This window comes from Vicugna pacos, chromosome 10 (genome assembly GCF_048564905.1).
Source record: "Vicugna pacos chromosome 10, VicPac4, whole genome shotgun sequence".
Taxonomy (NCBI): Eukaryota; Metazoa; Chordata; class Mammalia; order Artiodactyla; family Camelidae; genus Vicugna; species Vicugna pacos.
This window is the reverse complement of record NC_132996.1, coordinates 22,215,889-23,114,166: the sequence shown is the minus strand read 5'-3', so window position 1 is coordinate 23,114,166 and position 898,278 is coordinate 22,215,889. Positions and strand designations below refer to the sequence as shown.

The 898,278-nt window shown below is 46.4% G+C and overlaps 1 protein-coding gene and 2 long non-coding RNA genes across 5 annotated transcripts; 2 read left to right on the top strand and 1 right to left on the bottom strand.

Moving 5' to 3' along the window:
• Positions 1-4,889: 4,889 nt before the first annotated feature.
• Positions 4,890-714,184, bottom strand: TENM4 (teneurin transmembrane protein 4). 3 transcript variants are annotated; one of them, XM_072969128.1, is made up of 33 exons: positions 713,765-713,900; positions 570,299-570,354; positions 491,238-491,339; positions 430,098-430,194; positions 371,144-371,431; positions 366,524-366,793; positions 277,868-278,077; positions 223,810-224,065; positions 213,707-213,805; positions 212,242-212,477; positions 188,460-188,630; positions 181,301-181,515; positions 179,533-179,743; positions 146,661-146,762; positions 142,020-142,214; positions 136,098-136,298; positions 118,208-118,393; positions 102,891-103,037; positions 91,859-92,075; positions 70,557-70,676; positions 65,350-65,611; positions 62,511-62,778; positions 59,956-60,099; positions 57,043-57,292; positions 47,805-48,037; positions 43,679-43,833; positions 37,429-38,306; positions 26,294-26,466; positions 20,957-21,192; positions 16,976-17,272; positions 13,915-15,529; positions 8,555-8,697; positions 4,890-5,946 (listed from the first exon to the last, which is right to left on the bottom strand). In XM_072969128.1, exons 5-33 carry the CDS (start codon positions 371,364-371,366, stop codon positions 5,188-5,190), a joined length of 8,472 nt encoding a protein of 2,823 aa, XP_072825229.1. In that variant the 5' UTR covers positions 371,367-371,431; positions 430,098-430,194; positions 491,238-491,339; positions 570,299-570,354; positions 713,765-713,900; the 3' UTR covers positions 4,890-5,187. The 3 variants fall into 3 exon arrangements, with proteins under 3 accessions (XP_072825229.1, XP_072825228.1, XP_072825227.1); XM_072969127.1 differs by lacking the exon at positions 430,098-430,194; XM_072969126.1 differs by lacking the exons at positions 430,098-430,194; positions 570,299-570,354 and having other exon boundaries at positions 713,765-714,184.
• Positions 671,735-682,269, top strand: LOC140698955 (uncharacterized). The gene is made up of 4 exons (XR_012076966.1): positions 671,735-672,126; positions 679,590-679,665; positions 680,005-680,128; positions 681,725-682,269. It is a non-coding gene; the product is annotated as an uncharacterized lncRNA (long non-coding RNA).
• Positions 693,340-695,147, top strand: LOC140698954 (uncharacterized). Its single transcript, XR_012076965.1, has 3 exons — positions 693,340-693,473; positions 693,721-693,851; positions 694,213-695,147. It is a non-coding gene; the product is annotated as an uncharacterized lncRNA (long non-coding RNA).
• Positions 714,185-898,278: the final 184,094 nt, after the last annotated feature.

The following is an 898,278-nucleotide window of genomic DNA, read 5'->3' as shown; positions in this document are numbered from 1 at the left end:
CAAAAAATGCTAAAGGAATTTTCTTTTCCCCCAAGTTGTATTATATGGTTATTGTACCTTGTGTGATGAATATGCATTTATTTTTGGAAGTGCAACCCGTGACACCCCATCTGGAACAGTGACACCGTAGACAATTCTGTGCCTGGTGACAGGGCAGAGCCTTTTCCCATAGGGCACCGTCAAGCTGTCCAGTCCCTTGGAGTCTGTCCCTGAGGCCAGTAAGCGCAGCAGCTGGGATATGGCCCGGGGGAGCAGCGGGGCATAGCTGATGTCAGAGGTGCTTTGACATTCATGAGGGAAGCCCTGGGGTCTTTGTGTCCTCTGGAAATACCTCATCATGGCAGCTGTCACCTGGAGGGCTTAAGAGGGACTTTGGGGTGGGGGACCAGAGCCGTGGAGGCCGTCCTGAGAACAGCAGCTTCTAGAAGACCAGACTCAGAGGGCTGGCTCAGGCAGCCACTACTCTCCAGACAAAGGCCACCAAACGCCTTTAAGCACAAAATATTTTTTTATTTGTCAACGAAGGCTACACGGGCGGGATCACTTCTGCTTTTGTTTTTATGCCTTTCTTCTTCCTAGAAGGTATCTACACCTGCATTTATTTACAGCCTTGTCGGTATTTACACAGTCAGGAATACAGTGTTAGAAACGCAAAAGTGTTGAGAAAAAAACTTCTCAAAATTAGTTCCAGACTTCAGGAAAACTACTTCCACAAGGTAAGGCCAGAGTCTCCAGTGTTGGTCGTCCAGAGGCAGCTAGACAGAGTCCTTTTGCCGAAGCTGTGGGTTCGGAAGTCTTCAAGAACAACAGGTAGGTTTAGAAAAGTGGGATTCTGGTGTTGGGAGACTCCAGGGCTGCCGGGCACCAGCAGACATCTGTGACTCAGCTTCTGCCACGATAGCTGTGCCTGCCCGAGTTGGTTCTCCATTGGCAGTGTGCCCTCAGAATCAAACACGTGTTCTTGGGGACCAAGAGGTCGCCCGGCATCACGCCTTTGGCATTCCAGAGGGGGGAAGGAACACAACATCGGCCCCATCCAGGCCTCCCCCAACTCTGATCTTCCACCTTCATGCTGAAACCTAAGAGCTCACCATTGTCTCGGGCGGTCACATACACAAGGCTGGTTTTTGAGAATGTAAAACTTGGGGAGGATAACCTTTCGGTCACCTGAGCAATGAGTCTTTAAAATAAGTTTGCTGTTTTTTGAAGGTTAAAGAAAAGGGCTTTGAACTACAGAGTTCTTTCTCTTAATCCTCTCCTCCCCGCCAATAAAATACAGGTAAGTGTCTCAATCTACCTGGAGAGTATGACCCTTAAATGGAGGGAGTTTGGTCCTAGCGAGGATCCCAAGGGAAAGAAGGGACTTGGTTCTTTCTGGGACCCCTCAGGGAGTGGGCGCCAGCTCAGGTCCAGAAGCCACGGCCTGGGCTTAGTGGCTGCTGTGAGGAATGGCGGATAGATTGGACTCTGAGCACTGGGGGAACAAACCTCAAAGCCCTAGATCCTTCTGAGGCCTGGCAGACCCCTCTGTCCTGGGCATCAAGCTCAGTGTCACGGCCGTCACCACGTGGAGACCGTAAGCACAAGGTTGCAGATGTGAACCTGTATTCTAGGGTTTCACATGGAAAGCCTCATCTTTGCATCCTGGAAACCCCTGCCATCTATAAAGGTGGTACTTAAAAGTTACAGCTGAAGAGGTCCTTTCTTCTTCTTCTTCTTTTTTTTAAAGCAAATCTTATTCCTTGTTACGTGTCTATAAAAGCACTGCTCAGTTTTACTCACCTTCCTTGTCTACCAACACCTTCTGTTCCCAGCCCCACCCCATTCCGATTATTTAAAATCACGCCCTCTGGCCATTCCCAACCTCTGGTCATAAGTTTCTTAGAAATTGTTTCAAATTCTCCATCCCTAGGTAGGAATCAGGCACTGGCCTGTTCCTTGGGTTAATGTTCAGCCAACAGTTCTGAGAGACAAGCATCAGGGGCTGACGAATTTGTGATTCACCGCAGAGTTTCTTCCCCTTCTTCCTATTGTCATAGCTCTGCTCTCCAATGCTGTCTGCCTGGAGGGTGGGCAACAAGGAGATCTCATCCTATAAAAAACGAAGTTGGGGAATCACTAAGGTCCTATTTAAGGTGATGACAAGGTGCTGAGGGTAAGGGGCCAATGGCAGCTGTGGAGGGTGGCGGAGAAGGCAGGCACTCTTCCAAGATAAACCTTTTTCTAGGGTCAGAAGCTGCCACCGTACAGAATAATGACCCTGGGCCAGTGAGGGAGGACTAGTAACGCTGAGGAATGGACACGTTTTGGTTGGTTAGTGCCAAAAGGATGGGATTGGAAGCCTGGAGGCCACTAAGCAGGCACAGGGAAATCTGGCTTATGCCTTCAGATTCACTCTTGCTGTGAGATTGGGACTGCTGGTCTCAGCAGGAGGACGCACTGAAGGGGGAGGCACTGAGTCACCTGTCGTGGAATGGAAAGCAACTCAAAAGGGCCCAGGCCAGGAGCACCATCTCCAGTAGCAACAGCACCAGTGTGAAACCCAGCGAGGTGCATGACGCTACTGGCCCCACACCTGAGATCCCTTCTCTAAAGCATGGGGATGCTTCAGCTTCCCCTGATGCAGAAGCCAGGTCTCCTGGGCGGTATGTAGCCCAGGAAGAATATAACATCATTCGTTTAAAGAAAAGGAATGCTCAATAATTCTCTGTGATCTTGCTCTTCAAGAGTCCACGCTATTTCCTTGGTGGCGGGTGGCGGGGTGGATGGTCAGAGCGTTGGAGAGGTGCAGGGAGAGGACTCCCTCAGGCCTCATGCTGTTTCCGACCTCCCAGTGGACAGCAGGTCTTGACTGATGTCAGGCAGCCAGGATGGAACTGATCATCTGGGCCAATGGGCAGGGTCCATTCCCCAAGGGCCCCTTATATCAAGAGTACATTTGGGAGGCATAAGTCTATCTTGCATAAAAAAATTGGTTTTCTTCAGGCCAAACTTTTCTATCCCATCCAAGAACGATCCTGCCAGGTGGGAGCCCATAAGCTCCTGCCTTGCCCAGCGGGCCCGAGGGGCACTGCATCTGACTTGGCGGAGCTCTGGCCAAGGCCCACTGTCACAGCAGTGTGACTTCTTTTGGAAACAGGAAGAGCACTTAGCGAAACACATCCTCTAACCCCAGTGGGATGACGTAAGGCGAAATCTCCTGTCTGGGTGCCTCCCTCTGCTGGCAGAACCCAGACTCCGTGCTGCTCCAATTCTCGTGCAGTAGGAGGCCTTCTTGGTTTCATTAACTCCTGTAATGTTCTGAAGACTCTGTGAGTAAGGCTATAAAGGTGCCATGAGCTTGTCAATCCAACAAGGTTTCCATGGGGAAGAGCTCAGACTCAGAAGTCATTTTCCACACTTAATGTAAAATGTAACTCATAAAAGTCCCATTTTCTAAAAAGCCCAGCTTAAAAGGAAGCATTTGGCTTCCCCTCCTGGTCTCCCAGAGCCTCCTGTGAGTGGTAATGATGATGGTAATCAGGCAGGTAAAACAAGAGACAGGAGCTCCTAGCTCACCAGGCTGCTCTCCCCTCCCCTCAGTGCTTCCCACCCCCTGCCTGTTGGCTGCTGCCTCTCCCTGGGCGTGCCCTCCAGGCGTGGGTTGCACTGGCTCCCGAGTGGGCTTAAGCCCTTTCCCACTGACCTCAGGCATAGGTCCTCACAGGGACCATGGTAGCCTGGCCTCCTGGCTCCATGGGCACCAGTCTCAGGAACCACCCCCATCCTGGTCGGGGAGCATGACACTGCCAGGCCACACCAAGTGAGCTCTTTCCTCCTTTCTCATTAATCTTGTTTTGCAACCCTGGCTCGGCTCCTCTAGAGGGGAAGCTGTTTTAGAAGAACTTTACAGAAGGAAATGCCTGAAGGTTGCTCAAGTTGCATCCCAGCCCTGCAATTAGCCGAATACATGGGAGGCAGAGGGGCCTTCAGGAACTGGTTAGAAGGACGCTTGACTCGTGCCTTCCTCTCTTTGGCTGACTTTTTCTTAAGTCTCTTTCCAGAATCAAAGGCCACCAGGCACCTCTCTCCACACTCCTATTTCTCAGTGGTGGCAGCTGAGTGGTGGAGGGAAGGTACCCAAAGTCATGGGGAGAGGGCTTCACCTAGGAAGGCAGGCTGGTACCCTTGCCACCAATGCCATCCTTTCACCGTGGGTGGCCTTCCCCTCTGGACGTGGTGCCCAAGCTGAGGGCTTGCTGTGCAGTGCTGGTTCTCACATCTGACTTTGGGAGAGAGGAGGAGATGAATAAGGAACATCATGGGAGGACCAACCAACCACAGACATCCTGGGTGCCTCTGCCTCTTGGAGAGGCTGGGGCTCTTAGCCCCAGGATGATGTCACCAGACTGGGGAAGGACCTGGGAGACACTTTCTCCATCCCGGCATGGGGGTGGCACTGACAACTACACAGAATTTGCAAAAGGGGTAGGGGTTTCATTTAGCATCAAAATATAAAGCTTGGACAGGAGTTTGGGGCAGCTTGAAAAAGGTGCTGTGAGATCATGAAACTCCCCAGGGCAAGATGAAACCATCCATGGTCCTCTGGAGGCATGGAACACAGTGAGTAAAACAGCCCCTACTTGTCTGTGAGAGATTAGCCTAAGATCCTCAGGTCCTGCAGACCCTCCTTCCAGGCCCCCTCAGAAATTTGCTACTGGCCCGTGACTCTCTGCACCCCTCACTCCTGCCCAACCCCCATGGAAGAAAGAGTTGCACATGGGACAAGTTAGCACAGACACTCATGTCTCACATCACACTGGGTACCCAGGGACAGACAAGGACACACCCCAGGAGATGCATCTCAGCGAGGAGAAGTGTACCCAAAACAACAAGGAAAACTCCTCAAGGAAAAGGGAACAAAAGACAATAAGGTTTTCATTGTGATCACACTACAGAAAAAAAAAATACCTTCTGTTCTTTGCAAAAAATGTGTGAAGGCCAAATCTGTGTTTTTCTTTTCTTAAAAAAAAGGATGTTGCATGAATTACAATGCAACCAGTATCTTTTGTTTGCTGTTTTCTGCATTTGTTTAAAAAAAGGGTTTTTTGTTTTTTGTTTTTTGTTTTTTAAGTACAACACAGTCAGGTATGTGGCCACAAAAGAGTAGCTGTCTTTGGCAAGAAGTCCAGGCCGAGGACCTCTCTGTCACCTTCGGCCCATCTCGCTCTGTCTCATGAAGTGGATGTTGTTGGCGCTGTCTGACAGTTCCGGGTACTGCTCGACGGAGATCACGAAGAAGCCGTCGTAGCCTTGAACCCGCCCGGTGTTCAGCGCCTGCTGCTTCTCGCCCTCTGTCCAGGCCCGCAGGCCTTCCTCCCCATCCCGAAGTCGCTGCTGCTCTCGGGCCCAGGCCTGGCGCACGGCTCTCTGCCGGGCCAGCTCCAGCACCCGAGCCTTCTCCTCGTCCAGCGTTGTCCCGTAGCGGGTGTTCAAGCACAGCGCCCCATACTGGAGCTGGATGTCTGTGTAGCGTCTAGTCCTGCCATTGAGCATTGTGTTGATCTGGGACACGGTGACGTTGACCCCATTCTCCAGGGTTCGCCGCCCCCCGCTGAGGCCCAGGATGGCCAGGTCACCTTCGGAAGGTCCTGGTTTCACAAAGTAGTGAGTGTCCACCCCGTCGATGGTGAAGTGCAGGTTCTCCAGGTAGTGGGCGTTGTTCAGGATGGCAGCAACCCTCCTCCCGTCCTCGTTGGCCACACTGATGATGTCTGTGGCCACTCGGCCATCCTTCAAGGCGAACTTGACCCCCTTGCCAAAGACTGAGCCACTGGATGCAAACTTCTTTGTCTCTGGGGCCTGCTGGCAGCTGGTGATTGTGGAGCCGTAGAGCTGGTCAAAACGTTCCAGGGTAACGAAAGCCTTGAGCTGCTTCTGCACTTCACACTGTACCCCGAGGATAGACTGGTGGACAGAAGAGAGAGAGTGCGATAAGGGGGGAAGCCTCCAAGAGCCTGGAGAATCAGCTTACATAACTAAGTCAAGCCTATACAGATGTATTAGCCTGTAGCATCTAGCTCTACTGCTGACCACGAGGACACCCAGCCCTCCTTCATCCATCAGTTCCCCCTTCCTTCCAATCAGAAGCTGTTCAGGGAGCATCTCCTCTGGGCCAGGTCCTTTTCTGGGTGCTGGAGATACAACAAGGATTCAGACATCATCCCTGCCCTTGAAGAACTCATCATTTAGTGGGGAAAGACAGATGTGACAACAAGTAACTCCAATCCAATGTGATGACTGGTGGTCTAAGAGAAGTGACACTAATAGCTATAGCCAACATTTCTTGGTTTTTGAGCTGAATAATTCACATTCATTATTTCATTTGATCTTCACAATAACTTTATACAGTAGGTACACTTATTATTCTGGTTTTACATCTATGGAAACTAAGGCTCAACAAGGTTGTGACTGGCCCACAGTCATACAACTAGTAAGTGTGCAAGCCAACACTGAACCCAGGTCTGCCTGATTCTAGAGGCTCAATTCAAGGGCTGTTGGAGTAGGGAGGAGCAAATGCGGCTCAGAACCTCTCAGCCTGGAGGCGGAGGAGCGAAGTGGAGAAGGTGGGGTTCAAGGACAGGCTCATGCTTGAGTTGGGACTTGGAGGAGGAGGAGGTGACGTTAGATGGAGGAATGGCGAGGAATGAATTCTTGGCAAGAAGGCTTAGTAAGATGAAAAGTCGTGATTTATATAAGCCCTCTTTCCCTGCTTTACTGCTCTCCACCATGTTTATAAATGAATTTCAAGGGGGCCCTAAGCCCCCACAGTGCTTCCTGGGGGCTCCTTGAGTGCCCCCGCTCTTGGCTGCTTTGGGGGATAGGTTGGGTCCTGACTGCTTAGCTACCATCTACCTGGTTCAAGGAGCTCAGGCAGGCCCCAGGGCCTTATCAGCAACTTAGGGAAATGGCTTTAGAAACAGGCCCATCGGCTTCTCACTGAAATTAAGTCCTCTTTATAATTAATAGAACCCTGTCTGTGAACAATTATTTCCTAGAGTTTCACGAAAGCTGGAGTGCTCAACAACAAAGATCTCCAATGCTTGCCAAGGGCAGAAATCAATAATTCATTGACAGAGGAGGTTGGCAATGGGCCTGCTGTCAGAGGAGGGAGGGAGGGGGTGGAGAAGGGAGCCTTGGGGTGGGGGTGGAGCTGAGGGCTGTAATCAGCCCTGGGAAAACAGTCAGGGCCAGGGGCAGCTGGGCCGCATGGGGAAGGATGGTGGGGACTGGAGAAGGGCGGAGGGGCAGGGCTAGGGCAGCAGGGAGAAGATGGGCTTGGTGACCAGACAGACTTGGGTTCTCATCGCCTTCTGCCACTTTCTAGCTGACCTTGGGCCACTTTCCCTCTCAACTCTGGTCTCCTCCTCCTGTAAAATGGGGAAGAAGGCTGAATTCACAGGGTGGTTTATTTTTTTTCAACCATCTGTTCATTCAACAAAAGTCTTCCATGCACCTGCTATGTGCAAAGCACTATGCTGGGACAAAATAAGACCCAGTACTTGCCCTCTTGGGTCCAGGGTCTAGTGGAGATACAGGAATGAAATAATAATGTGGTGAGTGCTTTGAAAGAGGCTGATATAGGGTGCCACCAGAGCACAGGCACGCAGAATCACATTCACAGAGTCTAGGTGAAGGAAAGGCTAAGCTGAGGCCTAATGCAATCAGGTTGGAGTAAGAGACATGATGTATACGTTTCTGACCACCAGCAGAATGCCATTCGGCAACCCTGCTTTCCTCCTCTGTCTCTTGTCCCCCTGGACAGGGATTCCCTGGAAGGCCTGGTCTCTGCCTGATTCATTCCTGCATTCACTGGGCTCCTGAGGCACAGCACCTGGAAAAGCCAGCTCCTGGTACAGATCTTATGAATGAGGGGGGCAGTGGGAAGAAGTAAGCAGATGGATGCCTGAAGTGAGGGGGTGGGATGAAACTGTTTTTAAGAATCACGATAGCTGTATAATTCTATGAGTCTTTGAAATTGGGTCATAAAAGGAAGACGGGGAAAATGACAGTTTTTTGAACACCTACAGATGGTTCTGGGTTTGAACCCTGCTCTGCTCGATCCTTGCTGTGTGGCCTTGGAAAGCCTCATGCATTCAATCTGTAAAATGAGAACAGCCATAGCAGGGGATATCTGTGTGTTGATTTATGTAGTTGCATCAAGGCGCTCAGAAAAATGTCACCTTTGTATTTAGAATACACCTTCCCTGCTTGTACTTTTGTTCTGGGTTGTGACAAAGGCTCCTTGTTTCCGGGGAATTCCAAACTCAGTGTAAGACACAAAACTCCTTAATTTGGCTTGTGAGGGTCTGTGTCTATTAACAGCTGGGTCCACAGTGACTTGCCAGTGGTGGGGTTATTAAGTATTCACAGAACAGTTTCTGGCAGGCACTGTGAACATACCACATCCATTTCTATCATCTGCCCAAGCTTTCCTGAAAGGCTGGTGGGGCCCACCTCTGTAATATCTGGATGGCCCGAGGGGTGGGCTGCCAGGTGGCCAGGTGTGAATTACCTTGCTGTTGTCCCATTCCTGAGTTTTCATCTGTGTGTGGACCAGCTCGTAGGATGGTTCCATGGCATCCATGTCTGGCTTGGGATAGCCAGGAATCACATTGTGAAGCTGGAATCCGAAGGTGAGGAGCCAGCTGTTGACATCTGGGTGGGAAAAAAGCGAAAACATTCCCCTGGAGTCAGTGGACTTTGGATGTGACACATCCCAAGAAAGCAGCCTACTGTTAGGCTGGGGTGAGGGTGAGGACAGGGAGGGCTGCTGGTGGCAGAGTCAACTGGTACAAGCATGCTGGAAGCTGTTTCACGATATGGAAGCCGGACAGGCTCTTAGGACTGAGCGTCCCCTCCTAGGGACGTATCTGCAAGAGACGTCAAGTAAGTAGAACCAAGGTTTCCAGACTCCCCTTTCTACTGCCATTCTCCCCCTGGGACCTTCAGCTTCATAGCCAGGGGCAGCTGCTGATGGATGAAGACTCCTCCACATGTACCCCCAACATCAATAGGAGACATTTACAGAGGGCATCACACCCAAAGGAAGGATGTTAATGAATGACTTTCAAAGAGAAAATTCACTTAAGAGACAAACTCTCCCTCCTTTCGTCCTTTTTTTGGGGGGGGGCAGAGATTAGAGCCTCAGGGCCAGCGTGCATCCCCTCTCCCACATCCTGCCTTTTATCTACTCTGACATTCCAAGGAAGGCACTTAACCTCCCTGTGCCTTCCTTTCCCAGTCTTTATATTGGGTTTGAGGATCTAGCCTCATAGGCATGGGATTTATTGGTTTTATAACATTCCTGGGGGGTTCCTAATGATAAAACATCAGGTATAGAGACAGGTGGGATATTATTGTCATGAGGATCTGGCTCATTGAAGACTGGAATCAGAAAGCCAAGACATAAGGAAAAGAAAGAGGGTGGAGGCTGTGCCATCAGTTACCTGTCCTGCTCTGGCTGGGTGCCTTTTGTGTGCCTAGAACAGCTGTCACAGACCCTCAGCTTGCACCCTCAGGACCCTGAAGGGGATACGAGACGTAGGCATAGATAACTGTGACACAAGAGAAAGGTCAAGAGGAGGGCAGAAGTCTTTGGGTTGCACTGGCTGACAAGTCTTCATGAGGATGATGGCCTTTAAGCCAGACACTGAAAGCTCTGTAAATTTTGTCAGGCTTCAACAGAGATGAAGGGGCACCCCAGGCAAAGGCCACTGGGTAAGACAAGGTCTGGAGAGGGGAGGTGAATCTTAGGAGTGTTCAGGTTCAGCAAGGCAGAGAGAGAACCACAAAGGAAAACCGTGGCTGGAGCAGGAGGAGCCTGGGCTGGTGGGTGGGAGGTGATTGGGGGTCTACAGGAGAAAGACAGAAAGTCTGTGTCCCAGCATGGCTCAGCCTTCCTTGGGAAGAGGCAGCTGAAGATGCCAAAGCAGCTGTTGACCAGAGACTCAAATCCAAAGTCTGGAGAAGGCAGGATTTGGAGCTGAGCCTCAGAGCCAGCAACTCCAGGCTGTGGGCGTCCAGGCCCACTACTGGCTTCTTCCAAAGCAGACAGATCCCCGGTCAGGGAGCTTCTTAGAGTCCAGACATCAGTGGAACAGTCTTCCCCTATGACCCACTGAGTTCATCCCAGTGATGGGAATGCCCTTTGGGGTCAACAACTGTGTCCCTGTCTCCACTGCATCCCATGTTGCGTTTCCATTCAAGAACCTCTGATTTGCCTTTTTCTTTCCCGATTCTTTTTTGTTTGTTTGTTTTGGGATGTTTCAGAGCCCCTCTCTTGGGTTTGAAGCCTGGCGGTGCTGAGGTGGAGGGGTGGTAGAAAGGGAAGCTTGGAAACCCAGGTTCTACTTCTAGAAAGATCATATAAGGGAAAGAACATGGTGAGGGAAGTCAAAACCTAGGTCCAAACTCTGGCTCCTCAACTTGCAAACTGTGTGAGTTTGGACAGTCTCCTTAACCTCTCTGAGGTTGTTTCCTTATCTGCAAACTGATGGGAGAAATGGTTTTCACCAAGTCATGGAGAAGAATACTACCAGTGTTACCATTTGGGGGCAGCCGTCGCCTAGGAACCATTCTGTTTGTTACATAAATGATTCGATTTCATATATTTTAAAGTGTCCATCTTGGTTCCTGGCTCATATAAAGTTTTCTGTGTTTCCTCAAACCATGCCTCCATGTCCCTGGTCCTCCATTTTCTCATTTGTAGCATGAGGCGCCTAGACCAGATTTCCTCCAAAGTCCCCTTCCTTACTGAGTTTCTAAGAATCTCTGATTGTATGAATCTTGGCAGATGGTTCTTTGGGAAATTAAAACAAACAGAATGGGTTGGGGGGGTGGGAACCCTGAAAAGCCATTTTGCCTGAGGCTGAGAACTTGCATCTGAATTTGTAGTTGCAAAGGAATGGTTCTATAAGGAATACTGCAAATTCCCAGGACACCAGGGGGCTGAAAAGAGGCCTGGGTCTTAATTATAAGTGATGGAAGGTGGGAAATTTTCTCACTAGGCCTTTAGGAAAAATGCTGAAAACTGATTTTTCATCGGTTTTTCTACTGTGCTTTTCTGAGGAGTTGGGAGTTTTACTCTTCTTTCCTATGACATCAGAGGTGGACATTCCCCTCAAGTTAAAAAGCTCTTTACGCATCCGTCCCAGACATTAGTGTGGCTGCCTAGGACAGTGATGAATAATGACCCCTTCCACGCATGAGCTCTGCACTTTACGGGGAGAATTCGAACCTAAGAACGAGGAGTTTGGAGTCAGACATAGCAGAGTTCTAACCCCAGCCTTGCCGCCTCCTGTTGGGCTGGTTCCTTTCCCTCTCTGACCCTCCCTTCCCCTCTCTGTAAACGGGGTCAATGGTCCCCATCTCAGAGGCTTCAAGTTAGGGTTAAGTGCAATATTGTACTGTACAGCACAGGGAACTATATTCAATATCTTGTAATAACCTATAATGAAAAAGAATATGAAAAGGAATATATATATATCTGAATCACTATGCTGTACACCAGAAACACAACATTGTAAATCAACTATACTTCAATTAAAAAAAAAAGTGCAATAGTGTACACCATGTGTCAGTGGTGGACATTTGCAGGCTGCCTTCCTAGTGTCCCATTCGGCCTTCTCACTCTCTTTCTGGGGGATCCGTGTACTTTTAGGGAAGCTGACTCCACCTAAAGGCTCAGCACTGGAGCATGTGACCTAGGCTAAGCCAACCAGTGCACTCTGTCTCCCCAGCCATGGTGACTGGGTCAGGGCTTGTCATGTGACCTGAGCCTCTGCAGTATAGGCTTAAGACCCTATAGTGGAGTATAAGCCAGGACCCTTGAAGAAATTCTTGGAACAAAGATGCCCTTTTTATTGCTGTTTTTTCTGGCTGTGGATGAGGTTGCACACAGCCCACGCGGAAGCTGAATGGCCGGGCTTCATAAGAATTAGTAGTATCTTGGTTTTTCGTACTAAAATTGTTCTTTGCACCATTCTTTCTTCAGCTACAGTAACCTATAGGAAACTCGTTGGCGGCTGAGGCAGGGGGCGTGCTATCTGCAGGAAATGTCCTCTCAATCTGTTAAGTTTTTCTGGGGCTGGCAGCTAGCTGAGCACTGTGAACACTGAAACCTGGTTGGGATATTCCTGTGCATCCACAGGCCCCAAGCATGCTTTCATCACACCTGCTCACCACTATGTCCTCTCTTCTTCCCCACTCTTGGGACTCCTGCTCTCACCATGACCCCCTGGAATTCTTCCCTGAAAGAAGAATCCTCTAACTGCCGTCTGCAGAAACAGGTCCAGACGGAGCCACCAGGAAGCCACCATGCCCCTAAGGGGCACGCATGCAGCTGTACATGCTGCCCTCTCTGCACTGTTGCGCGTGCAGTGCCCTCCCCCTGGACTGCCTTTCTCCCTGTTACCTGGTGAATGTCCCCTCTAGGCGGGCCTCACACATCAGCTGCTTCTAGGACAGAGCCAGCTGTGCCTCCTGTGTTTCACTGGCCATCAGTGCAGACCTTCATCATGGGCCCCTCACACTGGACAGCAGTTGTCCATCTCGCCTCTTGCAGGGTGAATTCCTGAAGGGCAGGGATCATCTTTCTATCCCCAGTGCCTAAAACAGTGGCTGCACAGAGGAGGCCTTTGTCCAATGAATGAAACTGCCTTAACATGGGGGCAGGAAGACTGCGTCACAGGACAGAAGAGGGGGAGACAACCAGGTTCGCAAGTTGCCATGCCCGACTTTTGCCCACCAAAAGCTCTCTTCTATAAAAAGTGATGGTTTTATTCAGATTTGAATCGCCACAGCTGCTCTGACTCCTGAGGTCTTCTGTGGCTAGCCTGGCAGTGGCTGCTTGCTGGAACGAGGCTGTTGAAGACATTGCTGGCATGTATGAACTATGGGACACTTTATACTCAAGTTGGCCTCACAGTAGTGAAGACCAAAGCCCACTTTTAAAATCAGAGGGTAGAGGAAAGGGAACCAACATGCGGCACGTGCTGTGCTAGGCAGGTTATAAACTGTACCTCATTTCACCCTGGCAGCCATCCTACTAGGTGGGTTTTTTGTTTTTTTCTATTTGTCCATCTGTTCTTTGCTCCTTTCCCCTCTCTTTTCTCATCCTTTTTGGATTACTAATTTAGTCTTCATTTTATCTCCACTATTGACTGATTAGCTCTGCCTCTGTTTTCTCTCTTGGTAGTTGCTCTAGGATTTATAATATGCATATTTAACTTATCAGAGGCAGGGGAGGTATTCTATCTTTAATTTATAGATCAGAAACTGGAATTCAGGGGAAATTAAATTAATTTTGTGACTGTCATAACTTAGAAATGATGGGTCCTTCACCCATTTCTGTCTCTAAAAGTCTGAATTTTCCATTACATCATCCCAAATAAGAAAACTGAATTCTTTTTTGTTTCTTTCTTTTTCTTTTTTTGCCATAGCTTCACCAAGCTTATCAGGGACTCATCACCAGCCTGATCTCTAGGTCAGAAACTCTCAAAGTGCATTCCGGTGGGATATTAGGGTTTCACGGTGAAAAAGGGGGTTTCATGGTCAGATAAACTTGAGAAATAGTGGGTAATTATATGAAACAGGTCTCCTTACTACAGGACTTCTCAGGGCCTTTCATAAGCTGAAATGTACTATGAAAATGCAAGAATGGTGGTTGTCCTGTCAAATTGATTTGATGCCAAAACCAGTTTTTCCAGAGCATTTCTCTGAACTAGTATTTCTTCAAAAATACTTTGGAAAATCCTGCTCTAAGGGAAAGTCAGTGTTTCCCATTACCTGACACTGGCTTTCTCGAGGTGGACTGTCTTGTCAGATGACCAGAGTAATCGTGGTTCCAGCCCTCTAACAAGCCCTGATCCTCACCTGTCATGAAGCACTTGATGTCCTGAGAGTTGCTGATAGGGTTGTTGTTTTTAAACATATAGAGATTAAAAGGCATGATATTGCTGCTACTAAGGTGCTTCCACAACTCGTGGTCGGGGCTAGTCCAGCGACCAGCCAGCACGTCGTAATCCCGCCGGCCCATGTGGACGAGCTTGGTGAGTGGATCATAGAGGCCCCCGTGGTAGCCGATGATGATCTGGAAGTTGGGGTTGGTGTCCATGTAGATCTCCCCGTAGGCTGTGTACAGGATCTGCTTGATCATCAAGCCCGTTCCACTGAAGACAGCAAGAGGGGTCCCGATGTTGTCACAAGCTATGTAAAACTCATCTCCGCTGCTCAGCTCCATGGCGAAGAGGTGTCCTTGCAGGTCGTAGTAGAGGGATGTGATCTCAGAGCTGGAGTGGTTGTAGAGGTGGGTGACCTTGGTGGGGCTGGTCAGGTCTGCATAAAAGAACTGCAGGTGGTGGCTGTGGCTGCTCTTGCTGGACACCCGCCGCCCCAGGCCATCGTAGCGGTACCTGACGCTCCAGCCACCACCCCGGTTGTAGGCCTTGATGAGCAGCCCTGCTGAGTTGTACTCAAAGACATCACTGCCCCGCTGCCTCAGGAAACCATCCTCGTCCATCTTGTACTGCACGTCACCCAGCCTGGTGATGCGGTCCCGGAGGTCGTACCGTAGCGGGGTCAGCCGTGCACTGTTCCCGGGGCTCAGTAAGTGCAGGTTCCCATTGAGGTCATAGCTGTAGCGCCACAGTGGCTTATCATTGATGGAGACCGTCTGCAGCTGGCCGTCGACATCGTACTCATAGGAATAGCGAGTGGTGTTGGCGTAAGGTCCCACCTTCAGCTCTTTCTTCACGACTCGCCCCATGTTATCATACTGGACGGTCATCCAGTACATGAGCGAGCGGAAGATCTCGTACTGGACTTCCTTCATCCGGCCGTACGCATCGAAGTGCTTGGTGTGGGTCATGACCGCTGTGGTGATGATCTGGTTAATGTCATAGTAGATGACTCCAAACTTCCCAAACTGCTCAGTCTTGCCCGACACGTCATCATAGCGATAGAGATCGATGGGCAGCGGCGTCTCGTTGATCACGGCCTGCATGCTGGTCACGCGGAAGCTGTTGTCATAGTTGTAGTCAAAACGGGCATTGACCATACCTTCCTCAGTGAAGCGGAAGATCTGGCGGTCGATCAGAGGCCCGATCTGACGGTAGCGGATGGTGCAGGTGAAGCCCTCGTTCTGCAGGTTGATGGTCTTCAGCATGCCGGCGGCCTCGTCGTAGGTGAAGCTCACCTTGGTGGTGTCGTACAGCATCTCAGCTAGCTTGGACAGCCTGCCATACTTGTACATCACCCTGCGGCCAGTGCCCAGGTAGAAGGTGTGGAGGAGGTGCCCGTCCTCAGTGAAGTCCTGGATGACTGAGGCGTTGCCCTCGGGGGGCTGGTAGATGTTCCTGTAGTAACCCACTGAGCGGATGGTCTCCAGCGTCTGCCGGGCCACATTGGGCATTGTCACAGAAGAGAGGCGGTCATTCTTGTCGAACTCGAAGATATACTGCCTCTGGCTGTGGAGGAGCAGCACCATGGACTGCAGGGAAAGAAAACAGATGAGAGGAGGGTGCTGGGAAGGAAGGGTAGGTCTGTGAGCCCAAGACTTAAAGGAAAGGAGTGAGAGGCCAAGGAAGCTGGTGGTTCTCCTAAGTTATGCCCAGACCAGAGCTTTCCAACCAGTGTGTCCTAGGATGCTGCAGTGGGGTACGGGTGTGCTAAGAGAAGGACTTCTCTCTGCCCCTGGCCCTGGCAGGGCCTGGGGCCCCAGAGCTCCCAGGCCATTTGCTTTCCTATGGTGAGAAGCCTTGTCTGCACCTTTGCGTTTGGTCCAAAAATGGTAACTTCAGTGTGTGATGGGGTACAAGAAAGGTTGGGAACACTGGCCTAAAAGATCTGCAGCAGCCTCTCTCCTGGATTCCTTGCTACAGATTCCTTCTCAGATCAATCTTCCTACTCAAGCAAGAATGGTTATCCTAAAACACAGCTTGACAATGTCTATTGCCAGACAACTTCTGTTGACTCCCTATGGCCTACAGGATAAAGACGTATCTGAGAAAGGCGTTTCAGGTTTTGCACAATTGTTTATGTAATAACAGGTCATACGCCCACCCTGGGGCAGCGTGGGCTGTGATGGGAATGGAGAAACCTGGTTTCTAATAATAGACCCACTGTGTGGCCCTGAGAAAGTCCTTTCCCTCTCTGGGTTTGGTTTTTCAGTGTTTGAATGACCTCCAAGGTCTCTCTTGGTTCTACCACAGAACACTGCTCTCAGAGATGAGAACATTGCACAGAGTAGGGAAGATATCGCAGATCAGGCAGAGCCTGGGCCCTGGACAGTTGACCAGGAGCAGAACGCAAAGAAAGAATCTGGGTACCAGAATCGGGGCATGAAATACAGACTGTTGCAGGAATAAACCAGCAGATAACAGGCCAGAGGCATCTGGGCATCAAAGTCACCATTTTCTCTTATTTGGGACCAACTTTTGATTTCAGACCTTTTCTGATTCTTAGTCTCGGGGATGAAATGAATCCTGAGCTGAAGCAGAAGGGACTTACTAAAGCCACACCTAGGACTTAAAGCTCAGGATTAAGCACTTCTTGCTTAATCCTGATCCCAGGCTTCTGCCTTGTTCTCTGTGTACCCTTGACCTGGGAGCAGACCCCTGCCTGGGTCCAGACCCCAAATCCTGCTCCATATGTCCAGAAGTGTTTGGGCCTGATTCTAGCTCTAGCCCATCAGGTGGGACCTTCACATTCTCCTGCCCCAGGACCCCTCACTTGCCACACCATCACCATAATCCATCCAGACAACCCCCGGGGCCCCCTGGCCCTCTGATGCAGATTTTCCTGAACATTTCCTTTTGGAGACCACATGGGTCATATCTATCCCAATGAGGTCAGCAGGTTGGCCTGGCCACAAGTGAGCCACTGTGGTCAGTATTCTATATGGTGAGGCCAGTGATGGAGGGAGACAGACACCTGCCTTCTCTAAGTACGTGTAGCTCCAGGTCTTCCCGTCAGCGAAGATCCGAGATGTGATGCGACCCGCCTGGTCGTATTCCATCCTCTCAGACATGATGCCCCTCTGGACGCCGGCAATGTGGCCCCCCGGGGAGTACGTGACATTGACGCCGTTCAGCCTGCTGCTGGGTGACCAGAGGCTGGGCCGTCCCGCCTGGTCGTACAGGATCCGGAGGGTGAACTTGCGGTGGTCGTCATAGATCTTCTCTGTGCGTGTCACGCGGTCAAAGTCCAGGGACAGGAGGTTCCGGTTGTGAACCTGGGGCAGGGGTAGGAGGAAAGAGACAATCTAGATATTGAGAACTTGGTCTGAGAAGCTGCCGAGAAGAGGAGGCAGCACAGGTCATGGGTGGCGAAAGACAAGGGTTTGGGGCCTAGCTCTGTCACGTGTCAGCTCTGTGAAGTTTCCTCATCTGTAAAATGGGAATAATAGTGCCAATTACACAGGGCTGTTGTGAGGGTAAAGACAGTGCAGATGCGGGGCAACTAGTAGCTATTACTGGAGACCATCCACATCATGTCCTGATGTGGTTCTCCTACAGAAGACAGAAAGGCAGATCCTTCTTGACTCCCTTCTGAAAAGGGAGAGTGCACATGGGCCCAGCAAATCGTGTCTGACCCATTTATTACGTGCCAGGCATTGTGGTCCTCCTTGACACTGGGGAGACCAGAGTCAGGGACAAGGTCCAGGTCTTGTGGTTGGTGAGTCTGGATTTGACCCTCACCACTGCAATGTGCCAACCTATGCTCTGTGGTCCTCTGAGCGAGTCCGACCCTTCTTGGGGCTTTGGACTTCCTAGCCCTTCTGAGGTCTCTCTTGCCCTCTGCTACCACAGTGAGGGCTTCTTTGTCACCTCAGTCAGCTCCTAAGGCATCTTCCTCTTAGAGGCCCTGGGAGGCAGTACATGTTTGAGTCTAGGATGGCTGATTTGGCTGTGGGTCATCTGGGGACACTTCCCTAGGTTTTGGAACATTTTGCTCCTGCCTCTGGGATCCTGAGCCCTTTGTGTGATCTCTGCCTGGGCATACAATTCAACTTCCTTTCAGAGTCAGAAATACAGGGTTCCCACAGGGGTAGCAATAAGTCATGTTTTTTTGTATTTTAATAAAGAAATACACTTCAGAGGCTTGTTTCTGTATTTGGATGTACCCTTTAGACCCGGTTGTCCCTGAAAGACTGCCAGGTACTCTGAAGCTAAAATGCTAGTTCCCTCTAATTGGTGCCTGGCCTGATGGGGCATGTGGGCCCCTTTTCTGACTCTTCCATTAGTTCCTGGTTCAGTTTGACAAGGAGGTAGGAAGACCCAAGAGGGAAGCAGACAATGCAGGTCACATGATACAAAACCAGATATGTAGATTAAGGTAATGAAAGGCCCTCTCGGGCTCTGTGTGGTAAAAAAAAAAAAAGGGGCTTAGGTCTCAGAAACAAGCCCAGGAGTCCAGCCTCGACTCTGTGACAGACTTTTCTGTGTGACCTTGGGCCAATGCCTTTCCCTCTCTGAGTCTTGATTTCTTTCCCTGTATAACAATAACAGTGCTGTTATGAGGACTGAAGAAACCTCAGTAAATTACCTAGTGAAGGGCTCCACAGAAGGTACTGAGGTAATGGTTGTAGTTATTTCCATTAAATGACAGTAAATGATCACGGTCATTCTCAGAGGAAGTAGAGACATGTGTGTCTCCCTTCTCCCCAAACAAATTCCAAAGCCTTGAAAATAAGGATTTATAATGATGGTGCTGAGACGACTTTAGCTGTGAATGGCTTGGTTATAATAAGGTTGCCTTCCCAGGGGTAATCAAACACAATTGCAGAAGCAAAAACAGTGTGGCAGACAATTCCCATGAAATATCAGAGGTGTTGGAGGCTGAAGCTGTGTTCCTTTGCAGAGAGAGCAAAGAAGAGGCAGGGTCTGCACTGCCAACAATGATGGGAGCCCTTTTAAAGCATCTTTGGGAAGGTGCCCTGTGACTGCCTCCAAGGTGGTGCCACTTGGCCAGCTTCCCCCCTCATCCCCTTGAGGGCCCCTCGTGAAGGGGAGCCACACCTCTGCAGCAAAATTAATAAAATTGAATTAAGCAGCTCACTAGGGAACCGCCTAATGCTTCCTGTGCACGGCAGTGGCGGCAATGAGATTACTTTACATCTTTCTTTATTAAAAAAGTTCCCAGTTGTATAAAAAATGAGCTCCATTATGGGGAGGTGCACCCGGCTAACATTCTAATTCCACACGCCGCCACTGTGGGTGACCATTTATTTTGGGAGGACGTGGAGATGTGGCCACTCGACTGGAGCGCTATTAATCTCAGGCTGGGAGAGGAACCAATTAAAGCCTGGGAAACTTTTGGTCCAGTTCACACGGCAGAGAGGAAATCCTAAGAGCGCTAATTGCTGCTGTTTACTGAGCACCTGGGATCTTCCGGCCCTGGGCTGGGTGCACCAAATGTATCATCTGGTTTCTGCAGAGGAATCTGAGGCTCAGAGGAGCTGCTGGAGGCTACACCTGTGACTCAGGCAAGAATCAAACCCAGGTCAAACGTTCCACTTAGCACACTGCCTCAGATGGGTAGGAAGGGCTCCTGGAGAACTCACACAGGGGGTGCAGAGAGGCCACCGAGGGTGGCCCACGGAGAACAGAGACAGCTAGGCCTTCCTCGGGGAACTAGTGGAAGACTTTCCCACGGTAGATAGCTGCTTGGCTTGTTGGCTGTTGAGGGACACAGGAAGCCTTGTTTTCTGGCCCTAGTTGTGTGACACTGAAGAAGTCACTTAATTTCTGTATCTGTCGTGAGAACTGAATCATGAGACATGGTGCCTATTTCTAGTCGTTACCGCCGCCCAGCTACATAAGTCTGGAAAAATCCTTTCTCTCCCTGGACCCTGGACGCCCCGTGTGTGAAAGAATCAACTTTCTTTGAGAGAAAAGGCAGGGGGCTCAAGACAGCCCCAGACGTGTTGCAAGAAGATGCCTCTGTGGTTTCTAGGAGTCAGGAGCAACTGATTCAGCCCTGCGGGGCCCTGCAGCTCCCCAAGCCCCTAAGGAGCACCTGTGCTCGGTCAGGCGCTGTGCTGAAAGCCAGGGCTGGTCTCCCGTTTTCATTCTCCTATCACCTTCCTTTCTGAAGCTGGAGGGAAAAGCAGCTGGGTGATTGGCCTCTGGCGCAGAGGCCACACTGAAGAGACACGGGAGTGAAGCAGAGAAAGGGCTGGTTCAGGGCATCCACACGCTGAAAAGCACTCTGAGATGCCAGACTGCAGATGCCACCCACTGGCAGCAACTGCTCACCTTGCCTGGAGCGAGAATGTGACTTAGGTTCCACAAGAGCTAAACTGAATCTCGGTACACGTTAGCAAGTGCTAACAATAACAGTAGTAAGGACAGCAATAACAATGACAACTAGAATAGGTATAACTGAACACTTACTATTCTTTTTAATGGAGGTTCTAGGGATTGAACCCAGGACCTGGTGCATGCTGAGCACATGCTCTACCACTGAGCTATACCCTCCCCCATAATGACCACTTACTATGTGCCAGACTCTGTATGAGACACTTGATGTATTATTTCTAACCCTTGTACAGCTTATAAATTGGTTTTATCTTCCCCATTTTATAGATAACGGAATTGAAGTTTTATGAGATTAAAAATCTGCCCAAATTCACTCAGGGAGCAATAGAAGCTGGAGACTCAATTCCAGCCTGATGAACATCAAAGTCGGTTACCTTTCCACCAACAGAGTTGAAAAAATACATGAGACTTTTACTGTATGCAGTTGTCTAATCTGCTTTCCCCTCTGCAGATGAGGAAACGGAGGGCCCAGGAACACTTTCTCCCCCAGGAACAGCTTCGAGAACAGAACCCAGTTCTCAGATTCCTCCTCCTTCCTTCCCCTCCAGGACCCAGCTGCCCCAAGAGGCTGAGACTGGCTGGGAGGCCTGGCTCACCCGAAGCCGGCGCCCGAAGACGGTGACCTGGCCTCGAGCCTGCTCCTTGCGCTGCCGCCACTCCACCAGGTTGAGGCCGTTGTCGATGGGCAGCGTCACATTCCTCTTGCCCACGGTGGGGTTGACGGTCCCAGCCAGCAGGTGGGGCTCCGTCTGCAGGGCCACCTCCATGCCATTGGCCAGCAGCAGCCGCAGGGAGCCGTCGGCTCCGATGTAGTAGCTGTTTCGGACCTGGTCTGAGGAAGACATGAGGGACGAGCTCTGCTCAGGAGGGCTGAGGATGGAGGGAGGTGTGTGTACAGTGGAGGCAGTACTGTGGCTTTTAAATGTGGTGATTGTTCCGACTATAGACACAAAACATTGTCATTGAAGAAAACTGGGAAAATACATGGAGATCCATGAGCTCAGTCCCCAGAGAAAACCACTGTAAATATTTTGGTATATTCCTAGATTTTAGGATATTTCTGAATATATTTATAGCTAAAAATGGTTTATAGTGTTTTTCACTGATCATTGTACTATTTTGTTGAATATTTTTCATAAATGTTTTTCTTAATGACTGCATACTATTCCATTGTATGGACACACCATCATCCATGTAATCAGCCTTCAAATAGATATTCTGGTTGTTTCCAGTTTTTCATCATTACAAATAACACTGCCAATAAACATATTTTAAACATTAGGCTTGGGGAGAGACTATAGAACAGTGGTAGAATGTATGTTTAGCATGCATGAGGTCTGGGGTTCAATCTTCAGTATCTCTATTAAAAATAAATACATAAACCCAATTACCCCTCCCCCCAAAAATAAACAAATAAAAATAAACATTAGGCTAAGTGAAAGAAGTCAGACACAAAAAGTTACATATTGTATGAATCAGTCCATTTATATGAAATGTCCAGAATATGCCAACTCGTAGAGACAGAAAGTAGATTAGTGAGGAAAAGGAGAATACAGAATGATTGCTAATGGATATGAGGTTTCTTTTTGGGGGTGGTAAAAAATTCCTGGAATTATACGGTAGTAATGGTCGCACAATTCTGTAAGTAAACTAAAAAACACTGAATTATACTCTTTAACAGGGTGTATTTTATAGTATGTGAATTATACCTCTGTTAAAAAAATATGCTTTTTGGATAAATCAATGTCTTCATTTTGGGTTATTTAATCAAAAAAGACTCCTGAAAGTAGGATTATTAAGGCTCTCCCACTAGGGCAACAACACTCTTTACAACAAGGTAAAAACTTTAATATGTAGAACAATGACAGAATGCCAAATATATATATTATATATGTGTTTTAAATCACTGTCATATATAGACACATACATGGGTGTATATGTCTCTCTATATATGACAATGATTTAAAAATAGATCTGATTTTTAAATTTTAAATCCAGTTAAAACATTTTAATTAGGACCTTTAGCTAAAAGAAACTTCTGGAGGAAAAATAAATTTCAGCTGTAAAATGCACACTTTGTTCTTTTCTAAAAACGGAAACACCCTCCGAGTTTGTGCTGCAGTCTCCTGCCTCTTGCTGTTCCTCGGCTGTTGCTCCTGTAGGCACTGCCCCTCCGTTTACTAAATGCTAGCCTGAGTCCCTCCTTCAAGCCTCCTCCCTAAAGCTTCCCTCGTTCCTGTGGTCAGAATGAATGTTCTCCCCTCCCTTAGCCTCTTTATGGGCCTCACTAGTGGTCTTGTAGTTGAGGGGTGTAGGGTTCACCACTCTGTGAATGAATGAATTCTCAAATCCTGAAAGGCCTCCTGTGAAAGGCACTTCTGCACAGAGACTAAGAGTATGGACTTGGGAGCCAGGCTGCCCGGGTTCCAGGCCTAGCTCTGCCACTCTCTTGCTGCAAGACCTTAGGCAAATTCCTTAACCTCTCATGCCTCTGTTTCTTTCTCTGCACTTTGGGGAGAATAATTGTACTTTACCTCTTAGGGTTAAGTGAGATAATGAAGATGAAGATCTGAGAACTGTACTTAGCAGACAGTGTGCGTGAGGTTAAATGTTAGCTATTACTAGTTTTACGTGTCTGGCACTGTGCTCGTCACTGTCACGTCTAGCTCTTGTCATTGCTCCTCTCTCTCTCCCACCCCGTTTCACACACCTGTCACAGTGAACTCTTCTAGTACTGATCCTGGTCCTTCAACAGCTCCCCTTGCCTTTAGATTAGTGGTTAAGAGAATGTGTTCTAGAGAATGTCTGGATCCAAATTTCCTACTAGCTGTGTGACTTTGGACAAGCTAATTAATCTCTCGATGCCTCACTGGCTTTATCTGGAAAATGGAGATATTAAACATACCTCAGAGGGTTGTTGTGAGGATTTAACAGGCCAATGGATATAAAATACTAAAAATGTACCTCATACCAATTAAGTGCTATAAAATGTTAGCTATCTTTATTGTTATTATTGTATGAGTCCAGTAAACATTGGCTGGATCGAACTAGAAACATACTAGGCTAGGTCACGCAGTAAGGATGTAGTTTCTGCAGGCAGCCCTCACTGAATCTTCCCTGCTAGTATGGCATCCGATCCGCCTGTCTCTCTCCCACTCCCTCCCCGCCTCTCTCCCACTCCCTCCCCGCCCCCCATCTTTCTTCCTTTCTCTCTCACACACACAGAATTCTAAAATCTGCCTCCAACTTGCTATGCATTATTCACTCACAATCTGTATTTTACTTCCTTTGAACAGTGAAAAAGCCTGTGTCAATTTATCTTTTAAAGCTGCTCCTTGCTGAATGCACATATGTCCATTAATGGTGACTGTGGATGGAACAGCATCTGTACAGGCCCGGCTCAAATGACCCCTGTTTCATATAAGCTGTGACTTCCCAAGGCTGCCGCTCATTAGTGGCTGCTTCTGATTTCTCCCCAGAGTTCAGACATAAGATGAAACCGAGAGTTTTTTAACAAAGACTCTACTGAGGTGGCTGCAAAACTGAGCACCTGAGCCTCGTATGAGGAGGAAGGAGCTTCGCAGAGGTACCAAAGAGGGAAACCTGGTACAGCGTTCCCCGGATTCCAGGTGGAATTTTCCTTTTCACATTTGAATGTAACCTGAAATTGGAAGGTGTCTTAAGTCCTCAAATGGATTTTAAGCAGTGTGTATCCCCACTGTCCCACCTGAAAAGTTGTTATTAAATTGATGGTACATTTTAAAACTGAGGAGACATGGCACTTTTGAATTAAAAAAAGTTGCCTAACTATAAGAAGCCCTGCATTAACTTTTGAGAAAAACACTGAAAGCCAGCTTAGAGGAGACAGTTTTTAACCACAGGGAAGAAAATAGGCTTGAAAGACAAGATGTCCACGTCATCAGGGGCCCTACTGTCCTTGGTCAGGCAGAAACCCGGCTGGCTGGCTCAGAATTGGTGCCTGTTCTTGGCAATAACCCAGCCAGAGCATAAATACCTAAGGTCTGTCCCAACCCACTGCTAAAAATACTTGGAGGGGAAGGAATTTCAAGGCTTGGTTTCTCTTTCTTTGAGAACCTCTATTGTTCTTCGAGCTCTTTTAAAGGCAATGAACTACATTTGGGAGTAAAAGTGGCTGTGAAAAGATATGGTGATCTTCTTATGGTAAATCAAAGTGCTTGTTAATTAATTAGTTAATTAATCCAACAAGTACTTACCGAGTTAACACTACTGAGCCTGGCCCATGCTGGTCACTCTGTGTATGTTGTCTAGAGAAACTGTCTGAGCAACCCTAATAAGACAGGACGGAGGGGGGGCAGGGCACAGCCACTCAAGGAATGACAGCAATTTAACACCAAAATGGTGGAAGATTCAACTCCCAGTTGGCCTTGAGGATTAATTTGGCAGGAGGTTTGACTTCTTGTAGACCTTGAGCTTCATTATATGCTCATTGTAACATGCCTGCAGGTGCTATGACAGCCCCAAGGCTGACCGCAAAAGGCCAAAGAATTGGCGGTGGCCCAATTCCTGGGAATCCCAGCCCCTACCCCAGAGTAGTTGGAACGGTCCCACCTTTAGGCATGTGAAGCTACTGAGCCCATAAAAACTGGCACCACCACCCCTAGCGGCTTTTTTTCACTCCCTCCTCTTTGGAGACAGCCCGCACTCTGTCTATGGAATGTGTACCTACTTTTACTTTAATCTGAGCACCCAATTCGCACACCTCTTCCCTTGCCTTTCTCTTGCTTTACATTCTATGCAGTGTGTATCTCTCTAAATAAATCTACATTTACTCAACTGTGGCTCACATTTGAATTGTCTCCTTCACAAAGCCAGGGACCCACACTTGGCAGGGCACGTCCTGGGGGCTCAACCGAGACCTGGGACATCCCTCCTCATGCCCCACATCCGTTTTCCTGCATCACTAGGAAGCAGGAATTGTACCTCTGCCCCATTTCCCAGACCTGGACACTGAAGATCAGAGAAGAGTGACGCCACCCAACCCACCAGGGTTGGGGCTGGCACAGCAGGATCAGCGCCCCGTCTGCTCGCCCCAAACCGCTGCTCTCTGCACCGCCTGCACCATTCAACGTGGCTTCAAGTTGCTTTCTTTCCCCAGAGAAGAAACTGGAGGGCCATGGGGATGGGATGGCAGAGTCAGGACTAGAATTTGGGACTCTGACTCCCAGCCCAAAGCTCTTCTTATGACTTTGTGTCAAAGCTTTTGAAAGTATGAAAAGCCATCTGGAGGGTGGGGGGAAAACATGAGGCAGGGTTTTCCTTAGTGATGGCTTCTTTTTTTCTCATGTTTACTAAATCCATCAAAGCTGTAAGCTCCACTCTGGGTCACCACGCCCCATGAGAACAACTGAGGCAGACAATTCACAGCGAGGGGTCGTCTTTGTGATTTACCTGAAGCTAAAAGATCAGCTCCTGTCAGGGATTATTTGACAGATGCAGAGAAGGGTCTCTTCTCTGTGGAACCCTAGCGGAGGCACAAAGCGCTGTCACCTGAGATTCTGGGCGGCCTCCGCCAAGCCCAAATCCCTTTCATAATAAGATGTAGTTATTCTTGTCCTTTGTCCTGGTCTGCACCGACAGTCAGTCTTTAATCCGGGAGCCATTAGAAAGGCAGAATAGTGAGGTCACCTGGATTAGCGGCTAATGAATTCTCTACCCTTTGTTCTGCTGATAATGGGATGAGACAATGAAATATTACTCTGAAGCTTGGGGGAGAGAATTTCCAGGGCTCAGGCCAGTGTGTTTTGCAAATTAGGTGGCAATATGGAGAGAAACCAGTTGTAAAGCTTTCCTGTTGTTGGGCAGCTGCAGCCACAGCTTGTTTCTTACGTCATCCTCTTTTAAAGGGGTCTCCCCACCCCACCTCCACGTTCCCAGGCCCCCACCCGGCTTACCTTGCAGTAGTGTATAGAAGGCACCTGAGGCAGACAGGTTGGTGGTTATGGTGACGTCGTCCTTGCTGGAGGTCTCTACCTGGACATGCACGGAGCTGTCTGTATCACTTCGGAAACTGCTCACCTGGCCAGTAGGGAAGGTCACATTTGTCAGGCGGCCAAAGCTGTCGTACCTGAAAACCAAGGGGTGGCTCTGAATAACAGAAACAGAATGGTGCTACTGCTGGAACTTGGCACGTTCTACCTTATGCCACGGTTTTGCACTTTCTGCTTTTCTTTCTGGTTGGATACATTTCCAAGTCTCCTGCATCTCCCTGGATACAACTCCATCTGCTGGTATTCAACTGTAGACAAATGACTTACCTCTCTGAGTCTTCCTTTCCTAATACCATAAAGTGGAGATGATAACCCCTGTCCTGCCCATGGCCTAGGATTACGGTGAGCAAGATGTGGAAGTGCCCTGTCGCTATGAACTAATACTCACCCACGAAGGGTGAGATGATGGTGCCCATGTGAGATGGCCGACCCAGAGTCTGAGAGCTGGGGGACTCCTGGAATTGAGCAGTCAAACTAGGTGCCTGCATACCCTTTAAAAACCCCCAAGAACTGATTACACAGGTTTCTCCTAAAGAGTGCTATAGATGGGGCTGCCTAGGAAGCTACAGATTCTGGAAAAGGGGACTGTGAATTCAAACCAGGATTCTGTGGACACATAAGCAGCCTAGACAGATGGGTTCTTGCAACCCCTTCACATCCAGATTTCACATCTGGCACCAGGCAGCTATGTATCTGCAGCGCTCAGAACTCACGGCTTCGCTCTGATGTGGTCTTTCTGAAGCATCACAGTTGAATCTTAATTCTCTTTACCATTCTTCTGATGCCACTAAAAGAAACACCTACCTTAACTGAATACCTACAATACAGTGTTCATATTGTTCAAGTATGGCGCTAGTCGCTTTTCATGCATTCTTTCATTTAATCCTTACAATTAGTCAATAAAAGGTATATATTATCTCCTTTTTGGAGGAAGCTCAGAAAAGTGAAGTCACCTGCTCAAGGTCACACAGTTAATAGGTGTGAAAGAGTCAAAATTCGAACTCAGATCTATCTTTTTCCAAGCCACCATTGCCTCTCTGTCGTCAATGAGCATTTCCATCCTGTCCAGTCGCAAGTACCTGTTGTGTGTGCCTCCCTACCTGCTCAGAGTGGTTGGGAGATGGCAGGGAGTAGGCTATTCACCTGTTAGTTATTACTCATAATTAAGGGAGGCTCAAGTGGAAAAAGGTAGTTTAAATAGTCTTTTTGCACTTGTGTGTGAATGGGAAAAAAGTTCTTTGCATGGATGCCAATATTTTTGACTTCTACTCATGCTCTGACTAGTAGCATGGGTTCAGCTGTATGTCTCCCTCATGGACTCTGGGTCTCCCGCTGGACTTTTTTCCTGCTTGGCTTTTAATACTGGGGTAAAGTTGTTCTCTGGGGCCCTGAGGGTTTTAACCATGGTGAAATGAAAGGCCTGGAAGTTCAGCTCCATCCTGGCTCTTCTCATGATTCCTTCAGCTGGGCCTGGCTTCCTGATGGGACCCTGGCATCCTGATGGGACCCTGGCATCCTGCAGCTTCTATGGTTACAGGTTAGACTTAGTAGGTGAGACCAGGCAGGCCTTTGCTGAGCAATTTTCTGCTAAAGGTCAGATTTGGATGCTGCATCGAGTCTGCCATCTGCCAACTCTTTCGGTCGCGGTGGTTGATACCGATCAAGGTGTTCTTTACCCCAAATGGTAACAGTCCCAGGCACAGTCTGCCACAGAGAAGGTGCTGGTGAAGGTCTTTTGAACAAATCACCCCAGTCCTTGACCCAAGAGTGACTCTGGGTTAAGAGCCAAGGGGCTGTGAGAAAGTTGAAGCTCTCTGTTGCGGAGGCCTGAGGAAGGGGAATGGAATCTCTTTCCAAGATGGCAAGCAACGCAGGCGTCTCCACCACATACTTCAGGCCCGGGCTCAGTGGGGCAAGGCTGTGTGGCTGTATCAGTCCTTTGGGTTCTCTGAGGGGCAGTGAAGGGGTTTGGAAACCTGTCTCCTGTCATGATCTCTCAGGTTTCTTCTTTTGTACTGAGTCTTGTAAGGAAAGGTCAGTCTGGCTTAATGTGGGGCAATGGTGTGGCCTGACCTGGACTGGAGGGTGACGGGTACAGAGTGCTCCTTGGAGCTGGGTGAGGGGGAGATTTCTGAAAGGTCGCTGCAGGAAGGAAGGAGTGTCTTGGGGTAAAGATTTGGAATGTCTGTCCGCAGGCCTCTCTGACCTGGAGACTCTCTGTGAGAGGCTGGTATTCTTTTTAATGGCTGCTGGAAATTTGGACAGGAAGGAATTTCACAAAAACGTTTACACTGGCTGTCTCTGGGAGGTAGAAATACAGGTGATCTTAGTGGCTTCTTTATATGTATTTTATATTCCCAAGATTTTCTGTAATTAACATGGATTATTTGCATACTCAGAAAAGTGCTGGGACAACCCAAGTAAATGCCTCCTGAGCATGGTCACCTTGGGGAAGGGGACCTTTTAAATTACTGGCATTTATGGAAGAGTCTCACTTATAGGACATCTGTCAATATCAACCTCTCAGTCTTTTCAGTAAAATATTACTAAGGCACCTCAAATTTCTGAGCCCCAAATCAAGACTTCCCCCAAACCTGGCTCTGCCTTGGTCATCTTAACTGGATCTGTGATCTATGAGTAAGCCAGTGCTGTCAGATCCTGAGTCATGTTTGAAATCAACAGGAAGATCCCTTTCAGTCTAACAGTTTCATGGGATGGGCATGCTGTTCTGGTCTGGTTCTCTGAACACTTGTTATTCATGTACAGACTCTTTATTAACCTAACTTCCTGACCTAACCAGATAAAAATGATTTTACTATACCACGCAAGATACCTAAAAAGGAGTTTTGGAGTCTTACCAGTAAGACTTAATAGAGAGATTATTAATTAGGGGTCAGACGTCACCTCTATACTACTTGAATTAAGGTCTTGCTCAGATGCTACCCCTCTGAGGTCCCATGGCCCTTTTTCTCCCAGTGATGCCCTGCCACAGCTCTGTCACAGAATGTGTCCCCTGCACTGTAATAGCTGATGTATGACTTGTGTTCTGCTTTGGCCTCAAGAGTGCATGAGTCAGGACAGAGCTGTAGAGTCAGGTAGCCAGGCTTGGAATCTGGATTCTACCACCCATTTGCCAGCAAGGGGAGTGTGGCGGACTGACCCTTGGTTCATCTCAGCTTCCCCAGCATGCGGACTGGCACAGAGAAGACAGGTGGGGAATGTTGCCTGAATGAATAAATGAATGCATGATTGGACATGGGAAGCCTCTTTCCTACTCTGTTGGCGAAGAGAGACTGTAATTCATTTGCACGCTCCCCTCTGCAGGACTTGACAGAGGCTGGACACACAGTCGGTCCATGATAAGCACCTGCTGAACGCACAAATAAGGGAACAACCGCTTTCACTAAACAATACTTCAGCAATCTCTGTCGTCATCTCCCCAGAGTTTTAGTCTCCAAGATAGAAAGAGGATTTGCATAAAGGCAGCCAATTGTAATTATTATTGAAGGTAGCCTGTAATACATAATTAAATTGAGCCTGAAGATGAGACAATGAAAAGGCCCCATGCCTTCACGATCTGGTTTTATTTTATATGAGATGGCCAAAAAACAGTAATTTCCACTCCTCATATCTTCCATTAGAAGGACTGAATGTCTTAATTAAATGAACATCAAACAGAACAGCCAGTTTATAGAATTTTCTCATCTCTTATTCATTCATTTCAGCGCCTTCTGGAGCTTGAGAAACACCCCTGGATCTCTCTGCTGCCTGATCAATACCTGTGATTATCCCATCAGAACGCTTCTGTTTCTGCCTGGGGAGGAGATGGCGCTGCCCATCCTCATCCTCTGGACCTTGACCTCTGCCCTGTGGCTCCCTCGGTGGGGCCCTTTCTCTTCCTGCTACAGAGCTGCTAAGAGCAAGGAGGCTGGTGCTGTCTGGCAGGGTGTTGGGGGCAGGTCTCTCTCTGCACTCCCTGGATTCCAGGTGGCTACCTCAAACCCTGGCCTCATGATGGATGACTTCTGGACGACAGCTTAGGTATGTCTGTTGCAGCTTTACTTAAATTTCTGGCCAATCTGCCTCCTTTTGATCAAAGAGGAACAGAAGTTGGTATAAGGAGGTCCTTGAAGCCTGGTGGTCTAGGCTTTGAATCCAGGCTCTACACTTGCCAGCCAGCAGCCCCAGAGGGTGGGCACTCAGTTCTGTTATTCTGCTAACCATCTAACCCCCACCACAAATGACATTATTTTAGGCAGGTTACATAACATAACTTTTGTGTGCCCGTTTTCTCCTCTATAAAACATGGATAATAATACCTATTTCAGAGAGATACTATGAAGATCAAACAAGGTAACACTTAAAATGAAACGCAAATTCCTCCCAAGTCCTGCCGGATCCCATGAGACTGCTCCCACTAGAATGGCAACTCCCTGAGGGAAGGGACTTTGGTCACTGCTGTATCCCCAGAACTCAGGAAGAGTGCCTGGCATGTAGAAGATGCTCAGTAATATGAATGAATGTTGGCTGAATGACCTGCCTCTTTCTGCCTCCTCTCTGATTTCACCTTGAACCCTATTCCTTTGTGCTTCCTGTGTTCCACTACATTTGCTGCTGTTCTCCAAACACGCCAAGCTCAGGCCAGGCTTGGGGCACTCACACTTACTGTTCCTTTGGCTGGGAGTGCTCTTCCCTCCAATCTTGGTAGGGCTATTTCCTTTGATTACTCATGTTTTAGTTCAAATGCTACTATTTCAGCAAGGCTTCTCCTGGTCACTCTTTCTGATGGGTCCTCTCAGCTCTATCACATTATCTTACTTGACTGTCTTCACCTCACTAATTTTGTTTATTTGTTTACTTGCTTATTGTCTGTCTTTTCCAGCTAGAATATAAACTCCATGAGGACAGGGACCTTGTTTGTATTCTTAGTGCCTAAAGCAGGACCCAGCAGAAAGAGGTACTCAATACATATTTCTTAGATGAGTGAATGTATAAATAAATAACAGTAGATATTATTGTTATTTTTTCAAGATTTGGGCTGAAAATAACTAAGAACTCAATCTTACTACTTTTCACCTTCCATGCAAGGAAGGGGAAGTTCACTACTCACAGAGGACATCTTAGGTATCAAGCATTGTGCTCAGAACCATCTTCTGAGGTAGGCATCATTTCACAGTCGGTGAAGCTGAGGCTCAGAGAGGATAAGTAACTTGCCTAAGATCACACAGCTAACAGAGGACTACAGATCTGTCAGGTCTGTCTGACCTTAAAGTCTGTGTTCTATCATTAAGCTTCCCATAAAAATGATGTTGTTTCAAATCAAGACCTTTATGCTCAACTATGTGAAAGAAAAAAAAAATCATGTTTGGAAATCTCAAGTGGGTCAGTTTTCTCTTCAAAATGCTTTGCTTTGCTACCACTGCAGTTGACTTTGCAGTGATGCCAAACCCCACTTCGCGGGTATACGGAGCTGGCCAGGTGACAGGCTTCTCATTCTTTGCTTCCACTGACTTTTTGTCACTCCATTTTCCCAAAGCATCTTTGGAGCACGGGGAAAGAAAATACATAAAAGATTCATGTAGTGGCTGTGAACCTGGCTCTCAGAAGAGGCCCACTAAACGGTATCTTCGCACACACTGCAAGGCTTTCTTCTTCATGCTCAATACTTCACATCTCACGCCACTTACCATATGTGGCTGGTGAGGAAAATGCCATGTTGTCTGACTGATAGTAAACTTGCTGATCGGGGACTTTTTGGTTGGAAAATAAAGATTTGATTTTTATGACTTTCATCTATGATTGTTTCAAACACCACCATCATCAGCAAGAGGAAATGGCCACTGTACCGTCTATAAATAATTAGCGTTCACAGCCCATGCGCACCAATAGCCCCCTTGGCCTCAGGTCACTAGGATAGATGGCATCACTACACCATTAGTTCCTCTAAAACTGTAGCAGAGCCAGGCTACTTTCTGACTTCTGCAATAAAAACTTGTGTTTGCTGCCCATTTCCTAGGGAATTAAGTCCCAGCAATGAATTCTAGCCATCATGATTTCTAAGATCTCACTCCCCACTGGAGGTCATATCACTCACTCATGTTGTACTTGAGGCAGTGCATCTGGTGGAAAGTGCTTAGGATTCAGGTAGGTCTGGGGTTAAATCCTGGCTCTGCCACTCATGTGTACAATGTCACAGAGCCTGTCAGTGTCTGTGCTGGTTATTCTCTGTTCCCTCTTCCGACCATTCTCTGCCCTTCTCTGTGCCCAGAGGGGCTGACCCGTGCATCCCCGGGGCCCCCTTGCTGGCTTGCTGCTGGTTGGGTTCAGTCAATGGTAGGCAATGGCAAGAGACTGGAGGTCAAGGGGAGAAGTTTTCCGTATTCTCTGTCTCCAGTGCCATATTCTAATGGTGGGTGCACCCACCCACAATTACAGCTTCCACCAGACGGCTTCTTCTTCATGGTTACAGCTCCCTCTGGGCTTAGTAACAGCATCCTATTCCTTCCTTGCCTTGCCCATCCGCCTGAGGGATGGTGATGGTTGCTTACTGTTTTTAGTGCCTGGGTGCCTTCCCATTCTTTCTTGGTTCCTGTATCGCTGCCTATTCCTCTATAACATTTCTCAATTTGAAAAATACTTTTGCTGGATATAGAATTCTCCGTTGACAGGTTTTTGTTTTTCTTTCAGCATTTCTGTTTCCTAGCTTGTATGGTTTCTGATAAGACGTCTGCTGTGATTCTTATCTTTGCTCCTCTGTACAAAATGCCTTATTTTCTGGCTGCTTTCAAGATAGGGTAGGGTAGTGTCCATTGTCCTTCTCTTCACAGAATAAGGCTTCTGTTCCATATGGGAGAACAGGTGGGAAGGGTCTGGGTGGAGCAGGCAGAAATCTGTGCCCCTTCCTCAGCAGTTGCTGTACCCTTCCCTCTGGTCTACCATAAGGGATGTTTTCTTAAACATCTTCCTATTCTCTTCTGTGAGTACTTGGTGGGGCTTGTGGAGAAACGTTCTGGAGGGTGTGGATGCTCCCAGTTTCCACAGCCTCCAAGCACTTCATACTCTCTTCCCAATACACACTTAGCCTTTGTAAATTCATCAAGCTGAACTCTTCTTGCCAGTGACTGCTTGCCTCTATCCCTGGTAAGCTAGTACTCACATTTTATCCGCAATGTGACACTCTGTCTCCCCTTGGATTTGGCCAGCTGGTTGCCCTGTGACCTCAGAGAAGGATTTCAAGGAAAACCCATGACTTTGCCATTTGTCTGTCTTATTTTCATTGTAAGGTTGGGAATAATGCTCTTTCTACATCCTCAAGCAACAACTGGAAGCCACGTCTCTTCATGTGAACCATCTGAATTGAATCCTGTTTCCCGCTGGGAGCTCTGACAGTGCTGGAGCTGTGATTTAAACCTAGCATTTTTCTCTCTACAGTATTTTTTCTGCCCTTCTTTACCTCCTTTCCACCTGAATTTACATTTCATTCATAAAATATTTACTGAGCACCTACTAGGTGGCAAGTCCCAAGCTTGCACAGAGATAAGGCAGCTGGGGTGTCACAGTAGTTGGCCCGAGCACAAGCATGACAGGGGCTGTCACAAGGCACCCTGGGACGCCCAAGCCACTTCCCTCTATGAACTTTAGGGAAGCTGGTTGCTCTCGCCCACCTAGCAAGCCAATTTTGGAACCTGCCTCATGCTCGTCAGGCCATTTTCTTAGCCACCAAATGCCATCTGCCTAGGAGCCCAAGTCTGAAATTAATGATGCTGCCCACTGGAGAGGAAAGAGGAAGACGGCATTACAGGCTTCTTTGAGGTTTCCTACCAGCAGACCTGTGGGCTGAGGGAAGAAAAGTAACCCTGATTCCCCAGCATTGTGAACTCTTTAAGTCAAGTTTCTCTGAAGTGTGTGATATTTATGTTAGATGTATTATTTAATCTGTTGAGAGGATAGATAAAGCCAACTTAAAACTTGTTTCAGTAATAGCCCATGTCACAGGCAAGCCTGGGCTGATTTTTTAAAAAAAAATTAGTGCATTTGAGTTTGGAATCCATTAAGTTGCCTCATGGAGCTAAAAGCAGAAAATTCACTGGAGCCGTGTGCACTGGCAAAAGCTGCCCCAGCCTGTGTTGAGAAACAGCATAATGATAATAATAGCACACCGTTACTTCTTGGGAGTGTCACAGTTTGCAAAGTATTTTCACTTTCAGTATTAGGATTTAGTTTTTTGATCCTCATAACAGCTGGGGTAGGTCAGGCATTATTTCTGTCTGGTTGAGACTTGGGTCTAGAAGCCAGCCCACCCCTAAATCACATGGCAAACATCCACGAAAAATAGGTATCTGGTACCCTTGCTTTGTTCACAGCCTGAGCTGAACCATTTTTCCTTGTCCCATTCTACATGCCTCTTTCTAGCCCAGTTTTGATATTCTCAGGGATCTGACTTCTCTTTTAGTTCATACCTTGATCTCTCAGACTTGACATTTGATTCTGCTCTTCTGGTCTGCCTTCTAATTCTTATGTTAACGACAACTTTTGTCTGCTCCTTTGATTAGTTTACTTGCAGCTGCTCCCAGGTGGTAGTACCTTTCACGTCCAAACAGCATCTCTGCAACTACTTGTACTGCAACTACTTGTATTGCTTGAAATATCAATACTAATATTGCTTGAAAGAATAATATTAGCAGCAGCAGCTATGATTTGGGTCAGACATTGACTTTTCCATACTTTCTCTCACTAAAATTTTGAACCTCACACTATCCCTATGAAGAATATACTATTTTAATCCTGCCATACAGATAAGCTACAAAGAACACAGCTACACTGACCACACCCAGTCAGTGCAGCTGAAAGAACATGGACTTGGGTCCTGGCTCTGCTATGTACTCACTGTGTGATTTCAGACTAGTTACCTCATCTCTCTGTGCCTCCGTTTGTTCATCTGTAGGAAATGGGGTTGATAATTCCTACCATCAGAGGTTGCTGTAATGATTAAATGGGAAAGAGCCTGGAACACAGTAGGGTCTCAAACAAGTGAGTTTCGTTTTTCTTTTAGGACTTTTATCTCTTCCTCCTGAGTACTGCTATTACGTGGATACTTTGGAATGCCAATTGTTATTTGATAAAAAGCAATGGCATTAACTTTTTCTTCTTCCTAAAAAATCACATATGGCTGCATATATCATCAAAGAAGGCAGAGATTGAGGGACGGGGTGCTTTCCAGTAGAGGTGTAGGAGATGGTTTTCAATTTCAGGGCTGGTTGAGAGTAAGGGCTGCACTGATGTGTAAGCGTTCAGTTTAGGAATTGATGGAGTGACCCTGGGAACTAACTGAGTGCAGTGACTTGCACTGACAAAGAAACCCCTGTATTGGCTAAATAATGTATAAGAGATTTCCATTGGGCAATGAGGGGAAAAGTGAATTATTTAATGTATTTCCATTTCGATGAGTTAATCAAGATAACTGCTGTTTTCCTGGATCTTTGTCTTTTCTTTGTAATTAACAAGGCCCTTGTTTGGTGAAAGGAATTTAGCCAGTGAACTTTGTCCAAGTTGCTGTGACTTTCTTTTCTTTTTCTTTCTTCTTCTTCTTTTTTTTTTTTTTTTTTTGGTGCAAATTGTATTTAAAGACCTGTTACAGCTCCTTTTGCTTTGGATTCTAGGACTGTGAGAAACTGATGCTTGATCAAGCTTGAGAAAAACTTACGGTTCAAGGATTCAAGTTCATTTGGGATTAACAAACTCAGCAAGGGGCAGCAGGGCAGAGCGGCAAGAGAATGAGCTCTGGCATTCAGACAGACTTGGCTTGTGATCCCTGTTCTGCTGTGTTCTCAAATAACAGTGGACAAATGAGCCTCTCTGAGCCTCAGTTTCTGTGTCTGTTAAGCAGACACTATCACCCATCTTCCAGAGCTGTCGTGAGGACTGAATGCAGTAACTCAGTTCTGAGGCTATCAGTGACGCACAACAAGGTTAGCTCCTTCCCCATCTCCCACGGACTTATCTAATAGTCACATATTTGACAGTTTCCATTGTCTGGAACATGGCTGAGACCTCAAAAAGAAGCTAAAAATATCTAAGTAGAAAAAGATATATCACGAAGTCCATTCATTAAAATATCTCATAGAGGGACACCTCGGATACATAATTTAACTTTGGCAAGGATTAGAATAAGCTGAATGTCTGGTTCTCTGACCACACCACTTAAGAAGCCCTACCCGGGATGAAGAGCAGGCAAGTGAACTACTTGAGTGGGCCAGCACGGCTGAAACACACACTGGCCAGATAGCGCCACGCTGAGGGAGGAGGCGGTAAAACTATGGGTTAGACACAGGAACTAATGAAATAGTTTAGAATCACTTCGGGCCGGGATGTAGGGTTCTGTAGCCTCATGTCCTCACTCCCTGGAAGCTACCTTCACACTGTAGCATTAAATGCATTGTTGTTGCTCCTTATTAATGACCTTGACTCATGAAATGGAAGGTTTCAATATATCTTTATAATGTGTTTGAGAAGGGAGGCATGTAATGCACTTCATAAATTCCATCCAAAATGGTAAAAGTGAAAGAAAATTTTTGAAACTTCAAGATGTGGGCTTTGATTATGTGGACAGTTCTTCCACATGGAACTGTTCCTTCTCCCATTGCCATATTTCTGGACAGTGGTCATATGAAGAGGCTAACACTTTGCCAAGTGTTTTTACTTTTTACCTCCATCACCTGCCTATAGTATGTTGGGCAGGTATCCACTATTTCCATCTTACAGAGGTGGAAACTGAGGCCTACAGAGGTTAAGTCTACAGTAACGCTGGGTTCAAGCCCAGCTCCTCTGACTCCAAAGCTCATGCATTTTCACCGCACCGTATTCCTTCCCTGGAGTAATAGTCTGGGTTATTAACATGCAGAACCTATAACAGGTAATAGTTTGCATCTCGAGTGAATTAAAATAAAATACATCCACAAATTAACATGTCATCAGTTCACCTCTAATCCTGCAATACTCCCATGAAACAACCCATCAGACGGTCTTGTCTTGATACTTACTCATAAAATGTTGTCCATCCATTTTCATTGCTTTTGGTTGCCAGAAGACCAGAATTGCCATGGTATGTCATCATGGCCAACTCGTGTCCTTGTGTGGTCACACTCTTGAGTGCACTGTTGGTGCCCATGGTCACCCAGTACACTTGACCATCTGGGACCACCAGCCAGAGGGGCATCCCAGTAGAGTCTCTGCGGACATTCACCATGTTGCCGTTGTTGTCTGTGATGAGCGTGATGTCGCCATCCCCAGTGTAGGTAAAGTTGTACAGGTAATCTCCTGTGGGGAGGCTCTGGGTGTACAGATGCTTGCCACTGGTATCAAACAGGTAGAGCTCCTGGTCGATGGGTGAGGACAGCTCATACATGTTCTGGGTGTTGAGGAAAGGCTTGTTCTTCCTGATAAACCGAATTCGGATATTCCCGAGGTCGGCCACGTAGAGCTCCCCGTCAGCACACACAGCCAAGGAAGATGGGGTATTCAGCTTTGCATCCTTAGCATAACCATCATCTCCAGAGAAACAGTCACAGTTGGCATCATTTTTACAGTCACAGCCACTGGGGGCCCCGGCAACTAGTGAGATCTCTCCGTTGGTGGTGACCTGCCTGATGCGGTTGATCTTCTTCTCGTCTGTCTCAGCGATATACAGGACCCCATTGTGAGAGACGGCCAAGGCCGTGGCCGACTCCAGGGTTGCATGGATGGCCACCTTGCTCAGCAGGAAGTGGTCGATGCCAGGGACCTGGCAGTGCATGGGTCTCCCTGCGACAATGCGCACCTGGTGGTTTTCAGAGATCTGCAGGACCACGTTGTTGTCCAGGACATAGAGGGAATTGTCCATCGGGTTGATGGCTAAGTCTGTGGGCCACTCCAGGCGAACCTGATGATGGAGACACGGACACTCAAATGCCTGGTAAGGTGACACCACTGATGATCCCACACCCCGCCCAGCCCATAACAGTGCCCCAGGTGCTTGCACAGGCAGTCTGGCCGAATCCTCACAGCAGCCTGTCATCAACCATGGATGTGGTCCCTGGTCAGACAGACATCATGGAAGAACCACCACTGAGGCATCAGACAGTCTACATTAGATTGACAAAACATGAAGAAGAGGATCACGAATAAGCAAACAAAAAGCAGGCGAGAGGAAAGACTCGAGTCAGACAGGCCTGGGTTCAGATCCTACTCCCCCACTTGTGGCCTTGGGCAAATTATTTGCCTTTCTGAGCCTCAATATTCACGTCCATAAAGTAGGAATGACAATGGTGCAGAGTCCAACCCCTTGCAGGTGTTCAGATAAGGGCAGCTAATGGTCTGGAGAGGGGAGGGGAAGGCAGATGGAGTCTGGAGGCTGAAGTAGGAGTTGTTCAGAGGCTTAAGAAAGACCCTTCCTGAACTGCTGATATAAGCCTGAAGATGATTTCTCAGTTCTTTAAGTTCATGGATTAACACATGACTAGGTGCTGGGGATGTAAAGACGAAACAATCCTGCCCCTGTCTGACATAGTTCCAGACCTGTGATTCTCAAATCTGGACACCCGTTCAAATTACCTGGGGTGATTTAAGAGAGTACTGGTGCTCAAATTCCACCTCTGATCAATGACATCAGATGCCTGGGTGTGGGGCTTGGGCAGAGGCACGAAAGCTTCCCAGGTGATTCTAATGTGGGGTTGGGAATTGTAACTGGACATTTCTCCTTCCAGTGTGGTCATCGGATGGGCAGTGTTGGCATCACCTAAGAGCTGGTCAGAAATACAGAATGGCAGGCTTTACCCCAAACCTACTGAGTCAGAAGATGCATTTAAACAAATCCCTGGGTGGCACCCGTGCACATTGAAGTTGGTGAAAGCAGATAATGGTTTCCAATACCTCAGAGGACAGGTCCACCTGGAAGGGATGAACCATGCTGGCGATGGGTACAGAGGTTCAGGAGACCTGGGTCCCATGTCTGAGCCTTCTCTGAGCCAGGCTGGGAGGCTGGCAGGGATCACAGGGAGCCTTCAGGTGGGCACGCGGGGAACTGCAGCTGGCAGGTCTGAGGCAAGGATGCTCTGTGTTTTGCCTCAGTGGATGTGGAGGCTGGGTTGTTGGGTTGCTGGCACTAGGGAAGCCTTTAACTGTGTTCCGCAGGAAGCCAAGTCACAATGCACATGGGCTGACAGCTGGTGCCTCCAGCTGACTTATCTATCCCACCTCTACGGACTCATCGCCTTAGGTTCCTGAGCCCCCTACAAACCTTTGATCTTCAGGCCAATTTGGGGCTTATTTAAACAAGTGTATGCCTTTGGATAAGCAATTTCTCTTCCAGAAATTTACTCTTGTACACCACAGGGTACAGAGGTGCTTAGCACAGCCATTTTTAATAATGGTGAAAACTGGAACCAACCCAGATGTCTGATGAGAGAGAATTGGCTAGATCAATTATAGTACATTTTGTTCATCTGTAAGTTAAAATATTCTGTGTAGCGGTTAAAAGTGATGTTACAGATGGATATTTAATGACATGAGAAAATGTTTGCTATGTATTAAGTGGAAAAAACAGTTTACAGAGTGATCCCAATTGGGGAAAAAAAATAATAGATTATGGAAAGAAGGGAGATTAAAAGCTTGAGGGCGAGACACCAAAATGTTCACTGCATCAGGATTAGAGATAATTTTAACTTTCTTCTTTGTAATTTTTAACTTTTTATATTTTCTGCAACATTCACATGGTAGTTTACTCATGTAAAAAGAAATCTCGGAGAATCATACACACAGGAGATCTGGTCACCTGCACCTGCCCCTTCAGGAGGGAGCAGTCCTGTCACATTTCTCCGAGGCCCTGCTTCCTAAAGTCTGTTTGTTCCCTCACCCCCAGCCTGGGTGCCTCCGCCCCACGGAGCAGGGAGCCTGAGGCCGACAGTGCCCCGGGCCAGCACTGCCTCCTTCACACTTCCCGGTGCTCTCTGGAGCACAGCATCACAGCAGCCTTCGGCTGCATCAAGAACACAGTTTACTCTAAAGTGACAGGGGAATTTTCAATTTCCTAAAGCCCGCTTCTTGTCAACACTGGCTGCTAAATATTTCATGCCCTCTGGTCCTGTGGCTCCTTGGGGACATGCTTGCCGAGGCCTTTCTGCCTGTCATTATGATGAAAAGATGGCTCCCTGAAGGTGGGGAGGGGGGAGTAGGGCAGGGAGGGAGGAGAGGAAGCGGGGAGGAGAGAAGAGCAAGCGTTTTTCTGCTCTCTCACCTGCCCACAGGCACACGGGCCCCTGGGAAAGGAGGAGCAGTGCCCTTGGAGTCCCAGTGCCTGTGTGACGGTTCTGGACCAAGTACCCAAGCTTCTTTGACTTTACGTCCCTGTTAGTGCTGTTGGCGCTGAGGCTTCATTTCCCATCACCGCAAGGGAGGGAAGAGACCAATTTCTGAGGTCTCTCCAGTTGCCATGTTCTACAGCCCCAAGAAGGAATGGAGCTCCCTCGCCCCGTCCTCCGGAGCATTCCGGCCCTTTATGAATGCACTCTCAGCTGACTGCCTTGTTGCAGAGTTATTTGCAAAAATGGACTGTCAAATGGATGAGTCAATGACTGACTGGTGAAAGGCACAGAGAGAGAGAGGGATGTGGGGCCAGGACACCTCCGTTCCTAGCTTAGTCCCCCGACGACTACAGGTGTGATCTTCCTCAAGTTACATGAACACTTTGAACTTCTTCCCCCATATGTAGAAGGTGGTAATCAATATTACATAAGAGCAGTTGTGACGATCAAGTGAGACAAGGTACAAGGAAATTCTTTTTAAATTATAAAGAGAATGAATATTTACTGCCTATCATTCCCAGACACTGTGCTAGGGAATTTGTACACATGATTTCATGAAAAATTGCATTTCCACCACCTGATGGAACCTAGCATGGGGCTCTGCATTTGTAACCACACTTTCTGTCACCACGCCTTGGTTTCCCTATCTATGCAAGGGAGTAGATAACACTGATCTTGAGGGATTATGATGACAGCTAAATAAGAAAAGTGAAGTGGTACCCATCTCTGTAGCCCCATTTCTAACAGTGCCCGGCATATAAGTTCTCAGTAAATCATTCTGGACCCTAAGGACAGAGTTATACTTTGTGTCTGTGGTGGCCGCAGGCTGCAGAGTTGAGAACTAATCCCTTGTTTTGAACAGGTTGTAACATCTTCTGTTCTGTCTCAACTCTACACCTCTTTCTAGTTCCCCTCATCTTCATCTCCTTCCAGAGGGACTGGTCCAAGCTAAGCTCCTTGGTCCTCCCCTTTGCATGCTTGCCTCTGAGCTGTGTTCTCACCTCTCTGGCTTACCTCCCTGCGCCCCACAGCACAGTACAGCAGCTGCGTGTTTGTGACAGAGGAGGCTCTGAGAATAAAGTCCGGGCGCCCTTCCCATATGTGTATATAGAAGTACACACCTGTGTTGGGGGGTTTGGTAAAAAGAATCCCATGCTTAGATTCAGACCAGGGTGCTGAGGACCAGGGGCAGAGAGATTTCAGTCCTGGATCCAGGATTTCTGAATCTAAGTGTGGGTTTCTCCCACTTCCACCCTATGCCAACTGTCTTCCAAGCCTTTGATCTGGCTGCTTGGCAGGACCTCTGGCTCAAGTTAAACAATTTTCCAATGTGTGGACTGAAACATTTCGGCACCCTGTGCTGGGTGGTGGAGGTCCCATTTTGAGAACTGAAAACCCGTGGACACACGTCCTCAGGCCCTGGCAGCTCCCTGATGGGTACATCGAGCTTGCTCACAGACTGGAGAGGGAAACTCTCAAGCCAGCAAGGGGAAGCCTGCCAAATTGGAAAGTCGAGAGGCAGAGAACAGATTCCACGCTGGCTCATAACGATCATATCAGCTGGTGAGGAGGGAAACCACCTTAGCATCCGATAGGGAAGGGACACGGGTGCCGGGCCGCTGGCAGCATCCGGGGGCTCTGGGGAAGGGGCTCTAGGGAAGGGGCTCTGTGACACACATTGGCAGCAGAGGCAGGCGTGACCAGGGAGGCCTCCCAGCTTCTGCTGCCTGCCGAGCACAGGGAGCGGGTCTGCAGTCGGTGACAAGGCCTGTGTATTCCGGCTCCCTTAGAAGTGAGAGGGCTTAAAAAGCTACGTGTGCCCCCTGCTGACACCAACTGGCAATTTAACATAATTTCCTTGGTTTTGCTAATGTTGGCAAGATGGATGCTCACAGATTCAGCAGTGCCCAAGCCTTGCCAAAGGACCTAGCGATAAAGAACACATCACTTGTCAAGTCACTGCAGGACAAACTAACGATCTCTCTCAGGTCTACACTGGGCTCCTGGTGCCCCCCCTGCTAAGGTCCAAACTCTTGTATGGTGAGTTAAATTCTCCTTTAACTGGCTCCAAAGCACACCTCTAGTTTTGACTCCTGCTACTTCCTTTCAAGACCCCTATGCTCAGTGTTTAATTTTCCAGTGTTCCTTGAATGTTCCAGGGCCATTAACATCTTTGTACCTTTGCATACGTGATTCCCTTTGCATGAAATGTCTCCTTTCTTCCAACAAACTCCTATTCAACCTTCAAAATGTGGCACAAATGTCACCTCCTTTGTGAAAGTAGGACTAGAATTTCTGTTTATTGATCACTTCCAGAGTGCCAAGCAGTTCTAGGAGCCCTACATGAATCACTCCACATATTTTCAAGGCAATCCTGCCAGGCCAATGTCCATGAGGCCCATTTTACAGACATGAAAAGTGAGGTCCAAGGGACCTCAGCAACTTGTCTAAACTTACACAGCGAGTGAGTGGCAAAGCTGGGATTCAACCAACCAGTCAATCAACTAATCAATCAACAAGTACTGATTGTGCACCCTGGTTATAGTAGAGGAAAAGATGGACAAAAGGTTCCTTCTAGCCTATCCCCATGTGGCTTACAGGCTAGAAAGAGAGCAGACAATGTACAAGCATCTGTGTTTCCAAAGAAGGAATTCAGGAGGTGATGGATTTAAACTCACACCGTGTGAGGCTGTGCTGCCCCTGAGGCTTCCTTGGGCAAATCTCTTCACTGTCCCCTGAGCTTCCCTCTGTCACCCACGTATACCCCTGACGGTGAACTCTCAGAGCATCGTGCTGTGCCCTGCTCATCTGTGTGTCCTTAGTACTCTTCACCAAGAGTGTGCTCTCACAGGCCTTGGGCAGCACAACGATGAGCAGCCAGCTGGCTGGCGGGGGCCAGTGGGAGGACACATGTGCAGACTCAGGGCTCCAGCTGACAAAGCTGTCTCCTTACCTGGGAAATATCCATGACGGAATCACAGCTGAGGGGCCGGGCCGAGGTGAGGTCATTGGAGCCCAGCAGGGTGGAGATGACCCCATTCTGATCAATGCGTCTGATCATGGTGCCATCCACGAAGTAAATCAGCCCAGACTTGTCCACTGTGATGCCTGGGGAGGAGAAGCAAGAGGTGGTAACAACCCACACGCTCACCAACACTTGCGGGTTGACAGTGCACACCCCTCACCGTGATTTGAGTAGATCTCCCCCACAACTGATTCATTCCCTTTCTGAAGGCGAGAAGAGAGCTGCCCAGAGGCTTGGGGTGATTTTTTTTTTTTTCAAAGCCAGGGTTAGAACCCAGGTCTTCAGCTTCTCCTGGGCTCTGGTCCTCCCACCTGGCTGCCTCTGGAGATTTTCACCTATCATGTTAGCCATCCATTAAGGCTGGACTCACAACTTCTGGGAGGTTGTTAGGCACTAGAGGTAGTGGTAAGGAAGAACATTTTCGGTGTCAAAACTGTGGATTATTTAAATGAACCTACTTCTGAAGACCTGTAATTATACTAATCAAAACCCTTTTTTGGTAAGAATTTTTCTTTTCTTCCAAAACAATCATCCTTCACATTTTTCTAGTCTATTACTGTTTTAGTTTCATTGGTCATTTCAGAAGTATAGAGCCTGAAAAAGAATCCTTTGGATTGGGGCAGGGAATATTGATGAATTTAATTTCTCAAAAAGGCACATTGAAGGGAGGAGTCAGAATCATTATTCCACATCATTTCCTGCATTTGCTAGACTGTCCCACCTGTTGATCTCCTCCCTGACCAACTGTGTGACCTTGGGCAAATCCCTGGAAGTCCCTGCATTTGTTTTCCCAGCTGTGACATGAAGGGGTTGTTCTAGAACTGTGTTACTCACTCCTGTGTAAAGAAATACCTGTATGTGTGTGTGAATTACCAGGGAGCTTGCTAAAATGCACCCCTGCCAGGTACCTCATTCAAGAAAATCTCAAGTGGAGCTTGAGCATCTATCTGTATTTTTTATTGATGTATAGTTGATTTACAATGTTGTGTTAGTTTCTGGTGTACAGCGTAGTGATTTAGTTATACAAACATATATTCTTTTTCATATTATTTTTCACTATAGGCTATTACAAGATATTGAATACATATAGTTCCCTGTGCTATACAGTAGGACCCTGTTGTTTATTTATTTTATATATAGCAGTTTGCATCTGCTAATCTGAAACTCCTAATTTAGCCCTATTTGTATTTTTGACAAGCACCTTGGATGGTAAAGATACAAATCAGTTGGAGAACCACACTAGTAAATCAGTACTTCTTAACCAGTGATGTGTATCAGAATCACCTGAAGAGTTTTTTTTGACCTCTGCTTGCTTGGTTTCACTCCTGGAAATACCAGATCACAGGGTGGCTGGGACTGGGACCAAGGCATGCTTTAAAAATGCTCATAGTTGATACCGACACCCCAAGCCTGGAACCATGAGAGTTAGAAATACCCCTACCAAAGTCTTAACTGCTCAGGGGTCCTGGGGCTGAGAGACAGACAGGAGGTGCCCCCGAGGAGCACATGGTCTAGATGGGGAGGCGTGGGAATGAATCAGTACTCAGAGAGGGACAAAAGCCCAGGAGGGTTCGTGGTAAAATAAAGGAGACTGGTTAGTTTTATTCTGTGCAGCTTTCTCAGGGGAAGGAACTGAAAGAATGGGTCAGAAAAATTTCAAAGAGGTGGAGACATGAAGCATAAAGCTTTCCAGCTGTATAATCTTGGAGGAGTCACTTCCCTTCCAAGTCTCAGTTTCTTCATGGTTTAATGTGGGTAATAACATCTGACCTGGAATAGGTAGCCCTCAACAATTACTCACGACTTACAATTATGAGAATGTGAAACCCACTTTGTGGGTTTCATGGCCCGTGCTCTCAGGGCCCACGTGTCTATGACCCTCAGCAGGTTGGGGCCTCTGAGTGATGAAGACCCTCTGGAGCTGTGTTCCTCCTGCCCCCTCCTTAGGCTGTTCAGGGCTGGAAAGTGATTTCACAGGGAGCACCTGGCAGCCTCAAGGTGGGGGAAGGCCCTTCTTATGTCCCTGCCTAGAATGTAAATTAACTGCATTCTTTAAGTACCGAGCCAGTTTTCTTGTCTGTTTGGCTATGCTCTGCCTTTCTCTTCCGCCTGCTAGGACTGATGAGTGCGCCACGAACAATCAGGTTCCTAGTTTACAGAAGTTGGCTGCACAGGCTAACAGAAGTGATCTGTCCTCTGATTAATTACTTCATTCTTTCGCCTTTTGTTGTGCTAAATATGTGGACATCTTTCCTCCTCCCTGCTGCACAGGGCCTGCGTATCATGGCACCCTTGTCATTTCTCTCTGGGTTAATTACAGGCTTTGGGGCAATTTCATTGTCACCACATCTGTGTGTGTGTGTGTGTGTGTGTTTGGGTGTGTATGTAAGGGGAAGGTGGAGAATACATGTGTGTAGAGCAGTTGAGAAAGATCTGGAGAGTAAAACTTCTCAGAAAAAAATGTTTTAATTCTAAGAGAAAAGACTGTTGCAACCAAAAGGGCTCTCAGGGACCACTTAGCCCAATCTACACATTTACCAATGGGAAAACTGAGGCTCAGAGGAGGAGGGGGCTCACAGAGCTGGGAGTGGCCAAGCAAAACTGTAACGCAGGGTCCCTAAGTGCAAGCCCAGTGTTCTTTCCACTCCAGGCTCCTCCCTCGGTATTAGAAAATCATAATTAGGAGGGAAATTAACCATAGATGTCAGAAAATTTACCCCACAGAGCTACCAGTTGACCACTTCGGGTATGTGGAAGACACATATGATGTGATATAATACGATACATCATATGATGTGATATGATGTACATCCAATTTAACAATTATAATAGTAATTACAATTTATGGGATGTTAATCATGTGCCTAGTACCCTGGTACCAATATACTAAGCAAGCATTTACACTCCTGATAATATTTAATCTGTATTATAACTGTGCAGTATATTTCTATTTCATAGAGGAGGAAAATGGGTCTCAGAGAGGTTAAGCAGCTCACCCAAAGTCACACAGCTAGCTATTAGGTGGTAATGTCTGAATTTAAACATAGGACTGCCTGACTTCATTTTCATTTGAAACCAAGCCCTGAAATCTGGCACTATCTAAAAATACTACCATTCATAACATTTTTATAGGCCATCATATGAAATACATTAATTTTGACCCTCAGAACAATACTAGGAGGTGGACATAGAAGATAATACTCTTGTTTAATCGACTGAAGCTTAGACACCATAGGTTATTGGCTTTAGGGTCTGTAAACACTTGCTGATGGATGATGCTGACCATGAAGGCTTCTCCTCCAAAAAGCCTTCCAAGTCTCCTGGGCACAGGGGCTCCCCTCGGCTTTGGACCCCCCCCCACAGTTCTTTCTTCTTACATCTCAGGGAGCACTCCCCTTCCTCTCTCATCTGAGTGATTCGCATTCATGTCTTATTTTTCTGCTACGATGAACTTATCTATGCAACCACAGTACACTGTATACCCAGTAAAAACTTGCTGAATAAGTGAATGGAAAGTGATTGTGGGTATGAAGAAGTCCAGCTTTTTGAAGGATTCAAAACTGAAACTTAGAGTTTACCCATCTACAGCCCATGATCATGTGTGAAGATGACACCCTGCCGTGGTTTTATCAAACAGTAACTTGAGAGGTAGCATAAATATCCAACAGGAGGGGATTGATAAATAAATAATGGGACAACCATTTGATGGAATTCTATACGTCCACTAAAAGCGAGTGCACAGAAGACTCTAATAACATGGAGAAATAAATATTCATGATACATCACTTAGGAAGAAAAGTAGGTTACTGAAACAGCTGGTTTCATTTTGTTTGTTTTTGGTGAGCATTATATACACACAAACACCTAGAAAAAAAGAGCAGGAGGAAAGATAGGAAATGTTAACTGGGACTATTTCTGGCAGATGGAATTACGACAATTTTAACTTTCCTCTGTATGTTTCAACATTTTTTGCAATGATAAACATAGATGTCCTTTTGGAAATGGAAATGCCCTAATAAATGTTACTGAGAGTGTTTTAAAAGCAAGGCCTTACCCCTGGGGTTGGTAAGTGTGGCTTCTGTGGCCTTCCCACCATCCCCGCAGCGAGTATCATCAAAGGGGAGGCACTGGTCACCTGTCCCTGCCACCACCTCGGAGTTCTTGACAAGGTCCGTCACCACCACAGTGGACTTGATCTTGAAGACCCGCCGGCTGTTGGTGTCAGAGAGGAAGACGGCCCCACTCATGGGGTCTGTGGTCAGGTAGTATTTATGCGCGGGACTGTGGCTGGAAAGCAAGGAACGCCCGTCGGTGAATACTTTCTTCTGTCCTAACAGGCAGCCAGAGATGTACAACTTGAGTCCAAGCAAAAATGTTATGGGGACAATGTCCCTATTTAGGATGATCCAGGCCAGAAACATGAAAGGATATGACTTTAAAAAACACTTCATAACAAAACAAACCAAAACCACCTCAAGAGTTCGACACACAAGCCCTCTCCCACAGAGCTTTCACAGCAGCCCCACCCCCACGTCAGGGCTGAGCGCGCAGGCCCCGGCCAGATCTGACTCCAGCCAGCGTCAACACTGCCGTCCGCTGACACTCATGTTATGCTTATCAGGAGCCCAGGAGTCTCCCTCCTGCAGCCAGATGTAAATGAATTGCAGGACTAGTCTGTAATTTGCAGCAACACCCAAGGAAAAATAAACAAAACAGAGGAGCAGTGGTGGTGATAGCTCTGCTTCTGGAAAACGGCTGCAAAGCAAGGCGAGGCTATGCTGACAGAGGAAAGTGAAGCTAGACCAGGACGACACAGAGGGATTATGGAGACGAGGCACCACCTCTAGGCACAGGGCAGGAAAGACGCGCAGGCTTTGGGGTCAGACTGGTCTGGGTTCCACGTCTAGCCTTGTCATTTCCTGGTTCTGAAACTTGGGCAGGTTACCTGGCCTCCGGGGCCTCAAGTTTTCTTCATCTGCAAGGTGAGGATGTTAACAGCTACCTCGCTGGTGTATTGGGAAAATTACATAAAATCACATACGAAAAATATTTGGCATAGTGCATGGTACAAAGTAGGGACTCGATAATCATTATTATTTTTAATTGCTAGTCATCACATGTGTTTTTGCATTTGGAGAGGACTACACAGTTGGTATCACTTATTAAGCCTGACTTTCGCTATCACATGGTACTGACTGACAGTTCTTTCCAAGTCTAGGCTCTACTGGAGTTGGACCCAAAACTCCTGGGAAACTAATTATCAGTTCCTGCCCTTGGACTGATCATCCCCAGGCCCTCAAACTGCATCTCAATATTGGTAGCCTCTGGAAAGACTTCTGATTCAAATGAATTTCCCTCTGTTCAGGCTGGATGGCCTGGCACTGGCCATTTTCACTGGACAGTGGGACACACGCTGTGCTGGGGGATTCAGGGTACAGACTAAGTAGTGGTAAGACCACCAACTATGCAGGGCGCTGTACACCCCTGCAAGGTGCAAGTAAGAGGATCAGAAATGTTTAAAAAGAAGCTATTTTGCATTTCATCAGGCATGTATATTTTGGATCCTTTCAAAAACCAAAATTTTATTTTACAGATTAGTGTCTTTTGAATAACACATGAAGACTGGGCACTGTGATCTTCAATGTCAAGTTCTCTGAAGGGCTTAACTTGGCCCTGATGGTTCCTCATCATAACCATCCCTTGCTTTGGGCAGTGTCCCGGGGACTCACCGCTTCTCACAGGGCCAGGCCTCCAGACCCAAGGCTTTCCTTCCTGTTTTCTCTCCCTAATTTGTCCAAGACATCATGATCTTCTCCAACTGTCCTAGCCCTGATGCTACTGACCCATTACCTCCTCCTCCAAACAGGGGGGATCTCTGTCTGCAGCCTGGGTCCTCCCCAAGCCCTTCTTCCCTGATCCAACCCAAATACCAACACATCACTGCAAGGTTTCCCCTTTCAGGAAACCTCTCTCCCCCATTTCCTACAGGATAATTCATGCTCCCCAGCCTAGCAGCACACAGGGCCCTTCATGCTTGGCTGCTGCTCTGTCTTCTCCTCACAGACACACTGACAACTTGTCCCTCAGATATGCCTTCATGCATCTGTCCCTGCTGCTCCCGCTCCAGGGAATATCCTGCACCCTTCCCTTCTCAGCCTGCTGACCGGCTACTCATTCCTCAGGTTACCAGCCCAAATGCTAACTTTTCTTGCAAAACATCCTCCTACCCCCCGACCTTTCTTCTCTGTGACCTGAGATTCATTTTGGCTCCAATCTGGTTACAGGACACTCAGCATAATGCTGTGCCTGTTTATTCATGTGTCTGTCTCCCAGATCCTGTCAATACTTGAAGAGAAGAGATGGGATTTTGTTCATTTCTGTGTTTCCAATGTTCAGCTTGGTGTCTTGTAGCCCACAGCAGCTGCTCACTTTAAGTGGATTCCATCTCCATTTTTAGTTTACTTCAACAGTATTTTCAATCCAATTACTTGGCTGTTCTTTCACCTCTCTTTTGGGGGTGGTGGTAACCAGAGAGATGTCCTGTTTATCTTGAAACATCCCCCGTGACTTACCCTATGATGCAACAGAGATTTAATCTTCCTGGATGACACTGATTCTGGCTAAACAAAATGTGGGGACCTCGGATCCCTCTCTGTGATGCCAGGGCAGCCTTGATCTTTCTGCCTTCTGATGACAGCTGCGAGGTGGGAGTGATAATTTCATTTCTTTGAGTATCACTCATGATAAACGGATGCTATCCACCCTGGCAGAAAATGGGTTTTTGAGGGAGTGTGGCGGGGGCCCTGTCCACTTAGATTAGCTCGCTGAGTTTCTGGCTCATGTCTTCCTGCACTGCCCCAGAGAAGTGCCACCTCTGTGACATTTCTCAGACTGGTAAATTCCAGAAGAGAGTGGCATTGGCAGGACTGTCCTAGAGAGTCCATAAGAGCTGTGGCCCTGTCTTTTGTGCCCAAGAACAAATCTGAAGTCTGGTGGGGGGGGAGTAGTCAGACCTAAGCTTTGAACTTAGAAGATGTGGGTTCTAATTTGGGCAGGTCACCTAAATCGTTCAAGAGGTAGGCCCCTCAGCTGTCAAACAATGAAGTCCCTGCTCTGCTTTGCTCACAGGCTTGTCATTAGGATCAAATAAATTACACACTCAACAGCCCTTTCCAGTTGGCAGAGCTCCCCGACAATCTTCATCTCACTTCCTCCTCATGCCCCTGCACCGGGAGCAGCACCTGGACCTCTCCCAGGAGCTGCCCCACCAGTCTGTGGAGCAGAGCTCCGGGGAGGCCTGCCGCTGGTACAGAAGCATCCGCTACCACTTCCGGTGCCTCTTCATCCCAGGCACTGAGATAGCATTTTATATGTACAACCTCATTTTCATCACAACTACCATAGAAGCTAGGTGCTTTTTTAAAAAAACATTTTTTTTTTCAGAAGCCTGAGATGAAAGAGGTGAAGCGACTGGAGCAGAGCCAGAAACTGCTAAGTGGCAGGACAGATACTCAACTCCCATCTGCTTGACTCCAAAGTCTGGGTTTTCTACCTCCCCACAGCGCTTCTCAGGGCCTAGAGAGCACCACCGCCCCCCTCACGGGGCGCACCTGCCCAGTTCCCAAGGTTCAGCCCCAGCGTCACCTCGCCTGGAATACATCCCTAGATTCCTGGGCCCCTGCTTCGTCCCACTGGCCACTTCCTTTGTTACGGCCCCACTAGACCCGACACTTTCAGTATCTCTAGCACCTTTAAGACCCTCTTCTGCTTTGCTGTCTGTCTCCTCAAGGACAACTCGGACTCCTCAAAGGCAGGACCCGGCTTCAAGTACCCGGTGCTCAGCTGCAGTTAGGGCTCCAGAAAGGCCTGCTGACTGTACGAATCAGTGCGTCAGTGACCCCTGGGTTACAGATGGAAACACCCACTGCTAAGGATCTGAGAGTGATGGTTCTCAATGTGGCTACGCATCAGATTCACCTGGAAGGCTTTTTTTTTTTTTTAAAGCCCCACCCATCATGTCTGAAGGGCCTGGGCACCTGTCCCTTTAAGATTTCTCTGGGTGATTCTGAGGCACAGCTCGACTCAGAAGCCAGGGCTTTAGAGCAGTGCTTTTCAAACTTTAATGTGCATATGGATCATGTTAAAATGAAGATTTCAGTCCAGCAGTTCTGGGTGTGGCCCGAGCGTCTGCCTTTCTAACAAATCCTCAGAGGATGCCAGCATTGCTTATCTGTACTTCGAAGAGCAAGGCCTGACTTAGAATTCTCTGCAAACCAGACATGCACAAGCTGGGAGCTGGCCTATGGCTGAGACCCCAGGCCTAGTTCTGTGGACTGGAACCATGTCTGATCCAATTCTGATCCCCAGTATATTGAGCAGAGTTGGGCCAGATAGGGTCATAGCTCTATTTCCAGAGTCTGTGCAGAAGTGCCTGAGGATCCATGTTCTTTTCCACTTCCTTAAATATAACCCTGGTACTTCTGGAAGCTACACAGAATCTTAGAGGCTATAAGGGTATTGATCCTGAAGTGACTAACCTGCAGTGAAGCCCCACTCTGCCCTCTTTCTGGACAAGGTAGGGAATGTCCTAGTAGGAGCTGTGAGCCTAGGCATCTTTGGGGATGGAAGGCAATCTATTCTCTGCTTCTGAGGGAGAACTATCCCTCTGTCCCACAATACGATCTGCCTTGTGCAAAGGAGCATCCTTTGACTACATCACGCGGCAGCCCGGGCAGAACTTGATTCACTGGTTCTTGGAAGGAGCAGGAAGAGCTTGAGCATTTGAACCACACAAATGGGGCTTCAGATGCTGGCTCTGCCACCCACTTGGTACGTGACCTTGGGCAAATTACTTCTTTACCCTGAGCCTCAGTTTTTTTTTTATATGAGAAATGGGGATAATCACATCTACTTCAAAGGGCTACTTTGAGGACAAACTTGTATAAAGAACGTAAATCTGCAAGCCTAGTGCCTGTTCCATTGAAAAATAAAAATGCCCAATTAATGGTAGCTGGTCACTTTAATGTGACCATTTTAACGTGTCATTTTTATGTGACTGCACAATGGAAAAGACGAGTATGTCACACTTAATACTGTCTGCCTAACCTATTTTCTGAGGCAATTAAGGGCTCTTAGAGTTAAAACAGTCTGTGTAGCTGAGTCTGATGGAGATTTGAGTGCAGATGTACTTCTGAACAGCAGGCCTCAAACATCCCTCCACGACCCTAGGGGAGATGTCTGGGAAGAGGTGAGGATCCGTGTTCCCTGAAGGGATCCAGGGAGGAAGATGTCCAAAGGACTGGGAGTCTCTGTGCTGAGCACGCCCAGCATGGTGGGATGCACTGAGGCTGTAAAGGCCAAAGAAAGAGATGCGTCTGCCCTGAGGGACACACACACAGGGTAAGGGCACTGGCCTGGAGTCAAATGCTATTCCTGGGAACAGCTGAACAGTAAATGCTAATGGACAAACAACGAAATTTGAGAATTTCTTTATCCACTTCTGGGATTTACTGATAAGGACACTAAGGCTCTGCGAGAGGAAGGGATTTGCCAATATCCAGCAGCCAATTAAAATCAGAGCTGGAGCCCAAGGCTTCTCCCTCCTGATTGTCTTTGAAAACTGGATGGCAGAAGGAATTTCACTTTTCCCTTCCACTTTGGCTCACTTTCTAAATAGTTTTGAGCACCTGAGAAAACAATGAATTGAGAGAGGGCAGGGAGGCAGCTCTGAAGTCATACCATGGGCACATCAAAAGATTGCTAACCATCAAAGACAAAAGGTACCAAAACCACAACTCTCTCAATTTACAGATGATGCAATTGGAAACCAGAAAAGCAAGGTGACCAGCCCAAGGCCACATGATGAATGCACAGCAAAGCTGGACAAGCACCCTGGCTCCTGACTCTTCTCAGCTAGGTCCCTCCGTATCCCGGCTGTGTCCTGGGTAGTTACCACCACTGACTGGAGTTTTAATGTGAAAGGCTAGATTTTCATCCAAGATCCTCACGTGAAATGTACTTCTGTGTTTTCTATAAAACTGGACGTGAAGACACATATCAATTCATAGTTCCATATCACCCATACAAAACTCACTGAAAATCTCTTTCCAATTTCAGTTTTGAGAAAAAATATCCCTCCTCTGAGAAATGGGGATAGTTCCCCATTTTTGATAATGTAAACCATGAAAACAATTGTCTCCCTGTTATTCTGGCTCCCAGGAAGCTCAGAGTCTAATGTGATGTGTAATCACATGTATGTGTTTCCTCCTTTTTTTTTTTGTTTCCAAATTCTGTTTAGTTTACTTTAATACATGTGTCTTTGGTTGTAAGGGAACTGAATTCTTTTTGGGAAAGATGGAGACATCATCATCATTATCACCATCATCTAATTGTTATGATGATGATAATAACAGTAATGATTTTTTATTATTACTATTACCACCTTTTCTGAAGCTCCTCCCTGTGCCTGGCACAGTGCTAGACACAAAGTCCTCTGTAACCCTTATAGCAACCTCCAAGGGAGATTTTATTAACCTCAAGTTAGAAACTAAAGCTCAGAGAAATGAAGGAAAAATTTTCAAGGTCATACAATTGGGGAGCCTCAGTTTTCTCATCTGTAAATTGGATGTATCATGAATACCTTATTCTGTCCTTGCTGGCAGACCCTCTGATGGGGTCCCCTCGCATTCCAGCCACCAAAGTCGAGGTTCCTGCAATGCCCACAGGGGTACAAATCTGAAACCTGTCTTCTCCCAGGTTCTTTGCCTGATCGAGATGTTCTCAGGACTTCCCACTGTTGACTCTCCAAGTCACTCAACAAGGTTAGGATAATCCTTACTCACTCTAAGGATAAGCAGACTGGGGTGTTCAAATTACTATGCCAAGGTTAAAATTTCCCCCTATTACTCAGTCTGTCATGTCCACAAACTACCAATGTAACTGCTGCACCTTGCTAGAGATGAAAGGAATTCAGGCTCTCACCACCCACCCCCACCGTTATTAATGACTTTCTCTCATCATAGCTGATCACCCCCAACCAGTTCCAATCACGCAGGACTCGTTTGCCATCGAGCGAGCTGAAACTGACACGTGCAGCTTACCATACAACATGCAACAAGGCAGAGGAGAGACAGGAAATTCTCCACTGGTTGGCTTACCTATGTCTGAAATCTTTATTTCTGACAGAAGACAGGAGAGCAGGGAATAGAAGAAAGAATGAAGTGTTAGCAGCAGGGTTAGAAGCATTATTAGCAGCCTGAAAACTTGACAGCAATGGTACAGCACAATACTATAATAAATAAAGACTTAGCAGCTCTGACACTGATATATTTCATATTGGATATTACTTGTCAGTGAGCTCACTTAGAAGCGGCTACATATCACAGAAGAGGCACGGTTTCACCTGCATCAACATTGCTGACTTCAGGGGAAGAAGATGAGGTTGACACAGGTTGGAACAGCTGACTCCCTCCCCTGTACAGCGACACGTTCCCAGAGATACACACGCTCACTGCTACATCTCTGTGTGCACGCTGCCCTACAGAGAGCTACGCAAACCTGCGCAGCCCACCACCATCCTCCTCATGATACAATACAGAATTGGAGATAAGCTCTGGTTAGAAGGTGGGGGGTGATGTAGAGAAACAGGCCTGAGAAAGAAGGTTGGAAGAAGAAAATATATCAAGATGATAATATATATAAATTTATTTTTCTTTCCAAATTTAAGTTATTCCTTCCTTCCTCACCCACTGTCTTCCACGATCTCCCTGCAGCTGGGGGAGGGAGATGGGGAAAATGGGACCTCTTATTGAAGGATGTGAAAATGCAGGGCCAGAGAGGGTACATGTCTTGCTCAGAGTGGTACAGCTTTAGTTTCTTTGCCAAGGACCCCCTAGTCCACAGCTCTTTCCATCACAGCACAGGAGATAGAAAGATAATATGAGCAAATGACTGAAGCAAACACACTCAAGGGTTCCCTCTTTCTTGGCAGATGTCTACGCTGGCCAAACTCATAACAGAAAAAAAAAAGCAGAGATTATCCCATCAGTGGCCTGGTCCTCATTCAGCCTGACATCTGATTTTCTTCTCCTTCATTTGTCCCTGTGTGTTTGGCTGATACTAATACTCTCGGCCTGAGGGCCGTGATGGCTGTGGTCAGCCAGCGAGGCTTCCTCTCCTCCCACATGTGCTGCAGAGGGAGATGCTCAGCAGGTACCTCCCTCCAGGGAATAACTGAACATGGCATTCAGCCAAAGTGGCTGTCATCGGGCCGGGCGACAGTTCTTTGGCGAGGCAGAGCTGTGGGTGGCCTCTGGGTTTGGGCCTGCCATTCTAGAAGCTGGACCTTGTGCAGGTTCTTTAAATTCCCTGAGTCTCCTTTATCTTGTTTGTCAACGGCAATAGTTAATAAATATCTCACAGAACTCTTACACTTGGCAAACAGAAGGGGCCTCACAAAAGTGAATTTCCTTTTCCACCGGCCACTGTGGAGGAAGGCTTTCCAGCTCAGGGGTCTGTCCTTGACCCAAGCCCAAGAGATGGGGCAGGCTCTATTCCCTAAAATAATTCCCTAAAACAACTTGGTGCAACTTCTCTGAAAGGGAGAGTGGGGCTCCCCATCTCTAACCACAGCTTCTCTGTTACCCAAGCTATGACAGCACTGTGGGTCTAAAAAGGTCTGGTTTAGACAGGTGTAGAGATACGCAACACACCAGGCCCTTCCCCAAGCTGTGGGTGTGGCTGTGCTCCATTCCTCACGGTCAGGATGGGGAAAAAGCAAAGGCTGACTTGGCTGGCTCTGCTGCATCCCTGCACCTTAGGAGCAGAGAGGCGCTGCCTGATGCCGACCTGTGGGCCCGATCCCGTACTGGGCAGCTGCAGAGAACTGCTCCTAACTCTTACGCGTGTTAAGTTACAGGGCCCGATCTGTAACACTGGCATAGGGACTTAGTGTGTGATGCCTCCCTTGTCCTTATTCACAAAACTCATATGACTAGTTCTAATCAGCTTGGTGCTGGGAAACAGAAAGAAGGATGTAAGGGCTTCCAAGGAGTCTAATTCTTGGTTGCTGGCAGCCTTCTGCATCACCTGGACGCCAAGGATGTCTCCCTGTCCCAGGGGTGCTATGACCTCACTGCAGTGCCCCGTGGAGAGCAGCGCTGCTTCCCCAGAGCCCCCAGCTGCAGGTTAGCCTCTGGGAAGTGGCAGGCGAGGCCCCGTCCTGTCCCCTTCTCTGGGCCCACTGGGTGGCAAAGGGGCATATTAGTAACGCGAGGTGGGCCCCCCTTACATACCTCAACTCCAGGATGTTGGTGACGTTCCCAGATGGGAAGATCCGGCGGATGTAGTTGAAATCGCCCACGTAGAGGCTCCCGTCGGAGCCGCACGCGAGGGCCACGGGGGCCAGAAGCTTGTTGCCGTCGGCAAGGCCGTTGCAGCTGGGGCAGGAGATGCTTCTGCGGCGCCCGTTGCCCATGATGCTCCCGATGACAGGTGGCTGCTGAGACACAAACTGGTTCTCCCCGTTCCCTTTGTGCAGGATGCCTGGGACGAGGGCAGAAGGACAGAATCACCATCGGAGCAGGAGGTGGCCCTCCCCTGGGCTGACGCCAGGGTCACCTTGATTTTGCAAGGAATCTTGCCAGATCTCTGCCTGCCATTTCCAGACCCGTCTCCCAAGGCTGCCTCACCCCATTATGAAACACAGGCTGTCCTGGATAGGCCACACTGCTTTGCTGGCTGAATCCCCACAACAGCTCTGTATAACAGATGCCATTATCCCCCCCGATTAACAGGGGACCCCTAACTTCACACAGATGACAGGAAAAGTGCTCCTGAGTCTAGGCCCTGAAGCAGTCAGCTCCACTGCCTCTCAAACAGTACCAAGTCCAGGTCCCTGTCACAGCACAGGACTCTTCACTGCACTTAGATTTCTCTCTTTAGAGTGATGCCATTTCACATGTGGAGATGGCCTTTTCTCTTCTGCATCCCCAGTGCCTAGCACAGAACCTGACGCATAGTGGATGCCAAAAAATGTTCAGAGAAATGCACGAGGGAAACTCAGTCTCTTCTCATCAAGGTAGAGTTAGGAGACATGAGTTTTTCATTGATTTTGGGACTAATGGGCGATGCCTATCTTGCATGGGTCTCTTCACTGCTTTAACTGCCCCTGGGCCTCAGTTTCCCCACCAGCAACATGATGGGGTTGGCCTCTATGATGTGTGAGCTATATCTCATATCATAATGCCTCTTTTCAGGCCCAGATCATCCTTTATCTCCAATTAGGAGGCTGCAGCCTCCTAATTGGACTCCCTGCCTCAGGCCTCATCCTTTCCATATTGAAGCTCCAATGACTTTTGTGTTTTTATGGTCACAAGAATCTTCTCCCAGGCTGTCATCTATTAGCTTTGTCCTTTATTGAACAGACCCCTCTCATTTTTATGAAGCCTAATCAATCATTTTTCTACTCTAATGTTTGTGCATTTTTAGGTTTTAGGAAATGCTTCTCTGAGATCATAAAGATATTCTGTAATTTTCTTCTATTAACTTTAAAGTATTATCTTTCAAATTTAGATTTTTACTTATTTTGTATATAGTGTGAATTTAATTGTGTTGTTTTCCACAGATTGAGCCAATTTCTCTCAATACCAATTTCCAAAACACCTAGCCACCCTCCACTGATACGTGATGCTACCTCTATTATATACCAGGTTCGTAATGTACACATGGTATGTGACAGAAGCCTGTAGTTATCCATGGAAATCCATCCTATCCACCCTGTCCTTCTCCTGTAGTTACAGAGTCCATGATGTTTAGTTTTTCCATACATGACCGTCTGGGACTACAACCCCCAGCTCCACGTGCAGCTGCACTTGGCAGGGGGCTAAGTTCTGTCTAGTGGCATGGAAGTGGAAGTGGTGTAGGCAGCTGCTGGGAGGTGTCCTTAGAGTGGAAGGGCTTTTCCTCCCTTTTGCAGGCTAGAAAGTAGATGTGAAGGCTGGAGCTGAAGCAGTCACTTTGGGCCAATGACCCTGGGGATGAAGTCCTGAGTAGAGCAACCCTGCAGAGGTCTAAATCAGCCCTAGATCACCTACCTCCAGCCTTTCAGGGAAGTGAGAAACAAACTTTTAACTTGTTTGCAGTTCCACTATTTTGACTTTTCTGACACTCCTGGCCAGCCCTAGCCCTAACTACTACTCACAGGTCAGTTTCTGGACTCCCTGTTCTATCCCATGGAATCTCTTTATCTGTTTCTGTGGCAGCCCACAGTTTTAGGTATTATGGCTCGTCTAAGATAGCTTACCATTTGGCAAGTGCCTTTTTGTTGTTGTTGTTCTTACTTTAAAGACTGCCTTAGCTATTTACAAATCTTTATTCTCTCATACATTTTAGAATTAGTTTGTCAATTCCCTGCCCCGCAAACAAACCATGCAGTGGCTTTGAAAGGCATTCACTGCAGCTACAGATTAGGCAGGAGCAATCTGATATTGCGACCAGTTTTACTCATCCCATCCCAGAACACAGTCAGAGGGAGCTATCTAAAATTCTGATCTGATGTGTCACTCGCATGCTTTAAACCTTCCAGAGGCTTGACATTTGCCTCTGGATGGAGTTGAAAAGTCCTAATCTTCTTACCTGGAGCCCCAGCTGCTCAAGCCCCCAGCTCAGGCTTCTGTTATTCCCTTCATTTCACCCTCTGCTCAAACCACACTGAACCCTCTCTCCAATTACTCTTCTTTCAGGCTTCAGTGCTTTGGCACATGCTGTGCCCTCTGCCAAGAATGTTCTCCCTACTTGATACACAGGGCTAATCCTACAGACCCTTTGAGACTCAGTTCGGAGGTTCTCTCCAAAGAGACACCTTGCTGAACCGAGACGCTGAGTCATGTGCTCCTCTTCCACGTCCTCATGGTGTCCCCAGCTTCCCTCGGTGACAGCACTGTCCATGGCACAGCATGGAAGTCACCTGGGAAGTGCTGGTCTCTGCCCAGAGTGTAAACCCTTGAGGCCTTTCATTTCTGCATCCCCAGTGCCTGGCAGTGACAAGCACAGAGCAGGTACCCAAGGAATATTTGTGATTAGTCTTTCTGACCAACTGATCACACGTGAGCCTGTGTAACTGGAAGTGTGTGTTTTCTGTCCGGCAGGGCACAAAGCATATGGGACATGGGCCACACCCGTCGCCTGGCTCCTGGAAGTCCACTCACCACTTTGGATGTTGAGGGCGTGATGTTTGTCCAAGCTCCATCCTCCCAGCTTAGAAGCATCAATTTCATAGCCCTGCAGCACTGCTGTTCTTTTTTCCCACAGGATCAGATCTGGGCAAGATTCATACTCATAACCCACAGAAACTGTAGAAAACAAAAGGCAGAAAATGAACAGGTAAGCAAAGCCTCTTCCTTGGCCTTAGATCTACAAGCAAGGCCCCCTCTTGTCTTCTGTAGAAAAGGAAGAAGGACCAGATTTTGAAGTGGGAACCAGATCTATGTGTAACACATACATAGAGAGGCCAAGCCTAACATCTTTTTTTTTTTGAAGAGCTATCGTTTATTACCAGGAAATATTAAACAAATGCTCTGAATACTTTGAGAAGGACCTGGGAGAATCAATTCCAGGGAAATAATTTTAGTACAGAAAATACTTCGGGCACTAAAGTCTTCACTGTAGCATTAGTAGTAATAGTGGAAAATTGAAAGTAATCTAAAGGTCCAAAAGGGGTAAGAGGTTGAACAAACCCAATGTATCCACTCCAGGAATGCAGCCACTGGAAATTATGGTTATGAAGATCGTGGGGTGACATGGTAAGTGCTTGTGGGGTAATGCTGAGTTGAAAACACTGGTTATATACAGTATTATTCTTTGTTAAAAAATATACATGAAAAAAGAAAATAAATGTTAATGTTAATAAATAGTTATATTTATTTATAGGAATATGTATGACTTTATTTCTATTGTTTTGTTCATTTATCACATTTTTATTAATGAACATGGTATAACTTTAATAAAGGAAAAAAATCCATACATAGAAAAGGAGCTCAGTTAGGGTACTCTGAAATCTGGAAGTGGCTCTGTGGCCTCAAAACTTGAAAATCCCCAGTTTCACTTTTATTTCACAAATCTAGGCCTCCTGAGAGGGTCACTGAGATGCAGACTCACCATGGCAGGCACCCTGAGGCTGGGTTTGTGAAAAGCCCTATGACTGCTGTATGGAGGGGAACTGGCAGAGACGGGAAAGCCATTTCTTCCAAGTATCTTTCTGTGCAGACCATTTCCACGGGGTAATATTCTACCACATGCTCAAGATATGAATTAGCAATTGGCAGCCCCTTAAAGTTTCCTTTAGGTGCCATAAAAGATTGCTGGCCATCTATGGCAGGAGGGAATGAGGCTGGCAGATGTCCCTGTGACCTCTTCCCTGTGACCTTGAGTCCTTCAAGCAGCCACTATGCCTCCTACTGGTCCCTTGTCATTTCAGGAAAGTAAACCTCAGTCCCTGTAAAGACACTCCCCATTTTAACTGGCTCTGGGCACTAAATGTGCTCATTTCATCTGAAGAGGTTGTAAGGCTTCACTGTTTTTGAAGAGACCATAGAAATTTGGTTCACAGAAGGGACCGTGAACAGTGAGGGATGGCATTTTTGCTCCCAATGTGTCCTTGTCAGGTAGGAGGGGAATGCAAAATTACAGGGGAGATCAGGAGTAAATCCAGCTCAGTTCCTTCCCTGTGCATCCTTGGGAAATCACTTCACCGCTCTGGGCCTCAGCTTCCTCATGCAGAATTTGAGGATAATTTCTGACTCACAGGGTGGCTGTGAGGATTAAACGAGATACCAATATGCAGGGAGCACACTGCCCAGAGCAAGTGCTCAGTGGACGGACATTCTCTTATTGCCTGTCTGCCTGCCTCCCTCCCTTCCTTTCATCCCCCTCTCCCTTCCTCCCTCCCTTTCTTCTTACATTACTACTTCTCTGTTTTCTCATTCTGCCTTTGCTGAATCTAGAAATGGAATGAAACTGGAGTAAGGTTCAAGATGAGAAGGGATTTCCTGGGCTGCTACTCTAAGTGCTTGGAGGATAAGCTCTGCAGGGGTTAGGGCTGCTCACAGGCCAGCTCTGAACCCTTCCTGGGAGCCGGCTCTAATCCTGAAGCTGACTGAGCGCAGTCAGGCCCTGGAAGCCCAAGGTCTGATGGGGCTGGGACTCCAGGTGAGGCTGTAGTCACCTTCTGCTTCACCTTGAAAAGAGACAGCAATCACATCAGCCAAGAGACTCTCTTATCGGCAAGGAGGTAAAGAGTCCAAAAAGGCTGTCTGATGAGGAAAGAATCTTAGCTCCTGCACCTCAATAAATCTCAAGAAACCCAGAAGCTCCAGACTCCCATCTTTTTATGTGTGAGTTCAGGCCTGATGGCCAGGGAGTGAGGCACGGGGGTGTGGCAGGGGCAGGGCCATGTCCACGTGGCTCTACGTCTGTGGCACCAGCCTCCTCCAGCCCATCACATACCACCAAGTGCTCTTCAAAGGCCTTTTTGGTGTTGCAACCCCTTTTCATAATGGTCAAGTTTTCCACATGGAGGTCTTTGCATACATTCTTTTAGGTCATGGATGGTTACTGAAAGGTCTTGAGGGCCAACTAGACCTTAGGTATTTCTGAGAAGAGAAAGGGAGGAAGAAGAAACAAAGGAAGTGGGAAAAAAGCCCCATCCCGCCCTTGCCTTATTGTCTCTGGGGATGGCGTTGAGTCCCGCGGCTGGGAGGCTTACCGAAGGCTTCTGAGAGCCCAAACACCTTCTGGTTGTAGACATCTGTCTTGTCCCAGATGAAATAATAGGACAGGTCTGGGGCTGCAGCAAACCACTTCCTGAAGAGGCGGCCCTCAACCGCCACCATGAGGTGGACCTTCATGAGGTTGAAGGGGATGGTGGGGTGGGTGAGGCTGATCCTCAGGACAGATTTGTAGCCAGGGGTGCGGCTGCTCAGGTAGCTCAGCCTCAACTTGCAGCCGGAGATGGCGATTTCCTCCTGCAAAGCCTAGAGAGACAGAGCACAGCAGGCGACGGGCATGGAGTCAATCCCTGGTAGAGGGAAGGAGGCCACAGCCCCACGTACGCAGGTACTCCGCGTGTTCAAGAGGCAGAGCAGGAGGAGCAGGAACCAGGAGAGGAAGAAGAAAGAAGGGCGGGAGCCGAGTGTGAAGAGGAGCAAGAGGTAGAGGGAGAGAAGGAAGAGAAGGGAGGGAGGAACTGGGAGAAAAATAAGGCTCCAAAGGCCTGGATTCTGGGGCCAGCTCTCATGTGGTGCTTCCCTGCCTCCTTGAGCCTCGGGCTCCCCCTCCTTTCAGCAGGGATGACGATGCTCATCTCACTGCATTACTGACAGGAACCCGGTAAGACAATGTGTGTAAAATACTTGTCATAATGCCGCCGCCCCTCCTGCACTAGCTGGCATCCCAGAAAACTCGTGGAACCTCTGATCTCAGTTTCCTCACTGGACTAGTGTGTGACGGTAAAGTAAGGTCACTTATATGAAGTGCCCAGTGCATAACGGGTACACTGCAAATGTTGAGCAGCGGTGCTGCTGCTGGCGGCGGTGCGGGAAGCAGGGGGCACTGTGAAGCAGGGCCTTCCCCTCGGACTAGTGTGGGTGGCTGCCTCAGCAAGAAGGACTGCTTCTCCCTCACAACTTTCCTAAAGCACGATCTGTTTCAGGAAGGTAAACAGAGGCTACGAGACGTTGACCAAACCATGACGCAGGGTTTGGGAGCACAGGTGGCCGAGGACCTGCGGCTCACGTCGGGGCTCACCCACAGAAAGAGGACAGATCAGGAGTCTGCGGGCTCCAATGCTGGGCTCCGGGAGTGGAGTGCTGGGGGAGGCAGCACTTTGTCTCCTGGTGCAACAGACTCAGCTTCAAGACGGAAAGTTTAAATTAATGCCAAGATGCCCAGGCACACGGCAACAAAGTGGAGAACTTTCATCAGCTTGATGCTCTGGGCTCTGTTTCAAGAAGGGGACATTAAATCAATTGAGGCTAACGTATCCATTAAAAGGACGACGATTATTCTACTCATGTTCACAGGGGAGCTGGGCCTTCACAAAGAAAGCCTTTTCCTCTCTGTCCATGTCATAGGTGGCTGTGAACTCTACTCCTGCCCCCCATTCTCCTGAACACACAAAATTTTAGGGATTGGGCCCATATCAAAGCTATTTTCACAAATTTCAGCTTATAAGTTCCAGGCAAAGCAGGGCTCGAGAGCCATCCTGACACTCTCACAGATACTCACTTTCCTTAACATACTCTTTAACATGCACGTAACCCTGTATTTGCAAAGGCTAGCTAATGACAGGAATCGGAAGACCCCAGTTTGTTTCCATGTATTTCATGAATATGGTCATAAGCAAGGTTTGTGACCCAGTTGAGCTTGTAGACACCCAGACCAGGGAGCACTGTAGAGAGAGGGGGACCTTTAGCCTCATTTGTTCCTAAGTCCCACTCCTGGGAAAGTGTGCTGGAGCTGAACCAGGGCCAAGTATCAAATTGCTCCTCTCTCCAGCAAGCTCTGTCTCCACTGACAACCGCCTCTGAAGAAAGGTCAGCCTGGCGGTTGAGACAGGAGACAAGCGCTGAATCTCTGAAAATGAGTGAGGTTTCAACCTGTGGGCTTTTGTGAGAATTCCAAAATGGTTGTTTCCTGCTTGTGGGCTGGCGTCTGAAGCCACTGGGCAGGGCAGAGCGGAGAGATGGGCTTGCTCAGCCAGGCGTGAACTGCACACAAACAGGACTGCCCGCCCCGCTCCACCAGCACCGGCCATCATGAACCTGCACGTCATCACCAGAGCTCTCGTGAGGCCAGTGGGACGACAGGGGCTTCTCCCCGAGCTTCTGCGCCGCCATCTCCCTTCCCCGCCAGGCTCCGTTTCTGCCATGAGAAATTGGGCCGGGAGGGCAGAAGAAATTCAACTCCACACAGCTTTGTTAGGCAAAGCATCTGTCTTGATTTCTATCAGATTAGAATGCATTTTTCCAAATTACTTCCTTTTAGTGATAATTAAGTAAAGCACTTGCGTGTCCAGATTTGAGCCAAGGCACTCCTTAATTGGCCTGAAGGCAGCGCGTGTAAAATAATGTTAATGATAATAATGGCTAAAGTTTATTGAGCACTGAGTAGGAGCCAGACATTGTGCCAAGCATCTCATATACATTTTCTCATTTAATCCTTAGTATGATGCTAACATTTGGGACCTTCTGTCTTACTCGTCTTGGTAGAAACTGTCAACAGCGCTATTTTTACCAGGAATAGGGAAAGTGGGGGAGCACTGGAGGCTGGGGAGAAGGGAAGTGGAAGGGACTTGGATGGCAGAGTGGAAAGGGAGTGGGAATGTATTACCTGCTGGAGTGTGCCAGGCAGTGTACAGTGCTCATGTGTTTTAAGTGTGTAAGGGGGTGGCCATCATAGCCCTACACCACGCCTGTGGGGTTGGCAGCTGGATTCTGGGTGATGGGCTGATGGACTCTCTCCTTCCCCGGTCGCTGAGATCCTCCTCCACCCCGGCCAAACAAAATCAAAGCATGGAGAAACGCAGTTCAGAAAGCAGACTATACCTGGATTTCCGGGACGATGGGGCCTTTCTCTGCACAGGAGCTGGCGAAGGACGTGAGTGGGGATGGAGACACTACGGGGTTGGGGCGGGCAAAGTTGCTCAGGTCACAGCTGGGAATCTCATTCTCCTCGTGCCGCATGATGATGGTTTCCATGACAAAGAAGCGATCCCAAGGCAGCCAGAGGGTGTGCTCCTGTGTGATGAAGGGGGCCCGCTCAAACCGCAGGATGATGGAGATGCCGCCATTCGTGACCAAGTCAAAGCTGTTTGGGAGGGGAGGGTGAAAAGGAGAGGAGAGGGAGCGGCAGGAGGAGCAGGACACAGGAAATGAGGAGCAGCAGCACGAGGAGGAGAAAGAGAGGGGGGGCAAGGAGAAAAAAATTACACCAAAGGATCTGAGTACTTGTCGAGGGAGACTCTAAATCCTGCAAGACTTGACTGCAGCCACAAAGAGGGACAGAGGTTCCAGAAAGCATTGTATTTTGAAAGTGATTCACCACAGAGAATTTGCCAAAGCCAAATTAGTAACCACTGCTATAGAGAGTCATTTGCCAGTTACAGGACAGCTGCTCAGCCTCTGCTATGGTGCTCCTGGTACTTAAGGCCTTTTAGAGCTGAAGCCCAGTGAAAGTTCAGCAGAATAAAGCAGAACAAACCTGCCCTGTGTTAGAACCCAAAGCCTAGTTCTGGCTCTGCCATGGGCTACTGTGTGATCCTGGGTAAGTCACTTAGCCTCTCTGACTCTTAATGTGCTCACCTGTAAAAGGCAAAGGTCTAAATGGGTTATTCTTAAGCATTAAGATTCTACAACTCTACAGCAATTTCTACACACAATTTCATCTGATTGTGACACTTAACACAGGCCCGTAGAGTTACAAATTAGTTAAGCAGTTTACTGACGGCACAATTAGGATCACTGTATCCTAGAAGTGAAAGGGGGACCAGAAGACTGAGTCTCAACCTCCTAGTTGAGATAAGCTCTCTGTGGCAGTATCCCTGAGAGCTGGTCACCCAGCCTTTGTTCATCGCCCTCTGGGGATGGCCAGAAACTTGCCGGCAGCTCTGTTTTGGTTCTGGCAAATTAACTCCCATCACATGCAGACAAACCTGACAGGGCACCTGCCCATCCAAACCCCCACAGAGCACCGGATCTAAGAGTTCTGCACCTACGTGATCAGAGGCCAGATGAGCTCACATTATAGACGACGGGAAAGGAGGCCAAGGTGTAGGCCCAGGTACATCACTAGTACTGCAGGCTAGGTCTGCTTTGCCAAGAAAATGTGTGGCTGCTACTTAACGCTCCACGTTCAATGTGCAAGAAGATTAATTCAGACCAGAATTCAGTGTCCCTCCCCCACCCCACCAGAATGGAAAGTTTAAAATCAAGCAACAGCTGAACAACTGGAAGGGAACTCAGTGGTCATCCGACCTGGCCCCCTCCCCAAACATGATGCTTAAGTCCCTCCTGCAGAATCACCCTGATGGGGCCATTTGGTTCCTGTTTGCACATTGCCAGTGACGAGGAGCTCGCTACGCCCCCAGGAGGACTGTCCTACCTTTGGTTAGTTCTGACTGTTAGGACTTTTTTCGGGGGAGGGTGGGTACTGAGCCCAGGTCCGTCTCCTTACAGCTCCTCAACCACTGGGCCTTGTTCCACCTGCTGGGGTGACTTCTAAGCAGTCTTCCTCTGCCTTTGACAGTCCTTCAGGACTTGGAAACAGTGATCCTCTCTACCTGCCACCTCCTGGCGGTGATGTCTCTTGGGACAAAGTCCTTTAGTTATTACTATTAAGATGCATTTTCAAGGCCTGTCTTCATCTTGCTTCTGTGGATGGAGGGCTCCTGCTAAGTCCTTACCCACTCAGAATTCCCGTTCCTCCCCTGGGTTCCCACTGCACCTCAAGCACTCCTCCTCATAGCCCACATCACACTGCCCTGGAATCACACGTTTACTCTCAGGCCCGGGGACGTGGATTCCTCTGTCTTTCAGAACCTAGCCCGGTGCCTGATGATTACAGTTTATAGGATGAATGCATGAGTGATGCTGTCAATTTCTTCTGAATTAGCTGTACATGAAACACCCTAAGTTCCTTCTGACTTTGGCCGATACCAAAGTCAACCTCACGTTTACCTGTGCAGTTGGTTTTAGAGACCCCATTGCAGGACCTCACCTTCATCCCTGATAAACACACCTTGTGGGGTTGGCCTCATTGTTCCAGCTTGCTCTCCCCTCCTCTAGAAGCTGCAAGGGTTGTGCACTGAACTGTCCTGTTCTAGTGCCACATCTTGCTCTTGGTAGATGGTGCCCTCAGATTTGGGTCCCCAAGCACCAAAGTCTGACTCTTCTGTCCTCTGTCCTTTTCCCTGCTCCTCACTCAGCCCCTTTGGGTAGAAGAAGTTGAATACCATCATCCTTCAATACATAATGACAGAGAAACACCAGGGAAGGTGTTTGTCTTGAACTAAGAGTTGAAAGTTTGGCTTTTCAGGAGAATATCCAGGGTTTGGGGAAAGTACCCAGAGAACAAGTTTCCTGTCACAGCACTGAACAGCATCCGGACTTGGACAGAACATTTTTAAGCATCAAACAGAATTTTGGCCTGAGTTACAAGCTCTCTTCATGGAAGGATGAGTGTGGGGAGGGAGTGAAGGCAAACATGAAAAGCACATTCTCAAGGCTGTGAGCAAGCTGGGGGCGGCTGGCCTTGCCAAGAGCTGGGTGTGACTGGCTCTTGCCAAAAGCCTGGCTTGCTCATCTGGAGGGGCACGGGTGTGCATCTGACCTCAAAGGGAAGGCCTGCTTCTCATGTGAAGCCCAAACAGCGAGGGCCACTCCAAGCACTGTTGCTGATGCCAGAGGTGAGTCATGTCCCCTGTCCAGGCCTCCCTCTCCTCACATGAAAGGAAGCTGATGATCATCATCACTTGGCAGAGTTACTAACTAGGTGGATGAGGTCATGGGTGGGAAAAGCCCTGGGCTTCGTGCTCTGCATAATCCCATCTTTCAATTCAACGAGCCTGAACTGAACTCTTGTCCGCTGCTCTTTTCAAATTTTTCCTCATGACTTCTATTTTCCATCTTTTTAATGATCTCTTCAGCTAACTTCTCTGCCACTGTTTTCTGTTTATGAGCTCTTGTTAAGACTTGAGGTCTGGGATTTCAGTGTGTGGGCTGTGGGGTGGGGTGTGTGTGTGTGTGTGAATGTGTGTGAAGGGAGGTGGTTTGGACAAGGGCAAGTATCACGGTGCCCGCCTGCAAAGTGAGGAATACAAAGATGAATTAGACATGGTCCCTGGACTTGCACACATTGTTATCTCCAGGCTATATCTCTAGCCTCACAGTTTCTCCTGGGGTATGAGAGGCAAGAAAGAAGGTGAGTTAGGTAGGGATGAGGAGGAGGAAAATGGGCAAGATGCTGCCCATCCACACATAACAGACAGGGATCTTCAGACACTCAGAGAATAAGGAATGACATTCTCATACATTATGCAATGTCTAAAATGGGAAGAGAACTTGAGTCCCATAATACGTTGCTAGGACCGGTTCTGAAACTCAGGCTCTAGAGTGTAGCAACGCTGGCTGCTCTGGTGCGCTGTAGCTGCCTGGTGCAGGAAATACGGCTGGCATGAACCTCCCGGGATGCTGCTCTCACGGGTCAGCAGAGAGTGTGGGGGCAGCACAGCAGGAGAAACCAAAGCCCGGAGGTGCTGAGTGGGCTTTTCCCAAGGGCCACCAAACTGACTCGGCTCTGGTGTGTTTTCTGGACCCACCCTAACCAAGCACAGCAGGCAAAGGATGGACGATTCACCATCTCACATGAATGATGGACAAGTTTTATGGCCAAAAAAAAAAAAAAGGCAGTCCTCATGGCTTCTTTTTGATGACTGTTGCACAGCAGGTAATAATGTTCAGAATACCTGTTGCCTAGGATGCTCACACCTGCCATTTCCATAAAGCAGGCAGCCCCGAGCTGGACGGTGGTAAAGACAGCAGGAGGGAGATTGCTCCATGCTGTAGTGCCAGTCTGCACTGAGGTGCTTCCCAGGATTGGTGGCCTGGCCCGGGCAGATAATCCCTGGGGACTGGGCGCCAAGCTCTTCCAGCTGGGACCCTTCCCATTCACAGGGAGGGGGAGAGCGGGGAGAGGGCTCCCTGCGCCAAGTTTACCAATCCCGTCTGAGAGGCACACGTGTCTACAAACAGATGAGCCTCTCCTTCATTATCACCTCGGCCGGGCCATGTTCACATCTGAGATTGGATTAAAGAGGTGCTAAAATCAATCAGGCTGGAGCACAATTTCCAACACAGAGTGAAAATCAACCTTATGGGCCCACACTTAGCCAGATGGACTGCCACCACCTGGCTTTATTAAAAATAGAGGACTTGTCACCACTGACAGCCTAAATATTCCACTTTCCTCCTTCCTCTCCCCTTCTCTCCAAAATAGTCTCGTGGCTTACACTGTGATCATCACCTTCTTAGTTTGTAATTTTAATAAATTAGTAATTTTTTTGTATACTTGCTATGTGCTAGACCTGGAGATACAGCAGAGGACCTGAGTAGGGCAGGGAACTAAGATTTATTAGACACTTACTATGTGCATGGTGCTTCTCCGTCCACCACAGTGAATCCTTCCCACACAGGTGTGAGACAGACAGTACTGGGACCATTTAACAGAGGAAGCTAAGACCTAGACAGGTGAGGACATTTGTCCAAGAACACACTGCCAGCAAATGGGGGCGCTAGAGTGATTAAAGAAACTGCACTTCATTCAGACTGATGAACTGAAGGTTTGCACAGGGATCTAAAGGTCAGAATTCTATCATTGCCCACTGGCTTCTGTAGACCTGGGTGGTTGCTGGCGGAAACCAGGCAGCAGGAATGCTAAGACTTCTGGAGCTGTCTGGTCTGTAGAACACGGTCTACGTGACAGCAGTTTATATCATTAAGCCATGAAACAGGACACCAGGGGCAAGGTGCCCCATGCTTACTCTGAGAAGAAACTGCTTAATTTAGAGCCGAGGGGACTTAGGCCAGAGTCAGATACGAGGCCACACAGCTAGGGAGCTGCAGAGCTGGGCACTGGAATTCCAGTCCTCTGCCTCCAAGTCCCATCCTCTTTGCACATTGACATTCCAGCAGCAGTGATGGGGCCAGACCACGAAGGCAGGGCCTTCACTAACCCTGGTTCACAAGGGGCCTCTTACCTGCCATCTTGCCTGCTGATCGTGTATCCAAAGAGAGGGTTATTGACGAAACTGATGTTCACACCAACCAGCGGGGTCCCATCTGATGTCATCACTTGACCACGAATGACACACGCATGCCTGTTGGTAGAAAAGAGAACAACATGACCTACTTTTCATGCTAGAACCCTGGCTGGCAGGGAACCCCTGGAGGTCAGAAGACAGAAGGCAGGTCACTCGTATCTCGGCACCCAGGGGCTCATGGTAGCTACTCAAGATGAATACCACCTTCTTTTGTTCATAGCACCTCAGTCTAAGTCATCAAAGCATCCTCTAAAGAATCGTTATTGGGAGATGTTTCCAGCTGTCTCACTTAGAGGCTGTCTTCTAAGAACACTTTATTATGCTGCGAGGTGATAAAGCTGGTCCAAAGGCTACAGGGTACATGCGCATGTGAATTTGGAGTCGCACGACTTGGGTTCAAATCCTAGCTCTGTCACAGTTCTGTAAACTCTCTTTTTCATCTTCACACAGAGTGAGTTCCCTACATGGCAGTGGTGACAACTGTCACTTATAGTCTCATTGCAAGTGGACTTTCAGGAAAGTGAATGGGATGGAGGGCACTTCCTCTCACCCGGCACTGGAGACAGGAGAAGGGCAGATGCTAGTGTCCCCTTGGCGTGGATTCTGGAACCTGCCACCTCTCCCAGTATCCACCCCCAACTCTCCTTCTATATTCCAGGCAACAAGCCATCTGCTTTTCCCAAACTTGCCAGGCAAATGTTGTTTAAAGCCTCTGTGTCTCGGCAATATTCTTCCATCTGCCTCAAATGTCATTTTTGTACCCGTCTCCCAACATTCTCATCCTTTAAGACCCAACTTTAAATGATGCCTCTTTCCTGAAGCCTTTCTTGATGCCCCAAATTAGAATTAGTCATTCTCTCTTCCAAAGGCTGTCACAAAGCCCTTGACACCCTACCACCCTGTACACGTTTCTCCTCTCACTAGCCCGTGAGCTCTTTGAGGGCAGTCAAGGTCTACTGTTTTCCTCTCTAGAGTGCCCGGAAATGCCTAAGAAGTTATTATTTAAACAAACAAACAGAAATGGTGGATTGAGCAAAAAAAGTGAGACAGTCAGAGATCACCTAGAATGATGTTTTTTCAAATATTTCAGAAACACAATCTTTTTAGCAGATGACATTTTATAAGGATGCCAAAGTGGAAAACAAATAAAGACAAGATCTTCTCTGCTTGAAGTAGAGCTGGGGTCCCTTTCCCCACAGGGTGGTTCTGAAGGCAGTTCTGTGGAGTCTTAGTATCTGGAGAAGCCAAAGAAAAGCCAGCTGGAAAATCACTGAGTTAGAGGAAGAATAGGTAGAGGCTGAGTTATTTGCTCCACAAGCCGCACAGGGAGGTGGGGGCAGAGCCAGGCCTTGAGCCTAGGCCTCACACTCTGGGTCCAACCCTAGGCCAGTCTATATACCACTGGCAATGGGTGGAAGTGAAGATGCACACTGGTGTCAACATCCTAAGGGGCCAGAGCGCTGGGGAGACAGTCCTTGTTGACAAGAGAAATCTGAGGCAAAGATGCAGGTGCTGTTGTCCAGACAACTTTCTCTATTCACTTCATATCACAAGGCTTTTTTCCTGGCCTGGGGAAGAGCTACTGATGAGGTCTGTGGGCATTCGTGGAAAAAAAAATCTCTAACTCAGCCTCTGCTTTCTTAGGTACCTACATCTCTACCTTCCTAGAGTGATAAACTTTTCTCTGTTTGATGAGAAAAGCAATTAACACCAGCCTTGTAAGCAGCTGGGCTCACCGGTGTCAGCCTGTCCTTTCTGAAGGCAGGAACAACTACCCACAATGCAACAAGCACCCCACCTTGCCTCACCTCACCACACACAATCCGGTTAACGTTAATTCAGTCAGTGGTTTCCTTCCGAGGCCCTTGGTCTAAATGCAATTACATGGCAAACAAGTTAAGCGGAAGAGGCTCAGCAAAGACTCGCAGTCCTGCTCTGAAGGTCTCCCAATATATTTATGTGAAATTATCTCCCCGCTAATGGGAAAGGTTTATTCCATCAATTGTATTCAGCCGGTACTGAGAGATGCTTTCTTTAATGGAGGAAAATTGAATTTCTTACTGCTGGAACTTTGTCCTTCTAGAGAATTACTAACAGATCTCATCTCCTGGTGCTGGCCAGTCTCCAGCCTCCTCCTGACATGTGTGCCTTCAGATTCTGCCTGAACAATAACCAGCCCTCTGGGGATGGTTTCCTTTGGGGGTTGCCCTAGCTGCTGCCCTCCAAACACACACAGGCCAGCCTCCACTGATTCATCTCTCCCCAGGGACTTCCTGATAATTGGGAAACATTAAATCAGCACCATTTGGCCATCATGTCACCTCCGCTTCAGCAAGCCGGAGCAGATGTGATTTTAGCCCAGGCTCCTGTGGATTGCTTTGGATTCTGAAGAAGATTAAGTTGACTCCCTGCACACTTGTGGGCCACAGAGACCTCCTGCCCAAAAAGGCATCTGGCTCAGGAATTAAGTCCTGGAGCAAAGCACTTCCATCCTCCTTCTGTTTGACCATGACTTTCAGTTGTCAAGAAAACCCAGTTTAACATCAAGGCTTCCCTGGAATAAAGGAGGTGAGCAAGTCTGCTCTGCGGAGGCCTCTGAAATGCGTCTCCTGCCATGTGTTTTTGTCCAGGGAAGTCTGAAGAGAGGTCGGTTCTGGGCTCCCAAATGCTTTCTTTCTTCATCCACTTGTTTAATGGATACCACAGCGGTGCACTGGTGAATATTTAACAACTGGCTTTCCAAAAAAAAAAAAAGAAAAAAGCAGCTTTAATTCGTACCATTTACCTATTTCTGTGGTGTAAAGACTTCCACCATGGATGATTTCACGCTACCAGTGAGATGTCACTGCACCCAGAGTTGGGAAGAAATGGTCAGTGAGACACCATTATATGATATTATTTCCACCACAGGGATATGATAAATAAACTCAAGAGTAGAGATGATGGGAAGACACAGTGAAATAACTAGGAAGTGATGAGTTTTGATTATTTATTACCTTTGTTTTTAATTTGATTTTATATAATTTAATTTTTAATAGAAGTTGTGTTTAAGAACTAACTTGCAGAATTCTTGAACATTTAATAAAGCAGTTCCTTTAAGCAGGATGAGCCAGCTTCTGTCCACCACTGGAACAGTGACCCTCACACTAAGGGTCAATGCATCTAAGAAAGGGGTGCTGCTTTGACTGTGAAATTCCATGATGGAAGACCGCCTTGGTGAGAAATCACTAACACAGGGTGCAAATCACTGTCACCAACCTGGCTTCCCAGCTGGTTCATAGGATCGTCTCATCACCAGTCCTGTATTTGACATGTTTTGCTTCTCCTTGGTCACTGTCTTGGCAGAATGGGGTGTTGGGGTGTTGTTTTCTACTCATCCTCAGGGTCCCGTCTAAGCTGTCATCACCTCAGGGAGGCTGTCACCAACTCTTCGTGGCAAAATCAATCACCCTTCCCTGGGTTCCTCTAAACCTTCCAAATATCTCTCTCTAATGTGATTGTCATCTAGTGATCTCCTTCACATTTGCATAGCTATCTCGTGTGCTTCCATCTCCAAAACTGGGTGAGCATGGGATCTTGCTCCCTGAATGTTTGCTACGTGAGAAATGATCAAGTAACTGAAACTGAGAGTCAGACTTGCTCAAGGACATATAACAAGGAACCCAATGGGCTGAGCTGACGTTCAAAGCCAGTTCTCCTGACTTCCAAGTCCTTCCTCTTACTACTGTGTTATGTACCTGCAGTCACTAAAATTCACTTAACTTAAAAAATGGGGCACCCACTCTAAGCCAGGCACTGTGTTAAGTGCTGGGGTTACAGAAATACACGAATTACAGTCCCAGTTGCTGGCTGGAGCTCACCAAAGGCAATTTGAAACGCCTGAGTGTAGTTGTCTCTGACACCAATGAGTCAACACATGGGTTTGGCATATGTCAGGCAGCCGGGATAGAAAACAAGCGATTAGGCTGGGCGAACTCTGCCAGGAGGCGTGCTCGTGCCAGGCCAAGGGGGGCGTCAAACATGCTGGCCTTGGTCCAACCAGACACTCAGGGCCTGACTGAGGTGCCCCAGCTGGCGCCAGTGGCGGGGAGGATCCGCCTGACGGCTTCCTGGGGACAGTGGCCAGGTCTGGGATCAAGGGAGGAAACTGATGGAGAGACAAAATCACCGTGAAATAGAACCAAGCAAATAAGAAACTTCACCTCAGCTGCCAGTCGGGGAGAAGTGGACGGAGGGGTGGTGGTAGAAAGAGCCCTGGGCAGGGAGTCAGTTCCCACTTTCGAATCTGGCGGCTACTTGTATGACCTGGGAGAGCCTCCTGACCTCTTTGGACCTTGGCTTGCTCATCTGCCCACACAGGCTTTAAGTTTTCCCCCAATCAGGTGTCAGGTGGAATGTATAATGGTTTCAACCTGGTGCTACTCAATCCAGCAAAGCAGCCCTTCTACGCATGGCTTCAGAATCCAAAGGGAGCTCATGCAATGCCTGTACTGATTTCTGAATCGTTCCCTCTACATGGAACCTTCCATCTGTTCACCTGAAAACCGCCTCAGGATCCACCTGCACTCGCATCCCCTCGGCTGTCTCTGCAAAGACTCTCAGTGCCGTCACACCATCCGGGCAGTCTTTCTCCCCCAGCGGACCATAAGCTCCTTGATGATGGGGACCACACCTCCCTCACTGTTGTACTGCCAACACTGGCATGGGTGATGCTCATTTCTCCGCGGGTGAAAGAAAACCTCTGCCAACACAGGGGTTTGTCCTGGAATTTGAATGCATGGTGCAGAGTAAGCTCTTGAGAAATTGTTTACTGAATGAAAAAACTGGTGGGTTTCTGTAACTGAAAGGGAGGGAGATACCAAAGAACTCTGAGCTACTTGACTTCGACAAGGATATGGCTAGCAAACCGAGGACTGGAGGGACTGGGGCTCTCTAGTTGGTCAGTCCAGGGTGCACCCCAAGGCTCGGTTCATTCCCTTGGAGGACTCACCTGCCTTAGCTGGCAGCCCTCCTACTTTGATTCCATAGCCTTCTCATCTGTTCATTTAAAATTTTCAAAAACTTAAAAAAAAAAGAACGCCAGAAGTGAAGCCAGATTTGCTCTTCAATGTGTATTATACAAACAGACAGAGGAAGAAGAAAAACTGCAGCTTCAACTTTTTGTGCTAGTGTATGGCCCTGGTGTTCAGGAACTGGAACAATCATTTGGGATCTAGGTGGCAGAAAGTAACTTTGGCCTTTTTCTGCTTGAAAGTATTTGCTACTCTGTGCCACTACTGGTTATGCAAATCACTCTTTTGCATTACATACTTTAAACAGATTTATATGCCTGACTTGTACCAACCCTTAAAACTTTTCTCTGCTAACTTGTGCTGACTGACTGGGGATCTTTCCAGCATCTACTGCACTTTATCCTACCTCTTGAAAGAACCTTAGCCCCACCTCACGACCTGCCCAATGGCCCCCATCTAAAGGGTTCCCCAGCAAAGCCTGACCCTCTCCACTCTGTACCGTCTGAGATCTTCTGTCCAGCCTGGCCACACGGGCCGCTCTGAAGCTGTGTTCTCTCTCCGTCAGTGCTCTGCCTCCGTTTAGTCAGCCAGCTTTTCTAGCCTGATGTATTCCACCTACATACGTATTCTTGGGAACACACTAGTCCTGATGTGTTAGAAGAGACCTTCCTGATCATCTCTTTCACGTTTCTCATTGTAGAGCTGAGAAAACAGAGTCTAGACAGGCGATGTACTTGCCCATCCTTGCAAGAGTGACTGGAGCCAGGATTCAAATTCAGGACTCGTCATTTATTATCCGTGTGCACTCAGGAAAGTCATTGCACCTCTCACACCACTTACCATCTGACACAGGTACACACTGAAATAACCGAGAACCTCAATTTGTTTTAGCTGCCTGGAAAAGCTGAGTGGAACATCATCAGAGCAGGGCTCTGAAAACTCTTTTCGATTCCACACCCTTTCTGTAAACATTTTTGTGCTGGCTCCATGGATGTGTTTATATTTAGTAATACATTGTGCACATGTGCTATCATCATTAGCTAATATTGGAAAGCATAATATTCGTTTGGGGCAAGGTTTAATGGACACAAATGAATATTTCAGCTAGTCGTCTTGGTAACTTTGAATCATTTGGTTAACTTTTTGTTAGATTCTTAAAAATTTTGACTCTCTTAGTTACCCATTCTTTAGATCTGATGAGAATGACCACTATTGTTCTTAACTTCATGGTGGAGTTGAGACAGAATTTGGACAAGGAGTAGAAGTAGCAGCTCTGCCATTTGACTGTCTGCTTGTGCTTGCACTGAATAAAATAGTACAATACTATCTTTGATTGGTAGTTACTTTGCAAACATCTTTTTATGCCACTAGACCCCATTTTATACGTGTTTGGTTAAAACCAGATTTTACATACACACGTACGCACACACACACACCCCCACCCCCTACAGTCACGTTGTAATATACTAGAATAAACCAATGAAGCTCTCCGAGGAGTAGGTCCCCATCTCCCTCAGAATACCTCCTGTGCTGGTCCAGACATGTAACCAACTACCACTGGGACCAAGGGAGCAAGTCAGAGAAGACCTAGTTTATATGAGTAAACATCCACTCTTATTTTTTAAAATAAAAAGTAAATATAGATAGAGGTTCTAACATGTTCATCCTGTACCTTGTGGACCACATTGGGCACCCACCTTGGGACCACTGTATGGCGCTAGAGTTACGATGCTTTGTGTCTGTGATTTCTTTTTATGAAATGAACTCTAACATGCTATATATTATTACAGTCAAAGAGCCAACTTCTATTTGTGCCTTCATTCTTTATAACTTATTTCAAAGCTCTTCCCTATATTTACTAAGTTTGTTTTCCAATAACCTTAGGCCAAAACCAACAGAACTTGATCTAGTCACTTAACTTTTAATAGTGTTCCTGACTTATTGGAGATCAGGAAGTTGAACCAGATTTTCTCTTGAGGCACCTTCAAATCTAAGATCCCCAACTCTCCAAAGTTTACCACTGTTATTTTACCACATCATCAGTATCCCTGTGCCATCTGTGTCACTTTCTGTTGTACCCCACTGGGTCCAGATAAAGTCCAAACTCTTTCGCTTGGTGTGTAACTACCTTCAGGACTGGCCCCGCCTGTCTCTTCAGGCTCATGTCCTGTTTTCCCATTCTCACATCCTGTGCTGCTGCCATGTTAAATTCTTTCCCATACCCTTGCCTTGGCACTTCCATGCCTCCTTGCCCTTGTCTGCATTGGTTCATTTGCCTCAAATATCTTTCCTTCCCATTCCTACTAGTCTCTCCTTTAAGCCTTCTGCCTCTCCTTGAGGCTCTTCCTGATTTTCCCAGGACAAAGAAGTCATCCCCTCCTTTGGAGAACAAAGCACAATGTAGTTATCCCACTAAAGTGTATTCATCTGTACAAACACCTCGTCGTCTTCTCTAGACTGTGAGTTTTTTGATGGGAACAACTATGTGCTTTTCATCTCCATAACTCCAGTGCTCAGCACAGGAGTAGGTCTATTAGTATGCATTCAGTAAATGCTGAGTAAAGAAATAAATGAAGACCACATAAATGAATTTTAGAAAAAGATGATGACAGAAAAAAACCATGAACATAGTTGTGTTACATAGCTTAAAGTAAAAAAAAAAAAGATATATACAGGGTAGGGGAAGAGAAACATAGACAAAGGCCATCAATGAGAACAGGGTTTGGTTATTGGAACTTTAACTGAGTACCTACTATGTGCTATACACAGTGCTGGGTAGTGGGGAAGATGTTTATTCATCCATTTTCTTCTTTACTTATGGAAACTACAGGAGGACAGTGCCAGCAGTTTCTGTTTTATTTTCCATTGTATTCTAAGTAGCTAAATAACAATAAATGAGACACAACCCCTATATATGAGGAACTCACCTTCTGGAATGAATATAATTTGACTTAAAAAAAAACCTCTTGTCCCCAGAAGAAAAGCTAGCATGGGGTAAAAGGGGAGCTACCTACCAGGCCATTCTAGTAGGGCATACAAACATTCCTACAATTAGCATCAAGCACCACCAGGGCCTCCCCAGGTACCCTGACTCTGTTCTTCCATTTGGAATTGGGCTCAGTTTAGACCCCAACAGAGGCTTTCAGATCACTTGTTGGGCATGTAGAATGAATATCACAGGGAAGTACTTCAGTTCATGACAAAGAAAAGCTTTTCCTCTTGGACTGTTTTGTGTATGTCTGGGGAGAGGAAAGAAGAAATCCTCATACTTCTTCAGATTAACAGAAGGAGTTTAATGTTTAACTAGAAGGGTCCTTTGGGTGACTGAGTCCAAGCCCCTCAATTACAGGTGAGGTACGTGATCCCTAGAGATGGGTGGTTTCCCCTCCATCACCCATGGAGGCTGGGACCTCCATCAACAGGTCTGCTATGATGCCCCAACACCACCTGGGGGCATCAGATGACAAGACGGCTGGGCAACTACTAGCGTCTTCTGCAGAGCCCAGAAGCCACGGTTCTGTGATCTCCTAACTTTCTGTGGCTGCTGAGCTACTTCAGATACTCAGGGAGCATGAGCTCTCAGGCCACAGCTCTGATCACCCAATTCCAGGGGTGACCCGGCTGCTGAACACTGATCGCCTCCCATAGGAATCCTCTGGAATATTTCCTACTGGCCAACAAAGGTGCACACAAGAACAGAGCTCTTGGCTGTTCACAGCACTGTCACTTCCAGGGAAGTGAGTCCATTGGCTGTGGCAAAGGAGAAGCAGGACTGGGAGAGGCTCGCCAGGAGAGATCATTTTGGAAGAGCAAGGCCCTGATCCTGGGTGACTGGGGACACGCCTCGGAATCACTGACCATGTGCCTGGGGACAGGGAATGTGTGAACATGTCTAGGCAGGCTGTTCTCTGGGCTATGCAGCCGGAGGCCTGTGTCTAAGAGGACTCCTCAGGAGATAGTTGGTGCTGCTGGAAAAACTCGAGGCAGTGCTGCAAGTACGTGACTCCAGACAGTCTCAGTGGACAAGTTCACTTCATGACTGCGTATCCTGTCTCCCTGTCCAAGCACAGGACAGGTCCTGCTTTCCCCGGAAAGGGGCTACGGAAAGTCCAGCTCAGCAGGCCGGACCTGAGGTGCAGAGAAACAGATGGGCGGCACCAAGGGAAACAGTCCTTCCAGGGGCAGGGGAGGAAGATCTGACAGGGGACAGGCTTGGGGAGAGAGCCCCCAGGGGCGGCTGGATGTGGACGTCCCATGTGTCACCAGGTAACTATGCCCAGGTTCCTAAGCCGAGAAGGGGTGGAGCTCCAGACCCAGGCGCGGCACGGGTGGGAGCCTAGCCAGAGCAGGCAGGGCTCGAGTCCTCGGGTGGCAGGGCTACAAGGCTGCTTATGTCAGGAACTTAGGGACAGAAAACAAGGCTGGGATTCTGAGACAAGATAGAAACCCATTTCGCAGATCTGGCATGTAGAAGGTCAGGCAGAGGAACAGTAGGAGGACTTGGGACTGAGCAGCTGGGGTTGCTCTAAGCCCTTCTCCTCTGATTGGGGTTGGTTTAGAGGCCTGCAGGTTAGACCAACAGGGTAGTTACAGGGCCCTGCAGTAGTGAGAGCAAGAGGTGGGGGAGGAGGGCAGGTGGATCTCTCTCCTCTGCCAGAACACTGCCCGGAGGCAGCATCTCCCCTCATCACAGCCCCTCATTGTGGAGCTCACTCAGAGCCAGCTCTTGACGTCTCCAAGATCGGACTGGAGGGCTGGTCAGACTCACTGCAAAGGTGTTTGATGAGTCCTCATCTTATATTCTCCACTGAGGACAATATTAGTAACGTGATACATGGCCTTCCAATATTTTAACTTCTCATTGCTTGAAATGTATCAGCGTTGGGTGCAGAGAGTCCCTGACTTACAGACACTAGAATTCTGTTTGAAAGAGCCTGACTTAGGACTCAAGTTTCTCCAGGACTCAGACTCTGCTACTACTTTGCTCAGCCAAGAGCTTTCTCTGGCCTCAAAGTTTCCCCTTCTACCGCAAAGGACTGACGATCTCAAAGGTCCATTCACCTCTGCCTGCCTTGGCACTAGGACACAAGCATTGGTTATATAACCCATTAAAGCTTCAGGCTAAGATTCTCATTTTTCTCCCAGTTCTCATGGTGACACTAAAACCTATACGAATACAAATGCCACTGCCAGTACTAACACTAACTCTTGCTCTAAGTGATAATGGCCACTCACGCTTATCTCGTGCTTACTGCTCTGACACATAAGTGTTTTATATCTCCTTTAATCCTCAGACATCCTCACAAGGTACCAGTTACTATCATGTGACAGATGAGGAAAGTGAGGCACAGAGTGATGAAGCAACTTATCCCAGGTCACACAGCTGGCAAAGGGTGGGGCTCAAATTCAAGCCTAGCCACCTGCCCCTGAGGCCGTGCTCTGAAGCACTAAGACTTACTGTAGGTTAGCTTTTCATCGTGCTGTACGGTATTAGAGGGAAAGTCAGAGCCAGTTGGGGTTGCAGAGTCATAGCAGCACCATGTTGTAGAGATCTCCAAGCTGAAGATGCTGACATAGGAATATAAAAGACCTGGCAGAGAAGAACAGAGGCTCAGCACGTGGGCTCTGAGGCCAGCTGGCTTGGTTTCAAATGCTGGTTCTGCCACTCACAAGCCCTATGTTCTGGGCCAGGTTCCTCAACTTCTTTGTGCCTCAGTTTCCTGTCTATAAAAGAAGGGTGATGGATTCCCTGCGGCATATGGTTTTGGGGCAGATGTAAAGGTGTTACTGCTCGTGAAACTTACAAAGCATTTCGAACAATGTTCAACACATAGAACAGCCTTGGTAAATATTCAGTGTTGTTACTGCATGTGTGCTATGCACCAGCCACTGGGCTTCCTGGGTGTTTCGTCTCATTGAATCCTCCAGACAACCTGTGGGGTGGGGACTTAGGAGCCCCACATTCTGGAGGAGGAAACTGAGCCTCGCTTGCCCAAGGTTCCTCGCTCTCACCCTCCCAGGGGCTGGAACGCAGGCCCTCTCCCTCTCAGCCCCGAGTGGTTCCCGCGTCCGTGCAGCTTCGCCAGCTAATGCTTCCTATGATGGACAGCGAGGAAAAAGCTCAGACTCCAAAGCAAACAGAGATCGTAATTCGGTTTTGGAATCAATAAAGGGATGATCAAGTGGCAGAGGAGTTGTTAGCTGCTCATCAGGATGATGTGAGAAGTTGCTGCCTGCATCCTGAATTAAATTCACCTAGTTGCTTTATCATCATAAACATTCATTTCAACGTGGGGAGGGATTTTTTTTTTAAACCAACATGAATAATATATAATGGCTGACATTTCGGAGGAAACAGTATCTTTACCTTCTTCTATCTTCCTTCAGGGTAATTTATCATTGTCTTTCTCCTAGCCCTCCCCGCTCCCCACCTTTTTTCAAACTGATGGGGTAGCCTGTCAGCTCAGCTTGTTCTGAAAACGTAGGAGTATAATTCAATAATAAATTCGCTTCGAGGCCAGCTGTCAGGAAGCTGGTGTTTATCTGAACTCCATTAGATGGTCTCTACCGTTCAGTCTCTCTGAGGGCTGCCTAAGGCCTGGGGCGGGGTGACTGGTAAGCAAACACATTTCTGGAACTGCTCTGCTGCTGACACTTGGGTGTATGGCTTTAGATCTGCAGTGGGCTGACAAAATGATACTGCATACATGATTTCCCCCCCCCACTTCCCATTATTTCTTTTTCCTCTCATAAATTCTTACTCCTAAAATTCTTGGAAACTTAGTGCCTTTATAAAGGGTCTGAGAGAAATTCTGAAGACTTATGTGCCATCAACGTTATTTCACTTCTGTTTATAGCAGTTCTAAGCCCTAACTGAGGCGAAATGCTCACATCTGGTTAGTGGACACGCAAGGGGCAGATCTTTCTCAGTTCCTGCCCCAAACTACCTTTCTGGCCTCTGACTCAGAGTCCCCTCTGCTCTTCCTTTCCATGCCCCCTCTGCACATCAGATTCATACACCTTAGATTTCCGAAGACCCTCTCGATTTCAAATGTTAGAGCAGGTCTCTTGACTTTTGATTTGAAAAATACTGTAACCATGATTATGTTGTAGCCACATTAAAATTCTCTCTGTCCTTGGATTATCATGGAAAGTTGTGCTGGTTCCTCGGTCTAGAATATATTTTAAAATCCTGTTCAACTGAAACCCACAGTAAGCAATATAGCTTATTCAGTAGTATACATACACACACACACGAAACAAATGTTGTAAAATACATGTCCTTTTACATTGTTGCAATGATATTTTCCATTTCATTGTGCCCCATTCCATTTAAATTTGCTTCTTAAAAATTAGTTTCACCCCACCACATTGATTTCATGATGCACTAATGGGTTGTTGTGATCTGAGGTGGGATAAATCATGTTTTAATGGCCAACCCTCGTCACTGAAATCTTTGTCTCAGGTCAAAGGCCATCTCCTGCCAGATGTCTTCATTCATTAGTTCATTGGTTTGTTTGCTCATTCATTTTCAAAACCAAACACTTTCTGCTGTCCTCCACTCTGAGCCAGGCCCTCTGCCCGGTGCTTGAGAAATGAAGAAGGGTCAGAGGCAGCCCCAGTGCAGGGGAGCTCAGGGACCCGGACTGGCAGGGGGTGTATTGGGCCCGCCTTTGAACTCTCCAAGCACCTTCCCTCTGCTCTCTTCAGGCACTCAGCAGTAGCTGATGGGCTGACTCACTGATTCATCCACCACGCATTGCGGTTCAGCCTGTGCCAAGCCCTCTGCCAGGCACGAGTGGTTTGATGACTAACAAGGCACTGGACACACACAGAGGCCCCAGTGTAACAGGACAGTAGATGCACATCTCCTTGCAGGCCTAGTGCAACATAGGTGCTGGTCAGTATTTACCAAACAGAGCTCAACTTCTGTGGGCGGTTCTGTCTCTCTCTGCGTCTCCCCATTCTCTCCTCTCCACGGGATCTGACCTGCTCTATATCACACGACCTTCTACCTCCTGTGGGATGAATGCTCTGTCAGTTTCTCCTTTTTCCACAGTCCCTTGACTCCTGAAGTCTCTTCTCTTTGGCCTCACTGTGTCCTGTTGGCTGACTTTCATAGCGACCTGTCCACATCCACTGACTTGCCTGAGTGAGCTGACAACCACGTGGTCTAGAGGGGCCCAGAGAGACTGGACAGCATCATCACCTTTCTGTCATCAATACAGTGTCTTTGAATACATTCTGAACCGGTATTCAAATAACTTGGTGGTAGTTCTTCCTCTTCCTATGATCTGCTAACCTGTCCCAGCAGTGGCAATCCACAGGTACTCACCGGCGTGATCTATCTGCCCTGTGTCCAGTCCTTTTGACCTGGTCAGTCCTTCCCAAGAGCAGAGGCACGACCAAAGCTGTGCAACAGGGAAGCAGCTGCCTGGAGTGCTCTTGGAGGAGGAATGTCTCAGCTGCCCTCCCTTTCCCTTGTCTGAGCCCAAGCCCCACAGTCTGGGTCCTGTTATCTGTCCTCCTTGTACAGACGACCTGCTGGGGAGCCTTCCACCGACAGACCTGAGCGGCTCCTCCCCTCCCATTCAAGCCTCAACACACCATGCGTTGTACTCTCTCTGCGATTTCAGGGGAGGGGCAGGTGTTCCACTAGGCAGAAGGGCTCCAGGCATCCAAGCCAGGAGGGAAAGATGGTATCCAAGCCACCTAATCTGGTGATGGTGGTTCCCCTGCCTGCTCTGTCCCTCCTATTGTAGATCAGCTGAAGTCATTCACACCTGGATCACTGTGCGAGGAGTTGAGCACAGCAGTGGCAGAATGTCAGAGGGAGCTGCTGTCTTCAGTAACCCGAAATTAAATACCTGCTCCGGGCCAGGCACTGTGCTGGGCTCTGGGGACACAGACGAACCAGACAGGATCTCTGAGGGAGGCCTTCCTCACTCTCAGTCCACCTGGCAGGACTTCTGCTTCAGCTCTGAGTCTAGCTCTGTGCTTGCCTCCAAGGAGTCCAGCCCAGCCCAGAGCCTGCTCTGCATGGCTGGGTCCCTCACATCCTAGAGAACTGCTGGCCATCCTTCCCTGAGGGCCACCTCTGCTCTAGGACCTCTGCACCAGCTGGGGTGCTGCACAGAAGCATCAGGAACCTCTCATATAACTCTGGGAGAACCTCTGCCTCCTCGTCCCTGCCGTGGTCGGGCCTCTGAGGAAAGGTATCCTGGGGACAGCCCAGGGCATGGAGGACTGGCTGGCTGGCTTCCCCCCACAGAAAGGGGCTCCGGTCAGTCCCAACCTGGCCTTCAATTTCTCTCCCTCCCGTGGTCCCAGTAGGCCTCATATTTGGGTCTCCCTGAGTCAGTCTCACAGCTGGGAATCCACTGAGTGAAGGAGGAGCCACCTCCCCTTGCTGGGCTCAGAAATACTGTTGGGTCTTGGGGTGATAGGCTGCTTCTCGGAGCCTGTTAAACGGACTCCCATTCAGACTAAACAAATTGTGGCGCAGCATATGGGGTGCAGGAAAATACAGGGTTTTTCTGTCCCACAGCCCTGCTATTGTTAAACAAGGCACCAAGTCAGGCTGGCCTGCCCATTAGAAACCCCACCCTCTGGAGAAGTGCCACTGGATTCCTCCCTAACAAGGACCCCGGCTGACAGCCGGCTGGCAGAGCACTGCCCTTTCTCTTCCTCAAATAAGGACTCAACAGTCTAAACCCAGCTCCTCTCTGGGTGGCTGCTGGACTTCCCTGGAGGGCAGGTTGCTCTCAAGTTTCACTCCTGCTCCAGGAAGTGGAGTTGGAAGCTCTTTCTAACATCATCACTATCGTCACGTTCATCGTCATCGCAGTCATCATATAATCTGCAAGCAGTGTGTACTAGTTTGAGACTTTATGAACTTTTAAAAACACTTTATCACATCAACAAGAGAAAGGACAAAAAACACATGATCATCTCAATCGATGCAGAAAAAGCGTTTGATAAAATTCAACACCCATTTATGATAAAAACTCTCACCAAAGTGGGTATAGAGGGAACATATCTCGACATAATAAAAGCTGTATATGACAAACCTACAGCCAGCATAGTACTCAACGGTGAAAAACTCAAAAGCCTCCCACTAAAATCTGGGACAAGACAAGGATGCCCACTATCACCACTCCTATTCAACATAGTCCTGGAAGTCCTAGCCACAGCAATCAGGCAAGAGAGAGAAATAAAAGGGATCCAGATTGGAAAAGAAGAGGTAAAAGTGTCACTATATGCGGATGACATGTTACTATATATAGAAAACCCTAAAAGGTCCACACAAAAACTACCAGAGCTGATTGAAGAATTCAGCAAGGTAGCAGGTTACAAAACTAACGTTCAAAAATCAGTTGCATTTCTTTACACTAGCGATGAATCAACAGAAAAAGAAAGTAAAGAAACAATCCCCTTTAAAATAGCATCCAAAGTAATAAAATATCTGGGAATAAATCTAACCAAGGAGGTGAAAGAATTATACACAGAAAACTATAAACCATTGATGAAGGAAATTAAAGAAGACTTTAAAAAGTGGAAAGATATCCCATGCTCTTGGATTGGAAGAATCAGTATTGTTAAAATGGTCACACTGCCCAAGGCGATCTACAGATTTAATGCAATCCCTATCAAATTACCCAGGACATATTTCACAGAACTAGAACAAATCATAATAAAATTTATATGGAACCATCAAAGACCTAGAATTGCCAAAGCATTACTGAAGAGAAAGAAAGAGGCTGGAGGAATAACTCTCCCAGACTTCAGACAATACTGTAGAGCTACAGTCATCAAGACAGCATGGTATTGGTACCAAAACAGACATATAGACCAATGGAACAGAATAGAGAGCCCAGAAATGAACCCACAAACTTTTGGTCAACTCATCTTCGACAAAGGAGGCAAGAATATACAATGGAATAAAGACAGTCTCTTCAGCAAATGGTGTTGGGAAAACTGGACAGCAGCATGTAAAACAATGAAGCTAGAATACTCCCTTACACCATATACAAAAATCAACTCAAAATGGATTAAAGACTTAAACATAAGACAAGATACAATAAACCTCCTAGAGGAAAATATAGGCAAAACAATATCTGACATATATCTCAAAAATTTTCTCCTAGAAGAAATAAAAGCAAGAATAAACAAATGGGACCTAATGAAACTTACAAGCTTCTGCACAGCAAAGGAAACCAGAAGTAAAACAAGAAGACAACCTACGGAATGGGAGAAAATTTTTGCAAATGAAACTGACAAAGGTTTGATCTCCAGAATATATAAGCAGCTCATACAACTCAAGAAAAAAGTAAACAATGCAATCCAAAAATGGGCAGAAGACCTGAACAAGCAATTCTCCAAAGAAGACATACAAATGATCAAAAGGCACATGAAAAAATGCTCAATATCATTAATTATCAGAGAAATGCGAATCAAAACTACAATGAGGTATCACTTCACACCAGTCAGAATGGCTGTCATTCAAAAATCCAAAATGACAAATGCTGGAGAGGCTGTGGAGAAAGGGGAACCCTCCTACACTGCTGGTGGGAATGCAGTTTGGTGCAGCCACTATGGAAAACAGTGTGGAGATTCCTCAAAAGACTAGGAATAGACTTACCATATGACCCAGGAATCCCACTCCTGGGCTTTATCCAGAAGGAACCCTACTTCAGGATCACACCTGCACCTCAATGTTCATAGCAGCACTATTTACAATAGCCAAAACATGGAAACAGCCTAAATGTCCATCAACAGGTGACTGGATAAAGAAGAGGTGGTATATTTATACAATGGAATACTACTCAGCCATAAAAACTGACAACATAACGCCATTTGCAGCAACATGGATGCTCCTGGAGAATGTCATTCTAAGTGAAGTAAGCCAGAAAGAGAAAGAAAAATACCATATGAGACCGCTCATATGTAGAATCTAAAAAACAAAAACCAAAGCAAACAAACAAACAAAAACAAAGTGTAAATACAGGACAGAAATAGACTCAGAGACATAGAATACAGACTTGTAGTTGCTGGGGGGCGGAGGGTGGGAAGGGATACACTGGGATTTCAAAACTGTAGAATAGATAAACAAGATTATACTGTATAGCACAGGGAAATATACACAAAATGTTATGGTAGCTCACAGAGAAAAAAATGTGACAATGAGTGTGTATATGTCCATGTATGACTGAAAAATTGTGCTGAACACTGGAATTTGACACAACATTGTAAAATGATTATAAATCAATAAAAAATGTTAAAAAAAAACCCAAAACACTTTTAAAACATATTTTTGAGGGGGTAGGTAATTAGGTATGTATGTATGTATGTATGTATGTATATTTTTATTATTTAACAGAGGTACTGGGGATTGAACCCAGGACTTTGTGCATGCTAAGCATGCACTTGACCACTGAGCTATACCCTCCCGCTCCTGAACTTTTTGTTTTTTCATTTAATTCTCATGGCCAACCTGCACAATAGACATTATTACCCTGCTCTGACAGAGGAGGACACTGGAGCTCAGAGAAGTTGAGGAATTTTCCCAAGGTCACACAGCTATAAAGTGGAGGCAAGAGACTATAAATCCAGGTCTCGGCGATTTTCACTGGGCCATGCTGCTGCCGTAGGAGCCACCCCACTCACTCATCGCCTATGCACCGAGCCCTGCGTTAGGTGCTTTATCTCAGGTAATCTTTTTTTTTTCCTTTTAGTTTGATTTACTTTTTTTTTTTTAATTGAAGTATAGTCAGTTTACAATGCTGTGTCAATTCCTGGTGCACAGCATAGTGTTTCAGTCTTACATGTACATACCTATGTACCTTTTCATATTCATTTGTATTGTGGCTTTCATGAAGTAGTTACTATGATTGCCAATTTATAATCGGAGGCATATATGCAAAGGTTAAATCATTTCCCTGGGGCCACACAAAACTAGTAGTTGGTAAAGCCCAGATTCAAACTCTGGGCTCTTTCAATTATACCATATTTCTTCACATGAGAGGAAAGAAAGCAACAACCCAAACTTGGTAACCGATGTCACTTTATCCCCACTGTGTAAATAAGCACTGCATTCCCGACGCAGAGCAAGACAGCGGAACACCAAGCAGGCAGTCTAATGAGAAAAGCATCTGCTGCCTTGTGTTTCCAGGTTTCCAGTCACCTGGGACTGTTTTACACAAAAATCTGTTGGGTGATACTCAGTAGTGAAAGATAGCTGTTTCTTCTGAATCTAGATCAGCAAGGAGCAGGGGCAGAATGATTCAGGCAAATGTTAGGGAAAAGGAACTGTTACAGTAACATTTGGAAGCTTCCATTATCCACCCATTTTAGAGCAAATACTACGTTCCAGACTCTTCCCTAAGTAAGAAAGGTTTGGAGAGATGAATGGTCTTTGCTTTCCAAGCATCTGTTATTTAACTGAAGGTGACAGATATATAAACAGTGATCTGGGAGCTGACTTCTACTCCTGCTTCTGCTACTAATCTGTAATGTGATTTTTAACAGATAATTTAACCTCTCTGGACTCTGAATCCTCAGTAGCAAACTAAATAAAATAGATAATGTGTCCATCCATTCTCTGTCCCTCCATGCTTCCGTCCCTCCTTCTTTCCTCCCATTTCTTCATCGTTCAAGGCAATACATACACATACTTATCTCAAGCAACTACTAAGTGCTACAATGAGTAAGATGCAGTCCTGTCCTGGCGGACTCTGTTCAGAGAGTTAACAGACATTTACATAGTCACTGTTTATCAGGCCACTTTCCCAGAGCCACGTATCCAGTAGTGGCAGAGCCAGGATCTGAACCACAAGTTGGCCTCACTCTGAGGCCTATGCTCTCTTCTCTGCTGAGCTGTCCATTTCTCCCAGTAGCGGTTTCTCAAGATCCCTACTTGACTGGCTCCTTTAGGTAAGTCAGACTGGGAGAAAATGATACTGAGATCCTTGAGCAGGTGCCACTTAACTTGTGACATGGCCTAAACAGCAGGCTTGGTGAGTGACCAGAGGACATGCAGGGGACATGGTCCCTGCTGGCCCCGATCAGGATGGCATGATAAGGGCACCCCTTAAGCAGAACAGCCCCTAGTAGCCAACCAGCCAGAGCTCTATCAGATCTCATAAAGGGTCCAGTAAAGAAAGGCTGAGCAAATAATATTTCCCTTGGATGGAGTCATATTTCTATCTCCATTTGATTAAAAGAACTCACGCCACAGAAAGGCCCACGAGCATACATACAGAATCACACAATGGAATAAAAAAGCAGAAAGCTTCCTACCCAGAGACAAAAGTAGCATTTCTGGCTAAGATAAATGAATAGGTTTCCCCTCAGTCTGTTTCTGCTCCTGGCTCTGCCGCTTGACTAGCCTATGAATCTGGGAAGATCGCTTCACCGCTGAGGTTCTCAATATTCTCTGTTCTTCACTTTTCCTGTCTCATTATCGCTCCTTGTGAGGAAGTGCTGGGGCAGTGGAAAGGAAGGCCCTGGAGTCTCAGATCCAGCATGTCCGTCCCAGGAGCGAGGCCTCCTCCTGGGATTCCCAGGTATTCTCTGGGGACGCTAATACCACCTCCCAGAGCTCTTCCCCAGGGTGCTTTTTCACATCCCCGCTCCTCTCCCCTTACACGTTCTCCTCCAGCAAACTTTCGTGTGCTCTTGGCTTCATCTCCTGCTTGTTTGTTGGTGGCTCCCAAATCAAAGTCCTCAGCCCTAACCTCTATGTGAGCTCCAGAAATGTTTATGAACTGCTTCCCGCTCTCTGGTCCTACTTGGAAGGCTTGCCAGGAATGATTGTTATTATTATTAATTTTGTATTAAATGATGACGATGATCCTCACAGCTGCCCCTGACTGACAGCCAGGTATTATGCTAAAGGCTTTACAAGGAATGTTTTCAAGGCATGTGTCATTGAACATCCTCAGCTCTATGAAGTAGCCACTGTCATCACCATCACTCCCATTTTAGAGACATTTCCTCTTGGCTGGTCTACTGGGGTGAGTCCCTTCCTTGCCCTTGCTGTGCTCAAGGGAGAGGTCATCACTTTGTCCCCAAGCCTGCTCCTGCTCTCAGGTCCCCAACGTGGGGTAGTTACCATCCTCTACTGGGCACCTGAGTAAGGTCTCTCCTTTCTCCAGCATCCTTCAGAACCAGCCCATTTGAAGCCCTGCTGATTTCCCCTTTAAAGAGAACTAGGGCTGTCTTTCATCATTCCCATCCCTCATCCCTACCCCCACCGTCCCCTCAGGGCAGAATTTCTCTGGCCTCGAAATCATGAACATAGAAGGCACACAATCTGTGACTGCTGAATTGAACTGGGCTGACTTGCAGAGAAAGCTCTATGTGTGTGAGGCATCTCTACATTGGAAGACATTCAAAAGACATGATCATACATCCTTCCTGGATACCTTTACCAAGTTCATAGACCCTGGTGTGGGGGGCAGCAAACAGAGAACTCCTGTACCTTTTCATGCCCCTGCGTTTTTGCACAGGCTGTTCTCTCTCCCAGAACACCCTCTCTCTCCCTTGCCTAGCTATTTCTCATCTTTAAGACTCAGTTCTTAAGTCTCAGCCTTCCCCCTACCCAGGAACGTCCTCTCCCCATTTCCAGAGTGCCCTACAGTTAAAAAGGGCCTACCCCACTGGAACTATTTTTTGTTCCCCTAGTGGACAATGGGCAGGAACTGTGTTTGTCTCATCTCTGATTCCAGCACAGGACGTGGCACAGAACAGACCTCAGTAAAAAACTGTCCACCAGATGACACAGCTGACAACTTGTGAAAGATGCATGGGCTTATAACCTGGGATGCCAGCAGAGGCAACCCTGCCCAGCCTAACAAAGTCTCCTGGACATCAGCTCCAACGGCGAACAGTGTCAGAGCTTTTCAGCTCATCTTGAGACCGCAGGATCAGTATGAGCTGACTGCAAAGTGGGTATTGATCCACGATTCCCCTTGGACCTTTGATTTCTCACACTCTCCATTTATCACCCGGTGAGAGCAACACAACTTTGCTCATAAAAATTCCAAATGCCGCGGGTGGCAGTCTTCTAAACGTGGGTACTCGAGGCTGCTTCCCTGCCTCCCTGCCATTCCATCAACAGCCTTCGGTGCCCACCCTCCTGGCCTCCTCCCACCCCCACCCACCCAAATGTGGCCCTAGAGTTGATCCATTTCCCTGTCAGAGAGCCATGGCCAGAGCTGGACTCACCCTCTGTCAAAGGGGTTCTCCCCGGGGATGACGTGTGTGCTGTCCCTGCCCACGAGGAACTTGATGCGGTCGTAGAAGGAGTGCAGGTTCTGCTGGGACACAGGGGCCTGTGTCTCCTGGATGATGTCCAGAGGGTCGGGGGAGCCCAGGCACAGCGGGCTGGCATGACAGAGGGGCTGGAGGCAGCAGTCGGGGTCCATGCAGTCCACCAAGCCGTCTGCAGGGGGCACAGAGCACGACAGTTCACATCTCTATGTTCCATCAGCCACGTTTGCCCACAGCGCCTGCACTTACTTCTCTTTTCAACTCACTGAAAAACAGGATTAAGTGCCTGATACAGGCCAAGGCCTCTGCTGGGCACCAAGGAGATTCAGGTGCTTCGGATTAGGTCCCAGCCCACTAGTCCAGCAGGAGAGATAGACAAGTCGGTCAGTGGACAGTGTGACATGTTAGTATTGTTTTTTCCCAAGAGCTAGAAGGAATTACATATATGGAGGCCCAAAGGTGAGAGAACACACTGAACCTTTGAGTGGCTAAACTCAAGTGCTGAGCTCAGAAGGTGAGGGGAGCAGCACAAGAGGAGGCTGCCGGGGCTGGGAGGAGCAGACAGCTGGGACCCCTGGGGAGTTCGTATTTCACCTTCCGGGTAGTGGGAGCTAGTGAAAGGTGCTAAGCAGGGGGTGACTCCATCTGACTTGCAGGGCTGACAGAACGCCTGCTGAATCAAGGAGAGAGGACTAAGGGGGCCCAAAGTGGAAGCTGGAGGTGCCATGGAGGGAGTGTTGCTGAGGTTACATATGGGGAAGACAATAGTTCCTGAGACTACTGAGGTACAGTAGAGACTGAGAGAAGTGGATGGTTCGGAGAGACACTGAAGAGGTAAAAACGGTGAGACCTGACAACCGCCTGGTTTTGAGGGTGAGGGAGAGGCCATGTTGGAGAAGGCACCTCTCCCAGGTGCGATGTAAATGTGTGCAGACCTGGCCCTGCCTACAGTGAGAGGGGCTTTCTGAGCTTGCTGGATGGTCTCAGATCACTGACCAAGTAGCCATTAGCAGGGAATTCTCTTTACCACATGGGTGGAATTCTTTAGGACTGAAAATTACATTACAGCTTCCAGCATCCCAAAGTGCAAAAAAAAAATTTTTTTTTCATCAGATCACAAATTTTTGGTCTCATTATTCCAAAGTGCTTTTACAGGCACCCAACAGAATAGCTTAAAATAGACAACAAACTCAGGGATTAGAGGATACTGCCCAAAGTGGGGGACAGGGAAAGCTCAGGATTCCCGTCTGCTTCGTAGGCAGAGAACAGTCTAAGCATGGGTATTCCTCTATGGGGTTGAATTCTTTCTCTCTGGCTTATCAGCTGTGTGACTTTGGGCAAATTTCCCCACCACCCTGGGGACACAGATTCCGCTCTGGTTATCTCTATTGTATCTCCAGCACTTGGTATAGGTGTTTAAGACGTAACTGGTAAATAAATCAATGAATGAGGATTGAATGAATTAGTTGATAAATGAATCAAGGGGACAAAACCAAATGACAGCCCATAAAAGGCAGGAAACCATTATCTTGATTCAATTAAACAGTGTGGGATGGTGGGAGGATCCTGAGGCTCAGAGACTCAAGTTCAAGTCCCAGAACTGCCCTAAGAATGACTCTGCACGAATTCTTGTACTTAACCTCTCTGAGCCCCCATCTCCCCATCACTGACACACCTCCTTCACATCTGTCTCCAGGGGTTTACAACATAGACGCTGCCCACTAGAACACTGCATATGCGTTGGTTGGACTGGTGCCTCACCCACACAGGCAGCATCCCTAAGCCTCCTTACTACCCTCGGGGTGCTGTGGCCCCAGGCAAGCTACTTGGCCTCCCTGAAACCCAGTTTTCTTTCCTTAATAAGTTAAGGACAAAAATCCCTTGTCTTTCTCTCCCAACTTCTGCCTGGTATCCAAGACCTTACATGGTATATGCCCTCTGTGAGGATAGTGACAGAGGGGCTGAAGGCAGCAGTCGGGGTCCGTGGTGGTAAACAGTATGGGCTCCTGAGCCAGGCTGAGGTCAAATTCTTGCTCTGAAACCTGCTACTGTGTGACCTTGGGCAGGTTGCTTAACAAATTTGGCCCCAGTTTCCCACACCTCTTACAAGTAGATCATAAAAGTCAGTGTCACATAAGTATTTTTTACATAAATGGAAAACATAATACATGTCCCCAAATCTAGCAGAGTACCTGACACATAGTAAGTACTCAGTAAGAGGCAGTTCCTCTTCCCGACCCTGAACCTGGAACATGGCCCACCAAAGTGAACACCGAAGTGGGAGTCCTTTGTCTGCTCCCAGCCAGTCATCCCGAGATGTGGAGGAAAGGCCGCCCCCTCACTCCAGCTCTGTCCTGGGTCCTAACCGCGGCTCCCGCCCCAGCTCCCAGAGACACCAGCTCACTGCCTAGCAAAGCACCTGTCTTCTCCGGCAGTCGGCGGGCTCCTCTACACATTCTCGTGCTGCCCCGTCAGACATTGCTTAAACACATAATTACAGCTCGAGCTGAGGGTTGTTTGCATTTTGCTATTGATGTTAGCGTGACAGATTCAGCTGCCGCATCTATAACTCCACAGAAATGCTCCATTATTCAATCCCAGCGAGCAGGGACGCTGACCATTAAATCAGCTAGCACAATTGGAGGGCCATGAAAAGTCATGGCTAATTTGAAATTTTATTAGCTCTTGCCTGCTCTTGTTTACCACCAAAGCAGGCCCTGGAAACCAGTCTTTTTACCTCTTCATAAACACTCTGCTCTGTGGCACCGTGGAAGAACTGCTTCTTGTTCTCTGATCCTGGGGAAGGTTTGCCAGGAATGATGGTTATTGTTACTAATTTTTGTATTAAATGATGATGATAATGATGCTGACAGCTGCCACTTACTGAGGGCCAGGCATTGTGCTAAACACTCTACAAGGAATGTTTTCAAGGCATGTGTCATTGAATCTCCCCAGCTCTATGAAGTAGCCACTGTTGTCCCCATCACCCCCATGTTACAGAGAAGGAACCAGTGGTTCAAAGTGGTAAAGGAACTTGGTCAAGGTCACACAGTCAGTCAGCAAGGAAGCTGACTTGGAATTTGAACTCAGTTCTTTCAGGTTCTCTGATCCTGAAGAGACTTTTAGAAACCATTTTTAAAATGGAAAACATAAATTCATGAGTCTTGCTAAATGCTACCCTTCTGTGCTCTTCCAGTGCCCTGGGCAGTCTCCAACACGGCGCTCACCCTCTATACTGTAACTTTGACTTTCTCTGTCTCCCTCGCCACACAATGAGTTCCTGGGGGTCATTTCAGGATCCCTGTCTCCTGCAAGCTTTCAGCTTCATCCTTGCCTCTGGGATCTGGGGCTCCCCATACCCCTTATTTCCTTCCTTAAAAAAATTCAGCAATGAATTTTAAAAACAAATTGTTCCTTGTATTCAGAGGGCCTTTGTGATGATCCAGTTGGCCATTCTGCTAGAAATGAAAGTCTCAGCAAAGGCTCTGAGCTTCAGTCCGCCCATCTGTAACATGCACAACCAGACCTACCCGGAGAGACGCTGGGAGGATTAGGTGAGAACATGGGTGTGGAGCGCTCAGCATGATGACCAGCACCTAAGTAAGTGCTTGACAGATACTGGTTACTATTAGCTTCTGGCCAGGTGCTCCCCTTGAAGAGGGATCCTGGTAACAGAGCTACCCTGGTCCCCTCCCTCTACACTTGTTTCAGGGCAGCCCTTTCTGGATGCAGCCTGTCTGGCTTTGGAGAACTAAATGACATAAACGTGGCCATAGTGAGTTAAGGAAGCAAAGACCTCAGGGGACTTGAAGATTGGTTCTCTGAAACGGGGACATCACACCCACAATGCTCTTACGAGAGACTCTGGGACTGTGGAATTACTGTATGGGTCACAGGTTAGTGGGATCTAGCCAGGCCCAAAACGCTGCCTGCCTCCACCTCCCTACCTGACGCTCCCAGGTCATTCAGCAGGCAAATATTTGCTGACTCGTAAATGCAGGCTAAATAAAGGCCATCCACTAATAAAGGCCATCATGTTTAAATGAGATACATATTTTAAAAATGAGTAGGGCCCACAAAATTCTAATCAAAGTCTCAGTTTCTGAGACCAGCTTCTGTGCAAACACCTGTGTTTTCAGACGCAGCATACAGCGGCCTGCAATAGGGCTCCACAGTCAGTCACACGGTGTCAGTCCCTTAGTCACAGATGAGAAGTTTTAGAAAAGTCATATTAAGAGGAAAAAGTTTGTTTTGGGGACAGGAAAGTAAATGTTGGGGTAGGTTAGAAACACATCAAGATACGGTTTTGGGGAGTGTCTGGTTTTGGTGAGTTTGGAGACTATCTTTTCCAAGCACATCTGACCTCACTTAATTGCATGTCACACACACGCTGGTTGACTTATAAAATATTCATGTGTCCTACATTTACTGTTATCATTGAGAGACCCTCGGTGTCACAGCAGCAAAAACAAAAACAAAAACCTATAGGGAAAATAGAGAAAATTTTCCTCTATTTCCTTCAAGCTTTCAGTAACCCGCCCTGAACCCTAAATCCCAACTTTTGGCAAGTAACATTTCCCCCAACCAGAAATTTCCTTTTTCCTCACAGTTCTGAAGGCCTCCACTCTCTCCTGACCTGGTGGGAGTGAAGGGGGAAGAAGAAAGTGGCAGATGAGGCCATGGGGCTCCTGGAGGCTGGGAGGGGCAGCAATGCCACACCCAGCAGCTGTCTCTAGTAGGAGTGGGGGGCAAAGGGGAGGGAGAAGGTAACAGCCAGAAAAAAGATAGAATGGAGATCAAAAAGAAGGATGAATAAAAAGGAAGGAAGGGCATGAGAAAGGGGCAAAAAGGGAAATAGGGGTCAGGTCTCTGGAGTACTAGATGAATATTCCAGGGCAGTCCTCATGCTCATCATGGTCCTCGGTGCTGAAACACTGCATGGTGCACAGAGCACTGGCTTCCGCTGACAGTTCCATGTACGCACTGCCCTCTTGGGGATGAAGGTGATGCCATTCCCTCTTGCAGCCCTCCTCTGCACCCACCTGCTGGTGAGTGTCAACGGACCATGGAGACAGAGGGGTGTGTGCAGGAAAAAAAATCCAGGCTAGAAGCCTGAAGACCTGGTTCCTGCATTGAGTCTGTCACTCTCTAGCCAGGAGACCCTGGGCACATCCCTTCCTATGTCCTGGATGCAATTTATTCCTGTAAAACCATAATAAATTATGCCAACCTCTTAGGACTGTGAGAAGGTTCCTGGGCTGTGAGGAATAAGGAAGTAATTCAGTGAAAGAAGTCTTGGTGTCCTTCCCACGCCAGCAGCTGTTCCCAGAGCACCCCCTACAGACAGGTGCTAGGCACAGGACTGGGTGAAGTCCTCTGCCATCAGTCGTGGTCCTGGCCAGCGGTAGCTTCCTGTTCATGTGGTAATCTTAACAGCCGTCAGAGAGTGATGGGATCTGGGGTGACCGCCTCCCTCTCTGCTGTCAGTGTCCTTGTCATCAATTAGGTGGGGGTGGATGGGGCAGCCTCTGGGGCTAACCTGCCTGATAGCCATGTCCTGGCCTTTCTATGCCCCTGGCCCATCTCCCCTGGGGGCCAGCCAGCTGGAACTTTCACAGAAAGTGACAGGAGTGCACAAGAGTTCTATGGAAGGTGGCAATGCAGCTGGCCCTCTCAGTCTTCACAAATGAGGACATTGGGGCCAGGTTAGGTGATTTACCCAAAGTCATACTGCCAGTGAAGTGGCAGAGTTTGGACTCTGGTCCCTTATCTTTCTCCAAGTCCAGCTGTCAGGCACTAGACCACAGTGTACGTTTCTTTCTCCATCAATGCTTTGGACGTCCTGGCTCTCACATCCCTGACTTCCTTCACAGAGGGCAGGAACTGAGTCCATTAGTTCTTATTCCACATGCATAGCAGAGTGCCCTGTGCACAGTGAGCATCGTATTTGTCGAATGAATGAAAAAATGAATGACTGATTATGTGAGGATCCCACGTCAAACTTCCCATCTGTTGCCCAGGGTCCATCATGGGCTCTGGGGTGTGATGAAACCTTTCCCCACAGAAAGAGCTCATTCCTCTCCTTAGAAAGGAGGTGCAGGGGATGGGCCTGCTCTTTTCTTTCCGCACCCATCACATGGCCGATGGGCCCTGTGCGAGGCACTGGACAGACAGGAAGAAAACAGGGTAACACCTCCAAAGGATTCGGTGTGGCAGGTCAGACAGAGACAACAGTGTGCTGGGAAAGAAGGAAGCAGTGGTGGCTGGGGAAGCCCAAAGGTGGGAACCTAACACAGGCTGGGGGCTGGAGCATTTCCTGGAAGAGGTAATGCTTAAACTGAGATTAGAAGGAAGGACATGCATCAGCCAAAAGGAGAGCAGAGCTGGGAGCGGATCTGGGAAACCCGTGGACTAGTAAACTTTCTTTACTGGAGTTTTCAGCACGGTTCCTTAAACTGATGGCCCTGTGGGCAGTGTATAACAAGTCCATTCAGCTCTCTGCAGGCTCGACAGCCCAAGAGCGGGCCTCACCTCGCTGTCGTGCAGTTTGGCCACAGAACTGTTTGACAGCAGGCTGAGAGCAGCATCTGGGGTGGCCCTAGGGGTGGAGGGCAGAATGTGGCTCCCTGTCTGTACGCATCTGGGAGAAGTTTTTGTCATTTGCTATGATACATTCTGTGCCTTCTTTGAAAAGGTTTGCAAAATCTTTATCTGCTCCTTAGAACACAGGATTTTTAAAGGTCAATCTCTCTCCTGTCTCTTATCACAAGAAACGTGGTTTAGAGAGAGTCTGAACAGCGAACATATTCTATGGCTTTGACGTGAATTCTCCATTCCAACAATGGGAGATGGGCAGAAAAGGGAGGACGGAGAGCTTTGTTCTTAGTTTCCCTTAAATTTCTCCGTCCATGCTGCATCTATCAATTATCCGTATTGCAATCCATGAGGGTTCTTCATGGGACTGACAGTGTCTAAAGAGATGAACACACCTTGAAGTTGCTTAAAGGTCCTTTATCAAAAGGAGTCTGGTTACTTAAATTCCAGTGGATTTTTGATTTTGGCTTCCTTTTTTAAGGGGCAGGTTCCATTCTCATCCTAGCTTTCCCACTGACCCACTGTGTGACTTCGGGAATATCACTTCAGCTCAGTGAGCCTTGGTTTCCCTGCATGTACATGTCTGCCCTGCAAGTATGTTTAAAGGGCTGGAGATTGTGGACACAGAGGGTCCAGCAGAGGGCCTGGCACTTAGAGATGCTATCTGAATGAGGGCTATTGTTTTCCTTTATGGGCATTTGAATTTTTTTCTTCTAGCAGTGAGCTTGTAACAGTTTGGATTACAAATTTTAACTAAGAGATGAAAAAAGCCAAAATATATTATTATACAGCGAAATACAGTATAGTCACAGAAGAAAGAGAACTGACATTTGCAGGTAATGAACTGAGGCTTAGAGAAACTGAATCACTCACTCAAGATAACAACCATAAGTGAACACAGAAACCAACATAAAGCTAGACCCAACTCAGCCATACTGTGAATTTTTTTTTGTCTAAAACATGGCAATAGCATTCTTAACGAAGCTTGAAATTAAAGTTTAATTTGTCAAGGATTGCTTTAAGCCTAGCAAACTGGGAAAGAAGAGAAACCAGAAGTTCTCAGATAACTTGAAGAGGCACGGTTGAGTTTATGATGGAGCTGTGAGCCTGAGGTCTGGGCACACTGAAAAGCTCTCACATGGCTGGACCTCACGGACTATGCAGTTTCTGCCACCTGCCAGGTGTGTGACCCGGGCAAAATATTTCTGCTCACTAAGCCCTAGCTAGCTTCCTCATCAGGAGGAGATAGTCAGGGGATAAGAATACCACATACCTCCCAGTGTTCTTGGGTGGTCATGCAACTGCTTTCCAAACTGTAAAGTGACATACGAGTTACCACTGCCATCCTCTGGTCTGCTCTGTGGTACTGCTGTAGTCTACTTAAAATCGAATAAGTACTACCACCACATTTCTAGGAGGAGGGTAAATCACTGGGAGGAGGTGGCCCATAAGATCACACAGAATAGCTCAAGAGTCTTGAGTCCTACTCCAGCCATGTTAACAACCTTCTGTGTGACTTTGATATGTCCACTCTCTGGCCTCCAGTTTCCCTGTCTGTAACGGGTACGGAGCTGAAGTGTGTTCTCTGTCTCTTCCTGTCCTGTGACTTGACATTAGCCTCCGCTAATTCCTTCTCCAAGTCCCCGAGTCACATCAGCCAAAAACACTCACTCAGTGAGACGCTAATGTTTTCTCCCTCCACCCTGACTTATGTACTTGGGATGATGCTGTGGCCCACATCATGGCTGAAATAAAGACACTTATTTCATTCTGCCTCCATTAGATTTAGTTGTTTGGGTAACAATTTCTTCCAAATGACTGGGGGCTTCCTGAGGGAGAAAGATTGGGACATGTTCATTGGTCTTTATCTCCTCTCTAAAAGGAAAGTGGTGCCTGGCAGACATCAGGAGCCCAAGAAATGTGTGCCCGACAGGACTGAAGACAGCCAAGTGCTAAATCTGGCTCACACTTGTGTTGCCTTGTACAGCCTGCTGTTTCTCCCTCCACTAAAACTGTCCCCTTTTGGCCAAGACCTAGAGTGATAGAGGGGCCAGTGAGGACAGCCTTGCCCCGCCAGCACCTGGGGACAGTCTACCCCCACCATTGTTTCATCTGTGCCACTTTGCAAAGTGGGGACCCCCTGCCCCTTTCCTTGGGCTCCCACAAAACTGAGATGATCCTGAAGTAAGATATTCCCCTGGAGTCTGGATCAGCCCCATTTCCTATGATGAGAAGCTCCTTCTCCCACCAAATCTGTGGGCCTTTCGGCTCCTGTGTGCCCATGCTGGAGGGCTGGCTCCGAAGGATGGTGAACAGGGGCTACACTGGCATTGCGTTTTGTACGAGGGAATAAATGAACCTTGTTTTATAACCTGTTCTGTGATGCGTGTTACGGGGAGGGGCACCCTCTCCCCACATTTTTCAAGGACACTCAGTTCTTTTGCTGCCCAGACATTCAACAGCTGTTTGAAGGCTTGGGCCAAGACCCTAGATTCTTGAGAAGGGAACGACTTCATGGCACGGCTCCTCTCCCCTTCTAATTACCCAAATGTCATTGCTCGTCATGGAACTAAGCCTGCAAAGGCAGAGTGAAGGGGGTGCTGAGGAAGCCAGGCAGGTGACCTGGGCTGCCGTCTCTTTCCCATGAAGAGCAAGTATGATTGAGTTTCATCTTCCCTGAAGACAGGGATACTCGCGCCTGCCCTGCTTCACTCGGGACGCTTTCTCTGAAGGGAAAGCCCTTTCCTTTCCAAGGAACACCTGCCTCCTCAAGCACCACCTTCTGGATGAACGTTCTCCTACTCCCACACAACCAGTACAGAACTCTGCAGCATCTCCCGCCACCGTCCATTAGCACTTACCTTTGGTCTCCCTCCCTCATTCAAGTTCCTGGAGTGTGGGGACAGGACCTGTTTGTCTCTGTGCCTGGCCGAGGGCCTGACCCCATAACAGGGACCCTGGATATTTTTGAAGCACAGAAATTAATAATGAGCTCCAAAACTCTCAGACTGAATAAGGGACATTTCAGCCCTGTGAGATCTCAGGAGAGTATGGACCCGCTGTCTCTCCCTGGCTACCACGGCCCGACCCCACAAGCTCCTTGTCGGTTATTACTCCATGGGGCCCAGGACTGGGTATAGCAGGCCTGACCATCTCCTGGATTCAGGCAGCAGGGAGAAGGACTGAAAGCTGGCTCAGACAGAGACCAGCCACCTGAAACAGCCCAAGATTGTTGGAGCCAGCTCAAGGCACATGAACCAGAGGAATCACAACAGCATATACTTGGCCTTTTAATCCTTATGGTGCTTTGAGACTGTAGAATCACGCTAAGTGAAAGATCCCCAAACGTTGGGATGCTGAGTTTCTGGCCTGTTGATTTCCTACTCTGTGCAGGGTACTACAAAGCCCCTTAGTATAAATATGAGGGAGCTACATAAACACATTGAGACTAGGCCAACTGTCAGGCCATTGCTAGAAAGAAAGGGTTAATTGTTTTGATTTTTTTTCCATTTCTCTATTTCTTTACTCTCCTAACAACCCCTCGGGATTGGTAGAGTCAGGAAGAATCAACCCATCTTCTAAGTGGGAAAGGAAAGCACATTGTGGTTGTATTTATCCAAGTCTTACACACAGAAAGATGAAGGCTAATTCTAGGACTAATACAAGGGCTGAAATGGTCCTTATGAGCCAGTGGCCTCATTTTATAAATAAGGACTGTGAGGCCCATAGACATCGAGTAGCTTGCGTAAGGACACAGAGCATGCCAAAGACAGAATTGAGATTGGAACCTTGATCTCTTCACTCTCAGCTAATAAATGTTCCACAAGACTAGGCCTCCCTTCCTTAAGGTTTTGACTGCCTAGAACTTGAAAAAAGTTCAACAGCAAAGATGAATTCTATCATAAACCCACAAGGATAAAAAGTGTGGGGGCAAAGGTGGCCTCCAGAGGGCTTGGTGAGCGTTACCTCCAGAATCAGAGGAGAAGGGAAACTGACCGAAGGTAACTCAACCCCCTCCCCTGGAGAAGCATCCTTTCTCCCGCTTTCTGTGATACCGAATTGGGTGGCCTCTTGCTCACTTCCAACAAAAGTGGTGGGGACCTTGTGACCTTGCCAGGCAACTCATGCTGTAATTGAGTTATTAGGAAATTCCTTCTTCCATATGTCTTCTCTGTGTCAGATGGCAACTAGCTTTATTTTCATCAGCTAATTTTAATTAATTCAAATGGAACAACTGGTGATATGCTCTCATATCTGAGACCACATGTGCAGTTTTATGCCTACCCTGCAGGCCTCCTTGATGAGACAGCTGGTGTGCTGGTGGCCCGTTAACTCGGTCACACCCACCCTCCACTCTGTGCCCCCCAGCGTCCTGGAGATGCCAGAGCCCTACCTCCATCGTTGTCTTTGCTGTCACCACAGGCGGTTTCCATGGACGTATCACAGCCAGCTCCTCTCCAGCCCAGCTGGCAGACGCAGTGCCACCCGTTCAGGTCCAGGGTGCACCTGCCGTTGCCATTGCACAAGCCGGGGCAGCCCTCTGCAAGGCAAAAGCACACGGATTCAAGGTCTGGTCACCCGCGGCCAACTGTAGCCACACACACTCACACTCTACCTGCCAACTTACAAAGTGCTTTCACATCCATCAACACACCGATGCCTTCAGCAGCAGGGGAGGCCTATCACTGGAACTGTCACTTTACCTCGGAGGCCACTGAGACTCAGAGGTGGAAGGCCTTGCTAAGGCTGCCCAGCCAGGAAGTGGCAGGGATAGGTCTGAAACCCACACCTTCTGCGTCCCAAACGCCCTCTTTCAAAAGCAACCAGGACTCTAGAGCAGGAGTCAGCGGATACGGGCTTGTTCGAATCTAACCAGTGTAGCTTTTTGGCTGATCTCTGCTCCTTGTTCACTCTTCTGTGCTTTTCCTGTCCCTGGTGGCTGTTCAGAACAAAGGGGTCATCTCTCTGCTTACTCTACTTGTCCCCTCAGCACTTCTGGGTCTCGCCCTAAAGGGCTGTACTTTTTTTAGGTCCTGTTATTTGGTCAATTCTATTGGACCTTAGGCTTTTCATTTCTTTCGTCCTGTTTTCTCCTCAGTGGCTGTCTTGGCTTTGAGGTAGAGTCCTTGAGTCTTTTTCTTCCCATCTTATCTCCAGCCAGCCATTCAGAAGAGTCCAGCTGACTGCCACGAGAGAGAAAAACTGGAGCTGTCTATGGTTACCAATGCAGGTTAGGGCAGCCTGCCCTTCCCTAATCTTGTTCATCTGTACATCTGTCTGCCTGTCTGCCATTTATTAAGCACCTTCTCTGGGCTAGCACTGGAGGTGCAGAGATGAATAAGCCCTAGTTCTTATTCTTGAGGAACGTGTAGCCTATCAAGGGAGACAGATTTGTATAAGCAAAATATTTCACTACTAAGTGCCCTGAGGGAGATGTACAAAACATGGTGGGAGCCAAACACAGGAGTGGCCATCTGTCTGAGAGAGCTGAGGATGATTTAATCAAGGAGGGTCAGGCAGTGTTTAGATGCTGCCTTGATTCTGCTTTGACTGCATCATGAGGTGGGGAGTTATTATTATTCAGGTAGATTTGCCAGTTTTTGCTCATCATGTTTTCAAACCCCTCTCCAACTTCGTGGCTCAGAAATCTATCTCTGAGAATCTGTTTAAGTTACATGGTTGACTCCAGCTTCTATTTTGCCACTTGGTTTTCATTCAGTTTTGCATTTTAACTAAGCTGCCCACCCCTTTTTCAGAGGGGCTAGCAAAAATCACCTTCCCTGGTATGCCTTGTGTATCTTCTCCCTGCCTCTGCTTAGTCTCAGGGAAGCGTACGGATGTGAAAGCACTCTGCCAACTAGAAAACCTGGTTTATTATCATGAGAAGCAAACTGCTACAAATACAGCTATAAACTGAGTTTTCTATCATGTTTTAACTAAAAGCAGACCCATTATTCTTAAATGGGACAAATGTGAATGTGGCTGTCCGGTACAAGACCTAGGCCAAGGCAGGCACTTCCTAAATGGTTGAACAATTAGATTCTAAAACTGTAGTGTTTCAAGGACTTTTCAATAGTTGACTCTTATTACAAAATAAAAAAAAAAAAGAACACGTTCATTTATATTTGAGATGTTCAGCACAGCCACCAATCAATCAGTCTGGCCACTGTGTTTTCCATTCCAAGAAGAAACATCTATTGAGTGTGTACACCAAGCCTAGGAGGGATTCTTGTAGAAGTTTTGACGCAGATGTAGCCTATGTGGTCTTTGCACAGACGTCTACTGGGAAAGGTGGGAAGCTACCAGCATGGCCATCCCAAAGATGATTGAGAAAGCAGTTGTAAAAGTTCAGGGAGCAGTGCTGTGACGTGCAGGTACCACCCTGGCATTCTGACTTAGATCAAGCCAGCCCTCTTGATCTAAACAATTACAGACTCCCTCTTTCTCCAGTTAGTCCCATTTAAAGTTTTGCCCATCCAGCTGGGACTTCTTTTCAATTAAGCCTTATATATATTTGAAATCAGTCTTGGAGGAAGAAGAATCCAAGGGTTAAGAATGGTCATAGGCGGCCTTTTCTTGCTCCAAGATGTAGCCTCTTCTATGATGCAAAGAACATCTCTTATGTAAGAGCACAAGCTTGGGGGCCATATCAAAGTCACTCAATGGCTGTATGACCCAGCCACCTTATTTAATTTCTTTGAGCCTCAGTCTACTTATAAAATGGGAGGATTTGTTGTTGGGAGGATTAAATAAGATAACGTATGCATGATGCTCAAAGCCTGACATACAGCTTGAACACAATATCTGACTCTTCAGCTTACCTTGACCTTCTCTCTAGTTTGATTAGATGGACTATAATTTCATAAGTTGTACCCATAACTTCAGGTAGGGGTCATAGAAAGACAAAATGGGAAACTGAGTCAGTTATCTAGATCAGAGTCAGCAAGCTTTTTCTGTAAAGGTCCAGGTAATAAATATTTTAGCCTTGTGAGTCACATGGTCTTTGTTGCAATTACCCAACTCCGCCATTATAGCTTGAAAGCAGCCACACAATTTATAAAGGAATGGGCACGGCTCTGTTCCAATAAAACCTTATTTACAAAAAACAGGGGATGAGCTAGATTTGGTCTGTTTGCTGCAGTTTGCCACAGCCTGGTTTAGATGCTTCGGGACAATGATGACAATGACATTTGCCATATACTGAGGGTCTACTATGGCTTGTCACTGTGCTAGACATTCTACATATATTATTTCCAAACTAAGTAACTTTTTGTTATATTTTTCAAATCCTGATTTTCTAGCATATTGCCAATTTCACACCATTTGATCCTAAATTTTTCATAAAAACCATGTGTTACAACAGAGTGGGGACTTTGGAACTAGACAGAAATCAGTTCAAATCCCAGCACCCCCGTTTACTTACTATCCATGTGATTACTGGCAAATTATTTAACTCTCTAAGCTTTAAGCTTTAGTTTTCTCACCTGTAAAATGGAGCTAATACCTAATCCAAAGAGTTGTTGAGAAGATTAATGGGATATTGTATATCAACTATTTAGCATAGTGGGTAACAGAGGTAGGTATTTAATAAATGATAGCTGCTATTATTATAATTAGGGTTAACTGTTTTAACATTGTATAACTTCACTCACAAATTCACAAACCAGAAAATAACCCTTTGCCAGTCCAAACTGTTTCAAAGTTTGGGTCAAAAGCTATGGTCCTCCTAAATACGAACCTTGCCAGAGAGCTGAGACAAACCAACCTAGTGACTTGGTCATGGGGCGAACATACAGCTCAGCAGGAAAGCAGCAAGATGGGGTCAGGGCCACAAGTCCCAGCCCAAGCCCACAGTGTCATCTTTCCTGGGACTCTGCCCTTCTCCTTGAGAACAACTGTCCCAAGCATATGTACATTATTACTTTTGCCATAGCTTGATGTCTTATTCCCTCCATTAGAATCTGAACTCCATAAAGGTAACTCGGGACCTAATTCATTGCCTTGAACATAGCCAGCACTTAGTATATATTTGCTATGAATCAGTGAATGAGACAGGAGACCTAGGGTCTGTACCTCCTGCCTGGCTAACATATGGGATCTTGGGAAAGTTACTCTTTCTCTTTTGGTCTCAGTTTCCTCATCTATGACATGGAGGTTTGAATGAGATGATCAGTTAGGTCATCTACAACTACCCAACAGAGAAGGTCAAAACAACTTTAAATTTGATGATTTTGTTCTTAATTTCAACAAACTTAGCACCCAAAGAATGGCAGGCATGTGTTAATTCTGGGCTACACAGAGATGTGATATAGTCTCTGCCCTCAGTAATTTTATATTCTATTTATCTATACCCTACTTTCTTCCAGGACCATTTTAAATGGGTCTTAAAATCTCAAACAATACTTTTCAAAGTAAATTCTGTGAACTGCTAGTTCTATGAGGTCCTCAAAAACTAGCTTCTGTGGTCAAATAAGTCTGGAAAACTATACAGCTTATATTCTTATTCTAGAGCGTCACACTGCATAGCAATACATTAAAGGCTCTGAGAAATCTCACAATAAAGAGACCCACTTATTTGATTACCAGAACATTTTCCAGTTGGACCTCAGAACTCTCTCCCCACCACACACAATCATTCACAATAATGTGGAATATTCCATTCCACAGAAGCCTCTTTGAGAACCCTGCTCTAGTAAACAACTCTTAGCACACGGTGCCTGGTGCACACATCCTGTGCTGCTCTAAACCTGTGGAGGAGCCCGTGGTCCAGGGAGGGTAAGCTCTACACGTGAAATCACAGGAACACTCTCTTCACAGTCAGTTTCTTCAAATGGACAAGCTTATGCCCTGAGGGTTTGCCCTGTCTGATCAGCCTCCAGGTTCCAGAGAGACCTGGAGTACCTGTGGCTTGAATGAGGTCTGCTCTCAGGCTGCAGTCTGCTTCTGGGATAGTCACATCCCCATTAGTCAGGAAGAGTAAGCCTCCTCTGGGGTGACTTGCTGCCTTTCTTAAAGCTATACGGCCATCCTTACCCACTGCTAAAGCTCGTTAATTCCACAAACGCTGAAACTCATCAATAATTCAGAGAGCCTAAGTGACATGAACAATCCCCTCTGGAAGGACTCACACCAGGCATTTTCTAGAGCCAAAATAATGTAATTTTAAGGTTTAGAGGAGGGCCAAGCTTTTCAAAAGAAACGATGCCCTTTAAATGACAAGCGACCACTTTATCTTCAACCTTCTGCTTAAGCTTGTGAAGAAGGCTCCCCGGAAGCATCAGGCGTGACTAGAAGGCTTTCAGAACCACTGAAGGTATTTATTTCTTACTCAAGTGGTAAAGGAGCTATGCGACACACTTACCATACAATAAATGCCCCATTTCTCGATGTTTCTCTTTCTGGGCTTCTTGTACTTTTTCATCCCTACAGTCATTCCCTAGACAAGGTCACCATTATCTCCTACCTAGATGACAGCTGCAGTCTCCTAATTGGTCTCTTTGTCCCCAAATGTTCCTCCTCAACTCCTTTTCCACAATATGGCCAGACAGATCCTTCCAAATCACAAACGTCACCAAGTCATTATCCTGCTTTAAAAAATCTTCAGAAGCTTCTCACGTGTTATAGTCCACAGTCTTGGTCTATGAGTCCCTGCCTAAGTTGTGGAGTGGGGGGGGCAGTCTCCTTGCTAAGCGGCCATGGGACTTCCTCTATCACAACTTTCAACATACTTTTTGGGATAGATTTGTTTTAGTGTCTTCTCTGGTAGGCTGTGGGGAACCCCAGAGCAGAGACCGTTTCTGCCGTGTGGTGTCCACACTGCCCAGCACTTAGGAGAAGTTCAGCGTGCTCACTGAGTGAATACTGTTTCTTCAGTGTCTACCAATGCAACCAGAAAGCAAACAACAAGAGCTGGCTTCTCTCTGAACTGCAAAATAGTACTCTGAAAAGTCCTGAGCTTGCATTGTATCGACCTCTGAATACTTTCTGAGGGATTATAAGTACTCATTATACCACAAAGTCAGCCGGATGGGGGCTTTGTCCAGACCTAGATTTTGGCAAGAAACATTTGTCTTTTAAAGGAAGTTACAATTCTTGGGCCTAATCCAACTAAAGATTTGGTGATATTTTCTGAACTAAAATCAGAACAGGTGGTTTGAGAGAGAATATGGGTCACTTCCTGGGGAAAGTGCCAGCTTGGAAGACGTGGTTTGGAGGAAAAATACTGGAAATTAATGGGACATTCTTGACCTACAGTGACAGAGGAAAGGATACTGGAAATTGGGATTAGGTCAGGAAACACAAATTCCTGGTTCTCCTGCTTACTACAAGTGTGGCCGCTCAACACCCTCAACTTTAATTTCCTTTTCCAGTCAAATGAGTATAATGATATCTGTTCCCTTAAAAAATTCACAGGATTCACTTAAGACTCATGGATAAGGGAAAACTTCACATAGTAGGAAAAAATCCACCAAGTGGTTGGTAAACTTATTAAATTTAATCCAATCTGAGGATTCCTCTGATAATGATTATGTGTGAAACGCCTATTTTAAAGAGGCTCAGAGGTGCTACTCTTTTTCGCTGAAATAATTTGATTCTTGGTTGAAGGCCAGTATGTAAAATGCGCTTCTCAACACCAGGCATCCGTTGAATGGGCCCTAGTGCTACCTTTGCTGTATCTGGCAAAGATATCCCAGTTGAAAAGCATTTAGTCATTTATGTTTCCCTAAAGCCCTTGCTACCAATTTTTAAACAGCAGTTGCTCTCTCTTATTAAAAGCCAATATTATCTTTTTCTTTACAATTTCAAAAATTAGTTTGGCTAATGAAGTCCTTCTCCAAATGAAGGGGGAAACTAATAATATGATGATAAAATAGCCCGGCCAACACTTACTGTGCATCACTCCTGCCCGTGTACTGAGCACTTTACATCCATTACTTTACTCAATCCTCACGCCAACCCTACAAAGCAGGCCCTGTCATCACCCTCATTTTATAAAGACTCTGAAGGGAAGGGAGGTTAAGAAAAGTGCCCAAGGTCACCCAGTTCATTAAGTATTGAAGTTTGGATTCCAACTCAGGCAGTCTGACTCCAGAGTATGTGTCCTTAACTGCTGAGCACATCCTTGGTGCCGGGTGCTGTGTGAGGGCTATGGCGTGGAGTTTCTCCTCCAGGAGCCTGGAGTCTTTTAGGAGCACACACATCTGATCTTATATTCTTATTCTCTCTTTTTTTTTAAGACTAAAAATTAAAAAAAAATTGGGGGGGATGGGGAAGGTCATTAGGTCTATTATTATTATTAGTAGTAGTAGTAATTATAATTTTTAATGCAAGTACTGAGGATTGAACCCAGGACCTCGTGCATGCTAAGCATGCACTCCTGAGACTTATTCTTAGAGCAATGAGGCCCCTTTGGAAATTTAGGGACCATCTACTTAATGTAAGTGCTTAAAATGGAAGGAATTACTTTGCCTGGAGGGAACACTCTTAATGAAGATAAAACTTACCAAAGTCAGGCCTTCTCCGAAAAGGAAAAAAAAAATCCAAACGACAGACCATTTAGTCCCTGAGGTCAGGGGTCTGTTTTCCCCCATTTCTCCAGAGCCTGGCAGTGTCACATACACAGTTTAGTACTAGCAGTAGCGGCTGTGCCCCACGGGATTGTCGGGTAAATGAACACCACAGAAATAGAATGTAGTTCTTAAGATGTCTTAGCTGGCCCTGGGGTCTCTTCTTGTCTCAGGCCACCCACCCTGGTTCCCAGCATCTGAATTCTGAGGGACCAGGGGCCATAAGGAGTGGGCAGGGTGACACGAGATGGGATAGGAAGGGTGATGGGGTGCATGTGCGTCAGGAGGGAAGCACAACAGCACGATGGTAATGTCACAAAAGATTGAGTGCTTTGGGGGGAAGAATGACACTCTCGGTATATCAACCACCTTGTGACCAAAACCCCGTCCCCTGGGCAGTGGATGCTGTGACAAAGCCGGGGATGTGGCAGCATTGAGACACCATGCTTATGGGGTATATATACATTTCTAGATACACACTTCTTCCGTTTTGCTCATACACAAACACACACACAAAGACAATAGGAAAATAGAAGAAGGAAGACCATACCTTTAACTACCCTATCCAGATAGTGCGCTTGGGAAATAAAAGACAGGACATTTAAGGTAGGCTCAAGAAAGTGCAGTACTGCCTGTCACAGGACCATGCCAGGAGTTAAGGAGACAAAGGCGGCTGCACCCCACATTTGGGACAGACCTGCCAGGGTGGGGAAAATAAAACGAAAGACAACACAAGAGAGAAGGAGGGCGAGCAAGCACATTCTCTGGGAAGGACTGAAAGGAACGTCAACTCATTCTGCGATCCAGGCATTTGGAAATGTGATCATATGAACAAGAAGACACATGGATAAGGAAAACAAGAGAAAAAGCAGGATGGGGAGCTACAAAAGTGGCCATACTCCTGCTCCATCAGCTTTTGGAAAGTTAGAATTTGTGCCTTTGTCTACCCAGAGCAGCATCCAACTTCCCGCCAGGGAAAGCAGTGGGACAAGGGCCAGTGCACTCTGTCTGGGCAAAGGTGCCCCCAGGAGGCTGGAATTTGGAAATAGGCAAAAGGTGAATCATCTTTGATAAGAACTAGGGAAGTGGGTTAAGTCTTTGGTCAAATATCCGCTAGGTTATCTGTTTGCCATTCTTGAATTTTCCGTGGACTTGAATGCAGAATGTTTGGTGTTCTAAGTGAGATGCATCTCTCCTTTGTGCATCTTACACAGATTATGAGGTGCAGGGCAATGGGTGTCACTGTGAAAGACAAGAAAAAGGAAGGAAAACCTGATCACTTCTCAACGCTTATGAACTCAAAAGGTAGAATGAGATACACTTTGCTTTCCAATGGAGGGGTCACATCTAAGCACTGAATTATCTGGTGACCTAAGGTTTTGCTTCTTTGTGAGGGTGGGTGTCGAATGTTGCTCTGAAATAAACCTACTGTGCACACACATGGGTGCCTGGCTGTGTGTTCAAAGCAGGGCAGGCCTCTTCATTCCCAGCATGAATCAGTAACACCCTTTCGCCTTCCTGTCAGTCTGGGGTCACAGCCACTTAGAAGGGTTCCCTTTCATCTCCTTCTTTACAGCTTCCCAACATGTGCTCCCGCAGAGGCCAGAGAGATGACATTCACCTGAAGGGTTGATGTTTTCAGCTGGGTTGGCCCCCACCCTCAGCTGGATTTCACACGTGAATCAAAAGTCCATAAAGAGAGGACTGAACTGCAATGGTGAGGCCTTATCTGGAAGCCCTCGGGTTCTATAAACCGTAAGAACATTCTTACTCTCTTCATAAAAAAATATAAATTTTATGTTTTCAATCCTCCGGATAGGACAAATGCTGTTGCTGTTCATCAATATATATTTGCCTCAAAAGACCGGTGGATGAGAGGCTATGTTCTTAGTTCAGGCATCCATGTGGTCTGTGCTTCAAGATGAAATATGCTCCTGGAGGCTGCATAGCCAAGTGGAAAATTGGGAAGAGGAGATTTTAAGTGGGTCTGCATGCTTCTCTTTCATTTTTATAGATGGCTTGGAGTCCACGGGATTACAGGGTATAAGAAGGGAGAGTGAAGGGGAGTGGTGTATGAAGGAGGAGTAAATAAACAAAGCTGTGGAATGACAGACAATGAAAAACAGGATCAGCCCACATGAAAAACAGCCTAGGAGACATCTTTGGCTAAGGCAAAGACTTTCTTGATTTTTGGTTTGTCTGACACTTTCTTCTCAGTCAACCTCATTCATCAAACTTTGTAAAGTGATCTAAAATTTCTTCAGACATCATCTCCCAGGAGATGCCATCAGAGAGCGATAACACACAGGATCTCCTGGCTCAGCTGGTGTTCTTAGCTTCCAGATCTGCATAGTTTTGTGGAGGGTTGTAATCATATATTCTTGTAATAACTCTGAACCCAGCTACAGAAGAGATGGAGTGAGCCTAGATTTCTCTCACAAGGTTGGCAAGGATGACTAGGCTGGATGACACACCATCACTGTGATTCAAATGGCCATTCCACCGTGCAGCATCCACTGTGAGGGAGTTCTCTGACCAGAAGGACATCGTCTCTAAACTTAATGGTGATATCGTGGCTCTGGCGAAGAGTAAAGGTTATATCCACTTTTTGGGTTAATGTTCCCAAGCCCAGTGGTTGACCTCAGAGAGCTTTCTCTCCCTCTTCTAATGCCATTTTATTTACAAGAATTATTTAGTAATTGGGATCTCTATTAAATGTAGATGTTTTTAATACCTTTAAAAATGCTGACTAATTTCTCAGACTATAGGCAGGAATGGCCGCCAGTGGAAGTGACTGAGGCAGACCCGGGTTGCAATAGATGTTGTGGGTTTCAGGAGACAAGAGTGGACTCCACAAATCAAGGGATTCCTTCCCTACACAGTGACCTCAAGCCACACTGAATCCAAGAGCTGGTAACAACCAATCAATACCAAGTCCGAGAGTTCTCTGGGACTGAAATGGAGCTTCCTTGTCTCTGACTATTGAAAATGAAAAGTGATACCTATGTCTTTGAAATCCAAAGCCGTTTATTCATAAAAGGCATATGCAGAAGTGAATACCATTGTCACTTTCACTGTTTGAAAATCTTGGCACACATGCCCTTGAGTACAGTGATTTCAAAATTTTCCATGATTTTAAAGCATTAACTTTAAGAAAAGATGATGTGAAGTCCCTAAGTTTGCATTAAGGAGGGTGCATTCAGGACTTCCCCAAATTCCTTCACCTTTCTCCTCAGACTTCAGGATGAAGACTATGGCAGTAGAGTCACCTTTCCTCTTGGGCCATGCTTATTTTTTCAATATTGCATATATGTTTCTCGTGCTTCTTCTATATCCCTGTCACTCTGCAAGAGAGTGGAGATAGTGGAGGCACACAGCTATTTCTAAGACAAGCTCTGAACTTCTGGCACAAGATTAGTCTGTGAAGTCTCAGATCTCTTTAGCACTTCTATGATCTCCAACATGAAAGCTTCTTTCCTTCACTTGCCTGTACCAACAGAAGTTTCCAGAAGTTTCTCCCAAGAAGCTTCAGGGGCCCCCATCAAAGGTTGTGAAGAACATGGTGAAAAGCTTTTTCCTTCTTATTCTCCAGAAGCCTTAGTTGACACTAGGAGCTGCATCATTGGTACAGGTTAGGCCAGATGAAACAAGGGTCATTATAGCAGGTGATGCTTGCGGTGGCTACAGTCATCTGAACTTCTTGTAGATGGATGACAAATCATCCAAGAGATGTTCCTGTTAAGTTCTTGGATGCATTAATGCTATTCTCTCTTTGGATGAAGTATCAATGAGTAGTAGGTGGCCAATGACGCCCACCCTGAGAGGACTCATGGAGCCCACCAACTGTCTTCAGTTCCCCACTCCTACCATGTATGGGCTGAAATCTCCCAGAACCATCAACTAATCAAGCTCTTGCTCTGATAACTTGGGGTAGACCCCTGTCCATATTCTTTCTTCTCATCAGCATTTGTCCTGCAGCTCCCGGGTCCTGAGGTGAGAGAATGCCTTTGGAGGAGAGACAAGCACTGGGCTAGCCTATCTCCCAGGCACTGATACCTGTGAATGCTTGTGAGCTCTTGGTTAAGGACGGTCTGATTACAAAAAAGAAACCCAAGAGCTACCAATCAAAAGTGGATAAAGAACTCCTGAAGACTGTGTGGCCTTTCTTTATAATGTCTCTGTATTGTGAAGTCTGGCTTTGCTCATTCCAGTAATTGCATCCTCAGAGTATTATTTTGATCTTTACTCCCAGAGGAGGATTTGTTTAAGAATCAAGATTTATATGATTGGACAGCTCTCCTGAGGCCTAGTAAATAATTCCGTAAATCTGGCATGTTGAACAATCACAGCTTTGGGGTCAAGGTTGGAATTTACAAATGTAATCAGAAGCTGGCATTTCCCACATGTGTTTTGGGACTATATAGACAAGGGGCACTGAATTGAATAAAATAACTATTGTAGAAGTGATCCAAAATGTTGGTAAGTGTTTTCAAAGAAACAGGAAAAAATTAAACACATTCTTAAATTTAGCTATGATTTTCAGCATTCTCTAAAGAAATTGGAGGTCAAGCCCCAGACTTAAGAGACTCATAAAATTCCTGGAAAAGACATCCAAAAATATGTTTCTGATGACTCTGTGTTGACCATATACGTAAGAAAGGGATCCAAATCAATCCGTCTTAGTTCAACTTCTGGACTAGGGAGACTGGGTTCCACATTCACAAATGGTGTATTAGTAATGAGTGACAGTGAAAATGAAAAAAATCTCTTTTTCTTTGTGGGATGGTTTTAGGAGCAGGTGATGGGTGTGCAGTCTGTGTGCAGTGGAGGAGGGGCTGGAATTCCACTACCCCTGCAAGCCTCCTCTAGCCACCCAACCCTGTGATTCCCAGAGGAAGAAACTGAAGCCCCCAGTGACCATGTGGTCTGCCCACGGTGCTTTCATCAAGACTGTCCTTGAAGATGCAGTGAGACAGATAATTCCCTAACATAAGGAATTAAGATTCAACATGAAATATTCTTGCTTTTTGACAAAAATACTGTCATTAAAGAGGATGATATTGCCAAATTTCCTTCTGTTCTAAAACCAACCTGTTTTGAGAAAAATCAAGTAGCTTTCATAAAAGAAAAGGTGGACCTAAGCTTCCAAAAGGAGATTTAAGTCCTATAATTTGCTCTGGGAAATGTCACTAGGGTAAGAAGCTTCTTATGCTGGGGACTTGACCATAAGGAGCCCACACTTGTCTTACTCTTTCATGCCAGCTGTTGGGTAATCAAGTCATTCTTTCCTGCTTATTGAAGGCAGCAGTGTGCAAAGAAACAGGCCCTCCTGTCTTTGCCTTCTACTGCATGGAGGTCTCTGAATCACTGTCCTGGACTCTGGCCTTTTCTCTGTTAGGGGACATAAACTCACCACAGCATACAAATTAGCTGCTTTATAATGACCTATTGAGTAAAAATGAAATCTGGTAACAAGAGAAAATTAAACACTTTGAATTTCTAACTTTTCACACCAGCAGCTTTTGCTTTTCCTAAATGCTCCTCACCAGGAGTGAAGTTCCCTGGGAACCTAAAAAAGTGCTTCTTGCTACCAGCGAAGATCAAAAAGGGGTTTCTCCTTCTCAATTCTATTCCAAAAAGAAAAAGAAGGCACCACACCATTGTTTCCCTCATTGGCATCCCACACCCTTCCCCTTGCATCTAACAAGGTTACTGGAGTGTTCCTTCCGCACTAGGGTGTGGGGTTTCCATTGGGGATGCAGCTGGCCACAGGCAGAGATGCACAGAGAGCAAGATGCCATGCGGGGAAATTAGATGGGGACAAAGGAAATGTTCACCACACAATGAAAGGTAATAGGATTCCCAGCCAACGTCCTTTCATCTGAGCCACTATGACTAGCCCATTACTTCTCCAATGCCCTGTGACATTTCTCTGGTATTTATGACTGTCAACCTCCCTCTTGAATCGTGCACATTTACCTTGATGTATTTCTTATCTGGAGGGGAAAAAGCATCTGCAATCCCAAGGAGAAATTTGCTGTTAAAAAGTGACAATGGGGTATGCAGGGGACGTGGGAGGGTTCCTTCCTGACATCAAAACAGAGGGTTGCTCTGCAAGCTAGGCTGATGAACATCCATGAGACTGGATGAGACGAGATGGAGCACAGTCTTCCCACAAGCCCTGTCATGAATTGCTGGTGCCTGGACGCAGGGAGAATTTCCCTAAATCCCTTGTCATTTGACTCAGATGAGATGCTTGGACATCCATAAACTTTTTGGAACTCGGTAAGCTGAGGACACTGTAAGCAAATGAGAGAAGACAGAACGCTCTCTCTCTGGGCTCTGATTTTGGTTTTAATAGGGATGGTCCCCCTTCTGGGCAGGGAGGCTAGAAGGTCAGCTTGTCCTCAGTCACATGGAAAAGCGAAGGTGATGGGAGAGGAGAGTGTAAAGGATCAGGTCTCTTGGGTGGCTAGGGCCACTTCTCTTTAACTGCCCAGGACAACTGTGAGATAGGATGACACTGACATCAAGAGGCCACCCAGAGGCGCACAGTGAGACAGTGTGGCACACTCTGCTATGGAAAGGCAGGGCGGGCTGCCACCAGCCATGGAGCGGCTCCCCTAAGATTGTGGCTGGGCAAACTAGCTGTGGAACTCAAGCGTGACTGTGATAAAAAGGCACAGCCTCTGGGAAGGATAAGAGCCAGATGTCTCCGCAGAAAACCTGGGCTTTGTCCTGTAAGGACCACAGAGCAATCAGCTGGTGAGAAGCCCCTGCACCAAGACTCAGAAAGCAAGCCTCTGCTTTACTTTTTACAAGTCAAGTGACCTCAGGCCTCAGGTCCCTGAAAAGGAGGGGATGATACCTATGGGAGTATAAATAATGCAGTTAAAGCCCTTAGCACAGTGCTTGCCGTACTGTACTCAAAACTCAGAAGCCATTATGACTAATATTAATAGGTGTAAGGTACTCCACCACCATTTTTAAACAGAGTGATGTTGTGGGGGCAGAGATAATGAATATACACTAATTTCATGCTATAAAACAAAAGGAATGAGGCCTAAAAAAACCATGCAATAAGAGGTAGCTCCATTTGCTCAAAAGTCCTTTGTTTGTTATAATCTTTGGGGTTTGTCTCCCAGTTTCTATAAGATTTTCAGAGCTGGAGAAGCACCCATAATACTGCCTTCTAAAGCCATGTGCTCACCATCTGATCACAGACCCTTCCTTTTTAAAAAAAAAAATGGGAGGGGAAGTTAAAACACACATACACAAACCAGTGGATTCCATAAAGACCCTTTTGGTGAGTGTTCATTCCAGGATAATAAACCAAGCCAACGTCTGGCTGTGTTTAAAATCAACAAAACCAGCAGGAAAGGCAAAAAGAAGGGAATGGAGTGATCAGCTTGTTTTGAAAGCTGCCAACAGTGCTGCTTCAGCAGGGGCTGGTGCCGAGGAGCCCTCAAGAGAGGAGAAAGGAGACAAATGCAGACGGGACAGGAGCCGAGGACGGGGGTGGGGGGGTTGGAGGGGACAGGCCTAATGGGAAGCAGATGTGGCCTGGGGCCTGTGGGAAGCTTTCCGCAGGATTTCAGGCCTCTTTGGGAGCTCTGGCCTAAGAGGCTAGTGGGTGTGGAGGGTTCAGACCTCCCAACCAGATCATAAATTTGATCTAATGGCTACGTTTATTGAGCACTGTACAATGTGCCAGCCTGTGCTAAACTCTTTACATGCATTATTTTCCATGTGATTTTATAGGTGAAGAAACTGAAGCTCAGGGAGGCATTGGGAATTGTGCATAGCTGCTAAGTGATAGAGCCGCCTGCCTCATTCTCGAAGCCCAGCTCCTTGTCACAAAGTTATATTGCATTTGGCCCTGGGAGGACTAAACAGCAAGGCATGTGGACCAGCTGGCTGAGATCTGGGAAATGCAAGTTGGAAGGGAAAAGGTTAAAAAATGCCTAATTGTGAGTTTAAGTCCAATTGATGCCCAGGAAATGTCACCCATAATGTCATCAGATGAAAGGACTTTTGCCCAGTTTCCACATGCAAGGGGGCCCCGCCGTGGCCCCCAAGTGCCTGACAGAGACAGGCACCCCACAGCCCCGGAGAGGAGGTGCCGGGCCTGGGCCCACCATACCGATGGTGCAGTGCTCGCCATTCCAGCCGGGGCTGCACTCGCACTTTCCGTCCCGGCAGGTCCCATGCTCCGCGCAGCGCGGGTGGCAGGCACGCTGGTCGCAGGCCGCCCCCATCCAGCCGTCCTCGCAGCGGCAGGTGCCCCCCACGCAGACGCCGTGGCCACCGCAGTCGGCAGCACAGATCTCTGTGGGGGGAGGGGCCGGGGAGGGAGGAGAGAGACAAAACCACAAGTGAGCGAGTCATCCTTGGGAACAAAGCTCGCACTTGGCTATCTACCACGGCTTCCGTGAGCAGAGGCCCGGGGGGCTCCTCTGTGGACAGTGACCCTCGGGCAGGAACAATTCTCCAGGCAGAGGCCTGTCCCAAGCCCGCGTCCTCAAGAGAGTGGGATGGGCTGCAGGGCTCCGCGCTGTTTGCTTTTTCCTGCTGCCATCCTGTCCCTGCTTTTGTGCTTGCCGCTTCCAAAGGGGACCGGCCTTCCGAACAGATGTGAGGAAAAGTCGAATTTAATTAAAACCCAGTTATGTGTGAAAACAAAGTGAGGATGAGTCCCCGATCGCCACGCGAAGGGCTGGTGGGTCTGGCTGGAGTGTGGGAAGGGTCCTGGGCTTGCGTTTCATTCCAGCCTTGACACTAACGGAGGTGGGGTGAGAGGGAGGTGGACCCCTGAACTCTGTGGGGTCACTCTGGGTGCTTGTTCTGGGCATTTGCTGGGTGCATGTTCTGTCCTCCTGCTCCTGGCTTCCTCACTCCAGCCCTAAGCACCAGCTAAGGGGCCTTTCCCATCCAAAACAAACAGCTGGGGTGGGGGCGGGGACACTTCACAGCCAGAGTGGAGTCGTCCAGCCCTTCACAAAGGCCCGTCTGTGAGATGGTGCAACACACACACACGACCTGATTCACAAGCCCCTTGGGCCCAGGGCCAGCGACAGCTTCATGGCTATGCAGGCAGAGGCTGTGAAGGGTCTGGAACACAACTGCTTTTTAGGAAGCTGGCTGAACAACTGTGGCCATTGACGCTCTCTGCCAGCACTGTGATGGAGACCCTGACTCGTGGCCCGACATTCTTCAAATGAAAATCCCAGCGCCTTTAATTTCAAATTAAATTAACTGGCACCCGTGTCAAGTTGCATTTGCCCATTAGCCCTTCCAAGCTGTACTCCTGGCTTAGAAGCTACTAATTGTCTAGTTACTTTTGAAAAAGGATAGTAAAATTGGATCTCAGAGGCTCAGAACTTTCATATTAATCCACAAGGCAAAGGCTAAAATGTTTGAGAATAAAGAACTCCCTCCAAACCAACAGTGAGAGTTCCCATGTATAGTGTCTTCCTATGCCCAACACCTTGCCAAGCAAACTAGCTGGAAAGGGAGGTACTGCAGGCAGTACCGCATCAGGTTTCTTGGCTGCCCAGAGAGAGAGGCTGCTGGAAAACATGTGGAAAGAGCCCTGACCTGGAGCCGGGGACCTGGGTTCTGTGCAGGGCTCGGGCAGGAGCTGAAGCTGTGTGAGCCCGGGCAGGCTCTCTAATTTCATTGCTGATATGGATGCTGCCTCATGGCACCTCTGCTGCCCACGGGGGCTGTGATGAGCACTCAGTGAAGCAGAGGACAGAAAAGGGCATGGCAACGGTCAACGGTCGCTAACTCCAGAAAGGTTTCTCAGGACAGTGAGTTCTAGATTAGGTGTCCAAAGACGGGGCTTGCCAGGTCTGCGCCTGCTCAGCCGCCGATCTTCTGTGTGACCTTGGGAAGGTCACTTGCCCTCTCTGGAGGTCAGCTCCCTCATCTGCTGCAGAGAAAGGTGATGGCTTCTTAGACTGTGGGAGTCTATGATATACACACCCCTCCACGTTACACAGTGCAATCTATCCCCAAGGCTCGGCTGGAGTGACCCTCCTCCCTGGAGAAGTCTCCCACGATTCACCCTGTGGTCATGCTGCTGCTCCTCACCTTTCCACGTGACATGGTGCACTGCTCTTCTCTTTTCTGTGTCTCTTACTGTCAGACTAGGGACACCCTGAGGCTGGATGAATTCTTCTGATCACCCCACTGCCTGGTACCCAGCACAGATCGTGGCACAGGACAGACCCTCAATTAAGGTTTGCTGGATAATGGAAAAATCCTTGTGTTCCCTGGGGCTACAGGAACCTAAGAATTTAAAACAATGCAAAGACACCCTGTTCAGCTCAGCTGAGAGTCAGTCCCTGCCTGTCTGCTTATCTCTAGTGAGTTGCCCTCAGGAAAACTTCCCAAGTAAGGGTGGGGCTGTGGAGCAAAGTGTCAGGATACCATCCAGCAGCCCTCCAGGAATGGGGCTTTCTCAAGATGTTCTTCAAGCTTCCTTGCTTTTTTGCTCACAGGGACAACATCTTGGGCTTTCCTCAAGACAAAAATGACAATCTCAGGTCCGGGCCTCCCTGAATCTGAGATTCCCTCCCTCCTGCACAGCAGTGCAAGGGCATCAACGCAGGTGACTCCGGAGGCGGGGCCTGCTCTCAGGGCTGGCTGAGACTGTCACCTGAGAGCCCCGAGGGAAGATCAGCTTAGCCTTCATTTGGATTTACTCAGCACTTTTTCCAGGTGGCAGTTGATGATGTGAAAGTAAACAGCAAACAGCACTTCTATTCACCGAGGCGTGAACCAGGAGAGGGATGGGCTTCGGAGGACAAAGTCGTGGTGTTTTCAAACCACAGGGCACCTGGAGTTCATGGGGTTGAGGGAGAAGAGGCAGGTCCTCACTAACCGCTAGTTCATTTGTTCACTGATTAACCTGGAGGCAGTATGGGTGAAAGAGCATAAAGCTTGGAATCAGGTGGGGATCCAAATCTCATTTCTGCCTGTTGTGGGACCTCAGGCAGCCTATTCAATTGCTCTGAGCTTCGTTTTCACCTTCCGTAAAATGGGGATGGTGATAGCACCCGCTTCAGAAGGTACACTGCCCTAATACACGGGGTATTCCCACAGACTTCGTCATTGTTCCAGCGATATCCCAGCATGCCTGCTGTGTGCCAGAGACTGCGCCTGAGGCTAGGAATACAGAGGTCAATAAGATAAGGTTTCTGCCCTCCAGGAGATCATAGCCCAGACAAAGCACAAACTGGTGCCAAAGACCATCCAAATAACCTCCAGCTGCTACTCACATTGGCACTTTTCTTTGCTTATGAGCAATGAATAAAGAACCATGAATCTCAGGATCCAACAGATTTGGGATCTACTCTTGGCTTTGTCACTTATTGGCTGGGCAATCTATGAGGTGCAAGTTATGCAATTTATTGACTCTCTCAATGTCCATGTTTTATAAAAGGAGGATATTAACTCCCACTTCACCAATCTCACAGGGATGGCATTAGATCACATGAGGGAATGTGTGGAAAAGCCATTTTTGGCTTAGTAACTAACACTTACATCAGGTTTTACAGTTTACAAAGCACTCTTCACATCTAGCTTCTCATTTACCTGTGACAACAGTGCTGTGGGAGCACCTGGCTATTACCCTTAGAGATGAGGCTACTGAGACCCCAATAGCAGAGGGGGAATTCTACAAGGTCACGTGTTCATCTGGACAGTCCTCAGAGCAAGGCTGCAAGACAGGCATTTCACAAACAAGGACACTGAGTCTCAGACTAGGCAGGCTCCTGGTTCTTCCAGCAGATCTTCCCCCCATTTCTGGCCCCATTGCTTAGCCCTTGTTACACTCAAGCCAGACCCTGACTATGTGTGAAATGAAAGGAGACTCACTACATAGAGTTTCCCAGACACCCGGGCTCACTTTTCTCCTCTGGAGGCAGCGGAGCTGTCCCTCCAAACACTCCATTTGCTCGCCAGTTTACACTAGACATGCTCTCCTGGCACGAAGCTAAAGCCGCCTGGTGGCTGGGCACCCCTCCATCAGCCCTTTACAAGCTGGGCTGTGAGCTCTTAATGGAAGGGGCCTGAGCAGGGGACCTTGATGTTTATGGGGCGCTACGTGATGGTAACACAGCTTGTCAGTGTTCAGGTTCTCCTCTGCAGATGGCCTCCCTGCCTGAGTTGAGGAGACCCACTGACTCTCTATGTGAGCAGAAACCTGAGATGCTGTTTTATCATGTGGTCTCAAGTTGTAGGCCCATTTCTCATTTTATATTTCAATTTTTTTTGTTCTTGAAGTAAAAGAAATGGCTTTATTTTTCTTTCTCCAATTCTGCTTTGACACTAAAGCAGATATAACTTCCCAGAGCGATTGGTGGTGAAAACCAAATAGGATGAAGCTAAAGAACGTGTTTTGATGCTTAAAGTGTGCCCTTTACGTAAGGTAAGTGACACTTGGTGAATGTGGGTCACAGGTCATCTCAGTCTCAAGTTTCCTCAGTTGTAAACTGGGGATGATGCCCTCGACTACTGTAGAGAGCTGCTGCATGAATGACTCTCATTTGCTTAATTTCTTGAGCACTCGCTGTGATAAATCCTACAGGGGGCACCTAGGGATCCAGTGGTGATTATGACAAGACATGGTTTGTTCTTGACCTCAAGGAGTTTAAATTCTAGCATGGCAGATGGACATGGCTGAATTAAACAAGGTAACATGAATGGGAGTGAAGTTTCTAGCATGGAGCCTGGCACATCGTCAGGATATGATGAATTGTGCACACACATATCTTACAAGAACGGAAATGGGGTGTAGTGGCAAGTGTATCAGACAAGTCAGAAGACAGGATGTGAATTCTGACTGATGCAACACACCCAATACCAGTGAGTGTTGGATACAGGCCAGTTGATGCTCATGCGATTAACATCAGAGCTTTCTGACTAAATGCCGGAGGGGCGGGGTCTAGGAAGGGTCCTCTGAAGCACTATAGAGCACACAATCTGTAGGGCAGATCTGGATTCAGACTCTGACTCCCCAGTTTTTGTGGGCCCTTGTGGAGTCCTAGGGAGAATTAATTACTTGAGTGCTCTGGACCATACTTCTTGACCCCTAAATTGGGGTGAGTAATAATAGTCCCCTACAGGGTGAGTGGTGATAACTGAAGGAAAGGGTAAATGTGAAAGGCTCTATGTAAACAGCGCTATGTATGTTGTGTTATGTACACGACTGATTGATGGGGACCCAAGATGTCCTGTGTCAGCACAGCTCCTAGTCCTCTACCAGGAGAGCATCTCCCTAAAGAGCAAAATGTTTCCCCATAGCAGACTCAAATTTGGGTATGCAGCTCCTTCTCTGGTTACCTAGCATGGCACCATCAGCCAAGACTGCAAGACCATCAAAACCCAGTTAGAAGCCATTTGTGTTTGTAGCCTCAGCTTCCTCTTGAAATCAGGTGAAAATCCCCAGCTGTCCTAAAACCCTCATGCCAAGTCTGTAAAGAACTGTACAGGGCCTTGGAGATGAACCAGGTCACATCCAAGGGCATCTCCGCTCTTCTCCTGGGGACAGCCACACCCATAGCACCTCCCCTCCCCCACCCATCTCTGCCCTGCCTCCCCATGTCCGTGTGTGTGTGTCTTCTCTCTACACTGAAAGCCCATTTGATGGCAGGCTCTAGCTTTTATTCAACTTGTTCCCCAGCAGCCGGCACCAGTCCTGGAACAGCCTGAGCTTTCAACAAATATTTGTTGAAAGAACAGATGCATTTTTTAAAAAAGGCCTCATGAAAGAGGTGTTACATCAGTTGGCTCAACTCTATCTCATTGCCATATTGTATAAAATTTCTTTGGTTAAATGTTCTCACCCAACGGCTCAGCCTCCTTTGTGCCTTACCTTTTCAGAAACTCATCTTCTCCAATTTCAGATGGAGAACTTGAAATCTTCAGCTGTCTCAGTTCTTCCACCCTCACACACATCTTCCTTCTCACCAATGCCCATTCACAACCATTTCCCTTCTATGACATGGGAGCAAGTGGACACGTGATGAAGACGTGAAAAAGGCAGGGAAAAGTATATGGCTTGGTTATTAGTTAATTGTGCTCCAAAGTGTATACACGAGGGAAAAAGCTGTCCCAGGCTCCTCTCATTAAATGTTAATCCCCATATGAACCTGGATGAAGCCTGAGACCTATCATGACTACATTTTAATTCGTCTGGACTTTACAATCCCGTTCATTAAAATGGCTGGTGAGGGAAGCCATGCCTTTACCCTAAAGGGAGAGACTTACATATAATTTTCCCATAAAATTTCTTCAACTTGGAAAGATGCTCAAAATTGACCGAAGTCAGAGATACACAGGACCCCACCCAAGGATATGTGTGCTCTCCTGCTGATCAAGGAACAGATACAGGTGAGGCCGTTTTTAAAATTCTGGAATGTGAAAGCACAGCCTTGGCCCCATGTGACTCTGGGGAAGTCGTTTAGTAAGTCTGTATTTAGCACTAAAAGGGACAATAGGGAGTATTGCTCTATTCTGCTTAGGAGTTGAAGTTCTTAGGCTGATCTTAAGAAATTTTAATAAGGGGTGAATAGTTATTTTAAATGATACCCGCCAAGTTTCCCTGTTTCATTACTAGTTCACCTGAGTTAGTGCACGGTGTGGGGGAATTTCTCTGAAATCTTGGTCCTTGGAAATTCTTTGGAAAATTTCTCATGAAATCCTTGGACACTTTAAGTCCAAGCCCCACTAAACAGCATTTGAGACAGAACATAAGGAGAAAATGTAGAACCATTGTTGGTGGCACACAAATATTATCTCATTAAATCCAGACTAGAGAATCTCAAATCAGACTCTGAGTCTCCTTTGGCACCCTGACCCAAGGTCTATCACATTAAGTACTTTTCCTTTTGTTTGTCTATTTATCTGTCTGTTCATCTTTCATCTATCCATCTGTCTCCCCATCAGCTCATCCATCTGTCCATCCACCCACCCATTTAATCATCTAACCAGCTATTCAGCAGCTATTCAGTCAACAGGCCATGTAACTGCTCATCCATCCATCCAACCATCCATCCATCTAACCAAAAATGTGACTTGGACAAGTTACTTTATCTTTGTCTGCCTCAGTTTTCTCATCTGCAAAACAGGATAGAAACACCAACATCCTAGGTTCATGTGAGGCTTAAATGAACACCATGTAATGTGTCTAATGTCATGTACGTCTTTTATAGAGTAAACACTTACTCTATGGCAACTATATCATGTTATGTACTACAAAGAGGTAGGGGAAGGGAGGGTTTGAAGATCCTGGGGAGAGCAAGGGGAGGATGTGAGCAACTGAGATGCCTCTCAACAGCTGGAGAGGACTGGATTTGGAGCATAATTGGAGCCACACGCTTCATGGGTTCTTCTTCCCCTGGGGAGAGGTATGTGGCAGAGGCCTATGTAAGGGACAGGCCAGGATAATTTGAGAGCACTTAATCCATGGCCTCAGTAGTCTCAGTGGGGTAGGAATCCCGTGCTGAGCAGGATGCTGATGGATAGATGTGGACATCTGAAAGAGCCCAGGAGGGGCTAAAGATCACAAGCAGGACGTGATTTGGCTTCCAGTGCTCAGAAGCCTGGCTATGAGATCAGAGATGGTGAGTGGTTGGAACGATCCCGGGTTTTGCAAGGTGGATGTGGAAGAAAGGTGGGGACACAGGGAGCTGAGGGTGATGAAGGAAGACAGCTGGAGGTGAAGGACCAAGGGAACAGGGGGAATGAAGGAGAAGGAGGGCGAGCCAGGAGAGACCTGATGCTGGGCAGGAAGTGGCCTGGATCTGGCCTGGGGATCTCCTTCAGGTGGGTTCGGGGGTAAGAGAGAAGAAGAGCAAGAAAACTTACAGGACCAGTTTTCATGGTCAGAGTACGAGAAGTCGCCTCAGAGATTCTCTAGCCATCGTGTAGACAGGAAAACACAGGCCAAAGAGAGGACGTGCCTTGTCCTTGGCCACGCAGTGAGGTGGATGTCAATATTTGAGAAAGTCATGTAAGGGCCCAGCTAGACAAATGGCTAAAAGGGGTGGGGGGCGCTCATCACATCCTTTGTGCCCTCCTCTGTGCCTCTGCGCAGGCTGTCCTCATGGCCTAGGTTTTCCTTTATCTCAGTCTTCACATGTTGAACTCTGGCTACAATGCCACCTCCTTCTTGAAGTCTCTTTCCAGTGCCACAGCTGGAAGCGGCTTCATCTCCTGCCTTCCTAAAGCACTTTATTATGCAAACCTTTCTTTATCAGTGAAGATAAACCTATCTTTATTAGTCTACCAGTGTGGCCTCCAGAATCCTGCTGTCATCAGATTCGCCTCTGCATTCCACAGTGAGTCGCCCACAGGAAATGTATCTTTTGACTGCATCCGTGTGCTGCCAGATTGCAGCGGTCTGGCACAGGGCACTCCATGTAACTATTCAAGATACCATGATTATGGACAGGACAGAGGCTTGGACTTAGGTAAGCTGGGGATGAAAGCCTGCTCTACTACTTCCCAGTTTCAGGAAACAAACACTGCATATATCTGAGCCTTGTCTTTGTTGTTTATAACATAGCAGCAATGATACCGATTTACCAGAATCTTAAAATTGATTAAAAAATATAGTGAGCACCTACTATGTGCCAGATACCCCTAGATGCTGGGGATTCAGAAATCGTATTCAGTTATTCCTATCCCCATGGAACTCAAGTCTACCTCCGTGTGTAAATGAACACAAAGCTGGCCACCATGCCTGGCACACAAGAGGCTAATTACAAGTTAACTTTCTCTTCAAATGGCCAGGTATCCCTATATTTTGAACAATTTGGTAAGATGCTAGCGCCCACTCCTTCTCTAAACTGGGCAGATGGCTTTTTAGTCTCAGTGCAGGTTTCAGGAAAGGAGCCTCTGACTCTCTTACAGTAATTAGTCTCCTTTTGACATTGAAGCCAGACCCAAGCCACTCTCCTATGCTTGTCAACTTCCATCCCTATCACCGGAGAGTGAGAGCTGCTCCAAGCTGTGCCCCTGTCCCACAGATCTAGACAGCAGAAAGATAATGAGCCTTGGAAACCACACGGCCTTTCACCTCACGCAAGAAGCTCGGAAAGCTTTCAAACCAAGCAGAAAAGTGGATTCCGGTATGCTGGTGCAGAGTGGTCTCCACATCAACTCCCCCAGGACTAGAATGTCAAGTTTTCTGAAGCTCCTCTCACAGGAAGTAGTAAGCCACTGCTCTTTATCTCGATTGGAGGGTATCTAGCTCCCTGATTAGAGGAGTTCAAAGCTAGTGTGGGGGAGGCCTCCAAACAGGGTCTGACTTTGCAGAAGGATAACATGCCAGGAAAGGACTGGTGAGCAGAGATGCCAAAAAAGTGACCAGGATGTGTAGTTTTTGGCCAGGGCTGGACACTACCCCCACTAAAAAGGCCCAACCTGGTGAACTGAAGAGACAGCCAATGTTCAGCCCTCCAGCCCTGATTCCTTCTGTGAAAGGCCCCACCTCTCTACCCAGTCATGTGCTTACTTATCTAACACTCTCCTGGACACCTCCCCCTAGATGTCCTCCAGGCACTTCAAACTGCATGCCAATATTACAGTAAGCTTTCTAAAACCAAACCTGACCACATCACACCTCTGCTTGAAACTTTTCAGTGGCTTCCACTGACAAATCTAAACTCTTCCAAGGCCATTTGTGACCTGACGCCTACTAGACCTGACGCCTACTAACTTCCCTCACTTCTTCTTTCTCTATTGCCATAAATATCTTAAGCTGAGCTACTCCAAATTACTGCTCTTTCCTAGAAAATGCCACGAACGGTTCTATCTTTGTACCTGTTGCAAATCTTTGATTTCCATAATGGGCTGCTGCACGGCGCTTTCCTCTCCCTTCCATCTATGCCAACTCAAATCCAATCTCCATTACCCATCTTAAATTCCACCTCCTCCAAGAAGCCACCCTGATCACTCGAGCAGAAAGTAATGGCTTTTTTCCTTGACCCCTTGCAGTATTTCCAGGTCCACCATGGTCATGATCCAGTTTACATGGTTCCTGGTGATGTCACCAAATAAAGTGGTACCTTATAAACCTGATACCTGATTCATGGACAGTATCAGAGTAACCTTGGTAATAGTCAACTGTAGAGTTATGCAGGGGGAGACACATGAGTTCTGAAGCCAGAGAAAGCTGGATTTGAACCTTGTTTTCCCAGAATGTCTTTGGGAAAGTCACTCAAATTCCCTGAACCCTGGTTTCCTAGGAATAACACCATGTGCAGTGTCAGAAGCTTATGTATTTGTTCGAATAAATCATGAAGCACATATGTGAAGGAGCTCTGTAAAATGTAAATAAAGGTCCATTCAAAGAGTAGTTATTATTTTAAAATTACAAGTGATCATACCGGCAGTTTGATTCAGGAAGACAGCTGGAGGTACTGCACAAGGTATCAGCTGGGGCATTCAAATAGAAACCTGGTTCTGAAGCTCCATTTCAGAAGGGCTTATATTTGCATACTGAAGAGCTCCAACTCTGATAGAAAGTGTTCCAGGGCTGTCGGGGGAAATTCTACTAAATTACAAAGCTGCCAGCTCTGGGTTTATCAATCTTTTAACTCTGGCACTATTTAGCGGTACACCTATTTGGGCCCAATTTCCCAGTCTCTGATTCAATGTTAGTAACTGACCATCTCATTGTGACTAAACCTCCACACGACTTCCCAGACAACTGGTGGGCTCTCCTCTGCCTCCAACACCACCTCCTCCTCTGCTTCACTGTCAGTCTCTCGGATATTTATTATTCTGAACTTTGATTGTAGGCTGTCACTTGCTGTTGGGAAGGGGCACGGGAAAAGTCAGGTCTCAATGGATATGACTCCTTGGGTGAAATTCTAACCTTGAGTTTTCCCTCCCAGAACATACCTATACAGAAATAGCCCAGCCTAATCATTTCCTTTTGATGTTTAATTGGATGATGGTGCTGTGCTTTCCGGGCTGAGAAGCTAATGCTTCTCAGAGAGGGAACAATTCCGGCTACGCAAATGAGACTTGTAACAGGGGAGAATGCTCAACGCTGAATCTAATTTTCTCTCCCATCCATGAACAGAAGACAGTTTCTCTGGCATTAAAGCATCTCACTCAGTCTTTCTGTCATTAATAAGAATTAAATTCTGTTCTCTCAAATCTAAATGTAATTATATTTTGCCTTGTAAATAAAATTGAATTACCATTTTCAAAATTTAGCACTAATGCAACTGCTATGTTTAGAGCATCAATTTTTTTTAACCCTGTTGCAACTTTCAGCTTTTATTATTTTTTTTAAAAGCATTGGGCTTATTTTGCTGTCAATTGTGACTCAATTTGATTACAAAGCCTTTCTGTTCCCTATCCATCTGGTCATTTTTGTTATTATTTATGCTTTGTGATTTTTTTTTTCTTTTTGGTAGGAAGGGAGAGTAACAGAACAAATTGAAAGATCAGAGGATCTGAGTTTGAATCCTAGAAGGTCTCCCTAAGTTATGGTAGGACCTAGGTCAGGCTGCACTGATAGAGTTACTTTAAGAGCTCTGACGTGGAGTGTGAAAGGGAAATCTTCAAGGTGCATTGAAAAAATTTTAATCTGAGATTTTCAGCAAGACATTCAGTGGACTCTATGATTGGGACCCTGCCTCCCTTTCTGGCCTTACTTCCTCACCCACCTCCATGGTCCTACTCTCCAAACCGAGGTAGGACTGCTCTGTACTCCTGCACAGGCTGTTCCCTCTGCCTGGACAGCCATCCCCTCCTCTGCCTCCAGGAAGCCCCTCTTCAGTTCCCTCTCACAGCCTGACTCACAAGTCTCCACTGTGGGGAAGACCTTCCCAGGTTCTCCTCTGCCCGCTTCCTGGGCGAGCACACTGCTCCTACCCTTGTGCCCCCAGACCCTGCCGTCCATATGTCAGTGAGAGGTCTTAATAGGCTGCTTAACTGGGTGTCACTTCCCGAGTGGTGCGGAGGCCAGAAAGGTTGGTGAGTGAATGAAGTGGACGTGTGTGCTTCCAGTGGTGGGTGCATGTCGGACCTGTTCTGGGTGCTGTCTGAGGGGCTGTGCTCATTTCTGGAAAGGATCTCAGGAAGCCCATGACCCTGAGAGGAGGCCGATGCTAGGCCGATGCACTGTGGGGCCCTTGTGCTGGTGTTTGGGGATGAATGTGCCAGCACTTTCATGACTCTTCATTAAGACTCGATGACCAGAGCTGGTGGCTGGGGGCTGGGGTGGCAGAGAGTCTCAGAAAACAGAAGGAAACTGAGCCTCTGGGAGAGAAAGCCCGTTGTTCAAGGTCACATAGACTCAAATCCAGGTCTCGCACCAAAACTTTACCATATAAACTGCCCTCAAACTTAAATTTGTTAGAGTCAGAGGACTGTTTGGCTAATCTAGATTTAATCATGCACTCTAAAAATATACATGAATACTTACTTATTGGGTGCTTACTGAGTGCCAGCCACCACATTAGGCATTTTATACATACATATTAAAACTAATTTGAAAAACAGCCCTGCAAGGCAGGTATCATTAGGCAGATTCTTTGGATAAGCTCAGTCTTGAAAATCTACCTTGGTCCCTCTCCAAATCCCATGCAATTCTTCCTGACTCCACATGCTAACTCCAAACCCGTCCCACTGAATCGCTAAAAGATCTCCACCTGTTATTCCATGAAACTCAATTGCAGTGAAATGATAAGAATCATAAACCACCAGCATGAGCATTTTACAGTCGGAATCTCTGCCACATACTGCTTCTGTGAGCCAGCAACCCAAAGGAATAAGATGTAGTGAGAGGGCCCTCTCAAATAAAAGTCATTTATGGAAGACAAGATTGGAGAGGGCTCACAGAGCGGTGGAAATGAGGAATGAATTTATGAGGCTGAGGACAGAGATGGCTGGGCTGGGGTGGAGGAGAAGGAAGCCCTGAGGGGGAGCCCGCGAAGGGGCAAATGATGGGTTTAAGGGATCGCATCCGAAACGGTACTTCTGGAAAACACCACAGAGCCTGAAATATACTTCAGAAGTTGTTAGGCTCTGAAAGAAAGGTAGGCGTTTCCAGTTTTAAGGACCATCTCAAAGAGGTTAAATTCCTCCCCTTTTCTAAGGTGGCTCTGAGCCAAGAGGATGAAAAGCCAGCTAAAGTACTTGGTGGTGGGGTGGCTGTGGCAGAGGAAGAGTCCTTCTGCTCAGCAGGGCTGCTGGATGTGCCCACTTTATGCAAAAGCTGATGAGGCATCCAGCCCAGCAGGGCTACTCCCTGGGGAAGATGGCCTGAAGGAGGTGAAATGATGCCAGCTCTCTTCCAGGAGGGGTGCTGGCTGGCACTGCACATGGAATGAACATGAGCTAGGTCTGGGAAGTGAGAGCAGGAGCCCAGGGATTTGGTTTTAGTCGTGCAGAGTGTTATATGTGTGTGGGTTGAGGGGGTGGTATGGAAAAGGTGGGGGGAGGGGGTGGGGAGGGGTGGGGAGTCCTGAGAGAAGGGATAGACAGTCTAGCTGGTAGTGTGCTGGGATCTTCCTGGGCAGATAATGAACAATACAACCTTTAGCTATAGCCACTCAGTCCTTTTTGATAATTTCTTGGATAAGTCATTCATTCAAAAATCACTAGAACCTACTGGGTGTCAGGCCCTACACTAGACAGAATGACAGATTCCGACTTTATGGGGTTCTCAGTTTGGCAAGAGAGAGGTAGATTATAATACATTGCTCAGTACGCCTGAGAGCTTACAAGAGGCCTTGGAGCCAGTTTTGGATTGATCTAGACTCCGTCACTTACAAGGGTGGGAGATATTGGCAAGGAATTCAACTTAGCTCTGAGTTTCAGTTTCCTTATCTGTAAAATGGAACAAGGAATACTTCCTTCACAGGATTCTTATGAACCTTAACTTAATACAATGGTTGAAAACACTTAGTTCAGTACCTAGTACACAGTTAAGCATTAAGAAATGAATGACTAATTAATGCTCCATCCTGTGATTTACCAGGAAGAAAGGCAAGATGACTGACAAAGTTACTTCTTTGGATGAAAAGAAGGCTTGAGGCAAGAGCTGAAGCCTTGGAAACAGAAAGCCTAGATTTAATTCAAACTCTGCCGCTGATTAGCTGAGTTACTTTGGAGAAGTCATTTCCTCTCTTCAACTCTTTCCCATTTGTAAAACAACAGCAGCACCAATCATCAACACCAACATTACCAGCGCCACCATCATCACCACCATCAGCAATATCACCATCATCACCACCACCATCATTATCACCATCACCACCACGACCACCATCATCCTCACTGACACTGTCATCACAATCACTATCACTGCCATCACAACCACCATCCCAAAAGACTGAGGAAGTGAAGTCCCACTGGGCCCAGAGTTGAGGACACAGATGTGTTGAGGGTAGGAGGTGGGACACACAATCTGTGCTCCTCCAGGCCATGGGAATCTATTCAAACAGTTGTCTTGTGTGGTTTGTCAAGAAGAAAGACCACATGAATGAGTAAGGACTTAATGAGGAATTTCTGAGATGAGATCTCTAGCCAAGCTGCCGAGAACCCAGGGGCCTGAGTAAACACTTGTATAAAATCTGACTTCACTGTTTCCACAAACCTAACCAAAGTACTGGGAAACTTGTCAGCTCGCATTTCATTACAGGCTGGTTGTTGAGTCAGGGCATGTTGATTTAAGCTGCTTTCATTAAATCCTGTTCTCTGAGTCAAACAGCAAGACACTCACCTCGGGCAAGAGATGGTCCCCCTTCCCCGCTAGATGGCGGGGGCCTATCTCTGCCAACCTCATCACCTGGAGTCAGTGCTGATGGTGAAAGGACCACGGAGGATGTCAGCTGGCCTGCAGCCCCTGACGGGAAGGCTCTAGGCGGTGACTGTGCCAGCCCTGCCGTGCCAGGAGCAAATAACACAAAGAGCATGACTTGAGCTACTGCTTGCTGGGTGTCTGAGTTGTGTTTGCCAGCATGCTAACCTCTTTACCCACGTATTCTCACCAAATCCTTACAACAATCCTGTAGGTAATCTTACCTAAAAGGAAACTGAGGGTCAGGGAGGTTAAGCAACTGGTTGAAGCCGTTCAGCTGGTGGGAAGCAGATCCTCTGAAACAAAGTTCAGTGCCTGTTCACTACTCTGTAGACAAATCCCTGAGCACAGAAGACAGGCCCTTGGCTACAGTGGCATCTGCTCAGTGAGGCATCCCTTAATTAGCTTCACGGCCTAAACGCCATTTCAGACAGCCTCCACTCTGTGAAGGTGCCCTCGAAAGGGAGGGAGGGGAAAGGCAGGAAGCATTCCCCCTCTAGGCGCTGCTCTCTGTGTGTACCTGCATCATCTAACTTAATCCTCACGTAACCCTCTGGCGTAGGCATGGCTGTTATCTCCATTTTTCAGACAAGGAAACTGCAGTCAGGAAAAGCCGAAGAACTTGCTAAGATCACACTCAGGACTGTACAGGTACTGCCTGTAGCGCAGGGAGAGGGAACTACCATCAACATGCATTCAGCAGCCTTCAAACTGGCTTCCAGTGAGAAGTGATGGCCGAGGAGAAGTTGTGGCCTTGGGGAGGCAGTGCAGAGTGTGTGCAGCGTGCTGGGGCCCCAGGCTGGGCTGTGCCTCGCAGCTTCAGGCACAGGAAGCCTTAGGTAAGTCTCTGAGCCCAGTGTGAGGATGGGGATGATACCACGCCTGTCACCCCGCCTCACCGGCTGTTGTTGCTGGTGTGTGTGTGGGTGTGTGTGTGTGACAGAGACAGAGATCTTTGTATGCTGTGAAGCACATGACAAACACACATCATTATTCTTATTGCAAGAGGAGACAGTGATTTTGAAGCCATCTTTTAAGTTCCTGGCCTCGTGGCAATCATGACACTGTTTTAGTTAGTTACCGGTTAGAGATTTAAAAATTATAATCCACATTTCTGAAAGAGCACATTTCCTCTAGCCACTCTCAAATGTCTCCATTAATATCAAGCGCTCTCACCAATGGGTGTTTTAATCATAATCACAACATAGCTAAGATGAACTGAGCCCATATCACGGGCTGAGTAGCATGCTAAGTGCTTTTTACATTATCTTCAATAATTCTCCAAATAATAATTTTCCAAGTTCTAACCCCACAAGGTAGGTACTATCATTATCTCCATTTTACAGCTTACAGAAGTGAAGTAACTTGCCCCAGGTCATAACTAGTGAGCAGCAGGGCCAGCGTCTGAGCCCAGGACTGCTGGGCCCTGGGCTCTTCCTATCACACGGAGCTCTTTGCCTTAGTGAATGAGGCCATGTGTCTGATTCTGGCTGCGGGGAGTGGAGGGCACAGAGTTGAGGAAAGTGCACTCTCACAGTTCCACTGAAGTCCCTTCCAGTGGGTCTGCAGCCTCCTTTTACAGGGCCAACTGAGGAATACTTGTGATCTCACTCGAAGTTACACCTGCCTCCATCAGAGGCTGTGGAGTTTCATCAGGGATTAACAGTGCATGGACAGTTATATTTCTGTCATAAATTAGCTTTGTGGCCACATAATGAATAATACAACCCAGTGTGGCTTTAAGAGGACTATTTATTACAGTGCTATAAACAGAGCTATATAAAAAGAATTACTCCTAAGACTCTGCACATCTGTGTCCACAGTCATGTCTCTACATGAGCTTTGCAAACAAGGATAAAAGTCCAATTTAGGCTGCGTATTGAACACCAGTTCTCCATTCAATGGGGAAAGGTAACTCAAAGTATTCCAAAGGCACAAATGCTGCACTGGATCTCGTTTTTGCCAAAGGTCTCAACCATCTTTCCATGATCACTCCCAGAACTGTTAACACACAAGATGATGAGTCAATCTGAGCTTCACTTTGTTTAAGTGGCATGGTGGGGAAAGTGACTGAGGGTGAAGAAAGATAGCTGGAGAAGCTATCGCTTTTCAGCTGTGCATCCTTGGGCAGGATTATTTAGAAATTTTCTGGGCCTAAGTTTCTTTATCAGTTAATTTCTCTTCAAGTGTTTGTTTGCTGCCTCTTCTCTCCCTTCCCAGGATGCAAGCTCGCCAAGATAGGACTTCTTACCTGTTTATCCCTTCTAAATAGAAGAGTGTCTTGCACACAGTAGGTGTTCAGTAAGTATTCACTGAGTAAGTACTATGTAAATTGGTAAAACGGGGATGATGATGCCTTTGTGTGGCTTTAAACAGCTACATGAGATACTAGAAGTGACCACACCTACTACATACCAGTAGTGCACTAGGTGATCCACCTATGTTTTCATTTACCCCTCACCTGGAGAGGGTGTCTAAACCATCAGGTGCTTATAAACAGAGGGTGCCAACAGAATTGTCCTTTGAACTTTATATGTAAATTCTGTGGTGAACCAAATTCCAAAATTAAGAACACATTCAATCATGTGCTTTTTTGTCATTCATTCATTCATTCAATCATTCACCAGTGTCAATTGAGCAACTGCTGCGGGCGAGGCCTATGATGAGTCCTGGGAATGTGGAGTAAGGCATGTTTTCGATCCTCGTGGAACTTATGTCTCATGGAGGATCTGGCTAGAAAGGCAAGTAGGGGCCACAGCACAGAGCACCCTAAATACCACACTGAGTTTGGATTTCATTCTGAGGAGCGGGTGAAACCAACATCCTTGATGATCTCACAGAGGCCCACTGTCCCTATGGCCTTGCCTCTAGGGTGGCCATCGTAATGCGAGAGACGAGATTGCAGTGAAACACATCTATCATAATTAACACGTTAAGGGGTGATGTTTTGACTCTCAAGGCCACCACTACGAAAGGAATGATGTGAAGATAGGATTTGTGACTCCTCTGCCCATCTAAGAGTAGGGGTGTTGAAGGCTAGAGTTCAGGGGAAGAAGAAAAGCATTCAGACTCGTAGGTAACCTACTGCTACATGACTGAGGATCGGGTCAGAGCATTGATCAGGACTGAATGGTGTACACATTCCAGTGGAAACCTCCTCCCTCCACCCCTGCTATGCCCTTCTCCTCTCCACATTTACCAATAGAGCAGTCATGTCCGGTCCAGCTGGGGTCACAGCTGCAAAGCCCGGTGTCTGGGAGGAAGGTTCCGTGGCCCGAACACTGGTCCAAGCACGTGGCCCTGGGCGTCTCACAGTTGGTGCCTCCCCAGCCCACAGAGCAGTGGCACTCGCCTCTCACGCAGACACCCCGGCCCGAACACGTGGGGTCCATGCAGTCCACTGTGACACAGAGGAGAGACAGTATAGGTAAGTATCAGACCAGCAAGGGTGAGGCTTCTGTAAGCAGAGCGCTATACTCTGTAGTGGAGGGCTTCACACACTTGGGGAGAAGGATGCAGGTTTCCCGTGGAGAGGTCACTTGGTAGGGTGACCATTTGGTGGGACGATGAATAGCAATGACTTCAGCAATGATAGATCTGGGGTCCCAACTTAACCCAGTGATTGACTGTTGACCTTTCGAGCCTCAGTCCCCTCACCTGTAAAATGTGGATACAAATTCCTACCTCTTGGTTTGAGGGGCACACAGAGTAAGAAATATGTGTATAAAGCACTCAGGGCCTATCCTACCATGTCTGTAACAACTGCAACAATAATAGAGAACAAGGCTTTGTTTTGTTCACTCTGTCTCTCCACCTCCTAGAACAGTGCCTAGCACACAGGAGACACTATAAACATCATGGTAGAACAGACGATTAGTGTTCACCACTTCTTAATGCAGTAGTATTTCCATGAATATGGGACTAAAATAAAGAAATTCCTTAATTTAAATGAGAATTTATTTTGCATTTAAATTCCATGAGATTTTATCATCTTCCCCAAATTCTTAAGAAATGTTTCCAAGCAAACATTTTAATAACTATTCAAAATTATGCACGGTGGATGTGCACAGCTCCTCTGCAAGTGGTGGGTAAACTATGCAGCTGTGATTCATAGCCAAGCCCTGCCCCAACCCACCATGGCAGGGCTCTTAGGGCCCCAGGTCAGTGGTCTCAAGAGACCTCCCAGAAAGAGGGAGGAGAGTGACATTGGGGGTTACATGCTTTCTGCTTGCACGACAGGAAGTGCTTTCCATTCCTCATCAGATTCAGTTCTCTCAGTAACCCACTGAGGTACAGGTGAGGAAACTGAGGCTCAGAGAGGTAAATAATTTATACCAGATCACACAGCTAAACCCTGCCAGAGAGGAATCTGAAGACACGTCTGTCTGATTTTGAATCTGGTGATATATCTGTTCCTGGGGTTGATTTTCCTAAATCAAAGTTTTACTTATGGGGTTACACAAAATTCACAGAGACCTTTAACCCTTCACAAAGCACTTCACAGAAAACAGTGGAAGAAGGGTATTGAGAGCTAACTTATCACATGAACATGGGAAGTGTAAAAGTCAGCAGAGAGAAGACAGAATTGGCCAAGGGTTGGTCCATGTTCTCTACTCAACCAAAGAGCTGTTAGATCAACCTTGCATTGCAGGGAGGTAGGGGATTTTATTCATCTTGTAATTGGAAGGGGAGATGGGTGTCCCGTAGGGGCCCAACATGCAGCTGTTGTTAAGAGTGTTGACAGAGCTATGATGAATGCAGTCAGGTTCCTCCTTAAAGGATGCCATGAGAAAGCCATATGCTGCAGAGGAAAAAGTTCAGCATTTGACCTCTGAGGTCCTAAGTTCAAGGGTCACAGGACAAACTATAATGGTTCATGACTATGGTCAAGTCCTGTACCTGCTCTGAGCTTCTATCTACACAGCAGGTACAGGAAAATTACCTACGTCTCTGGTTGCTGTGAGGACCAAACGACACTGAGGATCTGAAAGGACTGTGTAAACTGTAAGTTGTTGCAAAGAAGTTATTTCTCCATCCTATCAGGACATTCAGTAGCATGACTTAGGCAAACTGTGGTCAGAGATCATTTATAATTCAGACATGCTTTTACTTTATTTATCTATTAAATGGCATAACCCAGTATATTTGACTTTTGCACAAAAGCCCGGGAAACCCAACCTAGGTATACTAGAGACAAAAATGGGTAGAGACTTTACAAACAGCAGCATTCTGGGAACAGGCTGTTCATTCTGAGGGCCAGTTTATTAAGAAAACTCACTTACTACTTAGGTTTTTAAAGGAGTTCAAGGTAATTACCTAAATGATAAAGAAGGTGATCAAAGTCAGGAGTCACTGTTTGCTAAAAACACAATAATGATAACAATAGTGACAACAACTCGCATTAATTTAGTCCCTCTTCTATGCTGTAACTCGTTATTAAATATTTTATATATATTATCTCATTTAACCCTAACAACAACCCTTTGAGATAGGTACCATTATTATTCTCATTTTACAGATGAGGAAACTGAAGCACAGAGAGGTTAAATAACTTGCCTAAGATCACCCAGTGGTAAGTAGAGGAATTTAAATTTGAATCACTCTTTCCTGGTGTAGATCTCTCACTATTTCCTCTATAACCTTATTGGTTCCAAAATACACACATACATGCATACAGTTGTAAGCACATAAAATGGTTAAAAATAGAAATCAAAACACAACAAGGAAAGAAATAGAGCAAAATGGAGAATTAATAAAGCCAAATGAAGGCAAAGAATCTTTTCTCCTGCAGTCTCTGGACACCACTTAACAATGGTTTAAACATGACCTGTTGGAGTTCCTGGTAATTAAAAATGATAAAAATAATCATAGTGATATATTTTCATGACCTGCCTCAGATCTCAGAAACTCAGAAGGATTATTCTGGCCTATTAGGCTCCTAGGATAATTCCCTAGATCCAGACAGCTTTCCAATTTGACAGGAAACGACTCAGCAGTTCCTATCCTGAGGCCTATAAAGGTATTTCCCATTCTGTGAGAGCCTGGATCCCAGGTTCAGGTTGAAGCTGTCTCTGAGGCACCCCCGAGGTTGAATCTATAAATCTACTCTCTTAGTGGAGCAAGCTGAGAGGGTGCCAAGTTTAGCAAGAGGCCCCTGGTGTCACAGTCCTGTTCCACAGACATAATAAGTCTGATAGGAACCCAGAAACCATCAAAGTGAATTGAACACCCTCAGAAGATGGTCCAGGCAGGGAAGAAAGAGCAGAAAGAACTGATGAGAGGCTACCTCCAGGCAATCCATCATCAATTAATCAGCACCTCTGCAGGTCAGCTTGGCAAAGCAAGTGTGGAATGTGAGGAGAGTTTTAAAGAGGACTGCATCTCGGTGGAAGGCAGGTCCAGGAAACCTTGGCTGAACTGGCTGAGATTCCTGCCAGAACGCTGCCAGAACGCTGCTGATCCCAAACCTAGGGCCGTTATCTGTGCCACAGTGACCTTCTGCCAAAGAGGAGCCACCTAGACTGGGCATCTTCCCTCCCTTTCTGGAGCCTTTGCAGTGAGGAGAACCCTAGGATGGGATTAACACTGGGGTATTTTCCCTAGCGATATTTATTCACAGGGAGCTGTGCGTAACATGTGAGGATCTGGTGGGGCCGGGGTCGGAGAGGTGGAGGAATACAGGAAAAGCTGGCTGGCAGCTTCGCATAGAAGACAGTCTAACTTAGCCTCTTCTTAGGAGAGGTGCCAAGCAATTACATTTTTTCCCTCTGCAGAGCTTGCCATTAAAGCCAAAATTTCTGGCAGACGCTTGGCCCGTTAACAAAACGATGGGGCCTGCATGGCCAGGCTGCGAACACAACTTTTCCCCTGAGTGGTCCACGATCCCAGTGACCGCACAAGCTATCAGACACTCTTCAAGACCCAAAACACAGCACCTCACTTTTCACCACAAAGGCCTAGGTCTGGCCCCTCGGCCCCTCTGTCCCTCCCCCAGCTCCTTCCAAGAGTCCCGCTGGCGCAGTTGAGGCTTTAAAAAATATGGGGCAATAAACTTCAGAAGAAGGAAGAGGAGAGAGAGCAGAAAGTAAGCTTGTTAGCTGATGTTTTATAAACATAGTGAGAACTGTTAGAACAGAGCTGGGGGAGGAGGGGAGGAGGGGGAGAGGATGAAGGCCGAGAAACGCCCATTATAAACACAAGGGCCAGGCATGGATGCTTCACTAGAGAAACAGAAATCATAAGAGGAATCAGTACCAGATGGCCCTCCTCAGGAAAGAAAGAAGGAATGAAAACACTGCTTTTCAAACAGATAATGTAAATCAAAGAGCTAAACAATTTCTTTCTCTAAGTGACCCTGCACCCGGGGGCGCTGACCAGTGCTGGCTGATCAGGAGAAGGACCACTTCCCCTGCTCGGCCCACACAACACGGTGCGGGTGGGGGTGGGACAGCCCCACGGTTTCAGAAGGAATCTCCTCTTTGTTTTCCCTTTCTTCACAGGGTCTTCACCTCACGGGATAAAAGAAAAGGGGAGAGCAGATGAAGGTCACCATTGTCAGGATGAGAAAGCCAGGTTCCTTTGTTCAAGGGGCTGAGGCTCCTTGTTGCGCTCAGACAGCCCGAAGTAATCCTCATCAAAGTTAATATGTCTGAATCAGGACCTCCAGTCACACTTGGGGTACACAGACAGCCTGTCTCCGAGAGGTGACGGATGCCTTCCAGACACTAATCCCTTCCCGTTCCCCACTCTTTTAAAATGGGCCCATTATATTCTCTTTGTTCAGGGGAAATGATGCCTTGAGAGGGGACTATCTATTAAATCCCAAGTGGGTTAGAAGACTAGCTCTCCTTGGAGCCTCTCCGCCCACTGGAGCAGGTGCCGGGGCCCCAGACGGTGGACAGTGGGAAGTAATGACTATTTGCATTGTCCATCAGTTTCAACAGCAAAGTACATCCATTTCAAAAGACTCTGGATAAAGTGAGTGAGGTGGAACAGGAAGTGTGCTTCAATGGCCAGAATAATGCTAATAATACAAGAGTGAACACTTACAGAGCATTTCCTATGTGTCAGACACTGAGCTAAGTGCTTCATATGAGTCACTTAATCGAGTCCTCACAACGACCCTCCAAGGAGGGAATTCCCATTTTACAGATGAGGAAACTGAGGTTAGTCAGTGGCAGAACCAGAACCAGAACTCAAAGCTCCATCTGATTCCAGAGTGTGCACTCCCAATGGCTACTCTCCACTGCTTGTGGAGAAGAACCCCCCCTCTCACCAGGAAATCCCATGTGGTCAGGAGGAAAGAGCACTGGGTCTGAGGTGTAAAGACCTGGGTTGAAGTCCAGCCCTGCCATCAGTTAGCTCTCTGGCCATGGGTGTGTCGCTGCCCTTCTCTGGGCCTCACATTCTTCGTTTGTGAGATACAAGTATTTACTTATCTCACCTGGTGAGACTTCTGAGAAAGAACTGAAGTTACTGTTAAGTCAGCAGTTGACTTTCTAACCTTCATCTGCACAGGGATACGTTCACTTTATGAGGGAGGGAGACACATGTATGACCACCCAACAGGCACAAACATGAACGAACACAAACATACACACACACACACACAGAGGAGTGTGACAGCAGAAGGCAACACCTGGAGGTCTATACTAGACTCAGGCTTCAGAAATGGAGTGCAGAGGAGCTTCAAGGGGAGGAGAAAGAACTCAGGCTATGGAGCCAGAAAGACTGAGCTCAGACTGGGCTCTGCTGCCTACCAGCCGTGGGGCCTTGGGCAAGCCATTTGACCCCTTGGGCCTCAGTTTCCTCTACTGTAAAACTGAGGTGATTACCCCTCCCCACTGGGGTTTGAAGTTAAATGACACAGGCTTTGAGCACAGAGCCTTGCATGTAGTCAGTGCTGAAGACGCCTGCTTCTCTTCCCCTCACTGAGCAGGACCCTGATTCGTCTGTCCTCGCCCTTGACGTTAATTCCTATTGCTGACGTCTTCCTGGCTGGAGGGATTGGGGATCACAGGGCAGCTCAGGAGGCTTTCTGTGCTCCCTGGAGGCCCTCAGGGCCCTGCCTGCTAGCCTCTCTCAAAGCCAAGGGCGGGAGCCGCCTGCCCACAGGTCTTACCTTCCTCACAGTTCTCGCCTTTGTAGCCGGGGTTGCAGATGCAGGTGCCCATGATGCAGGTGCCGTGGTTGCTGCAGGCCACGTCGATGCACTGGTTGGTGGGCACGTCGCATTCGGCGCCCTTCCAGCCGCTGTGGCACAGGCACCTGCCCTTCATGTACTGGCCGTTCCCGCTACAGAGCACAGGGCAGGAGGCTGGAGAGACACCATGGGAAGTGTGGCATGAATCCACGACCCCCGTACCCAACATGCCTCAGTCCCCTCTCCCCGGGCTATGAGTGCTTTGCCACAATTCCCATGTGCATCCATCTGTCTACTTCTCGTGCTTTTGGTTCATCCTAGTGAAAACACATCTAGGATTGTAGGGGTAGGTGTACAGTGCAGGGCCCGGCGCAGTTGGTGCCCACTGAACACCGCCTTCCCCTATCCCTCTAGTATTACTGCATGGAGGTCGTTGGGACCCTTAGGCAGTAGGCTTCAGTCTGTTCCTTGGGGTCACTGGAAAAGACAGCTGGGTATCCTGCCTGCTGGCAACCCTCCTCCAGCACTCTCCTGCTGACAGCCCTGCATTTTGCTTCCCCCTCCCTCATGTGCAGCTCCACTTACTGTCATCTTTAACCCAGCCAATCTTAGCTTTCCTTGCCTTTCTGCCTCCCCGCAAGCCCCATACACACCACTGCCCCCATAAAAAAATAGCCGAGTCCAACTTTGCTCTTTAAAGTATTGTCTTTCCATTCTGCCTCTTATTTTAAAGGGTTTTGTGATCACCTGTACGAAGGACACTACATAAAAATAAATTATATTGCATTGTGCTGTAAGTACCTACCAGCCTTACCAAGATACAATAAGGCTGTTTTATACATGACTCTTAAGTTTAAGTGCATATGGGATGAGACAGTAATTCTTGTTAGAAGGAATGACTCATCCCTCTGTACCGCCCTCCACCAGTTCCCACCTGGCTTCTTTCTTTTTTAAAGCACTCAGCAGGTAATCACTGTGCTTCCTCAGGGCTGCCGGCTCTGCTGCCTCAAACTAAGCCTATCTCACGTTAGGGAGAATAAGCAGAATCCCCACAGCAGCATCACGGCGTGGTATCTGCAGGGCACCGTCTTCAGCGTGGAAAATCACCTCTGCCTCCTGCCCATGACCCACGACTCCAGCATCCGGTCTTAGCCAATGTCACCTCATCTGGGGCCCCTTTCTTGGTCCTCATTCTGTCCAAGCTAAGACCCTTTCATACTGATAGATGTTCCCTGCATCTCACCTTGCTTTAGCATCCTTTACTTTTTTTTTTAATTGAAGTATAGTCAGTTTACAATGTGTCAATTTATGGTATACAGCATAACGTACCAGTCATACATATACATACATATATTCATTTTTATATTCTTTTCCATTATAGGTTACTGTAAGGTATTGAATATAGTTCCCTGTGCTGTGCCTAAGAAACTTGTTTATCTATTTTGTATATAGTAGGTAATATTTGCAAATCTCAAACTCCCAATTTATTCCTTTCTACCGCTTTTCCTCATAAGTTTGTTTATTATGTCTGTGAGTCTGTTTCTGTTTTGAAAATAAGTTCATTAGTGTCTTCTTTTTTATTTTTGTAGATTCCACATATGAGTGGTATCATATGGTATTTTTCTCTCTCTTTCTGGCTTACTTCACTTAGAATGATGATCTCCAGGTCCATTCATGTTGCTGCAAATGGCATTATTTTATTCTTTTTTACGGTTGAGTCATATTCCATTGCATAAATATATCACAACTTCTTTATCCAGTCATCTGTTGATGGACGTTTAGGTTGCTTCCATGTCTTGGCTATTGTATATAGTGCTGCTATGAATACTGGGGTGCATGTATCTTTCTAAATTAGAGTTCCCTCTGGATACATGCCCAGGAGTGGGACTGCTAGGTCATATGGTTAAATCCTTTTTCAGTTTTTAAAGGAATCTCCATATTGTCTTCCATAATGGTTGCACCAAACTACATTCCCACCAGCAGTGTAGGAGGGTTCCCTTTCTCCACAGCCTCTTCAGCATTTATCATTTGTGGGCATTTGAATGATGGCCATGCTGACTGGTGTGAGGTGGTGATATCTCATTGTAGTTTTGATTTGCATTTCTCTGATAATTAGTGATATTGAGCATTTTTTCATGTGCCTATTGGCCATGTGTATGTCTTCACTGGAGAATTGCTTGTTTAGGTCTCCTGCCCATTTTTGGATTGGTTTTTTTGTTTGTTTGTTATTAAGTTGTATGAGCTGTTTATATATTCTGGAAATTAAGCCCTTGTCAGTCGCATCATTTGCAAATATCTTTTCCCATTCCATAGGGTGTCGTTTTGTTTTGCTTGTGGTCTCCTTTGCTGTGCAAAAGCTTGTAGGTTGAATTAGGTTCCATTTGTTTATTTTTGGTTTTATTTCTATTGCCTGGGTAGACTGCCCTAGGAGAACATTGCTAAGATTTATGTCTGAAAAGGTTTTTCCTATGTCTTCTTCTAGGAGGTTTATCATGTCTTGTCTTATATTTAACTCTTTAAGCCATTTTGAGTTTATTTTTGTGTATGGTGTGATGGAGTATTCTAACTTCATTGATTTACATGTGGCTGTCTGGTTTTCCCATTGATTTCCCCTGTGGCTGAAGAGACTGTCTTTCTCCATTGTATATTCTTGCCTCCTTTGTCAAAAATTAATTGGCTGTGAGTCTGTGGGTTCATTTCTGGGCTCTCTATTCTGTTCCACTGATCCACATGTCTGTTTTTGTGTCAATATCACACTGTCTTGATTATTGTAGCTCTGTAGTATTGTTCGAAATCTGGGAGGGTTATTCCTCCAGCTTCATTCTTTATCTTCCGTGTTGCTTTGACTCCATATAAAGTAAGATTACTTATTCTGGTTCTATGAAAAATATCATGGGTAATTTGATAGCAATCACATTAAACCTGTAGTTTGCTTTGGGTAATATAGCCATTTTAACAATATTAATTCTTCCAATCCAAGAGCATGCAATATCTTTCCATTTCTTTAAGTCATCTTTAATTTCTCTAATCAATGTTTCGTAGTTCTCCATGTTTAAGTCTTTCACCTCCTTGGTCAGATTTATTCCTAAGTATTTTATTGCTTTGGATGCAATTTTAACAGGATTGTTTCTTTACTTTCCTTTTCTGATATTTCATTGTCAGTGTAAAGAAATGCAACTGATTTTTTATGTTAATCTTGTATCCTTCTACCTTGCTGAATTCTTTTATCAGTTCTAGTAGTTTTTGTGTAGAACCTTTTGGGTTTTCTACATATACTATCATGCCATCCACATATATTGACAATTACCTCTTCTCTTCCAATTTGGATCCTTTATATTTCTTTTTCTTGCCTGACTGCTATGGCTAGGACTGCTACTATGTTGAATAGAAGTGGTGAGAGTGGGCATCCTTGTCTTGTTCCAGATTTTAATGGTAAGACATTCAACTTTTCATTGTTGAGTATTATGCTGGCTGTGGGTTTGTCATAAATAGCTTTTATTATGTTGGTAATTTCACCTTGCTCTAGCATGTTTTACTTCTTTTTTTTTCCTTAATTGAAGTATAATTGATTTACAATGTTGTATTAGTTTCTGGTGTACAGCATAGTGGTTCAGTTATGCATAAATACACACACACACACACACACCCTTTTGCATTACAGGCTACTACAAGATATTGAATATAGTTCCCTGTGCTATATGGTACGATCTTGTTGTTGATCTGTTTTATATACAGTAGTGTGTATGTACTAATCCCAAACTCCCAATTTATCCCTCCCCTCCCCTTTCCCCTTTGGTAAGCGTAAGTTTGTTTTCTGTGTCTGTGAGTCTGTTTCTGTTTTATAAATAAGTTCATTTGTATGATTTTATAGATTCCACATATAAATGATATCATATGATATTTCTCTTCCTCTGCCTGACTTACTTAATATGATAATCTCCAGGTCCATCCATGTTGCTGCAAATGGCATTATTTCATTCCTTTTTATGGCTAAGCAGTATTCTACTGTGTGTATATATCTATATATAGACATCATATCTTCTTTATCCATTCATCTGTCAATGGACATTTAGGTTGATTCCGTATCTTGGCTATTATAAATAGTGCTGCTATGAACACTGGGGTGCATATATCTTTTCAAATTGGAGTTTTCTCCAGATATATGCCCAGGAGTGGGATTGCTGGATCATTTGGTAAGTTTATTTTAAGTTTTTTAAGGAATCTCTGTATTGTTTTCCATAGTGGCTATACCAAGTTACATTTCCATCTACAGTGTGGGAGGGTTCCCTTTTCTCCACACCCTCTCCAACAGGAAACTGACGTTTTAAAACGACCCCACGCCCACTCCCCCTGCCCCCATCATGGGCATGGAGTTCACTGTGGCCACCTTTCCTCCTGATCTCCTCACCTGCATACCTGTGGACAAAATGGCTGAAGATGCCAGAAGTCTGCCTCTGCCTGCAGACCTCTCTCCCGGGGCTTCTGAGGAGCAGCCCTTGGGAGCCCTTCTCGAGAGAGGCAAGAGGTGGCCTGGATTTCCACACTTGCCCTGAGAAGTGGGACCCAAGCTGCCCGCTGGGCTGGGGGTGGGACTCGCAAGCCCATGGGCGGGGTTCTCACCTCTGCCGCAGTCGGGGCCCAGGAAGCCCAGGAAGCAGTGGCAGGTCCCGGAGATGCAGTCGCCATTGCCATAGCAGTTGCTGGGGCAGTTATCCACAGATTCTGTGGGAGGAAAGAGAAGGAGAGCTGCAAATGGAAGCTTCTCTACCCAAATAGAGGGCCAGGGATCCAGCCTCACGTTAACCAGGACACACCCTCTTGGGTGCTTCTGGACCAGTCATGGAAAGGAACCAATAAAGTTAAAAATTATATGTTTACTCTGACTGAAGTACATCTCAACTGTCACTGAGAGACATGTTTCGGAAAATGTATGCCTAAATCAATTCTTTATAAATCATGTTTGTATCTGCAAACACATTAGAAATTTTTCAGCTAAAACTCCTGGAGAAAACAGTTCAACATGTCAGTGGTTATTTTTGGATGCTAGGTTCTGGGATGATTCTTGTGGTCTTGACACCCTTCTGTGTTTAACATTTTTCTCATGTGGGCTGATATTTCATTAATGTATTTTTTTCATAAAGCTACTGGGGATTTGTAAATCTGTCTCTTCCCACCTCTGATTTTCATCTGTCGGTCCAGGCCCCACCATCCCTCCCTGGGACTAACACAACAGCCTCACGGCTGGCCTCACAGTCTCCGCTCTCCCTCCACACCCTGATTTGTTCACCGCCCAGCTGCCTGAGCAATCTCTCTGAAACACAGCTGATCCTGTCATGCTCCTGCTTAAAACACTTCAATGGCCCCTCACTGGCTGAAACCGAAAAAAATCCAAGCTCTTTCAAACGGCAGAGGGGTTTTCTTTCATATTCCTTTTGCACTGTCTGCATCCCTGGCATTGCTGTCAGGCCCACCTTCTGCAGGGATGTTATTTTCTTTAACTCTTCCTTATACTTCTGGTTTTGTCTGTGTGACATGTCCAGGAGATATAGAATTCATTTCAGGAAGATATTAGGAAAATATTAATCAATGTTTTATAGCTCTAGTTAATAAACCTGTCATCTAGAAAACCTGTTTATCTGGAACAGCCCTTTTCTCAATAATGTTAGACGTGGAAGCAAAGAAAGAAGCCACCATACCCTGAACGCTTTCTTTGCACCAGGTGTTCGCACAAAGGTGATCTCATTCCACTGTCACTGAATCTTCAAGCATGTATTGATGTTTCTAGTTTACAAACAATAACAACAAAACGAGGCTGGTAGACAGATGAAGTGAGTTGCTGAAAGCCACAGAGATACTAAGTCATGGAGGCAGGATTTGAACCCAGGATTTTGGACTCCAAGCTTGGTCTTCCTCAATGATACTATGCTATCTGCGCCTTGAAGGAATTTATTTCTCAGCAGAAGCCAGGAAATGAAAAAGGCAGGTCTGTGGGACAGTGAGGCCAGTCCTGAAGACAGAAAAGGACCTGTTGGAAGGCAGTGAATTCTAGAACTTTCAGAACTTGAAGGGATCCCGGAGACCACCTAGTCTAGTGCTCTCATATACTAGAGAAGGAAACTGAGACCCAGAAGGAGGCAGTGACTTGCCCAAGGTTTCAAAGCAAGTCAGCAGAGTCAGAGTGAAAGCAGAGGAAAGGTTAGTACAGTGGGGCAGAGCTAAGGATCCAAACTGTTGTCTTAGTTCTAATTATATGTCATGAAGCCAAGACCTCTGTTAAATGAGATGTTACCATATAAGACATGAGCCTTGACCACAGGAAAGTTGTCGCCCACTAGAAGATCGTGATAACAGCCGTCACCCTGGCAGCAGCACAGGGCATGGAAGATGTTCTGACTGGAGGTAAGGAGACCTGGTTCTGGAGCCATTCTTCTAAAACCATGCTGGGCGACCTAAAGCAACTTCCCTCCCTCTCTGGGCCTCACCTACCTCCTATGTGAAAAGAGCAGAGATGACCCCAGGACTGCTTCCTGTTCTAAAATTCCATGAGTCTATAATTAATTAAGAGAGCATCTGTGCAGAAAAGGCATCCTGACAAGGCCATCAAGTCTTAAATCCAGAGAATCACTTAGCACCAATGCAATGCATCTGATACGGGGCAAAACCAGCAGAAGGAAGGCTTCTTGGAGGAAGTGAGCTAGGAGAATGGCTGGAGTATGGGAAAATGGGGGAAGAGAGTGGGGGAGGTTGAGGAGCTCACAACATGGTGCGTTTCCCAGAAAGGTCTTTTCCCAGTTGTCCGCCATTATCAACTTGGAAATGACTTAAAACATTTGGGAAAAGGGCTCAAACGTGTGCTTCCTTTTGTGAGTGGGTGGGAAATTGCCTTCGCTCAATGTCTCTCTGCTAAGACGAGCAGCGGACTCCAATAACAGAGTTAAGATGCAAGGGTCCGACCCAGCCAGTGTTGTCATTTCAGGGGGTCTGAAGCAGCCTGCATCCCAGCAGAGTGAGGCTCACAGACCAGGGCCCTGAGCATCTCGACTCCCCATTGGCTTTGCCTGGAAGAATCCATATGCCTTTAAGTTCCTAAAGCCTCTAGGTGAGGAGGGCTTACAAAACACTGTTTTTAGAGAGACTGACTTAGGAAGTTTCCTTTTGAATATTCCTTTAAAAGTAAGAATTCTGAGTCAAGTTTAAGGCAAGATTATTTTCACTTTAAACCACTGGCTAATGGTACAATTGGAGGGTGGGTTCCAGCTTCAGTCTTGCAGAAGGAGTGCATGGCAGAGAGGCAGAATGCCTGGCTTCCAGGTCTTGTTCTGCTACTGAGGGGCTGTGGGACCTGGGCCGTGTTGCTTGATCTCTCTGCACCTGCTTCTTCTCCCTTGCACTCTCTCCTCCCATCCTTCTCTGCTGGCCAACTTCTATTCCTTCTTCTAAATCCAGTTCAAACATCACCTCTGCTTACAAGACTTCTCAGTTCCTTAAACAGGCTATTACTCCTGGGACTTTTCCCATCACCCCTACTAAGGCACCAGATAGTCTACACTGTTGACTGTGAACTCCTTGAGGACAGAAACCGAGTTTATTCACTTATATACTTGCTCTGGTATCCAGCCCTTAAAAGGGTCTCAATAAATGTTTGTTGCCATCCCTCAAAGAATTCACCTAGATGATCTCCAAGATCCCTCTCAGATCTAAAATTCTATGGTTCAGGCTTTCTCAAACCCAGTGGTATAAAATACGTCTCCTAATACAATTACCATCATCACCAGCTGTGTTTTTAACAGGATCAGTTGCAGGTAACTGTCACACACTTTCTAGATTTGGATTTAGGAAGTCTGTAAGATACAAACCTTTTCATCCAAAATGCCTTCAGAGTGAAAAAGTGAGGAAAGTATATTTTCTGTGACTGAGCATCATGCTGGTTGCTAAATCTGACAGAACAGAAGCCTGTTTGCTACAAAACTTGCCCCAGGCTGTTGGTGTCAGAGAAGGCAGAAGTTTTAGGAGACATGGAATAATTATATGAGAGTAACATGGAAGTATAAGGGAGATATTTGGAGAATATTTCCTTCTGATGAAATGTTTATGTACATAGTTTTTTTCCTCTTGGAAGGATTTCAACTACTTGGGGTCCACTTGGGATCCAAAAAATAATGAGTCTCCATTGACCAGATATCTCCATGCTAAACGCTAGTGCAGAAGTGACACTCACTGGCTTGGGGGAAGTGTGAACTTGATTGCATAAACATGTTGTTATGTTTCCAATTAGTGTTTGGTGAATTTCTTCTCCCATAGTTCCTTCCTGCTTTACAATCGTGCTCAAACTGCAGCCACCTTCATGTAACAGAAGGTATACCTTAGATCTGCTCAGATCTGAATTAAAAATTCAGCTGCCTGTGAATAACTGATTTTCATAATTAGGTACATGGTATGTTGGAAAACAAGAGCATTTGCCCCAAACTTTTGTTTTTCTACCACAACAGTGGGTCCTGCTAGGAAATCTGATTTTCAGGAACTGGTTTTTCTTTCCATCTATATTGGGATGCAAAGTTTAAATGTTTCTTTAGCTCCTTCTCTGGACATGTGTTCTGAGAGGGTGTGTTTTCTGGATGTTGAACAAAATATTGCTCAAAACACAAAGGGGCATCTGCAGAAGGAAGAAAAGACAACAGTGCTCCATCCTGGAGAAGACACGGGAGACAGGAAACCATAGAATCCTCAGTGAACGCATGGTGCTGCCTCATTTTGCCTGCTCACCACCTTCTTCCAGAGACAAATCATCAGTACCGCTGTGTCAAGGTGAAAGATGATCACCATTGAGAGGTATGTCCACCTGAGTCTAAGGTCTTCATTTATCACCTCCTACTTTTCTTTTTAGAAATTCCAAAGCCTCATTTTGTAGGAAACAACAAGAGACCACAGAGGAAAATCCTGCCTAGGGGAGGACCACTGGGCAGCCTAATTACCTACTGGACTCCGTTTTCCAGGGGCAGTTATACGAGAAGAGGAAGCGAGGCTTTTCTCCTCCATCACTGACCATGGTGCGAGCACACCTGTCTCCTGTCCTGGTCTGATCAGGTAAACTTTGCAGTGATTGGAGCCTGATGCTGGATTCCAGCACCAAAGCCAGAGGAACCAGTTGTGGGTGAGGTGGGAGCCCACTAGCCATCCTCGGTCTCTCTTTTCTGCTCACCCATCACTTATCCCTCCCTCCCAGCACCTTCTCTCTGGCTAGTTTGCCTGTGATGTATCCCAGCTAACAGAGGCCTGTGCTTCCTGCCTACGGCTCCTTCCTCCAATTCTCTTGTCTCTCCTGAAGTTGCAAAGCTGGACATCGGCAACGCTCTGGAAGCGCTTGGTTGAAGAGCCAAGGTCTACCTAATGCCCAACAGAGAGAGATGCCCTCTCTGATGTCTCCTTTTGACTTCTCTTTAGGAGGATGGATGCTAATGCTTCAGGCAAGAAGGAAGGAACCTGGACTCCAGAGCAGCCAGTTGGATGACTGGACACAACACCTTGACTGCAGTTAGTGAAACTTATACTCCAGGTAACATCCATTACAACCTCTTTGATCCTGAAGCGGGGTTGGGTTTACTATTGACAACCAAAAGAAGAGAGGGAAACAAACATCACAGCACAGCTGATTTTACTTGTACAGCTACTCAAAGCTGAGAGAAGATTAACAGAGACTGCCTTACTCCTTCAAACGGATCTGTGAAACATGTATCGCAAATTCTAATTTATTCCTTATAATTATGAGAAATAGGTGTCTTTGCCATAATTTCACAGTCTCAGATGGAGACTGAGAGCTGAAGTCACTTTCTTAAGATCACATAGCTACAAGGGCGAATCTGATAGGTGAACCACGTTCTATCTGACGCCAAACTTTGAGATATATGGCCTGGACCAAAGTATGGGCTCTGGTCTGATGCTAGCTATGAGCCCTTTGGACAATTCATCTCTAAATAACCATTTCCTCATCTCTGAAATGGGGTTAACAATAGCAAGCAGTTCGAAGAGCAAATAGTGTAACACTGCACATGTAAAGAGGTTTGCCCAGGACTTGGCAGAGTTGGTATTTTGGTTTTAAGGAAAGGTCACAAATGCCTTCCATTTGTGAATCCAAACAAAACACCAGCTCGGTCTAATGAACCCAATCAAGGCCATGTGGGTTACGGGGGGTAAACATACACACAGACACACGTAAAACACATAGAAACTCCCCATGGTGAAAACAGGAAAGCAAACAAGCACTGTGCTGAACGTGAAGAAGGCAGGGTGTTTGGGGAAAGTTCCTCCTGGGGAACAGCACTGTCAAAGCAAATTAAACCTGTTGTCTCCCAGAAGCCCAGACACAGGCCGACTCATGCCAAAACATGATAGAACTTTTCTCCCCTTGCACTCCAGATTGGCACTGGGCAGGTGCCAGGTGCTGGAAAGCTGTTCCGTGGCCTGTGAGGTGTCAGTCCCTGTAGGTGCCCCTGCTTTCTATGCAGATGATGGAATTCAAAGGCCTTCAGTCTGCAATAGTCCAGGTCAATGCAATGACAAAAACTTGACAAAGCCCCTGACAAGCCTGGGCTTGAAGCCAGTTCTGCACTGGCATTTGAACTGGGAGATCTGTTTTCAATTATACCCAGAAGTTTACCAACCACTATTAAGAACAGCTCCAAGGAGGGGTCTAGGAAAAAGACTGTTCCCTTGATTATGTTCAGTCTTGGTTCTTTGTTAATTAAGTCTTTGGAGCAAACCACATTTCACTAATGAGACTGTGAGCTCCTTGAAGACAAGATGTCTGATTCTCCAAAGAGTCTGGTGAGTGTGACACACAAAGCAAGTTCTCAGTGACGTTTGTTGTATTAAGAAACTAAGGAGGAAACAGAGGAGAGAGGTCCGGGCAGTGGGTGTGACAACAGTCAGACTCAAGAAAACAGTTGGTGGCCAACAAAGCTGTGTTTCCCTGCCCTGTATTTTCAGATGTGCAAGGCCTTGAAGGATGAGGGAGTGATAGGAAGTTCAGCTTTGCATTGTCCTCGGAGCTCAGTTGTTCACATCTGGGAGCCACGTTTAAGAGACTGATAAGGAACTGGAGCATGTTTATCAAAGAGCAACCAGAGGGATAAGAGAACCTGAAACCACATTTTAAATAAAGAATTCTTGAGGGAATTGGGAATTTAGCTTACTAAGGGAGTATGACCCCAGTTTAAAAATATCTAAAGGGTTATTACATGAAATAAGCATTAGACTTTCGCTTGGTGGCCCTAATAGGTTGATTTAGGTCCAGGGAGTAAGGACTATGGTTCAAAGGAAGAAAGAATTCTGTAAGAGTCAGAGATGAACACCACGTACTATGTTGGGTTACATTCTGTTGCTGTGTATGCATCTATTCAAATACTAAACTTCTTGAGGTGAGGAAATGTGTTATTCATCTCCAAATCTCCAGTAAATAGTATTCTTGACTCAAAGCAGCTGTTAAATGAAAGTTTGTTCATTAAATGACCAAATGAATAGACGAGCAGATCTATAAGGTCACACATTTCCAGTTACTGATGTGCTGAAGGAGAGGGCAAATTATTGACTGGCAGGGATCTTGCAGGCGGATTAAAGATAGATGGCATGGAATCTTCCAAATCTGAAACCTCAGGATTCTCTGAGTCGTGGTGTAAGGGGACATGCCTGGGCTGTTATCAAGAAACTTGGGTTATGGTCCTACTCCTGTCACTAGTTTGTTAGGTACCCTTGGCCGCATCCCTTTTTCTCTTAGAACTTTATTTTCACCTACAGAATTCATTAAATTTATTCAGCAAATATTTCATGAGAATCTACTCTGGCTCAGGAAGTGTTCTGGTGCAGCAGATGGCTCAGATGATCTTTCAGGTCTAACATCCTGTGATCTGATGAGTCAAATAAAATCATCACTATTTAGAAAACTATACTAACAGATGACAAAGATAAGAAACTAAATCATCATCAACCCATTTATGGCCTGATGGAGGGAAAGGAAGTTTGCTCTTTTAAAGGCAGCCTCCAACTTTTCAAATCTCCTTGCTGTGTCCTCAGATAACAAGCCTCAAATTATAATCTACCCCATGAGAGGGACCTCCAGTGAGTCGCTGAGGCCAAGGGCACAGGGATAGGAATAGAGAACAGGTGTCTCACTGGCTGCCTCTAGCCAAGAGCTCCCACCTCTCCTCCCAGGGCTGTTGGCCGCAGCTTTCACAGATGCCAGAGTCCCTGCAGTTGGCTCTGGTCCTGCTGCCCTTCCCAGAGAACTCTGCACACAACCTGGGAGCATGTGCCAGTGAGGCCACTGAGACACACGGCAGGTGGTGATGAGACTCACTATGCTGTTCAGGAGCACGAGGGCCTTCCAAGGAGGGGTGCCTGCTCTCGTGTCTGGATACAATTTTTCCTCCTTTATCTTTTATCCATCTTTCATTCACAGCTCCTTCTGAGAAGTAACACTCTGCCTACAGTTCCTGCTTCAGCAGTAAGCACAGGTGGACCAGAAGATTGGCCACACCTGCTCGGACTGAGTCCCAGGGAGAGTCATTTCAAGGGCTGCCTGGCATTCCACGACGTGGCCTGGTACACAGAGGCTCTGGGCCAGTCAGGGTCCCCCTCTCGGGTCTGAACTCAAATGTGCCCAGGAATGAGGCAGTCAGTGATGAGAGTGGAAGCCAAAAGCCATGATGGAAGCAGGGGGCTGGTGAGGGTTATCTGGCCAGGTAGGAGCCCACATCCAGAGGAAGCCATCCTGAGTGAGCAGAGGCAGCTGGTGAATAGAGCTGAAGCTGAGAGAGCACCAGGCCATGCCGCCCATGGGAAGAGAACCACTAGGGGCCTGGGAGCAGCCTGGGTGCCCAGAGGCTTCTCACTGCCTATTTTAGTCCCAAACCATGTGACTTTTTTGAACTGACTTCACCACCACACCTGCCTTTCCTTGAGGTTGCCTGGGTGCTTTTTTGCTTCTGGTGACTGAAAGAATCTTGACAAGTCCATTCACCTTGGACCTTATCTGCTCCACCTGACAGTCAGGTAGACCTTCCCCGGCTTTGATGGTAACTGATGAATGCAGGACTTCATGTGTTTAAAGCATTTCTGCATACAGTTGCACATGGTTATATTTGATCCTTACAACAGCTCTGTATGTAGGAAGGGAAGGCGCTATTTATTACTCCCCGCATTGTAGATGGGAACACGAAGGCATAGAGAACTCGCTCAAGTTTATGCAGCTAACAAGTGACAGGGCTAGCATTAAAATCTAGATTTCTCCTCCCACCTCATCTAGGGGTTCCTCCACTACACCACAACTGCCAATCCAATTAGAAAACATGCTGAGCCCACTCCTTTTGCCTCCAGTGTCTGTCAGTTACAGAGTGAGGACGACACAAAGGATGCTGCCAGGGCCAGGAAATTCCAAATGGCACCTATTTTGGCTTTGTTAATTGAAATTCTGTTCTTAAAACATATCTTCCAGCATTCAAACATCAAAATGTGACTCCCACCACTCACAAAGTATCATACATCACTATACGTGTGTGTGTGTGTATAAGAACACCTGATACATGGAAGGTGGTCAGGAAAGGTTGCTTACTCCTTTCCCTAGCCTAGTTTTTTTTCAAACTTTATCCTGTGCCAGTCCCCTGAGGGGCTTGTTAAAACATGGATTGCTGGGTCCTGCCCCCAAGAGTTTCTGATTTAATAGGTCTAGGGTAGGGTCCCAGGTGATGTTGATGCCCTGGGTCTGGGTACCACTTTGAGAACCACTAGTCTGGAAGAAAGGCTGAGCCTTTACACACAGGTTTATAAAAACAAGCCAGAGAGGACAGAAACAGCTGAACTATGCAAGAACGCAAAAGAACTTGTGGACCACTTCCAAAGAGGAGGGCTGGGTCCTCCAGGAGGTAGTGTGTGAATAGCTCTTAAAGAATAGGCAGCCTTTTGAAATGCAAAGCAATCCTGGGCAAGATGGGGGTTAAATAAGAGCCAGGTCCAGAATAATCATCTTTGCTGCTCCCACGCAGTGACCTGCTGATCATGACGCCAACTTCATGTCAAGTCTGTCTTTGGAACAAATTATTTAAGAAATCCGTTTTTTAAAAGCTCAACTCATCTTCTGGCTAGAGAGTTCCCCCTAAACAGCATCACTTGATGTTGAATTATTCTGTGCCGACAGACAAGAGAGAAACAGAAACAGGCTCTGAGGAGGTGGGGGTTGAGGGAACTCTTAATTATTCTCTAATCATTTATCGAGGCTTGTCACCAAGCTCGATACTGCTTACAAACCACATAGAAAACCAAGCTTCCCCTCCCCCCTTTCATGTCAGGACAGTCAGATCCGAAAAAGTACAGAACCATATAAAGATGACTTAGATGCCTGCAGGTTAAAAATGCCCATGCTAGCCTGGACTTTCCTTGGAAAATGGCAAAGTCCGATGGGTATCACCTCTGGCCTGAACCACTGCGTCAGCCTTCCAAGTGGACTTCTACCTCCAACCTGTCCCTGTCAGTCTGTCCTATGGAGACCAGATCTGTCATCTTGAAATTGAGTCTCTTCAGGCCACTGTTCCTTAGCATCTATAGTAGATATCACAAACCAGAGGCTGATGGACACTTTTGTTTGCACATTGTTTTAAAAAATTTGAATTAAGTGCCAGAATTTTTCAAAAAGGAGAGTTCACAGAAAAATCTGAATGGTGGTTTTTCTTGAAAAACTGGAAGACACAGCAGGGCAGCAATCTCTTCTCATTTAAGAAAGGCCCAGACCCCATGGTGTCTATCACCCCCCTCTGCAGCTTCCTGCACTGCTGCCACCTGCCTGGGTCCCCAAGACATCTGAACACAGGACCCTGGCCCAGAGTGGCATTTCCAAATGTCGTTTATTTAGGTTCTGCCTTTATGTTGTTGCCATAACCATTCACCATCTGCCCTCTTATTCACTCATTTTTGGACATTTATTTTCTTAAAGAAACTTATTTTAAAAAGAAATTTGAAATTTGAAACCTAATTATATTTTTCTAGTTTACTAAAATACATACATAATTTTTGAAATAGAGTGTATGTATAGTGTAAAATAATCTCAAGAACTACACTTTAGGAAACACTGGAGAGGAGAAGGTCTCGATTTTGGAACCAGAGGTTTAAGCCTCCAACTCTCCTTTCCAAGCTAACTGCTTTGCCACAAGAGTCTGCCTTGTGTCCTCTTTGCGCTGCAGCCAAGTTGCTCCCCACCCCATCCTGAACCACTCACCCTTTTCACCTCCCTGATTATGCCAACGCTGGTGACTTTGTCTGCAAAGCCTTCCCCTCACCCTTTTACACTTGTCCAAGTCCTATCTAATCTTCAAGGCCCAACTGAAATACCACCTCTTCCATGAAGCCTCCCCAGATTCCTCCTAGCAAGACTGCTCTCTTTCTCTCTCATCTGAATCTAACTGGCAATTTACTTCTGTCCTTTGCTTATCATAACTTACTGCTGTCTACCTGCAGTCTAGTTACTTATGAGCATGGCTCTTTTTCTCTAGTGTATGGCAAATGCCTTGAGAGGAAGGGACTCATTTCCCACCCCTTCCTTGTCCATGTCTCCCCAGTGAGTGGCATGCTGCCTTGTCCAGAGTAGTTCACTCAACACTTGCTAAATATCAAATCACAAAGGCCATCTGTGGCTGATTTCATGTTCTCTGGTATGTTCAGCTTCAAATCCTAAGGCTGGGCTCCTTCTGTGGGGCCTGGACTGTTTATTTCCTTGCTGATTTCTTTTTTTTTTTTTTAACATTTATTTTCAAACTTCATTTTTATAAACTTTTTCCAGACCTGTGGCTACACTTTCATTTCTCTTCCACTGGGTCTGCTTCACTCAGCCAGACACAATATTGGGCTTTCTACCCCGAAAATAGCACTAGCCACGTGCTTGGGGAACATGCAGTAATAAAACTTTGCAGGGCCCCATTCTTCTCTCCAGCAAGAGCTGTCAAGATGGCGTCTGTGAATTATGTACTTGAATTACTGCCACCAGGACAGAACACAATAAATGATTAACAAGATGAACGCATTCTCAGATTCCAGTGGTTTTTTCTTTACAATAATCATAATGCATGCTGGTCAGTTGTGCAATGATTTGGACGGTATTTCTTTCTCATTTATCTAGTGGGTAACACTCAGCGTAATAACTTGGGTCTGTATCTTTGGGCCAGAGGCCAAGTTGGACTTCTGCTTGACACCAAATCCTATTAGAGATCATGGTAATGTAACTATATGTTCAAGCTAAATATTTTATAGCTGCTCTAGCCACCTAGACATTATCACTCTCTCAGCCTCCGGGCAGAAACCACCCACTAGCAAAAGTGAAAGCTACATATCTTGTGAGGAACTGAGGAGTAGTTGCTGCTGTGTAAAGTTTATGGAACCTTCTGGCCACCTCTGACTCTCTGGCAGCAGCAGGACTCTAAGCCACAGTTATAGTAGGTTGTAACACAGATGTTAGCCCCTGTCTGGGCCTGACCTGGAGGCAAAGTCTCCCCAGTCCCCTAACCAATGAAAAGCTGGCCAGGCCAAACACCAGGCCGTCTGCTCTCTACGCGGTAAGAGGTCTGGAGTGGTCTGTAGCTCCTGCTCTCAGCAGTGGGCCGGCCAGAGCACCAGGCCACCACCCCCATGGCTGGTCAGCTTTCCTCCCAGGTTCCGGGTTCCTTCCACTTGTCCACTGGGCTGGAGTGCGAGCACCAGCCCAGAAGTAGTCAGATGGGCCCTGCCCCCCAGGCTTAGTCTCCAACCTGGCAGTTCCTCGGGGCTGGCTCCCACATCCTGCATAATGTGACTTCCCTTGTCTGGAGCTCCCTGACCCGTGACGGAGCACGGCCGGTACAATCAGACAGACCTGGGTTTGACTTCCAATTCTGACTCTCGCCAGCTGTGTAACCCTGGGCAAACCATGTAGGGTCTCTGAAACCCGGTTTCCCTAATCACCTCTCTTATAGTGGGGTTGGGGGATAAATGAGATAATGCATGTAATGCAATTAGTGGTGCTTGCAGTAAATGTCTCACCAGTGGCACGTAAAGTGAAACCAAATCAAAACAAGCCAAACAAAGCAAACCCATTTTGATAAGGCCAAGTCAGAGGCCATGTGGTGTAACAAAAAGAGCACAGACTTTAGAGTGAGACCCCTGGCCTTCTCATCCTACTCTGCCATCTCCTGTGTGACCTTAAGCAAGTCACTTCACCTGCTGTGCCCCAGTTTCCTTTTCTGAAAAATGGGCATAATTTTACAGTGCCTGACACATAGCAGGGGTTACAGTATTAGCAGCTGAACGACTATGGATGGGGGCCACAGACCCTTCTAGGGAGGTTAGTTTTTCCTAGCTGCTCTCTAGCTGACCTCAGTTCACTTCTTCTTTGGGGCTCTTGGCATGTTGTGCTGGCAGGTATGTGCACTTGTGACAACAGGACAAGAGGGAACCAGGCTCTCGGCTTGGGAAAGCAGTAACCAGTGCTGCAGCACTGTCTCCGCACAGGGCTGGCTCATGTTACTTGGGACAACTGAGTCCACATCAGACTGTTCCCTCCACCTGCTTGACACACTGCAACATATGGACTACCCCCCCGGGGAAACTGGGGCGCTGAATTCTCTCTTCCTTTCAGTTCATACCTCCAAAGTATTGATGAGCCACCAGAGACATCACGCCCTCTGTGTAAGATGAGTTGTAAGGATCCATCCTGTCCTAGAAATTCCCGGGACATTTCCTGTGAACCCGCTTCATGCTGGTCCACGCCCTGCTTCTTCCCTCCGTTACCTCTCACCCTGAGCACCCCGGCCGCGCCCACCACAGCAGAGGCCTGTTCTGCTGACTAGGCTTGATTCATCACTACAGGCACGGTGTGGGCCCTGCTGCCAAAGGCAGGGCACGTGGACGTGGACACACACACACACGTGCGCAAACCTGCATGAGAAGCGGCAGGAGTGCCACCGGCTCACTGTTAACCTGAAGGTAATGAGGGCCCGCGCTGGGCTTGCTGGGTCTGGAGACTTCTGAAGGATGAAGCAGCAAAAACTGGTCATCACCCTCCCAGGAAACAGACTCTCCCAGCTGAGCCTTCCGCCTCCTCCTGGGGTCAGGGTAAAAGGCCCCTTCATCCTGAGCCCCGAACTTGTAGAGACCGTATCTCTGGCTGCATCTGCCGAGCCTCTGTCACTTGGCCCTGCGCTCCGGGCGGCGGGCAGCGTTCCCAAGGACGCAGGTGCGCGTCCTCTCCAGAGCTGTCTGGTCTTGGGGGCGGCCGCCCTGGTCATCTGACGGTTCGGAAGGTTGAGGGAGAGCAGCTTCAATTTGTGATGGTGGAGTGTAACCCCTCTTCCCTCCCAGACCCTGGGGACAGCCTTCACACTCAACTGCTGGGACAGCACATGAAAAGGTATGGGACAGAGAACACTCTCAACAACATCCTCTGAAAGTCAAAGACGGGCTGGAGTATTTAGCCTCTCTTCCCATCTCAGCTTCCTCTGTCTCTGGTGCAGATACAGACAGGTTTCCAACAAGAAGGAAATAAATTCAGGTTCTCAACAAGGTAACAATACTAACAACAGCCCTTTACTGAGTTATAATGAAGTTAGTAAGAACCACCACCCTTTGCTGAGTCCTACTATGTGCTAGGCGCTGTGATAAGCACGCTGATCTCATATAGTCTCTCATTTGACCCTCGCCCCAGCATTACGAGACTGGTATCATTAGCCCTGATGTTCAGATGAGGAAATGGAGGCTTAGGGAAGTGAGGAGATGGCTCGCCCAAGACCGCAGAACTCAAAACTGTTAGGTCTCCCAAACAGCTCGTTACTGAAACCCTCTATGTGCCAGGTGTGTGAGATTAACTGGTTTAACTGCTCCCTTCTCTGCACCCGCTTCCCATGCCGCTTGAGCTATTGTACGGCGCAGGTGAAACGGCCTGCACTTAGCTGTCTCCACGCCCGCCTCCTCTGGTGCAGTCAGAGCTGGGAGGGCTGAGGCGGGGCCTGGGCCCCTCACAGCCCCAGCACCCAGCTCACGGCCAGCTGAAAGGCAAAGCCTGGAAAATGGTCAGTGAGACAGACTGAGGCACAGCCTCTGCCCTCTGCCCTCACAGTCTGATCCGGGCAACAGGAAGACGGGTTACAGTGTGGTAAGGGCCTGCAACAAACAAATGGGTAAGGCCCAGAGGAGGAAGCAACACCTCAGGGACCCCCATGAAGGCACTGGAGCTCAGCTCAGGGGCTGGGCAGTTTGCGGGCGGAGAAGGGCCTTGGGATTACTTAGAAGAGCATGTTCAAAGGCAGGTGTTCTCAGAATCAGGAGGAGCAGCAGAGCTGGAAAGTAGGCTGAGCAGCAGTGAGGCTGTGACGGGCAGTCAGCTGACAGACGCTGGTCACGTGGGACAAAAGAGACGCCCCACAGTCCGAGCTGGAGGCCCGAAGGAGCTTTACTCTGGGTAAATCTAAGGGCCCACAGTTGTCAATATTTCTCCTCTCTGAGCAACCTTTTGAGATGGACAATAGGAGGCTGCCTGGAACTACAAGCGTCCAGGGCTCTGACTCCTCTGGAAAATGTCTTCATTCACACACTCAGCCAGTTGACATGCCTCTGCTTTGGGATTCAGCCTCAAAGTACAAATTAAAGAAAAGAATATGAGAGCCCACTGCCTGTCAGGAGAGTGACTGCAGGGGTATTATCTCATTTGATCCTTCTAAGCTCAGGGGGGATAATTATCTTTCTCAAGGTCTCCCGGTTAGGTGGCTGCAGAACTTGGGTGGGGACCCTGCTCTTTTCACTCCCAGACAGTCACATCACCTTCTCCTACACTCCAAGTAGCTTTTCATCCTGGAGTTTGGTTCCATGGCTCCTCTCTCCCTCCCTCCCTCTCCAAATCCCCCAGTGCCTTTGTGGTCCACCCTAGCCTGTAGTGACCCTGATTGCTGGCCTTCTCAAAATTCCCTTGACAATTCATCTTGTCTGATGCAGTAACCCCCATCTGTTGTCTTCAGTGCTATCAGGGTTAAGTCTTCTCAGGCTGTGAGAAGCTCTTAAAGACAGAGGACCCCAGACTGTATTGTCTTTTTCTCCCCCATGGAGCAGCACAGTGCTTTGCTTAAAAAAAAAAAAAAAAAAAAAAAAAAGCAAAAGTGTGACCTATATATATATTTTTTAAAACTGATTTGCCTTTTATCAGAATTAGTAGATTTGGGCATAAAAAGGTAAAACTTAGAGTTGGACAATTGTGTAAGTTTTGTGAAAACAATAAATATGAAAGCAGAATGTGGAATAACAGTAATGTTAACATCTATTATGTGCTTATAGTGGAGTCTGTTCTGTGTGCATCAACTCATCTACCCCTCAAAACAAAGTCTGGGCCGATGATTACTTCTGTTTCCCGATTTGTTGTCTTGGCTGTATTTGCCTAAGGCTGCATAGCTGAGAGGTGGTGCCGAAAACCAAACGCAGGTATCAGGCTCCAGAATGCATCCTCCAAACCATTACACTGTTGCTATTTCAATCACCACTGAATCCTTTACTTGGATTACTCTGGAAAAAGAAGGCTTAGGAAGAACAGGCTCTCTTACTGGAGTGAAAGAAATGCATGCTTACTTGGATATAATGCTGCAGGTGGAAGTTCCTCTCAAATAAGCCAGCCAAGTGGACTGGGCTGAGTGAGGAGAGGTACAGGAACCCAGCTGGTCTAGCAAAAGTTCCTAATGCAACCTCCAATGGACACTTGTCAATTCTTTCTTCCTTAATCTCTGTCGCATTGAAGATTTTTTCCTCCAAATCAATGCATTGTATATACATAGTTTTAAAAGTCAAGCAATCCTATGACGCTTACAATGAAAACTAGCAGACCTCTGCCCACCCCACCTCTCCCAGACAACCACTCTCAGCTCTTTTGGGTTTTGCTTCTAGAATTTATTCCAGCATTTCTAAATGCTGCACTTATACAGCTATCGTTGACTTAAATTTGATGTTATCTACTGCTGCTGTCCAGTATAATCTAATGGAAAAGCAGCATTTCTTCTTCCATTTCCTGTGTTCCTATTAATGACTCTGCCCATAAGAGGCAACAGAACTAAAATCCCTCTGAAATAGAATTTTCCACATAGTCAAACACACAGGGTACTCTGCTGGGCCCATCGTTTACTGGCTGCCTGGAGATCCCCCTGGTGGAGACCCTGCCCTGCTGTGGTCTGCTCTGTTGGTGTTCCAGGCCTGCGACACATCCGTTGCTCTGAGACTTCTCTTCTCCTCATTCACTGAACCCCTTGTTTCCTGGACCCCACTTCTTGGTTTACTTTATTGTTTTGGTGGAATGCACTTTCTAGAAGCTTCCTGGGAAAACGTGAGTGAAAGGTATGATTTTAGGACCATGCATAGCTATAAATATCTTTGCCCCAACACTGGATTGGTATTTTGATTGGCTCTGTGAGATGAGAGGAAACCTAAGGGTCTAACTGCTTCTGCTCACATGTCTCAGACGAGCCTGGCCACGTCTCAGCTCCACACCTCCCTCTTGTCCTCTACAGCGCCTGGTGCCTCATCTCTGAGGCTTCCTGGGGCTCCGCTCCTCACGCACATCTCAATCAGCAGATGCTCAGTATTCAGCTTTCTCCATGCTGCTAATCAACCCACTTTCTAATTTGCAAAGGTCTGCTGACATCTCTGGATGGCTACTATGTTTTGCTTTTTTTTTGTCCCTGTTGGTTTGTTCCTTGTTTGTGCACAGCCACTGTTTTCACCATGGTGGGACTCCAGGAGGGAGCAAAGTGTACCATTCAACCACAAATTCCTCTCCACGGCATTTTCTAATCCCTCCTTCCTGAAGATCTCTCTTCCCGCAGCTTTGAGAGCAGCGCATGTTCTGATATTTCTGCCACTGTAGTCACTCATCCCTACTCTCCTTTTCTGCTCTTTCTCTACCCATAAGTGCTGGGAACTCTCAGGCATCTGTCTTAAGTCTTCCTCCCTTCTCATCACTTCCCACTCACCTCTCTCCCTATTTGATTTTTTGAGGTCTCAGTTTAGATGTCATGTTCTCAAAATAAGTCTTCCCTGATCCCACCCCTATTAGGTTAGCTCCCCTTGGTAAGTGCTCCCTATGACCTCACCCTTTTCCTTCATAATTCATCATGTCCCATCACTGATCAATGCCCTTCTCCCTGCAGTCTGAGAGATCCACCAGGGCAGGTCCCTGTCTGCCTTGGTCACAGCGGTCACCACTGCCCAAGCACATGGAGTAGAAGGTGAGGAAGAGACACATACTGGATGAACATGTGCTAGCAAGGATAAACAGATGGAGGAACAGATAAGCAGCGTGGGAGAATGGGATTCAAACCAGGCTTGGCCATATACATGCTGCGTAATCTTGAACCAATAAAAAAAGTGTTCAGAAAAGAGCCTTGACTCTCAGCCTCAACTGCTGCTTCTGCTGTATCAATCCTATCGCCATCAGATGGCTGAAGAAAACACACAACCTAACAGTTGAGAGTTAACGTTTTACCAGGAGGACATTCTAAGGACTTGGAGCCTGGGAGACAGCCTCTCAGATAATCTCAGAGGGTCTGCTCTGAAGAGACAAGAGAGGAGCCAGGATACACAGGAGCTTTTGCAACAAAGACTAGGTGGTCAGAGCATCAAAAGATTACTCTTAATTAAAGAAAACTAGATAATCTTAAATTAAGGAATTTAGTGCTTTTCCATTATATGGGAAGATGCAAAAATTTGGGCTCATTGAAATCATTCCTTTGATATGCACCTTAGCCGTCTAGGGCCAGTCTCTTGTTCTTTTCCATCCTGAGTCTCTTCAGGGTGCACCCTTGGGGGTGGCTACAGTGGCAGATGGTGGGCACCCTCTTTCCATCCTGAGTTCCCTCAGGGCACACAGTCCAGGGGTGGCTACAACGTGATGGCTTGAAGGCTGCAACATCCTTTGTTCACTTGTAGTATTTGCAGGCAATATTTGCATTCACACATCCTACCTCACTGGGTTGTAAAGATCAAAGCAGAATGGAAAAATTGTATATCACTGTGCTCAGCATGCTAAAAGCCCTACACAACATAAGGGATTACTACTGTCAAGGTAAACTCTGCTACACAGAAAATTCTTGTCAGCTTCAGGTGTGGGGGATGCAGGAAACGAGAACAGCAGGCTCAGGTTTCAAATCTCGGGATTCTTTAGAATATACTTTCTTAAAGTGGGTCCCACTGAGCCTTCTCTGCTATGCTCTAATACTAGGCATTCAGGATGGGGTCTTGTGTTTCACCTCAAGCAAAGCTGATTTAGAAAGCATGTTGTGCCTTCATGGTTAAAGGTTTTAACTTACTGTATTCTTTAAAAAGCAGAAAAACAATGAAAATGTTTATATACATACAGGTGTGTAACAGCTGAAAAAACATGTGTGTTTTGGCACCTGGAGCGCTTAGAAATGACACTGGCCCCAGATTTTGGTTCAACTCAGCTCATTTTCTTGTGCCTTGGATTTGTCCATTTTATCAGTTGCACTAACTGGGGAGAGGAGGAATCTTTTAGAAACCCTCAGGTCTTAGAGGCTACAAGGTAGACAAAGGTATCCTCTTTCACAGCCCCCATCAGTCAGTGCTTTGAAACATTGCATTAGGTTCGGTTTAAAAGTGCACCAGAGTCCAATGGCCAAGCTGCAAACACACTGACTGAATTCTCTAAGTATCACTTTGGTCGCACATCAGGAAGTGGGCAGGTGGAAACAGCAGTGTTGAAGATTTGAATTCAAGTTCAAATTCTGCTTCTAAACTATTGGATAGGCAACTTACGTTGTCATTAATGGACGTATTGACATTGTAAACATAACCTCTGTGTCCCACTTCTGTGGCTGAAAATCATAAGCATTTTCCCACATTTCATACTTCTGATGATCATTTTGAATGGCTGAATAATATTCATTAAGTGAATACTGTATAATTTGCTTATATGATTTCTTATTAGTGGACACTGGATTTTTTTCCAGATGTTCACAATTGTAAGCGATGCTGAGATAAGCAAGCAGCTTTTTCTAGGTATTGGTTTACTTCTTTAAGAAAGACTCTCAGAAGTTGAAAATATGGCCGTTTTTATGATTTAATGGAAAATGCCAATTTGCTGTCCCAAAGAGTTGTAATGATTTGCAGTGCAACTAGTAATATACGTGGGTACAGTTTCACTGTAGCCCCTTTGGGACTAGTATTAACTTGGGGGTGGGGTTCTAATTTATTAGGTTAAAAAAAAGATGCACAATTATTTTAATTTGCACTTCTTAGATTACTAATGAGGTTAAACATATTTCATGTATGTTTACAGCATACTATGTATTTTTGGAAGCTTTTCTACATGAGCCTTAGCCATATATCTACAAGATTATAATTTTTTTCACAGCATATGTACCTTAGTATAATATAAATATTAACACTTCTTCGGTCCCTCCTTTTTTACTACACATATTTTCCCAGTCTACCATTTTTCTTCTTATTTTGATAAGTCTTTTAAGACATGTGGAAGTTTTACATTTTTATGTGAACATTTGTTAGTCTTTTTTCTTTGTGATTTCTTCAATGACTTTTTAAAAAGTAGTCAGTTACAATGTGTCAATTTCTGGAATACAGCACAATGTTTCAGTCATATATATACACAAATATATTATTTTTCATATTCTTCAAAGTCCTCTAAGCCAGAGATATGCAAATGTCGGATGTTACCCTCTTTTAGTTTTTGACTTTTAAATATTTACTTCTTTAATCCATCTGGAATTGATTTTGGCATTTGGTGTGAGGTGAAGTCTGAATCAGAGGGTGAAAACTCAAATTCCTCCAGGGGCCAGGCAGGTAAGTTATAGCAGTGGAGCAGGTCACGTAGAAGAAAAAGGATGAGGGGCAGACTGAGGTGAATTACAGAGTATTTGAGGGGCAGAGTCTTGTTCCTGCAGGAATTTGGGTCTTCCAGTTTTTCAAGGTAAGACATAAACCTATAGTTTTATGGGAAATCACCCAATTTTAAAATATTGGGCCAGCACTGCAGGCTACAAATCCTTCTCCGTGTCTACTGACCACATCTATCCCTCTGAATGCTACTTGGTAGCCTCTGGTTTAAGCTGATGCTTTTCCAAGCTCTTCCAACCACACTTATTGACTAAGCCTTTTCTTCTCCATTAATTTGCAATTCTTCCTTTTTCAAATATTAAAAGATTACATATAATTGGTACTATTTCCAGATAATTTTATTTCATCAATCTGCCTGACTCCTGTTCTCTATTATTATAGATGTAGGGCATGTTAGTATTTCTAAAGATGAGTACCTTTTTATTATTCTTTTTGGAATTTCTTTCATACTTTCATCTGTTTATTATTCCAGAGGAGGTCTTAAACCATTCAATCAAATCCCCCAAATTCCCTTTAGGATTCTGTTTGGCATTCCATTAAACCACTAAATTGACATATTTAGAGTAGTTCAACTTCTCATCCAGGGACATGTTATATTTCCTAATTATTCATGTCCTGTTTTATAGTTCTCAATAAAATTCCGCAGTTCTTGTCAGACAGGTCACATATAGTTCTTATTAAGATGATATTTTAATTTTTATTGATTTTTTGACTGGGACATTTTTCATTATATTTCGTAACTGGTTATCACAAGTATATGGGAAATCTATTGACTTTTGAAAAGCTATTTTGCACCCCAGTTACAAGTTCTGAATTCTTATTAAAGAAAATAGTTTTTCAGTTAATGTTTTTGTGCTTCCTAGGAATGCAAACACATCCTTCACAAATAATGGCAGCTTGGCCTCTGCTTCTTATTTCTATTTCATGCCTTATGCCACTTAAGCCAGAGTCTCTAAAATAATAGATATACCCCTATTTATTAGTGATTTTCTAAAGGGAATTTGTCTACTATTTCACCAGGAAGCACTGGCCTCTGACGGGAAATCAATGTTCTTTATTACACTGAGTTTCTTTTCCGTCTTTCGTTTCCAACATTGTTATGACCTAGTACTGTAATCAAACGGGGTTTGTTTCTTTTTTAAATCACCTATCACTTTTGAACACAAAAGAAAAATCTCAGCACAGTGCACTCAGAAAGTGTTGGAAACTTGCAAAATAAGTGTGAATCAGACATAGGTGGGTTTAAATCCCAGCTCTGATACTTTGGGATCTGCAACCCCCATCTGAAAATGGGGATGATGACTCTGCTGGCACAGGTTGGTTATGAGAATTAAATGAGTTAATGTAGATAAACTGGGCTTAGTGGCACCTATGAGAAGCTTGACAGAGTTCACTCTCCTCCTCAATTGGTTAGAAGAAAGAGATAATGGAGATACAATTTCCTAAAAGAAAGCTTTCCAAGGAATAGCTTGCATTTCTAGGGCTGAGAAAACTCAAATTATACGTGTGACAAATACCATCCTAGTCTTCCTGCTTTAGTGCACAGGGCTTTTCCTCACTTTTCCAGAATATACCATCTATCCCTTGCACTAGTTCATGGATTCTTTGGCCTATGGCAAAATGAAAATAAAAAAATCAGGCTGACATGTAATATGAACCAGGAATGAAACAAACTGCTTCTATTAGCTCCAAACACGACGCCGCTCAGATAAAGGCATGAACAAGCAGCTACTCAAACTGAAACCAGATGTTGAGAGGTTTCTGGCTTACACATTTTTACAACCCTTCATATAACACTCAGAGTCCTGTCATTTCAACAGAAGGTCCTCTGCTCTGTTTATGCAGCAAGAAATCCTCCCAAAACCCTGTTAGATTTGCAATCGCTAAACCTGTGAAGGAAAAGGAGCTCCTTCCCTAAGTGGAGATCCTTTGGTGCAAACTTTTTCATCCAGAGGAACGCTAAGGACTGACAGAGCATACATCCTGCAGCATCCTCAGAGCAGAGCCCGAGGAAAGGAGACCCAAGGAAGGGGGTCCCAACTTGGGAGGGGACCAGGGAAAGTGCAGAAAAGCCAGCAGACAGAGCATGGATTCTGGACTCAGACTGTCCTAGAGTCAAATCCTGGCTCTGCCCTTAACTCCTTGTGTGTCTGTGGGCAAGTTTGTTCATTCCCCTGAACCTTATTTCTTCATCCACATAAAGGAAATAATTTCTTCTGCTTCCAGCTTACAAAATTTAAGTTATATAATGCATGTATAACACTCAGCTCGCTCCTGGGACCCTGTAAACACTGAAAATGATTAGTGACTTTTATTGCCAATAACACTAACAAACCCTCGTATAGCACCCATCATGTGCCTGCCCTTGTTCTCAGTATTTAACACACATTAACTCAGTTTATCTTCATAATTACCCCCATAAAGTGGGGACTACTATTGTCACTATTTTTCAGATAAGGAAACTGAGGCACTGATAGGTTATCTGTCTTGTCCAAGGTCACACTGTGAATAAAGGGCAGAGACTGGATACCATCCAGGTGAGCTGGCTTCAAATCCTCTCTCTGAGCACTCAGCCACGTTCCCCCCGTCTCTACTGCTATGTGACACGCTATAACTGATTTGGTTCAGTGCCGCCTTGAGGCTGCTTTTCCATGGAAGGGAACACACACAGTTCAGGCCACAGAGGGCTTACCCAGTAAGGCAGTCCATTTCTAGAAAGCCCTGATGACTGTGAGATCAGGACAGACCTTAGCCTGTATTCCACTCTCCTCCACCTCCCAACTTAACTTCATCTTTTCTTGTTGGTACTGCCTTCTCCCACCCCGCAGGGAGAGGGGTCTCTCCTTCTTCCCGAGGACTAACCCTTCTGCATCCGCCCTCCGTTCCCTGTCTCCCACCCTCTTTCATCAATCATCTCCCCTCTCCCTGGGGCCTCCAATCTTCTCCCCTGGCTCCTTTTCCACAGCTGACAACATGTTCAAGGCTCCCCCACCTTATGTAAACCTCTCCCTGAACCTACCTCCTCCTCAGGTTACTCCCATCTGTCTCCCTCCCCGCTCCGTCTAGAAGGAACTCTTTCTAATCTGTACTTCTCCCTCACTGCTGAACTCATGGTGACCCCGCTTCCACCTGCAACGGGGGCGGAAACGCTCCCACGGAGGCTGCCGATGATCTCCTAATGACCAATTCCAGCAGCTTCTTTGTACTCAGGTCCTTACTTTGCTCTAAGGTGAATCTCTCCCCCACCCACCCTCTGAACAGTGGGCTTCCATCCTGGACTCCCTGCTTCTCTAGGCTCTGCCCGCTCACGTCCACACTATGACATTCACTGGGTTTCCATCTCCAGGTCAGAGCTAACCCCAAGTCAACGCCTACTTATCCATCTGCCCACTGGTAATTGCCAACCAACAACACCTACTTGGAAATTCCATGAGCAGCTCAAATCTGATGTAAACTGACCATCTTCCTACTTCCTTCTCTCAACAAACGCCCTTCCCCTCCGTATTTCCTAATTTAATCACTATGCATGCATTCTCCAAGGTCCACACTTCCTGCCTCTCCCTTACAGCTAAGTGGTTAAGAAAACTAGTCTGTAATGTCCTCGAATGTATCAGAGACAGACACACCTGGAACCAAACCCCAGCTCCTTCACTGACTGGGTATGAAACTTCTGCCTGCTCATTTAAACACCCTGAGCTCCACTTCCCTGGAGAAAAAGTTCCTATTTTGTATGCCTGTTGTAAAGGGTCTGAAACAGTTTATGTAAAACAGCCAGGGAAACACTTAGATGCTATCAATATTAATACTGTTAATTTTGCCAAGAAGTTTCAGCAAGGCAGGGAGGAGCCTGTAAAGATTTACAAAACCTGAACCTAGAATGGGACATTTGAGAAGTTCCCTAGGGAATCAAAAGAAATCAAACTTATCAGAGAAAATAACAGTGCCTTGGAATGTCCTGGAGCCCACATTTCCATTTTTAAGCTGCAGCAGTACTGGCACAGAAAGACTGCAGATTTAAACCAGTTTCAGAGTTGCCCTGCCCCATGAATTTGGCAGACAGGGAATGCACGAATCTCCCAGGACAGAAAGAACATTCTTCAAACAGGTACCCTGGCGGTGCCCTATGCTGCCTTCTTTCCTTCGAGCCGCTCACAAGAAGTTCATGTAGAAGGAGATTCTAGGCTGCTTTGACCTTTTCACCCAGTGCTCACTGACCCTCTAAAGAGGGTCTGCCATATTAAGAGACCTGTGCCATCAACTGGGTCCAGGAAAAGTCACTGCGATTGGATTCAGAAGATCTGGCTTCGTGTCCTCATGTGAGCCACTGTTCATAGACTGTTCAAAGACTTTGCCGTCTCATTGCTAAAAGCAAAAAATAATCCTTTCCTGTCTGATCCACAGTGACCACATCTGTCATGGAGGAGAGATGGTTACTATTTCTCCTTTTTTTTCTTTTTTTTTTTTTTGAGTAACTCTTTACAGTTCCTTTCTGCTTTCTTGCTTCTGCTCTGGCCCCAAGTTGCTAATAATTAATATTTGTATACCACTTTCCAGCTCCCTGTGCACTTTACTCACAATAAATCCTTCATGCCTCACACCCTCCTCCTGCGTCCCTGGCAGAGGTAGCTGCCCTCTCTGCTCCCACGGGAGCTTGCCCAGGCCTCTCTGTTGGCACAGACCACTTTATACTGGAATTATTCAGGAAACGGTCAGCTCTCCCAGAGGACTGCAGACTCTCTGGGGGCAAAGCTTCTGTTTTATTCACTGATGAGTCTCCAGCATTTAGTGAAGTGGATGTTCAGCAAATGTTGAATAATTAAGAGACACTTAAAAACGTGCTGAGAACTTATCACGAATCACAAGCTTTCATGCCACTGTCAGACTCTCTAAAGTTGGTTTTATTCCTAATTACAAGCAAGTTAGGTGAGGCTCAGACTTATTCAACGTTCCACAGTTCACAGACAGTGGACCCAGAATTCAAACCCAGGTCTGTTTCACTCCAAAACCTTTGCCCTGTCTGTGGATCACACTGTCCCTCCGGCCACAGCGAACACCTCTACTATCTACCACCAATGCCAAGTCCAGCAGACTTGGGTCAGGCTAATTCCTCAAAGGGTGTCACCAGGAGGCCATGTATTGAATCCTGTCCCACATATCAGTAGTACTGAAAAGGGAAAGAAAAAGACGTAACATGTGAGAACCTTCTTACATTCACTTTTCTACAAGGGAAAAGCTGGCTGGTAAGGTGAGAGGAGCAACCACATTTACCAATGGAGAGAGAAAATAACTATCAGAAATTTAAAAATTAATCACCTGTTACATAAAAATTAAACTGTCACTGATAAAATACCTTCTCTCGGAAACTGCGCTGAGTGGGCGTGGGAGTGGGGCTCCTTCAGCAGGAGTGAGCACAGGTCAGGATGTTCTTTAGGACACGTGGATGGGTCCCCTGCAGCCGCACACGGCAGGCACCACAGCCAGTCCCCTGGGAGCTTAGGAGATGTGAATGCTAGTCCTTGGTTCCTTGGGTGCTGTAAGGAGACGGAACCAAGTCTTCTCCCTCCTCTTTAGTTATATGGGCAATTTCTCCTTTTTCTCAGCCTTTCTTAGCCTCAATTACTAGCCCATGAGGACACCAAGGGCAAGCACCATGTCTGTCTTGTGGCCTTATCTAAATGCCCAGGCCAGGGGCTGGCACACAGTAAGGGGCTCTCCCTGAGTACCTGTTGAGCCAAACTTAGTCAAGCCTGTGGCAGGCACATATCCACTTCCCCTCTTCCAGAGAACCCTAATTTTGTTTAGAGTGCCCAGGCGGCAAGCTAAAAATAGTCACTTCCTCAGGCCTCCTTATAGCTCTGAGTGTCCAGGTGACATAGCTCTGCCAAAGAAATGTCAGCTGAATATTTTGGGAAAAAATTAGCTTCCCTACTTTCTTCCCACTTCTTCTATTTCCTGCCTGACATGCAGATGTAAGTTCTGGAGCTGCAGCAGCTACCTTAGGACCATGAGGGGCAAGCATGAAATCAACAGCCAGAGTTGATGATGGCAGAACATAAGGGTGGAATGAGTCTGGTCCCTGATGCCACGGTGGACTGCTGTACCAGACCTGGATGGACATATCCTAGACTGATAGTGTGCATGAGAGCATCAAAATCCCACTTAAATGCCACTCTAGCAGAGATCTTGTTATATGCACACTGAATACATCTCTAACTAATCCCACAGAGAGACAAGCTTCATTACTAGTACCTACTGTGTCTTTGAACTACCTTTGCTTCTTTCCTGCCCTTGAGGCCCCAGGCCCCAGATAATTTACAAGACAGATGGCAGGGGCAGTGGAAGGGGTGACGTGGGGGCGATAGGAACCCTGCCTTGTTGTCTTTAGTGGGCAGGGACAGCTGATGGCAGGGCTGGTTTCCAGTCTGCTAGTGAAGTGCTCTGATATTCCTAATTCTCCCCTGCTGAACAGATTTTTGGCCACAGTCTCTCTCCAGTGTGCTGACTTGAATTCTCCCCCTGCCTACAATTTCATTCCACTCATATCAGATTGCTCCAAATAAATCACTGCTATCAGGGAGAGGTGAATTCACACGGCACTTTTCCAAAGAGGTGTTTTTAGTAGAAATTTCATGAAGTGCTGCCAGTGTTATTTACAAGAAGGTTAATTGATTACCAGGAGACCTTGATTATTCATTGCTGTCTTGTTTCTTATAATTCAGAGGAAGGGGATACAGGGAATGGTGGGGGCAGAGCTTGTGAGAAACTGAAAATCATCCCTCAACTACTTTTCGTAGTTGCTTCTTTGAAGTAGTGCAGGTTTTTACACAAATGACTGTGTATAACATCAGACATCTTCCTCTCCAGATCCTTGCGAAGGCACCCAGAGGCTGATGAACCTTACCCAATCAAAGCAAGGGGAATACAGAAATAGCACCTTCCACTGGTCTCGGAAAATCCTGACGAACCCAGCTTGGATGACCCTTGGAAGATAGAAGCTCAGGTGAAAATAGCTATTCACATGTAGGAATAAAGAGGAACAGGCGGCAAGGGCAGCAAGTAAAAACACCACTAAATGCCACTGAACCTGTCCTTCTGTCCTCCCTGGCTCCCGCTCCACCCCCCATTTTTCCCCTCATGAAATCACAAAGCTCAATCGTAGTACCCTCCTCTGGTTATATATATTAATGGGCTTTTGTTCTGGGCCCCAGAGGATAAACTCTCTGGTTCTAATCATTTGACTTCTTTGCTGAAAGCGGGCCCTGGTACCCAATACCTGCAGAATGAGCTTCTCCCTTAGGGCGGCATTCAGCTCCCTGCTAACCCACTTCTCCCCTTCAGGGCTCTCTTGCTCCGCTCAAACAGAACTGCTGGCTCCTTACAGCGGCTCTTCATTTTCTGCCTACCTCTGTCTTGCTCCCGTTGTCCCCACTACCAGGAACAAAGTCCTTAAACAACTGCCGCCTCCCATTTTCCTCCTTTAAATGTTAAAATTCTACCCATCCTTTAAGGTCCCACTGAATGTCACTTCATCCGGAGAGCCCCCCGACCCTCCTGGTTGGACGTGCCCTTGCCCTCCTCCAACCCGCACAGCACTTGGACCAGTGACTCCAAGAATGACCTCTCTTCCTCTTTTCCTTGGATTAGTGGTACTTACTACATAAATGCTTCAGCTCCTTAATCAAGATGATGGGCTAATCTTGCCAGAAACTGTGTTATACCTTCTCTGTACCTCCAACTTGGGAAAGAGAAAGAATGCAATATTTGTGGGATAAAAGAAGGAAAGAAAGAAGGAAGGAGGGAGGGACTAAACCCGCTCCTAGTCCCTGGACACAGAATAGGTCGACCTAACGGCAGCTGCCTGGGCATGAACAAAAGGACTCTTCTCTTTAATTAGCATGACTGTCCTCAGACCTGGAAGACCAGGGCATGTTTCTCATAAAATTACCAGGGTCCGTGTTTCCTAAAGATGATTCTCATTTCTTTTCTATGGGTTTCTAAACCCACCATGGGGCAACTCTGTGATTTTCCAACTTGGTTCACACTGCCAAATGTCAGGGTGATCTGCCGTTTGATACTTCAGCATCAACCGAAATTAAAAGAGATGTTACCTGGAGACCCAAAACACTGCAATGCTGACTCGTTGGGCCTTGGGGTTGCAAGCGATGCATACAAAGATATTTTTATTTTTAAAGTTCTGGATGCTGTGAGATTTTTTTTTCATGGTCTTTTGAATGGCTTCTCAAGGAAACTTCCTGGGTTGATTTAAGATGCTTATTTATTTTGGATGCACATTAATAAAGGGGAAATTATATTCCATATAATACAACTAGAAATAAGATACTTAATAGTATCAGAGCCAACAGTAAGACACTGTGGCAGAGTGGGGAGAGCATGGCATTTGGAGACCACGTTTCCATCCTAGCTCTACTCTCACTAACTGTGTGACTTTGGGCAAGTCAGTTAAATTCTCTGAGTCTTAATGTTTTCTTCTGTGAAGCTGAGCTCAAAATATGTATTGTCTAAGGTTCTTTCTTATGTACAGAAAGGAGCCAAGCATGGTCTGTCCCCAGCACAAAGAGTAGGCACTCTCTAAAGGTCCATTGAATGAATGAATACATGGAAAACAAAAGTAAATCCAATATCCAGAAAAACAGGGCTTGGTCCTGGAAAGGAAGCAAATGGCTAAAGAAGGAAGACCACGAACTTCTGGAGTCAGACAGATACAAATTCAAGTCTTACCTTCTCTCTTAACATCCCTGAACCTCAATTTCCTCATCTGCAATAAGGGGTGATAACAAAAACAAAAATAATCACCTTGTGGAGTTACTGCAAGGCTTAGAGAATGTGTTTAAAGTCCTGAGTAAATGGCAATGGTGAATTATATTTTAGCTACTGGTAGACATTCTCCCACTTCATTCAAGACTTGGGATCAGCAAGGTTACCTACCCTCAAATGGAGCCAACCCCCCAAAAAATTACCTTCAAATTTTCGATCTCCACACTTGGGGGAAAGACCATTCTTTCTGAAAACAGCTGCCATGTTTTATTCTAAAACTTGCTGGGTTTCAGTGGTGTGTATGTGTGCATATGCACGTGAGTGTGAGAGAGAAAATGCATCTACGTTCAAAAGGGAGCTCTGTCAACAGCAAGCCTCCATGTATATGTATATATGTGTGTATACAGTCTGTAAAGGGCTTTTAGAGTCTTTCCAGGGAAAAGATAAACTCTTGTAATTTAAAATCATCAGCTGGGTTGCATTAAATCAAGGGAAAGGCAAAAACGTACACAATATAGCCATTCGTTAAATTAAACACAATTATTTCTCCCGTTACTTAATTACAAACAGACATAAATACTCTAGATTCTGACATCTCAGATCTTCTCAAATTCTAGCCCTGCATTTCAACATGTAATGAAGGGAGGGTCATATTCCAGTTTCTGTGTTAAGCAAACCTGAGAGTTACAATTGTATATTGGGACCATAATGACTTCACTAAAACAAGACCTAAACTTTTAATTAACCTGCCAAGACAAATTACAACTCATAGCTCACAGGTAACGACCACAGACAGCTGAGACTCAATGCCAGGGACTCTCGGGGAGAGAGGGATTAATAGCAACATCAGCGTCAGTCTGTTTTTGTATTGAAGAGAAAAAAAAGGTATTCATTAAACAATCACCGTAGCCTGAAGAAAGAAAGACAAGTCACGAAAGGCAGCGAGAGAAAGGTGGATGGGGAAAGAGGATGGGAAGGAATATCAACAACTTCCACGTATCAAAGCCCAAGCTGGGCACTTTGTATCCATTCTCTCCCTCTTCACAATGTGGACTGCCAAGTACCATTACCATTTCAATTTCTAGATAAGAAAAGAGAGGCTCAGAGAGGGGACACGACTGACTATGACTGCAGTGCTAACATGGGACAGTGAGGGAAGGAAGGAATGGAAAGTGATGCTCAGAAGGCATTTGTTTTCAAAGCTTAGCTGACAGATTGACCACCAGAATCAGGATCACTTGGGCTCCACCTCCAGCCCGCTGGGGAAAGGCCCAGGAATCTGCATAGTAGCCTTGCTTCCCAGGTGATCCCCTGGTTCAATATTTAAGACGCCCCCATAAGCTACCATCACCCCTTGTTACTCACATTGTGGGCCACAGGTGAGCAGCATCTCACTGGCAGCAGAATCTAAGGACCCACCCAGACTGACTGAAGCGGAATCAGCATTTTAACACGATGCCAGGGGGTTCATAAAACTCTGAGAAGGACGGTACAGCCAACATTACAGGGTTAAGGGAAGTGAGGACAGATTTCATCACTTAGGTGAGAACAGGAGAACCAGGGGGAAAAGCAAGACCATCTCCTTAATTATGACAAAATAGGTCAGCAAGCTCCAACAAGCCAGGAGTTGGCAAAGGTACCTAACTGAACACACATTTTATTTCTCTGAGAGGCACATCCTAATTAAAAGTAGTCTTCTTTGGGGGTTTGTATTAATATCCTTTCATATTTGTGCTCAGTTATTAAAAATACAGAATTCTGACTGTGAGAGACCTTAGTTCTGGGCAAGCATGATACTCTGCCTCTCTTGAACCACACCTAAGAGAAATCAAGCTGTGAGCCCATGAAGCTGTAACTCAGGCACCACTAATGGCTTGATAATCATGTCCCTAAGTTGAAGCCAACATGTCCAGAAAGAGAAAAGAAACAAGAGGTCTGGGGCCTGGCAGACCCTGCCGAGTGTCAGCCTAATTGATGGTGAGGATGGGAGCTGGCTCTCCCATGACAGGACACACGGCTGCACCCACAGCCTCCAGGTCACTGCTAACCACCGAACTGCAGCCTCAAATTCCAGAATCTCAAGGAATCAAGAGCTGGAAAACTTAAGCAATTTGTGCAGGGCCAAAACACAAATTAGTGGCCGAGATTCAGAAGGGAGCATACTTTCCACTCTACCTCAATAGAAGGCATTGAGGGAGGAAACCAACAGCACTGCCCCTGCCAAGACTGTGACGCTGACAGTCCTGCGGGTTGGGGGCTGAGCAGTGGAGAGGCCACGCCCACACTCACGCCCCTGTTAACTGAGTGACACAGTATGCTGGGGACTGGGCTGGGTGCTGAGGGGTGGAGAAGATTCTGTCCAAGTCCCTGCTTTCCAGGTACTCAGAGACCAGCAGCTGGGACAGACACTTCCAAAGCAAGGACAGCACACAGTGACATTTCCTTTGTCAGAGCTGATGTAGCCCGACGGCCCCCATCGCCCTCATTTTGCCAAGACAGCAGGACACTGAGCCTGCAGTCACCGCAGAAGATTGTACATCATGCCCCAGGTTTAATGGGAAGGGATTCTCCCCCTCAATGCTAAGGGCAGAATCGCAAATAAGAGGAAAATGGCCTGAAAACGACTACTGTTGTTTAGAAGGAAGGACCAGGGTCCTGCAAGAGTTTTAGGGACGAAGGACCAGATTCGGGGGTTTTTATTCTACTCCATTTTCCATGTCAGAGAGCCTCCCAGCCAAGGACCAAGACAGAGTTTTGAGATGAACTCAAAACCACACAGGGCTTTTCCTTAAGCAGAAAACCCACTTCCAAGCATTCTGGTCAGTGGAGATTCATCTTTTTCTAAGTTTTACTTTCCCGTAGGGGATTTTATCTCCAGGCTATGCCATTGTGCTTCCAATATAAACTCAGAAAAAAAATGTTTTCTGACCGGAACCACTGAGACCACCACAACCTACCTACCACACACTGCAGTGAGCTCAGGAGAAGACACATTTGTGCAACATGTGGGTAAAAAAGAGAGATTCCTTAGAACAGGATGCCAGGCTTCCTGGACACCCACAGGCTTGGGAGGTGGTCAAGGGGCTCCCTCTGAACTGAAAGCTCTTCCACTATGAGGGACGCAAAGGTGCAGAGCTCTCATTTAAAACATCGAGGCTTGCTGTCCACCAGAGCTCAGGACCCCTCTGTTCTCAGCAAAACCCCAATCTGCCTGGTCACACTGTTCATCCAGCCCTTTTACCCTGCTGTTCTCACTCTCTCCACGCCTTTATCTTCTGTTCTCATCTGCCAGGAGCTGTTGGCTCCAAAAGCAAAGCTAACAAGCAAGTAAAAACACACAAAACCCCCCAAAACCCTAGTAACAAATCGGCGAGTTGACTCAAGGGAGACTTTAGAAACAAGTATAGGTGTTGGAAAGAAGTGACAAGAAAAGAGATGTGGCTTGTCATCCAGGATTCCTGTCTTGTCCGTCTCACTCCTTGCTCTTCAAATGTAGCTGCTGGTCTACATAGCAGGCCACAGATAACACAAGAAAGGCAGCTGGCAACAGCGCTGGGCTCAAGATCCAGCCCAGCATGGCCTTCCAGCCCCTCCTGTCCCTCCCTTCCCTCCTTTCCCTGCATCTCCGTCCCATCCCTGGTTCAGCAAGCCCAGTCAGGATGGCCTCACACTGGACTCCAGGTGGCATCTGCAGCTTTGAGCAAAAGCAAGATATATCTCCTTGTCAGCCACAGCCCCCAGGACCCCCAAGTCCCTCTCACTCAAGAGGACAATGTCCCACAGACCCAAAGGGGTGGCAGTTCCTTACCAATGGCAGTGGTGAGAAAAGAAACCACTTCAGACTCCTTCCCATCATTGTAAAAAGCCAGGTGCCAGATTCCTGAATCCAAATACTGGATGAAGCCGGTCTCATGGCTAGAGGGGGGCACAACTCCCCGAGACTGGCGCTGGGGTCCCTCCAGGCTCCGTGCCTCCTGGGTCAGAAGCCTCCTTCCATCCAGCAGCTCCACAAAGTCAAACTGAAGGACAGAGAGAGCATGATTAGCAGTGGATCTGCTGCACCACGATGCTAGACTCTTTGAGCTTCTCCCAGGGAGGCCACGGGAAACACAACCCGGAGAGGACGCTGAAGCTACGCAAAGACTGACCAACCAACTCCAACTCCTCCGCAGACCCTGTTTTTCTCATGGTGATAGTCTCCTGATTCTCTTGTGAGTGCAGCATAATCAGTGGATTAAAGTCTCACTTTGCTTTAATTTTGGGCATGTGTGGTGAGTCCTCACCTGCTGAGTTTGTACTGGGACAACCATGCTTTCCCAGTGGCGGGCATGTGATTAAAAACCCAGCCATTTCAGGACTGTTTGAACGCCAGCTCTGTGAACACGACAGTGGGAATCCCGGGCGTCTAGGATGGGGACTGGAGCACTGCATGTGCCTTAAATGTCAGTTAAGTGCCAATGAAGGTATGATTTATAGCTGTCGTCCTTTTGTCAATGAGCCCTTCTAAATGCTCCAGTTTCAGGGAGCAGTTTAGGGAAGCTAAACTGGATTAGCTCAAAACTCATTTATCAATAATTACACAGTGTCAAATCCAAGTGCCTATTGATCCAAGCCTGCTGATGTGAGAGACTGAAGAGCAGTCAGTCACACAGTGTTAACAACAGGCAGGTGGTTACGTCCTACTGGCCTACTAGCAAGCAAATTGAGCAACTATTTACTTGTCTATCTATCTTAAAATAATACTTACTCTGTTTCATGTGAAAATGTCTGGAGGTATGAAGTCCAGGATCAGCGTTGCGATTCTATGAAGAAATCGGGGCCCAGGCTCTCTCTAGACTTCTGCAACTCCATGCTTAGCAAATGTATTTATCTAGCTTTTGCCTAAAATTAAGCAACTATTGGGGCTAGAAAGACTGCATTTGGCCAGGGAGTGTCTGATGGGGGCCTGTGATTTATGTTACTCCAATCCCAGGGCTAGGAGCACCTCAAACAAGTTTGTTCTTCACCCACCAGGACTGGTCATGTGTCAATCATCCGGGATGAATTTTTCAAGTGTTTCTAGTGCCCATGTGTTTGAGTCAATGTGAAACCCTGAAGGAGAGAAGGGATGCAAGAGACTAGCGGGGTAATGTATTCCGAGCCAAGTCCCACACAAGCTGCCTTAGCCCTGTGAAGCGGGGGTAGTTATTCCCATTTGCTAGGTTAGGAAACTTGCCCGGAAAGGATAAGTTACAGGCTTGAGGTTACACAGCTGGTAACGAGAGGATTCAAACCCAGGCCTCTCTGACACCAAAGTGCATGCTTTTTGTCCCCTGGATTACATTTCTTGGATAATTTTTAAAGGGCTACTGAGAGATTTCCTAGAATTCCTTCCTCTTAAAAAGTCCCAAGGATACAACCCTACTCCTCTCAAAGGTAAGGTCTGAGAGAGGGCAAACGGATGAATGGGCTATAAAATACATGAAATTCCCTTCAAGCTCACGGATCCAGGCTTAAGCATTAGGCTTCTTGACTTTGGGTTAAGATTTGAGGAGGGAACCCTTGGAGATCAGCAGGGCATGTGGGGTTCTGGTTACCTGTGTGTGCGAAGGAGGAAGGCCTTTTCTGCCATAAATGCCAACCAGAGCCGCCTTTCCCAGAGACACATTGAATTTCAGATGCACAGGGTGGTCTATGAACACCTGAGATCTCCAGAAAGTGCCAGGAGGAATCTTCTGGGAAGCCCGTCTTCCCACGTCGATTTCTCCAGAGTCTATAAAACTGTCCTCTGGAAAGAAACTACTGGGCTTTCCTAACAAGACATGGGGAAGGGAAGACAAAAACATCACCATTAGCCACAGGGGAAATGAGGGATCAGAGCGTCTGAATGGGTCGGGCTCTCTGCCTCCCACTCCTCTCTGCAACATTCTGCCGCCAGCCCACTCCCTGGCCCCAGACTCCCCCATCGAGGAGTAAGAATGCCCAGAACATTTTTTCCAGTGATGCTCAAATTGTTCTGCTAAAAATACACATTATTCCAAAGCAGTATGTGTCCTCCCCAAGGGCCATCTGTTTACTGCATAATTCTACAGCTTGTTAAGATATATTTTGATCCTAAAAATAATCATTTGCAGTCACATGAGAGTAATACTCGTTGTGTGACTGTGTGTGTGTGTGTGTGTGTGTGTGTGTGTATGTGTGTGTGTAAAAGCATGCATGCTAAAAGAGAAAAGATAGAGGGAACAACACACTGCTACTAAATTTCCAACTCAGGATGGTTCCCCCAGCAGCGGGAAGAAAGACCTGCGTGGCGTAAGGTATTTTACAAGTTCACTAGTCTATGTATAATTGGAAGCCAGATTCTGAGGCTAAGACATATGGATGAGGGTTCGTATTGGAGCAGGGGTAGGGTTGGGGAAGATAAGGAAGAGGATATGTTTGAAGGGATGATCATTTCTGAAAAATCCTTCTTTGTCTTGGAGGGCTCTGAATATCCTTCTTGTGCTAAAGTGGGTAAAGTTAAGGGGATTGCTCAAGTTCAGGCAGAAAGCTTATGACATACTTAGAAATTCAACCCAGACCCCCAACCCTGCATGTTGCTGGAGTCAGGGGTGGTCACGAGTAAGGTCTTGTGCCCATTTCTGTCACTAATCAGGAGAGTGACAGGTTTCTGGACCAGGAAGGAAGGCTGCTTATCAAACTTCCTCTATTAAGTAACTGAACACACTCATATGTGAAAAATATAAACCCAAACTTCCTGCCAGACATCAGCCTTCTGAGGAGTTGGGAGGGGGCAAGAGACACGGGGACATTAGAAGACCAGTCTTGGGACGTTGACAAGCCAAAATCAAGTCAACAGACTACAACTTATTTGTCATTAGAAAGCATCCCCTGGGTATCTCAGTTACAGGGTTTGTTGTGTTGTTAGAGATGTTGGAAGAGACACTTTCTAGAGACCAAGAATCCGTTTGCAAAGAAAACACGTTTGTGGGAACTTTTTATAAAAAGCATTTGGGGAATAAGACATTTGTCTTTTTTCCCTAGCTTTGTAAGATTCCTTACAGAGCACATTTGATGCTGAAATGGAGCCTGGCAGGGCACTGTTGCAGTCATAAAATATTTTACTGTTTTAAATAATAAAATTCAATTTAAATGTTAAACTTCTCCATATGTTACCACTCCCTTATAAACTTCTAGGCAGAAACATCAGGTTTTTAGCTTTGAACCATTAAATGTTATTTTAATTAAAAATATGCCAACAACAAAAAAGTTAACATGCACGCTCTCTATAAAAGTACCACCAGTATTTTGTCATTAGCATGGGAAAGAGCTTGCATTTAATTCCTTTACGGAAGGAATGTGTCCCAGACTTTTACCTTGAAAATGTAGACACATGCACTGTGGTTCAAAGTTCAAAGACAGAAGCCAAATTCACAAAGCATTAAGGTGGAAGAAAATTACTTTCACATTCTTCCTTATCTGATTTTTGGGTTCCCAATACCACAATCCTTTTGCAGTCCAGGTAGAAAATAGTGTACCCTTCAGCTCGTAATTCTGCTAGGGAGGCAGAACTAGGAGAGAGTATGAAACAAAAGCAGGGTGAGTTCTAAGCTTTTTGCTTCTAGAAACCACAAAGAAATAAGCCCGAGACAGCTAATTCCAAGGACTCATTTCCTCTGTGAGTAGGTGGGGGTCAGAGGTAATGGGATTTGAGAATCGTCTGCATTCAAACAATTCCTCTGTCTGAGAATGAATAATGAAAACTTCTCCCACATCTTGGCGTGCTGCTGGAGAACCCTGCACAGCTCATTTCCCCTCCAGCGAGCGTGCTTTTAGGAGACAGCTATTGTATCAGCTAGGTTCTGTAGCCTCACAGGTCAGGGGCCGAGCCCAGAGACTCGCCAGAGGTCTGCAGGTCCCAGAGGCATAAATAAGCTGGCTCTTGCCCCAGAGGAGTGGCAAAAGGGAATATTCTTCTCTAGCACTCTAGCATTTCGCCAAAGCTGGCCAAAATGGGAGAGGAAAAAATTGTCTCCGGTGCATATACAATGATACAAAAATAGTAAATTCTGTTCAGCGCACACCCCCCACCAGGACCTTGACTTTCTTGGCTGAGTCTGCAAGGGCCACTCTGGAGCTTAGGTTCAAAAGTGACCTTTGTACCAGAAGTCATCCTGTCCAGATCCTTTGGGAAGGGACCAGGGACCAGCCTAAAGGCAATGTTTGAGAGGAGAAAGAGCATCCTCATCTGGGGACTTAATTATCATGTGTCCCTAGTGATCCCCACATGGACTAACCAGAGGGGTGAGACGGGGGCTTCTGGGAGGAAGGACCTACAGCCCACCAGGCCCTACCCCTGCCTGACGGGAAACAGCCGTGAGCCTGGCAGGGCTAAGGGTTGTGCAGGGTGAAACCACCCTCACCCTTTCCTGTCTTTTAAAAACTCTTACTGCCTTCCTCTTTCCAGATCTTATAACCTAAGACTCTTTGTTCTTAATTCTGAGCACCGAGAGGTGAGCACTAGGATAGAAAATATCCTACTACATAGCAAGACCCACCAGTGGCGGAGTAATAAGAGAGGTAGAGGGTAGAGGCAGTTGGAAAAGTCCTGTGTATGTAATTCTTTTCATCCCTACCTGTATTCTAGAATAATAATAAATATTAGTAGTAGTAACAGTAACAAAGGTAGAGGTGGTAGTAATAATAGTAGCATTACCTTTCATTTATTAAGCTCTAACTACATGCTGGGCACCTTTACATATGTTGGTTCTGTTAATCCTCACACTATTAAGATGTATACACTGAGGCTCAGAATGCTTAAGAAACCATTTAGAAATGAACCATTTGGGGCTCCTCTTTACTAACTAGAATATGGCTTGTTAGAACATCAGATTGATAACTGATTAATTAAAACTCTTCAAAGACATTCTCCATGGTGGCTGAGTGCACTGACCCTCTTTAAGAGCGAGGGTACAATTTAATTCACAGTCCTGGCAGGCTAACTATCAAGGCCCACTGAAGAACTCCCTGTCATCCTGGGAAACAAAAATTGGCAATTTTTATGAACTAGGACCCACAGACAGGACCCATAGCTAAAGGGAAACAGTCAGCATATCAAGACATTCACAAGGACAGTATACAATCAGTGGGTGTCCCAGAGGCTTAACAAACAGCACAAAGAGCTTAATTCAGAATCACGGACCCCCAACAGCACAATTAGGTTTCACAAGGCAGATTCTAATGGTAACAGTCCTTTTCTTTGAAAGATATACAGATTCCGGAATCCTATAGCAATGCTGTGGAAATATGCAAGCATGCCTATAAAAGACATTTCTCCACAAACTGCTGAAATGACTGGATAGCTCAGTCAAATAAGGGAGATTTGGAAGAACTGAAATTCCATTCACTTCCCAAATCATCATCTTTATTTTCCTGAACTGAGATTTATCCACATAGGTTCTAAATTTCTAATCAACCAACATTCTCCCCCTCCCTCCACCTTTTTGATTCTTTTTCAATGCAATAACTTGCACAAAGAAGTCTTTAGTTTCCTTAGCAACTGTTTGAAATTTATTTGGTTATCAAAATAAGCTGTTCCATTTTGGAGAGCTCAGCTGAGCCTGCGTGCAGCAATTTGCATGGTTCAAACTGATAGGCAATTTTGATTTCATCACAGAAAGAAGAAAATGCTATCCCTAGCCCACCGATTAAACCATCAGAAATGCTTGTTTATTCAATGCTTTTCCCCGCTTCTCCATTAATGCATAACATAAGTTCTTGTGGCTTTACTTCGAAAAGCTGCTCTATTTGGTTTCTGTCCATGACAACTCTGAAATCGTTACAGCCACTTTGAAGATATACTATAAATTGCAGTTTGATGTTACTCTCAAAGACATGATGAATATGTAAAATACTGGGTTCATCATATATTTCATTTGTATAATAAAGAATTATATATCCTTTAAAGATATTCAAAAATGCCCCAAACTTTGTAGGATCTTTGAGGAGAAACTGTTAATTAATCTGAATTTCTGAAATTCTAATAACTGACATGGAATGGTTTGGGATGTGGGTGGACAAGAAGAAAAGGACTAACATTTGTTGAGCGCTTCTTCATAATTAGTCTTTGAAAAGATAGGTATTATCAATCCTTGTTCCACAGATGAGGAAACCAAGGCCAAAGGATGCAGATGGAATAACTGGTATGAGTTAACAGAGCCAATAAATGTCAGGGCCAGGATTCAAACCCTGGACTCTCTGGCTCCAAGGCCCACTTATCCTCTTTCCATCATCCACATTGCTTTCCCTATCACTGTGGAACGGGGCTGTAATCTTAATTCTGGAATCAGCTCTCCTCTCTGATACCTTTAGAAGGGACAGAAAATATACACTCACATCAGGGTTAAAGACTTTCCCCCCGGAGATTTGTCTAAGAAACTAGATTTTTAACATCACAATTAAAAATATAAACTGAGTAGACATTGGTTTGACCAAGGCAAAAGAAATTAAGAAGAATGTGAACTCACATAAACTATAGGAAGCTTTGTCCTCTGTTTCTCCAGACTGATGCATTTTTTTGTCACACTAATTGCTTTTGATGCTGACCACTTTCCAGCACTGCATTGCATTTTAGGGGTTTGTAAACAGGATTTCCATTTGCATTAGTAATGACAGATAATCCCTTTAAGCAAAAATACTCCAATTAAAGTAAACCAATAAGCTGGTGCAATTTTATTTCGTCTCTTATCTGCACCTTCTGCTCCTTGGGAAAAACAAAACAAAACCTAAACAACCCACAAACTAATTTCATTAGAGTGGGCGATTTTAGATAGACCCAACTCCTGTTTAAAGAATGTTTGATAGAGATCATAGAGAGAAAAAAAATACATTCTGCTAAATGAGATTCTTTACCAATGCCTTGAAAGTTAAACATATCTTAAATCTGCATTTGCTCACACCCAAATAAAGACAGTCCTCATTTACAGCATTCACCTATGGCATCTGACACTAGCACTGGCGTCGGAATAACAAGCCAACAGCAGGACCATGGGCAGGGCCAACCTGAAAAAAAATTCTAAAGAACAATGTCATTAATCATATGGTGATTCTATTACTAATTTCGTATGTAGGGCTTGGGAATTAGAATAGACCTTAGAGATAATCTAGCTCAATAAGCTCCTTTCAAAGAGGAGGGAAATAAAGTCGAGAAAGTCTTTCAATGGATTTGTTTAAGGTCATCACAAGTGGCAGCAGCTGGACTTGAACCCAGAGCTCTTCCCATGGCCCCAACCACACTCCCTTCATCTCCTTTAAGGAGCAAAGAAAGTGTAAATCATTCAATGCTTTAAGTCATAAAACTTTTATAAAGGAGAACAGTAGGCAGAGGTTCTGCTTCCACTCTGTGGAAATGCCCTCAGTTCCCTTAAAGATGAACATAGGTCAAGAGTTGATTTCGGCCTCTAGGATCATTCAGAGATCATGAATAGCTACTCGGGCCAAGCATGTGCTACTCTGTGAGCCAAACTGACTCCTAGAAGGCAGATCCTTGAAAGGTCAGGGAAGCTTAGAAGCCACAACCCCAGAGTTAACTAAGAGGAAAGAAGATGTAAGCAGAGAAGGTTGGAGGCAGCTGTGACCACTGTGCTGACTGAGGTAACACCAGAGAGATAAAGCAGGTCACAGGAGAAGGGATGGTCACACTGCCCAGAACGACAACCAGACTGGCCCATAAGCTCAGACATCCTTTCTGGGACCAATTTTTGTGCATCTGTGCCACTCTTGGCTGACAGTGAAAGAATTTGTGTTGATGGCATGTTAGAAAGACCCCCCAAGAAATTCAGAACATGGGTCCATGATGTCCCATTCAAGATTGCCAAACTCCAAATGTCACCACCACTTCCATCACTGATAGAGAAATATCTGTGTCGCATTGTAGAATGGGATTTCTCATCCACATCTCCTTCAGGGTCTTATAACCATGAGGTGAGTCAGGGAGGGCAATTTATGGAGAGAACAAGAAACTTAGAGTCACACAGACCTGGGCTCATGTCCCCGGTTCCACTATTTACTGGCCACGTGAGTCTGGCCAAGTCACTTAATCAATGTGATCCTTAGTTCTTACATCTGAAATGGGTATAAATAATTATACTTACCTCACAGGATTTCTGTGAGGATTAAATGTGAAATGCTCTTGACAAAAAGTTTTGAAACAAACACACTATAGAAATACTAATGATTACTGGTATTGTAGATGAGGAAAATGGGGCTCAGGAAAATTAAGTGACTTACTCAAGGTTACATGGTTGGAACATGCTGGAGCAGCTGAACAGGTGTTTACATTAAACCACAAGGGTCCAAGGGTATTTCAATTACAGCACACCCTCTACCCACCCTGATGCACCCACTCCAGGAGACGCCCACTCATCCCATGGGGTAGCCCGAGAAGGGCTCATCATGATCCCACACAAGCAAAGGCAGCCACCCAGCGGTGTGAAAGCCCATGACGCTTCCCTTGAGGCGTGGGATGGGATGCTGCTGAGCACCATGAGCCTTGCCCAAGCCCCGCGATGAGCTCACAGTGACAAGGAGCTGCGATGAAGACACAGGTGGCCTGGCAGCCGGCATGGAGTGCAGAGGGATGGAGGAAGCACCAGAGCATGGAGCTGTGAGTCAGGCACATGGCGCGCATAATGGAGGTCTCCTTGGTTCAAAGGTAGACACAGAGGACTCACGACACGGACAACACAGCAACCCTACCTTCTGTGGCTCCTTTGCCTTTCCTGTCAGGGATCTCTAACCCAGTGCCCCCTGAGGGATACAGGGAGACGTCCGTTGGCACAGGCCAACTGCTGGCTGTGTCCTCCGTGATCTCATACATCTGCCCCTCCATCGGCTGCAGGTGCCAGTTTAGGCCAAACAGGTGCATGGCTGTGGTGAGCAATGAGAAAAGTCATCTTTTTCTGCTGGAGGCGGAAATGGAACTCCCAATGCCACAGGGGAGGGCAGGTGAGGGTGGGGAACACAGGAATTCAGTTCAGTTTAGTTTGACAAAGCGCCCCTGAAGAGAGCTCTTGTGGTGCCGAGCCCTACATAGGGGACTGGGGTGCAGAGATGCTCCAGGCACAGGACCCTGCCCTTGGGGGCTCATGGTCTAGTGGACCTGGGAGAGGGGCAGGGGTGGGGGAGCTTCAGAACATCGTGGCCTTTTGCTTCAAAAGATATATAACAATCTAGAGGGAAAAGCTGCAATTTGTATCACGAAGGGTTAATTTCCTTACTATAAAAATAACTCCTACAAGTAACAAGCAGAGCCCAACAACTCGGTAGGAAAACAGGCATAGGGTATGAACAGGCAGTTTACAGAATAAGAAATGCAGTTGGCTCTCAGTCCTCTGAAAAGACTCTAGACGTCACTCGTAGTAGGAGAAATGTAAGTCAAACGTTGGAATACTGTTTTTCACATATGGTTTGGCAAAGATAAAAAAAGGTTGAAAATACACAGTATTGGAAGAGAACAGGAAATCAGCACTCTCATACTTCGCTGGTGTGAACATAAGCTGGTGCAAACCCTGTGCAGGGCAATTTGACAAAAGCTATCATATTTAAAATACACATACTCTTTACTCTGGAACTTAGAGGTTCCAATTCTCCTCCAGGTATGCTCACACACATGCTAACTGATGTACATACAAGGTTATTCACTGCAGCATTGTTTGTAACAGCAAAATATTAGAAACCAGTCCATCAGTAAGGGGCTAGATAAGTTATGTCTATACAATATACTGTGCAACCAGAAAAGAGAGTAAGGAAGCTCTTTGTATTTTTCCGGATGGAAAATTGTAACATGCAGAACAGTGTATCTGATATACTACCTTTGGGTGAAAAACAATTCCTATGTATGTACAGAGTATTTCTGGAAGGATATGAAAGACCCTGGTAACAGTGGGTGCATTCTATGAAGGAAACAAGTTAAGGGTCTGGGAAAGGAGAGAGATTTGCTTTTCACTGTATATCTATTGTACATTTTGATTCTGTGTATTTTTGTGATTTTGTACAATTTTGTGATTTTGATTTTGTGCATTTCTGTTTTAAAAATATTTTTCCAAGGTAGCAACGGTTAAATACCCTTGGGCAACAATCTAGAAGAGACCACAAGACACCAAAGAATGGACATTGTCCCTTGAGATACACAATGCTTGAGAAGGCTGAGAAGTCTCTTTCCAAAAAGGTTTGCCATCCAGTACAAAGTGTCTGCTTAAATCTTGTTTAGGATTCAAGACTTGAGCCTTATCAATGGTCCATACTTACCTCTTTTGGGATGCCTTTCTTGATTCCCCACATACAGAGTTAAGTACTCCAGTCCCTGACCCCCACAGCATCCTGTATGTGGCACCACTCCTTTGTTCAGTCCATGAACATTTTCTACAAGTCCACTCTGTGCCAGGACCCATGGCTGACCCTGGGGAGCCAGAACTGAATAAGACACCCTTGCTTCCACACACTCACAGTCAAGTAGTCAGAAGGATTAGAAAGCCCAGAGGAGGGGGTGACTGACACTAGAGGGGTCAGAAGAACACAGAGAAGGATCTATAGGGATACGAACGCCCAACGTAATCATGTTTACTGAGGACCAACTGTGTGCCAGGCAGTGTTCCAGGTAATTTGTATACATTATACCTAATCCTCACAGCAACCCTGCTAGACCCAATTTACAAATGTGCACATTTAATTAACTCAGACGGTTAACTAAAATTGTGGTAATCATAAAACTGACTTCTTGAGTGCTTGCCATGTGGCAAGCACTGTGCTAAGAGTAGTAAACACAGTATTTCCTTTAACTCTCACAACAATCCTAACAGGAGATAATCCCATTTGCTGATGAAGAAACTAAGACACAGAGACATCAATTAACATTTGGAAGGTTCAATGTCTAACAAGCAGCACAGTCTAGACCAGAATCCCCAACTGTTTCAATCCTGAAATCATACCATCCGTCTTGCAGACCAGAAGGCCAGGCTCTCCCCACTTCACCACTGCCTTTCATTAGCTGTATCTAGCAAAGCGGGTGGGCCTTCTAAAGACATCCCCTTTTACACATCAAGCAGCCTCCAAGGCTCTTCCATGCCTTTTTAGGTAGCAACACAGGATCCTGCGAGGAAGACAGACAGCTGTGTCACTTGGCCCCAGTTCATGGAAGAGGTCATTGATGGCGGTCTTGAGGGGCCGTGTGACTGTCTTCAAGACCCAAAAAAGTGTGTAGAGGAGACTGGAGCTTCATACATTCTTCCGATGCCTGATCCAAACACAAGCCACCAAGGAACACACCCAAGTTTGACTTAACCAGGAGGGTGAATGCTGGTAACAGAAATGGAATCTGACCGTCTGCTTTCTCTTTGGTTACTGTGGTGCAGGGGACAGTGTGCTGTACCAAGGGCAAGAAAGCCCTACCTGCCACTTCCTTGTGACACGCATTCTCATCTGAGAACGGGGATGAAAATATTTCAAGGGATTACTGTATCATAAGAGATAATACATCACAAAGTGCTTTGTAAACTGTGCATGTGTGGTTATTATGTTTTATGATGGTTATAGTCATACTGTTGAGAATACTGCTAAAGTAGCAGCTAACTTTCATAGAGCACTGTTTAGGCACCAGGTGTTAAATGAGGTGCTTTACACTGCTGTTTACTCTGTGTGGTTGACAGTAATAATAAAATTAACCTGCCTGTTAGAAGTGAATACACTGCTTTTTCCAAGGCTGAATTAGCTACCATATCTGCTTACCTTCTTACTGTTTTAATCTATATATTGGCAACTCCAAAGGTAACGGAGAAATTGTTTGAACGACAGACAACTCAGATACATGCAGTTAAATGAGCAGTGCTTCTTTCCCCGTTAGAATCAATTATCTCATCTAAGTGTGCAAAAGAGCTGTCTTGTTAAAAGGTCAGGAGAATTAACTAATCCTGGGATGAAAGGAACTCTCACAGCTTTGTGAAGAGAAACATTTTTATTGTCAAAGCTTTCTTTCATTTTTAACAAGATGCAAAAGCAAGTTCTTGCTTTAAAACATATGCGGAGGGGGAAGAAAAGCCAGTGAAAAAAGTGTTCCAGGTAAAAATGACACAAGATCTGGGGACACAGGGAAGTCAGTAAGGGCAGGACAGTCCACAGCTAGATGGGGGAGGGCAGTCAGCCAAAACTTAGGGGTGCACGTTGGCATCCCTTCCTCTCAGCTCAGGACCCCCTACCCTGGCCACCACAGAGGCCCACACAGTTGTGCGGCTGGCTGGTCTCTCTTGGTGACCTGTGGAAGATGTGCTCCAGGAAACCACCTGGGAAGGCCAAGTTCTGGATCCAGCTCAAACCTGGACTCTCTCAGGAGACTCAGTCATCCAGACATAATTCTGGAGGCTGGTGGGGAGGGACGTGAATATAGGAGTGCTCAAATTGGCTGAGAAATAGCCAGCTGAAAAGTAAGATTTAGAGAGAGGGGTAGGATGGTATGGATGTGACAATCCACCAATAATGTTGCTTTAAAGCCAAAATAAAAGGGACCCTTACTCAGTCTGTGATCCACGGTCTCAAATATAAGTCATGCTGAGGGCCCCTCAATTCTTTTACTGTATTGTTTGATGGGTGGTTAATTGTATGGTTCTGGGTTACAGGGGACAGGGGGAGAGAAGGAAGGGAAGTAGTTTGCTCCGGTCTCTTCCCAAAGGACACAGTGCCACTCAGTCAGAGACAGTTCAAGAAATATCTCAGCTCAAGCAACCACTCTTTTTTATCCTTGATAATACTCAAAATATAACAACAGTAACTCAAACGTGGTACCGTATGAGTGCGTACTACATGCCAAATGCTTAATTTATATTATTCAGTTGAATCTTCGTGGAAAGAGAGATTGCAAAACCCATTATTGGAGAATGGGTCCAACAGAACTGAACAGATATTGAGCTAGAAGAATATATTCTGATTTACCCAGAGTAAGTTACCTCACATCACAGAGCTGGTAGAAATTTGAGACAAGTTCTAAACTCAGGAGCCTGTGTTCCCTGGTCAAGCTTTCTCTTTTACACATTTTATTTTAAATAAAAGGTAAAATATGTGCAATATGAAGCCACCAGCAAATAAAGGCTGAAATTGATGTTTGGGGGTCCCAGTGCTGATAATAAATATTTCCTGCCCCACAGCAACAATCATGTAAAGCTGTGGACAGCAGTAAATGCATGCTATCCAATGACTTGGAAATAACAGCCGTGGATCCAAAAAAAATTAAGAAATATAAATGGTCCTCCCTAGCCCGCTTTAAGACCAGATCTCTGAAACAATATAAATTATAATCATCATAATCCCTTTTTTCAGAGGAATTAATGGTAACCACCAATGTACATCATAGGATTATCTAAATTACATCCTGCGTTGTGTATTTATAACTGTTTGTGCAAAACTCTCCCAAGTACGTTGAAAGTGACCTAAATAAGAAAACTGATACTAGTGTTCCCTTCAAACTAGTCTGTAATTCAATGAAAAGGTGAAAAGATGAGAAAGAGTTCAGGAAAAGGCTGTGGAAAGGTAGGGAGTTCACAGGATCACCCACACTGAAATGTTAATGATTTCTAAAAGCAAAGAGAGCCAGGGTGGGTGAAGTTTCTTATTCCCTCAGCTCTGGTCAGTCTGATCCCAGGGCTGACATTTTCCAGTTGCCTTTTCCTGTGCAACAAGACATGAGAGATGGCTGGGAAAGTGCAAGATCTCACTTGACATTTTTAAGAAAAATGCTCAATAGATGTTCAGACATTGAAGGCTCCCCCCCAGCACCCAGCCAGCAGGAGGCAATTAACAAAGTCATTATGCAGGAGTCACCGGTGTAAATGTAGGAGAGTTTCCACTGTCACAGGCACACTTCGCTTCCAAAAATTGGATGCAACAAATCCACTTGCATCTGTAAATTAGCAGCTCCAGGTAGTGACTAGAGGTGGTTACAGCCTTAAGAAACTGTTGATTCAAGAGGCATTTTTGGTTTCAAAAGGCAGTGGGATCTAACCCAGCTGCATGGCTCCCCACTTTTTCTGTTTTATACTAGCTCTCAGCTGTTTGTTTTTAATTAGCACCATTTCTGTAAAATATAAGCCATTGGAGTTCTTTGACTTATGGTCCTCTAATGTGGAAAGCAGAAAACAAAAAGGCAAAACAGTAATAATAACAACAATGAAATGACAGAGTTTCATTTCTCAGGTTCTACTCCTGGTTTTGCTACAAAGCCACAGTACAGTATTCAAAAGTTCCAAACCTAGAAGCCATGGAGATGTACATTGCAGTGTATCAGCAAAGAAATTGTAAGCAATCTAGATGTCTTAAAACAGGAGAATGACTTAGCTAAATTATGATACAGGTACTGGATGGAATGCAAGGTAACCATTATTAAAAATTAACTGGCAACCAGCAAAGAGGGCAAATGCTTACCCTATAATGTTAAGGGGGGAGAAAAAAATGACACAACACAAAATTGCATGTATTTGCTGACTGCATCTTTGTAAAACTGGGAATGCATATGAAAAAAAATCTAGAAAGACATCTGTGAAAATGACATCAGGCTTTGAATTATAGTAGTAGGACTACTGATAAGCTTTCTTGACTAGTTTCCAAACTCACGTCCATGCTGCTTACATTAAAAGGAAGTTCCACAGCTTAGTCTCAGGAGCAATAGGTACAGAAGGATGACAGGGCAGAGGGGGGAGATCTGACTTTGAGCATCCAGCCTGAGTCAGACACTCAGGGAAGGACAATTACCTACGTTATGTCATTCAGTCCTTACACAAACCCTGAGAAAATGATTAGCATTCCCGTTTTACAGACGAAGAAAGTAGAGTCTCAGAGAGGCTGCATAACCTGCCCAAAGACACTTCCCAAGGTGTTTCCCAGATGAGAAGCGATAAAGTCACATCTGAACCCAGATCTGACTGGTTCCAAAGTCCAGGCTCACCTCCTGGTACCTCAGATCGCTGATGAGTTACAATGGCTGGAATTAAATTAACATTAAAAAAAATTAAGGCAAAGCCTTTGCTGACAGCACAGCCAGATTTTCGCTTTTGAGATAGACTGTTAAAGGCCTTCATCCTAGGGATAAAGTATGATACCTTTCAACATCCTGACTGCCGTAGGCATGGCTGATCCCCACAATCAAAACCAAGTTCATGCAAGTGAGCGACTGGACCTTTGGCAGAGTCAGTCCTCAAGGTGAGGTCTCTCTGGGCACTCAGAGCCAGGTCATTTACTAGTTTTGTGACTCTGGGCAAATTACTTAGCCTCTCTGGGTCTCCATTTCCTTATCTGTAGTATAGACAGTAATATTCACCTCGAAGGATGAAATGAAATAATACGTGTAATTTGCTTAACACTGTGCCTGGTACGTTTTTACTCTGCACACATAGTAGGAGCAAAATAAATGGCAACTGTCATCATCCCTGTTACCTTGCTATGCTGACTTTCCTAATTCCTAGATCCACTGAAAGCTTTGTTTAAGGTAGCTCCATTACATCACCTTTTCCTTCTTTCCATATATTTCCCCTAATTCCTCTTTTGTGCCAACTGCAAATTTCTCTGAGCGGAGGGCCCTCTCCCCATCCTGCTCCCAGGAGCTGACAGACTTCGGGCACAGGAACTAGAGGTATTTGCCCAATGGATAAAACAGTTTTTAAAAGTGGAATCACTATAAAGCAGGCTGACAGGATCCCAGTGGTGACTATGTGGGGCTAACTTCAAATCAAGTAAATATATTGTATTTCTTCCAGTCTCTGGATAAACTTGACCATAACAATCAAGGTCACTGTCTCTCACCCCCAAATTAAGTGTTTTCTAGAGAGTGGACCCGGGCACAGGTCACCATTTTTCTATATTACGCAGTGGTGTAGGGGAGGGAGGCCTGTCAGCAAGACTTCGCTGGCAGCTGCTCAGTATTTCGGTAAAACAGGGTTGGGGGGTGGTCAGGCAGGAGAGAGGGGCGGGGGAACAGGCATGCCCACCATCAATGCAGAGGACAGAAATCAATGTAACTGGAGGGCACTGAAAACTGGTGACACGGCAAGTTGTCAGGAAAGCAGGGCTGGAATCCAATTTGTACAGAATGGAGTAAACCACTATTATTGCAGTAATAGAATAAGAAAGCTATCTTTTCTGGGCACCTTTTACCTAATGGGCTCTGCTAACACTGCTTCTGCGCATGACGAGTTTAGGGGTTGGCCACTTCCACCCTGCCTTGGACTGCCCTCCACTGGTTATCTGATCTCCCCTCACCCACTCCCAACACTGCACTGGTTCCAGGGACAAGAAAAGCGGAGGCATGAGTAGAGTGGGTACCAGCGCAGCCTTGGCAGCCAGACAGCCCTGCCTTCCTTTTCTGGTTCTCATGGTTATAGTCATGTGACTTGGTTCATGCTATTTAACTCTTTCAAGCCCCAGCCTCCTCATCTATAAAACAGTGATAATAATACCTGCCCCAGCACTACAACAGCTAAGACATGGAAACAACCTAAGTGTCCACTGAAAGATGACTGGATAAAGAAGATGTAGTGTTTATATATATTTATACATTGGAATACTACTCATCCATAAAAAAGAATAAAATAATGCCATTTGCAGCAACATGGAAAGACCTGGAGATCACCATTCTAAATGAAGTCAGCCAGAAAGAGAATAAAAAATATCATATGATATCACTCATATGTGGAATCTAAAAAGAAAGAAAAAAGAAGACACTAATGAACTTATCTACAAAACAGAAACAGACTCACAGACATAGTAAACAAACATGGTTATCAGGGAGGAAAGAGGGTGGGGAAGGGATAAATTGTGAGTTCGAGATTTCCAAATACTCACTACTATATATAAAATAGATAAATAATAAGTTTCTACTATATAGCACAGGAAACTATATTATCTTATAGTAACCTATAATGAAAAAGAATATGAAAAGGAATATATGTACATGTATGACTGAAACGTTATGTTGTGCACCAGAAATTGACACAACATTGCAAACTAACTATACTTGAATAAAAAATTTAAAAAATAATAATGGCTGCTCCAAAGAGTTACAAAGATTAAAGGACATATTACATTTTATGAGCTCATCATGCTGCTTGGTGTTCACTCAAATGTACTCCCAGAAGGTAGCCTTCTATGTTGGCATCATTGTCATTCTTTGTATTACATATGCAAGTTTTCACTGAGAAAGTGAAGTAAGGAGATCTCTTAAGGGAGCTGAGAAGTCCCTGAGTTTTTGTTTTGGTGGTGGGGGGATGCTGCTATGGCTGGACTTACAGCCACCGGGACCTGCCCCCACCCATGGGCAGATGAGACTCAGGCCTGACTAGAGCATTTGGGGCAGAGCCTGGGACTGCTCTGAGCTCATCTCCAGACCTGTGATTCAGAGCTCTCGCCACTGAATAACCCTGCCATTAAGTCACAGCAGAAAATCCTGTAAGAGCAGGAAAGCCTCCCTCATGGCTTGTTCTTCCATCAGGCACTGCACTCTCAGACTAAAGGAGTCATCTTATTGAGTCTAAATTTAAGGGAACGAGCCCACGGCACAGGTGATGTCAGGCCACCGGAGGCCCTCCCTTCAGGACAGAGATCATTTCTCTCATCTCTATCCCCCAGCACCTGACCCACAGGAGTGAAGAAAGAGGAAAGGAAGGAGACAGACAGACTAATAATAATTAGGATTATTATCAAAACAGTAACAGCTCCCACATATTAAAAACTGTACCATGTCCATGACATAGTGCTGGAGGATTCAGATTCATTATGTCACTTAATCTCTCCACTTTTTAAGGCAGATAGTATCTGCAACCCCGTTTTATGGATGATGACCTCAAAACACAGTGACAAAGTAGGTATCATTTATCTGATTTTGTGTCTCTAGAAACCCAAGGCTCCGGAAGAAGGTGTCACTGCACCATTCATCATGGCAGCACCAAGATCCAAAACCAGGGGCGGGTCACCCTAGACCCTGAGCTCTTCTCGGACCACTGCCAAGACCCCAGGACAGGCTTCCACACTGCTCAGGATAACAAGCAGCTTCTGATGACATCCTGCTGACAAAGCGGCAGGCCAGGAAGTGACCTCTAGCAGAGGAGATGTTTCAACCTGGTAGAAGGCCCCCCTGCTGCCCAAGACCTTGCTGAGAAGCCAGGGAGCAGATACCCAGGGGCACCAGCCTGTTCAGGTGCTCTGCAAGAGTGCGCAGCCAGCCCTGCCCCCGCCAGCCTGGGAAAGTGCCCGTCATTTTCCGAGAGGGGGCGGAACGCTGGCTCTGTTGCCTTTCTCTGCAGTGCTTGCTTCCAAGTGTCGAGACTCTTCACACGGCTGTCTATAAAAAGGTAGCTCAACTTAGCAAAGGACCAGACTCACATATGAGGGCTCATCCCCTCCTTCCTGTACCAGCCGTCGGACAGGGCCGAAGGAACCATGGGTTTGGTTCCTGCTTGGGAGCTCCGGCAGGAGAAGATGCTTGTTGCCAGGGACCTTTTCCATAGCTACTGGAAAACGTCCTGTTACAGGGCTCCATGGAGGCACCTGCCCATTTCTTGATTTCTTTGGCCACATCAACCATGTGATCAAAGTCAATTAGGAGGTGGTCCCTACTGCACCTCTAAATGGAGGTTTAATTTGTGTACATAATATGAGGATAGGCCCTTTTCCCTCTAGAACAGTCACTTCAGCAGGAGGAATGAGGGAAGACAGCTTAACGTGGAGCCTACCACCCGGATTTGTAACGAGGGATAATATTTCTGTATAAGAAGCATTTTGAAGGAGCATTTTCATCTCTCATGGAACAGTGTGTGATGTCCCTCCTTTACCCCTACAGCTTCCCAGTCTCCTTCCCACCAGTGTTTTCTAGCTCTCTGGGATCACACCACATCTTCCTGCCTCCCTGCTTTGTGCAGAGCAAGGCCCTCAATAAATATGAGTTCTCTACTATACAGGGGCCCCTGGTTTGGCTCAGCCCTTTGATTAGGAAGTTGAAGGCAGCACAGAGTCCAGGCACGGTGATGGGGATAATGATGGTGATGATGACACTGGTGATGTTAACAACAGCCCCTGTCATTAATAGAGCCAAGCACTGTGCTAAGTGCTTGACAAACACACTGTCACTTAGCCCTCACAAAGATATAGGTACTATTATTATCCTCATTTGCAAGATGAGGAAACTGAGGCTCAAAGAGGGCCAACAACTTGCCCAAGATCACACATTTAATAAGAGGCAGAGGGTCACTTCCAATCTGAGCCAAATCCAGACTGCACTGAATCTGTCCCCAACCACTATACACACTGCCTTCCTGATCAGATGTAGAACTGCAGGAATGACAATGGAAAATAAAAAAGGAAATCTCACTATTATATGGACTTGCCTTACACCTCAAATTTTGTTGGTGGTATCTTCCTAAGGATAGAAACTTGAGCATTTGAAATGCTGGTTGAGCATGGTATCTGACATGCCCCATTACTTTGCCCTGCTCAGGAGCCTCGATCTGTGTGGACTTCTCCTGTCCCTTGAACACACCTGTCCGTCCAGCCTCCAGGCTTTTGCTGATGCAAGGATGCTACATGGTATAGCCTCTGCCTCCCCTATTTTTAAAGTCATTCTCTCATCCTCTGAGGCCTACTTCAGATGGCACCTCTTGAGGGTTTCCATCACAATCCCTAGGCAAAAATGAGCTCTGCTCTCCCCTCCCCAGCCCTGGTTCCTGACCGTTATTTCAGCACCTCTCCCATGCACACTGCCTTGACAGCACATGTCCAGTGTTTCCTGTCCCTTTCGCACTCTGTTGTCCACCTATGTATCCAGTGGAGCAGACCTGTAGAGACAGTCAGGCTCCCAGTTCTGACCCTTACCAGCTACGCATCTGCAGATAAGTCATTTAACCACTCTGACCCTCAGGTTTTTCATCTGTAGAAATGGAAATAATATAAAACCCTCTCCTGGGGTCTTGTAAGGATTACATTTAAGAAAAATTCTTTCTAAAATGTATCGAAAATATAAGGCATTATTATTACATTGCTTAAAAGTTAATCATTGAAAGAAAAAAACACCCAAAGTTAAATACACAAACTAATGCAAAGATTTATACATGAAATTTCCAACACAGCCCCAGACCAACACAACTACGCAAATGTATGGTACAGTTCAATCGACTTAATGCTCTACAAAAAAGTTAGAAGACATAAGCAACAAGTTGCAAAAGAAGAGTTTTCAGTTTTCAGGTAAAGAAAAATGCTACTTCTCCTGAAGTCCTCCTTTCATCTTTCTTACTCCCCACTCTATCTCCCCTCAAATACCCTTTCCGCACGCATAGTGGGTGGAGCCATGTGCGGGCTCACACACAAGAGACTCACACCCTGAGACACACACAGAAGTCCAGTGAGTCTGTCTTGCTGTAGAATTCTACAGCAAGGCCTGGGTGGAAAAATTCAGGACAACATGATAAAATGCCGGCCACGACACAATTAATGACCCTGGCATTTTTTTCTCTTCCCCCACTGGAGGCTGTGAACAAAATCTAACTCCAGGCTCAAAGGCATGATAAATCCAGCTGTCTGCCATACGCCAGCAGGAAAGGCTTCCTCCAAAATGAAATGTTATGCTGGTGACAATCTAATGCCACATGAAGCCTGGATAACAGCAGAATCAGATAATACGAGGGGCTAGTAGTGCTCAATGAGGGATGTGTGTCAAGGTCCCCTGGTGTCAGCTGGGCCTCCTGTGCTCTCCAAACCTGAACACTTTGGGTGCAAACCACAGCTCCACTTGCTGCCACAGGTACATAGCAATTCTGGCACAGGGCATAGTATAGGGCAGGTAGATGTTCTTTTTTTTTTTTCCCGTAAGAAAGTACGATGGTTTCCCTCTTTAATAAAGAGCTCCCTGCATCCTCTCAGCAGTTCCAATCAGGCAAACTATCCCAGCCCCACCCTGGCCCCCCTCCAGCTATGGGAATTGTTGAGCTGTGGGAGGTGGGCAGGCTCTGGGGGCAAATCCTGGCTCTCACACTCGCTGGTGATGTCGCCTTGGACAACTGACAATCTCCTTAGTTTCTCATCTCTGAAATGGAAAGAAAAATTGAATGCTACCTAGCACATACTTGGTACTTGACATATACTTGTTGGACAGGTAAGACTGATGAGAATATTACATGAGAAATACACGTTAACACTCAGAACATGCCTGGCACGTGGTGAGCTGCCACCTCTGTCACATCGGGTTAGGTCACGAGAGGGAAGCTGGGAGCAGGGGCACAGGAAAGCCCAGACAGGATGGCAGAGCCCCCTTGCTTCCTCTGAGCCTCAGGGATGGAGCACAGCAGCAGGGGAGGACAGCAGAGGAGGGCACTGAGCCAGCCTGGTCGGTACAGGGAACACCAATCAGGACTTGGACTCAGAAAATCTGGTTTCTGGGCCAGCCCAACTACTTACCAGTCATTCTGGGGGAACAAGTTATTTAACTGCTGCGAGCCTCAGTTTCCACATCTGGGGCTTGCAGAACAAGGAAATGCAGTTAATAATCCCAAACAGTGCCAAGACTGCTGGCGAGGATGGACAGGTTTGAACGGCCTCATGGGAAGGCAAGGGATTTATTATGCATCTGCCCGGTGGAGCCTCTATTCTAAGGGGAAGGCAGCCAATATCCTCCAGCAGTCACTGAGATTTTCTGCAGTTGTCCATTCAAGAGCCTCCAGTAAAAGAGAGGCTGAGGCCTGTAGTGGAGCCAATGCACCAAAAGATATTCTCATGCACAGTCTCCTAATACAGGTGCCAAAAACAGCCAACATTTCTACCTGTCGTCCTATGCCTTTGTTTAGACTGTTCCATCTTCCAGAAAGCCATTCCTAGCTTCTCTTTCAATAGCTTACTTGATTTACAAGGCTCAATGCCTTGGGGAAATTTTAACTGATCTTCCTGGTTAGAATGAATTGTTCTCTCCTTCGGACTCCCATAGGGATAAAGTTCAAACCCCAGGAAAACACTTTTATCATCTGTCTAGTATTGCCTCCAGCTCTGTACACATCTGGCTCTCCACGAAACCAGGGCTGACTCAAAGCAGTGATGCTAGTTCGTCTGGCTTTGTCTGTCCCCGCATCCAAGGACTCAACCCAGCACACAGGCTCCGTGGGTGTTCCCCAGTCTCAGACCTGAGCTTGTGGAAGCACCCTCTACCAAATCCCAGATTACCTGAAATCCCTGCATCTAGATATGGCTCTTGGTGCTGAATCTGAGAGGGTTTAAAATCTCTGGGTGATCCAGCTGCCCAGAGGGGTGAACACTGCATTTATTCAACACCCACCAGGGACCACCCAGCAGACTAGACTCTTTGCAGATGTTCCATCACTTAAGGCTCAAAACATCTCTTGGACATTAATTGACATGTTATCAATGAGGAAACCAAGATGCAGAGAGATGGAAAAACTTGAGTGAGCGGAGCTGTGATGCAAAGTCTATGCTTTTGCTATTAGACTGTACTGCTGTCTTTAGAAAGATGAAGCCATTTAGTGGTGGTTTTGTTGTTTGACTGATAGAAGGAAAAGACACTGTGCATTTTACTGCCATCTCTCCTCCTCTCCCATTCCCCCTTTCCCTCCCCTCCCTCTCTTCTTCTCTGCAATGAAGAGCTGCCTGGCTGGGCTTCCTCACCTCTGTCCCCAGCCTGTAGCCCTAAGCACAGCTCTGACTGTACAGATCTCCTTCCTCTCCACAACTAGGTACTTAACACAGTGAAAGAACACCCATTGGGGAGACTGTTCCTCGCTTTCTCTCTGCATCTAAGTGCAATTAAATTATGTTATTTCACAGTAGTTAGTCCAGAATACAAACAAGGACTTGGGGACAAGTTCTTTCCAAGGATGCTAAAAATCTGTAAAGTTGATTCCTTTCCTATACTCCTGGGCTGCCATTGTGGAAGGAGCACCCAAACACACAGCTGTAGCTGCTCCTTGATGGGCGATGGCTATACTGCCTCCTTGGGGGCCTTGAACCCCTCCGAGTCCTGGGAGAAGGTGTTGTCTCTGTAGCTCCTGCTGCTGTTATAAAAAATGAATATAAACATAAACTCCGGTCCTGTCTGTTCTGAGACATTTCCAAACTCAGGACTGCTTGGCCCTCAAATTTAACACATTGCTTTTGCCAGGGTTAAGGGAAGACAGATTTCATTCACTAGTGGCTCTTATTAGTAAGAACTAGGTGCCCAATGGGCATTGCATCCCCATGACAGCCTGTTACCTGCATCCACAGAGTGGGAAACTGAGGCTTAGAGCAAGGTTCTTGCTTAAAGTTTCACAGGCACAAGGAACAGATGAGGGTCCAATGCCAGGTCTTTGCCCCACGCCAAACACACTTCAGCAGCCGCCTCTGGTTCCCCACCCCGCCTTAGTTTCCAGGAACCATTTTTACCCTCTCACATGATCCCTCTGCTTCTAGACTTCTGGTCTTTGTCCCCAGTAAGGACCTGAGCCTCTATGCCCTTCACTCCATGCCTGGCAGCATCGGTTAGGTTCTGGTCCTGACAGCCTCCCCTCCTTTCTCTCCTTAGACAAACTTTTGCTGAACACACTTATCGCACCACACCCCAGAATAAGAAGCTGTGGCTACAGCACTGAGCAAGACAGAAGTTGTTTCTGCCCTCACAGAGCTTACAGTCTAGCAGTGGAGACAGAGCCAAGCCAGTCCTAGACACGGTCCCTCAGCGGCAACGGTGGTGAGATTCCTGAGCACCATACGAGCATATAACTGGGTTCCTGGCTTAGTGTGAGCGGGGGCAGAGGAGCTTCACCAAGGCAGGGCCGTGTGAGCTTGGCTCTGGAGAAGGAACTGACTGGGAGAAGGTGGGCGTTTCTTCCCTCCAGGAATGAAGATCCTTTACCTCGCTGGGTCTCGGGGCCACCTGTAACCTGCCCTGCCCTCACTCCTCAAAAGCCGACCCAAGGTCAGACGCTGGCAGGGCTGTGGGGAACCTGGACCTGACCTGGGGAGCCAGAGATTCAGTTCTATCCTCGGAGGAGCCCCTGCAGTGAGCAACCAGAGCTTGAAACTGCCTACACCTTGTGACCCAGAAATCTTGCTCAGGGGAACACACTCTCCCCAAACTACGTGAAAGAAGGAAACAGAGAAGGAGGCACACAAGTGTTCACAGAAGTGCTATTTATAATAGCAAACAGTTATGAAACGGAGGAATACAAGGATAGAACAATGGCACCAACATGATAGAGCTATGTACCTTGACAAGGATGAGAGTTTTGTGTTGATACTTAAAAACACGTGTATGAAAAGATGTCCATGGAAAAGGCAGAAGAACACACACTTGTGCATCCATGCTGAGGACATGCAGGCTTTGGCTGCGGTCCCTCAAGCAGGTCAAGTATAACCCACAGAGAACCCTAGGGCGTTTCACTGTTTGCCCTCATATCTTGAATTCTAAATTACATCTTAAAATTTTCTCAACAACACTTTGATGTATTCAAGTTTGAAAGTTATCGTTGGTAACACCTGATTTTGAATCCAGTAAATAAATCACTTCTTCACTACATGTCTCAGAAACAGTACCCAAAACAACCAAGACAGGGAACAGATGCATGGTTGCCAAAGGTTGAGGACAAGGAGCAAGGATTGACTACAAAAGGGGAACTTTTGAGGGGACAGAAGTGTTTTGAGTTTTGACTGTAGTGATGCTCACACAACTCTATCCATTTGTCAGAATTCATGGAATGGTACACCTAAAAAGTGTCGATTTTTTGTATGTAAGTTGTATCTTGATAAATCTGACTCTAAATACCAGTGGTCAGGGAATGGTGGCTGAGTGGGCGGACAGGTAAGGGAGACAGGCCTCAGTATGGTGGGGGTCTCAACCCGAGTCTTGATCCCTAGGAGGACAGTCAGAGTTCTGAAGGCTGCTAGCACAAGAATTGTGACAAGTGGGGACACTGATGTCTTCCACTTGCCCTCCAGGCCCACCCTATCCTTCTCTACTCTGCTCTGTGCCCTGGGAGGCGGATTCATAGTGTCTGGATCAACGGGTTCCCCTGGGCTCCGGCTCCTGGCTGGGCTCCACTGATGGGTGGAGATGGGAGGTGGGGAGTGAGGTCTGCAACGTGGACAGCTTCCTTTCACGCTGAGCTGAAGACTGTTGAAGGACTTAATCATTTCAGCTAGTCTTTATTTACTCCTATTTTACAGATCTGGAAACTCATCTAAAGGAGATTAAGTCCTGTGTGGGTGGCACAGATAGTAATGACAGAAGGACGATAGACAAGACCCACCGGTCTCTAGAGTCGGGCACATCGGAGTCACTCCTCTCACTGCAGACACGAGAAGCCCGCTCCATACAGGCAGCTTTCTCGTGAGAGAAGTCTCCTCCCACAGAGCCTGAAGTGGCCTTTCCATCAGTTTCACCAGGACAGCCTGGTCCTGCCCTCTGCAGCCCCACAGAGCAAGTCTGCCCCCTCCTCCGCACAGCGGTGTTTCAGAAAACTGCAGAGAGCCAGGCAGGTCTCCTTAAGTCCTTCTGGGGGGAGGGGTTTGAAGGATATTTGTCTGGGGTCTGTCATAAAGAGAACAATCTATATATATCCTGCTATTAGCAATTCCCACAGAGCAGCACGAAGGAATCAATCTTGGAGAGAGAGGCTTTAATACAGGATCCTGTATCTTTATCACTTTTTTCTCCTCCTAAGAGATCAAGTTCAATCATCTCCGTTTCCCATTCTTGGGGCTATAAAGCTCAATCTATGGCTTCTGTCCAAAAGGCCTGATGTGAAGTTGAAGAGAAAGGAGAGAAAATGAGCCTTATTGCTCACGAATAACACCCAGGCCCAGAGTGCAACCGGCCTGTGCTGAGGAAGCAAATGGCATCTGAGATCCTGATAGCGCATGAGCTGAACCAGAGGGGGATAATTGTGGAGAAGGAGGGGTCACAATCACCCCGGCCTCTATTTCTAATCCTTTCTCTACTCATTTCACCTGTACCTGAGCCCCAGAACATGAAATGCCTATTTCTGCCACCAGACATATGCCCACACGATTCTGCCTAGGAAACCCTCAGCAGATTTTACCATTTTGCAAGGTTTTTATTCAACCATGTCTTACTGAGCACAGCTGCCTTGTGCCAGGCTTCGTGTTAGGGACTGAGTATGTAGCACAGAAGAAGACACTAGGAGATAGGATACCAGCCCCTAGAGAGGGGGGCTGACTAAGATCCCTTCTGCCTGGACTGCTGCCCTGCTGAAGTCGTGAGTGTGTGGTCAGACATCAGGGATCTCGAGAGCGCCTGCACAGTCTGGCAAGTCCACCTGTGTCAGAACTGCCCAGATGCCTTCAAGAACTGGATGACCCAGGCTCTTCCAGACCACAAATTGTAATAGTATTCCAACAAGCAACGCTCTCTGAAAGCTGCCTTTTGAAAAGCAGCAATTACACTTAGCAACGTTCCCACCTATAAATTTAACTATCACCACTTTAAGCAAGGGTTTTGATTTTTTTCCCCTGGTCTATAATCAGCTGCTGGTGGAGGTGAAAAAATGCAACCTAATTTTTAAAAAAAGAGTCCCTCATTGCCACGGAGTGCATTGGAAGGCTCCCCTGCAGGTACCCAGATGCTGCTGCAGCCCACACCTGGGACTCCATCCTCCACATCTCGGTTCAATTTCTGATGGGCAGCGATCTATAGACTGGGAAGGACCTAAGAAGATCTGCTCTCACCCCACCCTGGGCTGAGATAACTGAGTCCAGGGGTGGGTAACAGCCATCTCCAGGGCCACCAGCAGGGACTCCTCCTTTGTCAGGTGCTCTGAGTTTCTTCAGCATCATCTCATTTAACCTACATAACAGCCTCAGGAAGGAAGCACTGTTATTCTTCCCACTTTGCAGATGAGGAAACCAAAGCTAAAAGGGGCCACACAGCTGGATTTCCACTGAATCCTGCTGATCAGAACATCACACTGCCTTAGAGAAATCACACTGGAGGACACCCCTGCGCCTTAGGGTGGCCCCAGACCTGAAGATGAAAGACACCGCATCCCAGGACACTCTAGGGCCTCTATTTAAACGTCAAGTTCTCGGCTTTTGTATTGTTAATAAGCCTTTTTTTGTTTCCTATTCCAAAGGCCTATCTGGCTAGACAGGTGCTTGAAGAGTCCTCTGGATACGATCCACGGCTCTCCTGCGCTACTCGGTGTCTGCTTTTTACACAGAGATTCAGAACATGAGGGAAGCTGTCAGTTTTATCCGGATAAAGGCAACTGGTAGTGAAGCAAAAACCAACTTTTGTCCTAGTTAAAGAAATCACGCGAGGTACTTTTTGGGTAATGATTCTTCTTGCGGCTGCTCCCCTGAAAGACATCCCTACACATGTTTTCTGACAGGTCCCCCTGGTTGTTCTGTCAGCTGCCCTTGTGACTAACACAGCTGGGAAGCCCGCAGGCTGCAGGGAGACAAGGCTGGTCCATGTTCTCACTCAAGACTCACTAATACTCTTCCATGTGGTGCTTATAGTACTAATAGTAATCGTAACTGTTAGTAATCGTAACTGTCTCTAACCTTTACTGAGCACTAACTCTGCCAGGCAGTGGGTTATGTGCTTTATGCAAATTATCTTATTGGAATTCCACAACAACCCTGTGAAGTGGCCACTATCATTATCCTCATTTTATAGATGGGTAAACTGAGGCTGAGAGTGGTTAAACAGACTTGCCTAAGGTCAGAAAGCTTGTAATTAGCAGAGCTGAGATTTGAAAGCAGGCAGCCTAATTTTATAACCCACTGTCTCAACCATGATCTTACCCTCAGTTTTCTCTCCTGTAAAATAGGCCTAATCATTCCAGCCAAATCCATTGTAAGAGCCATAAGGAAAGTGGAAACTGAGGTTCAGAGAAGTGGTACTTGCCCAAGTTTACACAGCCAGCAAGGGACAGAGCCCAGGCCTGGATGGAGTCTCTTGAGCCTACATCATCCGTGGGTAAGTTACTCGAGCTCACTGGATCTCCATGTCCTCATCTGTAAGCTGGGGATAATAACGCATAGGGTTGCTGGGAGATTTCAACGAGCAAACACAAGCAAAGTGCTTAGAACAGTCAGGAGAACAGGGATGGGACACAAAGCTAACTGCTCTGATTATGGATGATAAAAAGTGACCCCTGTTTTTTTCACTGCTAGAAACCACACTGCTTTTTTTGGTGAAAATGTTTTGAAAACAATTAAACGCTATCAAATAAAGCATCGTTGCCATGGCTGTACAAGTCTCACGGTTTGACTTACAACTCACCTTCCCCTCGTATCATTCCCTCCCCATTTTGTTTTGCGAACAGGAGATTTCTTGTCTTCAGAGAAGAAGAGACAGTGTTCAAACGGAAACTAAAAGGACCTGAAAATCTTCAACGAAGGGAAAACGGGTGACTAAGGCAAAGCGCTCACCCTCAAAGGGCAGCCTCTCTCAATGGCTATCCTTTGGAGACAAAAATACACATTTTCTCTCTGAGGAGACGCCCCAGGCTCAGCGAGGGTCCTCCCTACATCCCCAGCCCAGGCCAGAGCAGCCAGTAACACCCTCAAAGGGGGGAGGAGACGGTCCAAAGGCAAGGCCTCAGGCCCTACGGCCTTTGTGGGTGATAAGTGCTGATTTCAATTTCTCTGTCTTCCCATGAAAATAACTGCAAACATCTCTGCAAACGAAAGGTCACTGGTTGCTTGTTTCCCAATAAACTTTCCAACTAAGAAACAGATTGTCAAGTGGATCTGTTGGAGTTCCACCCAGAGGTGGCAGCCCTGAGCAGACCCCAGAGAAAGAATTCTTCCCCTCCCTCTGTTTTCCACTCCCCCTCTGCTGGTGAGCTGATGCAATTCTTATCTGGAACTTGATAGAATGCAGCAAATAATTACAAATGAAAAGGTTATTCATAATTTTTAAATGAGTTAATTAGTAAACCCAGTCAGACTCGCTCATTACAGTAATTAATAATTGATTATACTTGAAATTAAACACAATTTTTCATCAAAAATCTAATTAAATATCTCTGCTTTTGCCTGTTGATGAGATCAAGTTGGTCTGCCAGCAAAGTCTTTGTTAAGGATATTTGTGCTCAGCAGAGACAATTAATTTGATTTTCAATAATTGATGGTTCCTTACAAGTTAGTCATCCTCGTCTGTGATTATGACCAAGCAATCAGAGCTCATCCCGTGCCCCCAGCAGCTGGAGGACATCCAGCACAAGGCTGCCACCCTCAGCCCTTGGGAACAGGTAGGGACCAGTCTCGCACCTGCAATGCATTCGCTACTTTGGCTGACTGCTACTCCAGCCTCACAAGCATCCGTCTGAGGTGATGGCTTGTGCCTGTGTTCTAGACGAGAAATCAGGACTCAGAGAAGCGAGCTGCCCAAGGGCAAACAGCTACTCAGTGGCGGAGCTGGCAATGGAATCCAGGCTCCCAGGCAGGTGTAAGCTCTGCCGCAGCACCTTGCTGAGTCTCCAGGTAACAAAGGGAAGACCCTGGGCTTGCCTCTCTGAGCTGGTCCCTGGATAAGGACTCCTGTTTGAAGGTTTCTATATAGATTGGGTTTTGTCAGAAGGATGCATTTATTATTGGCAAGGACGCATTATCAATGTACTACTTCCTAGCGACACCAATTCTCCCAAATCAACTTCACATCTACCCTCCTCCTCTCTGCCTACCTTGTCACCTTCTTAGCTGAAGCCCTCAGCTTCTCCTGACTCATTTATGCAGCAGGGCCTGTCCTTCCTTCTTCTACCTCTATCTTCTTAAGTTAAAATCTGACTATGTCCTGCCACTGCTGAAAGCCCTTCAATGGTTCCCTGTTGCCCATCCAATAAGGTCCTTAACTTGGCCTCCACAGTGATTTGCATAATCTGACCAAACTCTCCCACATTAGCCCCAGCTGTGCCCCTCATACCCGTCAACTGCTTCAACCACCAAAAACATCTTTGCCCCCACATCCTCCTCCTTCAAGACTTTGGAACTTCCCTTGGTTTGAAATACCTTTCCTTCATGTCTACTTCTGGCTAACTATGACTTGAAGATTCAGCTAAAACATCACCTTCCACAGGAAGACTCCTCCAATCCTTCTGGTTGGGGTGGGGTGTTCCTGTAGCCCCCGAGCCGCCTGCTAACAGAGCTGTATTATCATACTGTATCCATCACTGCTTCTCAGCTAACAGTGCCTCAAGAGTAGTGTCAGCCCGAGCACCTGGCATAGTACCCAACTCAGAGAAGGTAGCCTGCTTGGTTTGCTGAAAGAAAAATAAAATTCACAAAATCATAGATTCAGAGACTACCAATGTTGGAAGGGAGATTAAAGGTCATCCAGTGAAAACCCCTAATCAATGAAAGAATCTAATTTTTGCTACGTGGTCATTAAGCAGTATTTGCACCCTTCCTAGACAGGGAACTCACTACCTCACACAGTAGCCTGTAGCTTTAGATAGCCGATGATGGATCTGGTATTCTTACTAAGCAGGAAAGGAATAAAACCATGAGATGGAAAACAGATGAGAGTTTATTTAATCACATATTGATTCTTTCTTTCTGAACTAGGTAACGGTACATAGTATAAACCTTAAGATTTCAATGCAAACCAAGTTGATATCTATATATAGCGAACTACTTGACTCTTGATGAACAGTGACACTGCTTGCTCAAGTCTACTCACCCATGAAATATAATGTCAGTCAAAACCAAGAGCTATGCTAGTGGTTGGTGGGGATACAGTGCTGGTGGTGCCAGGAAGAAATGTTCATGCAGGGTGACAGTGCTTGGAACCGCACAACCCAGTTTACATCAGTCATTAACCTCTCTCAGAGCCTGAGAGAGTACTGACCTCCCCCAGTTGCGCTGTTCCTTTTACCCAGTGACCCAGAGCAGGGATGGCAAATACCCGGTATGTCATCAATATTCTCCACTCCTGTGGCCACAACAGACATCAGTGATCAATCACAGAGACTCTTTTCCAATGAGTCTGAATATAGCCTCGGGATCCTCCTCAACACAGCTTTCTAGGCAGCAACGGCTAATCAATCAGACAGAAAAAGAGACGAAACTTGTGTGCCAACCTGACCTTGAAGCCATGAAATTCTCTAAGTCAGTCTTCACAAGGGGAAAAGAGACCTGGATATCAGACGAGGCTTATTATAGCTCGAGATGTTTATGGAGACCTCCTTGTTTGCAGGACTATCATCTTCCTGATTACCTGTTTTTATAAAATTCAGAGATCTTGAGAGGGAAGGGACCTTACAGCTGACATCACTCAAACCCCCACCCAGGCTTGAATCTCTTTTCCACATCCCAAACAAGTGGGAGCCATGCTCTATTAATCATTCCTAGTGACAGCTCTTACTCCCTCTCGACAGTTCCCTTCCGTCCACAGTGACTTTACTTGTCACAGAGTCCTTTTTGACAATGGCAGTACTCTGTCTTCCTTTGGCCTTTGCCAGTTAGTTCTATTTCTAATTTTGGGCTTAGACTAAAAGGCCCCCTCTGCTTATAGAATTATCTCAGAATTCCTTAGCATGCGTTTGAAGCCTTCTCAAGCTGGTCTGACCTACCTTAAATCTTAGAATTACAGAATTTGAAGGTTGGAAAAAACAAAGGGTTAGGCCAATCCCCCCACCCCAGTGCCTTTTCTAACAGGAAGATTAGCAGAGGCAGCAGATGTTACACAATGTCCCCAGATATTGTCAGATTAGTATCTTCCCTGGGAGCAGACCAAAGACCAAAGGGAGGGGTCCAAAGGAGGAAACCAGACTGTGGTGCAAATCCATCTAAAGAGTGCACAGTAGGAGGCATCGCAGGCAAGGCAGTGGGCGGAGAGGAGTTTCCTACATCATAAGGTGCCCTGGGGACGGGTAGGGAGGCCAGCCAGTGCTGCTCCAGGTCTCTGCGCTCCCTCAGCCAGCTCTCATGGCTCACTGGGACCCTCCCTGACCATGGCTCAACACTGGATCTCGGCTCCCACAGTACCCTCAGACCACCTTGTCAGACGCTCCCCTTCAGATATGCTTTTCTGGCTTGAAGTTGGCACAGTCCAACCTTTGGCAGTTTCCCTCCAATCTCAGGGGAACCCACCTCCTTCCTGCTCCCTGCTGCAGTGACGTGGCACCAACAGGAGAGGCCAGTCTGCTGTCCAGCCTCCCCACTTGTCATTTCATTTGTAGTGACTCCAACTGATGACACTCACATCATAGACCACCACCTCAAAAGCCAGTCCTAGTGAGAGCTTATGCCTCAGGCCAGGCCTCCACCACATGAGAGAGCTGATGCTAAGCTTCCATCCCGGGATGTGTGCAGAGTGGAGGAGAGAGCCCCGAGCACTGACCCTGACAGTTTGGGGGGTGCAGGCCAGTCCAGCATGCTACGGCTGCATGGCTTACCCGCAAGCTCTGACTGTCATGCTGGCAGAGTGCCTGCATGCCTGTGGGGGTGTTAGTCACTGCCCTCTGGGCCCAAGGGGAGCCAAGGGGAGCTGGGGTGGGGAGGTGCTTACCCACAAAGTACGCCAGCAGGATGACCAGCGTGGCTGAGATGACAATGGCGCTCAGGGCCGCGCACTTCCAGTTACAGTACTTGGAGGGCTTCTTGAGGTTGAAGGCTGGTCGGGAGAAGGTGCTGCGGGGCAGGGGCCGGGGCGGAGGTGAGTACACGGTGCTGGACGTCAGAGGGTACCCCGGCGACGTGGTGCAGAAGAGCGGGGAGGTGCCTCCTGGCTTGAAGAGGAAGTGCCTGCGGGTGGAGAGAAGCCAGAGGGTATCAGGGTCTGCCAATCCCGGAGCCCACATGGACCTGGAGGGTGGAGGCAGCAGTAGAAGAAGCATGCAGAGGAGCCTGGAGAGAGAGAGTCATCACGGAGAAGACGGAGGGACAGGAAAAAGGAGAATCACGTACCAGATCACAAAACAGGGCACACGAAGACATGTTTCAAGGAAACATGGATGGGACAGCCCTCCCCCTGGGGAAATCACCCAAGTCAAGGCAGAAAGTGTTACCAACTGGACAGAAGGCTGGGTGTTGAGATCCTTTTCCTGGGAAGGGATGGGGCTGGGACGCTGTTTCTTAAGGAATAAACTAGATGTTTTCTAAAACTATTGCAGTAACTTGGAAAGTGTCTAAAATCCTGTTCTGCCTCCTGGAGATTAAGGAACCTAACATTTTTCTTCTCCCTCCAATATGTACTTTGCCTTCATACTTGGTAGAGGAGTGGAATACCATGCTTTTTAAAGGCGGCTTTGTTAGGGGTGGAAACCAAGAAACCACCACTAAGTTCTGCCACGGTCCAGAGTCCCCTTGTGGCTGCTACCCAGCCAACAGCAGCAAAGGCATTCAAAGCACTCTGCTCAGAAGCCAGTCTGCTGCCTTCCAGATCCCTGGTAAAAGCCATGTGTGTGGACAGACAGCCGATTGCTACCTACAGACCACTACAGTCTTGAGGGCAGCAAGGCAAGGTCAAAGCACATGGTTATGGCCAAACTAGGTGTCAGGAAATCCTCCACAGGCTAGCATTAACCATGGCCATGGGAGGACTGGGACACACCCTGGGAAACAGGGGTAACTGGCTGCACGCATGCCATGCCCCCAAAATCTTAAGATAAAAGATAAGTCTTAAGGCAATCTTGTACCCTGCTGGAGTGTGAGATACCGCAGGCCACAGCATACATAAAACACAGGGCCTCTGTTGCAAAAAACTGCTACATGAGATGGCTTTCAGAATGGCAGAGGCAGCCAATGAGATGCCAGAAGTGTCATATTAACAAGACTGCTGTTAATATGCTGCGGGACAGGGTATTCCAAGGATAAACTCTTGCGAGTTGAACATGGACTCGAGGATGGGCATGCAACATGGCCTCATCACATTCCCCAGGAGATCCCAGGGAAAGGTCTCAGGGTCTGCATGCAAGTGCAGGCGCCACAGGGAGAGCACACACAGAGAGGAGGAGCATGGGGATGTCACCTACCCGTCACTGTAAGCCCCATCATGGCGGGAGGCGCTGAGAATGTCCATCTCAATGAGGTTGTCCTGCAATGTCCCTAGGAAGGGCTGCTTGCCTAGGTTTCTACACACACATGGAAACATGAATGAAGCAATGAGTCATGCATCGATGAAGGGGAGAGTAGAGAAACACACAAAGTGGCTGACTGGCGCAGCTGTGCGTGAGGCCAGAGGGATGCAGTTTCCAGGCCGTGGGTCTGTGTGCAAGCCACATGCACCCAGTCCTGCCTGGCACAGAGCATCCAGAGGGAGCACTCACTATACAAACCTGTGTGTCTGCCAGGTGCCTGCATCCCAGCGCAGCTCTGACCAGCGCAGACTCAGTATGACTTAGGCACGAAGCTAGGCACGTTACATCCATTTAGCTCAAGTCTTCAAAAGAGGCAATTTAAGGAAGGCAGTGACGTCCCTATTTTACAGATGAGGATAAGGAGATGCGGAGAGATCTCAGGCCTGGCTGAGGTTACCAGCTGGCAAGGTTCAGAGCAGGAATTTGCGCCCAGGTTCACCTGGGTCCAGAGCCTATGCTTTCTCCTCTACTCGGTCCTGTCTACGCCTGCTTTAACAACACCCGGAGACACACACTCTGCTAGTCTGAAGGAAAAAGCCAGACAAGCATTTGCTTCTAAAGCAGTGGTTCTCAAACTGGAGTAAGCACCAGAATCATCTGGAGAGCTGTGCTTTGCTGAGGCCCAGCCCCGGAGAGTCAGAGTTGGTAGGTGGTGGGGGCCTGGGGATCCGCATTTCTCACCAGCCCCCAGGGCCTGATGCTATGTGCCATGTCAGGGTCTTTGATGACCCTGTGTGATGATCCATTGGTGAGGATGGTGCCCCACAGAGACGGGGGAGGCTCTTCTGTCCCCCCATGTCACCAAGGGCAGTGCAGCATTTTGTGACCCAGAAAGAAGACAGACGTGCTTGTGCCATTTTGGTTTCAACCATGCCTGCTAAGTGGCGTGACTCACACGTGAGCACACCGGATCCTGTCTTCTGAAGTGTCAGGACTGTGGCCACCTCACTTGAAAACCCTGTAGTTAATTTGTTTCGAGCAAGCCAGCGCTGGCTTTGGCTGGCTGTGCGCGCCGGAGGGAAGAACTAAATGCAGAAGGCTAGCTTTTGGGTCCAGCCCTACCAGGGACCTTTCTTCTGCCTTTGACCAGGAGTTGAGGACCAGAAAACCTAACTTCAAGTCCCTTTCCTGCAACTTTCTGGTTGTGTGACTTTGTGTAAACACTTTAACCTCTTCTGATCTTAACAGTACTTTCTCCATCTGTAAAATGGGGATAGGATAACTGTACTAAGCTCACAGGAGGCTACAGGGCCAAGTGAGTAATGCTGGAAGAATTTTCAAGGCTAAACAAAGATTACAGAAGCCCTGATGCCGACCACGATAGCTGCTACCTCCTCTACATCCCCCAAATACTATTATTCATCGTCTGGAACTCTGCAGCTGCCACTCGGAGAGAATCTTCCTCCCCACAACATCCCTACAGAGTCTCTACTACCGTCTCTGTTCTGCAGGCTGGCCCGGCAAGGCTCGGAGAAGCAACCTTCCTAAGGTCCTGTCATACAGTAAGCAGTGGCAGCGTGGGCCTGAAGCCTGGGTTTGTCTGGCCCCCTCTGCTCACAACCCCGTGCTGCTGTCTAGCCTCTGGCTGGCCCCTGGCCAGCCCCACAGACCAACACGAGGAGGGGCCGTAAGTACTCTCTCAGAGCGGCCTTTGACTGCCATTCCCAGGGACAGCGAGGGCACAGCCGGCGCTGTTCTGCAGCCAGGCCTGAGTCCTGCTGTGGTGCTGGGGACCTTCCCTTCAAGGGACTCTTGGGCAGCAGACGGTTCTAGTGGTGTTCACCATCCCCGGGGCATCCCCCAGAGCCTGGGAGTCACTGCAGGGTGTGCCCGTCGCTCAGAGGGACCTCATTCCTCCTGATGGCAGGCCTTGCGACACAGCATGAGGCAAACAGGCCCCAGGGTCAGGAGGGTCCGGGTCCATCATGCCCCGGCCCTCCAGCAGGGATCATCACTGGGATAATCGCTCTCCTCAGAGAAGCTGAAGTATCATCCCCAGATCATGCCACTGCTCTACCCTCGACAGTCCAATGGCTTCAGAGGAATAAAACCAGCGTCCTTACTGGAGCCCACAAGCTCTGGCAGATCTCCCCTCTGAGACCTCCCCAACCTCATTTTCTGTGCTGCTGCACTTACACTGGCCTCTGCGCTGTTTCTCCAACAGGCTAAGCCATTTGCCTGAATCACCTTCCCCTGAATATCTGCACAGATCACTCCCTCCCTTTGCCCCCTGACTATAAGAGCTCCCACCCTACTCTTCCTAATCACCCACCTCTGCACTGCTCTAGTTTTCCACGCAGCACTAGACATGCGTACACACACACATACATGTATACATGGATATGTATGTGTGTGTATCTGTATATGTATACAATGTCTGCATATTGTGCTTTTTCCTAATGCAATTTACTCCCATGAGGGTAGGACCCTTATGTACCCTCATGTATCTTGCTCTGTGCCCATGTGCACAGAGTCTGGAAGACTGCCTGGTACATAGTAGTAGGCACTCAAATAATATTTGCTGAATACTGCAGATGACAAGGTATACAAAGGGAAGTGTGTCTGGTACACAGCAGGTACACAGTTGGTGCTTAATTGAGGGTAGCACGCATGATGTTTTATTATTATTTCCTCTATTCCCTGCATTTCAGGGGGCAATTTTCAGTCTTTCTATAGTCCATATGGCCCAGCATGAGCAGTCGCTAACCAATCCTGTCGGGGGTGCCCAGGGATGGGTTCTTGCTGCCTCCCCAGGGCCTGAGGCTGGCCGTGTGGCACACTCACTAGAACACCCCTGGGAGTCCAGCCGGCATCACTAAGCTAGGACTGTGCTCTCAGAGAGTCAGATCTATACCTTAAGACTCACCAGAAACAAATAGATAAATATATTCAGAGAAAAAAAAGACAAAGGGTAAAGATCAAAATGTTCACAGTGGGGATTTCCCAGTGTCTGGATCAAGAGAGATTTTTATTTTCAATTTTATAATTTAAGAGGAAATAGTTATTTAAAAAGAGAGAGTGTGGACAATTATCTCCTAAAAGTACAGATCTATTCAGACAAGGGAAGAGGCAGAACAAAGGGTCTCTAGAGAGAGAGAGTGCACACGCTTTCCTGGAGGGGCGCCCACAGCACGGAACTTGGGTGTTCATTACTTAGATCACTGGGGATCTGAGGGGACAGCAGCACTTGCTGAAAACGCTGCCTGTTTAGAATGGGACTACTGCCCTGAAACAGGGAAGCTTACTCCGTGCTTTTTCAAAGCTGAGTCCTGGGTGTAATCATTAGGTCTCATCTGACTGACGAGAAAACTAACATCCAGAGAGGCATGCGTCCTTCCCCACACCCACAGCGAGTCAGTGGCAGAGATGAAACGAAAAGCCAGGTGTCCTCCCAGTTCGAGGCTCCCCGCTCAATGCTCCATCCCCCTCTGCCCCTAACACTCTGGGTTTCCAGTTCCTCTGAAACACAAAAGTTGCGAGGATTTCCTGACGGGTCCCTGAGCTGCTGGGCCCTCTGTGGGTCACAGTCCTGCAGAGTCTCCAGCTCACTGCTGCCAGAAGCTCAGATGTGGCTGCTAGATTCACCTGACCCTGACCCTGGATGCTAACTCAGTTCATAGATATGGAAACTGAGGCCCAGAGAGGTTAACTGACCGCTCAAGATCACACAGCCATGAAAAGCTAGGGATGGGACTCAAACCCAGATCTCTCACAGCCCCAGGCTGCCTGTCAGGAAAGACTTACCATATGCTTGGAGAGGGAACTGCAGCCTGGTGCTGCACTGCTCTTAAAGCTCTTCTTCCAGAGGGGAGGAGACTGGCTCCCCTTGAGGCCTGAGAGGAGGTGCTGGGCTAGTCTCTGAGCTGACTGATGCAGGGGTTCCGTCTCTCTGACCCAGGGCCAGCTGAGCTTGCCTCCCGAGGGCAGAAGAAATGGCCCTGGGGAAGGAAGTGGCTGGGAAGGTGCAGTGGCTAGCAGTTCTTCAGTATTGCCCTGTTCAACAGCCCACTGTCCTGGACCATGTTTCCACCCACAAAGCCCTGGGGCAGTCACCTGGTAGGGTAGGACAGGCAGGGATCACACTCTACATTTTGTAGCTGAGACCCCCAAGGTATGTGGGGCATCAGAGACTCGGCCAAGACCACACTTAGCGTTAGTTACTGAGCTGGCATTTGAACAAATGAATGAACAAACAAAACTGGATCAGGCCTTCCAGGCCCATCCCATAATGGCACTCTATCTGAAAGGTGTTGATAGCTACTCACCTCCACTTCTACCTCCCTCCGGCCCCACGCCCACAGGGAAAGTGCCACCTCCTATTCATGGAACCCAAGGTCCTCCTGCACTGATCCCCATTTACTGCCAACTCAATGGGGAAACCTCTGTGTTCTCACTTCATCTGACCCTAGCCATCTCTGCAAAATGCCGAGAACTCTTTTGGCCTTTGGACAACAGACCCCCATCTCAGAATTCCTTTCTCCCCTGCAGGTTCCTACTAATACATGCCCCAGAGTGCTACCTTTGACAATAAGGAAGGCGGCACTGGACAGTGGTTCGGGGCATAAGCTCTGGAACCAGCCTGCCTGGGTGCGGATCTTGGCCCCGGCACCCACCGGCTGTGGCTCCTCAGGCAAGTTCCTTAAGTTTTCTGTTGTTCAGATTCTTCATCTCACAAGTGTGGATGAGAGTAAGACTACCTCCCCATGCGGAAGAGATAAGACAGCCGTCCTGACTGCTCTCTTATCAGGTTGGCCCTTGGCTGGTGTCTGGGAACTTAGGTTTCAGGAGGGTTCCCACCACTGACTAATGAGATGGGCTGACTCACTGAGCCTAGACTATTTACAAAAACAATATGGTTTATGCTGAACACCTGCTTTCCTTCTGGGAGTCTGGATTTTGGGAACTTGCCAGGCAGGAGGTGTCCGTGTGACCAGCCCCCGATAAAAACCCTGGGCACTGAGTCTGTAATGAGCTTCCCTGGTTGGAAGCTCATTAGAGCACCCAGTATGGGCTCTATGAGTGTTTGTTATGACTGTTACTCGATGCCTCCAAGCCGAGGGAGCCACACGCCCCTCTCTGCTGGGAGGCCTCCCCTCGTCGAAGCGTCATCCACAGAGCCCTGTCTGCATTCATTAATTTACGGATCTGCCTCCCTCCCTAGACCCTGAGCTTCTCATGCGGCAGAGGCTGCATCTTATGCAGGTCATCACCAAATGACAGGGACGACTGTCCCTCTTGATCCCCTGTGATGCTCAGGGGCCCGCCTGGTGCACCAGAAGGTAACATGTGCCACTCTGGGAAGTACACCAAGGCTTGGCTGGAGACCATAGGATAGCCTCCCTGAGGGTGGGCAGGGCTGTTCCCCAATCTGAATGTGACCACAAAATGGGCCCCAGGCTCGCCGGCCAGGCCTGAGATGAGATGCAATAGAGCCGAGGTCTGGTGGCCTTCTGCTCCAGCTTCCCCTTCATCCAACAGGAGCCTGACGGGTCATTAATCAGACAGTCCCTGGGAAATCAATTAAGCATCTGATGCTGCAGCGTGTGAAAGAAGTGGGTCAGGTTTTAGGGAACCCTGAACACATGGCTCCCACCAGAGTGGACCACATTTGCACCTGCATGGCTTAAAGCAACATCATACCCCAGCTCTGGGGAGCACAGGTAGGCCTGATCTCCTCCTCCTGCAGGACCCTTGGGTGAGTGCCAGAAGCACAGAGGGTGCAGAGAAAGGAGCAGGTTAACCAAGTCCTCTCTCTCCTTCGTCCTTTTGCTAGCCTTCCTTTTTCTGCTCTGGGTCTGCAATCAAAATCCCTCTTGGTCATTCTACCAGCTGTTACAGTATTTGCTCAGCTATTTACTTTAGACTCAACAGAGACTCAGTCTGACAATTCGGGAAGGCCTGTGACTGTTTCTCTGGCATCAGGCAGTTCCCCGTTCTGGTGGAACTTGGCAAAGATGTTTAGGACAATGGCCTCAAATAGGCCCTGCTCCCTGGGGCTTTTAGGCCTTTGTTCAGGCTGTGCTTGCCTCTTGCAGGCCCTCTTTTCCTCCCCAGCTCTACCTGGGGCCTCCTGCCCACCCTTCAACTTGCAGCTGCACAGCACCAGGTTCACTGGGAAGTCTTCCCTTTGGCCCCACTCAAGTCTCAGGTGAGTCTAGTTATTCATTCATTTGTTCCATCAGTCATTCCTTTATTTCACCTGTGTGTTACCACGCATCAAGCTCCCACCAGGTGGCAAGGCTGTGTTGTGTTCTGGGGATCCCGAGGCAATTAAACCACAACATGTTTCCTGTGCTCACCTCTATCCTACTGCAAAGTCTGTTCTCTTAAACATCTCACCTGCTGGGCACACAGTAGGCATGGCATGAATATTTACTGGACAACAGGTACTACGTGATAAGTAGTTTGAAACATTTTCAGGCATTATTTTATGTAGCTGCCCTAACAGCCTTACGAGGCAGTGTGGTAGATTTAAGGTGGATGAAAATTCTTGGGCACCTCTCCCTTTGGGAAGTGGGGTCTCCTGGCCCTCCCTTGAAGCTGGCTGGCCCATGACTGCTTTGACCTACAGAATATGGCGGAAGTGACACTGTGCCAGTCCAGGCCAAGTCTTGAGGATGGCTTCCCGTCTCAGTGCCATGGAGCCCTTAGCTGCTGAGGATGAAGTACAACGCCCTGCAGGGAAGGCCATGTGGAGGCCCTGACACCACATTAGAAGGAGAGGGGCCCCGCCGAGCTCAGCTGTCCAGCTGCCTCCCCCAAGGTGTCAGGGTACATGAGTGGATATATCCTGGGTCCTTCACACTAGCGCAGACAACAGCCAAGCACCACTGACTGACCCCAGCCCAGCCCTCCCCACGTAGAGCAGAAGACGAGCCCAGCAGTGCTCTCCCTGAACTCCTGACTCACACAGTGGAGTAAAATCAACTGATTTTTTTTTTTTAACCAGTAAGTTTTGGAGTAGTCTGTTATGCAGCAAGAGATAATCAGAACAGGAATTCACTACTGTTTTCTCCCTTTTAGAGACAAAGCCTTATAAGCTCTAGGTCAGTAGCCAGTGAGCACTGGAGTGGGAGCTGAGCATAGGGTGTGTCTCACACTAAAACCTGTGCTTGGAACAACTCGCCACAGTGACTGGACCATCACTTATGCCCTCAGTCCACCAGGGCCAAACCTTCAAAGGAGAAAAGATGCAGAACCTGTGATTTCCTCTCAACTCCTCTGGTGACTAGGAGCTGAATACATTTTTTTTTTTTGAATAACTCTTTTCTTCACAGGATTGATATGGGCAGCAGATATATAATGGGGAAAAAAGGAAACAGCTTTTATAGAATGTCTTTTAATGCCAGGCACTATGCTGTGTGTCTCTCATATATTTCATTTACTTCCAACCCGAGAGGCATGAATTCTTACCCCAGTTTATAGAAGGAGACATCAAGGAAGTGGCCCAGCTAGGAAGTGTTAAAGCCAAGGGAAGAAATCCAGGCCCATCTAATCTAAAGCCCACATCCTTTCCACCTCACCAAGCTGGCTACAATTACTTGTGATTCTGTCGGTCAGACTTGACATCAATCCCTCTTTTAAACTACACCTTGTTAGTTTTACGCCATCAACCAGTTGGCATTAGGATCCAGAAGTCTGATTGTTATCCACTGTATCAGGAACCTCTCCCAACTTTAGACTATCTTTACTTATTTATTTTTTTCTTTTGCAGGCAGACCTCATTTTATTGCTTTGCTTTATTATGCTTCACAGATATTTAAGCTATATTTAGATGCACAGAACTCTGGGGTCACAAAGAAAGCCTTCCCTGAATATTTCATTTGGGTCTCTAATAAGTAGGACTCGGCTAGACCAAGAAGCGAGGAGGGCAACTCCCATAGAGAATTGTGCAAAGGCACAGAGGCATGAAAGGCCCAAGGATTTGGTGGAATACTGATAAATAAATACACATATACTGAATATCAAATATATATATATATATATAATTATGTTATATAGATCTATACGTGTATATATCTATACGTGTATAGATATACACAAGATGGTGTGTACGAGTCTATGCCGACATGTTAACAATGGTTACCACTTGGTGGTAGACGGGGTGAGTTTCTTTTCTTTCTTATTTCCATTTCCTAACTGTTCTACAGAGTAGTAAAGTATAAGAGAAAAAGAAAACAAAGTTCCATGTGGTTTGAGTAACGGAGGTGGGAGGAGAGAGGGTCAGACAGGCACATGAGCACTGGCTGAGGAAGCAAGAAAGGAAAGCTGGGACCACCTTCGCATCCCGAACTAACCCTCAGGATAACATCCCAGCTGCTGGTCCTTTATTTTCCTGTCCTTGAAAAACCTGGAGAACCACCTACTTTGATCCTGCGTGAGAAAAATGAACATCCAAGCAGAGGGAGTGGTTGCCACGCTCCATGCAGAGAATCAGAACAATCAATTACTTGCTGGCTTCTATTGACCACGTGCAGTCATTCAATAAATGCAATGGAAATAATGGAGAACTGATTAAGCTACTCTGGGTGGGGAGACATACAATTAGCCAACTCTTGTCAGTGACGAGAGCAAAGGAGGCATGTAGGGAAAACTCACACATGATTTTAAAGGTTGTCAACAGAAACATATTAATTAAGAGACTGGGGCAGTTTGGGCCATACCTCTAAGAAATTTGCTTGTAGAAAAATGATTCTACAGGAGTAAAATGGCATGAAAGGATGCTGATTTCTCTCATCTGACCCCACTAGTTCACTATGGGAATATCACAGCAGAGTCAGATGGGTACACTTTCCATGTACAGTTTAATTTCATTTCCTTAAATGTGGTATGACTTTTTTTTTCTCTTCCCAGGGAAAGAACAGGAGTTTGAGAAAATAAAATCTCTATTTCCCACTACTGTGAGAAATAGGGTAGAAGAGTAAGAGGTTCCAATTGTCCAGCCTGGGATACTTCCTCCTGCTTAGAGAAAGTATGTAAAGGCTATGTCCCCCAAAGTCAACAGTGCTTATCTTGGAGTGTTATATCTTTCTGCGTTTTCTCTATGAGTTTGTATGGTTTTTTAAATTAAAAAAAAATCATTTCTATTTGGGAAAAATAGTGGCTTCGGGAAGGAAGATGGCTACAAACTGAGGTTGATTGCAATCCCTGAGCTGAAAGACGCATTCTAGGAGGCTGGAAGAAGAGAGAGGCAGAGGGGTTCAGGCCAGAAGGTGGTGGTGGTGTTAGGAGACAGCACTGCACCAGGAAGCCAGGCAACCTGGGTTCAAATCTCAGCTATACTTGGACTGCCTGTGTGATCCGAACTAGCCACCTATCCTCTCTGAGTCTCAGTTTCCAAATCTCTCAAATGGGAACACAATAGTTTTCCTCACAACTTTATGAAATAGTATATCTTATCTCACATATGAAAGCCTCTGTAACCAAAACTCGGATGTATCCGTGATAGGGATGGTTAGGGCTTTGGAGACAGAGGGGATAGGCCAGCAGGGGAGGAGGAGAGGAGGTGAGGGTAGATGGCCTTGACCCAGCACCCATCACAGTCCAGGCGGGCACCATGCCACATAGAGTGTGACCAGGTCACAGTAGGGAACGGTGGAGGGATGGGCCCAAATCAAACCCTGGAAGCCTGTTCTCTGCCACACACCAGTACCAGCCCTGTTAACACACATCAGCTCTCCTTGGCTGTTACAGCAGTGCTTTCCAGTGAGCTGCATCCCCTTAGTGCAGAAAGTGAGGCACAGAGCGGGTCAGCAACTTGACCAAGGCCATACCTTCAGTGAGCAGCAGGCTAGCCCTGAACATCCAGACCCAGCTCTTTCTCCCCCGCTTCCCACGGCCCTTCTCTCCCGCAGCCTGAGCACCGCACCTCTATGCTGTGGCCCCAGCCGCGACCCCAGCTCTGGGGCCAGGCCAAGGAGCCGGCACACAGCAGGGCCGCACCAGAGCCCGGGCTCGCAGCCCAGCCACCCGCCCCGCGCGCCCTGCACGCCCCGCACCTGGTCTCCAGCGGGATGTTGCTGTTGAGCAGCCAGTTGTCCTGGACGTGGGCCGGCTCCTGCGCGCTGCCAGCCGCCGGCTCTCCGGAGAGCGAGTGGTCCGTGGGGGCCGGGCTGGGATTGCTCCTTGGCGTGAAGTTGCCCCGGTTCAGGGAGTTCACAGAGGCCGCGTGGTGCTGGTTGGGGGTGTGGGCGTGCGAGAGCGGCGGCGGCGGCGTCCGGAGCCGCGAGTGGTTCTGCAGGCCGACCGGGTGATCTAAGGGCACAAACACGCGCGGTCAGCGGCTGCGGGAGGGCCCCACGGGGACCGCGCGGGAGCAGCTGGGCCTGCCGCCGGCACTGGCGAACTGGACACGGTCATGCATTCAATAAACATTCACTGGACAGTCATTCATTGAGCACCTACTATTCTAGGTGCTGGGGATACATCAACGAACAAGGCAGCAAATTTTAGTGAAAGACAATAAACAAGGTTAAAAAAAAAAAGGAAAAAGAGTACCCTCCCATGTCCCCAACCTCACGCTGTTTTAGACACTTTAGGGGTATGGCCGGAACCAGGAGCTTCAACATCACCTGGGAATTTGTTAGAAATGAAAATTCTTGGGCCCTGCCCCAGACTTACTGAACCATGAACCCTTGGGAGGGGCCCAGCAATCTGACTGCACAAACTCTCCAGATGATTCTAATGTATGCTAAAACTTGAGACTCACTAATTAAATATAGTGGGCCACAGCAAATGAAACAAGCAGGATACATCTGAGATGGTGATACATCTGAGAACACATGAAGCTGGGAAGGGGACTGTGGCCTGTGTAAGTGGGGGCAGTGGTGGAACTTTAGATCGGATGGCCAGTGATGGCCTCAGGGAGAAGGTGATTTCTGAGTAAAGAGAGTGAGCCATGCTGGTGTCTAGGGGAATTAAAAACCACCGGTAATATTTCTGGAGCACTTACCATGTGCTAGGCACTCTTCTGAGCCCTCTACCTGTGTTAATTCATCTAATCCTCACAATTTACTACAGAGCAGGTACTGTTTGTATCCCCATTTTACAGATGAGGGAATTAAGATAAATATATTTACTCTTTCAACTACTTGGAGCAATAGGTATTATCTTCTCCAAATTTATGGATGGAAAACTTAGAGCAGGTAGGTGAAGTGCCCTACCCAAGGGCATGTGGCTAAGTGGATATTATCCACAAAGAAATAGTTTCTATTTCTTCTATTTGTGATGCCACAAATGAGGCAAGTCCTGGAGGTAAATCTTAAGTACCATTCACATAAGCTATGCTCATGCAAAGTCTAGGCTTTGGAAACTAAGGATATTATGGGGGTGAAGAGTTCAGAAAACTGGATTCTATTCTAGATTCTGTCACTTATTAACCACATGGCCACTGTTGTGGACCGCGTGTTTGTCTCTCCAAAATTCACATGTGGAAACCCTAGTCCCAAAAGTCATAGTATTCGCAGGTGGGGTGTAGGGGAGGTAACCAGGCTGAGATGAGGACAGGAGGGCGCAGTCTTCATGATGGGATTAGGGCCCCCAGAAGAACAGACCAGAGAGCTCTCTCTCCCTCTTTGTCTCTGGGCCACGTGAGGACACGGCAAGACAGTGGCCCTCTGCAAACTAGGAAGAGACCTCTCGTCAGACACTGACTCTGCCAGCACCTTGTTCTTGGACTTCCCACTTCCCAGCCTCCAGAACTGTGAGAAATAAATGTTTGTTTAAGCCACTCAGTCTCTGGTAGTTTGTTTCAGCAGCCCAAGCTGACTGAGACAGAAATTGGTACCCAAAAGTGTGATGATGCTGTAACAAATATCTAAAACATGTAGAAGCAGCTTTGGAACTGGGTAATGGGTAGAGTCTACATGCTAGGAAAAGCCTATATTGCTGTGGAGGGACTGTTACATGTGATTCTGGTGAGAGTTAAGGGGGAAAAAAAGAAATGTAGAGAAAGCTTCCATCTTCTTAGAGAAAACATAAATAATTATGTACAGAATATTGATTGATAGAGCTGGACATTAAGGGCAATTCTGATGAGGTCTCAGAAATGAGCATGTTCTTGGACAATGGAGAAAAGGCAATCCTTGTTACTTGGTGGCAAAAAACTTGGCTGAATTGTGTTCATGTTCTAGTGTTTTGTGGAAGGTAGAAATTGTGAGCAATGAAATGAGATATTTCACTGAGGAGATTCGGAAGCCAAGCGTTGAAGGAGTGGCTTGGTTCCTCCTGGCAGCTTAGAGTAAAATGAAAGAAGAGAGAAATGAATTGAAGAAAGAACTGTTAAGCAAAAAGAAACCATAACTTAAAGACCTGAAAAATTCTCAGCCTGCCCATACTGCAAAAAATGAGATAGCATAGATGGAAGAGAATAGCAAAGGTGGGGTGACTGACCATTTGATGAGATGACCATGGCTGGGAACCAGGGACCTCGTCAGCCACCCTAGAAGGAACACTGCCAATCTGAACCAAAGGGGATGGAGACAGAATGAAAGACATCTGTCAAGCTTAGATTCTACAGGACAGGACGACAAAGCTATTTCACTTTGAATTTACGATATTCTTCAAGAAAAGGGAAGACTGTCCCTGAAGGTGATTTAGAGGTCATCAGGGCTGCTGCTGCAGTTTCAGAAGGTCTAAATCTAAGACAGCCCTGGACATGCTACATAGCCTCTTTGAGCCTCAGTTTTCTCATCTGTAAAATGGGGGAAAGGGTTTATTAAGGGAATCATAGAGGTACAGTGATATAAATGAAGCAATCAATGGGAAGGAAATATTTCTGAAGGTCACAGCTTACAAAGTATTCCACTTCATTTGTTCCCCTCAAGTCTCCTGTATTTCACAGAGGAGACTGAGAGTCAGTGAGTACAGGGTCCAAACCAAGGCGGGTATGATATTCCAAAGGCTGTGCTCTTCCTTAACTCAGGAGACAGCTTTCTGGAAATCATCAAGCACAATCAAGTCTGAGGCACTATCAGTGTTATGGCTATTTTTAATGGAAGAAGCACCTGCTTTTTAGGTAACCCCATCTTTTATGCCAACCAGTTGTAAAGCAAATCTGGTGGGAGTGAGGTTGGGAAGCACGAGGAGGGAAAGAGAAACAGAAACCCATCTGAGCAGATGGCTTCCTTCCTACAAACTGCTATTTTCAGGATCAAGTCCACACGGGGTCTATCAAGCCCTTCAGAATTTGATCCATGCATGTCTTTCCAGCATTGTCTCTCATCTGCTCCCTTCCTCTACCCCCCTACCCCCACTCCTCCCAGCCACCCCTTTCCCCCAGAGGCCAAGAGATCTGCTGGGGCCACAGAGTGGCTGAAGTTTCAACTCCAATGAAGATGGTCCCCAGGAAGCCACAGAATGTAGATGTGCCATGCTGTGGTCCTGGACCAGAAGAGAGCTGACAGGGATGCCCCCTGATAGGAGGGGAGAGAACCTGGGAGCCAGGTGAACAGGCAGAGGGTCCCACTCAGATAACAGACAGCCTTGGTCCAGTGAGAAGGTGAGCATATGCTGGGTCATTTGTGTTGTCCAGCTGTCCCCAGGCAGCACTTTAATGGAGACATTTGGAAACTGGGAGAGAAGCCAGCAGCAGAAGAGGCCTCTTGGGCTGATGGAGTGCCCTCCCTTCTCTTGGCCTTTCAGGCTGCTGGCTGCAGTCCAGGGCACTACTGCCCAAAGGCTATCAGGAGGCCAGCAAAGAAGGGGCACCTAATCTTGCTCTTGGCCCCTCACTAGGCATCAACCTTCCCATGGCATTTCACCTAACTGATATTAAGAGCTGCTGGCATGTATATGAGCACATACTTGTATACTGTCCCAGCCTGAACTTTTCTGATGCTCACAACAGCCCCTAGAGGACAGTATTATTATCATTCTCATTTTATAGATGAGGAAGCTGAGGCTTGCAAAATTAGTGAATGGTTCTTATTAATCTATAGCCTAAATTCTATCTCCCAAACCATGGTGCCTTTGCATAAAATGCAGACACCTGCTTGATCATCTGGTTCCATGGCCAAAGGCAGGAAGAAGACCCTCAGCGAAGAAGCAAGCATCTGAGGCCTAGGTCAGGACAGGTTGGCCTGCAAGCCTACGGATACCTGTTTGTGACTAACTGGGGACGCCAGGCTCCAGCTTGATAACTATTTGGAAGCACTTCCAAGAGCCCTGGAATGATGACATTTTTAGTATAAGCCTCTAAAAGGAAATTCTCCTATGTGAGTAAGGAGTGTCCTGGTCTAAATCCATTCTATTTTTTGAAGCTCAGCTCAATTGCCACCCCACCCTGAAAGCTTCCTTGATCTACGCCCCCCCACCATGTTCTTTTTCCCCTCCATTGAATGCTAATAACAGGTAACGTGGACCATTCACCTTTTCCTTCTCCCCAAGAGCTTGCATGCTTATGTCCCCATTTTGCCTCCCCTAGCAGGTACAAAAATCCCTGTGCCTTCTGTGCTGTGATCACAAGTCCTAGAACCAAGCAGATACTCGGTCTAGGTTTACTGAGCGAATGGCTCATGTGAGTGGCCTGGGCAGTCTGTCCAGGAGGCAAGGCTGATGGGAGTATTCTGTATGCAAAATATCATCACAGACCACTGGGCTCCCAAGGCCATGGGCCCAGAGCAGCCCTTTACTTACTCGCCTGTAACCAGAGTTCCAGGCGCTTCAGCTGGGCTCTTTGTTTTTCCTTCCATTCTGAGAACACTAGGAAAGGGGACTTTGATGTCTCCCAGGTTCCCTAGGGGAAAGCTCTGTATTTTGGGGCTCAGCAGTGGGGACTCAATCACAGCCCCCAAAAAGTCATGACCTTCCCAGGACCAGGTTTTCTCTGGTCTGAATGGAGTCTCATCTCTGCTCCACTGACCAGGAGTGAAGACAGATGGGAGAGACTAGAAAGAGGCCTTCTTTTCTCCTCTTATTCTCCCCAGTTTATACCCCCATCTATGGAGGGAACTCAGAACCAATTCACTCACTGAGCATGTACTGAATCCCCTTTCTGTGCCAGGACCTGTAAACTGGGTGTTGGGAATACAATGGTGAATGAGATAGAGTTGGCCTAAGAGAACTCTTTTCTGGTTTCTCCTCACTGGCTGGGTGGCCTTTTATAATTCACGCCACCTTCCTGGTCCTTGTTCTGTGCACCTGTGAAAGGTGCACATATTCCTACATCACCACTTTCTGGAGATGAAAAGCGATGTCCTTTGTTCAAGTGTCAAGTACACAGTGGGCCCCTACTGGGTCCTGAGAGGAAGGGCCTGTGTGCCATTCATCCCACATCTTCCGTCAATATTTACGGAATGTGGGAAGGGGACAGCAAATCAGGCAGGTGGACCTCTTGTCCGCGTAAGTAATGGCTTTTCTCCTGCTACCCAGGAGTAAGCTTGGGAACGTTTGCAAAGCTGTGCTCTAATTCCAATTCACACCCTCTTCTCGCAGATACAGCCACCAAGTATGTCTCTGAATCAAGCCCAGATAGCAGTCATTTTTATTGTTATGTTGCAAGCCTCTGTCAGTAAAGGCCACTCACTTATCTGAGTTTTGCAAGAAGCCTGGTTTTCCAGGAAGGTTTGTTTTGTTTGTTTGTTTTTTCACTTCCTACAAGCTCTCACATCTACTTACAGTTGCTGGTCCCCTCCAACACTTCAGACATTTTTCATGTTATATACACAAAAATCTAGAAGCCTCTAGGCTGCATCTTCCTGAACTGAGCTCATAGTTGAGGTTCTTCAGAGCCCTGGGTGGAGCGGTAGGCAATAGAAAGAGACTAGGCTTTGATGTCAGACAGCCTCGGGTTCAAGGTTTGGCTCTGCCACTTATAAACTGTGTTACCTTGATCAAGACACTTAATCTCTCTGGAGCTTCATTTTTCTATTCATTAAATGGAGCAATGCCCACCTGATAGGACTGTTACAAGAAGTAAATGAGATCATGTATGTAAGGTACTTAGCACAGTGCCTGAAATACAGTAATGCTAAAAAAAAGAAAAAGTGACCATTAATTCCATGGTCATGATAAAGCAATGATGAATGGGTAAGTTATAAAGTGCTAAACTGTCACCATGACAATCAGCACTACAGCATTTACAACAGGGGTGCCAAAGCAAAAGGCCTTGAGAGAGAAAGAGCAGGAAAGTATCTGGCAGAAATGTGGCACTTCTGTTACAACTGAATCCCATTCTGGACAACCTGCTGGCTTCCAGGAGCCCTGGTCTCGGGAAGCTGCCTGAAGCTCAACATGCAGATCAGAAGCAATGAGAGTGCCTGCAGCCTGACATGCAGAACCAAAGCGGACACATGGGGTCTCCATGTCTTCAAAGATGTGGGCCCCTTTCTGCATTAGGTAAACATCTCAGAGTAAGTCAGGTGCCGCTCTGTCCTGGGTTCAGGGTGCTTCCTAAGGAGAGGGCCCCTGAGGTTGTTCAATCAACCGGCAATATTAAACAGCTCTGTATTGTGTGCAGGGACTTGACAAGTTTTAAGATGAGGATGAGCCCCAGCCTTGACAAACAGCTTGTGTTTGGGGGACAGATGTAAAAGGAGGTACCAGAGCAGAGCTCAGGAGTCTCCCAGACCTAGGTTCTGACTTGGCTTTGTCTCTGACAAGCTACATGATTTGGGGCAAGTCACTTAAGTTCTCTGAGTCTCTAATTCCTCACCTATAAAATGAGTTTGTAATAGTAACATAACAAAAGGAAGAGAAGGAGGGCTACCATATATTGAATACACAGAGATCCAGAGACGAAACAAATACGGATCCTGACTTAAAGCTGCTCACAGTTTAGTAAAAATAACAGACATAACAGACACTATGCAAAATGGTAACTGTCATGAAATGATAATAGTTAATATTTATTGAGTACATGCTATGTGGCTGCCTCTAAGTGCTTTACTTATTTAATCCTTATGACACCTCTAATAAAGAAGGTACTCTTATGACTCCCACTTTGCAGATGAGGAAACTAAGGCACAGCAAGGCTAAGTAGTTTGCCCAAGTTTACTGAACCAATAAGCGATGGAGCCAGAATCTGACCCCAGGCAGTCTGGCTCCAGAGTCCATACTCTTAACCACTCTGCTTCACACATACGGTATGAGTTGATAGGGGGAAACGGCCTACAATGGCCGGTGCACACCACAGTGAGCGTCCACAAGCACTGGCTACTGGAATCCTTGTTAGCCGTACACTGCAGCCCACTGGCACTCCATGGAGAACAGAGGGGGCTGCCAGCCTGACTGTCAGGGGTGGGGAAGGGTTCATGACAAGTGACATGTGCTCTGTGTCTAAAGAGTATTCTGGGCAGAGGACAATGCATGTGTGAAGGTTCAGAGCCTGAGAGAGAGAGGGGGTGGGGGGAGAGAGGGAGAGAGAGAGAGAGGCTGCTAGGCCAGCTGGGGCACTTCTCCAAGTAGTGTGGGGTGGCTGTGACGGGGCAGTGGCAGGAAGCCGGTGGAGACACTGGGAGCAGGCCTAGGTGGTGGTTGTCTGGAAGTGCCAAACAAAAGAACTTGATATTTATTGGGAGAGTGGGGGGTGGGGGTGCCCTGATGGGCTCTGAGCAGAGGAGAACCATGCTTACACTAGTGTTTGGGACACATATCCATCCAGGGGCCCAGGGGCCATCTGGAGAATGAACCCAGCAGGGGCGGGCTACAGGCAGGATCCAGACACTGTGGGATGCTTGACTGCCAGGAAGACTCCAGTGGAGCCTGTCAGTATCCTCCTCTAAGAGAACATTCAAGGGAAAAAGGCGTACACTTCCAGTGCTTCGGCTCAGGCAAATAATCCGAATGGGTTCTGCGATCCTGACCAGCAGTGGCTCGGAGAAAGGGTGCCAGGCTGGGAGCCTGGAGGTCTCCTGGCTGCAGAGCTAATGACAGCCCAGTGTGCATGGTGGTCATTAATCGGGCCCTAAAGACTGTCAGATATGAAGGATGATGGTATTTAATTATCATAAAACACGAAAACTCCAGCTGCCAGAGAATGCCAAGAGAAAGAGTTATCTGACTTCCATTAAAACGCCATCGACCACCACTGACTCGGGATGGTGCTGGAGCGGTGTTGAGAGCTGAGCTAATGACCCTTGACCTCCACGACTAATTTAGAGAGGCCAGAAAGAAAGCTCTGTCACCACAGTCGGCAGCCGGAGCCTAGTGGCCTGACTTCCAGCCTCCATTCAGCCTCCTTCGAGCTGTATAATCCTGACCCCTTGTTTAACCTCTCTGAGTTTTGTCTCCGTCACCTGTCACAAGTCTAGGAAAGCACCTCACAAACTGAAGGGTCCCAGGTAAGAGTCAGGGTGGTTATTACTATTATTATTATTATTATTATCATCATTATCATTATTGCCTCAGGATGCATAATAACAGTGATGTCTAAATTGGAACCGCCGGTCTGAGCATGAGGCCGGGGGCTGCATTTGTGTGCTGTTTTCTCTGCCCGTTTGTTCCCTCCCTGCACACATGCTCTCTGCTCACTTTTACTACTGTGCTGTTCATTCTCTGTCATGGCCAATGTGCAGGGATTCTAAATGTACCCAGCCTGAAACCCCAGATGGACACACAGATGGGGAGGGCCCTTAGAGCAGCGGCAGGTGGACTGGAGCTTCCTGAGGAGACTCTTTCAAGGGCTCCTGAGGGGGAGTGAAAGAGTGCCCTAAGGTCACAGGGCAGCTGCTTCTGTTCCCTTGTTCATGCAGTCGGGGCAGAACTTTGGGTGAACAATCCGACTGTTAAAGTGCTTGTATGTGAGAAATTTGTATTGAGGGACAGTGTCTTACAAAACTAATGCAAAGCCTCATTGTAGGGTGCACTGGTTTTCCAAATAGAGGTTTCCGAAAATGTGGAAGGGGCTGTTTTCTGGTTGTTACGATGGGAAAGCACACCTGGCATTTGGCAGGAGGGGCCAGGAAAGCCAGCCACATGCTATGCATGAGACCCGGTGATCCTAAGGGGTACGCCGTCTGGTCAGCGATCAGTCGGTTCATCTAGGATGGGCAAATAGCTAATACAAGATTTTATTCCCTGTTTGGCTCCACCCCCATCCCCAGTTTCAATCACTCTCTGTCACAGGAGGCTGACTGCTAAGGACAGCATCACCTGGGCTCCCCTGCCCCCTGGCTTCCAGATGGCTTTGGCTAGTGATTAGCACAGCAGGTCACTGAAAGGAGGGAGGAGAGAGAGGCTGAGGTCACTCCCCTGCGCCCATCCTCTGCAGAGCTGCTTCAGGGCAGTGTCCCAGGCAGGAGCCTCATCCCTCAAGGCTACAGCAGGTAGCAGGTAGAGTGGTCCCAGGAAGCTTCCAGGAAGAGCGAGGACTTGAACTGGGTACTGAAGTAGAGACAGGGTGGAGGTGTATAAAGGGGAGCGAGTGGGCATTCTTGGCAGGGGACTGGAACGGACAAAGGCCCACAGGCTGAGAGATACAGGCTCCTAAGGCAGCAGGACAGTGTGGCGACCTGGGTACCCAGAGCAGAGAGCTGTGAGGCGCTGAGGGGGAAGGGAGAGCGGGGAGAGGGAGAGGCTGACATCCACCTCCAAGAGCCTGGAGGGTAGGCTAGGAGCCTGGAGCCAGAGGGGCAGCTTTAAGGGTGTTGAGAGGGCTCACCCCAACTTCCAGCCTTTTAAAGCCAAATGTTGGAGCACTTTCAAGAGTGAACCAGAATCCCAGGCTTCATTAAAATGCATATCCAGCAATGACTGCTCTCCTAGGGTGCGGCTGGGTGAGGGACACCCTGCTGCCTTGACTGGACAGTTGAGGGAACTGCAGTGTCAGGGTCCCTGTTAGAGGTGGAATCAGCATTACTCTCCATTCCCAGGATCATGGTAATTTATAGGCAAACCAAGCCAAGAGCATCAAAAGTGATCTAAGTGTGTATATGAATAATTTGGCAGGGCCACCTTCTGAACCTGAAAGAACTATCAACAAACATTTGCCCAAACTTCATTCTTGCACTTGTCCCTATCAGCTAACAATTGCTGTGTGACCTTGGGCAAGGCATTTAACCTATCTGAGCTCCAGTTTACCCAACTAACACACAGGAGAAAGAGGTGGTGTCTCCTCCTCCAATTCTAAAATCAAGGCTGTATCATTCTTGGCAGATGAACCTGGGATATTTGTGAATGAACATCTGCTTGCAAAACATGTGCATAGAAAATTATGCACTGGACTGTGCTGTGTCACTGGGCACCAAAGAATACAGAAAGATGAACTGAGAGGAAGAGAAATATGGTTCTTCTTTCCTCCCTCCCTCTCTCCCTTCCTGCTTCCCTGCTTTCATTCCTTTCACAAAGGTCACTCCCCATAGAGCCAGAGACCCAGAGATGGATTAGACAAAGTCCCCTGCCTGTAAAATGTGAACAGACTGCTCAGAAAAGGTTGGCTGCAGCCACAGGGTTTTACTAGGTACATGGCTTTTCCCCAACTTAAAGTTCACTTCAGGGCAGAACTTGTCCTGGGAAAGCTTTCTGCTTGTCAAGTAACTTTTCCTTCCTTCCACTGTCACCTTCCTGCCCTTTTCAGAAATGGTCTGACCCATGAACTGTTAGGTCAAGTCCCAAATCAACAAGGAAACTTATCTGTCAATAGGAGTGTGTGTGTGTTGAGTGTAGAAGGTGGAATTCAGTTCAGCAGGAGTCTGCAGTAGGCTAGAACAGATTAAGAAGCTCATGGAAATGTAGTGGGCTGTATTCATAGAGGTAGAGCGCTAAGAATGAGGGAGGTGATGGTCAGGTTGTGCTGATGAGAGGAGAAGCATGTAGACTAGAAATCATGCCAGCACTGTAGGGGCTGACCCTCCCCTGGGATCTCTGGAGCTAGTCAGGATTGTAAGGGGTTTAGAAACCATGTTCCTCTGGGGGTAAGCAAAGGACCGATGTTGTTAGATAGGAAAGAAGACAGGGTAGGGGAAGGGCTTAAAGAAGGAGTGTGTGTCTAGGAGTCCAACTGAAACACCACATGCCTTATGATTAGCTTTCCAAGTCTCGTCACTTAAGCCATGCATAGCTGGGAAATTAAACACCAACTTACATGGAATAGAAGAGCCCCGGACTGAAGAACTGTTCCCAGCTTTGCCATTAACTCATGCTGTGACTTTAGGAAAATCCCTTCCCCTCTCTGGACCTCAGTCTGTGTGTCTCAAATAGGAGTTTCCTTCATTTTTATACATGATCTCCCGAGGTTCCTTCCAGCCTCTGACAGTCTGATTCCTTGTGGCTTCCCTTGTCCTCCCAGACAATTTCCTGGAAAGAAGGAATTTCCTGGGCAGAGCACGACTGCTGACTTCAAATAGCCAAAGGGTGGAGGAAGGGGCAAATCTACTCCACAGGGCTTCAGGAGGAAGATTCAGGGCCAAGGCCAGGAAGGTACCTGGAAGCATCAGCAGTTCAAAGTCAGGACACCCTTCTTTCCAAGCTTTACAATGGGCTACCTCTCAAAACGGTGAGCTCCCTGTCAATGAAGCAGTTTTAAATAACTAGCCTCAAACTATTCCCTGAACTTCCAGCCTCTGCCACTCTAATGAAATATGTAGAGAGCTCAACTGAACTCCTCCCTGCTCCCCATCCCCTATCCGTTCCCTCTCTTCGTCCCTGATCTCAGCATCACTAGCTGCTGCCAGCATCACCTGCCCCATCAATCAAACCAGGCGGCTGGGAATCTCCATTGCCTTCTCCCTCTTTCTCAGGTTCCACAACTTAGCAATGGTCACCGAGTGCTGTGGCTTCCCCTTCCACATCTCTGTGGAAATCTCACCGCTCCGACTGTCACTCCCTCAACTCAAGCTTTCATCTGTAGATAACTAGGCCAGGGCCACAGACAACACTGGGGTCCCAGCCCACAGGCTCACCCTGCTTCTAGTTCACTTGACATCCATCAGTGTCAAGAAGTGAGCTTCCTAAAAGAAAACGATCATGTCGCTCCCCTGCCTTCAGTGGCTCCCCACTGCCCATAGGACAAGACCCTCGCCATCTGACCTGAGCCCAGCACTCCAGGGCTGCACCTACAGCTCTCCACTCCCCTCTTTAGGAAGGTTCCAAGGTTAAAAAGACTAATTATAAACTGCTTATGAAATAGCTCACTGCTTGTCTCACAATCACCGCTTTGCACGTGCTCTTTCCTTCTGCACTAAAGGCATGACCTGGTTAGAAATTCCCTTCTCTTAGAAGCCGTCCATGACCACTTCTTACACCACCTCCCAGGTGGGTTCGAAGCCTCTCTTCTGGGCTTTTCTAGACCCCATGGCTCACTCTGAGTTACGATCACTTGTTTGCATATCTGTCTTTTCTTCCAGACGGTACGCTTCAAGGGTGCAGGTCTTATCTTAATACACCACAGGCTGTGAGTCTAGAAGCATGACTCCTCTCTCTGGGGTATTTGGCAGGCTCTCTCACCCAGGTGCTGCCACTGGTTCTCAGGGGCCATGAGGAAGTTTGGGCTCTCTGGGCACCCTGATCTTTCTCTTTAAACTTGACCTGATGCTCTCCAAACTGCACAATTGAGACAGCAGATCACTGAGGTGGGCATAAGCTCTTTTTATATTTTTATCAACAGTTGAAGAGGCCATAAAAGGAAATCAAGGCAATGACTCTCAAGGATCCTACAGGGAGGAGCCTATTTTGCTGAAACAGACATCAGCACTGAAGGTCAGGGCAGTTTATCAGGTGGCTTTCCTTTCTCTACCCTCGACCCAGTCCCATTGCTTGGCTCTGCAGGAGGCTAAAAACCAGCAGAGGGAGAGGTGAATTCTCATCTGTCACATCCACAGCTTTCCCTCTTTTTTATATCCATCAGTAGTTTGGAAGAAACTGCTTTCTCCTAGAAGAGATGCTGACATGCCAAGATGAAGCGACAGGTTGCTAGAATTACTGCATGTGGTTAAATGTCATGTCTTAGGCTCAAGATGCCTCGGGTTCAAACCCACTTTCCCTACTTACATCCTGGGCCATACTACAAATCTTTTCTGGACCCCAGTTTGATGCCACCGTGGCCAGGAAGGAGAGTGCAAAGTCAGAGAACATTGAGTTTGAAACCAGGTTTCACCACTTAACAGCTCTATGGCTTTGGGTGAGTTTTTAGCCTCTGAAAGTCTTGATTTCTCCTTCTGTAAAATGGGGATAATAGAACTATCTGCTTCTTAGTCTTGTTTCAGGGGTTTAGTGAGACTGTCCATCCATGTAGGGCCCTTAGCACAGTGACTGGCAGACAGCAGGACTCAGCTGAGGTGAACTATGAATTCCCTCTCATAGCACCTTAGAATCCCATCGAATTACAACCCCATTGGGCTGTGAGGTCTGCAAGGGCAGAGATCGGATCTGTCTTCTCACCGAGGGCTTGGTATTCCCAGTACCTTCAGCTGACTTCCCTCTAGAGGCTACTAAGCTGTCAGTAAATGTGTGCTGAATGAAATGAAATTAAGCCCTTGCCCATGCAGGGTCTTCAGGTCTGGACACCAGGAGGCTGTCAGCGGGAGGAGAGTGAATATCTAGTGACATGTGACAATAAGCCAAGCTCTCAGGAAGGTTTCCTCACTCCATCAGAGCAACACTAAAGGTAGGTCTTAATTTCCCCATTTTATAGACAAGCAAACTGAGCCTCATAAACCTGCTGTGCCTTTGCCCATGGCTTTTTCTAATGGGAGATCTCAGGCCTCGGTGTTCAGGGCAACTTTATGAAACGTGACATCTTGATTTATAGAAACCTGCCCAAAGTCACACCACTAGGAAATGATAAAAAGCCAAGATCCCAGCAAAGATCTCTCTGTCCTGTCTACTCCAGGGGGCATCAAGCCTCCTAGAGGCAAAAGAAGAAGAAAAAACAAATTCAGAAGTACGTGAGCTCTACGTATTGAATAATTTATTAAACGCAAAACCTCTTGCATGTTTTTGTTTTGAATGGACAACAATCATGTCAATAGTTACATGGATGAGGTGTTTGGGGACCCCAAAGGTTTTACTGTTTGATGACACACCAGAAGAACAATCTTACGAGGTAGGTGTTATCATCCTTTTACACACAGGGAAACTGAGGCTCTGCCAGGCTAAGAGGTTTGCCTGGTGGCAGAGCTGGTAAGCAGGGACTCCAGGCCCAGTGCCCTCCCAGCCCCTAGAAGCTGCATGTAAACACACACCTTGAACCTCGGCTGAAGAGCACCCACCCAACCCCAGCAAGTCACAAGGCAGAATGGGACCCCTGCCTGAGTGATTGTGACCCTCCTCCTCAGGCCATAAAAGGCCTCATTCAGGGGAAAAGGCAGAGAGCATCCAGCTAATTATACTACAGGAGAGATGCTTTCTATCATTTATGACAAGGACCACACGTGGCTTTTCCTTTTGATACAAGCTCGGGAGATCTTAGGCAGGTATTCCATCCATCAATGTCCATGAACCAAGTCACACCAGAAACAGATAAAAGGCATTTGTCCTCCTGAAGTCCTCTGAGAAGTGTCCGGCTCAATGCCCAGGCCACACAAATGTAATCATAGTACTAATACTGGCCTCAAAGTACTGTAGGCTTATTGTGCTCCCAGCTACTCTGCTAAGCATCCCTAACACGCTTGTTTCCCATTTCCTCTCCCCAAGAGTCCTGTGAGGCAGGTGGATGAGGACACAAGGCAGAGTGGTAGGAGTGTGGGCTCCGGAGCCATGCAGCCTGGGTTTGAATCCTTGCTCTACCACTTCCTTGCTCTGTGGCCTTGCACAGCTCTCCTGTGCCCTACTTCCCTGACATCAAATGTGGAGCTAACACTCATGGGGTCGTTGGGAGGATTCACATAAGGTTCTAAGAGCATTCGTGGCACATAGCAAATACTCAGTAAAAGCTAGCTGTCATTATGTCTGTTTTGCAGATGAGGAAACTGAGGCTCAGGGAGAGAATCTGCTCATGCTCTGTAGCTACTCAGTGCCAAGACTGGAATTCAGATCTGCCTGATTCAACTCCTATGCTCTTAATGGCTATGGTATCCTCTCTACCCTTCATCCCATGATGCTCCATAAATGGTACTGGCGGTATTTTATTACTATTATTCATACTTGAGAATGCCTTCTGAAGTTCTTCGCCCCTGGTCAACGTCCTCCCAGGATGACCGACTCCCAGCTCCTGCCCCCTCTTCCACGGTGTCACACGCGGCTTACAGAGCAAGTCCCTGCAGCAAGGGCACAGACGGCGCTGATTTCATTTCAATGCAAAAAGTGTACAGTCTGTGGGCGCCACCTGGGCTCATTCCCCAAGTTAATCCTTTTCTCTCAGCTGTGGAATATTTTATTTTTTCAATTTCAGAATCTACTTATGTTAAAAAAGAAAGAGAGAGAAATCCAATCAGCCCAGCTCAGGTTTGCGAAACAAATAATGCAGCCGGCAGAGAACCTTAATCAAGCAGTTATATTCATAACCACTATGATCACTGCTCTGCCTAATTTCTACAGCCCAAGGCCTCCTACAGAAAATGTCTCTTGACAATACAGGATGCCATGCAGAGGCCCAGTGCTATTGCCGAAGGGGTATGGAACTCCAGGCTGGCATCAAGCTGACTCTTGAGCAAATTTGGATTTGGAGTTACGTCCCCCAGGAATTCCTCCCACACCTGAATGTCATACTACATTTTCTGTCTTTCCTTTTTTTTTTTTTTTTTGAGGAAATGGAAGAAGTAAACTTTTTCCTGGCTGCTTCCTTTGTTTTCTGGAAGAAATAAAGTAGAAAGGCCAAGCTTAGTGTCCTGGAGACAAGTGCTTCAGAGTCTGGCTGACATGGGTCTGAATTCTGGTCCTGTCACACTCATTAGCTGTGTGACCTTGCCAAGTTACTTAATCTCTGTGAGAGCATCTACAAAATGAGGATAATTATACCTACTCACAGACGGAAAATTAAATGAGAGAACAGTGAGTTTCCCTCTAGACTGTGAGCTCTGTATTCCTAATGCTTAGCACCAGCACTTCTTCATTGTAAATCTAATATAAATGTTTATTGACTGGGCCTTCAATGCTAATGTTCATTGTTTTCTGAGTGATTACCATGTGCCAGGGGCTATGCTAAATTCTTCATAGGCATGATTTCATTTTATCCTAAAAACAACCCTGTAAATCATGTATTATTACCCCGCTTCCAGCTTTGAGATAACTGAGACTCTGAGAAGTTAGCAGACTTGTCCAGAATAATACAGTTAGTAAGAGGGGAGCCATCAGGAATCCCAAGATCACAGAGGCAGAGCCAGGACTCACAGCCAGGCCTCCTGACTCTGTTCTGTCCCGCCCCCGCCTCCCATAGCACCCATCAAACGACACACACAGCACATTCTCAAGGACAGTTATTTCCCCTTTCTTTCTCCTTTTGACCTCTGCTGTTTTGGGATTCCTCAGACATCAGGGCAATATTTCAGGATATTTAGAGGGGCTTAGTCATCATTTCCAGCCAACATCTGTTGAACATTTGCAGCAGGCTGGCTCTGGGTTAGTTCCTGGGCAGAGACACCTCTATCTTGGCTGTGACTTCCAGATTTCTGGACTATCCAGACAAAATCAAAGTGAGAGATCTAACTCTCCTGAATGACTTGAGGGGAGAGAAGGTGCCCACCCAGGTGCCTGGGGAGTCTGATTTGCCCTGCCCATGGTCCTAGGTGGCAGGGTAGGCTGGACTGGAGATCCAGCCCCACCCTGTTCTCGCTGGCACATGGTCCAGTCAGCCCACATCTGTGGAGCTCACTTCTTCCCTGTGTGAAAGCAGAGTAGTAGACCTGATTCATCTGGTCAGCAAATATTCCGGTCAGTTGTTTACAAACTCCTCACTCCTAGAATCCTACTGATAATTTCCTCTCAATTACCTAATGTTGATTTGTTTCTCACACAAGCTAGATTCATTGATGAATCATTAATTGCTTTCCCATTTTTTAATCAAACACAAGTAAAGTAGATGATCAGAATTTCTGGTAGGACCAAGAGGATTCAGTGAGTGGATCCCTGGCACCTGGCTCAGTGCAGACATGCAGCAGGCCCTGTATTTTGTAAATGAACGGATGGATGGAGGAATGCCTGGGGCTAAGCAGAAGAGCACTAAATGGTGGGAAATAGAGTCAGAAAGACCCGGATCTCAATTCCAGCTCTACCATTTTCAAGCTGTTTGATTTTGCATAGTCACTTACTTCCCTAAGGCTCAACTATCCCATCTATGAAAGGAGAACAATTAGACACATCTTGCAGGACTCTTGTGGAGGTGATTAATAATGATAACAATTAAGATGAGAAAAATCAGAGTAGATAACACTTACACAGAGGATAGTATGTGCCAGGAACTGGTCTAAATGCTTTACACATATTAACCCAATCTTCTAATAAGCCTAGGAAGCTGGTACTATTATCACTCCTGTTTTACAGATGGGGAAACTACAGCACAAGAAAGATGTTATGTAACATGCCCCAGGACACACTTGTATGGTGGAGACAGAATCCAAACCCATTTGGTCTGGCTCCAGAGTCTGTGCTCTTAACCCTCCACTCTGCTGCCTGGTCAGGTCATCAAAGTTGCTGAATACATAGCACAGTAACTCCCATGCTTACTGAGTGGAAGCCCACAGGCTGGCAGCGCACTCTTACAGAGGGATGATGAGCATGGTGTCCGGCAGGGCTTTTGGCAATAATGGCAGTCACTCAGAGCACCCTTACATCTGCATAATCTGTAATGACCAGCAACAGCCGTTGGGATGGAGTACAAGGTGCTGTTAGAGACTGGCTGTGCTGGGGGCTGTGCCACAAAGACCAGGGTGAGTGGAAGGAAGAATGAGGCAAGGGCTGTCTGTTTAGCCTCCATTTCTGGAAGAGACACAGGAGTCCACTTGCTCAAGGCTATCTCCAACCACCATGCCTTTGCCTCCTTCATGTACCTATGTGGCTGTTGCTTGCCTGGCATTTCTTTGGGTGATAGAAATTCTATTTTTGTTTTGGGGAGCCCTACTCTCAGCTTCTGAACTTGGATGGAACCGGCTTCAGGGAGGCCAAGGAGAGCATCCCATTTTTCCCACCAGGGTGTCTGATGCAGGTGGGGACACGTGACCCTGCCCAGGCCAATCGGAGACCATCCCAGAATTTTGCAGGCACTCTGGAGAAAGAGGTGCTCTATTTCCCCTGGGTTTACAAAGCTGGTAGCATATAAGCCTGGAGAGTTCGTTTGTCATCAGATGGGGAATGCCTGTGTGAGAATGAGGCCAAAACAAAGAGAAACAGAGTCAAGAGTCAGAGAAAGAGATCCATGGAGGCCTCATTTGGATGCCTGGATCGAGCTAAACCTATGGAAAAATGACCCCTGGACTTTTCAGTTAAATCACTCACTACATTTTCTTTTCTTAAAAGAGCTGTTGGAGTTGGGTTTCTATCCTTTACAAGCTGTGAGTCCTGTCTCACCCACTCCTATTGCTTACTCAGACTGGAGTCCCTCTTCTGGCCTTCTCCTCAATCCATAGGTCAAAACTCAACTCAAAGGCTGCACTATGACATCAAAGCCCTTGCACAGTCTGCAGATAGATCGGGCCAGGCTCTTCTTGAGCCCCATGAACTACAGTGACAAGGTACCTGCACTTGGGACACAAATGCGTGGGCATGCACGTGTCCCCCACTGACTGTGAGCCTGATGTAACTTCTTCACCTCCACGCTCCTTGCACCCAGCCCAGTGTTTGCCACATGGTAGGTGCACATGCTCTGACATCACCAGCATTTAAGCAAATGATCACAAACATTCTAATTAAAAAAGAATGCTCCACTGATGGAAAGTCTGGCCATTTCCACCTCATGAAAAAATGTCCTGTAATGATCTGTGGATGTTAAATAATGAGAGAACGTCCACTTCCAGGTGGCAGATCATGGCCCGAGTGGGAACAATGGAAGCAGCTGCGGTGATGAGCCTGGAGGCAGGGAAGGGCCGTCCTCCAGGCACAGTACCCCAGTTGCCGCCTTGCTCAAGTTCTCGTCCTGCCGCTGCATTACTCATGGGCACTGTTACTAATCACAATCACTCTCATCGATTTTTTCCTTCTCCCCAAGGACGAACTACCTCATCCTTCCCTCATCGAATGACCGAGGTTAGGTGAAAGCAGCCATCTGGTACATGTTAGGCATCACCCCCGAAAGGAAGTCATCCAACAATATATTACCAAAAAATCTTTTAAGTCTCCATTCTCTTAACTGTCCATGCAAATTGGGCAGCATAATTCCAAATGGAGAAAACTACGCTTGAGGCTGTGGCTGTGACTCACAGCCCTTCCCGTGTCAGGTCAGAGAAAACAACTCGGTGCCCGCCTGTCTCCCCACATCACCAAACGCTGAGCCTCCTGTGTGCCAGGCACTGGGCTAGGTACTTTGCATGTACGCTATCTGATCCATGGTGCAGCACTATCATCCTCATTTCACCAAAGAAGAAACTCAGGCTCAGAGAAGCGAAGGGGTTAGACTGAGGTTACCCAGTAAGTGCGGATTCAAACCAAGGACCAGCTCGGACAAACATAGGATCTTTCTACCTCCCCCACTGCCCACTCCGCCATTGACACTGTATGTTAAAAGGATTCAGCAAAGCGAGGAACAGCCAGTCCTGTGGCATGTATGTGATGTGCTGAGTTCCATCTCCAGGCTGGCATTACAGAGCAGTACAGGGATGGGGGAGATGCCTGGGTCTGTCATATCTGGATATCCCAAGATGCTGTGACCCAGCAGATAGGTCAGCTCCCTAGAGCTGAGGTCTGGGCAGGGAATGCCACGTCACAGTGACCCATGCCCCAAGACAAGTGGGTTGGCCCCAGAGGAACTTCAGATACACATCTCTGTTACTCCCTGTCTAGAACTCCAATGTGGCACTTAGGAGTACGTCTAAATGTCAGAAGCCTCCATGAAGATAGAGTCTGACTGCCCTCTTCACACACACTCAAAGGCTGAGCCATCATTACAGACACTTCCCCTCTGATTCTCCTCTTTGGCCTGCTCCGAGCCCATCGTGCAGCACAGCAGGGCCGTAACCAGAATAGGCAGGCACCGCAGGCCCCTGGGGGAGTCCTGCTCTCCCAGAGGACTGAGGGGAAGGCCTGGAAATGGAAGGCATAGGGCCAAGACAAGGAGGGAGGTGTCAGTCTTGCGGAGTCCGGCGTCTGGTTGACAGCTCACGGCAGTTCTTGTCCTGAACCCATCACTAGGCTGAGTCACATACTGCCTATTTTCCTGGAGATCTCAAACTTTTTCTGAAGACCACAAGCACTCCCTTGGAACTTCAAACCCCTTTCCTTCACTGACCTTGCAGTACAGGGTCAAGTCAACCAGCTTTTACTGGAACCTCGTACATATGATGCCATGTGGTAGACATGGAGTGAGGGAGGGTGAGGCATGCATACCATCCCTGCCAGCAAAGCAGTGAGTCTCCTGTGGGAGATGGGCTTGGAGATGATGAACACGAACAGGTGCTCCTATCAGAGGAACTGCTGATATCAAGGTGTATGTGGAGGGTGATGGGGCTGGGAGGGGCTGGGAGGGGCTGATGTTCTCCTGCAAAATTGGGAGAGAGCCTAGGAGAAGTCAATAAATGCTTTCCAGATGCCAACATGCAGCAAACATTCTGCAAAACATTTCTATACCTGTCTCAGAGGCAATCTCTGGAGGCCTTGAAAGGGTGGGTAGAATTAATTGATGTGAATCATGCATAAAATACGCAGGCACAGCTTGAGCAAAGGCAGGCAGAAAACAAAGGGAGTGTGGTCTAGATCATTCAAAACGCAATTAACTAAGTCCTACCCTCGTGATGCCTTTACGATGACAGTTCTTATTACTTAATTCTTGCTGGGTTTTTGCCCAGTGTCTCCAACTAGGCCAACTTGTCTGTATCCTTCTTTAAATCTCTGTTGTCCCCAGAGCCCTCACAGTGCTCTGCTGGCTGCAAAGGCAACTCAACCATTCCCGAGGAATTGAGGACTACATTCCCGTAGGATAAAAGAACCCTGAGTGGACTGATACAAGAGCAAATCTCATTTCTGAGTAGCCTATCCAAAGGCAGGTTGTAATATCAAAAGAAAATCCCTAGCACGGTGACTCAAAGACTAGAAGTGAGTGGACTAGAAGTGCCAACAGTGTGGAAATCCTGGTCTGAGGTATGATTATAGGTCAGCAGGTATTGTAATCCCAAAGGCCGAGGAATTCAGGTATCAGGAAGGAAGGTCAACAAAAATGCCTCTTGAGTACAAAATACAAACAGCTGAACAAGGGAGGTTCAGTGGGGAGGCAGGAACGTCTCAGGATCAGTCTCAGAATGAAGTGAGGGAGGAGGCGGTCATGGAGCAGGTGCTCAGAGCATCCTTAGCATCACCACCACCCTATCGCTACGTCCTCAGTGCAGAGGGATCTGCCCAGCCACGAATCCCTTTCTGCAACACTTTGTTTTCCTCTTAAGCACCTATTTTACGCCAAGTATTGAAAGAAGCGCAGGGCACACAATGACAAACAGGAATAGCTGGTTCCTGCTCTTAAATGGAAGAAAGAGCAGCGAACAATCCAAAATCAAGGGCAGCAGGCAGCATGACATGGTCAGGGCTGGCTTTGTGGGTGTGTGACCATGGTAGTCATCAGGCCCCACCCTCAGAGGACCCTGTATTTGGTTTAACATACTGTCCCCATCTCGAAATTCTTCCAAATTTTTGAACAAGGGACCTTGTATTTTCATTTCCCAGTGGGTCCCACACATAATATAGTCTGTCCTGGATATAAGAAAGTTTTGCTGTCCAGCTTCTATTCTGCCCTTTCCTTACTGAGTGGCAACAATATAGTCTGGGGAACTGGGCTCTTCACAAGGTGCCTGAGAAATCTAAGGGTGATCCCATCCCCTGGGCTAATGAGTGGTTCAGGAATGACCATGTGACAGTTCTGGGCAGTGGGCTTTGAGGGGGAAGTTTCCTGGAAGTTCCTGGACAAACTCTTCTGTGCTTTTAATACTGAGCAATGGGAAGCCAGTCTCCTTTGCCCATTGAATGAACAAGATACTCTGCATTGCTACTAGCAGCTACCCCACAACTACAAGGGGCAGCCAGCCTGTGGATGGTAGAGCAGAAACATGGAGAGAACCTGGGTCCCTGATAATGCTGTTGGTTACCGGAGCAACAGGCCCTGAAGCCCACCCTACCTCTGAGTTTCCTTTTATGTGACAATATACATCCTAATACTTCCTGTTTTCTGTTCATTACAACCTTAAGCATCCTGACACTGAGTTGACCCACTTTGTTTTAAATCCTGATTCTGCTACTTATCAACAGCACCCATTAGGGCAAGTCCCACTTTCTCTCCTCCACTGGAAAAAGAGGGCAAGGAACCACATGGTATCAGCCTGTAGTGAAGATCAGAGGAGGTAATGCTAGCGCAATTGCTAGGACTGCGCCTGGTGCACAGCAGGGGCTCAGTCAGTGCTAGGTGTTATGATGATGATAATGTTGTGTCCTAAAACAGAGCTGTTGACCATTGCATTTCCTGGTAATGAACTGCTTATGAGCTGAATTTCCCAACTGGAAGGAAAAGCAGTAGAAATCTATTAAAACAAAACAAAACAAACAAAACTTCTTTTTTCATAAGTAGAAAGGAAGGAAAATGCAAGAGAGCTGGAGTCTGTGAGTAACTTGACAGATACTTATCCAAGTGTGGAAGTTGCCTAAAGATGGCACCAGTTATGTTGGAAAGATGGTGAAAATGCAGATGCTTTCAAACATATGTCCATGTCAGTTTGAAAGCTGTTTCTATGTGGTTCTCTTACACAGCCATCAGAGGAATGTTCCAGAAGGTCATTTTCCTGCCTAAAGCCCTTCCATGGCTCCTGGTTCTCTTCAAGATAAAGTCCAAGTTCCTCTGCCTGGTATTCCAAGTTCTTTAAGATCTGGTTGCTTTTACAGCCTCATCTGTCACTATCCCTTGGCCACACTGAACTATGTGCACTTCTCAAACAAGGCAATAAAAGAAAGGCAATCAACAACTCCAAGAAAACTAAAGGTATGTACAAGAAAGGAGGCATGGTAGTGCACTACTTGGCTCAAGAGCAAAAGAAACAAAAAATGAAACCAGAAGACCATGATTTAGAAATAATCATAATTATATGACCAATGACTACATATTTAACCAAAAATGATTATAACAATCCTGTTAGGGCTGTGGTGAGGGAAAGCAAGAGAGTTGGTAGTGTGGGAGTTCTTCCATGGCAGGAAGCCAACAGACAATATCTAAAATAGATCAATGAAGAGATACCAGTATACGCACCTTATTTACATGGAGGTAAATAGCAGAGGAAACAGCTAGAAGAGATCAGAGTTGTCGTCAGCAGGAGAGTGGGGCTTGGGAGTGGGGAGGGCTGGAGCAAGGGACTGCTACTTGTTTATTACAAACACTTTACTAAAATTTAACTTAAAAAATTTTGTATATATATTATTTTCCTTTAAGAATCATGACAAATGATGTTTTTAAAAAAGCCATAAAGGTACAGGTTTAACACCAGGAGTGATGTTAACATTACATTTTGAGAAAAGACACAGTAAACAGAGCTGCAGGGTGGTATTCTACAGATCAAGATAACCCACTCTCTTACACGGTGAACACCCATAATTAAGGGACTCATCTGGAATCCATCATTGACATGGGCTCTTGAAGGCTCTGGAAATGCTGATTTACCTGGCTTTGCAGATGATGATTTTCTACGTTTGGGGGATAAAGACAAAAATCTTTATCATGCTGTATATTTTTGCTCCTTGTTTTAAAGCATTGATATTCACCAAAAGATGTTTTTCCTATAAACCACTTTCATTTTTTTTTGTTTGCAGTGCACTAATGTTCAGTGAAGCATTTGCTCTTAGTCTATGCGTGAGCATGGTGTTGGAATTCCTTCACGAGGATTATTTTGCTGTATGCTTGGAGCTTGTTTCTGATGAATTATTTGCTTGTGTGCATTGTGGCTACTAGCATAGAAATTGATTTAATGTTAAAGTTGTTTGTAAGCTGCTGTGTGCCATTTTTTTTTACTGATATATTCCCTCTGTCTACAGAGATTGCATAGGAATTTATTCCAGTTTATTCTCCAAGAACAGAACTAATGATGTATTACATTTATGTTAGAAAAAAACAAACAAAATTTGTAAGGAATGTAGCTGGCTCTACACCACTCTACTCAAGAAACCTTAGAATATTGAAAGGAAAGGATGTAAATGGAGAGGTTTATACTGATTAAAATTAGTAAGGAATGGGATTTGAATACTGACTAATGTGAATCCAAGAGGTTTTCTTATAGAAGCTTCTACCCATAATATAGGACTTATCAGTGTCTTCCAAGTTCTCACTGGACCAGACATGCAGGATCAACACTCACAAGGCTCCTGTGTTAAGACAAAGGGCTCAGCAGTGTTAAGGTTTAGAAGATGTGTGTAAAGTTTTCTTCCAACATCTGTTATCCATGTCCTCCAAGTCAGGAACCCCATCAAAGCAGAGAACCTATGAGAGAGTTGGCTCTCAATCCGGTGCAGCTCTCTCCCTTCCACCACAGAAGGAAGAAAAAAAAGTCCTGCTTTCTCCCTCTCTCTTTTAATCACACTCAGTTCAAAGCAACCCTCAGTGATAGCCAGAGCTTTCCTGTCCAACTTTCTGAGATCCTTGAAGCCTCTCCCAGGAAATCACCAAACCTACACCCCCCAGTCCACTGGTTGCTACCATTTAAAACAAGGTCCTGTGTTGGGGCCACTGCCTTCCCCTGAAGCCATCACCATCACCACCACCCACCCCCATGCTTCCTCAGCAAGCAGAGGGCGGGGGCCCCAGGACCAGCTCCTTCCTCTACATCCCTGCAAATAAAGCAGACACTGAGCCTTCTGGTTCTTTGTCTACAGCCAGCCTGCCATTCTGCTAAAGCTGTATGCCTCCCAACAGCTTCCAGGAAGGAGACTAGGAGGCTGAGGGAGAAGCAAGGTCTGCAGCTGAAGCTATCCCCCACAACTTAGCTGGAAAGTTTCAAGGAGGCAACGTTATGCTTTAAGAAACAAAAAGGACTTTTTTCCTAGCCTGAGAGGAAAAACACCTCTCTTCCACTAACATTTAATGAACAACTCTCAATGACTAGGATATGTAAACGTATGACAAAGCTTAACCAATTAAAACAGTGTGCAAATCGTTCAGGAATCTGGACGGGTCTGGACAGAATAGATTCATAGCCTTGAAATACATCTCAGGATACGTGAGAACTCACTATATAATAAAGGCAGGAGTACAAAATGGGGGTTAGAGTATGGGCTTTGGAGTCAGATCCACATGGGTTCAAATTCCAACTCTCCCATTTGCTGTGTGGCTCTGTACCTATGATATAACTTTTTGAATTCCACTTTCCTCATACTTAATGGAAATAATTAAACCTAGTATATAATTATGTAATAAATTATTGTTTTCAGGATTAAATAAGAAAACATAAGAGACATATTAGCACAAGGACAGGCATCCAGGAAGGGGCACTGACTGAGTGGAGCGGGCTTTGGTGTGAGGCCCACTGGATTTGAACCCAGGTTCCATCACATGTGAGTTGGAAAGGCTCCGTGTCACTTTCCACATCAGTAAGGTGGAGATAATGGCCGTATTTCTGGATATAAAGATGCCAGTACAGAGGTATTTAAGCACCTCCTACATTTTTGTGTCTGCCACTTGCAGAAAGGAAAATTCACCGGGCCGGAGATTGAGGGCAGAGCCCTTGGTGAAGCTGATGGGAGAGGCCTGGAGCGCGAGGTCCCTCCCGGTCCGCGCCCTTGCAGGTGCCTGTCTACACCTGCAGAAAAGAACCTCGCCCTTAGAATGCTCATTACCCACCACTTTGGCCCCAGCTGCCCACAAATCTGGTTCCTTCAAAAGCTGCCTGTAAATTCAGATCGCTCCCGCCTTCCTGCCAGGATATTGCAGACATTCATGGAGGGTAAACTCACTGTCAGTTGAGGTTGAAATAGGCAGGACAAAGCAACAGCAATCAAACTGCTTCCCCGTGCGGCAGGTAATTACAGAATCTGCTAAATTACAGTGATTAGGCATCGCCAAGGAGAAGTCAGAAGTCTCTAGCAACTTTAGAGGTGGGAGGGGGAAAGTTTAATTAAACAGCTCCTTGCAACGAATTTAATCTCTCCCTTGAAAAAAACAATGGGTTCAGAAGAGACCAGAGAGAGAGAGTACGGGCGCTCTGGGAAAGGGGGTCCAGGGAAATCCTCCCACAATGGGGCTGCCTAGGTCTTTAAATGGTTCTTGGGGAGTAGGTGATGAAATGGGAGACCGTGGCCTTTATTATGGAAATGGAAGACTTAAGTTGAGAATCAGGGCCACTGGGGGGAGGAGGTAAAGAGGAGACCCTGTTATAATAGTTGATAATGTCCTGCTGAGGCTGGGGCTTATTTGCATAAATACAGCTGAGCCAAGCTTCAGGTGGCTGTAGATTTTTCTCTCGAAGGAATTATTCTCCTTGTGTTAAAAGTTCACCACCCCCAGACTGTCATTTTGGTAAGAAATGTGCCTTTTTTAGCCACCAAACATTGAAAACAAAGGCTGCTCTGCTGGGAGCCCATTTTACCAGCAAAGCTTTCTTTGAAGACTAATTAAACTGAGATTCTGGACAGAACAGGACCCACTGCATTTGTGGGGTGGGGGCCAGGAAGGCTGAACAACTTAGATGGAGCAGCTCTGTGCCTCTGTCTGGGACTAATTTTAATTTCACCCTGAAAGCTTGACAGAGGGGGCTGGGCTTCTGCAGACTGAAGAGCTGCCTGCTGAGCTGGCGATCCCCAGCGGGAAAAGTTCTAGAAGGACTATGGGTGTGCATCTAAATGCTGTGCCCCTGGACGTTTGTATGACTTTCCTAGGCCTCATTTTCCACTTCTGTACAATATGCACCTTGACTCTGGGTACCTTAAGTGGTTATAACGTGATGGAATAATATTGAGATTATTAAACATGATTGACTTAGAAAGGAAGAAAGAGAAGCTAACAGATCCATCTGCTCAAAGCTCTGACTCTGCCACTGTCTTACTCAGAAATGTTCTGTGGTTCCTCTGTTCCAAATACAGGCCCATTTCTGCCAATTAGAGAGTTAGCTATAGTGTAGTGAGAACAATGGACTTGGAGTTAGTCTTTGCACACACACAGGTCCCTCCACCTGAAATACCTTTTCTTCTTTCTCCACAGGGCTAAGTGTTACTCATCCATTAGCTGTGTGTGATCTTGACAATGACTTAACCTCTCTGAGACTCAGTTTGTTCATCTATAAAATAAGAAAACTGCAAAGTCTCAGTTGCCAGGATCCTTGGGAAGATTAGATTCACCCACCTCTGAAGTGGCCTGGGCCACAGCAGGTTCTCAGCGAATGCTGTTGATTGTGACAAAGGTCACACTCCAAAGACTACCAGGAAAAGGACAGGAGCCTTATCTAAAACAATCTTGATTGTAAACTCGAAGAACATCTCAGATATTTAAAAAACTGAACCATGTGGATAAAAGCCCTTTCTCCTGACTGTGGCAATGATTAAAACCAGGCCTTTAGCAAAGAAAAATTCGACACACTCTAACCCTTCAGAGGCAGGAAGCTATCGTTAAAAGGTCACCTTTTCGGCCCAGACTTTATACGGTCCAGGGGAAGGGTTCCAAATGGTTATGCTTTCATTTTGCAGTGTTGCCAGGAGGATTTGAGAATCCACAGGGCCTCATCTGTTGTTCCTTAAGCAAACATCTAATGTAATTTGAAATTACACTTCATCATTTTGATGGCCGCCAGCAACTCTCCCCCTTTTAGGGAGGTTAGGGCATTTTTTGAACAGCCAAAAACGTGCCAGCTTTATATGGATTCTCTCTGACCACCAGTCACAAAGAAAGTTACAGAACGGGTTGTGGAGAAGTGCCTCGCCCATGATTTCCCCATGTGGCTCTTCTCTCTCTCCTTTTCCAGAAGCCAGTATTTTTTTGAGGCATGCTACCTCTAAGTCCTAATACTGGCCCCAATGCATACTAAAAAGAAAAGATATCCACAGCCCCGAAAGGAGGCAGGGTAGGAAGGGAGTCAGCTGGGGCCCATGGGTAGACTGACTCTAAAACCCCACAGCCTAAAGTGTGGGTTTCTCAGTTGTTAAACACAAAAGATGTGCCGTAGAAAACAGGAACTAGGCACTGCATCTGCAACAAAGCATCCACCAAAGAAGTCAGTAAACACTTACTGGCTGCTGATCCCATAAGGAAGGAGCAAAGGAACGAAGGACCCGTGGACTTTGGGCAAACTGTCACCTTACTTCATCCTGCACATACCCAGCAAAGCAGGTGTTACTGTTCCCGTTACAGACAATCTGGTTAAGAGACTGGCCCACGGTCCCTGTGCTGCTAAGAGGTAAAGCCACGGGGTAGGACGGTGAAGAGTATGGGTTCTGAAATCAGATCAGGACTCCGGCCTGGGCCTGATGTGAATTCCACTCCTTCCTAGCAGCGGAACCTGTGCTTTCATTTACAGATGGCAATGATAACAGTAATACCTACCTCCTAGGGTTACAGGAGGGCTGAGTGGGATAATTCTGTAAAGCACTTAGTAGGCTGCCTGGCATGTGGGAAGTACTCAGTCAAAGTTAGCCATGGTCCTCGCAGGCAGCACCACCTACAGACGGGAAGGCGGTGCTGGCCCTGCAACAGGCCTCCTGGCTTGTGTCTGGGGCAAGACGCTGCCCAGTGCTTCTCCTCCGGACAAGGGAGATTTGGTTTCTACATTTGTAAGAAGCGGGTCATACTTTCCTGAAAGGGTTGAGAAGAGATACGAAAGAGCACATATAAAGAACTTCACATGGAACCTGGCACCCAGCTGGGGCTCTGTAAACAGCAGCATTTATTATAATACTTGTGAAAGAGTTTAGGAAATTAAAATGCTGCATAAACTCAACATACTATTGCTAGTCTTTACCTACTTCATAGGTCCTCAATTAAGGCGTAATGAAAGATTAGCTAAGGTTACAAGGCTGGCTGCCCACGTCTTCTTCCTCGGTTTGGTCTTCAGTGCTGCTTGTAACTTTTATTCAGGCCCCAGGCAAGACATAAAAATACACTTAAACACCCAACCACGTTAAATGCCAGTGAGATTTTGCAGCCTCTAACCTAGAGAGCACTGCTGCTGGCTGGTTAAGTTTAAATCTCAGAAGCATTGGGAGGCCAAGAAAGTCGGCTGCGGGTGCCACAGCGTAAGGCAGCGTGGAGGTCGGCAGACTCGAGCTGGCATCCTGAGTGCCATGGGCCATGTGTGGGCCGAGGGTCTCATCCACCCACCCAGGCCTTAGTTTCTGGAGAATGAAAGTAGGAATACCTGCCTCTGGAAAAGATCCCATATTGCTCCCTGCAGGTGCTCAATAAATATGAGCTCCCTTCTCCCCTTCCTTGCTTCGTAAAGAGCTCAGGGCCTTACATATAGTTACTTCTGTTTACTGACTATAGACTCCAATTCAAAATACCTTCTTGGGCAAAGGTAAAGGAGACAAGATTGGCTCGCTGGTCTCCTGGTGCAAGGATGCTCTGGGAATCAGATCTGACTTCCGTCTCTGTGTGAGGTACTCCTAGGCTTAAAACATACTCATCACTTAGGCAAGTACTCAGGACAGTATGTCTGCCAGGGAGGGTAGCCTGGTATGGACAAGGCCATCTGGGCCAGTACAGGCTGAGAGGGGGCTGAGGAGATGCTGCAGGAGGAGTGTCTGCAAAACACAAATCAGGGCTGCGGTCACGACACAAGGGCTTTGGTGCCACTCCGCTCATCCACGTGTTCATTTATTCATCCCCTACAGACCTACCAAATCTTAGAATCTGAGTCTAACACCTCATTTTAAAAGGGGGAAACAAAGCTGTAGGGCAAAGGGACAAACAAAATCCACCAAAAGACCACGATTATTGTGACTCATTGTTTTGCCACCCGATGAGCAGAGGGGTCGCAGGAAAACAAGAGTCCCCTGGGATCTGTGCCAGACTTTCTTTTGCGAAAAATCTCAGCCCTTCTCCAGGCCACAGTTTCTTTACCTTTAAGGGGTCAGATTCAGACCTGGAAAGTCCTTCCAGTGCTAACACCCCCGCTCTCCAAGTCTATGGAATCCACACGGAGTGTTATTAAGTGTGCGCATGCATATCGCCCAGAGGCTTTCTCTCTTCCCAGAGTGAATTTAAAACAACTGCTTCACATAAGATCAAATTTCACGCACTCGGGGGATTCGACCATTACCTAGAGCGAGCTCACCTGATCTGCTTTTAAACGCGTTCATAAAGGAGGCGGTGGGAGATGTGTTAATAGTTTTCATGAGGTGCTATGGCCCAAGATCTGGAGATGATATGAATTATGCTCTGTGTTAAAGCCTTTATCGTCCTGGGAGGAAGAAATGAGACCTATAATATGTGCTTTTTTGGAGCAGAGGAACATTTGATTTACTACTCAAGAGGGGGTCGTGTTTCACAGCTGACACTTATTTTGGTTCCATTTCATTACTGTTGTGCACTCTGCAAGTGAGGAAGTGGGCAACTTTTTCAGTTTCTTGAACCCTTCAAAGAAAGGAAGGAGAAGGAGGGAGCTAAACACCTCTTAAGTCCCAGGTACATTTCACTCCTTGTCTGACAATCCCATGAGATAGGTGACTGTCTTGGGCCCATTTTACAGGTAAGGAAATAGGCTCAGAGAAATGAAATAATTGACTACAACTAATCAGCCAAGTAAAAGACTGTCAAACTATAAAGCTCCCATAGTTTGTTCAATTTTGTGACTGTATGTATATGAAGAAAACCAGAAAAGTGCCTCTAAGGATTGGAAGTGACCTAATGAATTTGGGTAAAGGGAACTATCTGGGGCTAGAGCAGAAAGAACAAACTACCCCCCCACACACACATAAACACACACATCTGCAGCTGCAGCTTCAAAGGAATGGCTGCGTCCTACCAGTGTTACAGTGCTGATTACGAAGATGGTCCCAGGACACGCAGAAAAGTCTAAGATGGGAACCATCCACTTGATACAAATTCCAAAGAAATATAAACTCCGTTTTAAGAAAATTGTTAACATATTTTTAAAGTCCTAAACTGGAGGCCAGAGGCTGGGTTCTAGTCTTGATTCTACCTAGTGTGACAAAGCCACCTCGAGCAGGTCACCCTGTGTCCTCATGCATTTCTCCCCCTTAAAATAAAATGGGGTTTTGCAGTGAGATCTCTAAGGCCCCTCTGAGTTAAAGCTCTGTGATTCCATCTGTAAAATGCACTTAATATAACAGCTCATTCCCTGGTGAGGGATAAATGAGGTGTTACCGGGCTGCCTTGTAAGTTTCACGCACACGTTTCATCTCCTTCAACTAGAAGGTGAGTTCTTAGAGGGCTGCTGTGTGTCTTCTGTCTGGCACCCGGCACATGTCAATAACTGCTGAGTTGACTGTGAGAGTGAAAGAAGGAATGGATCTTATCATTTCTGGTGCAATACTGAAGGACATGGACTTAGGAATCAGAAAGATCTGAATTTTAATATAGCTTTATTCTGAGCCTCATTTTCCAGGTTGACAAAATGGGAGCACCATACCTACCTTGCAGGCTGTATTACCACAAATTAAGTGTTGTTATTGAAAGGAAAGTCGAAACGAGAATATATAAAGACCTGAAAAGGTGCAATTAGCTCCTTAATATCTTTGTTAGGTGAGTGGCAGCTGTGTGCATGTACCTGCATTCACTCAACAAGCATTTTGGGGGAATTGTTAAGTGCAGAGTACAATGCTAATCACCGGAAAGACAATCAGAAAGACTATTCACCAAGTACACAAATAAACTATGTGCCCAGAACTTTTTTGCACAAGCTCTGGGAGGTAGCCCCTTCCCATACTGAAGAAAACAAAGCCATGCTCCGAGCAGTTAAATAACTTCTTAAAGGTCAAACAATTGGTAGAAACCAGCAGATCAGACAAAATCAGAGAACTAGAGTGAAAATGCTTAATAACTTGAGCATTTCAACAATCACCAAGGTCTAGCCAACCACAAGGCAGAGTGAGGAGGTGGGTGGGGAAGGAGAAGAGGCCACTATAATTAATTATAGTACACAGGTCAAAATCAAGGTGGAGTTCATTTATAAGAGGGAGTAGGAGGAAAAACTGCCATATTTGTTCATCCAAATATAAGAGGTTAATTGAGGGGCTTAATCAGAAAATAACATTTAAAGAATCCTTCAAAAATGCTCCCCTTCTTAAAAAAACATGCAATTACTTGTTATTCCTGCAATTTAAAAAAATTGGGTTGGAAATGTGTCCTAGGTGGGTGTGATATTATTGTTCTCCTGTTGCTACAGAACCCACAGAAGAGCCTCCCATGCACTGGGAAGGGAGGTGACCCCAGGCTCAGACAGCCGGGGAAGGAAGAGGAGATCTGGGGGGGGGCACTCAGTGCCCTAGTGCAATGGGATCTGAGCATGTTTAGGCGTGGTTCCCAGTCTTCAGAACACAGGAGAGACTGTGCTACAAATACCTGCTGCTCCCAGATCACAGCCAGCAGTCCCTGAAGTGTTTTTTTCTGAATACAAGTCCTCTGTGAACTTCTTAAGAGGGTTGAATGGTCAAACAGCTTTGGGAAACACTGGGAAACTTCTCTTTGGAGAATCATGGGGCACACTATCAAGTTACTGGCTTTGAGAACTCCTGCAATAAGGCATCTCTTTACCTTAACATTTCCCAAATTTCTTTGTCCATGGAACCCCTCCTTCAAGTAGTACCTACAAACACCCTGCAGAGCTCATTCTCTGCGGGACACTTTTAAAGATGATTCTCTCCCACCTGGCTTATTTCAGCTGCCTCCAGGCTCACTTGCCGACAATTGGTCAGCCCCTGATTATCAAGTGATCTTTCTAGCAGGAAATCTGACCATGCTTTACCCTTAATCGAAAACCTTCCATGGCTCCACACTATCTATGGAGTCAAGTGTGAACGCTTTAGCTTGACGCCCAAGATTCTCCCTTGTGCAGCTCTAATGACAAACCCAGGCGACTCCTTTCTGCCATGTACCTCTCGGGCCCCCTGACCTTTCACCCTAGGTGCTAGCCTTTTTTTTTTTTTTTTAAACTTTTTGCTTTGAAATAATTTTAGATTCAGCTACAGGTTGTGAAAACAGAACAGAGTTCCTGTGTAACTTATCCCAGCAGGTCTCCCAGGATAATGTACAGCCCTTTCTAAGTGATACTCATCACTTCCTCCTTTGGATTACCACTCATAATCATGTTTTCAAGGGCCATGTCCGTGTCTGATTCATCTTTGCACCTCTCCCGAAACCTGACACTAAGTATAGATCAATAAGGCACACAGGCTCAGTGGTTCTCAGACTTTGGCATTTCATACTAAAGTTTTTTTTTAAAAAACGTCAGCAAAAATAACAGAAGCTACTCAATAGGAAGGACAGTTAGAATAAAAGACAATCCTGATGAACAACTCCCTCCATCATTCTGATTGTGTCTTTTGTTGCAAGGAGAACCCTTGGGGACAAGCAGAGCAGACCATCATCTGGTGACCCCTGTCTTAGCTAAAGCCACGGCAAAGGGAACAAGGAGGGTCCCCCTGCTTTCCAGCATGTTGTCAGCTCTGTGGTGAGGGGCTTGGGGACTTTGGTAATAAACGCAGCTCCAATCGAGCTTGGAATATAAGTACTCACAGTGTTGCCACACAAGACTTTCCCTTGTTTTTTTGGTAAAAACAGAACTGCTTTGGGCTAACTAAGCACAGAAATTGGACTCAAAACTAAAAGTCCTTTTGGAATTCCCAAGTCTGCCTTCGGCAGTAACATGCTTCCCCTGACTCGGTGGTAAGAACATTTTTGTGCACATACATCTCTCATCCTGGGGCTGGAGTCCCCATGGCAGTGGTGATTCTACAAGCAGATAAGAATTAAGGAAATCACACATTTAATGGCCCCCCGCCCCTGCCTCTCTCCTTCTCTGCTATTTCATCTAAAATGGAGATGAATTTTCCTACAACACTCAGTCTCCAAAGGGACACTTCTCTTTCCACGTTCGGCTGAGCTTTTCACGGGGCTTAAGGAGCCAGAATCATCTTTCTGCAATGCAGAGCTGACCACGTCAGGGCTTCTCCATGGCTCACCGCTGCCTGCTGGAATTACCTTCAGGCTTCTCAGCGATCTCCCACGCCCTTCACAAAGTGGCCTCAAAGGCCTCTCCAGCTTCTTACTGGGGAAGACGGAGTGCAATGTTCACCATCTCATAACCACCACTTGCTTTCATGCCTTGTATCTTTGTCAATGGCGTTCTCCATCCCTGAGAAACCTTTCCCTGCTCTGCTGTCTGGAGAATTCACATTCATCCCATAAGGATCAGCACAAGCACCATCTCTTGACTGCAGCCTCTCTGACCCCACAAGACAGAATTAATCTCTCTGTTCCCACAGCAGCCTGTACTATGAATAAAATAGGTTTAAAACTACCTGCTTTATGGACTTGCGAGGCTTAAGTGCAAATATACATAAAGCTTTGAGAACATTCCATAGCACTTAATAAGCGTGTTGTTAAAATTATTGTTGCTGTTATTGTTATTAAAAACATAAAAAAATTTGCTTATGTGTTTTTATGCTCTGCGAGGCTATGAGCTCACAAAGGGCAGGGGATAGGTTCTTCTAAACCTCTTGTTCCCAGCACCTAATGCAATGTCAGGTATAAACTTGGAGTGAAAGAAATACGTTTTTAAGAAATTAATTTTCTTTTGACTCTAAAGTGACAACATTTTCACTAGATAATGTATATATAAAGAAGAACAGTACAAAGGGAAAAACCAAAAATCTGTCGCAACGCAACACTTAGTAATAAACACTGTTAACATCCCTTGCTGTTTCCTTCTAGTCTTTTCTTCTACAGATGTAAACATACACTTTTCAAATTAGGTTCAGACTGTATAGTTTTCAATCCAACTTTTTTCCGACTTCATGTCATATTATAAGAGCTTTTTTTCATATCTTTTAAATATTATTTGAAAGCATGATTGTAATGGCTATCTAAAACGTCATCATATGGACAGAAGATAATGCTATTTATCACTTTCTATTCTTGCACATCCAAGTTGTTTTCAGTTTTTCTGCTTTTGAAAATATTTCTGAGTTAGTTGTAAGCTCTGCCAAGGGGTAGACTAAATTCCAGATTAAACAGAGCCCCCTCATCTCCCCCCTAGCCACACACACACACACACACACACACACAACCCTTTTTAGGAGTTGAGGTCTGGTCTAGGAAAAGCAGAGGATGAATCCTCTTTCCGGGATTTGGTTTAGTTGTCTCTTGGAAGGACAGCAGACGTGCTTGGGTGAGCTCACTCAAGAGCCTGACCTGAGCGTGGAGCCTGACCTGAGCGTGGAGCCTGGTCAGTCTGTTCTCCCTCCCATCCCCCCTCCATTTAGGTTCCATTAACATTCCTCCCGGGAGATGGCAGCTCCAAGGGACAAACAGGCATTGTTGGGACTCAAGGGCCAGGACAGTGGGCCCTGTAACCTGAGTCCTGCCAGCTTGGATACGGTCAGGCAGGTCACCCTGGGGACACCCCGGTGACAGATGGAAGTGCATCTCAGAGCCCTGGATTGTGTTTCCAGGGCACAGGTGTGAGGGGATTACCTTTCTGACAAGCCCAGCACTTACCCCAATCTCTAAAGCTGCTTTCTCTGCTCTCTCTGGTCCTAGCACCAGAAATAGCACCCTCAAGCCATTGTCTGTTAAAGCCGAGAGCTGTCTTCACTGGAGCCCCTTTGCCTAAGAGTTACCAAAAGATCCTGACAAATTGCCTCACTTTGTTAAATGACAGAGTGAACGCACATCCTGCACTGGGAGTGCTCGGGCGGGCACGTCCCCTTCAGCCAGCAGAGCCAAGATGCTCTTCCCGGGAGCCCTTGGTGTGGGGGCTGCAGAGACATGAACTCGCCCCAGACCACGGTGGACTTGCTACTTGCTAGCTGCCTGACCGGAAGCAAACTCCTGGATCTCTGTGAGCCTCAGTTACCTCATCTGTGAAGAGGGAATGATGCTGGTGTCCCAGAATTGCTGTGATGGTTAGATTGGACAAGAGACATGAAAATACTTAGTACCACATGTGCCTAGCAAAGGAGATCCTGGAGAAAAATGCAGAGCATGAGAGGGGCCAGATGTGCTGGAGGAACAGAGAAAGCTGCCCAGAGGGGCCTGGCAGGGGGGCTGACATTCCCAGGCCTGGGGACCTGCCTAAGACACTTGGCCAGGCTGCCAGCTGCGGGTGAGGGTAGGCTGTTCTTTTCAGGTCTTGGCAACACCCACCGGGTTGTGACTTGAGAGCAGCCTGGCCTCAGGGCTGGGAGGCAGGAGGGCGAGCCCTGGCAGGACGCCAGCAGGGATCCCACTTGAAGCAGGTGCCAGGGCAGGGTGACCACGGGAATGTGGCCCACTTGGCTCTGGGCGCCCACCCCAGCGTGTCGTACAATCCAGAGCAGGCTCTCCCTGCAGCCCGAGGCTGCCCTGCCTCATTCTCACCTCACAAAGCTGTCCCTGAAGCGGGCGGCGAGCTGACTCCGACAGAACACAGACTGCATTCTTGGCCTGTTTTGAACCAGATTTCTTACTGTAAGATTCAGCATTTCCTGAGCATCAACTATGTGCCTGCACTGTGCGGATGCTTTCGTACAAGTGATCTCATCGGGTCCCCAGGACAATCCCATGAAGCACTTATTCCCATCTCTGAGCAGTGGTGAGACTCGGGGTGACGAGGTCTTCTAAACATGGAGAAGAGTGGTGTCAGCCCTGGAGTGAGATTAGGGAGACCCAAGCCCCCCGGCTGCCATGGCTCTAATGCAAAGGCTCATCTGCCTCTCCTTTCTCAGACCCCTTATTCCTTCACAAGGGCAAGCTCCGTGGGCAGGACTTGGGAGAGTAATCCTCTGGGAGCCCGTGCACCAAAGTGAGGACTGGTTCGTTCCCGTGTCTCCCACGTGCCAGGCTGCCTGCTCATCTTTTCACAAATACTGCCTAATTCAGTCCTGCCACCTGCATCCCTGCTCTCTGAGGTAAGAATTATCACCCCTATTTTACAAAAGACAAAAATAAAGCTCAGAGAGGGAGACATCACCCAGTTCTACGCGGCTACAGATGGGAGAAGTGATGGGAGGCCAGTCTGACTGACTCCAAAGCTGTGCTCTTCCTCAAAACTGAGTCTTTCCAAGAAAATCCCTGAATGGCTGAGAGGGCACAGAGTCTTCAAAGGGCACTGGGAGTTCTGAGCAGACTTTTCAACCTGATGAAACTCTCCCCTCAAGAGTTGGTGCAAGAACCCATGAGGGTCTTTAGGACAGAATCTTTCCTTCCACCCCAGAAGTTTGCATCTGCTGCTGCCCCCCACCCCAAGGGGACATTTAGCTAAGGATCCTTATGAGTGTGTACCTTTCAGACAACAAATGTTCAGCTGTCCCCAGTCCACAGGTGGCAGCCCCAAAGCTGGGGCAGGAGGCCCCAAAGGAAGGGGGTGATCTCATACTCCAATTTTTAGGCAATTTTTTAGTCCTTGAAGAGGCATGTTTCAAAGATTCCAATCTAAGAAGGAACTTGACTCTTGAAAGAGCGGGACAGAAGAGGAGAGGAGCCCCAGTGCAGGGGTGAGGGGTTGACAGTGGGTGTGAGCAGTAGACTCTTATCCCAAGGAATGCGGAGGCTGAACCCTTCAACCCAGCCTGCAAAGAAGCAGGAAACAAGCCCAGCCACTTTCTACCCTCGTCCACCCTTCTTATATATGACTTCCTCGGCTTCAGCAGGAGAAATACACATTCAGTGAATACACATCATTTAATTGCCTGTCATAAATTCTCACCTGACCAGAGGGATGGCGATTTTAGGCATATTTGAAAACGATCTTTTTTGCCTAGCAGAGAAAAATACCTGGATCTTTAGTGATATTGTAGATGCCCCGTTTGAAAGTCTTGACAATCCACGTGTGCTACTTCCATGTGCAAAAATACATGGTCAAGGAACTAGAGGCCAAAACCAGACTAAATTAAGGGTAACAGATGGTAAGTAAATATTAGTTTTCTCTCTCTCCTATCCTGTACTTACAACATTCCCATTTACTTAATATTCTATTTACCAAGTACTTTAGCATAACATGCCCTGTTTTGTATAGTTTTTTGGGAAAATGCCCAGTGCATCCTGGCATATCTAACATGCCTGTCGGGCTGGAGAGCGTGCTCCTGGGGCTGCCTTCCCCCACCTCCCTTTGTGCAGCTCCCACACTTCCACGTGCCTTATCTCCTAGAAGCCACATGACAGGCTGCAGAGGCAGACAGACTGGGGGGCAGCAAGGGGCCTCATTCTCCCTTTGGAGATAAAGAAAGTGAGGGCCAAGGAGATAATGACTTTCCAGTGTCACGTGGCTAGTGAGGGGCAGGGCTGGGACTGGAAGTAAAAACCCGCCTGTGTGATGAACAGGCTGGCACTGCTGTGACTCCAACTCAAATGCTGAAGCAGTCTGGCTGGGCCTCTTCATCCTGATTTAGGCAGAAACAGAAAGCAAGGAACCTTATTCTGGCCCAGACTTACCCATCTATCTCTAGCTGTGTTGGCCAAGAGAAACGGGCCAAGGAAGGTTGTCTCCCTTGCCCGGACCACGTGTCTGGATACCTAGGCTCTGAACGAGCCAGCTTGCTCTATCTGAAGGCGCTCTGAAATCACAAACTGAAGTTTCTTCTCATCCTCTTTGTCCTCTCGGCCCCATCAAACCACCAGTAGCTGGAAGGGCTAGGCTAAGAAGACAGCTTCAAAAGGGCAGAAATCACAGTGCATTTTCATCATCCTTTGGAAGGTCTGCAGGGCAGGGCTTTTGATGTCAGCTGACTGCCTGTGGTCTGTCATTCCTGGTGCAGAGGAACAACACTTGAGAGACAGGTCTGGATATCAGGGGTCTTCCTGGGCTTCACAGACTCAGTACTAATTGCAGTTCTGTTCATTGAATGCTTGTTACTTGCTAGGTGCTGGGCCAAGAACTTCCTGTAAAGAATGCTGGTTCCTCGCTCAGACCCTGCTAGGTTGCTGTTATTATACTTTATTATACAGATGAAACGACTGAGACTCAGAAAAATTACTAATCTGCCTGGGTCACCTGGTCAGTAAGTGGCAGAGCTGGGATTTGAATCTAGGCCTATCTGACTTCAAAGCTTATCCACTCTTTTACCAAAAACTCTCAATAAGAGGATAAAATCAAATTATTTTCCTGTGACTTTCCATGTGATGTCGTCTCTATTAAGAACTGTACTTTGGCTACGTTTTGGATAAAGATGAGAGTAATTTTGGATAAGCTTTTTTTCACGATCAAAGTAAGACAACCATACTCTATAGATGTACAGTGTGTTTGTATTTGACATACTATAACGAAATCAACAAGACCGTATATACAGAACGCCCACTCTGTGCACAGGCTCCATGAACTCAGTGACCACACACCTATACAGGCTGAGCAACCCGTAATAAGTATTGTCTATAAATAACCCAGAGGCTGAAGCCCAGAGAAGGGAACCATCTTGCCCAAGGCCACACAGCTTCAGGGTTCAGACTCTGAAACTTCCAGGACTTCCCAGCCACAGCAGAACCCTCTCAACCATGGGATTCAGCAGCTTCTGTGTTTGATTGGATTGTGGTCTGGGTTCGAGGTGGGAAGTTGGGGGTAGAGGGGAAATGTTTGGGAGCCTGGCCAAGGGCTGGAAAAGTAGAAGGAGATGGAAAAGGATTTATTCTCAAATGCTGCCTCCCTAGAAAACTTTAAACAGAAAAGTTTACCTTTACAATATGGAGGAGTTTTTCATGTTTCAGCTCATGTTGAATTGTTTTATGCTTTAGCTATAAACCTCCAACAGAGAGGGTGCGGGGGCAAGGTTGGCCCAGCTTTAAATATGGCTGTGCTGTTGTAAAGCTCAGGTTATGAGGATGGCTCCTGGTGCCAAGGCAGTTTAACAAGCATGAACGCACATAATTCGTTCCAGTTGTCCTGCCTCAGCACAGAAGGGCTAATTCTGGACTGGGGCTCTGTGTGCTCCTGTCAATGTGGTTCCCATTAGCGGCTGCAGCGCCTCACCGAAGTCCCCTCCACGCCCAGGAAGGGCCTGCTTCATCACAACCGCTAACCCAACAATCCCTGTAAAAGTTTAGAAGGTTTCTGTATTCTGAGTTCCCAAAGCGGGTGAGGGATCTTACTACAGAAAGTGTCCACATCTCACCCATCCCAAGAATCTTTTTCAAAAACTCAGTTGCTATTATCCAATCTGTCTCCAATTCAGGTTAAATTTCCTCCACTTTTTATTTTGAAAACTTTAAACCCTACAGAATAGTCAAAAGAAGAGTACAAAAACACCCATATACTCTTCACCTAAATCTGACAGTTGTTAATACGTTGCCACGTGGTTTTATCTCTCTCTGTTGTTCTCTATAAAATTTTATTCTGACCATTTGAAAGTTGCAGACATCAAGACACTTTACACCAGCATGCATCTTCTAAGAACAGGGACTTTCTCCCATATAACCACATATCATGATCACAACTAAGAAAATTAACAATTATTCTATAGCATCACCTAGCACACATATACACCATATTTAAAAAATTCCCCAATTCTTCCCCAAAAATCTTCTTTATAACCTTAAAAAAAAAAAAACCTTAGGATCCAATCAAGATTCAAGGGTTGCATTTGGCTGTTACATTGTTTTAGTCTCTTTTAATCTAGAGGAAACCCCCATCCATCGCAACACTCTCAATTCCCTTTTTTTTTTTTCATACTAACTTTTTTGAAAGTTTCAGGCCAGTTGCCTCACAGACTGTCATATTTTCTGGGTGTTTCTCACGATTAGACTAGGGTTAAACATTTTTGGCAAGTGCATCTCATGTGTGATGGAATATATTTCTTATTGCTTTATAATAATGATCATTAAGTTTGGTCACTTGTTAAGGTGGCAATTCCTGGTCTCCCCCATGTAAAGGAATCCTTTTCCTTTGTATAATTTGTAAGCAATCCCTGATGTAAAGTCTAATCTCTTAGAATGAGTTATCCAAACTGTTTCTGCCCTCTCACCTCCAATCCACCCTCCTCTGGCTTTAGCTTCCATATCCTGAAGATGTCCTTACCAAGGGCAGCAGTGGCCATCTAGATGCCAAGGTGAGCAGGCACTTTTCACACTGTTACTCCTGAACCCTTGTAAGGACTGGATGTTAGTGCTCGGGCCCCACCTCAGGGCATGATCTTTTCTTCCCCATGCCATACTCCAGGGCCTACCTACCTCAGTGTTTGGCACACGGTAGGTGCTTCAGAAATCTTTGCAGAATGAGTAAGTGAATTCATGCATTGAGAGAAAGTCAGGATAGGGAGTCAGATGGCCTGGCTTCGAATCTGGCTCTGCCACTCTTCAGACGATAAAAGAGTTGATTTAAATCAGTGGTTTTCATACTTTGACAAAAAAGAGGTTTAATATTAGAAGTGCTCTTTAAAGAGGATCTTACTCAGAAGCACTTGTAGGAATCTGATGAAAGGAAGCAGGGAGTGAAGGCTCTCTGATGCACCTTACTGGAGTAGGGGCTTGGGGACAGGTCAGAGAGGTTCTGGAAGGAGGGAAGAGGTTAGATTCTAGTAGGTCCTGACTGCCAGCCTCAGATGTTGGAGCTGTAATCCGTCATGTTAGGTTTCAGCAGCACAAGGTGCTGCTGGGAAAATCAGTCTGGTCACTGAGGGTCTGTCTGGTACATCTGGGGGCGCCCAGCTCGGAATGCACAGTGCAGACTCCGGCCCAAGCAGAGCAGGGTGTCAGAAGTTCTCCTTGTCCCCTCTCTGTCTCAGTTTCCTCCTCTGAAGTCCTTTGTCATTCTAATGCTCTTTGAGTCTCTCTCCCCCCATGATTCCAAATGTTCCTCCTTGCTCTGTAGGGTTGGTGCAGCAGGAGATGAAGAGCGGGGTTAGCACAGAGCGGAGGGGGCCGAGGCCTCCCGTGCTCTGAGGGGCTTGGGCCATTTGCTGAGCGATTTGGTGACCTGAGACGCTTGTCCATTGTCCAGGCTTTAAAGGGCCACTGCCCCTTACCATTAACCCAACTCAGGACAAAGGCCATCACCAGCTCAGACAAATAAGCTGCTTAGCCAGACCTCATGCATCATCTTGTCACCCACTTGGGGGCCCATGAGGGGCATCTTAAAAGAGCTAAGAGCAGGAGTGCAACTCAGCGGTTTCCATTCTGGGGGATTCTGGCCAGGGGTTGGGGCTTGCTGCCAAAATGTGCATGCAGTCTCCTCCTCCATGTGGGGGGGCAAGGTGAGGGCAAAAGAAATCTCTGATCTGCCGGGGAGGTTCCCTGAGAACTTTGGCTTCCTAAGGGTTGTCAAGAAAGGGGGATGAAGGTTGTCAGAGGAGGGAGGGCAGCCTGGTGGGATGAAGGGGCTGAGTTGAACCAGGCATACCTGGGATGCAAAAATGCCCCTTCCTGTCTGTGTGACCTTGGGCAGGTTACTGTACCTTTCTGAGGCTATGTTTGGTAAAACAACCATCAAAACAACAATGATAACAGTAATGTCAGTTTCCATTTATACCTTTTTTCACTGTTATTTTTCCATTTAAGACTTTACAATAACCAAGTACTTTGCTAAGTACTTCACATACATTATTTCACACTGAATTCTAACAACACTATTGAGGTAGATATTATGATTTCCTCCTTTACACACGAGGGAAAATGGAGATTCAGATGTTAAATCATTTGCTACCGACCTCAGCTAGTAGTGATGAAGTCAAAATTCAAACCTGCACTCAACTCTTCTGCCCTAGAGCCCACCAGCTGCAGATTCCGTGGGGCCAGGTGAAGCACCTAGCATAGCACCTAGCACCCTGCAGGTGTACCGGTGCGGGATGTGCTCTTCTGTTATACAATCCAAAGGTGTGTCAGGCCCTCCTTGGTTCCTGAGGCTGCATCTGGTACCTTCACCCCCATTGGATGGGCTCTGAAACAAGGGGCCTACAGAGCAGCACAGCTGCCCTCAGTCCACACTACTCTCTTCATCCCGGGAAAATCGAGTCTTCTAAAGAGGCAGCTCTCTGACAAGGGAAGTGGGTAGTGGGGATGGCCCTGGTGCACTAGCTTTCTCTGGAGAGAGGAAGGCAGCCTTGCCCTCCACCCCTGCCCCTGCAGAGGACCCCGTGCTTCCTTCACGTGTCCCTCCGCACATACACACAGCCACACACACCTGGGGAACACACGGTACCTGCTCAGAACTCCCCAACACAGGACCCCACACAGAGCACACACTCAGGGAAGTCTGCTGAATGAATGAATGAATGAATGCTTGAGGAAGTAAGTGCTTCAAGACACCACAGTCAGACTGGTAGCACCTGGTTGCGCACACACAATAGACATGGAAAGTAGGATCGTCTAGGCTCCTCCCTACACCAGAGTCCTGTCTTCACCTGCTCAGGTTGCCATATAAAGGGCCATAGACCGGACAGCTTAAACAACAGACACGTATTTCTCATAGCTCTGGAGTCTGGGAAGTCCAAGATCAAGGCTCCGGCAGGGCTTGGTTTCTGGTGAGAGATCTCTTGCTGGCCGAAGATGGTCAGGTGGCAGAGAGTGCCTGAGCTCTGGTGTCTCTTCCCCTTTTATAAGGACACCCGTTCCTTGAGATCATGATTCCACCCTTAAGTCCTTGTATAACTTTATTCACCTTCTTCCATGACCTTTTCCAATACAGTCACAAGGTGGCAGGGTGTAGGGCCTCAACGTATGAATTTGAGGGGGACACAATTCAGTCCATAGCAGCCCTTCAGCTCTGTAAAACTAAAGCTCACTTCTGGGCATAGCCTGAATGTGGAGCTTGCCTGTGCTCTTTGGGAGTCACCCTCGTTCTCCAGGAGGATCCCTTGAACCTCCCAGGTTGCATTAATCTCCATAGCCTCACACACCTTGCATGCCCCCCGACCTTGTTCCCCTCACTGATGCCTGCCTTATGGCAGAGCTGCTCAGGTGTGTATCTTTCTCCCCAGAAGCTAACGGGTGAGCTGACTGCTTTCTATTCTCCATGGGCCCTGGCTCACGGTAGGTCTTTAATAATAATTTGCTGGTTTGAATTGGTTCTGAACGGTAAACAAGCTTCATTTCTTCTCATATCACTCCAAATCAGAAAGATCTTCAGTGGTTCCCCCTCTAAATTAATGAGGTTTCGTTGTGTTCAGAAGCTTTTGCTCCCAAGATTGTCAGAGATTCACCACAGGCCCTATTCTGGGTACCAGAAATGTCCTCTGTTCCCTCAAGAAACATGTTAGTTTGCTGTGGCCACAGCTCCCCAGTGGGACAACAAAAGTAAGCAGCTTGGGGGAGCAGGAGGGGCTTCTGTGAAGAAGGGCCTTGGCCTTAAGTCCTGAGCCCCCAGTAGTGGGAAACAAGTGGAGGGCCACTTCACGGGCCTTCAGACAGGGCTCTGGGCTTCAGAAGGATCACCCTGGGACAGTGTGAGGATGGATTAAAGGGAGAGACGGGAGTTTGGGAGGCCAGTGAGGATGCTACCGCAGTAGTCCAGGGGACAGAAGACACAGCAGCAAACGTCTTGGCTAAGTGGAGAATTTTACAAATCTAGCAAATTAAGCATTATCTCAACTTCCATTTTTGCTTATTCTCAGGATGACAGCAGATCAGTGATCACAACTTCACTTTTGATCAGATAACCTACTCTCCAACTAAAAGCATACTCCATTCTTTGCCCAAGATTGGGGGGGGGCAGTAAACACTGAATAATCTAAACCCTGTAACCTTAGATGTTATCCCATCTCAGCTTTGAAACAACACTCAGACTGCTATTCTTAACCCCACTTTACAGATGGGCACCTGAGTGAGAGAGAGGAGGACACACTGCTAGTGCGGACATGAACCTGGTTCATATCAGGTGTACAGTCCCCCAGAGCCTCTCCTGTGGCAGCTAAGGAGAGGTTTCTGGAAGTGCAAATATATGCAGCAGCTTCCCAGAGTTATTTATAGAAATACAATCCGTTCAGGAGAGAGGGAGTGAAGCGTAAATGAATTACCAGTCATTTTCCTCTCCTTTCAACTATGGGGGGAAGGCCAGCTGACCAGAAGGAAAAGGCATCACAGTGTTTCATCTGGTCCCGAACATCAACACTCAGTTCCCGGAACTCTGGGGAATGCAAGCAGTGCAGGGAGCTCCAGCAAGGAAGGCAGAGGCTCTGTTTTAAAGACCCCCTGCTACGTTTGTTTAGCTGCTTCCTTGGGCTCACTCTTCCAGCCTAAGTCTCTGGAAATCACCCAGGAGGAGGAGGGGGATTAAAGCTCAGGACTCCCGAACAGAGCTGTTAATTGCTGTACTTCCTCCAAGCCTGGAGGGGTGAGGACTACAGGAATTTGCCTTCCTTCCATAGATATCTGGCTGAAATCTTTTGGGTTCTAGAAGGGGAATAAGGAAATGAACATTCATTGTGCACCTATTATATAACAAATGTCATGCTAGAAGCCTTGCCCGTGTTTTCTCATATACACAACAACTCAGGGAAGTACTATTTAAACCAATATCCATTTCACAGTGGGGGAAATTGAGATCCAGAGAGGTTAAGCAAGTTGCGCATGGCCACACAGCAAAGCCAGGATCTGCAGTCCTCCATAAGCTGTCTTTCTCTCCCCATGGCTCCACACTGTGCCATTTCTGTTCTCCTTTTGGTTTTGGTCCTTTTAGGCCTTTTAAAGCAGAGGGAATGTTCCTTTTAGTTGTTTAATCTCAAACACCTATATAAATAATGGCAGTTCAGAAGGAGAGTGAGGAAGGGGAGAAAGGAGAGGAAGGGGAGGGAGGAGAGGAAGCCACATGGTTTCCTAGTCCAAACTGGGAGCTATTAACCAGGAATGAGGGAGCCAGCTGAGCTCAAAGCACCCAACTCAGACCTGATGACAGGGGCAGAGGGCAGGAGGCTGTGAGGAGGAGGGTGGGAACAAACTGCTCAGAAAAGACCACACTTAGGAAAAGGAAGGAGGGAGGTTCTGGGAACAGCAAGAGATATTTATTCTCAAGGTGAACAGGCTGGGGATGTAGCATTAAAAGCCTAGGCAGAGGACCTGAGAAAGCCAGGGAGCCGTGGATCCTATGGGCATGGTTTTAGGTGGCATGTAGAGCAAGCAGACATTAAATCACACCGAATCACATGCAGGATAGCCTCCCTTCTCTTTCAACCTTGGGATGATGTCAAGGAGGAACTCTTGGTTAGGTACTAATGTGTTTTTAACACCTAATGCTTGCCAATGTCCCTATTTAACAAAGAGAAGCAAATCTCTGCTCAGCGTCCTGGCACAGGTCTTATCCCACCAGAATGTGACAACCAACTTTCACTGTATATATTTTTACCACTGCTTTCTATTTATGGCAAGTGAATTGCAGCAGTAATACACAATTTCCCTTTAAAATAAATAAACTCACTTAGGTTAAAAAAAAAAGTCCAGAAAAGGAGGCTGTTTTAAGGAAAGGCAAGGAAATAGCATGTGGGTGGGCACACTGCTGTGTTGCAGACTCTGACAGTGACACACAAAGGAACCAGGCTTGGGAAGGGCTCAGCTAATTGAGCCTGCGCACTGCCCAGACTAGAAAGCCAAGGAACCGAAGGACGAGGCTTCTGGAGGTCGCACTGCAGGTCAGAGGCAGAGCTGGGCTCAGAAGCTAGGTCTGCCAGTGCCGGCACATGCCTTCTTCTAAGATGGCTCAGGCAGGATTATGGCGAGGCCTCTCCAGGTGAGGGTTAGACCTGGAAACTGAGCTTAAATGGATGGCAAGTTGTACTGACCAACTGTAAGCAAATCTAAAACTGGCCCAAAGCTCAGCAGCCAAAGAGGCAGCTCTCTGCACAGTTGCTACCCTCTCTCAGCAGACATGCTGCTCACGATACTCTACCTACAGCCAATCTCACAGCACTGTGCCCTGGACCCAATGAGATGATGGATGTGACTGTGCTCCTGGGATGAGAGGGCTACGCTAAGGTTAGTTATACAACCTCCCAAACTCTCCTTAACCTCCTTCCAGGTGCCCCTTCAACAGCCCGGGCCCCCAAGAAGGTACCAGAAGATGTGGTCTGGGGTCCACAGGGCCCCACGGAGCAGGCCACTAACATTTCCACAGGGACACAAACCAGGCTTAGTTTCCAGGTGGGAAAAGCCCAGACACATGGCCAACGTGCCTTCCTCAAGGGGTAGCCTAGGAATTCCTAGATCCAATCAAGCCGTACACCAAGAATGTTATTTTTGTACCTTTTAATGCAATGGCATTTGGGGAAATTAGTGGAAAAAGAGCTGTGAGAGTCTCCAATTGTGTCATGTGAGTGACTAATTAAAGGGCCCTGGCTCTCCCAGGATGTTTGGTTACATTAATTCAAAATGTGACCTGTTTATTTTGCAAGGTCAGGAAGAAGACTTGCCTCCTAGAAAGCCAACGTGGCAATTAAATTAGAGTCACCAGGGTCTGCCTGAGGTAATGTATGAAAAAGGGCTTTGTAAACTGCTCAAAACCAGAGGTGACCCCTGTGTGGTTGTCCCCACTGCCTGCATTTAGCAGGGGCATAATCGCCTGCCACTGGTGGGAGGCTGTGAGCGCTTTTCTAGTTGAGGGAGGTACCTAGTAAGGCGGAAAGGGGCTGGAGTCTGGGGCCATACTCTGAATCTTGACACTGCACTTGAGCAAATCACTTCATCTCTGTGAATCCCCAGGTATAGCATGCATGTGGCTCATTGCACTATTTCTAGGGAGGTATTTTTGAGTGTATGTGGTAGGGGGAGGTGAGGGGGTTGGTAAAAAAGAGGAAGAAAGAATATCAAGTTTTTTTTCAGCTTTGATTTTAGCTCCTTATAGGTGCTCAGCCGTGAAGCTACAGCCTCAGACAAAGAAACTGTAGTTGAATTTTGAAATCAGATATGGGAATTATTGGGTCCACAGACTGTCAGGGAGCCGTCTGTATGGAAGACAGCAGGACAACAAAGAAGGGAGGTCCATTCACCCAAGGGGATGTCAGGAAAGGTTCCTTAAGAACTCGGCAACTCTGAGAATTGAGCAGCTGGCTTCTCTTCTCCTGAATTCCCAGGCCTGCAAACCAGCCAGCCTGCTGGTGCTGGCCTCCTAAGCCCCCATGTCTACACCAGAGGGGCTTGGCCTTTCCAAGTAGCTGTTATGGATAAACATAGAGCTTCCCAGTCAGCAACTTGCAACTGTACCACGCCTTCTAGTTATCAAGCTTTCTAGTTATCTCTATAATCATCTGTGACTAAACATTTCTGAATCCTGGGACCATCTTCCCACCCCTGCTTGCCACTTTCAAAAAGGCATAATTCAGGATTATCCATTAGCCATCATTCTGAAATCCCCAAACTCTAAGACGGAAAGTTTTATTAAAACTGTATTGGTTGCGAAACCTGATCTGAACTGATATGGAGCTCAGAATCTTTCTTCTTTCTTTCCTTCTTCTTCTTTTTTTTTTTTTTAACCCAACCAGTGTAACTCTTGACATGTTTGACTGCAGAAATATCAATGTATTTGATTACCGTGGACCAGCCCAGCACTCTGGGAATGTTAGGAAGAACACAGTGCGTGAACGTTATTTCCTTCCTTAAATCTGAACATTTCTGATTTCTAAAACTCATTTGACTCCAAAGACTTCATTTCGGGGATTCTGACCCGATAGATTAAATACCTATTTATAAGGATCTTTCTGCTTAGAATCCCCTTCACCCCTCATCTGTCAGGAAAATATCTGCAAACATTTCAAATGTCACCGTGAATGAACGACAGAAGGAAGGAAGAAATCAATTTGTCTTGCTACTAGAGAGTTAGGTACTTTTCAACGTAGCTCATACAAGAATTTATTTACCAACAAGAATCATTTGATGCAAAAGAGTCAGGAAGAAAGGTGAACAAAAATGTCTGAAAACCTCACATGCCACAATGTCCTTTACCCTTGGAACTCAGGACACATACAGACCCAAGGACCTGCGGTTGGCATAGAACAACTAAAACAGTTCCATGAAATTCACACTGAAAGGACACAAAAGTGCCACTGGACACTTCTCAACAGTAGGAAACAGGCACGATTTTGACTTCTGATTTCACAAACTGACTTAAAAGGACCCTGGCAGACTCCCTCAGGGGAATCTTGATAGGATCTAAATTAAGCTGAATTTTTTTTGTTTTGTTTTAAGAAAACACTTTTGGAAGGAGCTCACATACATAGCAGTGTTTCCCATTTAGAAAGAAAAATAAACACTCCTCCACAGGATTGAAAGTCAAAACAAAATAATCCCAGCTGCTTAAGATCCGAGAAAGTCAATGAAACTGCCAAACAACAGTGATGCTGACCAGTGTGAGCAGGCAGCAAAATCTGGAAAGTGAAGTAGGAAGGGCCCAGTGCAGGGGGAAAGTGGGGTGGGGGGGAAGCCAAGAACAGCCCAGCATCCAGGGCTTGGCTCTCATGAAGCAAAACCAGATTTAGTGCCTAAGTCACGAGCCTGATTTATCTTTGAAACTCCCACAGTCCTCACAAAAACACAACTGTAAGATTTCACTCTATGAACTCAAACAGACCTGACTTAGAAGCGGTGTGATTTAGAGAAAGTTACTTCACCTCTCTGGCCTGTTATTGCCTCCATGAGACTAAAGATGGCTATGACACAGGGGAGGTATGAAGATTCACTGAGATTCCATGAGATGCCACAATTCAATGAGATTAAACACTTCTCAAGTAATAGGGGCTTCAGAAAAGTTTGTGAGATGAGTAGCAGGAATCCAAGAATTGGTGGTTCTTTTAAAATCAGCTTTTCTTTGGTGGACTTCCCCTTATCTTTCTACTAAGGAGCAGAAAGAGAAATAACAGGGCCTGGTATTGGAAACGAAGCAATTAGGGGGAAAAAGGAAGAAAATCAGGTCTCTAGAATCAAGCAGGCTTGGGTGAGAGTCTCCACCATAGCGCTTAGAAGCAGCGGAGCTATGGTCAAGTCTCTGACTCTCACTGAGTCTCAGCTGCCTGAACAGAGAAATGGAGATAAATAGAAGCTCAGAAAAGATAATGCACGTAAAGAAAAGACTTAATCCAGAAGGTGCTCATTACATGTAAATTCTCCCACCTGCTCTGACCTCACCGAGGCTTTGAGAAAGAACAGCTTTCTCTGAGCTATTTATTCCCTCACACTCTTAAATATTAACCACCCAGGTTTTAAAGCCCTTTACTTTAAAATATAGGTGACAACAATTCACAGAACACTTAATATTTATTCCGAAAAGTATCTATGGTGGTATGAACAAATATCTACTTAATCTTAACTCCTTCCTGAGCTTCTCAGCTGTGACTAGTGATACTTTAGTCAGTGATTTCTAGATGGTTACCCTTGGGGGCGGATTAGGATTGTGATGATAGAAAAAGGTGCTTCCCCTTTGTTTCCAATCCGCCTGGACAGCGAGCTGTTCTGTGATACCTCACGTGGTCTCCCTGCTCTTTACAGGAGGATTTCAGCAGGGCAGTTCTGGGATCGCAGCCTGGGCTGGAGCTGACACAGCTGTAGGCAGAGGGTTACGGGGAGCCATGGGAGAGACAGCCCAGCTCCCAGAAGGCTGCTTCCCAAAGGGCCAGCCCTCGGGTGTAGGGTGCTGAGTCAGCTTCCACCAAAGGAAACTTCATTTTCACCCTTTAGGTGCCCGAGGGGCTACCTTTGTCATTTAAAGTCCCTTCTGAATGAAGTCTCTGAGGAAGCCGGCCTTTAAGGAGCCAGAACAATTAATCCATTTACGGTGGTCTTTAAAGCCTTAAATTGGTGGAAGGGAATGGAGGTGTGGAGATAGGGAAGGGAGATAAGGATGTTTATCTCCTTTACCTTGTTAAACTCCAGAGTGACCCTGGGAGGTTTTCCCCATTTCACAGATGGAGCAACTGAGGACCTGAGAGGTTAGGTCCTTTATCCAGGGTCACATCTCTGGGATCCAAGTGCAGAAAGCATGACTATGACTCTGCTCTCTGGGCTGCACTGTGGGCCTTATGTAGTTAGTACTGCTCGTTCATTCATTTACTCACTCACTAAATTTACACCACATAAAAGGCAAACCATTAGAAGTGCTTATCTCTGGGAGGAAGGATTATAAGAGAACTTCACTTTGTACCTTTCTGTATTGTCTGAACATTAGCAAGCACTGTTACTTTCAAAACTGACAAAAACAACAGAGATAATCCCATTAAAAATAATTTCAAATTTTTCCAGGAAAAATAAATCAAACAAAAGTTTACATTTGTTGAGCCCACTATGCAGCAGGACCCACTCATCTTCATTTGCTAGTGCCATGTCCATGTCAGTACCAGCAGGTCCTTTGGCTCATAGAAGACCCCCTGATTTGGGATTTCAGGGGACACGAAGGTGGCAGGCAGGGTCTACCTGTGGGTTGAGACCAATTAGCTCTCATGACCCACCAAATCCAGAGCAGCAGCAGACCACTAAGGACCCAAGACTCTCCCTTCAGGCATGGGTCACATTTATTATCAACCTTTGGAGTGACACACTCAGAGCAGGGCCCCAGGGAAGGACTCCGAAGTGTCTCTAGGCCCCCTAGGGAGCAGGAGTACAGAGGAGCGTAAGTGAGCAGACAGCTGTAGGCCAATGTTCCCCCATCCTCCCTGCACATCAATAATGCAACAGTGCCATCAACTTGCAGCAGAACTTGCAACAATGTGACTGCTCTTGTTCAGTTAATTAGCAAAGGGAGAGATTAAGGTCTTTAATCTCCCCTTAGCTACAGGCTTATTTACTTAGAAATGAACAAAGATATCACTATATATATATTTTTTTTTTTTTCAAACAAGCTTAAGAAGGCTAGCACATTGGTCAGCACCACACAACACTCATATTAAAGGGGTACCTTAGAGACTGCTCCATCATTGGCAAGATGGGGAAACTAAGGCCAGTGATTGGCCAAGGACAAGTAGTCAGTGAGCCACAGAGTTGGGCCTGGAACCCAGTCCAGGGTTCCCGTTTCTGTGCAGAATTTAGAACATGGGCAGCTAAAAGGTAGAGAGGAGGAGTGACACTGAACCACCAAAAGGATAGTGCCACCCTCAGGAGCACAGAGGGAAAAGGCCCTGGAGGACGGTTTGGTTTTTGGTCACAGAGAATGCAGGCCTTAAGATCCTGTCAGAAAAGAACCATCAAGGCCAAAGACCTCTTCTGATTTTCAAAAAGAACAAAGTCTAGGAGAAGTCCTGGTTAAGGGGTAGGGGCTGGGACAAACCACTTTTCTTTGTCACTGGGGGATGGGGTGGAGCATGATGTCTGGAGGCCTTCAGCTCACTACCTAGAGGATCTCAGGTCATGTGGCCTTCTGCACCCTTTCAAAGTTACTGTCTATTAATACTGACCATGCTCCTAGGTGTAAAAGAGCTGCGGGCAGGATCCCACCGCTCCCCACTTTGGGTCCTTTGCCATGTTTTCCCTCTGCCTAGAATGTCCTGGGTTATTAAAGCCCTTGGTTATCTCTGCTTGGTGAACCCCACTTATTCCTTCAGCTCTAGTGAAGCCTCTTCCAGGAAGTATACCATGATTACCCCACACAGAGTGGAGGCTCCTTCCATAAGTCACCCACATCCTAGGTTCCTACCTCCCTTATCACCTTGGGCTGTAATGATTCCAAGAGAATCATTCTCTGAGAATCCTTAAGTGCCAGGCAGTGTACTGGGAGCTTTCACATACAGGCTTTCTGTAAATCCCCTGGAGGGAGGTGGGTTGTGACTGTGGCCATGACTAACCTTTACTAAACTCCTTCTCTATCCCAGGCCCTGTGATGAGCGCTCATCTGGGTACTAGCCTGTCCATGGCATATTTGCTTGAGGAAACAAGCTTAGAGGCAGAGTGACTTATCTGAAGTCCCACAGTGATAAAACCTTTATTTAATGCAGATGTCTGATTATAGAGCCCATGGATCCTGCCTTATATCTCTTCAAATCTCTGCCTCCTTCTCCAGAACTTAGCCTGGAATTTAGTGCCACACAGGCACTTATTAATAAATGTTTGCAACATCAACACATAACCTATGTATTACATGGGGAAAGTCTCATTTCCTTTCCCTTTGTTCGATAATCAGGAAATCTTGGACCATTAGGGAGATCCCAGATTACCTCAGGTATATCACCCTCCCTCTTATAGGCTTGAATTCCCTCTAGGCTTTGAATTCTTGCAAAGTGGACTGGCCACTGCTGGACACAGAGATGGCAAGCACCTTGGCCCAGGTCACACAGTACCTGACCAGGAGCTAAAACCTGGATCTGCTGGCTCCTGGTTAGCCTGGAGCTCTTCCATACCTTCCAGACCACCCATACCTGTTAAGAGAGTCAGGGTAGAGTTTAGAAGAGGAGGCTTATTGTGGAGACAGCCCAGTGGCTCTCTCTGCAGTCAGCATTCAGCCCTGCAGCTGCCTTGGACTTTAGGGCCTGCATCTCCAAGGCAGCATGGAAGTCCAGGAACTTTCAATGCCAGCATTAGGTTGCAGGTAGTGGCCATTCTCTCCACTTGCTTATGGTCTTTGGGAACACTATCATACCAGTCTCTTAGGCAGGGTTGTGAGGAGGATCCAATAAAGCAACAGTGGCTGGCACAGTCCCTGGCACACAGCAAGTAGTCAATCAGTGCTCTTTTTATTGTAATTTTTCTTTTCTTTTCTTTTCTGCTTCTATCTTTGTCTGGGTATCTTTGCCTGACTCGGTCTCTACCTGCTCTTTCTGTATCACTTTGTCTATCTGTGCATCTCTGTCCCTGCAGCTCTGTCGGCCCGATGTCTGTGATGGGAGTAGGAACAGCAGCCCTCCAACCCCCGCATACCCCAGCGGCGCAGCGGGGCAGGAGCGGGACTGCCCGAGCCCACGGATCCCGCCCGCCCGCCAGGTCCGCGAGAACCCCCAGCCCCCCATGCACCAGGCCCCTCCATCCCTGCAAGCGACCCGAGCAGGCAGATTAACAGCATGGTCAACGAAAGGAAACCAACCCGCAGAAGTTAGTAAGAGAAAGGCACTTACCGTTCGCCGCGACCCCCAGGCTGGCAGAGCCACTTTTAACTAAGAATGAATTAGGGACAAACTCTTCCTCAGAGTCTGAGTCCGGGGTTGGCTGGGCCACACCGTTGCCTAGCAACCGCCTCTGGCTCTCATTGGCCGGAGGGGAGGGGTGCGGGGAGGGGGACTGCTCAATAGGGGTTGATGAAGCAGATGAACAATGCAAGGGAGCACCTGCGAACCACAAAGACAAACACAGACAGAAAAAAAAAAATAATGAAAATTGGTTTTGAGGCACACGGGGAGCGGGGAGGGAGCAAAATAAAACACGCATCAACAGGGGGAGGGGGCTCCCAACACTGGGCGATCTACTGCACACGTGGTCCCGGGGGCGGGGCTGATGCCTCCGAAAAGTTGGTGCAAACTCCTTCTGAAGAGCCGGGGGCCTCGTGCAGAAGTCTGCACTCTTGCAAAGAGGGTGCCCCTCGGAAACACTCAGGAAGCCCTTCCTGCTTTGCCTGTTCTCTGAGAGAGGCCTGAAAACCTGGGGTCTAGTCCTGGCGGGGCTGCGTTATCTATCAAACAGCTGCTCTCCTCTGAGCTTCAGCGGCCTTGCTGGCAAAATGAGCAGTCGGCCGCATTAGGTGATCGCTGAGCCCCTGCAAGCTGTCCATTCTGTGATGTCACCGAACTGAAATGATGTTCTTATTAGTGAGATTTTAATCCGACATGCCTAGAACAGGCTCTGGGCCTCATAAAAGGTAGAGGGAGCTGGAGAGAATGATTCAGGGCCTCCTCCACCGCTGGCATTCTAGGATTTCAACACACTAATCTTCTACTTTTCTAAGAATATGACATTTTCAAATTTTTAAGGCCTAACATTCTCTGCAAACCTCTCGAGAGCAAGAATTTTAGCAGTCTTTTCCACTTCTGTATCCCAGAATCTGGCATAGTGCCTGGCACATAGTAGGCAGTAAATAAATATTTGCTGAAGAGATGAATTCCAGGTGTCTAACAGACTGGAATCTATAAGTTCTAATAGTCTCAGACGAAAAAAACTGTACCTTTTCTGGGCACTAACATGCTGTGAGTTCCAAGATGCACTAAGTCAGGATGATTGACTGCAAGTTTCTAACATGTCAGGGTTCTACGATTCTAAAATCCCAGCTTTCTACAGTTCTGTGAGCACACTCCCAATTCTGCAGGAGGAGGTGATAGATAGCCTGGGACAAGAGCTTTTAGGTCAGACAGTTTGCAGGCTTATCTGCGTGTGGCCTTTAGGCATGTGCAGTACATCGTGTACAAGAGAGGGAAGGTAAGCACAGACATATAAAAGTATACAGTACAAGACAACGCATCCACTGGACAGCAAGGGCTGCTGCTTTTTTCCCACTTTGATGATAGAAGGTTTAAAACACAATCAGATCCACCTAGCTTTTCAGAGGCTGAAACTTAGGAAACACAATGCAGCCCAAACATGCCATCGGAAGATGTGGCAGAGCTCTAAGGGGGAGATGGCACAGAGAGCTGCTGACTGTTGGAGGAGGGGGAGCTTTTTGTGGTCTGTCCACCAAGAGAAGCTCACTCAGTTCAGTCACCAAATCCTGCAGGATTCTGCAGGTTCCATGACTCTTATGTCAACCCCTGAGCCCAACCACGTGTAACATTTTACTGAGTTGCTGTGGATGCCTTTGGCTGGTTCATATTAGAAATTCAGTAAGAACGACTGAGGCAGCAGGATCAATGATTGTGGTACAGTCTCTGGGTGGCTCTCCCATCTGCATTTTGATTTACCTAAATATCTGGGTTATTATTTACCTTAAAATTATCCAAACCAGTGTTTCCAATTCACCCAGGGAGAACCTTCCCTGACACCACTTACCATATAGCAAGTCCTAAAGATTAGTTCTTTTCTTTGAACTAATCTTTTTTTAGTTCTGTTATCACATTGGCTCTACTGTATTTGTAGTTATCTGTAGCTGTCTCACGTATAAAAGCATATGGCCCATTCTTACAATACAGTACATTCTTGGAGTGGGCTTTGGAGTTCAACAGAATTGGGGCTTGCATCATACCCTAGCCTTCTATTAGCTGTATGATCTTGGGTAAATTTCTTCTGGTTCCTCATTTGTAAGTTGGCAACTCCCCCCCCCCTTTTATAAAGTTACTGTAAGGACTAAAGATACTATATCCGGGCATACAGTATGCTTGAGCAAGCAGAATTCCAGGGTCAGTGCTTACCAAACATTTACTAAATTGAATGAAACCACCCCCACGGGGAACCCCAGTCAAGATTTCCCTTCCCTTGCAATCCCAGTCTTGGAAAGATTTTGTCAGCCAGGCTGCATTTATTAGGCAAATATACATTCATTTCCTCATCCTTTATTAACCAAAGACATCTTCTAATCTCCAATCAGAGCTTTTGATGAGCTTGAGATAACCAGTACCATACTATGCTGAGTTGTTAGAATTTCAGACAAAAGTTAAGAAACATGATATATTGTTCTGGGTGCTTGTTACAGCCTCTTCCTGAGTAAATCTGTCAAGCTTCATGAAATAAATAGTTCCAGAACTAAGTAAATTGTTCCATTGCAAACATCAGTGATCCTAGGCTAAGGAACGCCTATTCCCTCACAGGTCTCACGCCTGTTTCCTCTCCCATCCAGCCACTCTCCAGGCCTCACCCAAGGTCCTTAGGGTTGCTCTGAATATTCATAACCTAGCATTCAAAGCACCTAACAAGGTGTCAGATCCTTAGTAGGTGCACGATAACTCATGAGGTTTCTGTGAAGTACAGGTATTAATTGGAAGCATCTTAATTCCCTTCCTCTTTTCATCAGCACTGTTTAATTGAAGTGGTTCCAAGGTAGGGGCACAAAACCATCTCCTGGCTGTATGACCTGGAGTGAGTCACGTCACATTTCTTAGTCTTCATCTTCTCTTTTAAAAAATGTTGTGTCAATACCCACTGCAAAGAATTTTTGAGAGAAGTGATATTATGCTTGTAAGCAGCATGGGAATCTCATGGTAAGAGCTCAACCAACATTGCTTCCCTTTGCTACCCCTCCAGCTGTAGGTCTTTGAGAGTAAGAACAAGGTGGTTGTGGGGAATAAACAATGACAGATCTGCAAGCCCACCAGTGACACTTTTCTCATTACGTGTCACTTGCTGACATCATATGAGAGGAAAAATATTAGGGAGGCAGCTGCGCTACACGAAAGGAATACATGACAAGGGAATCCTGAGACCTGTAGACACAGCCACCTCCGTTACTCCCGCCTTCGTGTGCATCGAGGGTAGCTTTCCTGAGCATGTGAAAAGTACCCTGTAACTAGGGCAAGCTGTGCTCAAGGAAGAGCCTTCTAGTATTCTGTATTCTGAGCTGTCTTTGGAATTTGCTGTGAGACTAAAGTGTGAAGGCTAGCTATGGACAAGTTCATTATTCTGTCAAAGAAAAAAAGACCATTAACAAAATGCACTTTTTAACACTTTTCTCAGCAGTCCTAAGAAATCCATCTAAACACCCAAATGGAACCTTATTGATCTACATTAAACCCATCTAGGCTATGGTAGTGAAAGTCACTGCCCGCTCATGCAGCGGGAAGTGTGAGTCTGACCTGTAAACCCGGAGCACTAGCTGTGTGCTGCAGGGAGGGCACTTTCTTCACAGGGGTTCCCTCGATTAGAGGATGAGCCTCCTAATATCCTTTTAACTGGCAGCCCGGCATTTTAGAAGCTTGTATATAAAATGCTTAGCATAGCACCCAGTAAACAGCAATTACTCAATACGTGACACCTAGAAAAAAACCAAAACACTCAGACCTAAGCAGGTAACTCATCTCAGTGGAATCCTGAGCTGATGGATTCACCCTTCCCATGAAGCCTGATTATGTTTCATCTCCTCAGTCTCCTTTCTGTAAATATTCTAGCCACTCCACTTAAAACCAAAGGCATTTGTTCTTTTCTCATGAGCCAACCTCGTATCTATTTCCTCTTAACAGGGTAGCCAGTTGGTCCACTGAAGAAGTAAAATCTTACTCAGTTCTGTGCAGAGGATGGGGCATTGAGAAAAACCGGAATCTTTTTCTACAAGAGGACCAGGAACTCCTTTGCAGTGGTAGCACGTCCTGCTTCTGATGCCAGTGAGTGATGTTCACGTCTACTGCTGAAACACCCTAGCCTGCCCTTCAGGGACCACAGGTGCTCATCTCTGTGTCCTGGCCTGGCTTAGAGTCTCAGCTCAAAAAAGTTAGCAGAACTGGTTCCCATGGTTATTTGCAATGGATTGAAATCCACTGCTGTGAAGCATTTCAAAGTGCTACATGCACCCCAGTGTTCACAGCAGCATTATATACAATAGCCAAGACATGGAAGCAACCTAAATGTCCATCGACAGATGACTAGATAAAGAAGTCATGGTATACTTATACAGTGGAATACTACTCAGCCATAAAAAAGAGTAAAATAATGCCATTTGCAGCAATGTGGATGGACCTAGAGATCATCATTGTAAGTCAAGTAAGCCAGAAAGAGAAAGAAAAATACCATATGATATCACTCATATGTGAAATCTAAAAAAAGAAAAAAGAGGACACTAATGAACTTATTTACAAAAAAGAAACAGACTTGCAGACATAATACACAATTTTATCTTTACTAGGGGAAAGAGGTTGGGAAGGGATAAATTTGGGAGTTTCAGATTTGCAAATGTTAGCCACTATATATAAAAACAGATTTAAAAAAAACCAAATTTCTTCTGTATAGCATAGGGAACTATGTTCAATATCTTGTAATAAGCTTTAATGAAAAAGAATATGAGAATGAATATATGTATGTATATGCAAGACTGGGACATTATGCTGTACACCAGAAATTGACACATTGTAACTGATGATACTTCAATAAAAAATAAAATAAAATAAATAAAATAAAAAGAAATGAAGAAAGTGCTAGAAACCTGAAGCTAGAGCACTAGAGGGACCATTCGTTCTGGTTAGTCAGTGACAGCCCCAATTGACATCTGTTATCCTGTATCAATTAAAAATAGTGCCCTATCTTTGCTCTAAAAACGCTCTGATTTGGACACCTAGTGGCCACCCCATTTTAGGGCAGTAGCGATTCAGTTCTGCAGCAGAGGCTATAGTTTGCTACAAGAGACTAAGGGTCAAAAGAGATACAGGTCAACCACAAGCTGCAGGATCACGGGCAGGGCCTCTGACCTCACTGGCCCTTATGTTTCCCATTGGAGAGTTGGGTCAGAACACCCTAAGGTTCTTTCATGGTCCAACATTCTACAATATAGGAGTAATGGTAGTCTACACCTCAAGGGGTTGTTCTGAGGATTAAAGGAGACTTAGGAAAAAATGCAGGATAGAAATGATTACAGTTATAATGGAAGATCATGTTCCTTCAGTATAGGAAATGCTCATACAACATTGATAGAATAAACGAATTTGTATAAATGCATTCCTATACAAAAGATAGGCTGAAAAAAACTTTAACAGTGGTTATTCTTGATAAGAGAAATTTTTAATTTTTAAAATATGCTTTTATATCTTCAAATTTTTCTACAATGTCAGTTATTTTTACCCTTTTAAAAACTATTTTTTAAAACTTTGAGAGAAAATGAAATAATAAATGTGAAAATATCTGGCATCTAGTGGGTGCTAAATGTTGGTTTTAAATACAAACAAAACTTTATATACCAATATTGGTAATATAATTAGATATAAATTGATTTTTCAAAGGTGAAAACCTTTTAACTGAGAAATTCCACTTCTAGGAATTTACCCACAAAGACAATCTTGACTTTTCAAAAGATTTATTTGTAAGGCTATTCATCCCAGCATCATTTGTAATAGTCGAAAGTAAAAAATTTTCAAATAAATCTTAAGGAAAGGAAAAACATCCTTTATGTTAAAAAGTGACTAATCATATAAATTCAGGCCCATCAGTACAATGCTAATGTGCAGACATTATAAGCCAAGCTTGTAAAGAATACCTAAAGACATGGGAGATAGGATATGAAAAAGGAATGGGGCAAAACTGAATAAAAAAGAATTCTGACAATTGTTTCAGCGTGTGTGTGTGTGATTAACATAAGTGTTAATACTTGTCACCTTAGGGCAGTAGAATTAGAAATAAATTTTACTTTCTCTTTATATTTTCTAATTCTCCCAAGGAACCAATGTGATAATGAGATTTAAAAAAAAAACAATAAAAGCTTTTTAAAGAGAAGAAAACACACACATAGAGAAAGGCAGCAAAGACAATAGCTCTGCTTTGGGTCCCTCATGGGATGAGCTTGGCAGAACTGCAGCCTCCCCGGTCCAAACTCGTCTTCTTTTCCAGCCTATTAAATCTTGTGGGTCTTCCTCCCCTGGCCGGGCAGCTCCCACTAAGTCAACTCTCTTCTCCTTGACAGTGGTTATTTTCAGAAGCAGGTCTGGGGCCATCTGTCTCTGTGACTTATGTTGGGAAAATGATCTCTGGAAAACAGGATGCAGTCAGTTTCTCAGGCTCAGCTCTCCTCCTCCTCACAGATTTCTCAGGGCCATGTTTGTTTGTTTGTTTGTTTGTTTGTTTAAGCATTCACCAGGAAAAGAACTCTGTTTTCACCTGCCTGCCTGGGGAAGTCCAGTGCCTGGTGTACTTTACACCTCAACACTGAGAGAAGAGTGACTTAGGTCTCTCTGGTCTTCATACCGGGATGGCCTACCAGCTAGTCTGCTTGTTTGATATAGGTATATTAAATGAGGGCATCCACTGATTTTTTTTGTAATAACAGCTTTGTTGAGGTATAAATACATGCCATGCAAGTCACCCATGTAAAGTGTATAATTCAATGGCTTTTAGTATATTGACAGAGTAGTGCAACCATCACCACAATAAATTTTAGAATATTTTCATCACTCCAAAAGAAACCCCATAGTCATGAACAGTTACTCCCCATTTGCCTCCAACCCTCTGCTGCCCCAGACAATCACTAAATCTACTTTCTGTCTCTATAGCTTTACCTATTCTGGACATTTCATATAAATGGACAATATATGCTCTTTTGTGACTGTCTTCTGTACTTAACATGGTGTTTTCAAGGTTCATCCATGTTGTACCATGAATCGACTCCATTTCATTTCATTGCTGAATGACATCGCATTGTACAGATGTACCACATTTTGTTTATTCTTTCATCAGTAGATGGAAACTTGGGTTGTTTCTACTTTCTGGCTCTTCTGAATAATGCTGCTAAGAACATCTGTGTACAAATTTTTATGTGGAGATACATTTTCATTTATCTTGGGTAGATACCTAGGGGTGGAACTGCTGGATTGAGTGGAAACTCTGTTCAACCTTTTGAAGAACTGCTGGATTGTTTTCCAAAGTGGCTGCTCCATTTTATGTTTCCAACGTTTGAGTGTTCCAATTGCTCCATAGCTTTGCCAACATTTGTCATCATCTGACTTTGATGACAGCCATTCTAGTGGGTGTGAGGTGGCATCTCACTGTGGCTTTGAGTTGCATTTCTTAATAGCTAACGATGTTGAGCATCTTCTCATGTGCCTACTGGCCCTTTATATATCTTCTCCGGAGAAATGTCTATTCAGATCCCTTGCCCAGTTTTCAACTGAGTTATCTCTTTTTTATTATTGAGTGGTAGGTATCAATTCTTTCATCAAATATTTATTTTGTGCCTACCCTGTGCCGGGCACTGTTCTAAGCATCACTGATAGGCAAGGAAGAAAAAGCTTTGCCCTCAGAAGCTTACCTTCCAGTGGAGAACAATCAATACACAAGTAAGAAAATAACTATACAGAACAAGATCAGGTGGTGATAGATGCTATGAAGAAAGGTTTAATGCACTAAGAGTTTGGGAGTGATGGGATGGGTGTGCTGTTTTAGGTAAGGTGGTCAGGGAAGGCCTGTCTGCAGAGGTGACATTTGAGCAAAGTACTGGAGTAAGTGAAAGAGTGAGTCACATAAACATTTGGGGGGAGAACTTTTGAGGCAGAGGACCCAGCAACTGCCAAGTCCCTGCAGTAGAAGCAAGTACATTTGAGGGACAGAAAGGAAGCTAGCCTAGCTGGAGGAGCATAAGGAGGAGAGTGCTAGGAAATGAACCTTGAGAGGCGGCCAGAGGCCAGGTTACAGATGTGCAAATATTGCAAACTAAAGGCCACTGTGCATACGTGTTCTTATTAGAAAGTTCCTTGAGGGCAGGAACTGGTTTTATTTATCTCCATGTGTCCCAAGCCCACACAATGATTTCATATTGGAATCTACTTTATCTTATTGAGCTACTAATGAAAACAATGTGACTAGCATTTACTCTACAGTTTACAGAAAATTTTCACACCCATGATCTTATTTGATCCTTGCTACATCTGAGTGTTGTAATGACCATTGCCCCCATTTTACAGATATAAAAACTGAGGCTAGAGGAGGTGCTATGACTTGTGCAGGGACATACAACTGATAAGGGATCAAGTGGGACTCCAACCCAGGGGACAGGCAGCAGTAAGATCTGGATTTAAAACTGGTTATTGTGGTTTTAGGTAGGTTGCATCCTCTTTTAGAGCCCTGGAATCTTCAGGATCTGGGCCTAACTTCCAGGGGTCCTGTGAAGAGTAAATAAATAAAAGCATGCATGTCTGGGCCCCACCACGGGCCTGGCATACAGCAGGTGCTCAGCAACCTCCTCTTATTACCAGTCCTAGCTGTATACTAAGGCAGGCTCTTCATGTGCTGGCTTGACTGGGTACTGGAGTTAAAATCAGTCCTTCCCCTGGAAGGAAGTCCAGTCTCATGGGTGAAGGAAACAAATGCATTATTTAACGAGAGGCAGAGGTACTGGAGGAGGATGAGAGGTGGTGGAGGCGCTGGGAGTTGAGAGCAGGGGAAAATGGGATGAGCTGCAATTATCAGCTACAACCCCAGGTTTCGCATTTTCTTTCCATCTTTCCTGGGAGTGGCTTCCAAAAGTGGTTTAAGATGGTCCATCCAGGCCTCTGGAGGCTCAAATCAGGCTGGACCGAGAGGCCACCTTCTGTGGGATGTAGGGGAGAGGGGAGGCATGAGGCAAGCTGGATTACCTCTGTCTGTCAAAGTCTGCTGGCAAATGTCACCAGGGAGCCACTGAAATTTATGGCAGGCTTTTAATGATCTGTGGTCACAGAGCACTCTGTTCAGCTGGAAGGCTCAAGCTTTGGACTTTTGAATTGAGATTTGATTAAGAAAGTGCTTTCCAACAGCTGTTTTCAAAGTCATTTATTACTTCCTGAGTTTAAAGTGTGTATATATATACATTATATATATAAAATAGATATACACACGTGTGTATATGTTATATATATGTGTGTGTGTATATATATATTTGTACATACACCCATACATATACATATGTAATATACATCTCCCTCCTCCTAATTCAGTTGCTTCACACAGCTGCAAAATTCCAGGCCCCAAGACACAGAAGAGCACAACCTGACTATCAAGCCCCACTTCTACCCAGATACTAGGGGAAGGATGGAGGTATCAAGTGCAGAGGAAAGAGGCAAGAGATAGGGAGCTAGCGGGGAGAAAGGGCCAAGGTGCTGGAAGGAGAGGAGACACTGATGTTAACTGGGTACCTACTGTGTGTGCAACGTTATGGAAGTTTTACATACAGCATCTCAATCAGCCCTCACACCCCCTGCAAAAGCATCAGGATCTCTCCAGCCGACAGATGCAGAATTTGAGGTTTAAAGAGAGCCTGTTCAAGGTTACCCAGCAGACGGGTGCAGGGCTGGGTTCTGGGGCATTTTTCTGTCTGACCCTAAGCCTCCACGTGTCCCACTTAAAAAATCTGAAGGAATAAGAATAATAAACAAGAATATGCACTTTTAAATTCAAAGGTTTACTTCCTTGATCTCTCCTCAGCCAAGGGAACAGAACAATGATGTTTAAAGGAGTTAAACATGTGCTCAAAGCCCCAGAGCTAGTGAATGTGGAGCTCAAATTCCAGCCTAGGCCACCTGAGCCCATGGCCAGAGTTCTTCCTAGAAACTCACTCTGTCTTTCATAGAATCTTAAATTGGGGGGTGGGGGTGTCAAGGATTAGTGTTACCCATGAATTGAGCAAAGTTTAACCAGGAAAAGAAACTTCTTATAAAATAAAATCAGAATGATATATTTACCAGTATGTCTAGTTTTCTGAATATCTGTTATATTTCAACAAAGGTTTTAAAAATACCAGAAAGTCCCATGGTGTGAATGTAAGGCATGTAGTGAGGGGAATGTTCCTTAAATAGTTTTCCCCCATAAACGCCCTGATTCTAAACAGCTTTCCTTGAGCTTGCTCACCGTGCCAAAGCCTCCTTCCCTTTTGGTTTCTACAAAGCTTTTTGAAAAAACTTTTGGGAAAGCACAAATGCAGTGAAAGCCAAGCTTTCGAGAAATTCCTCTACTCCCACTCCAGGAAATGTCGAAAAATCAAGGAATGCAGTTGGTGGGTGGGGGTGGGAGGGAGTGCACAAGCGGAGAGATGGCTGCCCAAACCTGCCCCCAAGTGACCGGTCTCCCTGAGACTGAACTTCCCCAGAGGGAGGTGCTCAAAGGTATTCCCCTTTAGGGGCTTTTGGGCAAAAATCAGAAGAAAACTGGGTTGTTTTTAATCCCAAACTACACTCTGTACAGAAAGGAGTCTTTGAAATGATAAGAGAAGGGAAAGGAATAAACACCTACCAAATGCCGTCTGTGCACCGAGCACTGTGCTAAGCACATCTTTACCCGTGTTTCCAACATAACCTTCGCAGCAAGTATCACTCACTCACTCCGCAAATCACTGAGGGGCCCTCACATGTCAGGCTCTCTGCTTGGAGCTGGAAACACAGTGAGGAGCAGAATCCTGTAAGGTCCTGTCTGTATTAGTTTAGTTTCCTTGGGCTGTTGTAACCAAGTGCTGCAAACTGAGTACCTTTAAACAACAGAAATGTATGGTCTCACGGTTCTGGAGGCTACAAGTCCAAAATCAAGGTGGTGGCAGGGCCAGGATCTCCTGAAACCTGCAGAGGAATCACTCTTTGCCTCTTCCTAGCTTCTAGTGGTTGGCTGGCAGTCTCTGGTGTTCCTGGCTTACAGCTCCATCACTCCAACCTCTGCCTCTATTGTCACATGGCCTTTTCCCTCCATCTGTGTCTCTGTCTTCAAGTGGCTATCTTCTTACAAGGACACAGGACATATGGGATTGGAAGCCCACCCTACTCCAGTACGCCACCGTCTTGGTTAATTACATATACAACAACTCTATTTTCAAATAAGGTCATATTCTGAGGTACTGGGGGTCAGGGCTTCAACATGCATTTTTTTTTGGAGGGGGCCTAATTCCACCGATCACATTGACCCTGAAGAGTTTGTACTGCAGAAGCTCCCTTCTGTAGGTGAATAAGGTTAAGGCGGAGAGGCTAAGTGACCTACTCACGATCTACGGGCAGAAAAGTCACAAATCCAGGTCTGATTCCAGAGCCCCTATTCTGTCTACCACACCACCCTGTCTTGCCAGCATGGGGTTCCTCAGCTGATGGTCATTTATACAAAAGGAGCTTTTGTCTCCATCATCACATTTAGTCCTTGTGACACTTCTACAAGGTGAGCACCCTAATCCCATTTTACTGACAAAGAAAATTAGCTCCAGAAAGCTGGAAGGCACTCAGTTTTCAAGAAGAGGAGCAAGATTGAACCCAAGTGGCTAGACTATGTACCCAGGCTCCTACTGCAGCCATGCCAAGATCAGTGGTCCTTTGGAGGGGACTGGATACCAGCAATGGAGCCAGAAACCAACACAAACAGCTGTGAAAAGCCCTATCTCCAAGGCTGTCCAGGGAAGGACAGCCACCTTGACTGAGGGCACTGGACTGGAAAAGAAATAACGATGTTGGCTGCTTTTGTTTATTTTAACCAAAAAAGCTCATCTGGAGAGGGAGAGGGAAGAGCCTGTCTTTTGGAAGCTAAAGCCATTCAACATCCTGAGCCCAGGAGTTCAGATGCCCTTCTCCCTGGAGAGCAGAGTCTGGTCCCTGCTGGCAAGTGGGATTTCTTGCTTCCTTGTTGTGGAGGGGAGGAGGTGAAGCTTGAATGTCAGCCTCCTTGGGTACTTCTTGGGCAGAGCCAGAGAAGCAGCTTCCCTGTGACTTTTGTGTGGGCACATGTGGCCTGCATTTGCCTCGGATGTCATGAGGTTTGGGGAAACGAGGGAAGAGAGAGGTGCCTGCAGGGTAGGAAAGATATGTTGGATGTTCCCACAGGCCAGGTCCACAGGGTCCAATGGTCTGGGAGGGGTGCCTGGTTCTGTGTAATTGGTCACAGGTCCCTGAGCTGGTCCAAGGAGGGAAGTGTCACCCTCTTGGGGAAGGCGGCCAAGCATCCTGCAGGAGTGTCCTGCCCACTGGGTCCTATGCACTCAGTTCTCAGCAGTCCCACAAGGGACTCCCACCAGCACCCCCATGGAGCTCGGGAGGGGAATCAGATGGGGTTCTAGCTGCCTTTGAGAAGTGTCCAGTTGAATGGCCAAGCCAACCCAGAATGGGTAATTACCCCACAGAGCTATGAGAGTGGGACCACAAAGAGAAGGCCCTGAATTTACAGCACCTTGGGGCATGTGGCACCTTCTGGCAGGAAGCGATCTTTCAGTAGAAGTCTAAAGGTGAACCAGGAATTGAAACAGGAGACGCACTGTGGGCATGTACTTCTGTGTGGTGCGTGCATGTGTGTGCAGGGGTGGGCTACTTTCAGAGTCCCAGGTGGAGAGAAATGCACATACACGACTACTAACAGTGAGTATGTCTCGGGTAGAGGTGAGGGGAGCCATAGAGGGAGGACGGAGAGAAAGAGAGGCAGGGTCAGGTACTACACAAAGGCATCTGGCAGAACCCAGGGCCACCCCTGCTCCCTGCGCTCTCAACCCAGCATTGGTTAGCCACCAGGCAGGGCCACATGAATTAAGTCACCCAGCTTCTCTAGGTCTCTAGCCGAAAATCACCATGGTTACACAGGCGGCCTTCTAAGCTCTCATAGAGCACCAATAATACAAATCAACATGACATGCTATTCCACCTAATTCTCCTATCAGCTCTCTGAGTTTCTCTTTATTACCCCCATTTAGCAGATGGGAGCAGGGAAGTTCAGAGAAGGTTAAGTGACTACATTCTGTAAGTCTTTGAATTCCTGAAAGAAACTGCCCTCAGGCTTTCTGCCTGAATAACTGAGTCTTTTGCTCTTGGGGGAATTTTATGCAGCAGAGAGAAAGATGACTTGTTAAGAACAGCTACCATTGATTGGGAACGTTCTCTCGGCCAGATACTGTACCAAGCTGTGTATAGACACGCGTGCATTTTAATCCTCACGACAATCTTGAGAGGGAGGGACTTTATTACCCTCATTAGAGACAAGGAAACTTGGACTTACAGTGATCAATTCAGTCGGCCAAAGTCACAGGGTGGACTGGGAAGGGGAGAGCCAGGAGGTGGCCCCAGGTGGCTGCCTCCAGCCACAGACTGAGCTCCTAATTATTTCTCTGTGAAGCTTCAAAGGAGCGAAACATTTGAGCCCAATCTGGGTTTATATATGAAGGGACTGAGGCCTGGAAAAAGAGCCGAGCAAACAGCCACACTTGCTCTCTTGAATTTCTCATCTAACAAGGCCCAAGGCCCCATAATAAGGTGGCAGCAGAGCTGGCCTTGTGTCATTAATATCAGTAACAGTAAGAGTAATGAGAGGCGGCCTGACACAGAGGTCGGAAGATGGCCTCTCAAGCCAAAGGCTTGAGTTCAAACCCCAGTTCTGCCTCTCAGTAGCAGCTACAATCCTGGGCACATTTTTAAGCTCCCTGAGCCTCAGTTTCCTTCTCTGTAGAACAGGGATGATACGATACCCACTTCACAGGGCCGAGCAGGGATGAAAGTACCAGGCATAACGTAAGCACCCTGTCCGCGCCTGCTGTTAGGATGCTTCACTCCCTGCTCCGTGCCCCGCACGCTTCACCTGTAGTTCACCCAGCACCCGGGGAGAGGGGTTGTTATCCCTATTGCACTGATGGAGGAACAAGTCTGGAGAAATTAAATAACGTGCCTGACATTACATAGCACGGGAGCTGTAGAAGCTGGGCTGGAAGCTCCACCTGTCTGAAGTCCAAGCCCACGTTCTTTCCCACAGTAATCCCCTCCCTGTGCACACGGCCTTGCAGAGAGCACTGATATCCATTACTGTGAAGTTTCAGCCTATTTTTCAATGCTGATAGCTCTCACATCTCCATGACAGTTGTGCACGTGCATGTGCAAGGTTCTGATGAACAAGAGAGCACAGCCCCAAGCGGGATGGAGGGTTGCATTCAAGTAGCATCTATTACTCTATGACACAATTATAATTGTTCCATGAGGATAATAACAAGCCACCCTGTGTGCAGAGTCTTCTATCGTTCAGAAAACCCTTTCAGACCCATTATCTCATTGTGTCCCCATAACAGCACTGGAGGCCGGGGAGAGAGTTAATTGTGTTCTTTTCCATTTACGGCAGCCACTCCTGGTTGCCGACCAACATCAATGGCCCTTGATAATAGAATCCTGACTTTGTTCAGCTGGCCAGGACTCCGTGATGGGTCAGGGAGTGGATCCTGACTTGTAAATCACAACGGTCCTGCTCCTTGTAGGTCCTGCTCTACAAGGAGCAGGACCGTTGTGATTTACAACAGCTCTACAAGGACAGCAGCACCGCTGTCCAATCAGATACAAGGAGAGGTCTCGAGTTTCCCTGGACATTGCGACATCTGGACACAGTGCCTGAGACCACTGTCAGTGAAGCCAAGAAGGTGAATCTCAGCTTTGATGAACAGGCCTGGAGCCCTTTCACCTCCGGACTTCTTGTTAAATGAAGTAACAAATGTTGAAGTTAATGGTGATTGTTAAAGCCAGTTTGAGATGGGGTTTAATATATGGCAGACTAAGACTTCACTCCTTTATAAACATTCACCTCTCACTGCTTTTGCTTTTCCCTCTTATTTTCCAGTCATGCCCTATGCTAAGTACTTTATGAACTTCACCTAACCCTCACAAGAACCCTGAGTGATAGGGGTCGCTGTTTCCAGGTTACAGCTGGCCTGGTCACGGCTCACACGGCTAGTGTGGAGTCTCCCAAAGACCAAAGCCCATGCTCTTCCAGGACACCATCCTGCTGCCCTCACTCAGTTGCCAGCAAACTGTAGCTCAGGTCCCTCTCACCAACATGAGCAGCTCCTGTCTCTGTCCCTGGACCAAGACTTGCCAGAGGGAAGGCACGAAGGACTTCTTTCCCAAGAAGCCTGGCGAGGGAAGCTGCACAGTGTTTCTGCTGCTGTGTCCTCAGCTAGTAAGTGGGATGGTGATACCTGCACTGCAGACAGGCTGTGGGGCCGGGAGTGGGTGGTGCCCTCGGTCTCCCTCTGAGGACATGCCACTTTCCTTAATGGACAACAATCCCTGGATCTTCTGGTTGGCAAGTAGCACACGCCAGACCTTGGGAATCAGTGGCAAGCAAACAGAGCCACCCTTGCTTTCTTGATTTTCTCATCTAACAAGGCAAATATGGTTGGAGACCTCATCCTATTTGAGCCCGAGGCCCACTAAGGGCTGTAGCCTCTTCTGGAAACTGGTGGCCGGCGCTGCCCCTCTTCTCAGGGATGAAGCCAGGGTCCAATGTCCCACCCCCTGGGCTGCTGTTTCCTGTCTGCTTCCGTGATTGACAAGTGATGACACCTCTGCTGCAAGCCTTGACTTCCTCTCCGAGGGTCCCCTGTAGCCCATCCAGGCAAGAGCCATTGTGCCTCAAGTGGGCAAGCTGGACGCTGCCCCTGCAGCCCCCTCACACCCGCACTGGGCCTACTGCCTTGGGATGCTCTCACCCTCCCCGGGGACTCTGCTCTCCTGGCTGCTGTTTTCCCACCCAGCTGCAACGTCCCACAATCCAGCCAGGTCCGGGCTAAAGTACTTCCCTCGGGGGGCTTATCCAAAGGCTAACAGATGGTTCTCCACGTCAGAAATTATTTCCTGATGCCCAGCTGAGGCACCCCAGGCCCTGCATCACCTGTTGGGAGTTAAGTCCCGGCTTCTCCTGCTCTTTAGAACCTTCGCTAATGCCACACATCAGCTAAACTGCCCTCCTCTATGCTTTTGATTTGCTCTTTTACATTCGCCATCTGCTCCACGGCATATTACTGATGCCTACTGTGTGCCAGGCCCTGCCCCAGGCACTGAGGACACAGATGGATGGTACAGCTCTGCCCTCACGGAGTTCACAGTCTAAGTGGAGATTCTGATGAGAAGACTGACTTTAGCCCAGGGTGGTACGTGCTGGAGACCAGGGGGCCTCCTGAAGGTGGGGAGAGGCTGGCTGGCTTGTTCCAAGCCCGGCAGAATTGAGTCATTCCACTTGTAGAGTGTTTGCTAAACCAAGAGATGTATCAGAGTAAAGGGTAGTCTCTGCTCAGGTTCTGGAGTTGACCTTAGCGCCAGCCTCCACCTCAGGTAATTTCCAGTCATTGTGGGGAGGGGGTGGGGTGAGGGCAGTTGGGATGAGATTGGGGGGTGGGAGCACCGAGGGGTGGGGGAGTGGGTGGGTGGGGTTAGGTGGGGAGGTGGAAGAGTGGGGGAGTTGGGGGTGGGTGGCAGTTCAGGACAGGGTCAGGAGCACTGGCTTTTAGCCTCAGCCCATCACTAACTTTCTCTGACTTTGAGCAGATCTCTAGCTTATCCAGGACTTGGTTTTCTCAGCGATAAAACTGGAGGCCTCAGGGAATGTTCTAGAAGTGGGTGGTCATCCACCTGTCAAGGAGCATGGGGAAGGGATTCTGGCAGCAGGAAGGAGAAGAGGAGGTGGTTCAGGACAAAGTCCCCAGACCCTCCTGACTCTGGACTCTGCATGGCTCTGGGCCTCAAGTTTCTCGTCAGGAAAATGAGGCAATCGGGCTTTGGAACCAGGCGGATTTAAGTTCAGCCCCATCTCTGCCTCTTGCTTTGTGATCTCTAATAAGTTACTTCATCTCTCTGAGCCTTAATTTCCTCAAAAGCAACTTTGGGTTTTGCAACATCTGTCTTACTATATATTGGTATAAGGCTTAGAATACTGTAAATGATGCCTGGCACCATATTAGGCACAGAGTAAATATCAAGTAAATGTTAATTCCTCCTCCTCCTCAAAGGGGCGAGATGCCCTTGAGAGTACTTGAAAAGGAAAATTTTGCTGACACAGTTTATCACCTGAGACGTTAGTGGGATGAAGGGTGGAGACTGCATCTGTCTCTTAGGATCAGAGTCTCCTGGCTGGACTGGACCTTGAAATCAGCAACTATCCACCTTCTTCCTGCACCCGCCCTCTCAGTTCCAATGACAGAATCTCCTCCACAGCACGGCTGCTGCTAATATGCCTCCTGGCACGAGGAACTCACTACTCACTCCAGAGGCAGGCTGCTCCCTTCTGGGTCAGCTCCGACTGCCAGAAAATTCTTCTTTCTAATGAGGCAAAATAGTGTTGCTGCTCCTGCTTCTACTACTACTACTATTACTAATCATAACCAATACAGGTATGATGCAGAGATATTTCAGGTTCAGCTCCAGACCATGGCAATATAGTGAATATCACAATAAAGCAAGTCACACACATTTTTTGGTTTCCCAGTGTGCACAAAAATCATATTTATGCTGTACTGTCTATTAAGTGTGCAATAGCATATGTGTATGAAAATAATGTACATACCTAAATTAAAAATACTTTCTTGCTAAAAAATGCTAGCCATCATCTGAGCCTCCAGCAAGTCATAATCATTTTGCAATAGTAACACCAAAGATTACTGATCACAGATCACCATAACAAGTATCACCATAATGAAAAAGTTTGAACTATTGCAAGAACTACCAAAATGTGACACAGAGACACAGAGTGAGCAAACACTGTTGGAAAAATGGTGCCAATACACGTGTTCAAAGCAGAGTCGCCACAAATCTTCAATATGTTAAAAAAAAATGCAGTATCTATGAAGCACAATAGAGCAAAGTGCAACCAAATGAGGTCTGCCTGTAACGGGAAAGTGACTAAGAACAGAAACTCTAGAACCGCCGGCCATTTAAAATTTAAAATAAAAAAATTAAGATGTTAATTAATTAAAATTAAATTAAAAAAATCAGTTCCTCAGTCACAGTAGCCACATTTCAAGTGTTTAACAGCCCCAATGGACAGAAAATCAGGGCTGCGATCCTGGCTCTACCACTGACTCGCTGTTTGATCTCACTCAAGTTCCTTAGCTTCCTTCTGCCTCAGCTTCCTCATCTGTGAAGTGAGATAATGGGGTAAAAAGGGTGCTTGCCTCTCAGGGCTTTTTGTGAAAATTACTGAATGAAAATATGGAAAGTGCTTAGAACCGTGCTGGCTTTACAAATGTTTGCTAATTAGTAAAAACATCACGGGTCTGATATCCACGCTGTGCCACGCTCTGTCCCAGACATGTGATGTACCCATGTCACACACATGTTTTCTCTCCACATGTGAATGAGTACTTTTACAAGCCCAAAGATAAACTGCTGGGTCAAAGAACATGAATATTTAACATTTTACAGAGACAGTGCCAAATCGACCTCCTGAAAGAGAACACACAGATTTTATACCTTCACCAATAATGTATGTTTCCTCATAACCTGAGCAACCCTGGATAGTTTTAAACTTTTTAATCCTTGCTTATCTGAGAGATGTAAAATATCTTGAAGTCATTTTAATAGTTGTTACTTTTTTAGTGAGCTTGAGCATTTTTCTGTGTTTTTGTATATATTTACGTATCTGTGAATTGCTATATATTTCAGTACTATTTTTCTTACTGGATTGTCTATTTTTTCCTATTTATTGATGTTAAGGTTTTCCGTAGGTTAAAGAAAATGATATATTTTATATAATGCAAATATTTTCCCATTTTCCTTTGACAATGTTTATTTTGTTGTTTTTTTGTCCTCCAGAAACACTTAATTTCTTTCTCTCAGTCTTTTTTTTTTTTTTTTTAATGGCTTCTGTGTTTGGTGAAAGTCAACCAATTTCCTGAACTATTGGCAGGTCTCCTCAGGCCTCCTTGGGGTCTGAGGGCCAGCAAAGAAGCTCATGCAGACAAAAGAGGGGCACTGCCCCCACTCCCCCACATGCACTCAGGAGACCCTCTGCATTTGATGAAGTCTTTCCTTTCTTTTCAAGTCCTTAGCCTCCCTCTAGGGTGTATCAGGAGAAGGGTACAATCCCTGCAGAAAATGTGATTCTCATTTGGATACACTAGGAGCCACTCCCTCTTTTTTTCTGGGCTCTTCATCCTCCTGGAAGGGAAGTGCAAAAATGTCAGGGCACAGAGAATGTGATGAAAATCTGGAGTTTAAGCAGACCACCCAACAAAGTTACTGGTGAAGTCTTGACCCACAGAAGCTGTGTGAAATAATAAATGATGTTGTTGTTTTAAGTGGATACATTTGAGGGTGATTTGTTACACAGCAGTTGAAAACTAATACATAAGAGAAAGACAATTTAGATTAATGGATTAAGCCCTCCTCACAGATAAGCTTAAATCTTGAAGGAATCACAAGGCCAATCATCTCTGCCCTGCCTGAGGGCTAAGATTCAAGTGGCTGTTTCTCAACCTATAGCCTGGTTTTCAGTTGTTCCCTGGTCTTCTTGATTCCCTTTAACTTTTAATTTTTGTGCTATATCCATACAGCTAAGGCCTAGACCTGAGCTGCTGTCTTCTTTAGCTGTATCCCCTTAACCATAATCTAGGCCTGAATAATGTCAAATCTTACAAAGAAATAAAAATTTGTCACTGGTTTATTAATAAATTAGCTGTATTGAACTCCTGAGCTTATCAACAGCTGTGTTTGATACCACTCTCTTCATTAGAATGTTAATCATTAGTGTCAAGATTTGCCTGGTTCTATTAACATTAGCCAGAGGTAACATTTTGATCAGAACTGAGCACTGAAAGACTGTGGAAGAATCACAGGATGTAGGAAAGCACCTAGAAATAGTTTTGGCCCAGTTCTTCTGTCTCTAGGCAGATGTTTTAACTTTGTTCGATTATATCCATTGCTCAAGATTCACACAAGATCCTTTGGCAGCAAATTCTGCTTTCTACTTGTTGTTTAATCCTCTTCATCAAATAAGTCCCTTTCCAACTCACATGCATTTCCACTGCTTTCATTTCAACTTCTTTTCTTTTGCTTCATCTTCCGAGGACATGAACGAGCGTTAAGAACTCTCTTTAGAGAAGCCCTTTGATATATTCACAGAGTAATTAAATCGCAGTTCAGCCTTCTCATCTGCAGGTTCAACAGCTCCAGTTCTTCTGCACTAGCCTTGAGGGGGCTGTTCCTGTGTCCAAGGGAGGGCCCTCGCTGACTGCTCCCCTTCTCTTCCAAGCTGCGAAGTGTGATGAATGCAGCCCTGGCCTAGCGCAGACCATAAAAATGATGGTTTCGCACTTCTGCCTCCTTTACTGGATCACGGTATCATTTTAGAACTTATTTACACAGTTTCAGAACACAGATATGTTAGAGGCATAGCTGTCATTTTTTCCCACCCCCAAATTTTAGAGCCCAGGAAACTATGGCCCAAAGAGGTCTCTCAAGGTCACCAAGTGACAGATTGGCTGGGCTGAGTGTGGGGCCCAGGCAGCCTGACTTCCTGCCACCTGACCTTCCGGCCTCATTTGGGTGTGTCCTCCCACCTGTGCTGTGTCTCCAACCTCTAGTGCCACTGTCAACAACAGGACCTAACAACAATCTCCACTGCAGCACTCTTTGCCACAGTGAAGGCATGGTAACAGCTACTCCATGGCATATTCTGAGGCTCTTAAAAAGAATGAGGAAGATCTAAATGTACTGCTAGGGAGTGATCTACAAGATCTGTTATTCAGTGGAAAAACAGACCAGCAACAACTTGCAGAACAGCAAATAGAGGACATGATTCCACTTACATTTGCAAAGGGTACACACACATATGATTCTGCATAGAAATTTCTAGAAAGATGCACTAAAAGTGTTAACAACAGGAGGGGGTGGATGGTAAAGACTTTTACTTTTCATTTTATACCCTTTAGCACTGTTTGAATTTTTAATCATGTGGCTTTATTACTTTTATAATAAAAATAGTATAAATGTTTAAAACGTTAATACTGAGAGCTTTCATTTCTTCCTTGTCACACTTCTCTACTGTTTGACTTTTTCAACTACCATGTATCACTTGTGTAATTACAAAAAAGATATTAAAAATAAATACACATTAAAAATAATGCTCCACATCTAAATGCTGGTTCTATAGTAATGCTTTTAGGACACAGGACACAGAGATGGTACACGCTGGGCAGGTGAGATCAGGCTGTCACATGACAGTGGTTTCTCAGTGTGTGCATGTGTCTGTGTGTTTGTGCTGGGTGCGGCTGGAGTTGCTGGAGGTCATTTTTTGGTTTCTGATGACTAAAGGGGCTGCTACTGATACCTAGTACTCTGGAGCTAGGGATGCTAACAACATTGACCCAAAATGCCAATGAAGCCCTGCTAAGAAATACTGGTGAAAAACTGAAACGCAGAGTTTTCAAATGTCTCTATCTATTCTTTCATTTAAATTTCACATCCCCTTTGAGGTTTTAAAAAACAGTATTCCTTATTACCTGTTGTCAACAGAGAGGAAATATCTGGATGGTAGGTTAGTCAGACACTTCAGAAAGGGAGAGTTCCCAGAGGACGAAAAATGCGGACACTGACAGAATTGTACCTAGCAACCAAGAGGTTGTTTGTTTATAATAGCACTGTATCGGGCCTATTATATCTCTTACCAGGGCTAACAGGGTGGTATATCCCTATTTTACAGAAAAGTAAACTGAAGCCTTGAGATTAGACCATTTCCCCGGGGAGGAAATTGCTCAGCTCAGGCTCCGGTCTGTGTGTTTCCAAAGCCCTTGCTCCTTGTACTTCCCCACGTGGCCTCCCTCACAGCCATGCGAGGAGACCAGGTGGCACCTGGAAGCAATTTCTCCTCTGGTTTCCTCCCTCCAGGACCCATGCTACTTTGGTAGGGAATTCACGGTGGGAAATTAACCTCTGTCTGCAAGGGCCAATTATACAGTCTAGAATAGAAAGAGCAATGTGGGCCTAGACCCAGGCAAAACACTGGCTCCCCCTCCCTCTGCCACTGCCTGTGGTGGCAGCTGGGAAGAACAGGGAAGCGGGCAGGGGAAATCCCACTCTATTTTGAGAAAATAGCTGTGTTTGATTATACAATAATACCAAGCGATAAAGTTGGGACAACTATGGATTTTTCCCTAAATTTGAAAAATTATGAGCCATTAACTTCTCACTCTTAAAGTAGATCCATTCAAAAGGAATTTGAGTCCCTGTGCCCCCTGGTGAGCAGGAGTCAGGGTTACTGCAAGCTTTTCTTAGGAAGAGAATAGAAATTCAGATCCACAAAAACCTGCTGGAGAGACAGACTGGGGAGCAAGAACAGCTTCTAAGAGGATTTCTTCCCACCATCCCAGTGACTCTGGCCCCTCTGCCACTGTGTCCACAAATGTAGGCACAATGCATTTTTTTTCCTACTGCAGTATTTTATATTTGTCTTCACATCTTTGAGATGTCGCTCAAGTATCACTCTTCCAGGAAGCCTTCCATGACCACTCCAAGCTGATTTAGGGCCCTTCAAGTCCCCAGACTTCCCTCTTCTCCTGTATGGTCTCACCTGTGTCACAGGACTCTTTATCTGATTGGACTGTGTCTTTCCTCAGGACAGAAAACATCTCACGCATCTCAAAATTCCTGTGGCTTAGAACAGCACAGACATTCAGGCAGGGCTCCACCTGATAGATTCTAGGCGGTATATAAAGCCATTTGTTCTGCCCAAGTTAGTGTTTGATGTGTCCTTCAGCAAGGAACTGGGCTTTAACAGGTGGGTGAGAGAAAAGGCATTTCAGACAGAAGGAATAACATGAGCAAAAGCAAAATTATGAAAATGATTAAGAAATAGGCTGTGAGTAGGGAGGAGAGCAAAATGATGAAAACCATACTTTAAAAAATCAGTCTTGAGAGGAGATCCTAGCAACATGATCACAGTCTATGTGACCAGAGATGATTTACATAATGTCTGCCCCTTGGTTTTCTTGTTATGAGACTTTAATTAGGTGTGTATAAAGGACTTAGCACAGTGCCATGCATTCAGTGAGTACTTTATAAATTGTAGTTTTAAATATATTATTCTGAAAGGGGAGGTATAATTCCCTTGTGGGATAACCTAAACCCTACTGCTTCTTAGCAACTGTTTGCTTAGAGGTACAGAATTTGATAACCAATCTGTGTTATTCTTATCTTTATTTATTCATGTACTTCATTCATTCATTCTACAAACATTCATTGAGCAACTACTACTGGCGAGATGTTGCAATATGCTGTGATAGCATCAGAGTCAGATCGATTTCCAGCCATCAAAAAGCTCAAAATCTTGGAGGACAGATAAGGCACAGACACAAATATGTGAGCCAGGAGGAAGAGGGAGCACTACAGATGGAGAAATCAGTTTATGGAGGAGGAGGAACTTGTGTCTTTCTCTGCTTAGTTTTAAAAGTTCCTCTTTATAATTGATTTTCAGCAAAATTATTGTGGTTTTCTTTGTGTTTATTCTTCTTTGGGTTTGTTGACCTTCTTGGATCTGTGGGTTTATAGTTTATAACAAATTTGGAAAAAAATTCAGTCATTATTTCATCAAAGATTTTTACAGTCCTCATCTCTCTTACCTCTCCTTCTTTGAGCCTAAAATTTCTAATCACATGTTAATTGGACTCAAATTACATCTTCAATCACTTGATATTGTCCCATAGGTCATTGAGATTCTGTTCATTTTTCAGTCCTTTTTTCTTGTCTTCCTCTGCTTTAGCTGGATGATTTTTATTTCTCTATATTCAAGTTTCATAGATCTTTCCTTCTACAATGTCTAATCTGCTGTTAAACCCATCTGTAAAATTTTCATTGCAAATATTCTATTTTTCAATTCAAGAATTTCCACCTGGCTCCACTTCTCTGTTGAAATTCTCTATTTGCTAACTCACTGTGTTCATATTTTTCTTTAACCCCTAGAACATACTTATAGTAGCCATTTAAAAGTCCTTGTCTGCTAATTCCATTATCTCTGTTATTTCTGTTTCTGCTGATTGATTTTTCTCTTAGAATGGGTCCTATATCCACCTTCTTCGCATACATGGTAATATTTGATTGTACAATTCACATTACAGGTGCGAGGGTATTTGATATCTGGATTTCTCTTGTCTTCATGGAGTCTTTATTTAGGTAGGAAGTTAATTTACTTGCAGATTAGCTTGATCCTTATTTTGGGGCCTTTACTGTATGGCCAGATTAATTCTATTCCTAGGCATGCCTTTTTGGGGCATCTAACAGAAAGCCTGGGATGTTCAACAGGGTCTCTCTCCTCTGGATGGTCAGAATTTAAACCTCTCTCAGCCTTGTGTGAGCTTCACCATGTAGCTGCTCAGTAGCTATTTTATTCTCTAGTAACTGTTCCTTCCTTAGTATACGTTCCTCTTCCTGCCTCCTGGGATCTTTCCCTATATGTGTGAGGCTTAGTGTTTGGCCAGAGACTCAATGTGATCTTTATGTAGATTTCTCAATTCTTTCTTATTACTGCCCTTTCCTACAAATTTCAGACTTGTCAGCTGCTTTAAATTCAGTAAGAAGACTATGCTCTGTCTGACCTTCCCTCCCTTTCACTTTCATAAATTTCCTCTAAATTGAGAGCTGGAGCAACCACCAGTTCATATTGTTTGTTTTATTTCTCTTGGAGACCACAGATTCATGCAGCCTTTTGTCCAATATCTGAAAACAGAAGTTTCATATATATTTTGTCCATTTTTACAACTGTTTGTAGTAGGATGGCTAGTCCAGTTCCAGTTACTCCACCACGGTCAAAAGTGGAGGTGTGAAAAATGGAGAACTGGAATAGTTACTTGAAGAATAGATAAGGTTTGGGCAAAAGGCAATGAATGAGGAGGCTCATTTCAGGCAGAAGAAACAGCATGAGCAGCAAATATTTATCGAGCCCCTGTTGCGTGTTACGCACTGGGGATTTTGTGATGAATAAGACAAATGGAGACTTGCCCTAATGGAGTTTACAGCTTGTTCTGATCTGTGTTCATTTCAACCGCTTTTCTGTATGCCTGCTCTGTGCAAGACACTGTGCTTGTAGAGGAAGCCGGTGTTGGAAAGAAGAATAAAACACAATTCCTGTCTTCAGGGAGTTCACAGTATTTGGAAGGAGAGAGATAAATAGTGACGTTCAGCATAAAGTAGTGAGTGAGATGACAGTGTTACACCTGGGGTGCTGTGGGAGGAGAGAGGCAGACTTTTAGGTCTAGCCTCCTTTATGAGATGTGCACTGTGTCCCCAAGAGCAAGTAAGAATTAACCAGGAATAGGAGGAGTGGTGGGAGGCTTTCTAGGCAATGGCAACAGAGGCACAGAGACACAAGGAACCTGAAGAACACTAAGTAGCTCAATGTGACTGTAAAAGATGAGACTGGAGAGGCAGAATACACCCTGAGAAGCCTTGTGTCCCATGTTAATAGCTTACACTTTATCCTGGTGGCAATAGGGGAGCCGTGGAAGGCTCTCAAGCAAGGGAGAGATAACCTGCAAACTCCTACCTTTGACTGAGCTGGCAGGAAACGTACTGAATATTCAAGGGATTTATGGGGCTAGGGAGAGCTGTTAGAATTCAACTCTCTTCCACCAGGAATTTGACGGACCTTTCCATAAGAGCCGTTTGTTTGGATTTTTAAAAAGATAGTAGCAGACACTTACAAACAAATCCTATGGTGCTGAAATCTTGTCAATAGAGACAGAAAATGTAGCAGGTGAAAATGTGTTTCTTCAGGAAGGTGGTAAGTGGGGAAGAATAATAAAATTTTTGAGCTATAGTGGTTCTTGAAAATCATTCTGTTCTTCACCTAATTTTATCATCACATTCGAGGCAACTTAGACCCAGAGATATGAGGAGCAGAACAGGGGTAACAAACAGAGCTTTGGGGCTTTGAAGTTAGGCTGACATGCGTCTGAATGCTGATTTGGCTATTATTAGCTGTGACCTTGGGCAAATCACTTACACTCTCTGAGTTTTAGTCTCTTCACCTACAAATTGGAGAATACCAAAACCTACTTCGCTGGGTTAAAGTAATGCATTCGTGAAATCCATAGAGTGGTTCCTACTGAGCCTAAACTGAGCTTGCTTATGTAGGGACATCAACCTCTTAGACGTTCAATTGCTCAACTGGTTTATGCCCACAAGGAGTAAAGTTTCCTTGGGAACAGCCTCAAGAACTGAAGAGATGACAGTGGATTAAAGAGAGCTGCAAATTCTTTGTTACTAACTGCATCAGGAGGTGGGGTTTATTTTCTCTCCCCTTGAACCCTGGCTGGCCCTGGGACTACTTAATCAGTTGAAATAACCATCACAGTGGATGTACTACTATGCTAGTTCTGGGCTTCAATCTTAAAGGGGACTAGTAACTTCTGCTTCCTTCCTATTGAATGTTTTCTCTTGAGATCTGGCTATCATGAAAAGAAGTCCAAGCTAGCTGAGTGGAAAGACCATCTGGGGAGACAGAGGCACCAGCCTCCCAGCTGTCTCTGATGGAGACAGACATATGAGCAAAGCCATTCTGGCCTTTCCAGCCCCAGCCCCCATATGACAGTGGGCTCACGAGCACCCTGGGCAGGACTCAGAGAACTGCTCAGTCAGCCCATGTGAAAAATAATATGTGGTTATTATGCTAAGCCATTGCACTTTGGGTAGTTTACTATACAGCCAAGGACACCCAGCAGAGACAGGGAGGTTAGCTCTCTTGCCTGGGCCCAGGGTCAGGTCTGAGCCTTATTGGAAAGCTGAAGGAGCTACCATATTCTGGACCCAAGCAGTGCTGCTTTGGTGCCTAGGTTTAGTGCAGAGTTGGGGTGAGGGTCCTTCTCCCTCCTCCTCTAGGGAGCAAAATGTTTATGGTGCAGCTTAGACAGTGTGACAGATTGAGGGTCTGTAGTTTTGGGAGTCTTTAGGGCTAGTCCCTTGGGTAGAAGAATGGGGTTGTGTGGACTCCAGCTGGAAAGGCAGAAACGCGGTACCCCCTTACCAGTGGCTCCTAGGCAGAGAGAATATTAACAAGGAATGTGATATAAAGGGACCAGAGCAGACTTCTCGCTGAGAACACATTAGACCCTTGGAGTCTTCTGGGAAGTCCTGAGCAAGACTTTGTGTTGGAGGTCCCATACAAGTCACTGAGGGGAAAATCTGGGAAAGCTGGATTATTACTGTCAGTGAGACCACAGGCTGAGGAGCTCTGGGGACATCCAGGTTTTACATGTAATGTAAGTGCTCAGTATATGACAGCCTGTATATGCAGGGAACTGGCCCTAATATCTAGGGTCACATAGCACATTAACGACAGCAGTCCAGCATGTTCTTCCCTGAGAACCTGCCCTCTGCTGACTGCTCTGGGTTACTTCAGAGGTAGTAACTGTCACCCTCAAGAATGCGGAGCTCAGCGTACTCTCTGGAGAGTCAGAAAAATCCTGTCAGACTCGAGAGTTTGCAAACATAGTACTCTAACTTGAGGGGTTATGAATCCCTGGATCTTAAAGCAAACATCACCTTCCTCTGCTGGACAGTTTAACAGAGGAAGCTGGAAAAAGAAACTGACTGTTTCACCCTTAATATCAAACAAAATATGTGCCATGGTTATAATTCAGGGGTATCCCCAGGGAGAGCACAGTGTCCTTCAGTAGGGTGGCTGCAGGAGAAAGGAAGTTCCCCTATCAGCTCTTGTCTTAATGGTGAGAAGACGAAAGGCTCTAGGCTACAGCATCCACAGCTGGAGTTGATGTTTTGTTTCCCCTTGAGGTTTGGCTTTTGATGCACTTGAGGGCCCAGTAAAATTTTCTAAGCTTCAAGGCAGCAAAAGAAAGATCTGGGCTAGCTTCTGTTATAGGCTAAATATTTGTGTTCCCCCATATTCCTATGTTGAAGCCCTAGCCTCCAATGTGATGGTATTTGGAGGCAGTATCTTTGGGAGGTAATTCGGTTTTGATTAGGTCATGTGGGTGGAACCCTCATGATGAGATTAGTGCCCTTCTAAGAAGAAGAACAGAGGTCCCTCTCTTTCTCTCTAAGCACCCACACTAAGGAAAGGCCATGTGGAAATATAGTGAGAAGGTAGCTGTCTACAAGCCAGGAAGAGGGTCTTTACCAAGAACAAAATCTGCTGGATCCTTGATATTGGACTTTGAGCCTCCAGAACTGTGAAAACATAAATGTCTGTGTTTAAGCCACTCAGCCTACAGTAGGTATTTTGTTATAGCAGCCTGAGCTGACTAAGACAGCCTCCTTGCTCAGTGGAGCCCCACCCAGGCTCCATGGTATAGTAGAGAAGGCACGGAAAGACAGAAAACCAAGCTGGAATTCTGGCTCAGCCAGTTTCAAGCTGGACGATACTGCGAAAATCATTTAACCTCTCCGAGCTTCATCTTCTTTACCTTTGAAATGGAACTAAGAAGACTTGCTTTGCTTATCTCACATAGAAGTTGTTAGGATCAAATGAGACCATGGATATAAAAGGACTTTAGAAACTATAGGGGGTATTTCTGACTATGGCAGAGGGAGGAGGCTGGCAAACTTCCTCCCCTCAAAAGGAATTACCAAGTTGGACAAAACTGGCAAAATCACCATGCCAACACTCTGGAAATTGACCAGAGGCATACAACAGTCTCAGATGTTTATGCTTGAAAACCTGCTGAACTTTAAGTAATAACAATGGTACTCAGCGATGTCATGCCTGGGGCTCTCTCCATCTCCCACAGCTCGCTCAATGAAGAGGTGCAACCAGGGTAAGGTCATCATGAGGACTGGCAACTTGGCTTCTGAAGCTGAAGACGCTCAGTGGATTCAGAGAAGTGGGTGGTGCCCTTGGTCAGAGGCACTGTCAGTGGAAGTTATGACTCTTGGCAGCAGGCAAGTAGGAAGGGCCAATGACTCTAAAAGCATAAGGTCATAGTTGGGGCAAGCCTATTCTTGACTACGATGTAAATAAATAGTGGAGTTCAGAGAAGGCCCAGGCCATACACACACTCCTGGCAACACTGAAGGGGTGTGCAGGCACAGAGGAGATGCAAAGGGACCAAGTGGAAGGCAAAAGGGACCAGACAGACTTAAAAATTACCTGAACTCTGACTGTGTTCCCTTCCCCAGGTCCAGCTCCACTGGCAGAACACCAGGCTTTATGTGTTTGAGCATAATCTCTATCCAACCACTGGTTGGCCATTAAGCTATGCTGACAGAAACTTAAAGGCAAGAATAAAAAATAACTAAATAGAGACATAAGATTCCCACTGTGGGACAGAAAGATTTCATAGATTTAACCTAGGCATGTTTTATACAAAGAAAAAAACAGGAAAACAAAAAGAGCAGTAACAACAATCTTCATAAGGGAAAATTAGAAACCAGAGTTGCTACAATAAATAAAATGTCATTTTCAACAAAGTTATAAGACATACAAAGAAACAGAGAAGTATGACTCATAATCAGAAACAAAAGCAGTAAATAGAAACTGATGAGAATGTCCCTAAATGTTAAAAAATTAGCAGATAAATATTGCAAAGAAGCTACTCATGTTCACAGAACTCTCAAATAAACAATCTAACCCACCAGCTAGAAGAATTAGAAAAAGAAGAGCAAAAAACCCCAAAAGTCAGCAGAAGGAAGGAAACAATATAGATCAGGGAGGAAATAAATAAAATAGAGATTAAAAAAATAGAAAAAATGGATCAAAGCAAAAGCTGGTTTTTTGAAAGAGTAAATAAAATCGACAAACCTCTGGCCAAACTCCAAAGAAGAAAAAAGAGAGAGCACAAATAAGCAAAATAGAAAGGAAAATGGAGAAATTACAACAAATAACATAGAAATACAGAACACCATATGAGAATATTATGAAAAACTGTATGGAACCAAAATGGATAACCTAGAGGAGATGGACAAGTTTCTGGAAACATACTGTCCACCAAGACTGAATCAAGAAGAAACTGACCACTTGAACAAACTGATCACTAGAAATGAAATTGAATTAGCAATTAAAAAAAACCTTCCCTACAAATAAAAGTCCAGGACCAGATGGCTTCAGGGGAATTCTACCAAACATACAAAGAAGAACTCATACCAGTCCTTCTCAAACTCTTCCAGAAGATTGAAAAGGAGGGAATACTCCCAAACTCATTCTATAAAGCCATCATCACCCTGATACCAAAACCAGGCAAAGACACCACCAAAAAAGAGAATTATAGACCAGTATCACTGATGAACATAGATGCAAAAATCCTTACCAAAATATTAGTAAACAGAATCCAACAGCACATAAAAAAATTATACATCATGATCAAGTGGGGTTCATCCCAGAGACACAAGGGTGGGTCAACATACACAAATCAATCAATGTAATACATCACATCAAAAAGAGAAAGGACAAAAACCACTTGATCATCTCAATAGATGCAGAAAAAGCATTTGATAAAATTCAACACCCATCTATGATAAAAACTCTCAACAAGTGGGTATAAAGGGAACATATCTCAACATAATAAAAGCTATATATGACAAACCTACAGCCAGCATAGTACTCAAGGGTGAAAAACTCAAAAGCTTCCCACTAAAATCTGGGACAAGACAAGGATGCCCACTATCACCACTCCTATTCAACATAGTCTTGGAAGTCCTAGCCACAGCAATCAGGCAAGAGAGAAATAAAAGGAATCCAAATTGGAAAAGAGGTAAAAGTGTCACTATATGCAGATGACATGATACTATATATAGAAAACCCTAAAAGGTCCACACAAAAGCTACTAGAGCTGATTGAAGAATTCAGCAAGGTAGCAGGTTACAAGATTAATGTTCAAAAATCAGCTGCATTTCTTTACACTAACAATGAATCAACAGAAAAAGAAAGTAAAGAAACAATCCCCTTTAAAATAGCATCCAAAGTAAAAAATACCTAGGAATAAAGCTAACCAAGGAGGTGAAAGACTTATACACGGAGAACTATAAAACAGTGATTAAGGAAATTAAAGAAGAATTTAAAAAATGGAAAGATATTCCATGCTCCTGGACTGGAAGAATCAATATTGTTAAAATGGTCATACTGCCCAAGGCAATCTACAGATTTAATGCAATCCCTATCAAATTACTCAGGACATATTTCACAGAACTAGAACAAATCATAATAAAATTTATATGGAGCCACAAAAGACCTAGAATTGCCAAAGCATTACTGAAGAGAAAGAAAGAGGCGGGAGAAATAACTCTCCTAGACTTCAGACAATACTATAGAGCTACAGTAATCAAAACAGCATGGTATTGGTACAAAAACAGACATATGGACCAATGGAACAGAATAGAGAGCCCAGAAATGAACCCACAAACTTTTGGTCGACTAATCTTTGACAAAGGAGGCAAGAATATACAATGGAATAAAGATAGTCTCTTCATCAAATGGTGTTGGGAAAACTGGACAGCAGAATGTAAAGCAATGAAGCTAGAACACTCCCTTATACCATACACAAAAATGGATCAAAGACTCAAACATAAGACAGGATACAATAAACCTTCTAGAAGAAAATATAGGTAAAACATTATCTGACATACATTTCAAAAATGTTCTCCTAGGGCAGTCTACCCAAGCAATAGAAATAAAAGCAAGAATAAACAAATGGAACCTAATGAAACTTAACAAGCTTCTGCACAGCAAAGGAAGACATAAGTAAAACAAAAAGATAACATACGGAATGGGAGAAAGTTTTTGCAAATGAAACAGACAAAGGCTTGATCTCCAGAATATATAAGCAGCTCATATGACTTAATAAGAAAAAAACAAACAACCCAATCCAAAAATGGGCAGAAGACCTAAACAACAAATTCTCCAAGGAAGAAATAGATCAACAGGCACATGAAAAAATGCTCAGTAGCACTAATTATCAGAGAAATGCAAATCAAAACTACAATGAGGTATCACCTCACACCAGTCAGAATGCCCATCATTCAAAAATCCACAAATGACAAATGCTGGACAGGCTGTGGAGAAAGGGGAACCCTCCTACACTGCTGGTGGGAATGCAGTTTGGTGCAGCCACTGTGGAAAACAATATGGAGAGTCCTCAAAAGACTAGGAATAGACTTACCATATGACCCAGTAATCCCACTCATAGGCATATATTCAGAAGGAACCCTACTTCAAAGACACCTGCACCCCAATGTTCATAGCAGCACGATTTACAATGGCCAAGACATGGAAATAGCCTAAATGTCCATCAACAGATGACTGGATAAGAAGATTTAGTATATTTATATGATGGAATACTACTCAGCCATAAAAACTGACAACATAATGCCATTTGCAGCAACATGGATGTCCCTGGAGAATGTCATTCTAAGTGAAGTAAGCCAGAAAGAGAAAGAAAAATACCATATGAGATCGCTCATATGTGGAATCTAAAAAAAAAAAACCAAAAAAAACACACAACATAAATACAAAATAGAAACAGACTCATAGACATAGAATACAAACTTGTGGTTGCCAAGGAGGTAGGGGGTGGGAAGGGACAGACGGGGATTTCAAAATGTAGAACAGATAAACAAGATTATACTTATAGCACAGGGAAATATATACAAAATCTTGTGGCAGCTCACAGTGAAAAAAAAATGTGACAATGAATATATGTATGTTCATGTATAACTGAAAAATTGTGCTCTACACTGGAATTTGATACAACATTGTAAAATGACTATAACTCAATTAAAAAAAAAGTAAACAAAAACAAAACAAGAAAAGAAAAGAAAACCAAGGCTGAGAGACAGACCATGCAAGTGACCTGCTCAGTGTGACAAAGCTAATTAGGGGCTAAGCAGAGTCTAGAATCCAGGCCTCTCGGACCCCAGTGAGTAAAGAAAGAAGCAGCCGTATTGGGCATCGAAGCCCAATACCTGAAAAAATGCAAGCTGCGTGCTGCAGTGGGGCTCCTGACTCAAATATAGGTCATCTGACTACTGCTGGAAGGGTGCTGACACCTACCACGTAGTGGGGAGTCAAGGGGGTCCTGCCAGAGGGCAGAGGAGTGCTGGGTAGCCTGCGCATTCCCTACTCCCATCTAGGGGCAGACAGGAAAGGCATGTCCTGATCTCAAGTGAGCTGACATGTGTATGGGGATAGGACACTCCCACAGCACACTCCTCCACCCACATGCTTCACAACCCCTTTCTCTTCCCAAAGAATGGCCATCATCCCTAAATCCTCTCCCTTGCTTGGTCAAGTCCCCTTACCCTGCACAAAGGAGCAGAAAGAATGTGGCTGTTGGTTGTGCATACATTGCACACTATGCACAGGCCCCTTCTGTCCTGATTTTCCCAGTTCCGCCCCAGATCCGGCCCTGACTTGCTGTGTGGAGTTCTACCAGGCAGGCATAACTTAGCGATGCACCATGCCACTAGGTTTAAAACAGCAGGGGACTCGGGAGTTTGAGATCTGCAGTTTTGCTCAGTGAATGGGATTTTTATGAGGCTGCTGCAATCAGTCTTGCATACAGGGTGCTTAAAATTTTTATGGCTGGCTGGGATTCGTTGGAAGCGCCAAGCTGGAACGTGATGGAGTTCCCCATTAGAGAATGTCCCCAGGAAAGCAGGCACGCATGGTTCCCTGGTACTCGGAGGTGTCAGAGAGCTGGTTTTATGGAAAGCAATTTCCTCAGTAAAGAAAAAATATGCTCCAGAGACAGAGCAACTTCAGCACAGGGGCGCTACCACCCTGGGTTTAACGGGCTTCCTCAGCAGCCGGTCCCTGGTGATTGCAAAGACAAATGGGTCCTACCCGCTCTGGCTGCCAGAAAACTTTTCTTCTCTACTGTTTTTTCAAAACACACATTTAAAAATAAAATAATAAAAAGCTTGAAAAATGAGTGGTAATGACATCATCCACTCAAGACTATTGTTAACGTTTTGTGATGTGTATACATATATTTTTGACATGGTTTGGCCATAGCTATGATACAGTTTTATAACTTGTATTTTACATTTTACAATAAACATTATGAAGTCATGAAAACTGCTTTGCAGACTTCATTTTAAGTAACTTTATAATATTCCATTAGGTTGATATACCATAAGTGGTAGTACTGTTTTCCATATTGTTGGATATGGAGCTGGCTGCTGATTTTTTATTATAAATAATGACACCATGAACAGCTGGGAACATTAAGCTTTGCTCACATTTCCAATGAAGTCTTTGGAATAGATTTCTAGAAATACTGGATCACATTTTAAAGTGTCCTGATATGGATGGCGACTTGCTTTCCATAAAGATGCTACTGGTTTACACTTCCCTGCACCATACATGAGGATGTCTGTGTCACCACACCATTGCCAACACTGCGATCTTTGGTTAACATGTCTACTAATTTGCAAGGTACAAAATGCCATCTTGTGCTTTCATTTGCATCTTTGGATTAATAGTAAGTTTGAACATCTTGCTCATTTGTGTATCATCTGTTTGCTTTTCTTTTGTTCTACTGGAGTCTTACTGTTCTTCTGTTTACTATAGAAATACTGTCGTATTTGCTACAAAAATATTTTTTAAACCAATTTGTTACTCCTGGCAACTTTTCAAGCAAAAAGCTGACCCACATAGGTTTCCAGTTACTCATGTTAGCTCTACAGTGATCACCCCAAGGATGTCCTAGGACCCCAGCTTTTGGTGTGTGGGGACGTGTTCAAGCTTGGTCAGGTATACAGGGTATCCAGGCTGGGCCCAGATTTAACTGCAGGACCTCAATGAAGTATTGGATTCTTCCCATAAGCCACATCCTATATGTCTAGGTCTTGGGGGAGGTGGTAATGACTAAGACACAGGCCTTTAATGAGTCTGCAGCCTTCTTGGAAATTAAACAAGTATACCCACGATGAGAGTCTAAGGCAGGCGGTAGCAAATGCTCTTTGTTAGCGGTGTGGTGCCAGCACCTGAGATTCAAGTCCTTAAATTCTCTAAAGTACAGCAGTCAGCCCTTGAACCCAGGAATCCTGACTCTTGGCCACGGGAATCACAAAATGTTGCTGTTGAGGGGATATCAGCCATCATTTACTCCCACATCCCTATTTTACAGATCAGAAAACAGAGGCTCAGAGAGTTGACCAGGGTCCTGGGGCAAGTTAGCGGCAAGGCTGGTCTGGATTCCAAGTTTCCTGCTTCCCAATGTAAGCTTTTTCTTGAGCACGTCTATTTCTTTACATACCATTCTTTCCCGGCTCCTCACCCACCCGGCCTACCTTTGAGATAACACCTTTTATGTACCATGCACTAGGACATGGAGTTAAAAATCTGGTTCCTGTCCCAAAGGAATTCAGAATCAGGGAGTGTGTAAGCAAGCAGAGGGACTTAGAGTGAGCACTTAGGGCTGCTGGGGAGAGCATGGTGGAAGTCTTCATTTGGCTTATACTGTCCTGGGCGAGTTTCCCTCAGTCGGCCAGGTGGCAGCAAAGCATGGGAAGACCAAGCACAGACCCAGCAGAAAGCACCACTTCGGCATCTCGCCCACAGCAGTTTGGAAGAAAGATTACAAGCTTTAGAGTCAGGCTGTGCCCTTATCTGGCACCTCGGGCAATTTACCTCTCCTCTTTGGGCCTTAGGCATCTGATCTCTATAATGGACCAGAGTTGTCCATGAGAAATAAATAAAGCACACGGTAGAATGTTTGACACAGAGTAGATGTGTTCCCTTCTTTATTCAGCTCATCCTTATTAAGCTCAATCAGAATATTCTTTTTTTTTTTTTGAACAAACAGTGTCTGAATCTGGAACCAACAAATGCTAGGTAATACCTCACCTTCTGGCCTCTGCCTGGGGGAATTAATCAAGACTGGCTCACCTACAGGCTCTGATCTGTGCCTCTCCTTGGAAGATGCTGCTCTGCCACCTGCCTGCTTCCTTCTGGCTGAGCACTGCTCTGACTGAAGCTCCCATTAGGCTGACCCCTGGGCCCCTGATGATTCCCTGTGTATCAGAATTACCAACTGCGACAACTACGTCCCTCCAGGTATCTTCTTTCTGCTAACTAAACTCTTACATTGGAGTTTCTCATTCCCAGTTTCCAACCCTGTTCTGGTCATGGTATAGTGATAGTTAATTTTATGTGTCAACTTGACTGGTTCATGGGGTGGCCAGATATTTAAACATTACTTTTGGGTGTGTCTGTGAGGGCATTTGTGGATGAGATGAGTATTTGACTTCACAGACTGAGTAAAGCAGACGGCCTGATTCAGTATAGGCGGGCACACATCATGCAATCCACTGAGGGCATGAAGAGAACAAAAAGGTGAAGGGAGAGAGAAGACAGAATCTTTTCCCTCTGCCTGACTGCATGAGCTGGGATATTGGCATTCTCCTGCCCTTGGACTGGGAACTAGACCACTGGTGTTCCTGGTTCTCAGGCCTTTGGACTTGGACTGGACCATATCACCAGCTTTCCTGGGTCTCCAGTTTACAGACAGCAGATCATGGGATTTTTCAGCCTCCATAATTGCATGAGCCAATCCCTTATAACAAATCTCTCTCTCTCTCTGTATATGATTGATTGATAGATAGATAGATAGATAGATAGATAGATAGATAGATAGATAGAGCTCCTACTTGTACTGTTTCTCTGGAGAACCTGACTAATACAGTCCTGTTTCTGGGTGCTCATTCTGGTGGCCTGACCAAGGCTCTCCTAGAGAGCCTTGGTCAGGCCCGCCTTGCTTCTCTGAGACCTTCCTCCAAGACTAACTTCCCCAAGGTCCTTGGCCCACGTGCCTCAATCCCCGAGCATGGAGTATGTGGCCAGGTCCTCCGAATGCACCCCTCTTCCTTCCCCAGGGGCTGCTGCCCTGGCTAGGGTCTGATCCCCCTTGCCTGGCAGCCCATGTCTAGCCTCAGGGAGTTGGCTGAGTGCCCGATGCCAACCCTTCCTCACTGCCCTGACAGCTGGGAGAAACATATGGTGAGAAATGAGTACAGAGGACTACCACAAGTGAAATCACCGGCACAATCGCTCAGCATGGAGAACAATTTCCCCAGAAAAGGACCATCTCTTTTGTATTGCCTTTTCAAAAAATCCAGTGACTCCCACTGTCATTCTGATTCATGAAACCAAGCTCTGATCAAAGTTCTTCCCTCGCTTCCTTTTGATGATGCCCACTTCTCCGTGAGAGGGACCCCCAGCGGATTCCCCACCTCTATGCATCTCCACCTGAATGCTGGCAGGCAGCAGCCAAGTAGACTGCCGAAGCCCTCCTGACAAACGGGAATCCAAGCCACCAGCCCTCGGAGCAGCATGGGAGAGCACAGGCCCACAACAGATAAATCCAGAGAGATGGGACAGACTTTTCTGTCCCAGGGAACTTGCAGTTGAGTTCTATCAGCACAATTTCCAGAACGTTGACTCAGAGAAGTCACTGTGAGGGTCACCTTTATCTTTAACCCCTGTGCACTCAGCTCTCCCCTGATGGCCCCCTCTGCCAGTAGACTCTTTCCCTTGTGGTAAGAAAAGGTTTTCCAAGCCAGGGCCCTACATAAGAGAGATGGCTGCTGGACCAGCACACCTGCCCTCAGGGTATCTCTGGGAAAAGCTCAAAAGAAGACATGGGTGATGCTTACTGCACACCTATTATGTGCCAGGCAATTCCCCATTTAATCCTGAAATAACTTTGATCATAGGAGAGAATTTACCCTTATTTCCAGAGAAGGAAACTGAAAGCAGAATTTCCCCACAGTCTCACATTAAGTAGGTACTTAATAAATGCATGTCAACCTGAACTTATCTCCAAGTTCTTGAGAAATGATAAAGTTTTCTGAGAATGTGAAGAATTCTAACTCTTATTAGCAATGTAGTTTGTTGTGCTGAATGACGTACACAGGAGATACATGACAACAATGACTGAGTTTCAGGCAACTTCATACAGGAGAGCCAAGGACTGCATTTCCCAGCTTCCTCTGCATCTAGGTGGGATCATGACACTGGCTCTCGCTTGTGGAACTGAACATCTTCTCAGCCCAGATGGTAAAGAAGCATGTCCGCCTTCATCACCCTTTTTCCCTCTTATGCAAATGGCTCGGAAGCTCGAGGGGATGGAAGGGCCACAAGATAGGAGTCTGGGTCTCTGAATCATCCCAGTATGAAGAAATGCTACCTGCCCACTTGGAACACTGCACTCAGCTGACGCGTGGACAAGATATATTTACTTATGCCTCTGAAATTGTAAGCTTTCCTACCACACCTGGCGTTATCCTTACTAATGTACTTGATGTGGTTTATCTTTTCGTGCATCTTTCAAGGTGGACATCCAGGGCATGGCCTGGAGCTCTGACTAAGTGCTGCCCAGATTCCTTCCCTTATCGGCTTCACCAATCGTAGACACACCAGACTGTCCCTCACCCCTTCCCAGCCCCACTACCTTCCTCATAGTGTCTCCTTAGACTCCTATGCTCTTTCACACTGATAATCCTACCTCCACAATACTCTCACACGTCACCCCCTCGGTGAAGCTTTCCCCAGGCAGAATTAACCATCCTTGTCTCTACAGTGCTTATTAGACTGGTCCTCTGGTTATTTTTCTGATGACTCCTTCCCCATCCCTCCACTGATCTCTCTGGGACAGGTGCCAGGCCCAGCATCTTTCTACCGGCCCTGTCGGTGCAGGTCTGGTGCAGACATGGAGGAGAAGTGATCGGAATCCAGCACTTCCTCTGGAGGGTTTAGTGGACCTCCTGGAAGGCTGGATGACCAAGATTCCAAGGCCAAATCAGGCTTACTGGGAAAGAGGGCTGTGAACAATTAGTGTTATCTGCCAAGGGTTCAGGAGAGGTAGCTGCTATCTGCATGATGTAAATCTGCCTTTCCAGATTAAATGCACTCTGGTCAATTACAGATGAGGAAACACCCCAAAGGCTCCTCACATCACTCCCAGCTACAGCCCAAGCCCTGATGGTGGCTCTAAGGTCCCATGCGATCCAGCTGCCCTGTGATGATTGCCCCTCTGGCCTCCTCACCTGTCTGCTCTTCTGTGCTCCCTAAAGCCACTGGGCCTCCTTGCTCTCCCTCAAACTCACAGGCCCTCCCCTGCCTCAGGGTTTCCACACTGGTGTGATCTGTCCTGGGAAAATTGTTTCCCATTTGACTCACCCCCAACTCCCATGGCCTTTAATCCTCTGCTCCCATGTCACCTCCTCGGTTACTTTTCTAACCACTCTATTTAAAACTGAAACCTCCCTCGTCCCTGAGCTCCCTAATTATATTCCCGATTTCACCTCTCCATTTTTGATCTATGATTTTTTTTTTTTTACTACCTAACATACTCTGACAAACTTATTTACTTCTCTGTGCATGAGGGCAGGGCTTCTGCTATTTGTATCCCCATTGCCTAGCATGGTCCCTGGCACTTAGGAGACAGTCCATAAATATTTGTTGTAAGAGTTGACAGCAAAGAAGGGAGTGAGTCTGGGACTCACGCTCTGCGCTGCTTCCGTGTTGTAATGGAAAGCTGCCCTTTGACTCAGCATCTAATTTAAATGTTATCTACACGATGCCAGAGCCAACAGGACCTTGTGAGCCATCGCTGGCCACTCTGTTCTCTCCCCCACAGCTCACTGGCAACACAGGAGGAAGCTTCTATCTCCCTGCTGCCTCTGGCCAGGGGGCGGGGGAGGCCACTGGAACTCTGGAATCCATTTATCTATTAATTTACTATCTAATTAAGGTCCAGAATGACAGCACTATCTGTCCCAGAATGCCCCTGAACTAAACCAATGCAGCATATGCCCATTCTAATCAATTAAAGCAGTTCTTCTTAACGTCGGCCTCAGCAGCCAGTAACCACTGCACTCTCGGGTCCAGGGCCGGGAGACGCCTTGCCACTTCATTTGGCCTCAAATGGTCTAACTGCACACTGGCTACCAGCACCCTGCTCAGAGGGTGAGAGGCAGCGGTGCCAGGGCCCTGAGGATGAGTGAGCAAGACCCTTTTCGGGAAGAACTACCTTTTACTTGTCATTCGCAAATAGAGTTATCACCACAGAGGAGGTGGGTTCTGGGAGAGAAGACGGGCAGATGGGCGAGAGAGACCTCCTGCAGCCTTGGCCGAGGGCCGGGACCGTTACAACCAGGAAGCCTAAGGGCAGTGGATCTGCAGACAGCTCTCTATGGGGGGTCTGCCCCTCACTGGACTTGAACCACACTCTGACCCTCTCAGGTAGCCTCTGACACATCCACACGGCTGTATCACACACCCTCGGACACGGGGGCGTACTGGTGAACTCACACATCCTCTGACATGCTCAGGCGAACTCTGACCCGCACTTTTTCGCTGCTTCACTCTACAATGGTGTGTGGTACACCCGAGAAGTTGGGAACCCCTACAGGCCTGATGCATCCTTGCATCTACAGGCCCTGGCAGAGGGACACAGGAAACATTTGTTGAACTGAACTGCAATAAAAATACCTCATTAGGCCGTTGGGAGAAAACATATACAAGCAGCTCAGTACATAGTAATGATGCTAATAATCACAAACACTTACTAAGTACTTACTGCCTGCCAGGCACTGTCTACATCCTTTACACATATTGACGCATGGAATCCTCCCAGCTACCGTAGGAGGTAGGTACTACCCTTATCACCCCGCTGGAGAGATGATGAAGTGAGGCAGAGCTGGGATTTGCACCTGGGCAGTCTGGCTCCTGAGTCTGTGGTCTAAGCTGCTACAACTGCAATTACTTTTGCTTCCAGGAACCACTGTTACAAAATGACGCTCCATGGCTTACAAAGGTACAAGACATGCTAGTGGCCACCTCTCTCCATTTCATATGTGGATCACCACCACATGGAGCAAAGTTCTCCTGCTGATCCCTTAAGAAAAAAGCCATTTAGAGTGAGTGTGTGTGTGTATTAAAAGACATCTCTATTGTTCCAGTCCCCAACAGTGCAAAAACTATTCAATTAAAACAACAGGTAATAAAATTTTATATTGCAACTTTCTAGTAAGAACCAAAGAACAGAGAGGAAAAAACTCCCCAATATTTGAGAGTCTGCTGTGTGTTGAGTGGTATGTTCACCGAAGGAGATGATCATGGTAAACAGAAGAGATATGGTTCCTGCCCTTATGGAGTTTATGGTCTGGTGAGGACATAGACAATATACAGAAACACACCAAAGGACCAAAAAGGAATGGTCGTTGTGCTATAATAGATGTAAATAAACAGGATACTTGAGGGAGAGATCAGGTTGTCAGAAGAGGCCTCTTTGAGAAAATGACAATTAGGTTGAGACCTAAAGAATGTGAAGCGCAAAGAATGCCACAGGTAGATGGAAGAGCATTCCAAGAAGTGGAACAGCATGGGTAAAGGCCAAAGGCAAGGCCCTGCCAGTGTGGCTAGGGCAGGATAAATGCAGTGGTACGAACAAGCCAGATTGAATCACAGACACTGGAGAATTGGGTAGGCTATGGCCAATGCTCTGGATTTTATTTTAGGAATGAAGGGACACCACGGAAGGGTTTAAGCGGGGACATGAGAATATTCTAATTTATGTATTTTCAAGATCTTCTGTGTAGGAGACGAGAGTGAAAAGACAGAGAAGAGTAAACAAGGCATCCTAGTGGTACAGATGAGAGACTATGGGTCTTGAATTAAGATTCTTTTTTCGGGGGGAGGGGAGGTAATTAGGTTTATTTGTTTATTTTAATGGAGGTACTGGGGATTGAACCCAGGATCTCATGTATGCTAAGCATGCACCCTACCACTGCGCTATATATACCTTTCCCCTTGAATTAAGATTCTTGAATGATGATGATGATGATGAGGAGGAGGAGGAGGAGGAGGAGAGGGGAGAGAGACAGATGGATTGGGGATACATTTTCAGAGGTGGAACCAATAGAATTTGTTAGTGATTTAGATATGGACGCTGAAGGAGGGGCAGGCATCCAAGATGACATAGGTCTCTAACATGGGCAAGTGGGTAGTCTCATTTACTGAGATGGGGAAGACTTTGGGGAGATATAGGATTTGGGGTCATGATTATGAGTTCTGTTTTAGTTATGTTAATTTCAGAGCCCATCACACATCCAACTAGAGGTGTCAACAGATATTTAGAAGTCTGGAGTTTAGAGGAGAGACCTGGGCTGAAGATATAAATTTGGTTGGTATTTAAACCATGGAAATGGATGAGATTACCTTGAGAGCCAAGGTAGGGGCTGTTAAATGACAGGACAGATCATGAAAGAGATAGTACTCACTAGGCCTGAGAAAAACCAGCTGAATGAAATTTCATAGTTAATATCATGTGTGTGAGGAAGTCCTTGGGGGAAAGCACTGAGCTGCCAGCCCCGCACAGGGGGTCATCAAAAGACCCCAGGGTGACCGAGAGTGGGGCTGGTCCAGAGCGAGTTGAAGAGGTAGACAGACCTGAGTTTGGAGCCTTCCTTCCACTATTACTTGCTGGGTAAACTCTGGGCCCCTCACACTCAGAAAGGCACAGACAAATGAGCGAAGCCCAGACCTCACACCCTGTAAGGAAGGGCGGAAGGCATAGTCTGGGTAAAAGAAGGTGAGGCTGGAAAAGTTGGAGTGGGTGGGGAACAGGTCTTTGTTTTCATAGGTCTGGGGGGCTTTGCCAGGGATGAAGAACTGGCATTGCTCTGTGTGGTTCCAAAGTAGGGGATTAGCAGGGCACCTTCAGTGAGACTACTACTAATCAGTGGATACCAGGAAGAAGGTTCCACACAAGGCATGGAAGAGCTGCTTAATCTGCGACCTCTGGGTTTTAAAAAAATGGAGCAATGTTAAGATCATATATTTATATCTCCATAAAGAAATTCTGGAAGGATACACAGAAACTAAAAGGTAGTTACTGCTTCAATAAAAAATAATCAATTTAAAAAATAGATAAACAGCAAGGTCCTACTGTATAGCACAGGGAAATAAATACATCCAATACCTTGTAATGGCCTATAATGAAAAAGAATATGAAAAGGAATACATGTATAAATGAATCACTAGGCTGTACACCAGAAATTAACACAATATTGTAAACAGACAATAAAATTTTTTTTTTAAAAGTGGTTACCTATGGGAAGGGGATGAGAAATGGTGAGAACTGGGTGGAAAGGAGGGGGAAAAGGGTGGAAGGAAAAGTTTTTATCATATATCATTTTATGTTGTTTGACTTTTGAACCATGTGAACATATTTCATATTCAAAGAGTGAAATCAGAAATACAACTGAAGCAAGCAAGGAGAGAAAGAAAGTCTATATCCTGAGTCGGAGCTCCTCAAACACAACACAGGCTGCCTGGGGCCGGAGAAACCCCACAGGGCCCTGGGCTCAGAAGGTCCTACACTTGATTCAGTGCTCTGTTGCTGCTGCCTTAAAATTCTTGATAATCTTTGCCCTGCTTTTTCATTGTGGAGAGTTCCACAAATTATGTAGCAGGTCTTGCTGGGGGAATGGTGATCCTCGTCCTTGGGGAACTGTGAGCTGGGGTCAGGAAACCACTGGGCTGAATGCTGTGGGACAGCTTCAAGCACAGCGGAAGACAGACTGCATGACCGTGAAATGAATCCTGTTGCCCAGCTGAACAGGAGCTCTCGACACTGGGTGTTTCTTCCATTGGGCGCTATAGCTAGGATGACCACATGTTCCATTAGGCCTGGGACCATTCTGGTTTGTGCCTGTGGTCCGTCCCAGTGTGATTACTAACAGTGATCCCATTCACTCTGAGAGGTGTCCCAGTTTAGACAACCCTAAGCTAAGGCTCTTCTGCCAACAGCCACCTACTTGGTGTGATGGGAAAAGGGACACCTCATTCATTTGGGTTGCTCAAGGATCAAGGCTACTGCTGGGACCTGGACACATCACACACATCACACACACACACACACAGACACACACATAGACAGACAGACAGACACACACACACACACACCCCAGCCTAGCTCATCAGTAAGCTGATTATTTATAATGTGGCATAAGACAGTTTTAAGATAAGGAAATGGACCACAGGCCTGATTGAAACAATGTGCTTATCTCTGCCTCGAGACAAAAGAGCAGCCAGAGACAGATTATTCGGAATACATTTATTTGCTTCCTGGAGACCTTCCCCCTACCATCCCCCCTTATACTCAGAATGGGTTTACTATGTGAAATACGATTTGAGCAGGACAGGGAGTGAGGGGTGAAGGTGATTCACTCCAACCAAGCTAATCCACTTGTTATTCACTGACTTTTTTAGCCAGACTTTCAAACCAGCTGTCTTAGAATGACAGGACTGGCAAGATTTTAGCCATGAGCTAGTGCAACCTCCACACTGCACAGAGGGGAAAGCTGAGGCCCAGAGAAGGGAAGGGGCTGGCCTGGGGTTGTGGAGCCTGGAACCCTGACTCCCATCACCCCCACATCACTTGGATTTCCTGTGGGGGGATTCTGTATCCAATGGCAGCAGTTTGCAGGTAACTCATAGGGAAATAAAAAAATACACTTCAAAAATATGCATTTTTCTGGACCTCCTACTTTCCCTGCATACTTCAAGTCTCTAGGAAAGCTGAGACAGGAAGGAAGGGGGCAGGACATAGTCATTAAAGGAATGACACAACAATTAGCACCAAGATGGCAGAAAAGTCAACTCCCAATAGCCCTGGAGGCCCAAGATGGGGGGAGATTCGACTTCCAGTGGACCCTGAGCTTCATTATACACATTGTAATGTACTAGCATGGTGACTGACACTCCCACAGGCACCATGACAATTCCGAGGCTAACCATAAAAGGTCAGAAAGAGGGTGGTGGCCCAGTTCCTGGGAATCCTCACCCCTCCCCCAAAGTAGCCGGAATAATCCTCCCACTTGTTAGCGTATAAAAACTAGCCACACCAGGCCGCTTGGCCTCTCTCTCTCTCTCTCTCTCTCCCTCTCTTTTCCTCTGAGACGGCCTGTACTCTGTCTGTGGACTGTACACCTCTCTAAATAAATCTCCTTTTACTCAACTATGGTTCTCACTTGAATTCTTTCCTGTGCAAAGCCAGGGACCCTCACTTGGCAGGGTGCGTCCCAGGGACTCAGACAAGACCTGAGACACGGTCATCCTCTAGCGCCACCACCCCCATTTTTTCCTGTATCAAAGCTGCTGCCTCTGCCTACAATGCCATTGCCTGTTTGTGCTGAAGACAGTAAATTCCTCCAAGGGCGAGACACTTGGCTAGGACCAGGGGCCGAGACCAGAGCCTGGTACAGGGAAGCAGCGAGGCAGGAGGCTTGGATGAAGTCAGGGCAGGGGTCTGGCCACACGGTACCTGAGCATCATCTGCAGCCTTCTTTGGGGATGGGGGGAGGGAAAAGGCTCTTGGTGGAGGTCACAGAGTAGAATAGCCCGCCTCTCCAAAGCCCAACTCTTGTACCTCTAAACCTCCCATTTCCCCTTAAGTGCTGACTCTGCTGGAAAAGGCAGAATCACCTTCCTTCTATTTCAAGTTTCTGATGTATGTCACCTCTTCCAGAACACCCTCAAAGGAGATGTTCTCCCTTTACTTTGGTCAGCACGCACTTTCCCCCCATTCTCATTTCCTTATGGTTGCAGTGAGTATGTCCTGATCACCTTCTCTGTACTGTGCTCTGTGTGACATACAGGTTCTGCACTAGGAGCCAAGAAGACAACAACAACGTCCAAGTTCCCAAGCTCAGGAGAGGAGGACGGAGGGTGGAGGAAACAGAGAGTACACTACCAAAATGTGGGATTAGAAGAAGTGCTGGAAGGTGGGGAACGCCTCCCTCAAACCAGTGCCAAGGCTCAAAAGGGAATTCTTCGAGGTGAGACTTGAGCTGCATCTTGAAAGGTGAGCCTGAAGTGGTGGGCGGAGTGGAATATAGGAGGAAGGCAAAGACGCGTGCGAAGGCCTCCGGGCACCTGGTATTCTACCGCCATCGCTTATCTCAATGTCCTACCACCCTGCCAGCCTCTTAGCTTCATGGGGCTTCCACGATGCCCTCCTTTTTCACACCCTTACCCCTTTCTCAGAACTCATCACTTCTCTTTTGGACAGAATAGACCAACAGTGGCCCTCACTTGGTGGTAAAACGAAGCTTCTTGTCTTCCAGGCACAGACAACATCAGGCTACCTTACTGGTCCAGAGGATTCAGAGAACCCCCTTGCCGGAGAGGAGAGCAGCGGGGACTGGTCTCTCACGGAGCCTAGCCATTAATTAATCCTGTGGTAAGACTGACACCGAACATTAATTTTGGAGGCATAAAAAGTGCTATTAGAAATTTCTTCCCCAATGTGGTGCTCATGTTGCTAATTCTGTTTTAATATTAACTATCACACTTTGCAATTATATTTCAATAATGAAAAGGTTATCTCTCCTGTAAGATAAATAATGAGGAAGACTCCCTGGCTTTGGCTTGATTGTTGGAATTTATGTGTCATTGGAGCTGTAGTCTCAATTACGACCCAGCAAACTGATTAAATATCAGCCAAGCATGAACAATAGCCTGGAGCTCTGATTCCTCCTCCCCACCCCACCTCCAAGTGCTTTTCAACCTTGGAATATAAATGTGAAAATTTCTGGATTACAAACAAATAAACAAACAAACTAGTATTTTTGACCTAGTTATTTACTATGACTGACAATGTTCAAACCACCTGGGCCTTGAGAGCAATGATCTAAGGAGAAAGGTGTTTCTCGCTTGGGCAGAGGAATCATGTGGTCAGAGGCCTCGTCCTCCTGTACTGAACTGCTCAGCTCAACTCAGCCAGCATTGACAGAAGATCTGCTCTATGCCAGGCCCCGAGCTAAGTCCACAGAGATAATTCCATAGGGGAAGAAAAGCAACTATTGCTAAGCATGTGCCTTTCTCCTCTGAGCTCCCAAGATACCACCTGCAGCTAGCCACGCCTCTCTACCAAGCACAGATCACACAGTGTCGAAATGGCCTTTTCGCTTCTATCCCTCCAATACCCGGCGAGTGCCTCAAGGACAGAGGATGTATCTTATTCATCTTCGCATCTCTGCTGGGCCAGCCCAGAGCCCAGCACACAACAGACAACACAAAAAATGTCCGCTGAAATGTAATGAATCACTTGAAATTTTATATACATTATTGACTCCTCACAGCAACACAGAGAGCAATCCTTCCTTCTATCCAGCCTCTCATCACATGAAACTTGAATGTGTTCAAGTCTTTCCCAAGAATATAAGCATCTGAAGGCAGGTGCCATTTTGTGATTCACTCATTGACCTTCTAGAAACTTTTGTTGAATAATGTCAAATGATGTTGAGTGAGGTCATGTCTCCTCTTGGGCTTTCGCTTGTATCTAAGACTAGGTAGGGTCTTACAGTTTAAGTTCCCTCAGGAGCAAACTCTGAAAAAAGGATCCAAGTGTAAGTAGTGTCTGAGAGTAAAAGAAATATGGGTGGAATGAGGATGTGAGACAGAGAAGGGAAGGCCACCAGTCACAGGAGTGTTCTCTGAATTACCCCATCTGAGCAGTGAGGTAACTGGGCTATTTATACACCCATGCCCATCAGCCACTGGCTGGGGGCTGCTCCCAGGGCGGTGTTAATTCCTGGTCTCTTCTGACCTGCCCCATACATGAGCAAAGCTGGCTTGTGAGGCCAGAGAGAGCCTCAGGGAAAGAAAAGAAGAGTTGGGAGTTAAGCTGGCTGCACTGCAGTGGTCAGAGGGCATGACTGGGGTATCCACGGAAACAGCTGCAGGTAAGAAATTTTGATCATATAATGACATGGACCCCCAGAGCATCTAAATGAGAAGTGTGGGATTTGGAGATTCATTATACAATCTGGAGATTAGGATTAGAGGGCATCTGAGTCTCTCTATAATACTCACATTCTAGAATGTCATGACTCTATGGGTCTCTTGGCTTTTAAAGGCCAAACCATCTTCAGGAGAAAATCCTTTTATCTTTGGATCGGTATGAATGTAACAGGAGGGTGGGGGTGGGGGTAGGGGTGGGTACCTAAGTGGTTTGGCTCAATCATTCTTATGTGAAAGCAGATCTATAGTTAAACCAAGGTATACTGATGGTGAGATAACCCACAACGATCAAGAGATGGTGGGCTAAGGTCCTAACATGAAACGTTAGGGAGATTCAATCACCTTGTTGGTCTCCACCGAATCATCTGATATTTACCAGTCATCTGTTTTGTGTTGCTCTCTTTGTCTGTGTTAATTTATATCATGCAATCATCACAAAAAAAAAAAAACCCTGGTAGAGGTTATAAAAATACCGTTTTACAGATGAAGAAACTGAGGGTCAGAGAGGCCCAATAGTAAATGTAAACCCAAGGTGACAATGTGAGTCTCTTCCTCATTCTGTGACCCCATGGTGCCCTTCTGTACAGCTGTTCATCCACAGACCTTCAAAGGACGTGCCACTCGGCTCAGCTATGCAGTAAACAGCCCCAGCAAAGGATCTTTGTGCTGATTTGTGATTAAAGGCAAACAAGATAATCAGTCCCAGGACCTGGGGAGAGCCGTCCTCACTCTTCATGCATTCCTCCATTCACACAGCCCTGGAAACCTTTCAACGTGGTAGTGGCTACAGCAATTACTCTGCAGACTGTAGAAGAAAGGGTCCTGTCTGGAAATGCAATCATTTCAGAAAAGGTTTCTAAAAGACACACACACGAAAGACAGCACTTTGCTTTTCCTGAAACTGATATTCCCAATAAGGACAAAGACGAACTTTGATCAAAGTCTATAAAGCTTTGCAAAGCAGGAAGATGATGAGGACAATGAAGAGGATGGTGATTATGATGGATACAGATGATGGTGGTAATGATGATGAGTATGTTGAGATGGTTATTATCAGAAGACAGTGGTGATGATGATGGTGATGATGATGCTGATGATAGCAAATACCATTTCCTGAGTGCCTATATGAGTCAGTTACCATGCTGAGCACTTTCTAAACATTATCTCTGATTATCACAATAACCCTGTAAGATGAGGATTAGCATCCCCACTTAAAACACGAGAAACTGAAGAGGGAGGAATGAAGTAACCCTCCTGGGCTCAGAACCCTAGCATGGAAAGGAATTGATAGAGACTAGGACTTAAATCATAACTCCAAATCCTGTGCCTCTAATCACTCATGTATCTGCTTTACTCATTTACTCCTCCATTTGTTTATCTATTTAAAAAAATTCATTCATCTATTCAAAATATTGACACCGTTCCAGGTATACCTAAGACAGTGGCTAGACCTTTCTAACCCCCAGGTTGTCAAGAAAATGCATCTATCTTCACATTAGGGATAGATGAAAATGAAGGTGAATTGCATTCAAATCAAGATTTATCACAATGAATGCTCCCAAAACTAGTGTGAAAAGAACGATTAATGATTTTTCAGCTCTCATAAGCTAATGACAATGATCTGCTTCACTGTTAATTAACGCGGCAGTAAAAAGCTTCTCTGTAGTTGGTTGGTAAGGAGAGAGGTTGTCTCGCTTTTCACAGAAACCCATGCTCTAGGCTGGGGGCCCAATTGACCAGGATGGGTGGCTCCCAGGACCAGCTCTTGAAGGCTGGTTGTGCTGGACTGACGCCTGGGAGACAAACAGGACTTGAAATTTGGGCAGCATTGACTGCACCTCTATTCCCTGAGGTGGCCTGAAGGGCAATGGTGGGCCTCATTCTCTGGCATTTACTGAGGGCCACTGCCAGAGACCTAATCTGCCCAATGGCACCATGAAAGAAGCACCAAGCACTATTATAACTGCTTTACAGTTCGGGGAAGTTAAATGACTTCTCCAGATCATTCATTTGGTTAGTAAATGGGAGAATTAAGATTTGCCTGTATCTGTTTACGAGGCTTGTAAGTTTACCTAAGAGATGCTGTAAATAGAGATATCCTCCCCACTTCACGCAGTAGGAAGGCTAACAATAATGAAGGACTTGGAGAAGGCCCAGAACAGGGCTGGTGGCCGGGGCATTGGGGTGTGGGTCCTGTTCTGCTACCGACTTGGACTACAAAGCTGCCTGCTACACCTCTGTTCTCGGAGCTGCAGGAACTTCACCTGTAAAGAGGTGGCTGGTCTGTGGGATTTCTCGGTCCCTTCCAGCCTCCCCAGACTTCTAAGAGTCTGGTTTACAGAATGCTCATCTAATTCCATAACTCATCTGATCACAAGGGCCCCAGGAGACAGAGAGGGAGGGGGGTGGTCTAAGGAGCATCAACGGAAAGGCTTAGGATACTGTAAAGTAATCACATCCAAGAAAACACATCAACAGGTACCTCAATGAAAAAGTCAGATACAATATCTAGAAAACAAGTTTACACCCTAAAACCAGATCTAGTTCCTTGTATTTTCTCATTCCCTGACTAGATCATCCATGTTCATCTTTTTCTCAGATAAGAAGGTGAGCAGCGGAGGGGAGGGATGACATTGTCTGTGTCTTTCCCATCCCCACAGAGCCTAGCACAGCCATGGGCAAGGACAGGGTTTGATACCTATTGTTGAGTGAATTACTATGAAAAATAATGCCTCAGCACATATTACCACACAGGTCATCTTGAATAATACTTTGAACACTATTTCCATTTTCTACAGATGGAGACCAGGGCTCAGAGAAGCCAGTTTGGTCAGGGACTGCACCACCAGGAAGCAGTGGAGTTGGGGCTGGCACTGGGCCTCTTGATTCCCACACCAAGGTTCTTGTCACTAGTCCTTGGCAGAGGGACCAATTCCTCTCGAAGGAGAGGGATGAGGATGTTAGGAATTGCCTTGCCTGAAGGCAGAAGCACCCTGTGGAAACACCTGCCAGAGGCAGCACTTAGAGAACTGTCACGGATGCTTTGGGAAGCCTGGGAGGACACCAGGGTAAGGAAAAGTGAGAATTAGGTTCTTCACACTTCCTCCAGTTCAAAGAACTGCCACTTCCTGCTCCTGGGCCAGGGTCTGGGTCATGTGCATGTGAAGCCCCGCCCCCCTCACCACCCAGTCGACCAACACCCAGGAAGATCCGGTAGAACGTGGGATGAATGAATGAATGGATGATGAGTGATTCAGTCAATATAGTAGGGGACATCTAGATGCTTTCAAAAAGCAGGTGTTATCGCACAGCCCCTAAAAACGGTCCGTGCTTTTTAATGGAAGATAATGGTAATTGACATCTCTCCAGCTCTGTGAAGTTCTGTATATATTTCTGCAGGACAAGAAGAACCATCTCAATTTGGGAGATCTGCCCAAGATCACAGAGACAGTATAAATAGTTGCCATTCACTAAGCTTGTGTCAAACTTTGGGGATAAATAGCTCATTTAATCCTCAGCAACCACCCTCTGTGATAGGTATTATCATCATCTCCATCCTTCAGATGAGAAAACTGAGGCCTCAGAAGGTAACCTGCCTAAGGTCACATGGGCAGTAACTTTATTTAAAGATAAGCTGATCTGATTCTCGTACCTGAGCATTTTCTACCTTGGGCCAAGCTGCTGGGCTCAACATTCCCGAAGCTTGAGGTTGGATGCCCTAATGAGGTATTGCCAGGCTGACAGCCCTCTCAGCTGAATGGAGGCTAATTGGGAATTTTACAGGAACAACAGAGACAAGCCCTATTTCTCAATTACACGGACCATGAGTCTGCCCGTGAATGTCATGGTTAGACCTAGGTCACGTGCCTACTGCTTATGAGTGTACGTGTGTAGGAGTGTCTGTGTCTACTTTTCTTCGCTGAGGCAGAAATTCAATGGACCCATTCAGATCTCTTCTCTTAAATATTCCTGGGTGCTGCAGGCCTTCCATTCCCTATGCGCCAATGTACTAGGGAAGAACAAGTCTGACACCATATTGGATCTGTTTCTTTCACTTTAACCTTTGTATTCTATTGCTTTTGCTACAAGTTAATCACTAAAAGAATGTTGCCTATAGCCTGAAATATACAGGATAGCTCAATCTCAAGGCCCTGACCTTTAAAGGTATAACATGCTTCCATTCATTCAGAGATAAAAAGTTGCAGAACAGAGAATCACATTTGTCTTGTTGGAGGTTTATAGGAACATTGTGACCAGACCTAGCTGGACAGCTCCAAGAACAAAGGATTCCAACACCAAGATGTCTGCAACAACCAACCACACCCCCTCCCCTTTTAGTACAAAAGAAGCCTGAATTCTGATTTGGGTAACTAGTCCACCATTTTCTCCATCTACTGGCTTTCAGAATAAAGTCTCTATTTCTTGCCCTTACAACTTGTCTCTCCATTTATTGGCCTGTTGTGTGGCGAGCAGGAGCTTGGATTCAGTAACACCAACAACATAGGGAAATGGTATTAACCATCATGGCCTGTGTAAGCAGGATTCAGGGCAGGGCCTGGCCAGGTGTGAGCTGGAGGGTAAGTGTTCTACTGCTGAGAGGAATTACAAGTAGTGTATTTATTGTACTTTCTTAAATAAAAACTATATATTTTAGCAGCATAACATGACAATTTGATATATGTACACAAAGTGAAACAATGACTACAGTCAACTACAGTGAAGCTCATTTACATATCATATCCTTACACAGTGACCTCTCTGTGTATTGTGGTGAGAACACCTGAAATCTATCCTCTTGATTTTAATTTTGTCTAACATTCATTAAGGGTACTCTGACAGCTTTGCATGACTCTGAGTGTAAGATAAGAGATAGTTAAAATGTAACAAGAGTCTAAGGTAAAAGCAACCTAAAGAGGCTGTCCCACCACCCAGGCACTGTTATCTCAGGGAGGAACAAGAAAAAATGTTTACAGGCAGGATTCAAGGCAGAGCCCTTTGTGACAGTAATCAGGCAGTAGAACGAATGATCATCACCTGAAAAAGTAAGTGAAAGGAAGGTTTATAAAGAACATTATGGATACAGTGCATAGAACTGGTCTCTACCAAAGAAATCTGGTAGAATCGAGCAGGAACTGAGCAGTTAGGACATGTCCTCCAAGACTGAACACAGTTCAGCCCTCCTGGGACCTCAGCAATGGTATTAGGAATAATACTTCGGTCCTTTTTGGAATGACTACCAGGGTACCTTCTATAACTTACCTAATCTTCACAACAATCCAGAAAGGTGAGATTATTATCCAGCTTTACAGCGAAGGGAATCCAATGGCTCACCAGGTTGACTAGAAAGCTGGGCAGTCTGATCCCCAAATCCTATGGAGGAGCTGTGGACTTCCTTGAGCGAAGGGCTTAATCAACATGATGATGTGGGAGAAGGGACAGAGCTTCATGGACTCGGATAAAAGAGCAATGCTGATGGCTTTCTTCGGAGCCTTACACCCAAACAACCTTGTGGAGAGATGGCCATTCTGTAGATATTCTGGTACCCTTCTATGTAGGAGTGTGCATGTGACAGATTTTTATCTCTATCTGTCTACCCTATCTATTTATCAATCATCTATGAGGAGGAGAGAGAGGGAGGTGGGAGTGGGAGGAGAGGCTAGGGGTGGCAATGAGATCTGTAAACCAGAATTCTGGCTATTCTGATTGGATCTTTCATCCTGAGGTTACCTCCCTTCACTACTTTTTAGAGAAAAATTTGACCACAGAAATAGGAAGCATTAAGACAGATCTTAATATCAAAGATGCTCAAAGACATGTAATTCAAGAGGGTAAGTGGTGAGTGAGGAGGAGGAGAAGGGGTGAGTATGGGCCAAACAAGAGACTTGAACTTAGAATTATCCAGACATAAAAGTTCTAAAAAGGAATCTTGGGCAATTCAGGGGATGTGGTTAGGGCAGAAAATGCTTCTAAGAGTAGTTTGTGGTTTCCTTCTGCAAACCACGGAGGGCTAGTAATTCTCACCAAATTAAGGAACTTGCATGCAGAGATTCACGCAGTCACAGATTTCTGAGTATTTAGCATCTTGGAGATCATGAGTCCTGATTTCCATCCCCATTTCCAAATCAGGGTGTGCTGACCTTCCCTAGGCCACACAACTATTTTGTGACTGAGCCAGGACCAGACCTTCTTCAAGTCAAATTCCAATAGTTTGGGGTTGAGAATTTCTTGAGTTAGGTGGCCATAGTGCTTGGATCCCACTAGAACACCCTGGATCTCCGTGTCACTGTTCCTATGAAGACCTAGAGACCAGAACCCTCATCTTCAGCTTCCTGAGTTGATGTTCCCACTTTCTCAACAGTTATAGATTTGTGCAAATTATTTCTCCCATTCCTCAGTCTTATTCCCCATTCTCTTCTCCCCTTAAATCAATGCCTCTTATTTCCCTGGCCATTTATTTTGGTATTTTTTGAACCTCAATCATCTCAGGGCTTCCTGCAGGACAGCCCATTTCCTTCACACATCCATTGACAAGTATTTACTGAGTTCCGACCAAGGCTGCGAGACCACTAGACCTCCCTGTTCACCTGGTGCCTGCTGGGCCTCACACACACATTAGTACTTTATACAGACTGAGCTTCAATCCAGCCCCATAACAGTCCTGCAAACCCCATTTCACAGATTAGGACATTCAAGCTCAGCTGGGCTCGCCTGCACAAAGACTACGCAGCAAGTGCATGGAAGAACCTTGACGTGATCCCTGAGAAGTGGCAGAGTGCAGGGGTTAAGGGGTTTGAACCCCAGCTCTGCCACTCTGGAGCTATGTGACTGTGGGCAAGTTGCCTAAATTTTCTGTGCCTCAGTCTCCTCTCCTGTGAAATGGGGACAGTACTGGGTTGCTGTAAAGATTTAGGGAGAAAATAAAGCACTCAGAACATAGTAAGAACCTCATCAATATTAGCTGTTGCTGTTGTCATTTTATCATTATTATTACTACTTCTAATACTATTATTATATTCAGATTATCTAATTCTCAAGATTATGCACATTCCTCTGTCTAATATTTCTCAAACTCACCTGAAGGGTGCCTGTCTTAGGTCAGGTAGCCTGGGAAACAGACTCTGAGATAGAGATTTGCTGGCAGGGAGGTCTCCTGCTCTCAAGAACACCTCTTGGCAGGGAGTGAGAGAAACAAGATTGCCAATGGCAGAGGGAGACCTGGAGCCATGATGCAGTTGCCATGCCAGCCTCAGCCAATCTCCTTCAGAGCCTCCGAGCCTGCCTTTCTGAATTACCTGAAATTGGACCAAGAAGTCCGGATCCTTCTAAAATCCTCACTCCCAATCCCCTTCTCGCTGAAGGAGCCACTGGATACAGGTGGTCTCCAGGGTTAACCTGAGCTGGGTGAAGAGCTTCCTCAGAGAAGGCAACTCTCCAAGAAAGAAGTGTGAAACGTGAGCTGCTGCCATCCCCGGCATCTGGGAAAATGAGTGCCTCATCGTGGGGGGCATCTGGGTGAGGCACGACCACATCCACTACAGTCTGGACTAGCAGAGGGTAAGTATCCCCTCCCAAGGCAGGATTTGTGTTAGTGGAGCTGCATCGATATTGCCTGGGCATTAGTTAATGCGCAGATTTTTGAGTCCTACATTAGAATCATTGTCAGTCACAGTCTCTGGGAAGGAAGTCCAGGATTCTGCCAATTTAACAAGTACCCTAGTCGTATGTGTGCACCCTAAAATCTGAGAGCCAATGCCCTGAAGAGTATGAGAAAGTGACCTGAGGTGGTCAGCTGCTTGTTTGACATCTCATTAAATTCATATTTCATCTTAAGAATTCACCCTAGTTTTGTGTCCCCTTCCACAATATATATACATGTTTATTTTCCTGCACAAATACCCTTCCCTCATATCTTCAGGTCCAGGTCATCCTTATCTTCCCTGACAACTCTCACTTAGGCCCAGAGATACCCACAGACCAGTTTACACAGACCAGTTTAAGTAGCCCAGCTGCCTCGCTTTGCATCTTTACCACCTGCTAGGGATACAAATAGATTAAGCCTCTTCCCTCAAGGAGCTCCAAGTCTAGCAGAGAGGTAACACACAGGGCATCTTAGAGCTGCAGTCTTCCCCCAGGCCTCCCCTGCCTCCTAGATTCACTTGTTTTCAAACCTGTTTTCCAGGAACCAACAACCAATGCTCCTGTTACCTCCCCCCACAGTAAATCAGCTTCTGTCTCTCTGAGGGCAGTGTATGGCTGGTTTAGTTTCTCCTCTGTCCATGTTCTCTACTTTCTGGATCATTAAATTGTTCTCGTCCAAATACAGCAATCTATTTCATCTTAGATGTCTGGCTGTCTTGGAAACCCAAGAGGCCCTGTGGGAGTGGAAGACCCAAGAGAACGGAATGATTTAGAACTCCCCCAAAACAAGGCTCCACGTTTCTCAGTCCCACTCCCAGAGGGGCCTTTGCAGTCAAAATTTTGATTCAGAAACTACTTACAAAGTTGGAGGGCAAAAGAAAGGGGGGAGGGTGTAAAAGGGACAGAAGTGATTTGGTACTTGTGACGAGTGGCCTTCTCCATCCTGGTGGGCTCTTTTCCACGGAGCCCAAGGAAGAACACTATTCACTTTGGTAACAGCTTTCACTTTGAGAAATCCTTAAGTCCTTTATGGGGAGAAGTCATATCACACAACAATGAACTTGTTCTCCTGAACAGAGTAAAGTTAACAGCTGCTGAACAGCTGCATTGCTGTAGCAAAAGAAGGGGAGGTTTAGAACCTTGGAAAAATGTAGGGAAAGTAAATAGACAAAGCCCCACCTTTTTAAATGGAGGCAATCAGAACGCACCCCGGGTTCAAAGCAAGATTCCTGCCTCTTCTGCATTCAGCAATCAGGCCTGTAATAAGAGGAAGAAACTGGGAAGCCCAGAGAGTAACAGGAGGGCTGGACCTGGCATCTATTGAGCACTTTCTGTGCTATGTACTGTGCTAAGCCATTTACAAGCATGACGTAATAGACTCCTCACACCTGCCAAGTGATGTGGCTTCTAACATTCCTCCCATCTTATGTAAGTGGGAATAGAGCCACAAAGACGTGAAGGCACCGGCTCAGGCTTACCTGGCCAGTACATGGAGCCCAGGCTGGGTTCCCAAGTCCTCACCCTAACTCAGGAAGTCTCAGAAACCCTCTCTCACCTTGGCCTGAGGATGGCAAGGTTGTGTCTCTTTCAATAAGTGAGAGAACTGATGCAGTTGGACGTGCCCCCAAGCAAAACTCGGCCGCCATTCTCTTCTAGGCAGGGAGAGAAGAGGTTCCCACACTGGGTATCGGAAGCCGTCCTTCTCGGGGTGCTGCCCTCCACCCCTCTCCGCATGGAGGAACTTCCTCCAGCAGCACTCTGTGCAGAGGGGAGCCATGTGCTGCTCGGCCTGGCTCTGAGAGATGATTTTCGGGACTCATATCCTACTGCCACCCCCAGGAAGGAGTGATTCTTCTTCCTTAGAGCCCAGCCTGGCTGACTCCTGTCAAACAGTCTCAGCACACCCACTGAAATGACAGTGATTCTCCCACCAGGAGGAAGCTGGGGCGACAGGTATCTGAATGAGATCCAGCACCCCTGGAAAACTCCTCAGCTGACCCCAGCAAACACTGCTGGATGTGGGTGGGGGTGAAGACTGGAGAGAGCCAAATAGACACCGGAGACTGAAGTAAAAAGGGAGACGGGCAGAGAGAAAGTATGAAGAAGACACAGATGGGGAGGGAGAGACAGAGGTGGATAAGGATGTTTATGGGCTGACAGCTTGTGTGATGAAAACCTGTGCCTCCCACCACACTGCAGGCACCATGTCTGGTTTTGCTCACATCTGTATCCTTGGCACCCAGCACAGTGCCTCACACAGAGGAGATGCTCCTAAGTCCTTACTACATGAAACTGAAAATAAAGAGATATAAAAGTACAGAGAGCACAGCTCCTAGCACAAAAGAGTTGCTCAGTACAGCCTTGTTGACTGACTACTTACCTACACACAGACAGTGTTTTGGAGGGGTTGAGGGGAGACCCAGTTTCCAGGGCAGACACCCAGTAGATCCACCAAGAGGAGAAAGTCTTGAGGGCTGAGGGCTGAGGGCCAAGGCCTGTGCCTGATCGGCACCTAGACTTGGGCCTCAAAGCCAGGGTGGGGAAGCAGAAGACAAGGCAGCCTCCTGATAGGAACCAGGAGGCCAGTGGCAGACATTCATCTCTGGAATGGAGGGAGGGGAGGGGGTCAGCAGATGAGTCTGGAGCTCATCACCTCTTTCTCAGAATCGAGCATGAATCTAGGCATGCAGTGGATGCAGTGGACATTTGCTGAATGAATGAATGAGAACAGGATTTTAGGATGAGAAGGTCAGGTGAAGGGTTTAGGACTGCACCTGTGGAAGGACAGTGTGATCTGTGAGGTGGGCGCAGAGGCTACAAGGGGAATGCTGGGCTGCGTGGGACACGCCCTGGCTTATGACTTGGTGCCTCTGGGCCAACATGAGTGAATGCTGCTTCTACTTTCACTCTAGACCAGTCGTTCTCAACAGGGGCCATTCTGACCCCAGGGGACATCTGGTAATGTCTAGAGACAGTTTTGGCTATCATAGTGAGGATGAGGGTCACTACCTGGCTCCTTAGAGGGTAGATCCAGGGATTCTGGTAAGCATCCTACAATGTACAGGACAGACCCCACAACGACAAATTATCTGGCCTGAATGCGATGGTTCAGAAATCCTGCATTGTACTCTGTGAGAGCACCACTGCCCTGATCCAGGATCTCATTTTGAGGTGTTTTAGTCATCATAAGTAAGATCACTGCCGCCAATTAAGAATTATTAAGTCCTGACAGGCAAAAACAGATACCTGTTATCTTGAATGCTTTTCCTTGAAGCAGATGACAGTGGTTGGGGACTAAGAAGCTCAACATGAACACAATCCACTGCACTGCCCAGCCAGAGACCTGGGGATCGTGCTGTCACCACACTGCACCCAGAGGGAGCTCTGTGCCTATGACTTTCCTTTAAACTTCTGCAGTTTATAAGCTCAGACCTTACAACAGGAAGGGGTCATAGAAGAAGCATCTGCTCTCAATGCTCCCTCTTACAAATGAAGATGCTGAAATTCCAAAAGGGAAATGACAAATGCCTTGCCCAAGGTTGCATGGCAAGTGAGTGGCAGAACCAGGCCTGGAACCCAGAGCTCCAGACTGCCAGCCTAGCACTCTTTCTATGAGAAAGAGCCTCTGGTGACTTAAATTTCCAGAAAGTGCCTCCTGCCAGACTGAGAACTATGTGATACGTGTAAGTGACTTTCTGAACACCTTTCAAATGTACACGTAATCTGGGGCTGCGCACCTGAGGCTGACTGTTGTTCAGGAGCAAGAGCCTAAGGTTCTGGTGGGAGCCGGTGGCTTTTGATGAGTAACTCACCTTAGATAGAAAACTAATTGCTTGAAGATGTCCTTAAGCATTTGTGGGGGGCCCCAAAGATCAAGATGACTCTGTAAATAATTAGGCTGTTTCCCCCTACTGTCCCTAGGAAAAGTGGTAGTAGGATATAAAGAGATTAGCACCAAAAAAACAGGCATTAATATTTCTTCCCCACACCCCAAGCCCTCCAGACTTATTTTAATGACAAAAAGCTGCTATTCATTTGTCCAGGAAGAACATGCCAGTAATTAGCTCATTTGGAGTGAAAATTAAAAAGCACAGGCTCAGCCAGAGTGGCAATGTGGTTTGACAAGTTACAGGGCAGTCAGATTGTCTCTGCCTCCCATCCTCCATCCACAACTCATTTCTGAAGACTCTGTTCTGCATCACCCCCACTCTGAAGTGTTTCTAATCCCCTCCTCAAGGAAGAATGAGTTCTGCACCACTTGATGACCCACTGACCCTTACGTATATCTATCCGGCCCCCTGATAAGTCAATGCACTTGTTAATCTCCTCCACTAGATGGTGAGACCTGTCCCAAGTGGCTGGCACAAAGGTAAGCACACAGCAGGTGTGCAGTAAATATTTGATCTGTTGAAGTAAAATCAGAAGAAGTGGTACCCAAGGGGAGAAGGTGCATACCAGAGGAGGAATGGCGGGGGTGGGGGATGAGTTGGGGATGGAAGTCTAAATATAGTTTTGGTGTTCAGAGTCTACCAAAGAAGGAAGGATGCTACAATTTCCTGATCCCCTACTATGAACAAGGCATTTATGATCACAGGTTTAGTCCTCCTGACAAGCCTGTGAGTAAAGTATGACTGTTTTCCTTAGTTCACTGATAAGGAAAAGAAGGCTCAGAGTGCCACGATGACAGGGCACCAAAGCTTTCCTGGTCTATCAGGCTGCCTCCCGCTGCACACACAACATACTTCCTGTGCTTCAGTAAAATTCCGATGACGCCCACGTGGACGTCATCGTGGAATTTGTCATATCAGAGCTTCAGCTCAGGCGGTTTTCACATCTAACAGACGTTTAATCAGGGTAGCTGTTTTTGCTATCAGAGCACTAGAAGCTTATTCCGAAGTTTAAACAAAAAAACCAACTGATTTGATTTGTGGACTTAAGATTTACGACGTTGTTTGGAAAGTCCTACAAGGATACAAATAGACCACCTTCTGCTAAGCTCTTAACGAATGGACTTTAGTTTTTAAATTCCCTGAAATCAAGCCTCCTCCAGGAAACCGAGGATTTTGACATAATGGTTAACAAGGGGAGGCTACTTAGGGTATCGAAAACGATATAGGAGGAAGGGGGAGAGAAGAGAGGGTAGGGTTACATGCTCCCTACCACTTCCTAGTGGAGTTTCAGTTTTCTTTACCTGTAAAATGGGGATAATAACATCCCAGTTCCATCAGGTTTATTCTGAGGATTTGGACGTGAAATTAGTTATATAAACTGCAAAGCGACATAGAGGCATTAGCTATTACAACTGGTGTGGAAATTTTGGCATTTTATACACTTGTGAGCACAGGGGTTCCAAGAAGCTTTAATTATGTGCATTGACAAAGTTAAAAATAAACACCACCGCCCTGAATAGAGCACAACGGCAGAGCTACACAAGTGTCAGTTTTTGAGTTCAACATCTTTCCTCTCCCACTGCCCGTGAGGGCTGAGAGGACCTTATAATTTGCAGCACAGTGTGACCCCAGATGCTACCTACCCTTACACCTCATGAAGGCATAATCCTTGTTAACCTCCAGCCTTCAGAGGCACATACTGGAGATCTCACTCTCCTGGCAGATGTAATTAGAGACATTTTTAGCTCTCTAGAAATTTCTTCAAAGAACAAAATGTTCTCAGGAAATCATAAGCTATCATGTAGAAAATATTGTGAAAGTTTAATTCAAAAAATTGTTTTAAATGTTAGTGCTTTATGGGGCTTAAAAAAGCATCTCAAAAATTTTTTCGGAACACTGTTTCTGTTAACAGGCATTTCATTAAAAAGTTGTCTCTGGTCAAACAGGCCTGGAAAAGGCCTGATGACAAGGTTAACACAGGACTGTGGGACTTGCCGGGACACGTGCCCTGCTGGCTCACAGCAGTCTCCAACAGCAGACCCAGCAGGTAGAGGTTTCCATATATGTTTGGGAATCTTTATTCCTCAGGGCACCTGGGGGACTAATTTTTCGCAGAACCAACTTTCAGAACCTCTGATCTAAAACTGGTTTCCACACTGTGCTCAGCAGAACCCCAGAGGTTCCTGGAGGAGGTCGCTGGAGCTAAGGCCCCTGCTGTAATCTGATTGTTTGTGTGTGGCCCTCCCTGGCAGTCATTATGCGGAAACCCTAGTGCCCCACGTGATGATATTGGAATGTGGGACTTTTGGTAGGTGAGCAGCTCATAAGGGTAGAGTTTGCATGAATGGGATTAGTGCTCAACCAGAAAGGGGGCTCTCCACAGAACCTGACCCTGCTGGCACCTTGATCTTGGACTTCCAGCCTCCAGAACCACGAGCAGTACATTTCCGTTCTTTATAAGCTACCCAGTTTATGGTATTTTGTTACAGCAGCTTGAATGGACTGAGATAGCCTCCTGGCTTTTAAAGAGCAGCTCCCCTAAACTGTGGGAAATCATTGCTCTGGAACAGACAAGGACATGGGGCTTTTCGGCTGGCCTACATCTACACGTTAGTTAACCTTCAGGCTACAACACTGCCTCCTCTGTTCTGAGCCAAGGGGTCTGGAGCAGGGTGACAAGATGAAGCCTGAATGCCAGTTCACTCCCTTCTTGACCTTAGACCAGGTATGTGACCTCTCCCAACCTCTTCTCAGCTCCACAGTGGCAATGGTGCTCCTCTTGCAGACTGTGTGCTGGCAAGCAGCTGGTGCACAGCAGAAGCTCTAGAAACGACACCCAGGGCATCTAAAACATTCTTTTGCAGATTTTAGCTTTCATGTTAAAAAGATTTCTCAGTTTACCATTAGTTATAGTCATTTGCACCCCACAGCTTTCTGTCACTCTACTGTGCTCATGTAAGCTTTGTGTCTCTCTATCCTGCTTTGGTAATTCTTTCTGAAAACATTTTTGGTCAATTTTTCTTACTACATAGTGATACACATTCAATGCAGAAGACTTTAAAAATTCAGACAAGGGGGAAAAAAGAGAAAACAAAAACAAAAACAAAGAACAAAATGACCCATAATTCTACCACTGGGAACTAGATTGTTAATATGTTCCTTTCCAACTTAAGCTCATCTGAGAAATGCCAATGCTTCCCGGGGTTATTCTTTGCTGTGTTGTCAAACTTATATTTACCAAAAATCACAAATCCTTCTTCTTCTTCTTTTGTATTAGTTAATTTGCATGCTTTTATCTCCAAAATAATACTAGCATATATTCACATATTTGAATTCAAGCAATACAGAAGCAAGCTGAAAACAAACGCAAGTCTCACTTCACTCCTTCCCACCCCATCCCACTTGTCTCCTGAGAAAGCCACTGTTGAATGTTGTATTCATACAGACATTTTCCTATTTATTTCCATATTATAGTAGTCGAAGTTTAAAAACATGAAAGATGGTCTTGCACTTACTGTTCTGCTTCTCAACCCTCTTGAATCATCTTTTCAAAGCGTCTGGCCTTCAAACTAAACCTAGTATTTTCTCTGAAGTTTCTGAAGTCAACTTTCTTAAAATTCTAGGGCAATGCTTCCCAACTTCAACATGTGGACAAACCACCTGGGGACCTCGTTAAAAAGCAGATTCTGATTCAGTGGGTGTGGACTGGGGCTGAGATTCTGCATTTCTAACCAGCTCATGCTGTAGGTCCACTCTGAGGAGCAAGGCTCCAGGAGAGCTAAGTGTCCAAGTCCTGTATTCGTCTCCTTGGTGTGTATAAACCGCAAGGTGGCCATGTTCTCCCACGTATCACACACCCCTGCATCCCCAGCTTTCCTTGACTGGCCAGAATTAAGCCCAGTGCATGAATCTCCCTCAAGGTTTGGGGTAACTGGTGGTAGGGCGTTCTGGGAATCTAGGTCCCACAATAAAAGGAAACTCAGGGTTCAGACCTCTCTGAGGGTAAGTAATAGCGAGAGGAGTGGAAGACATAATAACCAGAGGGCCAAACCTCCAAAAGGCAAGGCATGAAAGCTTGACAACAACAACAAAAAAATCCAAGGGGAGCAGAAGTGAGGGGGTTTGAACCTCAAAGGAGGAAAGAACCCCAAAGAGCCACAATGGGATTCAGATACCCAAATTGAGCTGAAGTGGTCAAGCACTTTTCAGTAATGGAGTTCAGCAGTGGATGGAGCCTGAGGAAGTGAGATGGGAGAGACAGTGAAAGCATCCTGTCCCTGCTCTTGTGCCACCTGTTACTCTGGCTTCACGTGTGGCTCCTGTAGGAGGCTCTCCTGCCATCGGCTGTTGCATATACAAAGGAGCCCTCAACAACATGGCCAATTCCACCCAGCGTGGTTCTTAAATGACACCCTCCTGACAATTCATAGTGACTGCAACACTGGGTTGGGGGTGGGGCAGTGCCTTAGGAGTTAACCAGATGTCCAGGCTCCTCACCAGCCTAGGAGGTCTCAAGAGAATTTCCACTATATTCTTAGAACCAAAGAGCTGGGGTTTCTGCTTCGTTAGTGACTGTACAAGAACCTGGAAAGCACACTGCTTACAGTTTCTATAGTCAAGCACACCATTTTTCATTTTGCTACATTTTTTAAGCTACTGGCTACCAGAGAGTAGCTTAGTCCAAACCCTCTAGGAAAAACTTCTCCCTGATTGACCACCACGTCTCAAATTTTCTCCGCTGATGTGAGAGACATTTCTCCAGGATTTGTATGTAAATACCATTCCTCCCAAATAATTGAAACCTGCCCAAGAAAACCAGTGGACACTTACTGGCACAGTTTGCATTCAAATCCATTAGCATATCCAAAGCAAAGAATGCAAGGGGCAAGGGAGCTAAATGTGTATTTCTAATACATCTTTCATTAGTTTGACCTGCATGAGAACCATCAGGAAGGTTCAGTTCTTTCCTAATCACATCAGGATAACAGTGTTATAAAATGACTCCTATGGTGAGACAAAGTAGAAGGTCTGAGAAGGAATGTTCGAGAGTCAGCCTCAAGGCTAACTTTTATGGAGCATGCCTTTCTTTTATGGGGAATCTCCAAGAAAATATAACAGAAACGTATGGTCATACCACCCCAACCAGAGATCCTGAGAGACCCTAAGTTGGGCAAAGGAAGCCAGGGACCACCATCATCTGGGATCTCATATTTATATTCCTGCATCTAGCCCAGGGCCTGCCTGGAGAAGGTACTGCACACAATTATTTCTCTTTCATGAGTAAATGAATGGATACATGAATGGCAGAATGAATGATCAAGTCTGAGTCAATAACCCAAGACCCCTTATTCAGCCCCAGGTGTTCAGTAATCACCTCGACTTAGATGTCCCCCAGGTGCTTCAAATTCATCATCTCTCAATTCCAAGCCATCAAGCACTATCTCTCTCCCTTCAAACTGCTCCTTTGGGGGCTCTGGAGTTCTGATGCCATCTTGGACTATCTGAACTGTTCTTTCTCGCCTTCTTCATCGACAAAACTCACAGTGCAAATATTACCTCCTCTCCGCTGCTTTCCCTGGACTTCTTACCTGCCCTTCCTCACTTAAACATTGATTGGACTCTAAGGTGATGTCTGCCAAGGATTTTTCATAAACTGAGAAGAGGAGGCTGAGCCGAACACACAGGCAGCTGAGCCTCTCTGAGCTCTATCTCAGTGAGAAAAAGGAAGCACCTTTTGCCCTTTCAACTTATTTCCTCCTGCTGCTTTTCTAGATGCAATAAAACAGAACCCTATTCAAGAGAAGCAGAGATGGCCAAGAAATAGCCACTCACTACAGGTGTCATGAGTTCAAATCCCGCCTTGTACAGGATTTTGACTTAGCAGTTAGGATGCAGGAAGCCCAGCCTTACACAGAAAAAGTCAGAAAAGAGGGAAGATACTTTCTGGTGACTGTTCTGTTTTCAGGATTCACCATGGAAAAGTAAGGTGTGAACCTTCTGATGGAGTCCACAGACTGCCCCAAGACCACCAGGATGGCAGCTGTGGTTGTAAAACAGGTGTATACAACCTGCTGAATGCACCCCAGGGTTACCTCGGGCTTGGGAGGGGCCCCTGGCAGGGTCTGGGCTTGTGCTGGATGATTTTAAAGAGGAGTCAGGGAAGCAGAGGCTAGTTCTGGGCTGAAGACGCTCAAGCAGTAGGGACAATGAAGTGAGTGAGCATTTTTATTTCGAGGGGGAAGAATCAAAGCCGGGCGAGAGCTGACAGTAGGTAAAGCAGCAGCACTCACTCTGAGAGGGGCAACGGCTGTCAGGACCGAGGATGTCCAGTCACTTCTGTGGTCACATACCAGCTATGCTTATGCCCTAAACACGGTCACAGAGAGGGTCTGCCTATGTCTTGTTCAGAGCGTTGCTTCTGTCTGTTGGGACTATCACAGTCTGGTTGACAGCAGGGCTGTTTGTCACTTTCTGTGTCTTTTCTATGAAGCTTATTTTATGCCAGGGGCTTATTTAATGCCAGACACTGCACTAATCACTCTGTAAATGTCAATTCATTTATTCTTCACAACATAACTTGATGAGAGAGGTAGGCATTGTAACCATTTCACAGATGAGAAAGGCTTAAAGATGTTAGTAACATTCTCACAGTCACAGAGACAAGTAAATGTCAGAACCTGGACCTGAATTCACATCTGAGCAACTCTAAATCCTGTGCTTTTACTGTCTACATAAATGCGGTCTCCATTTCAACACTACGGTGCCTACTCCATTCTTTCATTTGAATATTATTGAACCCATGGTGGCCATTGATGACTTGGGTACAAGATATGTGCCTTGTCCCCACAGAGCTAAAAAAAAAAAGACTCTTGATTTTAGAGCCGTGCTGTCCAACATGGTAGCCACTAACTTCATATGGCTATTTAAATTTAGATTTTAAATTAACTAAAATGAAAAATTCACTTCCTGCATTGTATGAGCTCCATTTCAAGTGCTGGACAACCACACGTGGCTCACGGCTACCTCGAGGGCAGTGAAGATACAGAACACCTCCACGACGGCAGAAAGTTCTCTCGGACAGCGCAGCTCTAGAGGGGGTGGGTGCCCCTTGAGTCTAGCTTAAACAGTTGTACCTGCTTTTTAAGTCCTGTCTCCTTTGCTCTATCTTCTACCTAGGCAAAGAAACAGCGATCAACCCTATCAAGAGCCAGAGTGTTTTCTGAGTCCCAGTGTTGTCTGTTCTTGTTGCTCTGCTGAGTCATAACCACTTGCCTTACAGCCCCCAAGGGTTTTGGAGCTGTGATGATGGCAGAGTGAATGCCACAGAACAGAGGACCAACCCCAGCCTGACATTTCCTGCGCATCAGCAGAACTGTCAGCCTGGCTCAGATTTCAGCATCCTTACTGCTCAGGAAGCTGTGAGCAGCAAAGAGAAGCCAGCTTGATTTTTAAACTCTGGAGGCAAGGAGAGAAAACATCTTTTGACTCGGAGACTGAACCAATTTGGATGTGGACGCCACAGGGAATGAGTGTGTAAGGTCCCTGGCAGAGCGCCTTCACAGAAAAGAACTCCATTTACCAGCGGGTGGGCGGGGGCAGACTCCCTGAGATGGAGACGCAGGCCCCCACACTTTTGGTTCAGTTTCTGTAGTAAGTCCAAGGCCAGGCAGAGCAAGCAGAACCTTACTCCCTTTGTTCTAACCTAATCCAGCAAGCCTTTTCTGAGGACTGAGTGCAGGCCCAGTGTGAGAGGCCAAAAAGACCAGGACGACAAAATCTTTCTTCTGGGGTGAAAAGTCTAGACAGAGCCTTTTGGGACAAAGAGATCATTTTGTGCTTGGCGCCCCACGGCCCCTTCAGAAGCAGGCAGCTTGCCCAGGACTTCCAGGCCTTGGTGGCCGAGGTGTATATTACATGACTATGCCCCGCCTGACTCCACCCACTCATCCTATGGCTTGACATGTGAAGATGGGCTCAGCCAATCAGGTTCTTTCTCTCAGAAATTGAACTTGGAAGCAGGAAAGGCCTCACCAAGAAACAAGAAGAAGCCAAAATGCACCAATCACCCTTAGAGGATAATAGGGTCAGGTAAAGACCTACTAGCTGCACCTCGAACGCAGAACCTCCAGCTAGTTCCAGCCCAGTCCAAGCCAGGCTGGTTTGGCACCTGCTTTCGATTTCCATGCCAGCTGCATTATCAGTCCCTTCTTTAAATCCCCTGAGGTAGCCTGAATGCATCCCTGTGCTTTGTCTCTGAAAGACGTGTCACTCATTCTGGGACAGGAGAAGGTTTAGGTGGGTAATGTGGGGATACAAGGGGAATCATGTTCCAAGTGCCTACTATGTGCCCGGTAGTGTCTGAAGTGCTCCCACATAAGAGGTCAGATTCTGTACCCACAGCAGCCCTGCCACCCAGGCCCAGTCGCCATCCCATTTCACAGATGAGGAGCCAAGCTCCTCGAGATCAGCTCTCATTGTCCCCAGCTGTTTTTAGGTTGCCTGCTTGTAAGAAGCTTTTCTCATTCTAGCTGCTCAGAAAAAGGAAAAATTACAGTGAGCATGAAGTTGGAAAGTGACTCTGCCTTTCGGAGCCACAGTGTCTTTTCCTATAAAATGGGAACAATTATATTGCCCGAAAAGAGTTGTATGGAATTGGTGAGATACAGAGAGGAAAATATGCTGAACATACAAAGAAAATGCTCCGTCTCAACCAGTAGTCCCCTCTCCTCCTCCTTCATCTATGCCTTTGTCCAGCCCCCAGGACCTGCCAGCCTCTGGCCACTTGCCTCCTGCCTCCTTCCTGCATCCGCCCAGCAACCTGCTTCACGGGCTGGATCCAGTCCCAGACTACTTGGCTGAGGCCTGGTGTTCACTGCACTTATTATTCCAGGCACCCTGTGATTTACTTTTCTAGTGAGTTAATTGCAAAATCCATATGGAGCGGAGAGAAAACATCAACCCAAGCTTGCCATGAAAAGCAGGGGAACAGAGGAAGCTTTCCATCGCAGCCAGGGAAGGCAGGAGGGCAGGAAGATGTTATGACCCTTGCACTTGGTGTACAGCAGGCCAGATCCGCCAAGCTGAGGGGGAGGCACATGGTGTTCAGGGCCTGGTTATTCCTCCTTTGGTTTTTCTCTCACCCCTTCAGACAAAGATCTAAGTTTTAGAAACCCACTCTGTGTGTAACGTGTAGGGTATTAAATCTAGGTACGCATAAGAAGAACCCAGGAAGATTATTTAAAATGCAGACTGTCAAGCATCTCTCTCCAGAGTTTCATCCAATAAGTGTGGTATGGGTCCCTGATGGGGCTCCAGAATTTATACCCTTGCATGTGCCTAATGCAGGGAATCTGCAGACCAAAGTTAAGAAGCAATGATGCAAAGGAAAGGTCAGTGGTCCTGGAGTTAGAAGAACTTAAGGTTGGTTCCTGGTTCTCTTACCAGCTGTGTCCTTGGGCAAATCACTTTATCTCTCTGGCCTCAGTTTTCTTCTCTCAAGTAGGAATGAGAGTACCTACCTCACAGGATCACTGAGAGAATAAAGTAACAGATATTGAAAGCCTTTAACACAACCCTTGGCACACTGAGGCACTCAAAAAATCAAAGAAACAGTTTGCATTTCTTTCCTGGAAAAGGTTCTCCTTAAAACTGGCCCGAGGCATATTTGCTCCTGAATGTTAATACATTTCTGTATCAGTTTACAATCTCGAACTTCCAAAGAGGGGACTTTGAGGGAAGCCAGCTCTTGTTTTGAAAGCATTTTGAAGATGAAAAGGTGTCAAATCCTCCAGAGACTTGGTTGATGGAAGTTAAAACAAATGTTTATTTTACTTTAGTGAGTTATAGTTTATTAAAGGCTTTTGGAAAATGGAAGTACTATTTATTTTCTCACAAGGGACAGAACAGTTTTGAATAGTCTGTGGTTAATTCATTCATTTGTTCAAGAAACACTGATTAAGCACCTGGGTGCCAGGCCAGATGAACAATTGCTGGCCCTCTGGGGACTCAGGGTCTGAACAGCGACAACTTGGCAGAGACCACAACGGGGGCTGCAGAAGCCCCGGGAACAGTGACCTCCCCCAACCTAAGGAACTGGGTCTTGGGAAGCTGATCAGCTGGAAATGAGACTCCATTTTGAAAGCACCTGGATTGAAACACAATTTAAAAAGCAATTCTGGTACCCACAGAGGGGCAATCTGAGATCCCTGGAGGGAAAGAGCTATTCTTGGCTGAAGTCACCCACACACCTCTACCGTCTTAGACACTCCAAGGGGTCAGCAGACTCTCTCCTAACTTCAAGCCCTAACACGCAAGTGTTCCACGGATGTCTTGATTCGGAGGTTCACAGGCACCTCAGACTCAATGATGTCTGACACTCAGGTTGTTATCTTTCTCCACAAATGTGCTCTGGCATTTCCACACTCATCCACACCACTAATCAAAAACAAGGTCACCAGCCTGTATCCATTTCCTTTCCCACAGCCCACATTTATTTAGTTGCCAAATTTTATTAGCTCTGCCACCTAAGTACCTCTCAAATCTGACCCCATGACCACTGCACTGATTTTGGGTGCCACCATCTGTCTCTCACTCTCTTCCTTCAGGTGGCACCAAGGGTGACCATTCCAAAAGCACACAGAGGGTGGATCACATGTCTTCCTAGGTAAAGCCCTTCAGTGGCTTTCCTTCCCCTACAGATGCTGCCCAAGGCCCTGCTTATCCAGATTCACCGCTTGGCACACAAGCCACCCCAATACCCTTCAGCAGTCACACAGCACATGCACACGTGAGTGGGCCACGCGTTCCCCGGCTCGTCTGCCAGCTCCCCCACCTCAGCCCTGGAAGATTCCAGGGAACGGCTCCCTCCTCTCAGATGTCAGATCACATCACATCTCTCCAACACATGCCTGATTTCTCTGGGCTGTTAGTTCTGTGTACTCGTCTCCTCCACTGGATGGAAACGTCTCAAGGGCAGGCATTCAGCTGTGTTCAAACCCCAGCCCTTCACGTGCTAAGCTGTGTAGGGGCTTCTGGTGCTCAGCCTGCTGGTTCTCTTCCGTTTCTGGGCACGCGGGAGGAGCATCCTTCCCTGCTCCCTTGCAGTTAGGTGGGGCTACAGGACTCAGGCAGGCCCACGGGCTGCGAGAAGCAGCCGAGAGGGCCATTTACCCCAGACAGTGCAGCTGCAAGACGGCAGAGCCTCTATCAGCCTGGGCCCGGAATGGGCTCTGTGAAGAAACCCTTCCCCCGGGACCCCGGACACACGCTGAGTACCTAAGTGTGAGAAACAGACCGCTGAGATATTAGGGTTGCTTGTTACTGCGACTTAAAGTAACGTGTGTTGGCTACCACAGCAATCTTCTTTCTGTCTGAAACCAGTGAAACGGGGCCTGGAAGGATCAGGTTCTCCATACCCGTTTGGTGAACGAATGAAAGCAGGAATGGGTGAATGAGCAACGCGGCCTAGGGAAAAGAACGTGGGCTCTGGCGTCAGAAGGAAGCAGCCTGTAATAACCACCTCCACATCCCTCTCTCCCCCATACCAGTGCATCGGTCTGCATCGCCACTTGGTTCCAGAGGCAGGATTTAACCTTTGATTCCTCTCTCTGAAGTATCTCTGTACTGATGCCAAGCAAAACCACCTGCAGATCCCAGCTTATGCCTCAGTGTCTGCAGGAAGGGCACTGGTGACATATTTTTGCCAGTTTTCCACCAATCCATAATCCCACTGTCTTTGAACTTCATGCTTCCCAGGTTACATCTGGACTCAGCCCCCAAAATGGGGATTCCTGAGCTTCCTGAACCAAACAAAGGCTTCTAATTCTAACACTCCCCCCACCACACCCCAGCCAGGTTAAAGAATGGCCTCATGAGACCAAATAGCTTTTTCACATGTCGGGAAAATATTCAGTAATTATCCTTAAGTCTTTCACTACGTTCCAGCTAAGCACAAAAGCAGAGGCTGTCAGATTTGGATTGATTCTACATATTTTCAAAAATAAACACAAACATAAAGAACGTCCTTCCCAAGTCACAGGTCCCTGAAATTACTGCTTAGCAAGACATTTATATAAACATCTAGCAAGGAGCGTGTAGCTAGTCAGATTAGAACGATCAGCACACTGGCAGTGTGAGGATGGAGCAGGGCAGGGAGGAGGGTGGGGAAGGCAAGGAGCCCGAGGAGGAGAGACGGTAGGGCCCTCGACCCATGGAGGCTGGGGAAGAATTCAACTTGGCAATGTCTGGTTTGCCATCCACACAGGCTTTTCAGCCTCTAGCTGTGTTGTTCTTAAGTTAGCTGGTGAGCGCCAGGCCTGAAACTGGGCGGAAGCACGTGGCTCTGGCAATGGGACGGGCCTGCAGCAGACAGGCTCAGGTTCACGTCCTGTTCCACCACTGGGAGTTCTGTGACCTTGGGCAAGTCCTGGCCTCCGTGACTCTTAGTTATCTCACGTGAAAAAACAGGGGCCAAGACAGCGACTTCCCAGGGTTTGGAGGGTTACACAGATTGCCATTATAGCAGGAAGCACCAATCTACAGTGTATCTGTCTGCATCCCCTAATCCCAGACATTCTTGTCCTCCGGGCCTGATTGTGCTGGTGCCCTCAATAGATGTGCACTGAAGGAATGGATGAATGGGGTGCTCTAGTTTGGTTTTTTTTTAATTATAGAAAAACATAAAATTCATCATTTTAACCACTTTAAAGTGTACAATTCAGTCAGTGGCAATTTGTACATTCCCAGTTTTGTGTCACCATCACTGCTATCTATTTGAGAACATTTTCATCACATGTCACTCCCACAAAATACTCTGTACCCATTAAGCAGTCACTCCCTTTCCGACCTCCTATGGGAAAGTCTATGGTGGTTTGAGCTCCATTTAATACTTTAAAACACTGCTGGTGGATACTGCTTTGGTGAGAAAGTTGGCAGGGGCTGGTCAGGCAAGAATTTATTTGCTGAGTGCCCACCGCATGCTTGCTGCCCTCTGTAAGCTGCCCAGGTAGATGGGTGGTGGGTGACAGTGCTACCAGGCATGTGTGAGGCTGTGGAAGAGACTGTGAACAGGGAACACTTGACTTGGAACCTGAATCAATGTGGAATGATGAGAGATGGGGCCAACAAAGTCAGGGGGGTGGAGTGGGGGGTCTTGATGCACAGAAACTTGGACTTGAGTCCATGACCCAGTGAATGGGGGCTCAGCTGTTTCTTCTCCTGCCTAGGGCATCCTGGGGATGCTCTCAGAAGGGGAGAGACACCCACCCCCTCGCCATCCTGAGCGCTCTACAGTGGGTGGGCTCTGGCCTGGCTGCGGACTCAGTTCCCACTGCAGAGATGCGGACATGGAGGCAGGCAGCCACGGACAGTTAATGAGTGATTTATTGGTGCTGCCACACAGTAGCTTTCCTGGGACCTGTTCCTAATTAACAACCACTAACTAGATGATACCTTTTTCTTTTTTTCCAAAGCAAAAACAGGCCCCCCAAAGCCTTTTTTCCCCATCTTAGTGGGTGGAAAGAAGTCACCTTTGCCTGCTGCCTGAGTCTAAAATACAATAGGTACTTGGTGGAAACCCCCACCCGCTCCCTCCCTCAGGTGCAGACACACACAGACACCTCCTCACACAGTCAGATCTGTGCACCCTTGCTCACAGGATCCCCATGGCATCATTTATTCCTCCTCTAGCGTAATGACACCGGCATTGTCATGTAGCCATCCCCCAACATGGTACATACATCTGTACTTTACACTTGAGTCGCACACATGCTGAAAGCAGCATGCCCAGCAAGGGACTTGCACACAGCTGCACACCTCCCGTGGTTACAGGCAAGGCCACAGGGTCACCCACATGGTCTCAGGCAGGAATGAATCTTCTCTGCGGCATCCACATCTCCAGGGAAGGGGCTCCCTCCCTCAGAAGAGGCCTAGGATTTGGAGCCCAGATCCGGCTTGCTTGGCTGTGAGGTGGTACGTACTGGGGAGAGGGAGGGGACGTGCAGTCAGGCCTCGGGGGCCCTGTGGTCTATCATTTAGGCTAAAATGGTTTCTCCTGCTTATAGTTCCCAGGGTACTAAGAACCTGCAGATTCACTCAGGAGCCAGGCTGCTCCTGACTAAGAGAAAGTCCTAACCTCCAGTATCTCATAATGTGACCTTATTAGGAAATAGGGTCACAATTGATGTTGATTAGTTAAGATGAAGTCACACTGGAGTAGAGTGGGCCCCTAACTCAATAGGACTGATGTCCTTATAAGAAGACAGCCATGTGAAGACAGAGACACACAGGGACGATGCCCAGGGACAATGAAGGCAGAGATTGGAGCGTGCAGTGCAAGCCGGGAAGGCCAATGATTGACAGCAGCCCGTCGGAAACTAGGATGAGACAAGGAAGGGTTCCCTTCCAGGTCTCAGAGGGAACGTGGCCCTGTCAGTCAGTACCTTGGTTTAAATGTCTAGAACTGTGACGGGATACATTTCTGCTGTTTTAAGGCACCCAGGTTGTGGTAGTTGGTGACAGCAGCCGTACAAAATGAATACAGCATCCAACAAGTATTAGTTCCCTTCCTCTGTTGGCTCTTTCTGGGCCTCAGTCTAGAACTCAGAAGCACGGGCATGATCACTCCTCAGGAGGATGCTGTGAGAAGCCCTTCTAAACCATACACGGTAATGGAACGTCATGCGTCAGGTCCTGATCAGACTGAGCTAGATAAACACACCATGGTCTTGCCTAGAGCTACATACATCTGTGAAAATGTTTCTAGATAAAAACAAAATGGACCACTGAAAGAAAAATAACACCTCTGGCCAAGGGGCCAACTTCAACGGGTTTTCCAATCTCCCCCTCTTCCCTCAACCCATAAACAATGCTGAACTCTGAAGGGGATGGCAAGGCTGACCGTCACTCCGACTTAAAGGTTCTCCCCAGTTCTAAGCTATAGATGTTGTTTCATTAAGACATCATCGTGGTAGAAAACAAAGCTAATCAATAATGGGCAGCTCTTTTCATAGGGATCAGCCAACTGTGCAGGAATGAAAAATGGACCCAAGCTCAGCCTTCTTCCCTGGGGAGGCCAGGACGGGCTCACTGGGCTGGGGCTGTGACTGCAGCTCCACCACCCCTCACCAGGGCCTGGAGTCCTGCAGCCTGTGACATTCTGTGCTGCCCCAAACTCCCTGTCTGCAAACACACTTTGGATTTGCCTCAGAGAGGCCATACTCTTTGGACTAATACCAACCTCAGCTACAGCTTAGCCAGCCATCCCTGTCAGTGCCCACGTGTGTCTCCATGTCAAAGAGGGCTCGTGGAGGTGAGAAAAACACTGGTTTTGGAGTCAGGGAGGTCTGTGTTTGAATTCAGCCTCTACCACTTACTAGATGGGTGGCCTTTAGGAAGTCACTCAACCTGTCTGAGCCTCTATTTCCTTATCTGCCAGGAACCAAAATATCAATCTTGCTGAGATATTAAGAGGATGAAACAAAATTATATATTTAAGGAGGCTCATCTGGTACCTGACCTATAATAAAGACTCAATAAAAAATGTTTATTATTCAATGAGTACATATATATTAAATAAGTAATTATTTAAGAGTACTAATTAATTAATACAATAGAACTTCTTACTAAGTAAGGAATTTTCGTTATTATTTTTCCAGGGCACTGAGATTTATCATGGGACAGGCCACTGAAGGGTCCTGAAGCCAGCTGTCATCCTGGGGCACTGGGTCTGTGCCTTGGTCTTTCAGTTTGGGATGAGAAAGACAAAAGTAGTTCCTGACAGCCAGGACTGGCCTATACCTCACAGCGAGGTGATGGCTTTCTTCTGTTGAATATAAGCAGTTTCACACACCAGCTTCAGACGGGGGACCTGTGACCATGATGGTTCTGGACAAAGGCAAGGTCACTCTGCTATCATGTCTGAACTCAGACAAAAACCAAAAATTGTCCAAACCACAAAATGACCAAAGAGTCCCCATCCTGGCTACTGTGAGTAACTGCTGTTTCTTTTCCAATTACCACTTTAACCTCACTTCATCTTTCCTGCCTTCTCCATACAATTTATTAAGACACCCAGTCACGGACTCACCCTTGCTTCCTGACAGTATCTGATCCAGAGCAAAGTTCCTTACTTCCTTGAACCCAGCTGCCCCCAAATCACCTAACACAAGGCCACATCCTGTATGTCCTTTCCAGCACCTTTTACTGAGATACCCAGCGACTCCCCGCAGTGTGTCTTCCTTCATTGCAAAGAGTCAATAAACCCATCTTGGTTCAACCACAGGTATGTTCCTGGTCATCTCTGGCTGGAAGGCATTAAAGGGATGTGGATGCTGCCCTGCCCTAGCAGCGAAGCCAATTTGTGGCACAGAGGGCCTGGGACTTCTTCACGCCTGATCACAGGTGAATCTTTTCCCATAGCCTATTTTCCATATCACATAGGACCCACAGCCTCCAAGCCGCCTTTTGCCATTAGAACTCCTGAAAACTGCTTTCCAGGATTGGTAGGTGTGAGAGGCCAGCGTGGTGGATGTTCTTCTTCCTGTAGTCCTTTCCCAGCCCTCTCTGAATGAGTGCTCAGAGCTGCAGGAGGCCTTAGGGAGCATTTGTTCAGTTGCCTAAGCAGGGCCGGATTTCTCCTGCTGGTTCTCTGCCTGTGGCCACCCAGGATCATTGACGGCAGTCACATAACACTCCGCAGGATACTGCCCAGCTTTGTAGGATACTGCCCGGCTTTGTCTGTCTTTTTACACCATGAGCCCCTGGGGCCAGAGACAAGGTCTGCTTCACCTCCGCATTCACATGGCACAGACACACTACCTACCACGTGCTCCTGGAAGGATGCCCGCATGGACCCAGCACCTGCTCAGTCACTGAGCCTCACGACTCCCTTTCCCCAAGTCCTAATCCATCAATACCACTATGGACCAACTAGCTTTGCCCACTGTGAGGTCATTTAACATATTTTTCTCTTTTCTGTAAGATCTATCATTTACTTTGTCTTCTCTTTCATTCCCAGCACTCGTAGTGAGCATTCTTGATCAAGCAATTTCTTAAAGTTTATCACTGAATAACCAAGAGAGGAAAAAGGACTACACAGCTGTCCTGAGAAGTCTATGCTCGGTGAGTGGCTAGAGATACTCACTAGTTAAACAGGAGTGGAGGACAAGACGCTTGTGCAGAAAAGAGCCAGCCCAGCGGGCCCAAGATCCTTAGAAAGGCTGGCTCTTGGCTGGCATCTGGGAACTTGGCTGGTAAACAGTTCCTTCCCTGATACGAAACCTTCTCTGAATGGGAAGGGTGGCTTACTGTGCCTGGACGGTGCGTACAGTCACGGGGCTTATGCTGAATACCTGCTTTCCTCTGGGAGTCTGGAACTTTGGCACATGCTGGGCAGAGGGTACCCGGGATAAAACCTTTGGTCATGGATCTCTCCTGAGCTTCCCTGGTAGACAGCACTTATGCCATCACAGCTCATTGCTGTGGGATTTGGGGATGTCCCAGATGACTCTGCTAGGAGAGGACTCTTGGAAGCTTGTGCCTGGTTTCCCCAGACTTCGCCCTGTGCATCTTTGCCCTTTGCTGGTTTGCTGTCTATCCTTTTACTGTAATAAGTCTTAGCCGTGGGTCCCACTGTATGCTGAGCCCCGTGAGGCCTTTAGTGGCTCACAGAGCCGTAAACAGCCCCCGACATAGGCTCCAAGTGCGAAGGTCCACTGCCAGGGCTCAAAGTCAGGGTGTCGGCTCAGGCACCCTGGACTGAGGAGGCGGTGTGTTAATTTATGAAGTGTCAGGTATTTGTGGCGTTGTGAGCTGTGACACACTCCCGAAGTGTGAATAATAACAGCCAAGTGCCAAGGAAGACTCTTGCAGAGCGTGTTAGATTGAGTTGGGGGAAAAAAATGACATGATCACTTTCTTCAACTAAAATGTATCTTTTAGCACTAACTCTAGTGCTGAGGTAACAAGTTATTGCAAGTTTTGGATGCAGGTAGAAGGAAGGGTAAATCCCTTGGGCTTAACCAGTTTCTCTCCTTTTGCTACCATGCAAAGCTGCAGGGCTGAGGGTGCCCAAGGAGCCTCGCTGGTCACATGCTGTCTAACTTCTGACTTGGCCATTTGGTTCCCACTTGAAGAGCCTCCTCTCCCTTCCCACTGCCCACTTCACACCCAGGGTGGTTCCTCTCTCCTCCCTCTGCCATCCTGACAAGCAGCTAGAACGATAAACAATTGCCTTTCTTTATATGACACTTCAAATCTGGTTTGTTCCATAGGATTATTTCCTTCTTGGCGGCACATCCAGAAAAGCAATTTGTTTTGTAGTTAATGTGCTACAAAGCGAAGAGCAGCAATCTCAGGTGGGTGCCAGGCTGCCAAACGATGGAAGGAAAAGTCCTCCTCGGTGTTTGGAATATAAAGGTGTTGGTTATTTCTTTGAAGGGAAGTTTCTTCCAGAACAGACAACCTGGGCTGAGATCCTTCTCACCAAGCAGACTGGGAGGATAGTCAGGCCTGCTGGAGTCTTTTCACACTTGGCCTTGGCAGCTGGGGAACGTGTCTTTGGCAGAAGGAGCCAGGCTGACCAGCTGCCATATATTCAGGCACACCTCATTTTATTGCACTTGGCAGATATTTCGTTTTTTACAAATTGAAGGCTTGTGGCAACCCTGCATTATCAGATGACGATTAGCATTTTTTAGCAATAAAGTATTTTTAATTTATGATATGTATATAAAATTTTTCGAAATAATGCTATTGCACAGTTAGCAGACTACAGTACAGTGTGAATATAACTTTTACATACACTGCAACACCAAAAAAAAAAAAAACAAAACTGTGTGACTTGCTTTACTGCAGTATTCAGTTTATTGCAGTGGTCTGCAACCAAGTTTGCAGCATCTCGGAGATGTGCCTGCAGTTGTGAACGGTAGTGCGTGGGTACGGGGTCAGAGGGACCTGGGGTTGAATCTCATCTCTGCCGCTTTCCCGCTGTGTGATCCCAGAGCACTTTCAAACAACAATGAGACTTATATTCACCTCAAAGGTGGTTGCCAATGTCAAACAAAATGTGCAAACACTTTGTAAATCACAAAATGCTGTACAACTGATAACAACAACACTATAGCTTACACAGCACTACTTGTGTACCAAGCACTATTCTAAGTGCCTTAACTCTCTGCACTCATTTAATTCATCACCACACAATGAGGCAGACAGTAGGAGTATCCCCGTTTTACAGGTGAGGACACTGAGGCATGGAGAGATTAAGAAATTTGCCTTGTGTAACACAAGGTAAGACAGTTAATAAGCAGAAGAGCTGGGGTTCAAACTCAGGCAGTCCAGTCCAGAGTCTGTGCTAATAAATGTGAGCTGCTGTTTTTTTTGGGGGGGGTGGTCTAGCATATTGGCACCTTTTGAATCCACAAAAACATTGTCTGTCATTCACTCAAATTGTTGCATTCCTGTCTCCACGTGGCAACGTGACCAGGGGTAAGAGCTTTGGATTCCAATCGTCCGGAGTTAGGTACCAGCTTTGTGACCTCTTGGCTGGCAATTTACTTAAAGTAAGCTTTTGGGGCCTGTCTTAGTCAGCTTGGGGAATCACAGACCTGGTGGTGGTAATAGCAGCAAGGTGTTTTCTCACAGTTCTGGAAGGTGCCAGCACGCTCAGGTTCTGGTGAGAATTCTCTTCCCGGCTTGAAGACGGCAGCCTTCTTGCTGTGTGCTTACATGGATTTTCTTCAGTGTGTGCATGGAGGTAGCAATCTCTCTCTCCCTCTTCCTAAAGCACTAATCCCATCAGGAGGGCCCCAACCTCAGGGACTCACCTAAACTTAATTACCTCCCAAGGGCCTCATTTCCAAATACCATCACATTAGGGGTTAGAGCTTCAACACGTCAATTTAGGGAGAAACACAGTTCCATCCATGGCCTAGGGGGCCCCAATTTCATCATCCACAAAAACGGGAAAAACAAACTCTATCTAATGGGCTGATGTCCTTATCTGAATCGGGAAAGGTATTTGCCACCTCTGATCTCTCCATGCTTTAAACCTTTTCTGTGGTTTCTTATGACCTTCAGGGGAAAGGGTAAACTCCTGAGCCAGCGGTTCAGAACCATCTTTCACCATGTTGAAGCCCAGCTTTGCTCTCTGGCCTCACCTCTGAATTCCCACGGGATCAACCATCACACACCTCTTGCTATTTCCTAAACTCCACACAGGCGGGAGGCAGACCTGGGGCTAGCTGACTGCTCCTTTTCTTCAGCACTGCTCATCCGAGGAGGTTGGGTCTGTCAATTTGGAAAGAGTCTGGGGAAGGTCCAGTCCTCTCTGAGACCTCTTCCCAAAAGTGGTATTTTGTGGGGTTTGCATGGAGCCTGCTTCTAGGGGTAATCACCATCACCCTCTCCCCACTGTGCTTCGTGTACCAAACCCATAGGGAACCCCACGAGCCCTTCCTCACCTTTTGCTCCACATGCTTCCCCCCAGCCTAAAGTCAAAGCAAAGAAATTCATGTCTACATTGTGGTCAATCTGCCTGGGTTTATTAGTATGAAATTGAATTTGCAGCAAGGATCCATGGGTTGGTGGAAGCCAAATTCTATCTTATAGGCTAGCTGCACATGGTACTCATGTCTCTTTGCCCTGGGTTCCTCTCCAGTTGCCTTTGCGCTGATCAGAGAGATTCAGCTGGTTACAAGAACCCAGCTTATGACCCTTTCTGCCCCCTGTGTCCTCCTAAGTCAGCTCATCCTGTTTGAGGTGCTTTTCCAGCTGCCCATAGCTATTAAAGGGCTTATCAGTCACCGAATGGCCACTTACATAGGAAGGAGCTGGGAAGGGAGAGGGAGAGGTGGCCAGGTCTGTCATTTTAAGTCACATGGATCCCAGAGCCCAGCTTCATTTAACTGAATCACGAGGCCCTGCCCAGACAGACACTCATTCTCTGTAAGGGGATCCTGCTATGTGCCAAGTACCCTCTTTTAAACTTATTATTATTATTATTATCGTCATTTTTACTGAATTCCACAGTAAGAAATACATTGTACACGATAATGCAGTCAGTACAGGTGCTATATGTAAAGTATAACTGAAATAAAAATTCACAAAATAATCCTGACTTTGTGCAACAGATTCATTTCTGCTGTTCTCTGGTCCAGTCACTGTTATTAATGTAAATGATGGTGTTGAGTTGTAGCATTTGTTTTGTGACCAGTTAGGATCCACAGGTAGGAAAATGAAGCCCTGGATTTTCCTGTGCACACTTGTCTTTCAAGCTCTTAACAACTTTAGGAGGTAGACACGTATTCATTCCCATGTTCCAGATGAATAAACTGAGGCTCAGTGAGATTCAGTCATTTGCACAATCACCTAATTCCTGAGTGGCTGAGCTGGGATTCTGAGTGTGACTCCAAAGTCCATTCTCCGGCCCTGCTATCTTGTGCCTGAGATTCCAATGACTTCTTTGGCTGATGGGAACACTAACGTCCAGAGAAAAGTGACTTGCTCAAAATCACAGTGGGTCTGATGACCAAGCCTAAAATTAAAACCAGATTCATCCCTGGACTCCTCACCACAGCGCTGGAACTAGGCTCCTGTGGGCAGGAGGCTCTTTCCCACCATCAGGTTACTCCCTTTCTTTCCCAAAGTCATCCTGGGTTATATGAAGTTGAAACAGGCCAAGAGCCACTCTCCCTGGATAAAGGTGAACTTCCAATAGGAAACAAGGACTTGCAAATGTCTTGGTAGGAAGGTTGTCACTGTGCATATCATTGCTTCCACTGGAACTGAAAGTCATGTTGGCTCAAATTAAAAGCAAAACGCCTCTCTGCACACACAGCAGGTCCTCACCTAGTTTCAAGAATGCAATCTATCTTAATTTAGCGTAGCTTTGAATCTCCTGGTTTCTTTTTCCCTCCTCCCAGTTCAGAAGCAGGATGTGCCTGTATTAGCACGTAATGCCCACCAGGGAGCGCTGCAGAGCGCACCAGTGGGGAGTGGTTTTGGGGTGTCTGTAAAGTGCTCTAACAAGGCACTCACAAGAACGTTAGTGGCTGTCAGACACCAGCTCCAAGATCACAAGCAATCCCAGCAGAGGTGGTGCTGTGGAGAGGACGCCCCAAGTCAGACTTGAGCAAGGCAGTCTGGGGCAGCTGAGCAGACAGGCAGGCTGGAATTATGGACACAGGGAAGCCAAGATGATAACAGAAAGATAATGTCGAGTCTCCTGTGGGCAGCATGGAGAGGCTGGGAGCGGGAGTCGGGCAGCAAGCTCAGAAACCAAGATGTTCAGTAGCAGGATGGAGCGAGTACAGTATGAGGATTGGGCAAGGGGTGTGGTCCAGGACGAGGCCGTGAGCTATGTGAGTGATAGTGGGGAGTGGCATGGGACAAGCCAGTGCTATAGGACCCTGCTGCTGGGCAGAAGGAGCTGTGAGGCGGGGAGAAGGGTCAGAAGTGAGCCCCATTTTGCTCACAGAACCGAAGAACACTGAGGTCTTCCTCACTGCTAATGGGGCCCTGGGGTGGGGCAGGGAAGGGCAGCTTGGTCCCCTCACCAGGTACAGAGCCCACCCTCACCACCTCCATGCCTCCTCCTGGCCTGAGCCCCCATCCTCTGTCCAGGTTACTGCAGTAGCCTCCTACTTCAACATAGCCCACTAGAGCGCAACACTGCTTCCAGAACCATCCTGTCCAAGTATTAGTCAGACCCAGTCACTCCGCAGCTCAGAGTCTCTGGGGGCTTTCCATGCAATGGCCTGCTCCATGTCCCCCTATGACCTCCCCACTCCAGCCACCTGGCCTCTTGATGCTTTGAAACAAGCCAGACAGTCTCCTTCCTCAGGGCCCTGGTACCTGCCCCTTCTTCCACCAGGACGGCTCTTCCTCCAGAAATCCTCACCGCCAGCACCCTCACCCATCTCATGTGCCGTCCTCTCAGTGACACCTCCTCTGGCCACTATATTTAGAACTGCAAGCCCTCCCCTACCCAGCACTCCCTGCCCCTCTCCATATCACTTACCATCTTGAAACATCCTATATAATTTAGTTTTTAACTTATCATCAGTCTCGCCATTGAGGAGTGGGCAGTTTTGTCTGTTTTGATAGTGCTGGAATCCCAATACCTGAAACAGTAGGTGCTAACAAATCATTGTTAAATTATAGGGAATTCATCTGTCTATCCTTCCCTCCCAGCACATTCTGCCCCCATGTTCCCACTCACACACCTATGTCCCAGCCTCATGGGCCATACCTGACATTGTCCACCTCCATGCCTTCATCCACACAGAATGCCCTTTCTTCCCCTTCCTGACCTGTTAAAGTCCCTCCCATCCCTCAAAGCCCAGGGACCAGCACTTCCTCCATAAACCCATCTCAGATTCCTACTGCTTGAAATTTTTCTCTTAAACCTTTGCAATATCTACGTTAAATGTCTTTTCTCTGGCACGTCACAATTAGAGAGTGGCCTGGTATGATCTCTAGGTTCTGATTAGCTCTACCAGACTATGGATTCAATTTCTTTTCTGGCAGTTTCTGACACTGACAAAGAAGTTTATATTCTGGATACTGCTAGAATCATCTCCCAGATGGTATGTATTTTATTAGTGTTGAGCTAATAAAAACATGTTTCTATAAAACAGAACTGAAGAGTGCAGTGGTCAAGAAAGGAAATGGGCAGTGGAGCAGAGCAGATTGAGATTCAAATCCTGGCTCTGCCACTTGTTAGCTGTGCCACATTCAGCAAGTCACCTAACCTCTCTGAATCTTAGTTTTTTTCCCCTTCATTCTTTTTTTGATGTTTTAAATTTTATTTTTTATTTTTATTATTTTAGGGGGTGGTAATCAGGTTTGAATCTTAGTTTTCTTGACTAAGAAGTGGGGAAAGGTTAAGAATCAATGGGCTTGTTGTCTCCAAGATTCTAAGCTCCCAGATTCTCAGATGCTCTGGCTCTACCAGACCCTTCTCAAACCTTTATGGGACTAGAAGGCTTACAGTCCTCCTTACATGGCTAACTCTGTTCAGTAAGTGTCTAATTCCCTGAAAACATTGGGCACTTTTGCATTCTGGGAGGGAGTATGGGCTTGCTCACGGGGCAACAAGGATAGTCAAATATAGGGGTGTAATCCCCATTCTAGCTGAAGGAACCCAGCTCCTGGTCCTAGAAAATGGAGCCTGGTACCCAATGACTCGGCAGCTGCAGAATTCTGACTGCTTAGGGAATTCATGACAGTTTAAAAGTCTGTAAGAATAGCTAAGTCTCATGAGCATGTGGCCAGGGAGGGTAGAGGATAAACGGAGTTAAATTGGTAATGAACTTCCTTCTCACTGTGCTTGGAGATGCTCACCTAATCTACTGACTCTCAGTAAACAATTTGGCTGCCTAATTAGGTTAACTAGTAATTTCCCTTTTGACACCCAGGCTGCTTGATAATTTGGGGGTAACTGTGATTCTGTTTCAGTGTTTCTTTTCTAAGTGAATTTCTCAATTTGCCTCTGGGACTAAAGCTGGGAGAAAATTCTCACTATTCCCCAGACCCACCATGACTTTTCATGCCCCCAAGCCTGGTCTCCGGCAATTGCCTCCGCAGGGATGCCTTTCTCAGATCCCTGGGGCTCAGCGCAATTCCCACTGGCCTTCAAGCCCAGGTGCCTAGTGAAGGGAAAGAAGGAATGAGCCTTTGTACCCTAAGGGCAAAATGAATGGCTCCTTTTACTGTCATCTCACAGCTCTTTAAACAATTAATATTAATAGCTAGCATGAATTAAGGATCAACACAGCTTGGCAAATGCTATATAGTACAGGCTTCCGGCCACACTTCAAGGAAGAAAGAGGACATACTGTCTTTGTACTTTGTTATTATTGTGGTAAAACATACAGAACCCTTTTAACCATTTTTAAGTGTACAATGTGGCAGCATTAAGTCCATGCATGTTGTTATGCAACCATCACCACCATCCATCTCCAGAACATCTGCATCATCCCAAACTGAAACTCGATACCCATTAAACACTAACTCCCCATTTCCCCCCTCCCAGCCTCAGTGATCACTGGCACATCATTTTAGAAAAGAGGAAAATGTAGCACAGGACCTGAGGGGGCTTGCTTGAGGTTTCAGAGCTGGGACACGACACAGACAGGATTTGAGACCAAGTCTCCTGGTTAGACTTTGGAACCACCTCCTTCCACCCCACTGCATTGCCAGCTACACCTCCGCTACAGGCAGGGCCGCAAAGCAGTCACAGCTCCCCTCTCCAGCTATTCATCTAGATGCTGGATTCTAGAACAATGCCTGCCTGGCACACCGAGGAAGTCCGGCATAGCTATAGAACAAACCACAGAGGGAATCTACTGAAGAGATACTGTGTCAACCTGAATGGAGCCCAAATTGCAACCTCTGCTTTCTAAAAAGCATTTATCGGATGCCAACTGTGTGCCTGGCGTGAGGCCAGCTCCTCCTTGCTGTGGCCCCATCGGCAGGAGAGGCCTGAGGCCTGGCTCTGCCTGACGGCCCTGAGGGGGAAGATTTGTGTTTACATTACCCAGTCAATCCTGTATTTATTTTGAATATTAAGCAGTGACATAAAAGCTGCTGACATTAACCTTCAGGGGCAGAAATTGGCTTTAATGGACCTCATAAAAGTTATTATTGATGGCAGCTACGTGCAACATCACCACGACCTCAGCAAAAGCCTCCACCACTATCAATACTGTTGACAATTACTATTGAGTAATGCAAGGCTGGGCGTGCAGGCAGAGTCGATGCTCTTGCGGCTGGAAGCTGCCAGGGGTCATGCCTTTCCGTTCTCAACTGAGAGTCCAACACTCTTGCTGACTCAAACGGAGGTGGGCAGAGAGCTCAGACTATAGCATCGGAAAGAACTGAGTTCAAATCCAAGCTTTGCTGACCTGCTGAATGACTGGCTGTACAGTCTCTGGAAAGTCAGTTGACCTTTTGGGAGCCTCAGTTTTCCCATCTGGGAAATGGGAATGCCAGGGCGTTGTCATGATGATTAAAGGCAATGGTGCATGTGCAGTGACTTGATGCATGGGCAGGCCCTCGCCATGGCCTCCCTGTACTGAAAAGCAGCAGCGATGCACTGGCTCACATGCCCAGTGGGGTCCAGCCCTGTCTTAATGGTCAGATCTGAGTTCTCATCAGAGAAAAAGGAGAGAGCTGGGGCCAGGAGGATGAATACAAGAGAAAGAGAGGAGGGCAGGGGAGAAAGACATGAGAGCGGGAGGAGCAGCAGGAAGGGAGGGAGAGCCAGAAAGAAGGAGACGGCTGTGTAGAGCCTGGTTCCCTCTCAGCTAGACACACAGCCCCAGTACCCGTCACCTCGCTGAGCCCCAGTCCTCAGCTGTATGTTGAGGTTGACAAGAGAGCTGTCAATCTCCTCAGTGGATAAAGGGGAGCCATTCTTATGGCGCATTCACTGTCAGTATGGTACTGTTGTTATTTAGAGCCAAGTCTAGCCAAGTGGTTAATATAACTTCCCAACTGGGAGCAAGTGGATAGATGCAGGAGCACCCATGGGAAGTCTGGGGTGGGAAGTCCAGACCTAGAAGGTATGACTTCTTAGACCCACCTGCTCACCTCCTTTGCCTGCCCATCTTCCCTGAGCACAGTGAGGCTTAGACTGCCGTGGCCATGGTGGAGATGGACGATCAGAAGGAGAGGGTGGTGTGGCCAGGGAAGCAGGCAGCCATCTCCCTGTCCCTGTTATCAAAGGCTAAAGCTCTCCAGGCTCGTTGACTGTGTCATTATCATCCAACAGAGGCTTAATTCAGCTGTAATTCAGTTCTCAGAGAATATACAATAATGTGGGCGGTATGCGCCTCACTCTGTCATGACTTTATGGAAAAATGATTATTTGTCACCATGGTGAGAAGCCTTCAAACGAACAAGCAACCCAAGTGCTTTGCTGCAGAGGAAATTCACTATGACTCAGGCTACAAGAGTCAAGATTTTAGAGTCATACAGGCCTGAGTTCAAATCTCATCTTGCTAGCAGTGTGACCTATGCACGTTTCTTAACCTCTCTGGGCTACAGAGATAGGGATAATAAGAACCTACCTCAAGGAGTTGTAGAGGGAGTAAATGAGATCATACAACCAAAGCACTTAGCACTGTGCTTGGGGGTCTAATAATCAGCAGCAGGTATTAACTATTATTATTGTTATTATCATTTGCCTCTTGTGCAAATGTAAGGACACAGAATCACAGAATCCTAGATCTAGAAGGGCTTGCAGATGATTCAACTCACTTATTCCCCGAAAGTGTTCATTGGAACACTACCACCACCAGACACTTGGGGAATGCAGCATATAAATCCTCCTTGTTAACTGCATGGATATTAACATATTAAAGGCTCTGACAAGTCCTGCAGTAAGGAAACTGGTGTAAATTCCTTTAACTCAGTGTTTCCTACATTATTTGACCACAGAGCACTCACCTCCCTTTCCCCTCCTTCGATCCAAGAATTATTAAGATTCTCAGAATACAGGGAATGCTGATTTCATTTTAACTACTGATTTTATAGATGGGACAAATGAGGTCCAAAGAAAGGATCTAGCTTATCCAATGCACCTGCCAGGTCAGTGATGGAACTGAGGTTTCCTGCCCCCTAGTCAGACACCATTTTCTTCGTACAGGCCTTGCACATAAAATTCAGTGTGGTGGGGAGGAGAGAAGAGGGGTTCCGGCTGGGCTTGGGTCTAGGTGGGAAGGTGGGTGAGGGAGTGTAGATGGCCCTGCCGCAAAGAGGGGAACTCCTTCAGATGCTGAAGTCATGGACCCTTCCCAAGGCTGGTGTCAGGGGAGGGTGACACTGCCAAGCTGGTATCTGGGACCTGCTGCTCCATATCCCTCAAACAGGTGCGAGGGTCCCTAGGGAAAACTCCGAGTTCTCCAGCAGCAGCGATGGAATGAATATCTGCAATTGTGCTGCACCTGATTCTTTTAGGTGATACATTTCTCCACCTGACCCCTGACCTTACCAAGTCTCCTTCCTGATCCCAAATCTGGGACTGTGTCATGCATAACCCACTGGAGCATCCTTTTTAGAGACTAACCCACCTAAGCCTTCACCTCAGACCAGTGTCTCCCTGCCCACCCCAACTCCTCCCACTCCTGGGCAGGAATCACAGGATCCTGCATTTAGAGCTGGAGACCAGTAGGGAGCACTGGTGCTGGCTTGGTTCTTCCAGTTCTCATGCAGATTGCCCTCCTCCACTCCCTTCCCACCTTTGGGAAGCTCAGAAGCACCAGCAGACCCCCTCACCGGACTTCTGAGAAGTAAAGCCCTCTCCCAGGCAAGGAGGCTGTCCTGTTCTCTGCCACCCTCCCTAAGCCTTTGCTGCCAGAGTCCAGCAGGGTCCTCCTCCTCTATGTGAACCTCATTCACAAAGCTGCCCAGAGACTGGCGGGGCACAAGACACCACCAAAAGGGAGATGTCCTCAGCGGCCCGCTGCAGAGCTGTGTCTAACTCAGAGCCCCTCAGAGGTCTGCCAATGAGGTCCAAGAGTAAAGAGAAACATTCTGAAACCCAGCTCCTTTCCTTCCCCATACAAAGGAGGTATGTGAACATGTTGCCATCTTTTTCTTCCATAGCATCTCTCTGGCCTTGGAAGAGGGGGCTACAGAGATGACAGTGGAATAGAGTCCAGAGCCAGCACTTCCCCAAATCTGCACATGACATCTTGGGAAAGCTGGAGTAAAACCCATGAGTTTTAAGTTACTCCAACATGATGATGTTTGTGTAAAAGCTATCCTCTGATCGGCATAAGATCCTGGGGTGGGGCAGCACCCATGGCGAGTAGCCAGGGTGGTTGGTCACGTGCAGGCTAGAGGGCTGTGTGAGCAGGGTTCTGGAGGACCAGGCATGGCTGACGCCACAGAGGACAAGCTGTGGGGGACAGGTAACCCCTGGCCCCTCTGCTTTTCTGGACACAGGCACCTTGTAAGCAGTAGCCCTGCCCCTTAGGCATGCTCTAATCTGGAAGGAAAGGGCAGAGACCCAATCTCTGGTCTGTCATCAATGGCCAGTATTTCATGCGACTGTGCAAGAGGCTCTGCCTTTTGACCACTAAGAGCAAAGCAATTTTCCAGCGACTTCACCAGAGCTCCAAGTGATGGAGCAGAGGCTCAATGTTGTAATGGAAACCCCAGCCCCACGAACCCCAGTACCCAGCACGGGCCCAGCAGGCCACTCACCAGTCTCTGTGTTCTCGTGCTCCGTGTCGGTGAGCGTGAGGTTGGAGTTGGCCCGGCTGGACAGGCAGGAGCTGCGTCCCGACCGCGTGCTGCGGCCCCACAGCCGCACAGGGTGCTCGGGGGACAGCACAGTGTCGGCCTCCAGGTCGGCCTCGGAGCTGGCCCCCATGGAGTAGCCGCAGTGGGGGAGGCCTATGTCTGTCCGGTACAGGGTTCCGTGAGGGGGTGTCACCTCCCCCAGCCCTAGCTCACGCAGGGTGAAGTTGGCACCTGGGAGGAAAGGCAGGGGAGTTGGATTAGGGTGCTGGCGGGTGGTCTCCCCACCAGAAGCTTGACCCCTATCCCAGGACTCACTCTTGTCCTTGGAGCTTGCTGTGGTATTCCATGTCCAGGCCTTCCCTCTGTACCCTCCCCATCAACCCAAACCCTCCACACCCATTATAGAAGGTCCAGTGCAAAGGGCACCTCCTCTGGGAAGTCTCCCCTAATCCTACACCTTGTGCAGAAGTCACTGCTTCTTCCTCTGAGCTCGCTCTGAGAGTTCCCAGCCCTGCTCATCCTGCAGAGCCGAACCACTGAAGGGCCTGGCTCCTCTGCTGTAGATGGCCCCACAGGGTTAGGGACCACATCCTGCTCATTCTGAAATCCCTGTGACTAAAACTCAAGCGAGAACCCAGCACGAGCTCAATACAGATCTGCTAAATTGGATGGAAGGCTTCAGGCCTCCTCTTCCAGTCCAGGGAGGGCCAGCCAGCAAGGAGCACTCCCAAGCAGCGCAGAAGCCTCATCCATGAGATGTCAGTGGCTCCCCAGCCAGGTCAGGAAAGCCTGGAGTAGTAAAGTGTAGAAGATAATCCCTGGCCCAGATCCTGAGCCTTGCCCAAGGAGGGAGGCTCTGCCTTCTGCTTGCTCATGCCAGGTGGGCTGTGACAGAAGTCAGCAGGCTCTGGAGTAACCCTGGGATCCAAGCACATAGCCAAGGCTAGGCTGCTGACAGGTCTCTCGAGGGCCAGGGAAGGCCTGAGGCCAGGAAGACATGGATGAGGGGGGTTCCCTCAGGGATCAGTGTTTGAGGGACAAAGGGAATACTGACTTCCATGGGAAACACAGCCTTGATGTTAGTCCTGAATGTTCATTCAGGGTCTATTCGGGGACAGCTTCTCCTCCTCTGAGTGTTTGGGGGGATGAGGAGTGGGCAGATGAAGGCACTGAGGGTCACATTCCGGTTAACCCACTGATCTGGGAGATGGACTTAGACCAGCACCAATCCAAGCTGTGCTGGGGCCTCTACTGATGTACAGGAATGAGCAGGGCGTGGAGCTTGACCTTACAGAGCTCACGGTCTAGTGGGGGAGACACAACCCAAATCAGGGGGTTGGTTTCACCGATTAGGGGTGAAAGTCCAAAGTGGGAGGAACCCAGAGAGTGTTCTGGGAGCACACAGGCAGAGGGTGGGGTGTCTGGGTGGGAGCTCAGAGGAGAGGTTTTCGGATGAGAGTAAGTGCAAAGGGTGGAGTAGGGGGAGAGAAGAGGTGGATGCCTGAGCTTTGAAGGATCCTACAAGCAGGGCTAGGACATAGGAAAGGGAGAAGGAACTGGCAGCCAGGTAGGAGGAGACCAGCAGAGATGGGCTCCTCTCACCATCGTGTGCATTACTATTACCAGTAACCCCTGTGCTCCCCGAGGGTCCTAGTCAGCTCCGTGTCCAGCACCCATCCTGCCTGGCACAGAGTAGGTGCTCAGTGAAAGTTGGTTAAATAATCAGACACACACACTCTGGTAGCACTCTGGGAGAAGGGGAAAGGGATAGGGAAGGTGAGGGGAGAAACCAGCTGGGAAACCTGCTGAAGGGAAAGATGTGAGGCTGGCAGCAGGCGGAGGGGTGGTTCATGCTGGCACAGCCTTGGCTTGAGATTAAAGGTATGAAATCGGTCCACAGTGGCTGGCAAATAACTGATGCCCAGCCTCCCCATCAAGTGTCCCCAGCCTGGGATCTGCCTTTTCCAGCCCCTTCCTTATAAACACCACCTACCTAGTTACTTAACGGTTAATGGTTAACATCAGCAGGCTGCACAGCAGGGGCTTCTGGGCTCAAGCTCCTAGCTAAGTCAACATTCTCATTGGCCAGAGCCAGTTAAATATTTTCAGTATCACCCCTAAATGCCATGCTTTAGTCTGCTCTCCTCTTTTGCTCTCTTCCTAAGTGGAAGAAAACTCCCAATTGGAGCCTCAATCCCCCGGTCAGCTTCCTACCCTCCCCACACACCACACTCACTGGCTGCCCCATCTGATGCCCTCTGGTCTTTGCCCACCCTTGTCCTGTCCCCCTCCCTTCTCTGCCACCATTCCCCCTGCCTCAGCCCACCTCCCTGCTCCTCCGGGCTTGCCCTCTCAAGGGAGGCCAGTCACATGTTACGAAGAATGACTGCTACATGAAGTGAAAAATCAAATTCATTTGCAATAAACAGCCAGGGCTGCATTGATTTCCATACAGTTTGCCCTGCATATCCTCTGAAGCAGCCAGACTCAGCATCAGTATGAGTGAGCTGAGATAGCCCAGAACTGGACAGATGCAAGGTGAGGGCTGCTGCTAAGGGCTCAGGGATCCTGTTCAGCCAGCCCAGTCCCTATGATATGTGAGTTTAGAAGACTTATTTCATCAAATGTGAGAAGTTCTTGTGATTGCTTTAAGTCCCTTTGGCCTCTTTCTGGAGAAGCCTGGATCACATGTTGACACTTTAATTCGTTCAACATCTACCTGTGCAACCGTAGGTGGGTGACATCTCCCAGGCCTCAGTGTTCTTGTCTTTAAAATGGGATGATAATTGATGACCTGCTGCTTCACAGGATTTCTGATGCTCCAGGGAGGTAATGAGAAGGAGAGAACTTTGTAAACTCAATACTCAAGCCTCCCTGTGAGCTGAGAATATTTCCTGTTTGTTATTTATGAAGATAAGAGGGGCTCCTTCTGGAGTCCCATGTGCTAGGGTGGAATGTGGGCCAAGCTGGGCTTGGCAGGGCTCTCTGAGCTCTAATAAGCATGGGGAGGACAGAGCTGGAGGAAGGCTCTGACACCATTTGTCCTTTCCCTTCACTGAGGCCCAAAGGTGACAATTAGTAGCAGGCAGCATTTATGAAGCGACTGCTCCATGCAAGTGTCAAGCACTCTACTTACGGTCCTTATCAATCCTCCCTCCCCACCCTACAATGAGGAGCATCACTTATCCCATTGCCCAGGTGAAGACACTGAAGGGAATAAAAATGGCAGAGCTAGAATTCAAATCCAGAGCTGTCTCATGCCAGAATCAGCTGTTAATCATGAAATGGGACACAGCTGAAGATCCTTTTTCTTTAAAGCACAAGAGGCAGCCTAGCTAACAAGTCAGCTTTCACGTGGATCCCGGCCTGTGGGTGAGGCCAGGTAGGCTTCAGGGTATTTGGGGGCATGTCTGTGACCAGCTCCTCCTCCCTCTGTGATCTTGTGCGAATGAATTGTTGGGGTTGTTGTGAGGAGGAAATAACAATGCCAAAACGTATATAAATTACACAGCACAACACCCAGCTAGCCCTGTCTGTGGAAGGAAGAGGGCCAGGCATGATTAGGATGGGGTGCATGAACTGTCAGAGGCTTGTAGTGACCCGCCAGGCACTGAAGAGGGCTTAAGGCTCTGCAGGCAGTAAAACAAGAATCACTGAGGCACCAGGGCAGGGAACATACACTGCAGCAGGTGTGGGAATAATGAGCAGTCCAGCAGGGCTGGAGCATGGGTGATGGGGTGTGGAGAAGCAGAGGATAAAACAGTCCAGGGAGAAACTGATTTGGGGAAAGCCCTCTCAGGTCAGTTTAAGGAGCTCATGTGAAGGGCAATGCAGTCATCCCAAACTTCACGTTAGCTGCAGTGCAGAGAATGGCCCAGAGGGGCAGCACTGAGTAAAGACGGGTTGTAGTCAACCCTCCCAGAGATGATGGTGGCCTGAATCTGGACAGTGGCAGAGGGAACAGAGAAGAGGGACGGATGTGAAAGCTATTCTGGTGTAGAATGGATAGACTTTAGTGACTTCTGTGTGTGGAGTGAAAGTGAGGGAGTGAGGCACCAGGATATCCCCACATTACTAAACGTTTAGGTCTATCTCAGGCGCATCTACCTCTCAAGGTCAGGACAGCGCTCGACACAAGGAAGGCGCTAAGATGTGTTTGTTGAATGAATAAATGCAGAAACAAATAACAAAACTAATAACTAAGACTTACTCAGCATTTGGCGTCGTCACACTTACCGCTTTACGTCACAACAATTCAGCGCAGCAGCGAGTACTCAGGGCCAACTAACAGGTGGGGACAGAGACTCTGAGGGGAGCGAGTGCTGGCTCAGAACTCAACCCCAGGCGGTCTGACACGGAGCCCAGCTCCTAACCACCTCATTATGCCCACAACGAAGGTGAGCACTGAAAAAAAAAGAACCACTGGGCAGGCTTCGACCAGATAAAGGTGCCAAAGCAGCGGAGAGTTGGTGCTGACGCGGCGTCCTCCACGGGGGCTCGCCTGCCTGCTCGGCTGCGCGTGCGCCCAGGTGCACACCTGTGCGCATGCCTGCCCAAGCCCCGCCCCCGGCCCGCCCTCACCTGCGCGGCCGAACTCCTCGGCCTCCTGCGGCACCATGTCCTTCACGCGGCTGCCGTAGGCGAGGCGGGCGTCCTGGTCGTAAGCCTTGAGGGTCTCGCTGGAGCTGTAGGACTTCTGCGGGGCCTTGCCCTCCTCGCTGTCGGCGGATGAGCTGGTGTAGCGGCGCTCGGCGTCACGGCGCCGGGTCAGCGAGCGGTACGGCTTCCTCTCCTTCACGTCCATGGCCTCGGGCTCGCGCTCCTCCACATCCACGAACAGGGTCCTCGCCGCACTTAGGGCCGAGTGGTCTGGAGCCCAAGAAACCAAAGAAAGGGCGTGAGCTCCAGCCCCGGGAGGCAAAGGCAATCCCGGGTCCACCCCGGACCTCGATTCTCCCCGCAGCGCTGTGGACGAGGGGCCTCAGCCTCTGGAGGTGACGGCGCCGCCCTACCGTCACACAGCCAGGACTGGTACGGGGGACTTGTACTCGGGGTTTGGAATGATGACTCCTTTCTCTTTCTGCTACGCCGCCTATCCACCGTGAAGATGCCCTCAGCCGCCCCTACAGCGATGGGTATCCAGGAAGCTGACCTACAAAGGCCAGAGGGCACTGGTTTTCTAGATCCCATTAGATGGGAATCACGTGTTTGTTTCCATCAAGCCCCCAGCTGGGACAGGGCCTGACCCAGAACCGGAGCTCCTTAAGAATTTGTAAAATGAATGACTATACTCAGGCACAGGGGTACGCACTTTGCATATATTTTCTCATTAAATTGTCACATGTCACGAGATGTTAGTACTGTCTCCAACCTTTTTTGGAAATGAGCCAAGGTATAAATCACTAATACACACTATCACCACCAGATAATTAAATAATGCCCTGCTTATCGTCTGTTTTCTTCCACTAATATGTATACACCATGAGAGCAGCGGCCTTACCTGCTCACTCCTGATCTACAGCACAGAAAGTAAAGCCAGGCGCCCCCAATACAGATTTGATAAATTAGCCAGCCAACCAATCCCCATCTGACAGATAAGATAACTGAGGTTCCAAAACCTCCTTTAAGGTGATGGAGGTGGTTAAGTAACAAAGCCAGGAGCTAAAGCCAGGTCTGTTTGGCTCTAAAACCTGAGTTTGTCCTGTTCTGTTACGCCCTGTTGAGTCCCCTCCCTCCCACTACACAAAATGTCCTTTCAGGGAGGCTAGCCCTGACTACCATGCTGAGCAGAGAACTCCCTCACCTCCAGACTTGTCCATCTCATCAGAGGTACCATCCACACCTCCTGCATATGTCTGAGGGTTGCTAGGGTGTCTAGTTGGTGGAAAGTTCCTATCTTCCTTTCTCCTCTTTTCCCTATCTTGGCCCTTTTGCCCTAGACTGACACTTTTTTTTTTTAAGCTGACATGGCATCCTTTTTCTCCTTCCAAATGTCTTTCTTTGGCTCTAGGGTAGCAAACGTAGCCCTCTACAAAAGCCAGGAGGTCAGCAGAATATCCTGCACGAAGTGTGATGAGAGCTCTTACTTGAAACGTTCTACCTTCTCAGTTCTTTCATTGTTCCACTTTTCAGAGCAACATGGGTATACAAAACATTCTACTGCATCACTATCCTATTAGAGAAACAACAGAGCAAGATCTGTCATTAAGGAGTCTCAGTGCTCGGGGTGGTGCCTCTGACAGGGCAGTGAGTGTTCAGTGCCTGCCAACGCTGCCACATAGGAGTGAAGGAGGTCTTATGAATTTTTAAGACAAGCTAGAAATTTGGACTTGGATGTAAAATGAATGATTTAAAAATGTTATTCATTATTACATACAGGCCAAATTAAACACACTGATGGGTCAGTTTTGTTCTGAGGGCTAGCGGTTTCTGAGTTCTGCCTTTGATCATGGACATTAGAGGTATCAGTGTCCCTTTGGCCTGAGGATGCTCTCTTCCCTCCCAAGCAAGGCCCCAAGGGCCCTCTCCAGGGCAGGTCTTAGCTAGGCACCTATGCAACCTGTCTTGTGAAAGACTTCTCCAGACCCACTCAAACAGGGCCATATGTCCTAACCTACAGAGATGCATCACTTGCTTGGCAAAGGAATGTCTGAGGTTACCACTTGATGTCTCTGGGATTTATCATGGATCTGCTGTAGACTTCCCTCTACATAGTTCTCCATGATCTTCAAGAGTGCAAATACTTGTGACTTTACTGGTGCCTCAAAATAACCATGATGTATATAAAACAAGTAAGTTCACCCCCATTTTATACAGGGGGCACCAGTAACCCAGGGGCATCCTGTTTCTTCCCCAAGGCCATATGGTGAGCTAGTGACAAAGCCAGCATTACTAGGCAGGCTACAGTGCCTTAGGGTGGTAATTAGAGCCAGTCAAGATGGATAAATGACATTTTGGGGGATTCAATTCTCAAAATACCCCTGGAAATTCTTGCTGGGACAAGGGGTTTGACCTAGGATACACAGAAATGAAATCATCTTACTAGGGCCCCAACCCAGGGCCCTGAGCGCTGCCCTGTTGACGCTAGGCCTCTTGGCACTGACTGATAAGACATGGTCCTCTAAGTGCCTGAGGGACAGGACCACAGGGAAGACAGGTGATGAAAACTTCTACTCCAGGACCTGCAGAATCTTTTGTCTGAGCTCCGTAATTTGAAAAACATTTTTCATTGTGATCTGATACACACATTTATGTATGTGAGTGTGCTTATATGTGTGAAATGGAAACCAAAAATTCACAAAAGTTACTGCACAGTGAGCGATATGCTCAGAAATTTCCTATCTCATTCTCTTTCATTTTTTAAAAAAAAAGCCTGATTATAACTTCCTAAATTTATATCATGACCTATACTGGCTTTTGACCCAAAGCGCAGCTCAGTCTAATGTGGATGAGGATTTATGGGGATTGCTGCCTTACGTCTGTGCCCTCTGGCCCTTCACCTCTGACCCATCACTTCAAGTGACAGTATGGTGATAATAATAACAAGCACTCAATTAATTTTAGCCACTTTAATATTAATTAGTCACTAATAATTCATAATATTAATAGTCATATTAATAATAGCCAATATACTTTTGTTTTTAGTAGCTAATACTTACTGAGTGCTTACTTTTACTGTAATTATATGTGATAACATTTTAATCCTCACTGCACCCCCATGATATAGGTACTAGGATTCTCTGCACATTACAGATGAGAAGTTTGAGGTTAAGTATCCTGCCCAAGGTCACATAGCTCTTGAGTGATGGAGCCACAATTCTGACCCAGGCGACTGAACTCAGGACATGAATGTAACCCCTAGATGGTGTTGCCTTTATGGACTGAGCCAGATGAACTTCCTAAGCCCTGATCATGCCATTACCCTGTTTTTGTCCCTCTAGCAGTCCAGTGGAGCCTTTAGGATGAATTCTAGTTTCTTGGTCAAAACTAAAGGCTCTTTCCCATCTGGCCTGCTCACTGAGCCACTTTCCTGGCCATGAATTCTGAGGACTGTACACCTTTGTGCGTGCTGTGCTGTTCCATCACAGAACCTCCACCTACCTAGATGGGCTACTTTCACATCTGCCTCGCCCTTTGACTGCAGTACCCTGAGGGCAGGCCCTGAGGGCATCTCCAGTGCTCATGAAATGTCTGCTGAGTAAATGAATGAATAAAACTACTTGGCAGCTACTTCATTCCTTCTTATCAATCTTAAGTAATGTAAAATATAGGTAGTTAAATTTAGATCATGTGTACTAGGTACATGTAAGATTGAATTAAAGGCATTGCTTAGATGCACTTTTTTAAAATTTCAGAGGCAGCCTCAGTTTTAAGTATGTGTCCAATACTTAGCAGCTGTGTGACCTTGAGCAAGTTATTTAACCTCTCTGTGCTTCAGTTTCCTTATCTGTGAAACAGTACCAACCTCTAAGGTTGTTCTGAGGATGAAATGAATTAATATATGTCCCTGGTACATTTGATCCCTGATGTATAATGAGTGCTCAATATTTATGAGCTATTATTATCATTTAAAAAAACCCCACATTTTATTTTTAAAAGGCATGCTTTCAAAGGCTCCAGCTAAGTGTCAGTTATAACTATAGAAGGGAACGTCCCCTCAGAAATGGATGTTAATAAATCTGAGACATATTTTGGCAGTTAAATTGGTGGATGACTATGTCTCTTATCAGTGTGTACCTGTTGACAGAAGACATGGGCTTCGAGGCAAAGGCTCAGTAATTACAAATTATTGACAACACAGTCCCCAAACTCATGGCTTCCCTATTACAAAGCGGTAGCAAGGAGAACATTTGCCTTGCTCTCATTTCCTTTTTACTTTTTTCCATTTTCATCTTAATACAGCAATTCAGTAAATATTTACTTTTTTGAACAGATGGGAGATCGGTCATGGTTCACACTCAGATTGGCATTTAATCGAGAGAAAAAGAAGAGATTGGAATGAAAGAAGTGACGGTGAAAAGCTACTCTTGGAGCAAGGGTCTGCAGCACATTGATGCTGAGACCCTGCAGGGGTGGGAGCAATGCTGGGGAAGGGCACCAGCTCAGACCTGCAACCCCCACCCTGGATGGGGGACAGGAGCACCCCCACAGGCTCATGCTTACACACGTCAGTCCCTCCCTACCCTGTTGACCTCCAGGTTCCCTGCTGCCCTTGAAATCCGTTAGCCTGACCCTTCCTGACTCTGCCTCTGCTTCCTCACACTGCCCACAGAACAACCCGCCACCCCAGCCCACCTCTCCCAGACACACACCCTCTGTTGCTTGCTGAAACTCTTCTTCAGGTGCCTTGAGACAGAGGGTGGTGATAGGAAGAGGGAGGACCATAAAACAACTGTTAATTGAATGCCAACTCATGCCGGGTGCTTCATGCATGTTATTTCTAATCCCTACAACAACTACACAGGTTAGATATTATCCTCTCATTTTATATTTTCTCTTATTTACTCCTATTTTACAGATGAGTTAACAGGCTCAAAGAGATTAAGCGATTTGCTCTAGATTACATGGCTTCTGAATGTCAGGGTCTAGATCTGAATCAGAAGAAAACATTTAAACCTGAAGAAAGGTACTGCACACCTAGTACCAGAGGTTAGTTCATTTGGTAAATAATTGCTAAGGCCCTCTTCTCTCCCAAGTGCTGCGAGAAATGCACGCACGTAACACATAGTGTACGGGGCTCCCTTCTTCTCTCCCCGCCCCCATTTCCTACCCCCCTTCCCCCTGAAGCTGAGTTTCTACCCTCTGTTCTAAGCCTTGTGTGCAGCTTTGGTGGAAAAGACAAATGAACTTCCTGCTCCTTGGAGCTTCTAGACAGTGGGTAGTCAGACAAAGAGAGAGGGAGGGGAAGGAAACCACAGTGGCCCCTAACCTAGGTCAGGTGGGCCAAAGATGGAGGGGCAATTAAGGGACCACTGCCCAGAGAAAGTGACATCTAAACCATGACCAAAGAATGTCAAGTAAAAGTGAGCAGAGCCAGATGGTTTTGAGGTAAGGAAAGAAAAGAACCCTAGATCTGTGACTTACCCATTTTCTCTGACCTAAATAAATATATTTATTTCACAATCCGGTACACAGATAAGTCTACAAATGTCTAACTGAAAACAAAACTTCCAAAAACCAGTCCTAACCTTTCCTCAAGGATGGAATCTGATATTTTCTATTTTATTCTCTTTGACTAAAACAGAATTATGAATGGGTGGCCAACCTACGGTTTGAGGAAGGCCATTCTAGGTCACAGCCGGGATGAAAGTGGGCGGGACGAGGGAGGCTGGGAAGAGAGTCCAGAGTTCAGAGAGGGAAGGAGGTTGACAATCAGGCTTAAGAAGTGAGGAGTGAGCAGGCTGGTAGGAAAAATAAAAAGGAATTTCCACGATCTATTGTAGCATAAGTAGACAGTAAAATGTAAACGTGCAGGTGGCAGAAAGCCGGGGTCTAGAAATCCTGGGGGAGCATGTCCTCCACCTAGTTCTCCTGGGCCCGGATGCTTGGGGGGCCAGGAGCTGGCTTGCAAGAAAGGCAAGGATGTGGGGCTTGAGGAGAGAAGAGGAGATGGGGGAAAGGCTTTGGGTGTTTGGGAGAAACTCAAGAAGCCGACTTGGGTGCTACACCTGGGCTCCAGCAATACTTACGAGGCACAGGGGCCCGAAGCCTTCACAGCGAGACGCCATCAGACTACAGCCCTGCCCAGGAACCTTCACCCCTGCTGAAGCCTCTGGGAAATGGGGGCTATTGCCTCCCTGGGTTTCCTTGCAAGCTCAGTAATGACCAGAGACGAGCCAGGAAATGGACTGAATTCCTACCGGACTAAAGTTTATAAGTTTTCCTTAGCATAAGCACACGGTGATATTTTAAGGTTTTTTGTGTGTCAAAAAGGGCTCATAAATAGTTCAGAGCTAAAGTGTGTTCTGTAAAATATAAGTCCCGGGCAGTATCTATATATGTGTGTATATAAAGCCATCATAAATTTTTACTTTCCTTAGTCCTTCAGATTTGCTCTTGCAAGTCTTTTGTTTTCAACTCCAGTGTGATGTGCAGGTGAATGCCGGGGAGAGAGGCACCTGGTCTGGGCCAGACACTGTGCTGGGCTACATGCAAACCAAAGAGGTAGGTGCTGTTCTCCCCATGGTACAGATTTGGAAACTGAGGCTCAGAGTACCAAAGTGATGCTCAAGTTCACACAAAACACCAAACCTGGAATTTGGTTTCTCTGTGCTCCCTGTGGTGCCCCCAGAGCACATTTCTCTGACCCTGTCATATTAGGGAATCCCTTGCCTTTTAAAACAGTGAGACAGTGATTATAATAATGGTGGCTAAAGGCAAGGTCTTTACATGCAGTACTTCATTTAACCCTCACCAGGCCCCGGAACCATTCTCATTTAAGAGATGAAAGAAACCAGGATTTAGAGAGGTTAAGTGCCTTGCCCAGAGGACCACAGCAAGGAAGGGGTAGAGCCAGGATTCCAACCTAGGTCTGTGTGACCCTTGGGCTCAAGCTTTTCATCGGAACTCATCCTGCTTCTCAGACAGGTCACCTCTTATTCTAATTTGCTTAAATGTTCTATTTCTTCTTTCACATTGTGTTTTTTTTAACACTTTTTATTGATTTATAATCATTTTACAATGTTGTGTCAAATTCGAGTGTTCAGCACAATTTTTCAGTCATTCATGGACATATACACACTCATTGTCACATTTTTTCTCTGTGAGTTATCATAACATTTTGTGTATATTTCCCTGTGCTATACAGTGTAATCTTGTTTATCTATTCTACAATTTTGAAATCCCAGTCTATCCCTTCCCACCCTCCACCCCTCTGGTAACCACAAGTCTGTATTCTCTGTCTGTGAGTCTATTTCTGTCCTGTATTTATGCTTTGTTTTTTCAAAGCACATGAAAAAATGCTCAATATCATTAATTATCAGAGAAATGCAAATCAAAACTACAATGAGGTATCACCTCACACCAGTCAGAATGGCCGTCATTCAAAAATCCACAAATGACAAATGCTGGACAGGCTGTGGAGAAAGGGGAACCCTCCTACACTGCTGGTGGGAATGCAGTTTGGTGCAGCCACTATGGAAAACAGTGTGGAGATTCCTCAAAAGACTAGGAATAGACTTACCGTATGACCCAGGAATCCCACTCCTGGGCTTGTATCCAGAAGGAAATCTACTTCAGGATGACACCTGCACCCCAATGTTCATAGCAACACTATTTACAATAGCCAAAACATGGAAACAGCCTAAATGTCCATCAACAGGTGACTGGATAAAGAAGAGGTGGTATATTTATACAATGAAATACTACTCAGCCATAAAAACCGACAACATAATGCCATTTGCAGCAACATGGATGCTCCTAGAGAATGTCATTCTAAGTGAAGTAAACCAGAAAAAGAAAGAAAAATACCATATGAAATCACTCATATGTGGAATCTAAAAAACAAAAACAAAAACAAAAACAAAAACAAACAAACACATTGTGTTTTAAGAAGTATTAATTCTTCTGATAACTCGAGTTAGCCTCTGACCAGGACACAGACAGCTTTATCTCCACATGACCCCAAACAGAAAGCCAGCACTGTGGGCCAGGGAAAGTGGTGGAGAGTGGCCCCGTGGCCAGCCTAGCTTTAGGGACATCCCTAATCAGTGGCTGGCAGGCAGGGGACAGCTGGTGCCACTGCCCACAGAAGTCATGTTGCCCTTCTGTTGGAGGGTTTGTCACAGGTCAGGCATCAAAGGCTGGTGGTTAGTATAGACACCATTTTTATGATCCCAGCAGGGAGAGCCCCCACCAGAGCAGCCCTGACCCCTCCCAGGGCTGAGCATGAACAGAACAGGGGGCACAGTTGGCCCTCGACCAGCAGGAGGTGTCATGGAGGCTGTGGTGTCCAGATTCCTCCATCTGTAGTCTCCCTCTCCCAAAGCTACCTACCAGCCAGTGATTCCCTGTTACAAATGGTGGCATCTTAGAGTCAGAAAATGTGGTATTTATTGTCTTAAGAGTGAAAGCACCATGAAAGGTCCGCTGGCTCACGTCCCATCGGTTGTTGGAACCTCTTTCGTCCCTCCCCACCAAGTAGTCCCTCCACCCCCAAAGCTGGGGACTTCACTACCTCCAGGGACAGCATTGGCTGTGAGACTGTGCTTCCTGACACAGCGGGATCTGCCTTCTTTTAGCCTCCTTCCACAGCCTCAGCTCTGCTCCCTGTGGTCTCAGGAAATAGTTCTAAGAATTTACGTGGCAGTAGCCTTCCAGGCTGAAGATGGGACCAGTCTATGCGTCCCTGAGTCTTCAGACTGAACATCTTTCTTTCCTATGAGTTTCAAGCCGTCACCTTCCCAGTGACCTTTCCCCGGGTTCACCCGTCTCACTCCCTCTTTCCCATCTAACAAGGTTTTATAAGCTCCAGGGCGAGACTTGGGGACAGATAGTTTGACCAGATGCAGCCAGAGGGCAGACGCACCTACGGGTGTCTCCAGCACAGTGAACACAAAAGAACAGCTGATACAGACACTTGGAGGGCAGAGAGGGACACCAGCTTAGGTGTCTCGAGCTGAGGTGGAAGGGCCAAGCAGAAGTTTGCCAGGGGACAGGGAGAGGAAAGGATTCAGGGTAGTCCACAGCCTCTCACGTGGGGTTGGCTGGAGTCACTGGGAACCTCTTGGTGCCGTCTGCGTGTCCCCTACGTACCCCACTCTCCTGCACCCGACCCCATATTCTCTTGGGGCAGCTCAGCTCCCTGGGGCTTTCTCAGAAGCCACACCACCAGGGCCTTGGGGTGAGCTCTCTGCTGGGACTCGATTTCTCCAGAACAATACCTTGAGAAATAGTATCTTCTGCAGTGCGGCCCCCACTGAAAGGGAGCTCTTTCCTTCTCCCAAGAAAACCCTTTTAAGGATCAAGCCTGAAACCCAGATTATTAGAGTGTCAACTCTGTAAAAAGTGCCCAAGGGCCCTGCACAGATTTCTGATTTTCTGTGAATTTGTTCTGGGACCACATTATAGACAATGAGGGACGGGGAGAGAGTCAGGCTGACGAATCGCACACCCCCTGTTGTGTCCAGGGCTTAACTTGTAATTACCTGGCGCTCCTGTGTTCAGCCTCTACTCTGCAAGGGGGCGGGCTGCAGGGGAAAACCAGCCCCGCAGAGAAGTGGGCACTAGTGTCAGGCTTCTGGAAACAGCGAGACTCTTGGTTTTAACAGTAACTCCCTCGATCCCACAGTTTAACCCCAATTCCCAGATGTATGAAGGTGGCAACTGCTGTGTCCTCCAAGGGCTGCCCAGGTCCCCATGTTCATGGAGAGGAGGGAGCTGAGGCCCGGAGGCTCAGCAAGAGAAGAGCTAGGAGCCTTCAGCTTCACCTTGTTTCCTTCTACAGCCTCAGTTTTCTCTTCTGCAACATGGGGTGGTGTGGTGGAGGGAAGGTCTCAGGTAATTCATGCCTGAGGTCTGCCTCTGTGTTCCCAGAAACACACACACACACACACACACAAGGGCCAGGGGTTCCATAAAAGTGCAAAGATTGCAAAGCCCCTTTTGGTGGGTGTCAGGAGGGGTGCTGGCAATAGACAAATGTTAGCAAAGGGATGTCCAGGTGGAAAGCAAGGGAGACAGCAGTGGCTTTGGCAGAATCTCACTCACATCTCTGTGTACTCAAGTCTCAAAGAGATGGAGAAAAAGGCCCACAATGATGGGAAAAGTCCAACTGCCTGAAGCAGTTCCAATAACTAAAGGCAGATTTAATACATATTAGGGCCCTCTTAAGAGAAACTGGGTGGTCAGGCAATTTTTATTTCAACAATTAGCTGCTGTACGTCACACAGAACTGGAGAAGGATAAAGGCAGGGCCAGCCTCTCGTGGAGCCAATTGTGCCCAGAGTCCTAAACACTTAATCAAGCCTTGCACAGCCCCGGTCCCTTTCATCTGAGGCCTCAAAGGACTTCGCCTGCGGTAATGAAATCTCGTAAGTGCCGTAAAGAAAGGGATCCCCCTTGGCAGTCAGCAAAGAAGAGGAGGCTGGGGTGGAGGGGGGGCAGGGGGCCACACATCTAGGGGACAAGAGTGAGGAAGAGGTCTCGGTCTCTTGAGACTGGGCCCTTTAAGCCTTGGCCTGGTGCCTTCTACCCGGAGAGAGGACAACTGCAGACCTTGTGGCTTTGTTGGTCACCTCCTGCTCAGTCTGGCTCAACCTGCCCCAAACTGGAGACAGTCCAGATGGCCACCCAAAGCCTTTCTAAATGTTGCAACCTGGACGGTCCCTGGGAGGTATCTTTGCTAGATGCATCAATTCAAACACCACTCTCCTAGATTCTTCGAGTAAAAAGGAAACATAAAGGATACAGTGGGCCGCAGCCTCATCTGACACTTGCATTCCCTTGGCGTCCACCTGGACATCACCAGCCAGGCTTTGCTTGATCTCTGATAACAACACTTAGTCTGCACACACTTCATCCCCTAAGCTTGGCCTTAGCCAATTCATTCTGATAGTGAGTTGAAATTTACTTCCTTCAAGAGCCTTCCTGCTGACCCTAACTCTGCTTTTAACCTCACAAACAAGCCTATTTCCTCCTCTCCAGGTCATGATGTCTAGAAAACAGTGAAGTACAGTGGTTAAAAACACAGGCTTTACATCAAAAGCACCATCTTCCCAAAAAAGGATAAAACTGGACCTCACCAAAACTCAAACTTGTACTCTGTGAAAGACTTGTTCAAAGGTGAAAACATAAGCTACAGAGTGGGAGAAAATATTACTTGCAAACCATATGTCCAACAAAGGCCTGGCATCTAGAGCACATAAAGGACTCTCAGAACCTAACAGTAAAAAAAAAAAAAAAATTAGAAAATAGCCAAAAGATATAAACAGATATTTCGCTGCAGAGGATATACAGATGGCAAAGAAGCACATGAAAAGATGTTCAGCATCATGGGCCAGCAGGGAAATGCAAATGAAAACCACGATATCACCACACCCATCAGAATAGCTAAAATGAAAACCAGTGATGACTCTGAAGACTGCAGGGATGCAGAGAACCTGGCACACCCAGGAATATACAGTACAGCCCCTCCGGGAAACAGTTTGGCATTTTTTTAGGAAAGTAAGCAGGCAATTTTCTGGACAACCTAGCAATTGCACTCTTGGGCATTTATCCCTCAGAAATGAAAACTTATGTTCACAAAGAACCTGTACAGAAATGTTCACAGAAGTCTTACGCATAGTACCTAAAACCTGGAGACAGACCAGATGTCCTTCGGCAGGTGAATGTTCACATAAATGCAAAACCATGGAATATAACTCAGTGAGAAAAAGGACTACGTTAATGATACCAATGAATCTCTAAAGAATTCTGCCCAGTGAAAAAATTCAATCACTAAAGGTTACATACCATATGATTCCATTTATATAACATTTGTGATATGATAACATTTTAGCAATGGAGAAGAGATTAGTAGTTGCCAGGAGTGAGGGCTGGGCTAAGGGTGGGAGGAAGGTGGGTGTGGCCATATAAGGGCAGTGAGGGGGGTGCTTGTGGTGATGAAAATGTTCACGATTTTGACTGGACACAGATGATAAAGTAGTACAGAAGTAAACACACATATACACACAAATAAGTACAAGTAAAATTGGGGAAATCTGAACACAGTGAGTGGATTGTACCAATGTCCATAGCCTGCTTGTGATATCTGCTCTCTTACTATAGTTTTGCAATATGCTACTACTGAGAGAAACTGGGTAATGAAGTACCCAGGATACCTCTGTACTGTGTTTTACAACTGCACATGAACTACAATTGTCTTAATAAAAATTTCAATTAAAATTAGTGCAGCCACTGTGGAAAACAGTATGGAGAGTTCTCCAAACACTAAAAACAGAACTACCATACGACCCAGCAGTTCTACTCCTGGGTATATATATCTGAAAAAAACAAAACACTAATTCAAAAAGATACATGCACCCCAATGTTTATAGCAGCACTATTTACAATAGCCAAGATATGGAAGCAACCTAAGTGTTCATCAACAGAGGAATGAAAAGATGTGATAGGTATATGCAATGGAATACTACTCAGCCATAAAAAAGAATGAAATTTTGCCATTTACAACAACATGGATGGATTTGTATGGGGACTTGCATTATGCTAAGTGAAATAAGTCAGAGAAAGACAAACACTGCATGATATCACTTATGTGTGGAATCTAAAAACCACAACAAACTAGTGAAGATAACAAAAAAGAAGCAGACTCACAGATATTGAGAACAAACTAGTGGTTCCCAGTGAGGAGAGGGAAGAGGGGAGGAGCGATATAGGGGTTTAAGAGGTACAAACTATTATGGATAAAATAAGATACAAGGATATATTGTATAACACAAGGAATATAGTCATAAATAATAACTATAAATGGAGTATAACTTTTAAAAATTGTGAATCACTATATTGTATACCTGTAACATATAATATTGTACATTGACTATAACTCAAAAAAAAATTTAAGAAAAGGTCAGCCTAGAAGAGGGATTAAAAAAAAAAGATTTGTTAAGTCACGCAAAACTGAATTTGAAACTTGAATCTACTAGGTACTCCCAGTGCAACTTTGGACAGAGAAACTGTCTGAGCCTCGCTCTCCTCATCTATAAAATGGGGATAGTATTTATTATCTTACAGGGTTTTCTTTTTTTTTTAACTTTTTTTATTGATTTATAATCATTTTACAATGTGTCAAATTCCAGTGTTCAACAAAATTTTTCAGTCATCTTACAGGGTTTTCTTGAGGCTTACATGAGGCAACCCATGGCAATGCTTAACTCTGTGTATGGTGCATAAGTAAAGACTCAATAAACAATGGGAGTAAATGTTGTAGTATTATTCAGGATAAGTATTTCTGTGCCTCCTCTGGATTCAGTTTCCACTCACCTTCCCTCCATCCTGGTCATCATTCTCTGAAAAGGTTTCTTTGGGTCAATGTCACTCTTGAATACACTAAGGTTAAACACTGAAAAGTCTGATGCTGTCTCAATGTCAGAAACTGCTCTGGTATCTTATGAGGTCCAGCCATGATGCCACACTTTACATGCTGTTTTGGCCAATTGCTTGCCACTTATTTCCTGTGTAATGTCTTTTCCCCACAATAAGGTAGCAAGCTGCTCAGATTCATATTCACCTACCAATTTAAGCAGCTGCTACATGCAAGTGCTATTACTAATACATCCCCACCAGTGTGCCATCAAGTACCTATCACAGAATCCTCAGGGCAACTCTGGAAGCTGGGTGTGGGGGTAGGTACTATAGTAATGATGCCTCCCTGCACTCCACCCTCATGCAGTCTCCCATGCTGACTCCAGGGTTGGCCACATGACTGCACGGACTAAGGGGCCAAGGGGACACTAGCAATTAGGAATCAGAGGCAGGAAATACCCTTGAGTGGTGGGCTTGCCTTCTCTTGCTACTTTTGGAAATGATCCATCATGTAAAGAGGGCCAGGCTGGCCAGCTTGTTGCTAGAGACCCAAGGCTGAGCCAACCAGATCCCACAGATGGCGGCCATAGTTGTGAGCCCAGAGGACACCAGCTGGACCACCTAGCTCCATCCAGCCCAAATTTCTGATCCTCAGAAACAGGAATCAAGAAAAGGTCATTTTAAGACACAAAATTTACAGTGATATGTTACATGCAAAGGCTAATTGATACAGGTATTATTACAATTTCCATGTAATAGATGAGGAAACTGAGGCTTAGATCATTAAAGAACCTTAAAAATAAAAGGAAATGTTGTAAGGACAATAAGAGTAACGCCTATGGTTTAAACAGTACTTCAGAGCTTTTATATTTTGCCATATTTTTGTGCAATTTAATCTACCATCCTATACCTATCTTTTTTGGAATTTTTCAAAATTATATTTATGTTTCAGTAGTTGCTTAACTCTATGCTCTAAGCAGATGGGGATCGTGTCTGTCTTATTCAGCACAGAATCTCAAACTTTGAGCCTTATTAACAGCTGAGGTTAACAACCCAAAAAAGCAGAATTAATGGAGTGACAGGCAGAGTTTCTTCATTAACAATGACTGACAGAATAAATGAACAAATACCTCGAAGAAGCTATGCTGTGATCCTATATTGGATAGAAAACTGATGTTCAGAGAGGTGAAGTGCTTGTTTCAAAGTCACACAGCTAGCAAAAGGCAGCACTGAGATGCAGCCCAGGTCTTTTACTCTAAGTGCCAAGGTCTGCCTTAAATCTCTGTGCATCCTGAGGGTGAGACAGACAAGGAAATGAATTACTACCCCACACTTAGGAGGGAATGCTGTTGGATGAATTCCATATGTTTCAGGAATGCCAATCCCCATGCTAAGAGGATTCTGACCAAACCAAGCTCCCAGCGGACATAAATATGTTGCAGTGTGAATCTCAGTGCCTGGGGTCACAGAGGCCTGTTAGCACAAGTCCCATGTCACTTGTACCATCCAGCCCCAAATCCCCGTGGGGCACCCCAGTCAAACACAGAACCACTCAGCAGACACAGGACCGCTGAATAGCTCTGCTCTTAGTGAGAGACCAGCAGATGTTAGCACCAAACTCTGCACCCCTCTGTTCCAGTGCCCTTCCCCTCTCCCTGGTCTCTCCCTGTGGCTCACTACACAGACGAGACATTCTCAGAAAGCCCTCAACCACTCTGCCCCAGGGAGCCCTGAGTTTGGCTGAGAAGGCTCTTTTGACCCTCCCAGCAGCCACCCCGAACCGAGGACAGACGCCGTGCTCCTCCACAACCGCCAGGCTGCCCGAGTGCCACAGTGGGCTCACGTGGGCTGAGCAGAGCCCCCCTCGGTGGCAGCAGCCTGTCCTCTCTGTGGGGAAGCTCTGGCCCTCGGCCCCTCTGCTGGCTAATGTTACACCTGGGTCACCGCAGTCATGCTTCTGGGGGCCAGACCCTCACTTCGTTCTCTTGATTGCAGCCCTAAATTTGTTTTCATTAAGAAACTCTGCCTGTCACTCCATTAATTCTGCCCTTTTGGTTGTTAACCTCCGTTGTGAACTGTACTAGTCTTTGAGATGACTCTAGCCTGGAGAGGAAGTGGGGTGGGGCTGCTTGCTCCTCTCCAGGCCTGGAGCCCAGAGGGACTACGTTATCTAGGGCCCAGTCTGGCCTCTGCTCAGCAACGACCCAGATTTGTCCAGTGTGTTCTTTCTAACGTGAAGCCCTTTCATATCTCAAAAGTCACCGAGACATCATGAAGCTGTGAGGCAGGCAGAGTGCAGGTCATCACCACCTCCGGCTTACAGAGAGGCCATTCGCTGGTAGGGAGAAAGCCGTGCAGTGCAGGCAGCTAGGGCTCAAATCCCAGCGCTGCTGCCCCTCAGCTGTGTGCCCTGGGCATGTTAATCTCTCCATGCCTCGTGCCTAAAGTGAGTTATTATCCGTACCTACCAGATAGGGTTGTTGGGAGAGCCGAGTGAGTTAGTATGTGCAAAGAACTTAAAACTGGCTTAGCACTTGGCTGCCATTGTTATTATTATTGTAACTATTATTACTACCACTACTACTATTATAATCAGGTATTGCCTTCTGGCCCCGATGCAGTCTTGGATTTCTCTACCCATTCACACTATTGTATTAGGCCACCAATATCCCTGCTTCTCAAAATTTACCCATTCACTTAGTCACGAAGCAAATATTTACTAGAAACATACTATGTGTCTAGATCTGTGCTGGGGATCCAAGGGGTGTGACTGTTGTCTCAGAAAGGCAGAAAGGGCACCCGCTTAGAACAATGTTCCAGTTTGAATCTCAGCCCTGCGTTTACTAGGTACGAGCTGTGGGCAGGTCATTCAGACCTCACTTTCCTCATTGAAAAGACAGGAGTTGTCTGTAGCCTGGCCATCCCCCCCTCCCGAGAGCCCACGTGGTCATCTGGGGGCCTGGAGTTGGGGTGTAGTTTGGCACCTTTCCAGACCAGAGCCCCAGACCTCCTCCAGCTCTGGCCAGCCAGGAGGAGAGGAGAGCGCTCCCTAAAGCAATGGCCTTGGGAAACTTGAAGCCCCTTCAAAGAGAGGGTTTTAGTTGGCTCAGGCTCTGTGCCTACTCTGAGGGAACATCACAAAGCAGGGACCAGGCCCCAGGAGGGCCAGGCCCACAGAGAGGCCAGACGGCAGGGAACCGGCCCCTTTGCCAGAACCTTCTTGAGTTGTGCACCCTTCAGCCTGAGGCTGGAGGAAGAAGCCGATGGCCCTTCTTTCTCTTCTTATCCCCTGAGTGCGAGAGAAGGGTGTTTAAATCCAAGCCTTGAGCTAAGAAGCAAACGGGAAGGGCCTGCAGGATGATGCTTAGCGCGATCTAGAAAAAGTCCAGGCTTAAAATTCACAGTCTACGACAAGCAATGGGATTTATTTTACCTTCCCAGAGGGAGAGGCCCTGGGGCCGCACTGAGGAAACATCACAACGGGGCATTTTCTAGACTTGGCACTTAATAGTTTACACGGCATCGACGATCATGCTACCTTCACTCACCCTCTACTGCCCTGAGAAGTAGGCTTTATATCCTCATTTCAACAGGGAAGGGTGGCAGGCAGGCATGAGTGTGGGGTTCTGGCTCAGAAGAACCCCACTTTGAGATCTGGCTTTGTGATCCCAAGCAAACGATAATAATCTAAAAACAGTGAGAACAAACAGTGGCTCTCATCTATTGGGCACCCTGTACGTGCCTGGAGAAACCTGTTTGCCAAATTGCTGCCATTTTATATAAACTGAGGCTCAGAGTGGGCAAGGATTTGCCCTAAGTCACACAGTTTTTTAAGAGATCTTGGATTCAGAGCACCAAATGGAGAGTCTCAATTTTTTGAGCTGTATCATTGAGATAATATCCAGAGGTTGGAGTATCACAGGAGCAGGTGGATGTGGCTTGGAAGCCTCAAAGCTCTATATAAATATTTGTTATTCTTTTTAAGAAAATAACAATTTATTTAATTTTTTTAAAGTAGAGGTACTGGAGATTGAACCTAGGACCTCATGCATGCTAAGCATGTGCTCTACCACTCAGCTATGCCCACCCCCCAAATATTTGTTATACTTGAGAAAATTAACACTCCAAGAGGTGGAGTGACATGTTCAAGGTCGCCCAGCTGGCCAGGAGCAGAGCTGGGACTTGATCTCCAAGTTCTGGTGTCCACTGTCCCTTCTACTAGGTTGCAGCTGCCATCAGGGACACCCACCAGCTCAGGACAAGAGCTACAAATCTGTAGAAGCAATCAGACCAATGATATTTAAATACTCGGCTATTTGAAAAATATAACAACAAGCAGTTGAGAATAAATGCCAAACCTCTAACTGGTTAGGAACACTACCCGGGGGCACTGAGATTTGTCAGTGTGACTGATGCTTCCTGCTTAAATACAGTGTGTAGACACTTGTGCAGAAGAAAGGGAGGCTGTGAGCGGGCCACAGCAGCGGTGTGTGAAGAACACTGCCTAGGTTAGAAAGCACTGCTTGCATCCGAACCCATTCATGTGGCATTACATCCCTAACCAACACAGGACTTGTTACCTCATTTTATTGATGAGGAACCAAGGCCCAGAGAAGCTCAGGACCTATCCAAGGTTGCACAGTCAATGAGTGCCCACCCGAGCTGGGATTTCAACCTGTGTTCTACTATAAAATCTCAACTCCACCCCCTTTGTATCTCTGCTGCCCCTGCTGCTTTTGCTCCTTGGAAGGGACAGGGCTATGTATCTGGGGCTCTGGGAACTCAAGCCCTTTCTTTGGGACTTGCTGGGTCACCTGCCCACCTCTGCCCGTCATCCTTCTCTAAGTGCCTTGTTTGACTGAGGTCCCTGTGCTGGGCATGAGGATTCTGAGGTGGTCTTCTTTCCTGTAGGGCTGCATTATTTAGTAGGGGAAACCGAGCCAGAAACAGGTAACCCACATCCAAAACCACTTCACCCAGCCTGGGGGCAGGGCAGGAGTCAGGCTGGCTTCTTGGGGACACCTGATCCTTCCCAGAGCCTGATGATGCGGTGGAAATCTGCCAGAGGCTGGGAGAGTGGAGAGAGGGGAAGGAGAAGGGTGTCAAGTCCGGGGCCCCTACCCCTGCCAATTGTTTTTTATCTGATTTGTATATTGTGCCTCCGTTTAGGATTTCATTTACGCTATCAGATCCTTGGCCAAAAACAAGTTAGAAAACCACTGCCTTAGGACGTAATCCCAATTTGTTGGCCTGAAGGAGCATTTTATATAATATTGGCTTATCAGTCTGCAATACCTTGAATCATCCATTCTTCCCATTTTCTCATTTAAAGAAAGTCTATTGTAAATGGTTAATTTCTTCCTTTACGTATATCTATTGACTATCTGTTTTGAGCCAGACACCATCCTAGGTGATGGAGATACAGAAAAATAAATCTCTCACCTTCTCTGCATATGTCTACCTTGCTGAAGCTTCTTCACAGCTTTCGGGGTAGTTTTTCTACAGAGCAAATCAGACCATGATCATGTCCCTGCTCACAAAATTCAATGGCTCCCTATTGCCTAAAGCATTGCTATTTGAAGTAGCTTTGAGCCACAGACTAGAGGCATCCAAATTATCTGGGGCTTATTAGAAATCAGAATCTCAGGCTCCACCTCAGACCTACTCAATCAGAATCTGCAATTAGATCCCCAGGTGATTCCTATGATATTGGGATGTGAGAAGTTCAGAACAGTAAGATGTCAATGCCGCCCTTCACATCCTCATATCTGTTATTACCTGTCTTATCTCCACTCTCTTTGCTCAAACACGTTATACTCAATGTCAGTCTGCCCTGCCCACCTGTCCTCTCCCACTTCCAAGCCTTTGTACACCTGGGGCCCTCTATCTTGAATACCCTTCTTCTGCTGGCCGCCAGCTACAACTCCTTCCTTTCTTGGAATTTAGACTTAAATCCTCCAGGAGCTGCCTTAGATCTCTCCTCCCCTCCTACCCGTAGCCTGACTCCTACCTGTTGCCCCATTACCCCGTCACTTCCCCAGCCAGCCCAGCGTCTGCGGATCTGCTAGAGAGCTCAGAGGGCTGGAACCCGTGTTTGTCATTTAGGTAGATGTCTGTCTCCTTCAAAAGATGATAAGCCCTGGAGACAAAGGGCGGACCTTTTCCTTCTTCACATCCATCCACCCAATCCCTGTGCTGACAATCACTGGGGATGCAGACAGGATTCAGAGTCTACTTTAAGGAGCACCTGGTCTGCGGGCCAGACTGGCTTTCAAAGTAATGAGTGCAAGTACATGTTTCTGTAAGGGATGGGATGTTTACAGAGCTGAACCATTTTCGAGGCTGATGGAGCCAGATGGCTTTGCTCTTTGGGAACATGGTCACTGTTTTCTCCTCCTCATCTCTTTCTTCCAACAGATCTTCTCATTGTCCCCTGAGGGAATGCTCCTGGCTTCTGAACTGAGCCATGTGTGTGAACCCAGCTCCACTCACCATTTCCCAACTAGAGGGGTCCCCCTCAGCTTGGCCTCTGTCTTCTCACATGTCTAGCACAAGTGCTAGGGAATGACATGCTTCCAGTCAGCCAGGCCTGCAAAGGGGTGATGCTTCCTTATTTTGCAAGAAGAGTAGGTGGCCAATTCCCATTACTCCCATCCTGCACATCCAGGGTCAAGTCAATAAATTAATTAGTCCTCAGTGACAGGCATGAGGACTAATAAATTAATTAAAATAATGCACTCACTAATATATCCATGAAACATTTACTAAACACCTACTTTGTGCCAGGCCACTGAGCTGAAATTTGGGATACAAAGATCGATGACTTCTGGTCCGTACCCTGAGCAGGGATCACTTCCCCAACTCACAGGAGGCAGCTTGAGAGTCTGGAGAAGTGGGATCTAGTGCTTACTGGCCCACTAAGTCACTTTATCGCTCAGAGTCTCATTGTTCTCATCTTTAGTATGGGGATTACAGCCCCTGTGCTGTCTCACAAACTCAAGAGGCTCAAACAAAATCACAAATAGAAAGTGTTGGTATCTGCTAATCCCAAACTTCTCATTTATCCCTCCTGCACCCATTCCCCTTTGGTAATCTATATACAAAATAGATAAACAACAAGGTCCTACTGTACAGTGCAGAGAACTATATTCAGCAGTGTATAATAACCTGTAATGAAAAAGATATATATATATACTGAATCACTATGCTGTACACCAGAAACTAACACAACATTGTAAATCAACTATACTTCAATTAAAAAAAAACTGTCTAGTAAACTGTAAAGCACTATACTAGTTGTGCAATGGTTACCGAGGCAGGCGGTGTTAGTGGCCAACCCCAGGGCCATTCTTTTCCCAGGCTAATGCAAACCCAATTTTGTCTGGGGAAACCAACATGCTTAGCCCTGGGCAACACATCGTGACTTGGCTAAGGCAATCAAGGCAAGATTGTTTTCTTTTTGTCGGATACTCCATTTCCCAGCCTCCCTTGAAGCTAATGGTAATCACGTGACCCACTTCTAGCCAATCAGATGGAAAAAAAAGTCTACTGGCAGATGGAGTTTTGGGGAGGGCTTTAGGTGATACCACTTACCTCCTAATTCTTGTCCTAAATGTGGTGGTAACGTGTGCACTCTGGTGGCCATCTTGGGACCATGAAGTGACAGGTATGAAGGCTAAAAATCATCTTGTAAGGATGGTGAAGAGCATCCACTTTCCTTTCCCCTTCCTGCATTCCTGAGGCACCCTCTCCTCACTCAAAGCCCCATCCTCTCTCTCCTTCATGGTGGCTGCAGCCTCTAACCAGATGCTGTCTGATGATAAACTCTAGGAGTCAAGCTGCTAAGATGGAAAAGTTGGTGGAGATGCTGATCCTGAAAATAGTTTTGGTTCTCTGTGCAAAGTCTTTGGAGCAAAGAAGAGGCAGGCTAGTGTGCATCTGTGATATAGAGACAAGGGAAGCAGTTCCAGCCCCTTCCCCCACTTAGAGGTCAGAAAAAGCTGGGGGAGGGGCTGGAGCTGCTTCCTTGCCTCCGTGTCACAGGTGCACAGCTCACCTGCACAACGTCCCAAAGACAGGGGTCATGCCCTCTTCTCTCACAGCCTCCACTGCTCTCAGCTCAATAAACACCAAATAATCATAATGAATACATGTGTGTCTACTGAATGAGGAATGTTTTCTTGCCTCAGTTCCACCAATGGCCCGTATTTTACAGATGAAGAGTAGAGAGGTGACTTGCACAAAGTCACATATTGGCGGCAATGGGAAGCCAAGTCAGGTGTTCCTCATGGTCCAGGCCTATGCTGTCCAATATGGTAGCCGTTAGCCTCTTACAGCTTGTTAAATTTAAATGTCTAATTAAAATAAAATAAGTCAGTTCTTCAGTCTCACTAGCCACATTTCAGAAGTACAGAAGCCACATGTGGAGAATAGCTCCTGGACTGGGCAGGACAGACATAGACTATTTCCACAGTGACAGAGGGTTCTGTTGGCCCAGAAGCTTGGGATGGCTGGAGAGTAATTCGTAGATCCCCACTTGGAGATCACAGGCCTGCACAGTGACCCAAGTGTGGAGCTGGAGCCAGAGGGACTGAGGGCTCAGATTGAGGAAGGAGAAAGGAGGGGGAGCAGATGCTCTGAGAGCCGAGAACGTGCCAGTCATTGTGCATCTATCGATGCTGTGCAGATAAACGAGCTGCCCTTACATCTGCCAGACCATTTACCCTCCTGCCAACTCCATACCAGTGCCCTTTATTAACCCCATGTGACAGATGAAGACACCGAAGCTCAGGAATGTGAAAGGGCTTGTCCAAGGCCACACACCCAGGAAATGGTAGAGCTGGGCTCAGGACCTAGATCTGACTCCAAACCCAGATCCCTGCACCGTGTCTCTCCTCCAGGCCCTTCCTCCCCTCACTCTTTCCTGAAGGGGCTCTGAAGGAAAGAGACCAATCTTTCCAGCAAGGAGGGCCAAATTCCAGTAGGGGTGGGGGTGGTTGCCCCACAGGCCCAGAGGGAGGTGCCCTGCCCCCCACTTCGAGGTAGCTCTGACTGTCTCCCCTGCCAGGGAGGCCAGGTCATAGGGCATGCTCATTCTTTCCTGGGCCGCCCCTCCCAGGCCGGGCTGTTGCTATCAGAGACCTCCATAAATCAGGCCCCAGTCACCCACCCCTGGAGACTCTGGACCAGTGGGGAGGACATTCTGCGGCAAGATCAAGCTGCTCAGCAGTCCCAGGGAGTCTGCTGAAGCTTCAAAGGCCGGGGCCTGATTTACGAGGCTGTCAGTGGCTCCAGGCTGTTCCAGAGCCGCTCCTGCACCAGCTCCAAGCTGTGCATTAGTCCAGGGACGGGTCAAAGGGTGTGAGGACAGAGCCAGCTCGGGGCCGGATCTGTTCCTTCTGCCCCGCAAGATGGCTGGGAGTCAGCCGTGCCTGCCAGGAGACGTGTCCACCTCTAAGCCCTTGGATCAGCGGGGACATTTTTGGCCCTGCCCAATATGAGATGGGGATGGGGGTGAAGAAACAGGGCCAGGACATTCTTAGAGACGGGGCCCAGGGTGCAGTCTGGAAGCTCTACCTACAGAAGCAGCCCTTTAGCTGGCCATCAGTCCTCATGGCAACACTTCCAGGGAGCTAGGCCTCTCCCCTCTTCACAAGAGGATGTAGAAGCTCAGAGAGGTCAAGTGATGTACCCAGGAGGTAAGCAGCAGGACGGGACTGGAACCCAGATCTGACACCAAAACCTGGGCTTCTCGTCCTCTGCACCCCTGTGCAGCAGCTCCCTCTCAGCAAGTCTTTCCTGACCAGCAAAGATAAAACTTACAACATATCTTTCATAGGGAATGCATATTCCTTTATACTCTTCCAAACTCTTTCATAAGCTCAAATGAGTGATGAGAAAAGGCTGTGTGATCCAGCACTGGGAAGTTTATAAAATGAGGTGAGTTCCCCCGCCAGGGCTGACATCCAGGCTGCAACCTGCCAGGAAAGCTGTGGGCCTGGCGACCTCTTGAGTTCTCTTCCAGATTTATGCCCTTATGATGATCAGCCTGGCCTTTCTGATGGGAGGGGCAAACTCCCTGCCGCTTCCTGCAGCTGGAACTTCCTGTGTAGAAGCCATCGTAGGACCACTTGTCATTTAGACACCCACCTTGGAAGCACCAGGACGCCCAGTTATCACAATTCCTTTCTGTAATCTGGCAAAGTAAGTATCTGTATCTGATGTGCAGAAGCTTAGAGGGGTTAATGTCCTACAGCCTGTAAGTGGCAGAGCTTGGGCTCAACCTGGCTATATTTGCTTCTAACCCCACTATGTTCCCAGTATCCCACCTCTAAGGACAGACTACCCTGGGTTAACCCAGAGAGGGTCCACGATGTGCTCTGTGAGTGCCATCTCTGCTTCTCTGCCAGACAGTAACTCACCTCAGGGCAACAGTGCACATGATAGAGGTTACAAGTGTGGATTCGAGAGTCAGAGCCTGGGTCTGGATCACGGTGCTGCTTCTTACCAGCTGTGTGACTTTCCACAAGACAGGGCAACAGTGCACATGATAGAGGTTACAAGTGTGGATTCGAGAGTCAGAGCCTGGGTCTGAATCCCGGTGCTGCTTCTTACCAGCTGTGTGACTTTCCACAAGAAACATGACCTCTCTGGGTCTCTGTTTCTACTCTGCAAAATGCAGGATACTGCCTACCTACCTCAGGGACCTACTGTGACCAGGATCATCCCTGGGAAGCACCTAGCACCACACTGGCTTGTGGGATGAAACTGATGAATGTTCACTGTCACAACTGCTCTCCCTTCCCTGGTGGCAGCACAGGGCTGACACTGAATCCACAGTCAGTGAGGAAAGGACTGTTGACTCAACAAGGGGTGAATTGGGATGCTGTATTGCCAAAGTGTTGGGTAAAACAGCTGGTGGTGTTGCTGTGGTGGCGGGTGGCGGGGGTGGGTATTCCAGATGGAGCTGTCATCATGGACAGTCAGTGCAATGGCTCAGGCCCCTAGGGAGCCCCCCTCCTCCCATGGCTTTGGGCTCCCTTGCCTACAAGGCCTACCTGAGCCAGCAAAGCGCCAATCCTCCCTTCTCCTGCTGTGCCCTAGACCTCCCCTGTGTTCTGTTTTTTAGGACAGCAAAGCAGCTGTTTGGAAGGCTCCCAGAGTTGCCATTCCTGGCGACGTGGAACCCCTCCTCTTCCGAGGCTAGGATTCCAGAAGGAAAAACCCAGCCAAACATACAGATCCTTGGCCCAACAGAGCCAACAGCTGGGCCACTGGCTGACTTCTCCCTGTTCCTTGGAATATTCTGGCAACAAGAAGACATAGTCTCAGCAACCTAGAGAAAATTTCCCAGGATATCCCAATCTCTCGGGGAACAATTTGCTCCTTTCTCACACATTTAAATCTCCTTTCTTGGAAGATCAATTCCAAGATGCACCCGCATACATACGCTTTTACCCTGTTCCTGTAAGTGGTTAAGTAAAATTTCAGCAGCAAGTCTAAGAATAGCAATAACTGATATTTGTTTAGCACGTGCTAAGTAAAAAGTAACTCATCATCTCATAGAGTCCTCAGCCACTCTGGGGATGGGGTTCTATGCATCGCCATTTTACAGATGAGGAAACAGAGCTGGGCTGACTTGCACAGGGCAGGCTGCTGGTCAAGGACACAGATTTGAAATCCCAGGCGCGCAGAAGCCCCATCCCTTCCCCCAGGCTGCCTTCTCCAACCATGCTGAAGGATTTCACTGGTCGGAGAGATTTCTTTTCCTCGGGTATGTTTTCTTTCCTTTGGGCGTGTAAAGTTGACAAAGAGGGTCCACTGGAGTCCGTGGCCCTGGAGGCTCGGGAAGGAACCCCAAGTAGCACTTTCTAACATGAACCACTCGTTGACTTTCTGGCGCAGCTCAGCCTCTGCCAGGCGATCCCTCCCCTGGATCCAGGGCCCGGGAACCAAGGCCCCAAGTTCAGCTGCTTCCTCCAGCATAGACATTCAGAAGCTGAAATTCCCCACATTTTCACCACAGAAAAGCCAGGTGGTATTTCTGTCCTCTTCAAAATATGCCAAAGGAATTTCTTTTTCCTCCTGAACGTTCTCCAAAAATAATTAGAAAAAGTGAACACCATTTTGCCTGGTAAGCTGAGAACAGAAAAATCAACACGCAGGGTGGCATTTCCAAGACATCACAGCGTAGTGAACGTGTAGCTCTGTCTCAACAGCGTTTGGCAACTCCAGGGATACAGTAGATGATATTTCTCACCCCTAAACTCCTCCTCGGGCTCACATTCGCAGGTGTCTTTTCCTTCAAAACCAGATCTAAAGCAGGTAAGAGGCGTTAACAGACCAACCATTAAGCAAACAAAACCTAAAATTAGACAGGTAACTTAGAGAAACCAAGAAGAGAGTGGCCCAGTATAAACTAAACCGGTCATATCCAAGTTGAGCCCAAAGAGAAGAAAGCAGGTGTTTATCTCATAGCTGGTGACGTTCTTTGGCTGCAGAGAACCGAGCATAATTGTCAAGGTGCAGGGATTATTCTTAACTCATGGAACTGGCTGTTCTCAGGACTGTCTGCTGTCCTGCACCGGGCTGCCCAGACCTCTGGGTCTGCATCTTCAAAACCCTCCACGTGGGCCTCCTATGTCTCCCCTGCCGAGTCGCCCAGCTCACTGAGAAACATCTTTCATAAACACTGTTGATCACATCACTCCCTGCTCTGCTGTCTCTCCCGGGCTCCCTTCTCCTCAAAGCCAAATACCTAGTCCTGCACCCAGGACCCTTCTCCCGGCCCCTTGCTCCTGGCAGCCTCCTCCCCCACCTCTGCTCCTCACTCCTCAGGAATTTGCTTCAAGCAAAGCACTTTGCAGTGTGCTGTCCTCCACTCAGCACAGCCAGGGACCCTCCAGGGAGGACACAGGGGTCTCAGCTACCATCGACTCCCAGTCACTCTCCTGGGAGCATTGCCCTAAAGGTGGGCTGACGGAGGGTCATCTCAGACTTGCCCCTACCCCTGCAAGAAAGGGGGATCGGCTCACTCCCATAAGAAAGGAGCAGGAAGAGGACTAGGCTTGCAGACCGAAGCCTGTATTCATGCCCATCTTTCCCAGTTCCAGCTGTGCCATGCTGGGCAAGTGACAGGTCCTCCCTGGAGCTCAGACCCTCCATCTGCAAAGCACAGCTACCAAGTCCTGATTCACAGCCACTGAAAACATCATGAGCACTATCCTTTTTATCTCTGGACAATTTCAGTGTGAAAAGAACATGGTACTATAGCTAGAAAGGCCCAATTTCTAATCCCAGCTCCAAAACTTGGGGGAAATGATTGAAATTCTCTGACTTTTCACTTTCCCCATCCTTAAATGGGGATTAAAAACTCCCTCAAAGGGTGAGTGTCTGGATTGAGTGAGATGATACATATACAAACGGCTTTATAAGCTGTTTAATTGGTATGAATGTAAGCATTTATCCTGCTGGGTTGAAACCTGACTCCTGGTAACTTATCCTGTAGCTATAGGTGCCTGAGACATCACTGAGAAATTCTAATCTTGCCTTCAGGACGTCTGAGCCTTCCTTCTCCTGTCTGAGAAGCCCCATCGCTCAGCCATTCCCAGTGGCAGGGGGTCTCTGGTTTGTTCCTGGCACCACCTGGGTTCCTCTCCTGGAAGGGCCTGCATTTGAGAAAGTGTTGCTGGAATTTTCTTTAGTGGGGATCTAACCCCAGTGCCTTTGCACCAGCCCTTCTCTCTTTTGCAAGAACTCCCTGCAGTCTTTCTGTGGAACATCCCATCCCTTTGCCTTGCCAAGCCCCATGCCATGAACTTAAGGTCTGAGGTCTGGATACTTATGTCAGAGAATTGGTGTCCTCTTTCTGTGTGACCCTGAACCAGTCATTTCCCCTCCCATAGGCTCTTGCTCCCCAGAGAGTAAAATGAAGAGGTGGACGATGTCACCAATGAAACTGTCACTGGAACTAGTACGTGTAGAATTTCGCCAACTGAATTTGACCTTGAACCCTCCCAACTTTCCCCTTTAACTTTAAAGCAGAGCTTTTCAGGGATTATTTAGAAAGGACCTGGACTAGTGCCCTTCACAGCTGACAACCTGTGTATCTACATGCTCTTTGTGGTTGGGGCTGGGTCCTTGGAGAACTTCCTATACTCCTCAGGCCAAGCCCAATCTAGCAAGAACCAGTGCTGCTTCCAACATACCTGACAGAGAACGCAGAGAGCCCTGCTACCACTACCTGGCTCTTGTCAACCTGCATCCTGGTATCTGCCTAATGACCACCTGTACTGCAGCCCTCACTGCATCCACTGGGGTTTTAATGATTGCAGAGCTTTCCAGTTTTCATGCATCTGTGCAGCCATTTGCTGTCCCAAACATGGGGAGACATTATTCACTGCAGTTTAGTAGCAACAAAAGGCCATCTGGTTGAACACTTTCAGATAAGGTCTGTTTTCAGCCTCTTTGGCATTCTTGGCTTGGTACTCAAAGGAGAAGCAGGAGAGACACCTCCTTTCTGAGCACCAGTTTCCTGGTCTGTGAAAATGGGGATGAAGGTTTCTGGGAGTGATGCTTAAATCATAGGGTTTCTGTGAGCATCAAATGACATAGCAAATACGACAGAACAGCTATTTTGCCCTTTTCACAACTTGGTCAAAAAGCTCACCACCCTAAGCTCCTTGCCCCCCTCCTACACATCACTGACATCTTGTGGCAGAGCCAGGTAACTGCAGGTGTGAGTACCCAAAGCTCCAGACTACCCGTCACGTGCCTGGCTCACCTCATTACAGGGATTACGAGCAACGTCAGCCAGGATCTGCCTCACCTTTTCTAAGCACTTCGATATTTATCCACAAGTTTTATCCCTACCCCAGCCTTTGAAGGTGAGTTAGGTTTGTAATCATGACAAAGGGAGGATCAGAGATGTGGTGGAGCAAGGGCAAGATGTGCCCTAGACAGTAAATTTCTGGAGGTCAGGGATTTTTCCCACCACATCCTCGTACTTAGCACACTGCTTGGAACACAGTACGTGCTCAGTTAATGTCTGTAAAGTAAATGACAATTTTAGGAAACCCCGGTCCCTTGCCAGTTTAGAAGTCCACATGGTGAAGGGGCTTGCTTCAGGTGACACAGGGACACACTGCTCCAGGAATAATTTGCAAGGAATCCCTCCCTGTCTCCTCCCAATGTGTGTGCACAAATGTTCCTAACCTTCCACTGCCCTTAACAAGAAACAGATTCCCCTGTCTCTCCTGTCCAGGCTCTTTCCTACTCCTCGGAAAAGGTCACACCAGGACAGGGTAGGGCAAGGACCAAGGACTGAAGCACAGTAGATGTGTGGGCTGTGGCAGAGTTGCTGGGACAGGGTTGACAAGTGGCTCAGGACTACATTATAAACTGAATGCTAAGTCCCTCAAAATTAATGTTGCAGCCTAATCCCCAGTGCATTAGGAGATAGGGCTTTTGGGAGGTGATTATAGGTCATGTGGGTGGGGCCAACATGAATAGGATTAGTGTCCTTTTAAAAGACACCTCACTGAAAACAGACATATAGACCAATGGAACAGAACAGAGCCCAGAAATGAACCCACAAACTTTTGGTCAACTCATCTTCGACAAAGGAGGCAAGAATATACAATGGAATAAAGACAGTCTCTTCAGCAAATGGTGTTGGGAAAACTGGACAGCAGCATGTAAAACAATGAAGCTAGAACACACCCTTACACCATATACAAAAATCAACTCAAAATGGATTAAAGACTTAAACATAAGAAAAGATACAATAAACCTCCTAGAGGAAAACATAGGCAAAACATTATCTGACATACATTTCAAAAATTTTCTCCTAGAAGAAATAAAAGCAAGAATAAACAAATGGGACCTAATGAAACTTACAAGCTTCTGCACAGCAAAGGAAACCAGAAGTAAAACAAGAAGACAACCTACGGAATGGGAGAAAATTTTTGCAAATGAAACCGACAAAGGCTTGATCTCCAGAATATATAAGCAGCTCATTTGACTCAATAAGAAAAATATAAACAACCCAATCCAAAAATGGGCAGAAGACCTAAACAAGCAGTTCTCCAAGGAAGACATACAAATGATCAAAAGGCACGTGAAAAAATGCTCAATATCACTAATTATCAGAGAAATGCAAATCAAAACTACAATGAGGTATCACCTCACACCAGTCAGAATGGCCGTCATTCAAAAATCCACAAATGACAAATGCTGGACAGGCTGTGGAGAAAGGGGAACCCTCCTACACTGCTGGTGGGAATGCAGTTTGGTGCAGCCACTGTGGAAAACAGTGTGAAGATTCCTCAAAAGACTAGGAATAGACTTACCATATGACCCAGGAATCCCACTCCTGGGCTTCTATCCAGAAGGAACCCTATTCAGGATGACACCTGCACCCCAATGTTCATAGCAGCACTATTTACAATAGCCAAAACATGGAAACAGCCTAAATGTCCATCAACAGGTGACTGGATAAAGAAGAGGTGGTATATTTATACAATGGAATACTGCTCAGCCATTAAAAACCGACAACGTAACGCCATTTGCAGCAACATGGATGCTCCTGGAGAATGTCATTCTAAGTGAAGTAAGCCAGAAAGAGAAAGAAAAATACCATATGAAATCACTCATATGTGGAATCTAAAAAACAAAAACAAACAAACAAACAAAAACAAAGCATAAATACAGGACAGAAATAGACTCATAGAGAATACAGACTTGTGGTTGCCAGGGGGGCGGAGGATGGGAAGGGATAGACTGGGATTTCAAAATTGTAGAATAGATAAACAAGATTATACTATAAGCACAGGGAAATATACACAAAATGTTATGGTAGCTCACAGAGAAAAAAATATGACAATGAGTGTGTATATGTCCATGTATGACTGAAAAATTGTGCTGAACACTGGAATTTGACACAACATTGTAAAATGATTATAAATCAATAAAAAATGTTAAAAAATAAAAAAAATAAATTTAGATAGCAAAAAATAAAAAAAATAAATAAAAGACATCCCACTGAGCTCCCTTACCCTCATCTGCCACTGGAGGGTATAGTGAAAAGAAGGCCATCTATAAGCTAGGAAGTGAGCTCTCACCAGACTCTGGATCTGCCAGTGTCTTGGTCTTGAACTTCCAGCTTCCAGAACTGCAAGAAACAAATTTCTGTAGTGTATAAGCCACCCAGTCTATGGTATTTTGTTATAGCAGCTGGAGCTGACCAAGACAGACTATAAAGAAAAGCAAAAGAACAATTGCAGGAGAGCAGCCCCCTGGAATGAGGGGTTGGGAAGGGGGCTCCACAGTGCTTTGAAGGCCTGTTCTGTATCATGTTCTGTCTTTCAAGCCAGCTGGTGGGGACATGCGAGTTTATCATTATTTTTTTTATACCACGCACATGTTATAAATATTCTTCACTATGAGAGTATTATTATGAAAAAACTCATAATAAATATCTTAAAAGAGATACAGGAGAAGCCATTGTCTGGAGGGAGCACAGAGAAGGCAGATTTCAAGAAGTTTTGCTGTGGATCTGGTGTTTCTTGCAACATCCGAGAAATATAAGTGGAAGTCTTGAGTGACTCTGAAGTTATTTAAAAATTTTTTTTATTGTTTTCAACTTTATTTTTTGTTAGTTTGTATGCTTACTTTTAAACAGTTTTTAATAGAATTATTTACTTTATTTTTATTTTATTAATTTTTTGAAGGGGGAGGTAATTAGGTTTATTTATTTATTTACTTTTTTTTTTAATGGAGGTACAGGGGGTTGAATTCAGGACCTCTTGCAATGTTAAGCACTCTACCACTGAGCTACATCCTCCCTGCATAAGTTATTTTCATTTATTCACCTGTGTCTTGATCTTGGCCTACTCTAGTCTTGGCACCTAGGTCATGGCTTTCCAATGCCTATGCTGGCTTGACTCTGAAACCCACTGAGAAGGCTGAGAGGCCCCTGACCAATGGAAGTGGAATTCGAGACACAGCTGCATCCCAGAGGGCCTCAGCGGTCCTGAACAGGTGCCTTCTCTTCCCTGATCTGCTTGTGTTAAGTGGATAAACTTCACCTCACCTTCCTCTTAGGACTGATGTGAGGAGGAAAGGAGAACGTGCAAATGAAAGAGTTCCATAAACCAGAAAACACAGTGTAACTGTAGGATGACTCTCTCCGTTACTACTCCTGGCAGAGAAGTAGTCTAAAACGACATAAAGTGCCCCCTAAATGTGAGGCATTTGTGTTATGACCGGGTATAACTTGCAGCCAAGGTTTCTTGGAAGAGAATCAAGTTCTCATACCACTCCAGCCAAAACAGGTGGAAAGTACACTTAGCAGCTGTCTTCTAGTTCCACCAGATTTATGATGAGAGCATTGTGGTTACGAACCAGACTCCAGGGCCAGACAACATGTGTTCAAATTCTAGTGGCATGACTTACTAACTGGACAAAGCAGCACCTTAGGCAAGTTACTTCGCCTCCCCAAGACTCAATTCTCTTATGTGTAAAATGGGGAAAATAATAGCAAACTCACAGAGTTCTTATGAGGATTAAGTGAGTTAGTGTGGAAAGTGCTTGGAACCGTGCCTAGTGTACACAGTAAGCCCAACATTTGTACAATACAACCACCATTTTCTGAGGGGGAACAATTAAACAGAAGAAATAGGCAACGACTGCTGTCATCAATTGGAAATCCAGGTTAGACATGTGGAGGGACATCCTGGCAAGGTTGCGTTGTGCTCAGCACGGAACTTAGTGGATGACCACTTAACACCTTCTTGGCCAACTATGACTTGGTGAGTTCACTACCTTTTTAGCAAAACTGACTCCAGCACTTTTTAAAAATACAAGCAAGAGAACCCTGGATTCAGGAGAAGCCAGAATCTGAGCTAAAGAAAAGTTGGGTGAAAGCTGACACATGGCCCACTGCCCTTGTCTCCCCCAGTGGACCTGCCTGTGAATCTGTAAGGTGCCGTGGGGGTTCAAGGAACCACACATGCGAGCCACTTAGACGGTGCCTGCCACACGGTAAGCACTATGGTCACTGCTACCTCTTTCATCTGTCCATCCGTCTGCCCACCCATCCTCCAGCAATCATTCCAGAGCAGTACCGTCCAAAAGAAATTTCTGTCATGTACCCACGTTCTGTAACTGGACTGTTCATATGTCCAGCTAGTCACACGCGGCTGTGGGGCACAGCAGATCTGACTGGTGAGACTGAGGGAGTGAGGTTTCTAACATTTTTGGTCAGGTGTTCTCTGGCGTTCTAAAAAAGTTATGTAATTTTAATTAATTTAAATAGCCGCCCATGACCGGTGGCTACCATATTGGACAGCGTGATATGTGGCCATGTCACTTGTTGGCTTAATATCTTTCCAGGTCTCCAATCCTGTGGCCGTGCAGCCAAGGCTCAGCACAATCTCCAGAGGAGGGTGCTGCGTGTGCACGCCCCGCCCTGCAGTCTTCCCACGCCGTGGCCTGTGTACGCGGGCCGGTGCCTCCGTCCCTCTGCTTTGATGCCTCTCCTGCCTTGTCTGCCGGGCAATCTCTTTAGGGGCTTTCTCATGCTATTCCGTCCCACCCAGCCTGGGGTCAAGGGTATGACCTCTGGCTCCCCCAGCTTCCAGGGCTTCTCCTTGCCCCGGCATTTATACAGTAGGGTTGTACTTGACTGTTACAGGCCTCTCTCCCTTTCTAGTCGCTCCCTGAGAGCTGGCCAGGGCCATGCTAAGCAGTTCTGTACCCCAGTGCCCTGCACAAGGCTTGACGATGGCTGGCGCTCTGGGGTGCCCAGAGAGCTGTAAGACACAGTCCATCCTTGTGGCCCCGAAATGTTCCCATCTGGGAGGAAGCGTTGACTTCCACCAAGCTCCTTCCATCTTAGCATCACTTGTGTACACCCCTGTACTTCATCAGTCCAAAGACACCAGTAACTTAAGAAGCATCATCAATTCATTAACAGCCTTCTCAAGAAAAAACACAAAACACAAGGTGCGTCAACGACACATTGAGGTAAGACACGTTCTGCTTTCAGAAATGTCAAAATGTAAAGAAAATAACTGCCTCAAGGAAAGTGAGGCAAACCTGAGTTGGCCTCTTGGGAGATGCCCTTCTGGAGAATCGTTCAATGTGGTACACAAAGGGCTCCTTCCTCGGTGACACTGTCTTATTCCCACTGCTCTCTGATTGGGTCCCCGCAACCAGAGGACTTGGATTTGTCCTGTGTTTTCTTTGAATGGATCAAGCAGACATTTGAATAAAAATTTTTTTCTGATTATAGAAATAGCACATGATTATCGTACAAAATTCTTTTCCATCTCAGGGCCTCTGCATTAGCTGTTCCTTCTTCCTAGAACACTCCTATCCCAGTTTCATCTGGGTTAAATGGCCACCATCCCCTGCCAGCCGCGCTGAAGTTGCTCTCACCCACCCCCAGTCAGTTTCTCTCAAATTAACAATCTCATTTTCTTCCCAGCACTTATCAGAATTTGGAATTAACTGTGTATTGTTGATTCTCTGTTTCTTCCCAACAACTCTATAAGCCACTCAAAAGCAATGATTTCTGTCTAGTAGGTGCTCAAGAAATTTTTGTAGCTAAAAACACAGAAAAACATTAAGGAAAATTATAAAGACCCCTGTGTCCCTGCTACTCAGAGAATCACAACTAACATCTTTCTGGGGATTTTCTGCATATATGTGCTCACACACAGTCACTTTTTTTTTTAAGATGCAATCTATTTCTATTGCTTTGTAATCTGCTTTTTTTCTCTCTGCTTACTATGTAGTGGATACCTTTCACACCCATATGCATAGCTGGCCATCCCTGTTTTTAAAGGGGACATAATATTTCCTTGTATGGGGTGACCCTACTGGAATTAAGCAGCCCATGCAGGTGGCCTTTAGGTTGTCCCAGTCCTCCGGTTATGAAGCAGTGCTGCAAAGGAGCATCTTTGTACAACTATCTTTGTATGATTATCTACTTATGTGCATGACAGTGTTGTTACTGGGCCAAAGAGTATGGACTTTCTACTGGATTTTGGATGAACAGTGAGAATGTGGCCACTTTTCAGGTGAGGAATTCCACTGTGCATAAGAACTTTGCAAGGTTCAGAGAGGGTTGAGAAAGAGACAGGAGACAGGTCTATCTCCATCCCTTGGGCAAGTTCTATCTAGTTGGAGAGATTTATAAAAGCCCTTAGGACCCCAGCACTCAGGGCCAAGCAGCCCTGTGAACGTCCTAAACCCCATCTCCCCAGCCTCCCTGAGCTAGCGGTTGAACCACTGCAGGCTTAGTTGTAGCAGTCTCACGGCAGACATTATTTTTTTTAAAAAATAGGTATCTTGAAAGGTGAACTCTTGAAAGGTTGTCTTGTAATAAATACACATGCACATGCCAGCAAAGTGCAATTTATAATTAAATTCTGTAATTATACCCAACTGAACCCACAACTTAATACAGCACAGGTGTCAGCCACCAACTAACCCCAATTTCAGTTCAAAAGGGTGAAATCACTATTTTCTCCCTCTCAACATATTTAATAGTTAGTGTAAAATAAATAAATATAATTTGGCTTCATTTGCAACTCTTATTTCTGTCACTGCTACCTTACAATTCACGTCACCTGCGTCCCCCCTAAATCCAGTCTGACGTTGGTAAAATCCTCCAGTGCGGAAGTCCAGGAACAAAGGATGAGTGAAAACATGGACTTCAGCATCCTTGAGGTTTCACATCATCAAAATCTGATTTTCTCCCTACCTCTCCCAGCTCTGGCCTCAACGGCCTTCACTGCAGTCAGATATCAGAATGCTGCTGAGCCTTCAAATGTAAACAGCATATCGAGGCTATCATCTGTGTCCCACTCTTTGCAGCACCTGATCTTCACAATGACCTTGGGAGGCTTGCCCACCAGGGTTATTGCAGTAATCCTTATTTTAGAGATGAGTCAACTGAAGCTCAGGGCAGGGGCAGGACATGTTCAAAGTCACAGCAAACAGGAAGTAGAGTTGAGGCTAAATCTACATCTTCTGACTCCTGGTTCAGAACCATTTCTATCAGGGTAGAGCTGGAGGGGCCTGCCAAGTGGGCCAGGCCGCTCAGTGTCTATCCCCTGCCCCCGCTCCTAGCTTTTGTTACTGACTTAAAGGAGTCCCCAAACTTTACTTTGGCAAATATTTATCTAAATCAGACAGGTAAAGGCTGTCGCTGGGCAACTTTCTATAATAGAGAGGTAATCAAGTAACCAGGTGGTGGTGAGAACCAGCTCAGTGCTGGGCAGACTCTAATTACCATTACCAATTATTGGTGCTAAAAGACATCAATCATGTACTTTACTCCGCTTATTTAGCAAAATACAAAGTTGGCAACTTTTACTTTGAAAATTTACTGTTCCGTGAAGTTTCAAAATCTGAAAACCACAGATTTAACACAAGCACAATCAGGAAGTTATAATATTTTAAAACATTACCTAGATTCTAATCACTGTACTAATGTCTCACATGTGCTCTTTCTTCAAGCCTCAAGATAGTTGTATGAAGTAGGGAGTATTATTCCTCTTTGAAAGACCAGGAAACTGAGGCCCAGAGTTAAATAATTTGCTGCAAGTCACACAGCTAGGAAGTGGCAAAGGCAGGATTCGAACCCAAGTCTGTCTAGCCCCAAAGCAGCTACTTGGAGGAGGAGGAGAAATTTCCCCAAGCATAACTGAGCCAGGATGCTTTTGTTCATTCACTCACTCACTCACTAACTCACTCCTTCATTAAATCTTTGCTGAACACCTACTGGAAGGAAGCCAGCCTAATGGAAGGAAAGAGCTTGAGGATGGCCAGTCCCACGCTGGAGTCCTGGCTGTGACCCTTTTCCACTGAGTGACCAGCTGTCCAAGCCACCTCTCAGAGCCTTGGCATCTCTAGTTGCAATGTGAGAATAGAACTCCTCTGTAATGGGGCTGCTGTGAGGACCACACGCAAATAACACGTGAGGGAGGGCCTAGTAGAGCCTGTCACGCAACAGGTGCTAGACAGACACCAGCCCCTGCCTGTCCCTGAGAGCAGAGCCCCTGTGCCGGTCACCAGCACTCAGGGCTTCGGGTTGGAAGTGCTCTTTGATATCATCCGGCTCAACTCTCCCACTTTGCAGATGGGAAAATTGAGGCTCAGACAGAGGTGGTGACTTGTTCAAGGTCACAGTGCAGGGTCATGGCTGAGACGGGACCAGAACTCGCACCTCCCAACCCCTCCCCCACTCAGTCTCTGGCTTTTTCTCTGACAGCAGGTAGTGACTAGCTCTTCAGCGCCATGGCCAAGTAAACTGTAATGTAAATAGATTGGAGGTAAATTAGACTATGTTGTTGGGTAGCTTAAAGGAAAACATACCTTTTTGCATAAATGTCTAAAATATACTTCCTTATTTATCAAACAAGTACACATGGATTACTCTGTGCCTGCTAGCTGCCATGCTAAGGCCTCAAGAAACGTGAGCTCATTTAATCATCCCTACCACCCTAGGCGGAAGTTGATAGGGACCAGTCAGGGCAAGGTAGGCAGGGGAACGAGGAATTCAAAACAAGGAACTCAAAAAGCCCTTGAAGCAGATGTGCTGGGGCCCTGCTTTACACCTCCCTTCTCTTTTATTTTCCATGTACAAACAAGGGATTTCTAGATATGAGTGAGCATGCGTGCTCGTGAGCTGGAAAAATTCCATCCTGGGAGTGGGTCATAAAAAAGCCCTTCCAGCCACCTGCAGACGCAGCCCCTCCTCTGTCCACAGAGGTCCTGTTCCTCTGTGCGGTTTCTGTAACTAATAAAAACTTGCTATGTGCTGTGACTCCAGAGTCTCCTGTGAATTCTCTCCTGGTGGACCGTGGGTCGTTGACCCCTTACCCGCAACAGAAGTTACCATTACTATCACCCCATCATACAGATGAGGAAGCTGAGGCACTGAGAAGTTAATTAATTTGATCAGTTAATTAATTTGTTGTTGTTGTTGTTGTTTTACTACAACTAGTAAAATGCAGAGCTGAGGTTTGAACCCAAGCATTCTGGCTCCAGAGTCCACACCGTAATCACTATGCCGCACTGCTGCTCACTCGGAAAAATGAGCTGCTTTCTACTGTGCACACGAGTGTAGCTCTGCATTACTTGAGAACAGTAATCATAATCATAGCAGTAATAACAGGGAAAAAGACAACACAAATAGACAGTTCCCTCTGTAATTTGGGGGAAAATTTAATAACACCTACCCAAGTTTCCCAAAGAGCCTTTCCCCCTCTTCCTCCCCCTGCCCTACCTGCCCACGATACTCCCTCCACCTGGAACACGTTGCCTCTCCTGTCTGACTGCAGGCTTTGACTTTAGGACTCAGCCTGAATGCTGCTAGCTCTGGGAACGTTTTTCAGACGATGCCTTCTGTCCTAGCTGGTCAACATTCCCTGGGTCAGCGTTTCTGGTGGGGTTTGACATTGTATCCCAGGATGAGGATGGTAAAGAAGATGATGATTTTGTTGAAGAAGCTTTCCCAGTGGTCTCAGATCACTCTGCTCATTAATGATGCCCAGGGGGAAGGCAGCTGTTGCTTCACTGAGGCATGGATGTATGTCTATTTCACGCCTTCAATGACACAAACATGTATGGAGCGCCTTCATGGTGACTGTTACTGCATTTAGTAAGCACTCCAAGCCTTTGGGGCAAGTACCGTCATCCCTATTTGAGCAGGGAGGACCCTGGCTCAAGAAAAATTGGGTAACATGTCCCAGGCCACATAACCGACGGACTGGTAGAGCTGGGGCCTGAAACCAGGTTTCCAGTCCCCTCCCCCAGGGAACGCGCTTTATGCAACTGTCATTGTAAAATCTGATTCTAGCAAAAATCAGTCACAGATGCCAAACCGAGGGGGGAAAGATTTGATGAGAAATAGGATATTTACATAGTCTTGGAGTAGCTCCCTACAGAATACTTATGTACTGCAAAGGAAAAATGGCAATAGGGGAACTGAAAACCATGTGTGATGGTTAGTTTTACGTGAGGACTTGGCAGGGCTACAGTCTCCAGTTATTCAATCAGAGATGAATCTCAGTGGTGCTGTGAACGTGTTTTGTAGATGTGGTGAACCTCTAAAGTCAGTTGACTTAATAAAGGAGGTTATCCTTAATGATGTGGGTGGGCCTCACCCAATCAGTTGAAAGGCCTTATGAGTGAAAACTGAGGTTTCTCAGAGAAAGAAATTCTACCGCAAGACGGAAGCATCCCAACTCCTGCCTGAGTTTCCAGGCTACAGGCCTGTCCTGAGGCTTTCAGACTGGCTAGCCCCACATGTGTGGGCCAGTTCCTTAAAATCAACCAATCAAACTCTCTCTCCATTTCTACATATGTAAGTCTCTTTATATACATACTCTATTTGTTTTGCATCTCTGGAGAATCCCGATACACCATCTTGGCCAAGTGCTCAAAATTAACATCACCAAAAAGGGCCAAAAGGCATCATGTGCATCCAGATGTCATATCCTCAGAAGGACACATCATTTAGGTAGCATTACTTTTGTGATTGGAAAAAGACAAATTATTAATCAAACAATAAAACAGATCTCCCCCTCTTTCCTCAGGGGCTCCCAGGCTGGCAATGGTGCTGGCCTGGTAACCATCGTGCACCTGGCCCAGAAATGGGCCATGTTTGGTGACTGTGTCCAGGTGAGGATCTGCTTTCTGTCTGTCCTTCCCTTCTCTCTGTCCCCTCCCCCTCCCCAGCACACACGGACTCAAACACTCATCATCGGCCATTTCCTCTCTGCCACCCAGGAGGCCCAGGATAACTCCATCGCCTCCACATCATGATGCCAGGGTTGCAGTGAGTCACTGGCACACATCTGTGGCTTCCTGCCAGAGTTGGGTATCTGTCTGAGAACAGATGCTAACTTGTACGGCAGTGGCAGTTCAGGAGAGCCAGATGCCGGCTACCTTCCCAAGCTGCAGGTGGTTTTTATGGGGGCAAAATACTGTCACTTCTTATTTATTTCACGTTTTAGTTTTAAAACATGAATTAATACAGCTCGCCAATGGACATGGCCAAGCACAAGTGTGTGTGATGCCTTCTCGGCAGGCTTGGTGTGTCAGGGCCTCTTTGCTGGGAGGGCAGAGGCAGTCACGTGAAGTGAGCTTCCTCCAGCCTGACTGTGAACCGGCCTCATTTTTATGGACTTATGAGGCAGTAGTTGTTGTGAGAGCCCCAGGGGCGGGGGTGGGGGGAGCCCAGGAGGCCTTTTAGGAAGAGGGCAAGGGGTGCAGAAGACCGACGGAGCCGGGGAGGCTGGGTCTGCCATGCAGAGGAGGGAGCTTTGGAGCCAGCCAGGCAGGACGAGGCTCAATGCCCAGCCCAGCCAAGGCATCTGGACAAGCTGTGCAACAACCTTCTAAGCCTCTGTTTCTCCGCATGTAAAATGGGCACAAAAGGTTTCAAAGGGCCACTGAGAGGGTTTAACAAGTACACATTTGGAAAGCGCCATCCAATGCCTTCTAAATAATAGGTACTGGTATCTGAAGGTACTGATACTAATAATATCTGAAGTTTAACGTTTCTCAGAAGGTGGCCTATGGAACAAAGCCTGGTTTTGAATCCTAGTTCTGCCACTTCCTAGCTGTGTGACTCTTGGCAATTACTGAACCTCTCTGTGCCTCAAGTCTCTCAGCTGTCAAATGGGGCTACCCACAGGGTTGTAGTAAGGATTAAAGGAGATAATCCACAGCTGGCACTCTGTCGCTGCCTAATACAGCTGCTATTATTGTTGTTATTTCTTCCCTTATTTCCTGCCTACCTCCTTCCATGCTCTGGCCTGAAAGACATTCCCTGCTGATGAATTTCTACTTATCCTGTGAGGCCTAGTTTAAATATCACCTCTTCCACAGAGTCTTTCCTGATCCCTTTAGTAGAAACAATAACAACACCCTGTCTGCAGCTGAGGCCCTTTGTGCATCTCCATCGTGATTGTTCTCACAGCCTGACGCCCACCCTGTTTTATTAGAGATCCTCTTACTTGCATCCCCTCAGGGTGGGACCAGGTTTTATCATTGCTGCAAACCTGCTACACAGCTGTCCCGCCCTTATACAGTCGTCCCTCAGAGGGGATTGGTTCCAGGCCCCCCATGGATAGATACCCAGATCCATGGATGCTCAAGTCCTTTATATAAAATGGCTATAGTACAGTCAGCCCTCCTCATGCACAGGTGCAGAACCCGTGGATACAGAGCAGGGCCGACTGTGTTGGTCTGGTAGCCCCCTCCCTAACCACCCTGGAGCAGAGGGGACCGCTAGCTGTGCCCCCTGTACCCATTTGCTCACATTGGGCACCCTGCGTGGGCAGTTCTGGCCTGGAGCCTCAGGTCCATGGCCCAGCACACAGGAGGTGCTAGGAGAATGTGGGCTGGGAGAGAAAGATGGGATGGATTATGGGGATTTTCTCAGCAGCTGCCACCTCTTCCTGTCAACAGTGTGAGCAGGAACAAACTGTGACCGTTCTGGCCAAGGACAGGAAAGGACTGTCTGTTCGAGCTTCTGGATCTACAAGTTGAATCAGAGGCTGTGGACCCAGCCAGGACCATGGGGATGTGCATTTCAGGTAAGTTCAAAAGTTCCAAAGTTCAGGGCAAAAAAGAAGTTGTCCTCTCCATAGGCTCCCCACCTGGGAGGACGGGCGGGATGTCTGCCTTGAAAGGGTGACACCAGAATCTGGGACCAGGTATCAGAGACATGTCCTTTGTTGGCAAAGCACATGCCCCTGCTTTGCCAGGCTATGAAGCTGTGGCCATTTTCCTGCGCCCATGCCATGAAGGATCTCCCTTCCTCTTTCAGAGCTAACTCATTCACCAAAAGGGCATCTGCTCCATCCAGCAACAAGCATTCTTGGCGCCTCCTCAGTGTGCCAGGGCGTGGGACACAGAGACAGGTTAGACCATGGGCCCACCCTTGGGAGCCCACTCTCTAGAGGGGACACTGCCATGAGAACCCAAATTCAATATGGCACCACACATGCAACAGATGCTGTGTGCATATGCACAAAGGACTCGGGTAAAAGGGGGTGGGAGGGTGGGTCAAGGAAGGCCCCAGAGAGGATGTGTGGCAGAAGCACACTTGTGAAGAAATTTGCTGTATGGAATCAGTAATGAGAAAAGTACTCCAGGCAGAGGGGTCAGTGCAAAGATGCAGAGTTTTGAAAAGCATTGTCCATGTGGGGAACCCTAAGTTCACAATGGGAGGGCAAGGTGTTGAGCAGAGACAGGCGGCAACCTGCCCATCCCCTGTGTGGGTGCAGAGGAGGTGGCCTTTTCTGCCCAACCACCAACATGTTCTGCCATCAGAAATACTATCTCTGAATCCTTGAAGGGGACACATACACACATGTGAGTCTACCTGGGTCTGAAAATTTATATATACCTTTGTATAAATAATATGAACATTCAAATTGTAGAATGTGGGTGGTTGAGCTCTGAGACATAGGGAACTTCTTAGAAACCCAGGGAGAGCTCAGTATGGTGGGGATTTTGGCCTGGCAGGGGGCAGAGGGAGAGCTGTGAACTGAGAGAGACCCGGTTTTGACTCGGTTTCAGTCTCTGTTCTAGGGATGTTGTATATGATTGGGCAGGTTGTTCACTGCTTAAGGACAGACAGCTGATGGGAGTGATTCAGGGCTGGGATGACCTGTGTTTACCTGGGGAGGGGAGGAGCACCATTTCCCAATTCATACAAAAGGGCTGCCTGGGCTCCACTGGTCAAGCTGGCTATGGTCAGGTAGAGATTGTTTTAAATGGAAGAACTGGCTCAGGTGACTTCTCAAGTCCCTTCCAGCACTAATATTACACACACACACATTGAAGTATGTGGACTTGGTTTCCTGATTGGTCAGGGAGGATCATTCCTACGGCATCATCTTCTGGTTTGGCCAGGCTGAACGCCCCACCTGTCTGCTGTCCTTCTCCAGGGATCCCACCAGGGTCCTCCTTGTCCCTCAAGGCAGAGCCCTGTTTCCTCTAGGAAACCTTCCAGCTACCTCTGCCGCCTCCCCACATGCCACTCCCAGGTCACTTATTCTTTAAATGTCCTCGGAGCACCAGCCCACCCTCCCTGATGAGAGTAAGGTGAAGATCAGATCTCACTGCCATCGAGCACCAACTTGTCCTGGGAGGGAGAGACGCTGAAATGGGAATTCTTAGATCCTCACTGGCTTCAGCAACATCCAGGCCTCTATTCAAAGTGAACCACCCTCTCAGATGGGAGCAGAGCCTGATTGTGAAGGTCAGCGAAACACACTTGATGGCTGTGCAAAAGCAAAGATGAAAATCTGCTCCTTGTTTTATTATTGCTGTGAGTGAGAAAGCCTCCAGCCCTGGGGGTCAGAGTTGGCTAGGGGACAGGGATATAGCTGGACTTCATTCAGGAAAGGAAGGGGTAGGAGGAGAAGAGGCAGGGCCATTTGGGAGCAGTTGTAAGACCCAGGGAGGAAAGTATGGAGAAGAAAATTCATGTCCTTCACATCCCAATTCTCTGAACTTCGTGGGATTTTGTCTGAGTTACTCCCTGCCGCCTACTGGATTGGTGGTGGTGGTGGTATGTGTGTTGGGGGCGGGGAGCTTCAGATTTTATGAAATCCATTTTAATCACCCTTTGCAATCCACAACACTCTGTAATTACAAGGCTCTTATGCTCAAGTACAAAAAAAAACTTACCAAGAAAGCAACATTAAGCTTGCAAGCGGAAACATGAAAATTCATGAAACGCACAATTAAGGATCCAATGACAATGTTAACTCTCCCCTTTGCCAGCCGGGCACTGGGGATTACTAACAAAATGGGCAAATCTAAACCCTGAGGCGTCTGCTCCCGGCCACTGGGATCTGTGACCCCACCACACCTGCTCTCTCCATGGATTCCAGTTTGCTATTGACTCCATTTGCTATTGCCATAGGCTGTCCAGGGGCCAGGGTGGGGCACGTCTAGCCTTAGAGGGCAGGCGCCAAAGAACTGTGTTTGAGAAGTGACCCCAGTGCTTGCTGTCATCTGCAGAATCCCTGAAAGACAGGGCTGGACTCCAGTCTTCTTTCCCACAGGTCAAGGAAATTCAAAAGGGGTGGGGTTTGTGGTCACCTCCCATCAGAGTGGCCCCAGCTCCCAACCTGTCCTCTAACCCCTTAATCCAGGGCCTCCTCGGTTCTCTCTTCCAGGGCACTAACTGCCTCTGTCTCAGTCCCTGCTGCCAACCCTGTACCCCTAGTCTGCTCTATAAGCTGGCTTCCAGCCAATCTCCCTAACCAAGCATTTAAGAAGTCCCCCTTGTCCTCTTCCCATGTCATGTGGGAAGCAGGACAAGAAGTTGTAGCTGAAGTATGATCTGAACTGTGTTACACAGAAAAAACAAACAAACACAAAATTCAGAGAGAAGGAAATTAACCAAATGTTCACTGGTTACTTCTGGATTTGGTACCTGCAGGGCAGGAAGGAGGAGGAGGAAGAGATTAACAGGCTTTCTTACTTGTTCAAATTTTCACAATGACTATAGCTTACAGTCAGGGGAAAAAAAAAAAAGAAATAAACCTAAAACATTACAGCTGTTTCAAATCCTTCTGTAGTTCCTTATTTTCTACGTGACAAAATAGAAACCCTGAGCCTGGTACTTACAGTCTTCTAAGATCTGGTCCTTGCTGCAGGGCCAGCTGCATGGATGTGTGACCTGTGTAGTCACACAGGGTCCTGCACTCAGAAGGGCCCATGCTTGGATGAATGTTCTGCTATGTCTATCTTGCAAATCTTAATAATTTTTGAACAAGGGATCCATATTTTTATTTTGCACTTTACCCCACAAATTATGTAATTGGACCTGTTCATCAGAGTATGCTCATCAAGAGAAGCCAGAGTCTAATTATTCAGAACAGAACAATGCAGACAGCCTGTGGACTACTGTGTCCAGTGAGGGTCTCCAGGCTATGGCCAGGATGGTCATGAGATCTGGGGATGTTGAGCCTGGGTATGCAAGAGCCAGGGGACCCTGAGCAAATGTTTACTGAGCACCTCAACCTCTCTTCGGCTCTAGGAACACAGTCATGAACAAAGCAGGCCAAGTCCCCGCTCTATGAAGCTTCAGTGCTAGTCCGCAGAGACAGACAATAAACAACCAGTTATCTATGTTGGACAGTGCTACGAAGAAAAATGAATCAGGATGAGGGAGACAGAAAGGGCTGGAGGAGAGGGGCACACTGTTTGATTTGGGACTTGAAAGGAAGTGAATAAACACTTGGATGATGAAGATGTGGAAGATGTAGACACACACACAGAAAATTACAGTACACTGTAGGGTTGGCCATGGAGAGACTCAGCGGGAGCATCAGTGAGGAGCAACCTGCTCAGCCTGGAGTGGGCAGAGGAAGGGGCTGGGGAATCACTCAACTTTCAGTCGTCTCCACCTCTTTGGCCTGACTCTCAAACCAGTGGAGACCACATCGTACTGACTACTGACGTTAGTAATGTTCCTTCTGTTTCCACTGCCATAGACTGGCGCAGGTCTTCATGTTGCCTGAATCACTGCAATAAACTCGATCTTTCATCTCATGCTACACCCTCTCCTGGGTGACCGCATCTACCCTGGGGTCTGCAGCCTGAGTCTTACCCTCCAGCCCTGACCTCTTTCTTGAACTCCAGATCTCAGTACCCAGCTGCCTTTGATCCCAAGGATTCCTAGTGTCTGAAAGAAGGCGAGGCTTTCTGACCTTCCAGCTGGCCTCAGATGCTGTTCTATTCAGGCCTTTCAGGGTGCTTGCCCAGGTCACAAGAACCTTGTGAGCTCGGTAGGGAAACTGAGGCACAGAGTCAGACTCTGGGGAATTTTCCCCATCCTGGGGTCAAGATATTAGCTCGACTTTTCCAGAAACTTAACTTCATCAGTGTCTCGGTGCTAATGGGATCTGAAGACATTTGGAACATTCACACAAGACTGAAGCACAAGGCAGAACGTCAGTATATTGAGTGACACCGAGAAACAAAACCATCCACGTTAGTCTGACCAGAGCTTTCTACCTAGGAAGCCAAGTTATCCTCTGAAGGTTGTTGGGTAAACATGGTAGATTACAAATGGCATCCTTCACTTGCTCTGTGATGCTCTAGGGTAGGGATCCAACATTCATTATATATAAATCCCCAATGTTTATGACCACTCCACAGATGAAGGAACTGAAACGCAAAGAGGCTAAGTAGCTTGCCCTAGCTCAAAGAGCTCGTAAGCAGTGGAGCTGGGATTCAAATTCAGTACCAAAGCCTGTTTGGCTCACCACTGACAAATACTGAATACATGGTATTGCTGCAGAGGAAAGAGCGATAAGCTTTTGTCCAAGTCGATGTTTAAACATACCTGTGACGGTGCTCTGAGACAGTGCTACCGCCACCCAGATGGGAAGGAGTATTCTTGGAAACCTCTCCCCAAATGAATCTTTACAATCAGGGTTTTATGTTAAATGCACCGTATGAAAGTTGCTTTTCAAAGGACTCCTCCTGTAAAGCAAGTAAATGATTTTGTTTCTGAAAATGAATAATCAACTCTGATTTACCTACTCCACAGTAAATCTCCTAGAGTAAAAAAGATATTGTCTGGGTTCAGGGAGACCTCACGATCCAATTCCACATCAACATTAGCCACGTTGCTTGGACACGTGAGTCTCCTAACTTCGGTCTTCCTTATCTATGAAATAGTGATGACGGTATATACCTCACAGGGCTTCTTAGGGGAAAAGAGAGGAAATTTGTGTGAAGTGCTTAGCATGGATCCACAAATGATAAGCACAATTTTTATTTTTTACGTAATCTGAATTAACTATTCAGTTCAGCAACTCAAGTTACTGCTGTCATTACCACCACTACCACCAACCACCACCACCGTCATCGTCATTTCCATTTGCCCATCCAGTTTAGCTATTTATTTTGCTGTGATGATGCTGTTGGTATTGCAGCTGTTCAGTTTGCTGTCGAATTCAACACAGCGTTTGTAATAAAACCCTGACCTGAATGTCGACTGGTATCCTGACCACATGGTGCCCACCTTCTCTCCTTCATCAGCTCTCTCTCTCTCTCTCTCTTCATCTCATACTGGATGCGCTGCAGGGGACTCGGATTTCATGGTCTCTGAGGGACATAAAGCTTTTCTGATTGGGTCAGGCGGGCAGGTGGCTAGTTCCAAGGCTGGTTTAGAGTCCATGTGATGTCAAAGAGCCCCAGTCTCTAGGAGACACTGTCCTTTAGGTGCGATGAGCATGACTGGGCCTTGCCTAATTGTGGCTGGCCAGGAAGGGCTGTCAGGGGCTTGGCTCTGAGCACCAGGTTGGGTCCAAACACAACCTTGGCTCAGTCAAGGCTCTGCTTCCTCTAAGGATCCTGGAGGAGAAGTACAACCAAACTTTCCACTGCCTCAAATGAAGTTCAAGTCCAACAGCAGGAGTAGCTTTCTGCACATTCTCCCTGGAGAGTGGCAGCCACCTGCCCCAGCCATCTGTAGGTTAAAATCTGCTCAAATGGGTACAGTGAGGCTCTGCTTTGTCTTGGTTTTGTGACCTGAGGTTAGTCATTTAACTTTTCTAGGCCTCAGCTTCTTCATCTGTTAAATGGGTATACTCATCTCCCAAGGGTAAATAGGATCAAACAGAATAATTCATAATTAGCTATTGACAAGCATCAGTTCCCTCCCCCCACTTCCCTTTGGACATATCTTCGTAAGGAACATAGATTAAAAATGGTAATGAGAGGAGGAACATAGATTGAAAATGGTTATTAAAATTGTAACTGACAAAGAGAAAAGAAACATCAATTTTCGTGCATGTACTACATGCGGGGCATTGTGCTAGGCCCTTTACAGATACTAGATTATGCCATTCTCAGAATGACTCTGGAGGGAAGGTTTTACTGAATCCTTTCTCAAAAAAACTGTGGTAAAATAAATATAAATGTAACATAAAATTCACCATTATTAACTATTTTAAAGCATATAGTTCTGTGGCATTCACTTTCTTATGTAACCATCACCTCCATACAGAACTCATTTCATAATGCAAAACAGAAACTCCTATACATGTGAAACAAAAACTCCCCATCCCAGTCCTGCCAGCCCCTGGCAACCACCATTCTACTCTGTCTCTATGATTTAATTATCTTAGATACCTCGCAAGGGGCATCATACAGTATTTGTCCTTTTGTGACTGATTTATTTCACTTAGTATAATGTCCTCAGGATTCATCCATGTTGTATCATGTGTCAGGCCCTTCTTTTTAAAGGCTGACTAATATTCCATTGTATGTATATGCCACATTTTGTTTATTCATTTATCCACTGATGGACACTTGGATTGCTTTCACCTCTTGGCTATAGTGAATAATGTTGCTGAAATGGAGCAGAACCCTATGGGGCCTTCCCAGGAGAGACCCCCTCCACCCCACGTCCTCTGCCTGACTCTTGTCTGTAGAAAGACTTTAGTCAAAGAAAAAGTTTAATCAGAGAAATAAGAAAATACAGAAACAGAAGGAAATAGTAAAGCAAAACAAAATAGTAATTGTTTAGTCATTAAACAAAGTCAAGGATCTTTAGCTCTTCCTCAAGGGCTATAGATAATATTCTGAGCCATGTCCTTTGAGCTGTCTTGTAGATATTGAAACCCCCACCAGGTGGAAGAAGTTAATTACGTGATGCCCAGACACTAGCCATGATATAAGCTGCTGCAATTCCGAGAACTGGCTTGAAGGAAATGGGAACAAACCAACCCTGGAAATGAAGATTAACTGTACTTAAAACAATCAAGATGATGCTGGTCAGACCCCTGGAAGACTAATTTGAAGAGGACTCTCAGAGCTGACTGTGTTGTTCCCATGTAGCCCCCTCCCTCTGTCTAAACATCCCTGAAATTCCCCTTTGAAAGCTCTTGCCCACTGTTAGTGGGGGTTTGGGGAGTGGGAATTGGCCTTTGGACAGGAGTCTGCCCCCACCCCCCGCCGCCCTGCCCTTGACGCCAGCCTCTGGAATAAAGCAAACTTTCCTTTCTACCAACATGTGTCTCTCTTTGTACTGGCTTTCAAGTGGCAAGCAGCCAGACCTGTGTTTCAGTAACACTGCTATGAATGTGAGCATCCAAGTATCTATTCAAGTCCCTGCCCTCAATTCTTTGGGGTATATACCCAGAAGTGGAATAGCTTTCATCACATGCTAATTCTGTACTTTTTTTTTTGTTTTGAGGAATCATCATACTGTTTTCTATAGTAGTTGTAGGATTTTACCTAATCCCTTTTTAGAGATGATCTATCTGAGGTTGAGTGGCTAAGCAACAGGCCTGAGGCCACACAGCTTAGGAAGTGGCATTCTGGTACCAGTCTGAGTCCAGCGTGGCCTCATTCTACAGAGTAGCAGTTCCCAAAGCCAGGGCTCAGCCAGGAACAGCAGAATCATCAAGCATACTTGTTGATCACATAGATTCCTGGACCCCCGGGTCTAGAGAAGCAGACCTGGGCAGCCAGGTTTGATAGCCATTGTTTATTATTGGGATAATGACCATTATTGTTGTCCTTGTGGTTATCCAGACATCTTCCTCCTAATTACTCCTTACCCAGAGTAGCTTACTGATTTGTAAACATCTGGAAACAGCGGGGAACGTAAGGGTTACCAGGCAGTCTCAACCCCGGGTTTGCTCTCCAGCAATTGCTGGCTTTCAAAGGGCGACACATTTAGCGTTCTAATCAACCAGGCATCAGCCAGGCGCCTGCCTGGGCCTTTCTTCGATTCCTGACTAACACTCATTAAGCAGCTCAAGCCAATGTGTTCCTAAGTAAGTGTGTGTAGAGGCAGGCTGTTGGCATTTTAATCTCATTAGTGAGTTGAAGATCTGAGACGCAGTAGCCACAACAGCCTCTTGGGCCTATGGGGTGAAACTCCTCACACCCCGAGACTGGCTACCCGTCCCTCTGCCTCTGCTGTTTCCCACCCATCTTCTCCATCTTTGCATCCTCTCCTGGGCCGGGAGCAAAAGACGCTGGGAAACCAGAGCTTGCTGGCCTCCAGGGCGCTGGCTGCAGAGAGCTGGATAACCAGCTCAGGTAACCAGGCTGCTGCTATCCCTGGACAGATATGGAGTTGTCTACCCCAGTCTGACTTGTCGAGTTGGCACCAGGCCACAGGCACTGCTCCCTGAATTCAACTCTCTGTGTCCCCTCCCCCATCAATACTCTTGATAGAAGCCAGACAAGGCTGTGGGGCCTTGGGAAAGAAACATCTAGAGGCAGCTTTCCCAGCACAAAGCCCTCATTGTTGGCGGAGAAAGGCATGGGAGAGGCAGAGGGAGTGCTTATCTTTTGTCAGTGCCAGACATCTTAAAGGACTCCAGTGAAAAATGACCATATAAACTAAAAGATAGGGGAACATGCAAACTATGTAACTATGACTGTCTTCTTTCTAGGGACGGAGAGAGCTGGGGCTTTCTCTGAAAATGTTTGTAGAAACACACATATGAACACATACACACACTTACTATTCTGCTCAAAGTAAATCAAGAAGCAAATGTAAAACAGACTCATCCATCCATCCATTCAACCATTTTTTCCATCCATCCATCCATCCGTTTATTCAAACATTAACTTCGTGCTTACCATGGACCTTGAACTATGCTAGAGGAAACAGCAATAATCCTAGATCAGAGGTTTCTAATGGGGATATATTATTCCTGGAACAACCTAGGAACCCGTATTTAGGCTTACCAAGCATGGCCTGTAAGTGAATCAATGTTTTGTACAACATATGTAGGGGCTATTATGATGAATAGACACTGAGTTCAAGCATAACTGAATCCACAGCAGCTTGTTGTCAATTTTTTTGTTGTAGCTTTTCTCAGCCAGTGAAAGCCAAGAGTATAAACACTAACCACCGGGAGATTCGGACACGGTCTAGACAAAAGTGCACAATCATAATGGATGGTTTTATGAATGGAGATACTCACAATCATAACCACAATAACGAACTAACTAACTAAGTTATGTGTTGGGCATTATTCTAAGTGCTTTACTTGTTAATCCCACTACAAATCTCTGAGATAGACATTACCACTACTCCATTTTACAGATGATGAAGCTGACCATGCAGAGCTTCCGTAACCCACCCAAGGTCACACAGCAGTAAGGGCAAAGCTGGGAGTTAGACTTGGGGAGTACAGGTGCAGAGTCAGTACTCTGAACTCTCCTTGTCAGGATGGGCAGGGTCATCTTGCCCAAGCACACCCATTTTAAAGATGGGGCGACTGAGACTTAGAGAGGCCATGTGATATGTCCAAAGGGACTCACATGGTGAGTTCTTGAGGCAATTGGGGTAAGAACTCAGCTTTCCTGTTTTCCATTCTGGTTTCATTATTGTTTAAATAAGCCTGACTTCATGCCAAAATTAAAGTCAAAATAACCTGGACTTGGGGAAAAAAGAAAGGCAAGAGACACTAAAGTTCCAGGTAAAATAAACACTGCCTTCTTGTACAATCTAGAGCAGTTTTCTTTTCCTGGGTTGTCCCTTTGTCCAGGATTTCCATGGGAGAAATTCCTGACACATGGGAAGGAAGACCCAGGTTGTGCAGAAGGTATCAGGGACTCAGGGCTCTCAGCAAGGGTCGCTTTATTTCAGGCATAAAGGAGCTCTTGGTGGAGCAGCCCAGCTCTTCCCTGGACTAGATGGACATCATTTCTCTCTACTGGCATCTCACAGCCCACACAGCCAGGAAACCCTAGGAATGAAGGCCCTCCCTCTGAGCAAGTAGGGCCCAATTAAATCCCAACGATCTGTCTCTGGCCACTGGATGCTGTGCCAGACTGAGAGGCTGGCTTGGGAAGCCAGTTTGTTGGATGATGGGTCTTAGGGAGGCAGCAGGTGGCAGTGGAAAGAATTTGGAGCCTGACAATGCTGGATAGGAATTCTGGACCTATTGAACACACTGGCTGTGTGACCATAGACAGGTTTCCTAACTACTCTGGGCACGAGTTTCTAAATCTATAAAATGAGGATAATACCTTCTTTGTTTATGAGTGAACATATGCAAAACACTTCGCACATGTTTGCTGTGAAAATTGAGAATATAAGGATATATCAGTGTTTTCCAAGCCTTTTATCACAGAAGAGCCACTTTTTACTTTCTCTAAAGAAAATCTGGAGTAGAATTCTAGTGTCTAGAGGAGATAGAGGGCAGTGTCTAGGTTGGGGGCTCAGGGTTCTGCCTATTTCGCCTCCTTTCCTCCCATGGTGGCCTTGAGGTTCCTCTAGGGAATTGGACTAGGAGATCACTGGCCCCCTTTTAGCTGTAATTAAGAAAGAGAAAGAAAGGAGAGAAGGAAAGGAAGAAGGGAGGGAGAGAGAAAGGAAAATCATAGTCTTGTCTGTTGCTAACTGGGATTTATGTTTGTTGAGCATCATCACAAAGATGAACTCAGCCCCGACCCTCATGGGCCAGACCAGGAATAGGTAAAAGCTGAAGGTTGATTTAAAAGGAATCAAGGTGGGGCGCTCTATGGGAACCCAAAGCAGGGGTTCTGATTTAGCTGAGCCATCAGAGAAGCTGGGACCTGGAAGATGAGGAAGATGGTGGCTTGGACTTGCTCACTGGTGGCAGTACAAGAGGGAAGGGATGGATTCTGCAGGTTTGGGAGATGACATCACTAAGACGTGGTGACCCACTGGGCATGAGGCCATGACAGAGAGTGTGCTCTCAAGGGTGACACCCAGGTTTCTGGCCCGTAAACCAGGTGTGATACCGAAGGTAGGGGCTGTAGACAAGATTCTACCAGCTCCGTGGTCAGAACTACACAGGGTGCAGCGTGCACCCTGTGCCCACTGCTCACATGACTGTCCATCCTCCCCAAGGAGACAGAGGCAGGAGGACCGCTGCCACTGCACCCCACGGAAAGCAGCAAGGTCAGGAGAAGTCTACACTGCCTACAACACATCTGCAGGCAGAGCGATCCTGGAAAGTACAGCAGCTGCTTGCAGTCAATTAATAATAGATGCGCTGGACTCCTTCAGAAATATTTATCCAGCCGGGGTGGTCAAAGGCTAACAACCGGGAACGGACCCTGAGACTTATCTCCAACAGCCCTGACTACAAAAAACGAAGAAGAACCATCCTGGTCCTGCCCGATGCTGGTGGAAGGAAAACAAATGTGCAGATTGCCTCGCTCAGAAACATGAGGACTGCAGTCTGTGAGGAAACACTGGGAAGAGGAACTGGGACAAAGGCCTGGGAAGTAGCAACTGGAAGCACCAACAAATGAGGATTGCTAGTGGTTATGTGGCACCTACTGCATGCCCCTGTCTGAGGGCCGTGCCTATAGGAACACTGAATCCTGGGCTCCAGGAAAGCTGGGCTCTATTTTTAGGCCTATTTTGTAGATGGAAGCGATGAGACACAGAAAGGTTAAGGCAACTTGCCCAAGATACTAACTAGGACATGATGGGGCTGGGATTCAAGGCAGTCTGGCTCCACAGTATGTGACCTTAAGCCACTTGGTCTTTGTTGCCTCCTGTTGCCTTTTCCAAAATAGTCAAAGGTGGGGGAAGCAGCAAGTAAGAGGAAAGAGCCCTTACATTTAACTGCCAAAAAGGCACACTTGCCCAGCATCATTGCTCCACATACCCTCTGTCTCCAGCCTCTGCTGAGAACCCCGGACTCTTTTCACCAGCAATGCAAGAGCCATTCTTTCATTTATTAATTATTTACCAAGCACTTGTGGGGGGCCAGACCTTGTGCGAGGTTCAGACTGGGCCTTACAGAGTGTGCACAAACGCTGCCTCCCCTCGGGAGCTCTCCCTGTGTCCTCCCACGCAGAGCCCGCTTCTCCCTCCTTAGAGCTCCCAACCACCCTCAGGCCATCTCTAGCATAGACTTCCCCAAATACAGTTCAGAAAAACAGAGGGATTTGAATAGACATGCAAAAAGGGGTTCTGGAGCAAATAAGTTTGGGAAACATTAGGTTAGCATCCTCACTACAGGACTTCTCAGAGCCTTTAGAGTCCTAGCGACAGTGAGATCTACCAGGAGTGATTCAACATATGGTACTTTTCAGATCACTCAACACACAAACCCTCCTTCTCTCTTTTTTTTTAAACAACATTTTTGTGGGGCTGATGTATTGTAAAACACTGGGACATTTTGCCCTAGAATAATAGCTACTATGTCAAATCTGTGTTCGGGTTTGACCCATCAGTTCACTGGCAGGACTGCGAGGCTGAGAACTATGTCTACTCATCTCTCCAGCTCCTGCCTTCAGCCAGACCGGGCTCAGAAGCATTCTCTCTGTTTTTTTTTTTGTTTTTTTTTTTTGCAAATGGCACAAATGAGTGCTGTGAAACAAGTCTGGGACAGCACCATGTTCATAGCTGCATCTGCCTGCATCTCTTAGTCTGCCTCCAAGGCTGCGGGCATTTCTTGCCAAATGAATATCAGGCAATGCTTCCTTTGCGTCCTGGTCACCCCTTATCAGGGCCCAGGGGCCCCTCTACTGGCCCCCCCTTCACCTCTTTTGGATTCTCTCCAGCTTGATTCCAGTTTGACTCTATGGAATCGCAGATTCCAGAATGCAAGATGGCTCCTTTCAAATGGGGTTCTCACCTGCTGGCCAGTCCTCAGTAATCTTGCCTGTGCAGCTTCCCTGTTTTGGATCCTTAGCTCAAACCTCCTGACTTCTACAAAGCCTCCTGTGAGGCCCCCTCCAGCACTCCGTCCCCGAGGCTCAGCTGGACACCTCACCTCGGGTGGCACGGGCTATTACATCCTAAACCAAACCCACTCCCTGTGTTGGTGAGGGTGTGTCCTGAGTGAAGGGGCCCCTGTAGTTTGTACTGTGGGTCATAGTCAAAAGAGCTGGAAGGCCACAATGTTTTGTGACCTGTCTATTTAAAATGGTTCCAGGTCCTGTATGAGGTTCATACCGAGCCTCTTAAAATCTGGACAACACTTCCGTCCTCTCTGAGGCTCTGCCTGGCAGGGACAGGGCCACACCCTGCTCTCACTGTACCCTCAGGGGCTGGGAGCCCCTGAACCCCCACAAGAGAAGTCTCTGAATGGACTCACAATTTGTGAAAAGTACAAAGCCGGGACTCACAGACGCTTTGTCTGATCTTATTCTCCCAGTGTGTTTTCTTCACAGCTTTGCAACGTCTACAACCATAAAATAGCTTTGGCATATGAGTTGTTTTACACAAATGAAAGCACGGTGGAGAGCAGTGTTGTTTCCGGAGCTCAGAGGGAAGCAGATCAGGCAGAAGAGGCAGGGAAGCTGGGGAGCGGGAGCCAGGCCCCTGCAGAGGTGGCTGGGCCTCTGACTCTCCCCGTCTGTCGGTGGGAAAACAATCACTCCCCCTGGACTGAAAGCACAGGGCTGCCTCCCAGAGATTAAGGTGCCAGACGGAGCCTACCAGACGCCACCCCACCAATTAGCGGTGGAAACGGGAGACACAGCATCAGCAGAAGGAGGCCCAGAGTCAGCCTTCTTCCCAGTTCTGCTTTCCCCTAGTTCTGCTCTTAATTCCTCTCTTCTCTGGGCCTTAGAGCCCTCATCTTGAAATGAGAGGGTGAGATGCAATCAGGGGCTCTCAATTTTTTGCACTGTGACTCACAGTGAGAAATACATTCAACAGCTCAGTCTAGACACACATATAGTACCCACATGGAGCTTGCATTTCGCTCAGCAGTGCTCCCCTTACCATGCTATGTTTTCTACCCTTTTCCATTTGCTTTTAAATTATAATTTATACATTCATTTCAAAAACATTTATTGAAGCATGGTGTAAGTATGAGAGAATGTGCATGTCACAGAGGAGGAACTGGATGAATCCTCACAAATTGAAAACAGCCATGTAACCAGCCCTCAGATAGAAAGACAGAGCATTACCAGTACCTTGAAAGCCCTTCCTGTGGCCTCCAGTTCACCAGCTCCTCCTCCAAGGATACCTGCCGTCCTGACTTCTAACAGCATAGATTCGTTTTGTCTGTTTCTGTACTTTATGTAAATGCAGTCATAAAGATTCTTTGTGCCTGGCTTTTTCTTTCAACATCATATTTGTGAGGGTCATTGATACTGGTGGGCGCGCTGTTTCATTGCGTGGCTATGCTACCCTCTGTCTGTGCCGCCGCTGATGGCCATGTTTTTGGGTGAACGTGTGAACGCATGTCTTGTGGGTGTATCTAGGGATGGAGCTGTTGGTGTGCATATGTTCATATGTGCTGCTTTAGCTGATACTGCCAGACAATTTTCCAAAGTCATCACACCAAATTACACTTCAGCCATATGAGAGTTCCAGTTGCTTCACATCTTTGTCAGCTCTAGGTATTGGCTACCTTTTTCATTTCAGCCCTTCTCGTGGGTGCACTGTGGTATATCACCGTAGGCTTAATTTGTGATTCCCTGATAATTGACAATGCTTTCATACGCTTATCGGCTATTGGGATATCCTTATTTGTAAAGTATTGAAGTATCTTTTGCTTATTTTTCTATTAGGTCATTTGACTTTTCCTTATTTGTAGCAGTTTCCTCTTTTTTTTTTTTTCCTACTATACAGTTGACCCTTGAACAATATGGATTTGAACTGCGTGGGTCAACTTAGACACAAATTTTTTTCAACAGTAAATACTACCGTGTTACACAGTCCAGGGTTGTTTGAATCTGCAGATGCAGAACCTTGGATACCAAAGAACCGAGCATATGAAGGGCCTACTATAAATTATTCCTGGATTTTCTACTGGGCAGAGGGTGGGTGCCCCAACCCCTGTGTTGTTCAAGGGCTGACTGTATATATTTTGGATATGAGACTTTTGTTGAATAGATATACTGTAAATGTCTTCACCCACTCAATGGGTTACTGGATTACTTTGTTTCACTTTAATGCAGGATGATCTTGAACCACCAAATTAATTTCTTGACCCACTAACGGGTCACAATGCACAGTTTGGAAAACACTGCAATACATGCTACTGCAGTCTTCCCCAGACCTGGATGCCCTTGGAAGGGGCACCTCTGGCCAGTGACAACCACGGCCGCGTTAGCCTAGGGCACCCTTGTGAACAGTCAGGAGCCGTCAGGAGAACAAAGGCCATGATATTAGCTATCATAATTTCCAAATTCAAAAAAATCCTTTTTCCATACCTTCAGTGACAACACAGTTCCCAGTTCTCCTGAATTTAAGATTTACCAGCCCCACAGCACAGACTGAGAGAGGGGACTTGGAAAGATGGTTGAGGTGTGGGGACACCTCTGGAATTAGGCTTTGTCACAGGGCTAGAGGCTATGTTCCCCATGGGCTTTCCATCCATCGGGCGGCCTAGGCCCTCAGGGGATGGTGCTGTGGAATCTAAGATGCCTCAGGAGGTTCCTTTCAGCCAACAGGTCAAGACGACGCTCCCCGAACTCTGACAAATTCCATTAACCACGGGAGAAGGGCACTCACGCATCCTGGTACCTTCTCAGTGTGAAGGAAAACTTCTACACAGGTGTAATAGCCTCCCAGCTCCTCAGAGTAGCCCTGACCGCACCTGCTAAGCTCCATGAAGGCAGGGTTTAAAACGGGGTACTCCTGCCAGAAATGTGGCCGAGGTCACACAGCTGGCCAGTTACAGAGGGATGCTGCTGAGCCCCACAGCATGTGTTTTCATCCCTATGTCAGCCAGTTACCATGAGAAGAGTGGTGATCACATCCAAAGGGCTCAAAGGTTCTCTTACACACACACACACTCACACACACACGTGCATGCACAAACATGCACACACAGGTATGTGTGTGCACACATGGACATATAAATGCACACATACCCATGCTGCACTGCTCAGAAATCCATGGGCTGGACTCTTCTGGTTCATTACACATGGAGTTTACCCTCTTTCCTAATTTCCAAAGTACTGAAATAGTCCATAAAACATGAATAACACAAGCATAGGTAGATGAGGAGGGCACTTCACAGTTTGTAAATCCCTTTCACATTCAGTCTCTCCTGTGAACCTCACAACCAGCCTTCTGAACATCTATTAATATATTGTGATTCTCAAGGTCCCCCAGGTCTCCTGGGGGGTCTAAGGACCTTCTGTCTGCAGAGACCAATCCTTATTACTCAGGACTGGGGCTGCGGTAGCAGCCAGAGGTTGGCAGGATTTGTGCAGCAACTCAGATCCTCCCTAAAAGTTTTCCTTGTAATTATATTCTGCAGCAACCAATCCTTCCTTGTCTGAGTAGAGTTTTAATTTCATAGACCTTCCATGGCTGGGCTTGTGTTTGCATGAGAGTTTTGGGGACATGGACACCTCTCCCCTCCCCCCTCTCAAACATGTCCACACATTCACTGTTCTCTCAGAGTCTTCTCCTCCAACTAGAGGGAAGCAGCCCCATCACTACTTATGCAACTACTAGGGACTAGCATTTATTGAACACTTCCTCCAGGCCACGTACCAAGTGATTTATGGGCATTATCTCAGCACCCCTCACCGGAATCCTTGGCCACATGTATTAATACCCTTACTTCACAAATGAGGAAACAGATGCTCAGAGAGGAGAAGTGACAGCCTATGATCACACAGTCAGCAAGTAATTAGATGGAGATTGGACCACGTCCCACTGATCCTTAAGTCCTGGCCCATTTCAGTGCCTGGGACACTGAGAAGCAGCAAAACTACCCACACGGAGGTGGGGAGCATCTTAGGACCGCTTGTTTTCTCTGAGCTCAGAGAGATAGAGGGACTTTCCTGAGAGCATCATCAGAGCAGAGCTGGGACTGGAACCCAGGTCTGGTCCTTGGGTTTCTCTTCCTCTGATTCTTAGGAATCTCCTGAGACAACGGATACTGGTAGAGCACTGTCTTCCAGGTGGATGCCTCTATTTAAGGAGATATTTACAGTGTTAGGAAGAAGGTGACCAGGAAAGGAATGGCTCTTAAAACTAAATTATGAGGACTTACTGGAGGGAAAAGAATAAAAAGAGACCTCAAGGAGAGGTATGATCTTTGTCTTCAACCATTTTTAGGACTGACTGGTGAAAAAGAGGCTTGGGAAGATGTGAGGAGGAGGAGATACAGTGAATGTCAAATCCAGATTATGGAAGAACTCTATACAAATCCTAAATGTGGGGAGATGATAACCAGTTCCTCATGAGTCCCTGCAGGTCTCCACGCACAGGCCAAATTATCTATCTATCTATCTATCTATCTATCTATCTATCTATCTATCTATCTATCTATCTATCTAAGGTCCACACCTCTAAGATCCTTTCATCTCTAAGATTCCACAAGTCTTTGAAATGTACTAAAACCTTACAGGGAAGGCAAGCAGTAATCCTGTACTCCCTGCTCATTGTTCTCAGGGGAAAAAAATTCTTATAAAATAAATGGAGATAAAGTCTATCTATTAACACATATTTAAGAGGTAGAGTAAAAAAGCACCCATATCATTAACTTAAATCATGAATACTCTCTGAAGTGTAAAAAAAAAATCGACTCACTTTTCTTTAAATCTTCTTAAAAGGGTCTAAGAATAGTCCTTCAAATAATCCTTGAAGTATGCAATTTTAATTTGGACACATGGTAATTTCAGTCTACCTGTTGGAAGAGAGAAGAGACAAATCAGTCATTTTTGACGAGGCTGCTGTTCTGACAAGCAGCAGGTGAGGTTTAGGCAGCTTGGGGGTGGGGGGGGGAGGGGTGGGGGGCAGTGGGCAGCAGCAAAGCCGCTTTGGCCCCAGGCTGAAGACTAGTGTCTGAAGGACTCAGACGAAGGGCGACTAAAGTCGTGATCACAGTGCCTGGCGTATAGCGAAGGCTCAATAAATATTTAACGAATGAATGAAGTAAAGGACAGATGAATAAATGACTGTGATTTATCATCTAACCTTTGATATAAGGAGTTACCCTATAGACTCAGCTCTCTGACTCTCTGGGAGAAACAGAATTTCCAGGCACTGGGCATGCTATGGAAAATAGCGCAGAGAAATGTTCATGGTGTAGTTGATAGAGTGAGGACTTTGGAACCAGCCGTATCTGCGTTTGAATCCTGGCTCTACCACTTAAAACTGTGCAACCCTAGGCTGTCTTATTTATCTACGTTTACCATTGTCCTTAAATTGGATTCTTAGCCCATTTGTTAATTTTCGATCCTTCTTCTTTCTGAATACAAACATTTAAGGTCATACATTTCCCTTCAGTGCTGTCTTGGCTATATTCCACAACTTGGGTATTTAAGATTTCTGTTATCATTCACTTGTATTTTATAATTTCGATTATCATTTTCTTTTTTGACCCATAAGTTAGTTTGAAGTGTTTTTGTAAGTATCTCTCAACGTATTTTTTTCTCAAACTCATCTTTCTGTTATTGATTTCTAGCTTAATTGTACTGTGGTGGGATAACGTGGCTTGTAGGGTACTGATTCCTTGAAATTTATCGAGATGCATTTTTGTAGCCTCAGATGGAGTCATTTGCTGTGAGTATTCCATGTGTGCTTGGGAAAAACATACATTCTCTAGATATTGGGTGTAATCTTGAGCTAGCTTTTTTTTTTAAACTTTCCTGCCCTTCCATTTCTTTATCTGTAAAAAGGTACCTGAACAATATACATTAGTTCCCTCCTGCCATTTAGAATTACACTTACTGACATAGAGGTGGCGCAGATAAAAACAGAGAATGCGTAAGAAAGAGAGCCAGACGCACTATTTCTTGCTTATAACAATATTTATAACTATACCCTAGATTTCTAAAGTGTTTGAAAGTTTCTAAATGATGGCCACAACTGCGACTTGGTTTCCTACTCACAACAAGCCTGTGTGGTGTCGCCCAGGCAGATGGAGGTGAGGAGCCACGCGGAGAAGGGACATGCACCAGCTGGTGTGGCTATTCGCTCAGTCCTCCAAGCCAGAGCCCCAGGGTCCCTCCTTGAATTGCCCTCCCACTCACTCCTTACATTGGCTCAGTTCAGTCTACTTACTGTCTCTCAAATCTGTCTGTTATCACCCTCAATGCCTACATCATTTCTTACCTGCTTTATTCCAACAGATTATTAAATTCCTACTGGTTCTTAAAATACAACTACAAAAAATAAATCCAGACAAGATCTTCTCAGCAGGCATAATTCCCCAATGGGGCTGGGGTAAGTGTTGGGTGAGGGGTGCCAGAATATCAGAATCTTGACGAGGACAGTGATGCTATGTCTGTCAGATGAAGGTGTGGGTTTAGAAAGGTAGAGAAACAACTGAGTTCAAATAGTCTTCATCTAACAAAGCCCTTCCCATGACCTTGTCCCCATCGCACTCCAAGTTCTTTTTCTCTGTCTCAGAGAGAATTCCTGGAGGAGTCATCTAAACCCCCACTTCCTCCACACCCACACCCTCTCCGAATCACCGTGGTGTGGCTTCACATCTAGAATGTTCTCTTTAAGATCAGAATCATGCTGTCACTGCAAATTCCAGAGACTTCTCAATCTGCAGTGGCCTCTCTGGGTCATCCGCCAGCAGGACCACAACCTCCTCTGGAAACTCCCCTGCCGTGGCATCTATAACAAACTCTTTGATTCTCCTTTTCCTGCAAGGACTTTCTCTACCTCTTTTGCTAGTTCTTTTCTCTTTGCCTCATCCTTAAATGTGAAAGAGTAAACAGCTCCCTCTTCTTAAATTTTGAGGTTTAAATTGGCATTTTTGTAATTTGTTTTGTCGATATAAAATGGGTATACAACATATTAGTTTCATAACTTAATTCAATTGTTTCAATAAAATTAGAACCATAAACTACCTCTTATTAAGTACAGGTTAAACATATGCCAATCACTGTGCTAAACGTTACTGTACTTAAGCTTTACAACCACCACTTGGGGTAGGTATTATTAATATTCCTTTTTTTACAGATGAGAAAGAAAAAGCCATGAGAAGAAGTGTAATTTGCCCAAGATCACTCAGCTACTCCATGGCAGAGCTGGGATTCAAGACAGCATCTGTCTAATTCAAAGCTTGTGGTCTCAGCCACTACATTTACTCATCCTCCCCTCCCCTGCCCTGGCCTCTGCAACTTGCCCTTCTCCCACAATGTCATGAATTTCATGCTTCCATTTTGCTTCCCGCTGAATAGAAGACCTCTATCTGCACTGTGAGCTGACAAGATTCCACTCATTGTTCAAAGCCCAGCTCCAACGTCCTCTTCCCATAAAGCTACCCACAAGCCCAGCCGGTTTAATTGCTCCGATTTCCTTCCTGTGGCAGCTCTACAATGATACCAAACCATCCATTCATCCATCTGACCACGCATCCATCCATCCACCCCATAATCATACAAATACAGTGGAAGATTGTTCACCCAGAAGCATCCACACACAGGAATTGCTCCAAAGGACTTTTTTTTTTAATGCTTTGGAAAAAAAATCATACTTTTGTCAAAATGGAAGAAAATTTGCTGGAGGTCATGGTGTGTGGAGAAGCAATGTGCTCTGCCAGGCATTTGTGAATGCTGGGTGGTCAGGGACAGTCATCCCTGTGATCTGGCCAGGGTGGTTTCCAAGGTTACCAAAGCACGTCTGTGCGATTTCCCTTACCCAGTCCCTACACTTCTAAATCCTATTTATACATCGAGCCCTGCTCAAATTCCTCTTCATCCTCAAAGCCCGCCCTGATTCTCCTCTCCTATCAGGCACACGTGAACCTGGACCTCCGCCAGAATGAGTCTGTGACATCTCTGATGACATGCGGTGTTTTAATCATCCATGGCTATTACTGCAGTTCAAAACACACTTCAGCATATTCATTTCATGCTTTATCTCCCCTGCTGGTCTCCCTGGAACCAGGAATTGCACCCACTTCACCTGCACGATGTTGTCAGAACCAAGCCCAGTGCCTGGCACACAGATGTTCATGACCAGCCGACTAAAGCTGAGGACACTGGCCTTCACTCAAATGCAAGCACCCAGCAGTGTAGTATGCACACAGCTGGGGCAAAATAAATAAAAACCCTCCCACCTCTCTCCATCCCCCAAAAATAAGGATCAGAAAAGGGGACCATACATCCACTCAGCCTGAGGCTTCTGAACACTTGTGTTCCATGGTTTACAAACGTGTTGGGGTGGGGGCTTCTGACATTGTCCAGGATGAGCTAGACATGTTTGAATACATTCTAGTTTCCATAATCAAGAAATGAGAGACTTTCAAAGACAGACAGGGCTTCAAGATCAGCAACTACAACCACCTGCTTTGACAGAGGAGGGCTGCAGAGGTGAAGCGACTCCATCCAAGTCACAGGGCAGGAAGGACGGTGCAGACACATCTTCCCTGCCCCCTCCCAGACTTGAGGATGAAGCCTCTAGGAAACTGGGTGCTTTCTGAACCGCTAAAAATAAACTCCCAGAAACTTCATCTAGATCTATTATGGCTGCAATTTACAGCGTCTAGAACTTCAGCATGGTATAATCAGCAAATGGATTACAATAATTTATTTTTGATTTAAAAGCTCGAATGAACACGACCTTCCAGTGGAATGGGAAAATAAGAGGCTGGGAGCCAGCCACATTCCTCTGGCCCCTTCCAATGCCACAGTTTTAATGCTGGCTGGCACATCTACTGATGTCTGGTGGACATGCCACAGAGGTAGGACCGTTAACTCTGAGTTCTGGGCTCCCTGGGAAGCATGAATTCTGGAATACAGCCCCCTCCAGATGGGTCCATGCTCATTCTTCCAGTGACTAGGATGACGCCTAGCCCTTCCAACGAGCAGGAAAATCCAAGGGTGGGGAAAAGATGGTCGTGATGGCTCTGAGTAGGAAGTATCAAAGGATGGACCAAGAACGACACTGTCGTGCAGCTGAAAGGAGACTGGACTGGGATCAGAGAGGAACTTTTTAGGCTTTTGTTTAATGTGTGCCATGAATAACAACCACATCAAGTCTCTTTTATAAAATGTTGGTAAGTAACAACCTCACAAGATCATCATGGGGATTAAATGAGAAATATGTAAGGAAAGGGCATTGTAAGTGAATATTAGTGCATCTTCTTGAGTGAATACATTTCCAACATAGCTCTTTCTGATGAGATATTTTTCTTACCAAAGCACTATAGCATGTCGTAGTAGGTGCCCCGGGTGAGGCAGTAGAAAACCTGGAAAGTTGTCTTCTTGAGTTTCCCTCTGCAGAGTCCAGGCAGAGGCAAGTCTGTTCATTTCTTATAAGACCTCCGGGCAGAACATTCTGATGCTAGAAAACAAAGATCCTGACCTGGGCAAGAAACACGGCCAGCTTTCTCCTCTCTCATGTACTGCGCCCAACCTAGGCAGACATCTGCCCCAAACGCCCACTGACGAGGTTGCTGAACATGGTGGCGAGGCAGTGTGCAAAACCAAAGCAAAGCTTGCATCCTCCTGTTGAAGGCAGGGGAGTGGGCATTTATGGAGCATCTACCACATGCCAGAGACAGTGTTGGACCCTTTCACTTCTGTAGGGGAGAGCAAAACTTGTCCCCGAAATGTCTCTTTGATATGCCGATTATTTCAAACTGAAAACAATCAGGGCCCAAAAGTTTCAGGAAGAAATGTTGATCTTCCCCTTAACTGCCTAAAAAGTTGTAGATAGAGAGCCTCTTACAGGAATAGAGTTATGGAGCTATCACCAGAGAACACAGGCAAAGAATACGGGCTGGGCGTGGTGGGGGATCTCTTAGAGATCAGAGTCCACTCTGTGTCCCACTGTCTCCGCCTGGCCCAGCAAACATTTATTTACCAGACATTTGCTTTTCTATCTCCATGTCAATTACCTTTCTCCCATTTGAAGTCCCAGACCCCCGCCCCCAACATCCTCTTTGGTCTTTAGCTGAAGACGGTATTTAGGGTGAGGTTTCGGCCACTTGGGCGAGTCAGTCCTCCTGGGTCTCTCTCATGCATGTTGTTAGTACACTTCTGTTTGATGTTCTCTTGTTAATCTGTCTCACGTCAATTTAATTCTTAGAGCAGCCAGAGGAACCTGGCTAGAAGGGTAGAGGAAAGTCTCCCCCTCTGACACTTCCCAGCTCCTCTCGCACCCTGCAGATTACCCTGTCCCAGTGCCACGTGGCGCCCTGAAGCCCCCTCTCTCTTCTGCTCTCCAACTAGCCCCTGAGCAGGAAAACTCGGACCCTCGTCCTCATGCTTTCAAGTCTTTGGGACCATTTTGGGTGAACTTCAGTTTCCTGGTCAGTGAGGTTGGGACAAGAACCCCAAACCTGCCTGCTTCACCAGATTGCTTACAGACAAAGGAGGGTGAGTGTGAAAAACTTGGGAAACCGTGCTGAACACTGAAGGATCTGTCCTCTCGTTCAAGACCCTCAGGAGCTTCCTACTATCCTTCACTGAACATTAGATTTCACCTTTGCCCCAACTCACAGATACGCTTCCCCGACTGTGCCTCCCTGGTCTGTCCCCCTCGTTTCCTGGGCTCTCCGTGCCCATCTCTCAGGACGTTATACTCAGGGAGCAAATGCTGCTTCCTCTCCCAGGAGTCACCTCCCCGCTTTAGGTCACGCCTTAGACTCGAGTCACTTCCTGGAGTGGACTCCTCTGCTCTGTGTTCTTCAGGGAACTTGTACTTCTTTGATGACATCTGGTGGAAGTCTACCTCTCCAACCAGAACGAAGCAGGGCCCGCTTTCATCTTGTCACCAGGATGTCCTCAGGGGGTGTCCTCAGGGGCCAGTGCACAGCTGGGTCCGCTTTGCTAACTGAGGCCCCCACACACATCTTGAGCTGTGCTCGGCCCCTAGTCAGTGCTCAATAAACACCTGCTGCACAAATGTATGTGTCAAGGGTTAGAGGGGACGGCTAGTACGGGGTTGAAATCATGGGCTCCGGAGCCAGAACATCCAGTCTGAGCTTGGCCACTCCACTCAGAACTGCATCACTTAAAGTGACTTCACTTCTCTGTGCCTCAGTTTCTCCATTTATCCAATAATAGTTGTGTCAACCTCCTAGAGTTGTTGTGAGGATGGAGTGATAGATTTAGAGTTCCTGGGACAAGGCCAGGCAGGTGGCTGGTGCCCTGTAAGTGAAGCTGTTCTCATCCAGGTCGGTCTTCACCCTCCTCCCCTGATGCAGATCGCAAACTTCCTCTTCTCTGAATCGGGTCCAGCTCCATCCTTCTCCTCTGGTCTCCTAGCCCTCATGGGCTCTTCTTTGCACTTGGGGCCCTACTATGCATTATCCGTTATCCCAGAGAGTGACCTGTGCCCCCTGAGAGACCACAACAGCCCAGAGGAAGGTCTGGAGAGGCAAACCAGGGGGCACTCAGAAAAGGGAGAGAGTCAGAGGATCTGGGTGAATGGAGGGGGTAACTCGATGGGGGCTTCTCCTGGAGCCCGCTTGAGTCCTTGGGGATTCTACCTTGAAACCAGTTTCTGGGGACAAAGCTTCCAGCCATGAATACCTGCCTCATGGGCTTGAAAAAAGCCCCCTTTTTTTTGAGTGAAATAAATGGTTAGCCATTAAGATGTAAAATGCAGCTGTCACAGTCCATAGAACAACAGACAGGTTAATATGGGTGCTTAAGAATGCTATTTCCTCATATTAACCCCAGAGCAAGAGCAACCCATCCAGAGAGACTCCAGAGTGCTCCGGAAACCTGCCTTCTTTTCCTTTAACAATATGTGATGTTTAAATACCAGTGGATGTTTATTTCCAAGCAGAGTTCGCTAGCTGCCCTCTCTTCCTCTCTCCTCCCCTCCCTCTCCTTTTCCTCCTTCCTACTCTAAGAACAACTTGGCCTTCATTTTCTCCCTGAAATCTGGGACATAAGCATGCAGATGTGCATCTGGGGCACATCTGGGTTTCTGAATTTGCCTCTTGACCAGGTTCCCTGACTCCCGTCTCTCCTCTCCATCCACCACCTCCCCTGGCACCTCTCCAGCCAATCCCTCTGACCTACACGGTGCCTGCCAGGGGATGAATTTAACTTCAAAAATGTGCACATTAAAACATGGTTTTAAGTTATTCCCTGCAAAGAGGTGAGATTCAGTTCCATGAAAAGTGCAAACAGCTGAGACTCGCCTTCCTGGCAGAAATAAGGCTGGCGCATAGCACTCACCTGCCCAAAAGAAAGGCCGGCCAGGTGGTGTTCAGTCAATGCACAGGCTCCAGAGGGTGGGGCTTGAGCACTTGCTGCCACCTGACCAGCAGCTTGGGGAAGTGACTTCAGAGCCTGCCCTGCATGTCGGGCCATTCTGGCAGAAACCAGTATCCCAGCACCATTCTTGAAGTCCTGTGTGTGTGTGTGTGTGTGTGTGTGTCAGGGGGGTCGGGGTTGTTATTCCCCAGGTGCTCATCAGCATGGACAACTCAGTACCAGCACCTCTCTGGCTACTGTTCCTATTGTGGGTAATACACGCCCCTCAGGGAGTTCTGGAGTGGGGAGAGGGGAAGGGTGTGATTCCAGCATCATCAAAAATCACCAGCAGATCCTCAAATGGGCCAGGCTCTCTCAGGCCTCAAGCACCTTGTACATGCTGTTTCCTTTGTCTTGTCACCTCATCTCTACCTGAGTAATTCCTTCTTGTCCTTGAAGACTCAGCTGAAGGTCACCTCCTCCTGGAAGCCTCCCTCACCCTCTGACGAGATCAGGGGCTCAACTTCTGAGGTTCCACGGCTCCTGGGCTTTCCCTGCTGGTGTGATTCCTCCTGGGTGAAGTTATCTGCTTATCTGACTGTCTCCAATGAATATCTCCAGTGAATGTTACCAGGGCAAGGTGCTCTGGGTACAAAACAATAATAATAATCAATACATTAAATTAATCTATGCATCAGCTCTCTGCCTTGCTCCAGGAAGAAATTCAGGGAGCACAAAAATGAAAAATGCCCCCGAGAAGCTTACAGTCGGGTGGAACAGCAGGTGCATGAGCATTTAAAAACTATTCTATGACAGGAGCTGAGATGACGTGACGTGGGTGAGGACCTGGGGTGGAGCTGGGGGAGCCTTCTCTCTCGTCTCCCCCAGGACTTAGCACAGAACCCCACCCCACATGGGCAGATGCTTGGTGAGTATATGTGGGGTGAATGGGCTAGATGGGAGGGAGGACCTGAAGGGGCTTTAGAGATGACTCATGTCCGTGAGAGAAGAGACAGTGTGCTGTGCCCCCCAGTCAGCGGCAGCGCAGGAGACAGAGCTGGGCCCTCCAGAACTTTGGTAATTCTATTTTCATTTTATTTTATTATTTATTTACTTTGGGGGGGAGATAATTAGGTTTATCTACTTTATTATTTTTAGTGGAGGTACCGGGGATTGAACCCAGGACCTCATGCATGCTAAGCACACACTCCACCTCTGAGCTATACCCTCTCTCCCGCTGACTGGTAATTATCAATCCCATCAGAAACTGAAAATGCAGAAGGACAAGCCACTTCTTCTTTCTGAGCCGCAGTTTTCTCACCCATAAAAGCAGAGGGTTAGAGTATATCTTTCTTGAAGGCTGTTCCAGCTTGTAAATCCCATGAGACTGAGGTTACCAAAAAAAAAAAAAAAAAAAAAAGGCTGAGGAGTAATCAGGCCGCCACTCATAGGATGTCGCCTTATCTGTCTTATTCAGATCAAATTCAAGCACCTACTAACAGGCACCAGCCCTTCCTTCATTTATTCAAATAAATATTCATAATGTATGTACTAAGTGTTAGCCATGTGGCGGGTGCCGACCTGGGCACAGCCCCAGGCACCCAGAGACCCAGCACTTTCCCTTGGACCTGCTCCCTTGCACAGCTCCCGAAATCCCCGAGCTGCCCCCAACAATCTGCTCTACAACTTGGAGTAAACCTCCGACCTGTTTGTCCTCTCCATTTCCCTTCCTCCCTGCCCCATCCCCTGCCTTTGCTTTCTCCTTCTTTCACAACTTCATTCATTTATTCATGCATTCAACAAATGCTCACTCAGTACCTGACCCAGGACCTGCCTTCTGGAACTCGGCAGTCTCCCCTTCCTGGCACTGAGCCATGCGGTGTTCGGAGCTATGGATTTCGTCAACATTCACTGCCCTGCCAATCCTCCACAGTTCCGTCCATGTGGCATGTCTGCCTGGACTGTCTCAAGCTTCTAGCCCCCTTCCAAGGTCTAATGCAAAGCCACGTACCCTATGACACATTCCCTGAACTCCCCGCTGGGGTCCCACGGCCCCCCGCTTTCTACCTTGATTATACCACATTGCATTAACGGGTTTGTCTGTTGGCGCCACTGCTCTGAACTCCATGAGGCTCGGGGCAGTGTAGTTTCATCATCATATTGTGGCAACAAGCACCCAGCGAGTGCTGGAGACAGCTTGGCTGCAATGAACTGCATCAAAACTTCCTAACTAACGCCTTCTAACTTGCTCAGGTTCGGGCGAAAAGGCAGAATGGCATCTGTCCCACCGCCTGTCCTACCAGCCAACCCAATACTATCCTGCCCTCCAGCTTCCCTCTGCTCTCAGAGGCTGTTCCCAGCCTGTGCGGGACCCAGGGACCCTGCTCCCTGCACCCTGGCACTTTGCACCTATATCCTTCGACGCCCTGTCTAACCCCTTCTCAGGACTTTCTGTGAATTTGATGGGGAATGTGCATAGTCCAAAGTGAGAAAATCTACCCTTGAAACATTTCCACAAATAAAATGTACCTATAAGCCTTTTATTTTTAGGTAGTTTTCTGCACCAGGATTTTGCCAAGGTTCTTTAAGGAAGAAAGGATCACTGTCCCTTACAAAGTGTACTCAGATCAGCCAAAGTACAGCGGGCTGCGGACACCCATTGGGGTGAGACAGCCAGGGATGGAGCCTTGGCTCTGCTACGCTAGCTCTGGCCTTGGGCCCCCAGCTAGATCAAACTCTTGTCGTGCCCCACAATTACATTCTTGCTGCCCAGAGAAAAGGAGCAGTTCAACTGCTGGCTCACTCATGCATGGACTCAATCATGTATTCTCTTTACTTAATGACTCATTCACCCATTCACTCATTCATTCACAATTATTCCTCAGTATTCATTTCCTCCAATGTTCACTTATTCATTTACTCAAAGTCACACACACATATTCATTCATTCATTCATCTGCTCATTAATTTCAAACATTTAATCATTCACTCATTCATTCATGTATTTACTTATTTATTTCTTCTTTTGCTCCTCATTAACTCATTCATTCATTCACCCTTCCACTCACTCTTTCCTTCATACACTCACTGCCTTCTATATGCACTCCCTCCCCTCTGCTCCTCACTCACCACCTACATGTGTTCCTCCCAATTCCCCAGCACAGCATCCTTCCAGGAAGCAGAGCCTCCATCTCGGCTGGGTCCATTAGTCCTCACTCCCAGAACATTCTCTTCCATTTTAACATCCAGCCTGCTGAACTGTGCAGGCATGTGTCCTGGTGTGTAGAGGATACGCTTTCCACTCAGGAACAGATGTTCTTGTAATCACTGTTTTGACTTTCACCCTCTAATGCCAGAAAATTCCACAAACTCTTGCAGTACGCAGGAAGACATCCACTCAGCAGGGGCAGGCCCTGCAGTGCCTGGGGGTTCAGATTCTAGGACATAGGAGATTCCTGGCAGTCAGAGCTGCAGAAAATTGGAGCACCTCCCTACGCCAGGGATTTGTAACCTAAGGTACAGGGATGAGCTGGAGAGGCAGGCAGGCCTGGAGAGCAGCAGACTTTGTGAGACAGGTTAAGGAGTGTGAAAAGGAGTGGACTGTTGTAGGATTATGGAGGCATGATCTGTCTGTGTTCGGATTATGTGATGACAGGTGACAAGGTCAATGGAAAATAGAGAGGTTTACTGGCGTGGGGCCAGTGAGAAGAGGTTATCAGCAATGTCATAGCAGAAGATCAAAATCATCATTTGCTGAATTACCTACCAAGTTCCAGGGACTTCCCATACTTTGTGCCCGCATCCCCCAGTAATCCATCTCCTTGTCTTTCAGAAATAGAATCCCGTGAGTTTTAGCCGGTCACCTGACCTCCCAGCCAAAGACTAGATTGCCCAGATTCCCTTGCAGCGAGGTATGATGGGCTAAGTTCTGGCCAATGGGTGCGAGCAGAGGTGTTATATGCAACTTCTCGGCTGTGCCCTTATGGGGGAGCTGGGTGCCCTCCACTGCCTACTTCACCATGTGCCAGCTAAAGCAGGGCCCTCTCTCGGGAGCCATCTCTGCCTTTGGAGTTGAGGGCTTACCCTAGGGCAGGGTGGAGCCACAAGACAGAGAAGCCTCAGTCTCTGCAGAACCTTGTGAAGCAGAACATCTCTATGCCCCCAGCTGAGGTTTTATGTGCAAGGGAAGCAAGCATCTGTTATGCTTTGGACACTGCTGCTTTGATCTCTGTCAAAGCAGTCAAGCTAATATCTACTAATACCAGAGGAATCTTCTGCATCATGTTGCCTCATGGAGAAACTTCCTTTAGAGGAACACTCTTGGCTTCTCCTGCTCGCTCACTTAATCCTCCCTGTTGTGGTTGAATAGCATCCTCTCAAAATTCATGTCTCCTGGGAACCTCAGATTGTGACCTTCTTCAGAATTGGGGTCTTTGCCAATGTAATTAAGGTAAAGGTCCAGATGAGATCATACGGGATTAAGGTAGACACTAAATCCAATGAGAACATCCTTAGAAAAGATGGAGGACACAGAGGTGCGGAGGGGAATGCCATGTGAAGATGGAGGCAGAGACCAGAGCGATGAGGTACGAGCCAAGGGACACCGAGGATGCTACGAGGGAGGCATGGCACGGATTCCCCCTCAAGGCTTCCAGGAAGGACCAGCCAGCACTGCTGACCTGGCTTTCCAACTTTCAGTCTCCAGAACTGTGAGAGAATACATTTCTGTTGTTTTAAGTCACCAAGTTTGTGGCAATCAGTTGCAGCAGACCTGGGAAACTAACGCACCCTCTGAGAGGAGGGCGAGCGATTGGACTGATGGGTTTGGCAGACAAAACTGGACCTCCCTCACCCTGAAACCCCTCCGGCCCCGTACCCCCCTCAAATGGCCTACAGAAAGCCAATCTCCCTTCTCCTGCATGGACGGCCTCGAATTCTAGAAGGCAGTGTCAGCAAGGACCTCTGGCTACAGGTCTACAGCTGCACCATGTCCAGCCCATCACTGGAGCAGTGCAGTGGGCAAGATCACGACCGCTGAAGCCGGGCCACCGGCATGAAATCCTGCTCTGCTGTCTACTAGCTGTGTGACTTGGGGCAAATTAATTAAACTTTCACTGGTGTCTTCATTTGTGAAACGGGGATGATAATAGTACCTACCTTACAGAATTGCTGGGAGGATTAAATTAGCTACGTTGTGAAGTGCTCTGAATCGAGGCTAACAAACACTAAGTGCTAAGTCAGTGTTAGCGCTGAACGAGCGGTGATGACGGGATATGAGTATTTGCTGTGATTATCTGACTCCTCTATGTCCCAATTAATTTGGAATTTAGACCAGGAATGTGGGTATTAGCTTCTGGCTTCCCTGGAATCCCAGCAATTACTGCATCAAATCTCCATCAGCCTCCTTTTGCTGACGAGGAAACAAAATCTCAGAGAGATGAAAGAGCAGCCCATCCCTTGCGTCCTTCTCCTCCCCCAACCCTGGCCGCTCAGACACCCATCGGTCTGGTCGTTGGGCTCCCAGGCTCTGGCTGGCAGCCTCCCTCCTGGATCCAAGGTAGCAGGGCCAGAGCCCAGCAGGAACTCCTCGTACCAGCAGTGCGTGCAGAGCCGCGGAGCCTGGCCACGTCCCCGCAGTCCCCGTGAGCATCCCGCAGTCCGTGTCCACACGATGCTGGATGACCCTTCAGCCCCGCTGGGGTCATTCTACAGCCCAAGCTGTGCTCCAGGGAAAGCCAGTTGCCTTGGCAGGCACAAACGTGGCCCCCGTGCCTCAGGGGCTCCTAGACCACATCCTGGTGAAAGCAGCATGTTTAACCTCGAGAACCAGCCTGCTTACCCCACACCCAGTCCCCCTCATTGGGAGGATGGAAATCTCCTGAACCCAAGTGTACGGACAGCGGGGAGGAAGAGGGTGGAAAGGAGAGAGGAAGGGATGTTAGCTGGGCACTTAGTGCTGGCCAGGCCCTGTGCCAGGTGCTTCATGCTTGCTGTTACACCTGCTCCTCACAACAATCTATGCTATAAACCCATTGTCATAGATGTGGACACTGAGGCTCAAAGAGTGGAAATCACTTGTCCAGGCCACATGGCCAGGAACCATCAGAGGCACCCAGCTTTGCCTAACTCTGACACCGCAGGAGGGTCGGACATTCCTTCTTCACTCTGAGCAGGGAGGGCTTTGCGGGTCCTGATCGGAGCCAGAGGGGTCTGGAGCCCCAAAGCGGGTTCTCCTGGCTCCCACTCCTCACACTTTGCACTCGTGAACCTTCAACACAGCAGTGGAGGCAGATGAGCTTCAGTGTTCGAACGGCCCATGACCCTCCATGGAGGACTTCTACCCTTACTGTCCCCTCTGATGTGATGCAGATCAAGACAGGCTCTTCTAGAGATCTCACTGAGAAAGGTTCCAGAGCAGGAAGCAGAGGCTGTTTCCTCACCCTCAACTTATCAGCTCCATTTCTGGGCTCATGGAGGGGACAGAGCATAGTCTGCTTTCTTAAAGGCTTCCATTAGTGAACTCAGCCACATTTCCTGATGCCCACTCTGTGCGCCAGGCACTATGTTAGAGGCAGAGGCTTCAGAGAGGAATCAAACAATCCCTGCTCTTCAGAGTTTATGAGCAGGAGATGATAGACCTGGTAGCATAAGAATGATGATGAGGATGGATGCTAACACTTGAGTATTTACTATTGGCAGTTCTAAGTGATTGATGCTTATTATCTTATTTAACTGTCATAAAACCTTATTATTTGCTTCAGGCACAGAGAGATTGGAATTCCTAGTAAGTGGCAGAAGTGGGAATCAAACTCAGACATTCTAGCTCAATTTTGTAGGCAGGCAGTGATCAATTTGGGTGGAGAAGTCAGTTACATGTTCACAGAGGAGTTAAAATCAAAACGGGGTTTTGAAGGATGAATAGGAGTTTGCCAGACAGAAACTAGGTGAGAGTGGGTCAGGAAGTTTCAGACAGAAGTCAAGCAAGAAAAGCATGAATGATGGTTTATAGGTTCAAAATAGCAAGGAGTTTGGAAGGAATTTCACGTAGGTCAGTCTGGCGAGAACATAAAGTCAATGAGTGTGGGATGGGAAATGATTTCAGAAATGAGGCTGCAGAAGGAAAAGGGACCAGCTTTTGGAGACTCATGAATGCCAGGCATAGAAGCTAGGATTTTTCCTCACTATTAAACAAACACAGGGTTTCTTTGTTTCATGCATAAGTAGTCTGGGAAAAGTAGTCAGGCTGGCACAGCAGTTCAACAGTGTCATCAGGGCCCCGGGCTCCTCTCACCTTACAAACAGCTCTGCCATCCTTAACATTTTCCTCATGGTTGCAAGATGGCTGCTGCACCTGCAAGCAGTCTCTCTGCGCTCAAGGCAGGAAGAAGGAGGAAGGGTAAAGGGCAAAAGCCTGATCTTTATGATAGGAGCTGAAACTTCATTGTGTGGCCACTGGGGACCTGTGGAAGGGTCTAAGGCAGGGCAGAAATGATAACAATACTGGTTAACATGTATTAAGCACTAATTGCCCCAGGGAATGTTCTATATTACACATACCACCTTACACATGTCACTGCAGCTAATCCTCAAAGCAACCTCAAGACACAGATAGCTCCTCATTTACAAATGAGGAGACATAGAGAGGTTAACAAAATCGCTCAAGGTTGCCCAGTCAGAAGTGGTAGAAACTGAGTGGTCCAGCTGCTGAGTCTTGCTCTTAAGCACACATTTGCCTGCATTTTAGAAATGCACCACTGACTCTGAGGTGGTTGTGCGATTGTGGAGGCAAGGAGTCCAGTGGAGAGGTTGTCTGAATGCTCCAGGTGAAGCAGATGGGAGCCACACAAGGGTGGTGACCATGGGTGGAGAAGGGAGCAGGCAGAGGAGCAAGAGGAGGACCTCAAGACTGCCTGACTCTCCCCTTACCTAAACCAGGCTCCTCTGTGTCCACAGGGCCTGCAGGACTGTGGCCAGGGCACCAGTACTGGGCACCTGCAGGGATTCTGAAAAGTGTGTCACAGCACCATGGCAGGCAGAACCTGGCGCAGGGCTGACTTTCACACTGACAAGCACATCACTGTTGTCATTCGTGTGCAGACTCTCACCCCCGACAGTGCCAAGGCCCAAAAAAGCAGGAACTGGTTTGCAGAGATGGGACCACAGTTAGATCATTGTCTCATGCCTGGCAGATGGGAGCAGGGTGATGCTGACATCTGCAGCTGACGGGGACCTGAGTGCAAGGGGTAGAACCATGACTCCAGGGCTTGAAAAGACCTGGGCTCCCATCCCAGCTGGACCTTTAATGAGTGGTGACCACACGCCGCCTCTTCAGCGAACATCGCCTGCACACTTGCTACGTCCCCTGCCCTCAGTGGGGTACCAGGATGCAGAGACGAATTCTACCACCCCTGACATCAGGAGCTCCCAGTCTCCACAGTGCTGGTGCCAGGGATTGGTTCTGTGATTCAGGGAAGCATAGAGGGTGTGGGAGCTCGGGGTGGTGGTCGTTGGGGGTGAGAGGATGCTAAACCAGATTGGGAGGTCAGGGTGGGCTTCCTGGAGGAAGTGACTGCCAAGCTGCATTTCTTAAGAGAAGAGTCGGCTAGGCAAAGAGGAAGGAAGGGTATTCCATTAAATGGGAACCATATGGGCTAAGGAGAGTGGGAAGAAAGCAAGACACAAAGAAAAGAGTCTTTGGGAGGACCCAAGCCTGCTCTGTTTCATCAACACATTCATGGATCCTGGTGTCCCAGTGGCTGGTAGACACAGTATCTGACTGCTTCAGGAAGCAGAGCTCTTAGTGCTGGCCCCACACTGATTATAAATTGACACAATTCTTCCCTCCTCGTATTCACACCCCTTTGTACTGTGACTGCAGATCCTATCATCTGGAGGTGAAGACCATTACCCCATCTGTCAAATCTGGGCTGACCTTGTACCTTGCTTTGACCAGCAGGATGAGGCAACGTGATGATGTGTGAGTGTTAAGCACATATCTCCTGACCTCTTGGAGTTTTGCTCAGCTGACAGGCCAAGGCTAGTCTACTGGATGCCAAGAGGTACATAGCCCAGCCACCCTACCTCCAGCTCTCCATGGCCCCAGATGACAATCAGCTCTGGACTCATCCACCAGCTGACCCAGGGTGACCAACTCATCCCCTTTGGCCTGGGGCTTTCCCAGTTTTAAGCGGAATGCCCCACACCGCAGGAACGCTTTCAGTCCCAGGCAAATGGGAATGGCTAGTTACCCTAAGCTGACCTCAGGCACATGAATGAGCTCAGCCAAGTTTCCCAGAGATCAGCAGAGCTGCCCAGCCAATCCATAGATGAGGGAGCGATAATAAATGGTTGCTAAGTTTGGGGTAGTTTGTTATACAGCCAGAGATAACTGATGCACTGATATCTTCGGGAATAAAGCCCAGGTTCTCAGCCTCAGTAGCCGTTGGGAACCGACTAGGTTCCTCTTTTTGAGCGGATCATGAGAGGGACAACACTGATGCTCAGAGAGGTTAAGTAACCTGCTCAGATCACAGAGCCAGTGGGTACTGGCAACGGAACACAGACTCCGGTCTCCCAGACCTTCCCCTCCCACCAAGCTGCCTCTTCAATCATCACATTTGTGCTGCAGTAACCAGAGCTCCCCCAGAGACTGTTAATTGAACAAATCTCTGGTCATGCTCCGGCTCTCTGCGATGGTTTTCTTTACAAGATCTGGTGTCAGACCACCTGATACGCTCCCTCCCACACGAGGGATGATGAAACTCACACTTAACCACAAGTCACTGCCAGTCCCACCGTGGCCAGAGACCAGGGCAAAGGCGATGTTGTCAGGCAGCAAAAGACATGTGTTCACAGCTTCCTGATCCCCAGGTTGAAAGCCACACAGATTTGTAGCTTGGACAAGGAGCTGGAAGACACTGATCTTAGTTCTAATTATGACACTTACCTGCTGCATGACCTTGGGCAAGCCACTGCCCTTCGCTGGAAGACTGGGTGTCAACTGATTATTTAAAACTTAGACAGTTCAGTGTAAATTAAGGGCAGAACCATGGGGTATTTGCATTTGAACCCAGTACCCAATACAGTGCACTGTAGCTGCTCAGTGAACACTTACTGAGTGCATACATCACAGCAGGATGTCTCACAGGGAACTTAACTTGGGTTTCTTTCTTGCTGGTAGAGCAGGAAAGCCTTCTCGGGTAGGGCAGGGGACCCTGACATTAATTTGGAAGAAGTGTAAGATTTTCATTCCCTTTTCCAAGGAAGAATGAGACTGGGACAGGACTTTGTTCCTGGGCTCCGATCATCTTTACTCTTAAAGAGAGCAGGGTGGTTTTATTGTATTCTCATGAGCTCTTCATGTTCCCGAGATGGTGGGAACTTGGCAGTTTTAGGAGAAGAGTGCTGTTAAAGGGGTCTAGTGTTTTCAGAAGTCTAGTGGGAAGCATCAGAGGCAACATTTCACACCAAGGAGATCCCTCTTCTTCCAAGGGTCATGCAGGCTCGGGAAGGAAGCTGCGCAGTGAGATTCTGCTACACTGGGAGACCAGCACTGGACAGAGAGCCATGGCCAGTGGCTGTCCATGAGGCAAAATGGTGCTAACTACAGCAGTGGATTGAACAGAACAGAGTTTGTCAATATTTGGAAAGTATACAGGTTGAATTCTTTTCCCAAACTCATCAGTTGAAGTCCTAACCCACAGAACCTTGGAACATGACCTTATTTGGAAATAGGGTCATGGCAGATGTAATTAGTTCAGATGAGATCATACCGGAGTAGGGTAGGTCTCTAATCCAACATGACTGGTGTCCTTATATAAAGGGAGAATTTGGAGACAGATGTACACAGGGAGAACATGATGTGAACATGAAGGGAGAGGTTGGGATGATGTATCCACAAGCCAAGGAACTCCAAAGATGCCAGCACACCACTGGAAGTGAGCCTGGAGCAGGCTCTCCCGCACTGCTGTCAGAAGGAACCAGCCCTGCCAACACCTCACTCTCTGACTTCCAGCTTCCAGACAACGTCCTGTTATTTACGCCACCTGGTTTGTTGTACACTGTTATGACAGTCCAGGCAAACTAATACAGGAGTTAGGGGAGTGTGAGAGACCTTTAGGGGGCGGCAGGTGTGTAAATGTCCTTGGTTCTAGGATAAGTTGGGAAAGGGCACAGGGGAGGGGAACCATAGAAGAACCATCTGGACTCACATCAATCTGTGTGGGAAGGCTCAAGTCAGTTGAAATCTGACTTTAGAAATAAAGACTGTGATATAACTCTTCCTTGCTCCACAGGCATCGTGATTCACACAGCACTTTTTTTCATATTACATCATGAAAATAAGTGGTGAGTTGAAAGCAATGACAAAGGTCAGAGAGACACCCCCCCTTCCCATACTTTGTAGGTAAGGAGATAAAGACCTCAATGGGGGAGTATTTTTGTCAGCATCCTCAAAGGGGTGGAGCTGGGGCTAGAAGCCGGGCATCTCCAGAAGTCTTTCTCTAAATCTCAACATGCCTCGCCCAGCAACCATACAGAGCTGCGGCATTTGTGTGAAATGCAAGAGCCTCTGTGGGCACAACTGCATATTTAGACATTCTCAAGCAGGGAAGGTGGCTGGAAAGTGGCTATTTTCATTTTCACAAAGTCCTCTGGGAGCCAGGATGAGTGAGGATTGTTTTTCAAGACTGCCTCCCTTGAGGTGAGCCTAGCCAAGAAAAAGCTGTAGGGCAGGGGACCACTGTTCAGTACCTAAGAAAGTTCTGATCTGCAAAAACATTAACCATTGGATTCTTTTAAACGGAGAGTCCCCATAGGGCAATGAAGTATGATGTTTTAGAAATCACTGAAAACTGGGGGAAGGATGGAGTTAGGAAAAGGAGGAGAAGGAAGAGGAAGGGGAGAAGGAGGAGGAGGCAGAGGTGGGAGGATAGGGGAGGGGAAAGGGGTGTCATAGGAACAGAGCCCCCTTCTGGAGCCACACTGCATAGAAGGCAAATCAGACAGCAGAGGAATGTAACCTAAAATAATCGTGTAAGTTAATGAGCAAAGAAGATTCAGCTTTTGGACAAATCTTCATTAACATAGCTAATGCTGATTGATGCTTTACATTTATATACTGTTTTTCACATTTCAAAGCACTTTTCCAACAATTCTCTACTAGCTCAAAATTCTGTCTAAGCTTGGGTGACCAGGCACTTTATCATCCAAAGCAGGTCACTTTTGAGGCTGAAAGGAAGCATTCTTAGTAATTGTCCCAGGTCAGCATGTGTAAACCAGGACTGTTCTTGGCAAACAGGGATGTATGCTCAGCCCACGACCAGCCTCCAAAAGAGACTAGGTAACCCAGGGACATCATCATTCATTCATTTACCCCAAACCTGCCCCTCTCTGGCTACTTCATCTTCATCTATTCAGTTGTTCACAGAAAAATCCAGGTCACTCACAATTCTTCTCCCTCCACCCTTTGTCTTCCCCTCTGCCACCAGCCAGCTCCAGTCCATCAGCAAAGCCTGATAACTCTGTTTACAAGTTATTCCCCACTTGTATATGTGTGTCTTCCCTCTGGTTTCTCCCTCGTCTTAGGCATCCTCATTTCTCACCGGGACGGTAGCAAAAGCTTTCTAATCCGTCTCCCCTCTTCCACACGTGTTCTTTTCATAACCCATTACCCAAGAGGCAACAAGAGTTAATTTCTCAAAAGTGTGTAAGTCTGATCATGTTTCTCCCTTGCTCAGAATCTTCTAGCAGCTCTCTACTGCACTGAGAATAAAAAAGCTCTACTCCTTCTCTCGGCTCTGTGGCCTTATTCCGTAAGTATGTGGTGAATGAATGAACACACACAGTCAACAAGTGTTTGCCCAATGTATTTCATCTATAGCCGACCCTCTGTATCTGGAGGTTTTGCATCTGCGGATTCAACCAGCAGTGGACCAGAAGTTTTTTTTGGGGGGGGAGGGAATTCCAGAAATTTCCCCCAAACAAAACTTGAATTTGCTACACTGGTAGCTATTTACACAGTGTTTACATTGTATTTGGTATTATAAGTACTCTAGAGATGATTTAAAGTATAGGGAAAGATGTGTGTAGGTTATATGTAAATACAACATCATTTCAGATAAGAGACCTGAGCATCCTCAAATTTTGGTATGCATGATGGGGAGGTGGTCCTGGAACTGACAGCTGCAGCTACTGAGGGACAACTGTGCTGGACTCCGGCCAGGCACGCCTTAGAGCTTCTGTGTGACCCATGTCACTGTTGGGACGAAAGCTCCGTTCTGATTCCTGATACTTATTTCCACGTGAAGGGAGCCCCATTACTCACAAGTAGTGGAGGTAGTTAAACTGGTGGTAAACCAAGGAGGAAGGAGAAACTGAGCACGCTCAGTTGAGCTCCATTCTTCTTCCACTTGGCAGCTGGCAACAATTTTTGCTACTCCTCCAGGGGCTGGCTCTTCCTCTGCCCCCACCCAGCACTGCTCGTGACCAGGTGGGTCAGTCTGCCTAATCCTGGATCCAATTATCAAGTCTATTTGGCTCCCGTGCCAAGCCAGGTTACTCATTATCAGTAATAAACATGATATTTTGGCTTCCATCTGCCACCCTCTGTTTATTTCTTAATTTGTTCAGAGCTCAGATGGAAAGCGAGGTGTTATTTATTCAGCTCCCCAAAGACCTCAAATATCCCTTGAGAAATAGGAGAAACCAGTTGCATAAAGCCTGGAAAGGAGCCCCTGGCAAACCAAGGGTATAACAGCCTGGGCCTCGAGAACGAAAAGCTGTGATACTGCAGTTGCTGGCTGAGCAGGGATCATGTGGGCTCACAGTGAAAACTGAAGCACAAATTTAGCAGCAGCATTTAGCCCAGAAGAACGTCTTCAGGAATGAATCATGAAGGGAATATTGTCATTTGTGCAAAGAGACAGAGGGTTACAAGGGAAAAGGTGGCTGGAGATTCTCGGTTATGTTTAGGCAAACAGATGGCCATTTTGAAAAACAGAAAGCCCAAACAAAAGCATCATTTATTGCAGGAGCTAAGCGATTCTTCTACTGACATCTCATCTGAAACCCATCTCTTATGCTTTTTAACCCCCTGGAGAATTCATAAATAGCACTTCTTAAAATAAAAGCAAAACAGTTTTCCTAAGGATGCAAGTTACATAAGATTATCTTGGTTCCTCCCCGCCTCCCACCTTGTCCTCCCTTTGTCTGTTCTTTGCCCAGATGCTGCTGAAAACCTTCATCACTTCACTGGGAGTGGCCTGCAAGAGGTGGCAAATGTGAGACCTAGTTCATGACGCTCTCAGGGGAGAGATTCACTGACTCATACATCTCTCCGCCTCAGATACCTCACAGCAGGCAAAAGACTAAGTGGAAATTTTTTATTTCCTTCCTCACCATCTTGAATTTCTTTTTCTTCACTCCACCCTTCCCTCAGTCTTCAGACCCCAGTTTGAAAATAAAAGATTGATGTCCCTGCTTATGTCTAGAGCTATGCCAGCCGGATGTCTCGGGGGGGCTGTCCAGAGACTTTCTGCCCTCATCTGATTGCTTGGTGCCCTGCGAGGCCACTTCAACCTGGAGCAATGGGCTCTCTCTGGCTGTCAGCTGGGTTTGGCCAGTGGCAGCCCTGGCTGGACATCGAGATTGGGAATGGAATGAGGTTAGGGTATTTATCTTCTGGCAAACTGCCTGCTGGGCTGTGGGTGGGCAGTAGCTGTGTTCCTGTGTGGGAGGGCACAGCTCTTTGCGGGCAGCTCTTTGCTAGAGCTGCAATACAGCTCCCGCTGCCTCTGGGTTCTGGGACCTCTTCCCTCCGCCGGCCCATTCAGGACATGTGTGGTCACAGCTCGCAGCTGGTGACAGCTCCCAGGTGCTTCACCAGTCTGTGTGGTTGCCTCCAATCCCGCCACACTTTAAAACAGTCCCTTCCCCACCCTCTCCTAAACTGCCCTTTAAAACAAATGCCATTGTTTCTTGCCAGGACCCCAAGTGATACACAATAGCTCTATGTCAATATCTGTGTGTGTCTTCATTTGACTCCAGATCAAACTCTACTTCTTGCTTCCCTATCCTTATCAAACTTCATGAACAAATGCCCCAGAAGGTTTGAATGTAGAAGGGCTTCCTTGACTGTCTAAACTGCACTTAATTTTTGGAGGTCAGTTTGTCAAAATGTACCAAAAATCTGTAAAAATGTTGAACTCCAAAAATTCAGGTATTTGGATTGTTCTAAAAAGTATCCCCAGGGATCCTTGGATTTGTATAAGGATGTTTTGAGGGTGATATTAAAAATATCTAAGGATTTGTATGGGCACCCCTAGTTGAAACAGGGCAGACTGTACCATTGTATCAGTGCCAACTGGCTGAATAGCAGCTCTGGGCACTCACTGCAATAGTGAGTACAGGAGTGGAAAAAAAAGAATTATAAATAACTCTAGTATTCCATGGGATGAAATACTATGCAGCCTTACAAAATGAGCATGTAGCTGACCAGTTAATGACATGGAAAATTGTATATATATATTGTTACATGAAAAAAAGCAGATCACAAAATTCAATATGGAATATAGTCTTCATTCAGAAATTAAATTAACTAATTCAGAAAGAAATTAAAAAGATGAAGTGTGTGTGTGTGTGTTTACACAGCAGAGGGAGCAGCAGTGTTTATTTCAATGTGGTAGGGTAATAGATATTTTGCTTTTTCTTCCATTTGCTCATTTGTAGTTTCTAAATACTCAAGAATAAATAAATATAATTTTTTAAATGAGAAAATATGACAATAAATCTTTTTTTTAAAGTCACCCAGCCCAGTTTTAGAGGCAGCCTAAAATTTTGGTTAGGAGTCTCTGATTATAAACTGCTTGCTGAATACACTGCTAATAGGATCAATAATTTAACTGATGGCCTCTGGTCTCATTAGAAGTGCTTGGCGTTTCAAAATAGTGATCGCCAACCCTCAAGCGATCGTATACTATATACCGCTAGCTCCAGTTCTGTGCAATGGCTACCGACTCTCTGCCAAGAAAACGATGTGTCGTCCCAAGTCAAGACTGTTGCCTGAATTCTTGGCAGCCATTTTCAGCTGTTCTCTCCCCTGAACACTTAATATATTCCTAGCAGATTGACTACATGTTATTAATAACTATATAGGCTGTCAATCAACGCATCTTCTGAGAGAAAGTTTCCAAGCCAGTCGTATAAAAAACCCAATTAAAAAAAACGATTTAAAAGACATTCTTTCTCAACAGTACTTTTAATTATTTGACACCTAATTATTTACTCCTTCATTTTTACTCTGCCCCCTTCTCCAAGGAAGCTAATTAGCCAACATGAAGCCGCATGCATATTCATGTGTGTGGAGACAGGTTTCTATGTATACATGTAGATGTAGGAGTTAGTATATGCAGTATAGCGTATATATTTAGTAGAAACGACATAGTATTCATACACAGAAACACAATCACATACATTTTATTCACCCAAGAAGGGGAGGCAGGGCCAAAGGAAGCTTTTAGCATCTATCAGAACGGAGAAAGAAGTGGGAATCTGCTGAGGCCCCTTTGGTTCCCTGCCAGAGATGTCATCACCTTTCACCTTGACCCTGCTACGGCCTCGGCTACTGGATTCTCTGCTCTGGTTCTCACCCTTCCCTGCTAACCCTCGCACCCCTGCCAGGCTCATCTTCATAATGAGCAGACATAGTCATGCCACCCACCTGCTTCCGGCCCTCAGATGGTTGCCCACAGCCTAGAACAGTTGTTTTTAATTGTTTAAATACTTTTTTTTTAGCAGTGGGACTCCCCCCAACCCCAAAATGAAATTTACATTAGCACTCAAGTATATGGACAGGTACAAGATGAATTGCTCTAATTAAAGTAAGGGTGAGGGGCTGCAGCCCCCTTGGGCTTCCACAGTTTCCAGATCTAGTGTATCCATTGTCTTACACATAGTTAATTTAGTGCTAATCTCTAGTGGCCATGGTCTAGTAAACTTTTTTTCTTTTCTTTTTTCCCCTTCCTCTTCTTTCGAATGTTCAGTGAGCACCTACAGGTAGTGCTCCTGGCTCAGAGCACTGAACGGACAAAGCCTCCATTTCAGAGTGTTACAGTCAGAGAACAAGTATATGACATGTTAGGCGATGGTAAATGTCTTGAATACGAATAGAGGGAAATAAGGAAAGAGATTTGTGGGAGCGGCCTGTTTCATACAGTCAGGTCAGGGAAGGCCTCTTTAGTAAGGTGATACTGGGCAGAGACCCGAAGGAAGCGAGGCGGCAAGCCCTGCAGGCGCCTGGGGGGATTAAGTCGCAGCAAGGGCAGGGGGCTGTGGAGGAGGGTAGCTGGCGTGTTGCTGGGGCGGCAAGGAGGCGGGTGTGGCTGGACTGGGATGAGCCAGGGAGAGAGATGAGAGTGGGGTCCCAGGGTGGGATGCTGCTGTGACAGATGTGTAGAGCCCTGTAGGATATTTTCCTCTGAGATGGGGGATCTTTGGAAGGTTTTAAGCAGAAGAGGGACAGGAACAGATTGAAGGGGAGCAAAGAGGAAGCAGGAAGACCAGATAGGAGGCTACTGTGAGAATCCAGGTGAGGGTGTGAAGGTGATGGGAAGTGGCCCCATTTTTCACAGTCTGAGGGTAGAGCTAATAATATTTGCTGATGCATTGGATGTGGGACATAGGGCATGAGAGAAAAAGAGGAGACAAAAAAAAAAAAACTCTCAGGAAATTAGCCTGAGCAAAGCAAGGACTGGAGCCGCCGGGGGAGAACAGGTTGGTTGGTGATGGGGAGGGAGGAGATCAGGGAATGACTTGGGCATGTTAGGTTTGAGAAGAGCTATTGCCTGTTTGGGTGGATATATGCATTTGGAGTTCAGGACAGAGGTCCAGTCTGGGAGTGATCTAAAGTTAGATTGATTTAAACCATAATACTGGATGCTATCTCCAAGGGAATGTAGAGGGGAAGGAGAGAGGTTCATGAACTGGGCTCTGGGCATCCCAGCATTCAGAGGTTTGAGATTCAGAGGAAGTAGTAAAAGAGACAGAAGAAGCAGTGGGTAGTGAGTTGAGACAGAACCAGGAAAGCATGGACTCCCTGAGCCCATGTGAAGGAAGGGCTCAAGGAGGAGTGGAATCAGCCAGGAAAATGGATGAGTGGTGCGGGGACTGAGCAATGATCACTGGATTTAGCAACATGGATACCTGGAGACCTTGACAAGAGGGGTTGGAAGGGAGGTGGGGGAGAATGTCTGACTGGAGTTGCTCAAGGGCAAATAATACCTCTCATTCATTTCTGTATCCCCCACACCCCTCCTCAACTCAGGGTCCAGCACAGCGCCTGGCACACAGCAGGCAATAAGATCTAGTGATGGATGAGCCATTTCCCCCCATTAAGTCACTAATCTTCCATGTGTCCTTGTTCATGGACCCTAACAATTTCACAGAAAAGACCTACTCTTTTCATATGTGTCTGTATCTGGACCAGGTGAAGGGGTTAGAGAAAAGTAAGAACGAAAATCAAATAGAAATACATCTCTTCTTTTCAAAGTCTCAGCAAGGGCTGCCCTTGTTTACACAGGACTCCATGTGCTCCCTACATAATTAGGCTAGTGAAAGGAAGTCAGTGCCTTTGCTCACTTACATCTGGGAAAATGTTTAGTTTTAACAACAACAGTGATGATGATTAGGATAAAATACATTTTAGAAGGAACTATCATATGCCTCACCTCACTGTTCCTCTTTACCAATCACCTCACAATATTTGCCAGTGCTGCTGGCTTCAGAGTCCTCTAAAGGAAACTTGGATGTAAATAGCAGGGCAAGTTGTCTTAGATCAGAGGTCTGCAAACTGTGGTCAGCACCTGTTCTTGTAAATAAAGTTTTATTGGAACACAGCCATGCCCATGTGTTAACATATTGTCTCCAGCTGCTTTTATGCTGCACAGCAGAGTTGAGTAGTTGCATCAGAGGCCACGCAAAGTTGAAAATCTTTACTATTTAGGCCTTTGCAGTAAAAGTTGGCCAATCCCTGTCTTAGACAAGCTAAACCAGAGGACCTCCAAACAAGGTGCTCAATTGGAACTTTGGAAGAAAATATCTGAACATCTCTCTCTCTCCCTCTTTCTCTTTTTAATTTTAAGGAGGCATTAGAGTGCCTTAATGTTTAGTACGGGGATTAAGAGTGAACTGTGGATATAATTTATAAATAAAGATGAAAATGCTGAGAATGCATGGTCAAAACCCATTTACTCTTAGGGACAGATGATGAAAAATGTTTGACAATCAAGCAGGGGATATGAGAGGCGGCTTGACATATAGTAGATACTCAGAATGATTTGGAATAATATTAGTGAACATTTACTGAACCTCTAGCCTGTTTCAGAGCAGTGCTAAGGGCTTTATATGCATTATCTCATATAATTCACACAACTCTCTGATGAGTCCAGTATTATAACCTGGTCCCATTTTACAGATAAAGAGACTGAGGCTGACAGAGATTAAGTGTCTCATGGGCACAGTGAGAAAACAGTAGCTTTAGGAGCCGAATCAGGATCTCCGACATCAAAGGCTAAGGTCCAAACTTGTGGATGTGGTGCAGGTTCAATGGTGCCAGCTTGTGTAAATATATGTAGGTATAGGCTGATCGTTAACCAAAGAGCATAGACACGGAAAACACTGATCTTGCTGTTCAAGTTTCATTACCATGGTTCTAAAAATGCATTTTGGTTAAAAAAAAATGTACCCTGGACCCTACATTCTCACATGTCTGAGTGTGGAGCTACCAAAATAGGAATGTGGCCATAGGGTAGATAATCAAAGCCTGAAATCAGACACGGGTCTCCTCACAGGAACCTCATGGAACATACAAACTGTTTATCCTAAAGACTGAAGAAGCATCATGGTACAGTGACTAGAACATTAGCTGAGCAATCAGGCAGAACTGGATCTTGCTTGATAGGAGCCAGCAGTATTTCCCTGATCAGCAACTTTAATCTCTCGAAGCATCAGGTTTCTTATTTGTTAAGTGAGAATAATAATGCATGCTTCACGAGTTTGCAGACCTGTACGAGCACTTAATAACTAGAAGCTGGGGTGGTTAGTCATGGCTATGCTTCATTTTGTTTTTGTTTTCAGTAATTTGTATTGTCCCAATATTTTCGTAACAATGCAGATAAAAATAAATAAGACGAATAGAAAATCTGAATACACCTATTATTAAAACAATTGAATCAATATTTAATGATTTTTCCAAAACAGAAAGCACCAGGCCCAGATGAGCTCATGGGTAAATTCCAAACATTTAAGTAAGAAATTCTACCAGTTCTCTACAATCTCTTCCAGAAGATAGAAGCAGAAGGAATACTTCCTGACTCATTCTATGAGGACAGAGTTACCCTAATGCCAAAACCAAAGACATCATAAGAAAAACAAAACAAAACAAAACACAGTACAATTTTCTCATGAATATAGATGTAAAAATCCCCACCGTAATATTAGTAAATTGAATCTAACAATGTATAAAAAGAATTATACACCACAAATAAAAGGGATTTATCCCAGGTATGCAAGGCCAGTTAAACATTCAAAAACCAGTGAAGGTAGTAACACATCACATCAACAGGCTGAAGAGGAAAAGAAAATCACATGATCAGGTCAATACATACAGAAAAGCATTTGACAAAATCAACACAAACTCATGATAAAAACGCTCAGCAAACTAGGTATAGGGGGGAATTTTCTTAACTTGGTGAAGAACACCTACAAAAACCCTACAACTAACACTACACTTAATGATGAGAAACTTGCTTTTCTGTTAAGATCAGGAACAAGATAAGGAAGGCCTAGCTAATGCAAGAAGACAAGAAAAGAAAAGAAAAGAAAAAGCATACAGATTGGGAAGAAGTAAGACTGTCTTTGTTTGCAGATGGCATTATTGTCTCTGTAGAAAATCCAAAAGAACTGACACCAAAACCCTGAAACTAATCAGCATCAAGCTTTCAAGACACAAGGTTACTGTTCAAAAGTCAGTCTGCTTTCTTATACACTAGCAGAAAACAGGTGGAATCTGAAATTAAAAACACATTACCATTTACATTTGCACCCCTGAAAATAAAATACTTTGGTATAAATGGAAAAAAATGTATAAGAGTTATATAAGGAGAACTACACAACTGATGAAAGATATTAAAGAAAAACTAAATAAATGGAGAACAATTTCATATTCATGGATAGGAAGACTCAACATTGTCAAGATGTCAGTTCTTCCCAATTTGATCAACAGATTCAACACAATCCCTATCAAAATACCAGCACAGCAAGTTATTTTGCCAATATTGGCCAACTGATTCTAAAGTGGAGGAGCAAAAGACCTAGAATAGCCAACTCAGTATTGAAGGAGAATGACAAAGTTGGAGGACGTTAAGTTTACCTTAAAGCTACAGCAATTGAGACAGTGTGGTATTGGTGAAAGAAGAGTCAAATGGATCAACAGAACAGACTAGAGATCCCAGAAATAGGCATAAATATAGTCAACTGACCTCTGACAAAGGAGAAAAGGAATACGATGGAGCAAAGATAGTCTTCTCTCAAATGATGCTGGAACAAGTGGACATCCACATGCAAAAAAGTAAATCTAGACAAAGAGTTTGCACCCTTCACAAAAGCTAACTCAAAATAGACCACAGACCTACATATAAAATACAAAACTATAAAACTCCTAGATGATAGCACAGGAGAACATCTAGGTGACCTTGGGTTTGGTGATGACTCTTTAGATATAACTCCAAAGGCACAATCCATGAAAGAAAAAACTGATAAAGTGAACTTCATTAAAATGAAACACTTCTGTTTTGTGAAATACAATGTCAAAAGAAGGAGTAAGACAAGAAACACACTGGGAGAAAATCATCGTGAAAGACACACCTGATAGAGGATGGGTATCCAAAATATTACAACGAATTCTTAAAACTCAACAATAGGAAAATAAACAACCCAATTTAAAACTGGGCCAAAGACCGGAAGAGATATTTCTCAAAAAATGTATATATAGATTGGAGGTTAGCATATGAAAAGATGTTCAACATGTGTTATTGGGAAATTGCAAATGAGACAAAAGATACCACTATGCATCTATTAGAATGGCCAATATTCAGAACACTGACAACACCAAACGCTAGTGAGGATGTGGAGCAACAGGAACTCTCATACATTGCTGATGGGGATGCAAGATGGCACAGCCACTTCGGAGGACAGTTTAGAGTTTTCCTACAAAACTAAATATACTTTACTATAAAATTCAGCAATTGTGCTCTGTGCTATTTATCAAAATGACTAAAAAACTTATGTCCGTCCACACAAAAACCTGCACAAGGATGTTTATGGCAGCTTTATTTGTAATTGCCAAAATTTCACAGCAACCAAGACATCCTTCAGTAAGTGAATGGGTAAATAAATTGTTGTATATGTAGACAATGGATTGTTATTCAGGGTTTCAAAAAAAAAAAAAGAGCTATCAAGCCATGAAAAGAAATGGAAGAAACTTAAATGTATATTACTAAATGAAAGAAGCTAACCTGAGAAGGCTAAATACTGTATGATTCCTACCATATGACATTCTGCAAAAGGCAAAACTTTGGAGATGATAAAAAGATGAGTGGTTGCCAGGAGTTGGGGGAAGGGAGGCAAAACACGGTGGATTTATAGGACAGTGAATTTGTTCTGTTTGATGTTATAATTGTCATTACATTGTCATAACGTCATTATACATTTGTCAAAACCTATAGAACGTACAATATTGAGTGAATCCTAATGTAAGCTATGGACATTGGGTGATAAAGATGTGTCAACGTAAGGTCATTTATTGTAACAAATGTACCACTGTGGTGGGAGATGCAGTCAGTATATGGGAACTCTATACATTCTGCTCAGTTTTGCTGTGAATCTAAAACTGCTCTGAAAATAAAGTTTATTAATCAGAAAAAGGAGAAATCAAGGAAGTAAACAAATAAATCTCCACCCTTAATACTCATTAAGATGGCTACTATCAAACCCAGAAAATAACTAGTATTGACAAGAGTGTAGAGAAACTGGAACCCCTTGTGCATTGCCGGTGAAAGTGTTAAATGGTGCAGCCATTGTGGGAAATGGTAAGGCAGCTCCTCAAAAACCTAAAAAGTGAATTACCATATGATTCAGTAATTCCATTTTTGTGTATGAACCCCAAAGAATCAACTGACATACGATGCCACTGATATGGGTACCAGACTCATCATATTCAGAGACAGAAAGTAGTTTGGGGTTGCCAGGGGCTGTGGAAATGGCAGAAGGGGGAGGTACTGTTTAATGGGTGCATAGTTTCAGTTTGGAAGATGAAAAGAGTTCTATAGATGGATGGCTGATAGCTGCACAACCATGTGAATGTACTTAATACTGTAGAACTGTGCTCTTAAAAATGGCTAAAATGGTGAATTTTCTCTTAGGCATATTTTATCACAATTCAGAAAGTTTTAAAAATAAGTAAGATTCTTACTATCTCATTGTAAGGTATGACAGATAGAGCTTATGTCATATTCTAGACAAGCCAATCTATACATTTCTTTGAAATGAAAAAAAATCCTTTAAAAATGCATGAAAAAAAAAATCAAAGAGTTCTTTACTTCTTGGCCCATGACTTGAAAAGTGACAGAATAGAAGTTAATGGCGTCACACCTGAGGCAGTGCCCAGGAAGCTAAGCGGGTCCAATTTAACTGGCCAGCCAGTTTTCATGCTGCACCACGAGGAACTGGCCTGGTGCCGTATGACTCTTGGTACCAGAAAGAGAAAATCAGTGTGGGTTTTCCGCGGAAAGCCTGTTCATCATGAGTACTGGCATACAACATTGGACTTTCACGTGTTTGGACCATGGGAAAGTAATGACCGATATATAACTGCCCACAGTTTGGGGCCGAATTGTCATGCTCATCCCCAAATTCTTTAACCTGATGGAATAAAGCAGCCCTGAGAAAAAGTGCACTGGCTTAGAAATACAGTAATAGCAACAGAACATCAACGCTGCAGAGAATCTTCCCTTTTTTCAAAATTCCTCCTCATACAGTTTCACAATATCTCCAGAAACAGCCACCACCGCCAATGAGGTGACATGTGCAACAGTGATGATGATAACAATGCAGTTACCAGGCTGGAGGGCCTTGTCTGTGCCAGAGACCGAAGGAGGGACTCTACATGTAGAAGACTTAATTTCATTGCCCCAATCTCTTTCCAAGCAAACGTTCTTTATCTCACTTTTAAAAATGGAAACACCGAGCCTCAGAGAAATGAGGTGGTGTGGCCTAGGTAAAGTGGCAAAGCTAGGATTTGAATCCAGCTCTCTCTAACTGCAAAAACTATATTCTCTCTTCTATATCATACTGCCTTAAGTAGTACCCTCATGTCTTGGGTGAATTACTATCATCTTGCCAAGATTCATGCCTGTAGTTGGCTAAGCTGGTGATAGCCTCAGTCTCTAGGCTGCTGGTTGTGGCTCAGAGGGGAGGCGCCCTGAGTAACAGAGTGGAGACAGGAATCTGGGGGACTGCTTGCCCTGAGCGCCCCTCCCACCCCTCCCAGCCATCTGCAAAAACTTGTAATAATAATTGCATCTATTTGTCGAGCAACTGCTATAACAGGTACCATCGAGGTGGTTTTGCATGCTTTATCGCTAATCTCTACAGCAATTCCATAAGCTGGTATATTACCCTCACTTTACAGATGAGGCTGGGAACAGTAAATGACATGTCAAAGCAAAACAGCTAGTCGGGGGGAGTTTTCCTCTTAATACTGTATTGCCTCATGGCCGGAGCCCAGACCCAGTTTGCACGTCAGAGAAAAGCTGAGGGTGGTGAGGTTATCAATTAGGTGACTGACTATTCATGAGGTGGGCAATCTGGGAAAATCAACCACTGGAAGGTGGGGTGGGACAAGGAGGGTAGAGAGACCCTCATCACCTCAGAAATTCAAAAGAAATTGCCTAACGTCGTAAGAGCTATGAAAAAATATTTGGGTTTTGTTCCTGGAATAAACAGCTTTGAATCTGTACTTGAACGCACTGAGAGGATTGATCCACCCGCATCTGATGTATATTATTAAGCACACAGGTCTCACTCACTGCCTCTGAAACAGCCCCGCGGAGCCTGATTCTCCAGCCATTAGCTTTGGTGAAAGATTCTCTTCAGACCATGTATTTACACGGCAGGTGATGTTATAGGAACTCTCACAGGAGTGTGGCCATAGTTACATGAAATTTTTAAATACGTTTCCCAGCTCTAGTGCCCCTACCCCTACACATCCTTCCCTCCCCTTCCTATTCTGGAAGTTCAGCTCTTACACACAGAGCTCTAATGATCCGATAATGCATTTGGGTTAATACACCCTGGCTCTTGAACTCCAGGGCAATGACCTGAACCCCACCTATTAATCTGACTCTGAGGGGGTTAACAGTAGAGCTGTTACAATCATCCCTTCCACTGGGGAGAAGGCGAGAGTTCAAGACTAAGAATAGCTGCACATCTAAACAACACGCAGCCTCTTCCTATCTGTCGGGAAGACGAGGCCACACGTGGGTGTGCTCCTTGCTCACGTGGTGTCCCTGATGCCCGCCAGGTCTGTGGATGGGTCCTTAATAATTAATCCTGGGCCTGCTTGGCCAGAAAGTGCTTCCTAATAACCTTCTGTCAATAGTGGTTTGAATTAAGACCAAGTTGTAAATGCAGCAGTTTTCAGTTGATTGCCTTTGGGTACCTCGCCCCTCCCTGTGTCCACCTCCGCAGCAGGGCCCCGGGGAGACTATACAAGGGGAGGGACCCCATCCAGGTTGCCATGGGTGAATTCTGCCCTCCTCCCCAAACTTTGTGTTGAAGTCTTAACCCCCAATACCTCAGACTAAGACTATTTGGAGATCTGGTTTTAAAGAGGTAGAATGAGGTCATAGGAGTGGGCCTTAACCCAATAGGACTGGTGTCCTTTTAAGAAGAGAAGACTGTGATACAGGCACAGAGCAAAGGCCATGTGAGGACACTAGAAGATGGCCATTTACAAGCCAAGGAGGGAGGCCTGAGGAGAAACCCACCCTGCAACACTTTGATCTCAGACTTCCAGCCTCCAGAACCTGTGGTGCAGGCCGCCCATCTGTGGTGCTTTGTTATGCAGCCCTAGCTGACTGTGAACAAGGGTACTCATCTGCAAAGAGCAGTGTTTCGGTACAGACAGTGGGGGTGGGTGGAAATAACCATTATTTAGCAACGTCTACAGGCAGAACACTCCCCCCCCACCCCGAGATCTCATTTAATCCACATGGCAGCTGGAGATGCTCATACCTCCCTAAGAGCAAGCTCTCTCTACAAAGGCTTTATGTCCACTTACTTTTTCAATCATTGAAAAATTTTCAATTATAAGAAAACTGTGAATCTCACCAGTTGTGGGACATTTGGGAAACACTGAACTGGAGACTAAGAACTGAAAAGAGAAAGCGGTGAGCCCAAGTCTAGGAATCAGAATTTGGTCAGAGCCGTGCAACTTCCTGGGGAAAAGGAAGACGTCTCTCCCACAAACCCAGAAGGCTGGATTCTCCTTTCAGGGTTAGTAAACACACTGAATCTTGTGCACAGAACCTGCAGGGAATCAAGAGCTCTGGCTTATGACCACTAGAGCACAGGGTTTCAGTGGAGTCCTGGTAGAGAAGAGATGACGGAGTAGAGAGAAGGGAGAAGAGAAGAGGGGACAGGGAGGGAGAGAAGAGAGGGATGGGGGAGAGGAGGACAGAAGAGGAAAGAAGGAAGGAAAGGAGATGGAGGAGAGAGGAGAATGATGGGAAGAGAGAAAGGAAAATAAAAGAGAAGGGAAGGGAGCAGAAACGGAGTAAGGATGGAAAAGGGAAAAAGAAGAGGAGAGAGGAGGGGAGGATGCGGGAGGACAGGAGAGAGAAGGCAAAGGGGATGATGTGGGGCTGGGCCCTGCCTACCACTGGTCCAGGCTGGGCAACCGCGAAAGGCTGCATGTGGCAGCTGACAAATCCAAGCCCTAACCCCAGAAAGGTAGGCCCAGATATGGGGGCATTTTAGCACATGCATTACCTGCAAACATGCAAAATAAATATTGAAACCTCTTACTGAATGATGAGGAAGAAAGTCCTAAAGAGTTCCTAGTGCTCAGAGAAATTATTAGTGTGAAATCCACAGGTATTAAAACAGATGTAACTGGCACAGTTCCTTAGGTGGGATTTCTTTTTTTGTTGGGTTTTGGGGAATGTAAAAATACGTGTAAGGGCTTCTGTATATTTCCTCCTGATCTTGATCCCTTGAATCCTCTGGCTACTTTCTCAAACTGAGCACCTGTGAGGGGATGGAAAAATGAGCAGTTGATACATGAGGTGAATCTCAACGGAGGATCAATTTTACTTATTAGCGAATCATTTAAAACATGCTTTATGTGAATGTAAATGTGGATATTTACATGGTGCAAAATTTTATCTATGCATAGCGTGTTATCTTGGGCAAGTTACTTTAACTCTTTTAGTCTCAATTCCCACATCTGTGCGAAGAATCCATAAAGAGCAGGTGGGAAGTGATGTAACATATGTAAACTCCCAGAACTTAGCAGGTGCTGGACAAACAGGAGGTCCCTTCCCTTCCTCCACCCGCAGTTAGCCTTCCTGAGAGTTTCCACAGCTTTCCTCTTCTCCACCATCTCACAAATATTTTCTCTCAATCATATGTCTATATTTCTGTTTACTGGAATTACAGTGTGTGCTTTTTAAGAGTAGGGACGGTATCATCTTTCTTTCCGGTTCCCAGACCTTGGCACCATGCTGGCACAGAGTAGGTGCTCATTAAACAGGGACAAATGAATCCGTCAAACATTTCTTTTTCAAATACTCCTGTGATACCTGTGACACCTCTCGCAATATGAATTAGCTCCCTTCTCCCTCCTAGAATAAGAGCCCCTTGACGTCCAAAGGTAGGTCTTACCCATCCTTTTATACCCTGGTTAAGTAGTGCCTGAGAAGAAGTTGTAGGGCCTCAATCAATATTTGCCAAATGGATTTTACATTGATTTGAGATAGAACCAAAGCTAATATTGACTGGGTTCCACCATTGGCATGAAAAATAAAAGAAGGCGGCTCCACAGTGTAACACTGGAAATTGCTTAGTCCTACGGGCTTGGCCCAGTCCAGACTTGTCCAGGCAGACTCAGCTGATGAGCCCGTTCCTGGAGTCCGATCCCAGAGCACAGTGGAATCTCCAGGCCACGGAGGGGCAGAGGAAACGCCTCAGCGGGCAGTCGGTCACTGAGAGCAGTGGAGGCCGGCTTCCCGGCACCTCATAGCGTTTAGGTGGAGATGATTTCCAGGCTACTGAAATGGTGTCCCCTCAGCAGCCTTCTAGAGTCTTCATTCCTGGCAACACTGGTCTCTCCCTTCTCTGTGCTCTTGCTATTGCTTGAGAGAAAAAAAAATCCTGCAGTTTTCCCCCATCACAGGGTGGCTCGCTGTTTGTGTGTTTGTCTTACTTGGCGGTTGCCACCGGGGCAGTTAAAAAGATGATCGGGCTTTCCTGTTAAACAGGCACAAGCTCTCATTTCTGCCTCTCGCCAGCTACCAGTTAAATTGCCCTAGGCACTGACTTTACCTTTGGGGCCTCAGCTTTCTCACATGTAAAATGGGCATAAGAATCCCCGCTTTCCTGAGATAAAGTGTGGAAAGTGCTTAGCACCAGGCCTGGCACAGAGCAGGTGCTCCATAAATGGCAACCTTCCCTCTTTTTCCTCTACTTGCCCTCTTTGGAAGGAAGAGCCAAGCCTGACTATTTTTTAAGACTCTCAAAGATCTTATACAGAGCCTGATAAAGGGTAGATGCTCAGCATTTATTTTTATAATGAATGAAGGTCAGATTTTATACAACATTTTCCCCCATGCCTCCCCACCAAGTGTCATGAAGACCCTACCTCAGACTGCCCCTCCTAACAGAAATGCAGCCTGTGGTAGAGTAAGTGTGGAAGGAATCACATAAAAATGCAAATAATTCAAATAGGTGGTGCAATTCAAGGAGAATTTTTTTTTCTTGTTGCAAAGCAGGTTTAATTATAATTACAGTTTAAAAAAAGATTTCCAGTAGAGAGTCTGCATCTGAGTGTCTCAGGCATTTAAAAAAAAAGTTTTGGAGAAGAATCCAGGAATGATGGTTACTTTCTCTACACAGACAGAGTGGCAAATCACCTCTCTCGGCCATCAGCTCTGAGTTCCTTGCTTGTGAGCCCTTTCTCAAAAAGGAGGGGAGTCTGGGTTGTTGCAGAAGGTACCAGAAGCCAAACAAGCTCCTCCCAGCTCTGCTCCTTCTCCATACCTCCCAGTTTCCAGGACCCTGCCCGAGCAGTGAGAGGACTGGAAGCCTAGGACAGCCTGCTACCACCACCACCAATGCCAACACTTCCCTTCAGGAAGTGAGGGCTGAGAAAAAGACCTCAGAACAATGGGCGTCTTCCCTGACAGCCCTCCTGGTCCACATTGTACCTGAGCCCCTGAGGGCTAATGCCCTGCCCAGGACCTCACAGCTGTAAGCAGCAGGGCCGGGGTGGGTGACTGGGAACAGGGATGCAGCCACCCAGTGAAACACGGCTGCCCACCAGCAGCGTTTAAGGCGGTGGGGTCTTTCCTGGATCTAGTCTCTTGTGTTGTGCGTTCCCCTGGCTCCAGGGCGCTGTCTGCTGTGGTGTGCAGAGCACTGGACTGGGGATCAAGACACAGGGGTCTGAGGACTGGCTGGCCAGGCCTCCACCTGCTGTGTGACCCTAGTCAAGTCACTGTCCCCTTTCACCCTCAGTCTCCCTTCCTGTAAGTGAAGGGTTGGGCTGGATGACACTGCGTGAAATTCCCCACAGATGAATTTATCTGATCCAGTGAATGCCCATTTACCCCTAGCAGGGACCCTGTGTGAGGCTTGGGACCCAGACGGTTACCTTGTTGGTTCTCAAGTAACCCTGGGAGGTGGGCTCCCCTCTCCCTGCCTTGTAAGAAAACGAAAGCTCATAGAGGTCAGGGGCATCAGCCTGTCCAAGATCACACAGCTAGAAGACAGTAAGCAAGCTGGGTTTCAGGAAGGAAGTGAAGAATGGGAGCATTTGGAGCCCAGAGCAGGCTGGCCGGTGAGGCATCCTGAGGGGGACATGTGTGGTGGACAGTAGGGAACATGCCGCAGGCCTGGGCTGAGTGGACAGAGCCCCGATGTGAGCCCCACAGGCCTGGTCTTGAGTCCAGGCTCTGATGCCCTTTTGCTGTGTGACACTTGGAGACATCACTGTGTGTCTGAGCCTCAGTTTTCCTCTTCCTTAAAATGGGGATAACAACCTCTCGTCGGCCCATCTCATAGGCCTATCGAGAAGATCAAATGAGAAAATGGGTCTGAAAGCAGCTGCTTACAATTCTCAGGAGCCAGTGCCTCATCACTTACTGGTTCTGTGTCCCCTGAGCCTCAGATTCTCTGCCTGTGACACTGGGACCCTCAGCCCTGCCTCCCAGGGTTGTGGTGGGGGTCGTGTCGATGTCTGAGGGTCAGACCTGCCCGGTGCTCCCTGTGACAGGATAGTTGTTGTCAGGGACACACACTGCAGGGGTCGGCCTACAGGCAGGCAACTGCACTCCACGTTTCCCGAGGGACGTTTCCAGGCAGACATGTCCTGCAGGCAGGGCCTCTGCCACACCTGTTACAGGCTTCTTCCCGACCTGGCCCCTCAGCAGACAGGCTCTGGAGGCTGGAGAGCTCCTTTTCTCTTCTCCTCAGGACCTGGGGATGTGTCTCTGCTCTGACAGGGCTGGCTCACGGTCTGCCTTACCCACATTTCTAGAACCTTCCAATCGCCCTTCCTGGAGCAGCCCCCGGGTCCCAGGAAGGCAGGCACTTTCTCCACCCCAGGCCAGGCTGTGTGTGGATGGGGTGTGTTCAGCAGATGCCGTGCTCGGGGAGACGGGATTCAGTAAAAAGGAGAGAGGCCACGGCAACCGCAGGCCCTTCCAGTGCTTCTCTCCTGGGCCAACCAGCACCCCGGCCGGCACTGGCTCCTCTCCACGGCAAAGCTGTGACGCACACGGGCTGGTTCTGTTCCCAACAGGGCACCAGTTTACCGAGGGCACGTCTGTGTCACCCCGAGCGATCTGGGGATTGCTTCCGCACAAAACAGCACAGGCATCTGAGAGGGGAGGAAAGTGGGGCCCTGAGCAGGGAGAGGGTGAGGGAGGGAGGGGACGGGGGAGTCAGGCAGGGGTGCTCAGCCCTGGTTGTTCATTAGACTCAGCTGGGCCCACCCCAGGCCAATAAGTCGGGACTTCTGAGCCTGGGCCTGGGTGTTGGTACTTTTCCACAGCCACACAGAACCCTCTGCCTGAAGGGCGCCTCAGTCACACTGAGTCCTCACAGGCACGTCACCACAGGAGCATTAGTCCTGGGCTGGGTTTGAACCAGGTCCCTCTGACCCCAGACTCCATACTACGCTGGCTCCCAGAGGCACACCCAGAAACCCAGGCTCAACACTGTCCGCACACATGTACCACAAACGATGCCCACCGAACCCCTCCACTGCCCGCAACCTCTGGTGGCTTCATTTTCCCAGCTGGCATTTCATTTTTATGTTCAGGGCATAAAGGGTCAACAGCTCCCCCCACAAGCAATTTCTCCTCTGAAGTAGTGAAATAGCTGAGCAATTTGGGAGCCATTTAAAATGCATTGTTTGGCTGGGGGACCCTGAGGGGGTGGGGGGAACTCGCCTTCCTTTTCTCCTAAACCCTGATGTAGAATGTAGCAGCCTTCCCACAGGATTTTTTTTTCCCCAGAGTCTTGTTAGTGGTTAGGCCGGAAGCCCTTCCACGTGCACTGCGCTCCGTGCGGCGGGACAGGAGACAGACACGTTGTGGACCATGCAGGTGACCAGGAGCACAGGCTCCGGGCTCGTAATGGCCCAGGTCAAACTTGGGCTCCAACCCTTTCCTGCTGCGTGACCTTGGTGAGGCCCTGAACCCTGGCCTCCTCTTCTGGGAAAGTTTACCATGATTAGGCAAGAGGCTGATTACAAAGGCTGTTCACTCAAAAAAAAAGTAGCTGTTATTATGAAACACTAGAGATGACTATTATTTGACTGCTGCCCTAGTCTTTGTCTTCTGCAAAGCCAGGCCCTTCAGTGAGTATAGGAACCACTGGACAGCGAGGACAGCATTGGGCATTCTAGAGAACTCTTCTCTCTGGATGGCCTGGCCTCCAAAACACCATCTATGCGGATCAGGATAAGAAAATGAAATGTAAAAAGGGCTGATACCCAGGCCCTACCATCAGAAGTCCTGGCCCCGCTGGCCCGGGTCAGCACAGGCTGAGCATCCTAGGGTATTCCAGTGAACAGCTGGGCTAAGAACCTCTGCTTAATTCTTCCCCTCACTCTTCCCTTCTCAGCTTCCGCCTCCTCCCTGCTCAAATGGGTGATGGTACGGAGGAGACCATCCCCAGACTGCTTAGACAGACACGAATGTGCTCTTGGTAAAGTGAGGTGAGTCGGTGGGAACTGACTCAATCCATCTCCAGCCACATCCTTCTCTCCCGGAGGAACCACTGCCACCCCATTTTCTAGCCACATCTCCATGCATTTAATTGACAAGTACACCCTGAGCACCTACTTCATGTCAGGCACTGGGCAGGATGCCGGGAAGGTGGTGGGTGGGTGGTGGTACCGTCCTGCCCTCGAGGAGCTGCCATTCTGAGCAAGGAGCTGAGAGTGGGAACTTAAGAAGGAGCATGGTGTGGGGACAAAGAGAGGAAAGCATGGTCAGGATGAGAGCAGAGAAACAGGCAGTGGTCAGATATTCATGATACAAAAATACCCATGGAAAGGCAGAATTACATGGCTTTGGCCTTTAGGAACATGGCTGCCAGAGCTGAAGTGCCAGGGTTCAGATTTTGCCTCGGCCACTTACAAGCTCTGTGACTTCAGGCTACGTACTTAATCTCTCTGTGCTCCGGAGTCCCCGTCTCCAAATTGGAGACAAAGCTAGTGCTTCTTACTTCCAAGGTTTTTTGTGAAGATTCAATTAGTTAGTTCATGCAAACCACTCAGCAGAGTGTCTGGAGCACATTAGGTAGTATATCAACATTTGCTATCATTATTATAATGGCTGTGGTTCAGCCTCCTCACCTACAAAATAGGATAACACATCTAACTCAGAAAGCTTTTGCGAAGATTAAATGAGAAAGTAGAGGGGGAATCCTTACGACACTACCTGATAACACGGTAAACAGGCAATTCAAGATCGCCATCAGCGTTTCCATAGTTAATCATCATGTTTTCTGGGCAGAGGATACTCCACATCTTGGAGCCAACTCGCAAACAACCAACTATAGAGAAGTGGGAGGGGCTTTCTCAGGGTTAGCGCCCTTCCACCCGGAATGCAAGCCCAGCGCTGGACAGCGCCCTCTGCAGGGCGGCTGGAAGAGGTGCCTTTGCAGGCTAAGAGTCTGTGATGCTGTCTCTAATCTACCGATTCCTGTCCATCTTTAAACATGTTCACAAACCCGTCCTCGAGGCTTTGTCCCAGACAGTAATCTTTTCCTTCCTATTTTCTTGCGATAGCAAAGAGACAGCAAATCCAGACATCTCCTGCCCCAGGAGCTGACAACGCTTATAAAGAGCATGTCATTCAAGGGCGTAAAGTGGTCCCCTCGTGTTGGCACCCCAGCCTTCTCCACCCTCCCAGCAGAAGGGACACCAGTGGCCCTGCTGCACCCACCAAAGGCCCAGGGAGGCTAGTGGGCAACTTCCCAGGCAGCCACCTCTGAAGACAAGGACTGAGAACTAGCTAGGACTCACAGGGTCTCCAGAAGCAAGCGGTCGCTCCTCTCCCCTCTCTCTCTGGGTGCAGTTCATTGGCGCCCTCTAAAAATAGCAGTGGTTATTCAGGGAAATACACCGTGCTCTGTCTCTGGGGATGCCAGCACAGGCCTCTTTCAAAAATAGAACCCCAATCAGGTACGATTCTTAATTCAGTGTCTCTTCCCACCAGTCCCAGAAAAAGTCCTTCAGATAGATCCAGAGACAGGCCAGCGGCCCCGCCCCAGATGCTAGGGAGAGTCTGAGCTGGGGTTCTCACGAGCTTGTCTCCTTCCAAATCCCTTGTTTCCGCTTTAAAAAATCCATTTTCTCTTGATTGTAAAAGTAATATAGATTTATTCTAGGTATTATGGAAAACATTAGAAGGTAATCTCGCCATCCAGAAATAATCATTGATATTAGTCTGTTTTCCTCTCTCCTACCTTCTCTGTGACTCACACACACACACTCACTCACACACACATTTATTTATAGAACCGGTATAGTGCATCTTATGTCTTTTTTTTCCTCACTGAATGTCACATCAAAGGTATTTTCCTATATCACTAAGTGTTCTCCAGCATGAGTTTTTAATGTGAGTATAATATGGAGGTTAAGTACACAGGTTCTGCTTCAGAAAGATCTGGGTTCAAGTCCCGACTCTGTCACTTACAGGTTTTATGGCTGTGGGCAGCTACTTGAACTCAGTACGCCTCAGTTTTCACATTTACGAAATGGGGTAATAATAGTACCCATCTCAGTACTATTAGGAAGGTAAAGGGTGGGATTTGCTTCGTAACTGCTCAGTAGATGCTTACAATAATAACCCCACCACTGACAACAAGCTCTCTTGAACTATCATTGAGTTCATGATTCTGTGTTGATGGATATTTAGCTTGTTTCTAAAGCCTGTGTTCTCCCACCTCTCCTTCCATCTCAGGGAAGTTCTGGAGTTCATGGAGGGACTATGATGGTGGCGTTCTGGTTACAAACCTTGCAGATGAGGAACAGATCAGCTGGTGGATCGTGGGTGGGGGATGTGGGGGGAGGGGAAAGCTGGCAAAGGCTTAATCATGTGATCTCTCCAGGAGACCTGCTTCTTGACTCCCCCACCAAACCTCACAAACTCTGGGATGATGGGCAGCGCTGGGCTCCCTCCACACTCTCCCTCGCCTGGGTGAGTCAGGGCCCCACACCACCAGTCTAAAGCGGTGCCTGGACAAGGGGTTGCTTGCTCTGATTCTCAGCCAGATTCCATCCTGATCACCTTTCTCCTCCAAATCCAGTGCCCTAGGAAGTTGAAATATCTTTTTTTCCCCATTTGAATCCTTTCATTGTGCCTAGAAGTATTACCAGCTGGGCCCTGATAAAGAGAACAAGGCTCAGAAAGGTTAGGTGACTTCTTTGTGGTCACACAGCTAGTCATTAATCAAGCCTCAATGAGAAATTTGTTATGGGCTGAACTGTGTCCTCCTCAAACTCATATGTTGAAGCTCTAGCCTCCAGCAAACCCAGAATGTGACTGTATTTGGAGAGAGGGCCTTTAAAGAGGTAACCAAGGTAAAATGAGGTCATGTGGGTGGACCTTAATCCAATCTGACTGGAATAAGAAAGAAGGAGAGATTAGGACAACACAATCAGAGGGACAGCCAAATGAAGACACAGTGAGAAGGCAGCCATCCGTAAGCCAAGGAGAGAGACCTCAGAAGAAACCCAACCTGCTGGCACCTGGATCATGGACCTCTAGCCTCTACAACTGTGAAAAAATAAACGTCTGTTGTTTAAAACACTCAGTCTGTGGTATTTTGTTACAGCAGCCCTAGCACATTAATACAAAGCTTAAAAACAAAACCCAAACTGAATAGTTTGTAAGGTTACAAAGTAATTTCACGTTTTCTGATTGTTTTGATTTTACCAGTGATCTTGGGAGGCAGAAAGAATATTTTAATCCCAGTATGGTTGGAAATGTAAAGTGCTTGGCCCGGTGCCTGGAAAGAAGAGATAAGTGGTTATTCTCACCTTCGAGCATTTGTACCTGCCGTGGATTCTAAGAGGAAGACTTATCAAGAGTGGGTGGAAGCCACAGGAAGAGAGGTTACAAACGCCATCTAAGGAAGGTCTGCCCAAGGCTGCAAGGGCCACTTCAGGAGGGAGGGCTCCCATCACAGGACACAGGACAGCAGAGGCAGGACGACTGTGTACCACCGGGTACCACACTGCAGAGCAGTGCTCCTCACCATGATTTTAGAGCAACAGCAGCAGCATCACCTGGGAGCCTATCAGAAATGCAAATTCTGATGCTTTACCCAGACCTGACCATTCAGAAACTGGGATGAGGCTCAGCAATCTATTTTTTTTTTTTACAAGTCCTCCAGGTCATTCTGGTGCACAGTGAAATCTGAGAACTCATGGGCTACAGGAGACTTAGGAATAGACAGGCAGACTGGAAAGGATGAGGTGGCCTTTAACAACCCTTCAGAGCCAGAGATACCGAGATTCAGGAGGACACTGACCTCTCCCTTTCCCCTTGTCTTTCAGAGGCCACGGCCACACAATTTCAGCTGAAATAGCTGGGGTTGACTTGTTTGAAGTTGGGAGAAAGCTGGCCAGACTCCCACGGCAGCTAGTGTCCCCTCAGGACATGCTATGGGAGCCCCATCAGTGCTGGAAATGGCTTTGGAGATTTAGTATCTGAACAAATCTGGTCCAGAGGGGGCAGGGGTCATCCAAGGTCACACATCAGAGTGATGCAGGCCAGGCCTTCTGGGTTTACTCTTCGTCACTGTGTGGCCATGCTTGAGGTCCTAGAGGGATGTGGGCATCCGGAAAAACCACTGGAGGAAATTTTTATTTTCATCCCACTGCTCTCTGGCTCAGCTGGCACATGAATGCCTCTCAATTCCAGGCTGATCATTCTTGACAGAATGTTTCAAAGTCAAGGCCAGGCAGAAGAGGGCAAAGCTGTTGCTCCAGGCTCAAGCACAGCCTCTGAATTTTGTGCCTGTCAATGTAGTTTCTGTCCACATTGGAGGATTATCCTGCCTTGGAAATACCTCCACCTGGAGCATTACAAGTGACTCATGCTCTGGTCGCCCCAGCACTCAGAGTCACCCGGGAGAGACGCTTGTCAGACCAGGTTTAATCAGTCCTGGTAGGAAGTATGCTTGAAGGACGGGCACTATTACGCTCCACATAGCTTTCTGACTTTATGGGAAAAGGCGATCCTGCAGAGGGTCTGTAGGAAGAAGCCGTCCTTCTAACTGCTGCGGCAGAACACATCACTAGGGCTCAAGGACACAAGTAACTCCAGAAACCGGATGTCAGATGACACACAGAAAATGATCTTGACGGGAAGACGGCTGGGAAGTTTGGGCCTAGATACTTGCTGGCCTATAATCTTGTGGGTGGGCCTTCAAACTTGCATTTCTCACAGCAATGCTGATGCTGCTGGCCCAGAAACCACATTTTGAGAACCACAGGCAAGAGTAACCTGCCTTGCTTTCCTCCTGGGGTTCTAGCACTGGCCCCTTTGGAAGACCTGTGTGCCAGGACAGTTTTGCCATCCGCATGGTGTGCAGGGGCCTTATCTCTAAGTCTCTAATGTGAGACTAACAACTACTGCCTGTAGCTCAGAGCGGTGAGGCTCAAAGGGAGAAACCAGCAAGGCAAGAGTTCTAGACACTGTGAAGACCATTCAAATGCAAGGGGAAGCAAACACTTTGTGGGGGGGGAGCACCTACCATGAGTCAGAAGTCAGGATATTGACATGAATTAAGCAGAATTCCCACCCTTAGAGCACCCAGGGGTGCATGGGGAAGACAGATGAAGGAACCACTGATAGAGCCGGTGCCGTAGCAGAGACCACAGTACACTGAGAAGCAGGGATAAGGGACTAAGGGACATGCATGTGGCTTGAGTTGGATTTTATCCTCAGGGCAAAGGGAAGCTTTTGTAGGGTTTAAAGGTGGAAAGCAGCCTGATCTTATTTGTTTTTTGGGAAGATTGTTGTGGGCTGGAGGACAGATCATCCACTGGGAGGGGCAAGGCCAGAAGCAGAGAGGTAGGAAGACAGTGAGGAGGCTGCTGCGGGGATGCAGGAGGGAGATCATGGAGAGAAGTGGACGCGTCTGGACCAGTCTGAGAGATTAGATGTGCAGGACAAAGAAAGCAGCAGAATCAAGAGAGTGCCCAGGTTCCTGGTTCACTGACTCAGGGTGGGGACTGGAGGAGTGGGTTGGGGTGGAGCTGATGAGCCTCTGCCTCCTGGCTGTGTCACAGCCATGAACAGACACCCTGTGCCAGGAGCCACTGCCACTCTGGCTGCCAGGTCTCCCCCACTGTGAGGAACTTTGCCCCATCCTCCCTCCCCACGCCCTGGCATTACTGTTCTCTGCTGCTCTGACATGCAGCTGTGTCCTTTCCTTCCACAGAGTCAGCACAGAAATGAACAACAGTAGCAATCAGCAAGCAATCATCTTTTCCCTTCTTTTCTTATACAATGCCTGGGTGTGCAGATAATGTTTGTGATCGTTGCAAAAATGATGGAATGAAAACTGGGGCTCCTGCCAAAGAAAAGGAGGGAAAAACCAATTTAAATAAACTCAAGTGGTTCAGATCCAATTTGAGGCTTCCTAAACTGGGGCCTGCTAAGGTTCTCTGCCCTTCTGCCCTGCCTAGGGTGGGCAATGGCCTTGTGAGACCCTGCCAGGGCGGGACAGCACACAGCAGTGGCCTCTGGAGGCTCTGGGAGTTGGTCCTACAGGGGAACTATTCTAGCATCTGCTCTGAGCTCTGGGCATTAACAATGGGCAGCTCTCTGGACCTTTCACTCCCAGCTTAGCTCCCAGACAATGGAGACAGAGGACTAGAGGAAGACAGCAGACTAGAGGAGACCTGCAATGATAAGCTATCTCTATTGCTTTGTTCCAAGGAGAGCTGGCTGCATCCCTGACTCTGCTAAGGGCTTTACAAGCCTTTTGCTTTATTTAATCCTCCCTCACAACTGTCCTGGACAGTGGGTATGATTAATCCCATTTTACAGAGAAAGGAAATGGAGGGAAAAATTAATTATTGTCTCAGAGCTAGGAGACAGCACAACTGGGATTCTAGCCCTGACTGCTTGATTCAAAAGCCCATGATTGTGAAATGAGATAATCAAAAAGACAGATAATAATAAGTGTTGACGAGGGTGTGGAGAAATTGAGACTCTCACATATTGCTAGTGGGAACATAAAATGCTACAGGCACTTGGAAACAGTCTGGCAGCTCCTTAAATGGTTACATATAGATTTACCATATGATCTAAGAATTCCTTACCTAGGTATACGCCCAAGAGAAAGAAAAACGTAGATCCACAAAGAAATTTGTATATGAGTGCTCATAGCAGCATGATTCATAATAGTAAAAAAGTGAAAAGCAACCCAAATGTCTATTGACTGATGAATTGATAAATAAACTGTGGTATAGCCATACAATGGAATTCATTCAACAATAAAAAGAAATGAAGTACTTTTTGTATGTGCACAAAGTACACACTAAAACATGGAATAACCTTGAAAACATTATGCTGAGTGCAAGAAGCGAGTTACAAAAGAGCCCAGATTGGATGATTACATTTACATGAAATGTTTAGAACAGGAAAATCCACAGAGACAGAGAGTAGATGAGTGGCTGCTTAGGGCGGGGGGTTCAGGAGAAATCTGGAGTGACTGTAGTAGGTATGGGTATCTGGGGGAGGAGGCGGAGATAAAAATGTTCTAAAATTGATGTTGGTGATGGTTGCACAACTCTGTGCATATACTAAAAATTATTGAATCATATACTTTAAATGGGTGAATTGTCTAAACAAGGATATTATTTTTTTAAAGCCCATAACTATTTAAAAAGGATGAAAAAGAAAAGAACCATGATCCTTCTGAGTAAAAGTGTCTAGAATTATTATTATTTTTTTCATTCATTCAACAAACTTTAAGCCCCTATTTTAAGTTAGGCACATATATCTGGGAACTTGTGACTAGGAGCTCCTGGTCTGGGTGGAAGAGATAGGATGTGGGCACCGATAATCACGATTCATGGAAGAAGAAGCCAAGGGAATTTAAACGGGAGGAACCTATTTCACACCCACTGGGTTGGCAAAAACTAAAAAGTCTGACATTACCACACTGGCAAAGATGCACCGCCCCAAATGTTCTGATACACTGTCTGAGGCAGAATAAATAGATATAATTTGGAAACAAGTTTGGCACTGTTTTGTAGAACTAAAGATACACATGCCCTTTGACCCAGCCATTCAAGTACAACTAAGGATGCATAGACATTCCATGTGCCCTGAGGGTATCACTTGGATAAACTCCTGCACATGGCTCAACGGGACATGAACAAGTAGGTCCATTGCAGCAAAATTTATACCAGAAGACTGGAGATAATCACGTCCATCAATGAGAGAAACAGCATAATAAATTCTGCTATAGTCACCCAATGGGCTACACACAGTAGGTAAACTCAAACCAAATAAATGTATACAAAGTTTAAAAATATACCAAACAATACTACATTACTTATTCCTACATACATACATATGTAGTAAAAGTCTAAAAACAGGTGTGGGAATGAGCAGTTCTAAATTCTGTATACTCGCTGCTTCTCAGGAAGGAGAGGAATGAGAATGGGGTGTACACTGGGGTCTTCAACTGTATCTCTACTATTTCTTTTTAGAACTGACTTGCAAAATCTTTTATTTTTTTAAGTGAAACTTTTATTGAGGTAATTGCAGATTCACAAGCAGTTGTAAGAAACAGTACAGAGATCCCTTATATATTTTGCCAGTTTCCACAATGGTAACATTTTGCAAAGGCATTAACGTACTGTCACAGCCAGGAGACTGATATTGATACAATCCACCAGTCTCATTCAGATTTCCCCAGTGTTACTTGTATTTATGTGTGTGTGTGCAGGTGGGTGTATCCACCGTCACAGTCAGGACACTGAGAGAGCTCCTTCGCTGCAAGGATCTCTGTGTTGCTCCTCCACAAGCCCCACCCCTCCCCTCCGACACCTCGCCCTGTTCCTAAACCCTGCCAACCACCAGCCTGACCTCCACTTTCAAATTTCAGTCACTTTGAAAATGTTCTATCAATGGGATCATACAGTATGTAATGATTTGGGATTGGCTTTTTTTTTTGGCACAGCGTGATTCCCTAGAAACCCAACCAAGTCGCTGCAGGTGTCAGTAGCCCCTTCCTTTCCACAACATGTTTCATCCTTCACTTTGTGAAGTACGTCCGGACTCATCCCAGTGTATGGCTATGACAATGCCTATAGTGTTTTTGTTTGTTTTTTAATTTAAAAAATTTTTTGTATCATTTAATTTATTTTTTTTAATTAAAGTTTAATTGATTTACAATGTTGTGTTAGTTCCTGGTGTCCAGCACAGTGATTCATATATATATATATATATATTTTCATATTCTTTTTCATTATAGGCCATTGCAAGGTACTGGATATAGTTCCCTGTGCTATACAGTAGGACCTTGTAGTTTATCTATTTTCTATATAGTAATATCCCTGTAATGTTTAATTCTTCAATTGGGAGGTAGTTATTTGGATTTTCACTATACTATTTATTCTACTTTTTGACGCAAAGAATATTTGAAAGAAGGGAAGAGAGGAAGAAAGAGATACTGCTAATGCTGGCCCAGCCTTGTGCAGAAGAGAGGGCAGCCCAGAGGGCAGGGCTCAGGGGGACGACTGGGGCCAAGGCTCTGGGTCCCCCGCAGACCTAGTGTTCAGAAAGTGGGACCTGGACACCTACCTGCTCTGAGGTCCTAAGCCTCACATGGACACAAGGAAGCCTGTCCACGTCCTTCACTCTCTGGGCCAAGTGTCTAGAGAAATCCCCTCTCTGGTCACAGAGCCCCTTCCCTGGCCCTAGTGAGCAGCTGGGCTGCCCCCACATGGGAAAATCACCCAAAGAGCAGAAGAAGCGGTGGTAGTGCTCAAGGGAGACAGAATGAAGTCTGGTATCTCCTGGAGGCCCTTGAGAAAAATCCAGAATTGCAGCAAAGTGGCTGCCTGAACAGTGAACAGTGTTGGACTAGAGAAAGCCAGCTGGAAGGAACAGGAAACGCTGGGAACTTTCCTCTCACTTGAGGTTAAAGCTGTTTGGGGATTCTCTTTCAGTGGGTGGATAATGAGGCCCTGATCCTATCTGCTACTGCCAGGTGCAGGGAGACAGGTGTAGCCCTGGCTTCCTGATGCCGCCTACACCCCTGCCCAGGGAGCTTGTACCTGCTTCCAAAATCCCTGTAAACACCACTTATGACTTTCTTAGTCTTGGGCAGAAGGTGGGGCAGTGACAGATTCATGCAGCAAACATTTCCAAGGGGCTGCCAGGTGCTCAGGCACCCTGCCCTCAGGAGGCCCCAGCTAGGACACTCAGAAATGACCCCTGTCCCCAGAGAACTCCAACATGCTGAGAAGCCCACTGGGGCTCTGTGGCTGCTCACCATGGGGGAGAGGCCGGAGCAAGACTCCTGCCTAGGTCAGAGCGAGCTGCCACAGACCTCACCTTCCAGGTGGGCCTGGGTGAGTGAGGAGGGCTCTGACAGGCTCAAAGTATCCAAAGGGCTCCCCAGGCCAAGGAAAGAGCATGTGCAAAGGCCCAGGGGCTACCAAGTACTCAGATTACAGCTACTACCACTGCTGCTAATGATAATATCACAACTCACACTGACTGAGGACTCTCCGGGCCAGGTGCTGTGCCAACAGCTTTATGTGTAACATCTCACTTGATCCTAACAACCAACACAACAAATTACTACCCTGTCAATTTTACACTTGGCGTTACAGAGGCACAGGTGACACACCTTGGAAGGAGGAGAGTCGGGATTTGAACCCAGAGTGTGAGCTCCTTGCTGTTTATGATAAACTCTTCTGAGAAAAGGGACACTCCAGGGCCCTCTAGGATGAGAAGTCTGGGATTCGTCTGGAGAACAAGGGGAAGCCAGAGCAAATCACTAAGGAGAAAGGGTTGCAAGCAGACATCTGTTTTGGGGATGCTATCTGGGAGGCCTTCCTAAGCTCCCTCCTCTACATCTCTGAAGGCTCAACTTCTTGCTTTTATTAATTTTCTTTTGAGCCTCTTCCCTATTTTGCATGTTAGTATGTCGGCAAGATAATAGTAAGCTTGTTTTGGACAATAAGGCAACACCTCTTTCTGTAATTTCAGGTACCTGGTGAGGATGCTAAACCAGCACAAGAAGCATCCTCTCTCCAGAGGGTTCCAGACCCACCAAACCCACATCCACTCCGTCTCCCCACTCTAAGCCTCTGCTAGGCATGGCTGGATCAGAACACACCCCACAGCCTCCAAGATGACACACAAGCACAGTGAAACCCCCTGGTCAGTATTTTTCCAAACCTGGATGCTGTCCTCCTATTTTGCCAACTGCTCTGCGCCCAGTGTCTGTCCAGGGCTTCTCTCCATCTCTGAGACATCCCCACACGACAGAGGGGAAGGACGCAGCCTTTGTGATTAGTGGGTTCCAGTTCAAGCCCTGGCTCTGCCACTTACCACCGGCCTGAGCTGCAGAAGATTTCCTCCTCCGTGGGCTTAGGTGGGAAGGAGGTTGGGTAAGGAGACGTCAGAGGTCCTCCAGCCTGGCCACCCCTCCAGGAGAACCCAGAGTTCCCATGGCTGAGCATGCCCTCGCCCCCCAGCAACCCCCACCCCTGCAAAGGCTGTTGTACAGATGAACCACACAGACATATAGGACGATCCTGGCCAACCGCAACGTGCTTTACACAGGGAGAGAATATCTCATTATTTCATAGCGTCGCTTATCTCCGGTGCCTCCCAACTCCCTGTCTTTCTTGTGCGTGTGTGTGTGTGTGTGTGTGTGTGTTTCCTTAGGTGGCGGGAAGGAGAGTGAGAAGGGGGGAGCCCAGGGCTGGAGAAGCTGGGGGAGATGTGGAGAATTTCTCCAGACCACGTTTGGATTTGCTTGGCCCATGTCCTGACATGTTCTGAGCAGAGATAATGAACCCGCTCAGACACTGTTCATCAGTGCAGAAGACAAGCCTTGTGGGGAAACAGAGAAGGTGCCAGGAGGAAGGCCCCTCCGCCTGGCTCCTTGGGGCACAGCCCCGCTCCCTGCGTCACAGGCTTGGTCTGTGTGTCAGCGATGGGGAGGTGGCCGTGCTCCAGTCACACCTGACGTGGACAGGCCTTGACGGGAATCGGGGTAGTGGAGGTGCTGGGAAGACGGGGTGGGGGGCAACCAGACCCACTGCTGGAAAGGAAGCTCTCCCTCCCTTCCTCCTGCCAGGCCCTGGTTTCCAGAAGTGCACCAGCCTCTGGCCGTGTCCTCTGGAAGATCCAGTAACGGCAGAGTGGCCATGAGCCCAGGGTTGGAAGTCAAGCGGGTGAGTGGCTGCTAGCTCTAGCTCTGCAACTCAGTCGTCTGGGACAACGTGCTACTTCTCAGCCTCAGTTTCCTCATCTATAAAAGGGGGATGATGAGGAGGATGATGACGAAGAAGAAGATAGTAGTTGAGTTGCTGTGAGGGTTAAGTGAGATAAAGCAGTAAAACGCGTAGCGCATTATTTAATAATGATGCTCGTTATCATTACTGGGGGGAGGGGAGAAAGTTACTTACTCATTCAACATATTTGGAATGAGGGCCTGTTATGTGCCAGGCATTATTCAGGTAACTACTCTCCGCAGGCCCTCCTTCGCTGGGGCACTGGCGAGGGTGCCGACAGAATGCAGACAGAATCTCGGGGTAACCAAGAAGGGCCCTCCAACCCTCCTCCCCAGACTTCTCCGGCTATCCTTCCTCCCTCTTTTCATGGATTACTCCCTTCTCCTCACACCCAACCTGGCCGGTCCTGAGTCAACAGTTTCTTCCCAAAATGGTGATACAGAAGTCAGGAGCTCGAGCTGAGCCCCCACAGTAACCAGCACCCGCCCCGGGGAAAACCCCTGACTCTCTCCCTGAAAAGATAATCACCCATAAGCTCTAACTCCTGGATATCTCAGCGTCCTTGATATTATTTGGCTCCAAACTGGCTGAATATTAATTGTGTCTCTGAAGGAAGAACCAGGAAACGTTGTCTTTGATAACTCATGTGGATCACCGACCCCTCTCTTAGATAATTCCAAGAGCTCGTGGGACACTGCACATTCACGTGGTCCCAGAGTGGGGGTTCTCCAATGCAGGCTGTTCATGGCCTGCAGTTAAGAAAACTCCCTCAACGCGTCTCATCTGCTCTGGGCCCTCTCTTGAACCCATGTGTGTGTGGCTGGATGGTGGCAGGGAACTCACGCTGAGTAACATTTATTATGAGTACCTGCTAAGTGCCAGGAGACTGATGTGTATAATTTCATTCAGTCCTCTGGACAACCTTGTGAGGGGAGCTGTTCTTATCCCATTTTGCAGATAAGGAAACTGAGGCACACAGAGAGCTATTAATTTGTCCAAGATTATACAGTTCGTTATATGAGGCTGCTGACTTTAGACAGGTGTATCTGGCTCCAACACTACTGCTGATTCAGCTACACCAGTGGTTCTCGGTGTTTTTTTCGTTATAATCCTTTCCACCAAACTCCCACCCGACTCCCCGACCCCAGCTGCTATAGAGACTTTACAGACATTTTTTTCCCTCCAGATCTCCCCTACTTCCTATGAAATTTTAATATCACACATATACTGTAGGTCTGTTTATGCACTGGACTCTTTCTAGGCCACAAACCATTGTAATAACTAAGATTTTTTTCACCTCTAACCCCCCAGAACCAGTTTTGTCCCCTTGGGGATGACGGTACCCCTGTTAAGGATGCATAAGCTACACCAGTGATTCTCAAAGTGTTGGCCCCCGAGTGGACAAGAGCACTGTCTACCCACAAACCAAAACTGGGAAGGAAAATCAGCTGGGCCATCTCGTCTCAAGCGGAGCATTCATGTTTCCTTTTGAGGGACTGGTGAGTCCTGGTCTTTTGTTCCCAGATTTGTTATCTGTTCCTTAGATTTTAGATTCACTTGCCACTTCCTGTGACAGCCTGCCTAGACATCTCTACCTGAGGCTCGGAGAGCCCCCTTCCACCTACAGTCTCATTATACCAAAGTGGTGATCAGACTCAGTGGTCGCTGTCCATGTAAATGGCCCCGTACACAGGAGGAAGGACTGTGGCTGATCCGCCTGCCTCCCAAGGCTAACAGGGGTGCAGCATGGAGCAGGCGCTCAGTAAATGTGGAGAGAGTGAACCGACGGGCAAGTGAATGTAAGCTTGTCATGCTCCCTCGGCTGCGCTTGGCTAAAGCTCCAGCAAGGACCATGTCGGGGACAACTGGATCACCCCAAAACCATGCAGGTCAGCCCTCAGGATGTGGCACCTTCCAGACACCTGTCACAAAACCAGAGTTTTCATTCGACAACATCTATAGGTAGTGGTCTTGGTCAAGGGCCCTGTGGGGCTGGGATGAGCACAGGGTGACATCTATGACGAGTGCGTGACGGAGAGGACACTGAGAGATGAACTTGGCCTGTGACAGGGAAACTGCCCCTCGTATGTCTTGGCATCTTTGTGGACTCTGGAGCAAAAATACAATAAACCTGCAGCAACCAGGGAAACCCTAGCTGCTGAGCCCATGTTCACACCAAAAAAAGACGGTGATGACCAATTTCAATACCTACCCGGCAATACGGCTGCCTGCTCACGCTAAGGAATTCCCCTAATGCAGGACACGGGAAAATACCAGGTTAGACTAACACACAAACAATTAAAAAAACAGAGTTTACCTGTCAAGAAACAGAAGGAAATCCTCAGAGGTCAAAATGGCCACAAAAATCCCAAGAGGTTCCCAAGCACCGAGTGGGGGGCAGTCCTGGGGTATCTGCCACTCCCTGACAGTCCGGAGCTTTTAGTATTAAAGGGCCAAGGAGAGAAGCAAGGTCAAGCTCCTTCAAAAGGTAGAAGTCAGACTGAGACCTCACTTAAGGCTAGGACTTAAAAAGGAGGCATTTACGCCTTAGTGAATAGGTGAATCAGAGAAATGAAATCCCACCCCACTGAAGGAGCCGGTGAGCAAATGCGGCCCTGGGGCTAGGTGAAGGGAAATGAGGAAAATGTAAAATTCTCCTCTGAAAGTGCCCAGTCACAAAACGGTCCCCACCTGGGGCTGGCCCCTGGCTGCCTATTACCTTGTGGCTGGAAAGAATACCTTAAGTCCAAGCTGAGCATTGAATTCAAAGCGACCCCAAGTTGGTGGTTCCTCCAGGCAGAAGCAAATGCAGATCCCTTCTGGAGCACCACATTGTCAACTCAGGCCTCAAAGAAGCCTCACAGAGTTTTAACAGTCGCGAACCCATGATCTGAAAAATCACTGAACATGTGAGGAAATAAGCCACTGCGAGCAAGAGGCAGCAGAAACAATGAACAAAAGAATCAGACCTATACTACAGGTGCTGAAATGACCAGATTCAGAAAATAAAATAAATATGTGTAGCACTAAAGAGATATGTAAGGACAGTCAAAGGAGAAACAAAGAATAGACTCTCAAAAATGTTAAAACAGGTCGAAAGATAACCAACTAAAACTTTGAGAAATGAGACTGATGCATGGGCTTCTTCAGGCTGTTCTAAATACAGCGTGCAGTATCAGAATAACCTTGGCATGGGAATCAGAAAACTAAAATGCTGTGTGTCTCGGGCCGGTCACTGCCTGTCTCTGGGCCTCAGTGTCCTCATTTGCAAATTAAAATGTGGAACTAGGTCACCTCATAAGTCTAACTCTGCCAATTAATATTCTATAATAGAGCAGATCACAGCTTTGAGGCACCTGTTTCCTTGTGCTACCCCTAATGGTAAGCATCTTACATGATGTTAAATCCTTATGGTAGCCCACTGACTCTTATTATAACCATTTAATGCAGCAGGAAACTGAAGCAGAGATTATGTAACTTACTCAGAGCCCAGAGCTGGTGAGCCAGCCTTGGACTCTGTCGGTCTGATTCTGGAGTCTCCTCTCTTCCGCTCTGTACCCTTCTAACATGCCTGACTCCTGACACCTGGAATTCCACCTCTAGCATTCCCTGACCTACCAGGGGTCTCCCACAGCAAGAGGACAGCTCACTGGCTAGCACAGGCTGTTCACAGCAACCAGGATACCAATTCCAGTGGTGTGGCAAGAACATCGTGGTGTTAATTACCAATAACCAAATATTACGAAGTCCATCCTGTGAGCAAGGCTTGTGCTTACTGTTGACAAGAAGCATTTATGACAGAGCAGCCAACAGTGACAGATGGCTGGGGCTGAACTTCTGGACACCCACTTTTGGAAAACGTTTCATTCTGAAAGCACTTCTCTGTGCCTTGATTTCCTCACGTCACATGTGCACTGGGGATGGTGACAGAACCTGAGATTCCCGGGGTATGGCTGGGATTCAGCGAGCTCATATAAGCCAGGCGTGTTGTGAGCACGCCGGAAACAATAGTTCTCCCCGCCGTTGTTCTCCTTATTAATTTCAACCCGGTGGGAAGAAGCTGGGCTTGGCAGTGGATGACCCTGATTCAATTCCAGCCTCCCCCACTTCCCAGCTGTGTGACTTAAAGTCACTGACCCTTTCTGAGGCTCCACGGCCCCATCTGTGAATCAGAAATAACAATGCTTACCTCACGGGTAGTTGTGAGGGTTAAATGGACTGTGAAATGCCTAGCGCCGTGGTTGACATATAATAGGCACTCAACAAATGTCTGTTCTCACTCCTCGAGTGTTTTCTGCACGCTCAGCTTCTCCACCAGGGTTAGACTCCAAAGAGGCAAAGGATTCTGTACTTAGATGTCAACTCTCTGTTCTTTCCCACGTAGGGAGCTTTCACAAAAGCAGTAGGCGGGTGGGGAAGATGTCTAAACCCATCCATTTCATAGCTGGTAAGTCAAGGCAGTATAGTGATTCCTGCATCCTAGGAAAAGGGCCTTCAGGACAGGACCTCCGCTGCTTTGGCTAAACTGGCCCCTGACATGTGCAGCTGAAGATGCAGTTAGTAACAGGAAGCAAGCCCTACCTTTATGAGGATCTGTCATTGAATCCACCGAGGGTAAAGACACTGCCCTTCCCGTTTGGAAATAAACCTCATAAATGGCTCTGTGATCATTCTGCACACCCAGGACTGTTAGCAGCACCACTCCGAGGATGGGGGACAGGTAAATAGGGATTACATTAAAGGGGTTGCAGAAGGGCAGTGACATCCGCAGCAGTGGCTGCATCATTCCACGAACGCTGATCTCGGCAGGCCTCGGGGAAGGGCAGAAGTCCACCCTTGGCTTCCACGGCTGGCCGCTTATCACATCCCAGAGCAGCAGAGGAGGCTGTCTAGAAATGCTTCCCTCCCAAGGATTCTTCTTTTGAACGAATAGGATTTGGGTTTCCAGCTCCATCTGCGACAACTTTTGGACTTGATCTTAGGTCACCTGATCCTTCCTTCTCCTCCTAAGACCATTTCTATGTTCACTTGGTCCAGGAGTGTTGATTAAGCAGATATTGGATCCTGAAAGAGGATGGTGGCACAGTAGGGTGGTGGGCTTTCCAGGTACTTGGAATGAAGACGAAGGTGCAAACTCGAGGAGGGAAAAGAAACCTCAGAGGACAGATAGATGGTCTGGGGAGAAAGAGCCTGAAGCCAGCACCAGGGTGTCGATGGCACAGAGGCACTGCTTGGATGGCTGAACCTCACAAGGGGAAGCAGGATGCCCCTCCGGGACCAGAGCCAGCATTTTCTCCCCAGCTGGGGGACAGTGCGGCGTTCCCAAAGGATGAGTCAAACAGACCTGGCTTCAAACCCCAGCTCCACCAGGCACTAGGACATACGCTCCCTGAGCAGGATTCTCCTCTGTGTCTCAGTTTAATTGCTAGAAAATGGGGATATCTCTATCCCGCAGTGCCAAAAACACATAGGTTTCCATAACAAGAATAAAACATGTGCCCAGCACAGGAACTAACCCACAGTAAGACTTCAGTCACTGTTCATAGATCCTTGCTTCAACGCCATAAAGGGCTCCATATGTGACAACACATTTTTAGCCTCATAAGCTTTTATGTGCCTTACACAAGAACCAGGGTGTTCCAGTCAGGATTATTTCTCTAATCTGACCCTGAGCAAAATAATGTATCTGTCCCAAGCCCTCTGACCTCCCTGGTCCCCATGCCAACCAGAATGGATGGTTCCCACACGGCCTGACCACTCAGAAGTCTCTGAGTCACTCATAACTCTAGCTGACAGTTCCTATCTCAACTGTGGCCGTGTCTTCTATGAAAAATAAGCAACAGAAAAGTGGGGATTTGTGCCCATCTGCTGTGTGCAGGGGAGCCGCCATGGTAGACTCCAAACGGGCGGAGCCAAGAAGCGTAACTGGTGTTCCAGTTCATCACCCCAAGAGCTAGAAAGTGTATTTGAAAGATGTGATAGAAACGCATTTTAAAAAGGCAGCACATAGCAGTAAACATTCTAGATCAAACAAGTGCGGCCAAGCCCGGGTGGAGGAGTGGGCTTTAGAAGCAGAATGACTTGTGTCTGAGTCCCAGCTCTGCCATTTACTAGTAGGTATCCTGGGGCAGGGGGGACGGATGCCTCGGTTTATTCATCTGTAAAAGGGGAGAGTACCACCTGACGGCTGTGATGATTGGAAAACATGGTGAATGCCTGGCACCCAGTGAGCACTCAGTTAGCTGTTAGCTTCCTTCCTCCTTCTTTTCCTCCTTTCCCCTTCTCTTGTAGATCACTGACATGACTTTATTTGCTAGTGAATTTGAATGAGAACTGGATGACTTCTATCTGCCTGCTGGTGACTACAGTCCTCCGCACATATCAATCAAGTCAATGCTTGTGCCAAAACGTTCAGTGACTTCTCTTTTCTTAAACAAGAATAACAGAACATCCCAGCTCCTCTGCCTGGCATCCCAAGCCTCCCACCAGGAGGCCTCCACCTCCCAACACGGTTCTGCTGCAATGCCTACCCCAGGGGCACCCACCAGGGCTGGGCAGATGATTCATCCTGAGCTGGTATCTGTATATGCTGTGAGGAAGGGGTCTAACTTCATGCTTTGAATGTGAATCTCCAGTGGTCCCGGCACCCCTGGCTGAAGAGATGACTCAGTGTCTCTGAACCTCAATCATCTTATCTCTCAAATGAGCTTGAAAAGACCACTTTGCAGGGTCCCCTGAGCACTCAATGAGATAGAGAGAAAAAGCATGCCATGGAGGGTCCCTGGCACACAGCAGCCAGCCAATGCCTATAACTGAAGAAACGGACAATGCTCTAAGACACTGGCTGTTGTCACTACTGCATCTGGACCAGCGCTCTCCCATCCCTAAAGGTCTTCAGCATCCACAGCCCCACGTGCTTGTCACAAGAGCCTGTGCCACCCTCAATACCGAGGTTTGCAATCCCCCTTCCCCAGAATGACTTTTCTGGGTGGCTTTGATAATCTTCTCTTCTCCTTTTCCTTTTTCCCTTCATTACTTTCTACCTTAATTTTGTATTAAATGCTGTTGGTCTTAACTAATTAATCAATCATAATTGCGCTAGCCCACTCAAATGTTTTTTGGCAAGGTGGTGGGAAGGCATGAATGAACAAACAAGTCAATCAAAGGAAAGGCCCCTGAGCTGAAGTGATGTATGGGCCACCCTATACGGAGGTGTCAGAGGCAGGCCTGTGGGACACGACCTCCAGCCCAGCGCTCTCTCCACGCCCCCATTCCCCCTCCTACCCTGGAGAGAACGCGATCCTTTTAAATCACAACTCCCTCCTCCATGGTATTTGCAACACCTCCCAATTTAGTTTTCGCTCTGAATTTCATTAGTGTCCCATTTGCCTTGTCTTCCTGATCTCCGAAGCAGGCGTTAAGCTGGAGGAGACTGGCTCGGTAACAAGGGCTCCTATCTCCTGACTTCAGGGGAGGGGACAGGCAGGGGCTGCAATTCCAGATGGTGCTCTTGTCACTCGGCTCAGGCCAACGATCAGCAACTGAACCCTAACTGTGTGCCAGGCACCGGGGGCTTAAAGATAGACGTCTGTGCTTGCCCTGGAAACCCCAGGGCTCACGGGGATGGATGCATCATGCCTGTGTGATGTGCTGCAGGGGCCAGGCCTTGCTGGGCAGGCAGAGTGAGTGAAGGAGGAGGGATTCAGTGGGAGAGGAATTGTAAGAACTGGCCCTTGGGGTTGTTGGCAGTTCAATGAGATGCATAAATGAAGTACTTGGCACAATGCCTCAATAAGTGGGACCCCGTTTTACCTGTCCCTTTCTGTGAAAGGCAAAAAGTCTTAACAGGTGTCCTCAGAGAACCGTCAGGTCTCTACTGCCAAGCATTTATCCCAGTTTGTATTTATCACATTCTTCAGCCTGAGAGCACAGGCTACCTTTGTTTTTGTTTTGGTTCCCTGATCTATCCCCAGAGCCGAGCGTGGTGCTGGACCTCTTGCTAATATTCCATATGTCTTTGCTGAGTTGCTACATAAATGCCTGGATCAGAGGTTCTGGATGACCTAGACTCCGGTGCCTTTAAGCTGGGAGACCTCAGACAAGACAATTCATTTCTCTGAGGCTCAGTTTTCTTACCTGTCAAACGCAAATCATAATATCTACTGTGGCAGAAGCAGTGCTTGCCCATCAAATATCCACACTGCCCAGAGCCTTAGAAATCAGGCAGGACCCTGTGACTAGTCCTAGCCCGGGGTCTGTGTGTCACTTCTGGGCCAAAGCATTTAAGCTACACCTAAAATATGGCAGACCTTCCATCAGCCTGAGCCCTGAGTCACTAGGTGGAGCAGAGTCCTCCACCGACCTCAGTTAGAAATAACCCCTGGCTGTGTTAAGCCACTGAGATTCTGGAGTTCGTTTATCACTACAACATAACCGAGCCCAGAAAGACTCAGACTTCTGCCCCACAAGACTGCCCAGAAGATAAGAAAAAGTCTTGGCTTCACAGTAGGTTTTGGATAAAAGGCTCAGTCCCTGGGTCTGGGCTTTCTTCACGACGCAGACTCCATCTATGCGCCTACCTTTCTCTCGGCCATATTCCTTCTCTAGCTTGAAACATCCTTCTGCTACCTGACCCAGGTGTGCTCTGTTTTTGTCACTGCACAGACAGATGAAGCAAAGCCTCCAGAGAGCCTCCATTCTGGACAGCTGGACCCCAGACCACCTGTCCTCCGGGCAGCCGCCCACTCGCCTCCTCCAACCTCATTCTCAACTCTGCCCCTCATCCCACTCCAACTCAGCTTGAAATGTAACTACCAAACTCTGGACCCTGTCCTTGGTCTCGTGCACCCCAGAATGACTCTGATGGCCACTGCAGCCTCTGTGGTCCTGGACCTGCATGGTGCTTCACGACTGCCAGCTCCCCCATCACAGCCTGGCCGGATGCCCAGCCCTTGCCTGCCATGTCCTCCCGCCATGCTGGCTGCTGGCTTGGCTCCCAGCAGCCGCCAGTCCTCCCACTGCATCTGCTCCCTGAAAAGGCCACCTCCATTCTGCCTTGACCTCCTCTGCTTCCCACACAGCTTAGTAGCGAAAGCCTTCAACCAAACGTTATGCTTATTTGCAGATTCCAAGAAGGCACTTCTCATCAAGACCACAGGTTTGCAATTGATGACGCAGAAAATCAGAGCAGACAAGGGGACTGACCTGGCTCCATGTCAGCACGTTCTGAAGAGTCAGCAGTGTCCGTGGGCCCTGCAGCCCTCTCTCCAGGGCCATCGGATCCTGGAGGACGGGACGGGATCCTATCTGTTGAAGAAGAGAAGACAGACCCAACTAAGCGAGGTGGCAAGATGTCCTCAACTTTCTCACAGGTCTCTCTGCCCAGCAGTCAGTGCAAATGCATGCCTGATCCCACGGACATGAAGAGACGTGAGTGGGTCCCAAACACCCTGGGAATCCCACACAAATGCACTTTCTCTCTGCAATCTTTCTCTCTTCTCCCATCTAATCTGGTCTTGCCTGACAGCTGCTGTTCACATGCTTTCTCAAGCAGACCAAACCCCTCAAGGGCAGAGACTGCAGCTCAGCACCCTTTACAACCCAGACAAAGGCAGCTTGGGGCAGAATAGACACTGAGTGTTTTGTGAAGAAGGATGGACTGTGTGCTGGGATGGGGGTGGGGAGGAGGTGAGGGGACAGGGCACGTGGTGGGGCACCGGACCCTGCAATAGTCCTATCACTGATTCGCCAGGCCAATAAATGTGTCACTGCACTTCTTTGAACCTTAGTGTCCTGCCCTGTAGAATGGACCCATCTTCTCAGTGACTGACAGGATGGGAGTATTGGGAGTCACGTGGGCAGGGTCCTTTCACAAAAGGGTCTGGCTCTGGGCCACTTGCTTATCACTCTGCAACCTCTAGCAAATCACTCCCCAGCCTCTAGCAAATCAACCCCCCTCCTTGAGCTTCTGTCTGAAAGAGAGAAACTCTGAACTAGGTCACACATGAGGTCCTTTCTGCCCCTAGAATTCAACGATGACGTTGGTTCATCTCAGCATCTCTGGTGCCCAAGGAGATATCTGTACACAATAAAGGTTGTGAAATGAATAAAAGAAATCCTGTCACTCAAAAGAAGAGTGTGGGAGAGGCTCAAAGGTTTCCAGCCATTTGCCTTCGGTCCTTGCTACAAGGGGAGCTGAGATTTGAACCCAGGTCCTCACAGACTCAAGGTCTATACACTTTCCCTGCATCGACCACCACCCTCACTCACTGAAAACACTACAAAATGCTTTTTTATATAAAAGGCACACTAGGCTAAATCAGGACAATGCATGAAGGATACATTTAGGCATCTGAGGTTAAAAGTCACTGTTTGAGAAATTCCCAGAATTTTTGCCAAATACATCCTGAATATATGTAGGATCCTAACTAAGAAAACATTGTGTATTTATTATAAAGTGAGGAATTACTGGTAATCTCCATTAAAAACAAAATTCTCCTAAGTGGGAAATTTTGCTAGCTTCATCAGCATTTCCTGTTTCTGCATTGTAAATTCCCGTTTTTCTAAACAAAGAGTGACTGTATTAGGTAGGAACATTCATCAGGCTCTGCCCAAGTGCACAGTATCCCCTCCTTCAGGGGGTGGGTCAGGCTCCCAAGCACCCCCAGATAGAAGACGTGATGGGTTGAAATGGAATCAACAGGACAAAGTTTGGAGGTAAACCTGCAAACGTCCTTATAAGTCATTCTGTATTCACTAAAACAAAACATAGGCAGTACACTACAAAGGATATGACTATGGTTTTATGGATCTCAGATGAGCAATACTGGCTATTGTGCCCTTAATTTCTATTTACTATGCCTTGTTCATTACAAGTTTACCCTCCAAAGTCTCAGAGAGGAGCAGGAAATGGTTTTGCTGTACCAATGGACACGCTAAGAGGCCCTTTCTTTGGGTGTGGGTCTCTCCCCACGTGCCCAGCTCCTCGTGGATTTTAGGACTCAGAGCTGTGGATGCTGCCCCCAAGGATCCTGCCGCCGTCCTGGTCATGTCCAGCGACTCGGATGAACCCAGGGTCTTTCTCAAACCCTCTCCTTTGTGCAGGTCACACAGTTCCAATGTCTCCACAGCTCCAGGCCAAAGCTTGGGCTGCAGACCTCCATCTGTGCCTTATCTGATCCCCGCCCCCTCCCTGCCCTGGAAGAAGCTGCAGAACTAGTTTTACCTCTGTTCCATCTTCACCTGCCCAGGTTTCAGGGAAAACTTCAACTCCTTTTCTTCTATTTATTTTTTTCAATTTGTATCCCTGACTTCCCTCTTTTTCAGAGCATAATCATCACTCAGTATATGCAGGAGGATTGAGTCCAGGCGCCCCTTCTTCCCCCATGGATACCAAAATCAGTGGATGCTCAAGTTCCTTATATAAAACGACGGAGTGTTTGTATATAACCTATGCACACCCACCCGTACACTTTAAATCATCTCTAGATCACTTATGATACCTAATACAATGTAAATGATATGTAAATAGTTGTAAATACAATGTAAATGCTATGTAAATAGTTGCCTGTATGGCAAATTCAAGTCTTGGTTTTTGGAACTTTCTGGAGTTTTTTTCCCCACGTATATTTAATCTGTGACTGGTTGAATCCATGGATGTGGAGCCCAAATAGGAAGGGCTGGGTGTACCTCTACCTGACTGTCAGTGAAGCCAAAGCACTCATGAGTTGACCACAGGTTTTAGAAGTATTTATACACCAGCATTTTATGAAGGGAAATACAGTGAGGAAAGGATTAGGGTGTTTAATCCTTCTCTTACTCACTCACTCATTCATCCCTATACTGAGCGTTAGGTGCTGTACAGGATGCACTGAGGGAAGTAAATCGTGTCCTTGGGAAACTCACAGGATAACAAGGAAATAAGACAACATGGCCACGAGTGACTGAAATGCCCAGCAGTTTCATAAGAGAGGTACAGAGAAAACTGGGAGAACGGACAGGCATGAAGAGACCACTCTGGGAGACAAGTCAGGGAGCACTTATTGGACCACATACTGTTCAAGCCCAGCCTTGCACCAGCACCAGTGTCAGGTGAGGTGGCGCAGGGATGGGGCAGGGGACCCGCAGGAAAGGATAAAGGTACAGGAGGGGGAAGCATGACAAAGGATGAACATGTCATTCAGCTTTGCAGAGTGCAGGCTGTGCTGAAGGAAGAAGCAGCCATCCCGCCTGATAGGGGATGTGGGTCCCAGTGAGCATGGCCCTGGAAGTCAAGCCAGGGAAGGTGACCATTATTCAATAAGTAATAGAGAGCCACCCAGGGCTTCTGAGCAGAGAGGTGACACAATTGGAGATATGCTGCAGGAAGATGAACTTGGCAAGCTTGCACAGAATGAATTGGGAGGGGAGGAAGCTGATTGTGTGCCAGGCATCGGGCAGACTGTTCGGTGCTGGTACATATTTGATCTCAGTTAACCTTCTAAACAACCGTAGGAAGCAAGCCGATTTCTTCCAGACTTGCAGATGAGAAAATGAGGCTTCAGGGAGTTTCAGCTGCTTGCCCCTAATCCCTCAGCGAGGAAGCCGTGGATACAAGATCCGGAGCTTGTTTTCCCCTTTCCGGGCAAGCCTTAAAGCATGCTGAGACCCTGTGCAGACACTGTACACCTGACAGCCCCCACTACACCTTCTGCCCCCAGCATACCTCCCACCCGCCCTAGGGTGGGTGGACGCATGATCGTTTCCTGGGCTGCCTTTTGAGACGCCAGGTGGAATTAATTGTCAAGTGCCTTTGCTTGTTAGCTTTCTCCAAAGTGACCACAAATCAAGGAGATAAAACAATACTTCGAGTTGGGTCTCAAACAATATGGAGTACAGTCTCTTGCAGAGAATTTCAAAGGTAGCAGGAGACCACCTTCCTCCCTTGCAGGGAATGCTCACTTCTGTCTTTCCCTTCTCAGCTAAGCTTAATGGCAACAGTGGACCCAGGAGCCTGGAGGTACCTCTTTTGGATACCCAGGACTCTGCTGGGTCATGAATGTCCATGAGGAACCCAGGTCCCTGGGCTGACTTGACTGTTTGAGAGGACTGCCCGGAGGACTCACTGCACACCAACTGGATCAGCACACCTGCAGCCTGGAGGGGACGATCATGAATCACTTCCATCAAGATGCCTGCTTCTAAAAGCTTGTTTTTTCCAAGAGAACAAAGATTTCTTCATTCTAAATACAAGATACAGTGATAGCTGTGCTACACACCTGACAACCAAGGGTGCAGGTTTTCTTCAAGGAAGCCTGAAACAGTGGCAAGAACAGTGACTTTGGAAGCAAATAGAGTGGGTCTAAGTCACACCCCAGCAGGGTAGTGGCTATGCAGCCCTGGGCAAACCACTCAGCTCCTTAAATGTCCCCGTTACTACGTGGGAATGTAATAAGAGATTAGAGAGACTGGTATACACATAAGAACGTATAATAATTTCTCCTCGTGTTTTTACATCTGACACTCTGGACACGGCCCTCTTCCTCCCAGAGTTATCAATTGAAGAAATGGATTTTTGTGCCCATCAACAGATTTCTAGATAAAGAAGATGTGGTATATTTATACAATGGAATACTACTCAGCCATAAAAACCGACAACATAACGCCATTTGCAGCAACATGGATGCTCCTAGAGAATGTCATTCTAAGTGAAGTAAGCCAGAAAGAGAAAGAAAAATACCATATGAGATCACTCATGTGTGGAATCTAAAAAAACCCAAAACATAAATACAAAACAGAAACAGACTCATAGACATAGAATACAAACTTGTGGTTGCCAAGGGGGCAGGGGGTGGGAAGGGACAGACTGGAATTTCAAAAGGTAGAATAGATAAACAAGATTATACTGTATAGCACAGGGAAATATATACAAGATCTTGTGGTAGCTCACAGCAAAAAAAATGTGACAATGAATATATACATGTTCATGTAGAACTGAAAAATTGTGCTCTACACTGGAATTTGACACAACATTATAAAATGACTATAACTCACTAAAAAAAAAGTTAAAAAAATAAGAAGAAATGGATTTTTGGAGAAAAAAATGCTGCACCTAGCACTTATTACCAGAGTCTTAGAATTATCTGTCCGCGTGTCCTTCTCCTCCACCGGAATGGGACTGCCTTGAAGATGGTGGCTGCTGCACCTTCGACTCCCAGCACACACATGTCCCTTTCTCCCTTAGTTCCCTTCTAGTAAGATCCAAACAAACCACAGAGTCTGCAGTTCTGGGATTTTATTTTCCCAGACTGGTTTGAAGTGACTTCTAAGCAACACCTTCAAGAGCACATCCAATCCTCTGAAAACCATCTCATTAGCATAAAATCATTAGCATGGAATCCTTCACCTTGTTACTCTGCTAAGAGCTTTGGTTTCTAATCCGAGCCAATTATATGTGCCAACATATTCAATAACATCTTAATAATGCCAACCCTCCCAGGTCTCCGGACAGACTTGGACCAGGTTAAGAGAGCTGGGGTCTAACAGGATACTAGGGCGGCGTGTGCCTGGCTTGTGCAGTTGGGACGGCCCTGCGTAGTGCCTGAGGCCGGGACACGTGCTCAGCAAAAGTTAATTCCCTTCTCCTCCTCTGGCTCCCGAGAAAAGCAAAGCCATAAAACTTGCTTCAAATAAACAGGGAGAGAAGATTCACCACATTCCTGAGTCCATTTAGAATATGGATTTTTTTTAAAGCTTTTCTCCCTAAGGACTGAAGGAAGCAGGTTATTTCATTTTAATTATGGCAGCTGCAGCTGCTGCTTGTGAACCCAAAGACCAATTTTCAGATTAAAAAGAAAAACACAACACACATACACACACACCCCGCCACACACACAAACTCACCGAGACAGTCAACGACATACACAGAGCAACACCATCTTCAGGGAGCACATCCACAGGGCAGAAAAATCTGGACTGTCCTGCTCCAGACACTCAGATCCAGGTGGGACTCCCCCTCCCCCTCCCCCCGCGCCGCCTCTCTGCCCCCAGAGTCCAAGACCAGCCCGTGAGCCATGCTGGGTAATGGAATGCTTCATGCAGAGCAGCTGTGCATTTTTAATGCACACGGGGGGAAATAAAGGCAGCAGATGGTTTTATGTAATCTTCCTGTGAAATTTTAACTGGGCATCTTCATTCATGAAGGCCTGAAAGAGTTCTTTTACTGGTCCCCCATGGGTCCAGCGAGCCAGCCCAGACTTGGGGTAGTGAGGATGGGTCTCTCGTGTGGGGAAGGCAGGTACCTTTTAAAATTTTCTGGCCCACAGGCTGTATCCAGGTTTCCACTCAGTATTCCCTCTTGTGGTTCTTTGTGTCCTCACCGGCGCCTCTCGGTGTTAACTATGGCAAGTAATGGCTCATGAATCTTTCACAGGTAGAGCTGCCCAAATCTGCACCATGTGTATCTATCAAAGGACTGAGGGTCCATGCTATCGCAGGGGTGTCTGTCAGGGAGAAATCTGGGTGGAGCAGGTGAGTGCATCTGCCTTCAACTGCCTGGGAGTAAGACAAATGGCACTGGCTTTCACGGGAGAAAGATAGTCTGCTTCCGGGGATGCACAAGAACTTTGCCTGTGCGACTTGGCATAAAAGGAGGCATGGGTTGGAGAGTAAACAGTTCTCAAATAGCCACAAGGGCTACAGAGCAGCCTGATGAAGTCTGTGGTATCCCTGGGAAGTTGTCTCAGTTTCCTGAAACTTGCTTTAACTCCACCGATGTTCACCTTTAAGCCCTCCAAGCACACCATCCACAATTCTGAGATCTGAATGTGCAGGACCAATGCAAATTCTTGCTCTCAACCACCTAGGTGCTCCCAGACTGCCAGGCTTTTGCTCAGCTTCATCGTCAGCCTGCAAAACCCCTCCCTCCTTTCACATCCACCTGCTCCTCCTCTTCCCTCAGGGGCCAGTGCAGATGCCAGCATTTCTGTGAAGCCTTCTCTGTTGCGTGGATCACAACTAGCTGCACTCCCACGCCGGAGAGTCACCAAATCTAGTTGCCTCTACCACCAAATCCAGGGGATAAGCTGTTCTCTGTGCAGCTCTAGGGCTCTTCAGTACCTTTCCTCAAATTATCATATGCACAGTGCTGTTCCTCAAATGCAAGTCTGACCCTGCTGTTCCTGGCTCGAAATCCTTGTTGGTGCCCCATTATCTTTGGGACAAAATCCAGACCCCTCCCTAGAACAGGCAGTTCTCTTCACTGTCCAGCCTGGCCGCTCTCACCGCAGACTCACCAGACTGCAGCCAAACCCAAGTGCTTTTAACCCTCACTGTCTTCCTCACTGCCCCTTCCTTGGCCGGGGAGGCCCTGGAGTGCTCCTCAACGAGTTGCCTGTGCGGCACCCCATCTTCTTCTGGGGCAGCTCCTCCCTCCCTGCTTCTGGGAACCACTTTTCCCACTGCTCCCATCATGTAGGCTGTGAGAGTGATCGGTGCTGTGTGGCAACCATTTCTGGCTCACAGCCTTCCAGGCACAGGTGGGCGACCCACCCCGATGGGGCCCCATGCTAATCGAGGCCAGTGGGTGTGACCAGACGTGTACCACTTGCAAGTAGAAGGTTTAATTGCTAATGCAGGACCCACCAGTGGGTGGGTGCTCTTTCACGCCTGCCCGAGGATCAGCACAGTGGGGATGGTTTTTCAGCCTGGTCTCTCAGAGACTACAGTGAGCAGAAACCCCTCCCCTCTGCCACCACTCCCACTGTCCATGGTGGGCATGGAGTATGCGAGAGAATGGACCCTTTGTTGTCATAAGCCATTACAATTTGGGGGTGACGTGTATCCAGTATTAACTAGCTGATCTGACAGATTCATGGGTCCTATGAAGATTATTATCTTTTTTCTTTTTGAAGTATAGTTGATTTACAATACTGTATTAGTTTCAGGTGTACAGCAAAATGATTTGGTTATATATATATATTCTTTTTTCAATTCTTTTCCATTTTAGCTTAATACAAGATATTGAATATAGTTCCCTGTGCTGTACAGTAAGTCCTTGTTGTTTATCTGTTTTATAGATGGTAGTACTCGTCTTTTAATCCCATACTCCCACTTTATCCCAACTTCCTGCTCCTTTCTCCTTGGGTAACCATAAATTTGTGTTTTATGTCTGTGAGTCGGTTTTGGTTTTGTAAATAAGTTCATCTGAATTATTTTTTAGATGGAATTGTCATATTCTTCAGGGACCCTGCCTCCCTGGCCATCATTGATTGGTTCAGGGCTAGGCCCCTTAATAAAGGCATATTAATCATAGCTCTGGGGGAGAGCAGAACCTGATTGAAGCTGGACCAATTAGACTTCTTCCCTGGGATTTTTGAAAATAGGAAGTGAAGACGAATGGTCTCTAGTAGTGGTGATTGTAAGATGTACAATGTTGAGAGTTATTAGTGGCCATGGGAGTGTTACGGGTTGAATTGTGTCCCCCAGAAGAGATTTGCTGGAGTCCTAATTCCGCATACCTGAGAATGGGGCCTTATTTGGAGACAGGTTCTTTGCAGAAGTCATCAAGTTAAAATGAGGTCACTAGGGTGGGCCCTAACCCAGTATGGCTTGGATAGGAGAGAAATCTGTACACAGAAGGAGGGAAACTGGGACACAAGCACACACGGGGAGAATGCCACGTGAAGACTGGAGTGATGCTACCACACGCCAAGTAATTTCCAGAGGCTGAGAGAGAGAGGCCTGGGGCAGAGCCTTCCCTGCAGAGGGAACACAGCCTTGCTGACACCTTGATCTTGGACGTTTAGCCCCAAGAACGGTGAGACAAGGAATTTCTGTTGTTCAGGCCTCACGGTTTGTGGTACCTTGTCATGGCAGCCCTGCAAACTAATACACAAAAAATAGGGAGGGCTGGTCTGCAATGAGAGAAAGGAGCTCACAAGTATAGGAGAAGTGACCAGAGCAGCAAAGAGAAACAGAGCAAATCTGCCCAGAATTAAAACTGCGAACCCAGTGCCACGGCAGCTCTGCATTTTCTCTGGCTGCAAAGTTCAGCTCCTTGGATTCTAAGAGGCGGTAGTGGAAATCCCTCTGTTTTGAGTAAGTTAATTGTGAGGTTTCTGTCACTTTGAATCGAGTCTTAACCAGCACTGTGATTTATATTTATTTGTTATCAAGACCATTAATGTTAAGAAAAGGAAAGCAACGTAGGTGGCTCCAAGTGGGGCTGAACTGACCAGACTGGTGACAGATGGACAAGTAAGCCCATGGCTCCCAAATGCTGTCCCAACCTGTCCCAGGAGGGGACAGGGTTCCTTCTGGTCTGGGTGCTACAACCTTCATACCCTCACACAGTTTCAACCTCTTGGTGTTTTCTTGAATCCAGTAACAGCCAGAATAAAATCTGAAAAGGATTTTCCTCTGCACAGTTTTGCCTTTCTTCCCAAGCCAAACACAACTGCCTGCTTGGCCCCTTGAAATGTTCCAAAAACAAAACAAGTCCAGTTTTCCAAATTCCTCACTTTGTTTCATGTTATTTTCTTGGCCGCACAAACTTGGGGGTTTTTGTTCCTTCTGTTCTGCACTTGGACTTCTCCTGTCCACATTCCCTCCTGTGTGAGCTCCCACACCAGCAGCAAGGGCTCCCAACACGCAGAGGAGAGAGGCAGTCAGAGGGAGGGCAGACGGGGAAGGATTAACCATCTCAGACAAGGGCTGGAGGTCCCCTGAAGCAACTCACCAGCCCTCTGGACCCAGTGCTCACGGGCTCTCCCGGGCAAAACGTAGCTGCATAGCGGGGTCTGGCTTATGGGTTTGGTCTTGCAGAATAGAAGATAATTGTTCAAGCTGTCACTGAGCCTCTGGGGCTGCCACCGTTGTAAGAATAAGCAGAACCATTCTACCTTGACGATCCCACAAAGGAAGGGAGACACTGTTCTCTTCCAAAGGACGAGGGGCAGCAGTTACCCACGTGAGCAAGGCTTGATGGCTACAGATGTTCTGGAGCCCCCACCCCCACCCCGAAGGAGGATCTTGATTTTTCCTCACCTGTTCAACCCAGGAGAGTGGATAAGAATATGATGCCTATATCAAGCTGTCAGCTGTCTTGATCAAAGAAATTAGAAAAGAGTTTTCTGGAAGGGGTGAAGGCCGACTCAGCCTTCAACTAAGGGGGTGAGAGGACTGAATGGATGCTGTGCCAGTCATTTGTCCGTTTGCTCTCAGGCCCTCTCCCCACCCTTGCTACTCTGCTCCATCTCAAAGGGACGGCAGTGCTCAGAATCCTTTGGTTACTGGCTTCTGGAAAGGTGGGTTTGTGAATGGAGGACCCTGGCAGAAGACTGAAGGTGAGAAGAAGAGAGAAGCCAGGGTCTCTCTCGCTTTCTTCCTTGTCTTAGACAGTATCGTTGGCAGCGACCACATAATGTCTGTTGCTTCAGGTCCTGACAGGCACCCTACATAGTGGTTCTAGCTCCTGCTGGATTGGCCCAACTTCTGGGCTCTAGAAACATCACCTTCTCTCATTGTCCCTCCAGTCGAGGGGTGATAGTGGTTCCCTGTTGTCGATCTCTGGGCTGCCTCAACATGTACTGTGTAGCTTCTTAGCCATTTCATTAACCATGTGGCCAATACCCTATATTAAATTCCATTCCCTCTGTTGAAAGACCTATGATGGTTTACGTTTTCCTGCCTAGACTCTGATGGATGGAGGTGCTGAGAAAGAATCTGCAGTGGAAGTACTACTCTACAGCCTCTGGGATAATGAATGCATGAAGACTCTCGGTACTTGGGCTGGGATGGGGAGCCACTGCAGAAATGATCGCTGCAAGCAAGCCCAAGAGGGAATAAGTGAGCCACGAGGCACCCGTTAGGCACCTGGAAGGTTGGGAAGGCAGCCCTGCAAGGAGAGGGTAGTCAGGTTTCTGCTCCCACCACCCCCTCCAAACAAACAAACAAATGTTAGCCAGCTTGACGTGACTTCTTGTGTCAGTTGGTAAACTAACATGGGAAAGGCCAATTATTGATGTAGTAGATGCTAGGGAGCTTGGTTGTGAAGTTGTAGAATCCTTTGGCAGTTTAGGGTGTCCTGATTTCCTGTAGGGAAGCCAGGAGTTTAATGAAGCTGAGACAAACCAAGAGAGGTATCTTAGCAGATTCAGTGAGACATTTGAGACTTAATGTGATGTGGCTGGTTTGGGTCTTGTCTCTGTTAAGAGTTAGCACTGGTCCATCCAAACTCAGAGGTGTGGCAGAAGCCAAGCTTTACTGAGAGAGGATGGAGACAGGAATAAAATAGGAGAACATTTTGGGGACTGCTGAAAGACAGAGCATCCTTGTTCATTAAGGAAGAATTTAGGTGTGAAAAGGTATATGCAAACAGACAGACACAGGCTGGGACCAACAAAGAGACAAGGGAGAATAGAGCCCATCAGAAACGGAGGGACCATGGCTTGCAAGCTCTCGGTGTGACCAGCCCCTTGGTGGCAGATGAGTTTCCTAGCAGAGGTCAGCTTCCCACGGTCAGAGCAGGGGCTCTGATCCTTGATGCATTTGCTTTCTGCTTCTGCTCAGGCCCTTGTTACAGGTGGCCTTTTACTGACTGACCCAAGTGTCCCGGACCAACGTCCCACACAGGCACTGAAAGGACCACCAGGTGTGGAACGGCAGGGCTGTTAACGAACTGCCACATGCCTCACCTCCCTGAGAGGAAACCAGCGCTGAGACTTGAGCACAGGCGTGGTCCCGACCTCAGCATCCCCACCACCTACTCTGACCTCGCGTGCCCACCCGTGCAGACATATGTGCTTGTGTCCACCTCGCTGAAGCTGAAAACATCTGTGGGGGGAGAAACCGAGTTAGAAAAGAACCAGTCCTTCTAGAGACGGGAAACCCAAGGAATTTGGGGGTTACAAGTGTTTTCCTGCTTTAATTCGAGTCCCAGATTACAGAAAAATGGCAACGATGGTACAGAGAGTTCCCCTATATTCTGCCCCTATTTCCTCCCATAATTAACATCTTATCGTACGGTTCTTTTGTTACAATTGACAAACCAAAATTGATAAATTATTATTAACTAAAGTCCATAGTTTATTTGGATTTCCTCAGCTTTTCTCTTTCTGCCTGGGGGTCCCATGCAGGACACCACATTCCATTCAGTCACCAAGCGTCCTTAGGCTCCTCTTGGCTGTGACGGCTTCTCAGCTTTTCCTTGTTTTTGATGACCTTGACAGTGTGGCGGAGTACTGGAAAAGCATGTTGTGGGATGCCTCATCACTGGAATTTGTCTGATGCTTCTCTCATGACAAGCCTGGGGTTATGGGCCATCGGGAGGAAATGTCCCTTCTGTTTTTAACTCTTTCTTGGTTATGGAGACCATGCCTCTAGCCTGGCTGGTCGCTAGCTCAGGAAGCAGCCGTGGTGGACGTGCCTTATACACCTACATAGCGCCTGCACAGTCACACAGCACCCCTCAAAGCCCTCACAATCTGTCTGCAACCGACCTCCCCAGCATCAAGTCCTGCACTTCCCTTCCCTTTTCTCTGGCCAAACCAGACCTGCTTGCAATTTCCCAAACATGCCCATATCCTTTCCTACATTCATGCCAAGGCATTTGCTGTTTCCGCTGCCAAAAATGCATCCCTCCCCTGGGCTATCTGGAAACCCTCACTTAGAAGTCAGGGCTTAGCACAGAAAAAAGCATTCTGTGGGGCCTTCTCTGATCCACCACTCCAAATAGAATGAACCACATTCTCCTCTTGTGCTACTGTGTCCCTACCTGTGCCTTCCTGATCACCCCACTTAGAATCATGACAGCCTCCAGCACTCCCAACCCCTTCCCTACTTTTCTCCACAGTACCCAGCATCTGACATGCCACGTGCTTATTAACTGATTTATTGTTTATCTCCCCTGCCAGAATATGAGCTTCGTGATGACGGACTGTTGTGTTTACCACTATATTGGGACAGTGCTTAACACAGTTAATATTTGCTGAACAAATGAATGACGTTGCTGGGGTTTTGCATGCACTTTCTGTAGTTGTTTGGGTATGTCTCTGTTTCTTCAGGTGGACTATGAAATTTCAGGGGAATGACCAGACCTGACTGAACAAGGGAAGCCTTGTGCCTAAGCCATGCCTTGAAGACCATTTCCGGACACACTGATGATCACCAGCTGCCGCTCCTTCTTTCAGGACCACACTCTCTGGAGTACCACCTCCTTGTGGCTGGAAGGGACAGACAGTGTATTATGCAAGGTCTTCTCCAGAAGTTTAGACTAAGAGCTTCTAAGCAAAGGTGAGGCCCTTCTCTTTCTAGAGCTGGATTTCTGGCCCTGAACACGGCCCTTGCTTCATTACTGGATAGTGGGACCATCCCTAGGAGCTAACTTGGCAAGTCAGAAACAACAGGAGCCCTGACACCTAAGGAACCTCTGCCGGACACTAGCATGGGGGCATGGACAACCTCTCTGAGCCTCCTTTCCCTCAGCGGATAATGGAAATAATACTACCTATATGACTACGAGAGTGTTTTGGGGAGGACCGATTGAAAAATGGATAGGAAGGCACTTTACAATCTGTAAAACCCAATCTAAAGCACTTTAGCTGCCATCACCAACAACTAGCCCAGGGGTCATATTTTCAGAGCCCATGACGTTGCAGGAGCCCTTGGCCCCCACCCCATCACCCATCAGGTAGACAGGCAGCGTGTGGGGGGATGAGTGCTACCAGGTTAAACTTAATTAATTTATCTTAAAATTTTATTTATTTTATTATTATTGGGGGGAGGGAGGTAATTAGGCTTCTTTATTTATTTACTCTTAGAGGAGGTACTGGGGATTGAACCCAGGACCTCGTGCATGCTAAGCATGAGCTCTACTGCTGAGCTATGCCCTCCCCTCTACCAGGTTAAACTTTATAAACAAGCTGCTGGGCCTTTTGCCAAAGATCAAAATCAAGTGTTTACAGTAAAACATACACATAAGCCAATCGCAAGTTTATGGCACAGAAGATCTGTCCTCTGGTTCCTTATCAAGAGGTCTTAGGCTTAGGGCTGAACTTCTGAGTCTGCCTTTGATGCTCCTTTCAGCCCACTAGACCCACTAGGGTGGGGAAGAGCTACGTGTTGCCTGGGGAAACCCACTTCCAAACCTTGGCTGGGGTTTTAGCATGCTGATTACACAGGTTAACATGAACGGAAATTAATTTTACTTCCCAATGCTACACAACAAAAAAGGAAAGAAAATAAAATGAAAAGGACAGCAGGCTGGAAAAATATCTGTGGCATGGCAGACAGAAGAGGGTTAATGTCCATTCAAAAAAGATCCGGCGCAAACTGATGTGGGAACAAATTAAAGGACACCAATGAAAAATTGGGAACAGACACGGGCGTGTTATCCATGAAGTATCCTAAGTGAATACATACATGGAAAAAATGTCCCATTTCTCTAGTAATCAAAAAAATACAAATTGGAGCAAAAAAATCAGGTGCCATTATACCTAAATTAGTAACATTCTTTTTTTTTCTCACAACGCTCTGGAACCACTTATTAAATGTTCTTATTTAGAACCTCCTATACACCAGCCACAAGGTCAGGCACTCTGGATGAACAAAGGGCCATGACCCCTGGCTGCGGGAATCTTACTTCAGGGCCTCCACTGTGTGACCCGGGGCAAGTTGTTTGACCTCTCTGAGCTTCCCATTTCCTGATCTGTAAAACAGGGATAATGATACCTCTCCCAGGGCAGTTTGTGACAATAACAAAGCTTATTCACATATGTTAACACTTTTGATTCACTCAGCTCTGAAACTTAAGCCAGGCGGGGAGCTTGAGCCCCGAGCTTTAAATGTGGAAACCCAAACCCAGAGAGGTGAAGTTACTTGCCCAAAGGAACGTGGCCAAGGCCTGCAATCCAGTTCTTCATGCTTCCTGAAGAGGCAGGAGTGTGTAAGGGGCTCTGAAGAGAGGCTGGTGAGGGGACCACTTCAGGAGGTTAGGAGAGAGGGCCAGGTGGGGCCAGGACTGTAAGCCAGGCAGGTTCTCAGGCACAGAGCCCTGAGTGGGGACTAGGGGTGGTGGGGGGAGGGTGGTCCATCCTCAGCCCATCTGCTTTCTTGTTCCTAAACCAGGGATGTACTTGTGGACCCCATCTGCACTCAGCAATGACAGTGATTGGGTTTTCCATTTCTCTGACAGATGACCAGAGAAGCAGGAGGTGGCAGCTGGCCTGTATATTATCTGCTCCTGCTAAACACTCTGAAGTGATGGGCAGACATAGGGAGGCATACTGAGTGCACCCCCCCAAGCAATCCGCTCTCCACACACGCGACAGCCACGGGCCCAGAGAAGTGCGCTAAATTCACGACACGTTGTATCGGGAATGGAGAGAGAATGAAAAGGAATTTCTCTGAGTGTGACTGGGAACTCTTACAGACAAGCAGTGTCTGGGAGACTACAAGTGTCCTTCAGGCGGAACCTCAGCCAGCCAGAACAGGAGCCTAATCAGCGCTTTGGCTGGAGGTCGGAGCCTGGACAAAAGCTCGCCGGGAGGACCAAGTGAGGTGTGGAGAGTGGGCGATTGAGAGCTTTCTGTCCACGCTGCTCCCTTATTTAAAACCATACACCGCGTCACACTGCCAACAGAATGAATCCAGACTCACAGAACAAGGCACTTCATGATTCGGTTTCTGCCTTTCCAGCAACTACTATTCTCTTTAACCTTGCCAGGTATTTGTAGTTCGCCAAAGGTGCAAGGCAGTGCCAAACCTTTGTAAGTGCACAGTCACTCTCCCTGGCTTGTCTCCCCTTTACCTACCCTTGCCTTACAAATTCTGTTCCCATGTCAGCTCCGGAAGCCTCAGCAGAGGCTGTCACCTGAGCCAGACATCACTCCTTTATGTTCCCTTCACCTGCACTGGGATTTACTAATTTCTTTCTCCCCACCAGAGACTGGACCACTTCTTATCTAATGCTGCGTCCTGCGCCTAGCATAAAGGCTGACACATAGCAACTAGTTATTGGATGGATGGAAGGTTGGATGGATAAAATGAATGTTTTACAGAGCTTGCCTGTAACCGTATGAAAGACGGGAGTGGAAAGAGATAAGAAAAGACCACTGGAGAGGCCACTGCGATGGTCTAGATTAAGGCAGAGGCAGAGGGATGGGAAGGATGCAGAGGATTCAAGCGATTTTGGTAGAGGGACTTGTGAGAACCCAGTAAGCTCATGGAGAGGAAAGGTTGAGTGAGATGGTCAGGGAGGCTGACCCCTGGCTTCCAGATGGAGCAGAGCGTGATGCATGTAGGCAAGATAGGGACCTGGCTGTAACAATTCATATGGAGAAGAGGGGTGGTGAGCGGGGTGGGGGGGAAGAGATGGTGAGCCCAGTTTTATCAGCAAGGAAGGAGGCCTGTGCACTGGCAGAGCTCCAGTACATATTCTTTGCTTGCCTCCGCGGGCAGGCCTTGGTTAAGATGGCACAAAGACAGTTTATGTGATAAGAGCAATCAGAAGGCTCTTCTGACTCTGCACAGCATCCGGGGAGCTTCCAATGAGCAGGAAGGAAAGGGCTCTTTCAAAAAGGCTCATGGAAGAGTCTGACAGTCTTGAATTCACAGTCCACATGGCATTCCCAACAGGAGTATGTGGTCATCTCCGCAGTGTGACGGATTCCAAGGGAGGCTGGTCACTGAATGCAAGGAACGCAGCCTAGACTCAGGAGTCAGGCAGGCTGGATCCCAGTCCTAGCTACCCACTGTGACCCAACCAGCCTCAGGTGATCCCCTCCACTTCTCTGAGCCTCAGATTCCTCTTCTATAAAAGGAGGATGATAATTCCCCTTTTCAATTGTAAATGTCAAGTTAAATAAGCCTGCACATGCCTGGCACTTGCTTCCCTTTGATGCACTTCTTTCCCTCCGGTTACTTCATGCATCATTTGAGCAATGGGGAGAAAACTGCCATAAAGAAGCCTGGTAAGACCTTACCAGACACTTGCTTTACACTGGGCTCCCTGAAAGCTACAGAAAAACCTACTAGAGGTCTGGCCCTCCGCGGCATACATGAAACTGATGGCTACGCACCCGCCATCCCCGGGACAGGCATGTGCACCAGTGTTGGCTTGTCCTTCCTGGCTGAGTGACCTCGGGCAATTCACTGCAGGGCTCCGAGCTCAGTTGCTTCACTGGTTCAAATGGGGCTTGTTAAACTCTGCACTGAGGGCTGTCCCCAGGCTGGGATGAGATCACTTACGGGAAAGTGAGCCCCAAGTGGCAAACGCTCAGGAAATGTCCGCGTCCACTTCCTCCACCTCGGCAGCCTTCCCAGGCCTTCTCGGGGGCTCCTTTCCACTTTCTCATTTGAACACTTAATGGGTTTCACCCTTTTAAGTGACACCTGCTGGAAATGTAATTGTGCACATAATTACTACGTGGGAACGGAGGCAGGTTTATTTCCCAGTGCCTGTGCTTCCTTTAGGAAAAGAAATAGCACACCCATAAAGCCTTTCCTGTATCCTGGCAGATGGAGCCCCACAGTGGGCATTTATTCCTTGATGCAGGGCACTGGCCCAGAGGACTGGCCAGGCAAGAAGGTAATTCCTGCTGAAGCATTCAGATTTCCAGAGCCAAATATCCGGCACTGGGGTCAGAGAAGCCACAGAACCTTGTTATACTACTAGGAGAAGACTAAAAATTCCGCTGGAAGTTTCCCTGACGAGCATCTAATTCAATTTCAAAGGGCAGGGTGGCCTTGCGGTAGAGGAGAAGCAAGAGATGTTGGGTTGAGATCTGGGATGGGGGTCCTGCTCATCTGCCTGGGTGTGGGGCTTATTACTATTACTGATTTTTTATTTCTACTAATTACCAATTTCTGACACCCCTCCTGACAACTACCTCTGTAGGATAATTTGCTTCTAAATGAAATAGCCCTGGCGTTTTGTACCTTTGAAGTTTCTATGCTCACTCTTTCTCATGCTGGGGTATCCTCCTTGACCGTCAGTACTCAGGTGACACTTGGTGTCCACCTGCGGGGCTCACTGACCATGCTCTGCTTGTCATCACCCTGTCAGTGAGCTAGCTCTCAGAACACAACTCTCCAACAGGAGCTGGCTAGCTGGACTGTAGCTGTCTGGCCCCCTCTCAGCAGATACCACAGACGGGTTCTCCCAACACCCTGTCCAGTGTGCCTTCTGTTCTGCAGAGGCTAGATAATTGGGAACAACACATGGACTCCCTTGCAGCTACACCCAGGTTGTACCAAGCAAACGCACCCCCAGGATCTTAGAGGGCAGAAACTGGTGCGGGTGGTGGTGGCTGTGCTCAAGTGAATCAGGGCTTCCCATAAGCACAGCAGCCAAGGTGGCAACTTATCAGGACAGCTGCATGTAGGTTTTACTGTCTAGTTCCTAGACTTTTGAGTCCCAAGGGGTGGGGATAAGGGAAACTCCAATCCAGCAGGCCTCTGTACTTCTCTGGATCCACGGCATCCAAGCTTGTTCCCTGGCATTCCTGGCAAGTTTGCAAGCCACCTAATATCCTGTTTTAAATCCTTTTCTGTTTAAACTAGCCAGAGTAGATTTGGTTGTCTAAAATTAAGAATCTTGACTGAGACATTATCTGTCCTCCCCCAAACTGAAAGCTCCTTATAAGCAGGGACTCTCCTGCATCTTTATCTCCCCTGGGGCCAAAACGCACTTTGTGCCTTTGAGATCTCTACTGACTGCAGGACTGAACACAGGAGGGGGTGGACAGACAGGCATCTCCTGAGGCCCCACCCACTACTGCAAGGATGCACTGTTGCTCTTCTGCTAATGCTTGGGCAATCAGATCACTTCGTTTATTAAGATCTGGTGTAAAGGAAGAAAAAACTAATAGGTCGTGATGTGAGTTGCAAAGATTTCTTATCAGAAAAGTGAAAAGACTGCGGTGCACAGACAAATTGAAATGTGTTTTGTCGCTCGCAGAGGCTCTTTTCCCGTTTCCTGCCTGGCTGGCTCTCTGCTGTGTTCCAAGTAGCTGAGGGTCTTCCAGATAATCAAAGTTCTCTAACCATACATACTGTTAGTAACTCCTTTCAGACCCCTTCCTGTCCAGATGTATGAAGAGAATAGCAAAGGGAAATAAATTCAACACTTCCTTGCTACACCCACTAAACCGCTAAATCTCAGCAGTTCTGAATCATCAGACCTTGCATTTCTCATTAACTGCCCGTATATGCAGCATTTTCAATTAAGCTGGGAGCACTGCTATACTAATTATGTTTTGATATTAGTCCCTGCAGATTAATATGCAGCTAACAGTTTGGGAGTGCTGTCTGGATTGTATTCCTCTATCTACTTGAAAATAAACATTTCCTTGAAAACTGCCCTTGACTTAGGGACTCAAGGGAATAGGACCCCCCAAATTAGGTGCGCTCAGATAAGTACTGTCTGCAGAGACAGCTCTGGTTGCACCAGAATCTGATTCCACTGAGCCATGGACAAAACATCACAGGACCCTCTGGGCAGGCGTGCATTTAGATTTTCTCCGTATCTCTGCATTGCCCTGCACTCATAGTAGGTGCTCAGTTAACAGTTTCTCATCCATGCAATATCCTATGTCCTACTAAAAAAAAACACAACAGCCATGCAATATCCTATGTCCTACTAAAAAAAACACACAACAGAAACTCTGCAGTATGTCTGCTTTCTCTTGAAAAACTTGGCTCCATTCCATGAAAAACACAACCAGCGAAGGGAAAGGAAGTCATATGTGCTGCTGCACATTCTGGGTCAGACGCTTTCAAAATACATCAGCTCATTAATCCTCCCAAGTCCCCTGTAAGGCAGATGTTATCATCCTCATTTTACAGATGCAAAAACTGAGGCTCAGGGAGGTCAATCAGAGTGTGGGACCCACTTAGGAGGTGGCAGAGACCTGGAGGCATTGGATCCAAGACAACTGGCATTCATGAACTGTGTTATAATGGTGCATTGATAAAGACCGAGCATCGCAGAACAATGTGAGACACGTGTCCCTGTGCTCCAGAAGGGCAAAGGGAGTAACAGTCACTTAAAAATAATAATCTCAACAATTACACCGTCATGACACTGGCTCAGCACTCACCACACGTGGGGCGCTCTGCTGAGTGCTTTGTGTACTTCACCCTCCCCCAGCCCTGTGTGCTGGCATCATCATCCTGCTCCTAGGGATGAGGAAACTGAGGCAGCGGGCGCTCAGGTCTAAAGACAGGAAGGGCAACGCTCAGAACTAAGGTGCCATCCCACGTATTGACACCGTGATGACTATTTCAGGAGGGTGGTGTCACTACCCCCATTTCATAATGACTCTTACTCTTGTTGCCAGAAAGGCAATACTAGACCTGTGTAAGCCCAGACAGGTTAGGGCATGAGCATAGGATGTGCAACTGGCAGCACCAGGGGCTGCTGAGGAGCATCAGGGCTACAGGACTTCATGCAGATGAGAATTTCCCATGGGACGCAGTGGTTGGGAGGGCATCTAGAGGGTGGTGGACTTGATGGGTGCAGAGAAGAGGTGGAGCAAGTCCTTCATTGTGAGCTGCTGTCACAATAGTTGTGCTCACATGCTGTGTTCCGTAAGTGGACTGCGAGTTGCTTTGGGACAGGGATATCTTAGCATGACCCTGTATCCCCAGGTGACAGGAACTCCAAAATCCACAGGGAGGCCTTAGTTTTAGATCCTGTCACTCTTTAGCAGAACGACTTTGGACAGTCACTTTGGAGCTCTTCAGCCATTTCCTCCTTTGTAAAGGTGAGAACATCTGATTGTTGCAGTGACCAAATGAGCAGAGGTATGTGACATCATGCCATCACCTGCCAAAGGCTTTACAGTGCAAGGCACTGATGGAGGCAGAAAACTGTGGTGGTTAAGTGCTCTGGAGCTGGACAGCCTGGGTTCCAGTTCAGCTCTGTTATTTAATAGTGTGACCTTGGGTTAAGCTCTTTGTCTTGGTTTCCTCATCTTTAAAAAGGGGGCAATAACAGCATCTACGGTTGTTTGGAGGATTCAGAGGGCCTACGTGTGGAGTTGGCATCCTGCCCAGACACAGGAAGCGCTTAATCTGAATCTTCACTAGTAGTTTTGGAAGCCCTGCTGCAGATGCCCAAGAAGTAATAATAATAGGACTTGTGAATCTTTAGCCCTTTCATGACACAGATTCTATCCTAACTTTGGCCAGGCAAGTTACAAGACCATCCCTTAATTGTATGGGGTCTGAGCAAGGATGTGCAAGGCTCCTGGTAACCACTGCTGACAAATCAAATCCATCACAGGTCAGCTCCTCTAGAAAGCTCACCTGGACCACTCAGCATTACCACGGCCACTTCCTTTGCTGAATTCCCACGGAAACTGAATTTCAGAGATTTTAACTCATCCACGATCGTACAACTAGTCAGTGGTAAACAAGGATTTAAACTCAGGACTCTGATCCCAAAGCTTATCCATTATGCAAGCGTGGGACTCATTTGAGCATTTGTGCCTTGATACTTGGAGAGTTTCAGCACGGAATCATCTTAACATGGGGACTTCGAAAAATCATTTCATTAAAGTTTTTCTCAAGGTCCCCTTTGCATAGAATCTTTGTTCTTTAAGTTTCTCTACTTTTTCTTGAGTCAGTTTGAGTATCTTATACTTGCCCAGAAAACAGCCTGTCTTAGGGAGATTTGCAAACTTGTTAGAGTACAACAGTGCATTGTATTGTTACCATTTTAAATCCCATGTTGCTTTATTTCCTTTCTCATGTATTAGTTCTCCTTTTTAATAGTAGATGTTTTCCAGTGCTGTATCTATTTTGCAGTGTACAGGGCAGTAAGAATTGCAAGGACACACAAAGTTATTTTAAAATGCTGGCCACAGGGGAAGCTGCCTGGTCTGAAAAAAAGTCAGAATGTATCTTTGAGAGAGAACTCTTTTGTCTAGGAAAACGCCATTATGAGCCTGTTGGGACCTGAGAGGTGAGGCCTTCTGGGTTTCAACAAAGCAGTGAATGAATCTGATGGTGAGCTCCTGGAAGAGGGCTTCTGGGGGCACCCAAAGGGATGAGGACAGGGAGAGAGGGTCAGGCACCAAGGTGGCAAGCAGGGAAAGGCTGGCCAGGGAGACTTGGGGTGATGAGGGAGGGCTTGGTTATCCTGCACCCTGTGGGTCAAGGCATGGACTGTTTGCTTTTAACATGAAGAGAACTGGTTCCTTCAAAGTTGGAGAAGATTGCAGTGGAGACCAGGCTCACCCCTGAAATCATTCAAGCTTCCCCAGCAGACAGAAGGAAGATTGCTTAATTGAGGTTTTTACAATTGATAAGACTTCGCCCAGGGCGGTTGTGGGGATTTAACAAGCTGATGCCTGCTAGAGGCTTAGCACGGTGCCTGCTCACTGCAGACCATCGCTAAGTGTTACATACACTCTGTAGAGGGACAGATGCTCAGGTGGGCTGAGTAAACATGAGTGTGTGTGTGGTGGGGCAGGGGGATGTTGGCAGGTTTGAGGATAGAACGAGCCTTCTAAGAATCCTTGCAGGCCCAGGTAGTCTAACATCAACCCCCTGAGCTAGTTAAAAACAAACAAACAGCCAGTGGGTGGTGGGACCCTGGAGTCATTCATGAAAGGCATGGATGAAACTTGGCACTGTAAAAAAGATATACGCACCCCAATGTTCATAGCACCACTATTTACAATAGCCAAGACATGGAAACAACCTAAATGTCCATTGACAGATGACAGAATAAAGAAACTGAGGTATATTTATACAATGGAATACTACTCAGCCATAAAAAATAAAATAATGACATTTACAGCAACATGATGGACATGGAAATTGTCATTATAAGTGAAGTAAGCCAGAAAGAGAAAGAAAAATACCAAATGATATCACTTGTGGAATCTAAAATGAGCTTATTTACAAAACAGAAACAGACTCATAAACATAGAAAACAAACTGATGGTTATGGGGGGAAGGTGGTGGGAAGGGATAAGTTGGGAGTTTGAGATTTGCATATATAACTATTATATATATAATAGATAAACAAGTTATACTACATAGCACAGGGAACTATAGTCAATATCTTGTACTAACTTATGGTAAAAAGGAATATGAAAACAAATATATGCCTATTCATGCATGACTGAAGCACTGTGCTGTACACCAGTAATTGACACAACATTGTAAACTGACTATACTTCAATAATATATATATATACACACACAAAAAAATAATCCTCTACAGCTCATCTGTGACCTGCGATTTGCAGGGTACCATCAACAGCCTAGCTCAAGGGGCAGCCCTCCCGAATTTCATTTCTGAACCCTGCATTTGGGCCCCATCTCAATTAAGATCAGTTAGAAGTCAATTTCACAGTGGTTGGTTTTATAAGATCGCCCCAAAAAGGATAAGCTGGAAACAGGCACTTGCTACTTTGGGGAGAAGAGCCTTTCCTCAGATGCTTTATTTATTTATTTTGATTGGATTTTAATTGGGTAAATAATGTTTATTTATTTTTTTTTCTGATTCCCAAAGACAGTATCTAGGCAGGAGGGAAAAACAGCTGTCCTTGGCCCTCACCAGACCTCAGACTCTAACAGTGATTTTTCTCTTCATCGGCTGTGAGGCTTAAACAAATACATTTCCCAAAACTGACCAGCAATCATTTCCAAATGTAGAAAAAACCCAGAAAGGTGGAAAGAAAAGGCAAGAAAATCATCTACAGTGTCACTACCCAGGGACAACCACTGTTAAGAGTTTTGTGCGTGTGTGTTTCCTTCCTCTGATTTTCTCTAATTGTTTTACATGGCTGAGATCACACTGTGTGTGACTTTATATTCTGCCTTTTGAACTCCACAGTATACCATAAGCATTTCCGCATGTCGTTAAAATCTCTGTAAACATCGTTTTTCTTTCTTTCTTTTTTCTAATGGAGGTACTGGGATTGAACCTAGGACCTCGTGCATGCTAAGCATGCATTCTACCACTGAGCTGTACCCTCCCCCTCTAAATATCATTTTTAATAGCTACAAAATTTTCCATTCTATGAATGAACCCTAATTTACCTGGTCAATACCCCAAAGTGGAGCTTTTAGTGGTTTCCAATTTTTCATTCTTATAAATAAAACTGCAGGGAACACCCATGTGTATAAATTCTGGTCTGCATTTCACATTGTTTTCTTAGGACGGATTCCCAGAAGTAGAATTCCTGGGTCAAAGGACATAGACTAGGGGCTCTTGAATCTTACTGCCAAACTGCTTTTCTGACCAGCAGCCCCAATATCCGCTCCTCTGACAGTGTGTGAGGGCCCCTCCGTGCATGTAGGCAGCTCTGTCTGGTGCATTTTTTAAACCCTACACCCTGGGAAAGGATGTCGCCATTTGTCTGGGGCATGGCATCTGGGGAGGGCTTTAATTCCTCTGAGTCCCCTTTGGTGGCCCCAGGAAGGGTCAGTGGACTTGCATCCCCCTTGTCCCCTCCCCTTGTGTCTGGCTTCATGGCCTTTCATCTGGGGCACTGAGAGGGCTCTGTGTGCCTCTGTTCCCAGCAAGGCACCACAACACAGTAGGAGGCAGGGATGGGGGAGGCATCACTGATTCTCAGGTCATTTTTAGCACTTCTCAGCCATTTATCAGACTCAAGGTATCCTGTTTTCTCCCTCCTTAAGGATCACCACCATGTGTGTGAGAGGACTTTGCTGCATAAGTCTAATCGGCTGTACTCAAAAGCATCCTCACACCGTGTGTTTTGGGGTCTGTTTTGGAGAGCACCAGAGAAATCTTCTTTCTGATTTGTACTATGGAGGTCATTGGTCATGCCCTGATGTGAGAGCAGTGCTGAATTTAAAGAAAAAAACAAAACACTTCAAAGGGGAAACCATGTGAGTCTTTCCACGAGCAGAAACAGAGAGCTCCAGCCAAACGCCATGGGGGATATTTAATCATGAGAAAAACAGAAACACAAGAGGAGGGAGGGCTGCAAGCACAGAGCCACTGGCATCCAGGGAGGGCAGGTGTCAGCAGGGCAGGAGGTTATGCGCTCACCAGGAGAAGTAGGAAGAAAGGTTCTGAGTGCCTCCTGGGGACCTGGGGCTGTGGGAGGTGCATTCTCATAAACACTGGGACAGCCAGGAGAGCCATGACTTCTACTTTTACTGATCAGGACACGGAGGCTGGAAGACGTCATGTGTCCCACCACAATCACATAGCTGGGAAGAGGCAGAGTGAGAATTCAACACAGGACCAGCTGAGGCCGGGTCCAAGGGTGTCCTACCGCAGTCACGCTTCTCAGACATTCATATGGATGAGATTCCACCGGGGGTCTTGTTAAAAAGCTGATTCTGCTGTGGAGAGGCCCGAGAGCCTGCATTTCCAACAAGCTCCCAAGTGATGCTGACACTGCTGGTCCAGGGACCACACTTGGAGTAGCAAGGGCCTCTCATGGTGGTTCTCAAACTTTAGTAAGCATCAGATCACCCAGAGAGCCCCTTAAAATGCAAGCTGCTGGGCCTCACCTCCGGAGTCTGTGACTCAGTCGGTCTGGGATGAGGCCAGAGAGCTGGGTCCCAGGTGCTGCTGCTGCTGCGGGTCTGGGTATTACCTTTTGAGAATCCTGCCTAATGTTACAGCTCTACCAGGGGGTAGGGGAGCGGTTCTCAGCCTGCTCACATGCTGCTTTGGGGGCCTTTCTGTGTTCTAGAGAACACCACAGATCCTGGTTCTTGGGGGGTCTGGAAGTGGGACTGCAAAGAGGAGCTGCTCATGTCCCGAGACCCTCAGCGTTTGGCTGTGGCATTAGAAGGGACGGGGTGTGTGTGTGTGTGTGTGTTTGTGTGTGTGTGTGTGTCGGGATTGGTATGATGAGTCTCCAAAGGCCTCGTAATCACCCTCCAGAATCAGGCAGTGATAGAAGCCAGAGAGTTTCTGGAGCAGCTTGAAGACTCACTTATTTAAAAAAAAAAAGCCCTCTTTGGAGTACATCCTTTATATTGTGTTGTCGAACAGAGCTTCCTGCTTGTTGGGTCTTGGAGTTTAATAAAAAATATATATTATGACTCAGTCCAAACTTTACTAAAGTCCTTGGGGAATGTGAAATGAATCACTTTAAGCTCTTGTTATAAAACAAACAGTCTTCTCTTTCACAAGCCTGTATCTGCAGCAGCCTCATGGTGGAGGTGAAGGAAAGGGAAGACAGAGAAGACTCAGAGCAAGGGGTGAACTCTAGGCCCTGGGCCTTTCTTAAATAACCAAAAACTTCTGTGATGAAGGAAGGCAGACCCCAGAGAGGATGCCTGAGGAAAAAGCCTTCTTTAATGGTGGGCCTACTCACTAAGAGTAGAGGTAGCTTGAGAAAGGAAGGCCTTGGAGGTCATCTCCTCCAGAAAGCCTTCCTTGATTTCTCCAGGTAGAAGGGCTCTCAATTGCATGGCCCATTATCTTTGCCTCTGAGCACAGAAGACCATCTCCTTATATGCCAGCTGTTCATGGCCGTGATCTCTCTCCTACGGTACTGAACCTTTGGGCTGGCAGAACCCTCCCTGCACAAGGTGGCCCACCAGTGCAGCAGGAGTCCTGTGACCCTGCGTGTCTGACTGGCTGACTTACGCTACAAACGTCCTCAGTCTCCAAGTCTGAAGGAGGAAGTAAGCCCAGGCTGCACTAACAAAATCCAAACTAGCAAGTGGGCCGGTGGGCGAACGTCAACAGGGCCTTCACCGGCACCCAACCTTCATGCTAAATCCCGGCTGGGTGCCCTCTGTGGAGGCAGAAGGGAAGTCTGTGAACCCTGGCTCCCCTGCACACAGGCTGGGGGACTTAGGGAAAGCCGCTTTACCTCTCTGTGCCTCAGTTTCTTTGTGTGAAAATCAGAGACAATGGCAGAATTGGTGTCGTGGTCTTGTTGAGAAGGTGAAATCAGATGAAAAACACAGAGCACACAGCCCTTAAAAATAAAAAGAGACAAAGGAAAGGATCCAGTTACCAGAACAGGAGATCTGAAATTCAAGCAAGAATTTGAGAGCAGGGGAAGGGGTAAAGGCTTTATGTAATTTCAGACCCCAACCCTCAGGTTCATGCACAGAAAGTGTGTTTCTTCCTCCCGCGAAGAAAAGGACGACTGCAGAGAGGCCCGTGCATTTGGCCGGGTCTTCACAAGAGGGCACATAAGCTCTGTCCGCCCTGAGGGCTCCAACTCCGGCCCTCTGAGAAGGCACAGGGCCAAGTTTTCCGCCTTGCTGGCACACGAGCCTGAGATTCCATGGCTCTCGCGCACCTTGGCAGTGACCTGGTGGAACTTCACCAGGCTTCTCAGAGACCCAGACCCCTCCGAAGTGAGATACTATCACTCCACCTCAGAATCAGGTGGGCTACCACTGCCAAGCCCCCAGCGAGGTATGCAGCACACAGTAGGCATTTCATAAATAAACACCTGTTAACTGAGTGTTCCCTGAATGGCCTCGATGACTCAGGGGTTAGAACAGGAGTCCTGCAGACCGTCCTGAGAGTTCGCACAGTTCTGGGCATGTGAACGTGCAAACCCCTCCATTCGCAGCCAGAATTCCCACCAGGACCAGAGACGGGCATCCTGGTGGCACAAGGAGTAAATGTACTGGAGGTTCTTCCAGAAGTGTCTGCCACGCTCTGGGGAGAACCTGTTTTGGGTGTCTCAACTGTACCTATAATTCCACCCCTAAAGTCATTTTGCACATCTTTCCAAGTATTCAAAAATAAAACTCCTGCCTGATTGAGGCGATAAAAGGATTTTCAGAAAAAAAAAATCTTTGAATACTATTTTTAAAAAACCACACACACCCTTCTCCCTTCTTCTCCATCTTCACCAGAGACCTTTGAGTTATGAAGTGCACTTAACACCATTAATTGCCATGGAAACTAAAGCATCTTCCCCTGAATATGGTCAACTTTCTCTGCAGAGAATTTTTTTTTTTCCCCTTTCAGCAGAGACTTTGAATAATGGGCTGTTTTTGTTCCTTTTGTGGGAAGACAAGTTTCCCCTCCTCCACCCACTTCCTTTGGATGTGTTACTTCCCCGGGCCACTCTCTGTGACAGCAGAAGCTGGTTACTGGGGTTTCCAGAAGGCTGAGAAAGAGGAGTAATGCCCTTTGAATTCCAACTTTCTGAGGAGGCTACCTGTGGGATCCAGCTGTTCTCACCTGTTCTTCAGCAATGATTTGCTCGTCACAAATTTTATTCAGCATCATGAACAACCACCTTAGTAGCATCCACTGACAATTATTAACAATGCCATTTGTTTGAGTGCTTACAGTTGAGAACGTAGTTTATAATCGAGTACTCACTATCTGCAGGGACTAGCACATGTGCACTACATGTGCCTCATAAGGACCTTGTAGATATTAAGATTATCCCCATTTTACAGATGAGGAAACTGAGGCACAAAGAGATGAATCCACCTGCCCACAGGTACAGAACTAGTAAACACCCTAAGCAAGATTTGGACGTGGGTCCTTCTAATTCCAAACCTAGTCCAAGCATTTTCTACCATGCTTCTAGTCCACCTTTTAAAAGAAATAATGATATAACCCTCAGCCAGTAATAAAATCATTAATAAATTGATTGACTTATTCAAATTTATTAAGCCTCAAATCTATGCCAGGTACAGTACTGGGTCCTATTTCAAATTTATCTACTCAGCAAACTCAGCCATCTGAAACTCTTCTGAGAAACAAGAATGATACAAAAAAGTCTCTGAGCCACCCAAACCTATCATAACATTCACACACTCGATTGATCTCAGAAATACTTCTTCAACTTCTTTACTTTCTCTATACACAGTGTAAATAAGCTGGTTATCTAAAACCAGAGATCTGGGTTTGAAGTCCAGATCCATCACTCCATTGCTGTGCAACTGACCTGAGTCCTTTAAGCTTGTTTCCCATATCTAAGAGAGGAGGTGGTTTTGAAGATTCACTTAGAAAATGGATGTAAGGTGACGATTCTAGGAACTGATACCTAATAGTAATCACCAGTTATTGTGAGCAGTGGTTGTGGCATCATTCATTCACTACAGAAACACTTTCTACACATTGGTAAGTCCCAGCACTCTGCCTGTCTGTGCTCTGTACAAAGTTTCATCTGAGAAGATATCCAGAAAGTCAGTTATGAGGCTAATGAGATAATCCTTGTCCAGGCTAAGCAGGGTGCCAGGCACAGGGCAGACACATCAACAGTGTTGGCTCAGCCCACTGAAGCCTCTTCTCTGGCTACAGGGACATTGTTTTTGTTGGAGCCGAGGGTACAAGGTAGGAAGTGGCAGAGCTAGGATTTGAACACACAAATCTGGGGGCTTCCAGTCCTGCACCTGGGAGCAATTAGATTTGTCCTGAATGGAGAATAGAGCCACACATTCCCAGGCCCTGAGCCCAGCACCCCCCAGTCCTACACTCCTTTTTTGCATCTTTCAGAAGTCCTGCCGTAACTTTCGCCCTTCTAATTGAGGGTGACTGGTTTCCAGGCATTACAGAAAGGAGTGGTCCTAGGAAAAATCACCTTCTATCAATTCAACATCAGGCGCAATTCAGTTTCTTAATGACATTTCTGATCATTATGCCATGCTTCTAATTGAAAATGAATAATTGAAACTCTAATTATTACAGCAGTCAATAGAAAGCAACTCTAGACAACAACTTGCTAGGCAAAAGCTTTAATTCTCAATCACTTTTAAAATTCAGTCGGTGTCTGGTTATTCAATTACTTAATAAGCATGCATTTCTTTGGGCTATATCCTGGGAAGAAGTTTAAAAATATAAGGACCCAGTGGTGGTTTTTGACAAGCTGTAAGTGTTGGACTTCTGGTTCTGGCAATATGGTAGCCTGAATTTACGGGATCTCCCTTCCTACCAGAGCTATATAGAAATGCAGAACAAAATAAAATGGGGGGAAAAAAAAGGAACATTTAACCAGAGCATTGTAGCTGTGGTCTATTAGATACAAGCATAAATTTTAACAGCTGAAAGCTGGGGTTTGAACATCCACGTGGGAGAAAAAAGATGTGGACCTGTTGACTGAGGCCCACATGAGGCAGGAGGTTAGAGCAGAGGCCCTGAAACCCCTGCATAAGGTCAGGAACTTGGAGGAGTCTCCTCCATCTAAGTACGAGATCTCTGCCCATCGAGCTATATAGCGCAGGCCAAGAAGCTTGGTTTTGCCCAGGGCTTTGAAGATTATATATATATATATATATATATATATATATATATATATATATATATATATATATATATATATATATATAATGACTCCAGGATACAGAAAAAACTCAGGCCCGTGGCACACGCAAGTATGAAATCTAAATCTGCACCACCTATGGGTTACTAGAATCCTAAACCAAGAAATTAATGTAAAAACTGGCCCAGGGCCAGTGAAACCTCTGTGGTGCTTGGTTAAATCCAGCACAGAATAGCTCCATTGACTCTGTAAGGGCACTTTCATGACCTTGAGTGCAAGAAAATCCCACTGGAAAAAATAAAACAAGAACAAGAACAAAACATTACCTGAAGACGAGCTTACCAAAAAATTCACAAATCACCCAAGAAAAGACTTCATCAGCAGGCACAATAAAGGAGGCTTACCACCCTTGAAATACTAAATAATCTGAGAGATGATGAATGTATTTCAGTGGCTAAAAAGATAAATGAAAGGATAACAGTCACATTAAAAGACCAAGACAGAGCAGGGAGGGTATAGCTCAGTGGTAAAGTGCATGCTTAGCATGCACAAGATCCTAGGTTTAATCTCCAGCACCTCTATTAAAATAAATAAGTATAAATATACCACACCTTCTTTATCCAGTCATGGGTCCATGGACATTTAGGTTGTTTCCATGTCTTGGCTACTGTAAACAGTGCTGCTATGAACATTGGGGTGTGTGTATTTTTTTGAATTATATTTTTTCTCCAGGTATATGTCCAGGAGTGGGATTGCTAGATTATATAGTAAGTTATTTTCATTGTTTTAAGGAACCTCCATACTGTTGTCCATAGTAGTGGCTGCACCAAGTTACATTCCCACCAACAGTGTAGAAGGGTTCCTTTATCTCCACACCCTCTCCAGCATTTGTCATTTGTAGACTTTGTAATAATATACAATGGAATACTACTGAGCCATAAAAAAGAATAAAATAATACCATTTGCAGCAGCATGGATAGACCTGGAGATCGTCTTTGTAAATGAAGTAAGCCAGAAAAAGAAAGAAAAATGCCATATGATATCACTTATATGTAGAATCTAAAAAAAAAGGACACAAATGAACTATTTATTTTTTGTAACTTAGATTATTGATTTCTTGAAAAAATAAGTAAATAAATAAACCTAATTACCCCCCCCAAAGCAAAGAAAAAACAAAAACAAAAAATCAATAAAATATGTATTTTTGAAAAAGAACAAGACACTATGAAAAAATAAAGGCAGGTATGAAAAAGAATGAAATAAAACTTGTGAAATTAAAAAAAAAAAACCAGTCATCATGACTAAAATTCACAGGCTGAATAAAACACCTGAGTAAGTACAGGCCAAGAGAGATATTGAGAACTCAGATAGGTCTGAGGAAATTCCCTGTAGCATAGCACAGGGAGATAGACGGAAAATATGACAGATCTGTTCAAACAAAGGAGGGGAGAATTGGAAAATCCAACACACATCTAATGGAAATTTCAAAAGGAGATGCTGGGGGAGAGGAATTATTTGAAGTGATAAGAGAAGAGAATGTTCCCAAACTGATGAATGACAGACATGAAACTATGGAATAGTGAAGGCAAAGAACAAAATTTTAAAAATTTCAAGTGTTAGTTTCTTGTAGTTCTTTCAAAGGGACCAATCTCTGGCAAACTGAAGAATTAAGAAATAAGAAGAGTCCATGGATTAAAAGAAATTAAGACTTGGCAATCATCCCTGGGAAGACTGGGGCTCTGTTCTCTAGCATGTCAGAACAGAAAATGAGGGCAACCACTAAGCACCGTGAACTCTAGCGAGTCCGAGACTGCGTTACTGCTCCTCATTCTTCACCCCTCACCTCATGCCCTTTGCCCTAAACTTTCCAGGACCTCCCATTAAACATGGAGGGAAGAATGTGCCCCAGCTATCCTGCTAGTCCAAGGGCAATGAGAGACTCAGAGAGCAGATGTGGATCCAATCTACAAATTGGGGTCAAACCCAGCTGAACCAAGGTTAGTTCAGCTGACACCCAACTGACCCCTCGCCCTGAGAGTGGGAATAGATGATCGTTTTTAGCCCCCGAGTTGTCCAGTGGCTTGTCCATGCAACATGATGGTGGCAACAGTTGCCTAATACATATAACATCTCAAAAGACTTCGCAACTCGGTTGTAGGCATTGTAGCCCCTTTTTACAGTTAAGGAAACTCAAAGGCTCCAAGAATCGAGAAGTAACGCAACTTGCCCTGTGTCACACAAGAGCAGGTTCAAGCGCTGAAGTCTACTCTGTCTGTATAGCCCCAACTCTTAGCTTCTCTACCAAACTGCTTCTCAACATGTGTTTGCATGGACAAATGGATAAATGAACAGACAGATGAATAACATTCCACGTACGGGAGCCAGAAACACCCACTCAGGGCCTGACCACCTTAAGGACAGGACAAACTCATCAATGTACCCGAAGAAGCTCATTTTCCTTTTATGAGGTGTCTGCTGCACAAAGAGCTTGCCCAGGAAATGAGTCCTCCTCATGCCAGGGGGAAAAAGAAACTGCCCTGGAGTGGAAGATAACCACAGCCTGTCAGGTTCCTGGTGTGCTGACGGTCTTCGTGGTCCAGCAGATGGTGTCAAGGATGTGACCTCCAGAGGTTCACAATAGGCAGTTGACGAAGGCCTCATCTGCATGGGCAGCACGGACGCCCACAGCTGATCCGTGTCTTAGAGCGTGGTACTTAGCAGCTGCGGTAGCACGGGGTGACTGGTGGAGCTCCCCTTCTGAACCGCTGGGAGGCTAAATAATTAACTGCCTTGGGGTGGGAATAGGCAGACCCTTCTGAGAGACTACAGAGGGTCCCTGTTCAAGTGGCAATGGATGAATGTCTTTAGATCCACATCCCTCCCTGAGATTTGCCATCTCAAAAGAAACGGAAACAAAATCAATGATAAAATTTAAAAAGCTGGAGATCTGGATCCTGCCTTTGATTTCACAAAATAGTTTAAAAATTATTTCTGGTCCAGTAGAAAAAAAATAGACAAAGGATAGGAACAGTCTATTCAGAGAAGAACAAATACAAAGAGCTAACAAACATATGAAAAGATGTTTGGCTGTACTGATAATTAGAGAAATGCAGATCAAAACAACAATGAAATGCCACTTTTTCCCCAAGCAGGCTGACAAAAATGGGAAAAGCTTGATAATTTCCCGTGTCTGCCCCTCAAGAAGGGACGTTCTCACATGCTATTGTGGAATGTTTTGTGGGACACCTTGGTAACATCCTGCAACATTTAGCTACACACCTCTTGGCCGGTCAGTTCTCTTACTGGGAACTTACTCTCCAGTTACACGCATCTCCCCAGATACGTCAAGATAGGCATATAAGGAATTCACTGAGAAGTTATTTGGAATAGCAAAAATCTAGAAATACTTAAGTGTCCAATGACAGAAGATGAGGTTAACTATACACAGGACATTGACACAATGGAAGAATATGCAGTGATTAACAAGGCTGAGTTAGTCCTGCAGGGACTGAAACTGGAACATCTAGATGTGTTGTCAAGGGAAAAGTACGAGGTGCAGAACGGTGCAGAGAAAAACCTCTGGGGTGTAAATAAAACGTGGGTCTACGTGTTTCTTTCCTGAAAGGATAACAACAAACTCGTATAGAGTAGTCACCTTTGGAGAGGGGCAGCTGGGAACCTGAGATGAGTTGTGTGCTTTGTTCTATCTTTCTGTGCATTACACTTTCTGACCGTGCTCGTCTATTTTTTTTTTTAACTTAACAGGAGTTATCTGGGCAGTGAGATTAAAGGCCTTTTTTGTTTTCCTTACCCTCACACACATTAAAAATCTAATAAATGTCACAACTTACTATTATATGATGTGTTAATTCTAATGTACTCAAATGCCAGGCGAGTGAGGTGAGCGTGAAACAGCTGAGGCTGGGAGTCCCCCAGACAAGTGGAGCAGCCTGGTGGACGGGGAAGGACCCGGCAGGAGAGACTGAGCCCTGGGAGTGGGTTTCCCTGGAGAGCCCGAGTTGTTCTCTCCGGGGCGTGGGGGGTGGAAAGGAGACAGTGCATATCAGAGGCGGCAGATGCTTCCTCCTGCAGCCTTCTCATCCACGAAGGGGACAGAAGAAAGTCTCTCAGTGCTGCCGGGCATAGCGTGCCTTCCAGGCAACAGGGAGAGGAGGGGGCCCAGGGCAACCATGGGAAGAGCCCAGGAGAGGGCCCCCTGGGTTCAGGAGCATGGGTAGCAGCCCTGCAGGTGCCAGGAAAGTTCAGGAAGCCACTGAGGAGGGAAGGGCATGGTGCAAATCCTCCCGCAGTTAGTTAGGTGGGGTGAGGAGGAAACACAAAGGTACCTGCTGTTACTCCATCTCAAGTGTCCACAATTACATTCCCACCGGTCTCTAAACTGAGAAGCACAGGAGGTGCCTCTGTCCCCTTTACCCCTTGGCACCCAGCACAGCACCGGGTGCACAGTAGGACACCTCTGCTCAGTCTGGCCCCTCATTTTCCTGACACCTTGTTAGCATCTCGCACAGATCCCCGCACCGCAAGGCTGCAGCCGGGAATCCTTTAGAGCTTGGGCTCTGCTGCCGGGAGTTACTTATCCATGCAAAGAAGTTCAAAGAACTCTAGGAAAGGCTGACCTATTTCACTAGTTAGGCGATATCTAAACAAAAGATTCATTTGACTCTATTGGATCAAATGTAAAAATAAAATTAAAATGAATTAAAAACGACAGTGTACAGCTCCTTACAAAAACACCTTTGATGCACATTCAGCACACTGAACAGCTGCAGTCAGGGAAGGCAATGAGGTTTCAATTATCCCAGCTACTGGTGGAAAGAGATAACGTGGATAAAAGAAATCCACAGTAATCAAAATTAAAACCCCTTTATTCTTTCTCTCCATTTCAAAGTTGTCCCTAACACGCTCTTGTGAAGACTTAGAAGGAACACTCAGATTTGTTGCATTATCTTTTCTGTCCCTTTTTTCTGTCCAGGTAGAGATGTTGACAAGATAAGGGACACAAATGGTCTGCAGTGAGAACCTACTGTGCATCAGGCTGGGGCTGGTTTGTCTCTGTTTGCCTCTCCAGCTCCTTTCCCGGCTTTTCCTTACCTTGCTCTTTGCCCCAGGAGGCTGGCCTTTGTGGGTATTATCACCAACATTCCTTTCCCTCTGCTTCTGGCTGGATTCAGCCAATGGGAGGCGCCAAGGATAGAAAGGGGTATTTACCCCACCCTTGCTGCCCTGCTAGGCTGTGAGCTAGCAGGGGCTTCTTTCCTCTTTCGAAGGCCCTGGCTTCTGTCCAGCTCAGATAACTGCTCCCTCCCGTTCCCTTGTAGGACTAGGGGTGCTAATGGTCCCCACTGTTGCTAATCCTGGGGTGCTGCACCCTCCCTTATTGGTTTCCTGAAAACTTGTCCTTCATGAAACTTTCCTCAGTCACCCCACATGAGTGTGCCACCCAGTTCCCTGCACTAACCACTTACTGTCTCATGTAGAGTCCCCATTTCTGAGAGGAAAGAGAACCTCAAATAGGATGGCCGATCTGCCTGTGGTCACAACCTCTAGGGAGTGGCAGAACCAGAATCCCCAGCCCGGAGTATCTAGCCCTAAAGCTTTGAGATCTGACAGCTTGATCATACTGCAGAGAAACCAAAGTAATCAGTGAGAATTTGCAAAACGGTACCAACAGCAAGAGAACCGTTGGAAACTTTCATCTCAGTGTTGAAGGGATGAGAAGGCTGGGTCTTAAAGACTGTCCATGACAGATGTGTCTGGATCCTGTAGGAATCCTTCCTTTTACCAATTACTTGGATTCCCACTAATAAAGGACATGTTCCTGGACTCCGAGCCTGACACTGGCCACATTCAGATTTTATGAGTTCTTCTGGGCTGTCAGACTTTCTGGGGATCAGCCCGGGGAGAGTGGGAGAGAGGCAGAAGCTAAGTTAAGTAATTAATCAATCCTCTGTGTCTTCACTCATCCATCTGCCTGGTCACTCCAGTTAATAAGGGACTGTTCTCTCCCAGGCCCTGTGAGTTGCTAAGATGGTCAAGACATGGCAGAACATCCAGACGCTATCAGGTGACTGTCATACACAGTGGGAAGAGATCTGTACAGGATGTGGTGTGAGCACCGTAGAGGGCACCTCACCTGGCTGGGATCACAGGCAGAGGCTTCCTGGAGAAAGCATCCCAAGTCGCATTTTAAAGGATGAGTATGAGTTTGCGTGGTGGTGGGTATGGGAGGCCAGGCAGGGAGGGAGGGCAAGGAGGGAGGGCAGGGGAGGGAGCTGAGCCAAGGATGAGTGCCAGGGAGTGCAAGTTCAGCACTTCCAAGCATCCAAGTGGAAGGAGGTGGGCTGAAAAGGCACAGGAGGACCAGTCAGGGTGGGCCTTGCCCCGTGTACTAAGGAACTAACCTGGGTTATAAGACTAGGGTTCAGTGTTGAGGCCAGCCTAGCAGTCTCAAGAATGGGATGGTATTTCCCCCAAGGGCTGCTCTGCCTTCTTAAAGAACTTTTTTTAAAAAGCTTTCAAACCTGGTCAGAAGTAAAGAGAAGACTCCAGTGAACCCCTGCAGATCCCCTACTCAGGGTGGTGTTCCGTAATCTCCTCCAGTCCCAGGTCAGGACTGGACCAAGGGCCTGAAGCTCACCTGGCCTGCAGGTGCAGAGGTCCTCAGCTAGAAGGACAGGGCAGCGGGAGGCGTCACCAGCTGGCCAGCAGAACACCAGTCAGAGGGGCTCGCTGAAGCCTGACTGCAAAATGACAGCAAAGACTGAGCCCCTGGCTTCTGTTCCCCTGCACCTTAGAAGGGTAGAGGGTGGGAGGCGCAGAACTACTGAAATAAAAGTAATACACAGGAAAGAGCTGACACCTGTCTTTGGCACATGGGCTGCCAAACGGAGAAGCTTCCGGAGTGAAAGAGAATATACAGGTGACCAGAGCAGGTCACACGGAATCTCCACCTGCCCCATTATCGAGGCCACTGAGTGAGCTGTTCAGATGGGAAAATTTCAAACGGAACTGGAAGCCAGAGAGGATCCCAGTTCCACAAATGCTATCATTAAGAATCATCACAGATAATGTGATTTTAATTAGGAGGGTTGAGATACTGGCATGTGTTCAAGCAGCTTGTCATCTGAGAGTCGGCCAGCATGGTGGGTGCACGCAGCTCACGGAATGTGAGGCCGCTCAGGGGGAGCAGTTCAATCCTTCTTCCTGCATCCCCTGGGTGGGGAGGGGCCTCTCCACTCACGGTACAGACTGAGTGGGCGGGAAATTCCTTACATGAGTGAGGAGAGGGAGAGAGGTTTGCTGGCTTGGCGTGTGCTGAGGGAGAAAGGGTTTTGAGGTCAAACAGGCCTCTATTCGATACTGATGGTGAGACCTTGGATAAGATGTGTAACCTTTCTAAGCCTTGGTTTCCTTATGCATCAGAAGGAGATCCCTACGCACCGCAGGGCTATTCCAAGGATTCAATCAATTAACGTACCTCGGTACAAGTGACCTGGTTCAAACCGGATGCTCAGAAAGCATTTACCATTTACTTCCTTCTCCTGCCTCCCCAAGCTCGCAGGCAGCTGGGACACATCCAAGCCCACGTCTTTGTGAAGCCAAAGGAAAACCCCCTTCAACAACTCAGCCCAACTTCTCACCGGCGATGACCCGGGCAGGGCTTTATTTCACAGGGGTCAGGTTTGCAGTCAGCAAAAGTGGCCTGGACTTGTAAAACACCAGTTTCCAAATGTGAGACGGTTCTCTGCCTGCATGTCTAAATCCTATCAGCCTTCTGCACTGGGAAATCTTTACTAGTGGTGACTCCGTTAAATACTAATAGATGGCCGGGCTTCCGAGCACATCACATAATCCTCGTTGGCTAACGGAGCCCGGGGCTTAGGAGGATGTGGTTATTCCAACCGTGGAGGCTCAGGGAAGCGGCTTGCCATCGTTAGCAAGTGCCCACCCCATTGTCTCCTTGGCCCCCTAGAATGATGTCTGTCCTTTACTCACGTGCCCCCCACCTCTCTCGGCAGGCAAATCATCTTCATGCTGGTCTGTGCCTAACAAAGCACTTCACTTTTACAATACCTGGTAATTATCTTAGCTAGCTTTTATGAGAACCTTACAAAAATTGGTTATTATCCCCACTTTACAGGAGCATAGATGGAGGCTGCAGAAAGTGTATGGTTTCCTGAAGGTCACAGAATCAGGAAATCCATGGACTCCAGATCTGCCTGTTTTCTAACCAGAGAACCCCTCAAGGGCAGGAAACATGACTGACCTCCTTGTGACCCAGCAGGCAGCTAAGTGCCTCACACAGCAGACACACGCGTGTGGAATCCCTGATCCACAGTTTGTTTGCCTTAATTCAGCTCCCTTCCCCCTCCCCAGATAGCTCACCGCCTGGTGTGCTCCAGACTCTGCACGGCTGCCCTCCGCAGACCCCTGCTCCTGACACAGATGGGCCTGAGGCTCTTCTTGGCATCCAACCCCAGATAATGCCCCACCCCCCTGAGCCATCCCATTCCTTTCCCCAGAAACTCCTTAATCAAAGAGACCACTGGGCTATGAAAACGATGTTCGTGGAGGCTGGCTTTTCTTCTTGGAAGCAGAGAAAAAGAAAAGTGAGAAAATGGAGCTGCTCTGAGAGGCCAGCCCAGTCGGCACGGAATCACCTGGGCTCTAAGTGGCTCTAACTGAATGACAATTTGCCATGAGGCACGGGGCCAGTGTTCTCGACATGTGTGGAGAGGGAGGCTGCCTGGTGGGTAACTTCTGACCTGAGTCATGCAGACTGGACCTCATGTACAGGAAATCCCTGGGGCAATGCTTCCACCTCCACCCACGCCCTCGCCCCAGCACTTTCCCACCCCACGTCAGAGCAAATGCAGTACCTGGCAGTGGACGTGGGCTTCCATGAGCTCCTGTGAGCTGACCTAGCAGAGCTGCCTTCGTGTTTCTGGGGTGGGGGAAAGCTGTAGAATTTGACCCCACAAACCTGCAGCAAGCCCTGTAGCAGGTCCGTGGAGCAGGCACTAATTAGGCACCAGCTGTGTTCCTGGCCCTGTCCCCGTATATTTCTTTATTAATGCTCACTACCATCCCATGAAGTGCTACAGGGAACGGGGCTGGGTTTGATCCTGGGGTGATGAAAATGTCCTCAAATTGACTGCGGTGATGGTTCCACAGCTCGGTGAATCTACTAAAAGCTGCTGAATGGTACATGATATACTCCGTGAATTATATTTCAATAAAGCTGTTATCCGGAAAAAAAAAAAAGAAGAAAAGAAAAGATGTATCACTAAGAGGATCTGATTTGAATCCGTATTTTCTGACTCAAGGTCTGAATCTCTAACTAAATAAAACTCAGTTCCTGCTCTCAGGTTTATTTTTTAACAGGGAAGAGAAGAAAAGTACTCAAATTATTCAAAATGTTCGATGGAACAGGGTAAGTGCTCTGCGGGAGGTTTAAGCAGCTCGCTCAGATCAGGGATTCGAGGTTTTCTAAGTTGCGCTGGGAATGCAAACCTTCTGCCCCAGCGTCCCCACGAGTATACACGTCCGGTTACGCATCCAGCTCTGGAACAGGGGGCAAATCAAGGTGACACAACCCTGACACAGTTACAGTGCATTTAATACACCAGATTCTTTTCTAAAGGCTTCAAACGTAAAAACTGATTTATCCTCCCACAACCCTGTGAGGCAGGAGCTATATTCCCATTTAGATCTGAGGGTCAGAGAAACGATGACACTTGCCTGAGGTCATACAGCGAGGAAGTGGCAGAGTGCCAGCCCTGGTTTTCTGGTTTGAGTTAATACGCACACCCTCTACACTGTGTGGCCGACGGGCTCCCTCACACTCTGTCTGATCTCCCCTGAGATCTAAGTTCAGTGCCACTGCTGGGGTGCAGTCACCCTAGCGGTGAGTGTCAACTCGCGGTAAGGAGGGTGAAGGATGAATGAAATGCAGTCCTTCAGACACAGCACAGGAAAGGAAGGGGCCTGGGTTCTCAGTGCTCCTCTGCCATTAAGTCCTGTTGTTCCTTGCTACTATCTGGGCCTCAGGTTCATCCTCTGTGAAATAAAGGGGTTGGAGAGGTGATCTTTAAGCTGACTTTTTGCCCTAAAACTCTAGGATTCTGCGTCTAAGACCTGGATCCCACTCAATTTGCTGTCTCGCGGCTGCACTCTGGCCATGAGTCCTGGATGTCTGCTGGCCTCACCTGTGACCTTAGTGATTCTCAGCATCCAAGAAGGCCCCCTTACCACACAGAGTTGGGGTAATGCTCCCTAGGAACCTTGCTATTTCCTGACTCCATCTCCACTCTGGCCCTGCCTATGCAGGAAATGGCCACTCCCTCCTTAATATCAGTAGTTGTGTGTCCAGTGTCCAGCCCATGGTGGTTGCCAAATTGTGAATGAATGAATGAAGAAATGAGTGAATGAGTGCATGCCTGCTTGTAACAAACCCTTATCACAAAGCTGTCATGACAGCTTACTCTTCTGTCTTTTTCAAAGAGCTATGATTTCACCAATGCCTAGCGCTCCTGTGCTAGGCTCTGCTCTGGACATATTCAGGATAAAATAATAGGGATTAAATGTTCTAAAGGGCCCAGTAGCACAAAATATACGACTCTGGAGCTGACTTGGGAAATCTGGTGTAGCTGCAGGACACATATGGCTGACACTGACAAGCCTGGCAGGGGGAGACAGAGTACTGTGCACACAGCAAGGGTCATGGGAGTTTGAGACCCTGGGCCACCAAGAGCACCTAGAGGAGGGGCCAGGACTGTTCAAGTCCCTCTGGGCCAGGCCTTGGGTGGGTTCAGACCCAGAGGTGATTTAACCCATTCACTTTTGCATCTGGCATCCTCTAGACCAGCAGTGTCCAATAGCACTTTCTGCAGAGATACCATTTGTTATGCACTTGTGCTGCCCAATACATGTAGACTTAAACACCTGAGATGTGGCTCATGTAACCCAGTCACTGCATTTCTTATTTATTTTAACTAATTTAAATTAACATAGTCCACATGGCTAGTGCCTAGCACACCGGACAGCACAGGTCTGGACCTTTAATACATACTTTACTTTGAGATCACACACTTCTGACCCCACGCCGTATACCAGGCTGGGCACACAAGGACTGCCTGCAGCTATGTTTTCAAGCCTGGCTTTGTCCTGATCCCATCTCTGGCTCTGGTAGTCAGTTCTGCCTCTGATATGCTATGTTGGGACTTGGAGCCTCAAGCTCCTCTTCTTGCAACTTCACAGGGTCATTGGGGAAAAAGAGGAGGACATGTGTGACAATTATCTGCACATAAGGGGCACTCAAGAAGCACTGGTGGCCTCCTCTGCCCCCCTCCTCCACCCAGCTACTCACCCCTGCCCTTTACTCTGGTGGGCCCCATGATCTGTTGGAATTCAAGTACTCTCAACCATCTGATGCTTCCTCCAGATTCCAACCTGCCTTTTCTTTCTTGTGTGGCTTGGGTCTGAGCCTTCAGCCCATCCTTAGCTCCACCTGAGCCCCACACCAGTGATGGCTGAGAACACTCTTCCACCGGGTCTGGGGGCCAGGCTGGGAATACACAGAGAGACAACGAGAGAGCTGTGGGCGCAGTAGGATATGGTAGCCTACACATTTTTTTGGATTTTTTTTTCTTAAGGAGGAGGGATGTTATGGGTGTGGGGACGAAACTGTTTAAAAAGCACAGATCTTGACAAAACAAAGCCAGTGCCTACTTCCTCCACAGTCTCTCAAATTTCTTCCCCGACCCCCAGAGACAAATCCTGGGGCAGGCCTCCGAGTCCCTCCAAAGAAAGACATTATGCTGCCAACATTTGGTTTCTTATAACCTCTGGATGGATGAAAGCAAGTCATGTGCATGGTCCGTGGAGACTCCAAAGGGGCCTGTGAGAAACATGAGACCACAGCCCAGTGAGGGTTTTCTTTATATTTTTAAGAAAAATTGCCTTTAGGATAGATGACTTTTTCTTGAGGCAGAGACACGTGATGGAGGAAAAGCCTCACAGCTAGGAATCTGAAATTCCCATGGTTTGGACGGCCCAGAGGTGCCAGGTACCAGGGGCTTGCCTCCTTTTGCACACGATGGGTCCCAGCTCTACAATCTATCATGGAAAGTCTTGGGGGCTCAGTTTTCTCACCCAGAAAATGGAGCCATAATGACGCCTGCCTCACGGGGCTGCTGAGAGAGAGTCCGGAGAGACTGAGACCTTGCTTTGAAAACTACCAACCAGAAATTGACACAACATTGTAAACTGACTATACGTCAATTAAAAAAAAAAAAACTACCAGATTCCACAACAAACATCTGGCTCAGGGCAGAGAGCCCCCCAGGAAGTGGACCCCAATCCTGATGATTAAATTACCACTACTCCTGGCTGGAACTGAAAACAAATTTTCTAAGTGTCAACCTCTCCTTCCACTCATTTTGCCCAGCGCTTTGAAGATCAGTCTCTTTCCTACCCCCACCTCCCCCCTACAGCAAGAAGAGATGCTTTGGAAATGAGACCTCAAGATGTAACCCTGAAAACAATCTTAAAAGGAACATATGACACTGCAAGCGGTCAAACTGCTTGGCGAAGCAGCGTGGAGTATTAGGTTTAAAGAGAGGGAGAGATTTAGATTCAAATCTCAGCTGAGTCCTAGGCTGGCTGTGTGATCTTGGCCAAGTTACTTAACATCTCTGAGTCCTTGAAGTAGCTTAGCTGTAAAATAGGGATCATGAAGTCTACATGGAAGAGTATTTTTGAGGGATACCTGGGGGTGAGGTGACACATAAAGGTGACTAATGTAAGAGGCGCTTAATACTCACTGAATTGAGACGAACTGAATCAGTGCACACTATTTTCACCTCCCTGCCTCCACCCAGCACCTCTCGTGAAAGCTCAGCTTTTCTAGCTCTCCCTGCCCCGCCTGCCCAGCGCGACATTCTTTTCCAATGGACTCAGTGGTGAGAGGAAGATGGAAAGCATTTGGCCAGAGCGCCGCCCTCATTAACTCCCTCGTCTCTCCATCTGTTATCTATCAGGAACCCCTTGGCAAGGAGGCAGGTGACCAATAAAAGCCCTCCCGTTTCCCTTTGTCTCTGGGCCAGTGCGTGACACTGCAAAGCCGTCTGCAGCCCTGTGATCCGGAGCTGGAGCAGAGGCTTTTCTGGGCTCCGGAAAAGAAAACCGAAGTTCACAGCCAACTTGGAGGCAGCAGCCGGGCCCAGCTGGCCTCCTCGGTAGGTCAAGAGAGAGTCTGAAAACCAGCAAATGACACTGCAAACACAGCAGAGTAAGGAGGTTATTACTCACAGCCCAGAGAGCGCCAATTTAAATGAGTTCTTTATTCCCCAAGGACATTGAAAACATTCCTTGATTTATAAAAGGGAGATCCGCACTCTGGTTTTTCAAGAACTTGCAGTTTGCAGAAAGTAAGTTCCAAGGAGTCCATGTCGAGGGTAAATGCTCAGCAAATGTGAATGGTCATTACATCAAACATTTGCTGAGGACTTTACACTGGTTGCTGGTAGGACACGGGTTTGGCTCTGAGTTTCCTGGTAGCCAATGGGAAATGGCAAACACGATCTATTTTCCAATTCCTAGCATCCACAAGTGTGCTTACAATACGAACCCAGGATGAGGGCGACCATTAGTGGTACTGAAATCAGAGAGAGAGATTTCCCACAGGTCCTCGTAGGACAGACAGTGCACAAGTTCAGGAATAGCCCTGCAGGATTATGCAGGGGCCAGCTGCCTCAAGTTGCCTGCTGCCCTTCCTTATTAGTATCTGACTACAGGGAAGCTGTTGCTACCCTTCTCTCTGAGACACCGGAGCAGCAGCTAAAAAATGGCTGGAATGGCTTCACATCCCAGGCTACCAGCACCCAGCATCCATCTTTTGGCCTTCATGTTTTGTCAGTAAAGAAATTAGAGTATTATTAATCAACCAATCAGTCAAATAAGCCTCATTACCATTAAAGAAGAGAAAGTAAGCTTTATTTATGCAATTATAAGGCATTTAAAAAACAAAGAGATTATTATTAATACTTGAGCCTGGCAATCTTCCCAGAGTGGTAAACCGGCAAGGGCTTTGTTCTTGAAGAGGCAACACAGCAGTTACAGATTCCTGCCTCCCTGCTCCAAGTTCCTGACGAGTGAGATGCCTCCTGAATATTCAGGAGGGTTCTGAGGGCCCCGCTGCCTTCAGCGCTATTTGGGGAAAACAGCAGTGGGTTGGAAGTCAGGGGGCTGGTGTATTTTGTGGCTCTGGCCAAAACAAACAGCCTCTCTGAGCTGTGGTATCCCAGCAGTAGCATGTTAGAAACTGAATGAAAATCACTGGTAGAGCTTTTAAAAAAATACTTGGTCTCCATCCCTATTTCAGACCCATTGAATCAGAGTCCCTGAGGGTGGGACCCAGGAAATGGTGTGTTTAAACAGTGTTCCACAAACTTATTGTTACCAAAGGGGAAAAGGGTGGGTGGGATAAATTAGGAGTTTGGGATTAACATATACATTCTACTATATACAAAATAGATAAACAACAAGGTCCCACTGTATAGCACAGAGAACTATATTCAATAGCTTGTAATAACCTATAATGAAAAAGAATATGAAAAAGGAGATATATATATATATATACATAGATATATATATATATATATAATTGAATCACTATGCTATACACCAGAAACTAACACAACATTGTAAATCAACTATACTTCAATTGAAAAAAAAAAGTGTTCCAGGTGATTCTAGAATGTGAGCAAGGATGGCCAACCACAACCTGGTGGCTCTCTAGGTCCATTCTATCTTTGATCTTATCAGCACTTGGGATTTCTTAGAGCTTTCTGATCCAGGGCCTCAAGCACAAGTGTCTGCAGTAGGCCCACAGGTAACCTAAAGAATGAGGTGGGCCAGGTATGGGGAAAGATGCTAACCTGCCTTGAGACTAAGCATAACACCTGCTGGTTTATATTGTTTTGAAGACACGGTGCAGGAAAATACAAATGGCTAAAACCAAAATATTTGCCAGCGACATACAACCCCCAGGCTCCAGTGTGAGACCCCTGATAAATGGACAGATCCCAGTCCCTGCATGCGGCCAACTCACTGGCCTGTGACACAGAAAACTGCACGCTTGCTGGTGACACATGCCATCCCTTAATTTGACTTCGTATCAGAGGTCCCAGGCGCAGAGGGGACATTCAATAAACACCATGTGCACAAATGAATGGGTGAACCAAGGCGTATGAATGGGAATAGGCAGACCCCAGATGTTACTTAATTCTTGAGTTTCACAGTGTATGACCCTAAAAAGTTGAGGCATCTGGGCCTGCTTGTCCCACTACAGTAGCCACTGGCCACGTGCTATAAATATATCTAGCCCAAATTGATATGTGCTATAAGTATAAAGTGTACAACCATTCCAAAGAATGATAGTGAAAAATAAGAATTTAAAATTTTTTATTGATATATGTATATATTAATTACAGGTTGAAGTGATATGATTTTGAATATCTTGTGTTAAATAAAATACATTATTAAAATTAATTTCATCTGTTTGATTTCATCTTTTAAAATGTGACTACTAGAAAATTTTAAATATTATATTTCTATTGGAAGTGACTGCTATGAGCCATTTTCTTTTTTTTTTTCAAGTATGTATCCTTGTCTTCATTGTATGTGAGTGATTTTTTTCCCCAACATTTTTCTCCCAATGCACTTTATCCTCCTCTCTTCTTTCCTCCTTATCTTCTACTAGGATGATCATATGAGAGATGGAGAGTAGGGATTTGGAAAAAAAAACAAACTTGTCTTTCTCCAGGGCTGGGAGGATAGACTTCTCTAGTCCCATCTCCCTCCCACTGGCCAGGGTGTTTCCTTGTAAATGACCAGAGCAGCTGTCTCAGGTCCCTCCCCCAAAGATTTCCTCTGCCTGGATACCCCTTCCATTTCTCATTTAGGGAACTCTTACACATCCTTCAAGACCCAGGTCAAATGCTGCCTCCTCTGTGAAGCCCACACTCATCTCCCAGCTGAAGTCAGGAACACCCCCACTTGCCTCTGTTAGCACTCAGCTGCTGTTGCTGCTGTGACAATTCTCCCAGGAACACTCCTGATCTTTTGACCAGTTGCTCTCCTTCATAATACTTCTTGAGAGCAGGGTTGGTCTACTCTTCAGTGTGTTCCCAAGGCCTGACTCAAGATCTGACACATGCTGAATACGTGTTGGATGACTGCATGGCTCTTTGCCCTCATTCAATGTCAGAGGGAAGTATCTTTATTCATTTCTTCATCCCCTCAACAGATACTCACTGAGCGCCTACCATATACCAAGCATACCAAGCACAGTCTAGGCCCAGAGCACACAGCAATGAGCCAAGCAGACTCAATGCCTGCTCTCGTGAGCGTTAAAGCTAGTGCTGCAAAGTACCTCCATCATCCCGAAGCCCAGATGTTCAGTAAATATTCATAACTGTGGCTGCTAGAGAGGAGAAATGATGGGTGCAGCGGATAAGTTCCTGTGCCCTGTCCCACGTTTCTGAAAGGCACCTGCCCTTACATTTGCTGCTGGTCTCACCAGCAACTTCCTTAACGGCCTGTACAGCCCGCCACATACGCTGTGTATTAAAGAGTTTAGGAGGTGCAATAACAGTGTGACAGAAGGTGTTTATTGGTTCTGATGGAGATGGAGGAGGTTCTGAATTGACCAAAGCACAGCTTTCCCTTTTCTTACAGGCATAGCAGAAGTGACCAAGAAGACTGGGAAGACTTTCACAATCATCTAGAAAAAGTAAACATAAAAGAAAAAACTGAAGCCATTGCATTCTTTAGATGAAGGCTCTTTGTCCTTCAGTACCATAGAGTTTGGAGGGAGAGACACATATGATGAGATATACACCAGGGTAGGACAAAAGCTCCCATCACTGGCAGGTGGGCATTTCCTTTGAAGATTTCATGGAGCCTCGAGCTCAGCCTGTACAGAACCAGCTCCTCGTCTTCCCTCCAGTCTCAGAGAATGACCCCACCATCTACCTAGTCACTCCAGCCAGAAACTGGGAGCCACTCCTGTTGCTCCCACCATCCACGTGTAGTCAGTCATTGAATCTTATCAGTTCTGATTCCTACACATGTCTTTCCATTCACTGCCTGCACCAGTGTCCAGCCCACCATCCCACCCCGCCCTGTTCCTGCAAAGCCTTCTCACGGACCTCCATCAGTCTACTCTGGACACGGTCCCCTCCCCTGCCACACCCTAGTGTTCTGCAGAGGACACCCACCCTATTCAAATCCAGAGATGAGTGTCCTAGCCTGAGAAGAAAGTCTGAAATGCCTCACTGCCCAGCCCATAGTCCTGACCCTTGAGTTGGAAGGATGAAGGTTGATGCTGGGAAAACTATCTGGATTGACAGAGGTGAGTGGAGGGAATACGTTTTGGACTCCGACACACCTGGCTTCAAATCTCAAATCTTTCACTGCCTTGCTTTGTGACCTCGGACAAATAAACATCTTTGGTCCTTGGTTTTCTCATGTGTAAAAAGAGACAGTCATTCTTAGCTCTGTGACATAGACTCTCTTCGCCTGTATACTACGTATCATAGAAAAAAGTGACACAAGCCATGGGTAGCACTCACACGTGATAAGTTCTCAATAAATGGCAGTTAGCTAAAAAGATTATTTTCAGATAGTAGGTCTTTTTCTCCTTAGTGAAAACTGTCATTCCTACAGAATCCTGGCCTCGCTCCAGATGAAACACCTCATTACTGGAAAGTTCCAGATGCCTGTATAACCTTCTCTACATTGATTGTGTGTGTGTGTGTGTGTGTGTGTGTGTGTGTGTGTGTGATGTGTGATAGTCGAACCCCCTTCTAATGAAACTGAGATGGAAGATCCTTTCTTTTTTCATCTCGTGAGGGCCAGGTGTCTCCGGGTTTTTCAAACTTTGAGCTTCTTGACATCAGTGTAAAGAAGGAAACATAATCAGTTATAAAATTCCTTTTGTTCAAGAGATAAAAAGAAAGTGTTTAGGAAAAGGACAAGCCATTCCAGTACTGAGACCACAGAGAAACTTCTCCCCTCTGAACTCAAAGCGAGAGTCTGGGGTGATACAGGGATCGGCCAGGTTTTCCCTAAAGGGCTGGGTTGTAACCATTTTAGGCTTTGAGGGCCACCTGATCTCCTCTGCAACTACTCAGCTCTGACACTGCAGCACAAAAGCGGCTGCGTAGACAATATGTCAACGAATGAGTGTGACTGCGTTTCATTAAAACTTTTATTTACAAAAACAGGCAGCTGGCCCCCGGGCTGCAGCTCACTGACCCCTGGGGTCATATACAATGAGCCACATTCCAGCTCTCTGACTTTGAACAAGTCACTTCTACAATTTGAACCTCAGTTCAAAATACCAAAGATGGGAGTTACTGGCTTGACTGAGAACTAAGTGAAATAAAAGATAGCCAATCCTCATTTGTGGAATATGCGTCTGCGAAATTTGCCTACAGTTATTTGTCACCCCACATCAATACTCATGACGTGGTTGCGGCCATTCACAGACACGCTGAGACTGGGGGAATTTGGGTCTCCTGGTGCGTGCATCCCCAGCGGGGCTGGAGCGAGGCAAGGCTCTGTGGTCTAGTTTCCTGTAAACAAGTATCCTTCTCGTGGTCTATTTAGCGCCACATTTTTCACATTTTTGCTGCTGATTTTACTGTTTAAAATGGCCCCAAGCACACTGCTGAACTGCTGTTCAGTGTTCCTCAGCAAGGCTCTGACGTGCCTTCTGAGAAAATCCGTGCATCAGACGAGCTTGGTTCAGGCATCCGTTACAGCGCTGTTAGCTGTGAGTTCAATGTTAATGAATCAACAATGTATATTTTAAAAGGGGCTTTTAAATAGAAATACACATGAAAAAAAGATTACGTATTGATCGGCTGATGAAAATGTGGCCAGAGGCTCACAGGCACCTAAACTCAGTGTTCGCGGCCACTTAGAACCCAATACCCAGAAAGCGAGAACCGCCTGTGTATGACACATTGTCCAGACTAGTCACCAACAGTCATGCTATTATAAACTCTCAGTCAGTAACAATGCTGTGACTATGCTGTTGTTAGCAGTGCATCACAAGTCTTATTTTCCCACGCTGCAACAATGCTATTACTAATTAGCCATGCTAGTTTAATTCTATTCATATTATTTAACAAGAGTGCTATATTGCTGTTATTAAGTGCCTTTATCCAAATTCAACCAGAGAATGTATCCGCGGCTTTTTTCCCTTGACTTGCTGAAGGCAAAATACCAAAAAGAAAGCCTTTCTGCTGACTGTTTTCCAGGGGCTCCTGCAGACAGAAAACAAAAAATAAGTGCTCCTTGTGAAGAGCAGGGTGGTTCCGTCCAGGAGGCGAGCAGAGAGCTGTACCTGGCGGGGCCTTGTGGAGGGGCCCTCCTGGAGAAGACAGGGATTCTCACCTGCTCAGATGCCCGGCGGACACTGAAAGGAGAGTCCCTCTCCTTGCTGCCCTAGTTAAAATGCCAGCCTGGTATTTATTTGTTTGCTCCCAGACAGATGCCAATTATAGGGGGCTGGGGAAGGAGACAACAGCCTCGATCTGATTGACAATGGCTGTTGAACAAGGAGCCTCTGTGGCATGTTTAATGAAAAGACCACTGTGTTTTTATTGCATCTATTTGATTTTAGAGTGTCGTTTATAAAAACAATTCAGCCAGCAGGATTAACTGCTTCTGGGCTTTCTCTCCTCCCTGCAGCTCTGTGGGTGTCCCCTCGCCCCACTCCCCTTCCTCCCTCTCCCCACAGCAGGTTCCCTTCCAGACCTACACGGGCCTCATGGAGAGGTGAAGGCCTGCACCTGGTCCAGGACTCCCCACCTGCTCCTGGATTTGTTCGCACCCCTCTTCCCAGCACCACCTCTGGACTGACTGCCTGCAAGAGCCTCTCAAACTTGCTTCCCTCAGTTGTTCACGATCCAGAAGGTTCCTTTTCCCCACAAGGCTTCTGGAAGGCTGTAGGGCAACTTTGGGGCCAGGGAGTGTAACTGGTGCTCATGCCTGGGGCCGAGGACAGCACACAATGTGCCATCCAGAAAGATCCCCCCAGAATTTTAGTCCCTTTGCCACTTTGTAGCCAAAGCAATTTAGTTTCTAGTCCCACAATCTAATTACCAAATTGCATAGTATATGCATTATAGCCAAATTAATCTGCTACACATCTTTTGAAAATCTAATTACCATACTTCTACACTCAAAACTCCTACATGACTTAGTATCACCACATAGGATCAAGTGAGAAACTCCTCAAGTCCTAGGCCCGACTACCACCCCAGTGTATCTCCTCTCACTGCTCCCCACTGACCATGGTCCCCATCCCCACCCCAACACCCCCTTCATTTAGATCCCAGCTCTGCCTGCTGATCACATTCTATCTTCTGTCTCACCTCCTTCCCTGACAAATGCCTACTCATCCTTCAAGGTGTTCTTTCAGTATCACCTCCTCCAGGAAGCTGGCCATGATTCCTCCCAACCTCAGGCTGCCTCTCTGTGCTCCCCTTGTAGAATATGTATAATTTGCAGGGCAGTTATCGTACTAGACAGCCCCAGGCAGGAAGCAGGCAGGGTTCGGTGCCCAGCAGGGAGCCAGTCTGACAGAAGCAGCCCACTGGGAGGAAGAAGAGCTCCCCTCCTCCCCACTAGAAGCAGCTCTGTCTCTTTCTGCTGCATGTGTTAGTATTTCATGAGAGAATTTGTCTGAAGAAAACTTCCACTGTCGCCCAAATTTTGGAAATGTTCCAGGTCACTGAATTTGTCTGATGTGGAAATTGAGGCGCCCAGACTTCTTCCTGATGGAGTTGAGTCAGCCTGAATATAAAAGGCCTGCCGGTCATGGTCCACCTCTCTGGCCAGTGAGAATCTTGAGATGTGGAGTGGGAGAAGGCTGGAAGGGGAAGGCTCAAACTGAACTCAACGGCCAGCCTTCCTGACCCGCCTGATGAGGCACCTTCCCAGGAGCAGTCACTCCTTGGCAGAGGCCACGGGATGTTAAGCAGGAAGACAGGTTCCCGCTCACAGAGCCTTCCTCCTATCTTTCTAAAGGACTTCAGAGACGGTAAAGCCACTTGCTCCTGTACATTTTTATGTCTGTGCATTTTTTTTTCACTGTCCACACCATTCCAGAATATTCTACGTACTGGTCTTTGGTCTATAAGAGACCACAGTCTCTCTGTGGGGCAAAGGGGGTGAACTGTGTTCACCTTTGTCCTTCCGAGGGGCCCTGTGTCTGCTGAGCCCACTTCCCCATCTTACCACAGGGGACCAGGTCCAGCCTGCTGAGGGCCCTGCCCGAGGCACCTGCTGTTTAACCATGGAGCTGGGTGGAACCCAAGTCTTCAGACCCCCACTGCTCACCCACAAGCCCTGGACTTGCCCAGCGGTGCCAGTGGGGGCTCCTCAGCCCACCAGCACCCCCTGGGCTGGGAGCAGAGGCAGTGGTGGTGTGTGACCTGGCATTGCCTGATGGGGGAGACTACATTGTAACTAACTCTTCATCGCCAGGAAAGGGGAGAAGGCAAAGCAGACATCTATTTCCTGTGCACTGAGCACTGGCTGTATACCAGAGACCTGGTCAGACACACACAGAGCCTATAGCCAAGTAGCAGGATAACACAGGTTATCTCACTTGGTTCCCATAGCAAACCCAGAGGGTGGTGACTTCTGTCCCCATTTTCCAGGTGACAAATCAAGGCCAAGAATCAATGGCAAATTAGGGATTTTCAGACTCAAGTTTTCATGACTTCAAAGCTCAGAGTACATTTTTTTTTTAACTGAAGTACAATTACAATGTTTCAATTTCTGGTGTACAGCACTACGTCCCAGTCTAGCTCGGGTGCTTTAATACCACCTATGTTCCTGCCTCCTGGGTTGACTCACTCCATCCATCCTGAGCTCCACTCCACAGCATCGTAATAAGGTCCAGCCCGTGCAAGTTCAGTCCCATTCAGTAATCATTCCCTGAAGGCCAACTGTCCATGACCCGCCGGGGGCCACGGGGATAGAGATAATCGAGGCACAGTCTTGCCCTCCCAAAGTGGAAGCCTTCATTTCAGCAAGAAGCGGTGGATGGAGGAAGGCAAGGCAAAGACTTTTCAAAAGAAACTAGCATCTATGGCATGCTTATTGCATGCTAGACGTGTTCTGAAGGCTTCTTATGATTCCTCATGACAGCACCATGGGGAGATTCTACTGTTATTTTCTGTATTACAAACACAGGGATTTGAGACTCAAAGCGATTTTTGTCATCTGTCCACAGTCACACTGTTCTGAGGACAGAGGCCTAGCCTGAAGACAAAGCCTGTGCTAGACTCAACCTTGCATTATACCCAAGGGTCCAGAAAGGTCTCCTGGGAGCAGGTGGCTTTCTGGCCACAGTAGTATCCTAATTTCTTTCTCCTAGGAATCCTTATAAAAACAGAGGTAATTCACTGGAGATTTTCTAAAAAGTCCTCCCCTGATTTTGGTTCTAAGGAACACACCGCTCTCCTCCAGTGTGCCATAGGCATTGTTACCCCACCCCTGACCCAGCCCCTTCTCACCCACTAACTCCTTCTTTTGTTCTCACCCAGCAAGGTCCAGATCACTTCCAGCGCCCCCTGGAGGCTTCCTCACTCCAGCTCAGACACACAACCACCTCTTCCTCTAACTCCTCTAGCAGATCTCAGATCTGGGGGTTGAGGGAGTAAAAAGAGGACTCAACTTGCGAAGAGTCTCACATTTACAAGACATTGGGGCTGGGGGGGTTTCACATAAGTATATCTTTTAATCTCACTTTGCTCCTACACTACCTACTACATGAAGCAGGTGTTATCATTGACACAGAAGAGAAAACGAGTCACAGAGAAATGAAAAGACGTGTTCAAGTTCACCCAGCTTGTGAGCACCAGGGTGAGAATTACAGGCAGACCTCAGAGACATGGTGGGTTCGGCTCCAGACCACAGCAATAAGATGGATATCGCAATAAAGCAAGTCACATGAATGTTTTGGTTTCCCAGCGCATATAAAAGTTATATTTACACTATACTGTAGCCTATTAAGTGTGCAATGGCATTATGTCTAAAAAACAATGTACATACCTTAATGAAAAAACATTTTATTGCTGAAATATGCTAACCATCATCTGAGCCTTTGGGGAGTTGTAATCTTTTTGCTATAATAACATCAAAGATCACTGATCACAGATCACCCAACAAGCATAATAAGCATGAAAAAGTTTGAAATATGGCGAGAATTACCAAAATGTGACACAGAGACACAAAGTAAGCGAATGCTATTGGAAACATGACACCAGTAGACTTGTTCCACAAACGGCTGCCACAAACCTTCAATTTACAGAGTGCAATACAGTCAGTCATCCCTCGGTATCTACGGAGGATTGGTTCCAGGAACCCCTGGGTGTTCCAAAATCTGCAGAAGCTCAAGTCTTTCATATAAAATGGCAAAATACAATGAATGCAGTCAGCCCTCGGTATCCTCAGGTTTTGCACCATGGATTCAACCAACCAACCAACTGAAACATCTGTGGTTGGTTGATTGAATGCAAAACCCACTAATATGGAGGACTGACTATATTTATTGGAAAAAATCTGCATTATCAGTGGACCACACAGTTCAAACCGATGTTATTCAAGGATCAACTCTATCTGAAAAGTGAAATAAAATGTAATCTGTTTGACTCTCAAGTCCACATTCTTAGTCTACTGTGCCGATATGGTGTTTGTCTCCAGTAGATGTGTGTCCACCCGTGACCAGATGGTGCACTCCTTGCAGGCAGGAATAGTGTTATTGCTATAAATTCTGAGGCCTGAACTGCACATGGCATGTCCTAATAATTACTCATCTAAAATTTTCTCAAGTAAATGGATATTTTAAATGTCCTTCTATCTTCAGTGTTCAGCAGTGTGCTCCATATGCTGTAGGTATCAAATGAAGGATATATTTTCTTTTCTAAAAATTAAGACAAATATTTCATTAACAGTTCAGCTTAGCGTGGATGATTTCGCACTCCCCTACTCCCACCCACACACATACACAAAGTACAAGACAGAGCTATTCTTGCTAACATTTCATTGCTATTCCCACTTAATTATTATAACCCTGGTTAACTCCCGACCTAGGCAGAAAATTAACTTCAGCCTACTCTGGATTTCACTCTTGGCCCCTTATGTGGCACGTAGATGACTTTGAAGCCCCAGATTTATGGAGCAGTGTGAAGTGATGGAAATGTATTATTTCTTGTATCACATTTGGAAGATCTGAGTTTCTAGACCCTGCTCCGAGTAGCTTATTAACACGATTCCGTCTGGTTAATCTCCTATACCTTAGTTCTTCAAAAGAAAAGCAGTCTCAGGTTTCAACTAAAGCTCTGGTGTTCTGTGAATCAGGCAAGAGGACTTCTGAGGTTCCAGTGAAATTTTTTTTTTTTTTTTACAGATGGAGATGAGCAAGTTTTCTTAACCACAACCCCACAATTGGCAAGATGTGTTCCAGTGCCTTCCAACAGCCCTGTGATCACCGCTCTACTGTGAGCATTAGGAGCAAGGCTCCTCCTACAAGGTAGAAATTTAAATTTTGAAGAATTAATGATGACTACCCACTGAGTTCTGATTAAAGAATAATGATTCTTTCTATAAAGGAGACTTTCCGCAGAAAGCTGTCCTGTGGTTGGAAGAGAAGTTTGGAGAGACATGTCTAGGAGAAGCACTGACCCTTCACAGATATTCTCTTTGAAGTGTACTCTTTCAAGTTATAAAAGTGACCAGAGGAAGAACTAAAAATGTGATGCACACTGATGCCTAGTTGCAAGTGCGCCCTGGGAGGAGGTGGGGCTTCAGTAAGCTAAGCCTTCGCTTAACTCAGCAGGGAGGTGCTGGATACTGGGAAAGCTGATATATCACTTTGGAGCAGTTTAACCAAATGCTATTTAATGATGTGGAAGCAACCACCAGAAGAACTAAAAACAAAGGTAGTTAAATGTGGTTGTCTTAGGGGAGGGCGTCTGAGGTTGGGGAAGGATTTCGCTTTTTGCTCTAAGACCTTCTGCACTATTTCATTTTGTAATAATTTGTAAGGGTATCTTCAATTTTAGAAAATGAAAACAAAATCCTGCTCCCTAGGAAGACATAGTCTTTTAGGGACTTTGGAACCATTCCTGTGTTTCTGTTGAGCTACTTCTCAGTCCTGTAACTTCCGGTGAACAGGATGTGGTGCAAATGGAGAATAGGGTGTGTTACATGATCCGGCCAAGGGGGTGGGGGCCGGCACAGAACAATCTTTCTAGAAGAGGTGGTAAATGTTTAGGAGTGCTCCATGTTCTTTCAAAAAGTACATTTTTTTTCTGGAAACAGTTATGATCTAAACAGTCAATAATGAAGTTGGGGAAATAGCCAGGCATCACAGCTCATTTACAGGGGGAGTGATTGCCAGGTACCACATCTTTGCCAATTGCTTGGAGTATGGGACCTAGGAAAGTATCTGCAAAAGGAAAACCAATAGTAGGGATAGTGTGAAAAGTTTAGATCCAGATGGTTCAGAAAGAAAACTCAATCATAGGGATGGTGTGAAAAGTTTAGAACCAGATGGTCCAGGTGTCTGTATCCTAAGCTGAATGCTCACTTTCAGGCTGGCAGCCAGAGGTGGGGTGTAGAGAGTGGGAAAGGTGCCAGGCTGGACTCGGAAGACCTGGATTCTGGCTGTGCCTCTGGCAATATTGAACTGTGAGCTCTGAACTGCTTAGAGATGGCCCTGCACAGAGCAGGGTCATGGCGGGTAACCCTGGTTATGTCATCCTCCTCTCTTAGCTTCTGTTTCTTTCTCTGTACACATGAATTTAACAATTTCTACTCCTAGAGTTGTCTTGAGGATTAAATGAGTTAATACAGCAAATTCAACTTCTTAAGTGACTTTCCTCGCTTTATCTTCCCCAGGTTACAAGCCTTCAATAACTTCCCATTTCCTGGTGCATTATGTCCCAATATAATGTGAGCCACAAATGTGGGCCACATATGTGATTTTAAATATTCTAGAAGTCACTCTTTAGAAAAGTAATAGAAAACCAGTGTTATTAATTTTAATAAGATTGTAATTGTTTTGTTTATAAATATATTTTATCTACAGCATTATAATTTTAACACATAATTGGTACAGAAAATTATTAATGGGACATTTTACTTTTATTTTTTTATACTAAGTGTCTGAAATCCAGTGTGTATTTCACACTTGAAGTACACAGCAATTTGGATTAACTACATTTCAAGTACTCAACAGCTGTGTGTGGCTGTTGGCTACCATATTGGATAGTATAGATCTAGATCTTCTTTCAGCTTCTCCAACAGGCCACATACCTTCTGGCCTCTTCTCACAGGGTCTTTCCTCCAACTGAAATATGCCATCCACCATGCTCAACCCACTTTGCTAGGCTAAGTTTCAAATCAGGTCACTTTCTTCTAGAAACTCCCCATGGCTCCATTAGCCTAGGGCAAGGATCCCTCCTCCATGCTCCCACAGCATTCTATAAAGTCCTGTTACACCACTTATTAAATGGGTTGTAACTGCTTAGATGTCTTGGATCTTAACCTCTACAGATATTTTATCACTGAACCTCCACTGCCTAGGATGTGCCCAGTTCATAACAGACACCCAGTAAACGTATGTGATTTTGCTTGTTAAAATAAAGCGCCCTTCAGACCATGAACATGGATCCACTCCAGGATGGTCCTAAGAAGCAAACAGAAACTAGCTTTCCCTCTCCACACTCCTCCTGACCTAGCCACAGGTCTTGAAATGCAGTTCTCAGTTCAAATCCTGATTCTACAACTTAATCTGTGTTCTGGCCAAGACCTGTTACCTCTGGGAGCCTCAGCTTCTCCATCTGTAAATGGGGCTATCAATCCCTGCCTTTCATAGTTGTTGCACAGACTAAGCAACGTGTGTAAAGTGGCCTAGAAAAGCACCTGGCACATGGTAAGTACCTAACACCCAATTTCATCACATTGGAGATGCCATCAGTTACAACCACTCCAGTCATAAGATACACCGTTACTTTATGAGCTACTGAGAAAAGAGGGAAAAACCTCAATAACAATGCCAAGTAAACTATGACACGCCTATGGCGTGTAAGATGCGCCTCAACGTCAGGGACGTTAAAATGTTAAATTGCATGTGTCTTTAAATGGAAGACATGATAAATGCTCCCCTCAGCCCCCTGGAGAGCAGTCCTGGTAGAACTCTAGGTGGGAGATGCTAAGCTCTGATTTGTGTCAAATCACATGGAGTCATGAGAGTTGGGCTTCACTGGCAGGTGAGGAATGACTTGTTACAAAGCACCCACTAATATTTTAATTACTCCTCAAAACAATCTTCTTTGGTATACTGCTTTTTAAATGGAAGAAATGGTGGCTCAGAGAGGGTAGTTGCCCAGCTAGCATCCAGGAGGGCCAGGACTGGAGCCCCAGCCTGTGTCAGCACAGCCCCGCGGTCTCCCACCACACACGCCTGCGTGAAAGCCCTGGGCTCCTGAGGCTGACGGGAGCTCCCTAGCCTTGTCAGCAGCATCCTGTTAATGCGCAGTAAAGGCCTAACCTCCTCAAACAAGCTCAGGATCAAACCGCCAGAGGCAAGCTTACTGGATGCAATGCCAGGAACGAGCCTTGCAAACACCAGGTTAAGGAGACCCCCGCAAAGCTGTGAGGGAGGAGAGAGCCTCGCTCTGCAGGGGCTGCACGCTGGCAGAGGAACGGGTGTGCACCGCTCCGCTTGCTCCAGCATCCAGTGGAAGGGACGAAAGAACACTAGCCTCCTCCTGCAGGACCTCAGCAAGCTTCCACATTCCTCAACATCACCCGTTTGTGGGCGAAGAGAAAGGTGGAAGTGTCCTGGGGCTGAGATGGCTGGGGTGGTAAATGGGAGGCATTCCGACAAGAAGGGGGCCCTAGCGTCGGGGAGTGCCCTGAGCGCATAAGTGCTTGAAACTTACAGGTCAAATGCAAGCACCTGGCTGGCGGCAGGGGCTGAGGACAAGAGGCAAAACAGCAGAAGGCCCCCCGCTGGCCAAGGGGGACTGGCTTTGCTCCTAAATCTGTGTGAGGGTCTTTTGCAGGAGGCATCAGCCTTTTGCTCTCCCAGGCTTGCTGAGGCTGAGAGGGTTGACAAGTGCTGCTCCTGCAGATTGGAGATACAGGGGTTTTGCTCCTTTAATTCTCTTTCCTTTGAAAGTTAAGCCTCTTTTCCATGGTGTCAACCGAATCAGGTCGCTGATTTCCTCCTCTGAGGAAGTCTGTACTTAATGAGAGTTTCTCAGGCCTTTTCTTTGTTTAAAGGAGCTCCCTCCATCTGCTTCCTATTTTTCCAGAGTACGTCTTTGGGAGTCAGGTAAGAGGGGAGCTAGTCTGCCCAACTGGCTCGCCAGGCCACCCATCTCCCCAGACTCCCCCCCACCAACTACCCCATCCTCTGCTGAAACCCCAGCACCGGCAGAAGAGAGATTAAAAACCACTGAGCTGGCACTTCCAGCTGTGGCATTTGATGATTCTGCTATAAATTAGGGGAAGAAAAGAAAGGCCCAACCATGTAAGAGTGGCAGCAGCCTGATGCAGCAGAAGGATGGCTGGGTTTGGATCACAGAGAAAAGCAGTCTTTTCATCTTAGTTCAGCTGTGACCTGACTGTCCCCATGGTTTGGCTTGGGTTCATTCTTGGACCTGCCATTCCCTTAGCATGTGACCTGGGCCAGGGTCCTTCTCTCTGGGCCTGTTTCCAAAGGACCTGGGAGAGCTCAGTATCTTTCAAACTGTGCTTAGGAGGCATCCTAAGATCTCCCCTCTCCTTCCTCCCCACTTTAACTTGCTTTCCTCTATTTTGTACATTGTGGGTCCCTAAAAAAATTTCCTTTGAAGAGAAGCTTTTGTGACCAATAAAAGTTTGGAATCTGCCAGACTGAATAATCTTGTACATTGTTTGACAACCTTGACATCCTCTGATTCTAAAATCGCCAAGTTACAATCTATTTGCGGGAACAAACAAGGCCCAAAGAAGTCCCAAGCTGTTGGATATGTCTGAGCCGTGTGTCTATGTGTGTTTTCAATCCTTTACCATTTTTTTTTTGATGCCTCTGCCTCTCAGACACAAACCACATGCAAACATCTCACCTGGAAAGTCTGGCTGTTCTTAGTTATTTATGTGCACGGAGTGCCCACAGGCGACGTGGGCACACGTGCGTCCGTGCCCAGGCCAGCTGTCTGCTTTGTCCTCTGCAGGTGGAGAGGTCGCTGCTGCTCTGCGGCTGGCAAACAAGCAAGCCGACTGAGAGAAACGCGGCTGTGCAGGCAGGCACCCACAGCCTGGGCTTCCCACTTCTGCTGCTGGCCTGCCTCCATCCCCCAGGCCTTCCCTGGTGCTTACTCATCTCTCCAAGACGGAAAAAAGAAGCTAGAAAATGTAGCTGGGTAACCATTTCAAGATGGTGACGTGATGATAGAAAATCTGCATGGAAGGGGCTGCAGGCTTATCAAGTTTCCAAAGGCTTATTGGGTGAAAATTCCAGACCCAGGCCCCTCCCAACACCCCAGCAGCAGAGACAGCCTGGGGGGAAATACTATTTGAGACTGGTTTTCCCCGGGGTGGCAGGTAATCCTCAGCACCCTGGATGGACAGGCCTTCTGGTCCAGCCCGAGACTCCAACAGAGGGGAGCAAATGACAGGAAAGCCAGACTGTGAATAAATCAAGAGTAATTTCTATTTCTCTTTGGATCATGTGGGTTTGATTTGGAAGAAGGGTAGAGCACACATGCTTTTCTGACTATACCTTCACTCGGCCACCTACAAATGAGCAGAAACCCAGACTGCAAAGCTGGAAGAGCCCCTGGAGATCATGCAGTTCACCTGCTTCATTTGAAGGATGAGAAAACTGAGACCCGGTGGGGGGAAGCTCCTTGCTGGAGTCATCCAGCTATGGGGGAGAATTCAGTCTGGACCACAGGCCACTGGCCATTTCATTCAGCTGCCAGGGCTCAAGTGCCCTGCTGCAGCCTTCCATTTGGTCACAGCACATTGTGGTAGGAGAGGACGGGGGTGCTGTGCACAGCACACGTGGGGACACGGTGCCTGAGTGCAGAAAGGGTGTCAGGGCTGCCGCGTGTGGTTGGTCAGCTTGTGCTCTGCACAAGGGCGCCCACCTGGGAGTGAATGAGACCTGAAACCTAGCTCCCACTCTGCCGGCCCAGCTGTGTGCCCTGGGGCAGGGCCATGTCTGCCTGGAGGATGGGAGGAAGGGAGTCCCTCTCTGAAGCTCACAGAAGTGCTTCAAGGGCTGGCAGAGCTCCCGGGGAGAGACTGGAGCAAGGCCCTGAGAGGAAAGGGGAAAGGGAGGACGGGGGAAGGGCTACTGTCAGAGAGTCCACAATCTCTGCAGGTCTCCCCTGGCCCAGGCCCAGCGCCCCGAAACACTGGGGTGCAGGCATCCCTAGGAGGACCAGGCCCGCAGCATCCCTCTCTGTACGCCATCTCAGAGTACAAGATGATAGACCCTGTGCATCCGGGCTACCCCACAGCCCCGGCCCAATCGCTCTGGGTCCTGTTGGGATCCCCAAAGCCTCTGTCACTACCACACTCCTTGCTGCTCTGCGGGGGAGGGAGCATACTCTGCAGTCTCCCCGCCTCCTGCCCGCTTTCTTTCCTGCTCCTCCACTTCCTGAGGAGAGAGGACGGCAGAAAGCCCAGCTGCTCAGGCTGCCTCCCGGAGCCCGCTGCCTGCAAACACTCCTCCCCTCCGACCCCCCCAACTTCTGCTGCTTCAGGAAAGGGCTGAAGACACGGATTCTAAATATAGGTCCATCCCCTATCCTCCTGCCCAGCTAATATTAGCCCTTGGGTGGAATCCACCCATTATAGCATTATTCCCTTTTTATTTTTGGCTGCACTGGTGGGAATTCTGCTTACAGTAAGGCAGGCTGAGCCAGCAGAAGACCGGGGACCACACCAAGCCAAATGCAGCGAGAGCGCTGCTCCCCGGGGGCTGCACTAGGTGATTTACAGAGCTCCTTTCCAGCACAAGATTGATGATTCTGTGAACCAGGAGGCTTGGGAAGCCGGTGGGGGTGGGGGTGGGGGTGGTTCTGGTTAATTGAATTTGTCAGCTTCCAGATGGAAGGGGCACTAACAATTGTTGATCATTTATTTTGAGCCAGGGATGCTACTAAGGGTCGCAAATACGTGATTTCCTGGAATCTTTAAAACAGCCCTACAAGGATGGGTGGAATTGTTGTCCCTATTTTACAGATGGGGGCACTGAGGCTCGAAGAGGTAAAGGTAACTGGCCCTCTGACTCACGGTGAGTCAAAGTAAAGATGAGACGTGAACCTAGGTCTTGGGGACTGCGACGCCTTGGTTTTTCACCATGCTTGTCAGGACTGCATTTGCTTCAAAGCTGGCAGAACATCTGGGGGAAATGCTGTGGTATGCTCCTTCTGTATGGTCTGTGGTCAGGGCCAGAGAAGTAAAGTGCTGACTCTGGAGTCAGGGGACTTGAACTCTGGGCCAGCCTCCATCAGGTCAACTTGGAGTAACTGGTTAAGCCTCTTGGACCTTGGTTTCCCCTCTGGAAAACAGAGATGCAGGTACAGATATCTCCAAAGGCACTTGAAGCCCTGGCTTTTGGAGTCTGTGTTGCATTTCTTGGTGGTGGTGGTGGTTGTGGGAAGGGGATGGATCTTCTTTATTTTGATGGCCAGTTCTCACCATCCCAACTTAGACATGCAGCCTCAAAAGAGCACAGGGTGGTGGTGGGGAGAGTGGAGGGGGCATGAGGTGGGGGCTGAGAGCAAACTGAACGTGTTATTGACCAGGAAGCCTCCAAAAGCCTCCTTCCTACAAGATTTCAGCTCGCTGTCTCGCAACGCCTCTCTACAAAGTGAAAGAGAACAAGAAAAGCTCGTTCTGCCTCAGGTAGCAGAGCACAAACGAGGTCCTCTCGGTTTCTCAGACACACGAGGAGAAGGGAGGAGGAAGCAGACGCTGGGGAGCACGTGCGTGACCAGTAACACGTCGGGGAACAGTAGGTATCGATTTCATTCGACTGTTTACTTTCCCATCTTGTTCCAATGAGGATTTAAGGCAGGGAGATTTAGGAGCTGGGGATACCACGAGGATGGCAATGCCATTCACCAAGAAAGGAGTCAGCGACGATGGCTGATTGTGTCTAGAAACAAAGTTATAAGCTCTTGCCTCTACCGGGAAAATGAGACTGGCCAGACAAAGTGACTCATGACTGCTGGATTATTCTCTAGCCCTGCAGAAATGTGCCCTTAAGGGCACACGGCCTCGCTGTCAGCATTTTGATGAAAGGCTCAGGACCAAAACCAAGGCCTGCTTGACAGTTCCCCAAAACCTCATGGAATGATTCTATTCCCAGACTCCAGACACTGGAGGAGCTTTCCCACTGAGCTGAGTCAGAGGAAGTCCCCAAATCCTTGCCACTTCATCTTCCTTGGATTTTACTGAAGTTAAACCAATACTGAAATTTAATTTCCAGAAATGTTTCCTGGACCATTTTTCTGCGGAAGGAAGAGAGCCCATTAGTGAGCCACTCAAGTGGCCCATGGCAGTCTCTCAGGAATTCTCAGAGCCAGCAGCTCCCGAGCGGTGCCGGGTATGTGTGTGTCTGTGCACGAGTGACAGGCGGGCGCGGTGACACTGTCACCATCAGGAAATCACAAACAACAGGATTGTTTCCAAGGTGAGACAAGGGTTCTGCGTCCTCCCAGAAACAGAGCCTGAAGGGAAATCGCACAGGCGCGCCAACACGTGCAGACACAGACAAGTGCATGGGGTCCAGGAACACAGATGATCCAACAAGCACCTACGGGCCCAGACGCACCAGCCCGCACAGCAGACACGTGCACACGTGTCTCCCTGGCAGAGTCCCCAGATGCACTGTGGCTCAGCCCTCCAAGTGTCTGCAGACTCTGGCATTGGGGCCAGGGAGGCTGGGCCCTCCAAGCTGAAGTCTGCCTCCTTAGGGACTCCCTTGCTAGGCACTAGCCCTGGAGGAACCGCCCTGCTGCCCCAACTCCTAAAGTGTCAGTAGGTTCATTTTCACAGCTGATTCCTCATCACCTCTACCCAGAACTTGGAGTGAGTGCTCCAGGCAGGAGATGAGTGACATCTCGTGAGAGGAAGTTTAACATCTCGTGAGAGGGACACCAGATAAGAGGGTGTTAAGGAGACAGTGGCAGGCTGGCAGCGAGCTGGAGAATAAAACTCAGCGTCCAGTCTCCTGTACGTGTGGATGCCCAGAGCCAGCCCAGCGGGGCGCTTGGTAGGGCTTCATAGATGATTACTTGATGCTTTCATTCAGGTTATTTCAGGCCTAACTTACTCGTCGGACCCTTGACTTTGCCTCCCCACCCCCCAGAATGTCAAGTTCATGTTATAGCCTGGCCTGCAGGGTGCTTCCTAACCAGGCAGAACCTGGCTTCCCATCGTATCCCTCCCACCTCCCCCACGTCTGCCCTTCACTCCTTGTGGCTACTGCATTCCACTTCTCCCCATTTCTCCAGGACTCAGAGCCTTTGTGCAAACTTGCCCTCCACCAGGAAGACCCCGGCTTCCTCCACTGTCCAGTACACTCTCATCCTTCAAGACACACATCAAATATCCCCTGCTCTTCTGCAGCTTTCGCTGTTCTGCACCCCACCCCCTGACCCCTGCTCCAGGTAGATTCACTGCAGCCTCCAAGGGGCTCCTGGAGACCTTCCTTCATCCCTTTGTGGCCGTCTCCCTGCAGCGAGCAGCTCTGAGGGGAGCCCTGTCTCACTCATCCCAGAGCCTAACACTTAGTAAGTGATGCTGATGGAAAATCATGGAGGCGGTACCATCACTCCTGGGGCCTGTTTCTGGGCTTTGTGGGGTCCCATAGCTAGCCTCCTCCCCATCTGGGTAGAAACAGAAGAAGCAGTGAACGCCAAGAATGGGGACCAGACTGGAGATGGAAGCGAGTCCGGGGCATCGACTGTACTAAGCCTGCTGCCAGGGCTGCTGCAATCACATGTGCCCTCCCCTGGGACACATTCGAGGGTGTAATGCCCATCGCTCCGCATCCTTGCCCCTCGGCGTGTGGCTCCCGCAGCCTCCTCTCCCACTTAATCTTCCCTAAGTCTCTTCTCCGGAGGCCCCTGGGTATAAAACATCATTAAGGCCACATCTCTCCTAGTTTAAACTTCTGAACTCTTCAGTGCACAAGAGATACTGCTCTGCCTTTTGGCTGGAAAAACTGGGGCAGCCATGCTGGGTCAGTGGGAGCAGAACCTGCAAGCCCTTCGTGCTCCATGAAGGAAGCCCCAAATTGACTGATACCTGCTTGGCCCACTCAGCAAAATACACGTATAAAATGAGATGACTTAAAAATCTTTTTTCTGTACTGATTTATTTGTATTTCCAAAAGGTCCCAGTCACTTCTTTTTTATCAAGTGGACAGAAACCTGGCCTGAGTAAAGGATTGAGAGGTGGAAGTAAACTCAACAACAAAAACATCTGAGCATCTGTATCTAGTGTTAGGCCCTGCACATGGAGAGGTGAGGGGGATGTGTGGCCAGCCCTCCAGGAACCTCCAGGAGAAGCAGAGCTTCCTGGTTCACATTCAGATTCAAAAGACAGTTCCTCAGTGCTTTTGATGTGCCTGGATGTCACCGGGACCGGTACACTGTCTTCTCATTGCCCCCCAAAAGGGAGGCATCGTGGTCATTTATACTTCATGGAGAAAGTAATTGTCCAGTCAAGCAGCCAGGGGATGCTCTGGGATTTGAACCCAGGTCTGCACAGCTCCCAGCATCAATGGTCTTACTCCCATAATGGACAAGCACATCTTTGGTCCAGGTTACAGTGGAGATTTCTGAAGATTTTTAGAGATCCTTTACTTCATTTTGTTTTCCTAATAACTCTAGGAAGGAGGCTTCCATGTCCCTATTTTACCAGCAAGCAAACTGGGATTCAGTGTTATCCACTCCAGTTTGAAATAAGAGCCAGGACCAGAATTCCATATTCTTAAGCCTGAGCTCCTAGTGAGCAGGGATGGCCCTGCTAGGGCTGTGGGAGGGAAGACAGGGTCCAGGAGGTGGGGATGCTCTGTGAAAGGCCTGCATTCCATTCAGGGACAGTGCTCCAAGGTCAGATATGGTTTCAGTTCTGCCTCTCCGGTGCCCTTGGGCTGCTGTTTAGGAAAAGGTCTTGAGTCATGAAAACCTTTACGGTCCTGGGATGAAGTGCAGACTTCTTCAAAAAGCACACAAGCCCTTTAGGATGTGCCTCCTGGGGTCTCTCCAAGTTGTCATTCAGCACTGTTCCTTTGAGTCCTTGCAAATGATTCTGAATGTGCAGACAGACTGCTCTCGCTGACCTCCTGGTTCTGCTCGTCTCAAAGGCCCACTAGGCCAATCCCTACACATCCTGCAAGCTTCCTGCTGGGTCATATTTCCTCCGGCACTGTCTGTCCCTGCTATCTCCTCCCTCTACTTTCCCGTGGCCTCCTTTGATGCCTGTGTTATGGCACCTGCTTGGGAGTAACTATTTGTTTACAGACTGATCTTGCCCAGCAGACCGGGTACTCCTCTGGGACAGAAATGCAGTCCCATCTGTATGACCCAACACTTCAGCATAGGGCCTGGCACAGAAAAGGAGCTTAATATGGAACTACTGAATGAATTAACAGAGCAATTGAAGGAAGGAGTGAATGACCGCCGTCCAAAGCATCGCTCCTTCAGAAATGCTCAGGGGCTGCACATCATCGTTACCTGCCCTGTAATGTAGTGAGATTGCTGCATTTCAGATTGCCGTCTCAGACTCTTGTTTCTTGTTCCAAGCAATTTCACTCAGGAATAGTCTCTCCTCATTTTCACATGTGAAAAAGGAACAGAAACAAACAACTCTTTTGTTAACCTGGGTGCCGAGCTATTAATACTTGTGGATATTTTGATTTTCTAGGAGGACAGGGGTGGGTTCCAGGGGAGACAATGGTGTGAGCATTGGTCTGGGTCAGCAGGTGGCTAATTTGTTATCCGTTTTGGAGGAGAAACTTTTGCTTCAAGGGAGAATTCATCCAGGCATTTGTGCTGACATGTTTAAAACAGAAAAAAAAAAAAAAAGGCAGGAATCATATCTTTCTGTCCACCTCAGTTTCCCAGTATTGAACATCTTGCCTGGTACAGTAGCAAGAGAGTCCCTGTCCTGCTCATAGGGAAATTGTCAGGCTTCAATCTAACGTCAAGTTTCTGGGGCCACAAACTCCTCCAACATTAGATACACAGTAAGGTACAACCGTGAGCTGTCCTAAGCTTTGTCCTCATCATAACTTTTTAGAGTTCTCAAAAAAAAAAAAAAAGAAGCAAGATTAACACAAATTTTTCATTAATTCTTGCAAAATATAGAAGGGTGAACCCTTCCCAATTCATTTTATGAGATCAGCATTACCCTGATACCAGAGTCAAAGATACCAACCACAAGGGAAAAAAAAAAAACTACAGATAATTTTCCCCTGTGATTATAGATACAAAATTCCTCAACAAAATACTGTTGAACTGAATCAACAGATATGAAAAGGATGATACACTGTAATCAAGTGGGATTTACCAAGGAACGCAAGGTTGGTTAAACATTAAAAAAATCAATCAATATAATACACCACATTAAAAGAAAAAGGAGAAAAATCTCATAATCTTGTCAATAGACACAGAAAAGCATTTGGCAAGATTCAGCAACCTCTTCTGACAAAAATGCTCAACAAACTATGAATACAAGGACTCTTCAACGTGACAAAGCCCATCTCTGAAAAATCCACAGCTAATATCATACATAATGGTGAAAGATTGAAACCCACCCCCACAACATTAGAAACAAGGTGCCCACTCTCACTACTTCTATTCCGCATTGTGCTGGAGGCTCTAATCAGGGAATTAGTCGAGAAAAAGCAGACAGTTTAGGGAAGGGAAGAAATAAAGCTATCTCTACTCACAGATGACAAAATCTTATATATAGAAAATCCTAATGAATCCTCAAAAACTATTAGAACTAATAAACAAGTTCAGTAAGGTTGTGGGACACAAGATCAATGTACAAAAATCACTTACTTTCTATATACTAGCAATGAGCAATCCAAAAATGAAATCAAGAAAACAATTCTATTGATAATAACATCAAAAAGAATGAAATATTTAGGAACACATTTTTTAAAAAGTGCAAGACTTTTTTGTAAGTGCAAGACTTCTTTATATGTTACATGTATGATAATATCAAGTATGATAAAACACCACAGAAAGGGAACAATATCCCATGTTTATGAATTGGAAAACTCAATACTGTTCAAATGGCAATACTCCCAAAATGATTTACAAATTCAGTGCATTCCCAATGAAATCCCAGGTAGATTATTTTTTAAGAAATTGGTAAGTGAATCCTAAAGTTCATATACAAATGCAAGAGACACAGAATACCCAAAATAATCTTGAGAAAGAACAAAGTTGGAGGACCCACACTTCTCAATTTCAAAACTTACTCTGAAGCTACAGCAATCAAAGCAGTGTGATACTGTTATCCAAGACAGACACACAGATCAATCAAATAGAATTGGGAGTCCAGAAATCAACCTTCACTGGGGAAACAGCCTCTTCAACAAATGGCAGCCAGGACAACAGGATATATACATGCAAAGGAATGGAGTTGGTCCCACACGTCACACAAGATACAAAGATTAACTCAACATGGATCATTGACTTGTATGTATGAACCAAAACTATGACACTAACACCATGTTTAGAAGAAATCAGAGGAGTAAGCCTTCACGGCTTTGGATTAAGCAATGGTTCCTTAGATGCAATACTGAAAGCACAAGCGACCAAAGGAAAAAAAAGATGAACTTCATCAAAATTAAAAACTTCTGTGCTACAAAGTACGTTATCAAGAAAGTGACAAGACAACTCATAGAATGGGAGAAAATATTTGCAAATCACACATTGGATCACATATTGGCCTGTATCTAGAATATATATGAACTCATAACTCAACAATAAAAAGAAAAATAACCCAAAGGCAAAGGACTTGAATAGACATTGCTCAAAAAAATGATACAAGAATGGCCAATAGGCACATGTAAACATGCTGACCGGTCATTAGAGGAGATCTGAATCAAAGCCATCATGAGATACCAATTCAAACCCACGAGGAGAGCCAGAAAAAGAGGGAAAGACAACGAACAGTTGGGAAGGATGTGAAAAACTAGAAACTTCATACATTGTTGGTGGTAATGTAAAATGGTGCGGTTACTTTTGAGAACTGACAGTTCCTAAAAAATGTTAACCATAGAGTTATCACAGAACCTAGCAACAGCATTCACAGTATATACCCCAAGAGCGAAAAGCATACGTCTGCACAAAAATTTGTACACCAGTGTTCCTAGTAGCATTATTCATGGTAGCTAGAAAGTGGAAATAGCCCAAATATCTACTAACGGATACCTAGATAAACAAAGTGAGGGGTGTGTGTGTGTGTGTGTGTGTGTGTATTATTCAGCCACAGGAAGGAATGAAATACTAATGGATGGATGGCCACAACATGGAAAAATCTTAAAAACATTATGCTAAGTGCAAGAAACCAGACATAAAGACAACATATTATATGATTCTGTCTCCATAAAATGTCCAGAATAGGCAATCTATATGGAGAGAAAGATGAGCGAATGCCAGGGGCTGGGGCTGGGGGAGCAGGGGACGGGGAGACACTGCTAATGAGGATGGGGTTTGTTTTTGGGGCGATGAACTATTTTAAAATTAGATGCACAGCCCTGTAAATATTCTAGGAAACACTGAATTATACAATGTACAAGGGTGAATGTTATGGTATGTGAATTATATCTCAATAATGCTGTTATTAAAAAAGAACATGTGCAGGGAAGAGACAGCGGGGAGGTGGAAAGATGGAAGCTGCTGACTTGCTGGGAGTGGTGAGATGGGGGCTAATTTTATTTTTTCCCGTGTTATGGTCGCTTTAATGATATTCGTGCAATATCATTTGAAAAGAAAAGAGGGAGAGAGACAGCTCAGGGTGGGAGATGAGAACTAGCCTGGGAGTCCTGGGCCCTGAAGCTGCGTCCCATACTCTGCTAGTTACTGGCTGGGTGCTCTGGAGTAAATGGCTCCACCTCTCTGGGCCTCAGTTTCCTTTTCTTGAGTGTGGAATGGCTTCAGCCTCCTCGGGCTGCTAGACCTTACATCCCCAGAGCAGGTATGGAGCAGATACTCATAGTGTTCGTTACCTTTCATCTTCGTGTATTTGCTCAGACAATTATGGTGCATCTGTTACATCCTGGGGACATCGATGAATGAAGACTGGACCTTGTTCTTAAATATCTTAAGTTTGGAGAAGTAGACAGACATAAATAACTAAAACACGTTCCTTGGGAAGGGTCAGAGTGAAACTTCCACAAACAGCTTGTTGGACAGTTGTCTGCATAGTCCAGATCCACTAGGGAACTTGTACAGGGAGCTGTTGGTGAAGGGGCCAGATCGAGAGGTGGAAACTCACAGACAGAAGACAGCATCCGTCATCACAAACCTCATGGTGGTTCCACAGCACGCTCTCATGTGTGTTATCACATGCAGTCCTCAGACGATGCCACAAGGGAAGTACTATTACTCTGCTCTACAAACGAGAAGACTGAGTCTTAGCGAGGTCAAGAGCATGTTCTGTTTTCATGAAGCCAGTTCAGGGTGTAGGAGGCCTCCCCGCCACCATAGCCGCCCCTTCTTCTGAGCAATCTTGGTGACATCCCATTAGGAAGGAAGATTGGGGTGGTGGTGATGAATCAGAAAATGAAGAGGCACCCTCTCCAAGTCAGGGCTGGTCGGAGGTATTGAAGATGTAACCTGCCTCCTTGGGGTCCAGAGAGAAAGCATGCTGGATGGAGCACAGAGAGCCCACTCAGCCCTGGATCACCCAGTGAAGACTGAAAACATTCCGTGAAGAAATAGTCCTGCTCTATAGGTCATCAGTGTCTAGTAACAACTTCACCGATCTTGCTAAGTAAGGAGGCGAGGGTGGGGAAGGAAACCATGGTATCATTCACAGAGCGCCTGCTGTATACAGGGTGCTTCTCCAGCAGTAGGCACTTCAGGTATTATAGTGGCCACTTTCTACATTGACACTGAGGTTATACTGAGGACCACAGAGGGCAAGTGCCCTGTCCAAGGTCACACAGAAAATCTGCACCAGGGAGAGGAGCGAGGACTCAAATCAACCTCTTTCCTCTCAGCCTGAGGATTCTAAGTTCCTCTCCGTGCAAAGACCTCACTGTCTCCAGGGCAGAGGGCAGAATCAGAAGCCTCACGGCATCAGGAGGCTGTGGGGCCCAGGTCTTCCATGCACACAATGGCACAGAAATACCAGCCCACATTTTAAGAGTGAAGAGGTGTGACGCTGGTTTTATTTCTCTAGCTTCAAGGATTTAACCTCATCTCTAGCACAGAATAGAAGTCTCTGGAGGTCCTCTTTAATGACAACCTAACTGACTCTTGGTTTTGATGGAACCAGCCCTCAGATAAAAGCAAAAGACCCCTCTTCACCAAATGAACCTTCCTTGAAGGAGGATGACAGATCAGAGCATAGGCATTCAGCACAGAGCCCCAGGTGGGGCCCTCCGTGATGCTGCCCAGCTCTCAGCAGCTGACCAGTTGGACTGACTGAAGTCTCATTTATCAAGAATCCTAACAAGTCATCTGTTGGCTTCAGTGTCAGCCCCATCACATCAACCCTGACATTGAGTTTGTGATCCCAAAAGCTCCCCACCATTGGAGCATCTCTGGAATTAAATGACATGGATAGCTGGTAGGCCCAGGGGCCAGGCTGCACCCAGTACTCTATAATTAGCCCGTTCAGGGAAAGGAGAAGGGTCTCCCTGCACTCAGCAATGGTTCATAATGACCAATGGGATTAACAGCTAAAGTGTGTAGAGTTCTCAGCCAGGCAAGATGCAAAAAGGAGAACCTAGGTCATCAGGAGATCACCCCAACAAACATGTCAAGGGTATTCAAGAAAAGATACAGACTTTGGGAAGTAGCAGGCCCAAGATAAAGTCCACCCCAGTCTCCTGCAAGGTGTCTCATCCAGAAAGCGTCTTAATCTCTCTAACTGTCTGTTTCTTCTTCAGCTAACCTTGGATGTCATTCATTGTTGTTCTGGAGGCTGGAGAGGAGAATGGGATGGACAGACTAGGCAGGTAACCCGTAACATGAACTGAGTGAAGGAGGGATGTCCGAAGTGGCTGATGGAGGAAATAAAAATGGATGAGATAACAGGAGCGTGGGAAGTAAAAACAAAAATAATTGATTATTTTTTTTAAAAATTCAAAAAGAGGGGGAGGAAAAGGAAATGAATCCTGGGGGAAAACTGCGTTTAGCAGGGTAAGAGGAAAACAAGCCAGAGCTCAGATAAATGGAAAGTGGTCAAAGGGAATAATAAGGAAATATGTATGTTTAAATCACATTTTCCACTATTCGTGTCAGGGAACTTGTCTAAGATTTGCCAACTGCTCGATCTTGAAAGCGTCATCATAACACTGGAGGCCTATTATGACACCATCAGTGAACGTCTCCTACAGATGCAGAGGCCGAAGGGAGCCAACAGGTTCCTTCTCATGAGCCAGTTCCCACTGGTTGATAGTGTTTATCCGGAGCTTTGTACCTGAACAAATTCTGAGACATCATCTGAACACGGTGGTAGACAGCTGTTTCAATTCGTGATGTCTGCGGTGGGATGTAAGGCAGAATGGGCGTGCCATGTGTAGTGGATGCTGTGATGTGCCGCCCAGAGAAGCCCTATGGGACCGAAGCACTCATTCCCCCAGCTGCGCGCACTGTTGCTGTCGGCTGCTGACAGCGCTCGGTGGAGTCCCCCTCCAGGAATGGGCTGCAGTGCAAGGGAGCTGCCTCGCCCAGGGGCAGTGCACAGCTGTTGCTGGAGAGGTCAGTAAGGCTACCTCCCCTTGACTCAATGCCACGTAGTGAAGGACCATCCCAGCTCCAGAGCTCCCTGTGCCTCTGTTGTTGCCTCTGTTGTGACTCTGTTGATGTTCAACTCCCCCCTGGATCCAGTCTTACTTCCCTTACCCCCGTACAGGTGTTGATCCTAAGGGCAAGCCCAGTATACTTTCTGCACCCAGATCTCGGTCCCAGAGTCTGGTCCTGGGAACCTAACTTAATACATCATGTATCTACCCTTCCTGTATGAGCTATATCTTTCTATGCCTAGCTAACAGCTTGTCATCTGTATTTACTTCTTCCTCCACAAAGACTCAGCGTTAGCCAATGAGAACACATCATCCATCAGCTTTCCCTTTTCCCCTTGTTTGCAAGGAAACTCAGAGATAAGTTCTTCATCCTTTCCTCTCCTGCCTACGTTAGGAGGAAGTTTCTGCTTTAGGCTTGGAGGCTATCTAATCTAAAAATGATGAGCTGTCTGTAATCCTCTCATTTTCAGTCTCCCCTCCTCCTGGACTCCAGCCCTCAGAGAGACAGTATTTGTCCCTGCTTCATTATTTGGAATCATTGTAGACTGAAGGTGTCACCAGAAGGAGGAAGAATTTACACTAACAAACCTCATTAGCATGATGTTTTTAACTTACATCTATTATTATTTTATAGGCATAACACTTTTTAAGGTTTTTTTTATTATTTAAACAAAAGTTACAGAGAGGTTAAGTGATTTCCCAACCAATTGTAGAACCTAGACTAGAATCTGAGTTTCTTGACTCCTAATCATGTAAACTTCAGACACAGGCAGAAACCACTTAGCTGGCCTCTGCTGTTTGCTCAGGTCAGTGTATGATTTCTAGAAAACACTGAAACACTGGCATTAGCTCAGGGGAACCCTGGTAGTCCATCCTATCTACTTTGGCAAAACCCAGGGAACAGTTCAGATCCTGGACCAAGCACTGAAAAGTACTGTGTAATCTAGGAGATGAGCCAACAATCCAAACCACAGCCCCGACCAGGGGCTATCTTGTTCCTGTTTGGATCATACCCTTGACGGGGAGCTCACTACCTTACAAGGCTGCTTATTCTGCTGTCCCCTCATCCACACAATTAGAACAATATTAAAAAGGGAAACTGTAACATTTACATAACATAACGAATACAAAGCACATAGTGTAATACCCAACACACAATGGTACTCAGTGAAAGGAAAGATTTTTTTCTTGTTCTTTGTTCACAGAACAAGAGAAGAGAATTTGCTTGTAGAAAGAACACCCTCAATGCAGTCATGTCACTCAGGAATTACTCAGTTCCCACACACCCTGAGACAGAGCTACAGAGGCTGGCGGCGAGCTCTGCAGCCAGACCACCTAGGTTTGAGCATGGGCTTCGCCATTCAGCTGTGTGACCTTGGAATAGTCACCCCATTGCTCTGTGCCTCAATTTCCTCATCTGTAAGATGAGGGGAGAAGAGTGCCCTTTACCTCAGGGGCTTGTCGGGTAAATGCTTAAAACACCTCCAGGCGGGTGGTAATGTCGTCATTTTCCCCATCATTCCCATCTTACAGATAAGGAAACTGAGGCCAGAATATTGAGCCATTCCCCTGAGGTCAAACAGCTAATGAGGAGCAGAGCCTGGATAGAAATCCAGGTCTGCCTGCATCTCCAATGCATGCACTTTGACTTAATATTTCTTCTGTCATTCCTTTTGCTTTTCTTTCTTGTTTTCCAAGAAAATGGGGAAGGATAGAACAAACTCTCATAGGGAATTCTGCCAGAAAAGCTAGCACACCTGCTCATTTGAGAGAGTGGTTTGTTTGCAAAGGCCCAGCTGAGTGGATCCAGGAGTCGTGTCCACGGGCAGGCAGGAAAGCCTGTGACCTGCCGGCTAAAGAGACTGCCAGGGACTGGGACAAAAAAGACCACCTCCTGCTTCCAGGTCTGGCACGGCAGCAAAACCAGGGCTTCTGCTTTGGTGGCAGTGGGAAGGTCACACAAATCGCCGAGCCCCATGTGGCTACGTGAGCTGGTGACATTCGGGTGACTCCGTGGCCCTAGGATGGAGGAGGAAACATAACAAGCACTTCTCAAAGACAACAGAACCATTTCGGTTCTGTGCAGCAGTGGCTCCCAGGCTGGTGGCTGGCATGACGTGCCTGCGTTAGGACGCAGCTGGTATGGGACCTTTGGCTCTGTGCAAAAGGAAGGCTTGCAAGCAGGAGTGAACTTCAAAATATTTAACAACTGATATGGCACAGACAGCAACCGATCAGAACGGACACAATGGCCAATGAGAATAAATGTTGGCTATAAACAAACAGTGCGGCCAAACACCAGTCTTGGCAACAAGGACACCCAGTGTGCAAACAAGGAGAAGAGGATGGGCAAGGTGGGGTCGAGGAGCCCACAGGGAATGGTCTGCCTGCCTCCAGTGGACGTCTCATACGGGATTCCACTAAACCCTCGGGGTTCTGCAGAGCAGGATTTAAGAAGCATTGCTACGGGGGAAAGAGGAAGTGCCTGAAAGGCCCAGCTGCAAGACCCAGGATCGCCACTGCTTTCGGGGTGCACAGGGCCAGCCCCCAGAGGAGCAAAGCCCTAAGCCCCCCAAAGACATGTCCCTGAAGACTTTAACTATATGTCAGCATATTGTCATTCTGCCTGCTTTTCTCTTGGCCAAGGCGTGTTCCCTTGTGGTCTACCAAAGCAGCTGTTCTGTTCCAGCCTGTAGAGGAGGGCACCAGTGTACCCCACTAGAGTCCTCGGGACACAGAACACACCTGGATTCATGCAGAGCAAGCCCCGGTCCTGCCAGGAGTCAACAGTCGGACTCCCCCGGAGCCATTCCAAGCCCCTCTCTTTCCCAACTCAAATCCTCCTCCCTGCCCCTTAACTTTCACTGAAAGTGCATGCTCCTGCTAGCCTTTGGACAAAGTCACAAGGGGTCAATTATCTTATGGTAATGAGGGTAGAGCACCATTTCTTCGGCTTGCATAAGATGAAGCTCCCTGTGATGAAATCAGTCATTGGTCCGTGAGGTCTTGTGGGAAGATCCCAGAAGGGAGGCCCTCCCTTGAGAGCAGGGCACTAGGGCCTTTCCCCTCATCCGGCCTCACCCACCAATGAGTCTGCGGCCACCTGCTTGCCAAGCCCAAGAAATTTCCCCAGAAAATGCCACTGAAACGTTTCACCACTGTTCTCAAAACGTTGTGACTCCTGATGTTAACTTCACCCCTACCTGTGTCTTATAAATCAGGTCTGCTCTTCAGGAAGGGCAGATTTCTTGTCAATTTTATAAGTGGCTCTTCTGACTGTCTTTTATACAAGACTATGGGTGCCCCAGCCTTCACCAGCTCCATCCCTTCTGGATGGAACCCTCACACAACTCAAATAAGCAGGCACTGGATTTGAGTGACAGCCTCACAGGAAGTCACTGGAGGAGCCCAGGGCATCAGCTGTGGATGTGAGGGACGCTGGGACATCTGGGGGAGGCCAGTGCATCTGGGCGAGGCAGGACACAGCAGGTGAGCAGTCAGCCGGGGTCCCATTTCCAGCTCTGGGAAGCGTTACTCAAAACTCTTCAAGCTTTGGGTTTCCTTATTATAAATATTATTATGAATAGTAGCTATCTTACAGGGCCATTTTAAGAAAACAAAATCATGTACCTACAAAACACTCAGCACTCTGTCAAGCATGTAGTCAGAGGTCAGTACAGGGAAGTATTACAAAAACTGTTAAATCACTCAAACATGTATTGATCAGTTGCTTTAAACTCTGTACCTTCCAGTTTCTGCCCTCAAGAGCCTCACAGTCCAGTGAGAGAGGACCACAGAAGAACCAACGATTAGGATGAAATGTGGTAAGTACTTCATTAAATAATTACTTTTAAAAGAATTATCAGTAGTAAGTGACAACCATTTTCTGCCAGCCATTGTGTGCCACATGCTTTATATGAATTAAAACCTTATGCTTTCTAACCCAAACACCCGGGTTCACATCCCAGCACTGTCACTGAATGATTATGTACTCTTGGGTCAGCTAATTTCTTTGAAACTTAGTTATCTCATCTGGAAAATGAGTATAAAATTAGAAAAAATATATCTAATATGTTAGCCAGTGCTTTGCACACAGTAGGTGCTTAATAAAATAGATGTCTCTTACAGCTGACACTGAACGGCTATTGTCCCAGCCCTGGAAAACTGCCTAGGTAAGTCTCAAGGTCAAGGTGGCACAGCCACCTGGGACGTGTAGCAGCATTTTGATGTTCAGTGGCTTCTCTGGTTTGGAGCCAGTTCTGAGCCAGCAACTGGAGCCATAGGGACCAGAGGCTGGCCACGGCAGTGGAGCTACGGGCAAGAACTAGACAGAACGTTCCAAATAAGGCAGGCCCTATAGGAGAGAGGCACAGAGAAACTGAGCAGTTGTTGCAGGAAGAGGCCAAGCAAGGACTCAGATGAGGGCTTGGTATGTTACATAAGGCAGCAGTACCCATCCGGGGCCATTCTGCTACCTGGAGCCAGCGGCGTCTATGTAGATCACAAACACTGCACACTCACCCCCGTGCCAGGTACCCCAGGGCTGGGCCCCATGGGGTGAACAAGGATAATCCAGGCAGAAATCCACACCCTACAGGGTGCATTGCCTCTGAAAAGGAGCCGTGCAAATCAGAACACACCAGCCCGGGAACTGAGCCCGTGCACAGAGAAGAACAAAACTGCACAAACCCAGACCTGTTCACATGAATGAACATTCCCGTAGCACAGCCTGATAAGCCCGTTGCTAAGCCTACCTGGCTTCCTGTGGCGGCGCACCTCGCTTCCAGCTCGGGAAAGATAATCACTCTGGGAACCAGCCTCCTTAGGAGACCTGGCAGAATGCTTTTAGTCCAGAGCGAAACCTGTCTTTCAACACAGCATCTCATCCTCCCGTGTCGGACAAGGGGAAATCTAAACCATGCAGGAAAGGGTTTGCACACACACACACACAGCCCTGCTGGGTGTCAGTGGCTGTAAGTGACCCTCAGGGAAAGAAAGGGGCCCCAGATCTCAGCTCTGAGCACCTCTGAAACAAAGACCCTCAAGTTTCCTGCTGGGGCAGTGCGAGACACAGGACTCTCAGATTCCAGGCGCACCCGCAGCTATCATCTGTCAGCCCTGACGCCAGCCCTGTGTGAGGTTCAAGCGGGGAGATCAGACAAGCACGGGGTAGCGGCAGGGGCTGGGGAGGGCAAGAATGGGGAGAAAGGGCTTTGGAAAGACCAATACAAATAGCATGAGTTTTTATCTGACCTCAAAGAACAGGGCAAGGGAGAGCTGTGTGATCTAAGCCAGGATGAAAGGATGACTGGTCTCCCCTTGTAATCAAAGAGTTTAATGATGCTTATTAAAAGCCCATTTCTGGGTCCTGTTGAAAAATTACACCCATAAGTGTTTTCTTTTTTTCATAAGAATTGCTTCTTAGAGATTAAACACACACACACACTTTTCACGTACCCCATGTCCTACACAGCACACACACTTGCCCCACAAATCCTGCACATCCCAGACATCACACACATGCCAGTACCTCTTTATCAAAGATAGCCACAATCCACAAGTACACACACTGTAAAACAGAAAAACCAGGCTCAGTCCCTGAGGTTATTCACGTACCCTTTGAAATTCCCAACTTTGAGGGAGCCCAAGAGCTTCACGCTAGAGTTGTCTTCCCCACAAACAAACAGCACAGCCTCTAATCCGTATCATTCTCCACGTCTTGCCTGAGGCCAAGCAACTCTGCAAAAGCAGAAGCTCCCAGGATCATTAAGCTTTGGTGGAAAGTGACAGCTTTTAGTAGGGTCATTGTAGACGAAGGAGGCTGTGCCCCGCTGGCCTGCAGCAGGCTCTCTGATATGCTGAGTCTCAGCCACCTGGAGGAGGCGGCCTTGGGCCCTGGGCCTGAGGCATGTTTTCCTCTGGTTATCAGCTTACCCAGAGCCCAAGGCCGCCTTCACTGACAGGCAGAAGGCATTGCTTTCTGGAATAATCAGCTAGACACAGGGAAGTGCTCCTTGCAGAAAAGTCTCCCCGCAGCAGCATGGGTTCCCTCTGGGTGCTGATCTCCCCTGTGCTTCACTCACTGCTAAGGGGCAGGGTACAGAAATGCCCATTCAAATGCTAACACCATCAATGGAACAGTTTGCTGTTATCAGAAACAAATGCTTGGGAGCTAGTAAATCTGGCTTCAAGGGCAGCTCTGATCCTCCCTCATTCTGTGGCCTCAGCCAGCTCTCTAAACCATAGTTTTCTCCTCTGCAAAATGGTAATAACAACTTCTTTCCATCTTATGGAGTTTCGGGGAAGATCACAAAATGCCCTAGAGATTGTAAACTCCAAAGCAGATGTTAGAAATTCTCATGATGAGACAGTAATGAGGAAATGGAGGCGCTCATAAATTGGACTGTGAGTGTCTCCAGGGCAAAGCTTGCGTTGTATGTATCTGTTATCCTCCCTGCCTGGCACCAGAGCCTGGCACCAAATATTCTGAGGGAAAACAGTTTGAAAGAATGAATGAAAAATGACTGGAACCCGGAGTTAAGTGGCTTGCTCAAGGTCCCAGAGAAGCTCACCGTGGGACTGAAACCCAGATCCCCAGACCCCCCTAATCCAGGGTCCTCTGTTCTATATGCACCAAACTCTTGGGTCTGTTGATGAAGGGGTAGTGATACCCCACTGGCCAGGTTTTAAGCAGCCCTACCATTCCCAGCGAACGATCCAGAACGGGTCAGGCAATGCTTAAGAGGACGCCACAAACCCGCCTGTTAAACATTCCATCTCGACAGTGGGAACACACAGAAACCACAAGTGCAAATAACACCCCAATGCCCCAGACCAACACATCTTACTTCTTGACTTGAATTGTGCAAATCAGAAAAGTCGTAAAATTGGGACGACGGGCCTGCAGAGACTGAGTCACTGAGACTAGACACAGATGTGGTTTCAGGCTGACACTCAGCATCGTCACTTACCTACTGACCAAGTGTCCCAGAGATCACTAGCCCTCTCTGATTTTCAGTTTTTCCATCTGCAAAACAAGAAGACGATCACGATTAATCTCTTGAGACCACTGGACTAAAAGGCATCGTAGGTTTTATACCCAGTATTGCTTTCCAACTGCTTATGATCCCACGCAGCTGGGGAGACTGCTAACAGTCAGGGGCTGGAAGGGAATATTTCAAAACTGAAGTGTGGCAATGAATGCCAAGTGTGATAGTTACATACAAGAAGGGTGCCAATGGTACCCAACTCTCCGTACAGAAAATTCAGCTTTCCAATCATTCTGGCACCTATTTTTGTTTTTCATAGATGTCAAAATGCAAGGTATCATTAAATACCAGGAGAAACAGTGCAATGAAAAATGCCACTACTTCAACATACTCACTTCCGACGTTTGGGGGTATTTTTCCAATTTTTTTTCCTTCTCTACATAGAGTTTAACATTTTGCAGAGTTGGCCAATTTGCTGTGAAGATGTACTACACTGAAAAGCCCATGCAAATCCTGATTACCCCCTCCCCACTCACCATGATGCTGCTGCGTAATTAACTCATTTTCATTCCCATGCCTTTTGTCAGTTTCCCCAAGACCTTTCAGGCCTGTGGTCACAGCTCTGCCAGGCACTGTGCACACAGTGTAGTGGGGAGCACGTGATTTTAGGAGGCCTGGGCTGGTCTTCCCCCAGTCTGGGTTTCATTACCTCATCCAGAAAGTAAGGAAACTGGCCTGGCCAATCTCAGAGATCACTTTCAACTTAAAAAGGTGAGGCTAAGGAAAAGGGAAGGAAACTCATATATCTGAGTCCCTACTATCTGACAGCTGCTGAGCCGATAACATCCGTGGATATCATCTCTGATCCTCATAACCGCCTGGGAGACATTACAGGTGTGAGGACTGCAGCTCACTGAGGTCTGGCCACCTGGCCAAGCCCCCCTGCAGTCATGTTGGTAACACTTTCACTATCTTCACCAGGTCAACGTCTCACCACCACTACCGTTTACTAATTTTTCCTAATCAATTCCTAGATTTTACTTAACTTTACTTTTAACAGATTTTTAAAAAAAGTTTCTGCCCTTCTTGATTTCTTCCCCTTCTCTCTATGGCCCAATGGAAGACCACCTTTCAATGAAGATGGATTCTATAACTGCAAAATGGTTGCTCTCAATTTAAAGGGATGTGTAATCTCGGTCATTCGATGTAAAAATATCTCTGAAGTCACAGGCTGGATGTGCTGTTTATATACTTTTGTCTAATACTCATTAAAATGAATAGTATTTGCAATTTAAACACTTACTCACTTCTACCCGACTCCCAGCAGTGCCTCTGATTTACCCTGGGAAGGCTGGCTTAAGGTCCCTTACTTGGCTGCAGCCAGATCTTGGAATCTAACTCTGTCCTATTTCAAAGCGGAAACAGCAAAGACACCAGACACGTATTAAGTGTCAGGAAAGTTGCCTGAGGTCACACAGCTGGCAACCAAAGGACCCGGGGCTCGGGTCTCCACTGGCCCATTTCTGACCCTGTGCTCTGTGAGTGTATTCAGTTCCCCCTCTGGCCTTCCTCAGACCCCAAATTTCCCATTCCATGTCATAAGGCCACCAATTAAGTTCTGTTTCCAAATCAAGGCAGGGTCATCCTGTTCCGTTAAGTTGCCAGGTTTTCCACAAAGCGACTCATCTACGAACGCATAGTTAAGTTGCCCAAAGGGCACTTTGCTAGGAGGCAGCATCATTTCTAAAACCAAGTTTAGAAAATGTGAAGTGAAAGTGATTACTTAGTCAAAGATCCAAGATAGTAACCAAGGAAATAGAAAGAGCTGATAACAGAATACCTAGGAATGCCACTGCTGCTGCAAATGAGTGTAAAATCCAACCGACGCGGGGCAAGTAGGAGAAAGTGCCACAGTGACTGCACTGGATGCTGATCGGAGCTGTTGTTGCATGTCTTTCTAGAGCTTTAAGCCTCCGTTTCCTGTTATCTGGTTTAAAATTAATTGGCATGAATTTTTTATGACCAGGGGGCAAACAGACTGACAGGTCTGCAGACCTGGCTGTGTCTTTCTTCCTGTGGAGTTCCCTATTTCTCTTGAGTACGAGCTACACAGCTGTGCAGAAACAAGAAAATGAACCAACCTAGCCCTGATTATTCATTCTCGGTCCAATGACACCTCTTCCGTGAAGCCTGCTCCCACAAACCCGCGTCAGAATTAGTTACTCCCTTCCTTGGTTTTCCTATGGTAACAGGTGAAATACAATCTCTGTTATTTTGCAGTTATTAACTTGTCTTCTTTTAAAGCATCGTTTTTTTCTGACTATTTGCCCAAATATGTTAAATACAATGAAAACTCACCCATCACTAGCAATATGATTTTAGATTTCCTTCTAAATCTTTTTGTATACATATCCACGTATTCAGTCACTCACATACATACACATCCAGATTCTTTTCAAAATGGGATCATACTTTACACACTAATTTCAATCTACTTTTTAAACGGTTACATAGATATGTAATTAATCCCCTACTGATGAACATTTGGGTTGTTTCCAATTTTTCACTGGTGTAAATACTCTAAAATCTTGGCACATATATCTTTTTTGTGGTTGTTTGATTATATACTTAGACTACATATTTTTTAACATTTAAAAAAATGATAATTGCCATCTCCCCCACCCCCAGACTATATCAAATTTCAATTTCCACCAGCAGTCTACGGGCATGCCAATCCCTTGTGCTCTCAACAGTCCTGGGCATTAGCGTGCTCTTTTATCTTTGCCAAAGTGATGGGTAAATGGAGCCTGGTTATTTTAATCTGCAACTTTTGAATATCAGTTGAATATCTTTTTCTATGTTTCTCGGCCATTTGTACTTCTGTTTTCAGGAAGTGCAAGTTCACTGTCCTTTCCCTGTTTCTTGGCCAGTGTTGGTCTCTTCCTTGTTTGTTACATAGAGTTTGCTAATCTTGCCTTGAATATCATTACTATTTTTTTTTAGCTTTCTTGCAACACGTTAAATCACAGTAGAGGGCACTTCACCTATTAGTTGCCCAACCAGAATCCCGGAGCCCTGCCTTAATACCACCCTGCGCCTCCTCGCCCACAGCCAACTGGCCACCAGGTCCTAACCATCCCACTTCCTAAACAGGCCTTAAATCAGTGTGTTTGTTTCCCTCTCCAGTGCCACCACCCTTGCCAAGCCACCATCCTCTCTCATCTGGACTCCCGTAGTCGCCTTCTACCTGGTCTCCCCACGTCCTCTACTCCATTCTCTCACCACCCAGAAGCTAGAGGGGTTTTTAAAAAATACACACAGGCCATTATGGAAAACAGTATGGAGACTCCTCAGAAAACTAAAAACGGACTTACCATATGATCCAGCAATCCCACTCCTGGGCGTATATCCAGAGGGAACCTTAATTTGAAAAGACACCTGTACCCCCAATATTCATAGCAGCACTATTTACAATAGCCAAGACACAGAAACAACCTAAATATCCATTGACAGATGACTAGATAAAGAAGCTGTAGTATATTTATATGATGTACTACTCAGCCATAAAAAGAATAAAATACTGCAATTTGCAACAACATGGATGGACCTGGAGATTGTCATTCTAAATGAAATAAGCCAGAAAAGAGAAAGAAAAATACCATATATCACTTATATGTGGAATCTAAAAAAAAAAAAAAGACGAACTCATTTACAAAACAGAAACAGACTCACAGACATAGAAGACAAACTTATGGTTACTTGGGTGGGGAGAGGGTGGGAAGGGGTAAACTGGGAGTTTGAGATTTGCAGAGAGTAACTACTATATATGAAATAGATAAACGACAAATTTCTACTGTATAGCACAGGGAACTATATTCAGTATCTTGTGGTAACCTATAATGAAAAGAATATGAAAAGGAATATATGTATGTATATGTATAACTGAACTATTACGCTGTACACCAGAAACTGACACAACATTGTAAACTGACTTTGCTTCAATTAAAAATAAAATACACATGGAATCATCCCTGCTGCCCCAAACCCTTTGATAGCTTCCTACTCCTTGAAGATCAAATTCAAAGTCCATAACATGCTCTTGTGCCTTGAAAGGCTGCTTCTAGGACCCAGTTTCTGCGCTGCTTGGCCTCTGCATACAGCCACCTGCCCCTCAGTCTCTGCTCGTAGTGCGCTGGCTTCCTTTCAGGTCCTCTTCTCCCCATGTCAAGGCCCTGAACATGCTGTTCCTCTGCCTGGAAGGCTGTTCACTCCCCTCTTTGCTGGCTACTCCAAACTCTCCTGGCCCCTCTCTCAGCTTAAACACCATCTCCTCATTGAAGCCCTGAGCCGCCAGACCAAGTGAGCTCCTCTGGCTATGTATGGAGTTTTCCTTCATGGCCCATCTCAGAACTGCAATCTTGTACCACCTGCCATGGTTTGCAGGCTCCATGAGGACAGGGATGGGACTCTACCCAGCACTGTCTACTCAGAACTCAGACGGTACCCAGCACAGAGCAGGCACTCATCATACACTTACTGAATTAATTTCTTTCTCAAGTTAAAAAAAAATCACATAACCTGTCTATTCCAAGGACCAAGCAATCAACTCTAGGTTTTATGAATAAATTAATGTGAGTTTTCATATGGAAAGCAGATGAGCTGAAAATCCAGGCCTGGTGTTTAAGGGCACATTCTCTGGTGTAATTAAGCCCAGTCCTGAAGGACTGTCTCATCTCTCTCCATGTGAAACAAACTGAGGCCTTGGCGTTGGGAACCGCAAGATCAGTGGGGTGGAAGGATCTGGAAGCAGAGTCCATGTCTGGTGCTTTTCTGTAGCTCCTTCCCCTCTTCTCCACCTCGTGTTTTGCCCACATTCAATGAACAACTCTTAATGGACTTAATTTCAAGCCAAATTACATAGTAATTACATCTAAGTCACTGCCTTCTCTACTGTCTAACATTTAAAAATAAATTTGCGTCACCTAGCACGACTGACTGGATGGGTTTTTTCCCTCTATAGATCAATACCTATATTTATGAGTATTTCCTTTTAGGTTATTTTTTCCTGAATTAAAAAACTGAAAAAGTGAATTGTAGGTCAGACAGGCTCAGCTCTCCTGTAGTTACATCTCGGCCCTGCTCGCCAAGCCTGCCTTGTCCCCCACTCAGCATTCTGCGCACTGAACTTGGTGCAAGTGCACCCCCTCTCCTTTTCCTACAGGGCCTCTGCGATGGAAGCCTGAGAGGAGGCCAGGGTGTGGAGCCACTGTTTCCTTGGCTTAATTTGGACTCTTCTCAAGCTAATCACGGAGCACTACCCTGGGCGTGACCATCAGTTGCACGTAAGAGGTCAATGGACTCACTTTGGTCAACTCTGGCCACTGATATCCTGGGCGAGGCAGAGACTGGGAGGAGATTTGTAGATCTGGGATTTGCTGAGGCCTGATGTGGAGGGCTCAGGCATTCATCTATGCTAAGGGGGGCACAGAAGAAGAAGAAAAGCTCGCCTCCTGCCCTGGAGGAGACTGGGTGTCAGCTGGGAAGACAAGACCGAGATGCAGTAAACAGTCTCAGTCCCGCCTCTGTCTGAAGCCTCATCCCCAACCACTCCTCTACCTGCTGCTTCAAGATCCTCTATTTTGAGCATCCCTCTATCTGCAATGTCCTTCTCCATCTAAAGATCCAAAGAGCGATTGGGACCCCTGATGGGGCTCCATAAGTCTTTGTTGAATGTTGTTTAGAAGCATTGGCTCTGGACTCAGAGTCTGGCTTTGACCCCTGGCTCTATTAGCTCCCAGCTGGGTGACCTTGGGCCACATCCTTAACCTCCTCGTGTCTCTGTGTTTCTATCTGAAGTTCAGGGATAGTAAAAGCACCTACATCCTGGCTTGCTGCCTTGGTGTTGCAATGCCTACGTGCCTGTCGCCTAACAAAGGCTCAACAAATTGTCAGTGAATATTATTATTGTAATTTTAGTTAACAGTATAGTCCTTACTGTGTGCTAGGCGTTGTCCTAAACACTTTACAAATATTAACTCATTTAATCCTCATAAGCAATTCCATGCAGCAGGAACTATTATTTTTCTCATTTTATAGATAGAAATTGTGGGGTCGAGAGGCTAATAAAATTGCCCAAAGTCACCTAATAAATAGTGGAGTCAGGATTGTGAACCCAGGCAGTCTGGCCCAGATATCAATCTTTTTTGAGGAAGGCCTGTATCGCTATAAACTTCCCTCCTAGCACTGCCTTTGCTGTGTCCCATAGGTTTTGAGTGGTTGTGCTTTCATTATCATTTGTCTCAAGGTATTTTTTAATTTCAGCTTTGATTTCCTCATTGATCCATTGTTTTTTCAATAACATATTGTTTAATCTCCATGCTTTTCTTTTTTTTTCCTTTGTTTCTCTGTTGTTGATTTCCAGTTTCATGGCATTGTGGTCAGTAAAGATGCTTCAGATAATTTCCATCTTCTTAAATTTGTTGAGGTCTCTTTTGTGTCCAAGTACATGATCGATCCTGGAAAATGTTCCATGTGCACTTGAAAAGAATGTATATTCTATTTTTGGGGGGTGTAATGCTCTGAAAATATCCACCAAATCTAGTTTTTCTATTGTAGTATGTTTTCTAGAGACCCCCCCCCAAAAAAACCACTGGATTATTAACCTCTATTTAATGAATTATCATAATTCTTAGTTATTACTAACTGTTCATTTTTATTAATGATGGGTACCTGCCCACTCATATAGATGCCCAGACAGCTGGGGTGGTTAGGACGGGGTTTGGATCTGGCAGCTAAGCTCAAAAAAGAGTCGTCCAGTCCCAGGTGGGAACCAAGGATCAGAAAAGGACACCAGGCAGAAGGCCAGTGCTGTGCACTGGGCCATTAGACTGGGAAAAGGAGAGGATAACAGAAGACCACAGTCAGCCCTGGGCACTCTGTGGTTGGAAAAAGTGCCCTGAGCTCCCAGGTCCCATCCACTAGGAGGGCTGAGGTTCCCCTGGGTTTCCCACTAGATCCAGGTGGACTCTAGGCCTCAGAACCTGCAAGAGAAGGACACCAGTGTCTCAGCCGAGCAGGCTGGAGAAAGCGCAGGGTAATGCCCCCTTTCTGGGGGTCCCTGCTGCCCCGGTACACGAGGTCCCAGTGACCCCTGGCTCAGAGATGCTTCTTGAGCTTTAAGTATCCCCCTCTTCAGACACAGAGGCTGTTGATGCAAGCTATGCTGGTTGTGTCACTGCCAGATATCTGAGCAAGGAGAAGCTCTCCCCTGAGGACTGTGGTCTATAGGCTCCGACCTCACTGTGGTTGGTGCGTGGATTTCTTTTCCTGGACTTCTGCTGCTGCTCAGGTCCTCAACACAGGCTTACTTTAGCTATCTTTACGGTATTTCAAAGGTTTTGCCCTTCCTCCCTCCCTCTTGGTTAGATTTCTACTTTTGTGGGAGATCACAAAAATGAAGAATTTTAGGCATGAAGCAATTCAGGATGAGAAAACTGGACTTTAGCCGCTGGGCCTTGGCTGACACAGCCTAAGAACCCACGGCTTGGCAGGGTTAAGAATAAAACCCGATGCCTTAACTGGCTTTCCAAAGACCAGCTGTGTCCTCCTCTGAGTGGGGTCACTCTACACCCTGGCTGGGAACACCTGACATCAAGTTGCTTTCAGAGTGAGGTATTTTTCCATGTTGTACAACAGAGATAATGATGGTTTTATTATTTGCCTAAAAACGTGGACAGTCCAATAACAATCTAAGATGTTACATGATACCATCACTTCTTTTCAACCAGGCCCATGGAACCATGGGAGACAGCCTCTTTAATTTTTAAAAAACACGAAAGTCAGCTCTCCTCGACACATCAACTTCTCTACCCAGCTGCTTCACGCTCACCCTTTCATTAACAAGCAACTTCTGGCTGCTTCCTCTGTGTGTCAGACCCAGATGGGAACTGGTGGCCGGGAAGGTAGAGACAGCATGGAGGTAACCCATGTTCAAATCCTGGCTCTGACTCAGATGAGCTGTGTGACACAGAGAAAGTTAACTAACCTCTCTGAGCCTCAGCTTCCTCATCTGCAAAGTGGAGAGCCTTGTCCAACCTTCCAGGGTTGTTGTGGGAATTCTAAGGAATGGCATTTCTCATACACATTGCTGGGGCCTGCATGTCAGTCCTGAACAGCATGCACTGCTTTTATAACGTCCACTAATAATGATGGTCAAGAAGAAGTGGAGACAACCTAAATGTCCATCAACAGATGAATGAAGAAAGGAGACGTGGTAATGTACGCACACACACACACACACACACACACACTGGAATATTATTTATTCCATAAAAAGGAATGAAATAATGCCATTTGCAGCAGCATTGATGGACCTAGTGATTATTACACTGAGTGACATAAGTCAGACAGAGAAAGACAAATATCATATGATATCACTTATATGCCAAATCTAAAAAAAAAAGATACAAATTCTATTTACAAACCAAAACCAGACCCATGGACATAGAAAACAAACTATGGTTCCCAAAACAGAAAGGGAAGGGAGGGATAAATTAGGGGCTGGGGATTAACAGACACTTATTACTATACATAAAACAGATAAACAACAGGGACCTACTGTACAGCACAGGGAACTACATTCAATTTCTTGTAATAACATATAATGGAAAAGAATCTGAAAAGGAAAAAAAATGTGCTGATGTATAACTGAATCACTTAGCTGTGTACCTGAAGCTAACACTGTAAATCAACTACACTTCAATACAAAATTAAAAAAAAATAAGACATGCTCCCTGCATGAAAAGGTACAAAGTGTGACAGGTGGGATGGGGCAGTCTGTGATCCACAGTAGCATCCAGCCCAGAAGGGGTCAGTCCTACTGCGATAGGACTGGGCGAAGCAGGCTTCAAGCAAGACATCAAGTGAGCACAGGGTTTTCAGAACGGAAAGGTCCATGGCAGGAGGCATGAAATGGAGACCCGTCTGAAAAGGGTGAGCAGCAGCAGGAGCAGTGGATCGTCTGAGAGCATGGGTGCTACAAAGGATGCAGGGATGGAGCCTGGAAGACCTCGTGGGCCAGGTTCTAGCAACAGGCTCAGCCATCAGGGGGCTTTAAGCTGGGCAATCATAGGGCCAGGTTTGTCCTTGAGATCAGTCCCTGGCTGCAGTGAGGCTGGACTGGAGGGGAGAGCCTGCGGCAGGGGGAGACAAGGAACTGCGGCTGACCCAGGCCGAAGGGAAGGGTCTCTAATTTCACTCATCAGGCTGCTTGTAGCCCCTGCCCAGCTCCTCAGGGCCACCTGACTGCAGTGGCCCAGTTACCTACCAGAGGCTGTGGGCATCGCTGCCCCATAGCTGCTCTGAGGAGAGTCCTTTCAGCATCAACTATAAAACCATCTGCCCGAATCAACCTGTTCCTTTCTGACATGGCTGGGACTGCACCTGCCCCTCTGCGGGCCTCTCAACCCCAGTGCCGTCTCACAGCCCCTGCCTGGAGCCACTGACAGGGTGACGGGGCTGTGGCCACAGCCTCCATCAAAGCAACTCAATTCCCTTCTGTTAGATTATTTTTGTGTGTGGACCCACACTCAGTTTTGAGGATCATATGAGATCCTAACAGACAAGGCCATGGGCTCCAGAGGTTTATAGTCAAGGACACAGGTCTGTGCTGTAGCCCAAGGCTGAGTGGTTCAAGGGAGGCCCGAGTGAAAGTGCTGCGTGCACCAAAGAGACAGAGCCGTGAATTCTCCTTGGCAGCGTCAGAAAAAGCTTTATGCAAGAGGTGGCACTTGCCAGGGCCCTGGGGACAAAGGAGGCATTGGACAGGCAAAGGGTGAGAAAAGAGCTTTCCAGGCTGAGGGAGGGTGTGTGCAGAGAAGGCAGTGCTGCTTTCTCTGGCTGGACCACAGGGCTTGAAGAGGAGGTGCCGGGAGGCAAAGACCAGGGGGTGCTGAGGTTCCGCTGGGAGGGGCCTGATGTCACCTTCTCCTTTCTTCCCCAAGGCACAGGAACTATGGTCCCATAAGAAACAGCAAAGCAGGAAATGCATTAAGCACCACTGTGCATCTGCCACGTGCATGACGTTAACCCTATACAAGTCGTTTGGTCGGAATGTGGTAACCATCCCAGGAGGCATATGTTGTTATCATCCTCGTTTTACAGCTGAAGAAACTAAGGTTGAGAGAGATTCCCTGACCTGCCTAAGGCTGCAGAGGCAAGGACAGAGCCCAGATACCTGAATGCAGTCCCAGCGATCCTTACTCTGCCCACACCAGCTCCCTAAACGGGGGAGGCAGATGCTTAATATGTTTCAAACAGTTGAGGAGACAGAATCATCATCACCACCACCGTCTTCATCATCATCACCACCACCAGCGTCATGGGCTCCAAATTTTACTTCATAAAGGAGAAGATGTACCATATGTGCCTCTTTGTAACAGGATCTTACAAGATTCCCGAGCATATCTGTCTAATTAAAATCAACCGCTACCAGTGACCACCTGCGGTCATTGCCAGCCTGCAGTGTGTGCCGTACTTCATGACATGCTGGTAACGACTTGACAACAACCCTATAAAGCAGGTTTTACTTCCCTGGTTTTATGGTTGAGGGCATGGAAGCTCAGAGAGGCAAACTGATGTGCCCTAATGGTGCAGAGCAGGAACCAGACACATGTCTGGGTGCCCAGCCAAGACCTGCCACCTGCCATTCTCCTTGGCAGCCAACTGCCACCTGCCAACTTCAAAATCAACAGTCTGTACTTCCAAGGGGTCCTCTTCTGCTGGCCCGTCTGAGTGAATGATGCCCCTTTCCCACCAGCAGCACAAGCTAGGCCACCTCTCAACACCCCTCCCCTTCACCTCACCTCTGCATTAACCCCTCACCGAATCCCTCTGGTTCTTTCTCTCAGTCCTGTCCAGTTCTCCCCGTCTCTGCCTCCACTAATCAAGTCCAAGATACAACCATGTCCCACCCGAGCTTCTGCAGTGGCTTCCCAGCTGGTCTCCCTGTATCCTGCACTCGTAGAGATGTGAGCCCTTCCTTGGCTCCAGTGCCCAGAGAGCTGCTGCTGGTAGGTCTGTTTCCTCTCACCACATGCCCCGCCCTACTCATCTCCTCAAACACCCCACTGTCTGTCCTGTTTCAGAGCATTTACAGAAGCTAACCTCAACTTTGCAGACCCAGCTCAAATGTCACTTCCTCTGGAAAGTCTTCCCAGACTCCCCATCTAGATCAGCATGAACACACCAGGACAGCTGTGCCTGTGGATGAAATATGGAAGCACTTCTGGACCAGTTGCTACAGAGTCGCTGCCCTGAACCCCAGGGTGCCACCTACCATGATCTCAGCTCCTCCCCAGGGCCCTCCAGCCAGCCCTTCCCACAACCCAGAGGATAAGGCACATGTGACAAGAAGAAGGCTCCCGGCCCTGCTGAGCACTGCGGCTGAGGCCCGTTCTGACTGGCCCGTGCATGGGCAGTCTAGCTTGTTAAATATTTTGAATGCCACCCCTGCTCTTGATCGTGTACTTCTCATAGTTTATAGTTATGGATTTATTTGTGTGACTTTTTGAGTCAAGAACTCTGGGAGGGCAGGGAGCACAAAAGTTAGGTTTACCATGTCCAGGCTCAGCAGAGATGGTCCAAGCTACATAATGAATTAAAGGAAGAGCAAGTGCTGTGTCCTCCACCTTTCTGATGTATCTGCTCAGCTTTTCTAGCAATTTCAGGGACCCAGCAATAAAAAAGCTGTGCTGATACAACAGACCATCCGAGTGAGCTCAGCAGCTGGGGCAGGGAGGAGGGGGTGCCTGTCCCGACAGAGTGACTTCATGATTTCCGCTACCTACAGACCCTGGGGAGACCGGAGGAAGGCAGTCTTTCTGGGCTTGACTTTTCCTGTTCCTTAGTCACTTTATCAATCTCGTAAATCAATCTCATATCAGTTCTCAAACCCAGCCCCAGGTTTTATTTATCAGGCAACACCTTAGTCCCAAAGGCTACCTTCTCTTATGGTTACTATTGTAAAACTCCCTGAGCAAGTTTCCCTGCCTCACCTCTCACTCCCTCTGATTCTTCTCCTGCACCAAGTATGTTCTTAAAAGGTGCATCTGTTCATGTCTTTCCTCTGTTGAAAGCTCTGTGGCTTCACACTGTCCTTGAGATATGTTCAAACCCTCCCCTAGTTTACAAGGTCTTCTCTGGGTCTTGTCTCGCCCTTTAAATTCACCGTCTGCTTCTCTCCTCATTCTCTTCTAGTTCCTCCATCAACACACACTTTTTCCTGCCTCAGGGCCTTTGCACATGCTGTCCTGATTTCTAGAACTTCCCAGCTAATTTCCATTCACCTTCTTTGTTTTAACTTAAAGAGCACCTACTTGCTGACTAATATACATTGGTCAACTCCTCCAATGATCCATTCAGCATATCTGAACTCACTACTCAATGTCTATCTTGAATAGAAGCCCCATGTGGGCAGGGACTATGTCATCTCATCCACTGCTCTATCTAGCCCATTGCTCAGCCCAGTTCCTGACACAAAGATTCAATCAACATTTGATGAAAGAATAATCAATATGATGAAGCTGCAAGCTGACAGGTAAATTCTAACAGTTACCGTAGAGATTTCAGAAATTAGCGAATCAATTTACCTCCCTCCTTCTGAGGTGTGGAAGGGGTCTGAAAACTCAGTAGTGCAGTTCGTAAGGGACCAGACTGAACTCTTAGGAAAGAACTTGAACTGTTAATAAATAAAAAAGGATGGAAGGAAGGAAAAAAGAAAGGAAGAAAGAAAGACTAGAAAAAAAGGAGTCAAGGAGAAGAACAGAAGATGACCTCTCCAAAGCAATGCTGAGTAAATGTGCAGGAGAGGACTCACTGACGATTTGCTTGCCCTTGACAAGCCAAGAACTGGTCATTCCGTTCCAGGACATGGGACCCACACTGGATGGGTCCCATCCCTCCTCTGACCCTGACCAGCTGTGTGACCCTCAGCCAGGCATTTGCTCTCTACATCTCAGCTTCCTTCCTGCAAAAGAAGTGCCCATGCCCCCCGGATCTGGGGTTTCTGCACAGGAGCCTCACGGAAGAACCAGGATTGGAGGGTGTGGAGACTCAGAGATGCAGTACTATGGCATTCTCCATGCAGGATTCCCCAAGGGGGAGCCCAGGCTCATGGGGGCAGCGGGGAGCCTCCATCTCCACTCCTCCCACGCCATCCCAGGCTTCTCTGACATCTTCAGCCACCAACAAATTGGGAGATGTTGGTCTGATGTAACTGAAAGTCAACCAGGCTGCACGGGGCCCAGGGAATTGCTTCTGAAACCACTACAGATGTGGGAGTAGAGGCGGCTGGGAGGACAGTAGGAGGTGGGGCGATGCTGCTGAATGCGAGGCCCCGGGCCTGATGGATCCTGGAGTCCCAGGTGTTGGGGCAGCCTAGAGAACACCTGGGACAAAGATCTTAGCCTTTTTGTCTCATGGACTCCTTTGGCTGTTTCTCAAAACTTATAGACCCTTTCCCAGAAAAATGTTTCCAAATGCAAAAAATAAAATCCCTAGTATTCCAATGGAAGCCAATTATATTAAAATGGTTACCAAAATGTGAAATTGATAAATCTGATACAGTAATGTTGTTACTTCTTTTTAAGGTCAAGATTTGTAACAAGATCTAGTGGCAGTTGCAATACCTCTCGTAACTGTGGAGTAGTAATGCGTGGAAATGATATTTTGTGGTACCTCCAACAACTTTAATGGGATACAAAAGTATCTGATTCCTCCTGGTAACAAAGCCCGGAGACTTCTCATGCCAGTGTGGTTTATGGCCTATGTTCACAATCAGAGAGATGTTAACTTCCTTCCCAGGAGTGTGCTCACGGTAAGAACTTCTGTTTGAGGGCGACTCAAGAACTTACGCCTTTCTGAAAGGGGCAGTCACCGTCCAGCATCAGCGGAGGATGCCACGCGGGAAGGTGCATCTGGCATTACCAAATCTAACTTCCAAAGAGAAGGTGGAAACCCATATCTTTGGCAAAATGTCCTAGTTTTTATATTAAATGTCTTGAAAATCAAAACAGGATGAGAGCCCCAAAACATGTCTACAGGCTGTCAGTTTGCAGCCTCTGGGCTGTACAGACAGCTGGGGATAGGAGATGAAACAGGTCAGTGTTTCCTATACAGCCCCAAAGTTTCCTCACCTTAACCCAGCCTTGGAGGTCAGGTGGTGCCCATGCAGGGTAGGCATCCCTGCGAGGGGAACCGAGGCCCCCCCAGTGGAGACAGCTGGTCCTAAAATTGTGCTCTCTGCCCCTCACTGCTGTGAGGCTGGTATGTTTTATTAATAAGCCTGGATCATGCTCACAGCCCATAAAGGTAAACAGAGATGCTTCCAGGGTGGGTAATGCAGGCAGTTCTAATAGATGAAGAAACAGGCTTCCAAATATAAATAGGAAGATAAGATAAATAGAGATCCAAGTCTGCTTCATGTTGATTTGCAGGCTGAGAGCCACAGACTTGGAGAATCGTGAATCATTTGGGCTGGAAGAGACCTTCATTCAGAGGATGAGGAAACAGGACCAGAAAGGGGAAAAGTCTTGCCAGGGGTCATACTCCTTATGTGAATACTTCTGATTTCTAATAGCATCAGTTTCCTCGTCTGAAGACTCGGACAGAACCACTCACAGTTTCCCGAGTGTGTTGTATTCTCTCCAGCCCCATGCTGGTCTCCATGCTATTCCCTCCTTCATCCGGCTGTCTCTGACCTTCAAGGGCAGCTCGAGTCTGCCCTTGGGCACCTGCCCTGATTCCTTCCTCTGTGCCTCCACCAATGACAGCACATGCACACAGGACTGTCGCCATCGGTGTATGTGTCTGCCCCTCACACCAGCTGGGAGCTCTGCAGGGCAGGGCCCTGCTTTCTCCGGCTCTGTCCACGCAGAGCCCAGCTCAGGGCTGGGCACACAGCAGATGCTCTCCAGACCTCTGCAGAGTGAAGCACTGAACAATGTGAGTCCCTCTTGCAGAGGCAGAAGGAGGCTGCAAATAAAGACTGTTACAAGCGAGCTCACCAAACACCACCCTGATACCAAGTGAACGTGGCAAATGATCCCAAGCCTAAGATAATACAGACGCTTGAGTCTACAACATCAAAGTCAAATATACCAGCCAAAATGCAGGCAAGGAGAAGCACGCAGCTACTTTGATAATCCCTCTTGTGAACAAAAGGGACACAAAGTAGTTATTGAAGTTCCAATACGTGTCAGGCTCCACGATGGATACTTTCCCACACGGCCTCACTTAATTCCCAGGGGCTTTAGAAGTCGGTGATACACCTATGCTGTAGGTGGGGGGTGAGGAAAACGAGGTCCACCCATGACAGGGAGGAGAGAAGGCAGGACTGAAGGAAATCCACACCCCTCCAGAGTCCAGCCCCTTCTGTCAAAGTCGTCACTGTCATTAACAATGGACCCCTCATCCTGCCCGCCTGAACCATGGCTCATCCCAGGCAGGGACAGGAGCTCTGAATAAGTCATCTCCTCACTCTCACCTCCAGCACTGACATTCCAGACTGCCACTGCCACAGGTCTGGGGACTCGGGGGGAGGGGTCGCTGCGGGGTCCTCCGGAGCTCTCAGAAGTGGGAGGGAATAAAGCGCGTAAGGCAGGAGAAGCCGTCTCCCTCCCACTCCCAGGCACAACTACAGCCACGGAGTGAGGAGGACGGAGAGGGCTCTGTTCTGCTGTCTTTAGATTTTATTTTTAAAGCATTATTTACATTTGTGTGTTATGCCCAGAAAACTTTGGTTTAGAGAGTGCCGGTTTGGAGACAGAAGCCCTCAGGGTCACACATCCCTTCATCAGCCTAGTAGTAATAACTCAAGTAGCAGTAAGACTGGGTGTGAAAAAGCAGCTTGTGAATGTCATGGAAACCACTCTGATTGCTCGGTGCATATACACTGTGCATCTCCAGCTTCTAAGTGGAAAGGATTCTGCATCCAACAGTGACCAGTACATTGAATTCCCTTGTATCACGGATGGTTGAGACAGAGGCTTGGAGTAAGAGACTGAAGTCTCAGACTCACCTAAACCCTCTGAGTCGGTCTCTTATCCCTGGACCTCACAGAGATTTAGCGATGACGATTAAGTGCAGGATGGAAGGCAAGCAGCCGGCACAGTTCTGACACGATGCATGCTGGTCTCCCGCTCCCCACTGCCTTCACTGCAGAGCTGTTGGTGCTGAGCACTGGGGGTAGCCGAGGCGCGGAGGACAACAAATACAGTGGATGTGCTGTTTATTTCCACAGGCTTCACCTCCATCGGACTCTCTTACTCCTACTTTGTCAGTCGGGCTAATATTTTACAAGCCCACAATATATAGTTTTGTATGAGCCCCCAAAATCTTCAGACTGAAATCAAATTCACCTGCTACTCTCTCTGGCTTGAAGACTAAAGCCTGACACTTTCCCTTACCCTCCCAGGGTCTCCGTTATCAAACCGGCCAACATCCCCTCCCAGCATGCACTTGGGGGCCTCCACCCAGGTCTGCTCACCCCTCTCTGTAGGTGTTCTGCTCCTTCCTGTCACTGCACCTTTGCTTATGCTGTTCCTCTTCTGGAACAATCCAAATCCTTCCAGTGTCTGCCCTCCCCACCACCTGCGAGAAGCAGTCCCCTGCACTTTAATCTCCTGTAACTTCTCCCTCCTCAGAATCCCATGATGCTCAGAGAAGCAGCTGTCATTTTTTTTTTTTCTTTTCCTCTTCTTCCCGGGGACTGTTCCACTTGCTGCAGGGCCCTGGGTGAGTCTCGGAACCTTTCAAGGTCTCTACATTCTCTCCCAAGAAGGAAAGCTCTTCTAAGGCAGGGCCAGTGTGGCCCAGTGCCTAGCAGAGAACCAGGCAGGCGGCACGGGCTCAATTAGCAAGCGCTCCCCCCTCCCTGGTTGGAAGGCCGCCACCAGGCATGGTGAGGCACAAGATGGAATCAGCACCTGGCAGAGTGGAGACGGTCCCTGCCAAGCCTGCCACAAGCACATTCGGAAGTGGGCTGTTCTCCTTCTCTTAATGAGATGCACCAACCCCCACCCCACAGAGTGGGAGCAAGCAAATTCATTCTCTGCCAGGGCAAGCAGACTCATTCTTAGCAGCATGGCTAGACTTAGAGGCTGCATGCTTTGTTACCACTGGGACAAGCTGCCCACATATTCCTGAATTCAAGAAGGTTCCCACACACTCGATTTGTCTTCTAAAGCCCCATCCTTAGCCACTGTCAGAAATGACCGGTTTGTGGGACTGGTGATGGTCCCTGACTCAAAACTAGGAGGCAAGGAAATAGACCCTACATCATACTTTCTGACTTTGGTTGTTTTCATAACCTTAAGTCCCTATGCATACATGTTGACTTTTCCACAGATCACCAAATGAGGGGTTTTCTACTGTTTCAGAATATGATTCCAAAGCCAAGTGAAATTAATCCTCTGGCTTATTTATTCCAAGATCTTGTGCAAAGGGACCAGGGCTCCAGACAGACAAAGAAAACCCCAGCTGATGAATCTGGAGCTACTGGTTCAGGTCTTCCCACCCCACTTCTTTACCACAAAGCCCAGTAAATTACATGCACTAGGGCCTCCCTCCCTACAAAAAGATATCCCACAAATGCTTCCCAAAAGGATAATCCTCTGCTAAATCCTACACAATCGTTCCCAATGTTTGCTGGTGATGGACACCAGGAAGCCATCGAACTTGCCTCAGCTCTAAAGATATTTGTGCTAATAACTCTTGCTCAGAAAGAGCTCCATTCCTGCAGATTTCAAGGCTCTGGAAATCAGACTTCTAACAAATTTCCTTTGGTTTTGTTTCCCATAATCGTGCTTCTGTCTGCTTCATGCTCTTCTTCAAATGTGTGGGTCCCAGTGGACTATTGTACTCCATGAATGATGGCTTCAGGCTCGACAAATGGCCCTCAATCTATCATCCTGGAGCTCGAGCGGCAACAACAGAGCCTGCTGTGTCTCCCTCCTCAAGCAGGCAGAGTGATGGCCCTGCCCTGGACTTGCCTTCCCCTGCTGTCTTGGGAGGGGATACCAGGAACGCTGGGAGTCAAGGCTGAGCCGCTTCCACTTTGAATGCACAGCCCTTCTTGTCTGTGGAGACCCCACTTATGTTCTCCTCTCCACGTGGCCAATCCCAGTGGTCACCCATCCTACCCTTTGCAACCGGAGTCTTCCTTCTAATCATGTCATCCATCTCCCTGTGGGGCTCTGAGAACCTAATGAGATAATCATGCCAAGAATGGTTTGCAAATGCAGCACCGGCAGAGTGGCTAAGGACTGGCTTTGCAGTCAGGGTTCGAATCCCACTTGTCACTTTCAGACTATGTGACCTTGTAAGAGCCACTTAACCTCTCTCATCTGCAAAGTAGAAATAATAATGTCTGCCTCACAGTGTCACCGTGACTCTCAGGTGGATATGGAGGTGATGGAAATAAATCACTAGGAACAGTGACTGGCAAACAGAAGGTAATTACTAAGGGGTACTATTATTTTAAAAATTAATAGTATAATAACATTAATAAGAATTCAGTAGTTTCCCTAAAACACTAGAAAAACTGATGATGGAGAGAAATGAATCATGCTTACTTGTGGCTTTGGGTCTCCCTTGATCAAAGGTGCTGAAGCCTGAGCTTGAGACGCCTGGTGGCACCAGTCCCAAGCCGCCCCAGCACCCCCCTGGATCAAGCTCAGACCCTGGCTCTGCCACTTGCTGTGCGACCTTGGCTAAATGGTTTAAACTTTCTAAGCCTCAGTTCCTTCCTGCACAAACTAGCATCAGTAAGGTCTACCTTATAGGGTTGTTGTGAGTACCAATGAGGCAATGCAGGGAAAACACCAGCCTTCAGGTCCTGGCCTACAGTAGGTGCTAAAGAAACTTTGGTTAGTTACTTATTCACTAGACTCCTAATAGGAGCCTAGGGCACTGTGCTTGGTGCTGAAGGAGAGGAGAGGGAGAGGGAGAGAGGGGGACAGAAAAAGTGGGAGAGGGGGAGGGGAACACGTGAATAAGACATGATCGTGACTCACACTCACGTGGAGCTCACTGACTAATGCCGTGATTCTCAGCCCTGGCTACACATCACAGTCATTTAGAAAACTTAAAAAAAAAAAATAGTGCTGCCCAGGCTCCATACTCAGAGGTTCTGATTTAATTGGTCTGGAGTGACACTTGGGCATAAGAATTTTGTAGAAGCTCCCCAATGTGATTCTAACATGACCAGGACCAAGAAAAACTGGCCTACTGGGGGAAGATATGAGCACATAGACGGTTTCTATAACATATGCTTAGGGCTCCAACAGACTTGTATACAAAGAGTGATAGGAACACGGATGATGGTACAGATAATCCGCATCATTTAAGCTGAGTAATAGCATGGGAGTAGGACTGTAACAGAAGGAGGATATGTGAGAAGGGCATTCTGAGACTTTTCTGCATGACTCCAAATAAAGGCAGAGCTGCAGCAAGTCACCATGCATGACCTGGAGCAAATCAGGGCAAGCAGGAGGAAAGTGAGAACAGTTGGACTATTTCCCATGAGCAGAGTTCCTTGGGGACCTCAGCCCTGGCTCTGCATCCCAGTGCTTGGCTGGGTCCCTGGTCCAAGGGCTTCACCCTTCAGAGAGGGAGAGACAGAGGAAGGAGAGAGCACTTTGACATGGTCAGGGAAGTTTCTTTGCTTCCCCATCAATAGCACCACAAGCCTTGCAGAGAGGCCAAACACCTAGGGTGACTCAAAGGTTTGTTGGTTGGTTGGAGATAGCCTCCTGTCCATGGTGCTGAACAGTTACTGGGCTGGAGAACCAGGCTGTTCAAGGTGTGGGTGTGGTCTGCAGACAGGCAGCACCAGCGCTACCTGGGAGCTCACAAGAAATGCAGAATCGGAGGCCGCCCCAGACAGACAGAATCAGAATCTGCCACTTATCAAGTCCCCAGCAGGTATAAGTCATGAAGTTAATTTAATCCTTTGGGAACAGCATGTTTAAAGAAAAGAATGGAATGGAACAGAAGAGACTAAAAAAAAATGGCAGAGTTCATCATACTTAAGAGCAAGTTTTGTTATTACATATATGGGTATAGGGAGGAGGATCCAAGAAGTATTCATTCCTAAGAGTTGGATTTTAAACAATGTCTGAAAGGCACTGCTTCTTTTTCCTAATCCTGAGACACTGGATGCTTACCTAATATCTTCTAGGACTTTGAGCCAGATGAGAGAACACAGACAGTGGGAGAAAAACGGGGTATAGATCAATACAGAAAGAATGAGAGACTGGACCTGCTGAAGAGGTATGTACTGAGAGAACAGTGGAGAAAGTTAAAAATAAAAAAAGCAGAGAGGACTGGATGTGAGTGTTAAAGGCTGCAGTGTTACTTCTTTAAAGTGCTCTTGGCTTTCTTTCTTTTTTTTTAATGAAGTTTTGTAAAACTTTACACAACCCTTGGAACAAACATTGCAGTGAGTTTCTATTACTTAACACACACAGTTCTTTGACTTGGGAAATCCCTCACATTGCTGATGGCTTGCTACCACTGGCCACAGGGAAGATGCTGGGGGAAAAGGGTGGGAAGGCCCATTTGGGGTCGACGGCTCCTCCTCGCTGCGAGGTTTCCTAGGTTTCTTACTGCTCACCATCAACCAAAACCTTCAGACACACAGCTCTCAAGAACTTTGCAGATAAAGAAATGGAGGACTCTTTAAAATGCACAGACATTTTGTTTGCTTCAAGGGGTGACACAGAACAAATTGTCGAGTAGAAGTGACACCGTGATTTTTCTTCCTTTCAGAACCAGGCAGTGGGAGTTATTAACCTCTTGACACAAGCCTGTTATTTCATTTGTACAGCAGTGTCCTACATTTGATTTTGCCTAGGAAATTCATGTCTAATGGAAGATGACAAGAAATGACTTTTAAAATAATTTAAATAATTTTCTCTCAGGCTAGTAGAGTTTATAAAATACTGAGTTCAAAACTCCCACTTAGGGAAATTCTCCCTGGAGGTCATGAAATGGGACAAAAAGTTTGTTAACACCCACAGATGGTTTCAGCTCCAAGGAAGACACAACTCCACCTAGTGACACCTGTGTTTGTCCTCCAAGATGGCAGAATCAAGACCACATCTCCTCTGTGATGAGCTATGATGACGTCAACGTGGACAGTTTTACTTTATTTTTCACATAAAAATGACTAATATAATAATATCATATCATAACATATCATATCATATCATATATCACATCATATCGTATCATATCTACCACCTCTAAAGACAAATTGTTTTTGATGCTGAGTACTTGACTTTTCAGGGTCATTTTAAGTCCCTCAAACCTTAAGTTAGTTGGCATGACTTTTGCTTTAAGTAGAGTAGCTACCTTTTACTGGTACCTACTATGTTTCGGAGCCTAGCTTTATTTATTTAATCCACTTGACACACACAATGGGATGAGTGTTACAACATCTATTTTCAGAGATGCTAAAATGTAAGCTCAGAGAGGTTTAGTGATTTGCCCAAGGTCACACAGCTCATCAGAGTAACACAGCCAGAATCTGAATCCCAGCATGTTGATTCCCAAACTCCAACCAAGCTGACTAAGTGTCAACTTGTTCAGCTGCCTTTCTCCTTCAGTTTCAAAATCCCCAATGTTTCACAATAACCTGCTTCCCCAAGGGCTTCTGGTTATTTTCCCAACTTGCTACTTTCAACTCTCTGGGTCTTGCTTCTGAGTCAGCTGCCATTTCTCTCCTTTTTGTCTGGCACTGAAGAAACAGTCTTGTGTAAGTGGCTGGTAACTCAGAGTTGGATCTCTGGAAGGAGACTGGATTTCCCCTGTGGCTCAAAATGAGACCTGCTTTCCCTTTATTCAGTCAATGATTTTACAGTCAAATAGCATAGACTCAAAGTGGGAAAATTTAAGTACATTTCGGCTTCAAGGCTGGATTTCCTTAACATCACAATTTAAGCATTTCTAAAACTGGTTAATGCTTAGAAGGAAAAGTCCCATCTGAGAAGTGACATTTTGAAAATCCTGATCTGAATACAAAGACAGTCAGCTTAACACAACAATAATTTCTCCAGGGCTTCTCATGTTCCCTGTACTGTGAATAAGGTGGATATAAAAAGGCAGCAAGACATCATCTTAGACTAGGGTATTTATTTATGGTATTTTCACCAGTTTAAAAAAAAAACTAGTATTTTTTTATCAGTAAACAAAAAAAAAGAGTATGTTTTTTCACCAGTTAAGAAAAAATCCCTGAAACATTGTAAGTAGAATTCAAGCTAGAAGAAACACACTCCAGCTCAAGATAATAAAGAATTTTCTGACCATCAGCACTTATTCAACAATGAAACAGCTGACTTTTCCAGGAAGTTTTACCCAAAGTGTGCTGGTAAATATTTAACAACTGGCTCTCCAGGAAACAAATAACCCACCCTGGTTTGTAGCGTGTGCTGTTTGCTGATTTCTGTGGTGTAAATACTCCCACCACGGCCTATTTCAAGTTCTCAAAGTGGAGCCATTGAAAGTGGAACTGGGAAGGGGTGAGCAGAACAACCGCTCCGAGGGTTTCCACCACGCACATAAAGCAGACGTGAATAACCCGAGCAGCAGAGGAGCATGCGGCGCAATAACCAGGAACGGCTGAGTGTCAAGAATTTTCCCCTTTTTAATATAATTTACTTAAGTTTGTATAGTTTAAATTTTTAGTAATGGCTGTGTTTAGTAACAGACTCACCGTATCCCTGAAAAATTAACAATCAGTGCTTGTCAGCCAGTCCGGGGGCTCTGCCACTCCCCAGGACCTTTGCTGTAGTGTTGTGTGTGTGTGTGGGGGGGTGCATCCAGAGGCTGGGTGCCCACCTGTCCCGGATATGATTACCTAAGTCTTCAAGCTTATTCAACTGCAGAGGCAGCACTGGCTGGGGGCATTTCACTACCTGCCGTGCACCAGTGACGGAGCCGAGAGCTTTGTGTGCTTTGTCTCACAACGTCTTATTTATCCGGATTAAAACCCCATAAGGAAGATTGGGACTAATATCACCCGCATGATAGTGGGGAAACTGAGGCTTAGAAAGCTTAAGTAACTTGCCTGGAGTCACAGAACAGTAAGTGGCACTACCAACATGTTTGACTCCAAATCGCTTTTCCTTAAACCAGGACGTTACACTGATATTGTAAGAAATGCACTCTGCCTACTGGTTCATGAATCTTCATGATCCGTCAGGGCACTAAGGTCTGTGAAGCAGGAGAGATGGGCTGCTCCCAGGTGCAGATTTCAGAAGGGTTGGCTCACACTTCTGAATCCAGAGACTTACACTGAGCTGAGAGCAGCACACCAAGGAAGGATTTAAATGAAAAGCAACTTTCTTTTGCAGAAAGCAAAAAACTGAAATCTGAAATTAAGTAAACCCATATAAAATCAGCATCTTTGTAAGTAAAAAGAAAAAAAAGTTGAGTATCTACAACTTAATTTTGTTCCACTGAATGGACCCTTTGGGACATACTTAGGCACTGCCAGTAACATGCAGCCTGATCTAAGAGTCTTGTTTCTCTGTGCTAACAGCTAACAAACTCTTTTCTTTAATCAAACTAGACAGCTAGACATGCAGGACACCTTATCTCTATATTGCAAAGGTGCAGGTGAGTACAGACGTCTTGTCCAGTACAGCCATCACATTCTCCCCTGTATAATCAAACTGGAAATCCTAAGCTAAGCCAGCAACCGCCTGCCCTGCCCCATGCTGAAGCTCTGACCCTAGTCCCTGAGTTCACACTAGGTGAGCACCCTGACTGGGCACGCAGTTGGCTGATAAGATGTTCCCACCGGGTAGAGGGTTCTCTAGTGATTACCAGGCCTGCAGGGTCACTCATTCTATGCATTGCCCACCTACCTTCACCTGTGATGGAGGGTCCGGGCAGGGCAGGAAGAATGTCATCCATATTTAATGGGGCAGCTTCCCCAGAGCCCACTGGTTCCCCTTCTCCCTGTCTTCCACAGCCTCCTACCTTTGGTAAAATTCCCGGATTGCAACTGAGTGAAAGTGTTTGCACTCAGTGTTGACCTGCGGAGGCTTGAGTCACCAGATTAGCCACGATCCCTGGGCTGCGCGTGTTAGTTGCTTTCTCATCACGCCTCCATCGCAAGGAATTACAGAGGTACCGCTGCATGATGCAAACTACCTAAACTATGGGCAACAGCTCCCAGAGCAACAGACACAGGGTACGGGGAGGGCTGCCTGGCTCTTGGCGTGGAGGAATTTTCACTTTGAAATCAATCAAAATTGCAGTTGAGAAAGCTCTAATCAGCACTATAAATTTTTGAGCATAAACGACACGACAGGAGACTTGTTTGCAGTCCTCACAAGCAGCTCTTCAAGGTGACTATTGATATCCTACTTTGTGGATGAGGAAACTAAGTTCCAGGAAAGTTGAGAAGCTTGTCCAGGGTCACCCTGGCAATAAATGGCAGAACCAGATTTTAAACTCGTGTGTATTTACATCCAGAGCCCTTATTCTAGGCACACTGCAGCTCTGCCGATATCAAAGGGCAAAAATTATTACTATGGGCATGCTTACTCCATGCCAATGATGCCGATAATAAAAAAATAAGAATAGCTAACATTTACACAGTGCTTGCAAAGCTCCCGGCACTGCTGAAATTCAGGGGTTTAAATCCTCCCAACAGCCTTCACGCTAGAGAGCAGGAAACGGAGGCTTGGAAAGGGTCTAAATCTGCCTATGGTCATACCAAGCTCACAGCTAAGGACTGAGCCAGGTGCCTCTGCATAAATGCAGGTGCCTTAGCATCCTCTTATCAATCCTGAGAAAAAGGAGGTTAGCATGCCCAATTCTCAGATGAGGAAAGTGAGGTTCAGAGAAGTCAAGAGGCTTGCTCAGAGACACCCAGCTACAGAGGTAGAAACCGTTTACCCTCGCCATGAGTACATCTCAGGAGGAGATGTGGCTCAGAGGTCAGCTTGCCACTTGCTAGCTATACCACCATAAACAAGTCCCTTGGCCTCTCTGAGCCTTGGTTTACCCCTGAGGACAGCAGGGGCTTTAAGCCAGGGACTTCTGATCCATCCTGCCTGGATGCTCCAGGACCCCTGGGCTGGAATGGCCTGTATGTGATGTCCTCTCTCAGCTAAGAGGAGGAAAAAAGGGCTACTTTCAGACTCAACACATGGGCCTCCCCCACCTCCCTGGCTGTTATATTTTCAGGCAAATAAACTGCCTCAAATGCTTCCCAAATCACTGCTTAATGCTTCTCCTTGGAGCGTGATCTTGTTTATGGATCTGTGGAAAGGGTTTACAGCAACGCTGTTGATAGCGAGACGTCCCAAATGATTTATCAGAGAAGGTGATGTAAAAGAGCAGCAAGAAACCGCAGGGACGAGAAAGGGGGTTAACTACCTGGGTTTTGCTGGGAAGGAGGGGGCAGACATCTGGGAGGGAGCAGGGAACTGCAGAAAATGGACAGTTTGGGACATGCTGAAGGAGCTGACTGAAATTCACAGGGCCTGTTGATGTCTCAAAGTCACAGAAAGACTGTGGGTCACTGAGTGTAAAACGGGGCTCAGAGCTTTCCCCATCATAGTAGCTAGTCTGGGCCCCACGAGCTTGAGTTATCAAGAGGCCTGTGTGTGGTTTTCACATTAACAATGACCGTCTGGCCTTTCCCAGTGCATTGTGGGAATATCAGGCTACATGGGAGGGAGGGGCAGAGGGCAGATGAGGATGTCCTGGGTCTGGGATCGGGTCTGATAGACATTGCAGGTAACAGGCATGGCTCCTGGTGACTTATAGAGTCTGGCTGGCCTCACCTATTTTTTACCTCCCAACCCTGCATCACCGCCTGCTACATCCCCTCTCATGACTTAACTCCCACATCTCCATGTCTTAGCACCAGCTGTTCCCTTTGTCAGGAAAACCCCCCTTCCTGTGCTTTGCTAGCAAAGTCCTATCCTTCCCTCCAGCCTGCTCAAGTGTCACCTGACTTGGGAAGCCTCCTTCCCAACCAGGGCCGGGTTCAGCAGCGTGTAGTGTGGGCTTGTGCTTAGAAGAGCCCTACTTGGTTTAATGCTCCGTCATTGCTGTTTGCAAATTATTAACTTTTGCACAAGGGGATCTGCATTTCCAGTTTGCAATGGGACCTGAAAATGATGAGGCTGGACCTGCTCCCACTCCTGGGACTGCTCTGTGCTCTCAGCACCTTGGACGCCTCTCAAAATGGTAGCACCCGTCATTGTGTTCGGTTATTTGTCTACCTTTCCACCCCAACTTGTTGTCAAAAAAAAAAAAAAGTAATCAGACAGTTAAAAAGAATGCAAAAAAATAAAAAATAAACCGAACATCACCACCACCACCACCAGCAGCTTGGCATAAACTGGTTGCCGGTGAGCACTAAAATAAGAAAAAGAAAGGCGGGGAACCAAAATCAAGCCGGGAATGAGTTTAATTCTCTTAACAGGCAGACTGAAGATTTGGCCCTGTGCTCCCTCACAGTCTATAGGGAAAATGAGACAGAACTGTTAACACAATTCCGTGTTTACGAGATAAAAACAAGCCAATCACTGGAGAGGCACATTTATTCTTAACATTGAGAAGAGGTGAAGTTCTCTGACAGTTCACGAAAAGGACCTTGTAAGCCAGTGGGGATCTTGCCTGGCATCTGTACCTCCTGAAACAGTCCCAACATTTGGTATGTCTCGGGGCGAGCACTGTTTTGAAGGCAGGCCCCATGGCTGGGGCTGGATTCTCAACCGGGCCCACAACGCACAAAGGGTTAAAGATTCACTGGGCTGTGATGAAGACTCGGTAGAGGCTTCTCATAATGACCCTCAATCCAGGCTGATGGACTTTCCATCAAGCACAGTTTACATAAGTCATCAATTTGGCACTGAGAACTTTCTCCCCTGGAATTATTTACGTATGGGCCCATCTCCTTACGGCAGTGGTCTTTCCCTTTTCACCTCTGGTCCCAAAGAGCCTTAACATATAATTAGCATCTAGCGAAAGTGGCCGAGAAGCTGGATGGACAGCTGGATGGCTGGACAAATGAATAAACGCATAAGTGAACTGAACTTCCAACAATCCACCTAAAGCTCTTTCCACCCCAGCACTGAATTCTTGCTCAGAGACACTGACCCCACCCTCTGGCTGTGTATCTGGTGATAATTCCTGGGGTCTGGGAATTCAGCAAAGTGGGCCTCTCACCAGGCTCTTGAGCTTTCAAGGAAGGAGCCCTCTATGGCAAGGCTTCCCAAGGAATGTGACGGTTAATTTTCTGTGTCAATTTGGCTAGGCTGTGGTGCCAGTTATTTGGCCAAACACTAATCTAGATATTGCTTTGAAGATCTTTTTTTCAGATATGATTAACGTTTACATTCAGTTGATTTTAAGCAGATTACCCTTCATAATGTGAGTGGGCCTCACCCAATCAGCTGAAGGCCTTCAAAGCCAAGACTGAGGTTTCCCAAAGGAGGAAGCAACTCTGCCTCAAGATTCAACATAGAGTCCTGCCTGAGTTTCCAGCTTGCCTCTGCTGCCCTGCTGCGCTCTGCAGATTTTGGACTCAAGACTGCAACTTCAGCTCTTTCTTGTACCTTCGGCCTTCTGGCCTGCCCTACAGATTTCTGCCCCCAGTTGTGGGAGCCAATTCCTTAAAGTAAATTTCTGTCTCTGTCTCTGTGTATACACCCACATGTACACATGGATATATGTCCATTTGTAGGTGTATATATAGATGTGTATACAGACATATACACCCTAATGCTTCCAGAACTCCTGTGGGGAAACCTGTATAGGACTGAGGACTCGATTATTCTGAGCAGGTGACACTTCTCCTTTCCCCAGGGCCATCTCCATCAGGGTTTTTCAGGAAGAAAACAGAGTACGAGAAAGGGAGTTTCCAGAACCACAATGAGTGTGATGAATCAGCTGCTCAGCCTTGGGGTCAGAAGAAATGGAAATCAGAAGGGGCTGCTCTCAGGAGACAGGCGGCCCCTCTGTGCCTTCAATCATTCTCGGGGAAGGTCCTGGGAAATGGAAACATGGCCAGTGATGGGTTTTCTGGGAAGGAGGACACTGACTGGCCCAGGTGCCCCTCCCCCATCTACCTAAGTCACTGAGATGTGTCCAAGTTGGGATGAGATGCGGAAAAGAGGGCATAACAGGGAAAAGCTGGTGGTGACGGCTCCAGACTGGCTCTGCCCAATCCTGAGACGTGAGTGCTGCCCTGTGCCGGAGGTGGGTGGGTGGGTCCCAGCCTCCAACGTTTAATGACCTCCCAGGAGCAGCAAACACCGATCGATGATGCCTGATGTGGACCAGACAGGCTCATTTAGTCTTGTCAAGGATACTGTGAAGGAGGAATGACCACATCGATTCACAGATGAGAAGACTCAGAGAAGCAAAGTAGCCAAGATGGAACTGGAGCTCAGTGGAACTGAAGGGCCGTGAAAATTCCCCTCTGCTTGGTCCTTTCTTGGCTCCTGTTCTGCTCTGAATAGAACAACTGGTTGGTATAATTCTGACCCCACCTTCCAGCTATTCAGCAACCAGCTGTGTGAGCAGGGACAATGACACGCTGCCTCTGGACAGCAGTGTCCTCTGTCAAGTGCCTGCCTTTCACGATGATGCCAAGCATGAAATGAGGGCGTGCTGCCTAGTCCTTGGCTGGCACTCGGTAAGCAGAAGTGACGGTCGCTTTGTTATACTTCCCCAGCTCAGTGATATGGATGCCCTGGAACAGGATTTCGCGCCTATGAAGATGCACCCAAACAGCTCCACGACCCTCAGCAGAGGTTACACCACCCCCTGCAGCTCCTCCCATTCTCAAGGGATCATGAGACACCGGCTCCATCAGGGAATTTTTGCACCAGGGTGGGAGGGGTGGGGGAGTGTGAAAATTAGGAAACAGAATCACTGTGTAAACTCATTAAACGTGTGCCTGCTTGCATCTCCGCGTGCTTTTCCTGTTCCCACTTTGGGTCGTGTGCCTATTATTAACCACTATGCTCAGAGAGGAAACTTGCACCTCGTCCCAGGAACATATTGTGGGGGAACAGAGGCTTCCTAATATGGTGTAATCAACAAGTGTTTTAAAGGGTCCCACCTCTGAAGTAGAAGATGACTCAAAAACCATCGTGGGCTCCCCACTGCCTGGAGAATGCACCATAAGCTCCTAGATGGACATGCAGGGCCTTTATGACTAAGGTCGCAGATCTCCTTCCCACTAGCTCTCCACTCTCCTGTTACAAATAATCTAGTCCACAGGCCCCCCAAGATTAACCCAATGACTTGGCCCACGTGGTGGCTTGGATCAGAGTCATCACTGCCTGAAGCCCTCCCCACTACATCCTTGCTCATCAGGTGCCTGTCCGGTCCTCACAGTCCTCCCCAAAGGCTTCCTTTTCTGCCAAGCCAGTCTGGACTCCCTAGTCCAATGTACATTCCCTTCGCCCAAAGTCCCAAAGCTCTTGGCTCATCTGTCTCCCACAGCACTTATTGTCCTACATGACAAACTGTCACTTTCCTGTATGTTTCTCATTCCTTCTTCCTGTCCTGCTCGCTGCCAGTTTCAGGTTGGATTCTCCAGTAGCAGCTATCTATCGGGCTGCTGGGGGGTTTGTAAGCCACCCCATCTCCCATCAGAATGCCAACATTCTAGCCGAGAGCCCTGAACCTTGGTGTCCCACACTCAGTTTCCACTCCACTCTGTCACTTTCCCCAGTGCCCTGGAGCCTTTTCATGTCTAGGACTGTCTCCTTAGTCAGGCAGACTCCTCCTTTTGGGAAGGGGCTGCGTCTCATTCTTCTCTGATCCCAAAACCCAGTGCTAGGTACACAGTGGGTTTTGAGAAATACCTCTTAACTATGCAAGAAATTAGGAAATAATCTAATCAGTTAGTTAAAAAAGAAAAAACAAAGTGTATCATCAGCTCCTTGAGAGTGGGGGCCGCATCTTAGCTTTCTCTTTTCCCTTTAATGCTTTGGCTGCAGAACATGCTCAATAAAAGATAGGAGTTGCCCTGAACTGAAATATACTCAAATCTTGATACTTAAAACAGATCATTAATCTCTGCAAGCTGTCATTCACCCCCAGCCTTAGTGAAGTGAGGTTCTGTAAGTCAGCCAGAAGGTGAGGCAAAAAGACTAGGTTGACAATTTCAAGTGCCACAGAAATAGATACTTTTAATGGATACAGTCTTTCTACAGAAATAAAATACTATGATTGAGACAGAGGCCAAGTGTTTCACCACTGGATGATATGAAGTTTAATTTGAATCAATGAGGAAGGTCTACAAGTCAATTACCTTTCATTTCATTCCTGTGCAGTAAATGAAAGTTTCAGGCCAGCAGCAAAAGTGCTTTGGAAAGAGTATTTTACGATTTATCCATTCACACATCACCACTGCCACAGCAAACATATATAAAACACTTTTATATTTGATTAGCTCATTAAGTTGAAGTCCATCACAATTTTAAGTTCACAGTGAGTTAAGCAAACCTGTGTGTTTAGTCCCATTATCATTCCCATTTTACAGCTGAGAAAACTAAGTCCTAGTGAATTTCTGCACCTTACCCAAAGCCACTCATATATCCAACAAGGGCAGAGTCAGAATTTGAAATTATTTTTTAAGCCCTCCTCCATCCTCCCCACCATAAGTCCTATGGCCTTTGCACAAAGCCAGGCCTACTTAAGGAACCAACAGAAGATGGGGTGGTGGTAAAAGGCAGCTTGGGGCAGGAATCTAAGCCTGGTGATATGTAACCAGGTACTTCAGAGGCCTCCATGTGTCTCCAAAGAGGAAATTCCACCACTGTCCTTTAAATGCCACAAATGGAAAGTGTCTGAGAGCTAAAGGTTTTCAGGCTGTGCTCCCAGGGCACATGATTTAGGAAGGGACTGCCTCAGCGTGTTAATGACCTGACCAAGCCCCCCTCAGTCACCCAGAGCACCCGGGGTAGGTTAGCATGGGGACATTGTTTGAAAAACCTCCTTGGCAAGATGCCTCTTCCGCTTGTTTTCTGGATACCAAACCATTTCTTTTTCTCAGACTCATCCGAACATGCTGCCAGAACTTCCATTTCAGTGCCCCGGGCTCAGCAGGGATAGGAGAGATGTCCTCCAGACCGACTTCTCTTGGAAAAGTGAGACATTCAATCATTCGTTCGTTCATTCATTCATCAAATACTCGCTAAGCACTTCTGATATCCCAACCTCAGTCACCAACAATGCCAAGCTTTTGTTTTGGTGCAGAGATGGCAAATTAAGTAGAAAACAGAAGACGTGGGGAGCTACCACAGGAAGTGTCTTGGGGCAGGTGCAGGGGTAGGCAGACAGGCGGACTTTATGTTGGGGAGGAGGGGTGGTCAAGGAAGCTCTCTTAGAGGAGGTGACACTTGAGTGAAGATTTGGAAAACTGACAGAAGCAGCCATGTACAGAGCTGGGGGCAGAGCACTCCTAACAGCAGGAGAAATACAAAGCCTTGAGGCGGGAAGGTGTTGGCTTTTTCCAGTAACAGTAAAAACGCCAGTGTGTCAGAGGCCAGGTTAGCAGAGAAGATGGGGAGATGAGATCAGAAGTTGGCAGGGCAGGCTGAGTAGGCTGTGCAGGCCTCAGCAAGGAATCTGGTTTTTATTCTGAGTGTTCTGGGAAGCCACGGGAACGTTTTACAGAAGGGAGTGACAGGAGCTGATGTACATTTTTAAAAGGTCTCTCCAGCTGTCTTGCAGGAATAAATAGCAGAAAGGCCAGCAGTGGGGGGAGGGAGGCTGTGCTAAACCCTCCGAGTAAGGGGTGAAAGTGGTTTGGGCTAAAATGACAGGAAAATAAAGGGAAGTGGAGTGAGTCAGGTGACGGCATGCCGGTAAATGTTTAATGAGCCGCTCTTAGGGGGAAAAGCCCTGTTTGCCAATTTCCCCGGTGTAAATACTCCCACCATAGCTGATTCCAATGTGACATCAAGGAACGCAGAGCTGGAAAGACCTGTTCTGAAGCCACTCTGGCAAGCTGGGGGCACCGGCCAGCGCAGCGCTGGGCTCGAGGTGGACCTGGCAGACTTGCTCAGGGCCTGGCCGTGGGCTGAGGGAAGTGGAGGGATGAAGGGGGACTTCTAGGATTTGGGCTCCAGTGACAGGAAGGATGGAGAAGCCACTTCTGGGATCACTGGCCTCTGTCCATCCCCTGGCCTCCGAGTTCCTGACACACAGGAGGCTGCAAAATGGGGTGGTAACACTAACACACTCTAAGGGTCCCTGTGAGAATCAAACAGGAACTAACAGCCACCAGAATTGAGAGCGATGGGGCCCACAGGTCACATCAGGGCCTCACATCAGCCTCATGATGTTTTACCAGCCCATTTGACGGATGAAAGAATGAAGCTCAGAAGCCATTAAACCACGTGTCCAAACCCATTCAGCTAATATGTGGCAGAGTCAGATTCGAACAGCCCCAGGCAGTCAGACTGACATGCTCAGTTGCTGGGGCCACCCCAGCCAAGGGCTGGTCAGTTTCCACTCTCTCATCGGGAACAGCAGAAGCCACCCGGGGCCATGGGGACACATCGGCCACCCCTGCTTTGCCAGTTCTTCAGGGAAAACAACATGCGTGAAACCCAGGCAAGAGTTGGGAGCCAGAGCTTTTCCTCTCCTGACCAGGAAGGAGGGAAAGAGAGGCCCACCAGGACAGAATAGCATTTCCTCGCCCCATTTAGGATGAATGATTCCAAGTGAGAAAAAGCGTAGGGATGGAGGCATGGCCGCTGGGCTGGAAAAAGCTCTAATTGTGCTCAGCACAATGGCGAGTGTGTTCCCTGGTGGAGACGGCCTGACCTGTCCCTGATTGACAAGTGGATTCTTTTTCACCCTTTTGCATGGGCAGCATTATTTTCTCAGGCTGATGGAGATTTATGAGCCCGGGTCTTGGGATTAGAGTCTCGAGGATGCACTCTGCTCTAGCTACTCAAGGATCATGAGCAAGTAGTTCAGGGAAGCTCCCTGCACCTCCACTTTCTCAGCTGTAAAATGGGGGCACAGCAGAGTCCTCACTCCGAGGGCTGTAGTGAAGGCGGAGGGGGCTCACAGGGTGGGTCAGGAGGAGAGCTGGGATGCAGATCACATCAAGAGGCGTTCCCTTCCTCCCCAGTGTCTGCTACTACGATGTAAGTAAACGGAGCAGAGGGAAAAAGAACAGGAGGGGGAAAATAGTCCCATCCACTCGCTTCCACATGTTATACAGATGTAAGTGACACATGAGTTCCCTCTCACCCTGGGAAGGCTATAAATTGTTGGATGCCAAACACAGCTTAATGGCCCTGGTAAATCACAGCTTTTCCTGCAATGACTGGTCACGGGAGCCTCCCAGGGCCTGAGAAGCTTAGCCTGCCCATCGAGCTCTCAGAGGGTCCAGCCAGCGCTCTCCCATTCAGCTGGAGGTGGTGGGGGCTCCGGGCAGCATCCCCGCTTTGCCATGCAATGGTGGCAGTTACAGCAGCCTCTGCTACTCATGTGAAGAGGACACTTGTTCTGAAGTCACTGTCGCTGAGAAACTTGTCAGATTATGGTGCTCAGGTGCACCACAGCAAAAACCCAATCAGCCTCAGGAAAGGATGATTTGCATTATAACGGGATGCTTTGCTTTAACAACAATTGATGCTGTTTGCTAAGCTCCTACTCAGAGCCAGGCACAAATCTGATCCTCAAGCTACCTGTAAAGTAGGTTTATTGATTATTATCCCCATTGTACAGCTAAAGAAAGTGAGACCAGAGAAGTTAAGTAATTCACCAGGATCAGCACAGCAAGGAAGTAGCACAGCTGGGATGTGACCCAAGAAAGCCCAACATCAGAAGCCAAAGCCTCAGCCACCCCCCGGCTGCCTCTTCAGCTCCTCCGGTGCTGGAGTGGTTTATTTCCAGGTGAGAGACTGGATTGTGAGGCTAGGAGCCCAGTATTTAGCGTCGAGGGCTGAGGGCACAAATCAAATGTCTTCACAGGCCAGAAAGCAGGTCTGGCCTCTGTTTCAAAGAGACAACTTGAAGTGGTAGGGAGTATGGCAAACCAGAGGCATGCAGTGTCTCAGCTCCATGGGGTCAGATGAAAACGAGGGCCCAGTCCCCGTGCCTTCTTTTTTCAAAATAGTTGAACAACCTAAATTTCCATGTGAAATGTCTAAAGAAACAATAGGCCAGCATTACTCAGGCCCACCAAAATCCACCTGGGGATCCAGGGTGGCCTTCAGGTAGCAGTTTGCAACTTCTGTTGTCACTCTGCAGTTTATAAGCAGTCTTCACACCCCTTGCCTCCTTTTGCTTGGATAGCCAATGTTGTTATGCCCCCATTTCACTGACGAATGAGTTGAGATCAAGAGCTTAGAAATGCTTGATTATTAGGGACCATGAAGATACGGCCGGTCTCACTTTGTTGTCCTGGGCAAGCACCCCACAGCCTCAGCTTCCACACCTCCTCCAGGGCCAGGGAGCTCACTCCTTGGACAGCTACTCGAATCATTTTTAAGCAGTTCTAATCTTGAGAAAGTCGTCTGAACTTCCACCTGCCCATCCCACACTGGAATGCTGGAGTTACGTCCAATTCCTGGTCCCTGTGACAGGCTTTTCCAACCAGACAGCAGTGAACATGCCAGAGGAACAAAGCGGAATTTTCACTGAACACTCCCAAGTCAATAAGCTCAGTGTTCAGAACTTAACACACATGCTGTCACTGAATCCTCAGAAGAGCACAGCACAGTAGGCTTCCCTTTTGCCATGTGAAACTAAGGTGCAGGGAGGCCGAATACCCTCCTCCAGGTCACAGTTGGCATATAATGCCAAGGGGATTCAAAACAAGGTCTGCCCAATTCTTTGACCACCTTTCCATCTATCCATCCATCCATCCATCTACCCATCCATTCATCCATCATCATCCATCCTCCATCCATCCATCCAACAGATATTTTTGAGAACTTACTATGTGTCAGGCACTGGCTCCTGATACAGAAGCATCTACCATACCACTTCTCATCACCTTCTTTTTCAGGCGAAGACCCCTGAGCTTTCCCATCTGCCCTTGATGTAGTCAAGCTGCTGGGCCTTCTCCTTCCCTGACTTGTTAGTACCAGTGTCAATGTGCCTATTGCTACTGCCTGGAATGGAAGGCGATCTTTGAACAGACCCTGAACAAGCATGTGGCTGGCAGTGTCCCCTCCCTGACTTGGGTTCTCTCCTTTTCTTGATGGAGCTAGTGCTCATATCAGCTTTTCTGGCAGCCTTCCCACAAGCAACTTTTCAACCAAAACCGTGAAAATTGTTTTCACAGCTGCTGCTGTTAAACCATGTCTGGTCTTGGGATATTGAGTTTAAAGACCCAAGAAAAACAGAACAACTGCTACCATCTATTGAGTCAATTCTTTGTGCTAAACGTCTTACAAACATTTTAAAATTTATATGATTATTTCCATTTCCCAGCAAGAAAAGTGAGGCACAGAGAGGTTAGGTGACTTGCCTATGATTATCCAGCCAGTAAGTCATGGAGTTGTGATATGAGCCCATAGCTGTCTGACTCTAGGGCTTATGTTTTATTCCCAATGGGTTTCCCATTCATACCTATTAAATTTCCTCTCCTTTGAACAGGACTATTTCTTTGGACTGTTGTCTTTGATCTAATATCCTGGTGACTCGTTCTGCCTTTCTTAGCACAAAGAATAATCTGTCTAAGTCAGCTACAGTTCCTGAGCACGTCAACACTGAGCACGGCAAACACCACTGACTACCTAACTGGGCTTGTGGCAGACAGTAAACAGAGTGACAGTCCCAACAAAAACAAGCACCAGATCCAATGAGCAGATCCCAGCCCCCTTCCAAGTAAAGAGCGGCTGCTAACCGCGGAAATGTCTTACAGTATCGCATACAGCCCAGCGGGACTCAGCTGGACCTCCACGTGGGCCTGTCTGGAGGTGCCCAACAATGTCTCTGAACGTGATTGTCCTGGGTTACCGCTGAGTCCCCTGACCTAGTCCAGGTGTCGGAAGATGCCTACATGTTCACAGCAAGAGACGCCAAAAGGTAACTATCACACAGCCTCCAACCTGGAGTCCCAGGCTCCCCTCCCTGGTCCACTTTCCCTCTATGCCCTGAGTACTGTCTAATCCAGGCCCTGCTGAAAATCTTTCCCTGGCTGTCCATCACCTTCAGGGTAAAATTCCAGCCTCACACTATGCTCTTAGAGGCCCCTAGGGAGTTGGCCCTGCCTGTCGCCAACCATCCCCAGGAAACTACTCTGCAGCTTAGTATTTACAAAAGTACGTTCCAAGGAATCCTACTCTTTAAAGATGGTTGAAGTGTCCTGCAGAGTCAGTAAGTCTAGGAAATGCTGCAAACAATTTCATGATCTAGAAAAAATCACAATAAACATTAGCAAGCTGCCTATGGCTGAAAAGTCCTATCATAAAAAAGATCTATTTAACTTTAAGCCTAAATTTCTCATTTGGTGGCAGAATCTCATATCTGAATAACACCCATTAAATCCCCAAGGGAAAGATTTTCTGATTCTCTGGTGATGTCACCGATTCCCCACTGTTTCTTTCGTGCCTTTAGGCTGCTGCATTATGCTGTCCCTACAACAAATACCTCATTCCTCTTTCAACACCTACAACACTCTTATTCATACTTCAAAGCCTGGTTCAACTTACAAGCCCCTGAAAAATATTCCTGTAAACTTCAGGCTTGATTTTGTTCTTGCCGTGATGATAGCACGTATCTCCAGACTTGTAAAAAGCTGGTCGCTTGCCAACAACAGGCACCAGGCCTGGTTTTTCCCTAGAAACACCAGTGTCTGGCACAGTTCCTAGCATAGTGGTCCAGAGTCACTGTGTGATGGAATAGAGGAGTCCATGAATGAACAAGAAGGTAAACAAGTCCATATTTACCATAGGAATGTGGTTCGGCTTGGCCCAGCTACAGAACCATGCCATGACTGGAACCCGCTGCCATGACTGGAGCCCCCCGACCTCCCACCCCTGGTAAAGTGATATGATCTCAAGACAACGGCTGCCACTCTCAGGGAGAGTCAACAGGTCACCTCAGGAAGATTCAAAATAGATGCCATCCGGCTACATCACTTGGCGTTGCCAGGAAACAGCTAGTTTGCTACAAGGCAGGTTGATTAGCATTATGGAGAAGAAACAAACTAAGAAATGGCTGCGTCTTCTCACCCTCCCCAAACCAGCCATCAGCACAGTGGCATCGGTTTCTTATTCGGCTTAGGTGGACAGGCAAAGTCTGAAGTCAGGGTTAAAGACCTGCCTGCTCCTCAGAGGACTCTGAGAAGCACCTCTGGAAGCATGGCGGTGACTCCGCAAGCACTGAGGCCATGAAGAGCTACACTTAATTCCACCTTGGTCTTTCACTCAGAGGCTTTGTGCACCTGGCCTAGGAGCCTGGAGGAGCCACAGGCCTCGGTGCCTGCTGCTTCCTCTCCCGACTCTCGGTTACAAAGACCCAGGGGTTGGAGTGACTCATCGACCTAGAAGGTTGGGAGAGGTTTCCGAGGGCTTTCAAAAGGTAAGCAGGAATGACTAGGATGAAGTTTTACAGGCAGCTCCCTTTCAAGGAGGCCATCTTAGGAACTGCTTCTTCCAGGAAGCCTTCTTTGCTGACTCCTTCTCTGAACTCCCAGAGCAGTGTGCTAGGTGCCGTCAAGGGGATTCTCACCCATTTCCAGATGAGCGAGCTGAAGCTCAGAGTGATCCCAACAAGTAACCGGCAGATCAGGACTTCAGCCCGAGTCTGATTGACCTACGTGCTGTGATATCAGTTAAATTTGAACTAAACAGAAAACAAACAAATGCAGTATTTTATCTTTGGATATTTTCCTTCTCCTGTACATAGCAGAGTGCCTTGAGGGGTGGGACGGAAGCCTGGTTTGGGCCACAGAGCCCCACATGAATAGCCATGGGATTTGGTTTCAGACCCTGCTCAGCCACTAAGGCGTTTTATTGCCTCAAATCTCCTCTGGGCCTCTAGCTTCTGATGTCAAATTGGGATAACAAGAGCCTTCCTGTGTACTCACTTCTCTGGCTATTGGATGATGAGTGGGTAGAGAGCTTTAAAAAGCATAACCCACTATGAATACTTAGCACACAGTAAGTGCTCAGAAAGATTTGGCTGGTTGAATGCTTGTAAGCTATTACTGCAATGCCCTGAGGAGCCCAGAGAGCCAGGACTGGGTTCCCACTTGGTTTCTACCATTTTGAACAAATGGCTTAATCTCTCTAAGCCTCATTACTTCCATCTGTAAAATGGGGATTACAATGCCCCCTTGATACTACTGCTATGAAGATGCAATAAGTTAAGGTCTATGAAGATCCAGGCCCAATAGGGATGCAACATATTTGAGTTACTCTCCACCCTTCTGTCCTCTGGCTAGAACCACTGGAAGGCAGAAGTGGCGGGCTAGCTGCCTGTCACTCCTGCTGGCCAGCTGCCCGGGAGGCCCCCAGCTGCTGGGATTGGCCCGTATGCACGACAGCACTTCCTCAATCGTGCCCAGCAGGATGAGACAAACTGTAATTTCCAAGGCTGAGCCCTAGCCCCATGCAGGGACACAGCATGGAGCCACTCTGAGAAATCCACATTCAAGGCACAGTCTCCCCAGGCCCCAGGGAAATGCAATAGCTGAGGAATAAGAAGGTTACCAAGCTAATCCTTCCCCGATTAAAACAACTGGCCGAAAGCCAGCCACACCAGTCTCTGCAAAGTTTAAGTTCTGTCAGTAACCTACGGCGATTCTCACACCTCACGTCTGCACAGCATCGTACGGTTTACCAAAGGCCTCTGCAAGCAGTACTCATTCAACAGATCCTTGCTGTGTACAGGGAATCAGCACACTAGGCATTTTTTTAAAACTCATTTAATTGGTCAGGGCCGTCTGGAAGCAGCAGGTGTGTACCAGATGTTTTATGGCGACTGCACACACCATTACTACCTTCTAAGAGAAACTGTCCCCTCCACAGCCGCCATGCTTTGTACCATGTGACGTGTGGCAGCCATGTTTTGCATCATGTGATCGTGTCCCACTGTGCTCACGGCTGATTGGACAAGAGATGGGCACCTGTTCCATGCAGGGTCCAACTACTGGCTGTCTAGTAACCAGCAGTTTGTCTCACTTCGATTTCTCCTTCAAGGATTAGGAACTGGATTTAGGGAACAGAGACTGGGTAGCTAGCTAGCAGAGGGGAGAAAAACCCAAAGGAGTTACTACGAGGATGCCGAGAAGACCAGGATGGCTGGGATGGCCTGTACAAGTCAAAGCTTTCTGGGACTACATGCTATAAAAAAAGCAAAGGAAATGGGTGAGGAGAGTTGAAAAGAGAGTAGAAATGCCGAGAGAAATAGCAGCACTTAGAGAGAGCCACGTGGAGGCCTTAGCTATTGGCAGCTTCCCGTTGAGGGTTTCCACGATGCCCTGCTGCATTAGGGTTCTCGCCTTTGGGCTCCCGTTAAGATCCTGCTGTCACCAGGATTCCTTTCCCTGAGTTGGCCTGAGTGGGTCTCAGTTCTGTGCCATCAGTGGCCCTGAGCAGGACAGTACAAAGGAAGCACTGTTGTCCTCCTTTTGCAGACCAAAATCCTGAGCCACACAGAACCGGTGCTCGCCGGCTTCTCACAGCTAGATCAGGGCCCATCCTGACTCGAGGCCAGCTAGGTCCTCAGAACACAGGTCTGTCCCCTCTCCACCGTACCCCACTGCTTTTCAGGCTGCAAGAAGCTGTCTAACTATTCCCCGAGTCTCAGAGGAAAGAAGAGACGGTACTAGAGACAGATACTGGGAAGATCTGTTTCTCTCTGTCTCTCCCACTAGAATGGGAGCCTGAGAGGCTGGCGACAGCGTCATGTTGTTTACTGCCATCTCCTCACAGCCTACAAGAACACTGACTGCAGAAGAGGTGCTTAAGATTGTTTGCTGAATGAATGACTGAATCCAGCCATCAGTCCCAGGACTCTCCGGCCCTGATGAGAACCGGGGAGTTTTGCATTTCCTCACCCACAGACAGCAGTAAGAGCTGCTTCGTTTGGGATTCCAGATTATTCTGGGGGAAAGTTTCACTTCCTGCTCCCTTGGGAATTATTTGTGAAAAGCAGCTGCTATAAGCTTGGGTTCAACTCCCGGTCAGCTCTGGGAGTAAGAGGCACAGAAGACCATCAGATCCTTGGAACGGGCTGGCCCCTGACTGCCACCCAGACAGCAGATGCAGGAATTCCTACCACAGCGTCTCCAACAAGTTACCTCTGCCCCTGCCCAAATCACTGTGTCAGGGAGCAAACCACGAAGGTTGCCCCTTCCACCACAGAGCCACTCCAGCGGGTAGAAAGTTGACTTTAAACTCACTGTGAATTCTTTCCACTTGGCCCTGGCTCTAGGCCTCAGGGTTTCACACAAGAAGCCTAAACTATTGTAAGTGGAGATTGGAATGAAAAATGTTCTGGACTGGAGTTTGGGAGACATGGATTCCAAATCTGCTGGCTGGACCTTGAGCCAGTTGCTTGACATCCCTGAAACCAATAATTATGAAGTCTGGTAGACCTGGTTTCAGATGAGCCTTGGCCAAGTAGCTTTAGCTGAACCTCAGTTTCCTCAGCTCTAGGAGGATAATTCCATCCAGCTGAGAGTAGCACCTGCCTGCTCAGAGCGTTCAAATGGGCTGTCGGTTCAAGGAAGCATGGAAGTCAGGCTTATTCTGGTCATGGGCTCTGTTCATTCTGGGGCCACAGGACCTCAGGCTGAGCCTTGAAGTGGGAGATGATGGAGCCTGGCTTGCGACCCCTTCTCAAATCTCACACATGACACAATAACAGAGCTAGGGTTTGGGGTAATGGGGAACCCAGGATAATCTCCAGCTCTAGGGTCAGGAGAGAGGCTGGAAGCCAAGCAGGAGAGAGCTGGATGGGCTGTCTTTCTATCCCATTCCATGATCCAGGGGAGAAAAGCACACAGGCTCAGTGGGCACATGATGTGCGTTGGGTACCATGTGACAAGTCACTCACAATTTCAAAGCCTTAGTTTCCTCTTTTGTAGGCTGGGTTACCTGCCCTCTCTCCATCCAAGCACTGCCATGGAGATCAAGCATGGTCACTGGCCAGAAAAGTCTTGGCAAACGAAAAAGCGCTGCTCCTTTGAAAAGTAGCATCCTACCGCACATACAGTGTGGAAGCCGTTCTGCACCCTCCTCACCGGGCACCAGGTTTAGGGGCTCTTGTGCAGACCCGCAAGGCTAGCACCAGCTGTCTTCTGCTCTGCATCTCCGTCTCTCCCTGAGGGCTACTGAACACCAAACTATGGAATCCTTCTCACAATCCTGGGAAATGCGCATTATCATCCTCCCTTCAAAGATGAAGGAGCCGAGATCCAGGGAGACTGAGTAAGCTGCTGGTCCCATGGTGTTGAGTGATGGACATAACCCCAGGGAAAGTGCATGGGGGTGGGATGGGGGGAGATAAAAATGAAAGAGCAAGAGAGGGACAAAAATGGAAGGAAGTCAATACCAAAAAAGGAAAGAAAGGGGAGAAAAGGCAGGAAGAGGGGAGGGGAGAAGAGGGCAAACAAGAAAGAGCAAACAAGAAGAGCCCCCCACGTTGAAGGCAAGAGTGGACGCCGATGGGGAGCCGGCCCACCCACCCTATGGCTGGGTGTGGGACTTGAGGTGCCCCCACCCGGGCCCAGGGCCTGAGGAAGTGACAGGTCAGCAGAGCCATTCAGATGAGCTACAAAAGCCTTCTGCCAGGGTGGCGAAAAAATATTAAATGAGACTTCCTCGGGCTTTAGAAATTGCTGAAATACAGAGGCCGCAATGGAAGATGAAGTGTCCTACAAAGGGAGCTCCGAATGGAATCAATTTCCTTGGGCCGACTTTTATGTCCTATTATAAGAAATTGAAAAATTATTTCTGTGGGAATGTCGCTTTGCCAGCCCATCTCTCCAGAAGATATTGAGAAGGAGAATGGCTTCCAATAAAGGGGCCCAGGGTCCGGTCCTGCATCACTGGAGTCCACCCTCTGCCCTGTGGCTCGGGAGCCAGGGAAGGTGGGGTCAGGGAGAGTTTGGGAGGCTGTCCTGTTCGGGTTAGGGGGCTGGAGGGAAGGCAAGGAACTGGAGACAAATGTGCCGGCCCCAGGGACCACCAGCTCCCGATGGCTAGACACACACGCTGCCCGACTGCAACTTGATACCCTTGAGGCTGGCCTAACTGGGCCAGGGTGGAATGTCAGGATTCCCTGGACAGGACGTCACACCACAGAGAGGACTCCAGCAGCTGCCGCTGCACCACACATGCTCGCTGCCAGGGTCACAGCATCAAAGCCCTTCCCTCACCCACATTCCTGTTGCCATGAACTTCTCACTTTTCCCTAAATGTGGCAGGCTTTCCTTCCATGCCTTGGTGCCTTTCCTGGAGGGCTTTCCTCTATCAGGAACGCCCTTTCTTGACTGTCAGTCTGGAAAACTCCACCGGAAAATTCCACTCTACTCAATCTTCAGAAACCAGCTGAAATGTGCCTCCATAGGAAGTCATCCCTGACCTCCCTCCCCTGGGCAGGGGACCTCTGTTCTCTGGTATGGTAGCTCAGAAACACCCTTCCCCTCAAATGCCCATATCCTAATCCCCAGAAGCTATAAATATGTGACCTTATATGGTAGAAGGGACTTGGGAGTGAGTTAGGGATCTGGAGCCGGGAAGCTCAGCCTGGATGATCCAAGTGGGCCCAAAGTCATCACCAGACTTCTCGTAAGGGGGAGGCAGGGGGATCAGAGTCAGCAGCGGGAGAGGTGAAATAGAGGCTGGAATGATACAAGGAAGAGGCCACGGACCAAGGAACGCAGGCAGCCTCCAGAACAGGACAAAGGGGAGGAATGGATTCTCTTCTCAGAGCCTCCAGAAGGAACCAGCCCTGCTGACACCCTGACTTGAGCCCAGGGAGACTACTTTTGGATTTCTGACCTTTAGAACTATAAGAGAATAAACCTGGGTTGTTTTAAGCCACTCAGCCTGGGGCGATGTGTTTCAGCAGCAATAGCAAATGAATGTACCTGGCAGGGTTCTGCTCCCTCCCTAAGTGCCCTGGACTCCATGTTCATTTCACACCATGGCTCACATGCCAGCCCTCTTCTAAGTCCCACATGTGGATTAACTCAATCTCACCACACCCTTGCTGGGGAAGGTACCATTAGCCCCACTTTATAGATGAGCAAGCTAAGGCCCAGAGAGATTAAGCAACACGCCTAAAGAAAATCACACAGGTACTGGGGTTGCATGGTGGAGCTGGAACTTGAACCCAGGACATACTGTATGGAAGTCATATGTTTAAGTGCTGGTCTCTTCAGCAAGAAAGCAGGGTTACAGGGTGGATGGCGGACTGTCTCTGGGTCCCCAGTGCCTAGTCCAGGCCTGGTTTAACTGAACCTCTAACAACTGCAGAATGAGGAAACATCGGATTGCTCTCTTTGAGTGAACCCTTTGTGTGCAGGAGGTAGAAAATGAAACGTCTGCCTTTGGAAATGAAAACTTCTAATCAAACTAGATGATTGGTAACATGAATATAAAGCACTTACTCAGCACTGTCTCTGAGCTTTCCTTTTGGGCGGCGTGGTGAAGTAGGAGGAGTCTGGGAGTTAGAGTTGAGAAACCTCTGGGAAAGTTTCCACAGTGTATTCCCTCAGTTTCTTCATCCCTAAAATGGGTACCATAATCCCACTGCGGGAAGAGGCACGGGTGAGGATAAATGGCACTGCACAGAAAGCTCTGGTGCACGTGATCAAGCCTCACCACAAAGCTGTGCAGCCGCGGGGCATGTGGTCGTACTGCCCAGGCACAGAGGAGGAAGCTGAGATCCCCCACCCCCATGAGTGACACAGCCCCCAGTAAGACGCATCAGGCTGTGCGACCCAAGTACCGTGGGGACTGTCCAAGCTAGGTGCTGCCAGGATGCGGATGTGACAAAGGTCGTCTGGGGCCAGGATGATGGGACCGTTTTCCAGAGATGCCAGCATGTGACAAAGATAGGTGGCACCTTGGTGGACACAGTGAGAGGAGGTTTTGGAGGTCGGGATGCACACGGGCTGAGCAAGGACCAGGAGGGGAAGAGCCCAAGTTGAGGGGAGGCCCTGAGACACTGGGAGCACACAGTGTATGAAAGGCCACAGGGTCTCACAAGACCTGGGAGCCAGAATCCAGTGGTCACGTGGAGGCAGGGGGTGTGGAGGGAGCAGGGTGGATGCCTGCGAGAACAGTGGGGCCACTGGCAAAGGAGGCACTTCCAGGCCTGTAGAAGTCTTTCATGTGACTAGAAGCTGAAGGTCTGAGGGCCTTCCAGTCCTGGCTGCAGAGAAGACTCATCTGGGAAGTTTTCAAAATCCCAATGCCCAGGCTGTTCTCTAGTCCAATGAACTCAAAGTCCCTTGGCTGAGAAGTGGGGCGGGACCCAGGCGTCTGTATTTGTCGAAGTGCCCCATGAGATACCAAAGCACCAGCAAGGCTGAGAGGCCATGCTCCAAGCCTTGGGTGCGCGGCTCCTGGATTCCAGTCTGGGGAATTCCCTTCAGCCCCCAGTGCTGTTTAGATGCGTCCCTTCCCCCGGCAGCTTTGCCTGAACACGATACTTCACTTCCAGTCCTTGGCCTGAACTGGGTCTTTGGGGGTCGGTGAGGGGGTGAGATGGCTGTCAGTTGTTTGAGGATAAGGTTTCAACAGTCTCATTTCCCTGTGCCCCACACAGTGGTTTGGTGGCCCTGCCCTGAGGCATCCCACTTGCTGGGGCCAGGAGGGGTGGGCTCCGGAGGCCTTGGCACTCCCGGGTCACCTGGAGCATCACTACCTGCCTCTGTGGCCAACCTCTAGCGTGAGTGGCCTGGGGACGAGGGGGCAGGAATGAGGAGCTCCTTCCCAAGGCCCCAGAGACAGAAATCGCATTCACCCGGCCCTGGCTCTGTGGCTGGCACTGCACGAGCTGCTTCCTACGCACTCCAGTTAATTTAGCTTATTATACCTCATGAAGCAAGTATTTGAAATCATTCTTTTCTACAGATGAGAACACAGAGGCTCAGGCAGGTGAGGTGACTTAGCCTAAGGTGTCACAGGTGGGAAATGTAAGAGCTGGGTCTCATCCTAGGTCGGCTGACTCCAGAGCCTGGGCTTTGAATGCTCATGGTCTCCGTTTCTCACCTGTAAAATGGGAATCACAATATTTCCTCCTTCAAAGGGTTATTGTGAGCATTAAAAAAAGTAGCATGCCAGCCTATATGAAAGAGAATAGGCTGTTCAGAATTCAGCAGATGCTTTATAAACATGACCCTGCTTCACCTTTTAAAAAAAAGACTCCATCCTACGGTGTAGGTGGTTTGGAGAGATGATACGGCTAAGTTTGAAAGGAAAAAAACAAAAAGCAAAACCAGATGGAGACCAGAGTATCCTTCTCCACCTGCACTGCGATCTTTCCTTCTCTATGCTCTCTGAAACACTAACCAGCGTGGTACCAGTGCTCATCAGCTCTTGTCGTGGCACCCAACCAACAAGAAGACATCAGGTCAGACGCCTGGGGTCCTTTGGGCGCAAGCAGAGATGAGAGGCAGGGCTGCTTTTCCAGGCAGCAGATGCCTGGGTCCAGCGGCCTGGGTCCACCGGGCCTCTGCTCGGAGACCACGCAGACCACGTAAGAGGCCTTGGGCATCCCGGGCTGTGCCCAGCTGCACTCACAGAGATGCTGCTTTACCTGTTTACTCTTTTCCATTGTCAGTTCCTATTCTAAGATAGTCTTCTGTCAGTGGGGTATCCCAGAGCCCACAGAGAGAAGTATGTTTCCAGTCATCCCAGGTCTGGGACAGCACAGGCACCTAACAACTATGTGTTGAATGAGTGAACATGTGAAAACTCACTGACGCTGCCTGTGACTCCCGATTTCCAGACTAAGTACCCCCAAGTTTTTGGTCATCACTCAAGGGGGTGGCAATGGGAACTACTCAGAGCCTGAGGCCTCCGTGAACCTGAGATCGAGGTTAGAGCCGTGTCTTCCACAAAGGCTGGGGGAGGTGAGGTCAGGAGACCAGGGAAGAGAGTCTGCCCTGGGCACACAGTTTAGTACTGTGGAGGGGGGTGGGGGCAGAGGCAAGAGCCAGGAGGGAAGAGGACAGGACCCAGCGAGAAGTCTCCAATGGCTGAGTCGGCTGTGACTCCAGAGCTTTCGGGAACTGATGGCCTGGAAGGGCTGTCGGCAAACACCATAGAAAGGGCCCATGAGTGTCTGGCCATGACAGACGGCATTGGAGTATCTACAAATGGAACTTCTTTCAGACCAACACTCAAGAATGCAGACCATTTTGAAAGAGTCAGAATCCTCTATCTCCTCCCATTCCTCCTTGGTCCTTCCTTTTGACCCTTCCAGAAGAGCAACATTTCCCTTTTTCTATGAAAAACCATCAGACCAAGGCAGGAAGCAGAGGAGACAGGCCACCGTCCCAATTCTACCTAAATTTTCTACCTAAATTACCAAGACAAATATTTCAGGAGACGGCACTTGGCCGGAATGGTTGGGTAATTCATTTTATTTACCATCTAAATGCACTTGAGAGCCGAGACAGATTCATTCTAGTTGCCGCTTCTTAGTCGGATGCGATTCACGGTAGAAATCGCTGCCATCTGAAGCTTCCAGAACTTCCAAAGGGTAATGGGTTTTTTTTTTCAGCCCATTTTTTCCCTTGGCTCATATTTGCTTGAGGATTCCAAATGGATTCTATTTACTGTAATTACTGTTCTAACTGCAGCTCACTTGCAATGCATCAGGTTAATGTTAACAAGATACCCAGCTGATGCTGGTAATGTGTATTCATTGTTCATACCCTTTACCCACCTCCCTTGGTGCTGTCTCAGTTCTGTTTTCTGAACCCAAAGGGGAGGGAGCAAAGCCAAGCAACACAGGTTTTTTTTTCCCCTCCCTTTCATTCTTCTCTAATACCATGGGCTTTTTTCTCAATGGATAGCCATTGTTCTCGGGTCTTCTTGCTCCTGTGTCCACATGGCATTGTTACACGTGTCATGCCTTGCTTAAATACTGATTTACATGCTTGCCCTCTCAAATTTCTTCATGTTATTAATGTCATTAAATTCCCTATTATTATTTGATTATTGATGATAAGAATGAGCATCAACAGAGGCCCAGCAATTTGTAAGGCACATTTCTCCTCTGTATCTATAACAAGCAGAGAAGCAGTGGCCCAGTGTATCAAAAGTCTTCATCTCTCAATTATCGGGAAGGGTTATATTCAGAATTTGGATCTACAGAAAAAGCACACTTCAGAGTAGGGAAGCCTAGGCTTCAAATTCTAGTTTTGCCACTTATTAGCTGTATGTACTGTAGTTTCCTCATCTGCAAAAGGACAAAACAAATACAAAACTGATCACATGTTGTTGGGAAGTTCCTTGCACAGAGTTAAAATGCTTAAATTGTATCTCTATCCTTGTCAATAATTCTAATCATGAAGCCAGATCTTAGGGCCACTTGCACATTCAGGTACGACTGTTGATGGGGTCTATTTAGGATTTCCAAATAGACTTGGTGAGCTGGAAGGATTTTAGAGATAAAATTCACTACTCAAAATGTGGTTAACAAACCAGCAGGATGAGCATCATCTGGGAACTACTGAAATGCAGACTCTTAGTTCCAACCCCAGGAGAAAAAGTATAACTCCATGTAGTTGACAGAAAAAGAGATTGTCCCTCCAAAGCGCCCTGACTTCCTGGTTTAGCTCCCATGGACTTAAGGAGAGCCAAGAGGAGACTCTCCAAATAAAACCCTCAAGTCCATTTGGCTTATTGTCTTATGCAAGCAGCTGTAACCCCCCAGAGATAGTCTACCCCCTCCCAATAGTAATGATCATTAAGCATAATAAAAACAAATGCTATTTGTTGATTCAGGTAGACGAGAGTCTGAGACACATCGCTTTGATGTTAAGTCAGGCAGTTGCCCTTCAATGCTGTGTAAATCTTTTTCCCCTTCCACCCAGATCACCTCCTCTGTAAAGTGAGGCAGCAGTATCTACCTCCAAGGTCGTTTGAGAATTAATGCAGACAGATGCCAAGCAAGAAGTCTGGCATACTGTAGGCACTTAATTATGGCTGTAGCAGCAGCAGCCTTAATAATAATCATAATAATGTGTGTGGCTGGAATGGGAGGGAAGTGTTGGAGCTGCTGCCACCATTATTACCACTTTTGCCAAAGGAGTGACCACGTCCCTGTCCACAAAGCCAAATTCTCAGCCAGTCTCCTCCCGTCATTACGTCATTAGTGGGAGGCAAAGAAGAACTGGAGTTGGGATAAAAAAATATCAAGCTTCCCTTCCTGTCTCCTGGTCACTCTCTTGAGAAATCCACTCAATCACTGATAATATCACCATCTTTATCTATAAAATGGACATAAGACCGTTTCCTCTGACTGTCTCAGGGCTGGAGTGAAGAGCTCAGAAAGCAAAGCATCTGAAAGTGATCTGTAACCATACAAACACACGATGCCAGAAAAACACATGTAAACGATCCCCGTGAGCCCTGCCTCCTCCTGGGCCCCAAGCCCTGGTCTCGTGACTTTTCTCATCTCTTTCCTCTCATTCTTCTCTCTTTCTCCCTTTCCCACCAAACCATCTACTTTTGCAGAGGCTTCCATTACTGCACGGGTCCCCTGAGAGCTCCATCCGGAGTCTTACGCTCTTCCCCCTTCAGACCCGTTCACCCATCGCTGGGGATGAATCTTTCTTAGAGTCTGCCCTTTCTCTTTCCAGATCAGAGGTGGCCTCTTTAAGTGACGGAGAAGGGGGTGCCTTCACCTCCATAAACTCCATTAGTCCGCACTATGCATCGCCTGCTATGCCGACTTCCAGGCAGGTCCTCCAGCCCTCTGCCCCAGCCCCCACAGCAGTGCTTCTCCTCTGGTTCCCTCTAGAGCTGCCTTGTACTAAACCCTCATGGCTTCCTCTCCATTTTCTGAAACACCCCTGCTGTGCCAGGTCTGAGGGCAGGGCTATAAGGCCGACTTGAACTCACCTTGTCGCCACGGTGAATTCAAAGATAATGAAAGGATAATGACTGACTGACTTGAGGGCCAGGGCGCTTGTGCCCACTAAAGGAGGTGTGGGGGTTGGGAGCTGGCCTCAGCACCTCCCTGAAGGAGGACCTCACTCTCATGACACTTGGGTGTCACAGTGCTTGCAGGTGGGGCCTGCCGACAGCCACACTCTCCAGGCACCTGTGTGACTTTTGGCTCCTGGGACACCGAGTATCCTTGAGCCTCTGTTTTCTTGTCTAAAAAGACAGGAACTTATCTCAGGGCAGGCGGGAGGTTTGAATGAAGTCAAGTATGTGGAAAGCAGCTGGGAGAAGGTGGCCTCATTCAGTGTTTATTGCTATTCCCCTCATTTCCCGTGATAAGACCTCAAGGAGCCTCGTCTTCCCAGGGCACCTGGACAAAACCATTTTTTTGAGCTTTCTGTAGCCAACTGTAGCTATCAGTCCTTAGCAGAGCCATTCATTTATGTAATAAATATTTACTGAGTATCTCCCGGGATCTGGTGAGGCTGCATGCTAAGGACATAGTGCTGAACAACATCACCATGGTCTCTGATCTCGTGGAGGTTGTCCTCCAACAGTAAGCACTGGTTGTCTCCCAGTGGGCCCTTCCAACCCTCCCAGCCCAGCAGAATCTCCTTAATCGATATCTGGTATCAAAGCAGACGGATCATGCGAGATGCCTTAGTGTCAGAATGAGGGATCAGCTACAGACTGCAGTCAAATTCTGATTCTGTCACTCGCTAACTTTGTGACTGTTGTGGACTGATGTTCATTGTCCTGCACCCCAAATTCCTACACTGATGTTCTAACCTGCAGTGTGATGGCACTTGAAGATGGTATTTGGGAGGTAACCATGGTTAGGTCATGAGGGTGAGGCCATTAAGACGGGATTAGAGGTTTACTAAGAGAACAGAGAGAGATAGAGAGAGCTCTCTCCATCCGCATGCGCAGAGGAAACACCATGTGAGGACACAGAGAGAAGGTGGCCGTCTATAAGCCAGGAAGAGCGCCCTCACCAGAAACTGAGTTAGATGGCACCTCGATCTGGGACTTCCCAATCTCCAGGACTGTAAGAAATAAATTTCTGTTGCTTAAGCCCCCGATAAAGTGTTTTGTTATGGCAGCCCAAACTGACTAATGCAGGGATGGTAGTTACTTATCTTCTATCTGCCTCAGTTTCCTCACCTGGAAAATGGGGACAATTACAGCCCTGTTTTAAAAAATAAAGTGAGGATTAGATAAAACAGTATAAAATACTTAGTCTAGGGACTTGCTCAATAAATAGCAGTTGTTACCATATGATCCAGCAATTCCACTCCTGGATATATAGCCAGAAGAAACAGAAACACTAATCTGAAAAGACACCTGCACCCCAATGTTCACAGCAGCACTATGTACAACAGCCAAGACATGAAAGCAACTGAAGTGCCCATCAATGGGTGATTGGCTTGAGAAAATGTGGTGTATATATATACAATGAAATATTACTCATCTATAAAAAAGAATGAAATTCTGCATTTGTAACAGCATGGATGGACCTGGAGAATATTATGCTTAGTGAATCAATTCTGACAGAGGAAGACAAATACTGTGTGATGTCAATTATATGTGGAATCTAAAAAGTAATACAAATGAATGTATATGCAAAACAGAAGCAGACTCATAGATACAGGAAACACATTTGTGGTTACCAAAGGGGAAAGGAAGAGGAGGAGGGACAAATTAGGAGTATGGAATTAACAGATACAAACTACTCTATACCAAATAGATAAGCAAGAAGCATATAGTGTATAGCACAGGGAATTATGCCCATTATCTTATAATAACTTATAATGGAGTATAATCTGCAAAAATACTGAATCACTATGTTGTGCACCTGAAACAAACACACTATTGTAAATCAACTATACTTTAATTTTTAAAATTTACAACTTAAAACCTTTTTAAAATGGTAGTTATTATCCTCCCTATGCCCAGGTGGAAATGTAAATCACAGGGTGATAGAGCTGGAAGCCCTCACTGTAGGGAGGAAATGACGCTCAGAGGAGAATGGCTTGCCCAGGACCACAGAGCGAGGGAGAGGCTACCCTGGGGTCTCTCCCTCCTCTCCAGGTCTATTCCCGTCCACTGCCCAGGAAAGTCTCCTCCTGCCTCTTCACCACCCGTCTCAGCTTTGTGCTCGCCCCTGCCGCTCTGCACACCCACTGAAAACTGCCACCTCTCTCCCATGGTGAGTGGCTCCCCTGTGAGGTTGTTAGGACATGGGGATCCATCCCCCAGTTCTGCACCTGGAAATTCTCTTAAATTAGGTTGTTGGAATTCTTCTCTTTGAAGAAAATCCAAATAGAAATATATATATATATATATATCACTGATGTTTGCCTGGAAAAATGCTGTGGGAGGCATCAGGGCTGGGTGAGAGTATGAAGCACATTTATAATAATAGCCGGGCACTTTTTATTGGGTTTTGTTTTGCCCTCCTTTATGGTTTGCAAAGCATATTTCCACAGGTTGTTGGGGTAAGTCTCTCCAATCATTCATTCATTCATTTATTCATAAATACAAAGGTCACCTCTTCCATGTTTCAGGAACCATTCCAGGTGCCAGGGGTTTAGCAGTGAATAAGCAGACAAGACCCTCTGCCTTCATGGGGTTTATGCTCCAGCAGGGGAGGCAGACAGTATATAAGTAAATAAATAAATATGTAGGTAACTAAGGACTGGAGGAAGAGAGAGAGAGTTAGGGAGTTGTTTTGAGCAGCCAGGAAAGCCTCCCCTGAGATGCATTCTGGACAGGAATTACTTGTATTGCTGGATGAACGACCAGACCCTCGTGTTACAGATATGGAAACATGGCCCAGGCTCACAGAGAACACGCAGATGGCGGACTGGGAGCAGAATCCATACTTTGTCTGTCTTGGCCCATGGCAATGCCAATGGCAGTCTCACATCTGAAACCTGGAAGCCAGATCCAGGGACGAGGTAAACTCAGTCTGCATGGAGACCCAGCTCTCGTGCCCCGTCCAATCTCACCACCCACTATCACTGTGCACTGGGCCCCAGGCTGGGCATAAGGGCTAAAGAGATGAAGCAGACATTGTCCCTGCCCTTAGGGAGCTTCCAGGCTAGAGTGGAACATAAGACAAGCTTGAGTGTCACTGTGCCTTGCATTAGAAAACACAAGTCTATTCCAGGCCCTTCAGAACGGGGCTGCCCCTCCAGCACACACGGAGTAAAAGCTCTCCAGCCTCCTGGATTTTCCTCTCTTTAGTCAACAAATGTGAACTAGATGCTGATTCCAGGTTGCTCACTGCTAGAGATCACCGGTGTGGGTCTCCACCACCCGGGAACCTCTACGGTTGACACCCCACTCCACACAGACCCCTTGCCTAGAATATTGTGATAGCCTCCTGCCTTCCACTTCTCTCCTTGACCACGATCAGCATGCCCTTTCAGCATGTTCTCCACGCAGCAGCCAGAGTGATCCTATTCAAACTTGTGTCCATCATGGCATCCCTCTGCTCAGAACCCTCCCCTGGTCCCCAACTCACACAGAGAAAAGCCTGCACAACTCCACACGATCTGCCCCCATCTCATGTCCAGGACCTTACTTCCCTCTTCCTACTCTCCCCCTCACTCCCTTTCCTCCGTGCTCTGCTTCCCAGGCACCGGGTGTGGACCCATAGGTGTGCCACACACTTGCCCTTGAACAACGTGGCAGTTAACTCATGTGTAACTTACAGTTGGCCCTCTGAATCCCAGGTTCCTCCACGCCTGTGGATTCACCCAGCTGTGAGCCATGGAGTACTGGAGTATTTACTACTGAAAAAGATCTGTGTATAAGGGGACCTGCACAGTTCAAAACCACTTTGGGGTTTTTATTCTTTTTTTTAATTGAAGTGTAGTCAATTTACAATGTTAGTTTCAGGTGTACGGCACAGTGATTCAGTTGTACACATATATATATATATATTTTCTCAGATTCTTTTCCATTATAGTTCATTATAAGAAACTGAATATAGTTCCCTGTGCTACACAGCAGGTCTCTGTTGAGTTCAAACCATATTGTTCAAGAGTCAAGTGTACTCGCTATTCCTTCTGCCTGGAATGTTCTTCCCACAGGTGTTCACAAGTCTTGCTCTCTTACCTTCTTCTCATGTTTGCTCACACCTCTACTTTGATTTGTAGCCTCGAGCCCGCCCCGATCCCAACATTCCTTATCCCCAGCTGCTTCTCCCTGTCGTTTATCACCTTCTCCTGCATGGTGTAATTTATCCACTTACTTTGCTTACTGTCTGTCTCCCCTTACTAGCAGGCAAGCCGCTTGAGGACAGGGATTTTCATCTGATTTGCTGAGTCTGTATCCCAATATCCCAGTGGGACCGTGTCAGGCATAGAGAAGGTGCCCTGATAAATATCTGTTGAGTAAATAAACATCTAGACAGATCACCTGTCCCACAGTAAGCCTGTTTCTCCTCTGATATCCCTTTCTTCTGTGGATGGCAGGATCCACCCGCCCCGATCCTCACCCCAGCTCAGTGTAGTGGTTCAACAAGCCTGGCTTGGAGCTGAGGAGAGGATGACCCTGAGCTGGTGCCCTGGGAACAAAGCGAAACCTTCTAGTCCCTCTTTTCCCCTGACCCATCAAATCCAAAAGAAAACCTTGGCTTTCTCATCTGTAAAATCAAAGTCATCATACCTATTTCATAAAATGAAATGAGATGACGTGTATAAAGATTCCAGGAAAAATATGTGCCACACAGCAGATACCTAATAAAAAAATAATTGAGCTGGCACTGAATTCTAGAGAGCCTTGTTCTTGAATATCTTCAAAAGATGTCAATTTCTCACCCTCTTTCCCAGCCCTGCTGCTGCTGGGATGAGTTAGGAGACTGAGGCAGCAGAGCTTGGAGGAGCAGAAAGCACTGAGGGGTAGGAAGGAGAGGCATATGGCGAGGGGTGACCCTTACTGCCAACAGGCATTTGGTTTTAGCTGAATTCCCAACCCAAACACGATCGGCAGCAGTCATGTGTACCAGGATGAGACCACAGCTCTCTAGGGCCACAGAGCCCCAGGGCTCCCACAGAACCCACAGACAGAGCCCTGCTCCCTCCTGTCTCCTCTGTCCTAATCATGCCCAGCTTCCACCCAAAGGGCCTCCTCTCTCTAAATGAGCACCTCACACCGCTGCCCGAGTGACATCTGTGGGAACAGAGAGAGCCACAGAGCGTGACTGCCTGCAGCTAATTGATTTGTGCAAGTTGCTGACAGAAGGATGTGCCCAGCCCCCAGGAAGACTGGGAGAGGGCGTTCCAGGCAGAGAGGTGGGAGGAAATCCACCTCTGTTCTCCCTGCCAGTCTGCTAGGTCTTCCTGCAGCAGCCACCCCGTCTGGCCTCTGAGAGTTTACTCCAAGGGGGAGGAGAGGAGGGAGAGAGAGAAGTGGGGGAAGGAAGAAAGAATAGGGAGAGAGAGGGGCAGACAGCAGGAGACGGACATGAAACAGACAACAAATTAAGGCTTATGAGCACTCACTATTCACCAGGCCCAAGTTCCCTCTAAAGAAGTAGACACGAATAAAGGCAATGTGATGGAAGAGAGGTGGACCAAAAAAGAGGCGGGGACAGAAAAATGATGGAGGGACCCAGGCCACTGGGTACCCCCTCTGGCCAGGCTGGCAATGGATGAACACAATCAGCTCCCAGATATTAGGATAAACCTGTCTCTGAGTTAGGGGGCTAATGAGGTGCAAAGAAGCTTTTAGGTCCAAAACGCTTTTACCTACGGGAGAGGAAAACAGGAACTTGCTGGCACAAAGGCACAGAGGAGCCATGCTAACTGCAGGTGGGAGGAAATAGCATGAAAGCTACGCATCTCCCTCCCTGGACCAGAGCATCTCTGACATCCCACGACCTTGTGTTTTGATTGAGTTTAGTTTACAGATCTTCCTTGACTAATGAGGGGGTTATATACCAATAAACCTATCGTAAGTTGAAAATACACTAAATCAAAAATGTACTTAACACACCTAACCTCCCAAACATCCCAGCTTAGCCTCGCCTACCTTAAACGTGCTCAGAACACGTACGTTAGCCTCCGGTGGGGCAAAATCATCTAACATGAAGCCTATTGTATAATAAAGGGTTGAATAGCCCATGTAATTTATTGAATCAGTACTGCAAGTGAAAAAAGAATGGTTGTGTGGGTACTGAATGGTGTGAGTGCACCAGCTGTTTGCCCTCGTGATCCAGCGGCTGGCTGGGAGCTGTGGCTGCTTCCTGGCATCACCAGAGAGTATCCCGCCGCGCATCACCAGAGAGCATCCTGCCACGCATCACCAGAGAGCATCCCGCCGCGAATCACCAGAGAGCATCCCGCCGCGAATCACCAGAGAGCATCCCGCCGCGCATCACCAGAGAGCATCCAGCCGCGCATCACCAGAGAGCATCCCACCATGCATCACCAGCCCAGGAAAGGATCAAAATTCTAAACTCAAAGTATACTGAGGTTCGTGTCGCTTTCACACTATCATCAAGTTGAACCACCCTAAGTGGAAGGCCACCTGTAGTAGAAATTTGTTTTCCTTGGGGATTTTCCTTCCCTTCAAATCTATCTGATGAAACTGCTTGTACAGCGGAGGCTCCTGGTTGATGATTTGGAGAGACAGAGAGTCTTCATTCTGATGGTCAAGCCCAGGAAGGTTTTCTGACCTAAGCAATCTCGTTTCTGGACTGGCTTTTAATGTGGTTATTGGGGAAAAAAATCGCCTTCGTCTTGAACCTGACACACCAGATGCCGTGAATTGCTTACGACTCCCTAAGCCTCATCTGTCACTCCACAAACGTACCGTCCTGGAGCTGTGACGATCTCTAATGCATTGTGGTTTATAAATGAGCCTGACGTGCTGCCTGGTACATGAAAAACACTTATAATCAATCAGGTAAACCAGAAACACTGTAAAAATAGCTTATAGGTTATGGACCTGCTGCCAAGAAAAGCTTACAAAGGAAATACTTACGTTCAGCCAGCCAGAGATGCACAATTAAAATAAAAGAAGAAAAGAAAAAAGGGAACTGAGAGAACAGTGCAGTGGTGTATACCAGGGGTTGCCAAACTCTGGCCCATGGGCCGGATCCAACTGGCTGGTCCTTGTGAATAAAGTTTTATTGGCACACAGCTACAGCCATTTGTTCACTCCTCCTCTAGGGCTGCTTTCCTCTACAAGGCAGAGTTAGCAGTCGTGATGGAAACTATGTGATGTGACTTGCAAAACCTAAAATATTTGCCATCTAGACTGTTACAGATGCAGCCGGCCGACACCCAGGATACAACACGGGTTCACACTTTATGTTCATAGAGGCTAAATCCAGGGCGTGTTGTTTTCTCTGTGACCTTGGTTTTTCCACTTACAAAATGGGCTTATATGGTAACTATCTCCCAGACTGAGAACCAAGTTTAAAAAAAAAAATTACATAAAAGCACTTCACCCTGCCTGGCCTATAGGAAGCTCTCATCAGATAGTATCTTTGTGTTGTCAACATCGTGTTAGCAGGAGTTGTTTCCAGGGGACAAAGGAGCTCAGGGAAGGCAGGGCTCATTGACTAACTACACTCGATAAATGAATTCCAGGGACTCTCCAAGGGAGGTGAGGGAAGACCGCGTTCAGTGAGCAGCACTTGCTGGCAAGTTTGTATTATTTTGTCTCAGATTTTCAGGAGAACTAGGTGCCACGTAACCGTGGCGGATGCTGAGGCTCAGGGAGGTCAGCCACAGTTACACAAAGCCAAAGAAAGCGAGCCCAGCTGTGTGTTAAGCCCCTTGTTCTGCAGGTTTGAAGGAGCTGGTGGTATTTTACTGAGAAAAAGAATGAGTGGTGACACAGTAGCCTGCCTCCGAATACTTGTGTTTCCACGTACAAAAGGGCCCTGATTTACAGGAACTTCAGAGGGCAAAACCGGACTAAATCTGCCCCTTGTGTGATTGCTTGCTATTTCAAGGACACTTGAAAATCCTTGATGTGAAATATGCAAACAAAACACATAAAACAAAACAAAAAGAAGGTGAAGTCCAAAAGGTTTAGGCCTGTCCTAAAAATAAGTGGACTTGAAGAAAACAATATTCTATGTGTGCAGAGCACTGGTGAGTAATGAAGAACTTCCGTATATATGATTTTATTTGATCTTTACCAAAAAACCACGAGGTGATGATATTTAACAATACTGTGATGTATACTTGTAATCTGTTAAAAGGATAGCTCTTAAATCTTTTCACCACAGAGACACACACAAACACAACGGTTACTATACAGAAGTAATGGATGTGTTAATTAGCTTGACATGGTGATCATTTTATAATGTATATGTATATCAAAGCGTCAGGTTGCATACCTTAAATACATGCAATTTTATGCCACTGATATTTTCAATAAAGTTGTTAAAAATAATTTATAGTGTAAAGGTTATACTACTATACATGAGATTTGAAAATAAAAAAGTAAAGCCCACAGAAAATAGAAAATTTCCTAAAAAAGAAAAATCACATGAGAAGATGAGACACATGTCATATCCTCCTATCTGACAGAGAAGGAAAACCAAGACCTAGGAAAGTAGGTGCCTTAGCCATAGTCATAAGGCTGGCTGTCTGTCATTGAGCTTGGACTCAAACCTGAGTTCTCTGAGACAAGAGTGATAAATCACAGGACCTCAGCAGAACAAATTTATACAATTGAGTGTTTGTCAAGATGAGAAATGAGAATTACTCTGCTCCTTTTAGTAGCCAGAGTCAAAAACTTGCAGGGAAAAAAATAAAAAGGCATTTTCTACGCTGGGAGGTCTGAGGGGCCCAAGTGTGGCAGAACCTCTGACATTCCTTAGATCGACAGCTTTGGAAGCCCCAGAAGCACCCGCACGGGGGCGCACCTTGGTGGTGGGCCTCACCAGTGGTCAGGGGCTGCTGGGCAAGACAAGTAACTGCAAAGTGTGGTACCTGTCAGCCTTGCATCTAGACGGGATCCAAGAAGAGGAAGGAGAACTTTCTCTTCTGCGTTTAAACTTCTGCAGGAGCGTGGGTAGTAAAAACAAGGGGGCTTTGGAGGCTGGGATTCAAGTCCCCCTAACTAGTTGGGTAACCTCAGGCAAGTGACAACCTTCTCCACCCTCAAGCTCTTCATCTCCTGGAGAGGGATAATAATTGTACCTACCCCTGGGGCTGCCGCCGCCACCAGGGTCACAGCGCGGGGCTGTGCTACCGCGCAGGGAGACGGAAGAGAAACGCCGCTCAGGCTCCCAGCCAGACTCTGCTCACCCTGGCCCGGGGTGAGCCGCACGAGCCCTCTGAGCTTTAGCTTTCTCCCCTATCAGACGGGAACAGCAAGCCCTGTAAATAGCTGTCTAGTGGGGTCACTAGGAGGATCAAGGAAGGTAACAGATACGAAAGGGCTTTGTCAGCAGTGAAGTGGTGCTCACCAATGAACCAAGGTCATTACCATCGCCACTGTTGACAGTCCTGAATGACAAGTGTCGCTGTATTGGGTAAGGAACAATTTGCAGAACCATTCCTACTCATTTTTGTATCTAACAGAACAACGCCCTTTTTTACCCCCTTTGATCCTTTGTTTCATGATCTGGTGCTTGCTCTCAGCAGCCTGAGATAAATAAATCCATAATGGATATTATAATATAGTATAATGAGAGCCATCTTCTTTTTTTTTTTTTTTTTTTTAAATCCTACTGCTGTATCCCAGGAACAGAGACTTCCGTGACATCAGAAAGCTGCTGGGAGTCAGGCATTATCTTCATTTTACATACAAAGCTGCTCCAGGGACCCTCTTCCCCACCCCTTCCCCTGCCCACCCCCTAACAAGCCAGAAGACAGAGCAGCAGAGGTGCTGGTTACACACGGTTTCATCAGGTGACCATGGGCAGATCTCTTTGAAAGTTCGCGCTGAACAAGGCAGTCACTAACATACGCCTTGTCTGAGGGCTCTAGTCCCTTACCTAGAAGTTTCCGAAGAAACGGCATGTTCTCAAATGCTACACACTCTCTTAAGCATCTACAAAGATGCACACGCTGAGATTTGGGTCAGGATATGTCCCCCTTTGCTCTGAGGTCATGTTCAAGGCCAGCTCTGACATCAGCCTGACTTCAGAGATGGCTCTGCTGGTAAAGATACACAGCCTGGCAGGGAGCTGGGGAGGCAATCCCAAATCAGGCCCTGGGGCGTATGCAGCTTGAGGGCATTCTAAATATCATCTGGAGAGGTCCTCTATTCCATTCTACCTAGCAACCCGATTCAACACGACTATGAGGACTCAGGGTTTGGACAACATATTTTTGTCAAGAGTGGACTTGATCCTTCTTGCTCTTGGCCACCCTGACCGTAACCCACTGTCTTGGCAGTTTCTGAAGCAGGTACAAGGGGAGACATTTTCAACAGTCAAGTGAATATTGATACAGCGTAATCACAAAATGCTCTCCATGGTACAGCAGGCACTAAAGCATTCTAGAAACAATCACTTCACACCACGTTCTCCCGTCCTTCCGAAAGAAAAAAAGAAAGGAAATGAGTATAACTGATGACATTTGGGGAGCTCAAACTTATGTGTGGGGTTGATAACCCCTAAATTATCTTGCCTGTTTCTACTAACAATTACCGGCGTTTAATGTATCCAAGAGTGGTGTGTGTTTATAGGTAAATAAGCACTGGAAGACATACCACAAAAACACTCAATTCCTGGAACATCAAAATAGCTCCTGGACCACGACGCATTAGGTTAACTGAGAGACAGAAATAGACTAAATGGAATGGAAATGTTTCCACGTTGATGTTAACACAGTAATTACCATGCTCAGAGCCTGATTTATCAGGAGTTCGGGCTACCCCCAGAAACATCTCTCCTTTACAGCACTCTCGTCCTAACGCTCTGGGCTCTGGGAAAGTCAGGGCTATAATCACAGCAGTCCTGCTAGAGGAAGAACCTTCCAAAATTCCTCAGTTATTAGCTCTTCATCCACTTGGCAAACCAGCCCCTTCCGATGTGAGGTCGACAATTTCAGGAATTAAATGATAATTTTTTTTTTACATGAACTTTAGCACAGTGCCAACTGTGTGAAAGCCAGCATTACATCATGTTTGAGGCCTGGGCAGGCTGTGAGATGAAGGTCTCTTCTTAGGGAGCTCTGGCAAGATGGAGAGAGGCTCTGGTCAGGACTGGGGACTATCAGGATAGGACGCATATCCATCACTCATGGGCCCCATGAAACATTTTTATGTCACCACATGTAAAAAATGGGATACATAACTGTACATGCAGTATGACCACAAGAGTACCAAACTACGCGTTTGTAGGAAGCTGCATTCAAAAACTGATGTGGGTGGTGAGGCTAGGGATTAATGTCTTCCTTCCTCCTTTCCTTTCTTTTCTCCTCTCCCCCTGCCTTCCTCTCATCTCCCCTTTATTTCCCTCCTCCCTCCCTCCTTTCCTTCCTACTTTCTGTTCTAACTTCCTACCTTCCTCTATCCCTCCTCTCCTCCCTTCACTCAATAAATACTATGGGCCAGGCATTATGCTAGACACTGATGATAATGTAGTAAAAAGAAACAAACACAAAATCGCTTTGGGTAGGAATGTAGTTTGGTGAAGCTATTATGGAAAACAGTATGAAGATTCCTCAAAAACTAAAAATAGACTTAACCTATGATCCAGCAATCCCACTCCTGGGCATATATCCAGAGGGAACTCTAATTTGAAAAGATACACACACCCCAATGTTCACAGCAGCATTATTTACAATAGCCAAGACATGGAAACAGCCTAAATGTCTATCGATAGATGACTGGATAAAGAAGATGTAGTATGTGTATACACACACACACACACACACGCACACATGCACACACACACACACAGGAATACTACTCAGCCATAACAAATAATAAAATAATACCATTTGCAGCAACATGGTTGGACCTGGAGATCGTCATTCTAAGTGAAGTAAGTCAGAAAGAGCAAGAAAAATACCATATGATATCACGTATATGTGGAATTAAAAAAAAAAAAGAAAAAAAGACACAAATGAACTTATTTACAAAACAGAAACAGATTCACAGACATAGAAAACAAACTTATGGTTCCCAGAGGGGGAAAGAGGGTAGGAAGGGATAAATTAGGAATTTGAGATTTGCAGATGCTAACTACTATATATAAAAAAGATAAACAACAAGTTTCTACTGTATAGTACAGGGAATTATATTCACTATCTTGTAGTAACCTATAATGAAAAAGAATATGAAAACAAATATATATGTACATATGTGACTGAAATATGCTGTACACCAAAGATTGACACAGCACTGTAAACTGACTATATACTACAATTAAAAAAAAACCTTTATCTTTCATTGTATATTTACATATTTTTGTAAGCTGCTTTTTAATAATAAAAGTAATATTTTCTTTTGTGACATAAAAACAAATGCATTATTAAAACATAACTGGCTGTGAAATTTCACAAAACAATCAGGGAACCAGGCACACTGACTGGATAGCCAATGCTATTAAGGACTTATTTGGCAATAAGTTACACATGATCAAGGTTTTAGTGTTTTTTTAAATACAGTTTTTTAATACAATTTTTAAAGGTTACTTCCCATTTACAGGAAATTTTAGTTTTATTTAAGGTGAGGAAGTCTTAATTTTCTAGAGATATGCGCTGAAGTATTTACAGATGAAGTACTACAATGTCAGGCATTTTGATTCAAAGGAATCCAATGGCCACGTAGCAATGACTGTTGATGCTGGGTGGAGGAAGGGGGGTTATTATACTAGCTTCTAGTTTTGCGTATGTATGAAATTTTCCATAAGACAAGCAAAACAGAGCAAAAACAAACAAACAAAAAATCATATAAAGACAAACAGGACAAATCTGTTGGATAGTGCTGAGGTCCTGGAGGTGGGGCCGGGGCAGAGAGAAGTAGAGTAGGTACCTACACAGAATAGAGACAAGACTCTAAAAAGATTGTTTTTACCTCCCTCTACTTCCTTATTTAGATAGAATTTATCATCATTATCCAGTTTTCTTCAAATACACAAAAAAATCCCCCTTCTATTTAAGGTCTTCATTATAGAACCAGCCCCTTCCTCAGTGGTTCCCCACAGTACATGGTACAGTTTGATGATGGTATTTATTCTGCCGTATTATCATTCACTCGTGTGTCTGACTTCTCTGTTAACTCCAGGAGGGCAGAAGTCACAGCTTCCCAATTCCCGAGTGCTGGTTCCTCATGCTGGGCTGAGCATACAGTGAATGCCTTGTTAAACTAATCTCACAATATCCTGGTGCAATTTGTAAGTTTTAATATATTTCCCCCCAATGATCATAACTTACATCATAGGTCAGAAAGAAAGCATATGTATTTCAAATGTAAAAGCAGATTGGCATTCTGGTTTCACTTCGGATCAGGACGTTGTTTCTGCCCACACCAAGGACCTCTCCCTTCTCAGCTGGACTAGAAATTTGTCTTTGGCCAAGTCTGTAGTCAATGGAATTACCAAAGAGCACGCAGGGCAGTGCCACACCAACCGCCATCCTCAAAAATCAAGGAAATAAAGTAAAGCCGGAAGTTGGTATTCATTCCAGGAGAAACCAGTTCAACAACAGGCACAAATTCCAATTACAAGAACAGGTTGAATACCTCTATTTGAGGTTTGAGTGGCTAGATGGACTGTTAGATATTTCGCTATCTCAAGGCCCCATTCTCTTAAGATGTCTGTTACTCAAGAGTAATTTTTATGAATGAGGAGGCTATAAATGAGACCTCATTATCTATGAGATATCTTGAAGGGAGAAGGGGAATTTCTTACATCTAACCTTCCCTCATGCCAACACTGTAGAGTGTGTTGTAGAAATCTCAAATCCACCGTGTCCCAAAACGAACTAAAACCTCTTCCCCAGGGACCTCTTCCTCCTGTAAGCCTGACCTTGTTGAAAGGTGGCAACCACCCCTGTTGAGTGGTAGCTCTCACCAGGTCTGCCCTGCCCAGTACCCCCTAGACCTAGTGACACAGCAGACCAAATTCTCAGGCACACCACAGCCTGGTCACATCACAGAGCTGTGTGTGACTGTGCAGGCATGATGTGGACCAATTATCAGACAACCTGTAACCATGTGGCAAGACGGCACTGGGGGTATTGATGGCGGAACCTATATGTCAGATCCAGATGATGTTCAAGGCAATCACGGTTGACTTCTGGAGCAAAACAGGCAGAGGTCTAAGATCAGAGAGGCATAATATCAGTGCCACCACTGGGAGGAATTTGGGGAAGCTTGAGAAGCTGAACTCTATGATCGCCTCCTAGACTTGCCTGGTGTCTTTAGCTGTAGAGGGTTTGTTGCAATAAAGGTGACTTGTATCAGAATTATAAGTTTAGAGTGCTCATTTTCACCAAGCCTCAAGCCTCTGCATGATGAAGGCTCTGCTGGGCTAGTTCCCATTGCCACCACAGTGCCAGAGTAATATCTTTTAAGTCTGAACCAGACCATCATGTCTTCAGACCCTTCCGTACATACCCATCCATGGAGCTACTTTCCCTGGGGTCTCGTACTTGTGCCCTCCCCTCCCCCTCTAGGTCTAGACCACTGTTGCAGCTGCCGGGAACTTCACCATCACCTGCCGGGGCCCTGTCCTTGCTCACACCTCCATAAATAGCCCATTCATTAAACCCTCCTCAGTCACCCCATTTGAATGTGCCATATGTTTCCTGCTGAGACCCTGACTGGCACATGTAAGTATAAGAATAAAGAAAGGGCAGGGCTCCTGCGGATATCCCCCACCAGCGTGCTAAAGACGGGGAGATAAACGTGTCAACAGGAGAGGACTGGAGGCCTTGCAGATATGAGATGTGATAGATGCTGGAAGTGGCAATTCAATCAATGCGGGGAAAGGACAGGCTATTCAGAAATGGTGTCACATTACTCCACACAAAGTAGATAAAAAATCTTATGGTTACTGGGGGGAAGGAGGTGGGAAAGGATAAATTTGGGAGTTTGAAATTTACCAATGATAACCACTATATATAAAAATAGATAAAAACCAAATTTCTTCTGTATAGCACAGAAGGAACTATATTCAATATCTTGTAATAACCTTAAATGAAAAAGAATATATGTATATATGATTGGGACATTATGCTGTACACCAGAAATTGACACATTGTAACTGACTATACTTCGATTTAAAAAAATAAAATTAAATAGATAAACAGCAAGGACCTACTCTATAGCCCAGGGAACTATATTCAATATCTTGTAATAAGCTATAATGGAAAAGAAGCTGAAAAAAACATATATGTATATGTATAAACTGAATTGCTTTACACCTGAAACTAACATTATAAAACAACTACACCTCAATAAAATTAAAATTAGAAAAAATGGTGTCCGACCACTGGCTAGCCACATGGAAATGTAAAACATGTGCCATACACACTGGGCAGATGCTTACATACAAGCCAAGTCTGGAAACTGGGCCCTGAGTTCCTCAACGCTTAGCACATATTCAGACACTCAAGGAATCACCGAAGTTCGGGCAAAAACAGATGTATCTCAGGAGATCTTCTGGACCAGATCCCTGCATCCTGTCAGGGAAAAGGATCATTCCCGGTTAACAGATGAAGAAACTGAAACCCAGACTGATTATATGGCTTGTCCAGGTTCATCTATAAGTAGCAGAGAGGACACAACCAGAAGGGCCTGGCCTCACACACCCTTGAACTTGAAAGGCAAGATATGAAACTGCCGAGTTTTGCACTGTTCTCCCCGACCTCCCAGTGTCATGTGCAGACGCTTGAACACAAAGAGTGCAGACAGCTGCTGCACGTCAGCGGAGGGGGAAATAATACCTGCTCATCAGGGAGCTAATTCTGCAAAGCGCGCCATCTGATCGGTACCATATGCACATAAATAGGATGCTCTAATCAGCGGGAAGACAAGAAGTGCAATCCATCCCTCATGGGCCCAAAATACAGTGGAGCAAAACTGAAGGTTTTACGAGGCACAAAGCACTTTACTTAGAAGACTGATGCTTTTCTAGGCAAGGCGTTCATTTCCAGAGCAAGTTCCCACACTCTCTGACATCCAATCCTGGGAAACAACGGACACCAAACAAAGAAATGCCTGGGGTACCTTTCCCCTATTTCTGGAGTTTGTGGGAGACAGCACAGTCCAAAGTTAATAGCACGGATCTAGAAGCCAGACAGACCTGGGTTCAAGTCCTGCTCTGCTGTTTCGTAACTCTGTGACCCTAGGTAAGTCTCTTAACTTCTCCAAACCTGTTCTTTCCCCAGTAAGAGAAGGATAATAATATCCCATTGGAGTGCTGGGATAGTCAGTAAAATAACAGAGGTAAGGTACCAGCACATCCTTAACAGTCAACGTGTTTTAAGCATTATTAGACTGGAACCCTTGTGTGGCCTGTTGTCTTAATCAAACAACATTCCCAGGGGTGTGTTCTAAAACGTTAGCAGTGGCAGCACTGCTGGAATGAGCACACTGCCACTTGGAATGCAGCCCTGCCATGTTTTCTTGGCTTGCAGAGTTTTTTCCCCCCTTAAATCCAATTAATTGACAATAAATTAAAATCATAGCATTTCACATAAAAATCTGGATTTCCAGTTTCTCTTAGAACCATGAAAGGTATGGTGACAAAACACCTGCTTTCTCTTTTGGCCACAATGAGCTGGAGTGAATAGCACTGACTGCTTGAGAAGGGCCACCGTGGACTCTCCATTGCCTCAGTCCCCACCCAGCCCAACCGCCTCACCTGCCTGATCCCTTCAAATATCTGAGCCTGAAGACTCCCCTGATGTGAAGCTTTCTGTCCCTAACCCGAAGGTAAAAAATGTGGATTTGGGAAATGTAGCACTTTATCAGAAGGCAACTTACAATGTAAGAACTGTGGATTTTGGAATCTAGGTTTTGGAATTTGACTGACCTGAGTTTGACGTGGGGCTCTGAGGCTTCCCAGCTGCCTTGGGATACTTTGTCCCTGAAACTCAGTTGTCTCTGAAATTAGCTCTGAAATTCACATTTCGGCATCTGCAAAATGGAGATCAAACACTTACCTCTCAGAGTGGGCGTGAGGACTAGCTGAGACAATGGGTACAAGGTGTTTAGCACAGAGTTGGGCACACAGCAGACTCTCAGTAAGATGTCGTTACCATAGCAATTATTTTGGGAAAAAAATAGAATCTGGGGACCAAGGTTATGAATAAACTTATGAAACTGCTTCACGTTGTCTCACTAAACAAAAATAATAAATGGCACATACTCATAAAAAGGCTGTTTTATATATCATACTTTTACACAACTCTCTCTATAAATTCCATTTTCATATGTCAATCTTTGCTAGCTAGAAACACTTCAGGATCTCCCTCTCTCATTGTTTCAATGAGACGCCTGTGACCTGGTTTGCTTAGTTGTGAGTAATAAACAAGTCAAGGGAACTTTTTCTGGATCTGGTCCTTCAGCTTCATGAATCTGATATTTCCACCTGGAGCCATTGGTCCCCACCTTCCAAATTCTACTGTGCTCCCAGAGATGAAAGGCAACTTTACTGACTGAGATTGAAAAATGCTTTGGGGGACACTTATTTTACCTAAGTGACTTGGCTGTGGAGGTATTTCTCCAACACTATCTGTGAATCAGAAGGCTATGCAATCTTAACTCCAGCCGTGGAAACTCTATTCATCACACACACACATGAGCCACATGTACATGCACAAGATGCTGCACTTGCTGGGCCCTGGGGATAAAGCAGTGAACGGGACAGACGTGGTCCTCGTACGCCCGGACCACGCATACCTGACTGAGCACATCAGAACCCAGTCACCATCCTTAGATCAGCTCCTCTATGTGCCCCGCACGGATGACAAGACCTTGGAGGTGCAAGGAAGGGTTCCTCTCTCCATCTCTCTCCTCTTGCTGTCTCATCAATCTTGTTTTCCCCCTGCCCACACCTGAATCTCTTTTTTCTCTCGGTATTTCCATCAAGAGTGATGTCAAGTCCCACATACATCCAACTAAAACCCTCATGAGTATGGAAAAGATATCATAAAAATAGGAATCAGGGAAATTTACCGGCAGGCAATGTATTACTACATGATAATATTTATAATGACAACAAAAATAACGAGCACTTGATTAAACGTCTGTCACTCGCCAGGCACTGCACTATCTCATTTCATCCAGCAACAACTCCTCGAGGTAAGTATGACAATCCCACTTCTACAGATAAAGATACTCAGGCTCAGATCGCCCAGAGGCCCAGAGTCACACAGCCGTAGACACCAGAGTGAAGGTTTAACCCCTGGCCAGTGTGACTCTCACGCCAGTGGCCTCCTCTACTGTGACGGCTGTCCTATACCTGCTTTAAAAATCAGTCTATGTAATTTCCGGCCTTATAAATCTCTTTTCTTAAGTGATTTATTAGGAATACTTAAAACCACTCAGCTGGAGACATTTACAATACAATAGATACACTGCTTTTTCTTTAAAATGTTGTTTTTGAGAGGAAAACAAAAACCTTTGGGAGGCGTGTTTCAAAATCTTCCTAATGAGGTATTTAGCTGATAATCCACAATGGCTTTGACTGTGGGATCAATTTGGGATTGCCACTCAGACCTCCCGGAAAATATATGTAATTACACAGCTTTAGCAAAGTGTGAATAACAAATTGTTTTTCAACTCCTGGCACGAAAGTCGCAGCGTCAAGGGGCTTTGGGGCTGGGATGTTAAGCACCAGCTCTACCCCCAAATACCCACAGACTTCAGACAAGTGCCTTCCTGTTGTGCCCACTTTCTTCCCAAAGATTTGGGATAAGGTGTTTGCATGGTCTTTGATGAAGTAAAGAGCCAACCAGTGGCCCCCTCGTTCTGGGGCCGCCACTGCGCCCTAATGAGTTAGCCCGCCTCAGAGTTCCCAGCGGCAAGTACGTTACGAATGATTCCAGGTTCTTTTTACTGGGAAGGTTTTGAAGTCATGAGATTTTAAAGAAAACAAGACCCTGGGTATTTAAATCTTGCCAGATGGGAGGAACCTTGCAGAGGTGGTGGATAAGCTGATGGCATCGACAATGACGATGGTTTCCCGCGTCTATACTTATCTCCAAACACACCAGGTTGTCTATACTAATTACCTACGGCTTTTCGCTTGTCAATCATATCTCAACAAAGCGGGTAAAAATGTTATAATTGATTGGTTACTGGATGTGTAACAACAGGCCAAATGCACTTCAAGACACATTCTTTGTTCTACAGCAGATTTTGTTCAGGTGCAGTTGAAAGCTGTGATTGTCTTACTTCTTCCCTACGGCCAGTTTGAAACCAACCCCCGGTGGTCTCCTAATAAAATATATTCTGAGTAGTTAAAAAAAAATCCTATCAGAGATAGAAGTCAAATGCCCATATGAAGCTGACCTCCGCTGCCTTCTAACCATGCTTCTCTAAATCCTGTCATCCGGTCTGGAAGCCCATTTTGCCAAGCCTTGTGCCAGGGGCCTGGCAGCCGTGGCCACTCCCCTTAGTGGAGAGACGAGCACTAACGACCAGTCACTGGGCTGGAGACAAGCGCGAGATGGAGCAGAGGCGAAGAAAGCACAAGGACAAGGGCACTACACCACGTCCCAGGAGGGCTTGGAAGCGCTGTGGAGGAAGGTGCCTTGGAGGACCCTGAGGACGCCCCGGGGGGGTGGAGAAGACGGGCTGTGCTGGGGATGAGGCTGGTGAGGTTGCAGGGGCTGCATCTTATAAGGCTCGAAACTGTGTTTGAACTTGATTCTGAGGTGACTGGGAAGCCACGGATGGGCTCTCAGCAGGGAGCCCCTGGTGAGAGAGGAAAGCGGTGGGGACGGTGAGTTGCAGGCAGTGGTGCCCGGAGGCCACCCGCTCACACGGCTTGACAGCCAGATGGGCATCTCTTCCCAAGTCCGTGTCCGGTCACATCGTGTTGGGAGCAGGAAATCAGACACGGTGGGAACAGTTACACTACAGAAATCAGAAAACACTTCAAATCAGGGTTCGCCCTGCCTTGGAGAGCCAGTTGCTAAATATTTAGATGTGCACCATTGGTTGCAGAGGACAAGGATGGTGTTGAGAAGAACAGTGAGGAACAGGAACTGGGCAGGAGAGGAGGGTGTGGGACCAGGCTGGTGGAGAGTGGGGAGGACATAAGGAGGTGAGTGTGGTTCTGTCTATGCATTGTGTATGACAAAAGGGAAAGACTGACTCCAAGGTGTCACAGATATTTCCTAAGTCCCTCCCATGTCCAGGCTGAGGATACGGAAGGGGGTGGAGAACAGTCACGTTAGAATTGTTTTAGTTCATGGACAGATGTGCCAACTTTCCGAATGCATTGACTCCCGTGAGATACATTCAGGCAATAATAATATCAACAGCAGCTGCTGTAAAACCTACCGAGTGTTCACTGTGTGATGGGCACTAAGCAGTATTTAATCCCTATTATTACTCAGTGGAGTAGGTCTTCTCATTCCTGTTTTACAGATGAGAAAATTGCAGTTCAAAAAGGCTGAGTAACTTTCCCTAAGCACCTGCTGGTGCTGAGAGGACCAATGGAGGAGGAAGTCACCATTCCCGAGGAAGGTGGCTTTGAGCTCCGCTTTGAAGGACAGGACCGGAGCTCGGGAGGCAGAGAGAACAGAGTGAGCAGAGGTGAGGAAGGGGGGAAACACGGGTGCATTCCCTGTGGCTGCAGCACAGTCTGCTACAAGTGCCCCCTGCCGCTGCAGCACGAAGACCGCCACACACAACACAGAGGCGAATGAGCATCACCGTGCCCCAGCAGAACTCGTTTTACGGACACTCAAATTTAAACTGCATATAATTTACACGTGTCACAAATATCATTCTCCTTTTGACTTTTTCCCCTCAACCATTTAAAATGTAAAAACTTCCCTTAGTACACAGACCCTGCAAAAACGGGGTGGGCCAGGTTTGGCCCTTGAGCTGTGGTTTGCTGGTCCTGGTCTACAGTGGAGCTGTCCCAGAGAAATACAATATGGGTTGCCTTAGTAATTTTTTCTAGTGGCTGCATTTTAAAAAGTAAAAAGAAACAAGTGAAATTAATTTTAATGAGATTTTATTTAACACAGTATATACTTCATTTTATTATCTCAATATGTAATCAATATAACAGTTATTACTAGGAAATACTACATCTCTTTTTTTTTAAATTGGTACCAAGTCTTTGAAATCCAGTGTATTTTGCGCTTACAGAGCATCTCAATTTGGACGGGCCACATTCCAGGTCCCAAGAACCACAGGAAGCAGGACTAGACTCTCTACAATACTCGCTTGTTTCATCCTTAGCACAACCTGCAGAACAGGCAATCAATCATGGGCCCATTTTACAGACCATGCTCTTTCTACCGGTCCTCGCCTCCCCACCGCGGCTCTGCCCACAGCTCTGACAGTGTGGTGGGATGCCTCATGGCAGCATCCCTGGACCTACAGAGCTTCCCAGTCATCCTCCAAGACGCTTAGCAGGGTCTGCCCTCTGAGTGTCACCTTCCCGATGAGGGCCCAGGCTGCTTGGGGCTCCCACAGCCCCTTGGAGTACTTTACCAAGGCAATTGGTAAAGTACCTCCTGGGGGAGGGGCCTCCCGGGAGCAGGTTTCTTATGCAACTTCAACTATGCAGCTTGTAGGGGCAGGTGGACAGAGAGACAGACTCAGATCGGGTAAGAAACCTCCCAGCCCCGGAGCCCACCATACCATGCCCCAGATTGAGGGGGTGCTTTGGAGTGATCTGATTGGAATGTAAATTCACTGTTCCCTGTCCCTCAAGCCTCTCATGGCGTGATCACCTCTCTGCTTCAAGGGCAATTTAAGGAGTTTTCAAGGGTAACGTGACTACAGGCAATTTTCACCTCTGGCCCTGACTTTAGCTGTTAATTCCACCCCCACTGCTCTACCGTATTGTGCCCTGGCAGTCAGCTTCTCCATCTCTCCCTCATTCACTGTAAGCTCCCTGTGGACAGGGGACGTATCCTATTTAACCCGGGATCTCTAGGCCCTGGAAGAGTAGTCAGCAGCTGAAATATATCTAAATGCAGGAGAAATCGCATTACGGTAAGTGGTTGATGAATGAATGCATAAATGACTCAAGTCCCTACAGAAAAGGCCTATCTTTCATTCCACAGCTCTGCTGAAGGCACAGGCCATAGATCGGTCAAGGACCAGCCACCCACTCACAGCTCTCATCGAGACTTACCCACATGTTCTCCTCCGTTGGATCAGAGAAGGTGATACGTATTGTTCACATAGCTTGGGCCAAAAAAAAAGGACTACAAAAAGTAGAAACAACACTTTGGGATTTTTTCAAGCCTGAGTTCACATCCTGATCCTGACACAGGTCCACTGGATCACCTTAGACAAGCCTTTCCTTGGGCCTTCGTTTCCTTATCTGTAACACGATGAGATGGAGCTCCAACTAGCTTAGCAAAAGTGGGAAGATAAAATGAGCAAATCTAGGTGTGAACATCTGCAAAGGAATCCCTGCTCAGTAAATGTAGTTTTTTCTTTCTTTCCTTCTGACCTTAATATATGCGTGTCTTCGAGAAGCCGTGATGCTCTCTCATTGGAGGATTCCTGTAGAGGCAGCTACTTCCGGTGAGTCAGCCAGAAAGAGGACATTTGCACAGTAGGGTGCAAGATTATTTTCGTTCTCTCTCCCTCCCTCTCCCTTTTTGCAGGAGAGCCTAAGAAAAGTGTTCCTTTAAACATCTATTCCTCCTGCCCAGAGTTAATACATATCACACCTTCCCGGATGCACATCTGTTATTGATTAGATACTATGGAAGAATTACCATCATTTATGTCAATAGCCACTTGTGAAAAATATGTATATAATTATTTATTTGCTTATAATTTTCTTGGCTGAATGAATTGGGGCTTTGGAAATAACTTATTTATGCTAATCCAATGTGTCAACGGCCTGCTGAAATCACCTAAAATGGAGCAATTTTATGATCATTTTGATCCAAATTATGGGAAGAAAAGAAAAAGGAGACAGACTAAATGTGACATTCAAATGGCCTGCTTGGGCCAAAAAAAAAAAAAAAAACACCCATAACTTCTCCCTTGAAGCCTTCAAAAAGCCATAATTTGGATGGTTACTGATCTTTCTTTTTGGGGGGTCTTTTATTCCTCAGGATCAAGAATTTCAAACCTTCTTTGTGTCAGATTAATAGCAATAATAATAGAGTCTCTCACTGTAACTAGATCTGACTAAAGCAGGTGGAAGCTGCTGTTTCTTTAGTCCAAAGAGAGCTAGCGTGGTGTTAAGAGAGGCAAAGACCTGCCTCTTCTAGCTTACTGTGTCCCGTGCAGAGAGGATGGAGGTGGGGGAGGTGGCACCAAGGCCAGAGCTCCTCCCACCTCCGAGCCCAGGGGCTTCTCCAGGGCAGGATTATTGGATAGGTCTCATCTCTGGTCCCCAGCACACAGCCTCCCCTAGAGCAGCCAAGGGCGGATGCTCACTGTTTGTTGAAACACTGTTCATCCCATAGATCTAGTTTCCAGGAATGAGTCCACAAATGGGATGAGAAGAGCCAGCAAGGGAACCCCTTTAGTTTAGAAAGTGGCCCAGAGCCACCATTAACCATGTGACCTTGGGCAGATCACTTGACCTCTCTGAGCTTCAGTCTCCACCTACCTCAACTGGAAACAGTAAGAATTAAATACACAGCGACGGGAAGCAACAAGCACAGTGCCCGTTCTAGCCCAGCAGTCAGTCACTGGCCGTCTGTAAGACGATTTATAATAGTAAGATCCTGATCAAGGAGCAGGGCCGCAGGGTGTGGTTGAAAGGGCAAGGATTTTTCAAGTATCTCAGACCTGCTTTCCAATCTCCATCCTAGTGGTTAAAGCAGGAACTGGAACCAAGCCTCCTGTGTTTTAATCCCAATTCTGCCATTTACTAGTTAAGGGCTTTTTTTTTTTTTAATTGAATAGTCAGTTTACAATGTTGTGTCAACTTCTGGTGTACAGCATAATGTTTCAGTCATATATATATATATATATATATGACATATATATATATATATATATATTCCTTTTCATATTCTTTTTCATTATAGGTTACTATACCATATTGAATACAGTTCCCTGTGCTGTACAGTAGGACCTTGTTGTTTATCTATTTTATACATAGTAGTTCGTATGTGCAAATCTCAATTTGTTAAGGGTGAGTCTCTTAACCTATGCCTTCCTTTCCTCACCTGAAAAATGCAGACATCCTAGCACCTACCCTACAGGGTTACTGTGAGGATTAAGTCAGTCACACATGGCAAGAGCTTAGAAGAACATCTCGTGCAGATGCTAACTGCTATCATCATCACCGTCATCGTCAATGTATCGGGCACCTTAATTAGCCTAGTTTCCCCACATGCAAAATGGAAATGATAACACCTGTCCACAGAGGTGCAGGGAGTAATAAATTCAGGGACGACAGGTGCCTAGTACACAGAAAGTGCCCAATAAATGTTAGTTTCCCCCTCCTTCCTCTTCTGATTCCAGTAACAAGCAAGCTTGGGCAAGGGGGCCGTGGTATTTGTAATGCATATGAGGCCATTCTTGTCTGCCTTTATTTTCTCTGCAGAATCCCTTCCTCTCCCTTTTTCTTTTAATAGTCTCAGGTTCCCAGACAACAAAAGAACAAGCCACATCCTAGCTGGAATGAAATCTCTTTTTTGTGCTAGGAACTGGCCCCACCGCGGCTGGCAGGGCCAGGAGTCACTCAAAAGACGCCACCAAATTACCAACTGGTCTCAGAGGTTTCTGAGAGAGGCTTAAGAACCTGGAGAAGGTTTGCAGCACTTAACTCGCCAAAGCCTCTTCAATTGTTGCCTGTCACCCCCGAGTGAAGTAGGGGATGAAATCAGCATGTATAATTTCTCATCTTCCCAGGTTCAGAGACGAGGGTTACATTTCAGCATGATTAACACGGCATTTACTTTTTTTTTTTTCTTCTGCTTTTGCACTTTCCCTTCCCCAGGACCAGTGATGGGGTTCAAAAAAGCGAAGAAGGACAGAGGTGCACACTTCAACAGAACAGTTGCTTGGTTTTAAGTGAAACACTCAAAGGATTGATAGTCAGGGAAAGAGATACTCCTTTCCTCCCGCTCCGCAGAGTTTAGCCATTTACTAGCCGGCCTCCCTGGGCCGAGAGAGACCAGGGTCGGGAAACAACCCACCTCTTAAACCCAGGCTCGCTGTCATTCATTCACCCATCCCTCTGTTCATTCAACGAGCTCTCCCTTCTCTACTAGGTTAAGCTGGACTCATCTGCAGACTTCAGCCCCTTTCAGGGACAAGGTCAAATTCCTCCAGGATCTCACAGCTCTGAGTATATCTCATTTAAAGCACAGATCACAGTGACAAATACAATATTTATTTCTGTAATTATGTAATCAACAGCTGTCAGAGAGAGGTTCCAAACCAGAACACTCTGTTTCCAAACCCTGGGATCTCTCCACGCAGAGCAGTCAGAGCTTGGGCCTGCGGTTTAGGAGGCCTGGGTTCCAGCCCAACCTGCAATCTGTGTGTTTCATAAGTTACTTCCTCACCCTGGGTCTCTTCCCCCATCAGTAAGGGAAGGAGGCCAGACAGGGTGACATTCAAACTCCCCCGTCCTGCTGTGATTTTCTAGGATTCATTGTCATGTAGAACTGATGTATATAAGGAATGGGCCCTGGGGGTGAAGCCCAGCAAATGTCAGAGGCCCCTTGATTCCTGGAGCCCAGCTTCTGCTCACATCCCAACACAGGCTTCCTGTCCAGAGATGGGCCCACTAAGTGGAGCCTGGGCCCCCTCAGTTATCAAGGCAGCGCAGGCCTGTCTCCTGCCTCTTTTCCACTGACTTGGAATTTCACAGGCACCTCTGTGTCCGACACCAGCGGTCATCAGACTTCAGTGGGGATGGGGGCCACGGGCCTCCTCATCTCAGGATGTTACAGCAGCAGAGCTCTGGAGGGACACCTCCAACCATTAACTACTGCCTCCGTGGTGTGAAGTATGAGCACCCCTGAAGTTCAGAAAAATTAAAAAATGGAAAATTTAATAAAAGCTCTCTCTGCCTAATTGCCTCCCTGTTGGCTTATAGTGTCCTTTGAAGGACAGAAAAGGGGACTCTCCACCCTCCATGTCAGCCTGGGATTCATAAACTTGAGCCTTCTGCCAGCAAGAACAATGCAAGACCAATGGTCCCTCTGCCTCCATGAGTTATCAGAAGAAAATATGGAAGAATATCTTTGTGACCAGCTGATGGAAAAGGACTTCTCAAAACCTCCCCAAAGCTCACACTGCAAGGTGAAAAAGCGGTGAATTTGATAATCCCAGAATTAAAGTGCTTGTTTATCAAAACAAGCAGATGAATATAGTTTGAGAGCAGATATACGTCCAAAAGTGACAGGGGACTGATACTTAGAATATGCTAGGCACGCCTTGCAGTGAAGAAGAAAGTATCAGGAGCCCTAGCAGACAAATGAGCAGAGGATATGGAGGAGCAACAGGTCTGCTGGGGGCAGGCAGGGGGACGACCACCTCGGTGTTGTTTACACTAGCAGGGAGGTGGAGACCCTCCTGGCGTCCCTCTCTGGAGGAAGGCATATGTAAATGTCGTGAGCGCACACAGGGACTATTTTGCAGCAGTTGGAAACAGTGGGCTAAAATGCGTACGCAGCAACACAGATGGAGCTTAAAAATGAAGTGTTACAAGAAAAAAGGAAGTAGGAATGAGAAGGAGGTCTACAGTGCAATGTCATCTATGTAAATTAAAAATATTTGAACACAAAACAATACCTGTTTTAAAAACACACATATAAAAAAATGGTTTAACTCAAATATATAGCAGAGGGCAATCAGAGCAGGGAACAGGGACACAAAGGAATCATTAGTTCAAAAAGCAGGCTTGGCAAGGCCCAGCGATGATGTCTCATAACAGGAAGGGAACGAAGAATTCAACATTCGGCACCTGAGTCTAAAACCGGCAACAGCACTGGCGTGCCGTGCTGAGGGTGGCTGCTCCTCTGTCCTTCTCACCCCCCAACCCCGAGGCAGAGACTTACACCCAGACAGCAGCATGGCCTGGTTCCTGGAAGCCAACGGCCCCCATGGGATGTCCCGAGGCAGCTCCTGGGACTCAGGGGGATGTGACGGGCCTGGAAATCAGACTGACCTGGTGTCAAACTCCCCTCTTCCGCACAGCAGCTGCGGGGCTCAGCCAAGCTACTGAACCTTCTCTAAGCCTCAGCTTCCTCCTTGTGAGATGGGGTACTGACCCCACCCCTCTTTGAGAGATTATGAGATTTTAATTGGATACATATGAAGCACCTGATCCCTGGGCCAAGTCTGGTCCACAGCAGGTAACAAATGGTGGCTCTCTTCTCTCCCCTCTAAGGGGTCCAATGTCCGCATGGTTTCCTCCTCGTTCCCATCCCTAGCAAACCCTCCTCTCCAGAGGAATCTAGAACCCACCCCAACCACCATTTTGACTGCTCTCTTCTAGGCCAGTCATTGATCTAAGTGATACAAAGACACCATAAACTTGGCAGTCTCCTCTCCACTCTGCAGATGAAGAACAGGAGCTTAGTGAACTCATAGACTTATTCAGAATCTATGATAATTAGCCAAGTTCATCCAGGAACGAAGCTGCAAGGGAGAAGCAGCTTTCCCAAGGACCATGGAGTCCAGCCAGCATCACACGTGCTTATAGTTCATGAGGTCAGTACGTCCTCCAGATTAAGCCCCTCTATGCCAGGCACTGTTCTGTTTCCTTGTGGATCATTTTCCTTCTCAAAGCAGTGCTTCTTAGTGAGGGCAGAACAGCAATGTAGACATGCTTTCATTCCATGAATGCTTACTGAGCACCTACTATACACTAGGAGAGGCAGCTCCAGGCGTTGGGGATATAGCAATGAACATATGAGACATCACCCTTGCCCTCATAGTGCTTATGTTCTAATGGGGGAAGGCAGACCACAGATGACAATGAACAGGTGAAAATATAATGTCAGGGAGTGATGACTGCTGAGAAGAAAAATAAAATAGGGAGAGAGAACCAAAGCAGGGTTGGAGACAGTTACCTTAAAAAGTTAGGACTGAACTCTGACCAATTAAAAACAACAAGGGCAGGGCAGGGCATGGCAGGTGGAGATGAAGAGGGGTGTGTGACGAGATTTTCCAAACCACGGACTGACTTCATGTAACAGTAAGTCTTGCAGGGAACAGTACACATGCCTCTCCCAATGGTCTTCTTCCTCATCTCAAGAGTGTGCAAATAAAGCTCTACAATTTGAAAAGTACCTTGACTGCCACCTGTAAACTCTGATCCAGCTAGAAGTGGCCTCCATTTTACAGATTCAGGAATTGAGCTCAGAAAAGAGAAACGGCTTGACCAAGATCACCCAGCAACTAAGCACCAGGGGCAGGACTTACAGCCCGGCCCCGGGACCCCTGCTCCAGGGCCGGTTCCACCAGGTAACACTGCCTTGACTTGCTGATCAATAAAACAACACCTGTTTGCCGCCTGCCGGCACAATGGACGTCAATGATAATCATGCTGCAAGAACGAACACCTTATAGTTGCAAGGTGACTTCACAGCACAAGTTCATTGGATACTTTTAAGAAGAGCCAGGCTTGCTCTTGATCACGTAGTGGGAAGCATTATGGGCTCAGTTCTAGGCTCTAACACACAGAAAAGATCACCTTTACCATCTGGAATGGGCCTTACCACCAAGACAAGAGCACAAGAAATGCCTAAACACAGGGCTCACAGCTGGCTTTGAGTTCGCCTAAGACTCACGCATGCCCCGTGCCTCCCCCGTGGGCATTCCTACATCCTGTTCTAGAAGAAGAAAATTTGCACGAAGGGTCCCAACAGCCCAGACCTCTTCACTTCTCCTGTCTTAGCAGCACCCCTGCTGGAAGCGGGCTTTGAGACAAGCTGGGGAACTGTGGTCCCCCATTTTGTTGGGTTCCTTGAAAAAAGGCGGAAAGGAAACAGGAGCTGTTGTTAATACGAAGCTGGTTATCACTAGTGAAGGTGAGAGACCTTTCGGCAATGTGTATAGCAAGGTCATCACCCCATCCCCAAACCATGTAATTCTGAAGAAAAGAGACTTCACCTCATCTCCCAGCTCTGTGTGACACTTTTCCCCTGATGATTGGGGCACATGGTTCCTAAAGAGCAACTGGAAAGCGTGAGGGGATGAGAGGTGGCTGTGAATGCAAGACAGCAGACATGAACCACGGAAGAGGCCCGGGACGTAGGGGCTGGAACTTGAATTTGGATGCGGCAACCAATGTTTTGCAAGCCTGGTCAGCAGAGCTCCTCTGCCCCACCCGCTCTTGTGTAGATGGGTTTTCTGGACTCTCACAAGGGTCACCAAAATCGGCCTGGACAGAATGACTTTCCTATCATTATGCCAGCTTAAGAAATATGTTTTGTGTGGCGATTTTATTTTTATTTTTTCAGTCTCAGTCTCAAAAGGTCACTCCGATACTGAATAGATGGACATCCAGGGTTTGTAATAAAGTCAGAACACATATGATGGGATGTGGCTGGAGGGACCATTTTCTTTTGCAGAAAAAAAATGTAATAAGAGAATCCACGAGCAGGGGAGGTTAAAATGATATGTTGTGGGGAGTGGATAGCTTTGTTGTGTCAGAACTGCAAAAGCTCCCACCGCTCTGGTAGAACCAGGCCTCTCCCTTCCCAGGATTCCTGCAGCAAAGCAGCGGGGCGCGGGGAGAGGAAAGGGCCAGTCCTGCAGCTGCTAATTACTATGTGTGAACCCAGAAACCCATCTTTTCCTCAGAGCCAATGATGCAAGCAGAGAGGACTGTAACAGAATTGGGCAGAACTGGTTTGAGTCCTGGTCTGCACCCACCAGCTTTGAGAACATGGACAAGACTCTGCCTTCCCTGAGCCTCAGTCTCGTCTGCTGTAACATGGGAACAAAGTGCTTGTTTGCCAGGATACTCAAGCTCAGGAACATGCGGGGCTTAGCAGGCAGTAGGTTCTCAATAAATATCAGGTTCCATATTACTCCCCTTCCATTTGCTAAATTCCTTTACAGGACTACGCACGAGGGGATGGGTGTGAGCCTGGGCAGCTGACTCGGGCAGGGGTCCTGCTTCCACAGCTGGGGGTAGGGGGGACATAGACTATGTTGCCAATAAAGTATATTAATCGAGGCATTTTCAAAGTCCAGAGGAGAGATGACTAAATGCTTTAGAATAGGAAGTTCTTGCCTGTTTTGGTCACTAGTGCAGATTTTCTTTTCTTTTTTTTTTGTTTTTTAACATTTTTTATTGAGTTATAGTCATTTTACAATGTAGTGTCAAATTCCAGTGTAGAGCACAATTTTTTAGTTATACATGAACATACTTATATTCATTGTCACTTTTTTTTTTGCTGTGAGCTACCTCAAGATCTTGTATATATTTTCCTCTGCTATACAGTATAATCTTGTTTATCTATTCTACATATGCCTGTCTGTATCTACAAATTTTGAAATCCCAGTCTATCCCTTCCCACCCCCGCCCCCTTGGCAACCACAAGTTTGTATTCTATGTCTATGAGTCTGTTTCTGTTTTGTATTTATGTTCTTTTTTTTTTTAGATTCCACATATGAGTGATTTCATATGGTATTTTTCTTTTAATTAGGAAAAAATACAAGTATAACAAAAGACATGTGCGTATATGTAGAGAGAGAGATTTGTTTTTAATCTTTTTATCTTTATTGTTCACTGCTATATATGTAGTGATTAGAACAGTTCCTGACATAAAGTAGGTCCTCACTAAACATCTGTTGGATGGATGGATGGATGGACAGACGGACGGATGGAGATGCGAACGGATGATGAATGGGTGGGTGAGCAGATGGTCAGGGAGCATTTCAGAGGGCAGGTGAGTAGGCAATCAGCAGGGAGATGCAGTGAAGGAAAGAAAGAGGAGGTAGGGGAGCATAGGCGATTACCAAATTCCTGCACTTTCTCCGACTATACAAATTATCACCTAAAAAAATATAAACCATTTTGTGAATCTAAAATGTAAAATATGGTGAAGCGACTGATTCCCAAAATAGTTGTTTTATACAAAGGCCCAGCGCGCCATGGGGTTCAAAGTGATTTCCACAAAACCATTAAGTTAAAGGCCACAATATTTATTTCCGAGCTCAAGGGTCTAATTACTAGAGATTACTTTTAATTCCATGCATTCCCAGCACAGGAAAGCAAGTATTCCAGGACATTCAGGGTGGAGAGCTATCCAAGAGGGTTAACTAATACATAGGTAATGGTGGTGTCAGCAGAAACGGCCCCCGTGCACTTTTGCAGGAATTGTGATGAGTGTGGGGAGGACATCAGTGCCCTTATGTGACAAAGCCACTAGTCACATAAATCTTAACATGCAAATTTACACATACCCACACACCAGTGTAAAGACTGAATCTATAGCAATAAATATTTTACATACTGCCTCCTGTTATTCAAAATCATAATTTCTAATGGTTGCATTTAGCCCACTGAATGAACACAATTACTGGAAAATGCATTCCCTCACTGCCAGAGATTTAGTTCACCTTGTTTCCAACTTTTCTCTACTATAGTTGATGATGTAATACTTCCTTTAGGTATAAAATTTTTTTCCCCTTAGATCATATCCTTAAGGTAAGAATTCAAAAATGGCATCATTGAGCCAAGGATGTAAGCTTTGTCAGAAAGTCTTCCAAAAAGGTGGGGATGATTTCTTTTACATGAAGATCCTAGTTTTGCCATAGATTCTAAAGGAAATTACTACCAACATTTTCATGTAGTAGTTTAACAGGAAGAATGATGACAGGCTAATTTCTAAAATAGCTGTAATACATAGAAAGGCATAATAGCACGATAAAGTTTTAACAAACTCCAAGAATGCATTACAAAGAAGGTAATTGGGGATGAAAGTCTGTGATAATTAGTAAACACACACACACTTCATGAGAATTCTGCTCTGGCTGTGACTACCAGCACGCCTAGAACTCAATCTCCTTTCAAAGACTCTAATGCCTCTTTCCCCATCGTGGGCGTTAGTCCCTGTGGGAATTCCATGAGAAAGGCTGGAAAGGAATGAGAGAGAGGGATTTCAAATATTCCCTTTGTCCAGTCCATAATAAGGATTACTCTAAATCTTTTGTCCAGCCTATATGAGATACCACGGCAGTTAATGAATAAGTTAATTGGTTAAATCATTCTACTGGGGACCTCCAATTCATTCCAAGTAAACCCATAATGTGTGTGTAAAAGATTAGGACTGCATACAAGAAAGGACCAAGACACCAGATGGCTCAAAAGAGCCTCACTGATATTTCAATTATTTTTTTTTTTACAAAAGTGGTATGTTTTCATTAAAGAAAAGTTGAAAAAAATTTAAAAGTTAAAAAAAAAAACAATTATCCTAAAGCTTCATAAACCATGGCCAATATGTTGATAGATTTTTCAATCACATACACATTAATTTTATAAAACTGAGATTAGACTGCACGTGAATTTTAATCTTGCTTCTCCCATTCAACATTATAAGCATTTCTAATAAAAAATTCTTCTGATATGTCTTGAAGGCTAAAGATTATTATGTAGTATGGATGTTAAATCACTCCCTTTGTTAAATACTTCTGAAGTTTTCTTTGGTTTTTATTATTCTTTCATCCACTCAATGTATATTGAGTGTACGTTTGTTATTAGATCCCTGCCCTCAAGAAGAAAAATATTAAGCAATTAACACGCATGTATTTAATCAAAGCTGTATAAATGTAGTAAGAGAAGTACTCTTGAAGCTGAACTGGAAAGGCTGGTAGCAGACAGCAGGGTCTGATGGGAGCAAGTGTGTCCCAGCCCAGGGTAACACACGTGCAAAGACGGAGGCAGGAAAGAGGGAAGGACTGCGGGAGCACGAAGGGAGAGGAGGAGAGCCACACAGCTGGTCACTCCACACCAAGTGCACTGAAAAGACATTCACACTGTGAGAAACACAGGATGTGCCTTTACATTTTAAAAGAGGTGTGTTAACGCTGAGAACACCATGGGACTGAATTCCTCAGACCTGACAAGCTGCTAATTAGCAGCTGGTTTGTGTTCAGACTTCATGGCTGGCCAGTCTTCCCATCTGCCCGCTGCAGGCCACCTGTGCAGGACAGCAGGGGAGGCACCCCATGGGAGATGAGCCCTGCTGACCCGCAGAGACTCCAAGAACCCTTCCTTTCCCCTTTGGTGGGTTTCTCCCAGAACGAGGGCCATGTTGCGGAGGGGAAGGAGGGGACGCCAGGCACACTTCAAACAATAACAACAAGATGAAATACCTGGCTGTAGGGGTCCTCACCCAACATTTACTCCAGTCCTCAGATGACCACTGGGCCACCGCGGCAGGCAGAAGGCAGGTTTGGTCTTGATCACACAGCTCTGTAAACTCTCCCCTAATACGATGCCTTTTCCCCATCCTGGGTCTGCCTGGCTAACTCCTTCTCACCTTGCAGCCTCAGTTCAAGTACTGCCCCCTCCTAGAAGCCTTCCCAGGCAGGGCTGAAGTACCCTGATCGGGGGCACATTCCTCGACTCCAGCACTGGTCACAGTATGCAAAATCATCTCTTGACCCATTGCCTTGTCTGGAGTGTGAGTTCCAGAAGGCTGGGTGTAGGGTATCTGCTCAATAACTTTTTGATGAATGAATGAATGAACTGTGGTCCCAACACTTCAAATTTAATTCTCGATAGAAGCTGGCCAAAGTGCAAGTCAATGAACCCCCTGCTAACTGCTTATCCTGCTTACCCCTCTGAGGGGCTCACATGCAACCCTGCCTCCCGTCCACCCACAGCTGCTTTCAGCAGAGGATCTGTGCTGCTGCTGTGCAGCCTTGAGAGCTGGTGTGGTAGGCTGCATAACAGCCCCCAAAGACATCAGGTCCTAATCCTGGGCACTGACAGATGTTAGCCTGTTTGGAAAAAGGGTCTCTGCAGATGTGATTAAGAATCTTAAAGAGGGGAGATTATTCTGGACTCTCTGGGTGGGCATTAAATGCCATCACAGAAGTCCTTATAAAAGAGAGGCAGAGGAAGATCTGACATACACATGAGAAGAAGGTGATATGAAGACGAGGCAAAGATTGGAGTGATGTGACCACTAAGCCAAGGACACTGGCCGCCACTAGAGGCTGGGGCAGGCCAGGAATGGATTCTCCCCCAGAGGGAGTAGAGTACAGTGAAACCTTGATTTCAGCTTACTGGTACTGAATTTAGACTTTCGGCTTCCAGAACTGAGAGAATGAAATTTCTGTTGTTTTAAGCCAGAAGTTTGTGGTAATTTGTGATAGTAGCCACGGGAAGCTAGTATATCTAAGTAGTGGATGGTTTGAGGGTTGGGACACCTGGCATGTCATCCCAGCTCTGAAACTCACTCAGTGAGTCTCTTCTGGAACTGGAATTCTGGCCCAGGCTTCATCCTGACTCACAGCTAACCCTGGACAGGACCTTGGCGTCTTAGCCACTAAGATGGGAGAGCAGCAGTCAGCAGCTGGCAGAGTTGCTGCAGACTGAGTGGGACACGTGCAGACCAGCCCTAGCAGGATGCCAGGCACACAGAAGTCACTTCACATGATGACTTCTGCTCTCCCTTTATTATTACAAAAAAAAAAAAAAAAAAGCACTGGCCAAGTGCTTGCTGTGTGCCAGGTACAAGGTACACCTTCACAGGAGAAGGAAGCTAGTCAGCATCTCCAAGAGGCGAGTTGTAAGGGGTAAGTCTGCCCCTAAAAGAGAGTGTTTTGAGTTCCCCCAAGTGGGATGACAGAATGGTATTTACTGAAAAGGTACAAGGTCCCAGAAAGAAACACAAGGGAAAAAAATACAGCACAGTTACAACATAGAGACTTCTTTCCTCCACTAGGCTACCTGCCCCGCCCTCATGTACCCTGCCCAGGGTGCCTTCCCAGCAAGCGTGTCTTCCCATAACACAGAGGCCAGACTCAAGTCCTAAGCACAGCTGAGCGTCTTTTCACTTTGCCATGTCTACTCCCCAGGCCTTCCTTGAGAATTGACTTTTCTAGATCCCTTGGTCTAAAATGGAGGGAAGAACAAGGTAAATCAAAATAAGAAGCTTTTGGTATTGCCTACAAATCTGGGTCTAAAAAGGATGGTTGTTTTCCCTGAAGTACTAACGCTTTGCTCTCTTGTGGGAACTCTCACCCATGCCCTGGACTTTAAAGACGTAGAGAAAACCTATCAAAGCCCCAGATCCACCCTGTGCCTTTGGGGCCAACTACAGGCTGGAGGCCCCAGTCTGTTCCTTCCCCTGGTCCGTGGCCGAGGCCTCACAGCCTGGAAGTGGGATCAAGCCCTCCCCATCGGGCAAGTGGGGAAGAAGAGAAGTAGGGTTTGAATCTTCATCCCACCACTGACAAACTAGGAGACCCTGGGAAAGAGTCTCAACATTCCCATCCATAAAATGGGGACACTAAAAGGCAGGTAAGCTCAGCCAGGCTTTAACTTATTCCTTCTTAGCCCTCCTTCTGCATCCATCCTGGGAACAGGGTGGTAAAGCAGAGTCCTGTCCTCAGGGAGGGCTCAGGGCCCGTAGGGCTGCTGACAGTAAATGAGAAAATAAACACGATAATTACTGCTGGGAGGAAATACACATTTTGATGAGAAAGACAGTCAAAGGGAAAGGTCTTTATAAGAGAGGTTGCTGAACAGGTGTACTGGGTAAGAATGAGGCAGCCTTTCGCATATGCAAATTCCGCTCCTTGGCAAAGGGCTGGAGGGGTTCAAGACACACAGCAGAGGCATCAGAGTGCCTGGAACAGCACAAGGAGGACGGCATAAGGAAGGCCAAAGAGCTACCTCACAGGCTAGGTCACATCGGAATTGTTTAAAGTTCATTTTAATTGTGATGAAAAAGTTACCCCAAAGGCTTTCCGCATTGGATGAGTGAGGCTGCCACACCTGCATCGCCCAAGGACGGCTCTGGCTGCTGTGTGGAGACCATCCTAGAGGAGAGTGGAAATGGGAACTGGTTTGGATGCTACTGAACTTGTTTAGGGAGAGATGACAATGGTCTGGACCAGGGTGGCACCAGTGGAGATGGAGAGAGATGGACGGGTCCAACAGGAGTACTGATAACGGCTGACGTGTATCTGAGTGCCGTCCGGCACTGGATAAAGCACTGTGCACTCACTGTCTCACGCGACCCTCCTGGCAGCCTTATGAGATCAGTACTGTGATTTTCTCCAGGTGAGAAAACTGAGGACCAGAGAGGTTAGGCAACTTCCTTAAGACCACACAGTGAGGAAGGGGAAGAGGCAGGATTTGAACCAAGGCTGTCGGGTTCCAGAGCCCACACACCAAACTGCTCTTCCCCCAAGAGGCCTGGCAAGTGAATGGGCTGAGGAGGGTGAAGGGAAAGGAAAACTGGGCTGGCTTCTAGAATTCGGGCTTGAGCAACTGGGCCAATGGCGGTGCTGTTTACAGGTAGCGGTGAGTAGAGCAAGGGACTGGCTAGCGGAGGGCAGGGCAGGGTGACTGCGAGGGAGGATCACTGGGGTTCAAGAGCTCTGTTTTGGACATGTTGAGGCCCAGCCTCCTTCCTGTGCTCCTCACGCCTTTTCTGTTCCCTGCAAAGCAGTGAGTGAGTGGTGGAGGGCAGTGTGGGGGCTGGGCTGGTGGGGCAGAGGGAACCGGTGCAATTGTCCTTTGTCGATGTGACCCTCCTTCCCCAACATATACAGGTGTGAGCCTCCTGATGTCCTTTTATAAAAGGAGGTCGATGGCAGATATGTCCAGAAATGCAGGAAACATTTGGTAAGAAGAGTAAAGCAAAATTAACCAACAGAATTTTTTCCTTCTCTAATATGTTACCAGTAATCCTTAGGAGGGCATTTATGGACAGTATGAAAAAGAAATGGGCCTGGGTGACCATACAGAACTAGGCTGGGCTTCTGAGTCCTGAAGGCAGGAATCCGAAGCTACTTCAGGGATCGGGGCAATGTCACGGGAGGATCCCCGTCCTCGAGGCCCACTCGCTGAGTCAGGGCTTGGGAACCAGGCTGATTCATCTATTTCACTGCTTACGTGGCTCCGTAGGATGTTAACAGCGTTAACCAAACAAGGGTTCTTGTTCACACAGGCTTGGGAAAACCTGGCTAAATAAGGCTTGTTTACTGCAGACCTTCTCAGAATCTTGAACCTGGCAACGTGCGCTGACTCTCCAAGGAGAAGGAGGCAGATTTCCTAAACATATCTGACCATAGAATGCTTCTGCAGTCAAGCATCTCACAGTACAAGCGCTCCAGGGAAGAGACTTTGGGATATGCTCACCGCTCTGTTCTATTCCTAAGGAAAAAGGCCATGTTGAAGGCTCCCGGGTGTGTGACCGGAAGCCTCGGAGGGGATGTTGACTGTCAGAGACTGGGTGGTAGGGCTGAGGGCCGAGCACATGCTGCGCAACCACGAGTGAGCTAGTGAACCATCTCGAATCTTGGTTTCCAACTGTCAGCTGAGGATATGACTAACACAGAACACAGTTCTGTGAGAATTAACAAGAGTTAACTTATACTAAGGCCCCGCTGTGGGGGACCAGTGGTAGGTCCCTCTGGGGCTCAGATACTGAGATCTCTGACAGGCTCCTTGCCCGCCTGACTCCTCAGGGCCTGATCTGTGCAGGTCACATAGCCCTGCTGATTCCCCTGCTACAGCAGCTCCACTTTCCCTTGGCAACCGCCCTCCGCAGGTGACCCGGTTCCCAGCCATCATCAAGCTTCTCAAGCGGCCTGTGGTGGCGGGGGGGGGGGGGGTGCGCAGCTAAGTCTAACCTGGAACTTCAAAATCAAGTCCCCCTCGGGCACGTGGTAATTGTAGCCAACGATGCAATCATGCACCACTGCTTAAATGGCCTGAAAAGCCTCCAGGAGGAAGAGTCAGTGTGCCCAGCTTTCGAAATGTATCAGGTTTCTGGAATTCTCCAAGCCTCCCTATCTGATGCAGCCGTGCCTTCGGCTGCGGCTCAAATATGCAAGGCCCCACCCTGTACTTCAAGAAGCCCCGTCACGTGCTCACCGCTCGTTCAGCACATCATGACTGATCCTCTCTCTGGACTGCCAACTACGGGGCCAAGCATCGGGGTACAAGGGACCTGCTAGTCTGGGGGAGCAGGCGGACAAGTGAGTCCGTAAGCACTGGGACAGACGTACGAACCAAGTTGCATGAAAACAAGAAGGATGAGGCTTTGGTTCCTTTCAAGCGATGGCTTCAAAATCAGCTCACTTTTGGGGAGCATTTGGCATAGGCCAGGTGACGGGACAGAAGATTTCTGATTAGACACAATTCTGACGTCCTTTTACTCAGGAGAAAGTTGAGAATCAGAGAGGTATGGGCACTTGCTCAAAGCCTCACAGCTCATTAGGGGAGGGCTCATTTAAGTCCGAGAGCTGGGTGCCCTTCAGCAGGCAACCCCGGAGCTGATTCAGCTGAGCAGACAGTGCCCAGGGCAGGGGGTTTGCTGAAGATTAGAGGAGTGGTCTCTGGGTACATCTTTCCTGAACCTGGGAGCTTCAGACACATGCCCTTGTTTCTTTGGCCTTGGATGTCTTTCCTCTGTCGTGGGCAAGCTTTGCTTTTGATGGAATAAAAGCCTGCCAGTTAGGCACATGTTACTCTTGGTCTGGAATCTAGTCAAAATGAGCAAACACAGATTCCCAGAGAAGCTTTAACCAGCACCATGTGCCCCAAGCCCCGAGAGCTCAGATTCAGTAAGTCCACTGCCAGCTCCGGGGAAGACTTGCCGGAAGAGGCTTCCCACAGGGCAGCATCCAAGAGATTCTGAAGTCCAGAGGGCCTGCCGCCCAAATTCCTGAGCCCTCAGCGGAGCTGGGGTGGGGATGGGAAGGCAGGGAGGGTGCTGTGATGAGATTTCCTCCCCAGAAGAGCCTGTGAGCCTCATCTCTAAAGGCTTGGGGCTGGCTCCAGGCCTGAGAAATCAAACCACCCCTCTGTTGTGGGGAGAATCCTTAGGGTAATATTTATGAGACATTAAAACCACTGCCATCAACTCTTCAAAAAAAAATCCTGTACATGTAATTATGAGTCCAGGATGAGATTCCTGGATATAGTATAATTACTTCCCTGAAGCTCACATTCCCCCAGGACTGAGGCCAGGAACACTGCCTGTAGATCTCTGCCCCGTCTCCTGGGTCTCCCTCTGCCCCCAGACTCTTCCCTTCCGGAGTGTGCTCCTCCAACCGCCACCCTCTGCCCCTCTGTCCAGCCCCTGCCTGTCTCTGCCCTGTGCTGAATGGGAGGACGGCCCAGCGGATGTAGCACCCAGCCCTCTTGCAGACCACCCCCAGCACCTGCGGGCTGTGGCCGACAGGGGCACCAGCTGGAGCCTGCCAGACAGGAGGAGAGGAGGCTGAGACTTCTCGCCTGCTCCGCCCTCTGCTCTGGTGCCGCTCCCGCTACAACCACAGCCCCTGCCCACAGCCTCTTCAAAGGGGTCCCCGCTCTCCACAGACACCACTGTCTCCCCTTGCCCCTCTGACCTGAGGTGGTTTTGGGTCCACCCACTTAGGTGACCCAACATCTCTTGTTTATTTCCTCAACCCTGCCTGTCCCACGTCTGTGACATAGGTCCTCCATTAGTCTCTTCATGTGAAACTTCAGGGATGAATTCTCTGTTCTGACAGGAATCTGACAATATTTCAGGACCAGGCTACACACGAGGTAAGGAATAAAGTTGCTCAGTCATTCCCTTACGGGCCGTGTGCGGGTGCTGGAGATGCACGGTGCTGGGCTGGGAAGGGTGTCCCACAGCCAGGGAAGAACACCTGTTCCTGCTTTTCTCTCCTCTCCTCCCTCCCCTCCCCAACCACCTTGTGTGTGGGGGTTCTGTGTATGCAATATGACTATATATAATATGATTATATATATATACATGTGCATATATTTGATTCTTTTTTTTTTGACCCTAGTCTGAAACAGAACATCACACTATGCACATCCTTGGTCAACAAAATATTAGAAAGAATAACAGATTTTTCAATTCCTCATTCATTCACTAAATCTGCCTGAGAGCCTGCTGTGTATCAAGCCCCGTACAAGAAGCCGTGGTACTGAAATGAATGGCCACATAAGGTGTGATCCTTGCCCTGAAGCACGACCAGACTACTGAACCTCATATGCCTATGAAGCAACCAAGGACACCTTCTCCAGGTTGTGCCTTGTGCCTTGTCCTTCCCTCCCCACTGTTTCATCTGGTCAGACACAGCCAGACACACAGTATGCACGCACGCACGCGTGCACACACACACACACACACGTGCATACTTCAGCACCACGTCTGGGAACGATCGCCCAATGCTGCAGCAATACTAGCCCACCCACCGTGTTAGAGACCCAGCCCCCGGCAGCAGAGTGAAGAATACGATGTGGACATATCAGAGGGTCCGGGGACACCCAGTTCCTTCGCTTTCCTCAGGAGGACCTAGTCAGTGTTTCTCCGGTGAGAAGAGTAACAACAGAAGGGTAACCACACGAGGCTTTGCAAGTGAGCAGGATTCATTTGACAACAGTCACGGAGCCGGGGTCTGTGCCCAGACGTGCACTGGGGTCCTCGGGCTGCAGAGCTTCCGTGACTGGCGTTCTTCTGTCCTTCCAGGGGCCCCCACCTCCCTGCCCTGCTCTTCATCCCTGCCCCTCTGCTGACTCTGCCAGATTGCCAGCTCCCGCCCTAGAACTCAGGAAGCCTGGATTTCTGTCCTGGCCCATCACTGACTCACTTGCTGGACAAATGTGCACAGACCACTGCCTCTTTCTGATCCTCAGATTTCCCACCTGCACAATGAGACATCTGAATGTCTGGTCCCCGAGACCCCTTCGTGATAAATCCCTGTGCATCCCAAAGCCCACTGTCACTGAGCAATGTTAAGAGACAATAACAGAAAGCTCCCTGAAAACACAAGGTGGGGTTGCAGCCCAGAGAGGTACTGGAGAGGTTGGAAGGCGAGTCCCAGGAGAGTGAATTCACGTTCTCTGGGTCAGTGGGTTTCTCTTTGGCTGCACGTTAAAATCACCAGAGATTTCAGGAATCCCCATGTCCAAGCTGTTCCTAAGAGCAATCGGATCAGAACCTTTGGAGCAGCAATGCAGGCATCTGTACTTTTTCAAAGCTCCCTGTGTGATTCAGATGTATAGTGAAGACAGAGCGCAGGTGATGTTCATTCATTTTGAGTAACTTCCCCCAGTCAGTGGTGTCCATTGAAAACATATATGTTAGATTCAGAGGGAAGGGGATTTTCAATCATAGAAAATTAAAAGCAGATAGGTTATTAAACATTCTCTATTTACTTGTGTCTCATCTACCAAAATATAATCCCCTATTAGGAAGAGAGCATATATGGATTAACTTCTATAAGCAAAAGATTTAATTAATAACCCAGTTAGAACAAGATTTTGAAGAGCTAATAATCGCTAAGTACAAATTATATACTCTCATTAAAATCTAGCTGTTACAAACTCCACTTATGCAACAAATAACCCCTTGTCTAACAATTTGCTTTACTTTACAGCTATTAAAAAAGGATAATTTCTTCCTGTCCTTTGGAATTACCCACCTCAAGCTTTTCAAAGGTCCTGGCTCATGGGCTTCAGCCCGTGGCCAGCACTGTTCCCAAAACCTGCCTTTTAGTGTGTAAACATAGGCTCTCATTGTCCCTCCTCCCTCCAAGTTACCCCAAATCCCCATCCAGCCAACCCCCATTTGCCATTTGGGACTCTGAGTACCTGCCACGTCTCCATTAAGACAGCACAGAACAATCCCACTCAAAGACAGAATATTATGTCCTTTCATCCTTAGATTGTTCCAAAATCACTTACTCAAATTCTTTCCATTACAGAATAATGAAAAGAAGATACACTTTGAAATCAGATAGCTTTGGCTTAAAAATTTGACTCTAGGCTTCCAGAAGCACAGCCCCAAATGTGCAGTCACCTGATAGCTGACAAAGATGATGCTAAAGTACAGTGCGGGGGAAGGCAGTCTCTTTAATAGATGTCGCTAAGCCAATTGGTTATCCATATAAAAGAAAATGAACCTTGACCTCCATTTCACACTATACAGGAAAATCGATTCCAGATGGACCATGGATCTAAATGTAAAAGGCAAAACAATAAAACTTTTACAAGAAAACACAGGAGAACATCTTCATGACCTTGGAGTAGCAAAGTTTCCTTACACAAAACAAACTGCACTACCCATAAAGGAAAAAGAAACTGAAAAACTGAATGAACATCATCAAAATTAGGAACTTCTCTTTATCAAATGATACCATTAAGAGAATAAACATATAAGCCACAGAATGGGAGAAGCTACTGACAGTACCTGACAAAGGACTTGTGCCAGAATGTATGAAGAATTCCTACAAATAAATAAGGAAAAAAGCAGATAATCTCATTTCTAAAGACGTCTTGAATAGGTACTTCACAAAAGAGGATATCCAACTGTTCCAATAAACACATAAAAGGGGGCTTATCTCAACAGATACTGGGCAAACAGAAGCTAAACCACAATGAGATAAAAATACACAACCACCAGAATGGCTGAAGTGAAAAAGCCATTGGTTAGGGAACATGTGGAGCAATCAGAACCATCATACACTTCTGGTGGGAGTATAAGTTGGTACAACCACTTTGGAAAACTGTCTGGCAGGATCTACTAAATACACATACACACATCTCCTATGACCCAGAAGCTCCAATCCTAGGACCAGATTCGTGCCCAAAGACAAGTGAAGAATACTCACTGAAGCACCATTTGTAATAGGCCCAAACCGGAAACTAACGGACCGTCCACCAGCAGCAGAGTGGGTAAATAAGTTATGTATACTCACACTAGGCGGCACTTACACCACCACGAAAACGAATGAACCCCAGCTCCCTGGAACAGCACGGCTGCATCTCCCAAACATAATGCTGAGTAAAAGCCACAGACATAGAAGAGGACATGCTCCGTGATGCCAGTTGTATTAAATTAGAGAGCAAAACTAATCTATAGCATTCCAAGTAAGGGGAGCAGTTATTCTCGCAGGAACTGGGGGAAAAGAGAGACTGAGAGGGGGCAGGAGGGGACCGTAGGAGGTGGTCATGTTCTGTTTCACGAGGAAGGTTCTGGTTACATAGTATGTTCACTGTGCAAAAAATTCACTGAGCTATGCATTTATGAGTGGTGTAGATCAATAAAAAGTTTACACACACACACACAATTTGGCTGTTTCACCTTTTAACTGTGTGTGACCTTGGGCAAGGCACTGACTCTATCCGGTATTAAGTTTCCTCTTCTGTAAAAATTGGAATTATAATACCACCTACCTTGAAGGGTTGTTGCAAGGATAAAATGGGGAAGAAAAAAAGAAGTATATCCATATATATGGCACCTGGCACACAGCACATGCACTCCATAAATGAATTTCCCCACCGCTCCCTAATGCAACTCTGTAATAGCCTCTTGTAACCTGGGACCTTCAGGAACCATCTCTCCCTTTTGTACATTTAAAAATAAACAACCATGTATCTTTTCGAATTTGAGTTCCCTCTGGATATGTGCCCAGGAGTGGGATTGCTGGATCACAGGGTAAGTCTATTTTCAGTTTTTTAAGGAATTTCCATACTGTTTTCTACAGTGGTTGCACCAAACTACATTCCCACCAACAGTGTATGAGGGTTCCCTTTTTTCCACACCCTCTTCAGCATTTATCGTTTATGGACTTTTTAATGACCGCCGTTCTGACTGGTGAGAGGTGAGGCAAAACAGATACATGTACCCCACTGTTCATAGCAGCACTGTTTACAATAGCCAAGACATGGAAACAACCTAAATGTCCAGATGACTGGATAAAGAAGTTGTGGTATATCTATACACTATACTACTCAGCCATAAAAAAGAATGAAATAATGCTATTTACAGCAACATAGATGGACCTAGAGATCATCATTCTAAGTGAAGTAAGCCAAAAAGAGAAAGAAAAATACCACATGATATCACTCATATGCAGAATCTTAAAAAAAAAAAAAGACACAAGTGAACTTACTTACTAAACAGAAACAGACTCACAGACATAGAAAACAAACTTATGTTACCAGGGGAGAAAGGAGTGGGAAGGAATAAATTGGGAGTTTGAGATTTGCAGATACTAAGTACTGCATATAATATAGATAAACAACAAGTTTCTTCTGTATGGCACAGGGAACTATATTCAATGTCTTGTAGTAACCTATAATGAAAAAGGATATGAAAGAGAATATACGTATGTATATGTATGAAACATTATGCTGTGCACCAGAAATTGACACAACATTGTAAACTGACTATACTTCAATAAAAATAAATAAATAAACAACTAAAAACCAAAAGATGTTTTGAAGGTTAAAGGTGGCACAGGGCCTTTCCTAGACTGTCTTGAAATGTCTGGAGAGTCTGCCTATAGGTGAAAATAATCCCCACCTCCAGCGAGGTTAGAACCGGGCGGGGGTCACAGCCACAGGGCTGACCTCAGCACAGGGACTGACCCGGCATTAATCCAGAGATGGCGATGGTGGGGACAGCACTGAGAAGACAGGAAGAACGCAGCAGGACGCTGCCCGCCAATATGGCAGCCACTGTCTTTTACCCACACGTGGGCTGAATTTTCCCACAACAACATGCCTCACAGACAGGAAAAAAATGAAGCAGAAACATTCTGTTTCCTTAAAACAAGTGCCAAGTCACAATGTGAGAAAGTGCAAGTTACAAAAAAAACCATGAGATTCCCAGAAAATAAACCTGTGATTACTGGAAACTGGAAACCAACCATTGTGGCACGTTCATCCCCACCCCTCCAGACTGGGTTCCTTGAGGGAAGAGGCCTCTGATCTCCAAGTCGGGGGGCCTTACCCAGGCCACTGAGTTTGCTCCTTAATTTCTTCACTCGCCCAGCAAACATTCATTGAGCACAGATGGATGCGGGGCCAGCCTTGTGTAGGCTGGACACAGGTTGTCCAGAGAAGAATGTGCCTGGACCCTGCCTTCATGGAGCTGACGGTCTGTGGAGCATTCCAAGAGGTAAACGGGCAAAGATGACACGGGGTTTTGCACACTAAAATGCAGAGAAATACAAGGGACTCGGGGGCCAGAGAGGCGAGGACACCTTCCCAGGGGAGGAGATGCCTGAGCTAAAGCTTAAAGGATGAAGAGTTAGGTGTGGCAGCTCCCAGCAGAGGGGACAGTGTGAGCAAAACCCAGAGGGAAGAAACTGCCATTGGTGTTGCTGAAACAGAGTGGAGACAAGAGACTCCAGAAAAAAGAGGCTGGGAGGTCAGCAGCACCAGCTCAAGGTGGGCCTTCCGTGGACTGTCCTGTGGACCAGCAGTTCTCAGTTCTGGCTGCACATCAGACTCTCTGAGCATCTTTCAGACCACACTGATGCCCAGGCTCATGCCTGGGGATGCTTGTTCCATGGGCCCACCGTCAGTGATCCTAGGGTGCAGCCAGCACTGAGAGGCATTGCTGGAGTTGAGGGGTCTGCTCACTACAGTCCTGGGGCCAAATCCATTTCTTGATGGCTTAGGAACTAAGAATGGTTTTTACAGATAAACACTTGCAATCGATCTCATGGTAGGGAATGCTCACTCCATTATTCTCATCAGTAGACCTGTATTGCAAAAAAAAGTTACCCAATTATTACATTCTGAACATCATCAATAAAAAAACTCGTGAAATTTGTTTTCTCTCTTACTATATAAGTACTCCCATCATACCCTCAGTTCTGCCTCTTGGACTGCAAAACCTAAAATATTTACTATGTGGCCGTTTACAAGGCACGGCTGCTGACCCCTGTGACAGCTGATGGGGAGAGATGGCTAGGTTTTGAGCAGGAGGAGAACATGGTGGGTTTGTGCTAAATAAGAGGACCCTGGCAGCTGTGTGGGGATGGACTTGAGGAGAAAAGACTGGCGAGAAGGAGGCCAGAGGAGTGGTCAATGTTTAGTCTTGGCCCAGGAAGCACAGCGAAGCCCAGAGCAGTGAGATGGAGGGGTTGGCAGGCCAGGATCTCGCGGGATATAGGAGGGGACGTGCAGGGCTTGGTGGCTGATGTACATGGACATGAGGACAAGGGGAGCTCCAAGAGACATCCCTGGGACCACTGAGGACCGTACAGGTGCAGGCACCACCACTCCTCCCCCCTCCACTCCCTACCCCGGCAGGGGCAGGAGCCCCGAGGCTGCCCCAGCACATCCAGAGGAAGAGCCTCTTTGTCTTCTGCTCTTCTCTAAAGGCGCAGTTTGCTTTTTGGAGCCCTCGGCATAGTTTCCTTCCTGATACATCTGTACACAGACAGAAAAGCACAAAGAAACCAGATGTGCTGTGATAGCCTTTGGCTCCTAAAACCCCAAGTAGCACCCAGCATGGCAGCGTGTCCCCATTCCACAGACAGGAGGGGGGCCTGGAGAGGAGCTGCACCTCAGCCCAGTGGTCCTTCTACTTCCCCTCCATGTGCCACCGAGACCATGTGTCTGGACCCTAATTGTTCTCCAAACGTCCTCCTTGTCTCTGTGTCACATATATCCCTGAATCTCCCTATAAGCTCCTGGCGGCCAGCATCTGTGACCTGACTCCCTGAGAGCCTTGGCTCCCATGCTGGTCGGCCCTGGGATCAATTCCTCGCTCTGCCGTGTCCTCACCGCTCTGAGTCTCAGTCCCTCCACCTAGGAAGTAAGCCTCTTCCATGTATAGCTGTTGAGGAGCGTAAATAGGATCCCACAAAGTGCTTGGTGCAGTGTCCAGCACATGGCAAGTGCCCGATAATGCAGAGTATCTCATTAAGTTGGCTCCTTCTTGGCAGTCAATTCCTCTTTGCTTGAAGGTGGCTGGCGGGGACACAGGCAGAGAGGCAGTATAGTTAAAGGTGTGAACTCGGGAGCCGAAAGGCTGGGTCCCAAGCTCAGCTCTGCCACTTCCTAGCTGTGTGATCTTGGGTGAGTCACTTGCCAAAGTAGCTGCTCCTGGGTACTGTAGCCATGAGAATTCAGTGCATTAAAATACAAAGGACATTTGGGATGGTGCCTGGCAATAGTAAGTGTTCTGTAAGTGTCAGCTACTGCTATTGTTTCATAGTTAATTTTACTTTCCATGGTGATGTTCACACCAGGCCAGGTATGGGGGGCTCCAACAAAACACGTACCAATAGTGAGCCTGGTGCATTTATGCACCCAGGTTTTGCCAGGTGCCGCCTCGGTCCCTGGTCTGCGCTAGCCTTTGGGATGCCAAGGTGAATCAGGCTCCCCCAGCATATTTGAAGCCCTCACTTCTTTGTGAACTGCAAAATATTTATTTATACAGGCAGTCCTCATCTCTGTATGGATTTATATAATGAAGTATAAAATACTTATCATATAGAACCACAGGCTCTTCTCAATCCTGACCCTCAAAAAATTCTAAAGCCAAAAAGATGTTTTTTTTTTAATAACTCATTTGGTGGCAAAACCTGACCTGAAGTGATGTGAAGCTATTTATTGTCTTTATTTTTCCCACTTAGTGTGAACAGTCTGCTGCAGAAAAATGAATGGGTTTGATTACGGAGCACTGCCCCGGACTCCAGCGGTGCTATTACACAATCTACAGCATGCGTGTCCCAGCTCCTTTCTAAAAGCTGAAGATGTGCCAAGTTCCAAAACATGTCTGACCCCCAGGGGCTTCAGATGATGGATTGTGGACATGCATTTATTATTTCCATGGGACAGCTGTAATCACTCTTACCATTCCCTTCAACCAAGAGATACAGAACATTGGTGTTTGCCCATAACCAAATGACTTTTTATTTCTCTTTGAAAAACAAATCAATAAGGGTGTTTTCAAGAGTGATCTGAGAAATGAAATTGGCTTTCCTCTCTTTATGCAGTTGATATTTCAAAAAAAAAAAAATCTCCCTTGTAACCAGCACAGACTCCATCAGACCACTCTCAGACAGGAAAATCCAGGTCTGAGGTCAAGGACAGCCCACGTCTCCCGTGGCTTAGCCCCAGGAACACTACAGGACGGGCGTGGGGATGGAGCAGGGTCTCCCTGAGCAGAAGCCTTAATCCTCTGTCTCACAGCCCAAGACCACACGTTCCCCACGCTGCTTGCTCACTGTGAAATTCTGGGCGGCACAGAAGGCTTGTGCTTGGAGTGAGGCAGGAGAGAGGTATACTGTGAACCTGGAGGCACAAGGAGCAAGGCAAATGGAAACTTGTCCTTCATAGGCTAATTGGGAGAGACCCACTCGGTAAATTGCTAATAGCCTTGGGGCACTGGAGTGACAGGCTAAATTAGCAAGCAGGATGGCTGGGTTGCTTGCTAGCGACAGCCTCCTTCAGTAAAGAAAGGTCTCAGAAAGGAAATGCACCGAGATCATGTTTTTCTCTGTGCCTTTGGACGGCAAAGGCTTGGGGTAAGGAAGGCAGGAAGCAGCCATCAGCCTACAGGGTCCCAAGGCGTGCAGCACAGAGAAAAGCAGTCGGTTCCTCCCTAGATGCTCACATCTGTTTCCATCTCTTTCACATCAGCCCTTTGCCTTCCCACCCTGTGCTCAACCAGCTCTGACGTGTTGTCAGGAAGGTCTCTCTGGAAACCAGCCTAACTGGGACTGACTACCATTTTCTAAAATGGACACAGCCAGTGATGGCTGAGCACCTACTGTATCCTGGGGCCAGGCACTGAGGATATAGAGGTGAACCACACAGAGCCCATTCCCAAGGGCACGGAGTTGACAGTCTCAAGGGAGGACACTTTGAACAAGACGTTGCAAGTGGGCACAGGCATTGGAGGGGAAGCAGCGCACGTGGTGCTCTGAGGAAATGCAGAGAGAGGATAAGACACAACCCACCGCGACTGTCAGCAGCTCCATGTGCACAAACTCCCACAAGTGCTAAAAGGCCACAGGCACCTGCTCACTCCACAGCTCAGGAACTTTCTACGACTCCCACTGGCTATAGCATCAGGTCCCATCCTTGGAGGTTTTATTCCAAATTCTCCCCATCCCTCTCTAGATACTTATCACTCAGTCCTCTTTCACAAGCACTTTATACCCATACTAGCCAACAGGCAACACAGGCTTTAGGGAATTCTAAGTTCGAATCCTGGCTCTTTGGTTTACCCCGAGTATGCTATGTGCCTTTTAGTATCATGGAATATTTATCAGAGGTCTTTCCTGGGGCTCTGTCCTGAGGATATAGAGATTAATAAGACATGTTTCTCCTTGCTCTCAAATGGCTAAAAAGCTAGTTACAGCTCCTTGGCCTCGGTCTGCTCCTCTGTAAAATGGGGGCATAATATTAGTCCCACCTGCTGTTAGTGTGAGGATGATATGTACAAGAAGTGTTGAATGTCTGAAGGTGTGTGAGAAATGCCAGATCCTCACGCATTTATCTCCCTGACTGTATCACTGCTCAGACCTTCCCCACACCTATGTCCATTCCTTTCACCTTTACTTCTCCGTGGCCAATACAATTTTTATAACTCAGATGAAATCCTGGTCCTTCTGCAAGCTTTCTTGGACCAGCCTAACTGCTGCTCAGAACCCCAACCTCTACAACCACGTGAGTCTCAGTACTCACCCTAGTTGGATGGTCCAATAGGCATCTTTTACTTTGTTAGAGTCTTTTAACCCCATCCTAGCTCCTCGCCTCTCCTAGTTCTTTGTGTCATGCTTTCTATCTAGTTCTTGTTCAAGGAGTATTTCTAGATTGGATGCAGATTGCTTCATTATTGCAAGTCTCAGGAAAGAAAAAAAAGAAACAGTCATATAAAACCTCCCAAATCGGGGGCCACACAGGAGCCCACCCTGCCTCAAAGCTGAGACAAAGGAACTCTCCTCAGTAGAAGCCTGGCGATCCTCAGACTTGAATGGCCTCTTCGCTTCTGCCTTCCTGGCTCCCAAAGCAGCCCAGCTGTTCACACTCTTGCAGGGGCTCCTTCTGCCCAAGGGCGAGGAAACGGTTGCCAAACTGCAGCCTTAACTGGGAGGCGGGTGGGGGAATGGCTAAGGTGCAACAGCTCATCCATGGCCATGCTGAAGCCCCCGCCTCCCTTCTTCTGTGTGGTTCCCGGCCCATTAAAACACACAGCGCCCTTGACCTTCCAGCCTGGTGGCTGCTGGGTCTCCCAACCCTTCTCCCCTCTCTGGGTCACATGCCATGGGGCCACCTAACCTCTCAGAGGCAGAATGGACAGTGGCCTGAATTACTCTGAGTCACCAAAGCCCAGACAGACACACTGAAAGGACAGCTGCTCTCTGGGTCAGCAGGGCCAGGGCCAGGGCATGGGGCTCTCATCATGGATGGGGGGCTCTGCCTCTCACTCCTTCCTCATGTGAGTCTTTCCCAAGGGGCTTCAGAGCCAAGTCAAGGACAGCAGTTTCAGCAGGGACTTTATATTCAGATGGCAGAGCTACAGGGCACAGAGAAGGAGGCCACTGACTTTGGCTTGAGGGGCTAGGGAAGGACTCATAGGGACATCCAGGGAGAAGCAGGAGCTAAGACAGCGCAGGCCATCCGGCTAGCCAGGCCTGGGACGTGAGCTCCACGGTCGCCGATTCTGTCCCAGGCAGTGATTTTTACTCGCTGATTTTTACACACGGTTTTAAGTCATCTTCAAAATAGCCTCATGGGACAGGTATTATTGTCATTAACATCTCCATTTTGCAAATGGAGAAACCCAAGCACGGGGGCTGAGTGACCTGAACAAGCCAGGAAGGTGCAGAAGCTGGATTCTAATCCAGACCTGAGGGACTCCAGAGCCTGCCCTCTCCACCTCATGCCCCACGGCTCCTGGGTGACAGCACAGATGTTCCAACCCTGCTTCTTCTCCAGACACTGTTCCTGAGCGAATCGCCACTATTCTAATATTTGCCATCAGGATAATTCCTTTGCAGGCCAGAGGTCATGGCCACTCATGGTCCACAAGGAAAGGCATGCTGGTAAGTAGACACAGAGCAAGAGTAAGTGGTCATTCAGGCCTGGAGGTCACAGGATTTCCAGTGAGAAGGGTCCTCTTGTCCCAGAATTTTTAGGGAGGGCTGGCTTCTGGGTGGTCCACTACTTGAGAAGGGGGATATATGACTTTATTTTTCTCCCTTCCTCTGAGGCTTGCAAGCAATCGGCAAACCAATCTATGGCTACTGTCAAAGGGACGCTACACAGTGGAGTGTTAGAAAGAAAACAGCCTAGCATTGAAAAATGTCAACTCTGCGCCACCACGCAAGGCCCGTTCATATGTGGTTTCTCATTAAATCTGCATGACAACCTCGCACAGAAAGTATTCTTGTTCTCATTCCTCCGGAAGAAAAATTAAAGCTCAGAGAGACTATTTTTTAAAATAAATGAATTTACATATGCATGTTTATTTACCTTTACCCCAACTTGTGCAAGAAAAATCTGAGTCTCGTGCGGACAGAAGGGCTGCAATCTGAAATGTGGCCCCAGGTTGCTGCAAGTTCTGTGCTTCTCTCTCCCTCCCGCGCTTTGCAGCACCCCACCCCACGTGTCCTTTCACCTAGGACCACCCCCCCAACCCCATGGGTCCAAAATCGGATTCAATATGCAAAGGCTCTATTTGACTGTGAATTTTCAGAAGCAGCAGACAAGCGGGCGTTGGCAGGGGTGTCTCATCCGGGTTAGTTTAGTGCTTTTGAAAGTCAGCCATGCTCACCCAGCCCTACCTCTCGGATCCCAGAGAGAGATGTGAACTTGAGGCCACGGCTGTACTTACAAACTGCATGATCCTGCTCAGAACATTGGATCTCCCTGTCATTTTGGTTTTTTTTCCATCTGTATCATGAGACTACTAACAGCCCTGGCTACTGCCCTCCAACAGAGCTGTTCAGGGGTGTAAGTGGGGAGAGGAGGGAAACAGCCTTTGTCAGCCATAAACTGCTGTACAAATGTGAGGACTTACTTCCTCTCCTACCCAGGTAACCACATTCAGTTGTTAGGAGACCTAACCTTAAGGAGAACACGCTCAGAGCTGATTGCAGAATGTACTCAGTTATATTCAACAACTGTCATATTGGAGTACCTGGCTCTGTGATGCAAGACAGAAGACAGACACTGAACAGAATAAGCGCCATGGTGTGTTAGGTTCTAGAACTGAAATGGAGGCCCACAGGGCAGGCTGGTAAGGCCCACAGGATGGGAGCTGCTGATGAGAAGACGTTGGAACTGAGTCTTCGAGAGTAAGTGGGATTCATTCCACGCAGAGGGAACAGCATGGCAAAGGCACAGAAGTCTGAGCAGAACAGCATGTAGAGGGAAGTGTGGTCATTCAGTGGGAAGGAGTGAGCCTCACAGGTGCCAGGTGGGCAGCAAGCCTGACCCTCATCCTTCATTAGAGGGAACAGCATTTATTCATCAGTGGGACATCGCGGCAAATACCCTGCAGGACTTTTTACAGCCAGACGCAGCAAGACAGCCCCAGATCTCACTGACCCAAAGGAGGCCGGCATTTCTTCTGCCATTTGTTACTCTGATCTGCCAGCAATGTTCTGAAGTCAAACCAGTCCACTGGGCATGTGAGTTCCCACTGTTTTAGTGATTAGAAATTTAATGGTTCCATTTTCATCCCTGGGGAAGGGGAGTAGGCTGAAATGAGTAGTTGTTTCCCAGTTTTGCATGGTTACTTTTTTCTGACTTGAAACGACTTAGGAACGAGGATTAATCTGTTAGGAAGGCACAGAAAAACCATGATCTCTGCCACCGTGGCTAAGGAAGAGGGATGGGGGTGGGGGTGTGGGAAGGTAATGTTTCTGCTTTATCAGGACAATTAAAGACTGATTCTTGGAAGTCTGAGATGAGAACTTCAAGCTAGAAGGGATCTGGGATGTGATCTTGTCCAACATACAAGTCCAAGACTCCCTTATAAAAACAGCCTGGGCAACCAGCAAGCACCAAGCCTTTGCTTGAATAACTTTTGTTTATGAATTTGATGATCTGATGGATTCTTACTTCTGATGGAAACACACACATTGTGCATCAAGGAAAAAAGGGAAACAGAGGGGAAAATGTGGATTTTGGGAAAGAGGCTTAGAGCCAAATTTGGCCCATCTCCTCCCATAGATTAAGCTACTATGACCTTAGGCAAGACACTGAAACTCTCTGAGTTTCTTCCTCTGTAGAGAGTGGGTTATAAAACCTTCCTTGCTGAGGGGGTTGTGAGGATTAAGTGGACCAGTGTATATATAAAGCGCCCAGCAGAGTTGCTTGGCACGCAGCCGGCACTCAATAAATGGTAATTATTATTATCTCATTAGCCCAGACTCCCACTCAAGGCAGAAATCCTTCTTTAAACAACCTTGACAAACGAAGAGCTATCAAGTCTCTACTTGTATAAATATTTGTTGATTGATTCAGTAATCAGCTGGTTCTAAGTGCCCAGGCACACACACCCCCTACCTTTACTCCTCCAAGTTCTCAGAGAGGCTTTAGCACCAAGACGACATCCCTCTCCACTGGGTGGTATTTGATGGCCAAACCCTTCCCATCATGGAGTCGGACCTTAGTCACTACAACTCCTCTCCAGTTTGTTACCTTAACCATTTTTAAAAACATTCAGACTCCTTTGAAGAACTTCCCAGAAAGCTGCACATACATGGGACCAATTGCCTACAACTTCAGAGGTGTCTCAGATCTCATGAAAGGCTTTATGCACTCCAGGCTAAGCACGACTATTCTGGAACCTCACCAAACAAGGTGCAGGCACTGCTGCTCTGGTTCACCAAACATCCCTCTCATCCTCTCTGCTCAGCACTTTTCCTAAAACTTCAGAAGAGGAAAATGGTCCTGGACTCAAGCTCTGTAGTCAGCAGACCACAGTTCAAATTCCAGTTGCCCCATGTGGTTTGTCGTTAAGCCTCAGTTTCCTTGTCTACAAAATGGGGGTAATAACAGTACCTACATCATAGGGCTGTTTTGAGGGTTGAGGGGGCATAATGCATGCTGATGCTTAGCACAGAGCCTGGCACAGAGTAAACACACAACAGAAGTTAGCTATTGTTGTCTTTCCTGTTATATCAGTTCCCTTGGCTCCCGCCCCCATAGACACTACAGTTTGCTGCTATTCCACTTGAAGAAAGGGATGCTCCAGGACACAGGGGGACTCAAGACAGCCCTGAGTGTCATGCCCGGCCTGTCAGGCAGGGGGCGCTCTGCCCAAGTCAGACTTGGGACTGCAGCTAACAGGTGCCAGACTCAGCCCCAGAGGAGCTCTGATTGGCATTTATACGGTCTGATTTAAAAAAAAAAAAAAAAGGAGGAAAAGTTGGAGGACGGATTTTAAAATGCATTGGTTCAGTAGATTAAAACTGAATAAATAAGTAGTCGTGGAAAAGGGAAAGACTAAAGAAGATCCATGGAGATTAAAAAAAAATTGAGGATCCCAATTTTATTCTCCTTTCTCCTTCCCTCCCTCTCTTCCTTCCTTTCAAAAAAAAAAAAAAAAAGCATGTACTGAGTGGTTACCTGTGTCAGCCTTGTGCTAGGCACGGGGAATACAAAATGAACAGGCCCTGGTTTCTGCCCTCAAGGAGCTCACAGTCTAGGGGCCAGACTTAGAATACAGTGGGGCCAGTCCCCCAGCAGGACACAGACAGGTGCTGAGGCTGCCGAGGACAGAGTCTCAGACTCCAGGTGGGACACAAAAGCATAGGGATGCTTCCCTGAGAAGGGGACATTAACCATTTTTTGTTAGGCATGTCTGCTGGTTATAAAAGTAATATGTATTTCCTGCAAGAGGTTTAGAAAGCACAACAGTGCCAGCAAAGACAACATCAACCATGTCTCACCACAGAAAGAGCCACGGGTACATTCTGGAGCACTTCTCCATCTTCCAGTCTGTATATTTAACATAAGTGAACTCATTACGTCTAAACAACGTGATGGGCTCCCTTTCTACTTAACATCGAAACATAAGCATTTTCCCATTAAACTCAGTCCACAAGAGTGACCTTTGGATCTTTAAACTGGGGGACTGAGCCCAGGGCTGGCCCAGAGGAGAGAGGACAAGCTGGGTTTCGGCGAGCAGGTGGAGTCAGCAGTGCCCGCACAGCATCCCACATCCCACAGGTGTGGATGGCTGGAGCGCGGGGCATGGCACGCAGGAGACAGTCCAGGCCCAGAGGGTCCTCAGCACACAGGTGGTGGTTGACGCCATGGGATGGATGAGGTCCCTCAGGGAGGGTGTGCAGGGTGAGAAGAGAGATGACTTAGGGTGAGGTCCCTGCCCTCTAGAAGCTCACAGTCTAGTTGCGTTCATGTGCAAGTCGTTTACCCCCAGCTAGATTGTAAGCTCCTTGAGGGCAGTTACCACTTCACATACGGCAGTCCCTCGCCAACCATGGGAGTTGGGTTTCTGAAAACCCCTGGGGCAGGAGAAGTCAGGCTGGCAGAAATTAGGACCCTACTGGGGAAAAAATAGGGTTAGGGGAATGAAGTCACGAGTGAACTTAGGAAATCATCATACGTTTACATTGAGAGCAAGAGAAACCACAAGTACAGCATGTTCAAAACATCAATATCAGTGACACTTCAATTATCAGTGTGCTCTTAAATTAACAACATACACTTTACAATTTATTGTCATTTATCATCCATCCCTTTAATTGCTCTCTCCCCTTCACAGTTATAACCATAGGCTTGTACATCCATTCTCTTCATTGCTAGAAAAGACATACTTGCTAAGGGTCATTTTCTTCTGTATGTTTCCCCATGTAAATGTTCAGTGCCTTTCAGGGTGTTTGTGACTCTGAACTACTGATTCCTATCTCTTGGCCCCATCTGCAAGCACACACCCCCATCTTAACAGATAGGAGTGGGTTTCTGGCGTCTGATGGGCCCCCTCCCTCTCATCTCCCTCCGCTGCCTCACTGCGAACACTTCGCCTCTAATCTGCCATCCACTTTGCCTGCTTCCCTCTTCCCACCCCTGGGCATATTTCATCATCCCCACAGGAATCACCGCGGATTCTCCATGGCTTCTGAAAGAATACGTAATCGTGAAACTGTCAGAATTAGAATTTGGTGTCTTTCTTCCTGAGAGCATAGCACATCGTGCACTCACTAGCTCACAGTAGGTGCTCAAAGAATTCCTGCTGAGCTGAGCAACTCCCTAGCCCAAAGGAAAGGATGTGGATTTTATTTCTCTTTGCACTCACTGCTCAGATGAACATGAAATCTTGCACACAGCATAAACATTGAGATATTTGTAGGCACATTTAATTTTCCCTTCTGACAGGTCATGATGAGAAGAAGGAACTAAAAGATGCAATCTATCTGCATTCACAAAGGCAATTTTGAGTTCCACATGACATGCTGTCAATAGACTCAAAAGATATGGCCCTTTAGTGAAGGAATTCTCCATCTTTTTTCAGCTCAGAGACCACTTGGATAAAGCAAAAGACCTACTAACCTGCAACTCCCCCATGCAAGTTCATGACACAAAAAGTGATCATCGCCTGGCTACGTGGGAGAGCCAGCTCTCTTTTTGATGAGCACCAACAAAACAATATCGTTTAAATGAAATGACAACCAATTACATTTACACAGCACTTTACAGTTTACAAAATGCTTTCATGTACATTTTTTTAGTCTCATTTGTTCTTCACAGCTTCTCTGGCCAGAGAAGGCATAGATATCTCCATTTTGCAGATAAAGAAACTGAGGCTTATTCTAAAGAAAGAGGTCAAAGGGGGAGCAACTCATTAATTCAATTTGAGCCCCCTCCCCATGTTGTTACCGGCTGGGTTACATACAAAAACAGAACTCAGTCACAATGCTGTTCCACGTACTGTAATAACCAGTGCCCAAGACACAGCTTCCCCCCACTTCCTCACTCCCCTCACCCCCACCTGTCTTCTGCTCTCCTGGCCATAAATTAACCAGCCTAGCCCATGAAGACATTTTGAGTCCATGACCTATGGGGAAAGCTAATGAAGACAAGTTCAGTACCACATGTCCCCAAGCACCAGAAATTGTGTTCAGCACTTCACATGCATGACCTCAATTTTATCCCCACAAGAGCCCTGCAAAGGAGGCTCTGTGATGCCCATCTTGTGGACGAGGAGATTGTGAAAGGATGTTACACAACTGGCCGTCCTCCCAGGGCTGTCTGTGGAAGAGCCTGGTTTGACGGGAGCCTCCCACCTTTAAGCTTCTTTTCCATTCTTTCCCACAGGCTCAGGGTTGGTTAAGTAGCAGGACTAAAACTGAAACCCAGATCGTTTGACTTTGGATTCCTAATATACTCCTCTGCCTCCAAGAAAGCAAAGCAAAGAGATGATGGTAATAGATCCTTGGGAGCCTTTCACAGCCCTTACCTCATGTAATCCTTTACCAAAAGCTTTAGAGACAAAGAGACCGAGGTTCAGTGAGTCTGCCTGCTTGACCAAGGTCACATGGGCAGAGAATGGCAGAGGCAGGATTTGAAACCAGGTTCAGTTCGGGGACAGCAGGGCAGCCCCAAGGAAGTGCCTGACCCGCAGGAGAGCCAGGGTGCTCCACCCCCAGCACCAGCAAGGCCTACGAGGACCTGCCCCTCAGAGGAAGGGGCTGCCCCGATGGCTGTCTTCAGCCAAGAGCACCATGTGGACAGAATCACCTGACAATAGGATTAAGCCCCCAAAGCCCCAAATCCTTGAAGAGAAAAAAAGAAGTCTGTGTTTTAAAGGAATTCACTGGAAACTCTTGGTTTCAAGCAAGTGGGGGTTGGGTCCACTCGTTCATTTCACAAGGGGGTCTTTAATCAATTGGCCAAGGAGAGAGACCAGCGAGCACCAACCAAGAGAACGCAAGGTTCGCGTTGGGCACGGGGTTCCAGTGAAAACAGAAAGCAAAGCTGCAGGGACAGAAAGTGGGCTCGTGGCTGCCGGCGGGTGGGGATGGGTAATGGAGAGTGACTGCTTAAGTGGTGCAGGGTTTCCTTTTAGGGTGATGACAACATCTTGGAACTAGACAAAGGTGACGGTCACACAGCTTTGTGAATGTACTAAATGCCACTGAATTGTACACTTTAGAATGGTTAATGGTAAATTTCATGTTCTATAAATTTTACCTCGATTTTATAAAGGGGGAGGAAAAAGGCAAGTTAAGTTGCCTGTGCTGGGCAGAATCTGTGAGATAGACGATGCGTCCTCCGTAAGTGTGTGTCAGCTGAGCTGGTCCTCTTGTAATGAAGCTGTGGCTATGGAGATGGTCTGCGTAGCAGGTGCTCAGTGTTGGAGTTGGGTGTGTGCAGGTGTGTGTTTCTACAACAGGCAGAGGGGACAGCTTCAGGATTCAGGACTAAATTTTTACACTGTGTTACACTTTCCAAATTTGCCAGCAGTAATAATAACAGGAACAAGGACAGTGATAACATTATTATGAGATGGCTGTTATTAAATAATGGTGGGTACTATTTACCCAGCAACTGCCACGAGCCAGGCACCCTGATATATGTCTCACACGTGTCATCTTAATGCTCACAACAGCCAGTGAAAAAGGAAATCTCTCCATTTTTTCAGGTGAGGCAACTGACACTCCCAAGGTTAAGGACTTGCCCAAGGTCACACATTAATAATGATAGAGCTGGGGTTTTAACCAAGTTCATCCAGCTGATGCCTGTGATTTAAGGAGGGATGTAGAGTAGATCCAATGTTTCAATTGTGGAAAAAAACTCTTAAAACATAAAAAAGCATTGTTAACATATGCATAATGACAATAGCCAGAAATAACCACTTTTAACACTCTAATATATTTACTTCTAATTGTTTCTGTATTTTATAAGTTAAAAATAAAGCTATAAAAGTATCAAAAAATGCCAAACCACTGAATCAAAAAAAGGGCAGAATATCTAAATAGACATTTCTCCAAGGAAGACATCCAGATGGCCAACAGGCATATGAAAGATTCTCATTATCACTAATTATTAGAGAGAGCCCAACCAAAACTACAATGAGGTATCATCTCACACCAGTCAGAATTGCCGTCATCAAAAAGTTGACAAATAATAAATGCTGGAGGGGGTCTGGAGAAAAAGGAACCCTCCTACACTGTTGGTGACAATGTAAATTGGTGCAGCCACTATGAAGAACAGTATGAAGCTTCCTTAAAAAACTAAAAATAGAGTTATCATATGATCCAGCAATCCCACTCCTGGGCATACATCCAGAAAGATGAAAACTCTAATTCAAAAAAATACATGCACCCCAATGTTCATAGTGGCACTGTTTACAATAGCCAAGACATGGGAGCGACCTAAGTGTCCCTCAACAGATGACTGGATAAAGAAGATGTGGTGTACATATACAATGGAATACTACTCAGCCATAAAAAGGAATGAAATAATACGATTTGCCCCAACATGGATGGACCTAGAGATTATCATACTAAGTGAAGTAAGCTGGAGAAAGACAAATATCATATATCATTTATATGTGAAATCTAAAAAAATGATATAAATGAACTTTTTTACAAAACAGAAAAAGACTCGTAGACATAAGAAACAAACTTATGGTTACCAAAGGGAAAAGGGGTGAAGAAGGATAAATTAGGAGTTTGGGATTAACATATATAAAATAGAGAACCAACAAGGCCTACTGTATAGCACAGTGAACTATATTCAGTATCTTTTCATAACCTATAATGGAAAAGAATCTGATTTCTATGTATATTTATATATACATATGATTGAATCATTTTGCTGTACACCTGATGTTTGCTGTACAATATTGTAAATCAACTGTACTTTGATTTTAAAAAGCTATAGATGCAATCATGTACTGTTTTTCCCCTTACATTGTACTATTAACATTTCCCTGCATCTCTACAAATCTCCCTATGTCTAATTTTGAAGAACTATATATATTCTGTGCCAGAGATAACATAGCTAACTTTTATCTTAATGTTGACCAAGTGAGTGTTTTCCAGTCCTTTGTGCATATAAATAATGCTGTGGTGAATATTTTTGTCCATCCACCTTCTGTGCATGTTTGGTTTTTTCCTAGGGACGTCTGTATTCTCGGCATGCACTGAACCTTCTGTCCTCATTTGGAACCCTGGCTGGCAAGAGCGTCTGTGGAGGTTTCTACAAATACACCCAAACCCCAGCTCTATCTCAGAGCTAGGAACCTAATCTCCAAAGTTGGGTGGGGGCTCACTCCAGGGGCTCTGGTCCTCCCTGTGAGGCCAGGACCGATGCTCCCAGCCCCCTTCCTTGCCTGACTGCACAGACATGTAGTCTTGACCAAAAGGAAGTTCCCCTCCCCCACCACACTGCACCAACTCCTGACCAGCAGAGCCAGGCCTACTGGCCATCATTTAGTTTCCAACATTCTCACTCCATTTTCATGATTTCTGCCACACCTTCAGGCTACCTGCACTATTATTAACCTAATTTTTTTTTACTTAACTTATTTTTAGTTCCTTGAATCCATTTATTCAAAAAACAAGAAAAGGGAAAATGCATCTCATTATGGTAAGTTAAAAACCACCATTTCTTCGTGTACAGAAAACTTCAGCATCAACACAATGGACACAAAACCAGGTAAAGACTGTTGCCTCTTTATCTAGAGTCAGACCTTTGTTAAACCGGGATGTTACAGGCGTCATCCAAGGTATTAAATACCTAGCAGCACCACAATCAGGCTCTCTCCTCAAGCAAATCACGAAGCTTGAACAGGAGTTGAAACAGAACTTTCTCACCGTGCGCTTCAATGCCATTTAACACTCTGCCGAGGTAACACACCTACCACCATTTGGGACCAGTCCCCCAAGGAAGACACTGATCTAGTCCGACCTTCTCCACTTACACATGGATAAAGGATACCAAGAGTTCGGTGACAGGCCTTTGTCATATCCAAGCCCAGCCAACAAGAAAGTAGAACCAAGAATCCAGGTCTCTTGGCTCCTAAGTCTCATTTGATCACTCTTTGAAAATTTCTTTAAAAAAAAAAGTTAGGCAGTGGCATATATAGGGAGAGAAACATATTTTTACTTTGATCTTTGCTCAGAAGATCTCAAAGCATGTTACGATAAACAAGATGAAAGATACAAGGTTTTCTTTAAAAAAAATTCAATCAACCAGAATTCTTGACCATTTATTTCCTCTATGCTGTGTACTGGGCTTATGACACAGACCAAGATACAGCTTCTGGTCCCTATCCCCTAAACTGACAGTGTGTGTGGGCAATGTTCAGACTTAGAAGTGGCCTCCGTGGATTGACAGTATATTTAATTCACTACTCAAGAAACATGCATGTGTACCTACTATGTGTCAGATTTCCATCAATGATTTGTAAAAGGAGCCCTGATGCTCTCTTTCAGTTTGTCTGATAACTACACTTACTGCTAAGATTCCAACAGATGAACGGCAGGGTTTAAAAATATCGCTCCAGTCAGTTATAGAAAACTATTTTATAAAACCAATGCTGAACCTCCGGATGAAGGATACCATTTTAAAAGCGTTACACAGTTTATATATTATTACTAATAATAGCCAACATGAGCAAGGCAACCATACCATTATTAACAATTAGCTAATATTTACTGGATCCTTGTGATACACTTGGCTTTATGCTCAACACTCCTGCTGACACTGACTCATTTAATCCTCACAAGAATCCTGCAAAGGATTATTATTATCTGTAATATACAGACTGGGGAGCCGAGGATTAGAGAGGTTAAATAAGTTTCCCCAAATCACACAGTTAATAAGCAGTGAGACCAAGATACAAATCCAGATAGCAGGCTGAAAGTTTAAACCTTTCCAGATTTGAAAGGCATGCTTCCTAAAGGAAAAATAAATGTTGGAATTTTCTTCACTTTAATGCTACTCCCAAAGAGGAGTGGAAGTTTCAAAGCTCCTTCAAAGTTTAACCTCTAAGCCTTCATCAGTGGTTAGCAAATAGGCTGTGACAGTGCTCCCCAAATTCTGGAGTGCACCAGAGCCACCTGGTGGGCTGGACCCCACCTGAGAGTCTCCCAGTCAGTGGGTCTGGGGGGAGCCTGAGGATGAGCATTTCAAGTGATGCTGATTCTGCCGGTCTAGGGACCACACTTGGAGAACCACCTGGTTTGGGGATCGTGGGCTTTAGAATTAGATAGACCTGGGTCTGAATCTTGATTTCTCCACTCGCTTTAGGTGTAACCTTGAGCAAGTCACAAAGGCGAAGTTCCTGTCTCCAAAGGAGAGGATGACGGTTGGATAAGGTCATTGTGAAGATTACATTAACTGACATTATGCATAATCTGCCGAATACCTGGCATATAGTAGGCATTCGATCAACTGGCTCTATTACGATCATTGACAAATGATCCACAAGAGAGAATGCATACTCCCTTCTGCACTAAATGCCCTGCTGAAAAGAGACAGGAACAGAACTGCTCTTCGGGGGATAGTGATATTTCATCCGAAATAATCATGTTTGTCTCTTCTGTGCATAAAGACGTTGGAAAATGGTGGCTGGTAAAAAGGTAAGATACATGTAGTGGAAAATCCATCAAAGCCAAAATCCAGTGGGTTCAGAAGGGCCACTCTTGCCATCAGCCGCCAGATGTGGCAGTAGCATTGGGCAGAGGAACTCATGGATGGCTTGCAGGCAAAACCAGAGGTGCTTGAAGGCATCTGGGCTTTTCCTGGAGCCACTGTAGATTTACTAATTATAAAATCACAATATAACTGCAGGGGCTTTGTAAAGCACTTTGCCGTTGAATGGAATAAACGGGAAGTATTGAGTAGTCCTTTTATCTTCTTCTGCCTGATTTATATAAAAAGGGTTGTCTGTGGAGGATATTTTGTATACGTGTATGTGTGTGTGTGTGTGTTGTTTGTGGTTGGTTTAAAATAAGCCATAGAGACAAACCTTGTTGTGAGCTTCACTTCCATAAAAAATCAAAATATATTAAGGGCTGGAAATGGGCCTTGGGGCTAAACAGAGCCATGTGGTAGAGCGCTGTGGTGCGCTGCGGGGACACCTTTTCAAGCTGTTGGCGAGTATTCTAAACACTTAAAGGTGGATCCTAGTGCAGTTGAGTGGGACTTACATCAACCGATGAGGGATATCTAAGGCCATTTGTAAGTCTTCGGCTAAAGGAGAGTGAAGCATATTGTGTGACTTAGCAAAGAGGACCAAAGCGGGATGGAGTCGGCAGAGACCCAGCGTGGCAATTAGCTAGTACCTGCGGGGCCTGGACTCCCAGAACTCCAGACTGCCACAAAGGAGAGGGGGTGCATGGCTCCCCAGGAGGTGTCTGGCTCTCACCGGCCCGGGCTCCCTCCTAGGCAGCCCCTCTTCTTCAGGCCTCAGCTCCCACGCCGTCACTCTGATCACACGATCTGCAGCAGACGCCGCGGACCCTCTCAACCCACCTGCGGCCTCCACGGACAGTCTCCACACCACACTGGCTTCCCACCTCAAGTCAGCCGCTTGCATTTCTCCACTGGGGTCTCTGTGTCAGTGGAAACCCACACACGGGGCCGGATGCAAGTACCTGGTAGTTAACATCCCCAGAAGCAATCCACAACCAATGAGGAGCAGACGTTGGTAGATGGACACCCAGCTTCCTCGGCCCCCGATAGAACAATTGTCTGGCCAGTGCTTCAGTGTCTCTCGGGGGCCCTGGAAGGACTGAGCCCACTGCCCACAGTGGTGACCCAATCATTAACATACCTGCTGGTAGCTTTCTTCGTTTCTCGTCTCCCCTCCCTGCTCCCTTGCCAAGCCTCCAGGAATCACCCCACCAATAAAATACTCACACCCACATCCTTTCCTCTGGGTCTGCTCGGAGCCAACCCACACACTAAGAACTAAGACATTATCTCAGCCCCTCCCCTCTGGGCTCTATCACACTGTCCCGTCCCGTTTCCCTTCTGACCCACTCTCAGCTGATCAGCTCTCTTCTTCCTTCTCCACAAGGGCGGGGCCTGGGTCTGCTCCGTCCCCACAACCTGGAATGGTGCGTGGCCGTGCACAACAAACACGGACTGGCTAAATGGACAGCACTTGCCACTTGGAAATGGCTTCCTTCTAGCACTGTGTATATAAACAGGGGTCGTACTCTCACCTCTTGCTACCAACTCCTTTTCTTTCCCCAGATACAGCCCTGTCCTCACATACACCTATGGACAAATAGAGAGGTTTCATGGAAATTCAGAGAGTGTGTGACTTTGGGTAAATTATTTGCCTTCTTGAGAGCATCTCAAAAACAAGGAGTAGTACTGCCTGTCTAATGGGTTCACAGTGACAGCTTAACGCTTAGAGATGGAAAGTGCCTGGTACATGGCTGGCATTTAATAAGTGTGGCTTCCTTTCATTCCCTGTTTGGCCCTCTCATCCTCTCTCTCGGCCTCCAGCATAAGTCCTCCAGTCTACAGAGAGCGGATTCTTTGAGCACCTCTCTCCACGCCTGGGCTGCCTCTATCCCCTACCCCCTTGCTAATCACCCCTGTCCCTTTGCACACACACACCAGTGGATGGGGTCACTGAGGTACACAGTCGACACCCATATTCTGAATTGTTTTCTACTTCCTGCCTCTGTTTAGTCAGCCCTTCTAGGCAGGTCCTGGCCCTTCCACATAGACCACTTGGCCTTTTCATAGGGAAAGTGAGGCTCAGAGAGGGCAGGCGATTGCTCAAAGCCTCAGCGACAGGAGGACTCACAGCCCGCCTGCTCCTCTCCAGCCCACACTGCCTTCATTAGGCTCCTAGCAAACTCCAGAGACAGCACGGCTGCGACTGAGTAATGCCCTAAGTCGGCTGAGGTTTGCAGCAATACGTATCCCTGTGCTGAGTGGCTGGCCTCTGGCTTTTGTTTAATGCAAATTGATGCACTGCTCTGCCTACGCCCCTGGGCAAACCCACTGAGGTAGGTATTATGAGCCCATTTTACACTTGAGAAAACTGAGACTTAGAGACGTTAAGCAATTTGCTCTCCAACACAGGGGAGTAAGCAGCGGCACCAAGAATCACCTCGGGGTGCGTCTGACCCGGAACCTAAGCTGCCCTTAGAAGACACAGGTCTGCTTCTAGAAGCCTTCCTCTCTCGGCCCCCCTGTTCTTCCTGCAGCTCTCCCAGGGCTCTCCTGTCGCAGTCCCGCTCCCCCTCCGCCTTCTTTCTCCCAAACGGCAGGAGAGAAGAGCGTCCATCCGCTACGCAGCAAGCTCCCTGAGGATTTCTCCATCTCCTCTCCAGGCAATGTTACAAGCTCAGGAAAGATCTGTCCGATGGAAGTGATCAAAGCCTCAACGGGAGTCGATGAGAGGATCTTTTAGCTTCCTTCCAACTCTGAAAGGCTACTCCCTGAAGGTCCTGCTTCAGCTCTGTCCACATGGAAGGATAAGCACTTGGACTATTCAAGCCACTGAACGGCACAATTAAACAGCCACAAGCACTCATCTTCCACAGGGAATTCCAGAGCTTGGGAGCCATGCCCCAGGGACTCTGGCTTTGCAGAGGAGCCCAGAGGAGCAGCAGCCCTGTCTGTCTCCATCATGTCACCACAGAGCTCCGCTGGCCCAGCCTTCCTGCCAGGGGGTGAGGCCCTGTGACCCGGCGGGGTTAGGAAGAGGAGCAGGTGGACTGGGATGGCCACCAGGCCCACTCTGGAGCACTCAACACCCCGAGAGGACACAGCCTTACCAATCCCATGGGCCACTTAGCTGACTGGTAAAGTCCAAGAACATCCTCAAGAAGCATCCACAGTCACTGAAATCCTGCCCCTCACGGGTACCCAATAGCAGTAAGGCATCAGGCCCCAGGGCTGGCAGAGATGTCTGGCTCCTTCAAGATGGCCAAGCTGGATATCTAATCACCTCTGCTGTCTGGTCACACAGGACAGCCTTAATGCCACCCTGGTAAGCCCTTCTGGGATACTGGTGTGTCTTCCCTGAACTTGGAACCTCCAGCCCCACTCAAGGGAATGAGAGGGGACTCTGGAGCCAGATTATCTGGGGTCACGTCCTGGCTCCACTGTTTACTACTCATGTCCCTGGGACAAGTTACCTAGCCTTTCCATGATTCGGTTTCCTCAAAGATAAGATAGGCAAAACAACAGCCCTTACCTCGTAGGGCTGTAAGAAAATTAAATGAGTCATTTATAAAAAAGCACTTCAAACAGCATGGTTGTATAAGCACTTTATAAGTAATTATCAAATAAATAAATACTCATCCCATCTCCTATAACTTCCGAGTACTAACCTCTTAGAAAACACACCTAATTATTATGCTTTCATGCACACACCCTTCCATTCATTTATTTTTCTGCTGTGCGCTCCCATAGCATTCTGCCTGGTTATAACATGTATTCCTCTAGATTGCTGAGGTCTTTTCCATGAGCATCATCAGTGTACCACAGGCGTGCGCTGTGTCAGCACTAAGAATGCAGCCACAGACAACGATCAGTCCAGAAGGGCGGGGGATACGGGTCAAGGTCAGCACATAACAAAGGCCAGGGCGCAGCGCGGGAAGCATCAGCCGTGGGCACCTGATGCAGTCTCAGTTACACGGTGTCTTAATGATGTTGTCATAGTTGACAGGCATCTGATCCACCTACAGCAAACAGAAAAACCTCTCTCGATGTCCACAGGACCTGTTCACTCTCAAAGGGATAGAACCAGAAGCAGAAAAAGCAACCAGAGTCGAAACACACATTCCAGGCCCCCGGGTTCCAAATCTGCTATTTCACATAGGGTTCCCAAACCTCCTGGCCATTGTCCCCCGTCCCCAAGGCCGGCTGCCATGGCCTCACACTCAGGCTGTTTACCAAGTCCTGCAGCAGATCCCTGTCTCCTGAGCCACTGGCTGTGGATTCAGGTCACTCTGGCTTGCAGCTGCCTTGGAAGCCACTGCCTTTCTGGCAGGAAGCTAGATCACTCCGCCTTTCCCCGCCTCACTGAGACTCTCCATCCTGACACAGTGATTCCAGCTCCTCCCACTGACGGGTCAGCAGACATCAGAGAGACGGCACAAATGTTCCCAGGAGACCTCCGAGGCCAGCCCCTAACAGCTGCCTTGGCTGGAAAGGGCTTTTTCACTCTAATTTGGAGATGATGCTAGCTCATGAAGACTGCTTGTTAAGAATGTTGGTTCAACATACCAGCCAAATGTGATGCATACATTTTATTTGGATCCTAGCTGAGGAGAAAAAAAAAAGCCCTGAACACATTTTTTGGACAATTGGGGCAATCTGAATATGGACTAGACATTAGATGACAATTATAAGTTATTGATACTTTGCTTAGGTATAAACATCATATCACAGTTATGTAGAATATCCTTAGTCTTAAAAGAGGTCTGCTAAGGCATGTACGAATAAAGGATCATATCTGTCAGAGTGGAGAAAAATATATATCTACATATACGCACACACACAGATAAAGCGTATATGGCAAATATTTTAAGAGAAAGAACAATCAATTCCTTATGGCTCTATATAGACCTTCATGTACACTATATTGAGAACTGAAAAAAAAAAGATGCTGAAAAATATGTTTACTTTATCTCCAAATTTCAAAATTCAACTTTACTTGGCTCTGGAAGAGGAAAAACAAAAATCTCTTGGCTCTGCCCTGCGCATGCCTCCCCTGCCCCACCTCCCCCGGCCCCAACACACACACACATACACACACTGGAAGGCACTTTTTTTGACTTCAAAGCCTTAAGAGAAATTCCAGAACGGCTGGCCTGGAAGAGCTGGGATTCTGCACTGACTGGGGGACTTGGGTTCAAACCCCGTGGCACAGGAGCAGGTGATCTTAGAAGCTACTGAACTTCTGTGAGTCTCACTTTCCACACAGTCACCCAGGAGTTGAATAACCCTGCCTCCCATTCCCAAAGGCTTAGTCCAAGGACCAGGAGAAAGAAAAGCTGTAAAGCCACCATCTGAACGTTCCCTATTCCTGCCTGTGTTCACAAGTAGGAGATGCTGAGAATTGACCGCGGGGAGGGATATCTGTGCTCTGTCTAAAGCTTCTGGCGTCAATCTTCTGCAATTGGGCCTCCAAGAATTTACTTTTCCAAGCTGCTTGCTACTGCAAACAGACGTAACTCTTTTAGCCTTACATGTTATGGCCCAAGCAATAAAAACGCAACTGGTTTTCGATTTTTTTTTAAACAGGCATTCCCAAAGCAATCTTATATAAATGATTCTAAAACGTGAGGCAAAGACAAAAGGGCTGAGTAGAGAGACAGAACCTAAACAAAGAGCCCTGCCTGGGTCATGGATAAAGAACGCCGAAATCTTGGCCTGCTGCTTTGGAAACTCCTTGAATCTAAGACTTGGGAAGAAAACCTCATTTATTTAAAATCCATTACATCTGATCATTTGGACATGGCCTCAGTGACCCTGCCAGTGTTCTATCTGTGAAACGCAGACTGGCTTAGAGGTGGGGCCCTTTGGTGCATAGGCCAGCTTGCTAGCTGGGTGGCCAGGTGACCTGGCTCACTCTTGACCCCACCACCTTGGACAAGACAACTTCCCTCTACAGCCTCAATGGTCATCCCTATCAAATAACAATGTTGGATTAGAGGCTGTTCCTGTCTCATCCAGTTCTATGATTAGTCACTTCCTTTGGGAAGTCCTCCCAATCCCTCAAAGAATGCTTGCTAAAAGGAACTGGTATCTGTGAAATTAAAGCATGTTTAATCAACCAAAGGGAGCGAACTATTTTAGAGCACATTGAAAGCACTCGTTTCTATGCCTCAAGGAAGAACAAAGCATTTCAGTTTGTACTCAAGCTGATCCATAGGAATTTTCACCTGTTTGCAGTTGGTTTGTAGTAGCTACATATTTTATATGCCTGAAAGTAATGAATAATACTATCATTATAGAGAGCAATTGGGGACTATACTCTATGCTAAGAACTTTATATTCCACAGCAATGCTGTGATGCAGGTTGATTATATCCACTTTCATATGGAAACTGCTGCTCAGAGAGGTTGAATAACTTGCCCAGTGTGACACAGCAAGTGGTAGGAGTCCAACCCTAGTCCTGTGGTAGCATCTGACGCTAACCCATCATCTAATAAACACATTCTAGTTTATGAGTATATTGTTTGTCTTTCCTTTTAGTGGGCATTAACTTTTAAAAGTTTACTGAGCTATAATTGATGTACATTACTGTTCATGTTAAAATTATATAATGTAATGATTTTTGGTATCAGTATACAACTGTGAGGCATCACTACAATCAACAGTGAACATATCCATCATCCCTCAAAATTTCTTCATACCCTTCTCCCCTCACCCCTCTCCAGGCAACCACTGATCTGCTTTCTAGCACAAGATATGACTTTACATTTTGTAGAAATTTGTATAGATAGAATCAGACAGCACATATTTTTCTGACTGGCTTTTTCCACCCAGTATAATTATTTTGAGATTGATTCATGTTATTGGGTTTATCAAGAATCCATTCCTTTTTTGTTGCCGAGTAATATTCCATTGTGTGTATATAATACAATTTGTTTAGCTAGTCACCGACTGATAGACATTTGGTCATTTCCAGTTTCTGACTATGACCAATAAAGCTGCTGTGAACATTCCTGTGCAGGACTCTGTAAGTAAATATGCTTTTGCTTTTCCTGGGGACATACCTAGCAGTAGAGGAGCTGGGTCAGAAGCCAGGTGTACATTTAAATTTTTAAGAAGCCATCGAACTGTTCTCCAAAGTAGTAGTACCATTTTACATTTCTGTTGCTCTATGTCCTTACCAAAATTCAGTATAATTGGTCTTTTTAATTATAGGCATTTGAGTGGGGTTGAAGTCATATCTCATTACAGTTTTAATTTTTCATTTCCCTAATGACGAATGATGTCAAGCACCTTTTCTTGTGCTTATTTTCAAAAATCTTTAGCCATGATATAAAAATTTGACAAAAATAACAGTACTAGTTACCATTTTTTCAGCTGTTACTCTACTACAGGTATATCTTGGAGATATCAGAGGTTCAGTTGCCAATGATGACAATAAAGTGAATATTGCAATAAAGCAAGTCCCATGAATTTTTGGTTTCTCAGTGCATATACAAGTTATGTTTAAATATATATAATATATATTTTATTTATATGATGGAATACTACTCAGCCATAAAAAAGAATAAAATAATGCCATTTGCAGCAACATGGATGGACTTGGAGATCATCATTCTAAGTGAAGTAAGCCACAAAGAGAAAGAACAATACCATATGATATCACTCATATGTGAAATCTAAAAATACAAAAAGATACAAACTTATTTACAAAACAGAAACAGACTCACAGACGTAGAAAACAAACTTATGGTTACCAGCGGGGGAAAGGGGGTGGGAAGGGATAAATTAGGAGTTCAAGATTTGAAGATACTAACTACTATATATAAAATAGATCAACAACAAATTTCTACTGTACAGCACAGGAAACTATATTCAATATCTTATAGTAACCTATAATAAAAAAGTATATGAAAAGGAATATATGTATGTATATGTATGACTGAAACATTATGTTGTACACCAGAAATTGATGCACCACTGTAAACTGACTATATTTCAATAAAAAAAGTTGTTTATACTGCAGCCTATTAAGAATGCAATAGAATCATGTCTAAAAAAACAATGTACCGTCTTAAATTAAAAATACTTTATTGCCAAAAAATGCTAACCATCATCTGAGCTTTCAGTGAGTAATCTTTTTACTAGTGGAGGGTTTGAAATTCTCTGAGAATTAACAACATGTAACACAGAGACACAAAGTGTCTGTTGGAAAAATGGTGCCAACAGTCTTGTTGGATGCAGGGTTGCCACAAACCTCCAATTTGTAAAAAAACATACGGCATCTGCAAAGCGCAATAAAGTGAGTTATGCCTGAATGTGACAGGTATGATGCTACGAGTTTTACATGCATTGTCTCACCTCATCCTCATAACAATCTAATGAGGACAGGATTAACATCCAGCTTTATGGATGGGGAAAGAGACTCAGTGAGGTCAGGGAGTCTGGCCTACCTCTCAGGGTAAGCTGGGGGCAGGGCCAGGTTCCTCTCCAGGCCTCTGCTCTAGACCCTGGAAGACGTGCCTGCTATCAACACTGCTCTTGTGCAAGACTGGCATCCTGTATCTCAGGCACAGCCAGGATTTGTGGGCATAACCTTACAATAGCAAAAAAAAAAAAAGGTGGACACTGCCACCCCACACACAGTCATTGCCTATTTGCTAGAAACACAGGACGGTTTAGCCCAGGTACACTGCGGCTGAGACACTGATCAATATATTGATACTGTATAACATTAAGGGCAAAACAGGGATCTGGAAAGTAGTTTACCGAGAGCCTCAAATCTAAGGGCTGGCATCAGAACGCCAACACCAAGCACATTTATAATGTGCTGATGGAATCACTGAAAAGAACTTTATTTTTGCTCTTTAAAGGCAGGTGTACTTCAAGCTGTTGATTCTTACGTAAGCACTGAGAATGTGTCTGGAGTTTTCTCTGGCCCAGAGACTGAGTTCTAGTACCCAGGGCAAGGCTATGTGCTGTACTGGCCCAGGGACTGAGTTCTAGCACCCAGGGCAAGGCTATGTGCTGTGCTGGCCCAGAGACTAAGTTCTAGTACCCACGGCAAGGCCATGTGCTGTGCTGGCCCAGAGACTGAGTTCTAGTACCCAGGGCAAGGCCATGTGCTGTGCAGGAAGGATGAGCCGCTATGAGCAGCCCAGCCAGCCTCTCGGGATGTCAGGTTCTCTCTCTGGGCTGCCAGTGGCTCATGTGGGACTCCCCTTGAACCCTAACCCTTCTGGTGCTGGGATGCCGTCGTTTGTTCTTAACAGTTTGCAGGAAACATCAAATGTGCAAGTGGTAGTAAACACGACAATTCAACAAGGAGAGCCCTACTGAAGTAGAAAACATTTTACCTGTGCGTTTTGACTTTAAAGCCTTGGCTCTGGATTGATGTTTACGTTCCACGTCTACAGAACCACATGGCCCTTCAAAGAACAGTGCTCATGTCCCCCGCCATCCTGGAAGACGCTCTTGACTCTCCTTCTGACACTCGCAATGTGGCATCATCTAGATATAGCTTCCTGGCACCAGCAGAATAAAGTCCAAGCTCCTGACTTGCCTTCCTTCTTCCTGAGGTCGCCTCGTCCCACCCTGCTTCCCCCCGTGGACACACTTTTCCAGAGCTTACAGACTTTTCCTCAGGCTCTCTTCTCTGCCTGGGGAGTCCTTCCACGTTTCCCCATCTGGAGAGCTCTTAGACTCTCAGGGCCCATTAAGAAGGTCTCCCCTCTCTGAAGGCTTACCCTCTTGGTCCCCAGGCAGATGAAATCAGCCCTTAACTGCAGTCTCCCTGGATGGGGTGCCCACCTCCAGGGAGGCCCTTCTCCCACTATGTATCTCATAGGGTGTGATATAGAGCATCAGAGATAACACACAGCACTGAATATGTATATAGTATATATGACATACAGCACATATGATATATAGCATCAGCAATAGGCTTGTCTGCTTCCCCCACTTGACCAGCCCAGCCCAACAGAAAGAGAACATACATATGATAAATAATCTTGCATAATAAAAAAGTACTATAAATATAATCAAGTGTAACTAAAATTAAAAATTCTATTCTAGCCACATTTCCAGGGTCCAACAGCAGCATGAGATTAATGGCTACCGTATTGGAGGGCACAGACGTAGAACACTTCCATCCCTGTGGAAATTTCTACTGAAAAGCCCTGGTCTAGAGTATCTCTTTGGGGAAGTCCCCTCCATGGTGGTAAGTTTGCTTCTTTGAAGTGCAGCTGATTCCCCTACATAAGCCAGAGGTACTGGGGCTGCAGTACAGGGATCACGGCAGCGTCAGGAACACCGATGCTCTGGTCGCCAGATGCCACTTCTGATGCATTGTAGCCAACCATGTGGCTTGTAAGCTGGCTCCGAAGGTCAATGCTGGCTTTTATGAACCTGTCCCATCTAGTCTCCCTCGTCCCACTTTATCCCCCCAATATGACATCTTCTGCTTAAGACCAACGGAAATAACTTGATTTCCTATTTTCCTGTGTATCTGTATATGCTCTTCCAGCCATCTGGCATGTCCTCTCCTGTCATCCTGGCTGACTCTGATGACCTTTCAACACAGTTCAGGCTTCACCAGCTCTGTGACGCCTTCCCTGATGGCCTCTATGCTGAAGTGGCTGGCCCCCTTGTATGGCCCCTGTACATTTATACCCTTCCTCAACCACTCCACACGGATGTGTCTGGCAATGCACTATGACCTCTTGGAAGGTAGCAGTTGTCTTTTCCCCTGGCTTGGCCCACCACAGTGCCTAGCAAATCAGACATGCTTGACAAATACTAATTGAAAGCCCTTGTGAATGAACGACTCAACTCCCAAATTGCCAAAGAGGCGTCCAACCTTGTGTCCAGCAATGGCTGCATCATCTGAACGAATGGGCAGTCTCTCCACATACTGCCTCAGAAGGCAGCCCTCCTCCTTAGATTGTTCATATATTTATATAACAGGCTTAGCTTATAAATGTTTGAAGTATAGGATGGAAAGAAGCCTACAGATGGCAGTTGAGCCTTGTCCCTGCCTTCAAAGCAAACGCACATCCAAAGCAGTCAAGAAGATAAAAACCTACCCGGCTTTTTAAAGAATTCAAAACCACCCCCAGCATGTCATGGCAACGTGGAATCAAGAACTGAGGGCACCTCCCTCTCTGCGCTGAGTCAGTGGCCTTTGTCTGCTCTGTGACTCACCCTGCTGCGTATAAACCACCTGAGCAGCTGGGAGCAGGGACGCAGTGCAGCTCACGCCCACAGGGATGCAGTCTGCCCCCTCCCTCTGTGTTCGGGATGGCACCCCAGTCACCACGGCACAGGGATGGATGTGAATGAGGTCAATCTCCAGCTCTTTCCTGTGAGTCAGGGGTGGGCAGTGGGTGAGATGGTAAAATCAGATTGGCAGTCAAGGAAGGAACTGGAATTTTGGACTTGACACTGTGATGTGGACTTTATAGTGAGTTCAAATCCCACTACATGGCCAGTTACCATATATGGTGTATTGAGGAACATTTTCCAGCCTTATTTCCTCAACTTGAAGTGAAGATAATGCCCTTCTTCTGGTTGGTTATGAAAAGGTAATGAGATTAGTGTCTGCCACACAGTAGGAGTTCCGAAGATGATAGACACCAACCCCGCCTTCACCCCTTGGTCAGATGTCCCGTGAACTGCCTGGCTTTGTGGGTTGAGATGAGGCCCAACCTTCTCTGAGTCTTCAGTTTCTCTAGGTACAGAGGTGAGTCAAATTGTCCCTCAGTTCCTTTCCTTTCAGATCCAAGGTGTGAGGGTTTTGGTGTGAGACTTTCTTTCTGTGTGATATTGTGTGTGTGTATGTGTGTATGGGAGAGAGGAGCCTTTTTTTTTTTTTTAGTTCCCTTAATGGAATAAGACATTTAAATATTTTGATTCCAGCCCACTGCGTTCTCTTTGTTCTGTATATACTTTTAAAGCTTATCTTTGTCTGTTAGCTCTTTCCACAATGCAAATCCTTCTCACAATACACAGTAAAGGTTTTCTCCCTCCTGATGACTTAACATATAAAAAATGTTAAAACCTTATTCTTTGTTTTTAAATCTTTGATGTTTCTGATAAAACAGGTTGGAAAGGGTTGCAGTGGAAAACTGCTCCATTATCTGCGTGACTAACAGAAAGAGAAGGCTGGCTTGCAGCCTCCTGAGCAGAAGGGCAACCAGAGTGCTTGCCTGTAAGGAAGCCTTCTGCCTTGATCACTTCTCAGAACCATGCCCATTCCTGAAGCCACAGAGTCAACGCTTCTCAAAGCGTTTCTGAAGGAATCCTGCTCTTCAGAGAGGCTCTGCAAACATTTTTAAACTCTCACGTTGGAAGTTTGGGAACACTTAGGGACTACTTCCCTCTCATGGAGATTCCCATCAGCACAGTCAAGGCTCTGGTAATTCCTGCACTACAAGAACACGTTTAACCTGTCTCATTTGGCATTTCTCAAACTTATTTGGACGCAAACCAATATTTTTGTGGGGTTCTTCTCTCTTGTGATAAAAAATGCTACTACACCCTCCTATATACCCACATACCCCCACCACATGCAATATGGAAAAAATGCTTAAAACCCAGTTCCAGGAGCCAGTAACAGCATGGTTCCAGGGGCAGAGGTAACAGCATGCATTTTAGAATCAGATAAACTCAGCTGCAATCCTACGTCCACCAGCAGGGTAGCCTGAAGGATGTTACTTAAACTTGCAGAGCCTCGGCCTTGCCGTCGGTGAAAACTGAGCTGATAATATCTACTTCTACAGTGTTTGTGAGTGTGTCAGGTGAGACAAGGCGTGCACGGAAGCATCTGGCACCCAGAAGGAATTTTTAAAATGTGACTCTGCCTCCTGTCTCCCCTTTGCCAAAGCACATGTGGAGACATTAGAAAACACACTGGTCATTTTTTTTAAATGCACATAAAACTTTAAATCATATTATTTCACGTAAGAAGCCTTCTTGGAATGTCATTCCATTACCTAGTCTGCAGGTTTTCATAAATACAGTCATCCAGAAAAAAAATGGCAGGCCCGCTCCAACACGGATGCACGTGGAGGAGGCCCAGTACTACATACAGCGCTCTGGAATTTAATATCAAGGAATTTGTCCGAGTCGAATATTACTTTGTTTAACGGAATGTGATATCACTTGATACGGTCATCAAGTGCATTCCTATCAAAATACAGCTGTTATTAACATTACTAACAACTGCTTTATCCCAGTGCTTTTTATTGAAATCATAACGACGGGCACTTTCGGAATAAGTGTCCCTGGCTAATTTTCAGAGGTACATCTCCAACAGAGAGGTTCAGATGGTAATTCCACCGGGGCTCTCACCAAGGTAGAATGAGTTTAAAATGCTCGAGAGAAGAGTCATCTCCAGGTCACCAATAATTAAATAGGAGTTCAAGGAACGGAATATGGAAAAGGGATAATCTTCCCTGGCTCTGAAATAAAAACAGACTATCAGGGAGACGGTGCCTCTGCAGGGACTTGATCTCCATCTACAGTAGGATTCCTTTCAAGCCTGGATGTCTATTTTCAAATACCCATTAAAAGTCTACGATGGACGTTAATTATGAGAGGCAGGGGATAAGAGTCTAGTTCATTCCCTCCTGTGGTCTGGGCTGGTTTAGAGCTGCCAATCACCACCCCCTTCAGAGAGGCCCAAGGTGCCCGTGCCACTTTAAAGAGGATGCTGGACTGCGACGGAGAGGTTCTTACTCCACAGGTGGTGCTGCCGGAAGTGTTAAAATGCCTTGGGGCCTGCAAAGTGCATGGAAGGGGCCGCTTGCTAAAAGCAGCGACAGTTTTCCCATGATTCCAGTAGACAGTGGTTGGACCAAGAGACTCCCTCGTCCCTTCTTCTCAGTTGTCAGCCTCCGAGGCCCCTCTTCCCACTTCCAGTTCCCTGGACACTATTTGGGGATGATTTGATGTCATGTCCCACAAGCTAACAAGTGGCATTAGCCACCCCCTACACACACACACACAAGGTAAAGGACAGCAGAGAAAAGAGCCTAACTCAAGAGCAGTAGCACCAGCTCTGGAGTCAGAAAGACCTAATTTGAATCCTGACTCCATCCATTGCTTCCCGCTGTGCGGTTTTAGGTGAGTTACTTAACCTCTCTGAGCCTCCATTTTCTGCCTGTAAAATGAGGACAAGAAGACCTGCTACCTAAGTTTAATGAGGCTCCTGCTTCATAATACGACATCTAATAGTGTCATCCAACCTTAGGAAAGCAGAAGCCTTGCAGTCAGTGTTCGTCCGCCTCCATTGTTTCCTGCATAACAACTCCCTCCGCCCTGAGAGAGAAACTTGCAGGAGAGGCCAGCAGAGAAAGAAAAATGGTAAATAATTCAGAGGCACTAACATCAAGTCTGACGAGGGTATAAAAATAGTTACAAAACACCACACTCCTCTTGTTTTCATTACAGCAACCTTGCCTCCCTGGGAGGACTAGGAGGGGCTCAGGTCTGGCCGGAGGCTGAGGCTGGCCCTGAGGCAGGAAAGCCTCATCGGGCTTCTTTTTTGCTCTGCTAATTACTCATCTTTGAACAAAGACCAGGCAGGCATTTGCTTGTCACCTTTTTATTTTAGAGCAGCCTTCAGATAGGCTGCTTTGTTTTGAATTGACAGTGTGCTCGGCTCTTAGAACAGAGAATCCTCTCCATCCTGCCTTCTGGAACCAACTGGTGGGCTCACCAAGGAGGCTGGGGCTGACTGTAGAGCTCAGGTTCAGGGGAGCAGGCTGGCAGGCTGCCGTGAGCCCAAGCCCTCTCGGCAACCCACACCATGGGCCTGTGTCACCCAGAAGGACTGGGCTGTCCCCAGACGCACATATTCAGGGACGAGAACAGGAAGAGTCCAGCTGCAGAGGTGATGTTTCCTAAGCACCTACTATGTGCCAGGCTGTCACAACAAACCCCAGATTAGTTGTACATTTCACAGGTGAGGAACCTGAGACTCAGGGAGGTGAAGGGACTTCCGCCAAAGCTCCAGCAAAGAGTCAAGGCTCAGACTGAGACGGCCTGCCTTCTGAGCTTGTTCTCCCCCAACCCCACACCTCGACCAGAGCAGAGCATGTGGTATGAAAAGGTCTTCATGAAATATTCAGCTGCCTTTGTAGCTCCTGTCGCCTCCAAGCCAGATCTGAATGCTGACTCAGGGCTTTTTTTTTTTTTTTTTTTTTTTTTTTTTTTGGCAAGGGAGCTACATGGAAACAAATTTCCAATTCATACTTAACAAGACAGGGAAAAGGGCCTGTTCATGGCCCGCTCCAGGGATCAGGGCAAATCTATGCACGCGCCAGGGAGTTAAATGGGAGGCCAGAATCAAACCTACTGTTTCCAGGAGCCAGGGTCTCTCTGGCTGACTTTGTAGGAGAGAAGAGGAAGTGATGTGCAAGTGAGAGGAAACCCAAAAGGACAGAGGAAGGAGGAGGAACACGAGGACAATATTTCTTGTCCTTTTGAAAAACGCATTCTCATCCTTCAAGCCTGACCCCCAAACACTTCTTTCTTTGCACATTTTGTTTTGCCTCCCTCAACCAACCTGGGCATGAGAGTTCTTCCTCAGATGTGTCTTCTTCATACCAGGCTGTGCTAGAGGTCGGAGCAACATTGCTCCATTTCCTCCTGAAAGCAGGTACTGTTCTCTGTATTAAAGAAGAAGGGACCAAGACTGAGAGTTTACTGATTCTGCCAAAGGTCACACAAACTAGCGCAGTGGGCCTCACCCCAGGACAGCCCGCCACAACAAAGAGTCATCTAGTCAGTTGTGCCAAAGCTGAGAGTGCACGGGCTCGCGATGGCTCAGCCAGGACTTAAACAAGGGCGGCCTGATTCTCCCACTCACGGTGTCTGGTAAGACTCTTACTGGAGCATAAGAACCTTGAGGCCTGAGGGGACTCCCCTGCCCTTCTGTCCTGAGTGACACCTACTGCAGAGCATGGCTCACTCTGCCAGCTCTTACTTACTGACTGATGAATCAGGATACTTCAAACCATGCCCAGGGTCCAGAAGAGCCACCTCACCAAAGGGAGCCAGCCATTCTGTATCTGAATCTTTAAAGAGGACTGTGAGTTTCTCGGCAATACCCTGACAGCCCCTACTTGCATTCCTCCCATGATGGGGAGCTCACCCCCTCCACAGGCAGTGAAATACTTGATAGGATGTTCTCCCTGATGCTGAATTAAAGTCAGCTCACCACCCAGACCCAGCCTACCTTGGCCTCTGGAGCCCTCGGGAAAAGATTGCTGGTTAGCTCCTCAGAGGCCAGCCCTAAAGGGGTGGTCAGGTTTTCCTGACTCCAGAAGAACACAGATGTGGTGCCAGAAAGATCCAGATTCAAATCCTGGCTCTACTTCTCATATAGTTGGTGATGGAGCATCACAAGTCAGCCTGGCAGAGTTGAGATGTTCAGCACACAGTAGGGCCTCAGCACACAGTAGGGACCAAATGGCCTATTTTAGCTGGCAGGGGCTGCTCATGTGGACTTGGGCTCCCCTCTCTACTGTGAGCTAGGTGGCACCTGCCAGCCTTCTGCACATCACGTCCTCTCTCTGGCCTCTGCCTGCCTGTCTCTGGGGTCCACTTCTGAACAACTGACTTGAATTCCATGATTATTAAGGGGATGGGCAACTGAGATAAGTGACAATAACGAATCCAGAAATGAGAACCACGAGAGTTACCCTGGCAACACTGTAACTCGAAAAGTTCCAAGAATGTGTTGTAAATGATAGGCATGCACACGCACGCATACACATACACACACACACACACACACACACACACACACACACACACACACACACACACACACGGGACCGAGCTGGGGGCCTCAGAAACCTGTCTGGTGCCCGAGACAATCACCCAAACTCTGGTGTAGAATTAATTCCCACCCTATTTCCACCTTCGGAGGGGAGGTTGTGAAGGGAAGTTCTCCTTCCAGGAACCTTAATTTTAGCTACCAGGTGCCATACATCAGTGCAGGCAGGTGTCGAGAGAGGCTACACATCTGCCATTAAAGTTTCAGCTGAAAGTTCAGAGACATCTGAGGATGGTGCATCTTGCTCCTGCCAGAAAGGAGGCTGGATGAGCTCCCCACCCCTCACCTCCTGTGCACTAACCACAAACAGCTCCTGGAGAGGGACGTCGGCTTTATGGTTGGGAAGACCTGTGCAGGAACCCCGGTTCCCTGACTCACGGGTGGAGGGCAACCTTGGGGAAGAGATCTAACCTCTCTGAGCCCCCTTTCCTCCTCTGGAAAATTGGGAAAATCAAGACCTTGTTGTGAGGACTCGATGAGGTCATGGAGACCAAATGAGGCACACAACTGAGCCACAGCTGACAGCCCCTTATTGGCAGACGCTCTAAGCTCTGGGGTCACCCCAGTGGACAAAAGACAAAGATGGCTGCCTTGGGGAGATTTACAGCAGTCACGAGAGACTAAACAGACAAATGGAAAACAGCCAGACCAAGTGTGAAAACAGAGCTCTGACCCCCAGACTCTGCAGCAACCAGCCCCACGTGGTCAAAGCGTGGGCAGTCACCGGACAGCCTTCCCAGTTCTGGCTCCCACTTTCACCTCAGGACCGATGGAGGGCGAGGCAAACATGCTTCCCAAGCCAGTCACGGAGGACGGCCCGCCCCAGCTCCCGCCAGCCAGCAGCCTCCCATCAAAGCCGCCCTCGGGCCTTCCTTCCTTCCTCTGTGAAGCTTTCCCACTTCCCTGCTGGCCTTGGAGTCTCAACCAAAGGCAAGTGATGGTGGCGGACTCCCTTGTTAGAGCCCTTGTTCTCATCCGGGCGGGTCTTCATTTACTTCCACAGTCAACAGGCACAACAAAGAAGTAAATTATACAGCACACTGTGCCTTTAGCCTGCCCACTCCCACCCTCAGATTATTCTTAACACAGCAGCCAGAGTGATCTTGATAAAAACTGTAAAACTATTACATATAAAACAGATAAACAAGTTTCTACTGTATAGCACAGGGAACTATGTCCAATAGCTTGCAGTAACCTACAATGCAAAAGAACATGAAGGCATACACGTATGTACATGTATGACTGAAACATTGTGCTATGCACCAGAAATTGACACAACATTGTAAACTGACTATACTTCAGTAAAAAAAAATCAGAAGACACAGTATTTAACACCTTGGGAAGAAGAAAATATACAGCAGGGTGAGAGAGATGTGGAACGCTGGGGGCACGGAGTGGGTCACCAATTCAGAAGGATCCACAGGGTGGCCTTGATGAGAAGGGCATGTAGGAGCAACGACCTGGAGGTGGGCAGCTAGCTATACAGATGTCCAGGGGAAGGGAGGGCACTCCAGGCAGAAGGCGCAGCCAGCAGCCCGAGGCAGCAGTGGGCCTGACCCATTATAACACAGCAGGAGGTGGGGTCAGGGATGTAGGGGAGACGTGGCCAGGGGGGAGCACTCTGCAGGTTGTATGAGAACTATGACCTTCCCTCTGAGGCAAATGGGGAGCCTTCACCAATTTCTCAACAGAGGAGTGGCATGTTCTGATTCACGTCTTGCCGGGACCACTCTGGCTGCCGTGTGGACAATAATGTGCAAGGGCGCGAGGGTAGAAGCAGGGAGCCTAGGAAAGGAAGCCATGCGGTCCTCTGGGTACCAGAAGATGGGGCTCCAACCGGGGGGTAGAAGGGCAGGTGGTGAGAATAGCCAGGTTCTAGATGTATTTTGATTATAAGCCTAAGGTTTGGGAGATGGTGTGTTCGTATCTTTCTTCTTTCTTTCCTTCAAAGACACAGACACCATTACAGATCCAGGAAGCAAAATGTGGTCCAGATCAGCGCAAACAGCCCTATGACCATCTCCCCCAGCGTGGATGCAGTTCCACACACGCTGGCCAGGAGCTGGGGCACCAGTGGGGGACGTCTGCTCTGGGCTTCTCCAGTGATACCCTGGTACAGCTGGTGAGTGACAACTCCCACATGAAACAGGAAAGATGACAACCTCCCTCATCTAACTCTCAGCAGACAGGAGGGAACTTAAACTGGGCTTAATCCTTCCCCAGGACCATTCAGCAACACAGATGAAAAGCCATTAAAAAAGAAAAAAAAGCATCATCTTTGACCCAGCAATTTCAAGGAAAGAAACTGGGCTGAAGGAAATAAACAGACAAGCACATTAAAATATTGATCTCAGCATTATTGACAGCAGTAAAAGACTGAAGCAACAATAGGAAATTAGTTAAACAAATAATGATGTAACCGTATGATGGACGACCATGCAGCTATTTAAAGCCGTTTTGGAGAGAAAACTGAATGGTGTAGGGGGATGATCATGCTGTGTACAATCTGTTCTACATGGTTAGGGAGGGGCTAGGATTAGATGTAGTCAATACTGGAGAGAAAACCAAGATGTTGGGAAGAACTACCTCCACATAGCAGGATTATGGGTTATTTCCATTTGTTCTCTGGCTTATTTCAGGTTTTCTAAATTCTCAGTTGTTTACATGTACTATTGGTGTAATCAGGAAAAAACACATTAAATAAAAACATGGCACATATTATAAAATTTCAAAGGAATACTTATCCTAGCAATAAAAATCGCTGCCTATTCCACAATGTGCTGTGAGGCTTAGCGAGTTTGAGAAAATGAAAAAAGAGAGGACGGTATAATGCATGGCAGTGGACTCTTTCTGTGACACTATGATAATGATGATAATGACCACTGTTCACCGTGTCTGCCGTCACAGGGCAGCTGCCACTACTGAGGCCACTGCAATACCAGCAAGGAGGTGCACAAATCTGATGGACTCTACTCGCTCTGACACTCCACATGCGGCAGTCCTGAACTTGGGGAGATGAGAAGGAGGAAAAAGCAGAAGCAGGAAGGAAGATCAAGGTTTTAGGAAGGAAGATCAAGATCCAAGGTGGGCCTTGAATCAATAGCAGGAGCGTCTCCTGGGAGCATGTGAGAAACACAGAATCTCACGCCCACACTCCCACGGACTGAAGCATTCTCACATCTGCACAAGTCCTCAGGTGGTGGCCATGCACGTTAAGTTCCAAAGGCCCTCTCCAGGACACAACATGTTTTCCCAGTTTGGGGTGGGTTTGAGATGAGCTCAAGTAGAAGGATTTCTCAAGCAAATATTAATTATCTAAAAGATGTACAAGTCACCCACACCATCCAGCAGTGCAGAGTCTCCAGGCCCTTGGTCAAGGTCAAGCCCCAGGCACCAGCCCTGGAGAGCGACTACCACCGGATCAGCCTTTTATAGGAAGCGGACACCCATCAGGCATTCCCTGTCTACCCAGGAATTCCTGCGGCCTCGCTGGCTGGGTGGAGGGTTGTGCATGAATAGTTAATAGAGCTCTGCCCAGAAATGAACATAAAAGGAGCAAAACCAGGTCAAAGGAATATCACAACATCTCCAGGTGAGGGCTGGGTCTTTTCCAGCACTCAGAACAAAACTGTGTTGGAACCAGAGGGTGGGCTGAGCCAGAAGGCTACTTTTCTGACCCAGATGCCCCAGGTTGCCAGAAGGCCCGGGGAAGGGGCAGGAAAGAAGCCTTGATTACCGTAACTGTCGTCCCATGGCTCAAATAAATTAGGTCACCCACCTCATACATAAATTACTTAATGTGGAATCCCTTTACACTTCTTTGAAGAGGGGAGGGAACAAACGATAAGGCTCTACTCCCTGCACCATTTCTCAGTCGTGGCTACCCCAGGGCATCACCCGGAGAGCTTCACAGAGCTGTGACCATCGGTCGCAGGCGGAGCCGTTGCGCAGCGCTCTGGGGTGGGGCTGGGGCTCTGGTTGTTGGTAAGAGTTCCCGGGTGATTCTAACACATAGCCAAGGCTGAGGTCCACTGTGCTGGGGCGCCGTGCTGGACCTCAAAATCTAGCACCTAACAGCAGCTCAGAGAAGCAGCTAGAGAATGACTGTGACCAAGCCGGTGCAGTAGGGCAAAGGGACAGAGCTGGAATTGGAGCCAGGATCTTGCTGGTCTAAATCTAGAGCCCTTTGCTTTCTCCACTTCTGCAGCCTCCTCCATCTTCAGAAGGCAAGGATGCCACAGGTCCTCTCAGAGTTTGACCTGCAAAAACCTGGAGTAGGTTTCTTTGGACCCTCCCAGGACCTCACCTTCCTCAGCCACCACAACCACCACACACACACGTGCCCACTGCTGCACCACGATGACAGTTCAGTCAAGGAAGTAACCATCAGAGGACCAGGAGCTGGGCGAGGGGATGACAGGAGAAACAGCAATGCCGAGAGCCACCATTCACGCTGCCTGTCAGGCATGGCACCAGCTTCACAGATCCCACACCGACACTGTGAGGTAGACATTTCTATTTTCCATTTTATAAATGAGAAAAAAAAAAGTGAACTCAGAGAAGTAACTTACTTGACTTCATACAGCTACCAGGTGACAGAGACTTCAACCCTAGAGCCTGCCTTCTCTGGCCCAGGACTCAGATCTGCCAGGTGACGGTGGGAGCTTGCCAGCCTGGGCCAGAGAAGGCACAGGGCTCAGATCTGCCAGGTGTCGGTGGGTGAGGCCCCAGCACTTCCATTCACAAACCTGTGTGACAGGGGTCCTGTCATGGAACCACCCCACTCCCCAACCTTCATCAGGAAAGCGGGGATCCCGCCAACCTCCAGAGAACATCGTGGGGCATAAACGAGCTTATGCTCTAGATGGCACCGCGCAACAGGCCCTGAAGTCACCGGCGTCATGATTTACCTGTGTGTGCCAGATGTTCTCCTGAAGGGAACACTTAATCCTTACAGCCAGGTGACAGGAGATGGCATCTACTGCTTCCCTGATTTTACAGATGAGGACCTGGAGGCCCAGAGGGTTGCCTCAGGCATTGTGGCAAGGTGGTGAAGGTCAGGGTCAGACCCAGTTCTTTCGGGCTCCAAAGCTAACGTTCTTCCCAATACTCCTTGCTATTTAATCTGCATCACCTCTGAGTGCACAGGCGTCGAAACTGACTTCAACAGCCATAAAGAGGAATTCAGGTTGCACACTAGCAAGTACAGCCTGGTCTTGAGGATAGACAATCACTAGGTAGGACAAGCCAGAAACTCCTACTTGCGGGAAAGGACAGGTTAGGAACAGCTGGAGGTCTCTGCCCACACAGCACAGTGGGGTGCATGGGGCTTCCGTGGGGCCTGAGGTTACTAACCTCTATGGGTTAGTTCAGTTAAAAACAAACGGGAAAACAAAATAAGAAAAGAGCACAGAATTTAGAGGTAAAGGCAAAAATGATTCTCCCCAAATCATCAAAAATTCTGTTAATTCACAGCTTACTACCTTTAGTACTTTGTCTATTTCTTTTACTCTTGCTTCAATAAATGTCTGCTTTGAAAAATATATTTGGGATTTAATAGAAAAATATATTTGGGATCTAATAGTATAGCGTTTAGTATTTTTTTTTAAACATCAAGTTTATTGTGGCATTTTTCCCATGTCACAAAAAACAGGTCAAAACCAACATTTAATTTTTCTATGATACCCCACTGTTTGGCTCTGCCATATTTTACTTATTTAACCCCATTGTTTTTCTTTCTTTTTTCACTATTATAAATAACACTGCAATGAACATTTTTATTCTTACATCTTTTCTGCCCATCTCTGATTATTTTCTTTGGCTAGATTCCTAGAACTGGAATACTGGAATAAAGAGAGTAAGTGTTTCCAGGACTACTGACAGTTATTGCCAAATTGCTTTCCTAAAAGGGCGTGTTAATTTGCATTTCCACCAGCAGCAAAGAAGAGTACCTGTCTCCCAGCCCCCTCCTCAGAATCCAACAGTGTCTTAGAAACAATCTTGGCTAATAAGTGAGAAACAGTAGCATGAATCTGCAAAGAGACACAGAGCATTTAAGTAACTCTACCTCTAGCCATGTAACTAGTATGTGGATGAACTGGGATTTGAATTGAAGTCACTGAGCTCCAGGGACTGGGTCCCTAACCACCACCCCAAAGCACTCAGCCACGGGCTCCTGTCGTGCAATGGCTGTCAAATATCAGGTATTGTTTTAGGACATTTCACATGAGCTCCACGAGAGCAAGGACCTCTCCATTAGTCTTTGATTATTCCAAGCTTCTAGACCAACACTGTCCCACAGAACTTGCCGCGATGATAGAAACGTTCTACACTTGGGCTGCCTGATATGGTGGCCATTATCCTCTCTTGAGGGCTTGAAATCTGGCTCTTGCAACTGAGGACATGAATTAGTAATGTGACCTAATTTTAATTAAACTTAATTCAGATTGTGACTAGTGACCACCATATTGCACAGCACAGCTCTGGAGTATGCAGCGCATCATCCAATAAATATTTATTAGATGACAAATTCATGGATCTCCTAATTCCACCTACCTCCACCATCCTTCCTGCAAGGTGAGAGTTTGCCTCTTCTACCCTCATCTCTGCGTGTCCATTTATTTTCTCAAATGCAGTTAATGTTATTTATCTACCATGTGGGTGATGTGAAGACGAGCTAATTAATGTTTGCAAAGAGCTGCATTGCTGACTGGTTCTCAGAATAATTGCACGTTAATAAAACGTTTAAACCCCCAATGCTCAACCAGAGGCCAAAGCAGAGCTGGTTTCTCTGATTCACCCTGAACCAGATCCTTCCACTGCAGACCTCATCCAGGAAAGGTCCTTTTATTTGAAAGGTTCCACCAATCTGAAGAAATTGAAATTTACCTTTGCAATGGTTTAGATGTCACAGTTTGATGAGTAAATTAATAATACAAACAAGATTGGGGAGGGCGGATATTTAACCAACTTGAACAAATTGCTTTTAAGCTCTTAAGCACTTTAATTGCTTGCATGATAATGATGCAAATTTTTAAATGTCTAGATCCACTCTTCAAGTAGGCCCAGTAAAAGCACCTCTAAAGGGAAACACTTTGCTAAGCTCTCAGTTTTAATTACATGGCATTCTAGAAAGTTACAAAATTGCCATTCTAAGAAAAAAAACAAGGATTAGGGGTCAGAGAGGTGTATAATCATGCTGGTCCTTGGTGTGTGCCCCTGGGTGGATGGCTTGCCTGACTGAGCCTCAGTTTCCCCATCTAGAACATGGGGATAACAGTAGCTACACGACACACAGAAGGCACGCAGTACCTGTCTGCTTTGCCTTTTGCCCCATTCTTCCACTTCCTGGACAACCACTGGATGGGAGGACCCGCAACGTCCCTCCCAACTCTGCCTGCCAAAATGAAGGTGCCAATTCTGAAAACCCAAAAGGAAAGAACAGACACGTCCTTTCACAATCCCCAGCTACAAGCAGAAGACATCTCCTCTTGACATCTGGTGGCCATTATTACTACTTTCTATAATAATGTCAGAGCAAGAAGGAGGTCCCCAAGTGGGACCACAGACCAGCAGCAAAGTATCCCCTGAGAGCATGTCAGAAATGCAGGGTCTTGGGCCCCAAGAATCTTCAGGACTTCTCTAGACGTACTGAATTAGAACCTGCATTTTAACAAGATCCTTGGGTCACGTGTGTTCATATCAAAGTTTGAGAAGCACTACCTTATAAAACATCAAATCTACTTTCCTCTCCCAACTGAATTTTCTAGAGAGGGAAACTGATTCCAGAATTGGGCAATGTTTCACCCAAGCCATATATATAAGCTCCAGCCCTTTAGTTTGACTTTCAAAGGATTCAAAGACTTGACTTTTAAAATTAACAATCGTTCCACAGCAGTAAAACTGTCTCTTTCTGAGACAAACATTCTTAAAACCTAAGGTTCTTGAAGATTATGATGACTTACCAGTTGCATCTGATAAACTCCCACCGTGGACCCAGACTACAGGGCTACCCTCTGACAGCAGAGCATATGCAGGGCTCGGGGGATAGGCAGTAGAGGGATGGAGGGCACACCTGCTCTTGAGACCCTGCTACATTTATGTCGTTTTCTTTTTGTTTTCCAAATGAAAGAGAATCCCTGATTTGATATTCAGAAGATGACCAAGGACAAAAATATTCTCCCCCTTCCCTAGGGAAACCGGAGTGGTGTCAGTATCAAAGGCAGCATCTAAACACTTGTCAGAATTCAGAGTCTGTGACCAGCAAACCGGGTTTCCTTTATGGTGACCGCACCATCTAACACCCCTGCGGTGACCTCTCCATCCAATCTAAAGGAACTCCTAATGTCACCCGCTGAGCCTGGGGACACCTTGGAAATGGGAGGACCGGACTTCCCCCACTGCCTCCACTGAATTCTTTGTCAGATGAAGAGTCACGTAACCACAGGGAACACATCTTTTCTGGGTCACAGAAATCTGACACGTGCAAGAGGAATACTGACAAGTCTGTCCTCAGATTGAACTGGCCCCTGCAAGGACGGGACAAGAGCAGGCCCAATTACTTCCACTTTGGAAACTGCATGTAGGGTTGTTAAATTTTTTTTTTTAATTGTGCCCAGGGACTCTGAAGAGAGACAGTTGGGCTGATTTTCCCAATAAAATGCCATGCAGTGGGGGTGGGGGAGGACAAGCTTACTGTGGGGTAGTTTCCTACATCACTTTGTAAGCTTTCCTTAGGCCTCTGAACCAAAAAAAAAAAAGGAAGAAAAAAAGAAAGAAGAATGGTTGGGAAGAGACGGAAGAAGAAAGAAGAGAAAGAAAAGGGCAGGTAAGGGGTAATCCCCTGCCTCAGCAAATGCTGAAACGACACACACTTCTCTGGGGGAACTGTTTGTCATTCACCATGGAGCCGGCCCCACCTACAACACAGAGACACGTATTTCCATATTTCGACTCCACTGCTGGCTGATGTGCTACAGAGAGCAATGATTCGCAGACAGCCAGGGAAGAAAAATGTTCTTGGAGACAGAGTTTGCCCATCAGTTTAGCAGGACAGCTCAAAGTGATGCAGACCCCCTGCTCCAGGTTTGTCACCCCGACCTCCTTCCACTACCTGGGCTCCCAAGCCTGCAAGGGCCTGCAAAGTAAACAGCTATATTCTGGTTAAAAAGATGAAGTAGAAATCACAGTGCACCCTACTGCTTCTCACGTGTGACAGAAGTCACAGCATAGCCTATGCCTTTGACTTTACAATCTTGCTTTCTAGGAATCTAGCTTAAGGAAATACGAAAATTGCACCGTGTATACAAGAATATTTACTGCAGCTTTGTTATAATAATAATAATAAAAAACAAAAGGTTAAAGTTTGAGTAGTTAACCAAAGTATGCCATGTTCAGACATTGGGGTTCTAGCTAGCCATTAAAAATGTTGCCGTAGGGGGAAAAGTTATAGCATGGAAGGATTCATCATTAAAGGAAAATAAGCATTCAAAATGTTGTAACTATGCTCTCGTTTCTACATTCATAAAGAAAAGTCACAAGGTACAACCCGAAATGTGGTGAAACGTTTGCTTTTTCTCTATATCATCTTACTTTGTTACAGTGAACATATATTACTCTGGTAGTTAGAATAAAGACAATAAAAGTTAGGGGAAAAACTGTGACAAAGTAATAAATATATAACCCACAGAGGACTAAGCACCTACATTTACAGTTTCATCAGAAGCCTTCCTTATGGAAAACTATAAATTCAGGGATCTATGTATGCTTGGTTCCCTGGGAACTGGGGCATGTGTTACTTTCAGCGTGGCCCCCATAGCAGTCTGCCAACGCAAAGCAAAGACGGAGTGGTTCAGCTTTCAGTTAAATAAAGCCAGGCTGATAGACCATGTAAGAAGGCAGGTAAAAATCGGCCCCTTAGATCTGAAATTGATGTTGATTTACCCTGCTAGGCTCTTGGAATGCAATCTGCAAGGTGGTGATTTAAATCCCACTGTTCTCTTGTTTCACTTTTTACATTTATGGATGTGGAAGAATGCACTGGCACAGGAATGGCAGAAGGGTTGGGGTGCAGGCAGAGGAGCTGTGCGTTAGAACCAGACAGGCAGCTGAGTACCAGGGGAGGATCTGTGCCACGTGCTTATCAGGTCTCATTTTCCTTCATGTCATGTGAAGAGTGTTTGTGGGCTTCTCACACTGAGTCCCTTGCTTGTGTTACCCAGAGATACCTTAAATTCCTAATCACCTTCTTTCCCATATTTGTAACTTCTGATCTGGAAATATCAGGTTATGTAACACACCAATCTGCACAAGAATATAATTGTCGGGAAAAAAAAGGACTCAATGAGGGAGAAATTCTAACAAAACTGGAAATGACTTTTCTAAGAAAAGAGAAGATATTTTTGTTTCAAGCATTTGAGCCGGTTTTAAATAGCCTGTGGATGCGATACTGCTGGTTCTTCTGTGGCTGTTGAGTTCCCTTCCCAACCCCCACCCTCAAATGCACCATGTTGGAAAGGGATAAAGGAGGTGGGAGGGAATGCTCATCTGTGACTGGCCTGCAGTGTGTCAAAGGTTTTATGGGCCTTAATCCTTTCAGTGTTGTAAACTGGACAATATCTTCCCATTTTATGGACAAGAGAACTGAAGCTTCAAAGGTAACTTGCCTAAGGCCACTTAGCCATGACTCTCATCCAGGAAGTTAAGGGGTTAAAGTCACATCCCATCAATTTACTGCCACAAAACCACAGAGGGTGGGGGAGACTCTACCATATACAGCCAGGTCTATGGGAGGAGAGCCTTTGGAGATCCCAAAGACCCTCTCCTATAATACAGTCTTCTATTGCAATACCTGTTCCTAGGGAGCTCACTACCTCATATTCCAGATCATTTCATTCGCTGTAGAACTGTCTTCTGACGATTCTTCTTTAGGCTGAGCACTCCTTCTGCCCCCTGGGCCCCACATTGAGCAAGGCTGACCTTTCTTCCCCCACAATCCATTAGGATGGCTCACTGGCTCACTGCCCCCATTCCACTCTTCCTGCCCCTGTGCCCAAAAGACAGGCTTTGATAACAGGATACTGACAGATGAATCCGGGAGATTTCTCTCTAAAACTGAACCTCTCCATCCCTGACAACTTCCCCACCCTAGAAGGTGGCAAACTGACACACCAACCTGCACCCTGCTCTCAAAGACAGTGCTGAGAATAAAACCTTTCCTGAACTAGTCCCCTAAAAGTATAAGAATATCTATGTCCTAAGTCTTGAGCAACTGGCGATGTCCAAATCTCCTAACATTGGCAAGGATCTGCTACACGGAAAGCACAGCCAAGAGGAGACACACTTTCACCCCAGGAAATCAGCTCCGACTGGTCCAACTCCACCAGGTGAAAGGCTTTCCTTTCCTCAGCCTCATCAGAGAAAAGATTCTTTCTCAACGTTTTCTTACAACGCCTACAAAGAGAGGAATCTCATTTTTGCAGTATGCCTGGCCACGCCGCACACCACCCACCTCACAAGCGCGTGCGCGCGCGGACACGGACACACACACACACACACACACACACACACACACGCTTCCACCGCCACCACCTGTGAAAACATCGCTCATAACTTTGGCGAAGAGAGCTCCAGGCAAAGCTGAGCGGCAGGGCGCCGGAGCGCGCCAGGGGTGGAGAGGATGGGGGCCCGTGTCGGAGAGGGGAGGGACGCGAGGCCGGGACTCCGCGCCGCGCTGGGGGCCGGAACTTGGCCTGGAACGCGGCGGTCTCCGCTCTGGTTTCCCGCCCCGGCCCCGCCCACCCGGTGGCCCCGCTCGCGCGGACTGCGGCGCTCCCCGCCGAGAAGCCCCCAGCCCGGGACAACGTGCAGACGCCGGCGGGGAGCGCGAAGGGGCCTCGACCCCCGCAACCCACCCAGGACTTCCGAAGGTGGCCAGAGGTCGGCAGGGAGAAAGGTCGCGCGGGGCCAGCGCCGAGGAGGAGGGCAGGAATGCGCCTCCCCTGAGCGCCGGGAAACAGGTTGCTGCCCAGCTCTGTCCCCTCCCCGCGGCCGCGCCGCCGCGACCCGATTCCCGCCCTGCCCCGGGAGCAAACCCAGCCTCTCGGAGCCCTCCTCCTTCCCCGACCCCCGCGGCCCGGCCAGAGCCCCGCAGGCAGCGGGTTAAAGGCGCCTTCAGCAAGGTCAAGGCGAGGCCGGCCGGTACCTGGGGATTTTTCCCAGCCGAGCACAAGATTTGCAATCGCATTGTTAAGGATCATGGCAGCGGCAGGAAATCCGAACGGCCCCCACAGGTCTTCGAGAGGGAGGGTTTATTTTATAGCGCGGAACACACTCAGACAACCCCGGGATTTTGGGGTGGGGTGTGGATGCTGGATTTCAGGACGATGGAATGTGGTAAAAACACAACATTCCCCACCAGTGTCGCCGCCACCCCCTGACCGCGGCGGGGTGGGGAGCTCAGGGCCACTGTGCCCTAGACTACTGCGTTCCGCAAGGCATTCCAGGTCTGGGGTGGCTTATCCCTCTACAGGCAAAAAACAAGATTTAAAAACATTCTACTACTGTGGTTTCTCTACCAGAGACCATCAACGTGCTGCTGCTGGCGGCGGCGGCGAAGAGAAGCAGCGAGATGAGAATAAACGCCAAAAGAAGCAAACTGCCGTCCGCGTAGCAGAGCAGCTAGGGGGACGGAAGCCATACTTGGCCCCTATCCCCATCCCATCCCCATTAGAGCCGGCCTAGCCCAGAAACCAGGGATAGGTATATGATGGTAGCCGACCCCGCCTGGCAGAGGCCAGCACTCTCTCTCCTAACCCCGCGCCAGAGTGGGCCTGAATGTCTGGGATGCTTGGCATCTCCAAGGGGGACCAGGCATCGCGGGCAGGTTTCTAAACACGTGAAGGGCACTGCGTAGGGAAGATGAGGAGGCGCTCTGAGAGGCAGAGAAGAGGGGCTTTGGGGTTCTTCAGGGCACAAAGTCAGTTTCCTATAACAGCATTCCCTGGAAGGCCTCCCAATACCCCTGAGGGGAGGCGTGGGCCTTAAGGACTCAATGGACCCTAAGTTCTGACCCGCTTTTCTCTCTAATCACTCGCAGATCCTCTTCCCAGTCCCTGCCTCCATCGCCGGTTCTTTGGGAACAGCAGCATCAGCACCCAACGCCCATCGCAGGAGTGGGCGCCGTGATGCGAGGCGTCTCCGTTCTCCGGTGCCGGGGTGTAAGCGCTCTGGCACTTACGTTCCTCAAGCAGGCAAACTTTCAGGCTTGTCTTTCGCGAACCGGGTTCCGGCATCACGGTTCCGGGTAATCACTGAGGCAGTTTATATAATTGCTTGCGACGCCGTTCGGCAGATCTCCCGGCGTGCGCGGCCGCACAGCTCAGCACATGGGCTCCCTCTAAGCCTGGCGCTCGAATCCCCAGCATGACCCGCCGCCGACTTCCACAAAGCATCAGGGAGGTCTCGTGGGCTAGTCAGACACTAACAGTGCAAGCAGGACCAGGCAAGACACAAGCTGCCTCTCCGCGCCGCTTTCGCTGCATTGGTGGCTTAACGGATAGCTGCATCTCTAAAAACCTTCTCGCCAGGCCTGGGGGCAGTAGGGGGTAAGGGACCGGGCAGGACATCGGCGCGGTTCAGAAGAGGGCTCCGTACCCAACGGAGTAAGAATACCCTCGTCCACATGGACGAGGGCTCACAAATCGCTTTAACGTCTCGCTCTGAATGGGGAGCCAGTTTCCAAAGTTAGAAATCACGCAGTTGAATTTCCAGTACTTTCCAACCTCGCCTAGGCGGGGGCAGGGCAGAGAAGGGCGGCCAGCGGCGAGCAAAGCCCACCCTACCGCCCCGCCAACAAGGACTCACTAGTTGAACCTCCCCTTGCCCCAGTGGTTGACTGTGTATTTTCTGGTTGCGTGTACGTACACACACACACACACACACACACACACACACACACACACACACTCCGCGAGACCACCTTCCCGTCTGCTCCTCCAAAATAAAGACTGCATTTTTAAATTGCGAGGAAAATGACTAAGGAGCTCAGTGATCACATTTCATCCCAGGGCACATTTCCCAAAGCCGGTGCGAGTAGTCACATGCACATGCACGCACACCCAGGAGCGCTCCGAGTGTCTACCCGGCGGCTGCAGCCTCGACTCGCTTGGAGGGGAACGTCAGCACCGCGGCAGGGCGGCGGATCAAGAGAGAGGAGCGCCGCGCCGGCTGCAGAGGGCGCGGGGTTGGGGTCGCGTCTCGCGGTTCTCCGCTCCAACCGCAGCGCGCGCGGGGCTGCCGCAGCTGGCGCTCGCCCCGCAGGGCAGGCTGCAGCCCCGGAGCCCCGCGCCGCCTCGCGGGCTCCTCCAGCTCCCGCCGGGGCCCTGGGGCGGGCGGGTCTGCAGAGGGGGCTGCGGGCGCTGGGGCCGAGGCGAAGGGGATCTGGGCGAGGCAGACGAATCCGGGGCGCGTCGCCTACCTCCAACCGCCGTCCCGGGCCCGCGCCCACCTCTCTGCTCCCTCCCCAGCCCTAGCTCCCAGGCTGCAGTCCGCGGCGGGCTCCGGGGACTGCTCGGCGGAGGCTCGGGACTCTATAGACTGTCTCTCCTAGCCGGCCACCAGCTCCCCAGCCGTCCTCCCTTCCTCCCCGGGTGCGGGCCGGGGGAGCAGGTTAGGGTCTCCCGGAGCCCTGAGCTTCCGCGCAAACTGCCCGACCCTGCCCCAGCTAGAGAGTAAGGAGAGGCGAGAGAGTCGGCGAGGCGCCGCCGCGGTCCCTAAAGCGCTTTTCCGTAGAGCGGATCGCGCCGCCTTACCGTGGCTGCAGGCTGCCACCGCCGGGGAAGCGGGGAGGAGGGCGGCAGGGAGGCAAGGCGCCGCGCCGGTGGCTCCTCTCGCTCTCGGCGGCGCGGCTCGGCTCCGCGAGCCCAAGCAGGGCGTCCAGGAAGGAGCAGGTCCCGGCTCTGCGCTCAGCTCCAGTGAGACCAACAATAGCTCCCTCAGGGAGCGGAGCCCCAGCGAGCTTCCAGCCGCGCGCGCTCGCCCGGCTCCCGCTCCCGGCCGCTCCCGGCCGGCGTCCCTGCCAGCACTGCTGCCCCACATGAAACAGCTGCAATCCCGAGGCTTCTGGGGGGTTGGGGCGGGTGTGCGCGCGCGCGCGTGTGTGTGTGTGAGTGTGTGTGTGTGTGTGTTTAATAGCTTCCCTCCTCGTCTTCCCCTCCCTGCCTGCTCGCCTGCCTGCCTCCGTCCCCCACCCTCGCTCTCTTACACACAGAGAGGGCGAGCGAGAGAGACACACACACACACGCACACACACACGCACACGCAGGTTACATGAATGGGAGGCGGGAGCCAATCCTGCGAGGCTGGGCGAGCCGCGGAGCACAGGCGCTGGGAGCAGGGCCGCACCACGGCGCGGGGGGGCGCCACGCAGGTGATGCGCTTTCTCCCGGGGACACTTACCAGGCTTTCGGTCAGCCCAGTCTCTCCGTTGCCTCCGACGTCTTCCCCTCTCCCCTTCCCTCCTTTCTCTCTGCTTTTTTCTCCATCTTCTCTCCTTCCTATTTCCTTTTCTTTCCCGAATTCTCCGAGTTCTCTCAGTTCAGTATCTTTCTCTCCTCTTCTCTTACACTGCCATCGCTTTCTTTCTCGCTCCCTATCTCAAACTTTCTCCTTCCTCATCCCAACTTTCTCGACTTCCTCTTCTCTTGCCTTTTGTTCTCTTAACTCCCGCTTTGACTTTCTCTCCCGCCTCTCTGCAGTGTCGTCTGGGCTCCTCTCCCTCCCCTCACTGCCTGTCCCTGGGTCTCCCTGGGGCGCGAGGCCCCGCTCCTAGCCTACTCCCTAAGGTTACTTTACACCCCCAGCACTTTTCCAGGGATGATCTCTCTTGCGGTTGCTGCTGCAGCAGAGCCAGAGGTAATTAAGACCTGAGAACTTGAGTTCCTTCCTCAGGCACAAGATGCCCAAAGAAAGGCCCTCCTTCCTCGGACAATTTCCCCCAAACCATGGTAACAGCTACTGGGTCGTGAAAACAATCATTTAAAAAATAACCGCAGTGAACGTGTGGTCCAGGAGATTTCTGTCCTTCGCGTGTCTGGATCGTGGTCGCCAACACATTTCCAAGAGAAGGGCATTTTTATATGATAGGAGAGGCAGCTTGGTGCGGCGGCAACTTGCAGGGGGCTTAGGGGAGAAACTGGAGAAATTCCCACCCCTGCCTTGCTGCATGCTAGCTGTGTGACTTAGTGCAAGTCATTACCACTCATCTATCCTCAGTTTTCACATCTGTAAAACAGATAATTATACCTATCTCACCAATTATGGTGAGGATTAAAAGACAGAACAACAGAGAGAAAGCACTGGGCATACAGGAGGTGCTCAGTTAGTGTTAGTTCCCTCCCATCCTGTTTTAAAACTCCTTTCATGATCTGCTGCATTATATCTCCATGTTCTCACATGCTTAATGAAGGAAGAAGGGTGACAATGTTAACGTCATACAAATGTGAAACAAGGTCTAGGATATTTTAATATCTCTATTGTGCGGTCAGGAGACTGTCTAGCCAGTTACCCTTACATATACTGATTACAGAGGCATCACAGAGATTACAGCATAAACTTGGGGAGCTCGAATGCCCCTTCCACATCTTCTGAGGCATCCCAGAAAGGCAGGGGTGAGGGTAGGGGTGGGTGGGAGATTTCCACACACTCTGTCTAATCTATTTTTAAAATCTTCATTATCACTGAACACTGACCAGTGACAAAGCCCCTGAAACTAACTAAAATGTTAAGTCTCTGCCTTTGGATAACGTTTATTAATATTATGTCTTCACCACAGACATCAAATGCTGGGAATAAGCTGTGACTGACAGTCAGACTTAGTCCTTTGACAAATATCGTTGACCACCTACTCCATGGTTGGCACTGTGATCAGGGAATCCAGTAGTGAGGCAAACAGGCCCTGCCTTTGTAAGTGTACAGTGCAGGAGACATGTGTCATGAATGTATAATAGGAAAATGAGTCATATGGACCTTGAGAAATGCCACTTGTTTGATGGACAAAATCTTTCAAAAAATGAGGTCCATGGCAGGAGTGGGGGATAATGAAGGGTTCCTTGAGAGTGAAAATTTGGAAATCTATTCTTCATTCTATGCATCTCATTTGACCAACAAGAAAACAGAGGCCCAAATGATAAAGGTAGTGGCTGAGAGTATGATGAGAAAAGAGATATTCTGTATAGTCTCAAAGTATCTTTGATTAATTTCAAAGGGGAAAATACTAACTTTATAGTTACAATTATCTTTTGAAATTTACAACTTCACAGTTGAAAATCCTGGCCAGCTCCGCCGTAATCAGGTAAGTAATAAGTCAGCACCATGGGACTATGGCGAATAGACTTCCTATGCCTCCTGCTGTGATGCTGCGAGGACCGCCACATCATTTCTGTGGTATTTCTGCCCAAAATGAACAACCTGAATAGCGTCGTGAAGAGACATCAAACCCAAATCAGGACCACTCGGTGAAGTAACTGTCACGTGTTCTTCAAATATACTAAAGTCTTAAAAGACAGACTCAAGCACAGTTCCAGATTAAAGGAATGGTTTAGTTGTCATGACAAGAAATGCAACATGTGGTCCTAGACTGGGACATTAGCAGGACAGTTGGTAAAATTAAAATAAGGTCTGAAGGTTAGATAATAGTTTGTTATCAATGTTAATTTCCTGATTTTGATCATTACTGTGGTTATGTAGACTATCCTTGTTTTTAGGAAATACACAACTCAAATTTTTAGTGGCTAAATAAGGTAGCAAAGCCCAATTCCCACCTTCAAGGAGTGGTAGGTTTCTGCCTAAGAAATGGGCAGAGTGCGAGCACAGAAGGATGCACAGCCAAATCCTGGAGGGTAAGGGACGACTTCCTGAATGAGGTGGCATTCAAGCTGAGTTTTGAAGGCAAGAAAGCTTGCTAGACCATGAAGGGAAGGTGAGGGTGCTTTTTAAGTAAAGGTAACAGCACAAGGACATGGACAAAAGCATGAGGCACTCATTATGGCTCTGGAGTTGGCATGTGAAGGGAGTGTCTGGGGTAGAGTCTAGAGCAATAATAGGTAGGGTTGGATCTTGAAGAGGCCTGAAGGAAGCTGAGGATCTTAAATATATTGACAGCTCAGGTACAGGGTGTGTGGGAAGAAGGGAGTTATTAAAAGCTTTTAGATAAGGGAGACAAGTGATCTTAAGTGTACTTGGAAAAGGCAATCTGGCAGCATTGTGGAGAAATGGGTTGAAGGGAGTGGTTTGGGAAGACCAGAGATGCTCATTTAGGTCATTTAGGTAAACTAAAGCAATTGTAGTGAGGATGGAGAAGGGAGGAGACATTTGAGAGAGATGGAGGATGGAAAATGAATAGATTTTGGTAACTGGTTGGATGGGGTAGGCAAGGAGAAATCCAAAGTGACTCCTAATTCTCAAGCTTGGATACCTGGGTGAAGGGTGGCTTTAGTCACTTTGATGTCCAGAGAATTCAGGAGGAAGTGGGGGTTTTAGAGGGGAAAGAAAGGTCAGTTGTTACCATGCTGTCATCTAACTCCATAGCTGGCTTGAGATTCTCCTGCACACCCACTCTGTGCTATAGGAAACACTACTGTAAAATTCAACCTAAGAGCCAGCCCCATGTATTACCCAGAAAAAAAAAAAATCCCAGTAGACTAGATATGATAGCAGCACATTATTTGTAATAACGTGAAGACAATTGAAACAGCCTAAATGGTCAGCTAGGCTAAGTAAATCTGGGGACAACTTTGTTGGAATATTATGCAGTCACTCTAAAGTTTTTCTCTTTTGCAGAGTTTTTTTGTGCCAAGGGAAAATGCCAATGTTAGCATGTAACAGTTTTGAAGTCTGCTTCTTAAAAATTTTAACTACATAAAAATCAGAGTGGAGAAAAATCTGAAAAAAAAATCATGCCAAATATTAACAATGGTTGCCTCTGGGTGACAGGATTATGAGTAATATATTTTCTTCATTTTTTGAAACTTTCTAACTTGCCCACAATGAACATTCATTATTTTCATAATAAGAATAAAAAGCTGTCGTTAACAAAACTAAACATGGCTGTGACCACCCCCCTCCTTCCACTTTATGCCTTTTCAATCCACCCTTCCCACTCCCCCTGTAGACTAGCTGCCTTTTAAGCTTTATCTCTGAAGTGAAACAAGAGAGCATTTAACAAATCAGGGGAAATGATCAGCTGGGCTGGAGAAGGGGAGAAGGCGGTTGTAGGCAGGCAGACACGTTATTAGAGCTGTTGAAACTGTACATATTAAAGATGTTTGCATTGCCCTTATTGATTCTGTGATATGTTACAAGGAAAAGAAAACCTATAATGGGGCCAGGAAAATGTATGTCTTTAAAGGGCAAGTTTTAATTAGGAAATGTATTTATTTGCAAAAACACTTCTCCTCGTAGTCTAGCAGTGACTGTAAAATTGTTTCAGAAAGCAGGCATTTCAGGCAAAGAATCAGGTAAGGGCAAGGGGCAATGTTCTGTGCTTGTTGTCTGATACTACATCAAATGCGCAAGCTGGTTGCATAGGATTTGGATAGCCACAGATAAGCATCATCAAATGTTCACAATTAGAGAGAGAAAAGTGCCAGCCAGAAGATGCTCTTGTGCTTTGGAAAGGTTGCCGTCAATGGCACCCCAGTTAGGTTCCTGCAGCATCTGTGATTTTTCATCTTCCGGAGATGTTTTCTATGTGCCGAAGTTCCCAACCTAATAATAATAACACCTTCCACAGCGTAGCCCTTTCTCCTTTTGGAAGTCTTCCCACGTCTGTTGATTCACTCAAGCCTTGTACCCACCTTGGCTGGGATCCTGTTATCTGCAGTTTGCAAGGGAGGAACAGGGACCCAGGGAGGCAGAGCAGTGACTAGAACTAAAGAAAGAATAAGGCCACTCCTGGAAAGGTTCTGTGTGGCTCCAGAGCTTCCAAGATATGTTACATCATCAAACCCTCAAGGTAACCTGGGAGGGAGGATGAGTAAACTGAGGCTTGTGTGGTTCTGGCTCAACAGAATCAGAATTGGACCCCAGTTCTCAGGATTCCCAGGCCACTGCTTTTCTCAGCACAACCCCAATTTTAAAAGCCAAGAAGTGAGGCTAGGTGTTATTCTTGGGCAATTTCCCCAGTTTAACCTGTGAGCTGTCTTTGACAGCTGGGAAGTGGGGTAAGAGATGACTCTTCAATACGTCTTCTAGAAAAGTAGGGGAAAGCCTTAGCTTGGATTCCTAGAAACTTTCTCTTTTAGAGAAATGGTTGGCTCTTGCCTCTCTCTCCCCACCCCCATCACAACATTCAGCAGAGTATTTGGCACTTAGAGGTTCTTAGTAAGTATTCCCTCACTGAGTGAAGAAACAAATGCTCATAACAAAAGAGCTAGCACATAATGAGTAAAGGGACAGAGCAAAGGGTATTACCTCATTTGCATTTGAGAGCAACATTTGTGGTAGATACAATTGTTACCCCTATTTCACAGGTGAGAAAACTGGGATTTAGAGAAGGCAATTTGTCCAAGGTCACGTGACTAATAAATGACAAAGCCAGATTTTCACTTGGATTGTTCTGAGTCCAGGCTCTTAACTACCATACAGTATTGGATGGATGGATGGATGGAATTAATGATACTAGGAGTGAAGTGAGCTCTCCATGAACTGCAGTACATTTTATGGTATGGTTAACGGTTAATCTTGTCTAGAAAAGGCCATCCCATTACTCTCCATGACTGCAACCCATTTTTTTTCCTTCCCGTGTTTCACAAGCTGCAACTATTTGTATATGCATTTGTTTTACTTATTATTTTTTTTTAATATCTATTCAACTTGCAATGTAAGTTCTGTGAGTGTCTTGGTCACCACTGTAATCCCCAGCACCTAGCACAGTGCTTGGCACAAAAGTAGGTATTCAATAAATGTTTGTGAAATGTGGGCTCCTATCCCTCCTCAAGTGGTGGAGGGCCTGTGAGTATGTATACACATACTCCTGTGAAAGATGGGTCTTTTCTGTGAATTTACCCCATCCCAAGCCAATGCTGTACTTTCTGCCTTGAGGGCATGTGGTCCAGGTGGTGGGGCTGAGATGCAGATGAGCATGTAAAGGTTCTGATTGTGCTCCACCACTGACATTTGCTCCCAGATAGCAGGGAAAACACTGATCAGAAAAGAGCAGCATCTGTTGTGGTCAAAGGTGACAAGCTGGCAAAATTCCACAGTGAAAGCATCCTCTCTGATTAGGTCAGCCCCCACTTTCACAGCAGAGAGGTGCTGTATCAGCTGACAACCCTTGCATAACATTTTCTTTCTGAGAGCCTGTGGCAATGATCTCCTCAAAAGGAGATTCCCTCCAGTATGCTTAATGCCATGTGATACTTTCCAAAGAAGATGCCTGAGCTCCTGCTGGGAGAAGCACTGTGGCTCTACTGTTTACTATATCCAGCACCCTGGGTGAGTCTGGGAATCTGAATTTCCTCATCTTTCAAAAGCAGATAATAGCTCCTCCTTGCTGGTTGTAGTGAGGATAACTGGGATGCTATCTGGTTTGTATTGTTTAGTACCTAGTCATTTGAATACCAGCTACATTTTTAAATATTAAGATTACTGCAGCCATAAAAAAGAAGAACATAATGTCATTTGAGGCAACATGGATAGACCTAGAGATCATCATTCCAAGTGAAGTAAGCCAGAAGGAGAAAGAAAAAAAAAACATATTATATCACACATATGTGGAATCTAAAAAGAAAAAAGAAAAAAAGAACACTATGAACTCATCTACAAAACAGAAACAGACTCGCAGACATAGTAAACAATCTTATGGTTACTGGGGAAAGGGGGTGGGAAGGGATAAATTTGGGAGTTTGAGATTTACAAATGTTAGTCACTATATATTAAAATAGATTTTAAAAAAGTTTCTTCTCTATAGCACAGTGAACTATGTTCAATATCTTGTCTTCATCTTTAATGAAAAAGAATATGAAAATGAATATAAGTATATATACGCATGACTGGGACATTGTGCTATATATTAGAAATTGACACATTGTAACTGACTGTACTTCACTTAAAAAAAAAGATTACTGGCAGGCTGTGTTGGGGGTGGGAGGAAAGCTCATGGGGTTATTGAGGGAAAAGGTAATACATAGGGAACTAGAGAAGCCTCTTTTACAGATGCTCTGGTGACAATTTCTGGATTATAAAAAGAATAAGGTAATGATGGTAACTACTAAATATGCTGGCTTCCTACAAAGGTAAATCAGATCCACTTCCTACTATTGGATGTCTGCAGCCTTTATTAGAACTACATATTGGTTCAGAGGGCTATGGTCATTGGTCTCAGGGTAATCAGGAATGTAACAAACAAAGCAAACAAAAAAGCAACCACAAAGGCTTCCACTAAATTACCAAAGCCTCTCTAGGATGATTCTAATAACTGTGATGCCAGACACTGACCCAATTCTTTACACGTATCCATCCACTTCAGCCAATAAATTCTATTACTACTCCCAAATCCAATTATAATCTGGTACTTCTAGCATGTGGGACAAAAGAAGTAGCATTAACGTTAATTCCTAAATAAGCACACCCTGTTCTGTTCTGCATACTGCTTTTTCTATTTAACAACATATCTTAGAACTAGGTAGCTCCTCACTCTTTTCTATGGCTACACACTATTTCATTAGGTGGATATACCCTTTGAATTTAACCACAGGGATCACACCGAGTATGATATATTTATTTAAATAAATCTCAAGTAATTAACATAATATCAGGTATGCTGTAGCTGCTCAAAAACGTTAAATAAGTGAATTAAATTATATTATCACTGTCAGTTCTGTTGACTTATAAACAAGAAGCAACCCAGAGCAGGCTGAAGCTTCAAATCAGTTGGGAAAGGACGAACATTTCAATTCACAGTTCTGTGGTAACTGACAAACCTTTTGAGGGGTGGGAAGACTTAGATTCCTGTTCCTTTCGGGAGCCCTTTAAGATTTTTCACACTGAACGTTAAAAATTAAAATATGAAAATTCTGGAAGAAGACACAGGTGAAAATTGATTTTGGAGATGGAAAAAAGAAGACCTTTTAAAGTGTGACATGGAAAGGAAAAGTCATGAAGGAAAATGTCAAAATGTGACCGTACAAAAAATTCAAAATGTTTGTATGTTTAGAAAACCAAGACAAAAATCGAAAGAATGACAACATGTTGGGGAAATATTTGAAATATACACTAAAAAGTGCGATTGTCCTTAATATATAGTGAAAATTTGCAAATATATAAGATAAAGATATCACAGTAGAAAAGTAGGCAACGGACATATAAAGCTAATTTACTAGAATAGTACAAAGCAAAATATATGATATATATTTAACTCACTTGTCACTCCAAGAAATGCAAGATGTAAGAATACTGAGAGTTTTTTCTTTTTGCTTATCAAATGAAAAAACTATAAGAAAAAGGGACATACTCAGAAAATAGTTACTCTCCCAAGACTGCCAATGGGTATACATTGGCACAATTTTTCTGGAAGATAATTTAGTGATATTTATCAAAAGCTTTCCATTGTGTGACGCTTTCAACCCAGGAATCTTTGTCTTACATTTAGCAGAGTTAATTAAAAGCAAATAATCATGGATGATCCCGAAGAATTATATAAAAGAGTTTTATCAGAGTTAGTAGTAATAGTGACAAATTAGAAACAATTTTGAGTGTCAAACAATTAGGAAATGATCAAATGTATTATGGTGCATCATAGTACCATGAGCTATTATACAAGCATTGTGTAGAAGCATATGGAATGAACTTAGAAAAGATTCACAATATTTTTGTGACCTTTCTATGACTTATTAAGGGAAATTCCACACAAATATAAAGTTTGGTGAATTGACTAACCTGTTCACCTAGTTTCAATGATTATTAATAAACAGCCAATCTTGTTTTACCTATGTCCCTCCCTACTTACTCCCTCCCCAACTATTTTGAAGGAAATCCCAGGCACTGTTTCATTTTGTCCACAATTATTTCAGTAGATAGTGCTAAAATATATGAACTATTTTTAAATAATATTATTACATTTTAAATTAATAATAACAATTTCTTAGTGTCATCCACTGCCTAGTCACTGTTTAAACTGCCTTGATTGTTTCAGAGATTTTTTTTTTCCAGTTTGTCTATTTGTCTCAGGATCCAAATAAACTCCCTGCATTGCAACTGGTTGAGATACCTCTTAAATTTCTTTTGATCTATAGGTTTTCTTCCATCTATCTCCCCTCCCAAACAACTGTACATTACTTGTGAAAGAGACCAGGTTGTTTGTTATGCAGTTTCCCATAATCTGAATTTACTGATTGCACACTTCTGGCTTAACATGTTCTTCTGCATCTTATATTTCCTATAACCTAGTAGTTAATTCTAGAAACATAACCTAACTCAGAGTCAGTTCTTTTGGGCAAGGCTGCTTCCTAGATGGTATTGTGTACTTCGACCTGCCTTCATGATGTTGGCAGTCTTTGATGCTTCTTGATTAGATTCATCACTTCATTAGAGGGTGTAAACTGGACATATTCTAATTCTAGCATTCCTTCTTCACTTTTAACTGGAATACTTTGATAAAGAGAAACTTCCCCACATGAACTGTTTGCTTACCTGAAAGGCAGTATAAATGTTTGACTCTTTCCTTTTATCTACCAGGTTTCCAAAGAAGGAGCTGGTTCCTAAGCATCCTACAGATAAAAGCAATGACTTTTTTTTTCTTTCTAAGAGACATTATGAGGTCACGTATTTAAATATGTTTGATGTATTTTCATTCATTTCAGTTATTAATCATATCGATGTTCAAACTGCCCCTTCTTTGACCAGTGGGAACATCTTCATGTTAACTCCCAGGTCATTGATGGCCTCCTCTTTTTCTGAAATAGTAAGATGTTCCAGGCTCACCTTGTACCTATCCTAAGCTAGACCTGAAATCATCCAGCTTTTGGAGGACCCCTGGTTTTTTCTAGTGATAAATGATATTTAGAAACCACAATCTTGCTACTAGGGGTTGCTCATTGCTACTGGATTAATATTGTTTCCAGTTTTCAATTGGCAGGTTTAGGGTATATGTAATTGTTTAAAAAGAAAGCTTTACTACGAGTATATACCAATACTTCTAAATAGGTTTTTACTTAACTTCTTCTCTTCTATCTGTCCCTCTCTTCTTCCATTACAAATAATAAATGATGTTATAGAAAAAATATTGAATGGTTTTGGGAAGTAGACATAATATCTATTTTAGATAATCATATATATATATATGGCATATATATCAAACCTATGCAAGTTAGCATAATGATAACATTCAAGGTAATTTTATTTTCCTTTTTATTTTTGCTTTTTAGTACTTACAAAATTTCCATAATAAACCCATTTTATTTTTTCTGTAAGAAAAAATTTGCTTAAAAAAAAATAAACCAGATGGTATAAATTATAATATAGTAAACTGTCTGCCAATCTTATACGTGGGTAGAATGATGATATTTTATTACATCTGTGGAGTGCTTTACAATTTACAAATCATTGTATATCCATTATCTTTTGTGATCGTCACAGCAGCACTGTGAAGTAGACAGGATAAGAATATTGTCTTATAAGATTAAAAAAAAAATTGAAGTTTAAAAGGATCACATATGATGGAATCAAGCCTGGAACTCAGGGCTCTTGATTTCTTGGTGCTTCTCCCTTGCATAATATCTGTCCCTCGAGGATTGTTACAGTCAGTCAAGATCCTGCAGTGTCTTGCCAGTTGCTTACAATGTTATCCTTAGAACTTTCTTTAGAATGAGACTTGGAGGTCCATAAAAATGCCAATATTTATTTTTCAATTTAATTTTTGTTTTTATCAAAGTGATTCACTAACATAATTTTAAAAGGCAAATACTCTATGAGGATTTTAGAAACAGAAGCCCCCTGCCCTACAATTCACCACCCTATTGCACTAATTCACCTAAAACTCCTTCTCCCCTGAGGCAACCACTTTCAGCTATTGGAGTTGTTTCTTCCAATTTTTATTTCCATGGTACCAGAATATCTGTTCTACTGCAATTTCTGGGTTTTTCAAAATTGCTTGAATTAGTTTTATTTTTTTTCTTCCAGTCTTACTAAGGTATAATTGACATACAGCGCTGTATAATTTTAAGGTGTACAGCATAATGATTTGACTTACAGACATCACAGAGTGATTATCACAATAAGTTTAGTGAACATGCCTCATCTCACACAGATACATAATTAAAGAAATAGAAAAAAAGTTTTTCTTGTGATGAGAACTCTTAGATTTACTCTCTTAGCAACTATCATATATAACATACAGCAGTGTTAATCACGTTTATCTTGTTGTACATCACTTCCCTAGTACTTATTTACCTTATAACTGGAGTCTGGATTTTTAATTGTTAGGTACCATCAATATACTTTCTATTATTGAAGGTGATAATTTAACTGCTCTTTTTCTCTTTACACAGATATTTCCCTTTTCCCCAACCTCTCAATGTATTTACATCATAATTTTTGGCTAAACGTTAGTGTGTCCATTATAATGACTGTGCAAATATCATTCTCAGCTGAACCATGTGGTGTCCTATGATGAGTTTTCTTGTATTAATTTTTGTTTCTTCTTGAGTTAATAATTGTCTTCTCACCCCCCCCCCCATATTTGCCTAGCGTTTTAGGTACCTACTGCTGTTTCTTCCTCAAACTCTCTACCAAACTATAATCTTGTCTGGATACTTTCTAATCCATCAAATCATCTGTCAATTTCTTTTCTTTTTTCATGTCTGCTTTCTTTTCCTTTCTCCTTTCCTTTCCATTCTCACAGGAATGCAATTTCCCTTTGTCTGAATGATTCCAATATGGATTGGCTGCCTCCTAGGCTTGCTGACTCTTGCTCTAGGATCTCCCTCCACCATATTCCTGGAAATATTCTTGTTTTATTGGATCTCCCTCCCGTATTTGTATCTTTTATTTACAGGATCCCATGTCTTCTTCCTTCTTTGTTTACTCTTCACACTAAGAGCAAATACATGCGGGTTAAAGTTTTTGAGACCTGATTTGGCTGGATATAGAATTCTAGGCTGGAAATAAATCCCTTACAATATTAAAGGCCATTAATGAGTCTATGGTTCTCTTGCTTCTGGTGTTCCTGCTAAGAAGTCTGATATAATTTTGCCTTTTTGTCCTGTGTATGTGACCTTTTGTAACCAACCCCTTCTGAGAACAGAATATTCTCTTTTCCCCAGTGTTTAGAAATTGTATGATGCTTGGTGTGGGTCTTCTTTCTTCCAATGTCCTGAGCTGTTTCTGGGTGTTTTTACTTTGGAAACTGATAGATTTGTCTGAAATATTTCATTGCTGATTTTTTTGTTCTCTATTTCCAAGACCTTTATTCAGTTATTGGGCCTCCTAGACTGTTTCTAATTTTTGAATCTTCTATTTATTTCAACGTTTGTGTCTTTTTGTTCTACTTTCTGGGAGATTTTCTCATCTTTGTCTACCAATCCATCTGTTAACATTTTTCTTTCTCATGTAATTAATTTTTTAAAATTTTCAGGAACCTCTTTTAGTTGTTTGGATGTTTCTCTTTAAACAGCCCCCAGTTCTTGTTTCATGTATAATGTCTTCCTTTATCTCTGTATGGATATTAATGATGCATTTTATGAAATTTTCTACCACTCCCTGCATTGCCTCTATGCTCCTTAAAGTTTTCAATAATTGCTATTTTGTTTTTGTGTTCATTTTTCATTGTAAGGGCTTTGCTCATCAGATATTGGTGATCTATGGCTAATCATGCCCATTCAACCAAAAACTAATTGGAAATTTCAGGGCATACAAATAAGATGTGTCGCCTGGTGGGTTTCCCTGTAGGCTGATCTGGCTAGGTCATTTCACTGGCAATTCCCTAACAGTACCTTTAAGTCTTTTCTCAGGGGTCACTCAGTCTCACAAGAAAGGAAATGTCCAGTCTCCTCCTGGGGGTGGGTTGGGGACAAGACTGGCTGCTAAGGTATTCTAGAAGTGTAATGGAGGAAGGGACTGGGAGGCAGTCTCACCATTTCTATATAGATTTCATTTATTTCTCTTGTTCCTGTTTTCAGCACAGTATATCTCCTCCTCAGTGGTGCTGCTTCAAACACTTCCAGTTTCTCAGACTCACTCACTCTAGACAGTAGACCTCTAGTCCTCTCCTTGTTGGAGGAAGGGGCAGGCACCCAGGAGAGCAGGACAGAGGAGGGAATCTAAAGACATTCAACCAATCTTCCTATTGGCAACCTTACCCAGACCCCTCACTTTTAGAAGTGCCTCAGATTCCAATTTCTGAGCTTTCCTGGGGCTCTGCAGTGACAATGAGATAGATTCTCGGCTTTCACCACTGATTGCTTAGGTTTTACTTTCTCAGGTCTGCCTAAGTCAATTATTTCTTGTCCATCTGCTTGATAGATCCAAAATGCTACTGTTGCCTTTCCGATTCTTTTTTTCTTTTGTGGATTTGTTCCTTTTTTTTTCTAATTGTCTCTCCTTTTAATAAGTGATGGGGAGGGAGTGGGGATAAAAGTGCATGGTAAACACTCCCCCACTCCCCCACGCCATGAGCAACAAAAGCGGCCAGCACTTTAAGAGGAATTCAACCAGGAATTCCTGGTCCTGAGCTCCCTCTGGGAGATGCACTGTGGCTCTACTACTTACTATATCCAGCGGCCTGGGTGAGTCTGGGACTCTGGATTTCCTCATCTTTCAAGAGCAGATAATAGCTCCTCCTTGCTGGTTGTAGTGAGGATAACTGGGATGCTATCTGGTTTGTACTTCTAGTTCCCAGTCCTTCAAACAATATCAATGAATACCAGCTACATTTGTTAATATTAAGATTACTGGCAGGCTGTGTTGGGGGTGGGAGGAAAGCGCACTGGGTTATTGAGGGAGAAGGTAATACATAGGGAACTAGAGAAGCCTCTTTTACAGATGTTTTGGTGACAAGTTCTGGATTATAAAAACTAATAGTAGTCATGAGTAGAACTACTATACACTAAGAACGTAAAATTATCAGTCACCGCGCTTTACACGTTATCTCAAACATCACAACAACCCTATAAATAGGTACCATTATTATCTTCCTTTCAGAAATGAGCAACTAGAGGCGTAGGGGTGTGACAACACTTGATCAATATCACACGGCAAAGATGTGGCAGATCTCAGATTAGAACTGTAATTTGTCTAAAGCTGTTAATACCAAGGCCAGAGCTTCTCAAAATGTAACGAACGTGCTCACGGAGCACCTGGGGATCTGGTTACAGTGCAGATTCTGCTTTTCTACCAAGCTCCCAGGTGACCCTGCAGCTGCTGGTCCAAGGATTATGTTTTGACTTGGCTCCAGACTGAGGTCGCTCTATGGCAGCTGTGTCTTATGGAACCTGATTTCTTAGGGTACAAAGGAGACTGTATGAACAGAACCCGCTTCATGGTCTTCCTCCCCCGTGCACACAAGCAGGACCAACAGTGACTCCTGCCTGCCCCCCATCTACATTCCCCAGGAACTCCTGGTGGGTCCCACATGTGCTCACAGTCCTCTACCACCATGGCCACAAGACACTCACTTCTTCCCAAACCCTTTGAAGTCCAAGGGTAGCCCCTCACTGTTACCACTGCTTCTAGTGCCTTCTTTGAGCATTCCACCCAGAATTCTATTTCTAGATTTTTAGAAACACAGGGCCCTTGAGGTGTGGGAAGGCACTGAGTGCCCTCCTACAGGCCCTCAGCAGAGTTGTAACTTGCTTCTTCCAGAAATAGGAATAAGCTTGTCTCACACTCAGGGTCTCCTGGACCCCAGGCAGCAGCACTGACTCTCAGTCTCCTTGTGAAAACAGTTCTTGTCAGCTGCCACCTGCTGACACACCCCTGCAAGCAAGTCAACTCAGGCCAGCTTCCTACATGGGTGGAAGGGGTGATGGGCCATTTAATTTGCTCGACAGACCTAACTGTACATGAATCTCAGCTTAGGCTCAGCTGGAAATCATGCTTGTGTGTCACACAAGGCATAATAAGGGAGATTTTGGAGAGGCTTCTCAAAGATTCAAGCACATCACTGGGTCAAGGGAAAGCACTGGAATACAATTGGGATCTGAGGTCAGAGACCACAACCATACTTAGCTGTGTGACCTTAGGCTTTTTAGCAACCCTCTCTGATTATTTTCCAAAACTATAAAATAATGGAAGAGGGGCTCCAGATCATCTCTGAGCTGCGCCTTTCATTTCTACCTGAATCTCTGTTACCGCTTTATAGCACTTAGCGGTCTAGATCAGTCTGTAAGAATTATTCCTACATACCAACTACCTGTTCTACCAATTAGAAATCAGAGCAGTGCTCAGGAGAGGGAACTCAAAACATAAAATCAAATGACTCAGGTTTTGCCACTTATTAGAGTCGTGGTCTTAGTCAATTCACTCTTCCTTTCTAATTCTCAGCTTTCTCATCGTTAAGTGGAGGAGTTGAACCAAATGAACTCATAAAAATATGCGGTGGTTTCTAACTGTAGGCTCTTGGGTGGCATTCAGCCCACAAGCATATTTTGCTTGATCCACATCACGTTGAATAAACTCTGAGTCAGTCTGCCGTCTTTGCAAATTAGGAGACTTTACATAAAAATCTGGTTTCCTGGCTTTCTCTGAAAGATCAGAAAATCAGCCACATGGGTCGCCATTCTTGGAGAGCCACCACAGGCCTGAAGTGCATTGCAGCTGCCCTTGGGAAGGGCCATGCGAGCTCTGTACTGTCACAGCCCCTACCGGGGGCCATAGGACTTACTCACGTGACCTGCCCCAGTCCAGTAAGTAGCTGAGTTTGGGATCCCTGGGGAGCAGTCACACTGACTCGCTGGGGAGTATCAGGTGAGTGCTCATCCTTTTTAAGATGCAGTGCCCACATTTTAGAAAGGGGACAATAAATGCTCACATTATTTCATTGACTAATGATATAAATCAGAGATCAGCACACTTTTCTGTAAAGGACTAGAGAGTAGACAAATGTTTTAAGTTACATAGGCTACATAAGATGTCCATTGTATATTGTCTTATACTTATGGTTTTTCTTCTTTTTTTAAAACAATCTTTTAAAAATGTGAATATTCTTAGTCCTCAGGCTCTACAGAAACAGGCCCTGGTGGATTGGGCCTGTGGGCCGAGTTGCCGTCCCCTGAAATAAAGTATGTGAAGCACTTCCAACATTGCCTGGCTGACTGAGTGTCAATAACTGCACTTGTCAATATTGCAATCTCAGGCCTCTCGTTCCTTGACCCCGGGACACGGGTGGACTCCGCAGTGCCCATCAGACATCCTCGTGGCGGCTCTGATTCTCTTCTGACAATGCAGAGGGGGACAGGGTTTTGTCTGCTGAGACATGTCTTTCTAAATAGAAAGCCCTGCACGGTATATAAAGAGCCCCAAAGCGGCACGACCAACAGTGCAACCATATCATCACCATGAAATCAAAGCCATTGTTGAAGCCATTTGCTAAACCACGTCCCCATACCAGTTACTCTGTCTGAAGCGTTACCGAACAATCACGGCTGGACGAAGAGTAGGAGGTCCCTTAAAATCCAACTAGAAGTTCTCTGTTCTCACAGCCTTCCCCCTTTGTTTCAGTCCTTCAACTCCCCTCCTCCCTGACACCCCACCCACCTTGAATGCCAGGGATGTGGTTTGCAATGAAAGGCACTTGACAAAATAAGATTGCACGGTGTTGTATGACTCTCACACAGGCGGCTTGGCATAATTAAAAAAAGACATGATATGGTTTTCTCATTCAAAGACTGTGACGGCCAAATCTAAAGGAATGTCAGTTACTTTCCATGGTGTCCAAGGAACCCAAGGAGAGCGTGCTTTGAAATATAAGAGCCAAGGAGCACACCAAGAGATTGTCCAAAAGATCCACTTTTGTTTCCTTCCTGGTTCTTCACCAAGAAATGGAATTTAATCATAAATGGGAACATAAGCCAAGTTTCTAGAATGACTTTGACCTAAATTTCTTTGATCTGGGCCCTGAGCATCATGTTTGTGGAGACTCATCACCCTTCCATTCATTTAGCAGGCACTGCTTGTGCCCCTCCTGGGTACCAAACCCTGTGCTCAGCTCAGGAAAGGGAGGGATGAATAAATCAGGGGCCCTGACATCTAAGACTTTATGGGCAAGGGAGGAAGACAGGTATGTTAAAGACATAATCCCAATGTAAAGTATTCATCAATGCTGTGACAGCATGAGCCAACACTTAATAAGCACTTACTACATGCCAGGCATTGTAAGTGACTTTTATATGATTAATTCATTTAATCTTCCTAGGAACACTAACAGTGATATGCCATTGTAAGGTTCTATTTTACAGGTGAAGAAACTGAGGCCAGAAGCTATGTAATTCTTAATTCCTTCAGGCCACATATCTAACAAGTGGTAGAGCTCTGATTCATAACCAAGGACCCAGACTTCAGGGCCGGAGTCCTTGAAAGGCTCTTGATTAAAGTGCCAGGACCACGTTCTGGAAACACAGTCCAAAAATCTCCCCTAATTCATGCGATAGCATGACACTTGCCTGGAAGATTCTCTTCACAGGGAAGATGGTCGAGAGATTCTAGGCAGAGAAAAAGCTCATGCTTACAGAATGATATCTGTAACAGATCCAAAAAAGAGAATATTCAGACCTGACTGTTATGCTAGAGTCTTTTTTTCTTTTCAACAGCACTAAACATTACTAGCAGTGCTTTTATTCAATATTAGTCTTTCCTGCAATTTGGGAACCTTCAAGGGGGCAGGTTGCCGGTCTTATTGACTGCTGTATGCCTAATGCCCAGCACATGCTTAATACATATATTTTGAGATGAATGAACAAATCTAGTCAAGGTTGAATAGTAGGATGAGGATTAAGCTAATATTATATCTCCTATGGACAAGGGTTAATGCTCAGCTTTATTTTATACTCATATTAGCATTTTAAATTTCTCATTTCACACTGTTTTTTTTTCTTTAGGCATGCCCATGGTATTCTTAAAAAGGCTTTAAAAGCACAGTTATCGTCAAAACTCCCATTACTCTACGTATCAGTAACATTCTGTACATATACCTGGAGCAATTACTCTGTGTGCAGAATTCTTAGCTTAATGCTGTACTTTACCCATGATAGCCATTAATTAGGAGAAATGAAACGATGTTACAGTCGCACACAGCACATTTTTAAATGCAAACCCACGCGTGACAAGAAATGAACTTTCTTCTTCTTTTTTTTTTCTCCTGTAGACGGAAACCATGCTAATGGCCAATGGAGAAGCCTCCCAAACAGTCAGGCTTTCTTAGGGAAGCTGGCAGGACTGTCTAAAGAAAAGAAATGCTTTGACTTCGCTAGTTAGCTCAGCAAAGATGTTTAAGGCTGGCGATTAGAGGGAAAAGAGGGGTTCCCTCTGCCAAGGGCTTTGGAGCAGGGCTCTCTAGAAGGTTTAGTGATTTCATGCTTTCCTTTTAAGATATTTTTGCAAGTATCGAATTGAGAGGAGATCTGTCTACAGGTTACTCCAACTTTTATAGATCTCAGAAGCACAGGCATGGGTTTGTGTGAGTTGAAGAGGAAATCTTTTCATCAGTTCTGTTTTTCTAACATCTCTATGAATCTGTGACTCTTTCCTGGTAATTTTTTTTCCCTATGAATAAAAATTTCTGATGAGGAAGTTATTGAAGTAGAAAGATTTAGATGTTTAAGACAGAATATTTGACTATTGCCTGAAATAATTTCCCGAGTGGGCCACAGAGAGCTTTTCACCTACAAGTACACCGAATAAGGCACTAATATAATTCTTCTGCATCTGGAGTGTGGAAATCCCAAAGCCACATCCATTTCCACCTCTGCTGGGCTCCACCCTCATAAATGAAGGCAGAAGTCTGCAGCACCTATCCTACAAGTGTGCTTCTTCTGGGTAACAGTGACCTTCATGTTGTTAAATGTACCCACGTAGGAAGAAAACTGGAGAGCTTTGTGTTAGCCTGACCTGAGCTCCACTTCTGCCTCTACTATATAGTAGCCCTGTGTCTCTGGGCAAATCCTGAGGCTGGCACAAAACAGTATTCCTTCTCCTTTCTGATTACGTTTCCAAGCCTGAGAGTGGAAACAGAAATGGCAGAAACAGCCACATGTTCCTTTAGAGATAAAACTAGTTGTGACTTGCCTAACCCTGGAATTGGAAAGACATTGATATCTGGGAAAAACATATTACCTGGCCCTGCCCTGAGCTCTGAGACACTATGAAACATGAGAATCACATTTTTTCCCACTCCACAAATCTTTGTGTTTACATTGTTGCAGCCACCGTATGAAGCTCCAGGGACACCGTGGAGAGCAAATGCAGACATGGTCCCTTTGGAGTAGTCTACAGTTTATCAGATTCTTCCATACACATTCTCTCAATGATAGGAGATAGGCATTGTTGATGGCTCCATAGCACAGATGAAAACCCTGAAGCCGGGTGCTGGGAAATCTGAGTTTAAGCAATGGGTGGGGCCAAAAGCTGCAGTCAGATGTCTGGCTCTGCAGCCTGTGCCCTTTGCACCGTAGCTGTGGGCTCCCGTGTCTGCACTACCAGCAGCAACACAAATGTCTCTTTCCCATTGGCAGAGGACAAAGCACTTTTGCTTACTCGGTTTCAACTGTCATACAATAATTCTGTAATGCAGGTATTTTTATCATGAATATCTTCGTATTTCATTGATGAAACTGACCCAGCGTGGCATGGTAGCCTGTCCAAGATCATCCAGCTAGTCAGTTAGGGGCAGAGCCGAGACTGGATTCCAAGACTTCTGATGCCAAGCTCCAGCCACCATATGTTGATTCCCAGTTTGAATATTTCTGAATTCAGAATTCTTAAGGCATATTTTCACTATTTTAGATGATTTCCATACCCCAGGTAAATTAAAATTAAATTCCTGCTAACAGGCCATTTTGTGGCCAATTGTCAATAATCAGGGAACTAAGGCCCGCAGGCTTGGAAAGTTATTTATGGCTAACTCCGAGGGCTGCATGACTCAGTCTGTGTGTGCTGCGGCGAACTGTTTACTCGTATCTGTAAGCTGGCGACTCCGCTATATCTCTCTTCATTCCCCCTCAGCAAAAATGAAGACACGGGCTTCTCGCATGTGGACGCATTTCTACACCCACCGCGAGATTTTCCGGGGAGGGCGGGGTGGGATGGCGGAAGTGTGATCTGCGACTCTATGTCAGAAGAAATGCATATTTTTGAACGAGGCTGATTGGACCAGGCTCCACGTGGCAAAATATGTCTCCAGGAGAGGGTTTTTCTCTTCACTTTACCCGCACTTCACCATTGGTGAAAATAAATGCTTTCTGAACCTGCTTAAGATCTGTAAGGACACAAAAGCCTGGAAATCCAGGGTTTTGTTTCTTGTGCTAAGGCTGATGTTCTCTGGAGGGCTCAGGTTTCTGCTGGCTACTTCTAAACAGGGTGCTAACAGGGAGCTGAGAGCTCCCTCCAGGTTCAGCAGCTCCACATGTGACCACACTACAGCTTTTTTCTTAAGTAAATTAAATTACTAAATGTGTAAGTACTGTCTGAATAGATGGTGCCCATAAACTTAGAATTCCCAACACGATAATTTTAGGAGTAAACCTACACATAATGCATCGTTCTATTCTCAAACAAAAGGCTTCTAAAGCTACAAAAGGCGTGGCATGACACGTATTTTTAATGTTCTAAGAAATAGTAATTTTTCTCTTTCAAACAATGCTTTTTTTCCCCTTTATTTGGATTGAAGATTTCTATGCACTGGTCTAAGGCATCTTAACTGCACAGTACTTGCCTATGTAATTTCCTATTCAGAAGCATATATACAAAGAAACCAGGGGTGTCATCTGCAGGATTTGGAAGAACTTGTGGAATATTCTAAACCAGAGGGTTTGACTCTTTTTCTCCTGCTTTGTCATTTTCACAGTCCCTTACAAGTAACTAAATGTGTGGCTCTCCACCTGGTTCTCAAAGAGCCCTGACAGACAAACATCCTCTCATGTGGTCCTCATGGCATCCCTGGGATGAACGCCCTCTGGGCTTGTTATTATCCCTATTTTACAGATGAGAAAACCAAGGATCAGAGAGACCAGGTAACCTCTCTTGCAGAGAGGGAGTGATTTTAATTCAGTTCTATCTGACTCTTTAGCAGATTTTTCCACCGCTCGTTGGAGGTGTGTGGGTATCCAGGGGGTTCTTCCCAGGGTTTGGAGGAAGGAGAATTGGACCAGGAGTCAAGGGACAGAGAGGTTGGCTCTGTATGACTGTGGGCCCCCAAGAGGGCATAGGCCCCTGAGAACCCCGGCTCCTGCAAAGGGGCTGACCTGTGTGCCATCCATAATGTTTCCCCTTCTCTGACACCCCATGGGTCCTATACTTTCGAGACCCTACACTGCTAGGTAGTGATGCAAAAGGTCTTTCATTTTGATTTTTAAGTTGTATTTACTGCCTTTCAATTATGTGATATCAATTAAATTCATAAATACTTAAGGAAGATAACACCGTTTCTTAAAACACTCAGAGGAGGTGGGGGATTGAATTTTGTCTGAAATCTGACATCACCACTGAAATGTTCACATGTACATCTCATTCCCCAATATGACTTAACTCCTTAATGGCAAGGTTGATGGAACCAGCATGCTTGTCCTCCACCCCTTCAAGCATCCCACATCCCCTTTTTCTGCTTTGGGCACTGGTACAGAGCCTGGTGTTTAGTAGCTACTCAATAAAGAACAGCACTTTCCTTTTGCTATTTGTATGTTCTTATTGAATTCCTAATTTCTAATGGCCACAGGATCTTTAAACATTAATTTAAAGAAATATTAATAATGATGCTCTCCATAATAAAGTAACTCTTTATGATAACATATTGAATTACCAGTATACCATGTACAAGCTATGCTTAGTTATGAATGCAGATCAATTAAAAACAGGGCCACCTTCTTGGACGATCTGAAGACTTTCCAATGTAAAGTGCACCAAGTTCTGTGGATAAGGGGATGCCCGATTTTCCAGGACACTTCTGATTTTCTGCAATTTTACATTTTTTCAATAGCAGCACATTATTAAATGTATGATGGGGATGTGATTCTACCTTTATACCTTTGTTAGACTTTTCATGCATATAAATTCATCAGTTTGAAGAAAATAAATCCTTTCTCAGGTCATGTCTCCTGATTTTTAGCTTGGAGAGATTAGGTCCCTGTCGCTTGGTGGCCCACAAGAAGCCGGCTGGGTGGATGGGCACGGGCACAGTCCTCTGCTTTATAACATGGGACCCAAAAGACAAAAGCTACAAATCAACTTGTTTTCAAAGCTCCCAAGTGATGAGTACACAGCACGTATGAAGTTTTGTACTGTTCACGATAACCAAGCAAGCGGACTCGTTATCCCCATTGCACAGGTCAGGAAAGTCACCTGTAACGCCACCATGCTAGGAGCTGGCAGAGCAGCATCAGACTGCAGCCTGCTGAGCCCGAAACCCGTGTTTCTTCCATCACCACCACCACCTGGCTGCCGCTCAGGGACCCTGATTCCTCCTTGATGCAGAATGCACACGGTCCAGAGCTCCCAGCTAACAACCATTGCCTCAAAATGACAGGGGGAAATCGAGTTGGTCAGATGTGACCCAGAGCAAAGATCTAATTGAGAATCATTCCATTTCACAGCTGCCACCTGAGACCATAGTCACATATTCCTCCAGTGGCGGGGCCTTGACGGAGTGCAGAGACTTTCTAGACACAGATGTAATCTCTCTGCCTCACTCTTTAGACCAGCATGACGGAGGCTGTGCCGCCAGACGGCTTCCCACTACTAACACTTAAAGTCACGCTTGAAACACGACGGTAGGAGCACCACTGCCTGCTTACTGGAAATTCCCGTTCTCTGGTTTTTCTGCAGATTCCCGCTTGCTGTTCTGCCCTGAGCCTGCATCTCCAGAACCACGGGGCTCGTCTCAAAAGCAAGTGCTCAATGTGTTCTAATGATGCAAGAGGTAGAAAGAGCCCTGTGAAGCCCTAGCTACCTGATCAAATTCACGTCCTTTGCCAGAGCTCACACTCTATTTTTATATTAAAAACAAACAAACTCAAAAATGCTGAAAGTATCTGATCTCTGAAAGACACAGCACCTCTAAAGATAATAAAGGGAAGAAATCACAGCGGAAGAAATCAGTAGGTTAACTCCATGAGACTTAATTTTTCTGCACGTCAGGAAAATTCATTAAAAAATAAACGTCCAATAACACTGCGGAAATATTTTTAATTGAAGTGACAAAGGCCTAATATCCTTAATAGAGATGGCTCTTTTAGGAATTTATGTGAAAAAAGTCAGTAGGAAAATGGGCAAGGGACATGAACAGATCATTCACAGAAAAGACAAACGATTAATAAACATGAAAAAGAGTTTCATCTCATTTATAATCAAAGAAATGTATAGTAAGCCAATATGAAAAGATTAGTTTTTGTGTATCAACATGTCAAAGGTGAAGAAGAAAAATAATTCCCCACAGTTGTAAGCATGTGGGAAAGGTTTTTCTTTCTTTCAGTTTGTTACACATACACTCGCTTCTCATTACTAGCCTACCTGTGCATTTCTTTGACTACAGAAAGTTTTAAAAATGTCAATGATCCTTGACCCATTAATTCCAAGTCCAGCAATCTATACCAAGGAAATAACGCCAAGGTTGGGAATAGGAATTATGTCTGTTTAACACAGCATTACCTATGTTAACCGAAACTGGGAGGAGGAAGATCTAGACACTCAGGAAAGAGGGCTGGTTAAGTAATCACGGTAGGTATATCACTTTGCAGGCATAGAAGGTGTTATAAACAAGCTGTAATAAACAAGCGGCTGTAATGACATTAGAGAAGATTCTCGACAAGCATATCATACGTATGCACATACATGCACACAGACACAATATAATCTTACTGCTAAAAAGGTTCCCTATACACATACACACACACAGAGGAAGGATATTCTTAAGTGAGCAACAGTGATCATTTCTGGGTGGAGGAAATATGCTATTGTGGGTATCTTATTTTCTTCTTTACATTTAACAAATATTTGCTGTATGGAACATGTATTAGTTTTATAATAAGAAAAAAAAAACCCTCCAAAAATGTTATTAACAAATGAGAAAAAAAAAATCTGTAGGCAGCCTGTGTCGGAGGCCTCACCAGGGAAGTCTAAACACAGACCCTGGAAAGTTCATCCACAGAGCCCATCAGAGAGAGGTGCTGAGTCAAACTCTGGGGCAGTAGGGACAGTGGTAGGGAGTCTTCTACAGTTAAGCCTTAAGTCAGAGCCGAAGTCACGACAAGCCAGTCAGAGCATGCCTGTGTGCTGTCACTGCACTGTGAAAGTGGTGATGGGCAAAATACACCTTGATTTTTGCTTAAAGGTAGGGTACAATGCCAGTGAGACATTTGCTATCACAAAGGTGAAATGTTGTTAGTTACTGTTCAACTTGATGGATAGAAACATGTTCTACTGAAAAACACCATTCCTTAACAATAAAATTCTTTTTAAAAATATTAAAATTTTTTACTCAAAAGTAACATACCTACATCATGGGGAATTAGCAGATACAGAAAAGTGGAGAGAAGAGAGAAAATGACAGTTCTACCATGCAAAGATGACCACAATTCAAATTTTGTGGTATTTATACCCTTAAGAATGGTATTTTTATTTTGTTTTTATTCTTTTTTTCCTCTTCATAATTGAAATCATACTATATTTTACTTTAAAAACTTGTAAATTATAATCAGTTGCCCCTTTCTTTTTTACAGCATCATAAATTAAGGGAACTGTAATTCACTGAGCGTTTGCATGAGAGAGAGAAAGAGACAAATACTGCATCCACACCGTGGATGGAAGAAAAGGCCGCGACTAGGGGTTCACAGAGAACTAGGGGTTCACAGAACAAAACTGACAAGCAAAGACCAGAGCAAGTAAATTTGAAAACACATAATAGTGGTATTTTCATTCCCTAACTTTGATCGGTATAATTTAAAAAAATTTGGAACTCTTTTTTGCCTCCTTTTGGAAACAGGCTTCAGTTTCAATGTGAGCATGAACTCCTATCCTCAGGCCTGAAAGGGAGGCCAGAAGTCTAAATGGTAAGTTTGAGGTTCCAAAGGCATTATATTGTATCCATTTCTATGCCAATAAAAATAGGAATGGGCCAATCATGGTCTTGATTTTGAAGGAGGTTGTGGCTCTTGTCTGAATCATCAAATACTTTGCAAGATGTGCTCTGGTCTGTAATTGCCACACATCACACTGTAGCCTGCAGAGTCATGTCAGCCAAGACATTTCACCCTTAAAGTTCCCTGCTTTCTGGCAAGGAGATTCTGTTCCCGAAATAGGCATTAGGGGATCATGTTTGCCACACTATTAAAGCCTTGAGAAATTTCTAATACTTGAATAAAGTCCAGATAATATTTCCAGTTACCTCCACCCATCACTTTAGAAAACCACGAATGAAGGAGGAACTGAAAGAAGACTGGCCCTGAGAAGCCTTCTCGTGGAGAAAACAGGGCCCAAGTATCAGGGGAATTATGTTAAAAACAGATTTAGGGTTCTTTGGTCCTTTGACCTTTTTTTATTAAATGATGGATTTTGAGTAGTAAATCCTAGCATAATAACTGGTACTATTCATTGAGTGCCTCAAGCGCGGTGTAAAAGCTCCTTCATAGATATTATGATATCTAATATTCCAGCAGCCCTTGGTTGCTGCCCCCATTTCACAGACAGTAAAACCAATGCCTACTGGAAAAGATGGAATTTGGATGTAATTTTTTTTGGTTTTTTTGTGTGTTTGGTGGTAGCTGTCTTAGCACAGTCCTTCCATTGTATCTATCATGAAGTTATAGAGGGATGATTTTGGTAATAATTAGTCAGAATTTCATATTTATTTTTACAACCATCCCCGTAAGTGTTTTCAGCAGTAGGACACTTTGTTAAAATGTGTTGCTTTCTTTATCCATTTTTGTAATGCCGATAGCCCGGTATCCGAGTACCCCGTGTAACAGGCACTATGCCAATGTTTGTAAGCGTTACTACAGTTCATCCTCACTGCACCTCCACTATGGGCGCAGAAGCTAACTAACAAAACCATTTTTCAAGTGAAGAAACTGCAGCATAGAGAAGTTCAGTGACCTGCCTAGAACACATAGCTCGTACTTGACAGAACCAAAATTCGCACCCCTATCAGCCCAGGCCCCCTCTTCATTCACTGCCTTATTGTCCTTCGAATCAATAAGACTTTCTCATTATAGAATCATAAGATTTAGAGCAGGAGGATATCTTAAGGGGCTCCCTATAACAAAGAATACAGACAAAGGGACGGGAACCCAGAGGGATGAAGAACTCGCTCTGGGTCACACAGCAGAGGGGTGGCAGAGCTGCTGCCTGGTTCCCAATTCAGCCTCTTAAAAATAATTTCATTAGAATCTGGAAAAGGATTTATAGTCACAAGTGGGTTTTGTTGCTGGCTCCTTTGGTAGCTTATTGATCTCTGATCTTCTAGAAGTCTGTCCAGTTTGCCCGGCTTCTCACCCTTACTCATTCCTCAGTGTCAGAGACCCTCAGCAATAATGCACTGACAATGCTTGGCAAAGGGGCAGGTGCCCTGCCTGCTTCTATGCCCTCTTCATCCCCTTGTCCAAGACCGAGAGCTTTACAGACACACAGAGGCCACTTAGGAGCATCAAGCTCCTGCTTCTACTGACAGTTGACAACTCTTGAACCACTGAGACCAGGCGGCGCTCCCCTTCTCTCTCACATTTCAGAACGCTCTTGTCTTCTCTACTAAAACATGCTTTATGGCCTCCCAAATGCCCGGGGGGTTACCCCACTGTGACAGGGACACAGTGCTCAGAACCCCTAGGCTGGAGCACACGAACAGGAAAACTAGAGTTTGGACCAGACTTTAGAGTGCTCTGCGTACTGCCGTCCTGAGCATCACTGCTCACCACTGAAGTCCAACTGCCACCCTTGGGACTTTGCCCAGCCCACAGCATTTTGTGGCCCCTTGGGCATCTCTCCAGGTGAAGAAGAACAGCAATAAACAGCAGCTTGACCTTTCTGCTCAGCCCCCTTGCCTGTACTTATAGACATCTCTGCCTCCCTTAGAGCTCGCTAGAATTGTCTGGAGAACTGTCCTTGACTCAAATAACTGAAAAATATACTTAACACTGCATTGATTTCCCATATAATTTTATAAGCACAAACATTCTCTTTCATTTCCTGACAAACATCTATATTCCCCAAAGTGTCCAATAAAAATCAGTAATTTGCACATCACTATCTTCATCAGTGGATCTTGTTTGTCACCAAGGCCAAGGTCTCTCTCCTGCCACCTCTGCCTGCTTCCACCCCTCCCCGCAAACCAAAGTTGGGGGTAGGGGTGGGGAATAGCCATATAGATCTCTCTGACTCTGCTCAAAGCCCTTTACGGAAAAATATATAATTTTCAAGCAATCCTTCATGGATAAAGGAAACCAGGAGGGGAATTGAAAGGTGTCACCGGACACATTACAGCACTGCCCCCTTAACTCTTGGGATGCATACATGTGCGGGGCTCCTCCCCACCGTCTCAGCTCTGGCTGTGCAGCTGTGAGCAGGGACATTGCCTCCAGGTGCGTGTGCACACCTAAGATGACTTATTCAATAACTGACAAATGTCTGAGGCTAAATGGGCACCCTGACCTCCAGTGGCAGGTATTACTCTAAGGTTGCATCATAAGACAAGTGATGACAAAAGAGAGAATTGAGTGGGAGGTCGTGTTCCTGGGAATCTTTAAGTTGGCCTCTTCCCCCAGCACTGGGAACAGGGGGCCATTCCTATCTTCCAGAACAGCCTTTCCTCCCAACCAACCTCATCTCTCTTTGAAACAGAAACCCAGGCTGAACGTGGCAGCAGAGAAACAAAGAGGAAGGTGTTGATTCTCACCCAGAAGTCTCCTCTCCACGAGGTCCTTTAGAAGCGCAATCCTCAGGAGATAGGGCACTGAGGGGTTGCCAAGGGGACCTGAAATACCGGTTTGCCAAAGTCCTGAATGAATCGATTCCCAAGGCCAAAAGAGGAGAAGGTGTCAGTCACTCAAAACCTGAGGGAGCTCAGATTCTGAAGTGGAAAAAAAAAAAAAGAATCAAGGAAAGGCATTGCTCAGCGATGGGCAGGCAGAGGAGTTTAAGACGCTGGGCTCTTCAGCAAGAAATGCAGCAGCTCTTTCAGATTGTGATGGAGCCGGGACCTCAGGGCTGCCTGTGTCAGGAAGTGCTCAGTGTTTAGGCGTGTTTCTTCCCTCCCTCTTTCACTGAGCCCTGGCACTGGGGAGTGTGGAATGGCTCAACCTGCTGTAATCGAACATGTGAGTTGCTGCTTGTTGCAAAGCTATTGCAGCAGCCTCATGATTAAAGGAGACTGTTCTTGGATGCTAAGAATTAATTTCCTGATCTGTGGTTGCCGGCTTATGCTTTGGGCTGGGGATGGATTGGGGTGCTGGGAGTGAGGATGGGGAGTAGGGCAAAGGGAACCTGGGCAGAAGGGGACTGGCGGTGTTGCCGTGATGCTCCCTGGAGCACTTACCCACTGTTCCCACTGGCTGGGGGACCACCTTGGTGTCCTACTCCTAGGAGATGTAGCAGCTGCTACAGGGAGCTCCCAGCAAAGGCATAGCCTATGCACAGTTGGACCCTAACCCTTAATCCCACCCTCAGACCCTTAGCCTCAGTTTGGAAGTTGCCTCCTGGAATCTCAAGTGGTCCACTGAGTCTTAGGTTTTCACATCACCAGCACACTCAAGGGGGTGGGGAGGTTCTGGGGGAGACAGGGAAGGCATTCATTCACTCATTTGTTGGCTCATTCTCTCATACATTCATTCCTGCACTCAGGCATTCAACAGTTCATTCAGGTGTTCATTCAGTCACTCCTCCTTGTTTTAATTCATTGATGTATTCACTTCACTCTTACATGTTCAATTGTCTCTTCAATATTCATTCATTCATGTATGTATTACTGAATCATTAATTCACACATTCATAGACATACACCTATTAATCCATTCATTAATGGATTCATTAAAGCACTCCATCAATGCATGTGCATGCATTTTTTCATATGTATCACATTCAATTTTTCTTACATGTTTATTCCTACATCCATCCATTTGTTTATTCATTCATTTCCAGATTCCTTCATTCAGAGATATGCTGTCCATTAATTTATGTTTATTTATTTATGAATTCATTTATTTAACTCTGTATCCATTGAACACACATCCTAAGTGCCTACCAAATTCTTGACATTGTGGAAGGATGTGAGAGAAAAAAGACAGAATCAGGTAACCCTCTTGGCTTCAAAAAGTCAAGGAGAGTAGACACAGCTGCAGGAAACCATAACACAAAGAAAAAAGTGATGGATGCTAAAAGAGTGAAGCTGAGGAAGGTCAAGGAGAGATTGAGAAAGATGGAGGGAAATGTGAGGGGCCCCCGGGGTGGGAAGCAGCTTGGAACACTGGAAAGAGCACTGGACTTGGATTCAGTCTCACTGACTTGGCCTTGAATCTTGCTCTGCCGTTTAGTGTAGCTTTGCCCAAGTTAATTAACTTCTCTGGATCTCAGTTTTCTTACCTGTAAAATGGGGAGGAGGCGGGACTACCTCACCAGGTGGTTGGGAAGACTAAGTGAGGTAGTTGATATCAAGTGCTATATACATTTTTTAAAAAATGTACTTAGTAAATATTCATTTTCTTCCTCCTCTAAATTTTTTCCCCCAACTTTTGTCAGCAAGTTCCCCTTCTCTGGGAGGTGGGGAGCAGGGCAGATTAGAGAGGCAGAAGAGCAGTATTAGCTCCCACAGGGAGCTGGTCTGAGTGCTGAGAGCCAGAGTTAATCCTCAGAAGTTTCTAGACCTTCCCCAGGGCCCCTGAGAATGGCTGAGTGAAACTCTCAAATACGCTTTCAGATGTAAAACCTGTCCAGTGAATTGGCCAGAGGAATCTATTAACACAGGATTTGCATAAACCCTCCTCATTGAGTGAAAGGGGAGGATGGATTTTACTGAGAACCAGTGAGAGCTGGGCCTGGGTACCAGCCGGGGAGGGGTCTGATTGGTGGGGTGCTGGGTCTACACCTGTAGGTCTGTGGTCCAGGGGGGTGGGGGGGAGCCCACAGGTCTTGAGCAACCCGCTCTCCTGTCGGGACCTGTGTAGACACCCTCTGTAACTTATCTGTCTTGTTTTTTAAAGTGGCTTCATAAGCCATGTGTTACTACAAATGAGGAAACGGTTTGCTCAGCGGTTTGCTCAAGGTCATGCAATTAATAGGTGGCAGAAGCAGAATTTAAATGCAGGTCTAAAAAGAATATGTGAGTGTGTGTATATATATTTCTGAATCACTGTGCTGTACAATAGAAACTAATACAACATTGTAATTCAAAAAACAAAAAAATTTGAAAAATAATAAATGTAGGTCTATCTGATTACAAACTCTTGGGTTTTATCCGCTGTAATATGCTCTCCTATGAAGTTTTCTACCTTCTGTGGGCATTTTTTAAGATCCATCTAATTGGGGTGTGAACAGCTACTATCCAAAGATTTTTTTACTGTCTTTTCTAACTGATACTTGAAATGTGAACAGAAGTAGGCCACATCTTCTGTGGGAATAAATGAGAATTTTTATGTTAGAGTCATGCACAGTATGTGTATATAGTATATTATATTTTCATTTTTATTTTATAATATTTTTAGCAGTGAGGATGTAAAAGATATGATGCCAAACACAAGGGATTTCATGGTTTCCTTTCATGCTCCAAGGTAGGGGCCTGGGTCAGAGGGCTGTCTCTGCAGCACTGGCTGCATAGCCCAGGGGGAAATGAAGAATGTGGCAGGTTCAGAGCTGCTATTCCAGACATGTGACCACAGGTATGGTAGGGGCACCAAGTAGTCAGAATCCTGGGCCACAACTGGGGAGGGCCAGTGTTATGGGCTGAACTGTGTCCCCCACAATTCATATGCTGCAGCCCTAACCCCCATGACCTTAGAATGGGACTGGATTTGGAGACAGGGCCTTTAAAGAGGTGAATAAGCTCATATGAGTCCTGACCCGATCTGGAAGAGATTAGGACACACAGGGAGACACCAGGGGTGTGCCCAGAAGGGTGCCCGTGTGAAGAGGCAGCAAGGGGGCGGCCACCTGCAAGCCAGGGAGGGGGGCCTCAGAAGGATTCAACCCTGCTGACACCTTGATCTCGGACGTCTAACCTCCAGAGCCAAGAGAACATGATCTTCTGTTGTTCCAGCCTGTGGTATCTGTTATTCGTTACGGCAACCCTAGCAAACTCGTGTATCCAGGGAGTATCCGTGTTTGGGGGGATTAGGAACAGCTGCTATTTGTAAAGAGCAGGAAGTACTTCAGTATTTTCATAATCACTGCAACCACGCTGGGGCATCCCTCGGAATCTGCTGGAGCCAGAGTGACATCAATCAGGAAGAGCCCCTGATTATTGATCAGAAGAGATATCCCAAGTCGCCAGAGACCCAGTGTCCCTGGGAGAGAGGAGTGTGAGGTGTGAACACTGGCTCCCCCGGAGGGCTCAGGAAGGCTCAGATTTGTGAGTGGAGGAAGGATGAACGCACCACTTTCTGCAAAGGCGTCGGATTGAGCGCATGTCTAGTTTTAGTCCTTTGGACACTGCACTACAACTACAGGAGCAGTTTAACCTGATGAAGCTGATGAGGACAAGAAAAATGGGGGAGAAGCTAACAGCAGCATGTGAGCTGCTGGCAAGCAGGTGGAAGAGAGGCCGGAGGAGGCCTGACGCTGAATTGGCGAAGGGGGAAGCCTGTCAGTCAGCACAATTCCAGGGAGAACCCGTGGATGCTCAGGGATGGGCAGCTCAGGGACTTCGAGACCCAGGGAAGGGGAGCGTGAGATCCCCAGACCCCTCCCCTGCTTCACATTTCCCGGAGATTACCCTCTCCTGCATGTCTGTCCTGAGACATGCAGATTTACTTTCTGGAGAGAAAGCATGTTCAGCAGAACTTCTCTGAACTGAAGGACACCAGGCAGAGCCCCCGCTGAACAGAAAGCTGTGGAGGGAATACCCGCGCACGCCTGGTCAAGGCTGTCCCCACCGCCAGCTCCTGGCGCCAGGCTGAGTAAGATTTCTCTTGCTGCACTAGTTACCAAACAACAGAGATTTACTATTTTACAGTTCTGGATGTCAGAAGGACAAAACTGGCTTCAGACTAAACTGAGAGCAAGGTAGAGGTTGGGCTGTGTTCCTTCTGGAGGCCCCAGGGGAGATTCTGTTTCTCTCCCTTTTCCAGCTTCTAGAAGCTGCCCGCATTCTTTGGTTCATAGCCCTTTATCACTCCAACCTCTTCTTCCATAGTCATATCTCCTTTCATGATTCTAAGCCTTCTGCCTCCTTCTTATAAGAACCATTATGCTAAGAGTGGCCCACTGGATAATCTGGATCAATCTCCCCATCTCAAGATCCCTAACTTAATGACATCGGACACCTTTCACTGGGTCGAGAATGAGAACCTGGACATCTTTGGGGGACCATTAGTGTGACAACCATCCAAGGCATGGGAAGGCTCCTTTCTGGAGCATCTCACTGGTTTCAAGAAGAAAAACTAGAAGGACTAATGACAGGGGTTCCCCACATAGGGCTCAGCCAGCTCCCCTCATGGTGGCAGTCACGTTGGCAAACCCCACCTGCACGTCCAGCCAGCCTCTATCTCCAGTTCTTAAATATTGCCAGACACCTGAGGAGAGCTTTGAGCATGAAAGATGGAGACCAAAACAAACAAAGAAAAGGGACTTGGAGGAGATGGAGTCCATGGAGGGAGTAGAAAACATGAGGAAAAGAAGATTCAGGGAAATTGAACTCAGTAAAAGAAAGATAAAATTGAGGTGCTCTCCTGGGAAGTAGAACAAAAACAAAAACAAAAGAACTCAAGGAAATGGAAAGTATGAGAGAAGAGTTAAGTAAATCAGAAGACAGACTTAGGAGATCCCATATCTAAATAATAGAAATTCCAGAAAGAGAAAACACAGAAAATGGGTAAGGACATCATCAATAAAAGAATTCAGGAGGACTTCCCAGAACTGAAGGACATGAGTTTTGAGATATAAGGGCCCACTGAGTGCCTAGGGCAGTGGATGGAAGCATACTTGCTGGAGGCAAATCATGTGGCATTTCACAAATTTCCAGAGGTGAGTCAGAGCTGGGCAAAGGATGCGGGATGTGAAGGTCTCTGCTTGGCTCACTGGCGAGCTGGAAACTGGAAGTAAGTGGAGCATTGCCTTCCGAATTCTGAAGGAGTTGCTTCCAATACAGAATTCCAGGGTGGGATAAAAGACACTTTTAGATGTTCAAGGCTTCAAAACATTTCCCCCTTCCTTACACCTTGTCTCAGGAAGCCACTGGAGGAGGTCTTGCCCCAAACAAGGGAGTAACCAAGAAAAAGGAGAAGATGTGAAACTGGAAATAGGGGACCCAACACTGAGAGGATCTGACAGAGAGATGCCGGGAAGGCAGGAGAGCTCCCGGAGTACAGGAGGGCAGTCCCGCCTAGAGAACGTTAAAAGGTCCCAGAGAGAGTCTGCATCCTGCTTTCAGCCCCACCCGGCCTGGGGGGTGTAAGGAGTGCCCTCTCCACCAGTAGGTAAGTCTAGAGTTAGTTTTGCTGCCAAAGACCCTAGCAAAAGTTTCCCAGGGTGAGCCTGTACCTTTGTGGCCTCATTCGTTCCACCTTTCTCCATTTTCCAGCCCCCACTTTACTGTTCTGCCTCAGCTTCCCCTGCAGCATTCCAGGTCCCGGCGCCCCACAGCCTACACACTGACTGGGACCCTGCTTCCCTGACATCCTGCCTACTTGTTGCCAACCTTTGCCCCAGGGAAGGGCCGGAGGCGGCTTCCTGGGCTCCCAGCCAGGCCTGGGCAACTCACCGGGGACTGGGATGTTGCTGCTTGGGGCTGGCTTTCCACAGGGTCACCCATCTGCGTGCCAAGGAAGAACTCACCTATCTGCTACCCTCTGGCTAGTGCGGCTGGACTGGGCTCTCCCCCTCCCTCAGTATTATCCTCTACAGACAGGTCTCCCAGCCCCTACCCTGCACAGTCTATGCCTCGTCCTTCATCCCACGACCTGCGGTGCTAAGAGGTGGGTGAGCAGCGAATAGCACAGCCCAGGATGTTTTGTGCCAGAGCCTCTCAATGCAGAAGATTTTCGCCTTTTAGTATTGTTGTCCGCCTTGTGCCAGCTCCAAAACCAGGACCAGAAGACGAGGCTCAGGGCACAAAGGAACAGCCTCAGCCCATTGTCGCCCGGCTATACCTTCACCCTTTGTCCTCCACCAAAAAAACACATTTGAACACTAGAGAGTGACAGTCACATTTGTTACAGGAGTAAACTTGAATCTACTTTAAATTTAAAAAGCAAATCATTAGCAAATACCAAATACCAGATGGTGTTACGAGCTATCATTAGTAAAAATTGCTTACACACACTTCACTACAGACATGAAGTATTAGTGTAAATAGTGGACAATCACTAGTTTCTCAGAAAAAGGCCCAGCACTCATCCTCCTCTCTTCCTCTGGTCCCTGGTGCTCCCAGAAAGACACCCACCACCTGAAAAAAGGGTGGGGGTTGTAAGTAGTATTCAAAATGCTAGTGGAAACCAGTTTCAAGGAACATTCATTGCACACCTGCCATGTACCAGACGTTGAGCTGCAGGCTTTAAAATACTCCATCTGATGAAATCATGGAGATGAAAGGAGCCAGAATTTGTATTACAAATTACAATTACAGCCACCTACACACTGGGCAGCATGGGCAAGTCCTTTGGTTGATCACCCCTCCTTTTGTGCACCTGTAAAATGGGGATGGCATTTCCCAGCCCAGCCTATTCTACGAGGTAAAAGACCTTATCACCCTGCAGGAGCCTTAAAGTGCCTCACAAGTATTGCTGCTGAAATGATTCTTCCTCACGAAACAGCACTTCACAGGTTTTAAAGCATTTCATATCCATTATGAATTTCATCCTCCCAGCATTCCATGGAGGTGGCCTGGGTTTTGAACTTTTCTGGCACCTTTTGGCAATGCCATCAGAAAGGGGAAAATATGGTATTGACCAGAATGTTATCAGCACTTAGAATCTACCGGGTATGACCTGGAATTTTTCAGTGTGAATTTTCTCATTTAAAAAGTGTTCTACATAAGGATATTAACACATGAGTGGGGTTGGTCTGTTCTCTTTGGCAGACCACGGGCTCCCAAACAAAGACTGCACCTCAATCAGCTCAGCGTCCTCAGAGACTAATCCAGCACCTGGAAAACAAGAAGGGCTCCGGGTGCTCCTGATTAGCGAATGAATGGGCGCCCACCACTCCCATACAGGAGACTGCCCTCCTGGCCAGGAAGTGCTGTCAGGAGACCTGAGACTTGGCTGCCTCCCAGTGTAACGAGTACAAGATAAGAAGTTCCCAGTATGAAAGCTGAAATTGTAAACTGGGAAGAGAATAGATTTATACACATGCACACACATATCTATATAATTTAAACATATGAGCATATGTTGTATTTAATTAAGATCAACAGTGAGCAAATGAGAAGCTGTGTCTCTGTTGACATCTCAGTTCTTATAACTTTTGATGAACTTATACTTCCTCATTATGACTCTTAAGACATTAAAGGGGCTTTTTAAAAGGAAAGAAATCTATTATATATAAAATAGGTAAACAACAAGTTTCTACTGTATAGCACGGGGAACTACATTCAATATCTCATAGTAAACTATAATGATAAAGAATATGAAAACGAATATACATATGTATATGTATGACTGAGACATTATGCTGTACACCAGAAATTGACACACCATTGTAAACTGACTATACTTCAATAAAAAATAATGCAAAAAAGGGAAAGAAATCCTGAGCATTAATCTTGCAAGTAAAACAATAAACAGTTTCCCACTTTACTAAATTTACATAATATCGTTTTTATTTAACCAACTTAGGAGGAGTCAACTGCATTGATTACATGCTGAAACACGAAACGACCAACAGCAGGATCAACACAGACCCACCCCCCATGCTGCTGGTCACCGACACGCCTTTCCTCTGATTGACATGAGTGTGCACAGAGCGAACAACAGCAATATTTCGCTAAGGTCTGGAGGCTAACAGTATTTGTGCTCTAGACTTTTGGTTAGAAAATGTAAATAAAGAACCGTATCATTTTCATGAAGGTAAAGTCTTTTCTGGCTCATTTTTTTTTCATTTATTAAAAGGCAATGAGTATAATTCAACATTATTGGCAGTGAGGACGTGCTCACTTAACAAAAGTTATTGTGGGATTGGCTTGGTGACCTTGTAGAAGTTATTTAATCTCTCTCAGTTTCAGTTTCCTCATCTAGAAAACAAGAATGATAGTACTAACAATATCTGCTCACAAGGGGAGCTCCGAGGATTATAAAGTCATGGAACATGCTCAGCAGACCTCCATCATGTATGAAGTGTTGAGCAAATGTGGATATTACTTCTGTTATTCTGCTCCAAGTTAAAGCCAGATTCTAAAGCTTTCCCTATTGTTCACAACTTCGGATTTTCCTCTTTGGGAAGAGCATGCAGGGGGATCATTTCTAAGCCTCCCACAGAAACCATCAGGTCTGTTCCTCTTCCTCCAGCACAAGCGCAAGGAGAATTCATCGTCTCCCACTTGGCCGTTCAGTATATTCACCAGATTTGACCTCAAATGGCTCAGGATTATTTCTCAACTTCAGCTGAAAAGGCTGAAGACTCGCCCTCATTGAGAAATCTAGACCAATCTTTTACTGACAATGCGGGGGTAGGGGGGACAGAGGGAGTCCTTTCTGGAAGGGAGCTCTCCTTATCCCTGGCCAAAAGGGGCTGCCATTTAATTTGACCCTTGACTACTTTAGGAAAGCTCATTTTTTGTGTATTTATTTTATTTGTTTGGTTGTATAATACATTTCTGCATGGAAAAAAGTCATGGCAATGAAAGACATTGGAAGGTTGGACACACGGAAAAGACACACTCTTTTTGATATGTGACATTTGATATGTGCATTTCAGGAACTGTATTTGGGAGAGTGGAGACAGAGAAATCTCTAGGGGACAGAGCAAGACGTACTCTTGGTTCCTCTAGTGGGAAACAGGGTCATCAGTGACGTTAATGGTCTGATTTTGTAGTTTTGAAGCAGCCTTTTGTATGTAAGTGTCATGCTGGAAGGAAAGCTGGAAGGGGGTTGGAAGCCAGGAAGATCTAGCCTAGTGTATGCCCTCCTGCGGTGTTATCTTTGAGCACATGAGTTCTCCCTTTTGGATGTCAGTTGAATTATATTTGGAAAATAGTAAGGTCCTTCATACTCATTCTTTTCACCACCAAGGACTGATCCTCTTTTCATTATTTTCTCCACGGGACCCTATGTTTTGCTAGACTTGCATACAAGACAAACCACATTGCGAAGCTTATTAATAAGGAGCTTGTGCAAGGGGTACTGGAGACAGCAAATGGTCTGGAAGCCAAATTAGCCTTTGGAGGGCAATTCTGTCCCAACAGTAGAGATTCACCCCAAGAATAACTCCAGCTGTACTAACTGCAATCATTTATTAGAAGCTTACGGTGCATCAGACACTCCCTACATATCATCTGATCTAACCCATACCACAAAGTGGAAGGAAGGTGCCATTTTTCTCCATTTTACAGGTGAGGAAACTGAGGCTTGTGAGTGTTCAGTAGCTTGTCTGAGGCTCCATAGCTAGTGAGGATCAGGGGAGTGGCTCGGCTCAGGTCCGTCTGACTCCACAGTCCATGCCTTTAGCCACTAAACTCAAGGGCCTGTCAGTTCCAATAGAATAATGTTGCTTGTGTAAGACTTAAGGTCTAAAATCAAGAAATATACGGAAAGTTGCATAGAGTTTTCATTGTCCCTGAAAGTCCCTTAAAGCCACAAGAAGGGCAAGATGCTCACACTACAACTGAGATCAAACAGAAAAAGCATCATGTATTCAACTCAAGTCTGCTCCAGGCACACCTTGTTGGCAGAAGGGTGGGCAGCATTGCTGCCTTATTCCAAATATTTATGTTAACTGTTACTTTTCCTCTTCTCTTTCTTTTTTCCCTCCTCCTTTTCTTTATTGAACCCGAATGTTAACACTAGCCAGTGTAGGATGGTACTGTTTTTCAGCCTGTTTAAGTTAAATGCTTGCACACTGGGATGTCACAGCACTGCAAGTATGTGGCATGTGACGCTCCCAAGAGCCCACGTGCTCCTTGAGGGTGGGTCCCAGGATATTTCATCAATGGATCCCCAGAACCTAACACAACATTTATAGTAGGTGCTCAATGAATGCTGGTTGCATAAATAAATGAATGGACAGAATGGAAACTTCCAGCAACGATCTCCCTGATGCTCCTTTTCTTCTCTTTTGAAAACCAGCCATTGGCGTAACAATCAACACTGACTATTGCTAACATTATGCTTTATTTACATGTTCCTTCTTTAGAAGTGCTATGCTAGGTTACTGGGACAGCCACAGGAGAGACAAAAACTAGTACTCTGGGCTCCAGGAAATATTCCAGTCCAGTCCAGTTCAGTTCTGCCTGGCCCCTACTAGGACCATGCTCTGGGGCTTGAGAACAGGACTATAGCCATTCGGGAAGCACAGATTGTGCTTGTTTAACAATCAGCCTTAACTGTGTATGTCATGCTTTAATGCCACCCTGGGAAATTCCACTCTCAGGAGTTCCCTCGGTCAACGAGACACATCTCTCCTAAGAAGAGTCGGAAAGAGGTCCTGCCCTCCTCTGGGACCCTAGGCAAGTAACTTGACCTCTCTGAGTCTTATCTGTGCAATGAAGACAATAATAATAATATTTCATAGGGCTGGTGTAAGAATTTGATAAAATGCTGATGTATGCCAGCCATGCCACTGACAGCTCCAGTCTCCATGGTAGAAGGGAACTTACAGTCCAACTGTTTCTCCACTTGACAGAGGAGCCCTCATTTCTACTCTTCTCAGTAAGTGTTGGTTTGATCTGGTCCTACTTGGAGTGAGGGGGGCACCATGTCTGGGGCACAGGTTGATTGTGGGCAACCACTGGTCCAGCAGGGCTCAATCCTTTCCAGCGACATGCATGGAAAATCCCCCGTGAGGGCAGGAGTAATCACAGCAGTGATGGCGGCTGTAATAACGGTGATGAGAGGGAAATATTTTTTGAGTGGCTCCTGTGCTCTACACGTACTAAGTACATTGTCTCACTCAATCCTCATGACAACCCATAGGGTAGGAACTAATCTATGTCTATTTTTAAGATGAGGAAACTGAAGCTCAGAGAGGTTAAGAAATTTGCTCAAAGCCCCAAGGTCAACACATGCTAGAGACAGGAATAAAACTCAGATCAACAAAATTTCAGAACTCGTAACCTTGGTTCCCGAGATGTCAAACTACCCTCACACAGAGGCCAGGCATGTCATTAGGATAACATTCCTACAAGCAGGTATGACTGAGGTGAATTGCAGACCTCCTGCCCTATTTAAATGGGGTCGCTGCTCGTCAGCTTCGCTTGAGATGCCGGGGTAGTGGGTGGGGGGCATACAGATACAGAATTATTAAATCTATTCATTTTGCAACAAATCCCAAGAATTTGGATATTTTAATGTGACACAATTTTAAGACATTACCTCAAAAGTTTTGAAATTGCTTCTAACCTACCTACCTTCTAAATATTGGTCACTGCCCTTCAAATGCACATTGAAGCTGGTTTCCTGAGAATTATCATTTTGTTCCCTTAACACCCACTCAAGTTCTAATACTGTAGTGGAAGTGAGAGAGGAGACTTTCTTGCCCCCAAAGCAACCACTATGATTATCTGTTATACAGACATGAATCCTAACGCTGGGACTTGGACTGGCACTTGTGACTGATTGAGAGCCCAAGTGCTGGGGTTGAGGATGGGGTGGGGGGATGGAATGGGAGGGTAGAGGATAGAACTGGGGGTCTGGAGGTGTTGGCCAGTACAAGGTAGCCACTCTTCAATTGCATACAAAGGAGGGCGGGGAGGCAGGGAAGCCTGGTGGTTGACTTGACCACAGAAGCCATGAGGGATCCACCCTCTTCCTCCGCTGTGGCAGTGAGATCTGACCCTTTCTCCAAAATCTCCAGGCAACATAAATTTCATAACCTCCTGTAAGAGGACCGTCTCTTGGCCCCTGCCCAGCTTCCAGGCGCTTTCCCAGTCCTGCTTGCCGAGCAGTTTAACCTCGTGTCCCCTCCTGGACTAATTAAAATAATTGTAAACTTGGTATTTATAGATTGACTCAAACCATTCCTTTTTCCACAAAAAGAATCTGAGGGGCCTAATGTACACAGCAAGGACCATCTACTGAAGAGCTTTCACCCAATTTTGTCATTTTAACCCTCACGACGACATCCTCATATTACACAGGCAGGGACTGGGGGTCAGGAGGTGACAGAACTTGCCCGCGTCACTTAGTGAGTAAATACCAGAGCTGGAAGTTCTAAACTGGCCTCCTTGCTTTGATACTGCTGTGTGGTTTCTTGTACTCGACTCTGATGGAGCAAGGATGGAGGCGGTGACACAGTGGCCGACCCCCTACCACACCCGCCCCCCCGCACAATCGGCAGCATGGGCAGCAGACCAGGAACAGGACAGCAGCAACCACAAAAGCCCTGCTCTCCCAACCCTCTTCTCTCATCCAGCTCTCTGGAGGCAGGAATTACTATCAACAGAATGTCACTAAGGATATAGTCATACCCCTCACAAACTTCCAGTCCTCTGCTCCACGTCGCACACACACTAGGTCCATGACATTCCTGGCTACCAGGGAATTGATTGCTGCATTAGCTGATTTTATAGTTTCTTAATTTATGTTTTACATAGTTTTTCCTCATGATAATTCAAAAGTAAGATAGATTTTGATATGCTTTTAAGATATCAGTGTAAAGGTTTTTTTTTTCCAGTTGTTTAAAATGGCAAACACACAAAAATTTATTCCATTGTCAGAATGATATACCATCTTTGTCATCTATGTGTCTGGTAACAGTATATTTAAACGATCTGCCGTATAACTTCTGCCAGAAACTCAGAAAGGCACTGATATTTGAATGAGATAGTCTAAGAAAGTATTAACTATTTGGTTTTCTTTTTTTTCTTAAGGGTTTTTTGTTGTTGTTGTTGTTGTTGTTGTTTTTTTTTTGCTATTTAGGTTTTATTTTAGCCCAACTTTCTTGAGTATCTACAGGGAAAAAGCTGTTTTCTTCTTTTCAAATTAAAAAATGTATGTCGATCTCTTTGGAATTTGTCTTTTTATACTTTCAAAATTCCTAGAGTTTCTTACTGACCCATGGTATAGCAGAACTGTCTTAAGAAAAGCTGGATGAAGTCACATGTTGGTACAATGGTTGTTTACACAGTGGATCCCTGAACGACACAGGTTTGAACTGCACGGGTCCACTTACATACGTTTTTGGGGGTTTTTTTGTTTTGTTTTTTTCCAGTACTACATCCTACAGTAGTACATGATCTGTGGTTGGCTGAATATATGGATGGAGAACTGTGGATACTGATGGAGGGACTGCGTATGTGGAGGAACCTTGGACAAGACAGAACTACATGTACGGAGGGCGGACTATAAGTCATACGTGGATTTTCAACTGCATGGAGGGTTGGTACCTCTCACCCCCGTGTTGCTCAAGGGTCAAATGTGTACTGGTCTTTCACAAATTTGTAAAATAAGTATTCATAACTCCTATGTGATGCTTTGGATGGAGTTCTCAAGTAATGCCTGGCTGACAGAAAGACTGGGATGCTAGTGGTGACACAAACCTTCAAATTTACTTCCAAACTGCTCCTATTACAGCTCTGCAAATTGAGGTCCATGAAAATTAAATGACTTGTTTCAGGTAACATAGCATGCTGTTGTGACAAAAGTTGGCTGAAGTGTGAAACTAGGCTAGGTGAGATTTGAGGGCCAAGGCCCAGAACAGAGATGAATGGCTTTCCTCTTAGACCACTGATTGTCTCCCAACATGGGCTGTGCGTCTCTGACAATTTCCATCCTTGAAAAGTCAGGGTCCTACAGTACGCAATCTGGATAAGAGTGAGATGGGTCTAAATCTCAGCATTTTTGGAACTTGATTAGAAGTCACAATGTCTCCTTCAACATTTTCCCAAGGAGGGTGTATGTCCCTTAAGCAAGTAAGACTCTTTGTCTCCTCTGAGCTTCCTGGTCAAAGTGTCCCAGGAGGCAACCAGTCATTCACACGTTAGTATGTTTTAACTCTCTCTAAAAAGATAACTCTTTGAGGCTAAGACTCTGAAAGGGTAGAGGTGAGTTAGGGGAAAGTAATGCTCTGCTCTCTCCTCTTTGTGCTGTGAAGTTCTATTTATTTGTTAAGATTCTGCTCAAATGTCATTTCTTTCAGAAAGCCTTCCTTGATCTCTCTTGTTAGAGAGATTGCTCTCTTTTGTTGCTTCAATAAATAATATATTTTCTTATATTCTAGCCCAGTACTTCTCATAATTTCTTCCACATGTTCAGTTATTTGTGTGTTCATCCTTTTTGGGGGGTCGTTGGGGGAGGGGGGGTAATTAGGTTTATTTATTTATTCGTTTTTAATAGCAGTACTGGGATAGAACTCAGGACCTCATGCATGCTAAGCACACACTCTATCACTGAGCTTTACCCTCCCCTCTGTGTGTTTATCTTATATTCCTTATGTTTATCCCAAGACTGGGAGCCCCTCGAGGGCAGTGGGTACTTTTACTTCCTTACCCTCATGTATTGGCTAGCTCAGAAAATGTAAGGTTATCTTTTGGTATCTTAAAGCTTTGAAATTACTTCAAAGTCAGATGCAACGTGGTTATGGACAGTTTTGCACAGCCTTCTCCGGCTCCTGGGCTATCTCTCTGCAGCCAAGTTTGTACCACCTGAAAAGGAGACTTCAGTCTCCTCTCTTCTCTCATAGTCAAGTGCAGAACCAGTGGTCCCTACCCAGTGTGTACTGAGTACCTATCTGCTCTGGTTTTAGTTAATGCGGGATAGATTCCCAGCTATGGCTCTTCCCAGCTTGGTGATCCTGAACAAGTTACATCATCTCCCTCTTCAGTTTCCTCTTTTATAAAATAGACATAACACTTGCCTCTTAAGGCTGTCGTTCTGAGGATTGGGGATATTACATCTGCAATACTTAGCACAATGTTTTGCACATAGTAATCTCAACAAGTAGTAGCAATTATTAGTTTTTCAATGAGGTAAAGAACAAAAAATGCTTAACAGTGCTGGGCATATAGTAAGGACTGTGTGTAAGCTGACATTTTTGTTCTTGTCTTAGGAAAGTAGCAAAATGCCGTTGTTAAGAGCAAAAGCTTTGGAATCTGCTTTGGGTCAAATCCCTGTTTGCTAATTGCTAGCGAAGATATTTCGGGAAAATTACTTAACATTTCCAAGAGCAGATTCCTCATCCCTAAGATGGGGGATATTGCTACCTTGTAGAATTGTTACGATGATTTAGAGAGGGAAAAAGGATTTCAAAAGTTGTGATAGATGGCATTTACTAAAGATGGCCGCAAAAATATCTCTCGTCCGACACGTTCTTCTAGGGCCTGTCACCACCCACCCCACCCCATCAAGAGCCAGAGTCTAATTTCCCTCTCCTGGAACCTAGGTGGGCTTGTGGGCCACTGTAATCTACAGAATGCAGCAGTCGGGACAACGGGTGACCTCCTGGGCCAGGCCATAAAAATGCGCCTTGGCTTCCACCTGTTGCCACTTGCCTTTGGAACCCTGAGCTGCCACGTAAGAAGTCCACAAGCGGAGAGGAAGTGCAGGCCACATGAAGAGGCCACTCTAGGCGCCCTGCCAATGGCCCCAGCGGAGCCCCAGCCAACGTCCAGCATCAGCTGCACAGATACGGGGTGAAGATGTTTCTTGGTGATTCCAGCCTTTGAGCCTTCCCAGCTGAGGACGCAGACATCGGGCTGTAGAGACAGGCTGCTCTTGCTTGACCCACAGAAACTGAGTTGTTTCAAGCTGTGGATTTTGGATTAATTTGTTATGCAGCAATACTCATCGGGACGGAGTTCCAATAAAGCGCTAGGACACAGTAAAGATCGGATAAGAGGAAGCAACAGTATGCTATTACAGGAGTTATCAGAGTTACGATTATCCCATGGGGGCATGTCCACCTGAGAAGCCCTAGTGTGCTCGCCCGCCCTGAAGGCTTCTGCCCCGCCCACCAGCCTCTCAGCCAATGGGAACCCAGCCTGTAAGCCTCCCTCTGCCCGCCCCTCCTCCTGGTTGTTGGGGCGGAAGAGATGGAGCCTGTGCCGAAGTGATTTTTACTGGCGTCCGGAGTCAAAACCGCGGCAGTGCTGGGAGCCCTCCTTCCTTGTTTGGGCACAGCTGTCTGCCCCGACCTGCAGCGAGGAGGGAGAGCTCCAGCTGCTTTTGTGTAGGACTGGCCGGCCTTGCCTGGGTGCGAACAGCCTCGTTAATCTCCTGTCCTCTGCCGCTGCTACACGGTGACTGGACAGAGGTCAGCTTCATTGGATACATTCTTTGTTGCAGTTAAGCCAAGCCCTTCAGCTCTCAGAATTGGTTTAAGCTTGATTAACTCGTGAGGAAAAGGAAAATTTACATTTGGGGGACCGGAGAATAAGATGCTTAAGCTGCTCTCTTAAACATAAATGCTTTTCCATCTTGCTACTTTCAAAGCTTTGCTTCCTCGCTTACTTGCTCTCACTCTCTCTCTCTCTCCCTCCCTTCTTCCCACTCCTCACCCCGTTCTACTCCTCTACTCCCTTCCCCTCCTTTTGCTCTCAAACTGGCTTTCTCTCTCCTCTCCTCCACTCTACTGTTGCTCTCTTTCCCCCTCCCTTTGCACCCTCTCTGTTCTCTCCCATACCTTCCCTTTCTCTCCATTGTGTCTCCCCATTTTTCTCTCTCTGATTGTCTCCTTCCAGCTTTGAGATGTCACTTTTCAGCACCTTTGTTCCTGAGTGGCAAAAACCTGTTGCTATCTTTGAAGCTGACACCAGTGTGGTCCCCAAAGGGTTACAGAGGGAAGCTGGAATCCTGGAACTTCTGCAGTTAGCTCTGCTTAGGTTGCGAGCATCCGAGCATCCATGGTGGAGAATTCACCCAGCAACGTGTTGCACATCTAAAGGGCCAAATCTTCCCTTGTCAGAGAGACGCAGTACAAGTTGCTCTGGGGCTGGTGGCCCATCCGCTGGCTTTCACTGGGATGTTTCCCAGGCTGTCCCTAGGGGGTAGTTTTAAGGCAGTGAGCAAGGTAGAGATCTGAGGGTGATTAGGCTTCTCTCTGAAGGCTGAGGGAAGAGCCTTGGTCTTGGGGAAAAGATCTCTGGCCCCCATCAGCTGTGTGATCTCAGGCCAGTCACTTTACCTCTCTGAGCCTGTTCCTCACCATAAAGTTGGATAATGGCAGTCATCCTGCCTTCCCCAGGGAGCTATCATGAGGCTCCCATGAGCTAATGAATGAGAACACATTTTGAAAAGCATAAAGCGCTGCAGAAATTTAAATGCTTTTTATTATTGTTGTTCTCATGATCGTAATTTTTATGTCCCACTAATGCTCATCTTACAACTCATCAGCATTAAGAAGAATAAGCTCTAAGTGGATTGAAATCTTGTTTCTCCCTCATGCGTAAATTTAAGGTGTACTTGTGGGAAATCAATATTACTGTTTCAAGAGACCTTTATCAAGCCCCCTGCTTGTGCCCCACCTGCTCCTTTAAACCTGGCAGGCCCTGCCCTACAAAAGAGGCTGGCAAAGCCAGAGTTGGTCCTGTTGGGACCTACCCCCTATGTCCTGCCCTTGCACCCCACACCCTGCTCCATTCCTGCAACTCCCCAGTGTCTTGGAAGGCAGGAACTGGTCTTCATTCCTGAGTCAGAGCAGCTTCTCTGAGGGTAGCCAGGGCACCCCAGTGTGCCTCCATCTTGTGGATTCCTCTCCCCTCACCTGGCTTCCCCCATCCTCAGCCTTGGTCTCTTGGGCTCCCCCTGGTGGCAGACCCTGGCCAGGCCCACTGGACTGACCTCCAGGAGATCCTATAGCCGGGGAAGCCGTCCATCACCCATTTGAGAACTGGCTCCTCTGACCTGCAGATTTCTCCATCTGTGCAGGCTGCGGAGACCGCTGGCCCCAGGTGCCTGTGGGAGGAGCGAGGGCGGCTCCAGGGAGAGGCAACCATCTCACCACCTGTGCTCGACTTGGCAGCCGTCATAATCTTGTTACAACCTGATCAGCATTCTTGGGCTGGCTCTGATCAGAAGCTCTGTTCCTCCCATGGCACACTGCCCCTTCTTGCTCCTTGCTTGGCCTCCGTCCCCTGTCTGAATCCGGGGGTAGGCTTCCCGGATTTGGCTCCCACGCCTACTCTGCGAGGAGGTTTCATTGCAGTTTTACAGATGAAGAAACTGAGGGCTGGATATTAAATGACTTGTCTGAGGCCTGAGGGCTCTCGGAGTGGTGGAGCCAGAAGGTGGCTCAAAGTCATGCTCCTTCTGTCCCAATACACTGCCTCCTCTTTGGTCTTACAAAAATGTTAAAGTCTTGGCCTCTGCCTTCAGGGAGCTTAGGCCCTAATGGAACAGACATGCACATAAACAAATACCTACTACAAATGAGAGAATGGAGACATGCACCCATACCTCTGAAAATACCAAAGAGCTAGTTATCAAATTTTCTTGAAGAGCTGTTGGTGGTGACGGTGGTGGTGGTGGGGTGTGTGTGTGTGTGTGTGAGATACAACTTTTAGAAGAAGAAGCTGTGGCAAAGCAGCTTCATCAGTGTTTTCCAGAGGTCAGAAAGTCCAGAGAGCAAATACAAAGTTCATGGGCCACAACTCCCCCAGCCCTACCCAGGGCAGACATCACTAATCAGTCTTTCCCAGTGAACCCAGATCTGGCTTCAAAATCCTTTGCAACAAAGAATCCAGGGGGCTATAGCTTTTAATTGAGGCTGGCAGCCAAGAGAGCATTTTCAGCTATTCCACAGTATTAGACAAAATGTGTGTCTTCTAGAAGAAGAAAGAAACTTGGAGAAGAGAGTGACTTCTGTAGCTCCCTACAGTGGAAGAACACCCGAAGTCCCACCAGGCTCTGCTGCTCTGAGTGATTCTTCTAATCTCCTGTACATTAAAGAACCAGACGTTATTGACTTCCTGCTAGTTGGCACTTAACGAGACATGAACAGGGAATACGACCTTCCTCTCCTTCTCACAGCTACCAGTGAGGTAGTCATGATTATTGCCATTTTACAGAAGACAAAACTGAGGCTCAGAAACATAAATAACTTGCTCAAGGTCACACAGCCAAGAGGCGGTAAAACCGATACCTGTGTTCAGGTCTGTATCACTCCCAAGCCAATTTATTGTTTTCTTCTTCTAAACTTATTACAAAATGTTTAAAAATTTTAAAGCTGTCAGATGAATACAGTGCACACCCTCGTCACTATTCCCCAGATAGGACATGAAACAAAGCCCTTTTTATTTTTGCAGAACACCTTACTGCCCTTTGTCACACATAAAAAGAGGGATTTAATACAGTAATTGAGCAATGTTGAACATTTCTCAATGAAGCCTGCTTTCAGTGCAGTTTTAAAATTGAAATTGAAATCATGTCTTCGGCTAGTTCGGCGACTGCAGCCAGGGAAGTCTGCAATGCGCAGACCCGCTCGTCTGAGGAGTAATTTAATGCTACAGACATAGATCTCCATTTCTCTTTTTTACCTTTAATCAATTTTAACAAGCCAGATGGTCATTGCAAATGGGTCCTCTAGCATCTCCCTTTTCTGCCTCTGCTGCTCTCGGGCATTTATTTAAATTTGGTTCCAGGCAACAATCTTATTCCTTCCTGTTCTCGACCATTCCTTGCTGCCGCTGTGGGTCACTCCGTAATCTTTGTAACTACATCTTCTCCAGCCCCTCGATTGGAGTTAACCTTTTTTTCTCTACTCTACAATCTCCCCCAGCACACAGTAACCTGAGTAAAGCTTTCCTTGCGTTAGTTATTTCTGTGTGTAATTTCCCCATTAGACCCAGGCTTGCTCATCTATAACCTGCGTAGCAGTAATTATCGTAACTGCTAATGCTTTACAATTACCAAGCACTTTTCCTAGGCAGAATATTATTTAATACCTACAATATCTCTGAGGTAAGTATTTTTTAATGTATTCAGTCTTATAAATATGGCCATGGAGCCTCAGAGAGGGGAGGCAACTTGCCCAAAGTCACACAGCTAGCTCGTTGTAAGGTGCAGGAGCAAATTTAGTGCCCCTGCCCTGCAACTAGACTATAGAGTATTCTACACATAGTTTAAAAAACTGAGATTGAGTACAATGTAACCAAACTCCCAGTCATCAGTTCCCTTATTCCGTAAATATTTATTGTGCTCTTGTATACCAGGAACTGTACTGGGCTCTAGGGAGGCACTCGTGAATAAGGCAGAGGAGGGCTTTGTCTCATGGGGCTTAAAGTGTAATAGAGAGTAAGCAAGTAATCAAATAAACAAAATCTGGTAGGCTGAATAACGCCCTCCCCCAAGATGTTTACATCCCAATCCTCAAAACTGGTGGATGTTAACTCACATGACGAGGACTTTGCAGACTGGATTAAGTTAGGGATTTTGAGTTGAAGGATGAACCTGGATTACCTGGGTGGACCCAATGCAATAACCAGAGTTCTTAGGAAAGGCGAGAAAGAATCAGAGTCAGGGGTGGTGCAACGACCAAAACAAGAGGTTGGACTAATGTGATGAAAGACTGAAGAGGGCCACGAGCCAAGAAATGAGGGCAGCTTCCAGGAGCTGGAAAAGGTAAGGAAATGGATCCCCACTCAGAGCCTCCAGAAGGAACGCAGTCCTGCTGACTCATCTGAAACTTCTTACTTCCAGGACTATAAGAAAATAATCTATGTTGCTTTAAGCCACTAAGATTGTGGTAATGTGTTACAGTAGCAATTGGAAACTAATACACAAGGTAATGACAGCTTATGAGCAGAGCTATGGAAAAAAGAAGCATCTTGATCATGTAACAACTGGAGGACTCTCTGAGGAGCGGGTGAGAGTGGACCAGTGCAAGGAAGAGCATTCCAGGCAGAGGGAATAGTAGGCGCAAAGGCCCAGAGGAAGCACCACAATGAGGAACAAAGTCAGGCCAGTGTGGCTAGACACTGGTGAAATGAGGCTGGAGAGTTAGGCTGGAGTTGGATCACACCAGGCCTATCGGCCATGGCAAGGGGCGTGGGGATTTTTGCCTTTTTTTTTTTGTATTTATCTTATTTTTTAAAATTGAGTATAGTCAATTTACAATGTTGTGTTAGTTTCTGTTGTACAGCATAGTGATTCAGTTATACATACACATATATTCCTTTTCATATTCTTTTTCGTTATAGGCTATTACAAGGTATTGAATATATAGACTTTTGACTACAAGAAATGGGAAGCTCTTGAAGGATTTTAAACATTGCATTGTGTTGTCTGAAGTTTCCAGCAGGACCAAAACCCTTCCTTTGTGTGGGGGAGAACTTAAGCCCAGTCAAGACCAACCCATCTTCCAGATTATCCCTCCTGTGCTCTGCCAGGTTCTTAGATCAGGTCCAGTCTTCATTCGGAAGCATCGGGTTTCCTTCCTGCTAGCCTGGCTCCAGTTCTGTAAGGGCAGGTGCCCTGATGTGAACGGTGGGCAGCAGACTTCGCTGTCACCTCGGGTGTGATTTATTACAGCAAGGGAGGACTGAAGAGCGATGTGCAGGGGAACTCAGCATTACTGAGCTTAGAAATGCCCTTGCCAAGGGGAGGGACTTATCATTTGAAGTATGTATAATTTTTATTTTTTATTTTTTTAACATGAAGTATGTATAATTATTTTGCTTACTTTTGCTTTCGTCTTTAGACTGTAAGCTCTGTGAAGTCAGGGACCATCTGTACTTTTCTCCCTGTATTTCCAGTGCTTGCAGTAAGTACTCTACAGGAACTTGTTAAAGCATGGGGTGATTGGAGGAAAGGGGGGTCAGCAATTTAGCTCACCTTTTATAGGCAACAGAAACAGGAAGAGGACTAATGAGCAGTGAAATACAAATATCAAAACAACCTACAGTCAATTCTGCTGAAATGCCGTTTCTTTCCCTTATTTCCTCCCTTCCGTCCTTCCTTCCTTTCTCTCCCCCAACTCCTTTCTCTATTTCTCTCTCTCCCTCCTTTCCTCCTTCCTTTTCTCTCTCTCTCTCTCTCTTTCTTTTAATGGAGATACTGGGGGTTGAACCCAAGATCTCAGATTTGCTAAGCATATGCTGTACCACCGAGCTATACCCTTTCCCCTGAAATGCTTATTTTGAAAGCAGGAATTTGTTCTAAGGCAATTTATAGGAGGGACAATGTAAACATACCTACTTTCCCCAGTGAAAAACACTAAGTGAATGCCCAGATCCCAGCTGAACGGAGCCACATGAGAAGACACGAAAGGTACTCACACATGTACATCAAACATCTGCCAGCTACCTTAGTCCACACACATCCACATCTGGGTTCCAAATCTCTATCCATTGTCAGATCCTTCTTCACAGTACCTCAGGGTTCTGATGCCCACCTCCATAAGCAAACTCCAGGTCTTTTTCAAGGTAAAGGTAAAGGGCTATACTTATGGTATTTATGCATGTAACCATTTTTCTATATTTAAAACTGGGCTGCCATTTTTATTAGATTCCCATCTTTTCTTTTTTTCTTTTTTAGCTGTGTCATTGATTGGTGAAGTTTTTGAATGTTGTGGCCTTAACTCCATTTCTACCATAAACCCAGGTGGGGTTTAATGAAAGATTTTGGATGGCACGGTGATTTTCAGACCACATATGTGGTGTTAGATTATAACTGACTGTACTTTCTTCTGTCTACAACACCAGGCAAACAAGAAAACACACAGTGATTAGCAAGGAATTGACATGAAACCAGTGAGCACTGGGAGTGCTTCATAATGTCCTTCTGGTATATAGGACGCTACGCTTACTACCTACTTATTTATTTTTCACCCATCCTTCCATCCATTTATTTGTTCTAAAAATATTTATCAAACGCTTGTTATGTGTCAAGTCCTGAAATAAGCCCTGGTGATACAGCAGAGAACAAATTTAAAGTCTTAGGAAGCCTTAGCATTGGTAGAAAATAATAATATATAAATAAGAAATAATGAGAGCTTCAGTCAACCAAGTGTTTATGACCCCCTCCAAATTCATATTTTTTGAGATTCTGCCCCCAAGCATGATGGTATCTGCAGGTGGGGCTCTGCGGAGGTGATGAGGTCACGAGGGTGGCGCCGTCATGAAAGGGATTAGTGCCCTCTTAAAGGAGCCCCCAGAGAGCTCCCTTCTCACTTTAGTCATGTGAGGACACAGTGAGAGGATGACTGTCTGTGAACCAGGAAGCAGTCCCTCAACAGACACCGAGCCTGTCAGCACCGTAACCTTGGGCTTCCTGCCTCCGGAACTGTGAGAAATACATTTCTGTTGTTTATAAGCCACCCGGTCCATTATGGCACGTTGTTGCAGCAGCCCCCAGCTGACTAAAATGATAATCAATCTTTATTACAGGCTTTCTTCGTTCTAGACATTATGATCAGCACTTTAAATACATGATTTTATTTAACCCTTTCAATACTCGGTGGTCACTGGCAGGCATTACCCATACATGGGGCAGGCATTATTACTCTCCCTGTGGTTACGGAGGCTTAACAGCAGTTTCCACCCAGGCAGTCTGACCCCATAGCCTGTGATCCTGAATGACACTGTTGACACCTGTCTGCCCCGCCTCTGCTTGATCACATTTGGTGGTGGGGAACACCTTGCCTCTCAGAGCAGCCTGTTCTATCTTTGGCAGGATATCAAAGGGGTAAAAAATACATCTTAATAGCTGGCACTAAAATTCACTGTAGGGGAATATTGAATCCATTTAAGAAAATACATCAGGAAGCCACCACGTTTGCGGGTGCAAAGGAAGATGAGGGATAGAGTGAAAAGACACCAAATTACAATGTTTTGCTTAAGGTTTTAATAGGAAATTGTGGGTTGGGGCAGAGGAGAGGAGGATGAAGAAGAGAGAGAAGGTTCCGTGCAAGCTGGAGGAGTACCGGTGTCCAGGGGTAGTGGCCAGCGAGGGGGACTTGTGGGTGAGGGGCTACAGGTTTTCAAAGGCTGAGGAGGCAAATGTTTCCATTTACATAGTTTGCTTTGCTGTGATGCAAGCCCTTTCCCGGTCCCAGACCTCCTCGGTAGAGTCTGGGGCACACCTGGGGGAAGATTAAGGCTGACGGGTCAGGTATCAGACTGGGCTGGAATGGAGCATACCTGGGTAGGAAAGACCCCTGCACCTGCCAACTAAGTGATGGCCAGTCACTCCTGGTCTTCCTCTGCCAGTAGAGGGACAGGAGAGCCACTGTTGGGAGTGGAGGAAATCAGAACTGGCTATGCAGTGAAGACGCGAGTTCCCGGGAATTAGCAGCCACCTGGGGAAGGCTGGGTTCGGGCTGGGAGCTCCATTTTCACAGGTCCATTTTTATGTAATTCTCAAAGGAATCTCAGATGGCCTCGGGGTTACAGTTGTTAGGAGCAAGGCTCTCAAATAGGGAAACTTGGGTCTGAATCCCTGTTTGGCCATTTAATGGGTGACCTTGGACAATTTACTTAACCTGCCTGCACCTCAGTTTTTTTCATCTTCAAATTGAAGATAAGCTTCCCTACCTCGCAGGGCTATTTTAGGGTTATTTTGAGAACTGAACATACATAAAATGTTTAGCATAATGTCCGGCGTAATAATCAACCAATTGTTGTGGTTATAACTAACTCTAATGGCATGGTATAAATAGCACATGTTTTGTACTGGTTGAGACTGGGGTTCAAGATCCACTTCCATAACTTATTATATCTGTATACCTGAGCCAGTGACTGAACATCTCTGGTTCTCAGTGAAATGGGGAAATAGCCTGGCAGGGCTGTGAGGATTAAATTACATAATAGAATCTGCTCACCACTCTGGTGAGCATGTTAACAGGTACCCAAGATCAGTGCCAAGGCGAATCCATATGATGCCTTTTTGTGAATTAGGCTTTAACTTGGAAGACCCAGCCCTCCATATAGGTTTTAGCAGCACTCACCACCCTGGCCTGGGGGCTTTTGTGCAGTGTGCAACTGGCACATCTGTACGATGCAGGCTGCCAATAATGGGTGGCTGTTAGGGCTGTGCTGATTAGTATTCTTCTGCCTCTGACTTGCCCCCTTTGTTCTGTCTCAAGACTGTTTCACATTTGGAAGAAAGCGCCTAAGCCCCTCCCTAATTTTCTCTCTCCTGGCTCCAGCTGCCCTCCTTCTTGGGACCTGCTTTCCCCATCCTACTCTTCCCCTTCCTATCCTCCTCCCTTAGTCCTCTCTTCCCCCATCCCAGGATCCTGACCACCCCTCCCTGTGCAGCCTGCTGGCTTAAAGACCACTCAGCTGGGAGGCTGGATCCATCACCTCCCTCCAGCCTCCCAGGCCCAGCCTGGGTTCTGGAACAGCCTCAGCTGAGATAATCTCGTGTTTAATTGCCAACAGCAGTCAGGAGGAAGCAGATGATCACGGCCCAGAAAGGGCAAGAATCCCTGGTGGGGCACTGAGTTGGCTACAGAGCCATCAAGGCTATTTTTAGCACCTGGACACAGAGGTTCCAGGAGAAAGTCCTGGGTTCCAAGGGGCCTGCCTGTGACTTTCAACCCCAGCCCTTTGTGGTGCCTCTTCCTCCACAGGCGAGGGAGCCAGGCTGCTCTTGGTGGTAGCTATCCCTCTGCTGGAAGCCAAGGTGGGCCTGGAGGGACTACAGTTGCTGGTGCTTGGGGGGAGGGGGACAGGGGTGGAGCTAGGTGTTAACTCACTGCCAACAATTAGTGCCAGGGGCCCAGCTCTTGTATGGATCCCACTTTGCAGGAGAGAGAACTGGGCCTCAGAAGCATGAAATGACTTCCTTGAGGCCTTTCTGCAGGGAGTTCTCATGGTCGCCAACTTTGCTGCCACTTCCTCAGAGCATTTAGTCAGCAGGGTAGTGAGGGGTGCAGCCAGGATCCTTGAGTTTGCCTCCCCACCTCTGACTGGTGTGTGACCTGGGACAAGGTCCTTACCCTCCCTGAGTCCTAGGTTCCCATCTGTGAGGTGGGGGCAGAGAGAGCTACCACATTGTGTCGCTGGGAACCAAAGAAGGGAAAGCGCGGAGAGCTCTAACAGGCATGCCTGGCCTACAAGAAGTGCTCCGGAAATGCTGCCAGGCCCTCTACCAGCACTGGACATGCATCCCAGCCAATATTCACAGTGACATAGCAAGGCATTCTCTGCTCCATTTTTCAGATATGGAAACTGAGTCCTACACATGGATTCAATTTCTAAAGCTGGGAAGGGTAGGAGAGGGGCCTTGAGCTCAGGGCTCTGCCCTCCCAGATCTAAGATCTTCCTTCCATGTAGACTGGGACTTCCTGTGTGCTGTGTCCCTTGGAAATTTGAGCAGCGGGGCAAGGTGTAAAGAGGATGATGTGTGTGTGTGCACATGGGAGTGTATGACATGTTAGCAAAGTTGGTGGGGAGAGAGAAGAAAGAACTGTAAGTCAGAGCTCTGGTTAACAAGGACCTAACTCCCTTTCCTCCCTCCTGGCTTCCAGGGTGTCCTTGAGACAAATGATGCCCCAGAGTCATCCAGAGTGACCCCCCAGCCCCTCCATGGAATTACTCTCACGTCCTGCCCGTGCTCAGTACATCCTGAGGGGCTGTCAAAGCCAAGGGCTCTCCCTTCGCGGCTGGTCTGCCAGAGTCCAGGGCTGCCCCCCTGGCCTAGTCCTGGGGTGATCCGCTACCCCCAGGGTCTGGTATTGGCTGTCTCTCTCAGCCCCGCCCCCTTCACTCTGCCCTGACCATTCCTCCTCTAAACAGCTCTTACATGCACCCTTTCCTCTCTAGCCTGATGCCACCACCCCCAATTTAAACCTGCTTCTTTCAGCGGGACCACTGCCACAGCCTCTTCACCGGTCTCCCTGGCACAGGTCTGGGCCTCACCCCTAACCCACAGGGGCTGCCCCAGAGTGTGAATGTCATGGGGTCACCTCCCTCCTACATCCCAGCGCGAGCTTCCCAGGCCCACAGCATCTTGATCTTCAAGTTCTTTCCTCAGTCTCATCTGAGTTCCACCCCACCCCAAATACCTCAGTGGAGAAGCCCAAAGTTCCCAAAGGTGAGTCTCTAGAAAACAGACTTTTGGGTTATGAACCGGGAGGAGGAGCAGGGAAGAACATTCGACGGGAATTCAGCCTGGGAAAAATACCAGGAAAATAACGAGAATGAGGTTCAGCAGGTTTATTTGTTGCAGGACTTCACAGAGCCTTTTTAATGCTAATTTATGATTCAACTTAGGCTAATTTAATTTATGACAAATTTATGCTCATTCATGAGGCAAAAGCCCTCCAGCTGATCCCTGGCAAGGTAGCCCCGAAAACAGTATGAACTCTTAGTTTTAACAGTAGGTGACACTAACACAGCATTTACTACATGCCAGGGGCTGATCCCTGTGCTCTATTATAGTCACTCATTTACTCCCCAGCACTCTGGGAGGCAGTGCTACCATCATCTCCATCTTACAGGCAAGGACACTAAGGTACAGAGAAGTGACGGGACCTGCATGCATTCACCCAGCTAGTTAGCCGGGGAGCTGGGATTCCAGCCCAGACATCCTCCAAAACCAGCACTTGTGATTTCGCTAGACCCCAACTTTCAGGACTTCTTAAGTACTTGGCATTGCGATGAGCGCCCTTGGTGCGTTCTTTCCTTTAATCTTCACAATAGCCCCACGGTTATTTTTAAGGAAACAGAAATGAGGAGTGCCCACACGGAGCCAAGGGTGCTGACGTGGGACTCGAAGCCAAGTCCTCCTGTGAATCGTGCATCACTAGCCCATCTTGCTCTGCAGAGAACAAGAAATCCTTTAAACAAGGGGCATCCCGGGGCTCCAGGGTCGGTGTGACAGAGGCGGAAACTGACTTCCCTGGAACTAAAACTGTCTGCTGCTTCTTTCTAAGAAGCCTTGCAGTCTGCTTTCTCTCCCTCACTGCATTTGTGCTCAGTCACCCCCAAACTTCTCCCTACATTCTTTACAATAGTTTTAACCCAGAGGCTATGCTCCCAGAGGAAGGTAATGGGCTGATAATCTCAGAAGAATGGACAGGCCCCCTCTGCGTTTCCCCCGTGATGCCAGAAAGATTCATCGTGGTTAAGGGGAATGTAGCAGCTCCCTGATTGTTATCATCTTTTCTGTTCCAGCCAGTTTTTTCCTATAAAACTTCAAGACCCCAACCCGAAGATGGACTCACCATCTCTAAGGCATGAGCATGTTGTGACTCCCCTTTGCCAGACAAAGTAATAAAGCTGCTCTTTTCTATCCTCCCAAGACTCTTCCTCTGAGTCTCAGTCCTTTTTAGGGGTATAGACTGGTTTTGCGGCAACAGGTGCTTCGTAAAATACCCTCTGGGAAATACTTCTCTGGCATTTACCTGGGAATAGTCACTGTCACCAAATTACATCATCCTGTTTTCTGCCACCAAGATTTTGTGCTGTCCCCTCTACCTGGTGTGCGGTCTCTCTACTCAGTCCTCTTGACACCAGGGAAGAGCTAAAATAAGGTCATATCTCTGGTTTTTCCAGACTTTTCCTTTCATAGCAGCTGTTCCCTTATCTGTGCTTCCTATGAAAATACTGTGCAGTGATGTTTTGTTTCAGTAGAGATTCCTCCCTTCAATCACTTTCTCCCTCATTCATTCATTCTTTCATCCATTCACTCAGGAAGTATTTATTGATCAACTACTGAGTGCAGGGCACTGTGCTAGGTCCTGGGGGTACAGGAGTGAACAAAAGAGAGGATGTAGCCCCTCAGGAAACTCACAGGATAGTGGGAGAAGACAGATACCAGACCCAATAAAAAACCTGTATTTATCATTTTTAAAGGGACAGGCTAGGGAGGGCTGGGAGTGGGAAGGACTGCAATTTTACACGGAATGCTAGAGAAGGTCAGCCTGAGGCTGCGACCATTGAGCAAATACCTGGTAGAGGTGAGGGAGCCAGCCAGGAAGAAGCCCTGCAGGAGGGTCACAGGCAGATGGAGGGAGGGGACACAGAGGCTGCAGTAGGAGGCCCCTGTGGCTGTGGGGTGGAGAGGGGCAGTGGGGTAAGGAGGGGAGGGCAGGGTAGCAGAGATGCTCAAGAAAGTTTTCTTTATTTGGACTATTTCTGGAAAGCTGAAGTCTTTCCCAGCAGTGTTCACTCCCAACTGATCATTAGTGTTTTCAGAAGGAGATATTTGATTAAGAACTAAAATGTGTGTGATCACAAAGTACCTAACCAGCACCAGTCTGGGGGCAATGAAAACCCAGGGAGCGAGGGGCCTGCTTTGCCTTTGACCTTGAGTGATCCCCTCCCATCTTGGACATTCTTCTGTCATCTGTATAAGGTACCAGAGGATGTCTCAGTGGGCCTTCTGATTCTGGCTCCAAGCTGTTTCCAAAGCCTCAGTTTTCTTTTCTGTGAAATGGGGGTTATAAGACATACCCCCATTCCTCTTTTGATTGTTGCATCAAACTGGGGAAGGGTGTGCCCTTTTTTAAGTAAAATGTGGAGTTCAAACTAGATAAAGGCTAGTTTCAATAGAAACTCTATCATCACATGGCAGTAACCAAATCTCTCAAATGATCAAAAGATCATTTCTGATCTTTGTCACATCCTTCCACTGATTGTAGAGGTGATGCTCTGACCTGGACACATTAGCATCATTTTACAGCCGAGGAAATTGTGCCTCAGAAGGACTAATTTACCTGCCCAAGGGAGCAGAGCTGGTGAGGGGAGAACCCAGATTCAAATTCCAGAGTGTGCCAAAGCCCACAGGGATTCCCCAGCTGCACAGAGGCAAGGCTGAGGCCAAGGCCAAGTGTACAGAGAAGGACAAAACACAGCCAAGTCTGCAAAAACGAAATGACAATTCCCAACCCTCCCTTACAGTTGCTGCTAGCCAGAAATGGGGGTGCCCAAACAGTGGGAAAGAGATGGGAGGGTGAAAGGTTCCCACTCCTGGGGAACCAGAGCCGTGGCCCGAGGCTCTGGGCCAGCTCAGGATGAGGCATGACACGGAGAAGCTCCTGGACGGTCCTGGCTGTGGTCACATGTCCTCGTAGGCAGAGAGGGCCGTGCCCAGCCCCTGCCAGCGCATCTGTGGGTATCATATGACCAAGGGTGTCAGCCATACCCAAAGGGATATTAAATACACTAAAATAGATACCAAAGACCCTACAGAACAAGAAGAAAGACTATAAAGGGGGAAAAAAACCAGAACATCATTTTATATATATTAAAATAAATAAAAGGCCTAAACAAAACTATCTTTATTAATATTTCCGCACTAGTGATAAGACAGATGGGTTGGAATTAGATATGGAGAAGTGTAATATTCTACAAAGGAAACTCTAGGGAGGCCCGGGGAGTTATGAAGGTCATTTCTCATTAAGGGTGAACTTTTCCATTCTGTCCTCCTCTGCCTTTTTCTAACGAAGCCTCTGCCAGAGCCAGCGATTCCCCACAGCTTTTGTGTGCTGGAAGCAGGCTGTGGCACCAAATGCCCCTCAGCTAGTCAGTGCAAGGCTATTTTTAGTTCTGCCAAACAATGAATGGGGCTGTTGTCTGCTCTTGGGCGGTGGAGCTTTTTTTTTTTTTTTTTTAATTGTCTGGTCAGCTGGTCTGGAATATAAGCAGCATGAACTGCATCTTTTGGACACCTAGCACAGGGGACGGTGGGTTTCCCTTCACTTGGATCACAGTAGAAGCAAAGATGCCTGAATTTCGGAGGTAGCGGGCTCCTTGGCAGAGCTGTGGGCTTTGTGGCAGACTGGTCCCCAGACATAGGCGCCTTGGCCGTAAACATGCATCATGAGAAGGAGGTTGTGTTGCTGTCTGTGTAGTGCCTGTAATGGAGTCTGGAAAATTCAAAGAAGAAACATTTGCTCAAGGAGTGGATGGGTGAGATAATACTGGTGTGGTTCCCACGAGAGCAAATGTTCGTCGAAGGGCTGAGAGTGTGTGTGAAGTTTTAGCAAAAGAAATGACTGTTGAGGAGTGTTATGGGTTGAACTGTGTCCTCCCCAAATAAATGCTGCAGTCCTGACCCCCAGCATCTCAGAATGTGACCTTATTTGGAAACAGGGTCTTTATAGCAGTAATCAAGTTCAAGTGAAGTCATTAGGATGGCCTTAATTTCAAAAGACTGGCGTCCTTATAAAAAGAGGAAATTTGGACCCAGACACACACACAGGGAGAAGGCATGTGAAAATGAAGGCGGAGCCCAGGTGGTGCATCCACAACCCAGCGATGGCCAGCAAACCACTGAAGCGAGACTAGAACACATTCTCCCTCACGGCCCTCGGAAGGCACCAACCCCACAGACACCCTGATCTTGCACTTCCAGCCTCCAGGACTGGGAGGCGATACATTTCTGCTGTTGAAGCACTCAGTCTGTGGTACTATGTTAGGGCGGCCCTGGGAAGCAAGTACAAGGAGCATGAGTGAAATTATGTGCTGTACTATGTATGAATCCACGTGATGGATAACAAGAAGAAACGCCTCACACGGTACTGGCCTAGAGTAGATCCTTAATATTCGTTAAATGAATGAGTGAACAAGGTCACACATAAAGCATGGAGCCCAGAGCTGAGCAGCGGGCAGGGGTTCAGTGAGCATTTGCTAGTTGGTGGGTAGTTGGAGCCAACGTTTATACACCATTTACGATGAGTCAGGCAGTGCTCAAAGTGATTGTGCATTATGTTGCCCTCATTTGATCCTTACAACAACCCGATTATTTATTGCATCTAAAAGAAAAGGAGACCTGTATGGAGAGGTTAAATCCCTTCCCCAAGTTTACCCAGCTAGAAGCAGAGTTAGTTTTTGGATCTGGTTGGTTTAGGATGAGGGTCTCTACTCTTAATCGCTGTTTGAAACAACGCATTGCAGAGCCTGGCACACAGTAGGTGCTCAGCTCCAAATCGGTAAGTAGATGAGGGTACGTGGGCCAAGCAGGGAGCACAGGGTATCGCCCCTGGTGATTTGAGAGCTGAGACCTGGATCCTCTTGTCGTTTGTCTCCTAAGTTCCTCTGATTCAGACTGATTCCTCTCATGCATCAGCACCTTCCTGAGTCCTTCTGGGGAGAGAGGAAGCCGACTTGATGCTGAAGAGGGGAGTGGAGCAGAGGGCGTCAGGCGGCTTGGCTGTCAGAAAGATGGGCACCAGCATCCTGCCTCCTCTCCATAACTCATCCCAAACCAAGTGCCCGGTGCTGACTCTGCGCTTCCCACTGCAGGGCCCCGCTGGCTGTTCACACGCTTCTCTTGTGCTGTGCCAAGGACCAGGCCTGGCAGTGATTTACGATGTCACAGGCCAGCGTCCTCTGCCCTGACCACGGTTCTTGGCCACAGGTTTAATTATTTAAACAGATTTTACATTTTACGAGCATGCCCTCAAGCCTGGCAGAGGAAAGCCTTAGAAGAAAAAAATTTTTTGCTTGAAAGATTACATTGAAATATGCAAGGACAGAGGACAGGAAACGTTCTAAATGCCCATGTGGGAGTGTGGTGTTCAAGGCCCTTTCAAATTTTCCCTTTTACCATACCTCTCTTCAGCAAATGCACATTTCTGCCTCACTGCAGAATCAAGTAGTTCATCATCCTAGCAAGTCCACAATTTTGCTTCTGCTGGCCAACATTTTTGTAATGCATATGCACCACACACACACACACACGCGTGCTTGCTCATAGGATCTTCCTGTGCCCCTGTGCTGTGGTAGGGGCTGCATTAGTTAGCAAAACACACACAAATCCCTGCCCTCTGGGAGCATCCATTCTACAGTGGGAGTCTTCCATACTCATTCCATGCAAACCATTTTCTCCCTCCCACGAGGGTCCCGCCAAAATGCTCCTTCCTCTGGCTTCCCTGTTCTTCCGGGTGAAATCAATCGCTCAAGAGATGCTCTGTCGTTGTCTATCAGAGCCCATCCTTACTGCGCTGTAACTGCCAGTGACCTTGATGCTTCCCTTCTTTCTTAGACTGTGGACTCTTTGAGGGTAGGGACTGTCAAATTTTGTTTCTATCCCATCACCTATGACAGTGTCTGGCACAAAGTAGGTGCTCATAATATGGATGGCCATCGGAAGACCCCTTTGCTTCTTCCTGGTTTAGAGACTCTCCTGTGCGTTCTCTCTACTCTGACAGTTTCTGGTTCATTTTATTGTTCATTTATTCATTCATTCATTCACTCACCCCAATCATTCAGCATATAATTATTGGGCACCACTATGCAGAAGAGCCTATTCTAAGTGCTCAGGATACGCTGATAAAGACAGAAATGGCCTCTACCCTTGGTGTGCCCACATTTTGGTCATGGAGACAGAGAGCAGGCTGCTGTTCTCGGGCTCTTTGGATGCTGGCTTCTCAGATGGCTGTAGAGGGCCGTCAGCCCTCTGGGCCATGGCACATGCAGGATATGGCAGGGAGGATCCACACTCAAACTCAGATCGAGAGGTGTCTGTGTCTTCCCGCCTGGCTCAGAGGATGAGGCTGGAGAAAACAAATCTCACCAATCTCCCTCTTCCAAGCTCTCCACCTCTGTGTAAACTGGGGACACCAAAGTCCAAGGCTATTAAAATAATAATGCAAATAATCCATATTTTTCATCTTAAAAGCACTTCTGGAGTGTTCAATTAATCTTTCCAATCCCTTTGTGTGTAGCTAAGTATAAGTTTTTGCTTATAGATGAAGAAAGTGAAACACAAGGTGATTAAACTATTGGCCTGAGGCTACAGAGAAAGCAAGGGTCTGAGCAGGGATTTGACCCATCCGTCCTTATTTATTTTGAACAACTGCAGGCTCAAAGGCCCATGTCCCTTGGGCAGCTCCTGGGGAGTGAAGTCAGTTTGCCTTGGTGGGCAGGACCACTTGGTGATGAGGAATCAGAGCTTTGCAGGTGCACAGACCTGGGTCTGGCTCCCACCCCCAGCCCCCACTTACAGTCGGGTGACCTTTGGCAAGTGGTTCATGGACTCTGTGCTCTGGGTTCCTCATCTATAAAATGGAGGTAATATCTTTGTTGCAGGATTAGGAGGATGAAAATAAATGAGATTATGTTTGTAGAGTGCTTAGTGTGGTGCTTGTCTTAAAGATGTATTGAGACAGAAGCTTTTGAAGTGATCTGTACAGAGCTACTAATCATCACCATCACCATTATCATCACTGTCATCATCACCATCATCATCTTTATCATCATCACTGTCATCATCACCATCATCATCACCATCATCATCACCATCATCACCGTCATTATCATCCAATACCATTTGGGCACTTGGTATATTCCAGACATAAAGTTGTCTTAGCATAATTCCATTAAATGCTTGGTGTCTTTTTATTATCAATTGGTTGCCACACCTACGTCATGTCATCCATCTGATTTCTTTCCCCATGAATGAGTGCCAAGCCCCTGGGCTGCACACTGTGGGAGATACAGAATTGCCTTGAATGTGGACCCTGCCCCTGCCATTCATCCATGCCTTTCCAACCCAGTTAGAGTCATGAATGCTCTGAGTTTACACTGTTTTAGCCAGATTGTTCAGAAACTTTAGCCTCACCTGCAGGGGGCACTGCCATTAGTCTTCTATAAATAGTTAACATTCTAGATGGGCCATCTAAATGGACGGCACCAGGCATGGAACATACATTCTTTTTAATCCTCATGTGTTTAATCCTCACAACAATCCTATGAGGCATGAACAATTCTCACTCCAGTTTTGTAGATGAGGAAACTGAGGCACAGAGATGGAAGTACTTTTTGCAAGGCCTCACAGCCAACTACATAGTTGGCCAGTTCTGAGTCTAGATGGCTGAGAGGAGATTTCTGTCTGAACAGAGAGTAGAGAGGAGTAATTAAAGCCAGAATCGTAATCCAGTTTCTATTAACTTGTTGTGTGAATTTCAGGCTGTCACCAAGTTTCTGTGCAACTTTGACCACCAAGTATTTAGAGGATTTATTGGCCAAGACTGTGGTGGGCTCTGAGGATGTTACAGAAGCAACAGAGGATTCCTTTTTTCCCTCCAAGATATATTAGGACAGAAACGTTTGAATTAGACCTGGTGCTGGGAGCTGTTCATCATAACCATCACCACCATCATCACCATCATCATCATCACCTTGCAACATCTTTGGGGCACTTTCTGTGTTCCAGATATAAAGGCGTTTGATACAGACTATCCTGATTAAGCCTACCACATCTCTACGAAACAGATGATTTTCCCCACTTCAGAGATGAGAAAACTGAGGCACACTAGATAGCTCACAGAGGGTAAGAAACTTGGTTAAGGTCACAGAGCCAGTAAATATGAGGGCTGGGTTTTCACTCCTGCAGCATTGGGTATGTAGGAGGGACTGCTGCCACTCCGGCTAGGGTCCTGTGAGAGAAGCCTCCTGTCTTATTTCCTCCCTCACTTCTCTAGTCAGCTTTCTCCTCCAGCAAGAATGAGAATTAATAGCTCTAAAGTTGGAAAAGTCACTCTTTGGCTTACATGCTTCGGCAGGGCTGCCTTGGGAGGACACTTAACCTTTGTCTGCACCTCTGCTTCCCCATCACTAACATGTGCCTGCCCCCGGGGGTGTGTCTGTATTATTAATGATGGTAAAGCGATCTAAGCACACGGCACTGAGAGTCATGAGACAGGCAAAGTGCAATTCATCTTGAGAACCACTTGACAGGGTCACAAGGAGCTGAAGGACGTGGGGCCCCTGCTTTGTGCAGGACCTTGGCATAAACGCATTCACATCACTGTCACATTTGATCCTCTCAAAAACCCTGCAAGATAGGCTACATGGGAGATGGGTAACAGAATATCAGGGCTTCAGAGATCGATAGAACTGTGGGAGGGAAAAGAGAGAGTTGAGGCCAAGGAGAAACAGGGGGGCAGAACTGCTGGTGCTGGCTGCTATCGGCTATACAAATTTCCCAGCCTTCTTTGCTGTTCTGTGTGTCATGTGACTCAATCCCACCCATGGAGTGTGGGTGGATGGGATGTGTGCCCCCGCCAGGCAGGGCTCTCACACACCTCCCCTTGTGAGCTTGCTCTCTTGCTGCTAGAAGACTCAGAGCAGGTGGAGCCACAAGATGGAAAGAGTCTGGGTCTCTGAGTGACTGCTGAGTCCTTGCAGACTGAGAGCCACCTGTGATGTGGGAAATCACCTTTTACAAGTCACTGAGATTTGGGGGTTTACCTACTGCATTCCCTAGCACTATTTGTCTTATAATAATAATAAATAATGTGATTTTTACAGTGCTTATAGCTTTCCAAGAACTTTCATGTGTGTTATAATTGGAGGATCCTTGGGAGACACGTGTGGCTTCAGTATCACAGATAGTTGTGTGTTTATGCAGAAAATTATTTGTCTTCGAACTTAAAACTATCTTGTGGGTGAAACATCTTTTTCTGTGATACCCTGGATGCTAAAAATTGTGGCCCTGGGATCAAAACTGCATGGCCCTGTTCTTCAGATACCAACCTCACTCCTGGCATCATCTTGCTTCCTAAGTAATTTGCTTTCTCCAAACCTCAGTTTTCCCATCTGTAAAATGGGGATAGACAGGTGGTCAACCTGATCAGGTTGTGAGGCGGATTCCATCTTCCTCCATAGCTCACACCCAACTCAGCTGCTGAATCATTTCTCAAAGCCTGAGTCCCAGAATTCAGGGCATGGAAGGAGGCTTAGAGATGACCCCTTAGACCTTCTGTTTGGTGCTTCTCAAACTGCACGGGATTGTCAGTGGGGCACCAGGAGGCGAAAAAAGACACAGGACAAATAGGGCACCCTTTTGCTAGAAATGTAAAGAAATAAAACTTTTGAATTGTGATGTGGGACACGCACCTGCAACCTCGGGAAATGTTTTCTTTCTGTTCCCGAGTCTCAAGGGTCTCCCCACCCCACAGAAACCTCAAAGTAGAATCGTTTTCATATGTGCTCATGAAAGGACAGTTTGACACTTGGCTATGGTCAAAGCGTTATCAGGTGCAGCTCTGGCCCCAGCACCCCTGGCCCTCAAACTGCCCGCGTTGCCCTGTAGGACTAAGGCTTTGGATTTAACACACTCCCTGAGAGCAGCAGCATCTTTGACCCTTGCACATCACTCCCTAATCTGCATGAACTGCCCCACTTCAGGAATTGCTTCCTGAGTTTTGTGTGGGAAAACCATGTCTTAACCCAAGGAACTGTCATACGGTCTCCCGTTGAGATAAGAAGCTGGTGTAAACTATCAGATTTTGCCTGGGCAGCCTGGAAGACCTGGTGCCTGTTTGTTTCCTCCCATTTCATTTAAACAAGTTGTTTTTGAGGGGAGGGTATAGTTCAGGGTTAGAGTGCTTGCTTTGCAAGCAGGAGGTCCTGGGTTCAATCCCCAGTACTTACATTTAAACAAACAAACAAACCTAATTACCTCCCCCACAAAAAAATTACTAAAAAACACATTTTTTTTCCTCTCCTCCCCTGTCCCTTTTCTTATTTTCCTTAAGTTTATTATGAATGCGCTTTTGCGGCAACTTTCCTCAAATCCTTTCTAGGGTAAGGCAGCAGATTAATCAATTCAAGAAATTACATAGTGCCCACAGGGCCAGCCTTGTTAAAATTCTTAGTGGGCCAAATTTTTTTGTTTGTTTGTTTCTTTGTTTGCTTTTTGTTTCATGCCACTCCCTCTCCCTTCCCCAACCCTCTGTAACTGCTGGTCATGGCACAGCCATCATTTCTCATCCCTCCATTCTCCTCCCACCTTCTCCCCGGCCTCCCCATTCTTTATTACCCTGATAAACAATCCTGGCAAAGCCACAAAAGGAAAGGAACTAGGAGCTTTGATAAAGCCAAAAGACACGCAAAGCTCCCCTTTAATGGCAGTCTCAACCGTGGATAAGCCAGAGGTGGTGCAGAGCAATTAGGCTGCAAATGGGGACTCCCCATGAGGGGACTTGCAGAGGAGGGGTATCTGTGGGGGGCAAGGGAGAGCTGATGTGGACACAGATGAGTTAATGCAGGCAGGAGGGTGGTCAGGTGTGTTGGCAGGGCTGAGGCTGGCTGAGGAGCTGGCACTATTTTTAAGTGGGTTGAGAAAAATAGGCTTTTTTTTTCCCGTATGTTAGATTTTTGTTTTTAATTGTAATACTGGAAAGTTGTGCTGAAAACAAGGCCTCTGGAAACAGAGCCCAGGGAATCAAACCTCCACTATCAAACATAAAAAAATTACTTTGGACTTAAAAAATCCACTTGTGAGTTTTAGATGCTTTTAACATATATGTTTGAAAGCTCTTGCGCCTTTTTACTTTTTACTTTTACTTTTTGGATGAAACGTCTTCTTCCTTTCTCCTGACTATGACCTCTCAAGTGGGGCTTTTGTTTTTTTTTTTTTGGTTTTATTTTTAGTTTTTATTTTTTTGGATAACCGTATCATAATTCATTTCAACCCAGTTCGTTGTCAGGTCATCTTTTCCTCAGTGGTTAGAGACCAAGTGTGGAAAACCAGGGGCCTGCCATCCCTGTGAGACAGGAGGGAAGAGGGCAGGGCACAACCGTCAGAAGAATGACACAGCAATTGAGGACTGGACAAACACTAGACAGAACCAAGACGGTGGGGAGTCAGCTCCCACAGACCTTGAGGTTCATCACAGGCCCCCTGTAATATATTAACATGCTAAATGGCACACCCATGGGCGCCACGACAGTTCCGAGGATGGCCATAAAAGGCCAAAAAATGGGCAGTGGCCCAATTCCTGGGAATCCCTGCCCCTTCCCCAAAGTAGCTGGAATAACCCTCCCACTTGTGAGCATACGACGTTACCAAGCCCATAAAAACTCACCACCCCCTCGCGTCGTGGCCGATCTCACTCTCCCAGATGATCCCATCCACGCTCTGAGGTCACTGCCTCTCGCCTCGCCTCTCGCCTCTCAAGATGGCCCCCACTCTGCCTATGGAATGTGCACCTACTTTTACTTTAAACACTCCCTGAAGCGTCGTAGCCTGTCTGGCCTTCTGACGTAGCCTGCACGCTGTCTATGGAGTGTGCATCTCTCTGAATCAGCCTACTTTAACTCAACTATGGTTTGCTCCTGGTTCTTTCTTATGAAAAGCCAAGGACCTTCACTTGGCAGGGGGCATCTCAGGGACTTGCCCGAGACCTGGGACATGACCATCCCCTCGTGTCCTATTTTCCTGTATCACTTGTTACACAGGCAATTCTGCCTAGTCCTTTTGAATCCATCAGTTTGCAAGAAATGATTCTTGCCTATCTGGGTTCTGGAGACAATAAAATGGGCCACAGATCCCCCTCCACTCAGTGCATGTGGATTGAGGCTCTTACGACTTGCTGGAGCAAGTTCACTAGCATCCTTTCAGCTCAACTCCTTAGGTTCAGAGATGGCAAACCTGGAGTCCAGAGAGGTAATGTGACTACTCTTAAGGTCACAGAGCCTGTAAAAGGCACAGCCAGCACTGGAAATCAGGCCTCCAGAATTCTTGGTTACAGAAAGCCTGGGGAGTTTGAGCCTAAGAGTAGGCACAGGAGAAATATTTACCGAGCATTTACTATGTGTCGGGCGCTATGTTGAGCGTTTTACTACTATGATGACCACTACTGCCAGTGTCAGCTCTGACTTGTCACATGCCTGCTACTTGCTAGACTCTAGGCTAAGTACTCACACGCATTTGGTCTAGCACTTACGTAACCCACAGGGCAAGTATTCTTCTCATTTTTCCAGATGGGCAATCAGCCTAGAACAGCTAACTAAATTACCCGAGGACACACAGCTAGGAAATGTGGGAGCTGAGATGTGAACAAACCCAGGGCTGTCTGACTCTAGGCCCATGTTCTCTGAATCTCTATCCTTTCCCTGGGTCAGAGGTTCTCATTCAGCTAATCCAGCCGTGGCAAAGTCCTACGGTAGGTATTTGCGATCTGGTGTGTGGGTGAAAGATGTCCTTTCGCGAGAGGTTTTCTCTTTCTCCCCTCTCCGTGCCTCCTGCCCTCTGATGGAGACGCACGCACGGCAGGATGGAGTGAGCGTGTAAATGTCAGATCAATCCCTGCTACAGTTCTGCCTGCTGGGGTATCAGGTCAGTGCCCTAGCTTCTCTGAGCCTCACTTTCCTCAGCTTTTAAAGTGGACATAATAACGTCTATGCCTGCAGGTCATGCATTTATCTGACTCCTAGGCGCTGAGGAGGTGATCATTCTGCTGCAGCACTCCTCGTTACTCCTGGATGGCCTTGCTGTTAGAGACACTGCTGAGAACTCAAAGTCCCTCTAAGCTCCCTCGAAACCTGAGCTCCTATCCCTTCCCCTCCACTGTGTGACCTTCAGCCTGGAAGTTCTGGGAGGGCAGGGCTGAGTGAGCATCTGTGGGGGGTCACTTGGCTCAGGAATCATTGCCAGTGATGGGAATCACTGGGCTCATCAGACTCATCTCTCAATACATGATTCCCACCCTCATTTCAGGGTGATGACAAAGATTCTCACTTGCTCCACATGTATTATGGAGGAGAAGACAAATATCCCCAAATCATGGCTTGGGAGGAGGAGGATTTCCCAGAGGTGGAGGCCAATCACTCCCTGGAGACACTGAGGCAGGGCAGTGAGCAAGAACCACGTGTTGCAGGGGTGGACGCTTTTCTGGGCAGGTGTATGTGTGCAGGTGTGCGCATGCTTGCTTGATGTTGGTTTGAGCTCTTCCATCTCTGTGAGCACTAAGTCTCCCAGAAGCTACCACTTGGTCTGTTTTATCCTGCTCAGGTGCAGACAAACACAAGTGTGGTTGATCTCGTTACTAGGAAAGTAGTGAGATCTATTCTATGGGTTCTCAAACCTGGCTGGCACCAGAACCTAGGAATTTACAAAAGACCCCGCCGTGTCCCAGGTGCCCACCTCTAGAGATCTTGATAGGAAGGCCCTGGTGGGAATCAGGTATGTGCTTTTAAAGGGTTTCCCTGTACTCCTGCTGGGTAGCCAGACTAAGAGCCATTGATACAGGTTATGAGGCCTTGGTACGGTGGACAAATCACGGTGCAGGAACCAGACCTGAGTCTGAGCTCCCTTTACTGAGGACTAACCAGAGACCGGCAACTCACACTGTGTCATCTCTTTTGCTTCCCAAAACCTCTCTTTGTCGCATGCATCAGCATCCTCTTCTCACGGGGAAGGGATTAAAGACGTTGCCCCGCTAGAAAGGGCTGCACCCTGAATCAGTGCATTTTCCCATTACTGCCATGCCTCTGGACCTCTGGACATAAGGTCTCCTGGCAGGGACCATCCTGGAGGGCCAGGGCTGGACACTCCCCTTTGGCCAACAATGGTCATTTACTTAAAAAGTAAATTACAATTGGTGCATTTTCAGTATGCAACAATGAAGAGTAATTTCTCTTCCTTGTGCGCAAGAGCTCCAATTATGATTTAATTCAATTCCGATTAACTATGCTTTGATGGCATTTCCATTACATAAAAAATAAATGTATTAGCCAAGCATAATGTGTTTTGACTTTAGTTCTGATGCTAATAAGGAGGCTGTTTGGCGGCTAGGATCCCACACTTCATTCCACGGTTGTAAAGGAGAGAAAGGAAAACAAAAAGGAAGAGGCAAGTAGCTCTGAGAAACCCCACACAGAGGGGTGCTGTGGTTTGGGGGTGGGCTGAGGGCTGTCAGCATATGCTTGGCAAGCGCAGGTTTGCTCTCACAGCCGCTGCTAGAGATGCTTAGGGATGTGAGTGTGGGCAGGCACCCATGGCTCTTCCGCCCGTTGGGGAGGACTCTTGGGCCAGGGTGGGGTGGGGGAGAGGTGTGAAGATGGAGCTGGCTAAACACAGCGTACGTGGGCATCGGCAGGCCTGTCCCCACTACGTCAGTAAGGCCTGCCGGCCTCTCTCACAGTCTGAGTCACCTGCAGCCTATGCCTCAGCTCCTGACCCCCGCTCACCTGGTGTCCAGCGGGACACTGCTCTTCAGGTGTCTGATGACCCTCCTATCTGTCCCTGAAGCATCGCACCATTGCTAAAGCCTTCCTTGGGTCCAGGCAGCCGAGCATCCCTCCACGTCTGAAGGGGCTGACATGGGTGAGCCTCAGTCCTGACAATTTTGTTACAGTCATTATTCTCTTAACAGCTGCCTGACGTAGGTTTCTGTCTGTTTTAGGGAAGAGGAAACTGCTGATTCTGGGCCGGTTTGCCCTCAGATTCATTTCTTGACACTTTCTCTCCGCTCTCCTATGTGGCCGGAGAGGCTGACTCCTGCTGGCTGGCTTCACCTGGGCTGGGCCCCTGGGAGGCCCTGTCCCGAGGTGGGAAGGTGGAGGCTGTGTTACTGCATGGCACTGCCTTCCATCTGCCTGGGTTCTGGTTTCCCGAGGGAGGCCCAGGCCTGGGCTGTGGAGACGTCATTGACTCCCTTTGACCTTAGGGGTGGGGTCTTCAGTTTCTTCCTGGGGCTAATCTTTGTGTTGCCTTATTCTTCCCTGTTTGGCTTTTCAGCCCTCCCTCTCCTGTGGATCCAATTCTTTACAATAAATTCCCTCTATTTCAAATACTCCAAGCAGTTTTTGTTTTTCTGGATGAAACTGAAGCTGCAAGAGATTAAGTAACCACCCAAGATAACAGCCTTCAATACATCAGTGCATTTCCTTTCAGGCTTGGAAAACACACACACCGATTAAATCATCTCTTTGGAGTCTGTCTGTCTATCTGTCTATCTATACATCCATCTGAATAACAAAAACATAAATGGGTCATACTCTATGTATGGTTTAATCGGGTGTTTGTTATATTGTGAGAATCTTATTTTCCCATATAATTTGAAAAATACATTGAATGACTATTTAATATTCAATTACAAGGATTACTTATTTCAGTAATCTTCTCTTATCAAGGACTTAGATCTCGGTATCTTTTCACTTACATAAATAATTACATGGATGTTCTATCTAAGCTGGCAAAGTGAAGACAGTTGAGCAATTGCTTCCCTCTAGTTCTTGACTAAATGAACAATTAAAAAGAAAAATCTGCTCACTTCCCGTCGCCCACCAAATCCTAAGTAGCATCAATTAAGGAAAAGGTTTGCACCCCATGCCATAAACATCAAGGAAAGCTTGTAAACCTGCTAGTGTGTTTCCTACCCCAACCCCTTCAAGTCAGAAGCCAGACTGGGGAGATGAGGTGACCGAGCAAAGTTTTGAGGTTTCTCACTAATTACCCCACCTCTGGAGAGAAGCAGAGAAAGGAAGAGGGCATGCTATCCAGAGAAAAGCCTCATGTCCCCTACTCACTAATGCTGGAATCTTAGGATCAAAGCCAACATAGGCAGTCTACCCCAGATCATCATTTTTCTAGGATATTACACTCATGCTTTGAAACATGTTTTAAAGGACTGCCTGAGACCATGCAAAAATGCCTAGTATTGCAATACCAGGGATGTTAATGTAGAGCTGGAAAAGGAAGAAAAGATGTCACATATAATAGGAGGGGGGTTAGAAAAATTTAATCATACTGCATGGAAAGAGAAAGAGAGAGAAAGCTTGGTCTGAACTGCCCAAGTTAAGCATGAAGAAGATAAAAAGAAACCATGTAGCATGTAAGCAAACAATTCTAGTCCCACCCAACCTGGAAAGGAATGAAAAAAAAGATAAAAGAAAGTTTATTGCTTGCAAAAACAAACAAACAAATGAAAACCCAACCTGAAAGAAAACATATCCCAAGAAACAAAGAAAACTTCCAACGTGTATTTTGCACTACAGAGGAATTTACTGAGAATCTAAAGCCAATAAAACAAGGACTCAACAATGAGAAATTAAATGAAAACTCAACACAATAAGACTAAAAGAAGTTCGCGATGCTAGGAAAATCAAGGACTCTCTCACGCTACCAGATTACAGAGATTATAAATTACAAACAAAAAGAACAGACAGCTGAAAATTGTATTTCTGCCATAGAGAAAAGGTTTACTGTAATAATGATGAAAGCTGAGAAAAAGGACAGAGATTAAGACAGTGAGAAGAAAGGTAATAACACGTGAAGGACAAAGTTGATTCAAAAATAAGGATAATTGGTGTCTCTGCTGAGAAGAACCCACAGGTGGGATAGGAAATACATTTTATTCTTGATAAGCAAGAGAGAATATCTTGTTACTACTGAACTTGAATCATGAAGAAATAATCCTACTGGCATCTAAACAGGGAATAACCAGTCCCCTTCAAGGAGAGGAATCAAGCTTACCTTCAACTTCTCCACAAAGATGTTCAGTGCCAGCAGGCCACAGAGCGATGACTGGAGAGTTCTGAGGGGCTGACAAAGGGGCTAAACATGACCATATGTGACCAAATTATTGTGGAAATACTAAGGCAAAAGGCAGGCATTCAAAAATGAAGCAGAGAGACTGAGCATCCACGAGCCCCTCCAGAGAAACCACTCAGTTAATTCCTCCATCGATGGCGGGAATAGAAAAGACACGGCCAAAATGCTAGTGCCACACTCAAAGGCAGAAGACGGTGGAGCGATGCCTACAAGATCTAGGGGGAAAACGTGACCCAGGATTGTTACATTCAGCCAAATTATCTGTTATACATAAGTGCACCAGAGGAGTACTGTATTTCTTAACTTTTAGGAACTCAGTGATTATAAATATGAGCCCTCTGTTTCAAAAAACGAAGAAAGGCTGGTTGATGACATTCAGCTACCCTAAGATGAACCCATACCTAGAACCCTAGAATGGAGACGCTGGAGTTGGCATTCAGTAAATGTAGATAAAGAAGAAATAAAACAAAGACTAAACAACTACAGGAAGTATAGTTACATACATAGTTTAACTTTCCAAATGTCCAAAAAGTAAAACTACTAACAGAACTCCCCACCCCGCAATTGGGAAATACAGCAGGGGAGGTGGGAGTGTGATAAATGTACTAATTTTCTCATACTTCGTAGCAAAGGGTCAATCAGTGCTATATAAAATCAGGCTATGGAGCTAAGAAAACATACTGAATCAAACTGCATATGATATTTTCAGAATAATTTTTCTTAAAGGAAATTTTTATTTCATTTATATGTTTGTTGTGGGTGACCTGTGTCTCCCAAAATAGATACACTGGAATTCTAACCCCTAGTATCTCAGAATGGGATCATATTTGGAGATAGGGTCTTTACAGTGGTAATCAACTTAAAAGGAGGTCATTAGAGTGAGCCCTAATCCAATCTGATTGATATTCTTATAAAAAGTGGAAAATTTGGACCCAGGGACATATACATACAGAAAAGATGGCCTGTTACTGTTAGAACAGGCAGATAGCTAGACATGAGCAGAGAAAGGGGGGTGCAGGACAAATGGCAGGAAACCATGTATCATGTAAGCAACAGGCGTCCCTGGGCAGAGAAAGAAAAGCAGGAACCTCTGGGCTGATGAGTGGTCACACATTTTGGGGTGACAAGTAGCCTGGAAGCCAACAAAGAAAGGTGGGAAAAGGCAGAAATCTTCAGTGTCCAAATGTAACCTTTTGTTCATTATGCCCTCATTTCAAAAAAATTAGCCTTGCCGATTAGAAGTAACCATCATGCACTGACGCCACGACACTTCTGAGACTAAATAAGGACAAAAATCCCTCCTCCCTTTTGGAAAGTGGACTTGGGATGAAAATCAGGGAATACGCAACCCCTCCCCAAATATGAAGCTCCCTCCCCAAAGCTTCCAATATGAAGCTCCCTCCCCAAAGAATATTCCTCCCGTTCATTTTTACACCCTATGTAACCAACTTGCCAAAGAAACTCAGGGCAGCCGCTCACCTGAACCTGCCCGCTCTCCCCTCGCGAGTGTCCTGTCTATTCCTTAATAAAGCCCCACTTTACTTTCTTAACCTCCACATCCCGTCGCTGAATTCTTTCTGCGACAGGAAAAGAACCTAGTCGCCGACAACACTATAAGCCAAGGAGCGCCTGAGACTACCAGCAGCTGGGAGAGAGGCCCGGCGCCCACCCTTCCCTTGTGCCTTCACAGGGGGCGGGGCCCCGGCCACAACTTGATTTCACACTTCTGGTCTCCTGACTGTGAGACAATAAATTTCTGTCTCACAGCCTGGTTTGTGGGACTTTATTGAAGCAGCCCTAGGAAACTCATATAATGGGTTTAAATGTGTTGTTTTATAAATGAACACTCTGGTAATAAAAAAAAAATCCATTTGTCTAAGGTCTAATAATGTTCCAGTTTTACATCAATTTCCATTTTTTTCTATAAATTAAGTAAAATAAGTGGACTGGTTTGTTTCCCTAATAACAGTATTATATGAGGCTATTTTATGAAATTATTTCCATTTATCCAAACACCAATGCCACTTATCCATCCTTCTGTAAAAGGTTCATAAATGTATCTGGAATATGGTCGCCTTATCTTACTGCTGGTTATTACTGGATAGTAAGACTTTGGTTGACTGTTTTGCTCTCTCTGTTGGTGCTGCTCATTGTCCGAAGTGTTTTTCAATGAGCATGTGTACTATATTTTAAATTCCTCATATTGTAATAAAAAATCCTTATATTTCAGTCCATGTCTATATAACTCTTTTTTTTTTTAAAGCTGTGGAATCTTAGACAGAGTTTAAATACTTTGAAGACTCACTGATACCTGTGGTTAAATTCCTTTCTGGATTATAACAGTTTATAGTGGCAATGCCTGCCTTACTGCACTATCACAGCTTTGAGTATTCTTATTAAAGTAGCAATTTGATGGGCTAAAAATGACATCACATTCTCATTTCCTTTTTTCAAATTACTAGATAGGTTGAACATTTTTCGCAAACCTAGGGGCTACTTCTATTTCTTTTTTTGCTGAAGTATCGTCTACTTACAGTGTTGTGTTAGTTTCTGCTTTTCTCTTGTTCTGTTCATTTTTTATACCTTTTCTGTGGTTGTTTCTTATTTAAGAGTGCATTACTCACACACACACATATCACAGCCATCTGTCCTGTTTGCTGGTAATATTCTCTTACTCTGTGCTTAGCTTTTTAATTTCAAGCTTTGAAATGTTCATACATTTTTAATACTTCAGTCTGGTATTTTATTTTTCTCTCACTTCCCTCACTGATCTTGAGTGATTGATTTAGGGGCACGTCCTATCCTTTTCTATCTACACATCACGTCCTCCAACACTGGTCATTTTTTGAGGACAGCATCTCTCACCCCTTCACACCCAGTGCATTTTTCTCACCATTTTAACCACTTTAAAGTGAACAATTCAGTGGCTTTTAGTACATTCACAATATTCCCCCAAATCACCACTAATTCCAGAACATTTACATCACAACAAAAAAGAAGCCGATGTGCGTTAAGCAGCCATTCTCCTGTGCCCCCAAGTCCCTCACAACCACAATTCTGCTGTCTGTCTCTGCAGATCTGTCTCTTCCGGACATCTCACAGCAGTGGAGTCAGGCAATATATTGCCTTTTATGACGGGCTTTTTTCACTTAGCATAATGTTTTTGAGGTTTATCCATATTGCAGCATGTGTCAGTACCTCATGCCTTCCTATGGCCGAATACTATTTCATTATATGGGTATCCCACATTTGTTTACCCACTCATCAGTTGGTGGTCCTTTGGGCTGTTCCCACTTTGGGGATATTATGAATGATGCTGCTATGAACATCTGTATCCATGTTTCTGCTTGAACATCTGTTCTCAGTTCTTTTGGGTAAACACCTAGGAGGGGAGTTGCCAGTTCATATGATAACTCTTTGTTGAACTTCTTAAGGAGCCACCAAACTATTTTCCACAGTGACTCTATCATTTGACATTTCCACCAGCAGTGTATGAAGCTCCAAATTTCATCACATCCTCCCCAATAGTTGTTACTTCTCATTTTTAAAAATTAAACCACCTAGTGGGTGTAACTCATCTCATTGTGGTTTTGACTTGCTTTCCCCTCATAACTAATGATGTTGAGCATTGTCCTTTTATTTCTCCCTCCAGTTTTACTGAGATATAATTGACATATAACACTGTGTAAGTTTAAGGTGTACGATGTGATGATTCGTGCATGTATATATTGAAAAACATTTATCACAATAAGGTTAGTTAACACAGCCTTCATCTCATATAATTACTTTTTTTGTTGTAGTTGCTATTGTTATGATGAGAACATTTAAGATTTATTTTCATATCAACTTCCAAGTGTACAATACAGTATTATTAATTATAGTCACCGTGCTGGACATTAGATCCCTGGAACTTGTCTTTCGTATAACTGAAAGCTGGTACATTTTGACCAATATCTCTCCATATCATCCAGCCCCCAGTCCAGGATAATCATCCATCTACTCTGTTTCTGAGTTTGAGGTTCTTAGATTCCACATGTAAGTGGGATCATACAGTATTCCTCCTTCTAAGTCTGATTTCTTTCACTTAGCCTAATGCCCCCGAAGTTACTCATGTTGTTGTGAGTCACAGGATTTCCCCCTTTTTTTATGTGTGAATAACATTCCACGGTGCATGGGTATGGTTCAGCAAGAGTGGAATCTGTGTTGGCTTTGGCTTAAAGAGGACGGAGCTGATGTCTCGTGGAGACTGTAATGTTCGAAGCACTGTGCTGGCACCCGAGGTCCCACACTATCTACCACACTCCTAATTCCATCATAAATTCACCTGGTTTTGCAGGTCTAGATGTGGGGCCTTCTGTTTACGTTTTCCTCCCTGCAGTGCCTCTAGTCAAGCAATACACCCACCTGAACCCTGCTCTTCTTTGCCCAGCTCCATGTGTCAAAAGTCCATCAAGGAGCATCTTCAGAGCCACCATTGCCGGGAAGCCTGTCTTGGCTCTTCAACCGGAAACAATCTCATCAGGCTCCGGGCTTCCACAGCGCTTGGCCCAGGGCCTCATGCTCTCTCCTCCTTTCTCCCTCACCTGCATCCACAGCCTCCCTCCAGCACGAGAGCTATAGGCAGTGAACAGCCAGTGAGCCAACCACTGACCACCACCAACATATAAGCACCCTTGTCCACAAAGAGTGATTCTCACTGATTGCTCTGATAACAATGACACATTTTTGTCATGATTACAAGATATGATTTCTATAAACAATTTTCTTTGTCATTATTTTTTGGTGCTTCTATAAAACTTGGGTTGTTTGGGGAGGACAAGGGGCTCATCCATGTGAACATTGTGGTAGAATAGGCAGGAGAAGCTCTTTCAGGAACATGGCTCCTGACTTAATTGGACTGTATTTCCAGCCCTTTGGCATCCTCAGCACAAAGCTGATGCTTCTCCAGGAAAACTGCAGAATTGAATGTACCATATTCCTAAGAACATCTCTTTTCTGACTGACCCTTATCTTTGACTTGTAGCATTTTTTTTTTCAAAATGAGAGTCAGGTCTGCATATCTCAATACGTTTAGAAAATGACTTTCCAATTCCTACTCTCTTTCTTTGCCTTCTTCCTTCTCCCTGGCATAGAAGTATCTTGTTTCCATAGGATGCACTGAGAGAGACATTTAAATTTGAGGGGACTGCTTGTCAGGTTCAAATAACAGTCACTTACACTTGGGTTCTGAAACAAGTCTCCCCGCTTGCACCTGCTCCCAAGGCTAACTTCTCCTGAAGAAGACTGTGAGGAGCTGAGGGGAACCTGTTGACTGAGAGGCAGGGATCTGCCTCCAGGAAAAGACCAATAGTTCCTGGACCGCCTTTGTCAGAGCACTGCTAGCATGGAAACTGCAGGCTTGGGAGCTGAGACTGCCTTAGAGTTAAAATTTCTGATTTTTATGTGTTGGATTTCTTTGGGCAAGTTTTTTCACTTCTCTGAGCCTCAGGATTCTCACCGTAAAATTAGAACTGTACGTGTCCCTCAGAGGACAATGATCAGGGCTGGTGTGCTTGCTGAACTCATGAGTGAATAAACGAGTGAACCATGTCCATCACCAAACGCCGGAGCACTGTAGTTGGCCTAAAAATTCACTGACTTAGCCAATGGCCTACCAAAGAATAAGATGGAAACAGAGAACCCCTGGGAGGAGTACTGCATCACTGACATTGTTAAGAATTGCCGGAACATGGGCCTAGCAGCAGTATTTACAATAATCAAGACATGGAAGCAACCTAGATGCCCATCGACAGATGACTGGATAAAGAAGTTGTGGGGTATACATATATACACAATGGATACTACTTAGCCATAAAAAGAATGAAATAATGCCATTTGCAGCAACATGACTGGACCTAAAGTTCATCGTTCTAAGTGAAGTAAGCCAGACAGAGAAAGACAAATAGCGTATGGTATCCCTTATATGTGGAATGTAAAAAAAATGACACAAATGAATTTATTTACAAAACAGAAACAGACTTAAAGACATAGAAAACAAACTTATGGTTACCAAAGAGGAAAGTGGAGGAGAGATAAATTAGAAGTTTGGGATTTGCCAATACTAAGTGGTGTATATAAAATAGATAAACAACAAGGTCCTACTGTGCAGCACAGGGAACTATATTCAATATCTTGTAATAACCTATAATGGAAAAGAATATGAAAAAGAATATATATATATATATACACACGTATGTGTATAACTGAAGCACCATGCTGCACACCAGAAACTAACACAACATTATAAATCAACTATATTTCAATAATAATGAAAAAGAGAATTGCCAGACATGGGGATAATAAAGAGCAGTCCCACTTCTGGTTCCATCACTGTTTTTAAATTCTCTACAGACTGTGCACCCCCTTATTGCTTATACCCCAGTTGAACTATTCTTCCCTGAATCATGGCTGCAAATACAGTGACTTCACTGGAGATAGGACTTGAGGATTATGGAGGCAGAAGACCTGGCCTTGGCTATCCCTCTGGGCCCGTGATTGTAGATTCTGAGCTATTTCTGAAACTCCTTGCTTGTTCAATCTGAAAAGTAGTTTGCAATGGAAATTCCTCCCTCTTGAAATCCTTGTTAATCTAATTGCAATTGAAATGCATAAATGAAATGACAAAAGCTGCATTTTATCAGGAATTACAGCAATTTTCTTTTATTTACTGAAGTCTGACCTCTGCTGTATTGATGAATTGTACTTTTTCAAGGTCTATTTTCCCATCAGCAAAGTCAGGTTGTTTATAAAATGATTGGCATAAAGTGTCGTTCTCCCCTCACCTGTCCCTCCCCCATATTTTTAAAAATGTATCCCAAGTCTGAAGAAATTGACTAGGAATTTATGGAGCCTGTGCATTTATGTCTGAGTGTATGTTTTCACAGGGGGCTCTAAGCATCCAACAACAGTCTTTTCAATGCCGAAATCTGAAAAACCGGCAGCATTTAGCATCTTGCACCTCTGTCTCCTTCTGAATCCTTAGAGATTTGGTGAGTGAAATCTGCACCCATTATCTTTTCAACCAGCCATCTAATTGCTCCTTTTCAAGGTGACATTGTCAGGAAGTCACAGTGGGAAGCTTGAGATGAATGAGGTGCTTTGTCCCCTCTCCCCATGTCCAGGCAGTCCTCAAATCCTACTGACCACGCCTCCTTGAATTTCTCCCTTTCTCTCCATCTCTACTGCCCCTGCCCATGGTCAGGCTTTTATCCACTCTCCCCTGGACCACTGCTCCACCCTCACTCCCTCCAGCCATAAATGCTTTATCTTGCTCCTTTTCCATCCTCCACACAGCTGTCAGAATGAACTCTCAAAATCACAAATCAAGGTACTATTGCTCTGCTTAAGCTCCCCAGTGGTGCCCCATCACCTGCGGGAAAACATCTCATCTAGTGGGGATGACCCAGAAGGACTTAAGTGAACCGAATCTGAATTCCCCCTGTCTTTCCCCATCAGGGCCCACCTCTCCCTGCCCGGCCTCTCACCCTACATTCCAGGGATGCAGAAATGGTTCTTGTCATCTACACTGTGTGGTACCTGCCCTCCTTCCCTTTCTTTATGCTATTTTCTATGTCTGGAAAACCTCTTCCCCTCTCTTTCTTCTCACCTGGCTAACTCTCACTCAAGCTTTATAATAATTTATCTGGCACCTCCTCTGTGAAGCCTCCCTGATTTCTCTGATTTGTGTTATGCATCCCAATACTCCTTTGTATTGAGATGATCTTCAGTCAGTGATTCCCTGTCAGACTGTGAACATGTTCCTTGAGGGGAGGAAAAGTAGCTTAGTTAAGCTCTGTAACTCTAGGGCCCTGCTCAGGTAGCCATTTACACACCACCTGTTAAATTATGCTACCTGGTAGTTGCTCAATGATTGCCAATTTCCTTTTCTACTTTCCTCATTCCTCAGAGTATTGGTTTCCCCAACTGTGAACTGTGTATGAAGTTACTTACCTCACCTAGCTCCATGCATTGCTTTGAGGTTCAAATGAGCTACTGGCTATAAATATGTGCTATAAACTTCTGTTTCTTAGTGCTAATTTTTTCTACGATTGTTCCTCTTTGGCCTCTCCATCCAGCTCTCCAATCATGCCCCTGCACCCACCAGCAACTCTGATTGAGTGAAATATTTCAGATGCCCCCCAGCAAACCAAACAGCACAAATCAGCGCAAAGCAGAACACCAACTGAAGTGGACCCTGACTAATCCAGGCTGTTGTCCTGTTATTCAATGTTTGTCCCTTTCCCCTTCAAACCGTATAGATATCTAGGCTTGTCATAGCTGCCCCTTCTTTTTTCTCCCATTTCACACTGTAGCTTTCAATTCCTTTTTCACGGACTGTCTTGTATTCTGAGCAAATGAGAGCTGACATAGCATTCACTACGTGCCAAGTGTTAAACTGAATGGATTGACTCATTTAATTCTCTCCCAAATTCTTGAAGGTGGACATCATCATCATTTACAGACAGGGAGACTCTGGACGGGCTAAATCACTGGCTCAGGAGCTCCCTAGCCGGTAAGAGGTACAAGTGAGTTCAGAGCTACACACCTGACCTTCATCCTCTACTGCCTCTCAAGGCTACATGTCAGGTTCTCCGTCTGGACTGTGGTTTCTCGGATGACAGGGATTTCATCCGATATACCCTGGCCCTTCCAGACTTCCAAGAATCATTCCTCTGTAATGGAAATACCCCTACTGGAAGCACTGCAGTATCAGGGAGTGAGTTCTAAGGAGACAGAAGATCTAGATTAAAAATCCTGACTTCACAATATTAAAAGTGACCCTTCATTCCCACTTCTGGAAGATGGGAAGAAAAAGAAATTGATCTCATAGGTCTGTTGGGAAACTGAATGAGACATTGCAAGTCTAACACTTATGTAATTCCTAAGTCTGAGAGGATGCTTGGTAAATACGAGTTTGAGCCTTTGAGAGTTTCATTTTTGCCAGTCATGTAAGTGTCTTTCCTATATATTATTGTGTTAAAGTTTGACATCACCTTTGGGTGTGTGTGTGTGTGTGCGTGCGCGCGTGCATGCGAGATCGCTGTTCCCATATTACGAAGGGAAACTGGAGTCCAGAGAAAAGTTGATCGGATGTCCCCTGAGCAAGTGCCCCTGATTTGAGAAGCACGGTTGCCCTGACTCTTTGGGAACGCCTTGGGTCACTTAGGAACTAACTGCCATCTCCATACCTACTCCAAGTCATTTGAATGACGCTCACTCCCTTTGCTCTGTGCAGTCTGGTGAAATGACTGTAAACAATTCCATTGTATCATATTTCTCCAAAGTCCCTCAGCCAAGAATGTAAGATGTGACTATCCAGGTAGAGCTAGGTCTTTGACCTGAAATCAACCTATGAGGAATCTCTGATTTCATTCTGTCATCCTTTAGTTTTTTAATTTTTTTAAATCCTGATAGTTGTACCTTACGTGCCTTTGGCCATGAGAGTACCAACTGTGCCATCCAGGGCTGCATGTCTGTGCCAGCGCACCTCCAGTACTGATGGGGAAGAGCAGGTTGGTTCTTACCCTCAAGGAAGTCCCGGACAGCTGGAGGGGAGCACGCATTAAACCAGGTTTCCAGAAGAGTCACGTAGAATTCCCCAGGACATACATTTGCTGTGCTGTTCTGGCTGGAGGTGTCAGGAAGTGGGTTTGGAGCTGGTCCTCGGAGGACCTGTGGTAATTCACCAGGAGGAGAAAGTGGGGAAAGGAGGTTTTGGTGGAAGGATGTGTGGGCAAAGGCACCCGCCATAAAGGTCAAGGTGAGGAATCAGCTCTCTTTGGGGGAAATGGTAGAGTCAAGTCTGCATTAAATCTTGAATCTGCAAAGCGACGGGTAGGTACATATTTCAAGCCCGTCTCCTAGCCTGGAGGAAACAGTGTCCATTGGTCCTGGCCCTTCCCTTTCCTGGGAACTTATTTCTACACCTGTCATCTTAGCGCTACCAAATATTTAAAGTATGAATAATGGGGACCCACGGTTAGGAAATCAAAGTCTGATATTTCTCTTCATTGAGATTAATGATTGTAATTTTCCCTATGGCAGGGCAGGGGGAATGGGGAGAGTTGTGTAAGAAGAATGGTCTACTCCTTGAAGTGTGTAAGCCTTGCATAAAGCTTGTCTTGACAATGACAACTTTGCACAGAGTTACATGGAAGAACTTAAGGCAGCAGAAGTTCCCTGGGAAATGGCTGGCCTCATGGGCAGCCCAAGCCAGCCAACTTTCTTTCCAGGATCCCAGCTGACCTGTGCCCACACTCGTATGGCCTCCTCAAGCTTGATTCTGCAGCTGCTCCTGCGCCCTGCACAGTGTCTGTGCACTCAACACACAACTGTCGAGCTCAGCATTGAAACAACCGCCTCACAGACAGAAAACAAACTTACGGTTACCAGAGGGGTAAGAGGGTGGGAAGGGATAAATTGGGTGTTCAAGATTTGCAGACACCAACTACTATATATAAAATAGATAAATACCTAGGAACTATATTCAATGTCTTGTAGTGGCCTATAATGAAAAAGAATATAAAAAGAAATATCATATATATATGTGTGTGTGACTGAAATATGCTATACACCAGAAATTAACACAACACTGTAAACTGACTATACTTCAATAAAAATTATTTAAAATTTTTAAAAAATCCCCAAGATCTGACAATACACCCCAGCAGTTAGCAGCAAGGACTTTGGCACCAGGTAGACCCAAGCACAAAGGATGGTCAGGTGCTTGCTAGCTGTGTGAGGCGGGTTGTTTCTCTGGGGAGCCTCTGTGACCCTCGTCTGTTGCATGAGGGTGTTGTGAGGATAGTCTGGAGCATACTAGAAGCTCAGTAAACGTAGGATCATTTACTCCTTTTCTCTAGATATCTTTGCCCTACCCCAGATTCCCCTCTGAGACTCCCAAGGACAACTGGGGGAGTTGCCAACTGTGAGTGTTCTGTTCAGAAAAAGCACTGAGGATACAGGGACCAGGTGTTAAGAAACCTGAAGATGAGACACTGAGGGGCATTTAGCATTTCTCCAACTCTGAGTGTGCTCCTTCCCCTAAAGATAGGGGATGCCTCCTTTCAGGGCCTGGGGTGGATGGAACAATGACCTTCCAACAAGAGAACATGGATAAGAACATCACCTCGGGTACAAAGCTATGTGTTCAAATTCCACCCGTGTGACTCTCTAGCTTAGTGTTCTTGGGCAAGGGATTTGACCTCTCTGAGCCTCAGTTTTCTCTTCTGTAAGATGGGGGTAATAATAACACTTGCCTTAGGCACTGTAGCTCAGTAACATATGTCAAGTTCTTGGGTTCTTGGAGCAGTGCCTGGTACATGGGAAATACTACGTAATTGTTATCAGTTTTTCCTTTTACTTTTACCTAAGGATTTTTTTTTTAATTAAAAAGAAGTTTGATTGTATCAGTACTTCAACATTCCTCCTTCTTGGGAGAAGCAACCATCTCTGTCTTTCCATCTTCTTGCTCTTATCTTTGTGTAGGTGACTTGAGATGCTAGGGCAATGAAGAGAAGGCCACTTTGTGCACGTGAATACTGATCATTTGCACTTGAGACGGTTGCTTTAGGGATGCAAGCACTTCCTGCTGCATCCCTCCTTTCCTTTGATGGCGTGTGGGCCCTGCCACATCGTGAGAAGTGGGAAAGGGAGATGAGCGGGGCGTCTGCCTCTGACAAAAGAGGAAACCAAGGCAGCCCTTAACCCTTCGGAACCTCTGCTTTCACATCTGGAAACTAAGCAGTTTAAACTGCATGGTCTCCAAGGGCCCTGCCAGCTCAAAGTTTCTGATAAAGACAGCAGGAATTTAACTCATCTGAGAGCAAAAAAGAGACTGAGGTGCGAGATCTGCTCTACAGAAGAATGCATTTCTAAAAGCAACAGTATATTCATGGGTTGGTTTATTTTTTTTTTCTTTTGAATCTGTATTATCCTGTTTCAGCAAAAAAAAAAAAAAAAAAAAAAAAAAAAAAAAAACAGAAAAAAAATTGCAATGTAAGCCAGAGCATGATGGTTCTTCCTGACAATTAAAGTCCTAAAATGTATTGTTCCAGATTTGAGCATAAACGCCATTGCTAAATAATCTTTGGCCATTCAGAAGGGGGGTGATGTCTTCCATAGAAATCACAACAGTACCATTAATTACAGGGCATCTCATTATTTTAATTAATTTTTTCTCATTGTCTTTTGCCCAGGGTGCAGTTGGAAGTGCACATCATTAATTCCGAGGAGCAGTCTTCTCTCATTCCTGGTAGGAGGAGATGGGGGACCTCTCCAACTGATGATTAATAGCAGTTTTGAATAATTTTAGGTTCCATTTTGCTAATAGAAAGTAAATTGTCCTTGGCAATGACTCCTGTATTGCTTAAAAAAATCAGTCCTTGTAAAGTGACACACGGGTCGTATCATTAGTGGCGGCTGTTCCCTAACACCCAGCAATCGTAGGTTAAGTTCGTTTAAATTTTCCTTCCCAGAAAACCATCCCAGCAAGGCATTTGAAAGCAGTAGGTACAACATGGTTGGGGCCCTCATGTTGCTTTCTGATGTGATAATCCAGTTATTTCTCACATAATGGAACTATGATGCTGGGGGAAGTGCACTTGAACTCCAATTCAGGTTTTATGAATGACTTGCTGTGAGATTTTTCACCAAGCACTTAACCTCTCTGATCTTTAGTGGCGTCAACTGAAAAACAAGAACAAGATTTACCCTTTTTCCCTCCAGGGCTGTTTTGAATATCACGAGATAACAATGTGCCAGTACTATTTAAATTCCGAACTTTTACAGACAGGCAATTAAGGGAGAGTGATGAGCAGTCAACTTAATACAGCTTAAAAATGGGCGCCCAGTAATAACTCTATGAAATAATACAAATTTAATCTGGCTTGGAGAAGTTTGCTTAAAACTGAAGGTGATTGGCAGAGTGAAGACTCTTGATTATGTGCTGATCAATCCATCAATCAAACATTAGTTATAAAGCACCTACTGTGTGTGCCTTTTCTAATTCTGCTAGGTTCTGTCTGGGAATGCACAGTAGGAACAAAACTGGCCCCACCTTCTTCCTAGGGATTTTTTGAGTGTCATGTGACCTCATGTAAAACATGCTTATCTCCCTTCCTCTCTCCCTCTAACAGAGGTTTTCTGAGCACCTACCATGTGACAAGTGGTATTTAGGTGCTAGAGACAGAATGGTGCACAAGACAGAAAAAGTCCCTGCCCTTGGTGAGTTTAAATTCCAGTGGGGATGATGAACAGATAAATATTTAATATATGAGATACATGCTTAGGAAGAAAATAAAGTGGGAGCAAGGGATGGAGAGGGTCTGGGGGGCTATTTTAGGTAGGGTGCCGAGAGCAGAGACCCGGATGAATGGAGGAAATGAGTCATCTGAGTATCTGAAGACTGTCCCATGCAGAGCAACAGCAGTGCTGGGCCTCTGAGGGTGGACAGCAGGGAATGTCCTTTCTGATTAGGTTGCAGAAGGCTCAATCTGACTGCCAGACAGGGAACGGGGCAGACAAGTGAGGGGACTCCTGGCCTGGGGTGGGAGGAGATGATGGCGGCCCCACGGAGGCTGTCAGTGATGGAAAAGGGAGAGGGTGGGCAGATTCAGGGTATACTTGGAAAAGAGAGCCAACAGGGCTTGCTGGTGGGGGCTGTGGGGCATGAGAGAGAGAGAGGGACCCCGCAAAGCTCTGATGTTTTTGGCCTGAGCCCCTGGACTGAGAGAGTTTCCATCTGGGTACACATGGAAGACCATGGGAGCAGCAGGTCTGTGGTCAGGGAATAGGAATCACAAGCACACTTTGAGACAATTTAAAGCTGCTTTTTGGATATTGGAATGGAGATGTCATATATACCACTGGATATGTGAGTTAGGAGAAAAACTGGGACTGAAGGTACCAGATTCATCCAAGCATTCCCTGAACACTTGCAGTGCGTCCTCTGGGAAGAGGTTTGTCTAATCACAGTTTTATCCTTTAATGCTTGCTTAGTATAGAGCAATGCCTTGCCCTGGCAGGTGCCCAATGCATGTTTCCCTTGACCTGCCAACCTTGGTGTTGAGGACGCACAGACCAGGGTAGGGAGGTCTTATGAATTTCCCCTTGGGATCCACTGCCCTCCTGCTGCTGCTCAGAGCCTTTAGGAGACTTGAGAGGACCAGGGCTCTGTGACAGTCTTGACTGTACGTGCATCAGGAGGAAATACTGATTATCCTGTTTGTTCTGGTTTCTAATCGTAACCTCCAGACTCAACTTGAGTACAGAGTCACAGATTGCACACCAGGAGCCCCCATCAGTCTCCCCCTGGTTTCCGGGTGTCTTGCTGGGAGTGCAATGTGTTTTGCCTGAAGCGGTGACCACGTGTTGAGAACTCACATTTGGGGAAATTAAAAAGTCGCAGCAGACAACTGCTGCCGGTTCGTTAACTGACTGGAAGCTGTCACTGGTCCTTCCTCCAGACTGAGAGAAACCAGGCTGCTTCAGGGCAGGTGCTTAGGCTGCCCTGAGCACCTACCTGGATGGGAGAGAAGTCCATGTTGGTCACATCGAGGTGGGGGTCACATGCAGCCAGGGCGGGGCAGGCGACTTCTGTTCTGGTCCTGCCACAAGTTCTGCTGTGCTGTGTGACCTCGGGGAAGTCATGTTTCCTATCTGTTTCCTTATGTGTTCACGAAGACCTTGACTTACGGGATGTCTAAGGGCACTTTCAGCTCTAAAATATAATGACTCTGAGTAGGACAGTGGGAGGTGACTTTGCCACTGCGCTTTCTTCTGCTGGTTCTCCTCCGTCCCATCTCCACTGTGTTGGGTTCCCCAGGTGGAAGCTTCTGCCTTTTCTTCTCTCTCTGCACACTCAGGATGGGTGTGCACACCGTGGACCAAGGCACCAGCTGCCTCCCAGAACGATAATGCTGCTGCCTCTAGCTCCAGAGCCCACATCACACTGGGTAACTTTATCCAGCTGTCCATAGACCTCGTAATATCCAGGTGCTCAAAACTAACCTCATCACCTTCCCTTCCTTTCTTTTCCTCTTGAGTTTGGTGCCCTCATTAATGACACTTAATCTCCCAATTCAGAAGTTGGGGTCCATCCATGGTCTGTACCTCTTATGTGATCAGACACTGAGTCCTGTCAGATCTATTCCACGGCCACCCCTCCCAGCTTCCCCATCCTCCTTGCCAGAGTCCCGGTGTAGCCTGACACCATCTGCCTCCCTTCTCAGCCTCCGGCTGCCTTTAATGAGGTTCTTCTATCACTAGACCTGACTTGTTAATTTCTTGCTTGCAGCCTCCAGTGACTTCTCACTGCCTGGCGGAAAAAAATCTGCACCGTGGGCAATTGATCAATGCTTGTTCAAAGGATCAGTGTTTGCTCAAAAAAGGCAAGTTTATTTTTAAAAATACCAGTAGTCACTGTTGATTGTGCTGCTGTAAAGCTTTATTTTCATCGTCTTATTTAGTCTTCCTAGCAACCCTGTGTGGAAGACATTACTACCTCTACTTTGTAGATGGGAATTGAGCCTTAAAGAGGTTAATTAATTTTCCTGAAGAACCCTGCTGGCAAGTGGTGGGGCTGGGAGGGAGCTCCCATGGGGTCAGACATTGGGGTCTGTTTGTCATCTCTGCCCTGCTCCAGCATGCAAGAGCCTTCACAATGGTCCCAGCTAAGTCTCTGTAGTGCCTTCTGCTTTCCTCTTCTCCTCCTAACACATGCCATTAGAGTGCCTACAGCTCAAATCCACCAAGGACTTTCATATCAGAATGCCTTTGCTTTTGCTGTTTTCTCTGCCTGGGATGCTATTTCCATCCAGCAAATTCCTACTTCTCTTGTGGAGTCCCATTCTAAGAGAATCTCTGTGAAAACTCTTCTCTGTACCCCAGGCACAATCCATCACACTGTCTGTTCTGTCAAAGCTCCATCCTTTGTGTTCTTCCATAGCATCCACCATGCTGAGACTAATCTCGCTATTAACACACCAGAAGATTCCAAGTTCTTTGATGGCAAGGACTGTATCTTTTTGTGCTTTGTAGCCCTTTGTATCAGTCCTCAATGCCTAGGCAAGTGCTTGATGCATAGCAACAGCTCAGTAAATGGCTATTGAATTGAATGGAGCCCAACCTCAAACATCATGACAGCACTAGGCAGCATCACTGCTAATGGCAGCATTAAAGAAGAGTCATGTAATTCAAGTTATCATACTCCACAGCTTCACTGATCATTGACTGTGCATCCTGCCCCTTGCTTCAGTTTGGAGGAAACCAGAGACAGAAAAGGCAGAGTTATCGTATTGGCGAACATCAGTCCAACACTTACTATGTTTCCAGCTGTGCTTTATGAGTCGTTTCTCATTTCATCTTCAGGTCAAGCCTGTGAGTTACACATTGTTTTATTCCCACTTATAAGTAAGTAAGAGTGCCTTACTTGATTCAGAAGACAGGATTCACACGCTGAAACACAGATGATAACCAGCAGCAGTGGTACAGGAGAAAGCACGGACTAGAGATCAAGGACCTGGGCCCCAGACTCGGTTATGCTACTCGCGCTGGACTCTGAGACCTCAGGTTCCCTCATCTGTAAGACTAACAAAGGGTCAGACAGGGGTCATCGTCATGGCCCATAAAATCTCAAAAAGACTTGTTGCTTTCCATCACTACCATCTCCAATGTTCGCTGCAAATTTGGAACTTCCAAAGTAGTCTTGACCTTGTGTTTTGGGTTGAATATTGTCTCCCCACCAAAGTTCATGTCTACCTAGAAGCTGTGAATGGACCGTCTGTGGAAATGGGGTCTTTTCAGGTGTAATCTCATTAAAAAGAGGCCATACAGGTCATACTGTCTTATAAGAAGAGGGAAATTAAGACACACAGAGACACAGAGAGGAGACTACCATGTGAAGATGGAGGCAGAGACTGAATGGACACCCCCCAAGGGGCTAAGGAACACCAACGATTGCTGGTCACCATCAGAATCTAGAAGTGAGACGTGGGACAGAGTCTCCTCGTAGGGCCTCCAGAAAAGAACCAACTCTGCCAACACCTTGATTTCAGACTTCTGGCTTTCAGAAGTGTTAGCGAATACATTTCTGTTGGTTGAAGCCACACAGTGTATAGCACTTTGCTGTGGAAGTCCTAGGAACCTGAGGTACTTTGGATGAGAATAGTAGCCATACTAGCAATTATCTAAAAAAGTAGAACGGATAGAAGGGAATTTCTTTTGTGGACGTGCTACCGTATAACTTTAAAATACCTGCAGGTATTTTGACCAGTTTGTTCGAGGTGGTCTGTCCTAAAACACAAGGCAGTGTGCTTGACATGCACTTCATTTGGCTCCCTTTGAAGGCTCTTCAAAGAGACAGTCACCCTTCAGGGAAACTCCGTGTAACCACTGCGTGGGAGAGGTATGTCATATATGTCGAGACACCCTGGACAGGGAAAGCAAATAGTGGATTATAACATCAGGGCCAACAGAAGTGCCCAAGGGCAGACCCTGGACCCGCAGGCTCTGATCTGTAAAGGAGTCACTTCTTACAAGGGCAGCTCTAGGTACCTGCCCTCCAGGTGAGCAGCGGCCGGAAGTGACCTATTTCAGTGTGGTTAATGATTCTTCAGCCTAACCCTGGGGAGGCCAGCTGGTACTACAGAAGAACTGACAGTTTTGGATGACTTACTCTGTGCCCATACAGCATGTGAAACACAGGATATCATCTCATTTGATGCAGAGAACCATAATCACCTACATCTTATAGAGCAGACCAGGCTTTACAAAATCCAAGCAACCTTCCCCAGAGCACAGGATTTGAACCTGGGAGTTTGCTTTTGGAGCCTGAGTTCTCAACCACAACACGGCACTTGATGAACCACTCCCATTTTTTTGACCAGAGAGCAATACCAAAAGCTGGTCAATGGGGTTCTCGGTTAAAAGCTCAATGAACCATCCCTTCCATACATCCCACTGTCAAGGATAAATGAAGAGTTACTTCTATCAAGTTCAAAGCATTTTGTCCCAACAAGTTCAAGGTACGTTGTCTGCCTTTTCTTTAGCACACATTTCATCCTGGTTTTATATGTAGCCAAGATGCCAGGTGAGGTTGAGCATTCAAGTTAAGTTGGCTTGAACCCCATCCTTGGCAGTGGGAACCTCAAATCCTCTCCATCTCTCTGATGATTTTGTGTGTGTGTGTGTGTGTGTGTGTGAGAGAGAGAGAGAGAGAGAGAGAGAGGGAATGTGGTTTTCTTACTCCTTTCTGCCTCCAAAGTTCTGTTTCCGCTCAGCACAGCCAGTTAAGGGAGCCTCTCCCCATGCCTTTGGTCTGCCTTGGTTCCGTGTTACTGCAGGTGGGGAAGGGAACCTTTGAAGGGGCTCATTGGGCCAGGTTGCTCTGCCCCCTTCCCTTCAGGCTTTTCTGCTTCTCCAGGTTCCTCTCTAGTCATTCTTTCTACCCCTCCCCACCCCTACCCCTGGGCTCAGAAAGGCACACCTTGCCCTGTCCAAAGACTCAATAACAAGCTTGGCTAAACAATGGGCCATTTACTGCAGCCCTATCATTCAGCAGAAATAAAAAATTGGCAGGGCCTCTGGAATCAGGGTTCATGCCTCCCCTGCCTATCTCACTGAGGACAAGGGAGCAGTTTAGGAATGAGATAATCCCAACACAAATTAAATTAGTTCTCACCCCCTTAGAAAGCAAAAGTGGCCATTGTAAATTTCTGCTATAAATTGCAGTGATTTCTTTTTTCCTTCCTCTTAGTCACTGGTCTGACCCCTCTGCCAGACCACATGCTTCCTCGGGCAAGGGACTGGATGACATTATCCCCAAATCCCTCTGGGGACCCACCACAGTGCCTACCAGAGCAGGAGGGGCCACAGGGTGCTGGTGGAAGTGGATTGCTTCTCTAGGTGGTCATTTTCTGCGGAGGTCACCTTCAGAGAGTGTAATTCTTGCCTTGGACTTTTAAAGAATGGGAAATAGAACATTCAGACCTGGGAGGGTGTTAAATGGGGGAGTATTTTAGGGAAGGCTCCTAGGATCACTACCGCTGGTTCCTCTCATCTCTGCCTTCGCAAGCCCTAGCATCGTGGCTCCTTTGTTGGAAGCACTGCTCCATCAGGGCACCTTATTTGGACCAGTGGGGACTCTTCTCTGTGTAAGAGAACTCATTCCTGCCACCCCAGGTGGGCCTGAGTCAGGCACAGTGGGGACAGGACAGGCAGCTCCCGTGCAGGAAGGTCTCCACGTTAAATGCCCAACTAATTAACACCGCTCAGTGGAGGGACGTCCCTTTGATTAATCACAACATGCAGAGAATTCAGAGCCTGGAAAAGCTGCAGTCTCACTTGGACAGCATCTGCTGCGTATCAGGTGTCTGGACTGAGCCTTTATCTCCACCAGTTTAGGCAGTTACACATAAATTCTTTGCCTCTGAAAAATCTACCAAGAAAATTTTAAAATTCTTTGCCTCTGAAAAATCTACTAAGGAAATTTTACATGAAACGGTCAGGGAGACAAAACTAACCACACTTAGAAGTTTGTCTTAGAAGAAATTCTTCTTAGAAGTTGGATGAAGTCTTAGGGGCTTCAAGGATAAGACTTTCTGGGTTCAGTCTCTAGCTCTCTGACGTCTGTGACACCCTCTTGGGACTACACCTAGGACCAGACTGTGCACATAGTAGGTATTAACTGAAGGATTAAATGGAAGGATGGATGGGACAAGATCTTGAGATACTGATGGGTGGGACCTCTCTCTTCTCGCTGACATGGGGACACACACACACACACACACACACACACACACACACACACAGAGAAGCCGGCCAGGGACGTTTCAGAAACACAGTGTCCTTTTTCCCTAGAGCAGACTTACGCCAGATGGAGCTGGACAGAATTTTCAATTGCTGATACTCTTTCACCGATTGCCATGCGCCTTATTTCTAAGATACACAGATATCAAAGAAGCTTTGTGTCGTAGTTTGATTAGTGAAGTTTTTTCTTGTGTTAAGGTACAGATAATAGTGGTGAGTCTTTGGTGGCATTTTAGATTTGATGAAATACAGCATGCATAGTCACTGCTAAATTCGATTTTTATCGAATATTTTGTTGTTATTTAAGTAACACTTTGTCCTAATTTGATTGCTATTTCTCTTTTTTTCATTTTTAACATTTTTTATTAAGTTATACTCATTTTACAATGTTGTGTCAAATTCCAGTGTAGAGCACAATGTTTCAGTTATATGTGAACATACATATATTCACTGTCACATTTTTTTTGCTGTGAGCTACCATAAGATCTGTATATATTTCCCTGTGCTACATAGTATAATTTTGTTTATCTAGTCTACATTTTGAAATCCCAGTCTGTTATTTCTGCCTTCTTAGGTCTTTGCTGTCTCTGAGCCCTTTTACATCTGGGAAGAAGACAGAGGTGACAGCTGGGCTGTGATATCTCCTTTTTTCACCTGAAGCACAGTTGACGTACAACATTGTGCTAGTTCCTGGCGTACGCTGCTAGTGCAGCCTTAGTGATTCAGCCACACATATACATATATACTCTTGCCCGCATTCCTTATCATCACAGGCTATCACGAGGCATTGAATATTGTTCCCTGTGCTAAATGGTAGGATCTTGTTGTTTATCTACTTTGCATATCATAATTAGCATGTACAAATCCCAAATTCTTAATTTATCCCTCCCCCTTCCTGTTCCCTCCTGGTAATCACACTTTTGCCTTCTATGTCTGTGAGTCTGTCCCAGTTTTGTAAATAAGTTCATTTCGGGCTGCAATGTCTTTTGCCATACATGAGTATTGGAGGACCCCTGCCCTAGACCAGGGTCCCTATACAGAGAAGCTGTGCCATCCCTCCTCATCCCTGCACCCGTGGCAGACGTCTCTGATTGATCGCCGCCCTCTTTCCTGTGGTGCTCAGACAGGGCTCACCATACCATTCTTCTCACTGAAGTACCTGTGGCAGTCACTGCCAATTATCTGGGGTTGGTATTCAAGATAAAACCTACCTGACATCCCAAATACCCTAGATCCTGTTTCTGGATCAAATCAAACCATTCAAGGCTTTGTTTTGTACCTTATCTGCATTTGGCAGCTATATCTTAAGCTTTTATTAAGAAATGATAGAAGATGTGCCTTATGAAACTGTTGTCTGCATTCCTGTGGGGAAGTTGTTAAAGTCACTTTTACTACATCATTTGGCGCACCTCATAAGGAACTTTTTAAAAAGGTAATACCTGCTGGGAAATACTTAAATACTTTTTATCTCTTGAGAAACAGCTCTATTTCTTTCTCCAATGAGTAAGACAACACATAACTAACTGGGTCTCCCTTTTGGTTCTGGCTGCCAAGAAGCTCAGAGCAAGGTCTAAGGGATATTTACAGATTAGCTTAGCATTTGTATTTATTTTCTTTCTCCAGCCCCACTTTTTGACTTTTAGCCTTTATGTATGTTACAAATTCCTCTCTTCTGCTTTATCACATGCTACGCTTTCATTGTATAATATGTATTCTTATTTTAAGGCTTCCTGTGGGCTAAGGTGAACTAAAAAGAGTTAAATTGGGTGGTTCAGTTTATCAGAGCGACAGGAAGTGAGGCAAGAGTGAGAAAGAAATGGGCAAAGTTTTTCTGGAGAACAGGTGTGCTCGTAATGTGACAGGAACGCTGGTCTTTCAGATCTGGGTGACTGTGGAAGGAAGCTTCTGAAATGGCTGTTAGTGATCATGGCCTCCTGGTCTTTATCACCTATGGAATCTCCTCCCCTTTACTGCAACCTGTGAGAGACGCACAGCCAGACGACCCAGATTAGCCACAAAAATGGGAATATTAAACTCTGTAAACTTTTGTTGTTTCAAGTCAATAAATTTTGGGGTCATTTTGGGGGGCAGTAGTAGACAACTAAAACAGTGATGCTTCACAGCTTAATGCAAGCCTCTCATTTGATTTGTATGTCAACACTCAAAGCTAAGTGTGGTCATCACTCAGAGAGAAGCAAGGTCATTATTAATTTCACCCAGATAATGGCTGAGAACTTGAGAGCAGGTTGTCTGATTCCAAGTCCAGTGCCCATGGCTCTCCAACAGGACATTCTTAGGATAAATGTGAGCTCTGTTGTATGGCAACTGACGGTAGATGAAGTTAAATTAAGTGAAATACAAGTTAAATTGATTAGAACTTGACAACTTCTACCAGTATTCTTATGCTATTGATGCAAAAGCATGTTTTATTGAATGTCCGGAGGCTCCTTCATTTGCTGAAGTTTTAGTTTTCATATACAAAGTAGATTGTGCAGTGAATATTTTTAGCAATTGTAATTTTGTAACAAGCATATATTGAGCATCAGTGTTTCAATTACTTTTACACCTGTTATCTCACTGAATTTATGCCACTGGAGCCTCCAAGCTGCCCATGAAGTAGATTACGGATAGGAAAGACTGAGGCTCAGAGAGGTTTAAGGACGTGCCCAAGATTACCCAGCTAATAAGCCACAGAGGCAGTAAACCCAGCTCTGCACAATGCTGCAGCCTGAGGTTTCTTTGCCACAAATCAGCAGCCTTGCTTGGATTCCTTTTCTGTAGTTAGATCGATTCCAGAAAGCTGGCAAACGTTAAAGTAGGGGGGAATGTTTCCATCTAACATTTTTCTCTTTTTGTTAGTGGAAACAACGTCTTTTTGAACACCCCTAAAACTCCGAAGAACAAATTCAAACACCTATTTCTACCACGGTCAAAACTTAGGACTCAGCAGCCACAAAATCCCTACTGTATTAAAGGACACCTTCTTGTCCCTGAAGTAAAAAGAATAAAGACATTTTGAAATTGGTATCAGCTTCATCTTTAACAGACCCTTCTCAAGGACTTTTACATGTAAACAAGATCGTTAAACACTTAATTTGACATTTATTACCTTTAAATATTCATGAGCCACTGGGTACCGGGAAACACCTACTGTACTGTTCAAGCCTGACTGAGTCTCTCAAAATATGATGTGTACGTGAATTACTTTCAGGAACGTGGGGAAACTTCATGCTGCCGGTTCCTCCTCTGAGACTTGAGTGGCGCTCACTAAGTTTATGAATTGTCTTGTTTGCAAACAAGATAGTAAACCCAACAAAGCAACCCATGTCCATTTCATCACACATGTGAGTAAAATTCTGCTTTCTTTGAAGGAGTTCGCAGAAAGACATGCACATTTTATATTAACCTGTTCTTCCAGCCTTTTCCCTACCCTTTGGTGAAACCACCAAACTCTAGAAGGACTGAATGCTGCCTCCTTTTCAGCCCTGATAGTTGTGACCAACATTTGGAATCAGTTCTAGAATGTGAGATGGGAGACCGACTTAGTCTGACAGCAGTGAGAAGGAAAATGTATTTTTATTACACTGAAAATATTGTCCTGTATAGATGAGGAAATAAACCTACGCACTAATACACTGATGGAACTCTGGCTGCACCTTGTTTTCCCTTCTTGGATACTGAAGTGAAAAATATGACTTGGACAGGAAGACAGAGCAGCAAAGATCTGTTTAAGGATGTGGAGGTGGTAGGAATGAGGCAGGTGAGAGAAAGAGATCTCTTCTCACCCTTTACAATTCCTCCAGGGCAAAGTCTCATCCTGTTGTTGATGCTGTAGTTGTCAGTATCAAATCTCTTCCATGTTGGTAGCAATCATAATAATGACTTGTCATGCCCATTTTACGGGTAAGGAAACTGAGGCTCAGGAAATTTGAATGATTATTTCAAAGTTACACAACTGAGATTTAAACTCAGCTATTCTGATCCTCAGTTTAGGATTCTTTCCACTACAAACACCTAATTTAAAAAATTCTGCACCTGTCTTTTGGGATTTCCCAGTACCCTTTGAAGGACCTAGACATTAAGAGCATGAATCAGAGAAGACCAAGGAGAAGACATGCTGTCTGTCTTCAAGAAGATGGGCAGATGGAAAAGGAATTTGGGCTTGATCTGTGCAGTTGCAGATAAGAGAATTAGATCAATTGGTAGAAATTCAAGGAAGCAGATAAAAGGAAGTATACTCTGCCCACCAACATTGTCCAACAATAAAACAGGCTACAGGTTAAGGTATTGAGCATCTTGTTCCATAAATGCTCCAGAGTCTGAAGTCTGGCCGATCCTCAGATTGGGATGCTGTGGCTAGGATTCCTGCACTGGGTGAGGAGTTTGAATAGAAGGAGCTTGGATTACGCTTCCTATGCTGCTCAATTAAGTGACTTCTGTGAAAACCTCAGGATTCCACAGAGGTGAGGCAGGTTCCCCCAAGTGATTGATTTAAATTTGAATTTGATCATATGGTAAGTCTATTTTTAGTTTTTTGAGGACTCTCCATACTGTTTTCCATGATGGCTGCACCAAACTACATTCCCACCAGCAATCCCACTTCTGGGTATAAATCTGGCGGGAACTCTAATTCAAAAAGATACATACAACCCCAATGTTCATAGCAGCACTGTATACAGTAGTCAAGACATGAAGCAACCATAATGTCCATCGACAAATAACTGGATAAAGAAGTTGTGGTATATTTACACAATGGAATACTACTCAGCCTTAAAAGTAATAAAATAATGCCATTTGCAGCAACATGGATGGACCTAGAGATTATCATACTAGGCCAAATAAATCAGACAGAGAAAGAAAAAATATTATATGATATTACTCATATGTGGAATCTAAAAAAAATAAAAGGACACTATGAACTCATCTACAAAACAGAAACAGACTTGCAGTAATAGTAAACAATCTATGGGTACTGGGGAAAAGGGGTGAGAAGGGATTAATTTGGGAGTTTGAGATTTACAAATATTAGCCACTGTATATAAAAATAGATTTTAAAAAAGTTTCTTCAGTATAGCACAGGGAACTATGTTTAATATCTTGTAGTAACCTTTAATGACAAAGAATATGAAAACAAATATATGTATGTATATGCATGACCAGGACACTGTGCTGTACACCAGAAATTGATACATTGTAATTGACTGTACTTAAATTTAAAAATTGTTTTGAATTTGAAAAGTTTTGGTTTTTTTTCTAATGAAAGAGACCAAAAAAACCTTGAAACAGAACCTAAACCTAAAATTTAATAAATGATTAGAGGTGGTATTTCAAAAAAAAAGATAAATTCTTCAATAAATATTTTGGGACCAATGGCCTGCCATTAAGCTGGACCCGCTTCCTCATTCCTTACATGAAAATAGATTCCAGATTAGCAAAATTTTTAAACTTTAAAAATAAATATTAGAAAGTCTGCGTGAAGATACAGGCACATACACCGATGCACACAAGCGCACAGCAGACGTGACACGGCTGATTTCCTAAGTCTAGCCGGAGCTTTTCAGTGCACACTCAGAAGTTCTTGCATATGTGTCACTGATCGGGGAAGCTGCAGCTCTACGTTGTTTTGGTTGTTACAAGTCAGGCTTGTGCATGTTGTTCGTGGGAATGTTACCTCTCCAGCCTGGGTTTGCTGTAGAGGCTGATGTCATCTATTCCCAGCAAGGCTCCCGTGCCTCTATTCTTGACACTCTCCCTCGGCCTTAACAACAAAACACGTGGTTGGATTAAAAAGAGCAACCACATTTCAAATGTTTTGTTTTATGGTAATACTGAATTAGGAATAGTTTAGTTGTTTATGATAACTTTAGGGGACCCCTTTTCTATCCCATATACTAATGTAAAAAAAGTACAAGGTGTTCGAGGTCATTAGTGATTTAACAATGAAAACAAAATTTCCTTCTGCTCCTCTTTGAAGCTTTTGGGTCAGAGGATTTGAGGAGTGTCCTGAGATTGCAAGATAAACTATTAAAAAAATGTGCCACTTGCAGCTACACGCATGCGCAAATAAGGGTATTTATTCTGGAGCCCGGCAGAAATACACAATATAGAGAAGTAAAATGAATGCCAAGGTTGATATAAGGTTTTAACTTCATAGCCTCATTATTCTCATTGACTCTATAAGCCAATGTTACATTTCGAACTTAAACATAAATTGAAGCTAATCAGACTTTTGATTTTGAGCTTACTGGTGCTCCTGGTAAGATTTCATTGAGGGAAAATGATTTCCACTCTTAAGATGTTTGAAAAATGAATGACTTAAGATGTCTTTTGTTCTTTTCTGGAAAAAGCAGGTTTTTTTGATTGATTATTACTGATTTTCCTTTTCTCTTTTTGCCTTGGCCACAAAGATGCTCAGAACTACAGTGTTTTCAACTGCAATCGTGCCTGTAGATTAAGTTTTCTAGGATTAGTCCCCCTCTCTCCCTGTCACTATTTGAATTCTTTCCATTAAGGATATTTGTTTTGCTATAATGTAGATTGATTATTTTCTTTTTTAAAGAAAATTATTTCTTCTTTCCCCCTAGAGGCAGGGGGTATAGTCATTAAAACAAATGTTTAATTTAACAAATATTTCTTGCATATCTACTATATTTCAAGCACATTTCTAGATGCAGAGACATTAGATAACAAAGCAAAATGACCTCATGGAGTTTATATTCTAATAGATTGGTGTAGACCTTAAGCAAGTAATGTGTAATATATCAGGAAATGATGAGATTTATGGAGAAGAATGAAGCAAGCTAAGGGGCAGAGGGTGAGGGTTAGAGGAAGGGGCTCATTTCAGGTCACAGATGGGCTGCTCTCTGGGAAAAGGAGATTGGAACAGAGACTTGACCAGTGAGCAAAGTATGGGGACATCTGAAGAAACAGCCAATCTCAGGGAACAGAAAAGGGCACGAGGCTGTAGCAAATCTGATGAGTTTAAGGAAGAGGCAGAGGACAGGGCTGGCTGAAACAGACCGAGTGAGGGGCAGAGCTGTGGGAGATGAGGTGAGATAGGTGACAGGGAGCGTTGGACACTGTGTGTGTACATCTGAAGTGAGAACAAGAGGGTTGCTTGCATTTTCTCCCTATGCCAATGGAACATGACTTGGGGTGGTGGACTGCCAGCTGTACTTCCTCACACATTTGTTTGCTTTTCTGTCCCCCTATTTCTATGGACACTATTAACTATGGCAGGGCCAGAGCCTTTCGAAAGAGCTCAGACACTACAGACATCTCACTCCTTAGGTTCTGCCTTTTTTCCATCCCACTTCTTCTGGCTGAGCCCTTTCAGCTCCCAGGCAAGTTCTTGTTAAGGGCTGACCCTGAAGTGAGAACTAACCTTGACACTTTGGGCCTGGCATCTTGACTGCTGAAATGACGGTGATGATGGCGGTGATGATGATGATGTCTGATGATGGTGGTCATGACAATGGCAGTACCGACAACTTATCAAGCACTTCCTGGGTGGGAGTCCTGACAATCTTGCAAGACAGCCAACGCTCCTATTCTGTATATGAGAAAACTGAGGCTCAAAGTTAACAAATATATCACCCTCGACCTCATGTCTTGGGAGTGGTGAGCAGGTGTTTGACCCCAGGGCTATCTGACTGCACAGAATGAGTTCTTTCCATCATGGGTTCTTCTGAGGGGGAAATCTGGGCTTCGGTCTGGTCACTAAGAGGCAACCCATTTTGGGAATTTGGGATTAACAGATACACACTACTATATGTAAAACAGATAAACAACAAGGACCTACTTTATAGCAGAGGGAACCATATTCTATACCTTGTAATCTCTATAATGCAAAAGAGTCTGAAAAAGAACAGATATATATTAAAAAAAAAAAAAAAGAAGGAGCCCATCCCCAAATGCATGCCTCTTTGGCCTCAGTTCAAGTTCAGGGCTTCTCACACAGTTCCTGATTAACACTCTAGCCACCTGTTGGAAGGACACCTTGAACGGTGTTTTCCAGAATCTTGGCTGGGGAGATGGGTCCTATCCACCATTACCCAAGAAACCCTCCATACGCGTCCTCTCTAAGTGTTGTGGACAAATGTCATTTTCTGAACCTTGGATACACTGCTGATAGGCATTGTGGCTACTGTACCTCAACCACCAAGACTCAGGCCCAGCTTTGCCACATTTTACCTTTTCAGTCCATGGAATTTGTACTTCGGGTCACCTGCTGCAGGGCCAGTCCTCTGGCTAGTGCTTTTCTTCAGCCTGAGTTCTAGACAGACCCTGCCTGGCTTAGCCTTCTTTCTGAGCTCCCCTGGGTTTATGATCTTTTCCTTTGGTGTGAGAGCATATTCTACAAATGCAGAACTGTTTTGAGACTTTTTTACCAAGATTTTATCCTCTCACTCTTTTTGGGATACACTCCAAAACAATTTTTTTTTTTGGCAGTGTAATTTCTGGGGAAGGTAATTACTATGTTCAAAATCTGATATTTTAAGGGCAGATGAAGGGTTTTTTTTTCAAGAATTAAGGGAACACTCCATCACTTATTTCTTTGGCAGAGTATCTGCATTTGTTTCCCTTGAAGTCCTCAGAAATTAAGGCCATACTCTATTCATTTTCAAATTACAGAAAATAAGCTAAAAAAGGAGTGAATAGAAGAAAAGAAAGACCAACTTTGCTGAAAGCAGACATTTCTTAAACTGCTTGGTCCCATGGATTCATTTATTTGTTTAAAGCAGGAATTAGCAAACTTTATTTACAAAGGGCCAGACACTAAATATTTTAGGCTTTGTGGCCACACAATCTCTCATAACAACTTAATGCTGCTGTTGTAACATGAAAGCAGCTATAGACAATATACAAGTGAACGTGTATTACTGTGTTCCTGCAAAACTTTATTTCCAAAAACAGGTGGTGAGCCCGATTTGGCCTGTAAACTATAAACTGCTGACTCTTGTCCTAATAAAAGAACACCTGCTGTGTGTCATCTTATGCCAGCTACAAGATAGAAACAAAGATGATCAGAACTGGAAGGACTCTTATAATCATCTATTCCACATCCTTTATTGTATCTATGAGGATTTGTTGATGACTGCACATTACATAGCATCTTAAGAGTAGCCTCAATAAAAGAGAGTAACTAACATTTGTTGACTATCTACCATGACAAAGATTGCTAGTTGTCACCTAATATCCACTTTCCCCATCTTCCTTAGTAACTTTTATCTGGATTAATGGCCACTGGAATTAAGACTAAATTTCCCAATCTCCCTTGCCTTTGGGTGTGCCATGTATCTAAGTTCCACTCAGTGGTTGTATGCTACTTAAAGGAACTGTTCCTAAAGAAAGAGACTGTGCCATTCTTCTTCCCTTTTCTTTTCTACGGGCTGGAACGTGGATGTGATGGCTGAAGCTTGAGCAGCCATCTTGCACCATGATGCGAGCGCTGCACTGAGAATGGTGAATCAATAAGAGGTAAAGAGGTCAGGTGACTGATGCTGTGGAGCACCATATCTAGACTGAACTGTCTCCAGACTTCTTTTGGCACTTTGAAAGTGTTATCCCATTGCCTTCTGATTTGGACTGCATCTGATGAGAAGTCTGCAGACATTCTTGTGTTTGTTCCTCTCTGTGTAATGTGTCACTCTTTCACTGCTCGTAAGATTTCCTTTTTATTGCATATCTTTAGCAATTTAATGATGGTGTGCATTGGTGTGAGTTTCTTTGTGTTTATCCTTCTTGAGAAGTGTAAAATTCTTGGGTTTGTAAAATTTTAAGCCATTATAACCTCAAAATACTTTTTTCTTCCTTCACCCCACTCCTGGTTTCTGTGAATGCAATTACATGCATGTTGGGTTACTGTTACTATCCTACAGGTCACTAAGGCTCTGTAATGTTTTTATAGCTTTCTTTCTATGATCAAGTTGGATAGCTTCTATAGTCTTATCTTCTAGGTCACTGATTGTTTCTGCTGAATCTAACTGGCTGGTAAGTCTATCTAGGGATTTTTTATTTCAGATAATACAGTTTTCAGCTCTGAAAGTTTTATTTGTCCTTCTTTTTGATAGTTTCAATTTCTCTCTTCATTATGTTCATTTTACCTGAAATCCTCAAATATATTTGTAAAAGCTTTAAAAAACCTTTCTCTGCTAAATCAAAAATACTTACAAATTCTGTATTTCCTCCTATGGATCAGTCCCCCACCCCTGCAGTTATATATTACAATTTCCTGCTTATTCACATGTCTAGTAGTTTTTATTGGATGCTGGCTATTATGCACACTGTGCTTTTAAATGCCTAGATTTTGTTGTCTCTTTGAGTGTTCAGTTTGATTTTGGCAAGCAGGTATTTTACTTATAGATCTGCTTGATCCTGTTGAGTTTTTTAAAGGGTTTGGGTAAGGCAAGTTAAGAGGTTTTACTTTAAGTATAGTTTAGCTCTCTTCCTAAGATGTGATCTCTCTGGAGTCTCTAGTAAATATTAACTGAACGCTCAATGAGTTTCAAACTCTGGGAGTTGTTCAACTTACAGCTTTCCCCCCAGTCTTTCTGTTATTCTTTGCCTGGCGTCAAGAAGTCTCATCCTACACGTGTGCAGCTTGGTGTTAACTCAAATACGCAAGGGGATCTCTATGCTGAATTTTTGGAATTCTTTTTCTGTACAGTTCCTTCTCCTTTGGTGTAATACTCTGCGCTTCAGCTGCCTCGGCTCCCTAACACTCTAGTTTCACAAAATTGTTGTGCTTTGCTTGTTTCCCTCCCTGTTCCAGGGAGAAAGCCTCCAGGTAGAAATCTGGGGCCATCCTGAGTCTCAACTTTTTTATCGCCCTTACTTCAGGGATCACAGATATGCACTACCTTTTGTTCAATGTCTGAAAATGGTTGTTCGATGTAGTTTGTTCAGCTTTCCAGGTGTTTATAGTAAAAAGGATAGTCTAGCACCAGTAATTACATTATAGTTGGAAGTGAGATTATACTCACGTGTAAAAGAAACAGAACAAGAAATGTGTACTTGCATCTTGTTTAAAACAGTGTAATTTCCAGGTTTTCTGCTACTTGCAGCCAAACCTAATCTTCAATACTCCAATATGACAAGCACCAAGCTAAGTGTTTCACACACATTATTTCTTAGATCTCACATTAGCATCATGAAAATCTCATAAAGCAGTGGTCATTGCTAGTCCCATTTTTACCAATGAACAGAACTGAATTAGAAAGGAAAAGAAAATGGAATAAAGGAGCCTCCTTAAAATTCAACTGAGCAGTTAATAAGGGCCTGTATTTATTTGAGTGATCATGAGAGAATGAACAGTAAGTTACCTGAAAGACATTGGAAAGATAGAATTAGATAGAGTGAGTAATACGGAAAGAGAAGAAGAAGCTGAAATTCTTGGTGTTTAGAGTAACAGCAGAATACTGAATATGTACTAGAAAGGTTCAATGATGGTCACCATGCTTACTAAGGCAGGAAAGAGACTCGTGTTGTTGTAAAGAGAAGTTCAAAACTCGAGGCAACATATGGTTCCTTGCTTATGATATCATCCATCAGAAACTCACCATTCTTAATTTTTTCCAGATATATAACTAGAGTTTCACTTTTGGGGATTTCTGGCCAGCCAAGGGGACTTCTGTAAATTTGGGCACAGTGTGATCAGCGCAGGGTAGAGTGGCTTCTTCCTAGACTAATCTTATATACTGGATGCTTCTTGGGTCTCACCCAACATTCTCTAGGCCTAACTTATTTTAGTCACTGCCCTGATGACCCTTTTTTTTTTTTTTTTGGCAGGCTTTGGCAACTTTGTGTAGTATGATTGGACCGTATCTCGCCTTGGGCCTCATGCCATGTATCTTGCACTCCTTCCTTGGGACTTCTCAGACACCACAGTACGGGATGCCTATAGGATCTGCTCCACTCACATATAGCAAGTAGGAATTTCAGGGGCATTAACACCTATGGGGCCACCCTGACTAATGAGGATGCTCAAAGAACAAATGCTTCTCCCTCTCATCCCTCAGGCAGTTAGTTCTGAGTTGCTTTCATATGACTTCTGGGAAGGTCCTGGTAGGACTGAGAACCAGCTGCTTTTACGATGACTAACTCAATATCACATCCTTATTTTTGCTGCCCTCTTTTTCACCTCCCTGGGGTCACAACCACAAACAAGATCCACACACGTGGTCTTAGACACTGCGTTGGGAGGAGCTGAGGCGAAGACTCCTACCAAGAGGAACAGCTCACAGGGAGCGAGTCTGACAGCACAGCAGGTCGGCGTTCCAGGGTCGGCCTCCTAGAGAAGGAGGCACTGCTGAGCTCAGCAGGACAGACAGACAGAAATGTGAAAAACGGGAGGAAATTCCCTGCAGAAACGGAAGGTGACATCATCTCTCATATGAAATACCTGGTCATGGAGTTTTGAGATAAGTGAGCTCCTCGAAAGTTTCTCTTATAATCAGCTGTCAAGCAACCAACTTAGTTTAACAAAGATAAATTGGACAAAAGCCATTTAATTTCCTCTTAAGATGGACGAAGAGCAAAGGGAGAAATTGATATATATAATCCTGTTTACAGAGACTTGATTTCTTTGGATCTGAAGCTCAAGTGGCCAGTTGAACTGAACTCTTGATTATAAAGTTGACTAAGCAATTCGTTTTTTTTTTTAAATTGAAGTATATTTGATTTACAAGTTGTGCTAATTTCTGATATACAGCATAGTGATTCAGCTATACCTACATATACTATATATACACTTTTTGTATTGTTTTTCATTATAGGTTATTACAAGATATTGGACATAGTTCCCTGTGCTATACGGTAGGGCCTTGTTGTTTATCTACTTTATATATATAGTAGTTTGTATCTGCTAATCCCAAATTGCTAATTTACCCTCCTCTAGCTCCTTGCCCCTTTGGTAACCATTTATTTGTTTTCTATGTCTGTGAGTCTGTTTCATTTAATAATTCACTTACAATAGCCCCATTACTGGGCTCCCCACCTCCTGCCCCTTTGTGTTGCCCACATCGATCCTACTCAACAGCAGTCAGAGAACCAGTCCTGTCTCAGCAATGATAAGACCAGCCCTCCCCATCGCAGACCTTCAGTGACTCCGCACTGCTTGCTTTAGTTTTCGAAGCCTACAGTGTTGACTCCAAATTTCTGTTAAACTGGACTACTCCCATTCCTTGAATACCCGCCATACTTTTCTGTCCTCAGGCTATTCGCTTTGCCTGGCGTGTCCTGACTTAACTTCATCTGCTGCAGTCACACCCATCATCTGAGAATCTGCCCCAAATGCTACTTGCTGGAAGAAGTGTGAACAGCCAACCAGAGGGACCACTCCCAGCTCAGAACTCAGTGGCATTTTGTGTTTCCTCTCCAGGCCTTACTATAAGCTGCCTGTATTAGAGCTGTTTGTGAAAACGTCTGTGTCACATTTAGTGTATGGAATGTTCTTCTTCATCCATATAGGTTGGGTTGAATAATTAAACAGGTATATGACCAGAAGAGGTCCTTGGGGGGCTATAAAATAGGAATCCACATTCTTGTGAGTTACACAGGGTTGGGTGAAAGGGGAAGGAGCAAAGGAAGGAAAAGATAATTCATCTTCATGAAGCGTCAGCTATGGTGCTTTCCATATTTAGCTCATTTTCTGAGTCTTCACAACACCCTAGAAAGAACCTAGTATTGTCCTCATCTTGCAGAAGGAGACTGCGAAGCTCAGAGACGTTGGGTGAATTATCACAGAGTATAGCTAATTAGTGATGGAATCAGGATTTGAATTCAGATCTGACTTGAAAACTTTTGCATATTCCATTATAATTAGGGGGCAGATGTCATCCTAACTGGGATGCTTTTCAAAGTGAAAGGGAGCGCTATCACTAACTACACTGGGGCCACTGGAGGAGGCAGAGACCGTCCTCAGCCAACTGGGTTCTACAGTCACCCCAATTATAAACCACCATGGTCTCTTGGCCTCTTGAGCATAAACTGGTCTGAAGCAGAAAACTAAACTAAATCTCTTGAGTTCGTAATTCTTTCAGACAGGGTAACTTTTGAAGAAATAATGTGGTGTTGCAGCAGGCTTCCCTTACTGATAATTGGAAAGAAATCCATATTATCCAAAAGAATAGATAAGAATTCATGTCTTCTCGATGTGGTATATTTATACAATGGAATACTACTCAGCCATAAAAACTGACAACATAATGCCATTTGCAGCAACATGGATGCTCCTGGAGAATGTCATTCTAAGTGAAGTAAGCCAGAAAGAGAAAGAAAAATACCATATGAGATCGCTCATATGTGGAATCTAAAAAACAAAAACAAAAACAAAAAGACAAAGCATAAATACAAAACAGAAATAGACTCATAGACATAAAATACAAACTTGTGGTTGCCAAGGGAGCAGAGGGTGGGAAGAGACAGATGGGATTTCAAAATTGTAGAATAGATAAACAAGATTATACTGTATAGCACAGGGAAATATACACAAGATCTCATGGTAGCTCACAGAGAAAAAAATGTGACAATGAATATATATATGTTCATGTATAACTGAAAAATTGTGCTCTACACTGGAATTTGACACAACATTGTAAAACGATTATAAATCAATAAAAAATGTTAAAAAAAAAAGAAATCATGTCTTCTCATGTTCCTTTAAGTGCTAGGAACACTCCTTGTCCTTTTTACTGCCATCTCTAAAAGGGTTAGGAGCTGAACATCTACTGAGGCTGAGTTGGATGAGCTCACCAGAATCAGACAGCCTGGACTCAAACCTGGCCTCACTGCTTATAACACAGATGATGATGATGATGATGATGATGATGATGATGATGATGATGATGATAATAATAATAATAATAGCCATCTTTATTGAGCTTTTGCTGTGCACAAAGCCTTTTATAAGTGCATTATCTTGTTATATATATTTTATCTATTTTCTCATTATCTCATTTATTCTTCACAATAAGCCTGTAAACTGGGTTCTGTTTTTGCCATTTTACAGATGAGAAAATTAAAGTAGAGGATGACCAACTGAGTTTCCCAAAGCCACTTAGATATTGAAGCCAAACCCAAATTGTTTCACTCTAAGACCCAGGTTCCTAAATACTGAGCTATGCGGCCTCCATAAGGAGATCATGGTACATACACATGGGGTTACCGGCAGGATTAAACAGTAGCACATTTATAAGGTGCCAAACACAGTGCCTGGTAGTGGATAGGTAGTCAAAGGATGGCATGTGCAATTAACATTTGCAAGCCCAGACACATCTTTCAAGGCCAACATGCTAAATACCCCTTAGTACCCCATGTCTCTCTCTGCCGTCTCTTTGATTCTACTCTGGACTCACTGAAGGCTATAAGTGGAAAGAAAAGTCACCATTTATCAAGCCAGCGCTAGCTCCTGGAGATACAAAACCCCAGCGTCCTTTCTTGTTGAAGTCACATTCCAGCAGAGTGGACATCCAGGGTGTGCAAACAGTACTTGATATAAAAAAGGGTTGCCCAAGAAGCCCTGGGGTCATTTGCTCCACAAACATGTGGCCCATAACACTTTCGGCCTGGGAGATACACAGACTACAGAAGCACAGGGTCAAAAGGGCTGGTTCTCCTGAAGGCAAGCCAGAGGAGTCATGGGGTCAAACAGTCCCTGCCAAGGTGCTATGGATGCCTGGGCTCCCCTCTGTGTGCACTGCCCTCTCCTGGGGGACAGTGCAGCATCTTGTCCTCACCCAGTTGCCTGATTTCTGGGCTAAACTTTGGAAATGTGTGTGTTGTGGCTGTGCTTTGTCAGGGAGGGGAGCGGCAATCGTCTTTCCTTAGACGCTTTGGCTTTAAGACATGTAAAAATCACATGACAACCCTTATGCTGGCGTCTGGGCACAGCTCCCCTGTGGTAGCATTTCCACTATGACTTCATGCCTTTTTTTCCCCCCCAGGTTCCATGTTGCTGTTGTCACTACTCAAAATCCAAGAAGAGGTTTTTTTGATTGGGGAACATCCAACACAGAAACTCCTCAGTCTATGAAAGATCGCAACTGAGGGTGTGAAAGACTTTTCCAAAAGCCAGTGAATGAATGTTGGAAAGATGCTAAAATAAATAGACCTTTAATTTCTATTTCTGTATTTGAATTGCCCTCATGAGCCTTTGTAACTTTAAGGAAGCTATTTGGACTACTTCAAAGGTGGGGGATGAAACACATCTACTGAGCACAAACTGCATGCTTAGCACTGAGGGTAAAAAGACTCAGCTCCTGTAACATTTCCTGAGGGTCTACACCACACTGTTGAGAGCTGAATTATGTCTCTCCCAAATTCACATGTTGAAGTTCTTACCTCTAGTACCCGAGAATGGGACTATATTTGAAGACAGGGTTTTAAAGAGATAAAGTTACAAAGAGGCCACTAGGCTGGGTCCTAATCTGACACGACTGATGTCCTTCTAAGAGGTCAGGTCATGGTCACGGACGGAGGAAAGATTCCAGGAAGACACAGAGAAAGGATGACCATCTACAAGCAAGGAGAGGTGTCCTCGAAGAAACCAACCCTGCCAACACCTTGACCTTGGACTTCCAGCCTTCAGAATGGTGGGGAGATAAATTCTGTTAAGGCATCCTGCCCCTGGTGCTTGGTCACGGCAACCCTAGCACATAGACACAACAGGGGTTTGCAAACTTGTCCTTACAGGGTTAGAGAGTAAGTATTGGAGCCTCTGCAGGCAAGTGGTCACTGTGCACCTGCTCACCTCTGCTGCTGCGGAGCAGGAACAGCCACGGACGCTACGTACACCCCGGGGTAGAGCTCTGTGCCAAAGAGGCTTTATTTACAAAACCAAGCAGTGGCCAGCTGTCGTGTGAGCTCTATTCTGTCGACCCCTGATCTGCACTGACCAGGCCCTGTGCTGGGTGAAGGAGTGCAGTCTGGTGAGGGAGACACACAAAACAGTGCTACATAATGTGGTTAGTTCAGGAGAGTGGGGAAACTTGGGATATTGGAGGGTACAGAGGAGGAGTGTGTGGTCTAAGCTGGAGGTGGCTGGGTAAGGACTGGGAAGCCTTCCTTGGAAGAGGTTAATGTCTGAGCTGTGCATGGATTGAGAGACATTTTAGTTAATTTCTGTTTAGTCTCTGAGATGAAATCATGGTGGTCTTCCAGGACTCAGGATGAGGTCTCAGGCCTGCAGGCCCGGAGTCCCTCGTGTGTAGGAAGATGGTGGCAGTGGTCTCCAGGGTGCTTCTGGCTCAGTGGGGTAAGGACCCTAGGGCTCTTGCCCTTCGAGGGTGGAGTTCCAGGCCCTTCCTCATGCTTTTTCAGTCTACAGCCCAGTGAGCTAAAACAATGGCCTTGACCCTAGGATGCTGGCCCTTCCACCTGCCACATCCCACAGCTGTGCCTCTGAGCTGGCGGGCCTGTGTCCCCAACCCTGAGGGACAGATCTGAGAAGTCCCTGTGCTCAGCAAGGCCCAAGGCCTGGAGACTGGCCATGGCTCATTTTCTTAGGACGCCGTCTGCCTCTCTCTTCCGTAGGATGCCAGGGGGAGGAGGGGCCCTGCAGCTCGGAGGGTTCAGCTTCTCATTTACAGACTGGGAGAAAGTGGCCCCAAGAAGGCAATGCTTGCTCAGACTTCACACAGTGACAGGCCAGGACAGAACACAGACTTTCTGCCTCCTGGACTGAAGGCAGCGGGGATCTCTCTGGGACACTTGGCGGGGTGGGGGGTCGTCAGAGGGAGGCTCTGCTCTCATGAGATAACCCTTCCTGACGGCTTTCATCACTGTATTTTGGGGGGAGACGCATTATATTTTTTCTGGTTTTAAATGTATATTCTCTTTATATACGTACATACACACACACACACACACACACACACACACACACACACACTCGCAGAATGCCTGGAAAACATTAAAAAAGTGTTAGCAAATAGGAGCATTTATCTATGATCTCATCTCTCTAAAATAATCACTATAAATATGTTGGCATATTTCTTTTACTTTGTCTTGCTAATTAAAAAAAATCCTAATCGAGTTCTGTTTTTTTTAAACACAACTTTGTCCTTAATATTATAAACACTTTCCCATACCATTAAAAATGTCCAACTACCATCTTCCTTTCCCTTCACTGAGTCCCCAGCTTGCCTGAGTAAAGCTTCCTCTGGGCAACAAGCAACCTCTGAGCCATGGCTGGGCAGAAGGAGCCCTTGGAAAGGGCAGCGGGAGCCCCTGCCCTCGACCTGCTGGTCGTCTGGCCTCCCCTCCTCCCCAGCCCTCATTTTCTCCACTTTCACAGAGAGCACCGGTCCAGATGCCCTCCGACGTATCTTCTAGCTCCAGGATGCTGCTGGAGCATCCTACACCCTGCTCTTCCTAGTAAAGCGCCCACGTAGGTTTGCTGACAGGTAGTTAAGAAAATTTCCAAACCAGCTTTCCTCAAACACAACATCACTTTGAACACACTGACTGAATGAGGTGTGCTTTGTACAATTATAGCAGATAGATTGCTCTATAGGCGCAAAGAGCCAAATGCATAAATTAGATACCGTATTTAAGTCAGGCCGCTATTTAACAGTATTTTGAAGATGGAGAAGGAAGGAGGGGTGAATGGTGGGAAATTCACCTCCATTAGAAGGGTCTGAAGCTGACAATTCTCTTTCCAATGTTTGCCTGACCCTGTTGCTCTTCCGTGGTCCTCACCGTTCACCTGGGACCTCTTGCTCTTCCTTTGGTGGAACTAAGAGTCAGTAAAACGTTTTTCTAGTACTACACTGCCCTGCAACAACTGGGGTGTGAGAGTTTGGGTTTTTTCCCAAAGCTAGAGGGGAGCCATTGAAGGGTTCTTGTCTACCTAAGTGTTTCCTGGGCTTTAGAGGGGCCCTGACCTGGACTGGAATCCTGGCTCTAACACTTTTGCTTGTGTCACTTTGGGCAACTGGTCTGAGTCTTTTTCCTGATGTGTGGAATGGATGTGGTAACATCAAACATGAGAGAATGTTTGAGAGGAACACATGAAACAATATATATGGTCTAGCTAGCACGTTTAGGAACTTTATAGGAAGTCTTATAAGTATTGTAACAGTAGTGGGCTTGGTAAGCCTGTGTTTGTACATACCATTTATGTCTTAGTTTTAAAGAATGTGATGCCTGAAACTCCCAGACACAATTCTCAAGACATAAACAACCTGTAGCCTCTAGCACGAATGTGTGCCTTCCCTGTGTGCAGAATGACTAGTGAGTGAAATTCCTTTGTAATAATCCGATAATTTTTCCTTGAGCAATGACAGAATTTTAAAACCTTTCCCTGGGAGAGATTTTGATAAGAGCTTTAGGTTGATTACTTTTTATATCCCATGTCTTGTTTGGCTGATAAGCTCCCAATCTCTGCCTTTCACATTGTTTTTATCTTCCTGGGCTGTCCCCATCTTGTCACTGTCATCTTTTCAGTTGTCAGAATGAAACTGAGGGACAACAGAGGGGGACTGAGGCACGGGGAAGGGGTGGCTAAGCCCCCAGGCGAGGGTGACAGGGCAGTGTGTCCTCGGAAACGGCTGTTCTGGACCCAGGAACTAAGCAGATGATCTCCAGGAGACAGGTCCTTACTAATCTGGTGCACAGAGGGAGGCAGGCTCCCACTGGATGCTGAAGCCTCTTGCTCTGCCTTGGGCTAATGCGATACCTGGCTCCTGGATGTATGTGATACCTGCTTCCTTTCACAGTGCTCTCCATCCCATTGTCATTTAGTGGGAACCAACACGTTTTGAGAATCATAGACTTTTAGAGCGTGTGTGGCCTCAGAAGACATCCAGTATAGGGGAGCAAAGCTAAAGGAAGAGGAGCCGCATCCCCAAGTCACTCATCAGGTCCAAGACGGCACTGCAGGCTGTCAGTCCAGCTCCCCACCATGGATGGGCTGGCCCTTGAGTTATCTGCAACTGCACCAACATATGTGTGCTTAAGTCAGTGAGCTCTGGGTGGTTCCTTCCACAGTGTGGGTTCGGTTCTCAATAAATAATTCCTTGACCTTATAGAGCCTTGATTTTACAGGAACCTACCTCCGGGTGCTGCTAGGGAGAAAGACCAAGATGATTTTGGAATCATTATGCCAGGACCCCGTTTAGGAAGCCTAGAACAATAGCAGATCTTATGGTATGAAATGAATCCCAAGTTGCATCTCCTGCTTGAGGACTGTGGTGGATACTGGTTTGCTCGACATCGGTTTCAATCTCCTTCTATCCTGCCTGCCTATGATGTAGAGCCTGAACAGCCAGAAACGGTGTTTCCCGGAGCGCTGCATGGTGGGGGTCCACATGTGGCTTAGGCGTCCCCTTTAAGGTAACACCCATGCACAGTGGGACGTTCTTTAGCTGGGCTTCTACAGTTTTTGCAAGGACAGTCATGGAGGCTTGGATTTTCTGTGTGGCTATAGAGGAGGTCCCTGCTAGGACGGCATTTCTGTCACAGCAAAGCAGCTAGCTGGGCAGTGGTAGCTTTCCACTCTGTTAGGCAGCTCCCTGTTTCTACTGCTTTCTGATGACGGCAGGGGCAGCAGCATCTTGGAAGCTCAATTCTGCTGTGTGGCTCTGAGAGATATTCCTGGAAGCTCAGCCTAGAGTCAGTTTCTCCAGCTCTCTCAGTGGTCCTCTAAGCCAGGGTCAGCAAACTTTCTGGGCCAGGTAGTAAATATTTTAGGCTCTGTGAGCCACCTCGTCTCTGTTTTAACTATTCAACTCTGTCATTGCTGGACGAAGACAACACATCCATGGGTGTGGCTATTTTCCAACAAAACTTTATTACAAAAGCAGATATTGGGCCATACTTGGCCCATGGCTTTTGTTTTTCTGAGCCCTGCATGAAACTTGGCAATAACCTCTTCTTTTTGTGCTGTGCTCTTCAGTTTGCAAAGTGCTTTCACATACACTGTGTCATCTGACTCTCAACACCCCGTGAGGGATGTGAAGAGGGTAGAGTTGGTAGGTCTTAGAAACACTCAAACAGGTTGAAATTTTCTCAATGGTCAGATGGTGTGTGAGGAGGGGAGACAGAATTTGAAACTAGGCCTCCCAGCTCCCAGTTCAGTGTTCCTTCAAGGACTCCATTATAGCCTCAGGAGTTCAGAACTGATGCTGGAGTGACCTTCAAAACAGAGCTTTGCTGCTCAATGTGTGGCCCATGGACCAGCAACACCTGGGAGCTTGTCATAAATGCAGACTCTTAGGCCCCCACTCCATCTCCGAACTACTGAATCAGAACTTGCTTTTAAATAAGATTTCTGGGTAACTCACATGCAATAGTTTGAGAAGGGTAGAAAGGAATGCATTCAAAACTTTAGTGCTTGCAAATTGCGTCATCAAGGTTTAGGAGATACAGCATAGATAGCAGAGTCAAAAGTCATGGGGCATTTGAATAACATTAGAAGGTGATGCTAAGATGTTCTTGTTATGCTATTTGGCTAAGAGACCCAGGGACACCTGAATCTTCCTTGACCAGCCACTTCTCTCTGTAAATTTACAGTGAGATATATGCCCAAAGGAGGAAAAATGAAACAAAGTAAACCCAAAGGTGGAATTGGAGTAAATAAGTTTCACATAAAATATTCTTTAACTTTGTATTTCTCATTTATTACCTCTCCAAACCTGTAAACTAGGTGTTATTATTTTATTTTCCATTTTATCATCACCACCACCACCACTTCTGTATAGCTTATATCCCTGTTCAAAGTTCTCTATACACATAGCTGACTTAATCCTTGTAATAATTTTATGAAGTAGCTCCATCTTCCAGATGGGAAGACTGAGGCACAGAAAGTTTAAGACACTTGCCCAAGGACACACAACTAGTATGGGGTAGAGCTGGGATTCAGGCTTCACAAAGCATGCCCATAATTACTGCACTATACACTTTCGCTGAGCAGAACAGTCAACTTGTCCAAGATCACACAGCTAGCAAATGCTACAGGCAAGGTTTACACCAGACTCTCCTTCCAGACCTACATTCTTAGCCACACATGCTGTTCTCAAGCAGAGTGAGATTTCTGGTATCCATGATAGACTGCCTGAATCTCTGCTGATTATCGATCAATCGATCGATCGATCTATCTACCTATTGATTGTCGATCAATATTCTATTGCTCGGCTTTGGTCAAGCAGAACAGTGCTCCACTACCCTGTCTCTGCTTAGTTAGACATATGTGTAGTCTCTGGACGTTACTTTTTAAAGACATGTTCGGTGTCTTATTCATCTCTGTGACCCCAGTCCTCAGTGCCTAGTTCAGGACTTGCCTCACAGCAATTTCTCTATAGGTGTTTGTGGTTTGAATTGAGCTGAATACTCTCCAGGGGCCATCACTCTAGGGCAATGGTTCTCAAACATTAGCATATGCACCAGCACCACCTGGGGGGTCTGTTAGAACACAGATTACTGGGCCCCAGCTCCAGAGTTTCGGATTTGGTAGGACTCAAGAGTTTGCATTTCTAACAAGTTCCCAGGAGACACTGCTGCTACCGGTCCAGGGACCACACTTCGCAAACTACTGGTCTAGGGAGACTTCTGAGAGGAGCAAGGATTGGGCTGGGCTTGGAAGGATTTGCAGGGGACAAAGATACGTGAGGAATGTTATCACTACACTGTTCAAAGTTTACATTTCAAGATATGACTCACCATAGCCTTTTATGGGTACATGACCTTATAAATTAAGTTTGAGAAAAGTATGACATCTGATAACATCTGCTTTGAGACAGTGTGCCTCTAATTTCACCACATTCATTAATGTGGAGAAGTGCAGATGGAGGCTTCAGCTATCATCAGCTCATTGGGAATGCATGGTCAACCTCTCCATCTCCTAACAATGCATCATTGTTAGAAATTCATCACTACAGGATACAGTGATATTATTACTTGGTATTGATTTGAATATAACACGTTTTTATTAAGTCATACTTGGGTTAGAAATCAAAAAGGAAATCTTATCTAAAATAGAAATAGACAAAATGAATTGGTTAAGACAGGTTACAAGATATTATTTGCTTACTGTTCCCTGGCAAAGCAGGGAGGAGACACTTGGCTGTTGAGGCCAGTAGCACCTCGGTAGACCAAACCAGCATACTGTCTAGGAAGGGGTTTAGGATTTCTAATCCTTATGGTCTTCTCTGGTTAACCATTTTATTCCAGTATTAGAGATATGGGATGGGGCAGAAAATGTTTCTCTAAACCATCCTTTCTCCCCCAATCAGGTTCTCCCAGGAATCACCTTCTGAGAAAGACACAGATAAAGAGGAGGCACCCAGAGGATGGTGGCCAGGTTGGCGAGGGGCCTGGAAAGGAGTATGTAAGAAGGAACAGGAAGTCCTTCCTGGAGAAGGGAATGCTGGTGGTGAGTGTAAGCGATGATAGCCCCCTCATGGGGTTACCCCCACATCTCTTGAAACTCCAAACATTCTTTGTGTGCTGCTGTTTAACAAATCAGACTGTAACCTACAAATTTGTTTATCTGTCTGTCACTCCTGTCTCACCATGAGGTTTTTGAGGGACTCAGTCTTCTTCACCCCTAAATTCCTAACATTAACTATAATTCCTCGAACAGTATGGAATCTCAATAAATGATTTTTGACTTTAACTAAGATACTGAGTTGTTGGAAGAGGGAGCACACCTGGTTTGTGTGGCTCCAGATGATGGAACTGGATCAGGGTGGACATGGAGAGAAAAATTTATTATTAAATTAAATTAATTAAATGTATTATCAGTTTTTGCATCTGCATTAATACATGGGTAATAGTGTTACTTGTGAAGAGTAAATGAGATAATTTTATAAAATGCTTAGCATACTACCTGGGGCATAGTGAGTACTCAAAGTTTTCTGTTACTATTACTATTATGAAGTGGCCCTTTTAAATCCTACATTGTAAGTTTTCATGGATGCCATAGTTTTGGTCTGAATCTCCTCTTTCCCTTCTCTTCTCCCTGCCTTTCTTCTTTCAGCCATGGTTCATCCTATCTTTGTATTCCCTTATCCATTTATCCGTCCAACCCCCAGACGTTTACCCACTCCTTCTTCTGTCTACTCTTCATCCATTCACACCTATACTACTTACTTACTTAACCCATCCATTCATCTTTAAGTGGGTGGCTGTGGGGTAGTAAAGAGTGCCTGGTTGTAGTCACATCCATGCCCCTAGGATTTGACTGCTTGGATGGCGTTGGCTGTAACAGAGAGGAGGAGGCACTGATGCTGGTGTCTTGTGTGGCTGAGAGCTGAACTGTGGTCCCTGTGCAAATGACTTTTTGTGAGTACTTCTGAGATCCTCTGAGGTCGGCAGTCCCCATCAGGGCATTTGGGAAGCCTTTCAAAACAGCAGTATTTGAGCTGTAATGTGCACTTTTACAATTAGCTGGTGTTATTCACCACAGTAATATTTTAAATAAAGCAGATGGAGACTGTGAAGATGTGACTATTTTAGCTGGCATGTTTGTTCAGCAACCGGCACGACGAGAGAGGTACAGAAGAGCAGATGAGATGAAGAACACCAATTATTTTAATTTTCTTGAAGAGGGGAACTGAGATCACAGTTTTGACCTTCACAAATCAGAAAATTATCTGGATTCTAGGTAATTCAAGATGATCATGGGACACTTGGCAGAGCAGGAAAAAAATTGGCCCTCGCTTTTATATTTGACTCTCCTGTGCAGCTGAATTAACCGAAGTGAAATACCTAGGGGAGGAGGAGTGATTCTGATGATGTAGTAGAACGAGCACGGGTTTGCTGTTGTTTAGAAGAGCAGGAATCCAAACCTTGATCTACCTGCTAGCTGTGTGTGCTTGGGCAAGATGTTTAATAACTCTGAGCTTCCGTTCCCTTATTGGTAAATGGCATTAATGATACCAGGACATTATGCAATGAAGATTAAAATGTGATAATGTTGATAAAGCAGCTGGCAGAAGGCTAGATGCCGCTCAATACATACTGGTTCCAGCATGGTGCAGTGGTCAAGTGACACATGGATATTTGTTCCTTTCTGCACAAATGCTGTAATAACTTAGCAGGTACTCTGAAGAATGACCAAGATGATGAGGGATTTGGATCTATGTCCTGTGTCCAGTTGAAAAGAGATGAAATGTCTAATTTGCAGAAGAGGCATTTGGGGGAGACCACACTGGGGTCTTCAGTTATTAAACAGTGTTGAGAAAAGAGGGTATAGACTTACTGCGTATATTCTCGAAGAGACTGATGAGTGGAAGCCACAGGAAGATGCACTTCATAATTTACACAGCACAGGCACCCCGAGCCCCAGCTGCACAGCAGGGATAGGCAGAAGCCATAAGGAAGGGAAGGGCCAGGACATTTTTGGTCCCCAAATGAGGTGGGGAGGCAGGGCACTGCTGTGGTTTGTGGGAGTACAGTCAAGGCAAAAACAAAAACAAAGCAAACTGCAGAAAAGAAGTCCAGATCTGAAAAGAACGCGTAATCTCAACCCATCGTCACTCTCCTCACCTTCATCACAAACGGGAAAAATCTCAATAAAATAGCTTTCGAAGTGGGCAGGGCACTTTGCATTTTCCTCATGTGTTTCCATATTCATGATGCACTGGGTTTTCAGGTAAACCCAAGAAGAAAGCAAGACGAGGTCATTAGCTCCATTTTACTAGTGTATCGTAGTGACTTGAAATAAACTTGCCCAAGATCACACACTAACAGTAGAGCTTCATGTGGCTGTGGCTGTTTCGTGGCTGTCCTGTTGGTCATTATTGTTTCCATTTTAGTAAGCAAACCTGATCACTTGTTCTCCAGCTGAAAACCATCCATTATCTCAGAAAAACCTTTAAATCTTCCATGATCCCTGCCACTCACCCCGGCCTCTACCTCATCCATGTTCCAGAATCATCTAACCATGCGTGGCTCCCCATATACTCTATGCCGTTTCACCCCGGCATGCCTTCTCATCTGATGTCCCTCTGCCCGGGATGACCTCTAACACCACATCTCCACTAGAATATCAATCTCATGGTATCAAAAATGAGGCCAGAGACATATATCCAGAGAAAACTCTAATTCGAAAAGATACACATACCTCAATGTTCATAGCAGCACTATATACAATAGCCAAGGCATGGAAGCAACCTAAATGTCCATTGACAGATGACTGGATAAAGAAGATGTGGTATATACATATATTCTTAATGGATTACTACTCAGCCATAAAAAGAATGAAATAATGCCATTTGCAGCAACATGAATGGACCTAGAGATTATCAGACTAAGTGAAGTAAGTTAGACAGAGAAACATAAATAGCATATGACATCACTTATCTGTGGAATCTAAAAAGTGATACAAATGAACTGATTTTCAAAACAGAAACAGACTCACATAGAGAACAAAGTTACAGTTACCAAAGGGGGAAGGGATGAGGAGGGATAAATTAGGAGTTTGGGATTAGCAGTTACAAACTACTATATATAAACCAGATAAACAACAAGGTCCTATTGTATAGCACAGGGAACTATATTCAATAGCATGTAATAATCTATAATGACTAAGAACATGAAAAAGAATATACATATGTGTATAACTGAATCACTATGCTGCACACCAGAAACTAACACAACACTGTAAATCAACTATAGTTCAATAAAAAAATGAGGCCAGAGAAAGATCACAAATATGCTATGGTTCCTAGCTCTTTCATCATTAAGCTTCACCCACCTTCCATTTCCTACTTGAAGTTACAGACATGTGAACCTCCCCCCCATCTCCACAAGCCCCTTAGGCTGAAGACTTGGCTAGCCCTCGTGGAGAGAAGATGAGGTGGGTATTAAGCAGGATAAGAGACTGAAGTTTCAAACTAGGTGGGGCCTTTCTAGACCCCAAAGCAACCAGAAAAATATGGAATCTTCCAAAGGTGTCATTAAGGGCTGGGAAAGGAACATCTGACAACACAGTTGAAGATAGGGATTAGAGAAGAAAAAAAAAAAACAAACCTGTTTGTGTTTGTGCCCTGCTGATCTCAGAATGCTCCATAAGCCAGTTATGTCTGATGAATTTTCGTCTATCCCTGATACAACCATATACATGAAAATGTTCTGTAAACTGGAATGTACTCTACAAATATTAGTTACAATTAATAACCATTACAAGTAAGAGGAGAGAAATAACATGAGGGTTTTCTTGAATTCTCTCAGTGTTATTTTTGAAATTCAAAGATAAAAGCATAATTCCTGGTCTGGACTGAGATGGAACTCAGCAGTGTGTGAACACAGCCTGCATATGGACACAGGGGAGCAGGGTGAGGGAGGGGCTTTCTGGATTTGGCTCAGGCTCCCAGCAGGGCAGGGGGGATCTCATTCCACATCCTCCCAAATGACATCACCATTTTGCAGACAACCAGGACTATTACTTTTCCTCTTATCATTTACCCAGACACAGCTGCCACAGTAGATGAGTAGATGACTAAATGACTAAATGAATGAATGAATGAATGAATGAATGAAAGAATGAATGAGTGGCAAAGCATCAGTCGGCTGAAAGAATAACAGAAGACCTCAGGTCTAGCAGAGGAGAGCCCGACTTGAACTTAAGTGGAAGTACCCAGGCTACAGCAGCCCCCAGCGATCCCTCAGTGGGTGGGAGGCAGACTTAGGCCAGGCAGAACCTAAATAGTTAGGAGTGTTAGTAAATGCCTTCTGAACAAATGGACAAATACACCAGTTTTTGTGAGCTGGCACCTAAGGAGTTAAAAATGAAGCTGAGGCTTTGTCCCCGCTCCCCTATCATCTAGCCCAAAGCAATACTACTATCATCAATTTCACACTTGGGGAAAGGGTCCCAGGACATACTTCTTTATAAATAAGGATTCTATACTTTTTTAAAGATAGTTGGAGACCACCGGGCTGGGGATCAGTTACTACAAGATGGCTCAGGAAGATCGCCACATTTCTGATGCAGGGGAGGGAGGGGGCGGCCAACAGCTGCTGTTTACATTGAACGCCATTATTTCTCCCCTACCTCAGTACCATTGTACTCAGAAAACACATCTAGCTTGTGTCTGTGGAGTGATTTAGAGATAACAAAAAGGTCTCACACAGATTATCTCAGCAGCTCCCAGCAATGACTCCTGAGAAACGTATCAAAGACACAGGGTCCTCTCCAATTTAAAGATGAGAAAACTGAGGCTGAAAACTCTGAGTAGCTGCAGAGCCTGGGCTCTGAGAATTGCCTCAGGCCTCTGCGGGGCTGCCAGCCTTTGCTGTCATTTTTCACTGAACAGATTCCACTTTGCTACAAAGTTCTTGAGAAGAAACACACTCTGGCCACCTTGCCTGATCTGGGCTGGAAAGGCTCTTTTGGAAGCAGGTGTGTGAGCTGGGGATGGGGGCCCTAGAGAAGAGGGTCATCAGACTGTGGGATTCGGGGGGCACTGCACTGCAGAAAAATAACCCCATATGCTCAAAGTACCTCCTTGCACCTCTGCCAGGCAAAGTAGCTTTTAAAGGGGAGAGGAGGGTCTAGACCACTGGGTAACGTGTCTTTCTCGGGAACTGCTCTGTCCAGAAAACTTGGCATTTATTGTGACTCCATTTCCATGAGAACCCAATCAACCAACTCTCTCTGAACAAAACAGAGGCAGAATGTTAGAGCAGACAGAGCACTGGATGGGAGTCATGGAGCCTGGTTCTCACACTGCCTCTATCTTTGAACACTTAGTAACATTCCTTCCCACAGCCCTTTCTTCATTTGTAAACCAGGCCAAACCATGCCAAGGCTTCTCTTCCATCCCAGCAGCCTCCCTCTTCTAAGCTCTGCTTCTCTTGGTTGTAATTCCCAGACGTGAGGCCATTTGATCAGGATGTTTGTCTGAGCTGGATGTGAGCTGGCCTCTTCTGGTCCTTGGCTCTGCAGGCTTGTGCCTGGACCTGAACTGCCCTACGTGTGGATGGTACTAGCTCCTGATGCAGGTTATGGGAAGGTCAGTTGCACACATTTCTGTGTGAACCATGGGCTCTTTCATCCTCTGCCCATGAGCTAAAGGAAATCACGTGACCTCCCTGTCCAGAAGGCTAAGGCCGTACCTCATGGCCCCAGCCCACTTCGTATTTGCACGATCAAATCCAGCTACTGTAAATCATCTGTACAGTCTCTTTCTTTTTTCCTCCCAGGGGTTTGGCACTGAGTTCAGAGCAATGACTAACTTCAGGGATCAGATTCCTGCTGCTAAGAAGTTAATTAAAATTCCAAGGCCTGGGGTGGCTTTGCTTTCCCCCTGGGTAGGATGGGAAGGGGCCAAATGCAATCAATTCAGCCCTCCTTCCATTCCTTCCCCAGGTCTCTCTGACCCGGAAGATAGGTTTTGATGAAGAGAAAGGGAGAACAGGCAAATGGGTGAAGTTAAGAGAGGGAGAGAGAAAATAAAGACAGTGCGACCAGTTCCTCCTGCTCAGCTGGTGAAGTCCACACCAGGGCAACGTCACTTGGAAGATAACGTGGACTTGAAGAGTAAGAGCTTGAAACTGTTCCTGTCATTTGACCAGTCATTTCTCTTCCTCAAATCTGGCCTCAGGACCCAATCGGAAATGCAAATTGAGCTGTATGGACGTGAGTGTCCAACACAGGGCCACTTCTTATAATAACAAATATTGAAAATCACCTAAATGTCTGATCTGGGATTGGTCATATAAATGACAACTCATCTCTGTGGGATGGAGCATTCTGTAGCAACTTAAAATGATGTTTCTGAAGATATTCTCATGGCGTGGGTAAGTGCTTATGAAGGAATGTTCAGCAAGTCAAGTAGACAAATTTTGGGAAAAAATATCAATAATAATATGTAAAGATAAAATATGCTTAAATATTCTGGGAAGAACATGCCCACATGTTATCAGTGGTTTACTCTTGGATGGCGTCAAATTTGCTTCAGTTTTCTAATTTTTATAATGATTCTAATTCTTTTATAATTATGAAAAAAGAAAGGTACAATTAAAGAGAACTGAAGAGCTATTTTCTCCCTTGAAATCATGAATGCTCTGGGCCCTCGGGTGGGTAAGGTTGGCCTAAAGGCTCCTGGCACCACCAACAACCAGACCAGAAGAGTCCTGTATTTAAAGGCCAGATGAAGATGCTATCAGCGCTGATCTTCCGACAGCTACAGAGTCATCTTCCCGAAGAAGCCTTTGTGGCTCACGTCAGGTGCTTCTTCCTGTGCCCTGTTCCCTCAAATGGCCCAACTGCGCTTTACCATCTAAAGGATCTTGTGGCACTTCAGAGATGGGAGAGACTTCAGAGGTCATTTAGTCCATTCATTCATTCATCCACTTATTTATTCTCTACTTAGTGCCTAGCCTGAAGTGAGGTGCTCAGTATTTTCTGAAAGAATTCTGACTGACCCTGATTAGTGCCAATAAAGTCCATATTGTAACTATTCTGGGATTTGTCTTCAAGCTTGGCTTCCCAGGCAAATTGCTCCGCTGGGGCTGACTTGTGCCCTGCTGGCCTCCCTGGACTTTGGAGGCAGCTCATCCCTGCTTATTTCCATGTAGTGCCCTGAAAGCCGACTGATGCCCTGGCTGCCAGAGGTCACACTCTGCCTGCCAAACTCTACTTCCTCCCCACGTTCCTACCACATTGGCTCCTCCCTGGGCTAGTCCTTAGATGTAGCCTCTCCAATCTGCCTGTCTTTCATAAGAGATGCCTGGTGGTGCTTTGCCACGTCTTGGAAAATGGAAAGTCAAGAGCTATCCAAGCTTGGATGACCGGGAGGGTGTGCTCTGTCATGCCCTCCCCCTTCCCACCCCAGCACGGGCTGCCCCTGCTCCTGACTGACTTGGCTCTGAGGTGCACTCCGGCTCTAACTATCACATGAACCTCTGTCCTGAGCCTACGCCCAGCTTCCTGGCAGCAAGTCTGCCTGGGAAAAGGAGCCGAGGGAAGAACGGAGAGAACTGGGAAGAGCTGAGGTTTGGAGTCAGGTAAACAGTGTGAGTCCCTATCAGCCGTGAGACCTTTGGAAAGCGACTGCCATACAACCATGGTTTCCCCGACCAGTTTGCATTTACTCTTGTTTTTGGTAACTGATTTCTGCCCCCAGTTACAATCTGTAGCCCACCCCCACACACCACCAAGCAATTTTCTGACACCAGCTAGGAGTCCTGCAATTCAACTCAATTCCAACACTACTGACCCAGAAACAGCATCAGATTTCACAGGGAGAGGGCTGCGTCCCATGAGATGCTGCCCTCCCCACAATCCAAATGCCAGCCTCAAGTCCAGGTTGTCACCTGTGCTTCTGACTGACTGGCTACAGACTGGAGGTTCCAGTGACCCCCTATATATAGGTTTGATTAATTTGCTAGAGCTATTCACAGAGAAACACGCTATTTGCTAGGTTACTGGTTTATTATAAAAGGATACAACTCAGGCACAGCCAGTTGGAACAGAGGGCAAGGTACGGAGAAAGGGCCCAGAGCACCACTTTCCCCAGATCTCCACGTGGTCACCAACCTGGAAGCTCTCTGAGCTCAGTCCTTTAGGGTTTTTATAGAGGCTTCATTACATAGGCATGGTATCTTTACAGAGGCAGAGTAGATGAAACCATTGGCCACTGACTATTAATTCAACCTCCAGCCCATCTCCACTCCCAGGAGGTCAAGGGGTTGGGACTGAAAGTTTCAACCGTCTAATCACAAGGTTAGTTCTTCTGAGAACTAGCTCCCATCCTAGGTTCAGTGCAGAAGTCACCTCATTAACACAACAAAAGACACTTTAATTATTCCCACAACTTAGGAAATTTCATGAGTTTCAGGAGCTCTGCGCCAGAAACATGGAGAAAGACCAAAAACATATCTCTTGTAAGTCACCGTATCACAGTTCAGGCCCCCTGACTTTCCCCTGCGGAACTGCTCTCTCGGCCTCTGTTCACCCAGAGTAGAACATGTGACTCAAGCCAGTCAGCACAGAGACGTCCCCTAGTCACTGCAAGCAGCTCAGGAAGGGGCACACTGCACACTCAGAGCCACTGCGAGGACATGGGGATCCTTGGTGCTCCATCTCGGAGTGAGAATTCGAGTTTTTCCTATGGTCCTGAACGTAAGAGAATGCAGAAGCTGTAGATGTTACTGGGAGCCTGAAACTTAAGACTGAAGTCAGTTCAGCAAAAGATGCATCTAAATGAGGGAGAGTCAAGATCTCAAGAGGAACGACACATTACAGATCTCAGTAGAGTCAAGGTCCAGGAGCAAATAGACGGTTCTTGAGCTAGATAACACGAGCAAAGTGTAATAAAGGTGAGACAGGAGGGAAGGGGCAGGGCACAGCCACTAAAAGAATGACAACGCAACTGAGGATAAGACAAACTGGTTAGAGCCAAGATGGCGGAAGATTCAACTTCCAGCAGACCTTGAGCCTCACGACAGGCTCACTGTAACACGTTAGCACGCTAAGTGACACACCCACAGGTGCCAGGACAGTTCCCAGGCTGACCATAAAAGGCCCAAAAGTGGGTGGGGCCCAATTCTTGGAAATCCCACCCCTTTTCCAAAATAGTTGGAAAAATCCTCCCACTTGTTAGCATATGAAATTACCCAGGCCCCCAAAACTAGCAACCCCATGCCCTGGGGCTGCCTCTCTTTCCTTCTGAGACGGTCCACATTCTGTCTATGGAATGTGTATCTCCTAGGCCGCCTCTCTTGCCTTCTGAGATGACCTGCACTCTGTCCACGGAGTGCGCATCTCCCTGAATAAACTTACTTTCACTTTACTATGCCTCGCTCTTGAATTCTTTCCTGTGCAAGGCAGGAACCTATTCTCTGGCAACAAAGGGCTTGTTTACTGCAGGCACAGGTGTAGGGTGCCCAACCACGTGGTGCAAGCACACTGCAGGGACCCAGGGCCAGAAACAGGGAACTGTTACCACATCCAGGTCCAAAGGTAGTTATCAGAACCTGCAAGGAGAGGGTCACGTAAGAGGGCCACCTTGAGAGACACTGTGACTTCAAATTGAGGAACACAGCCAGCCTGGGGTGACGCTGCAGGGAGGGGGCCTGGGGAATAAATACCTTGGCCTCCCTTTGCTCCCTCCCTTCAAACTTCCGCTGGTGTTTCCCAGGCTAAACCCACTGGAAGCCAGAGGTTGTGGGAGCCCTGCTGCTGTGGCTCCTGCAGCACAGGCTCCAGGGCCAAGGGCCAGGGAGCAGAAAGGTAGCAAGAGGATCGGAACGGGGAGAGGGAAGCAATCCCGCACAGCCCTGATCCCAGTCCTACCCCTACGCTGCTCAGCCTCCGTGAGCCGGTAGGTTTCCCCTTTACGTACATAAGCCGGGGCCCTGGGCTTTCTGTCATTTACATCCGGTAGCATCCTAACTGACACAGTGGTTTAAATGACCTTTATTTTCTTCCTCTGTATCTTTTTTTCCCACTATTTATTTTTTATAAGAGTAAAACATATATACATATATATATATATATATATGAAATGTGCCATTTTCACCATTAAGTATACAATTCAATAACATCAATTGCATTTACAACATTGTGCATCTGTCACCACTGTCTAGTTCCAAAATTTTTTCATCACCCCAAAGAGAAACTTCACCCATCAAGCAATGACTCCCCACTTCCCCTCCTGTTCTGTCTCTGGTAACCTCTAATCTGCCTTCTGTCTCTGTGAATTCACCTGTTCTAGCTATTTCACATAAACGGAATCTTAGGATGTCTTTCCTTTTGTGTCTGGCTTCGTTCTCTTAGCATACCATTTTCAGGTCACCCATGTGGCAGCACAGCCATTGTATGGTTATACCACAATTTGTTTATCCACTCATCTTGGGGTGTTTTTACCTTTTGGCTGTCGTGAATAATGCTGCAGTGAACTCTTCCTGTGTATTTGAGACACTTACCATCAGAAGAGGAGGTAAGGAGTAAGAGAGTTGATGGTACTAAAATGCACGGAGCCTTATGCTGGATGCTCACAAACGTGCTTAGAGCTAGTGCTCCCGTGTGGCAGGGCAGGCTGCCCACTCGGGAGCCCGTCTCCTCTAAAACCGGCACCTAAGCAACCTGGGCAGAATGAAGGGGGCGAAAGGGAGAAGCTGCTGACTTCTGGAGTGTGGAGGCCTGCCAGCCGAGGGTGTTGTTCTTAAAACTACCAGGAGCCCACAGTAACCGCGCAATTAGACTGGCGCTGCTGCTGGCGTTTGTTTAATGGTTGAGTGATCAGAAGTTTTCTTTCTTTCTTTCTTTTTCATTCTCCTGTCAACTCTGGCTGATTAGAAAGGCATGTGAATCTTTCCTTACACAAAATTTTCCAAGTCTGAAGTGAGAAAGTGAACTGACTCAATTACAGCAGCCGATCTAACGTGCTTAATTGCAGACAGGAGCTAGGAATTTGAAGGGTTCCTTGGAGGACGCGGTAAGCAAAGTGGACTCGGAGGGGCGGGTGTCACATCTACGGGTGGGCGTGCATGTGGTCTCCAGGGCACCCCCGCCTCGCTCAAGCACATGTCTGTGTGTGCACACTGATGACATGCAGATGCTCTAAGATCACATCCTCCCAGACGGTGGCACTTCCTCTGATGGTTTGGCTTATGATTTACGAAGGCTTTCAAGAGCTAATTCAGAAGCCTGCAGGATTTTTTAAAAGATATGTATCAGCAACCCCCACACCCCACACCAAGAAACTCCAAGAAAACTAATGAAAAGAGGTCAAGCAAAGGAGGAAAGTGGGTTACAGGCAGAGCCTGTTGACTGAAGGGGAGACAATAAGGCCAGGCTGAAGCCATGCTGGTCCTCAGCAGCAGCAGCAGCAGCATGGGAAAGATCCAGAAAAGCTACAGAGCACTGTGCTCAGCAGAGCAGCCCAGTCCCGAAGAGCTAAAAATCCTCATCATAATGCCCATTTACTGAGTACGTCCTGTGTGGGGGATACGGCGCCCCCGCTTTTCACACATTACCCTCCATCGTCAAAACTGTCTTGCCCGGCCCGTGGTGTTACTCTGGCTTTACAGATGAGGACCGCAAGGTTCAGAGCACCCTACCTCCTTGTACAAAGACCTGCTGGAACACGATTAGATCTCAGGTCTGAGCTGAAGCCAGGGATGTCCCCATGTCACATCACAACTCCAGAATCTGTGGCACAGAGATGTGTGCCAGGCAAGACAAAGACACTCATCCGTTCCTCCTTCCTCCTTGTTCCCTCCCTGCCTTCGGCTTCTGTTTCCACTTTCCAGTCTCCTCATCCTTCATTTTCCCTTCTCTCTGATCTCTATCGTTCCACCAAACCATCCTCCAAAGTCCTTCCTTCCTTCCCATTTGCATCCACTTTTGATCAAGAAATGGTCACTCGGTGGTCACTCTGAATAAAAAGAAGGGGCCCCAGGAAAGAAAACTTTCCTTTGACATAGTTGTGAGCTGTGAAGTTGGCAGGAGTCACATAGGTGAGCCATCAAACTCGGAAGGGCAGCAATGAGCAGCCTAAGACGGAAGGAGCCCCTGGCCCTTACCTGACACTTGGGACCATGCTTCCACCTTCTGGCCTGGGCTGTAACTCACCAAAGGAGCAAGAGAAATGTCTTATCTTGAAGAGGTGAGTGCTGCCCAAATCCAGAGGCTGTGTGGAGGTGAGCATCACATGGTGAGAGAGGGAGTTGAGTTGGCTTGGTCAACAAGGAGAGAGCAGCCGTAGGGAACCAGGGCATGGAGCCAGGGAATGCAGGGGACAGGGAGATGTGAGCAGCAAGGTAATTTCAAAGCCAGTCAGCAGGAGGGTGGTTCCAGGTGGGCCCGGGCTGGCTGCCAGTGAGTAGCTCTGATGCTCCCAGCTCTCCCTGCCACAGGGTTGGGGAGGGGGACCTGAGTGAGGTCAAGGCTCAGTAAGAAGGCTACTGTTATCTGCTTCTTGGCCAGTACCATTGCTCCTTACTCTTAAGTTTTTGTACATTGCACATCCACTTGGATGAGTCTGACCATGAAGTCATCAAGGCAAGGACCAATCACACAATTATCCTATTTTTACAGAGGATAAAACTGAGAGTTGTGGTTAGCAAGGACCTGGTTCAAGTTTCCAGAATTGAGAAGTGGAAAAGCTGGGATTCCAGGCTTCCTCGTGCCCTGTTTGAAAGCCAGGTGGAGTGGTATTTAGAGACAAGCACAGGACGTGTGATCAGCTAGACCCAGTCCTGAATCGTGACTTCAAAACTTATTTGACTATGTATGTATTTCCACTCTCTGTGTTTTTCTACTACACCAGACTCTTTCCATCTGTGCTGTGGTCTGCTTCACACAAGCAAATACAACAGAATTCCCAGAGGGGGAACGGCTCCTTGGGGCGTGAGTGCCTGGTCCCTGTTAGCCACTCTGAGTGCAGAGAAGGCAGCCTGACAGCATGGACCTCATGGGAGGGAAGCCTGAATGCTGCCTGGAAGGGCCTAATTATACCCAGCAAATAACTTTCACCTGGTGGGATCCAGGCCCTGCAGGATGTGTATGTGAGGCAAAAAGCATTTTCCAAGTGAGAAGCTGGATGCTGTAAAAACAAAATGGAATGATTAGGGAGGCGCTGGACCATGGGAGTGTTTTCCTTGAGCAAGTATTCTAACCTTGCGGGGAAGCTGACCCTCTCTCAGGCACTGATCGCCTTTTCGGAACACAGGGAACAAGCTAAGTCCTTTTTAATGTATATTAAATTGAGCCTGTCGACCTTGACAAAGTCCCTTTAAGTAGATGGTCACTAAGAGGACAGCCTGCCCGGAAGACACGTGGGCGAGGCTGTGTAGATGCCACTCCCTCCCACGATGTAGGTTGAACAAAATCTCGCTCTCTTGCTCTCTCCCTTTTTTTCTTTTCTTCCTTCTTAAATAAAAGCTATGGCCAATTAGTGATCGCATGATCCAAAGACCTGTGCCAAAGAGTTGACATGTATTCTCTAATGTAATCCTTACAGTACTCCTATGAACCGGCTTCTACTTTATTCACATTTACAGAAGAGGGAAGCAAGGCTCAAAGAGGTACTGTGCCACCGTCAATAGCTTCCAACAGTTCAGTCTGACTTGGACGCTTAGGCCCTCCGTGTCTTTGGATGTTATTATTTCAACAAATCAAACCGTTGTCACAGCTATGTGCTCATCCAGGCTTCGCCCATGTGTACACAAAATCTTTATGTAATTGAAACTTTAATGATTGTACAGCTATGTTTTGGTATTCTTTTTTTAAGATTAAGTCTCATGTTTATCAAAGTTATACATACGTATTTTAAGAAATCCAATTGTGTAAAATACATGCCTTAGAAAATATCCATCGCTGGCCGTACGTGGTCTCCTCTAATCTCTACCCCTGACATTGACCTCCACATTACTAGATAATATGTTTATACTGTTATTTTTTAAAAAAAATTTATTTTAGGGAGAGGAGGTAATTAGGTTTATTTTTTTTTTAATGGAGGTACTGGGAGGCTGAACGCAGGACCTTGTACATGCTAAGCACAGACTACCACTGAGCTGTTACCCTCCCCTCCTATATCACTATTTCTTGATTTCTCAGTGTAAGCTATTGACTTCCTGGGATGGTAGATGAGGACCTAGATGTAGGTCTAATGGTAGATGCTCTCTCCCTTCGGCCCCCTTCCGTACCACCAGCATGGTCACATCCTACGTTGACCCCTATGTCATGAGGATTTTCTATTAAGACTTTGTGGATATTTGCAGAGTCAGGTTAAATGTATTATGCTTTGTTTTTTTAAAAGGTAATAACTGCCTTGCTTTTTCATTTGCATACCGTCCTCTCCTGGATCTCTAATTTCCCCCATTTGTTCCCTCATCTCGGTCGCTCACCTATCAGTAATTTTTCTAGAAACTCAAACATATCGATTCTAGTTTTTGTTTTTCTTTCTTCCCTAGAGGTTGTCCCTCTGGAGCCACCTGCCCTCCTGTTCTGGTCTGAACTGCTTGCCTTCCAGGACGGCTGCACAGCTGGTGTCTGGGGGCTTCTCATTATCATCCTGGAAAGTCCTTTTGTGGCTCTTGTGTTGATTTCACATTTCCTGCAGCCCACAGCTTCCTATGTTGTGATTCACTTTTAATTTACTTTCCTAAGAAAGGGTATATGTGTTACAAAATTTTTTGAGTCTTTGTCCTATTTCTCGGTTAAACTTATATGATGGTTTGGCTGGGTATAAATTTCTAGCTTTAAATTCATCGTTTTCTTTCAGAATACTGAAAGCCATTCTCCACTGTCATCCAACTTCTGGTCTTAGCATTGAGCAGTCTGAGACCAGTTTGACTCCAGGCTTATTGTATGTGACCTTTTATTCTCTCTGGAAGCTTTGAGATATTCTCTTTATACTTAGAGTTCAGAAGTTGCATGATAATGTGATTTGATGGAGGTCTTTTTGCATGTATTGCATTCAGATCTTGATGGATCCTTTCAAATTGGAGACACTTCTTTAGTTCTGGGAAATTTTCTTGTCTTACATTGATTTATACTGGAAAAATTCGCTAAAATTGGACCTAATCTGTTTTACTCTGCAAGGAAGAGTGGAAGTCAGTTACTGTTTCTGAACAGCTGCTATGTGTCAGTCACCGAAATGAGACTTTACCTATGCTACTTATTTTATCTTTTTAAGGAAATCTTCAAAACAGCTGTTGGCATTGCTACGTTATAGGGGAGGACTCTGACTCAGAGCAGTGGAATAATTTGTGTGCAGATACCCAGCTATTAGACATCACAGTTGAAATTCAGTACAGGTCTGCATAACTCAGTCCATTAAATAAGCAATTCTCCAACTGTGTTCCTTGGAACACCAATGTCTAATATGTTTAGGATATTCTGGGATAAACATACACCTCAGTTACAGGATTTCTCAGAGTCCTTGATATCTTAATCTTCACTGTGAGTCTCTGTGGAGAAAACTGTGTAATGCACCATTTCTCGAAGTAGATGGATGTGGTATTGAAGCTGTGCCTTGAAGGGTAGGTGGAAATTGAGTATGAGACATGAGACTTTGTTAGGGGCTAGCTGGCCATGGGGGCAACGGACCCTGCAGGTCTGCCTCTGATACTTGGTTCTCTTTGATCCTACTCCCCGTTGTCTCATTTCCCCAGGCCACCTTGCTCACTTGGCACCAGTCACAGTGTCCTTTCCTCCAGTTTCTCAATTACTCAATAACCATATGGGTTATCTTTCTGCCTTGGGACTTCCTAATACACTGCTCTCTGCCTGGAGTACTTTTCACCTTCCTCATCTCGCTCACATCTCCTCATCTTTGAGAGCTCAGCTAAAAGGCAGTCTCCTCAAGGAAGACTTTCTGAAACGTTTTGATTAGGTTATGTCTCCTGACACTGTGTTCTCCAAGTATAGTATACTTCTATATCATATCAATGATAACATCACTTGCATATGATATGCAACATGTCAATTGCAATCATATCATTATGTGGTTGTTTTGTTTGTTTGCTCATTTGTTTGCTGTCTGTTTTCTTTCTGTAGACTCTAAGATCCTTCTGGGGCAGGCAGCATGTCTGTCTTGCTTACTATCATATGCCTGGAACAAGCGTAGCACCTAATGTATGCTAGGTGCTCAGGAAACACATCAAGTGATTGCATGAATGATCAAATGGATGAATGAAAAGGCTGCTTCATTTGTCATTATCATGAGTGATGATACTAACTAATGAATTTTGCTTAGAATGGTGGCACTTGTTAGAGTTCCAATAGCCCAATTTTGTCTCACAACTGAACTGCAACGAGGAAACAATGCAAAACATATCCTCGAATGTGATGAATATTCCATGAAACAAAATCCTAATTGAAAAAAAAATTCGTTTCTGTTCTGTGCATGAATTATTTTGCCAACAGGTGTCTCAGCATGAGACTGCCTCCACCCCAAAATACCCAGCCTCAAAAGCATATTCAAGTAGTTCTTCATGAGTCTTGTAAATCAAGCTCTCATCACAGAGTCGAGAGCAAATGAATATTCTCTTTTAAAGAGTGAAAAAGCAAATGCTTGGAATAAAAAGAAAGGTTGGTTTGGATATCTTTAAGGGCTCGCTTTTCTAGCCTTGCTGGCTAAGCAGGCAAACCTGAGCCAGAGTCCTGAGCCAATGCCTCCAACTCCTGTGAAATTTGCGATTCCACTAAGATGGGATATTCTGGCAGCTGCGCCTCCCATTTTACCACGAGGACTTGGGGGAGGCTGAACAGCATAATATCCCCTAGCACAACGCGAGCTCGTGCAGTAAGTGCTAGTCCCCTTACCCTTCCTCTTCCTCATCTGGCCCCTGCCCTAACTTCACTGACTGATTAATTAGCTCTTCAGGCGGGCACCTCCAGCCTAGGCAGTGGACACTAAAAGGCAGTAATAATGTCTTATTCATCTCTGCATCCTCAGCAGAGATAGCTGGCACACATGGGGCACTCGGTATTTACGGATGAGGGGTGAATGATCCCATCAGTAGCCCCGTGAAGTGACTGTGGGACTGCTTGTCACCCCCCACTACACAGTGAAGGAAACTGAAGCTTGGACAGTCCACACAACTCCCTTGCCTGAGGATCCAACCAATGATCCCTGACCTGTACACTCTCTTAATGAGGGATGACATTCACAGTCCCGCATGACCAGGCCCCCTGCCATTCCAGAATGTGCTCCTGCGGCTCTTCATGTCACCGATTTCTCTGTAATAAAGCAAAAGAGCGTGTGGCTCTACCCCTGTACTGACTGATCGAATTCATGTCAGATGAATGCTTCTTTTTGTGTGGCTGGCCCTTTGTTCATTGTATTTCTCCATCTAGCAGGTCGTCCTTTCTTTACCTTTCAATCTTCTCCTGAGGCACCCCCTCCTCCAGGAAGCCTCCCATGCACGCACTTCCTTGCGCTGGATTAGCTCCCTCCCAGGCTCTATGGACTCACATCACAACTGCAACACTGTATTGTGATTTTTTACTGGTCCAACCTGGACTGGACTGTGAGCTTTTCTGGGGTAGGGGCTGGGGCTAATGGAAGGCATGCTGCAGAGTGGAGCTCAAAGCTTTGTGAAGAACAACCAGGAACACACTCGAGGATCCCACCTGGCCTCCTGGTCCAGTGTTCTCTCCAGACACCATGCTGTTCCATGCATTGTATAATGTGAGCGTCAGGAGAAAAAATAGATCAAATGGCAGCGCAAACCCAAATTGGCAGCCCTCCTCAAGACGCTGAGAGGCCGCCCATCTGCTCTCCTTGTGTTCTGAATCCACAGTTGTGCCCTCCATGCTGAGAGAGCTGGCAGCAGCTGGCCCCCTGCTGCGAGCGCAGAAAGAAACAATTCATTACAAAGGGCCCTCTCTAAATCAATCTCCGAATCTGCTGCGTGGGCTGGGAGCAGAGGCAGCTTGTGGGCGACATCCTGTCCCTGCTACTGATACCTCTGCATTTCAGCCTCATTTGGCCAGAGCCTCACCAAGGCTTGAAGATGATGCTGGTACCCATTTCTGGGAACCATTTTTGGAAATCAGAGATTAGAACTTTCGATTCCTTTTAAAACAGAAGGGCACAGCTGCTGGCATGTCCCAGGGCTGCAGCCCCCACCGCTGGCATCTGGGTGATATTCATGGTGCTGGGCAATGGCTTCTGATCAATGAGATCTTTTATGGAATCTGGTTTTCATGCCTGATGCCTCCAAGTAGCAAATGGTGTCTCTGGTGGCCCTATCTGAGGAGATCTCTTGGAGAGTCACTTACAATAATCTTACCCTCCAACGTGGGACTTTCAGGTTGGATCATGATCCAACACTCTAAGGAATGGAGTCTGAAGTCAGAGGTGGAAGTCAGCCCTGATAGGTCAATATGAATCTTTTCTAGAGGTGAAAATTGCTCTGCTTGGAGTCCAAGCTGAAGGTCATGGCCCTCTGTAGCCCTGAGTTACGTACATGACCCTACCCTCTGGACAGCGCTGACTGAAATAATCAAGAGTAGCCAATCTACAGGCTGTCAGTGACCCACACTGTGGTCTGGTGCCAAAAGGCAGCTGGGCCAATGGCATTTAATGTCTTGGGAATGAGAAATAAAAAGTCTCCAGGGAATGAGGCTGTGGGTGGCAAGAGCTGAAGCTGCAAAGGTCAGGTGGAGAGAGGGACCAGAGGGGTAGTGATGGACTACATGCAAGCAGAAGCCAGGTGCGAGCAAAACAATGAGGAAGCAGCAGGTGTGGAGCAGAGGCATGTGGGTGGGGCGAGCGTGAGGGGAAAGACGGGACAGATGTGAGCAGAAGGGAGGCATCCTGATGACAGACCACAGACCCTGCAAAGATGCCTGTTTCTAGAACCACAGAAGCCCTATTTCTACATTTCCCTATTGAGTAGGACTAACTAAACCCTGGACTCATTGCTGAGGGTACGGGGGTGATGGGGGCAAGGTCCTTGATCTTAAGGTGCTATAGTCCCATGGGGAAGAGAAACATACAAAGGGACAATGACACGGCTCAGCAGTGAGTAGCAAAATGCATAAATGCAAGAAGTGACCTGGAGCTACAGGGAGGAGCATCTCAGCTCTGGCCAGCTTGAGGGAGGGTGGGTGCTAACTCCAGGCATTTGAATGGATTGTGGAGACAGTCTGAGAGAGAGCACAGAGTGACTGGAGAGCTTTAAGCAGCAGCGAACTGGTGGAGCAGAGCTTGAATATTCATTCAAAGAAGAAAATGTAAGACTAGGTCGTCATAATGAGAAGGTGAACAATGGGCATCAGCAAATTAGTCTTCAGAAGCCGAGAATCACAAAATTACGGGACGGAAGGCAACTTTGAGATCATTGAGCCCGACTGCTTTATTTTATCAGTGACGAAACTGAGGCCGAGAGGAAGGAAGGCCCCTCTATGCCCTACGAAGCTTTCTAGAATTGCCCAAGAGGTTGGAGGTGGGGTGGGTGCTGGGACAAGATGGGCCCTCCGAGAGCTGGTTCCAGCCTCTGTGTAAAGCCAGGTAGCTGCAGGGATGCAGTGCCTTTTCCATTTCAGCCTGACGCTTTCTGGGGGGAAGGAAAGTCCAACTAACTACTCCTGGATAGAAGCACTGAGAGCCCAGTGCAGCCAACAGGGACACAGCACACTTTGTGAATACAGGCATGCAATGAGTGCCTAGTTCCAATGCTCCCAGACAACCTAGAATGCCCTCTTTGTCTTCTCCAAACCTTGTCCTGCCCTCAGGATCTGGCTCAGCTCCCGCCTCCTCTAGGAAACCTTCCATGACCACTGAGTACCCACAGTTCAGAGGCTTCTAAACCCCTTGGTCTTTGATATTCACAGGAAACTCACCTTCCCTGCCTGTTTCTATGTTAGTTTCCTCCTCATCTGCATGATCATTTCTCCAACTGGAAGTTCCTGCCTGGTGGAGGGGCTACCTCTCATACTTTCTTGTACTCTATAATTCTTAGTTCAGTGCCCAGCGCAAGGAAACTGATGGATTCTTTTAGACTTTACCCTTCCAAAGCAACTGGACTTATTATGCTGTCTAGTTTATACTGTTGCCTGCCAGAAATTCCCTATGTTTTCCTAGTATTGAATGACAGGTTGAACATCATTTATATTCACACGGAGCTTCAGAGTTGACAAGCACCCTGCCACACACATGGAGATACAGAGTCAGGAAAGTTAAGCCACCCTCTAGAGTTTAGGCATGATGCTGATCAAAGTGACGGATGAGTTCAAAGACACATTTAGGTTGACTGAGGTCTAACAGACGCTTAAGGAGAGCCACTGATTTAAACGTATTCTAGTAAGTGGGAGTTTTGGAAGAAGCACAGGATGTAGTGCATCTCAGAGTTTTCATACATGAAACGATCCAAGTGGACAAGATTAGGAATCTCTCACCTCTGACAGTCTGTGATGCTGTAACAGTATCTGTGTGTGATTCGCACTCATTGCCCAAGTACTAGATCCACTTCTTTGACTTCTCTGGGGTGTTTATCTCGTATTGACAAATAATAAGAAACATATTCCCATTCTCTGATAAATTCTAAAGCACTGCTTTTGTTTCTTCCTTCTTCCTGCCTCATCTTCCTCTTAATTCATTGCATATGTAACCTCTGGCTCAGTCACATTCATCACATGTCCAGCATATGCCAAAAGAGGTCACTATGCTGATATATTTCATCTGACCCCCCAGATCCAGTTTCCACTCTTCTCCGCCCTTCCGGTATCTACAGGGCCATCCCCTCTCCCAAGGCCTGCATCACTGGGCTCTCTCAACTCTGGTGTTTGATTGGGTTTAGCCGATGGGAGGCACTGGCAGGAGGTCAAAGGGTGAGAGGAGAGCGGAGGTCAGGGTATCTAGTCCTCTGGCTTCCACCCTATTGGATCCTCGAGCCTAAAGACCACAGGTCCTGACAGCAGCCCTCTCCTCACAGCCACCTTTTCTGGCTCTGGTAACTGCCCTTTTGGGTCTAAGGGTGGTAACAACTTCCTGATGTTACCAGTCATTTGGTTTACATCCTCCCTTGTAGTTTCCTTACATCTTGCCCAAATCTTTGCAAATACTCCCTTTCTTAAGTTCATCAATTATCCAATCTGTGTCCTACCTATTTCTTGCTGGGACATTGACTGATAGTCATCGTAAAAAAGAGAGAGAGAGAGAGAATACTTCCATGTGTATGAGACACCTAGAATAAATAATCAAAGTTAGAGATGGGAAGTAGAATGATGGTTGTCAGGGGAATGGGAGTTATTGTTTAATGGCTACAGAGATTCAGACTGGCATGGTGAAAAAGTTCTGGAGATGGATAGTGGTGATGGTTGCATAATGATGTGAATGCACTTAATGCCGCTTAGAAGGATTAAAATGGTAAATTACATTTTATGTATATGTTACCACAATAAAAAAATAAATAGAGGGAAATAAAAGCTGATTGCTTATAATGCTTGATTGGCTAGAGCCAAAACAATGTGGTTTTTTTTTTTGTTTGTTTTTGTTTTTTGTTTTTTTTTTTTTTTTTGCTATTCCAGTGGGGAGATCATGTTGGGTCAGCCCTTGCATTAACTGGGAACTTTTATTCTTGCTGAAGAGTTTATGATATTCAGGATGCTGTTTAATTTAGTTGGGCAAAGAGACAGGTGCTGATCTTGCTCTGGAAATAAAGATGGTGCAGGCATCCAATACTGAGAGGAAGCAACTTCTTCGGGTCTTATCCTTAGTTCAAAGCTCAGCTCATCTCTACTTATTTCTTGGAACTATCTAGAACTCTACAACATGCTCTGTTGCTTTTCTTCCCCCTGTCTCTGAACTCCAACAGAAGGCATCTCCCCTGACCAGCAGAGGCTCATCTTTGCAGGCAAACAGCTGAAAGATGGCCACACTCTTTCTGATTACAACATCCAGAATGAGTCAACCCTGCACCTGGTCCTCTGCCCAAGGGGTGGCTGTTAATTCTTCAGTCTGGCATTCACAGTGCCCAGTGATGGCATTACTCTGCACTCTAGCCATTTGCTCCAATTTAAGTTTAGAAAATACCAGTTTCAGTAATAGCCAAACGTGTTCAAAATGTTAATAAATGTTTTGTTGCATGGCAGAAAAAAAAAAGAAAGAAAGGAGAGCCTTCTCTGTAGAAGTCAGTGTACTATTTTACCTCTGGTCCTAATCCCTGAAAATTGTTGCTGAAAGGTTCAGAGCTCCTTGAGGACAAAGATTGTGGCCTTATTTTGTTCCCCATACACCTAGATTGAGGCTGAATGGTACCCCATGCACACTCAGTGAATGATCACAACCTTATATCCATGGTATTATGTGACTTACATAATGAAAAGTACCAGAAACCAGGATATGTTTCTCTCTGGCTCTGATTTCTACTTGCCTGAAGACTAATTTTCTCTAACTTACACACAGACCAGACTCTTGACAGCAGTTTGGCATCCAGAAAGAATGGCTGTCTTGGGTGCTTCCCCCACCTCCCTCTGCTTTCCTTTAGTTTTCCACAGTCTCTGAGCCAGAACTTTGTGGAAACAGCTAAAAATCTTACAGGAACTGTGAACTCCACTCCAGGAAACTCAGAGGTGGGCAGCATCAACAGAGCTTCCATTTCACCAAAGAACAGCCGTCTGTTCTGCTGGAATTGTTCTCAGATTGTTTTTACATCCTCGCAATTTCTCTTTTTCTCTTTTTTTGATCGGTAAACTACATGGCCTATTTATATCATGATCCTTGTGTTGTTTTAAGCGTGGCTTTTTCAGTAGAAGAGAGAACTTGGGTTTATTAAGAACATAACAAACATTAGTAAATCCCAGTCCCATACATGGGTTTTGCTCACATAACCAGATATGTTAGAGACGTGGCCAGGGAGCCCTGCACCCCAAGACTTACTCTGCTCCTGTTCTCTGAACTGAAAACTTGAAAGTCCTCAAACTGGGATGTGAACATGAATTAGATTAGCAGTATGTCTGGGGAGGAGATCAAGATGGTGGAACAGAAGGACGTGGCACTTACCCCGTCTCACAATACACAAAAAATTCATCTACATGTGGAACAATTCTTACAGAATACCTACTGGACACCGGCAGAAGATCTCATACAGCCAAAGTGGTAAGGAAAATCACTTCCTAACAGGGTAGGAGGAAAGAAAGGAAAAACGGAATCGGGATAGGACCCGTGCTCCTGGGAGGGAGCTGTGAAAGAGGAAAGGTCTCCTCACTCTGAGATCCCCCTTCATTGGCTAAGAGATCAGCTGGGACAGAAAGGGAGCTTCAGAGGCTCAAAGGAGAGCACAGCAGCCAGACTGCAGCAGGCAGAACAGAGAGAGACCAGCCAGACGGTCCTGGCCACCTCCCTGCATTCCCCAGCCTGGGATGTGCATCTGCTGGTGCACGTAGGGGCTGGGTGCTGAAACACAGGCTTCACAGGACAGACCTGGGGAGATGACTGGGGTTGGCTGTGCAGAGACAGCCTGAAGGGGCTGGAGCATGCTCTGGGCCGCAATCAGTGTGTGTGTAGGATAGAGGAGCATTGGTGGGCCATAAATCCCCATTATGAACAAGTGTGAAGGGAGGCGTGGGGCCCTACTGGAGCAGTCTCATCTCAGAGTGCTCACAGCCCCACCTCCTCTATGTTGGCAGGTTGCCCGTGCATAGAGGTGGGGCTGAAATCTGTCCCAGTGGCTGCCCATGGTTGAGGCTGGGCCAGAAGAGTTCCAACAACAGTGTATTTTGTGAGCTTGCACTCAGGTGACAGGGCCACAGGGGCACTTCCTGGTGAACATCTCCTGTGGAGGAATACTCAGTGGATGCTCTCCCAGTGGAAACACTCCCATCCTGCTTACCTCACACTGCAGCTCGGAAATGGATCTGGGGGTGTCCACTCCAACAACTAGGGAGCAGATCTTGCTCCCAACAGGGCTGTGACAACCACAGAGCAAAGAGGAGCCCCCCTCAACAACCAATGCAGGCTCTGGTCACCACAACACCAATGACACCCTCTATCAAGGGGACAACAGCCAGCACATATGGAGGAAAGATGTGGCAGACTAAAAATAGCTCTCACACCAAAAATATAAGACTCACACAAGTTACACAGGGACCCTCCCACCTAAAAACAGTCCATCAAGACCTCAGTAGATAGCATTCTGCTAATCTCAGAGTCAGGGAAATATAAGTAAAATGAATAAGCAGAGGAACCACTGCCAACTAAAAGATCAAGATAATTCCCCCTACAGAACAATGAAACAGACCTCTCCAGTCTACTAGATCCTGAGTTCAGAAAAGTGGTAATAAAAATATCAAAGGAATTTAAAAAAGGCCACCAATAAAAATGCAGATTACTGTAAAAAAGGAACTAGAAACTATAAAGAGGAGCCAATTACAATTAGAAAACTCATTTGCCAAGACAAAATCTGAGCTAAAGGCAATAAATAGCAAACTGAATATTGCAGAAGAATGAATAAGTGACCTGGAAGACAGAATAATGGAAATCATCCAATCAAAATAGCAGACAGAAAGACAAATAAAAAATATGAAAACAATATATGAGATCTATGGGATTATATAAAGCATGTCAATCTATGCATAATAGGGATCCCAGAGAAGAAGAAAGAGAAAAGGGGATCAAAATGAATTTTAAGAAATTATGGCTGAAACTTCCCAAACCTAAAGAAGGAAACAGATATCCATGTATAGGAAGCACAGAGGGTCCCAGACAAGATGTACCCAAACAGACAGACACCAAGATGTATTATAACTAAAATGGCAAAATTTAAAGATAAAGAGGGATTCTAAAGGCAGCAAGAGAAAAACAAAAGGTTAATTACTATGGAAACCCCATGAGGCTATCAGCTGATTTCTCTACAGAAACTTTGCAGGCCAGAAGGGAGTGGCAAGATATATTCAAAGTCCTGAAAGGGAAAACCCTGCAAACTAGTATGCTCTATCCAGCAAGATTATCATCTAGGAATAATTTCTCAGGTAAGCAAAAACAAAGAATACAGCAATACTAAACTTTTCCTAAAAGAAAATCGAAAGGTCTTCTCCAAATAGAAGAGAAGTAAGACTCTATAGGAGAGGATCACAACTGGGAAGTAAATCACTTAAATAAGACAGTACACAGATTATTTTAAAAAAAAATTTTGTGAAAATGGTGATAACTACAATGAACAGAAAAAGGATAAACATGAAGATATAGAAGTCCATCACAATCATAAAATGTGGGGGGAGTGAGTCAGAAAATGCAGATTTTTTTTTTTTTTAGAATGTGTTTGAGCCTACATGACTACTAATTTAAACCAAGTAGATATAGCAATGGATTAATATACTTGAAAAAGAATGTATCCGTAAAGCAAAAACATACAAAAGATTCACAAAAACCAAAAAGAAGAGAGCACAAGCATAATACAAAAGAAAACCATCAATCTGCAAAAGGAAAAAGAGAAAAGGAAAGGAATAAAGAATACAAAATCAACTGTAAAACAAGGTTTAAAATGGCAATAAATGCATATCTGTCAATAATTACCATAAATGTTAATAGGCTAAATGCTCCAATCAAAAGACATAAAGCAGCAGATTGGATAATAAAACAGGAGCCTACAATATGCTGCGTACAAGAGACCCGTTTTAGGGCCAAGGACACACATAAATTGAAAATGAGGGAATGAAAATAGATATTTCATGCAAAGGGAAATGACAAGAAGGCAGGGGTAGAAACACTCATATCAAACAAAATAGACTTTAAAACAAAGATAAAGAAAGATAAAGGACACTATGTAATGATAAAAGGATCAATACAAGAGGAGGATATTACATGAGTTAATAAATATGCAACCAATATAGGAGCACCAAAATACATAAACCAAATATTAACAGATATAAAATAGGAAATTCATGAGAATATAATAATAGTAGGAGACTTTAATACCTTGCTGACATCAATGGACAGATCTTTTAGACAGAATATCAATAAGGCAACAGAGATCCTAAATTACACAAGAGAATAGATGGACTTAACTGTATTTTCAGGACATTACATGCAAAAAAAAAAAAGAAACAAAACTAAAACACATTCTTTTCAGGAGCACATGCATCATTCTCTAGGATAGACTGCATATTAGGAAACAAAACAAGCCTCAACACATTTAACAGGATAGAAATTATTTCAAGCATCTTTTCTGACCACAACAGCATGAAACTAGAAATGAATCACAGGAAGAGAAACAAGCAAGGGAAAAAAAAAGCAAACATTACATGGAGATTAAACAACATGCTACCAGAAAAACAATGGGTTGATGATGAAATCCAAGAGGAAATTTAAAAATAACTTGAGACAAATAAAAATGAAAACACAATCATACAAAATCTATGGGACCCAGTAAAAGCACTCCTTAGAGGGAAGTTCATAATAACACAAGCCTTTCTCAAAAAACAAGAGGGGAGGGTAAAGCTCAGAGGCAGAGTTCATGCTTAGCATGCACAAGGTCCTGGGTTCAATCCCCAGTACCTCCAGTAAAAAAGAAATAATAATAGTAATAGCAATTGATTAAAAATACATAATAAACCTAATTACCCCCCCAAAAACCCCAAGAAAATCTCAAACAACCTATCCTACCACCCAAAAGTTTTAGAAAAAGAGCAAACAAAACCCAAGTCAGCAAAAGAAAGGAAATAATAAAGATCAGAGAGAAAATAATATAGATTTTAAAAAATAATAGAAAAAAAATCAATGAAGCCTAGAGCTGGATCTTTGAAAGGGTAAACAAAATCAGCAAACCCTGGCCAGGCTCACCAAGAAGAAAAAAGCAAGGACACAAATAAACAAAATAGGAAATGAAAGAGGACAAACAACAACTTATACCACAGAAATACAGTAATCCATAAGAGAATACTATGAACAATTATATGCCAACAAAGTGGACAACCTAGAAGAAATGGACAAGTTTCTAGAAACGCAAAGCTCACCAAAATTGAACAGAGAAGAAATAGTTAATTTGAACAGACCAATCATTAGAATTGAGATAGAATCAGTAATAATAATAATAATAATAATAATAATAATAATAATAATAATAATAGTAGTAGTAGTAATAAAAAAAAACAACTTTCCTCAAACACAAGTCCAGGACCAAATGGCTTCACTGGGGAATTCTACCAAACATACAAAGAAGAACTTATACGAGTCCTTCTTAAATCACATCAACAAAAGAAAAGACAAAAACCACATGATAATCTCAATAGATGCAGAGATAATTTGATTTGAGATTTGATAATATTCAATATCCACAGCACATAAAAAAGATTATACACTACAATTGAGTTGGATTAATTCCAGGGTAATAAGGATGGTTCAACATACGCAAATCAATCAGTGTGATACACCACACCAACAAAAGAAAAGACAAAAAACACATGATCATCTCAATAGATGCAGAGAAAGCATTTGATAAAATTCAACATCCATTCATGGTAAAAACTCTCATGAAAGTGGGTATAGTGGGAACATATCTCAACACAATAAAAAGCCATTTATGTCAAACCCATAGCCAATGTAATACTAAATGGTAAAAAGCCGAAAGCTTTCCCACTAAATTCTGTTACAAGACAAGGATTCCTAGTCTCACCGTATCTATTCAGCATAATATTGGAAATCCTAGCCACAGCAATTGGACAGAAAAGAAAAAAGGAATAAAATGTGTCCAAAGTGGAAGGGAAGAGGTAAACTTGTCATTATATGCAGATGACTTGATACTATATGTAGAAAATCCCAAAGACTCACAAAAACTAATAGAACTGATAAATAAATTCAGCAAGACAGCAGGATACAAGATTAACATACAGAAATCAATGGCATTTCTTTACACTAACAATGACATATCAGAAAAGGAAAGTAAAAAAAAAAAATCCCTTTTAAAATCGTATCAAAAAAAAAATACTTAGGAATAAAACTGACCAAGGAGGTGAAAGACTTATACACCAAAAACTGTAAAACACTGATAAAGGAAATTGAAGATTATTTAGAGAAGAAAGATATCCCATGCTCTTGGATTGAAAAAAATCATCATTGTTAAAATAGCCACACTACCCAAAGCAATCTATAGATTTAATGCAATCCCTATCAAATTACCCATGAAATTTTTCATAGAACTAGGACAAATAACCCTAAAATTTGTATGAAACCATAAAAGACCCAGAATTGCCAAAGTAATCCAGAGGAAAAAAGAAGAAAGTTGGAGGCATAACCCTCCCAGTCAATACTACAAAGCTATAGTAATCAAAATGATGTGGCATTGGCACAAAAACAGACATATATGGATCAATGGAACAGAATAGATCTGAGCAGAAATAAACTCACGTGCTTATGGTCAGTTAATCCTTGACAAAGGAGGCAAGGATGTACAATGGAGAAAAGACAGTCTCTTTGGCAGGTGGTGTTGGGAAAGGTGGACAGCCTCATCGAATCAATGAAGTTAGAATACCCACTCATACTATACACAAAAATAAACTCAAATGCCTTAAAGAGTTGAACATAAGACAGGATACCATAAGACTCCTAGAAGAGAACATAGGCAAAACACTTTCTGACATAAGTCACAGCCATGGTTTCTTAGGTCAGTCTCCCAAGGCAATAGAAAGAAAAGCAAAAATAAACAAATCAGATCTAATGAAACTCATAAGCTTTTGCACAGCAAAGGAAACCATAACAAACAAAAAGACAATCTATGGACTGGGATAAAATATTCACAAATGATGTGACTGACAAGAGCTTAACTTCCAACATATACAAAAGCTTGTACAGCTTTATATTAGAAAAATAACAACAGAAAATAAACAATCCAATCAAAAAATGGGCAGAAGACCTAAATAAACATTGCTCCAAAGAAAATATAAAGTTGGCCAACAGGCACATGAAAAAATGCTCAATATTGCTAATTATTACAGAAATACAAATCAAAACTACAGTGAGGTGTATCCCCTTACACCAGTCAGAATGGCCATCATTAAAAAAAGTCTACAAATAACAAATGCTGGACAAGATGTAGAGAACAGGGAACCCTCCTACACTGTTGGTGGGAATATAAATTGGTGCAGCCACTATGGAAAATAGTATGGAGGTTCCTTAAAAAACTAAAAATAGACTTACCACATGATCCAGCAATCCCACTCCTGGGCATATATCCAGAGAAAACTCTAATTCAAAAAGATACATGCAAAAAAGCAAGATCCATGCACCCCAATTTTCACAGCAGCACTATTTACAACAGCCAAGACATGGAAGCAACCTAAATGGCCATCAACAGATGAATGGATAAAGAAGATGTGAGGTGTGTGTGTGTGTGTGTGTGTGTGTGTGTGTGTGTGTGTGTGTGTGTGTGTGTGTGTGTATTACTCAGTCATAAAAAAAGAATGAAAAAAGCCATTTGCAGCAACATGGATGACCTAGAGATTATTATACTTAGTGAAGTAAGTCAGAAGAGAAAGACAATTATGATATTATTTATATGTGGAATCTAAAAAAATGACACAGATGAACTTATTTACGAAACAGAAACAGATTCACAGACTGAAAACAACCTTACTGTTACTGGAATTGGGGAAAGGGGGGTGGAGAGGGATAAATTGGGAGTTTGGGATTAGCAGATACTAACCACTATATATAAAATAGATAAACAACAAGGTCCAGGAAACTATATTCAATATCCTGTAATAAATCATAATGGAAAAGAATCTGAAAAAGAATGAAGCAGGGCCTCAGTGAAGTCTTCTTTGCTTTGGAATTCTGAAATACAATGTCCTTGCTTGGATCGCCTGCTCATTTTCTAGAACATAGCTCTCCGCCCTTGCTCCTCACCTCAGAGATGTGGGCCCTAGTTGGAACCCTCACCCTCACTCATGCACTTGTCCTGACACTCCTTCCTGTTCTGCCACATTATCCTCTAATCCATCACTAAACAGCCAGCTTCACTCTCAGGCTGCTCGGGAGTCGCTCCACTTGCATCTATGTCCCTCCCCCTGAGCCATGCCCCCCATCACAGGTTGCCTGGTTACCGCAGGAGCCTCCTTCCTTGGTCATTCTGTATCCACTTTGTCTCCCTTCCAGTTCATTCTATACCCAGTAGCCAGGCTTGTTTTCTCTATATGTCTTTGGGTTTATGTCACTTTGACTATAACCCATTTCTGTTAGGACAAGACCAAAACCCCCTCCATGGCTACTTGCTCAGAAACACCTGTCTTCCACCCCATCTCATTCTCACCCTGGCTTTATGGGTTCTGACCCCACTTGCAGTTCCTTGACTGGGCTGTGCTCTCTCCCACAGGGCTTTTTGTGTCCATACCACAGCTCTCAATGCTGCCACCCTCATGCCCTATAAAACTCAGACCCCCCTTCCCCAGCTCAAGCATCCTTTCCTCAAGGAATCTTTGCCACCCCTACCCCACCATACCCCCTTCAGTGACCAGGTCCTTTGTCATACACTATCAGAAAATCATGACCCTTTTCTCCAGACACTTATCTTAATTTGCAGTTAAACACTTATTAATTAAATCCACACTCAGTCAGTTTCCTCATCTGTAAAATGGGGCTAATCATACGTCACAGTGCTGAAAGGAGAGTGAGTTATGATGATTGGTCTGGCTATACTACAATGTCCACCATATAGTGGGTACTCAAAAAAAATATACTTGTTTTCTTTACATCGTTGTTTCTTTCGATCATGAGCACTTTAAAGGAACAGATCTCACGTCATTCATCTCAAACACAGCAGGTGTGCCCCCCTCCAGGAATGCCTGCGTGTTTGAACAATGGGCTTGAAACATTAGCTTACTCAGTCCCTGGCCATTTCCAAAACTAAACCCCTACTTATCTCATCTTCCTGTGAAGCATCTTTTCTGATCACATAACTCATGGCACTCTCTGGCTAATTCATTTTTGATCAACTGGATTGCTCTACACTTACATTCCTGTGTAATGCAGCCCCTGGAGCTCCCCTCAGCACTGGAAGGCAGTCTGGCTCATTTGAACAAATTGCTTAACATGTTCAATTAGATTCAACCATCCTTAGGAAGAAAAACTGAAAAAAAAAGATGAATATCAATTGTCCTCATACCCACCATCTTTCAAAACTGCCTTATTTTACAACCGACAGCTCCCAAGCCCTGTTTGCTCTGTGACTGTGACTTGTGCTGAGCAGGAGGTGTGAGTAATTTTCACCAGCATCAGCCAGCACTCCCTGAGAATGTACTGAAGGCCTGGCAACAGCCGATCGCATTGGAAGACCACTGCTGACCCGAAGTTCACACGGTGCAGTTGGGGTCATGCATTCACTGATTGTTAACATCATTTCTCTGTCTAGTCATGCTTCTCTTTTTCACCCACCCTATCCACTGTGTATCAGTTGAAATTCCCTTTATCCTCTAAAGCCCGGCTCACATATCCTCTTCTCCTTGAAGCTTCTCCTTCCATAAAAAATGAATCCCTCTTTTAATTGGGCTAACTCCATTATCTTGAACACACCTCTGTTTCTACACTCAACACTGTGTTTCTTTGTTACATGTTTCTCTCCCTTATTGGAGTGTGAGATACTTAACAATAGGGAAATAATTGTGTTCTCAGCATCCAATATGGTGTTTCATAGATAGAACACGCTCAGTAAATGCTTCTGGGCTCAATTAGTGAACTCATTCAGCCAACAAACACTTATTACACCTACTTCCAGATCCTGCCCTCGAAGAGCTTGGGGTTATTTTGCAAAATGACAGGTACGTATATAAAACATAAAACAAAGTGTCATCAATGGAATCACAGAGGTGCGTGCAGAGTGCTCTGGAAGGCCTGGGGCCCCCGGGGATGGCTACCACGACATAATGAATAGACACCCAACCACAAGGCAGTAAGTCAAGACTTAGAGGTGAACCACTAAGAAATCAGAGGAGGCCAAAATTAGTGAGACTGGGATGATCAGGGCAAGGTTTGGCGTGATCTTTTGATATTTGGGGTATGATTTGATTTATCCAAGCAGTGTTTCTTTCACCATGATCAAATTCAAACATACAATATTTATCCACAACACAGAGGGTGGGTCCAGACCTAAGAGTGTGTGAAGCTTGCGGCAGCGGACGGCCACCTGGTCCTGATCTAGCACCATGACTGGGGCCCTAGGAGGGTTTGCCTTCTGAAAGCCACTTGGCTGAGGTTTAGAGCTTGGATACTAAAGAACATAACTGAATACAAATACAAGAGTTCATTCTGGATGTAAACGTTGAGTCAGAACCTGGTTTGGCAAGTTCCCTCAGTGTGGGAAGGCACCCATTCTACTGGCTGCCAGGCAAGGCCACCTGCCATCAGGAGCGGCCGCACTGCTAGAGCAACAAGGAGAGGGGCTCAGTGCCTGGCCTCGTGCTGGGGAGCTGGCCTCACTGGCCTTGGGCAGCTGGTGGCAGCTAGCATGCCATGCCTCACCAGGGAAAGGACTCTCAGTAGGAATCCAGCACTGAGATGGTGGGGAGCGGGGTCAGGCAGCCTCTGGGAAGTTCCAGCACCCTCTGTGTGCATATCACCATGTGGAGAAGACAGAAGCCCTCAGGATATACTCCAGGCAAACACACACATTCATGCACGCTCCTCCTCCTTAAAATGATGGTGTGAGAACCATCTGAAGCAGCATCACAAAGTGAGAAAATCAGTGATGGGAAATCAGGAGGTGAGGCTCCAAATTCTGCTAACCCGATGACGTGCAGAACCCCATGTGAGTTTCGGATGCTCCTCAGGCATCCTGAGCTTCGGATCTGGACCAGAGGAAGCCACAGAACCCATTGCTCAACCACTTTCCTTGAATTCATGTTACATTTGGGTTCCTCCTGACCTTAATAATGCATCTTGCAGGAGAAAGTGAGTGGGGAGGGTGACCCAATCCTGTTCCTTTAAGATCTAGTTCAGAGTCCCTTAACCCACCCTGTCTGTTTGCTTTCTCCTTTGCTCTGTTCTGGTCCTTGGTAAGGCAAGGACCCATCTTCCCGGCAAGCTGCCAAGGAGGGAGCTCAGATGATCAGGAAGAGGTGCCCCGGTAGGGAAGACAATCGCAGCTGCAGTCCAGTTCTATTTATCGCCCCTTTCAGCCTTTCCTTTAAAGTCCCACCGCGTAACAACAGCCCCAGCTGTGTGTGCCTGCATGGGGTACTTCCGGGCTCTTCCTCTGGATGGGGAAGAGGCCTTGGCTTCCCCCGGAGCCTGGACTGTGCCACAGATGGGCTGGATGCCAGGCCCGGAGCAGCACTGAGGGAACACAGCAGGGAACAAAAGGCCGTCAGCACTTTCACGAAGCATTTACTGCTTGTTGTTTTTTAATCCTCAGACCATCCTAGGGAAGATAGTATTAGCATCATCTTATTTATTTGGAAGTGGAAAGGTCAAGAAATAAAGTTAGTTGCTGTGGTTACATCTTTCCTGGGGTCAGCTTGCTTGCTGCAAGTTAGACCCCCCCCCAAATCAGTCCTTGTGAATAAACCCAGGTGTGGACCAGTGGTGGGGCCCAAGCCAACTTCAGGGAGAAGGCGCTCTGGCTTGGCCTCTGTTTCCTTTTCACAGAGTCGCCCACACTCTCTGCCCACCTGGCCCAGTGTCCCCTGGTGCTGACTGGCCAGCCCGCTCCACTTTCCCAGTCCATTCCCAGAGGGGCCGGCGTGAGTGGTGCAGCCGTGGCCGCTTCCCCAGCTGGGCAGAGCTCAGCTGTGCAGATACCTCACTGAGCTTTGAAAACAGTGACTTTCACATTTAAAACAAAACTTCCTTACTGTAAGAAGTGTATTTTACATCCTGAGTAGGTGCACACACACAGGTATGTACACGTACATCATGAAGTAAAGATATAAATTCATATGCACAACATACACTAACACACAGAGACAAACATACACACATATATAAAAATGTTTATGTTTTAGAAACATAAATAACTGAAAAATATTTCCTGAAACAACATTATATTCACAGTACCCTGATATTTTCCATTCCTTTTAATCCTATTAGAAGTACTGCTTGTTATCCTCCAAATTGATTTCATAATCCACTAATGAGTTGAAAGTCTCACTTTGAAAAACAGACCCAGATGTCATAGGCCTCAGGGCTCAGTCCTGGCGCCTGCCCTGTCCTCTTTCTCACCTTCTCCTTTGGCGATCTCACCCAGCTTCATGACCTGAACACCATATATACTGACGACACCCAGGTTTACACCAAAGCCTCCCCCGTCTCCAGGCTCACGCAGCCAAAAGTCCACTTGACAGCTGTACTTGGATATCCAGTGGCCTCTCAAACCAGACTCCTGGCCCCCATCCCAAGCCCGCTCTTCTTGCAGACCCCCACCCCACCTCAGTAAATCACAACTTCATTCTTCCAGACACCTAGGCTAAAGTACCTGGAGTTATCTCTGATACCACCCCATTTCCAAACCACCTGTAGACACTCTTGGCTTCAAAATATGTCTGGAAGTGAACAAGTCCATATCACCTCTGCCACCACCACACCATCACCTCGCTCCTGGATTGTGGGGTGAGTACAAGAGTCACAAGAAACTTGAAGATGCTATGCATGTTCAGAGGAGCGAGGGGTCGACTCTGGCTTGTGGAATAGAGAATCTTTGCAAGGAAAGTGTACCTTAGCGGAGCCCGGATAGTAGGAGACAGGATTGGAGATGGGGCTGAGCAGAAAAGGCATGTCAGGTGGAGGAACAAACACACACACAAAGGGGTGGGGAAATGTGTCTATATACAAAAGAGAGTGAGTAGTTTTGCCTAGCATCTTGTAGGTAGCAACTGAAGACACACCACTGTCCTGGGTGAAAGATCACTGGCAAATCCAGCTGAGATTCAATTCAAGCCCACAGGTTTCATTTCCTGTGCAGTAGTTTGGTGGCCTGCGTTACCCAGATCATTGTTTCTCCTCTCGCTTCTGGTGGACTGTGCACTGATGCAGGCAAAAGCTTAGAAATCCCCTGGCTGTCCTGTTCAGGACTCCTGTGATGTTCAACAGGTACAGGTGACATTGCAGTAACTCCAAGAAGCGATGGGAATCTGCACTTGAAAAATGCTTGTCTCCACCATCAGAGTGTTCAATTAGTTGATTCTCACATCCTCAACTGCACAAGGGCACCTGGATAACCCTCATGACAGCACTAGCTTTTTTCTAGAGATCAGGAGCAGGAGGTGGGGTGGAGAGGGTAAGCGCTTGAACAATTTGACGCTTGTCAGAGCTATGATTTTCCTCTCCATGTCCAACGAGCTCAGTGCTGCTCCTGATTTATTCAGACTTGCCAGAGAACTGGGTTCTTTTTCACCATCCTCTTTTGAAAAATCACCAACTTTTCATCATTTTCAGGTCCTCTTGGATAAAAGAAGATGGAAAGATATTCTTAGCTTCTAGGACTCTTTCTCTCTCTCTCTAATTTTTCTGTCTGTCTCTGTTTCTCTTTGTCTCCTTCTCTTGTTCTTTTTTGCCCACTCAATTCCTTTCAGAGGCAAGAGAGTCTACTGCCTAGGAAAGAATACTCGAGAAAGAACGAGAAAGGTTGGAATCTGTGCATCACCAGGCAAGTTGCTTAGTTTTTCTGAATATATAATGTGGACTTGCCCAAGGACTGGGGCAGCAGGGTGGTGTCGCAAAAAGTAGGCAATTTAGGTTCTTTTGTGAGACCTGTCATCTACCAGCTCTGTGGCCCCAAGCAGGTTCTTAAACCCCTCTGTGTATCTAGTTTTTAACCTGACAGAATGAGAACCACATGAGGCTGGGGGAAGAAAAAGAAGAGGCAACGACCTAGCAGGGAGAGGGTGGCTCTGAAGCCTGGGGTCTGCTTCCCACTAGTTACCAGCTGTGTGGACTTGGATAAGTTACTTACTAAAGATGGCTAATTTCCATTGCCCGTGTGCCATGTGCCAGGCATCAGTCTAAACTTTTACTTGGATGATCTCAGTGAGTCTTCTGAATCTGATAAGGAGGGTGATACGATTGTCTCCAGCTTGCCAACAAGACAACGGAGGCTCCGAGAGGCTTAGGCTGTCGTTCTGTCAGGAGCGAGGATCTGGCAGAGCAGGGAAGCGAGTCCAGCTCTTCTGACTCTGGAGCCCTCCCTCCGCATCAGTGGGCTATCATGACTTCAAGGCTCTGTCATCCATCAGTAGACTTGCTCATCTGATCTGTACCAAGCAGTACTTCCCTCATGGGGCTGTTGCAAGGAGTAAATGAGATCTGTTCATTAATGACTTATCACAGTGTCTCGTATAATAAAATCCTGCAATAAATGTCCATGTGTATGTATATACTACCTTAATCTTTATATGTTAATATTTATCTTGGGAGCATGAGGGGGTAAACCACATACATTGCGTGTATGCAGATAAGCGGCAGCGACCTTTTACATGTTGTACAAGTCATTGTCCTGAGGACAAGCACTTCTCACTCTGAATTCAGACTTTGTATGATTCATTTTCCCCAAGCTGTGTTAGCTCCAGTCAAACTTCCCAGCTCTCTTCACATGGTGATGACAAATGGTTCCAGAGCTCTCTGGCTTCTATGTTAATTAAATGTGAGAAAACATGAAGCTCCATGAAAAGACACCTCTGTGGTTTCTTTTTAAACCCTGGACCTCCACCTTCACTCGCAGCTGCACAGCTCAAAGCAGCCTGTGAGAGAACAGTATTCTATTCATTCTGCATGGTGAGTCACAGATCCATTATCAAAATCACATCTCAAGCTCCCGAAAGGAAAGATGCACCTTGAGAAGCAGGGGAGGAGAACGATGAGTCAAGGGGCTCAGAGTAGTCAGTGCAAAGGCAGCAAACGTGATGCCAAGCTCTACCCACTTACTCACTCACCAGTCACTTACTAAGCCCTCATTGGAGCTAGGGACTAGTTAAAGAAACAAGTCAGGTAAGTCTTGCTTCCTGTCCTGGAGGAGGAGAACGGAAAGAATTTCCCATCCACTGCTGGCTTGCTTTGGGCTGCGCACTGGGCTAGGGGTTTTCACTTAATCTTTACAATAACCCCCTTGAGATGGGCATCGCGATTCCCAGTTTCAAGATAAGGAGAGTGAAGTTTAGATAACTCAAGGGCTTTGCCCAGGATCATACAGCTGGGAAATGGTGAGATTGGGACTGTTGGTTCTGCCCCCATTTACCATGCCTCTGCTTAGAGACGCTCATATAGACTCCATCACTACTGGATGGAGTGAGAAGGTTCTGGAACTTTAGTCTTGCAGTATACACGGAGCCTGGAGTGAGGTCCCCAGCAGCTACTGTCAAATCCTCCACCCCAGCCTTAGAGACGAGGAGGACGGGTCAGGGTCTCCCCTACCTGTGTGTTACCTCAACCCCTGTGGGTCCATCTCTTCAGTTCAAAGTTAAAGGGAACCTTGAAGGCTGCCGAGGTGCTGAAACCTGGCAGGCCCGGCCTCCTGTGTGCAGATAAAGAGAGGGGTCTGTGCAGCCTTGGCATGGCTGGAATATTGCAGAGCAGGCTTCCAGGCTTCCAGGCTTCCAAAAGCCTGCTTCTTACTACATCGTTCCTCGGCTTGAAGCCCTTCCAAAACTCACCCGGCATAGAAAAGAGGCCAAGTCCACAGCTGGGCTTTGAGGCTCCCCCACGAGGCCCCAGCCTGTCTCTGTCACATCCTTCACCATGTCATCACCTGCTCCAGACAACTCCAGCCACGCCACGCCCCTCTTCCACCGTTCAGGACTTTTTGCCTTTTCTTGCCCAATTATTTTACAGCTTAAGTCGAATGTCTACTTTTCCATGAAACCTTCTCCGATATTCTCAGGTGGAATGAACCACTCCCTCTGCTTCCTCACAGCACTTAGCTGATGCTTCTGAAATAACACAAAGCACCATGTGCCGGAGAGGATGCCCAGGTGTGAAGGAACGCTCCTTACGGAGACTCGGTCATCTTGAACTCCTCCGCGGGCCATGGCATGGCGTCTTCCTCACCGTGTCCTCAGTGAGGGGTTGTGAAATTGACCAGGACACCGCTGGGTATGCAGTTGGCTGTAATGTCTGCGCAGTCATTTGCCTGTGTGACTTCAGGGCTGCTCCCCATCCTGCCCCTGCTCTGCTCCAGATTACAGGGCCCTGATTGTCGCAAACCATTCTTCACAGGTATCTTTGCAAGTCACCTTTCCCAGGGTCCTTTCTCAGTTCTGAGATCATGCCATGTGGGCATCAGGAAACCTAGATGTTAATTCCGGCTCCACCACTAAGCATTCTCGGGTAATACACATAGTTTCTTCGCGTTTCAGATGGCTCTTTAATAAAGCAGTGCTGCTGAACTGCTGTTCTGTAAGAGCTTGGGCCTCTGTCCATCATCCCTGTCTCCATCCATCCTTCTTTTATTCACAGAGTCTTGAAAAACGTATTGACCTCTTCCCTTCTTCCAGGCAATGGGAATACAGAGGTGGGTTCAGCCTGATTCCTACACTCGGTAAACTCAAACTGGACCAACGGAAGTGTTTTTAGAAGGAGAGTGATGTGAGCAGACATGGTCTTCAGGAAACGTGAGGGCCAGCCGGCTGTGGGAACCAATGGGAGTCAATTTCCCGACAGCAGGAGGAGAACAGTGGGTAAAAGCCAGCAGAAGTCTGAGTGCATCTCCAGGTGACAGAGTGAAGTGTCTGACAACAGGAGAAGCCCAACAGGGACACTAGAAGGTGGTGATGTCCTGCCAACAGACGGATCCAAGGAGGAGCCCCAGCAGGTCCCAGGGGAGCATTTTCCCGTGCTGAGGAGAGACTAGATGGTTCCTAACATGGATTTTTAACCCCTAAGGTACTCTGATCCTAAAAGTCAAGATATCCAGGCTCCAAATTAGTGGTTTTGAAACCCTCTTTAAAAAGGCAGCATGACTTTACCTTTAAACAAACTCCATGGAATCCCAGTTGTAAAACTGAAGTGACTCTGACTAATGAGCAGGGCCCTGCTCTCCTGACCTCCCCTCAGATCCCAAGCAAACAGGTTGAAAAGCACCGCTGTGAAGAATCCAGGCCCTCAGCTTCCATGTGGCCGAGCCAGTGTGTGCTGTAAGGGCCTGCTGGCCCCAGCGCCCCTCTTCTTCCCCCTGCAGGCCCTGCACCCTCTCTGACCTTGGCCACAAGAGGTTAAGGATCCCACTCGATGGCCTGAGACCTGTGGCACATGACCCTGGCTCCGGGCCTCCCTCTGACTTTGCTCTCAGACTGGGGGTCCTGCCGGCAGCTGATTCTTCGTCTCAACCTTCCTGACTCCTAGTCTCCACCTGGAGTCCCCACCAAGGCACTAGAACACCTCTCCCCTCTCCTTTTCCTCTTCTGCCTCTCCACTTGCCCCTTCATCCCTGGTGCCGAGACCCCTCATTTGGGGGCAGTAGCTCACATTTCCTGAGCGTGCTCTCTGAGCTGGGCATCACACCCAAGTTGGAGCATCATATCAAAGCTGTGAGTCAGACCTTAATATCTGCACCCACATCACAAACGGGGACACTGAGCCCTCTAGAGGGCAAGTAACTTGCTCCTGGTCACTCAGCTGAGAAGTGGCTGAGCTGAGACCGCCCCCCTGGTTCTACCTGGCCCTGGAGCCCCTGTCCCTTCCACACTCCGGGAGAAACCCACGCCTCCTGGGTCTGGGCCCTGCCCTCCTCTTCCCAGTTGTCCTCTCAGGTGCCAGGACCACTCACTGCTCGAAGACAAACTTCCTGCCTGGTTTTTTGCGTCTCGGCTGCCTCTAAGTTCTGCTTGGTCTTTATCTGTTTACATACTCTTACATTGATTAAGACCTCACTACGTCCTGGGGGTGGATTTAAACACTTGCCATGTATTAACTTATTTAATCCTTTCAACAGACATATGAAGTAGGCATCCTTGTTATACCCATTTTACAGAGGAGAAAACTGAGGCCCGGTGAGGTTGCATAACAGTCACACAACTATTAAATGACAGAGCCAATACAAACCTGGGCATCTGGTTCCAGAGCCTGAACGTCTAAGAAATAGATACTGTATACAGAATTTTAACTGGCCAACACTTCTCAGCAGCTGAGATGGTAAGATTCAATGACACAGGCACTTGATGAGGCTTAGTGACTACCTCTCCCTAAAGGTGTCAGAATGGTAACTACTCCACACAGCCATTGTGTCATGGGATTATTTTTCACTCAAGCTAATAAATCAGTGATGAGAGCTGTGTGGGTGTGTGTGTGCGGGTGTGGGTATGTGTGTGTGCTGTGTATGTGGGCTGGGATGGGGAACCAGGATAGCTCTTCATACATTACTTGGTAAGACAGCTTTTTAGTTCCACCTAGCTGCATCAAAATATCTCATTTTGCTTCACTGAGTGGTTGAAGTTGTGGGTTGACAAATAGATTTCATCTCTTCTTCCAAATTTGGTCGATGTATTGTGGCTGCTTGGAACCAAGAACTGGGAAAAATTCTGCAGTCACATTTGGTCTCAGCAGGAAAGAGAGTCATGATCTATTAATAATGTCTGCCACGTGCAAGGGAGTTGAAGGTGATGCATCTTGAGTTGTTTATCTGATATCCATGGACTGATTTCCTATCCTGGCTCTTTCTTATCCATTCTATCCTCCATCAGTGAAGTGAGGGCAGGCCTATCTTTACCCTAAGATGTGACCTGAGCATTGCCAGGATCATCTCCATGCACTTCATGTCTGAGTGCATGATACGAACATGAGGCAGAATGGGGAGATGGGAAGATGGGAGGGGCTTTACAACAACAGTGCTGCTTGCGTATGTTCTATCCTGGGATTCCTCCATAATTCAAATAGAGCACAGAAGTGTTCATTAATAGCTTGGAGACTCAGAAGGGAAGATCTCTCCCTATTCAGTCCTTGGGCACATGGCTACAAGATCCTTCCCAGAGGCACCCTTCTATATCCCATGTTGTAGGAAGTCATGGCAATAAAGACAGTAGCGCCACTGTTCTGGACTCGTCTTCCTCTCAGTGCTCTTGGACCAGGTCCTGGTAGACCGTGAGATCTCCAGCATTTTTTCCTTAGGCCATTCCAAAGCTGACTTTCCCTTTCTTTCAGGTTTTAACTCATATGACCCTACCTCAAAAAGACTCTCCTCCGGCACCCTATTAAAAATCTTTCTTGGCCATTCTCTATTGCACTATTCTGCTTTCTTCATATATTGCTTCACGGGCTTGACTTGTTTTTCTTATTGATTTGTTTACTCGTTAAGTGTCTGTCCCCTCGTGTTTGCAATGTAAGCCCTATTGCTTTCATTCTTGTTCAATACCATATCACCTACACCTCTGGAAAGTCAAACAGAAACCAAGACTGATGCTAGAAATTCCATACGTGGTCTTCTCTGAGGGGAATGACAGCTTCCATTTCAGTGTTTGCTGGTGGTTTGGACCATCAGGCACACAAGGGACACTTTCCCTTGTAGCAGCCTGGATCTCTGAAGTTTCTTACACTGCAAATTCATCTCTAACCCTTGACGATCTTTTCCCACGGTACACACCCAACATCCCTTTCCAGCTGGCCTCCTGCCTGGGGTTTCCATCAGATCTGTCAGAGGCCAAGGATATCAGATGTCTGGTAGTTTCCATTCTGAGGGTGAATTGTAGCTCTTCATTCACCCAACCCTCTTGGACCAAGCCCAAGAGTTTCATGCAGGCTGGTAGAGCCCACGTGCCCAATTTCTTCCAAAGTGACCTTATTAATATGCTGCCTTGGTTATATCCCTCCCAAGTCCCCTGCAAAATCTTCAGCGGCTCTCCAACGCCCACAGACCAAAGCCTAAAGTGTTCAGACTAAGGCATTCAAGGCTTTTCAACTCTCTCTGCTTCTCCTCTTGATTTAAGTCAGGAATGGATTTGGCTTGTTCCCTGAGCATGCCCTGTGCACACTCTCTCCTCCTTGTGGTCCTCGTCCAGGCATCGCTCCTTGGGTGATCTGCCTGGTCTCCCTTACTTTGGAATGGGTAACCCCCCTTAGGACCTCTAGCACCCTGCACATTTCTGCACAGCTGCACACTGACACGTGATTGTGCAATACTTTTTAACATGTTCTCCTAAATAAGAAGCCTAAATAATAACACTTTTACCTGTTACCCTAAATTATAAGCCTAGTACTACCTCTAAATTGTTTTTGTATCCTTTGTACATCCAGCAGAGTGTCTTCTAGCCCAAATTACAAAAGTATAAATAGAATCACATATTCATTTTTATGAATGGGGAAACAAAAGCTCAGAATAAGTGTCTTGCCCAAAATCTGTATAGCTGGTTGCCAGAGGAATCAAGATTTAAACATCAATCTCTTATATGTCAATCGGAGGTCACACACTCAAATGTCCAAAGGATCCAGGCAGGTTACATAAGCACCAAAGCACGTGGGGGAGATGCAGTCTGAAGTGGGGGCCCTGAGCATCTAGGAAGACACCCCCTAACAGCTCAGCTGACAATCACCAGGTGGGCATGTGAGCTCTGCAACATTCAGGTTCCATGGAAAGCTGAAAATCTGATTTGCATGTGACATCTCACAAAATTTTTTATGTTGCCAACTAGTTCTAATTAAAAATACTGTGTGGTCCAAACATATTCCCCCTCCAAGCCAGACAGCGACCTCAGCCTGCCAGTTGGTGGCCCATGCTTTTCTTCTCCATGAGGCTGCCCTGAAGATGGTACCATGGGTTAAGCAGCTCAGGCTCACAGAGTGAGAGACAGATCTGCATTTCATCCTCTCACTTGTCTTACTAGGAAAGCACTGTCCTTCCTATTTTCAGGAGAAAAATAGTGATCAAATTTAGTGATTTGTTCAGACCGTGAAGCGTGAAAGCAGCAGGGCTGAATTGGGGGCCCAGGTCTATCTGACGCTAACATCCTTACGCCCGAGAGGTATGGAGAGGGGCAGGGAGCAGCAGGTAAGGGACCGAAATTCACTGGCAATTCCCCAACACACCTTGACACACTAACTTCACTAAAGGTGAACCCAGTGTCTGCTTCTCCACAACTGTATTCTCTTCTGGTTTTGAAATTTTTCTAATGAGTTTGCAAAATGAATCTCAGATACCCAGAAAGAAGTGGCACTGGGCAGGTGCAGAGAGAAACCTATCTTCAGACAAAAAGTCTGTTTCATTTTGCAAGTTGGAGCCAAACTGAGCTATTTTCGCACTTAGATTTCGGACAACTTGCTGAGATCCGTATTATCTGATTTGGGGTGTTTTGGGTAAAACATTTTAATTTTATCAGGTGCATCTCATTCCACCACAGTTCCGGCTAATTGCCCTGACGATGCCTGGGGGACCTGGGTTGGCAGTTTGCAGAGGCGCAGGAGACAGGCATTTCCAGAGGCGGTGCTGGTCCAGCTGCATGGGGGGCTCCTGATAGAGCGTCTCTGGGGATGAATTTGGGAGGCCTCTTTCTATCTGATGCGATCATCTTTTAGATTCCTTGGGCCTCTGGGTTCTGACAGGCTGGCAGGCTGAGCTGTCACACTATCTTTTTCCGAAGTTGAGTTCCACCCTCGGTGCGACTTGATTAAACTGGTTGCAGACGTTTCTTTTGATAAGGACGTGCAAACAGATGGATACGCAGTGAACCGTGTGAAGTCAACAGAGAGGCCACCCTGTTCAGAAGCTTAGGTTTTGTGGGTCACACAACCTGGACTCAGACTCCTTCTTTTCCCCTTTGTAGTCATGTGACAATGGACGAGCCTTTACCCACTGCACATCTTAGCCTCCTCAACAATATGGCAATAACAATACCTTCCTCCCAGGGCTGCTGTGAGAGTGGCACCAGACTGCATTTGTAAAGCTCTGGGTGCACTTCCTGCCATCTACCTCCCCGACTGGGAAAGAAGTTCAGTAACTTGAATGATCAAAGATAATCAAAGTGGTATTCTTCTAAAACAAAGACATGCTTTATCTAGTAGACACCGAAATTTACATGGTTTTTTAAGATCCATAAAGGAAACCTCAAAGAAATTGTTCGCTTCCAGCAGCTGCCTTGAGCTAAGCTTCTAGCTCTCTAGAGGCAGACAGTTTGGGCAACTGTAGACAAATTAAGTATAGCTCAGGTCCAGTCTTCCAACCATTGAAAGAAGAGTCTAGTCGCTCGTGGTAGATGCTGTCTGCCCATTTAGGTGTCCTTTTCCTAGATGGACTGTCAAAACTGTCTCTGTGAGTAGTGACACAATCATTTCCTTGAACCACAGAAGTACTCAGAGCTCAGGAGGTGCCTGTATTACACCACGCACGCCTTATTCCACCTGCCTCTTGCCATAGTGGTCCGAGGACAGTTCTGGAAATAGGTTTACGGCTTGGCAGGAGGTCCAAGACAACCAGTTCTGCAGCTGGTGACAGTTCAGGTGCAAGGTGGCTCCTGGTAGAACTTCTCCAGGGACCGAAGTCAGGACTCGAGGCTATGGAACCTTCTTGGCTCCTCCATGGGATTTAGAGTGAGAGTTTGAGATGTTAAGGGGCAGGAGACCAACAGAGGACCTCTTGGTCACACAGTGTTTGGCTACATGTGGAGGCTCAGGCATTGAGGTCTGAGGTCATATGTTGGACCTGGAAGCCGTGACCAGTCACTTAATCATTCTGAATCTCAGTTTTCTCCTCTGTAAGGGAGGCCTAATATTAGTTTTCACCTCATCTGGTTGTGGTGAGGGTGAAATAAGAGAAGCATGTAAAGCTCTCAGCGTGGAGCTTGGCCCAGGACAAGCACTCAGCAAAAGGTGGCTTATACCTCCCATCACTACTGCTACCATAACCGGACTTAACGATCATACGTGGCTGATGGCGATCTGCCACATCTGGAACACACTGTCTATGCCTCCTCTGTGGTTCATGTGGCTTTCTCCCTTGAAGTAGCAGTACTTGTGTCTGTGTCATATCTCCTCTGAGCTCAGTGACCTCAGCCAGTGTACGGCTGGGACCCTCCAGCATTCAGCTGAGGGCTCTGTCTTGGTTCAGACCCCTAGATGAACCCCTTTTGCTACCTATGGCCCCACTGCCCAAACAAAGAACACTTGGAGTGATGCTCTCTTTCTGCAGTCACTTGTTTTTCCCCAACTTAGTTGGAGTCTAGAGATGTAAGACTGGATGCTGATGCAACTAATTACATGGCAGTCATTTGAACTTAGGACAAATACATTTTGAAATGTGAGTGAGAAATTGATTTTAGCTCTACGTTTAAATGGAGTTGATGGGTTTATCTGTATCAGGGACATTCAGTCCTGATGCCTGGACACTTACAAAGATGAAAACCACACCGAGATCTCTCATGAGTAGACATGAGTAGGTCATGGGGTGTTACGACCATCTTTGAGCTCAGAGCCACAAGACAGGCACCAGGTCTGAGTTCTGGCTGTTGCATCAGAGTCAGTTCTTAGAAGTGTCCTTCCTGCTGAAGGTGTTTGGGGGACCGGCAAGCTGCCAGGTCATCTTCATAGCCCCTTCTCTATTGCAAGTGTTAGCAGTATGTGACTTGAAGGGTGAAAAGCAAGATTCTTGACTCTTTTCTGGCCAGAGAATCTCCTTTTCTTCCTCTTGGGGCCTGGGGAAGACAGGAAGGGTTTTAACCCTGTGTTCTTTGTATAAAGCCCTTCACTTAGAGGAAAAAGAGCCTGCACCTCAACCTTTCTCTGGAATGGGAAAATCAATCTCAGGACAGACGCAGGTGGGCATTAGCACTCAGTGATGTGCTGGAGGCTGTGGTGCTGTGGGAAGGACAAGAACCTGAGAATTAGGCAGATCAAGATTTGGATTCCTCCTCTGCCACTGACTAGCTGAGGCAAGTTTTTTCTGTAAGCTTGAACTTCCTTACTTGCAAAAGAGGGGAGATATCACCCACCTCCCAGGATTAAGAGAACTTCATGACGTAATACATTACAGTCACCCAGCAGTGCCTGCTTGGCCCACAGCGAGTGCTAAACAAGAGTCAGTCTCTTGTGTCTCTTCCTCCTTTGTTGGGAGGGTATTAATGTGGAGACTGCACTGGATACCAGGGTGAGTGAATTCTGATGCGGGCCCAGCCATAACTCCTGGTGCAGCTGGGAATGTGGTAGCCAACCTTTCTCAGTGTCAACGTTCTCATCTTTAAAACGGATGTTCAGATTTGTCCGTTCTAGTTTCAGCATCCTCAATTTGACACAGACCTCTTTAAGGACAAACTCGCGGTCTGCTCGGAGGCCTGAGATTCCGCTTCTCCCACACGCCACAGTGACTTGCTTTCCCCTCTGTCACACCAGCCAGATCTCAGCTGGCCAAATCAGTTTTCTCCCCAGTGCATATCACTAACAAACCCAAATCAGCTCAGACTAGGTATCTCCACAGTTCAAAGACTATTTCTGTTAGGTAGTTAGGTAAGTGGGGGCACCAGGCAGATAAGGCGGAGGAGAGGGAGGATGGTCTGGAAGATGGGGATACGCTCACCTGCAGCATAAATGGCTTTACTTCCTCTAAGTGAGTGCCGGCAAGAAACCAGTTAGAACCTGACAGCTGCAACTGTGCAGTAGCGACAAGGACCTAACAGGACATGACCCAGTGCTCATTGTAACATAATTAGCATTATGGTTTAGGCGCCCCCCTCCGCGGGTTTTTCTGTGTGCATCATGGGTCAGGACATGTGCAAAAGGGGGCGAGCATGACTGCGCACTCCAGGGGCAAGAGCCGTCAATCAATCAAGAGACCACCTCCAAGAGAGGGTGTAAGAGAAGGGCAAAGACCACTGGTAGAATTTTGATGTTACCCAATTTCTAGCACAAAATCTTCTATTCTGCTCTAGTTACCATGATTTCATTCCCTCAGACAGGGGATATGTAGCACCTTCTTGCTGTGCACGTTCTGTTTGGACACTGTATATACCAAGAAGAAGAATGTTTTAAAAAGAAGGCAGGATTTGCTTTCTGAAGCTGATCCACAATGTTCACTTGCATGATTTGTTGCCCTGGGGCAGTGGGCAAGTCACCACCTCCTTGAGCCTCTGTGTCCTCACCAGGAAGATGGGGATACAGGAGGATAAGACCTTTCTGATCCATCTTCCATCTCTTAAGGCTGCTCAGAAGACTGCAGTAACACTATACACATGAATGGAACTTTCCAAACTACTTTTATGCACATGAATTCTCCTTGCTCTTTTGAGTCACAGTTTCCTCATCTGGAAAGGGGGTTGGTTAGGTCACCCTCGGGGAAGGTGGCTGATGGAGGAGCTGCACGGAGCAGGCACTCAGAGAATGACAGCTTTTCATGGTCAGTGCTAAGTCTCTCGAGAATTGAAATGACATTACAATTCCATTTCACACCTAAGGAAAGAACAGTGCTCTTGAAGGGATGTTATAACCATACTTGTCACCTACAATGATTTCTTTTGTTAACATTTGGGAGCCAGCCAGGGCTAGTTTATACACACTCGGTGACCCTCTTCTTCGGTAACAGTGCCGTGGGACTTCAGGTCTGACGCATGCTTATTAGCAACTGATGGTTCATGGAAACCAATGAGAAATTGGCAGAGGATCCATTTCTAGGGGTGCTGTTGGTACCCTCCACAGAAGACACTCTTTCCAGAGCATGCACTCCTCTCAGGGACTCTGGGCTGCTCCAGAGCCCAGTCCTTGTCAGTGTGGTTTTGGTCACTTCCTCTGTAAAAAGTAGTATGTGACAAGCCTGCTGGGGCAGGAAATAGTTTTTTGCTAATGAGTTTGTGCTTCACTGACGCTTCCCCATTAAAATCATGTTAACTGCGCCCCCCTGTTAATCATCCCCAAATCAGTTTATTAATTAACTCATTTTGGGAAATCGCAATTTAGTCAGAGCTCTCCAGCTCATTAGCATGTTACCAGGACAGAGAAAATAGATGTCACTGAAATCCCTCCTCACATGTTCAGCTCATCAAGGCACGGATTCTTCTTCAGTCCTGTTGGTTTGCTCATTCATTAATGCATTGGATCGAGAATTATTGGAAGTGTCCCATGTGCCTGATTCTACAGTCAGTTTGGGGATAAAAGATGGAAAACACAGCCTCTGCTCAAGAACATGTGAGGGTCCTGGGACCCATGTGGGCCTCTTTCCCTCTGTGGGGATCTTCTACATAATCTGGAACAGCAGGGGACTGGATCAGATAACCAGGGAGGTGGTTTTCAGCCATAAAATGAACCTGATCTACCTTGCAGGGCTCTCGTGAGGGTCAAATGAGAGGTTACAAAGTGCAAGGGTTGGTAAACTGTAAGCACCGTGTAGAGAGAAGGGTGCACCGTGGTGAGATCCCTGCCAGAGCTGCGGAACTTCTGATCGGACGTCTTGTTAATAGGAATGAGTGATTCCTTCTGGCTTGTGTCAGATGAAGACGCAGAAGTTTTGAAAGTTGCTACTAAGGAGCTGGCAGGCAGCAGCACGGGCGAGGTCACACAGGTTCTCTCCGCCTTGGATGGACAGAGTGTGGCAGAGGCTTGTCCTCACTGAAGAGGAACGGCAGACCCCTTGACTCCTTCCCTCTCTCCCTTCCTCTCTCCTTCCTCTGCTTAAACGCTGACTTTCAGTCTGGCCTTTCCTGCCACACCATGTGCTGGCTCTCTCTCACCATCGCCCCCATAGCCTACTTCATTGTCCTCCCAGCACTCGGGGGCCTCCAACAGACAGTACTGCGCACTGTCTGTCCTACTAAGACGTGAGCTTCGTGAGAGCAGGCGTGGGTCCGGCTTGTTCACTGCAGCAACCTTACTTCTAGAAGAGTGCGTGGCACCCATGAAATATTTGCTGAGTGAGTTCATGGCACCACTGATTCATCTTATGAGTGGTTGTTCTCTCATTGCTCTTGTGTAATGCAGCCAGAAAGGCAGAATTCCCAGAAGAGCAGAACTTGAAGGCATTTGGAGGATCAGGTACTCCAAGCACTTCGCTTGTCAGAGAGGAAGTAGGGGTTCTACAGACAGGGAGGCCCTAGAGAAGAGGCGAAACCCCAACAGCCACAGCTTGGACTTGGCATTTTGGGTCCCTTTGAAGTTGGAAGCAGGCTGCAGTGACTGGGGTCTTGAACTCAGGTCTGTTTGGGGCTGTGGATTAAGAAGACGGAATTGATGGAGGAGATTATGCAGCTTGGTCCTTTCATCTCTGAAGTCCAGGTGCACCAGAGACTTGGCCCCATGAGCAGAGGCCACGACTGATTCTTATGCTGTGGTCCCAGCATCCAGCAAGGAACCACTCAATGCTCAGTCAGGGCTGGAGTGGTGCACAGACCTGAGAATTTCCCTTCATTTCTCGTCTCCCTGCTCTGGCTCCCAAATTTTCGCTCTATTTCCAGACTCATTCTCCACCACCTCCACCTGCCGTCCACACAATCTCTTCCCCATTTCTCCCAGTCCTGCTAATAATTCACTGTTCATACCCATGTCCTCCCTGACACCAGTGTCCCTACTTAGAAAGAACGTCTTTCCTCTCTCTTTTTTAGGCATTTGTTTTTTCTTGTTATTCATCACTTTATTCTCCAGGCCTCACACATTTTTGGGGAACCAAATAATGATACCAGCACTCATGATAATAATGATTAAGTAATAACAGCAACTGTCATTTACTGAGCACTCACTCAACGTCAGACCCTGGGCAAGGCATTTTACATGATTCATTTCATTTACAACCATGAGTTGGTGAATAACGATTCCCATTTTACAGAGGGTGAAATGTTAATTAGTAGGACTCAGAACTCAAAAGCCATAATAGTCACCCAACGAAATATCCACTGAACTGAACTGAAGGGGATGGGGAAGGACAAAGCCAATTAGACTCTTCCTTCTGCTATGTGTGTGTGTGTGTTTTCTTTCTTTCTTCCCTGAGTGTTAAGCAAAAAAGAATCCTACTTCCTAGAGCCCACAGGCAGGTATGTGCGTGAACATGAATCAGACCCAAACCCAGAACCGTGATGCCCATCAGGCCTTCGGGGGCTGATGAAACGAGCATGTTCTGTGAGCCTCCCATCCCTCTTTCTGGAGAAACTCGTGACTCAGCAGCCTCCCCTCCTCCCTCAGAGGCAGGTGGCACGTGGACTCTCGACCTCATCTCCCACAGCACTCATAGAAGCCCACTTGAGTTGCAAATTAGTATGCAATTATGATTTTGGCACGTGCTCCAAGGAAACCCGAAAGGGCTTTATTGAGGGGCACTTTCCCACGTGCCCAGCCCCTGGCAAGTGGGACAAAACACTTCTGGCCTCAGACAGCACAGGGGAGGCTGCTGGGACCTCAGGGAGTGAAGGTGCTACCATCTGAGGGGTAGTAATGGGAATTCAACCGACAAGTCTTTGTTATTTGGGTTGGTTAAGCTTGAGCAGGAAATGACACCATCAAGGCTCACCATCTAGAGGAAGAAATAGAAAAGAAAAACAGCACTGCATTGAAAATAAAATGTCATAAGCCTTCCCGAATAGCACTCTTTGGAACCCTGGCAAAGGCTGGAGGTCCAGCCTCTGCGGGAGAAGGTTTGGAGAAAGCGGGGCCCAGCTTTAGAGCCCCACAGTGTCAGCTTGAGCCATGCAGTATAAAGGACAGAGTCAAGATCCAGCGATGAGATTATAGGAGGCAGCTCCGGGCTCCACCCAAACGAGCAATATTACCATAAGTCTCCTACCTCCCACGGTACACGACAATAACATACAGGTGCATTAAAGATTTAAATGAAAAAAGGGAGGAGGGTTAGTAGAATGTTTGTATAACCTTGAGAGTGAGGAAAACTTCCTCATCAAGACAGGAAATTTAGAAGCCTAAAAGGAAAAGACAGGTAAATTTGAATACATAAGCAATACAAATTTGTGCATGTCAAAACAAACAAAGGCCAAACCCTGCACCCCGCCAAAAAATATCCCCAAACAACAGTCTGGAAAATATTTGCAATGCACATGAAATAAGGTTATAGGAACCTGGGTGAACGTGCCTGTAGACAAAGTGACTTCACAAACTGCTAGAAGAAAGTCAGGCAACTTAATTTTTTTAAGTGGGCACGAATTAAACAGAGGCAGTTAATGGAAAAGAACACCTAAATAGCCAATAAGCATATCAAAGAAGCTCAATATGACTAGTAGCCAGAGAAACGGAAACGGAAGCCACAGAGATAACACTTTTCAACATCTAGACTGGCAAACACCATAGGCAGTAAAAATATCTATTTACACAGACGACTGCAGGGCAGCAGTGAGATAGGAGGGAAGGGGTCAGGGCACAACCACTGAAGGAATGACACAGAAATTGAGGACAGGACAGACTGGTTAGAACCAAGACGGCAGAAGATTCGACTTGCAGTAGACCTTGAGCCTCCTGTTGCACCCACAGGTGCCCTGACAGTTCCTAGGCTGACCATAAAAGGCCAAAAAGTGGGCAGGGGCCCGATTCCTGGAAGTCCCGTCCCTTCCCCAAAACAGCTGGAATAATGCTACTCCTTAGCACACGAAATGACCAAGCCCAGAAAACCGAACAACTCCGCACCTCGTGGTGGTCGCTCTCTCTTCCCTTCTGAGGTGGCCCACGCCCTGTCTATGGGGTGTGTGTCTACTTTTATCTTAAACTAAACACCCGCACACCTCTCAGTCTCTCTCCCTCTCACCTTTTGAGATGGCCTGGATTCTGTTTACGGCGTATGTGTCTCCTAAGTCACTTTCCCTTCTGAGTGATACGGACCACACTCTGTCTATGGGGTGTGTATCTCTCTAAATAAACTTACTTCCACTTTGCCTTGCTCTTGAATTCTTCCCTGCTTGAGACAAGAACCTCTTCTCTGACAACAGCAGGAACTCTGCTGCATGGCTGGTGGGAGGATGATTTAGTGGCAGTTTTGGAAAGTCACCTGACAAAAATCTTTTAAAATTAATACCACACGTACCAATTGACCCCAGATTTGAAAATTCATCCTACACTTAAAAATATTAGTAATGGGAAAGAATCTGAAAAGAAAAAATATATACGTATGTATATGTATAACTGAATTGCTTTGCTGTACACCTGAAACTAACATTGTAAATCAACTACACTTCAATAAAAAATAAAGTTTAAGAAAAATTACTCTATATATAAGGATTTATTTATAAGAAAATTTTTTGCAGCACCTAACACAAAACATCAAGCAAAGAGACCTGGAGACATGAATGTGGGACTAGTGAATAAACAGTAGTACATTTACACTATGGAGTATTGTGCAGTTAATATGTTATATGAGTTCATTTTGTATCTTTTTATAAATTCTGACCTGGGGCGCTCTCAAAAGGTACAGCTAAATGATAAAAGCAAGCATAATGTATATTATTATAATTTTGAGGGTAAAAACAAGTAACAGCAACAACACCATTTGTGCCCATGTGTATATTTTTATGGGTATGAAGAAAGGTGTTGAAAAAGGAGCGGAGTCGGGGATGAATATTAGATTTTTACTTATTCAGTTTTAGTTAGAATGCACATAAGTTGTTTTCATAATTGAAAAACTCGAAATAATGGGAATGCAAAAAGAGACCCACTGAAGGGGGAGGGTATAGCTCAGTGGTAGTGTGCGTGCCTAGCGTGCACGAGGCCCTGGGTTCAATCCCCAGCACCTCCATAAAATAAACAAATACAACCTAAATACCATCCCCCAATTTAAAAATGTATACAGTGCTGTATGATAGTTATATCTCAATAAAACTGTAAGGAACAAACTTCTTTAAAAAGAAAACTACTGAGAACGAATAAATAAATAACAGTTATCAAACAGGGAGAATGGGCGAGTCACTGCAGCCAGAAGGCAGGAATTGGCCAATGGACTACAAGTCAGGACTCCTGCTCTGGGTAGGGGCTTGAGTTCAAGACATTTGAACGCCCCTCTAGCTCAAGGAATGTTTGGTTAGGTTAGAGGTAAACCAGGACAGCACAGGGTCACAGCAAAGCAGTGACGGGGGACTTCCGAGGTGGGAGTGGCTCAGGCACAGTGATTCCACAATGGCGGCATGAGGCTGAGGCCCCAGGCGACCATCTTTGATGAGCAGGCGGTGGCTGATGGCCTGCGAGGCAGCAGCCTCAGAAGGTCTGTAAGGGCAGGGACTGGATGGCACGAATGCAGGAGTGCGGAGTGTTATCAACTATGTCAGCAAGCTCTGGGCTGGAAGGGCCGTGAGAGATGGCAGCCAGGCGGAGGGAAGGTCTGGGCTTAGACACACCTGAGCACGTTCACAGAAAGGGGAGCTATGTGAGCACATAAACCACCCAGGGAGGTCTGCTGAGGGGCTGGGGGTGGGTTACTGTGCACAGGGAGAGAGTGTTTGGGTCTGGCTTAGGGGCAGAGCCCTTGCTCCCTAAAACGAGACAGCAGGAAAAAAATCAAAAGGAAGAGCTTTGTGTTTGATGGTTGTGATCTTGGGAGGCAGGCAGATCCTGGGTTGCAGTCTAGGTTCCTCGCGCTGCGGTCTCACCTGTCTAAGCCTTCCTCTCAGGCTTGTTGTGGGTATTAGAAAACGTGTGCACAGTGTCTGGCCCATAGTTGGCACCGAACGTCTGACAACTACTCTTACTGCTTCAGGGGCAGCCCAGCGGGGAGGGGAGGAGTTGCCATCTGGAGTCAGACGGACCAGGGCTGGAATCCAGACTGCGACACTTGCTACCTGGCGGCCACGCAGACCCTAAGGGAGGCTGGTTGCCTCCTCTGACTGGGGCTAGTCTGTCAGGCGGTTGTGAGGTTCGGAGGTAATTTTTGGCAAGTACCACGCTGGAAACAAAGAAGGTACTTAATACACAGAGCTATTATTGTTTATTTTTCTCACCGTCCTTTTCATGAGAGGTGAAGTCACAGGGATGACAGACTTTGCAGCCCATTAGGAACACTCTGAGAAAGTAATAAGCAGTTTTCCAAGTGGCAGGGAGACCTGCTCAGTTAACATGACGTGCTCTAGCTGTTCTGGGCTTCCTAGGGGGTGGGGAGGGAGACAGAAGATGGGGAGCCAGCGGTGTCAGGGGAGGGTGAGGCTGTTGATCACCCCATTTCTGACTTTCTTGTAACTACACTTCTTTGGGAGTATTTCTGACTTGGAAAGACTTCTCTGCGTGTGCGTGGTATTATATGGGACGAGCAGGAGCTGGGGGTCCAGGTGGACAGCAGTTTGATCACTTGCTTGCTGGATGATCATGAGCAAGGGGTCATCTGTGCTTCAGATGCCTGTCTGTAAAATGTCTAATGTCTCCCGCATCGAGCGTACATAAGCATGAGTTGATATTGAACCAGGCACAGAGTAGCTAGCTGTTCAGTAGGTATAAAGTTTGTTTCCCTTGGCTGCTAACTGGGGCCCTTGTCTCACTCATCTGATTCTTCGCAGCCTACCATGAGTCCTGGCCCAAAGAAGGTACTTACGTAGTAATTCATAAGTCAATGAATCAAAGAGTAAGCAAATGAACTAAAGAACGCTCACGCGGACAATGTCAACATGGACGATCCCTGTAGGTACTGGTCCACAGCGGCTGACAGAGCGGTGTGGGTCCAGTCTCAGGAAGTATGGCACCTAAGAGACCTTTCTTCCTGCTATCAGAGGAAGTGATAAATGGTGGGTTATTTTACGGCCGGCAGTAATTAGACAAGAGGGTCTTCGGAGTCTCTCTCTTTCAGCTTTCTGGGAGCATCGATGGGGCTCAAAGGGCAGTCATTTCCTGCCGCCCTTGCATCTGTGCTGATGCCTGTATTCGTGGGCGTCGGGGACCCTGTGCCGGGGGAGAAGGGGGCAGGGCTGGCTGTCACTGCCCACCTCGGCAGAGCCCAGACCCACCGGAACGCTAGAGCAGGGTCCTGGGGCCTCAGACAAAAACGTAGGACTCATTAGCTCTGTGAATTCTGCCAGTCCCATCCTCTTTCTGGCTCTAACTTCTATGCAGTGGGGGATTTACATTAGATGACCTTTAAGATTCCAGTTTTGAAACCCCGTGTCTCTACCAATCTTTTTGAAGCAAGTATTAAGTTTGATTTTAGATTCAGGAGTACCCACAAGAGACGTGCTTATGTAGATTTTCTGGAAGTCCCCTCTGGAGCCCCTGGATGCTTGTGCACTTACTTTAATAAGCACAGTTGGTGATTAAGATTATACCTGCCAGAGCTAATTCTAAAGGGAACAACAGTGGCCTTCCAGTCTAGAGCTTACGCTCTGATGTATTGCTGGACAGGCTTCACCCATGGAAGCGTTTTGTTTGGCTGTCATCGTTCTGAAATGTTGTAAAATCCCTTGTTATCTTTGCATCCAACCTGATTTACTAATTCTTACTGCCAGTCTGCAACTTAAGGCCCTCAAGTCCGTGACTCTTGAAAGTCATGTGCTCCGATTTTATACAGGAGTCATCATTCAGAAGGAGGGACAGTGACTCGTCCAAGGCCCCTCAGCTGGGATATGACAAGAACTTCTGACTCTCAGTCCTGGGCTTTTCTGTAGTGTATGGTGATCTCAGGATCTCCATGGCGACCTTGAGATACAGCTCAAGTGTGTGTGTGCCAGGGACAGGCAGGCCTTCGACATAAGGTACCCTGGGGGGTATCTGGTTAGTAGAGTCTTCCCTGAAGTAGATTTTAATGAGAAGAATAGAGACTTGGAACAAAAGACATGTCTCAGACAGTACTGGCCTCAGCTTCTTCATGGATAAAACCTGAGATGTTCCTATTCTGCCCTCTACTTTGAAGACTTTAGAGGGCTGTAAGTGAAATAGTGCCAGGAAAGAAGTCTATAGGTACTCAGGATATAGGGACCTTTTTCCTGGGGACTGCCTGAATACGGCCAATGGGTTGACTAGACCTTGCACTCCTCATCTCCCAAACTGTAATAATCACATGCATTCTTGCTTTCAAGACCATGCAAATGTGGGGAAGGTGGAGGATTTACAGGAAGATGCACACGAACACTTTGTGCTCTCTACTAAAGGAGACTCGAGCCCACAGAGCAACCTTAATGCCCATGCTCCCTCCTTCTGGCACCCCTGCCTAAGACAGCTTCCTGTGAGGATGGACCACGGGCTTGACTCAATTTCCCTGCATTTGCAGACTGCAAAAAGGCATTTCCTCTCACAGTCCTGCCCTCTCTAGGCTGAGAACTTTCCTCTCCTGAAAATAGCCAGTGCAGATGCGTCACAATTCCGACAACACGTTCTCTTGCCCGACAGATTGGAATGCTCATTTAAAAGCTCTGAGTGAAAGCTTGAGCTTCTGATTGATCCTATAATACGGTCTCGTTCCCATTTTAAGCTACCTGGTCTTTAAATTGCATATAAAAATACAGTCCATGCAATATTAATTCACTAATGAATAATACACTAACAATTTGAAGCGTGCCAACCCACACAAGCATTTTTCATTTCCTGCATGTTTCATCAGAGACACTTGGTATATACTGAATAATCGTTAGGATGATGAAAATGATAATAACAATGAAATAAATATAAAGGAGTTTTACCTGGTGGGGAAAAACGTGAAAGGTAATTCTCAATTATAAGTGAGAAATGGATGTCTGTGATGCAGGGATGAGACTCTGCTTTTGATGTATCACAGGTAAGGGCAGCTGCAGCTGTGTGCGAGTGGGTATATAATACAGCCTCATGCATCTAGCGCTGTCAGAGAAGACGGTATTGCACAAAAATGGAATTTCTTGACATCAGAAGGAAAATGGTGAGAGGGAAAGGACAAGGGCTTTAGGGACAGATGGCCCTGGATTCAAATGCTGGGTCAGCCACTTGGTGGCCCGGTGAATCCTTTCAGCCTTCTATTTCCCATCTGGAAAACAGGGCCACCAGCAGCCCACAGGCTTGCAGGGAGGGTTACATCAGACCATTTTAGGAGGATGTCTCGATCAGGTCCTGACACCTGAGAGGTACTCAGCAACCTGCTTCCTTCCCCAGAGCATGGTGGATGGTACCTGTAGAGACCCCATAAATCTCAGCTGGCTTACCCTCACACCTGAGGCTTGAACCAGGAGGTGGCTTGTTGAAAACTCCAGAGGCTCTTTCTCCTTCTTCCACATGGATGTGAGAGCATGCGTCAGACTATGGGGTCTTGGGGCCTCTGGATTTCTAAACAGAGAGGTGTTAGGGCACATCTGTGTCCACGCGAGGACTTGGAATCATGGCCGGTGTGCTAGACGCTCCACCAAGAAGTGGCCCAGTCTACAAAGGTGTCTCAACGTCCTTGGAGCCATGACGTAGATTTAAAAATCCATTATTTGGGAAAAGTATTTTAAATGGGGTTTATTTTGTGAAGAGTGTGGATTTTTTTCTCAAAATAAAAAAATAAGTGCCTTCATTCATTCATTCACTCATTTTTTAAAAAATTGAAGTACAGTCAGTTTACCATGTTGTGTCAGTTTCTGGTGTACAGGATAATGTTTCAGTCATACATGAACATATGCATATTTTTCATATTTTTTTCATTATAGGTTACTATAAGATATTGAATATAGTTCCCTGTGCTATACAGCAGAAATTTGCTGTTTACCTATTTTATATATAGTAGTTAGTATCTGCAAATCTCAAATTCCCAATTTATCCCTTTCCACCCCCTTTCTCCCCTAGTAACCATACGTTTGTTTTCTGTCTGAATCTGTTTCTGTTTTGTAAATAAGTTCATTTTTGTCATTTTTCTTTTTAGATTCCACATATAAGTTATATCATATGGTATTTTTCTTGCTGTTTCTGGCTTTTGGCTTGTATGACAATCTCCAGGTCCATTCATGTTGCTGCAAATGGCATTATTTTATTACTTTTTATGGCTGAGTAGCATTGATTCATTTACTGATCCTTTACTGAGTGTTGCCAGTGGGGTGGTCACCATGCTGTAAACATGAGAGGTATAAATACCTAATCCAAGGAGGATGACAGACCCATAAACTGTTGACCAATGAAACATAATTAAAAATGCTAGAATAGAGGACAAGCTATTATTAGAAGGAATGGTCAATTCTGACACCTGTGATCAGGGACGCCTTGAAGGAAGTGGTATTTAAGGTAAGGAAGGCCGGGAAGTACATTCTGGCTTCTGGCATAGCATTAGGACTGAGAAGCACATAGGGCTCTCCTAAGAGTTTTGGAGATGGGGAAGAGCTGCAGGGTGGTGTCAGGGGGGCGAACAGGATGTGCTGTGTGCATGACTATGTATGAGGGTGCTGGTTGCGTATGATTCTAACACTAGTCTGCTGTTAGTCATTGGCTGCCCAAGGTGTTCCAATGCCCTTTGCACAGCACTCGCCCATGTTGTCTTACCTGAGCATTATAACAACCCTGCAGGCTATGCATAGTTGTCCCCATTTTGCCTTTGAAGAAACTGAGACGCAGAGAGGTAATGATTACCCTGTGCTGTACCTGGAATTCCATTCCATCTTTCTGGTTCAAAGGTTGTGTTTGAGCCCTACTGAATTCCAAGGCATTGCTTTACAGAGGATGCAGAAGAGAACAAAACAAGGTCTGGTACCCAAGAAACTAGTTGTGAGAGCAAGACTTAGAGGCGAACAGAAGTTTTAAGATTTTAGTCTAGACGTGATCAGCCCCATCCTGGAGCCAGGTGAGCTGCCAAGTTCATGGCTGGAATGAAGTTTAACAGAGAAGGACCTTTGTGAATGAGGTCTTGAAATATGGTTAGGGCTTTGGCAAACTGAGAAGAGGAAGGCACAGCAGTCAAGGAGGACTATAGAGTCTGGAAGGCACACACCTAATTCTGGTTGGGGAACGAATCAAGAGGAAGATGGCGGGCACAGGGAGCAGGAGTAGCGGAGCCTGGAACGGCATTTTACATGTGGCTCCAGGATGCCAGGAACTGTGTGCCACTTTCCCTCTTGACTAACTGTGACACCCCTTAGTTAGGCAAAGCTAGTGACCTTCTTTATTTAATCTTGTTTTCCCTCAACTGTCAACAGTGGTCTTAAGCACTGTCACGAGGTTAAGTCTGACACTACGAAAAAAGCAATCAAAAGTCACTGATGGGAAGGCACTCTGTCAGTCTGGGCAGTTGTACCGTAATGAATAATAGCAGCAGCCTGGTCCAGAGGAGCAGGTCACCATGGCAGGGGAGAGGGAATGAACTGGACTTTCACATACTTCTCAGAGGCACTTCTCCATCAGGCAGCAGACACCGGGGCTTCCACCTCGCCCAGCCCTGAAACTCAGCTCACAGCAACTGAAACTGTCCCTGTGCAAACCTTTAGCAATCTAGCAAGAGTCTGACGCCCCATGACATTAATTGACCATTTTGTGACCTTTAGGGAATTGAACTGCACTGAGCCTCTTCAGGAGGCTGAAGTAATGAACTTTTCCAAAGCTTATTTGTCCACAAAATCATCTTCTCCCAGAGCTAGTGTACAGCAGATCATACTTGGCAAAATAATATACTAGGCTTGACTTAGTGGGTTCAAACTCTTGGCAGTCCTTTCCGAGGCTCAGGACCAAGGGTGATGCAGTAGAGAAGGCCCTGATCTGGGTGTCTGGCCCCAGGGATGCCCATGTCTAATGTCCAGTTCTGTCCTCCTCCTTGTGTAACCATGGGCAATCATTGCCTCTCCTTCCCTATAGTTAAAATGACTTGGATGAAATGACCTCTGAGGCCTCTTTTGATTCTAATATTTTATGAATACATAGCTTTCTGTAGCTCATTCATTCATTCTTTCATTCACTTAGCAAACATGTGTAGAGCACACAATGTGTGCTCACAACTGGAAACAAAGATTAAAAAAAAAAATGCATCCACCACCTGCCCTGGATGAAGCCCCAGGCCAGTAGGAGACACAGACACATGTCCAGGCAGTAAGAGACCAGAGTGCTCAGTGCTTTGTCTGAGCGCGGCTCAGAGGTGGCATCGCCCCAGTCTGGGGGAGGGGGTGGGTATAAAAGGCTTAGTAGAAGTAATGCCACTTGAAGGATGAATAGGAATCAACCTGGTGGTAAAAGGAGGTCTGGATGAAGGCACATCACAGATAAAGGGATGGAGGGAAGAACGAACGCAACACATTTTGGGAACTCCAACAACAGTATCGTCTACAACAACAAAAGCAACAATAACAATGCTTTGCTTCATTCATCTCCAATTCCTACAACCCTTTAAGTAGATATTATTATCCTGATTTTACAGTTGAGGCACTAACAGGTAATTCATTATGCTTTGTGAATGCCAGCCAATCTACTCACTTCATCTATTCCTCATGGCACTTTCAGTCTATGTTTTCCTTTTTTTTAAGTTACTTCAAGCTGCTTCTTACCAACTCTAGTGAGGACATGACATGCAAACTCCTTTCAATATTAGCTTAGGCAAAACATTAAGATGCACAGGGACTGTGATGCATTTTCAATTCAAAAATGAATGATTTGTGGATTTTTCAAGCAACAACTCTCCTTTCTACTGGGGTGGATCCTTGTGAAGAAGACTTAATTAATTCAGTTGTCCTCCCTGAAGGAAAGACTTGGACATTTTTTATGTTAATGAATTCATTCATCAATCATCTATTGAAAATCTATCCCTCGCCAGACATTAAATAAGATACTCTGGGGATGACCTCAAATCCCCCATGATTCAGTGCAGGTGGGACCGTTTCCAGAAAGTCTTTCTGTCTCCAACCCCCCCCCCCCCCCCTGCAAAAATCTGGATCAGGTGACTTTCTCTGTGCTCCTGAACTGCCCTGGACCTTGCTTGATCCTAATACTGCACAACTGTCTGTTTGCTTATTTATAATTTTTGGTTTGGTGTCTAGAACTACGAGGGCCAGGGTGGTGTGTGTTAAGTGAACTGCTGTATTTCCAGCGCCCAGCACACTGCCTGGCTGCACAGTAAGTGTTCTAAAAGTGGTTATTGATTGAATGAAAGGACTTTCGGCTCTATAAATACTGAGACTATGTCTAACATTTTAAGAATTGCTAGTGCTTATCAAAGTGCCTGGAAATAGCAGGGGCTCCTTAGATATTTGTCGAATGAAATGAATGAGTACAAGGTGAGAGGTATGCTCTCTATTGCAAGGAGCTTATAACCTAAAAAGGGAGATAGTTTACATGTAGCTGACCAGCATCCATCTCTCTACTGAGCAAGAGGACACCACTCTTCCCTGCTCGTGGGCCACGTTGTTTGAATGGGGCTGTGCACCTGGCTACAGGGACAGAGAGCTCATTCCAGAAACTGATTCGAGGGTTTCGAATTGAGCCAGTTCTTGTCAGGGAGGAGATATGAACCCTAGAACTTGCGACTGAGAGTGCTGGAGGGGACCTTGGCTTCTAGTGCTTTCGGAAGTAAGGTCATGAGACTTGGAGATTCTGCAACTTACTGGCTACCATGAGGGAAGTAGGCTGAGAGTGGAGCCAACCCAGAGGAAGCAGAGCCAAGAAACTGCCCTAATCTGAGTCAAAGGCCAGCAAAGCTCCTTTTATTACTAACAGTGGTGTGAGGTGGAGTTACCAGTCATTGTAACAGAGTTCCAACTGATAGAGGCCTGAGCATTATAAAGAAGGAGAATTTTAAAGAAATACTGGGAGAACTCAGGACAGAGAGCAATCACTTCAGCAAAGCACTCAGGAAAGGGGTGGAAATGTTTACATCATGCCACCCATGAAAGTGATGGCTTTGACCGAGAGCTTGGGTCAGAGTCAGGTGGACATGTCTGAATTAGGCCTTGAGAGAGAAATGGGATTTGTTCACCATGTAGGTGAAGCACTTCTAGAAGGGGATGCAGTAGGAGCAAGATTATGAGTCCAAAGTACAAGGAATAATTGGGAATAAATATCTGGGCAGAGCCTGAGAGTCATGATGGGCAGTTGTAGGAAAGAAGCAAGGACAGGTGGGCAGTGGCCGGCTCACAGAGGCCTTGAATGCCAGGCACTGCCGACGGGCTTTGCAGCAAATCTGATTTCTCTTCCCAGGAAGTATGGCACGGAATGGTGCTGTCCTATGGAGTACCCATGGCTTGTCTGCCAGGACCCGCAGAGAATCCCCTGAGTCCAGCCCAGACGTTTGAGATCAGAAGCAGAGTCTGGTCTACCTCTGCTTTACAACATGTCTCTTTCCTGATGCCATGTGCAGATTTATGATTGCCTACTTGCTAGGATAGGGAGGGAAGAAGAGAACAGATAAGTACCCATGAAAAGACCCTTTTGAAGCCACAGATCTCAAGATGAAAACTGCATCCTAAAGATGTATCACAGGACAATGGGAATGAGCCAAAGAAAGGAGATGAGGGTACGACTTGAAAAACAGTGCTGTGAAGATCCTCTTCTTTTGTCAGGGTGGAAAGGAGGAATGGGACCTTGTGAAGAGACACTTCCAAACTGGCAACTGGGGCCGTCTCTGGAACTCTAGACCTCTCTGAGGCAGAGGATGGGTTTCCATCCCTCCCCTGCTCTGCTGCCTGGAACAAAGTGGGTGTTTCAGGCTGTTTCTACTTAGCTCATATTCGGTAAGAATTTAGGCAAACAAGCCTTCTATGGAAGGCCAGCTTCATGAATGTGCAGTCTTACGGGCCCCATGCTTATGAGGACCCCAAGTTTGGTTTGATGCTCTACTGGCGCCATCTTGAAATTCTCAACACTTTCTGAAAAAAGGCCTTACATTTTCATTTTGCACTGAACCTTGCAAATTATATAGGTTATCTTGCTTCTCTGTCTCTGAGAAGAGAGGAAAAAGTCAAAGGGTTAGGGTTTCTGATTCATCTCCTCTCCTTTGACCATCCTTGTTTACCCAGTAGGTCCTTCCAAATGCCCAGCACCTGCCTGGTCCCTCTTCCTTCTCTCTTATTCATCTTCCTTTAGAAAGGGCAACCTCTACCTCCATGAGTCTAAATGCCCCCCACCTCCCAGGAGTAGGTGGAAATGATACATCATCCATTACATTTTCTCCAATTTTCTTTTAAATGTATTTCCTATTTCCTCTCTGTCACCTTCCATTGAACTTTTGTCACTTTTCTATAGTATCATAGTTACTTTTGCCACGTGAGATGGAGTCAGCACAAGCTTTCAGAAAGTAAGACCTGGATGCAAATATGTGACCTTGGACATCTCAAACTATCTGAGTCTCAGCATCTTCACAGGTAAAACGGGAGGCAAAACTGCGTATTGTACAGGGGAGCAATAAGTAAGTGAGACCCAACTGGGAGGCGGCATCTCTGGTTTGCCCAGGACAGCTCAGATCTATGCCAATCACTCAGATGTAATTCCTAATATTGCCCCCTGTGGCCGCAAAGTGTCCTGGTTTGGATGAAAAGTTCAATGGCTCCCTAGTTTCACATTTAAAAGTGACCCTTAGCGAGGCATCTGACACATCACCTGATAGTTGCTCAAGACATGTTTTCTGAATAAGAAGCCTAAAAAAAGGTTCCCTTCTCTTTGCTGTGTGTGCTAGTCTTTTTTTATCTATGAAACTTTACAGATTTATAATTAATGACAAACTATGCAGAAACTCAAAAACAAATGAAACAACTCAAAACACCACATGATGGAAAAAAATGACAAATACCAGCACTTTCATCCTGCCTCTGATTTTCCAAGTATGTGATGGAATGGGTCCTGCTGATCTTTTGTCTTATCTTCATTCCAGCATCCCAGGTGTTTGGCAGTCAGGCGCTCAGCCTCAGGGACACTGTGACTGCTTTTCTTTTACATTTATGCTAAATAAAGTGATGCTAATGCAGACCACAACTCCTCCCTCTCCCTTGGGGCAGTCTGAGCCCCTCCTGGTGCAGGTCTGAGCTATTTAGTGAGCTGAGTATCTGTTCTGTGGCCAGCGCCAAGGGCGACCCTTTCTATCTGCTGCAGTGGGGTTGGTGTCCCCTTGTGAGTGCTTCCGGGGTAACAGTCTTCATGGAATTTTGCTTCAGCTGGCACTCGTCCCTCTCCTTCAGTCCAGGGAACACCTGAACTTGGAGCTGGTTGGCACAATCTGCCCAAGTCTCTGGCCGGACCCCTCAAAAGGCCCTGTTATAACAGAGACGGATCAGGAAACTAGGAGAGCAGGGCACTGTGATGTTGCTTTTTGGGCCAGAACACTTTGCCTTTGCTATTTTCGTTTCTGTTTTGTTTTAGTTTTCTTTCTCATTATTTTTATTTTAAAAAATAAAATCTGCATATATTTAAGGTGTACAACATGATGATTTGCTACACCTATACATAGTGAAATAAATGCTACAGTCAAGCCAATTCATATCTCTATCGCATCACATGGTTAGATGTTTTTTCCCTTTTTCTGTGGTGAGAGCACTTGATATCTACTCTTAGCAAGTTTTCAGTATTCAACACAGTGCTATCAACTCTAGTCACTACTAGATGTATTCAACATACAGAACTCCAACTTTGAACCCTTTGACCAGCATCTCCCCATTTCTCCAACCTCCTCACCCCTGATAACCATTGTTCAACTCTATGTATGTAGCTTTTTAGATTCCATATATTAGGGAGATCATAAAGTTTTTTTCTTTCAGTGTCCGGCTAATTTCACTTAGTATAATGTCCTCCAGACTCATCCATGCTGTTGCAAATGGCACAATTTCCTTCTTTAAGGCACGTGCACACACACACACACACACACACACACACACATACCACACACATATGCATATATGTACACCACAATCTCTTTATCCATTCATCTGTCGATGGGCACTTAGGTTGCTTCTAATTCTTGTCTCTCGTGAATAATGCTGCAATGGTCATGGGAGTGCAGCTATCTCTTTGTGGCATTCACTGCATTTCCTTTGTGTATATATCCAGAAGAGGGATTGCTGGATCATGTGTCAGTTCTATTTTTAGTTTTCTGAGGAACCTACATACTGTTTTACATAGTGACTGCACCAAATTACATTCCCACTAACAATGCACAAAGGTTTCCTTTTCTCTGTATCCTTGCCAATACTTGTTATCTTTTATCTTCTCAGTAATGGCCATCCTACTAGGTGTGATGTGATATCTCATTGTGGTTTTGACCTGCATGTCCCTGATGATCAGTGACGTTGAGCAGCTTTTCATGTACCTGTTGGCCGTCTGTATGACTTCTTTGGAAAAATATCTATTCAGATTCTTTGCCCATTTTTAAAATTGGGTTATTTGTTTTTTCCTATTGAGTTGTATGGGCTCCCTGGATATTAATCCCTTACCAGATACACGGTTGACAGATATTTTCTGCCAGTCCATTTCATTTGTGGCTAGTTCACTTTGTTGATTGTTTCCTTTTCTGTACAGAAGCTTCTCAGTTTGGTTTAGTACCACTTGGTTTATTTTTGCTTTAGCTGCCTGAGCTTTTGGTGTCATGTCCAATGTCAGTGCCAAGGCCAGAGTCAGAGAGCTTTTTTTTCAATATTTTCTTCTCTCCGTTTTATAGTTTTAGGTCTTATATTTAATCTAGCTTGAGTTGATTTCTATATGCATATAAGAGAAGGGTCCAAATTCATTCTTTTGCTTGTGGATATCTGGTTTTCCCAATGCCATTTATTGAACAGTCTATCCACCCCCTGTTGTGTATTCTTATTACCTGTAGCATATGGATGGGTTGGAATTATTGGATTAGAAATGCAGTGGGGCTGACCTAGACTTCAGTATGATCCTGAAATATCTGACAGGTACTATACCTTACTCATGAATTAACTAAAAAATAAACAAATTGATTAGTTTCTTATCTAGTTCATAATGAATATTACTGGTGAAAGGATCAATTCTAAACAAAACTGATGGCTGTCAAAAGTGATTTCCCCACAGACTAGATTAGGTGCTTCTTCTCGACACGCCCTTGAAATTGGATGCTTTTCTCTACCTCCCCTGTGGTCACATAGCTCCCTAATATCTGAGCTTCTATGTCTCTCTTGCCAACAAGACTGGAAACTCAATGAGAGCAAAAATTCTTGTTTTCCTGTCTGTCCAGTTCAGAGTAGTATTTGTCCAGAGATCTAGGACTAGCCTCACCCAGGGAAGGTGAGGAAGCTCCTCCACCAGAACCGTCATCCCCATCTTAGAATTTGTTTTGTACGTGGAGGAAATAATACAGAGCCTTGTAAGTCACTGTCAGACCCTTCAGTGAATTTTCTTTTGAATGATTTGGGAGCCCTTGGAGGGTATATGGCAGATACCTGACATGAGCTGACTTATGCTTTAAAGAAGGATCACTCTGGGGCTGGATTGAGAGTACGTCATTAGGGATGTCGGTGCAGGAGACAGGTTGGGAGACTACATCAGTCATTTAGTATGTCATTAGACATATGATGGTGGCTTGAACCAGGGCAGGAGTGGTGAGAAATAGAAGTGTTCTGTAGTTTGAACAGCAGGCTGATGGGATTGGCTGTGAGAGCAAATATGCGGTACAACAAAAAGAAAGAGGAGTCAAGGATGACTCCAGTTTCTCTGACCTGAGTAAAAGAAGGTAGGAATTGCCATTGACTGAGTCCGGGGATTGTAAGGGTGGGAGTCAATTTGGAACAACGTCCCCTCTCGGGTGGGAGAGAATTGTCATCAGTGGGCTTGTTCCTGCCTTTCTAATCTCTACTTTACTGCTTTTGGGAAACCTCAGTCCCGCTATGACTCGTAAGGCACCAGCTCCTGACCCCTGCCTCCTTCCACATCCCTTTACGTGTTGCCCTTTCCCTGGGACGTCCTCGCGTCTGTCAGACGCAGCAGGAAGGAAAATCAGGTTCTACCCAATTAGCTCATCTTAAGTGGATTTCACTGTGCATTTAATTAAACCTGTTATCATCTTGAAGGGTATTTTGATACATGGTACTTGATACAGAGTAATTAGACCACTGCGGGCATGCACATAAATATCTTTGGGCTGAGGTTTTAAGCTGGGCTCTGCTGCTGCGGGTTCATACGAGCTACCCTGCCAATAATTTCAAAGCCAATAATGTTTACACACTCTATAGTTTGCAGCCTTCTCAGCCCTTCTGGCCAGTGGATCAACTGCAGGGTCACTGCTTATGCTTTTCTGAGGCTTAGGAGAAGGATTCCTGATCCTCTCCCCCTCCTGACCAGATGATGGCATGGCTCCTCACTGAGAATGGAATGAGGTCAAAATTCCTTGAGTATGCGTTCTTGGCCATTCACAATTTCAGTACCCAATGTGTTTTGTGTATAGACTGTCTGCACAGCTATCCCACGGGACACCTATATTTCATCTATCTAAGGCTTTGCTTCAGTGGTTTCTTCTACTTTGGGATTCTTTTGCCTTTTATTTTGTGTCTGTCAGGATAGCCTAGGTTACACTGCAGTAACAAATGACCCCAATAGCTCAGTGGCTTATGATATCAAAGGTTTGTTTTTCTTCACTCATTCTCTACAGCCATTGCAGGTCAGCTGCAGCTCAGCTCCACTGCCAGTTATCAGGGCAGAAGGGCAAAGAGAGCATGGCGAACCACATACTGGATCTGGACGTTTCCTCTCAGAAGCAGCACATTCACTTCCACTAGCATGTCCTTGGCCAGATAAGTCATGTGACCATAAGTCTGCCATGAGTGGGGTGGGGGAGCAGAGACAGTGAATGTTTAAGGACAACAATACAATCTAGAGCTGCATTATGAATCTTTCTAAGATTCATAGTCCCCTCATTTTTATTTCCAAAGCACTGATCACTCTGCACTTACCATCAGCTGTTTTGTTTTTTTTTTTTTTTAAGTTTGTACTTTCCCCCTTTAAGAGTCAGTGTGTAGCTGGAGGGCAGGGCAGTGTTCTATGTCACCTCTCTCACCTACGGTGCCTAGAGAGTGCTTTTCCTCTCCAACAGTCAACAGGTGTTCTATGAATTAAATGCTGCATTTCCATAATGCACCATCCAGGAGGCAGCACTATGAACTTGTGAAGCCTGAGAGAGCTAGAACCACTCCCCGTAGAAGGACCTACAGCTCTCTTCAGTGATGCTTTTATCACGTTCGACCCTGTGTCAGCCTTGGGATGTTGGCACTATTTTTACCCCTGCCGATACCTGTGAGCACCTGGAGGCCCAGAGAGACATGGCCATGCTCACCATCACAGTGAACTATACTACTGCCAGTTTAGCACTACCTTTGAATTCAAAATTATGTCTAAAAATGGTTATTGTTCACAGCCAAAAGGATAAGCCGGTCTTCCAACAGGAGAATGCTCTTGCTAATACACACGCCCTCTGACTCCCGGGGAGTGGGAGTGGGGAAGAATCACCCTGTAAGAGTCCAACAGATTTACTTAATTATTAGAGTTTACTCTGTGACTTTTTTTTTTTTAACATAATCACTTTCTGTTTACCAAGATCTTTACCAGCTTTTAAAAATTTACCCTTTAGAACTCTCCTACACTGCTGGTGGGAAAGTAGTGCAGCCATTATGGAAAACAGTATGGAGATTCCTCAAAAAACTAAAAATACTCTTACTATATGATCCAGCAATCCCACTTCTGGGTATGTATCTCGAGGGAACTCTGATTTGAAAAGATACATGCACCCCAGTGTTCATAGCAGCACTATACACAATAGTTCCAAGACATGGAAGCAACCCAGATGTCCATCGACAGATGACG

Bases quoted from the DNA above. Each gene is read 5' to 3' on its own strand.
- TENM4 (XM_072969126.1), bottom strand. From the start codon at position 714,050: ATGTGGGGCAGCAGTGCTGGCAGGGACGCCGGCCGGGAGCGGCCGGGA. The intron at 366,794-371,143 runs GTGAGGGCGGGC...CTTTCCTCCCAG, and splicing joins CGAGGAGTTCGGCCGCGCAG to GTGCCAACTTCACCCTGCGT. The intron at 188,631-212,241 runs GTAAGCACCTCC...TGCTCACCACAG, and splicing joins CCTGCTGGCGTACTTTGTGG to CCATGCACCTGTTTGGCCTA.